The 894,142-nt window shown below is 43.1% G+C and overlaps 2 protein-coding genes, 1 non-coding gene and 1 pseudogene across 4 annotated transcripts; 1 reads left to right on the forward strand and 3 right to left on the reverse strand.

Annotated features, from left to right (window-relative positions):
* Positions 1 to 56,026: 56,026 nt before the first annotated feature.
* Positions 56,027 to 743,115, reverse strand: LOC126187505 (max dimerization protein 1-like). Its single transcript, XM_049928623.1, has 7 exons — positions 742,948 to 743,115; positions 742,734 to 742,827; positions 742,464 to 742,493; positions 186,175 to 186,289; positions 97,547 to 97,763; positions 69,357 to 69,493; positions 56,027 to 58,743 (listed from the first exon to the last, which is right to left on the reverse strand). The coding sequence occupies exons 1-6, from the start codon at positions 743,000 to 743,002 to the stop codon at positions 69,357 to 69,359; spliced, it is 648 nt and encodes a 215-aa protein (XP_049784580.1). The 5' UTR covers positions 743,003 to 743,115; the 3' UTR covers positions 56,027 to 58,743.
* On the reverse strand, positions 217,265 to 217,339 carry Trnat-ugu (transfer RNA threonine (anticodon UGU)). Its single transcript has one exon. It is a non-coding gene; the product is annotated as a tRNA-Thr (tRNA).
* A 4,904-nt stretch (positions 743,116 to 748,019) lies between the features above and the next one.
* On the reverse strand, positions 748,020 to 839,423 carry LOC126188173 (DALR anticodon-binding domain-containing protein 3). Of its 2 annotated transcripts, none has more exons than XM_049929688.1 (8): positions 839,114 to 839,423; positions 838,624 to 838,794; positions 789,978 to 790,252; positions 771,553 to 771,752; positions 769,638 to 769,771; positions 769,331 to 769,495; positions 757,404 to 757,546; positions 748,020 to 748,271 (listed from the first exon to the last, which is right to left on the reverse strand). In XM_049929688.1, the coding sequence occupies exons 1-7, from the start codon at positions 839,375 to 839,377 to the stop codon at positions 757,427 to 757,429; spliced, it is 1,329 nt and encodes a 442-aa protein (XP_049785645.1). In that variant the 5' UTR covers positions 839,378 to 839,423; the 3' UTR covers positions 748,020 to 748,271; positions 757,404 to 757,426. The 2 variants fall into 2 exon arrangements, with proteins under 2 accessions (XP_049785645.1, XP_049785644.1); XM_049929687.1 differs by having other exon boundaries at positions 748,021 to 748,271; positions 838,624 to 838,797.
* LOC126189883 (5S ribosomal RNA) lies at positions 829,269 to 829,385 on the forward strand (annotated as a pseudogene).
* Positions 839,424 to 894,142: the final 54,719 nt, after the last annotated feature.

Here is an 894,142-nt window from a genome sequence, read left to right on the forward strand (position 1 = left end):
CAGCACACGGTTTTTTTTCAGAAAAAATTAGTACCTTAACACAAAAACATAAGTAATCAGCGGAAACTTCTTTGGATAGAATCTGGAGGATCAATGTGCAGCCATACCGGCTGATGCAAAATGTGGAAGCGGATAGAGTCCGTCAGCGGGAAGCCGAGAATAGGGCTTTGGATGGTTTTTTATGTGGTAAACCCGTGGAGATGTCACTTAGGGTAAGGGTGGAAAATTCTGGGGATTTAGCTGCAGCATTTATGATCACGACAATATTAGAGGAGATTGATATTGCAACAACAACACGTACAGACCACCGTGTTTTTCAGAAGCAAAGTGTTATAGATATGGACGTGACAATCACAAATGGAAGCAGTGTCAGCAACCTCAGTTCTATAAGTATGACCATGCTGCACTCTGAGCACAGGATTGTGCGCAGCATAGAAAGGGAGAACGATTTCAGCAGAAGCAAATGGGAGTGCCTGAACGGTCAGAAGGCATTTACACTAGGACGTAACACTGCACAAATAGATGCACAGACGAAATGCTGCTTGTCGGGCTTTGTGAGATGCAAGGAAAATAAATTTCTGAAGGATAGAGAAGCGCACTTGTTTGTTGTCAATCTGGTCCTCATAGGCAGCAAGAGACGTTGTCCTCCACATTATGAACTGCATGATGTGGGCGATAATAATGTAGCGTCATTGGGTATGAAATGCACAGTTTCTGTATCGGAACTAGAGATTTTCAGAAGTATACGGCAATGTTACCGCATGTGGGTAAAGGGTATTCAGCATTGGAATAAACTTTCTCGACAAACAATACGCCAAAATTGATCTTATCCATTGTACACTATAACTTAGTGGGACATTGTTTCCATTGGAAGAAAGGCAAGAGAGGCAAAGACGTAAGGCTCAGCTCTCATGAAGGTGTTGCTGACTAAACTTCGAACAAATACACTATAGATTGGTTCCGTGTCAAAATACCAGTAGGTACAGAGAAGCTAGTGTAGGTGTCCATTGATACCAATTTACCACCTGAAGCATTCATTGTATGTAGTAGAGCCACTAAGAGAAAATGAAGAATTGGACAAAATGCATTGCTTTGTGCGTAGAAGCATTGCACGCTTAAGCAATATTAGTGATCAATTTACATTCCTGTAAGTTTGGACAGCTTCAGCATGGACATGGTTAGGCTTTTGAAGAACATAATGACTGTCGCATTCTCTATCAAATGAAGAAGATACTGACAGATCACGTGATCACCAGAGCCTCAAGCAAATCATCGATGCAGCATTTTTATGTGAAGACGTTGGTCACCTGCAAGGCAGTGAACAGCAGGCAATGGAAGACCTGCTATTACGGTTTATGGAAAAAGTCCTTTACCAGCAACACCAATTACCCAGCGCTATATAGTTACAGGTCATAATGCGCCAATTTATAGAAAGTTATGAAGTAAAGTGAAGCATCTTCAACCCATCATAACGGAGTTGTTAATGGATCAGCAGTTAGCGGACAGTATATCAGCAGTGATAGCCCATGGGGCACAAAGTTACCATCATACCCAAAAAATTCATCAGGTGGTACAAAGAAGTTCAGGTTCTGTTGCGACTACCACAGCCTGAATGAGAAGTCAGTAAAAGATGCATATCTAATCTCCAATATTAAGAAAACTTGGGACAATCTAGGACAGTGCCAGTACTTTACAACAATGGATCTCAGAAGCGTGCATCACCAGCTAGACGTGGTTCCGACAGATATACCAAAGACTGCTTTCACCGTTCCGTGGGGACATTAGCAGTATAAGAGGATGCCTTTTAGGCTGAAAAACGCTCCAACCACATTCCAGAGGTTATTACATGGGGTCTTGCGTGGCTTAAAGCTGAAAACTTGCTTATTTGTGCGATATCATCATATTCTTGAATGATATGCCAGAGCGTATAAAATGCTGGGGACGTGTATTGAGCAGGCTACGGTCTGCATATCTGGCACTTAGCATAGGCAAGTGTTATTCTGTGCTAACGCAGGTAAGCTACCTTTGTCACATAATTAGGAGCAAATGCGTTCCATTCATAATGGAACTTCGCAGCACACAAACCCCAAAACAACTACAGCCGTTCTTGGGCTTATGCAATTATTATTGAAAATTCGCAAAGAATTTTGCACAAATTTCAGAACCTTTGACTCGATTTTGAGGAAGGGCGTGACATTCCAGTGGTCCACAGAATGACAAACAAAGTTTGAAGCATTGAAGGCGGCATTAGTTTCTGATCCAGTACTAGTTTTACCTGATTTTAAGAAGGAATTTATCCTCTTATGTGATGCCCGTAATTGGGTGGTTATTTTGAGCCAGAACATCGACGGGCAGACACATCCTGTAGCATATACGTCAAGGCAACTGAATAAAGCGGCGTGTAACTACTCCACAACAGAAAAGAAAGTGTTTGCAGTGATGTATGGAATAGTGTACTTTTGTTGTTGTTTATATAGATGTTGGGGCTGAAAGAGCCATTGAGTAGGTTAACAGGAATGGGCAATGAAACTCAGCAAGTTTGATTGTGAGGTGATCCATAAACTGAGTAACAGTCACACAAATACAAATATGTTGAATAGGAAAGTTGCAGTACTAAACACACTAGGGAAAAATGTAACAGAGTGGTAGAGATCACAAGCAGCCAACAAAGACTGTCATGCATTCTGGTCACAACTACAGTTTGTGATGCATGAGAACTTGCTCTGTAGAATGATGAAACGGGACCACACACAGTGGTTCAAGAGATGCCAAAGGATGAAGTGCTATGACAGTTGCTTGCCCATATGTTGTCAGGTCATGGAGGATGCCGAACAATGGACAGCTGAGAAGTGGAAACATTTTGGTAGAGAACAATAAAACATAATGTCGAGCAATACGTGAAGAACTGTGTACCTTGTGCACAAAGAGCTGATCTGAGTCATCAAAATATCCCTTTACAAAGAGTACCAGAGGCATTTAAACCCTTTCAAATGAATGGACTTGATGTTTTGTGACCTTTTAATGGACCAGTCACCTGAAATGTATAGGTACTGACAATTATAGAACATTTTCCAAGGTTCTTCGCGATGGTGGCAGTTTATGATCAGCAGGCTAGTACAGTAACTTTAGTTAAGGTCTGGGTACTTAAATTTTGGGTACCTGATACCTTAGTTAAAGATCAGGGCACAAATTTTGTATAAGACTTGCTGAAACAGACATGCTCTTCCATCAATAAACTAATGACAAAATGGAAGAAGTTCATACGACCATCTTTAAAATGTTGAATTGTTCTATTAACACCCATCATACAGACTGGATACATATTTACAATACATAGTTTGTGCATATAACTTTCAAGTACATACCAGCACAGATCTCTCATGTCTCGAGATGGTGTATGGTAGAAAAACGTGATTCCTAAAGTAGGACCAAATTGTGAATTGGTTAAAAAATTTGTATGAATATGGGAGTGTGGCAGAACGTAAAGTGAGCCAATATTTAAGCTTTGAACAGACAAGAATCATCCACACAACGTTTCAGGAAGTTTTCACAGTGTCAGGTTGGTCAGTGGAGTATTAGTAACTGACCCCTACATGCAAAAGGGGAAGTTCTTGACTAAGGATCAGGGTCCTTATCAAGTCATCAGGATGACTTCTACAGTAAATATTAAAGTTCAGTTTCCAACTGAAACGTCCATTGTCCATGTAAGTAGGATGAAATCTTTTAGAGAAATGGTAGACGCATTGCCACAAGTCCCGATGATCGAGTCAGGGCATGAGTAAATGCCCAGAAAAATTGGAAATTGTATACCAGTGGGCAAGCAGGTTGTGCATGTATCCTACCCATTGAGATAATGTGACAAGTAGTAGTAGTAAGTTTAGTTATCTCTATGAGTTGTTTAATGCTAGTTTTTCTATTCTTGTTCAAGCATGTTCTGAATTTGTACTAGTTACCATAGGTTTTTGCAGTTGTACACTGGTTGCATGTTATTTCTTAGTTGCTTTGTTTTATATACATATTTTCAAAGAAGGTAGGGAATGACAAGTTCTTTTCCTTAGATGGCGAATCATCATGAACAAGTGAATGGTTTGTGGTAATCCTGATATTGCTGCATGTCATCAGTGGAGAAGCAATGCACACAGTCTGCATTTAACCATTAGAGGCAGGTGTGTTATTTTCTCAACAATCAGACGAGTTACTGACCTGTCATCAACAGGCATTGAACAATGGTGCGTGGGCGATAAGAAATGAAGTTCACATATTGAGGGAGATATTCATAGAATTGCATCACGAAAGTGCAGGGTAACAAAATTGTCACCAAGGTGCAAGGTGAATACCAGGAATTGAGGCTGTTATATGACAAACTGATAGGTCAACTGACACAAATCATCGACAATGTACAGCTGACATTAGTTTGTAAGAAAATAGGGTGGCTGGATGCAGGAGGAAAAATCTTAAAAGTGATGTTCAGAAAAGCACATAATGAGGATATCCAGGAGCTCAAGACAAGTGCAAAAGATGGTGGGCACCGCCAAAATCATAGTTGGGTGGCATACCACGAAACTGTCGAATTTAGAGCAAGGCATTCTGAATAACACCAAAATGAACAATGAACAGTGATCTGGGAGAAATACAAAAATGACAGGTTATTGGACAATGAACTAGTATAGGGAAAGAGGGACTCAATGACACAACAATTGGAATGGGGTTGTTGCTGGAAGAAGTCTACCATGTGGTAAACATACAACTGAGTTTGGCATTACTGCCAGCATAACAGTTACTGACAGAGTTGTGGCCAGCAGAAAAACAATTGTTTGAGAAGCTTTGACACGTGACAGTGGTAGCTTGTTTTACTGTATGGCAGCTGTGGAAGCAAATCCAAACAGAGCATAGTTGTATGCATTGGTCCAGATACCAATGATGAGGAAGAACATGCATTATCAATGCTATACAGTTCATCTTTATCCAGTAAGACTGGCAGTGGCGGTAAAATGGGTAAAAATAAAGATGTGAGAGGTGTGAATAATTTCTGAGCATGAAGAAGGCACACCCTTATGTCACTAAGGTAACTATAAGAGTGCTAGAAGGAGAATATCACCATATGTGCAGCCAGAGACCTGCAGACTGACACACAGAATCATGAAGTGCAACTTCTTCTGGGGAAAACAGAGTCAATGGAGTGTAAAAAAGAAATATTGACACCATAGCCTCATTTTCAAAATGTAAGACCGCATTGCTTATACTCTGTTTTTGCACCGGGAACTGTGATAATGTTTGAGTTACATAATCGTGTTATTTTGATGAAAGACATGAATTGTGAGATAGCTGGGATGATCTTCCATCTCCGAGCTACATTCACCAATACAAGTGTACTCCATATGACTCCCTCTGTATTGTATTCGCCAGAGAAATAGTTGGAAGTTCTGCCTATACAAAGTCTAACCTACCTTAGCAACACCCTGAATCCTGATCTCACACATTCTTTAGACACACAAATAACATCTCCCTCAAAGAACCATCCTGATAAGAATATTTTTCGTCACCTGAAGCAATGCTTTCTGGAAAATGGTAATCCAGCAAAATGGTAATCTTCATCCACAAGTAATGGACAGAAGTTGTCCAAGGAATAAATGTACTCCACAGAGGCCATGAGTCTCAAAAATGTTCACCAGTCACCTCAGCGAAGTACCCACAACATTGCAAGGCAGTTCCAGATATCTCAAATACTACCGTAGTTGTTGAAGCATTGCTCTCTGACGAACTGCATCCATACATTACACATTAACTCAACACCAGTGGCCAGAAGACTGCATTCAATGAGTACTGTCTTGTGAACTGCTTTTCCACCAAGTGGAAGATAACAAACGTGTTATAAACAAAGTGATAAGGACTGATGAATATAGCTTCACTAATGAAAGTACTAGGTCTACAACTTTGCTTCCGCCATTTTTTCTCGAAGTTTGGGGCTTTATTGTGAAAAACTTCCAAAAAAATTATGATCCATAGTATTGCCCATCGCTGGCCATTAGATTCTCCCATCTTTCGGATAGTGTATGAATCCCGTGGCGGATGAACTTGGTGTCTTTTGTGGGAATCCATGAATCGATTCAATTTTGGACTTGTTCATATGATCGGAAGTCCTGGTCAGACAGACTGTATGCCACGGATCGAAAAAGGTGGTAGTCAGAGAGAGAAATGTATGGAGAGAATACAGCGGGAGGGATAGGACTTCTCATTTCAATGTTTCCACGTATATTTTGATGGGTTTTGTGACATGGGGTCGAGCACTGACCTGCTGCAAAATTACCTTTATACACTCCTGGAAATTGAAATAAGAACACCGTGAATTCATTGTCCCAGGAAGGGGAAACTTTATTGACACATTCCTGGGGTCAGATACATCACATGATCACACTGACAGAACCACAGGCACATAGACACAGACCACAGAGCATGCACAATGTCGGCACTAGTACAGTGTATATCCACCTTTCGCAGCAATGCAGGCTGCTATTCTCCCATGGAGACGATCGTAGAGATGCTGGATGTAGTCCTGTGGAACAGCTTGCCATGCCATTTCCACCTGGCGCCTCAGTTGGACCAGCGTTCGTGCTGGACGTGCAGACCGCGTGAGACGACGCTTCATCCAGTCCCAAACATGCTCAATGGGGGACAGATCCGGAGATCTTGCTGGCCAGGGTAGTTGACTTACACCTTCTAGAGCACGTTGGGTGGCACGGGATACATGCGGACGTGCATTGTCCTGTTGGAACAGCAAGTTCTCTTTCCGGTCTAGGAATGGTAGAACGATGGGTTCGATGACGGTTTGGATGTACCGTGCACTATTCAGTGTCCCCTCGACGATCACCAGTGGTGTACGGCCAGTGTAGGAGATCGCTCCCCACACCATGATGCCGGGTGTTGGCCCTGTGTGCCTCGGTCGTATGCAGTCCTGATTGTGGCGCTCACCTGCACGGCGCCAAACACGCATACGACCATCATTGGCACCAAGGCAGAAGCGACTCTCATCGCTGAAGACGACACGTCTCCATTCGTCCCTCCATTCACGCCTGTCGCGACACCACTGGAGGCGGGCTGCACGATGTTGGGGCGTGAGCGGAAGACGGCCTAACGGTGTGCGGGACCGTAGCCCAGCTTCATGGAGATGGTTGCGAATGGTCCTCGCCGATACCCCAGGAGCAACAGTGTCCCTAATTTGCTGGGAAGTGGCGGTGCGGTCCCCTACGGCACTGCGTAGGATCCTACGGTCTTGGCGTGCATCCGTGCGTCGCTGCGGTCCGGTCCCAGGTCGACGGGCACGTGCACCTTCCGCCGACCACTGGCGACAACATCGATGTACTGTGGAGACCTCACGCCCCACGTGTTGAGCAATTCGGCGGTACGTCCACCTGGCCTCCCGCATGCCCACTATACGCCCTCGCTCAAAGTCCGTCAACTGCACATACGGTTCACGTCCACGCTGTCGCGGCATGCTACCAGTGTTAAAGACTGCGATGGAGCTCCGTATGCCACGGCAAACTGGCTGACACTGACGGCGGCGGTGCACAAATGCTGCGCAGCTAGCGCCATTCGACGGCCAACACTGCGGTTCCTGGTGTGTCCGCTGTGCCGTGCGTGTGATCATTGCTTGTACAGCCCTCTCGCAGTGTCCGGAGCAAGTATGGTGGGTCTGACACACCGGTGTCAATGTGTTCTTTTTTCCATTTCCAGGAGTGTATGTCTATCGCTGTATTGTGGCCATTTGCGTTTCACTGCTGGGCTCAAACACATCAATTGCTTTCGATAATGATGTCCTGTGACTATCTTTGTATGTTTCAGTAGCTACGAAAAAGTTTTGTCTTCCACCGCCATGACGGTCTTCGACATTAAAATCACTGTTCTTAAGGCGTTGAAAACATGCTGTGCACATTCTTCCACTAATAGTTCCCTCACCATTGGTCTTACCCAGCATTTTAAGAGCCACAGCCGCAGATTTCCTCATGTTAAAGCACAAAATTAAAACTTCCCACAAATGGCGAGAAATGGGTACGTAAGTTGATGTTCTTAATCGAGAATAACCTTATGGTGCAATCACAGATTGACTAATATTTTTATGACATTTTGTTTACAGATGCCTAAGCTTACTGTATTACACCTATGACCAACCACCTGAACCCCACTTGCCGCTACTGCCGTCTATTGCAAAATGACGGAAGCAAAGTTCTAGACCTAATATTTTCAACCTCCACAACAGTCATTATTGGTTCAAACACAACCCACATGCCACCTGTGAATGTGGCTTTCAGCATGCTTTGGCAGAAACCTGTGGTCTAGAATCATGGGAGGAGTGCTTTTAGGCCCTTACCTATTTCCAGACAAGCTCAATCCAAACCTAAATCGCATGTTTCTTTGCAATGTTTTTGCCAGATACATTAGATATCTGGTTTTCAGAAACAGTTATGGTTTCAGGATGATGGTGCACCATCACGCTTTGTATTGAATGTGCCTAATGAAGCGTTTCCAAAGAAATGGATTTTTCATGGATGTCAGTGTTCTGGCATCAGTGTACCCCAGACCTTAATCCACTTGATTTTTGTTTGGAAGGGGGGGGGGGGGGCACTTACAGGAACGATTTTATAATATTCTAACTATCGATGTACACAACCTAGTAGCTCCTGTGCATGCTGCTTCAGCAATTTTGGATGAAGGTGTGTGGCATAGGGCCCAGCAAAGTATGATCCAGTGAATGGTGAGCTATTTGCACATGCAAAGTGGTCACTTTGAACATCTTCTTTAAAGCAAATGTTGCTCGGATGTGTACATACCGTCTCTGTGCAGATAAGCCTGGATATCAAATGCACAGAATGGAATTATTGTGCATAGCATAATGTGCAAGTTAGGGTAGCCCACTTATTGCAATTTTTGTAGCTCATTGGGTACAGATGATGTTACTGTATCCACTACTACTTTCCACTGTCTTTATTTGTGTCATCGATGAAACAAAGTGGTCATTTAGGTGTAAGAAGGCGAGTCTGCATATTAATTTTCCATGGCTTGCCTCATCTCACTGAGCTAATATACAGCTCCAGCACAGCACAGCGTACAGGTTACCTCTTCTTAGCTATGCTGTATGCAGTTACAGTGTTGCCAGAGCCTTGTTTTTTAAATCACATTTCTATTAAACCTATAGGCGGGATTAGATTTTGCTAAAAACACTTCTGTCTTGAGCTGGGATGAGGACCTGTGTGCTGACCATCAAGTGTAGCCATTTTTTATTCATCTGTGTAACTAGGTTGCCAATCAAAACCCAGATACAATGATGAGTGACATTGCACTGCATGTACAACTGATGGAAGAAACTGGTTATCATGTTTACATGTATTTTAAAGACATTTTCATTCTCATTCTGTTCAGCATTTCATTGACATAGGTATGCATACATTTGCTGTCAGTCCGCTGTACTGGATGCCACTGATGCCTGAATACTAGTCTGGCAAATAAATACTTTTGAATTGCAGCTAATGGCATATATTAAGATGTTCTTTTTAACAACATGAAATCAATGATGTCCTTTATCAGATACATACAAACTGTGGAGCACACACAATTTTCACAAAAACTGCTCTCGTGTGACTTCTTGGCAGCCAAACCATATCCCACCAAATAGCCAAATAAAATAAACCAGTGAGTGATTGCCTAGCATTGTTACCCCATGCCTATCCTCAGATAAATCCTTCCCTGGTTCATTACACTTTAACCACAGCTAGTTATTCAAAATAGTCACCAATGCATCAAGATCCTTAATGCTAGGATAGAAATAAGTTCTAGGAGCACAGAAACATTCATATTACTAGTATCTGGACTCCATAGCTGTAAAATTAATGTTAAAAGGATGGACTAAATCTGATGATTCCTGTAGGACATTCCAAGGTACGCAATACATATGATCAGCTATATTTAGTCACCCCAGTATGTATTCATCAAAAACTCTGATGAATATATAAAACTCCAATGAATATACACTGAGGTGACAAAAGTTATGGGACAGTGATATGCACATATACAAATCACCTCTACACAGGGTATAAAAGGGCAGTGCATTGGTGGGGCTATCATTTGTACTCAGGTGTTTCATGTGAAAATGTTTCTGACATGATTATGGCCACAAAATGGGAATTAATAGACTCTGAATGAGCAGTAGTAGTTGGAGCTAGATGCGTGGGACATTCTAATTTGGAAATCATTAGGGATTTCAATATTCTGGGATCCACAGTCTCAAGAGTGTGCTGAGAATACCAAATTTCATTACCTCTCACTACAGACAACGCAGTGGCTGATGGCCTTCACTTAATGAATGAGAGCAGTGGCTTTTGTATAAAGTTGTCAGTGCTAAGAGATGAGCAACACTGCATGAAATAACTACAGAAACCAATGTGGGACATATGATGAACATATCCATTAGGGCAGTGCGGTGAAATTTGGCATTAATGAGCCATGGCAGCAGAAGACCAATGCGAGTGCCTATGCTACCAGCCCAACATCGCCTGTGGCACCTCTCATGGGCTCACGACCATTTTGGTTGGACCTAGACGACTGGGAAATCATAGTCTGGTCAGATGAGTCCTGATTTCAGCTGATAGTGTTTGAGTGTGGTGAAGTCTCCATGAAAACGTTGACCCAAGATGTTAACAAGGCACTGTGCAAGCTGGTGGTGGTTCCATAAAGGTGTGGACCACATTTGCATGGAATGGACTGGATCCTCTGGACCAATTGAAGTGCTCATGGACTGGAAACGGTCATGTTCAGCATCTTGGAAATTGTTTGTACTCATTCATGGACTTCATGTTCCCAAGCAACAATGGCAATGCACCATGTCACCTTGCCAAGATTGTTTGCAATTGGTCAGGAGAATATTCTGGACAGGTTGAGTGAATGACTGGCCATTTGTTCCACCTGACATGAATCCCACTGAACATTTATTGGACATAATTGAGAGGTCAGTTCGTGCACAGAATCCTGCAATGGCAACACTTTTGCAATTATGGATGGCTATAAAGGCAGCATAGCTCAATATTTCTGCAGGGGACTTCCGAACACTTGTTGAGTCCATGCCATATCAAGTTGCTGCACTATGCCAGGCAAAAAGAGGTCCAACATGATATTAAGAGTGCAACCTTCACTTCTGCAGTGACTTTTGCAGCAGTTATCCTCTTATTTTTTGTTACACTCCTCTTCAATAATCATCTGTCATGATTGTTCAGGACACATTTTCGTCCACTTTGTGACTCAGAGGTGTTTTTTTTTTTTCTTTAATTTTTCCCAAAATGCAATAGAAATCTTCAATACGGTGAATCTTGAAACACCAAACACTTTGGCTAACTTAATTATGGAAGCGTACAATTGAATTAGAGTTCCCCAAGTTCAAATTCACTTAGCTCTAACATAATTCACTCATGGCTACACAGAGTCATGACTGGCATGTGCAATGTATTGAGGACATTACACACCGTTCATAGTCAAATACAACAAGGTAACCTGCAGGCTTGGCTAGAATCTGCATTTATGTTCAACACTGTGTTTCTTGTGGGGTTTCTAAATTTTTACCCATCCCATGGTTATCACACTTGACTTGTTGAAGGATTTATGGCTCACATCATCAGTCTACCATTCTCAGCAACTTACAAGTAAACTGGGGCTTTATAATAAGGACATAACTAAATCCTACCTGCCAGATATATTTGAAACTTAAGAAATCTAAATACAACACCCAGTAGCTCCTTACATAAAGAGTATACATAAGCTGGAGCTTGGAGAACATCCTGCTGGCAAAATGTGTCTATTCATTCCACTTAAAACTTTCTCCTGGAACAATACAACCAGAATAATGAAACACACTTGACATATCCTTTATTACCAGTGCATTCTTTGAACAACATGTGATCTGCTAGACTAAATTAAAAAATCAAATCAAATTCTGCAGCTAGGCAAAAAAGTCAGAGACACACTGATGACCCAGAACATTATGACTGCCTACCGAACAGCCTGTGTGCTCACCTTTGGCACATATAACAGTGGTACCCATTATGGCATGGAAGCAATGGCCTTGGCAGGTCACTGGAGGGACTTGGGCACCACATCAGCCCACACTAGTCACCTAATTCTCATAAATTCCAAGCAGGGGGCGATGAGCTCTGACGCCGTGTTGAATCACATCCCAGATGTGTCTGATTGGCTTCAGATCTGACAAGTTGGGAGGGCAGCACATCAATTGGAGCTCACAACTGTGTTCCCCCAACCACTCCATCACACTACAGCCCTTGTGACATGGAGCATTATCTTGCTGAAAAATGCCACTGCCGTCAAGAAACATTATGACCATAAAGGGGTGTATATGTGGTCTGCAACCAGTGTACATTACTCCTTGGCCATCATGGTGCCTTGCACGATCTCCACTGGACCCACAAATGTTCCAAAGGGCATAATGGAGTCACTACCAGCTTGTCTCCATCCTGAAGTACATGTGTCAAGGAGCTGCTCCCCTGGAGGACAATGGATTCAAGCCCTCCCATAGGCGTGATGAAGAAGATATCAGGATTCATTACATCATGCAATGCTCTGCCACTCTGCTAACATCCAATGCTGAAGGTCATGAGACCATTTCAGTCATAGTTACTGATGTTGTTGTGTTAAATTAACACTAGCATGGGTCATCGTCTGTGGAGGCCCATCGTTAGTAGTGTTCGGTGCATTACGTGTTCAGACACACATGTGCTCTGCCCAGCACTGAAGTCTGGTGTTAGTTCCACCACAGTTTGCTGCCTGCCCTCTTTTACCAGTCTGCCCAGCCTATGATGTCTGACATCTGTAATGAGGGAAGGCAGCTCAACCTGACAACGTCTGAGCATGGTTTGACTTAGGTTTTGCCAAGTGTTGAAGGCACTCATCACAGCACTCCTTGAATGCCCGCCAAGTTGTGCAGTTTCTGAAATGCTCATTCTGAGCCTCTGGGCCATCACAATCTGCACTCAGTCAAACTCAGATAGCTTGCAGCCTTCCCCATTCTACACACAGACCGCACACTCACTGAAACTACACACACTGCATGTGTGTCTGACTAGCAGTCATTCCTCAGCAGGTGACACTGCTGGACAGGTTTACATACAGTGGTCGTGATGTTTTGGGTGATCAGTGTATGTGGGTAATATAACAATTTGCTCTTGCATAAACAATGTGTGCTAGCTTCGAAGCACAACAGTGATATGTAGCAGACATGTTTCTTTAACAAATGACTTGGGTTTGGGAGTTAAAATTTTAGTCACTTATGGACTTGGCAAAAACTACAAATGTCTGTAAATGACTTTAGGGGATTTCTATAACATGGTTCTTTACATCTGAAATTGCCTTAAACTTATCCTTTTTCAGCAGCAGCCTCTCAGTTATTAATAGGAGCCTCAAAAACAAATTCTCTGCCTGCAGTTACTTTCATTTGCTCATTTTATGATCCATGCTCGCTATTTGCAAGCAACTGAATATTTCATTTAATGGCCTACAATGTTTGCCCTGGACCACCCTAAACCTTAAGTTCACCATTCAAGGAGGAGGCTGTATCCTGCTTACTTTCCTTGGCCAGGCACCTGCCAAACTCTAGAGGTCAAGTTCACACTAGTCATAATCTTCGCATTTGTTAAAATTTTGAATTAATTCATTCATGTTTCCTGGTTGGTCATTCTACACTACAGTTACCTTAATCAACTTCCTAGTATCTAAAATAAGATTGTTTTAGACAATCTTCATTGGCCCATTTTGCTTTCTGACACAACTATTGGATTGTAGTATTAACATTTACACACCTATATGACTTTGCAGTCTAAGACCTTTTGAATTCTGGCCCTAATGTGTCCTTACTATACATAGTAATAGCAATTGCTTTTACATTAGTGATGTCATGTGGTATTACCTTCAATGAATATTCCAAATCAATTAATTGTCCAGTTCTATCAAAAAACATACTGACATTTACAAAAAAATCCAAAATGTTTCATTTTGTGTTCATCAGACATGTGCTGCTTCAAATCTATCTTAGTTTCTGTCCTAAATTTTAATGTTACATGAATATTAACAGAGAAGTCCATACCTAGAATAACATCAACTTATAAACTAGGTACAACAAAACAATAAGCTACAAAACAGAGCTTGTCTATCACAAACTCCAATATAATTTCCCTCCTTACTCACTTGCTGCACATGCCAGTTGTTGATTTAATTCCAATTCCATGCACAGACAGTTCTATGAACACTCTGTTCTTTATCTTCTGCAGGAATGTTTCTGAAATACCACATATTGCACTATCTGGATCCACAAATGCTTCACTTGCCACTTCTTCTACTTCCACAATAATAACTGGTAGAAGTTCTTCAACAGATGTTCCATTCTACATTTTCATTCAACAAATTTGCTTCAGTATCTTTTCTGCTTTCTTTCTTCATGATAAATTTATGTTTATTATTACGTACAGGCTGTATCTCCTCACTCCCTAGAATATATCCTCAAATACACTAGTGTGCAAAACTTAAGGATGAAAATAACTGTCACATGATGTGTCACTACAAAGTAGTATAGCTCTATGACACTTGGACTATTCACACACAGAATGGCTGCAATATAGTACAGAAGATAACTGAAAGAAATACACAATGAGATGAACAGAAATGGCACTTTTATTTAAAGACAGAAATTAAACTGAAATCACCACAATTCATTATGGCACCCTAGACACTAAAAAAGACAGGACATGGCCCTTAATAGGTATGTGATCACCATAGCTGGATATGCGCACTCTTCAATGTGCTTCCATGCTGGCCACAAGGCTGGTAAGAAGTTTTAGTGGTTGGACTTTCCATTCCTTCACCACCACAGTTGGCAAATGCTTGATGGTCCTTGGTGTATGCGGTCATGTTGCAGCACATCTCTCCAATGTGTCCATGTGTGCTCAATGGAATTTAAGTCAGGGCATTTGGCAGACCAGTCCATTCATCAAGTATCCTCTTGTTCCATGACTAACAGCTGTGCTGGTCAATCTGATCACACAGTTTCATCCATAAGAATGAAATGAGGGCCTTTTTGATGGGCAGGTATCATTGTAATCTGCCATGCATATAAATGCTTTGACAGGGTGGTGGTCAGTGTGGCTAACCACATATTTTTCTCGTTTTAGGGGTGGTAGTTCTCTCAGCTAACCAACTAATTGTTGTCTTAAGTTTCACTAGATGGCAGGAGAATCACAGTGCAGAATTTTTGCCACACATTTATAACACAAGCTAAGATTTCATGCATTGTTGGTGTTGTTTATGGAAGCGTTCTGCATTTCTCTCTGTAACTCCTCTTTATGCGGCTATTTTTGATAAGTAATAGTTTATATTTACGTATTGACCTTCCATAAATCTACAAGTAATATTACTTTTTATTCTAATAGAATTTCCTGTATTTCACAGATGGATTTCTGTATGATAAATGGCAGTAATGATCACCCTTCTTCTCTGTCCAATGTGTCTTGCCAAAAAAGAACAACAGAGAAAGAGTGTTACCAAATATAGTCTGATTAAATTCCTCCTAATGACAACACTGTTGACAGGGATGAAAGTGATGACAATGACCCGACATTCACTACAGATTGTGGAAGTTCTAGTCTTGTTTACATTCATGTGTCGAGCAGTAGTGATTCTAAGGATAACAGTGAAAGTGATGAGATAAATGAAAACAATGCAGTGCCTCTTGCTGTTCCACCTGGACCTAAAGCCAGCTGACTTATCTTGTGAGGTTCTCATGAAACACTGGTAAATCATTGGAATAAATCTTTACATGGGAAGCACTAAAAAACCTAGCTACAGAGATTACTGGAGCAGTGATCCAGACCTTGGTGAAAGTTACATATCAAAGCTAATGCCAGTGAAAAGATTTAGTCGGTTACTTAGTAACTTGCACCTCAATGATAATTCTGTGGCTCTTGACAGAAAGTCAGAATTACAACAAACTGTTCAGATTACGTCCATTGCTAGATCATCTGAGCAGGTAATTCCAAGACTGCAACATTCCATACCAGAATCTCACTACTGATGAAGCAATGGTTAAAGTCAAAGGCAAATTGTGTATAAAACAGTACAAGAGTGACAAACCTAAGTAGAGAGGGTACAAAGTGTGGATGTCGTGTCATGAACTGTCATACAACTTGAACTCTAACTCAGACTGAATCTGCTCTCGTCCGAGGAGAGCATGTGGCCCCACCCCTTGTTGGTGTAATCCCTATGCTCTTGGCACCATTGCAGATGATGCTTTATATGTGCAGATGTCAGCAGAAAAAAAGGTACTGGTCGTCAGATAAAGACAACATCCCCACACAGTCACAATGCCAATGCGGAGCGTGATATTGAGTGCCTTGCACTCCTGTTAATTACAGCTGCAATTGCACCTGCTGTTTGATGTAGGTCCCTTCTTGCCCTTTGCACAATGTAGCAGTCATCTGCTGCTTTAGCTGAATGTGGTCAACCATCACCTCCTCTCCTTTGGGCAGCAGTGTCTGTGGCTCAGAATGGTCCCCATGCACATGAAACAATGCTGTGAGCAATGCCAAATTCCAGGGCTACTCTTGTCACACTTCATTCTTCTCCCAGTTTACGGATGATTCTTCCATGTTTTAAGTCAACACAATGCATCATAACTGTTTGCTGATTGACACGCAGTGTCTTCTTCCATCCCTTCACGTGCCTCTTGTTATGGGGGGCACATTATTTGGCACTACTGTCAACTCTGACATCATGCCAAGTCCAGCCTTCTGTGTGTAAGGCTGGGAGACCTCTGGCAACATGCTCCCTCACTTTCATTCATATCCACCAAGTTGTTAATATGTTACCTTATTTATCTATCTCATCTGTAACTTTTGCAAAGCATTGTATAACATCAACATTTTCTTCCACAGTTTTTCTATCCATTTCAAACTTTTGCTTCTCCTGTTCATATGGGAACTTATGAATCTCTGCATAAGATAGCTAATCAATCACAGTGAACTCCGCTCCCTCATCATCTAGTCATCACTGGCATCTTTATCTAGAAGAATGTAACTTCCACTGTCCATGAAAACATGTGCTTTTACTTCGTACTCGTGGAAACCTTCACTGGCAACACTTTCATGACTGACCATTCATGCATATCATTAGGAAAACTATGGAGGGTACCTCAAAACTTTTGGGTGAAACTGAAGCGAGTGATAGTGGGTCCACTATCATTATATACTGAGATATGGAAGGAGTGGTTGGAAATGCATACCTATTGTGTTATGGGCGTATGCAGTGTACACTGCATAAGGAAAATGTGGCTCACAGTAATTGTTCAAAGTGACAATTGACAGTGTCAGATAGCGATATGTACATACACAGATGGTAACAGTATCATGTATACAAGGTATAAAAGGACAGTGCATTGGTGGAATTGTCATTTGTACTCAGGTGATTAACATGAAATGGTTTCCAATGTGATTATGGCTGCGCAATGGGAATTAACAGACTTTGAACGTGGAATGGTAGTTGAAGCTAAATGCATGGGACATTCTATTTTGAATATCATTAGAAAATTCAATATTCCAAGATCCATGGTGTCAAGAGTGTGCTGAAAATATCAAATTTCAGGCATTACCTCTCACCACGGACAACACAATGACCGATGGCCTTCACTTAACAACCAACAACAGCAGTGTTCACATAGAGTTTTCAGTTCTAACAGACAAGCAACACTGCATGAAATAACCTCATAAATCAATGAGGGGTGTATGACAAACATACCCGTTAGGACAGAGTGGCGATTTTGGTGTTAATGAGCTATGGCAGCAGATGACTGACACAAGTGCCTTTGGTAACAGCACAATGTCACCAGCAACACCTCTCCTGGGCTTGTGACCATATCAGTTGGACCCTAGGTGACTCGATAACTGTAGGCTGGTCAGAAGAATCCTGATTTCAGTTGGTAAGAGCTGATACTAGGGTTCAGTGTGGAGGCTCCATAATGGTATGGGCTGTGTTTACATGGAATGGACTGGGTCCTCTGGGCCAACTGAAGTAATTATTGACTGGAAATGGTTATGTCTGGCAATCCCCAGTGACACTACACCACAGCTCTTCATGATTGGACTGAAGAACATTCTGGACAGCTTGAGCAAATGATTTGGCCACCCAGAACAACCAACATGAATTCCATCGAACATTTATGGGACATAATCGAGAAGTCAGTTGACACAAAATCCTGCACCGGCAACACTTTTGCAATTACGGATGTCTATGGAGGCAGCAAGGCTCAATATTTCTTCAGGGGACTTCCAAAGACTTATTGAGTCCATGCCGCATCCAGTTCTGGCACTACATCAGGCAAAAAGAGGTCCAGCATGATATTGAGAAGCATCCCATGACTTTCTTCATCTCAGTGTATGCTCCATTCTGGGTAGACAGGACAGTGGGTCCACATTCATGAGATCTCAACAAACCAACTTCGTCTGCTTCAATGCAACGTTTCACATCTATGATCCTTCAAAACACAACCCCTTACTAACAAATTCCCTGCTACTATTAACATTTCTGTTTAGTTCCTTAAAAACACCAGTAGCTTCACAGCCTACATCCCACACATATACTTGATTTCCTTAGGAGCCACAGCCACAACCACAGTGTTTATACATTGCCCTTCTGTTTGGCACCTTCATTTCTTTCGAATACCACCACAATAAAAACATTTCTGCTACACCTTGCCATTCGATAGCATCTGTTGTACACATTCTGACTACAACACATTTTCTTATTCCCCAGAACAGCATCCAATCTCTCTGTCTTATCTTTCTCACCAATGACACACTGTTTGAATTTAAAACCATCTCATTCGTGTTCATAGCATAGTTCCTAGTCTCCATATTGACTCTGAAGCGTAAGTTAGTTCCTCACTGCCTGTCCTAAGATGTCACCCTCAGGCTCAGTGATGCATCAAAGAACTCAAACAGAAAGGTGTAGACACATAAGAAAATAAAGCCAGAGCTCAGAAGATCATGTGAGATGTAAATTCGGTTGATGATGTAACATCGGTACCAAATTTCTTCAAAATTCTGTCCAATGCCACCACGAGCATTTTACACAATGGGAAGGCCATCACACCCCTCCTTACTCACATTTCACCCCCCCTCTTTTTTTCTTTTTTTTATGCCTCTGTTATGGAGGTCAAGAACTGTGATGCCCAGCATTGAAATTGTGCGGTTTCCTTACAAATGGTCAAGAAAAACAACTCACACACACTGCTACTCAGAACTGGCACTAAAAACTCAGAAAGTGGCATACAGAGCGTCAATGAAACCATCTCTTTTCTTGTGAGCATTGATTCCCAGACATTTTGCAGTCAAAAATGACAGTCCACAGTCCGATAAGCAACAGGATGACATTCTTAAAAACATTTGACACTGCTGACACTCCCTAACTATTCAACCCTTCTCTAAGGACAGCATTGGTGTGCAACACCATTGAATGTCATTGCAAATCTTTGGAGTGCAGTCTCGTGACCACAAGTTTTTTTTCTGGTGCACAGAGTGGAATCGTTAGGGATCGTTCAAAACCATTTCAATGGAATTATAACATGATCCAAAGCAGAAAAGTGTGTTTATGCTTTCACAGCCTGCCTGTTTCGCACCGTACTGTGGCTTAATCATGAGGGGCTGCGACTTTGGATGCCACCCAAGCATCTTTGTTGGGCACTTTAAAAATGTTCCTGTACAGAGAGGGCCAGTGGTTCATTCTAGGTGATGGCGTGACAAGCATCCCTTTCAACATCCTTTAGATTTTACATGCAACCAGCAGGTGCTACTTCAGCATCATACGGCCACTCAGCTGAGGGGTGCCAATGTGGTTGCCTCTCATATCAGCACCTAGGAATCAATGACTGGCTATCTGTGTACGAGTACATTCTTAAAGTGCTCAACAAAGGTGTGCAGGTTCCATAGAGGGTGTTGCCAAACTGGGTGGTCTTAGAGGGCCCCTTAGTCATTTCATTAATACATGTATCAGTCTCACACACCTTCAAAATCAAACCACAAGATGGAGTGAAATGGGAGGCCTCAAAAAGCATGAACACCCTTTGCTGCTTTGTATCACGTTATAATTTTGTCGAATGGTTTTGAAGTCCCTGGTGGTTGCACCTAGTACACCAGAACTAAAATGGCAGTTGTACTACACTCCAAAGTTGTGCTACAATGTTCAATTGGGTTGCAGCCCATGACGTCTTGACAGAAAAATTGAATCGTCCAGGCAGCCTCAGTGGTGCCAAAGGCTGTTAAGAACATTTTCCTGTTGCTCATAACACTGCGAACTGTCATTTTCAAATGCAAACTATATGGGAATCAACACTCCAAAGGAAGGGGTAGTTTCACCAATTCCCTTTCTGCCTCCCGTGAGGTCTATGTACGTTGATTCCGAGCAGCAGTGTGTGTGAAATGTTTCCCTCGACCACCCATCAGAAAACCACATGGTTTCAACAGTTGGTGTTGCGGTTCTGACCTCCGCCCCAGAGCTGTCAAAAGAGAATGTGAAATGGGGTAGGAAGGGGTGATGACTTTCCCATCATGTGACATCCACAATGGTGTTGGGAAGAATTGTGGTGAAATTTGGTGCCAATGTGACAGCATTAACCCAAATTACACCTCACATGAACTTCTGAAGTCTGGCCTTTCTTTCGCATTTGTCAACACTTTGCTATTTGAAGTGCCACTAAGACTGAGGGTGATGACACAAAGTGTCATACTTTTGCACTATTACAGAATGAGGTTGTAGGGATGCCTAGTGAGATTTCAAACTTCTACTTCACAATGGGAGACAATAGTGGGTTTCGTAAAACTGACCCTGTAATTATGTTGCACTGTGTATTTTCCTGATGTCTTGTCAATATTAGCTTTAATATCACCCTCCTACTCTAACACACATTTATTTAATAGTTTTATTGATGAGTTGGTCTCCTTGTCATATTTGTCTCACTTTAGTCCTTCTGTCTCAATTTGTTCCCCTGAGATCTCGTTCCATCTTTGTTACTTTACAACCTTTGTATTATCATGAATTTTCACTTCAGTTCCCTTAAATCAATCCTCCTGCTGACTGAATTTATCACAGACTACATTAAATTTATTATAAAAGTCTATCATTTCCCCAGTTTTACTACCAAAGTCTGATTTCATAAGCCAAAATTTATCTTTGACAGCATCAAAGCTATTGCCAAACCATTTTCATTTTCATAAAATCCAACACTTAAGTTATCAAATTTGTCAGCATCATCTGACTTTATTGTTGTTGTTGTGATCTTCAGTCCTGAGGCTGGTTTGATGCAGCTCTCCATGCTACTCTATCCTGTGCAAGCTTCTTCATCTCCCAGTACCTACTGCAACCTACATCCTTCTGAATCTGCTTAGTGTACTCATCTATTGGTCTCCCTCTATGATTTTTACCCTCCACACTGCCCTCCAATACTAAATTGGTGATCCCTTGATGCCTCAGAACATGTCCTACCAACCAATCCCTTCTTCTGGTCAAGTTGTGCCACAAACTTCTCTTCTCCCCAATCCTATTCAGTACTTCCTCATTAGTTATGTGATCTACCCATCTAATCTGCAGCATTCTTCTGTAGCACCACATTTTGAAAGCTTCTATTCTCTTCTTGTCCAACTATTTATTGTCCATGTTTCACTTCCATACATGGCTACACTCCATACAAATACTTTCAGAAATGACATCCTGACACTTAAATCTATACTCGATGTTAACAAATTTCTCTTCTTCAGAAACGCTTTCCTTGCCATTGCCAGTCTACATTTTATATCCTCTCTACTTCGACCATCATCAGTTATTTTGCTCCCCAAATAGCAAAACTCGTTTACTACTTTAAGTGTCTCATTTCCTAATCTAATTCCCTCAGCATCACTCTACCATCTGGTGAGCAAGATGTATGAAACAGGCGAAATACCCTCAGACTTCAAGAAGAATATAATAATTCCAATCTCAAAGAAAGAAGGTGTTGACAGATGTGAAAATTACCGAACTATCAGTTTAATAAGTCACAGCTGCAAAATACTAACGCGAATTCTTTACAGACGAATTGAAAAACTGGTAGAAGCCGACCTCAGGAAAGATCAGGTTGGATTCTGTAGAAATGTTGGAACACGTGAGGCACTACTGACCCTACGACTTATCTTAGAAGCTAGATTAAGGAAGAGCAAACCTACATTTCTAGCATTTGTACACTTAGAGAAATCATTTGACAATGTTGACTGGAATACTCTCTTTCAAATTCTGAAGGTGGCAGGGGTAAAATACAGGGAGCGTAAGGCTATTTACAATTTGTACAGAAAGCAGATGGCAGTTATAAGAGTCGAGGGACATGAAAGGGAAGCAGTGGTTGGGAAGGGAGTGAGACAGGGTTCTAGTCTCTCCCCTATGTTATTCAATCTGTATATTGAGCAAGCAGTGAAGGAAACAAAAGAAAAATTCGGAGTAGGTATTAAATTCCATGGAGAAGAAATAAAAACTTTGAGGTTCGCTGATGACATTGTAATTCTGTCAGAGACAGCAAAGGACTTGGAAGAGCAGTTGAACGGAATGGAGAGTGTCTTGAAAGGAGGATATAAGATGAACATCTGACTTTACTTTATCAAAATCTGACTTAACCTTGTCTGAAATGGTTTCATTGTGTTCAAACTTAATAGGAAGTGATTTCCTATCAGCCACTGATTTCCTAGAACTCCATGCATCAGTACGTGCACCCTTTGGGACATAGTCACTCATTGACTGATATGAAACTTTCTGGCAGATTAAAAGTGTGTGCTGGAACGAGACTCGAACTTGGGACCTTTGCCTTTCGCGGGCAAGTGCTCTACCAACTGAGCTACCCAAGCACGACTCACACCCTGTCCTCACAGCTTTACTTCCGCCTGTTCCTCATTGACTGCTTAATACTATCAGCCTTGGCTGTTGATCAGAAAACATAAATACAGATTCAACAGCTGCTTTCAACTTTCTTAGATTATAATGTCGACTGTAAACAACCACTATCACTTGTCTACTCCCAATTCAAAGGAATGCTTCTTCTGTATCTATAATCACTTGCCTCTGCTGTCCATGTGCACATACCTGTACTTGATAAATTGCAGGAAAACTTGCCATCCATCAATCACTGCCCATGCATATCCCTTGACACATGCTACAGTTCTTGTAGTCTATTAATGTTCACAGTACCTCTACTGCACTATGAATCCACTGTTCTAGTCCTGCATGAAGCATTGTGTATTCTTATCCCAGTGTCCAATGACTCCCACTGCACTCAACCAACATAAATTAATTTCCAATATGGAAGCACATTCCAATCATTGAATTCAACTTAACATTAAGCTGCAATGTATTCTTTGCAAATAATGATGCCACTGCCCCTGACTTACACACTTTATATGCAGTGTTCATTTGGTCATGTGTGATCGAAAAAAAATATTTTGACTCACTCTGTCAGAGTTAACCATAAATGTGCATCAATATGTCTATCAGCTTCAACTACTAAAATTTGCAATGGGTGGAATTAAAGAAAGTCCTTCGGTGCAGGTTATATACTGTGAATAATGCACTGACAAACAATTCTAATTTTACAGCACTTGTTTGGTCTGCCCCCCAGTAGCTGAGTGGTCAGCGCGACAGACTGTCAATCCTAAGGGCTGGGCTTCGATTCCCGGCTGCGTCGGAGATTTTCTCTGCTCAGGGACTGGGTGTTGTGTTGTCCTAATCATCATCATTTCATCCCCATTGACACGCAAGTCGCCAAAGTGGCGTCAAATCGCAAGATTTGCACCCTGGCGAATGGTCTACCCGACGGGAGACCCTAGTCGCATGACATTTATTTAGCACTTGTTTGAATCCCCAAAGAATTTTAAACAGTTGCAGCATGAATAATTTCACATATAAATACTTGTGACTCTCTCAGTTTGCTAAATGTCTGCCTAATCTCTCGTAATTAAGTTTGTGCTTTGTTCATTAGAGTCAAATAATAACTGTCCATAATGGAAAACACTATCAAATGTTTATCACTATTTCAACAAACTCAAAACCAAATGATGCTGTAAGATATCAAAGTTTGAATTCAGTGACTTTCTTGCCGCATGTCCTCCTCTGACCTCAACCCATACCAAACTGTTTTCACATTACAGGCTTTTCTTAGGCTGTTTGAAGTACTCCCCAAGTATATCACATACCCATAGACACATCTCACTGCATATTAGTACATACATAAAAACAAAGATGATGAGACTTACCAAACAAAAGCACTGGCAGGTCGATAGACACACAAACAAACACAAACATACACACAAAATTCAAGCTTTTGCAACAAACGGTTGCTTCGTCAGCAAAGAGGGAAGGAGAGGAAAAGACGAAAGGATGTGGGTTTTCCCTCTCCTTCCCTCTTTCCTGACGAAGCAACCGTTTGTTGCGAAAGCTTGAATTTTGTGTGTATGTTTGTGTTTGTGTGTCTATCGACCTGCCAGCACTTTTGTTTGGTAAGTCTCATCATCTTTGTTTTTAGATATATTTTTCCCACGTGGAATGTTTCCCTCTATTATATTAGTACATACATACATACATTAATTAATTAATTACCTTAGAAGTATGATAAGAGCATCACTGTATACACACATAGGTGTTATACTAAAAATGTCAACTATAATTTTATGATTAAAATTACTATCAGAAATTATTAGTTACAAATTTACAAAAATATAACACATTGTTACAACAGGGGAGAAGTTAGAATAATGTAGTGAATAAGTGTGGCATGTTTGTCTTTTTAGTTTCAGTGGTGGAGTCAGTTTTTGCAGAGCATGTGCTGTTTATAAAATATGGCAACAGTTTAAAAAATAAAACTGCAATAGCACATGAAATGTACTTAAAAACACTGTAAGACAAAATACCACAATAACTCATGATGCTGAAATTATCCTACGCCTACCCAATATTGTTACTTGTTTATGCGGTAATGTAGAAGCGGTGTTTCAAAACTGTTTATAACAAATAGATCTAGTCTTTGGTCTCCAGAGCGTGTATGTGAAAGTGCCTATTTAGGTGCTGAGGTCAAATGAAAGAACTCCTCTATGGCCTACATTTCAGCTCTCATATGTTGTTGGAACATAGCAGTAGAAACTATTATTAATTTGCAGTTTTATATACCATAAGAATTGTCAGTCCATTTTGCAGAGACATAGCTGTTCACATATAATATAGTACTTGAATATTTGGTATTTCTGCAGCCTTGGCGACAGTCTCCATAAAAACTACCCAGCAGACTGTAGGCATTTCTGTTTGGTGCCCTTCCATCCGCTTGCTCATAACACGTATTAATCAAAAGTCTGCCTATGGGGCCTCAAACTTCCTCTTACCTGCATGCCACAGCATTACTCCCACCCACTCCAATCATGCCATTGTGACATGTAATGTCACACAGCTTTCCTGGGAGACCCATTACAGCAGGCTTCAAAGGCCTGGCCAAATGCATCTCAACCCTGGCAAGACAGCATGTGCAACCCATCATGCAAAGCCTCACATCCTGCATAAAAAGACACTAAGCAGTCCCTGGAATGTTTCAAATCCATCCCACCTTGCTGAATACAAACTTCCCACATGTGCAAGGCCTTTCTGTCCCAGGACACCACCTCTTTCAATCTCCACCTCATTTATCAGTTCTAGTCAACTTCATCATTACTGATATTTACTCCACACAGGAGGGTCAGACAGACAAATAAATTAGTTGGACAGTTAAGAGAGCTTGAGTGGCCCCATCCAGTGCCATCCCCTTTATGAGCTGCACAGAAGGGACATTCCTCAACACTCGGAAACTAGGTCTTATGGCTTGGTTTTGATGATATCTTTGAGGCCTGAACTCACACGGAAGAACAGCTCTTCCACTTTCTACAACATCTAAACTCCTTTTCCCAGCACACATTCACTTACTAATTTTCCAAATCCATTTTTCTGGACTAGTACCTCCATCTCACTCCAGCTCAAATCCATAACTCAGTAAACATAAAACCAACCAATAAGCAACAATACCTCTACATAAACAACTGCTACATCAAACACTCACAACAAATCTCACAGTATCCATGCTAACAATTTTTCTCAGGCTTTCCTCTCTTGCTTCTACCTTACAGATCTTGTTCATAAACAAACCTCACACACAGTCTCCTTCTCTAACAAATAAAGCTCTCATTTTCAAAAAAATGCACTCCACTTATTACCCAGTATCAAGCAGACCTTGAATGCCTCAGTAGTAATTTTTTCTGCCTAAGCTATAAAATAAACTTGTTAAGCCCTGAAATAACATCCTCTCTCCCTGATATCCTCACCACTCACCCACTGTTACACTTGTCCTGTCCTAGGAGACTTGTGGGTACATGAGACACCAGTTACATTAAAGACCCCAACATTACACTGTTGAGGTGTCTGTGTTGTCTATTTCTCACAATTAAATCTATCAAGCATGAGGAACAGGTATGTTACAATAAATTAGTTTTCTCTGATTCATTCTCTCATTATCATAGCTTCTTAGCCCAGGTTTTTGACAAGTTATCTATGCTTAAGAATGTTAAATACCACTTCCATAACTGTGTACTCTCAATACTCGTCTTTTCTTGAGTTAATGACACATTTCTTCTGCTACATTTTATTTCAACAACTTCATGTCTTTCTTGTTCCTAATGGCTTTCTTTGGGTTTAATTGTTTTCATAATTTTATTAATCTTTTTTTACATTTCACTATTCTGTAATCATCAGAGATTCTGAACTTGATTAAGACACACACAGACCTAAACAATTTCTTTGTTATTTTAATTCTAGCTGGTTCTTTCTTTTCTTTTTGGTTTTATTTTTGAAATGCATTTATAGGACATACATCATCCTGTTCCCAGAAAATGTCGCTAGTCATCTCTGCTATCAAATACAAAGCCACATCATCATCAAAAACAACAACTACAACTACAACAACAAAAATCTGTCAAAATATAGGTTTCAACTGAATTTGTTCTCCGTTATTTCCTATCCCATGCTGCTTCATTTAGCTTTTGGTAGGATATTTCATCTCTCAGCAGTTTACCATGCCATATTTACTTCTCCCTCTACTACTTTTGCATAATATTTTTCTTTTAAAAAATATTTCACAAATAACTTTTGCACAGAATTTGTCTGACCAGATTCATTTTCCTCTTTCTGCTAAGCTTCAAGAGCAATTTTGTTCCTTTTATATGTTTTTGATGATATTTAGCCACAACTCTACAATATTTTTTTCGAAAGAGTAAACCCCTCATTTGACTGCATACTGCTATATTTATCTTCTGTACTACTTAGATTTTGCCTTTTATGCCATTATCAAGTACAATGCTAAAAGCTGGAACATGCAAATAGCACTTTAAAAATTTTTAGATGCACACTGATATAAAACTGCAAGATATTCACTTACTTGTGAGAACATTATTACGTCATATCAGTGAAGGCAGTTCAAAGCGGGTAAACAAGACTAACACATTTCTTTAAGATATAACTGTCAAAGAATGAAGACTTTAGATGATAGTAAAAATAAAAGGAATGAAGACTTTAGGTGACATAGTAAATATAGAAGTATCACAGATATAATCTTACAAGTATTACATGTTGTCTGACCACATGTGGTTACTTTATGAGAGAGCATTGTGAATCATCATCCTTGCATTTAAATGTATATATCAGATTGTTAATAATATGAAGCAAACGTATGTTATGCAGCAGGGGAAACTGAAGTCTGCAAGGAACAAGTGAAATAAAAGTACAGAAGCAAATGAATCACACCTAATTATATAAGTGCCAGTAGTAATATAAGAATTACTAAATGTAACAATACGAGTGCCCAACTATAGAGGTCAGTTAGTGGAATGGATACATAGAAAATCTAATGTTAGAAGTAGGTATACCGTATGTAGACGGGGGGGGGGGGGGGGGGGGGGGGAGGGGGGGGGGTAATAGAGGAGGGGTGTAGCAGGGGGTTTGAAGGAGGGAAACAGATAAGAAATCTGAATGAATATTTGATTGAGTGTTGAATTTGGGTAGATCAGAATGTGGATGGGGGAGGGGGGGAGGGGTGTCACCGCCAGACACCACACTTGCTAGGTGATAGCCTTTAAATCGGCCGCAGTCCGTTAGTATACGTCGGACCCGTGTGTCGCCACTATCAGTGATTGCAGACCGAGCGCCGCCACACGGCAGGTCTAGTCTAGAGACTCCCTAGCACTCGCCCCAGTTGTACAGCCGACTTTGCTAGTGTTGGTTCACTGTCTACATACGCTCTCATTTGCAGAGACGACAGTTTAACATAGCCTTCAGCTACATCATTTGCTACGACCTTGCAAGGCGCCATATTCAGTTACTATAAGAACAATCTTCAAGAATGTATTCTGAACAGATAATGTCGTGAATCATGTACCGTCAAGAGCGACGTTCATCATTAATGGATTAAAGTTAAGTATCAAACTAATTACGCCCGCTTTCTGAATTCTCATTCCTTGTCATGTTCCAGACTTCACGTCAGTATAGTTCTTCCCTCCTCACGCCAGCCTGCATGAGCTAAAATGCGTGCATTTCGGCCTCCACTCATAACACGGTGTTGGCTCTTCTGCTAACACAAAAGGGGGAACTTGGGAGGGGACAGGAGAAACTATAACAGACATTATGATACACAAGGAGCTGAAGATTGAAGAAACAGGGGGTGAGGCAAGGAGAGTAATCCACTGGATTGGATTTGTATAGTAATGATGGCAGGGGAAAATGCAGATGAGAAAAAATGGAGGAAGTGGGAAAAGAGGTGAGCTGGCAGACATGTATAATGAAGGTTAACAAGATAGAAAAATGGGGCAGGTGAAGAAAAAGAGGGGTGGTAAAGTGGGGGAGGACAATGGTGTGGGATAGGTGGAGGGAGGGACGAACAAAGGGGAAGAAATAACATGGAACTGCAGCCACAATGCAGCATCTAAGTGTACATATCAAACATAATACAAGAATGGGAAAATACATGGTACCCATAATAAGCTTACAGATATGTAATAATGCATTACAAAATTATATTGCACGGGGTAACTGCTCCTTAATAAGTAAAGATACTTACAAAAAATAGCTTTCGTTCAACAAAGCAGGATTACATCTGAGTACATGTACACCATACCTTATTAACAATAGCTACATAGTCTAAATACTAGAAGGAGGTTTACTAGGAGCAGGGAATTTACTAGAACTGCAAAGGGTACAGTGGACCTTAACTTAACAAGCAGGCTAAGTATGCAAAAATTATTAAATGCTTCGATTGTGGACAGTAAGAGAATTATTCTGTTCAAAGAAGATAGTAAATTAAATGCAAAATAGTGCCAAAATGGGTCAGCAATAACTTGACACAGAAACAGTAATAGTCTTCTTCTAATAACTTCCGGGTATGCAGCCGGATCCCGTTGACATTCCGCCACGATATTTCGGCCCAGAGACGTCCGGCCATCATCAGGTGAGTACACAACTACTGAAGAGCCCAGGTGCAGTCGCGGTATTTATGCCGAATCTCGTGCATGCGAAATGTACTGGCATCCTACAGCGCATGTATCAGGTGTTGACATGTGCGGCATAGCCGAGTTGTACGTGCTGCCCTCAGTGGTGAAAGTAAAAGATCATCTACCCATTGAGTATCGAATGACACTGTTGATTCCACTGTGATTGTATAATTTTAATAACAGGATTCCAGTTTTTATCCAGCTGAAAACCATTGTCACGATTTATAAGATTATAAGCAAGACATATTTCCACTGATTCTTTGATTACGGAATCCCAAAATCCGGAAACTGGAGCTAAAATTTTTGTTTCATTGTATTCCATTGAATGTCGCAAAGAAATACAGTGCTCTGCTACTGCCGATTTTGACGGTTGCCACAGACGGGTGTATCTTTCATGTTCTGTACATCATTCATGGGCAGTTCTTGTCGTCTGGCCAATATATGCAGAGCCACATTCACAGGGAATTTTGTAGACGCCTGCTTTCTTCAGTTGTAAATCATCTTTAACGGATCCAACCAGGGCCTGGTTCTTTGCTGGTGGACAGAAGATAACCTTGATTTTATTTTTCTCCAGTAATCAGCCTATTTTCAACCACACATTCCCAGCGTATGGAAGGAACGCAGTTGATTTGTAGTCGTCATCATCGTGCTCATCGGATGAGGAAAACCTCTATGCAGAATTAGAATACTTGGAGAAGGTTTTTAAAGAGAATGGCTACACTTCACGCCAAATAAGGAAGGCCATGCGCAACTGTCATAACAAGAAGCAACGCACTGAGCACGATGATGACTACTACAAATCAACTGCGTTCCTTCCATACGCCGGGAATGTGTTGTTGAAAATAGGCTGATTACAGAAGAAAAATAAAATCAAGGTTATCTTCCATCCACCAGCAAAGAACCAGGTCCTGGTTGGATCTGTTAAAGACAATTTACAACTGAAGAAAGCAGGCATCTACAAAATTCCCTGTGAATGTGGCCAGAACATGAAAGATACAACCGCCTGCGGCAACCGTCAAAATCGGCAGTAGCAGAGCGCTGTATTTCTTTGGGACATTCAATGGAATACAATCAAACAAAAATTTTAGCTCTGGTTTCCGGATTTTGGTATTTCGTTATCAAAGAATCAGTGGAAATATGTCTTGCCGATAATCTTATAAATCATGACAACGGCTTTCAGCTGGATAAAAACTGGAATCCTGTTATTAAAATTATACAGTCACAGCGGAATCGACAGCGTCATTCGATACTCAATGACTAGATGATCTTTTACTTTCACCATTGAGGGCAGCACGTACAACTCGGCTATGCTGCGCATGTCAACACCTGATACATGCGCTGTAGGATGCCAGTACATTTCGCATGCGTGAGATTCGGCAGAAATACCGAGACTGCACCTGGGCTCTTCAGTAGTTGTGTACTCACCTGATGATGGCCAGACGTCTCTGGGCCGAAATATTGTGGCAGAATGTCGACGGGATCCGGCTGCATACCCGGAAATTATTAGAAGAAGAAATACGCCGGGAAAATTTCATAAGTCACAATAATAGTCATGTTTGAATTGTCAACCAGTAACCAAAATTACATTGCTCATACAAAACATTTACCACAACTTTCAACAAAGTACATCTATATGGAAAATCTTACATGCACCAAAATGAGTTACAAAATCAGTCAGCAACACAGGAGTAAACCACTGTACAAGTAACTAGCATGTGGCATGCTAACATTCAGATTTAAATATTATAGCTATAATGCAAGTCAGTAGCATAGAAGATATTATTATATGAAAGTTGTATGAAATTACGAAAAACAAGAAGTTGAAAATTGTGGCTGGAAGGGTAAGAGAGGGAGGGGGGTTGGTTTTTGAAGGGGGAGGTGTACCTAACTGTAGAGGTCAGTTAATGAAATCCAGTGTTAAAAGTAGATAGACGTGAGGATGGGGGGGGGGGGGAGGTAGAGGGGTCTTGGAGGAGGATTTGGAGGATGGGAAGCAACAGAAGTGAGTATTTGTTTGAGTGTTGAAATGGGGTAGATCAGTATGGGGATGAGGGTGGTGAGAAAAGGTAATTGCTTTCACTCACATGACATTAATACTCGTAAACTTATATCTGTGATACTTCTGTATTTACTATGTCTTCTAGAGTCTACCTTCTTTGACAATTACTTTTTAAATGCATGTGTTAGTATTATTTACCTACTTTGGACTGCATTAATAGATATGACATAATAATGATCTAACACGTAAGTGACTATATCGTAATTATATATCAGTGTATCTAATATTTTTTTATAAAAATTTCAATTTTTTAATATTTGTCTTACTATTTGCATGTTCCAGCTTTTAGCCTTACACTTGATAATGGCAAAAAAGCCAAACTCTAGATAGTACAGAAGATAAATATAGTAATACACTGTCAAACAGGGGTTTAATTTTTCAAAAAATCTTTTATATGTTGTTGTTTCATTTAATTTTATTAAGTTGCCTTCATCTCCAATTTTCACAACATTCCAGTTTTCTTTTGTCTTTGGAATGTTGATTTATATTTCATACTCTCCCTGTTATTCTTGTTGCTTCATCATTTTCGAAAGATCTTCACCTTCTGCTGGGAATGCCTGATCATCTGCATATTTAATAACATTAACTCTGTCTCCTACTTCAATTCCACCAACATTAATCAAGGTATTATACACAGTGTGACCACTGATATTAAACAGGGATGAAGACATGCACAATCGCTTTTGGTTTATAAGGAACTTGGGCAGCAAGTGTTGTTATAGCACAGAACAAACAAGTTCACCAACAGTCAAAAGCCTAGTGCTTCGAATGGTATTTCATATGGCATTCTTAAGTGATACGAAATAATATTTGACATCAAAATAGTCACTACATGCACAGATTGTCCCCAATACCTTCATTTTCTTGACCCCTGATCCCCTCGAATTTTCACACTGAACCTGAATTTCCATATAGGAATATTTTGTATTACAGGTAACTTTCACAGTGATCAATATTATTAAAATGACACATATCTGCTAAAATGGCCACCTTGGTGATTCTTTCTTCTTCCTTTGCATAGGTGTAAGCAAGATCAGTAACATTTTGGTGGTAAGGAAGAAGCTAGGGAGAAGAAACCTAACAATTCCATATTATATCTAGGAACCTCTTACTACAGGGGGCTTGATTTTTGATGACCTGCAGTAACATTGGTAATTAAGATAGTTCTCATGTCATTTTCCTCCTGTTTTTGCTACATAGAGGGCCAACACAAAGCCATCTATTCTGAATATTACTACAATGGCTCTTCATTAATCACCATGTTCTCATGTAATTGCTATCATTCACAAAATTCCATTCCATGATAATTGATTTCAAATTGTTTACCTCAGAAATGGGCACAATAGGAGAAATTTGCTTCAGTGACTGCAATAAGATGCCAGCTATGGGCCAGGTACTAATGATCTGAGCACATACTCCCACTCTTCCCCCCCCCCCTCTCTCCCTCTCTCTCATACACACACACACCCAAAATTATTTCATTTCATCAAATATGGAACAGCAAGGCAATGCTTTCCAATAGTTTCGATCTAGCAACTATTGTCCCAGGTGTTGTTTTCTGATTGTGTTATGTGAATTTCATTTGCTCTGGTTACCTTGTTCATTTATTTCTATTGAATTCTTTATGATTCTATTTCCACTTTTACCTGTGTTCTTTTGTAATAGAAATTCAGTTTTATAATTTCTTATATCTGTCTCTGTGCAGACAATTTGTGATTGATTTATCCAACTCAGTCCAACGTTACACATTTCTTTTATATTGTGCTCTCTCCCAAGAAATCACCCCTGTAAGTGTGAAAAGGAGTTAGTGGCTTTTACAGCCAGCAACAGCTTTAGCTGTGGTCCAACGCATTTGGTTTGGGAGCAGTTTACATCATGATATTCTTCCCAACAATTAGCTGCAATTTCCTTTCCTTGTGTGTGGGGAAACCTGAATGTCACAAATCCTTGCTCTTCTTCAGTCACAGAGGAAAAACAATACATCCATGATTTATCACACAAGACAACTATCTGCGATGAAGTAATAGGTTTTGTATGTGTGATTTACACTGTGCAACACAATTAAAAGATCACTTTTTTGAAACTCCATAAATGCCTCTCATTGCAATGTAAAAAAGGTGCCTACACTTTCCTCTCTGTAATTGTGCAAAAGTGTGACCTCCCAGGCTTGGCAATGCTTCAAACAGTAAGGTGTTGACAAATGCGAAAGGAAGGCCAGAGCTCAGAAGTTTGTGTGAGGTGTCACAGCGTCACTGTGGATGTGTCACATGGTGGGAAGGTTATCACATCCCTTCTTATCCATATTTCACAACTCCTTTCATGCCCCTGCGATGGAGGTCAAGAGCTGCGACACCCAGCACAGAAATCTGGCGGTTTTCTTTTAAGTGGCCGAGGGAAACATTCCAGACACACCGCCACTCAGGTTCAACACAAATAGACCTCAGGAGGTGGCATAAAGGGCGTCAATAAAACAACCAGTTCCCTCGCGGTGCTGATTCCTTCATATTTTGCACTCAAAAATGACAGTTCACAATGCAACGGTTAACAGAAAACTGTGTTGACAATCTTTGACAGTACTGAGATCCCTTGGACAATTCAACCCTTCTCTAAAGACATCATGGGCTTGCAACCCCACTCATCGTGACGCACCCCTTTGGAGTGCATCATGACTGCATTTTTAATTTTGGTGTACAACGTACAACCACTAGGGACCATACAAAACTACTCAATGACGTCTGAACGTGATGTGAAGAAGCAAAGGCTGTTTGTGCTTTTTCAGCCCTATTTCACACCACCCTGTGGTGTGAACCCAGAAGGGTGTGACACTGACTCGTGTGGATGAAACAGCAAAGGGGGAGCACAAACTTTGGAAACATCCTCAGTGGCAACAGCTAGCCTTTGTTGTGCGCTTCAAAAATGTACCTGTACAAAGACGACCTGTAACAGAAACCTAGGCACTTGCAGACAGGCAACACCGTAAGATCCCTCTGATTTGGCATGGCTACTAGCACATGCTAGGCAAGCAGTGTGGCCTTCTGCAGGAACCTGGGACTCCACTGTTGATTGTCTTTGTTACAGGCACATTTTTAAAGTGCTCACCAATCACAGGTGAGTGGATGACACCAAAAGTGTTGCTGCGATGAGTGGTCTGAGAGATTCTTTGCCATTTTATCCATGGATGTGTCAATGTCACGCTTCCCTGTAATCACATCACAAGAGGGTGTGAAACAGGGGGGCTAAAAAAGCATAAACAGCCTTTGCTAATTTGGATAACATTCAGATTTCTTTTGAACAATCCCTAGTGGATCCACCCTGCACACCAGATCAAAAATTGCGGTTGCACTGCACTCCAAAGGGGTGTGATCACATTCAATGGAATTCATGGCTCACAATGTCCTTAGAGAAGGGTTGAAGTGTCCAGGGAGTGTTAGCAGGGTCAAATGTTTTCAAGAACTTTGTCCTGTTGCTCATCACACTGCAAAATGTCATTTTTGCCCATGAAATATCTGGGAATCAACATCTTAAAGAAAGGGGTGGGTTCTCTGACACCATTTATGCCACAACCTAAGGCTTTTTCATGTCAGTTCCGAGTGGCAGTGTGTCTGAAATATTTCCCTTGGGCACCCATCAGATAAATGCGTGACTTCAATGCTGGGCATTGCAGTTCTAATCTCCATCACGGAGGTGTCAAAAGAAGGGGTGAAATGAGGGTAAGAGGGCATATGATGACCTCCCCATCATGTGACTCATCCACAATGGCACTGGGCAGAAATGTAGGGAAATTTTATGCCAATGTGACATTAGTAACCCACCTCACATGAACTTCTGAGCTCTGACCTTCATTTTGCATGTGCTGACACCATGCAGTTTGAAAGCCTGAGGGGCCCAGATTTCAAAGAATAGTTGACCAGGCACTGGACAAACATTTACCTAGTAGAAAAGTTCATAATGAATTGCATCTTTCAGGGTAAACACCCTCTGCAAAGGAAATTCTAAAAACACATACTACTGCACAACAGGTTTAAAACATAGCATAGGGCTTCAGTAAGAGAGTTGCTCACTGAAATGCAGTTGGCTATTAAGAAAGGAGTGAGTGAAGCCATCAGTGACTGTTTATTGAAAGATCTCACACAAAACACTAAGAAATTCTGTTTGAATGTGACAGCTGTCAGTGACACCAAAGTTAGATACGGTATATCCCTCTTCAGTGGTTGGAAGAAAGTACAGGTCACATCTGCATACAAGACCCATGTGCCAATCAGCATGGTTTCTGAAAACACTGGCCAAATCAGTACCAATTCATGCTTTTCTAACATGGTATACTGAAAGCCTTCAATCAAAGCAATCAGATGAATGCAGTGTTTCTTCACCTATGAAAAGCATTTGACTCAGTACCATGCTGACAGTTATTAATGGAAGTATGATTGTAGGGGGTATCAAACAAAATTTGTGGCTGGTATGTGGATTGCTTGGTATGGAGGGTGCAGCATGTTATCTCAGATGGAGAGTCATTACAGTTGTCCCAGATAACTGTGTTGGGACCCTTGCTGTTGACGATGTATGTTAATGATCTAGCAGACAATATTAACAACCTCAGACATTTTGCAGATAATGTAGTGATTTATAACAGCACTCTATCTACAAAAAATCTGCACAAGTGACCATTCAGACCTTGACAAGATTTCAAAGTGGTGCAAACATTAGCTACTTGCTTTAAATGGCCATATATTTATAAGAGTGATGAGAAACTGACTCCTGTTAATGAGCAATACTGCCCATCACAGAAAATGCTGCAAATGTGTTTGATGCACTACTAGGTTGCTGTCACATATCTGCACATGCACATCTCCTGCACATTCTGTGTAATTACACGTGGGTGAGTGAGAGTAGCAGACATTTTACTGACCAGCTGAATGCAACAGAAAATAGTGCTCATGAGAAGAGAAGTGTGTGTTCATTGTCGAGTGTTAAGTCAAACACAATTTGTGAAAAATGTGTGTGGAATGGTTTGTGCTGGAGTTTAAGACTGGAAGTGTTTTGACAAAACTTCCAGCAAAGTTTGCAATGCAAAACTTAGTGGCACCATGGTGTGAAACTGTCTCTGCAACAAATAAAAATCATAACTATCTGAAATGAGTTTGAGAACTAGAAAACAATGCTTGAGTGAACATTATTCTCGAAAGAAGTGCAATGATATTTCTATACCATTTGTCTTTGCTAGTGGTAATCTTGTTGTAACATTATTAAAAAGGACCTGCAACTCTGTCCATACAAATCTACTGGTTTGCACGAGTTAAAGCATCCAGACAGACTTTCCTGTGTTCAGTTCTGCTGGCGGTTTTTGATTGAAGTGGAACCATGATTTTTAAACCCTCAATTATTCATTAAGAGATGAGGCTTGGTTCAGCCAGCTAGGTGTGTGAACTCACAAAACATGCACAATTATTCATCAGAAAACTCCTATCAGTACTTTGAAGAGCCTTGCATAATCTCAAGACTGGTGTTTGGCACACAGTGACTGTTGTCTGCATCATAACATGATTTTTTCACCAAACTGTTAATGCTAACCATTAGATCCAGGCACTGTTAAACCCGCATGTCATGAGTATAAGAAGTTTTTGGTAAGAAGAAGACAATCAGAAAAGGTAGTGCAATTTCCTGGCCATCTCGATCACCTGACCTCTCTCCATGTGAGGTAAAGTGAAGGGTCAGGTGTACTCAAATACTCCTCACACACTGGAATATCTACAACATAACATTGAAACACGACTGCTGCTATCCCTCAGGCAGAGCAACTACATGTCTCACAGTTTAATAAACAGAGCTCAATGTTGTGTCAGCATCTATGGCGACCATTCCAGCATCTTCTGTGATGTTCATTAATAAGGGTCAATTTCATATCACTCTTATTGTAAATATTTTGTGGGCCATTATTGTTTTGCCCATCCTGTAGTATTCTATGACACCAATATGAGTCACAATTGGAATCAGATAACTCATTAAAAAAATACTTGGTTGCTGCTACCTGTAGTCTTTTGAATTGGAATGACCATGTAGGCTGAATTGAAGATAATGCAGATAGAAGATTGTGATTCATTGGTAGAATATCTGGAAAATGCAATCAGAAGACTGAAAATGCAATCAGAAGACTGCTTACAAAACACTTGTGTGGCCCATTCTAGAATACTGCTCAAGAGTGTAAAACCCATACAAGGTATGACTAACATGAGAAACTGAACGTATAGGAAGAAGGGGGCAGCAAACACAATAACAGATCTGTTTGACTCATGAGAAAGCATCATGGAAAATGGCAGATGTTTGAAGGTACGACACCAATTATCTTTCTTGCAAAGTTTCAGTAAATTATAAAAATTTTTACAGCCTCCTACATATCACTACCAAAGGGAACACAAAGGCAAGATTGGACTAATTACAGCACACAGGGGCATTTAAGCAGTCATTCTCTCCATGTTCCTTACACGCATAGAAAAGAAGAAACCCTAATATGTGGAACAATTGGAATTATCCTCTGCCATGCACTTCACAGTGGTTTGCAAAGGATGGATGTAGTTGTAGATCAGCTTTGCATCCTTTACAAACAACAGGATATTCCAGTAGTATAATGAAAACTTCATAGACAAGAATTTTGATAGCTTTGATGTGTGTTCTCGTACATTTTAGGTTGGCGCAAAAGTTTGTAGTGTCCCCCCCCCCCCCCCTCCCATGTTGATATTCCAGTATCAAAGGTAATTTTTTATTTGTTGCTATTTGAGTTTACACATTGTCATTCTGAGATAGACAGTGGAGCTGTGGACGCTAGAAAATGGAGTTATGGAGTTCCAAGTGGACAAATTGGAACATTTCCAACATATTCTTCTGTTTGAGTTCAGCAGAGGGGTGACAGCAGTGGAGGCAGTCAGGAACATTTGCATCCTGTATGGGGATGGTGTCACTGGCCAGAGCATGGCAAGAAAATGGTTCTCTCATTTTGAGGACGATCATTTTGACAATAGTGACTCTCCACATTCAGGAAGACCTTCAGAGTTTGATGAAGATCATTTAAATGCACAATTAACAATGATCCACATCAGTGTACTCAAGAACTGGCAAATGTGATGAACAGTGATCATTCCATCATTGTGAGACATTTGCCTGCAATGCAAAAGGTTAAAAAATGACGTGTATGGGTACCGCATGCCCTAAGCCAAGATCACAAAAAGCAGCAGTTGCCATATGTGCATCTCTGCTAGCTTGCCGTCAGTTGGCTAGCAAATAATAATGACCATTCCTATCCTGTATCATTACTGGTAATGAGAAATGGTGTCTTTATGCTTACATAAGGAAACGAGAGGCATGGTTGAACCCTACCCATGCAAAGACCTGCGTGCATTTATAAAAAGTTACGTTAGGCATCTGGTGTGGTGTATTAAGAATTGCTTCACCCAGATGTAACCGTCAGTGCTGTCTTTTATTGTCAACAAATGAGATGTCTTGCAGGTGCAGTCCAAGAACTATGACAAGGAAGACTGTATGGAGTGACGCTACTCCATGATAACACCTGCCTGCATTCTGCTAGACTGACAAAAAATGCTGTAGAGGAGCTGTATTGGAAAGTCATTCTGCACCCACCTTATTCACCTGATCTTGCACCCTCAAATTTTCACCTTTCCGCTCTCTGTCTAACAACTTCCATTCAGGAGGAAAATGCACTCTGAACAGGGCAAGTTCTATGCCTTCGAATCACAATATTTCTACATTTGTAGACTCAAAAAGTTATCCCAACATTGGCAGACTGTTGTAAATAGAGAAAGAGAATATATTATTGATGACTGAAATCTCTTTTACATTACCCATGGTGTTTATAAAGCCCACAGAAAAATGCTATGAACTTTTGCACAAAGCTAACAAAAGTGTGTGTGTGTGTGTGTGTGTGTGTGTGTGTGTGTGTGTGTTCATAGAGTGCTACCTAAGATTCGACTTTTACAAATATCTGGAGGAAGAATTAGTAACTGAAATGGGGCAAATCAATCTTTAACCAAATGTATTCTATTTTCCTCATGTATTAAAAATACTTAAGGGTACAAAAAAATCACAGTAAAAATTGTGGTATTAACTTCTGCTGACAGTAGATAGATTCTATTCAAGAGGAGCAATGAGGCAGCACAGAGGGAACAAGTAGCATGGTAGCTCTCCTTGTGCAATTCTCTGGGGTGAAGTGTCATGGTGATTAAAATGTTTGGACTTGGGTCATTCTGGAGAGTGGTGGTTGAAATCCTCATACAGCCAACAAGATTTACTTTTTCCACAGTTTATCTAAAGTGTTTAAGGCTGTCAAAATATTTCCTTTGAAAAGAACTTGGTTTCCTTCCCCATGGTCTTATCAACAGAACATTAAATCCCAGTCATTTTAAGTACTCATCTCATGATTTTTATCCTGTGAGTAATTAATTTTGTACTTGTGTTTTAAAAGAATGAATGATACTACTAAAACTGGTATCTGTATCAAATGGAAAATTCAATTGAGAAAATTATAGAGGCTCAAAGACTGACCAATACTTACCTTCAAGCAGGAAAATTCCTGCTACTACTACTACTACTGCTGCTGCTGATACAAACACTTTTAAGTAGACAATAACAATCCAACTTTCAGAACTATGAAATCCTTCTTCACCATGTGAGGAGAAAGCTTGTAACAGCAGGAGTTGAATGGCAGGTTATTTAGTGTTTGGGTACAATGAGTAATGCAAGAGGAAGTATGTGTAACATATTCCTTCGATTCTGTTTCATAGTTCCCCTCCATCAGAGCCCTGCATGTACTGCACAATATATTCCTATTGTGTGTTCAATGGGTTTTCTTTTCCTTCACCCTGACTTCCTGATCTTCATACCTCCCTTTGTTTACTCCAATTTTAAAGACTTGCTCTATTTCTAGCTGTCATATTCCCAAATTAGCCCTTCCTGTCTTCTATGTGCCACCTTAACTACTTTACTCATAATCCAATCACAATGCCATTCATGATACTACCCGTGTCTCTTTGAAAGGTCAGCATACTCATACACAACTGAATGAACAGTGAACAGTTTACTATCAATCAAAATAGTGCTCTGTACTCATCTTTTATTTAACCGATGTCTCTTTCTTTTATACTTTTATGCTCATTTTGCATTTTGGTTTTTCCTCACATGCACTGCTAAAATATTTAGAAACAAATTGCTGAACTATTCTTTTCATTCCTTATCTACATGTTTTTCCATTTCCTGCCCAGCAAAACAAAGTGAGCTTTATCACATTTGTTGAAAAAAGGGGAAAATATTAAAAGCTTTTATCCAGAAACCCAATTTTGTCAGTATTTAGATTTTTGTCCTCCTCCTCTTTCATTTCATAGAAAACCAATAAAATAAATACCAAAGAACAGGAAAACACAGCATTATTCGCAAGTGCCTCTGGTGTTCGAGAAAACGACTGCCCGACACCTCTAAGAAACAGCGGAAAAGACACACTTTAGTTGGTGCAGAATCTTTTCACATTCTGACTCAAAGTTCTTGCTGTATGCAGCGCTAGTGGGCAGTAGCGTCAAAATGTTGTGAAGAAGCATGGATCAAAGTCTAGCTGCATTCACACAAATTGTAAAGAAAACAAGCCAGTAAGAACCATCAGTATAGAAGGTGGAGAAAGTGAAAGAAAATTTTATTGGAACCCTAATAAATCTATTATGAAGATTTTATTTTGCAATATAATGATAAAAAAAGAAAAATGGTAGGTTAGGGATTAACATCCTGTAAACAATAAGATTAAAGACAGCACAAGCTTGGATTAGGGAATTATAGCGTAGGAAGTCATCCATGTCTACTTTGAAAGAACCATCCCTGCATTTGCCTTAAGCGATTTAAAACCTAAATCTGGATGGCCAGATGAGGAGCCAGCTTGCTTGGCCTCAATATGACAGTGCTCCGTATCACTTTCATTAAAGTGCCCATTAAAATAGTAATATCAAACCTCCAGATTTTTGGATTAGACATGCTTCATATCACGAATATTTTTGTCATTTTTTCTAGAGAATGTAATATCATTATTTGTGTTTTTATGCTTCCAATGCCATGATCTGAAAAAAATTGAGAGAGATATTGGTAATTTTAGTTGGTAATATTGGTCATAATATGAAGTGATCTATATGGTAAAATACGACTGCTTTGACATTTTAGGTATCACAAGGGAGAGCAACATTAGGAAACTATAAGGCACGTTTAGAACTTGGAAATATGTCTATTGACTGATGGATAAATATTCGTGTCTTGTAGTTTTTGTACACTCATATTCTGACTATGAGTGATCCTGTATAAAAAAAATTGGCCAATTTAAATCTTACTAATTTAATTTTATTTGGTTTGTTCATTGTGTAGTTATTGTTTGCATTACTGTTCTTTTGACCTTCAGTACAATTCCAGAATTGAATCTTTGTTTTCAAAAACTTAAAGAATTTAATTTCTGTAAATATGCCCTTGGGGGACTTCTTCCTAGACACATGCCCAGGGGATGGACAAGAAAATGCTCAACAATGGAAAATGCAGCTGAAAGATAGGAGGAAAATAAAATATCTCCTGTGGACCATAAAGGCCAGAGAGAAACCTTTGATTCCAAATCCAGCCCCATGGCTTCTTTGACATATCTGAAACAGAGGTCCAGAGTTGTAATAAGTGTTCAGGTAGGAGTGACCACTGACGATGGCAGTGGAAAAGCCCCCACAGGTTAATGGCAGCTCTCAAGTCTTCCAGGAAGATTATGACCTCGGAGTTAGGTGGCAACCAATCACAAAATATTTAACCCAAAAACTGACACTAATCATGAGGTACACACAAAAGAAGTATAGTGAGCTAGGGGAACCAATTCAAGTGAAAAAAATGCTAGGGCACAATCCCCCCCGCTTTCCCCCCATCTCTAAAGGATTCAGTGCCGAACTAAGTCTATTTTAGGGAGATGTCACATCGACACCTGCTGTGGTTAAGAAACAAAATGGAAGGGCACAAAATTGTGACAGACAGGAAAGGGATATAAACTTAAATACACTGAAGAGCCAAAGAAACTAGTACACCTGTCTAATGTCGTATAGGGTCCCCACAAGCACATGGAAGTGCTGCAACATGATATGGAGTGGATTTGACTAAGGTCTGAAGTTGTGTTGGAGGGAACTGACACCATTAATCCTGCAGGGCTGTCCATAAATCCTTAACAGTATGAGGGGGTGGATCTCTTCTGAACATCACATTGCAAAGCATCCCATATATGCACAATAATGTTCAAGTCTGGGGAGTTTGGTGGCCAGAGGAAGTGTTTAAACTTAGAAGAGTGTTCCTGGAGCCACTCTGTAGCAATTATGGATGTGTGAGGTGTCACACGTCCTGCTGGAATTGCCCAAGTCAGTTGGAATGCACAAGGGACATGAATGGGTGAAGGTGATCAGACAGGATACTTACGAACGTGTCACCTGTCAGAATCTAGATATGATGTATCAGGGATCTCACATCACTCCAACTGCACACACCCCACACTATTACAGAGCCTCCACCAGCTTGAAGAGTCCCCTGCTGACATGCAGCGTCCATGATTCATGACGTTGTCTCCATACCCATACATGTCCATCTGCTCGATAGAATTTGAAACGAGAGTCGTCCTACCAGACAACATGTTTCCAGTCATCGACAGTCCAATGTCGGTGATGATGGGCTCAAGCGAGGTGTAAAGCTTTGTGTCGTGTAGTCATCAAGGGTACACAAGTGGGCCTTTGGCTCCAAAAGCCCATATCGATGATGTTTCATTGAATGGTATTGCACACTGACACTTGTTGATGGCCCAGCATTGCAATCTGCTGCAATTTGCAGAAAGGTTGCACTACTGTCAAGGTAAACAGTTCTCTTTAGTCATCGTTCGTCCTGTTATTAAAGGATCTTTTTCAGCCACATTGATGTCAGAGTTGTGATGTTTTACCAACCTCAGATATGCCATGTACCATGACTAGTGCACTGAATATAACACCACGTTCAAACTCACTCTTGATAACCTGCCACGTAGCAGCAGTAACCAATCTAACAACTGTGCCAGACACTTGTTGTCTTATATAGATGTTGCCAACCTTAGTGCCCTATTCTGCCTTTTTACATATCTCTGTGTTCAAATACACATGCCAAACCAGTTTCTGTGGTACTTCAGCGTATAATGGGACAGAGGATACCAGAAAGGGTGTTCATAATATTAGAGCAATACATGGTCCACTATGTTGTTGAAATAAATAGAACAAGTGACCATATCATCTGTGTAAAACTAGCTATGGAGAAACTTGTCTCTTTGTTGCAGGTGGGATGTCCCAAACCCATGAAACAGTAATTCTGAGAACAATTGTGTACATAGCTAAAGTGGGCGCCTGCATCAGAGCAAAAACTATTGCGTGGCGATTTTAATGGGCACGTGGCAGAGGAGAGTGCTGATTTTGAGGGGTATGGTGGCTTTGGTTCTGGGAAGAAAAGTAATGAAGATTATGTGTTGCTAGAGTTTGCATTGTCTCAAAACTTTGCAACGATAAACATATTTTTTGATAGAAAAATGGAATCTCTAATGTATTAAGGGCTGTAAAGTAATTCCTGGAGAAACACGAACTTCATAACACAGGATACTCTTGGTCACAATTAAACTCAAGCAGCCTATTACGAGGAAACAACCTAAAAGACACTGGCATCCAAAATTTAAACAACAAACCACTATTTCCCAGACCTGAGTCTACTTCACGATATAGTCATACAAACTGTCAACAGATGTCCGTATGATCATTTCCTGCATGGAAGATGGCATTCTGGCCAATGGACAACCATGCCAACGACAACATCAGGGCACCTACCAAACAGGATAGTGTTTGCTGCTTAGTCCAACACCCACAATCACTGTGCACACAGTCACAGACAGTGCAGTATGGAACAGAGAAGACACCTACCAGGTTCTCTGCAGTGGAGGCCCATAGGAAGAATGGAAACAGGACAGACACAAACTGATGGGGCCAGAAGGCTTAATGTGAAACATTCTCTTAGTTTTCAGATGTGGTGACGGTTTACAGAGATCAAAACTGTATCCCGAAGACTAGGGCATGGCTGACCACACGTAAAATCAGAAAAGACAGAACTGTTATTAGGTTGTAAGGGCATGACCGTACTGCTTTAGTGCTGCACGGCAACAGTAGCTGGCAAGTGACCTTGCAGCACCCACTAAACATGTTGTAGTGAGGCAAATGGTGTACAGAAGACTTCAGCAGAGTGGCCTTCGCAGAAGGTAATGTCTAGAGTGGAGCCGTCAACATGTCACCTGGACGGTCGAACAGTGAGCCAATTTTCTTGTCACAGATGAGTTCCAATTTGGTCTGGACAGTGAGTCTTGATGGATTTGCATCTGAGCATATCTGGAACACGATTTCGGAACCCAACCACTGTGAAAAGAGACTAATATCGAGGATGATTCCTAATGACGTGGGCAGGAATTATGTTGACCACTCTAACACCTCTTCATGAAATTATGTGGTTAAATAGGCAAGGTTTGACTGCTATCAGGTATGCTGATGAGACCTTGGAACCTCATGCGCAGTCGTTGCGAAGTGCTGTGGGCCCAGATTTCACAAAAATCAAAAGCAAAATTTATAAAACATCTATAAGACGAGTGCTTCGGACATGTCCGAAAGACCAGACACCATATCCATATAAGTATACAATTCTGGCAAGACCTTCCTCTTCTGTGGGGATGCACACATACTACCCGAACTATTACGGGACTTGGTAAGAATGTCTTCCATGAGTAACGAGTGTGTTGGGTAGGGACACTACGAATGTAGTGTGTGGACATACAAGGTGAGAATGTGGGTCTCGCAGGAGGCATGTGCACGATAGTCCCTGTAGTCACACTATCCTCTGTGACCTCAGTGGCTCAGATGGCTAGAGCATCTGCCATGTAAGCAGAAGATCCCAGGTTCACACATTTTCACCTGTCCCCATTGATATATATCAACACCCGTCAGCAGCTGAAGGTATTAATATATAATTCTAATTTCGTTCTAGGCAGCTCGAGGTCATCAGTGGTGTCTGTTCTTTTGGACATGTCTGAAAGAACAGACACCATATCCATATAAGTGATATTACGTAAGTGCTGACCTCAACATGAAACCAACATGGAAATTATTCCTTGAGAAGCATCTTCAAGAAAAAGGCAAGTTATTACTTTTACTGGGTATCCTTCAGAGACAGTTTTAATTATAAATTTGGAAGGCAACTAATAGACACTTGTTGCACGTATGAGGAGCTGAGTGTTTAACTGAAGTGTTTTTGACTAAATGATACAGCGAAGTGCAGAGCTGTGATTGAACTGCTTCTTCATATGCAGGGGAGCAGAAAATTTTACACTTTTCTTCAACACGAAAAACTGGAAGCAGGGATATTAGAAGACCACAGTCTTTCTTTGTCTTCCAGTTTCATGCAGAATTTCTTCCTATCAAAACTTTCAGTACAAGATGCATTTTATTTATAGCAGCTGGCTGTTAATGTATTTTGCATACACAATACAAAGACTAACAAAAGCACAGTATGCATCTACCATGAAGGTGAAAGCAAGAAAAGTCTAAATGAAGTGTGCTCATTTACAAATAATTATATAAAGGATATATCACAAAAATACACCGAACTTAATTTCTTTTCAGACAGATGCTCAACTCAAAATCAGAATCACACCCTCGGCAGATTTCTGTTGTACCCGACTCTGGGAGATTCAACAATATTTTCCAGTGAGGGACACAGTTTTCTGCCCTGTGATAGGGATTCTAGCATTATATTAAAAAAAAAAAAAAAAAAAAAAAAAAAAAAAAAAAAAAAAAAAAAAAAAAAAAGACAGATCATTTACTGTGCATTATTGTTACAGAGGTTATTCTTACAAGTTTGAAGAAAGGTAAATTTCTTGTTCACAAAATTGGTGCTACTGAGATATTAGACTTCAAGCCATGGTGGCCACTGTATTACAGGAAGACCAGAATTTCTGAAGAAATTCAAAGGAGTGGAAGGAAAGATAACTTACTTTATCAGTACCTTTTCACATTTTATTTTGGTAGTACCAGAGTGGGTTGTATTAGAGTGGACTTATTAGTCACACTTTTCTTCCTGGACCCTACCATGTTCCACTGACTGTACCTATCAGGAAAGGTCCCAGTTAAGTCCAGGACAATAAAAGACTTGGAAAACTGCAATATTATCTGCCCAACAAACACACAACTTTCTATGAACAAATTCTGAAGTGGCCTGTAACGAATATCAACCAAGACGACAAGCAAATGAAATGTGAAATATCAATTTTTGTTGTAGAATTGCGCATAACTATTGTGAAACATAAAACTGTACACGTCATATTGTTTGCTTTAAACATAATAATAATATGAATAAAAAGGGGTATATCGTTTCAGAATTTTTTTTTAAGGCATCAGATTTCAGTTTTCAACAATTAATTATTTTACTTTAACATTACACGAGAAATCAGTCTTTTGTCAAAGAATCACATTTGCATCATATTACATAAAAATATGAAGAAATATGCCAGTAATCAGTTATTTTATGATTTTAACAGTTTTTATCGATTTTCCACAATTGTATGGCAGTTGACCTAAGACAACTTAAAATATATGGTTCAAAAATTATCTGTAAGAAAAATTATCTTTAAAATGGAATTATCATTACATTATTGAGAGCTGAATATATTCAACTGTAAACTGCATTATTATTCCAGGAATAGATCTTGCAGTTTGATTTATAGGCATCAGGGTCTTCTTTGTGTGCCCCACTTAGCAGCTGACTTTTACCATCGTTGTTGTAATCAAATGACTGCCCTTCCTTTTTTAAAATAAATAAAAAACTATGCCATGGACTTTTTCAGTTCAGTGTGGATAATGTGGGTCTATGACTGTATGTCAGTTTTGAGCTCAACATTAATGATGTATTGAATTTCCAAATACTCTGAGGACATAGTCTCTGTTAAGCTGAACATGATGTTATTAATTATAATGTTACTGTGTGGAGTCACTAATTTCTCCAGCCAAGACAGATAAATCACAAAATTTTGACCTATCTAGTTTTGTTATTTTCTAACAAAATTTCAGGATTACACTGGCTTCGCCATTCCTTAATGCTGTCAGATATATGTCCACATTTACTCACCTGGCAACGAAATCAAGTAAGCACTAGAGCATTAGTTAGAAGAGTCTGCTTGTGACCCTATAAATAAAGGAGTATGCCTTAATCTAAGTTCCAGTAAGTAGGTGGCCCTGTAAGTTAAACGTTCATAAGGCAGAGAAAAATTGACCCTCAAATTCTTCAACAGGGTTCTCTCCTCCCACCAATGGCCTGCACAGCAGTGGCAGTAGCTTCAAAAGTGACTGCGCTAGTTCTTCTACAGCATTAATGAACTTGGTAGCTACAGGACTTCTTCATTTTTCAAGGCATTAATAGGGGAACATAGAGATTAAATACTGACTGAAAAACACGCTACAAGGAAGAGTAAAGAATACTTAAGAAGAAATTATTTCAAAATTGCTTTACGCAATAAAGTTTCAGCCCCTAACAGACAATTAATTGTCAGATAACATAAATTGCATAAAGAGTGTCTTTTTACAACATTGTGCTAAGTGATAATTCTTGGGATCTTGTTCTGTATTTTAGACAACACAGTGGCAAGTGACTTTAGTGACAAAGTACCACTTTCAGCTGCACTACTATCATTTAGTACATTGGCTACAATAATGAACTCATCTTTAGAAGTAGTAGGATTTACATTTGCACACCTGACCATCCTGACTCAGCTTTACTACAATTTCCTGAAATCACTGGAGGCAGTTGCTGAGATGCTCCCTTAAACCAGATTATAAATGATTCTTCCTTTCAGCTAGAATTCTTTATCGAGTGACTCTGATTGAAAAACTTTTCTGATTTTTTGTTTTGTTTGCTTTTATACATTTTATGCTGTACTGCAACAGGAAAGTTTCTGTCAGTGTTATACGTGATTAAAGGAGATCTTTCAAAAACCTAACTGTTCTCATCTGAATAATGTTTCTTTGAAAGGATACTTTCATACCCCAGGTATTTGTAGTTACATGTTAAGATTGTCAGGCAGTGACTGCAGAGGATGCACAAAAATATGAAAATACCAAACACACAACACATTACCATGCCTAATACAGTGTAGGAGAACTGCTGGCATTCAAAGCAGCTTCCAGTCATTTTGGAATAGGTAAATGCAGGTCCTGTATGGTTTTGCAAGGTATCTGGATACCATTCTGCCTGCAAAATGGTGGAAACTTCAGGTAACGATGATGGAACTGGATATCGATCATGCACCCTTCTCTCCAAAGGTACTGAGATCTGGTGACTAGTGTTGGCCAGGGGAGAAGCAGTAATTCCTACTCATGCTCACAAAACCAGTCCTGGACAATGTGAGCTTTGTCAACAGGGGACCAGAGAAGAAACATTGTACCAAGAGATGGTCCCGGTCAGCCAGAATGGTCGCACAATCATTGGCAGTAATGCAAATCATCACCGAACATCCATTATGTTTCAATCTTGGCAGCAAGCAGTCTGCACTGTAGGCTTGGGATGGCGTACACCAGATGTAAACTAACCCAGAAGTTCGAACCTGTGTGAAACAAGACTCATGCAACCAAATTACTTTCTTCCATTGTTCCATAGTCTTGAAATGCCAAACACTTTGGCTATCTTGCTTATCAAATTTGCCCATGTTCAAATTCACTTAGCTCTGACATAATGCACTCGCAACTATGCAGAACACTGTTCTGACCATGACTGACACATGCAGTGTATTGAGGGCATAGCAAAGGTGCTGCTTGTGATCATATATAACAGCACAACCAGCAGGCTTTGCTAGCAGCTGCAATTATGTCCAAGCATACATTTCTCTTGATGTTTCCATATTTTCATCCAGCACCTGTACCTGTGAAATGTTGATCCCAAGAGCAGCTGATGTTTTTCATGATTGAAGAAGTATAATCTGTAATGCCAGTACAAGGCTAGACAGTGAATAATATCACAATATTTAGTAACATGCAATGAGGATAAACATTCTGCTGAATGCTGACCTCTGTGAAAGTGTTTGAATTATTGCCATAACACCATTAATAAACAAAATTCCACATTTCTAGACATAAAAAATATATGGCAATTTTGTGCAATTGCTAACAGTCCAATGAAGCAGATGTAGTGCAGATTCATGCTGAAATTCCCATTCACAGATTGTACAGTAAAATACTATTCATGAGGGAAAACCCTATAAATATATCCTGCCATGGTTCATTAACATGTAAGTCCAATATTCAAACAATAGAAAATCTAGGATGGAATGTAACAATATTATGAAAAGGACAGTTGCCAGTCACCATATAGCAGAGATGCTGAGTCGCAGATAGGTAGACAGACTCAGCAGCCAGAGACTGTGGTCGTGTGTGGATGTTTATATATTTCTGCCAAATGCCTTGTTGGCTGAAAGCTCACTTTCTGACAGTTTTCTGTTGTGCCTATCTGTGACTCAGCATCTCTGCTACATGGTGAGTAGCATCAATTCTTTTCAGAACACTGTTAAGTCCAATATTCATCACACAAACCTTGTGTTCGTTACTTCCTTTACTGCAATTCCACAGTTGGTAGCTGTATTTGGAATTTGACACTACTCTAGATAGGATGGTGTTTAATATAAAGAAACATCAGCTGAACTGCCACAGAATGGACAAAAGAAACAGTGGTAACAATTGGATGAAGTCTAAGCACAAATGAAAAGTGGTCCATTTTAGGAGATTTTTCTCCAGTGCAAAAACTTTCCATCTGTATTACAATTACTGCAAGTATATGCATGAAAATTATGTGTGTAATTAAATGACAAGCCTACAGCATCTAAAAACTTCTTTTTTTAACAATTGTTCCTAAATGTTGTTGCAGTTCACTTACTGTGTACACTAAAATTTGCTTGATTGATTCTACTTTAGAAACCATTTGTGCATCTTGGATAAAATGGACTGTAGTTTTAATGCTGATAAACATAAATGGGAAGTCTAGATTCTTTTCTAGCTTCTGCTGACAAGTTACAGATAGTTAAGAGAACAATTTTTATATTAATACTGAAGTGTGGGGTGTAGTCAGAGGGCAACAATATTACAACCAACCATTATCAAAACCTATTTTGCTGTCACTGAACAAAAGTGTTACTTCCATAACATACTTTATTTTGTATTCTGCTATGTCACCAAGCAACAATACACCTAGTTTTCTGTTCAGAGTTTAATGAGCAAATGACGTAGTATTAACTCAGTTTTTATGATTATAATGTAACTGATGAAGTCTAGATACAAGGAAGAATCCAGATATTTGCCTAAGTTATTTAAGAGAATCACAGAAAAAGCACATGAGAATGGGGAGGCCTGAGTTAAATAATATGTTTTACTTCATTTCATTTAGAGGGAAATATGTCAGGCCCTTAGTAATGTGTAAACCTTGCATATTACAATGTGTTATAAAGATTATGAAGTATATTTGAAGCCAAATGACAATAGATCACATGAGAACAGGTTGTACAATGACCGCCAATCCTATCCTCAACCTCGAAAAGTCAAGTGTGGAACAATCAACTTTACAATACTCTAGTCACTTCATATGAAACAGAGGGCAAACAAATGAAGGCAATATTCATCCTCACAGGAGTTAACAGCTTTGCATGAATTATTGATGTACACCATCTTTGCAGTAGAATGAAAACTACGTAGTAATATTTTCTGCACTGCTAAGTTACAACTGTATGTAATTACCTCACGTAGTCTGCTAGGAAGAGTGAGTGGATGTACTCAAGGATTGTAAGTACACAACCACCATTGTGTCGAGTAGTATCTCATACAAACATAGAAACTATTCAAGCCAAATTAGCATAATTTCATAGACGCGCTACATTGTCAGCATTGCACCAACACTATTCAAACTACATTGTCAAAGATTTTCAACATTAACTACTCAAACTTGAGGCCCAGTTTCATGTCTTTCATTGCTTGCTGCATTACCTTATACCCAACAAGTCATTTGACGCAAGGGAAACCAGCTGTAATGTAGTGTCTGCTGTATAAATGTATCCAACAAGAAAGAACTATAAACTCTACGTGGGGAAAACTGCACACTGTTTACTAAAGTGCATAATGATTTCTAATCATTTTCCATATTTTATATCAAGTGGAAGATACTCCATGGATGTTTTACTTCATGTTTTCTTTCTTCTCTCTCACTCCCTCTTTCTCTTATTTTGTTACTTTTTACTTAGTATACAACAGAATGTAAAAATGGACAATTATGTTTGTGTGCACACTGTTCATTGTCTGTCTTAGAGGTTTTGAAAAAACAAACACAAGGGTTCCCCACCCCCCTCAGTACCTTAATGAGCTGACTTTACTAATTAGCTTCACATCTGCTGTTGGTCTTCCTGCTAGCACTTACTTTCTAGAAACTCATATTGATAACATTATCTTGTAAATGAGAGTATTTTTTTTCTTTTCTTTTTTAAGGGCAAGGGATTAATGTCTCATCAATGACAAAGCAATTGGAGATTGATCACAGGACACTGATTGGGCAAGGATGGAGAAGGAAATCAGCCAGATCACTTTCGAATGAATTGTCCCAAATTAACTTTAATCAGTTTTGTAAAACCACATAAAATGTAAATCTGCATGACTGGACAGGGATTTGAGACATCCTCCTCCTGAATGTGACCTAAATGCACAATGTAACTTACTAAGATAATGCGAGATGCCAAGCAATACCACGATTTAAGACATACACCCCACACAATACTGAACCACACCATAATGGCACTTTTAGGTAAGGACGATGTTTACAGTATGTTGAACATTAAGCTTCTCAAAAGTTCACAAGATGAGAGATTCAGTAAATGAGTTTCCACTGTTACCACTCAGTAATCAGTTGTATTTTTCAAAAATTTTGAGGTTTAATATTTATTTTTGTGCTATGTTTACTTACAGGTGCACAACTTACGAGGTGGCCTGATGAGCACCAACACTAATGCCCACACTCATTCCCATGCCCATGCTCACCACGTTCGAAATAAGCACTGCCAATGAAAATGTGGTGGGCAGACAGTGGTATGCAATACAGGAGAAGGACAAATAAAGCACTGTTTTCTGATACATAATCAAGTGTTAGTTTGATTTCCTTTATCACATGGTGTTTTGCACTGAAGTAGTTTTCACTATGTTGGCAAGCAAGAGATGAACTTCATAACAATGACAGTAAATCACAATGTTGCTTTACTACATGTAGTATAACAGTATGGTGCAATTACTTTGAATAACATCTACAAGTTCAATTTTCAAAAGGGCTACAGTACCTTACATCAACAATTATATAAGGGCAAATCAAATATAAATGGGCTTTTACTTTAAAAATCATTTATTAAAAACAAAATGCAATTACAATTTATTTTTCAACATCGTCCCACTTTATAAATACGTTCTTTTCCAGCAAGAAGGAAGCTTTTTTTTTTTCCTTCACAACACTGGAGTCAAACTGGTTGAATCAGGAGCCAATTGGGCATGAAGTCCTCCACCCCCTCATCATCTTCCAAACGATGCCCTCCTAGAGCTTCTTTAAGTGGTCCAGACAAATGGAAATCGTATAGGGGTAGATCCGCGCTATATGGAGGATGATCAAGTTGAGTCCAGTGCATTTCCTGTGGTTTGGAGAGCATTACAGCTGCAGTACAGGGCTTGGCTTTGTTGTGGAGGAGAATGTTGAACTTGTTGGTCTCGTCTTTTGTGGTGATAAGCTTCCCTCACCTTCTTGAACAGCTTGCAGACATACATAGCACTGATTTGGCATTGCTCATGCAAAATGCCTTGCTGGTAAAAACAAATAAATAAATAAAATTGAAAGAACCTTGCCAGTCGTGTCTTTGCTTTCACTGGGGCTCACTTCCCTTTCCTCTGCCACTTCTTACTGGTTTATTTGGATCCAGGGATATAATGGTGGGCCCATGTTTTGTCACAGGTGACAATCTCACTCAAAAAAGCATTGCCTTCTTTTGGAAATATTGCTGTAAGCCTCTAATATCTCAGCTTCTGATTTTTGGTCAAAAGGTGAGGGAGTCATCTGGAACACACTTTACGGGACTTTATGTCATTTGTGATGATCACTTGACAGGCCCCAATAACTTATCCTCACCTGATCTGCAACTTCTAATACTGTCACTTGTTGATCACCAACAAAAATAACTTTAATCACATGAATGTTTTCATTTGTAATACTGGTCCAATGATGATGTTGCTTATTTTCCACACATTCTCATCCTTCCATGAACTCTTTATGCCAGGTGCACACAAGTGTCCTTGACTATGTTTGATGACTGTACTGTGCAGTCAATATCTGGAAAATTTTCGTCGCTGAACTCCTTCACAAGCAGAAAATTTTATAATTATGTGTTGTGCAATGGAGGGGTGCATGTGTTGCTTTGATATTGTAAGTTTTACTGATAAGGCTGTTGGAAGTATGTAATGGCCAGCTCTCCCTACTCCTAATGGCCCACCCACCAAACACTAGAAGCACTTTTCTGGTCCTACCAACTGTTAATGCAGAGGAACAAAAATCCCATTTATATTTGATTCATCCTCATATAACCATAGAATGCAAAGATGTGATGCTCTGGTGTAAAATGTAAAGAAAGAAAGATTTGAGAAATGTGACTGGTTTAAGTAAGTATCATTTGGGAGCAGAGAAAGAAATATTAACCTCAGTTGTCATCAATATTTTCAATGTGATAATATATTTGTGTTTTGAGGATGAATATTCAACACATGCATTGGCAGTTCAAATAATCACCATAATGATTTTCAAATTACTAAATCATCATGTAATTACACTGAGGCAGACTTTGTCAAAACATATATGCAACTGATCATACATATGCTGAAAAATGCAATTTGTTTCATTTTGAATGGATGTTCTTAATAAATTTGTTACAGGTATTTAGACAAGAGCTATTAAATCTACTGACAGTAGAAAGAATTTTCATTATGTATTTTTATGCAACAGGATTAAAAGTTTCTTACTTCATCATTAACTGCAATACCAATACCCCCCAGTCTCTGCCCAATTTTATCAGCAAAAACAGCTGTAGGACTGATATATGTTCAATTGGCTATGTCTTGACAAACTATTTTTGAAAGTAGATTTGATCTTAACTAAGAGAAGTGAAGGAGTATATGAGAACACCAGAACTGCACTAAACTGAAGGGGTAGATATAGATTCAAACAGGAAAAAAAACCTGGTTGCTGATGTAAAAGGGAAAAGTGTAAATAGTTCAGTCTACCCAATGTTTTGCACTACAAGTATCACTATCATTAACCCAATGCAATCTAATTAAAAATCCTTAGTAATGGTTGCTTTTTATGCAATTACTTCTGAAACACAGTTTCACAATGCTGCTTTTCTCTAATTAATTGTGCATTTGCAGTAATATGGCATCTTAGAATTGTTTTAAAACACATTCAAAGTAATTTGTCATCAGCTGTGTACGTCTTATATAATTCAATGACTTCTGTAAACAAACTGTATGCTTGACTTGCAACTGAACGTATGCCACTGGTTTCATCTGCTACTATGTATGTGTAACTGTAAGTCTGAATTCAGTTGCTTTCGAAATTTCTACCCAGCACAGCATACACGTAACTTCATTTAAATGAGACAAAGTTTGTACATTTAACACTACAATTCTTAGTTCTTGTGTAACATAACATATATTTTTGCCTTTAGGTGTAGCTTTCAGTTTAGAATTGATCTAAATGTAAGTACTAACAAGAATATATATGTACTCATAAAATATGCCAAAAATATATCTGTAACCAGTCGAAGAAAGCTTGTGGGAGGGGAGACAAAATGTTGAGCTATTGATTTCAAAACTGATCACTTATTGGCTGCAAATAAATGAGATCTAATTTACAGTATGTCTTATTCAGCTATTATCTTAATCACATTTAATATACTATACATTACATTACATTTTGTGCAATACTTTAAAGAATACTCTATTAAAAATAGATTAAAATATACTTTCAGCATTAATATGTATCCATTACATTGTACTGTGTAACACTATTTGTAATAAATGTCTATAATGCTAACGTTATCTGGACCAATACTACTCCAATCAGTCTGATTCATTTGTGCTCTATTGTACATGCAGGTAAAGTTAAATTGATTGCCATCAGTACTTTATTGTCAATACCAACTTCCATATGGTATGATATAGCACAGTTATTCATGCAGCACATTTATGAACACTAGGGAAAATTCATTTCATTATAAATTTTAAATGAAGGAGGATACACATTCAAAAACAATTTCTTTTAAGACTTTCAGTATATTTTATTTGTGTACTGACCTCCTAAATGTGGACTACTTGGAACAGGGTGCTTTAGCATGATACAACACTTAGTGTTGATACATAATGGACTGAAATATATGCTCTATCAACATCCTGTTAACTACAAATGTGTGTTTTGCTTCAAATTTTGGGAAATGGAGAACCAAAAAGAGAACTACATCAAATATTACAATAATACACAAATTTTATTTTCTGTAGAATCAAGAAAATTAAGAACAAAACAATGATGCAATATGAATAGTTACAAGTAATATGTACAATCAGTTCTTCAGACAGCCATAAAAAGGGAGAAAAATCATTGGAATAATAGACATAAAATGTTTTTCTAAATGTCTATTACAAGAATTCATTCATGCAATTCTGCATTAGGTCACTGTTCATAATATGGTCACGTGAAGGGTAACATAACAGAACTGACCACAGAAAGCATCTGGAAACAGAAATATCTGGAGGGTAGGTCTGTCTGGTATATCTATAACACAAAAGCAGCAAGGTGGCTTCAAAACATGAAGATGATAGCCTTTCTATTCTTTCCAGTGCTTCTAACAAAGATGTCAAACACAAAACCATGACAGATGTGGCTGAACCTAAGCTGAGATACCAAATATTCACAGTACTGGTATCAATTCATATTGCTGCTACACAAAAACTTTCACAAAAATTAATCTACAAAAAATTTTCTTGTCCTGTTGTATCACACTTTATAGATACCTTGAGACCAAACAGACAGTGCTTTCAGTAACATATACTTCTATGTATTTTTTTATTTGTTTTTCATTTTTGGTTTTGTGAAGAATCCTTGAAGCTCTTTTCTTTAAACAGAAAGGTAGTTAGGTATTTTTTTGTGTTTTCTATAACCTTGCAGCTAAGAGAAGCAGACACATTAAACAGCTGACAAACTACAGCCTCTTTCTGTCATCAGTGTTCAGGTGGCTTAAAATACTATCTTATTTTCAGTCGTCTCGATCACTGGGTAGAGGGGACAGAATCCAGGATTCTTTTCCACAAGAGACAACATTAATCACAGGCATACCTCTTACTTATAATAATTATAATAATATTTTATATTAATAATATAATTATAAAGACTGAAATAACAGTATCTCACGTGTCTAATTAATTGCACAATTGAATTTTTAATTCAAAGAGTAGTTAAAATGACTCCTTCAGATCATTCTGCCTTTATTACCACAGTAGTATTGGATTCCTGGATACAATCCCACTCAGTCCACTCACAATCTTATTGTACACAGCTTTAGCCATTCCTCACGGTATATACCCTTCTTTCGCACTGACACAAGCAGTCACTCTCACTCAGTCGCACATTTCCGTTTCACCGTTGCTACACGTGAAGAGGCTTTCAGTTCTAACCACTGGAACACAAGCGTTTCAGCATATAGCACAGGGCTGGCCTCTAATGCAGTTTTCTTTTTCAGTCAGTGGAGAAAGAGGTTGGTCAGGTAAACATTATCCTCCTTTCTCCACTTTTATCATTAAATAGTAAAATAAGAGTGTTGTGCCCTACTTTACTATCTGCTGAAACCCAAGTCCATGGAAATTTTAACATAAAAAGTTCCCCACTATCATGAGGGACTTATACAGAATTTGTACTCTTTGAAAGTTTTGATGTTTTTAATATTTTTTTATATCTTTAAATATAATAATATTTTCCATGTTCTTCCCCAGGCTGTCAGGAAGGAGAACAGAGGGACAGACAACATTTTGGTTCTAGAGATCTGGCACACGCAAGTGTGGGCGGGTATCACTGGGTCCACATCGGCCCAGGCATCAGTTCCACTTGCAGATCCACTCCTCACACTCTTCTTGCAACATATCACTTAAGTAAAAATAACATTTCTCCCTGTCCCCTGGCCCCTCTGTGAGGAAACAATTAACCTATGTACAGGATACACAGTCATACTAATTTTCAATGTGATTCTCGGACCACTGCATGGCAGAAGTAAACCGAAGTACGGGGCAGTGTCTTGGCTGTCTTTGGAGAAATATAACGACATATACTTAACCGATGTAAACTACAGAAGAGAGTTCAGAGGAGACCATCCAGAGATCTGCCTGCTAGGGTCATTTATGAGAAATTTCTTTAAAAAATAGTCTCTTAATCCATGCACAGCACTAGTATTTGTTAAAACATATCTGCACTTTCAAAAATGCTAATGCCAAATAAAACTGGACAGAAAAAATTATTCCTGACCATCTACACCTGCAAATAATACAGAAAGGCCTTTAATATTCTCTTTAAAATGAATATATGTACAATTTACATAAATAAAATCTGCACATGCAGTGTATGCATTGTGCTTATTTTCCCAAATCTCTTTTATAATACAGATGTTACCATTGTTGACTAGAGGAGAAATGAGTGTGGTGGGTTACTAATACAAATGCAATATACTGGCTCTGTTAAGACGGTGCATGGTTTGCAGGCCGAGGAGAAGGCAGGGCACGGCAGATCTTGGGCAGGCTGATGTCTTGTCCCTCAACTGCTCCCAGCTTCATCCCCGTTCACCTGCAACATCACAGCAGTGACTCAAAAAAACACACATGTACAATGGCTAATTAAATTTCAGTGGCCAATCTGTTCAGTCACCCTCCTTTTGCAAATATTAAATCTGTGTTACTAATCATATAATGCAATGTGTTTAATGAATGTATTACTCCTTCTGCTAATTATTTTATCCGAGAGCTAATTTTAACTGTAACTTGGATGGTGAAAATTTTAAAAGTGCTCACTTTATGGACCTACATATAAAGAATATGGATCAGTGTCCTTCAGGTGGGACTGTTACAGAGAATGATACATTAATATATCCCATCAGATCAAGAGGATCAGAATGATCAATAAAATACTTTCAGAAGGGGTGTTGATAGAGGAAAAAGAGAAGCAAAAGAAGAAGAAAGATGTGATGATGATCATGCAGGATGAAGATATTGGCTCAAATAATGTATCTATGAATAAATTTCACTTTATGAACAGTACTACCATCGGAATCAAAATAAGAAATAAATGCAAAGCAGTAAATGATAATCATAAATATGCATTATCAAAAATATTAAAAGCAAACCTCATTGGAAATCTCATTTACAATACGAAGTAGTTATTGTGAATAGTTTTTAATCAACTATCAACTTGTCTGTCAGTCTCACTTCATGGGAACAAATGCCTGGGAGTCTTCTGTGAGAAATTGTGAAAACAGATACTACTGAACAAAGGAGCATTGCAAGACTTAAGCAATCAAGAGAACTGCTTAAATGACTAGCTAAACAGTGCACAAATTATTTAATGACTGGCAAAAATAACTGAAGTCTTCAAAAATTGTGATTGGGTTGAAGAAACTTTGGAACAGCATTTACCTCACAGCTACACGTGAAGAAAAGGATGCATCATGAAGGAATTATCCAAATGGGATGGAAATCAGTAGATGTGATGTACAAGTAGACAAACAAATGATTACAATTTCAGAAAAATTAGACGATTTAGTCAAGAGAAAGAGCTCCACAAACTGAGCAGATCAATAATGTGTTGGTCCACCTCTGGCCCTAATGCACAGTTATTTGGCTTGGCACAGATTGACAGAGTTGTTTCATGTGTTCCTGAGGGATGTCATGCCATATGTGCCAAATTCTGTCCAATTGGCACATTAAATTGTCAAAATCCTGAGCTGGTTCGAGGGCCTTGGCCAAAATCGTACGAATATTCTCAACTGGATAAAGATCTAGCAACCTTGCTGACCAACACAGGGTTTGACAACTACGAAGACATGGGCCAGCATTACCTTGGTGAAATGTAAGCCTACGATGGGTTGTCAGGAAGGGCAATAAGAAGGAGCATAGCATATCATCTATGTACCCCTGTGCTGTAAGGGTGCTGTGGCCGACTACCACAGGGGTCCTGCTACAAAATGAAATGGCACCCCAGACCATCACTCCTGGTCATCATACCATGTGGCAGGCGACATTCAGGTTGGTATCCTACTGCTGTCTGGTGCATCTCCAGACATGTCTTAGCTGGTCATCAGGGCTCAATTCGATGTGGTTTTTTTTTTTTTTTTTTTTTTTTTTTTTTTTTTTTTTTTTTTTTTTTTTTTTTTTTTGCAGTTTTAGGGCGCACAACTTCAATGGTCATTAGCGCCCTGACTACTCTAAGAATGCACCGCGAGGCACAAGTTGACAACAACAACTAAAAGGGAAAACACGACAAAAAACAGACTGACAGGCATAGGATTAAAAAACAGCATCATCAAATGTTCTTAGAGAGGTTTGTCAAATTGATAAAACGAAGAACACGAGCAACTGCTCGTGGGTCATCTGCTAAAATGGCATCAAAAGTACTTGGCAGGTTAAGATCTAGACGCAGTGCGTTAAAATCTGGACAGGACATTAAAATGTGTCGAACCGTCAGCAAGTGCCCACATGGGCAGAACGGCGCTGGCGCAGCCGTCAGCAGATGGCGATGGCTGAACCGGCAGTGTCCAATTCTTAACCGGGCCAAAACTACCTCCTCCCGCCGAGAAGGGTGTGAGGAGGACGTCCAAGCCACGGGAAGAGATTTTAAGGCCCGAAGCTTGTTGTCTGTAAGTGCAGCCCAATCGGCATGCCACAGCGACACAATGCGCCGACAAATGACCCTGCTAAAATCGGACGAAGGGACAACAAGAAGCTGTCCGAGGCTGGAGGACCGCAGCCTTGGCCGCGGCATCTGCAGCTTCGTTCCCAGGGATACCGACATGGCCAGGAACCCACATAAAGCTAACCGGAGAACCGACGTCCACCAGCTGCTGAAGAGAGCATTGGATCCGGTGTACAAAAGGGTGAACCGGGTACGGATCACTGAGGCTCTGGATGGCGCTCAGGGAGTCGGAGCAGAAGACATAAGCAGAATGTCAGTGGCGGCAGATGTAAAGAACAGCCTGGTAGAGGGCAAAGAACTCAGCTGTGAAGACCGAACAATGGCCATGGACCCGGTATTTGAAACTTTGTGCCCCGACAATAAAGGAACACCCGACCCCGTCATTGGTCTTAGAGCCATCTGTATAAATGAAAGACATGTTGATGAACTTCGAACGAAGTTCCAAAAAACGGGAGTGGTAGACCGAACTGGGGGTAACCTCTTTTGGGAGCGAGCTGAGGCCAAGGTGAACGCGGACCTGAGCCTGGAGCCAAGGAGGCGTGTGGCTCTCGCCCACTCGAAAGGTTGCAGGGAGTGAAAAATTAAGGTGTTGAAGGAGGCGAGGAAAGCGAACTCCAGGGGGTAGCAGGGCAGAGACATACAACCCGTATTGACGGTCGAGAGAGTCGTCAAAAAAGGAACGATAAGACAGATGGTCGGACATTGACAGTAGCCGACAGGCATACCAACAAAGCAGTATATCGCGCCGGTAGGTGAGTGACAATTCGCCAGCGTCAGCATGAAGACTCTCTACGGGACTAGCATAAAATGCTCCAATCGCAAGTCGTAAACCCCGATGTTGTATGGAGTTGAGGCGGCGTAAGATGGATGGCCGTGCAGAGGAGTAGACGAAGCTCCCATAATTCAGCTTGGAGCGGACGATCGACCGATATAGACGAAGTAGGACGGTTCGATCCGCTCCCCACGACATACCACTGAGAACACGGAGGACATTTAAAGAACGGGTACAACGGGCCGCCAAATATGACACATGTGGAGACCAGCTAAGTTTCCTGTCAAATGTAAGGCCTAAAAATTTGGTTGTCTCCACGATTGGGAGAGCAACGGGACCGAGTCGTAAGGACGGTGGCAGAAACTCTTTGTAGCGCCAGAAGTTAATACAGACCGTCTTCTCGGCAGAAAAACTGAAGCCATTGGCGACACTCCAGGAGTAAAGACGGTCAAGAGAACGCTGAAGACAGCGCTCCAGGACACGTGTACACTGCGCGCTGCAATCGATGGTAAAATCGTCCACAAAAAGGGAGCCTGATACATCAGCTGGGAGGCAATCCGTTATTGGATTGATCGCGATGGCGAAGAGAGCGACGCTCAAAACTGAGCCCTGTGGCACCCCATTCTCCTGGCGAAAGGTGTCGGACAGGACAGAACCCACACGTACCCTGAACTGTCGATCCATTAAAAAGGAACGAATAAAAAGAGGGAGGCGACCGCGAAGGCCCCATGTATGCATGGTGCGGAGAATGCCCGCCCTCCAACAGGTGTCGTAAGCCTTCTCCAAATCAAAGAACACAGCCGCGGTCGGGCGCTTCCGCAAGAAGTTATTCATAATGAAGGTCGACAAGGTAACCAGATGGTCAACAGCAGAGCGGCGCTTACGAAATCCACATTGTACATTGGTAAGTAGGCGTCGAGACTCGAGCAGCCAAACCAATCGAGAGTTAACCATTCGCTCCATCACTTTACAGACACAGCTGGTAAGCGAGATAGGTCGATAACTGGAAGGCAAGTGCTTGTCCTTCCCCGGCTTAGGAATCGGGACAACAATAGACTCGCGCCAGCATGCGGGAACATGTCCCTCAATCCAGATGCGATTGTATGTACGAAGAAGAAAACCTTTACCCGCAGGAGAAAGGTTCTTCAGCATCTGAATATGAATAGAATCAGGCCCTGGAGCGGAGGACCGTGATCGGCCAAGTGCGTTTTCGAGTTCCCGCATGGTGAATGGGGCATTATAACTTTCACAATTCGAGGAGCGGAAGTTAGGTGGCCTAGCCTCCTCTGCCTGTTTGCGGGGGTGGAATGCAGGGTGGTAATGAGCGGAGCTAGAAACCTCTGCGAAAAAGCGGCCGAAGGCATTGGAGACAGCCTCAGGGGCCACAAGGACGTCATTCGCGACCTTCAAGCCAGAAACTGGGGAGTGGACCTTAGTGCCAGATAGCCGGCGCAGGCTACCCCAGACAACAGAAGAAGGAGTAAAACTGTTGAAGGTGCTTGTGAAAGCAGCCCAGCTGGCTTCCTTGCTTTCTTTGATAATACGACGACACTGAGCACGTAATCGTTTGTAATTGATACCATTCGCCACTGTAGGGTGGCGTTTAAATGTGCGTAAAGCACGTCGACGAGCACGTAAAGCGTCTCTACATGCTGCGGTCCACCAGGGGACCGGTACGCGACGTGGAGAAGAAGTAGGGTGAGGGATGGAATATTCAGCAGCAGCGAGAATGACTTCCGTGAGGTGTGCGACCTGACGATCGCAGCTTGAGAACGTTTGATCCTGAAAGGTCGCCCTGGAAGAGAAGAGCCCCCAGTCTGCCTTGGAGATGGTCCAACTAGAGGAGCACGGAGAGGGGGTATGCTGCAGGAGATGGATAACACACGGGAAGTGGTCGCTCGAATATGTATCAGAAAGTGCATACCACTCAAACCGGCGTGCAAGTTGGGGAGTACATATAGAGAGGTCTAAATGGGAATAGGTGTGAGATGTGTCCGAAAGAAAAGTAGGGGCGCCAGTATTGAGGCAGACAAGATTGAGCTGGTTGAAAAGGTCTGCTAACAAGGAGCCCCTCGGGCAGGATGCTGGAGAGCCCCAAAGGGGATGGTGGGCATTGAAGTCTCCAGTTAACAAAAATGGTGCAGGTAGCTGAGCAACAAGTTGCATCATGTCTGCCCTGGTAACGGCAGATGACGATGGAGTGTAAACGGTACAAAAGGAAAACGTAAAAGTGGGGAGAGTAATGTGGATGGCAACTGCCTGCAGGCCGGTGTGCAACATGATGGGATCGTAGTAAATATCATCCCGGACCAGCAACATAACACCTCCATGAGCTGGGATACCTACCATAGGGGGTAGGGCAAAATGCACAGAGGTGTAGTGTGCCAAGGCAATTTGATCGCATGGGCGTAGCTTCGTTTCCTGGAGGGCTACGACGAGCGGACGATGCAAGCGGAGCAGCAACTTCAAGTCCTCTCGGTTGGAGCGAATGCTGCGAATATTCCAGTGAATAAGTGCCATCGTAAGAAAAGGAAGATGAAAGAAGGGGTCACCTCGAAGGCCGCTGAGGGCCTGGCTTCGAGCGAGCTCTGCCGCCGCTATCAGTAGGCGGACAGTCATCGTCCATTGGGTCTATAGGTTCATCGGCCATCTCGGGAGGATGGCCGGGAGGGGGAGCTTCCTCCGCCGGTGAACGGCCAGATGTACGACTACCAGCGGTGCGGCCAGGCGAAACGGATGACGGCCTGGGGCGGCAACCGCTGGGTGGCGCAGGAGAAGAAATGCGCTGTGGCGGAGAAGGAGAACTGTGCTTCCTATGAGCCTTTTTGGAAGGACGTTTGGTGGAAGTACCGGTCGAAGGCTGGGAGGTCGAGGTACGTAGGAAGTCTGCACGGGATGGTTCCTTCTTGAATGCCCGTGCATCTGACTTTGGGGTCTTCGTCTTAGCAGAAGCTGATGAAGGGGTGATGGGAGGAAGAGGAGACGTCGACCGCGCGATCTTAGCACTGGCCGAACGGACGACCGTGGTGCTGAAGGTCAGATCGCATGTCTGGGTTGCTACCTCCCTGGTAGTCCGAGGAGAGGCGAGGACAGTACTGTATTTCCCCGCTGGGAGCAGCGCGGGCTTCCTACTAGACAATAGCTTGCGAGCAGCCGAGGTGGACACTTTCTCTTTGACCCGAATTTCTTGGATACAGCGTTCTTCCTTATAGACAGGACAGTCGCGGGAGGATGCGGCATGGTCACCCTGACAGTTCACACAACGAGGAGACGGAGGTGGACAGTCACCCTCATGGGCATCCTTGCCACAAGTGACACATTTAGCCGCATTGGAACAAGACTGTCGAGTGTGATTGAAACGCTGACACTGGTAGCAGCGCGTAGGTGTCGGGACATAGGGGCGAACAGAAATAACCTCGTAGCCCGCCTTGATGCGCGATGGCAGCTTAACACTATCGAAGGTCAAGAAAAGTGTCCGGGTCGGTACAAGGTCATTGTTGACCTTTTTCATGACCCTATGGACAGCTGTCACGCCCTGCTCAGCGAGGAAAGATTGAATCTCCTCGTCAGTCAATCCGTCGAGGGAGCTAGTATAGACTACACCACGAGACGAATTCAAAGTTCGGTGGGCCTCCACCCGGACAGGGAACGTGTACAGGAGTGTGGCCCGAAGTAGTTTTTGTGCCTGAAAGGCACTCTCAGTTTCTAGTAATAAGGTACCGTTACGCAACCTGGTACAAGATTTGACAGATCCGGCTATGGCATCTACGCCCTTCTGGATAACGAAAGGGTTGACAGAGGAAAAATCCTTTCCGTCCTCAGATCGAGAAACGACGAGGAACTGTGGGGCAGGCGGTAGTACTTTTGTCACTGGTGGCTGGTCACGTTTCCGTTTTTGGGCAGAAGTCGAGAGAGATGGAGTAGAATCCATTGCGGAGGAATCCCCCATGATTGCCAGCGTCTCCGACGGCGCGCTCCTTCCTTGTGGGGACCCTCTCAGAGGGCACTCCCGCCTTAGGTGAATGTTTACACCTCAGGTCACACCTCCCAAGAAACAGACGGAGGGACCAATCAGCATGGTCAGAAGGTATCAGCTCAGGCAATCACCCCTCCCCGGGCCTGGCCTTTACCAGGGGGTACGCGCGTGCCTTACATGTCTACCCAGGCCGGGGAATTACGCGTTACCCCGTCACCGGCTACGCGTGCGAACGCGTGGGTCGGCCTTCAGGCACGCACAGGGAGGAAGGAAGAAGAGGAAAAAGAAGAGAGAGAGGGAGAAAGAGGACAGACTGTCTCAAACGCCGAGGCGGAGACCAGAGAAGGCAAGGAGAAGAAGGCAATGAGAAGGCAAGGAGAAGAAGGCAATGAGAAGGCAAGGAGAAGAAGGCAATGAGAAGGCAAAGAGACAGAAGGCAATGAGAAGGCAAGGAGAAGAAGGCAATGAGAAGGCAAGGAGAAGAAGGCAATGAGAAGGCAAGGAGAAGTCAAGGGAAAGAGTAAGGAAGACAGTGAGGTGGAGAAGAGCAAAGAAAGGAACCAACAAAAGGAAGGAAGAAACGAGAAGTGAAAAACCAAAAAGACCACAATTATAGGTCGTGGAACCATCCGTCTCCGGACGCAGGCGCTAACTACCCCCGTGAGGGGGATGGACTCCTTGTAGTCGCCTCTTACGACAGGCAGGAATACCTCGGGCCTATTCTAATCCCCGGACCCGCAGGGGGGTCAATTCGATGTGAGACTCATCACTAAAGACTACTCTAGTCAATGTGATTCCAGGCCTAATATGTTCGAAACCACTCAATGGGACTGTTAGTGTACAGAGGTCAACGGCAGTTGGTGGAAGGGGTGTTGTGGGCTCAGCCCCCTTTCTGTGAGCTGGCTATGTGGTCACTGGAGCACCAGTTGCACTTTGAATTAATGATAATGATGAATCCAGGGCTCTGAGTTCCCCTCTGACAATTGCCTGTCCTCGCATTCTGTCATCTCTCTAGGTCAATCACTTCCTTCTTGATGCTGTATTCGGTCATAGTTAGTACATTTCTGCCAAAATTGTCAAATAGTAGCATTGTTTATGTTCAAATGTCAAGCGATAAGCTGATTATTCCAACTGGCTTGTTTGAGTGGAACTACACCCCGTCCCTCAAATGCTAACTACTGTGTATTTTGTTCATGTGTCTGTCTGCAAGGCATAGTTACTGTCCAGCTGAGTACAAGGAATGAAATTTGTGAAGGGTTTATGCCCTGGTACCAACATGCCACCTGTTTACTATTCTTTCCAGCTGTGTGGTGCAACTGTGCTGGAACTTCACACATTCATCAAACAGCCATCAAAGTTTACGATTTTGCATTAACTCCTTCATGGTGCATTTTTTTAGTGTATTTCGCTTCTCCGACTAATTTTTTCCCCCGATTTTAGGGATATCATAAGATAAGAAAAGCAAATAGTAAGGAATCTTTGAGTGAATAAAGTGTAAGTAAAAAGGCAATTTAGCACAACACACTGGTGCTGAGGAGTGCAAGATCACTGCACATCACTACAGTGTCTTAAAATAAAAAGTACAAGAAGGTAATTATGTACAAAAAATGTAAAGATTGGACTAAAACAATGTGTTGCTATAGCAGCCATGAGGTTATTGAGGTTATTAACAGTGAAGTACTGAACTGACACTAGCTTACTATACAGATTATGACAAAAGAAATATAGCCATCAAAAGAAAACTAACATTCACATTATTTGATTGAATACCCAGCTTAGAATATTTTCTATGATTTAATCAGTGGTAGTGAACCTGGTCCCTACCATCCACTAGTGGACTTTTCAGTTTTCACAGTGGGCAGCTGGCAGTATGGACTTTAAAAACATTTTCATTAGATTTTCATAAAATTTTGACAAAGTGTTTGGTATGTGATTATTATTATACACTTTAACCTGCTGTACTCTGCTTTATGAATTTCATAAAGCAAAGTTACTTTCCTGGTTTATGAATCACCATTAGTGAGAAACCAGTGGGTGGTTGAACAATTTTGCTACTAACAGAGGTACAAAAATGGTCATAGTTAAAAAAGGTTGACCACCCTGATTTAATGACATAGTGAAAAAGTCTTAAATATTCTCTTACTTACACACAAACATGGAATCACTGAGTCATCAACCACAAGAATTCTTCATACACTTCAAAACAGAAGGCAATGGGTTCACATTTTCTATGACATGCTGATAAAATTCTTTGCACCTCTTCGCATCAACTAAAAGTTCTGGTAGTGCCCATCAATAAGAATTCAATGGCTTGAAAATACACTGAGGAGACAAAAGTCATGGGATAACTCGTAATATGTCGGAACTCCTTTTGCCCGGCATAGTGCAGCTACTCAACATGGCATGGACTTAACAAGACATTGGAAGTCCCCTGCAGAAATACTGAGCCATGCTGCCTCTATAGCTGTCAAGAATTGTGAAAGTATGGCCTGTGCATGATTTTGTGCACAAACCAATCTCTTAATCATGTCCCATAAAGCTTCAATGGGATTCATGATGGGTAACCTGGGTGGCCAATTGCAAACAACTGTGGCCTGGTGACATCCATAAAAATTCCAGTGTTGTATGGGAACATGATGTCCATGAATGGCTCTAATTGGTCTCCTTGTAGCCAAACACAACTGCACTGCCCTAACAAATACATTTGACAAAAGCCTCACATTGATTTCTGTGGTTATTTCACACAGTGTTACTTGTCTCTTAGCACCAAGAACTCTACACAATGGTTGCTACTCTTCGTTGTTAAGTGGAGGTCATCAGCTATTACACTGTCCATGGTAAGAAGTAATATCTAAAATTTAGTATTCTCAGCACAGTCTTGACACTGGATTTCACAACATAGAATTCAATGTTGATTTCCAAAACTGAACGTGCCATGCATCTAGCTCCACCTACCAGTCTGTCGGGCAGCCATAATCATGTCGGAAACCTTCTCACATGAATCACCCAAGTACAAATGACGACTCTGTCAATGCACTGCCCTTTTATACTTTGAGTATGTGATACTACTGCCATCTGTATATGTGCATACTGCTATCACATGACTTTTGTCGTGTAAGTGTAGATGCGCATTGAAGACATGGGACTGGTCTTCTTCTACTGAACCACCTTTTCATTTGGTAGTGCATGGTTGTGCACCCTTCTTTTTTTATACTTCCAACCATGATCTATTATTACTCTAGTATTTATTTCTACGGTAGGCGTTAGGCAGCGCAACTGAAACAATGGGAGTAAAATATGCTGCAGTGCAATTATACATAAACTGTGTGAATTACTCTTACTTCCTGGCCACCTTTCTGGGGCACTGAAAACTTTCTCAAGTGGATAGGCTTTAATAAATAACTTCAAATAAAATGTTCTTCAGTAACAGCACAAAACAAAACCATATCCAAACAGGTTTTTTTCATTCTTTTTTTCTAATGGCACTAACCTGCGTCGGAACTGTGTGTCCACAATTTTTTGACACTCCTTGAATACAGGCTAAATATACTGTGGTAAATGAATGTAAAACTTGTTTTCAAGAACAAGCCGGGTTATATGCCTAAATCTGGAAGAAAGGTACAGTTCAAAATATAGATTATTGGGCAAGCAAAACAAAAGGTACACCCAGAGGACGAGAAGCCACTCTTGTGTCTACATCTTCTGCATCAAAAATCAATTTAAATTGTGACACAGCACACTGACCTAGATGATTTCCATCTCAGAGAGGGTGAGGCGACTGGTGGACATGGCGACCCCGCTATCACTGGAGGTGGACTGCACACTGCTATGGTCATCAGTGTCGCTCTGGTTGCTCGTGTAACCGATCACGTCAACTTCATCTGGAATATTACAAATCATAGTTAGACAAAAGTCATATAATTTCTTTTCTATTAAGTAAATGAACCTTGAGTACAAATGAGGAAGGAGTCAGATCAAGATGCACACAGAAAACAATTGCAAACTTTTTGGCACATATTTTTAAATTCATCATGATCTGTGTTGTTATAATGATGGTAACATCATAGCGACATCTCACTTTTATTCGTATGTATTACATCTAAAAAAAAAAAATTCAAGATTATCCCAACAGGGACAGAAACTGTATCTTTGGCCTAGGTATTTAGTTAAAACTACATGCAAATATTTAAAAGTGAAGTTTTTAGTTTTGTTTTTTATTCGCCTATTTGTATATATATAATTCACTGCCTTTTATCTAACAGATATAGGCAGGGTGATACACTGCACTGTCTCTTATTGAAATGTATACAGTCAACTAGATTTTCAAACAATTTCTTTTACTGGTTGATTATTGCCCTTGATAAGGCAGTCAGATGAATATGGCTGAAATGATTATTAAAAAGAGAGAGAGAGAGAGAGAGAGCACAACACACACACACACACACACACACACACACACACACACACACACACACACACACACACACACACACACACACACACACACGTGAGAGAGAGAGAGAATATCACTGTAACTGTAAATCTTATCTTTGGCCAAAAACCAACTAAAAACCATAAGACAGTTAACGAGTAAATACAAAAGTAGCACCAGAAATGGTAATCCACATTTTCCAAGAGGTTTCCTAATATAGCAATGGGAGATTCACATATTGTACCCATAGTTCACTGATGAGAATAAAGAGGACTTTGTCTTTGATAAAATTCTCAGCATAAAATAGGGTAAATGTTGTATTATGGAAGACAATGTTTTTTTCATTTATACATATATCAGGAAACTCTGAATGTTCTTCCCCTTTCCAAATGTCTCCTTGATTCCCTTTACTACTTACTCAGTATACAAAAGGAATAACACTGGGGAGAAACTACAAACTTGTCTCACTCCTTTCTCAACTACTGCTTTCATTTCAAGTCCTTCGATGCCTGTAACGGAGATCTGTTTCTGTACAAATTTTAAATCATCTTTTGGTCCCTATATTTTATCCTCACTACCTTCAGAAATTGTAAAGGGTTGATTTCGATGAACACTGTCATAACCTTTCTCTAAATCTATAAATACTATGAACATAGATTTGCCTTTCAGAGTCAGTCTTCTACGATAGGAAGTAGTACCAGTATTGCTTCACATATTCTTACATTTTTCTCAAACACAAACTATTCTCCCCTGAAATCGGCTTCTTTTAATCTTTCCATTCTTCTGAAAGTAATTCGTGTCAGTATTTTCCAAACCTGAATTAATAAACTGATGATTTGGAAATATTCACACACAGTGTTTGATTTGTAAAAAGGGCTCCAGTACTGTGACCTTTCTAGGTATGTTTTTGAAATTTGGACTTCTTAAAACATTATTTTAACCATTTTCTGAACATCATAAAAGTATGAATATAACATTTGTTTTATGTCGCTTCAACTGGTAGCAAAGTTCTATCGTATCACTTATCAAAATCTGCAGTTCTGATTTTTTCTTATACAAGTGACCAGTACGGCATACCAGTTCATTGGTACTTTTTTTATGTCTCATATCTTGCATACCTCACGGAATAAATTTGTCATGGTATTTTCTCCCAATAATCTCAGTAATTCGGCAGAATTTCCGTCTATTTCCCATGCCTTTTTAGGCTTACGGAACGAGAAAATGTGCTTTACATTGATTTTCGAAGTACAGATACCGATTTTTCATGGAGGGATGTTGGGGTTCAGTTGCTTTCCGAACAAAAATGGTCGCCATGAGAAAGTTAGAGGGAACGTGCATGAGAGAAAATGTTTGTATGTTCCTTCGGCAAGTGGGGAAGGGTGTCGGCTGAAAAGGCGGGCAGTTTTCGCGTGCGCATCCGTGCACCTGGCTCACGGCAGCCGTAGTTACGCAGGTTAGTTGTGTAATGCGGGCCCAAGGAGATCTATTTCTGGGGCAGGGTCGCTCGACGGCTGGTGGAAGCTGACCCGTCATGGTGCGCCAAAACAAATCAAAACCATGGCGGCCACTACGGTTACACCTTTCTTTGGCATGTAGGGCAGAGCTGCTCTATATTATTCCGTCAAAAAACATGTTTTGCTGTGAAACTGCTGTAATACGCACGAAGAACGCGATGTCAGCAGATTTATTTTGCCCCTCTTCGCTGTCCCGAAGATACGCATAACAACTGAGTAATAGCGTGATACTCATGTTGTCAGCACGAAAGTGTATTCGGCAGCGGCACAATAACATCTTTGTCTGTGGCTGCGGTCACAGTGGCTCTGATATTGGTGATTCCACCGACGACAGACATCAGTCGAAGACGACCGATCTTTTCAGATCAGTACTCCACTACGTGCGCGGTAGCCGGCCGCGGTGGTCTAGCGGTTCTAGGCGCTCAGTCCGGAACTGCGCGACTGCTACGGTCGCAGGTTCGAATCCTGCCTCGGGCATGGATGTGTGTGATGTCCTTAGGTTAGTTAGGTTTAATTAGTTCTAAGTTCTAGGGGACTGATGACCACAGATGTAAAGTCCCATAGTGCTCAGAGCCATTTGAACCATTTTGAACGTGCGCGGTCACACTGAAGCCGATCGCATTGTCCGAGTGTACAGACTTCGGATGATAATCGGCGAAATTCAAATCAGTTGAAAGAAGTCGACAGACGTTCTCTCACACGGAATATGGGCTGGGATTAGTTCGGGATCTATGGACTGAAATCGCTGGTTTATTGGTAACCAGAAGTAGGTAGAAGCTTAATCGGAAAAATTATGTATAAATGATAACCTCAAAAAAATAATCTTATGTAGTGAGAAGGGTGGCATATCTTATTTTGGTAGTTACTGTAGGAGGTCTTTTTTGGGCTGTCGTAGATGGGTTGTAAATTTCTACAAATTATTATTACTGCTTATTGGCGTTTTTAGGTCAGAAGGGAGTTGATTCTGTTGTATGAAGTGGTTTGCAATGTGGTATGTGTTTCCACTTTTCAGTGCTTTAGGTAATCGGAGCATCTTATTCTAAACTTTATACCTGTCTTTCATACGTGCGCTGACTGACAAGTCATTGAATGTTAACTGATGTGCGTTTCCACAACTACAAATAAATACAGCAAAGCGGAGTGTTTGTGCTCTTGCTTTTCAATGTCCCCACGATTCTCGAGAATTCATAATAGAACGTTTCTCTCTTCATCTCGGATGTTCGTAATAATGTCTGGTTATTGGAATAACTGGGGAAGTGTGCAGTACTAGTGACGCTCTTTTTGAGACTAGTATAGTATTTGGTGACTTTCTAATAGCAAAAGCCGCAATGCAGCACTCTTCCCCAAGCACACAGGCGTCGTGGTATACATCCCACCCTAGGAGATTAAAATCTGACCTACTCCATACATACCCCGACAGAAACTGATGAACGATATCGGGCACACTGTCTAAGCTGTCGGCCGATGTTATCGTGCTACTTCTTGCGACGGCGTCTGACGACCGTTGTTGGTCCAACTGTGAACGTAGCCTTGACTGTTTCCACCCGTAGTATTCATATTACTGTCACAATTGTCGAAAATAATACATATTTTTTTCGTTGTAGTCACAGTGAAAGTTCTTAAACTACTCCAATGTACTTTTCGAGGTCACACCATCATTAGGTCTTCAATTGTTTGTAAGGATCTTCCTTCACTACGATGGCAACATGCTAGAAACGCCTGTGAATTTTGGTCATTTGTTTAGTAAATGACATCACAATGAACAATTCCCAGAAGTTCAATGTAAGCAGTTTTATCTTTGAAACCTAACAATTGAAGCCCTGATGCTGTGACTTCGAAATGCACATTAGTGTAGTGCAAACGCTACAAAAGGCAGAATACTGATTTTATTATAAAGCTTTGCATTGAAACAATTTTTATTTTCATGTAACAATGGAGTATTGTAGCACACGTTGAAACTGACAACTGAATATATTGAATTTGATGTCTTGTTCTTCCTGGTGTAACAAGCTTAAGTGTGGGCTCCGGCCAAAGTTCTCCCAAATTTTGTTTGTTCTTACAGGCTGATCTGTAGTGTAGACTTGTTCTACTTTAGATTGCAACGCGTAGCAAACGAATGGAGTACGAAAAATATGGCTGTGGTAACCGCTTGATATGTAGCGTAGCTAGGTTCGCCGTGGCAACATTCACTTCATATCGAATACAATACAAGGTATTATGGTGATTTGTGAAACTCTGTGTTAACCCACTTTGTTTCAGCCATCTTAATTTCTGGATAGAATCCGTCGGTCCCTGCATTTACTCCATATTTAACACATTTTCCTTATCTACACTGAAGCGCCAAAGAAACTGGTAAAGGCATGCATATTCAAATACAGAGATATGTAAACAGGCAGAATACGGCGCTGTGGTCTTCAACGCTTATCTACGACACAGTTATAAGATTGGTTACAGCTTTTACAATGGCAGGTTATCAAGATTTAAGTAAGTTTGAATGTGGTATTATACTCAGCGCACGAGCAATGGGACACAGCATCTCCGAGGTAGCGATGAAATTTGGATTTTCCCGTACTACCATTTCACGAGTGTACCGTGAATATCAGGAATCCGGTAAAACATCAAATCTCCGACGTTGGTGCGGCCGGAAAAAGATCCTGTAAGAACGGGACCAGCGATGACTGAAGAGAATCGTTCAACGTGACAGATGAGCAACCCTTTCGCAAATTGCTGCAAATTTCAATACTGTGCCAACTACAAGTGCAGCGTACGAACCACTCAAAGAAACATTATCTATGTGGGCTTTTGGAGCCGAAGGTCCAATCGCGTACCCTTGATGATGACTGCACGACACAAGGCTTTACGCCTCGCCTTGGACTGTTGATGACGTGCGGGTGTGGAGACAACCTCATGACTCCATGGACGCTGCTCGTCAGCAGAGGACTTTTCAAGCTAGCGGAGGCTCTGTAATGATGTGGGGAGTGTGCAGTCGGAGTGATATGGGACCCCTGATAGGTCTAGATACGACTCTGACAAGTGCCATGTACGGAAGCATCCTGTCTGATCACCTGTATCGATTCATGTCCATTGTGTATTCCGACGGACTGGAACAACTCCAGCAGGACAATGCGACACCCCACACGTCCAGAATTGCTACACAGTGGCTCCAGAAACACTCTCCTGAGTTTAAACACTTCCGCTGGCCACCAAACTACCAGACATGAACATTATTGAACATATCTGGGATGCCCTGCAACGTGTTATTCAGAAGAGATCTCCACGCCTCGTACTATTGCGGATTTATGAACAGTCCTGTAGGTTCATGGAGTCAGTTCCCTGCAGCACTACTTCAGACATTAGTTGAGGCCACGCAACATGGTGTTGCGACACTTCTGCGTGCTCACGGGGGCCCTACACGATATCACGCAAGTGTATCAGTTCCTTTCGCTCATCGGTGTAAAAACTCAAGGTAACTTCAGAAACGCTGGTTTACATAATAGCCAAAGATCAGATTATTTTGCACGTCAATTACGAAGGTAAAAAAAAAAGTGGGGAGGGGGGTTTATGTGTGACGTTTACGCATGGGAGTGACGCAAACGCGTGTGTGTGTGTGTGTGTGGGAGAGGGGGAGAGAGAGAGAGAGAGAGAGAGAGAGAGAGAGAGAGAGAGAGAGAGAGAGAGAGCTGGAGGAGGAGGGGTTACTGAACAACTGATGATGTTAATTTAAGCATGAGAATACCAAGGACACAAAAAACCGGACATTCTACACACTAGCCTGCTGATTACCCTAGTAACGACTAAAGCTCTCCCCCTTCCCCCCATCACACACTGCAATTAAAATAAACAGTCCCTTCCGGCTGATTCGGTAATGTTAAGTGCTAACGACCAAGCAAACTGCGACAAATTAAATATTCCAGAGGCATGCTTACGTGGATCCTGCTAGTAGGCAACTCCTACCCGCCAGGATTCACACTGTGTCACACACCTGTAGTTCAGCAAAACGCCAGTCTGGCCGTTCTAGGACAGCACCTCCATCACCTTGTTACAAGAAACCTTTTTAATGTCAGGATGCCACAACTGCTTCCCCCTCCCACACTGTCCCCAGCTGATTCGATAGTCGAAATGTAGTAAATATAGAGCGAACACTTGATCAGTAGGATGAGGGTACAAGAAAGAATCAGCCGTTCCCTTGTTCAGAAATCGTCAAGAAATTCATTTGAAACGATAATTTTTTGTTCTCTATTCGGGTAGATGACACCACTGGAACATCCCATCGTTTTCTCGATGGTATCTAAAATGCTGGAGAGGATTGTCTGAAAAGGGCTCACTGCAATCTACAGGTGAATGCTTGGGGGTGAGCAACGCATGCGAATGGAACTACCGCTACTATTAAAGCACCCTACGTATAACCAAGATCCACGGACTCATGGGATCTTTCGAAATAATCCCTCCCACTCACCACTTGCCAGACAAAGACGCACTCACTACAGCTGATCGAGCGACCTCAAGTGCCTAGAAGACTCACTTGTGGATCTTCTGTTCGTTTTCCAGATAGCAGCTAATAAACACTTCAACGGTTCCTTACAGATACGTCTCTTAGTTCCTGCATTTTCGGTGATTTCCCTGAATCACTTCACGCGAATGTTGGGCCTGTTCGTTCAATGACGTCGTGGTCGATTTCCTCCACCCCTCTTTGTCTAATTGAGTAAGTGTTCTCTCTAAAGCGATCTGCAAATCGATTTAACGTCAAACGCTGTCGACGGGACGTTGAAGTCTAATCTTTCTTCCTTGCTTGCTTCCTTCCTTCGTTCGTTGGATGCCAAATTCCAATCTCCTCTCCTTCCATATTGTAATCTTTCATTCGAGCTACTTCCGTTACTTCAGTCTTGCAACGAACAGTCCAGTCTGACACCAAAACATACCTCACCGTTCACGCCATACGAGTTAAATTCACTTTTCCTGTTGGATACTCATAAATTTGTGTATTAGTGTCCATTGGATTTGAATTTGAAGAAACAATTGAGGTAAATGTAAGTGCTACAACCCACTAACCCCCAAACCACTTAAGCCAACCCCCCCCCCCCCCCCCCCCGGGCCAGTATGTTTCGATTAGACGAGACAACTCTCAGCTGTTGCATGCATAGTACAAGAATTGATAAATCCTTGTCGAACAGTTACTGATATGTTGGCCACAAAAATGAAAAATTTGAGTTGTTGTTCTGGAAGTACTGCATGATATCATATAATAGCATGTGGTTATAGTTAAATTGCAGCTACTCACAGGGGCACCGTGTGGGCTGTAATATTGCAGCGAAACTTGGCAGACACTATAATGCGTTAATGCGGAACCGATTTACGCTGGAAAACAAATAGTTCTAATTTTGGCCACAAGGACTGCCGTTGTGAATGCAAGAAATACGAGTAAATTGTTTCCTTAGGTAATGGATTAGGAACGGGACGTGGGCAGAAAAGGCCAAGCTAATGAAAAAGGCGTAACGTTGATTTTATTATTAATAGCTGCTTACACAATATGTTCAATATGAGCACCAGAGACGTCGGTAGGATGCTGCACAGCGCCAGATTCGCACCTAGTGGCCAAAATTGGAATCTAATTTTTTTTTCCAGAGTAAATCGGTTGCGCATTAACCCATTAGCATATCTACAAAGTTTCGCTATCGAACGACATTTACAACCCACAATGGATCTCCGTCAGTAGCTGCACTTTAATTATAACCACTCGGTATAATTTCCGGGCAGTGCCTGTTTGCTTCGCTCCTGTGGCTATTCTGTACGTCAGAGGAGGGTTTTCTTCAACCTAGAGTTAAAGGATTGCACTTTCCTTAATCCTCCTACATGGGTAGAGATCTGAGCATGAGAGAGCGGCTCATGGTCTACAGATTTCCCTAAGATGGCCGGTGTTCCCCAGCGCCTGTTGCACACAAACTACTGACAGGGAGTAGCACCTTACAGAAACGCTATTAGCAGAAACAGGAAATGTTTCTGTTTCTTATTTGGTTTGGCTGTGAGGACTAAATGTTAAAATATTTTCGTGGTGCGATTTGGAGCTCGTGAAGTGGAGGAATCGGCCGATAGCCCTCGTGAGTGTAGGTGGTGTGTGCCACTGCGGCGGATATCTTGTTCTAAAGTGTGGTTTTTGAAGTCAACAGTTGGTGATCCTGAATAATCAACAGAATCATTTTTTCCAGTACGGAAAGCCTACAAGAACCGTAAGTGCATTCTCGTGGGAAAGCGTAGGATTCTGATTAGGCACTTCCCGGTTTTGTTGGCGAATGTTACCTTTACGACAGCGTGCACGTTCCCTGTAAAGCAAGTGAGTTCCATTTCTTTCTGTTAAAATTTAAGTGTTGTGTTTTCGTGGCACTTCTTTCGTTTATTGACATTGAACTGTATGTCTGTTTTATGATGTGGAGATTATCGCAGGAAGTTGCTTGCAGACCGCTCGAGGCGTTGTAGGAACGGAAAACGGTGTACATACTCCAGTCCAGTTGCCAGATCTCTGAATCTTTCTGAAAGTGCTTAATTTCTGCACCGTTTTCAGTGATTGATACTGGAGAGGTAAGAAGTACAATACTTTCTTATGGGTCTAATTAATGTTGGAGACCCGTATTTAAATTGTTTATACAGGTGCAATAGTGCAGAGAATTAATATGGGTCTGCCAATAAACGTTTCTTATTAAATCTGCTTAGCAGTACGTCGAGGAATTTGTCTCGCGCACTGCATGCCGCCGTGAGTGCGACTTCGTACGATGCCACACAAGCTTCGAAGTACGGAGGAAAGGAGCGCTTCAGTGTCAGTACACTGAATAGATGCGATGATTTCATATTTGTATCTCACTGGGAGGCAAACAAGTCAGTCCATCTCTGTAAGTAATGTCCTTAGTGATATACGTAACTCGTTATTGGTACAGGGAATTTTTCCAGACGGGTTAAAATATGCAATTGTTAAAACTCCTCGTAAGAAAGGTGAAAAGGCAGAGTTAAACAATTATCGTCCAATTTCCTTACTGATATCTTTCTCCAAAATATTCGAGGTAATGTACTCAAGAGCATTCTCACACTTAAGTAGAAACAACTCACTTGGCACATCACAGGCTGGATTCCAAATGGATTGCTCGACTGAGAAAGCTATTTATACATCAAATAGTTCAAGCCTTAAGTAATAAAATATCTCCAGTTGGCATTTTTGTTATCTCGCCAAGGCCTTCGATCGTGCAGATCATCATATTCTCTTACAAAAGCTCAAGTTTTATTGAACTCACGGCTTTCTTTACACACAGCTGGTTTGAATCATACTTAACAAGCAGAATGAAAAACGTTACGCTTAATAAATCAACCAGTGTTGGAAGGGTAGAAAATTTTAGCGACTGGGAAGGAACGACAAAAGGAATCTCACATGGTTCAATTCTGGGTCCATTCCTATTCCTTGTATAGATGTGAATGACTTCCACTTAACATTCAATAAGCAGAACTGGTACTTTTTGCAGACAATACTGGTGTTATAATAAATCCTAATTGAGAGAAAGCATCAGAACAGACTGTAAATGATATTTTCCAAAGAATTATTAAGTAGTTCTCAGAAAATGGACACTCTCTAAATTCTGAAAAAAATAAAAAAAAAACACTTAGATTCAATTCTTTACAACAAAGTCACACCAACAACTGCTGCAGCACATGAGCAGGACTCAGTGAATACGGTATGCTCGAAATTTTTGAGTATACATATTAACGAAAACTTGAAATGTAAGAAGCACCTTACTGAGCTTCTCAAACAGTTAAGTTCGGCTACTTTTGCTCTTCATATAGTTGCTATCTTGCAAACAAACGAATTTCCTTACTTTTCCTTACATTATTGCATATTTCCACTCAATAATGTATTATGGAATAATTTTCTGGGGTAGTTCACCACTTTATATTCGCTAATGAAATTCATTACAAATAATCAATCACAGTTTAAGAAGAACAATGAGGAACATACCTACAACACTAGAGGAAACAATGGTCTTCACCGCTCATTATTAAATCTGTCAGTGGTTCAGAAAGCCGGCCGGAGTGGCCTTGCGGTTCTAGGCGCTTCAGTCTGGAACCGCGTGACCGCTACGGTCGCAAGTTCGAATCCTGCCTCGGGCATGGATGTGTGTGATGGCCTTAGGTAAGTTAGGTTGAAGTAGTTCTAAGTTCTAGGGGACTGATGACAACAGATGTTAAGTCCCATAGTGCTCAGAGCCATTTGAACCATTTTGGTTCAGAAAGGAGTTCCATATACAGCAACACAAACCTTTGATCATTTGCCAAATGCCGTAACATGTGTCACAGGTAGGAAAGCAAGTTTCAAATGTAACCTAAAATCATTTCTCGTTCAAAGTATTGTTCTCAAGTTTTATGCAATTGATAATCATGTGTGTATATGCTGTAAAGGACTAGCGCTCCCCATCAGCTAGATAAAAGAGCCGTTCCAAAGATCTAGCGAACATTCAACTAACTAGCCACAATTTTGATGCCGCTGCACTAACGGTGATGGTTTTAGAATGGTACGTACCATTCTGTTATAGAAAGATTACGTCAGAATGCACACGAGTGTGCTGCAGCATTCTTGTTACAGGAGCTCTTCTCAGAGGTGGACTGTGGCCCCTTTCCGCCACCTACAGTCTGGAACCACGCGACCGCTACGGTCGCAGGTTCGAATCCTGCCTCGGGCATGGATGTCTGTGATGTCCTTAGGTTAGTTAGGTTTAAGTAGTTCTAAGTTCTAGGGGACAGATGACCTCAGAAGTTAAGTCCCATTGTGCTCAGAGCCATTTGAACCTTTCCGCCACCCGTCGAAGTCTGTTTCGGTACTGGTAGGTTCAATCCCCAGTAAACGCGAATTCAAATGACGCAAACTAACAGCAAGCACTACACTACAGTCCAGTTCTGGTAGCGGCCAGTTTGTGAACGACAGACTTCAAAACTGACAGAGCAGAGTAAAAAAAGGAGAGACGGTTACACAAGTGTAGCTGGTGGTCGCAGGGGTAACGGCGGACGCCGACATAAAACGGTGGCCGAAAAATAACAGAAGCTAGAGCGCGGCTGGGCTAGGCGCGGCGCTGCTATCTGGAGGGGAGATAGCCGGCGCAGATAGCGGCCGCAGAGGCCACGGGGCGCCCCGCTTTAACGACGTGGGCAGGTTGCTTTAGTGTGGGCCCCGCTCTGCTCCGCCGAGAGCGAAAACTCGGGGAGAGGCGCTCCGGGACCCTCCGCCGTTACGGCGGCGCGCCAACTTGCCCGGCCAATTCCGACACGGAGATACAGCCGCCTCTCGGGCGCCGACGCTGACATTCGCAAACATCTCCTGGTTTTCACTCGCCGTCTTCGCAGCGTTATTACACGCTGACCTCGCTCACAGGTTTCACGAATGCCACCTACTTGGTCTCAAATGCCACTGTTAATTTTTTTTTTATCATCTGTCTTCAGACTGGTTTGATGCAGCCCATCACGACTTCCTCTCCCGTGCCAACCTTATCATCTCTGACTAGCACTTGCAACCTACGTCCTCAATTATTTGCTGGATGTATTCCAATCTCTATCTTCCTCTACAGTTTTTACCTTCTACAAGCTCCCTCCAGAACCACGGAAGTTGTTCTTGATGTCTTAACATACGTCCTATCATTTTGTCCCTTATTCTTGTCAGTATTTTCCACAGCCTCTCGCCGATTCTGCATTAACCTTCCCGTTCCTTGCCTTACCGGTCCACCTAATTTTCGACATTCGCCTGTAGCACCACATCTCAAATCTTTCTAGTATCTTCGTTTCAGGTTTCCCCATAGTCCACGTTTCACTGTCATATTAGGATGTGCTCCAAACGTACATTCTCAGAAATTTGCTCCTCAAATTAAGACTTATGTTATACTTCTCTTGGCCAGATGCTCTTTTTGACTGTGCTAGTTTGTTTTTTATGCCATCCTTGCTCCATCCGTCATGGGTTATTTTGCTGCAAAGGAACAGAGTTCCATAACTTCCTCTGCTTCGTGATCTCCGATTCTGATGTTAACTTTTTCTCTGTTCTCATTTCTGCTACTTCAATCCATTCTGTACTCATTAGACTTCATTCCATTAAACAGATTCGTAATTCTTCTGCACTTTCACTGAGGATAGTAATGTCATCCGCGAATCTTATCACTGATATCAACTTGAAGTTTAATCCCGCTCTTGGACTTTCGTTTCCGTCATTGCTTCTACGATATATAGATTCACCAATAGAGGCGAAGACTACATCCTTGTCTTACACTCTTTTTTAATCCGTTCTTAGTTTTCTAGTCTTATTGTTCCCTCCTATGAAGTGTCTTGATTTTTCTTTGGTCTTGCTTCCATTATCAACCGCAGAGTCAGAATTGCCTCTGGTGCCTTTACCTTTCCCAAAGCCAAACTGATCGTCATCTACCAGAGCCTCTATTTTCTTTTCCAGTCTTCCGTGTACTACTCTTGTCAGCTACTTGGATGCTTGAGCTACTGTGATAATTCTTGCACTCGTCGGCTCTTGCTTATTATAGTCAGCTATTTCACAGATTTTTTTCCCGCGCTGTTCTTTTTCATTTTCCCACTGGCTTATTGGTTCTAACGTCGCGAGTCAGAATTCAGGCCCGGTCAACTTTTAACGAGCTGACTACACTGCTTAAATGGCTACGCTGGAAGGTTATCGTACCCTGGCCAAAACCATCTTACAGGACTGAATAAGCTAGTTGCAGTGTCTCTCTCTAGCCATTAATTTTCAGCGAATTTCATCTTAGTGTAACATCTTGCAAGCGGAGAGTACAGCTAACCTGTTTCAATCCAGCTGTACAGAGATGAATCAAAACGTAGCAGCACCCCCCCTCCCTCCCGCATCCAATTTTACAGTAGTACTGATCGCATTATATTCACACACAGATTAGGCATACTGCCTACTGGGACCACAGAGACGGCGTCGTAAGAAGTCCCAATTCCCCAAGGTTTTTGGGGAGGTTTCCCTTCGTTATCAGGCAAATGTCGAAATAGTAGTCCCCTCCCAAATATTCCCAGTTGGGATTACCTCCCCTCAACTTCCAGTTTACTAGAACTTTTGGCTGAAAAGAACCATGAGTCTTCAACGAGCCTGTTCTTGAACAGCCCGCTCTCCTTCTCGGGGTAGAGAATGGAAAGAGAAGAAAAACAAGTATCATGGGCATTTGTGTGAGTTGTGGCTGGAGTATATAATTAAAATATTCGCGTTATATTCACTTCGCTTAGCATACGATATACATAAAAGTAATTAATTATGTAAATGCACTTAATTGAGGTCAAATGAATGGATGATGGGAATGAAATCAATGAAAGTGCAATCGAATGAATTATCGATGCAAACCGTTCAGGTATCATCAACTTGCAAATAATGAATATGGGGTGACAGTTGAAAATTAGTGCCACCCGGTGTTTCTCCTACCCGCGAGCAGTCGCTTTCGCCATTAGGCAATCTGTGTATTTAATCCTATTTCATGAACAGACATGTTGCGACAAATTTCGAGGGGTTGCGGAAGTGTCTTGAGGAACAAATCAAGGATTGAAACCCGTGTCCGGAGCTTCATTCAAATACACTACAAAGAGTCTTAATTACAGGCGCCGTCACCTGCCACTAACCCATCCCTACGGCAGCAAACATGACGTCATACGGTGACGGATCATGGGCGGAACGTCTCGCAATGTCGTTTGTTATTCAGTGATAGCGACTAATTGCCACGATCGCCAGTGGAGAAGACGGAACTAGGTGCTGTGCAGATCGGCCTTGTCTCCTATGAATGCGATGCCCTGTTACCTTGGTGAATGACGGTTTCGGAACGGATTTCCATCAGTAGTTTTTGTCCTGTATACCGAATCCCTGGAGTAAAATAAACTGCGGATGGAAACCCGTGTCCAAAATCATCATCCACCGAGGTAACAGAGCATCGCATTTATAGGAGACTAGGGCTGTCTGCGCAGCAACTAGCTCCATCTTTTCGCTTGCGATCGTGGTAATGAGTCGCGACCACGGAATAACAAACAACATTGCGAGAAGTTCCGCCCAGGATCCGTCAACTATGAAGTCACGTTTGCCGACGAAAGATTGGCTTAGTGGCAGACGCTGGTGCCTGTAACTTCTGCTCTTATTGTAGCATCTTTGGATGACGTTTCCGGAAACGGGTTCCTATCCTCGATTTGAAGCTCAACACACGCTCTACAACCCCTCGAAGTTTGTCGCGACATTTCTGGGAAACTTTGTATATCTCTTGTGTCAGAGTAAGCTAGAATCCTACAAAACTGCCCCCCCCCCCTTTCCCCAGTAGTGATTGCTCGGACGATATGCACATCGTGTATGGGTTCAATGAACTCACATGGAAGACCGCCACAGGGACGCTATGCTGAGCTACCTCCCGCAGCTGCGGCAGCCCCTACCACAGCGCTCGTCGCATCTGCAACTTTTGCAACTCTTTACAGCTGTTCTATACATATTTCTGTGTATCGCTGTCAACGAACAGCCAACAGTCCCGGAAAAACAAAACGAATACAGAACTCAGCTTTACTTAGTGCAAGCTGGAGGGCGAAGCACAAAGTAGACATTACTGTTGTCTACAGCAAGCACCGCGAGTGCATGGGACGAGTTTGTTTTCAAATATGACACTCACCGCATGCAGTCGACATCTGCGCTGTTGGGCGGATATTTGCAGTTCAAATACAAAGATGAATGCGGATAAATAAACTGCAGTTACTGCGTAACAAGCCACCGGAGAGGACGGATCCTTTACACTAAAATACTCAGAAAATATCCTTCAATAACTTCGGTGGACTTCAGATTTACTATCTAGAGCAATATGAAAGACTATAAGTAAGGATCCAATCAAAAGTTAAACTCTGCTGTGTTTCGTTTGACAATGCTCAAATGGTACCGGCTTTCCCACATATTGCATAAATCTCGCTTTAAGTCCTGATCCGAACAACAATTTTAATCTGTCACATGGTTCAAGAGACACTTGGCGGATATTTCATTTCGTTACTATCATACAAGAGCTGTCAAGCACGAAGACCGTAGATCACCACGGTAGCTGTATGTGTTAGAAGGATAGCAGATCAGCTCGTTAAAGTCCCTGTCGTAATCCTACATCGAGACTGAACGGTTTTAACTAGTTTAGCTGCCATTTAGCAAAAGCGGTGTTGTAGAGTCAACGCTCCTGCAATGTGATTATCGAGCCCTCGCTAAGGAGAGGAGCAGCTGTAATTTTTTTTTTTTTATAAATTCTCACAAATTTGCTATAGGACTGCTTTGTCACAAGAAGACGTGGAACAATGTTTTCACTTCAGTGGATACCGCCTGGACTGGAACGGAAGGCTCCTAGACTATTCACTCAGCTATCATGAGTTTCAGAGTGCAACACCGTTGTTTCATTTTGTTACTGGTCAAGCGATGAAAACTGCGCTTACTTTCAAAACTCCTCCCACGGTATTTCTAAGCGCACTAGATTCATTTGTGGTATTACACAAAAACATGAAAATGTCTGTGCGAATTCTGTTCTCAGAATTAACTGTTGTGCTGCACATGCAATACTTAAACCATGTCGCGTATAAAATTTGGTATGTGAAACCAAACAGTGGATTATTTAACCCTGACATGTACCACGTTACTCGCCAATTGAAATTTGGGCAATGACAGCCTTCCGAAAGCCAGAACTGCGCACAGCGCAATTTCCCGGTAATGGGAAATTTATATATGTCTATAAACAAACATTCACAGTACGCTAACTGGGCACGAGGCTTTTAAATTTGTTTCGGCGCTGAGGAAGGCCGCGCGCGGGGTGGCAGCGGTTCTATTTGCTAGCTCTTCCGCGTCATTTATCCCTCCGCTTCAAATAGCCGGCCATGTTTTTGAGTCGGCAAACAAACACGGCGGCAGCGGCGTGAATCGAAATAAAAACAGGCAACGCGTGATTGGCGGGCGCGTGCTGTGGCCCCCAGCTCTGGCATATCGAGCGGCGCCCCACAGTTGCGACTGCCTACTATCGTTCGAGGTTCCATCGGAAACTGAGTATAAAGTCTACATTTTGTTAGAGTTCTTTCATAAATACCGTAATGCAGTGATTATTCGGCGACTGACCTGCGTTTGCAAAGCCTACAACAGATGATACAAACCTAACAGACGCGCTACATCATTATAAGCATTACTCAACAATGCGGCAAGTGGTACAAGTACATAAAACATTTACTGATTGAGTAAAATATTCTGCCACGTTAATCTATTTTTAAAGGACAATGATAGTGACAAAACTAACTGATAATAGTAGCACTTGTATAATGTTAAAGAAAATGGAGTTATCCCACGATGTGTGTATCCGACTGCACGCAGGACACAGGAATATCCGAAAATACCTTCCTTGCCCCTCTCTTCATTAGTCATCGCCGCTTTGTCCGGAAATGATTCATACTCTTTTGACGTTGGTGATATTATGACCGGGTCTTGTCGGCGGTTATTCGACAGCTTTCGTGTAGCTTTACAGCTGCTGCCAACATGTGCGGAGTTCCAATGTGTGGCGCTGCACTAGTCATTGTCGTTATTGTCACTTTGTTGGGCGTTTCCCTAAATGGCATCGTGATTCGAAGAAACCTTGTGTCTGGAACCGGAGTGTCTGTATTACAACGAGCTGATCCTCGACTACTATAACTTGATGTGAAGTTTAACTTGATTGTGTGACTTACATGTGATTGTGTTTTAAAGTTAGCCATCGGGTGATTTTTAAGCCAGGAAATTCCTTGTACCTCCAAGGATGCAGTTAATAAAACTGAACCAATACCTAAGAGCAAGTATGCTGAAAGGTAAAATTTGTCTTCAAACTTTTGAGTAACTTGATAAACTTATTGACGTTTTTCAAAGGAATTCTGCATTTTCTAATAAAAAAAACTCCAAATGCATGACAGATTTTATTAACACTGATACTGACTACATAAAAGCCTCATAACTAGCTAGTTTGAGAACTGGAAAGGAAGGAAAACCTTACACAACTGGTGAGTCTCCCGTACTGCCCGTAGCTACGGGCATGGTCCAAGCAGTTTTGGGGGAGAAAGCGGCCAAAAGAGACACTAAACTTCTGTTACCCGATAATATGGTGAAAAGGAGAACTGAAGGCATGCCTTCCAATGTCGAAGAAACATTGTTATTATAACTGCACGAGTGCACTTATTTCGGTCTTCAAACAAGTAACACATGTGAACACGAACGATTCCGTAAAAAAGGCGCTTCCACGAAACCCTGAGTGTGTCACATTCGGCACTATACAAAAACTGAATTGTGTTGTCGACAACAATATGGCGAAAGTTATTCCCCTCATGTCGTTCCACATCCCCACTGCGCCACTCATCGCTCAACATTGAGCACCGCCCAACCCCACCCCCTCCACCTCTCAGCAGGGTTCATTAAAAGTGAACAAACTATGACGGTACGCCCAAATTTCTTAAAATGTCAAATGGTACGCTCTCTGGAACCCGTGCTCTGACAAGTTGGTACACCTCGAGGAAGCAGAAAGATTGCATTTCAACGATACATGTATGATTCTAACCCTCGTCGCGTAGTTATTTTAAGTACCAACAACGTGACTGATATGATCGAAGTTTGCCATCATGCTCCGTCGCGCGATTCAAGACCAGTTGCATGGTCAGTTTTGCTGCTGGAAAACGTAATGTTCGTTATGAAGGGTCGGCTGTGTTGAGATGTAAACGACCGCGAACAATATTAACGTCGTTCGCATATTCCTCTGTCCCTTTCGTACCTACAACAGAATGTAAGGATGCTCCAGTTACAACCAGGTTGTTCATTTAGTTAGTTCATGTTTCACACACTATTTACTATCGAGTACTAAATGGAATGAGACCTGTACTGGAGTGCTGTACGCACATATGAAGGCGGATGGTGGGACACTGTATCCTGTGTAAGAACGCAGACATATATAGAAGAGTGCCCAACTGCCGAGTACTCTGGTGCGACTTTCACTCTAATTGAGACAGCATGTGTCAATGACAATGACTATTTTATGCATCCACCATATGTCACCCAAACAGTTCCGAAGCGACGTCCATCCGTTAAACGTGGACACAAGCGGAGGTATGGCTCCATTCGCCAGTTAGTATCAGCACAGTACCTCTATACAACGTCAGGACTGTGTCTGCATTTGGCGCCAAGAAGTGACCAGCTGAACATTCTGGAAGTGATTGCACCTATCGCTTACTGGATTCAGGACTACACGAGATTTACAGACAGATCAACAAAAGTAAACACTGATCCAGTGCCACGCAGCAGCTTCCCAAACTACAGTTCTCGACACCACAGTTAAGTGTTTGTTAGGTTTATACAAATAAGTTATTGTAAATTGTTGCTTGTCTGTATTGCTATCATTTTACCATTGATTTTGCGTATCCCTAATTAGCTCTCGTGACGTGCAAGCAAGTCACATCATTAGAGGAACTATTTCCGGTGGGAGAAAGTTCCCTTCCGGCCACATATTTGTTTCGACACCACATGCAATTTGTGAGCACAACATAAAAGTGGCAGATTGTACAACATAACGCACCGGTCAATAGCGTCATTCCGCCGCATCGTCCATACGTGCACTTCAGGTTGCGCCTAGAATATGTTTATTTAGTGTTGTTTTCCAAGTCTGTGTAGGCATGATGATCCCACTGAGCCGTTGTAATGGTCATGACGTATGTCAAAAGCTAAAACCGGCAACTGTAACGTTAAGAAACGATGGGGCTACTTTCTCAAGCATATTTTTTTTAAAATTTTTTTATCGAAAGAGCGTTACTAGCAGAATCAAGTGTCCCACATGAAACACTCCCGGCGTTGGTAGTTGACACGAAAGTGAAAAGCTGAACCCTGTGGTGTGGGACTGAGACAGAAGGCACATCGACGCCGCCGCGAAAGTAGTCTCTCTCCCCTCCTCTCTCTTCGCAGAGTGCATCGTGCAGCCGCCTTATAAATTCCACATGACTTACAGTTTATGGATATGATCACGTATGACCAAAAAGAAAGGTAATGGTGTGCACATTAGGTAGCCATACTGCAAGGCTAAACGTTGAAAACTCTTGACAACATTCTCTGGAAGAGCGGAATGGATTTTACTCTCTCTGAAGTAAAAAGAAAATGAAGAAGAGAAAGAGGCAGATCATGATGCCAACTACTGCACAAGGCTAAAGGGCTTTTTACAAAAAGAAACACACAACAAACGATACATACAAAAATTAAAACCTTGAAACCAGAAAGAGATACGAAATGATGTATATGAATACAGGGTGATTTAGCTGCCTTTACTGCTGGGTTTTATGCAACACCAACGTCTTCAAACGCCACGCGCAATATTTTCGTATTATCTCACTTGCTATGCGAAAGCTATTAGTCCCACAGAAAAAATGAACAGGACCTTTTTGTGGGAAGTTCAATTTTGTACAGGGATGCGTTTTCGCTAGAGGCTGTAGTTTTGAATTATTCAAACGCGTTTTTCCTCAGTAACTCTTAATAAGACCAAGGCCTCCAGCGCAACCGTATTCAAGTACAAAATTTAACTGCATTGAATTTCTTAAAAAGCTCTTGTTCATTTTTACTTGTAGTGAGCGTGAGAATATGAAAATATCGCGTGTGGTTTCCGAAGGTATTGCAGGTTGCATTAAACCCATCGGCAGGGGCAGTGAATCGCTCTGTGTATTAGTTTTCCAAGTATCTCTAGCCCAGCGCGCTATGAGCCACTTGTGCAGAGTCCTCACATCGCCACCAAATGCTCGAAGTTAGAACTCCTTGACAGTGTGGTCTATTGTTTGCTCCTCAGTCGCAGTCAGCAGATGCACACCTCCCTTCGACCGTCCTAAAGCTTTTCAGCTTCCGACCAGGTTTGGCACAGTAGTATGAATCACTTTACTATCTCTGTTGAATCTTGAAACAGGTGAGCAGTGTTGGGGGTGATGTCCTTTCCAGCTTCTCTCCACTTTGAGGTCACGTCAAAAGAACTGGTAATTTCTGACTCAATCCAGGGTGGTCTACGTAACTTATGACGAGTTGTTAGTAGGTCTTGTTTGGTACTGCACGAGGGAGAGTTCTTTTGAGAGGTGATACTCTTGAGCAAATTTACCAAAGTTTTCTTTCCTCCTCAGATCTTGTGGAGTAATGTTAGCTAGGGCAGGTAACGACTGTATGGGAACAGATCTAACAGTTCCAGTGAAAAATGGTTCAAATGGCTCTGAGCACTATGGGACTTAACATCTGAGGTCATCAGTCCCCTAGACTTAGAACTACTTAAACCTAACTAACCTAAGGACAGCACACACATCCATGCCCGAGGCAGGATTCGAACCTGCGACTGTAGCAGCTGTTCCAGTGAAACTCTCGTAGTTTCATTAAGCTGCACATCGAACTTTCTAGTGTTGGCGCTGTTTTTCCACATAGCAACAGAATATTCACCAGCAGAACAGACAAGTGCAAGTGCAGCACGGCGTAACTGACATCCGCACCCCAACTGCTTCCGGCTATCTTGCGAAGCACATTCACTCTTAAGTCAAGTTTCTCAGATAACTTGACGTACTGTTGTTTGTCAAAGACTGATCCAGATCGATTTCTAGAAACGGAGGATTGTAGTTATTAGACGGACTGCAGTAATCTCAGTTTTATTTGGGTTGGGCTAATGCCTCCTTTTATAGAAGTAGTCACGCAATTTCGTCAGATCGCTGTCAGCAAATTCTCACAGTGCATACGATCTTTACTCTGGAAGACTAATGCTATGTCGTCTGCTTTCTGGATTTTTATAGAGTCCGTGTCTGGCATGTCATGAATATGCAGGCTAAACATAATGGAGATCAGGACTGATTACTGAGGTACGGCGCGTTATTTACGGTTCTCCATCTGGAAGCTTGTCTATTCTATAACTCGTTAAAGCGCATGTCACAGAGCATGTTGTTCGCCACAAACGCCTATTATTTTCAGAGGACGACTCTGTATGGATGCGGAATGTGGGGAATGCAGAAGGCTGAAATGAAAACGTAGAAATACGTCTCCGAAACTTGACGTTGTAAGAGAATCTTGAACATCCACTAGATTATTCGCCTAATGAACCATAATCGTAAGCAACGAGTCACGAGAAAAATTTCTCAATAAGGGACACGAGTGGTCGGGAAACTGCAATTCGAGAAACAGAGAAAGAAAAGACCTGCAGAGTCAGGATAAGATACGCCTGTACAAGACATTCCGATGATGATGATGATCATGATGATGATGATACGGGATGTTGCAATGAAGACGGTGGCTGGCAACGCGACAGGACTGGAGAACTGCACTAGACCGCATGAACAATATAAAAATCACCATCATGGTACTCTATTAAAAGCTGCTCTGTGGACTGCCCCCTTTTCTCCTGTACAAAACGATAATGTGTATGGACCCGAGTTGCCGTCTAGTAACAGGTTCACGCTCATTCTTCCACTTCCGACAGAAACAAATGAGGGGCGGTAAGTGAACATGCACAAAGTCCAGCCATTTCCGCGATACCATTGCGCTGCCATTGGGCTATCACTAGCTTCCACATGACGGTATCACGATAAGTAAGGTTTCCCCGTCTTCTGTACACAGCACTGACAATTATTTCTCTATACCCCTTGCACCTATTATCTGTCTCTCCTACCGTGTCTTGTGACATCCAAACGATTTAGGGGTCCTGAGTCCAAAAGATTAGTCATAATTTTCTAGAATACGTGTGGGTAGTCGTTTGACCCTTGGACACCGAAGAGACTGAAGAACTGGGCACGCTAGGCGGTGTCATCTGAAGTTTCTGTTCCTGTAAGCGAGACACGTCCGCCGGCGGAAGTCTATCACGGCTTGGCTTTGTGTGCGCGCGCGATGAAACAGAATTGGATGGCGATTAAGTTATGCCGAACAAATGAGAACCCCCCCCCCCCCCACATTAGACGAATAGTTTCATTTTGTTTCTCAGATTTCATTATTAATTCTAGCAGGTCATAAATATAGCTATTGATTTGCGATTCCCGCTTCCGAAGCTCTAATCTGCTCCAAAGCGCTTCTAAAGGTGCGTTTACATGCGAGCAAACGGAAACGAACACAAGCGAACAAGTATTCGCAGAGAAACCTGCCACTGTTCGCTATCTATGAACAAAAGTTTACACTAGAGAGAAGAGAGAACGAGCACAGCCAGCGATATAGCGTGCCAACCACATGAACACTGCGTTATTGTTCTTCTTGGCGTTAATAATCAGCACACAGAATTTACTCGATATAGCGCTAGTTACAGCGGCGATGCCAAATAGTGATATTCAGATAGGATTATTTTTATGACGAGCGGTTCTTTCTAACGATGCGAGCACAATTACATGGCAAAAAAGAAAAAAAAAAGTTGGCTTATGAATTTTTAGGCACGTGTGAAACACGCTGAGGTCTTATACTTAGTACTGATTTGCAGCTTCATTATTCCTTAACATTATTCTAAAACCATGCACGTATATCGGGCGACGCTCTTCTTTATATTCTTATTGCAACTCAAAGGGCAATTTAAAGGCAGTACACTAATTACCGACGAGCAACACAACCAGATTCTTAGCAACTGGACGGAGTTACGTAAGAAGTTGCATCGCATTTCAGTTGCTTGTGTATCTCAGATAGTGTGATGTCTGCAGTGGCATTTGCGAAGCATTCAAGGATTTCTTTGAATTACGTTTAAGGAAGACACTGATACTGAAGTTTGATTAATGTAATTTAAAACCTACAAAACGAACTATGAAATAAAACTACTGTTAAAATCTGTTATATAGTGGGTTGGAGAGGAGGTAGCGTGATCGAAGGGTAAAAGATTTTTTATTTGGTCGGTTAATACATTAAAAGCTCTTAAAATAACAGAGATGCATCTGGGACGTAATTGCAACTATCTTAAATGTAAGCCACGAAAATGCGAAATACAAACGCTTATGCGTCTTACTCCTTCCCAATAGAGCAAGCAATAAATTTATCGTCTTTCTTCTGTCCTCCGTTGGATCTTTCCGAGTACTTCCGCAAGTTTATACCCAGCGTAGCCCATTTCTTTCTGTTGGGGATTTTGTGCCACAAATCTCTTTGATCCCACGAGGGCTCACGATATCTATTCCATTAGCAATATTACATTCTATTGCTCACTATCTCATGTCAATAACAAATATAACCGGTGGTTATAATTGAAGTGTAGCTAATTACAGAGGCCTAGTGTGGGCTGTAGTTGTCTCTCGGCGAAGAGATTCTAACGCGTTAAAGCAGAACCGATTTACAGTGGAAAAAATTAGTCCCACTTTTGGCCACCAGGTGAGAATCTGGGGTTGTACAGCATCTCGCCGACGTCTCCAGTGCACAAATTGAACAAACTGTATAAGCGGCGGTTAACAATAAAATCAACATTATGGCTTTCTAACTTGCTTGACCTGATCTCCCACGTCCTATTCCTAACACATTATATAAGGAAACATTTCTATACGTCTGTCTTGCATTCAGATTTGCACCTAGTGGCCAAAACTGGAACTTTCTTTTTCCGGTGTAAGTCGGTTCCACTGCCAGACGATAACATAGCAAACGCAGGACCTATGTCAGTAAATGCACTTTATAACCATCAGCTGGTTCGCGCACAGACCACCAGTTCTCTGCGCTGTAAGCGTCGACGCGGAGAGCGCAGTTCCCGTTGACGGTTCGCTGGAAGGCGTCAACCAGCGGAACACACCTGTGAATGTGAACCGAAGATTGTTTTCTTTCGTTTGTCCACCGCTTACTCAAGAGAGAATGTGCGTTCGCTGGGTCAGATGAGCCTACCGACAGCGGACATCTGCTATGAAGCAGCATGCCACGCGCGGGAGGCAAGACACACATTCGGCCAATCCCACAGGACCTGTAGCCGCAGCAACCACCTGCGGTTGCCAGATCTTCACCAACATCGCCACTACACCATGGCTAAGTGGGCTTTTCGATTACGGCGTTTCCGACCCTACTGCAGGTGCCACAGGTACCGTGGCATCGTGGTTACGAAAGGGAGCCCGTGTCTTCTCGAGGATGGTCATCGCTACGCGCTGAAAAATAAAAAATAAATAAATAAATAAATAAATAACCTGCTTATGGGTGAATTCCGAACGAAGAAAGTGCAAAGGTCCTTAAAAAACTGCAGAGAGGAGAATCATGGCTGAACAGCAACATTCTCGCCCACATGACGAAACGGGTGTGCAGATTATAAAACTAATGCATAATCGCAGAAAGAAAAGACAGCGCCAACTTTTCTAATTTTTAATGAGATATTTCAAGGTTTGAAAGATAAAGGTTTACGTTTCGTCGCAAATACGCCGAATTACGAGAACTCCAAGACTGGATTGCGTAGACCAAGAAGACAAGCTCCTTGAACGACCCAGAACCATGGCTCTAGCTTTGAGATTCAACTGGGCGAAGACCCCTGGAAGTTAATTGAAGATAAGATTTTTGAAAACTGACGATGGACCTGTTGCTGGCAAAAGAATCCTGGTGTTCGGTTGTGAACATGTGCAGAAAATCCTGTGTGGAAATGGAACTGTTCTTATGGTACATTTGACAGGTGTTCGAGACAGTTTAAACAACTGTACACAATACATGTCAACATCGGAAGCACGGAAGAGGTGACGACAATATTTCCTGTTTTATCTGCTTTGCTCCAAAATTCGAAATACAAATGAAAAACTTTTTCCTGCATTCTTAAATGAAGGAGCCTGGGCAGTCACCGAAAACTAAACGGCTAGACTTTGAAATGGTTACAATTAAAGCCGTGAAAACAGTGTTAGCCGAAACATCCCTTTTCGGTTGGAATTTTCGCTCCAGCCAATGTCTGTGGAAGAAAATGCAAGAACTGGGATCAACGGAGGAATACAGGGATGGAGAAGGAGTCCGACTTTTTGCCACGTGTGTGCTGCAGTGGCACATCATCCACCAAACATTGTTGATGAAGTATGGATAGGAAAATGGAGGAAAGGCAAATGGAAAAAATATAATGAAGTTCGCAGACTATACGGTATTCAACGGATGGGTAATCCTGAATAAGGAATGTTTTTAACCAATTGCAGGCCACCACGAATGCTGACGAATGTTGACATACGAAACTACACTCCTCGATAAATCAAAAACATTCGAACGTATGCTATCTGTAAATAAGCTGAGAGGAAGCAGGGCACGCTACATATGAAATTAAAATGTAATACCTCTTCAAAAAGAAGATAAGATACATAATCCTTGATAAAATGTTAAAAGACTTTGTAAAAATATATAATGATTTGGGAGATTTAAGATGGGTTTTAAAATCTCTAGCTTCCTTTGAAAATAAAATTGAGGATCTTTCACACCTAGCAAAAAGAAATCAGTTCGGAAGGTTAGTTATGAATTAGCAATTCCAATTACGTTTTTGGGAAGACTTTTATAGAGACGCATACAACTAAGTTTGCAGTTTTACAAGCTCTAAAACCTACAGACTACGGTTTACTTGTCCATTTTGCAAACGAAATGTTGCTGGATGACGAAGATTTTCTGGATCGAGTCGTCTCCTGTGATGAATCGACATTTAACTTACGTGGAAATGTGAACACACACAGAATGTGCACATTTGGGGATCAGCGAATCCCCACGAGATGGTACAGTTGCAACGAGATACCATAAAGTGAATGTTTCTTGTGCCATATCCCGAAGGAAAGTTCATCTTCCTTTCTTTTTCAGTGAAGTTATTGTAACTGGTGTTTCTTATCTTGATATACTAAAACTATGGTTCTTTTCTTAACTGAAAGGAGCTGAACCACGGAAGTATGTTTGGCAGCAAAATGGCTAGCCGCCTCACTGGCATTAACTATGTATGCAACTGTTTAAACGACGTTGTACCCGACAGCTTGATTGGCTGCATGGGGCCTGTTAATCTCCACGTTCACACACGATCTGAGACTTTTACCTCGGGGGGGGGGGGGGGGGGGGGGGACGAGGAGTCCATAAGGGATCATGTGTACGGTGCTTCCGCTACCAGCTGATCTGCCTGACTTCAAAAACAGCATTGTTGCAACAATTACTTTAGACACACTTGTCAAGATTTGGGGGGAACTCGCCTGTCGACTCGATGTGTGGCGAATGGTGCTCACGTTGAACACATGTAAGAAAAACTGTTTGAGATGTCCTTTCATTTGATGTCTTATTTACAATTGCAAGTTGGATTTAATAAATGATACAAAGCCTTAAAACCCGTATATTCATTTTGGAACACCTTGTACTCTGAGCTGGGGATGACGTTTATCTCCGATACAAACGGGTTTTGGTTATATCTGTATTTCTCCATGCCAGTTTAATCTCAACCGCTCAAAAAACCAGTTTTCGGGTTTTTTGACTCTCTCTGTTTGAAGGTATGTAGACTCAACATATTAAATGGTCAAACAAAACAACACTTACTCTATCCACAGCTGCTTTTCCCGGAAAATAAATACATAAATAAATAAATAGCTGGATGAGCACTAAAGAAAAAAAATCTCCTGTATTCTCCTATTGGTTTTAATGTTTAGAAACTCTGCTCAAAGATCATGTTGTAATCGGGGATCATACCACAACTTGGGCATTAGGAATAGTAAGTGCTAAAGGACGAAACCTGCGGTTGAAGACCTCTGCTTTTCGTATTTGCCCTTTTCGTCAGGTTGCAAGAAGATAAAGGCATATCATGTAGACACAGGCAGCAGATCAGGTACTTTCCATTTTTATTGTAGACTGTGAATGAATTATTGTAATGTTTTTAATTTATTACTGTTATCATAATTTCCTTCCTCTCTTAGTATTTTAGATGAAACGTACCTCAGTACTACGCCACTTAACAGAAATATTTCCAGACTAGAGGTGGTGCCATTCTGCAATACAACGGATGTCCGGCGACGACAGCGAGAAAGTGCCGTATGAACCAGGTGGGCCCAAGTCTCGCACACTACCCTCGCACACTACCACGTACAGGCGTAACTTAAGCCACGACGTAAGATATTTTGTTGTTGTTGTCTTCAGTCCAGAGATTGGTTTGATGCAGCACTCCATGCTACTCTTTCCTGTGCAAGCTTCTTCATCTCCCAGTACCTACTGCAACCTACATCCTTCTGAATCTGGTTAGTGTATTCAGCTTCTGGTCTCCCTCTACGATTTTTACCCTCCACGCTGCCTTCCAATACTAAACCGGTGATCCCTTGATGCCTCAGAATATGTCCTACCAACCGATCCCATCTTCTAGTCAAGTTGTGCCAGAAATTTCTCTTCTCCCCAATTCTATTCGATACCTCCTCATTAGTTATGTGATCTACCCATCTAATCTTCAACATTCTTCTGTAGCACCACATTTCGAAAGCTTCTATTCTCTTCTTGTCTAAACCATTTATCGTAGGGACATTATTGTCTCAGCAGTGATGCAGCAGTTCTAATGGCTGTGTTTGTTGCTCGTTTCTGTCTGCATTGTTATTAAATCAGCACTGATCGCTCTTCTCATTTTCTATAACAAGGAAATATTTGAAACAAATGCAAATAATACGAATAAAAATTACTCTTTTCTTACAAAGCTTTGTTTTAAAAACGAAAATTTTTAGCACTGCTACTATGGGTAATTGATATGTCGGTTTTTTTTACTCAGTTATTAGTAAAAGATAAGAAAAACCTGTCACAAACGAGGCCAAACAATAACTAAAACTACTGGTTATTCAGAACCAAAATACCGGTATCGGTTTTAACCGGTAGGTTTTTCCCATCCCTATTCTCAGCCTCGATGTGATCCTGCGCGGAAGTGTCAGTCGAAGTAACTTTGAACAGACTGTAGGCCGGGTCGAAAGGTGACAGTTCGGTCGTGAGATGGAGTAGCGATATCGAAGGCTTCGATTAAGCCCGCTTAGCGTTAAACTAGTGGTGCGCAGAGTGGAAGAGGCAGGCGGCGCGAGCGACTTACCCGATTCGGATATGGAGGAGGGCGACGCGGACGACAGCGAGGACGATGCGGAGGAATTTGTACTGGAGACGGTGGAGGTGGAGCACTCGGAGACGGAGCGCCGCTTGGAGAGGGCGCAGTAGGCGTGCAGCTGCTCGAGGCGCCGCCTCAGGAACCGCTGCTCCCTGCTCAGCTGCTCTTTGTGCACGGCGTGCTTGTGCTCGCGGTCCTCCAGGTTCTGCAACACAAGCAGGCGCACTCCTTCACTCCGGCCCACAGCCAGCGACGGCAGTGTCGGTCTACACTCTACACGTACACCGACAGCGAGCGCTGCATTTAACACAAAGTTTGCTACAGTCCGACTGTGTAGGCGGGATGAAGAGGTTGGCGCGAGAGAGGTGGTCGTCACGTGCTACATCAAACCATTCACACAAACTGTCGATGAAAGGAAAAAAATTCAGACTAGGGTAACAAAACACGTTTAGGCCCTCGGATGAAAGAAGATACTCACCATCTCGATTGGCCAAATGCAGCATCTTTAAAAAAATATTTTTCATTCCCTACCAGTAAAGGTAGAGCAGAATGCTCCAGAAATCAACTACTGCAGAGTCAAGACTCGTCAACCGAATAGAAGGCGAGCTGGTTGTGGGACAGAAGGAAACCCAGTTGGAAATACACTGGTGTCCAAAACTAAAAGCAACACACCGCTATTTCCCAGTCCTGTGTCTAATTCACGATATGCTCATACAAACTGTTAACAGATGTCCGTACGATTGCGTTCTGCACGAAAGATAGCATTTCGGTCAACGGAAAACCACGCCAACGACGACGTCAGGGCACCTATCAAACGGGGTTGTGTTTGTCGGGTAGTCCCACATCCACAATCGCTTTGTCAAAGACGTGTTGTATCGATGCAAACGGTATAGAGGCTTCGAAAAAAAAAAAAAAAAGAAGAAGGTTCAAATGGCTCTGAGCACTATGGGACTTAACTTCTAAGGTCATCAGTCCCCTAGACGTAGAACTACTTAAACCTAACTAACCTAAGGACATCACACACATCCATGCCCGAGGCAGGATTCGAACCTGCGACCGTAGCGGTCGCTCGGTTCCAGACTGTCGCGTCCAGAACCGCACGGCCACTCCGGCCGCCTAGAGGCTTCGACAAAGTGGCCTTTATTGTGTGTATGTGTATGTGTGCCTCTGACGCCTCTTCACAAAAGGGAACGTCTAGAGTGGAGTCTTCAACATCCCACCTGGACAGTCGAACAGTGGCCAATGTTCTTTTCACAGATGAGTCCCGATTTGATCTGGACAGTAGTTCTCGACGATTTCGCATCTGAAGGGAATGTGGAACACGATTTCGAGAATCTAACATAGTGGAAAGAGACCAATATCGAGTTGGATCGATAATGGTGTGGGCAGAGATTATGTTGACCATTCTAGTCATGAAATTGTACGGGTAAATCGCAAAGGTTTAACTGCTGACAGACGTCGTGACGAGGTCTTGGCGCCACTGGTAGTGACGAGGTCTTGGCGCCACTGGTACGGTTGTTGCGAGATGCTCTGTGCCCAGACTTCTTACTAATGGACAATAATGCTCGATCTCACAGATCACGCGTGGTCGATGTTTTCTTGGAAACACAAGATATTGTACGTATGGCGTGGCCTGCTCACTCTCCCGATTTGAATAACATATAGCATGTCTCGGATACTCTAGGGAGTAGGGTTGCATCACGTCAGCATCAACTAATCACCCTCCATGGCTTGCGAGCAGCTCTGAAGGAAGAATGGACGTTATTGCCTCAACATGACATTAACGACGCTATTCACAGCATGCTCCGTCGTTGCAGGCCTGTGTTGCTACCAGAAGTGGTCACATTCCATACTGAGCACATTAACCAGTTGTCGTAATGTGTATGCAAGTATGTTACTTTGGAAAAAACGAAGAACATTTTAGTCTACTTTTATTCATGTTCCAGCTGTTTACGTTCTGCATTCTTTACAATTTTTCTACTTTGCCAACACCTATTTATACTGTCTTGTGGCAAAATAAATGCAACCTTGCAAAACTTCCATTTGTAGCTTTACTTTTGAACAGCAGAATATTTGGGAGGGAATATCAAGTTCCGGAATTTGCCTTACAACTGAGGGAAACCGCCCAAAACCTTGGTCAGAAACTTCTTATATCCATTCTTGTAATAGATGGCTGCAAGGACTTCGACTGTTCTACATGAAATGCAAATTACAACACCTGCAGCCATCTCTTTTGCATTTAATTTATTTACGCGACCAGTTTCTGTGTTCCATTACACCATTTTCAGGTCTCTTGATCAACGTGAATTAGAACAGTAACCGATATTTGCCAGAGTCCGTAGATCTCTAGTTTACACGACACTGGCTCTTCATTCATCAGGAAGTCGTCTCAACATGTGCAGTATACCTACGTCGATGTCAATCGCAGCCAAAACAAATGCATATGCAGCCTGCAACAGACTGACACTTAAAAGACGCCACGTAAAAAGTATCGCGAGGGCATAATTGTCATGTAGCACTTACGGCCTTTACGTTGAAATTAAAATGTAATTAATGAGGATGCGGTGGTGTACATCCCTTAATGAAATTCTGCAGTGATGTGTAGGATTAAATACAGTATCAATAAGGAGAAAAGGTATATGCTTTGGGGGTGATAACAGTGGTGATTATGAACAAAAACTTCAGACGAAGATCTGCCATTTTCTTAACCGTGTCCGACATACAGCTGTTTGAATATCACAAGCGACAGTCACATGTCCTCCTCCCCCAGCACTCACATGCGAATACAGCCAAAGCGACATCAGGTTACGCAGTGACTTCTTTACTGACCATTTTCACCCGCACTTCAATTGTGCATGGTAGGGCGACGAGTTTTTATATGCGTGTGCTCAAATAAACGACTTACGAATGAGCTCAGATCAGCAAGACAGCAGCTGTCTACGAGAGATGCACAATGCATTTTTGTACATCTTTTGTGAGGAAATGAACAATTAAAACATTAAATCACATTGTTTTATTTAATATCATCTGCATTTCTCCCGTTACCCATTGTTTTCATTAGTTTCCTCGGAAACTTAAGAAAAGGACGTATTTTCCTATGACTTCGTTCAGAATAACCCCTCAAAGCGTGTACCTTTCGTCCTGACTCACTCTCCCATGAAATGCCATTGTTGATGATGACCCATCCTTCAGATGGAGACATCTGAGCTCGATGTTACTGGATGCTACTAGGCTGTATGCCTGCATCAGATCGCGCCGTATCTCTTCTCTTCACGCCTGAAATTATCCACAGCAAAGCTGCGGATTGAAGGGAAGGGTCGTCGGCATCATCGCCCGTTTCCCCAAACAATATTGTTCGAGAATTGTTCTGATTTTTAAGTATACCAGTTTGCTGATTTATTATTCAAGTTATGCAGAAAAAAAGTACACGAAAACTTCTGACAAGACGAATTCCAGAAAATTCAAATTTTGTTTAACAAAGTCTCACCCAGTTTGTACTTACAAGAAATCTGACCAGAACCATGAGCCCTCAGCGACAACCGGAAAACCACAGAAATTTGTGTTAGGCCACACAGCGGAAACGTATCAAAGTACAAAATTAAATTACATTAAATTTCCTGTTACTCATTTTCTTCTAGGACCAGTAGTTTTTTTCTCTAGGGCCACTAGTTTGCTCGCGGAGAGAGAGAGAGAGAGAGAGAGAGAGAGAGAGAGAGAGAGAGAGAATTGTAAATCTTGCGGGACGCGCATGCCATGTAGCATAGGTGGTTTTTGTAGACCAATTTGTGGTTGTTTCCCAACTTCATAGCCCACACTGTTCGTCTCTCACCTCTATACCATGTGGTACATTGTAAACAGTTATCATTTACACACCGTATAAAATCATTCACAGCACACACTGATCAGCCAGCACATTACGACCACCTACCTGATAGCCGATATGTCCAAATTCGGCACGGATAACAACGGCGACGCGTCGTGGCATGGAAGCAATGTGGCACCACATCTACACACACAAGTCACCTGATTCCCATAAATTCGGCGCTGGAGGGACGATGAGCTCTTACTCCACGTTCAATTACAGCCCTGAAGTGTTCGATCGGGTTCAGATATGGCGAGTAGGGGAGGAGGGGAGGGGTCAGCAGATCGATTGGAACTAGCTACTGTATCCCTTGAACCCACTCAATCACACTCCCGGCCTTCTGACACGGCGTATTATCTTGTGGAAAAATGCCACTGCCGTCGGGAAACATGATCGTCATGAAGAGGTGTACGTGATCTGCAACTAGTGTACGATACTCCTTGGCCGTCATGGCGCCTTGCGTGAGCTACACTGGACCCATGGATGCCCACGTGGGTGTTCCCTAGAGTGTAATGGAGCCGCCACTGTGTCTCCGTCACGCAGTACAGGTGTCAAGAAGCTGTTCCCCTGGAAGACGATGGATTAGCGTCCTCCAATCGGCATGATGAAGAGGGTATCAGGATTGAACGCATAGTCTGTTGAACTATTCAACAGACTATGCAACGCTCTGCCACCGTGCCAACTTCCAGTGCGGGTGGCCATGTGCTCATTTCAGTCGTAGTTGCCGTAGTTAACACTGGCACACGCATGGGTCTTCGGCTGTGGAGGACCTACGTTAGGACTGTTCGGTGCACTGTATGACCGGACATACTTGTATTCTGCCCCACAATTAAAGTTTCATGCTAGTTCCGCCACAGTTCTCCGCCTTTCCTGTTGTACTGGTCTGCCCAGCGTATGACGTACTACATTTGTAATGAGGAGCGACCGCCCAACCCTAAGACATCTGGACTGGTTTCACCTTGGTTTCCCCACGCGTTGAAGACACTCACCACAGCACTCCTCCAACATCCGAAAAGTCGCGCCGTTTCCGAAATGTTCGTGCAGAGCTTCCGGGCTATCACAATCTGCCCATGATCAACTCATACACAAGGCACGGCTTCCCCATTCTACACACGGATAGCAAGCTCACTGATACTACATGCACCGTGCGTGTTTCTGACTAGCAATCTTCCTCGCCGGGTGATGCCGTTATCGCCTGGACGGGTTTATATCGATGGTAGGTCGGTGGTCATAATGTTCTGGCTGATCAGCGTATTTAACGGCTGGATGACGATACACAAAAAGTAAAGACCTTACGGAATGAACTAGAATTTAGCACAGGTCTGATGAACATGTGACGAAGACGCACAGACGGGAAAGGTAGTGACGAACAAAATGGGAGACGAAGCTCGCTGCGAGCTGCACGCTGGCATGTGCACAATGGACTGCTCCCGACTCGCGTTCTGCGACGCCAACAACCTGTCCTAATATTATTTCCTGTCGACAGCGTCGCATGCGGTGTGACGGCTCGGTTCCACACATCTGCTCTGCCTGCTTCCGCCCACACACCTTCCCCGTCCCTCCAACCATATGGCAACAGACGAAGTGTGAAGGGAGAAACGTCGTTTGCAAGGAGCACCGTGCGGCAGAAAATTTCAATCTATCTCAAGGCTATCGCGGTGCCGGCTGCGAGATTTCCGCCACGCTGCCGTGCGAGCATATCATTCCGGGCAAGGCGACTCGCCGAGAAACCGAGCGATGAATATTCAAAGCCCCACGGGGCTTAGCTGGCGCGGAAGGAGCCGGGGCCCACGTCTCATGCGTCGGCTGCGCAGCTGCCACGTCCAGCGGCCTGCTCAAGGAACGGGGAATACCAATTACTACTACTACTACTACTACTACTACTACTACCCCCAGCACATGAATACTTTAATTACATTTGTAATAAGTATTGGCACAACTTTGAAATATAAAATGTCTTCATCGCACACTTACTTTATTAAGCGATACGCGTTTCAAAATTTCATCATCAGACTAAAGCTATGGAATAAAGTGTACAAGGAAATTAACAATAGCAGATATGTACTTAATAACTTAAGTATGCACCTTAGTATTCCTTACACAGCAATTTAATCAGTATCGTACTTAAATTTATATTCAACTTCAGTGAAAATCTCACGAAAGTGAGCACATAGACTGAATATACTACAGATCTCATGTCACATACGAATATTTGACAGTGCCGTTGTGTATTCGAAGAAAACCATTGCCAAAATGACTGTGGGGATGAAGCTATCTAAGAAGTAAGCGAAGGCCTGTAGATGGCCCCAGTATTAATCATAAAAATGAGGCCAAACAGTATCTTTACAAGCAACTATGCAATGCGATGAACTACATGACAGAACATCGTGAACAACTTGACAAAGACACATTTATGCTAGTTAATGGAAGAGAAACTCATATACTGACAGCATGAAATGTGCGTCGCTTGGTAGTTTCGTGAAAAACATTACATAGACAGTCGTTGGTAATTAGTTAAAACAGAAGTCATAGTTGCAACCATTAAGTGCTCTGTTACAATATAAACATAAAACCTAGGTAGGCCAGAATTAAAACATAATTTGTGAAAGAATAAGTTTACAACGGCCACTAAATAAAATGTTTTACATAATTATCCTCACGTGTAATCCTCTTACGATAGTCGAACATATAATAAATGACACGGAATCATTCAACTGAGTCTATTTTAGTGGCAACAACTTGAAATAAAAAGAGTTATCATCGCAATAAATGGGATTCTTAATTTTTTTTCAATTTAATAGTACAGTATTAGATCGCAACAACAGTCCAGCTGTTATCAGTTTACAACCATAACAAAATGAAATGCTACAAGAGTATGGCCACCTGTAGCCACATTACAGTATTCTAACTACGACAGTAGCACGATACTAATTGAAATTTCTGTGTGTAAAATACTAAGATGCATTGTGTACGTATTTACTATCGTTAATATCCCAGTACAATTTTTTCCACAGCTTGTCTGATGACGATATTTTGAAACGCGTAAACACTTAATAAGGAACTGTGCGAGCAAGACCTTTCTATATTTTAATATTGTGCCAAATCTTAATGGTCGCCTACCTCTACCATGAATGTATTTCTTCACCAAGTGACGGCAGTAAGTACTACATATCTCTCACAAAGATTATAACGAACGCAACACTCAGACACAAGAACTTTATCCACACTTAAAACATACTGAATAACCCGTCGACAGGTGGCTCTTCCAAGCTTTCATGCTTAGGTCTCCCTTCGTGTTTCTTCGCTGTAAGATCTTTAGGAACCATGCAGCAAATGGTCTAAAAGTGGACTGATATGAGGGCGTGCTATAAAGTAGTGCTTGCAACTTTTTTTTGTCTCAGTATCGGTTGAGGTATTACATGTCATGCATATTGTGCTCTGTCCTTTTTTCCTACGCTGACCCAAATTGCAACCCACTGCCGCAAGAAGACTTTGAATTGTAGCGTGAAATACAGCGGTGCGTACCGTAATTATGCCTTCAGCGTGACAATGCCAGACCACAAACGACCGCTCCGACATCTGCAACAATACGACGCCTTGGGTTCACCGTAATCGATTATCCTCCATGCAGTCCACACTTGCCCCCATCCGATTTTCATATCTTTCCAGAACTTACAGAACACCTTCGAGGTATTCATTTCGATAGTGATGAAGCGGTGCAAACAGAGGTGAGGATCTGCCTCCGTCAACGAATGGTTCAAATGGTTCTGAGCACTATGGGACTAACTTCTGCGGTCATCAGTTCCCTAGAACTTAGAACTACTTAAACCTAACTAACCTAAGGACACCACACACATACATGCCCGAGGCAGGATTCGAACCTGCGACCGTAGCGGTCGCGCGGTTCCAGACCGTAGCGCCTAGAACCGCTCGGCCACTCCGGCCAGCCTCCGTCAACGAAATCGAGCATTCTACAGTGACGGTATCAACGAACTGATCTCTCTTTGGGAGCAACGTATTCGTCGCTAGGGTGTCTATGTTGAGAAATACGTACAATATTAATAACGTTTGTTTAATTTGAAAAGCTTTACCAGCTTTCATATTAAAAATTCGGAGGCACTGCTTTTCAGCATGCCCTCGCGTTTTAATTTGGCGAATGCTTAGATACTGTATGTTCCTGAGCGACACATTCGTCGCTTATTTTTATCAACCTCTTTTAAAATTTCCCTATGTTGCACGTGAACTATATATTAGTGCATAATTCACTAATAACTGGTTTAGTAACCAACGTTCTAAGTTTTAGAGCCACCACACACTGCGTTTAAAATTCACAAAATGTGCCCCAGATTCACATGCGTACACTAAGAGAAAGAAATTGCTTCCAAAGCAAATGCCAATGGATTGGTTGGTCAGTCAGTGGAGAATTTGCTTGCGAAAGGCAAAAATTCAGTAGTCAAGTCCTGTCCGGCACATTTCGCTACCAGTGAAACTTCAATCATGAAACTCTCAACCTTCTTTCGATCTGTGCAGACAACGATATCAATCGTTTCAATAGTGTTGTATATTGTTGTTTGGCTGTGTTGTTATTTTACTTCTTAATTTTATAACTTTGAGGGCTGATAACTTCAGTACTTGTGTGCAGAGGTAACGGACCTACGTTTGTGCTTAGAGGTAAGCCGAAAAACATTTCACTCAGAGAAGTTGCAATATTTCGTTGCTTCTCAAAGAAATCAGTTACAAACAAGGAAAACAAATTATTAGAAGACTGTGAGCAGAATCTAGATTTCGTTGGATAAAAGTAGTAAGTAGCAGGCGTAACAACTGGGGAAATTGTGGAGAAAAGAAGAGAATTCCCCCTTGGCACAATTAGAAAACTTCCAGAAAAGGCTACAAAAGACCACAGACTCCCATCCTCTGACACTTCTCGGCATATGAAAGTTCCGGTGGTGAAGCATCAGCCATAAACAGTGAAGAGGAGGTTGTTCAAATATGGCTTAAAAGCTTGTCATCCAAGGAAATGCCAGGTCATCATACCAGCAATGAAAAGTGAAAACACTTCTATTGGACAAGAAATCAGAAATGGACTGGCAGTGCCTGAGCAAAGATATTTATGTAACTAATATCAGGTGGGATAATATTTTTCCTTTGCTGTTTGTTGTGAGAATCTCTTAACACTTATGAGATTGGCATTTCTTAATGGACCATCATTTATATTATTCAGAGTCCCATATACAAATAAATATCTCTGGGCTTAGTATCTTGCTATAAAACTGAGTAATTATTTGAAAAATGTCTTTTCAAACGGTTCCTTACCACTTTGAAGTGTAAGACTCATTGTCGCGTTGCTTTCTTGTTTCCTGAGGAGCCGCAAGTGCTTGGCCTTTCTTTCTGGAGTACAGTGTATAAGGGGTGATCAGAAAGTTTCAGTCTGAGGCCGTTGCTACAGTGTTTATGTAATGTAGTGAGACTCCGATTCGCACACATGTACCAACATGTAGGCAAGGGATTAGTGTGGCATTAACGCCTTTCTGTCATGCATTCATTCAGTAAATGTGGAAATGTGAACTACGGCAACACTATCATGAAACGTGTCCAAACAAGACCAGCATTCTGGTTTTTTTTTCTATTTCTCGGCAGTCAAAGGACAAACACCGGCAGGCGTCCATCGGAGAATGAGAATTTGCGGGGCAGCATATCCGTCGAAAACCACAGACAATGATGCGGCAAGTCCCGTGCTGGTCACTATTCGACACCAGACACTGGTCTAGGGAAAGGCAGGGAGAGAAGTTACGCCCACTTAAGTGGAGTCACTCAAGCACCTGCCCTACAGTACTGACCTCTCCCAAGGCGATTATCACGCCTTCAAGTCCCTTAAAGAAGGCCTTGGTGAGTCGGCGATTCCCGTTGTACAAGGTTGTGTATAGCAGGCAGTCACGGACTTCTTCACGAAGCAGGATACGGTGTTTTAATAAAGAGATATCTATAAGCCAGTGTGTTGGTGGGATGATTGCCTCAATGCTCGTGGCGATTTTACCTGATTGCGTCGGTCGTCTGCTGCCGTAGCCCATTAACACCAAATTTCGCACTGTCCTAACAGATAGGTTCGTCGTACGTCCTACATTTATTTCTGCGGTTATTTCACATAATGTAGCTTGTCTCTTAACAATGACAACTCTACGAAAACACGGCTGCTCTCGGCCGTTAAGTGAAGGCCGTCGGCCACTGCGTTGTCCGTGGTGAACGGTAATCCCTAAAATTTAGTATTCTCGGCATACTCTTGATTGTGCATCTCGGAATATTGAATTCCCTAATTATTTCCGAAATGGAATGCCCCATGTGTCTAGCTCCAACTATCATTCCGCGTTCAAAGTCCGCCAATTCCCGTCATCCGGCCATAATCACCTTTTCACATGAATGACCTGAGTGCAGATGACAGCTCCGCCAATGGACCGCCCTTTTATACCTTGTGTACGCGATACTACCGCCGACTCTATACGTGCATATCGTTAGCCCGTGACTTCTGTTACCTCAGTGTAGGTTATTGGAAGTAATTTTAATGCGTTTATTTATTTATAAGAGTATAGAATTAAATGAGCTGCAGTTCAGTTCTGAAGGGCGCACTGGGTGAAGGAACGCCTCAGTGTCAGGATACGGCGGGCAGCAGGCGCTCGCCCCCTGTCGAGATAACGCGGCTGCGCTGGTCCGTGTGGGGGCCCGCGATGCGGCCGTCGCGTCCCGTTTTCTCCGACTGGACTCGGAAACAGAGGGCCGCGACCCGCACGCAGTTTACGCACTTGAACTGCGGTGAAAGCTGCGTGGGCGCGCCGCGCCGCCCTTTCGCGCAGGCAGCCCTTTGTGTTTCCTGCTCGCTGGCCCCGCCAGTATATTTAGCGGACACCCTCGCTCGCAGCCCTGTAACGCCGTACCGTGCCCTGCGCCCTCTGCTAACCTTTGCGTGTACGCCGCAAGACGGCCTGCCCGCCGAGGCCCCCCTTGTCCCCCACCCTTTTTCCAACAAATTCAAACATGTAGCATCCTCCCTGCAAGGACCAACCCAATAGGCCACTCACACCACGAGTTGACTGAAATTACCACAGACAACATATTAAGTACAGCGTAGTCGGTCGATAGTGTCTTATATTCTCCTCAGCGTAAGTTCATTAATTTATTGATAGCACAAACCAACGGCATAACTATTGTAACTAACGCCCCGGGGCAAACTCTGACATTCAGATTGACCGCCCCACCGACGTCACCCACATCCTCACTGCTGTTTAGCCTTAGCTTATTTATTCAGATAAAAACGTTTTTAAAATGAAATAAATTTACACATGTCAGTAACTGTTTATTGTGTTCTGCAGTTCAAAACGTGTAACAATAACACGATTCCTGTTTCATTTTTTCATTGCCAAACAATGCAACACCGCAACAAAATAACCAACGCAAAATATACTGTCGACATTTTCTTTGACTTCGCCCAGTTTGCATCACGAGAGTAGCTCCATCTAGTAGCCCAAAACAAGAAAGAAGTGTCCCTTTATTAAGAGAAAGGAAGATCTTATGGAAGTATTTGTTCAACACAATCCAGTTAAGATCCCACATTTAGTGCTCTCCATTCTTCTTCTTCTTCTTCTTCTTCTTCTTCTGTTTTTCACCTGTGCTGAAACTGCGCCTGTAGAGCATCTGCCCAAGCTGTCACACCCTAATTACCCCCCACTCACTACAAACCATTTTGACCCCTCTACGTTCGCCGACAACTATTATTGCCCTGAAACACTTGAAATACTGACTAGAGTTAAAGGGACGAAATCCATCACAAAGGAAAAGATCGTTAATGGAGATGGAAAGCTTTACAACGAAAAGGACGAGAGGGGAGGTAGTTGTTAGGCTGCGAATGTCATTTACCATAGCAAGTACTGTGCTACAAGGTAAAATAAAAAACAGCCACTTAGCCCACTTTCAACCAGCAAACAGCACCCAGCAGGTTCCTTAGTCGCTTTCAGAAACGAGTGGAATAATTTTATAGTAATTTCTTTAAATGGAAAGTGGAATAGCTGATGGCTGTAGTACACACTATATAATGCTAACATCCGAAAGTATAAACTTCTACACAACGAAAATATGAATCAGAAGTCATGTCTGGAATACAACTCTATATTGGTTTGATGTATGCACAAGCCGGAAGATAGAAATGAAACAATTAGAATTCCGTAAAATGTGATATTACAGGAGAGTACTGAAGTTCAAGTTGCTTCATAGAATAATGAAGTGATGTAAAGTTCTGAGCAAAAAGGGCCAAACATTGATTCACTGTTGTAGCTTTGGCAACGAGACAAATAGAAATAGTAGCTTCCCTTTGTGGCGCTGAAATTCCCCTTTATTGGCAAATGTTCATTTTGCTAATAGAGTTTTTCAAAACAAAAATTAGTGAACAAAGTCTGCAATACAAACTAGAAAAATTTACTAATGGAGGTCCATTTTTATAAAATTCGGTTTCTTATATTTCAGTACGATTTTTGAGGCCGTTTAGAGCCGAAAAAGATAAGCCTCAAATCACTAAGGGCAAATGCTACGAAGCCTCCCTTGAAAAGGAAGCGACCGATTTCCTTCCCTATCCTTTAACAATTCGAACTACTGCGCAGTTGCTAGTATTCTTGTCGTCGTCGGCCCCCAATCTACCTTCCTTTATATCTATCCTCCTTCCTTCCTAAACTCCGCGGCAGGTATGTTCGACAATGGAATCGGAAGTTCTCAGAAAACTCTTTCTCCAGTTTTCCTGTTCCTTCCACTCCCCTCGTCTTCTTCTTCTTCTTCTTCTTCAATCGTCATCCCCCCTCTCACCCCCTCATCCCTCGATATGTTCGCACCCGTTCCTGGCGATAGGTCCAAGGTAATTGATTAGTGCGGGAGCGACTGAATTCGCTGACAAATGTAAAATGGCATTCGGCGAAACGGAATACCTCCGGAAGACAACCACCATCGTTCCATAGGCTCTCGCCGAGTGATTATTCTCGTTATCAGAATGTCGGTCGAAATTTCTAGTCCGCAGGGACGATCCTCATTACGTATTGCGCGGTTTGTAGCATTGCACAGCGGAATTAATTGCCGGCTTTATCGTCTTTCTGCTAAGTCTGCGCTTGTTCGAGTAAATTGATGGTAATTAATCGCATCGCGCAGCGAGAGGCGAATTAATGAAGTGAACATCCCTCAGCGACGCCATATAACTTTGATTAAAGCTATCCACGATGAGCGAGGTAAGTCTTTTTGAGGTATACTATCCATCAGGCGGGCTTTTATTGCGCCATTTCGAGGCACACGGCGACATTCTTTAAAGATTGCTGCGATGAAGCTTGGCAATACTGTGCCAGTACACGTAATTTAACGTGGCAGCTCGGTTTTTGCTTCCATAAATAACCCCCAGCCTGAGATATGTTCTAAAACGCTTCAGTGGGCCTCTAGATGTTTGATTCGCTTAAGTCACTTAGCATTGGGTTTCTGCTCTGCAATGTATTCAAATACGCCACTGAAACCACACTCCCTCATTATAAGGGGGCGGTCTAAAAGTTTCCATTCCAAAGTCGTACAGTCCAGATAGGGTATGGTGCCTTTGCTAACATCACGACATCGCCTTCAGCGCCTCACCTGGTCTCGAGATCGTATTGGTTGGACCCTAGGCTGGAAAACCGTGGCCTTGTCAGGTGAGTCCCGATTTCCGTTGGTAAGAGTTGATGGCGGTATTGGAGTATGGTGCAGACCCCAAGAAGCCACGCACAGAAGGTGACAACAAGGCACTGTAAAAAGTGGTGGTGGCTCCGTAATGGTGTGGGCTGTGTTTACATGGAATGGACTGTGTCCTCTGGTCCAACTGAACCGAACATTGACTGGAAATGGTTATGTTTTGCTACTTGAAGACTATCTGAAGCCAATCATGGACTTCAAGTTGCCAAATAATGATGGAATTTTTATGGATGAAAATGCGCCATGTCACCGGGCCACAATTCTTTGTGATTGGTTTGGAGAATGAGGGCGCGCGCGCGGTGTGTGTGTGTGTGTGTGTGTGTGTGTGTGTGTGTGATGATGATGTTTGGTTTGTGGGGCGCTCAACTGCGTGGTTATCAGCGCCCGTACAATTTCCCAACCTTTGCTCAGTCCAATTTCGCCACTTTCCTGGATGATGATGAAATGATGAGGACAACACAAACACCCAGTCATCTCGAGGCAGGTGAAAATCCCTGACCCCGCCGGGAATCGAACCCGGGACCCCGTGCTCGGGAAGCGAGAACGCTACCGCGAGACCACGAGCGGCGGCCGAGTGTGTGTGTGTGTGTGTGTGTGTGTGTGTGTGTGTGTGTGTGTGTGAGAGAGAGAGAGAGAGAGAGAGAGAGAGAAGCTAATAAAAAAATTGTCAGTTGCGAGTATTGAGGGTTCCTTACAAACTTACACAAAGTCCATCCATTCCGAGAATCGAGAATATCGACGAATTTTGCCAGTTATCGACATCGATACTATCAAGATATCGGTCCCAGGGATTCCAAGACTTTGGAGGATGATTTGATTTCAAATTTGAAGTCGGTTAACAAATAACAAAAGAAATTTTTTTCGTGTGATATAATTATAAATTAACAATTATCTAGTTTTTTAAATTCTATTTGTACTATGAAACCTACCTTCTTGCTAAATTTCATGATTCTACGAAAAGGTGAGATACCGGTAAGTTTTTAATGAGTGAATTTTCGAATATCAAAATAAGCGACATAAATGGCCGCTTCTTTTGATTGCGTTGGCCTAGAAGTTTATAGATAATACACTACCAAGGGACCATAGACGTTAGAGTATGATAAATTTCAACTTAATACGTCTCCTCCAGTATGAGGAAAAGAGATTTGAAAAGTCAGACAGACAGAAAGACAGACAGACAGCAAAGAGATCCTGTAAGGGTTCCGTTTTGACAGATTGAGGTGCGGAACCCTAAAAGTATTGAACTGGTCGCATAGAGTTTCGCGATATATGCCTGCGTCCTTGAGAAACGTCATTTTTACGCAGAGGCTCTCTGCTGTTTTATTCTGAAATTAACATTGTATTACATTTTTTTGGCAACTAACCAATTTCGTTTCCTTCTGAATTATCATCTACATCTACATCTATACTCCGCGAGCCACCTTACGGTGTGTGGCGGAGGGTACTTATTGTACCACTATCTGATCCCCCCTTCCCTGTTCCATTCACGTGATGTCCACATGCAAAACATGGCATGTGTGTGTCACTTAAACAGTTACACTAATGTATTTTAATGTGTTGTATGCTGGCACGGTGAAACACGGCGCATAATGGCTGTGTTTTTCCTGTTTTAAGCATGGTGTTCACGCCCGAGATAGTAGTTTAGTAATGCCGAAAGCTTGGCAGGTAAGGAGGGGGGACGGGGGGCGAAATTAGCTTACTGCTAAATAAAACAACATACAGGAGACTATTCATCCAGCATTTCGTTCAGAAATCGGCATAGCGTGTTCGCATGATATACAACATCCAGTAGCCTATATATAAAGAGTAACTCAAGAAACTGTTTTTTCCTGCTCTGTCTCTCTGCTGTGGGAGAGAGAGGCACCGCTGCAGCTCTACTTCCTCTAGCACCACTGCTTTTCAAATGCAGAACTAGGGCGTGCCTCGCTTGCTTCAGTCATTGACATACAAATACCATATGTCTAAAATCTTCTTAATCTCCACATTAAAAGTTCGGGAAGTCCGTTCCACCGAATCGGTGCGTACGTGCCCGTGGTGTATTTCAGGTGCGTCATCGTCACATACAACCTGCAGTGGTTAGTTTCCCAGTTATAGTCGCACTGGTTCCTTAATGATTCCTTCAAAGTCACAAGTCTAAGTTCGTGACATTGTCAAGATAGTGGCTGCCCGTTCCAGAATCCTGTTGCATTTAAGGGACCGACGAATCGCTCCTTTTGTCATCCACATAATTTTTCACTAAAAACTTAAAGATTATGCTCATTTCTCCCTACCAAGCAGTAAGGCAATTGCTCATTTTTCCCAGTTACGTTTCTTCCTCTTTCTAGTCAGCCTACGTCTTTCTTTTCCTCCCTCATTACTTGTGTTCAGCCACCTCCCCTCTTTCACTATCTTTGACATCTCTGGCTGTTTTTCGTGCGGTATACAATCAGTAGCTTTTTGAATTTGATGCGATTTATTGTATAGTTAACTAGTTTTCGAGTCAATATAGTCTCATCATCAGATGGAGATGTTGCAGAAACATTTCTCAGCCATATGCAGCTAGACACAAGGGTCGTGCTGCAGACGAAAATAAGGCCTAAGTTAAAGCAAAGGGTAGGAAGCGAACAGATCGTTGTATTTTAGGATGCTTGCAAAAATGCAGGCGGTAATCCCAAACACATTTAGCGATTTTCCAAATACTCGAGGAAGCAGAAACTTATTACCAAATCGCTGGAAAACCGAGCACGACACTTTAAAAAAGATATATTTATGCCCTCAGTAGCTATGTCAACAAAAGGTTGGCGATACTTTAAAGAAAGAAAGATATAACCAACTCAGTCACATAAGAGTAGTGGAAAGTCATTCAATCGCGTACACAGTGTGTACATTGGAGCCGTGTGGACGTTGTCAGCTCTGGAATGCATCATGTGACAGCATGGTTCGCGAGTACTGTGTCTGCATCACGAAGTTATTCAAACCCGTACCTGCCATTCCCAGTGCAGCGAACGGATCATATTGATTTATTGCATTTTGAATTACCTGCAAGCGGAATGCTCATCAGTTCCACAGCGGCGGACAGAATGACGCTTGCCTAACCTACTTATCTGCCCATCACACTAAATTTATTTCGCGTGCAGTCCGACATGTTTATTGTGTGGCCCTAGATCTAAATCCACCACGGCGCTTTAAAATCTGTGCGTTTAACAACTCTAAAACTGTTATTCTTTAAGCTATGTGAGGCGTCCGTTCCAAACTCGACATAGGAAGTGCACATTAATTACGGAGCATCATCAGCAATCTTTTAAATTGAGTAGCAGACAGCAAAATATATTCGGACCTACTGAAACATTGCTGAATGTACTTTTTGCCTACTAATTCTAGAGACGCATCGTTAAAACACTGTGAAGCTACAGTCTACACAGTAGTAAGTGAAACTGGGGCGTAATTTGGGGGAAAAGGTATGTTACCGTAAAAGTTCGCCTTTTTTTCTTTTTTTTTCACTGACACTTTTATGACCTGTTATGGGACTTGTTTGAAGGGATATTTAAACTATGCACGGGAAGGAAGGTACTTCGCTGTTACTTTAGTCTTTGCGGTGTTTAACGAGAGGACGTGTATAGAGGCATTGCTCAGCTGTGTTACAGTTACGAGGTGGGACGCTGAAGTTGCATCCGGAAACCGATTTACCTCATTTTAAATATAATAACGCATGTCGTGGAAGTACTAGCTATACTCATACGGGATGATGATTGTTATTACTTCCTTGCCAAAGTGAGACGCACTTAATCATAAGTAACAGGTTCGCAAACGTCGTCTGTAACTCTTTTGCTGATTTATAGTCGGTAAAAATTTAGATTTACTATTTCCCGTTTAGAGAGCATGGTGCAGGAACCTGAACAATTAAAATACCGACTATGGACCTCCCAATCAAGCACTTCAGCTGTTTGTCACGGTAATTTTGGATATGCCAAGAAAGATAATCAGTAAATGACCATTCCAAAAATGGCCTCGAGCCAGTCTGGTTCATCATCATCTGAAGAAGTGCCAGACTGGCTCGAAACACTAACAAAAATAACATTAATTGAAGGATGCTGTTTCTTTAAGTACATATGCCTTGTGTTCGTTCTTGTGAAGGAAACACACTAATATACCAACCTTTTTATTACTCTGAAACGCAGAAATTCTAGAGTTGGGACGCGCGCAGTCTCAGGCGCCTTGCCACGGTTTGCGCGGCTCCCCCCGTCGAAGGTTCGAGTCCTCCCTCGGGCATGGGTTTGTATGTGTAGTCCTTAGCGTAAGTTCGTTTAAGTAGTGTGTAAGCATCAGCAGTTTGGTCCCATAGGAACTTACCACAAATTTCAAAATTTCTCAAGTTGGAAGTTTCTAGTGCATACGCTTATCGTAGCGTTTATAAAATGTTGAGCGATGTTTCAAGATGAGAGCAGCACTTACTACGCGAATTGTGACTTTTGCACAAATTACAGAAAGGGGAAAAGCACAACTTAATGGCAGCTTACGCTAGTCATATCGTTGTACCGTAACCTGCCTCGGCAGTATCCTAAGAGAGTGTTAAAGGACCGTTACTGTGTATAGTACATCCGGGTGTCTCCGCCAAGAGTAGTCAGAAGCTTTTTCTTTTGTGTTTCGGAAGATATCTGCACTTCCATTTTGCAGTGTGTAGCTGGAGCCAGCCCAACCAAATATTGCGAATCACGTCATCCACGGCGACGTCTATCAAATTGAGCAACATTTGTAACCTGGAACGAAAACAGGGTACACAATTAACAAATGTTACCCTCTGATGTGGAAATTCAAATGTGTTTCTTTCAATGGTTTATCTGTTATTTCTCTTCCGCTCCTTACATATGTCTCCACAAAGTTTAATTGTCCTGCGATCATTCGTTTTTCATGGGAGCCATCTCAAGTAGCAAAACTTTAGTTATGACCACCCCGTAGTTCGATGTAAAAACGACCAGAAATAGAAAAAAACTGCTACAGTGCAGTACAGAAAGTAACTAAAAAGAAACATGAAATGAGACGAAAAAAAAAGGCTCTGAGCACTATGGGACTTAACATCTGAGGTCATCAGTCCCCTAGAACTACTTAAACCTAACTAACCTAAGGACATCACACACATCCATGCCCGACGCAGGATTCGAACCTGCGACCGTAGCGGTCGCGCGGTTCCAGACTGAAGCGCCTAGAACCGCTCGGCCACCCCGGCCGGCAATGAGACGAACAGAAATGACACTTTTCTTCAAAGACAATAATTACACTGAAATCATCGGGCTGGCTGCTGTGGCCGAGCGGTTCTAGGCGCTTCAGTCGGGAACTGCGCTGCTGCTACGGTCGCAGGTTCGAATCCTGCCTCAGTCATGGATGTGTATGATGTCCTTAGGTTAGTTAGGTTTAAGTAGTTCTAAGTCCAGGGGACTGATGACCTCAGATGTTAAGTCCCACAGTGCTTGGACCCATTTAATTTTTGAGGTCAACGAGATGTATTATGGTTCTTAATCAAGGATCAAAAATGGTTCAAATGGCTCTGAGCACTATGGGACTCAACATCTTAGGTCATAAGTCCCCTAGAACTTAGAACTACTTAAACCTAACTAACCTAAGGACATCACACACACCCATGCCCGAGGCAGGATTCGAACCTGCGACCGTAGCAGTCTCGCGGTTCCGGACTGCAGCGCCAGAACCGCTAGACCACCGCGGCCGGCTTAATCAAGGATCATGTTTGACTATGTTTCAGTGTGCATTACGAGTTCCCATGTCTGACCATATAAGGAGTATGTCCAACATTGTCGAGAATGAGCGTTTTTGGGGTCCAAATTTTACTGTGTGTGATGGCATAACGTTGCAAAGACTTGCTCACCTACAAAACTTTTAAGAAGGAACACTGTGTGGTCTACGTCATTGTGACACTGTACTCCTTCCTCACGTGCGTCATTTCAGGGGTGTACTCGACCCAAATGCACGACCGAACCGAATAGCGCAGGTAGAGGAACTCTTGGCACAAGAGACTATTCGGTGAATGGACTGGCCAGTCCCTTCCTCCGACTTGAATCCCATGCAGCACATGTGGGCTTCGCTGAGGAGATGGATTGCAGCAGCTCCAAACGCACCAACGACTATCCAGCAGTTTTCCACAGCGCTAGTGGTAAAATGGAGCGCCCTACCATAAGAAATCCTTACCAACTTTGTGACCAGCATGAAAGCATATTATAGAGTAGGTATAGCCCTCCGTGGTGGTCACGCGCCGTATTCAGAACCGTGTCCCGCCTTTCATCATGCCGAGAGGACCACCATGGATCTCGGTGTTTTCAGTGTAATCACTGTCTTTGAATATGTGTCATTTCTGTTTATCTCGTTGCGTACTTCTGTTACCTTCTGCACTATTCTTTACCAGTTTCATCGAGCTATGTACTTGGTAGTGACACAGTATGAGAAAGTAATTTCGTCCGTAATTTTTCCACTCCAGTGCATTCCGACCTCTGGCTTACAGCGGTTGGTTCGAAGCTGCCTAAAGTAAGCGTATGCCTCAAGAGCACACTGCTTGAGCTATGTCGCTGTAAATTTAACACTGAAAAGCATACACAAACGTACATAATACGCCAAGAGACAGAGGAAACTATTTTATCCTGTCCGGATATTCTGCTACATAACTAACATATATATTAAAATCACATAGTCCCCGAAACATTTTAAAAATCGGTACTGGTAGGTAAGCGGCTTAACCTAACTTAATAAAGGACACAGTACGTGAAAGACCAAATCTCCAAAGTGTATTTTTTTTCTTTTTTCTTCACGTGGTGCCTGCAAGTTAGTTTGGGAAAACAGCAAGAGGGGCGTCACAGACCGTAGGTCCACCGAGACAACACACGCATATGGGAAACGAGGGGCCACTTGCAACTGTCGAGCAAGTCAGCGATTCCGAGAAAGTTACCGTTTTCTGCTGCCGTGCCCTTCGTTGAAAAAACTGTGAAAGGTATCGTGCTGCAACTGTGGCTCATGCTACAACTTGAAACTGATAGTACAAGTCCCGTCTTTAAATAAGAATACAAAGCGCCCTATCTATATTTCGACAACTTTGTACGATAGTAACTAAATGAGGCGTTGCCACGTTCCTGGATAGGTTGTGTTGCGGCCACTAACCTGGCGCACTCAAGTGGCCACCACTGTCGCCTAAGTCCATGCCTTACTATTTTTTTCGTGTGAGGTTACATAAAAGATGGCGTTTATGTTTCAAGTCTACCACGGAAACTAGAAGACTTGTGACGCCATATCGCAACATCTGTCCTTAGCGACACTCCCGACATGTAAACCTATTATGGGCAGAATTTGACTACCGAACAGATGCGTGCTGTGTCACGCAGGGTACACGTAAAATGTTTATAAACTTTATAACACACACACACACACACACACACACACACACACTATTTTGAGAGTTTGTCTTTCACATATTGTGTAATTTGTTACACTGTTGGAAATTTATCTATACCGAATCTTCCAAGTGTTTCAAAAAATGGTTCACATGGCTCTGAGCACTATCAGTCCCCTAGACCTTAGAACTACTTAAACCTAACTAACCTAAGGACATCACACACATCCATGCCCGACGCAGGATTCGAACCTGCGACCGTAGCGGTCACGCGGTTCCAGACTGAAGCACCTAGAACCGCACGGCCAGAACGGCCGGCTCCAAGTGTTTTGTGGACTTCATAATTACCCTGTATTTTTCTTCTCTGTTCGATATGTGACAACAGTGTTTACTCCACAAATGAAATAAGATTTTCAGCTGCTGAAGGTCCAACCAGTAGTCTAAAACAAAGAGCCCAATAAGGAAGAGTCAAGACAAGGCTCGCGGCATTTAGCAGCAGCACTCTCACCAGCGCTTCTTAAGAGTACATGGTAAAGATTTAGCACACGGACAACGGTTGAGCGAGGACACCTTGCGAAACGCTTTACGTAAGCGACGACACGTTCCCGCGAGGTACTTGGCACAGCGAGATGTCCCAGCCTTCAGTGCTCGTGTTTCTCGCCGTATCTCGCGCCCATTCACGTGCGCACTTTGGTCAATGTTGCAGGTCCTAGCTTACTGTCGCCTATATAGTCAACTAGATATTATCACATGGCTTTCTAAGAACACGCTGTGTTGTTCTTAAACGACGGCAGTTGGAGAACTACTGTCTTCTGGTACTACAATGGAAGAAGACTGGGATGCGGAAAAAAATGCACGCTGATATGAAAGGATGGCGCAAAAAACGCCTAACTGGAGCAGGAAAAGAAGCAAGTTATACTACATCTATACTAGGTACTCTGTTTAGAAAATGCGCAAATGTAACTGCCAGTACAGACGAGTGAAGGCGCCGTATTTATGAAAAGCTACCGAGCGGACACGAACTTCATAATTTAAAAAAATGTTCAAATGGCTCTGAGCACTATGGGGCTTAACTTCTGAGGTCATCAGTACCCTAGAACTTAGAGCTACTTAAACCTAACTAACCTAAGGACATCACACACATTCATGCCCGAGGCAGGATTCGTAGCGGTCGCGCGGTTCCAGACTGTAGTGCCTAGAACCGCTCGGCCACTCCACCCGGCCTTCTTAATTCAGAAGAGGTCGAAGAAGTGTATAGTAATGCCTCTACGCGAGTTCCGCAACTTGCCCTTCAGGTGAAGGAGTGTGTACATATATGTGGCGCACACGAATCCTCTGCGTCGTAGAGACCGACAAATGCCTGCAAAGGTTTTAATTCTCGTTTTAATTCCGTGTTTGAATCGACCCAACGTGACGTTTACATTTTTATGAGAACAGTATAGACACTCATATTCCGCAAGATATTGTCGGCTTTGATTCCGCAACAGAAACTGACAAGAAAACCAAATAACGACACGTATTCATCCGGGGCAAAACTGTGCAACGGCGAATTCATAAAAAGGACTGACTGTACGAAACATACTGCAATAAAGGGAAAGCTTAAACGTTAGCGGTAGCTAAAATATATCTACTGAATTAAGGTAGTTGCAGTTGAGGCTCGTTACTACAGCTTAACATCCTTATAACGACAGCGGTTACAAAGACAATTGGGATATATGGTCGTGATTTCTGTGGTGCGGCCATATTCTTCGTAAGGAACATACTTCTCATCCTTGCTTAATAGCATAAATGTGTATGTGTGTACCTCGTGTATAACGTCATTTTCAGCCTTAGCTGACAACAAGATTTTCCAAGAATCAATGTACTGTAGAAGGAAATCTGTTGTAATATGGCAACCTGGCGCATTCATACTATACTGGCGGTAACAATCATAGAACTCTGTTAACAGTACACGTGATGTCAGTTTACATAACAATTTGTTACGTAGTGCACGCATTTTAGAACAGCACGGCCAGTAAAAGTTTTAACAGAGGAAGAAAAGGTGAGAGTGATTAATGAAATCTAGAATGGAGCTAAAAAGGTTGACGAATGTCACCAATTTGGCCTCGTAAATTCTACAGTCCAAACGATTTGGAGTAACAAGGATAAAATTGTTTCTACGTTGGAACAAAATGGATCTATGATTAAACGGTTACGAAGAGCTGAACGGAGCGACTTGGATGAAGCGCTGCTAAGTCGTTTAAGCAACAGAAAAGCATAAATGTATCCATCAGCGTACCTTCCCTTATGGTGAAAGCAGAATTTGTCAAGAAATTAAAAGATGAGGAATGTGCGTGCAGGAATGGCTGGACTGACAGACTCAAGCAACGTCACGGCATTACTTACGGCAAAGTAAACGGTGAAGCTAACAGTGTGAATACTGAAACAATCCACAATGGCCCACTGCCGTGTGGCCTACAATTCGTGAAGGATGCGCAGACTGTGGCATCTTTAATGCATACGAGACTGGTATTTTCTTTAAATTGACGCGTGACAAAACTCTGGAATTCAAAGGCGAAAAATGTGATGGTGGCAAGTTATCTAAAGAATGAGTAACAGTTCTGGTTTGTGCTAACGCAGATGGAACTGAGTACAAAAAATTTGCTCGTGATAGGTAAATCATCAAATGCCAAGTGTTTTAAGCATATGAAAAATCAGCCAGTGCACTAAAATACCAATAAAAAGTCCTGGATCACCTTCATACTCTTTGAAACTGAAATTAGGCGTTGGGATCAGGAGCTTAGAAGTCACAAAAGGAAGATATTGGTTCTTCTAGAGCACTGTCCACTACATCCTGCATATTCTGGTCTGGAGAATATTTAATTTGTTTTTATTCGCCGGGCGCTGAGACCGAGCGGTTCTGGAACCGCGCTGCTGTTACGGTCGCATGTTCGAATCCTGCCTCGGGCATGGATGTGTGTGATGTCGTTAGGTTAGTTAGATTTAAGTAGTTCTAAGTCTAGGGGAATGATGACTTCAGATGTGAAGTCCCATAGTGCTTAGCGCCATTTGAACCATTTGTTTTCCTTCCTGGAAGTACGACAAGCGTATTGCAGCCCATGGAGCAAGGAGTATTTAGTAGTCTGAATTGCCACTATGGTTAGCCCATATCACTGAAAATGATACAATGCACTGAGAAAAAGTAGGATTATTCTATTACACTGATTGATGCGATCAGATACATTACCAAAGCTTGGAGCCGGTTCACAGCGCAAATCATGAAGAACTGTTTCCGTCGTGCGGGGATCACAAATGAAGTGATAAATGCCGCTGAAACTGGAGATATGTTAGATAACACTGATGATCTGCCGCTATCTCCATTGCTGCCAGAATTCAACTGTGATATTCTAAATCAGTGCGACTATCAAATGTATGCAACAGATGATGACCTTGTTACAACCGAAGCACAAACTGAAGACGAAATTGCAAATGAAGTGAAGAATGACGGCCACAGTGACGATGAAGTTAGCTAGGGGGATGAAGAAGAAGAGTAATAAGAGACATGAAGTGCCTATCGCTGCTGTGAGTGACACTTTGGAAGCCATTAGAATTGTTTACATGTTCTACGAAGCTAGGGAAGGGAGCAGTGAAATTGCAAATGAAATAATGAACACAGAACATCATTTACAAAGTGTGTACTGGGCAAATAGACAGCAGAGTAAAATGACTCCTTACTTCACTCCTAAGTAAAGAAGTTTGATGAGTACTCGTCATACTGCTGTATATGTTGTATTCATGTAAGCTTAAGAGTGAATACTGTATGCAAAATAAAACAAAGCTAAATAAATTTATTCCTTTCCATCTGCCACAACTATAGACTGAAAATAAGGATCTCGGTTAGAAAGGACACTTTTTTATAACAACATAATTTTCAAGGTCCTTTGACTGTTGTTATAGGCAGGATCCACTGCACATACGTTTTACGTAAACGCTTTTTCGGTATTCTTCTGTCAATTATCGTATTTAACTTAATAAATTATCGATGTAGATTGGTGCGGCGTAGGGAGGAGGATCCAAGAGAAAAATCAGATTTACAGTTAGTTGCGGAGTTCAGGTACTAGTGGTAAAGGCAGTTTTAAGTAAGCAGCGGAGTTCCGGTGTTGAGCACGTAAAGGTCGCGGAGTTCGTTTGAGCCGATGTTATTTGAAGGGATGAAAGACATCAGTCCCACAAAACATCTAGGATATGCTACTGCGATTACTTTGGAACACATATTTACGATTTCTTACTAATAACTCGTCATCTAAGTTCAAATATTTAATACGTACAGTTTATCGAAATACTTCTCAAGATACTATGATCAATATCTGAGGAGACGCGGCGTGCAAAATTCCCAGCATGTCATAAAGCGTTTATCATCTTCATTTTGTGATATACAAGATGCATTAAGTAACACATTGGGTAACATTCACATTAACTACTTGTTGTCATTTGCTACTAGAGCCCCACTGTTAGGCGGAGGCCTCCCTCCAATTGCTTCCATTGCTCTCTTAATTCGCGCTGTCGCTGGCAATGACGGTCCTCCATATGTCCTCAGTTTATCTCGCCACCATTTTCTTTGCGTTCCCCTTCTTTGTGTGGGCATCCGTGCTGATGTAAGTTTGCTCCGTCATTCGTTCTTCCCGTGATGTGCTCTATGCACTGCCATTTCAGTGCTTTAGCTAGGGTTAGTATGCCCTTTAGACGTATTTCATTCAGTATATTCTTATTTTTTATTATAATGCCCTCTGCGTCACGCCGCTTTTGTTTTCGTTATTTTGTATGACAGGTCCATGAACTCTGTGTGAGTGTTGGACTCATCTAGGCTTCAAGAGTTCTCCGAAAGCATATAGTTATCCTTCTTACTCGAGCATGTTTAGTTTGGCGACCGTTACTGACAAAATTCGTACATATTACGCCCGCAGCTGTCTGTATACAACTGGGCATTGTTTAATTGTATCAATGCTTCCCCATGTCTTTCGCCATGAGCTTTGTTTTTATGAGGACAATATGTAGGTTAAACGGTTACCCACTTACACTTCGTTGAGTTCTAAAATCTCCTGTAGTTAACTAGGGTTATTTACAAACAACATGTCATTTACAGAACTTTAGTACCTTTCATGCTATTGCGAATACTCTGTACTTTCAATATGTCTCCAAATACATATTCTACGACTGACGTAAATAATTTTTGTCCTTGATTTTCGAGCCATTTTTTCAATTAATTTGGGTTTTGATGTTGTGTAGATATACCTTAAAAGCTGGCAAAACTCCTAGATGTATCAGGTTGACTTACAGTCTGAAGTACTACTTCATGTAACAATCAAGGGCCTCCTGAAACGAAGGTTATATGTTAACGTCATGTTGCAGTCAAGATACCACCTATTATTTGAATTAAAGGCACCAATTAGCAAAAGATGACTGAATATCCTACGTGGGCAGGTGCAAACTGCGTTACTGGCGAAGGAGATATTATTTATCGACGTGAATACTTCTATGATCTGGAAAGAAAAAAGACCGTGGGAACAGTGAAACACTAAGTGGTACATACACAACGAAATACCACTGTACTGTATCTCTCTGTGTCTCTTTGACGTAACTCGCCGTTACAAATGTGTCGACTCCATCTGATGCGACCAAACCAAGAGAAAATTATCACTTACACGCTATTACGACGCGAAGCGACGGATTTGTGCTCTCTCAGTATGAAGTATTCAACAGAAGCGCAAGAGATGGCGAAAACCTTTATAAAACATAACTAACCAGTAAGAACAATGAAAAGGACGCTCTGCGAGACATTAAACCGTGACATAGCCGCCTTGGCAGACTAAAACTGGGTCCCGGTCTGGGATTCTATTTCGGAACTGGGACTATCCAACTCGGAAGCTTGCGTTTCATGGAATGCTATTATCATCTGAGTTTTCGAGCCATGGCTCACGACCCACCCTTGCAGCTTCGGCCCGGCTATTACCTCTCTCCTGTTTTCCAAATTTCATACCACACCTCTTGCAAATCTCACTGCACTAACCACTGTTTTGGAACTTCCTGACCATCTAAAGCTGTGGGCTGGACCGGGACATGAACCCGTTCAGGTTTAGGGTAGTGAATCTTACCTGGATAGTTCAGACTGTAAGAGCAATTCCTGCTGAAGGTACACCCTATATATAGTGGAACATTCAGGACTCTGATTGATTGAACAGTGAGTGGCTTGATTGAACAGTGAGTGGCAACCTGAACATGAGCTACGAGTTTCGAAACATCTAACTTATTCTCTTAAAGCAACCAGAAGCGAATAATATAATAGTGCCCTCTTTGTTGTTTTGGGGTATCTTGCGAAAATTGGGATTGGACCGAAGTTTTCTTGGTAGGGAGGGCGCAGCATGTTGTCTAGTACGGAGAGTCATCGATGTAAATATAACCAACTTCAAATGTACTTCAGGGAAGTGTGCACGGTACCCTTGCTGTTCATGTTGCACATTATTTTATTTACGAGGGCAGTTCAATAAGTAATGCAACACATTTTTTTTCTGAAACAGGGGTTGTTTTATTCAGCATTGAAATACACCAGGTTATTCCCCAATCTTTTAGCTAGACAACACTATTTTTCAACGTAATCTCCATTCAATGCTACGGCCTTACGCCACCTTGAAATGAGGGCCTGTATGCCTGCACGGTACCATTCCACTGGTCGATGTCGGAGCCAACGTAGTACTGCATCAATAACTTCTTCATCATCCGCGTAGTGCCTCCCACGGATTGCGTCCTTCATTGGGCCAAACATATGGAAATCCGACGGTGTGAGATCGGGGCTGTAGGGTGCATGAGGAAGAACAGTCCACCGAAGTTTTGTGAGCTCCTCTCGGGTGCGAAGACTTGTGTGAGGTCTTGCGTTGTCATGAAGAAGGAGAAGTTCGTTCAGATTTTTGTGCCTACGAACACGCTGAAGTCGTTTCTTCAATTTCTGAAGAGTAGGACAATACACTTCAGAGTTGATCGTTTGACCATGGGGAAGGACATCGAACAGAATAACCCCTACAGCGTCCCAGAAGACTGTAACCGTGACTTTACCGCCTGAGGGTATGGTTTTAACTTTTTCTTGGTAGGGGAGTGGGTGTGGCGCCACTCCATTGATTGCCGTTTAGTTTCAGGTTCGAAGTGATGAACCCATGTTTCATCGCCTGTAACAATCTTTGACAAGAAATTGTCACCCTCAGCCACATGACGAGCAAGCAATTCCGCACAGATGGTTCTCCTTTGCTCTTTATGGTGTTCGGTTAGACAACGAGGGACCCAGCGAGAACAAACCTTTGAATATCCCAACTGGTGAACAATTGTGACAGCACTACCAACAGAGATGTCAAGTTGAGCACTGAGTTGTTTGATGGTGATCCGTCGATCATCTCGAACGAGTGTGTTCGCACGCTCCGCCACTGCAGGAGTCACAGCTGTGCACGGCCGGCCCGCACGCGGGAGATCAGACAGTCTTGCTTGACCTTGCGGCGATGATGACACACGCTTTGCCCAACGACTCACCGTGCTTTTGTCCACTGCCAGATCACCGTAGACATTCTGCAAGCGCCTATGAATATCTGAGATGCCCTGGTTTTCCGCCAAAAGAAACTCGATCACTGCCCGTTGTTTGCAACGCACATCCGTTACAGACGCCATTTTAACAGCTCCGTACAGCGCTGCCACCTGTCGGAAGTCAATGAAACTATACGAGACGAAGCGGGAATGTTTGAAAATATTCCACAAGAAATTTCCGGTTTTTTCAACCAAAATTGGCCGAGGAAAAAAAATGTGTTGCATTACTTATTGAACTGCCCTCGTATTTATTCATTTACACGTCTAGTTCCATAGGACCGAATTGAGGAGCAAATTTCCGAGGTCATGGAACGCGTCAATACATGAAATTACAACTTAAAAGTAATAACAGATAAGATAAAATGTTTATGAACCCCAAAAAAGTCAAGCGACAAGTTTAAGCGAAAGCAATCAACAACGTAATATAGGAATTAGCTTAATTTTCCAAGGAAGTCCTCAACAGAATAGGAGTGATCCATGAGGAAACTCTTCAGTTTCGATTTGAAAGCGCGTGAATTACTGCTAAGATTTTCGAATTCTTGTGGTAGCTTATTGAAAATGGATGCAGCAGTATACTGCACACCTTTCTGCACAAGATTTAAGGAAGTGCGATCCAAATTCAGATTGGATTTCGCCTAGTATTAACTGCGTGAACGCTGCTAATTCTTGGAAATAAGCTGATATTGTTAACAAGAGCCGGCCAGAGTGGCCGAGCGGTTCTAGGCGCTACAGTGTGGAACCGCGCAACCGCTACGTCGCAGGTTCGAATCCTGCCTCGGGCATGGATGTGTGTGATGTCCTTAGATTAGTTAGGTTTAAGTAGTTCTAAGTTCTAGGGGACTGATAACCACAGCAGTTAAGTCCCATAGTGCTCAGAGCCATTTGAACCATTTTTTTGTTAACAAGAAACGACAGTAAAGAATATATGTATTGAGAGGCCAGTGTCAGAAGGTCGAGACTAGTGAACAGGAGTTGAAAAGATGATCGCGACCTTACACCTCTTTATTGCCGAACTGCCCGTTTCTGAGCCAAAAATATCCTTTGAGAATGGGAATAGTTACTCCAAAATATACCTTACGACATAAGCGAATGAAAATAAGCAAAGTAGGCTGATGATCTTGCAGACCATATGAACAGTAACCTGAAACTTTCAGCAGGCGATGTAGTAATCAAACGCACTGCCTGAAAAGAAATGCACAAATGTTCAGTCGGATCCTGATAGTATTTCAAAATGGTGAAAAGATTGGAAACTCGCTTTAAATAATCAAAAACGTCAAACTTAAATAATCAAAAATGTGAAACTGTGCACTTAACAAAACGAGAAAGTGTAGCATTGTATGATTACAATATCAGTGAGTCACAGTTTAAAACGGTCAACTGATACAAATACCAGGGTGTAAGAATTTGTAGCGATCACAGCCAGGTAAAGCGAAGTGTTGGACTTTGATTCACTGGTAGGATCCTAGGAAAACAATCTGTCTACGAAGGACAAGGCTTACGAAACACTCGTGTGACCCATCCTAAAATACTGCTCAAGTGTGTCGGTCCCGTACCAAATACGAGTTACGGGAGATATTGAACATCTACAAAGAAAGGTGACACAAATAGTCACACATTTGTCTGACACAAGGAAGGATGCTGAAAAAATTGAACTGGCAGACAACCGAAGACAGACTGAAGATGCTCCATGAAAATCCCACTTACAAAATTTCTATGACCTACTTTAAGTATGGAATCTAGGTACACAACAGCACGCTACAGATCACTTCCACAGGGATCGATACGTCAAGATTTATCTCATTACAGCGCGCAGTGAGGAGTTTAAACAGTCATTCTTCCCGCATCTATATGTGAATGGAACGGGAAGATACTCTGCCATCACTTCACAGTTGCTTGCAGATTACGGATACAGATGTGGTTTTCCTCTTTTTGATAGCTGTAACGAGTCTCTGCCATTTTTGCGCCAATATGACTGTAGATAATTCCCTTACAGAATTCACTTTCCAGTCGAATAACCATGACGCGCAATAGTGACTCAGAGACCGCGGAAAACTGTCCCCGCGTTGTGCTGAGCCTGCAATGGGGCGCACTTCCACCGGCGACTGGGTCGCAAAGCTTGGCCGTCGTTACGTCACGGGAACAGCTGCGGCAGAACGCCGAGCTATTCATATCGGCGGACCGGCAGTGGCTTGCGTCAATGGCGCTGACTGAGCGCCTCGTGAAAGGACTCCATCGACTACCTTTATGTTCGGACCAATGGAACAATACGAAGCATCTGCTGGAAAGAGAGTTCTCCGGTCGTTATGTCCTAGTAACTTACGTAACTGCTCAATAGCAATTGATTGGTTTTTTTGTTTTTAAACACTCCTACATTTTGTGGTGATCAGGCCCTTTATCCCTGGGGTGTACCAAAGGCGTGGACTCTATCAGGCTATTCTCTTGATCAGCGTTTTGCTAATGACAGGCTATGTATAAGATAAAGGCGAGCCGGTCAAGCGGCCAATATATAGAACAGTCAAAATAAAACTGGGCGGGAAAAAGTTTGTAAGGTCTGCCGCGAAAAGGAAAGCAACCAATCTATGAACACCAAAACTGCTCTCAACTGAAGGTGCTTGGCAAAAACCATCATTGTTGATATAGACCTGTGCGAGATTTATCACACAGTAGAACACTCGTATCAGCTCCGTTTGATGAACAGCGTTTTCAGGGATGGGCTGTGGCTTTGCCAGCGTGTGTATGGGGGGGGGGGGTTTGAGAGAAAGTGTGTCCACCTGATCTTTCATCTTGCCCAATACATAAAGAGCACGCGGAAGATCTTTGAAAACAAGAGATTTTACTGCCTTTGCTGAGGATCCGCTCTACAACGACAACGTCATAATCCTGTGCCGACGTTGTATATTCGGTGTCAGCTGCTATTCCAATTTTTTGAAAATATCCGTCCACTTTTTCATCTCTTTACAATTAGATTATGTGGTTACGAAATACTGCTAACTTTTTTGGGCCAGCTTCATCCTGAACACACATTATTAATCAATGTAAGTGGGTTATGCACTTTGCCTGCTGGTGTTTTTCTTGTTCTTGTCTTCAGTTCGAAGACTGGTTTCAAGAACAAGACAGGAAAACGCATGCACACGTAAGGTACAGTATTTGCGCCTGAATATCCGTAAAAGACATACAGCACAAATAGAGATAATTTTCTAGATTATTCAGGAGGTGCTCAAACTTTTAACAATGATTCATTAAATTTCTACGGCGCAACCACAAAAACTCTTCTTCTTATAATAATACCTATAATGATAATTATAATAATAACGTCTGAGAAAGGAAAGAAATAATAATAATAATAATAATAATAATATTATTATTATTATTATTATTATTATTATTATTATTATTTTGGCCGTATACCTTTCATCTACCAGCAGAATGAGCCGACAGATCAAAGCTACAGTACTCGTACCGTCGTTTTACACCAAAGACGCGCAAGTGCCAGAGAAGGTGACATGCATAAATTTAATCAATGACTAGGCGGTCGATCCACGATGGAATATCGATATATCACTATTAGCGTTCTTTAATGAACCCGCCAAGACGTCGCTAATGATGATACATAAATATTCCAGCAAGGAACGACAGAAAAGCCAGAGGTAAAATTTATGTATATTCTCTGCCATCGATCAATGTCTCTGGCACCTGTGTAGCTATGGTTTAAAACGACGGAGCGAGGACGGTAGCTTGGGTCTGTCGGCTCACTCCGAACACGGTCGAAAGCTATGCGGCCGAAATACTAAAAAAGGAGGACTAGTTTACGCGGCTGCGCTCCCGAAATTTAATGACTAAACAAATGTACAGATTGAAAAAATATCTTGGTGCGAGGTTCAGTCAAGGATGACTCGATTAACCTATTTTAGGCAAAATATTCATTTATGGGCTTATGTGAAATACTAAGATTATGAGATATTCTAATGAATCTGTGTGTAACGATTATAGCAACTATTATTGACACCCACTATTACTGTGTGGCGTGACAGTACAATAGGCAACGCTGTAATTATTGTTGCTGTCATACTGGAAGATTCCTGAGCCGTTCCTTTAACAAATAACGACGGTTAGTGTAGAAACAAGTAGTCTACAGATTCTGCCCTAAGATCCATCATTCCTTCACTAGGTTCAGTTAAATCCCATGCAAGTCTTTCATAATTCGTTATATTGCAATGTACACGGTAGAAACTATTTCGCTTGCATCCTGTAAAAGGAAGACCGAATTTGTGTCATGCAGGCTACTATCTGGTACACGGTTTCACCTGCAGATCGAGCAAATCGATCGCTCCCAAATCCTTGGCTAAGCTGCCTGTGGAAACAACATCTCAGTCGCACTAGCAGCTAATACGCGCGCGTGTGTATAGCGGATAATGCAGATGTGGATAATGTACGTTAATATACCGTGCGTTCCCCTTCGCGGTCCACTTACGTGCCGGCACTTATCAGGCTTTCGGTGACCTGTAAACCCTTTCCCCTCGTCCTATCGCGTACGAAATACATGGCCGGCGTCTCGCTGATGCCCTTTCAAGTCCGCAACAACGGCGAACGCTGCCCACGTGTCGACGACGTATAAAAGCGCACGACACTAACGGAGCCCCCTGTTTTCGTGATTAGTTCCACTGATAGGCCACGTTCAAATACGTTACAGACATGCAGGCAATATTGTGCGATGGCAGGTTCCACACATGAGACTTTCTCTAAAGCTCGAGAGTGTTTAAGTACGAACAGGCAATTCGTGACGGGTATCTAACCTCTTCAAATTAGGGACTCTGCATAATCTTCAGTCGTGGACGAAGATCTTTGCGGTTTACATAAATACATTTCATCTGCAGCAGGAAATGCGTGAAATTCAAGTGGCCTCGTAAATTATATTTTCACTTAGAGAAATTTGATTTCACAATCGTAAAGCCAACACCGTACGACATGTCACTGTAATCTCAGAGACAGTGAACATCTCGCCTGGGCCTGATTTATGGGCTCTGAGCACTATGGGACTCAACTGCTGAGGTCATTAGTCCCCTAGAACTTAGAACTGGTTAAACCTAACTAACCTAAGAACATCACAAACATCCATGCCCGAGGCAGGATTCGAACCTGCGACCGTAGCGGTCTCGCGGTTCCAGACTGCAGCGCCAGAACCGCGCGGCCACTTCGGCCGGCGGGCCTGATCTAATTGCCTAGGGAAGACTAAGAGGTGGGAGCGTTGTTTACTACAGCAGTACTGTGAATTGTAAGCAACCTCAAATTTACATCTTTCACTATTCTCTACGTGATTCTTTTCCACAGTTCTTGGTAGATATTGTGGCAATTCCGGTAGAGGTGAACATTAACGAAATCATTTCTAGCGCCTTCCTAGGCGTCATCAGGCACTCGAGGTCACTGCCTAAACTGCATCCTATGATCTTAAACTACGCTTATAATCAGACGGCGTTTGCAACGTTGCAAATAGTGTTGAATTACGAAATTATCTGAGGAGCACCATCATGAAAATCTTAAACTGTGATCACAAACACGGCTTCGTTGTTTCATAGCTTGTAGGCCTATCACTCATTTTAAAAGCGTATGTTAAAACTGAGCAGACAGTGTTTTAAAGATTTTTACGTTAATTTCTGTAGCTTCTAAGCACTGGACAGCAGAAGCTAAAATGTCAGGATTAACAAGAGCTGATTTGAATTGTTTTTTTTAGCGGCGTTACGTTAGGGAGAAATGTGGAACTGTACACCAGCGTGTATTTCAAGGACCAGTATTGGGAATTAGCGCAGATGTATGACGGTGTCACTCAGAATGTAATTTGTGTTCTTGTTGCCTTGGATTTATACCGAAATGAATGCACGGATTAAGTTGAATCTGTGGTCGGCACACAGTCTACAACTCTCAAGGAAAAATTTCGAGCCACCGATGTAAACGTTCCCGGTCAAGGATTGATCGTTATCGGCAGTAAACCGTCTGTGCAACAAATCGTTAAGTCTCTGGAAGAATCAAATTAATGTCACCCAAATGATATGAACTGATGCTCGTGATGAACAACAAAATACCACTCTCAAGCATTTTTATACGAAACATTATGTTATTTGTTCATGTTACATCGTAATTTCTACAAAAGGAAATCGATGAACCAGAAAAAAACTTCTGTAAAATGAAGAGCATCATTCGCAGTACAAAACTGTTACGCAATGTGTAAGTATGAATTAAAATCAGTTACCGACGAAGTGTTTTATTCTCGAGAAAATAAGCGTTTAAGTTACTTCTTTCACAGGTCTCTTCACTGGTATTCTAAGGGCCAACATTTTGCGCAACCCACGGCAGAATGTGGTATGTCTTTCAACGGGGTGGATAAATGCGAGAAACTGGCAGCAGCAAAAACATAAAAAGTACCTTACATTGCTTCACAGTGGACTACCTGAAAATCCTCCGCACACTCGATAAATTCCCTAGTATAATCAGGTTGACTTGTGAATGAAACGCATATTTACTTCGGCACCGTTTCTAGTATAACAAACATATGCATCCCAAGTCCTTGAAAATTTAAGGGTTAGGCATGTTCATGCAGTAGCCTGTCATTTGGGTAATCGATCACCAAAAAACATACTGATTCGCAATTATAAACTTCCTGTCTCATTCGACAATCAGGAATGGAAAATAAATTCACTTGCGAACATTTCCATGTTATTTTAAAAAGAAAACCATGTCAACATCTGCAACGAGTATCCACGCGAAATGTGTAATACGATACCAAAATCTCTGGTAAGTTGTGTAGTAAAATAACAGTAGTGTGCGTAAACGATACAAGACAAAAAATAAAACAAAAAACACGAACAAATAATTTTGAGCTATGATATTAAGAGATTTTCTAGGATGGCTAAACAAAATCAGCGCACCACTTGTGAAGTATAATCTCACGAACTACTGTAGGGATTTTGTTACGGTTTTCGCCAAAAGATATACCGATTCAGGGCGGACTGGATAGCGCGGCAGCTCGCAGCTACTATCATTGCCATGAGATGTCACTCTGAACGCCAATTAAATATGAAACACAGAACATTCGTCCTTAAGTTACGTGAAAGTGATGCTATTCACTTGCCTAACATTGTTCTCTGCACTTTCATCAAACCTCTATCTACGCAGTGGCCAGGAAATAAAGTTACCGCTATGCCAGAGACGCCGTACGCCGTACCTACTTAGTGCTAACCGTACGAAGCCAGAGCGAGTCGCTGGTATCGTATAAATTAGGATGGCAGTGTTGCGAGGGTTTGGTAAAATGGTTCAAATGTCTCTGAGCACTATGGGACTTAACATATGAGATCATCAGTCCCCTACACTTAGAACTACTTAAACCTAACTAACCTAAGGACATCCCATGACCGAGGCAGGATTCGAACCTGCGACCGTAGCGGTCGCGCGGTTCCAGACTGTAGCGCCTAGAACCTCTCGGCCACACCGGCCGGCAGGGTTTGGTACTCTCACTGTTTTGAATCAATTGTCTGAAGCGCGAACTTGTACATTTTCGGGCAAGTGCTTACAAAATCATTTATTTCCTGATTTGCAATTTCTTGCAATCCTAACCACTAATGTAAACAAACTATTATTATTTTCAACCATTTCTCATGTGAAAGACATCATATTGGACGTTGACTGTAGAAATTATCTATTTCACAATTTCAATTTCGGCCTTTGGGCCATTTGCAAGTGGTACTGCAAAAGCTAGAAGAATGCAAAAATGAAGCGCAGAGAGTACATACAGAACAGCACAAACATTTATGTACATAAGCACATTACAAAAATGTAGAAAATAATGCACCATTCACTTTTTGCGTCAACACATGAATTTTATTATTATATGTACACATGGTTTTACGTAACAACATTCCCCATATTAGGGATTGGTAAAAAGACATACTGTATTCAAGAGGTAGCGTCTTATGACGTATTGTTCACATTTATTGTGCTGCACTGTTGGCTGTGTCAATGGCCTTCTATGTTTGTTTTTTTTATCGGTTATGCAAAACTATATTTCTTGCCATATTCTGTATGACTACGCAAGTCACTGTCAGATCCTTTGAACAGGTAACATATTTATTCCTACACTACTCTGTTATACATAAATTTTCCTACCCTGTGCGCTTGTACCTACCTTACGACTATATCATCTTAGAATGCTGTAATGTGTCAACAGATATAAGATGATGTTATGATATGAAACTTAGAATTGTTATAGTTAGAATATATTATCTTCGAGAAGTGCACGGACAGTCTGATTTAGGAATTGTTTTCGCGCCAGCGTCCTAAGTTCACAAGTACACATTTTATCAGGACACTGATTTGTGTGACGGATGTTAACAGTGGTAACAGTTCACACAATTTACACCATTTCATGATGTACAGAGCTTCGCACACATGTGATGTTGTCCGGCCATCCTGATTTAGGTTTTCCGTGATTTCCCTAAATCGCTGCAGGCAAATGCCCGGATGGTTCCTTTGAAAGGGCACGGCCGACTTCCTTCCCTAATCCGATGAGACCGATGACCTCGCTGTCTGGTCTCCTCCCAGAAACAACCCAACCCAACACCTGATGATGTACTTCTACAGTGAAAAGGTCGGATGATTTTGAGGTATGACACATGCTGAAGCAAAAAGCGATTTATTGTTATTATTATTTGCAACATGCCGGTGATATGCTACTGTCCACACGATATGTTTGTGTGGTGCTGTATATATACTCTGTAATTCATGGTTGTATTCTTTTAGCTTGTGCAGCACCGTTTGAAAATGGCCAAATTATATGCAGAGTGAACATTAATAAAAACGAGAAACTGAAGGGACGGATTCCTGACTGAAAATGGAGGAAAAAAGATAGTATGAACACTGCCCGAAAATGCGTCGCTGCCAAGGTAGATGGCGCTGACGAACCACAGTTTCTCTGAACTCGTGCCGCGTGTTCCTTGTGTGTTGCAAGCTGTGTGACTGACGCAGTGTTTCTGTAAGCAGCAGAATGGTCCGGTATTCACGTAGGGATCACGCGTAGGTTGTGTTTATGTGCGGCCAAGCAGATGGAAACGGACGAGAGGCAACAATATTATACCGAAACAAATACTCCTCACGCACACCAACCATATCACACAACATTTCAAGCGCTTTTTGGACGTCGGTGTGATCATGGGTCCTCTCCGAGAGACGGACGTGCAGGGAGGCAGCGGACTGTGCGTACACCAGATCTGGAAGATCAGGTTGTACAGGATACTGAGACGAACCGTAATACAAGCTCCAGGCGTGTGGCCCGTTAACACGGTGCAAGGCAATGATTATGTGTATCCAGCATGACAAATGCTACTATCCCTATTACCTGCCATCCCATGAAGGCCGCTTTGAACATCTGCTGTGACGTGGATGCCCGCAGCTCTGTATTGCGTTCCAGGACGATATATTATCGCTGCACGCACCCCGTCCATTTCCGGACACATCTTCATCTTCATAGGATCTCAAATGGTTCAAATGGCTCTAAGCACTATGGGACATAACTTCTGAGGTCATTAGTCCCCTAGAACTTAAACCTAACTAACCTAAGGACTTCACACACATCCATGCCCGGTGCAGGATTCGAACCAGCGACCGTAGCGTCGCGCGGTTCCAGACTGAAGCGCCTTCATAGGAGCTTTTTTTCCCCATTTCCAGCCAGGAATCCGTCCCTACAGTTTGTCGGTTTTATTAACGTTTACTCTATATATAATGTTAAAAGTGCGTGTGTGTATGATCGTTTTTACTAAAATACGTAGGCATTTGTGGCACGTTAAATAATATTAGTGACGGCAAATTATGAAAAAGGGGGGAGGGGGGAGGAACAGAGAAAGTAACAAACTGTGACACCCCCAACCCCGTAAACCAAAGCCAGGATCCTCACCAGCCCAACTACATAAAATGTAATAACTATTACTGAACCCCGTTAAGTTCTACAAGAAGTTGCTAAACTGAATGTCACTGGGTCACCCTCGGCAGACAGTTCCGCGCTGCCTCCAACTGAGGCGACGCCCCGCAGGCCCACTCGAGGCGGCACACGGCCGTAGGTGTGAGGAGGGCAGCGACCTCTGGTGCGCGCCCTGCCACCGCCGACGCCGCCGCATCGGCCCAATTACGATGTTTGTCACGGGGGAAGCGGCAGGAAGTCCGCACTTACCGTGCGCCGCGCCGCGCTGCCTGCTCGGGGTTGCGCCCCACTCGTCGCTCCCGTTCTGTTTCACTTCGTTAAATTTAATGATACCACCGCGGCTACGCTCCTTTCGCCGCAGTATTAATGATGAACTATGTCTCTACTCCACAGAAAAATAAATTGGGGGCGGGGGGGGGGGGGGGGGCGGCGGCGAGGACGCGCAGTTTCGGCACAGCTCGGGCGGTTCCTTTCCTCCCCACGGGGGTGCGTAACTGTAACGGTGGCAGGAAGCGACTGCCGCCAACTCGCAACAACTTGCCGGAAACGCACTTTCTTCAGACACGGAGCACAAGGAGAAGCGGCAAGACGATTCGTAAGGAATCACCTCACTGGTGCCGGCCGGAGTGGGCGAGCGGTTCTAGGCACTTAAGTCTGGAACCGCACGACCGCTACGATCGCAGCTTCGAATCCTGCCTCGGGTATGGATGTGTGTGATGTCCTTAGGTTAGTTAGGTTTATGTAGTTCTAAGTTCTAGGGGACTGATGAGCTCAGATGTTAAGTCCCATATTGCTCGGAGTCATTTGAACCTTACTGGTACACCGTGATCCAACACATTCTTCCGCATCTGGGCTGCCGATAATTAGCAGACATTCACGGATGGACGTTACTACGCTGTCTGAACTTCCCCTTACTGCCTTCTACTTCCCGCTCCCTTAATTTTACCTCTGGACACACGCACACGCAGCCTAGGTCACTTACAGTAGCCGCTTTCTGTTACTGTCTTAAATTCCTCAAATTGTAATTCTGTCAGAGGCAACAAAGGACCTGGAAGAGCAGCTGAACGGAATGGACAGTGTCTTGCAAGTAGGATATAAGATGAACCTCAACAAAAGCAAAACGATAATAATGGAATGTAGTCGAATTAAATCGGGTGATGCTGCGGGAATTAGATTAGGAAATCAGAGGCTTAAAGTAGTAAATGAGTTTTACTATTTGGGGAGCAAAATAACTGATGATAAAAGAAATCTGTTAACATCGAGTATAGATTTAAGTGTCAGGAAGTCGTTTCTGAAAGTATTTGTATGGAGTGTAGCCATGTATGGAAGTGAAACATGGACGATAAATAGTTTAAACAAGAAGAGAATAGAAGCTTTCTAAATGTGGTGCTACAGAAGAATGCTGACGATTAGATGGGTAGATCACATAACTAATGAGGAGGTATTGAATAGAATTGGAGAGAAGAGAAATTTGTGGCACAACTTGACTAGAAGAATTGATCGGTTGGTAGGGCGTATTCTGAGGCATCAAGAGCATGGAGAGCTGCATCAAACCAGTCTCTGGACTGAAGACCACAACAACAACAACAACAACAACGCCTAGACACCGGCTGAAATAATAAACTTACTTTTTACTGTTATTATCCTAATAAATATTCAAAATTATTTACAGCTTGTCCAACACAGCAAAGTTAGTGACGAACATGACAGTTCGTAATTCCGCAGCCTTTTTACCAAACAAAGAACAATCCAAAGATATACTCACAAAAGGATTTTTTGCCTTCCAGAGGACCAGTTTTGGATAACAAAGACGTATTTTTACTCTTGTATTTTGTTTACTTAATGTACTCTTTTTACGCAAATCTATAAATAAATCCATAAATTTCGATGAGAAGGAATGCTGGATACATGATTGTCCAACAGCTAACCTGAAAAATTAGCTCGCAATTTCTGGCTTGCCACAGCAGAAGTCAGACATCTTACAACCGAAGTTACTACCTTCGCTGCAGTCATGGACTGTGCGGCTGGTCCCGGCGGAGGTTCGAGTCCTCCCTCTGGCATGGGTGTGTGTGTTTGTCCTTAGGATAATTTAGGTTAAGTAGTGTTTTAACCTTAGGGACTGTTGACCTTAGCATTAAGTCCCATAAGATTTCACACACATTTGAACATTTTTTGAACTGCCTTCGCAGAACTGATAAATATTTTGTGTTCGTCTTTTTCAAACGTATGCATGCTATCTCACTGCTTCTGGTCATCAGTCCCCTAGAACTTAGAACTACTTAAACCTAACTAACCTAAGGACATCACACACATCCATGCCCGAGGCAGGATTCGAACCTGCGACCGTAGCGGTCCCAGACTGAAGCGCCTAGAACCTCACGGCCACCCCGGCCGGCTATCTTCACTGAGCTTGTGTTTATATAGTGAGTTATTTTCAATTTATTAAGCAAGTACTTATTTGCAGTTGTTAAGTGAGCTTTTATGCAAAATACGTTCCTATAAACAATGACTGAGAAGCGCTTAACTGGTGAGTGTGATGTCAGTGACCTGTGTAGTGTTGGTAGGAACGGGACTGGATTAGTAAATGGGGCATTTTGCTGCTGCCTGTCGTTGACAATATATTGTAGGGCTGTGTAACCGTGTTGTAGACACTTGTGGGTGAATTAATAAATGACCGGAAAGTTACAACACTTCTCGTATCAATTAAATGTGTTACTGGCAGATTGCAAAAAATCTCTTCCATTCAAGAAATGCAGGCACTTGTAGAGTGGACTGCAATGAATTGAACAACTTACCACACATCCACAATATACCCCGCAAGGTGGGTGTCATCAGTATGTCTGACGGAATAAGACTTAAGACTCACACCTGGAACAGTAATCTGCTGTAATGCATTGCCTGACTTGTGCTGAAATATCCGAAGTTCCGTAATACCTAAGTGAGCCACTTCTGTTTCAGAGGGCGACAATTTAAGCCTCTGTGCCTCTTCAGATGTTGGAAAAACTGAGGCTGGTGTGATATGTTTGACACCCCCAAGCTGCAAAAAGAGTTCCAGTAACTGATAGTGGAGACAATCAAATCGACATAGTCGAATACATATTGGCAGCATTTTACACTTTGAGCACCCTCTTCAGTGAGGTAGACAGTTCCAGCTGTTGAGACTTTTGACATAATAGGTCATCTAAGAAACGCAAATTAACATTCACTCACAAGGCTGAAACCACCGCTATATAAACACGAGCGGAGTGAAGTTATTTCGTCCACTAAAATGGGAGAACTGGACAGGAAATGGTGGAAAGGTATAGTGTGTCTGTAAACTTAAAGGGTAGCTGCGCTCATGGTGGGGGTAAGTTGCCTTTCCCGGATGAACGCTAAAGCTGCCGTACAGTATAATTAATATGCAATTTCCCTCTTGTATTGTAGAAAGGTGTGCAAGAATTTACGTAGATCCTGTCTATATGCGTTTCTTGCGTCAAGTCCGTACTCCATGTAGTGTTAACGCGCCTAGTGGAAAATAAACACCCCCGGGTATGTCCGCTCACTGCGTCGCCAGTGACTCTTTAAAGGCCAGTTGCGGAATGATCCATATAATTTTGTGAAACGTCCTGTTGTTGCTACTTGTGACGTAGTGCGACAGGCCTGACCACAATCCAACAACCTACGTTCCCTCACGCTCTAACCTCCAAACTTCGCCTTTCCACCCTGTTACATAATTTATCCCTTAATACCGTTCTACTGCACTAAGATATGGTAAAACCATTACTTAACAATATACGTTAATATTATACCATTAAAACACCATTTTAATAGTTTCCGATTTTTCCACCCCCTGCAACGCTAAAATTATTAATCTTAAAAAAAAAATGAATAACTTTTCTGTAGGAAATTTAAGGTACAACTTTGCAGTGGGAAACATTTTCCCTAGACGCCAATGTTTCAGAGATAGTTAAAACTTGCGGCTACACAACCTTTTCACTTAATTTTCCTTCAGTGAGTGGACTAAACGGTCGAGGCACGAAACACAAACCAACTTGATACCATCACCTGGCGAGGATCATACCGAACAGCAGGACGAATGGTGACGATGCAGGTTAATTTACGCGGTAAAACTCTGAGGACTTGAGCTTGATTCGTCATCGCCGGGCCACGCCTGCGAGCAGCCAGCAGCAAGGTGGCAACATTAACGTAGTCGCATTTTCTCTGGTGTTTCGGCGAATATCTGCAATTTCGGTTTTGCAATATGTAGCTTGACTCAGCCCAGACAAATAAGGCTCGTCATATTTTTCATGGGACGGAAAGCATCGGTTTTTCCGTTACAAACAACAATTTTACGTGCCCAGCCGGCCGCGGTGGTCTAGCGGTTCTAGGCGCTCAGTCCGGAACCGCGCGACTGCTACGGTCGCAGGTTCGAATCCTGCCTCGGGCATGGATGTGTGTGGTGTCCTTAGGTTAGGTAGGTTTAAGTAGTTCTAAAGTTCTAGGGGACTGATGACCACAGATGTTAAGTCACATAGTGCTCAGAGCCATTTGAATCATTTTTTACGTGCCCACTCAATAGAGCGGTCGCAAATTAGTCTAATGCGATATTCGCTATGTCGATATGTATTAACAAGAACATTAAAACGGGAAGAATAACCAGAACTCAAGAAGCGACTCGCGTGCCGCTTTGGTCCGTACCGACTGCTCGCGCCATGCACCAGAGTTGCTCAGTCATTGCTGAAGTGCTGGCTAATCTTCCCGTTTTACTGTCCCTGTTGATACATATCGATAAACGGAACATCTCATTAGCCTAATTTTGCCCTGCTCTAAGCACGTAAAATACCACCTTAAAGGTCATTTTGTTTGGAATGGGAAACGAATAGACGCTCTCCGACGACGCTGAATGTCACATGAAAGGCGTAATGAGCATTTTTTTGTTTGTTTTTGTTTTGGCTAAGACACTGTAAAAACAAAATTGCAAATATCTGCCGAAACACCAGAGAAAATGTGCCTGACGACTCTTAGTAGGGACACCAGGTCGAAGTAGAATGTATCCAGAGATGCTATAGCATTCTCTCGCTTTGCGACCGGAAGCCATTAGGCGAACGGCTGAGGAGGCACGCACAAAGAGGCCTTAAAGCGCGGGAAGGTTGGACTGGCGGCGGAGGACGGCAACCGCCTGGGGACTGGAGTGCTGGACACAGCGAGCCGGGGGCAACGGCCGGCCGCCAGCGGTGGCGGCGATGTCCGATGCCTACCGTACCGCAGAGCCAAGCGGCGACCCACTTTCACGGCTGCCTCGCGTCGCCTGCCTATGCGTTACGGGAAAGCAGCTGACACAACGGCGCGCCGCTAGTCACGTCTTGACGAGCGCGTCACGTCTAAAGGAAAACCACCACCATCGTTCTCTAAGAGAACCGCACTACACTTTTTCCTCTTCATCTACGTCTACATCGTCCGAGCCACCTTATGGTGTTGATGGGAGGATATTTGATGCTCCAATTCACCCCCACTTCTCCACCGTTTTCTGTCACAGTCGAATGTGGAGCTCAGACCTTTCTAGTCTTACCTTTACGGTCTTTTCACGAGATTTACGTTCGTTGTTATGATCCACCAACACCTAGCTTCATGATGAAACATGTCCTTCCATGCAATCCTGGACCATTGTTTTGGACCTTTGTTGTTCAAGGGCCATTCCGATGCTTTTCTTCTGAGCACTACAGCTTCTTCTAGTGAGTCTTCTCCTCATATGATATGCAAAGTACCTCAGTGTCATCTACTTCCAAAGAAAATTGGTTTATTTTTACTAGGACTAATTTTTTTTTACTGTTTCAGGTCATGAATTCCTCAGTATACTTCTGCAAAACCCACATTTCAAAGGACTGATTTTCTTGTGATCTAATTCTTTTCATTGTCCACCACCCACATCCTTACGAAATTAAAGGAGAGGTCAACAATTCAATCACTTTTATTTTGGGCAACAGTGGCAATTTCCTTCGCTTCAGGAATTTGCTTAATTTAATTGTAGCGGCTTTTCCAAGTTCTACCCTCCTCCTCCTTTCCTCAGTGCACGAGCACTTTTTGTTATCGTAGACATTTACTGTTTTCCTCAATGATTTCTCCACCCATCGCTCTATATCTAATGCCCTAGTTGATTCTTCTAGGAACGTACGCTCTCTAAATTTTATAAGCAAATCACACCGTGATGCCCAACATATCTCTTGCAAGATCTGCTATTGCAGTCAGATGAGCATATTCCTGACGCGTTCGCGCTTGTTAGACGAACCTGTGACGAAATTAACTGTCCTTATTTCAAGTTTCCTGCTCCCTCTGTCATTCCTGCCTGGTAAGGAACGCGGTTCCTCTTCAAAGAACGCGTACAAAGAATCTGTCTAGCATCCTTTTTGATCATCTCTATGTGGTCGTTCCCTTTTAGGTCGTTCAGATTGCATACTCCCAGGTATTAAAAGGCTGTAACAGCTTCCAGTGACTGAGTGGCAATCACTAATCTGTTTCATATACAAAGAAAAGTGTGTGTGCGTATCAGCACTGTACGGTTTAACATCTTATAACCAATAGCAACTAAAACGTGTTTTTTCGAGGCCCTCCTGACGTTAGGTTGTTCTCCACGAAAGGTAAGTTGTTTGGGAACACTACCAGCCTGCCAAATCAACTTGCTTTGCAGGACAGCCAACCCATCAGGGGCAAGATACGGTTTTCCAGGCTGTACATGTAGGCTACATGACACGTGTATGACACGTGTGTTGTGGGAGTAGTATCGGTTTCCTTTGTTGAACTATGTTGCAAGGGCTACATGGATAGAGTACAGGATGGACAGAGAGAGAGAGAGAGAGAGAGAGAGAGAGAGAGAGAGAGAGTGGAGGTGGAGGTGGAGATGAAAAGATAGATAGACTTGTGACGAGGGGAAAAATAGAGGTGGGAGGATAATGAGAACAGGTAAACGAAGGAAGGAGGACACAGATGGGGAAGAGGAAGTGTGTTCAGTATATGCATCAAAAAGCATACGCAGGCGAAGCCACAGGGAAAAGGATAGTTGTACAACAAAGGGTATTTCCGCCTATTTAGTTGTAATATCTTTTATTTCTTTACACTGAGCGTCATCTGGCAATCCCAGCACCAACAGCTGATCCTCTGTTGTCGCATTTCCCCACAATTTTATAGCATTACAACTTCTTTGTATTCAACTATATCATCTACGAACAGCCTCAAAGAGCTTTCGATGTGATCCGCTAGGTGATTTACATGTCGTATTGTTCAGTTGTCCTATAACACTCAGTTGTGGTGCATTCGATGTTACTTTTACACCCGCAAATTTCACTCCACTAAGACCCATCCTAACACTTTGCATGGTCACCACATTGACCCCCTTATTTGTTTTCGCTAAGACCCATCTTGATATTTACATTGAGATGAACGTGGATTTAAATTGTTTTCCAGGCACTCTCATTATCTACTATTAGGTAGTTTATCCTCCAACTACGAAAGAAAGACTTAAGTCTGCTGAATATCACTTACAAGCTATTACACTTCTCTAAATAAAAATCTTCCGAGTCTGAAGTGTTTCTTCCCCTACCTTGTAATTACAGTCTCCATAAAGCGAGATAACGATGCAGTTGTAATGGTTCCTGGATGAAATCAGAACAAAAGCATCAATATCGACAACTCTACAAAGTACTGATGTGTTTTTTATCTGTTCTCAAACACAACAGGATTTTATCGAAATAGAAGGGCTAATAATGCTAGTCTGCATGGACCTACTTGAGTACAAAATCAAATACAAACATAAACAGTAAAGGCAAATATCCCAACCACACAGAAAAATATAGCCACCGTCTCGCAGGGCACAGTGCGCTATGAGCTAGTTTCCAAGACAGGAATGAGAGCCAGATCTGGATCAAATCTGTGTGGTTGATAACCGATTGTCAGTCCGTTACATTAGTCATCCTGAGTGTGGTTTTATGTGCTCTTTTAGGGAAATGTTTGTCTGGTCCCTGTGGTATCACGTTTTGATACCACCCCACAGGCGTCGAAGTTGACAATGGAGCTGGAAGCATCTGACGAGACGCCGATATCGGTTGCACGGGATCTGGAGGACCCAATGGTACACGCCCACCGAGCCACGCTTCAAGCAGCACCATGCCATGAACGCCCTCTGCCGCCGCAATACAAGATGGCCAGTGGTAGCCACACAGCCAACTCGCGCTCTGAGCCTCTTTGTTACGTGACGCTACGCAGACGTCACCTAGTTGTGGCTCCGACACCATCGTTCGTATTTTAGTTCAGAGTGTCTCATCCTCGTTGACACAGAGCTGGACTCCATTTCTTGCTGCATTATTTCTAATGAGTCTTTGTACATTTGGAGTAATACAAGTTAAGTAAATCTTCTGTTTACTGTACTCCCTAATCATTTCTGCTCCTTTCCAGCTTTCCTACAAGGAGAGCTGCCGCACAACTCCGTAGCCCATCTCGCCTTACCACTGTGTACGAAACTGTAGACAACGACAGTCCCCAATCCTTACCTAGAAAATACAACGCGCCAAACGACGTTTACACAATTTACAGTAGAGTGCGGCTTAGAGTTCCGTCCCTTAGGTTAAATGACGAATGTGAGGGCAGGAAGGACATCTGGCCACAAAGCAACTTAATGTGGATTCCAAATCAATGTAGAAGTTAGAAATGTTTCACTTATACAAATCATACCACATGTGAAAGTCTCAGTAAGCGAAAAAAAGAAAGAAAGAAAACAACAACACTACTGCTGGACAAGTATTAAACCGTTCGGCCACAACACAAATACTACACTACACTACACTACACTGCCGAGGCACTTATTAACAGGTACACGTTACAGATACAGGGCGGCAATTATTGAACTATATGAAAAAGAGCGTAAATTAGTTACAAACTACGGCGTGCACACACTTTATTCAACATGTAAACATCAGTACAGATGTTCGGATTTAAGTTATGACATGTTCGATACGCCTGCCATCATTGGCGATGATATGCGCCGACGAATAGTGAAATTCTGCATGACCAGCTGAAGTTTTTGAACATCGATGCTGTCGATGACCTCCTGAATAGCTGTTTTCAGCTTAGCTGTGGTTTTTAGGTTATTGCTAAGCACCTTGTCTTTATTATAGCTCCACAAACAGGAGTCACATGTGTTTGGTTCCGGAGAACATGGCGGCAAATCGAGGTCCATGCCCGTGGCCTCTGGATACCCCAGACCTAGAATACGGTCCCCAAAGTGTTCCTCCAGGACATGAAACACTCTCCTGCTTCGATGGGGTTGAGTTCTCCATTTTCTACGAACCACATCTTGCCCAAATCAGGGTCACTTTGGATTCATGCGGATTCTCAGTCGCCCAAATGCGCCAATTGTGTTTGTTGACAAACCCATCCAAATGCAAGTGGGCTTCGTCGCTAAACGAAACCACACTAACTCCTATCATGCCCCATGGCCAACCTTGCAGTTTGAACGTTCTGACACAAACCTTTCAGAAGTTATGCAATTTTATTTCATTTAGTTCAATATTTGTCACCCTGTACGTATTTCACTCTTCATAAAAGGCCGGGAAAAAAACGTCGCCCACGATGCTAACGTGTCTTGTTCACCAACGCTTATTTCTCTATTATGGGGCTGGCTTCACCTTTGACTTTCTAACAGTGATACATTAATCAGCAAAGAAAATGCACACACTTTTATAACTCGCCGATCAAACCACTTCGTCCTGACGAGGCGGCGGATGCTCATGTTCTCGGTCACACAGCAACTCATCATGTTTAGAGGTCATGCTGAGCCGTGATTACCCATACAAGCACTCACAGCTCACTGTTTGGCTGAAGCGGTGATCAAGACGGACACATCTCTTTCGACATAGTACCAGAGGTGTCCAAGGGGTCAGCTAATTCGCAGTGCACTCTTGCATTTTTTACAAAACTGGATAGCGATCGTATGGTGCAGTGTTTTGCCTCAGGCGAGGATATGGGTATAACAGATATTTCAGCAAGACCTTGAATTGGCTAGAGAGTGAGTAACAGGCATGCCATGTGTTTCAATAATCCCGCTTTCCTGGGACGACCCATCAGACAGCTACTCTGAACAATATCTTGCTTTTCTACACAGTTTCGTTGTTTTAGTGTATACTAACGTATGCCGAAATTCAACAGTTCGATCAGTGTTTTTCTTGGAGCAATGTTACTGTGCTCCACCACTACTCGCTGGGACGTACAGCTACCACAGGTACAAGACGGTAGATTCAGAGCGGACATTAGAGTAATGGCTTTGGAAAGACGGAAGGAAAGTAGTAGTCCAATGCCACACTGACGCAGAAGATATTAGAGCTTCAGTACTGCTATGAATCCTACCAGATATCAAGGTCGCAGACAGATGTGCAATACTTATAAGACAGTCCTACTAGTGTTCTGTAAGCTGCCGAATTACCTTTCTGTAAGACGCTTTCAATGTATCGTATCCTAACATCCGATTCTCCTACAGCTAGTTTTACGTAATTATTTCATTTCAGGTCGCTGCGGGCGGTTACTCCCATACAATTTACGGATGTAGTTGTTCCAACTGATTTATCGCCAACAGAATAAACCGACAGTAGCATATCCCTGCGCCTATTAATGCCCAACACGTTACATTTATTTACGTTTAGCGTCAACTGCTAATTTGCTCGTTTAGCCTGCGCCACAGTACGCTATCCCGCGAGAGAGGGAAGTAAGCCAAAAGAGTGGCGGATTAACGACTCTTGGTGCGATACACCGGACGACCTGAGCATGGCTTTTAGGCGGTTTTCCAAGTTCCTTTAGGCAAACTGTGGACTGCTGCCCAGTTTCTGCTTCATAAATTACGATGCAGGAACTGTTAAAATGCGACAATACGCATAAGCATGTTTATACAATACACAGACAGGTGGTGCCCACGATGTTCATCCCTTAAGAGTTCAACGGAGGAATGTGCGGCAGCAAGGACATCCGTCCACATTTACATCTACATGGCTACTCTCCAATTTACTTTGACAAGTTTGGCAAAGACCTCATGGAACGACTTGCAGAATATTTCTCTACCGCTGTCGAACAACACGTTGACTACTTAAATCCTTCCGTCCGAGTTATGATTTCCCTTATTTTATCATGATGATCAGTTCTTGTTAAGAGTCAACAATATATTTTGGCATTCAGAGGAAAAAGTTCGTCATTGAAATTTCCTGGAGAAAATCTCGCCGCAACGAAAAAACGACCTATTTCTCGACAGAAAAAAAAACCGACCTTCTTTGAGCTTGTGTTTCGTCAGTCCAGTCTGAAACTGATCCCACACCGGGCAGAACGCTCCGCGCAGAGTAGATTGTCTCTTAAAGATTTGTTGCACCTTCAAATCTTCTGTCAATAAAACGTATTTTTTCGTTAGCCTTCCCTACAACATTTTGTATGCGATTGTTCTACTTTAATGCTTTTATTTCTGTAATCTCCAGATATTTAGCTAAATCAACAACTTTTAAATTTAAAACATTTTAATGAGTTGACTCGACACAGCTGCCAGGAGATAGAGAAACTGCATGTCTGCTATCATGCTGTACAGTATTATTTTCTACCGGTTTCGGTCGTAGCGACCATCTTCACAGAAAAAAAGAAGCTGTACATTAGATGGTCATGTTACCGAACTTTTGGTTGGATAAACTGAAACCATGAGTCTAAAACACATACAGAATCACAACAGACAACGATTTCGACTCCAGCGCAAAACTGACTTCACTATGATTAAACAGAACGATAATTACGATGATACCACGTGAAATTCAATGGAAAGTTGCACTGCATATCCCTTTAACATAGACCATCACATAGACCATCACCAGACCATCGATAACGAACTGCCGACAGCAGCATGCAATGGAAGAGCACTTTCGGCACGTTATTATCTGCAAACAACATTAAAAGTATAGTTCAGATTACCTCCTAAATTATTTCTGTAGACTGAGAACAGCTAACCGTTTGTATCGCTTCGCTTGCATGAAAACCCACAGATGTATCTGCATGGCATGCCGCTTAGTTATAATAATGTATTGCTTAGTTATAGTAATGTATTGCAAATACACAGAAAGAAGGATCCTTTAGTGCATGATTATACGATAGCGGGACAAACACTGGTAGCGGTTACTTCTGTAAAATATCTGGGAGTATGCGTACGGAACGATTTGAAGTGGAATGATCATATAAATTTAATTGTTGGTAAGGCGGGTGACAGGTTGAGATTCATTGGGAGAGTCCTTAGAAAATGTAGTCCATCAACAAAGGAGGTGGCTTACAAAACACTCGTTCGACCTATACTTGAGTATTGCTCATCAGTGTGGGATCCGTACCACGTCGGGCTGACAGAGGAGATAGAGAAGATCCAAAGAAGAGCGGCGCGTTTCGTCACAGGGTTATTTGGTAAGCGTGATAGCGTTACAGAGATGTTTAGCAAACTCAAGTGGTAGACTCTGCAAGTGAGGCGCTCTGCATCGCGGGGTTGCTTGCTCGCCAGGTTTCGAGAGGGTGCGCTTCTGGATGAGGTATCGAATATATTGCTTCCCCCTACTTATACCTCCCGAGGAGATTACGAATGTGAAATTAGGGAGATTCGAGCGCGCACGGAGGCTTTCCGGCAGTCGTTCTTCCCGCGAACCATACGCGGCTGGAACAGAAAAGGGAGGTAATGACAGTGGCACGTACAGTGCCCTCCGCCACACACCGTTCGGTGGCTTGCGGAGTATAAATGTAGATGTAGAAAAATAAATTTGGGTAACCATAAAAAACCATGGGCCCCCTACTATGGGATAAACACTAGGAAAAAAGAGGGCACGCCAGTAGTTTTGAAGAGCAGTGTGTTTAGCAGCCAGGGAACTCTTCCAGAATAATGAAGCGAACCTTACAGGCGGCGCCACTTCCGCGTCTTTAGACTGGAGCCTGCAGTGTGGAAGAGAAGCCGGTTCTGTCCGCCGCAGCGAGCCGGCGCCGCAGCCTAATTCTCGCGGTGCGTACACACACACACACACGCGCGCGCGCGCGCGTACGCACGCAAGGGAGCCGTCCTCGCACCGTTACGTGACAAGGATCGCCGTGACGGGCCGCAGAGCGCGTGGCGCAACCCGGGAAAGCTACGGCGCCACCTGCTGCCTCCGTTCCGCCCGCGTGCTGCGCCGTCCAGTCGCTAACCGGGTGTCGCGGCGCTCACAACTCACGGGCCCGACTCTAGTACGGCCCAAGTTCCGAGGCGCCCATCTGGGAAAATCACGCCTTCCCCTTAACATAACTTGCATATCTAAATATGTTCGTAAATGGCAACACCGTTGCTGTTGGCAGCTATCCTGTATTGTAACGACCTGTTTCCATTTGGCATACTCTACCGTTGGTATTCAATCCGTACAACGGCGAAGCAGTAAAAGGGCATTAACGAGAAATTTAGAAGGGAATCAAAGTTCAAAGAGAAGAAATATGAAGTTTGAGGCCTGCCAATTACACTGTAAAATGACTCGTCCGACCACGCAACATGTTTCCAGTCATCAACAGTCCAATGTCGGTGTTGACGGGCCCAGGCGAGGCGTAAAGCTCAAAATGGTTCAAATGGCTCTGAGCACTATGGGACTCAACATCTTAGGTCATAAGTCCCCTAGAACTTAGAACTACTTAAACCTAACTAACCTAAGGACATCACACACACCCATGCCCGAGGCAGGATTCGAACCTGCGACCGTAGCAGTCGCGCGGTTCCGGACTGAGCGCCTAGAACCGCTAGACCACCGCGGCCGGCGAGGCGTAAAGCTTTGTGTCGTACTGTCATCAAGGGTATACGAGTGGACCTTCGGCTCCGAAAGCCCATATCGATGATGTTTTGTTGAATGGTTCGCACGCTGGCACTTTTTGATGGCCCAGCACTGCAGCAATCTGCGGAAGGGTTGCAATTCTGTCACGTTGAACGATTCTCTCCAGTCGTGTTGGTCCCGTTCTTTCACGATCTTTTTCCCGCCGCAGCGACGTCAGAGATTTGATGTTTTATGGGATTACTGAAGGTTCATGGTACACTCGTGAAATATTCGTACGGGGAAATCCCCAATTCATCGCTATCTCGGATATGCTATGTCCCATAGCTCGTGCACCGACCATAACACCACGTTCAAACTCACTTAAATCTTGGTAACCTGCCATTGTAACAGCAATAATCGATCTAACAACTGCGTCAGACTTATACAGGCGCTGCCGACAGCAGAGCCGTATTCTACCTGTTTATATATCTCTGCATTTAAATACAAATACCTATACCAGTTTCTTTGGCGCTTCAGTGTATAAGGCAAAGTGGCTACAGCAAGAAAAGCATTTCAGAAGGAGGAACTTGTTAGCATCTAATATAAACTTGTTAGAAGTCATTCCCTACGGTATTCTTCTTTAGCGTTGACTCGTACAAAAGGCAAAAATGGACGATAAAGTGCTTAGACAAGAAGAGACAGAAAATTTTGATGTGTGGCGCTAAAGGACAATGCCGAAGGTTAGATGAGTGGATTGGATAATTCAAGAGGAGGTACTGAATGGAATGGAAGATAAAAGAAATTTATTTTAGAACTATTCTGAAAGAAGAGATTGGTTGATAGGACACATTCTTAGACATCGAGCAATTCTGAGTGTAATAAAGTAGGGAATTTGTGTGCGCGCGCGGGGGGGGGGGGGGGGGGGGGGGGGGGAGTTTCCAAGTTCAAATGGATGTAGTTTGCACTATTTAATGATAGGCGAGGAGACTGACATAGCACAGACTAGCGTAAAGAGTGACAAATGTTCAATCTTATGGGACTTAACTGCTAAGGTCGTCAGTCCCTAAGCTTACACACTGCTTAACCTAAATTATCCTAAGGACAAACACACACACCCATGCCCGAAGGAGGACTCGAACCTCCGCCGGGACCAGCCGCACAGTCCATGACTGCAGCGCCTGAGACCGCTCGTCTAATCCCGCGCGGCAAAGAGTGACATTCCTCCGGAATGAAGACAACACAAATAGGCACAGAATGGAGGTGACACTATATACACTCCTGGAAATGGAAAAAAGAACACATTGACACCGGTGTGTCAGACCCACCATACTTGCTCCGGACACTGCGAGAGGGCTGTACAAGCAATGATCACACGCACGGCACAGCGGACACACCAGGAACCGCGGTGTTGGCCGTCGAATGGCGCTAGCTGCGCAGCATTTGTGCACCGCCGCCGTCAGTGTCAGCCAGTTTGCCGTGGCATACGGAGCTCCATCGCAGTCTTTAACACTGGTAGCATGCCGCGACAGCGTGGACGTGAACCGTATGTGCAGTTGACGGACTTTGAGCGAGGGCGTATAGTGGGCATGCGGGAGGCCGGGTGGACGTACCGCCGAATTGCTCAACACGTGGGGCGTGAGGTCTCCACAGTACATCGATGTTGTCGCCAGTGGTCGGCGGAAGGTGCACGTGCCCGTCGACCTGTGACCGGACCGCAGCGACGCACGGATGCACGCCAAGACCGTAGGATCCTACGCAGTGCCATAGGGGACCGCACCGCCACTTCCCAGCAAATTAGGGACACTGTTGCTCCTGGGGTATCGGCGAGGACCATTCGCAACCGTCTCCATGAGGCTGGGCTACGGTCCCGCACACCGTTAGGCCGTCTTCCGCTCACGCCCCAACATCGTGCAGCCCGCCTCCAGTGGTGTCGCGACAGGCGTGAATGGAGGGACGAATGGAGACGTGTCGTCTTCAGCTATGAGAGTCGCTTCTGCCTTGGTGCCAATGATGGTCGTATGCGTGTTTGGCGCCGTGCAGGTGAGCGCCACAATCAGGACTGCATACGACCGAGGCACACAGGGCCAACACCCGGCATCATGGTGTGGGAAGCGATCTCCTACACTGGCCGTACACCACTGGTGATCGTCGAGGGGACACTGAATAGTGCACGGTACATCCAAACCGTCATCGAACCCATCGTTCTACCATTCCTAGACCGGCAAGGGAACTTGCTGTTCCAACAGGAAAATGCACGTCCGCGTGTATCCCGTGCCGCCCAACGTGCTCTAGAAGGTGTAAGTCAACTACCCTGGCCAGCAAGATCTCCGGATCTGTCCCCCATTGAGCATGTTTGGGACTGGATGAAGCGTCGTCTCACGCGGTCTGCACGTCCAGCACGAACGCTGGTCCAACTGAGGCGCCAGGTGGAAATGGCATGGCAAGCCGTTCCACAGGACTACATCCAGCATCTCTACGATCGTCTCCATGGGAGAATAGCAGCCTGCATTGCTGCGAAAGGTGGATATACACTGTACTAGTGCCGACATTGTACATGCTCTGTTGCCTGTGTCTATGTGCCTGTGGTTCTGTCAGTGTGATCATGTGATGTATCTGACCCCAGGAATGTGTCAATAAAGTTTCCCCTTCCTGGGACAATGAATTCACGGTGTTCTTATTTCAATTTCCAGGAGTGTATATATATATATATATATATCTTCAGTCCGGAGACAAGTTTGATAACTTGTTAAAATAATAACCATTCCGTATATATATAATTATTTTAATTATAATTATAATTATTATAATTATTTTAACAAAAACTTTAGAACGTTATGCTGGATTGCCGTGAAATGATAGCGAAGAGGAATTACTTAGTGCTTAGATGGTTCAAGGAGTAACGATGTATGACTTTTCCGTGTGAAAAAAGATATGGATAGCGTGAACCACGTCTCCGCCAGTCAAAACTAACAACAGCTGATGAATGATATCATGTTAATTAAGTGAAAAATGCTACTACCACATAGCGTATTTTGCAAAATCATCTTCGTCGCCGATTCATCAAAACTCGTAGTCGTTACGACTGAAGCTTGCAGTATAGCAATGAAACTTAACTAGCCTACATTGAGTGGAAATCTTCATCAGGTACTGCAGGCATCATGTTGCCGCTTACGTTATAGTGGCTTACAACGGCCTAGCTACGACGACACTGGACACGTGAAAAACGCAAACCAAACTAACGACCACAGTTTCATCACAGTGGACAGTGATTTCATCGTAACAACTTATGACCCATGGTGCTACTCAACGGATGGATTATTTGGCAAAATTTTATACTAACTGCAGCGGCGCGAATGACGCAGTTTCTGTTCTACTTCCATCACTAAACGTTATTCTCCGGGGACAATGCCTTCGACATTTCTGAGACAGTGTCAAGAAATGAGAGATCAGTGTTTAAGAATTAGAAGAAAAGCAACATGCGCATTCACGAAGAACTAAGCGGCTAAATCACTTTTCTTATTGAATGTGTATTGCAAACAACAGATGATTCTGGCCAAACAGGAAGAATCCAGTCAATTACGTGTGCGGTCTTCCTGCAAACTGTATACTCTTGCTTCATGTGCTTAAGACTGAATTTTTCACAGAGGAACGCTGTCAATGCCGAAGGAAGTGTGCCGTAATTTAGCACCCCCTGGAGGTAAAACATAACTTATTTCAACGGTTGTAGATAATAAAGATCGATTTATAAGCACTATGTGCGAGTATTTTGGCACATCCACTGTTTCTAAGAATCACAGCTTCTTCCTTACAGGTCGGGGTTTAACGTTCCGTCGACATCGAGATCGTTAGAGACTAAGCACAAGCTCGATGGTGTCAAGGATCTGGAGGGAATCGATTGTGCCCTTTCAAAGGAACCATCCCGGCATTTGCTTAGATCCATTTAGGTAATCAAGGAAAATCTAAATCAGGACGGTCGGACGCGGATTTGAAGCGCCGTTCTTCCGAATGCGAGTGCAGTATTCCAACCACTGCGCCATCGAGCTCGGTGAGATCGACTTGAGGAAGGATAGCAAGTACTCACTTTAGGCCCACGTAAAGAGCGTATCAAACAATGAACAAACGGTTGAATGACAGTCTAAATAACAGACGTGCTGACTTGGCATGTAAATTGACTAGTAGATCGTTCTAAGACCGCGTGCTGTTGGACAAGTCACGTAACACCCTAGAGTCTCGTCGAATGTCCACCGTATGTGTGTAACAACAGAATAGGTGACAACGTAACTACTCTCATGAAGAAACCACGTAATGGTGTGAAGCACTACGCCAGCTCGGGATGTCATGTGGAAAGCCAGTGCTCAAGACGGGGTGTTGTCTCCTATTCGCCAAGATTAGCCATCTTCACGCTCACTATGACGTTGCTACGCGAAATGAGACTGTATCTCATTTTTTATTAGTGACATTTTATCTGAAACAGCAGCTCCGAAGCCTGTTTACAGAAGTGGTGCTTTACAACTCTTCATGACTGGAGAGGAAGAAGGAAGAAATATTTGATTTAAACGTAACGTTGACAGGTTGTGAGAAGCGCAGCAGTTAATTATTCAACAAAAATATAGGTTGTTTATAAAAGATCCATCCAATTATGCAAAACTTTAGCTTCTACACGAATGACACTGGAAACGTAGCGTAAAATTTCACTTTAGCATCAAAGCTGAAAAGGCTACTTCGGATGAACTGAGACGCAAGTTTGCCTCTCGACTGCATATTTGTCGCTTGAGTGGTGCAGGGCACAATGGATCCTTATGAAAGTTAGACAAAAAAAATTTGATCCTAAACGTAATTGTAAAAAGTACTCCAATAATGTATGTGCATGTACGTAAAGGATATACCCTTGCAAAGCTGTAATATTCTTTTGAAAACAAAAACTTGGTACTCTATGCGCAAGTTAAAATTTACCCCAAATTTCTGTCTTCATTCATGTAGAAGATCTGTTAATTAATGTACAACCGCTCCACTTGCTCTATAGAGCTTATTCGGATTTTCTATTACGCTATTTTCAAGTGATTCTGAAAACCGCCTTACATATGATAGATATAAGCACAATTATATAATAGAAGATGAAAAAGTGAGTTTGACATATGTCCACCAGAGTTGCGCTTTTATCATGAAATCACTGCATACGTAAGATTTCAAATCCATGAGACTCGCACTTTTTTACGGTTCGCGTGCCGCCGTGGTTCAAGCATGGCACAATGGTGCTATCCAAAACCGGCGCCGAGGCAATTGTGGTGCGCCACAGGCTGTAGATCGACGGCTGCGGAGATGTGACCGAGCGAAGTGATGTGCAACCGTTAAACAACTGACCACCAAGATGAACTAAGAGGCTACCTATAACCGTTCAGCGCATGTTGATGCGCATGGTCCTCCGCAGTTGACCGCCGTTCATCGGCGACGAAGGCTGGACGTCCCCTGAGGGGTGACAGGTGGTCTTTTCAGACGAATCACGTTTTATACTCCATCGCACAGATGACCGTTGGCGTGTAAGGAGCGAAACGTCCAAAAGATAACACTCTGCAACAATCGTCAGAACGGTCCAGGCCGTTAAGGTCTGGAGAAAGTTTTCGTGGCACCTGGCTGATCTCGCCAATCTGGAAAGTACACTGGATCATAGCAAGTATGCATCCATCTTTGGGGACCATTTCCGCTCCTACATGCAGTTTGTTTTTCCTCAGCACAATGGCATATACCAGCAGGGTAATGCAACGTGCCACAAAGCTCGCAGTGCACTTGCTTGGTTCGAAGTGCACCATGATGGGTTTACCGTACTCCCCTGGCCATAAAACCATCCGTATTTAAACCCATACGAGAATCTGTGGGACCATCTCGATCGGGCTGTTCGCGCCAAGGATCCTTAACCGAGAAACCTAGCGCAGCTGGCCACGGTGCTGGATTCGGCACGGCTTCACATCGCTGTCGGTACCGTCCTGAATATTACTGACACTCTTCCTCCACGTCTCGCAGCGATCCGCACTGGAGACGACAGTTATTCAGGCTTTTGACAACGTGTCACATTAATATGACTGAATAGTGTATCTATCATGTTTATGGCTGTTTTCAGCACAACTGAAAATGGCTTAATAGGAAAGCCGAAACCGGTAGTGGACTAAATAAAATTCTACGCAGCTACTGTAGCGGTTTTACATTAGCTAAACGAACAGTTACGGAGCACGTGGAGATAAAGTAACGGTTAGATTTGCTACCTGTAGGTTAGATCAACATTGAACTATTACGTAAATGCTCCGCAAACTCAAATGGGAATCCCTGGAGGGAAGAAGGCGTTCTTTTGGCGAAACGTTATAGACAAAGTATAGAGACGGGGTTCGAACAGAGGGCTACAGACAGTCGTTTTTCCCTCACTTCATTTGAGAGTGGTGCACGAAAGGGAATGGCTCACAGTGGTAAAAGGTTCTCTCCGGTATGCGTAGTACGTAAATTCGTGTAAATGTAAATACAGTCTTGTCAAATCTTGCCCATAAAATTATGCTCAAAATCTGTTTAAAAATTCTTTAATATCAATTCAGTCCACCTGACTGTGGAGATGCAAATACCGCAAACGACGACGCGAGATCACATAAAGAAATTTTGACTTGGTATAGATTTGGTTGTGTAATTTTCAGGCTAGAGATATAGCAAACGGGCCAACAGGACGGCCCTGAAAACATTGTAGATTCACAACAGACCAGAAGGTGAGACAGAAGTGTGGGGTAGTGAATGACGCTGGTACTGAAGTCGCTGGGGCACGGGTTTTAGCGCGTGGCGCCGCCAAGTGGAACACGGCAGAAGACGCTGCTTTCTTTCTGTCGACACATCCGCAGCCTGTGGAGTGGGCCTACTGGGGCCAGTGACCGCAGCCCGCGCGCGTGGTCCTTCACCTGCTTGCCTCCTCCTCCCTTCCTCCATAGCTCTAACCACACACTCGCACGCTGCCACCATACTACGCACGCCTCAGCTTTAAGGCCCATATTATACAGCGAAAGAAATTTGATAAATATATTTCTGAAATATATCGTAAAACTTCTCTGAACGAAATATCTCACTGGAGCCATAACACTAAACAAAATAAGTCGCACTTCATTTATTCACATACTCATAGGTTGCGCGTTACGGTGGACCTCGATCATCCAATCTGTCGTGAGGCAAAAAAATGGAACACACGCAGGACGCACATTTTTTCATACATTATCAAATATAAAATTAGCATACTAACAGACAAGAGAAAAACAGTGTTCAAGGACAGAAAATTGTATCGAAATGCAGAAACACCTGCGGAGTGCCGATCCTTGGTGCACGGATTGGCAGTTGACATTCAACATAAAGGAACGTAACGTATTGTGCACAAATAGGTACGAAGACCCCTCATTGTACGATTTCACGGCTACAGAGGAACGCCGCAAGCAGTCATGTCTATTAAATATCTGGGAGTATGCGTTTAGTGTGTTTTAAAGTTGAACAACTCCATAAAACTAACCGCAGGTGAGGCAGACGCCAGACAGAGATTCATTGGAAGAAACCTCAGTAAGCGTACTACACCCGCTAACGGGGTAGCTTACAAAATTCTAGCTAGATTAGCACCTGAATACGAGGTAGGACTGACAGAGGAAATAGGGAAGATCCGAAGAGCTACGCGTTTAGATACGGGTTAATTTAGTAACCGCTAAACGTTCTTAGAAGGATCAATTGACAAAGTACTTGCTCCTCGCGAGAAGACTGTGACGGTAAAATTTGAGAGATTCGATTTCTCGTAGAGTCTTACCAAAACCGTTCTTCCCGCTGACTATTCGTGAGTGGGACGGGAAAGAGAAATGACGGATATGCAGACCGTACTTCCGCCACACACCATAAGGTAGCTTGCGCAGTATAGGTGTAGAAAATACTGTGTCCCAAAAGAAATTGTCTATATGGTAAAAAAATATATATAGTAAATATTGACACTACAATGCATGCCTGAAGAGCTATGAGCTCTTGTTCAGTAGGAGAGATGTACTTCACAGTATCGAAATGAACAAGCCCCCAAACGCATTTTAGAAGCCATATTACTGGACATTTTTGCCTTGTTTTGGTCCATAGAAACAGCGCTCAAAATATGGAAAGCAAAGAGCATGCAGTAGAAGAGATCTGTTTCATGGGTATGCATTCTCGAGTCAATGTTTACTAGACTTTTTTTACTTCGAATAATCGTTCCTGTCATATCCCTGAATATTCACCATTCCTCCCCGGAACACCCTGTATAATCAATACTGTGTATCACGTGAAAATAATACTTCAACGGAGCATGCATACGTGCATACTAGCCAATAAAAGGTTGCAAGTCAGAAGATTTTACAAATGTCACCAGTTGGCGAATGTATAATTTATCTTTTCACTTGTATGCTTGTAATCGCCATTATGCACGCATACACGGCACGTTCAAATGCTATTTTTGACGTGATGTGCTGTGCTAATTTTCTCCTTGTGTTTTCGTACGTATGTGTTCTGTTGTATACCATGTATTTTTTCTTGCTTATTGGTATGCATATCTTCTTTATGGTAAGATTAGACAAAATGCGTGTGCTGTGATTATTTCCTTTTTGCCTTATGACAGGTCAATAAGATGGCAGCATGCCGAAACACGTCCTCTATATTGATAAGTAAAGTGCGATCCGGACAGTTCATTCTGTACTAAGGGCTTCAACATTATCGCCGATCTCTATAATTACTTCCCGTCTTCTATTACGGTTACACTATAGCAACATTTTACATCATGGTTGTTCGCGAATGGTCACCGAACAATTAACTGTTTGGGCAGAAGCATTTCATCTCAAGAAGATGCGGAGCCAACTTCTAGACAAGAAAGATAAAATGAAACATATGCTGGTCAAACCACGGAGAAGTCGAAATGTTCATCAAAATTTGTTTCGTGTGCTGCAGTGAGAGAACGAAGTTCAACGAAAGTTGTCTAAGAAAGAATGAATAATCACTTCAATTTGGGATTATCAGAGTAGCACCCTCATATTTACAAGCAAGATATCCATTTAAGAAAATCTATTTCTGCAGGGGATCGTCTCTTCCTTCTTTTTGCGACAAGAGAAAGCTATCCGAGCTTGCGATATAGCGATCGTATAGCCAAGACAGACACGAAGCCCATGCCTACCACAGTAGTACAAGTTAATATGCCAACTAGCTCAGCAGATGACGAAGAGATTGAAGAAACGTATGATGACATACAAGACATTATTCAGATAGTCAAGGGAAACGAAAATTTAATAGTCATGGAAGACTGGAATTCTATAGTAGGAAAAGAAAGTGAAGGAAAAGTAGTAGGTGAATATGGAATGGGGGTAAGAAATAAAAGAGAAAGCAGCCTGGTAAAATTTTGCACAGAGTATAACTGAATCATAGCCAACACTTGGTTTAAGAATAATGAAAGAAGGTTGTATACTTAGAAGAGTCCTGGAGACACTGGAAGGTTTCAGACAGATTATATAATGGTAAAACAGAGATTTAGGAACCAGGTTTTAAATTTTAGGACATTTCCATGGGCAGATGAGGATTCTGATCACAATCTATTGGTTATGAACTGTAGACTAAAACTGAAGAAACTGCAAAAAGGTGGAAATTTAAGGAGATAGGACCTGGATAAATTGAAAGAACCAGAGGTTGTGTAGAGTTTCATAGAGCGCATTAGGGAACGATTGACAAGAACAGGGGAAAGAAATACAGTATAAGAAGTATGGGTAGCTTTGAGAGATGAAACAGTGAAGATAGCAAAGGTAAAAAGACAAGGGCTAGTAGAAATCCTTGGATAACAAAAGAGATATTGAATTTAACAAATGAAAAGAGAAAATACAAAAATGCAATAAATGAAGCAGGCAAAAAGGAATACAAACGTCTCAAAAATGAGATCGGCAGGAACTTCAAAATGGCTAAGCAGGGATGGCTAGACGACAAATGGGAGGATGTAGAGGGATATATCACTAGGGGTAAGATAGATAATGCCTACAGGAAAATTAGAGAGACCTTTGGAGAAAAAGAGCCGGCCGCGGTGGCCGTGCAGTTCTAGGCGCTTCAGTCCGGAATCGCGCGACTGCTACGGTCGCAAGTTTGAATCCTGCCTCGGGCATGGGTGTGTGTGTGACGTCCTTAGGTTAGTTAGGTTTAAGTAGTTCTAAGTTCTAGGGGACTGATGACTTCAGATGTTAAGTCCCATAGTGCTCACAGCCATTTGAACCATGTGTATGAATATCAAAAGCCCAGACGGAAAACCAGTTCTAAGCAAAGAAGGGGAAGCAGAAAGGTGGAAGGAGTGTATAGAGGATCTGTACGAGGGTTATGTACTTGAGAGTAATATTATGGAAATGGAAGAGGTGAAGAAAACGTGATGCCAATCCTGAGCGGTCCATTCGGCATGTTGTTTGGGCCCATCTGTACCGCGCTGGATGGTTTCGTGGTTGCAAAGATGGACCTCGCCATGGACAGTTCCTGTCTCTCTGTATCGCCTCCGTGTCCGAACATCGCTTTGGCTCACTCCGAGACGCCTGGACACTTCCCTTGTTGAGAGTCCTTGCTGGCACAATGTAACATTGCGGACGCGGTCGAACCGCAGTACTGACCGTCTAGGCATGGTTGAACTACAGACAACACGAATCGTGTACCTCCTTCCTGGTGGAGTGACTGGGACTGATCGGCTGTCGGACCCCCTCCGTCCAATAGGCGCTGCTAATGCATGGTTGTTTACATCTTCGGGCGGATTTAGTGACATCTCTGAACAGTGAAAGCAGCTGTATCTGTGAAACAATATCCACAGTCAACGTCTATCTCCAGGAGTTCTGGGAACCGACGTGATGCAATACTTTTATTGATGTGTATATATATATTGAGCAAGCACTAAAGGAAACAAAAGGAAAATTTAGAGAAGGAATTAAAACCCATGGAGAAAAATAAAAACTTGGATATTTGCCGATGATCTTGTAATTCTGTCAGTAACAGCAAAAGTCCTGGAAGAGCAGTTGAACGGAATGGATAGTGTCCTCAAAGGAGGATATAAGGTGAACATAAACAAAAGCAAACCGAGCATAATCGAATTAAATCAGGGGATGCTGAGGAAATTAGGTTATGAAATGAGACACTTAAAAGTAGTAGATGAGTTTTGCTATTTAGGGAGCAAAATAACTGATGATGGTCGAAGTAGAGAGGGTATAAAACGTAGACTGCCAATGACAAGAAAAGCGTTTCTGAAGACGAGAAATTTATTAACATGTAGATTTAAGTATCAGGAAGTCTTTTAATTATTTGTATGGAGTGTAGCCATGTATGGATGTGAAACGTGGACGATAAATAGTTTAGACAAGAAGAGAACAGGAGCTTTCGAAATGTGGTGCTACAGAAGAATGCTGAAGATTAGATGGGTATGAGAAGAGGAGTTTTTGGCTCAACTTGACTAGAAAAAGGGATCGGTTGATAGGACATCAAGGGATCACCAATTTAGTACTGCAGGGCAAAAATCATAGAGGAAGAGCACACACTAAAAGCTGTACAGGTGACGTTTAGACGTTTAGTGCACAGAAGTAATTCTACAATGAAGTGGGGCTATTCCCTTGTATATAATAGGTAGACACTTAAAAAGCCGCAGCGCATAACTATGGGTAACCAGAGTAGTTCCTCAAGCAACATCTATCAACTCGTCTATTCGGCCGCCTCGGACTATCTAGGCCTTCCTTGTACTGGAGTGTGATTTAGGCCGGGAGGCATGTGTCGCCGCGGCAGCTTTTCCGCTAACCAGACACGCGCCGGCCCGGCGCACAGTTTTGCACATCGTCCTCGGTGGAAGTTTGCCGAGACGCCGCTAATTTCACGTTTCGCAAGCGTCACGTTTCCCCTAACCGCGCCGACAACTCTCACCGCGAGTTCTGGAGGTTTCTTTTGACATGATAAGCTCCACTGGGCTCTTTCCCACCCTGAGTCACGACTATATACCCATCCACAGCTTACGACCAAGTTATATTTACTGTGTTAGCACTAAATTTGCAATAGTAGCGGCTGTTACTGTTCAATCAGCAGTGCTACATTAGCTGCAGCGCCGACACGTTAAACAGAACTGTGTTCCAGTAACTTATTAGAGATTATCTGACGTCAAGTTTCAGAAAAACGCAGCGTCTTACGTTTGAATACACCGACGTGTACATCCATTTCTATATATAGACATTCTACAAACCACAGTATGGAGCATGCCGAATTTATAGAAATGCCTTTATATGTCCAGGGTAGTACTTTCTTCGAATGTGTGTTTAAGTGCCTTCCAACGGCTGGTTTGCAAATCCATCAAATGATGCAATACAAGTCAGACATTTCAGAAGTATCTTTTTGTATATCTTCGGTAATGTTTGTTTCTTTACGTGTATCTGAGTCTTACGTTTCTGACGCCACTTGATTTAGTTCGCTGCCTGCAAAACGAACTGTACTTGTACTCGCGTTAAGACTGCCATTTAGCCAAGAGCAAGGTGCACACCATCTGTGGAGCACGTCTTCGATTTTATTCTCTTACTCCTATCCACATGATACTCTACCACGCACCGGTCCTTTGCGCCTTTCTCTGGGATTTTTCCTCTCGTCAGTAAACGAAAATAAGTATTTAAATAAAAAAACTTAAAAGGTGACACCTTTTTAAAACAGACTAAACATTTTGCTTGTTAATTTTTAATAGATATGAAAACACACTGACGGAAAAATGAAATCGCGACACCAAGAAGGAGTTGTGCGACATAAACGTATGTTGGTAGGTCGGGTTTCTACGTCTGAAAGATAACATCTATTCCAATTTCGCGCCAATTATATGAAAGTGACACTAGCAGCGCCTCTCTGAGGATGCAAATCAGGTTTACTTTAAATATATTTCTTTGAGATCGGAAGTGGTGAGTTAATGTTAGTAAAAAAATGTCTTTAAGGCCACAAAGACACCATTTACAACACCTCACTGAGTTTAAACTAGGTCGTGTAACCGGGCTACGAGAAGTTGAATGTTCCTTCTGCGATTCTGCGATACTGCAGAAAGACTTGGCAGGAACGTAGCCAGTGTACATGATTTCTTCCAATGGTCGTCACGAGAATGTACAGTCGTAACAACACTGGGCTTCCGACGGCCACGTGGCACTACGGAGAGGGAAGACCACCGCATCTGGCGTACGGCTCTGGCGCATCGTACTCCATCTGCGGCAGCAATCTGAGCAGCAGTTGGCATCACAGTAACACAACGAACTGCTACATATCTGCTACTTCGAGGACGGCTCCGAGCCAAACGCCCTGTAGCGTACATTCCACTGACCCGAAACCATCGCCATTTTCGACTTCAGCGGTATCAAATGAGTGCTCACTGGAAGGCAGTTTGGAGGTCTGTTGCGTTTTCTGATGAAAGCTCATTCCGTCTCTGTGCCAGTGATGACGCTGTGTTGGTTAGGAGGCGGCCAGTTGAGGACCTGACCTGCAGCCAACCTGTCTGCGTGCTAGACACACTGGATCTACACCTGGAGTTATGGTCTGGGGTGCGATTTCGCAGGAGCAGGAGCACACTCGTACTTATCCCACGCACCCTGGCTGCAAATTTGGACGTCAGTCTGGTGATTTGACCTGCTGGGGTACCATTCATGAACAGCACTGCACGTGTTTTCCAATAGGATAACGCTTGCCCACACAGCTGTTGTAACTCAACTAGCTCTACAGCGTGTCGCAATGTTGCTTTGGCCTGCTCGATTCCCAGATCTGTCTTCAATCGAGCACATATCGGATATCAACGGACGACAACTCAAATATCATCCACGAACAGCATTAACCGTCACTGTACTGACTGACCAAGTGCAACAGCCATGGAACTCCATCCCACAAACTGACGTCCCGCCCCGTTTGACACAATTCATGCACGTTCGCATGCTTGCATTCAACATTCTGGAGGTTACAGCGGTTATTAATGTCACAGTATTTCATATTTGCAGTGGCTTATCTCGTCCTTACATTAGCCTGTCACACTGCAATGTTAATCACTTAAATATAATACCTATCCTCTAAAGTCGTTATTCTACATTAATTTTTTGTGTTGCGATTTTTCTATCCATCAGTGTACATGTACAACTTAAAACGAAAAACGTGGGGCACATGCAACAGATAATTATCTAATAATTAATTACTATTATAATAGTAAGGAGGTAGACTGCTCATGCTTCAATAATGTGTTGCTTTTCACATTCGTAACCTCATGTTTTCCGTGTTAAATTTTAGAGGTATTTTCATGGCTTTTAAAAACTGGCGAGCACAAATTTTCAGGACTATTTGTAAGGGTTTAGGAAGCTTTATGGGGCTAGGGGGAATTATTTGTACTTTTTACTAAGTTTTAAAAACGTTGTCTATTAAAAAGCTTATTATTTAATAATTATTTTCTGCGTTTTAGCCCAATGTGTTCGAAATTTTTCAATCAATTTCAAAGATTTTGATGAGGTTACAAGACATGTGGTAAATTTCAGGATTATTTCAGTTTCTCTTCATCTGAGTCAATCAATAAATTGCTTCCTCCTACGATTATCTCAAGAGAGAATCGAGCTTACACGGGGCTTATCAGCAACCGTTCGTACCACGAAATATGCATAAGTGTAACAGGAAAAGGGGGAAATAGCGATGTACACGAAGTATCCTCCGCCACACACCAGATGCGAAAGCAAGTTAATATTGCATTCTTATCCAGTTCTGAGCTACGTCGAAAGTTTCACATCTCTAGCTCACAGCGAAATGATAGTGATAAACCAGGTCCCTGCTCCACACATTAGACAAGAAAGCTAGTTACTTTTACACTGTCCTCCAGTTCTGAGCTATGTTGAAAGTTTCAAGTCTAACGCTTCGGGAACTTTATTTAAAATGTATTGGGAAATTTGCACCGAAAAATATATAAAAAAGCGACCCAATAAAAACGCGTTAATTAGCTCCAATCCCCTGTCCCGACCAAGGCATTCGATAGGTATGCTCTGATTGTAAGGCAAATGCTGCAGCTGATACTCCTTTCCCAACTACTGCCAGACTAGAACAGAGTTCTTCAATGGTTTTGATCTCTTATCACCCCGTTCTGTCGATCGTTATACAGAACTTACATATAGGCCGGCATGGAATGAGATCCAGCCGTTATCTTTTGCTTACGATACTGCTAATGTGGGACACAGCCTTTGATGCGTGTATTACTTTCCTCTATGTATTTTTTTTTCAATGCTTATTTGAGTACACGATACCTGTTGTTTCGAACTTCGTACATTTGTGACATTCTATTATTCTAGATTTCTGAAATTCTCTGAAATTCATTCGCAATTATAAACATACTGGCAGCCACAACCGGTAGTTAAAAATAGGTAAAAATGTTCTGACCAGACGGTTGGTTTCAGCGGCAGTCTGCTGCCTTGGTATCGTCCCACTGGAAGTGGTATGCGCTTCGAACTGACTTACCCAGCCAGTAATAGCGGAACCTAGGATTTAACGCGGACTGTATACCACGGTACACCTCTGCATTTTTCACATTAACAAAGACTGCCAGAGGTAAGAGAAGTGGCAAGTGACAGATAAATATCCTAGCACTTAGAGGGGGTCGAACCCGACACATTTGATCCGTAATGTCTGCACACAAAGAGCTGAGCAGCAGTCAAAACAAAAACACTTGCCCGCCGATACAAGCATAGGAACTTGCGCTTTCCGTGGTGCCGCGTCGCCAGCACACAGTTCCTGGAACGGCAAACGGCAGGCCGGCGGTGTGACGTGCCCGCCTCAGGCCGCGGCGGCCAAGGACACCTGCGGCTCACCGACGCAGCGCCGCCCAGTCTGGCAGGCAACCGACGCTGCTCCACACAGAACAATCCCCGTCATTCTCGGGAGCCGGCGTCCGCCGCGCACAGGCCGCTGGACACCTGCTGAGGCGGTAAGCCCGACGGACTTTCAGGAGGACCGTACGAACTTACCCTCACCGATCTGATTCGTATTGACAGGGTGAGTCTCGCACTACTACGACTTCAGCAAGTGTAAAGGGGACAACGGAAATCTCAACAGTTTTAGAGAAAAACGAGTTCGGAAATCATGCGCGTATTTATGTATTATTTATGGTCGCTAGTACTCAAGACGTCCTAGCGTATTATGCGCGTGCTATGCGTCCGCAGCCTAGCGTGTTATGCGGTTACTTTCACGAGCGCGGGGTCCATGGTTCGAACATCCCTGCCTACACTAGTACTTTTTTTTCTTCCCACAGAATTATGACTGTTGAAACTTTCATTTTTTGAATGATTCATTTGTTACTTTCCTAATCTTTATCCTGAAAAAAGAGGAGAGAAAAAATTTCGTAATGAGAACTGAAAAATAAGAACTTTCAATCAAATCAATATAGGCATTTTATTTATATTATTTTATCCACATGCGTGCCAAGTATAATGTGTGACCTATGGAGCACTGCACTAATGAGAATGATACTGATCATAGAAACAATGAGAATGATACTGATCATAGAAACGTGGGAAATAATAATTATTGCGACATAGTACTTGAAAAGAACGCCGAATCTTTGCAGGTGAATGGTTTTTTTCAGTGTGTCTAATGCAAAACAAACTTAGCTTATATTCGTGAGCGGTGCTCATTCATCACACAATTTTGCGGCGTACCACGCATATCCGTTGTAAGAATTACGTGGGAATGAAATAAAAAATAAAAAAAAAGGACGGGAAGCAAGATTTGACCCACAGACCCCGCGCCTATCGAACTAAATTTTCACTCGCTTGGCCGCGGAATCCTTGATTACTAGCGACCACACAAGTATGTAAGCATGCCTAAAATATTCAAAATCAATTTTCTCAAATACGGCTGAAAGTTGCGCCTTGCTATTTACAAATGTTGAAGTACATGTTGTGCCCCATACAGCCTGTCAATATGAATGAAATAGGTGTGGGGACGTTTGTACGGTTCGCTTCTAAGTAAACAATCGCAAAACATCATCGTTGGACCATCGTAAGGAAATGCACAGATACGGACAAAATTTTCACTGGCTCTAAAGAATGCCATTCTTGAAGTGTGATTAAATGTAACACAAAGACCCCAAAAAAGGGGAAGAACCTGATGGTACCTGATTACAATATTAGTGTCCAACATCAAGAGAACGTCACACCTTTCAAACACGGGGCATTAAAAAAAGGAGGAGCAGATTTCATTAACTTACCTCTCACAAACCGCAAAAATAGACAACGCTCATAGATGAAACATTAAAGTTTTGAAAATCCTGCGTAAAATATCAATTAATCCGCAGTCGCGCCGTTGCCTGTTCGTAGGGAAATGGTGTCACCACAGCAACGATCGTTTTGTGTGCTGCAATTAGCGAAATTTAAGTCCATTCTTAAATGTGCACGTGCATTTCGCCGTAATTCCACAACGAGACGATTTGTCATAAGTAGGATCGAAAATGTGTAGAAGATGGTTGCCTTTGCAAATGGGGAGGCACGACTCGTGCACATACATACGGTGAAAACGTAGACAGTATCTTTGCAATATATGCAGGGAGCCTTAGGCAAAAAATATGGGAAAGCAGTGAAATTGAAATCCCTCAATGGGATGCACAACAGCGCAAATGTTGGGAGCACTGTCTCTATCCTTTGGAAACGGCCTTGTCTCATTCACTCACGGCACTTGTATAGTCAACAATAAAGCCCAGTTTATTCTTCGCTTGCATTCAATACTGCTCGGTTTTGACTCGACTTTGTTTTTGAGACATATTTAATTGTGTTTTATCAGAAGAATGGATAGGTTTGGTGATAAAGATTTGGCCGATATTCCCCTCGTGCACGTGCTCACTGGTGGCAGCGGAAGAGCGGCACAAATCTATGCTAAACTTTTTCAGCAGCGGCCAGCAACCACATCACAGTACCTGTCTGAATGTTTTTGCATTTCTCTCTCTGTTTAGTGCTGAATGTTTTGCTGATGCGTGTCACGAGGTTTTTCGTTGTTCTGAAGGTAATTTTCACAGAAACAAGGGTAACTGAGGTAGAAAACCGAATAAATCAAAATTGCTTTCTTCCTCTAACTAGTCACCGGAGACTACGGGTCCCTTATAACAAAACCTGTGCACCAAGACGTGTACGCACGTCACGGTAATCTATCTTTCATTTTAGTTTCATAGCGTTGAAAGAAGGAATGACAGTTACTGTGATTGAGGCGAGCCTACAGTTCCAATGCAAAAACTGTACTTAACTTGTTGCTTTTGCAGCGTGTTCACCGTGACAAGGTATGACAACTGAAAGCCTATCTCGGCGCGAGAGACGCTGCGCACACAATGCTGTGGGTTTTCCGTTGCCACGGAGAGAGAAACCCGTGTAGCCGGCGCTTATTTTCGTATCTCAGACCGGGCAACATGAGCCTCGCGGGTGTCCGCGGCGCGGCCACCGACGAAGGACAGCGCTTGTCGACGCCCTCGAAACTGGATACCCGAGGGCTCGGCGCAGCCAGCCTGCAGTCTTATGTCAGAGTTTGTAACACTGCCGCGGCGACGGCTCTGTGGCGGGCACGTTAATGCCACGAGAGCAGCACACGCAGGCGTAATAGGGAAACGACAATAAGACAATAACCCAGCCCCCTCTCCCCCCCCCCCCCCCACACACACATATCTATACCTACCAACCTTCAAAAAACAAAAATTAGAAGATTCAATTTGAGAAATAATCAAAAAGCTGCGACTCATTTTTGAATATACCCAGGACGACTGATTTGAGTCTCTCTTTGTGACGTCTCAAAGCTGTATAATGGCTATAAGAAGACAAATGGAAACACTGAAAGAAGACAACTGTTTTTTTTTTCTCTATAAACTATGATACGCATATGGACTAACTCGACAAATGAGCCAACAAATTCCGACCACTGGAAAAAAAAAAACCACTGAAATGGCAAGTTTTCAATACAGATATCTTATGCTTGATGATAATTAGTAAAAATTGAGAGAAATAATAGAATAATTGGGAGACTGGAGTAAAAGCGGAAAATCGCGCGTTTCCTACCCAAATCGGGAGGTATCCACACCCTATTCTTTAAAGAATCCAACTCCCATGTATAAAACAGCTTCAAACAACTTGTGAGGACGGAGCGTGAGTCGTGCTTGGGTATCTCAGTTGGTAGAGCACTTGCCCGCGAAAGGCAAAGGTCACGAGTTCGAGTCTCGGTCCGGCACACAGTTTTAATCTGTCAGGAAGTTTCATGTTATGTGGTGTTTCCTTATGAAGTGCGATACGTCCTCTGCCATTCTTAACCCATAAACACGATTTAGGAGGCAATCTGAGCAAACTTTTACGATAGTTTGTAGAAATTACCACTGTCTATAGTCTGGTAAAGGCACCAAAAGTTCGAAACAAATTGCAATATAATTTATACGACATATGCGTGTGGTGAGGAAAGTGTCAATTGATCCTCTTAATATCAGTAGTAAAAAAAAATTTAAAAAACAAAAATCGTAACATTTCGATTACACAAAAAAATCACACAGGTTTAAAAGTTGTCAACTGGATTAAATACCTAAGAATTACAATTATGAAGAACGTAAACTGGAACCTCCACAAAGAAAACATTGTGGTCAAGCCGAAACAAAGACAGAGTTTTATCGGCAGAACATTTAGAAGATGCAACACATCTACTAGACTGCCTACACTTAGCTCCTCCGTCTTCTTCTGGAGTGTTCCTAAGCGGTACGGGATCCTTACCTGATATGACTGACAGAGAACATCGGAGAAGTAAAAAGCAGATCAGGTCGTTTTGTATTGTTGCGAAATATGCGAGTGTAGTGTAGTGTGACCACAATTTTTTCTCTGAATCACTACGGACCCTTCAAAACCATTTGACGAAGTCTGAACGTAATCCAAAGCAGCAAAGGGCTTTATGTTTTTTTAGCGCTTTTGTTTCGCGCTCTTCTGTGGCGGATCACAGGGGAGGCGTGGGGGTGGGGGGCTACATCATCATGTGCAGCGTAGGGTGACTCTACGACACCCCCATCCCGCAGACCGACAAAACCCTGTTGGATACGTCGATACAAATTTAGTCTCACCGCTGCTCTACAACGCCTGACCCTTTAGACAACTCGTTCGACACTCCTTAGATGGGAGATTGCCTACCTACAGGCGCTAGAGCAGGTTTGAGACTACAATGCTGGCGAAGTCTCTGACAAATACATTTTTGAAGTGCTCCACAAATACGCGTGCGTGGAACCGGTAGTGTTGCCGAACTGGAGGGGAGGGGTGGGGGTGTTATTCATTCAGCACCTCCTCTGATCATGCGAAACAGAAGAGTTGAAGGAAGCATAAAACCTATTTGCCGGTACAGACCACGTTCACATTTCGTCGCATCGTTTTGACCGATCCCTAGTGGTCCACCTTACACACCAGAGCAAAAATCGCTGTCGCGCTACACTCCAAAGGAGTCATATCATATCACGTTCAATGGGGATGTAACCCTACGATGTCCTTAGAGTAGAGTTGGAACACCCAAGGGGCCGTGGCCGTGTCGAATGTTGTAAAGAACGTCGTCTTGTTGCGTATCCCACTGCAAACCGCCGTTTTCGACCGCGAAATGCGTGGGAATCAACGCCCCAAGATTTCATTGACGCCCTTCATGGCACCTCCTGAGGCCTCTTCGTGTCGATTCCGAGTGGCGGTGTGTCTGAAGTGTTTCTCTCGTTCATCTACACGAAAACCGCTCGTTTTCATCGCCGGGTGTCGCGGTCTTGACCTCCAACGCAGAGGCCGCAAAAGAAGGAGTGAAATAAAGGTAAGCGGGGGTGTGACGACCTTCGCATAGTGTGCAACGTTCACGGTTGCTTTGGGCACAACTGCGGTGAAATTTGGTACGAATGAGAGATCATTAACCCACCTTGAAGCTCACGTTAGTAACTGAGCTGTGGTCTTCTTTTCGCATTTGCCGAAAGTTTTCTGTTTGAAGCGCGTCTGAGCCAAAGGGTGACGTCACAGGACCCGGCGCTTCTGCACCATTACAGAGAAAGGCTGTGTGCACATTTCAATCGAATTTCAAACATATACGTCGCAATGGGTGGAAATTTCGAAAAAATGATCTTTTCATTCTGTTGCGCACTGTAGCGTAAATCGGAGTACGCACTGTAGTGTAAATCGGAGTGCGGGCGCAGTAACTCCAGGAGACGGACGGAAGGGCGGAGGACCAGACATAGATTTGCAGCTAGTAGATAGCATTATCTAGTCGTGGAGCGGAAAGCCCATTACGGAAATCCCTGGTAGTTTGTGTGTCCGCGGTGCGACCTTGGGCAGCTCCCAGGAGCCGCAGAGGCAACGACAGCTGCCCGCCACCCCCTCTCTCCAGACTGCTGCTACTGCTGCTTTGGCTTTCTTTCTGTGGGCGCAGGCGCGGCCGGCAGCCGTCTCCAGGGGAGCGCATTGTCTCGCCGGGATGAGATAGCTGCGTCAGGCGCAACACAAAAGCGGTCCGCGCCGCTAAGATATTAGAAAGTAAATTCGAGAGGTGGCAGGCTCGCTACATTCAGTCCCCGCGAGTTGACAAGAAAGAGCAGTGCCGCGAGCAGAGACGGCCACCTGCCCGCGTGGCGTCGCGCCGCGCCGCTGTCGCCATGCCAGCCACCTGACATCCCGCCGTCCGCCCCTCATCCCCCACTCTAATGAAATGCCTTGCCGGCTACACGTCAACGCATCCAGCCTGTTCTTCTTACCAAATAAATCTGAAGTGTTCCCTTTCCCACTGCCTTTCCTGTTCTTCTGGAGATATGCTCAAGAAACAAACGATGCCAGAATGTATAATTGAAAAGCCACACACGAAATACACTAAACTCCCGACTATCATAGTTATTAGATCCGACACTCCGCGGGTAACAGGAAGGAGAAGGATAATAAAAATAGGCTAGTTTTCACCGGTAAGTGTTATTCACTGCTTTTACAAAAATACTACATATCGCATCTGAAAGCCTATTGCGTAATATTTAGACGTTCCAACGTAGATGGAACCGCGAGAAGGCAGTCGTACGACCGTCACTCACATGTCAATGCAGCCAAACCGAAATTAGGTCACGTAGTGTTGCCACTTTCCTGAAACCACACGCTTTTTCCCACGTCAACATTGACTTAGTGGGCCGCTGCCTTCAGCAGTAGAGTACCGATATGTTATGAATGAAAACACACACAACACCGGTGTAATATTCTAGAAGTATTTGTTATTTATTTCACAAACCGGTTTTCCGCTGTTACGCTGTCATCAGGACAAAAAATAAGTATGTGGTGCAGTGAAAGTTTTTAAGATGAAAGATTTTAAACTAGTGCATCTACTGACTTACTCAGTTCCCAATGAAAAACGTTAATGTTAGATTCAAGGACACAAGAGGAATTATTTCAGTGAAAATGCCATGTAAGATTATTTTCATATTGCGCCAATGTCGTGTTCCCGCTCTTATTTTATACGCTTGTGCTCTAGTAAAGGACCGCACGAAAGAGCGCAGATCAGCAACAGAGCAGATGTCTACAAGTGCTGCAAAATGCATTGCAGTTGACGACGGACTTTTTGAATTAATAAAACATAGATTACAGTATTTCATTTATTATTACCTACATTTGTTCTGTTCCCCATCGTTTTCATTAGTTTCCGAGGAAACTGTTAAAAACACCACGTATGTTCATATGACGTTTCTGGTTCAGAATCACCTCAAAGCACTTATCTTTCTTTTTGACCCACCCAATATGAAGTCTTTGTAACAAACATCTAGGAGTGATAAATCAAGTCATGGGGAGCAACTTCTGCTAGAGACAAAATGACGCTGACGCTAGGCGTCCTTTAGTATTCCCTGACCCTGGGACGACAGGACTACCAGGTTTCACTAAGCAGGTGTGCTCCATAGTACCTACTTCAGTAAATTGATAGTGTGCTGTTCACCAAAAATGAACCGTAAGAGTGTTTCTAAGGGAAGAAAGATATTTGGAAGTGAAACATGAACTTTAATTTTGCTGGGCCTACCACTTTTCATGTGTACCAGACGAACACACAAGGCAGGCTGTACTCTGCGTACGTCCTGCCGCCTAATATCCTTCAATTACATTAAAAACAAAATAAAATGATAAATATAGCAGGATTTAGAAAATAAAACTGTTTAGTTATGTGGTTCAGTATGTGCTGCACCGTGGTTCGGCGTCCAGGTTAAACTATATGTCGGTCATAACTGGCTGGATACGTTTAAAGAAAGAAAGGTTCATACTTATGGGCATTTATGCGGAGTGGACGACAAGAGTTTAACAAAACTGTTCACAAATTCTGGATTAATAACCAGAAACTAGCTGTACCCGAGAACTTTAAAAACATAGAAATTTAGAAAATAAAAGGAAAAGCAGCAGGACCAGAAACAAATGTTTCAGAATTGACATGTTAAGAGTCGAAAGCGACCTGGGAAAGAATCTGTAGTAGGCAGAATAAAAAAAAAAAGAAAAAAAAATAAAAAAAACTTGGTGAATATTTGAAATGATAAATAGAAAAGATGAGACACTATTGAAATTAACAGGAAACAGTGGTATCAGTCAGTTACGTAACTTCGTCGCACCAAACTCCTATGATTGGAGGGCAGTTCCCAACATATTTCACAACGCATTGAACACTTGTGCGGCCTCCATCTTCTGTAGGTTGAAGAAGCAAGAAAAACTCACCAATGTTCGAACAAACTGATTTCCTTGAGTAATTTAAAATATTTTTTGAATTAAACTTCTTTACCGAAACAGATACCGCAAACCAAATTTCTTGTTATCACTATGGACAATGTATCTTATAGAGGATACAAACCGTCAAATTAAAATTTACTTTTCTACTCAACTTTTTGAAATAGTAAAGTAAAGAAGGCACGTCTCACTTTACACGGATACACGACGTCCTCTGCCATAAAAAAAGTTTACAATAACGGTGGGATTAGTCTGAACAGTAACAATTAACTTATAACAGCAGCGTTAGCCAAACAGTACTCTACACAATACTACCGTCCAACATATTCAGCATGCATTTGTACACAGACGGACGATCGTTGAAACCAGCTATCAAAACCAGTTTGGAAAAATTCAGGGTTCTGTTTCCTAAACCATGATTTTAAAGCTGTTTTAACATCATCCAAGTCACGGAACTTGTAATCACGTAGTTGGTTCTGAATCAGGGTTGTAGGGTGAATGAGGTACCACTGACCAGCCCATTTATGCAGTCGTTTGGATTGTGAAAAATACGCGTGGAGGCGTGCATATCGTGACGAAGCTTGATTGCATGAAAGTCTTTTAGTGCTCTCTTTTTTCTTATTGCCTTTAAAGTTTCTCAAGTGTGGTTATATAGGTTTCGCTGTTGACTGTGAAAGTGTGTCTCCTCGAATCACTTCGTCAGCACGTCCTCGACTGGCATTTGTAAAAGGAGTTGCCGACCGGCCTCTGAGTCATTTATCTGTAATGTCAATTTCTCTGTTACCAAACTTCTTCAACCAAGGCTCCACACTGCTGATATCCGTTGCAGCGTTCCCTTGCACTTCCTTCGTGAACGAGTTTAAAACAGCTTAAAAATACTGGGTCAAGAGACGAAAGACTGAATTTTTCCAAACTGGTTCTGATGGCTTGGTTCAATGATAGCGCAAATGTTTACAAATCCAGTGGGACTATGTTGAACGGTAATTAGTGTATAGGAGGCATTACCTTTTGATCCACCATCGTAATTTTTTCGAAAACCGTTTACAAACTTGAGTGTTGTTCCGGGAGGAACGGAGAGAAACATATTTTTAGGAGAGATAGGAACACGAACAAATGGTTCAGGATACAGACTGGAGTGGAAGATGAAATCAGGAAACATGGAGGAACAACATGCATGTAAAAGTCCAGACTGAGTGCTTTATTCAGGAGTGTATTGCAAATAGATACAGAAGATGATGATGATACTGTTAGTTAATGAGTTGTATTAAACGATGTAACCTAGAGAAGTGGATTGCGCCAATTTCTGCATCTCGTTATTCACACTTTTTTTCTTTAGTTTTTATGTACAGCTCTGTGTCCACACAAGTCAGAAAAAATTCGAGCTATCGTGAACTTTTAAATTACGCTTTGACTCTGTCCTTAGTTTTCAAAATGAATCGGCATTATAGGTATCAACTGTAAGGGTACTCTGCTATTATTGCCGCATAACATGGAGTTATGACAAGATGTTAATCTTCGAAGCCAAATGTTTGTTACATACTAAGCATTAAAGTAAAGCTACTTTCTTGAAAAAAGTAGAATACTCTACATCGGAAAGGGTACACGAAAAGTAGTATGTTGGAAAATTCGAAGAAATTTTCGAAAAAGACAACTATCCTCCCGAACAAACTTTGCTATTACCATAATTTCTTATTACGTTCAAACTTCTCTTATTTCATCATGTCGGTAAAATTCCGTGGAGTTCAAATCCAAATAAGGGTTAATGAGAGTTTTCTGCGTTATATGCCTTGCAAATGCATCGAAGGCGCTATGGAAAAGTAATGAAAGCAACTGGTCCTTGAAACAATGCCTTGCATAGTGCAGCGTTTTATCGTTCATGCAGGTAGACTGAAAGAAGAAACTATGAAATACGTTTCGAAGCTTTACTACGTTATATTGTGTACATTCCGACAGTTTAACGAGAAGAATATTGTATATTACGAAAAGAAAATGGAAGATAAGTGGTACGCGGAAGGTGAGAGGGGGAGCGCAGGATGTTTTTCGATGTTGCAGACTATCAACGGTCACGAAGTAACAAAAGTACGAGTAAATGTGAACAAAGCTGAATTTTCGGAAAAGTTCACAGCACATAAATGTAATGCGACATTCAAGGTACAGAGTCGACCAGAACACTGAAGAAACCGGCAGTCAAGTGCTTCTACGAAGGGCACGCTCTGTCTAGAACCATTACAGGAAGAGTAAAACTTAACAAGTTTCCTGACGTCTGAAGAGACGTGCAGAAACGTAAACGCCCACTGACTTCAAGCTGCTGCTATTTATCTTTTGCCTGACGCGTATCCGGGTATACAACTTATTACAAGACTGCGGTCTATTTCGCTATTTAACTGCTGTTCTTCCGGTGCAAGACAACATACAATTTACAAACATTTTCGCGACATCTCATTTCCATTTAACTCCCTCTAAACAACGGAAAGCAGTACTGCGCATGTACAGGAGACCTGTAAGTATGTTGACATCCGAAAATTCAATACTTCACGTGATAATGTACGTTTTAATAAGATACGTTCAACATGCTGGCAGTCATTTATCAACAAAACATCAACTGTAGTCTGGGAAAATGTGAATAACACCGAAAAGCCTAATAGTAGGTATGGTGAGAAACTGCCGTCAGACGTTGTCTTTTAGCATCACAAATAAGGTCGGACGATCGCATTAGATTTGCGGCCTCAGGTAACCCCACAATCAATAACCACACGGATTAAGGTCTGGGGAACTGGGAGATCAAACATGACGGTCGTGGCGGCTTAGCACGCGACCCACACTCACCCACCCGGTGCGCAAGAGATATTTCACCCGTGTAGCAATATGGGGTGGCGCGCCATCCTGCACAAAAGTTCGTACCTTCCACCTGGTGTTTATCAGTCAGGTTGGGGACGATGCGATTCTTTAACACAACGGCGTACCTGCAGCTAATTTTATACACGATTCTCATGCGGCTTCACTGACATGTTGCTGTCGAGAGGCATCTGCTGGCCAGTTTTAGCGCGCTCTTTCGTTTCAATAAAATCTCATGTCGTTTCAGGCATGTGTATCAATTTTTATCTGTCAACCTACACTATTCCATGAATTAGTGTATTTTCAAATACTAACGGACTTTTGAGTCACCCTATATATGTGAATGTGTGTGTGTGTGTTTGGGGGGGGGGGGGGGTGTCTGTAAGGTGGTAGTGGTGGTAGTAGTAGTAGTAGTAGTAGTAGTGAATTATGCAAATATGTGCTACGGTCGCAGGTTCGAATCCTGCCTCGGGCATGCATGTGTGTGATGTCCTTAGGTTAGTTAGCTTTAAGTAGTTCTAAGTTCTAGTGGACTGATGACCACAGATGTTAAGTCCCATAGTGCTCAGAGCCATTTGAACCATTTTTTTATGCATGTATGCCGACGAAATAGAACATGTTTGTCAACATACACCTATAAGCCGATTATTACTTGACAGTTGACTCCTTACACTTGCCGCTGCAGTGTTGCCATATCGGCTGCAGGATATCGACCGGTTATGGGCGACACACACACACACACACACACACACACACACACAGACAGACACACACACACACAGACAGACACACACACACGGCTGGTCACTTCACAAATGCCGTTAAATGTGTTATGCGGAGCAATGTTGGAGTAATGTCGGAAATGCGAGATGCTCTGTCTAAAGATCATTTTAAGTGACCAATGACTGAACTGCGGCAGAACTAAAATCACGATCACTTTGTTCACAACGATTAAAGCTAATCTCTACGAGCAAACTCCAGACAGAAAACATTGTTTCAGCGCTAAAAACAAACTGTAATTTCCTGCTCTCATTGGATACCAGAAAGTACCCACACACTAGCACACGAGCTGTCGAGTTACCAACCGACGAGCATTCGTCGTTGGCACTTGGTTGCAGATTATAGGCGACACAGACACGTTCCAAACAAAAAGTAATTATAGAACGAAAAATAAGGGTATATAAAGTCAATACGATAATGGCAATGACGCGGCAAAGAACCAGAAATACAGAAATTGCACTTAAATCAATAAACTGAATAAAAATAATAAACATTTTTGATTATATTATGAAATAAAAATCTTCAACGATTGACGAGATTTTTTTTTTTTCAATTTTCGTTTACATCTTTTAAAATAAACCAGTTCCGAGTACTCTAACCTATAATCTTCTACACATCAGCTTCATACGCTAACCTTTGCGCTCTGTCGCAACACTTTGTTGAGTAATTATATTTATGAATGTGGTGTTACAGTCGTAACGATGAACTGCAGCCTTAAAAAATTCGGCTTCACGCAATGTCGTGCGAAGATTATCTAATGTAAGCAGCTATCTACTGAACAATGATTTGGAAGTGAACTGACCAAGTGTTGTGGCAGTTCAGGCGTGACGCTGAGGGCTCTGATAGGACGAAACCCACTGCGCGAAGTGTCAATTATCAAGTAATTTTTATTGGACTATAGATCGAACGCTACTAAACTGATGCTCCAGTATTTCCTTGCCTGTGGGATTTCTGTATTACAATCTCATTTTCAAGCGAGCTCATTTTCAGTATAAAAAAAGCCATTCTTACAGATTATGAATGGTGTGAGTATATCATGGATATTGAGTGTAACTAACGTTACTGCAACTTTTCTCATGACGATCACAACACAACACAACACGACTGAGGAGAGCACGTGCAGCATGTCACAACCTTTCGGACTTCGACGAAACAGTGGCATGAGTGGCATAGAAGCGAGCATCATATCGACAGATCGCACGAACTCTCGGGTACAGATCTGTGACTGCATAACGAACAACAATGAGATTGACTACGGACGAAAGGGTGGCACGCGGAGTCCGTATTGCATCGTGAGAAAATTGCAGAATAATTCAAATGACACTGCAAACACACAGATGGTATCAGCTGAAATCCCGACAGAGGTAACAGAGTGTCACAACGAATCGTTGGGAAGAGATTCCTTCAAATTGGTGTGCGTCGTTTACCGCTGCTACAATATTACAAACAGAGATTTTCACGGAGTATAGCACTGTGACACTCAGTGGCACTCTGAAATGTTCAGCCGTGAGTGCAGCGTCTGTTTGTGACAGTCAGATCTACGCCAATGTTTTTGTAAGAGTGATTCTCGAGACCTGTACCTTCCCACTGAAGGCGGAAATCGACCATGTCCTTTTCACACTTGCCTTCATCTACGTAACCACTGTAAAACTAAGTCTGGACGGGAGTCTGAACCGCCGCCGCATATCCGCTGCGTTGAGAACCGAGGCGCGGCTCTCGCCCTGTCACAGTGGCCTGTTCTCCGACAGGGCACGTGATTCTGGTGGCGCGGCCGCTTACTCACCGCATCCAAGCCGGCAAACGTTGCGACACCAACACTTCGCAGCGCTTCTGCGACGACGTGACCCGACGCTCGCAAACAACTACACACTTGCAGCCCTACTTCAAGGTTATACAGGCCGCACGGTAGCTGGCCTATATATGTCACGTTCCTCTCGTCTAGGGTCATTACTATGTCTCACTGTTAAGCAGCTAGTGTACATCCGAGATAACACTTTTCAAGGGCGTTATCAAAAACAAAAAATGTGCCTACAATTTCCATGTGGCTATCTACATGAGCCTACGATTTCCGCGTGCCAATCTAAATGCGCCTACGATTTCCGCGTGCCTATCTAAAATGATGAGAATGTCTAAAAAAATCCCGCCGAATCTCTTCCCTTTTACACCATTCTTCAGCAAAGCAGCCGTAAAATCTAATGAAGTCATAATTCTGTATGTCGCGTGACGTTATGCTTGCACATGTAACAGAAGTGCACAGTACTGCTTGTAATTACAAAAACAAATAAAGGGCTCCGCAACTGTTATAAAAGCGGGAAAATAAATATACAGGGAGTATAGTTAACTCCACCTACAGTCTCAAAATGTTTATGCCATCTACATCTACATCCATACTCCGCAAGCCACCTGACGGTGTGTTGCGGAGGGTACCTTGAGTACCACTATCGGATCTCCCTTCTATTCCAGTCTCGTATTGTTCGTGGAAAGAAAGATTGTCGGTATGCCTCTGTGTGGGCTCTAATCTCTCTGATTTTATCCTCATGGTCTCTTCGCGAGATATACGTAGGAGGGAGCAATACACTGCTTGACTCCTCGGTGAGCCGGCCGGAGTGGCCTTGCGGTTCTAGGCGCTACAGTCTAGAGCCGAGCGACCGCTCCGGTCGCGGGTTTGAATCCTGCCTCGGGCATGGGTGTGTGTGATGTCCTTAGGTTAGTTACGTTTAATTAGTTCTAAGTTCTAGGCGACTGATGACCTCAGAAGTTAAGTCGCATAGTGCTCAGAGCCAGCCATTTGACTCCTCGGTGAAGGTATGTTCTCGAAACTTCAACAAAAGCCTGTACCGAGCTACTGAGCGTCTCTCTTGCAGAGTCTTCCACTGGAGTTTATCTATCATCTCCGTAACGCTTTAGCGATTACTAAATGATCCTGTAACGAAGCACGCTGCTCTCCGTTGGATCTTCTCTATCTCTTCTATCAACCCTGTACTGTAACCTACTACATTTGTTTTCGGACTGCATTTCCTTAGGATTCTTTCAATGAATCTCACTCTGGCATCTGCTTTACCGACGATCAACTTTATATGATCATTCCATTTTAAAACACTCCTAATGCTTACTCCCAGATAATTTATGGAATTAACTGCTTCCAGTTGCTGACCTGCTATATTGTAGCTAAATGATAAAGGATCTTTCTTTCTATGTATTCGCAGCACATTACATTTGTCTACATCGAGATTCAATTGCCATTCCCTGCACCATGCGTCAATTCGTTGCAGATCCTCCTGCATTTCAGCACAATTTTCCATTGTTACAACCTCTCGATATACTACAGCACCATCCGCAAAAAGTCTCTGTGAACTTCCGATGTTATCCACAAGGTCATTTATATATATTGTGAATAGCAACGGTCCTACGACACTCCCCTGCGGCACACCTGAAATCACTCTTACTTCGGAAGAGTACTCTCCATTGAGAATGAGATGCAGCGTTCTTTCATCTAGGAACTCCTCAATCCAATCACACAATAGGTCTGATAGTCCATATGCTCTTACTTTGTTCATTAAACGACTGTGGGGGACTGTATCAAACGCCTTACGGAAGTCAAGAATCACGTCATCTAACTGGGAACCCGTGTCTATGGTCTATTATTTTATCACGCAATGCATTTCGGGCCTTCGGCGCCGTCGTCGAATTTGAAGTCGTGGAGAAGAGCTTCCCCGTGATCTATTTTCTCGCAGCGAATACCTTAGAGTAGTAGATTGTCGATTTTGTGCTAACCGGTGTGTTAATAAAACGTTATCAAGTGAAACAGACTGTCTTTTTTCACCATAATTATTACAAGTGATCATGATTCCCTCAAGTATGAACGAGAAAAATAAAATAAAGGGAGCTTTCCATGACGCTGCACTAGCATTTAATATGGTTATTTCAGCATGGCTCATCACTTCGTTCAACACTGCATAAAACCATCACGAAACAGGAAAAATACTCCATGGCTGTAACCGCTCCACAACAGCAAGGTAAATAAGGTAAAAAACAAATTACAACTGAAGATGAAGCCATAAATCCCTTAATGTAGAAGTTAATACACTGTGACTCAACGTGGTTTTTGTTATACTTCCTATAAAATCAATACAATAACATCTGCAATAGTAGATCGCATTAAAAAAATTATAGAAAAATGTTAAGGGCAATATTTCACATCCTCGGCAGAAAAAAAAACGCGTTTTTCCATAAGAAACCAATGGTTCCATACTTTACGTCGTGAGTCGCCCTGTACGAGAAAGTTCTGGTATACTTAGTACAAAATTACTAACAGAGCTTCCAAAACAAGTAGATTTTTTTCTTTATATTTTACAGAGCTCTCATTATAAGATGACTCAATAAATGAAAAATAAATTATATGGTACGAATACGGCAAATGTGTCCCCTTCCTTACTTACCATTCTAAACGGATTTAAGACACTACCGAAATCACGTCAACGTCATTCTGAAGGCCCGCAGAACAGATCTTTTCCTCCTCGCTACTTTCTTTATTTCGACAAAATGTGCCCGTCAGCAACGCGTTTTTCGCAATTTAGTTCGAGTCGTTTAATTAAGTCTCGCTGTCAAGGCGATGCTTACCGCTCTTATTCAATAAAAGCTTTTTAAAAAGGTTTGAAGCAGCCGAAAGATCCGGAACAAAGATTTTCCTCTAATAAAAGGTTTAACAAGAAAACTCAGCCTTGCTTGTGCTGTAGCTTGTTTTACTGTCGGCACGAAGCAAGTTCTGATAATTCGCACGGTATCCGAGGCACTTTGTCATGCTCGACAAAAATGTGTTTCTTTGAAGTGTTTTTCCCCCTTCGCCGCCAATTGCTCTTGATAATTTCGTTAAGTTTCATTAAGATAAGTTTAATCTGCGAAAAAATAAGTAGAGCATTACCATTTTATTCGTTCTGACATCAAGAACAGCTTCTACAAGGAATATTTATTTTATGTGTCACTAAGGCATTTCTCAGAAAGAAATTAATTATTTTTACAGGTTGATATTTAAAATAATTACATACAACACACTTATGGGACCTAGCTCATAATCATACAATACATGTCAAGGTTTCTCTCTCTCTCTCTCTCTCTCTCTCTCTTTTCCATACGTGGCTTCTTCAATCTACTCCAAGACCATTTTGTTGGTAGTTCTAATCAAACAGTGATCTGTGTGTGTTTACAAAATGCTCTACCGATGAGTCAACTTATTCGTCTAGATATTCATCAATAAGCAGTCTTATGGAAAGGGTCATGTTGAGCGGGGAGTTGGGAAATTTACGTCTAAAATTTCACAAGGAATGTTTCCAATCAGTGTGGCTACATAGCCGTCACCTTTGCATCTCAGTTATCTTTCACTGACAAATAGAATATCAGCAAGTTCATGACAAAGTAAATCTAGGACATTTCTTTGTAAAAAGGAGTCACCCTTGAGATCAAAATACGCACTTTCCTTAATGTATAGATTTCGCTAATTTTAACACTGTGTACTCGTTAAACACTTTTCGTACAGCATTAAAATTTTCAGCGACGTGGTATTGTAAGGAGAGGCGTACAAATATGTGGCCATAATGATGTATTTGACAGTGAAAATTGTTAACATGGCGCTGGGGTATGGAACTACTAAATAAATATTTGGAAGAACCCGACAGTGACGCCAACAGTTTTTAACGCTTCCAACAATTGCTGATTTCCACACGTATCCTTTACCACCCGAAACAACTGTTTTGTTTGTAGTCACATACTGGGCAGATCCAACCCATTTAGATGCTGATGTTTACTTAACATAATGAGTGACTTAATATTAGATTCTGTTTATATTCTACAAATTGTATCAATAATTATAAACAACTACTTTCAATACTTATTAACAGACACTGTTTTGAATCCAAGGGATGATCTAGTTGAAGTGAACATTCTTCCTATATTCGAAGTCCTCGTTTCAGTTCCACTATTTTTATTCTGCACTAAAACTGAAATTTCTATATAATCTGCCGTTTCTAAAAGCTTGTTTATTTGTGTGTGACATTTGTTTATTGGAGACGGCTTGATACACCGACAGCAGGTGTCAACGGAAAAATTCGTTAATGTCATTACTCAGTTTTTATTTACTAGGAAGCGCACAAAAATACACCTTGCCTCAGCTCAAAACGATTTTGGAAAACAAGTGTACAAGGAAATTAAACAAATAAATCAAGGAAATGGCTGGAATGGAAGACATAATGTCGACTATAATGAAAATGAAGTGGTGGGTGGACGGGGCGTGTAACCAGAAGAGCATATTTCGCAAGCGAATACGTAAACAAAACGCGACTTTTTACAGTTAATCCATATAAACTCTGTAGGCAGGGCGGCAAATATGTAACAGGCTACACACAGAAATTATTTTTATCGTTCAGTTTTTGTCGATTAATGAGTTAGTACGTAATTATCATTTACGTATGACCTACATTCATGTCTAGGTGCCCATATAAGTACACTATCTCTCAGCAAGCCGTTGGCCTTATAAGCAAAACTACTCTTTCTTCAATTACGTAAGCAAGTCAGACCAATAGAACACTATGAACGAATAATTGTAGCAACTGAATCCCAGAGAAAAAAAAATTCGTCTGTTCGCTATATATTCCCTTAGAATACGCACGTTGCTGTCCCATATCAGAAATCATTAAAACGTAGAACAGGATGTTGGTAATGCCATACGCGTGTCACATGCAATTCTTATCAAGACATTTCGACGTCGACACTGGGTCAGGGCAGCAAAAGATTTCCCTGAGACCTACAGATTGGAATTTCAAATTTTCCTGAATCAATTATGCGACACCAAGTTTTGCTTTACTAGTTTTCGTGGCCGTTAACGAAATTTTTTGAGTTTCCACGTCACTTATTAGTGATTACTGGTGATGGGCTCAAGTACAAGAGAAATACTCGCAGGAACTCATTTAGAACTGTTGTCACTAGAAGGAACCATCAGTGACCTTTAATAATTACGACACATCACGTTTCATTATTGACTTGAAATATGACACTGTCAGAAATTCAGAAGACGAATGAATGACTTTAGTGAACGATGCGAAACTTTAAAATTCATTACTGATGTACAAAACATGTGCGTTCATAAATAGATCTGTAATTATATTCTTCTATAAAATTAAAACCCAAGTGTTTGCTTTTAAGCGAATAACGACTTCACAGCTATTTGAAAAATTTGTGACGCGCACGTCCCAATTAATCACGCAATGGAAAACGTACCTGCGTCCGAGAACCCGTGGACAATGACGAAGATTTCCGAGGTCGGCGAGGGTGCCTAAGAAAGCCACAATCGCGCAACGAACATTAAACAGTTTAAAGCTGTTCTTCATAGGGATGGCGGTTATCGCTGAAACAACCGGTTTTCGGTTATATCGCTTTTTCCCCACATAGATTTAACCTAACTTTCAAAACCGCTCAAAGTAACACGTTTCTGAAATAAGCGATTTTCGGTTTTTTATTCCTTTTATTTCCTGTAATAAAATTAGAAATCACACGAAGATTGGGCAATTTTAATTCAGTTTTTCTAGAGTCAAAATATTAAATGGGCAAATAAAAGAAAACTTTTTCCGTCCAATCTACTGCTTTCCAGGCGAAAAGTGATGAATGATTGAAATCATCAATATTCTGCTATTGATTCTAATTTTTTGAACTCACTTGTTTTAATCGCGGATCATTACACTATTTGAACATTACGAATAGTCAGCGCTAAAGAATGAAAACTGAGGCTGAAGAACCCTTGTTTTTCGTGTTAATTCGTCCGTTTTCGAAGGTTACAAGCAATTAAAGGCTTATTACGTACACACAGGCAGCGTATCAGCTACTTTCTATTTTCATTGTATACTCTGAATGAATTGTTGATCCGTTTTTAATTTATTACCGTTTCCACATTGCTCTTCCTCTTTTATTATTTCACAGAAATGGCAGATTAATCCTTTAAAGCAAACGAAGCACTAGTACGTCACTTCGTAAAAATATTTCGAGACTAGGGTTGGTGCCATTCTGCAATTCAATTGATTTCCAGCGACGGCAGAGATACTACCATATAGGCCAGGTAGGTGTACCTGAACATTGCAGGTACACGCATACCTTAACCACGACACGCAGCAACAAGGACAGCGATGCTGTACCAATTCTTATGCCATATGTTTGTTGCTCGTTTCTGTCGACATGTTATTAAAACAACACTGGTCGCTTTTCCCATTTTCTGTAATAACGCAGTATTTGAAACCAACGCACATTTACGAATAAAAATTACTCTTTTTTTTTTAAAAAAAAAAAGGTTTATTTAAAAACGAAAAATTTTTGCATTGCTGCTGTGACTAATTGATATACCGTTTTTTATAAGTGAGAAGTAAAAAACACCTGTTGTAACCGAGACCAAAACAATAACTAAAATACAGGTTAATCAGAACTAAAATGCCGGTATCGGTATTAACCGGTCGGTTTATCCAACCCCTACTTCTTTCTACCTTTCCTTACGCGACTGCACATACGATTGTTTCCGACGCAGAATCTCAAAAGTGATTTGTAACGAAGTGACTTCAGTCATTTCTTTCTGTCTACGACCGCTTCAATTCTTCTACGAGTGTCTCAGAATTCTCCGAGATCTTCCTAAGTTTTCCAGTAAATTCAATTTTCCGTTTCTCCAAACAAGTCGCCACCCTGCGGCTGTAGTGACTTCACTTGCGGTAATATAATGTTAGAAACCTACTTACCCTAATACAAGAGAAATACCGCTCGAAGTCAGAGTGGGCGCAAAACAGAACATTAGTGACAGGTTGTACAAGTAGGTAGGAGCGCTCCTTACGCAGTCTGAAGCGAGGTCTAGGCTAGGGGTGAGGCTGCCAGCAACCGCATGCAAGCAGGTGGACAACGCGGCGGACGCTACCTTTATGAACCGTTTCGCTTTCGTCAGGAGGCCCAGGGTAGTGTGCCGGGATGCTTCGGGTCCCAGCGGCACCATCTCTTTCAGCTTCTCCAGGCAGTTTCGCAGGTGGGCCCTCCTGCAACAGAAACATAACGACCGCTATTGGCATGCGGCTCATTAACGGGCAGAAATGTTGAATATTCTGCTAAAAACGCAAACTGACTACGTCATCGTTACGGCCTCAATATCACCGCACACTTATTAAATTCACAGCAGCACAATACCATAAAGCTTTGCGTCTATTTGTACATCATTTATTGCATTTTTTACTAAATTACACTATCTGAGGATACAGTAAATACACGATACGCAGCATCCTACAGATCTAGAGATCTGGCAGTAATCAGCTAGAGGCCGATTTAAAAAAGCTGGCATTTGACAACTAGAGGGACGGACGTTCCCACCATCAACATCCCAAATTGGGGGACGATCTGGTATTGTCGGCCCGCACAGTACTGCCACTTCCGCGGCACAAGGCGTGCCATATCTTAAGCAGAAAGCTTTTCCGGACACGAAAATACAGTCTATTCCACGAAAAAATTTAACTTCGATCTTAATTGAAATTAACGACAGATTCTTGACAGCCTTCGAGACACTACATAGATCAATACCATACGTCAACTTCGGATCTTTTCCGCAGTTTTTGTGGGGGATAGAGGCTTCAAAATGATTTCCTATCACCGACGAGAACGGAGCGCTGTAACGGCGTCATGAAGACAGAACCTGTCACGGCAACGTCGCAGCTTTTGACCTTCAACGTCAGATGCCAACTAATTTAAATCACAACATACACCGGCCCACGAAGTCTTTCTCGGCGTTCTCGGCTAGCTTGCCGCGTCAAATCCGTATAAAATCTGAAGTTTTCGATTATTTCTTCCACCCCCGCCCTCACCCCTATTTACAACCAATCGCTGCCGTCAGAGGCTAGGTACAACTGTCGTGAATTAGACGAGGCTCACAATTTTACGCTCAGAGTACGGCATCTCATTGGCTACATTACTCGTACGCATGATATGACGGATATGACGAATGCTGAATCGGCGTCCTTTGCGCCCAGAGATTTCGTTTGCGCTCGCTTGCAGCGCCGCTAATCTCATCAGGCAGTAAACTATGTGAACTTTTCCTCCCTAATTTCCTTCGTCAAGAGCCTACTACCGCGGTCATGAAACTAACCTCCTCGCTATTTTCACAACAGTCAGACCTTCGTCCAGACGACGATGATGGAGGCAACGTCGAAAGCTTGAGATTTTGTCTGAACTTGGCACGGCGAGTTCACCTACAGTTCTTTATCCATTACCTTCATCTGTTGCAGTGGCTTGTCCTATATCTCTACCGAATAAAGCCTATTAATACCGTGCGGACAAATGACGTAAAACCATAGCGTATAATGCCACCGTACCTTCACCAGCTTTTCAGGAAAAATAAAAGGTAACTAAATACATTTTTGCAGAAATGTGGGTGTCTGCTTTGTTATGGCATAACATAGTCGTTTTGCCGTCTTAGCTTTGTGTAAATATGCGAAGTGCAAAGTCGAACTATGGGCTACAGACAAATTTATATTACAGTTAAGCTTTCATCGATCGTTAGTCCTAGAAATTAGTAATAAAAGAACGGAGAATAATACGACTGAACACATTATACAAGGTACTGAAAGAAAAAAATCACAGTATATATCGACATACACACATTGATAGTGTCACACCGCAATCTAATATCTCTATCACTTGCCTCAGATGTTACTCCAGAGATCAGTATGCTCTTCTTTGGCTAAGCATAAAGCTCTCTCCAGCCACTTCCTTATTCAGCTGCTAGAGACAGCAGCTCTCTCTAGCGCAATGTGGAGGAACGTTTAACATGTTCTGAAGGAGCAGGTACACCCCGCCGATCACGACGTTAAGGAAAATCATCCATGTTTGTTTTATCTAAGAGTCATAGTCCAGTTGATGAAATGACAACACTTTAGATTATTTTAACTGTATCACCTGTTTGCAACCACGTTCCTCATCTCTGTCATAACGAAGTCTGAATTACCTAAAACTTCGTCGCTCAATGCCATTAAGAAATAGACAGACCTGCCTCTCTAACTTCAGAAGCAGCATACTGGAGTGTTAGATTCGGAAGGCACGCAATATGCAGATCGGATACATCCGCCGTATTTTCGACGTTTGCTCTGCTTTGGTGCCGTTTTCCACATCTGCCTATGCAAATGCCGGACGGGTCCTCCGTATCTGCCACAGAAACAACACACATACATAGTTAAAAAAAGAAGGCACACAGAACAAAGTTTACAACACGTCGATCCAGATGCGCACAAAGAATTAACGGAGCGTGCGACTGATGCGATTACAGCTGAATGAAAATGAAGAAACGAAGCTCATCCAAAAGAACATTATGCCAGTATTCCGAATCAACAGCCGTGGGGCAGTGTAGCCCCTATGATGGGGTAATTTTCTACATTTCTTGAATCAGTTTTCGATATGCTGTCCTCATCTGTTTTTAAGAGTAAACTGCTCAAGCAGGACTGCCTTAACAGATATAATATGATTATAGTCTATTACACAGTACGATTTTACACAGAGTACGCGAAGGAACTCTCTTCTTGCAGCGGTGTACCGTAGGTCTCTAGATGAGCGTAGCGTTCCAAAGGATTGGAAAAGGGCACAGGTCATCCCCGTTTTCAAGAAGGGACGTCGAACAGATGTGTAGAACTATAGACCTATATCGCTAATGTCGATTAGTTGTAGAATTTTGGAACACGTATTGTGTTCGAGTATAATGACTTTTCTGGAGACTAGAAATCTACTCTGTAGGAATCAGCATGGGTTTCGAAAAAGACGGTCGTGTGAAACCCAGCTCGCGCTATTCGTCCACGAGACTCAGAGAGCCATAGACACGGGTTCCCAGATAGATGCCGTGTTTCTTGACTTCCGCAAGGCGTTCGATACAGTTCCCCACAGTCGTTTAATGAACAAAGTAAGAGCATATGGACTATCAGACCTATTGTGTGATTGGATTGAGGAGTTCCTAGATAACAGGACGCAGCATGTCATTCTCAATGGAGAGAAGTCTTCCGAAGTAAGAGTGATTTCAGGTGTGCCGCAGGGGAGTGTCATAGGACCGTTGCTATTCACAATATACATAAATGACCTTGTGGATGACATCGGAAGTTCACTGAGGCTTTTTGCAGATGATGCTGTGGTGTATCGAGAGGTTGTAACAATGGAAAATGGTACTGAAATGCAGGAGGATCTGCAGCGAATTGACGCATGGTGCAGGGAATGGCAATTGAATCTCAATGTAGACAAGTGTAATGTGCTGCGAATACATAGAAAAATAGTTCCCTTATCATTTAGCTACAATATAGCAGGTCAGCAACTGGAAGCAGTTAATTCCATAAATTATCTGGGAGTACGCATTAGGAGTGATTTAAAATGGAATGATCATATAAAGTTGATCGTCGGTAAAGCAGAAGCCAGACTGAGATTCATTGGAAGAATCCTAAGGAAATGCAATCCGAAAACAAAGGAAGTAGGTTACAGTACGCTTGTTCGCCCACTGCTTGAATACTGCTCAGCAGTGTGGGATCCGTACCAGATAGGGTTGATAGAAGATATAGAGAAGATCCAACGGAGAGCAGCGCGCTTCGTTACAGGATCATTTAGTAATCGCTAAAGCGTTACGGAGATGATAGATAAACTCCAGTGGAAGACTCTGCAGGAGAGACGCTCAGTAGGTCGGTACGGGCTTTTGCTAAAGTTTCGAGAATATACCTTCACCGAAGAGTCAAGCAGTAAATTGCTCCCTCCTACGTATATCTCACGAAGAGATCATGAGGATAAAATCAGAGAGATTAGAGCCCACACAGAAGCATACCGACAATCCTCCTTTCCACGAACAATACGAGACTGGAATAGAAGCGAGAACCGATAGAGGTACTCAAAGTACCCTCCGCCACACACCGTCAGGTGGCTTGCGGAGTATGGATGTAGATGTAGAACTTTTAGCATTGCACTTGATAATGGCATAAAAGCTGAAATCGATATAGTAGAGAAGATAAATACAGTAACACACAGTCAAATGGCGATTTACTCTTTTCATGATTGGCTGAAGACCATAGTGGATTGTCCATCGAAAGTACACCCCTTCAAAGGCGTGACAAACGCTGAAAGGCCGTTGCTACATTTATATATATAATAATTTGTTACTCATACTGTACTTGAAAACCATGTAACCATTAATGGAAACAGTAATTTTCGGTGTTGCCTTAGTTTTTTAAAAATTATATTCATAATGTGCCATTTTGTAATATGCCTATGTAGTCTAAACGTAACTAGTATTGGCATTAAGTCGAAAAATGATGTAGACTGAACAAGCACCTGAAGATTAGTTTCCAATGCTCGACATTGTAATAAAAATCACTAGTGGCTCAAGTCGGTTTGTTTTTTATTTTACGAAAGTAATACAGTCACGGATACCACGCTGACAGCAACGGATAAAATTAATAAATAATAATTAGTCCTATCGACCGTATGAAAAATTGTGAACCAAACAGACGAAAATCGTAATACTGACACTGTACCGGTACTTCAACTTTTAGCCACGAAGTAATTACCCGTATTACTGTAGATATCCACAGATGTAACCGCTATACTCACTCATGGAGCATATTTATCCTCATGTATTAAGTCGCTTTTGGAAAACGAAGGTGTCTTATATAAAAATCAATGCGATTCCGCAAACAGATCTTGCGAAACCCTGCCAGCTCTATTCGTCCACGAGATCCATAGCGCCTTAGACAAAGGTGCCCCGGTTGATGCCGTGTTCCTTGACTTCTAGAACGTATTTCATACAGTTCCGCACTGTCGTTCTGTGAACAAAATAAAGCTTACCGAGCATCATACCAGAGATTTGTGATTGGGGGCGGGACTTTCCAGCAGACAGAACAACACTTCGTTCTTAACGGAATAAAATCGACAAATATGAAAGTAATTCCAGGGGTATCTCATGGGAATGTTACAGAGCCGCTACAATTTACAAATTATATTAAAAATCTCGTGAATAACGAATGGAGGCTCCGTGAGAGTATTCAGGGACGACGCAGTTCTCTATGGTAAGAACATAATGAATCTCGTAAGTCCTGCAGAGAACCGAAACTAGATGGACGGACTGGCAGTTGACAATAAAGAATGTAAAAATGTGTAGCGAATTGCGCGAGGCGGAATGGCCCCTTAACACAAATAGTAGGAAAAGTTGATGCCAAACACAGGTCCACAGGGAAAATCTTAGGGAAATGTAATTCACTTACGGAAGAAATGGCTTACAACACACACGTTAAAATGATTCTTGAGCACTGTTCATTCGTGTGAGAACTTTATCAAATGTGATTAGTGTTAGAGACAGAAAAGGTCTAACGAAAAGCGGTGCGTTTCATCACGGGATCGTTTACTCCATGTGAGGGTGTTACAGAGAAGCTGAACAAGCTCGTTACATGCAAGAGAGGCGCTGTTCATTTCGGAGAGATTTGCTGTTGATATTTCGAGACAGCACATTCCCAGAAGATACTCGCAACATTACCTCCTCCCACATACGTATCGTGAAATGACCACAATAAGTAAACCAGAGAAATTAGATGTCATACGGAGCTTTACTGAGAATCATTCCTCCCATGCGCCATTTGTGAACGGAACAGGAAAGGGAGAGAAAAAAAGGCAGTGACACCAGAAAAATTTACCATCACACACTGTAAGACTGCTTGCGGAGTATAATGTCGATGTAGATGTACAGGGGCCAACGGCCTTGCCGCAGTGGTAACACCGGTTCCCGTCGGGCTGGGCTAGCACTTGGATGGGTCACCATCCGGACTGCCGAGCGCTGTTGGCAAGTGGGGTGCACTCAGCTCTTGTGAGGCAAACTGAGGAGCTACTTGATTGAGAAGTAGCGGCTCCGGTCTCGTAAACTGACATACGGCCGGGAGAGCGGTGAGCTGACCATATGCCCCTTCATATCCGCATCCGGTGACGCCTGTGAACTGAGGTGACACGGCGGCCGGTTGGTACGCTGGGCCTTCCAAGGCCTGGTCGGACGGAGATATGTAAGGGAGGGGGGGGGGTGGACAAATATGTGAGAACACTAAGAAAACAACACATTACCATGCCCAATAAGGTGTAGGAAAATCAATACGGTTTTCAAGAGAATCTTACACCATCCTTCCTCGAAAATAGAGGCAAGTTGAAATAACGATAATGGAGATGGGTAGCGATCACGCAGCCACTTCTCCAAGTTAGTCTACAAAGGCTCAATAATATTGAGGTAGGGGAATGCGACAATTCATCCTCGCGTTCACGAAACCTGTCCTGGACGATGCTAGCTGTGTAAAGAGGAGCCCTATCGTCTTGTAACACAGCCTTACCATTGAAAAACAAACGTTGTGCCAAGGGTTGTACGTGATGATGATGATTTTTGGGTTATGGGGCGCTCAGCAGCGCGGTCATCAGCGCCCGTACAAAGTCCCAATTCTTACACAAAGTTTTTTCACAGTTCAATTTAACCAATGTCAAATGATTATGATAATGAAATGATGAGGACAACACAAACACCCAGTCCCCGGGCAGAGAAAATCTCTAACCCAGCCGGGAATCGAACCCGGGACCCCGTGGTCCAGAGGCAACAACGCTAGCCGGTAGACCACGGACCTGGGATGAACGTGAGCAGCTAAAATGGTCAAATAATCCGTGGCAAGTCTGCAGTCTTGGAGAATAACCACAGGACCAATGCAATACCACGATATCGCTGCCCAGATCACCGCCGAATCCCCACCATGGTTCACTCTTGTGACGTAAACTCGACCTGAAGTTGGAAAGAGTATAAACAAGACTCATCCGATAAAATGACTATCATCCACTGCTCTATAGTCCAGGTTTTATGGCTTCAGCACCACGTTTTCCTGTTAAGGTCATTTGCAACACCGATGAGTACTTTTGGAGTTCCAGCTTGCCCTGCAGTTCCCTACTTTTGGAACTCCATTCGTGTTGTTCTGGTACTGACAGGGTTCGCGAGTGCGAAATTCAGTTCTGCACTGACTTTTACAACTGGTGTCCACTCATTTTTTTGGGCTCTGAGCACTATGAGACTTAACATCTGAGGTCATCAGTCCCCTAGAACTTAGAAATACTTAAACCTGACTAACCTAAGGACATCACACCATCCATGCCCGAGGCAGGGTTCGAACCTGCGACCGTAGCGGTCGCGCGGTTCCAGACTGAAGCGCCTAGAACCGCTCGGCCACTCCGGCGGGAACTTTTTTTTTGGTCGCAATCCTCGTCAATGACCATTTGCCAAAGTCATTACGTCAACATACACATTCGTCCGCGTTGTGACTTAGCGGATGTTTTTCCGCTTCCCTGTATGTGGTATAAACTTAAGATATGGTGTCTCTCGAAACAGCAGACACTTCGGCTACCTTTGTTATCGCAACACCTATCATACAAGCACCAATAATGTGCCCACGTTCGAAATCCATTACCTCTGACACAATGCACTCACTCCTACGCAGGACACCTTTATGACCACGACTGACATTTGAAACGTTTTGAGGACACTGCACACCTGGCATTCGTAGTCAAATACAACAATGAAACCTGGAAACTTGGCTACCATCTGTATTTACATTCAAGTAAGCATTTCTCGCGGATTTTCCACGATTTTGTTGAGCCCCTGTAGCTATCAGCATCGCCATGGGCTTTTATCCGCGAAGTAATTACAAGGGGCGCTCAATAAGTAATGCAACACATTTTGTTTCTGAAATCAATTTGGTTTCATTCAGGATTCCAATACACTGTATTATGTCCCCGCCTATAAAACCAAATGTTTGAATATAATTTCCGTTCAGTGCGACGGCCTTATACCACCTTACTTGGAGCGCGTGTAATGCCCACATGGTACCGCTCTACTGGTCGACAATGGAGCCAACGCTTTGCAGCATCAATAACCTTGTCATTCATGTACTGCTTCCCGTGGAGTGCATCCTTCATTGCGCCAAACAGAAGGCAATCGGAAGGTGCGAGATCCAGGCTGTAGGGTGATTGTTGAAGGACAGTCCAGTGAAGTTTTCTGTGCTCCTTTAGGTGCGCAGACATGTGTTTATTAAATTTCCTGTGAGTGCACAATACACATCAGAGCCAATCGTTGCCCCATGAGGGAGGACATCACACAGAATAACGCCTTCAGAGTCCCAGGAAAGCTTCGCCCTGATTTTACTGGCTGAGGTTGCGGATTTAAAGTTTTCATCGGAGGAAAGGTGGTGTGGCGCCACTCCATGGATTGCTCTCGTTCCCGGTTCGACGTGATGAACCCATGTTTCATCGTCTGTCACGACGTTCGACAAAAAACTGTCGCTATCAGCCTCCTAATGTGCCAGCAATTCCGCGCAGATGGTCCTTCGTTGCTCTTTATGGTCTTCGGCGGCGAGGAACTCGGCCGCCACGCACCTTTTAGTACTCCAACTGGTGGAGGAGTGCGTCAGCACTAAAAACAGAGACGTCCAGTTGTGCAGCGAAGTGTCTTTTGAGATGCGTCGATTACCTCGAATGTGCGGGTCCCCACGTTCCAACACTGCAGGAGTCACAGCTGTGCGCGGCTGGCCGGCACGCGTGAGAAGGTTTGCGTGAAGTTGTTGCGACGACGAAAGATGGCTCGCCCTACGACTCGCCGTGCTTTTGTACACAGCCAGGTCTCCCTAAATATTCTGCAAGCGCCTATGAATATCTGCCATGCTCTCGTTTTCCGCCAGAAAAAAACTCAATGACAATTTTCTGCTTGGAATCCACCTCCATTACAGACGCCACTTTGAAGCGTACTTATAGTGCTGCCACCTATCGGAACTTCATGATACTATAGTGTCTGAAGCGGGAACATTCCGCGGTGTCCCCAACAAATTCCCCATTTTTTTCAACCGAAATTGGTCGAGAAAAAATACTGTTGCATTACTTATGGAACTCCCCTCGTATTACTGCGGATATATCGGCACCTGCGAGTCCTCTACTTACATGGTAGTGTCTGGTCGTTTGACTGTTAAGGTGAGCTAGAGGCAGGGAGGGCGGTGGATGGGCTGGTGCGACACGGACGGAAGCCGGACAGGGCAGGGCGGCTGTGCCAGCTGTGCTGAGCCAGGGCCCCTGGGAGCGCCGGCCGGCTGAAATTCCGCTAAGTGGGGTTCCGTGTCGGAAGCCGCGCGCTCGACAACGCCTGCGCACCAGCCGAGCATCCGGGACGCCAAGACTGTCCGCGCCGAGTCCACTCCAGCCGCTAGGCCTTCCGCCGACACGATGCGAGCCGGCAACAACAAGACACGACACACACACACACACACACACACACACACACACACACACACACAGAATCCAGTGCACGAGAGGCCTCTCCTCGTGCACCTTGCATTCAACTGGCTCTAGTAAGGTTTCTATCAAAGATGAGCATATCTCATAATGCTCGAGCGCAGACAGGGAAAACATGTTGAGATGAATGAATTAAGTGCTGCCCCCTCGCTATATATATGGTGTCTCATTTTCTCCATCAGCTCAGGTAACTTTCTGGGTGCAAGCAAAAAACAAAAAAAATATCAAGAAAATGTTGTTCAGCTACCAGAGTGTACATGCAGCACAGTACTGAGGAAGTAGTCTTTGATTAGAAATTGCATCATCATTACTTTTCTTTTGTTGTTGTTGAAGGTAGGCAAATTGTTTCTGCCTAATACCTCCGAAGCTACTGAAGGACAGAGGCATCTAGTAGTAGTACGCAGAGTTACTTCTGCGAATGTATTGCACTATAGTAGTCACGTACAGCGTTCAAAGCTGCAGTCGTTGAGGAGATTGTGCTACGTGAATGTAGGAGATTGTGACTTTTCTTTTAATAATGATAATACTGAGGATTTTACGGACAAGAAAGTAAGTATATCTAAAGTTACTGGAACATAAGTTTTGAGTTTGTACTACTGCCGTTCTTATGAGTAATTTCGAAATGAAACCACTGGAGCAGTATTCACTTTTGATATACAGGGTGATTCAAAAAGAATACCACAACTTTAGGAATTTAAAACTCTGCAACGACAAAAGGCAGAGCTAAGCACTTTCTGTCGGCGAATTAAGGGAGCTATAAAGTTTCATTTAGTTGTACATTTGTTCGCTTGAGGCGCTGTTGACTAGGCGTCAGCGTGAGTTGATGCTAAGATGGCGACCGCTCAACAGAAAGCTTTTTGTGTTATTGAGTACGGCAGAAGTGAATCGACGACAATTGTTCAGCGTGCACTGAGAATCCGCGGGAAACAACTCAGTATGAACGTGACTCGCCTAAGGTGAACGTTTTCTGTGCCGTTTCAGCCAATAAAGTTTTTGGTCCCTTTTTCTTCGAAGGTGCTACTGTAACTGGACTACAGTATCTGGAGATGTTAGAGAATTGGCTGCTCCCTCAGCTCGAACAAGAAGCACAACAATTCATATTTCAGCAGGATGGAGCGCCACCACATTGGCACTTATCTGTCCGTAACTACCTGAACGTCAACTACCCGAGGCGATGGATCGGCCGCCAGGCAGCCCGTGACAGAGCACTTCATCACTGGCCTCAAAGAAGCCCTGATCTTACCCCCTGCGATTTTTTCTTATGGGCGTATGTTAAGGATATGGTGTTTCGGCCACCTCTCCCAGCCACCATTGATGATTTGAAACGAAAAATAACAGCAGCTATCCAAACTGTTACGCCTGATATGCTACAGAGAGTGTGGAACGAGTTGGAGTATCGGGTTGATATTGCTCGAGTGTCTGGAGGGGGCCATATTGAACATCTCTGAACTTGTTTTTGAGTAAAAAAAAACCTTTTTAAATACTCTTTGTAATGATGTATAACAGAAGGTTATATTATGTTTCTTTCATTAAATACACATTTTTAAAGTTGTGGTATTCTTTTTGAATCACCCTGTAAATTTATTAAATTTTGAGCATTTTTTTTACGTATTACTTAGGACTATAATTTGTTTTGGGCTTTATGAGTTCATGGAAGTTTCGAGATGTGGGTTGTGTCGAGGAGAAATGCAAAATTGCTTTCAAATATATCTCATGAAACGATGGGTAGTTAGAAATTGTAAGTCCCACAAGTTCCACTTAATTAAAACAATTGCTTATTTATTTTCCACCAGTTTCTTCTTATATTCACTGCTTAATGTGATGATAAAAGTCAATTTTGTGAAAAATTTTAAAACTATTTTTTTTATATTTTTAGTAGTTAAGAATCTTCAGACCGTCCTTTATTTAAAAAAAAGTTCTTAAGAACTGATGGCGTTCAGAGTGAATGAAGACTCTTCAAGTCAATTTATCTGTTATGCGGTCCTTTACTGGGACTCTACAGATTTCGCACCATTACAGGTGCATTCTCAGGTGATGCGATGATCAGCCCTCGAACTATTGGGAAGCTGCGATGTTCCATAGTTCAGCTGCAGATCGAAAATGTCGATCCATTACAAACTGTTGTCAACAGTAAAACTGACATTACGCACCATCAGGTGAATGTCAACTGAACACATGAGGTGATAAGATCATCAAACAAATGGGAAAGCAGCGAGTCTTTGTTATGCCAATGCTGCTAATTGGTGGTGGTATACTAGAAGTTGGAGTTCGATACCATTTCCAGGACTTTTAAACAGTACTGGAAACATTCGCAGCGCAGCTGTTGTAGGTTGTGTTCGGTAGACTGTGTCTTAAGTAACTTTTAATTTTCTCGGGAGTCAAAAGGTTATTGTCCTGGTAGGTAATCAACATTTGATTGGTACATTTTTTTTACTTCTGAACAATAACTTATTTTGGGTAGTCAAAATGAAACAGACTCCCTGTACTCATGTGGACACCCCTCGTATTCCAAAAACAGCTGTAGGTATCGAAATAAGAACGGCTCATAGACTGGTGCTCGACAATTGGAAATTTTACACCTGTCGATACCACCCGTACACTTTGACATATGTCACAACCGCTACAGGCGTGAACCACTCACTCATCGAAATCCAGTATGTGTAACACATAAGCCGTAACTATTTTTCCCCAGCGACAATCGCGATGTCATAGCCAAATGGTTAGCGATCAAACCACGCAACAGATCAGTATGTTGTTACAACTGAGATATCGAACTCATATTACTTTTGTCTTCAGTAACTCACAACAGAAGTGTCACCTTCCAATTCTGCCGCTGTGCACTCCTCGAGCGCTGAAGTGGAAACACTGCAGGAGCCGTTGCAAACATTTCGTGGGCTGGCAAAATGCAAAGTCGTGACGCAAACGATACAGATACACAGTTTGGCGCCGGCCGGTGTGGCCGAGCGATTCTAGGCGCTTCAGTCTGGAACCGCGTGACCGCTACGGTCGCAGGTTCGAATCCTGCCTCGGGCATGGATGTGTGTGATGCCCTTAGGTTAGTTAGGTTGAAGTAGTTCTAAGTTCTAGGGGACTGATGACCTCCGATGTTAAGTCCCATAGTGCTCAGAGCCATATGAACACAGTTTGGCGGAAGAAGGTGGTTAAATACAACCTCCCACACTGCTTCGCGAACTCTCAACCAAATTGTCAACTTCCAACCCAATCTAGACCTCGGTCTACACTGAGTATGAGACCACAATTTGCCAAAACACAACCAGTCACCTCTCAACCTGAAGTAGGCCAGGGGCTACCCCACAGGTCAGTCACAAAACCTACATTTGATGCCATAAATCATGTGCTTCCCAAGGCTTTTTTGCAGAGACGCCTTAATAAAAAGCATAAAAAGTGACAAATGTAAGTTTTGAGACTGGTCTATGGCGTGTAAGGAAAGGAAGCCCGCGATCGAGGTAGCCGAACGACCACCGTGTCGGAGATGGCAAGGAGTCAGCATTCCGCTTTTCCAGTCGCTGTCGACATTCCGACCTTGGGGCCGCTATCTCTCAATCGGGTATCTCCCCAATTGGCGTCACGAGGGACTGCACCCGGGTCCAGTGCTCCCGAAAGGAAACATTCCCAGTAGTACCGGCAATCTAAACCGGGTCCCTCGCAAAAGAACTGCCGCTTTGACCACTCGGCTATGGAGGCGGATATTGTTTTGTTTTTGGGTCTCGTTTTTTCCGGATTTGCAACTATACAACTAATTGAAATTATACTCCGTCTTTCACGACTTTAATAAGAGATATTACAGTCGCAAAAGAACGTATACAAGCGATATTACAAACAGTCTGAAAAGCACATAAGGGTGTTGCTGGTTGTGCTGAGAAATAATTGTTACACGTTACTCCGTTTCCGGTTTATTTATCACTGACCTTTGCCAATCAGGTCGTTGCGCACCGAAGTCAACCACAGCCACGCGCTAACATACGGTCATGCATAAACATTTGTGGGTCCGTCATTTACCACTTTTTCAAATGCTCATTACCAGTTACAATGCGCTTTTTTCATAAGTGATAAATTTACGCTAAGTGAGTAAAAGCTACTTTTGTTCGGTTTTAGGGAAGCAAACGGAGGAGACGTTTGGCGACACTGTCTCTGGCAAAAGGCCTTAAATTTTGGCGCAACGTATAGAATTTTTTTCTTACCAATTATTTCTCAGCGTAACCTAGCCTGCAACGCTCTTATAAGGTTTTCAGACATTTCAGACCACCCTGTACATAGAAGCAAAACCAATATTTGAGTAAAATGATTCTGGGTGCTAGGTTATTATGAAACACTAAGACAACTATACGACTGGCGAATCGATCGTCTTTGGGTTGGTCCTCTTTCGGACGTACAGAAGTGAACCGCTGCGAAGACACCCAAAATTATTTTATTCAAATTGAGATTGACCGCGGAAGCTTACTAACTGTTAAAACGAATACTGATACTAACACCGAACGATACCTTCACAATACGGAACTTGTGCTACAAAAGTTGCTTCTAACCTAAAAAGGAAGAGAAAAACGACAAAATGTACTATAGCAGCATACGATATCTATCACATAATATGTTTATTGTATGTATAAAAAGAATTATGTATTTCATGCCACTGATGATGCTTCCCATATAAAAGAAGCGAAACGCGTATGGCAATAAACATACTGCCTTCATTAAGTTGCATAGGCAGTACATACCTCCACGAATTTAGGGCAACTAAGGGAAAGACGCAAAACAGGTAAAAATGACGATAATACTGTTCTCTTTGTTTTTGCTCACGTGTAACGTCATACCCTACATCATGTCACGAATCGGAGCCAAAATTAGGTATCGGTGGATTCAACTGACCCGAGGAATGGAATGGCAAAGCGTTCCGTACTTACTACATACTTAACATTCATACACAACCGCTTGCTCGACGAATGATCCGTGCCCAAAGGCTGGAAAGTTGCACAAGTCACACCAACATTCAAGAAAGGTAGTAGGAGCAATCCACTAAATAACAGACCCATATCATTAGCGTCGATATGCAGCGCGATTTTAGAGCATATATATTGTTCGAACATTACGAATTACCTCGCAGAGGACGGTTTATTGACACAATCGACACGGATTTAGAAACCATTCTTATGAAACACAACTAGCTCTCTACACACAAGACGTGCTGAGTGTTGCTGACAAGGGATTTCTAATTGATTCCGTATTTCCAGATATCCGCAAGGCTTTTATTACACAAGCGGCTTGAAGTGGAAGTGCGTTCCTATGGAATATCGTCTCAGTTATGTGACTGGATTCGTGATTTCCTGTCAAGAGAGGTCAGAAAGTGATCGAGTAAAACAAAAGTGATTTCTGGCGTTCCCCAAGATACTGTTATAGGCCCTCTGCTGGTCCGTATCTATAAAATCGATTTAGGGAACAATCTTACCAGCCGTGTTACGTTGTTTGCTGATGATGCTGTCGTTTATCGTCTAGTAAAGTCACCAGAAGATCAAAAACTGCAAAACAATTTACAAAAGGTATCTGTATGGTGCGAAAATTGGCAATTGATCCTAAATAATGAGAAGTGTGAGGTCATCCACATGAGTGCTAAAAGGAATCCTTTAAACTTCGGTTACATGATAAATCAGTCAAATTTGAAGACAGCAAATTCAATTAAATACCCAGGAATTAAAATTACAAACAACTTAAATTCGAAAGAACATGTAGAAAAATGTTGTGGGGAAAGGCAAACCAAAGACCTCGTTTTATTGGCAGAACACTTAAAAAATGTAACAAAGCTACTAAAGAGCCTGCCTACAATACGTTTGTGCGTCCTCTTCAGGAATACTGCTCCGCGGTCTGGGATTCTTATCAGATAGGATTAACGGAGTACAACACAGAGAAAGTTCAAAGAAGGGCAGCACGTTTTATATTTTCACGAAATAGGGGAGATAGTCTCACTGATATGATACAACATTTTGGATGGACATCCTCAAAAGAAAGGCTTATTTCGTTGCGGCGGGATCTCCTCACAAAATTTCCATCACCAACTTATTCCTCCGAATGCGAAACTACACTGCTGGCCACCGTAAATGCAACACCAAGAAAGACAAGAGGTAGCACAACAAAATTTTTTTTGTAGATAACATGTTGACCAAGTATCAAATGATTACGTTTACAGACGTCTGTGACATGTGGTTCCTGCCAGAATCAGTAGCCAGAGTAGCCGCCATTGTTGGAGATCACCGCTGCCACACGTCTCGGCATTGAGTCAAAGAGACGTTGGATGTGATCCTGGGGTACAGCAGCCCAAGCAGCTTCCACACGTTGCCAAAGATCATCTGGTGTGGCAGCTGGGGATGTAATCTGGATCACTCGTTGAGCAACCATGGACCACATGTTTTCTATCGGCGAAAGATCCGGAGAGCGACCCGGCCAGGGAAGCAATTCAATCTGGTTATTGACGAAGAACCTTTGGACAATGCGTGCCACGTGTGGTCGCGCATCATCCTGTTGAAATATGGCTGTGGCCGAGCCCTGAAGGTAAGGAAGGACAATTGGCTCCAGCACCTCGGATATGTAGCGCCGGCTATTTAAAGTACCGGCAATGCGTACTAGAGGCGTGCGAGAGTACTATCCAATACCGCCCCATACCATAATACCCGGTGCGAGACCAGTGTGGCGGTGCATAATGCAGCTGTCCAGCATCCTCTCTCCACGGTGTCTCCACACTCGAATCCGACCATCGTGGTGCTGCAGACAGAAGCGTGCCTCGTCCGTAAAGACAACGTCATGCCATTCTGCCGTCCACATCCGTCTGTCATCACACCATTGGCGACGGAGACGTCTGTGGTTCTGCGTCAATGGTAGACGAAGCAATGGACGTCTTGCGGACACCCCACTCAGCTGTAAACGGCGTCGAATGGTACGCGCAGACACTGGATGATGCGCTACAGACGCAATGTGCTGTGCTATGGTTCGGGATGTCACTGAGCGATCCGTCACTGCCATGCGCACAATTTGCCTATCAGCACGAGCAGTGGTGCACCGAGGTGAAGGCGATCGACCACGTCGGTCCGTCGTACCCTCCTGCATCCAACGGTCACATATCCGCATTACAGTTGTTTGGTTTCGTCCAACACGACTAGAGATTTCTCTGTATGATAATCCACAATCTCGGTAAGCCACTATCCTTCCTCTGTCGAACTCGGATACTTGATCAAAAGATGTTCGCTGTTGTCTACGAGGCATAACTGATCGTCTTGTGAAACAACCACAAGGTAAACACACGTGCCGAACGTACACTCGTCGAAATCGCCAAGCCTTAAATGGCGCTATGAGGTGGCACCACAGGCGCGCGTGATGTGCGTCTGCGCTGAAATTCTAATCAGTTGCATATCTCATCGCTGCAAACTCATGGTGTAAATTTCACTTGATTCGGATGCTTCCTTCACGGTGTTGAAGCCGACCTACATAGGGAGAAACGATCATCATAATAAAATAAGGGAAATCAGAGCTCGCACGAAGAGATACAGGTGTTCGTTTTTTCCGCGCGCTGTACGGTACTGGAATAGTAGGGTATTAGTAAAAATTTGGAAATTTGTGGTAAGGTCTTATGGGACCAAACTGCTGAGGTCATCGGTCCGCTACGGTCGAAGGTTCGAATCCTGCCTCGAGCATGGATGTGTGTGATGTCCTTAGGTTAGGTTAGGTTTAAGTAGTTCTAAGTTCTAGGGGACTGACGACCTTAGGTGTTAAGTCCCGTAGTGCTCAGAGCCACTTGAACCATTTTTGTCATCGGTCCCTAAGCTTACACACTACTTAATGTAACTAACTTACGCTAAGGACAACACAAACACCCATGCCCGAGGGAAGTGTGGTTAGCGGAGTATCCGTGTAGATGCAGGTGAAACCTACTATCTCAACCCATTTTCACGGTATAAATGATGGTTTCCGCAGAGTTTTCATTAGCCACCGAGTTTGAGACTAGGGGGTTGCTGCATTGGTTCATAGCTCTCTTTTTTTTGCTATTGGTTTATTTATCGATTTTCATATTTTATTTTCAGTTCGCTGTTGCTATTTGAGTTTACGTTCGCTATTTTGTCATTTAGAGGTAGTAAGTGGAGCAGTGGACGCTAGAAAATGGAGTGCCAAATTGTGAAATCGGAACATTTCCGACGTGTTCTTCTGTTTGAGTTCAATAGAGGAGTGATAGAAGAGGAGGCGGCCAGGAACATTTGCGCCGTGTATGAGGATATTGCCATTGGACCTAGCGCGGCAACAAAATGGTATTCTCGTTTTAAAGTGGACATTGGTGACTCTCCACGCTCAGGAAGGTTAAAAAATGGGGTTCATGGTTACCGCATGTTCTAAGACAAAATCACAAAAATCAGCAGGCGGTGCTTCCATGCTTGCTGGTCGCAAATTGGGTCGTGAACAATACCCAACATTCCTGTCCTGTACCACTATTGGTGACAAGAAATGGCGTCTTTATCTAATATACGAAAAAGAAAGGAATGGTTGAGTCGAAATGAAGCAACAACTCCCCGTACGGAGATCTGCGCGCATCCACACAAGATTCTCTTACGCAGCCCGCCGCGGTGGCCGAGCGGTTCTAGGCGCTTCAGTCCGGAACAGCGCGACTGCTACGGTCGCAAGTTAGAATCCTGCCTCAGGCATGGCTGTGTGTGATGTCCTTAGGTTAGTTAGCTTTAAATAGTTCTAAGTTCTAGGGGACTGATGACCTCACATGTTAAGTCCCATAGTGCTCAGAGCCATTTTTTCTCTTACGCATCTAGTGAAACAGCGACGGTTTGGTGTAGTACGAATTGCTTCGCCTAGGTGTGAAAATCACTACTGACATTTATTGTCAGCATGTGAAACGTCTTTCAGATGTAATCCAAGAAGACTGCGTGAAGTGACGCTACTAGACGTCTGCCCGCATTATGCTAGACGGACAAAAACATCATGCAAGAGTTGGAATGGGAGGTCATTCCACACCCACCTTATTCACCTGATCTTGCGCTCTGAGATTTTCACCTTTTCCGCTCTCTATGGAACAACGTTCAAGGAACTTCCTTTCCGGATGAAAGTGCGCTCCGAACATACCTCGCAGAGTTCTTCGCCTCAAAAGCTCGTAATTTCTACACTCGAGGAATCAAAAAGCTAGCGCAGCGTCGGCAGACTGTTGTAAACAGTACAGGAGAATGTACTGTTGATAACTAAAGTCTCTGTTATGTGTATCTGCTGTGTTTATTAAACTTCCGCTACGAACTTGTTCACCAGCTGAATAATTTTGAGACGGGTTGGTGCTCAGAGATGCACGCACGTAGCTACATAGCAAGTGACCTGTGAGAGCAGCTCCCTCGGCGGGCCTCGGTTGCAAAATTCGGCAGACTCGATCGGCAGTCGGCCCGTGGGAAGGTCGCGCGGGACACAGCAAGCCAGCCCAGGCGCAGCCGCGTCGCCTTGTGGCTGGCGCCGCTCCAGATTCACAGCGGAGCGGCCGGCCGGCCGCCTAGCGTTCGCGTAAACACTCCGCCGGCGCCACATTGTAATGTTGACTCAAAAGCTGGGGGAGATTTCGCGCGCCGGAAAAATGCCCTCTATTCGCTCGCAAGCACTTAACTGGACAGGACGATTCTGAACAGTTGGAACAATAACCCTGAGTTCGGTATGGGGCGACGACTACGGCCGGACCAGGCCTCTCCGTCGTTTCTAGGTCCCCGGTTCTATACTCAATACACAAGCGAATGGAATAGAAAACGGACATTGTCACGTCACAAACCCGGAAGCAGCGTCTTCAATGAAGCACAATACTCAGCTCTGAAAGCAACGTACTGACAGAGCATAGCTCTCTCCTGGACGGAGAATGCAGCTACTCATACAAACATCAAATATCCCAGACTATGCAAACATAATAAATATCGAGAACCTTCCGGAAATGATAAATGTTAAATAACAAATATTTGCTGGAGAACGGATTTGACCTGCACCTTGCAAGCTAGCGACGCTAACCGCTACTCCACAATGCATCCAAAAACAGCTCCCGGCAATACTGGTACGGTGGAACCTTTGCTATGCACTGTGCACTGGCTTACGCACTATGTAAGTAAATATAGATGTAGGTAAGACGCGGAACTGCGTGGAAATCTTCAGGAACTGTTAATATCCGATATGAAACTTCCTGGCATATTAAAAATGTGTGCCGAACCGTGACTCGAAGTCGGGACATTTGCCTTTTGCAGACAAGTGCTCTACCGATTGAGTTTACCCAACCATACTCGCGACCACTCATTAAAGCTTTACTTCCGCCAGTACCTTATCTCCCACCTTCCAAACTTCACAGAATATCCTCCACGCTGTGGCTCAGCCAGGTCTCCGCAATATTCTTTCTTAGAGGAAGCGCTAGTCCTGTAAGTTTCGCAGAAGTTCTGTTAAGTTTGAAAGGTAGAAACGAGGTACTAGCGGAAATAAGACGTGACGACGGGTCGTGATTGATGCTTGGGTAACTTGGTAGATCACTTGCCCACAAAAAGCAAAGGCCCCGAGTTCGAGTCTTGGTTCGGCACAGAGTTCTAACCGGTTAAGAATTTTCGACGCGGTCATTATTTATGTGCATAAGACCTTCGTCTGCGAAAACACTTGTAATGTGTTTCTCATATTTGGGAATCTCTTACATCACGTACGAGGCGACCTGTGTGAAGAACACGAGGAATTTGTCGTCAAACTGCCCAACAAGCGTCAATAGACTAGACAAAATCATTGCGGCATGGCATCCGCGAAACAGCCACAATGCGCAGACAGAAAGTACTGAGAACCGCCTGTTGAAAATTGACGATCTCCGGCGGACCCTATCAGGCGAGGCGTATGTGCTCTTCCCTCAGGGAGACCCAAGCGGTGCTACGAATAGTTCTCCAGTCCACGTTCACATTACGGAGCTCAGTCTTCTATGGATGATGTGTCGGTCGAAGTGGTACAGTTGGATGACCCTTCCGATCGTTACACTTCACAGCTTTGCACTTTTTCTTCTAAAGATAAACAAATGGTTTCATGTTTGTCGAGCCTGTCCAAACCACGGCATTCTGTAGTACCATTCGTATAGATAATGATGCATTTGAATGAACGGAGCTGTCTATCTTGCGACGTGTGTACACATACCTTGGATCACCTCTAGGCCACATGGGAGCCTGTCGTCCACTGCAACGCACTGTACACGACTAGGCATTTCACAAACAATATGGCCTCTGCGCAGTACCCTATTATTTCTCATCGTATATTCATTACACTTCATTTATCGCTTATCCTCCTACTATTGTCACTTTGCCCGAAGTAACTTCATATTACAGGTGCAGCTATCAGACTCCCTTCTGAACGATTGTAAGAACATACGGTGGTTAGTTTCGTAAGACGTCAAGCTCTGTTGCGCCCTTGGCGCGTTCAGAAAGTAGAAGCCAGTGTGCCGGCACTGGTTTCACTCCCTCCCTCCCTTCGTTTCATTTTCACATTCATCTGCAACACTTCATAGTTATTATGGACATCCATAGCATACATCTGCTCTAGGACGTTATCAGTACAATTACATAAACATTCTACGCCCATTATCCAATGTGAACCAATCTCCATCTCGCGTCAAGCGTTTACACTATTGTACAACCGCACAATAACTCATTCCGAACACACATTGTCAACACATGAAGTCCGTTGTACAAAGTTTATCATCCTGAGAGCGTTTGCTTTTCTGGTGAATCTAGTTATAACATAGCGTCTGACTAGAAGTGGTTATAATTAAATTTTCGCTACTCGAGCCAGTGCAGACGAAAAACTGTTTAGCGTGTGGGTGCCCAACTTTATAGAAATGATGTTCAGGCTGTGCGCTGTAGGATTTGCGTTGTAAGCGGTGTCAGTGTTCTCGGGCGCCGATAATGGTACGGCGACATACGGGTGAAAAATAAGCATCCGTGTGAATTACAACTGCAGACAGTCAACGTGGGTCTGGACAAGGTGAGCGGGGCTTTACTCTTAAAGCTGTTTTATCGGAATAACAGCATTAGTGCTGCTACTCTTCGCGAGCATTGAGGCATTGCACTGGGGTTTAAGACATGGCTCGCACGTTCGAATTAACTGGCGATTTGCGAATTACTCCTAGGAGAGGCCGATAGCGAATTGCGCCACAAATTGTTGAAGTCACTTTTGCCATGGGTGAGAAAACTGGACGTAACATGCCATCTTCTAGTAGTGCATGCGCTATGTTACGACAGCTGAACATAACATGGTCCACCGTTCGATAAGTGCTTCGAACAATTGTGGAACGGTATCTCTAGAGCGGTTCCAGGCTGTCGTGCATGCAGATGGTCGTCACACTGAGCAATGTTTGTAACCTGGAGCCGGCCGTTTTGGCCGAGCGGTTCTAGGTGCTTCAGTCTGGAACCGCGCAACCGCTACGGTCGCAGCTTCGAATCCTGCCTCGGGCATGGATGTGTGTGATGTCCTTAGGTTAGTTAGGTTTAAGTAGTTCTAAGTTCTAGGGGACTGATGGCCTCAGATGTTAAGTCCCATTTTTTATCTTCGCCATTCCCTTACAAATATTTTCACAAAGTTTCATCGTTCTACAATCACTTGTTTTTCATGGGGGCCTCTCGAGTAGTGGAAGTTTAATTATAATCCATAGTGTACTTACTAGAAACAGGTTCAAACTGTTTGGATCTTAGAACGTAGTAGCGCTACTGCATCAAACTGCTACCTTCTGGGGGTGGGGGAGGGAGGGGGGGGTGCATTTTGTAGGGCAAACAGGATTTGAATATATATCTGCCCCCACTTCCCACCGACACACACACACACACACACACACACACACACACACACACACACACACACACACACCATGGAAGGGATTCCAGGTTGTAATGAACTTCAGATTGGGATGCGCCTCCCAGACGGCTACATTAATCAAACTGTTGTATTTCAAATCGCTCTGGACTTAACAGCAGAGACTAATTACAGGGTCTGGCCGCATGGTTCAGGGCCTTTGGCTGTTCAGTAAAAAATATCAAGTCAGAGATCTTCAGCCGTCGGTATTTACAATTTTATTTTTTCAACCACTTTCGGAGATTCAGTATACCATCTTCAGGTTCCCTGACCGACGCGTATGAGGAATCCAACCTCACGTGTAGTCACAATAGGGGGACAACATTCAGTAACTACAGCATTCAGTAACTGCTATGCGGAGGAGACTTACTTTTTACACCACAATTCCTTCGTTCATTAACTGCAGTCCGCAATCGACGAACGAAGGACCCGTGTTGTTAAGAAACAAGTCTATGGACACCAGTTATTGAATGCTGGTGGCTATTTCGATTGCACGTGAAGCTAGATTCCTCATACACGTCGATCAGGGGACTGGAAGATGATGTGACGAAGTGCCGAAACTGGTAGCTTAAATAAAATTGGAAATACAGAAGGCTGAAGGTGCTACTGATTTGAAATATTAATCGTATAATAGTAGAACGACATGGGGTTTCTGACTGTTTTTATTTATTCACTTCCCAGTCTTTGCACGAAGCACTGATCGTTTTCCAGTCTCTCGCATACACTACATCCTTCTAACTACGTGACCCTTGTTTACAACTGGATGGTCAAACACACCGATCAGTAACGCTGCTACCACCATTGCTCGACATATGCCAGCTACTACTTTCGCTTCGGACGAGGTCTTCCCACTAAACAACGACGTTGAGAGTCGGTCTGGTCGGGAACCTGCAGCCCAGTCGCCTACCGGTCACGATAATGACAAAGTACGTATACTATTTACTACACTAGAGTGCGACAGCTGCCTGGTGGTAGATTCGCCGGCAGGGGAAACAACGGCAGTGAGCAGCTGGCGGCCGCTCCGCTCCGGCGTCTAGAAAGCGAGCGGCGGCGGCAGCAGCGCGGGCAGTTTCGTGCTGAGCGACGCCCACCGCTGGCCGTATTTCACAAGCCGTGCCGTGCCGCGCGGCACCGCGGCGGTGCAACGACCCGCGCCCAGCCTCGCCTCGCCCGTGTCCCATAGCGCCCGCGTCCCGGCGCTGTCCTCTTTGTGGCCTTCCTCCTCAGCAGCACCGGCGGCGGCTTCACGCGAATTGTAGATATTACCAAACGGCTAATACGGTCAATCGCAGATCCAATTGCTGGCTGCCTATGTAACGGCTTTCAAGGGGGCAACAAAAATTTGATTTTCTTTATTTCGTATAATTATTGAGCGAATTTAAAAATTGAAAATGCTGTCATGACCTATTTATTAAGAGGTGCAATACTACGTGAAAATTTCTTCCACAATAACTCAAACATTAAATTTAGAAACTGTGTATACGTCTTGAGGCAGGGCAACTCACAGCACGCAGATTACCCGAGCTGGGTGTATCAAAGAGAAGCATCCAATTTTTACAAAAATCATAACTATTACGTTAGTTGAGATATGCACGTGAACAACGTACTGTTGGAAAGAGCAAACTCTCGAGTTTTACATGGTTCCCGCTAGGTAGCAGCAGTGTGCGCCCATTTCTCTTCTACTAAAAATCGTGTCGGGACAACAGAAAGCGTTTTGTCGTCTACGTTTTGCGCAGTGCGGGTCAGTAATAACTGTTCAGCGTGACTTTCGTACTAGGTATGGTGTGGATCCTCCTACAGCACAGAGCATAAGGCGATGGCATGGCGCATGTAGTATTAAAAAGTAACTAACATAAAACATACGAAACTATGACAGCGTTATAGTTTTACGGTTCTTTCTTGAATATTGGAAATAGTGACGGAGGTCTCCACATGTCCTGGCACGCGAACAACTGGACGACCGCGTTGAGTCTTGGCAAGAACTTTTAGATTAATTTATTTTCGGTGACGAGACTTTATTTTCCCTACGAGCCAGAAAGTAAACTTAAAAGGATTTTGAATGGTTTTGTGTAACATATTCCAGAACGAAAAATCTACGATTTCAAATTCGAGGGTGAATACATATTGATCGTGTTTGTCGCAGGCCACACATTTTCTCTCGCAGTAGGCTTCATATCTAATTTTACCCTGAAGATCTGTAGAACGCACAAACAAGATCCCTTTAGTGTCCCAAAAAACACTGGCCGTAACCTTTCTGGCTGACGAAGTTTGTTGTGCTCCTCTTGTTTGTTTGTTCATCTGTGATATGACCCCTCACCAATTAATGCTGTTTTCTCTCCACCTTAGCATACTAAACTCATGTCTCTCCACCGGCCACGATTCTCTTCAGTTAGCCTTCTTCTTCCACTTGGTAACGAAGCAGAAAGTGAGAAGCAGTCATCAGTTCAATTTTGTGGTTCTCAGACAGGAGTTTTGGAACGCAACGAGCACAGAACTTGCTGTACCCTAATTGTTGTGTCACGATCTCATGCAAAACACTTCTAGAAATCAGCGGAAAGTTATCAGAAAGGAAAAATAGCGTGAAATGGCGGTTTTCACCAGGTGTTTTGTGTGTGTCATTCTTATGTGCCAGTTCATTGTCGATTACGGACGAACGACCACATCTACATAGATATTCTACATATCAATGTTAAGAACGTGAAAGAAGGTACTTCCGATAGGACCATGTATTAGGGTTTATTGTCGCAGCACCATCGACGCACAATACCTTCGTTAATTACATTCGGTCCATATAAGGCACGAATTACGCGATAAATAGCAAGTCTTGAGAATGATTCCCACTGCAAACCATGTTACAAGAACGGATTTAACATTTTACTGGATTTTAGATTTCAACTCTTATTTTGAATGGCTGCTAGTCGGTTCTGCGCTTTTTCATTTATCTCTGCTATCACCTATCATCATGAAACGCGTTGGCAGATTAAAACTGTGTGTCGGACGGGGGATCGAACCCGGAACCTTGCCTCTCTAGGACAATGCTCCCGTGAGAGAAAGATTGGACGTGATGAAAGCTCAAAAGTAGTAAGACTTCTACACACAGTGAAACGAAATATTATGCTCTACTACAACTTCAAAAGAACTACTTCAAATATTTATTAAAAATCGTGAAATAAATATAATATAAAGTAAAAATATCGGCACTCGATATTGACATTTTAATATCGACATGTATCGATGGTTTATCAACAGCCATTGTAAGAACTGCTTGTCAATCGGTCTGCATCAACTATTTGTAAAACAAGGACAACATTAGGGACAGACATGCTTCAATGAGAGTGACAAGAGTAAGTAAACAACAGTTTCGTGTTCTGGTCGATTTGGAAATGTTGCTGCTTATATGGATAAATGAAAAGCAATTGCAAGGCGACACTACTGATGAGAACATCATTTGTGAGAAGGAGAAAATGATTTTCGCCAATCTCGTTAAGAAGGCGCCAGGACCATCAGCGGCCGAATAAGTTTTTAAGAGAAGCCGTAGGTGGTTCGAGAAGTTTAAGAGAAGAACCAGCATCCACAGCCTTGAGAGGCATGGCGAAGCAGCCAGCTCCAGCACACAGGCAGCAGAGGACTCGCATCAGCAACTTCAAGATGCTCGTAGATTCTGAGTGTAATCTGCCGCAACAGGTTTTTAATTGTGACGAGACGGGTCTATTCTCGGAAACGATGCTGACGCGTACCTTTATAATACAGAGGTGAATGCACTGCCAGGTCACAAGAAAATGAAAGGCCATCTCACACTGCTATTTTGTGCCAATGTAAGCGGCGATTTGAAAATTAAACCGCTGCCTGTTTAGCATTCAGAAACTCCACGAGCCTTTAAGAAGTGTAAGAAGAGCAGGTTAAATATGATGTGGAAGTCCAACAACAAGGCTTGTGTGACACATCACCTTTTTTGTGTTTGGATCAATGACGTGTTTGGACATTCGGTGAAAAAAATATTTGCTTGGGATGAATGTGCCACTTCATGTCTTGCCTGTTATGGACAACGCTCTTGCCCAGTCTCCAGGCCTACAAGACCAACTCCTTGAAGAATTTTAATTCAACAAGATCCAGTTTCCGCCTACGTTACTACAGCCTATGGACCAGCAGGTTATTCCTAATTTTAAGATGCTCTACACTAAAGCACTCCTCAAGCAATGCTTTCAGTTGATTGAAGCTGACAATCTCTCAATCAGAGAGTTTTGGAAATATCACTCGAACATCGTTGCTTGCGTCAAGATGATCGGAATGGCGTGGGAAGGGGTTACCAAAAGAACTCTCACTTCTACTTTAGACTGAGTGCACTGTCGAATGCCTCAGAGTATGGAGGCATTTGAGTCAGTACCTGTGCAGCCTGTAGTAAACGAGATAGTGTCTTTGGCCAAGAGCATGGGACTAGAAGTGGATAACAATGATATAGATCAGCTTGTGGAAGATCACAACCAATAAATTACTACCGAAGAGTTTATGGAGTTGAAGCGTATTTCACAGCACGAAGTTGTGAAGACAATGAGGAAGAGGAGGAGGAGGAGGAGGAGGAGGCGGAGAAGGGGGCGGTAAAAGCAAAGCAGCAATCTTCTGGCGCAATTAAAATGCTGAAAGCTTGGAAATCGGTTACATCGTACATTGAAAATCATCATCCCAATAAAGTAGTGGCTAAGGGAGCTACAAACTGGACGATAATGCTATGTCGCTTATTTGCCAAGTGTTGAAGTGTCGGCAGAAACAAATGACTATAGATAGCTTCCTCGTAAAAAAGAATTAGTTGTTGCTGTCTTCAGTTCAAAGACTTGTTTGATGCAGATCTCCATGTTACTCTATCCCGCGCAAGCTTCTTCATCTACTGTAATCTATACCCTTCTGAATCTGCTTAGTGTATTCATCTCTTGGTCTCCCTCTACGATTTTTACTCTCTACGTTTCCCTCCACCACTAAAATAGCGAAACCTTGATGCCTCAGAACGTGTCCTAACAACTGATCCTTTCTTCTAGTCAATTTGTGCCAGAACTTCCTCTTCTTCCTAATTCTATTCAGTACTTCCTCATTAGTTACATGATCTACCCAGCCAATCTTCAGTATTCTTCTGTAGCACCACATTTCAAAAGTTTCTATTCTCTTCCTGTCCAAACTATTTATCGTCCATATTTCACTTCCATACACGACTACACTCCATACAAATACTTTCAGAAAAGACTTCCTGACACTTAAATCTATGCTCGATGTTAAATTTCTCTCTTTCATAAACGCTTTCATTGCCCTAGCCAGTCTACATTTTAATTCCTCTCTACTTCGATCACCACCAGTTATTTGCTCTCTAAATAGCAAAACTCACTCATCTATTGCTTTAAGTGTCTCATTTCCTAATCCAATTCCCTCAGAATCACCCGATTTAATTCGACTACATTCCATTATCCTCGTTTTGCTTTTGTTGATGTTCATCTTACATCCTTCTTTCAAGATACTGTCCATTCCGTTCAACCGGTCTTCCAAGTCCTTTGCTGTCTCTGACAGAATTATAGTGTCATCGAAAACCTCAAGGTTTTTATTTCTTCTCAACGGATTTTAATTCCTACTCCAAATTTTTGTTCTGTTTCCTTTACTGCATGCTCAAAATACAGATCGGGGAGAGGCTACAACCCTGCCTGATTTCTTTCCCAACCACTGCTTCCCTTTCGTGCCCTTCGACTCTTGTAACTGCCATCTGGTTTCTGTACAAATTATAAACATTCTTTCGTTCCTTGTGTTTTACCCCTGCTATCTTCAGAATTCGAAATATAGCATTCCAGTCAACACTGTCAAACGGTTTCTCTAAGTCTACGAATCCTACAAATGTAGGTTTGTCTCTCTTTAACCTCTCTTCTAAGATAAATTGTAAGGTCAAAGTTATTCATCGTTAATAATTAAGTACATAACACTGTATGAATAATTTTCTTTGAATACATGGCATGAATAAGACAAAACTCTTAGTACTTTTTCTGCATGGAACACATTATCGTATTTTACATTAATTTATAGGGGATAAATTGTTTCGCTTAACGAGTATGATTCTGGAACGAATTATGCTCGCTATGCGAGGTTCCACTGTATATGGAAAACACCCAGAAGAAGAAGAAGAAGAAGAAGAAGGGAGACGATGACAGGACACCAGGAAAGAACGTCCTTGGTACTAGAGGGAGCTGTAGAGGGTAAAAACTGTACGGGGAAACGGAGATTGGAATAAATGAAGAGATTGGCACGAAAGAATAATTCGTAGGCGGCAGCAGCCAATCAGTCAGAAAGCTGACGACTGTAAAAAGGTCGTATTATAACTGCCCACATAATAAGCTGTGATTGTGAAGAATTAATAAAGAAATATAATTGGCACAAACTGCCTACGAGAAGTAGACGTGCGTGTAACGACTCGTTTCAAGCAACAGCAAAACTGAACTTCGAGTCTCGTAGTATATTCTGTTACTCACAAGGGAACCTCCCCGTCGCAACCCCCTCAGATTTAGTTATAAGTTGGCACAGTGGATAGGCCTTGAAAAACTGAACACAGATCAACCGAGAAAACAGGAAGAAGTTGTGTGGAACTATGAAAAAATAAGCACAATATACAAACTGGGTAGTCCATGTGCAAGATATGCAACATCAAGGTAGTATGTGCTCAGAAGCGCCGTGATCCCGTGGTTAGCGTGAGCAGCTGCGAAACGAGAGGTCCTTGGTTCAAGTCTTCCCTCGAGTGAAAAGTTAATTTTTTTTTATTTTCAGACAATTATTATCTGACAAACTTTTATGTTTTCATAACTTTTTTGGTAGTGGTTATCAAGAATCTTATTACCCATTCGCCAAGTGTACAAGTTAGGTGGGTCGACAACATATTCCTGTAATGTGACGCACATGCCGTCACCAGTGTCGTATAAATATATCAGACGTGTTTTCCTGTGGAGGAATTGGTTGACCTATGACCTTGCGATCAAATGTTTTCTGTTCCCATTGGAGAGGCACGTCCTTTCGTCTACTAATTGCACGGTTTTGCGGTGCGGTCGCAAAACACAGACAACTACACTTATTACCAGAGACGTCAATGAACGGACATATCATAACTTTGCGAAAATAAAGAACGTAAACTTCTCACTCGAGGGAAGACTTGGACCAAGGTCTTCTCGTTCCGCAGCTGCTCACGCTAACCACGAGACAACGGCGCTCTTGAACCTGCACTATCTTTGATGTTTCCTATCATGCGCATGGACTACTGAGTTTGTATATTGTGCTTATTTTTTCATAGTTCCACACAACTTCTTCCTGTTTTCTCGATTGATCTGTGTTCAGTTTTTCAAGGCCTATCCACTGTGCCAACTTATAATTAAATCTGAGGGGGGTGCGATGGAGAGGTTCCCTTGTCAGTAACTATTTCGTACGATACCCAACAGCTCAAATGAGAGGGCAGTGAGAACGCGGAGGACGGAGCGGCCAGTGCGACCGTGCCCGGCACCTGCGCCGCAGGCCACATGCAGGCACACCCCCGGCGGCGTCCGTGGGACGGTCCCGGCTCGTCATTGATCGACGCGGCCCGCAGAGCTGGCGGCCGGTTAATTGCCTCATTGGCAGCGAGCGCGTGTATCTGATTTCCACAGCGCGCCGCATTGTGCCCGGTGCAGGCGGGACGAGACGCGGCGCGACGGTCCGTCAGCCGCCAGCCGCGCCGTTGCCTCTCCCGCCCACCTGGGCTCTGGCCTTTGTTGCGTGCGCGCGCGCGTGCGTGGTCGCGCTCCAGCGCTCCGCTTTGTTCCGCGGCGCGCGCAGCCCAGCCTGCCACAGTGCTGTGCCGCTTCTCTTGTCTGGAACGGACACGAGAATAGCGGCAACAGCCCAGCAACTGGTTCACACCGAAGAACCTTACCCTCAATCTCAAAATGACTCATATAGTCTGCGGCAAAGAAACTCGATTTGAAAGACCAATAACACGACAAAGTGTTTGACTACGATTGCAATGTCCTCCTTTGTACGAAGTCTAGGTCTTAGGGAAACACAGTGACCGTCTTGTAATTTCCGCCCAAGGCACACTGGTAGTATCATGACGGGTTTCGGATTACTACCAAGTCAACTGAGAAAGCTCGGAGAAGCGCCCATAATGAAAACTTACGAGGGTGGTTTGATGAATCTGGTAAAAACGCAAGAAAAAAATGTTTGTTTCGTAAACAGCTCACCTTACTCTTATCGACAAAGTCTCCTTTGAGGGATATACACTTGGTCCAGCGATCCTCCAGCTTTGCATCCCATCGGAAAAATAGGTTCTGGCAAACTCTGCAAAATACCCGTGGAGTGAAACTATCACTTCATTTGATGAAAATTTCTTCGCAGCAAGCCAAAGTTACGGAACAGGAATATCACTAGACTAAGTTTGGTGAATAGGGTCGATGAGGAATCAGTTCATAGCCCAATTCACGCACTTTTGCCACTGCATGTGTTGGATGGTGCATTATCCTGGACAAAGGTCATTTTTTTGGCGCGCCAATCTTGGTCTTTTTTCAGACAACGCAAGTTTCGTTATCCAACAATGAAGCACAATGTTTCAGTTACAGTTTTGACTTTTTCCAAGTAATCTGTGAGGGCTATACTTTATTAGACATTCCATGACACTGTGTTGAAATATATGAAGATGGTATCTGTCTCTCTAGAATGAAATGATAATTAAATCAAGACCCTAAGCTGCCGACAGGCGTTGATATACATCAACGGGGACAGTTGAAAATGTGTGCCCCGACCGGGAATCGAACCAGGGATCTCCTGCTTACATGGCAGACGCTCTATCCATCTGAGCCACCGAGGGCACAGACGATAGTGCGACTGCAGGGATTTATCCCTTGCACACTCCCTGTGAGACCCACATTCCCAACTTAATGTCCAAAAATTACATTAATAGTGCCCCTGCCCATTACACTCATTACTCACGGCAGACAATCTTACCGAGTCACGTAAGAGTTCGGGCAATGCGTGTTCATCCGCACAGGAGGAGGTCAATAGTTATAGGCTAACAGGCCTTCTGCATACAAGAAGAAACCTTCCCTTTGGCACACTGCTACTTCAGTGAAGTATTGTAGGATCTCAAGAGGTCGGCAACGGGTGATGAAACAAAAATGCCATCTGACCGAAGACTTCCAATTTTTGCCGGTTCCTGCCTGCCATTGCAGACGTGACTTTGGAGGAAGCAAGCCAAGTAGGTGGAAGGGAAAAAGTAAGTAATTTACCCCTCCAGCCAGTACTTTGCTTCGCCGATCTACGGCTGGTATGATCTATGCTGCAAATAAAAAAAAATTCTAAAATAAGTCTTCCGTGCTGACTAATAATATTAGGTGAATTGTTAGTCGTTGAGATGATATAAAACGCAGACTAGCACAAAATCGTTTCTGAAATCGAGGAATTTGTCAACGCCGAATATAAATCTAAGAGTAAAAAGGACTTTCCTGAAGGTATCTGTATGGAACATGTCTTCCACTGAAGTGATACATGGGTGATGAAATGGAATGATCGTTTGGTACGAGGGTTGTCCAGAAAGTAAGTTCCAATCGGTCGCGAAATGGAAACCACTGGGAAAATCCGGTAAAGCTTTGCACAGATGTGTTGGGCAGTGTCTCTAGTATGCCTGTCGATCGTGTCGCGTCGCTCTTTTCAGTTTTGAGTGAACAGTCATTACGTAAAGATGCGTAGGGAATAGCGTCTCCGCCAAGTATGAGGAACTGGTTAGAGATTTCGCCTGTGTCATGCAGCCCACATACCACAACTGTCGAGCAGTTCCTTCTTCATGCCAATTCTCTGCCGCACACTGCAGGGGCAATGAAGACGCTCCTGCAGCGTTTCTGGTGAGAAGTGTTTGATCGCCTACAGTAAGCCGGTAATTGGCTCCCCCTGAGTCTCATCTCTACTCACAAAAACCGCTGGCTATGAAGACAAAATTTTTCCACAGACAACGAGCTGCAGACCAGTGCAGATAACTGGCCGGAAGCACAGGCGGCTGCTTTCTATGACGAGGATATTGGAAAGTTGATACAACACTACCACAAAACTCGGAAGTTGGAGCAGCGACTATGTAGAGAAGTAGGTTGAAGGTATACCTAACTGTTGCAAATAAAACGTTTCTGGTTTTCACTGTGGTTTCCATTTCGCGACCGATCGGAACTTACTTTCTGGACAACCCTGGCATTATTAGCAGAGATAGTTCGGCCGCTTAATGCAAGTCTTTCTATTTGAAGCTACTCCGGCGACTTGTCTGTCGTTGATGAGATGAAATGATGGCAACACGAACACCCAGTCCCCAAGCAGAGGAATTCACCAATCAGACCGGTAACCGTACTCGCGACCCAGGGATCAAATCGAATTGAGGAAAAAAGAAGTATGTAGCATAACTTTACTGAATGAAGGGATGAGGCATCTAGGATTCGTCAACTTGATAATGGAAGAAATTGTGGAGGGTAAAAATTGCAAGGGGACACGAAGACTTGAATACAACAAGCAGGTTCAAATGGACGTAGGTTGTGGTAGTTATGCCGAAATTAAGAGGCACGCACAGCATAGACGCGCGGAGAGCTGCATCGAAGCAGTCTTCGGACTGAACACAACAACGGCAACGAAGTGCCAGTAGATAGCTTTAGTATCCTCATTTAATCTTAAGCTTCACTGTCGGTGGTCACTGGTTGCATTACTAAAGCACCTGGTGTCGGAAGACCACTACAAGTAACCCTTACTAATGCATTAGCCATTTTGTTCTTATTCTAGCTCGAATGAAACTCATGACACACGCAGAAGCTTCGAAAGCCTCACATCTCTTCAATAAACACTTAACTCACATACATCTTAATTCTCACTTGAAGGTCGCGGTCTATCAGTCGTAGCCATATGGACCATTGTGTAATAGCTGCCATAATTAATCAGATGAAGAGTTTGTTTCACATTTAATTTAAAAAAATATACAATTTGTAATTTATTTGCTACAACAATACATTAAGTTTTTGTGTGCAATGTTTTTCATCAACAGAGATCATCAACTTATATTTTTCAATAATATTTCATTTTTATTGCACTTATATACAAAATTATAAAAAATTAAAGGAAGGTACGCCTACAGCGGGAGGGGTGTGCAGTGCTGGCAGTTCTGCCACGGAGCAGTATCACCTCGGTATGTTCTGCCTTATTTACACTTGGAGCGCCTCTCTGGCCTCTATGGTTCAAGAGTACCAAGTAACGTATTCAAATCACCTGATGATGACTTGACAGTAAGACTAAATCTTGTGTGAGCTAAGTCTGGAAAAAAAATACTTAACCGTGTTTCTACACAGCTTGAAACTTACAATTATTTGTTTCTGTAAGTGATATCCGGCAAATGAAGCCCCATATTGTCAAGCCACCGAGTAGATGTGGCTTCACACTACCGAGGCACCGTTTCATCTGAGTGCATGACTAAAGAAAACACTCGCTGTTAGAGTTTAAGAAAACCAGAGTGAGTCCCCTTTACACTGAAAGTGTAGAGTGCATTGTCGGGATTGGGGTTCAAATAGTTGTTACTTTTTGAAGAAAATGAGTGTGCAGTAATAGTCAGTTCTTATATACCTTTCTTTCCACTGTCTTGAATAAAACGTGCAATGCATTTCAAATGGTGGCATTCACATAGACCGTCAAAGGAACGGGACGTTAACGTCAAGGATTCTTGGGGGTAAAACTTCAGACATTGTCATTCGCAAGGGGAGACAGGCGTCGTCTGCTAACATCGGAAGTCAACCTTTTCTGCCGCAGTACTCGGTTATGGAAGTGGATTTTGTGTCCTCTTAGTCTTTATTGTATTTCAATAAAATCTTCCTCAGTGTTTTACCGTGACGTGTGCAATAAAACTGCCGGCATTTTCACTGATACTGTGCGGATATACACACAGAAGGATTTTATTAAATTTGACTTCGCCACAAAACCCTACGTTCTTTGTTTTATTGTTTGTTTTGGCTTCGTGACGTATTGCAAAAGTTCCGTGACGACTTCAGTAGTTTTCGTACGACCGTTCTGTAACAAAAGAAGCAAAATATCTGAAAGCGAAGAATGATTTAGATTTTATAATACCTGCATAAAGAAGAAGCCTATAATACACACATAGAAGGACGATGAAACAATATTCATCAAAAATATTTTTAGTAGGGAAAAGTCACGCTCAATTAAAATAGAGATACACAATTGTGTGTCGGAACGCATTTTCACGGACAAATAAATGTCCATTTTCTGACATATCTAGAGGCGACAGTTTTCCTATTCTTTCACTTCTCAGCAGACGGGAAATTTTAACATACATTTGTTAAGCATATCCGTTACGAATTTTGTTTTTATTACTAATAAACCGACACAGCTAGGCCCTTAATACCTATACTATATTCGGATTTCCTGTACATATGGTATCTCGCATCACCATTTGGCACTGGGATAAGCGAAGTGAGGTAGCGACGACGATCCGTCTAGTGCGAATACAGCTGCATTTGATGTTGACGTTAAGATTCCGTACCACCGACATCCAGTTTATTCGACCTTTACTCGAATTATGAAATTCGGTCGACTCTTTCACGCGTAGCGCTGGGTATGCATGCTATAGCTTGTGATTATACTTCGGCTAGTGTGCAAAGGTACCTGGACGCTCAGTGTAAACAATCCATTTTAGATGTCCCCGTAAAAAGTGTCTCAAGGAAGCTAACTAAGTCTGGCAAACACGCCAGTCACGGAATATTGCCCCCTCAAAGACAACACGCGCCTGGGATACTTTTCCCGCAAAACACGCATCGCAGTTTGCGCTGAGTGTGTCTTGTGACGCCATCTGGATGAAAGCACACATTCCCAATATCAATCTGCACAAGACTGTGGGAAAAAGTAACCCTTGTTGACAAATGGCTGAGAAATCAGAATTACTACTCGCTTGGCCGGCCGAAGTGGCCGAGCGGTTCTAGGCGCTACAGTCTGGAACCGCGCGACCGCTGTGGTCGCAGGTTCGAATCCTGCCTCGGGCATGGATGTGTGTGATGTCCTTAGGTTAGTTAGGTTTAAGTAGTTCTAAGTTCTAGGGGACTGATGACCTTAGAAGTTAAGTCCCATAGTGCTCAGAGCCTTTTTTTTTTTACTACTCGCTTGTTTTCTAACAAAGAAAAATTAACGACCAATCAACCCCACTCTCGAAAAAGCACACATAACAGTTACATGCTTTGAATGAAGGTGCCTCTCACATGAAGTTGTTTGGCATTGTTAGCATTCCAGTAGCGTACCTTTCATGTATTAACGCACACACAGCCAAGTGAAAGCGTGCTTCGTTCACTGAAGAAAACCAGCACATAGTGAGGAAACTTTACAAGCAGCTATTCACATAAATTTTACGATTAACAAACTCGCGTGCACCACAGCCAACCTGTATGTGTGGACATAAAAGCCATCACGAAGAATTCGCGTCAGAGAGCGATCATAGAGAAGAAGGGCAGATGCACGCGGTGGTAACACCACTCTCTTTCTTTGGACACTTCCTATTCCTCTGAAGGTGTCCGTGAAAGTATTCTGCATTCAAAATAAAACGTGACTTCAGCTTCTTATCGCTATGTGTAGTAAAAACAAAGTTTGGAGAATAGGAAAGCGCTATTGGCAGAAACAAGGCTGAGGGGAAGGACCCTGAGTCGTGCGTGGATTTGTTAGTCTCCAGGTTCCACTCCCGATCGAGCAAACAGTTTTAACGTATCAGGAAATTTCAAGTTAAAGCAACGTAAGCCCCGTCAAGCACAGCGTACCATCTTGCCCTCATTTTTGGGATCAATACCAACAAACAATGATCATGACTTAAATACTGAGCGTTTGAGGAACAAAAACACGTATATGTAAAGAAAGCGCTTTGCAGCTCAAAAATATCCATGTACAGGGGTCGTCAATAATGAGCCTTTTAAGAACGTAGTATCAAGAACGCGTGCTACGTCTCTTAGCAACTATGGACAAAACACTGGAAGTTAAGTAACTGCCGGCCCCTGGAATGACGTCTGTGGTTTGGTCGACGCAACAGACTTTTCCTCGCGGCGCGCTTATTCCCAAACGAGAGCTGGGGGAACCGACTTGGGCCACAGCGGGAGCCCGGCCGCACAAGTTTCCGCCCGGCTGGCGGTAACCGAAAGTTCGCCGACTGTGTTCCGGTAGCCGTACAAGTGGCAATCGGAGCCCCACAACTGAGTGCGGCCGACGGGAAAGTTGGTGGACCTGTACGGTAATTAGCAGTTTCCGCTGGCAGCTCTGGCAACGGCCGTGAGACGACAAGGACTAAATTACCGCGTCACCTACCGGCGCAGCCCAGTCCGGCTCAGTCAGCCGTCTTCCGCTCACCGCCACTCACACCGCTGACATGCCATCTGCATCACTGTCGAGTGTAGTGTAGTGTATTACCGCAATAGAATTAACCGCCAAGCGTGACTTTTCTCGTAACTGTAAGGAATGCAGACCTACTTCCACCTCACCGCTGTATTCCTTATATTAAAACTAATATTTCTAATATCAGTCGCAATTTATCGGCTCTTTACAGTGAGGTGACTGAAGTCATGAGATACCTCCTAATATCGTGTCGGACCTACTTTTGCCCTGCGTAGAGCAGCAAATCGATGTGGCATGGACTGAACAAATCGTTGGATGTCACCTGCATAAGTATTGAGCCTTGCTGCTTCTACAACTGTTCACAACTGCGGAAGCGTTGTCGGAGTAGGATGTTGTGCACAAACAGAAGTCTCTTCTATGTCCCGTAAATGTTCGATGGCATTCGTATCTGGCGATCTACGTGCCCAAATCATTCTCTCGAATTGTCTAGAAGTTCTTCAAACCCATCACGAATCGTTGTCCGGGAACATGAAATCCATGAATGACTGCAAATGGTCTCCAAGTAGCAGAACATAACAATTTCCAGTGAATGATCGGTTTAGTTGGACTACAATACCCAGTCAATTCCACATTAAGGCAGGCCACACCATTATGGAGCCACCACCAGATTGCTCAGTGCCTTATGGACAACCTGGGCCGACTGGTGTGGCCGAGCGGTTCTAGGCGCTTCAGTCTGGAACCGCGCGACCGCTACGGTCGCAGGTTCGAATCCTGCCTCGGGCATGGATGTGTGTGACGTCCTTAGGTTTGTTAGGTTTAAGTAGTTCTAAGTTCTAGGAGACTGATGAAATGGTTCAAAGGGCTCTGTACCACTATCGGACATAACTTCTGAGGTCATCAGTCACCTAGAACTTAGAACTACTTAAACCTAACTAACCTAAGGACATCACACACATCCATGCCCGAGGCAGTATTAGAACCTGCGACCGTTGCGGTCGCGTGGTTCCAGACTGTAGCTCCTAGAACCGGCCGGCGGGACTGATGACCTCAGATGGTTCAAATGGCTCTGAGCACTATGGGACTTAACTGCTACGGTTATCAGTCCCCTAGAACTTAGAACTACTTAAACCTAACTAACCTAAGGACAGCACACAACACCCAGCCATCACGAGGCAGAGAAAATCCCTGACCCCGCCGGGAATCGAACCCGGGAACCCGGGCGTGGGAAGCGAGAACGCTACCGCACGACCACGAGATGCGGGCATGACCTCAGATGTTAAGTCCCATAGTGCTCAGAGCCATTTTCTTTTTTTTTTTAACAACCTGGACCTATGGCTTTGTGGATCTGCACCACACTCTAACCCTACAATCAGCTCTTACCAACTGAAATCGGGACTCATCTGACTAGGTAACGGTTTTCCAGTCGTCTACGATCCAACCGGTATGCTCACGGGCCCAGGAGAGGCGCTGCAAGCGATGTCGTGCCATTAGAAAAGGCCGCTTCAGTATGTTGCCGTAGCCCGTTAACAGCGAATTTCGCTCTACTGTTCGTCGTCCGTCCCACATTGATTTCTGTGGTTATTTCACACAGTGTTGCGTGTCTGTTAGCACTAACAACTCTACGCATACGGCTCTCCTTTCGATCGTTAAGTTATAACCGTCGGCCACTGCGTTATCCGTGGTGAGAGGTAATCCCTGAAATTTGGTATTCTCGCCACACTCTTGACTCTATGGATCTCGGGATATTCTCAAACGATTTCCAAAATGAATGTCCCACACGCGTGTAGTTCCAACTAACATTCGGCGCTCAAAGCCAATTAATTCCAGTCGTGTGGGCATAATCAAGTAGGAAACCTTTTCACATGAATCACCTTAGTACAAATAACAGGTCAGCCAATGCATTGCCCTTTTATACCTTGCGCAGGCGATACTACCGGCATACGCGCGCGCACGTGTGTGTGTGTGTGTGTGTGTGTGTGTGTGTGTGTGTGTGTGTGTGCGCGCGCGCGCGCGTGCGTTCGCGCGCATATCGCTATCCCACGACTTTAGTCGGCTCACTGTACTTAACGTCGTAGTTCTGCGACATCATTCCAGGTCTAAACCGCTTCATCAGATAATCATGACTACACAAAAACATCCCCGTTAGCACAGCACGTCTGAGAAGCGTCCCCATTTACTGGTATTCAGTGAATACTAGTACTGTCCGCTACTTGGAAGAATGCGCTCGCCAGGAATGCGGCAGCGAGTCGTATGTGGATTGGACCTGCACTAGAAAACAACTAAGCACCGCTGTAAAAAACGTTTTCATGGATGCATTTACGTCAACACTGTAACGGACTGTCAGCCCTGAGCAACACACTTTTTACAGTAACAGTACTTCTGGAATAATATGGTTCAAATTCTTCATTTGCATGACTGTGAGATCAGTAGTTGCTGTGTAAACACACTGAACGAAAGAACGAAAGGGTCATTTTTTGAAACCCAATAACTTTTTCCCATTGCGACGCAGAAGTGTGAAATTTGGCTCGAAGATGCGTACAATCTTCCTGTGTCGTCACCGTCGGGCTCGGAGACGCTTCAAACAGCAAGGTGCCGCCATATGCGAAAAAAAGGCCAGAGCTCAAAGTTCATATGAGGTGTACGAGGTGTACGGTGGACTCAAATTGGCACCAAATTTTACAATACTGATCGACGCTACTGTGGACGTGTCACGTCACACGATGGGAAAGTGTCCCCCCTCCCCATCTCTTAACCCTAGGATGCATATACAGGGCCTCCGAGGCCCTTTTATGTCTTAATCTTTTATAAAAAAATTCTGTAATTTTTGTTTGATTTCAAACTGCTTTCCAGTACTCTTTCACTAACACTGTGACATTCCTCCTATCAAGTCTGAACTAGATACCTTTTTAAGTTTTTTGTATAATTCAATACGTTTACCCATACACTGTGAATACATAAGCAGGGCTTCAGAAGCCCTCACACATTAATAAATGTTCTTTAGCCTATATTGTCTTCTACATTTGTTTGGGAGCAGTTATTAATTCAACAATAACTGTAGTGCTATTTCCAGCAACAGGAGTGCCAACAGCAGCAGTAGCTGTAGTAGTAATAGTATAACTAAAAAATAATACAAATTACTTTCACATATTGGCAATGTCGGTGTATTATTGATCTTTTTGTTATCAAATGTTTTATTATTGCATAGTATTGTTATCCTGTGCTGCTCTTGTCAGCCTCATTGTTACTGTAGTTTGTTGCTGCAAGGCCCATATTGTTACGAGTATGACTCGTTTAGTGCTGCACAAGCTGCTGTTCGAGAGACACGCCTTTTCCTATGGCTTCGACACGCAAAGCAAGAGTGTCAGTACGTGCAAATGCAGCTAATTTTTGTAAGTGTTTGGTCTCAGTGGTTTGAAGAAGATGATTCTTGCAAGGAAGGAAATATTTTTGAAGATGCAAGTAGTAAAGAATCAGCCAATGAACCTGCAGATGTGAATATTGAGGCAGATGACAGTCCTTCCGAATGTTACTTCATCAGAGTCTGAAAATGAAGAACCACCACAAAAAGGTATAGAAGACCACACATACATTAGTCGGAATGGAACGATTTGGAAATTAGATCCTCCTGCAACTTTTCGTACTAAAAAAAATGCAATTTTATGTGAACAATGAATAATAACTTTTTGTCAAAATATTGTCTATATACATAATATAGTGAATAATGAGTATGTTTTAATTGAAGAAATTGCTTGTAATAAATGTTATAAAACGTAAACCAACTTATAAGTGAATTAATAAAATTATTTGTATATTTTGTATGTAAATGGATATAACTAATAAAAATTTTCACTCTTTAGAGTTTTTTTTTTAATTAATAAAATGTTAATCAGGCCCACCAGATCCTGTTACTGTATCTTAGGAATCTTTCAATATGACAATAAATTTGACAGAAATAAATTTAACTCCAAAGAATGATTATATGAAAAGAGGAAAATTTTAAATTAGGGCAGGGCCTTGGAGGCCCTGCATATGCATTCATGTGTGTTTTCGGCACCATGCATCCTAGGTTTAACTATATCTTACCCTTTCTCCAATAGGATGCATGTCACAACCGCGAAGCCTAGCACTGCAATTACGCAGTTTTCTTATGAGTGGCCGACGAAAACGTTTTAGACACACCGCCGCTCAGAATCGACACGAAAAGGTCCAGGAGGAATCGACACGAAAAGGTCCAGGAGGTGGCATAAAGGGCGTCTGTGAAACCACACCTTTGCTTGGAGCGTTCATTTACACACATTTCGCGGTCTCAAATGACAGTTTGCAGTGTGATGTGGTAACAGAACGACGTTATTGACAATTTTTGACATTGCCAACAACCTAAACTCCCGCCACGAGACGATGGGATATAGTTTTTCTTAATTAATGAGGGTTTGATATAACAATAATCAACTAAAAGGAAGAAGAAGAGATAACAGTGATCAGTACGATGAACGTTAAAAAATCGACATTAAGTTCGGTATTAATGGGAAATATATTTGGGATGAAATACGAAGGAGAGATCATTTGTGACAAGTTCAAACGTTGTTCCACTAAGAAGAAGAAGAAGCAGCGATAATTCGATCAAGCGCTACTTGAAATGGTGGTCCACACATGTTGTTGTTGTGGTCTTCAGTCCTGAGACTGGTTTGATGCAGCTCTCCTTGCTACTCTATCCTGTGCAAGCTTCTTCATCTCCCAGTACCTACTGCAACCTACATCCTTCTGAATCTGCTTAGTGTATTCATCTCTTGGTCTCCCCCTACGATTTTTACCCTCCAAGCTGCCCTCCAATACTAAATTGGTGATCCCTTGATGCCTCAGAACATGTCCTACCAACCGATCCCTTCTTCTGGTCAAGTTGTGCCACAAACTTCGCTTCTCCCCAATCCTATTCAATACCTCCTCATTAGTTATGTGATCTACCCATCTAATCTTCAGCATTCTTCTGTAGCACCACATTTCGAAAGCTTCTATTCTCTTCTTGTCCAAACTATTTATCGTCCATGTTTCGCTTCCATACATGGCTACACTCCATACAAATACTTTCAGAAATGACTTCCTGACACTTAAATCTATACTCGATGTTAACAAATTTCTCTTCTTCAGAAACGCTTCCCTTGCCATTGCCAGTCTACATTTTATATCCTCTCTACTTCGACCATCATCAGTTATTTTGCTCCCCAAATAGCAAAACTCCTTTACTACTTTAAGTGTCTCATTTCCTAACCTAATACCCTCACATAGCAATTCTTATTTCAGGGCCTGTGCAGCTCTCTGCTTTAGTCTTCACAAATCTCACGATTCAGTACGACATTACGCCCTCAACTGACGACCATAACCTGAAACTTAAACCGGACTTTAATTACGGTTTTATTCGCCCTGTCAACTACACGGTAATGTGAGGTGGAATAGCTGATAGGCAGCACGTATAGTTGGGAAACACTGTGGGAGACAGAGAACTGGAACGCTACTGTTATTGTGATATCTAGAATTTCAGAACTGTCTGTAAATTATCAGTTTTAAAGTTAATGTCATATTCAGTTTATAGCATGTGTGAATTAGTTCTAAGCAGATAACGAGTTATTTGCCATCTTCGTTCCACCACCCGATAGCGCCACTAATAAACATGGCGATTCGACGACTATGCCAAAAGTGAGATACAGCTGTTACGTTTCCCATGTTAGAGTGGCGAAACATTAGGGACAGTTCATAAGGTACTGAAATACACGGTGAGTCTATATAGGCGACTAACCTTGCATGATGAAGCGGCAGGAGAACAACTGAGGAATGATGATTTGGGAATGTGGGGAACTAAGACGTGGGGAATGTATAAGCGCACAAACGTAGGAAAAATTGGTGGTCAAGCTAGTGCAGAAACACACTACTTTGTCGAAGCTATAACTCTTTATGATAGCTTTTAACGTCTTCTGAACGACCGCATGCTGACCTATACAAACCAGTGGCCACCGACAGGGATACACTTCAGTTCACGAGCTGCTGCCCAAAGGTGAGCTCGTGTCTGCATCTAATTATAAAGTAATTATGGAAAAGTGTGTCACGGTTAGCGAGTGCTGCAAATTTATGACTTTGCGCAACTGACTCATATGAACAAGCAGCCGCAGACTAGAATTTTGGAGCTTTCGCTTATGCTTTGAAGTTTATTCTTCTAGAGCCGATCTGGGATGTGGTAACGGGGATCATAGATCGCCATTCCAACATACGATACTGTGCCGAGGACATTAATATAAAGGCATTCGGCTTTCGCAGCAAACAACACATTCATGTAGCTTCTATAGTATATGTAGTTCGATGATGATGGTTTGTGGGGGGCGCTCAACATCGTGCTCATGAACGCCCGTATTCCAAATCTTTTTAGTTCCAATTTCGCCACTTCCCGAATGATTATGAGATGATAAGGATAACACAAACAGCCAGTCCCCGGGCGGAGAAATCCGGTCGGGAAACGAATCCAGCACCCCGTGATCCTGAGGTAGCAACACTAGCCACTAGACCACGAGCTGCGGACATATGTGGTTCGTGAGAATACCGCAGAAATATGATCGCAATGGAAATGTCGCAGTATGATGTGGAGAAGAACTAAACACCATTACCCAAGTACAAATTTAATCTGATAATTACTGTGTGGTTAAGCTAATAAAGTGTAATCACTAGAAACTGCATTTCCAGTATGACATGGAGCTTCCAACGTGCTTGATCATTTTAGAAATTCTATGTAAAATTGATTGAATGAAGTTGGCCTCCTTAACCTTGAAATTTCAGCCCACTCTTTCCGAATGTCGTTTTCCATTTCACTGTCCCCAAGTGCCGTCCATCACGGATGGGTTCCCCTTCAAAGATCGTCGATAGGTTCGTTATTGCGTTGAAATTGAGGCGTTATCTGGCCGCTTACAAGGGCACGGGGGATTAAAATCAAGCTATCACAACAATGTATACACACATGAATTTATTTTGATGTAAATATCAGAAATAATTTTGTGTTCACCCAAGCTCGGTTTAATTAACCTTGCGAGGACAATGTTACTCAGAGCGTTCGCCCTTCCGCCGCCAAAATTCATACTTTTTTACGGGTAGCGTGCCAGTAATACTAAAATACGCCGGTTCACCCAAATTAAACTGCTGATCGTCGCAGAAAATCACCTGACCCCCCACTAGCAGGTTCAGGACACCGTTCTTCAGTGAAAATTGTATCCCTATTACACACATCACTAAGGGGTCGTTTAAGCAGAAGTTTTCTCAAATGATGGTTTATTCTTGCTGCCACAATTTGTCTTACATGGAAGGCATCTCCGAATGAGACACTACTTGAGAGCAACACGTTTTTCTTTCCCTTCGCTTCGCACCCGATTATTCGTTTACGGCGCTCGGTCAGTTTTCTTGTAATACATTACGAACCGTGAAGCTCATAAATTCGCAGATATACGTGCTAAAAATAGCAAACTGTAAAATGCACTAACGATATTACGGCTACCTACTGAAAGTCTGAGTAATCTAGCAAGGCGTATTTGTTTCTCAAATGCATGGAAGCATCTGGAGTCCAACAGCTTATTCATGCAGTGTTAGCCAGTCGTGTTCAGACACCTCCGAAACACCAACGCCTGCCTGCGTGGTGGGTCCTCTAAAGGAGCGTTAATGTGGCGGGAAAGGACCTTCCGATTTGGCAAGCCGTGTTTATTGGCAGCGGGCGCGGATTTCGCAACCGGCGGTCGGCCCACATTCGCTAAGCGCCTGCCTCTCGCCGCAGTCGGTCGCGCCTCTCCGCCTCGCAGCAAAACAAGTCGCGGTCAGCGTCGATAAAAAGGGAAAACACATTGCTCTCCGGCCAGCCAGTGGAACAGTGGAGCAACGTCCGCCACAACTGAACCGCTGCACCTGTCTCCTACACCGGCCGTTTCACTTGTGGCCTTTAGTTTCCCAGCTTCACAGCCTCTCCGCGAGGGGTGTCTTGCGAGTCAAATCTGCGTGACGCTATTTGTTAACATTTCAACATAGGTGTACCGTGTGTGTGTTGCGAAGTAGGCTATTGATGTTGTAAAAGTTCATTTGGGATGTGTACGGCAAGTTGTAGGCCTTGATTTATTATTATGGAAAATAGATTATTATGGGTAGTTTATGTATGTGAGTATGAAAAACGACGTTCGAATACAGCGTTAGGGATGTGGTGTGCTGCTTGACACAGTCACGTCGATAGGCGTAACGTAGCAAAGCGGCATGAAATGGAACGAGCGCGTAACGTCAACTGCAGGGATGGTGAATGGTCGACTTCGGTTTATTGGGAGAATTCTAGGGAAGTGTTGCTTATCTCTAAATGACACCACGTATAGAGCACCAGTGTGACCCATTCTTGACTACGGCTCGAGTGTGTGGGATCCCCATCAGGACGGATAAAGGAAGAGGCATGCTGCTAAATTTGTTACTGGCAGGTTCCGTAAGCGCACCAGGATTATGAAATTCTCCGTGAATTCAAATGGGAATCGGTGGACAGAAGATGTTCCTTTCGCTAAACACACTCGAGAAAGTTTAGAGAAGTGGCATTTGTGGTGGACTGCAGAACGATTACAGTGCCACCAACGTACACTTCGCATAAGAGCCGCGAAAACAAGGTAAATGAAATCGGGGCCTTGACGAAAGCATACAGACAGTCTGTTTCCACTTTCTGCAGTTGCGAGTGGAACACGAAAGGGAATGAGCAGCAATGGCCAAGCCTGAGTCCCGCTTGACATTTCCGAAACTCACTGCCCAGTTATCTTGTTACGTGTCGTTCGAGGATCTTCGGAAAGATTTTGTATGTGGGGGCAAGGAGCGACATTCCTCTATAGTTGCCGGTGTCTGTTTTGCTTCCTTTCTGTGAATTTGGTGGATAATGGCTGAAGTACAGTTGTCTGGAAGTATCTCGTTAGCACATATGTCAACGATTCTTGGATGTACATGCTAGTGTCAGATTTTCTGCCGCTATCCCATCTTCCCCAGAAGCTTGGTTGTTTTTGAGGAGATTTACAATTTCTTTGACTTCCTCGAATGTGGGAAGAGTGATGTGCACGGTGTTGGGATTAGTAGGTTCTCCAACTGGGAGTCGCTCGGTAGCTAGTTTGGCATTTAGAAGATTCTGGAAGTGTATGCTATAGTTCTAGTGCATTTCCTATCAATGAGGCAATGATCGTTGGTGATGTAAAGTAGGTCGCGTAAACTTGGTCATCTCTTGTTTCAGGCCGTTGTACAGGTCTCTTAGAGGTGTCCTTCGATTTTCTCGGAAAATATAAGTTCTAAGGCTGTATATAGTTATGTGGCCATGAGCAAAGTGAGACGGTAGCGAAAGCAGCGTGGTCCTCTGTAACATAACGGCGAAAAACGAGATAATACGCTTGGCTCGCAAAGGATATGTCCAGAGAGCAGACATTCAGTGACAGGAAGTGTGACTTGGAGCGCAGCTTGTGAAACGCACACAGGGGACGATAAGAGTTAACGATATACTATTCCCGACGTTAACGACGAGCCGCTGGCGCGGTGTGGCGTGACATGCAGAGGCGTCCTGCTCACGGCCGGCACAGTTAGGGCGCCGTAAACCAGCTCCACCCAGAGCCGGCAACGCTATTTGCAGCTGCATCCTACGAGCGACCCTGGCGCTCGACAAATAATTACTCACGCTACTGTCGTTCTTTTTCATTTACGCAGCAGAAAGGTTACTCGTCACTGTCCGCTTCGGAAACTACCGGCGGAGGATGCCACGAACTAAGACTCATTTACGAGAGGGATTCAGTAAGAAACGCACCAAACTTTTTTTCTCAAAGCAGGTTGGTTTTTTCAGGATTCTAATACCCCATTTTAGACCCCACTCTTCTGGCTACAAAATCCTATTTTTCAACATAATCTCCGTTCAATGCGGCCACCTTACTGGGAGGACCTGCATTCCCACATGGTACCACTCAACCCATCGACGTTGGAGCCATGTCTTGCTGCATCAATAATTTTCCCATTATCCACGTACTGCTTCCCGAGGACTGCGTCCTTCATTGGACTTCATTCGTTGCTCTAGGTGGCCTTTTGTATTAGGCGGAGAGGAACCTAACGGGCACGTACATGTTCCTTGTGCGGCAAGCCGACAGGCGGGAAATCGGACAGGCTTGCGCGATTTTGTTGCGATAACAACAGACGCCTCATCCAACGACTCACCGTGCTTTTGTTTGGTCAGGATCCAAACGCCTATTAATATCTGCGATGCTCTGGTTTCCCGCCAAAAGAAACTCAATGACAGCTCTCTGCTTGGAGCTCACCTCCGTTACAGAAGTTATTTTGGAGGCTACGTATATCGCCGCTAACAATCCGAATTTTATGAGCATATAGGGGCTGAAGCGGGAATATTCCAGTATGTTCCAGAACAAATTCTGCATTTTTCCAATAGAAACTGGGCGACATAGAAAATGCCTTCCATTATTTACTGAACACCCCTTGTACATTCTTCTAAGATAGAAACTCTGTGACAGTCTTAGTCGCTGAGGAAATACGTACTCCAGATGAATTTTCACTCTCTAGGGGAGTGAGCGGCGATTTGAAACTTCCTGGCAAATGTAAACTCCGTGCTCGACCACCGGAATCTTTGCCTTTCGGTGTACAAGCCCCGGTCCGGAACACAGCTAAAAACCGCCTACAAGTTTTAAAACACGCACCGATTTTCCAAAGTTGTATTCAAAGGCCGCCTGGTAGGTCAGTCACAACTACTCACCCGGAATCGGTGAAACTGGCGTTACTTATCGACGTAATCGCCCTGCAGACGTACACACTTTTCACAACGCTGACGCCATGATTCCATGGCAGCGGCGGAGGCTTCTTTAGGAGTCTGTTTTGACCACTGGAAAATCGCTGAGGCAACAGCAGCAAGGCTGGTGAATGTGCGGGCACGGAGAGTGTCTTTCATTGTTGAAAAAAGCCAAAAGTCACTAGGAGCCAGGTCAGGTGAGTAGGGAGCACGAGGAATCACTTCAAAGTTGTTATTACGAAGAAACTGTTGCGTAACGTTAGCTCGATGTGCGGGTGCGTTGTCTTGGTGAAACAGCACACGCGCAGCCCTTCCCCGACGTTTTTGTTGCAGTGCAGGAAGGAATTTGTTCTTCAAAACATTTTCGTAGGATGCATCTGTTACCGTAGTGCCCTTTGGAACGCAATGGGTAAGGATTACGCCCTCGCTGTCCCAGAACATGGACACCATCATTTTTTCAGCACTGGCGGTTACCCGAAATTTTTTTGGTGGCGGTGAATCTGTGTGCTTCCATTGAGCTGACTGGCGCTTTGTTTCTGGATTGAAAAATGGCATCTACGTCTCATCCATTGTCACAACCGACGAAAAGAAAGTCCCATTCGTGCTGTCGTTGCGCGTCAGCATTGCTTGGCAACATGCCACACGGGCAGCCATGTGGTCGTCCGTCAGCATTAGTGGCACCCACATGGATGACACTTTTCGCATTTTCAGGTCGTCATGCAGGATTGTGTGCACAGAACCCACAGAAATGCCAACTCTGGAGGCGATCTGTTCAACAGTCATTCGGCGATCCCCCAAAACAATTCTCTCCACTTTCTCGATCATGTCGTCAGACCGGCTTGTGCGAGCCTGAGGTTGTTTCGGTTTGTTGTCACACGATGTTCTGCCTTCATTAAACTGTCGCACCCACGAACGCACTTTCGACACATCCATAACTCCATCACCACATGTCTCCTTCAACTGTCGATGAATTTCAATTGGTTTCACACCACGCAAATTCAGAAAACGAATGATTGCACGTTGTTCAAGTAAGGAAAACGTCGCCATTTTAAGTATTCAAAACAGTTCTCATTCTCGCTGCTGGCGGTAAAATTCCATCTGCCGTACGGTGCTGCCATCTCTGGGACGTATTGACAATGAACGCGGCCTCATTTTTTAAAACAATGCGCATGTTTCTATCTCTTTCCAGTCCGGAGAAAAAAAAATCGGAGGCCTTAGAATTTGAATGCACCTCGTTCAGTGGGACACCGCATATGGAATCTAATGAGATAAGACAAGGGCGACGACTAGATGGGAGGCTGGTAATAGCTATAAACCGTAAGGCACGAAGAAGCCTTTATTCAGCAGTGGATGTCGAAATGCTCCTGCTGATGATGATGAATGAGCGATAGCTCGCGAGACAAGGAATCGATAATGTTTCAGACACAAGAACATATACTTACATGCACATAATTTTCTATCTTTAAGTTACAATGAACGTACGTTGCAAACGTCTGTTTCCTCGTAACCGAAGGCAAAAAAGAAATGAATAACACGACAGGACAAGAATAAGTTTTTATGCCAATGTTCTTTCAATTTTGTTACCGTTCAACAAACGACCTCGTGTGAAACTATGACGCACATTAGCGTGTAACTTAAGAAAAGTACATAGCGATCGGTGACATTCATACAGGCCTGCATAAGGCTGACTCCGCAACTGTAACGACAGTGATACGGCAAGGGAGTGCGCTTCAGCTGTGATGAAGCCGGAGTAACTGCTTGGAGTTGCAACGCAACACAATAGACACGCCACGTGGCTGTGGCAATTTCTCTCTCTCTCTCTCTCTCTCTCTCTCTCTCTCTCTCTCTCTGTGTGTGTGTGTGTGTGTGTGTGTGTGTGTGTGTGTGTGTGTGTGTGTGTAAATTCTTTTACCATTTCCATCTTAAGTATCTGTCAAGCAAACAACAACATTCAAAGTTATAAACCAAAACGAAAGGAAGCAACATTGATTCTTTTAAGGACTCACTCGATCGGTAAAAACTGAACTCTTATAGGATCACTTCACTGTCTGTCTGTCCGACTATTACGACCACTTTTTCTCAGGAACGTGTAGAGGTACCACACTGAAATTTATGCCGCATACTAGGTCTACGGTCCCTTGGTGGCGTGGTAAGCTTAAGCTTCTAAGTCAATGCAGTCAAAAGATGTGACCATTTATAACACATATTCCGATACTCGCAAACTCATTCATCAAAACCTATAGGGTACTTGCCGTTAACACAGAATCATAAAATTTAACAAGACGCAAGGTTTCACATTGCAGGTATACACGGAAATCCTAAATTGTTAATTTGTAATTATACCACACAAAGAAATTTTTTTGCCATTTGTTGTCCGCCTGTTAACATCTTGGAGACGGAGACGGCGCCAGAGTGTCAGTCGTCCAGTGGCATAGCCAGCGTGCGAGTGAGATTCGGGTGCTGGCACAGATTATGACAAAACGAATCATTCACAACGTGGTTCAAATGGCTCTGAGCACTATGGGACTTAACATCTGAGGTCATCAGTCCCCTAGAACTTAGAACTACTTAAATCTAACTAACCTAAGGACCCCACACACATCCATGCCCGAGGTAGGATTCGAACCTGGGACCGTAGCGGTCGCGCGGTTCCAGACTGAAGCGCCTAGAACCGCTCGGCTACTCCGGCCGGCTTCACAACACGATGACCTTCATCGAAAATGACGCATTCATTTGAAAACACTTCCCCTTTGCGCTTCTTTACAGATCTAATTATGTCAATACCACTGTAATCATCCTCAGAACCATAAAAACGTTCTCACACATGGTCATCCGGATATACATTCTCACTAGGAACATCAGAATAACCATCGTCGAAAATCTCCCTGAGTATTTCAGATTCCCTCATTTCTTTCCGTTTTCTAAAATTAAGAGAAACTTCAGGACGAAAACTGTAACAATTCGAAAAATCAAAATACAACACAATGTCAAATAAACAGAAAAGCACATGGAGGCAATCAAGTCTGATACACTAGCTACTGGTGTAAACAACTAAATAAACGAAGTACCTAGTTGAAATATATCACACACAGCAGGTAGCATCTACAGACAGCGTGTAGAAAACATGAGTTATTTCGAGTTCCGTCCACGACAGATGCCGTGCGAAACATGAGTAAACGCGGGATCCGTCCGCAACGACTATAGATACTGTTTTCTCAGGAACGGGTACAGGCTGCAAGTTGAAATTTGTATCAAATGCTCGATTGTAAGGTCCCTTGCTGGTGTAAAAAAATTAAGGTTCTAAATCAATGCAATCGAAAGATATGACCGTATATGTCACATACTTTGATACTCAGAAACTCATCAAAGCCGATAGGTGAACTATCTATATACATGTCTAGCCTAGTAAATTCGCAAAGCGCGTGCCTGGAAACTGAGAGGTCGCTGGATGGAATCTCAGTTGGACCTCGGATTTCCATTTTAACCTAGCCTTCACCACTCAATGATCTGAGCAGTCGCTAGCAACAAGACGTGGTTCGATTTCTGCACTGAACTGTAGGTGCCCTTTCCTCGATTGGATAACCGGGGTAGGTAAGGGACATGCAAGTCGCCGAAGTGGAGCCCGATAGAAAGACTTGCTCCAAGTCGTTAAAACATACGAAATTAAAACATACGAAATTATTGTTATCTACAGTACATACATAAAAAGTCTGTACGGAACCCATACCGTCAGAGTCCTATTCGCACTTGTCCGATTTTTGTACCTATGGCACCAACAAACAGCTCCACATTGGCTAATTATTTTAAAACCTGAAACTAACTGTGGAAGTTTAAATGAATACAGCCAAAGTGGAAAAATGCAGCATTCGTTGAGCAGTAGAGACTCTTACAAGTCAGGTTAGCGAAAGGGATGAGGGTAAAAAAAAACTTTATGACATGAACTCACAGGCAAATAGATATGAAAATAAGTAATCCACTTCCTACATACTGTGCTCGGGCAGTGCAAATATTACATTACATAATATCGTCTTGGCTACACTATAAACGTTATGTCACAATCACAAGCTGAAACCAAGTCGAAGTAATACAGAACACTGAAGAGTCGATCTGGAGAGAAGGAAGAGAATTGCCAGCATTTAGGCGTCAACATCAAAACTGACGACCCAAATCGGGAAATCGTCGCTTAGTATAACAAATATAGCACCTAACCGTTCTTCTGTGGCGCAATATACCAGAAGCAATAATGAGAGGGAAGACGACAGTACACAGCCAATGAGTACGAAGAGCGAAATTCCGTTCGACGACGACCCTAAATGGAGCCACGTTTACAGGACGAGAAACACATCTTGCGCTGCGATTACGGACAGAAAGTGGACAACGAGCCGTCATTACTGGTTTTCTGAAACTCGCTCGTTCTCTCCTTACACCGTCCTAGCACACGGCGAGACAATAGAGCCGCGCTATGCACCTATTACCGCCCTCTCTTTTATTTCCTATTGTGCCAGGCGCGAGAGCAATAATTGTCAAGCCCAACGTGGTTATTCTCTCGCAGGCCTGGGCTCCTACGGTACTGGGCGTAACGGTAATCATGTACAACGCACTGAAATCTAATGGAGCAGGTGCGCTAAGCACGAAGAACTCATTATACTGCTGCAACTTCAGACTGCAGCACCTGGACTGGAAGAGAATTTTACAAATGGTGAAAAAATCGTGCTATTCTTCCAACGTGGAAGTAGTACATTAATTCCTTCTAAGTTCAATATTTGAAACAGAGAAAACTTTGATAAACAGTAATAAATGAGAAAAGATGAATTTGTCCACGAGTCAAAGTTTCTAGCTGCAAGCAACTTAGTTATTCCACTGCTCTTGCTACAAGCGAGTGCCTTACGTCGTAAAGTACAAAATTTTCATCAGTGTCCAACAGTATCGGCAGCAAGTGTTCATCATTACAACAGCGTATAGCGGAAACCGGCAGCTGTATGTCACGTCCTCCGTTGAAGAAACTATTTAGGATGTATTTGCACATAAGCGTTTAGGCACAACGGTGAGCACTCCCTATCGTTATAATTATAACTTGCCTTTTTATTTAATTGCTACGATTCTGACGTACAACTCAGCGATTTTACTATAGGAGGGCAGAGAAACAGCAATCCTTTGTGTCTTAAGTTTTCTGTGGAGACAGGTATAACGATACTACTGCGTTGCTTATAAGGGGCGTTCAAAACGAAACGAGCCGGAGGCATAATTACAGAAAACAGTACCTGTATGTTAGAAGTAATGGCCCTGGCTGTTAGAGACACTTGTCCGAATGTGACACAAGGCGGTGAATGGCTGTCTCATAAAATTCCCGGAGCTGCGATGTTAACCAGTTCCGCACGTACAGCTGTACGTCGTCGTCCGACGTGAATTGTTTGCCCCCCAGAGCCTTTTTAAGAAAACCAAAAATGATTCACTTCCCGCAGCACGGACAACAGCGAATGCAAACCTTGACCACCCTTCACCAAGCGATCAAATCAAAACGACCAGGCAACCTCACCCGTGGGGTCATTCTGCTCAACGACAATGCAAAGCCTCATACGGCCAACACAGTCGCGGCACTCCTACAGAAATTCAAATGGGAGGTTGTCGGCCACCCTCCATACAGTGCGGACCTCTCTTCCTGTGATTACGCCATTTTTGGTTCCCTTTAAAAACGCTCTGAGGGGCAAACGATTCACCTCGGACGACGACGTAAGTGCGGAACTAGTAAACATCGCAGCCCCGGAAATTTTATGAGACAGCCATTCACCTCCTTGTGTCACAGTGAGACAAGTGTCTTAACAGTGTCTTAACAACCAAGTCCGCAGCTCGTGGTCGTTCGGTAGCGCTCTCGCTTCCCGCGCCCGGGTTCGATTCCTGGCGGGGTCAGGGATTTTCTCTGCCTCGTGATGACTGGGTGTTGTGTGCTGTTCTTAGGTTAGTTAGGTTTACGTAGTTCTAAGTTCTAGGGGACTGATGGCCAAAGAAGTTAAGTCCCATAGTGCTCAGAGCCATTTGAACCATTTTTTTAACAACCAAGGTCAATACTTCTAACAAATAGGTACTGGTTTCTGTAATTATGCCTCCGGCTCGTTTCTTTTTGAACGCTCCTTAAATTATTTGGGGAATGTTAGATACGCTTTTTATTGTTTATAGCCGTTTCGCACGTCTTCGTGGTTCACGCTCAGGAATCTTCTCTTCGATTAGAACTGTATTGTTTTGTTCATGCGATGTGTGTACACTAAAATTGCAGTAACTGTCCCCTTCAACATCTATTAGACGGTGGCACATGGCACGCTTGCCATTATACGAGTTCTTCGTTCACGCCGAAATACGAAGGCTTGCTGAAAAGTAATGCCTACGAATTTTTCATTATGTTCTCAATAGCGGTTGAGGTACTATATTTCAAGCACATTACTCGGTCGATTTTCCCGCTTCGCTGACGTAAGTTGCAACCATCTGCCGCAAGAGGGCTCCAAATTATGACGTCTAACATGGCGGTGTGTAGCGTAATCAAGTCTGCGTGTGAGAAACAGCGTGCTGCAATCGAGTATCTAACAGTAGAAAACGTGCCTCCAATTGAAATCCATATAAGAATGAAAGCTGTGTACGGTGGTGATTGTGTCCACACCAGTAATGCGCAAGGATGTTACTAACCTCAACGTGTGGTGACAGAGCTCGCAGTGGACCACCGCTTACGGCAACCGACGAGACTCGTATGAATCGGGTTGATTAACCCATCAGAGGAAATTGTCGGATAAGGCAGAAACTGTTCTCAGTTGAGTGTGGCCTATCACGAGAGCGTGGACAGGCCATCATTGCAGAAGCGCGGCACAATAAACTGAGCGCACGGTGGGTGTCTCGAAATCTTACGCCTGATATGAAATAGAGGAGATTGGACAACAATTTCTTTCGCGTTGTGAACTTGAGGGTGATGGGTTTCGCAACGACATTGTGAGAGGTGATGAAAGCTGGGTTCACCATTTTGACTCCGAAAAAAAGGAGGACATCGACAGAGCTCCACCACATAGGATCACCACGCTATCAGCAGATGAAGTCATGCTCACAATGTTCTGGGATGTTCAAGATGTGTTGATTTGGAATTTATGCCCAGAGGCACAGTCACAAAAACTCTGAAAGCACAAATTCGAAGAGTTCGTCCACACATGGCGCAACTTCTCTTACAGCATGACAACAATGCTGGAACGCACACGAGCACTGCGACATGTGCAACAATCCGGCGTCTTGGGTTCACCGTCATCGACCATCCTCAACATAGCCTCGACTTGCTCCCATCCGTTTTTCATTTGTTTTCAAAAATTTAAGAGCACCTTCAAGGACTTCACTTTAACAGTGATGAAGCGGTGAAAGCAGAGGTGAAGTTGTGGCTCTGTCAAACAAAGTCAAGCATTATATATGGTCGGTGTCAACAAACTCACTCTAGTTAGAAGAAACGTATTCGTTGCCAGCATGACTATGTTGGGAAATAAATGTGTAGACGTGAAGAATAAAGATTTAGCCGTGCGGTCTCAGGCGCCTGGACAGGGTTCGCGCGGCTCCCCCCGTCGGAGATTCGAGTCCTCCCTTGTGTGTGTGTGTGTGTGTGTGTGTGTGTGTGTGTGTGTGTGTGTGTGCGCGTGTGTGTTTGTTGCCCTTGGCGTACGTTAGGTTACGTTAGACTGAGTAGTGTGTAAGCTTAGGGACCGATGACAACAGCAGTTTCGTCCCATAGAACTTACTACAAATTTCCAAAAATAAAGATTTAGAATGTTAAATAAAAATCGTTTTACTTTAAAAGCTTCAAGAGTTTTCAAATCAAAAGTTAGGAGGCATTAGTTTTCAGCACTAACACTACCCAGTAGAGCTGCCCGCTTTGCTGCTGTTTTTAGAAAATCCAACCACAACTTCGCTAAGTCGATATTTCCTATAGAAATGCTGTAGAACATTAAATAATGCCATAGACGATTCAAACACTGCGGATAGAATGACAAATCTTCAGGGGTAGTGGTAATAACATTACCGCCACATACTACATAAAAATGAAATTCAGTTTTTTCTCCCCAATGAAACTTTCACTTCCAACTTTCACTGTTATAGGCATGTCACTAGCGATCAGATGTACGTCCTAGGATACGGACCCGTTAAGTAGTAGCATTTAGGAGTTTTTCTTCTCACCGTTTCCTGCGTTCTATGAGGAAATGCGCTTTTTTTCGGTTACAACTATAAATTGCTTACGAATGGGTAAACAGCCATGGCACATTAATTATTTAATCTCCGTTTGATACTGAATTTACAATGAGTACATATTGTGCTGATTGTTCCGTATTTACTTCCTGGCAGATGCGTTGATGTTTTTCTCATTTATACATGAACGCCTTAATTTAAATTCCATAATATCGTTTATCAAAAATGACTCAGAGAACTATGGGACTCAACATCTGAGGTCATCAGCCCCCTACTTAAACCTAACTAACCTAAGGACATCACATACATCCATGCCCGATGCAGTATTCGAACCTGCGACCGCAGCGGTCCCGCGGTTCCTGACTGTAGCGCCTAGAACCGCTCGGCCACTTCGGCCGGCAATATCGTTTATCGAATCACTACACAAATCTCTCTTTTCTGCTAGAATTCTTTTTCCTGCATGCGTATACCAGCCCTAGGGGATACGATCAATACAACTACGAAGGAATGAACATAGCGTGACATCAAACTGGCACCAGAGCAGGAACCACACGGTAAGGAAACACGCGAGAAGAATAAACAATGAAAAATTAACCAACTTTTGGTTAGTACGTTGATGGTAATACGTGACGGAAAAAGGAGGCTGAGCTGTTAAAATAACAAAGTGAAAAGGTCAGCACACGAAGCAGGAAGTAATAACGTGTCCTGTAAGAATAATCCGGTGTGCCAACAACAAGCAAATTATTTGGACAGACAAATATAATCACTCCGATTGCCAGAGCTACCATCACTAGAGGGAAAAAATGAGACGTGCATTGCCACACTTTGAGAAGTTGTCGAGTGTTGGTGAGTAAGTACGTTAACATACAAACGTGATATCTGGTTACTAGAATGAATTTTCGGAACCTTTGACTTTCGTGGGCAATCGCTCTACCGAATTAGCTATCCAGACACACCATGCGACCTAAACTCTCAGTTTCACCTCTACTACTTTCCAAACCTTACAGAAGTTCTCCTGCGTGCACTGTGCGACCACCACCCCTGGACAAAGGACACTGCAGAGAAGTGGCTCACCCACAGCCTAGGTCAGTGGTCGTCAACTACGCGGCCCGGTTCAAATATTCGTCCGGCCCGCAATTGTCAGCCTGTTGTATAACAACATGCATCAAGAGCTTAGAGGACGTGAGAGGGGGAATGTTTCTGTTTGTCTTCCAGTACTGACAACTCACGTATGTGCGCGACTCGTACCGGTCAGCTGCTACTGACGCACAGGAAAGTAAGGCTAACATGAATTCGTAAATGCGCATTAGAGAGACGTGCATCTTCAAATGCAGTACCTATTTGCAACAAGGAACATTAAATGTAATTAAATCTATTGTAATACAACGCAACGACTAGAAGAAAACTTACATTCTAAACATTTGTTGTCGTGGCTCATATAGCAGAATGATTTAAATATAAGTACAACTACTGTTAGTATTCAACTAGTCATTGCTCCGACAAGACAACACAGCAACACTTCCTTCAGGCAGTTACAGTGTCACAACTCTGGGGTCACTGAAGTGGCAGTAACATGAAAGACACAACACTCGACACGAAGTGCTTCGAATGGTGCCAACTTCTAAAGGTCAGTACCTGGGATCTGGCGGCCAAATTATCGCGTCCTTACTGTACTTAACCTATTATTAAATCAAAACATTCTAAATTTATGTAGGTTACAAATTAAGAGTGCTATTTTTTCACAAAACGAATTTTCAGTGCCGTCGTGTTCCCCGTACTGTGTAGCATGCCCCTAGATTTGTTACAAATGTCAAATCATGGAGAAAATGTGAAAGATTCGTCACTAGATGGCGAAACCGGTAGTCTCTGTTCGTGCTTCCAAATGGAGTTGCAAGTGCCATGCGCCATGGTGTCCTCCATTTAGCCTAGGATCGTCTGAGAAGAGATAACACGTTAATTTCTTTGGTGAGTGAGCACTGCAGCCTTTTGAGCTGCAACAGAGATTTTGAAATTATACAGAAACGAAGAAAGGTAAGCAAGGCCTTGTTCCGCAAGATTTAAACAAGGCTGTTGGGTCGTTAAAGCGGAGACCCAAATTTATGTAATTCCAATGCATACATCTGACTACTTTGATTTTAAAGATACTCTGAAACATTGTTGTCACTGCAGACGTATAAGACCTCCACATGTAGTAACAATGTGATCCAAATCTCTCATACTCGTCCACCTCGAATACCCACATTACAGATGAACGCCATTCCATACTTCATCTGAAAGTCCAGCCATGTCAGTCAGTTGCAAAACAGGACGACCTGTTGACGATGTTCCCATTTCTTCCTGAATAACAGGGAGTTTTACAGTAAAATTTGTAACATTTGGTCCCAAGAATGAAATTGTGTAAGAAATACAAAGCGATGCAGAAAGATTTTTCCTTGAATTTAGTTATTTTACTCTTGGTGTACAGCAACCAACCATAAGTTTGTTTTACGTTAGTTTATTCAAAAAGTACAGTTACTGGTTTCGAATGTGAAATGGTTTTCGTTGACTGTATTTCTATGCTTCTATTGCCACAAATAGAACGTAGTGGCTTTGTATTAATGATACCTGAAATCAAAAAATTCTAACTGGCGGTTATAACCAGTCGGCTTCCTGGTATGGCACTTTTTTTTGGATACAAATGCGTTATATATAAAAAGACATACTTTTTCTTCTCCTGGCAAACGTGAGATTCGGCAGTTAGAAGAGTTTCCACTTTTCAATTAATAATAACGTTGGTAAATATGCGGCCCGACATAGCGCAACAAAATGTCAGTATTTGATCGTCAGGAAAAGTCTGAGAAATATGGGCCTAGGGGACTGTTTTCAGAATGGGTTTTCACCACGCGCTGATTTGAAAGTTTCCTGGTAGGTTACACTGTGTGCCGGACTGGAATTCTAGATTTGGAGCTCTGCCTTCTTCCGCAATATCCTTCCTTCCAATAGTACCAGTTTTAATATGGCGACTCATTAGCGGAGTGACAGATTTGTGAATGTTTACATGGAAACTGTTTCTGTCCTCAACGCAGTAATACTAATACGACCACAATCTCCTCCCGGAAAGTTAAGTGTTGAATGTAAGAAAACAGTTTATCGTGATAACGGGTCAGCATATTAAACAAAAACTGTAAATGGAAGAGAACCCATTTGCCGACAGAGCACGATATTCTAGTTGCGGTGGGGCATACGACGCAATAAGGGAAGTATATAAGAGCAGGAGAAAATCCCACTGACATCAGCGACTTTCGCAATGGTCAGATTGTTATGGCCCGGGGTCTGGGAACGAAACATTTATAAAACGGCGGACCTTGTCGGCTGTTCGCGTGCTGCTGTCGTAAATAGTTGACAAACGGCCCAATCATGAGCAGGCGACAATGTGTTGGAATACTACGTTTTATTACAGAATGTGGAGATCGAATGCTTGCCCGCTTTGTGTATCAGGATGAGAGGCGGCCTGCCGACCATTGTGGCCGAGCGGTTCTAGGCGCTTCAGTCAAACCTCCCGTCTGCTGTGGTCGCAGGTTCGAATCCTGCCTCGGGCATGGATGTGTGTGATGTCCTTAGGTTAGTTAGGTTTAAGTAGTTCTAAGTCTAGGAGACTGATGATCTCAGATGGTACGTCCCATAGTGCTTAGAGCTATTTGAACCAAGAGGCGGTCTGTGGCAGAGTTGACGACGGAGTACAGGGCTGCTGTAAGGTGCAAGTGTTTCAGAGCACACTGTTCAGCGCACATTGTTTTAACAAGTGGCTTCGCAGCAGGTGACACCTCCAACGTGTTCCTCATGCTGACCCAACAACATCGTCAATTACGGCTGCAGTGGGCACGGTCTAATAGGCACTGGATCGTGGATCAATGGAAACGGTTCGTCTGGTCGGATCAGCCACATTCCTTATTAACAGCCGATCATGGTTGTGTCCAGATACGCCGCCATATAGGCGAACGGCTGCTCGGAACACGCACCGTGCCATGGACGCAGGCCGGTGTGTGCCGTGTTGTGCTACGGGGATATTCACGAGGGCTTCCATGTGACCTCACATAACAATCGGAGGCTGTACGACTGCTATGTATTACGTAAACATTATTGTGGACCTCCTGCAACCTTTCAGGCTCGATGTATTGATCGACGGCGATTCTATTTTTCAGCAGGACAATTATCCGTGACACAACGCCAGAATCGTGCTGCAGAAGTTTTAGTAGCATTACTGTAAGCTCTAGGCTACCAAATTCACCTGCTCTGATCTCGGTAGAACACATCTGGAACGCTACCGTTCGCCAGCACCGCCATCTCAAACCACTGGCCCATAATTTACGGGGGATGCGTGGCCTGTGCGTAGATAGCTAGTGCCACAGTGGGACAGCGGTGGGATACCAACCTGACTGTCGCCCGCCAGGCGGCCCGACAACCAGGAGTCACGGTCTGGGGTGCAGTTTCACTTCATAGTACGACCCCTTTGGTTATCACCAGCGGCATCCTTATACCACAGCGGCACGTCGACGAAATTCTATGCACCGTTTTGTAGCCCTTCATGGGAAGCCATCCTGGGCTTACATTTCAGCAAGATAATGCCCGCCCGCGCACGGCGAGAGTTTCTACTGCTTGTCTTTGTGCTACCCAAACCCTACGTTCGCCAATAAGGTCGCCAGACTGCCCCCAATTATTGAGAGCGTTTGGAGCATTGCGAGCACGGCCCACCAACCATCTCGGGAATTTGACGATGTAACGCTCCAATTAGACAGAATTTGGCACGACATCCCTCAGGAGAAGATGGAACTACTCTGTGAATCAATGCAAAGCCGAATAAGTGCTTGTATAAGGGACAGAGGTGGACCTACATGTTACTGACTCGTTCAGTTTGTGAAGCTCTTCCTCTTTAATAAATCATCAAAATTTTTTCTGAAACTGACAGCATTTGTTTGTCTGCATATGTACATCGCATCTACCAATTTCCGTCCGACTCCGGTGAGTCGTTCGCGGTGCGTCGTTTTTTGTCTTATATAATATATTAATCGCTTTGTCATACGTGCCAGAGATGATAACCTTTTTTTCCTTTACTGACATGTGTTTCATTTCATTGGAAATCATGTGGTCCAAGTTCGTAGGCAACTACCTCGAGCACACGTTTAACGACGGCGTAGCTCCTTAAGCAATAAATCTTAGATTTCTCGGAAAATACTCAGTTGCTCAAAGTAAGTTCACTATTTGCTGATGAGGCACAAAGAATGTTAACTGTAGACAACCGTCTACTAATACGCACAGGAGTAAGCACAACCTGTTTTCAACTGAAAGTAACAAAAATGGTTCAAATGGCTCTGAGCACTACGGGACTTAACTTCTGAGGTCATCAGTCCCCTACAATTTAGAACTACTTAAACCTAACTAACCTAAGGACATCACACAAATCCATGCCCGAGGCAGGATTCGAACCTGCGACCGTAGCGGTCCCAGACCATAGCGCCTAGAACCACTCGGCCACCCCGGCCGGCTGAAAGTAACAGGCAGAAATGTAAACAATTAATTATTAAGTAACTTTACGTAAAATTTATTAATTTTTGGATTTTCAATCGATTCTAGGCGGCAACGAATGCTGCGTCACGGTCCTCGATTTACACAATTAACTTTAAGCTCGTCCAAATTCACGGGACAAATGGGGCTTATCTCGCATTATCTAATTCTGTTGTGGCTTCAACGTCGTTTTAGACCTTCGAACTCCAACATTAAGGAAAGTATTCTTCCGTCTACAGAATATTCACGGTTTCATATCACTAGGATTACTTCAAATGTCAATCCCGTGGAACAATATCGGGACTCCGGTAGCTTCTGATATTCGCGCAGTGCCGGCGCCCCAGTAAATTTGAGCGCTTACCGGGTGCCGCACTTTTGCAGGCTCCAAGTGTTCCACGGTGCCTGGGGGCGCGCGCCGCTATTACACCTTTGAAAAATATAACGCCGGAGGAAGAGGGTCCACGAAAGCGTGGTGCGAGCCGGCTGCCTCGTACATTATTCCGGGAAACCGGCGTTCCCGGCCGGCACTAAGTGAGGTGTGGCCGCCCCAGAAATACGGACTGCGCCAGACCCTGAATTGGGTTCCCCTAAGAGCAGCCGGTGAGTTGTCGTCTGCTCGGAGTGGCGCAGGTAGTTCGCGCAAGCGCGATCCTGCCATATTTACTATGCATCGTCCGACTCGGCCGAGACAAGTGAGCACTTGACACCCAAACTGGTACTAGTAAATGCACCCACTACCATTGCTTGCAATAACAACTGCATCTGGATATCTGTCCAGTCTTTAACTCGAGGTGCAATAATATTAAATTGGAAAGCGTCACTACAAAATGATATAAAATCAAGTTCGTCACACTTAAGTGTTACGGGACCACTTTTGTTCACAATATTCTCGTGCATAAACTTCGTCTCATTGAATGTTTTCTCTACGATTTCCTAGGTTTTCTCATTTCGAAATATTAAGTTTATGAACCTCTCCCATCTCCGGAAGTATGACCCTAAAAGTTTGAAAAATGCAGTATAAACTAAAGATAATGCTACTACAATATCGATTCACCACTGCATCAGAAATTAACACCTAGTCACCGATGTCAGACAAATGTCTCGGCCAGATCAACGTGACGTTAACTGGAATATCCACATGAATCCGTAATTTATATGTTCAGGTTATATGCGGAAGATGAAGCTTCCGAGACAAACCTGTATCAAGTTTTAGAGTACTGCTCTTTCTTCTGGGTTACTTAAGAAGACACAGTGCGAGTTAAAAGAGTGGAAAGATTTAAGGAAAGATGAGCGATGAGCGACGACTTCTTTGGTCGGTACGAGAACACCCCATTTTTAAGAAATGTGTCCAAAAATAAATGATTCACTGCTTGCATAAGAATTCGAGGCCTTTTTCTCAAAGCGTATTACATCTAAACGTGGAAGTGTCGTAATGATAGATGTTACAGAGATAAGGTCCGTCGTAGGAATGCCATCTGGCCCTTCAGCCATAAACAGTAAGTTGACGTAGATGTCTACAAAGATCCTGTTGCAGTTAATGCAGCTGGATGTGGTACGCAGCGAAGTTTAACAATTTTAGTAATGATCTCACAGTCAGGTTCGATATAGTACACAGTGGATGTTTAAAAGTCTATACAACTTCAGATTAGGGAAAGAGCTGTTGTTTCACATCGTTTTGATATATTAATCTGATATCTGCGCCCCCTTCGTTTACTCCCCGTCTATAATGGTAGTATCATAAACAAAACGAAAAATTACGTGGCTTTTTTAAATAAGCAACGTATAGAAGGAACAATACGGTTCCATAAGCGGCCTGTGTATCAAAACTTACTGAAAAATTTGTTAATAATTATACTGGGAAAAAGAAATGAATTCAGTCCGTAAGTACTAAGCGTTTTTCCAATAAAATTTATTGTGATTGTCGATGCCGCATAAATTCTTAAAACTTGCCAACATGTTCGTATCCTTTACGGAAAGAGGGATGATTACGGTAAACAGGGCAACATAGGAGACAGGAAAGGGGATGACAAATATATCAATATTTTTATTTACATCACCATTAGAGTGAGCACTGGCACGATGCCGATCCTGTTACTAGCAATGATTCTCTGGCCGCCTGTCCCGTTTAATCACTCTCTTACATGCAGTCTATTTTAGCACAACGCATAACAGTCTCCTAAAGTTACTGACAGTAAACGTTCATTGCTAAGAAAATAACATGTATTACAGAGAGTAAGGTACCGTTAACAGACGACAGCCCTGTAGGCTTAACAACAATCCGAAAACGGCGTAACTTCTGATGGCGATGGCGGAGCTGCGCTGTGTTGCGTACGTAGGTAGCCGGGCGTGACTTGATCAACGTCCAGTGCCGCGCGGGAAGCCTACATTCACGGCGCTCTGCTTGCAGCCTTTCTGCGCCTGCCAAGCCGTGACACCTGCGCCGCACTTGGAACTACTGCACGGATATACTGTGTTGGCTGGTGGCAGAGTACTGATTATCACAGCTTCTAACACAAATTTTACAAGCTCATTTTTGGTCTTATAGCGTAAGGATGATTGACAACAGCTTGCCTTCCGCACTACTAAATCATTAACTCGGCCGGCAAATGTTTAAGCACCTTCATTGACTACTATCAGGTAGGTTTTCGATGTGCTTCGCATTCACGAAGCTAGCTTAGACAGCTTCCAAATTTACATGTATATATATTCTCCGCAAGCTAATAAACGCTACATGGAGGAGAGAGCTTTGCACCAACAGTAGCCATTCTCTGTCCTGTTCGATTAGACTATACAATGATCATCTATAAGCTTCGCTCCGTGATCTAATCTCCCTTCTGCTATGCTCATGGTCCCCAAGAGAGTTAAAATACAGACGCAGCAAAAATGTTGCGCCGTCTATCTCAAATCCAGGTTTTCTAAATTTACCTAATAGTGTTTCGCAAGAACAACGCTGCGTTTCGTCCAATGATCTTAATTCTAGTTTACCGAGTACTTCTCTCAAACATTCGTATCAGTTACACCGACCTTTTACAATCATGGCGGCGGTTCTCTAGAACACAACAGGGAGTCTTGTATTGGGAGGAAGAGATTACGGAGGATTACGCGCTGAAGTCTTACATATGGTCTCCCTAACAGATACACAGTACCCTCCAACATGCTCCCACGGTACGTCAGTTTTCCAAATTCGTACTACTCATTTCACGTCTTCTTTTTATTTCGTATGGTTTGTGTTATTGCCTATGTACAGGATGATGATAAAAACTTTCAGGAATGATGAAGAAAGGTAAATGAATCAGGCTGAGGTAATGGACCCTGATTCGGAAACGACTAAGTCGAAAATTATAAGCGAAAATCGTTATGAACCTCTGACAATGGAGTAGATGTACCCGTACTGTTGTTACTAAGATCGTAGGGTAGGCAACGTTCAGAGATGGACAAAAAGAAGAGAAAAAGAGTCTGGTAAACATGGGCTCCAAAATGCATATCTTAAGAGCTCTGAGCACTTGTTCACTTTTACTACAGTGAAACATCTCTTCTACTGAACAAGTTCTCATAGCCTTTTAAGGTTTGCATTTTGGTCCGTACTGCACCTCTGAAAGTTGTCTAAGCTACAGTCTAAGCAAAAACAGTACCGGTAGACGCATTAAGAGGTATCAGAAAGATTTCCGCTTATAACTTTCGACTCTGTCGTTTCCGGACCAGGGTCGCTTACCCCAAATTGATACGTTTATGCTTCTCCAGCAACCCAGAAGTTTGTAACATCATTATGGAATCAATCTGTATTGCTGCAGCATTGCAATGAAACACGCTGGAGACTTATCATTAGTGCTGCATATTAGATACTATTCGATTCACACTCCTGTTTACAAATATCGTCTTGCAGTTGCCCTCCAATAAAAAGAGAGCTGCCCTTCAGTAGATTATGGGGAAATACGAAGTCGTTCTTCATATCCTTTCGAATAATGTGATAACCTTGCTGATAGTATCTGATAACACGTTTATTTATAATTACGAGTACACTGAGGTGACAAATGTCATGGGATACCTCCCAATATCGTGTGGGACCTCCTTTTGCTAGGCATAGTGCAGCAAACCAACGTGACATGGACTCAACAAGTCGCTGGAAGTTCCATGCAGAAATACTGACCCACGCTGCCTCTACAGGCGTCCATAACTGCGACAGTGTTGCCGGTGCAGGGTTTTCGGCAGGGACACGAACTGACCTCTCGATTATGCCCCATACACGTTCCATGGGATTCATGTCACGTGAAACGGGTGGCCAAACCAGTAGCTTGAGTTGTCCAGAATGTTCTTCAAACCAATCGTGAACAATTGTGGCTAGGTGACTTAGCGCATTGACATTTATAAAAATTCCACCGTTGTCTGGAAACATGAGGTCCACGAACGGCTGCAAAAAAAAGTCCCTATCATTTCTTACCAACTGAAATCGGGGCTCGTGATGAGCCCACGGTTTTCCAGTCGTCTGGTGTCCAATCGATATGGTCACGAGCCCAGAAAAGGCGCTGCAGGCTGCTAGCAAAAGTACTCGCGTCGGTCATCTGCTGCCTTAGACCATTACCGACAAATTTCGCTGCACTGTCCTAACAGATACGTTCGTCGTACGCCCCACATGATTTCTCCAGTTTTTTATACAGTATTGCTTGTCTGTTAGCTGCTGTCGGTAGTTAACGTGAATGTCGTCGGTCAGTGCGTTGTCCGTTGTGAGAGTTAATGGCTAAAATGTGGTATTTTCGGCACACTCTTGACGCCGAGGATCGCGGAGTATTGAATTCCCTAACGATTTCCACATGAATCACCGGAGAACAAATGACAGCCAATGCACTGGCCTTTTGTACCTCGCGTTCGCTGTACTACCGTCTTCTGTATATACGTACATCACTATCCATGTAGCACTTTCTTGAGGCATTTCGTTCCTATTAATAATTCGGCGGGGACTAGAACGTAATACTGGATCTTAACAGTCAAACAACCCTTGAGGAGATTTCATGTCTGAGAAGATATTCAGTAAGATCGTGGTTACCACTCAAACCGTGAACGTCAATGCCGAACGCTTTTCGCAAAAATCTACGAAGACGGAAACACAGATTTCCACATTTACCTGCGTTTAAGCAGGAGACTAGCTAGCTTTTACAATTAATTTCTCAGTCCAATTTTTCGCTAGCGTTCTAATAGCAGTTTTTCAGTCTCTTCGCTCAAATTTCACCAAAAAAATGTGCCAAAGTGCGCAAGGAACAAGATCGTCTTCTTCTGAAAGGGAAGCATCTTAGTTATCATAGCAAAGTAAAGCCAACCAACAATTCCTTGGGTGCGCTGTTCTCCTCACAAATGTGATGGACTAAGAATTGGACGTCGCAGCCGAAGCTCGGACAAGTGCAAACTGTGTTCATCATCGTTAAAGGTCTCGTAGTTTACAGTGACGTTTTCGATATAGGAGCTCTACTACACAGCGAGTACACAAGCGAAGCAAAAGGGATAACTGACGAAGACTAAATCAACTTCCCATATTCGATCACTTTATCCCGTAACTTGTCACCTAATTTTTTTCAGTATCCCAAGCCACATTTCAGAAAAAAGTTTTTGTTAAAATTTTCATACGTAATATTCGACATGGGAAGAGTGAGAAAAGAACCTCCTCTCGTACTTCCAGCGTCCAGCAAATTTAAGACTGGGGTGAGAATGGATGAGAAACCGAAGCGAGACATTGCTTCGTCGTGTCAGAACGGAGCCTCACAGATGGTTCTGGTACACTGACTGGTATGAATCGTCTGTCGTGATTCACAGCACGCTATGTCAAGTCAAGGTCTGCTATCTTGCTCTTGATAGCTAGACACAAAAAAGTAAGTGGGTTGCCTGATGCAGCGGACAGTCTGCTGCGGCAGCAGATGTGTTCGAGTCCCAAGCTCAAAATGCTTGCACAAACCCCAGGCTTACGGTCTAAAAAAGTCCAGGAAGGCATTTCGTTTCCACTGAACTTTTTGCATGTTTTTAGACTCACTTCCTTTACGAATAAATCCATATAGAAGAGTAACAGAATGGATACGTTAGACGAAATGTATTCTACTGATTAACTTTGTGGAAAAACGGATAATTCAAAGAAAAGGCACAGATGAACACCACCACCCGGATACTCTCTTAGTTACAAGATGTCACTTGTCCCGCCGACGCAAGTTTCTTTACGTTTAACACGCCAGTTATTTCAATCAGCCTTAATTTCAACGTGATAGTATAGCATTAGTGAATAACAACAGACCTACTGATTTACTTTTCCACATAACTGTCTTCTACACCGACATAACATAATATTTCCTTGAGGTACCCTGCCTGCAGATCTACATCTTATTTGTTGCATATTTGCAAAATGGTGCAAAACACGGTCTCATTCATTATGCTTGTAGATCAATCAGGACACAATGACTGTTTCATAATGCAGTTACAATTCGTCGAGAACCAGATTCGATATGTTCATCGCTAGCTATCCAAGGTACACGCAACCAGATTGGAAATAACTAGGGTTGCGAGTTCCAAGTTGGCTCTCGACGACGTCCCAGATTCTTTAAGTGGAGTAGGCATCCGGAGAAACTGGGGGCCGGGAACATTAGCTAGAATTCATGTTTTTGCTATTAAACATTACTGTAGTCCGGTTCACGACTTGTGCATCGTCTCGCCACCGGTTTCGAAATGTCACGTCTCTTAGTTGAGACATCCTGGACAAAGCAACGCAAGGAAACACCGTCAACTTTGGCGTGATCCGGAACACATTTCCAAGGCACGCCAGATGAAGGTTCCTCTAACATAAAACTGCCACCACTGACGGGTATATGCCCCACATGTCTCTAACACGCGTTCGTCAATAGGTTGACACATCCTGACACGACCATCGAACTAATTTAACTGTGAGAGAAATTCATCGACTGTGGAATTCTAATCCAAGTCAACATTATTGAGGACAGTTGTTTTACGTAAACAATGGGCTTATTTTTATAGGACGAGTTTTACATGCCATCGCCCTTAGTCCAACAGTTATAAGGTGAGTACATTCTGAAAAGTCTGGGTAATACCCACACAGACTATCGCATCTCTTTACTGGACACAATACGTTTCCTATCACATTTCCTTACATGAGTGGTTAATGAAGGTGTTATCAACGGTGTCTACGTTCCTACAAGCGAAGTTTCGCATACATCCGCTTTTACGTTGTCGAAGCGTAGTGGTGGACCAGTGCTTTGTCTGAATCTTTTCTTTTGAAAACCGGGGAATGTTTAAGTTGATTATTCAACCAGCTTGTGCAAATTGCAGCGTACTGTTCACTATTTTTTTTTCAAGTTCACAAGTTAAGTTATCTGAAGAATCAAATTTGCATCCAAGAAAGCAATGTCATAGCCTTTCGGAATACGAAATCTACTTTTTTTTAACTTTTTTCTTGGGGGGAGCGGCTTAGAATTAATGCTCTGATTCCGTTTCGTGTCTGACGTGAAATGCATGACAGTCACTGCATCTGGGTTTGATTTTTGCCACCCATTCATTAATTAAAGAAGTGGACACTCATCGCATGAATTTCCGTTGTCAAAATGGTTCAAATGGCTCTGAGCACTATGGGACTTAACATCTGAGGTCATCAGTCCTCTAGGACTTAGAACTACTTAAACCTAACTAATCTAAGGACATCACACACATCCATGCCCGAGGCAGGATTCGAACCTGCGACCGTAGCAGTCGTGTGGTTCCGGATGAAGCGCCTAGAACCGCTCGGCCACCGCGGCCGGCTTTCCGTTGTCCATGAACCCTTCACAACAAGGAATTTCATGAGAGCACGCTGTAGGTACTAATAAGTTGAAACGAAACTCACACATCAATGTCCATTAAAAAGTGAAAGAATCCTATGGCATCTGATTACAGCAACAGCGGCGAATATCAGATCGCCCAAGCATTTATGGATAACACCAAGAAGCGATATGAAATGAGACAATCGCATATAACCAGAATTAGGGCAGTCGAACACAAGACTTAAATTTGTTGGACATTTGTGACCAATTCTAGAATACTATTTCTGTTTTGAGCTCATATTAAGTAGGCATGACAAGAGTCGTCGGATGATTCCAAAGACGAGTTGCTAGGATCGTAACGGGTCGGTATAGTCTATACAATAGTGTTACAGAAGTGATTGGGGAACGTAAATGGGAATCACCGGACGAAAGGCGACACTATTCTTGCAAAACCCTCTACAGTAAATTTAGAGAAACTGTATACAAAGGTAAGAGAGATTAGAGAGCGTTCAGCGTCATATAGATAGTCGTCTTTCCCTTGCCCAATACGCGAATAGAGTAGGGCAGAAATACGATAATATCCGTACGAAATACCCTCCCACACGCACTTCAATGTGTGTATGGCATAATTTGGCCTGGAGTCCCGTATCAGGGTGTTCGGGCGCCTGGTGCAAGTTATTTTGCGCCAGTTCGGCGACTTGCGTGTCGATGATGATGAAATAATGGTGAGAAGAACACAACACCCAATCCCCAAGCGGAGACAATCTCGCCCCAACCGAGAATGGAACCCATGGCATTCAGCTGTGCTGGCCACTCAGCTAGGGAGGCGGGTCCCCACGCTCTGTACATCGGTTTGCGGATTACACAGCATGTCCCAGTTCCTTTACGACTGTGGCTATGAAAAAATAAGAGTCGTGGATTACGCTCATAAAATCACTGTATTTACGCAAAATAGCCTGCCCCTAAATCAGTGCAAAGGTGAAATCTTGTTAAATGAAGTTTGAAACAGTCACTGTAGTTCTTTTTTGGAACTGCTTTTAGTACTGCAGTACAATTTTCTTGGATGCCTTTAATTGCACCGTAACGGTGTCCGTTCAATGCCAACCTCAAACTTCAATTTAGGGAACAACCAGAAGTCGGCTGGGGCTAAATCCGGTGTATAGGGAGGGTGACCCAGGACTGTGACTTGTTTCATGGCCAGAAAACCATGCGCGATCTACGTTTTGTGAGCTGGGTCGTTATCGTAGAGAAGCGACAAGGAATCTGCCTCTGTATTCCGATCGAATTCGACGAATTCTCACAAATATAAAACGAAATGTTGCCTCGCTGCTCCACCGGCGTTTTCCGACGAGTGTCAGACACGTACTGTTTCATCCGTGACCAAGACGCCTGCTGCAGCAATGGTAGTGGTTTGATCTTGTTCACAGCTGTTGAAACGTAGGATCCTTAACGCCGCAACTCGCCATTAGATAGCGTAGCAGTTTGGAATTTCACACAAGGGGTCCTAACGGAACTGGAACATGCTGCGTGTATACGTATGTAGAACACTACTGCTTTAAAACGATATGAAGGAAGTTTACAACTGATGTACTATATTAGCCTATATATACCAACATAGTATGAAGGCCCTAAAATAAGTAAGGCAACACCTTTTTTTCTGAAAGCAGGTTGGTTTTATTCAGGATTCCAATACACCATATTATTCCCCACTCATTTGGCTACAAAACCCTACTTTTGATCGTAACCTCCGTCAAAGCGACGGCCCTGGGCCACCTTAGTGGGTGGGCCTATGTGCCCACATGGCAACACTCAACTGATCGACGTCGGAACCAACGTCCTGCTACGTAAGTAACCTCCCAATCATCCACGTACTGGTTCCCGCGCAGTGCATCCTTCATTGAGCCAGTTGGAAGTTGGAAGGTGCGAGATGCGGACTGAAGGGTGGATGAGGAGAAAAAAAACAGTCCAAAAGAAGTTTTGCGAGCTCCTCTCGGGTTCGCACACTTGCGTGGGGCCTTGTGTTGTCATGGGGAAGGAAAAGTTCGTTAGCAATTTTGTGGCGATGAACACACTGAAGTCGTTCCTGCAGTTTCCTGTGGGTAGCAAAATACACTTCAGAGTTGATCGTTGCACCATGAGAGAGGACATGAAACAGAATTACCCCTTCAGAGTCCCAAAGGGCTGTTGCAAGACTTTACCGGCTACGCGTGCGGTTTTTAACTTTTTCTTCGGAGGACAGGTGGTGTGCCGTTCTGTTTCCGGTTCGAAGTAATGAACCCGTTTCATCGCTTGTGACGATGTTCAACAAAAAATTTGTCACGATCAGCCTCGTAACGCACAAGCAATTCCGCACTTGCCCTTTATTGTCTTCTGTTAGGCGGAGAGTAACCCAGCGGGCACACACCTTTTGAATATTCCAATTGGTGGACGAGAGTATCAGCACTACCAACACAGACGCCCAGTTGTGCAGCGGAGTGTTTGACTGATCAGTCGAACACCTGGAATGAGCGTGTCCGCACGTTCCAGCATTGAAGGAGTCACAGCTGTGTGTGGCCAGCCGGAGCGCGAGAGAGATCGGACAGGTTTGTCCGACTATGTTGCGATGATGACAAATGCGTCGCCCAACGACTCACCGTGCTTTTGTTCACTGCCAGTTCTTCGAAGACATTATGCAGGTGGCTATCAACGTCTGCGATGCACTGGTTTTCCATCAAAAGAAGTTCAATAACAGCTCTCTGCTTGGAATGTACCTCCAATACAGACGCCATGTTGAAGGCGCTGCCACGGTATCGGATTTTCGTGAAATTACAGGGGCTGAAGTGGGAATATTCCACGACGTCCCAAACAAATTCCGCATTTTTTTTTCAACCGAAATTAGCCGAGGAAGAAAAAGAAATTACTTATTCAACGGCTCTCGAAAACAAAAAAATTTAATATTTACGCCATTTTTGTTGCTCTTTGGATAATTCTCTTTGTTCTAACAACTATGTTATCCTGTATCTCAAATATGACGTAATCTTGACCACATCAGTCGTTACTGCCGCCGTAGTTGAAGCAGCGAGTGTATGCATAAGGATCGTCTGGGCTGAGCCTTACACGACAAATATAGGATGCTCAGTGAACTTCGCACATCCAAAGTAATGTGGACAGAGCCTGGTACGCAGCTGACAGCAGGGTCTTACGTGTACAGCAGCTACGTCAGCATTCCGCAGTGGCCGTACTGGAGAGCGTGCAGGAAGGGCGGGCAGCGTTTCGAGGGCGGCCGGTGCACGGCATCGCCTTACGTAACTACGGACGGAACTCCGATGCGGGTGGTACCATGACCCGCTGGTTCTGCTACTGCCAAGCGCCCCTCCGTGCAACAACCCCCCCCCCACCCCCCGCCTAACTTTTACCCTCCCTACACGAAAACGTTTCGTCTTCAAATTTAACGGAAACTCCTAGTCTGCAGACGATGGCACAATGGCAACTTCCCACACCATAAAAATGTTCAGCTACAGTTCGAAAATGTATACATGGATAAATTACATACTGAGCAAATTAATTACTATGTTAGATTAAAGAGCGAATGTCTGCTTCGAATATTTCATCAATAACGGAAGCGAGACTGTATAATTAAAACATATGAAATGCTTTTCAGTCAATAACCACTACATGATTAATTAAATGACCAACTGTACCAACAACAGGACCAGTTCCAATGTGAGCGGTGATGCAGTCATTAAATGCAGAAGCATTGCGAAATTTATACCGATGCTTCCTATTGACATGCACGAGCCATGCCACTGTTTTTCTACCTATGACTGAAAGTATATGTTATCATATCAGTTTTTTAAGAGAGTCAACAGAGGCAGTAGTTTATAAACTAAGAGCTGTCATACTCATTTCGTAATATTTCCAAAAGTGTGTAACTGAGCTTCACAAAATTAGGCAGTAAAAACAACATGATACCTCTTTGATCACAGTGCCATTTTCCGCAATTTATTATGCTAAGGAACCAGTGTAAATATTGGTTTATTTTTGCTTACTTTTTTTCTCTTGAAGATGGAACACACAATCCCAAATGTTAAAAATGATGATAATTTGTTCATTGTACATCCCGCTTAATTTAATTGTTAGTATTTTTCGAGTTTTGCGACCGCAGCAGACATATTGTCATTCAACTACTAAAACTCTCATGGCCTAGAGAAGGATGTAATTCTAATAGAGGCCGGAATTTTCCAACGTCAATAAGAATCGGAGTAAGTGCCTGAGGACTACACTACTGCTACGAACTCAGCATCTTAATGTATGTACTCCACGTTTGAATGATCGTATTAGGTAGACTACATTAATTGTAACTACCACGAGGCGCCTACTAAACTTAACACGCCGCACGATACAACACAACGACGGGGGTGCAGAGCATGTTGGAATGCGGTAATAGCACGAAATACATCAGCAACAACGAAATTCCATCCCTAGTAATGCGAACATCGCTCGCTTGATACGTTCGTGAACGGCCCCTACCACAGGACAGTAACTTTCACCTGCCGAATGAGATGTTTATGTTTAAGTCATTATTATCTGATGATAATAAGGTCATAAGGAGAGACAATCAAGTGTACGTTACTCGGATCTGAGAATTATTTCACTAAAAGGGAATGAGACGACCTTTCTGCACCTTTCCAAAGGGGATCATTCGTTTGTAGTACCTTTTACAGCAATCGGGTGACGTGAATATTGTAGTTGAGCCACTAGATTCCTCCTCAAGAGGAGCTACGTTCAAACCCCGCTGGATCAACGACTTTCAGGTGATTGCCAGTAGGGTAGTTCGAACAGCTTCTTACACATCTTAATACTACTGGTAATTCTTCCTCATTTGTAATAACCATCTTGTAGAGAGAAACAAAAAAACAGGACGACCATTAATTACATGTATTTGTCTACCTTCTCACAAAATTAGAAACCGCTTCAACAAATCTAAAAAAAGTGGCGTACGTAAAAAAAAAATCTCTCAAAAAACGTATTTCTTGCCCGTACAGTCCGAATGAATCTACATTTTTGAAAACAAGTTCTCAATTTTATAGTAAGAATGTGTGTTTTATTTCTCTGGATCACTTTCAACCATTTCCGCGCATTGTTTTCGCAGAATGAATTTGATGTGCTACATTTAATTCCACTTTAAACCATCGTATCTAGACAACGGATAATGATCAGTGGATAAAAAAAATCGCTTTGAGTTAACCAATTTGTCTAAAATAATATCCTTTCTTTCAGGAGTGGTAGTTCTGCACGGTTCGCAGGAGAGCTTCTGTAAAGTTTGGAAAGTAGGAGACGAGGTACTGGCAGAAGTAAAGCTGTCAGGACGGGGCGTGAGTCGTGCTTGGGTAGCTCAGTTGGTAGAGCACTTGCCCGCGAAAGGCAAAGGTCCCGAGTTCGGGTCTCGGTCCGGCACACAGTTTTAATCTGCCAGGAAGTTTCATATCAGCGCACACTCCGATGCAGGGTGAAAATTCTCATTAACGATTCGTAGGTTCCCGTGTTCCAAAGGTAAAGAGAGAAAGAGTGCTTATTTCCAGAGATCCAGAGGGTGAAACCAGACTCCCTCTTTATATACCGTGTCCAAACTAAAGAAAGGATTTGTCCATAGCGGAGAAAGCTGTTGTCTATCGTCAAAGTGAACGTTACGTCAGGTTAGTTGTAAGGAAACTCAAATCAGAACCTGTAGACTAACAAGGGGACCGTACGAACTTTCCCCACCATTTTATTCAGACTGACAGGGGGTCTGGAGCATGACCACGACTTCGAAACATGTTAACAGGACGACGCAACTCTCAACCGTTTTCGAGAGACTCGAGTTTGATCATTTTAGGCGTAGTTGTGTACTTTGTACAGTCGTTAGTCCTCGACGAGTCCGGAGCCGAGCGAATTCACACTTAGTTTCAAATGGTTCAAATGGCTCTGAGCACTATGGGACATAACTTCTGAGGTCATCAGTCCCCTAGAACTACTTAAACCTAACTAACCTAAGGACATCACACACATCCATGCCCGAGGCAGGATCGAACCTGCGACCGTAGCGGACACGCGGTTCCAAACTGAAGCGCTTAGAACCGCACGGCCACACCGGCCGGCACACACTTAGTTTCATAAGCATTGTTTTCGTAGTCTCCATTCGAAAAAAGAAGAGAAAAAAATAATCGTAAGGAAAAAAAATACACGAAGACTTTCAATCAAACCAGTACAGTCCTTTTATTTATATTATTGTATCTACATTTGTGAAAAATGCGAAGGTTGTCCAGAAAGTAAGTTCCGATCGGTCGCGAAATGGAAACCACAGTGAAAACCAGAAACGTTTTATTTGCAACAGTTAGGTATACCTTCAACCTACTTCTCTACGTAGTCGCTGCTCCAACTTCCGAGTTTTGTCGTAGTTTTGTATCAACGTTCCCATATCCTCGTCATAGAAAGCAGCCGCCAGTGCTTTCGGCGAGTTATCTGCACTGGTCTGCAGCTCGGTGCCTGTGAAAAAATTTTGTCTTCATAACCAGCGGTTCTTGTGAGCAGAGATGAGACTCAGGGGGAACCAATTACGGACTGTATTGTGGGTGAACAACACTTTTCATCGGAAACGCTGCAGGAGCGTCTTCATTGCCCCTGCAGTGTGCGGCAGAGAATTGGTATGAAGAAGGAACTGCTCGACAGTTGTGTTATGTGGGCTGCATGACACAGGCGAAATCTCTAACCAGATCCTCATACTTGGCGGAGACGCTATTCCCTACGCATCTTTACGTAATGACTGTTCACTCAAAACTGAAAAGAGCGACGCGACACGATCGACAGGCATACTAGAGACACTGCCCAACACATCTGTGCAAAGCTTTACCGGATTTACCCAGTGGTTTCCATTTCGCGACCGATCGGAACTTACTTTCTGTACAACACTTGTATAATGTGTAACCTATGGAGCACTGCACGAATCGGGATGACGCTATTCGTAGAAACATGGAAAGCAATAATCATTGCGTCTATTGCAAGACGTATTTGGTTTACATTTATAAACTGTTCTCTGCCATCACACAGTTTCGGTCCGTACCAACGATACTGAAGTACGAGGGCTGTCCACAAAGTAAGTTACGATTGATCGCGAAATGAAAATCACAGTGAAAGTCAGAAATGTTTCATTTGTAACAGTTAGCTACACCTTTCAGCTACTTCTCTACATAGCAGCCGTTCTGACTCAGACATTCGTCGTAGCGTTGTACCAACTTTCCAATACCCTCATCACAGAAGGCAGCCGCCAGTGCTTTCCACCGATTCTCTACGCTGGCCTAAAGCTCGTTGTCTGTGCCAAAATGTTGTCTTCATAGCCAGCGGTTCGTTTGAGCAGAGATGAAACTCAGTGGGAGACAATTACGGGCTGTATTGTGGGTAACCAAACATTTCCAACTGAAACGATGCAGGAACATCTTCATTTCCCCTGCAGAATGAGGTTGAGAATTGTCTTGAAGAAACCGCACGACAGTTATGTAATGTTGGTTGCATAGCTTCAGGGGAAAATTCTCACCAGGCCCTCGTACTTGGCGGGAGACACTATTTTCTATAACATCTTTACGCGCTCACTAAGAGCTCAGGAATGAAAAGAGCGACATAATTCTACCTAGAGTCATACTAGAGACACTGCCCAACACATCTTTGCAAAGCTTTATCGGATTTTCATAGTCGTTTCCATTTCGCGACCGATCGTAACTTACTTTCTGGACAGCCCTCGTATATCACCGAAAACTGAGGCAGACAACTCATGGCGTATGATTGACAAAATTTTTATGCACTCTTCTCTAAAAGCTATCTCTCAATCTGTTCGACGATGTACCTGATTTTGTAATCGATTTATAGCCTGTAAAAAGAACATCGCAAGGCTGCACTAGCGGAGTACATTTTGAAGGAATTACTTTAATACTGCACGTTGGCAGACCATCTCCTCCTTGAAAAGTTTACATGGGAATGAAAAACAACAGCAGTAGAGATTCGAATCACAGATCTCGCACTTAAATCGCTCTGCTGCGAAATTCTTGAGTAGTATAAGCACGCTCAAAATTTATAACTCCATTTTCTCGAAAACGGATAAGGGATGCGTCCTCCTGTTTGCATATTTTGAATCCTAGTCCTGTCCTACACACACGGTCAATGTAAATCAAATCGGTGAGAAGTTCACACGGTCCCCTTGTAAGTGTTGTTTTTGGTGACCAATATGTAACACCATACACATTCAATATGTCCATTCACACAGAACTAACGAACAAAAAACCCCCTAGCGATGTAAACCAGGCTTCCCTGTACACCGCGTGTTGTCGTCTCAGGGAGAGAGGGGCTGGCTATTTTGAGCAGACATAGGAAGACGCCGGCAGGCGTTAAAGTGGAGTTGTGCTGCGAGAATGGAAGGCGGACGCCGCAGAATTCACTGCTCTGGAGCCTGGCCAACAACGCGCTCCATGGAATGGGGCAGCCACATTATAGCACGGTTCCCGTCAACTATCAGGCCGTGCGGTTATCTGCGCTTCAGTGGTCTTCTCGAACTATGGTCTTTACGTAATCCCTCGAACATGGATATAAATCATATCTTCCGATTCTCCTCAGAGTTTCGACACTGGTTTTAAAAACTAATACCGAACGCACAGTGTGCTTCACGCGACGCTGACACCCCCAGTGTTTCACAAACTGCTTAATGTATCGGAACAGTGTTTCAATTTGTATCACTTTCACTTGGAAGCAATTTTATTTCACGGTAGCCTAGTGGCTATTGCATGAAAAACTGCCGCACTGTGCACGACGTTTAAATTTATCACTTCTTTGGTACTAACTCCATACGCAACATGTTTCGCAGACAGTATCCTAGTATCCCGCTGAATGTACCTATACAATTACACAGTGTGTTCCATATGAAAACGGTATGCCTCATGCGCTGGAGCCAGGTAACAATGAAGTAAATAAAAAAAATAGACAACAGTAACGTTAAAAACATGTAGTTACCCGTTTATAAGGGACGCTGGAACAGGGGCTGGGCATCCATGACACTTGACAACCAATTCGACTAGAGATGATTCACCAGTAAGTGAGGTGTATAGGTTTTATGTGGAACAACCTGCATCTTTGTACTACACACAGGTCTACAGATAAGTCACACACACTGAGATGAGTGAAAAATTGCCACATATTGCATCAAGTTTTAATGTATTTACTCTTTACTACTGAAACACTCCTACGGTCGAGTCAAGGATATGCCTGACAGCTGGCACCGCTTCTGATAGCATTCAGCTGCCAAGCGCAAATGGCTGTAGGCGAAAACAACAGCCGTCTATGGAGCTACGAAGACGAGTAGCCGCAGAGACCTTAACAAAAATTGAGCCCAGTGTACAGAACCTGTCCGGGGTATTACACTGCAAATATAGTTCAGTTTTGTTTTGTTTTCGTTTCTAACAGAAAACTGGCAAAATGAATACCGGGCAATGTCGGTTGTGTCAGCTAGTATTCACATAATACTGTAACCAACAGGTGGAAGTAATTACATTACGGTAGCATATACAACAAAAATAGGAAAAAATTCACTGATAGGCGTTTCTGGTTCTTGCGATGTCGATGAAGGTTCTTCGATATGCATCTGAAGCCGTGATGATGAAGCTGAGGTTTGAAATTTACACTGGCGAAGTAAACACGACAGTGAAAATACAAGAGATGGACTTTAACTTTTCCTCCTCCTTTTCACTGTTCTCACTCTCTTATTGACGTATAACGTCTTTGGTGAATAACATAACCACTCGAAGGCTTTTTGACACGTAGGCAAAATAATGGAAACAAGTGTACTGAGAATCTCAGCTTTTCCTCTAAAACGGAAAATTAAACGGTAACGCAATTCGCGAAGCTCTGAACCTTGCAGATGCAATATGTGGCAATTTTTCACTCATCTCAGTGTGTGTGACTTATCTGTAGACCTGTGTGTAGTACAAAGATGCAGAAATGACAAGCCACGCACGTATACAAACGTCACAAGATCGCAGGAACAACATAACGGCAAGTGTACCTAGCCAGTATCGATCCAAAGTTGTAGAAGTGAAGGGGCAGCGTGGTTACGCGAAGTGAACAACCTCACGCCTGCAGTCAGTGAACTGGGACACGGCAGAGCGGACAGCGCCCACGCTAAGCTCCTCCACAAAGGGAACCCTGTCGATCGGCGGCAGTGAGAAGTCGAAAATGGTGCCTTTTGTGACGAAAGAAACGACAGCCAAGGACATCCGCAGCCGACAACGCGCGTCACGTCGCGTTACTCAACGCGCTGCTAAGTGAATGTGCACAGCGATGCGAATGACACGATGCGGAACTTCATGAATGACATATTACCTGCCTCACTCTGACAACAGCTGCAAAGTATCACCCAGCGCAGTGAAACATAGCGCAGCGTAATAAGGAAGTGAGAATACAGTTAATTTTCCGGAACGCAGTTAAGCGCGAGAACGAACCAATTCACCTCTGCTTGTCGGTGGCGGGGCTAAAGGTCACCAACCTTATAGGAAGTTTTTGCGCCTCTACGTTTTTCATCAGTCTTAAAGCTCCTAGTTATAACCAGCGGAGGGAGAGCAATGATAAGCCACTTGAACCAAATTCCCTGTCTGTTCACTGCGTATTTAAATCGCTTACGGTGAATGCTGAGATGGTACTTTGGATAATGGAACTGTCGACTGCCTTTCACATTCGATACCAATCTGAAACGACGTTCCGCTCTCCATTCTTAGCAATGAGGTCGTATTTTCGTAAACCTATGGGATAGTTAAGGAAATGCGGGTGTGGACAAGACTTATTTCTTATTGCAGCGACAACTTAAAGTACTGACAAAAGTATACAAAGGAAACAAGAGTTAGAAACAAAATGGCTTTCCTGGCCTTCAAAATAATCATCATTAGGTGTAACATAGACCTGGTGATACCAATACGATCCGGAGACCAAGTGACAGTCGGTGGCATGGTTGGTTGGTTTGCTTTTTTTTAGTAGGAAAAAACATCTAGGGTCGTACGCAGCCGTTTAGAACAGTAGAAGACGAAGACAAAGAGATGAGTTAAAGACAACATGTCAATCCCAATCGACGGAATAGAAGACAGCTAAAAACAGGGACGTGGAGAAAGGTCTATAAAATACGCCATAGAGAAACGAAGATCCATAACTAAAAATTAAATGGCCTTCGTCATATTGCTACGACGGATAAAAAGTAAAACGCGATCGACAGCCCCCGCATCGTTTGCTAAAACGAGCGATAACTCAGACGGCAAACACAAACGGGAACGTAAACAGTTAAAAAAAGGGCATTCCGTCAGGAAATGGTGGGGGAGCACCACTTAATAAATGGCGATGGCTAAAGAGACAATGCCCAACAAGCAACCTAGTTAAAATGACCTCCTCGCAGCGAGAGGGCCGAGAGGAGGTCGTCCAAGCCGCTGACAGAAGCTTAATAACCCGCAACTTGTTCTCAGGATGGGAGGACCAGTGGTGATGCCAAAATGATCCACCTACTGACCGACGGCAACACAGAGATCCTTGTAGAGAATGTAAGAACTAGCGGGCTGAGGTACGAGGACTGCAGCCTTGGCCAGCGTCAGCGGCCTCGTTTCGTGTCAGACCGACGTAACCAGGAACACACACCATTATCACAGTGGCTCCATCAAGAGTGAGCAAGTGACAAGCTTTCCGGACTCGTTGTACTAAATGGCATGGTGTTCATTGTCTTTCCCGCTTCCCAAATAAAAAAAATCCAAGATCAAAACGATGCTGATCGCCTTTTTCGACAGTAACGACTAGAGTCATGATGGATTCCTACAAGAGGATTGCGGGAGAGACGATGAACACCGTGCCATTGACTGTCGCTTGCCCCTGGATCGTATTGGTGGCCCCATTTCCTGTAATAATGCGGATAACGCGTGACCACACTGTTTGGACCGATTCCATAAGAACTTTTTGCTGACAGCTTACAACGGTCTTACAACAGATGTATTGTAGATAATGGTAACTACTTTGATAAACCTAGTTAGTAAAAGGTACGTTGTTTTTTAATCCCTGTTCCCTTTATCTTCTGAGACCAGTCACCGAACTTTTCAGACGCAACCCCCTAGGCTTACACACTACTTAATCTAGCTTAAATTGTGTGGTGGGCGGACTGCGTGCTGGATGGATACACGGAGGCGGTTCAGCTGGCTTAAAGCAACACACACACACACACACACACACACACACACACACACACACACACACACACACACACACACAACCATGCCAGAGGGAGGACTCGAACCTTCTACAGGGGCAAGGAACGAATGGAAAGAGGTTGTAATGAGAATGCAATACATCGGAACATCTCTGTCACTGTTTAAATATAACCCAAAGCAATGAAAAAGCAGGATCAATCGGCGGGAGATGGTGCACATGGCTCTGAGCACTATGGGACTTACCATCTGAGGTCATCAGTCCCCTAGAACTTAGAACTACTTAAACCTAACTAACCTAAGGACATCACACACATCCAGGATTCGAGGCAGGATTCGAACCTGCGACCGTAGCGGTCGCGCGGTTCCAGACTGAAGCGCCTAGAACCGCTCGGCCACAACGGCCGGCTCGGCGGAAGAAAATATGGACAGAGAGAAATATTTGACTATGGAACAAACAAGAAAGGGTGTAACCCTTGATGTTGATAGTGAATATGTGTGAAGTTTGTAGTCGCTACCTCCTACAAGTCGTGTAAAAATTCTAAAATTCAATTACATTGTAAACCACTAAAGTGTCTTAAACATGTTAAAAAGCCTTTTATCTTCGTTATAATTAGCGCCTCCTTGAAACAGGAGTATTTTCGCTCTAGGAAGTCCCCTACTTGGAAACTGGCAGGCATAATGCTTTGCGTAGCCGAAGTGGCAAGTGCGCGCAGAGAATACCACGCTTCCACTGGTGTACTGCCGGCGGGAACAACCCTGTCCGTTCTCTGTCAAACGAGAACTATAGTCCGATCACAATTACTTGATAGTTGACTTCTGTCACTTGGCGCTACAGTGCTGTCACATCAGCTCCGACTACCGCTCAGTTATAGGTGACACACGAACACAGCGGGTCACTTTACAAATGCTGTTATGTATAACGTGGAGCAATGTTGGAAGGGGGGGGGGGGGGGGAGAGATATGTCGGAATTGCGAGATGCTCTGTCAACAGCTGATTTTAAGTGAGCAATGACAGGGCTGCAGCAGTCGACATGTTTCTTAGCCCTGAATTTAAACTCATGTCCTACGCTAACCACAGCCTCGTGATGTGCAAACGCAAGACAGGAGAAATTCAGCTTCAGCGCTAAAAGGAAAATGAACTTCTCGGTATCATTAGTTACCTGAAATTATCCTCACACTAGCTGCTACATTACCGACCGTGGGGCAGACCCCATTGGCACCTGGTTGCAGATTATAGGCGACACAGGGAGATTCCAAACGAAAACATTTAGGACAAATTGCTGAGCTGAAACTTGCGACTTGCCTGCATTGTCAAGTATAATAAGAAGAAAATTAAGAGCAAATAAAAAAGTCAATACGGAGATGAAAATGACACAGCTAAGAATTACAAATTACAAAAAATTTCATTTAAACCGATTACTTGAACAAAAGTAATAATCAAATTATTTTGATTACATTTACAAACAAACAAAAAAACGCAACATTTCTCGAGATTCGAACAGTGACCTTGTACACGTCAGTTTTATAGGCTAACGATTGCGTTATGACACAACAAAGATTTAAATAGTTATATTTATGAACGTGGTGACCCGGTCGCAACGATGAACTGTGGCCTTCAAAACTTCATCTTCACACAATCTCGTGCGAAGCTTACCTAATGTAAGCCGATCTGTATGATTATTATAAGTGTATATTTGACGCTGAATCGCGTCTTGTGCGGAGTATCCAGTAGTGTTTGGTTAGTGCTGTGTATGAAACGTACCAACGTAGGTATTTCATTAGCACGCGCGCTGTGTGTGTGTGTGTGTGTGTGTGTGTGTGTGTGTGAGAGAGAGAGAGAGAGAGAGAGAGAGAGAGAGAGAGAGAGAGAGAGATTTTGTGTGCTTATAATGCGTGATGAAATATGAAATACAAGTTACAGATCCATGACTCGGTATCCAAACACATAAAGAAAAAACGCCGGACAATGAATTGGGAACTGACCAATTTTTGTGGCTAGTAGGCAACAGCGAACGGTTCGGATGTGACGTTGAGAGCTTTCATTGTATGGAACTAGCTCCAACACGCTAAGTGTCTACTATCAAGTAATTTTAATCGGATTACAATGTAATAGATGCCGAGTCTAGAGATGGAAACAACACTCTATTAAAATATAGCTTGCATCCTGATATATTCTACTACAGGATAGAAGCTCCATTACCCGCAGTCTTCGAGTATTGGGGTTCATGTACGCCTGTCGTACTCGCTGCTGGTGCAGACCATTGCCTATCCCAAGCAGTGGAAGTCACCTTGGAGCGACCTTGGGTGCGCCGCTTGCTCGCGGCATTGTGTGGTGGGCGGACTGCGTGCTGGATGGATACACGGAGGCGGTTCAGCTGGCTTAAAGCAACAGCCCGCCTCAATACGCAAGTGTCGACACCTGCGGCTTCCAGCCGTAGTGACTTCCCACAGGTGTAAGTCTGACAGTTCAGTGTCACTGTGCCGTTACTGCCAGCCAAGGACCGCGATTGTGCGCTGTTGCCGCGCTGTACGTGAATTTGCAGATTTTTTTCCTTCTATTTACTTAAGCCTGTGCTGCCATCTCGTTTGAATGTAATAATGTTAACTGACAAATTGTAAGTAGTGTGTTTAATCTGATAGCATGTTCGAAGGCACTGTTTACAATAAATTACAGTATCATTTTAATTTCTTATCACTAAATGTTTCGTTTCATTGGCATATTATGTAGTCAATAAAGTACATGATTTAACATTTCAGATTAGTAAACGCGTCGCGGAATCTTATAATCTGGGTCGTCAGTGCACAAAATGGCCTTCAGATCACAGAACGGATAGGGTTGACAGGTGCCAGGCTCTAGCCTGCCATGTCCGATTTTTCACGGTCGTGCCCGGTCAAACACATGTAACTCCAGCCTGTCTGGAGGCATAAATAGAATAAGGATGATTAAGGAGATACGACATTAGGATATATAAATTTACGAATCAATGCTATTACGTCTTTGTCTTTTTTTTCCCACATGCCGAACGACCGAAACACACAATGTCACAACCACGCCATGCGCAGAGCGGGCGAGTCAAATTGGAATTTGCATATCATCACATAGATGACAGTAAATTCTTTAATTAGCAGCAGAATAACACGGAATTCATGTAACAAAAAACGACAAATCTCCCCTTAAAAAGCTTTTGATACTTGTAAAATGGACAGCTTATTTCAAATCACAGCATAATGAAGAATTTTATTCGGAATTGCTTAGTTCTTTAGAAATTGTGTCCCAATGAGAAATGTTAATACTTCATTACAGACTACTGTTATTGATTTTAATAATTGAAAAGATCGAATTTTTTGAATATATTTTCGTTTTTCATTTCAGAGTAACAGATAATTATTTATTTTCTTTAACCACGAACTATTAGTTTGACATGACATTATCTTAAGAAGACAGTGTGATTAGGAAACAGAGCACTTAGTTGCTATCAAACTGTCAAATTATAAGGCTGTTTACTTATTATTATTTTTTAGTTTAAGCATATTTAATGTTGATCTCGCAAAACCCTGACGGTGGTGGTGGTGGTGGTGGTGGTGGCGATTTTGGTTTGTGGAGGCGCTCAAGAGCGTGGTTATCAGCGCTCGTACAAATTCGCAATCTTTTCACTGTCCAGTCTCGCCATTTCTCCAAATGATGATGAAATGATGACAACACAAGCGCCCAGTACCTAGGCGAAAAAAAATCCCCGATTCGGCCAGGAATCGAACCCAGGACCCCGTGAAAAAAACTGACTGAAATGACTAAAATTACACAACCTGTTATATTGTATACGAAACCTATTTATTGCATTATGGGAATACAGGACATATACCGCTGAACAACAACACGGCTCATAGCAGCTGTTGAAAGCGACGACCGCCAGTCTCAATAAATGTATTGCAACCGTGCATGCAGTTCTGCCGCAGTCTCGCATAGATCCCCGATGTCTGTTGCACTCCGGAACAGACAGCAGGTAATAAACAGCGTACACCCTGACTATCAAACATACATGCAGTATACAATTCTGCACGAGCCACTCGTGTCTTGCAACGGCCGCATGCAACACACCGGCGCATTAACCTCTACCGCTCCGACACGAATATCCGCAGAGCTGTAGTGCTGAACTTAGTACAGTTCGTATCGTTAACGGATAAGGCCTCATTCACCCCTAATGGTGTTTTCATTAGCCGCAACAGCCATATCTGGATCAAGGACAACCCCACGCCACCCCCATCGGTGGCGACCAGCAACAGCGTCAACAATGGGCGGGCACTCCGCATTTCTCCGAGACTGTATCCCTTGTTGTCCGCGAAAGGATGTAGTTTCAACACGACGGCGCAACAGCCCACTTCAATGTTAATGTCCGCGAGCACCTGAAAAACCCATACCCCCCATCGATGGGTTGGATGGGGTGCTTTTATCCCCGGGCCAGTGCGATCGCCGGATCTCATACCTCTGGACTTTTTCCTCTGGGGTTACGTCAAGACGTTTTTGTAAGAAACCCATAGAAACGGACGAAGACCTGCTACGTAGGTTCAAGCTGCTTGTGTCTTGGTACGAAAGACACCAGGGGCCTTTGAAAGGGCGACTTGAGACTAACGATAGTCACTTCGAATAGTTACTAAGAGCTACGTTGTTGTTATGCGGCGTACGCTTTCATTTCGAGAAACAATAAATATCCATTTCCGGTCATTGGTTCGGATGTTAATATACAGTGAAGCGCCGAAGAAATTGGTATAGGCATACGATTTGTAATATAGACAAACGCAAGCAGGCAGAATATGGCGCAGCGGTCAGCAACGCCTATACAAGACAACAAGTGCCTGGTGCAGTTGACAGATCAATTACTGTTGCTACAATGGCAGGCTATCAAGATTTAAGTGATTATGAACGTGGTTTTATAGACGGCGCACGAGCGATGGGACACAGCATCTCCGAGATAGTGGTGAAGTGGGGATTTTTCCGTACGACCATTTCACGAGTGTACCGCGAATTTCAGGAATCCGGTAAAACATAAAATCTCCACCATCGCTGCGGCCGGAAAAAGATGTTGCAAGAACGGGACCAACGACGACTGAAGAGAATCGTTCAACCTGTCAGAAGTGCAACCCTTCCGCAAATTTCTGCAGATTTCAATGCTGGGGCATCAAGAAGTGTCAGCACGCGAACCATTCAACGAATCATCATCGATATGGGCTTTCGGAGCCGTAGGCCTACTCGTGTATCCTTGATGACGGCACGACACAAAGCTTTACGCCGCGCTTGGGCCCGTCAACACCGACATTGGACTGTTGATGACTGGAAACATGTTGCCTGGTCAGACGAGTCTCGTTTCAAATTGCATCGAAGGGATGGTCGTATACGGGTATGGAGATACCCTCATGAATCCATGTACTCTGCATGTCAGCAGGGGACAGCTGAAGTTAGTGGAGGCTCTGTAATGGTGTGGGGCGTGTGCAGTGGGAGTGATATGGGACCTCTGATACGTCTAGAAATGACTGGTGCCACGTATGTAAGCATCCTGTCTGATCACCTGCATCCCTTCATGTCCATTGTGCATTCCGACGGACTTGGGCACTTCCAGCAGGACAATGCGACACGCCACACGTCCAGACTTGCTACATAGTGGCTCCAGGACACTCCTCTGAGTCAAACACTTTCGCTGGCCACCAAACATTATTGAGTATATCTGGGATGCCTTCCAATGTGCTGTTTAGAAGAGAGCTCCACTCTTCGTACTCTTACGGATTTATGGACAGCCCTGCAGGATTCGTGGTGTCAGTTCCATCCAGCACTACTTCAGACATTAGTTGAGTCCACGCCACGTCGTGTTGCGGCACTTCTGCGTGCTTGCGGGTGACCTACACGATAGGCAGGTGTACCAGTCTCTTTGGCTCTTCGGTGTACTATGCTGTGGACCCATTATCATCTGTTTCAATTTGACCCAAAAGGTTTCAGACGCAGTGCAACGCCCACTGCATTGTCGTGGCACATGTGAATGCCGTTGGAGACCGGAGCCAACGGGTCAGCTGGCGGCGTGAGAAAGAAGCAGCTGCGACTGCTGGCAGAGGCGCGGAGCGGCCGCCGAGCTGAGCTGAGCTCAGCGACCCGTGACGCAAGCGGCTGCGCCGTTGCATAATGCGCGGAGGAGTCAGCGGCTAATTGGCGTTGCTCTGACCGAAGATTATCGCCGGCGTTTCCGCAACAACAGGTGGCAGCCACTCACAGAAACCAAGCAACGCCCGCAGCAGACAGGTGACGCGTTGCATTGTACCAGCATATACGCGGCGCGAGGCAGCGTACCAGCCGGTGCTTCTACCACTCTCCGCTGCTCCAGCTAACTTCAAACCTTCTAGTACCATAATCATGCACAAGTTTCGTAACTAATTCTGCTCAGTTCTCTTTCGTTATTTGAATGTGGTTTTCGTAAAAATCAAGCAACTCCGTGTACAATGGGATTACCTTACGCTGATTGACTGTTGCTTTATTCTATGCTATTGGCCGGAGTGGCGCTACAGTCTGGAACCGCGCTACCGCTACGGTCGCAGGTTCGAATCCTGCCTCGGGCATGGATGTGTGTGACGTCCTTAGGTTAGTTAGGTTTAATTAGTTCTAAGTTCTAGGCGACTGATGACCTCAGAAGTTAAGTCGCATAGTGCTCAGAGCCATTTTATTCTATGCTCTAAAGCAGAGGTCGTCACACATTTTTGCTCAAGAGCCAATGCTGCTGACCCTGTGGGGCACCACGTTGGGGTGCAAATGAGACGGAGGTACCACTGGGAACACCCCGCGTCGACTTCTGTTTCAGGTTGATGCCACCCTCAGCGAACCTCAGGTTGTGACAGTTATTACCTGATGAAGTGGTAGTGTGCTGTTTGTGCGACAGTACGGTAAATTAATTAATCGTAGCTGGACTTGTCCATAATGCAATATGGGACACGATCACAAATTTCTGCTAAATGTTCATAATGCAATATGGGACACGATCACAAATTTCTACTAAATGTTTTGTACGTCAGTTTTCTTCTACTCGCTGCATTTTATTACAACAGCCTGATTTTAATTTCATATCCGGGGGGCGTTCAATCAGTAATGTAACACTTTTTTCTCAGCCTATTCCGGCTGAAAAAAATGCGGAATTCGTTGTGGGACATCATGGAATATTCCCGGTTCTGCCACTATAGTTTCATTAAGTTCCGATAGGTGGCGGAGTTACACACAGCCTTCAAAATGGTCTCTGTAACGGAGATACGTTCCGAACAGAGAGCCATAACTTTCTTTTGGTGGAAAACCAGCGCATCGCATATGTTCATAGGCGCTTTCAGAATGTGTACGGAGACCTGGCAGTGAACAAAAGCATGAAGAGTCATTGGGCGAGGTGCATATCATCGTCGGAACAAGGTTGCGGAAACCTGTCCGATCTCCCACACGCTGGCCGACCGCACACAGCTCTGTCTTCTGCAATGTTGGAACGTGCGGACACTCTCTGATTCGAGGTGATCGACGGATCACAATCAAACACCTCCCTGCTCAACTGGACTTTTCGGTTGGTAGTGCTGACAATCTTGTCCACCAGGTGAGTACTCAAAGAGTTTCTCGCCACCTAACGGAAGATCTCGCACCACTGAACTGAGATTATGGTTTTTTTGTAGCCATCAGAGTGGGTAATAATATGGTGTACTGGAATCTTGAATAAAACCAACCTGCTTGCAGGAAAAAAAAATTGTTGGATTACTTACTGAACAACCCTCGGAAGTGCCGCGTATTGAAGATGTCCGTCCGTGTAACGTGCAATTACAAATCTGTGTTCCTTTCGAATCAAAATTTATACTGAAGCAGCTGATCGGTACCAGTCGAGAACGCCACGAGTTGTCAGTACCGATGACGAACAATATAACATTCGCCCTATCGTCATATTCTGCACTGCACACCCCTCTGCTCCTGCGGCAAGCGGCTTAGAGGCCCTTTACATGTTTAGGTATTTACACTGACTTGTCTGTATAAACAATGTTTGCACAGGTTCAAAAATGTGTGTGAAATCTTAAGGGACTTAACTGCTAAGGTCATCAGTCTCCAAGCTTACACACTACTTAACCTAAATTATCCCAAGGACAAATACACACACCCATGCCCGAGGGAGGACTCGAACCTCCGCCGGGACCAGCCACACAGTCCATGACTGCAGCGCGGAGCCGGCCGCGGTGGCCGAGCGGTTCTAGGCACTTCAGTCCGGAACCGCGCGACTGCTACGGTTGCAGGTTCGAATCCTGCCTCGGGCATGGATGTGTGTGATGACCTTAGGTTAGTTAGGTTTAAGTAGTTCTAGGGGACTGATGACCACAGATGTTACGTCCCATAGTGCTCAGAGCCATTTGAACCAATTTTTTTCCTCCAGCACGTGGACCGCTCGGCTAATCCCGCGCGGCTTGCACAGGTAAATCGTTGCGAGCGAGTACGTCGCGGACTGAAAAATTTGTTTGTGTTCGGCCTGTATGAAGTCTGGCGTAGCTTGAATTTACGCAGTTGTGCAGACGAGGTGAAATGCGTTATTGCGTCAAACATTGCACTACGTGTTTCTGGAATAATATGACTCAGCGGTGACATAGCTTCTGCGTCAAGTATCTTACTATTACTATAAAACTTCTGTAAGCACTTAAGAATTTCCTCTATAGTGTCATTTCTCCTTGCATACGGTGTAACATACAGCAAAAATACAAAGAGTGACTGTAAATAAGTTATACACAACTGCAACCAGTCACTTTTTTCAATAATAATGCTTTATTACATTAACCGGTTTTCGAACCCTTTCAGGTTCATCTTCAGATGATTTCGGGAGGATCCTCCCGAAATCATCTGAAGATGAACCTGAAAGGGTTCGAAAACCGGTTAATGTAATAAAGCATTATTATTGAAAAAAGTGATTGGTTGCAGTTGTGTATAACTTATTTACATTAATATACAGTCACGGTTCTAAAATATCCGTAATGGGTAAGCATAACAAAGAGTGACTGACTCTTCGTCCCAGGTATATAGCCCATTATCTTTCTTTTTCATTTGTTAGCTCCTTCAAAAAATTAAAATGAGAATGCATTACGCATTTAAGAAGCCATTCTTTTGTCCATCTTCCCCACACTGATCTTTATAGCTTCCGAAGTAGTAGCAATGGACAGAATAATTATGTTACAAACAAATTTACTTTATTTGGTCATGGCCAGAAAATACTCTGCCGTCCCGATCTACTGATTCAGCACTCTGCGAAATCTGCGTTGTAGTTTGAAGGGGTAAATGCGAATGGAACACTGCACACTAGATGTGCACAAAAACATCGTCTCTTCAGACAAAACTGAGCGTGTAGAGGTGTCTTAACTTTACTTAGCTCAACGAATTCACCAGCGTCCATTCAAAATTACGCACAACTTAAAATATTACTGCCTAAAGCTACAGTCTTGAGAAATTCTTAGCGTTATTTGACGGTTTTGGAATCGACTTTTAGTTGCTAGATGTTGATCATTATAAAATGTGGCTGTGAACCGCGGGCCGCACAGCTCTAAAGTGTCGTTGGATGGCAGGATGGAAGGGCACTGCGTCAGTCACCCTTCTCTTCTCCCTGCCGTTAACGTTAGTTTACAACAATTGATCCGCTACTTCTCCAACCGGTCCCTCAGTTGATCTTAAGAGACTGACAAGGGAAGCATACTTTCACCATGCCCCCGATTTTGCTTATCTTTCGCTCGACTGTAGTACATACTTAGATGTAACAGATTCTCCTCTAGAACGATACACTTCTCAACCGTTTTCGAAAAACTGAAGTTCGAAGTTTTACGAGCCAGTGGAATAACACACGAGAGCTTCATACGTCCAGCAGCGGCGATGGCGCAAACTGATAAGGCGCAGAATGGTCGAATGCCTGCACTGCGTTTGAGTCACTTCATTTTTTTTTCTTTCTAATCCTCCACGAAACACTTATCACTTTAACGATATCATGTTTATTCAAGGAACAATAACGATGATGATGATGATGATGATAATAATAATCACACATGCGGCACATAAAAAAGGAGACAAAATGAAAAAAATTACAGTGCTGTGTTACTTCTGCCAGTGGCTTATAAAATATTATTAAAATTCTCCTTGGTAGAGTCGTAGAAACTGGGAGAATACCTGTGTGGTTTTCGAAAGAGAAGATCCTGCACAGGATTGATTTTCAACTTAAACTCAGTAATTCGCTACAGATTGGAAACCAAAAAACCTACAATAATACCATTTACTGATTTCAAGAAAGCAGTAGACAGAGAAGCAATAGATAAAATCTACAGAAAATTTGGTGTTAAAGCAAAATTGGCAAGCAAAAGTCGTGAAACTCTCAACAAATACGGTATCTGGTGGCAGACAAGAGGATGGTTTATCACCTTTACCGTTTAACTGCGCCCTAAAAATAACTATAACGCACTGGAATTTGGGATTAAAATATCACAAAATTGAAACTAGTTCTGGGAAGGAAAACAGGGGTAACAAACTGGCTTTTGCAGAAGATTTTGCAACACTTTCAGAAACTCTGATAGAAGCAGTTATCCAATCAGACCTTCTGGAAAATGTGAAACAGATGGTCTCGTAAATTTCAGCACAAGAAACAAAATTCAGGGCAAATGTACGGACAAAATTCATAAAAACACATATAGGTGAAATAGAGGGAATAAGTAATTTTAAGTAACTTGGAGAAACTACATAACAAAATGGACTAGAAAAAATTGCAACAGATGTAAGAATTAACGAAATGGAATGAGCATATGGTTTGAAAAAGCATATTTACAACAAGAAATGCATATTGAGAAAAATAAGACAGGTTTGCTACTCAAACTTGAAAAACAATTTCCTGAGAATTCCAGGTATGGTGAGAAAGATGATGCCATAAGAAGCTCCTGAGAAATTAACAGTGAGTGAGGGAAGTGGGAGAGGGGGGTTGAGCATCTCACAATAACCAATTTTCTTTTCTCTTGGTTTAGTTTAATTTCAGTCTTTACGCATCGATACTTTATATCGACTAATATTCAAATAAATACCACAGTTTGACTTATAACGCTCAACAAAAATTACGTGTTACTGTTAGGTTAAAAACACAGAATTACCTGAGATTTTATAAAATTCCTTAAATTCCCTGATTTTCCAGGTAAAATATGATTCCCTGAGAATTCCAGGTTTTCTAGAAGAATCGATACCCTGCAAAACTAAAACACTGGGTACTAGACCACAGTGGTACGATCAGGATGTTTTTATGAATGTGAATACCTAATGATGAACTATAACTGGAGAGAACAGGGGTACTTGGAAGCCGGATTATTAGAAAAATAATGGGTGCAATACAAATTAGAAATGGTTGGTAAATGAGAAGTAATGAGGGGACTGCAAAACATGGAGAAACTATCAGAAGTAATGTCTAAGCGAAGATTAATCTTTTATGGACACCTCTACCAAATGAAAGAGAACAGATAAATTAAACAAATATTTGTGTATTTCTGGAACAAGAAATTGTCAGTAGCATGGATTATAAATAAAAGGAATCAACCATGATAGAATCTGAAACGACAGAAAAAAACAACATTCACAGAAGAAATGAAAAGACAATACCGGAAGAAAATGAGGGAAAACTGAAAAAACAGGAAACAACAACAAAGAAGAGGAATTAACGTTGTCACGTGATCCTAGTTGGACAATAGGAAAATAAAACACCTAGTTGGACAATAGGAAAATAAAACAGAAGAAAACAAAAACAACAACAACAACAATAATAATAATAATAATAATAATAATAATAAAACAATGCAATGTAAAGTTATAAATTCAGTAGGAAAGTAATCTTTGTTGCTAAGAAGAAGCGCTAGCATTCGCATTCGGACAACCATTTCCACTCTGCTAATAATTTATTTCAAAGTTAACACTAGACCGCATACTGCATCAACGTATTTGGGAGGACAGTGGTTCTTCACTCCGAACTGGACAGATAGTGGAAAACAGGGGCGCCCTGTTCGTTAAAATGCCATCATTCTTACACCGTGTTACGATAAACAAAAAAGCATACACGAAGTCTATCTGAAGGGGAAATTAAATCACATTTTTTGTGAAATGGTAGCAGTGTTTAGCCGTTCGTAATACTGCATTACCTCATAATTTTAAGAAGAATGTCAACTGTCATGGTTAAGTTGTTTAAACATTAAGGTAAGAACCGGAGAAGATACTCGTAATCACCTAGAAGTCGTGGGAAAGATGTTCTCCAGAGTTTTTCAGTTCTGAACGGGGGACCTAAATAACAAATATATAAAACACTGAAACTTGCTGAGACACTGGGGTATTTCGCCTTAAGTGAGCTGATGCTGAGAAATCTGCATTTAAGATATTCACTGTCCACCACTAAAACTGTTGATGAAGAAACCTGCCCGTATTTTTTTTTTTAATACTCGTATTTCGAATATCGTGCATGGCGGAGACCACCACTCGGGACTTAGTAACAACTTCGCCGTTTGCAATAACACGAATCGAAAGCTGGTCACGATCCTGTTACCAAATTCATGCCACTGAAGATGACATGGAGCGAGTTTGTCATGAAAATACAAGCAGCAGCAACCGCAAGTCGAACCTGCTACGTAGCATACGAAAGCTGCTGCCGCCTATTACCACGGCCTACATTTTGAGCTAGAATGCAGCACCTTTCATCTGCAGATCAAAAAGAGGAAAATGCGCGGGACCATTAACCACCTGTCTTTTTCCGGCGAAAGTGGAACAGTTTTTGGGCGGTGACTTACACAGGTTGGTTTTTTGATTCTTTCATTGATGTCAGAAGGGTGGATTTTGCCAAGCTCTCGTCGTTACGTCTGGTGTTCGCTATTTCCAGCAAAAAGCCACTTCCTACCCAGCAGTTAGAAGTGAAATTGCGTCACCTCGCAGACTCGTGACGAAATGAAAGGAGAAAAGTGCACGTTCGTACACACACACACACACACACACACACACACACACACACAGAGAGAGAGAGAGAGAGAGAGAGAGAGAGAGAGAGAGGCGGGGGGAGGAGTATATTACTGAAACGTGGCGCGCTGTCCAATCTATGCAAGAAGAGGACAGAGCCTCAGAGTGCAAAATTAATTACTATGACTGGTTCTACACTACAGGCAAAAAGCTAAAGGTGCTCTCATTAGTTGTAAATATATATTGCTGCGTTTCGATCAGCGACTGTATCGAAACATTGAGAGTTCAATCATTAGCTGCTACTAATAAGTTGTCGATACTGTTGGCAGGTAATTTGCTACACGGGAGAATATTCTCGTTTGGACTCATCTCATAACGAAAGTCAGTGTCAGTCCTCACGCCCGGAAAAAAAGTCGACTGAATCGGGGACCTGCTCAAAACGTTAAGATAGATATGCTGAAAACATGCCGCTCTTCCAAAATGACGGTAGACGCGTTCACATTTAAGGTGCTGATTTGACGAACACTCAGGCAATTGTACCTCGACTGGCGCGCTAAATCAACGAACCTTCATCCAGCAGGAAATGTCCTCTGACTATTTGGGACAGCGTAGCAATCAGCATGCCCGTAATATGGTAGTTCCACGGGTTCTAATCACCAATGAACGACTTCAGCTGGACATGGAATACCTAAAGTAACTGAGGCCATTCTCAAGATTAGATACGATGTTACACGATATTAGCGAGATATCCCCTTTGAGTGACAAATTTTTTAACCAGTGATTTCATTTAAATGTTGTTAGTACATATCTGATTAGTTTTCATGTTGTTATAAGTTGTAGTGCAAAATACATAAGAGGTGACCAAAACGTTTCCGTTCTAAGCCCCATCAGTCCAGACTCGGTACGCTAATCAGGCAAAACCGCCGTGACCATTGAGTCAATCATCCCACCAACGCACCAGATTTACCTGTTTGATAAAACATCGTGTCCTGATGCGTGGAGAAGTCCGTAACTGCCTGCTGCACATCCTCGTCCGATAGGAATTGTCGACGCTTCAAGATCTTTTTTTAGGGGACCGAAGGCGTGATAACTGCATAGGGAAAGATCAGGACCGTATGGTGGGAGCTCGGGTGTGTCCCACTTGAAATGGCGTACCTTCTGGCCTACCATCGACCGGCGTCTTGTATCGAATCGCGACCAGCACAGATCTTGGTGCACCATTCCACATCGGTGGTTTCCGACAGACATTCTACCCCATACACACTCTTCATTCTCCGATGGATGTCTACCAGTGTTTGTCCTTTGGCAACCAAGAAAAGAGTAACAGCATGTTGGTTCCATTTAGATGCATTCGGTAATAATGTCGCATAGTTCACGTTTCCGCATTTACCATACACACGTCAAGAAAGTCGCGAATTCCACACTAATACCTTGTCTACATGTCGGTGCTTATACAGGGTTTTTCACAATTAGTGTTACATACTTCTAGAGGTTGTAGATGGGACTTAGTAGATCAAGTTTTACATAGGAAGCCATGTCCGGAAACGTCATCCATCAATGCTACAGAGCGCCAAAGTTATAGGAGACTGTGCCTGTAAACATATGCGAGTGTTTAGCAGCACCGGAATCGCGCTACGTTGCATACACCTTGCAGTAACGCCCTCAAATAGAAACTTTTTGATCGGCCTAATAATAATGGAATTAGAATAGTGGCAACTCCGCACGACCATTGAAGACTCAAGTAGTGTGACAGCAAGACCACACAAGAATAGGATTTTTGTAATTTCTCATATTTATGGTTATGTGAAAATCAGAACTCTAATATCATTCGCCGAAAGCACTTCGATGCAACTCGCAAAAACTCTAGAGATATTGGGCTTTCAAGTTTCCTGAGCACCTAGCGTCTTTAATACCCCAAGTAACGGATAATTTTGCAAAGCGCCACGTGTTTCTGAGGTAGAAAGCGTGTCTGCCGCTTAGGTGACCTGGGTTCGAATCCTGGACAATGGAAATTTTTAAACAAAGTTGCATCTTCTATAAGTATTTCTATGAAGTGTAAAATAATATTGATGGTAAAAATAATAGGTACGTTTGGATCATTATCTTTTCTTTTTTTCCATTCAGTCCATATACCTACGTCATTTAAAATAAAATTTATCAAATATATGGTACTTGCCACATATCTAATTACCATTTTTTATGAAAAAAATGTCTTATTTCTAATTAAATATCGCACACAAAAATACAGGTTTCATTGCAAATATAAATTCGTAATCAGGGCTCTTTTTATAAAAGTTGTTAATAAAGATTGTTTAAATTTAAAAACATTACAAATTAAACTTACTTTCATCTTTATGGATTCTAGCCTTGAAATGTATTTGCAGTTGCGAATATGAACAGCCGTCAGCTGTATAATGGAATGACGACAGTGAAAAGCCGGCCTGGGTGGCCGAACAGTTCTAGGCGCTACAGTCTGGAACCGGGCGACCGCTACGGTCCCAGATTCGAATCCTGCCTCGGGCATGGATGTGTGTGATGTCCTTAGGTTAGTTAGGTTTAAGTAGTTCTAAGTTCTAGGGGACTGATGACCTCAGAAGCTAAGTCCCATAGTGCTCAGAGCCATTTGAACCATTTGAATTTGACAGTGAAAATTTATGTAGAACCGGTTCTCGAGACCGAATTTTCCGCTTTACGCGCGCGACAGCCGTAGCTGTTTCGGCTACCCGTGCACGAATCACGGAGAGACCCAAACTTCCATATGTTGTCAACCATGTGACCAGTCCTGGCCGTGAATGTAGGTAAGAGGGCCGCCTGCAATAGGCGGGGACTCAGATTTTGAGTCCCAATGCAGCACAAATTTTCATTGTACAGCTAATGTTTGTCCATATTGGTAACTGCGAATATATTTCACAGATCTCATAACGGCCGTAGTCACCGCAGTGCCTGTTGCTTCAGACGTGCATGCATGTCCGAAGGAACGTTGCATCGTACATCTGCAATATCGTATTCTATGCTTCAAGGAAATTCTCGCAGAACATTAATCATAATTTAAAAAACTGCACCGGCTGGGAATCGAACCCAGGCCACCAACAGCGGAATCTGGAATACTTGAAGTAGATTTTGTCGAGAATTTTTGAGAGTTGCATCGAACTGCTATCGGAGAGTGACATCTGAGTTGTGAACTTCCAATTACCATAAATACGAATATAGAAGATGCACAAATCCAATTTCCGTGTGGTGTCCTTTTGAGTTTACACGAAAGCCTGAGAGCGCAGGTGTTCGTTTTTTTTCTGCACATTTAACACTGCTGAGTCTGACGGTAAATACAGTAACTTAAGCAATCAATGTGTAGCTTTAAATTTTTTTGTTAAAGCGCGATTTCCGATATCAATTTCCACAACAACATAAAATACGGCAGCGGTACTCCCGCCCGTCATCTGTCCTCCAGCTCCCATATGGATGCCTCCTCTCTTTGCTGCACAGCGGGAATCACAATAATCTGCTGTTTCCTGTGGACGAAGAAGAACCTTGATGGCTTGCTGAATAAACAATCAGTTTCATACGCCAGAGCTACTGCTGTGCTCGCCGAAGAACACTATAGTTAACCACATCAGCTGAACAAAGAAACCATTTTCTGCAATAGAAGACAAGGAAAAAAAAAATTACGAAGTTTCAAGACTGGGACTGTATCAAAGTCTACGGGGCATAACACAGCGATAAATGCAGTCACTGAGCTACAAATTCTGCTGCCCAACTGGCCTGACTGCTCAATAACGTGACAAAGTGGAGAGACAGGGGACTGTCTTGGCTCAGTCTTAGGTTGTTAAAAGTTGGTTCTATCAGCAAATCTGTGGATAATTTTGGGAGATTTTCCTCCACACAACGCAAAATATGTAGCTTTCAAAACGTTTTACCGACGTTTACTTATGCCAGTCAGGATTAAAAACAGAAAGCATGGAATTGCCGCAATAATTTCATTAAAGCGATCAGATGTTTCGTTCAGTACGCAAAGGAATGTTATAGATGTCGTCGAAACTGACTAACTTTTTTTTTCCCTTAGACCATTAAAGCGACATTTTTATTGGTTTCTTGTTGAAACTCAACAGTATTTACTCACAGTATTTTACATTTTTTAAACTTTAGTGTCAGCCTAACATTATTAGATTACAATTTTTTGTGAATGTTTTCTACCTATATTTCACAACTAACTGATTAAGCTATATGTAATGATTTAGCATAATTTTAGATTGTCGAATTTGGTGGCATCCACATTTATATTATCAAATGATTGCATGCCCTACTGGAATATGTATTGGGTTTAGGTGTCGACATATTCTACCTTAAAAATACTAAGTGGATAATTAACAATCATTTGATATACATTTAGTTTTGTATATTCCCTATTAAACTTGGTGCTTGGGGCACGACTCGTCGAATCACTTAATTTAAAAATAGCAATTTAAAATTTTTTAACCCTCTCTCGGATAAATTACCGCGGACACCGTGCCTAAGAGTACCAAGTCGATTAAGTATTATTGCGTTACTTAGATTAGCAAGCATGACAAGAATATGGTAAAACTAAGACTCTCCGAGACAATAATGCAACCATGAACCAGGGGAGGATTTTCAACATAAATCTGAATGGTCACAGTCGAAGTTTCAATGCAGATTACTTGGACCCTACTTACTTTATATCCTTCGTGTCTTGTAGCTTCGGGCGCATGCAGTTAAAGAAGGAGAATTTTGGCGAAAGTAATTTTTTTTTAAACTTACTGCAGTGTTATTAGTTCCGATGGGGAAATGGCTTACCTGCAATAAAAGATAAAACTGCGTTAGTATGATATACACGATTATATAAATTTTATATACTTACATTAAGAATACATGACATACAGAGTAGCTGAATACGATACAACTGAAAGATTGTGGACACTCTTCCTCGCCGAACTTATGCCAATATCCATGTTACATGGTGGCAGCGTGATGCCTTGAGGTGACTTTTGTGCGCTGCGCTAAAATCTTGTGTCATTCGGAAAATTAACTGCCATTCAAGAATCTGCTGTCGAAGGATATCACGTGGCGGGTCGTAGTTTCTCAATGCAGCCTTGAAAAAATAAATAAATAAATTACAGCCTTGTCGATGTATCCTTAAACCAAGAGGATGAAGAAGAAACAACGAACAGGAAAACAAACAGTTACCGGGCTCATATTAATACAGTGACAAATCTTCGAAATAAGTCACAGTGATGTCTGGGCTTTGTACACTACTGAATACTGAAACTGCAACACATAGAAGGATAGCAAACAGCGAAATTTTACTTTCTGTCCGTGTGCAGTACAGTGGGAAAAAATCTTATTAAATTTTTAAGGGCTTTGGAGGCATGCAGGGTGTGACGTTCAGCACACAAAGTTGCCACCTCTCGCTGCAACAGCGGTTCTAACCTGTTTGGGCACTTGTCGAACTGAACTTGGATGAGACATGGGGTATGTCATTACGTGCTGCTTCAACTCTGTGCCAGAGACCATCAAACACGGTCTGGCTAGTGGTGGCGTTCCAGTCTCTCAGCAAATTACGATCCCATGTTTTCAGTGGCTGACAGATCTGCAGAGTGGACATGGACTTCTTTGTCATGGTAGCTCAAGATAGTGCAGGCAACATGTAGTCTTGCGTAATCTTGCTGAAAGATGCCGCTGGGACCTCGAAGAAAGGACACAGCCACCGGCCTTAACATGTTAGAAATGTGACGGCTGTTATCCAAACTGACGATCACGCTAACGACAGGTGACTGTGTTGGGTTCAAAACGGCATCCCGTATCATCACACGAAGCGCCGTGCACATATGACTACGAGGAATGCGATCCGGCAACGTTCGTCTTCTTCGGAGCCTTATGTAGCTGTCGAAAATTCTCCAGAAAATCGATTCTGGAGTTTTCCGATCGTCTTTAATACGCTATGGGAGGTCGATTTTTCTCGACAGGTCTTGTGACTGCGTGGCAGAATGCTCGCGTACAACGTGTGTGGCGCCGGTTCAATTCCCCACCCTGGCAAAATTTTGAACAGAGGTGCATGTTCCATGAACATCTCTCTGAAGTGTAAAATACGTAACGACGAAAAAGAATTCAATTTGCATTCTTGTAATTTTAAGTAAATCTTTTAGAAAACAGCAGTAATTAAGAATATATTTTTGAAACTTAAACTGGATTTTTGTATGTGTTATGCCATTAGAAATAAAAAGATCTGCATTTTTCATGAAAACAGCCATTAGATATCTGTCAATTAGCGTAAATTTGATGAGTTTTATGTGTAAATGACCTACGTATTCGGACTGAAGGAAAAAAATGAATAACCGAAAAAAGGGGAACGAAACGAGACTCGAACCAGCGAAAGCTAATGTTTTTTCTCCATCTTTCTGTGTTTTAAATGTCACGGAACTGTATGCCTCTCTTTAAAAATTTGCATCAGTCGGGAATCTGGGAGAAAGTAATAATTCTGAAACAGACAGGACATAACCGCAACGAAGTTGCATGTAAGATAAAACAACTAATGATATATTATAGCAGTCGGCCGAAGTAGCCGAGCTGTTCTAGGCGCTGCAGCCTGGAACCGCACGGCCGCTACGGTCGCAGGTTCGAATCCTGCCTCGGGCATGGATGTGTGTGATGTCCTTAGGTTAGTTAGGTTTAAGTAGTTCTAAGTTCTACGGGACTGATGACCTCAGAAGTTAAATCCCATAGTGCTCAGAGCCATTTGAACCCTTTTTTTTATATTATAGCTTTTCAAATCATAGTTAGAAGACAATTATATTAAGACTTCAAGTGATTTTCTCGAGCATTTTTGAGAGTTGCATCGAACTTTTTTCCGACATTAATAGTTGCGTTTTGGACTTCACGTACGGTAAATATTAAAAAGAATTATGAAAATCCCGTGTCGGAACTGGCACTCTCCTGAAAAAGCGATATCGTGCCAGCCCTGCGCCCAGTACTGTCACTGAGTGTGTTACCAACCCCATTTCCCGTTCCAGTGTATGACACGTGGCTGCAGCATCCTGCATTGTCGAGCGAAAAAAATGTCTTGTCCTATCGGGCACTAGTCACGAGAGACCGATGATACCCAGCATGGCGCTGAGTATGGCCCAACTGAACACATCGATTCCACATTCGCAAGGCAGTCCGGGATCCCAACCAATGGGAGTAGCAATATCGCGGAACAATAAAGCACTGTCAAGATATACATCGTATAACGACTGAACGACTAACCACGATCCTGCCGCTGTCCAATTTTGACACTTATCAGTAGAAGCTTCGCTTCTTGCACGAGGCGTACCAACTTGTTCCCACAAATAGGAAATATTCAAATGCGATTTCTGAAAAGAAATGGGGACTGATGAACTCAGTTGTTAAGTCCCATAATGCTTAGAGCCAGTAGATCCATTTTTTAAAAACAAATCCGCTGTGTAATATTTCCTTATACACAGAATGTAGATGGCGTTACTCCTACCTATTTTGTGCAGTGCACCGAAACGCTAATCAATTGCATATTCAAGCATGTGATAGAGCGCTTTATGCCGATTTGGCGGTTTATGCATGCAGACTCCGCTGCGTCGCTATTTTAATGGCCAATACTGTAGGTATCAACCCCATTCCCACAACGCCACACCTTTAACTGAAAGCAGCACACGTTGCAGTGACGTCACGAGCGGCAGTGGTTGTGCTCGCTGCGCGACACACCAAAGAGATAGCGCAGCAGAGGGCACACAGCTGGCCGCGCTGATAGTGAATGGCTACTCCCACGCGCCGGCTGCCGGGGGCTTGGCTGTTGCGCTGCACGGGAGCCGCAGGAAGTTTACACGAGCAGCACGCCTCACGCGTTGTCAACTCTGTAAACATTCCAGGCCGCGCTGCCCTGACAATAAACACACCCGGACTTAACACTAGGACACAACGCCGGAATAAAACGGGAAACCCCACAGTCGCGTACAGCTCTACTGTTCATCCCCGTACATTACCATTACTATTATTATATGAAGAAGGCTGCCACTGGAAGTCTCTCCCCACACTTAGGACGTTGTAGGTTACTAACGTGACCCGCGTGTTCACATTAGTTGTTGTGACGGTCGTCGAAGCAGTTGTGTTACAGACAGCGCCATTACTTACTTATTTCTTTTGGATTGCATTGAAGGGACGTTTTTGAAGTCATAAGCTGAAAATAATCACCAAGGACCACTTTATGCCGTTTATGCCTCCTTGCGCAATAATAAATTAATAGTCAGTCTGAGCCTGTCTTCTTGAAAGACAAAGGATGTTATAATTTATAAAACGACAACCTTCAGTTTCATTGTTCTTTCCGACATTTTCTAAAGTTTTGCAGTGTGTTGCCATTTTTACGTGCCTAACACTTATTCATACATCACTCGATAATTACAGGTTCCTGTGAAGTACGAAAAAGTTTTCTGTGTGTATACCGGTGATGTTATGTTCCGAAATATTGTTACACTTGTAGAGGGAAAACTTCGGAACATTAACCCCAGTGGCAAGCGAAAGAGAATACAAGCGTCTAAAAATGAGTATGGCAGAAAAGAGCAAAACAGCTAAGAAGGTATGACTAGGACTAATACAAGCCTGTATCAGCATTTCAGCGCTTCTATTACTAGCAGATAGGACACCAAAGATACTATTTTCTTCTTCTGTTAGTCTGAACAAGACGTTAAGTTTCGCAAACTGTATTTTATCCGTTCAATAGCAATGTTATTATGTTCAAGGTAGTGTGTAACTTTCTTAGAAAAGATTACCATTCATTCTTGCTGTTCCAGTAAACATAAGGGGTAAATAAGTCTTAAAGAAGCTGGTGGCGGATTGTTAGGTATCGAAACGATAGATTTCCTTTTATTCTCTACTGCTTATTTCTTGATTGCATAGCGTACCTGTATCTGTCGGCCGGCCGAAGTGGCCGAGCGGTTAAAGGCGCTACAGTCTGGAACCGCACGACCGCTACGGTCGCAGGTTCGAATCCTGCCTCGGGCATGGATGTGTGTGATGTCCTTAGGTTAGTTAGGTTTAAGTAGTTCTAAGTTCTAGGGGACTTATGACCACAGCAGTTGAGTCCCATAGTGCTCAGAGCCATTTGAACCATTTTTTGTATCTGTCGCCCGATAATTTTATGTACTAGAATCTCAGTCGAACGTTACCTAATATTGACGACAGCCAACACTGAACACTGGCCCGATAGAATCATTTAATGGCGATGGATATTTAATAAATGTTCTTTACTCACAGAAATCTCTAAAATAAATATAAATACATTTTCTTTTCCATCGCTATTGGAGGGCATCCTTTGGATGCGACGATTACGATTGAATCATTTTCTTTCGTTTCGTCGCTGCAAAATCCTATTTGAAAACATGGTAAAAAGGAGCGATACAGTATGTGTATGTAAGAGATACAAAGTTGAGGCCAACATTATAGACAGAGAGTAGGATGTATGTGAAGATTGGCCGGGAGTAACGGCACTGTGAGAAACATTTTATGGAGTACAGAAAAACGTTAAGTCCAAACAAAGCCAGTTCAGTAGACGACAGGTCCTCAGAATTGCTGACATCGCTGGGAAAGCCAGCCATGACAAAATCAGTCCATCTAGTGCCCAAGATATGAGACATGCAAAATATCCTCAGACTTCCAGAATGAGATTTTCACTCTGCAGCGGAGTGTGCGCTGATATGAAATTTTTTGGCAGATTAAAACTGTGTGCCGGACCGAGACTCGACCTCGGGACCTTTGCCTTTCGCGGGCAAGTACTCAAGTAGAGACTCGAACTCGGGACCTTTGCCTTTCGCGGGCAAGTACTCAAGTAGAGTACTTACCCGCGAAAGGCAAAGGTCCCGAGTTTGAGTCTCGGTCCGGCACACAGTTTTAATCTGCCAAAAAGTTTCATCCTCAGACTTATTAAATTCCTCCTAAACTCTAGTATCAAAGACAGCATGTGCTGACAGGTGTCAATACCGCCAATCTATTAGTTCAACAAATAATGGTTGCAAAATATTGAAAATTATTTACAAAGGGTGGAAAAACTGGTAGAAGCTGATCTCGACGACAGTCAGTATGGGTAGGAAGATGCCAGGCAATACTGGCTCTACGACTTATCCTAGAAGGTAGGTTGAAGAAAGTCAAATCTAGGTTTATAACATTCGTTTATTTAGAGAAACCTTGGACAATGTTGACTGGACTACAGTCTGCGAAATATTGAAAAGTAACAATGATAAATTATGAAGAACAAAAGGTTATTTACGACTTGCGCAGAAACCAGCTTGGAATTATAAGACGTTTATTCTTCAAAAATTGATTGCTAAATTAAAATCAACACAATTAAAACAAGGGTAATGGAATGTAGTCGTATTAAAATCGATGATGGCCGAAGGAACGCGGACACAAAATGAAGAGAAATTTGTTAATATTGACTATAGATTTAACTGTCAGGAAGTCTTTTCTGAAGGTAATTGTATAGATGATAAGAAATTCAGACAAGAAGAGAGTGGAAGTCTTTGATATGTAGTGTGATATGTAGTATGCTGAAGTTTAGATGGGTAGAACGAATAACAAATGATGACCGGAATCGAAACGGGGAAAAAAGAAAAAACTGTACAATCACTCAATTAAAAGAATAGAATACTTCTTGATGCATCACGGAATTTTCAATTTGGTAACGGAAGGAAGTGTGGGGGATAAACATCGTAGAGGGAGACCAAAGTTTGAATACAGTAAGCATCTTCAAATGGATGTACGTTGTGGTAGTTTTGCAGTGATAAAGAGGCTTGCGTGCGATAGCGTAACATGGAGAGCTACAAGGGTACGAAGAAAACAACAACCAGCACCTCACTGGCAAACCCACTGATAAGCTTTGCGCGTTTCAAAGCAATCTGTCACTGACAAATGATATATAAATAACAGGCACTCGACGGTAAAGAAAACTACTCAAGCACGCGGTGTCACTAAATATTGAAAAATAACTGCGGATGAAACTGAAAAAAGGTAATTTTATCAGTTCCATGATATAGCCGTAGGTTCCATGCAACATAGATTTTTTTTTCTTTTTTTTGCAATTACCAGTACCACGACTAGTAAAACATCCTTACTGGAAAGCTGTCTTAGAACATTTTATTAAGGCGAAAATAAATCGGAGAAAGTCCAAATTAAATCTCACGTTTCCCCTACTGTGACCATGACTCTCCAGGTAGCCATATGCCAAGACGGGGTCAAATGGTTCAAATGGCTCTGAGCACTATGGGACTTAACTTCTAAGGTCATCAGTCCCCTAGAACTTAGAACTACTTAAACCTAACTAACCTCAGGACATCACACACATCCATGCCCGAGGCAGGATTCGAACCTGCGACCGTAGCGGTCACGCGGTTCCAGACTGTAGGGCCTTTAACCGCTTGGCCACACCGGCCGGCGCCAAGACGGGGTCGAATCCCGTGTTGTCATCCGCGAGAAAGCTCAAACAACAGCAGTATGTCAAAGTTTACGGAAATACAAGTATAGTGACAAAACGAAGACATGTCGACCAGTTCCAAATTAGATTTGCTTGTTATTCTACATCCATTTTAACCATCTGGTTTCACCGCTCTACTTCGCACAGTCTGTGAAATGGTAATACATTTATCCTGTAGTTACGCTACCGCCGAGGTAGCATTCCCGTTCCAAGTAGAAGCATGCTTCTTACCCCAATAGTGCCGCTTCCTTTCTAGTGTGTCTATTTGACTGGAGTACTGGCTGCTACTTCTAGATAACAATTCACTTCTTTAGTAACTTTTACGGTCAACTCGTCCAGATAACCGCTCGCCTCAGCATGCCGCTTCCAGGATTCATGGAGGCAAGCAAACCCTGGATCGGATCCGCACGTCCCGTCTCAGTTACACGATTCGCAAACACTTCGAAAACGTTCTCACACATTCACATGGAATACCAATAGACGTAGACATTACACACGAAAGCGCAACCAATGCGAGATTAACTATTACGAACGAATGAGCACGTTTTCCCCCCATTTTGCCAACTGGAGAGAAATATTCCAAGCGTTTTGTGTTTTACTTCGTTATACTACTTTTTTTTTAAAACTAGATTCTGCCACAACCGACTTGCAAAACATCACTTACGCAGCCAGGCCAGCATGCAGAAGCTCTGCAGTAAGACAAAGTATACTGCTATCGTAGTTACGAGGAGGAAGTACTCTACGTGCTGTTTCCTTCTGATCATGTTGGTGCAGACTGTGACGATAGTCTCTTGTGCTACGTCCCTGCGTTCAGAAGGCAACACTACACTGCATGGAACTTATTTTATGTGGTGGTTCCTTTTAAATAAGTTAGCTTGGTATAATAGGAATAAAGAATGTTTGTAAATTAGCAGTAAATCTCAACGGTGAATGTCATTTATAGTCTATCATGAAGACTATATAAGAAAAGTGTCATTCACATGTAATCTTCTGGCAGTATTTAGTTTTAAAATTCAGAATTCGGGACGTCACACGACTAGTGCTAATCCAAACAACAAAAAATAGGAATACTCAGAAGCGACGCGAAGAAACAAATTATGATGAAGAAATCTTAACCAGTCATTAAGTAACGGCGCTGACTTCTGGTATAGTGTCTCGACAAGTTTTCTAATTGACTTCGACGTCTTTAGCTGAAGATGCATTAGGACGAAGTTATTACTCAGCTGAAACGCCGAGGTTTCATCTGTAAAATTGACACATTTCCCAATACGACAGTCAGTATTATTAAACGAAAAATGTATCCGTGAATTAAACCTTGAGATTTGCAATTAAGAAAAATAAAGACAGAGAGACATGAAGCAAATAATGTTGATTTTAAGGTCTGCACCTTCCCGGTCCGTCCGTTCTGCATCGTCATAGAAGACTTTATGCGCTGCTAAACTTCACACACAATACCAATGAATGCACTGACAGAAACTGTTACTCTTAACGTGCTCCAGAACCCACGTGCGCCTCAGACGAAGAGAGCGATACGTCGCTGTAAGGTGGTGCCTGAACTCTGAGGCAGTAACCGTCATTTCGATAACATCTATTAAAGAAAAAAAATTCAAATGGCTCTAAGCACTATGGGACTTAACATCTGAGGTCATCAGACCTAACTAACCTAAGGACATCACAGACATTCATGCCCGAGGCATGATTCGAACCTGCGACCGTAGCAGCCGCGTGGTTCCAGACTGAAGCGCCTAGAACCGCTCGGTCACAACGTCCGACTCACAAATGCAGTTTCCCAGTAAAGGAAAAGTGAGTATGTTTTTGATTTTGTAATTCAGTGAGAGTGAACGCGATGTAAATTGTGAAGTTCTTCGCAGTGTACTTTGGGAAGAAAGCGGAAGATGCTGACCAGAAAGCGATCTTATTCTCGGCGGTACCTTCTGACAAGAGTATGCTAGGTGCCGGTGCCAGGCATGCCGCATATTTCGCGCAACTGGAGAAGTACGAACAAATCTTACAACGCCTATTTGTTTAAGATATTTCCTTCGTATTGTTCAGAGTGACTCTGGCAATAGCTCACTGATCAGAGACAAACATTAAATACATTCCGATAATCTAAATCAGGGATCCCCAAACTATTTTGGACAAGTGACCCCTTTTCCAAAATGAACTGTTACCTAGACCCCCATGGCCAAATTACCTACTTAACAACTTAAGTGTAAGTAATTTTTACAAATACTTTTTATACCTACCTATTTAAAATACACTCCTGGAAATTGAAATAAGAACACCGTGAATTCATTGTCCCAGGAAGGGGAAACTTTATTGACACATTCCTGGGGTCAGATACATCACATGATCACACTGACAGAACCACAGGCACATAGACACAGGCAACAGAGCATGCACAATGTCGACACTAGTACAGTGTATATCCACCTTTCGCAGCAATGCAGGCTGCTATTCTCCCATGGAGACGATCGTAGAGATGCTGGATGTAGTCCTGTGGAACGGCTTGCCATGCCATTTCCACCTGGCGCCTCAGTTGGACCAGCGTTCGTGCTGGACGTGCAGACCGCGTGAGACGACGCTTCATCCAGTCCCAAACATGCTCAATGGGGGACAGATCCGGAGATCTTGCTGGCCAGGGTAGTTGACTTACACCTTCTAGAGCACGTTGGGTGGCACGGGATACATGCGGACGTGCATTGTCCTGTTGGAACAGCAAGTTCCCTTGCCGGTCTAGGAATGGTAGAACGATGGGTTCGATGACGGTTTGGATGTACCGTGCACTATTCAGTGTCCCCTCGACGATCACCAGTGGTGTACGGCCAGTGTAGGAGATCGCTCCCCACACCATGATGCCGGGTGTTGGCCCTGTGTGCCTCGGTCGTATGCAGTCCTGATTGTGGCGCTCACCTGCACGGCGCCAAACACGCATACGACCATCATTGGCACCAAGGCAGAAGCGACTCTCATCGCTGAAGACGACACGTCTCCATTCGTCCCTCCATTCACGCCTGTCGCGACACCACTGGAGGCGGGCTGCACGATGTTGGGGCGTGAGCGGAAGACGGCCTAATGGTGTGCGGGACCGTAGCCCAGCTTCATGGAGACGGTTGCGAATGGTCCTCGCCGATACCCCAGGAGCAACAGTGTCCCTAATTTGCTGGGAAGTGGCGGTGCGGTCCCCTACGGCACTGCGTAGGATCCTACGGTCTTGGCGTGCATCCATGCGTCGCTGCGGTCCGGTCCCAGGTCGACGGGCACGTGCACCTTCCGCCGACCACTGGCGACAACATCGATGTACTGTGGAGACCTCACGCCCCCACGTGTTGAGCAATTCGGCGGTACGTCCACCCGGCCTCCCGCATGCCCACTATACGCCCTCGCTCAAAGTCCGTCAACTGCACATACGGTTCACGTCCACGCTGTCGCGGCATGCTACCAGTGTTAAAGACTGCGATGGAGCTCCGTATGCCACGGCAAACTGGCTGACACTGACGGCGGCGGTGCACAAATGCTGCGCAGCTAGCGCCATTCGACGGCCAACACCGCGGTTCCTGGTGTGTCCGCTGTGCCGTGCGTGTGATCATTGCTTGTACAGCCCTCTCGCAGTGTCCGGAGCAAGTATGGTGGGTCTGACACACCGGTGTCAATGTGTTCTTTTTTCCATTTCCAGGAGTGTATGTTGTATGTTGTGTTTACCACTTTTTCAGTCACTTTACTTCACTTAATTTAGCTATGTAATAACTTTGTAATCTCTTCAAATAAATGAGTACTTATATGAGTTATTATCGTTCAAGCTCCAACGAATTTCAAAACCCAAATGAACTTTCAACCTAAATGCAATCTCGTTAAATAGTAAAATATCAGTAACATGTTTGGACTTGATCATGAATTCGTTCGTGTTAAATCGCATAAGCGTCAAATAGAGAGCAAGTCAAAACGCGCCTGAAAGACGTACGCTCGAACTCATTATCTTGCAAAAACTTGTCCACACAGACTTGCCGAGTTTTTCATCTTGTACGAACTTGAGACTTTACATTACTACAACAATGCTATTTCCTACAAAAATATTAATTATTCTTAGTACACGTAACACAACATGAACAATACAGAACCTACCTTCTTGAACGTTTTAAATAAGAATTTGTGTTAATTTAATAGGGGTCGATATCGACCACTGTGGGAATCCCTGATCTAAATCATCCTCTAAGTAATGTCTCATCATCTTGTACGTTTTAACAGGAAATGTCTCGTCAGCTGTAATAACCATCGAACTTCAATGTTTGGTAAAGTAGAGTTTGCTGGAACATTCTTTGAACTGACAAAAATTGCTACACCACTACAATCTGCCGTACGCTCCGGCATCAACTGCAAAAAAGGCGGTCACGGTATTCTGACGTCACGGTAGTATGTGAATGTGCCTCCATATGAGATCAAGACCGCCGCCAGAGCCCCCGGTTAGCCGTGGCACTTGCGCGTCACTACTGTGTGTGTGTGTGTGTGTGTGTGTGTGTGTGTCGTTTAACGTACCTCAGCAGTCAAATAAATTACTGGAAATGAAGCTATAGTCGCAGTACGATTGCGTACAGGGTGCGCTGACCAGTTGATGCACCATGACGGCCAACTGCGTACCTGGTACGGCTAGTGTGCCTCGCGGGACGAGAGCGGACGCGCGCGTTTCAGCTCAGCGGTCACAGCCGCAGCTCACGAGCAGGAGAGGCGCGGTCGTGTGCAGCGCGCTGGGTGCTTGCGCTGCACTTGAGGCGACGTCGGCCATCCATAATTCATGCTAGCCGCCCCGCCGCCGCTGCTACTGTTTGCTGCTCGAGTGCCGCCTCCCGGTTGCCCTTATGGTCACGTGCGTCCTTGCGATCCGCGCTGCGTCAGTATCTCGGCCACAGCACCATTCAGTTGAAGGTGACGAGGCTGCTACGATAATCGTACCTACTTTAACCTAAAGATAGATTAGCATTCGTCGCTACAGACAAATTAAATAATGTATAACGCTTAGCTGTTCCAGATATGAAGACAAGCAATACGTCGTTCCCCTCCTACCACTGGAGCTGAACAATTCACCTTCAGGGCGGACCAGATATGGGGGAGGAAACCTCCTTGGCCTACCGGACTATCTGATGCCACCTCCACTGCATGCTTGTTTCCTCATGCAACACTTCGTGGCGTATTGTGTACTAAGCTATGTGGCTATAATTTTACCGATAATTACCAATTTTATGTCAGTTGTTTGTCTGTAATTTTATTTCGTTTACATATTTCTTATGAAGTATTTTAAACGACGACAGCATTTTTATCTTAAATCTGTTCATCCGTTACTATATATAATTGTCCGGATCTTCTGAAGAAGATACACAAAGTCGGTGACGAAACCAGGTTGAAGTCAAATCTTGTTGCAATCATTTCGCTGTTTGGTTGCTGTCTCACAGCCATGTTTAAAATACGAAGAAAGAGATTCCGTGAGACGAAGCCTTTTGTGCACGAAATGTTGAACTTAACTACTGAAGAGAAAACACTGTAAACAACTTATGGATGAATGATGCTCATTTCCATTTGTACAGTTATTCAACAGGGTTCATTGCAGAAGCATCGCAACTTTTTTTTGTCTCGAAAATGGTAACAAAATAATCTGAAATATGCAAATGGAAGGTTACTTCATATGTAACATTACATGTAGGGACACACACACACACACACACACACACACACACACACACACACACACACAAAGATATAGCACGAGAAAAAAAGAAAAATGTTGGTCATTGCAAATGTTTTTTTACTGTCAATTGCAACAATATATTAAAACCACGCGCATTCCATGGCATCACGTGTCTCTCCAAGAATCCTTAGTAATGAGACGTGACGCTAGATGGCAGTCCTTTCCAGGAGAACGAAGCGTGAAGAGAGACCACATTGGGATTTGAGCAGTCATTCAGGATGGATGTTACCCGACTTGAACAGCATTCTTAAGTAAAGATTGCACTTCACTGTGGAAGGAATGCACGCCAATGCCACGAGGAGTTTGCGGAAGCGGTAGGAAAACGCTGCTCTACCGCACCGAACAGTTGCTCGGTGGGTAGATGCATGCAGGCGTGGCAGAGATGCAACGGTCGCCATGCACGGATCCGAGTGGTCTGTTACTGTGCGTATGGACTGCGCTCGTACCCAGATAGCCCACTGCTTGGAGAACAATAGAAGATGGGCGCTGCTGGAATTACAGCGCCATACGGGTTTTGAGAAGGCACCCATGTACAGGATTTTAAGCGATGAGCTACCCATGTCTGAAGTTGCTACAAAGTGGGTGCCTCATGCACTATGTGAATTGGAGGGACACAATAATATGCTTGCGTGAATCGTCGCCATAGATCAGGGGTTGCCAAGATTTTGGCTCGCGAGCCGTACCCGGCCCCGAGTGCCAAAGCGCTCAGCCTCGCTTCTCATTTTTCCCAGCCGCCACGCCAAGCTGTCTGAGCGCGTGGAGGGGGAAGAGTGGAATACTGCAAAACGCCCCGCATTTAAATACCAATGCAGTCGCATACGACTTTGTTTTATTTTCACATTTCTCAACAACATAGGTCACAAAAACAAATTTTCAGTATTATTGAATTGTTTTTGGTGCGCTGAAAACATAATTCTTATCTGATGCAAACTGCCGGCATACGGACAGACGCACACAATTTCACAGAGTTTCGCACTCAAGTTGCCACGTAATCGTGACATATTCAGTTTCATAATAGAAAAAAGGTGTCTTACACAAATATGTCGATCGAAATATTGTAGTACTTTTACAACCTCATTATGGAGACTTCGAAAGTGTACCCGAGGAAAGGAATGCAGACGCCCTGGACGGTTTTAACGTATAAGGCTTTGTCATTAAAACGGGAATTACCTTGTAGGTCAATCGGTTACATCTGCATGTGCACAGGGGCGGCTTCAACTGAAACGGAAAACTGTCAACTGTCTCGCAAACAGGTGTAAGATCGACAGTGTCCTCAAAACGTTTAGGAAACTATCCTTGTAATTCTTTCATGGGCACAATGAATTCCTTAAACTTTGCGTTTTCTTCGAGATCTGTGAGCTTAGGGAACAGGACTATCTTTGTCAGAATGCGTCCCTTCTACAATGCGATTTTCTTTCTAAATGTATCCCCACCGATTCAGAAAGAAGTTGCCATGCAATGTTTTATTGTGGGCCGTGGGCAGTCATGCGAAGTCTGCATTCCAATCCGAATGTTCTAATTCTCGTTCCTCCACTCCTTTTCCCTAATAAATACAACAGTAGCGAGTTTTAAATCGAAAACTCGTACCAGGACTTTCCCCTCACTCTGCAAATTTAGCACAGAGTGCTTTCTGATGTACATAACAAAGAATCCTGTCTGTCGACCATTGTAATGCTTTGTCCTTTCGTTGTCAACTATATCTTTAAATTCTTTCTGCATGGTACTGTAACGTCGTTTCATAGCAAATATGTAGTACCTATCACTTATACGAATTGAGAATTCTCGTCCCTCTCTTCTGTCATTCCTATTCATTTTAAAGGATTAAGACGATACATCACTAGACTGCCTGTTTTTGTGCAAACAGCCACTGGACCTGTGAATATTCCTCATACCACGAAAAAATAGCGAAAGTTAAACAGCGCTGGCAGCACGATTCTGTCGAACTGAAGAGAGTTGCGCCGACCGAAAAATGCCGCATCACAATGCTACATGAAGTTATTTTGTCTAAAACTGACACATGAAGTGTCGCGCTGTTCCGGCTACTTCCGAAAAGGACTGAGCAAAGCCTAGTCACGTGCCAGGTCTTTTCCCGCACTGCACTGCATGCGTGGAGTTTGCCATGCCGTGGCCGGCCCTACCACGGATCAATTTTGGGCCAGCGCTTATGAGCCAAAACTGTAACGTCAGTCTGCGGAATGGCGTCATCCAGGATCACCACGCAGGCAATTACTTCGCAATCCCTCTCCTGTCAAGTTAATGATCATCATAGCTTACGACATCAGAAGAGTGATTCTATGTCATTTCGTGCCACGTGGATGAACTGTTAATGCACTGTACTACCGTCGCACTTCCCTGCAATGAAACCTACGACGGGTTACTTGGGAGAAGCGCCCTGAACGTCTACAAGATGCATTAATTCTTCAGGACAACGCGAGAGCCCGTACGGCAGTAAGCATGCGGAATCTGCCCGCGCGTTGGGGATGAAAAATACTGGACCATCCACTATATTCGCCAGACTTTGTCACTTTGCGATTATGACCTCATACCAAAACTGAAAGAGCCACAGCGAGGAACTCGCTTTCGAACATATGAAGACATTGCCAAAACAGTGACAGGTGAGATCCGACGATTCGCTCATGGTGAGGACACAGGTATTCGGCGTCTTTCACAGCATTGGCAGTGTGTATGGATTCGTTGGGAAACTATTGCGAGGGACTCTAGATGTCACAAGTCCGTGTTCCTCCCCTGTACTGTTGTGTACTGTTGCAACTGACAGTAAGAATCGTTTGAAACGACAAATTTGTTTCGTCTTTTATCTCGCGCTGGATCTTTGTGGCGGTGTGTGTGTGTGTGTGTGTGTGTGTGTGTGTGTGTGTGTGTGTGTTTTCATTCATCCATCTCCCAACATGTAATATTTACGTACGATATAAGTTCAGCGTAATTCAGAATTTTTTTATTCGTTACCATTTCAGTGGTTCATGGTGTGGGTTCCTGTAGTCATGTCCTAGTTCATGAACCACGGACAACGTATGAGTGGCCAAGTAAGTGGTCCCGACAGTCGGGATACCAGTTACTTTGGAATAAGACTGGGCATCTCGGACATATTCTGAGTCGTGGTCACCTTTGTGCTCATACGGCAAAGACTACCCTCAACCGTTAGGGGTAAAACTCAATGGGACTCGGGGCAAGTAAGGCTAGCAACCTGCTTCCCTGGTACTTTAAATATGATGCTGGCAACAATCAGAGCAAAATGCCTCCGACCTTTGGAGGTGACGGGGTCCCACCTCTAACTGACAAACCAGGGACTCCTAAGATACGACATGGCAAGTAAATGGTAATGAGATGGGGAGCTATTAATATCAATGGGGGCTACTCTGGGAAGAAGGTAGAGCTGGCAGAGGCTGCAAGTAAGATGGGGCTGGACGTTTTAGCTGTTAGTGACATTCGGGTAAGGGGTGAGAAAGAAGAGGAAGTGGGAGAATACAAGGTCTACCTGTCAGGAGTCAAAACAGGAATAGCACAATGGGGTGTAGGGCTTTACATCAGGAAAGAAATGGAACCCAGCGTAGTTGCAATAAGGTATGTAAACGAACGACTGATGTGGATAGATTTGACAGTGTCTAGCAAGAAAATTAGGATTGTGTCAGTATATTCGCATTGTGAAGGGACAGATCAAGATAAGATGGATAGTTTTTATGAGGCACTCAGTGATGTAGTTGTTAGAGTAAAGGACAAGGACAGTGTTCTAATCATGGGTGATTTTAACGCCAGGATTGGAAATCGAACAGAAGGGTATGAAAAGGTTATGGGTAAATTTGGAGAGGATATGGAGGCCAACAGCAACGGGAAACAACTCTTGGATTTCTGTGCCAGTATGGGCTTAGTAATCACAAACTCCTTTTTTAAACATAAGAACATTCACCGGTATACTTGGGAAGGCAGGGGAACCAGATCTGTCATTGACTATGTAAGAACAGATCACGAATTCAGGAAGGCTGTGAGGGACACACGTGTATTCAGGGGATTCTTTGATGACACTGATCATTATTTAATCTGCAGTGAAATTGGGATTGTGAGGCCGAAAGTGCAGGAGGTCAGGTCCATATGTTGGAGGATAAGAGTGGAGAAACTTCAGGATAAGGAAATGAGGCACAAGTACATAACAGCGATCTCAGAAAGGTACCAGTTAGTTGAATGTAGTCAATTACAGTCAAGGCAGCCTGTAAAAGGAAAAAGAAGGCGTATCAAAAATGGCTACATACTAGAACCCAGGTAGACAGAGAAAGTTATGTTGAAGAAAGAAACAAAGCCAAACAGATAATTGCTGCATTCAAGAAGAAATCGTGGGAAGACTTTGGAAACAGGTTGGAGACTATGGGTCAAGCTGCTGGAAAACCATTCTGGAGTGTAATTAGCAGTCTTCGAAAGGGAGGTAAGAAGGAAATGACAAGTATTTTGGACAGGTCAGGAAAACTGCGGGTGAATCCTGTGGATGCCTTGGGCAGATGGAGGGAATATTTTGAAGAGTTGCTCAATGTAGGTGAAAATGCGATCAGTAATGTTTCAGATTTCGAGGTAGAATGGGATAGGAATGATGATGGAAATAGGATCACATTTGAGGAAGTGGAAAAAATGGTCAATAGATTGCAGTGCAATAAAGCGGCTGGGATGGATGAAATTAAGTCGGAACTCATCAAATACAGTGGAATGTCAGGTCTTAAATGGCTACACAGGATAATTGAAATGGCCTGGGAGTCAGGACAGGTTCCATCAGACTGGACAAAAGCAGTAATCACACCAATCTTTAAACATGGAAACAGAAAAGATTGTAACAACTACAGAGGTATCTCTTTAATCAGCGTTGTGGGTAAAATCTTCTCAGGTATTGTTGAAAGGAAAGTGCGAGTATTAGTTGAGGACCAATTGAATGAAAATCAGTGTGGGTTTAGGCCTCTTAGAGGTTGTCATGACCAGATCTTTAGCTTACGGCAGATAATGGAGAAGTGTTATGAGTGGAACAGGGAATTGTATCTATGCTTTATAGATCTAGAAAAGGCATATGACCGGGTTCCTAGGAGGAAGTTATTGTCTGTTCTACAAGATTATGGAATAGGAGGCAAACTTTTGCAAGCAATTAAAGGTCTTTACATGGGTAGTCAGGCAGCAGTTAGAGTTGACGGTAAATTGAGTTCATGGTTCAGAGTAGTTTCAGGGGTAAGACAAGGCTGCAACCTGTCTCCACTGTTGTTCATATTATTTGTGGATCATATGTTGAAAACAATAGACTGGCTGGGTGAGATTAAGATATGTGAACACAAAATAAGCAGTCTTGCATATGCGGATGACTTAGTTGTGATGGCAGATTCGATTGAAAGTTTGCAAAGTAATATTTCAGAGCTATATCAGAAATGTAAGGACTATGGTATGAAGATTAGCATCTCCAAAACGAAAGTAATGTCAGTGGGAAAGAAATATAAACGGATTGAGTTTCAAATAGGAGGAACAAAGTTAGAACAGGTGGACGGTTTCAAGTACTTAGGATGCATATTCTCACAGGATGGCAACATAGTGAAAGAACTGGAAGCGAGGTGTAGCAAAGCTAATGCAGTGAGCGCTCAGCTACGATCTACTCTCTTCTGCAAGAAGGAAGTCAGTACCAAGACTAAGTTATCTGTGCACCGTCCAGTCTTTCGACCAACTTTGTTGTATGGGAGCGAAAGCTGGGTGGATTCAGGTTACCTTATCAACAAGGTTGAGGTTACGGATATGAAAGTAGCTAGGATGATTGCAGGTACTAGTAGATGGGAACAATGGCAGGAGGGTGTCCACAATGAGGAAATCAAAGAAAAACTGGGAATGAACTCTATAGATGTAGCAGTCAGGGCGAACAGGCTTAGATGGTGGGGTCATGTTACACGCATGGGAGAAGCAAGGTTACCCAAGAGACTCATGGATTCAGCAGTAGAGGGTAGAAGGAGTCGGGGCAGAACGAGGAGAAGGTACCTGGATTCGGTTAAGAATGATTTTGAAGTAATAGGTTTAACATCAGAAGAGGCACCAATGTTAGCACTGAATAGGGGATCATGGAGGAACTGTATAAGGGGGGCTATGCTCCAGACTGAACGCTGAAAGGCATAATCAGTCTTAAATGATGATGATGATGATGATGTTACCATTTTCGAGACAAGGAATACATGAGAGACTCAATACGTCGAAATGTCCAGAAGCTGCAGGAAATGTAATGCCGCTGAAAAAATGACAGGCGTTTATTTATTTGCCATCGGACCACCATCTGTCATCGAACCATCATCTTGTCTTTCGTAAGAGTGAGTTTGTGCTGTCAAAATGTAAGTTAGGATCCATTGTAATGTGCTGGTGTAAAAAGTACCTATTTCATTATAATTTGTCGAGTTCATTATTTAAAGAGAACAACCATCCTGTCTCATAATTTGAATTCCATTTTACATGTTGTTATTTCAGTGGCCAAACAGGAGAGGTTGGAGGATAATTCTTCGGGGGGGGGGGGGGGGGGACACAATGACCAAACACTATTCGTGTTTTTCGTTAACTGCTTCCCTCTGTCGGAAGCTAGAACCCCTCTGGGATATTTTATATGTGATGTATGTATTGTTAGAGGTAACGTTTTATCGTGACAACTCTGTGGGTTTCATCGGTTTCCGCCTTCGAACAATGACGCCTGCCAGCCTACTAAAGGATCTGAAGCAGCCTCTGCTGCCAGAGGCAGGATTCGAACCTGCGACCGTAGCAGCAGAGCGGTTCCAGACTGAACCGCCTAGAACCGCTCGGCCACAGCTAATAATAACAGGAGGACTCGATGTCAGTTCATACGATGCGGTGGAAAAAGATTTACGGTTTTTATGGGAGGGATTCCAGACACGGCATATGCGCGGAACACTGGATATGATCGTTTTCTTATACAGCCCCATTCGATAGACAGTACAAAAAGGCTGGCAGTACTTCTTTGTTAAAAAACTAGCACCACTGACAGTAACGAAAATCTCTCAAGTGCATTTTTATTACTTGTATGTTTGTTTCTTCTGCTTATAGCACGGATTGAATTTTAAAATTCGTTTGTATTTTACAACTTGTCCCTTTAGTCGTGCAATACTTACGAATAACGATGTTAACTTTAAAGATCAGGTCCATCCCATGGAACACAGAGGGAGCACCCCCGTTCACACAGCTCGCATCGTCAAGGACATGTTTTGTGAGCACGAAGATGTGATGTCGCATATCCCCTGGCGATCACAGTACCTTATGTCAATATTATTGTGCATTTGTGGCCTACTTCTGAGAGAAGGGTGCGTGATCGCTATCCACCTCCATCGACGATACCAGAACATGCCACTATTTTGCAGGAAGAACGATACGAGTATAAAGTTCGCTTGAAAATTACAAGGAGCCTGCATGGTCCGAGACGTCCGAAAGCTGTCTTGAATGCAACGGTTTTCCTACAGCGCGTTAGGCATGTTAATGTTTTGTGTTTTTGGTGTTTCGATACTTCTGTCCACCCCCTGCAGAAGCACATATAGCAGCGTTATAAGCGGAAGCAATAAGTGGCTAATAAATATGCCTACGTTTTGCTCCTGATTCTGATTGGCTGGGAGATGTAAATAACTTTGTGGATAGATTTGGACCTCGCGAAACAAGGTATCCGCCGGCAACGCTCGTGGTGTGTAGACGTTGCGTGCGCTCTGGGGCAGAGGTGGTGTTTCTGTAGTGTCGAGAGAAGGTGATCCTTCGTGATCAGCGAGATATTTCTTGCTGTACACAAACTCGATAGAAGCCAGAAATGCGGTCCCGTGCGCGGTCACGGTTAGGTTGAGTCAATCCGGTTTTCAAGGAGAGTGTTGACTTTTAGCGAGGGAGCAGACTACCAATAGGCAGATACTCGAAATTAGATTGTGGAGAGTTATAGCTAAGTGGAAGTTGATGTCTGATGAAGGAGACGAACTAGGCGAGATTTTCACTGAAGCATATAAATTACATTGTGGTGTTTTTGTGTAACTCTTTCTCCATTAACTTTGAACAGTATTCAAATTTCGTTTCTAGGAGACAGCTCGAGGCGGTGAACATATTCATATCCAGTACTGCCATCTTCTGAGAGTGTCCCGTAATAATTGATCTATGAGTAGTCGAAGGTTAAACTTTGTCCCCAAGGTTGGATTGAACACCGCAGTGCTAATTTTATAAGTGTAGCAGAGCAGAGAATTAATCCGCGAGCGTCAACGACCGTTTCCGATTAATCTGCAGAGCTGTACGTCGCGCAGTCTGTCTATTGCGCCACACATTCCCAAAACTGGATTCGATTCTGGCCGTGATCACGTGGGTGATTTCGCGCGACGCTGCGAAGCTCTGCGGCACGGAAGAGTAAGCGCTGCTTTCGCGTTACCTTACTTTCACGTCGGAACTCAGGAGAAGTAGCCACGTTGCGTTCAACAGATTCTTGCGACATGGCACCTTGACGACTTCCAGAAAAACGCTTCATACATCGAGTTGTGGCAAATTCACAGGTCCACGTGTCAAATACGGAAAAGTGCAATGAAGGAAGGAAGGGAGGGGGGGGCAGATAGGGGAGAGGGAGGGATGGGGGCAGAGGGTGAATGTGGATGTTCCGGAAGATCGAGCGCACCTCCGCCCCCCCCCCCCTCTCCGCCACGAAACTGCAAAGCGAGAAAAAAAAATATATAAATAAAAAAGAACGCTGATCGTGTGGAAAAAAAGGGAAAATTTGAACACCGGAGCCGCGCTACATCGCAACGGACGCAGTAATTAAAGTAGGCCCTTTTGTGTATCACCACACGGCCGGCTGCGCGCCAATTTGCATTTAACAGCACGGCGGCGGTCGCCGCGATAAACGCTCTGCCGGGCTGGAGCTGGCCGAAGGTAACTTTCGGCAACGACGTTGCCGCTTCCAGTCGTAGCTGGCGCCTCCTCGCATGACGCGCACCACTTCCGCTCACGCAGTACTTCTGGGGTTAACATACTCCACACCCGTGAGAGTACTCTCTCGAACGGGGCTGTAGGACGAACGAAACTAACGTACGACATGTACTCGATACACAGATAACCTGTGAAATTCATTGCACAGCCTTTAATATAATACTCAGCGCCGGTGTCCTGCTTGTGTGTTGGGAGAACTGCAGTGCGTTTTGGCTCAAAAAACTGACACGATTGCGAAAGTCAATCACATCTCTTGCAAAGGAAGTACCCTAGCTCGAATGAATAAAACTGAATAAAAATTACTAAGAAGTTACGAAATGTGTTGGTTCTAAAAAACTTCCAGTTTAGCGTGGACTGAACCACTGTGCAATTCGGAATTTTCTACATAAAAAAACATTGCCAGAGGCGAAGAATAAAATAAGTCACAAATAAAATTTTTAAGACTGACTGCGAATCGAAGCCGACAGCTTTGGATTCGTAGCCTTGCGCTTCATCACTCATCCCATGAGGTTTAACGAATGTACTACAGAGGCACACGTCGTTCAAGAAATAATATCGCATAAAAGACAGCTATGCCCAATATGTGTTATAAATTAAGTATTATTTGACGAACAGCTGTTATGTTTCCTTGGAACATTATATTTTAACAAACGCAGTACTTACATAAACCTACTTCCATAAATCTCCACAGTTATTTTTTTCCCCTACCGTTACACTTGAGATAATTAAATTGCTAGGAAGACTGACAGTTTGACTCTCGTTCAGCATGTACCACTTCTAGTTTTATAGCTGTTTCTTTACGAGTTCCCTTAATTATAGTAAAAAACACACACACAGATCATACAACGAAGTGGGCTAACGTTCCTCCACGTACGCAATTAGTTAGTATGAGTTAACTTAATTAAGTACGCGTATTTTGCAATTTTTTAGCAAACATTGATTAGTTGCCAAATAAAAAATAACATGTAACGACTCAAGTAAATAATGACTCAATTCCAAATAGCGGCCAACGTTGTACTTACTGTACAAGATAATTTTTTCGTTAATCGTTCGACACTAGAAATGTATCACCCCATAAAACTTGTACTAAAATATACTTTTGATTGCAGATTTCTTTCCTTTCTCAGGCGTTATGTCTGATCAAAAATAGAAAGTGACGCGGACCTTGATCAAGCGTGACTTTCTTTTAACTGTACGGTATATGTTATATTGCATTTAGGAACTTTCGGGTCATTGAACATGTATCAATAATTACGGATTTCTGTAGTAGTATATCTATGTTTGGATGTAGCTGTATTGTGTTGATGTACTGGTGGATATTGTGTGGTATGACTCCTGTAGTTGATAGTATAATTGGTATAATGTCAACTTTATCCTGATGCCACATGTCCTTGACTTCCTCAGCCAGTTGGATGTATTTTTCAATTTTTTCTCCTGTTTTCTTTTGTATATTTGTTGTATTGGGTATGGATATTTCGATTAGTTGTGTTAATTTCTTCTTTTTATTGGTGAGTATGATGTCAGGTTTGTTATGTGGTGTTGTTTTATCTGTTATAATGGTTCTGTTCCAGTATAATTTGTATTCATCATTCTCCAGTACATTTTGTGGTGCATACTTGTATGTGGGAACGTGTTGTTTTATTAGTTTATGTTGTAAGGCAAGCTGTTGATGTATTATTTTTGCTACATTGTCATGTCTTCTGGGGTATTCTGTATTTGCTAGTATTGTACACCCGCTTGTGATGTGATCTACTGTTACTATTTGTTGTTTGCAAAGTCTGCATTTATCTGTTGTGGTATTGGGATCTTTAATAATATGCTTGCTGTAATATCTGGTGTTTATTGTTTGATCCTGTATTGCAATCATGAATCCTTCCGTCTCACTGTATATATTGCCTTTTCTTAGCCATGTGTTGGATGCGTCTTGATCGATGTGTGGCTGTGTTAGATGATACGGGTGCTTGCCATGTAGTGTTTTCTTTTTCCAATTTACTTTCTTCGTATCTGTTGATGTTATGTGATCTAAAGGGTTGTAGAAGTGGTTATGAAATTGCAGTGGTGTAGCCGATGTATTTATATGAGTGATTGCTTTGTGTATTTTGCTAGTTTCTGCTCGTTCTAGAAAGAATTTTCTTAAATTGTCTACCTGCCCATAATGTAGGTTTTTTATGTCGATACATCCCCTTCCTCCTTCCTTTCTGCTTAATGTGAATCTTTCTGTTGCTGAATGTATGTGATGTATTCTATATTTGTGGCATTGTGATCGTGTAAGTGTATTGAGTGCTTCTAGGTCTGTGTTACTCCATTTCACTACTCCAAATGAGTAGGTCAATATTGGTATAGCATAAATATTTATAGCTTTTGTCTTGTTTCTTCCTGTCAATTCTGTTTTCAGTATTTTTGTTAGTCTTTGGCTATATTTTTCTTACAAGTCTTCTTTAATATTTGTATTATCTATTCCTATTTTTTGTCTGTATCCTAGATATTTATAGGCATCTGTTTTTTTCCATCGCTTCTATGCAGTCGCTGTGGTTATCCAATATGTAATCTTCCTGTTTAGTGTGTTTTCCCTTGACTATGCTATTTTTCTTACATTTGTCTGTTCCAAAAGCCATATTTATATCATTGCTGAATACTTCTGTTATCTTTAGTAATTGGTTGAGTTGTTGATTTGTTGCTGCCAGTAGTTTTAGATCATCCATGTATAGCAAATGCGTGATTTTGTGTGGGTATGTTCCAGTAATATTCTATCCATAATCTGTATTATTTAGCATGTTGGATAGTGGGTTCAGAGCAAGGCAGAACCAGAAAGGACTTAATGAGTCTCCTTGGTATATTCCACGCTTAATCTGTATTGGCTGTGATGTGATATTATTTGAATTTGTTTGGATATTAAGTATGATTTTCCAATTTTTCATTACTATGTTTAGGAACTGTATCAATTTAGGATCTACTTTGTATATTTCCAATATTTGTAATAACCATGAGTGGGGTACACTATCAAAAGCTTTTTGGTAATCAATGTATGCGTAGTGTAGCGACCTTTGCTTAGTTTTAGCTTGATATGTCACCTCTGCATCTATTATCAGTTGCTCTTTACATCCTCGTGCTCCTTGGCAATAGCCTTTTTGTTCTTCATTTATAATTTTGTTCTGTGTTGTATGTGTCATTAATTTCTGTGTAATGACTGAAGTTAATATTTTGTATATTGTTGGTAGGCATGTTATGGGGCGATATTTAGCTGGGTTTGCTGTGCCTGCTTGATCTTTAGGTTTCAGATAAGTTATTCCATGTGTAAGTGTATCAGGGAATGTGTATGGGTCTGCAATGTAACTGTTAAATAATTTAGTTAGATGTGAATGTGTTGAGGTGAACTTCTTTAGCCAGAAATTTTCTATTTTATCTTTTCCAGGGGCTTTCCAATTGTGAGTAGAATTAATTGCTTGGGTGACTTCATGTTGCAAAATTATCACTTCAGGCATTTGTGGTATCATCTTGTATGTGTCTGTTTCTGCTTGTATCCACCATGCATGCCTGTTATGTTGTACCGGGTTTGACCATATGTTGCTCCAGAAGTGTTCCATGTCTGTTATATTTGGTGGATTGTCTATTTTAATGTGTGTGTTATCTATTGTCTGGTAAAATTTCGTTTGGTTTGTGTTGAATGTTTGGTTTTGTTTCCTTCTATTTTCACTTTTTTTGTATCTTCTAAGTCGTTTGGCCAATGCTTGTAATTTCTGCTTCTTTTCATCTAATTGCTCTATCGCTTCTTGTTGTGAGATTTTACCTAACCTTTTTCGTTTTTTTTCTGACGTTTCATTTCTTATAAATTGTGTTAGCTGTCCGATGTCTTTTCTCAGTTTTTCTATTATGATCTGTAGCCTGTGTTGCCATGCTGGTTTTGTGGGTTTCTTCCGTGTGTTGGTTGATTCTGATCGCTGCCTAGTATGTATATTTAGTGTAGTGAGTGCTCCTATATAAACCAGTAGTTGTAACTCTTCCATAGTTGTGTTTTCATTCATTTTGTTGTGTATAATTGTGTTGATAGTTTTTATTGTTATTTCGACTTGTGGGTTATTTGGCGGTCTATGCAAGATTGGTCTAATGTCTGTATTTGTGTCTTTGTATTCTATATATATCAGCTGAAATTTTTCTTCTATATCTAACATGTGTGTTACTTCGAGTTCTATTTGTGCTTGTTCTGGTGGCTGTCTTAAGATTTCGTTTTCCTCTGATTGTTTAATTGATGCGTGTTGTTCTTTGTTTGTTTGCTCTGGGATGTTTGAGTCCATTACTGCATTTTCTTCTTCTTCGGATTGCACGTTATTTTGTTCCAGTATTTGTTGTACTTGTTGTTTGATGTTTTCTAATTCTGAGTGGGGTATCCTGTTATTTTTGATTATTACACGGATCTGATCAGCTAGTCGTTGTTCTGTTAAAAATTTTAATTCTGGGTATCTGATAATAAATGTTGTGTATACTTGTGATCTGTATGCGCCGGCCGAAGTGGCCGTGCGGTTAAAGGCGCTGCAGTCTGGAACCGCAAGACCGCTACGGTCGCAGGTTCGAGTCCTGCCTCGGGCATGGATGTTTGTGATGTCCTTAGGTTAGTAAGGTTTAACTAGTTGTAAGTACTAGTGGACTAATGACCTCAGCAGTTGAGTCCCATAGTGCTCAGAGCCATTTGAACCATTTGATTTTGAACTGTATCCAGTTGTGTTGGTCCCTAGGTTTGTTGCTTGGTAATAACAGAACATGAGGTGTCGATTAACTTCATCTGACCATCTCATCCTCTGTCTTTGTTTTCCTTCTAGGGTGGTTGCAGGAAGCATATCCTGCAAAACACCTCTATTCGGATTTAAATCATTTTCCAGTTGGCTAGCAGTGTCGTTACCATTGTGGGCGGGCATAGGGTTCAAGCGCCGTCCCCGACCATGACGGCGTTTGTCCGAGGCTTCTTTAGTTCTGTCCTGAACCAACTAATCACACTAAAAGGGAGGTTAGCCCTATTAGTGGTTTGTTCTTTTCGTCGCCTTTTACGACTGGCAGAACATACCGGAGGCTTATTCTTTTCCCGGGCCTCCACGGGTTATTATTATTATTATCATCATTATTAATTTTTATTAGTGGAGCTGGCTACTTAATACATCTTGTTACTGTTCCTTCTACTTCAGTACTGAGTCTCTAGAGGAAACTACTAACAACGACTGTGAAAACTTACACAAGATTCTCCATTTTTGTTTGCGTTGAATACAGTACCAGCTGCACCTGGTTTGTATAAAATGTATGATTGACAGTCAGCCGCTTTTATTTTAAACCCAAATACCGACCAGTTTCAGTCACGGACCATCTTCACGGGTAAGGGTTAAATTGGTGTAAGCCATAACATTACATTAGTCATTACTTAAATAATGTGTAGAGCATGGCATGAATATCAATATACGACACACGACTTTTAAAAGCGAACATTGAATGCTAAATGTACACAGAGCAGTACTGAAGGGAGAGTCCAAATGTAATGTGGTGGCTTAAACCATTTTAACCCATATCCGTGAAGATGGTCCATGACTGAAACATGATCGATATTTGGGTTTAAAATAAAAGCGGCTGATGGTCAAACATGCATTTTATACATTATTTCACCTTACAAAAATGTTTTTGAACCTGTTTTCTCTCAAAGCATAACAAGGCATAGTGCCTCATCGCCAGAGCACGCATTTAGCTCTGTCGAGCTGTTGTGATTGTGCCAGAAGAAGATAAACTGAAGCGCCAAAAAGACTGGTATAGGCATGCGTATTCAAATAGAGGTATGTAAACAGGCAGAATAAGGCGCTGCGGCCGGCAACGCCTATATAAAACAAGTGTCTGTCACAGTTGTTAGAAGGGTTACAGCTGCTACAATGGCAGATTATCACGATTTATGTGAGTCTGAACGTCAAGATGTGGTCAGTGCACGAGCGATGGGACACGAACATCTTCAAGGTAGCGATACGTGGAGATTTTTCCGTACGCCCCTTTCACGAGTGTGCCGTGAATATCAGGAATCCGGTAAGACATCAAATCTCAAACATCGCTACGGCCGGAAAAAAAATCCTCCAAGAACGGGTCCAACAACGACTGAAGAGAATCTTTCATCGTGACTGAAGTGCAACCCTTCCGCAAACTGCAATGCCGTGCCATCAAAAAGTGTCAGCGTGCGAACCATTCAACGAAACATCATCGATATTGGCTTTCGGAGCCGAAGGCCAACTCGTGTACCCTTTATGACTGTACGACACAAAGCTTTACGCCTCTCCTGGGAAGTTCAACACCGACACTGGACTAGTGATGAGTGGAAACATGTTGCCTGGTCGCACGAGTCTCGTTTCAAATTGTATCGAGCCGACGGACGTGTACGGGTACGGAGACAATCTCATGAATCCATAGACTCTGGATGTCAGCACGGGACAGTTCAAGCTGGTGGAGGATATGTAATGGTATGAGGCGTGTGGAGCTGGAGTGATAGACACGGCTGACAGGTGACACGTACGTAAGCATGCTGTCTGATATCTGCATCCATTCATATCCATTGTGCACTCTAACAGACTTGGGCAATGCCAGCAGGACAATGCGACACCTCACGCGTCCATAATTGCTATGGAGTTGCTCCAGGAACACTCTTCTGAGATTATTATTGAGCAAATCTGGGATGCGTTACAATGTGCTTTTCAGAAGAGATCTTCACCCCCCCCCCCCCAACTCTTACCGATTTATGGGCAGCCCTGCAGGATTCATGGTGCCAGTTCCCTCCAGCACTGCTTCAGAGATTAGTCGACTCCATGACACGTCGTATTGCGGCACTTCTGCGTGCTCCTGGGGGCCCTACTCCATATTAGGCAGGTGTACCAGTTTCTTTGGCTCTTCAGTGTACATGCATTATTCTGTGACGCATGGAACACAGTGTAGCTACTGCAGGGAAACAGAAACTCGCGGTTTATTCTGCATTTGATGTTAACAAGCCCTGCAATTTCAAAGTAGCATAAAAATACTTACATGCACACTGCATGTAGACGGATTCCGTTTACACTAGAAATTACTGCTTCATTAGCCACGCGAACTTCCATAATTAAGGTAATCTAGATTCAGAATGGTAGAAATTCCCTTCTGGAGGTTCGAAATCGAAGAACATAGTAGCAATTTTACCTGCAAACTGTAAAGGGATGTGACAGCCTACGGAGTAGTACGAAGAAAATACTGACCCATTACAAAAACAAAGAACTAAAAAACCGTGCCTCATATGAGGTACTTGTTGCCACTGTTGTTCTGAGCGAAAGCAATAAAGCGAAGGATAACAGCGTAGGAAGTGATGTCTACTTGCTGATATCGTTACTTTTACCGTTCGTGACCGGAAACGACGTCAAGTGCATTACAATTCCAAATACATGCCACTGCCGAAAGACAAATTTTGAACTAGTCCCGCACGTTGCACGGAAGGCACAAAATTGGCAAGCATGTTCAGTGAAGGAGTGCGGTGTTTGCCTGCACCGCGGTGTTAGACCCAAGCGACCGGGCTTCCTTAGAGATCGGTGAGATGCTCGCCTCATAGTAAGCTGCTTCCAAATCTTGCTCTAAAAATAAAAACTCTGCTCGCTCGACTAGCCGCGCTGTCGACACGGCCCGCTACACCGGCCGCTGCTGCTGCTGCTGCCGCCCGCACGTGGACGCTAGCTGTGTTCCGTCCAGCACGTATCTCGCAGTATTCGCGATTCGTTTTCACCCGTTCCTATCTCAGAAACGAGTTCCGCCGTGCAATCGCAATTTCTTACAGCTGCTGCTGATATGATACTGTCGTAGATGTTAAAATGCGAGATGCCTACTCGGCCGTGACTTGGATAGAATGAAATTACAATGTCTGTCTCCACGCTGTTTTATCCTCACTGTTTTCTATTCCTAGACTAAAAAGTACTAGAAGTATTACGGCGCTAGTATCGTTTTCTCAATACTTTGTGCTAGTCTACGACTCCGATTTAAGATTCCCCTGAAGAAATTTGATGCTCCAGAAGGTCGTGATTTTGTGGCTTTTTAAAATGCTGTTTCAGCTGGTTTACACGTCCTTTGAAACACTGTCTGTACTATTGAGATTGTCGACATTTTAATAAGACATAGCACGAAATTTTTTATAACATATTTGCATAAAACATTTTGTTTTCGCCCTGTGTCAAATCTGGACACGTCAGGCTTTAGCCTTCTTCGCCGGAGCTACAAAAACTCCCTCAAAAAATTATACATGCTTTCAACATAGGATTACACAGCCAACAGGTTGCACATAAACGGTACGTACATTGACGTATGTTTTGACATCTGCTAGAGATGCCTTCATCAGAATACATGTTGCTAAATCATATAAAATAATATATAGGTAATGATGTACGACCAAAACACATTAGTCAAGATAACCATTTTCATGACGCACAAAGCTTACTTACGTAAAATTACATTGCTAAAAGGCAATAGTCAGAATTTTGAGGAGCTATGCTCCTGTCAAAAGTGTACAGCTGCAAATTTTTGCTCATACCTCATTCGCTATGTATGATTTAATACGATATAGCAACATTTACTCTGAAGAGGACACCCCTAGTAGGTGTCGAAACCGAGGTCAATGTACCTTACTTTTATGTGCAACCAGTTGGCTGTTTAATCCTATGTTGAAACCATTATACGGTTGCTAAATAACAGCCATTTCAAAGCTGAACCTATATATGGTTTCTTCTGCATCCAGTAACAACATTCACTGCAACAGTATGTCGCCACACTACCACTATTTTATACATCATGCGAAATTATAATTACAAATGAATATGAAAAACTCTTCGGAGAAAGACACAGGTCAATAATTAGATTTCACTTTCAATGTTACGGCGAATATGATAGCTGCGCAATGCAAACGACACCAGAGTGTTTCGGCGCAGTCGTAAAAGTCAATTAAAACGACTGCTAGACACAGAACATAAAAGTATTTGTACACAAAGACAAGCATGCAAATTAAATTTTCTTTGAAGAATTAGTCATAAAAGGCAAAGTCATTGCAAGGAAACTTTTACCTCTGGCAATATAGGTCATTGTGAATCTGCTTCGACCAAGTACTCGCCGCCACTAGGTCTAACGTATGGATTTCTTCCTGGTACCACCACCACCACCACCATCACCACCACCACCACGTCCAGATCTCCGCCAGGTCATCACGAATTACGTTTGTCCATGGTTTCATTAGATCTGTTAACGTGAGTGCTGATATGGTTGCTACCGAAAGGACACGGTAAATTTCCTTTCGCATCCTCCTTCAATCTGATCATGCCCCATCTTTAATGACCTCACCATCGACAGTGGGTAGTTCCTACTTTTCCTTCCTTCCCTATCATCTCTTCTGTTTCGCACAGACAGCGACCTCGATTCCACAGTGGAAAACACCGACGTCATCGAGACAAGGCATCTCACGATAGGCGGCTTACATGGGCACGCCACTTGTAGATCAAAATGCCTTTATAAACAGCGGCCGGAAGCTCCAAGCTCCAGAGTCAAATCGTTCGCCGAGTGAAGACAATACACATCATTCCGATCGCGCACTATCGGAACCCGAGCTCCCACCCCCAATTGGATTGGACTTATAACTGATCTAAGAATTATACATTCCTGTGCTGAGCAAGACTTTGCTACGACTTACAGACTTTCACGTATCACTGTTCAACCGCCAAGAATACCCGCAGTCGGCGACCCAGCTCGCTCGGGCTTTCGTGAACTGTATGTTGTTTTGTGGTCATTTCTTTGTGTGTTGCCAAATGCTGTGCACGTTGGTCGCAGGAACCTGAACAAGCGTGTATAGAAGCACCACCACCACCTTTAGTTGATTTCAACAGTGATAATCACGTCTTGACAACACCTCGTGTTAGGCATAGTTACAGGTCGGTCACTGAGTATCATGTTTCCAGGCTGCCACTGCCACATTTCTTCTAGTTTTTTCCTCTTATATTAGAGCCTGCCGTTTTTAGTCCAAAGTTGCGATCTTTCACGAAAGTACTATCTGAGGGCAGCCATCGCAGAGAAGAAGAGCAGATTCCGATCTCTTCTTACAATAACATCCCATATACCTTTATTCGGTAAACGATTTCCTCTACTCACACCTGTTCACAAAGGTATCACAGTGTACCATTCACGTAAGCATGTCATTATCAAATTTTAACACAAAACTGACTGACTGCCTTGTATTAGCATTACTCGACATAACAAGCTCGTCCACTTGCTGGCATTGACAGTAAAGATATGGAAACACAAGGTAAACGCAATCCGGTCATTCAGTCAACAGTTTTCAGTCCACGTTTTGTGCGGGTACAGTGTACACCAACGAAGAGAAAGTAGAAATTATTTACAATTTAGGTATATGTAGTAAGTACTGCACTTTTCAATGATATGTTTTATATACACATCAAACAAAGTTTTGCATCAACTCGGTTCCGACAGTTCCGGAACCTGTACAGAAAATTGGAAGAGAGATCAACATAAACATCATTTCCGCCATTTTTATTGCTCATGAGAACCACAGATTACATGTTCTACCACCATACAGCGAGACCTTCAGAGGTGGTGGTGGTGGTCCACACTGCTGTACACACCAGTACCTCTAATACCTAGTAGCACGTCCTATTGCATTGATGCATGCCTGTATTTATCGTGGCATACTATCCACAAGACCATCAAGGCACTGTTGGTCCAGATTGACCCACTCCTCAACGGCGGTTCGGTGTAGATCCCTCAGAGTGGTTTGTGGGTCACGTCGTTCATAAACAGCCCTTTTCAATACATCCCAGGCATAGCTTTAGTTCACTCCGAGATGCCTGGACACTTCCCTTGTTGAGAGCCCTTCCTGGCACAAAGATACAATGCGGACGCGATCAAACAGCGGTACTGACCGTCTAGGCACGGTTGAACTACAGACAACACGAGCCGTGTATCTCCTTCGTGGTGGAATGTCTGGAAGTGATCGGCTGTCGGACCTCCTCTGTCTAATATGCGCTGCTCATGCATGGTTGTTTACATCTTTGGGCGGGTTTAGTGTCATCTCTGAACAGTCAAAGGGACTGTGTCTGTGATACAATATCCACAATCAACGTCTATCTTCGGGAGTTCTGAGAACCGTGATGACGAAATTTTTTTTTGTATGTGTGTACAATAAACGCAGTACTTGATCAAAAACTGCGTCATCAGTACTTTTCATTTATCGTGGTTGAATGTGGAGTAAGGTTGACGCAGAGGAGTTCTACAAGAGCGATATCCTGACAAGACCCACCTTCCCCACGGATATACTGATGGCGCAGTTTTTAAACAAGGACTGCCTTAAATGCATACAACGTATCGTTTAACAATACTACAGCGATTAGCCACGCGGTTAGAGGCGCCATGTCACCGACTGCACGGCCCCTCCCGTCGGAGGTTCGAGTCCTTCCTCGGGTATGGGTGCCTGTGTTGTTCTCAGCATAAGTTAGTTTAAGTAGTGTTTAAGTCTAGGGACCGATGACATCAGCAGTTTGGTCCCTTAGAAATTCACACACATTTGAGCATACTACAGCGATTACTACATGTACCTCTACTGTAAATAAGGAAACATTGTTGCAGTTTCGGGTTTGGTAATTTATATTCTCTACAAATTATTATTTCCGCTCTTTCTCCATTGGTCTGCAAGGTACTCATAAAAACCCTGGACTACAGACGGTTGTGTGTTTTACTCGTGTTTCAATTTGTTTATTGTCACTGCCAGCTCGGGCTCTGAGCACTATGGGGCTTAACATCTGAGGTCATCAGTCCCCTAGAACTTAGAACTAATTAAACCTAATTAACCTAAGGACATTACACAAATCCATGCCCGAAGCAGGATTGGAACCTGCGACCGTAGCGGTCGCGCGGTTCCAGACTGAAGCGCCTAGAACCGCTCGGCCACCTCGACCGGCCACTGCCAGCAAGTGGGCGAGTTATATTATCCCTGAGTGCCTCCACCGTGTGATAGTAGAGGGCGGTCAAAGCCGTTTTCGTGTTATGTTTTTAATGACGTCTTGGTTACTTGAACCAGAACTGTGATAAGTTTTTCAACTGGTCTTGTGGAGAGGAAGTACATTACCGAACAAAACAGACAGGGTTCCACTTGAAAAAGACATTATGCTGTTCTCATCTTTGTAACGAACACAGTCAGAAGAATCGCAGTCATAGAAGTTAATGGCGTCCCAGTAGCTTAACAACGTTTGCTTGGCACCTTTTTTTCTGTTTCTTCTGGACAAACAGTTCTTTGGTGTTGTCAAGAAAAAATGGGACACCGTGTACTACACAAAAAGAGACAGCCAGGGTGAGTGAAATAATTATGAAACTTGAAGCGAGAGTGCACAGTGGCGGCGCTTGCAGAACGGAGAACGTGGGTTGAGGCGAGGCGAGGCTCTCCAGGTCCGGCGTACGGCGTATGGCGCGCTGCCAGCCCGCCGGTTCGCTATTAGGACACAGCCAGCGGCGGCGGCAGCGCTTTGACGAAACACACGCGCCTGCCTGCCATCCCGCCCTCCCGTGATGACGAACAGACCACTGCGTCCGGAGCAGCCCGAGCTGCCACCGTCTTCAACAAGACCACTATCTAAATGAGGGCAGGCGCCGCTCCTAGTTAAAGGCTCTGAATTTAAACTATCCGGAAGCGTTTCCAGTATTTTGCACACGGACTTAAATACTGACAGCCAACTATGGATTGATGCTTTCCAAACACGTGACAGCTTTCATCAGCACTGCGCCTAGAAATGCAGGTTAGCTCACTGTAGCACAGCTTCGGCGACATGTCTCCGACGGAATTTAGCGCTCATGGGCTTTAAGACGGCTGAAGCAGATGAGTCTAAAGAGTCCACTGACGCTTTCTTCAACGGGCGCAACAATATGCTCGCTATAACGAACGGAGGTTAAGTCGAGTCTGCGTAGATGCGCCACGAAATGCACGTCAGTGCCACGCACCCAGAGAGCAATCTGTCACGGCGATTGTTAAAACGAAATCAGCAAATCTAAGTTCCTCTGCAGCCGCCGCATTATATGTCTTGACACACAACAGCACGAAAAGAAGAAAAAATATTCTGATTAAAAAATAGCCAAATGTCTTGTCTAAAAGTAATAAATAGCGTAGATTAGAGTATCATTTGACGCACCTTTGAATGATGTTCGAAATCATGTACAACTAATGATGCACGTCGTATGTTCCTCTACTTTATTTCTTACTTTTAAACAAAAAAATTGATCTATTTATTTTCAAGCTTTGTTGATAAAGCATGAAATGCAATACATTTAAATATCGATCGGTATTCTGTTATTATTTAGAAGTTCTATTTTTTAAAATGACAGTGTCCACAATTTCTGCATCAATGTAACGTTTCATGCGCATGACAGCTAAACCTCCACGAGATGAGCTTTCCGGCTCGTCATTTACATACATAGCAGCAGCTGTTTGTAAAATAACGAATGATTAGATGAAATAAAACGTGTTGTCCCTTTCAGCTGCTCACAAGTTCCTAGCTTGGTAATTGCTTGATAAAGTGCGTTCTTTACAAGTATCTCTTACCTTCTTGGGATGTGTGTGAACGGTTTTCGCGACATGTGTTAAATGTAACAACCAAAAACACGTATTTGAAGACATTATTTAAGGGGACAAAGAACCGGAAGGACTCTTGCAGTCGTGAATCTGATCGCAGTATTAACAGAACCCATTACGGTAACCTCAAACCGCGACTAATAGAGGTAGAAGGTATATAGAGAGAAACACCAGTACATGAGCCGGCCGGTGTGGCCGAGCGGTTCTAAGCGCTTCTGCCTCGAACCGCGCGACCGCTACGGTCGCAGGTTCGAATCCTGCGTTGGGCATGGATGTGTGTGATGTCCTTAGGTTAGTTAGATTTAAGTAGTCCTCTAGGGAACTGATGACCCCAGATGTTAAGTCCCATAGTGCTCAGAGCCATTTGAACCAGTACATGATTTCCTTAATCGAAGAGGTTTTGGGTACGCAATCGGATGTATAGTAGGTAGCTGGGGAAGAACACCTGCAAGGGGGCGAGGTGGGTTGCGGGGTATCAGTGCTTCCCCCCACTCCCTTCCGCGCCATCAGCTTCCCATGGTTTGTACTACTGACCGTTTCAAAAATAATGCGTTGCCAGTAGACTCTGCCGTTACCCTTGCTGTGTTCCTCTGTCCGCCTAGCTTAGTGGTAACGTGCTTGCCTGCCATGCAGCGGGCCCGGGTTCGATTCCCTGCTGTGTTGGAGATATTCTCCGCTCGTGGACCGGGTGTTGTGTAATCATCATCACCGACAAGCAAGTCGCCCAATCTGGCGTCACCTGAAATAAGACTTGCTACTCGGCGGCCGAACTCCCCGGATGAGGCCTCCCGGCCACCAATGCCACACGATCATTTTATCATTTTTGTGTCTCTCTATTCACCGTTTCGGCCTCCCATATTCTTTTCTTTCGCATGTAGAGCACCAAGGTCAAAGAGGAAAATCCTAGCGAAACGTGCATGCAGGCATCACATGACCATTCTGAGCAAGAAACGCACGAGAAAACACTATTAGTGATTAACAGAGTAAAACGCCTATCGTAAAAAAAAGCCATTCCCGAAGTTCGTACGCCTTGCAGTATTCATGGACTATTTATACAGCAGCACCTGGTAACATACTGACACAGAAGAAAAAATTTAGCCCATATTATCAGTACACTGTAGAGATGAGACTAATATACCCGGGTGTATCAAAAATAATAATCAGATTTGGCACGTCTATATTCCTGAAACTAATAAACATATACAATGAATTTTGTTTTTGATAAACGGTAATCTCAAAAAGTTTTTTCTTTCATACCTTTTCATAGGTATTCAAATGTCCCTCTTGAGATGCACGTCTTATGTCAATGCGGTATTCAAATTGTTACCACACTGCAGCAAGCATGTCTGGAGTTACAGCTTCCACAGTTTCTGTTATGCGATGTCTCAGTTCATTCTTTGTTGTTGGCAACGGAGGCACATAAACAGTCTTTTATAAACCTTCGCAAGAAATAATCACATAAAGTCAGCTCCGGTGACCTTGGAGGCCAGTAATGTGAGGCTGAATCACTTGGTCAGTGCGACCGGCACGTCGTTCAGTAATCCTTTGATTTAGAAATTCCCGCACTTTCAGATGTCAGTGTGGCGGTGCTCCATCCTGTTCTCTCTTCACAACACACTAAGTGTGGAAGAAAGCTGCCATCCTCCATCTTGTCAAGAACGAAATGCAGAACTCCACACATTACTGTTTGTCACCTTCACGAAGAGCTTGTAGGTGCTGAACTTTGTATGGTTTCACGTGTAAACGTCGACGCAACACACGCCACACGGGCATCGGGGGCATGTTGAGCTGTCGAGCTGCACGGCGAACGGATTTCTGCGGACTCCTTGGAAACTATGGTGGATGCGTTCGACGACTGTGTCACACACTCTGAGACGGCCAGGCGATTTGCCTTTACACAAACAACCTGTTTCTCGGAAATGTTCATGCCATCGTCTAACGCTCTGCGCTGTAGAAGGATCCACACCTTACCTAGTACGAAAGTCACAATGAACAGTTGTTACCGACTCGCACTGCGCAAAACATACAAGACAACTCTTTCTGTTGTCCGGACACCATTTTTACTAGAAACTGGAGTGGGCGCACACTGCTGCTACCTACCGGGAATCTTGTAAAACTCTTAAGTTTGCACTTTCCAACAGTACGTTGTTCACTCAAATTTCTCAAATATCATAATAGTTATGATTTTTTTAAAAATCGGATGATTCTTTTTGATGCACCCTGTACATATCTTAAGGGCTGTGGGCACTTGTTCTGTAGAAGAGATATGTTTCACACTAGCGAAGACGAACAAGTGCTCATAGGTTTTAAAGTACGCATTTTAGAGACCATGTTTACAATGTATTTCTTCTCTTCTTTTGGTCCTACAATATTAACAACAACAGTACCGGTACACGTATTCCACCGACAGAGGTACCAGAACGATTTTTGCTTATAATTTTCCACTCCTGTCAGCATATCACTGGACCAGGGTCTCTTATCTCAAATTGATACGTTTACCCTTCTCAGTCATCCCTGAAAGTTTTCTAACACCATCACGGAATCAACCTTAGTCTGGAGATGAGAGTAATGAAGAGAAGCTGCAGTGCATGGTGGCTGAAGCATGCGTCAAATACGACCAAAAAAGTAAGAACTAAAGTAATAGCACATTTTATAAAGAGGATAAACCGAAACAGGCTACACCAGTATAAACACCTTAGCAGGATGGAAGAGGAATGGTGGTGCGTAAAAAGAAGGACATGGGGTCCGTTTTTAAAAATGACGATGAAGAAAACAGAGGACAACATGATAACATGGAGTACAGAACCCAGTTACCTGCAAGCACCTTAACGAAGACTATGCACATAAACTACTGGCGCACTGGATGTGGCAGAAGGCGATTACTGTAAAACACCTACTGGGCATGCACTACTCCACAGACGTGAGCATATAAATCACATACTATGAGGATTGAATAAAAAGTAATGCCTCCACCTTCGTTAATTGGGTTTGGATGGGAATATTTTAAAAAATCAAACGCAGAAATAATCCTTAAATGTGAGCTTTAATTACCAATATTCACTTTTCTACATAATCACCAACCAATTGGATACATTTCTGCCAACGATGAACAAGTTTTCTGAAGCCGTCAGGGAAGAAGTCCAAACTCTGTTTCCGCAACCACAGTATCACACTTGTCTCAGCGTCTTCATCAGAAGCATAATGATGTTCCCGCAGATCGTCTTTCATTATTGGGAACAGATGGAAGTCAGGAGGATGCCGTAGGTGGTGGCACGTGAAGTGTGCGGTTTGACATTGTCATGCTGCAGGAAAACATTTCCCTTTTCCTTTCGGACCCTTGTTAGCCGTCGTTTCAGAGTTCGCAGCGTTTTGAAGTAATGCTGTGAATTTATTGTTGTTCCACGATCAAGGAAATCAACATGGGTAACACCATCTGCGTCCCAGAACACTGTGGCCATGATTTTTCCAGCTGTGGACTGCGTCTTGAATTTCTTTTTCTGGGGTGAGTTTTTGTGTCGATATTCCATGGACTGATGTGTCGTCTCCGGGTCGTAATGGTGTACCCACATCGTCTCCTGTCACAATTGAATGGAGAAAGGTGTCACCTTCATTCTCGTAACGCGAGAGGAGTTCCTGGCAAATTTCAAGTCTGTGCGCTTTCATTTCAGGAGTCAGAATCCGGGGTACCCATCGTGCACAGACCTTCCGATAGCCAAGCAAAGTAATAATGTGACCCACACGTTCTTGTGAAATGCCGATTGTGCTTGCAATTTCTCTGAGTGATACGATGATCGTCCTGAACCAATCTGTCAACATTTTGCTTGTGATTGCTTTGACAGTACGTTCAACTCTGTCACGCAGGTCAGATGTTCCCGCCTCAACACCTTTAAACTTACTCGCCCAACGACGCACAGTACTCACATCAACACTATCACCATAAACTGCTTTCATTCTCTGATGAATATCCTTTGGGGTGACACCTTCTACTGTTAAGTATTCAACTACTGCACTTTGCTTAAATCGCATTGACCGACCGTCTGCGCAGGGTTCCATACTTTGCACTGTAACAATACAACCGTTCAATGCTAAGGCTTCCCGCCAACTGGAACTGTAGAGAAGACGCTACGGAACAAGCCAGTACATGCCGCATACCACTGCTGCCAACTGCTGAAGAGTTACGAAGGTGGAGGCATTAATTTTTTGTCAACCCTCGTACATAGTCGACAATGTTGGAAAATATGTGACGGGCTTGAGAAAAATCATTAATAAGCAAAAGCAGATACCAACACCAAGAAACCTTTATCCCGCTCCTTTGGAATGATGTGACGCCACAGTTTGCCTTGGAGGAATGAGATGCTCTAGAAAGGGTGCTAGCGCTGACGTACCCGCCACAGGCCAGCACGAGGCGTACGCTGATTAAGGCGCGGCACGTCGCCGCACGCTGCACCGCCAATGCCCTTTCGCCTGGTTCCAGCGGGAGCGGCAGAAAAATCCTCACGTCAGTTGGCGCGCGCAAGAATCTGAGCAGCGAAGCACGCCTGCCGGAAATGTCAAGGCGCCGCGGGTAACGGTGGCCACCCGTCTCCGGCGCCAATCGGCGCGGCCGCATTGACATTTGCACAACCAGGCCTTATATCGACGGCGACAAGTGCTCCGTTCCTTTGTTCTGCGGAAATATCCGCTGCCGTAAGTCAACGCCCTATCAAGCGTTATTCTGGAAGTGGTCGTGATGTATTTCAGACTGATCGAAGTATCAGTCATACTCACTACTCCACCTCCCCGAACGGTGTGATGCTTCAGATGCTGGAACCTATTCGCAGAATCGCAGTTGATACCCTCGCCCGGCTGCTTCCTTCATTGAGGCAGTGCCCATTTCTTCACCAATCCTTGCGCAATTACGCCAACGATGAGGACGAGATAAGACAAACAAATCCACATTCCTCCGCTACTAAAATACATGAGTAGATTGGCTTAGTTCAGCGAAACAGCAGCAGAAATATGACGATGAAGACAATAACTGCCTACATATTCAGCGCTGCAATATTAGTTGACCACAACCTTATTGCACCTGGAGGTAACGGCGCTTCGGTCGGCTTATCGCCAGTTTTTAGTGATATTTCACGGCGACACACTGTACAACTTGATAGATTATGCACAACTGCCGAAAAATCATTCGCAATGTGACCCGTTTTCCTTCGTCGCCTCTGTACTTTTTTACTGCAACGTCATCTCGAGTTTCCGATAACGGCCACGGAAGGCCACGGGCAATAACAACGCGGTAGGGTAATAAACGTTTATAATATCAAACATGAATAATGAAGCGCATCATAAATTTGCTTGGAGATTATTTACATTCAACGCGACACAGTAGCGGACAGTAAAGACGATTAGAATGTAAGCACTAGTCAACGACGAGGTGATTAGAAACTGAGTACAAGCTCAGAATTGACAAAGATGAGGTAGAAAATCAGCTGTCTCTTTTCAAAGAAGCCGAATCTGCACTTGCCGTAACCAATTTACCGAAAAAACAACAACCGAAATTTTTATGGCCGGACGACGACGACGATGATAATGATGTATGGTTTGTGGGGTGCTCAACTGCGCGATTATCTTTACACAGCCCAATCTCGTAATTTTGATGAATGAAAGATAACACAAACACTCAGCCCCCGGGCGGAGAAAATTCCCAACCCGGCCAGGAACCGAACCCGGGACTCTTGTCATCCAAAGGCAGCAAAGCTAGCCACCAGACCACGCGCTGCGGACTTATGGCCGGAAGAGAGGCGCTGTCTTGACTGTGGACATAATTAGGAAAGTCACGCCTGATTTACAGAAACGTGTGTAGCCAACGATATTGGAGTGCCTGTGTTGTTTACAGGAACGATGTTATGTTCCATCGGACGTGCATGCATGTCCGAACGAACGGGCATTGTGGCACCTACAGCCGTTATGAAACAAATGAAATGTATCCGCAATTGCGAATACAAACAACCATTAGCTGTACAATTGAATGACGTCACCGAAAATTTTTGCCGGACCGGAACTCTTAACAATTATTTCCCGCTTTACGCGAACGTTCGCCTCAACCGCTTTGGCTATCTATGCAAGACTCACGGCCATACCCAAAATTCCATAGGTCGCCGTTGCTGATTCACAATCTGAACTCGTACAAGCATTAATTATGAAATCCAGTACGGAGGACGGCATTTTAATTGGATGTCGCTGCATGGTATCGGCCGATAAATAAGATATTACAGTGCCTGCATGTGCCGAAGGAACAGTGTATCGTTCTTCTTAACAACACAGGCACTTCAGTTTTGTACTTATCCGCCGATAACTGGCAACGAGTTTTAATTAAAATGTCCTCTCCTGCACGGAAATTACATAACTTGTGTAGAAATACAGACTGTGACGCAGGAACGACGACATATGGAAGTTTGGGTCTGAGCGTGAGTCGTTCACGGATAGCGAATGCGATTAAGGCGACCGCTCGCGTAGGGCGGGAAATGCGGTTCGAGCACCGTCCGGCACAAATTTTTTGCGTCGCCATTCCCTTATACAGCTGATGGTTGTTCGTACTCGCAATTGCGAATTGTTTTCACGTATATGTGAAACCTTTAGAGACAACCATGCGTTGTACTGAACTCGAATCCGTGATTATAAATACATCATAAAGTACTAGAATCGGTGAAGCCGGAAGAAGTACCAAGCTGACTCTACTCATCAGCTTCGCATGTTCTTCAAAAACGCAAGTGCTCCCGGAAATGGTACAGCTGTAACAAAAATAGAGCCAGAGCTTACATTTATCACTGTGACTCCGAGACAAGGGACAAAGCGAGCGGTCGGAAAGGTGGATTCACCATCACCGGAGAAGTCATAGACATTTCAAGATCTTACCGAAATCCCCTGGAGAGGTTACGGGAGGCTTTCATGATAAAGCGTCGTGAGACGTGGGATCAAAATGGTTCAAATGGCTCTGAGCACTATGGGACTTAATTGCTGTGGCCATCAGTCCCCTAGAACTTAGAACTACTTAAACCTAACTAACCTAAGGACATCACACACATCCATGCCCGAGGCAGGATTCCAACCTACGACCGTAGCGGTCGCGTAGCTCCAGACTGTAGCGCCTAGAACCGCTCGGCCACTCCGTCCGGCTGAGACGTGGGAAAAGGGAGTGTTTTTCCTCCACATAGTCATACAAGGTACTTCTTTAAGTTATCATCAAATGTTCTCTGTCTGTCTCCCCCCCCCCCCCACTTCCACTCCCGGTATTTTCTCTTGACATACCACACAATGACTTCTCCTTTCATAGGTCGTGTGAAGAAGCCATTGCATGGCAGACATTTTCAAAATGGCGCTGACATTTTCTAGGTGGAACGTGCCCTCAAGATCCAAAATGCACATTTCTACAAGCAAGGTTCCCGCCTAGTCATCCATCACTGGAAAATGTATATCGCTCTGAAGTGCGAGGGACAAACATCAACAACGAGTTTCACGGTCGCAGCTTGATTTTTTTCGATGCGACAGTTAAAACTTCATGACAACCCTGAGTATTATTTTAGAGAATGCCCAGCTCATGTGTTTAGTTAATAGTTCAAACTGATAGCTCCCAGGCGCCCTGCTTCTGTCAATGATTCAAATGTATCGACCTCATTTCGTAACGACCAACGTCAATGCGAGCAGCTCTAGAACGAACGACCGCAGGAACGCGAACACGCGATGTCAGACATCAAAGCGGCGAATCCATTACTGGAGCACCTCCGCCAACTCATCCCACAGCTGACAAGACGGAAGGTCTGAAGCCTCGCGGGGTGGTCCTCTTGACGCGCTCTTTATTACGCAGGGCCGGGCACTTCGTTTAATAAGCAGAAGCAGCAGCAGCAACGCCTCGTCTTGGGGGCGTGTGCTCCGCGTTCGTGGCCTGGGCGTGCCCTCAGACTGGCAGCCAGCGACGGCGGCAGTAATTTTTCCGTCGCCGCACCGGGGCAAACAATGTGGAAGTGTTGTGCGCGGATACTTAGCGGGTCGTCTGAGGCGTGAGTCACGCGAGGGCCCGCCTGGGGAACGGGCTGCGGGGCGCGAGCGCGCATGCGCCGCGCTGCCTGCTCGCTCGCTCGCTTCCGACCCATTTCCGGCCACGTGCTGGGTCGGCTTCGGTATCTACAAAATTCGCTTTTTGCTTATCTTGGCTTACTGACAAACAAACCGCGACCTAAGGTTACGTAACTGAATGGTTAGTAGTAATTGCAGTTTTATTCATCAGTGATTCATTTCATAAAGATATTAGACAAGTCATGTTAGTTCAAGAACAACAAAAATAACATATGTTATATTTACAAGTATTCATCAGGGTGTATATGCGGACAAAGAAAAAAAATCCCGGATTTCCCGGTTAAAAATACATTTTCTCCCTGGTGAAAACATAGTTTTTCCCTGTTAACTGACAGTACATTTTCTCTCGCAACTGTACAAATTGTCCATCCTTTGAATGGTAGAATTTCCCGGCGCTTTGGAAAACAAAACACAGGGGGAAAAAAAACGTTTCGGAATTATCTTTGCTGTGCAGTAACATATACGCTGCATATTTTCGTATTCCGAAAGTATAAATTCGAATTCCACCAAACAGCGCGTTACTTTCCGAAGCATTGAAATCGAGATTGCGATGCGCTTTTGTATGCCAGTCATAGCTCATGTCACGTGATTTTTACCTGCTGATGATAACAAGTATTCAGAGCTTATGACACGTGATGAAGTCAGCCAACAGCAACATCACTGTTCAGTAGCTCGAACACACTAACAGAAAAAGTTAAGCTTTCACTTATAATATTGGTCTATAAGATTAACACGCTGGAAGAGAAGCTAAGCTTTCACATATAATGTTCGTCTTTTATGCACGTATTACAATTTAAGATATATCACACAAATGTGCTATTAAAATTTTTAATAACAATATAAATGTCTGCTCTTCTGGGCTCGAAATTCGTCAAAATAGCTCGTCATCAAAGAGTTTATTTTTAAATGAGAGTCAAACACTCTTTTTTTAAGAAATTCATCGTACATCCTCGTAAGCAGTTCAACTTGCGTAAAAGGAAATTTTGTTTGATAGTAACGCTTTTCAAACCACCATTCAGAATATTTTCCCGCGTCTGTTAGAAATAGGTTCGTTTCTGCAGTTGCCAGAGAGCGCCAGATAACAGGCGTCCCCGCGCTTACGCAACTACGATGTCGTAGGGATCTGTATGTTCGTAAGTGTAAAACATTAAAAGATCTTACATTAGGTCATAAAATAAACAAGACATTCGAACCTGCGGCTGCTTACACAGCCAACAGCCACATTTCTGTAGCCACAAGCGGGAGAATGTACTACTCAACTGCGCATGCGCATGATTCCGCATTCAACAGCTAAAACGAATCTAGTGTAAAAAGTTATGACGTCACGCTCATCGGAGGCAATTTGTTGTTACGATTCATTGCATATTCTTCCTAAAGCCTTTGACAAATTTTGCTGTTGGCAGACCCTTGTATGAGCACTTTGTTTTGTTGATGTATATGGTGCATTTACTTTTGCAGTTTAAGTTTTATTTTCGTTTTTTCATTCGTTCGTGTTTTATTGCTGAAGTATTATTCTGCAGTAGTGGGATACAGTAATATTTTTTGTTAGAGTATCGGTTCTTACTAATCAAAATTACAAAAATTTAACTGAAAACAATGAAAAATTCCCGGAATTCTAAAATATTCCCAGATTTTCCCGGTTTTCTCCCGGATGAAAATATTCCCGGGTTTTTCCCGGATCTCCCGGTTGTCCCGGGTCGTATACACCCTGATTCATATATTTACAGGCTCAGTTTGACAATAATGGGACGAATAACGAACCGTGGCTCTGTAATAGGCATTTGCTCCAAATAATTTAGAGAAACTACGGAAAAGCTAAATTAGTTGGTTGGATGAGTCTTGAGCCTCCATTCTTCCTAATACAGGGCTAGTTTGTTAACAACAGCGCTACCTCATTCGATTTATTTATGTAAAATGCTGAAACGTTCACTTATCGCTCACTGCCAGCCACTACACACATGCCATCAGCTGGCATCAGGACCATAGCGACGATAACTGGTTTCTCTGTTGCACCATAACTTCCCATTTTCTAGCCCGAAAAACTAGTAAGCATTCCTGTATAATGAGATAGATGTCGAGCTCAGAAAGACGATGAAGTTTTAATATTATACACCAGTAAACACCCGATTCTTTAAGGAATCTAACTCCCATGTATAAAACAGTTCAGCTCAAAGGTCTGATTACTTCATAAATAAGTGAATGTTTTAAATATATTAAGATAACAGCATCTCAAAGTTTATAAAGTCGTATATCCTGAAATGTGTGTGTCATGCAATGATATAATTTCGCAGGTACTTTTAGTGGCCTATGTGTATACTGTTTGCAAACTATGTTGAGAACAGAATCTATAGTAGGGAAGTTATAAATACATTTTTTCTACATGAACGACGAAAAAGTGGTATGCGGTAAACTTTTTTTCCTTTCATCAATGTGTGTGTGTGTGTGTGGGGGGGGGGGGGGGGCGAGGGGGGGGGGCAGCGAGAAAAAAATTCGTAAAGGTTTGAAAACGTGTGAACAGTTGGTTAGAAGGCGTAAGTGCCCTCAGCCTCAAGTATTGGATGAATGATATTTGCGAATACACCACTTCTAAGTGTAATATTTGTCACATTGTGTTAGACTTTTTAACATAAGATAATACATGTTAACGAATAGATTATAACATGACACCGCCCATCCCAAATATTAAGTATCGATTCTTTATCTGGGAGCCAGTATTTTAGAAGGTTGTGAAAGAGGTATGTAGCCTATTCTCCACGTTATTCGATGTTTAAATAGAGCAAGCAGTAGAGGAAACCAAAGAGAAATTTGTAAAATGGATTGAACTTCATATAAAAGAAATAAAAACTATGAGTTTTGCCTATGGCATTGCACTGCTGTAGGAGACTGCACACGACTTCGAAGGTCAGTTGAACGGAATGGTTCGTATCTTCAGAAGAAGTTACACGATGAAGAACAATAAAGGGTAATGGAAATATGTCAGGTGATGCTGAGAGATTTAGATAACGAACAGTGGCAGTGAAAGTGGTAAACGAGATTTGCGCTTTGGACAGCAGAATAATAGGCGACACCAGCAGTAAAGCGGATATAGAATGGAAACTGGCAATGAAAAGAAAAGCAGTTTTTAAAAAGAATTACATGATAACTTGTCATATGATAATCAAGCACGAACAATGACCAATACAGACAAGAAGCGAAGCTTTTGAAATATAGCGTTACAAAGTACCTGAGTATTAGATTGGTAATCAAAGAAAATGCACAAATTAGAGTCGGGGAGGAAAGTTATTTGTGGAACAATTTGACTAAAATAAGTGATCGGCTGACAGGACACGTCCTGAAGCATCAAGGGGTGGTTAACTTGTAACGGGGGAAAAAGTGGAGTGTGCGAACACTAGAGGGAGACCAAGTCTTGAGTACAGTAATAAATGTAGTGTAACATGCTGCAGTAATGCCGATATTACTAGGACCGTTTCTACCTTTAGGCAAGACAATGCAGCCGCCGAGAGGAGCAAAATTTTAGGGGTGGCAAAGGCGGGGAAAATATGTTAGAAATGAAACAGTATGTCTCCCATCAGTATAGCAAAATTTCTAAATTCAAGGAAAAATTCATTCCACCAGAAAACAGTTCCACATCTTTGTTAGTTCATCTTCTTGTAATTAAATAAAATAAGAAGCCAAATTTAGTTGCATTGGCATAGTAAGTTGATTCTAGCACATTCTTCTTATTTCATTTATTTTGAGACATCTCAAAATCTGAGGGAAAAAAATAAAATATTGAGGATATTTGTTGTCCTCAATCAGTTTTGAAGGAACTGAGGGCAAAGCGTGAAAATTGAGGACCGTCCCCAGATAATGAGACGTCTGCTCACCTTAGTTTGATGAGAATTGCATTGTTGTGCCGTTAGATGTTGTTATTGTTGTTGTGGTGGTGGTGGTGGGACCGATGGTAGTAAAAAAGAGGGGGCGCTATTTTTCAATCCTCGCCTAAGACGGCAAAACACTTAGCAACAGCCCTGGACATGATGAGACTTCCCCAGGACAAACCAGGCAGTATTAAACCTTTCTTCAGATTCACCACCACCACCACCACCACCACCACCACCAACAACAACAACATCGCATTAATTTATTGGCAGAACACAGAGAAAATGCAATAAGTCTATTAAAGAGACTGCCCACATTACCCTTCTATGTCTTCTTCTGGAGTGGTGCTGTGCGGTGTGGGATCTGCACCAAATAGGATCGACAGAGGGCATCGAAAAAGTTCGAAGAGCGGCAATTCGTTTTGTACAATCGCAAAATAGAGGAGGGAGCGTCACGGATGCAATAAGAGATTTGGGGCGGCAATCATTAAAATACAGGTGTTTTTCGTTGCGGCAGGATCTTCTCGTGAAGTTTCCATCACCAACTTGCTCCTCAGAGTATGAAGATAGTTTGTGGACCCAACCTATTTAGGGAGGAATGTCAAGTTTAAGTTTTCTTCTTTCCTTGCGCTGTCCGAGAGTGGAACGGTAGAGAAATAGCTTTAAGGTGGTTCGATGAACCCTCTGTCAGGCTTATTTGTCAATTGCAGAGCAATCACGTAGATGTATATTAATTAAAATATCAAGACTGTAATAATGTAGATCGACGAGAGAATACTGACGTTGACACTGCATTCAAAATCGGTACAAGCATCAAGTACCCAGCCAATCAACGTGTTTACTGTGATTTCTCTAAATTAACATTAGTAAGAGGTTTGAACGACTCCTTGAATATCACCGTCGATTTTTTCCAATTGGAATTTGACGGTTTTACTTGATCTTAATATCGTTTACTTATAATCTCTTTTTCTTCGAAATACTTGCCGAGTAATTATTTTTTCATCTTTCCCATACATCAGAAAAGCAGAAACATCAAATCTTACGACTGCTGTACTAGTGGTTTCCAAGGGAGGTTGTAGGATGACCATCTTTACAAAAATATATTAATTTCAAACGCAAATACTTACGAGCTTAAGCAAGTTCATAGTACAAAATTTAGAAATTAAGTAGTGGACTATCCAGTCTAAGTGGCTAAATTTCTACGAATCACAACATATTTCATTATTAACTGTAGCGTTGCAATGTATGGAACAAGTGCTGACATTCATTTCTGGATGCAGACCGACTCGGGAAAGTACAAAAACGTTTTTTCGTCTCCGTAAGCACCCTCAGTTCCTTATGATATTTACGCTAAATAAAAAAAAATTATGATTTGGGATCGTTATAGGGTTTACGCATCTTTCAAATAGAAACAGAGGTTCCAATGAATAAAATGTGTCATTCTACCCTTCGATTCGACATCTGCGCTTATTCTAAGCCATTAGAAACTATGAACACAACAGACAGCTATGTTCAAAATAGCTGCAGATTGAAGGAATACCGAAATGTTGACAGATGTAACTGCACTCTTTAGGTTCTCAAATGTACTCCGTTAAAATCTCTGTTGGTTTCCTTCGTGGACATACTTCATCAGCAGGATGGATGGGAATTAAAATTAATGTAATTCAGCAATGCTCAGTCCAAAGGCGACAACCTTGGCCTTCGCACAAATAACTTCTTTCTGTACTTGCCTACAACTCCGTGCTTAAGTGTACAACAGAAAAACTTTTCTTGTGTAGATCGAAATACTTATCTGTTATATAGTATACAATACAGGAACAAACACGTTTCAAGAGTGCCATCATTTAAACGAAAAACTTGAGAGGTAAGGATAAGTTGCAGCCTCGGCAGTAGCTGCGCCAGTGCATGTAGAGATGCGCGAGACGCCGCACAGGACTGGACGGTCTCTTTAAGCCTCAGTGCGTGGCTCTGAATACAAATGACAGGCACACGCTCTCAACGGACGAGTGCACTTTCGATCGAAATGCGGGCCTTCCCATGTTCAACAAAAGCCTCTTCATCCTCTCCACGTGTTTGAAGCGAGACACAAGAATTACTCACTCACATACATACACGATATACACTGAAGGGCCAAAGAAACTGGCAAACTTGCCTAACATCGTGTAAATCCCCGCGAGTAAGCGGAAGTCCGACTAATGATTGAACTAGTGCTGGAGGGAACTGATACCATGAATCCTGCAGGACTATCCATAAATCCCTAAGAGTACGAGGGGGTGGAGATCTCTTCTGAACAGCGAGTTGCAAGACATCCCATATATGCGGAAGTGTTTAAACTCAGAAGAGTGTTCCTGGAGTCACTCTGTAGCAGTTCTGGGCGCGTGGGGTGTCGCATTCTCCTGCTGGAATTGCCCACGTCCGCCGGAGTGCACAAATCACAATGGACATGCAGGGATGCAGGTAACCGGACAGAATGTTTACGTACGTGTCATCTGTCAGGGTCGTATCTAGACGTATCATGGTTCCCATATCACTCTTTCTGCACATAGCCCACACCATTACATAGCGTCCACCAGCTTGAACAGTGTCCTGCTGACAAGCAGGGTACATGAATTCATGTGGTAGCCTCCATACCCGTACACGACCATCCGCTCGATACTATTTGAAACGAGACTCGTCCGACCAGGTAACGTGACTCTTGTCATCAACAGTCGAATGTCTGTTTCGATAGCCCCAGGCGAGGCGTAAAGCTTTGTGTCGTGCAGTCATCAAGGGTACACGAGTAGGCCTTCGGCTCCGAAAGCCCATATCGACGATGTTTCGTTGAATGGTTTGCACGCTGACACTTAGGTGATGGCTCAGCACTGAAATCTGCAGCAATTTGCAGAGTTGCACTTCTGTCACGTTGAACGATTCTCTTTAGTCGTCGTTAGTCCCGTTCTTGCAGGATCTTTTTAGGGCCGCAGTGATGTTGGAGAGTTGATGTTTTACCGGATTCCTGATGTTCACGGTACACTCGTGAAATGGACGTACGGGAAATCCCACTTCATCGTCACCTCGGAGATGCTCTGTCCCACCGCTCGTGCGCCGACTGTAGCATCACGTTCAGACTCACTTAAATCTAGATAATCTGCCATTGTAGCAGCAACTGCACCAGACACTTGTCTTATACAGGCGTTGCCGACCGCAGCGCTATATTCTGCCTGTTAACATATCTCTGTATCTGAATACGGATGCCTATACCGGTTTCTTTGGCGCTTCAGTGTAATTCAGGACTCATGATATGGCGTGGACGAGGAGGAAATTGTTTTATCTCAAATTATTATTCAAATGGCTCTGAGCACTATGGGACTAAACATCTCAGGTCATCAGTCCCCTAGACTTAGAACTACTTAAACCTAACTAACCCAAGGACATCACACACATCCATGCCCGAGGCAGGATTCGAACCTGCGACCGTAGCGGTCACGCGGTTCCAGACTGTAGGGCGTAGAACCACTCGGCCACCCCGGCCGGCGAAAAATCATACACTGAAAATTTCATAACTCTGAACTGAACACACTGCTTCCTAACGCTATACGTATATTGGCGCCAGAAGTTTTCGTAACTATACGCAGGTAAGCGGACGAATTCTGTTTTCCAAACGGCAGCTATGAATCGGAAAGCGATCGCGTTGCAGTGCCACAGTTTGTTACTCCCCTCCACTCTTCGCGTTTACGTCACTGAAGGTGGTGGCAAATAACCCACGCAAGTTGATGTCATTAACAGGTGGAACAAAAATGAATAGGTAATCGGCAGTGGCTGTGCAGCAGGAACATGGCAGCAAGCGCATAAATTACACTCCTGGAAATGGAAAAAAGAACACATTGACACCGGTGTGTCAGACCCACCATACTTGCTCCGGACACTGCGAGAGGGCTGTACAAGCAATGATCACACGCACGGCACAGCGGACACACCAGGAACCGCGGTGTTGGCCGTCGAATGGGCTAGCTGCGCAGCATTTGTGCACCGCCGCCGTCAGTGTCAGCCAGTTTGCCGTGGCATACGGAGCTCCATCGCAGTCTTTAACACTGGTAGCATGCCGCGACAGCGTGGACGTGAACCGTATGTGCAGCTGACGGACTTTGAGCGAGGGCGTCTAGTGGGCATGCGGGAGGCCGGGTGGACGTACCGCCGAATTGCTAAACACGTGGGGCGTGAGGTCTCCACAGTACATCGATGTTGTCGCCTGTGGTCGGCGGAAGGTGCACGTGCCCGTCGACCTGGGACCGGACCGCAGCGACGCACGGATGCACGCCAAGACCGTAGGATCCTACGCAGTGCCGTAGGGGACCGCACCGTCACTTCCCAGCAAATTAGGGACACTGTTGCTCCTGGGGTATCGGCGAGGACCATTCGCAACCGTCTCCATGAAGCTGGGCTACGGTCCCGCACACCGTTAGGCCGTCTTCCGCTCACGCCCCAACATCGTGCAGCCCGCCTCCAGTGGTGTCGCGACAGGCGTGAATGGAGGGACGAATGGAGACGTGTCGTCTTCAGCGATGAGAGTCGCTTCTGCCTTGGTGCCAATGATGGTCGTATGCGTGTTTGGCGCCGTGCAGGTGAGCGCCACAATCAGGACTGCATACGACCGAGGCACACAGGGCCAACACCCGGCATCATGGTGTGGGGAGCGATCTCCTACACTGGCCGTACACCATTGGTGATCGTCGAGGGGACACTGAATAGTGCACGGTACATCCAAACCGTCATCGAACCCATCGTTCTACCATTCCTAGACCGGCAAGGGAACTTGCTGTTCCAACAGGACAATGCACGTCCGCATGTATCCCGTGCCACCCAACGTGCTCTAGAAGGTGTAAGTCAACTACCCTGGCCAGCAAGATCTCCGGATCTGTCCCCCATTGGGCAAGTTTGGGACTGGATGAAGCGTCATCTGACGCGGTCTGCACGTCCAGCACGAACGCTGGTCCAACTGAGGCGCCAGGTGGAAATGGCATGGCAAGCCGTTCCACAGGACTACATCCAGCATCTCTACGATCGTCTCCATGGGAGAATAGCAGCCTGCATTGCTGCGAAAGGTGGATATACACTGTATTAGTGCCGACATTGTGCATGCTCTGTTGCCTGTGTCTATGTGCCTGTGGTTCTGTCAGTGTGATCATGTGATGTATCTGACCCCAGGAATGTGTCAATAAAGTTTCCCCTTCCTGGGACAATGAATTCACGGTGTTCTTATTTCAATTTCCAGGAGTGTAGTATCAGAATCTGGAGGGCCGGGCAGTCAGGACTCACTCCTCCATATCTCGCGCTGATAACATCGGCGTTGAGCGCCCGTAAGCTCCATTCTCTGTGGATATGTTAGTAACACTGCTTACACAAAACAACAAAATGTAAAGCTGTCTGTACTTTAACGTGGACACAGCATTTTTCATATTAACAAACAGTGCCAGACAAGTGACATACTAATCCTAGGACATTGCTTTTCAACATAGTCAACAAATCTATGTAAACTACGGTCGTAACTTTCTACCAATCGTTCAGTTCCTCGACGACAAAAATGCACTCCTTGGTCACGGAAACATTCGACAACCGCTGTGTGAACGTCCTCATCGTCGTACGATCTGGGAATGCTACCAATCTGTTCCTCGATTGCCTAGGCATTGTCGTTTGAAGTAGATGTCGATGGCCTGCCTTCCTTTCTGTTCAGTAGTACGTACGACAATTGAGACATTAATCAAATTGTTGGTACCATTTCAGTACGGCCGGACACGACGCTGCATTTGGTCCATATACCGCCAGAATTTCACAGTGAATCTGTGTGAAAATTTAGGCTTGTTTCTTCGCAAGTACTGTCCCGCGTAATTCAGCTTTGGAGTGGACTGGCATTTGGTGCCTTATTTCATTCGCACACTGTGACGCACATGTTAATCGTACCGCAGCAGAATTATGTCTACCGGAAACCCAGAAAATTTATATTTATCTGACAGTGCACCACTCTTGTTGCGCAAAGGTGTGAAACAATGTATGATTCTTGGAAATTAAGCACACTCCGATGGAAAGTGATAAATGGTTAGCAACATTTTGAGAGGCGCTTTATTGATTCCGTGCGGCGAGAGAGAGAGAGAGAGAGAGAGAGAGAGAGAGAGAGAGAGAGATCGGGGGAGGAGAACCTGAGAAAACTGTTTTGCGAATGACGCAAAAATCATGTAACAAAAGGCTTCTCGGGGACAACTGGAAACCAACGACAAAATAGTGTACCGATTTTTAAAATACTGGCTCAATCTCAAAAATTAAACCCGAAACAGCAAAAACAGAGTGGCGAGGCGAGAATTTTAGACTCACTCACTCACTCACTCACTGTCTCTCTCTCTCTCTTTGCCTCCTCGAAGCCTTAAGCCCGACACGCTGCAAATTCCTGTGAAAAGATCCCCGCCCAGCGCGGCGCAGGCACACATTCATTCGCGCCGGCAGAGTTTTATAAAGCTATTTGAGATGCGAGGCAGCGTAAAAACGAAGGCTTCATTAGCGGGAGCAGCGAGACGCGGGCGCTGGGCGACTACTTGTTTAGATACCGTAGCCTCACAAAGCGGGCACTCGCGACCCGCTGAAAGGCCCCCGTCCCCGGACACAAAAACCGCGACCGCCGCTCGCTACAACTACGAACACAACTGCAACTACAGCTACGGCGAACCGAGTCGTCAGGCGGCGGCGGCGGCGGCGGCTGCTGCTGCTGCTGCTGCTGCGACGAGCGCTAAGCACCGCTTGCATTAATAGACTGGGGCGTCGCAAGCACGTGCTAGCGTACAAAGATCTCTCGCGACGACAGCTGCTTAAAAGCTCGTGGTGTTCGCGATATTTCCAAAACCATAAGCTCGTACCAACGGATTCCGTGAGCGAAGTTGGTAGAACAGTATTTGGAGTTTTGTTCCTTCAGAAAATTTCTATACTACCAGATCAAAAGCATCCGGACACCCTACACAATTCGGAAATGACAACCAGATGTCACGAAAGGCGGGGAGTATTGTGTTGTCAGCAGAGAAGCAGTAATACCAGAATGGGTAGGTCAGGAGGGTTCAGTGACTTCGAACGTGGACTAGTCACTGGTTATCGCCTGAGCAACCTTTATAAAGCTACCCGACTCGACTGTTGGTGACGTGGTTGTCTAGTGGAAGCTCGAAGGAAGAACCAGTGCTAAACCAAGAACAGGCAGACGTAGTGACTGACGGACAGGGACAGTCGAGCGACCACTGCAGAAGGTGGCTGTAAAAAATTGCATGAAATCAGGAAACCCTTGTGAGCTGCAGCTACAAAGTGCTACCAGTAGTCCAACTAAAGGATATGAATGCATTTTACAGCACTGTGTACCGGGTACAGCAGAGGAACAGTTTGGAGACGATGATTGACTGTATCAGCATGACCATGCACCTAGTCATAAAGCAACATCTGTGAGACAATGGTTTGCGGACAGTAACATCTCTGAAACTGACTGACCTGCCCAGAGTCGCAATCTGAATCCAATGTAACAGCTTTGGCTACATCGTCGACTTCGCTCCAGATCCCCACCTTCTCTGGTTTCGCCTCATGAGGAAGATGGTTCAAATGGCTCTGAGCACTATGCGACTTAACTTTTGAGGTCATCAGTCGCCTAGAACTTAGAACTAATTAAACCTAACTAACCTAAGGACATCACACACATCCATGCCCGAGGCAGGATTCGAACCTGCGACCGTAGCGGTCGCTCGGCTCCAGACTGTAGGCCTAGAACCGCACGGCCACTCCGACCGGCCATGAGGAAGAACGGGCTGCCATTCCTCCACAGGCATTCGGACGCCGCACTCAATGTGCAAGCAGCAGAGCTGAAGCCGTCATGAAGGCCATGGGTGAACGAAACAATTCGGGTCCAAATACATTTGATCACAGTGCTACAAAGATTTTCAGAAATGGATGCCTTTGCGACTGGTTGCATTCGTTTCTGTATACTGCCGCATTATTCCATGTCCACGATTTTTAAATATTTATCCAAAACTATTGCCAGCTCTGGACACGACTACAGAGTTTCGGACACTGAACTCTAATTTCCTTGCTCGAGTTTTGCCAGTGATAGATGTTAGTTTATACGCCCACCGGATAAAATGTTTGTCATCCTTAAAAAGAGCACACTGGTCGCTTTAAAGTGCTAATCTGATACCCTGCGGCCGTGTGACCCCGACCCGACAGCGTAAACCTTGGTATGTAGTATAGGGATGAGTACTTGCCATGGAGTTGTATGGAATCGGCAAGTAAGACGAGTCGAAGTGCCTATAAGCACACCATGAATGAAGTTGCGTCACTTGCTGAAGTATCGCCGCGGATTATACCCCTTGTCTGTAAGGAGTGGCATACGATACGCATTCACGTTAACACAGCCGAACAACAGTGGTCGTAAAAAGATCCTCAGCTACAGGTAACTGCAGACAAGTGTCACGCCTTGTCAATGACAATCGGTTTCAAACCCAGCAGCAAATACTGCTGTCAATTATTGCATTTCCATCCCAGCACCGCAACCAGTTTCCGGGTGAATAAAGCGTAGCGAACAGCGTGCAATGGACTTGAGGAGACGGGTACCTCACAAAAGGTCGTTGCTCAAAGCGTCACATGAAGCTGCAAGTCTACAATAGGCCAAATAACATATGAATTGGATAGTGGCTGTTTAGATGCGAGTAGCGTGGTCTGATGTGTTTAGATTTTGCCTCTTTTCAAATGATGCAAGGCCTCTGCGCTCCGACAGCACAGTGAGGTGATTTTGTTATGTTTTGTGCCTTTTTTTTCTTAGCAAGACTTCGACCAACTCATTCAGGTTACCGTAACGACATGAACCAGAATGTTTATTTCAACATTATGTTTGACTAAGTGTTGCTCCTTCTTCTACATCTTCATAATGTGTATTATCTGGACGCCCCCTTCTCTCAATATGACAAAATATTGTTGAGATGGCTTTACGCATATGTTATTCCTGGAGATTAGACACACTTCCTCGCCGGACTGAGGCCATTATCAAGGCCAGAGCTGGCGTTACATGCTATTAGATTGATGTCTCCTGAGAATGGTTTTTTGTCTGCTGTGATTATCTGAATGTTGTTAGTACGTGCCAGGTGGTTATAAATGTACTGACGATGTTCAGATTACTGCAGAGTGGACTGCATACATCACAGGATGCTAAAACATCGCGGTATGTTCATTTGCCTGCTTATGGAATATCGTCTCAGTTATGTGACTGGATTCAAGATTTCCTGTCAGAGAGGTCGCAGTTCGTAGTAATTGATAGAAAGTCATCGATTAAAACAGAAGTGATTTCTGGCGTTCCCCAAGGTAGTGTTATGGGCAATCCTCATGAGTACTAAAAGGAAGCCATTTAAACTTCGGTTACACAATAAATTAGTAAAATCTAAATGCCGTAAATTCAACTAAATACCTAGGGATTACAATTACAAACAACTTAAATTGTAAGGGACACATATGAAAATGTTTTGGGGAAGGCTACCCAAAGACTGCGTTTTATTGGCAGGACACTTAGAAAATGTAACAGATCTACTTAGGAGACTGCCTACACTACGTACGGGATCTTTACCAGATAGGACTGACGGAGTACATCGAAAAAGTTCAAAGATGAGGAGCACGTTTTGTATTATCGCGAAATAGGCGAGAGAATGTCACTGAAATGATACAGGATTTGGGATGGACATCATTAAAATAAAGGCATTTTTCTTCTCACGAAATTCAAATTACCAGCTTTCTCCTCCGAAAGCGAAAATATTTTGTTGATGCCGACCTAAATAAGTAGAAAAGATCACCATGATGAAATAAGGGAAATCAGAGCTCGTACGGAAAGATATAGGGGTTCGTTCTTTCCGCGCGCTATACGAGACTGGAATAATAGAAAATTATTAAGGGTGTTCGATGAACCCTCTGCTAGGCACTTAAATGTGATTTGCAGAGTATCCATGTAGATGTCGATGTAGATGATCACGCAGTATACTGAAAAAATAATGTCAGTTCCACTTTCTGCCACCAGGTGAAAAATACGGCACTGTAAGCAGATAAATACGTTGAGTGCAGTAGACGTTCCAGCACGACATATGGCGGAGTCAAACGTGCCTCGTCCATCCACCAAAGGATATATCCCGGCCCCATGTCCTCCATTTACTTGCGTCCAAAAAAAAGGACAAAGTCACGGTGTTGTATCCTATCTTGGGGCTTCATTTGTTGCAGATTCTGTATCTTGGAGGGAAACCAGTGTAAAATGCGCCGCAAAATCTTTTGAACCGTTGACCAGGCGACCGTGATACATCTCCAGCACAAGCTGCAGAACATGAGGCATGTTCTGCACAGTCGGCTATAGCTGTAGCAACTTCATTAACAACTGTCATGGGAATGGGCAACCTCGCTCTCACTGCTGCAAACCACCTAATTCTTCAAATTTCTTGATCATATTCTTTAGCCATTTTTTGACATAGGTTCTCTTTGCAGCTATTTCTGTCTGCAATATTCCCGCAATGCGGCGCGGCTACTGCTGCTGTTTTAATACACCTACTTTACCAGCAATGTACTGCCTTTCTTCTCAAATACCACTGCGTTTCGTACGGAAAACTTCAACCTTTTTAACCCTTTACATCAACAGTCACGCCACAAAAGAAATCACCACGCGTTGCCAAGCGACAAACAGCATAGTTAACGTTGAAACGGGAAACTATTCAAATTCTCACTCCTTACAGCGTCATATTTTCGCATCGTGGCAGAAAGTGGAACTACAATTTTTCACCATACTCCGGTGAGCGCACGCATTAATGGGCATACTTAGGGTTCAGTGTCAAATGGTTCAAATGGCTCTGAGCACTATGGGACTTAACATCTGAAGTCATCAGTCTCCTAGAACTTCGAACTACTTAAACCTAACTAACCTAAGCACATCACACATATCCATGCCCGAGGCACGATTCGAGCCTGCGACCGTAGCAGACGCGCGGTACCAGGCCGAAGCGCCTAGAACCGCTCGGCCACACCGGCCGGCGTTTCAGTGTCCTGCTATGTATACAGCTCGCACTGCAGCATTCGGAACACCGTCAGTTTAATTATAACCACCAGACACAATATTGTCTTCAATGTTGTAAGTATTGTAAGAAACACGGCATTATAATTAGAATAGCGAAGCCCATACGTACTACGAAGACTAGAGCTGCAGTGCTGGAACACACAACAGCCTGAGAGTACCGAAAAGATTAAATATAAGGGAGTTACTTAGGTGAAGGCGTACAACACGGATTGACAATGCTCTGGTCTCTCCAATACAGCAACGTAATCTTGATCATAGGTGGAATTTCAACATAAATCTAAATGATGAGCAAGTAACAGTCTACTGAAGCTACTTCCATGTTTTGTACCTTCAGACACAAACAGTTACAACAAGTGGGGAATTTCGGCAGAAATAAAAAACTATTTTTAACTTACCGGTACTGCAATATTATTGAAGTCGATGGGAAAATGGCTTACCTGCAATAAAAGAGGGAACTACGTTAGTAGGGTATACACCAGTATTTAACGAAAATAGTTGCACTGTTATTTGTGCCTCAAAAATACATCTCTCATTTACACACACACACACACACACACACACACACACACACACACACACACACACAGAGAGAGAGAGAGAGAGAGAAAGCAGTATGAAAGGAGAAAGGACAACGTACAGATTTGAAAGCGCTAACATCCAATACGCTGTAAAACTAACGCTGACTGCTCCACGACTGACACGCTTCGTAGATGAGTTGTGAAATGTCACGCAGCAGTTAACTCTAGCTTCTTTTAAATGTGCACGTCATGGAATTTCCAGTCAAGTAATAGTTTAGTAAGTACTGTGACTTGGACTGCTTGACCGTTGCTTTACTCTTATACATGAAATAACCATTCTATTAAACACACCAAATATTTACAGTTAGTCACTACTAACACGTTACTTGTCATGCGTGGATTAACTGCACCCTTTTGCTACTAAAGTAAGCTTACTTGTCCCAGAAGCGCATTATGAAAGATCCTTCATTACTCACTGACAAAACGATAATGTTAACCTGAGAACATTACAAAAAGCGGTAATTTTGCGAACGATGCCTGCAGTGCTACATCCGTGCGTAGGATGCAAAGTTTTAACAGTGTATTTATGTAAATTGTTATTCTCGTCCTCGTCCATTGTAGACCTGAAATTCTGAAGAGAAAAGTTTGTTTCACATGCGACCGTCGCCGTGTTTCCTCGACACACGCTGCCTGTTGCAAACTTCAGAGTTCAGATGCATATCTGCGGGCGGGAAAGCACGGAGTCCGACACGATAGGGGAACCTAAACACACGCCAAGTTACTCGTGTACTCTGAAAACTGTTTCGTATAGAGAACAAACTCTAAAAGAAGCATGCAACCAGGACGGTGAGTTTTAAAGTAAAACAATTACCATCAAGCAATTATAAAATACAACAAAGAGTTTAGCGTCTGGTCGAATTCATGGTTTATTAAAGATGGAGTATTAGATTAGCGGGCCCAGAAGGGTTTCGTTTTTATGGATTGAGGTAGGGGGATATAAAAACGTACGAAAGTGGTCTTCAAATGCAACCCACCGGAACGCCCCCCCCCTGGTACCAGTCAGGTACCTCTCCTACCATTATACAACAATTTGCTACTACACGAACTATTTCCCATATTCGACCTATCTGCTCTTAATTTCCTGCACGACTGTTACGCCACTGGCTTAGTCGAGCACTTACGTTCTGTAATATCGACATTACCGTAAATTCTACCTCATAATTTTGTTAATTTTAACAGCAATTTTGTTTGTCTGACCTCTTCAATACGAAACTACAGTGGTTGTAAGGGTTGAGATTCAATTGTGAAGGTAATTAGTTTACGCGTAGCGTTTACAAAACTCTCTTCTCTTTCAGTAATAGCGTTAACGGAATAGTCGACTGAGCAAGTGGTATAGTAGCCCAGTCAATAAAGATCAAAAAAGGTCGAATATGGAAAATAATTCTTGTAGTCGCCAATTTTTGTACGGTTGTAGGAGGAGTGCCACGGATAATTTACTGAAAATCCTGACCTTGGAAGTGTGGATGGGGATGTGCATTTGAAGGTTAAATTTGTACGTATTCCTTTAAAACTCGAAAACCGCGGTCCTTGGCGAAAATGTATCCCTGTACAAAACTAAACTACAGTAAATTTTCTACAAGAAAGGTCCTATTAATGTTTTCTGTAAGACCAATAGTTTGCGCGTAGAGAGCGGGACAATACTGAAAATCTGGCGTACCACGCCTTCTGTGTAGCTTAGGTAGTTTTTGTAGGCCAATTTGTGGTATTTTCGCAACTTGGTGGGCCACAAGCGTCCTGCAACATATTTTTCCTCTTGACCTTCTCTACACCAGTCCGCAGTTCATGGTCCTGCGGTCGCGTTCTCGCTTCCCGAGCACGGGGCCCTGGGTTCGATTCCCGGCGGGGTCAGGGATTTTCACCTGCCTCGAGATGACTGGGTGTGTGTTGTACTCATCATTTCATCATCGCCGGTTTGTGTGGCCGTGCGGTTCTAGGCACTTCAGCCTGGAACCGCGCTGCCGCTACGGTCGCAGGTTCGAATCCTGCCTCGGGCATGGATGTGTGTGATGTCCTTAGGTTAGTTAGGTTTAAGTAGTTCTAAGTTCTAGGGGACTGATTACCATAGATGTTAAGTCCCGTAGTGCTCAGAGCAATTTTAACCATTTCATCATCATTCATGAAAGTGGCAGATTGGACTGAGCAAAGGTTGGGAATTTGTACAGGCGCTGATAACCGCGCAGTTGAGCGCCCCACAAACCAGAGATCATCATTATCCTTCTCATCCTCTACACCACTGTGGTAGGCCGTGAACAATTAGCGTCCACACCCTGGCCGTGTCTCGCTACACTGGGGCCGGGACTTTGTCCTGTCGCTGGAGCAGCAGCCTGCCGCTGCTCAGAGACGCCACTTCGGTGCCAAGGCCGACGGGCCGGCCGCAGCGGCAGCGGCGGTGGCTACCGTCGGTGCGTACGCGGGCTCGCGCATTAAGCGTGGCCTCGATCGCGCACCGCGACGTGCGCCACGCCGTCCCCTTCTGCCGTCATTACTGGAGATTTATTAGGTGGCCTCGGATAACCTGCAATTATTTCCTCACATTGGTGAGCGGCGAGTACGGGCCACTACCATTCTCTCGCAGGCCGCGTGTTGCGCCACCAGGCACCAAAAATAACTGACACTAAGTTATAACGGTGTCAAGCGATATTCTTCTCTCTGAAAGAGTAGAGCAGTGGTTCCCAAACTTTCTCAGACCATTAACCCCCCCCCCCCCAGTGCAATCAGACACTCCTCCTCCACCCCACCATCAACAACATTGGCCGGCCGTAGGGGACCGAGCGTTTCTAGGCGCTACAGTCTGGAACCGCACGACCGCAGGTTAGAATCCTGCCTCGGGCATGGATGTGTGTGATGTTCTTAGGTTAGTTAGGTTTAAGTAGTTCTAAGTTCTAGGGGTCTGATGACCTCAGAAGTTTAGTCCTATAGTGCTCAGAGCCATTTATCAACAACATTGGCGACTAATTAGACATTAGAATGAAAATGAATTTCCTTTGAACATACTGATTTTAAAATGAAGAAAGATAAATGATATGTAGTTTTTGGAAGTGTTTTATTACACCACGAAGTAATCAGTCAATGAGACAGTTTATGGCGTTCATTTTCACACCTTTTTTGTACAGTGATGAAGCGATTCTCAGAAGGGAAGCTCCCGATCGCACGCCCTCAGAATAGTGGTGAAATGGCGCAGTGGATAGCCCATCAAAAACCGAACACAGATCTAGCATGAATACAGGAAGGAGGTGCACTGAACTGTGAAAAAAAAGAAACAACATAGAAAAATCGAACGGTGCAAGATTAAAATATGCAACACCGAGCGAATTGCAAGAACAAAGGCGTCGTGGTTGTGGCGTCACGGCGTTGGATTGCAAAGCGGGGGATTCGTGTCTAAATCTCCCGCGTGTCTTTTTTTTTTTCACAAAATAATAAACTGGCCGTCTTCTCATTGACGTGTCTGTTCTCCGTATGTAGTCTTGGCAATTATCATACTATACAATGGTCCTAGAATATGACTCATGTGGTAAGAATATATTACTGTTGCAGCTAAATGTGATGAACACTGACAGCAAGCGAGATCCCGTATGGACCTCTCACAGAAATGGAAAAAAAAAAAAACAAATAAACCTGTTGAACTATGTTAACAACAAAGGAATTCAGGAGTCAAGAGTCATAACGTGTCGTACTTGTGTAGTACAAATAGGAGATACGTACGTCTGGGGGCCGCTTCGTTACACCTCGTTGTTGGAAACGGACGTTAAGCAACGAAATAGACACAAATCTGAGTACGGCGAACAGGCACGTCAATGACCGGACGGACAGTTCACAATTTTGTGAAAAAAATGTGGCATGAGGTAAAACTGAACACGGATCTCCAACCCCGCAGTCTAACACGGTGACTACATAACGACGATGCCGTGCCTATCCAAAATCGCTACATGTCTCGAGGTGGACCGTTCACTGTTTCTACACTCCTGGAAATTGAAATAAGAACACCGTGAATTCATTGTCCCAGGAAGGGGAAACTTTATTGACACATTCCTGGGGTCAGATACATCACATCATCACACTGACAGAACCACAGGCACATAGACACAGGCAACAGAGCATGCACAATGTTGGCACTAGTACAGTGTATATCCACCTTTCGCAGCAATGCAGGCTGCTATTCTCCCATGGAGACGATCGTAGAGATGCTGGATGTAGTCCTGTGGAACGGCTTGCCATGCCATTTCCACCTGGCGCCTCCGTTGGACCAGCGTTCGTGCTGGACGTGCAGACCGCGTGAGACGACGCTTCATCCAGTCCCAAACATGCTCAATGGGGGACAGATCCGGAGATCTTGCTGGCCAGGGTAGTTGACTTACACCTTCTAGAGCACGTTGGGTGGCACGGGATACATGCGGACGTGCATTGTCCTGTTGGAACAGCAAGTTCCCTTGCCGGTCTAGGAATGATAGAACGATGGGTTCGATGACGGTTTGGATGTACCGTGCACTATTCAGTGTCCCCTCGACGATCACCAGTGGTGTACGGCCAGTGTAGGAGATCGCTCCCCACACCATGATGCCGGGTGTTGGCCCTGTGTGCCTCGGTCGTATGCAGTCCTGATTGTGGCGCTCACCTGCACGGCGCCAAACACGCATACGACCATCATTGACACCAAGGCAGAAGCGACTCTCATCGCTGAAGACGACACGTCTCCATTCGTCCCTCCATTCACGCCTGTCGCGACACCACTGGAGGCGGGCTGCACGATGTTGGGGCGTGAGCGGAAGACGGCCTAACGGTGTGCGGGACCGTAGCCCAGCTTCATGGAGACGGTTGCGAATGGTCCTCGCCGATACCCCAGGAGCAACAGTGTCCCTAATTTGCTGGGAAGTGACGGTGCGGTCCCCTACGGCACTGCGTAGGATCCTACGGTCTTGGCGTGCATCCGTGCGTCGCTGCGGTCCGGTCCCAGGTCGACGGGCACGTGCACCTTCCGCCGACCACAGGCGACAACATCGATGTACTGTGGAGACCTCACGCCCCACGTGTTTAGCAATTCGGCGGTACGTCCACCCGGCCTCCCGCATGCCCACTATACGCCCTCGCTCAAAGTCCGTCAACTGCACATACGGTTCACGTCCACGCTGTCGCGGCATGCTACCAGTGTTAAAGACTGCGATGGAGCTCCGTATGCCACGGCAAACTGGCTGACACTGACGGCGGCGGTGCACAAATGCTGCGCAGCTAGCGCCATTCGACGGCCAACACCGCGGTTCCTGGTGTGTCCGCTGTGCCGTGCGTGTGATCATTGCTTGTACAGCCCTCTCGCAGTGTCCGGAGCAAGTATGGTGGGTCTGACACACCGGTGTCAATGTGTTCTTTTTTCCATTTCCAGGAGTGTATTTTGCTTCTTAATTTACAGTTAAGTAAAGCCGCGCGGGTTTAGCCGAACGGGCTAAGGCGCTCCAGTCATGGACTGTACGGCTGGTCCCGGCGAAGGTTCGAATCCTCCCTCGGGCATGGGTGTGTGTGTTTGTCCTCAGGATAATTTAGGTTAAGTAGTGTGTAAGCTTAGGGACTGATGACCTTAGCAGGAAGTCCCATAAGATTTCACACACATTTGACAGTTAAGTACACCTTCTCCCTGTACGGGCGCTGATAACCTCGCTGTTGTGCGCCCTAAAACACTAATAATCATAATAATAATCATCATCATCATCTTCTCCTTGTTTTTAGGCTTGATCTGTGATCAGTTTTTGACGGGCTATTCACCGGGCCACCTTACCACTAAATCTGTGGGGTGTGCGATGGGGAGTTTCCCTTTTCAGTGCACAGTGTTTGCTACCTAAACTCCTCAGAAAAGAAAGCTAATTATCCACGCTGGAGTACACAATTGTTACAGAACACGTTGCCTCTGAACCACTACTCCAACTAGGGACATCTGCTTGATCCAATCCCTGCACTCCCATTCAAGTCAACCGAATTAAAATGCGTGCGCGGCACTTACGTCCACTGTGTGTAACTCACTCCAATGCTGGAGTTCTTACTCCTGAACAGGCAGAAGCTGGAAGATTTCATGCTGCGAATGCTTTGTGCCTACCACTAATAATAATAATAATAATAATAATAATAATAAGACTGTGTAGGTCGTACAACCATTAGAGCCATTATATAGGCACTGTTGTGTCGTGCTGTAATTATTGCATTTCTATGTTGCGAAGTGAATAATTAAGCAATTTCTGGTCTACGGCGGGAACTACCTAAAACACAGAGAAAGTATTTTCATTAAATAATTACGCATATATGTCTATTTTACTGTCTTCGATGCATGGTACAAAGTATGTGTCATGTGGATGGACTGTGCGAGGAAGATGTTGCCATACATTCATTTCGCAAGCTGTAACATCCGACAAGCTATTTCGTGCGTTAATGCTAGTATTTGGAAAAATGTAATTATTATCAACTTATGTAATCAGTATTACATTCTTCAGAAATAGTAGTAACACAAATTATTTTTAAAAATAGTTTATTTTAGTGATACAATGGTAAGGGAATAGTTTTTTTCCTTACTACTAAGATTTTACCCCTCACGGGGTAATTCCGTCAGTTGGCGGACCACTGCCGTAGAGGAACACCGACTGCATCTTGCTGGGCACATCCTAGGCATGCCTGAACTTCTTTAAGCCCCACTGTCGCTCTGCAATTGAGACCGCCGCAAAGGGAACAGAGAGCAAGGACGGCCACGGAAAACCTGCTCCCGGGCACTCAAAGAGAACCGCAGTGGAACTACTGGCACGAACCGAGTACGGAGCAAACGAGATATTAGGCTGAGATCACTTGCTTTGTGACGCGCTATGCACGGAACTGGACAGTCAGGGCCATGCACGGAACTGGACAGTCAGGGCCCCTTGTAAGCTTTTAATCAGACAGAACTTATGCAAAAAATCATTAACAGGGAGTATTGGAGTACGAAGCAGTTGTTTTGATCTTCAGTCAGAAGATTTATTTGATGCAGCCCCCCACGCTGCTCTACCCCGTAGAAGCTTCTTCATCTCTGCGTACCTACTGCGACCTACAGCCAATTGAACCTGCTAATTGTAGTCAAGCCTTGGTCTCCCTCTACAATTTTTACTCCCTCCCTCCACTGCCAACTAAATTACCAAACTGACGATTTCGTGATACTTCAAATTGTTTGTTATCAATAGAGCCTTTCTTTTAGTCAAGTTGTGCCATAAATTCCGTTTTGCTCGATTCCATTCGCACCCCCTTCAATAGTTATCCAGCTCCCCATCTAATATCCAGAATTTTTTTTATACCAACCCATTTCAATAGCTTCTAGTCTCTTCGTGCCCACTATGCCCACAGTCAACGCTTCTCTTCCGTTCACGGCTACATTCCAGCCAAACTTTATGAAAGTTCTAGGTAACACACTTGTAGTAATGTCAAAGCTCTCTCTTTTCCAGAAGAGATAAAAATGTATTTGTTAAAACTACTAACCTCACAGAATATCACTCCTTCCTCGTTAAAGAAAACACGGTATACATTTCAGTTAATTGTGACATATACAATCAACCAAGAAGAAACACGTAATGCAGTATGTTAAAAATTAAAGATTCCGCCACCCTAAAATTATCATCATCTGGATCAGTTCCAAACTGTCCTCCGCTTCTGGTCAACAAGCCAAATCAATCTCAGTATGAAATTTAATATTGTACTTGTGAAAAAATTATATCTTAGAACATAACAACTTTGCAAACTTCCAACCAGTCTCCCCGACATCATCTGAGGCAGCATCACTGGATCAGTGTCCTATGTATTTACTAGATGATTCTGATACGTTTCCTGTGAATTCCTTTTATGTTAAAACTGTTGGATGTGAGGTCCACCAGCTATGCAAAACACCATTTTTCCTCAGTATCCAAACATGTTTCGGCATCACTGTGCCATCATCACTGGGTTTTCGTTTTTATTTATTCTGCAATGTGAACATTTTTGTTAAATGATTATAAAATTATGTGCATCTTTAGTTCAAACAACAGATCGTTTCTTTTCGTAAATACATTTACATCACTTTTATGTTAACTGTAATAGGGATTCCTTTGCTTATATCTGACAAAACGTGCCAGAGATCATCAACCTGCAGTGTCCGGAGAATTATTCTGCAAAAAAATAAAGACTGAAGTTTTTGCCCTTCCTCTAGAAGTCATTAAGATCCATCTCATACTGCTTACTGTATTCATGGCTATGTCTCCCACTATAAATTTTACCCTTCACACATTCCTCAATTTCCAAACTATTCCTTAATGCCTCAGGGGTGTTCAATCAACTGATCTCTTTTAGTCAAGCCGTGCTATAAGTTTCTTTTTTCCCCCCTTCGACTCAGTTACACCTTCTTAGTTATTCGATCTACCTTCAGCATTCTTCTGTACAATCACACATCAAAGCTTATATTCTCTTCTTTTTTGAACTGCTCGTCGTCCACGTTTCACATCGGTACATAACAAGGCTCCAATAATGACAAATACTTTCAGAAAAGATGCTTACCTTTATAGTCAATGTTAACAACTACTTGTTTGTTTTTCTCAGCAGAGGATTTCTGCAGCTGCCAATATGCATTTCACTATTTCTTTGCAACTGCCATCATCACTTATTTCGCTGCGCAGTTAACACGCCACCTCTACTATTTTTAATGTCAAATTTTCTAATGTAATTAGCTCAACATCAACCGGTGTAATCTGACTATATTCCATTACTCTTTTTTAAGTTCATCTGATTATCTCTATAAAAAAAGCTTTCCTCCCAGCACGAGTAAGTAAATCGAGGTAATTAATTTAGAGAGACATTAAATACAGTGAGGAGAAAGGATAAAAGCGATTTCCCGACTAAATAGGAACACTCGGTAACAATTTTTAATCAAAGAACTAACTGAGACTAAAGGATTAACCAAAATAAATATACGAGAAAAAAAATCTAAAATTAGACCAAGAAATAAACCCACATATTTCTTCTGTATCTGAACCAAAAGTCAAATACCGATCAAGTACTGATAAAAAAGATGCAGTCAATAAAATATCTCAAATATTATAGTTTTCAGAACTAAATATCTGTACATAAGGTTCCAATTAAGGAATGTTACTGTTCCCACGGCAACGAAACACTCACAACACTGCGGTACGCTGTTTAAATGGTCGCAGACCCAATCTTCTGCTACTTGCGACTACTTCAACAAACTCAATTGCGCAGGACGATATGAGAAGCCACCCCCATCTTCTGCTACTTGCGACTACTTCAACAAACTCGATTGCTCCCGGTCTAAGTACAGCATGCAGCTCCTTGTATTCCTTGTCAAATCTGCAGTGTTGAAGGTTTGTTCGTTTCCGCCCTTCTTCATGTCTCATCTATCAGCGTACCATGCGTTACGCCACAAATGGGACACAATGCCCACAATAAAGCAAATTGCCTGGGAAAAATGCCAAAAAAGAGACTCACGCTACCACGCGGGAAAGCTTTCGGGATGACATACAATTGTAGTCACAAAGACCACTGTGTAGTACATGGAAAAATGACTCCTGAATACTCATTGCTGTTCGTTACCATGATGTAAGTCCTGAGGCTTCAGGAATGGCTTAGGAAATGTCAGCCAGCAAATGCACCCAGTTTACTTCGAATCACGATGCAATGCAGTTTGTCTTATGTATTAACCACTAATATGCTCGTAAAAAACGACTCGTGTCGTAACCACTGCAACAGTGAAGGAAGGATGCTACTGCATTCAAAAAACTTTTTGTTTAACGACGAAAACCAATCGTTCCATGCTCAATCAAGGAAATTCCTACCAAACCTTCACTACATCCTCACCGCATTTCAGTGCAACGCAAGCTAATACATATCAGCTCATGAGGGGGTACTTAATTTATCGTGGCTTATGACTGCGTAAAACATATTTTTACTCCTTCACGTTATCAATAATGGCATGGTCTGCACTTATTCGAACGACCTTGCGCATTCCGTTTACAGACGAGTGACTTCTGGGCAGTACGAACGCTACAACGCCTTCTGCCATTGTTTGCGGTGAGTGGCCTCCGGCTCAGAAGCTACTGTTCGTGTAACCGCTTCCGCGAACTACCAGCAGGCATTTCTTGAAATTTACTCGCTGTTACTGTGAGGTGCATTCAAGTTTTAACACCCCCGATTTTTTTTATTCACACAAAATGTGAAACTGGGGTCACGAATCGACGTCACTTCGAATCCTGCCTCGGCCATGGATGTGTGTGATGTCCTTAGGTTAGTTAGGTTTAAGTAGTTCTAAGTTCTAAGTTCATGACCTCCACTGTTAAGTCCCATAGTGCTCAGAGCCATTTTACACAACGGCGATGCCATGATTCCATGGTCGCTGCCAACGGTTCTTTAGGCGTCTGGTTTGACCACTAGAAAATCGCCGATGCAATAGTGGCACGGCTAGTGAATGTGAGACCTCTGGAGTGTCTTTTATCGTTGGAAGCAGCCAGAAGTCGTTGGAAGCCATGTCAGTTGAGCAGGGCACATGAGAAATCAATTCAAAGTTGTCACGAGGAAATTGCAGCGTCGCGTTCACCCGATGTGCTATTGCGTTGAGATCCACGAAGTGTTCGTTCCAGCATAGGAAACCGACAAGAATTTGCAAGTGCATTTCCCGTGCCAAACAATTTTTATTTCCCGTGCCAAACAATTTTTCTGGCTTTGTCAGTGAGTTTGCGGCTTAGAGTGTGGGCACATTGCTGCTAGGAAGAGACCAATATCAAGTGGTATATCTTTAGTTGGAGGTGCTATTTTATGGACTAGACGGACTTTGCAACGTGCAATGGAAACCAATAAACTGAATTTGTTTCCATGGAATGTATGTGCTTTGGAGAGATTTTTTATTGGTTGGCTTTGAACTGTTATTACTATTAAAAGGAAACAGAAGGCTTTTTGCGGATTATCTGCCAGCGCTGGAAGGAGGGAAGCAAAAAAATGGTTCAAATGGCTCTGAGCACTATGGGACTTAACATCTGTGGTCATCAGTCCCCTAGAACTTAGAACTACTGAAACCTAACTAACCTAAGGACATCACACACACCCATGCCCGAGGCAGGATTCGAACCTGCGACCGTAGCAGTCGCGCGGTTCCGGACTGAGCGCCTTAACCGCGAGACCACCGCGGCCGGCGGAGGGAAGCAGAGTACTGACAGTTGCCTGTGTACGTTTTGGGATTCAGTGTTCGGATCTTCGAGTCTTTCTGAGGGCAGTTATATTGTTACTCGTATAAGGCGTTTTTACATTATTGGATCAGGGACAGTCCTACACTTGTCTTGTGGGCCAAAACAAGGAAGGCGCCCCTTATTAAGAAAGTTTATGAAGTGTTGCAGTACTGAGAATTAATCTACGTTCGCCGACAAATGTTTCCCAGTTAATTAACGGTACGATCCGTCAAGTAAGTTGTATGGCGGGCCGCACAATGCAAAGGTGGTGTGGATTCTAGTCGCAGACGCGAGTTAGGAATCGTGCTACTCAACGAAGCTCCCAACACGAATCGAAGGAACGTTTCAAACGATCTCCAAACATTGTCCCTACTGTAAACAGGCTAAATGATTTTGTCGGAATGTTTTGTTCGTTCCCATAAAACAAATGGCTCTGAGCACTATGGGACTTAACTGCTGACGTCATCAGTCCCCTAGAACTTAGAACTACTTTAACCAAACTAACCTATGGACATCACACACATCCATGCCCAAGGCAGGATTCGAACCTGCGACCGTAGTAGTCGCTCAGTTCCAGACTGTAGCGCCTAGAACCGCTCGGTCACCCAGGCCGGCCGTTCCCAGAAAAGCGAACTGCTTATATGGCACGCGTGGCAGCTCCGCACGTGTTAATGTCCGACAAACAGCGAGAGCTGTCAAACGCTACAGTTGTAGAGCCAGTGCCCTCCGTAGTTCAAGAGTCAACAATGAATCGGAACTTTTGTTTGATAATACTACTGGCGCACTTAGACAGTTCTTATAGTGTCATAACTTCGAAAACACGTTTTTCTTAGTAAAGGGACCGCCCCTTTCAATCTCTTATATAATTTTATATAAAATTTTTGAATGCAGAACGCAGAGAATTAATTGAATTGATAAGAAAACGAAGCTGGAGGATCTCCGCAAAGACTCTGACGTGTGGATAGCATTGGTAAGCAGAAGGGGAGGAATGTAGGACTGTGTTAAGGCATCTAGGAATAACTCCTATGGTACTTGAGGAAGCTGTAGAGCAGGCACGAGCAATCTTTGTGACCCGCGGGCCCGATTCACATGCATTCTTAAGCTCACGGGCCACCTCGTCACGTGACACGACACCGGCGATTCTAACGCATAAAATAAAATTAAAAAAAAAAAAAACTGTATGTAACGCCAATGTGGTAACGCACCGATACGAATGGCAATCCTTTCCCAGCACGCCACGCCTACGAATTACGTCTCGAATTGCCCGTCTTTGAGAGCAGATTCATTTTATGTCCACCCCAACCTATGATTTAGATTTACTTACATATCGTGAACATAGTTTCTTAACTTTGAACATTTTACGACAACTGTTTTAAAACTTACGTTGCAAAATTCTGCAAAGAATTAGTAAATAATAGTAAATAACCAATGTTCGCTACAGGCAAATAAATGTAAACATCTGAAGACGGGATGCTATGCATCGTCAAATGTCTCATGCAAAAATAAACGCCTATAAAAGCAGCTGATTGCAATTAACTCTTCATAAATTACCATCAATTTCAACAGTTGCAGTGTTCTCATACGTTTATAACGGACAAGAATTATTTACTGACGTTAACTACCAATCGAGAATATGTCCGGGGTCCCAACCAACTGCGAGATCGCAGAATCTACCCGCCCCGCGGGCCGCCGGTTACCCATCTATGCTACTGACGATGAAAATTGTACGAGAAAGACAGAGATTGGAAAACAACCACCAAAACAACAACAAGAACAACACACACACCACACACACACAAAAACACACACTTTATCGTCTAGTTCGCACATATGACGACTCAGTTGTCTGGCACCTTTCAAAATCAAATCGCACAGACGCGACAATTTTTACTCAAAAGTTTCCTTGCTCTCCTTTAAGTCCACTCATGGGGAACAAAAACTGAGATTTTCATAGTCAGCTGTCATTTGCACACCAAACCGATTTACTCAAATTTAACGTTTTTCTCGGAGGTTTCGTCACATTTTCTTCCTGTTTCTCGTCATTACCAAATTTATTGACGTTAACAGCTAGTTGGCCGGCCGGGGTGGCCGAGCGGTTCAAGGCTCTACAGTCTGGAACCGCGCGACCGCTACGGTCGCAGGTTCGAATCCTGCCTCGGGCATGGATGTGTGTGATGTCCTTAGGTTAGTTAGGTTTAAGTAGTTCTAAGTTCTAGGGGACTGATGACCTCAGAAGTTAAGTCCCATAGTGCTCAGAGCCATTTGAACCATTTTTTAACAGCTAGTTGTCGTGGCCTCCCAGAAAGGTACTTTCCGTAATCATTTTCCATGCTTGTACTGCGAGGTAAAACCCTCAGGGTTTTGAAGTATCAAATCACATCTACATATTTTCTTTGCAACTGTGAAGTGCATGGCAAAGGCTACTTCCCACTGTACCCGTGATTAGGCCTTCTTCCCGCTCCATTCACGTATGGAGAGCGGAAGAATTACTGTTTAAATACCTCTGCGGGCGCTGTAATCAATCTAACCTTGTTCTCACACTCCTTACGGGAGTAATACGTAGAGGATTGCAGTATATTCCTGGAGTCATTATTTAAAGGCGATTCTCGAACTTTGTAAAGACTTTCTAGTGATGGTTGTTTGATTGATTCGCGAGGTAGAGGACCAAACAACTACGTCATCAGTCTTTCGATCCAAGAGTCGAACATCAGGAAGTAGAGACGTCCACATAGACTGTTTTTTGATTTAGTCGGCAGATTCATAACAGTAAAGGCGAGAAGGCTATAAACGTAATAAATAGATTTTGTACCGTCGATAACACAAGCAAGATGAAACAGACAGGGAAGTTAGCAGGTATGCGTTCCCGCGACCCTGCTAGAGACATGAATCGTACAGCCACAGCTGCCGAACCCCAGACGCAATACAGTCAAGAGTGTCCCCTGTTCACCCAAGTGCGACACCGAGATCAGTAAACTGGGTGCAGTAGAAAGAAGGCAAACTGAATCTAAATACGAATAAAAAATGGTTCAAATGGCTCTGAGCACTATGGGACTTTACTTCTAAGGTCATCAGTCCCCTAGAACTTAGAACTACTTAAACCTAACTAACCTAAGGACATCATACACATCCATGCCCGAGGCAGGATTCGTACCTGCGACCGTAGCGGTCACGCGGTTCCAGACTGTAGCGCCTTTAACCGCTTGGCCACACCGGCCGGCCTAAATGCGATTAAAACAGAGTAAAAGAGAGAGACGCCACATCCCCGACCACAATAGCCCTGCTGCGGAGATAGATCAAAATCTTGCAACTGACATTAAAAACCACTTTCACGGAGAAAACTGAGAATCAGTTCAACAATCCGTGAATCGTCCGCCAGTATTAGAGTCGATATTTGGTACGGAGGGCCAAAAAGAGGCGATGTTCCTCCAAGATACGAGCTACACAATGTGGTGGGGGCTCGTTACACAAAAGGAAACTATGGGTTAATCTGGTATCACCAACGCACGGACGAATAGGACTGTGGCTTTTAGGAAAAGTGGAAGGAAGAACCCCATTTTCCAGCAGTCTCCTTGACTGTGTGAAGTTTATTAGATGGGGCAATAACCCACCAAATGTTCCATTTCCGAGCGAGCAAATCGGCACCTGGGATCGGCTAAATGAACGGAGAGCGACGAAGTGCTGCTTTCGCCGAGCGGTCAGCCAATTCATTCTTCCCCTGACACCGATTTGACTTGGGACCCAGAGTAAAACAACTGAGCAGGCAGCACGACGAAGGTCGGCGAAAAGGTAATGAACAATGGACACCAAAAGGTGGCAATAGTCTGGAGACTGCTCACTGAAACAGTACATATTAAATAAAATACGGCCAACGGAGGCCCATTTAATAAAATGGAGGGCTCTGCTAAAGACTGACAGCTCTGCCTAAGTGCTGACGGCAGCGAATGGAGTTTCATACCGGCAGGAGATGTAAAAGCATATCACGTATGACCCACAGTTTTAGGGCCGTCGGTGTAAAAGACGGTAGCACCCTGGGGCGCTTTAAGAACTGGACGTAACAGCCAGAGAAAGGTCATGGTGCCTATCTGTGGCCTGGGCAGCATCCAAGAAGGATTGCGAGAAGCAACAAGGGGAACACAATCCAGGGAGGAGAGAGAGAGAGAGAGAGAGAGAGAGAGAGAGAGAGATCCAACTGGTAGTCCCACCCAAGAGCGGCTATCAGGACGACGACACCCCCTCGTAACTAAATAGACTGGGTTACGTGGGATGATCAGGAAACTGTCGAATGGTGATTACAGAACAGCCCAAGAGCTGGTACCGTCGAATCTGAAGGTGGGGGATATCCGCTTCGGCAAGGAGACTGTCTACAGGACTAGTCCAAAAGGCGCGGGTGGCCAAGTGTACGGGACGATGGTGGACTGGGTTTAACAGTTCTAAAGCTGATGGAGACGCTGAGCCGTAAACCTGGCGACCATAGCCCAGTCGGGAGAAAAACAGAGCACGGTAATTACGGGTAGGAGTAACACGATCCGCATCCCAGGGGATAGCTGGCGTCTATCTTGGAACGTCAACTCTTTTCAGTTCTGTCAGCATCTCTGTGACACTGTTCCACAGGTCAAACAAACGTGTGACCATTCGTGCTGCCCTTCTACGTATACTTCGAATATCCCCCGTCACCCCAACTATGCACAAGTCCTGTACATTAAACAATATTACAGAGCAGGTCGCACGAGTGTTTTGTAAGCAGCCTCGTTTGCAGTGTGATTGTACTTCTCTAGCATTCTTCCAATGGACACTAGTCTGCCACCAGATTTACCTGCGACTGAACGTATGTGATCGTTCCAATTCACATCCCTCCAAATTTTTACACCTAGGCACATGTACATCAGCGACTAATTGTGATTCGTTAATACAATAGATGTCACTTGACAAAGTTACATATTTCCCGGTACGCCCGGCTCTACAGTTCCCTTTGTCGACTGATACCAAATGACTCGCCACTGGGCTAAATCACTGACAGATCGTCGTGTGAGCCAGCCTTGGAATAGAGAGTGGTGGAGAGTCGCTGGTTATCTCGTCGCGTCGCGGGGAAATAGAGCTGAGCGGCAACGCGACGGGAGGAGACGGCGGTGTTTGTTATTTACGGCGCGGGGGCTATCTGTCCGTCTGTGTGGCGGTGGCTTATCTGTGGGCCCGCCCGCTGCCTGTGGCCACGCACCGAGGCCGCGTCGTGATCTCCGTGCGGCGTGGCCGGCCAACCGGGTCGTGCCTCACGACGGCCTGCCCAGGCTCCTCTGCAGAGGCCAGCAATCGTCACAGGCCATGCCTCTCGTCACACCGTCAATATTTCAAGGGGGGCGTTCCGGAAGTTCTGAGCCCGCCAAGGAAAACAATGTTTACACTAACGCAACGTTCCTTCTTCTGTGTTGGCGGTGTTGTGCTTCATTTAAGAAAGTTCAGAAATGCATTATACAATCTAAAGATATACTAAGATCTCTGGACAACAGCAGCGCAAAGAAACGAGATTCTTCCGGGTATCACCGAGCGAGGTGGCGCAGTGGCTAGCACACTGGACTCGCATTCGGGAGGACGACAGTTCAATCCCGCGTCCGGCCATCCTGATTTAGGTTTTCCGTGATTTCCCTAAATCGCTCCAGGCATATGCCGGGATGGTTCCTTTGAAAGGGCACGGCCGACTTCCTTCCCTAATCCGATGAGACCGATGACTTCGCTGTCTGGTCTCCTCCCCCCAAAAACAACCCCCAACCCCGGGTCTCACACCTTGGGTTCTGTTGGTGGTAGAAAGGTAGGGTCAAGTATACTAAATAGCCCTTGGGCTAGGGTCAATTTGTATACCAAATAAAAGGATCGTCTTAGCGTCACTATCCTATAGTACAGAGTCAAAGTATGAATATTACATATTTTCTCCTGCTGAGCCAAATGAAGCAAACAGGCTAGTTCTTTTTGTATTTGATGTGGTCTACGGTAGGCCTTAAAGGGCTCATGGAGACACTTTTGTTGACGGGCTGTTCGTTGGAACCCTAACCCCCAACACCAAACAAAGTTTTTTTACAATTTTTTCCTACCAAAACCGAGCTGCGGATTCCAAGACGGCTACGCACAACAAATCACTGAGATTGTTACGATATATACCTAAGATCCCCATCTCTCAATATATACCTAAGATCCCCATTTCTCACAACCTTGATATCTTTATCAGTTTCTGTGATACGAATATTCAGTTATCCTACTTGCACACGTAAAACCCGGTGTGAGTCGAAAACGTAGTTTATAAAGTGACGTAACACGGAGAAACATGCTATAATGTGTCTCCGTTATCAGAAAGGTTCTGCGAACCACATATTGTTGTACTGAAGCACAAGTAAAATTTTTGTGCACTTAAAATCCGCTCCGTGGTGTAAAATTAGTTTTATGTTATTTCACTTTCACCTAAGTAAACAATCGAATTTTATTCTGAAATTGTTTTCGTAGGAGTGACATGCCCTGCTGTGGCAGGGAAAAAGGAACCAGCGGAAAAATTGTTCTGTCGGAGCACAACCAATGTGCTTCTGTTTAGACAGACTGTGTGTTAACAGTAGGTGATACCAGCTGCCTCATTTACCTTCTTGAGCACATTTAAAAACATTCCCCAAATATTTTGGCACGCTATCATATTAGCTCTTTTTTGTGCTGAGAGAGGAGACAGAGGCAGTGGGTAAAGACGGTAAGGTGATAAACACTGGAAGATAGTGGACAACAGTTGTGGTACAGAAACAGCGAAGTAGACAATGGCACTGTGTGTGTTAGTGTGTGTGTATGTGTGTGTGTGTGTGTGTGTGTGTGAGAGAGAGAGAGAGAGAGAGAGAGAGAGAGAGAGACGACTCAGTGGCAGTGGAACATAGTTGATAGCGACAGAGCAGTGCTAGAAGAGTAAAGCAGACAGCGTCAGTGGGAGAGGAATAAAGAGACTCAGAAAGTGGATGTGGGTGACAGCCAGTGATAATGAGAGAGAGAGAATGTATGATAATGTCAATGAGGAAGAGAGAGAGATAGTGACAGTGAGAAGAGACAGCAGCATGGGAAGGAATGAATGTGATAGTTGCGGTAAGAGAGAGTAAGAGGAAAATAGAAAGTGACAGGAGACAACAGAAGCAAGACAGAACAAAGGAGACTGTGGCTGAGAGACAGGACACAGTGTTAGTCAGAGAGACACAAAGAAAAAATGAGTTGGGCTGAATGAGTGAGCGAGAATGGCAAAACAGATAAGGGGGCTGGTAGGACTGAGAGGAGAGTTGTATGTTAAAAAGAACGCGAATATGTTCGCATACCAATATTTTTGGAGGTGCGGAGGAAGGTAGAATGAAGCTGCTGGTGCCCCACTTTTCAGTCAGTCTTTTAAACAGGAGTATATTCGCCTTTTTTTTTTGCACTCCGATAAAAACATTTTTCCGTTGTTTACGTATGTACGAATAATATTTTATGAGGCACAGGCTGTAGTCATTGTATACACACAACAGATGGTCTGAAATCGAGAGTAACAAAGTAACCGGTATAGATGTGTATTGTATAATTCAGTTCTTGATGTTTCTTCTTTATTTTTCAAGGTGCACTATGTTAACGGGCAACAGCCTTGCCGCAGTGGATACACCGGTTCCCGTGAGATTACCGGAGTTAAGCGCTGTCGGGCGTGGCCAGCACTTGGATGGGTGACCATCCAGCCGCCATGCGCTGTTGCCATTTTTCGGGGTGCACTCAGCCTCGTGATGCCAATTGAGGAGCTACTCGACCGAATAGTAGCGGCTCCGGTCAAATAAAACCGGGAGAGCGGTGTGCTGACCATACGCCCCTTCTGTCCGCATCCTCAACTGAGGATGACACGGCGGTCGGATGGTCCAGATGGGCCACTTGTGGCCTGAAGACGGAGTGCTATTATGTCCCAAATACGGTTTTCGTTAACCAATTCCCCATACTGCTTCTTGTTGTCGTGTAAACATTTCCATATAGTGGTAATTCAACTCCGGACAACTGTTCATTATTACGGCCACGTGGACCAAACGCAAAGAAACACTGTGTTCCATGAAGTTCGAAACTGTAAAGAACAAGTGCGGTTCACCGAAAACATTTAGCGAATTTCAGGAAGTTTACCACAAAAATAACTACTGCAAACTACCTAACAATACAAAAAAGTTTCTACTGAACTTAACATTCTAAAGAGTAGGACCTGACAAATCATGCAATGTCGATGGCACAAATACATCGTAACATTTGCTTCTCACATTTAAATGTGTTTAGTTCTGCCTAATGTAGTTTCTCAATCTTTTTGTTTTAGTACATCCATTCACAGTCCAAAGAAATCTCATGCTTGTATCTTATGTTCTTGTCGTTTATAAATAGCCCACGACCCTTTTACGTAGAGTAGTGCAGGGATGGCATCTACTAATAAAACTGAATCACACTGCCCCCTTTGCCTTGCTTTCTAAAAACCTGTTTATTATTCTGCATCTCTAAATGTTGTTATTGATGTCCTCGACACAGTCATAAGTCGTATTCACAGCCGACTTAGTAGGGCATACTGACCTGTTCTACTGTGCAAAGTCGCAAACGACAACATGGTTCTCCTTGACTGAATACCATTTATTTATTTCACACTCTTAATTTCGGCACCCTGACATGTGTTTCTACTGTAAAGAGTACTTCATCCTCACGCCCAATTTACAAATGCAAGTTTATCTGCAGAAGAGTATATGTGTTTACTTGTAATAACTTCTGTTGAATTCAGTGGAAGTACTTCACCCTTTTCACGAATGCGAGCGCAACAGGTATGACATTTGATAACTGAAGCACAGTAGTAAATGTGATTTGTTTTTACACTAAATTCTATAGCAATTGTTATAAAAGCGAGGAATCTTTTTATTCTTACGTAGATGAAGTGAGATCTGTAAACTTCGCTGGATACGAGAACGACGTCCTCACAACGCTAAGGAGTACGCATTAACGCACTTCACTTCATGGTGTATTATTACTTGCAAATGACATGCAGAAATCGTGACTGTCACATAAATAAATCGAGTGATGCCGTTTATGGAGTACTGCAGGATTACCGACACAAGTAAACAGAAAATAAATCTGTAATACATTTATATTACGCCTCTGTTTTCGTTCTAATGGAATCCTATTCTATCAAGGCTACGGTTTCTTTGTGGATGTAGTCATATTGTAGTCTTCGATATCGGTTATTCTGCGTAGAAGCTATGTTCCGTTTATGATACCATTTTCTCTTTCACTATCCTTGATAAAATAAAATTTTTCTCTCTGCACAAAAAATAGCGGCTCTCTCAGCTTCGGAGTACCAACTGACGTGAATCTCCGTTCCATCCAGCGAATTCGGCGGATGTGGAAGTACACCGAAGCAAGCTCGCGCAATACTTCAACGATCGGCGACCCATGTGGGGGCGCGTTATCCTGACGGAAAAAAACCTTCATTCTTTGCAGCATGTTGACGTTCAGGCTGAATAACATCCTTCAAAATGACCGGTAGTGAACAGCAGTGCTCTCTGGTGTAGGTTTTTCCCTAGGGGAAGTAGTCTGTGAGCACCACTCAAACCAGAATTCCTGAAAACGGCTTTGTATACCTTTCGCTTTCTCTAGTGCACTTTTAAATTTTTATCATCCATCGTTTTGACTGCTATTTCGTTCCTAACGTCCAATTTCCAAATTTTATCCACTGTAATGAAACGCCAGAAAGCTAGCTTGCATTAAGTTAAACAGAACTAAACACTCTTTAACAATGTGCCGAATGTCATTCGGCTTGTGTGTTTTTAAAGAAGCAGCACCCATCGAAAGGGAAGTTTCACCACACCGAAAACAGGTTCTAAATCACGAAAATACGTCCTATCCCCATTTTTGTCTGGCAGCAAGCTCACATATCTTTAAAAGGCTATCAATACGGTATAATAAATTTATGCCACGATTTCATCTGTACTACAAATTTTTGGACGTTATGAGTCATCTACAGTGGATTTGAGACCGCTCTCATATTAAATAGCCCGCCTTGTACACATCGGAAACAAAAAGTGAGAAACATTTAACGTCGACTCTTAACTGCTCGGTAATATCTACTGGTGTTAAACATTACAAAACTGAGTATTTTACCATGCATGGTGATTCAGTTTTAACCCTTTTTGCATAAAATGAAGATTTAACAGTGTGTAGATGATTGCTCAAACAAGCAATTTAGAGTAAAAAAACTGAAACGTCACTGTGAGTCATATTATATTTTTCAAAGACCACACTACTTTGGCCTCATTCGTGGCATCTCCGTGTTAGGCAGGAACTTTGATTGTTCCTTTCCCCTACCCAGCTGACAAACTGGTATCACCGAAAATGTATGGTCTGCATTGTAGCGTTACGAGAGAGAGAGAGAGAGAGAGAGAGAGCACGCAACGCAGACAACATCAAACTCTCAGCGTGACACAAGTATCCTAAATTCCTTTTACACTCCACAGAGGGTCACCCTCATTGCGTCGAGACATTCCTTTTTACTGACGTTGGTTTCGGACAGAATAGAAAAAATCTTAAATCAAGTCGTAGATTTGATTCACTTCATGACTTTCCCCACGGGCTCAAATCGGTGAACATTGCTTGCGAAAGGCACCTGTCCGTGTCGAGTCCACCTAACACTGTTTTAATGTGTCGAAAATGATCGCAGCAAACTCCGTGTTCTGGACGACTCTTTCTTATTTTTGAACTCTGTAAAATATCGCTAACAGGTACAACAACATAATCAAGAGAAAAACGTTACAGATGGCGATGCAGAGATAATGGAAGGGGGTGATTTCCATACCGTTCAAAAAGAAATTACCGAGCGAGGTGGCGCAGGATTAATAGAATGGACTTGCATTGGCGGGGACGCCTGTTCTAATCGCAATCTCGCAATCTGCATTAATGGTTTCTTTGGCTAGCCTAATTCGGTTACAACAAATTACGAGATGGTTCCTTCGCAGATGACGAGGTCGATTTCCCGATTTCCTTCCCCATCCATCTCCAATCGGAGCTTGTGTCCCGTTCCTAATGACATCATCGTCAACGAAACTTCAATATCTAATAATCCTTCCCTCTTTGCAAGATAGAAATCGAAAATAAAAATAACTGTATCTCAATAAAGGCTTTACTGACAGAAAATGACAACGCATTAATCACATTTTAATCAGTTTGTGAGACAGGTATTGATTATCAAAAAGTGTGGCGAATTTAGTTTCAGCAGTTTCTGAGACAGAACTGTACAAAGTAACTCCGTTCCAAGACGACAGCGACGAAGATTTTAGTCAGCTGCCACCTCTTCCAAAGCCCACGCGCCAGTGAGAGAGAGAACCAGGAGGTACGACACCGCTGACGGAAGCACGCAGCCAACGGCAGAAATCGAAATGGAAAGTGGGAGCCAGACGTTCCCTAAAAATACTCACCGGACGGTGGGAAGCGCTCATCGTAAATCAAAGACAATATTTACGGTCGGCGTGGCCGGGTGACAGGCTGTTTACAGGACACAAGCAAAACATTTGCGATGGGACCCCTCGCGCCAGCCGCCGCCAGGTGCCCAAGTGCTTCTCACGGCAGTCCAGCACAATGCACGCGCCCGTCGCTGTACCTGCTCCTCACCCACTGGCTGGGAGGGTGGGCGGGCAGGTGGGCGGGAGGCTGATAGGGGCAAGGGACGAGCCAACCAGAACTGGGGGAACATTTTTCCTAAGAGTTACTGAGCCGCTATAAATATATTCCCATTCCCGCGAACGGCACTATGTCAACAACTCCGATTATAATTTGACTGAGTTGTTCTATACGTGGGCACCGCAGAAATCGAAGTAAGACGTCATTTTCAACTGGTTGCTTAGTTGAAATAAGTACTTTTTTTAGCGTTTCACCAAAATCGTAGAAATGTTTGTGGATACATCACCGTCATAAGTAAATACACGGTGATCACAAACAGCCTAAAAGGTTCGTAAGGATAGGGCTACTTATGTTCGATACGTTGGCCGTTTCCGAGTTAATTAACACTGAAGTCAGCCAATCAGGCCAACACGCGCGGAAATTCAAGCGACCCGTCAGAGACTGTTGCCAAGCGCGTTCTTCGTTTCGTTTCCTAATACCGAGCAAGAGACCAGTATAAAAATTTGATACGGGACGGTAGTAAGGATCGAATCCGAGTCAAAGGCTGAGCAATCTCGTGCGCTGTCGTCTGCGCTATGAGAACAACTTACACTACTTGTGTCTGGCGGGCTGCTTGAATTTGCGCACGCAACGGCCATTGTCTAATTTACACTACTGGTCATTAAAATTGCTCAGAGCCATTTGAACCATTTTAACCTTACCGCAGCCACTTGAACAGTTGTCTCAAGACACACAGTCTACAGACAACTGAACAGACATGGTTTATTCGCACGGAGACCTGCAAGGTGCGTTTCACTGACCCCGGCTCACAGGAGAGCCCTTAAAGCCTGGTGTCAAGAACATTGTACATGGTCATTGGGACAGTGGTCCCAGGTTATGTTCGTGGCCGAGTCCAGTGATTCTCGCAGGGTTTTCATTTGGCGTGAACCAGGAACCAGATACCAATCGCTTAATGTCCTTGAAAGGGACGTGTTTGATGGAGTGGGGTGGGTTTATGATTGGTGCACGTACACCCCTGCTTGTCTTTGACAGAGGAATTGTAACAGGTCAGGTGTATCGGGACGTCATTTTTCACCAGTATGTCCTCATTTTCAGGGGTGCAGTGGATCCCACCTTCCTCCTTATGAATGATAACGCACGGCCCCACCGAGCTGCCATCGTGGAGGAGTACCTTGAAACAGAAGATATCAGGCGAATGGGGTGGCCTGCCTGTTCTCCAGACCTAAACCCCATTGAGTACGTCGGGGATACTCGCGGTCGACGTATCGCTGCACGTCTTCAAATCCCTACGACACTTCAGGAGCTCAAACAGGCAGTGGTGCAAGAATGGGTGGCTATACCCCAGCAGCTGCTCGACCACCTGATCCAGAGTACGCCAATGCGTTGCGCGGCCTGTGTACGTGTGCATGGTGATCATATCCCATATTGAAGTCGGTGTACATGCGCAGGAAACAGTGGCGTTTTCTGGAACATGTATTTCGGGACGGTTTTCTCAACTTATCACCAATACCCTGGACTTAGAGATCTGTGTCGTGTGTGTTCCTTATGTGCCTATGCTATTAGCGCCAGTTTTGTGTAGTGTCACGTTGAGTGGCACCACATTCTGCAATTATGCTTAATTTATGAGCACGAATGTAATTACTTGTTCTTCGAAAGATGACTGCTGAAAAATTCTGACATTTGTGGCTCTAATGTAGCATTAATGAAAGAATTGGTTTCTCTCAAGCAGAGAAACAATTCTATTGCTTTTGTCGTTTCCTTATCACACCTGTGTGGTGGTTTTCGCCTATATGTGTGATGGCTTATCTGGAACGTTAAATAATGTAGGTACTGCATTCCACATACACTCCTGGAAATGGAAAAAAGAACACATTGACACCGGTGTGTCAGACCCACCATACTTGCTCCGGACACTGCGAGAGGGCTGTACAAGCAATGATCACACGCACGGCACAGCGGACATACCAGGAACCTCGGTGTTGGCCGTCGAATGGCGCTAGCTGCGCAGCATTTGTGCACCGCCGCCGTCAGTGTCAGCCAGTTTGCCGTGGCATACGGAGCTCCATCGCAGTCTTTAACACTGGTAGCATGCCGCGACAGCGTGGACGTGAACCGTATGTGCAGTTGACGGACTTTGAGCGAGGGCGTATAGTGGGCATGCGGGAGGCCGGGTGGACGTACCGCCGAATTGTTCAACACGTGGGGCGTGAGATCTCCACAGTACATCGATGTTGTCGCCAGTGGTCGGCGGAAGGTGCACGTGCCCGTCGACCTGGGACCGGACCGCAGCGACCCACGGATGCACGCCAAGACCGTAGGATCCTACGCAGTGCCGTAGGGGACCGCACCGCCACTTCCCAGCAAATTAGGGACACTGTTGCTCCTGGGGTATCGGCGAGGACCATTCGCAACCATCTCCATGAAGCTGGGCTACGGTCCCGCACACCGTTAGGCCGTCTTCCGCTCACGCCCCAACATCGTGCAGCCCGCCTCCAGTGGTGTCGCGACAGGCGTGAATGGAGGGACGAATGGAGACGTGTCGTCTTCAGCGATGAGAGTCGCTTCTGCCTTGGTGCCAATGATGGTCGTATGCGTGTTTGGCGCCGTGCAGGTGAGCGCCACAATCAGGACTGCATACGACCGAGGCACACAGGGCCAACACCCGGCATCATGGTGTGGGGAGCGATCTCCTACACTGGCCGTACACCATTGGTGATCGTCGAGGGGACACTGAATAGTGCACGGTACATCCAAACCGTCATCGAACCCATCGTTCTACCATTCCTAGACCGGCAAGGGAACTTGCTGTTCCAACAGGACAATGCACGTCCGCATGTATCCCGTGCCACCCAACGTGCTCTAGAAGGTGTAAGTCAACTACCCTGGCCAGCAAGATCTCCGGATCTGTCCCCCATTGGGCATGTTTGGGACTGGATGAAGCGTCATCTGACGCGGTCTGCACGTCCAGCACGAACGCTGGTCCAACTGAGGCGCCAGGTGGAAATGGCATGGCAAGCCGTTCCACAGGACTACATCCAGCATCTCTACGATCGTCTCCATGGGAGAATAGCAGCCTGCATTGCTGCGAAAGGTGGATATACACTGTACTAGTGCCGACATTGTGCATGCTCTGTTGCCTGTGTCTATGTGCCTGTGGTTCTGTCAGTGTGATCATTTGATGTATCTGACCCCAGGAATGTGTCAATAAAGTTTCCCCTTCCTGGGACAATGAATTCACGGTGTTCTTATTTCAATTTCCAGGAGTGTATTTTACGAATGCATAAACTGGTTTGATTGGATTTGTAGTGAACAAACGTCGTTACATTTAGTGATTACACGGCGTCCTTCTATTATTTGCCGCGTCTTCTGCTGTTTACTCTCTCCTTTTGTTCTTAAAACGAAACGTTAGTGTTCAGTAAATGTTCGTAGCGTACAAGAAAAACATAATTAAACAGATCTGTAATGTGCTGTTTGATATGGCTCGTGGTTATGGGGGGTGTGAAACGCGTACAATGACAAATTTGGTGTCTTTTTATTACTGATACAATTTATTGAGCTCTCTTTTCTGCACACTATGGTACAAGCCAAAATGAACGGTACTATTCACGTTCATCGGATATCGTAGTCAACAGTGTAGCTTAATGTGCGCTTGGCGCGCTGCTGTCGTAATGTGTAACTAACAAGGAAAACTCCCCATCACACCCCGCTCAGATTTAGTGGTAAGATGTCCCAGTGGATAGCCCGTCAAAAACTGAACGCCGATCAGGCATGAAAACAGCAAGGAGGCGTAAAGAACTGTGAAAAAAGAAGCAAAATAGAAACAGTGTACGGTCCAAGCTCATTCAAATACGTGTCTGTGCCGTGGTGTTATGTCGGTTTGCAACAGTGAGGTGTAAGGAAGGGACCTCCAGATGTACTTCCTCTTTGGTAATTTTGTCTCCGTAATTCCTTTGTTGTAACATAGTTCGCAGCCGTTTATTTGTTTTCATTTTTGTGAGAGGTCTATGCGGCATCTCGCCTGCTCTCACTATTCAACACATTTACTTGCAACGGTAATATATTCTTACCACATGACTCATATTATGTGACCAATGTGTATTATGACAATTGCCAAGGAGAACAGACACACCAATGTCCAGACAAACAGTTCATAAATTCGTGGAGAGAGATCTGAACACGGATCTCCCGCTTTGCAGTCCTACACGGTGACCTCACAACCACGACGCCGTTATACTTTATAGTGCGCTTTATGTTGCAAATCTTGAGCTTCTACCACTCGTTTATATTTTGCTTCTTTTTTCATATTTCAGTACACCTTCCAGTTTTTATGCCTGATCTATGTTCAGTTTCTGACAGGCTATCCACTGAGCCATATTACAACTAAATCTGAGGGTTGTGCGATGGAGAGTTTCCCTTATAAGATGAGCACTTGGTCACGGCTGTGAGCGTTTGTCTATGATATTGCTCCTCACAGTAAGCAGTTTTCGCCAACGAATATGCAATATCACCGTAGTGATTAATTATAACGTTCTTCATTAATCCTAGAGCACTAAAGGGGGGAAATTTATACTGCTACTAAACCATCGAAGCCTGCTGCAATCGTAACTTTTACGAGGGTTTAGTAATATAGGGTTAACAACATGGTTTAATGTGGGAGACGTAAACCACTCGCTCCCCCCCCCCCCCCCCCCTCTTTCTAGAAGAGAGTGGAAGCCACGCCACAACGAACTTTTGCTGTGGCACTTAACAACTGCATACAAGAAATAGAAGAACAATTACACGAAACTGGCTTTGGCTGTTATGAGCAGATCTTAACCGCTGGTGTTGAAGTGTTGAGTAGGTAAGATGGATATTGATAATGATCACCACGACGATGTTGTAGCTCCCAACAACGTAATCAGTAGTATTATTACTTTTCTTCCAAATTCGGCCTAATGGTGTACTATGTAAGTTATCTGTTACTACGAAAAATCCAACTTCCACCATTTTTTCGGGGACCACACTGAACTGTAGGTCCCTGGGTATTGCTTAAGTCAGCGATTTTCAATTTTTTTGGAACCACAGCTCCCTTGACCTAAACATGAACAGTCGCAGTCCTTCCGCACAAGACATCCGACTCGAAGGGCTGGGGAAGTAAAATTCTAAAAAAATGAATAGGAGTAGTTGTGTCTTTATTAACTGTTGACATAAAAGTTTTCAATTAACTTTTAATTTTATTATATCTTATTCTTACAGCGAAAGAGCTTTTTTATTTGTTTTCAACTCTTCAAATTTTGGTGGAGATTAGAAACTGCGACTATCGTCACTTTCTTCATATTCATTCGCGATTTATATACGTGTTAATGAATGCCAACGCTGAAAAATCTACCTCACATTAAGAACGATGTTGCAAAAGGTACCGAAACCTGCGGGGTCCTTCGTTTCACCAACGTGCAGAACTCAAGCACCAACAGAAACAAACTTAAATATCAAAGTGGAGTCTGACGAATTATCAATAAATTACTCTTGTTCTTCGGTGGCAAGTGTTGATGGGAAGTTCTGTGCTGAAATGAGTTTCGAAGCAGTTGTGTTGATTAACTTCTTATGGAAAGTACTTCAGAAAGTAATCACAAAGTGCTGGTAAATGGTCCACAAACACAGACTCAATTCTTGTCTCTGCTGAAAGCCACTGTATCCTGAAACAGCAGGGAAAACTATTTCTACCCTAATACTAAACTGTCACTACCACACTGCCATAGTGACAACGCTTACTTACCAGCCCGTCAAGTATCACTAACAGCGCAGGCGTCGTTACTCTGCTCAAAAGGCAAATGAGCATTTTTTTTATTTTTATTTTTGAAACCACCGCGACTTTCCACGAAGCTGCGACGCACAGTTTGAAAACCCTTGGGTTAAGTCAATTCAAATATCAAAGGGCACGTGCACAGTGCCTGCAGCAACACTGTGGCTAAAAAAAAGTAGTACAATGTTGAAACCAACCTTTGGAGTGAGGACACCTTTTTTTTACTTACTTTTCGATACACATTCGTCCAGCCAGCAAGTACTGAACTTCTAATTGAAACTATAAGGTTGCAATCTATTAAAAACAAACAAACAACGAACTGAAGAAGGATTTGAAGAGGTGATTTCCAGTCGCGAGGCAGCGCGGGCTTCCAAAAGACGAAGATGGATGGCAACGGCGGCATTCAGGCATATGATAAAAGTCAGGTGCTCCCTTTTTTGATATTACGAAACCACTAAACAATCTGCATCACTGACAGCTTTGCTACTAATTTCGCAGTGTTTCAGATCTACGTATTGATTAGATAAGAAACTGATACGATCATTTGCAGACTGTGATTACTTCTGAAAGTAAAATTTTTTTTGTTGCATTTTCGGTTAAAGCATTACAAAAGAGGTCGTATGACGAATGACTTGCTTTTCTGCAACACAACACGTTCTGGTTTTATTATAGTGACTATTGAAAACTTGTAAATTGTTCTAAAAACCTACTTCCTTCCCAATTTGTGCGATATCTATTTCAGCTGTCAACGCTTTACTGCGGCAGTATTTTCCGTAGTTTTGAAGCGGTTGCATTCAGTCTGCAGCGGCACCTGCTGTCACGGCGCTGCATTAGCACGGAAACAAACACGGCGCCGCGCGCCGCAGCCGCGTTTCACGGTCGCTGCGAGAGCGAGGTGAATGCGTCACGCAGTCAGTCAGGTGCGCGGGTGCGAACGTGAAACGCGAGCGCGCGCGACAAAAGCCGGTCACGCGGCGTGGCGCAGCGGCCAGCGCATTCACATCGGCCGGAAACGCGCCGCGCCCGATAACCCACTTCCCCGTGGATCTGCCGCACCGCTGTGGCCGTCCGCCGAGACACCGCGCACAGCGAAAACTTGCCGTATCGGCCGACCGTCCACCATTACAAAAGTTTCACTTTTAAAACGCACTGGAAACGTCCTGGGTTTGGCATCGATCTACTACACAGGGACCAGCTGACTTAATACACCTCAACATATCATGCCTTGACGGCATTCGTGTCCTCGTCCTGATCACTACTGTGGACTCCAAAGCCGGTAGCTGAGGAAAGGAGGACTTTGTTCAGCTTGTGGATGACGGACTGGCATATCCCTAATATTCCAAGTGAGTGGTTGTCTGGACATACTAGATTCATTACGAGGCGATTAGTTTTCCCTAAACGGCCGGCGTTTTCCAGTACCTGGAAATAATCTTCTGAAGACCCTGATTCATAAAACTGTTGTCATTCAGTTGTAACCAAACTTTTGTCTCCTGCTAATGTTCCGAATGGAAACAGTTCGGCCATTTTCGGAGCGCTTGCGTTCACCTTCCAATTATATACCGCTAGAGAGATCAAGAGCACCTTCGTACGCGGAAGATCATAATGGTAGAAATACACTGACCAGCCAGAACATGACGACGATCTACCTAAAAGCTAGTATGTCAACGTTTAGCACGGTTAACAGCGGCGACGTGTCGTGTCATTGGAACCAATGAGGCTTGGTAGGTCAATGGAGGGAGTTGGAACCACTTCTGCACATACAAGTCACCTAATTCCCATAAATTCTGGGGCGGGGGGGAGATGAGCTCTGACACCACATTCAATCACATCCCAGATGTTAGATCGGATTCGGTTCTGGCTAGTTGGGAGGCCAGCACGTCAATTGGAACTCAATCGCCACTGTGTTCTAGAACCACTCCATTACACTCCTGGCTTTGTGACAAGCGCATTATCTCGTTGAAAAATGCCAATGCCGTCGAGAACCATAATCGTCATGAAGAGGTGTATGTGGTCAGCAAGCAGTGCGCGATACTCCTTGGCCGTCATGGTGCCTTGCACGAGATCCACTGGACCCCAGCGCATGATGGAGCCGCCACCAGTTTGGCTCTGCCCTGCAGCACAGGTGTCAAGGAACTGTCATCCGGGAAGACGAAGGATTCGTGGCCTCCCATCGGCATTATAAAGAAAGAATCGGGATTCATCATACCATGCAACCTCCGGCCACTGTGCCGACGTCCAGTGCCGATGTTCACATGCCCATTTCAGTCGTAGTGTTAACATTGGCATATGCATGGGTCGTCGGCTGCAGAGGCCCATCGTTAGAAGTATTCGGTTCACTGTGTGTGTTCAGACACACTTGTGCTCTGCCCAACATTTAAGTCTGATGTTAGTTTCGCCACATTCCCTGTTCTACCAGTCTGCCAAGCCTACGACGTTCGACATCTGTAATGAGGGGTGGCCGCCCAACACCACGACGTCTAGACGTAGTTTAACCTTGGTTTCGCCACGTACTGAAGACACCACAAAACTCCTCAACCACCCAACAAGTAGAACTGTGCACTACTCTGGTAATTCCGAGAAAATCGCAAGAGAAGTTTTACGCATCTACTATGTAATTGATGTATCACTGAATATGTGCCGGACGTTACAGTTCATGGTGGTCAAGTGCTTACCGTTCGAGCTACGTAAGACAAACATCTATGACGCGACGGTTCGATTCCAGATCAAACTTTCATTTTTGTGGTACAAGTGTAGTGATATTCAAAGAAATTGCACCTACACTATTCGTTCTTGCAAACATTAGCAACGTCTCACCGCTACGCAGGTTAACTGCCAAACGGGGTCTGCCTCTGTATTTGCAGCTCGACGCGTCGAGGTGCAAAGTAGTTCCGGGTACCTTACCAGATTGCATGTACAAAGGATTTCGCATTTTCAGAAAAGCTCTATGCGTTTCTTATTTACCTGTCAATAGTTGTAAATATATGTTTTAATAATGAAATTTAATTAAAATTAGTAAGTAGTCAAATAACATGAAATTCACTAATACGCTTGTTTTTTAATAATATTATCTCTCAAGTGTCATATAAATTAAATAATATAACCGGTGATGAAAAATATAGATTAAAACTTAAGTGCGAGTGGGAATTGAACTGTCGTTTCAATCACGTTCGTCTTACTATGATTGAACGCTAACCACAACGAACTCTAACGTCCGGCATTTACACACAGATACATCAGCTACATAATAGACGCGTAAAAATTCTCCAGTAATTTTCTCAGAATTGCCAGAGTAGTGCACCTTACTACTTGAACATTATGTCATTTTAATGGCTGATTAAAGGCGTACCAAGCTTGAAGTAAATCTGTGATTCCCAACCGCCGTGGCCTGCCCTTGTCAGATGGATCGCGCGCCTTCCCCATTCTACACACGGACAGCACGCTCACTGATACTACAAGCATCGTGTATGTGTCTGGCTACCAGTCATTCCTCATCCGGTGACACTGCTATCGTCTGAACGGACGTACATCGACAAGAGGTCGGTGGTCGTGGTGTTCTGGTTGATCAGTGTAAGAGAGAGTGCTGAAAAGCAATGCCTCCTCCGTATTGTAGCGTTAAACATGAAGGTGCGTTACGTAACTATGTCGGTGCGTGAGAAACAGCCTGCTGTAAACGAGTTACGGACTCGAAGAATTCGTCCACACATGGAGCACCCTATCTTTCAGCACGAAAATGCCAATACCACACACGAACGCTGTTACATCTGCAATAATCACTGTCAACGATCATTCTCCATACAGTACCGACTTGGCCCCAACCGATTTTCACCTATTTCCAAAACTTAATCCTTCGTGGACATTACTTTGACAGTGATGAAGCTGCGCAGGTAATGGCTTCATCAACAAAGTCAAACATTCTACAGTGACGGTATCAACGAAATGGCCTCTCGTTGGGAGAAATGTGTTCGTCGCCAGGGTAACTATGTTGAGAAATAAATATGAAGACATGAAAAATAAAGGTGCTGAACGTTAATAAGGTTTGTTTTATTTAAAAAGCCTGAAAGAGCTTTCACACATAAAATTCGGAGGCACTACTTTTCAGCACACGCTCGAATCACACGACCGACAGATATATATGCTGCTACTGTGGCTCCCTCTGTAAGGGATGATCTGTCATGAATTCTGATCGACAGAAGAGCAGTGTGGTTTTCTATGAGAGCTAACTATTGTCAGTACCGGTTTCTGTATTTTATCACGGTCCAAAGTATCATCAGGGTTACAGAAACCCTCGTCCAATGCATTTCAATGGCTTTCACGAAAAGCGAATCCCAGAAGGATGATGCACGTGTCAAAATCTGGACCTTCTCTCAATCCACAGCGTGGTACGCATGATTAGTGCTGGGCCTTGGCAGATTTTAAAAGGTTTTATCAGCCAATCTTCCCAACAGGCAGCTTACAAAACACTTATGCGATCCATCCACGAATATCACTCAAGTGTGAGAGGCCGTACCAAAACAATGGTCATATGTTTGTTTGACCCACGGGAGAGCGTCAAGGAAATATTGAAAATCCTGAATTGTCAGAAGCCTTAAGATACAATGTCAATCTTCTCGCGAAAGCCTACTTAGATTCAGCGGAAGAGTATAGAACTATGTTACAGCCCACTACGAATGAGTCCCGTAGCGAGCACTATGACAAGATGATACCAATTACATCATGTACAGAGGCGCTGGACGTTCTTCCCGCGCTTCATATGTGAATGGAACGAGAAGAAACCCTAATATTGTACAATGTAAACTAATCTCGCCCATGCACTTCTCAGGTCTGAAGAGGGTGTATCTACTTGTAAATGTAGATGAATACAAGACAGCAGTAAGTTGCAGGTATGTGCATTCGTGACTCTACAGCCAAAAATTCCAGCTGTGTATTCTCGCTTTCCCCACGGACACATCACAAACGCTGCATCACGCGCGTTAATAAGAAACGAGAAAAAGCATTGCTGACTACACCATCGCTGAGCAATTCCTTAGTGTACCCGGAGTAAGGATGACACATTACCAAAAAAGTTTGTTCGCGCGGCCAATATAGTCTGTTGATCCCTGTGCGGTCAACAATTAGAATACTGTGTATTCAAAAGAAAAAAGTAAAGAAACATTATTTTGCCTACAAATTACTTTCTTTATTCTTTGTTGCTCTTTAATTTTCTCCATTCCCACGAAGAAGACTGATAGTAACTAGTTCACTTGCCATTTTCCCTGAGTGTAAGACTAGCGTAATACAATACGGCATTGTGCTGCTCTCATCGGCAGACGCACACTTCGTTTATCGTGCTCCAGCAGAAAACATCGGCAGAGATTTAAGTTGGAACGATTACATAAAACGAGTTGTGTGGATGACCTATGCCAGATAGATTCATGGCAAAGAATTCAATGAACGTAGTTCAACCACTGACTCCAAACTGAAAGAGCAACAACCTCTACCCCCCCCCCCTCCTCCCACTCTCGATCGTGATAAGTTTCTTTACCATTTCGCGTTTCGTTCTCACGCAGACTCAACAGCCTTCAGGGGAAAGCTGTACGGAAGACATATGTTACATGAACTCCGGGAGTCTACTACGAGTCCATTCAACAAAAATTTTGCTTCCTGCAATTTTCGCAAGTATCATGATGAAAGTACAATTGCAGAAGTATACACGGAAACTTGTGGACAGCAGCTTATGCGCGTATCATTTGCGAAAGGAATAAGAAAGTGGATAAATGATAGCGAAAAACTGTATCCTCAACATAGGCGTCCACAGAATGTGTCCTGGGAAGGGAGGGGAGGATGTCAAGAGTCTAAAATTGTCATTTTTGACAAATGAGTCGGTCTATTTCATAACGTGCCATGCCACAAGAAATAAATGTTACATGTGACAAAAAATTCTGTAATACACGAAGGAATGAATGACATTTACCTGCTTGGGGGTACGTCCACTAGTAGCTAAATGACATTCATTCATTCCTTTGTGTCTTGATACATGATGGCTGCAGTATCATAGTGGTGTCTGTTCTTTCGGACTTAGTGGAATCACGGGAAATAACTTCTAGAAATGAAAGAGAATTCTATAAGAAATAAAAAATCTGTACTCCAGGTTCCAGGGGCATGGCGGCGGCAACAAGTGCCCCCGAAGCTCGCTGCTGCCTATCCTCCCCACCATCACAGCAGGACATCACAGTGTAGTGACGCAGGTGTTAATCATGATTCTACAAACTTTTACGCGAGATGCAAACTTGAAAAGGCACAGTCTGCAAATATCCAGGATATATCGAACGAAGGCAAATAAAAACATGTTACTTGCAGCACCTCGCATTATCCACTCCAGAAAACTGGACAAATGTAAAAAAGACAAATATGTACTAGCGCCGAAGAAGATACACCCAATCATTGGTGGTCCACTCTGCTCTGAACTGAAGTAGGTCTTACCAAACATGAAACTGAACAATGCCTCAATTAAGAAGGCATACACTCAAGTACTGGTCTGACCAACGCCGAGAGAATTTTCGTAAGACACTAGCTTATACATAGAACAAACCAGGTGAAAATCTGGGTAATTAAGAGACACCAGAATTTTCCCTTGTTTCCTGATCAAGGAACTGAACTTGCTCTAAATATAGAATAACCTTGCTATTAAGAGTCTCTGCATCTACATGGAACGAACATTCGTGGAATTAGAACATTGAGCTTTTTAGACGTGTGTTCGATGACATCGCTTGTGGCCAGGACATATGAAAAATTGCGAGTTACAAATGCATGATTAACCATTACAAGAAGGGAAGAGATGGAATCCCTGAACCTATGCAGACTATTGACACAAGGGCAAATTATTATCCATAGCAACTGTGCTTAGGCATTATCATTTACCAGTACGGTTCTCATACTCTATTACAATCGAGATGAGGCAACTAAGAAACGAAGGAAGCGTTACATACATTTAATCGATAGTTATTCAAACATGTTCTTTCCATTTCGGGTCCAACATTTTATCAGTGGGACATCTAGTTTGGTCTAGCAGAGGTTATCAACAGAATTAATTCGCTCCCATGCATTCATAAAGCTGCAGCCGACTTCTGTTTCACGGAAATTTCGTATCAGACCAAACGTTCTTAGGTTTTAATATGTGAAAAAATTAGAGTTCACAGCATATCTAACAATTCTAATACAATTTGTTCACAGTGCTGAACAGTAAATAATGACGGAAGAGACTTCACAATCAAAAAATAAGGAACAGCAGCAAAGGCCGATCGGCTGCAAAAGTACAGTGTAATTTCTCTCGTTGAAAGACGCGTGCCCGGGATTTTCCCGCTCCTTGTAAACAAATTTTAGAGAAAAATTTCAACACAAATGGCTTATTAGCTTACAGTGTAACACAATGAAACATGACAATGACTGTTTTTTAAACCTTTTCATTTACAATAGGCAGAATAAGGTAGGCTAATCAAACGATATAACCACGTTGTCTTGCGTTTCGGATTTGTTGTATTCAATGATCCCGGCGCAGTTGTGTTAATTCTTTAAGAAAATCCGAGCTTTCGGTAAGTGGACTCCAGTTTTACCCTTTGGAACCTCTGCGGAACTAAACGATATGACACAATACTGGAAAAAGCATAGCTCAGTAACTATCACACGTATTTTACCTTTCCGTCTTTTCTCAGTTGCTTCACGAAGATTATAACGGAAAGTCAGAATTATACTAGATGCTAGATGATACCTTTCTGGGCACAGTCCAGTTCGATACTTACTTGCCTTTGTGTCGACAGTTTGTGTAGCTCCAGGCATTCCATCTCTTTCCAAACTGTAACGGCTAATAGTCCATTTATGACGGGAAATGTTTCATGTTTCGTAAATGTACTTGACCATAAGAAAAATCTTCAGGCACACATCCAAGGGAATTAAGACTCTCCACGATTGTATGTTACATATAGATGTACACACTATAGCGTTGATAGCACGGTCATACTACACTCAGAGCAAGCTCAGTACCTTGATCACGAAATGAAAGAATACAGTCACGTGACTGTGCCCAGATTTCCATTACTGTCTTTGTCAGGAAAAAACTCTGTGTCGAAGAAGTAACGGAACCATTTGTCCCAACGATGAAGTGTCACTAGCAGCATGATGATTTCCATCACGAGATATAAAACGGGACATACCCTTCACTCACTGTAAGCGTTGCCACCAAGCATAGCTTAATGCGTAAACCTTATCTCTATTAACATTTTGTTTTCCATAACCTCCTTGACGATCGAGTGCCAGTAGTTTGAACAGTGGACCAGATCCCACGTCTCCTCAAACAGACGGATATGCTTATTCTTAATGCTGTTCACAAAAAACGAATTTTTCTAGATTATATCTTCGATGTGCTGCTTATGTTCGGTACAGTGCTGGGAATCAAAAATGTTCAAATGTGTGTGAAATCCTAAGGGACCATACTGCCAAGGTCATCGGTCCCTAGACTTACACGCTACTTAAATTAATTTACGCTATAGACAACACACACACCCAAGCCCGAGGGAAAACTCGAACCACTGGCGGGAGGGGCCGCGCAATCCATGACACGGCGCGTCAAACCGCGCGGCTGCTGGGAATCAGCTCGAATTGACTGTCCCACGTAGCTATTGCCATATTCACGCTACACTATCCTGTGCAAGCCTCTTTACCTACGAGCAACTTCTGCATCCCACATCCAATTGAGCATGCTTACTGGACTCTTCTCTGTCTCCTTCTGCAACTTTCATCTCCCCCCACCACTTGCCTCCCATACTACATTGACGATTCCCCGATGTCTCAGAATGTGTCCTGTAAAGTTGAACCACGAATTTCTTTTTTCCCAGTTCTATTCAGTAGCTCCTCATCAGTTACGGGCGATTCAACCATCTAATCTTTAGCATTCTACAGTAGCGCCTCATTTTAAAATTTTCTGTTCTCTTCTTGTCTGAATTGTTTATCGCCCATGTTTCACTTCAGTACACGGCTAGAACCAGACAAATGCCTTCAGAATAAAAATTTCGAACACTTACGCTCTATCTCAACAAATTTCTCTTCTTCAGAAACGCTTTACTTACCATTGCCAGTCTTTATTTTAGATCCGCTCTACTTCGGTCAGCATCAGTTATTTTACTCCTTAGATACCACAACTACGACAATTATCTCCTTTGATGTTTAAACATGTCTCAGAACCAACGGGAAGCTCAAAATCCTTAACCTTTCCCGGAAATTCTTGTCTGGTATTCTGTCGCATATGGTCGTCTTCCTTGCACGGTATTCAGGTGACGTGACTCGTGTCCTTTATCAGGTGCTACCAGTCGCGCAAAGAGGATGATGATATCTGGCAGTATGCCAGAAAGCTGAAGAATGTCAACTAAACTGTCGTCGGAGAATTATGTAGAAGTAACGGCTGTGGGCTGTGTCCACTGATTTGAAACCTAAGTATCTTTCCCAGTACTTGAGAGGACTTAGTACCTTTCCTCTGAGGAATAGTTACCAGAGGCAGTAACGTTGGAGCACCAAAATATCTCTGCCATTTCCATTCACTTGTTGAACAGGAATCTCAACATGCAGTAGCTGCCAGCTGATGCGGCCGTGGTGCGGGTGACCGCTACAAGGACGCTTTGCACGTTGCCTACTCACTACATTGTAGGGGGATCCAAGGCACTGGTCTCACTGCCCACAGAAATACACAGACCGTTATCACAAGCACATACGAACACACCAAAAAACACATGTAACTGATGTTGAAAATAAATACGATTGCAGTCTTGTTAAAAGCTGAAAAGAGTTTTTACAGCCTCCGAAACACAGTTCCCAACACTGAACATTGTACACTTAGTCTGTTTGCGATTCTGTCTGTCATTTATAATATGCTTTTGTTTGAAGACATTATGACGGATGCAAGCCATAAGACTCTCCACAGGAAAGCGCTGAAAGTTCCCTTGAACGATTAATACTGGGAACAACGACTCGGCAGGCTGAAACGCTTTTATAAACTTATTCGAGAAGTTTCTATTGCCGTTAATTTCCACCCGAAAATTAATCGTGGCAGATCGGCCAAAGTCAGCTTTACGTAGTAATACTAAATGACATTATTATGCGGAGCTCCTGCGGATAACTACGTTGAGCACTATCCAAGACAATAAATACTATTAGAATCTGGCGTCGGTCATCAGACTCATTTTTATGTTGTGTCCGCGGTAAGCAAACCAGAATTTTTAATTCCATTAAAATGTGTTTCAACACTGCTGTGGCATCGACATGTGTTGTTATTTATTCTGTAATTAACGTAGACGCTAGCATTAAAGGCGCCAAATTTTTTAACAGCTATTCTCAGATAGGCTACTCCAAAAAATGGCAAATACGATCTTGGATGAAGTAGTCCCGTGATAAATTTTTTCGGACAACCATAAAACAGTTATTTTTTGGTGACGAAATACTGTAATTATACTTAAGTAAATTAAAATATCTGGAATGTCGTTGTTACACCATAAACGGTGCAATACGTAAAAATTAAAAACGGAAAACTGGAAATTTGTGGTAAGGTCTTATGGGAACAAATTACTGAGGTCATCGGTCCCTAAGCATACACACTACTTAATCTAACTCAAACTAACTCCCCCATGCCCGGGGGAGAACTCGAACCTCCGACGGGGGGAGACGCGTGAACCGTGACAAGACGCCTACGACCACTCGGCAATTAAAAATGACGAACGTAAATATTTGCAGTTATAGTTAAAATTAATTCATATTTATAATAAAGAGTTAAACCCCAACGCAAATGCTACAACATTGGGGAAATTCTTTCCGATTAAGATAAAATAAAGCTTGTTATAAGCAAACGTAAAATTTGCGAGTTGAATTACAGCTACATACACCCATTACTTTGAGTAAAAGAGAATCGAAAGAAAAAGGATAGAAAGTTGTAAACAATTACAGGAAAATACTGCGTGGCGTTAGAACTTGTGACCTTCGTGCAAGACAGACACTTTTTAACCGTTACGGCACGACACTTTATTACAAGTGGTAACCTTCTGATATCAAGTGGTAAGCTTCTGATATGTATGGCGTAACGCTCCAACTAGATGGCTGAGATTGCAAATGAAAAAAACCTCCACCACGGCAAAAAAGTAGCCTGTAATTAATGTTTCTTAGAACCTGCTTTACTCCTTTATTTTTGATACAGGAGCTGCACAATAACGTTGCTCCAAGTTTCTCGCATTACAGGAAGTACTTCTGAATCACGTGCGCCGCCAACAACAACCGACACCGACGCTATACAAACTCTTCGCGTCACGCGACACGTCAAATACAAATTACGAGGGAAAAGTGAAAATTCCGTGACCCGCCAGTAAAAGATTCTTTCTAGGTCACATTGTATTTATTTTTCGATTTATTCATCGTATCGATACAAGCGTTTCGCCTAATGTTTTTTTTTTTTTTTTCTGGTGAATTCAATCCAACCCTGCAGTGCGGTCTTTTATGTCTGCTACAACATAAACTCATAACATTGCCCAGCAAAGAAATTCCTAGAATATGTGAATAGGAGTCAATCTGGCGAGAATTAGGATGTTCCAACGATTCATGTTAAAAATTCCTTGTCCGCAGCTCGTGGTCGTGCGGTAGCGTTCTCGCTTCCCAGGTCCGGGTTCCCGGGTTCGATTCCCGGCGGGGTCATGGATTTTCTCTGCCTCGTGTGACTGGGTGTTGTGTGATGCCTTAGGTTAGTTAGGTTTAAGTAGTTCTAAGTTCTAGGGGACTGATGACCATAGATGTTAAGTCCCATAGTGCTCAGAGCCAAAAATTCCTATATTTTTCTCTTCTGTCGAAGTCCGTTCAGTGGCCTGAAGAGAACAGGCTTTTTAATTATTTTGGCGTCAAATAGATTTCTCAGTTTTTCTTTGGTCCATTTAGTCGAGGAGACTTAGCGTAATATTTTTCAGTTATTACCTAACCTTTTCAAGAAAATTAACAACAAAAATTCTTTATGCTTCCCACGTAATGTTGAGCCTAGCCTTCCAGGCAAATGGAATACTTCTTATTCCCTCTGTACACCAGCTCCCACCGACTGCTCTGATTGCTTTTACATTCCTGTACTGAAGCGGCTGAGCCGGCCGAAGCGGCCGTGCGGTTAAAGGCGCTGCAGTCTGGAACCGCAAGACCGCTACGGTCGCAGGTTCGAATCCTGCCTCGGGCATGGATGTTTGTGATGTCCTTAGGTTAGTTAGGTTTAACTAGTTCTAAGTTCTAGGGGACTAATGACCTCAGCAGTTGAGTCCCATAGTGCTCAGAGCCATTTGAACCATTTTTGAAGCGGCTGACCCATGCCTTAGAAGTAACAAATCAGACACAAAATCGGTTGACATCTTTTTAAAAGTATGCTGGAAAATTCATTTTCTTTTGGGCATTTTAACTTATAGACCATAGGGCTGTTGATAAAATATCGATAAATATCAGCAATATCTTTTCCCGCGGTACATCGCTATACCTACATCAAAAAGGAAATACCAAGTGTCGATAATTTTATTTCACTTTTTCACAATGTTTGGGAAATATTTGACGTTTTTCTTTGAAATTGTAGGAGGACATAATTTCACTTTCACTGTGTGAAGAAGTCTTACCACTTTTTTAGCTTATATTACGTCCAACCTCTCTCTTTGACTGTGTGGAACTTGTAGTAAATAGCAATTCCTTCGGCTATTAAATTCCTCGAATCGAACAGTTACGTCTAGTCTAGATAAATATTAGATAAATATTAATTATATATAATTCTATGTAAAAATTATATACATATTCAAATATGCCATATTACTCTTGTATAATTCATACTAGGTGGGTCGTCATTCAACCAATCCACTTGCTAGACAGCCATTTGAACGGTTAGTAGTAATTTTTATATATTTAATTCAGTATGTTAATGTTTATTTACGTTCCAGTAATCGGAATAAGGATACAAGTTTTATGGTCGGCAACAGTACGTCTCTAAACACAGCCGACTCCAGAAGTCATTTTAGAATGTATACGAGAATTTTAACTTGATTTTTAGGTGTATTTTCCGATGTAAGGAAAAAAGTTGGTCGGCCACATGGTGAAAGCTGTGCTATCATCGACTCCAAAAGTGTTATTGTTACGTGTATAAATGCGACACAAAATACAGAATAAAAATAAATGCCGCTAACTGATCATTAGGCACAAACATACGACTCGGGAAATGTGGTAGCCACAGGAAATATTATTTTGTCCATAGCAGCTGCAGTGGTTCAAATGGCTCTGAGCACTATGGGACTTAACTGCTGAGGTCATCAGTCCCCTAGAACTTAGAACTACTTAAACCTAACTAACCTAAGGACATCACACACACCTATGCCCGAGGCAGGATTCGAACCTGCGACCGTAATGGTCCCGCGGTTCCAGACTGTAGCGCCTAGAACCGCTCGGACACTCCGGCCGGCAGCTGCAGTGTTCAAAATGCAGTCCGCGAACTGAGTAAAAACCCACGAGGAGTCGTAATATTTGTTTTTTGTTACAGCCGAAGAGTGGCCGCTTTTGGCGAGTTTTTTTTTCTTCTGATATGACTGGTGACTTGTTGGGTGGTTAACTACACCCTCAGTAGAGCCAACTTATTTGTGTGTGTGTGTGTGTGTGTGTGTGTGTGTGTGTGTGTGTGTGTGTGTGTGTTCTTTCGGACAAGGTCACAGAGAACCCACGCTGGAACTCTTAAGGGAATCGGCAAAATCCGCGAGTAATGAGAATTATGAGCAAGGGGCACTACATTAGTAGTAGATAATTGAGAATTTGGGTCTGACGGGAGGCGTGCCAGGGTTGTCTGTGCAGTTGTGATGATCACTTTGTCCAGCGGCTTAGTGGTTAGAGCATCTGCCTAATAAGCAAGAGACACGAGTTCGAATCCACGTCCGACACAAATTTTCAACATTCCCCAGCCTATGCCTGTAATTCCTTTGTGTCTTAATAGTGGTTGGTGGATCAAAATGATACTTGTTCTTTCGGGCATGTCCGATAGAAAAAGACACCACACATATTATAAAATTGATGGTTATATAGTTGCTTTGTATATTCCAATTTCTTTGTCCGGTTGAGAAATTTGCCAATGGATAAAGATATCAGATCTCGGACATTTTTCGTGGAATTCAATTTCCGTTGCTGAATGTGGGACGTATACGTCATAACATTGTTCAAGATGACCCCTAGATATTTTTCAGTGTTGGACCATGATGTCCTTTGTTTGCCTGTGTCGGGGGAGTCCGCTGGACCGGATTCTTTTTGATATGAATCAAGTTACATAAGAATCATCTGGCTGCTGTATTTCTCCCAAGATTGCTGGTTATTTCCAACGTAACGTACATGCAGCAGTGAGCAGTTACGGTTACAGCTAGGTATGGCTACTGCCGGCTGTGCTTGAATGCCAGCTGGCCAGGCAGGAAGAGGCCTTCCCCACGTTGACTTACACACGGCTGGCCGCGGCGCAGGGCGGGCACATTGGGGTCGCGTTGCAGCCACCGTGGAATCACAATCACTATTACGGTGCTCTACCGCGCGTAATGTCCTAGCCCTGACGCTGTTTACCTTTTCAAATGCGGGAATATCTGTCAGCGCTGCTTACTTTACGACGAGCGGCTAGTCGTAAACGTCAAAGCAGGTATACGGGATGCAAGAGGGGTTCGCCCTCTAGCAGCTGCAAGCTCACACACTGCCGCAGCGCCCTCTTCTGCTCGCCATGGCTATATTTTTCCTCTTCTTAATCTTCTTCCTATCCTCATTCCCACTTTTATGCCCTGCCAGCCAACGATTCTAGATGTTCGGAGCTATTTTGGTATAGTAGCGAGAGGCCTCGTTCTTGTAAAATTATTGCGAAGTACCGACAGACGTACCTGGAGCAAAGACTGTCAACAAAAACAAATGTAATGCAATGAGCGTAACTGAAAAACCCGCCGATTTTGTCTGACTAAACAATCCGCGACTATACAATAGTCAGTAACAACTGTAAAGTATCAAGGATTTAAGACCGCAAGAACACAAAAACCAAGATGTGGCGAGGGCGGATATCAGAACGATGTTTACCGTAAGAATTATAATGACGTGTAGTGGGTAGTTGCTGTGTTTCTTCATGAGGTCACCTGCAAAACCCTCGATGACTAGCATGATGTGGAATCATAACAATTTTGGATTGACGTAAGAGAGAAAGGTATGATTCAAAGAAGGCCTGTGAGTTTTGGCACAGTTTCGATTAGTCCGCGTGGGAGCCTTACAAAAACGCTCAAAAAAACTCCGACGAGAGACAAAAAGGAAGATAGTATTCATCGCGAACAACCTAACTTTTACAATTTAGAGCTCCCGTGGCATGAAACTAGACGAACATTATTTTCCCCAATGCACCTCTAGCTAATACCGTGAAGGTACACTAAAGTCAAACGGGGCTTACACAGATATATCGACAGCCTTTCTGCTCATGTAGCGTCCGTGAACAGAGGAAAATTATCGTGCTATCTTACATAACCAAAGCCATACAATTTATGGCGCATTGCTGAATACAGATATTACTTGAAGAAATAAAGTAACCAGACACTTTATTTACAGCTTTATTTCCAAGACACATTTCGGGCTTTAGCCTATTTTCAATTCGCGTAATAGTCGTATCTTCATCATGATTACATTTACCTGGAACCGTTTTTGAATGCTGCAGCTGCCTTCATTGACTTATCACGTTTCCTAAGTCTTAATTTACTTTATAGATATATAAATTATTTCAGTATAAAAATCAAGTGAATTCAGAAGTAATGGTACCTAACTGTGAATTTATCATAACTACATGAGCGAAAGCTGGTCACTCTCATCGCTAAGAAGTTATTCGCGAGCCTTATTTGTAGAAAATAAAATTATTCTCTATCTGTTGGTCATCACCTTCTTCCCAAACTGTCCAGTTTCGGCCAATTTCGCCCACCTAACGGAACTATTAGTTTTAACGGAACTATTAGTTTTACTGCCATTTAGTCAACTCTGTAACAGTTGAACGTGAACGACACTGCCCGCAACTGTTCAGTTTCAAATAATAAAAACAGGGATACACAGATAAAATAAGTCCATTCGCTATAAATATACGACTGGAATAAACGTGCTAGCTAAAGAAATAGTTATTTTGCATGAGGCCGCTACGGTGTCACAGATTACGTCATAATGAACAACATTTGTTAGAGACAAAATGTCTTTTGAGACTTCTCGAGGACGTTAGGCGTCTTATATGAGTGGTTATGCCCCTGGGGGGCGGCAAAGCGTAGGCACTCTGTGTGGTGCGCATATTCAAAGTGTGTTGCCTAGCTACAGTCATTTACTCCACGTGAAAGGGAGTAGGTGAAGTTCCTGCTCTGTTTCTAAAATATGTTCCTCCGAATAAGACACCCATTCTTATAGTTTTCTTGTTGAAAATCGCTGTCAGTTTACTGGGGTAGGTAGTGTGAAGAAGCAGCACACCTGGTTACAATATAACCTTCTAGTTTGGTGAAATCCGATAGTCCCAGGGCCGGTGAATTCAATAAAAGACTCCTGGCTTCGCCAATAATCGCCAGCAAACATTTTGTATCCAACAAAAACTGTTACCCATGACGTGATCTATCATCCCTATCTTTTGATGCAATGACTTTGAAACACGTAGTATAAGGTGATTAACACCAAATGAAGATAGATGAAAACGCGAAACGGCTCTTGCCACAAATAAAACTGTAACAATTGGTGGTGGGTTGCTGTGCATGTAAAGCTCGTATTAGCGCTTTATAGAACTCCGTAAGTAATGTGAGATAGAGCGCTTGGGATTCGAAAAAATCGGGAAACTCCATGGTTGCCACCGAGAAGGAGTTGCTGTTATTCACCGAGAGATCGTAAAGTGTCAGACGCTTGTCGCACTAAGTAGTCGTTGTTTTCAACGCAATTTAGTCTTATCTAACCAGTCCCACAAAGCAGTCCTTCAGAAAGCTTCTTTAGCGCGATATTGAAGTTTTTCTGGCTACGGTGTCGCGTTATATTGTCAAATAAATGTCAAAGACTACAGCCGACGTTTCGACCACTTTGACTGTGGCCTACGTTGTTTACTCACACGAAGGCCACTGCCATCGTGCCCGAAACGTCGGTTTTAATGTGTAAGAGTTATTTTACAATATGATTGGACATCATACCCAGAAATATTTCATGTTAACTGATTCTAGCCACGGAAACCTACACACGCATCACGTTGTTGGTGCGGCTTTCAGACCGAAGAGTAGTTTGCTGCAGCTCCCCACACTGGTCTAACCTGTTGCAGATGTCGCAGCTCTTTCAAATGGTTCAAATGGCTCTGAGCACTATGGGACTTAACTTCTGAGGTCATTAGTCCCCTAGAACTTAGAACTAGTTAAACCTAACTAACCTAAGGACATCACACACATCCATGCCCGAGGCAGGATTCGAACCTGCGACCGTAACGGTCTCGCGGCTCCAGACTGCAGCGCCTAGAACTGCACGGCCACTTCGGCCGGCGTCGCAGCTCTCTGGAGTGGTTATGCTGAAGGAGAGGGTGCTCCATGTGTGGATGATCTCTTCAAATTCCAAACTCGATTGCAGTACATTGTTTCCCATACAACAACACAGTTGCGTTACACACCGCCATGATACCCTCTACAATTCGGCGCCCTCTAGCGTCAGAGGACTGCAAATATTTAGATATGAAGAATAAAGTTTGTTTTATTTAAAAAGTTTTAAGTGCTACGAAGTAAAAAATTCGGAATATTACTTTACAGCACGCCCCTCGTACCTTCAGAAAATATTTCCAAACATATTTACAACGGATTGTAACGAATTCCTATTTTTCAGAAATGCTTTTTGCCATTCTGTATTTCATAACCTCTCTACCTCGGCCTCATCACTTATTTTGCTGCCCGAACAGGAAAAATCGTCTGCATCTTTTAGTGTCACATATTTCTAATCCAATTTCCTCTGCATCGCCTGATTTAACTCGAACGGTACGTGAACAAGCTTTTCCAAATTCAAGAAGCAATGCGTCAGCAGGCTCCCTTACTCCGTATCTGTCGATCTCCCTCAATGAGCACACCATTCGGCAACGCACTGGACCAGCACGGAAGCGTGCGGGACAGAAGCGGATGTGGAAGTGCGTGTAGCGGACGCACCGCTTTCTGGGCGAGGGCTATCGGCTTTAAGCGTCGCTATAAATAGGCGGTGTGCGTATACCGGCCCGCGGCTGGTCGGTGGGTCGGGGAGACGCGGCCAAGTCTCGGTCCCGGCCTCCACCAATTACACGCCGGCTGCCGGCCATCGCCTCCAAGGTGACCCCGGCCGGCCACCACCACCTCCACTACGCACTGACACTCGCCGCTTCCGCAAAACGCCCGTCGCCTGCCAGCTCACTTGTTCCTTTTATCGCCTTCGGCACTCTCCCGGCTTCCTCCCTGCGGCCCCTGTGTAGCTCCTGGTATCGCCACAGATCCACTGCAGTTCTACTAACTTTCTCAGCGTGCTCCGAACCTTTACGATCTACACGTACTTATATCTACATTAACACACACATACTTCGCAAGCCCCCATATGGTGCATGGCGGAGGATATCACGACCTTTAATTATGCTTGTCTCGTCTTCAGGACCCTTAAGCCAGATGTATGTTTGTGTCAGTAGGATGGTCCTTCTGCAGTCTGTCGAAAATGCCGCTTTTCTAAATTTTCTCATTCGCGGTTCGCAAACAGAGTATCACCTTTCTTCCAGGGCTTCCCATCAGAGTTCACGATATATGTAAATATTATCAACTTATCCTTTAATGTAACTATGAGGGACAGTTAAATGGAAACCGAACTCCCGCCACAACGGAACCGTGGAATAGCTGCATTCAAAAGTAATCACCAGACACGTTAAGACTTTATCCCACCTGCACTTACTCGTCCGACTGAAACCGATGTCCACGCACGTCTTTGTTCAAGTCGTCTAAGACGTGAAAAATCACACGGCGAAATATCCGGGCTCTGTGGAGGATGTTGCAATGTTTCCCAACCAAATCACTGAAGCGTAGCACCGATTGGCACGCTTTCCTCCGATTTGCAGAGTCGGGGCGGGCGTCATCTTGCAACAGGATAATTCCACCCGGCGGCCCGAGGGCAGACGGCAGAGCCACTAGTGGAGCCATCCCCAACCTCCCCCGATGAAGATATCCAAAGCTGTTCACAACAGTTTCGCTAACGTCATGACTTCCTCCTTCGACTGCAGGAGGCACCTTCGACTTCAGGGGGCCTCTGCTCAACGAGTTTCTAGAGCGTAAAACCACAATCAATGCGCAACACTCTGAAGGCACTTTGCAGAAACTGCGATGCGCGGAAATCAAAAAGCTCGGGAATGTTGTCGGACGGAAGTAGCCTGTTGCACGATAACACACGCCTCCACACTGCCAATCGGACGAAGGTTACCCTTCAGCGATTTGGTTGATGTAAACTAACATCCTACGTACAGCTCGGATCTTTCGCCGTGTGATTTTTACATCTTTGGGAACCCGTAGAAAGACAGACGACTGTTCGTCTCTTCTCCCACTGGGATAAATGTCTTAATGCGAGTAGCGAATCATTTGGAATGGAACCATTCCATGGTCCCACTGTAAGCGGGGTGTCCGCATTCATTTGACAGCCACTTACATATCCCTAATCTGCAGAACAGCGGAGGGTACTCTTCAGTAGACCTGTCACTTGCCCTTTCCCTGATCCTGTTACGAATGGTTCGCCGGAAGAAAGATTGTTGGTAAGCATCAGTGTGAGCTCGAATCTCACTAATTTTATCTTCACGTTCTTTTCGTTATGAAGCAATACATTTTTTGACTCTTCTAGAAACGTATGCGCTCTGAATTTTAACAGTAAAGCACGCTGTGATGCAGATTGCCCCTCTTAACAGCGTCTGCCACTGGAGCGATTAGTTTTGTGTGGTCGTTCCACTTTCCATCTCTGCGTTCGCAAAATCCTGGGCATTTTATGGATGTAACTGCTTCCAGTGATTGTTTCGTAAACGTGTAATCGTACAATAAAGAGCCCTTCTGCCTATTTACGCTAAATACTTTGCGTTTTTTGGTGCACAGTGTGAATCACCAATCCCTGCTCCAAGTGTGAAAAGATGATGATGATGGTTTGTGCAGCGCTCAACATCGTGGTCATCAGCGCCTATACAAGTTCCCAATCTTTCCGGTTCCAATCTCGCCACTTCCCGAATGATGATGATTTGATGAGGACAACACAAACACCCAGTCCCCGTGGGGAGAAAATCCCTGACCGGACCGGGAATCGAGCCCGGGACCCCGTGATCCAGAGGTAGCAACGCTAGCCACTACGCCACGAGCTGCGGACAGTGAGAAAAGGAATCGCCCGAAGGTACTTCTATGTCTAGAGATTTCTCTCAGCTGAGAATAACATGCTGTGTTCTATTTGCTAGAAGCTCATCAACCCAATTACACAGCTGCTCTGATATTCCTTACGCTCTTTTTTGCCCATTAGCCGGCATTGCAGAACAGTGTCGAAAGACTTACCTACGTCAAGGAAAAAGGCATCAGCCTGGGCGCCGGTATCTACTGCTTTCTACATAACACTCACGTGCCGACGGGACCTATCGGTATCGGTATCTAGCAGCACGCCACTTAATTACTTCGAGGTCTTCCTTTAATCTGACCTGGTGGGGATCTCAAAAAATCTAACAGTACTCAAGACTGAGTAGCACTAGTCTTCCGTAGGCAGTCTCCCTTACAAGTGAATCACACTTTCCTAAAATTCTCACAATATATCGAAGTCGACCACTCGCTTTCCATGCTACTGTCCTTACGCGCTCTCGTTCCATTTCCTATCGCTTTGAAACGTTGCTGCACGATATTTGGTCGACGCGACTGTTTCAAGCATCACACCGCTAATACTGTATGTGAATATTACAGGATTGTTTCCAGAATGAGATTTTCACTCTGCAGCGGAGTGTGCGCTGATATGAAACTTCCTGGCAGATTAAAACTGTGTGCCCGACCGAGACTCGAACTCGGGACCTCTGCAAGGTTCGCAGGATGGCTTCTGTAAAGTTTGGAAGGTAGGAGACGAGGTACTGGCAAAAGTAAAGCTGTGAGTACCGGGCGTGAGTCGTGCTTCGGTAGCTCAGATGGTAGAGCACTTGCCCGCGAAAGGCAAAGGTCCCGAGTTCGAGTCTCGGTCGGGCACACAGTTTTAATCTGCCAGGAAGTTTCATATCAGCGCACACTCCGCTGCAGAGTGAAAATCTCATTCTGGAAACATCCCCCAGGCTGTGGCTAAGCCATGTCTCCGCAATATCCTTTCTTTCAGGAGTGCCAATTCTGCAAGGTTCGCAGGAGAGCTTCTGTAAAGTTTGGAAGGTAGGAGACGAGGTACTGGCAAAAGTAAAGCTGTGAGTACCGGGCGTGAGTCGTGCTTCGGTAGCTCAGATGGTAGAGCACTTGCCCGCGAAAGGCAAAGGTCCCGAGTTCGAGTCTCGGTCGGGCACACAGTTTTAATCTGACAGGAAGTTTCATTACAGGATTGTTTTTCCCACTCATCTGCACTGACTGACATTTTTCACACTTTTAGAGCAGTCTGGTCATCACTAATAAAATAGAAATTCCGTCCAAATCATCCTTTGTCCGCTTACAGTAACTCAACTTTCACGTACACCACTGCGTGACCAGCAAATAGTCGTAGATTCTGCTTATTCTATCCGTAAAGACGATTATGTATAGAGAGAAAAGAGTGGTCTATCTATCACACTTCCCTGGGCACTCCTGGCGACAGTCGCCTTACAGGACAACATACTAGACACTCTTACTTGAAAAGTCGTCCCGCCATTCCATAACTGACAACCTATTCCATATGCTCTGACCTACATTAAATGTCTGCAGTGTGGCATCAGCGTGATGACAGCGAACGGCAGGAGGTTCAAAGACCCTCATGTTTCACATGCGCTATTCTTGAATGGGTCACTAAGCCATTTTATGGTACGTGGCAAATGGTAATTGTGGCATCGCCACAGGTTCACGGTGATGCTAGTAGCTTCTTGAGCGTGCTCTTTACCATATGGATATATACTTTGCAAGCCACCATCGAACTCGCAGAGTTCCCCCCTCCGTTCCTTTCGCGAATGGCGCTTAGGAAGGAATGACGGTCGGTAAATCTCCAGCCATTTCCTTCCGGGGGGCAGTGTAGGGGCGATCGTCACATTGAAGCACCACTAATCATTTGTACCACGAAAACCCAGCGAGACACAAATGATACGCAGGAAGCGCAGATACGCTTCGCCTGTAATGCGCCACGGAAAGACGATACTATACGGTCCAGTCACATTAACGTGACCACCACCTAAGTTCTCCGTCACCGTGCAATAACCACTCACAGACGGCAGGTGGCAGTACTAGCACTACAAAGCGTGTCGGGCGACGCGGAAAACAGTGGAGTCATGGTCGTAATTCGGAAACGGAGTGACTTATATATTAATACCTTCAGCTGCTGACGAGCGTTGATATATATCAACGGGGACAGGTGAAAATGTGTGCCCCGACCGGGACTCGAACCCGGGATCTCCTTCTTACATGGTAGGCGGTCTACCCATCTGAGCCACCGAGGGCACGGAGGATAGTTTGAGTACAGGGACTATCTCGCGCACGCCTCCCCTGAGACCCACACTCTCCTTGTATGTCCACACACTTCATTCGTAGTGTCCCACCCCAAGTCCATATAAGTATACATTTCCGAAATAGCTAAGACTAAAATTTCGCGTACCGCCGTGGTTAAAGTACACCGTGCACGGCAAAACGGCACTATCAAAATCCAACGCCGAGGCAATTGTGGAGCATCACGGGCCACAGATGACAGCTGTGAACGACGGCTACAGAGATGTGTACTGGCGAACAGAAGGTAACTCTTGAGCAACTGAGCACCCGCATGAACCAAGAGGCTACCAACACTGTCTCTTCAACGGCCGTGCAGCGCACGCCACTGCGTATGGATCTCAGCAGCAGGCGCCTGGTTCACTCACCCACTGACAACTGTTCATCGCTGATGAAGGCTGGAATTTGTAAGCCAATACCGCAACTGGATGTCCAATGAGTTTTGGCGTTGCCAGATGAATCACATTTTATGCTCCGGGCTGGAGGAGGGAGCGTTACGGTCTGGGGAGTTATTTCTGGCATTCCCTGGGTGATCTCGTCATTATGGAATGCACAGTGGATCAACACAAGTATGCATCTATCCTCGGCACGATGGCATCTACCAGCAGAACAATGCAATCTGTCACACAGCTCGCAGTGTATGTGGGTGCTTCGATGAGCAGCAGGATGAGTTCACTGTACTCCACTGCCCACCAAATTGCCCCCATTTACACCCAATAGAGAATCTGTGCGACCAACTCTATCGTGCTGTTCGCGCCATGGAGCCTCAGCCGAGAAAGCTCGTGCAGCTGACCACGGCACTGGAGTCGTCATGACTCCAAATCCCTGTCGATATCTTCCAGAATCTCACCGACTCTCTTTCTGCATGTCTCTCAGCAGTCCACGCTGCAAAATGTAGTTATTCGTGTTTATGTCAGTTGGTCACATATGTGACTGGACAGTGTAGCACGGATGAAGAACAAATAAAGCCTAATTAACGGCACCGCTCGCGTCACATGGGGAAAGTACTGTCCTCTGGCAGGAAATAACAAGAGTGTGGTCCATTGAGATGTGCTGTACATGCCGACGAATGGTACGAGTAGTCTGGCCTTTGGTTTAAGTTTAAGACCTAACCTGATTATGCCTTACTTGGTTTCATCTTCTCAGCGACTATTTCCCATAGTACAACCCAGTTGTTCCTAATCATCCTACATAATTTTACGGCATCCATGAGCAGAGTTGAAGAAAAAAAATTGTGCAGGATATCTCCAAAATCATTTCGGAACTACTAAGAAAGAGAGAAAGCTCAACGTAATCACAGCATCGTCTGTCTACAGTATTTCACGGCAGTCCGTTATCAAAGACGATTAAGGGACAGCATATAGGAAAAACTTTCGACAGTTACAGCAATAGATACGACAGCAGCAACGAATATCAACGGTCGTAGAGACTACGCGGCATCTACTAAAACGAAATAAGTCTGTAACATTAAGGGTCGCATCTGCATCTCTCAAGTTTTGACAACATGTACTTACTCTGTTTAGGTACATCCTCTAAAGTCTAACTATATCATTATTGATCCGTCACGGTCTGAAAGTCATAGCAAACATCTGGAGCGTAATACCTGATAACACTGTTATAAAGGTTCTAAATGAAAGCACATCAGTAAAAATTCGGAAGGTCCCATTCAGTTCAGAGCGAATCAGTATGCGAATCAATGGCAAAGTGGAATACAGTGATAGGACATTAATTAAATTTATGCTGACTAACGCTGGTTAATTTTAGAAGGAGTCTGAGTCGTGTTTATAGTGAATGTTATCTATGCTGGATGTTATCCGTTACTATCGTGACCTCTATTCTCCTCATAACTTAAAGAAGTGAGTCAGACGCCGTCCGCAGCTGGCGTAATAGAGGTGCATTTCTTATGCAAGAACCTAGATCCACTGTTCTACAAACAAGTTGTGTAAGGGACCTGAGCTGCAAAGTAAATTCATCGTAGAAATTCATGAGAGAGAACTGTACGTGTGTGCCGAGAACAGAGTTTTCCTTATTTCCTTCAGTCCATTCTTCCATATCAAAATTCTGAGAAACAGTTTCAAAGTCACACGAAGCTGATCCTGTACTATCTTCAGAACGCGTTCTACGTAGAGCCGCTCAAAGCTCGACTTACAGTCATGATTATTCCCTTGATAACTACTTTTTCGTTGTGATCACAATCTAAATGTCTCCTAACACTGGCACATTATCCAGTATGATATCCAACTGAAATAGTTCTCACTGGGTGCACGATAACGTAAGTGAAATGTGATCTTTACAAAAACAGCAATAAAATGCTCGTCAGTATTCAGTAACAGCTACATTACTCATATAATACACATAAATACTTGTCATGTGCATCTCTATTATTGAACGTTTAACGCACGACTTGGGGAAACATGCTAGTTGTGCATCTGGTTTAGAATTTCAGTCTCTCAGATTCCATTGCCTACAAAGATACTTCACATGATGAGCATACTTCGTCAGTAACCGCTAATACTCACGGGAGCTAACGAGAAGCGAATTAGACAAAGGAAAAGAGAGCACAGCATCTGTAGAAGTGTATTTACAACAATTTCCTTTTCTAAAAAAACATAAACGACGGTTATTTTCATGTCCCCTGTGTTGAGCGAAATGACGGGTGTCTCTCTCTTCACATCAAGTTTGCACTTGAACTGTCAGATAATTGACTTGGACATAGCACTGAATAACGAATGAAAAACTTTTTGGGCAGCAAGAAAACTGCCATTACCCGGTAAATGTTTGCTGTTTCTCCTATATGTGCTTATGTACCGAATTCACTGTAACACTTTATCGGCACTAGTGTTTTCCATTACTTTCTATTTACCAACCACCGACATTCGTTTTTCAAACAGTGGCGTAAGAGCTTTTGTGTAATACTAACATCAACAAGAGCTGAGATTTGCTAGTTCATACATTTTCAAAAGCGTATGGAGCATTATATCTCAGTCCTCCCACCAGTGTTTGGTTGCGGTGGTTCGAGGCACCTTTCCTTTTGTGGACATGAGTTGAACCACTGCCTACCCGTTCTTCCGAACAGAAATGCTTCCCTACCTTCGTTGATAATTTCTTCAGCCTTGCTAACGAACATCACCGTTGGTATTATGCAAACGCAGCTTGAAAGGTTTCACGTGTTTGTTACTGCAACATGTAAGATAAGCTGTTGCATATGGAGAAAGGAAAACAGTTAACACTAATTTCTTTGAATATGTACAAGCTTCTTGCATCTGAAGTCCTCTGTGAAAGTTTCATTCTTTCAGTCCAATAATCCTGTATTGCTATACACGTGAAAACGATTTTCCAGCTCGAAACGATTTTGCATCTGACATGATTTTAAAAAAAGTTAAACCAAGAAATCGATTTGTTTTGAGAGTAACGTTGTCTCTCCTCGTAAAACTGGAGACCATTTTACAGTAACAGTTTATACCTGTTCAGGCCCATCTGAAAACTCTGTATCTTGTAGTATTTAATCTACATCTGTCCACCCCTCCCTCCCCCCCCCCCCCCAATCTACTTTTTGTATGTGACTTTTTCAATAAATGAAAGAACTGCAGAATTTCAATCGTGTAGTACGTTAATGTCATTTTATCTTTTCATGTCTCGACATAACGCCAATTAGGAGCCTATATATATAAAAAGCATCCTCTTCAGAATTATGTCCCTCGCCCAGCAATGGTCGGATTGCAGAATCTTTTCTTCACTTCGAAGTCGTCGTCGATTTCTTTGACTGCCGCTGGTTCTCCTCCACCTTGATAATTTAATACCAAAAGTTATCAGCAGGTATAAAAATTTGTGCGACCATCAAACAATCATCCTCAAGACTGATGTGAAGTCCACTTGTAAGACTTTTTTAAAAATGCAAGTGAAATGCAGGTTTTGTCACCTTACTAGCCAACAAAATCGACTGTTGTAAAGGTAATTTGGAGAGTACTCCGAGGGGTGTTATAGGGTTGCCACTATTTACAATTTATATTATTGATATAGTAGATAACGCTGGTGGCTCTGTGATGTTACTCGTGGACAATGCTATTTCTTGTAGGAACAGTGCAACGCCACAAGACTGTAGCTAATTGAAGAAAAGCTGCAGAGATGAATGGATGGACGATCGGTGCAGAGACTGACAACTGACTGTGAATGTAAACGTAAACAAATTTAGCGTATTGCGCATAAACAGTGGAAGAGATCCACTACTGTTCGGTATACAATTGACGACAAATCACAGGAAACACACTATTGTAGTAAGATACCAAGTAATAACCTTCTGGGGCGACCTGAAGTGGAATGATCAAATAAAGTAAGTAACAGGACAAGCAATACCAGGTTTATTTAAAACATCTGTTCGACTGATTTTTCAGCATTGTTCATCATTCTGGGGTCATTACCAAGTTCGGTTAACAGAAGAGACTGTCGACCTACCCCAGCTTCGCACAGGTAACACTAAGTATTTACGGCAGGATGACTTTTTTGTAACATTTACTGAGGAACAAGATAATGCATGCCACTCCCGATCAGAGTTAAGTTGCGGAAGGAGATTCCAAAGAGTGAGTAAAAGACTGGTATGATCACTGAACTCTGCAGACCGCGTAGTGCTCAGTCTTTTAGCCGTTCTGGTGTATTCCGAAAGACTCTACAGTCTATACGTATTTTTGTATGTAAACAAAACGAACTCAAAATGTAATACGTAGGCACCCAAATCACAAAGCCAACCAATAAATCCGTTTTTCGTAGCCAAAAAGTCAAATATAAATAAAACATATCGAAAGAAGCAAAGTAATTTCGTTGTTTTTAATACACAAACCGAGATCAGTACATCTGTATATCATAGCCAACAGAATGGATAAGTACAGGCCCTGTATGGTATTCAGGGGAATCTCATACCATTATTCCAGGAAAATAGTGGCAAGTTCACGTAACGATGACTGAGGTGGATAGCGAACACGTACGCTTTTCTCCAAAGCAGACCACAAAGGCTGAATAATGTTAAGGTCTGGTGTTTGTGGTAGCCAGGGCAGATGCGAAAATTCGTCTTCGTGCTCACAAAAACAGACCTGGACGATGTGCGCTGTATGAACAGTAGCTCTGTCGTCTTGAAACACAGCATCACCACTGGGCGATAAGCGTTGTACCATGGGACGGATATGATCAGACACAATGGTCACATAATCCTTACAGACTGTCCAGTTGGCTCATGGAATACCACAATGTGACTTCCCAAATTACCACTGAATCCACGCCACGTTTCGTTCTAGGGACGTGAACTCGGCCAGTAGTTGGAAACAATGTGCAACAAGACTCATCCAACCAAGTTACTTGCTTCCATTGCTTCACAGTCCACAGGTTTTGTGGCTTCGGCGCCACGTTTCCCTCTTACGGACATTTGCATAACTGCTGCGTGGTTTTCGAATTCCAGCTCGCCCGTAGTTCCCTGCTTCCGGAGCTCCCTTCGTGTAATTTGGTGCTAACAGGGTTCGTGAGTGCGACGTTCAGTTCTCCAGTGGTTTTTGCAGCGGTCGTCGTCTTATGTTTCGCCGACGATCCACCAAGATGGACTCAAGTGATGCGTGGCGGCAATGATCGGGCGAGCCATGCCGACGCAGACCTCACTGCTGCTCCACACGACTGCACTAGTGCAGCATTACAACTCCCCGACTGACAGGTCCGGACTGCACTCTAGCCGCGTTCCAACTGACTGGCAAACCCGAACTCGCGACCGGAACTCACGACAAACAACGACCGGAAAGTAATAGCAGTCGAGCAAAGATACTACGAGAGGGGATATATCGATACGCGCTGCTAGCGCAGGTCACGAACTGGCAAAGCAGCAACTCAGTGACAGTAATAATTTAGCTTAACGTAGTGAGGTGGAAGTACGTTAAGAACATGGTGTAAAATACATGATGGCGGGAACACGAGCCACGCACGGCTCACGCACCATAGTTTAATTGTCACTGGTTGTAGATAGTGCCGTTTTGTCATGCACGGTATACTTAACCACGGCGGCACGCTAACAGTTAGCCAATTCACGCCGTTTGGACGTTAGACAAACCCATCCGTTTCTTCCTTAAGGCGCCAGCAGTGTTTTACTCGTCCCCTTGATAGGCTTTATACATCCTCTGTTGCTAGTGGTGCCACCTGCCGTGTGTGCGTGGTTATTGCATGTTGACGTCGAACATAGCTTGTGGTCACATTAATGTGACTGAAGCGTGTGTCTAGGCGTGATGCAAAGCGACATAAAACGGAACGAGTACGTTATGTCGGTTGTAGGAAAGGCGATTGGTCGCCGTGGGTATGTACGCGGAATTCTACGAAAGTTTAGCTCATCTATAAAGGAGACATCTTACAGAACACATGTGCGATCTGGTCTTGAGTACTGCTAGAGTGTTTGGGTTCCCACCAGGTCGTATTAAAGGAATACATCGATGCAGTCCAGAGGCGTGCAGCTAGACTTGCTAGCGAGCGGCAAGCGAGTTTACGGAAATTCTCGCGAACTCTATAGGAGTGGCATATAGCACCGAGACATGGACCTCGAGTGAGGAAACCGTGGGAAAAACTGAGATTTTCTCCGTGAGCAATGGAAATTTACACGTTGGCAATTTTGAGGAGCTGCAGGAAAATAACGTAGAGCAACGGACAGGCTTGAGTGGAAGATTGAACTAATAGGTCGGAGAACAGACTGGAGCGAATGGTAGCTAAATAGAACAAGAACGTTCTTTGCTGGATGCCAAGGGCTAAGGCGAGACAAAGACGACGACCTAACCGAAGGTGAGTAGGCTGTAAACGCTAAGTTTCAGGCTATCTGAAATTTACTAAAAATCTCCGTGCTTTACGAAAATCACTAAAAGCTGTTTTACGCTTTTTTTTATTTCTTTTGCTGTCCATCCAGTTGTCTGTAACATTAAATGAAACTGAATAATTACGTTAGGGCACCTCATCGTAAAGTCGAAAAGTAAATACTATGTTCCTTCAAAATAATGATATGAAAATACGTACGCGGAAGAAACAGCAGGGATCAGATTTGCCTGACAAGGGAACCTTAAGTACTATGCCTTTTCCGTTTTACACATTCCGTAGCGCAGTGTCCGAACATAAATTTATAAAGCAGTACGACGAAAAAAAAAAAGGGCATGTTTGAAGAGTTTAAGAATTCCGAGGAGTATTAAGTACAAAACAGGTTTCGTTTATTAACGTAGTCGTTGGTACTTCGTGTGCAGTGTAGTAGTTTTGTAATCGTTAATCCTCAGATTCAAATCTTGTTTTCTTCCCCCTTAAATTCCAATTTATTCACAAATAACGAGTATTGAAATACATTTTTTAAAATAAAAATTACATTATTTTCATTTACTGGTCATATGAAACTGAATTAAAATTTGATATAGACGTGCGTAATGTACATTGATTTCGCATGTCTATACCAAAATTGTGTGTGTGTGTGTGTGTGTGATATATATATATATCACCCTCTGGAAATTAAAGTTCTTTTCTATTTGATATTTCGCATTTTGTAGCAAATTTTGTTATGCTTATTCGCATATAGTAATTAAAAATAAAATGGAATCATTTTTTAGATAAGAGTGTGATTCAGTATTTGTCAACTAACTTTCCATTTGGTATTAAATACGATTTTAAGTAAAAGTTAAAGTATGTTGCTAGCAAGATTGAAACTAGCTACGTGGTGTTTACAATCCTACGTAGTATTCTGGTGAATGCGTTAATAGCTGCGCCGTGAAATCTTTTAGTCTTCAAACCCTTTCTTAATCGCCTTCTAGCGGTTAAAGAAACTGATGTCCGGGGGATTCATTTTCGAATTCTGTAAGTACGCAGAAAATTGAAGAGGGCCAGTCCGTGAGGTCCCGTTGCGAGGCGGAGAATCCATACAGTGAATAGAAGCAGATAGTAGCACTAGGCACTACTCTCACCGAGGGAACGTTAGTAGTAACTCCGAGCTACAACGTGTCAGATCTCTGTAAAACTCAAGCATCAGGTGCATATGCCCACCATACCCCACCGAGCTGTTACAGAACGAAGGTTTTACGCATGCGCCACATGTGAGTGGAACAGGAAGCACATTTTGCGCCATTTGTCGCTCAGAGTTTGCTACAGCTAAGCTCGTTAGATTCTCACTTATTTCAGATGCAAATATCCACGCCGGGGAACGACGCAATGTGGGGCCCCCTTTAGAGGTAAGCATTCCCACATACTGGCGGTAGGTGCGGCCTGAAGTCAAGACGGAACGCGTTCGTCACGGCTGGCGGCGCGCTCACGACCGTATGCAGTATCTCGGTGGCAATTTGCTCGTCTGGAAGCTGTTCCAGGAATCCTGTCAATGCGAGCGACTGACGAGGCGAGGCGGCCGATCTGCACGGACCGCTGCATTCCAGTCGGGGCGAACAATGGCGCCATTAGGGATTGCCACTGGGCCGGCGACGGGGCGTCCGCCCAGATGAACTCCGCAGTCGAGACCAACAGGACGGCGTGCGCCACGCCACGCTCTTCTTGCTGAAAGGACCGTCGCGCCTCTTAATAGTAGGGACGCGTGCGGAGCTTCGCCTCCGTGTCTGGAAGGTCGGAACTTCATCTACATCCGTACCTTGAGAGGTGTACACGAAACTTGGCTCGTGTCTGCGCAGAGGCGCGACAACGGTAGTGGTAGCGGCTAGCTATAAAGGACATCGCGCCGTACTGGAGGTGCAGTTCGTCAGTTGAAGCCTTCGCACAAACTGGATAATTCATGTAACAGCTGTAGAGTCTGCAAACGATCGTATTAACAGTTTACGTAGTACGATCGATATTTCCACATATGTAGACGTTCCACAAGAGCATAGGAAAAGAAATAGTCACGAAAACGGGATCAACCAAAGCATAACGAGACTGACCACGCGTTGCCAGAATGAAATCGCATAAAACAAAAAATGGATAAAATGTAGCGCAGCAGACAGTGCTGCCTGATACGATACTTTATTGACCATTTGGAGTTGTTAGTGCTTCGCGCAACCTTCCCAACCACAATCTTTTATGATGTTCTGGTTTCCTCGTTTGCTTCTTCGACAGGAACTTAGTAGCATTGCCTACACAGGGGTTTGTCAAAAATAACACCGTGATTAATGCGTGCTTCAACATAAATGCAGATTCTAGGCAAGCCACCAGGTTGCACTGTTGTATTTGACCATCGAACGGCACCTGTGCCATGTCCGTAGTACGTTGCAAGTCAGTCGTGTTAGAACCATGTTCTATATAGTTACCATGTTCTATATAGTTATGTATGCATTATGTTGCAGCTAAGCGAATTCGAACGTGGGCGAATTGCCGGTGATCGTATGGTGTGCGCATCCGCAAGCAAGACAGTCGAAAGTATTTGCCTTCTCAGTAGTCACTATATCGAAGATTTACACTGCATACAAGGAAAGCGGAGAAATGTCACCCACTAAGTCTCAACGTGGACGAAAGTGTGTGTTGGGTGATGGTGGGAGACTGATCACTGAGTTCATGAGTCGTGTGTGTGCGTGTGCGTGCGTAGGCGCGCGCGCGCTCGTGTATCGACTCCAGATTTGTCTTCGTGCGTGCTTAGTTACTGTTGTGTATCGGTCACGTCTTCGTGCAAGTGTTTGTCAGGTTGTGTGTGTAGTTGGCGTTATGTCCACTGACGACAATTTTAGATGTTGTCGGCATTCGGCAGGCAGTCGGTCGGTTGTTGCGGACGATGGAAGTTATCTCTGCGCGGTGCAGTCGGCTGTGTCCGCTGGCAGCCCCTGCGCAGTGTCGAAGCGTGTGTGGAGCTGTCCGATCACTACGAGCTTCGTGGTTTCAACTACCCAGGCCACGCCAATTCAAGTTGTGGTGGTTCGTTTCGGTGGTTTGCTGTTGGGGAGGTTTCCTGTGAGGAACACCGAGTGCTTCTACTGCTGAAATTTAACTATTTTGGTTGACTACTATTCGAGTGCACCAGTGCCTTGTGGCCGTTAGTATTCTGGTTACCTGCCCTGGGCACTGACGTAAATTCAGGCAGTGTTCTTTTGGGTGAAGTTAACTATATTACTGTGTTTCAAATTCAAGTGTACCAGCGGAATTTTCTGCCTAGTGGACATTTGTGTTCCGGTTACCTTCCCTGGTCACTAACATAATTTCAGGCAGCGTTCTTTTCTCACCTGTTGTCGCTGTCCAACATGGTGTGTAATTTTGACAGCTAATACATACTCCATTGTGGATTATCACGTTCGTAACTTTTTCTGTTTGAGTTCTCATATACTGATTGGTGGCAAGCAACTCGTAGTGTCGGTCGGTCCGTGGCTGTCTCCTGGTTGGGTTCCGACGGGTCAAGTGTAGTTGGACTCACATCCTGTCTCGCTTAAGTGAAACGAGGGCAGACTGGCCTCCCTGGAGGCTTCTGAGTGTCACCGGTGTTTAATTATGTTCTCAGCTGCTTAAAATTTAAGGGTTATGGTTATTTTCTTCTTTTCTTAAAATATTGCAAAATTCTTTAATTTATCTTTCAAGCTTAAACATAGCGGCCTTCTGCCTTTAAAAGATTATGGTAATGTATTCTAAACTTTTGAAACCTAATTGTGGCCTTCAGCCTTTGGTATTGCACCTTGCACATGTTTGTTCTATATACGTTGCTATGATGTTTTTGATTATTTTATTGCTATCTTAATTGGAATTTTATCTTGTTGATATGTTAAGATTTCTTGTTTGGAGGCCTTCAGCCGTGAAAGAGTTGCATTCGGTAACGGTCCGGCTACGTGCCGCTTTGGTTGTAAAAGTGTTATTAAATTACAATAAATTACAATCAGAAGGTGAGACTGACCCCAACCTTATTTGGCCCTGTCCACAATCCTAATTACCTGTTCTGCCCATCGGGTTTAGCGGGCGTATCAGTGCGCCACGGGCGTGAAAGTGAACGTGAATAACAGCTACGGATATGTGTACGAGCGCAAAGACGTGCAATTGTCGACCAAGTGACCGACCAGATGAATCAAGCGGCTACCATCAGTGGCTCCTCAACGAAATTCTGCGAGCTTTGCTGCCTGCATATCGATTTCCGCGGCAAGTGATCGCATCTGGACCTCCAGAGTCGCGACAAGTGGCCTTTTCAGATGAATCACGTTTTATGCTCCAGCGGACAGATGGCCGTTGGCGTGTACGGCTTGAAACGACTGAAAGCAAACACCCTGTAACAATCGTCGGTTGGTCCCTGGGCGGCGGAGGGAGAGTTATGGACAGTCATCTATCAACAGGACACTACAGCGTGTCGCAGTGTACATATGTGGTTCGAAGGGCACCAGGATAAGTTTACGTGTTCCCCTGGTCACCGAACTGCCCGCATTTAAACCCAATACAGAATCCTGCGGACACTTATTTAAAGAGCTAGAAATCTTCACTGTAGGCTCACAATATATATATTCACTTATGAAATTTGTTATTAACAATCCGAACGAATTCAAAAGTAATAGCAGTGTACATGGCTACAACACTAGGAGAAAGGATTATCTTCTCTACTCAAGGTTAAATCTAACTTTGGCTCAGAAGGGGGTAAATTATGCTGCCACAAAAGTCTTTGGTCACTTACCTAATAGCATCAAAAGTCTGACAGATAGCCATATAGCATTTAAAAGGATATTAAAAGAATTTCTCAATGGCAACTCCTTCTACTCATTAGGTGAATTTTTAGATATAGTAAGTGGGTAATTTCCCAACCTCCACAAAAAAAGAGTGTCATGTAATATTTTTCTAATGGAATATCTTGTATAGACACCTTTTATTAACCTGACATTCCACATCATTACGATGTGTCGTATTCATGATCTATGGAACAAGTACTAATCTAATCTAACCACCTCGATCGGGCTGTTGGCGTCTTAGTTACGCATCCGAGAAACCTAGCGCAACTGGCCGCGGCACTGGAGTCAGCATGGTTCCACATCCCAGTCGGTACCTTCCAGAACATCAATGAATCGCTTCCTGCACATCTCGCAGCGGCTCGCAGTGCAAAAGGTTGTTACTCAGGTTTTTTACAGGTGCTCGCAATATTGTGATTGGACAGTATATTTAAGGGGAGCCGGAGGTGGTCAAATCAAAAAAATTATGATTTTTTTGCTACCAAAAATTAATTGGAACATTCTTTTTTAATGTAAACTTTGAATTATTGTTCTGCTCGCCCTAGAAGTGGAGTTATTACCATTTTCCCCCACGCCTGCAGAGGAACTGGGAGGCCGCTGAATGCATCTAACATCCTCTCGTGACTTCCTGGCGAACTGCTTGGGATTTTCTCGGCCTGTTACGCATACAGCGCCTTATGTTACGCATACAGTGAGTGTGCAAGGGTTGGCTACATTGTTTTCTGTGACAAATGAAGCGCTAAGAGCGCGGAACATCGTCTCTTTGCTGTTTACCGTTTCGAATTAGTTCAGTGTTGCGCCTGTTGTTGGTAGTATTATACTTCTTGTGTAAAGCATTGTTCTGGTTACGATGCCACGTTTTAGTAACCGTGTATATAAGAAGAGGAAGAACGTAGGGAAAAGAAAATTAACACTAATACCAAGTTGCGATACTACAATTACTGAAACAGTGCGTTCTTCTGCTAAGCAACACACGGCCGGCCATAGCCCTGTGACACCTTCTAGCAAATACTACCTTGGGGATGGTGACTCCAAAGGTTTCAAGACTATAGAAGAACTGAAACCATATGGAAATGAATTTGTAGTTGAAAAGTTGGAATGCACTGGGCATGTGCAAAAGCGTATGGGTGTACGGCTTTGAAGGCTCAAACAAACTTTGGGTTCAAGTAAGCTCAGTGATGGAAAGACAATAGGAGGGAGAGGCAGGCTTACTGATGAGGTGATTGAACGTCTACAGAGATACTATGGGTATGCTATAAGGCAAAACACTAGTAATGTTAGTGACATGCGAAAAGCAGTGTGGGCATTGTTCCTTCATACTGCCTCTTCCAATTAATACCCTCAACACAGCCTGTGCCCAAAAGATTCCTGGTGCAAATATAATTCAAAAAAGGACTATGATCACAAACATGGTTTGCCAGCAGCTGTGATAAATGCAATAAAACCAATTATTCATGACTTAGCACAGCCAGAATTGTTACACAAATGTCTACACGGAAAGACGCAGAATCCTAATGAGAGCGTAAACAATTTGACTTGGAAAGTGATTCCTAAAAGGGTGTTTGTAAGCATAAAAACACTGCACTTTGGCATTTATGATGCAATAGCAACCTACAACCGAGGGAACAGTGTGAAGTTCTGAAGGCATTAGGATTTACAGTTGGGGTGAACACTGTACGAGCACTAAGAAATATTGACAGAGAAAGGATAAGAGGAGCAGAAAGAAGAGAAAGGCATATGAAGTATGATGGAACAACAGGCCAGAAAAGAAGACAGAAGAGGAAGCTTTTGGAGGATGAAGAAGAAGACCCTGATAATCCATCATATAATGCAGGAATGTATTGAGAAACTTTGATAGCCATTTCCCAAAAATTAGAATTTTTCGAATATAAGGAACATTTTCTCAAAATCCACTCAAGCTAGAGAGATGAAATTTTTATACAGCACTCCTAGTGGTCAAACTTACATTGTAACACAGCCATTTGGCAATATGTTCAGTAGTTTCATTTCAGTTTAATTATAAAGCAATTATTTGTAAAAAAAATTTGGGTCATTAATAAAAAAAATAATTGGAAGGAAACTAGAAAAGATACTCCAAAATCCCTCTGTCATAACTGCAATACTAAACCACTCTATATGTAAAAAAAAAAATTCAAATTTTTCTATTTGGTAGTTTATTCATGAATGTTCCTCAAACTTAGTGATTTTAACATCGGCAGCATAGGCACCTCTGGCTCCCCTTAAAAGAAGACTGTGTGAAGCGGCACACCACTCTATTTTAACATAAATAATTGTTTTTCCTGCTGGCAGTCATGACACAAAACAGAAAATCTATCCAAGTTACCCTGTATCATTCTACAGTTACTCAAAGAAGACCCTCACCCGTAAAACACAGCATAGTTAGCAATATGTCGCAGATTGCTGTTCAACCTATTTAGGTAAGTATAGAAAATTCGGCTGTCAAAGTTTACGTTTATCAGTGCTATCTGTTGGTCTCATATACATCAGCGGAAACTGGACTGGAATGGGATTCAACGTCCCATTAGTCTTAGATCGTACACTCTACGGCCCAGTCACTAAGGCTGGTTGTTTATGTGACGTGGAGAGGCAGACCTGTATAAGAGCTCTAATCCGGAACCAACACGTGTACTTAGGAAAGACGTGTGTGTGTGAGCGCTATGTGGGATACATTCTGTAAAGAGCCGGCGCTGACGCAATGGTCGCGACGCGCCGTTCATCAGACTGAGCAACGTGAGGGCCCACACGTCGCCGGGATTAGCCGTAATCCGCAGCTCCCGCCCCGGAGACGGGGAATGCCGGCACTCTAGAGAAAGCCCCCACCAGCCGGGCCCGCTCACCAAACTGAACTCTTGCGCAGTTTACGAACGCGAGTCGCGGGACACGCGGTGGCGTGGGCAGCAAGTTGAACGCTAGGAGGCACAGACTGTAGGGCAAGAACATGCATCGAGGTGCAAGTGGCGCCCGGCCGGGATTATTAAGCTGCGCCGGCGTTCTCCGATGGGCGTTCCGGGCAAACAGTGGATTACACGCGCCGCCGGCAAACGCGCTCTGGCGCGGCGCCGTATTGTTTGCCCAGGAGAGCGACCGGCCTGGTCCAACAGACTTTATTAATTTGCACGACGCCAACAGTGCCCCTGCGGCCGGACTGCTCCTTTCCGTGCCGCCATGTGGAGAGAGCAGCAGCAGCACACGGCAAATGTCACTACACGCAACTACAACATTGCCTAGCTACAACGCTATGTGAAGCGCGCAGCAGGACACGGCAAATGTCGCTACACGCAACTACAACATTTGCCCAACTACGCCAACCACGTTCAGAATTCATACAGAATCATTTTCATCAGTTTTAATTCGGCGATAATGTACGAGAACCATACAAGGTGTATCAATAAGAATCATCCGATTTGGCACGTCTATAATTCTGAAACTAACAAACATATATAATGAATTTAGTTTTTTGATGAACGAGAATCTCAAAAAGTTTTTTTAGTAACTTTTCATAGGTGTTCAATATGCCGCACTTCAGATGCACGGCTTATGTTAATGCGGTATTCAAATTGTTACACTGTAGCGAGCATGTATTGAGTTACTGCTTCCACAGCTGCTGTTACGCGATGTCTCAGTTCATTCATTGTTGCTGGTAACGGAGGCACACAAACCCCCCACAAGAAATAATCACATACAGTCAGACCTGGTGTCCTTGGAGGCCAGTAATGTAAGGCTGAATCATTTGGTCCAGTGCGACCGAACCATCGTTCAGTAATCTTTTGATTTAAAAATTCCCGCTCTTCCAGATGCCAGTGTGGCGGTGCCCCATCCTGTTGGTGAATGAAGCCATTCGAATTATTCTCCAACTGTGGGAAAAGAAAGTTCTCTGGCCTATCGAGATATGTGCATCCTGTAACAGTGTTCTCGACAAAGAAAAATGGACCGTACACCTTTTTCCGTGAAAACTGCACAAAACACATTGCATTTCGGAAGAATCCCTCTCACGTCGTACAACTTCATGTGCTTGTTCCGTAACCCATATTCTCATATTATGACAGTTCACCTTTACATTTAAATGGAATGTTGCCTCGTTACTCAACACTAAGCGTGGACGAAAACTGTTATCCTCCATCTTGCCAAGAGCAAAACTATACAACTCCACACGCTGTTGTTTGCCACCCTCAAGAAGAGCTTGCAGTAGCTGACTTTTTTGTGTGTGTAAACGTCGACGCAACACACGCTAGACGGACATGGGAGGCATGAGGAGTTGTCGAGCTGTACGGCGCACGGATTTCTGCGGACTCCTTGTGAAACTATGGCGGATGCGTTCGACGTCTGTGTCAGACCCTAGGGACGGCCCGGCGATTTGCCTTTACGCAAACGACCTGTTCATGCCCTCGTCTAATACTCTGTGCTGTAGAATCATCCACACCATGAGTACAGAAGTCAGGCTGAACAGTTATTACTGACCCGCACTGCGCAAAACGTAGAACACAAAACGCTTTCTGTTGTCCCGACACCATTTTTACTAGAACTGAAGTGCGCGCACACTGCTGCTACCTAGCGGGAACCATGTAAAACTCGAGAGTTTGCTCTTTCCAACAGTACGTTGTTCACGCATGTATCCCAAATAACATAATAGTTACGATTTTTTTTAATCAGATGGTTACTTTTGATATACCCTGTACTCTGTTGCCGAGCAGTCGGTCGGCGCAGACGTGCTGAACCTATCGGTAACTGTTGGCGGCTTTGATGATCGACGTAATGTTCTTGTGACGAGTGACAACATCCGTGCGCAAATATAAATAGAACAGAACACAGATGATGTTTATTATATCTGTATTTGTTTTCAATGTAGGTCGTGGTCACAGAGTGATCTATAGCATAGCCTGAGGCCTACTTTATGTTAGGTTAAGAGGTGGCAGATTCGTTGGGAGCTGGCGGTCAACGCACGTGAACAGCAATTCTAAGCTGTGGTAACATACATATCTTGTGAAACGCAGCTCACTCGAATGGACCATGAGAAGCAAAGGGCCATACACAAACACGCCCAAGTTGATGCCGTATACTTGACTCCGTTTGCGAGTGAAACATGAGAGTATTACGGAAACACTAATTGGACTGACAAGGGACCGCGCCTATCGTCATCACAGATTTTGTCCAAATTTTTGGCATGTGTGGAGCTGGTCGGAAATGAAAGAACCGTAACAGAAATAGGGGCTCCGGATGATCAGGCGCCTAGGAAAAAAGCCATTTTGGCGCTGTCTGGACGAGGCAACAGTCATTTATATTAGTTTCCAGGTAGCGGTTGACGCCGTGGAGAGAGTACATAACGGTAATCCGAGGGTCGCGGGATCAAGCCCCATGTGGACATTTTTTTTTGTAACTATTGCGTTACTTACACTGCAAATAAACGGTAATGTTCAATATATTTATTAGTGTTTTCATAAAGGGTATGAAAAGGCAAGACAAATGAAAACTTGGGACAGCAAATAAAAATTCCAAGAAGGGGTTGTACTTAGAATGTCTACGTGAACTCTGTAAATAACTTTCCAATAAGCGTTGTAACTGGAATGTACAGGACTTGGTATTCAAATAGTTTCATTTTGATCTTCGAGTAGCGTTACGCATGGTTTGCTGAAAACTATGCGATGAGAGAGAGCTTTTGACGAGCGAAACAAAGTTTGTTTTGCTACAGGGAATTTACAACACAGGGACTTTAAAACAACAATGTAATTGTACAGAAGCGCCGTTTATAACGTATGCAAGGTAGCGAGAAAATTACTGCATCCTCTCTTTCCCAATCACTATAACTCCAGGACATGAAAATAATCACATGCAGAATAATAAAAGGATCTTATTTTCTATACCACATGGTCGTGTACGCCTTACTATCTTTTTCTGGAAATTTATTTGCTATCCTAAATTTTCCTTTACCTCTCGCTTTCATGACTTTCAACAAAATAATAAGAAATATAATATAAATATTTCAGTTTATTTGCAGTGTAAGTAACGTAAAACTTCAAATAAAAACGTTCATGAGAGAAGATAAACTTCTTCGCCAAGCTCTCTAATAATAATCTTTATTCTCGATAACCGTTTTCGGTAATCAATGTAACCACTTCAGATCTCGACAGACAGGTTGGTTACATTGATTACCTACCGAAAGCTGTCATCGAGAATAAAGGTTGTAATTATTAATGCACTTGGCAAAGTAGTTTATCTTTTCTAAAAAATTATCACCGATCGCCCCCTTGCGGCTCAAAATAAGTAAACCAAATAAAATAAAATAAATGTCCACATAAGGCTCGATTCGACCCAATGACCTCCCGATTACTATTCTGAAGTCTTTCAGCGACGTCAACCGCTGCCTGGAAACTACGCTAAGATAAATGGCTCATGCCTCCCCGATCTGCGCCATTTTTTCCCACTAAATGTTTGGCCACCTGGAGCTGCTATTTCTGTCACTTTCACTTCTGCACAAGTACTGAATATAATATAAATTTGGACGAAATCGGTGATTACGAGTAGGTGCGGTCCCCTTTTGAAAGTGGGTCGCTGGAAGGAAGAGACGTTCTTTTCGTGGAACACTGACGTTTAGGACTGCAGAATGATCCTACAGACACCAACATACATATCGCGCAAGGATCGCAAGATAAGGCAGCAGAGACTAGGATTGAAATAGAAGCATGTAGATGGTCGTCTTTGTCTAGCTCATGCTCTTATTGGAACAGGAAAGGAAATGACCAACAGTAGTAGCAGGTATCCTCTGCCATGCTTGCGGTATGTGTACGCCGCGAGTCCAAAACGTTTCGAGACTGGTTTAATAAACTAACAGAGGGAAGTTAAGATGGTGATTTTAATGCTTCATGTGTCTCCTCTCACTTGAGTACGACGCACAAAACGCTCAAACAATTATGTGAAACTGTAAGAAAATTTCTTCGTTCAACTTTCGCGTCACACCGGATTCTATGTCGAGTATGTCGTCGAACAGTTGACGCTTCTTGTGAATTTCTGCACTTGGTCGTTTTGTGGTAGGTTCGTATCGTGAAGCATGATTTTTTTCTAGACTCACATCTCGCCAGGCGTCCACGCTCCGTCGTTTTTGTTTGTGCTAAGACTTTTCCCTTCTTCGAAACATTCCGGAGAATATCTTTGAACACTTGATTTACAGATGTTGCTCCCTGCCATTTGCGACACAACAAGCACTATTTAACACTGCCTATTCAGAACTGGCTGGTCGAATGCACATCTGCTATTTACAGTTGTTAGTTGAAGCTACCACCGCACTTACCGCGTTAACGTCGCTTATACACCACGGATAAAAAATCAGTGTCGTAACCTTAACGGACGGATTGTGGATGTAGATGTCTGACTTGCTCTGTCGCTTACTTACGAAGTATCGTATCAGACTTACAGGTCGATTTGTCAATGGCGGATACCGTCAGAATTTCCTTGCAGCTGTTCGGGGAAGGTGAGGTTCCTGTATATAGAACAGCAACTCCCTGGAGGCAGCCACATTCATTTAATACTTGGAAGTATGTTTTCGGAGTGATCTGAAGTGATAAGGCCACACAGACCCAGTACTAGAAAATCATCTGCCAGATTTAGATTCACTGGAATAATCCTCAGACGTCTAGACCACAAACAAAGGAAGTCGCTAACGAAACACTCGTTAGACCAATGCTTCAACTGCTCGCCAGTCTGGGATCCTTATCAAATAGGATTGCCAGAGGAAATAAAAGACGATTCAGAGAACAGCAGCGAGCCTTCGTAGAGGTTAATTTAGAAAGGGCGATAGCATCACAGAGGCGTTCCGCTAACTCTAGTGGCAGACGCTGTAAGAGAGGGGTTCTGCGTTACGGTGCGCTGTACTATTAAAATTCGGAGAGCGTACATTCCCAGATGCGTCAACCAATACATTACTTCCTCGTACGTATATCTCGCGAACAGACCATGGAGATACAAATTAGAGATTCGAGGTCACACAAAGGCTTGCCAGCAGTCTGTCTTCGCGGAAGTAATTCACGAGTGAAACAGGAAATGAGGGAAGCGACAGACGTACACGGTGCACGAAGTGCCCTCCTCACACACTATAAGCTGGCTTGCGGAGTACCTACGTAGATGCAGATGAAGATGCACAGTGTGGCTGGCAGAGAGCAGAACGGGAACATGGGGGCCTTTAATACGTTATCGGCCAAACAGCATTCCGGAGGAAAGGAAGGTAATGTGACGTGATGTTTGCTACGTGACAAATAACGCCGGCCAGACTGTCAGAAAATTTCCTGTGGCGCAGGCGCCGGTGTAATGCTATCCTCGTTACGGGGAGGAATGGGCGTCGTTAAAGCGTGACAGGTGCGATGGATGCGGCTCCACGGAGGCGCCGGACCCCGCCGCCAGCCACCGACCCGCTGATACGGCAGCAGCCGACTTGCGGGGGTCCCACGGCCCAACCAGCCACGCTAAGACGCACACCAGGCGATCTGACGATACGTTCAGATGACAAGCTTCCCTGGGTTCTAAATACGTATTAAGTCCCGTTCACACCGGAGCGAATGGAAGCGGAGGGCAGGCGAATGTGCATTACCAGACAATGCAGTCACTGTTCACTACATTCGCTTCTAACTGTAAAGTGTTAACGCTAAAGGAAGCGGAAGAGAACGCGAGATAACGAACACCACGTTATTGTTTTTCGGCGCTAATAATCGGCATACAGGATAGAACACAATAGCTAGAGCCACAATGCAGAACTCTGATATTCAGACAGGATTATGTTACATAGCATGTGCACTGTTTCTGACTAAGTATTAAAAATAGCGTGGGACAGCAATAATTTACATCTACATGGATATTCTGCAAATCACATTTAAGTGTCTGGCAGAGGGTTCATCGAACCACCTTCACAATTCTCTATTATTCCAATCTTGTATAGCGTGCGGAAAGAACGAACATCTATAACTTTCCGTACGAGCTCTCATTTCCTTTATTTCATCGTGGTGATAGTTTCTCCCCATGTAGGTCGGTGTCAACAAAAATTTTCGCATTCGGAGGAGAAAGTTGGTGATTGGAATTTCGTGATAAGATTCCGTCTCAAAGAAAAAAGCCTTTCCTTTAATGATGTCCAGCCCAAATCCTGTGTCATTTCTGTGACACACTCTCCCATATTTCGCGATAATACAAAACGTGCTGCCTTTCTTTGAACTTTTTCTATATACTCCGTCAGTCCTGTCACATACACACTACTTTGTAAAATCTGGTATAAAATTTGTAAAAGGGCAGATATCCTGGTCCATTTTTATTTACCATGAAAAATCTCCAATATAATATTGATACATCAGCAGCGTAACTACAGATACCACGCCTTACGTACACTTCCTTTACTAGCATAATAGATGTCACCACCAAGATAAAAAATTCTGAAGTGCAGCAACAGCCCCCCCCCCCCCACAAAAACTAATAACTGAAGAAAACCATCAAATACAAAATGGCATAGTGAAGGGAAACAAGTAATAAAAAAGAATTACAGCTCTCTGCAGCGGAACCCTGTTCTCTGCTATCAAAGAATTATCAGAGAGCACCAACCCAAAGAATTATTAACACACACACACACACACACACACACACACACACACGACACTTGTTTCCCAGTCATAAAATTTCGAGGTAAATAACTGTTCTACTTTAAGTTCTATATGGTTGCAGATGATAGACTGTGAGAGTAAAACAAGTGTAATGCAAAACATAAAAAACTGGGAAACCACAGAATGATGTAAGAAGTTACACAAACAAAACTGATTGTTTCAAAATTTTTAAGACCGTTCTTAAAAACTCGAATTTTTGTGTGTAGAGGTAGTAAAGTGCCTTTTTCCCGTTTAATAGAATGAAACTAAAGCCATCGGACCATTCTCAAACTTACCGAAACCTGTCTGGGTAATAGAAGAAAAGAAAAAAAAATTGCTTTGCTCAAGTTGCACCCCTTCCAAAAACAAATATGTAACAGATATTTTCGGTATCTGTGCTGTTGGTCTCCCGATAGGACATATGATACCTATAGTCTTCTGTCACCAACATTACATTCTCTACAGAACAGTTCATCGCACACGCCACTCGTAACAACAACAACAACAACAACAAAAGCAGAAGTAGACAAGACAGTAGAAGAAAGCTTTCTGTATTGCTACCTTAAGCGGAGAGGACGCGAACTTCCTCCGATGGTTCACTGGGAGACCGCCACCAGCGGAACAAACGCGAATGCGAACACATCACAACCGAACACCATTTCCTCGCGCGCTTCTAGTGTTTACACCTGAGAGAACAGTCGTTCGCAGTTGTACGTTCGCTTTACCTAACTTTACCAACGGGTCAGCGTGCGCGCATACCTCGCACCTGGGCACTACAGGGTGGACAAAATAAACCTCGCACAGAAAATGTTTATTTGTCGGACACGAATCTAGTTAGCCTAGCTAATAAGCAATGCTCAAACTTCCTGGCTGATTAGAAATGTGTGCCGGACCAGGGCTTGAACCTGGAACAAACCCTTTCGCAGGAGATGCTCATATCCGACTGAGCTATCTAGACACGACTCCAAGCTTTACTTCCCTCAGAACCTCTTCCAATCTTCAAGCGTCACAGAAGCTCTTTTGTAAACCTTTTAAGACCACACGCTTGGAAGAAAGCATACTGCAGAGAAATGCCAGTTCTGTGAGATAGAACTCGTAGTTAGTTAGATCATCGGTACGAGCACTATTCTAGAAGAGTGTGTCCCGATAATGCATACCGTTTTAATCTGACAGGGAAACAGCGCTGCAGATCGAAAGTTTCATTTGTATCACTCGTGGTATCGATGATCTCTTTGATATTCATATCACGCTGTCACGTGAATGTCTAAAACACTTCTTAGGATCAGTTGTTTCTCTCTGGAAACGTGAGAGCAAAGAGAATATTTGTCGATGCGGCTGTGATACTTTGCATTATCGGGCCAAAAATGATTTCCAGAAACGATAGTCTCATTGTTCGGAACATTACATTGGTTTTGAAACACTTACTTTAAAAAATAACAACGGACTAGCAGTAAGAACGTCTTTGGTAGGCTCGTCGAAAGAAGACCCCCGATACTTGACAGCGCTGTTGCTAGCTTCTCAACTGTGAAGCTAAAACGGTTGCATGCGAAAACAATAGTCGTCTTTATTAGCCGAAAAAAATTGAGGCGTTGCTTCAGAGACGAATACAAAAGCGTTATACATTACCCCAGTGCCACTATCGGGGATCATCTTTCGCCGACTCTACTATAGAGACTTCTCTTATTCGATTTCTAATCCTCATTTCCCCTTTTTGTTAAGCTATTTTTCGCCCAGAAAAATATGGTGCATGAGCATATAAAAGTTACATTTTTGTATTAATCAAGTCTACTAACATGTATTTCATGGAATTCTGTCATGTTCCCCATTTTTACATTTCTGAGCTTTATCTAGATACAGTAAAACACACACACACACACACACACACACACACACACACACACACACACCCGCGCGCGCGCGCAGAAAAAGAGAGAGAGAGAGAGAGAGAGAGAGAGAGAGAGAGAATTGATCGATTCGCACAATTTTCCTGGGAACCGGGCCGCTGGTCCGGGCTAAGCCAAAAACTTTACTCCGTGTTCCTAGCTCAAATAGATACCCAGCATCAACCCGTACGAAAACAGCGTTTCTGCGTGAGGCTTTATCAAACGTACACTATGGTAACGAAAGTCATGGGGTACCTGTTAATATCGTGTCGGATCTCTTCTTGCCCGGCGTCGTGCAGCAATTCGACGTAGCACGGACTGTAAAAATCGTTCGAAATCCCCTGCAGAAATATTGAGCCATGCTGCCCTCACAGCAGTCCATAATTGCTAAACTGTTGCCGGTGCAGAATTTTGAGGACGAACTGGTACCTCGATTATGTCCCAGAAATGTTAGATGGGATCTGGGTGACCAAATAATTCGCTCCAAATGCCTAGAATGTTTTTGAAACCAACTACCATCACCTCTCATTAACTGAAATCGGCGGGACTCATTTGGCCAGGGCACGGTTTTCAAGTCGTCTAGGGTCCAACCGATATGGTCACGAGCCCAAGACACACGTTGCAGGCGATCTCGTGCTTTTAGCAAAAGCATTCGTGTCGTTCGTCTGCTGCCACAGCCCACTAACGCTATATTTCGCCACCCTCTCCCGACGGATACATTCGTCTTACGTCCCACATCGATTTCTGCGGTTATTTCACGTCTGTTAGCACTAACAACTCCACGCAAATTCTGCTGCTCTTGGTCGTTAAGTGATGGCCGTCGGCCACTACGTCGTCCGTGGTGAGAGGCAATGCTCGAAATTTGGTTATCTCGGCACACTCTTGACAGTGTGTAACTCGCGACGTTGAATTTCCTAATGATTCCCGAAAGGAATGTCCCATGCGTCTAGCTCCAACTACCATTCCGTGTTCAGAGTTTGTTAATTTTCGTCGTGCGCTGTAAACTTTTCACATGAATCCCCTGAGTTCAAACGACAGCTCCCTCAATACACTGCCCCTTTAGCCGGCCGGAGTGGCCGAGCGATTCTAGGCGCTACAGTCTGGAACCGCGCGATCGCTACGGTCGCAGGTTCGAATCCTGCCTCGGGCATGGATGTGTGTGATGTCCTTAGGTTAGTTAGGTTTAAGTAGTCCTAAGTTCTAGGGGACTGATGGCCACAGCAGTTAAGTCCCATAGTGCACAGAGCCATTTGAACCATTTTTGAACACTGCCCCTTTATAACTTATGTACGCGATACTATCACGGTCTGTATATGTGCATATCACTATGCCAGGACTTGTCATCTTACTGTTTTGTTACGACAGTTGAATTACTTGGATGATGATGCACGACGAGGGATTGGCAAGGCTCAATATTTCCCGGATTCAGCAACGCAACCCTTAACACGGAGAGAATTTTCAACATAACTCTAAATGGTGAGCGCTTAAAAGTGTACTGCAGCCATTGTATCGCAGTTACTGCTTCAGTACAGATCACTTGGTTCTCACTTTTTTCGTATCTTACGTGTTGTATGTCTTCAGCCACAAAGGACTGCATGAAATGTAGCATTTAGGCAAAAATAAAGGCTATCTTTAACTTACTGCAATATTAATGGCGTCGATGGGGAAATGGCTTACCTGCAATAAAAGAGAAAACTACATTAGTAGATCATAAACAAATATTTAAATTATTTAAAGAGTACATGATGTACCGAGTAAAAATTTACTGTGCAATAAAAGAAAAGGTTCTCTTTTAAACACACACACACACACACACACACACACACACACACACACACACAGAGAGAGAGAGAGAGAGAGAGAGAGAGAGAGAGAGAGAGAGAGAGAGAGAGAGAGAGCATTTTGTGCGGTAGGCATTACAGCTATGCTAACGTAGAACAGATCATCCGATCAGTATTGAAGGCCAATGAACAGTTTATTATAATCGCGGGTATAATATTGAGATAAGCTCGTGATTAGATGACTTCGTGGAGTATGAAGACGTACAGAATGGTTGTTTCACAACTTGATTCCGGAATTTGTCTAAAACAAGGGATAGTTAATTTGGGATGGGAGAGGGGGGGAGTAAAACTGTAGAGCCCTAACAAGGCTTGAATACAGTATGCAGGTTCAAATGGATGTACGGCTGTATCAAACAAGTCTCCGAACTAAATCCTGCAGCAGTAGTTTAAACTGCACGTGAGAAACTCAGAAACCACGAAGTAAAACTCCAGCAACACTGAGGCACTCTATTCTTGCAACGTTTGAGGAAATACATTGTGCCACTGCAATACATTTGAGTCACTGGAGGATTGCAGCTCGATTACAGTCACACACGAAACGCACATGAAGTAGTCGGTTCCTTACATCTGTTACCAAACATGACACTGGTCTCATTTAGTGCTTTGCGTATTATCTAAATGGTTCTAGTTCCGGTTAAATCGTTCGCTGTAATTAGCAAAGAGGTGGAAGTAATGGACACTGTATCCAATAAGACATTTCGCCTAGTGCTCTGAGAATCAAACAAAGCTTTAGTTTAACGATGGAGAGCTCGAACAGGTCACTATCGATTTCTTAGTCTCATTTTTCAACAAAGGTTCCTTCTCTAATCACTTCGAGGTCAACTACCTTCGCTTTGCATCACTGCAGCAGACTTCGGCCTAGCACATCCTTGCTCGTGTTAAATTTTCCTTGCAACGTAACGTACTATATGTAAAGCTATGCAGAACGCCCACCAGCGCATGATCCAGTGGCGTCTTTTCCAGTATACCCACCGAAGCCTACGCTAATAGCAAACCGTTCATAATTTCATGTCACCATTTCCCAGTAGAATTTGGTCATCATTCTTTTTTAAAGTCCAGTACAAGAGCGTTCGGTCACAGCTCTACTCTGGAACTGTGAACACCACGTCAAGTGTCCTCTAACTCCTTCCACACTACCAAGATTAACAGCTTTTCGTTGCTTGCTTACAGGCACAATCTCGCATACAATCTTGGTTTATTAAGAGAATAGAACAAGTGGCCACGACTGCCTCGACGCCGAACAGTTGGCTCGCAGAAGTCGTTAACGAGCAACTTTCTTGCCAGAGTAAAGTTGTATTTACGAGTAACGAGCACTGCGCAGTCTTTGGCATCACGCACAGCGGCCTCACGCCATACAAGAAACACGCATGACCACATCTCTGCCGTAACACCCCCCCCCACCCCTCCCCTCAATTCCCGTATGGTCAACACTGAAGAATTACACAGACTCGAGTGTGTATGTGCTTTTTTTTGGGGGGGGGGGGGGGGAGGAGCACTTACGAGCCTTCAACACAGCTATTATAAGCGCCCTTACACATGCTGAAAGAAACGAATGTGAAGAAACTGACTAAAATAATTGATGTCACACAGTGAGGAGGAATCCTATAAAGTGACACTCTTTCACTCCCATCTCACTCACGTTAACCCACACTATCACTCATCTCACTCGTCTCAAGACAACGGAGAATGTGTGAAATGTTCTGTACAAGGGATTAATGTTAACACGTTCAGAATATCAACCCATAATTTTAGGAAACAAGTTGGGCAAATCACACGAGTTTCAAACTCCCCGAATTCGTCTGAACTTTGCTTAAAATAGGGTGCAGATCTGTCGGCAAGACTGCCGCTGCCATCTGGTCGGAAAATAAAAGTCTGATAAAATGTGGCGCACGGTGATCTGTAAGCCACAAGCACCACACATTGGAGGATTCTCTCGCCGCAGCAAGAATCCATGGGTCATAGGGCTGTGGTCTATGCGAAGACTAATGAGGAGGATCTCTTCCCGTCGACGTGGCTGGAACGAGGTACGCCACGTCCGGGTTGTGGGCTTTACTAAACGGAGCTTATTTTCCGTCACTTCCAACCACTCATCCTCCCACCGACGCAAGACTCCGTACTTCAATACCGAAGCAATAGCATGCAGGGGGATGGCACACTGAAATAACTGAGGATCAGAACACGCCTCCTTGGCCGCTACATCCGTCCTTTCGTTCCCCGCAATGCCCATGTGTCCAGGTACCCAGCAGAAAGACACTCCCTTCCCCAGCTGTTGCAACTGGAGGGGGGCGTCCTAGACGTCCTGGATTACTTCATCAACTGGGTGCAATCGTTCTAGAGAGTGAAAGGGACTAAGAGAAATAATTCAGCGTCGGAAACAGTACATTCGCGAGGCAGTCGGACCCTAGGGACACGGTCATGAAAATACATTAACTTGGGCCGACACACTGTATTATTAAATCACAAAGTGGCACCGCTGTTGTATGATGGTACTTTTGTGAAGTTGTCACGCCAACTCAAAATTATGCAGCAGAATCTTTCTGCCTTCACGCGAGTTGTTTGAGGCTCACTATGAGAAAGAAATACTGCAAATGGGACAAACAAAAGCTTTTCCACTGAGTTTCTTACACATTACACGCTGTATCCCAGAATCTCAATTTCTCAAATATTTTGACAAGCTCAGTAGCCAGCCTATGCTCGTATCTTTTCATATTTTCAATAATTTTTTATGTTTCCGTTAGGCAAAACAGAAAAAACAATGAAAAACTGTGCAACGGCGCTCATTTTTTGCTGTATGTGCCTTTCAACGGTCATGCCACGATACCTTCCTTATCAGAAGCGTAATGTTTTTACTACATATGGTACTATCTGTGAAAGTTAAAATGCAAGTAAGTGCACAAACAACGTAAAATTAGTTTATTTTTTCCTCCACTTTGTGAATTTAGAAACACACAATTTTATCAGTACATTTAGAAGCTCAGAAAAAAAAAATCAGCATTAAAATTGTTTGCTCTGTCGCTGGTCGTAAAACGAGGAAAAGTTGCTCTCTTTATCTTCGCTAATTGCTAGTCGTACACCGCAGGAAATATTTCTTTCACATTCACAACAAGCAGCGATATATATGCGGCAGAAGCATGTGAAACTGAACTACTATTACTTTCCGTAGGCCAGGAGTCACTGCTGTCGACCCGGAAAATTTCTTGACCAAAAAAATTTAACAGTTTTGATTAATAGCAAAGTTTTCAACGTTGATTTGCTATTTTTTCTAACCATTTTCTGTAATCTCTTGATGTTATTTTAGCACTCTCGCAAGTGTATAATTTATAAGGGCAACAGTTATTATCGTGAGTTATTGCAACAATACACTGAAGCGCCAAAGAAACTGGTATAGGCAAGCGTATTCAAATACAGAGATCTGTAAACAGGCAGAATACGACGCTACGGTCGGTAAAGCCTATATAAGACAGCAAGTGTCTTGGCGCAGTTGTTAGATCGGTTACTGCTGCTAAAATGGCAGAATATCAAGATTAACGTGACTTTGTACGTGATGTTATAATCGGCGCACGAACCAAGGGGCACAGCATCGCCTAGATAGCGATGAAATGGGGATTTTCCCGTACGACAGTTTCACGAGTGGACCGTGAATATCAGGAATCCGGTAAAACATCAAATCTCCGACATAGCTGCTGCTGGAAAACGATCCTGGAAGGACGGGACCAACGACGATTGGAGAGAATCGTTCAACGGGACAGAAGTGCAACCCTTCTGCATATCGCAACAGATTTCAATGCGGGCCATCAACTATTGTCAGCGTGCGAACCATTCAATGAAACATCATCGGTAAGTGCTTTCGGAGCCGAAAGCCCAGTCGTGTCCCCTTGACGACTGTACGACACAAGCTTGTATGACACAAGCTTTACACCTCGCCTTGGCCTGTCAACGCCGACATTGGACTATTGATGCCTGGAAACATGTTGCATGGTCGGACAAATCTCGTTTGAAATTGTACCGAGCGGATGGACGTGCACATGTATGGAAACAGCCACATGAATCCATGGACCCTGCATATCCGCAGGGGCTGTTCAATCCGGTGTTGATTCTGTGGGGTGTGTGCAGTTGGAGTGATATGGGAAATCACGGAAAACCTAAATCAGGATGGCCGGACACGGGATTGAAGCGTCATCCTCCCGAATGCCAGTCCAGAGTGCTAAAAATTAGGCACGTGTACCAGTTTCTTTGGATCTTCAGTGTATAATGAGTATGGTTACTCTAAGCAAAATGAGGTAAGAAACAATTTAAAAAGTTTCAGCTGGCGTCGACGGTACAGCCTGAACGAACACCACTGCCCACTTCCCCAAACCAACAGTGACACGAGTGACATTTGTCATTACGTCTTGCACATGCCTTGCAAACGCGTACAGGGCACTTTCCACTTAGCCCTTCCCTCACCCCTCTGTCAGCGGGCATCACGTGGATCGATCACAGTAGTAGGTAAACGTCCAGCAATGAACATCCTGCCCCCCCCCCCCCCCTAGCAGGGTGAGATGCCGGATCCATGAACCATACCATATCAATGACTGCAGGTAAATAAATAAATATAGGTCACTCCGATTTTGTCAATTCTTCCTTCAGAGCTTCCCCGCAGCTTTCGTCTGGTGAACTTTTCCGTAGTTCTTCGACGAGTGCAATCTTTGATGGAGGACGGCTACCTACGTTGGTCTGACACGAGTGCTTGTGATCGAACTGTGAGTACTGCTTTTACCCACCTTTAGATGAGCTCTCGCGTCTGAACTTTTTCCTACGCCCTGCAGTCCGGAGGCCACCCTCGTTTCCTTAAGGGTAGGATAGGCATTGCGTGACGACAGGCCATGCGGACCATACAGCCAACCCACAGGGTCGGTGATAGGCTATCGTTCCTCTACATTTTTTACTACAGGTCTCTTTACAAAGTCGATCGATTATATTATAAAAGTTTTACGTAAGAATGTAATTACTTCTATTTATATGAAGTATATTGTTAATTAAAGTGTACTGTGACTTATTTCGACAAACAGAAAGACAATTTTAATTTTATGTTCGAATTCTGACGGAAATGGCAAAGCAGTTTTACTAATACGAATAAATTTCAAATGGCTGATAAAACCAAAGACGAAAGGAAAGCTAACTAACAGTAGAAGAGCGTCGCTTCCCAACGTTTAAAAAAAGCAGCTGCATATCGTTGATCCTATCCAGTCTTGCTTGTGCATAATGAGATTCGAATCAATACAGACCTGTAACTCTGTGAGACTGAGAAAGTGTGTTTTTACGACGTGAAGATAATTTGATATTGAAGAATTCCACAAAGAGGGAATATTACTACATATGGGTGCGTTTAGAAATTATAAAAGTGCGCTGAGATTGTTGTCACGCTTACGTAAATATCCAGTTAACTTCGGAACCAAGATGGTTTAAGGAGGGTCTGGTACAACAAAACGCTCTTCCGAATACACGTCGGATTTCACAGCATCATCTAGCTCTTTGTACAGGGCGTTTAATAAGTAGCGCCACCTAGTGGAAAAATGACAAGGTAAAGTTGCCGAAAACAGCCTGCATTACGCGATTCACACAACAGAATACGACGCTGCAACTTTTTAAACACACATCGAGGGATTGCATGCAACAATACATCGTCCAGTTTCTTTATGCTATTTGGGAATAGTGTGAAAGTGAGTTTTGTAAGCAGCATCCTCACAAGAAGAAGGCAGGTGGGGAATAAACGAGTTGACTGGGTTACTACTCTTTCCACGTCACTTGTCCACAAAAACAATGATCAAAGAAAATCATGGACGAGTTGGCTCCATGAGCGGGAGCGTTGTCCTGATGAAGCCACGTTTACTGGACTTAACAAAACTACTGTGTCGCTGTACTGTACAAGTTCCAGTTAAGCCGCGTGCACACCCACAACTAAAGTGACGTCAATGCTCATGGCATACTGCAATAGGCACTGCAGTTGCACGTGTGAACATTTTAAGTTTTCGGCAGTGTCAATGTAGTGGTGACACTGCCCTGCAAGTATAAAGATACAGTCGGTTCTTAGTTACGCCATAAGCCTTGCCTTACTACTGAACAACACATTTCGACTGTACCTGGTGGCCATATTTTGATACATCAGCATTCTGTCCCAGTTTTGGGGGGTAACTTCTGCTGTAATCTTTGCGATTTCAGAGTGTCTTTTCACTATCGCACTGAAAAGAATTTTGCAGGTTCCTGGAACTTTACGAAACCGATCTGATATTACGGTTAACATTTCTGTCGTAGCAAGAGCGCGCGCGCGCTCGTGTGTGTGTGTGTGTGTGTGTGTGTTGATAGCCAATATTGATGAATGGAGGATGTATCCCACAGTCTGAAACGATTTTTGGATGAATAAATAAATGAATATGGAACCATGGAGCTTGACAAGTTGCCTGAGAGCAAACATCAGAAAAATACGAAATGCCTTCATCAAAGATTACAACAAAATTCAAAAATTTTTGGAAGTGTAGTACGTCTGGTGATATTATATTCAGGTCGATTGTTAGTCGGTTGGTTTGCCATTATCATTTAGACTCAGCTCTTATGCCATAACATGAACCATACCTTTAACACTCGCCCGAATCATGTCAGATGACGTCATATTGAATACTCTGTCACTTGTAGGGTCCTGAGTGAACGGTACCACTGTATTACTCCGCGAGCTGTGGCTTCACAAGCTGTGTACGTGAAGGCGACTTCACCAACATGACGGTTAGTAAGGTTGTGTAACGCATTTTATTTGATCTAAACACGGTCGGAGGGATGAGTCAAGTTACTCACGGCGTGACTTAGTTGGTGCACTTACTGCGCACTCCGGGTCGGCCGTCGGAACGTGAAGTGGGTGGTAGAGGAAACAGGCCACACGCCGGGAGCGTGGAGTAGGTTGCGGAGGTTTGTTCTGTCTCCGGGCACGGCCGCTGTGTCACTTCCCTGAGGACGGCGCCGGCAGCTGCCGCCGGTATGGTGTTTCCCGTGTCTGGGCGCGCTGTAACGAAATCAAATTGCCCCCTGCACCGCGCGGTAGCAGAAAAAAGGCCACGTGCGGGGGAACGAGCGCCGCCCAAGGCACTCAACGAAAAGAAAAGAAGCGCGCAGCCTCGCCAAAGCCGGCACAGAGCCGCAACCCCCACCAAACGCTTTGTCAACAACCTAAGATCGCTCAAGGCACGGAACACTGACCACGAGGATGGTTTCCAGTCTCACTCTTACGGCCCGACGACAGACAAATTATCTTCTTTTGCCGTGAACCGTCCAAAGTTTGCTTTGCTCTCGCATTTAACATTTAGTCGACAGCAAAGGCCTGAGAAAAAAAGAAACGTTACACCTGAAGCGCTAGCCAAAGATTGTAAGATAGTACACATGTCGAACTAACCATCTAAGCATTCACCTTGAGTGGTGAAGGAAATCGCGATCACCGTTACGTGTGGCAAATCCTTTCACGTATTAACGTTACTTGATTTCGTTTAGCTCATTTTAATTAGAGACTTCTCATTAGCATCAAGGATTAGATCTTTTGCCGTGCTCCACCTTAGATTTAGTCACGCCATCTCTTTAAGGGAAGTCCAACGTTTCTTTGCCCTATTTGGTTATCTAGTATTGCAACTTTGCTTCTCCTGTTATTAGTCATGCATTCGACATGGCCCTTCCAGTTTATGTTCCAGTAAGGGATATATCGGTGCAAAACGGAGAAACTTCGTCTCTCAAAATTCGATTTGTCGTAGCTGACCTGATATTAGGGCCCAACATTCGATACCATAAAACCGCAAAGGCAAGGATATTACGAGGCGTGTTTTTAAGTAAGAACCGTTTTGAAATTTAAAAAAAGACGTCCTAAGATGTCTCAATAATTTTATTTTTACATGAAAGCCTGTACCTTAATCTACACACTGACGCCATTACTGTCTGATTACGTGTTGTTTACGTTGTGTACTGAGTATTTAAGATGCCTCCGATAATCTTGAGTCCCGCCGACTGTGAAGTACGGGCTGTTACAAGATTTCTTAGTGCTAAAGGCCTGAAAGTGATCGATATTCATCGTGAGATCTGTGCAGTTTACGGAGAAAACATTATGTGTGACGGAATGTTAAGAAAGTGGGTGAGAGCATTAAAAACTGGCTGCACAAATGTGCATTGTGAACAACGGAGTGGGCGTCCTTCGGTCGTTAATGAAAGTTTGGTGCAGGAAATGGACAATAAGGTGAGAGAAAACAGACGCTTTACGATTTCCTCCTTGCCGGATGACTTTCCTAATGTTTCTCGTAGTGTTTTGTATGGCATTGTGACCGAGCACTTGAATTACCGAAAATTGTGCGCGCGTTGGATACCGAAAATGTTGACGGATGTGCACAAAACCAAACGTCTGGACAGTCATTGACTTTCCTTGAGCGGTACCACAACAGCGGTGATGATTTCTTAAGCCAAATTGTTACGGGCGATGAAACATGGGTGGCCTACGTCACATCAGAATCAAAGCAGCAGTCCATGGAAGTTGAGCAAGGGTATCGTTTTGCTGCAAGACAATGCCTGTCCGCATGTGGCGAATCAGACCAAAGATCTCATCACATCTTTTCGATAGGACACTCTAGATCATCCTCCTTACAGCCCCGATCTTGCGCCCAGTGACTACCATCTGTTCCTGCACTTGAAGAAACACCTGGGCGGTTAGCGTCTTCAAGACGATGACGAAGTCGATGCAGTGGTTAACAAGTCAGGCGGCAGACTTCTATGAGGAGGGTATTCAAAAACTGGTACAAAGTTATGACAAGTGCCTCAATATTGACGTAAATTATGTAGAAAAGTAGATTAAGGTACAGGCTTTCATGTAAATATAAAATTATTGAGATCTTAGCACGCCGTTTTTTAATTTCAAAACGGTACTTTACCACATAGCGTACCTAGCCGCACACGAAGTTTGAGTTTATCCGTCAGTCGCACCTGATCATCCCAAACACAGTCAAGTATTCACGTCGGTGTGGCTGTGGACCAACGTGTGCGACTTTCATGCGAGGAGCTCACGGTTCGAGTCTTGTGCCTGACAAGCAGTATTTTTTCACTGCGTCAGACAATTCTGTATTTACACGGAGATAAAATTCATTATTTTATTTGCTGGCCTCGCGATCTCCACTGGTACACCGCAAAGCACAGTACAACAAAAATCTATCGTGCCACAAGCAGTGTAAGCTTCAGAATTGCGCCGTTACCAGTAACTGGACGACTTTTTCTTAACTAAATAAAGTCTGTACACAAAAAAAAGGGGACAAAGGAAACACAAAATAAGAACAGCTTTTACTTGGTTACACCGAGGACAATAATTTTCTGACTTAAAAGTTTAATACAGTCACATTTACAAAAGCTGTTAGAGACACGCACCGTTTGCTCGAATGCAAGGATTGTATCGCTCAATCATCCCTTCAAAGCCAACCGCTACAAGTGCTGCGAGGTGCGTCATTGGTGACAGCACATGTTCAACTTCCTCATCCATTTTTGGGGTAAATCCCGACGTTTGCGACCGCCTTGTGTCTTACATTAAATGACATGTTTCAGGATCATTTAAATCGCTTCGGATTTTTTTTAAACTGTAGTAAGAATCACCCTGCATAACAGCTTCGACTCTCATAGGTTCGAATTCTTGAAATACCATCTCTTTTACCTGTCGATATTCTCATTCCGTATTTAGGGAACTTTTCTGGCAACACTGTTTTAACTTGCGCTACTATGCCGCTCTCCTTGTTCCAGTAGGTGAGGCAGAGAGTGTATAGAGCTGCTTACAATTAGGTTGTCATGTCTGGATCAGAATAACAATGTTGCTGACAGCTAGTCATTTACAGGACGGCTAACACAGCAACAACCAATCGGAGCACGAGTTTGGTCACACCTTCTGTCTTGTGCACAGTCGTCATATAGCTGCGCTACCTCAGCTGCTGTTTACCCGTCAGCTGCGGAAGAAACTGCTATCTTCAACATCATTGCTGTGGTTTGATATTATATACTTTGCTCTGTGCGATACGTTTCTTGTAGGGAATACGTGAAACTGTTTAAGAAAGCGATAAAACTATTTATGACACTAAAAAACAAATTCAATTTAGCACGTTAACGGGTAACGTATGAACGCACTCAGTACGTAATCACACACCTGCTGCTCTCGGAGCCACACTGCGCTTGGGCGTAACAACGAACCGGCATCCACCCTTTCCACGCTTAACTGTCAATCACTTTGTTTTCTGGTTCAGATATCATGTTTTGTTGATCATTTTGCAAGTTCTTTTAAATAAATGATGTGGGGGGAGTCAGTTTTCTTGCTACGTACGCATGAAATGGTCACATAAAGGTGCATTGCTCTCGAGCGCCGGCTCCGAGAGGGCGGGAGGGAAGGGTGTAGGCTGAGCACACGATCGATCACCGGGTTAATAACTGACGTTTACTCAAAGGTACTATATTAGGGCAGGGGTAGGTAGCTTGCAAGCATACCTAGTTGGTATACCACCTAGTTCTGTGAAATGTCGTCGACCAAGAGCGAGCGAATATAACGGATTCCGAACGCCGCCATAAAGCACTAGCGATCATTTTGCCTCTAGCAAAAGTTGTTCCCATGACGTAATCTACCCCTAGATGTTTGACGTAAGGACTCATACGAACGTGTGAAACCAATGTGCCATTTACATTAAAATTATATTATCTTCATTGTGTTCAAGCGAATCTAAGCCTACCGCTCCAACTAGTTGCTTAAAAATGTTTTACAGTTTGAACAATGTAATGAATGGAATATGAAAGTTTAAATAATGAGGCGTTTCTTCTCTACCATACAACGTCTCAAAATCTGTTGGCTGATAGATAATTGCGGGAACTAAAGCATTTCCGACGTAGTCTCAAGAGTAACAGAAAAGCTTTTGAACCAATATCATTTTGAATGACAAATACAGACCACCACAGAAAAGAGGCGTTACTACTGACAGGGTGCCTGCCGGAGTGGTCGAGCGGTTCTAGGCGCTACAGTCTCGAACCGCGCGACCGCTACGGTCGCAGGTTCGAATCCTGCCTCGGGAATGGATGTGTGTGATGTCCTTAGGTTGGTTAGGTTTAAGTAGTTCTAAGTTCCAGGGGACTGATGACCTCAGATGTTAAGTCCCATAGTGCTCAGAGCCATTTTGAACTATTTTGAACTGACAGAGTAATAGAGGAATCGCAAGTGGTTGACACACTGACAATAGTTTCCGCGCTGTTTACTACTTAATAATGATAACGCTGCTGGAGTTGACGCTAATATTAAACGTCTTGCCAACTGAACGAGACATAGACAGTATTTACCGAACAGCTGTTAATATCACAATGGCAATACGCAAAGCAACTTAAGTAATTCGCAGGCGCATAATGCTTTATTCAGTCTAACAGTTGCCTCAAATGTTGAACACACTGCTTGGCGATATAATGATTGAACTCAGTTAATAGCCTTGTGACAGGAAGAATACGTAGCCAGTCTCCCTTTTCACGATCAAATTAAGGCAGTGAAAAATTCTTTAAGCTACAGAAATATCACGTTACCACAATCCAGCGATCTACGGCACCACTTATGAATTTTTAGATGTACATGTAAACCCAATACGCGTACATACGTATCACAAATGCGTCCATCTTAAGTCACTTTACTTCTGGGTAGCAAAGTTTGGACGTCACTGACCTGTTTAAGGATTGTCTTAATCAGACAAGGCTGGAAATGCAAATTCTTTTACAAGCACTCAGGAGGTTCGTACAGTGATACAAATCCAAAGTGATGTTTTGAATTCACGAACACCTTATGATAAGCTTAACCGTGGCTGTCCCAAATTAAATGAAGTAAACTACCATACATAACCAGCAACGTTTAATAAACACCACACGATTTGTTTACGAGTTTTGCACCTCTATCGTATAGTGGGCTTAAATTATGTTAATACATCCAAGTGGTATTTTATGCGCGTCGACAACCTATAGCACCATTTTTTTATTACGTAATTTAGCCTCAGGACGCTTGTCAGATCTAATGTTGAAATATACAGGATGTTACAAAATTAATATACGGGTTTTAAGGCTTTGCAGCGTTTATTACATTCAATTTACAGTTATAAATAATACCCCAAACTCACACACTTTTATTTGTATGCCTGTGCGCAAAAGGAAGAGTAGAGAACGACCATGAGCGACTGAAGAACGTGTTGAACGAGTAAGAGTCTTTCACGCTACCCCCAAGGAATCAGTTCGGAAGGCTGGAGATGAATTAGCAATTCCAATGACGTCTGTGTGGAGACTTTTAAGGAGACGCTTCCAACAATGTCCTTATCGTTTGCAGTTTTACAAGCTCTAAAGCCTACAGACTACGGTTTACGTGCCAGCTTTGCAAACGAAATGTAGCTGCATGACGACTAAGATTTTCTGGGTCGAGTCGTCTTCAGTGACGAATCGACACTGCACCTCCGTGGAAATGTGAATACACATAAGGTGACATTTGGGGATCAGTGCATCCCCACCAGATGGTACAGTTGCAACGAGACTCCCATAAATTCAATGTTTTTTTGGGCCATATCCCGGTGGAAAGTTTACCGGACTTACCTTTTCGATGAAGCTACTGTAACTGGTAATTCTAATTTTGATGAGCTAGAACTTTAACTGGCAGAAGCTGAACCGCGGAATTATATTTGACAGCAACATAGCGCACCGCCTCAGTGGTGTTAAGTCAGTATGTGATTGGTTGAAAGACTTTGTACCAGACTGGCGGATTGGCTGCAAGGGGCCAGATGACGGAGCTTGTTTTGCATGACCACTTTCACATACGATCTGAGATTTTTAGCTCTCGGGATTCATAATGGATCCGCTACCAGCTCATCCACCCCACTTCGGAAACAGCATTGCTACAACAATTACTCCAGAAACACTGATCAAGAGTTGGGAAGACCTCGCCTTTCGACTCTGGTGTTCACGTCGAATATTTGTAAGCAAAACTGTTTGAGTTGCTCTTTCATTTGATGTACTACTTATAGTTGGATGTGATAAATGCTGCAAAGCCTCAAAATCTGTATATTCATTTTGGAATACCCTGTACAATTAAAACACCATGATGACCACTATGCTTTCATAACATAGCATGCCTAGTGTGTGTAGCACTTATCTTCTAACGTTCACAGATTACTTCCAGAAAAAATGCTGACTAGTGTAACTGTAAGTAAAAGTGTAACTGCTGCATCCTCTCACTAAGTTGTTCTGTTCACGCACAGCACTTTGGCACAAAGGAGATGAAGCGAAGCGCTTAACCCTTTCCCCCTTTCTTTTTTTCTTTCACTGTCTCGCTTTCAAGCATTCTGCAAAATCGGCGTCGGTGCTTGCAGGGCAGCCCCTAACCCACGATTGCAGAGCGGTTCTTGGCGCTGCGAGCTCTGGGGCTGCCGCCTACTTTTACGGCCGGAACGAATGGAGGCGATTTCGGCACAGCGCACAGTGGCTGGCCGGCCCCACCCAGAGCTTCTGTCAACACAATGGCGGAAGAAAGGAAAAGGAAAGAAAAGAAAAGAACAGAAAAGAAAATAAGGAGGGAACAAGGCGGCCGGACAGAATACGCCCCGGCGGCACGCGCACGTGCAAAGCGCCATCTCGCGTGCCGCAGCGTCGCGCGAAGTGGGGTGCCAAGTGAGGCGCTGCAGGTTGCTGCACGCAACTTTTAATGTCTACAAGCGAAATCAACGACTATGTAAAATGAAACGTTTTGCCTGCTGCCGAGAACACAGCTGGTGCAATTCCTTCCCTACAATAAAGGGGGCGGTGGTGAAGAATGCCGAGTCCCGCAGGGTTCTGTTATTGGTCCTGTGTTCTTTTGACATACAAAGTAAATGACGGCAATAATTAGGGAGCACTCAAGAATAGTCATACGTAAAGGTATGTTACACGGGTGAACAGTAAAACAGCGGAATGTTGCTATCGACGGGCCGGCTCGATTTCTCTGGGGATATTGACAACGAGCGCATACTACCAACCGGTCATTAAGTATATCTCGTGTTGCCAAACATCCGCCATCTTATTCGTGAGTTGTTTTACGAAGACAAAAAGCAACAATTAAAAATGATAAGATGTACATTGTGTTCTTGTAATTGACTTGTATTAATCATTTAAACGCCGTACTGATATGGTAATAGTGATTAAATTACTGCAGCCCTCATTGGAAAGTGCAAGAACTCACACCATTTTGTCATATTCACAACATAAAGTTACGTGCTGTGAAGTGAAAGTAGGTAATGCAATGCGAGTTGGCTTGGATGAGCCATCTCGAATTTTGTCTAATCTTAGGCCTAAGTAGGCCACTACTACCAAAATTTAAGTTATGGTTTTCACTACACGTCTTCTAATAATTTACGTTTTGATAATCAGTCAAATCTGCTTTTTACTTACGAAGGCGACATTTCTCCTTTTAGTCTCCTTTGTTTAGAATCCACGTTATTCGTTTTCAGATGCCAAAAACTTCATAAATAATAAAAAATGAAATTTATTGACACTTATTCAGGATACGTGAGTACATAACAGCTATGACACTGTAGCACATTCGGGGACTGATGACCTCAGATGTTTAGTCCCATAGTGCTCAGAGCCATTTGAACTGTAGCACATTCATAGAAACTGCCTGACCCAATGAAGGAACACAGTCGCTTGATTAGGCATATGACATTTTTATTTTCAAACATTTTATTAACGGCGAATATCTATGTTTTCTGCGTCTGCCCCGTAGTGAAATGTAAAATGTAAGATTCAAATTACACTGAAAATAAAATATATCTACGAGGATTTTATTACACATTTTCTTTAGATGGCCCATTGATAACAACTATCCCCTACCTGGCGAATATTGTCTCTACCTCAAGAGCTAGTGGCTGGTTTCTGTACCAAACTGATAGTTTGCCCATATGTTACTGTATAGTAACACACGTGCTACGGAAAGAATTTTCTCTTAAATAATTATAAATGTGCGAAACGACTGAGACTGCATCTAGTCGTCGTCGTTAAATCATTAACATATAACATACAGAAACGAAACTCCTAATCACACAGTGCAGTCGTAAATCAATATTAATGGTTGTAGATGGTTGTGTACTTAGTTTCAGTTAAGAAAAACTCCTGTTAAGCTTAATGAAGTGTACCCATTCGAAACATTTAGATTCCGAAAGGACCGTCAATGCAACGCAAATACAGGCTATTGACGAAACTTATGGAAATTAAATGTGAAATTCCCATTACACAAACAACGCGAATATTATTGGTACAACGGACGATAACGTATTCCCAACGAATTATTAAACATTCAAGTGAAGACCGCAGGTGAAGTAAAGTTGAACACCTACAAATACCACAAACACGTGTCCAACGTACATAATAGCCGTAAAGCAAACTCCCAGTAAAGAGAAAGAAATGTGGCTGTTTTAGGCGCTATTAACAGATATTCTTATAAGAATTCGGGCAGAACAGATATAATTTCTCAAGCGAAGGAGACCTCAAATAGTGTATTTTTGACAGTAAACTAGAGTTTGACGGGGCGCCCCTAGGGATGGCTTTAACATTAGTGTTGTCTAAAATCAAGATTCCGGATCCATGACCGCCAGACAGTACAATATTTAAATACTTAGCCCTGAGAAATTATTTATATTAATTTTTACAAATGCATTATTACACGAGTCGAAAAATGATATCTGAGACATTTTGTCGGTTTGAGCAGAAATCCTTGGATCCAGTTAGAAATGATTCAGAGGAGAGATAGGGAATTATCCAACTACGGTCAGATGTAGAACGAAACAACTGCAGACCTCTAACTGACAGTCCTGCGACACATCGCAGGGCTACCAAGATTGGTCGTAAATTCCTCCATTGGGCACTGGCAGGAAAATCGGCAATTACGAAACGTACATTGTCGTCAACACGCTCTAGCCAGTCAAACACACTCTGACGTCATGATTGTATGAAGGAACATAATTTGCAGTTGCTTCAGAGAAGACTATGCTGAAGCCCATTATCGATTTACGATGGCCACAGCCGCGACAAGATACGACTCATGATGTTTCTCCCTTGTCTGGTAGTGTGTCGAGAACGCGGAGAACGCTGTTTGAGCCACGATGCGGTTATTTCACGAATGCGCTCGCTCAGGTCATAAAACGCCGCCAGATGCCTTGAAGCGCCTAGAGTCAATAAACACAGTCTTTCGAAACGAAAACCGAGCTTGGCAGTTAACGCTGGTCTTACGAGTCCGTACAGTACTTTTCCAGTAAGCAACTTCTTATATTATCGACGCGTGGTATCAACATATGGACGGTAAGTGCGGAACGTAGTAGAGAAAAGGGAATTATTTATTGGAAGGTCATTTGTGAACGATCTCTTATGGCTGGCTTTTGAAAGGATAACAGCATCTGAAAATCGACGTGACATGTTCCGGCAGAAACAATTTTGACCTACTCTTTCCAAATTAAAAACAGTTCCAGGCACACAACAGCGCATACGGTTCTTCAAGCTACATGCTAAAGTTTGTGTGTGGTACACTGTCTCAAAAGGTGAATCACGTAAGCGAAAAAAATACTCCTGAATCCTCGCAAATGGGCGTCACTTATTACGGTAATTAAATACTGTAACTGCTTCTGTTTCAGGTTTTAATTTTCCATTTACTTTCTAGTTCAACATTCCATTGCTTAATATCAGTGTACAATAACTTCTGAAACATATCGACAGCATATATAGTTTCTAACACGTACATCGCATCACCTTTCTGGTTTTTCTAGTTAATTTGCAACGAAAAAGTGGTGGTGGTGGTGGTCGTGGAAGAAGAAGAAGAAGAAGAAGAAGAAGAAGAAGAGGCGGAGGAGAAAAGATTAAGTTGGACTGATACTGCCACACGGTAAGCGTTGGGCACAGTATCCCAGTGATGGGATATTTTATTGATCGGGCCGGCCGCGGTGGTCTAGCGGTTCTATGCGCGCAGTCCGGAACCGCGCGACTGCTACGGTCGCAGGTTCGAATCCTGCCTCGGGCATAGATGTGTGTGATGTCCGTAGATTAGGTAGGTTTAAGTAGTTCTAAGTTCTAGGGGACTGATGACCACAGATGTTAAGTCCCATAGTGCTCAGAGCCATTTGAACCATTTTTTATTGATCGGTCGTTACAATTTTCAAGACATTTTCCACACGTAAAGGAACAAAACATGTTATGTGGACGAGGATCGGAAAACGCTTTATTTCCATGTCAGAGCTCAGTTTCTACACCTCTTCGACATATTAATCATGGGAAACACACATGAAAAGAACGTATCAGCACAGTATCAAACACCTTCCTAAATGAACAGGAGAGCGTCTGAAGCAATTGATCGTCGTCTTCGGAGCATGGGACGTTTAAGCCTACTACTTGCGACTAGAGGAGCCCTAAAAGGAAGAGGACACCTCTGTTAAAAGAGGAACGTCTTCGTAGAGGTGAATACAACCCTAGGTCAGCGCAAGACAATTACCTGCAACAAGTAATGTTGACCCCATGACTGTAAAGTGCCAAGTGAGAACCTACTCTATGCGTGCCATGTACAGTGTTTTTAGGTACAACACAAATCAAAAAAAGTTTTGCATCACCCTGGTTCCCAGAACTCCTGAAGATAGACGTTGACTCTGGATATTGTATCACAGATACACTCCCTTTCACTGTTCAGAGATATCACTAAACCCGCCCAAGGATGTAAACAACTATGCATGAGCAGCGTCTATTAGACGGAGGAGGTCCGACAGCCGATCAGTTCCTGTCATTCGACCAGGAAAGAGGTACACGGCTCTTGGTAGTTCAACCATGCCTAGACGGTCAACATCACGGTTCGATCGCGTCCGCATTGTTGCTTTGTGTCAAGAAGGACTCTCAACAAGGGAAGTGTCCAGACGTCTCCGAGTGAACCAAGGCGATGTTATTTGGACATGGAGGAGATACAGAGAGACATGAACTGTCGATGACATGCCTCTCTCAGGTCGCCCAAGGGCTATTACTGCAGTGGATGACCGCTACCTACGGATTATGACTCGGAGCAACCCTGATAGCAAAGCCACCGTGTTGACTAAAGCTTTTCGTGCAGCCACAGGACGTCGTGTTACGACTTAAACTAAGCGCAATAGGCTGCATGATGCGAACTTCACTTCCAGCGTCCATGGTAAGGTCCATCTTAGGAACCACGACACTATGCAGCGAGGTACAGATGAGCCCAACAACAAGCCGAATGAACCGCTCAGGGCTGGCATCACGTTCTTCTCACCGATGAGTGTCGCATATGCCTTCAACCGGACAATCGTCGGAGACGTGTTTGGAGGCAACCCGGTCAGGCTGAACGCCTTGGACACACTGTCCAGCGAGAGCAGCAAGGTGGAGGTTCCCTGCTGTTTTGGGGTGGCAGAATTGTGTGGGGCTGACTACGCCGCTGGTGGTCATGGAAGGTGCGGTAATGGCTCTACGATACGTGACTGCCATCGTCCGACTGATAGTGCAACCATATCGGCAGCATATCGGCGAGGCATTCGTCTTCATGGACGACGATTAGCGCCCCCGTCGTGTACATCTTGTGAATGACTTCCTTCAGGATAACGTCATCGCTCGACAAGAGTGCCCATCATGTTCTCCATAAATGAACCCTATCGAACATGCCTGGGATATATTGAAATGGGCCGTTTATGGACGACGTGACCCACCAACCACTCTGAGGGATCTACGCCGAATCGCTGTTGGGGAGTGCGACAATCTGGATTAACAGTGCCTTGATGAACTTGTGGATAGTATGCCACGACGAATACAGGCATGCATCAATGCAAGAGGACGTGCTACTGGGTATTAGAGGTACCGGTGGGTACAGCAATCTGGACCACCACCTCTGAAGACCTCGCTACATGGTGGTACAACATGCAAGGTGTGGTTTTCATGAGCAATAAAAAGGGCGGAAATGATGTTTATGTTGATCTCTATTCTAATTTTCTGTACAGGTGCCGGAACCCTCGGAACCGAGGTGATGCAAAACTTTGTTTGAAGTATGTATTTCAGTAGCTCATCTTCCTGCATTGGGACACTTATACGAATGGTTCATTCAACAATGTGTCAGCCGGCTTCTATGGCCGAGCGGTTCTAGGCGCTTCAGTTGGAAACCGCGCTGCTGCTACGGTCGCAGTTTCGAATCCTGCCTCGGGCATTGATGTGTGTGATGTCCTTAGGTTTGTTACGTTTAAGTCGTTCTAAGTCTCGGGGACTGATGACCTCAGATGTTAAGTCCCATAGTGCTTCGAGTTATTTGAATTTTTGAACAATGTGTGAACACTCACTTTAGTGCAAATTTGCAGTTTCCTTCGTGGTCAGGATAACCAGAAACATGGCACTGATGTAGTATAGGGCACAGATGAGAGATGGGGAATAAAAGCGGGTGGGTCAACTTTAAGGAACAGTCCCGTGATCCGTGCGAATTCATGTATGGCAGCACAAAGGCCATATGTGAATTTTAACGGTGAATACGAGCCCAGAATCTGAACGACTGCTTCAATTTTAACATATATCCCACACGTACTTCAAATATACCGCCACATTCCACTATTGGTCAGATTACTAGAAAGCGATTTCTGATCGTCTTCCCGTCAAGAACACAGTATATGGAATTACTTTTGCAGTTTTCTTTTGTATTGAAACTAAGAACACGAGGTTGGAGGTATAAACGCTATCATAATGACTTAGGTGTTTTCTCTTTGCAGTATTGGGAAACATGCAGTGTTAATACAAGACTCTAATTGGGAGCTTTTAAAAAGGGAGAACGAGGTTTTTGATCGAGATGTTCGCGTCCCCGTGGCCAGGCTAGCGTAACCTCGCAAGGAACAGAAGGCCAGAGATTAGTATCGGTACGGCGGGGAACAGCTGCGTGCATTTGGGGAACAGTTCCATGGCAGTCAGATAAAGGGTGAGCTGCGAGGATGAAAGCAGGCGTATCGCGTCGTGTCCGGCCTGGAGTTAATGTTTGATGTGCCCGTTATCGGCGCAGAGCGTCAAACAGCCAGCACGCGCGCGCCAAAATTACTGCCGCTTGACAGCACCACCAGCTGACGATTAAAATAGCTGGCAGGCCGGCAGATAAGCGGACCAGCCAAACGTTCATGTCGCTTTCCGATGGCGAAATCCTTTCTGGCGTGTTTGTAATGAGCTCTGCCGGGCCGTAATGTGTGCCGCAAGTTGATATATCTCGCGGGCAAGAGTTGCGCTGAAGGGTAAACAAACGAAGCGAAAGCTCTCCAATTGTCGAAGTACTGGCTATGTGAGACGACGTCCGGAATGTTTATCATTACTGATGTATACTGAGTCTTACGCGTCAGCTCTACGAATAGACTCCTGTAGACTCCTGGCTGACGAGAAAAATAATGCCACATTGTGACAAAAAAAGTCGGTTGGTCCGTCGATGGAGTTTCAGATTGTGTGTGTGTGTGTGTGTGTGTGTGTGTGTGTGTGTGTGTGTGTGTACATCATCTTCGTTCAATATGACGGCCTTACGTACTGATCCAGGGAGGGCATGTGTGCCGCATGGTAGCAGTCTACTGATCGACGTCGGAGACAATGTCTTGCTGCATCAATAACCTCCCCATCACCCACCTACTGCTTCCCGCGGACGCACAATACAAATACAACGGTTGTGCGATGGGGGCTTAAAGCATGCATCCAATCACGTGTCTTTCTACACGTTTGGATACGTTCGTAAACTTACATTGTCCTGTAAGTAGCACCGCAGGATGAACATAGTGTAGAATGTGTGATAAATACAGAAATTATGATGTGTTAAATATAGTTTCTGAGACACTCAGTAGTAACGTTTATACGTTTACAAATTGTTATTGGGTACTAGATGGAGCCAATGCAACTGATGTGTAAGTCGTACATTTTGCATTTATTATTTTGTTGTGAAGGCTTTGTATTTACCAGCTATGAGACAATGAAAAAGAAATCGCAGGGAAGTAACCAAAAATATGATGGCGTCTGCGGGTAGGAGGCAAAATCGAAATTTCCTTGAGCGCTAGGCACCCTACTTAAGCCGCTGTTGGCCACCAAAGACTATATTGGTAAGTTAAGGAAAGATAATCAGTTCAGAATACTAAGTACTATTTCAGGAGCGACAAAACAGCGGATATTTTGTGACAACCCTTCACGCTAACTCACTTCTTTGAGTTGTCAACGGCGACATCACGAGACACGTACCTCGGTCTACGGACAGTAGAGAACGGAGAGTCGGCCAGCGCCCACTATAAATGGAACGACAAATCGCGGCCGTTTAACCTCTCTGCTCTGGAACATTGGCGCTCGCCCGGGGCGAGTGGTCTCCGTGAGGCGATCGCGTAGTCTACTGGGCTTTCCGTATTCATGACACAGTCCTCCTCCACCCCTGTTCTTTGTCCCATTTACCGTTACGGTTCTGATACACAAGGAACAGGAAAGAGTTGTGGTTTTGTCATTAAATGTCTAGCAACGCAAAAAATACTCTGTCCTCCCGCAGAAGTTCTAGAACACTGGAGCCTTACAATGACAGCCGTTGGCCTAATACGATTTCAGATTGAGTAAATGTACGATATGGATATCTGCATACATATGATGGGTTTCGTGATGACTGCCTTCCTATCTACTAACCAAAATGAAGAGAATGAGGATAACACTTAAGCTGCTCCCAAAACATCATAAGTGTCGGCAAACTTGCCCCTTTCGTTCGACGGATCATCACCACCATCTACCATGCACGTTTCCTGTAGACCTTTGCGAAGGTAGTAGCATACTCCGCGAAGGCGTAAACAGGATACTGGAGGAGTACAAAATGGTGATCTAGAGCAGTGTTCCTGTACCTATCCTCGCCACCCTGTTCGCAACCATTATCTCACGACTGATTTATCTCAGACCCACCCCCTCGCATCGCGGTTACAGTAGGTTACGTTTGGGTCGATAGACACCGCACCCCTTGGTTTAGCGATGTCGGCACACAGATGGTTTCAGAAAGAGCCAAATGAGGCAAGAAAATTCTTTACCTCTGAGATACTATCTCTTAATGTCTACAAAAACAATTATGTCACAACTTCAATCTTAAGAAGAAGCAAACAAATGCAGGAAACTATTTTACTTAACAGAAGAATGATTTCCACACAGTCTGTTTGGATATCTCGATAATGCAAACGAAAATATGTCGAACTCTAAGAACATAGCACCACTGTAATACCAACACTGCTGTAATTTAATAGTGTTTCTAATTCACATTATAAATTAATTTCTTTAGTCGATGTTCCACAAACAAATTAAATTCCCTAAGTCAAAAGGTAACGAGCATGGATGTTTTAGTCTGTACAACTATCAGAAAAAGGTAGGTCTCTACACTTAACCCAACACTGCTTACAAGTAATATAACATCACCTTAAGAACTATCATAGTTTAAAACTCTACAATATACAGCCAACAAATACGTGGTCTAAAAAATAGTCAATCAGTTAAGGTCACAACAATTCAGCGAAGTAAATGTAACTAGATTAAATAGTACTTCGTAGAGATCAGTCGTTGGCACTAATTCGACAAAGCTTGATGGTTTCAGAGGAATCCTTAGGATGCTCTCGATGAACCTGTCCACACAGCTTATGTACCGAGGTAAACAGCTACTCCAACGGGTGCCGAGAGCTAGCTGGTCGCGTTACGTGTAGTTTTCCTTGACTCCATTTCATTCAGCACAGCGAAGAAGGCATGATACCCACTTGCAACGTAAGAAAATAACTAATTCCATTTTATATATTACTAATTCCATTTTATATATTACTTTAAACACATATCATGTCTCTTAAAATAAACTGATGGAAGCTTATGTGTCTTGTAACTTTTATAAAGAATAAGAAAAAAGTAAAAGAGGCGATAAAAAGTTAATAATTCATTGTAAAACCAAAGACTAAGGGCCAGTGTTAACGACTCCAAAGTCATCCTCCCTCTGTGTTTGCCCCTCATATAATACGCTGACACACGACACTCTTAACATAATGAAAATGTTATACACTATGTGATCAAAAGTATCCGGACACCCACAAAAACATACGTTTTTCATATTAGGTACATTGTGCATCCACTTACTCCCAGGTACTCCACATCAGCGACCTCAGTACCTCAGTAGTCATCCGACATCGTGAGAGAGCAGAAGGGGACGCTCAGCTGAACTCACGGACTTCGAACGTGGTCATGTGATTAGGTGTCACTTGTGTCATACGACTGTACGCGAGATTTCCGCACTCCTAAACATCCCTAGGTCCACTGTTTCCGATGTGATAGTGAAGAGGAAACGTGAAGGGACACGAAAAGCACAAATGCGTACAGGCCGACCTCGTCTGTTGACTGACATAGACCGCCGACAGTTGAAGAGGGTCGTAATGTGTAATAGGCAGGCATCTATCCAGCCCACCAAACAGGAATTCCAAACTGCATCAGGATCCACTGCAAGTACTATGACAGTTAGGCGTGAGGTGAGGAAACTTGGATTTCATGGCCGAGCTGCTGCTCATAAGCCACACATCATGCCGGTAAACGCCAAACGACGCCTCGCTTGGTGTAAGGAGCGTAAACATTGGAAAACAGTGGAAAAACGTTGTGTGGAATGACGAATCACGGTACACAATGTGGCGATCCAACGGCAGGGTGTAGGTATGGCGAATGCCCGGTGAACGTCATCTGCCAGCTTCTGTATTGCCACCAGTAATATTCGGAGGAGGTGGTGTTATGGTGTGGTCGTGTTTTTCATAGAGGGTGCTTGCACCCCTTCTTGTTTTGCGTGGCACTATCATAGAACAGACCTACACCGATGTTTTAAGCACTTTCATGCTTCCCACTGTTGAAGAGCAATACGGGGATGGCAATTGCATCTTTCAACACGATTGAGCACCTGTTCATAGCGCACGGCCTGTGGCGGAGTGGTTACGCAACAGTAACATCCCTGCAATGGTCTGGCCTGCACATAGTCCTCACCTGAATCCTACAGAACACCTTTAGGACGCTTTGGAACGCCGACTTCGTGCCAGGCCTCACCGACCGACATCGATACCTCTCGACAGTGCAGCACTCCGTGAAGAATGGGCTGCCATTCCCCAAGACACCTTCCGGCACATGATTGGACGTGTGCCTGCGAGAAAGGAAGCTGTCATCAAGGCTAAGTGAGGGCCAATACCATATTAAATTCCAGCATTACCGATGGAGGGCGCCACGAACTTTTAAGTCATTTTCAGCCAGGTGTCCGGATACTTTTGTTGTCATAGTGTATACGTTACGATTAGGGCACTCATGATTTTGTCAAGTGATCGCACTTTTTTACATTATCATAATGATATGCAGAAAACCGTTGACTAACGGCCACTGATTGGTTGGTTGGGTTACGAGAGAGGGAAAGGAACCAAATCACGAGGTCATCAGTCCCGTGTTCCGAATAAAACAAATTCACAAGTGTGAGAATAAAACAAACGAGACTGACAACTCAAAACAGAATGAAAGGAAAAATCATAAGAACGATGAAGGGCAACAAACATGTAAATGAACAAAAGGGGACAAGAAAACCACAGACACGCAAGAAACGGAATGAAGAGATTAAAACAACAAAGCAGATGACCATGGCTGGCTGACCATGAGAATAAAAAAGGAGAAGCCAGCCACTCTTCAACATTAAAGCCTCCACCATAGAAGCACTAGGGTGGAGGACACAGAGAGACAAAGGGCATGCGCTAAAACTTAAATCAAATGATAAAACCCACCCTCAAGGATAAAACGTAATAATAAATCGGCCGATGAGGCGTTGTCAGATAAAATTAGCAGCAACGAGTCCGGTAACCTAAGATTTCGTCGCTGGGCAGTCAATGTGGGACAGCGCACCAGAATATGGGCCCCCGTCAACCGGGCGCCCCACCGACACTCAGGCGGATCTGCACGGCGCAGGAAGTAACCGTGGGTCGCCCAAGCGTGGCCAGTGCGGAGCCGGCAGAGGACAACTGATTCCCTGATTCCCTGCGAGAGGCTCGCATGGAAGACTTCCACACATTCGTAGTCTCCTTAATGACACGCAGTTTGTTGTGTGTACTGTTATGTTATTCTGTATCCCAAAGGCGAAGAACCCTACGGCGTAAATCAGAACGCAGGCCAGGTTCAGGGGTGCCCTTCTCCAGAAGCGGTTTCTGCGTAGCCTGTTTGGCCAGCCTGCCGGCAAGTTCGTTGCCTGGGATGCCGACGTGTCCTGGAGTCCACACAAACACTACTGAACGACGGGACCGGTCCAGGGCATAGATGAACTCCTGGATGGACGCTACCAAAGGATGGCGAGGGTAGTAGCACTGGTCGATAGCCTGTAGGCTGCTCAAGGAGTCAGTACACAGAAGAAACGATTCCCCGGGGCATGAACGGATATACTGAAGTGCACAAGAAATGGCCACCAGCTCTGCAATGAATACACTGCAGCCATTGGGCAAGGAATGCTGTTCAAAATGGCCTCTGTGGACGTAGGCGAAGCCAACATGGCCATCAGCCATCGAGCCGTCGGTGTAAACCACTTCAGAGCCCCGGAACACGTCAAGAATCGAGAGGAAGTGACAGCGGAGCAGTAACTGAGTCCTTAGGGTCATGCGACAGGTCCAGACGAATCTGCAGCCAAGGTGTACACCATGGAGGAGTATGCGGACAGACCTGGATGGGAGGTGGTACAGGGAAGGACTCTAGTTCAGACAGAAGGGATCGCACGCGAACCGCAATCGTTAGCCCTGGCCTGGGCCGCCGATGCGGGAGATGAACTGCCGCGGGTGGAAAAAGTAGACGATAATTTGGCCACTGATTATGACAGTTAAAGATTCTGTCCATTTCTTTTGTTTATACCTTCAGTAATGTACATTTCTTCCCATATTATTACGCACTTTACATGCATCCAATGACCGATGATAGCATCTGTATGTGAAAACAGAAAAATGAAGGGCATGTATCGCATGTGGTTCTGGATTACTGGTCTCATCAGCTGTATTTAATTTATCTTCAAATCTTAAGTTAGCTAGTATGGTCACGCAAACAGTTTAAGACGATGAAGACACACCGAGAAATGCAATCTATTGACTTAAGGAAAAAACAGAGAGAGAGAGCCTTAAAGCGAAAGCAATATAAAATGTTTACTCCTGTAAGATCCCTGAAATAACATCTACATATGCTTTAACAGTTTTTCCAGGCTGGGCTCTCTTAAGCTCCAAATATCGTTTTCCAGAATTCAGTGTAGTTAAAACATGTCCTCGACTGTCTCGCTACAAAGGGCGTACAATTCTTATTAATCATGATACTTGAAACAAAAAGAATTCTCCACACTCCCAGCATAATTAATTCTCAATTTTGAGGCCTCCTTACGTTCAATGTTTCGGCATGCATCACGTACACGGTCCAGTCACATTAACGTGACCACAGTCTAAGTTCGACGTCAACGTGCAATAACCACTCACAGACGGAAGGTGGTAGCATAGTAGTGGAGGATACATAAAGCGTATCGGGGGAACGCGGAGAACACTGCAGCAGTTGTCGTAATGTGAAAACGGAGCGATTTGTTTCACATCCAAAAGAGTACATCTTTGGCTTTTCGGCCAATGACGGAAGCATTTTCGAAACGGAAGAGTTTCTCAAATGTTCACGTGCCGCCGTGGTTTAAATACACTGTCCATGGCAAAATGGCACTATCCAAAACCGGCCAAGGATGACAGGGATGAATGACAGCTGCGGAGATGTGTACGGGCGAACAAACGTGCAACTGTTCAGGAACTGACCGGCCACATGAACCAAGGTGCTACCAACAGTGTCTCCTCAACAACCGTTCAGCGAATGTTGATGTGTATGGGCCTCCGCAGCAGGAGTCTGATTCATGCACTCACGCTGACTACTGTTCATCGGCGACGAAGGATGGAATGTGCACGCACTGGACGCCCACTGAATCTCAAGAGGTGGCCTTTTCAGATGAATCACGTTTTATGTTCCATCGGACAGATGGCAATTGGCGTGAACGGCGTGAAATGTCTGAAAGCAAACACCCCGCAACAATCGTTGGGGAGGTCCAGGTCGGAGGATGGAGCGTCATGGTCTGCGATATGTTTTCGTGGCATTTCCTGGGTGATCGTCATTCCGGAAGACGCAGTGGATGAACATAGGTATGCATCTATGCTTGAGTACCATGTCTAACCTTACATGTAGGTTTTTTTTCTCTTGGCACTATGGCATCTATTTCCAGGACAAGCCAATGTGTCACACATCGGGCAGTGTATGCACGTGGTTCGAAAAGCGCCAGGCTGATTTTACCGTAGTCGCCTGGCCACTAAACTCCCCCGATTTAAACCCAATCCATCGGGCTGTTTGCGCCATGGGTCCCCAACCGGCAAACCTACCGCAGTTGACCACGGGACTTGGGTCAGCATCGCTTCACAGCCCTGTCGGTACATTCCAGAATCTCACTGGCAGTCTGCCTGCACGTCTTGCAGCGGCTGGTTGGTTTAAAAAGGGGGTGGGGGTGAAGGGACCAAACTGCGAGGTCATCGGTCCCTTGTTTCCAGTAGAACAATTACCCAAGGGAAAGATGAAAACAATTAAGACGTACGGCACAATAACGGGAGAAAGGAAGAACCAGAAGAACGACAGGAGGACAACAAACACTACTGTGGACAAAACAGGACAAGAAAACCACAGAGAAACGCAACAAACAGGGACAAGAGATTAAAAACAAGAAAACCGATCACCATGGCTGGCTGACCACGAGAATACAAAAAGGAGAAGCCAGCTACTCTGCAACACATTAAAACCCCCACCCTAATAGCCCTAGGGTGGAGGACACAGAGGGACAAAGTACATGCGCTAAAACTTAGATCAAATGATAAAACACACCTGGCTCAAATGATAAAACCCACCCTCACGAATAAAACGTAAAACTAAAGCTGCTGTTGAAGCATTGTCGCCCAACACCGAAGGCAGGCTGCTGGGAAAGTTAAAAGTCCGCCGCAAAGCCCCTAAAAGTGGGCAGTCCCGCAACAGGTGGACGACAATCATTTGGGAGCCACAACGACACTGAGGTGGGTCCTTGCGACAGAGGAGGTAACCATGTGTGAGCCAGGTACGGCCAATGCGGAGCCGACAAAGGACAACTGATTTCCTGCGAGAAGCCCGCAGGGAAGACTTCCACGCATTCGCAGTCTCCTTAATGACGCGCAGTTTGTTGCGGTGTAACACACAACGCAGGTCAGTTTCAGAGATGCCCATCACCAGGAGCGGTTTCTGCGTAGCTTATTTGGCCAGCCTGACAGTAAGTTCGTTGCCTGGGATTCCGACATGTCCTGCGGTCCACACAAACACCACTGAGCGACTGGACCGTTCCAGGGCAGAGATGGACTCCTGGATGTTCGCTACCAAAGGATGGCGAGGGTAGCACTGGTCGATAGCTTGTAAGCTGCTCAGGGAGTCAGAACACAGAAGAAACGACTCAATAACAGGAACGGATGTACTGAAGTGCACGACATATGGCCACAAGCTCTACAGTGAATACACGGCAGCCAGCGGGCAGGGAATGCTGTTCAGTATGTTCTCTGTAGACATAGGCGAAGCCGACATTACGATCAGCCATCGAGCCGTCGGTGTAAACCAATTCGTGACCTCGGTACAAGTCAAGTATCATGAGGAAGTGGCAGCGGAGAGCCGCGGGGTTAACTGAGTCCTTAGGGCCATGTGATATGTTCAGGCGAAGCCCCGACCTAGGTGTACACTATGGAGGTGTACGTGAATGGACCTCAAGTGGTAAAGGGAAGGACTCCAGTTCGGAGAGAAGGGATCGCACACGAACCGCAATCGTCAGCCTGACCTGGACCGCTGATGCGGTAGATGAACCGCCGCGGGTGCGAAAAGGAGACGGTAATTCGGTTAAGCTGGAGAACTACGAATGGGTGCAACATAACTGGAGAGCGGTTGTGCACGTCGGATCCACAATGGAGGGACTCCGGCCTCCACCGGGACACTGCTCAACGGACTCGTTCTAAAAGGTCCCATCGCTAGGCGAACCCCACAGTGGTGCACTGGGTAGAGTAAACGCAACGCAGAGGGCGCCGCCGAACCGTAAACCAAACTACCGTAGCCAAGGTGGGAGTGAACAAAGGCTCTGTAGAGCTGCAGCAGCTTAGAACGATCTGCACCCCAGTGGGTGTTGCTCAGGCAGCGGAGGGCATTGAGGTGCTGCCAGCACTTCCGCTTAAGCTGACGAAGGTGAGGTAGTCAAGTCAATCGGGCGTCGAAAATCAATCCTAAGAATCGATATGTCTCCGCTACAGTGAGTGGATCGTCATGAAGGTAAAGTTCTGATTCCGAATGAAGGGTACGACGCCGACAGAAGTGCATGACACACAACTCCGCGGCTGAAAACTGGAAGCCGTGGGAGAGAGCCCATGACTGCGCCTTGAGAATGGCTCCCCGCAGGCGCCGTTCAGCAACACCAGTACTGGAGGAGCAATACGGTATGCCGAAGTCATCCGTATACAGCGAAGGGGAGACCGACGGCCCTACAGCTGCTGCTATGCCGTTAATGGCCACTAAAAATAGAGATACACTCAATATGGAACCCTGCGGAACGCCATTCTCCTGAATACGGGGGAACTATGGGAGGCACCAACTTGGACACAGAAAGTACGGAACGACAGGAAGTTTTGGACAAAAATCGGGAGTGGGCCTCGGAGACCCCACTCATACAATGTGGCAAGAATATGATACCGCCAGGCCGTGTCGTAATGCCTTACGTTAGTCAAAAAAGACGGCAACCAGGTGTTAGCGTCTGGAAAAGGCTGTTCGGATGGCAGACTCGATGGACACAAGTTTATCAGTGGTAGAGCGAAACTGGCGGAAGCCGCCCTGACATGGAGCCAGTAGGCCACGTGACTCCAGGACGCAACCCAATCGCTGACACACCATACGATCCAGCAGCTTACAGAGAACGTTGGTGAGGCTGATGGGCCGATAGCTATCCACATCATTTTTGCCGGGTTTTAGCACTGGAATGATGGCGCTCTCCCGCCATTGCGATGGAAAGACGCCATCCACCACATCCGGTTGAAGATGTCGACGAGATGGCGCTTGTAGTTAGATCAGAGATGTTTAATCATCTGACTGTGGATCCGATCCGGCCCAGGAGCTGTGTTAAAAGGGTTCACTGTGTCGTGTAGTGAACGAGAGGAGTTTCTTTTCCATCCGCCGTTTGAGGGTGCGGAAGGCTGGGGCATAGTTCTCCGGCGCAGAGGCTCGAGCATAGTGCTCAGCAAAGTGCTCGGCAATCGCGTTTGCGTCGTTAGAGAGCACGCCATTGATGTTAACGCCAAGGAGACCTATTGGGGTCTGGTACCCAAAAAGACGACTGATCGTCGTCCAGACTTGGGAAGGTGACGTATGGCACCCAATGGTCGACACGTATCTCTCCCAACGCTCCTGTTTCCGTCGTTTTATAAGCAGGCGTGGACACGCAGCCGCTTAAAGGCTATTAGGAGCTCTAGGTTAAGGGTGCCGCTTATTTCGCTGTAGAGCTCGCCGACGTTCTTTAATTGCCTCAGCGACTTCCAGCGACCACCAAGGGACTGTCTTTCGCCGGGGGCACCCAAGAGAACGAGGGATCGCGTTTTCCGTCGCAGAAACGACCGTTGTAGTGACGTGCTCTATCACAACATCAATGGCACCATGTGGGGGAGATTCAACGGTGACAGCAGAGGTGAAGGCTACCCAGCCTGCCTTGTTTAAAGCCAATCTGGGTAGGCATCAGTTAGCATGATGCTGGGAGAGTGACAGGAAGATGAGGAAGTGGTCACTACCACACAGGTCGTCATGTGCTCTCCAGTGGATAGATGGGAGAGGTCCTGGGCTACAAATTGATAAACCAATAGCCGAGTAATTACCATGAGCCACAATGAAATGTGTGGCGGCCCCAGTATGTAAGAGGCAGAGGTCGAGTTGGGACAATAATTTTTCGACATCTCTGCCATGGCCAGAAAGCGTGGTACTACCCCCCAGAATGGGTAAAGGGGCGTTAAAATCTCCCAAAAGTAGGAAAGGTTTAGGGAGTTGAAGAGTCAGAGCAGCCGACAAGTTCAAGGGTACTGCACCATCTGGAGGGAGATATACGTTGCAAACAGTTATTTCCTGCATCATCCGTATCCTGACAGCCACAGCTTCAAGGAGTTCGAAGGGGCACAGGTTAGCTACATACCGAGTGCAGGACATAAACGCAAACTCCACCTGACACTCGATTATATTCGCTACGGTTCTTGTAATATCGCCTGTAGCTGCGAAGGGCAGGGGTCCGCATTGCCGGGAACCAGGTTTCCTAGAGGGCAATGCAGAAAACAGGTGTAAAGCTTAACAGTTGCCTTAGCTCAACCAGGTAGTGGAAAAACCCGCCGCAATTCCACTGGAGGAGCACGTGATCGTGAGACCGGGAAGGCATGAAACACTCAATGAGGCAGTGTACGCCTCAGGGTAACCTGCTGCCACCGACTTATTTCTTGAATAGGCTATATCCATTGTGTCTGAGGGTCTGGCGAGATGGTCACCTGCTGCCACCGACTTATTTCTTGAATAGGCTACATCCATTGTGTCTGATGGTCTGGCGGGATCTATGCCCTCAGCAGACGCCAAAATCTTCACCTCATCCTCAGACGCAGAGCTTGTAAGCAGCGATGGTGTGTGCGCCACCGCAATTCCCTTGGTTTTGGGGGTCTTCTTTCTGCATTTCTCTCGCTGATCCTTGGGTTTCTCTGGCTGGGAGGGCTTCACTGATTCCGTCTCCGGGACAGAGGATGATCGTGCTGCTTTTGGGAACTTCAGCGACTGGCAGGTGCCATCTTTCCCACTAGCAGAAACCTGGGAAGAGAGTGACCCAAGGGGCCCCTTCCTAGCGAGAGGAGCCAAAGAAGACTTGCGCTCTGGCTGAGAAGTGGGGACTGGTGTCCCTGATGGTTGGGGGGACAGCGCTCCCGAGGTAGGTGGTGCGGTTGCAACAGGGAGGGATGTGCCCCCCACCATCGAGGGGGCAGATGTAGTCTTCCGGCTCTGAGAGCCGACTGGAACTCGCGGAACTGATGGGGCTACAACGGTTTTCTTAGCGGCGGCATGACAGGTGGTCATAGCCACAGGATGTAGGCACTCTAATTTCCTCTTGGCCACAGTGTAGGTCAGTCGGTCCAGGGTCTTGTATTCCACGATTTTCCATACTCGATGCAAAATCCTGCAGTCTGGTGAGCAAGGGGAATGATGCTCTCCGCAGCTGACACAGATGGGAAGCGTGGCATAGGGAGTATGGGGATGGGGTGCACGTCCACAATCTCGATATGTGATGTTGGAAGTACAGCAGGAAGACATATGGCCTGACTTCCAGCACTCAAAGCACCGCATTTGGGGAGGAATATACGGCTTGACATCACAGCAGTAGACCATCACCTTGACCTTCTTGGGTAATGTGTCACCCTCGAAGGCCAAGATGAAAGCACCGGTGTCAACCTGACTATCCCTCGGATCCCGATGGACGCGCCAGACGAAATGAAGTCCTTTTCGCTCTAAGTTGGCGCGCAGCTCGTCGTCAGACTGCAAAAGAAGGTCACTGTGGAATATAATACCCTGGACCATATTTAAGCTCTTATGAGGCGCAATGGTAACGGAAACATCCCCCAGCTTGTCACAAGCGAGTAATGCTAGTGACTGGGCAGAGGATGCCGTTTTTATCAAGACTGGCCCTTAACGCATTTTGGACAAGCCCTCCACCTCCCCAAACTTGTCTTCTAAATGCTCTACAAAATACTGACGCTTCATTGAGATAAAGGAGTGCCCATCAGCTCTTGTACATGCGAGGTACTGGGCCGAATAAGGTTCGCTACCATCCATAGCCTGGCTTTCCTCCCATGATGTGGCCAGGGAGGGGAACGATTTAGGATCATACTTCCTTGGATTGTACTGAGACTGGGAACGCTTAGAGACGGCTGGCGTTTGATCACCAGCAAGTGATGACGTGGCAAGCTTCATCGCGCGTCATCAACCCTGATGCCACCCACTCTGACCAGGGGTCCTCCCCACGGTCACCACCTAGCTGCAGCAAACGCCACCTGGCAAGATGGCCATTGCCAGTAGTCCCGATGCCCCAGGGTGACGGGCATCTACTCCTTGGCATACGTAGGGAGTTAACGGCGCAGGCATCAGCAGAGCGATCCCTGTGTAGTCGCCGGCCGGAGTGGCCAAGCGGTTCTAGGCGCTACAGTTTGGAACCGCGCGACCGCTACGGTCGCAGGTTCGAATCCTGCCTCGGGTATGGATGTGTGTGACGTCCTTAGGTTAGTTAGGTTTAAGTAGTTCTAAGTTCTAGGGGACTGATGACCTCAGAAGTTAAGTCCCATAGTGCTCAGAGACATTTGAACCATTTTTGAACCTGTGTAGTCAGGGGGCTACAACCAACAGGGTACATGGCGGTCCCACCACAAAGGACTGGCTACCATGCTGGATATCTGGTGCAAAGAATTCCATGGTCATCGCCGGCGCAGAAAACGACACTGCATAGTGGGTGGAGGAATACGCACCCAGGAATGTGTTCTCGCCCAACAGATGGAGGATGAGCGGGACTGGAATGTCATGACGAGAAAGTGGGCTAAAGAACTCAATGCACGATGGACAAGATGCACCATGTAAGGCGCATTTCCCCAATTAGCTCGCTCTTCGGGAAAATTTCGAAAAATGGAGGTCAAACCCTACAGGGGACCATCACATAAAGTCCGAAAGGTGAGAGACTCCTTTCAGTCGTCTCTTACGAGAGGCAGGAATACCTCGGGCCTATTCTAACCCCCGGACCCGCAGGGGGGGGAGGGGTCTTGCAGCGATCCGCGCAGCTGTAGATGGTGATTATTCAGGCTTGTGAGAGGTGGTCACATTAATGTGACAGTGTATTGGTGCCTTAAGGTATTTAGAATTTAGATTCGTGCTTCATGTTGTCAGAAAGACAGATTCGAACAGAAAGGCTTAACGCCTACTGCATCTGCTGCTCACAGACGTTCAAAAAGTTCACTAAACCGAGGCAGCAAAGTTGCAGCTGTGTTAGTCCAATCCAGATGACTTCTTCAGCTGATTAGACACATGGGCGAGTAATGGGTATATCACTAGGACCGAGGCACGAAGGCAAAGTAAGCAGTGGAAGAACGTAGATTCACCATAGTTATGAACAGCGAAGGTGTGTTTTTTGGAGCTGCCGCGGCGTGGAACTCACAAACAGGTTTATTCCAAAACGATCTTTATAACTTCAGTAAAGTATATTTCAGAAACTGGTGACAGGTAGAAAGGTGCGGGTTGCGCCAACATGCTCACACACATCTAAATATTCCTGTACTGTGGCGGAGTCTTTAAAAACCATGTCAGTTCCCTCGGCCTTGTAAGTATCGGCTGGCACAGTTGATGCGTCGCACCTGGCTGGCTACGGCCCCCAGGGCAAGACCCTCCGTCCACGCCACGCGATCTCGCTGACCTCTCGGCGCCTTCTTTGGGGACCAGCAGCGAGCCTAAGCGACCGATCGGCTGTCTGGCCGTCTGACCGAGTAATTGACCTTTCGCGTGCGTAGCCCTCGGAGAGCAGAGCCCTGCGCCTTGCGCGCCTGGCCCCCGCGGACCGTCGGTCGCTACTTTCATCAAGTACTCTGTCACTCCCTTCGGGAGAAGACTTCGCCTCTGATCTAAACCGCTAAAACCAACTACTGCTCCTCGCGTTGGGCCTGCTGCACTTACCCGGCATAGACAGTACTCAAAAGTCGGTTACTGCTATGTTCTACTAATGTTCCTGAAGGTACTTGGTCTCCAAGTTGTGCTGCTCTGTGATCGTGAAGGAGGCTTAGGGTGGCGACTTTGTTTCACAAGGTGCCCCTGATATTTCTAGGTCTCTTTCCAGGTTGAAATTCCACATTCCCTGGAACCAATTGTTGCCGAATGTGACACAAAGCTTTCATTTACTAGTCTTCATGATCGCAAATGAAATAGTTTGATCCGACACATTACTTATTAGTGATTATTTTAAGTTCAGGTAACATTTATAATTTTACTAACAACTCTGGAAATTAAACTCACTGGCAGATTAAAACTGTGTGCCGGCCCACGACTCAACCTAGGATCTTTGCCTTTAGTGAGCAAGCGCTCTACCAACCGAGCTACCCGAGCACGATTCACAGCCAGTCCTCAAAGCTTTACTGCTGCCAGAGTATCTCATCTGCTACGTTCCAAAATTCACGAAAGACTTGCGGGAATAGCAATCTTGGAAGAAAGGGTATCGCACAGACCTGCAATTCTGGAGCATAATGAAAACAAAATACCGACGTCAGCCGCATGGGATCACTAGAGATAATTCAATGGCGAAAAGTCAAAATTGCTGCCGGATCGGGATACGAATCGGGATACCACGTTTCATGCGAGTGGTCGACGTTAACTGCTTCGGCAATCCGAAAACGCTTCCGTCCAACCCAAATCCCCAACTTGCCGCACAGTAGTTCCACAGCGGCCCCTGTCCACCATTCTCACTGCTCGCAGCATCGAGCATGATTAGCGCCAGAGGTCGGACCTCGCGTAAAGGGGTTAAATCCGGGTTCAAGTCCCAGACCAGCACAAATTTTGACTTCTCGTCACTCAATTTCTCTTTCTCCTGGAACATGTCCGAAAGAACAGAAATTATACATATAATAGTAATTCTGGGGTAACCTGCTGTTCGATGTATAGTAGTGTCAGCCATTTCCTAGTACTCGCAGCACGGCTGACAAGTTTGTATTATTCAGTGCCGTTGCACAGTTGTCGGGACTGAATAATTTATAAACCCGACCTTGAAATTTTGGATTTGTCTGTGAAATTAGACTACACTGTGTTCTATTTTATGTCTCTGCGCTTCATCTGATTTGCCGTGGAACAAGGGTTTTTTTGCGGTGGTTTCGAATACTTTTTGTTGCATAGAATCTTACACTGGGAGTATACCATAAAATACACATTGTGGTTTCCAAAGCACGAATTACACATCCCGGCGTCCTCCTATCTCCTATATTTTGTGTCACCGTACCCCACGCAGCCTCGACCGACTTGCTGGTAATTCGAGTGTATTTATGGGACGTTTCAATACAGGGACTACATATTTTGTCTCATAAAACGTTAAAGCTAAGCCGACTTCGTTAGGTACTTTCGTCAGCTGATCCCTGGCCACCCGAAAGAATAAATCTTTTCAAGTAAACCAGCCAACGTTGTTGGGACACACAGTGGTGTGCAAAAGGACCAAAGTAACTTTCGTGTGATGAGTCACTGCCAAGTAGCATAGCTCTAGGTGAAACTTTAATCATACGTAGAAAGCAATAGAGAATTGGAAAATGTGATGAACTGCTTTCATTTCACCATTGCATGCAATAGAGAAGGTTCAAAAAATCAAATGTATGGGTATCGCATACTGTAAGTCAAAATATTTTGCGATTTTGGCCATATGTGCTTCTCTGTTTGCTCGTCATCAACTGGCTTGTAAACAACACAGACCATTCCTATCGTGTATCATTACTGGTGACGAGAAATGGTGTCATTATCACAACATGGAGAAGAAAGGAATGGTTGAGCCCAAACAAAGCAGCAACTCCCAGGACAAAGACCTGTATGCGTGCTGCTGGAAAAGCGACGGAGTGATGTACCATTTGCTGCCCCAAGGTACAAGCATCACTGCTGACCTGTTGACATTTACTGTTAACAACTGAGACGTCTTGCAGACGCAGTCCAAGAGCAATGACCAGGATGACTAGGTGACGTGATGCTACTCCACGGTAACGCCCACAGTCGTTCTGCTAGACTGTTGGGAAGTCATTCGGCACCCACCTTGTCGTTGTTGTGGTCTTCAGTCCTGAGACTGGTTTGATGCACCTCTCCATGCTACTCTATACTGTGCAAGCTTCTTCATCTCCCAGTACCTACTGCAACCTACATCCTTCTGAATCTGCTTAGTGTATTCATCTCTTGGTCTCCCTCTACGATTTTTACCCTCCACACTGCCCTCCAATACTAAGTTGGTGATCCCTCGATGTCTCAGAACATGTCCTACCAACCGATCCCTTCTTCTAGTCAAGTTGTGCCACAAGCTCCTCTTCTCCCCAATTCTATTCAATACCTCCTCATTAGTTATGTGATCTACCCATCTAATCTTCAGCATTCTTCTGTAACACCACATTTCGAAAGCTTCTATTCTCTTCTTGTCTAAACTATTTATCGTCCACGTTTCACTTCCATACATGGCTACACTCCATACAAATACTTTCAGAAACGACTTCCTGACACTTACACCTATACTCGATGTTAACAAATTTCTCTTCTTCAGAAATGCTTTCCTTGCCATTGCCAGTCTACATTTTATATCCTCTCTACTTCGACCAACATCAGTTATTTTGCTCCCCAAATAGCAAAACTCCTTTACTACTTTGTCTCATTTCCCAATCTAATTTCCTCAGCATCACCCGACTTAATTCGACTACATTCCATTATCATCGTTTTGCTTTTGTTGATGTTCATCTTATACCCTCCTTTCAAGACACTGTCCATTCCGTTCAACTGCTCTTCCAAGTCCTTTGCTGTCTCTGACAGAACTACAATGTCACTGCAGAGTTAGTTGGCATATAAACTTGTACTACTGTAGTAGGCATGGGCTTCGTGTCTATCTTGACCACAATAATGCGTTCACTATGCTGTTGGTAGTAGCTTACCCGCACTCCTATTTTTTTATTCATTATAAAACCTACTCCTGCATTACCCCTATTTGATTTTGTATTTATAACCCTCTATTCACCTGACCAAAAGTCTTGTTCCTCCTGCCACCGAACTTCACTAATTCCCACTATATCTAACTTTAACCTATCCATTTCCCTTTTGAAATTTTCTAACCTAGCTGCCCGATTAAGGGATCTGACATGCCACGCTCCGATCCGTAGAACGCCAGTTTTCTTTCTTCTGATAACGACGTCCTCTTGAGTAGTCCCCGCCCGGAGTTCCGAATGGGGGACTATTTTACCTCCGGAATATTTTACCCAAGAAGACGTCAACATCATTTACAGTAAAGCTGCATGCCCTCGGGAAAAATTACGGCTGTAGTTTCCTCTTGCTTTCAGCCGTTCGCAGTACCAGAACAGCAAGGCCATTTTGGTTAGTGTTACAAGGCCAGATCAGTCAATCATCCAGACTGTTGCCCCTGCAACTACTGAAAAGGCTGCTGCCCCTCTTCAGGAACCACACGTTTGTCTGGCCTCTCAACAGATACCCCTCCGTTGTGGTTGCACCTACGGTACGGCTATCTGTATCGTTGAGGCACACAAGCCTCCCCACCAACGGCAAGGTCCATGGTTCATGGGTGGAGGGCACCCACCTTATTCACCTGATATTGTGCCCTAGGATTTTCACCTTCCCCGCTACCCCCCCCCCCTCTCTCAAATGGCTCTGAACACTATGGGACTTAACTTCTGAGGTCATCAGTCCCCTAGAACTTAGAACTACTTAAACCTAACTAACCTAAGGACATCACACACATCCATGCCCGAAGCAGGATTCGAACCTGCGACCGTAGCGGTCACGCGGTTCCAGACTGTAGCGCCTAGAACCGCACGGCCACTCCGGCCGGCGATCCTCTCTCTCTCGTACAACCTTCTAGGAATTTCCTTCCCGGATGAAAATAAGCTTCGAGCATGACTCGACGAGTTCTTAGCCTCAAAACCACGTGATTTCTACAGTCGCGGAATCAAAAAGGCACCCCAGCGTTGGCAAAATGTTCTAAATAGTGAAAGAGAATATAACACTGATGACTTGAGTGTCTTATGTGTACCTGTTACGGAAAAATGCTAAGATCTTACGTACCAACTCAATTTTGCTATCGGTGGGTACGACTTACGCAACGGACCACAACATTTTGGATGGGGCCAATTAACAGCAGTCACAAACATCTGTTTTGAAACGGTAATTTTTCGATGTGTTTTTGAGAATTGCGTGGTAGTGATTTGGCGGATTGTTGTCTGGACACCAACTAAATCAAGAAAATCAGAAGAGGGCCGAACCTGAAGGTCCCCTTGCTTGTTAGAGGCAACAAGCGGCGATCCGACAAGTACAATATAGGCAGGAGTTCCCTGCCGGTTTAATCACGCAGGTAACAATCAACTTGTCTGCGGTGTTTTATTTGATCTGTCCGGAGATACAGCGCGCGCCGTTCCCCGCGCTCCCTCGCCGGTCCAATAAAGCTGGCAGGCGGGCTGGCTGCACGCTCGCCATCCAAGGCTGAGCACCAGCGCATAAAAAAGTGGCGCCCGGCGTAAGCGAGCACCTGCCTACCGGCCGCTCCGCGTTGCGCCGAGCGGAGAGAGCAAGCGCCGGCCTGTCACGACGCGAGGGATTCTCTTTGTTCCAGGCAATCAATATCCGCGGAGGGCGCCTCCTCGTGTCTGCGTCCGGCCGTGTTTCCTGCCGCTGGGGGAGGAGCGCCGGCTGCCGACACGAGAGCCGCTACATCGCTCAAAGTATCGTCCTCACCGACCCGGACTGCGGGTAAAGCTCGGGCGCTGCGTGTAGTCCCAGGTGTTTACACGTATCCGTGGACGCCGAGGGCACAAATTTTGATTTATTGACGGACCTACAAAATGTAGTACCAGCCATTGCGGGCCTAACTTGACTACACGAGTCGAAAGACAGATTTCATCTCAACGTAGAAACCGTTGTTACTTTTCATGGCAAGCTTAGAAGTGACAGAAGGCACTGAATTTTCGATGGGGCGTAATGGCGTTCTACAATGAGGTGACTAGAGTCATAGGGTAGCGATATGCACATATACAGATACTGGTAGTATCGGGTGCACAAGGTATAAAAGAGCACGGCATTGGCGGAGATGTCATTTGTACTCAGCTGATTCATGTCAAAAGGTTTCTAACGCGATTATGGCCGCATGATGGGAACTAACATAATTTAAACGCGGAATAATAGTTTGAGCTAGACGCGTGGGACTTAACATTTCGCAAATAGTTAGGGAATTCAATATTTCGTGATTCACAGTGTCGAGAGCGTGCCCAGAATACCAAATTTCAGGCAGTACCTCTCATCACAGACAACGGCGTCCTCTTTAACGAACGAAAGCAGTGGCGTTTGTGCAAAGTTGTCAGTACTTAACAGACAAGCAACGTTGCGTGAAATAAGCACATAAATCAATGTGGGACGTACGACGAACGTATCCATTAGGACAGTGCGCCGAAATTTGGCGTTAATGGGCTGTGGCAGCGAACAACTGACGTGAGTACCTTTGGTAAGAGCACGAGATCGCCTGCAGCGCATCTACTGTGCTCACATTCATATCGTTTCGTCCCTACACGACTGTAATAGAGTGGCTTGGTCAGATGAGTCCCTATTTAAAGGAGGTAAGAGCTGATGGTAGGGTTCGAGTGTGGCGCAGAAGCCATAGACCCATGCTTTCAACAAGGCACTGTGCACGCTGGTGGTGACTTCATAATGGTGTGGGCTTGGTTACATGAAATGGACTGAGCCCTCTGGTCCAACTCAACAGATCTTTGACTGGAAGACCACCTGAAGCCATTCCTTATCTTCATGTTCCCAAACAACTATGGAATTTTTATGGATGACAGTGCGCCATGTCACCGAACCACAGTTGGTTTGAAGAACATTCTGGACGGTTCGAGCGAATGATTTGGCCAGCCGAATCGCCCGACATAAATGCCATCGAACAATTATGGGATATAGTCGAGGACAGTTCGTGCACGCCGCCAACACTTTCGCTATTACGCACAGCTACAGAGGCAGCATGGCTCAGTATATCTTCAGGGTACGTTCAATGACTTGTTGAGTCCATGCCCACAGAGAGTTGTTGCACTAAGCCAGTTAAAAGGAGGTCCGACACGATACTAGGAAGTATGCCAGACTCCTTTCACCGCAGGGTAAGACCACCAGACACCCTTAAAACGCACACAGTTCGCTTTGTAACGATGCTATATGGTGTGGATCTGCCGCGAGGCAGTCAGGTGACTCTCCGCCGCTAATGTATGACAAGGCAGTGAAGTCGTGTGTTCGTTTTAGTCGGTTGTAAGGAAGCAGAGTAGTAAGACAGTTCCACATGGAGACGCGATAGAGTGTCAGAAATCAGCTATCTTGTATGGACAGGTCCATAACACACAGTGAATGAAGTTGGCCACGTTTTAGGCGAACCAGTGCGGACTGTCCAACGTGTCCACGTGGAGTGGTGTACAACTCTCACATAACACGGCGTAGGAATAGTGTCATAGAAGGATCATAACCGACAGGGACCGGAGACAAGTGTCACGCCACGTCAATGACAATTTATCAAGGGAACAATATGTATACCAATTCTACTGTCTGAGTACTGTTCGAGCGTTTGGATTGTTTATGAAGTAGGCACGACAGATAGACATCGAACGAATCCAGACATGCGCCGCTAAGGTCGTAACAGGCCGGAGTAGCCTATGGGAGAAAGAACAGATATTTGTGGAACTTAAAATCTTCTGGGATATCAGGCAACGTCAATTTCTTCTGAATGATCGACGTTTCGATCTCTATGCTGGGGTCTTCTTCAAGATCTTGTGGTGTCCATCGATGACTGACCACCGTCAGAGACCAGTGTCGCCTTCTCTTATAAAGGTGAGTTCTCCCGTGCTTGTGCCTGAGAGGTGTGAAATTTCTGTGGGTACAACTGGTTGGCCACCGTTGTTTGATAGTAAGTAAACTATTACCGCGCTAATGCCGAAGAAGTGAATTATCGGCTAAATCTCTTATGGTCGCCACTGGTGGGAGACTTCGCCAGTAAGCCCATTCTTCAGCATTAACGCTGGAATACCTCGAATATAACCATGGCGCACCAATGGTGTCCACAAGTATTTTACCACTTCTCCAGCAAAAGCGCGGGAAAACTCCCCTTTGCAAGAGAACGCGACACTAGTGTCTGACAGTGTTCAATCAACAGTGGACACAAGATCCTGAGTAAGGTCCTACCAAAGGGATCGAAACGTCTATCGTTTACGAGAAATATGATGCGGTCTAACAACCCCGAAGATTTCAACCTTAGTGACAACGGCCACGAACGCCTGCTGACTTACTTAAATGGTAATCTTTGGAAGACAGAAGCCGTGGTTTCTAGCTACAAGGTCGCAAGGTTAAGTAAACTGCAAATAACATGGACCTGAACATAATGGAGAATACGTGTTGTTGCTGTTGTTGTAGTCGTCGTTGTCGTCTTCAGTCGGAAGACTGGTTTATGGAGCACTCCATCTAGTGTCATGTGCAAACTTCACCACCTCAGTGTAATTAACGCTAACTATGAGTACATCACTTGAACTTGCTGTATTCCAATCTTCGTCCCATTCTTCAATTTTTACCCTCCACACCAAACAGACGATTCCTTGATTCCTCACGATACATCCTATCAATTTACCCCTTCTTTTAGTCAAGAGCTATAATGCTGTTTCCTCCTCACTTCGATTCAACATTTCCTCTCATATGCTATTCGATTGACCCACCTATTTTTAAACACACTTTTGTAGCATCACATTTCAAAAACTGACTGATTCCAAAAAGTCACAGTTCATAAGAAAATGAAAATAAGAATGTGGTTTGCTACAGTTCGTATTCTTACATTCCTTAATTTAACAGTACGACGGGTACTTGGCAACGGATTCAATTAAATAGAAGAACTCATCCCCACAGAGTCGTAAACATGAAGTGCTCCAGGGTGTCCTTCGTCCCATTAGTAACAATACTGAACACTTATTTGGAACGAAGTAAGTTTAGTGTTTAACGTCCTGTCGAGAACTACTGGACGGAGTAGAAGCTCGGAATGTTTCGAGAATGGAGAAGGAAATCGGACGTCCACTTTCAAAGGAACCATCCCGGTATTTACCTGGAGTGATTAAGGGCATCCACAGAAAATCTGAATCTGGAGGACCGGACGTGGATTTGAAGGGTCGTCCTCTCGCATGATAGTCCAACGTGCTAACCACACAGAGGAGCAAAATTCAGATCTCCATCTGGTTATCAAAATTTACACTTTTCGTGTTTTTTCCCCTCAATTGCCTCATGGTAATGTCGGGATTGTTCCTTTGACAAAAAATTCGTGAGGTCTCAATTTTCTAACTGAGTTAGTGCTCTAGCTAAATACTTGACTGCAGTTGGACTGTTAACTGCATCCTTACTTTGACCCTGTCAAGGAGAGAACATGTGTTACTACGGGCACGTAATAATCACACTATAAAGGCAGCCATTGCTGTAAACTATAAAAATGTTATCTCTGAACTTGTTTGGTAAAAAAATGCGACAAGCTATTCCCCACGAGGATAATCCTGAGATGCAGTGGCCAACAGAGGGTGATTTAATTGATCATTAAGTTAATTAAGCTTTCTCTGAAGACTTTCAGTCTTAATGACACAACCATTAATACGGCGTGCGTTCTTCAACCCCCCCCCCCCCCCCCATGTTACTTCTTCGGTAGAAATGCACAGGGAGGACGAGCAGATTCATAATCACACACGGCAGTTTGGTTATTGAAGCGTTGCAGGGTGGGTAACAGAAGGCATGCTAATAAATAATGGGACATGTTTGGTTAAAACATGTCAGTGAGCGAGAAACATGCAAGTAAGTAGCAACAAGCTAGCTAGCTACCTCTCCCCTCCCCCCCCAACCATCACCATAAAGCTAAAAAAAAAAAAAAAAGAAACGCGCGGCATAGGCAATTCATTAACATCTGTGGAACAGACAAGAGTGTAGTAAATCCTGCGTCTCAATGCATTGCTGTAGCTTTACCTTGCGCCAGTCCATAACCTGTCCCTGCGCTGTACTCACCTGAAAATGAAATAAAAAAATGTGTTAACTCATGTCACTACGTTGCCGGCTGTGTTACACGTACATACGAATGGATGGGAAAACGTATGCACTCAGCTCCATTACAAAGCATTTTTTGGAGAACACATACTACGAGATTATATAAAATTTGTGTGTGTTATGCCCGTTTCCTTCATTTAAGGCCCTGTCAGCATTTTCACAGCACCAGTCTTGAAAAAAGAAAATAACATTTTCAAAGAAACTAGTACTATGCACTACTGATATACGAACAACGTGTTGGAGAAACGTACACTGCATCTCATTACGAAATGAAATACATAAACCATCTCAAAGACAGGCAGATTATAATACGGTGTGTAATTGTAACAGCAACGGGCTATGATTTAAAAAATCAATTTCGCCCGAAGAGTCCTTAGGCGTCACAGTAAAGTTAGCGTTATGTAAGAGGAGAGGATTTTAAAAAGAACCTCCTGAAAGGGGCGGCCCCGTGTCCAGGTGGAGGACACGTCACAAATCCCTTACGCGCGCATGCGCACCAATTGGGGCCCACGTGGCGTGGCACCCCCGACCCACTAATAATAAAAAGAAAAAAGAGAGGCTGCCACCCTTCTTTCTCATCGACGCCACGGGGTAAAAACAAGGGAAATAAGCCCGCGTCACTTCTCAATTTGTGTGTCCCCATCTGTCACTGCTGTGTTGCCACGTCAGTCTTACGGACCAAGGCGACGCAGTGGAAAAACACTGGACTCTATAAAAATGCCGGCATAGTTCTTTCGAAAAGGTACAACCGATTTTATTTCGCAATCGGAGTTTGTACTCGGCCTCTAGTGACTCGTATTCGATGGGCCTTAAACCTAATCTTCCTTATGTCAGTTAAACGCTATCCACTGACAGGCCCACAGCACACTGATTGCTAAATTAGTTGAAATGGCTCCAAGCACTATGGGACTTAACATCTGAGGTCATCAGTCCCCTAGAACTTAGAACTACTTAAACCTAACTAACCTAAGGACATCACACACATCCATGCCCGCGGCAGGATTCAAACCTGCCACCGTAGCGGTCGCGCGGTTCCAGACTGAAGCGCCTAGAACCGCTCGGTCACTCCGGCCGACGCTAAATTAGTAGAAGAAACTGATAGGCGATTTTAGTGCAAGGAATTTGAGCTTCACAATTAGAAAACAAGACTCTGACAACGCTGTCTTTTCGCCGTATCTTGTTTGAAGACCATTCCAAGGGTTCTCATTCTTGGTGTTATATTTACTTAGAAACAAAAAAGTGTCTCATGGATTGCGAAGAACGTGGTTTATAATGTGAAAATTTGAATTCAATTATAGGGTAGTATTTTCGCCCGAATAATGAGCAGGTCATTTTCTGTTTCTCAGAGTTCTTGTCGAACCAGCCGTTCGCAGGGAACTGGTACGATTTGGTTAGCTTCAAACAGTTCTTTACTTTATGTCATACTGGCCTCGAAATTAGGTTTTAGGCTGTACAAATGAAGTTGCATTTCGAAGACCTCTGCGTTTACAAGCCGGCCGGTATGGCCGAGCGGTTCTAGGCGCTTCAGTCTGGAACCGCGCGACCGCTACGGTCACAGGTTCGAGTCCTGCCTCGGGCATGGATGTGTGTGATGTCCTTAGGTTAGTTAGGTTTAAGTAGTTCTAAGTTCTAGGGGACTGATGACCTCAGATGATAAGTCCCATAGTGCTCAGAGCCATTTGCATTTCTGTGATTTGTGATAACATTTCACTACAATAAAATTATAACTGCTCAATGTAATTTCGTTGGCTAACTTATTAATACGTAATAATGATAGAAGTATCCCGCCAAATGGCGTTTAGCCTTACATTGTACGGAAGTACAATGGAAGCGATTAGCCTGCCGCAAGTACACTACCCAGCAGGTTGAATAGCGCCGTTCTGATTCACGACCACACGACCACAACTAGCATATCCTTACTGCACTACCCCGAGTTCGGTATGAAATGCAGATCATCGTGCTTCAATTGAAAGCTTCTTCACGGCTGACCCAGCGTTCATGATTTCATAGCTTTTGTAGCTCGTAACAGCTATGCGTTTATCTGTTTGTGAAGAGGAGAATATCAGTTTATGAAAACATTAACCCTTAAGTCGCCTTCACTAGCTTGCATGCAGGATGCCAACAACAGAAAACTTATTCACCACCACCACAAATTCATCACAGGAAACTGCACATGTAAGTTACAGTTACGACACGTGACACAGTTAATCGTCTCGGTGTGAACGCTAGGCACACTTTTAAGATAGTAACTGGCCACGTGTACGATCTGTACACACTTACACGGATGTCCAAGACAATGCGTCAGTTTCTGGTATTTTATGTACAGTTTGGTACATACATACGTGTTCCACCAGTTACGATATGCAAAGAGGACATGTGTCCCACTGCTTGGTGTATGTTCTTCGCAATTTCTATCGAAAAATATTTGAGAGATACACTTTTGTTAACGGGAATAGAGTTTTTGGAACGAGTATGTTTTTTATGTTGTTAATAGTCAGGAAGTGCGCAAAAAGTTGAACTAGAGGCTGCTGGCACAACACGATTTCAGTCTCATTATTCTATGTGTACTTAACACAAGTGAAACTGTGCTATGCAATCAATTCTACAGCTGTCCCTATTATCACGTTTTCTATTCACAAGCTACCGAATGTGACTCAGAGAAGTCAGTCGTTCTATTTTAAAATTACCTTCGTCGAGGCAACTGGAAACGGAATTTTCGTTTAACTGGACAATGATTGGGTAGTAAAACGGCTTGAGACAGTTTTGCAGGATCCGTCGCTGCATCATCACTCAAAGAGTGTCAAAAGAAACACAGAAACCTACGTCAGGATAGTGAGACAACCTTTTGAGCCCAACCCATTGGAATAAGTTCAGTATCTTAAGCCACCACGCTTCGTTACTTGCTTGTCTACTTGCTATCAGGTTCAACTTGACGTTTGGTACACTTTACTACCACGGTTTTGGAGACAGTGCAGATGGATGCGCTCACTCACTTTTCTTAGTTCGAATGGAATAATAATCGGCACAGAGGGGAGTGAGTGAGAGTTCTCGGACGCGTCTGCAGCACGATCACCACCGGCGCGCGCCTGCAAGGAAGCTCGCCGGCGCGGCGTTCAGTGTTCACACGCAGCGCTGTTTGCGGCCAAGTGTTATCGACGTCCGGCATCCGACAGCGTGGCAGGCGGCCAGGAAACCTTGCCCACGCGGGAACCTTAATCCTGTTTGCCGGCAGGATAATGCTTCTCTACCAAAAACAGCGTGCTCATCGAAAACTTGTAGCGGACCCGGGCCTCCGGCGATAATTAGCCACCGCAGGGGTTTCAGGTTTACGGGTCGTCGCGTCGCCATGACGACGGGGCGATGCATCACCTAGCGTGACGTAATCTGTCGCTTGCCGACGATGACGTATGGACCCGCGAAAGTCACGGCAGCTATTGGACAATGACGCATCTGACATCCGTCTTCATACGTAGCCTTTGTTCATCACAGGTTTCCTTTCCAAACCGTGAAGAAAGATCTAGCCTCGAGGAGCAATTTGCGTTTGACTGGAAGAAAGCGATATTATCTACGGGTTAGACACGAATACTAGAAATCGTAGGAAGATATTGGATCCAAGAAGAGCAGAAGAAATTGGGAAGTACTGTGATGGAGTTCGAGAACAATACTGCAAGATTTGAAAGAAATAATCCGCACTGGCTGTAGAGTACTTTTTATTGAAAGTAACGACCGGTTCCGCACTGCTAGAAGACGCATACTCAGGTGATAAATATTCTTTTTAACAGGTCATCGCCGAAAAGCTGCTGGCTTAGAGCCACTCATCATTGCTTCATGTAGACGCGGTAGTCCTTGTTCAAAACGAAGGGGAAAGCAGAATCGGGCCACAGGCAGGAAAGAGGCTGAGCGCAGCAGACAAGGCATGCGGTCAGTACTGCCATATCCGCTTTGAACACCGCGTCTAGCGCACTATTTGTTTACAACATGAAGCAATGATGAGGAGTGGCTCTAAGCCAGCCGTCTTTCGGCGATGACCTGTTAAAAAGAATATTTATGTGACTTCTAGTGGCGCAGAACCGGTCGTTACTTTAAAATGGTTCAAATGGCTCTGAGCACTATGGGACTTAACATCTGAGGTCATCAGTCCCCTAGAACTTAGAACTACTTAAACCTAACTAACCTAAGAACATCACACACATCCATGCCCGAGGCAGGATTCGATCCTGCGACGGCAGCGGTCGCGCGGTTCAAGACTGAAGCGCCTAGAACCGCTCGGCCACACCAGCCGGCCGTTACTTTCAATAAAAAGTACAGCCAGTGCGGATAATTTCTTTCAAAATGTGGAAGTTTGGCTGTGGTTGCTCACAATTTAAAATAACATGCTCAATACTGGAAGAAATTAAATACATTTGCTCGATATTTACTCAGGATGGATATGGTTAGAAAGATCAGAAGAGAAGGAAAGGTGCTGATAAAACATCGAGAATAAGCTTACTTTGGGGAATGAAATCGGCGGAGTATTTTCAAAGGAACCATACCGGCATTCGCTTCGACTCAGCATTGCGTCACGTTATTCGGTCAGAGCTACATGACAGTCAAGGTGGTTTGGTGATGAGAGAAAAGTCAGAAGCCATGTGGGCTGTTAAAAGTCAGGGAAGAATTGTCTCAAGTGGGGATCACGGAGGAAGGGAAAAAGATCGAGATAAACATACAAACATCAACAAATACACCAGAGATCGACAGCATAAATGCTGTAGGAACATGATGGAAGAATAACGACTGTAAATAAGTTACATAAAACTACAGCCAGTCACTTTTTTTAATAATTATGTTTTATTCATGAACTGGTTTTCGAACCTATTCATGTTCATCTTCAGATCGTTTCTGGAGGTTACATCATTATTTCTAGCATGATGCTAAGTGCTGGCTCTGTGGCAAGAAGATTGAACACGCTTTAATGTATCGCCATGACTACTGTTTATCTGTCGATATGTATGAAAATTTAGTCTTTTACTTACCGCGCCAGTATGGGCGGCTTTTTCCCGTTAGTGACCATCTGTCTGTTTTCATTTTGATGGCCAATTGGTATATCACTTCACACGCTTTTACACAATCTATATTAATTTACACTCTGACGGCGAAACTTTGCCAGCATCCAGCATGTGCTGTACAACTGTTGCTTGTAACAAAGATCTTGACAAAAAGATAAGTCATAGGTCTTCTTCGCACAGAAATGTTGGTTGGTTGGGTTGTTTGGGGAAGGAGACCAGACAGCGAGGTCATCGGTCTCACTGGATTAGGCAAAGAAGGGGAAGGAAGTCGGCCGTGCCCTTTCAAAGGAACCATCCCGGCATTTGCCTGGAGTGATTTAGGGAAATCACGGAAAACCTAAATCAGGATGGCCGGACGCGGGATTGAACCGTCGTCCTCCCGAATGCGAGTCTAGTGTCTAACCACTGCGCCACCTCGCTCGGTCACAGAAATGTAATTTGTTCTTTCTTATACGTATTAAAGTCGATATAAGGGCAAATATTTTAATCAGACAGGCGATAACATGACAGCACAAAATAATATAAATAAACAAATAAATGAAAAACGACTGATATGATACAGTTTTATTTAGACGTAAAAAAATGAACTGCTGTAAATGCACTGAAGGATGAACCAAAGGCACATCCATCCTTGTGTTAACACACTGTCATTATACGTTAGAAAGCACAACTGCAACGTACCCATCGAGATTATAAGAGGCGCAACCGAGTCTCATTCAGTAAATGGGGAGGTGTGGACGAGAACAGACGGCCTTGGTCTGGTGAAGGAAGGAGCATGACAATTACTAGATATGCTTTGTAGATAAACTACGTACAACTTAAAGCAGGACGGCGGGAATTGGTTTAGAATCCCGATCCCCTGCAAACGATTCACGTGTCTTAACCACTGCGGCGCTTGGATAGGTTTCATCCTACAACGCCGATTTGTCAACAAGTGGTACCACTATAATTTATGAGGGCAAAATAGGTCAGGTGTATTCGTGTGTGTCTGGCTACTTAAACGATTGATTCTGCAATGAAGTTTAAAAGCACTGTGTTAATGTTCCAAAGGAAGCATCAATGGATGCATACAACGCTGCATTTAAGTTAATTCATCGTGAATGTGTGCAGATTCCACATGATGGTAAAAAACCGTGGAAAATACGTTGTCAGTTAAACTGACCACTAACTCCGTTTACCAGAAGATACGGAGGAAAGCAAGAGAACTTATCCATGAAAGAATAGTTAATTCACTGTGGGAGAAAAACAGTACATTTACTATACAAAATGCACAGACTATAAGAAAAATGCACAAAATATAAGAAGAAATCCCCCGGGAACATTCTTTTCGCAATCATAATTTCTTCATCACTGTTTACCATTGATGATAACGGATAATTGTAATTGACGCCGGCCGCTGTGGCCGAGCGGTTCTAGGCGCTTCAGTCCGGAACCGCGCTGCTGTTACGGTCGCAGGTTCGAATCCTGCCTCGGGCATGGATGTGCCTGATGTCCTTAGGTTAGTTAGGTTTCAGTAGTTCTAAGTTCTAGGGGACTGATGACCTCAGATGTTAAGCCCCATAGTGCTTGGAGCCATTTGAACCATTTTGTAATTGACGCAAAAAGACAGAGGCAGCACAAACAATTCTTCGTTTTAGATCCCAATGCTTATCCACCGCACCTAAAGTCGTTGGAAGTAGTCTGCCCCAAGAAAATAATTTCGTTTCCTGTAAAATATGCACGATAGTACATTAGACGCCAAGGGAAAATCGACTCCAGGTTCTGTACGAAAAGTAACATTAAAATAGGCATCATTTTCTTTGAGTGTAAGCTAACCTTTTATTTGCTGATCACTGAATTACGCGATTAGCATTCGAAATAGATCAGAGGGTTCCAGGAACATTCTTTTTTCTCTTCCGTTCCAGAAAAAGAAGAAAATAAGCACCCGCCCTTCTTCAAGTTGTTTAAGTTGCTGGTGGCCGCACAAAGATCGGTGTGTTTGCGACAGGTCTACTGTTGTCGATCTCCCTCACCCCCGTAAACCCAGAAGTTTTCTTGTTCCCCGAGTAAGCACACGGCTTCGTACCGGGTCGCCGAATCCAAACAGAAGTTGACAGCACAGAGTGGCGGTTGTCAGCAGAAATACACGACAGCGAAGATTAAACGCCATCATAACCTCTTTCCTAAGCCCCTGTCAATCTCCGAGGCTCTCTTTCTGCCTGCGGCAGCGAACAGCGACACTCCCTTAAACAACGAGCAGAGAGAGACTACAGAGTACTTTCGTCAGCTTATTGATCGCAGCCTTTCGACTGCCACAGTACGAGCACAGCGAAGCTATTCCTTTATGACGCAAATGCTGTCTCTCCAACAGCGAATTGATACGAACAAGCTTGTGTCAGGAATACCAAACACATTCAGTATGCAAGACGGGCTAGCTACACTAAAAGTGCATGAAGTAGGCATGATACCCTGTGATTTACATTTTTTTAAAGTTCCTCACTCTAAGAAACATCGTTCACAGAGACATGAGGAAATGAGTTCACTGGGCTTGATGTTCTATTTCAACTAACAATACATGTCTTCTGTTTCGCCGTGCTTCTGGCTATAGTAAAAACGTAAACCAGCAAGTTAAAAAGGATGCATTAAAATCTTCAAATGAAAAAGTATTTGTGTATAGGTCAAACTGTAACACAGACTGTATGAAACGTTTCAGGATTCCACGTTCTTTACGCATAATGTTTCAATATTCTTGAAAGATCTTAATATTTTGGGCATATTAATCACATCCAACAGAAGGTAACAACACTGACAAAATCGTACATACGAAACATTTTCGCACCAGGGTTAAGATGATTAGCTAACTTTAGACTATCAATCTAAAGAAATAATGTCAGACTGCCAGTCCTAACAATTGAAGCTTATACATACCAACCATAGAAGAAATTGAAGTTAAAAAAATCGCAATAGCAACAACAAGAAAATTACGGTGCAATTTTGAGAGAAAACACACCACGCTCATGTGTGTTTTTCTGGCGTACCTATCAAGTGGCCCGGGTCCGTATACAGTAGGCGTAACAAGAGAAATGCTACCCACAACACCACTATAGAAACCACGACATACCATCATACTGCGACTGTAGAGAAATCGTGGACGTCAATAGCTGAGCTCTGTCTGCCATTGACACAGAAGAGAATCAGACTGGCTACTTACGGATCCAGTCCACATGACTCATTAATTTCCCTTTAATGTGCTAAGACTGTTGACAACATTTAACACAGACATTTATAAATTATTCGTCTAATTCGTGTTAAAGTTGAGATCACATTGTAACCATTCGAATTTTGTTTTGTACTCTTCAGCATTCGCAGAGAAGATAGCCTGACGCCTTCAAAGGACAGGCAGCCCAGTAATTTCGGACTGAGTGTACTGGGGAAGCCGGATGCAGAAAAGTATCGTAGGCATCCATATTTGTGCTACCTGGAGCGCTGCAAGCTGGAATAGTTCGTCTGAAGGCGCACCAGAAATGTGCAGGGAACTTTAATTGGAATGTTTGGTTGGGGGGTTAAGGGTCTAAATAGGGAAGTCATCAATCCTTCGGTCAAGAGACTGTTCATCCAGAGCTAGTCAGCCAGCAAGTTGATGAAATTATAAAAGTATGCGGGAGTGGTAAAATCGAAGCCTTGAAAGCAATAATGATGCCACAACTGAGAAACAGTTAAGGGAGCTATAAGGGTACGGGGCGGGTCGGTACCTAGGTTAGAGCAGACGTGGAGCCTCCCAGGGCTTATCTGTAGCTAGAAAAAACCACAACCATCTGACTCGCCGCCAGCCCGATTGAACGCGAAATTAGTTAAGAGTAAAGTATGCCTTCTAGCCGGGACATCCGTAATAGTAAAACGGAGAGAGCTAAAAACTTAATGGATAGCAGTTGAACTGTCAATAAGAAAATGAGACGAGAGATGTGATAAGGTCAGCAGTAGACTGTTGGCCCCCAGGATTATGCAGCATGCGACGGGAGTCGTTGCAAGCCCGATCCTTTACAAAGTAATAAAGCGCAGCACCCAATAATCTTCGGAGTGCTGCTCCTAACACGGAAAATAACGTGAGACAGAGAAAAGGATGTAATCGCATCGAAACGCAATTAGAACAGAGGAAACGAGGGATGACCAAGGCAGCCGGCAGAAGAGGTTGAATCCCCGGCCCCGACACTCAGCAGGCGGCGGGAGACGTCCCAATCCCAACCATCCTGCACCCGCTGTGGAAGTAGTTTAAAACATTAAGTGCGATGATAAAGAGTACATTCACGGAGGAAACCGTCAGTGTCGTCCACCAATGTTAGAGGCAAAGACGATGCGTAGCATGGAGAACCAGAAAGAGGGGCATTCCACCAGAATGTGTGTTACTGTCTGCAAGGCTTCCGCACCCACAACGTGTTAGTGGCTCGCAACGTAAAATCAAACTGTTAGTTAACCTGGTACGACCGATGCAAAGGCGACAAAGGACGGTAGATTCCTTCCAGGATGAACGGAAGGAGCAGCACCATGCAGCCGCGGTCTCCTTGGCAGCGCGTAATTTATTAGAGGAGGCAGTAGCCCACATAAGAATGTTCCGCATCTCCGAATGAGAAGTTAAATGGGAACATTTCGAAGAAAAGCGGCGCTGCTCTCGCGAAACTCTATAGAGCGAATGTGGAGAATCGGTTCTCGATGTAGACTAGACTGTGCTGTCTCCATCTTTTATCTCGTATAGGGATTACGACATCGAAGATAAGAGAGATTAGGGCGCTTGTGTAGGTTTAGAGAGAGTCATTTCAATCTCGTTCCAGAGGTGAATAGAATACGACAGAAAATCACTAACACTGGTACTCACTACCCTGGCCGTGCACTTTAAAGTGACATGCTGAATATACAGGATGGAGACAAGCGACATAAGTCAGAGTAGGATGAAAACGTCGAATCGATCAAACGTTCACAGATGTAGAGCTAGGGCCTTAAAAAAAATTAGCTGCGACGATTTCAGCTGAACGATTAAAGCTAGACATATTTTAAACTTCTATCATAATTGGTTGTGTTAGGTGCGAAATTTTTCTGCAAATTGATTATTAAATAAACTACACAGACAGTAGTGCAATGTTGTTAATAATTAAATCTAAAGGCCACATGCCATAACTTTTGTTAATGTCCAGAGAGGAAAATGAACTTTTATTCTTACAAGAATGTGAATGAAGACAAAGTGAAAAAGAAAGAAGAAGATAAATTTTTGGAGCAAACGGCATGAAATTGGGTATGGGGCTGATAATGACATTTAAAGGTCGCGTTACTGTCATTTGCAACAACGGATTCGGCATGATTTGTAGAGTTTATCCCCTAATAAAAAGCAATTGGCTAACCGTCAGAACGATCCTCCTTCCAGCGATTACACACGGCTCCGAGATTTCGTCAGTGGTCTCCGTCACTTCCAAGGTCCAGCGAATTTAAAACATATTTATCAGAATTGCCACGGATAATGGCCGGTACCAACCCAACATAGAACTGTACACAATTCTAAACACTGACAAAATCTCTCAGCTCATTCAGGTCAAGTCATAAAAATTTTACAGCACAACACAGTTATCACCCTATACCACTATCCATAATTTATGAGACAATCCATCTGACCTCAGAACAACATTTCCCAAAATGATAACCAGAATCCATGACATTCCGTAAATCATCCATCCTACTACTCGATAAATAACACTCAGGACACTATCATGAAGTCATTTTTGTACCCACAGTTATTAGATAGAAGGCAGGGATTTAAATAGATGTGATCCTAGAGACAATCCTTCCCACATAGCCATCAGACAAGCGCTTAATCGGACGAAGCAACACAGGTACCTACAGACACCCAGGCTCAGACAAGTTCGCTGACTGGTCGTCGTCTTATGTCCGAACCCCACAACGGTATTTCAGACGTATAATTACTACTTTACAGTTTTGCTTCATTCCCGGTCTCCTAACGCGATACATTGGCACTAGATAAGTCTTTATTTACCCAGTATACAGGTGTGGCGCTCTCAACGTCGGTAACTCGAATGTTAAAATAATTTTAATGAGTCAACTCTAAAGCATGTGACGAAACCCACTGCAATCTCGTGCAATTTACCGCAATATAGGCTATGCGCAAGGAAATATTTCCTGGAAAAAGCTTATATGTGCATTTAGCACATATACAACAACAAATGGCTGCATGAACAGGACCCAAAAACGAATACCAGTTAAGATGCCTAATATGAATAAGCAAAACAAGGGTGGCACTCAAGTTGCGAAAGACGGAAATCTTTCTATCTTTACGATAAAATATAATTTTACGAGACTGCGTATTGGACATCGTATTTTTCAATTTTATCTTTTCACCATGCTTGTTTTTCTTTTTAACATGCGTTCCACGTTCACTATAATTTTAACCGCCTACTAATACCACTAGCGCCATCCTCACACGAGATGAAACGGCTGAGGTGGACGTGGACGGGCCATCTGACGTCACGAGAGCGCGCCGTCGGCACACGGGACGAGCTGGTTAACGTGATTTGCGCTCTCCAGTGACCGTTGACGGTTTTACTTGGCCGGCAAACGACACAATTTCTTTATGGAAAAGGACGCGTGTACAATAGCTGTGTTAACTATATAAACGATTTCCGAAGAAAAAAGGCGAAACTCGCGAAGAAGATTCTAGGTTCGTCGATGCCATGAACAGAAAACTGCTGGTATAACAACACTACATAGCGCTGTACAACAATCAATCAGAGATACGTTCTAATATAAGTTATTGGTTAACGCTATTGACTTTTCATAACTTTTTGATTTTATATTGGATATAGTTAAGCTATAGTTTCTAATATCAGTTGACGCATGCGGAATACCCCTATTCTGAATTTTGCATTGACTACTAACACACTGAAACAACGTACATTATCACATAGCTTTCAAGATCGAGACTCGTTATGTAATTTCACTCGAATGCAAGAGGAGATTTCTTTTAAGCTGCTCAACCTCACTGAAAAAGATATTTACCGACAAGATACAAACATGAGCCAGTCCATAAACCCTTAGAAATGTATATACACCGAAGAGCCAAAGAAACTGGTAAACCTGCCTAATATAGTTAATGGCACCGGCGAGCACGCAGAAGTCCCGCAACACGACGTGCCATGAACTCGACTAATATCTGAAGTAGTGCTGGAGGGAACTGACACCACCAATCCTGCAGGGCTGTCCATAAATCCGTAGAGTACGAAGAGTGGATATCTCTTCTAAACAGCACACTGGTTGTTTGGTGGCCATCGGAAGTGTTTAATCTTAGGAGAGTGTTCCTGGAGCTACTCTGTAGCAATTCTGGACGCCGGCCGGAGTGGCCGAGCGGTTCTAGGCGCTACAGTCTGGAACCGCGCGACCGCTACGGTCGGAGGTTCGAATCCTGCCTCGGGCATGGATGTGTGTGCTATCCTTAGGTTGGTTAGGTTTAAGTAGTTCTAAGTTCTAGGGGACTGATGACCTCAGAAGTTAAGTCCCATTGTCCTGCTGGAATTGCCCCAGTCCGTCGGAATACGCAATGGACATGAATGGATCCAGGTGATCAGACAGGATGCTTACGTACGTGTCACCTGTCTGAGTCGTATCTAGACGTATCAGGGGTCCCACATCGCACCAACTGCACACGCCCCACACCATTACAGAGCGTCCACAAGCTTGAACAGTCCCCTGCTAACATGCAGGGTCCATGGATTCATGAGGTTGTCTCCATACCCGTAAAGGCCCATGTGCTCGATACAAATTGGAACGAGACTCGTTTCCAGTCATCAACAGTCCAATGTCGGTGTTGACGGGCCCAGGCGAGTAGTAAAGCTTCGTGTCGTGCCGCCATCTAGGGTACAAGCGTGGGCCTTCGGCTCCGAAAGCTCATTTCGATGTGTTTCGTCAAATGGTTCGCACGCTAACATTTGTTGATGGCCCAGCACTGAAATTTGCATAAATTTGTCACGTTGAACGATTCTCTTCCGTCGTCGTTGAGTCCGTTCTTGCAGCATCTTTTTCCAGCCGCAGCGATGTCGGAGATTTGATGTTTTACCAGGTTCCCGATATTCAATGTACACTCGTGAAATGGTCGTACAGGAAAATCCCCACTTCATAGCTACCTCTGAGATGCTGTGAACCATCGCTGTGCGCCACGTTCAGACTCGCTCACAGTTTGATAACCTGCCATTTTAGCAGCAGTAACCGATCTAACAACTGCGCCAGACACTTGTCATATAGGCGTTGCCGACAGCAGCGCCGTAATCAACCTGTTTACCTATCTCAATATTTGAATACGCATTCCTATACAAATTTCTTTGCCGCTTCAGTCTATATTCTACAGAAAGTCTAAGAGTAGTAAACATTTCCAGTATATTAACTTGTGTCTACTTTCAGACGGACTGGCAGTCACATTATTTCTGGTCACTGGGGAAACACTCCAGTCGTTGGCTTTTCAACAAGAATTGCAGCAAATACATTATTTCTTATGAATAACGTCTGATTTTGAATTAATACTTTTACTACATGAATAAAAGGGACCCGGACTCTTAAAACAAAAGGCGAGAAAGTAAAAATAGTAGTTGACGCGAACATGCCTTTCTCTTCGCAACTCATAACTCATGACGGTATTAAATGCACTACAGCTTCGGCATAGCAAACAGGCCGCCGCATACGGCATACTTTCTGTTAAGACAATCCACAAAGGTTATTATCTGATATTTAACTTACAATTTGTATCAGAATGATGTGCTTTTGATAAATCATCCGTAGCACTGAAACCCTGTTTCGTATCACACATTATAGCACTAAGAACGTCAACTACAGGAAGCGTTTACCTACAGATGCGGAGTTTCCTGTCATTTTATTATAACGAATTGTAGCTAAAGTGACGTCTCGTAAGTTCTGTTTGTGAGGTAAAACTAGTCGTATCTCATTGGGCACGTTACTATACAGGCGGAAAAAAAAAATCTGACAGATTCTTTGTTTCTTTATCCATTTTAAGTCATGATTTCGGCGCTGGCTAGTGAGTGCTTGCATAAAAGTCCACATGAAAGGCGATAATCACGGCCGACGGAAATTGCGATATTGGCCATTCGATGACGGGCGCTGGAAATACGCTTCCTGTTCCGAAGAAAGGACGTCGCTGGGGACACGGACTTCAAAATATATTCCGAGCACTCAGAAGCGGGCAAATTGCGGTAAACACAGTCGGCGGTGGCACGGGCGCGACGTTTAAAAAGAGGCAATCTGTGGGCGGTCCGCTTTTTGTCCACGTGTCGGCGCGGCATTGTCGCGCGCCGCGGCAGGGAGCCGGGAGCAGCTGCGGCCGCTATTAGCGGTGCGCACAAAGCCTACTCTGCTCGCCTCGCGTGCCGGCCACGCCCTGCAGCCACGCCACGCCACGCGCACCACGTTCTTCCCGAAGCCGCGGCGTTGCCGTGCGAGGCTTCGCGCTTCCGCCCTACAACTCTACTAGCACATGACCATTCGTCTCTTCAAATACAGGGTCCAATCACATTAATATCGCCATCTGTCAAAATCCTGAATTACCACTTTTAGCAACGCAAGGCGTTTAAGAAGTGTCACTGACGTTCTGGAAAGTACCGACAGGGGTGTGGTGACATGCCGACTCAAGAGCCGTGGCCGGCTGCACTAGGCTTCTCTGTTGAAGAGTCCACCTCGATAGCTGAGTGGTCAGCGCGGCCGAATGCTGTGCAAAGGGGCCCGGGTTCGATTCCCGGCTGGGTCGGAGATTTTCATTGTTCAGGGACTGGTGCTGTCCTCATCATCATCCTATCATCCCCACAGACACGCAAGTCGCCAACGTGGAGTCAACTCAACTTCCATTCTTGGCCCGAAAGGCAATGATCATGCCTTTTTGGAAGTCAGATAAATTGTTCCAGTTCCACATTACGAACGACTGTGCTGTTTTCTACGTTACGCTTTGTATATCTTGCACTGATAGTGCTGCAACCTGCCGTCTGTGAGTGGTTATTGCACGTTGTCGTTGAACACAGGCGATGGTCACATTAATGTTACAGGTCCACTCATCAGTCACAGGGGCAGCCAAGTCAAATCATCCATTCACCCTGCAGTACTGCACCTAGGCGCACGACCAGCTAACAATATACTGGTTAACTGCATACCCCAACTACGAAAATAATTAAAATCACTATTCCACAACATCACTCAGCAATTAGGCTTGGCCTAGCCCGACTGTTGCCTACAAGGCGATACGCGGAGCGATCCAAATCGTGGGACACGTGATCAACATGCCGGCAATCTCTCTAGCCGTTATTGTCAGTAGATGAATCCTAATGATGATGGTGCTAATTTGTTCGAGCCACTCCTCATTGGTCTCACGTGGCTGAGCGGATCCGATTCCAAACCACTTCAGAAAAAAATCTGCGAAGGATCGGGAATCGAACCTGGGTCTTTCCGCGCCAAAAGCAGTTTCACTAGCCAGCTGGCTAAAGAAGCATTCCAATCACTGTTCCAATGGTGTAAATTCATCTTTTATTTGTATCAAATTATTATTAACAATTCAATGAATAATGAAATCAATTTTACAAGATACTTTTTATACAATCAGGGCATAAAGATTATTCATATATGCTGCAGAAGAAACAGTTACGTTCTTTACACCTAGCTTTGTTTTTCTGTCGCTGTTCCTTGTTAAACAACAATGTCCTGCTCTAGCCGTATTATCTCTTGGGACGGCTTTTAGGGAAAACGTGAGGTTCTTTTCCCAAAATATCAGTTTCTCCTCAATATAACCTTCATCAATCCACTAGTCAATTCCATTGGGCCCATATTAGCGCCCTCCTCCAGCTTAACTTCCATATTCACAGGCTGTTTGTTAAATTTTAGTACGAAATAATTTGTTTCGAACTCTATCATTATGTGTTGTTATGAAATCATTTGAATTATAAATTAGTGACGTGTTCTTTTAACATATAACACAATGCAAAACTAAATTATGTCACCAATTAAACATGAAAATGTGACGCTATCTTTAGCGGAGCAACTGAAAGCGTATGAAAGTTTAGACGAAGGCAAGTCTCTTTAAAACGCAAGCGAGTTAGGGGTTAGCGTAAAAACTGTTAAATACCGAAGAGTAAATAGGAAAACCCTTGAACAAGTTACACAATGACGATTGATGATACGAAAGAACTCTGAAGAGGCCTAGGAAGTGAAATTCTAGACCGTGGTTTGTTAATGTGGTTTGAGCAGGAGATAAGAAAAGGAACCCTGATGTTGGGACCAATCATAAAAGGAAACGCACTGATTTTGTACGAAAAATTAAACGGAGCCAGTGAACATGAAAAAAATTTACATCAAGTGAAACTCTGCGACAACGGTGGATAAAACGACGTGGGATTCGAAATGCTGTCTGCTGACAAGCTGCCAGTGAATTTGTTCCTAAATTTGGAAACTTAGTTAAACAGCGTCCGCAGCTCGTGGTCTCGCTGTAGCGTTCTCGCTTCCCGAGCACGGGGTCCCGGGTTCGATTCCCGGCGGGGTCAAGGATTTTTCCTGCGTCGAGATGACTGGGTGTTGTGTCGTCTTCATCATCATCATTCATCCCCATTACGACAATGGCAAACCACCTTCACTAGGACAAAGTGTTCCTTAAAAGAGCTCCAGTTGCACGAAAGGAATCAGTTGTGTGTCACTGCAATAGTGTAGTAAGGTATGTACAGATGTTCAATTTTCACTCACAGCAACATCATCTTACCGTACGATGTAGACGTACTTTACAGTACAGACACAATTGTGCATTACAAATTCATGTAAGATTTTTTAGTGTTTCGACCTTTTAGTTTTTTTATTATTTTTACAAGGAACTATACTTCACACATTATTTCCAGGCGAAACTTTTTAAAAAGTAGCATTGTACTGTATCGTGATACCGCTGGTCAATAAAAGTATTCCTCTTATAATCCGTCTTTCACCTCCCGGTAGTACCGTAGGGGGCGGATTAGCGATGTTTTTCGAAACAATGCTTCTACTGAAAGATTAAGATAGGAAGTACAGCGTGTCCGTAAATTATATATACAACTTTAAAACTATACTACAAAATGACTGGTTGTCATCATGTGATAAGGTAACTGGAAGTGACTTTCCTATTTCTATGTTACAACTGCCACAATCTGACCAAAAATATGGACGTGAAAGCATGAAGCTCAGTGTGTAGCCCAGGTTACACAAAGTTGGACACCGAAGTGCAACAACGAAACTTTACCACACATTATGGAAGGAACTAACCATTGAGGCTGGGCAGACATTTATGGAAACTGGTAGTGTTTTCCAGAGCAAGGGAGCGGGTCGCCCCATTTTTTTCCAGACGCCAATGTTGAGAAACAATCCGACAAAATCATTGTGTGCGGCGTCCAGAGACTTGGAAAAGCAGTAAATTCACATGAATGGCTGAAGGTCCTTCAAGTAACATTTCAGCCGTTTGTTTGCAACTTCTTTGAACCGGACGCCACTTCGGCGTAACCTAATCCTGCTGGAGAAACGGGACATAGTATTTAATGTGGAATCCGAACCACGTGTCGTTCCTGACGTATCTTCATATCACTGACAGGTGAAGGCTAGCGTAAAGGCAGACTGAAATATTCCGGTGTCTGATCGGGGATTCATCCCGCAATATTACGGTCTCCAGGATCGCAATTTACTACTAGACCACCAGCCCCTACAGAATTGGAAATTCCAGAGTCTTGGGTAAGAAGTTACGTTATCATTTGGCGACTACAAAAAACGATGGACAAACCTCGTCGCGAACAGTTTGCAGTGGACATGCTAGCCAAGATTAAAACAAACAATGAGTTTTTGGACAGAAAAAAAATAGCTGCACAAGATCTATGTAATAGGTTTCTTCGCTGACCACTTACTGTTCCGGAAATATTCTTAGCCACACGCACAGCAGAATGTCACAAACAGTTTCCTACAATTTAAGAATGGTCGTCCCTGTGAAGAGAGGAAACATCCAATGTGATTCGTTACCAAAGAATCCCGCGAGGATAAGACCTCAGAACACGAAATTTGCTATGAATATATGACCATACCGCCACTGCAGTATAGTTGTCCCTCGTCACAGAAGATGGTGTAACTGATCCAAGTGAAATAGATGACCCATCCTATACGGTACAATCCCGACAAAGCAAATTAAGCTGCAGTAGTATTTGCCAGCCTTGAATGCAGAAGTATGGGCCTGTCAGTTCACACGGATAACCGATATTTAAATAAATAATGTTGTGGCATGGTACACTCAGACATTTGAATAATTAACGAATTAGAAATCAGGCAGGCCATTGCCATACAACAAACGTTGATTACCGTCTACAAATGTGTTGAATTATGCATCAGGTTTTGGAACGCTCTGTACTCCAGAATTTCCGCCCAGGAAACACCTATATATGGCGTGAGATAACAACCCCCTTCCTCGCCCGCCCGCATATGCAACTTGCCGGCAGGTAACAAATAACAGCTGCAACGAGGAGCTTGCTGCACCTAATAAAAGAAACCATTACGTAAGGGTTGACTATGATTTTTGCGTGCTTCCTCGTGTGGCTATGTAACAGTTAAAGCACTGTATTACATTTACTTCGACAAAGGAGTGAACTCTTCGGTATTTGCTATAGCTACTTGCGTCTACGCTTTGCACGCAAGTATATGTAGTAACGTGCAATATTATGTTGCTAGATTAGTACCCACACATGTACGAGCGTTGGAACCGTGACTCGGTCTTCACTTAAAACGCGAGCAGAAACAATGAAATTAATACTGCAGATACCGTGGCTGGATGATCATTAAGACAAAACTAGTAGATCCGGGCACTAAGCAACGCTGCAGGATTTTGTTCGAAGGCTTTCAGTAACATTCGCCCCTTTTGGGCATCGAAATGAATCGAAGGTAACAAGTGAAAATTTGTGCCGGACCGGACTCGAACGCTTAACGCGAGCGATCGTCTCTGCCATCCGAATACGCTACCCATCCGGCACAAATTCGAAATTTGTTACCCACTACTACCGTAGCGTCACCTATCTATGAACTCCTTGGATTCCCACACGAGATCGAGCTTCGTGTACATCCGCACTGAAAGAATGGACCTTTGGTCGTCTCACCGTATTTATATTTCTAGCATTTCCCACTTAAAAGAGAGAATGTTGTTGTATCTCTGGAGACACGATCTCTAAATCTTGAGACTTACTAATCTAGCAACATAATATTGCATCAAATAAGAGATAATTTGCACACAGTTTTTTTTTTTTTTTGCTCACTCGTATATCTATGCTCACTGCTTCCAGCTCAGTCTATTATCTACAAACACGAAGACACAACAGAGAGCGGCCAGGACTCCGCAAACGAATACCCATTTACATGAAAAAGAGTAGTTCAAATGGCTCTGAGCACTATGGGACTTAACATCTGAGGTCATCAGTCCCCTAGAACGTAGAACTACTTGAACCTAACTAACCTAAGGACATCACACACATCCATGCCCGAGGCAAGGTTCGAACCTGCGACCGGAGCGGTCGCGTGACTCCTGACTGAAGCGCCTAGAATCGCTCGGCCACACCGGCCGGCCCCATTTATGTGTAAGTCCGTTGGCTTCTGAAGCAACTGTGGAAGGAAACACGTAACATACAGATTTCCTTAGCCAACATAGTTACAGAGGAAGTTCCCAAATAAGTACGCAGTTCCCAAGTCATGGTGACATGTATTCCTGCTTCCAGACATCTTCGTAATCGCGAAGGCAACTGATAAACAAGTTTCAAATAACTTGTGCTCCAGTCGCATAAAGGAAAGTTTTCACGTCTTGATGGCAGCATTAAGACGGCTAAGGAACGGTAAAGTTGTCACAGAGATACAAATACCGCTGACGCAAACGCTTTGACAATAGCGAAGGAGAATTCAGGACCATAAAATAGACTACTAAAGCTAGGCGATGCGAGTCTGGCGTAAGCCACTACAAGTGGACAATAGCGACAGAGGGCATCATTAAAAGAAAACAAAGGCAATAACTTCCATTAAAATTCACACAACCATGCAAAATGAGTCGTCTTATGTACATTCAGAAGAAATTATTCTTCTGAACGAATGAACGCTGCATTAGACCTGAAATAATTCGTGTAAAACATGTTTTACTTAAAGAAAATAAATAAATAAATAAATAAAGCGAAACTTCCTCTCTGAGCGATATAATTGCATTGTTTACCTTTCATCTCTTCTTTCTATTCCTTTTAGCCTACCATTTCTACCCTCTTGTTACAATGTAATCACAGTTCTGTGATTCAGAACAATTAATTATTGATTTACGTTTAGTCGTTTTAAAAACAAATCATATCCTGTAATGGACCAGCCATATACGATCAACGTCTTCGAACGGCTACAGAAACCGTAGACCATTAGAGTGGGTTTGTGTGAATTCTCTAAGAAGAAATTCATTAAGACCTAGTATTTTTATTTAACTGACTCGTTTTCCAACTACTATGGATTGTCCCCAGCTGTCAAACACAGAAATTGTTCAGCATAATCAATGTTGAAACTAAGTGTGGGTCTTGCCTGGGTAGCTCAATTGGTAGGGCGATTGCCCTCGAAAGATAAATATCCCAACTTCGAACCCCATTCCGGGACACAGTTTTAATCTGGCAAAAATTTCAGAACAGCGCATCCGTGCAGAATTAAAATTCATTCTGGAGATAACCTATCTTGAATACGTAATAGACACTGCTTTTTCAAGGATGTGCAACTGTGATACGCTGAAAACGCAAGTGTAAAAAAGTAACTGTGATGATTACCAGTGAGATTGCTCTCAAAGATTTAACAACCACCCATCACTCTAATTCCATTGATTTCAAGATACCTTTTGATTGTGTCAGAGCAGAACAAAGTTTTAGTTGAATTTTCCAGATTCGTCAAAATTCTATACCAGATGGGGACTAGAACCCAATCTGTTGCCTGCGTGGGCGGTTTCCTGCCAGCTTCTCACACTCGCCGATAACTCTCTCCTGTCTGCTTTGGTGGACTAGAGGTCCTCGCGGAGAGCTAAAGGGTGGAGGTCTGTGCGGATTGCAGAAATGTGATCCACATCCTAAAGTCGCTTATTCGTATCCGCATTTAATAAAATTTTGTAAACCATTTTAATCTGTTCAGTACGTCGGATGTCTGGCGGGAGGTGTGCCCATGGCCTAAATTTCGTGTTAAAAGTTGTCATCACATCTTGTATATTGTTAAATCATACAAATTCTTATCTCGACTGTAAGAGAACTGAACCGAATGAGAAGACCACCAGACTCGTCCAGGTCACCTCCAAAGCCACATTTAGACGTGAACTCCCTGAGAGTTTCACCATTCGAATAAAAATTACAGAAAGTGATGGGCTTCTCGTGTGTGCTCTTCAGATGCATACTGGAGAAGATTATCATGGAATGGATTTAAACACTATCATTGGGAACAGAAATGATGACTGGATATGAAAGGTAACATCAGTGTACCCTGTGTAGCATTACTGTGCCAAGATATTACCTAGGCGTGCTACGAAACCTATCATGGCCCGTGATATTGCTAATAAAAGTAATAGCAATGATTTCACCGAATATATATTCAGAACTTGCACTTATTTACAGGTTACTTGTTGGTTTCTGCCTTACAATTTCGGATTATTTCTGAGAAACACAAAACTCCAAACACAAAACTCCAGTCCGCATTGAAATGAAACGCGTTTCCTGTTCAACGGACAGTGAGGGAAGTCTCTCACTTTTCTTGTTTTCATATTGGTTAGTGCCGAAAATCCCAGTTCGCACAAACAGGTAGTGGAAAAATGCAACAGGGTATTAACTGGTATTACTGAGTACTCTTTCTTTGCAGACATGAGAAACTTGATAACTGATAGTTTGCCATATATCAGCTGAAGTGTTTGGTCTGTCTAAAGTTCCGTGAGCTGCTGTTCTTCCTCCAGAGAAAAGTTGGTGGTGGATTCTAGAGACGTAACTTAAGGATTGCGCATCCAGTCATATACGTCAACTGTGATGCTGGGAAAACATTGTGTCATGTTATTCTTAAGAACCATGAGGGTCTACCTCAAAAGTAAGAGGAAACGCCTTAAGATTTTTCTTTTCCATGTGTGATTTCCTATATCCAAAGTTTTTCTTTTATTTAAGAAACCGGTGAGTTTATCACCTGGCGCCCGCACATTTTCTTTTTTTCCTTGCATACTAGAGTTCAAGTAAAATAAATGGCGAAAAATGTCAACCAAGTAGTCTACTTTCGCACACCATTCTTCGTTATTTTAACTGAGCTTCGAAGTCTGGCTTTTCGACGCTAAACATATTTAATAGCTTTTTTCTCACTTCAAAAAATCTTTCCAGGGCTAGCTTTTGAGAACCATTTGAAAACCAGCGGACCTCGTTAAGAACCAAAATGTCATGTCGAGATCCCGCTTCGTGGCACAATTGTATGCTTGATGAGTTTCCATGTTGTTACTGACTGAATCTAAAGCACTTTAAACACTCCGTTTTGTTCAAACAGACAGGATTCAGAATTACACACGTTTGAAACAGCTCGCGTTGAGGGCAGCTCAGTACATGAAAGGAGTTGTTCAGTAATCGAATCCTCATCAACAAATCTTATGTAACTCAGTATATCAGCTGACTCGTCGAGCTGAAGTGAAAATACAGCAACCGTCGCTTAGCTAGCTATTCACGGCCATTGCACTTGATATCTGAAGTCAGGTCATCAATTCGCCGCGAAATAGTATCGTTTGACAGTGGAACCAAATACAGTTTCTTCTTCACAATTTCCTTACAAGTAGGAAAAATTACGTCCTCTGCAATACCAAGGGGCTGCTTTTTTTCCCGCTGCTATTTCGGCACCTCTATTACTGGCCACTTACTCTTTTTCATAAACAGTTGCTCTTTGTGCCATATGTTTAGCTTGCTTTTCTGCTGATGAAATCATTCCGCTACGATAGTTTTTATTTTTCCCAGATTACTGACCATGTTTGCTATTCAAATGTCTTTTCAATTACTAGGGTCATGGATTCATTGTTTACTTTTTCTCTGCACACGAAACATTCTAGTAAACGACAGTTTTCAGGTCCACTGAAAGTAAATCCATTCTCTACGTGTACTTACGAAAAGTTCCAGTAGGTTGCACTCCTTTCACAATACTTACATTTGGAATCGGTTTGTTCCCAGTTTTGTTACTGTTACTTGTTTCTGTTACTGAGTCGTCTTCAACATTTTTTCCTTTTCAAGAAAAGCCTCTCTACACTGAAAAATTAACAAATTAACCGGAAAATGTATACACGTGTGCAACTAAAACTCATCCTCAAAATATGCCACAACATGCGCCGCGTGTCTACAACAACTGACTGGTGAAGAAAAGCTGTGTGCAAGTTAGACAAGAGGCTGTCTAACGTATTACTGCTTAGTCGGACGTTCGTCCATTCTCACTGTTGTCATCTCGTATCTCAGGAACTTGCTACACTGTACAGTGTGCCGTGACCAGAAAAAGGTGGATAGCCACTGCTCTATAGCATAGCTGCTAAGATTGGTTTGAAGGCCAGTAGACAAAAAACCGTGTTCTAAATAACATAAAAGGAGGCTTATCTGTACTTCCATTGGAAGGCACCACCATTCGTTAAGTCCCTGACTGATATATTTAGGAGAGCGGATTACAGCAAATGACAGAGATCTTGGCAACAGATACTAAATGTGCTAAGTTGGAGAGCATTTACGTCTGCAGGTATCTTTCCAAGAACCTTGAAGTCGAACGTTACAACTCAGTAGTAAAGACTCCATATTCTACGGCGCTGGATACCTCTTGATGAACAGGGAGGTCCACCCAGGAGTTGAGGGAAGGAAAACCGTAAGCAGAATGCTAGGACCAATAAGGGAAACAGATGGCACATATAGGAATACAAACAGTAAACTGTACTATCTCCAAGAAGACAGTCACATCTACGAGCAAAAGGAGTCTGGTCTACGGACATTCGACCCGCATGAATCCCTACAGACTCACGAATAGGATCTTTACCACGACAGGCAGAAGGGGAGACTCCAAGAATAAATTTATCGCCACAGTGAAATCACGTGTGGGGTAACCTTAAATTCCATTAGAAACCATACGAGACCGGTTTAGATTCCGGCTGTCACTCTACAAGGAGTATTCCCATGGTCCCCTACCAGCGAAAAGAACAAAGAAACCAGTAAACCGAAGTCGACAGAGGAGACGAAGCTTCCTCGCATCCAAAACATGAAAACTCTCTGGGCTAAAAAGAAACAGAAGATCGTCGTAAAGAGTCAAAACGCACCCCACTGTCCTATGCAGGCCAGACCCCAACGAGGAGGAGGAGGAGGAGGTCGTGTATCATTCCCAGGTTCATATATCATAATGTTCATCCCCGTTAGGTGTTCAGTGTAATACGCGTAGCAACGTGTACTTGTAAATAAATTTAAGAGAAATGTTGATATAATTAAATGTTGTTATACTGAACACAGTTTGTGTAGCATGTGATAAACAAGCGGAAATGAGACGATGAAGCGAAGATTCCAATGGCTGGATTATCCTGGAAGAGCCTTGTAGCACCTACCGGTAATTGCCCGAGTGATCTGTTGTTACTGCAAACAAAACAAGAATGACTCAGACGTCAGGCAGCTCTTGGTACGAGGGAAACAAGAGACACGTGTCAATTGCGAAAAAAAAAAAAAATAAAATAAGCATGTCACTCTATTTCGTTTGTGCAGGTGTCAACAACGCATCTACCCTTTCCATGACACAACGCAAGGGTAATAATAGTGGCTTACAACAACAACAACAACAACAACAATCGCCATTATCGAGCGCATGTAATGTAAATACACGAAAATCTTAATATTGACACTGTCCAATTTTACGGCAAAAAGTAATTATTACAGCGCACATCTGCAGGTATACACCACAAAGGCTCAGGTTCTCATCCGCAGGGATTTCCCCAACTGCACACACCTAGTGTTGTGAAGTAGTTAGGGGTTTGCTTCAAAACTAAATATTCACTCTAAACAAGAATTAGCGCGGTAATAAATAGCTCACAGTGGATGATAACTCCGTCTCTGTCCCCAAGTGCGACAATAAAGCAAGGTATGTAGGAATCCAGCTACGGACTTTGGAAACGTGATATATGTAGGGTGTCTCAGGAGGAATGGTCAGTACTCAAGGATATGAGAGGAAAGAGCATTAAAAAAAAAACCACACTTCATATGGATTTGTGCCCTATTCCGAATAGTTTCCGAGACACAACACTATTAATGTACACTATTATTTATTTACTGCATTATTCAATACCGTACAAGTAAACATTACAACACGTGTTTTACAAGTATTAATTAAACAATATGTATTTTTAACACCTTCACCTCTAAGCGTATCGTAAATACCATATCGCACAATAAATGTTCTAATGTCCCACAGTCTCAATTTCAGTGCATCTGTGCACTCTCGGAGGAACAAGTGTTGCTTGCTGAGTGCCTCTGCACGTTCCCTAATGAGGACAGCAGCGTCCATGAAGCAAGCAAGCAGCTCATCTGCGCGTACAACGGACTAGTTTAATGGCAGAAAAAAACATCCCGAGCAAAGAGACTGAAAGCAAAGAGGTAGGTACGAGGGCTAGAATAAAACGTTGGGCGGGTCAGACACATACGTGCGAGCCACTAGCCGAAATATAAAAGTACAATAAATGTGTTTAATTCGGAAACTATTCGGAATAGGGCATATGTCAATATTAAGTTTGTTTCAAATGAGCGTTCCTATCATGTCCCTGAATACTGACCATTCCTTCTGAGATAGAGTTATGAGTGCTCCGAGACAGTCCATAGGTTCGCATTCCTATAGCTATGGAGATTGACTGCTGTAGAAAAGAATCTAGCATACAGTTTTAATAAGCCCAGTAGCCGGCCGGAGTGGCCGTGCGGTTCTGGGCGCTACAGTCTGGAGCCGAGCGACCGCTACGGTCGCAGGTTCGAATCCTGCCTCGGGCATGGGTGTGTGTGATGTCCTTAGGTTAGTTAGGTTTAAGTAGTTCTAAGTTCTAGGCGACTGATGACCTCAGAAGTTAAGTCGCATAGTGCTCAGAGGCATTTTAATAAGCCCCGTAGTTTCATTGAAACCAAAATTTAGCTCCAGAGTAGAAGTTTCCCTTCAGGTTAGACTGTTGTCGAAATATTGTCCAGAGGGACTGTACTCCAAAATTTTGACCCCGTTACTGGCCACTATTTTTGTTTTACTACATCCCATTTCTGGAATGGTTCCACATTTTCGCTGCCGGTAATCTGTGAGGCGTTCCCCACCAAGGGCGAAGAAAGTCTCAATTTATAGTGAACAATATAGTCGATTACAGAAAGACCGAAAAGCCAAACGCGTCTGATCTGTCTTACCTTATAGACGGGGTACGCCATATCGAGATATTGTTTCAGATCACAGAAGGGTCATATTAACAGGCCAGCAAAGTTGGAAATAAATAACGAGTATGATTAATTACTAAATACTAAGGCACAACGGTGGCAAACCCCATAAATATATAAGAAGCAGTCAAATGAAAACGAGACAGATGGAAAAAAATTAAGTAAACTGTACATGTACAATATAGTTTCTTTGAACCTTAACCTTTGCTAAAAACAAAGGAAAAAGCAGTCGTTTGTAGAATACGTGAACAAGAGGCAGAAACACGTTGAATAAATTGCACGCCAACGTTATGACGAAATATTGTCTTTAATCTATAACAATCAAAATAAGCAAAAACAGGTTTCCATGGTCATTTTTTCCGTCGTTCCTTAGTTGCTTCAAAGTCATGGAAGTACGTTCCATCTTTGCAACTAAAACAAAAGGCAGTTTGTCTTTTACCGTGCGTGCTTCGCTTCTTTTGTATATGAAGCATCTTTAGTGGCAATTAATAATGTTTCTAGACCGTGTGTGTGATCCTGGAGATAGGTTTACTCGGTCCCGATATACCAGAAGGCTGATTTCCGTCCTTTTTTCACCCACATTTATTACAAAACTTCACTTGCACTTTCACTGTGTGTTGAATGTGTGTTTACACACAATGAAAAGTGTAAGTGAAATGCTGTGGGTGAAAAAACACCGGAAATCGGCCATCTGGAGTATGGGAGCCGAATAAACATGTTTTCAGGACTACAGACATGGACTAGCAACACTGGTTAAACTGCCACTGACGATGGTTTATGAATGTAAGAACCGAAGCGCATATGGCAAAAAACAAACTGCCTTTCATTTAGCTGCAAAGTCGGACCGTACCTACATGAATATGAATCTATACTTTCGGAATGACCTCAGAAGATGCTTTGCAAATAAAAGCGATACACGATTGTCAACGGAACCATGATTATACCCAGGCGTGCACCTCGTCGTCCGAAGCAAATCGACGGCCACGAATGTCTTTCTTCAGGGCGCCAAAAATATGGAAATCGCATCTTCCCTACAGTTCCGATCTCTTCCAATGAGATTTCCATATTTTTGGAGCCCTGAAGAAATACATTTGCAGCCGTCGATTTACTCCGGACGAAGAAGTGCAACCGGCCGGTATGGCCGTGCGGTTCTAGGCGCTACAGTCTGGAGCCGAGAGACCGCTACGGTCGCAGGTTCGAATCCTGCCTCTGGCATGGATGTGTGTGATGTCCTTAGGTTAGTTAGGTTTAATTAGTTCTAAGTTCTAGGCGACTGATGACCTAAGAAGTTGAGTCGCCCGCTCAGAGCCATTTTGATGTGCATGCCTGGGTACAATCACGGTTTCGTAGGCAACAGCAAACATTTTTCCAGGAAGGCATTCACCGTCTTCTCTCATAGTGTGGTGTGTGTATCAACAGTTATGGTGATTACTTTTTAAATAACAGTGTACTTACTTCAGTCTACTTACTTTTTCCATGTATTTTTCATTTGACTGCGCCTTATAAATTAGTGTGTTGGTGAAATCGGAGAAATTTGATTTTATACACACCTTATCAACATGACAAGAAATTCGATACACACTTTATATTCTTCATGCTATAAATGGTTCACGTGTAGAGGTGTACTGATGATTATCAAATCAATTCTTTTAGATGCTCTAGCATATGGTATAATTTTATTATCATATCTACCGTAGTTTTTTCCCGGGACATTTGAGATACGGGAGGTTTTAAAGGAACACCCTTTGTTACTCTTACTGCTATCAAAATCGTACAAATCTGTGGCATGTTAAATATGGGGGTGACAAGAAGTTATATTTGGAGGAGGGCGGAATGACACAGGTACAGGATCGAATTGCGATTCCCCCTCCCCATCTAACCCTGAATCTGTGTTTAGACAAACAGCGATCCAAGACACTGTTTTTAACTTCGGACGTAGGAAAATCGGTCCCAATTTGTGTAGCCATAGAACACAAACAGCAGAAAGCTTGCGAATATAGTGACCGAATACACGTAAATTTTTATACAAGTGATATCGCAGGAGTAATTGATTGATTTTCGGAAAAGCTTCATAGGCCGTAAATCTTATGAATGGGATGGAAAATATTTTTTGGAATTATACGTTTCAATATTACGACAATCGATTTTTACAATATCCTGTCAGAGCATTTATTCATCATTTTCTTGAACGTACTTATTTACACCTCTTCGACATAACGATCTAGTGTGAGTCGTCGCGTCTTGTACTGTTGTGTGCTTGTTGAATGCGTCATCTGTTTAGAAGTATTAGCAATGTCATTCCACAGAATTAGCTGTAAGCGACCAACTGCTTCAAACAAACAACTGACAATAAGAATCGCTTGCGAACAAACTGGAAACGTACATCGTTTTCTGCCAAACCATATACAGCAGAGACGACTCGTTGGATGGCACGCAATTTTATGATTCCATGGAGGATTTACAAAGCAATGAGCATTCCAAATTGCAGGAATTATCCGTGGGAACAGGAGGCAGTTTAGTACTGAAGCACAATAGCCTTTAACTCTTTTGATCAGATTCACGGTCACACTCATCCGAAAAAGGTGGCACAGACATTTTTCGTGCAAATGAGAAATTCAGAACAAGAGAGCGGGGTCATATCCTGCAGTTTAAAGGATGTTTAAAGATTCTTAAAAAGCAGTTGAATGTAATGACTAGACGGACAGAAACTAGGAGAGAAAAAATAGCCTAGATTGCTTATGGCATACTATTTAGAGTTTTCGAAGCTGAACTTCCAATTTCTTTGAAAAGGGACGTTTACCATCATTGTGTATTACGGCTACCAACTTCCAGTTATAGCCGTGACACATGGATAACTAATGAGAAAAGTAGTTGAAAATCTGTGCGCAATGAAGAGTTGATTGCTGGGAATTACTAGGTCAGGCAGCAAAAACAATAGAAGACGTAATTATGGCTATAATTAAAATGAAATGGAGGTCGCCGGGATGTGCTGCCACGTGACCGGATGGTGATGGACAAAGGAAGATTTCTGCTGGATTCGAAGACGTGAAGATAATTTCGAGGGGACGATCTAATGAATTCAACAGTGAATGTCAAATGGCTGATGAATCTGATTGTCTATGATTTAGTGAAAAATATACATAGATCAATGAAGCTGGTCGCAGACAAAGCTGTGTTTACAGCAAAGTTCTAACAACAGAAAATCGTAGCAAGATACGTGAAGACCTGAGGAGAAATGACGCCATATACAAGAGCTGGACTTTCGTCTCTAACGTAAATGTACGTCATGTATCTAAGATAGGTCACTGGAAACATACAAAAACAATATAACTCCTAAAGCTTAACACATAGAGCAATTTTTGAATGTCCAGCCACTTAATAATTTTACCAAAGCAGATACAAGACGTGTTCATCCACGAAGGATGTGCTGCCACGTGGACTCTATGTAAGAATCCAGAAATAACAATCATGCTACTTGTGCTTTTCTATCAAGATTTTTGGTATCCAATTTGCACAAAATCTGTGATAGCCTAGCTTCTGTGCAACGATTTGCTGCAACAAACTTCGTGAAATTTATGGAAAACTAAACGAGATCTTCGTCATTGTGAATCGACGGTTTTCTTGAATCTTCTCATCGACTTTTGCGACTAGTAAATCAGTCACAACGCTTGGTCGTTCACTTAGCCCTTCATCGGCCACTTTTAAACCTAATGCACCATTGGCGCACTCCACCTTCAGTGTTTACGTTGTTTCCGTACACTTCACATAGCTACCGATAAATTTCAATCTGTTTATGGCTTTTTGTCAACATAAACCTTATTGCTGACCGCACTTCACAACTGGCGGGATTTTCAATTGCGGCACACTTTTAAAACTAGCTAGCCGTGTCCACTGTTGCTGCATGCGAAATAGTGAACTACTTTCTGGATAGTCCTAGTAACTTACAAAATCTTCGTTAGAACTCTTCCCGAGTATGGCTCACCGGTTTGGGACCCTTTCAAGGTGGAATCCACTTACGGGGAACAAATAAGAACATTCCAAGAATAGCCGCACAATTTATCACGGTTTCGTTTAGTCAGTATGTTGGACTTCAGTCGGATACGCTTCATGGGTCGCTATCAAACGACTGCAACTCTGACATGTGACTCCTAAGTCAGGAAGTGCTGCCACACACAGTTCGTATGCCCCTCGCTTCATTATTTTTGTCTTCATTTCTCAGTTGATAATAGTGTATTCATAGAACGCACCAGTGATCAGCACTTTCATACGTTTAAGTTGAAGAACAACGCTATTCACTGCCTTATAATGTTTACATCCATTATCAAAATATGTTCATTACAGGACACTTTCGTTACATACGACTTATTTTCTCGTAAACTGCTGTACTGTATAGAAGAAACCGATATTTACAGTAAGGTAGCAATGGTGAACGATCGCAATTCTTAATGGAACAGCGGCCTGCTCATCACTCAACATGAGTTTACTTTTCTGAAGACATGGTATCTATTAATGGGTTCTTGCTGGGAACATCGGAGTATTTGGCACATAAAGAAGTACATCAATATTTTAATTGCAACAGTGAACTTCTTGGAAGAAATTAGTTTCCTGCATTGACTGTTACAAAAAACATTTATCCATTTAATTTTTATTTTGTATAATACGACTTGGCTAACCCGTCAACACACGTTTTGGGTTACAGTCACATATTTCGTGGACAGTGCGTGGTTGGTCGCGCTTGAGAATTTTAGTCATGACATTCAGTCCTGTACAAACAGTGGCACGTAGCCCATGAACTTTGTAACGCAAACCATGTGTGTTTACAGGTCACAAATTTTGCTTGAATATGACTACACAGTCATAATGTCGTAGTATACAAAATAAAAATAGATACAAAAATCAGCCCATGCAGGAAATTAATTTCTTTCAAGACGAAAGTAAATCTGCCTCAAATCGAAGAACAAAGTAAAATACGATAACATACTGTATACATTTATCGTGTTTGCTAAATCGTCAGTAAATCTCTCTCTGTTGTGAACGAAGAATGCTATGACTCTCCTTCAATGTTCAATAATAATTTCGAAGCGTTAGCTACATTTCAAACCCACCAACGTATGACCTAAAGCGTGAGAAATATAAAGAGCCTGGCAATCAAAACTAATGATGCAAGTTTTTTTAAATATTCAGAATTAAATGGGGAACATACGAATATACTTGAGCTCCCTACATACCCGCGCCACAGCGATGGCGAAGACAAGATTTGGTAAATTATTTAAATTACATGTCTCACAGAGACATGTAGACAGTGATTCTTTCCGCAATCCATACGAGACTGGATCGGAAGGAACTCTGATTTGTGGTACAACGCGAAGTACACTTCACAGTGGTGTCCAAAAATAGTTTTTTAAATGTAGTTATGTCACTTGCGCCTTGCACCAGTCTGCCCACATTCAAAGTCGGCTCACTCGTGAGGTGCTACGGTGCACACTAGAGAACTGTCTGTAAAGGGCAGCTCAGGTATCGCGTCTATACTTGTGCCAACACATACGGTATACGTTCGAACTGGAAAGCCATTTCCGTTAGAAATGGTTCAAATGGCTCTAAGAACTATAGGACTTAACATATGAGGTCATCAGTCCCCTAGACGTACAACTACTTAAACCTAACTAACCTAAGGACACCACACACATCCATGTCTCCGAGGCAGGATTCGAACCCGCGACCGTAGCAGCAGCGCGGCTCCGGACTGAAGCGCCTAGAACTGCTCGGCCACAGCGGCCGGCGTTTCCGTTACATTGGGAAACTCAGTTTTTATCTCACTCCAAGCGGCAGTCAAATGAAAACGAGACAGGAGGAAAAATTCAAAATTAGTCGCCGTCACTGTTAATACACTTATCCCACTGTGAGCCAAGACGTTCATTGTTTTCATGGAAATACATTTGTGGTTGCCAGGAGTGCAGCTCTTCGTCCGAAGAAAATTGACAGCCACGAACGTGTTTCATCAAGGGTCAAAAAACATGGAAATCGCTTGGGGTAAGATCGGGACTGTGTGGAGGTTCTGTAACGGGTTCCCGGCGACACTTCTGCAGCTTAGTCGGAACAACCTTGCCAACATGTGGGTAGACGCTTTATTGGCACGTTCTTTCGACTACACTGCAGAAGTTTCGCTGGGTAGCGCTTTTACACACGCGCACAAACAAACAAACGCGCGCGCATCATACAGTCCGATCTCTCTCCATGTGATTTTCGTATCTTTGGAGCCGTGGCAGTCAGTTCACTTCAGACCACGAGGTGCATGCATGGGTGTAATCATGGTTCCGTAGGCACAGTGCGGTAAATGTATTAACAGTTATGGCGATTACTTCCGAAATAATAAACAGTTTGTTTTTCTTCCGTCTGTGTCGTTTTGATTTGCTGTCCCTTACAAATTTCTGTGATGGTAAAATCGGAGAAATTCAAGTTCACGCAGAGGCTTATAGGCAGTCATTCTTCCCATACACCACTTGGAACATGATGGGAAAAAGGGGGGGGGGGGAGGGTTGAGCAGAAAGCTCGTCACTATATTGTCTGCCCTGTACGAGCGCCTATGGAGGCTCGTTCCTGTCCAACACGAGGCAACCAAGAAAAAGAACGAACACATCCAGACCATTTCGACGGAGGAGCAGCTCGTCAGCGCCAGGAAGCCACTAAACTATCGGCGCAGCTGCAGCCGCGGTACCATCAGCATAGGCGGGCGCCATGGTGGTACCGCCATCGTGGCGGCAAGCGGCACTATCTCTGCCATTACCGCGCCGCCGGCATTCTGGACGCTTACACGGCCAACTACAAAGCGTTGGCGAGGCGCGCCTTGCCGGGGGAGCGCCAATCGATACATGCCGCCACTATTTCGATAACGCGTCCGTCTCTTCAGCACCCGTGTGCTTCTTTCCACAAAGATGCGCCTTAGAGGAATGATAAAATTGGACCATTAACTGAAGACCCCCGCCCCGGTTGAGAGATGCGTAACCGGTACACTTCAGTTACTGGGCTCTAAAGTCTTTAAATAGCCTACTGGCCTCGTTTTACGACCACTGGCGTGGTTTAATCTGAGGTACTCTTTCGGCTGTGTTTCTTATAGCAGCAAGGGTTTTAGAGAGAGTGCTATTACTGAGACGACGCGGCAGTTCCGGATGCAGTCGACCGGTGCCACCGCCTCAGGAAACTATAAAATGGTTTATTTATTATTTACTTTCGTTTAACGAACAGCAGCAAGATCAGACGAGTACGTTGGTTGAAGATTCGTTAGTAAAGAAGTTCATACGCGTATTAATCGAAGTGATACTGTATTCAGGGATCATACACAGCATCTACTAACGAGCTCAACCGATTGAAACACAGCCCTGGTGTACACTGCTGATTTACCCATCACGGGGACTTCGTGAGGTTATTCTTATTTGTAGATCAAAAATACTAACTAAATATAAACAAATGTTTAAGACAGAGGAAAATTAAACTTGTAAAAGTCATTACAGCACGAAACTCTTCGTCGAGCACGGTTGCTTCATCAACTGCAATCGAAGGCGGGAAATTGCCTGGGAGAGAACGTAAACAGACGTGAAACAAAGCGAAAGGAAATGAAATTAGGCACATGATAACCTGCTAATAGTTTGGACAAGAAGAGGATAGAAGCTTTCGAAATGTGGTGCTACAGAAGAATGCTGAAGATTAGATGGGTAGATCACATAACTAATGAGGAGTTACTGAACAGAATTGGGGAGAAGAGGAGTTTGTGGCACAACTTGACTAGAACGGTTGGTGGGACATGTTCTGAGGTATCAAGGGATCACCAATTTAGTATTGGAGGGCAGCATGGAGGGTAAAAATCGTAGAGGGAGACCAAGAGATGAATACACTAAGCAGATTCAGAAGGATGTAGGTTGCAGTGGGTACTGGGAGATGAAGAAGCTTGCACAGGACAGAGTAGCATGGAGAGCTGCATCAAACCAGTCTCCAGACTGAAGACCACAACAACAACAACAACCTGCCAATGGCCAAAATGGATTGTAAGTGACAAATATTTTTTTTCACGAAGAATAACTATTGTCCAATATTAAAACTGTAAATCTGGCGCATGAAACACAGAAATCAGCAATTTTTACAGTCAGATAGTTATGGCGTACTTCCATTAATGAACGTAAACGCCGATATTGAAAATAATACCCTTAACACCGTAACTACCACCATTTCATGCAACCTAAACTGCTACGAAACCCAATGCTTTCTTGATCTGCACAGACTCCCCCAACCTCTTGATTCGAATTCTTCAGCATTTTCCAATATGTTCATTCTAATTTACAATTGATCCTACCTTTCTGTCACAAATAGAATCCCAGGTACGAGTACCGGAAAAAATCCAGTTTTTATGCGCGGTCTTTTGGAACGTAGTGCTACCGCATGCGTACCGATTATGTTAGCCACAATTTTTTCTTAAGCTGTAGTTTTTCTAAAGCTTTCCAGTACCTCTACCTCTGAATACGTCCGCTCCGTTACATTATTTTATCGCCCAAAAAATCTCCTCCTTGATGAGAGGAACGCGACTGTATCGTCGTTTATTTCTAATCCACGTAGTAATGCTACAACTGTCTTTGCCTTATGCATTCATGAGCAACTGAATTAAAACACCTAACCATGAGGCGTGGGGGCAAACACTTTCCAAAGACGTCGGTGACGAGTCGTCCCATGGACTCCACGAGACACCGCAGGAGTCGAGAAGCCACCCGGTCCATGACCTAAGCCGCCGCCTTTAACTCAGAACAACTTTCCGGAGCTGGATTCAAGGTGAGGACATCACAAATGCGCTCAATCAGTATTGTGAGAGACGACAAGAGACGCACCAGCACTCCAATCCCAGGTTAAACATCCCCCACACGACAATCTATCCATCACCAGCCTAAACGGTTCCCCAGTTGTAATCGTAATGCATTGTCTCAGTGGTTTTCAACGAAATCTCAACCGTTCGTCGACGTGTACGAATTTATGGTGCGACAGTTCGGTCTAGTCGCCTTTGCTAGTCTGTGTGCACTGTGGTGTGTGATGAGCTGATGTTAAAGTTTGGGACGGTGGTAACTACACCGCATAGCGATAACATGATTCTTGATAGCACGGCTGCTCTCACCGATTGTAGACAAACAGCAAAGAAGCCAGTGATTCCTGCACTGTGGAATTTCTGTCCCAAGTTAAAACCTGCGATAATTGACTAACGGGACTGTTTTTACCGAAATCGAAATTCTTGTGGTAAGCCTTGCACAGCGTCACGAAATAAACGCATGTCTGTGCAATCTATGCATCGTGTACCTGTAATATGGCCGCTACAGAATACGTTGATAACCCGCGTCCTGTCCATCACGCATTAGGCTATCGTGAGGAAAATCAATGAAGATTTGATGGAATTCCTGCGATTCAAAACGCCGATATGTCCATTTTACATTGAAGGCAGAGAGAACTCTTTTCGAAATCGAAATCAATTGGACAGAAGTGTAAAATCCATTCAATACCTTCCCCTTCTCCCTTTTTCTCTTAGTACGTTTTTTGATGGAGATGATGTAGTCGTTAATATTTAATGGAAGAACTTTGGGTCGGAGCATCTATGGTAGCACTCGAAAATAACTCCAATAACAATTGTGATCGGATCAATGCATTAGCAGTTACGTATCTGAGGTGGAGATGGAAACACGGACCAGAGTGCAAATAAACAACTTTACAAACATTCTGAAAATTAATTTTACGTTGGCATATGTTCCTGAGATTCAGTTGCTAATCCAATGACATATGAGAAATGCGAGCAGTCTAGCATTTCCTTGAAAATAGCAACATACATTTAGTCACTTCTTCTACCACGGACACTCACTCAGTGCAGTTGTAACTGCAGATCCCCAGATCCCCTAGATATATGTGGAAGTCCGTCAATCAAGATGAAAAGTAAATAAAAGGAGGAGGAGGAGGAGGAGAGAGAGAAAGTTAAACGAGAATTGGCCGTAAAACGAAAATTCCCAAGTACAATTTTTATCTGAACCTCCTCCAAAACAGCGCCCTCTACAGGCTCTTTCTTTGCGGCAAGTTTTAATGAGCTCTCACCATTTTCTTCCTGCAGCGCAGGTAGTTACACGCCTGAAAGTGAGAAAATTCTGACGTTCTCTTTTGACTAGAACGTGAAAGATAAGAATTTTGAGCTGAAACGAAACACGCAAAGCAGTTTCACCTCGTCGTTGCTATTTCTAGCGGTAATCTTCCCGCTGAAAGCTCGCATTAACTTTCGTTAATAACACGGAGCTACAGCTCAGCAAAGTATTTCAGGTAACCTGGTGTTTGACCTATCCAGTCTGCTTAAGAAAGACTTATTAGTGCCTTTTATGTTGCATCTGACCAACATACGGTAAATTCTTAGTAACAGGAGAATGCAGGCTTTTTTTTGGCCGATATTTTGTATTTTAAAGAGGATTTAGTTACTTGACACAACAACATATTTCACCTTGGAACAAGCTGGAATATTTCGATGACTGCTGGGAAACTTTGAAGACGTTCGTGTACGACGCGCACGAGTTTCAATTGTGTCTTTTCCACAAGAAGATAATATCGACAATGGTAAAATGCTTTCATCGTTCGGCTGTTTTTGCCTCCCGGAAAATATAGGAATCGCCTTCCGCGTATAATCGGAATATACATTGGTGCTGTAGCTTCGGCTAAGGAATTTTCATTAAACAGAAAATAACTTAATCAAGTGAAATAGAAAACAATATCCCATGGTATGCGGCAATTACATTTGTATATTCTCTAATGCATCGCTATGCTGAGAATTTCGTGCTGGGAAAAGCTATCGGGCTCATTCGTTCCCGTCACAAAAATTACGATTCTTAAGCAACTGTTTCAACTAAATGAAGTACTATAACGTCGTGAAGCTCTTTCAACTCTGCAATGTAGTGAATCCGTATTCAGACATATTATCAAGGCAAATATGTTTGCTAATGGTAAAGAAAGTTACCTTGCTGAACACTCTTAGACAAATGAGCCCAGACTAAGGGGCATGCGACCGATCGTTCTGAAAGACAGCCATCGAACTAAACGATTTCAACGTCTATCTTATTATTTGTTTTAATTGCACGTAATCGGACAAACCCCACAGTAACCGAAATGCAAAATTTAAAGAAATTGTACGAGGAAAGCGAAGTACTATCGCCCTACTATGTTAGTCTTTTCTTCAATTTCGGAGCCATGAATCTCACATTATTTCGTAGTACCGAATCGCCGAAACCCAGGCAACAGTATGAAAAGTACGTTCACATCATAGTGTCCGCAATATCATGGATTACGAAATCTAATACAGTATTATGTTAATACACAGAAAAAAAGTTCTATTTGAAACAATCTGTTTCAAAATCATACTCTACGAAACAAAACAAAACAATGTAAGATTTTTTCGACAAGTGCGCGCAAACGTGTGCCTACTTTATTTCACCGTGAAAATGAGATTAGCATTTACAACAGATCAATCAACTAAAAAGAACTACCCTGTAGCAAAAAACTGAAATAACCACAGCAGATTCCAAATTTGTCTTCAGCCGACTTTCATACTGTGAAATACCCAAATCAGGATTATATTCCGAACCCTGTAACATTAGTCTATACAGGTTTTTGTTGTATTTCGGCAGATTTTCTCTTAAACATCTTTCACCGTCTGGTTATATATGCCTTGAAAATTGTCACAAAGAAACAATGACTGAAAATGAGGACGCTCTCGAGTCCGAAAAGCCGGCTTCAAAGCAATATAAGTCAAAAACGTATTCTCTCTTATCGACTGCACGCCACACAAAAAGTTTATTAGTAACTGACAACTTTCTCAGCTAAATGCAGTCTTTCAACAAAGAGAATAATCATATACTGGTTCCAATTCTTTTACAGACAGTAAATGGTCTCTGGTAGTCTGATTTGATTCATTATAAATGGTTTTTGAAAGCCTGCGACTGTGAAAACAATAGGTTTGTTTACAAATATATCTTCTGCTACCAGTCACGATTTTTCTTTATTTTACTTTTCGCACGACGCGTTTCAGGAAATGATCCCCATTTCCAAGTGTATTTTTTGTATGTATTAAGCCATTTCTATTGATGTTGCCAACGTGTGTGTGAGTCTGCTTCATTTCGTTGACTTTTATTGCAATAATTAAGAAACACGCAATTTTTTAATTGGTTATAGATTCTTTTGGTGAACTTACTGGGGAAATTTAGAAGAATTTGCACACAGTTTTCTAATGGTTCATTTGTGCAGAGTCTCTCTCACACACACTAAACATCACACAGAACTTGTTGTACACTTTACACATCGAAAATATACAAACAAAACAGTTACAAAGATCTTACAGGTAGTCCACAGAGATAACATTATAGGTCTTCCACAGATTATGATATGCTTTTGTACAGAGGTTATTTATCTTAACAATTTGGCTCATAAATTATTTATATCGGTTTCACAATTGTGCTTATTTCTATGTTTTACTATTTTTATGTAAGTATGCTATCGAAACATCTGAATAAATTCACTGCTTCACTTTCAAGTTTTTCGTTTAATATTTTATCTTCATGTTTTCTCTAATGTGAATAGGTATATCTCCAGTTCTTCTAGCAAATCCATTTTATGTCCTTTATTTAGTAGGTGGAGTACTTTGACATTTTGCTCTATTTTTCTAAATGGGTGTCCTGTATTATGTATGTGTGTTGCTATTGCTGACGTAGCGCGTCTGTTGTGTGTGAAGGCTTTTAGGAGCTCTGTGTACCTGGTGTTGAAATTTCGGCCTGTTTCTCCTAGGTAGAACATGGAGCATTCCTGGCATGTTACCTTGTACATTCTAGAGTCTGAATATGGATCATGATTACACTTCATATTATGTATTAGTTTTTGTTGTAGTTTATTAGATGTAGAAAACCCAGTTTTTACTTTGTGATTTTTTTAAATATTTGCAATCTTCTGTGATACACTGCCTATGTATGGAATACTAGATATACATTTGTTTTTCTCTTTTTCTTCTGTGGTGCAGTTTGCACCGGGTCTTTCTTCACTTTGTCTAGGATTGTGTCAACCATGGAAATGTTGTAATCACTGGCAACTGCAATCTTTCTCACTGTGTTTATTTCTTGTTGCATATTTTCTTGGTTCAATGGTATTTTTGTTGCCCTATGCAGTATTGACCTGTATGCTGCCTGTTTATGGATATTTGGGTGACATGTGGTTGCAGGGATTATGGTGTCAGTCATTGTGTTTTTCCTATAAATTCTGAAAGTGCATGTGTTGTTATGCCTTGTAATATTTAAGTCCTGAAAGTTGATGCTTTTATTTTGCTCATGTTTCACTGTAAATCTGATTTTCTCGTGTAGATTACTGAAATAATTTAGAATGTCTGTGATGTCTTTGATATCCCATTTCACTAACAGTACTGTGTCATCTACATACTCCTACAAAATTCTATTTTCCTTAGGCAAGGTTATTAGCTGTCAAATAAGTTTTGTTCTAAATTATTTACGTATATTTCAGCTATGGTACCAAATACACATGATCCCATTACTAGGTCATCTGGTTGTTTATAAATGTTGTCATTAAAGGTAAATAGTTGTAACTTAGGGTTAGCTGAAGGAGTTCCATAAATCTGACAATCTCTGTGTGTAAAAGTTTCTTGTGTTGCAATAGGTTCCTTTGTATTACTGTTAGAGCTTCTTGTATGGGTATGTTTGAGTAATGGTGGCGATGTCAAGTGATGGTAGGGTATGGTGATCTGATCTCTACAGGTTATTATCTTCAGAGGTCTTCAGAGATCTTAATGCTTCGCTTTATTCAAGTTCTACCAGAATACAGGTATGATGCTCAGACAGTTAAATGAAATCTGACATAAGAAAGAATAAACCATCTTCTAGTTTGCAATTCTGGGGTGCACTGGGATATGAACTCAGACCCCTACCTTCTGCGGACAATTTCTTACCATTAATTGACATAAATGTAAAGTAAATCTGAATAAATAGCGCACAGTTTTGACCCTACTTAACTTTATATATTAGAGATAATAACAGCGGTACGTACTGATAAGATATCCAGGTCGTACACAACGTTTCTCTCTTAAGCAAAACTGTTAAGCAGTCACTGTTTAGCGTTTAAATGTAAGAGTAAGGTCTTATAGGATTCCATCTACCATAAAGCTTAGAGCAAATAGTCATAATGAATGTGCACAATGAATACATATAAAATGTATGTGAAATAGTTAGAGGATGAGCCACGAACTTAATGAAATTTCTTATGGTTTCATTTACACAAATGCGATAGAAGGAATGTTGGTGTAGGACGTACATTCTTTGAGAAAGAGTGTTAAAACTCTATTGATACTTAGTAATAGCTCACCTGGAAAAGGATGGAGGAGGAAAACAAGTACAATCTTCGCTTAAAAAAACTGTTTAGTGGGATAGCGGAAAACAAACAAGATTGCCCAAGCGGGTATTGGTTGGTTCAAATGGCTCTGAGCACTAAGCGACTTAACTTCTGAGGTCATCAGTCGCCTAGAACTTAGAACTAATTAAACCTAACTAACCCAAGGACATCACACACATCCATGCCCGAGGCAGGATTCGAACCTGCGACCGTAGCGGCCGCTCGGCTCCAGACTGTAGCGCCAAGAACCGCAGGTTTTGATATTGTTTCTCCTGAATATGAATATCTTAGATCACTGTGCCATTTCGCTTGAGGGATCAAGAAAGAAAACTACAGAGACTGACGATTATATTTCAAAAAATTGTTATTTACGGTGCCTGACATGGTGTTAAGCAAAGCAATGATGGATAAAATCAATGTCCCTTTCCATTTCATGTGCCATACAGTGGAAGTAAACTATGTTCTTCATGATTCTGATAACGTGTAATCGTAGTTAGTCAATAAGAAGATAAAAATAATAATTCTGTAAAAACTGTAGTCACAATGTGCCACTTCGTAATATACAGGGTGATAATTATTGAACTACATGAAAAAAACGTAAATTAGTTACAATCTACGGCGTGCACACACCTTATTCAACATGTAAACGTCATAACAGATATTCGGACTCGGGTTATGATATGCTCTGTCTGTCATCATTGGCGATGATGTGGCGCAGACGAATAGCGAAACTATTCATGGTCGCTGAAATGTCGGAACATCGATGCTGTCGATGACCTCCTGAACGGCTGTTTTCAGCTCAGCAATGGTTTTAGACTTACTGCTGTATACCTTGTCTTTAATATAGCCCCACAAAAAGGAGTCGCATGTCTTCAGATTCGGAGAATATGCTGGCCAATCGAGGCCCATGCCAGTGGCTCTGGGTATCCCAGACGCAGAATGCAGTAGCCAAAGTGGTCCTCCAGAACATCAAACTCTCTCCTGCTTCGCTGGAGTCGAGCTTCGTCGTGCATGAACCAAATCTTGTCGAAATCAGGGTCATTTTGGATAATGAGGACGAAATCATCTTCCAAAACTTTCACGTACCGTTCGGTAATCACTGTGCCATCAAGGAATATCGCACCGATTATTCCGTGACTGGACACTGCACATCACACTGTCATCAGTTAACGGTGAAGAGAATTCTCGATCACGAAATGCGGATTCTCGGATTCCCTGTCCGCAAATGCGCCTATTTTGCTTATTGGCGAACCCATCAAAATGAAAGTGGTCTTCGTCGCTGAACCAAACCATACTAATTCCCATCATGCCCCGCGGCCAACCGTGCAGTTTGAACATCCTAAGGTAAACCGTTCAGAAGTTATGACGATTTTATTTCATATAATTCAATAACTGTCACCCCGTACGTATGCACTCTTTAACAGGACCAGTAGCATCCTAAATTGGAAAAATGATGTTGACTGCACAAGCTCCTTTAAGTGAGCCCCCGTAGCTGGAAATGCATCGTGCATTGAAATAAAAATAACGATTTGTGACAAAGCGGATTTTTTTTTTTTTTCAAAAGTAAGCCACCAAAGCAACACTGACAGCAATAGGTAAAATTAAGCAAAAAAAAAAAGGCAGTTATTTTTTGTTCATCCTCTTCCATTGGACGTAAAAAAATCTCTTAGAAGATGTAACTGATCTTACTATAGGTTGTTCCCATAATCAGGACTGAAATTTTATCCATTATGATAAGGATACTTAGCCGGCCGGAGTGGCCGAGCGATTCTAGGCACTTCAGTCTGGAACCGCGCGACCGCTACGGTCGCAGGTTCGAATCCTGCCTCGGACATGGATGTGCGTGATGGCCTTAGGTTGGTTAGGTTTACGTTGTTCCAAGTTCTAAGGGACTGATGACCTCAGATGTTAAGTCTCATAGTGCTCAGAGCCATTTGAACCATATAACGATACTTCAAGTGAACAAAAACACGAACACGAAGTCATAAGAGACGGTGCAGAAGTTCACGATGGGGAAGAACGGAAAGGAGTTATCCGAACATTAACCTGCTGCAATTTAGGAATATTATGGAAAATCCATATCTGGATGCCCGGACGGGAATTTGAACCGAGGCTTTATTTCATGAAGGCAATTGTATCTAACTAGTTTAAAGACGACCAACAGTTGGAAATTAACTCACACACGTCGTACATCTCTGTTTCTTTCCGAAATAGACGAATGTGACACCAATCTCGTAACTTACAACAAGAAACGAGGTGACTCAACGAATCAGGGCCTTGCATTTGTGAGTAACGGAATTAAAATCTCCCCCTCCCAATCATTCAAATTTCCGTGCCTCCGAGGAATGCCAGGACGATACCTTCAAAACGGCCTCGGTACACTTTACTTTCTTCCATACCAGTTTGTGCTCCGTCTCTTCGTGAGCTCGGCGTCGACGTTAAATCTTTAAGGGGCCTACACCATTTAAGTTTAACTGTACAGTTATCCGTTCATGTCAAAATCTGTACAGTTGCATGAAACGAAGGTGTGTAGGCTACGTTAAAGTTTTCCCACATTTCCGTTCTCGGCTTGATGTTCCGCACAGTGTTCGTGGTGGCAGAGAACGGAAAGCCGCAGTTTGTTGTGTGGTTACAGCTGTGTTTCTTTTTCCAAAGCACGGGTCAAAATTCGTTTATTTTCTTCGGTATACCGTCTCTGGTTGCCGTTAGGATCGAGAAGTGTTAGTATTTCTATTAAAACATCGTACGCGTCCGCTTCTATTTTCTTCGACGATTGTAATATGAAGCACATCCCAAGGTTTACGAAGATTTCGGTAGCCTTCAATAAAAGCCTTTTTTTCTCTCTATGAGGTCACGGTGGAAACAAGATTATTGAGGTTCAGGTGACGCGACGACGAGACTGTGCAGTTTACCGTCGCAAAAGACGAGTCTACAACGCAGGCGAACAACCTGCCTAAACTGCACAGTTGTGTCTAGTACTCGCAGTCTTGTCGCTTAGAACTGACGTCACATGTGATACACTGCACAAACTTAAGGTGTGCAAGCCCCGTAACACTCATTCAATTTACAACTAGTCACAACAACAGCGCTTGACCACTAATGTGTAACAGAGTGCACACGCTCCAAAACTACAAGCGGCGAAACGCAGCGCCCTGCTCGCGCAGTGGCTCCGTACGCGGGTCCCGGCTGGTGGCTAGTGGGTGGCTGAGTGCGGCGCAGTTACGCGGGCGGCGTGTTACGGCAGCTGGGCTGGCGGCCTGCCAAGTCGGACCACGCCGTTTCCTGCGCGCTGCGTTGCCGCCGTCGCCGTCGCCGCTACTGCTCGCCCCGAGGCAACGCCTCGCACACTTCCAAAAACACTACGCGGAAATTGCAGCTCAGTCGAGGAAACTCAACTGTGTCACAAAATAACACAGTAATCGACCTTCAGTCCGAGGATTGGTTGGTTGTTTGCTGGAGTTAAAAGGACGGAACTGCAAGGTCATCAGTCCTTTCACAATATATTTATCGAACCAGGGGTAACTCTCAGAGGCAGGATGCAGAAGGAAAATCCAGGGAAGCGTGATTGTTAGCAAGGTACAACAAATAATACAGAGATAAAATCAAGGGGAAGTAGTAAGAGAGAGGTGGGGTAAGGGCGAACTGTTCTGCCCAGAATGCAATTGGAGGTCCCCAGAGTACAGTATGCAATGGGACACACACCCTTTACATCCCACCAGCGCCACCTCCCTGTCCGTTACCCCCAAGGAAACGAGAAACACAGGCAAGATCATAAAAGCTTAGGAAAGGTAAAACACTGAAAACGGCAAAATAAAATAACAAGGAGAATAAAAAGATGGAAAGGGTAAGGGTAAGGGTAAGGCCCAGGCCAAATCGCCGAGCAAGGGCCATCAGGTATCTTGTTTCCGGTCTCAGGAAAATACGCAGACATAACCGGTCGTGAAAGTTCGGGATTTTTATACTGGAGTCACACTAGAATCCCTGGTAACACCGGGGAAACACCGAGAAAGTGCACACTAGTCTCCTTCGTTCCCCCAATTCTAGCCAATTATTCCATACCCTACACAAAAAATTTCATATCTAAAAGGTCGATCCCCAAGATCAGTACATTCACAGATAAGAAACTTTGCAGCTGAAATAAGGATCAACAGACTGCCTAATGATCGTGCAAGAAATAGGAGGGTGTGGTGAAGACGGAACTGTTTATCATATTATACCAACGGTTCCCAAACTTTTCCTCTTACGGAACACTCTGAGAACCCTGGTACTTTCATGGAACATCTTGTTTATTTTGAAGGTTAATAAAATTTTAAATAATGAGAAAAACTTGTTTTATTCAACGATTACTTCAATTTTAAATCATTACTAATAGCTCAGAAATCAAAATACAATTTTTTTAAAAATTACTATCATCAAAATGTCGAAAAAACCGGCCTTGTTATTAATAGTTCGGGGAACATTTGTTCAGCCTCTACGAAACACAGTTTGGGAAACCTTTTTCTAGACCAAGGAAGACAACGATTTTGAGTGTCATCGAAGTGGCCCTAGTATTGTTTGAATTTTCCGGATTTTTGTATACTTAGCATCACAACCGCTATCGACGTTCGTAGTGCATTGTGTCATTTGTCTAACATTTAGGTTTGGGTTGCTCCAATTCCCACGTTCCGCATTTTACATTGACGATTGTGAAAGTGAAATTCAAACCGTAATTGGAGTGGTAATTCAGTCAACCACATACTGTGCACATCCTAAATCCAGAAGCTTCTTAGGATGAAGATGATCTTCAATTTATTCTTTTCTAAATGCTCGTGACGAATACGGTAAACTCTAAAAATTTACCAATAACATCATTATGCTGAGTGTCTGCCGTCATAGTGTATTTCTGGGGCATGATATTTTACTGTTTTTTTTTCTTTTAATTAAAAGGAGGAGATTACAGTCTAATGTCCCGTCGACACCGGGGTCATTAAGAGACGGAGCACAAACTCGGATTAGGAAAGGATGAGGAAGGGAACCGGCCGAGCCCTCTCAAAGGAATCATCCCGGCATTTGCCTGAAGCGATTTAGGAAATCATGGAAAACCTGATTCGGAATGGTCGGACGCGAGTTTGAACCGTCGTCCACCCGAATGCGAGTCCAGTGTGTTAACCACTGCACCACCTGGCTCTGTTTGATCAAAAGCGAAGAGCTGAAGCCGTACTACGGTACGTCAAATATACTTCATTAGAAGCTATCAACCCTACGTGGATCATCAACTGTCGTGGAGCAGGGGGCATTATCACTATCCTAGATGACGACGACGTAGAATGCGAGAAACAGAAATATTTATTTTCTCCGTGCTATCGTTCACTGGCTCATTTACAAAGGTTTATTACTGTTCAGCTTTCCTCACTACTACAGAAAACACTCATAATTGTTGAGCTTTTCAGAGTGCAGTGTGCAGGAGCTGATGTGGACTGTGAGAGCAGACCATCATCTCCGCAGACAGAGTAAATCTGTAGCCAGAACTCCCTGCTGTCGGAAGGGAAAAACTGGATAGCCGTTACGCTATGTCCTTATCTCCGTATCGGAACACATTAATGGGGTACTGGTGATAGAACTACGTGTGCTGTACACGACATGATACTTCGTACTCACGAATTTTTGTACGGTTTCCTGCGCGCTATTCCTGGTCTATAAAATTGTGTAATCCGTATGTGTTCACTCGTTGTTGTTGTTTTGCCACAGATGGAGTGTACCTGATACGCGTAGTGGACTGCTGTTGATTAACAAAAAATGTTGGCGATCATGACAAAAAGATAAGTACACAATACTACGGCATACATAGTTCAAACGACAAGCTATATCCACGAAAGTAAAGCACCGTGGAACAAAGTCTGACTGCATGTAGCTGTTGTCTATACTGTCGTATGGCGGGCAAGGGTGAATCCACTTTCGGGCAGATGCAATCACGCTCTCCGCAGGAGAAAAAAATCCACAGCATTCTGGAACTGAATGTAGTTCGTGGTTGCCCCCTTCAACCAAGACTTTCTTATTACGCTCCAGAATTGCATCGACAGGCAGGCTATAAATATCTTGCTCATGCGGCAGCGTACACGTCACAGTTCACTGCAGCTGTATCAAGGTCGCTGTTTATTGCAACCTTATGCTGTGTCCTTGGCCTGAACCAGCAACCATCAACAGAACAAAAGATCCTACACACACATCAATAACATCGACGAAGAGATTGTACCATGTGCTCGTTAGCCATCAATATTCGTAAAAGAATCGCGAATAAAACAGTCTTATAAACATAATTACACTATAACGGCAACAACCCAATTCTAGCTTACGTTAGTAACAACACAATAAGTAATGTCACTCACATGTTGGACGCTTGATCATTTGACACTAAGTAAGCCACAGTAGGTATCTGACTAACATTAGCGCCCTAAAACAGTAGTGTGGAAAAATTCTTCTACCTCGTGCCATCGAGTACTTTTTCATTTTAGAACATACAGTACAATGATTCGGCCTCTATAGTTATTTGTTGAGCGCTGCGAACATCAGCTCCAAATCGGTAATTGTGATTTCAGCGTTACATCACGTACAGGTATCACACTGGGAGGATCATGATAGCTACTTTTTCACCCACTGGCCCAAACAGGCCCAGATTTATGTTCAGATTAAAATCAGGAACTTAAGCGGGCCAGTCGGGGTGCGACACTTCGACACAAAGCAGGAACGTAGGCGTGCAGTCATGTGAACATTGTTGTCTTCATCTAGGGAGACTGGAGTGTTCAGTGCTTACTCAGCATGACGAAAGCGTAATCTGGTCGGCGAGAAGTTTGAAGTAGTCATTCTGTTTGATGTTCACGGTAACGCCTCCAAAACATCAAGGAAGCACATCCGGTCTGAACTTAACGCTTCATTGGGCACTCTGTGCACTCTTCGCCTTGCATCATTTGAAAAGGGGGGGCAAAATCACGACCACACAACACGCCTTCATTCATGTACTCTCCAGCTTCTGTGCTGTTTGGTCCTCTGAAGACTTGTGAAGCTGTGGGTAAAGTTGCCTTTTTTGGGTCGTACCCCACTCCAAATGCCCATTGCATTAGTTCCCTTTCAAAACTTCGCTCGAAAGCACTAATTCCAGTAGGAGTTGAAGCATTCTGACAAAACGTGACAGTCATCTCCGGTTCCTTTCGGTTAGTATCTATTTACGACCACCTTTCACAGGCTGTCTTAACTTGGCTCCAAGTGGGGCACCATTCTTGGTAGAAACGTTAGACATTTCACATTGATACGCATAAAAACCCAGCAAATTTATTTTCGACTTGGTCTTGGACACGCCAAAAAATAACAGTTAAATTCTGCTGTTCTGCCACGTCCCCCCGTCGACCCATCATACTCTGCTGATTGCTTGCTACCGACTGGAACTAGTTCTCTACCACGTACAAAGCTCCAAAGCAGACAGTGTGCTCCTTAAAGTGGATTATGAATACGAGCGGCATTCGATAAGCAATCCAACACTTTTCTTCTGAAAGCAGGTTGGTTTTTATTCAGGATTCGAATACACCATCAGGGTGTATACGTGGACAAGGAAAAAAAATTCCCGGATTTTTCCCGGATGAAAATACACTTTTTCCCGGGTGAAAATACACTTTTTCCGTGTTAAATGACAGTATACTTTTCCTCGGCACTGTAAAACTTATCAATCCTTAGAATGTTTATGGTTTTCTACACAGACGTAGAATTTGCCGGCACTTTAGAAAACGATAAGGTATAAATTCGAATTCCACCAAACACTGTATGTTATTTCCGAAGCAATGAATTCGAGATTGCGACGCGCTTTTGTAAGCCAGTCATAATTCATGTCACGTGATCTCGGCAGCTAATGACAGCACAGGAGACGTAGTGTAGTCAACCAATCAATAGCAAGATCACTCATAAGTAGCGCGAATACACAAAAAGAAAAGTTAATGGTTTAAATTAATATACAGAGTTTTGCTTGAAGAAAAACAAAGCTATCACAAATAATATTGGTCTCTAAGATTAATAAGCTGCAAGAGAAGCTAAGCTTCCACATATAATACTGATCATTTTGCGCGTGTTACACTTTAAGATACATCACACATACGTGCCAGTAAAATTTTTAGTAACGACGTAAATGTCTGATCTTCTGGGCTCGAAATTCTTCTAGATGGTCGTCCTCAAAGAGTTGATTTTTAAATGAGAGTCAAATGCTCTGTGATTTAAGAAATTCACCGTACATTCTCGCACATAGTTCATCTTGCGTCAAAGGAAATTTACTTTGAAAGTAACACTTTTCAAACCACCATTCGCAATTTCCCGTGACCTGTTAAAAATTGGTTCGTTTCAGCAGTTGCCAGAGAGCGCCAGATAACAGGCGTCACTGCGCCTGCACAGTTACGATGACGCAGGAAGCCCGCATGTTCGTATGTGTAAAATATTAAAAGATCTTGCATTATGTCATAACAGAAACAAGACATCAAAGGATACTTCAGGAGCATCGGAATTTCGTGAACTATACTAAAATGCATAATTCGGCTCAAAGTGCACAATCGTATGTCCAGATTCGGATGTAAATTTTCTTGAGTAGCAGTACTGTATTATCTCATGTTTGGTTCTTTATTATGGCATAATGCCATACGAGCTAGAAGATGGAAATGCACACTTGAAATGCAGCGAACAGTTGAAACTAGCCAACAGTGTGAAATTAAACACTTCGTTTCAAATAAATTGACTGCCTCAGCGCAAAAGATTAATACAAGCCAAATCTCTTTAGCAAACCGACAAAAATAACTTCACTGTCCTGCAAGGTGATTAATGCTTGACTGCCAGAAAGGTGGAAATAAAACCTGAAACTAACAACATATTTTAGCCTTCCGTAATTATGCGAACGTATTTTAATTCATTTAGTAGTTCCCGGCCACAGAAATCCGTTTTGTTTTCGTTTAATGTGAGAGCAATAAACGAAGGGGAAACAGCAAAATCACTAAACGTAAACACAGGTGACGTGGAGACTACCCACCTCCCCACTACAATTCTGACTGCTCTGTGCATCAGCCCTGGATCTACGATATTTCCGAACCACAGCAATTTAGATAGTGGCGCCCAGCCACAAATCTGTAGCCAGAAGCGGGAGAAGGTACTACTCATAGGCGACTCAACTGCGCATGCGCAAGAGCCCGCCCGCAACTGCTCAAATGTAAACAGCTGTCATGTCACGCTCATCATTTGTTGTTGGAAGCACTGCATATTCTTGCTAAAGCCTTCGACACACTTTGGTTGGCAGACGCTTGTATGAGCACTGTGTTTTGTTGTTGTATATGGCGCATTTCCTTTGCGACCTAAGTTTTATTTTCGATTTTTTTCCTCTCGTTCGTGTGTTTTTTTTTTTTTTTGTTTTTTTTTTTTTTGCTGCAGCATTATTCTGCAGAAGCGGGACACAGTAATATCCTTCGTTATAGTATTGGTTCTTACCAGTCAAAATCACAAAAATTTAACTGGTAACTAAAACAAGGAAAAGTTCCCGGAATTCTAAAAAATTCCCGGGTTTTTCCCGGTTTTCTCCCGGACGAAAAAGTTCCCGGGTTTTTCCCGGTTCTCCCAGGTCGTATACACCGTGACCAAAGAAAGTCTGTTTTTCAACATAATATCCACTCAATGGGATGGCCTTACGGCACCTTAGTGAGAGCGCCTACGTGCATACATGGTACCTCTCTACTGGTCGACGTCGGATCCAACGTCTTGCTGTATCAGTAACCTCCCCGTCATCCACGTACTACTTCTCGCCGAGTGCACTCTTCTTTGGGCCAAATGTATGGAAGTCGGGCGGTGTGAGGTCCGGGCTGCAGGGTGGATGAGGAAAAACAGTCCGATGAGGTTTTGTGAGTTCTCTCCTGTGCGCAGACTTGTGTGAGGCCCTGCGTTGTAGAAGTTCGTTTACTTTTTTTGTGGCGACGAACACGCTAAAGTCGTTTTTAATTTCCTGAGGGTAGCAAAATACACTTTAGAATTGGTCGTTGCACCATGAGGGAGAACATCGAACGGAATAACACATTCAGAGATCTATAAAACCATCGTCATGAATTTACCGGGTGAGGGAGCAGCTCTGCATTTTTTCTTTCGATTGCCGCTTTGTTTTCGGTTCAAAGTGATGAAACTTGTTTCGTCGCCTGCGAGGTATTCGACAAAAAAGGAAGAAACTCCGCACAGAGAGTCCTTCTTTGCTCTTTATGGTCTTTTGGCCAGCGAAGAACCAAGCGGGCATACATCTTTGAGAACCCTACAGGTGGAGGAGTATGGTAGCACTACTATCAGCGACGTCCACTTGACCGGCGAGATGTCTGTTTGTGATCTACCACCTCGAATGAGAGTTCCGCACGTTCCAGCGATGCAGAAGTCACAACGGGGTGCGACAGGTCGGCAAGCAGAAGGTCGGACAGGTTTGCGCGACCCTGTTGCAATGATGACAGAATCCTCGCCGAACGACTCACGGTGCTTTTGTTGGCTGCCAGGTCTCCGTAGAATTTCTTCAAGCGCCTATGAATATCTGCTATGCTCTGGTTTCTGCCGAAAGAGACTCAATGATAAGCTCTCTGCTTGGTACGCACCACCGTTACAGACGCCATTTTGAAGACTATGTACAGCGCTGCCACCTATCGGAAATTCATGAAAGCATAGGGGCTGAAGCGGGAATATTCCACGATGTCCCACAACAAATTTCGCATTTTTCAATCTAAACTGAGAAAAAATGTGTTTCATTATTTACTGAATACCCTTCGTATTTTTTCCCCCAGCGAGATTACATGGGAGCAGCGTTGAAATGAAAGGACGCGCCTCGAACCCGTGATCTTTGATCCTTCCAATACTGTCTACTCCTTTTAGTGAACACTATCAACTCGCTTGACCAGAATAGTATTGACGGAAACATTTCAGTATTGTGGATCGGTACAATATAACAACTCACGCGAAAATTTATAGGTACGGACAAGGTCGTCCCACATCATTTCCGGGACATAACAGGACGCAGAGACGCAACAAATGTTAGGCGAAGACTAATGAGTATCATTTGTCTCTTTCCGGTCGTAAAGCGACGTTCGGGCCCCAATAATAACAGTAGCTTCACAAAGTTCCGCCGAATGAATGATGCTACAACAGTTGAAGCTATATCACTTTTACTGCCCTGCGGTGCGTAATTTCTCAGCTGTCTACCGGTGCTGGGTGTAAGGCAGTGTCGTTAGTTATAAATCGTAATGCCAATATCTTCCCCAGTTCTTCGGAACAAACAATACCTCGGGGGAGAGACCGCCAGGATAGCAAGGTAAATCCCCCTGTGCGCATTGTATATATGATATCTCAAGCTGAGTAACATGCAACTCAATTACGAACAGGAACACCCTATATTAATAGTAGCAATCCCGTTGCTTGCGATAATTTGCAGCATAAAGGTAGATTACATGCCATGAAATGTAACATCAAAACATTCCACATTTCCAAGGGCAACAGTCACACACGGCGACATCGCAATGGAACGGGACATCACCACCATAAAGGCATCTCATAAAGGCATCTCGGAAAGAAGGTTTTGACTTGAGGTTGACGTTTGTGGAGTGACGGTTACGTCGTCTGATAACATCGGAAGTTAACCAATCTTTACCACGCTAGTTTCAGCAGCGAATTTTGTGCTTTTGAGTCTTATTAAGTCTAATTTACTGCATGCTTAGTTTTCGTGAGACTGCAAAAGCTCCATGACGATTTGAGTGTTTTTCCCTACTAGTGTTCTTGTAGGAAAGAGACAAATTACCTGCTGTCAATAAATGATCTAGGTATCACAATACCTGGACAAAGAATAAAGTTTACACTATGCACGGATATGAACAAAACTGAAATAATTTTCATTAATTACTAACAGTTTAATAAAAAAAAATCAACTCTACTGAATGAAGAGAATATTTTTTTTTATGTTATTTAGTACTTCGGAATTTTTTTTATCTTTTAATATGTAGATATTTTCTCTAACGAGTAAATATGGATGCTTTGAAACGTTTGGGTGACAACTGCACTATTCTCTCGCTCGTCGGGAATTTACCGCGCAATCTTTGTCAAGAACATGAATAAGAGAGATATACTGTTAGCATGCAACTGTCACACAGACAGTGAGGTAGTCACGGATAACTCAGTCTTTAGAGGACTACAAACAAAATTCTGAAGTCCACGTTCAAGTATCTAACCACAAGACAGTTTTAAGATGTCCGAAATGCTATCACAGGGTACACTTGGCTACAGAATTAAAGATTCATTATGGAGACAATTACAGCGGTCTGTCGTTTAAAGATCGATAATTCCACATTTAGTTCCAACTCGTCACCTGACATTTATTGTAACGAGCAATAGAAAACAATGACGTTATAAAATCGGAGCATCTTTCAGAGAAGAGGTGAAAATGTTTGTGTTATTAGTAACGTGGCACACACGTCAATGGTAAGGAATTGCGGAGATGAGAGTTTTACAAAGTCTCTGATCGCCATATACAGGGTCGTCAGAAGGAGTGTGAAAAGTTTATGAGGATATTGCAAGCTAGATTGGGCTGAGAAATAATTGCTAAGAAAAAAATCCGACACTTCGCGCCTTTCCGAGTTAATTAGCATTGAAGTTGGCAAATCAGGCCGTTGCGCAAAATTTCAAGCAGCCCGCCAGAGGCGATTTATGGAGCGGTAGTAAGTATCGAACCCGAGCCAAAAGCTGATCAGTCTCGTGCGCTATCACCTGCGCTATGAGAACAACTGACACTGTATCTGGCAGGCCGCTTGAATTTGAGCCGCAACTGTATGTGTAACTTCAATGCTAATTAATATCTTAACAATTATTTACCAGCATACTCTACCCTGCAACATCCTTACAAGCCTTTCAGTGTTTCTAACCACCCTTATGAATGAAATACTGTGTTTATAATCACTTGCCTTTTCGGAGTTGCAGTTATACGCTCTTCGGAGAGTATTTCTTCACGACGACATCGTAGCTTGTATCATTTCATAAGTTTCTGCTGTTTACATTTATTTTACTATTACTGAGGGCTCTTGATATTTTCGTAATGCTTGGGACGCAAAAAAATAACTATTTCTTCAATTAAGCATAAAAATTTCTGCGCGCGAAGTTCGGGTCCGCGTCGTACATTTCTAGCGAAAACGTGGGTCTAAAACCAAAGTGTTTCGTACTAATATTTAGTTTAATTATCAATCTCTTTAACACAATGGTTACACAGAGTAGTGCAATCGTTGTGGATTAGATAAATCGTAAGTCGGTGGCCGGATGCCGCTGTATACCCAACTCGCCAGCTACGCAATCGCCCGGCGCCCCTTTTTTCCATTTTATTTTCAACGCTTCCGTAGCTATCGCATTCCCTCAGGACTGGACTTTTTAGTCTTTTTGGATTCCTTTCGACGCTAAATGTTCTCTGACTTGCGTTTTCTATAATTCCCATAATATTTAGGAGTCATATGAGACATCTGACATTACTTTGTAATATTTAACGTAATACCGATTTTCACTTATATTGCGGAGAATATTTTACTGCCTCACTTTTCGTCCCAGCAGTGATCCGCAAGCACTTCACAATCACACCCGTCAGTGTCTGGTCTAAACGCGTTTACACGCAACTACAGATTATAATTTTACACGAAGCTAATTCGGAATAATCAGGCAAATGCGCCTACCGTGTTACGATGAAGCCAGAGGCAAAACAAATACTGCACGACAAACACGTACCATGATCTATTCGTTGTGGGCTAAAGAGTTTTGCATCACCACGGTTCCCTGAATTCCTGAAGATAGACGTTGACTGTGGATATTGTATCACAGACACACTCCCTTTCACTGTTCAGAAATGTCACTAAACCCGCCTAAAGTTGTAAATAACCATGCATGAACAGCGCCTATTACACGGAGGGGCTCCGACAGCCGATCAGTTCCTGTCATTCCAACAGAAAGGAGATACACGGCTCGTGTTGTCTGTAGTTCAACCATGCCTAGACGGTCAACACCGCGGTTCGATCGCGTCCGCATTGTTACTTTGTGCCAGGAAGGACTCTCAACAAGGGAAGTGTCCAGGCGTCACCGAGTGAACCAAAGCAATGTTGTTTCGACAAGGAGGAGATACAGAGAGACAGGAACTGTCGATGACACGCCTCGCTCAGGCCGCCCAAGGGTTACTACTGCAGTGGATGACCGCTACCTACGGATTATGACTCGGAGCAACCCTGACAGCAACGCCACCATGTTGAATAATGCTTTTCGTGCAGCCACAGGACTTCATGTTACGACTCAAACCTTGCGCAATAGGCTGCGTCATGCTCAACTTCACTCCCGACGTCCATGGCGAGGTCCATCTTTGCAACCACACCATGCAGCGCTGTACAGATGGGCCCACCAACATGCCGAATGGACCGCTCAGGACAGGCATCACGTTCTCTTCACCGATGAGTGTCGCGCATGCCTTCAACCAGACAATCGTCGGAGACGAGTTTGGAGGCAACCCGGTCACGTCGAACGCCTTATACACACTGTCCAGAGAGTGCAGCAAGGTGGAGGTTCCCTGCTGTTTCGTGGTGGCATTATGTGGGGGCCGACGTACGCCGCTGGTGTTCATGGAAGTCGCCGTAACGGCTGTACGATACATGAATGCCATCCTCCGACCGATAGTGCAACCATATCGGCAGCATAGTGGCGAGGCATTAGTCTTCGTGGACGACAATTCGCGCCCCCATCGTGCACATCTTGTGAATGACTTCCTTCATAATAACGACATCGCTCGAGTAGAGTGGCCAGCATGTTTGCCAGACATGAACCCTATCAAACATGCCTGGGATGTATTGAAAAGAGCTGTTTATGGACGACGTGACCCACCAACCTTCTGATGGATCTACACCGAATCGCCGTTGACGAGTGGGACAATCTGGACCAACAGTGCCTTGATGTACTTGTGGACAGTACGCCACGACGAATACAGCCATACATCAATGCAATGCAAGAGGACGTGCCACTGGCTATTAGAGGTACCGGTGCGTACAGCAATCTGGACCACCACCTCTGAAGGACTCGCTGTATGGTGGTACAACATGCAATGTGTGGTCTTCATGAGCAATAAAAAAGGAGGAAAAGATGTTTGTGTTGTTCTCTATTCCAATTTTCTGTACAGGTTCCGGAACTCTCGGAACCGAGATGATGCAAAACTTTTATTGATGTGTGTTTTAGTCTCGTAGTTACAAGCGATTCAACTCTGATGGTATTTCCTCACTCAATAATGTTCGACCGACGAGCGAATAGACGTTTTCACGACAAAAAATGACTAAAATCTAACGATCTTAAAGCAAAATGATGTGAAGTGTCAAATGATATTCTTGTCTCGAGGAGTACAAATGTCTTCCGCTGTCAGACGGTAACAACTGTCGCAACAGCGAGTGTCGCAAGGTGTACGTTAGATTCTGATAATATTAACAAGCAGCTCTACGCAGTTTGATTCCATATACTCGGTCCAGTCACATTAATGTGATCACCGTCTACGTGCAATAAATCACTCACATACGGCAGGTGGCAGCACTAGCAGTGGACGGTATATAAAGCGAGTTTTGATGGGGGGGGGGGGGGGGGACGGTCCGTTGTTGTAACGCGGAAACGGCCATGATCTTTGGCTCTCGGGCCAAGGGTGGAAGCATTTCCGAAACGGCTAAGTTTATAAACTGTTCGCGTGCCGCCGTGGTTAAAGCATATCGTGCGCGGCAAAATGGCCCTATCCAAAACTGTGGTTATTACTGTAAGTGATTTTGACTATTGATTGTGTATTCTCACTATCACAGCTATGAGATTGTATCAGTCTGAAAGGAACATAAAATTACTTTTACCTATCTGTTTTCACCCTAAGTCCTGTGAAGATGGTCCATGATTGAAACCGGTAGACATGTGGATTTTAAAATAAACAGGTGATGGTTAAAAATGAGTTTTTTCAATTACGTAACAGCTGTGGCTATCACTTAACCAAAACCTTTCCATTTTGTTAATGCGCGATACGAAGGTTGCTTTCTTTGAAAGGTTAGGCTCCATTCATTCACCTAGGCATGCAAAACTATAGAAATTTATTAATGTTCACTGGACTATTAACAGTGTAAACATTATTCGCGGAGAAAGTGTTCTGAATTAGCTTAGCTATTACAACTACTATTACCTTCACTTCGCGATAAAAGTAAGTAGTGATAACGTTAATACAGTTATCAACACTTATCTTCCACGAACGAATTCGCTTGAAATTTGTATACGGAATTGACATTTTAGTCTAGGAATTGAACATCGTAGTGTGTAACGTTTCGACTGAAATGATTTAAAGCAATCTCGAGAAGCTTTAATAAGAATACACGACGAAAAACTGGGATTCATTCTGTGGTGTGCGAGTTCCGCGTGTTATCGCGGCACCATCTGGTTCGGCTCCAACAAAATTCTCCACATTATCGGTACATCTAAAGCGATAACGTTATCTTGACGTGCTAATGCCGTCAGAGCTTCACTACACGGCAGACCGAGCACTGAGCACTGAGCACGAAAAAAATCAGTGGAGAGCCAGAGAAGGCTCAAAAACTCATTCCTTAGCAGCCAATGTGCACGAGGTTTTTTTTTTTTTTCCAAGCAAAAGTGAAGGGCGCTCGCCTCAGTCAACAAATTTAAAATTCACTTTCAAGTCGTCACATAATTAATGAGTGAAACCGAACATAAAGCCCCAAGGACAATGGTGGGAGTAAGAGTCTGAAGAACAGCCACTCAAAGGAATTAGTGTCCACGAAATTATTCTAAAATGATAAACCAATATCTCAGCTACGTCAAGGTGTAGTAGCCGAAACGTTACAATATGACGCGGCCTACAAAACGGAAGAATTTCGCGTAAACTGACTCCAGCTGAGAAAATCTACTCATATACAAGTATTTCCGTATTCGGCAGATAATTACTACACTCTTAATGGCGACTCAACATGTAACGGTACATTTATAAATGTCGAGTTTTTACTTACTAGATTCGGCTGCGACATACCTACTAAAGAAACAAATGAGTCGTACGGGACTACTGGCTGACAGAAAACAAATGGTAGGTTCAGCCGAAAAGATTTTTGTCCTCAGCGGACAAAGCCCCTTCCGTAGCGATGTATGAGAATTATATCTGAGGAGTATAAGTGATTATCATATGTGTGAAACACTATGCTGGACCACAGCCTACTCCTCTTTAATAGAACTAATGAGGCCGAGACGAGCTGAACGCCCTTAACTGGCGAGAGGAGCAACATCAATGGTGTAACATGCCCTCACTCAATGTGTAGAGTTGGAATTCAATCCAGAACACTGAACGCAAAGACTGGTATTCGCCATCTCTCCTCTCTTTGCCGGGCAACCAGTGACGATGGAAATGACTTACTACCAGGTTTCGCAGTGGCTGCATCAGAGTCGAGTGCCACCGCAAAGGCGTGCGTTAGCGACCCTGTCTACGGACGCGAGGAATAAAATCAGGAGGAAGTTCGACAACGTGTCGGTTAATTAAGCCGAAAACTGACTAAAAGGTCTACAGCGAATCTGAATAAAATGAGAAAGGGAGCAACGCCGTAATATGAGCCAGACGTCTAGTATAACATTCTGCCTAATACTATACGAGTTCTTGTCATTACTATGAAAAAGATAACTTTTGCAGAATCGCTTTCCGAAAAAAAAGAGGAAAAACAGACTACGGTTTCACGTTATTTGCAGAACGAGAGGAAATAGGGGACTGTAAATATGTAGCAAACAGAGGAAACATTTGTCTGAAATTTCTATGTATGAAAATGTATGTCACACGCCTGCTTCACCTACACTTTTATTCACCACTTTTCTGAACCACTACTCTGTAAAATAAAGAGCAAATTTACTACAAATACGAAAAGCCGTATTAACAATTTCGCGTGGACAGTTTACACTCCCACTTCGCAAATTTCTATTCAGTAATAACTTTTCTTTTATCGCGGACATCACTGCAATATATTAATTCTCCATTCTTTACTGTGATACTTTAATTAAATAACCGACCACATTCCTGCTGCCGTTTCGTACTTTCATTTTTTTCTCTGTAACTTGGCTCCTTTCCTCGTTATTATTGTTTGCTATTCAGAGGCACGAAATCGTTGTCTAAGTACACCCACAAATATATGGCCACTGAATCACGTCTCTGAAACTGGTATTCACGAGTAACTTCACAGTAATTGGAAATACCTTAAAGAAATATTTATCTCACCGTCCCGGGGATATACACTCATTACATACGACGAGTCCCTTTCCTTATCCGTAGCGTCTCCACAATGGTGGCCTACTACAAACTAGGAGCGTTTGACCGAAACATCAAGGAGGCAATGTTGTGTCTTCTTATCCACACGCCATGTCACATTTCAACTGGGACGTTATGGGTTATCGGCAGTGTGAAGCCCGCAGCCGAAGCCTTACTCAACATGTGGACTGTTACGCATTACGTCACGTACTAACGCGCTGGCGCAGCTGTTGCGCTTGTGGGAAATACAGTGCAACATCTGTCTACAATAGTGTTCCTCTAACTTTCTTTACTCAAGAGCCAATACTGACACAGTGGAGCAGCATCTCGGGCCGCATATGTGCCGATCGTTGCTTGGTAACCTACATAAATTAGTATGTTATGAGCCTGCAATAAGGGCGCGTTAAGTTAGCAGCCAGCCCGTAAATACTGACCGTTAGAAGTCAGCACTATTTGGAACACTTCTTGTCGACTGCCATCATCAGCTACCCTAAAGTTGTGACACTGCAACTGGTCGACGAAGTGGTGGTGTGTTGCAAGTGAGAGCCGATGAGTGATTAAGAACAGTAACTGTACTTATATTTAAATACTTTATGCAATACACATGATTACAATTTTCTGAATGCAATTTTTTCTTCTGCTCATTGCACTATATTACAACAGCCTTCATATAATGTCTTTCATATTCCTTGCTGTAAGTATGTACCGCATTAGAGGAGTCTATAATAAGGGTTGCCATACGTCTCGGTAACAGGAGGTTGCTCTGTCTCTTGAGTGGTGTAAATAATGTCCCGTCCCGCTGAGCAACCTGTCTTTACCGGATCTTTAAAAATTTATCTGACGAGCGATATTATCGAGTGTGAAATATTTAGCATTTATAACGCTGTAGGAGTAAAACAGAAAAAAATGGGTCAAATGGCTCTGAGCAATGAGCACTATGGTACTTAACCACTATGGTACTTAAACCTAAGTAACCTAAGGACATCACACACGTCCATGCCCGCGGCAGCATTCGAACCTGAGATCGTAGCGGTCGCGCGGTTCCGGACTGTAGCGCCTAGAGCCGCTCGGTAACTCCGGCCGGCACAATTGCCATAATAAAACACAAATTGTAAATCATTTCACATTAAAACTATGGCAAATACATTTATATTACTTATTTTACAGACAGCGCGCTATATTTAACGGATAGTACGCATTTTTCCCGGTTTTGTGGAAGAGAATTATCGCAACCCTATCTATGATGCGCACTGACGAATCCATGTTACGCCCGTGTCAAAATTTATACCACAGCAGCTGATCGGCATGAATCGCGCACACCCGTGAGTTGTCAGTACCGGAAGACAAACAAACATTCCTCTCCCCTCCCCTCCGTCACATTCTCTAGCGCTGCAGTGGCAGCACTGCTTACCCCTCTGCCCCTGAGGTAAACGGACAACTTCACTCAGCTCACGGCTGCATTAACCAACGTTAATCAAAATTGAGAACATCTGAAAATATTACTGTCTTTGTAAGTATTTTTATTTGATACTGAGCAGGAACTTGTCACTCTTAAGAAGCTCTTAATGTTAACTGACGGCCGGCCGCGGTGGCCGAGCGGTTCGAGGCGCTTCAGTCCGGAACCGCACGACTGCTACGCTCGCAGGTTCGAATCCTGCCTCCGGCATGGATGTGCGTTATGTCCTTAGGTTAGTTAGGTTTAAGTAGTTCCAGGGGACTGATGACCCCAGGTGTTAAGTCCCATAGTGTTCAGAGCCATTTGAACTACTTGTTAACTGACGTTTCTGGATTCGGCAGTTAGTTGTCAGATGCATATTATTAAGAAAAACAGCTGGGATCTGCGGGCCCGAGTTTGATGACCACTGCTTCATGACATACAAGTTTACTTAATCTTTGGTTTCTGAAATAAAATTTCTTTAATATTGAAGATATAATATGATAAATTATACAGAGTGTTAGACGTACACTTCACTACAGTTTTGTTTATAAAGATTGAAACTACGAGAGGTTATTCAGTAAGTAATGCAACACGTTTTCTTGTCGGCCAGATTCGGTCGAAAAACGTTGAATTTGTTGTGGGACATCGTGGAATATTCCCGCTTCAGCCCCTACACTTTCATGAAGTTCCGATACGTGGCGGCGGCATACGTAGGCTTCAATACGGCGTCTGTAACTGAGGTGCGTTCCAAGCAGAGAGCTATCAACGAATCTCTTTCGGCGGAAAACCAGAGCATCGCAGATACTCATAGGCGCCTGCAGAACGTCTTCAGAGACCTGGTGTGAACAAAAGCACCTCGAGTCGCAGGGCGAGAAATCTGTCGTCTTCGGAAGAAGGTCGCGCAACCTATCCCTTACCTCCCCGCGCGCTGGCCGGCCGCACACAGCTGTGCCTCCTGCCAAGTTGGAACGTGCGGACACAATCAAAATGCAAACGCATTTCCCGTTCTCCATGACAACGCAAGGCCTCGCCCAAGTCTGCGCATCCGAAAGGAGCCCACAAAACTTCACTGGACTGTTCTTCCTCGTCCACGCTACAGCCCAGATCTCGCACCTAATGAGTTCATCTGTTTGGTTCAAGGAAGGATGCACTCCGCGGGAAACAGTACGTAGGTGATGGGGGCGTTATTTATGCAGCAAGACGTTGGGTCTGACGTCGACCAGCAGCGTGGTACCATGTGGGCATACAGGCCCTCCCAGTAAAGTTACGTAAGGCCGCCGCATTGAACGGAGATTGTGTTGAAAAACAGGATTTCGTAGCCAAAAGAATGGGAATAATACGGGCTATCGGAATACAAAATAAAACCAATCTGCTCTCAGAATAACTGTGTTGGATTACTTACTGAATGTCTCTCGTAGAAAACAAGGGAAGATGTTCCAAAGGACGACATCCATTAACGTTCGTCGTGAATCTCTTCACAAAAAGATCGTAGGAGGTACGGGCTAGGCATCTATCACAGCTCCCTAAGGGAGCCAGGAGCCTCATAATTCTCCATTTTTTTCCGTAAAGTATCACTCCAACCGGTAATAAGCGTCATACTACTATTATTTTTCTTTATGCATCGAAAATCATTTAAGTAAGTTCTACCTGAAGTTACGATGGTGTTCCAATATTTGCGTTGCTAGAATTTTGCATATTACGGTATAATTAAAATTTAGTGTACCGGCAATTTTTGAATGAAATTGTGACTGAATATGTAGTGGGTATCAAAACAACTGAAACTACGAACAAGCCTTAATCACAAATTCCAAGAAGACATCCATAGGAGTCCCTTGGAAAATTTGGAGTATAAACTGGAACCAGGCAGAGTGATGACCTATCGCCAGTTCTAGTCAACTTTATATTCGAGAAGATAATTAGCGCATGGAGAAGAGCACTTTGCAGGAGAGGATTAGTTATATTTAATTTGGGAAGTATTTACAGCTAAAAATTAATGGAAGCTTCCAACTTCTTCACAGGAGTGACATGCCTCTGCTTTTCACGGAACGTACAATGTCTGCACGAAGAAATCCATGTCGAGAAGAAATGGACTTGCACACTACAGTACAAGGCAGAAAGAAGAAACGTTAGGGTTTAGCGCCCCGTCGACGTCGATGTTATTACGGACTGAGTATCGACCCGTATTGGAGAATGGCAGAGGCGGAAATCGGCTGTATCCTTTCAATGGAAGCATTTTGGAACACGGCTTAACTTATTTAGGATTTTCGGAAAAACAATAAAAGTGGTCGGACGGGGATTTGAACCACTATTCCCCCCCCCCCCCCCTGAACCAAGGACCTTGCCGTTGGTGGGGAGGCTTGCGTGCCTCAGCGATACAGATAGCCGTACCGTAGGTACAACCACAACGGAGGGGTATCTGTTGAGAGGCCAGACAAACGCGTGGTTCCTGAAGAGGGGCAGCAGCCTTTTCAGTAGTTGCAGGGGCAACAGTCTGGATGATTGACTGATCTGGCCTTGTAACAATAACCAAAACGGCCTTGCTGTGCTGGTACTGCGAACGGCTGAAAGCAAGGGGAAACTACGGCCGTAATTTTTCCCGAGGGCATGCAGCTTTACTGTATGATTAAATGATGATGGCGTCCTCTTGGGTAAAATATTCCGGAGGTAAAATAGTCCCCCATTCGGATCTCCGGGCGGGGACTACTCAAGAGGATGTCGTTATCAGGAGAAAGAAAACTGGCGTCCTACGTATCGGAGCGTGGAATGTCAGATCCCTTAATCGGGCAGGTAGGTTAGAAAATTTAAAAAGGGAAATGGATAGGTTAAAGTTAGATATAGTGGGAATTAGTGAAGTTCGGTAGCAGGAGGAACAAGACTTCTGGTCAGGTGACTACAGGGTTATAAACACAAAGTCAAATAGGGGTAATGCAGGAGTAGGTTTAATAATGAATAGGAAAATAGGAATGCGGGTAAGCTACTACAAACAGCATAGTGAACGCATTATTGTGGCCAAGATAGATACGAAGCCCACACCTACTACAGTAGTACAAGTTTATATGCCAACTAGCTCTGCAGATGACGAAGAAATTGAAGAAATGTATGATGAAATAAAAGAAATTATTCAGATAGTGAAGGGAGACGAAAATTTAATAGTCATGGGTGACTGGAATTCGAGTGTAGGAAAAGGGAGAGAAGGAAACGTAGTAGGTGAATATGGATTGGGGCTAAGAAATGAAAGAGGAAGCCGCCTGGTAGAATTTTGCACAGAGCACAACTTAATCATAGCTAACACTTGGTTTAAGAATCATGATAGAAGGTTGTATACATGGAAGAACCCTGGAGAGACTAAAAGGTATCAGATAGATTATATAATGGTAAGACAGAGATTTAGGAACCAGGTTTTAAATTGTACGACATTTCCAGGGGCAGATGTGGACTCTGACCACAATCTATTGGTTATGACCTGTAGACTAAAACTGAAGAAACTGCAAAAAGGTGGGAATTTAAGGAGATGGGACCTGGATAAACTGAAAGAAACAGAGGTTTTACAGAGTTTCAGGGAGAGCATAAGGGAACAATTGACAGGAATGGGGGAAAGAAATACAGTAGAAGAAGAATGGGTAGCTTTGAGGGATGAAGTAGTGAAGGCAGCAGAGGATCAAGTAGGTAAAAAGACGAGGGCTAGTAGAAATCCTTGGGCAACAGAAGAAATATTGAATTTAATTGATGAAAGGAGAAAATTAAAAAAATGCAGTAAATGAAGCAGGCAAAAAGGAATACAAACGTCTCAAAAATGAGATCGACAGGAAGTGCAAATTGGCTAAGCAGGGATGGCTAGAGGACAAATGTAAGGATGTAGAGGCTTATCTCACTAGGGGTAAGATAGATACTGCCTACAGGAAAATTAAAGAGACCTTTGGAGAAAAGAAAACCACTTGCATGAATATCAAGAGCACAGATGGAAACCCAGTTCTAAGCAAAGAAGGGGAAGCAGAAAGGTGGAAGGAGTATATAGAGGGTCTATACAAGGGCGATGTACTTGAGGACAATATTATGGAAATGGAAGAGGATGTAGATGAAGATGAAATGGGAGATACGATACTGCGTGAAGAGTTTGACAGAGCACTGAAAGACCTGAGTCGAAACAAGGACCCCGGAGTAGACAACATTCCATTGGAACTACTGACGGCCTTGGGAGAGCCAGTCCTGACAAAACTCTACCATCTGGTGAGCAAGATGTATGAAACAGGCGAAATACCCTCAGACTTCAAGAAGAATATAATAATTCCAATCCCAAAGAAAGCAGGTGTTGACAGATGTGAAAATTACCAAACAATCAGTTTAATAAGCCACAGCTGCAAAATATTAACACGAATTCTTTACAGACGAATGGAAAAACTAGTAGAAACCGACCTCGGGGAAGATCAGTTTGGATTCCGTAGAAATACTGGAACACGAGAGGCAATACTGACCTTATGACTTATCTTAGAAGGAAGATTAAGGAAAGGCAAACCTACGTTTCTAGCATTTGTAGACTTACAGAAAGCTTTTGACAATGTTGACTGGAATACTCTCTTTCAAATTCTGAAGGTGGCAGGGGTAAAATACAGGGAGCGAAAGGCTATTTACAATTTGTACAGAAACCAGATGGCAGTTATAAGAGTCGAGGGGCATGAAAGGGAAGCAGCGGTTGGGAAGGGAGTGAGACAGGGATGTAGCCTCTCCCCGATGTCATTCAATCTGTATATTGAGCAAGCAGTAAAGGAAACAAAAGAAAAATTCGGGGTAGGTATTAAAATCCATGGAGAAGAAATAAAAACTTTGATGTTCGCCGATGACATTGTAATTCTATCAGAGACATCAAAGGACTTGGAAGAGCAGTTGAACGGAATGGATGGTGTCTTGAAGGGAGGATATAAGATGAACATCAACAAAAACAAAACGAGAATAATGGAATGTAGTCGAATTAAGTCGGGTGATGTTGAGGGTATTAGATTAGGAACTGAGACACTTAAAGTAGTAAAGGAGTTTTGCTATTAGGGGAGCAAAATAACTGATGATGGTCGAAGTAGAGAGGATATAAAATGTAGGCTGGCAATGGCAAGGAAAGCGTTTCTGAAGAAGAGAAATTTGTTAACATCGAGTATAGATTTAAGTGTCAGGAAGTCATTTCTGGCAGTATTTGTATGGAGTGTAGCCATGTATGGAAGTGAAACATGGACGGTAAATAGTTTGGACAAGAAGAGAATAGAAGCTTTCGAAATGTGGTGCTACAGAAGAATGCTGAAGATTAGATGGGTAGACCACATAACTAATGAGGAAGTATTGAATAGGATTGGGGAGAAGAGAAGTTTGTGGCACAACTTGACCAGAAGAAGGGATCGGTTGGTAGGACATGTTCTGAGGCATCAAGGGATCACCAATTTAGTATTGGAGGGCAGCGTGGAGGGTAAAAATCGTAGGGGGAGACCAAGAGATGAATACACTAAGCAGATTCAGAAGGATGTAGGTTGCAGTAGGTACTGGGAGATGAAGAATCTTGCACAGGATAGAATAGCATGGAGAGCTGCATCAAACCAGTCTCAGGACTGAAGACCACAACAACAACAACAACATCCTCTCGACAGGGAGTCCAGTGCCTTACCATAGCACCGTGTCGCTCGGTCACTACAAGAGTTTAAACAATGTCTATGTGAAACCACACGAATGATACAGAGGGCAGGGGATTGTGAGAAACGGAGAATTTTGGGAGGAGAGTCAATCGCTAATGGATCCTAAGGTTGTAGACGGCCAACGGAGGCCAACGGGAAAGAAATAATTAGGTCAGAATAATGAACGGTTGATGGAAACAGGAGACTAGGCTTAAACACAACCACCTCTAAGAAACAAAGAAAACTATGTTGTAAATATTCTGAACATAGGCCGCGCCAGGGAAATGGTCGCGTGAGGTTAGAAGAGACTTGGCATGACCGAATTAAAACAGGGAGATATCTGAAACAGAACACAGTTTAGGTAAATTTAGCAAAACTTCCAAAGGTTTCAAATGAAGAATAGGGATCAGGGACTATACAGAAGAAAGCAGACAGTTACGGGAAGAATGACGGGATTCTGGCTCGCAAAGACGATCTCCAAAAATGTACAGTTTATGTACAAACTTCGCTTATCGTACACTGTAATGATCCAAATCGAAATTAAATTCAAAGAAATAGAACTGGACAGGAAAGGACACGTTGCTTCGTGCAATATTACACGATATCTTTGAGAAAATAAATGATAGATGAGGTGGATCCACAGTGCAAGGGGTGCCTGCTGTCATTTTCGGATAAGTCTTATTAAGCCGAGGGCATGGTGTAGCATCTCAGCAATTCGTTTGCCATTGTGGAAGCCAAGCAAACCGTGAAGATGACTATGTTGCGAAGCCAATGTCTAACCGCAAACACAACCCTCTCTCCATGACAGCTATTTTGTAGTCTTCGTGTACTAAGAATGACGTGATGCACCTGACGTCTACTAGGGGCCTTTTTCAGCTACACGTCCTTCACTAAAATTAACCATAGGCACTTGAACTGAAAAATATAGCTGTCACTTTACCTAGAGACACGAGAAAAAATAAAAATGATAGTCAAAAACTTGACTATTCAGTATTAAAGTACCGCAATAATATTTGATAGTTCGCTATGAACCTGCTTTCGGTTTCTTAGCCCATCGTCAGGTAACTTAATACCAACCAGATAGTCGACAGAACTTCAGCGCGATTTCATAGCTGTACAAAGATGGCTGTACAAAGATGCGTGACATTTTGTGACAATATCGATACAAAACTCAAACATAATGCAATACGCAAGGAGCCTCTGGAACAAATAAATCTTATATTGGAATATACTTAAATATTAAAACTATATGATTGTATAAGCCAAATACGCTGTACAAGTGAATAATGACACAGGCCACTATGTCGTATGGGTCAATTGGGGAATGTGATGAACAGGTCGATGAAACAAGGAGGAATGTGGGTAAGTTTTTTTTCTCCGGCTTGTTCATCACATTCACCAGTTTGTCCATATGACATAGCAGCCTTTGCCACCATTCACTTGTACAGCATATTTGGCTTACACAATCACGTATTTTTAATATTTGTATATACTGGAATATAAGATTTACTTGTTCAGAGTCTCTTTGGGTATTACACTATGTTTGAGTTTTGTATCGACATTGTCGCAAAATGTCACGCATCTTTGTACAGTTATGAAATCGTGCTGAAGTTCTGTGGACTATTTGGTTGGTATTAAGTTACCTGACGACGGCCTATGAAACCGAAAGCCAGTTCAAAATGAACTATTAAATAAATATTATTATGAAACATTAATACTGTTTATTCAAGTTTTTAATAGTTCTACGTTCTTCCAAGAACCGACACAATATTCCATAAATACTAAGAATGATAAACTGAACCTTTATTGAAACTCTGTCTACTGTGTTTTTCAGTAAGTACATTCGCCAACAAGGAGGCAACGACGCTGATGACTCGCTGAGGAACTCCTGCAGCTCAGGAGATAAGGGACAGCATGAGGCGACAGAAGGCAGCGAGTAAGGCGAAAGTGCTGCTGCTGCTACTACCAGGGGAGGTGTAGGTAACGAGACGCGGGGACGGTGTTGGCGGGTCGCGATAAATAAGCCTCTAATAGGCGCTGGCTCGTTAGGCGGCGCTCGTTTAGACTTGGCCCCGCGAGGCTAATTCTCAAGGCCGAACGCTCCGTGGGCCAGAGAGAGGCGCCTGCCTGCCCCTGCACTCCGCGCACAGACCAGGAGCCCGCACCTTCGCAGTTCAGCCCGCCATGTTCTCTGCAGACAACCGCTCGGCGGCTGTTATGCTCTTCACAAACAAAAAGTTTCAGAAACACTGTCCCAACAAATGGTTCAAATGGCTCTGAGCACTATGGGACTTAACATCTATGGTCATCAGTCCCCTAGAACTTAGAACTACTTAAACCTAACTAACCTAAGGACATCACACCAACACCCAGTCATCACGAGGCAGAGAAAATTCCTGACCCCGCCGAGAATACTGTCCCAACAGACGGACATAAATTACATTTCAGTTGGCTTCTCTGCCACAATGTTATGTGAGATTCTCATCTAACTACATACGCTAGTTCCACAATTTAATGAAAAATCGCAACAGTATAAAATTACTTTAATCCGTTACACTGAACTGTGCAACTGTGAAACTCTATTTCAGGTACTGAAACAATACCCACTACGGGTGAAATTTTACATTTGTTGGCTATTTACGGCTATCTGACACCGGCCGTTAGCCGATAACTTTTTTTGTGTTTCCCACATTGCTCGGCCAGTACGGTGAAACTTCATCTAGACCATCGTCAAGCACCCAATGCCCTGAAGGCCTTCGTACATGACAATGGTTTCAATCACCTTCAGTTATTTCCCCTGACATCAGCATCAGCTAGAACTGTTACCATTCGCTAACACCCACGGATATTACGTATCAAACTCTAAAATTAGCCGTCTTCGACATTTCTTAACTTCCACATCCATTCCAATCAAACGCCTATGGTTGAAACGTCGTCGCAATTATGACCAGACTAGCAACACAGGGAACGACGTATTCGACGTTAACCCTAGCAATCCCAGCATCTTTTGTCAACTATTGTAATCTATCCACGTTATCCATATTTTACAATTTAAGAAAAAATATTGCTATCAACGAATGCTTCTACCAGATTCCTTAATCATTTTTAATTTTTCAGTTAAATTTAATCCAAAAATAGACGTCTAATTGATTTGTAATAGTAGGTGTGACTTTTCACGACGAATGACTTGAAGAAAATGAATACAAAGAGCCGAAATTTTATTTAATAATTTTGTTTAGCTACCAGTTTCGGTGCCTCACTGGCACCATCTTCAGGCTCCTGTTCGCGAAACTACCTTAAGTCATCTAGTCGTTTGTATTATAGGGACCATTATATCCAACTACTGCAACTTTTCGGTGAATGTGAACCCTTCACACCACTAACGACAAGAAATCATAGAAGTCTACAGAAACCAGATGGATATAGAGGTCCCTACAATAACACAAACGACTCGATGACTTAATAAGGCATTAAAACTGATAGCCATATAAAATTACTAAATAAAATTATGGCTGACAGTATCTTTTTTCTTCATGTGTTCGACCAGTCGCTGTCCCATTAGAGGAATTTCAGAACGAATCTCATACTCAAAATTTCCGCTTTGACGTCAGTATCTTATTAAAAGTATGTTGTTAATAAAAAGTCAACAACAATCACCGAAATTTGCATCTTTTACATTTTCGTTGTGGATACACCCCCACCTCTATTTCCTAGTATACGTCACTAAAAATGCATTGTTGTTGCTATGACAGTACTAAAATATATTTTCACGCTCTGGATCCTACTTACTCATCAGCAAATCTTTAATAAGGAAGTTGGCTCTGAGCACTATGGGACTTAACATCTATGGTAATCAGTCCCCTAGAACTACTTAAACCTAACTAACCTAAGGACATCACACAACACCCAGTCATCACGAGGCAGAGAAAATCCCAGACCCCGCCGGAAATCGAACCCGGGAACCCGGGCGTGGGAAGCGAGAACGCTACCGCACGACCAAGTAAGTTGTTAATAAAAGTGAAAGAGAATTATAATGAAACACGTATTTATTGTAGTGATCATAAAATACTCCCATTGATAGTATACCTTATGGAAAAGGTGTTGGTACTGTTAGGGTTAATACCAGTCCTTTTATACACCGAAGCGCCAGAGAAACTGGTATAGGCATCCGTATTCAAATAGAGAGAGATGTAAACAGGCAGAATACGGCACTGCGGTCGACAACGCTTATAAGTCAAGGGTCTGGCGCAGTTGTTAGATCAGCTACTGCTGCTACAATGGCAGGCTATCAAGATGTAGGTGAGTGCGAACGTGGTGTTACAGTCGGTGCACGAGCGATGGGGAGCAGCATCTCCGAGGTAGCGATGAAATGGGGATTTTCCCGTACGACTATTTCACGAGTGTACCGTGAATATCAGGAATTAGATAAAACATAAAATCTCCGACATCGCTGCGGCCGGATAAAGATCCTGCAAGAACGGGACCAAAGACAACTGAAGAGAATCGTTCACCGAGACAGAAGTGCAACCCTCCCGCAAATTCCTGAGGATTTCAATCCTTGTCCGTCAACAAGTGTTAAAGTGCGAACCATTCAACGAAACTTCATCGATATGGGCTTTCGGAGCCGAAGGCTCGTGTACCCTTGATGACTGCACGACACAAAACTTCACGCCTCGCCTGTGCCCGTCAACACCGACATTGGACTGTTGATGACTGGAAACATGTTGCCTGGTCGGACGAGTCTCGTTTCAAATTGCGTAGAGCGTATGGATGTTTACGGGTACCACCAAACTCCCCAGACATGAACATTATTGAGCTATCAGGGATGCCTTTCAATGTGCTGTTTACAAGAGATCTCCACTCCTCGTACTGTTATGGATTTATGGACAGCCCTGCAGGATTCATGGTGTCAGTTCCCTCCAGCACTACTTCAGACATTAGTCGAGTCCATGCCACGTCGTGTTGCGGCACTTCTGCATGCTCGCGGGGGCCCTACACTATATTAGGCAGGTGTACCAGTTCCTTTGACTTTTCGGTGTATGATGAGTGTGGTTATTTCACCAGCTTTCACCTCCATCTCTACGCATTGCGCACAATTTGTGCGCTAAGTTCGGTGTAAACTTCTCCAGGCGTTATCTCACATGCCACCTCCGTCGCGCCTCTATCCTTTGGAGCGGTGGAAGTGTTCTAGTTCCACAGTACTTTTTGTAATTCAGATAATAGATGTTGTGTGAACCAAGTCAGGTTGACATGGTTGAATACAGTCCAAAATTACAAGTGCACCTACGGTAGTAAAACGACAGCCAATCTGCGACGAGCGCAATGAAGTGTTTGCGTTTAAACTAACCTGCGCTGTCTAATACAAGTTATAGCGAAGAGCGCGATTACTAATTAAATTAGCTACACAGTCAAATCTATGCCAGCTTTAAATTTCTGTCCACGACTGGTTACGTTAGACGAGAATTGTGCCTGATGTTTGTTGGAATGATGTGAGTGTTAAATCAGCAGTACTTAAACTACCGTTGTCAAGATGATAACTTGTACTGTAGGGCCGGCCGGTGTGGCCGTGCGGTTAAAGGCGCTTCAGTCTGGGACCGCGTGACTGCTACCGTCGCAGGTAGGAATCCTGCCTCGGGCATGGATATGTGTGATGTCCTTAGGTTAGTTAGGTTTAATTAGTTCTAAGTTCTAGGCGACTGATGACCTCAGAAGTTAAGTCGCATAGTGCTCAGAGCGATTTTGTACTGTAGAGATAAAATATCACTGCTGGACACACCTAGACCCTTTGGCCTACCGTACAAGTTTCTGCGCACTCCTCGTTGATCGGCTGTCGGTTTTGTTGTAGCTCCAGAACGTTGCATTTCCGACCTATGGTTATCTGCGAAATTTTCCTCGATTCCATGTCCCATACGATACTTTGCCCTTGTCATCAGGTTATCCCTGCGTACGACTATACGAGTACACAGACTACCATTTAACAGTTGGTCGCCTTTCATCAATGAGATCACTAGGATACGTTACTGGCACACAAGTTGCCCAACTGGTATCTGCTTGGAAGACTTGCACAGGCCACACGAAATAACAACAAAATTATTTTCTTGAGTATATTTCTTACGTCACACACACAAACATTTTCATTCAAGGATAATAATTACAGTGAGGTCTCCTCGATTTATGATGGTCTCCCGGACATCACAAAAGGCGGGACATGGTTATTAATAGGGAGTACGGATTACCACGGACGGCAATACATGCTCTGCCACATGGATGGTAAGAAGTTCTTGTGGTAGGGCGTACCACTCATTCACTAGCACGGATGACAACTGCTGGATGGTCGTTGGTGCATATAGTTCTGCAATACGCATTCTACAAGTTCTCGAAGGCATTTAAATTTGGGGAACGGACAGGCCAGTCTATACAACGAACATCCTCTCTTCCTCCTGCGCTTTTCGATGCGGTGGCGCGTTGTCATCCATAAAAATGAAGTCAGGGTCGAATGCACCACTGAAAACACGCAGATGGGCCAAGAGTACAGTGTCACTGTAACACTCTCTGGTAAGCGTTCAATGATTTGAATGCCACTGCCAATACAATATTATGTCTCCCCACATCACAACGCCCGGACGACCAAAACAATCTTGTTGGACAATGCTGCTGGTTGCATAACGTGCTCCCACCCGTCGCGTACGATTGTACATCCAGAATCACTATTCAAACAATCTACTCTGATTCGAGGAGAGCAGCCGATCCTACTCTTCGATGGGTAGTCCAATCCCTATGCTCCTGACCCCATCGCAGACGGTGCCGTCGATGTGCGGGTGTGAACGGAAAAACAACGTACTGGTCGTCGGCCAACGAAACCTCCACCGTATAGTCGCCGTGCCACTGTGGTGCTCGAGATTGCATGCCTTGCAGTCCCATTAAGTGTAGTTGCAACTGCATCCCCTGTTTGACTTGGGTTCCTTCTTGATTGTTGCAGAGTGTAGCGGTCATCTGCTTGTGTAGTTTAACGTGGTCGACCACCTCCTATCCTTCGGAGATTAGTGCCTGTGGTTCGGAACGCTCCCCACGCTCGTGAAACAATGATGTAAGCAATACAAAATTCTTCGCGTGAAGTCATCCAAACGTGTCCGGGCTATGTTGTCATGAAGAACACCACCGCAGAGCACAGTACCTGCTCGCTGAATGACATGCACTGCCTTTTCCCGTTCCCTCCAACCGCTGTTGCGGTGCCAGCCCCATTTGGCGCTACAGTTAAGCTGACTTCGCGCCATATGACGTCCAGCTTTTTGTGAGCGACTGCGAGGCCTTTGGCAACATGCTCCCGCACTTTCATTGATTTCCACGGAGTAGTTAACTCGTCCTTACACGCCAGTATTAAGCGCAATTTCTTGCACTGGAGAACCGTACGACAACTGAAGATAGTGAACAAGAAAATTAAAATCGCGTCGACGTTCTCTTTCGTACTCTAATCAACGACAGTCCGACTGCGGCCTGCAGCTCTATCTAGTCTAGAGCTTTGGTGAAAGCTTGCAATGAATGGAGTGGACGCCAGCTGGTTGGGCGCCGCCGGGCCCCTCACTGTTACCGGATACGGCTACACCTGTGACGGGCTGCCTGCTGCCTGGCCCCGCAGGTCCCTTCCCGCGTCTCACCCTCCCCTCTCACCGGATAGTCACGGAGTGTAGCCTTCAGTCCAGGGTTTCCCTAATGGCAACGCCACCAAAAACACTGCTACGTGCACGACTGCGCGCTAGGCGGAAATCTCTCCCCTACGGCGTTGCACTACCCGTTGAAACTGTCTTTCTTTCCAATGCGCCTGTGAGTCGTAACCGACTTCATTACTAAATACTTGGTAATTGATTTTTCTGTGTTCTTAGCTTACTGTTGGCGGTAGGTGTATTACGTAAGTAATGTTGTACGGAAAAGTCGTGACAGTGGAAGAGGTTTGTAATCTTGCCCTACTGACGGAATGGCTATAGAGTTACTACTGAATTCTGTCAATAAAATCTATATTTGTCTTTGGCTAACTGTTATACCTTCGTAAAATATTTCAAATCTTAAACAAACAACTTTAGAGGGAACTTTCCAAGACTAAGTTACACCGGTCATGTGAAAAAGCTATTTTCTTATACATATACGTGTATAATCCGAATTCCACCTTACGGCCTGTGTGATACTGGTACTAGAAGTACTCTCCGCCGATCTCCCGTTCCCTTTTCGATTCGTGAATGTTGTGAGCGCAGAGACTGTCGGTAACACTTCGTAGGGAAGTAATATGTTGTCTTATACTTCTTGGAATGCACACTCATGCGTCCGCCACTAAAGGTGTACGCGACACACTCACGCTTAATACATTAACCACTAAATAAACGTGCTGCTCTCTTTGGTCCTCCGCCCCCCCCCCCCCCGGCCCCCACTCCCACCCGTTAAAGCGTTTCAGACTAGTTTTATATTACCCGCTCTGGACGATTTCCCACAACTTATCTTTCATTGCAGCCCCACACCCTGTTAAACTAGACCAAGCGGAATTCCACATACCATTTACTTTTATATGATTTCCCACAATCTGCACGACCTCAACAATGTTCCTTAAAAGCATTCCTCTAATTGTCCTTTCAGAATTAAGAGTTTCTAATAGCCTCTTCATCAAAACGATGACAAGTTTTATACCGCGATGAGAAAACGAACACGCTTAGCTCTTCACACAACGGATGAGTTTAGAAGTCCTAGGCGTGTAGAATTTCTCTCGCTCTGCCGTCCATAACAGAGAGTAATTTCCAAGGCCTCCTCACGATCACCGGACAACATTCCTGAAACAGCAATGAAATACAAATCTGCATAAAAATTAATAAAAGTTAGTGACATCTAATTCTGGAGAAAATTTCTGGCAGTTTTCTGGTTTTTCTTATTTTCCCCCTAAAAAGAAACTGCCGACATTAAGTCGTCACGAGTTAAGGTGACTTGAATTCCCGGCGCCGCGTCATCGGGGCTCGCTCTGGCGCGTAGCCGAGAGCGATGCGAGAGTGCCGCTGTCTGCTTGCAGCCGGTCCTTGCTGGCCACATCGCGACCTCTTTGTGTTCCAGCAACAGTCCGTCTGCAACGGCCGATGAGTAGGCTCGCCTTCCTGCAGCAGACCACTCGCCGCGTTAACCCTTTGGTGGATCGGTGTCAGACCCGCTACCGCTGAATTTTTTTTTTTTTTAATAATCTGTTCCTTCCTGCTGGTAGTGGAACCAGTCGGGCGCTGCTGGAAGACTTAGCCGATGTATTTTAACGGACGCTGGGTCTCGTTATTATACCGGTGATATCTCATGCAAGTAAATTTGTTCCTTTGTTAAACAGACATGAAGTGTAAGCTGCCTCTGATATAGATCTTTGGTGGCAGTCTTGTTCATGAGTGGAGCCTTAAATCTTTAGAGATTTTAAGGCAGTGCATTTTCAAAATCACTTATCTGTGTACTAGTTGGGGTGTCCAACTCATTCAGTTATACATTCAACTGACCTACGTAACTGCAATCAATAGTTTGAAACTGTGTCATTATTAGTATCATCATTTACTGCGTGAGGAATTACATTAAGTATTTCTCTTATTGGTGATCTTACGATTTTAAAATGTTTGCCGTGTTTAAAATTGTAATAAATAGAAACTGTTTAAAACAATGTCACACCCACTTCATTCTAGCCCTTCCACTCACTAGTTCTGTTATAGAAATACTTTCGTATAGTGCTATTTCACAGACGCTACGGTCTTTTTCATCGTGCAGGGATTGTGGTCTGGGAGAGAGCGTTTCAAATCTCCTTCTGGCCATAGTTATTTCCACAATGATACAAAGGATTTGTATTCTCGACTGAACCAAGAATCTATACGCCAGAAAAATACGATGACACAAAAATGTACGTTTCTGCAGGAGGCGTTCGTTATTTGTACAAAAATATCAGCGTGCGGGCAACCAACTCAGTTACGTGCAGCACTGTCGTATAGCGGTGGATTCCATGCCATCCTTGATTTTTTCGACTCTGATCTCGCGAGAAAAGAAATTGTTACAATTAACAGAACGACAGCAGGACACTTGAGCACTGACAAATATGTATTTGATATAACTGATTCTTTTTGCAAAGTGTGTGTTCTCCTTCGCTGAAGACGACATCGTATATACTTTAGCTGAAAGTGACAAATACTATCTACCGTGATTAAGTATGCTGTACAATATCTTAGAAACTTTTCGTTTTTTCCATATATTTACTCCTATTTCCTCGAAGTTCTTTTCAATTTCTGGGCGACAATTTACAACAATCTCAGCACGTAATTTTACATTGTACCGGGTGATCAAAAAGTCAGTATAAATTTGAAAACTGAATAAATCACGGAATAATGTAGATAGAGAGGTACAAATTGACACACATGCTTGGAATGACACGGGGGTTTATTAGAACCAAAAAAATACAAACGTTCATAAAATGTCCGACAGATGGCGCTTCAACCAATCAGAATAGCAATAATTAGCATAACAAAGTAAGACAAAGCAAAGAAGATGTTCTTTACAGGAAATGCTCAATATGTTCACCACATTCCTCAACAATAGCTGTAGTCGAGGAATAATGTTGTGAACAGCACTTTGAAGCATGTCCGGAGTTATGGTGAGGCATTGGCGTCGGATGTTGTCATTCAGCATCCCTAGAGATGTCGGTCCATCACGATACACTTGCGACTTCAGGTACTTCCAAAGCCAATAATCGCACGGACTGAGGTATGGGGCCCTGGGAGGCCAAGCATGACGAAAGTGGCGGCTGAACACACGATCATCACCAAACGACGCGCGCAAGAGATCTTTCACGCGTCTAGAAAAATGTTTTTTTTTGTTCTAATAAAAACCCCATGTCATTCCAAGCATGTGTGTCAATTTTTATCTCTCTATTTACATTATTCCGTGGTTTATTAAGTTTTCAAATTTATACTAACTTTTTGATCACCCTGTATTTCGTGAAGAAGTAAGTGACTACTGGAGGCTCAGAATATAATTATTAGGTTGGTGCTAAGTTCGTAGCGTTTTTCGGTAAGATTAATAAACACAACAGATACACATAACAGAGACTTCAGTTATCAATAATATATTCTCCTTCACTATTTACAAAATTCTGCCAGCGTTGGTGTAACTTTTCGATTCCGCAGCTGTGGAAATCACGTGGTTTTGAGGCTAAGCCATGTTCGGAGTGCATTTTCATCCGGAAAGGAAGATCCTTGAAGGTTGTTTGAAAGCGAGAGGAAAGGGTGAAAATCTGAGGGCGCAAGATCAGGTGAATAAGGTGGGTGCAGAATGACTTCCCAACCCAGCCCCTGTATAGTGGTTTTTGCCAGTATAGCTGAATGTGGGCGGGCGGTATGGTGTAGTAGCATCACTCCATGCAGTCTTCCTGGCCCTTGTTCTTGGTCTGCCTCTGCGCAATGTCTCAGTTGTTGACAATAAATGTCAGTAGAGATGGTTATACCTCGAGGAAGCAATTCATAGTACACCACACTGTTGTTGCTCCACCAGATCACAACATTATATTTTGTGGATGCGCGCAGGTCTCCGTACGGGGAGTTGCTGCTTTGTTTGGGTTCAGCCATTACATTGTTTTTCTTATGTTAGCATAAAGACTACATTTCTCGTCAGAAGTAACGGTACAGAATAGGAATGGTCGGTGTTGCTCACGAGCCAACTGATGATGTGCAAGCAGAGATGTTCATGTGGTTGCCCAGTGATTTTTGTGATTTTGCCTTAGGCCGTGCGGTACCGATACACCCGATTTTTTAATCTTCCCCATTGTATGCAAATATCGCACGACGTGGAATGATCTCAGTTCATAATATCTGCCAGTTCCAGAGTACACTGACTTGGGTCGTGTGGATTAAAGCGTTCAAACTATCTTCATCTAGCCTCGAAAGTTCTTCTGGATGTGGAAAGTCACTAACGTCGAGATGATTCTCCATTTTCCTGCCGTGCTCTGTTCTCTGGCATTTCCCCATAACGGTACAAATGTTTCTGGCCGCCTCTATCGCTGTTTTCCCACTGTTGCACTCAAACAGAGAAATATGCCGTAAATGTTCCGATTTCTTCACTCCATTTTTAGAGTGCACAGCACCACTCACTATCTCCAAATGACAATAAGTAAACTCAGATAGCAACAGTGAACTACAAATAAAAATGAAAATCGATAAACAGACAAAAAGCAACTGGAATACTAACATGCAAAACAAAAACACTACCATCTTATGCACCTACGTAACAGTTCGAATACACGCGTCCGCTCTCCCCGACCGAGTTTGAGGCGGCATCATTAGATCGCCTTCATACATGTGTATTTAACTTTGTTGATATGTTTTCCCTCGCCTGCCTTTGCGTTTATTTATAAACGCGTTTCCTTTGCTTATATCTGACATCACGAACCAGATAACCTGACCCTTTAGTGCCTGGAAAACAGTGCTATTTCGCAGGAAAATAAAGACTGTCAAGTCCTCAAGTCCTATTTCAAACTCTCTCTAGACGATATCTTAATAACTGTTACCACACAGCTACGTCTACGTCTACACCTACATGACCACTCTGCAACTTAAACCACGTTAGGCCGAGCAGAAGGTTCATCGAACCACCGTCCGACTATTTCTCTACCATTCCACTTTCTAACAGCGCGTGAGAAAAATTAACACTTAACTATTTCCCTGCGGGCTCTAATGTCTCTTATTTTATTATGCTGATCATTTCTTCCTATGTAGGCTAGCGTCATTACAATATTTTTCACTCAAAGGAGAAAGTTGATGACTGAAATTTTGTTAAAAGATCTCGCCACAATGAAAAAGACTTATTTTAATGATTGTCACTCCAACCCGAGTATCATATCTGTGACACTATTTCCCCTGTTTAGCGATAACACAAAACGAAGTATCCATCTCTGGAATTTTTATATGTCCGTTAGTCACACCTAGGAAGGATCCCATACCTCACAAGAACACACTACCGGACGACGGAAAAGCGTAGTGTAGGCAGTCTCTTTAGTAGACCTGTTGGGGTTTGTAAGTATTCTGCCAATAAAACGTCGTCTTTGGTTTTCTTTTTCCGACAGCACTGTCTATGTCTTAGTTCCAATTTAAGTTGTTCGCAACTATAATTCCTAAGTATTTAGTTGAATTACAGCTTTTAGATTTTGTGATTTATCGTGTATCCGAAATTTAATCGATTTCTTGTAGTACTTAGCTGGATGATATCAAACTTTTCATTATTCGGATTCAGCTGGCACCATACAGATATCGTTTCTAAGTCATTCTGCAGGGTTTTGATTATCTGATGACTTTACGAGACGCTAAATGAGAGGATTACCTGCAAACAATTGAAGAGGACAGCTTACATTGTATTCTACTTTTTTATATAGATAAGGAACAGTAGAGGGCCTGTAACACTTCCTTGGGGTTGGACATATATCACTAATGGTTTACTCGATGATTTCCGTCAATTACTACGAAATGTGCCATATCTGACGGGAAATTACGAATCCAGTTGGGCCGCGCGGGATTAGCCGAGCGGTCTGGGCCCTGCAGTCATGGACTGTGCGGCTGATCCCGGCGGAGGTTCGAGTCCTTCTTCGGGCATGGGTGAGTGGTTTGTCCTTAGGATAATTCAGGTTAAGTAGTGGGTAAGCTTAGGGACTGATGACCTTAGCAGTTAAGTCCCATAAGATTTAACACACATTTGAATCCAGTTGGACAACAGTGACATCACTCCAAAGACAAGCAATGCGATTAGAAGACCCTTGTCAGGGACGGTATCAAAAGCCTTCTGGAAATCCAGAAATATGCAACGAATTTGAGATCCCCTGTCGATGGTGCTCATTACTTCTTGAGAGTAAAGAGCAAGTTGTGTTTCTGAAACAGTTCTGTGTCAATAGATCGTTTACGTCGAGGTAATTTCCAACGTTCGAACGCATTTTACAGTATGCTCCAAAATCCCACTAGAAATTTGCAGTTATGCGAGTCTGTAATTCATCGCATTACTCCCACTTCCTTTGTTGAGTATTGGTGTGACCTGTACAACTTTTTAGTCCTTAGGTACGGATATTTCGTCGAGCGAGCAGTTGCTTATCATTGCTAAGTATGGAGCCACTGTGTCACCGTACTCTGAAAGAAACCAAACTGGTATATATTCAGGACCGGAAGGCTTGCCTTCAGTAAGTAAGTGAAACTGTTCTTCTACACCGGGGGTATCCATTTCTAAGTTACTGTTACTCATATTCATATTCGCAGCTGTTAAAAAACATTTACTTTAACTTCTATGGTGAAGAAATTTCGGAGAAGTGTTTTTAGTAACATAGGCGCCTCTTGTGGGATTATGCAAGTCTGTATAAGACAATCTACCCTGTGCAATCGTCTTCATCTCTGTTTACCTACTACAACCTGCATTCATCTGAACCTGCTCACATTCTCACTTTACGACCCTCTTCTGTTTTTACTCTTCACACTTCATTCTGTCATCAGACTGATGAGTCCTTGATACATCAGTACGTGTCCTATCAAACGATCTCGTCATTTAATCAAGTTTTGCCATAAATTCCTTTTCTCCCTAATTCTATTCAGCACGTCCTAAAAATACGACCTAGCCAACTAATATTTAGCGTTCTTCTGCAGTACCACATTTCCAAGGTTTCTATTCTCTTCTTGTCTGAAAGGGCTGTCTTTTACTTTATACTTCGGTACAAGACCACATTCCATACGAATATCTTGAGAAAAGAATTCCGAACAACTTATACTCGATGTTAACAAATTTCTCTTTTTTCAGAAGTCCGTATTTTTTATCCCATCTACTTCGTCCCACGTCAGTTACTTTGCTACATCTACATCTACATTTATACTCCGCAAGCCAACCAACGGTGTGTGGCGGAGGGCACTTTACGTGCCACTGTCATTACCTCCCTTTCCTGTTCCAGTCGCGTATGGTTCGCGGGAAGAACGACTGTCTGAAAGCCTCTGTGCGCGCTCTAATCTCTCTAATTTTACATTCGTGATCTCCTCGGGAGGTATAAGTAGGGGGAAGCAATATATTTGATACCTCATCCAGAAACGCACCCTCTCGAAACCTGGCGAGCAAGCTACACCGCGATGCAGAGCGCCTCTCTTGCAGAGTCTGCCACTTGAGTTTGTTAAACATCTCCGTAACGCTATCACGGTTACCAAATAACCCTGTGACGAAACGCGCCGCTCGGTTACCAAATAACCCTGTGACGAAACGCGCCGCTCTTCTTTGGATCTTCTCTATCTCCTCCGTCAACCCGATCTGGTGTGGATCCCACACTGATGAGCAATACTCAAGTACAGGTCGAACGAGTGTTTTGTAAGCCACCTCCTTTGTTGATGGACTACATTTTCTAAGGACTCTCCCAATGAATCTCAACCTGGTACCCGCCTTACCAACAATTAATTTTATATGATCATTCCACTTCAAATCGTTCCCCACGCATACTCCCAGATATTTTACAGAAGTAACTGCTACCAGTGTTTGTTCCGCTATCATATAATCATACAATAAAGGATCCTTCTTTCTATGTATTCTCAATACATTACATTTGTCTATGTTAAGGGTCAGTTGCCACTCCCTGCACCAAGTGCCTATCCGCTGCAGATCTTCCTGCATTTCGCTACAATTTTCTAATGCTGCAACTTCTTTGTATACTACAGCATCATCCGCGAAAAGCCGCATGGAACTTCCGACACTATCTACTAGGTCATTTATATATATTGTGAAAAGCAGTGGTCCCATAACACTCCCCTGTGGCACGCCAGAGGTTACTTTAACGTCTGTAGACGTCTCTCCGTTGATAACAACATGCTGTGTTCTGTTTGCTAAAAACTCTTCAATCCAGCCACACAGCTGGTCTGATATTCCGTAGGCTCTTACTTTGTTTATCAGGCGACAGTGCGGAACTGTATCGAACGCCTTCCGGAAGTCAAGAAAAATAGCATCTACCTGGGAGCCTGTATCTAATATTTTCTGGGTCTCATGAACAAATAGAGCGAGTTGGGTCTCACACGATCGCTGTTTCCGGAATCCATGCTGATTCCTACATAGTAGATTCTGAGTTTCCAAAAACGACATGATACTCGAGCAAAAAACATGTTCTAAAATTCTACAACAGATCGACGTCAGAGATATAGGTCTATAGTTTTGCGCATCTGCTCGACGACCCTTCTTGAAGACTGGGACTACCTGTGCTCTTTTCCAATCATTTGGAACCTTCCGTTCCTCTAGAGACTTGCGGTGCACAGCTGTTAGAAGGGGGCAAGTTCTTTCGCGTACTCTGTGTAGAATCGAATTGGTATCCCGTCAGGTCCAGTGGACTTTCCTCTGTTGAGTGATTCCAGTTGCTTTTCTATTCCTTGGACACTTATTTCGATGTCAGCCATTTTTTCGTTTGTGCGAGGATTTAGAGAAGGAACTGCAGTGCGGTCTTCCTCTGTGAAACAGCTTTGGAAAAAGGTGTTTAGTATTTCAGCTTTACGCTTGTCATCCTCTGCTTCAATGCCATCATCATCCCGGAGTGTCTGGACATGCTGTTTCGAGCCACATACTGATTTAACGTAAGACCAGAACTTCCTAGGATTTTCTGTCAAGTCGGTACTTAGTATTTTACTTTCGAATTCACTAAACGCTTCACGCATAGCCCTCCTTACGCTAACTTTGACATCGTTTAGCTTCTGTTTGTCTGAGAGGTTTTGGCTGCGTTTAAATTTGGAGTGAAGCTCTCTTTGCTTTCGCAGTAATTTCCGAACTTTGTTGTTGTACCACGGTGGGTTTTCCCGTCCCTCACAGTTTTACTCGGCACGTACCTGTCTAAAACGCATTTTACGATTGCCTTGAACTTTTTCCATAAACACTCAACATTGTCAGTGTCGGAACAGAAATTTTCGTTTTGATCTGTTAGGTAGCCTGAAATCTGCCTTCTATTACTCTTGCTAAACAGATAAACCTTCCTCCCTTTTTTTATATTCCTATTAACTTCCATATTCAGGGATGCTGCAACGGCCTTATGATTCCCTGTTCTGCGCTTACAGAGTCGAAAAGTTCGGGTCTGTTTGTTATCAGTAGGTCCAAGATGTTATCTCCACGAGTCGGTTCTCTGTTTAATTGCTCGAGGTAATTTTCGGATAGTGCACTCAGTATAATGTCACTCGATGCTCTGTCCCTACCACCCGTCCTAAACATCTGAGTGTCCCAGTCTATATCTGGTAAATTGAAATCTCCACCTAAGACTATAACATGCTGAGAAAATTTATGTGAAATGTATTCCAAATTTTCTCTCAGCTGTTCTGCCACTAATGCTGCAGAGTCGGGGGGTCGGTAAAATGAGCCAATTATTAACCTAGCTCGGTTGTTGAGTGTAACCTCCACCCATAATAATTCACAGGAACTATCCACTTCTACTTCACTACAGGATAAACTACTACTAACAGCAACGAACACTCCACCACCGGTTGCATGCAATCTATCCTTTCTAAACACCGTCTGTACGTTTGTAAAAATTTCGGCAGAATTTATCTCTGGCTTCAGCCAGCTTTCTGTACCTATAACGATTTCAGCTTCCGTGCTTTCTATCAGCGCTTGAAGTTCCGGTACTTTACCAACGCAGCTTCGACAGTTTACAATTACAATACCGATTGCTGCTTGGTCCCCGCATGTCCTGACTTTGCCCCGCACCCGTTGAGGCTGTTGCCCTTTCTGTACTTGCCCGAGGCCATCTAACCTAAAAAACCGCCCAGCCCACGCCACACAACCCCTGCTACCCGTGTAGCCGCTTGTTGCGTGTAGTGGACTCCTGACCTATCCAGCGGAACCCGAAACCCCACCACCCTATGGCGCAAGTCGAGGAATCTGCAGCCCACACGGTCGCAGAACCGTCTCAGCCTCTGATTCAGACCCTCCACTCGGCTCTGTACCAAAGGTCCGCAGTCAGTCCTGTCGACGATGCTGCAGATGGTGAGCTCTGCTTTCATCCCGCTAGCGAGACTGGCAGTCTTCACCAAATCAGATAGCCGCTGGAAGCCAGAGAGGATTTCCTCCGATCCATAGCGACACACATCATTGGTGCCGACATGAGCGACCACCTGCAGATGGGTGCACCCTGTACCCTTCATGGCATCCGGAAGGACCCTTTCCACATCTGGAATGACTCCCCCCGGTATGCACACGGAGTGCACTTTGGTTTTCTTCCCCTCCCTTGCTGCCATATCCCTAAGGGGCCCCATTACGCGCCTGATACCACTGTTCTTTTTGTGTCTCATTTCCTGAGTCAATTCCCTCAGCATTATACTTGTCTTACATCTGCTGACGTTCACCTTATAGCTTATTTTCAAGACGTTATCCTTTTCTTCCAAGTCCTTTGCCTTCTCTGAAAGGATTACAGTGTCATCGGTCGGCATACTGGCCGTACATTCGAGCGTCACGGTTGACAGTGCCATCATAGCATGACAGTGCCATCATAGCACGATGAAGAGCCTTTCCGAACGTGTAGAGGAGTCTCAAGCATGACATATTCTGAACGTGAGGCTGATCGCAGACGAATCAGATGGGAGGACGACACTTATGTCACAAGCACTCCTTCTCTTCAGTGGAGAGTCTGGAGACGCCATGTTGGCTTTTAGATGAAGCCTATATTCGGTGGGTTTTACATCAGAATTTACGTTGTATAAATATACGGCGTTTCAGAGCACCAGCAATTCTTGGTACGATTTAGCGTAATGAATATAGACGCACAGCTGCGAAGTCATGCGTGATGGGTTCCAAATTCGCTTCCCACTGCATCCATTTTTTAACTCACCTTCGCGTTTCTAACACGTTCTGAGACTTTCTTATTAATTTACAACAAGTATATTCTATAACTGACCGCCTCCGTACCTGAGTGGTCAGTGTAGAAGGGAGCCATGCGAGGGACCCAGGTTCGATTCCCTGTACTGCCAAGCATTTTTCCTTTCTTATTAATTTACAACAAGTATATTCTGTAACTGTCCGCCTCCGTACCTGAGTGGTCAGTGTAGAAAGGAGCCATGCGAGGGACCCAGGTTCGATTCCCTGTACTGCTAAGCATTTTTCCTCTGTTGGAGGACTGGTACGGGGTTCTCTCAGCCTTGTGATGTTAACTGTGGAGCTACTACTTGACCGGTCTGTAAGTCTGCAAAACGGCCGGGAGAGCTATGTGTTGACCGCATGCCTCTTCATGCCGCATCCGCATGATGCCGCAACGCTGAGGATGACATAGTGGCCGGTAGACTTCCGCAGGGCTTTCACGGCCAGGCGAAGAGCTCGTTATATTCTACAATATTCGATTTTATGCAAATATTATGTTATGTAAATATAAGTGACCTGTCTCAGGAGTGTTGGTTGGTTGGTTTGGGGGAGGGAACCAAACTGTGATGTCATCAGTCCCATCGTATTAGCGAAGGATTTGGAAGGAAGTCGGCCGTGCCCTTTCAAAGGAACCATGCCTGCACGGAAAACCTAAATCGGGATGGCCCGACGCGGGTCTGAACCATCGTCCTCCCGAATGCGAGTCCAGTCTCAAATGGCTCTAAGCACTATCGGACTTCACATCTGAGGTGATCATTCCCCTAGACTTAGAACTATTTAAACCTAACCAAACTAAGGACATCACACACATCCATGCCCGAGGCAGGATTCGAACCTGCGGCCGTAGCGGCAGCGCGGTTCCGGACTGAAGCGCCTAGAACTGCTCGGCCACAGCGGCCGGTTGAGAGTCCTGGATCTCAGGAGTGTATGCGTTCGATTGGCTTTATCTACAAGAGGTCTTGCACTATTTGGAGTAGGATATTTTGCACTTCCTTGTTTGGCCTTGTGTTTCACACGTTCTAATGATTTTCTGCTACTGAATAGAAATAGCGATCAAATAAGGACTATCTTCAGGTTTTACTAAAACGTGTGAATGATGAAATAATTTTTATCTGATGTGGAAGATTGTTGTAAATTTAAATCGTGCTATTTGTAATAGGCAACGGCCTTGCCGCAGTGGACACACCGGTTCCAGTCAGATCACCGACGTTAAGCGCTGTAGAGCGTGACCGGCACTTGGGTGTGTGACCATCCGGGCCGCCTCTGAGGATGACACGGCGGTCTGATGGAACCAATGGGCCACTTGTGGCCTGAAGAGTGAGTGCTTTATTTGTAATGGAATTTTTGTAAGCTGAAGTCCTGGAACTTTCCCCTTCGCCACGTAACATTTTCATGGATGTTCATGTTTTTACTGGTGGGTACTATTGACATAAAAGGAGTATCAGCATATAGACAAGGGAGGAAAAGTGAGTTTTAAAAGAGCTGACGTAGCAATTTTACTCAAGTCAATTTCGTTAACAATGTGAATGATTTGCGAGTAAGGTAAGTCGCGACAAATGCTGCTGGAGCCCGCTGCGATCGCGTATACCACGTTCAGACACGCGAACCGCATGCACAAGCCGCATCGTTTCTGAGCGATCAGCGGTACGTTGACTCGCCAAACACTACCTTTACGTTCGAAGGTGCGGTCCGGGTGCCGGCGGTTTAAGAGATTGCCACGCTCGGTTTACGAAAGCCGAACTGCGCCAATCGCCTTATTGCGAACCTGCAATGCATTCCCTCACACGAGTGTAGAACTTGGCAGGCAGGTATCGGAACTGACGAGGCTGGTGATTTTCGGAGCGCCAGAAGCCAAGGCCAGGCGGAGCGCCATCGACCGGCGGAGGCCGCTCCAGCGCGCCGTCTTGGGCTGCCGCGCGCCCAACAGGTGCAGCGGCACGCGAGCCACTGGTGACCCGCTTCTCGATCGATCCCCCCGTAATCCAGTTGCTGCGGAGAGTGCTCGCTCCTCGCTCCTCCGCGGACCAGCTCGCGCCGCCAGGCCGCCCGCCTCACCCGCGACATTCACTTCGCTGCAGTTCTCTACCGCTGCTCTCACAACGACCGTCGTCAACAGCAGCCGTCTGACATCCAATGAAGCAGAAAGTCTTCACTGCGCATTTATGACATTCGGCTATGTAGCATGCACGATCTCTGATCAAAAAGTAACGGGAATTTTTTAATTTCACGGGCTTTATACATCCGATTTTCAATTAATGTTCCTGATGTATTTATACATTTTCAGCTGTCTTGAATATTTAGTTTACTACTGACAATCTAAAAGATTACATGTGTTTTCGTGTGCTAGGCGAATTTTTACTTTCGAAAAGGATAGATCAAATCAGTTCCACAAAATTTTGCTTGAAAAATGGAATAAAGTGCAGCACCGCATTCGAAATGTTGACTGTTGCTTTTGGCGAATCTACCATGAATACGACAAGCGTCTTCGAGTGGTATAAACGTCTGAAAGAGGGTTGAGAAGACGTTGGAATGACGACCGCCCTAGACGCCCTAGCACACCGGTTACTGACGGTAACGTGGAAGTACTGAGAACGGTTCTGGAAAATTGCCGAATCACCATCGGAGGCGTTGCTGATGATGTCGGCATATTATCTGGCTCGTGCCCACAACTTTTTTCGTACGTTTTGGGCATGAAACGAGTAGCAGTAACGTTTCTTCCGAAATTGTTGATTTTAGACCAAAAACGACGTCGCTTATTCATCGCTCAGGAACTGCTGAATGAAGTCGTCAACGACCCAGAACTTCCAAAGGAGGCTCTGACAGATGACGAAACATGGCATATGGCTATGACGTTGAAAGCACGGACCAACAATCCCAATGGAAGCCGCCTGAAGAGCCAACACTGAAAAAAATTTAGAAAAGATCGATCACAGGTGAAGGTTCTTCTCACTGTTTCCTTCTATTACAAAGGGAAAGTGCATCACCAGTTCTTGCCTTATGGAAGTTATGTGTCGTCTGCATGGAGCAATCCTAAGAAGACGACCAGAGTTGTGGCAAAAGCACACGCGGAAAATGTATCACGATATTGCTAAACGCTCATTCGCATATCTTTTGGCAAATACCAAAACCGTTATGTTGCCTCAGCCACCGTATTCGCCGGGCAATGCCCACTGCGACTTCTTTCTACTCCCGAGGATGATGAAAAACCATGAAAGGATGAAAACAAAATCGATGAAGCACATGAAAACCATAACGAAAAGTGAGTTCCAGAAGTGCATCCAAGATTGGAAAAAGCGCTGGCACAAGTATATTATATTTAAGGGGGGTTACTTTGAAGGGGACGAAGTAGTTGTTGATGAATAAATCAAGATTCTGTAAGCAAATCAAAAACACCCGTTACTTTTTGATGGCACCTAGTATGTGACAAATCCATATTCTATTAGGTCACCGTCTCCGTATTTTCTTGTCTCTTGCAAACCAACCAACAATTTCCTTGCTCCTAACACTATGAATTTATCTAAACACATGTCCTGCCCATATACATTTCATTGAGATTACACATATCATTAAATCTTCCACTCTAGTTATTTTTCTGGAGCCACTTATTTATTTTCCTTGCTGTCCTCGTAATTTCCATCACATCTCTCTCAATTGCTCTACTTCTACACATATAATCCGAATGAAATTTTTTGTGAACATACTAAGAACACTTAGCTATAAGCTGATATACAAAAGTATTTTCTTTTAGTTACAGGTGACCCATAATGGACCATGAAGTAGATGTCAGGATGCGACAACGGTCCAAGATGAGAGTTCATGACCAGCGACGACTTTGCCACATCGATTCACACGAAGTTGCTCCCTGTTTATGTGGAGGACACAGTAGATCGCAGAAGTATCCAGCGGTGGTTGCTGAGATTTAAAGAACGTGATTTCTCTCTACTGGACAATCCACGATGCGGTAGACCATCGACGGCAGCGAGTGATGTGAATAAGGAGACCATTGATCAATTCATACAAAATGACAGATGTGTGGAGACACTACAGCTTGCTGAAATGACTCGTTTGTCACTAGGTAGTGTGGTATCACTGGTACAGTCACTAGGGTACAGAAAAATCTGTGCACGTTGGGTGCCTACATTATTGACAAGAGAAATGAAAACGATGAGGAAGAATGTGTGCGAGGGTCTCATCAAGACCTTTACTGAAGAATCGAAACAGTGTTTTCACGGCGTCATTACCCAGGATGAAACATCGTCGTTTTTGCCCGAACCTGAGAGCAAAACCCAATCCATAGAGTGGCGTCATCTGGATTCCCCTCGATAGAAGAAACCAGGACTTTCACGAACAGCAGGCCGAAAGGTGATGGCCTCCTTCTTCTGGGATTGGTGTGGTGTAATTTTCAATGACTTTTTCGGAACGTGGCTCCACAATTAACCGGGACCGTTACTGTTTGTCATTGGACAAGCTGCGACGTGCCATCAAGACCCACTTATCACAGCTTCAGGGTCAACTCATCAGAATACACCAAGACAACGCCAAACCCCATACAGCCCTTATGACGCAGGAGAAAATCAGGAAAATGGGATGGAAAGTTGTTCCTCATCCTCCCTACTGTCCGGACTTTGCTCAATCTGATTTTTACCTCTTTGGTCGTCTGAAGGTCCACCTTCGCGGTAAAACATTTGATAGTGAGAAAGACCTTATTCCCTGTGTCAAGCGATGGTGTAAAAGTCAATCCCCAGAATTTTACCAAAGCGCATTTACATGATGGAAAGGACGTTGGGCCAGATGCGTCACAGCTGATGCAGGCTACAATGAGTACGCTCAATATATAGCTAAATATTCCAAGTATGTTCACAAAAAAATTCACTCTCCTCCTGCAAAAAATGAAAAAATTAGAGACAACTGTGCAAAACGTTTTGAACGCCCTTTGTACAAAATCTCCAAAGCGTTTGTGAGTGGTGTTAAAGAAATCAATGAATTTCCCATTGAAAAGGATGTAAACCAAGGTGACTATATATCTACGAAACTATGTCCAGCAGTACCAGAAAAATCAATGTCTAAATTTAATTAGAAAACAAATGGAATGCAAGTTCTGGGAAACAGATTAAATAATTTGAGGATTGCTGACGACAGCCCTCGCACTAAAAAATGATGGTAAAATTATTTCACGTGATTCACAATGAGTATAGTTCAACTGTTAATCAGTAGGCTGCACTACCGAAGCAACACTGCGGAGAGGTAGCCAACATGAGGTATCAGATACACATTTCAAACACATTTGTTTCGTTATGTCAGGATTTAAAGCAAAATATGGCATGTCACTTTCTCGTTTAACTGGTACTCCAATTTTTATATGCGCACGGAAAAATCTAGGGAAATCATTGGCACGTAGTTAAGGAATGCTGAAGGCGGCTTGAAGGTCCCGAGTACGAACGCAGCACTTTTTAACAATATGCCACGTTTCTTATTGGCCTAGTCAAAAGTCCCTATCCTCACAAAATCGAAGTGCGCCAACACAGGTTTATGGAACAATATGTAGCTTTGTATAATTTATGCATTACAACTAAGCACCTATCTGAAACCGAATAAAGTAGTCTAGGGCTGCGACCGAGATGCAGAACCCGGAATCAGGTATGTGTGAATGTGGGACGTGAGCCGCAGGGCTACTTCCGTAGATTTAACGAAATGATTTTAAGGCTGAAGAAGACAAGCTTCAATTTCTACCTAAAGAAAGTACTAAGAACGCACTGAGCTGCAATTGATCTTATACAAAGGCATTCACTGAAAATGTCAACTTCTATCTGCCAGAATTTATTCGATTTAGTTAAAAAAAAAAGGAAAAGAACAAAAAGAAACAGATGAGGTTGTGCTTCATTTGATCACGACACTTCAGGAAAATTTCAAACGTAGTAACAGTCCACACATGTAAGTTTACTGCTGCTTTCACGTCGTTAAGCAACTGAAACGACCAAGCGTTTTCGCTAGCGTACTTTAACAGCGATCGTAATACGTGCACAGGCGACTGAAGGCGCTGCTAGTACTTATAGGAAAGAAAAATCTAATGCAACCATTTTGTACTTATGGGCGGCTTATACACGACAGCGGCCTGAAGTACGGAAGATAGAGATTGTTGCTTTAATTACTGCCGTCTTGGAACCACGTGCTAAGGCAGTAACACTGGCGTATACCGTCAGCCCTCCAAACTGCATTTACACAGCCCCCCCCCCCCCCTTTTTTCCACATGCGTCAGATCCTTACTTATTCGCTACATATTTTACTACTACATTTTTTTCCAACAATCTGTAAAGATGTGTAACGGAGACGTTTAAATGCATATGAATGTGTTATTCGAAGATGATGAGGGGAACACAATGCTATGCTTCCTTTACTCAAAATTTTGTTGAGTACTGGAGGGTATTTTAAAAGCTATACGAAGTTTACAGATATACCAACGAACTATGAAGAATTTTCAGAGGATAGTTTTAAGTTCTGAGTTTTTATTCGCATAAGATGTTTACAATGTTAACTATTTCTTCTAGTTGAACCTATTATCAACGCTGTATCTGGCCAATCAAGGATGTTAACTCAGATTGTCACTATTTGAGACGGCCTGAAAAATTTAAGGTTTATAGAAATACACACGCACAAACAAACAGCGGACCTCTAACATTATGGCAGTGCTAAGCTTCTATTCCCCTGAAGCAGACTAGTAGCGAAACACAGTGAGGTTTTGCAATACTTCTCCGTAATTGACAAGATCTTGATTCCTAGAGACTCTTCTTCTTTTTCCCTGTGGACCACAAAATAAGTCTTTCTACTCATTCGGTAACAGTGAGAAAGACCTTATTCCCTGTGTCAAGCGATGGTGTAAAAATCAATCCCCAGTACATTTACATGATGGAAAGGACGTTGGGCCAGATGCGTCACAGCTGATGGAGGCTACATTGAGTTATGTAGCCTCAGTGCATAGCTAAATGTTCCAAGTATGTTCACAAAAAATTTCATCCTCCTCCTGAAAAAATAAAAAAATTGGAGACGACTGTGCAAAACTTCTTGAACGTCCTTTGTAGAAAGACGTTGTATCACATCTTGTTTTGGTTGTAGGGCATCACCACCCCAAGGAAGTTTCGTCAAGTGTGGAAACACAACACGAAATGTAATGTTAAACGTGAACTAGCCGTCTGAAGATGAACCTATCGGTTCGAAACCGGTAACGGCGCTGTTTAAATAAATAAATAGCCTTGTAAAAAGTGGCTTGTTGCTGTAATCTTCTGTGTAAGAGTCAACCTATATTTAACACTGATTGTTTGGTCTGTTTGTATGTATACATTTTCTGTAGTAATTAATGTTTATGTTTTAAAATGTTTGGATTCTTTTGTATTGCTTCACTTTAAAGCATTGTGACCACTAACAAACTCTATGATTGCTACTTTCTTATTTCCGTTACCATATTCCGACTTTTCTTATCACAGATGGTATGCCATAACGCCAGTTTCACCGCTCGGTAGTGAGCTTAGCGAAGTGACACTGTGAACGTTCCATCTAGTGTGAACACAGAACCATTTAACGGCTACGTCAGCTGTCAGTCCGCTGATGTCCAGTGTAAATCGGCCTTTTAATCACCCGTTGTTAATCCCACGGAAAATGCCTGGACCTATTTGGAACAGCGGATGAAACGTAGTAATAACCATCCCTGCAAATTGGTAGTTCTGCCGGCCTTATAGTGCTATTAAAATAAGTTGGTGTTTGACGTTTCAGCGAGTCGAGTGGAAGGACAGCCGCTACCCATCTGATTCGAGCGTCGCATGCTCGCTGTGTTGCAAGATTTGCAGGTACATGCAGCTCACTGTCACGGAATATACTGTCTATTCTGTGCCCTGTCAAGCGTTGTCGAATCCACGTTGGCAACACTGCTCTATGCCACTATAAACAGTCAATCGCAAAACTACCTTGATCGCAGTATAGTCATCAATGAATGGTTTCATCAGAATATGGCGTACCTGAAAAAAAAAAACTTTAAAGACACTCTTGCTTCCCCAACTGAGGCCTTTATCAAGCCTAGTGGCGGCGTTAGACGGTATTAGCCTACTGTCTCCTGGCCGTAACAAACTTTTTTGTCCGTCGTGCTTATTTCCGACCACAGAAGGCGAAAGGAAATTTGTATACGAGTAGATGAAGCAAAAGTAGCCTGACTTCAACATTCGCAAGGAGTACAAGCTAAAAGACGTATTCAGAACGTTACTACTTCATCGGTGCTGAGAGCGTCTGCTGGTTAGCTGTCGCTCAGTCACACACATACGGCTGCCACTTGCCGGCTCGCGGTGAGTCACAGAGGAGGGCCGCAAAGTGATTACGCTTAACCGCCACAAAGAGGCGTCTCCCGAGCCTCGCTGCCTCTCGCTGCAGTCAAGGGACACCGCTTACTGCGACATTAGTGGCCGCAGCTTTGTGCGTTCTACTTATATTTTCGCCAGCTATCTCTGCAGCGTGTGGGTGGGTGTGGAGATGGGGAAGGGGGCAGAGAGAGAGAGAGAGAGAGAGAGAGCATGCGATTTCCCCGCAGCGATATTCTGATACTTTCCGCAGATGCAATGAAAATGGACCAATGTATTGACCTAACTACAAACCAAAGCGCATCCGAATCCGAGGCGGTAGTATGTCAGTTGGGTTCAGTTCCGGAACCGGAACCGCTTTCACTAGAGCATTATGCGGAATTGTACAAAGCACAATAGTACACCGCTTCGCATTCCCCAAAAGCAGAGCCACAGAAGTGCATTTTTCTCCCCTTCCTGTGCCATTTATTCTCCGCTGTTAACATCCACAAAATTCGAATATTTACCATACAGTAAACAATATACGGTAATATCCTGCGAAAGAATAAATCCAATGAATTTGAAATATTTACATTATTGCGTGGGAAAAATCAACGAAAGCAGTGCTCTGGTGCTGTAATGAGGCCCGTGGACGCACACTGGAAATTACACGAATGGAAAAAAGTTTTATTTCCCAATATCGTCCACTCTTACAGCAATTTAAAAAAGTGCGTTGTTATTTAAACTTCGCAAATCTTTACAGCGGAGTTTCGAATGCTCCAATTCGCAGTTATTCAAAGACAAACTAATGTATTTATAGCAATGGAAGTAATGTAAAATTTGGTTTGGATGTACGAAATAGCTCAAATACAAACCATTTAATTTTCATAGCTTTTCGTCCAGCTGTGAATTTTCGGTGTTGTAGCGAATATACCCAACTCGTATTCGAGACAATCATAGCCTCAGCAATCAAGACATTTGCATAATTTCGAAATACAGGGAGTATCAAAAAGAATCATTCGATGTGGCTCGTCTATATTTCTGAAACTAATAAACATATACAACGAATTTTGTTTTTTGATGAACGGGAAACTCAAAAAGTTTTTTTCCCATACCTTTTCAAAGGTGTTCAATATGCCGCACTTGTGAAGCACGGTACATGTCTATGCGGCATTCAAATTGTTCCCACACTGCAGCGAGCATGTCTTGAGCTACACCTTCCACAGCTGCCGTTATGCGATGTCTCAGTTCATTCATTGTTGTTGGTAACGGAGGCACATAAACAGTATTTTATAAGCTCCCACAAGAAATTAATCACATACTGTCAGGTCCGGTGTCCTTGGATGCCAGTAATGTAAGGCTGAATCATTTGGCCCAGTGCGACTGATCCATCGTTCAGTAATACTTTGATTTAAAAATCGCACTTCCAGATGCCATTGTGGAGACGCCCCATCCTGTTGGTAAACTAAGTCGTTCAAATCAGTCTCCAACTGAGAGAAAAGAAAGTTCTCAAGTGTATCGAAATATGTGCTTTATGTAACAATGTTCTATGGCGGATGCGTTCGACGTCTGTGTCAGACACTCGGAGATGGCCCGGCGATTTGCCTTTACACAAAGAACCTGTTTCTCGGAATTGTTCAAAAAATGTGTGTGAAATCTTATGGGACTTAACTGCTAAGGTCATCAGTCCCTAAGCTTACACACTACTTAACCTAAATTATCCTAAGGACAAACACACACAGCCATGCCCGAGGGAGGAGTCGAACCTCCGCCGGGACCAACCGCACTGTCCATTCGGAATTGTTCATGTCATCCTCTAATGCTATGTGCTGCAGGAGGATCCACACCGTACCTAGTACGAAAGTCACGCTGAACAGTTCTTATTGATCAGCACTGAGCAAAACGTAAGGCTTCCTGTTGTCCCGACATCATTTTTACTAGAACTGAAATGGGAGCACACTGCTGCCACCTAGCGGGAACCATGTAAAACTCTTTCAACAGTACGTTGTTCACGCACGTATCTCAAATAATACAATAGTTATGATTTTTTTAAATCGAAAAGATTCGATATCCCTTGTGTGTCGAACACACGAGTCGTCGTTCGATAACAGGTTCTAGAAATAGTGCTGATCTTTTGTTGATCGTTAGAAACACCATGACTCGCAGACATTTCTTTCCATATTAAACGTCGCTGCAAACGTAGTGGAATTGAGGATAGCAGTGGACATTATCAATTGGAATGTTTACCTGATTTTTAGACAGCCTTCCGTCTGAATCTCTCTCTTACCAGCAGCATAATTTCCGCTACTAACAGCACATCGTAACCGATCTGTACTTATTACAGAATTATCCTCAAAGAGAGAAGAAGCAATAGCTGAGTGTTTACAAGAATATGCATGGGAATCTCCGATGGTCTTGCTTGGAAAACAATGCAGTTATTCACTTCATTAGAGACGGAGCACAAGCTCGGAACGGATAAACAAAGGAGAGAAAATCTATGGTACACTTTCCGAAGAATAGATCCCGTTATTTGGCTTAAGCCATGTAGCAAAACACCTAAAACTTGCGCCTTGATAGCTTGGACGGGGAACTGAGTCCCTGTCCTCCACAGTTTCAAACAGTGCGCTACTTCTTACACTACTTCCCCTGGAATAATGCACGAAAACAGCTGATATTCCCAGTTAGAATGTCATGACCAACTGAGCTCCATAACTGCTAGTTTGAAGAGGTCACCCGCACTTTAATTTGGATGGTATCATCAGCAATGACGTTTCAGTTCGAGAACACTACCAACATAACGAAATTACACAGGTATTTTAGTAAAATGTACTAACCACTGTAGTCGAAAAAGGTCAATTCACATTAAAGGAGAATGAACACGATGTTTTTTGTTACTCTTTTCGCTAAATCGTTTTATGCGGAAGTTTCAAAGCCGTGCACTATGCTTAATTTAAAGAAATTTTCGACCTGAACAGATTAACAATTATTTGCTCATTTACACTAACGCCTACACACACTACCATTATTCTATTACGGAACACACACAATTCCCCGGGATGACTGTGCCTCGACAATCTAAAGACAACTGCAGTAACCTCAGCAAAACAATCTCTGCATCGAATATGGGCTAATTCATTGTATTGGTCCAATAATATGCTGGCCGCATTCACTTTCTGCCGTGAGACTTTGTGCACCTGCAAACTAAGTAGACGTTCAACACAAACTGCACTCAGAAACGAATATCATTCTAACTTACTCTAGTTCTGAGAAGTACGTACGAGCTACACAATTCGGCAATGGAGAATTACCTACTCGTCCTTGAGCTTTGACAAAGAATTACCTGACCAGTCGCTGCTACTTTCAGAGTTGTACTCACCTGAAAAAGGAGAGAGAAAAGGGTTGTAATTGGACGGCATTAACTAAGAGTGCGCTCTTACAAGTAAGGATAATGCTACATTAATGCACACAGGAAATCGTAAAGCTTCTTATTACACATACATAATGAAAATGTTGAGTCAGTCTCGTCAAATGGCCTCCATTACCTCCGACGAAACCGTGGGCTCCAAATATAGGTGTGGAAATACACGTGGTACAATGGCAGGGAGAATTTCATACAAGCAGCGTCCTCTTTTCCTCCGAGTGCGGCTGACGTCTTCTCTGCAATATATCGTTTCACACACACACACACACACACACACACACACACAAAAGAGCACACACACACACACACACACACACACACACACACACACACACACACACACACACGCTAGCAAGCGCGTGAAAGAGCCTGTATACATACTACGCAGCTGTCAAAAGGACTCCAACGGGAATATGAATTGCGGAGGACTCCCGCCTGTCTGGCAAACGACGCGCATGAAACAATAATACTTAAGCTTCTGCGTGTGAAATCCAAGCGTCGTACCGAAGTCCGCCCTCCATCAACAGACGTTCTTATACACTGCTGCCGACTTCAGTAGAAGGCGTTACTAAACAAACCAAAATTCTCTTGCACAAGAGATGCATGAAGGACACAAACACCTTTCATGGACGTATTAAACTGACTAAAGTTCAGATCATATTATAAAGTAAACAGTCTTTTTTGTCACTCTAATTTTGGAATTGAGGCGAAATACTTTCACACATATCAGCCAAAACATTTTATAAGCGATTCCCTGATGGTGCTGTATGCATGTGACATTACTACTGTTATAAAATGTGTCATATAAAACAAAGTCATCGTAAAAATGGACAAGTTGTTAATTTACAGTCAGTATTTGAAGTAACAATCATGTGGACAAAGAGACGAAAGTTTCATGTGTCGGTTTTCGGTGAATTGTATTTTACTATCTTCGTAATGCTCTGGCTCATTACAGGTTCTATACGCCGACAAGCCATTTCCCGCCACTTTAGTACAACAACCCGTAATAAAAAACGGCACGTTTTGGAGAGATCTATAATGCGGCAAATCACTGAAACTGCATATTTTCGCAATAGAGAAGCATAAAAACAAAAAACAAATATGGCATTTTAGCTTCGCATACACTGAAATCAAGTAGCGGCTGCTCTGTTTGCTTCTGTCAGCCAGTCAAGCTCAGGACGCGTAACCTCGTTAGCCATTCTCAACACAGGACACGTGATTGACGTTGTGGTTGTGTTGGGACCAAATAGTACAGCTTAAATGCTGCAAGTGAAACAAGGGGCAATTGCTGTACTCAATGTGAGACACCTCGCTCACGCGGCCTGTATTGTAATTAGCTAACAGACGAAAACTGAGCAGCCTCTATGTAGATTCCCGTGTTTGCGAAACTAACATGCCGTACTTCGTCGTTTTCATATTTATACTTGCATATTTCGAGAACATGTTCACTGAAACGCTACACAAAATAACTCTCCAAAATGTGTTATTTTAATTACGGTGTATTGTGCTAAAGTGGCAGGAAATGCCACGTCGCTGTGTAAAAGTGATATTTCTATTTCAAAAACATCGACTCGAATAGCTTTTTAAAGTTTTTATTATCAGTCACTTTCGAAAAATGCCATTTGCCATTTGTCTGCAACAATTAGTTACGTTCGTGATTCCGTCAGCGGTGAAATTAGCTGTTTCAAAATATACCGATGCTGTGTGCGTCATGGCTGAAGAGGGCAGTCATATGACGTGACACGGAGACATGCTTAGGCACATCGAAGAGAGCTGTAAATTCGATTTTGCATTAACATTAAGCTGCGAAAAAGATCTGTTATAAACGAACTCTTTATCATTAAATGCTCAAAAAATCTGACGCCTAACGAGCAAACGGGACGTGGATATATTCTTACGAGCTGGAAACCAAGCAGCAGTCAACTTTATTGCTTGGGTGTTCCAAGCTAAGCTGAGAGCGACTATACTCGTTCGCTCGCGAAGCACTTACCAAGAAACTACTAGTTTCTTTGGTTGGACTGAATATGTCGCAATAATTGCTTTGGGTGATCAAAGAACAGTTAACGCTGAATGGTATACAACAATCTTACACTGACTGAAAAAAAATGAAACACCCAAAACGGAAGTTCGAAACGAAATTTATCTCCACATATTACGAGGTGCATTCAAGTTCTAAGGCCTCCGTTTTTTTTTTCTCCGGTCTGGAAAGAGATAGAAACATGCGCATTGTTTTAAAATGAGGCCGCGTTCGTTGTCAATACGTCCCAGAGATGGCAGCACCATACGTCAGATGGAATTTTACCGCCAGCGGCGAGAATGAGAACTGTTTTAAATACTTAAAATGGCGACGTATTCCTTACTTGAACAGCGTGCAATCATTCGTTTTCTGAATTTGCGTGATGTGAAACCATTGAAATTCATCGACAGTTGAAGGAGACATGTGGTGATGGAGTTATGGATGTGTCGAAAGTGCGTTCGTGGGTGCGACAGTTTAATGAAGGCAGAACATCGTGTGACAACAAACCGAAACAACCTCGGGCTCGCACAAACCGGTCTGACGATATGATCGAGAAAGTGGAGAGAATTGTTTTGGGGGATCGCCGAATGACTGTTGAACAGATCGCCTCCAGAGTTGGCATTTCTGTGGGTTCTGTGCACACATTCCTGCATGACGACCTGAAAATGCGAAAAGTGTCATCCAGGTGGGTGCCACGAATGCTGACGGACGACCACATGGCTGCCCGTGTGGCATGTTGCCAAGCAATGTTGACGCGCAACGACAGCACGAATGGGACTTTCTTTTCGTCGGTTGTGACAATGGATGAGACGTGGATGCCATTTTTCAATCCAGAAACAAAGCGCCAGTCAGCTCAATGGAAGCACAGAGATTCACCGCCACCAAAAAAATTTCGGGTAACCGCCAGTGCTGAAAAAATGATGGTGTCCATGTTCTGGGACAGCGAGAGCGTAATCCTTACCCATTGCGTTCCAAAGGGCACTACGGTAACAAGTGCATCCTACGAAAATGTTTTGAAGAACAAATTCCTTCCTGCACTGCAACAAAAACGTCCGGCAAGGGCTGCGCGTGTGCTGTTTCACCAATACAACGCACCCGCACATCGAGCTAACGTTACGCAACAGTTTCTTCGTGATAACAACTTTGAAGTGATTCCTCAAGCTCCCTACTCACCTGACCTGGCTCCTAGTGACTTTTGGCTTTTTCCAACAATGAAAGACACTCTCCGTGGCCGCACATTCACCAGCCGTGCTGCTATTGCCTCAGCGATTTTCCAGTGGTCAAAACAGACTCCTAATGAAGCCTTCGCCGCTGCCATGGAATCATGGCGTCAGCGTTGTGAAAAGTGTGTACGTCTGCAGGGCGATTACGTCGAGAAGTAACGCCAGTTTCATCGATTTCGGGTGAGTAGTTAATTAGAAAAAAAAATCGGAGGCCTTAGAACTTGAATGCACCTCGTAGTTTGGTATTTGATGTTACTTGATTACAAAGTCGAGGCAAATTTACGAAGAACTTGACACAACGAGACCACCTGTCCATATTAGCAGACACTGATTTTGTTGGGAAAGTTTTAAGAATGCCTTTGTACCCTCTCCCGAGGTAAGCTGGCCCACAGCTGTTTTAACGGGTCCTTGATATATTGGATACTAGCACTGAATAACATATGAGGACGCAGGATGTCCGCGACGTACCGTAGTGTCACCGGAGTTCTCTCAATCTCCAGCAGCCGTGACCGGAAATTATAGCGGATGGCTCCCCACGCTGTGACACCAGGAGTAACAGCCCCTCCATAACTTCAGAAGAATGGGACCGTTCAAAAGGTGCTGCCTCACACGCCGATGATGGTCAGTACAGAACCACGAATCATCGGTGAACAATCCGACGCCACTGATCAGCAGATCGTTCTTCTCAGTCTCGGCACCACTCCAACAGCAGCCGCTTGCGTTGTGTTAACGGCAATATGTGCATGGGACGGTAGGACCTGGACTGGCTACTAATAGTCTCCGACCTATGTTGCGGGATGTCATTGAATGCTGCACGGTACTCTCACATGTCAGAGGCAGATGTGAAGGGGTTACGATATGCTTGGTAGGCAACACGGCTCTCGACACTTGTAGTGGACAGGAAGCGTCGAACTCAGACAATGGTAAGCCACGCAGTCCGTCACCGGACCACTGCCAAATCTCAATGCTCCACAAATCTCTATATTGCAGGATTCGATCAGGCCAAATGCAGACCTACAATGAGCCCCCTTTAGAACTCTATGTCTGGTGTTGATAAGTGATAATACCGTCTTACACGATGAATTTGGTTTGTGGGGCGCTCAACATCGTGATCATCAGCGCCCTAAAAGTTCCAAATCCTTCCATTTCCATTCTCGCCACGTTTCGAATGATGACGACAACACAAACGTTCAGTCTCCGCGCGGAGAAAATCCCCGATCAGTCCGGGAATCGAACCTGGGGCCCTGTGATCCAGAGGCTGCAACGTTAGCCACTAGACCACGAGCTGCGGACGTGTTCGTGCACGCGGCATCTCCGGGTCCTTCACAGTGATTACTCAACATCTGACGTTGTCCACGCCTCTTATATAGCACATCAGGTCTGGCAACAATACTAAACACGAACAGAAATGATGCTTATTCATTTTTTTGGATTTGCAGCTCTTGTCTTTCTTTCCGTGTCTGCAGTTTAATAATAGGATATAGGCTCCGCCAATATATTCAAAAACATTGGTTTTTTTCTTTTTAGCCAATCTCTCTCTCTATCTCTCTCTCTCTCTCTCTCTCTCACTCTCTCACACACACACACACACACACACACACACACACACACACACACAAGTACAGCCCTCACCGCGTTTTGCGATTTGAAAAGGCTTTTATAAAAAACGAAACTACACCAAAAATATTAATAAGTGTGTGCAGTGCCTTCAGAACGCAAAAGAAGAAGGATCAGTCACAAATGTGAATAATAACAAAACATTTTGACCCACCTAAATCAAGTTTCTTAAAAAAAATCAAGGAATGTGTTAACTCGTCGATTAAATTCACATTTACATCGTTTGGGGCACCATGCAGATTGTCCTCCAAAACCATACAATGTAAAATAACGGTAAGAAGCAAAAAGAATACCAACTTTCTTTAGGCCTCACTTTGTTAGATCAGTTACAACCTAAAATATGTTCACTTTTTACGGTTTTCAATAAACAAAACCCACTGATTATGGCACAGAGTGCCGAAACATGTTATAGTAAAAAGAAAAAAAACAGTATATTTGTAAAAAAGGCGGAACCTATAAGAAATGCCGCACACTGATCGCTGTTGTGTCTAGGAGAAATTCAACTCCAAACCATTTACATACCCGCTGACAGTGTGTACGTGTACTAAGGTACACTGACATCCGACCATGTCTTCTGGGTGCTTCACTTTTTTGTCAGGCAATGTATTTGCCGTAAGTTATCTATTACGACAATAAAAACTGAAAACTTAGCATCATTCTTCATCATGTTAAAGGCAGCTGTCAGACAATACGTCAAACAACTGATTACTTGACTGAGAAAAACATGGAATTAATGTGTCGTTACCCACTATACCTGATTTATCGCCTACCGACTTCTTTCTGTTTCCTTATCTCAATCAAAAAATGGGTAGGGAGTGATTTTCATCAAGTTAAAAAAGCTGTCGAATCGGTCCCAAAGTCATGTTACTGAGGTACCAACATCGGGATGGTTAAAGTGCCTAGAACTGGTTTGAACAAATGTGAGAGTACAAATTCTGAAAAGCATTAAAACGAATTATACAAAAACAGTTTCAATTCTTTGATTTTGTACAAAATTACAAGGCAGCCCTCGAACCACGTGAGGAAAAATGCCTTATTTGGGACCTGTACAAATACGAGTGTTTGAACTTAAATAATGGCAATTATTTATTCACAAAAAGATGAAGGAACCACTTCGTGGCATTCGCTTCAGAACTGTTCCAGAGATTCGACAGGCAGTAGACCGCTCCATTCGCACCATCAACAGAACAGGCTCTGCTAACGGTATACTACACCTTCCACATCGCTGGCAACGGGTTCTACATAACGCTGGTGACTACTTTGAAGGACAGTAACAGGTGCAAACATGTAGCTCTTTTGTATCGGTTGTGAATAAATAGTTGCCACTATTTAGGTTTCAACCCTCGAATTTAACTCGATGAGCTTCATGTTAGATTTTGATGTAGGTGTTGACAGCCAGGAAATTACTACTACGGGCACCACTGAAGTGTGAACCGACATATTTTCTTAGACTTAACGTTCTATTATTACACAACTGTGTCTGTGAACAATATGGGAATTACAGTAAAATATGGTACACATAAAACACAAGTGTAAGATATCAAACGAATACACGGAAAGATTAACAAAGTATATTAGACCATGCCAAGTGGACATTTAGAGACGTTATCCTTGTGACAGTTCCATCGACCAAGGATACTAATCATGAAACAGCCATTGGAAAGGGCTTCATGAACTTGTTACGGTATCGTTTAAATCTTCTCATTGAGAATTCACAAATGGCGTTGTCTATTGTATTGTCCACTCCGCCAGAATGCCATTCACGGCCGGGTGCAGTACCCCGTCTATAAATGGATGCACCTTCATTGCCTGGATCTGGTGCGTTGAAGCACTCCAGATCTTTGTTGGCAGCTGCACGGTTATAGGTGGTACGGTTGGGACAACCTGACTCGCCATGCCTTGTCCGGCGAACAGCGTTCAAACAGAACAAGTGCTCTTCCAAAAGGCAGGGGTTTATGGAGAACGTTGAGATCCCACAGACGCTTTCTAGATTAATACCTGGTATGTGGAACGTGAGGAAGAATTTTGTTGGCTGGAGAGTTTCTGGTTACTGAACCATGGTATACATTCCATTTTCGGTCTAGTGTCTGTCTGAGATCTGGTGGTGCTCTGGGGAAGCCTGGGAACTGGTGTTAACTTTAGCGTGCCGGTGTCGATTCACATTGTGTCATTAAGCCAGAGATGACTCTTGCTGACATTGGTGCTTCTAGACTACACTGAAACACAGTACCCTACACGCGAGCAGAGGGTAAAGTAATTATATATTAGGCCTCTCCAAGCATTCTCAGCTTACGAAGTGACGGGCTGTATCTAGTGCATGTTGCAGATAAAGCAAAGCGATGTAGTCTGTAATGTCCAATTTTTACTTCCCCCGAATGACAAAGTCCACGGATGACAAAAAATGTACGCTTCAGATAGTGAATGACGCTTTGGCAACTGAGGGAAATCCCCGAATCAACTATTATCGCAAAGGCCACTAGCTGTCCTAATACACTGCACGCTTGTCCGAGCAAGAATTTTACTGATTTTTTCTGTCTCCTACTGATGTCTTTCTAGAATTGGGGACTGCAGACGACGCTCTTGTCCTCGTCCTTGGTTTGGCCAGTATTTCTGTCGCTGGGTACAGTAAGCTTCGTCTAGTCACCTTTACCCGTAGATATGACAACACTGTGTATGCCAATAGTCTGAGAATTATGTACTTCTATTAAGGGTATATTCAGCACTCCTGTAATGTGTCTCTATGGTTAATAATGAGATAAATCCCAGAATATGGCTAAATGCTGCGTAAAACACATATATACCTCCGATCAGAATGGTTTATATGCTAGTTCAATAGTTCTCAATGCGACGCACTGATTAGAAACGGATAAGCGTCACGAGATGATCAAAAGCACAAATACCAGCACATAAAGTGACTACTACTTCAAACACAACAAATAAAAAATTACTACTGTTTAGTTGTTAATACGCATAATGTCTCTGTACATTGGAAACACGTTTGTAGTACACTGAAATAAATAAAAACACAAAGAAGTATTCAGAGTTCGTCGTCGTCATTAGACAGGACAAGAATATGGAAGAATATGGGAGAATATGGGCAGTAGTTTAGTCTAAGGGAAGATCGGTGCATTCGTCTGAAGTTGGCGTGTGAAAAACTCCATTATACCGTCCTGCAGTCGACAGGTTAAAAGTTAAATTCCCATAGTATTCGTCGCTGAGAGACGGAAAATGGTTCTTCCTTGCAAAACTGGCGCATATAGCAGGTTACGGGCGAGGCTTGTTCGTAACAAACTATTCACCATATTCGTGCGTTTAAATGTATTGTTTCGGGTGGTTTGCTGCTGAAATGGGGGACGTGACAGTAGCTACTGAACCTACTGAAGGCAATGAACATGCTTCTGTCTAAGAGTAACAAAAAGATGGCGGGCTTTACAGCCTACATCACACAGATCATGAACTTTGTCCCATCTTGCAAGGCATGCGGAATAATTTATGTATCAAAACAATTGCCCTGAAGCACACTAGCATTCACAAACTGTTACTCTGGCTCCTCTACTACATCTGCTTAGAAAATTTTACAAACAATTACTACTAGAAGTGTATATCTAATCGTCTATTTCCAAATTATATACCATCAAGACAGCCAAAACTAGGAAAAGGGAAGGAATATTTAGGTGTGAGGTCCTGTCGGCGAAGAGTTCCTTCGAGACGCAGCAGTAGTTCTGGCTGGGAAAGAATAAGGAAAGGGGAACACTATTAGAACTATCATCAAATTTGTCATAAGCGATTCAGCGAAAGAATGGAAAATTTCGACTTGGGTCATCCCAAATGCGAGTACAGAGCGTTTTAACTATGCACCATTTTTTTCTCTTCAAAAATTATTAATATTAACTGTACAATTTTCCGACATAAAACAGACGTAATCACATCACAAAAAATTTTATTTTTCAGTATTGAATCTAAGTCAATATCAAAACAGCGAAATATGTGGACCACTGGCCAACACAGATGACTGATAGTTTCGAGTTAACTGCACATTACCCCAATTTTTCGAAATCACGCAGTCCAGCTGGCCGCACTTAAGTCAATAGTAATTACCTCAACATGGTGAACAAATCCTGCATACTGCTACATTCACTGTGGTTGTCGATAACAACAGTATTTACGTTAGGTAGCATTTTCTTTTCTTTTTATTTCATTTTGACTTTTATTCAGATGAAATTATTCGATAGTGAAGAAACTTGCGAAGTTACATTTTTATCGAGACACTGTTTCTTGAAGTTTCATTAATAAATCGGTCATTTCAAGTGGAGCAGCTTAATAATTCGAGATCTAAAAACGACGAATATAACATCTTCAGCCGTCCAAATTTCCAATTATTTTATTTGAGCAACCAGTCTCAGCGCTAGATTACGACACCTCCAGACCTCTGACCTTCGTGCAGGAAGATTGCCCCATTTGGTCCAGTCAAAACAGGAGCCAGCATTCAGTGACTGGTATCCGAAGATTTTTGACAAAGCGATACCTTCGATCATCACTTGCCGACTGTACCAGAGATGAGATTCTTCCTACACGTCGGTCAGGAGGCTTGAAGATGGCGTCGAAACTGGTTGGTCAAATAAAATAACAACCGGAAATTTACACGGCTGAAGGTGATTTGATTCGACATTTTATACTGAAAAGCCGAGGTCTCGCAACCACCTTACAAAGATGGGCTTACAGAGAATTCGAGATCTGCCTGATGTGGTGTCATGCTAAACAAGACCGCCAAAATGACATGATCTGGCCTATGAGGTGATGTGGAACTACTTGTCGCAAGCAACGCTCAAGTAACTGAGTCATCCTGCGTAATTTCACAACCTAAATCAAATTCCAATTTCATCAAGACACACGATTCTCATTCGAGAGGACGACGGTTCAAACCCGCGTCCGGTCGTCCTGATTTAGGTTTTCCGTGGTTTCCCTAAATCGCTTCAGGCAAATGCCGCCTTTGAAAGGGCAAAGCCGATTTCCTTTTCCATTCTTCCCTAAACCGACCTCGTACTCCGTCTCTAATGACCCCGTTGTCGATGGGACGTTAAACACTAATCTCCTCCTCCTCCAATTCCATCACCGCTTTGGTCCACTAGTCCAGCAAGGGATGCAGGAGAGTTCCTCGAGTTTGGAATGGGTGCAGAGATGTAGATCCATAAGGTACTCTCGCCCGTGTTTGCTGGTAGAGACTCAAGTTTGATTCCTAGTCGCATCCATTAATTTGGTCTGCTGGAGACTGGAAGGGCAGGAGAGAGGTACTGACAAACGCTTGTGTAAGTTGGTAGCCACTCCTGTTCGAGTTACAGTCGCATTCATATTTTCATGGGCCAGGTAGGTTCAGTTTTCTTTCTATGGACAGTCGTGTGGTTCGGTACTGCTTTCATACGCGCAAGAGAGAGAGGTATGTGATTAATGGACACACAGACGCACCTATATCGCGATTACAATTAACTTTTTGACTGATGGCCGGTTGAGGCGTGAACGCGGTGTTGCCACACCGCATCTGCGTCTCAAGGACACGTGTGCGTCTGAGGAAGGCAGAGAGACGGCGAGCACGTGGGGAGCCGCTTGGACGCGGTGCAGCTCGCCTCATCCACTCGGTCGGCGCTCGGGCGTGAATCGCGGTGTTATTTTAATGGAAGTCGGCGGCCAGAGTTGGACAGTGTCTGGTTGGGTGGTGGTGGTGGTGGGCTAACACGCGGGGCGTTTTGCGGCGAGGGCCGGCGGGCGGTCGATACGGAAGCGGTGCCATTGTCTGGCGCAACCCCTGCCGGAACGGCGCTGGGCCGGCCCCGGGTTCTTCACGCGAGCAGGTCGCGGGCCTGCCAGCCTTATTGTGCGCGCCTTCTCTAAAGCTCCGCACGCGCGCGCCTATCGCGATTCTGGGGCCGCCGAAACAATGGAGGTCCCACCCAAGTGCCTAGGCCGGCCGAAACCTTTTCCCTGGACGGGTTAACGGAAACACACCCGAGATTGGAACAGAACACTCCGATTCCATTTGTTCACAACAGTTCCGCTCTATCGCAACAGGAATAACACAGACTTCTCAAAAAATACCTTGCACCAAATCAATATCTGCGAACGTGATTGGCGATCGATTCAAACAGAGCAGGAAATGTACGAACATTTATTTACACTGCAAACATTAGAGTACTCAGGTCTTCTCTTAATCTAATTACATATTATACATTATTACATAATCCCAACGTACTGTTGGTTGAAGCAAAGACCAACACAAACCAACGCATCGATTGCGGCAGGCTACTCCTTGGCGCGCAATCGTCAAACTCGATTATTGTAGCAGGTGTGTCATGTATATTACATTATGTTCACACAACGACAAACAAGTTACAAAAAGATTGAAGTTTAATGTGGGACAGAACAACTGAAAGTAATTTAACATAAATTGTAGAAAACTATATTAGAACATAATAAACAGGTTGATTCTCGCAGAGATGATGACAGCAACCAACCACTTCTGACCACGTTCTCTCCTCGCATCAACAGCACCGTTATCCATTTCGAACCGAAAAGTTCATCATCATACGACTTGTTCACGTCAAGATACATTCTTGTTGTAGTTTACACTGGTTTTCTCTTTTTATTTCCCTATGTGGAGAAAGTTCCTTGGCATCGTGGTTCCGTCGAAAATTGCGCACACACGCAGTGTATAGCACCACTCAAAACTTGCTCTGTGTGCTATTTTATTTTGATTATATTTTGATTGTTATTCTTTTTGCTTGGCCTCCCCACTCATATCTCATGTTCCAGGATTTGGAATGTTTTCTAAATGCTTGTGAATCGTGTAACTGTGCGGGGGTTATCAGGCCGGTATTCACCTAAGTGGATGTGGGAAACCGCATAAAAATCGCACCCATAGTGTCCGGTAAACCGGATCTCCGTTTTAATTCGCCGGGCGGAGTTGATCCGGGGTCGGCGCACCTACGCGAATGAGCGTCCAAACGCCGGCGGCAGGCGTTTAATTTTTATTACGAGTCGCATTTAAATGAAAGTATCCATAATAAATTAAAATTTGCTATAAAACTGCGATACATAAAACATAACTTAAAATACTTTTTATTTCTAGATATTACGAATAAAAATGAACGTAATATCAAGAAACAGTAGTACTGCTGTATTATTTTAACGTTAAGGCATTTCGCATTTCTACAGCTCATAATGAATAATTCGCATTTTCAAGCCAGTAGTCATTAATAATAAAATTGTCATTAATAACTTGAATACAAAGTATTCATGTTCCACAATATATCGTGGAACATTGGCATTATTTCAATTTATTAATACGTCTATATTACTCCAAGAACCGACAGAGTATTCCATAAATATTAAGAAGTGTTATTTGTAACTTCAAAAAAAAAAATAGCTATATGCTCGGGCTTCGCATGGGTAGCACTAAGTTTTTATGGCCGGATGACTTGGCTGTCGTAGCGGTAATGAATTACACACGTTCACCGTCGGTTATGTGCTATAATTTTATCCACCTACTGGTACAACTGAGGCTTATACAATGAGGTGACAAAAGTCATGGTATACCTCCCAATATCGTGTCGGACCTCCTTTTGCTCGGCGTACTGTGGAAACTGGACGTCGCATGGATTCCGCAGCGAGTCGTCGGAAGTCCGATGAAGAAATATTGAACCATGCTGCCTCTATAGGTGTCCATAATTGAGAAAGTGTTGCCGGTGCATGCTTTTAGGCACGAACTGACATCTCAATTATATCCTGAGAATGTTCGATGGGATTCATGTCGGGCGGTCTGGGTGGCCAAAACATTCGCTCGAAACGCCCACAATCTTCTTCAAACCAGACGCGAACAACTTTGCCACGGTGACTTGGTGCATTGTCATACATAAAAATTCCATCGTTGTTTGGGAACATGAAGTACATGAATGGCTGCAAATGGTCTCCAAGTAGCTGAACATAACCATTTCCACTACAGGAACCAGTCCATTCCATGTAAACACGACACAGCTTGCACAGTGCCTTGTTGACAATTTGGGCCTGTGGCTTCCTAGGGTCTGCGTCACACTCGAACCATACCATCACCTCTTAACAATTGACATCGGGACTGATCTGACCACGCCAACGTTTTGCAGTCTTCTGGGGTCCAACCGATATGGTCACGAACCCAGGAGAGGCGCCGTAGCCGATTTGCTGTTAGCAAAGCCCGCTGACGCCAAATTTCGAAGCACTGTCCTAACGCATACGTTCGTCGTACGCTCCACATTGATTTCTGTGGTTATTTCACGCAATGTTGTTTTATTTATTTACACGTCAAGTTCCGCAGGACCAAATTGAGGAGCAAATTTCCAAGGTCACGGAACGTGTCAGTACATGAAATTACAACACAGAAGTAATAACAGATAAAAATAAAATGTTTATGAACCCGAAAAACGTCAAGCCATAAGTTTAAGTAAACGCAATCAACAATACAACAAGAATCAGCTTAATTTTTCAAGGCAAACCATTTCACATGAATCGTCGAGTACAAATGACAGCTTCGCCAATGCACTGGCCTTTTATATCTTGTGTATGCGATACCACCGCCATTTGTGAACGTGCTTACCGCTCGTGATTCAATCTTTCTATTAACTGAAACCATCTCAGAATCTCTAGTTCCTTTGATTAGCCTTCACATAGAGACAGAAAAACGCTGCGCGCGCGAGGGGACGGGTTGGGGGGGGGGGGGGCGGGACGGGACGATGACGGACACTTCAATTTTTCGTGCTTCATAGCGTTTGGAGCAGCCTTTTTTCGGTTGCACGACGGAAGTATATGTAACTGCTTTAGAAAATATTTCCGGGAACCGACTTTCCAATCTTACAAATAGGAAGAAACCCGAGAAGCGTCAGTCTGTATAGCCCCTCGAAGGGAGATGAATCAAGAAGAGTTTGGAATTCCACGAAACGCGCTAGATCTTGAAATAATGAAACCTGAATGGATGACAGACTGAGGTGGGCTTTATTCAGCAGTGGCTGTAAAATTAGTGTTACTGTTGTTCCTGTTGCTGATGGTGGTGACTAGCAAACGACGGCTTTATTCAGCAGTGGCTGTAAAATTAGTGTTACTGTTGTTCCTGTTGCTGATGGTGGTGACTAGCAAACGACAAGATTGTTTTCTATTTTGTACCTCGTCACGTGCAAGACCGACCAGAGGGCAATGTACGCTAAGCTACAACAGTTAACACTCCGGGAGATCTTCACTTAGGGTATCATTGTTTGCGGAAGATTGCTTCAGAGTGGCAATGTTTACAACCACGCTGGTTGCTTTTCGGGAACGGCACAGTCGGCGCAGCTGTGCGACGGGAGGCAAATTTCTCGGGCTCTCCGGCTGTTCGACACAGACCGCACCCCAGGCGGAGCGGCGGCCGGCGGCTGCCCGCCAGTGTTGACAGAGAGGGCGCGGAGCGTCGCGTCGCGTTATTGACTACCCACCCACCCACACACGACCATCCGTTCGTTCGTCCACACACAAGCGCGAGGTGTCGAGGCGCGCGCGCCTACCAACACGTCTACATGCCAAGCAACTTGCGAAAGGCATAAATCGAATTTAGTTGTCATGTTTACACTTTTATACCTCAATCGAATTTGTTAGCCAGGTCTTAATATTTACACAGACTGTTCAAAAACTTGGGTTGGTTGATTTGGGGGAGGGGACCAGACAGCGAGGTCATCGGTCCCATAGGGTTAGGGAAGGATGGGAAGAAAGTGGGCTCTTTCAAAGGAACCATCCCGGCATTTGCCTGAAGCGATTTAGGGAAATCACGGAAAACCTAAATCAGGATGGCTGGACGCGGCTTTGAACTGTCGTCCTCCCGAGAGCGAGACCAGTGTGCCAACCATTACGCCACCTCGCTCGATCCAAAAACTTGGGCCAATAGATCATGTGGTAGTAATTTATTACTCTTATAACTTTCGGAGTTCAATTTTTCCTTCACTCCAACTTCACACCAGAAACAACAGCAATCAAAGAAGCACTAAAATTTGGTAGCCAAACCAGACAACACAACATAGCAGTTATATCCCAAAAGTGTTAATGTACTGAATGCCCTAAATCGAACTTGGCTACGAACAAACATTTAGCCAAAGTTTCTGATTGCGTGACGTAAAACACTGACTAAGACGTCAATTCTTCTTTCACTAGAATCGCTTCAAGCTTGGGAATTTCTCACAGTGAATGGGCACACGAAATAGCAAATTCCGCCATAACATCACGAATTTCTCATTACTCGTTAGATCTTAAAACAGACCTTCATCCGTGGGTAATTTACATCGGAATACTGGAGTTTATCCGTATCTACTAAGTGCAAATTGTACGCTAAAGCTGTTTCATCTAAGTCTTCGATCCATGACAAAAAAACTCTCAAGAAAATTAACAGCAAGTGGGATTAGGATGTCCTTCGATCATATATACCTTTCCACACATCTTTACCGGTTCCGAAACATGAATTCTCCTTACTGTGAATGTAGGAACTCATATACTGACCTAAATTTATTTTCTTAGCTCCTTCTAAACACTGTTCTTTACGGCGAATGTACAGAGCGACGCAGCTTAGACAGGCCACCCCAAACATACCCAGAATGAATAAATATATCCAATGCGCTTTTCGTCAATTTATAGCGGAGAATATGGCGAATTTCGTGACTTTCGCAACTAATTTTTATCTTTTGTAGTCGCCGAATTACGACACCGACACTTTTATACTATTTTCTGCGGAATTTGAAATAAGCTTCGAAGAGAACTTATACAACATAAAATGTATGGGATTTGATCAGTTTCAAGATGACAACGCCGCGAACTACTGTCCCGCTGTCAAGAGAAGTAGTTCCAAAAACGTCTGCCCTATTACACCAAATGTAAGCAAGCATGTATCTCAGGTACAGTTCATGTGTGTATTATCACAGCTATCATACCAAGTGGCAATATGTTGACCTCGACCATTGCTCCATGCTATAAAGTATTTCTGGAGAAACAATATTGCACGTTGGATTCCATCTGGAGTTCACGACAGCACAGGCCGTGTCATAAGATGTTTCGTGTCTTCGGCAGTTGTCGGTGTCTCCTAACAGACCTCTTGTCTTAATTTTCGCCACAGATAGAAGTATAAAAGTGTTAAGTTTGGTGAGAGTGGAGACCATTTTGCGTTCCCTGAAGGACCGTTCTAATGCTCGCGAAATGTTCTCTTAATATGGTCTGTCAGTAAATGTTTGGAATTGGAGGGACATTCATCACGTTTGTATCACACTGATTGCCTTCTGTCCAGTGGGTTGTCTTACAATGACAGCGGCAGCAGCATATTGTAGGAACTTCACTGTATTTAGGTTCCCATCAATAAAACAGGTATCAATGATGTGGGTCTTGAGATACACGCACCAAACGCTGCAGACCAAGAGCGTTGTTTTTATACACTTCTTTGAGTCAGCGTGGATTTTCATCTGACGATTAGTGCATATTGCGAATACTGATTTGCTCGTCTTTTGTTGACGATGCTTCTTTCTTTAAATTTTTTTTGCATAGATATGCCGCATCACTTTGCGTTTTTGCACACAATAACTGAAGAATTTTAAGCACTTTTGGAATCACTGCTCCGAAGCTGTAGATGCAACGAGGTGTGTAGAGGATGAAACGCGATGGGATGTAGCTTTCGCAGAATACTCGTTTCGCTGATCCCTTCGTACTTCCGAGATACCTCTTTCAAGAACAAGTTCCCTGCGGTGGGATCTGCTTTTTGAAACAGTCTATGTGGTGATGTAGGTTAAGGTCCGAGGATTCAGACTTTCACGTGATATTTTGTAGCTTTAAAAATGGCAACAATTTATGCACTGGTTGCACAGCGTATTGGTTAACGTACTAATCTCACATCCAAAACGTTGTCGGTCCGAATGTGTCAGGTACATTGAGTTTTTTATTTTTAAATTTTTATCGAAATGACTGTGTTCGTTATTTTTAAACAGTTACTTGGTTTAAGTATAATTTTTCTCAATTCATTTGCCACGTCATACTAGTCATCGTAAGAAATACACTATTTGCTCTCATTTTTCTACATATCAGTTTTTTTCCACTTGGAATCCTTGTTCATGTGATTTTGATTACTGTAATGTATTAACTTCGATTTACTTGCTTCCATTTTATGGTCTCACATTTGCGTCCACGTTATTGCATTCATTATTTGTATTTCTAATTTTGCTTGAATTTCGTTTTACTTATAATCTCTGCAGTCGTTTAATCACCATCCACGGTATTTTGTCCATAGTGAAATAAGAATTTATATTTTAAATGTCTGCATTACGATTGCCATCCAAAAAGATACAAGTCTTGTAACGAAAAATACGTTATTGGCACCACTGCATAATCAATATAAATAGATTATTTCATCTTTTGTTTTTTACCCTACAGATCGGCATTTTCAAATGTTGAAACATTATTATACATAAATAAAAATAATTAATTTCACATGCACAAGTGGAAACAGAATGATACGATGAAAAAATAAGAGCAATTGAAGAATTTAAAACCTTGATTAAAATGTGACAAAGGAATATGCATAAAATAAATTGAGTGTGAACCAGTTAATTGAATAAAAATATTCTCAGATTCATTTCGACAAAGATATAAAAATAAAATCAATGTACTTGACGAGTTTCGAACATGAAGTCGGTACCTTAACCATTACATTATGCTACCAGACTGTAAATTTTCAGTATTTTTTAAGCTATTGAGTATCACGTCAAAATTGCGAAATTTTTTTTCGTCCATTAGCCGCAAACAATGGCCCACTAGGTTGCAGGGTGCGATTCTTTGCACCTTCACCTACATCGACGTAGAGATTGTTTCAAGAAGTTGATCCGACGTCTAGGGACCTCTTCTTGTTAGTGAGATTTGCATTGTGTGTTACTGCTGGTAAAAATGTTAGTTTAATTCTATGATCAGCTGCTCCTCTTTTTACTCGGTTATTTTATTCTCCACACTTCCAGTTTGTACAATTTTTTTAGTAACGTTCGCAACAAAGGTCATGAGTACTTGGCGTCAGCTGGATACTCTACAGCATACAACCGCACTGCTGCTTTAGCAGATTGGCGACATTCTCCATAAACGGTGCTCACTTCTTGGACTGTTGTTTGCATTGCGAATGTCTCAATAGCAGAACACAGACTATCGGCTTCAAGAGCACAGGTAAACATAAGAACCATAACTGAGTTATGTGTTCGATTACGTCTGGTATAATAGTGCAGAAGTTTGTGGAACGTCTTCTCCGGGATACTGGTTTTCTGCGCTGTTATCTTGATACTAACTTCGCTATATTGTCCGCTATAACTCTGCGTAAAGCGCATCTCGATACAGTTACTCATTCCGCATACATCTGGCGGTGGCCTGACTTCACTGCGTCGCTCTGTACCTATATTAAGTAGTTGTCGTCTACCCACCGACACACAACAAAAGGTGGCTTTCGGAGTAGAGCTAGGTGTCTGAAACCACAACAAAACTCTAACAGATAATAAACTGAATATTTAAAAATATACTCGTATCAATTATCTGAAATGGACTGTATCTGAATTTACATGGCTATGTGGTATTAAGCCTGCCAATTGTCAAATAAAATAAAAAAAGATCAAATATCGCGTTTCCGAGCGTCAGTTGTTTTACACGAACGGTGTCTGTAAATAAGATATTCTGATTTCGCCAACTTGTAATAATTAGGAAACTTCAGAATGATTAGATACACATTTTTATTTCTTCCATTCAATTAGCGGATGCTTTGTCACTAGCCTTAGCCGCCCGCACGGGATACGGGGTGGTTGTTCAGGAAATATATCAGCTTTTATGTATTAGATATGAAACGTGCTTTTCCTCAGTTAAATGAAGTGTCTGAAAGATGACACTTTCACCATCTGAAAGTTATTGTATTTTCTTTTGGACGTTATAACAACTTTGGCTATATAGTCATTTTGAAAATGCTTCAGCAATTACATTGTACATTCCAGCATAGAATCTTATCACAACATAACAAACTACATAATGCAAAGTCGTACAATGTTTCCTGTGAATATCTAAGGCACCACTACTATTATATAATAATAAATCAGATAGCACGATGCATGTTAAGAACATCAGAGACAACATCTGGACACACAATGCGCGTCATGTCAACGCCGCCTGACAAACCTGTATAAATATTCAACATTGTAAGCGACAACAATCTCTCTTTATATTTAATAACAATCTACCAACGAGCACAGTGACATCACTGTTAAGTCCAAACTAACTTCTAGTTCGACGTAACATATGGCGAAGTTATAGAAATGTTTCATCACTGACTGAGCATGAAGGCGAAGTATCACGCAGGTTGTCTTCACCTCTGCACAAGGACCGAAGATAAGTTTACGATACACATGTAAGGTAAGTCTTTCGTTTTGGGGCATTGCCGAAGCACAGTATGTACCTCACTAATCGCCGTAGGTTTAGAAACAGGAAATAAGATTTTCATTATTTTATTATATGACGTTGGTACAAAATGTAATCAGTACAAATAAAGGAAACATGTTAAGCCACAAGTCATACGTCGGTCACTTGCACACCTGTGGAACAATACTGCATGCAAGGCAAATACATTCCTATTACGGTACATACATTAATAAAAATTAGAGCGGTGGACATATTCCGCTAAAAAAAAAAAAAAAAAAAAAAAAAAAAAAGGGGGGGTCCGCTGGCTCAATATAATTTTTACAACAAACTCACAAAAACCAACTCGCATTAATGCCATAGTCTTAGATAATTGAGGAATTAATGAAATAAAGAAAACCAGTAACTTCCTGCTCAGTCCAGTGACAATACTTTTCCTTCACTCCGCACCAAATCACTCAACTACCAGCCTGACAACTTAATTACGACTCGAATGCCGTGGAACGTTTACACGAAGCTACAATCGAATCAGGAAACTGAAATTGGACAGAAAACTCACATTTCCAGAATTGTAGTTTTTGTATGACCAAGAGAAGATATACTGGTTCAAATGGCTCTGAGCACTATGGGACTCAACTGCTGTGGTCATAAGTCCCCTAGAACTTAGAACTACTTAAACCTAACTAACCTAAGGACAGCACACAACACCCAACCATCACGAGGCAGAGAAAATCCCTGACCCCGCCGGGAATCGAACCCGGGAACCCGGGCGTAGGAAGCGAGAACGCTACCGCACGACCACGAGATGCGGGCAGATATACTGGGAACAGGGTTTAAGAAAAACCATACCTAGGACACCGGACTAATGACACATGCATTAACGCATGCTCTAAGAGAAGGAAATGCAACTTACAGGATTAGCAAGAATTTTTTAAAGAGATTGTAACTTAAAATTACAGTACACGGGGGTGTCTACTGGGGGCCGCGGTGGGGAGAGTGGACTGCTGTAGCCTGTTGTGGGGTTGTGTACAACTGAGGGCTACGGCGGGAGCGAAGCCTCTCCGTCGTTTCTAGGTCCCCAGTTCAATACATACATACATACAATGGAATGTCTCTATTAGTGTGGTAGTATTGGCACTGCAATCAAGTCTTACCGCCTAACAATCATTACAGCTCTGGTCAAACAAGTCTATGCGTAAAATGTGGAGATTCACCCCAGCAATCATCTACGAATTCAAATTAGACGACCGAAATTCGCTTAACTGCGGCTGGGAAGCGTGATCGGTTATACCCTCCTTGATGACGTGGTGCCTCAACAGTGCGTGAAACACAAGGGAGACATTCTCCTGTTCGAACGGAAGTTGTTTTCGCGCCAGGTCGACCACGCAGACGCTTCATCGCTTCAGACTTCCACTATCGGGCTCAGCGGCGCATAGGCAACGAGCGGCGTATCGTGCGAGCTGCGTTAACTGCGGTAGCAGGGAGTGGGCACGTTGACAAGGCACGTAGGGTGCCTCTGATTGGGCAACGCCTACAGCCGGCCGCGATACCAGGCTGACGCGACGCTGGCCTGCCTCGCACCAGTCTGACGACGATCATCGGGCCGCGACACAAACTCAAGAACATTCCAGTACCGCCAACACCAAACTCCCAAACTTGCCTATTCCACAATCCCTCACACACTCGCACTGTTTAGTAAAATGACAGCCATACACATTACGAGGAAAAAAAAAAAAGTTTCATATGATCTGACTAACGTAACGTCTTACCCAAGGCAGGAGAAGTCTGTATCTACGACCTATGTTAAAATACACATCGCATAGCCGTACTACAAATTTTATAGACGACTATGTAATGGCTATTTCACGTGGCCTTCGCTGAGGAAATGTAGCGAAATATCGCGGGACCAACATTACGAGAGAGTGAGGGAGGGAGATAGGGGAGGGTGGGGGAGGGAGGGAGGGAGGCAGGCAGGCATTCAAAGACATTCGTAGTCATTCCAACTGCAGCAAGACAACGCAGAAAAATCTTACCGCCAACTTATTACTCGTTGTTGTTGTTGGTGGTGGTCTTCAGTCTGAAGACTGATTTGATAGAGCTCTCCACGCTACTCCTGTGCAAACCTCTTTATCTCCAAATAACTACAGCAATCTTCAACCTTCTGAATCTGCTTACTGTATACATCTCTTGGTCTCTCCCTCGACTATCCCCCCCCCCCCCCCGCTTCCCTCTAGCGCTAAACTGGTGATCCCTTAATATCTCAATGTCTTCCATCAACAGATCCATTCTTCTAGTCAGGCTGTGCCACAAATTTCTTTTCTCCCAAATTATATTCAGTACCTCCACGTTAGTTACGTTATCTACCCATCACTCCCTTAAAAAAGCACACTGGATGGTTTTGAGCGGCGTAGATGGTTTAGAGTGTAGATCCAGGCAGTCATGTGACCCTCCGTCGATGATGTACATCACGAGAATGAAGTGCTGTGTTTCTGCCAGTCGGCTGTATGGAATTAGCGAGCGTTACAAGCCGGTCGGCGATGAGACGTGACAGAGGCATCGTCTTTGGACGTGTATTGCTGTGAAGTTTCCTTTGGACGTGTATTGCTGTGAAGTTTCCTGAAAGTGATTAATCTTTTTGTCCGGCGTGCTGGCCTCTAAGTTTAAGCATTATGATTCAGCAGTGCATTACTTGAAGTCCACAAATTGATTCGAATCAGTCGCGTTAGCAGCAATGAGTACAAACGCATTGTAGAGATCTCTAAACTAGTGCAATGACCCTCATCTGCATGTGAATACATTGGAGAGTGCTGTAGTGAAACTCATGAACCCATAATCAAGGGAGAACATGCAGGCAAATAAGCAGTTGCAAAGCTGTACTTGACCTGCAACGTTCTCTTGAAGGCGATTCTCGTAATATGTACCTTATTCACCACCAACGGCTGAAAAGTGAGATTCGTCCTACAACGCTATGGTTTTCACTTGTTACTTGTCCAACCACGCTACCGTGTGAACTAACGGCGTCATCGACAATCAACCACGATTAATACAATGTCCAGTCACATTAATATGACCATCTGTCAAAACTCTGAATAACTACTTTTTGCAGCGTGGAGCTCTCCAAGAATTGCAGCCCGAGATTCTGGAAGGTGCAAACGCGAATGTGAAGCCGTGCTGACTCCAGTGCCGAGGCCAGGTTTATCGGTTTATCGGTTGAGGATCCACAGCAAAAGCCCAATCGACGTGGTCCTACAGACTGTCGATTAAGTTTAAATCAGGCAACCTGTTGGACATGGGAATACGGTAAACTCATCCTGGTGATCTACGAACCACGCATGTACACTGCGAGCTGGTAGATGCCATCGTGCCGAAGAAAAACCAACGGCATATATGGGTGAACACGTCCCAAAGGATAGATGCGTAATCGTGTTGATCCACTGCGCCTTCCAGAATGACGATACCACCCAGGGAATATCACAGAAACATTCCTCAGACAATAACATACCTTCCCCCCGCCTGGAACCTTCCGACTATTGTCGCGGGGTGTTGTTTTTAGACATTTAACGCCGTACACGCCAACGGCCATACGTCGTCCGAAAAAGAGTACCAGTCGCCACTCAGTGGACATCCAGTTGGGGCACTATCGGGCAAATTTCAGCCTTCGTCGCCAATGAACAGCAGTCAGTTGGTGCATGAACCGGACGCCTGCTACGGAGGCCCAACGCAGCAACGTTCACCCAACGGCCTCACAATGGGTGAGCGCACCCCGCTTACCAACAGCGCTCGGCAGACTGGATGGTCAGCTATCCAAGTGCTAGCACAGCCCGACAGCGCTTAACTTTGGTGATCTGACGGGAACTGGTGTTACCACTGTGGTCAGACCGTTGGCGACAAGTTTAGAGCCTTAGCTAATTTTAACCAGCATCCTTCTAGAAATGATGTCTTTCTGTGAATTTATTGAGGCTGTGGTGCTAACTCAAAAGAATAAAATTATTATTATTATTATTATTATTATTATTATTATTATTATTTCTCCGTTGACTGTTTCCTCGGAGCTTCTGTGTACAACCAAAACTTGGCTACATAACCGACGCGGTGAAGTAGTGAAGAATAAAAAAATAAAAGGATATATTAACTGAGGTACAGACAAGCAGTGCGCCATATTACTGAAATATTGAAAATTTCTTTTGGCTGTGACCCTGTGTCAACGGTAATACTGAGCACTTGGCGACTGCAGAGCCTCCACTTCTCGGTGGAAGGAAGTAAGGAATATTGAAAGTCCCGCCAATGTCTACGTCATTACACGGAGCATTACTTCAAGCGGAGAGAGCTGGAGCTAGGAATGGGGCATTGTCTTGTTTAATAAAGCATTCCAACATTCGCCTGACGTGATCATACAGCAAGAACTACATCGTGAAGGCTGTATACGACGTGAGTCCCCCTCTATCGAAATAAGAATTCTACGTATGTTAACAGTTTATGAGAAAGCTTTTGACAATGATGGCTGGACTGCACTCCTTGATATTCTAAAGATAGTAGGGATAAGATACAGGAAGCGATAGGTTATCTACAAACTGTACAGAAACCAGACTGCCTTTATGAGGGTGTTAACAAGGGAGCGAGAATGTTGCAGCCTCTGCCCGATGTTTTTCAGTCTGTACTCTGAACAAACAGTAAAGGAGACACAGGAGAAATTTGTAACTGAGGTTTGAGACTGACGATTACATCGTCAAAGACGGCAAAGGACTTGGAAGAGCACTTAAACAGAATGACTACGCTCTGGAAAAGAGATTATAAGATGAACATCAACAAAAGCAAAACAAGTGTAACGGAATGTAGCCGAATTAAATTAGCCGATGCTTGGGGAAGTAGACTTAGGAAATGAGACACTAAAAATAGTAGAAGAGTTGTACTATTTGGGCAGCAAAATAGGTGACGACAGCCGAAGTAGACAGGATATAAATGCAGACTGGTAATAGCACGTAAAGCGTTTCTGAGAAAGAGGAACTTACGAACACCATAAATTTAAATGTTAGGAACTCTTTCTGAAGGTATTTGTATAGAGCGTAGTCTTGAACACAAGTGAAGCGTGAACGATAAAAAGTGTAGACAAGACTACAGACGCTTTCTAAACGTGCTGCCACAGAAGAATGCTGACGGTTAAATGGATAGATAATGAGGAGGTCCTGAATCGACCTTGAGAGAATATAAAAAACCTCTGTACAAGATGGGAAATGGTTGGGAGTACACATTCTGAGGCGTCGAGGAGTAGTCAGTTTGGTACTGGAGGGGAGTAGGAAGGATACAATTATAGAGAAAAGCTTTACTACAGTAGCAGGTTCAAATGGATTGTGGGTTGCACTTGTTACGCAGGTTTAGAGAGGTCCGCACAGAATAGCCTATCGCGGAGAGCTGCATCAATTCCACCTTCGGATTCACGACGACGACGACGACGATTTGCCGTAACAGCTAACGTTTGAAACAAATTTCTGTGAGTTAACGCAATGCTATCAGAATCATTAAAATTTTAGAAGTTTCTAAAGTAAATTTCTCTTTTGATCTTATCATATACAGGAAGAATCATTCCCTCTTAGAATCCCACTTATAACAAAGGGGAACAAAAAGTGGGAAAAACAGAGCCAACATCGTCGTTGATTACGGTCACAGGAGACATCTATTTTTCATTTATCCTGAGTGCATGAACAGCTTTTCCAGTTACTCTCCGTAGCTAAAAATTCATCTCACGTAATACCATACTGTAGATTTAGAAACTAAGCTGTGATTGTTTCTGATGCGTTTCTCTGTCTACACGCATCTGGTTGATGACGATAATTAAAGACAAGCGAATATAGTACAGCCGTCACTCTAAATTAAGAAGCAAACGCTGATGGGCTTAATGGGATCTCTTTTCCCGACTGCTGTTAAATTCAAGTAGCAGACGCCCCTGTGATAACTAATGACCAGAAGATGCTTTGTTCTGAGTGATGGGGGAGAGGGGGGTAACAGTGGCGACAAATCTACGTTATCTAAATGAGTTTTCGAACATGGCTTTCTGGGAATACTTACACCAGCGGAACTCTCACCCTCGGCGGCAAAGGAACATCGAAATACTAAATTGTTTGAGGGATGAGAGCAGATGCAGCATCATCTACAGATACATTACTCGTGTCGACCGCGAAGACAGTTAAGTTACAAATAACCCTAAAAATTACACGAATGAAGTGATCTGATTCTTTCGCTACCACGTTCATCTCTTTTTGTGCAGTATCGAAATTTCGTACACAGTACGAGTCTGAAGGACGAGGCAACCACTGCTTCCGCTTCCTAAGTGGACAAAAGCAATCAAGTGAAGGAAAAAAAAATACCACGGAAGTATAACGGCGACTTGAATATTTAAAATCATATGACGAACGGAGGCTTCGATCAGCCAGCCTGAAAGTTCTCATGGTAGCAATAACTAAACAGTTCTCCATCTCGGCTGATATCTATGGTTCATCAACTGTTTTCACATCATAACAAAGATCACATGCGGATACGTGAAATGCAGTAGTGAGGAATACCATCATGTTTAACAACGGAAGGTGTGATGCGATGAAAAGTGATGCCGACGTTTGGAACCGGGAAAACATTTTCATATTTCAAGGTGCTATCGCGCAAAGCACGACATTTTCACGTGCGTGCGTGCGTGCGTGAGCAGGAACGAAGGGTTCGTGTCACCGGAATGCACGCGTTCGATAGGTACAGTAAAGTACATCAGACCCGCAAAGCTATCACAGGCACGAAATGACTGAACACTAGGCTATGCAGTTTACCTGTACAAATTCTGAAATGCGTAATGATAAAATGGTTCAAATGGCTCTGAGCACTATGGGACTCAACATCTTAGGCCATAAGTCCCCTAGAACTTAGAACTACTTAAACCTAACTAACCTAAGGACATCACACACACCCATGCCCGAGGCAGGATTCGAACCTGCAACCGTAGCAGTCCCGCGGTTCCGAACTGCAGCGCCAGAACCGCTAGACCACCGCGGCCGGCTGCGTAATGATACGCCGAACAGAACGAAAAAGGAAATGCGGTTGTGGTTTTTACGTTTCGACGACGAGTTCCTTAGAGACAGAGTACAAGCTCAGACTGGATGAAAAACAACCTTCCCAACATTCGTCACAATCGGTTTACGAAAAACAGGGAAAATCTATACGAACAGGACCGGCCGTGTTTGAATCCCACTCCTCCAGTGCAACAATCACTACGACTAGATATCAAGTGCGATGTTAATGAAGCCAGAAAAAAAACTAATAGGAAAGGTATAACGTGTAATAAAAGAGAAGTGCTTGTGTGTTTGGAGCCGTAACGTCTATATTGAAGGATAGTCCTCACTGGGACGGCAGGGGAGGGGTGGAGGGGTTGGGGGGGGGGGGGTGAGTGGGCAGACTACGCTGGAGATGTTCCAGTACATAAAACACCATATAATTAGAATGCGAGGGAAGCATCTGGAAGAGCTGCATACATTGGTAGATTTTTTTAGTGGTTTGTAAAGTTATAAAGTCACATCCACGCCACGTAAGACAATATTTAGGTGACGATAATCTAGTAAGGCAGATTCATAAGCTACTAATCCCTGTGAACCAGATACATAGGTGATTACATGAAAATTTTCAGCAAGGGTTAATGCGATTGTCGCCTGTCTGTTTTCTTCAGACAAGAGAATGAGGGGCAGTAGTAACAATAAAATGTTTGTCCGCTCACACAATAACAAAGATCACATGCGGATGTGCGAAAGGCAGTAGTGAGAAATACCATCATGTCTAACAACGGAAGGTGTGATGCGAACGCCAGAAGCAGAGAACAGAACACGACGAAGTAGTTAACATAAGAGGGTCGCCGTTTACTTTTTTACGAACGTCCACTATTATATATTTATTTCCTTATGGCATTAATACGCATAATATTAATGAACATAAAATAAAAAAAACATTAATGTAGAAACATCTACGTTATGAAAATAGTTAACTGAACTACGGTCGTATTCAGGAAGTGTTCTAATTTTCCCGTGTAGGATCTTAGCGAACGTAACTGCACTACATCCTGGCCTGTCTGCTTTTCTGCTGAACAGTCGCAATTCGGAGGCGTGTTTAGCTTCTATTTATACAACGAGTCCGCATTTTTGACACTGTTGGTTCTAATTTGATGTAGAGTTATACTGGATTTTCTGGGGAAGAGATCCGCAGTTCCATCTCCCTGGATTTCTTCCAGTATTGCACAACCTCGAAGTGGTTATTTTCTAAGCATACAGCTTCCGCAAATGGGGGCTTTTTAGAGCGACGTCGTTTGATAGTCATGTAATCACAGAACGAATGAAAAGGGAGTTGTTGGTTGTCCTGAATTTCTCTAATTTCTGCAAGAAGTGCTTGTTGTCTTTGCAGTTGTGTTGGAGGTGTATGACTTAGGGCTGGTATCCAGAAGGTGGAAGTATTCTTAATCGTGCCCGAAATCGTTCGCATTTCGTGACAGAATTCTGTGTGGGGCTATTAATTCAGATGGGGCAGTGATATTCTGCTAATAAATAAACGAGATCTGGCGAAACCCACGTGGTGCCACAGATTCTGTATGATGTTATTCCTTATACGAAGATTTGCAACTATCGTTCTCATGTGTTCCTTACAGCTTAACGTTCTGCCTAAAATGACTCCTAGATACTAATGGGAGTTATTGTGGGTCGAGTTGACATTGCTAAAACGACTTTAAGTTCTTTGTTTGCTAGTCTGGTGCTATATACATGTGGCATTACAACTTTTTTCAAATTTGTCAATTTGAAATGCTAAATCAATAGCAGCTCAGAAACTGACACGGTCATTTGTTTACAGCGAACTTTTACTGAAATACTTATGCGGAAATAAAAATAGAAATGTTAACTGACAGTTCCCGTCGGACAATTTTTTACTGTTTTTTGAACAGCTTTGTTCTATTTGAAAGATCAGTCACCGTCAGATACGACCGTTTACAATGGCTTACTTGAATTTCGTCGTGGTCATGCTTCCATCACCAAGAATTTCATATAAGTCGACCAAAATCAGTTGTTAGAAATGAAATCGATGAATCGCACAAAATGAGTGTAGAGGTATATCGAAGACTACCGTACATCGATTTTGCACCAGCATTTAGCTATGAAACAGATATTTATTACCCGTTTTGATTGCCTTATTTTTTTTAAATGACAGGTTTCCGTTAAATACAGGTAACCCTCAGATCTGTATTTAATAGGAGAGTATCTAGTCAACAAGTACTCTACGAAATACAACGTCGTTGTTATATAGATACCATCAAACATCAAATGTACCAGAAAGTACACGAAACACAAATTATCAAAATTTACATGCCACGTCACACAAGAAAATAGTGGTTTGGCAGAATACGTTATTCTACATTACATACGTAACTCCGCTGTACCACTATTAGTCATTTTATTTCCTGTCCCACTCGCAAATGGATCGAGGGAAAAATTAGTCTATATGCCTCCGTGCGACCCTTGCTTTCCCTTATCTTCGAAGACCTTGTGCGAAATTTACGTTGGTGGCCGTAAAATCGTTCTGCAGTCAGCTGCAGATGCCTGAACGATATACCGTTCTTTCTCAAATAGAATTTCGCGATAAGAACGTCATCTTTCCTCGAGGGATTTCCATTAGTGTTCACGAAGCATCTCCGTAACTCTCGCGTGTTGATCGAACCTACCGCTAACAAATTTAGCAGCACGCCTCTCATCGAAGTCTTACTTTAATCCAAGCGGTACTGCAAAATGCTTCTCACAAGTGTTCTATTACGCGGCCTATGTTCTCTCTCCAGTTCATATCGTTCCGCAACGTAATGCCTAGATATTTACTCGAGGTGACTGTCCAGCAACATACCACTAATGCTATATTCGAACATTGGGGTTATATTTCCTTCTCATCCGCATAACTTATATTTTTCTACATTTAGAGCAAGCTGTTCATCATCACAAAAAATAAATGTAAAACATCTTGCCAGTAATGCTATATTCAGACATTAAGAGATATTTCCTAGTCACCTGCACAACTTCTATTTTTCTACATTTCGAGCAAGACGTTCATTGCCCCAAAAATAAATGTTACGTAAAACACCTTGTATCCTATTACAGCAACTCAAAGACGACACCTCCCCGCACATCACAGCGTCATAAGCAAACAATAGCACATCGCTGCTCAGCCTGTACGTCAGATCACTTCCGTACATAGAGAACAAGAGAGTTCCTATCACACTTCCTGACGATACCCTTATCCCTAATGAACACTCGCAATCGCGAACAACATATTGTGTTCTATTACTTAAGAAGTATTCGAGCCACTCACATATCTGTGAACTCACTCCATATGCTCGTACTTTCGTTAGTAATCTGCAGGGGACACCGTGTCAAATGCTTTCTGGAAATCTAGAATTATAGTATCTGCCTGATACCCTACATCCATGATTCGCAGGATATCGTGTGAGGAAAAAACAAGTTGAGCTTCGCACGAGCGCTCCTTTCTAAATCCGTAATTATTTGTGGTTCAAATGGCTCTGAACACTATGGGACTTAACTACTAAGGTCATCAGTCCCCTAGAACTTAGAACTACTTAAACCTAACTAACCTAAGGACATCACACACATCCATGCCCAAGGCAGGATTCGAACCTGCGACGGTAGCGGTCGCGCGGTTCCAGACTGTAGCGCCTAGAACCGCTTGGCCACCCGGGCCGGCAAGTATTTGTGGACAGGAGCTTTCCGACTCAACTAAATTTATTATATCCGAACTCAGTAAGTGTTTCAGATTTTCTGCAGCAAACCGATGTTACGGCTACTGGTCAGTTATTTTATTCACATAGTGTGCAAGACAACTGAAAAATGGTGTTTGGTAGATTTGTCACATGAATGAAAAATGTATACCCACATTACATTAATAACTATGTTTGTTTAGCTGGTAGAATCAGTTATGTTTGATGGTATTTTATAAAAACAATGTTATATTTCGTAGAATATTTGTTGATTAGTTTTTTAATCTACAGATTTGAGAATAGTTCATGTTAAACCGAAACAGATCATTTAAAAAAATTAAAGCAATCATGACGGACAATGAAACATTGTTTTGCAACAGTGATTGCTGATTTTCTACCAGATCATTATGTCAATTTTAGCTCTGTTCCCGAAAGACTCTCGATAGTATCACAAGACTTCAAAAACCGTTCAATTGGTCATAAAAATTCTCCAACAATTCGACCGAGACAATGCAATGTCCGTATATAATGACGTAATTCTGATATTGTCATACGAGCCGAAAAGTAAGCAGCGGTAGTTTGGATGTAACAATATGAACAGAAAAAGAATTCGTTTTTCTTGACTGCACTGAACTTGTCGTGACCACAGCTTTACGGGTTCGAACAGTTAGTGCTAAACTTGCTACACAACAATGTGTTTGCCCCAAGTCATCACTGAAATCAGGAATAACAACGAATAAAAGGAAGTCGTCCTTCATCATGACAATGCCACGTAACACACAGCACGTCAAATAATGGATTATCTGACTGAGACAAACGGCGAAGAAACATCATGATACACGTATTTAACCACTAACGATTTCTTTTTGTTTGCATATGTCGAATACGAATGCGGTACAGTATGTACGCTCCGCCACAGATCGTACAGTGACTCGTAGAAGACAGGTGAAGACATACGCCTGCGGTGCATCATTTCATACTTCACAAAATTTGAATTCCGAAAGGGAGGAGAAGAGAGAGTTGACTGTATCGATTATCTTCGGATGGCGTGACACTGCCGCATGATGCAGCCAAAGAAATGAGGGAAAAAATATATTATTGGCTTCATACCCATTAGTCAACAATGAAATAGAAACGATTAGTTATTTCCTGGCAAATCTGTACAGATGTCTGACTCAAACCCGGGACCTTTGCAAAGATAACGGATTCGAATTCCGGGTCATCACACAGTTTTAATCTGACAGGCAGTTTCTAATCAGCACACACGCGTACGCCGCTGCAGAATGAAACTTCATGCTGGAAACAGTCCCCTAGACTGTGGGTAAGCCGTTTCTCCACTATATTGTTACAACTTCGCGCATGCTTTCCGTCTTCTATTGTAGGCACAAATTGAGTCATAAATTTTTAACAAAATGTGAAAGTGGTAATTTAATAAGTAACCTCGATCTGAGATAACGTAAAGTCAAGATAAGGTTCACATGTACATCTCTGCCTTCTTGTATTTTTCATTCGGTAGAGGAAGTTGATGTGTGTCGTCCATTCCTTTGGAGAAAGTGAGAGTCCGACATACGAGAGAAGCGCAAGCAGATCGTCTGTAGTCGCACATTAATTTCAAAAAGATCATTTCTAAAGTGTTAAAGAACAGACAACGCATGCTCAAACACGAACTGTGTAGACTTTGGAAAAAGAATAAATAAAAACAATATAGAACATTTTGTTATTATAATTGGTATTAGTCCCATTTCAAGTTGTGTTCCTACATCCTATCTCAACTCTGCAGCACAGGTGGTATTTTGTAAAATGTGTTCCACATTTAAATGCCATTCCTGGTGCCGACGGATCGTAAATCAGAGGAGTAGGGCTGGATATTACACCCTTTTCTTCCAGGAAAGCTAGTTTCGCAAATTATGCAGGGCAATTTCAGCATGGAAGGTAGGATATGAGGTACTGGCAGGAATAAAGCTGTGACGGCAGGTCGTGAGTCATGTTTGGGTAGCTCAGTCGGTGTAGCCCTTGCGGGCGATAAGCATATGTCTCAGATTCGAGACCCCGGTCCGGCTCACGTTTGTATCTGCCACGAAGTTTCAAATCGGCGCTCACGCACCCTCTGTTGCAGTGTCAAAATTCATCAAGGAGACATGTGATTAGTTTCTTTCTGGGAGGTAGGCGTGGAAGTACAGAAGCAACAACAATACAAAAACTTTATGTATGGCTGCTGTTCTACAATGACAAGCAGAGAAACAGCCTCCAACGCTCCCCCTTTTCCTTTAACTTACGGCGAAAATCTCTCTTCTCCGCCTTGTTCGTTCTCATGAATGTCTTAGGAGGCATTACGTGTCAAAAGACGAGAAAGACTAAGCGGAGACGGAAACGGGACATAGGCGAGTGAGGAAGGAAAAGCAAAGTCACGGAGACGGTAGAGGTGAGGCGAGGCGAGGAGAGGAGAGGCTGCGACGGCAAACGAGAGCGCGCACAAAACACGGCGCGGGGTCAAGAGGCGCTGCAGCCGCGACACAGCGCGGGCCGGCTCCGGGCGCTGGGCGCGCGCCGCGACAAAAGCCCATGGAAATCCGCCGCGCATGAATTATTAATGCCACCCGCTGAGGAATACTCTCAATACCCACACTTGTTTACGATGACCCGGGGCGAGCGGGCGCGAACACGTGGCAGGCGGGAGCGACACCTCCAAACTGACACCCTACTCCCACCTCTTCCAAGTTTTGTCTTCACTTCACCAATACGATGTTCGAGGCAGGCAAATGTCTCTTCCACCATCGAGTTACATATGACGACTCCAACTCAAGACACCAATCAATCAGTCAGTTTTAGAGTTACCGTGGCTCTTTGGATCCGAAGTCGACTCTGAAAATACATTGGCTCTCGCAACACATATGGTGAATTGGTAAACACGCTACCGTGCAAAACTTACGAACGAAAGCAACTTATTGGTGTGTGCCACTGCCAAGTAACATAACCCAACGAAACTTAGATCATGCATTCTGCTATAAAATAGCACAGAAGCTAAATAACAGAAATACGCACTTTGACCATGTATAATCACCATAAACGGCAATGCTTGCTCTGGAATGTGCTTCCACGTTGTCCACAAGGTTAGTAAGAAGTTGTTGTGGTAGGGCGTTCCTTTCCTCAACAAGCGCTGTTGACTGCTGCTGGATAGCCGTTGATGCATGTGAACGTGGTGCAATACATCTGTCCAACACCTCCCAAACGTGCTCGATGGGATTCATGTCGGGCAGGTCAGTTCATTCACCGAATATCCTCTCTTTCCAAGAGCTCCTCCACTTGGGCTGTTCCGTGCGGTCCGCATTGTCATCCATAAAAATATCACGGCCAAATGCATCCCTGAAAAGACGCACACGGGCAAGGAGTACGACGTCACAATAACGTTGTTCGGTGAGTGTACTTCCAACATCATACCAAGTGGACTACCAAGCCAATCATGACTGACAATGTTCTTGGGTGCATCACTCACCCTGACACCGGGATAAGTGGAAACACATAGGGCACCCAGCACCGTTGTCAAACATGATAGTCTTGGTGGTCCAAGCGTTGTGGTGTGAGGAAGTGTAATGTTGTATGAGCGTACTGACCTCTAAAGTTTTGTCCACCATACACTCAACAGTCAACGTTATTGTTGAACTGTACTCCTTCCCCACGTAACTACTTTTTATAGATGACAACGCGCGACCGTACCGAGCAGCGCAGGTGGAAGAGCTCCTGAAATGAGAGAATATTCTGCGAAGGGACTGACCTGCCCGTTGCCCCGACTTAAACCCCGCCGAGCACGAGAGGGCCGCTTTTGGGAGACGTACTGCAGTACGTCCACATCCACCAAAGACCGTCGAGAAGCTGCCAACCGCACTGGTGGAGAAATGTCCACCGTACTACAATAACATCTTAACACCCTATGACCAGCATGGGTAGATTTTGCAGAACACGCACTGACTTGAATGTAATTATTGTCTTTGAATGAAAGGGTCATTTCTCTTCATCTCATTGCGTATTTCTTTCAGTTACCTACTGTACTATGCTGTAGCAGTTCATCGATGGACGTTACTTGGCAGTGACAGCATGCGAAAGTTACTTTCGTCCGTAAGTTTCGCACAATAGTGTAATACAGTATATCCACAAGGTTCCTAAAAAAAAAAAATTGGTTCAAATGGCTCTGAGCACTATGGGACTTAACATCTGAGGTCATCAGTCCCCTAGAACTTAGACCTTCTTAAACCTAACTAACCTAAGGACATCACACACATCCATGCCCGAGGCAGGATTCAAACCTGCGACCGTAGCGGTCGCGCGGTTCCAGACTGAAGCACCTAGAACCGCTCGGCCACTACGGCCGGCCCGAGGTTCCTAAATTTAGTGCGAAAAGGGGAATGGATGCAGAGTACTCTAGCCGCTGAAATCATTTAATATAAAAAAAAAGTCTAAGCGCGAGTAGGATTCGCGCACTGAGGGTTCCGTGCAAACTTAATGTCACCCGTCCTGTGAATCGAGAATCCCAACGGCTTTTGCCTGTTTTCGATGTAGATACTGGCGAGATATCAGTCCCTGGAATTTCAAGCGTATCAAAATTTGTGACGATCCTTCCGAGACTAGCCCGAACATACAAAGCGAAGCGAGCAGGGCACTTAGAAAGACAGGATTTAATAAAATACTTTTTATTTACTGAATAAAACACGACTACACCTTATATTTTACGTTTGCATGCAGTAATGCTCGTCTATTATGCTTTTGACGGATGATGAATACAATGTGAATCTTCAGGTTTTGGCGGCGCAAACACTGTTCCATTAAGTTTCGGGTGTGCAGCTGCAAGAGTTCTCCTTCTTCTAATATTTCGGCTGTATAACGTTCAGCCATCTTCAGAGTGAGCCGCAAGACTGCCGCTCCAGTGCTCGCTCGCTTCGTCCCTTTCTACTCGTGTACACCTGTGGTGTGAAACTGTGCGTCTTTGCAAATTTAATAATTCTAGGACAACCGGAAGTACCGTTAAAGTTTTGAGAGTGAGTGATAATTGGGTGTATATTTTGATTGTGACGTAGATGCTTGAAGTTTTACTCTCCCAAGGGATAACTGACATTAATATGCGACATACATCTGAACTTCATACACCTATACGTTCCTGAGAAAAAGCATTCTTAACAGTCATTCAAACAAACGGACAACAAAGCGATCCTTTAAGGGTTCTGTTTTTACAAATTGAGGAACTGAAGCCTAAAAAAAAAACCTCTTCTAGTACTCGTTATCCCCTTTATGTACATGTTTAATATCTTTAAAAAAATATTTTTAACGTTAGCAGTAACAGTTTGTCCCATGGGATTATTAGCTCAAGTCATTTTATGATTATAAGATCTGATCAATCACAAGTTGCAAAATGTTCTTGATTTTGTTTCTTTCATATTTCTATTCCTCAGTAAGTTCTGCCTCTCTCACTTTCATTGTTATTTCTTCTCGTCCTCCTCCTCCTCCACATACCACCACCACCACCACCACCACCACTACTACTATTGTTTTTTTTAACTATTAGGTGGAGCGTAGTTTCAATTATCAGTTCTAATGGATAAATCACTAGGAGAGACCTTATAGGAACAAGTCGAGAAGAACGCATACTGCCGGAACGGTCGCCAGCCGGCGGGTCACAGGTCACTGTTATAATATTAGGTACTCTAAGAAATTGTCACAAAAATGTGTTTCTTTTTGTATAACTTTTTGCAGAACGTAATGTAGAAAAAACATCCCATTTAGTTAACCTGGTGATGGGCGATCAATAAAGATACATAAATGTAAAAATTGCTTCCCTACATCGCATAGACCGAAATGCCTGGACAGCTGCTCTTCCTTTTCCCCACCCTTGAAAGTTCAAGCTTGTGCTCAGGGTATGACGTCTTCGTTGCCAGAACAAGAACGAGTCTCGCTACTTCTGCAGCAATGAAACATCGCATGCCCTGAAAAAGCCTTGACCTTAGCCAAGAAATATAAATCACCCACTCGTGGTTATCCTCTCAGACCGTCAGCATATACAGGGTGTTTCGAAGTCTAGGGGTGACTGACCACTTCATGGAGAACAACTTCTGTTGAACACAAAATGTTTGCTTGTGCTTTCTGGCGACGCTAGGCGTCCTTTCGTATTCGCCGGCCGTGGGACGACCAGATTTCACAGAACTAGCAGAGTCTACGTCAGGTGTTCTAAATTCTATCTGCACCAGTAAACTGAAGGAGTACTTTCTAAACAAGGAAAACGTAAGACTGAGTCTCTCTAAGCAGAGAAAGACATTTTAGAAGCGAAGCAGGAAGTTTAATTTTGCTGGGCCTACCCCCTTTCATACGGAGCAGGTACGGAGCAGCATACGCACGCTGCAGGATGCCGACGCCATTACCGCCTATGAAGGTGATAACCAATACAGGACACCTGGCATCACAAGGAAGCGTCAGCAAACATTATGTCTTTAACAGAATCTACTTCCCATGCCGTGATGCATCACTCCTAGACGTTCGATGCAAAATGTTTGAAAAACTTTGTATACACCTGCTGAAATTTGATGATAATCTATGGCGGTCGACAACCATAATTCTTTCATTGTTTTGATCCTAAGTCGGTTTCTAAGGGGCGTTCAGAAATTCCCGATACAAACTTTTAACGTTGTAGAGGGGAGTGAGTACATGATGTTTTAAATAGGAATCCAAGTCCGGAAATGTATTGTTTCCATTCTACGATGGTTTTCAACCGCCTCTGCTTGAGGAAGTGAATTAGGTGTGACGCAGAACAAAATTACTACTTAACACTTAGAAAGAAACCATAACGAAACATCCGTTTATCACTTAAGTACATCTGTTTGTATTAACATTTAAACAATACGTGTTTACATTATTCCAAAACAAAAATGAATCCAGCATACTTACGTGCAGAACGTTAACTTTACGTGTTAATATAAATAAATATGCTTAAGTGATAAATGGATGTTTCGTTATGCTCCTTTCGAATTGTTGCCTAATTCAATTCCTCAAGCAGAAGTGGATGAACTACACACCGGAACTGAAACCGTCGTAGAACGGAAACTGTATTTCCGGCCATGGAGTCCTAAAAATTTGCAACGGGAACTTCCGAACGCCTTGTAGATCTGAACTACGGATTCAATTTAAATATCGCATAATGCATTTGTAGTGCTACTGGTATTCAGAACATATAAATGATACGAAATACATATCGAAAGATACGAGCAGTAGCAAGTTACAGTTGTTGACATGACCATTAGTACTTTCTATTTTTTGCAAAGACCAAGTATGCATCCTTCTGGGGCTCGCTGATGAATTGTTACGGTGATCCTGTAAACTGATGGTACACCCTTGTCGAATGATGTTTTGATCAATAACACACAGTTTTTGACCAGAACGACAGGCTTTACTACAGTGGTCCATTTACATGTGAACTTCACTAAAGTAAGTCGTATCATGGTGTATCCTCCATTCGGACCTTTTTAATCTTATCATATGCCAACCTCAGTTGGAACAACGAAACTTGACGATGGTTTTGCTCTGGGTTGGTTATCTCATCATCCGTCGCTATACACGGCTTTTATAGTTACAGAAGGCGAGAACAATTATCTACTCTTCCCCTTTGGTTTCCTACAACGACCATGAGGAAAATTCAATCAATAGCTCACTCGCATTAACAGGTAACCGAAGGTGGTCTTATTCTGAACTGCAATGGACCGCCTGTTCTCCGCCTACTATGTTAACTATTTCGAAGAACAGAAAGTGTATTACAGTTTAACGTCAGTCGATAGCGATGTCGCCGGCCGGAGTGGTTCTAGGCGCTACAGTCTGGAACCGAGCGACCGCTACGGACACAGGTTAGAATCCTGCCTCTGGCATGGATGTGTGTGATGTCCTTAGGTTAGTTAGGTTTAATTAGTTCTAAGTTCTAGGCGACTGATGACCTCAGAAGTTAAGTCGCATAGTGCTCAGAGCCATTTGAACCATTTTTTGATAGCGGTGTCTTTGGAGGTGGAACATGAGCCTTTGCCATTTGAAGGATACCCTCTCGGTATTTGGGGACGCCAAGGAAAGCCTACATCTGGATGACCAGACGAGGACTTCATACATTTTGTTCCGCTCTCCAATGTGAGTACAATGTAGTAATCGCTGCGCCCCCTAGCTCGCATGAACGACTTCCAGCACGATGACGAACTCACCACTCGTGAATACATCAACAACTAACTTCTACTGACTGAAAAGACTATGTACGCAGAACAGCTACGGTATGTTTCATACGGATCCATTTCAGGAAAGAACTGAAGCTAATCACAGCCAATCTGACATGAAAGCTTTGTGCCAGATCCTGAGTTATGCATTTATGGCGTAAACCTGTGAACGCTTCGCAGGTAGACGATAAGTTCAAACCATGTCTCACATGTCTGGACTACTCATAAATGAAGCATGTAGTTTATCTCTAGAAACTGAGGTAACAGCGCAGGCTTTACTGAAGCAGCAATACATTTTGCTCTGCCTTTTGAACTGTTGATTATATGACGGAGGTTGGCTTACTGTTCAGATTCTAATACTGCTGACGAACTGCTCGATTCCATCAGTATCCGCCTTTAAAGTCGATGGTACACCACCGCTGTCATTACTAGCGTGCGCACAAGAGCGCTGTATATCCTAGTGCCGTCTGCGCTGCTTAAAGGCGCACGATATTGTTGAATACTGCACCCTCTTCGTATATCTAAAAATTGCCACAGACCACTGTGTAAATATGGAGTGGATGGAGAGGACTGGTGATACTTTTTGATCTTTGCAGTCTGTTTACGATGACCAACTTAGATTTCGAACTATTGCGACAACCTGAGCAACAGAACTTCTTTCATACCGAACATCGAGATGGCTTATGGCTATGATGAAGCATTTTTGGTCCCCAACTGCCTGCAACCAACACGAGAAGCAGGAAACTTTAATACGGTTGGAATTTAATACACAAAGACACATGAGAGGGCACGAGCTGTTCCTTTTCACTGTAGGGTGGGCAGATACCCTAAGTTGGATTCCAAACCTCTACGCAAACTCAAATCTCTCTCCATGTGTTTCTTCCTTCGCACTTCCTTCACTTTCACGCACTTGTTGGCACCTCAAACACAAAACTGCGCTTTCCAAGCTTTCGCTTGCTGTATGTATTATATCCTCAAATATCTGAAACATCCTTTACATGTTAGAGAGAAAGCAACAAATTAACTTTATCACAGCATTAAAAACAACAAACCAGTGGCGATATCGAACATAGTTAGTTAGAAGTTGTAACACTGTTTCAGCTTTTTTAATATGGTGTGCACGGAAGGTGGCAAAGTATACTTTTACGGCAAACGTCCGAAAAAGCTTTTTGTTTTTGTTGAAAAACAGGAGTTATTCCCCTGACATACTGCCAGCCAATTAAATGCCTACAGCCTCAGCAATAACTACTTCTAACAACTTACGAAAGGCACAAAACCGCTGTAGCGGCAATCTTTGAAAGCCTTATCTGTGAACCTGCGATAAGTGGTTGTTCGCGGAGATAGGCGCTAATAAGCGTGAGAAATAATACGGCGGTCAATGAAGATACAGCACAGGAATGCATTAATACCGCTTTCTACATTTGCGGTAGAGACAGCAAAGGACTTGGAAGAGCAGTTGAACGGAATGGGCAGTGTCTTGAAAGGCGGATATAAGATGAACACCAACAAAAGCAAAACGAGGATAATGGAATTTAGTCGAATTAAGTCGGGTGATGCTGAGGAAATTAGATTGGGAAATGAGACGAAGCAGTAAAGGAGTTTTGCTATTTGGGGAGCAAAATAACTGATGATGGTCGAAGTAGAGAGGATATAAAATGTAGACTGGCAATGGCAAGGAAAGCATTTCTGAAGAAGAGAAATTTGTTAACATCGAGTATAGGTGTGAGTGTCAGGAAGTCGTTTCTGAAAGTATTTGTATTGTTGTGGTATTCAGTCCTGAGACTGGTTTGATGCAGCTCTCCATGCTACTCTATCATGTGCAAGCTTCTTCATCTCCCAGTACCTACTGCAACCTACATCCTTCTGAATCTGCTTAGTGTATTCATCTCTGGGTCTCCCCCTACGATTTTTACCCTCCACGCTGCCCTCCAATATTAAATTGGTGATCCCTTGATGCCTCAGAATATGTCCTACCAACCGATCCCTTCTTCTGGTCAAGTTGTGCCACAAACTTCTCTTCTCCCCAATCCTATTCAATACTTCCTCATTAGTTATGTGATCTACCCATCTAATCTTCAGCATTCTTCTGTAGCACCACATTTCGAAAGCTTCTATTCTCTTCTTGTCCAAACTATTTACCGTCCATGTTTCACTTCCATACATGGCTACACTCCATACAAATACTTTCAGAAATGACTTCCTGACACTTAAATCTATACTCGATGTTAACAAATTTCTCTTCTTCAGAAACGCTTTCCTTGCCATTGCCAGCCTACATTTTATATCCTCTCTACTTCGACCATCATCAGTTATTTTGCTCCCCTAATAGCAAAACTCATTTACTACTTTAAGTGTCTCAGTTCCTAATCTAATACCCTCAACATCACCCGACTTAATTCGACTACATTCCATTATTCTCGTTTTGTTTTTGTTGATGTTCATCTTATATCCTCCCTTCAAGACACCATCCATTCCGTTCAACTGCTCTTCCAAGTCCTTTGCTGTCTCTGATAGAATTACAATGTCATCGGCGAACATCAAAGTTTTTATTTCTTCTCCATGAATTTTAATACCTACTCCGAATTTTTTTTTTTTTTTGTTTCCTTTACTGCTTGCTCAATATACAGATTGAATGACATCGGGGAGAGGCTACAACCCTGTGTCACTCCCTTCCCAACCACTGCTTCCCTTTCATGCCCCTCGACTCTTATAACTGCCATCTGGTTTCTGTACAAATTGTAAATAGCCTTTGGCTATGGCTCTGAGCACTATGGGACTTAACTTCGAAGGTCATCAGTCCCCTAGAACTTAGAACTACTTAAACCTAACTAACCTAAGGACATCACACACATCCATGCCCGAGGCAGGATTCGAACCTGCGACCGTAGCGGCCACGGGGTTCCAGACTGTAGCGCCTTTAACCGCTTGGCCACACTGGCCGGCCTAAATAGCCTTTCGCTCCCTATATTTTACCCTGCCACCTTCAGAATTTGAAAGAGAGTATTCCAGTCAACATTGTCAAAAGCTTTCTGTAAGTCTACAAATGCTAGAAACGTAGGTTTGCCTTTCCTTAATCTTTCTTCTAAGATAAGTCATAAGGTCAGTATTGCCTCTCGTGTTCCAGTATTTCTACGGAATCCAAACTGATCTTCCCCGAGGTCGGTTTCTACTAGTTTTTCCATTCGTCTGTAAAGAATTCGTGTTAATATTTTGCAGCTGTGGCTTATTAAACTGATTGTTCGGTAATTTTCACATCTATCAACACCTGCTTTCTTTGGGATTGGAATTATTATATTCTTCTTGAAGTCTGAGGGTATTTCGCCTGTTTCATACATCTTGCTCACCAGATGGTAGAGTTTTGTCAGGACTGGCTCTCCCAAGGCCGTCAGTAGTTCCAATGGAATGTTGTCTACTCCGGGGGCCTTGTTTCGACTCAGGGCTTTCAGTGCTCTGTCAAACTCTTCACGCAGTATCGTATCTCCCTTTTCATCTTCATCTACATCCTCTTCCATTTCCATAATATTGTCCTCAAGTGCATCGCCCTTGTATAGACCCTCTATATACTCCTTCCACCTTTCTGCTTTCCCTTCTTTGCTTAGAACTGGGTTTCCATCTGAGCTCTTGATGTTCATACAAGTGGTTCTCTTATCTCCAAAAGTCTCTTTAATTTTCCTGTAGGCAGTATCTATCTTACCCCTAGTGAGATACGCCTCTACATTCTTACATTTGTCCTCTAGCCATCCCTGCTTAGCCATTTTGCACTTCCTGTCGATCTCATTTTTGAGACGTTTGTATTCCTTTTTGCCTGCTTCATTTACTGCATTTTTATATTTTCTCCTTTCATCAATTAAATTCAATATTTCTTCTGTTACCCAAGGATTTCTACTAGCCCTCGTCTTTTTACCTATTTGATCCTCTGCTGCCTTCACTACTTCATCCCTCAAAGCTACCCATTCTTCTTCTACTGTATTTCTTTCCCCCATTCCTGTCAATTGTTCCCTTATTCTCTTCCTGAAACTCTGTACAACCTCTGTTTCTTTCAGTTTATCCAGGTCCCATCTCCTTAAGTTCCTACCTTTTTGCAGTTTCTTCAGTTTTAATCTACAGGTCATAACCAATAGATTGTGGTCAGAGTCCACATCTGCCCCTGGAAACGTCTTACAATTTAAAACCTGGTTCCTAAATCTCTGTCTTACCATTATATAATCTATCTGATACCTTTTAGTGTCTCCAGGGTTCTTCCATGTATACAACCTTCTATCATGATTCTTAAACCAAGTGTTAGCTATGATTAAGTTGTGCTCTGTGCAAAATTCTACCAGGCGGCTTCCTCTTTCATTTCTTAGCCCCAATCCATATTCACCTACTACGTTTCCTTCTCTCCCTTTTCCTACACTCGAATTCCAGTCACCAATGACTATTAAATTTTCGTCTCCCTTCACTGTCTGAATAATTTCTTTTATTTCATCATACATTTCTTCAATTTCTTCGTCATCTGCAGAGCTAGTTGGCATATAAACTTGTACTACTGTAGTAGGTGTGGGCTTCGTATCTATCTTGGCCACAATAATGCGTTCACTATGCTGTTTGTAGTAGCTTACCCGCATTCCTATTTTCCTATTCATTATTAAACCTACTCCTGCATTACCCCTATTTGACTTTGTGTTTATAACCCTGTAGTCACCTGACCAGAAGTCTTGTTCCTCCTGCCACCGAACTTCACTAATTCCCACTATATCTAACTTTAACCTATCCATTTCCCTTTTTAAATTTTCTAACCTACCTGCCCGATTAAGGGATCTGACATTCCACGCTCCGATCCGTAGAATGCCAGTTTTCTTTCTCCTGATAACGACATCCTCTTGAGTAGTCCCCGCCCGGAGATCCGAATGGGGGACTATTTTACCTCCGGAATATTTTACCCAAGAGGACGCCATCATCATTTAATCATACAGTAAAGCTGCATGCCCTCGGGAAAAATTACGGCCGTAGTTTCCCCTTGCTTTCAGCCGTTCGCAGTACCAGCAGGCCGTTTTGGTTATTGTTACAAGGCCAGATCAGTCAATCATCCAGACTGTTGCCCTTCAACTACTGAAAAGGCTGCTGCCCCTCTTCAGGAACCACACGTTTGTCTGGCCTCTCAACAGATACCCCTCCGTTGTGGTTGTACCTACGGTACGGCTATCTGTATCGCTGAGGCACGCAAGCCTCCCCACCAACGGCAAGGTCCATGGTTCATGGGGGGGTGTAGCCATGTATGGAAGTGAAACATGGACGGTAAATAGTTTGGACAAGAAGAGAATAGAAGCTTTCGAAATGTGGTGCTACAGAAGAATGCTGAAGATTAGATGGGTAGATCACATAACTAATGAGGAGGTATTGAATAGAATTGGGGAGAAGAGGAGTTTGTGGCACAACCTGACTAGAAGAAGGGATCGGTTGGTAGGACACCAAGGCATCAAGGGATCACCAATTTACTACTGGAGGGCAGCGTGGAGGGTAAAAATCGTAGAGGGAGACCAAGAGATGAGTACACTAAGCAGATTCAGAAGGATGTAGGCTGCAGTAGGTACTGGGAGATGAAGAAGCTTGCACAGGATAGAGTAGCATGGAGAGCTGCATCAAACCAGTCTCAGGACTGAAGATCACAACAACAACAACAACAACAACATTTGCGGTATGGCAGAAATAATATGAGTATCCATTTCTCCATAGTAAATCATGGCCGATTAATAAAACACCTGTCGCAAATCCGACTGAAGGTCTACCTTGCTTTACCTTCGCTTGGATGACGAGATTCATTCCTCCGTGCCAGCTCAGTCAACTTGCCAAGGGAACAATATCAATAGTGATGCTTTTAAATATAAAATTACCACATACGGAATCTTCTAACGTCGTGAAATCCAACTTTAATTTCCTTTTGCAAAAAGATTAAAAGATATCAAGGTAATTAAAAAGCAGTCACTACGCAACAGTTCAAGACAAGATCCCATTTAGTCCTTGGTTCCACAGAACAAACTATAGCAGAAGAAGCAGAGAATTTAATAAGGACAGAGATTATGCTAAACCATAGGACTTTTCCATGCCACTTGTACCTCTTTGGTCTTCGTGAGACATCCTATTGAGAGTGCTGAAATGAAGCTGATGCTTATGTGAACCACCCATTTGCTAGGTTTCTATTAAGGATTCAGCAAGAACAACTAATGAAGATACTGTTACCGAAAATGTACCTCGATTCGTGTCCAGCAGCACTCTTGCGATCACAAGTAATAGTCATCGGTGACATAATGATAAAATAACTAAACAAAAGTTTTATGTGGGGCGCTGAGAACCATAAGGGCCTAAAGGACATCATCGTCGATTGTGGGACTAAAGCATTTATTCATGTTTCTGGCATCTGTTGATCTTATGGTGGGCCATATTTATCTGTGCTGTAGGCCCACATTGTATACATGAACATCCACGAAAAGCTGTCTCACTTGTGTGTCTGATGTCCACTTAAATACTGGCCTAACAACCTTGTGCTTTGGGCCCTTATGTTCCTCATTCACAATAAGAAAAGTGATTATATACATTAAAGTGATTATGTACATTCATAGAAAAAAATCATCATCAATGAATGAAAAATTGTGATTGCAGTGTTTATGATACGTTTGCGGTAATTGTTTTATTACTATCGTAGAACTTGAATCTACATACTCATTGTTATTACATGACCTGTTCAGCACCCTCAATTAATCTTGATGTTCAAAGTGTCTATTGTATGTAAATGTGGCCATTGAAGATGGTTGCATGGCGGAAAGACTGAAAACCAATAAAGAACCAAAAACAGTGAAATGAACAGTCAACGTCTCGGACTGACAACACCTAACAGCACCTGCCTCCCTGACGTCTTTTCTTTTAGAGATAAAAAATGAAAAAAAAAAAATATTTGACACACACACACACACACACACACACACACACACACACACACACAAGCTGCGAAGTACACAAAACACTAATAAATATTGCGTCTCTGATAAAGATTCGAGACGACTGTCTCACGTATGAACTACGTATAATGGTACAGATTTACCTGCATCATGCCGCTGATGCCATAGTGCTGTACTCACCTAAAAAGAAAAAGAAAAAAGACGTAAGAACACAGCATCAACCAAAGGACAAGCCTTAACCGTAAGACTAGTAACGTAAATAAACGTGTAAGAGATGGAAAGGAATATTATTTAGAAACTATTAACAACTGAGGATGTAACTCATCCAACGGATTTTCCCCAGTATCGAATAAAAAGAGAGAATATAAGAAATACTGCAGGAATAGCAGACATGAAATTCTGATCTTAATGTCTCATTCGTGCATCGCCCGCTGGTAAGCAACACCTAAAGCTCATCGTTCAATTTTCAAACACGATTTGAAGGAATTTGAATTCACTATGAAAATGTTGAAATAATGTAAAAGATTCATCTTGGTCAGGTTAGCGTACCTGACTTAGTTCATTGTAGACTGTGCTCACTGAAGGGGCCGGTGGGAAGGAAATGGTAACCTTCAGTTTAGTAAGAATCACCCTGATCACTTCATATGTCGTGTTTTTCGAATGTACCAAAATTGTTTTGTCTTATTGTATTTATGTTCTCGTCTTGGAAATAATAAAACATGCAATATCTCAAAATACGCTCTTATAGGTTGGAACTTACTTCCGCCGACCTGTTCAGTTGTGAGGTATTAGAAATGACAGCTGGACTTTCACTCGCTTCAAGACATATGTAGCGATTAAAATAATTCTAAAATGTTACGACGGTGAAAATAAATTATTCATGTAAGATACCTATCAACTAAACACTAATCAAAGAGAATAATGACTTCTCCTTCTACATTCTCTCGCATTTCAGTATCATTATTCCAGGTTCATCCCCGATTATTGTGCGGCATTACTGCTTGATTACTACAAAATCAGATTTTACGTTACATTGAATTTTTTTAATATACCATGCGACGCATTTCATTTCAATATTTTATGTAATTTGTGTGTTTGATTCTTTTTCGTTATCTATTTGTTATCGTTCCCTCCAAATTCGCTTCGTGAGATAGTTGAGACATTGGGTTCTGGATGATCGTATGTTTTTAGTACTGAAGCAACTTTTATATAGCAGCATTAGCTTCAATCTGACGTTGCAGCTCAATCTGAATTCCAACTGCTGGACTATGGTTGACAGTTAATAGTCACCTATCCTGAAATATTATTTGGCAATGCACTGCAGGAATATAACATTATCGCTTTCGACCTAACCATGGAATTGATGCCGATAGTATCTTTGCAAATAAGCCATATAAAGTCTGGGCAAAGCACTTCAATATGGTGGTTGGGCTTCCTGTGTTCCTGAAAAAGTGCCTCCACAAGGCATGTGATTTTTCGTCGAGCGGGTTATGTGGGGCTTCGTCATTTCACAGCATTAATGTGGACGGCAGAAAGGATCCGTTTCTTGGTCAACAAAACTCCCCGACACTACCTTTCCAGTTTTATGTCCGTGAGAATGGTTGAAAAATGACAAGGGAAAAACACTAAGCTCAAGAGAGACGAAATAATCGTTCGGAATATAACTGTGCTACCCTCAAAAGAATAAGACCCACTCTAAAAAGGTACACTCTGTGTTTTCAAGAGAATTTGAGAGTGCATTGAAGTCGGCGGTGGAATTTATGAAAATCAGCTCTGAACATTACCATTAGCTTTTGCTTAACACGTCGTGTGAGTATTTGTTTGGATCACATTTTAATAGCTGTATCTATGTAAGTAATAAAAGGTGGATACGTGTTATAGAGGATGTTTTCCAGGAACTAGTCTATACAACAATCTCCTAAAATAATTACGGCTCCTCCTGAATCATGCTGTATATTAAAACTTTTATCCGTTATGGATGTGGAACATTGTGACTGCGATGAATAAAGGTTTTCAGAAAACTGCAACCAGTTGCCTTCTGTCATGCCTCTGTTTTTATTGAGAGATGACCGGTTTCGTGACGCTATCGACTTGATCAGATGACACACACTTTCAGTAATGATTGTAGTCTCGTGGGGGTCGTTCCGTAGCTCCACTAGCCGTGGCGAGGTATCCAAGATTATTTAAATCGTAAGGTCTGTTTGAAGGCATTACTAATTCCAGTGATTACCATCCACGTGTCCAATCCTGGTACACATACCAGTCTGGAAAACGTAATTTATGTTTCCCAGTTATGTTAGTGCCACGACACTACACAGGCTTTCTCACGGACAACAACTCCCAAGCGCTTTAGAGGAAGTAAACAAATCAACGAGTTTGGCTATTGTTAAGGTTGAAAGTTTCTGCGTTGGAGCAGAGATTCTTTGGTCAATGACCCTAACCACAACATAAAAAAATCTTGATATATTTGGAAAATTACAGCCAAATATGTCTGACAACCAAAATTATACGGGCTGAGTCACCTGTCCCTAACGATGTTTTGTAACCCGCAATGTTATACCTGACCTTCGTAAACCAAGCGCGAGAGTTTTGTATTCTCTCGTTCGCTATGCGTAAATTATTAGTTCTACAGAAAAAATAAACACGACATTTCTGTAGGAAATTTAATGCAGTAAAATTTTGTACTAAGATACATTTCCCCTGGAGGGCACGGTTTTAGAGATATTCAAGAAAAACGTATAAAAGCGACCTCCAAACTCACCTCCACCCCCACTATCACCCCTCACTAGTCCCGATTTGTATTATATTGCTCATGGCGTTCCCTCTTACCATTGCCCAAAATATTTATAAGTACACGAACTATTCTCGTTATTCCATCTTTTTTGGTGTCTATTGAACACCAAAACAGGTCTAACGTGGGAAATAATTCGCGTAGTTCCATGAACAACACATAATAGAAATCCTGATCGGTGGAATTGAGTGTGGGAGCGGGCTTGGGTATGAAGCTCAGTTTTGATGTTTTTCTTGAGTAACTCTGAAACTACGGCCTCAAGCAAAAACATATCCCTGTACAAAATTGAACTAAATCGAATTTCCAACAAAAAGATTCTGTTCCTTTTTTCCTGTTGGGCAAAGAGTTTGCGCGTAGCGAACTAGAGAATATGAAATTTTCGCGCGTGGGTTATGTAGGCCAGATATAACATTGCGGGTTGCATAAATGGCACCGGTAGGGCCAGCTAAAACACCTTGTATTACAGAATGATTCTCATTGGCTAGCGATTATCACCCGATAGGTTAGACCAACGATAACTATTTGCCAACAGCAGCATGGAACGGTAGAGCGGCGAACACCTTAAGTGCACTTTAGCCCAATTCGTGACTGATATTTGAACACGAAATCAGATTTTTGGATGTGCACAAACAATTCCAGAAGGGTTTACATAGAATGACACGAGGAAAGCGATAGACAGAAGTGACTTATTTTTCCTCTGATAAATTATTTTTTCGCATAACAGACGTGTTGATCGACGCCATGCGACGAGGAAAAAGGGTGGATAAAGAAGTGTAGGGCAGGTGAAAGCGTGGCCGTGGCGCGGCAGGTCGATATTGTTGAAGTCACCGACCCGAGGAGTGCACTGTAGCGGTCCGCCGTCGACATCGACCCGAGCGCCGCGGCGCACCACGGCGTGGCCTGTTGTTGCCAGGTGACAGCTGGGCTCCTACCAAGGACACTGCTACGCCGACGCCGCTCACGCGCTGGCGCTCACTTTCGTTTCAGCTCAAATCATCTCCGAGACGCTACGCAATGCAAAGTCCACGTTTTTCTCCTATTGTAATAATCACAATCTACATCTATAAGCAGTGAAGAGACAAAGAAACAGGTACACCTGCCTAATATCGTATAGGAACCCCGCGAGAACACAGAAGTGCCGCAACACGACGTGCATGGTCTCGACTAATGTCTGAAGTACTGCTGGATGGAACTGACACCATGAATCCTGCAGGGCTGCCAATAAATCCGTAAAAGTACGACGGATTGGAGATCTCTTCTGAACAGCAAGTTGCAAGGCATCCCGGATATGCTCAATAATGTTCATGGTTGGGGAGTTTGGTGGCCATCGGAGAGAAGCAATTCCGGACGTGTGGGGTGTCTCATTGTCCTGCTGGAATTGCTCAAGTCTTTCGAATTGTACAATGATCATGAATGGATGCAAGTGACGAGACAGGACGCTCATGTACGTGCCACCTTTCAGAGCAGTATCTAGACGTATTAGGTGTCCCATATCACTCCAACTGCACTAGCTCCACACCGTTAAAGAGCCTCTACCAGCTTGAACAGTCCATGGATTCATGAGGTTGTCTCCATAGCCGTACACGTCCGTCCGCCCGATACAATTTGAAACGAGACTCGTCCGACTAGGCAACATGTTTCCAATAATCAAAATTACTATGTCCGTGTTGACGGGACCAGGCGAGGCGTAAAGCTTTGTGCCGTGCAGTCATCAAGGATACACGAGTGGGCCCTCGGCTTCGAAAGCCCATATCAGTGACGTTGCGTTGAATGGTTCGCACGCTGACACTTGTTGATAGCCCAGCACTGAAATCTACAGCAGTTTGCGGAAGGGTTGCACTATTGTCACGTTGAACGATTCTCTTCAGTCGTCGTTGGACAAGTTCTTGCAGGATCTCTTCCCGGCCGCAGCGATGTCGGAGATTTGATGTTTTACCTGATACCTGATATTCACAGTACACTCGTGAAATTGTACGGGAAAATCCCCACTTCATCGCTACCTCGGAGATCTGTGTCCCATCGCTCGAGCACCGACTATAACACCACGTTCAAAACTCACTTAAATCTTGATAACCTGCCACTGTAGCAACTGCGCCAGACACTTGGTTGTCTTATATGGGCGATGCCGACCACAGCGCCGTATTCTGCTTGTTTACATACTTCTGTATTTGAATGCGCATGCCCATACTAGTTTGTTTGGCGCTACAGTGTATACCCTGCAGAGCATTAGGGTGAAGATGTGTTAGTCGTACCTCAGGAATATCTGACCCCACCTTTATAAAACGCGACATTAAGTGCTGTAAAATTGTACTGAACAGTGTGCAAGTAAGCAGAAACAAGTGGGTGGATCGCTGGATAGGAGGGTACTTGGTATGGTTATCACATGTTACGGTTTCTCTGCGTTCCAGTCGCTTATGTCCTGCGTGGAGAAGGATTGCTGTAGATAGTCTCTCCTCCCCCCCCCCCCACTTGAGCGGTATGTAGGAAGGTGAAGAATATCTCTGGACTCATCATCATAATGACCATGTTACTTGTGGCAGTTGACACTATACAGAACTCTGTTAACACAGACTAACGGAGGTCAAATGCCACTCACCTACAAAACATTGTAATATCTTTTTACGTATACGTTAAGAGCCAACCAACTATGCAGCTGGCAACTCTTAAGACCTTTGAAATGCAATCTGCCACCTGATTCATCCACGACTGAGCCTTTGCGATAGTTCCATTCCATATACCCGAAAATATTTACGCTTTGGTATTTGCATGATTGACTGATTCCAGTAATAACTTTCTGTAGTAGTAGGTATCATGTTTTTTTGTGTTAGGCGAAGTGCATAATCTTACAGTCTGATCATTTAAAGCAAGCTGTCAATCTTTGCAGCACCAAAAGAAGTGTGTGTTAATAAAATACGGCAAAATCGTCTTAGTTGAACTGTTGTCGTTGTACCGTTTTCCTCTACTTTAGGTTAGAAATACTTCACGTTTCATACATCGATAGAAGAAGATCCTGAAGGATGTACAATCCGTCACTAAACAAAAACGCATAATAAATATTTATATAGAAAACAAAAATAAAAAGAGATCTGATTTTCCTTTCACAGAATTTAACTGAAATAGTCATCATAAATACGCAGAAACTACGAGGGCAGTTCAATAAGTAATGCAACACATTTTTTTTCTCGACCAATTTTGGTTGAAAAAACCGGAAACTTCTTGTGGAATATTTTCAAACATTCCCGCTTCGTCTCGTATAGTTTCATTGACTTCCGAAAGGTGGCAGTGCTGTACGGAGCTGTTAAAATGGCGTTTGTAACGGATGTGCGTTGCAAACAACGGGCAGTGATCGAGTTTCTTTTGGCGGAAAACCAGGGCATCTCAGATATTCATAGGCGCTTGCAGAATGTCTACGTTGATCTGGCAGTGGACAAAAGCACGGTGAATCATTGGGCAAAGCGTGTGTCATCATCGCCGCAAGGTCAAGCAAGACTGTCTGATCTCCCGCGTGCGGGCCGGCCGTGCACAGCTGTGACTCCTGCAATGGCGGAGCGTGCGAACATACTCGTTCGAGATGATCGACGGATCACCATCAAACAACTCAGTGCTCAACTTGACATCTCTGTTGGTAGTGCTGTCACAATTTTTCACCAGTTGGGATATTCAAAGGTTTGTTCCCGCTGGGTCCCTCGTTGTCTAACCGAACACCATAAAGAGCAAAGGAGAACCATCTGTGCGGAATTGCTTGCTCGTCATGTGGCTGAGGGTGACAATTACTTGTCAAAGATTGTTACAGGCGATGAAACATGGGTTCATCACTTCGAACCTGAAACAAAACGGCAATCAATGGAGTGGCGCCACACCCACTCCCCTACCAAGAAAAAGTTTAAAGCCATACCCTCACCCGGTAAAGTCATGGTTACAGTCTCCTGAGACGCTGAAGGGGTTATTCTGTTCGATGTCCTTCCCCATGGTCAAACGATCAACTCTGAAGTGTATTGTGCTACTCTTCAGAAATTGAAGAAACGACTTCAGCGTGTTCGTAGGCACAAATATCTGAACGAACTTCTCCTTCTTCATGACAACGCAAGACCTCACACAAGTCTTCGCACCCGAGAGGAGCTCACAAAACTTCAGTGGTCTGTTCTTCCTCATGCACCCTACAGCCCCGATCTCACACCGTCGGATTTCCATATGTTTGGCCCAATGAAGGACGCAATCCGTGGGAGGCACTACGCGGATGATGAAGAAGTAGTTATTGATGCAATACGACGTTGGCTCCGACATAGACCAGTGGAATGGTACCGTGCAGGCATACAGGCCCTCATTTCAAGGTGGCGTAAGGCCGTAGCATTGAATGGAGATTACGTTGAAAAATAGTGTTTTGTAGCTAAAAGACTGGGGAATAACCTGGTGTATTTCAGTGCTGAATAAAACAACCCCTGTTTCAGAAAAAAAATGTGTTGCATTACTTATTGAACTGCCCTCGTAAAAAATATTTTTATTGAAGAGGTAATACTGAACTTCTCACAAATTACACACACACAAAGACGTGCATAAGATAATTCTTAGCTTATTGTAGCTACGCATCATCAAACAGGAAACACTATCAACAGTCGCTTACACCTATCACATGACTGAAGATGTGCATAAGTTAGATTTTACGTAACATTCGCCTTTTTTGCTATTGTATATTATTCATGAAAATTTTTATTAAGGAATAGATACAATAGGAAGGAAGTAGCAGAGAATGAATTATAATAATACTAAAATTATACAGGGTGTTACAAAAAGGTACGGCCAAACTTTCAGGAAATATTCCTCACACACAAACAAAGAAAAGATTGTCCGGAAACGCTTAATTTCCATGTTAGCGCTCATTATAGTTTCGTCAGTATGTACTGTACTTCCTCGATTCACTGCCAGTTGGCCCAATTGAAGGAAGGTAATGTTGACTTCGGTGCTTGTGTTGACATTCGACTCATTGCTCTACAGTACTAGCTTCAAGCACACCAGTACGTAGCATCAACAGGTTAGTGTTCATCACGAACGTGGTTTTGCAGTCAGTGCAATGTTTACAAATGCGGAGTTCGCAGATGCCCATTTGATGTATGGACTAGCACGGGGCAATAGCCGTGGCGTGGTACGTTTGTATCGAGACAGATTTCCAGAACGAAGGTGTCCCGACAGGAAGACGTTCGAAGCAATTGATCGGCGTCTTAGGGAGCACGGAACATTGCAGCCTATGACTCGCGACTGGGGAAGACCTAGAAGGACGAGGACACCTGCAATGGACGAGGCAAATCTTCGTGCAGTTGACGATAACCCTAATGTCAGCGTCAGAGTAGTTGCTGCTTTACAAGGTAACGTTGACCACGTCACTGTATGGAGAGTGCTACGGGAGAACCAGTTGTTTCCGTACCATGTACAGCGTGTGCAGGTACTATCAGCAGCTGATTGGCCTCCACGGGTACACTTCTGCGAATGGTTCATCCAACAATGTGTCAATCCTCATTTCAGTGCAAATGTTCTCTTTACGGATGAGGCTTCATTCCAAGGTGATCAAATTGTAAATTTTCGCAATCAACATTTGTGGGCTGACGAGAATCCGCACGCAATTGTGCAATCACGTCATCAACACAGATTTTCTGTGAACGTTTGGGCAGGCATTGTTGGCGATGTCTTGATTGGGCCCCGTTTTCCTCCACCTACGCTCAATGGAGCACGTTATCACGATTTCATACGGGATACTCTACCTGTGCTGCTAGAACATGTGCCTTTACAAGTACGACACAACATGTGGTTCATGCACGATGGAGCTCCTGCACATTTCAGTCGAAGTGTTCGTACGCTTCTCAACAACAGATTCGGTGACCGATGGATTGGTAGTGGCGGACCAATTCCATGGCCTCCGCGCTCTCCTGACCTCAACCCTCTTGACTTTCATTTATGGGGGCATTTGAAAGCTCTTGTCTACGCAACCCCGGTACCAAATGTAAAGACTCTTCGTGCTCGTATTGTGGACGTCTGTGATACAACACGCCATTCTCTAGGGCTGCATCAGCGCATCAAGGATTCCATGCGACGGAGTGTGGATGCATGTATCCTCGCTAAAGGAGGACATTTTGAACATTTCCTGTGACAAAGTGTTTTGAAGTCACGCTGGTACGTTCTGTTGCTGTGTGTTTCCATTCCATGATTAATGTAATTTGAAGAGAGGTAATAAAATGAGCTCTAACATGGAAAGTAAGCGTTTCCGGACACATGTCCACATAACATATTTTCGTTCTTTGTGTGTGAGGAAATGTTTCCTGAAAGTTTGGCCGTACCTTTTTGTAACACCCTGTATATAGGTAACTCATCGCAAAGAAACCAGCACAAATCAACACTGACGTCACAGAGCCATTTGACGATTTTTCTTTTCAGTTAAGGCGGGTGTAGACAACGACCATATGGCCAGGAAGAAAGATAAATGAGGCATAGAATGACCTAGTGTGCTACTGGTAAACGGATCAGGATTTTTAAAACTGCGCTTCTGATGTTCAAATGGGAAGTTGACAGTCAATTCGTGTCACTAGTTTCGAAGTATGGCCGTGACACATGTATTTTAATGTGGAAATCATTCAAAAACTGACGGATGCTCAGCTAGTTGAATGAGAAACACATACTGGTAATTACTCGGAGATAACCGGCGGTTCTAGGCGCGTCAGTCTGAATCCGCGTGACCACTACGGTCGCAGGTTCGACTCCTGCCTCGGGCATGGATGAATGATGTCCTTAGGTTGGTTAGGTTTAAGTAGTTGTAAGTTCTAGGGGACTGATGACCACAGCAGTTAAGTCCCAAAGTGCACAGAGCCATTTGAACCATTACTCGGAGATAAAGTATCAGTCACCTAAATGCCTTTATAGTGTTCGACCAAAACATTAGTATTAGAAAATAATAATATCCCAGTTATCTGCCCAAAAACATGTAAGGAAAAGTACTAGTTTTTAAAAGTCGATAAAGACTCTGTAGCATGGACTGATACGGGTCCGGGTACGGTTCTAATGAAGCTACGACTCCTACGACCATGATACATATAAAATGTACACTACGTGATCAAAAGTATCTGGACACCCCAAAAAACATACGTTTTTCATATTAGGTGCATTGTGATGCCATCTACTGCCAAGTACTCCGTATCAGCGACCTTAGTAGTCAAAGACATTGTGAGAGCAGAATGGCGCGCTCCGTGGGACTCATGGACTTCGAACGTGGTCAGGTGATTGGGTGTCACTTGTGCCATCAATCTGTACGCGAGATTTCCACCCTTCTTAATATATCTAGGTCCACTGTTTCCGATGTGATAGTGAAGTGGTAAGTGAAAGCGTACAAGCCGACCACGTCTGTTGACTGACAAGAGACGGCTGACAGTTGAAGAGGGTCGTAATGTGTAGTAGGGAGACATCTATCCAGAACATCACACAGGAATTCCAAACTGCATCCGGATCCACTGCAAGTACTATTACAGTTACGTGGGAGGTGAGAAAACTTGGATTTTATGGTCAAGCGGCTGCTCATAAGCCACACATCACGCCGGTAAATGCCAAACGACGCCTCGCTTGGTGTACGGAGCGTAAACATTGGACCATTGAACAGAGGAAAAACGTTGCTTGGAGTGACGAATCACGGTACACAATGTGGCGATCCGTTGGCAGGGTGTGGGTACGACGAATACTCGGTGAACGTCATTGCCAGCGTGTGTAGTGCCAACAGCAAAATTAGGAGACGGTGGTGTTATGGTGTGGTCATGTTTCATGGAGGGGGCTTGCACCCCTTGTTGTTTTGCGTGGCACTATCACAGCACAGGCCTACATTGATGTTTTAAGCACCTTCTTGCTTCCCACTGTTGAAGGGCCATTCGGGGATGGCGATTGCACCTTTCAACACTATCGAGCGACCTGCTCATAATACATGGTCTGTGGCGGAGTGGTTACACGACAATAACATCCCAGTAAAGGACTGACGTACACAGAGTCCTGACCTGAATCCTACAGAACACCTTTGGGGGGTTTTGGAACGCCGACTTCGTGCCAGGCCTAACCGACCGACATTGATACCTCCCCCCAGTGCAGCATTCCGTGAAGAATGGGCTGCTATTCCCCAAGAATCCTTCCGTCACCTGATTGAACGAATGCCTGCGAGAGTGGAAACTGTCATCAAGGCTAAGTGTGGGCCAACACCATATTGAATTCCAGCATTACCGATCAAGGGCGCCATGAACGTGTAAGTCATTTTCAGCCTGGTGTCTGGATACTTTTGATCACATAGTGTAGATTTATAAACGACCTTTAGTAGATCTATGGGCGACCTTCTGTACGCCTCTATACACCCTTAAAGGACAAACTAAACCTATGCAAACTGTAACAAGTAAAACGAAACCTATCAGATCGATACAGAAACAAAAACTTCTGTCATGGCCAAACAATCGAATATCAATGTGAAAAAACCGCGATATAATTCATAGACATCTATTACATACACACAATTTAAACGAACAAACAAAAACAAACACACACACACACACACACACACACACACACACACAGAGAGAGAGAGAGAGAGAGAGAGAGAGAGAGAGAGAGAGAGAGAGATACCTTTTGAAATAGTTATACGCATAAGTTTTTTAATACATCGATGACAGCTACATAATTTACTGACACTCCGCAGGGACACCTGCAGTAGCCGCTTCATAGTAGAAAACATTTCCAAAAAACGATAATACCTTCTTTTAGGAAAGCAAATACTGCGAACTTACAATGGCTCCGCGGTATTCAAGTCGTCCTAATGGTACATCAATCGCCACAAGGGCGACTCTCCGAAGTTGGTCGATTAATGGAAGTTAGGGACGCTTTGCGCATTCCACCAAGACGATCGAGAGCAGGAGTGGTTTGTGTGCAGACGGCGCTGGTCAAAGGGAAATCTGATTAAACGGCTGATGGCCGAGATAGGACTGCATTCCGCCGCTTGTGCAGCGCTAGCCTGGCAGTCTCCAAATCAATTTCATTTCGTCATGCGGACAGCTGGTGTATGAGGCATTCCTCGCGAACGGTTACCATGCAGTGCCTCTACTTCCCAGAATGTATTTCCTGTAAGTGGGTCGCCATTCAGACAGAACTACTTCTGACGACATTAGTTGTATTGGGCTAATACAAATATTACTCTAAAAATTTCATGCAGCTCTATTTTTTCAAACACTGGACATAATACATTATCCTGTCACTATCTCAAACGATGAAATATTAAATTTTTGTACACTGACGTCGTATGCACTTTAAGTATTCCCCGTTGCGTGATACGACAGCCGTTCAGAAGGTTGTGCCTTCCTCGTCAAGCCCTCTCTGTAGCACGTCTGATGTGATTTTCTCGGTGATGGGGGCATTTCCGATTCTTACGAGCTAAATATTTAAAGCAGAAGATTTTCTGTCATTTTACTCTGAAAGGTCGAAGTTGGGGGTCCTCTTTCACAAAACCTTCTAGGTGCCTGCACGAGACATGAACAGTGCTGAACAGTTCCTTCTCTAACTGAAGTTCCTGCATTGTTAATCGCAGAGATACCACACCGCCGTGCGCATCGTGTGTTTGGATGGCGTCTTACTGTTTACAAAACCGTTTTCGATGTTGAGACTAACTATAACACGAATGTCGACTCTTAAGATTGTTAATGTGCTACATGGTCCATCATTATCTCGTGGTTGAGCCGCACTAACTGATCTTAGTGTTCAAGCTGGTCAAGCATGGCTTACAGTTGCCATTCTGCATTACGTTCTTTGGCTTCAAGTTTGAAAAATTTCCCTCCACATGATTTAATTGCGTACCGAACATTTATAGTAATGCACGCTGAATGTTTATAGAGGCTGATACTTCAGGATTTTTTTTTAATTGATAAAACTAGGTGTGTTCGTACTCGTCATGTGTGTTCACTGTCTAAAGGTGATACTGAATCTCTTTTTATGAGGGGTCTTGGAATGAATATGAAATTTAAATTTCGTTACAAAATGTATTACTCCAAATGAAAGACATTAGAAAATGATAAGAATCAACTTTTATGATAATATTAGAAAGACTGAGATTTTACTGTCGGCAGTGAGTCTGCGACATCGGCGCAAAGTACAGGCATTTCTGAAAGAAACATTCAATCTGTAAACGGCTCATTCTTTCTACGTCCACTGCCCTGCAATTCTAGGTTTGAACCTCACCCTCAATACTTCACAGCAACAGTAGTACAAGCCGTCCTCACTATCGTGCATACCAAGTCGACAATAACTGATCGACTTGCGAATGCGTTATAGTGGCCTACACAGTCGGTCCTATTTTCCGGTGCGACCAGACAAGCTGATAAGAATATCCGCTGTGTGTAAAGCGGGTCGAGAGACGGGTGCAGCGTGTTTGCACATTTCGCACGAAGCCGACGTGCACGTGATCCAGCTGTAGAGGTCGTTTTCATCTACTGTGTGACGTAAGTACCCTGACTGCGCAATTGATCGGACACACATTCCATCACATGTGCAGAGCGAATGGAGCCACAAGCTTGTCTGAAATTTCCTTCAGTTTCATTCACAAGGCCGTCCTAAGTTTATAAAACTCTGCTCGTCGTTAATATGTCGAAATATAGATCTTCGGGTTTTATTTTATCTCTTCTCGTTTTATTTCCAATATTTGGTCTCCGACGTCTTTACATCCGTTAATTTGCTGCACTATTGTTCATTTGTGATTAGTATTTAGTAATCAATTTTTCTGTAGAGCGTTAGAGATCCAGAAATAAAATAAATAATTTTATTGTGACATTCCGTATTTATACTTGAGTGAAACGTGATTCACCTCTGGCCAAAACTCAATTAAAATGTAAACCGATACGTGGATGCTAACTGGAATGCCGCCAATCTAGTTGCAACCCACAACCAAGCATCACGCTACGGCAATAAATGTGAAACCTTTGTGTGTCCACCTGAAAATTGGCCTGAAGTCTCAAAAACTGGTGTATTACATTAAACAAATATCTCATAAACCGACTGGTCGCAGTTTTTCTGTAGTTATATTCAGTACACAATCACCATAAAGGGTAAGCTTAATTAATGAATAGATTCAACTTTTAGTCGAAGATGAAACGAGAAGTTTCGGGGATGTTACGGTACTGTATAAAGGAAGTGACTGACTTTGCTGTGGTATGGCCGTTTTTTATGGCAATATTCAGTCCTTATGAAAGAAACCGATTTTGACAAGTGCAACTATTAACTGCGAATACCTATCTGTGACAGGAGAAGTACGATTATCCTCCAAATGTGAGAGTCACCAGCTAACGCGCTTAACTCTTAGTTCTTTCTTATGCATCCCTATTATAATTCGCTCTTTGAGAGCCTTCATTTATACCGTCATTGCCATCTCCGTGGAGTCGGGTCTGTCTAGACCCTGCGCACAGAGCCGTTGCTATTGATTACCACTGTTTTCTCTTGTTTTTATCTCCCCTATAATAAGATTTCGTTTCTTTTTCTCAGTTCATGAAACACGATTAAAAAATAATGTTAAAACCAATTTTCCGTAATTTGAGACCTATATCAATACAATGCGATAACTTGTCAATATGACATGACAAATACAACTCTGACAGTTTTGTCGTTATTCAACATTAGACGATTAACGTCTAAGGATGACGAGAAAAAACTGAAGAATCAGCAGAAAGAAAAATCAAAATGGCACCTAACTTTATCGAATCGACAAAGAAAAGAGGCGTCAAAGCGCTTAGGAATATTTTCATTAGCTGTGAGATGCAAGAAATGAAATGCCAGCATGCTACACTTTCTGACATTAAACGTCATGCGACATGTCTTAGAATGGAAATTTCACAAATACTTTAAATCCTTTCGTATCACGTCCAATCCTTGAAAGATTCCACATGCGGAAAATTGATATTTCCAGTGAGCGCAATAGGCCTTTTTGTGCCTCACTGCATTCATGCACGTATTTCCATCTCTGCGAGACGGATGATATATCGCTTATCTACGACGTCATTTTCGTTAATCCGACTTCTGTTCCGTTTGCCAGATTCAAAAAGTACAGAGTTCCGCGTTAAAATCCATCATCATCATCATCTCTTCCTCCCTCATCCCCCTCCCCCCCCCCCCTCTCCCTCTCAGTGAAATTGATGCACGAGAAAAGCAATTCATAGGAACCCAACACATCCGCTTGCAGGAAATTCATCAGAGTCAAACACATGATGCACCACAGGAGTCACTATCATGGAACCACAGTACTTAAAATCTAGCAACAACACCATTGCCACGATAATCTCCATCGGTTAACAAGACGACGATGTCGGGACTGCTATAGGTCAGCTCTAAACGTAATTACGTATAGATTAGTCACAGCGTAACAGGCCAATTTGGTGCGCATCCATAGTATTTGGACCATCTCATCATTATCGTACACGAAGGCCAGTAGTTGCTGACTGTTAAGTCAGGGATTACATAAATTAACAATGGTGTAATAACGATATGATTGATCGTATGGAGCGTGATGCTGACTGACTCATATGTTTTACATTTTTACGAGCTTATGGAAAGGTACGTATATGTCGCAAAGCGCAGTGAAGTTAGGTAGCAGACAGCACTCCCTTACTTCCAGTGTTTACTCTGAACAGAAGGTGATGGTACTTCGTATCTAACATCTGCAGTCATCCATTACAAGCGCGCGGCGGCACAGGATCTATTGACGTCTCACGTGCGGCTCTCTCTGCACCGAAATATTTTGCACTAATCAGTCGCTCCCAAACCGTGCCGTAAAACAACTAGCGCAGAGAAATACAGATGAAAACCAGGACAGATTCTGGGAAACTCACCCGAGGGCAATACAGATTGCTTCGTTCGGACACCATATCTCGCTATCAGGAGTTATGAAAGTAGATTCAGAGTTCCTAGGCATTCCTGAAGGGGTTTGACATTGTACTAGGTTGTCGATTAATAATGAAGATACTATCAAACGATGTGAGACTGGCTCGAAGAATTTTTCACTAATATAACCCAACAAATCTTCACACTGCGAAACTTCACTAACGATTTCATAGTCACAGGCAAGTATCGAAGTTAGACGATTATAAGGAAATGCATAAAAACACGGACAAAATTTCCACTTGTTGCACTGAACGCCACAGCTCTCTTCAAATAATATAATGCGTACAGCAAACAATAAGAAACCGATAGTATCCGATTACAAGATTAGTGGTGAACACCTTGGGCATGTAACGTAACTTCTGAGGGATAGATACGAAATGTGACGACCATGTAGCAAAAACTGTGTTAGGGACGGCAAAATGGAATACTTAGACTTGTTGGGTACAGAGATTTCTAGTAATTTGCGGTTCATCTGTAGAAAGAAATCAAATACATGACCCAAGTCGAATTAATTCTGATGCACTGCTCCTGTGTTATGAGTCCATATCATTACTAAAAGCAGACATCGAAAATGTTCAAAGATGAGCTATCAGGATCGTGAGTCGGTATAGTCAACGGTAAGAGTAACGGAGAAGCTCGGAGAACTAAAATGGAATGTTTGGAGGAATAGCGGCATATTTCCCGCAAAGCACTGTTGAATAAATTTAGATCACCAATATTGGAGGGAAAATGGGCAACCATTCTGCTGCCATCACCGTATACCTCGCGAGGGGATCACGAAAGTAATGTAAGAGGGGTTCGAATTAGTATGGAGAAATGCAAGGACTCATTTTTCCCCTCGCTGCGTACGCGAATCAAGTTCAAATGGTTCAAATGGCTATGAGCACTATGGGACTCAACATCTTAGGTCATAAGTCCCCTAGAACTTAGAACTACTTAAACCTAACTAACCTAAGGACATCACACACACGCATGCCCGAGGCAGGATTCGAACCTGCGACCGTAGCAGTCCCGCGGTTCCGGACTGCAGCGCCAGAACCACTAGACCACCGCGGCCGGCACGAATCAAGTAAATCTGAAAATCGCTATTATCAAAATGAAGTATCCGCTTACACTGCACTTCGTACGCCAAAGCACGTGAAGATACATTTATATTAGAGCACTAGACTCCTACCCTAGGGGTACTAGTTCAATCCCAGAGAGTGGCGGAGATCTTTCCTCGTTTCGGTCCCTCCACAACGGTCCCAGGGATACTTATTTATGGCTTCATGGCAACACAACCAACCATAGATTAAACACATCATAACAATTGTCTGTTTTGATTATTATTTATGTACTAATTTCTGTGCAGTTATAGCAAAAGAAATATAATTTTTATAATTTTGGTATGTACACAAAATTTAATTTCAAGTAAATTACAAAAAAGGTGTATTATTTTTAACTAAATAATTTTGTACAAATACACTTCATGTGTGCGATTTGTCTTCCGATGTATTGAGTAATTGGTGTCCGTCCACCAGGCATTGCAATTATTCGTTTCTGCTCCGCCCCTTTGGAGTGGCCCCACTCACCTGTGGTCTTGTGTTGCAGCCTCCTCCCCCTCCTCCTCCATGCCGTATTCGTAGGATTTAGATCTGGACGTAGTTGATTATATGGACACTCTGAATTCCTTCAGAGCCGAGTGTAGGAGCTTATACACCAAAACGTCTGTGACGCACTAGGAGCCTTTGTACGCCACAGCACTCAGCTGATTTAGTGTCCCATCTATCCTGTCTGTCTTTTCCGGACGTCCTAATATGATATAGTTCACGTCTTATTCTTCTCCGAAAATACAAAAAAGGTTGGCAATCAGTCCCAGGTGATGCAAATGTTTTTGGAAACGACAGTGATTGAATATACGAGGGACATTCCGGCGGTAAAAGGCCGCCATCCCATCCTTCTCCTGGCGCCATGGCGATGAAGGCTGTACTCTACCAACAATCAAGATGATAACCGGGTCACGCACTAAGAGTCTAATCACATATTCCAATGTTGGGCGTAGCACTTGCTACACTAAACGTGTAATGGAAGTACAGTAGTAAAAGTTATTATTTTGTCGCATGTGCACAGTGTGATGTCCTGCAAACAACTTTCTTTTGTGCATAAAGAAACAATTAAATCAATGACCTGCAGCAGACACAGAGACGTGCTCGGAGAACAGTGCAACAGCAGTGGGAAGGGAATCCATGCGGAGCGCCCGGCCACTGGCAGCTACGTGTGTTTACCGCTGGTCAGCGCCTTGGCAGCTATCTTGCGCACCTGAAGCCAACGAACGCGACTGCTGACACAGCAAACAGCGTGCACAGCTGTGCAATCGCGCGCTGTAACTCCGGCAACCGGAGCATGCACGCCACACCGTGTAACGCCAGCGATGCCCACTGCGATACTCCACCTACAACACTTTGTGCCTCGTGACACACGGAATCTGCGGCGAAGGCATACTTTACATGATACAGTTCATCGCATTACCAATTAGTTAATAGCGTGACAAGAATTATGTGAAGTGTGCGTACATCCAACCTGTTAGATACTGCTACGACGTGTATTCTTGAGTCTTACGAATATTTCTTTTATTTTTAAAAATATGTTAGCATCGAATTGGCAGTTCGTCAGAAAGCTACATCAGGAGGAAATGTCAAATTCCTCAGCGTCCACGGTAAATATTTGGGGAGTGAAGAACCACCTTCTATGGGTCTGTTAAATTCATCTTTGTATAGATGGTTGCGGTATCTCGGCTGTTCAATATAAAATGTCGAATCAAAACACATTCAGCTGCCTAAATTCCAGTGGTTATTTTATTTAAGGAACGATCTGACCGACGCGTATCATGAGTCCTACGTCTGGTCCAGTCAAAATAGGGTCCAGCATTCAGTGACTGGTATCCGTAAATGTCTTCTTGACACATCGATCCCTTCGATCATCACTATCCGACTCAAATCAATGACCGAAGGGATCTCTCTGTCAAGAAGAAATCTATGGATACCAGTCACTGAACGCTGGCCCTATTTTGACTGGATCAGAGGTGTGACTCTTCCTAGACTTTAGTCAGGGGGACTCAAGATGGCGCAATGTAGCGCAGAAACTAGATGTTGAAGGATTTTTTTACGGCACTTATTTATTTAATTTATTCGAAGTATTAATTAATTTTTAGAAGTAATTTCGCCACAATGAATACACCTCTCTGTCCTCCGAAACCACTTCCTAAAACAGGTCTCCCTAATTTCTGTAGAAAGCAAGGCACACTCGTTGTCCCAAGCCCTCAGGAGGTCCTCATCACTTGAAAACTGCATTCCTTTCTGCTTCATTTTCACACGCGGGAACAGTGCGAAGTCACATGAAGTAAGGTCTGCACTGTAAGGAGGGTGTTCAAGAAGTTTCGGTCCCGTAGCCCGCAAATATTCGGTGCATGCTTTGGTGCGCTGAGCCGGAGCGTTGTCGTGACAGAAGAACCAAGTGTCCATTCTTGACTTCGGCCGCAAGCACTGCTCAGTGTATCACTTAGGTGTGATTGTCTTCTGTGTGACCAAAACAAAACGCTCCACAATTCCACTCGACTAGAAAAAAAAATTAGCTATCATTTTCTTCTTTACTGATCGGAATTTTCTGGCAGCTACGGGTGTGTAGTCATGTTCAAAGCACCAAACTTTGTTTTTAGTTTTAGTCGGCACGCCATAATAGTACAAGTTTCGTTACCGTTACAATGTTATTCATATATTGAGATTGTCCCTTAGAACATTTCTTTAACATCTCCCGGCTCTAAGTCACACATTGTCTCTCCTGCTCTTCAGTCAGTCTATGTGGCACCCACAGACAACAAAGTTTCTTTATTTGCAAATGATCATGCAGAATCGAACGAATTGCATGGTGCATTTAGCCAACGGCATCCTCTATCTGCTTACGGGTTACTCGCCCGTTTTCGTCTAGCATTTTCCTCACAGCATCAATGTTTTCCTCCGTAACTGATGATCGTGGCCTTCCAGTCCTCTCAGCATCCTCCAGGGTGAAATTTCCTCTTTGGAATTGTCTGTACCATCTGAAGATAGTTGTACGATGTGGACAGACATCACCGAGTGAAAGGGTCACTTCTTCAAAACATTGGTTTATGTTTAAACCACGCGCGATGTTGTACCGCAAAACTGCCCGAAACTCATTTCCCTAACCACCATACCACAGCAAGCACTTCACTTCAAACTAACCCTGCTAGTGAACGACTGAGCCCGCAGACTTGGCAGAGTGACTACAATGCAAGTATGAAGTATTCTTACAACACAGCATCAATCAGCCTCCTGCGACACAGTGTTGCGTCGTATTGCAAAACGTTGTACTATATAGGGTATGTCTCTCGTAAGAGTCCTCATGTGCATTTTTTCTTGTGCTTCGGAAGATATTTGCCATTTCGTTTTTGCATTATGTAGCTGTAGGAAGCCCATACAATTACGACTCGTCATGTCTTTCATGCGATGCTGAGTGTCAACAGAAAGCGTGAGTTTGTTTCCCATTACACACAAAATTATTTTTTAATCTAAATTTTGCGTGCCCGTTGGATAGTGCGCTCCCAAATTAGTCTAGTTCGATATTCGTTGTATCGGTATGTATGAATAGGGACAGCAAAACACGAAGAATAAACAGCAGTCGGCACAGGGTCAGGGCAGTGCCGTCGGTGTTTAAAGAGTACTGGTTCCTCTTCAAGTTTCACTATCCCTGTTAACACACATCGATAAAACGATTATGTAGCAGTAAGCTTATCTAGGACCCCTTTTTCGAGTAAGTACGTAAAATTCCGCTTTAAAAATTTTGTTCGTAACGGGAAACAAACTGACGCTTTCTGTCGACACTGGGCGTCGCATGAAAGACGTGATTAAGCATTATTGGCTTGGGCTGACTCCGACTACATAAAGCCAAAACGAAACTGCAAACATCTACTGAAACACCGGAGAAATTTCGCCTAGCGACTCAATTTGTATACTACTCTGAACGGCCGTCCATCTTAGCCGCTTCAACTCTATACAACATCATGGGTTACGTCTTGCGATCGGAGCGTTCTATACTAGTCCCGTCGAGTCTTCATGCTGAAGCCGGTGAATTGCCACTAACCTACCGGCGCGATATACTGCTTCGTCGGTATGCCAGTCGGCTATTGTCAATGCCCGACCACCCGTCTTATCGTTCCTTTTTTGATGACTCTCTCGACCATCAATTCGGGTTGTATGTATCTGCCCTGCTACCCCCTGGAGTTAGCTTTCGTCGCCTCCTTCAGCACCTTGATTTTTCACTCCCTGCAACCTTTAGAGTGGGCGAGAGCCAAACGCCACCTTGGCTACAGGCTCAGATTCGCGTTCACCTTGACCTCAGCTCGCTCCCAAAGAAGGTTACCCCAGCTTCAGTATACCGCTCGCCGTTTGTCGAACTTCGTTCGAAGTTCATTAATACGATCTTCATTTATACAGATGGCTCTAAGACCAATGACGGTGTCGGGTGTTCTTTTATTGTCGGGGCACACAGTTTCAAATACCGGCTCCTTGGCCATTGTTCGATCTTCACAGCTGACCTATTTGCCCTCTATCAGGCTGTTCTTTACATCCGCCGCCACCGACATTCTGCTTATGTCATCTGCTCTGATTCCCTGAGCGCCATCCAGAGCCTCAGTGATCCGCATCCGGTTCACCCTTTCGTGCACCGGATCCAACGCTCTCTTCAGCAGCTGGCGGACGACGGTTCTCCGGTTACCTTTATGTGGGTTCCTGGCCATGTTGGTATTCTTGGGAACAAAGCTGCAGATGCCGCGGCCAAGGCTGCGGTCCTCCAGCCTCGGACAGCTTCTTGTTGTGTGCCTTCATCTGATTTTAGCAGGGTCATTTGTCAGCGCATTTTATCGCTGTGACATGCCGATTGGACACTTACTGAAAACAAGCTTCGGGCCTTGAAACCTCTCCCCACGGGTTGGACGACCTCTTCACGCCCTTCTCGGCGAGAGGAGGTAGTTTTGTCCCGGTTACGGATTGGACACAGACGGTTCAGCCATCGCCATCTGCTGACGGCTGCGCCGGCGCCGCGCCGTTCTGCCCATGTGAGCAATTGCTGACGGTACGCCACATTTTAACGTCCTGCCCGAATTTTAATACACTGCGTATTGATCTTGGCCTGCCATGTACTCTGGATGACATTTTAGCGGATGACCCAGGAGCAGCTGCTCGCGTTCTTCGTTTTATCCACTTGACAAACCTGTAAGGACATTTTATTATGCTGTTTTCTTTTAATCCCTTGCCTGTTAATGTGCCTTTTATAGTGTTGTCCTTTTTAGTTGCTGTTTTAACCTTGTGCCTCGCAGTGCATTCATAACTTAGTCTAGGCGCTAATGACCACTGTAGTTGTGCGCCCTAAAAAAAGAAAAAAAAACGGCTCTTAGAAGAGACACCGTGTATAGCATTGGAGGAAGTAAGTCTAATTATAGTTAAGTAAATCATGCTTAATCACTCGTGGAAACGTTTTGTCTGGCAGCCATGTAGCTAACAAGGCTCTGCAGGCACGCAGAAGTTCTAGACGCTAGTGAGTTCCGGATTATATGGGCGTGGTTCAAGAAAATTCTCGGTTCCTCGACGTTTCGTCCAGGGCTGCGCTGGACATATTCGGAGGTGCTCCTGCAACGCTGGGTCTTCCTGACTGACGAGTCGGACGTCGGAGAGAGACTTAAATACTGTGTAAAACTGGATCACGCCCATTTTACTCAACATTTAAATCGCTCTCCGACGTCCGACTCGTCAGCCGGGAAGGCTCAGCGTCGCCAGGAGCACCTCCGAAGACGTCCAGCGCAGCTCTGGACGAAACGCCAGGAACAGAAAAGTTTCTTGGACCACGGCCACGGCAACCACGACAATCAGTCGTGAAAGCCTTCAATGCAAGGTGCAAAAGTTCCCAGGCCACGTAGTGTAGCCTACAGGCCGCTGGTCAGCCGCTGGCGCGGTGTCGCCGCTGCCAGAGGCAGAGTGCGCCGCCTGTATTTACGACGCACCCACGTGTCGCCGTGGAGGCCGGCCTGCCTGTGTTACGGCCGCCGGAAGACGCGCGCCTCCCAGTGCAGCGCCACGAAGGACACGGCCAACGTGACGCGAGGCACGCAAACAGCTGGCTCATCCCGCAGTCGGTTGCACGCCGCCGTCATCCGCGCGTTTGCAGACCGGTTTACAATGCCGCTGCGACTCCAGCTGCGTCGCTAACCCCGCGTCACGGCAGCCGCCCAATTGTGTGATCGCAAAATACACGCCGATGCGCGCATTGCTCAACTCGCGGGGGCAAGTATACAAAACAACGGCCCGCTTACAATGTCGATTTGACAAGGAAGGGACGCTGATAGCACGAACTCCATGCTTCTCTCCCACATTATACGCGGACAACATATGACTGACAGATATACAATAATAGATTATTTTATGCTATTAACACTTGCATAGTGGAAATGTTTTCGTCAGGAGAATCAAATAACAATGTATCTCCATCCGTACATAACTTACTTGTATCCAAAAATTCGGATAAGTACGATTAGGACTCGCTTGATGAGAATTCCACACAACCTTAACTTTCTATGATGACAGTTCATCCATCCCGGGAATTGCGAATTTCGACGATTTTTGCCTGTTATCGATACTGACGAGGTATCAAAACATGTGACAAGAATGGCTGTATCTTTTGATTGCACTGACGTAGAAGCGTAAATTTTTTACCTCTCCAATGGACGATAGACCTACGGATGTGACAAATCTGAACTCGATACGCCAGCCCATTCCTGAGAAAAATGGTTTTTAAAAGACGGACAAACAGACAGAAAGGAAGTACGGAACTTTAAAAATTGAGAACATACGCTGCTCACCTTATCATGCACAAAATAATGAGACACCTTAGAAAATAAGCAAATTATTAAGAATATGCTTGGTGCCATACACAGGGAAATGACTGGTTCTAAGTCCAATAAGAAAGTTTGTTCCATCCTTTTTCGAGAGTGCATCTGGAATATTATTAACTATTGTTCCACTATCTCGGGTGACAAGCTTTCAGCCACACTGTGGAGTAAACGTGCATGTGCTTTCAAAATCTTACAAGCGACTCAACTTGAGAATGCCAGAAACGTTACCACCCGAAATATTGGAATAAGGTTTAATAATATCTCGGATGTACTCCCGAAAATGACGAAATATTCGATCCATTGCGAAAACTTCAATAAACACAACAAATTTTGTGTTTGAACTGCCGTTAATACTGAGGCAATATCTTCTACTTGTGATAATAAGAGAAAAGAAATGCAGCAGTAATTTTTTTACTTATTAGAACTGTAGTCAACAAAAACGAGTCCTCATATTTTTAAATTTTTGTACAGGAAAATAAAATTAAAGAAAGACTCTCTCAGCACTGACATCTGTTTATTACACGGAGGAGGAGGAGGAGATTAGTGTTTAACATCCCGTCGACAACGAGATCATTAGAGACGGAGCACAAGCTCGGATTAGGGAAGAATGGGCAAGGAAATCGGCCGTGCCCTTTCAAACGAACCACACTGCATTGGCAAGGAAATCGGCTGTGCCCTTTCAAACGAACCACACTGCATTTGCCTAAGGCATTTATGGAAATCACGGAAAACCTAAATATGGATGGCCAGACACGAGTTTGAACCGTCGTCCTCCCGCGTGCCAGTCCAGTATGTTAACCACTGCGCCATCTCGCTCGGTGTTTATTACTCAACACCATTCTTGGCATGGGATGCTGCAAAGTATACCGTAGAATTCCCTGTGCTGTTGATGAGGAAATGGAAACACCGTCAACAGGTCTACGTGTTGCAACTGATAACCATGACTGTGGTCTTTCAACTGAAGTATGGTATGGCCTGTACCATCCATTGTCTTTCCTCTTTCGAATACATTAACGTTTTTCCATTCTTCAATTTCAAGGGACGCGAATGAGAAGCTAATTTCTGTGACATTTTAGCCATATGCTTACGAGACAAGTGCTAGATAAATTTGCAAGTTTGCTTGAGTAAACTTCCAATCAATGTACACACATTAGTGCTATGTTCAAATGCAGATACAATTAATTTCCTCCAAATTATGCTGGTTCTCAACCCGTGGCGCGTATCTAACAAGGGGAGAACACGAGGTTGGGATCACGGATTTACTTCAGACTTTGCACACCTTAAGTAGGCCATTAAAAACAACATCATGTATAAGCTGTAAGGTGCACTACTCTGGCAATTCCGAGAAAATAGCAAGAGAAGTTTTACGCGACTATTATGTAAGTGATGTATCTGTGCAGAGGTAGCGGTAACATGAAGTCATTGTGGCCAAGCGGTTAGCGTTCGCGCGTTGCAAGAAGGTCGTGCGGGAGGCGACGTTTCGAATCTGCCTTACACTTTTTAATCTATTTTTTCATCACCGGTCATATTTTATTTCCGACATTTGAATGGTAATATAATAAAAAAACACGTGCAAAATCATGAAGTTGTAAGGAATTTCATATGTTATTTGACCATTTACTGTTTGTAATTAAATTTTCAAGGACGACGGCAGACTTGGAAAGCCCAAGTCAAACCTCGATAAATAATGACGTTATTCACAATTAGTAACACAGTAAGTCACAATGTGCCAGACCACACAATTACTCGTCGGATGTGCTCTCGACATCACGTGGCGGGATGGTATTTGTCGTACAAACATGGAAAACATAAACTCAAAGTTGATGCAAATAATTCATTAAACACACGAGTTTTTTAATTATATTACGCCTCAAGTGTCATATAAATTAAATATGACCAGTGATGAAAAAATATAGATTTAAAAAAATGTCTGCGAGATTCGAACTGGCGCTTCACCTACAGCTTTCTTGCAACGCGCGAACGTTAACCGCTTGACCACAATATCTTACTACGTTTAGTACCTTTGCACAGATATATAAGTAATATAACGGACGAGTAAAATATCACTTGTGATTTTCTAGGAACTGCCAGAGTAGTGCACCTTATTACTTGCACATTATGTTGTTTTAATGGTCTAGTAAAGGTGTACAAGCTTTGAAGTAAAACTGTGATCCAAACGTCGTGGCCTCCCCTTGTAACTCTGCGCAAGGCAGTTTTTGTATTCTAGTTTCTCTTAAGATGAACAAATGATCAAACGTTGAAAATAATGCTGGACTGACAGTGGTGTGATTCGCTTATTTACTGTAAAAAAAGTCGTAGTTCCAAATGAGTTTTTCCGTGGCATTTTGGCGTTCTATGCAGTGTCATTGTTAATGTAATTCATTGAAACAGATTCGACAATATGAATAAGTGCAACAGAAAACGTAAGAAAATATTGTTGAATGTCACATGTAACGAAGAAAAACGTAGTAGAACATAAGCTACGACACTATGGCGAAAAAGCACAACGGTCCTACTCCTCACATTTTTAAACTAACTTCAGTTCTAGGTATCAGATTGTCAAGTTCGCTATAAAAGACGTATACAAAGTATCACGATATTTCTGAAGCTGATCTATCTGCACTAGCGAAGTAGTAAGACTCAAAATATGCTAAGCGCTATACAGGCTAAAATGCGCCGACCCAGAATCACCTGACTCGAGCTGCAGCAGATGTTTCAAGAGTTATCGTTCTGCGCATCCGAATGCTCACTCCATAGTTATTTATACTCTATGGCGCTGCCCGTCGTGTAAGACATCAAAAATAATGAAACATGGGGCTCTCCGGACTCAAGACCACCACCACCACCACCACAACAACAACAACAACCATCTCTCTTTCACTGTGTGTGTGTGTGAGAGAGAGAGAGAGAGAGAGAGAGAGAGAGAGAGAGAGAGAGCAGAAGCGTGGTGGCTTGCGTTCAGCCGTGTCGTAAGCAACCAACACGTACGGACGCTGGCTGTGCTCTGCTCAGATCCAGATTCCGAGAACCTACGCTGAAAGAGAGAGTAGTCGTGCGCAGGAGCGCAGCTCAAGGTCTGTTCTCTCTGTGGGTGACTCACTTCCAGCACACCTGCTGCCGCAAGTTTCAATTTCTGCCTCGACGTACGCTTGAACAATAAAAGTTTTATACACGGGCAAGGAACGGGGAGAAAACAAGTAAAATTTAGAGGAAACGCGTCAAAAAGGCTGCAGCGTTGGTAACAATAAGCTCCAATTTTGTCAGCGATAACAGAATACACGAGTGAACGGCAAACAGACGACTTCCCCTTACAGAAAATGGTAAGAACGGTGAAGACGAGTTAAATCGATGATACTGTTTAATATTGTTATTTTCATACATTCACACATAACCCAGTAGATCTCTGCAAAATATAAGATTGGAAATCAGCTCTAAACAATATAGGTTTCTTGAAATTACTGAAACCAGTCGGCTTTTGTTGTGTTCTTTAATTTTTTATTATTCCCTTACAGGTTTCGAACCGCCTAGCGAATCATCGTCAGATGGTACATACATTAACCGTCTGCAACAGTGTGGGAGTGATATAGTTCACCATCAGATGGTACATACATTTACCGTCTGCAGCAGTGTGGGAGTGATGCAGCTGTAGCAAGATGTGTAAATGAAACGTGGAAGCAACGAGAGTGGTGAGAATTATTCACATTATGAGATAGATTTTGTTGCTTTACTAATCACGGTAAGTGAAGCAACAAAATCTATCTCATAATGTGAATAATTCTCGTCACACTCAATGCATACATATTTCGTTTATACCTCTTGCCACAGCTACGTGACTCCCACACTGCTGTAGACGGTTAATGTATGTACCATCTGATGGTGAACTACATCACTCCCACACAGCTGCAGACGGTTACTGTACGTACTTACTGTACGTACCATCTGATGATGAATCGCTACGCGATTCGAAACCGATAATGGAATAATAAAAAGTTGTAGAACCATTTTTTTATTCTTGACAGTCGCAGTGTTTCTCATCTATTTTCTAAACAATATGGTTGCCTTTGAGACTATGCGATTAGTACATCAGAACTAATCACTCCTATCATTTACTTTTGTGTGATTAGTCTTGTGTAACGGCCACAAACTCATTCGTAAGTAAATCAAATGGGCAATTTCCATTTAATCCTCATGGAATAACATATCAAAACACAAGTACTGTACTACGTGATACACAAATAACAACAACATCAACAACGACAGCACAGAGGGTGTTTCAAATTTCTCCTTGCGAAATACAGGAATGGTATATAACGAATTTAATAGTAATGCACAACTGGAGAAATGGGGGTAATTTCAACATTTTTACGTATTATCTAATGAGACTGGAATGGGTGTTGTATTGCAAAGGTTAATTACCTGAGTTACCGCAAATTATGATTACAGTGTTATGATTTAACATAAACAGAAATTTGAATGATGTACTTTGAGTGTGTGAATTCCTGCAAAATGAAGGAGACAGGCAATACCTGTGAACACAAACACAATATTTTTTTGTAACGCCAGTTACTAAAATTACAATACTTTTTTTTGTTTTCCTGTTTTAGGAAAGCAGGGAGAACATAAAGAGATAACTGCAATAAAGGAGAGGAAGAACAACAAACACGTCGACATCATACAAAACTAATGTAAACTCACTTCGCATCCGAAAATGGTATTAAATTCTCTAAACGTGTCGCGCCATGCATGAAAAAACAAAATTTCTGCAATACCTTGTTATTTAAATCATTATTGACACAGCTGCAAACTTTCTAAAAACATAGCTTTGGACTGTGATGCCTGCGAAATTAAATTACAATCGCTTTTTCACCCCCGGCTCACACGTAATCCGCAAATTTCCCGAAGCTGTCATTACGGCAAGTAGAGGAGTTCCTCAACTAAGAGCACAGCTGTCATTATCTCTTGGCCTCGCCTCAGAAAACATCAATAAATTTTATTGATAAATTTAAAAAATTATCTCAAATATTGTGGCCGACAAATGGAAGACGACGAAGTGTTTATACAAAAGAAAAAATATTACGAAGAGTTTCAAGTTGCAAGAACTTTTGTTCGAAAGATATTTTTAAGCTACCAATAATATTTGTAAGCTTTGTACGAAAAACGCTGCAAAAAGTGCAGTGTATCCATTATATCATTTTGACATTGCACAATTTTATTCTGGATGAATACTTTTTGTCACTTCTCATACGCAATCAGAAGTGGTATTACTATGTGGAATGTGTAAGAGTTGTTTGTATTCTTCTCAAGTGACTTACAAAAACGTAAAGGTCAGGGTGTGTGGCTTCAAACAAAGGGTTAAAACCCTCCACACATTTGTCGTTTTTCAAGGTTTAGTATATGCCGAAGTATATGTACAGGTCGTTCTGCCTGAAGGATAAGATGCGGAATGCGGGTAGGGGCAAAAAAAGTGGATCCTTTCTCAACCATTTCTGAGATTCTGGGTTCGTTTCCGCTATCACGCGGCAAATGTAGGGGAAGGGAACAAGTTGTTTAAAATATTGGTTTCACAACGATTCATCTCCGAACATGGTCTCCTATTCAAATCGTCTTCTATCCCGCCACTTCTACGGGTCCTAGGAATTTCACATTTCAAATGCGACAATCAGTGAGCACTTGCGTAGCAGCAGCCTCTGCTGCTACCGTATGAAGGGCGCCGCCCTTGACCTCCATCTCGCTGCACGCGGCCGCGGGGCAGGCACGCTTTCCGTACCACAAGGCGACGCAATGCAGCGAGCCAGCAGGCGAAAAATAGCAGATGTGCTCGCCGAGGCGAGGCGTAGGCGGGCCTTACGTCATGGCGCGCACGGGAGCGGGCCGCACCGTGGCACGGCTGCCCACGGCGGAGTGCCCGCCTAGAGATCGAAACCGGTCCCCCAGCCCCCTCTCCCCACCACCGCCCACCCTGCCAGCACGTCAAGGATACTGGTTTCGGGCGCGCACTCTCACTGCTGCCTCGCCGGCAGATGGCAACCACATTTGGCCGACAATGACTTTGCAAATTACACTACGTAACCGTATCCCGCAGTTACCCCTCACTACCCATTCACGACACTAAGAAAAATCACTTACACACATTTTTTTTATTCCATTACCTTTATAACTGGAACTCCAGCGGCAAGATTTCTTATTTTAAAAAATACCATCGGTTTCAGGCGCACACATGACTATTTCTAAATGTTACATACGACCGTATAAGAAGCAACTATAATACACAACTGGCCATTAAAATTGCTACACCACGAAGATGACGTGCTACACACGCGAAATTTAACCAACAGGAAGAACATGCTGTGATATGCAAATGATTAGCTTTTCAGAGCGTTCACACAAGGTTGGCGCCGGTGGCGACACTTACAACGTGCTAACGTGAGGAAAGTTTCCAACCGATTTCTCATACACAAAAAGCAGTTGACCGGCGTTGCCTGGTGAAACGTTGTTGTGATATCTCATGTAAGGAGGAGAAATGCGTACCATCACGTTTCCGACTTTGATAAAGGTCCGATTGCAGCCTATCGCGATTGCGGTTTATCGTATCGCGATTGCGGTTTATCGTATCGCGACATTGCTGCTCGCGTTGGTCGGGATTCAATGACTGTTAGCAGAATATGGAATTAGTGGGTCCACGAGGGCAATATGGAACGCCGTGCTGGATCCCAACGGCCTCGTATCACTAGCAGTCGAGATGACAGGCATCTTATCAGCATGGCTGTAACGGATCGTGCAGCCACGTCTCGATACTAGAGTCAACAGACGGGGACGTTTGCAAGACAACACCATCTGCACGAACAGTTCGACGACGTTTGCAGCAGCATGGACTATCACCTTGGAGACCATGGCTGCGGTTACCCTTGACGCTGCATCACAGACAGAAGCGCCTGAGATGGTGTACTCAACGACGAACCTGGGTGCACGAGTGGCAAAACGTCATTTTTTTTCGGATGAATCCAGGTTCTGTTTACAGCATCATGATCGTCGCATCCGTGTTTGGCGACAACACGGTGAACGCACATTGGAAGTGTGTATTCGTCATCGCCATACAGGCCTATGACCCGGCGTGATGGTATGGGGTGCCATTGGTTATACGTCTGGATACAGAAAATGTTCGACTGCTGCCCTGGCCAGCACATTCTCCAGATCTCTCACCAATTGAAAACGTCTGGTCAATGGTGGCCGAGCAACTGGCTCGTGACAATACGCCAGTCACTACTCTTGATGAACTCTGGTATCGTGTTGAAGCTGCATCGGCAGCTGTACATGTACACGCCATCCGAGCTCTGTTTGACTCAAAGCCCAGGCGTATCAGGGCCGTTATTACGGCCAGAGGTGGTTGTTCTGGATATTGATTTCTCAGGATCTATGCACCCAAATTGCACGAAAATGTAATCACATATCAGTTCTAGTATAATATATTTGTCAAATGAATACCCGTTTATCATCTGCATTTCTTCTTGGTGTAGCAATTTTAATGGCCAACAGTGTAAAACGAAAATTGAATATGAAAGTACGGTCTTTTCAGTAATGCATTTACTTAAGCAACGTGGTGGTGGTGGTGGTGGTGGTGGTAGTAGTAGTAGTAGTCTTATTTACCCATGGACCACTTGTACAAGGATACTAGACATGTAGTAATATTACAGTTTAATGTATGCAGCTAGTTTCAAAGTCTTGGGATCAAACGTCTAGAGTCTACCTACTACAGTAACTTCATACTGTGATTTTCAACATGAAAACAGTAAGTTGGGTGTGCCTAAGCCGAGAATATTTCAGAAACGAACTAAAAACTTTATTTTTGCTGGGCCAAGCCCCTTTCGTACGGAGCAGATGACTGAATTACAGGCAACACCAAGGACACACGCAAGCCTCAGGATACCTACGAACCGCTGCTTCTCGGAGCATAACCAACAGGAAAGAGCGCCTAGAATCGCCGGGTTTGCTGTTCTCTATGACTTCATCTACCACCCCTTCAAGTTTTTGATCTACGCACTTAGAACACCCTCTATATAATCCAGCTGGCTGAAAGGGGATTGACGCCTCCATCCTCTTGAATACAAAGTAAATCGTTTTAAACTGCACAACCTCATTCGGTTTGTCGTTATCGCGTAAAGAAGTCATTTAATAAAGTAAAAAGCTAGTAAAGCGCAGCTTTGAATTGTATACATATTGAGAAGACAGTAGATGGACGCTATTATTATGTTTTCCTTTCATTTGACTGTCTCAGTTTTGCCAAGAATAGCCAGTATTGCTACCATGATATCATAATCATGTAGGACGTACCATCGTCTTCCGATCCTAGTATGACATTCCACACTAATATGCCACGAAACAATGCTCTAGTTTATAGTCTCATACTAGGTGTCAATTTCATTCTGAGTGTCACAAGACTTGTGAAAAAAGCCGTGAAATCTAATAAGACTTCCTGTCTTGCGCTGAAGCAAAATCCATGACGGCCTATGAATCGAGCAAAGTGGTTATCTGATAGCTTCCAGGGTAAAAAAAAATGGCTTGATCGCATGTTATTTCCAAGTCACATTTGCACTGTGATGCTCGTCAAAATGTTCTTTTGCACGAAATTAGCATGACGCTGCAAAACTTTTTAAATTGCTTGGACGATTGTTTAGGAGCCCAAATAAGTACTCATCACACCTCAAACAATAAATGGAAAAGAAACGCCTGCGAAGGCGATTGCGAACCGTAATTCGACAGACATTCAGTGCAGTTTACGTATGCATCGTTTTTCTCAACAAAGGGTGATGACTCGGGTTTAGGTAACCTAAGTAGCGCTGATATTTCGATAATTCAGGAGTCACAATTTGTTGCAATTCGCTGGGAAAAAAAAAATCAACCATTATACGTCGAATGATCAGTGATATTCTTCAGAAGAAGAGGAAGCTTAAAAGGCAACTGAAAAACTGGAGTAGTTCTCGCAAGCAAGAGAAGTAGTGCGCCACTACAACGCCCACTCCTACAACGTCGCGTTAACAGTGACACACTACGTGCCTTGAAATTTAGTGTGTGTTGAAAGAAGGGCATACACGCCGTTCGCGGGCAGCCCATCGCACTTTCGCTTGTTTGGACTTGTGAAAGAGCAAGTGGCAAGTGAGAACGACAAGGATGTGCAAGAAGCACAATTACGTAGATAAAATGCAGTGTTTTATGGTATACACAATCTTGTATATAGCCATATCGATTGAGTTATTAAGAATATATCGAAAAAATAAGACTGGAAGTTCCCATTACAATCTGGTCAGGAAAACAAGACTACTGATGACAATTCATCATGCACATCGCCCCGACGCTGACGTTGCCGTTGTCAGACCGTACTAGTCAGGAAAAAAGCGGTCGAGACTACAGTACTACTGCAAGTGAGGCAGACAATGAAAGAAAAGAATGCACTGGCAGGCCATGTAAAAAATAGCCAAGAGGAAGCTCTGATCCAAGCCAACAACGGAAAGCTTGCCTCTGTGCATCCCGTTTTGTCATGGCACACCATCATACCCCGCACTGACATCATGCATCTACATCTACATGTATACTCAACAACCCATCATGCGGTGCATAGCGACGGGTACCTTGTGCCACTGCTGTTCAGTCTCTTTCCTGTTCAACTGGCAAGTGAAACGAAGGAATAAGGACTACTATGTGCTGACGTACAAGCCCTGATTTCTCTCGTTTTGTCTCGGCGGTCCTCATGCAAGGTGTATGTTGGTGGCCGGCAGGATCGTTCTGCAGTGCGCTGCAAATGCCATCCTCTATACTTTCTCAAAGCGTTTCGCGAAAACAACGTCTACATCCCTCACGGGATTTCTATTTAAGTTTATGTAACATTTCCGTAACGCTCGCGTGTTTATCGACTGTCTGTAATATATCTAGCAGCACTCCTCTGAACTGCTTCGATATCTTTCTTTAATCCGACCTCGTGGGGATCCCAAACATTCGAGCAGTACTCAAGAAAGGGTCGAACGAGTGCTTTGTCGCTTTGCAACGTTACACATAGATATTTAGTCAACGTGACTGTGTACAGCAGCACATCTCCAATACTGTATTCAAACATTATATAGGATTGTTTTCCTACTCCACCTGTATTAACTTACATTTTTTCCACATTTACAGCACGCTGCCATTCATCTCACCAAACAAATCCTGTCCACGTCAGCCTGCACCATCTTGCAGTCACTCAAAGACGACACTTTTCGTGCACTACAGCGTCATCAGTAAAAAGTCGCAGATTGCTGCTCACCCTATACGTAAGTCTGTTTACGTATAAAGTGAGCAAAAGCGATATTATCACACTTTCCTGGGGCACTCCTGACGGAACTTCTGTTTACGATGAACGTTTGCCGTCCAGGACAACGTATTGGGTTCTACTACCCACCTGTGGAGGGACAACAATCACGGACGACGGCTAGTTTATCGGAATATCTTGTATCGCGGTGTCACTCTGTAATGTCATTAGGTCTTCTTTTAATGTTCACAGGTTGTCTGGACGTGAGTATTGTTCTCAATTGTTCTTGACCAAGTAACGGTTAGGATTACCCACATCGCGAATGTAATTTGACATCTGCAGATTCGTTATATTTTTAACGTAGCTGTTTTGAATTATCGAGGGAAGGTTCCTGGCTACGTGACGTGGTGTTATCTGCCCAGCCAGTAACAATCGCCGAAAGGCTGGCCTACCCCGTCAGCACGCACAAAAATGTTAGTGGCGAGATAAGACGCAGCGGCTTCCACGAAGCGGCCGCGATAAGCGGTGCTCTTGCATTTCGCCTACGCCGGCAGGTCTCGCGCGCCGCTGCAGCTGCCCTACACCACAGAACACAGCTCCAGCGGTGCTTCCCCCACCACGGCGGACCAACGACCGCCCGCCCGTTCTCACTTACGTTCTCTGTACAGCGCAGTCCACTTATAAACTTCTTGGAAGACGCCGTTACAGACTGACTTCTGCACTCCTTACAGCAAAAGCTAATCCTACTTCACAAACTAAGGAGGCTACCACGAAGACCAGGAAACGTATAACCATGGGCGTTCTCACAGAGGGGAGGCAGCGGGAGGGTTGTTGCCTCGCTCCTACAAATAAAATGATCTCCACAAACCGGACTCTCACCCTGACGCTCCAGACAGACACAAGTATCAATTCAGTATCAGTTTGAATAAAGGCGCAAAACGTAATGGAAACTGTCTAGTGGTAAGTGTATTCAGAATTGCGATACTAATATGAGTTGCGCTCTCCACCCCCGTCCTGCTTATAAACCTTGATTAGGTGGAGTTCCTCAACATAACTGGTCACAGTATAATGCAGCATCTACTTTTGCACTTTACGACGATAATAAGGGCACACTTAATTTTTTCCGCCGTATCGACTGTTTGCAAACTGAAGTTGAGAGCGTATACGGGATTAACAACGGGGATAGCAAGAATTCTGAAAAGGAACTGATGTTCAGTACCGTTTCCGCCCTACGGGTGTTAACGTGTAAAGCACTGCGTCTGACGGTTGAGAGAACAGTCGTCTCTACATTTTTCGCCAGCCAATTAATGCAGCAACCAATGTACCCAATGCTAACTGGCAGACGAAAGTTACTGTTTAGTATTTGTTGCATTGTACATACCGTATATCTCTTATACTGATACTCCACATCCTCTTCGGCTTTTACAAGAGTGGTTGTCATCCGCTAATGTTTGTATTTTACTTTGTCAGTTAAAAGTGTAGTAATAAGTACACACAGCTGCATACAAAAGCTCTTTTATCCAGCGCATACGCGACAGTGGAATGTAGATGCTTGCTCCTGCAGCACGGCAACTGTTCATTTGCGGCCCAGGTTTCCAGTTTAAAATGATATCAAGCATTCAAAGTGTGCACTGTGAATTTAAAAACACGCTGTACGAACACATGTCTACGTATTACACATGTCTAAAATGAAAATCTGCTGTGACATACTTATTGTTTTCCAATCCTTTTCTTTAGCTTGTAATATCCACTTTGTATCTTCGAAAAATCTGAATGACGAGATTATATAAATTGCATGTCAACGAGTATCACTGCTACTAAAACAGTTCAGTTGGCAACAGAAGTCAATCGCTATCACTATTGTCCGCCGAAACATTTTCTGCCTACTGAATTTCAGCGCCAATCTTCTTTCCACAACCGTCACCAAAGCAAAGAATTGGCTTTCTCTCTCGTGATGTTGCTGTAGAGAAAGCGGGAAGTATGAGGTGAATTATCCGCTGCTATCTTATCACATGAATAGATTTATGACTATGTCGCTGATACGTGTGAGCTTTACGATCAACTGCTCTAGATGGTTATCGGCGAACAAGGCGAATGTTTTGCCATTTACTGGGGTGAGCACTGGCTGCAGGTGTGCATACACTTGTTACACCACAGTGAACATATGGAATTTTTGTCAGAATGTGCGGAGAGAGTAGCTCCAATGAGACGCGTGCAGCGGCATGTGTGTGTGTGTGTGTGTGGGGGGGGGGGGGGGGGAGGCAAACATTCTTATTTTATTACCTGCAATGGCTACGACAATGATATTTGTAAAACTATATATTCACTCATCATGCAGCAGTTGTTAAGTCAGTTTGCCATCTCAAGGCTATTTCGCAACTGTTTCTCATTATTCTCCCGATGAATTTTGTCACAGCCCTCTCTAATGCCAGCAGCTGCATTGAACACTTACACAGTAGTCGCCATTTTTTTTTAAAAAAAGGGCAAACAGTAGTGTACATGCGCTCCCGAAATATGACATTTAAAAAAAAAAAATCCGCACTTAGGGCTCTTGCGTTAACAAAGAGGCAGTTGGATTTGGTAAGTGAGAGTCGAAAACAATACAGAACGTCTAATGTCTTTCAAGGTAGCCAGGATATTTACTCTATTGCCAAACGGCACCCAACTCTGTGTGTGTGTGTGTGTGTGTGTGTGTGTTACTGTTGTGGAGTACCTCTGAGTGTACTTGGCTCCCATTGTTTTGCATAAACATCCACTTCATGACAGCACTCTAGTACATTATCAGCTACAAAATTACTTTGACGAATAAAAGATAAACATTATCTGTAAAAGATACTGCTTAATTTCTTTGTTAAATACTCAGTGTCACATCCAGAACGAACTCTAACCCACAGAAAGAGGTATCAGTATCTCTTCTTAAATACAATGGAAAGTTTGTACGCCCACGGTGGTTGCTTCAATAGAGAGATTGTACTCGAGGGATCTGAACAGGAGTGAGGTTACTTTGTGCTTGGTTACTTTTACTACTTCATAAGACTTTTTACGCACACGTATCCGTACAAGCTGAATCACTCTAATTGGATAACATAAACTGCATTAATTTTTTTTGGGGAAGGGGGGGGGGGAGAGCCGAGTTAAGATCATTCTGCTCTTTAAGGTGCGTTTGCGCGCATTTAATCAGAAATAAACAGATGGTTATGCGAGTCTCCTCTCTTCTACGATCAGGGCAATAAAGACTGGTCTTGGAAGTTAGAGATAAGTTTATTCTTCGCAGTGTGTCACAGGAAAATCAGTCAATACCAAAGTTAACAAGATACGATAGAATACTAAACAATATGCATGAAATAATAATAATACTTAAGAAGTAAAAACAGGACAAATAATATTTTCGGTGTATTTGTCGTTTTATCGTCGTCTTCGATATTTTTGGCGGCCGAACTTCCCGATGGGGCCTCCCGGCCAACGATGCCGTACGCTCATTTCCATTTCCATTTTCAAAAGTGAATGTTTTATGATTTTTTTTCTCTTTCTGTGCGCGAACCAGACCTTTCCCACTATTAGACTGAACATCACAACTGGGAACGTGGGTCGAGCGGAGTTCCACGCAACCGATCGTACTTCCACTGATACTGCCAGTTTTACTGAAGTGCAGTTCGCGTCTCTTCTGGTTACAAGGATAGAGAAATAGGTTTAACGTAACGCCGACGTTATCAGAATGGACAAGGATGGGGCAGGGAATCTGCTGCAGCCATTGTACTGGAACCATCCATTATAGTTATTCATCAGAGGGGCGGAAAATCGAAATTTGGATGTCCGTAGGAGATTGAAACCTCGCTTTTGCCGACTACGATTGAGGCAGACGGCAACATTGGAAAAAATTTTGTTTTTGAATGCTGTCTTTCTTGGTATAATTCAATGATAACCCCTCCAAACTATAGGCCAAGTAACAACTTCGGCTTCACACTGTGCTTGTTATATTAACTCCCCGATCGTGAACTCTGTTTTAAAATTTATTCTTTTTATTTAGTGTCATTCATTTCGGCGCTATTTGTGGAAAACTAATCATCAGTAATTCCCCCAACCACCTTCGCTAAATAACTCACAGACTACGCAAAGCAAATCTTTTCATATTCAACGTCAATGTAGTATCTCTCCGGGATGTGACCTCCAATAGCTGCATTTAATGCCGGACTAGAAATTAGGACTGTTGGGCAGTATAAGGATCTCTTATTTCGAAAAGAAAACGTGCTACCGAACGGGAAAGTGCTTGCTGAGGAAGCAGGTCTCTTGCTTAGGTGCATTATGCATGATTCAAGCAGTGCGTAACTTACTTAGCTTGACTGCGTATGCATACTGAAAAAGGCAGGATGTGTTCCCATTAGCACGACACTGCTGAATGTGTGTTTACTTCCATATCAGCATAAACGCAATATTTATATACTGTTTTAGTCACTGTTAATAGCATTTGGACTCTTGTTTCATCGCATCCGAGTAAAATTACAGTGAACTCTAATGCAAACTGCCCCATTTCTGCAACAACTCAACAACACGACCTTCGCGCAACAACTGGCACACAAACACACAGCTGCACTCAACTTTTCAGTAAAATGGAATGTAGCCAGCTTTCAAGACAGTGTTGCAAATTCGCAAACAATTCGACTAGAGATCGTTAACCGACACGTGAGGAGTGTCGGTTTTATGGGGACACACCCGTCGTTCTGTTAACTCGTTTCGTGGCTGGAAAGATAATGTCATAGCACGATAACACGACTTAATTTTTATGATCTTAAACAATCCTGGAAATGAGATTTCAGTGGCAAACAGCCTACAGTGTACGCCTCTATAAGACTTTTTCAAGCACGCAAACATGTAATTATGTGGTTTGTGTGATCCTCGCTATATGAGTAGTATTCGAGTAATAGCGAGTGCTAAAATAGTGTTCGAAGAATATCATCTGGCGGCAAATGAACTTGTCCGCAGCCGCCCCCTACCCCGCGATTCTCTCTCTCTCTCTCTCTCTCTCTCTCTCTCTCTCTCTCTCTCTCACACACACACACACACACACACACACACACACACACACACACACACACACACACAGCCAGAGAGAGAGAGAGAGAGAGAGAGAGAGAGAGAGAGAGAGAGAATAACGTGTTTCATAAACTACAGAATGCAAACTGTTTTGGCAATGTTTCACTGATAAACAGCAGGAACCGGTGACGCAAGCGTTTTATTTCAACTGCAACGTATTCCGCTAACGAAGAAATGTTCGACATCGGAATGATGGTGAACACAACTCTCATATTCGCTTCACGTAGCTTCAAACTACACGCGTAATGTGAATAGTGAGTGCATTTCTAGTTACTTTAAGGAAAGAACAAGATGTGCCTAAAACCACTGCGAAGCAAAACTTAGTGTTTAGTTCGAATAAACAATCACCTTTACGATCGTTACACAGCGTTAGTTATCAGAGTGTCTTTTCCTGGTTAACTAACGCCTTACCGGAATGATGTCCCCTTTCAAACTTTTGAACAGCCTTATACTGTTCTCCAGGTTTTCTTATCGCGTTATGTAATGTGTTCTGGGTACCTCGTTTTAAATCGGTATTCATATGGTAACAGTCTTCGACAACAGTGTTCCAACGTGTTCAGGTCGGAAGTTTGTGGACAATAACATTCCTGAGATGGACTGGTCTGAAAAGACTTCCGACCTGAACACGTTGGAACACTTTTGGAATGAGAAAATCAGCTTTACTGCGGACCCCAACATCCAAGTTACACTACCATCTCTAGTTTTGGGTCCTGAGGAATACTGGGCTCCCACTGCTTCCCAGCATGTAGCACCTCACTGAAAGTGTCCTTAGGAGAGTGGCTGCCGTCATAAAAGCGAAGTATTGACACACCCCATATCAATGTGCACTAATAGGTGTTCAGATACTCTCTTGATCAGATGGTGTTCGTTACTCTGTTCATGAGGTTATACCCTAGAAACGCGCAGTGCCATTAAACGTAATGACTGACGCAAGTATATTCATCCAACCATGTGTCAGAACTCGCAGCCCTCACGAAGACAAAGGAGCAGATCAAAACCGTATATCAGCGGACCACGTTAAGACTGACAGACATGTTTGAAATATAGAGCAAGTAACTGTGATACTGCGTTATAGAAACTGTCCTTAGTTTTCATATTCTTCTAACGTGTTAGGTGTGTCCGTATCAAAGTACTGTACAAAGCAAATCGAAGTGACGACAGAGAGACCTTCATCATGCACGATGGCAGTCACGTTGCAGTACAATCAGTCGCTTGTGGCGCAACACGCCATGTGGAACGCTCGACGCTACAACGGAGATGCTCGCGCAGTGGACACGAGACGGGAAGAAATGCGGCACCTTCAACGCCCTTCCCCACTCACACTGCTGTAGCTACGGCGAAGGAATGAATGCCTCTTGCGCCTGGTGCCGAACTCTACTTTTTCTCCTTCCGCTGCCCACCCCAGTCGTTTAACATTTCGGGCAGTGCCAGCTTTTCAAAGTTACTGCTGTCATAAATAACATCGGCCGGTGACGCTATCGGCGATCGCTCTCCTCCGCTCGCAATGCCGTAAGGCGCTCGTAGGAAGCAGAAGACCGCACCCGTCGAAAGAAAAATATTTTCCAGAAGCGCAGCAGACAGTGCACACTATTCTACATACTTGGTTCCCCGCAGGTAGCAATACGTGCCTGATACCAAAACACGAGCTAAATCTAAGAATGTAGAGGAATGAAAGCTGTCTTGGCCTTCTTTGTATGTATACGTATATCGGTGTGTGTGTGTGTGTGTGTGTGTGTGTGTGTGTGTGTGTGTGTGTATGTATGTATGTGTGTGTGTGTGTGTGTGTGTGTGTGTGTGTGTGTAGGCGGCGATTTACCCACATCTGGAGTGTAGCCCTATGTGACAGTGAAATGTGCTAAGAAGGAAACTGGAGGATAGATGGGTAGATCAAATAAGTAATCAACGTCTTCAGGATTCGGTTAAGAACCACTCTAACGAAACAAGGAGACAAGGATTATAGCGCGATTCCACTGAAAGGACGGGTAAGTTTATAGGACACATCATAAGGCATCGAGGAATCTAAGACTAGCTTGTAGAGCTGTATCAAAAACCAGTCTCTGGCTGAAGACAGCAACCACTGTCCATGGTGCGTATCAATCTGTGATCAATCTGTGCGTGAACTGGCAGACAAGCTTAATAGTAACTTCTGACTGTACGCAGTGGATGCAGTTCTTTACAATGAAGTATTTTCTGAAGAGAGAGAGAGAGAGAGAGCGAGAAAAAGAAAAAAAAAACACTAGACGACTACTCAATCTGATTTGGAAACGATTTCGAAGTAGTGCGAAGACTGGAACGTTACTTTAAAAGCACCGAAAAGCAAAATTATGCGCTTGACAAAACAAAAAACTGAGTATCCTGTGATTGCAAGACCAATGATTCACAATTAGAACCAGCAAACTCCTACAAATATCTACGTGTAAAACAGTTTTTAAGGATATAAAATGGAATCAGCAAATGGATCAGTCGTAGGTAAGGCAGGAGGCAGACTTTGGTTCAGTGGCAGAATACTGGGAAAATGCACTCGGTCTACAAAAGAGACTGCTTACAAATCACTTTTGCTTTTAATCTTACAAAAGTGGATGGCACGAATTAACACAGGTCTGTCTGAGTAACGGAGAAGTTGAAACACCTTAATTGGCAGACAGCATGAAAAATTATCCCGCGAAAGTCTACATATAAAACTATGTGAAGAATCTAGAGATATACTTTAGCCCACTATGTTTAGCTCCTGTTGGGGCGCAACGACAAAATTTATTACAGCACGCTCAGATGCGTTTAAACAGTTATTCTTCCTGCGCTTCATTCGCAACTAGAAGACATTCTAACGGTAACCTTTGTCATGCATTCCTCAGTCGTTTGCAGAGTGCATTTAGATGTACAACAACAACGAAAATAAGATTACTCTTTATCAAACAGCTGGATCCTTAATCTACATTAATGGAGACAAGAAATAAGCGTATTTTAATGATCGATGTAAAAGGCCCGTTGAAAAGTTTTTTCTGCACCGACGAAGGACGGAAGGTTAAGGCTCAACGTCACGTCAAGTACAAGGTCACAACATCCTGAGCACAAACTACGACTGAGCAAGTAAGAAAAGGAATCGGGCAACCATCCTAGCAATGGCCATACTTTATTTCGGAAAACCACGGGAAACGTCAATTTGGATGGTTTTCTGGTTTTTGAACCCCTCTTCGCCTCCCGAACGCAAGCCGGGTGCTCTGACCAGTGCAGCACCTAGCACGAGGATGTAAGCGAGTAGATTTGGAGGCGACGTCGAACAACTGTTTGAATTCTGGCGCCAGCCTTACTGATACAGACGTTTCGCCGATTTCCTGAGTTATTCCATACAAAATACACAAATAAATGTAAAAGCCATTTCCGATTGTTATAGAAACATTACTTTGCACAATATTAAATGATCTAGTGAGTAAACTCGCATGTTTCATGCGGTTTTTCGCGGATGATGTTGCTGTATACAAAGAAGTAGCAACGACTGAATATTGTTACAGAATGCAGGACCGACGCATGGTGCAGGGGTTGGTAGCTAATCCCCAACATAAACAAATGCACCGTGCTGCGAATAAGTAAGCAAAAGTACCCATTATTGTATGATTCCAGCACAATTGCTGAAAGTAGTCACATTCCTTAAATATCTGGAAGTGTGCATCAGGAGGGATTTAAAGTGGGCGTCCACATAAAACTAATCGTAGGTATAGCAGATGCCAGAGATTCATCGGAGGTATCCACGGGAAGTGTAATGCACCCAAGAGAGCGGTAGCTTACAAAATCCTCAACAGACCCATACTTGAATACTGCTCTTCTGTCTGGAACCCAAATCATATAGGACTCAGAGGAAAGAGAGAAGATCCAAAGAAGAGCAGCGCATTTCGTCACGAAAGTGCTCATTCATTTCCAGTGGTAGACGTTACAAGAGATGCGTTGTATATCATGGTATGGCAGTCTTAAAATTCCTAGTCACCAATGTATTACTTCCTCCTGAGCTTTCATCTCGCGAGAAGACCATGAAGATAAAATTAGAAGGATTCAAGATCACACGGAGGATTACCAGCAATTTTTTCTTCTCGCGGACCATTCGCGACTAGAATAGGGAAAGTGGAGATAGACACTGGCACACGAAGTACCCTCCGTTACACGCCATAAAAGTGGCTTGCGGATTAGAGATGTAGATGTTGGTCAAGTTTACCGTTTTGTCTTTATTTACGTCATCAGCTGAGATATTATGGTTCAGATGCATGAATTTTATCATACCAGCATTCTCCTGGAGCCAAAATCTGAATACAGACTCTGTGTTGTGGTGTAGTATGCCTAATGCACATTATGACCACACCGACATCAATGGGTATCGATAATTTCATTTGCAAGATAAAAACCTCATACAAAACTATTTTTAATAAAAGTTCTTATTTCACGCGTAGCTATTTGTATTTTATGTGATCACAATAATTTTAGAAGTTATTTAACACGAATCTACGTAAATGTATTTTTACTAAATTTTGCTACATTTAACTGAAGAATATTTATCAGTCAATTTAAATACTGTCTACGCCAGCGATGTAAATAACTAAAATTGCCTAAAACTGTAATCGTGGATCTTTCTCACTTGGCGGGAAAAACAGTAGTAAGAGAGAGTCTTGTGAAGTTAGTTGAAAGGGTTTGATATGATTTTGGGTAGACATAATGAATTTTGTGGGCCGTAGTCTGAAAATTCTAAGATAGAGAAGCATAAAGGAACGAGATGCCATTATTTCGCAGTTGAAGTGATCAAACAAACCTTCCAATCATGGAAAATTCCAGTTCTCTTCGTATAGAGAAAACTCGAGAAAATCGTACACTAAATAAAGAGAACAAAGTCAGTATAGAAACCAGCTAAGTATTAGAATCTTTAAATTTCTTTAGATTTTTCAATGGTCGTTTGACCTTTTAATAAAATTGGCATATCAAAGGGACTATTTTCGCTGCTGAAGGATACAAACTTGAGTAAAGAAGATGTAAAGGGTAAGTGTATGTCTTTTTTTCGGGTTTAGAAAGTATACTCCAAACCTGTGTATCACAATACAAACGTACTCTAACGGGATGTCAGTCACCAACTCAATGTGTGCGCATGGGTTGGGAGGGTGGGCAGAGGAATAAAGATTTGTGTCAAGGTGGAAGGAATTCACCATCATCATCGTCCAAGTATATGTTGTATCGTCTGCTAGTTGTAAAATAAGTTCCTAGGGGTTAGAAGCGGTCGTAAATTAAGACATTACGTACAAAAAGTAATGTAGGCTCATGCAAGCCCTTATAAGAATGTTTGAGACTTGCACGAGGTCGTGTTTTTTTTTTTCCCTTCAAAAATGTTTCAAATGGTTCTGAGCACTATGGGACTTAACTTCTGAGGTCATCAGTCCCCTAGAACTTAGAACTACTTAAACCTAACTAACCTATGGACATCACACACATCCATGCCCGAGGCAGGATTCGAACCTGCGACCGTAGCGGTCGCACGGTTCCAGACTGCAGCGCCTAGAACCGCTCGGCCACACCGGCTTTTTTTTTTCCCTGGCGCATATGACCGTAGGGCTGGTGTCCATGAGCTGTAGGCTACCAACAGCTGAAAACGGCCTTGGAAGAAAATGATAGTGAAACTACAGCTGTTGGGTGACAGTGGGGGCACAGAAACCGCAGAACACGTTTTCCTTTGGTGTACGAGCACAGATCATGGCACTGAATACTTCAGGTGTGTCGTCCGAGGAATTATGACGTGGAAATGCTGCGATCCAGAGACGTGTGTGAAGCTTCGCGGCACCTTGCAGATATTAACTCGCAAAAGGAACTGCGTGCTAACATCAGTGCAAGGCGTGCAGCGTCATATTCCGAGGACAAAGATGTGCGACGGTGGCAGAAAATTTGAATGCTTGCCACAACAAGGACGGAGAGATAAGCCAGTGCGGACAATGACTAAGCAAATCTGTTAGCGTAAGACCTAAAGCGAAATGTGTTCTTTCTGGATCGTCACAGGCATCAACCCGAACTGGTGGTACAGATCTGTCACAGGTTAATTCCGGGGATTCTCTCCCCGCAGCCTAGAAGATGTAGACCAAAGCTACCAAGATGGTACCCTGGGATGAGGAGAGGTATGGATGGAGATGCCTGGCTCTGAGCCAGGTACACTCATCTTCATTTGACCGTATCACAATTCAGTGCTAAAGGACAACATGCACCGACTCCAGTGATTATGCAGTGAGGCTCAAACTAAGTGAGAGGTGTAGTAACCTCTTCACCTTTTCACAGCCCTCGCGTGTGGGCGGCATTATCGCAGATACATTAAGCAGTATTATAATACTACTAGAAAATAAATGGAAAAGAATTTTTCTAAGGGCATAAACAGATCTAGCTGAGCGTATGGCAGCTCAATAATATTAACACAGGCTTAGAATACAGTGTATTTCTAACTTAGAATATACTAACAGAGTAACACATTACCACAAGAAACGAAGTTTTAATTTGCTAACTCATTAACAATAGCATAGCTAGGTAGTTACGCAGAGCAGAATAGATGTGCAATCAGTTAAAACTTCTGCAATAACATGTAATACGACATGTTACAGTAATAGTCGATCACACTATTATTGCAAACTGGGAGTGGGGGTGCTTCGGTCGGCTTGTCGTGAGTCTTCATCCTGATTACTTCACGAGGACACGCTAAACCACTTGATAGTACAGGGTGTCTCAAACCTTTTGGGTCAAATTGAAACAGGTGATAGTGGATCCACAACCGATTATATTGAGATAAGGAACCAATGGTCGGAAGTTTATCTTTTTGTGTTTGGACATACACAGCGTACAGCGCAAAACAACATCGTAGCTTATAGTACTTGTTCACAGTGACGACCGCCAGTCTCAACGCATGTATCCCCACGTCAATCCCCACATCACCCACTTCGGTGGTCACCAGGAACAATTCTGTCACCGTTTGGGAAGGCATTGTCCAAAGTCACTAAATAGTATCTTTTTTGCTGCCTCACCGCTTGACTGGTCCATGTTAGCTGGCGTTCCTGCCCCATGTGCTGCCACAGTTCTTCGAGACTGTACCCCTGATTGTCCGCGAAAGGATGTAGTTTCAACACGACGGTGCACCAGCCCACTTAAATGTCCAGGAGCACCTGAACAAAACATACCCTCATCGTTGGGTTGGAAGGGCAGCCAGATCTCATACCTCTGAACTTTTTCCTCCGGGTTACGTCAAGACGGCGTACGAAACCCCACTAGAAGCGGATAAATATCTGCTTGCTATGGTCCAAGCTGCCGGTATCCTGATACAACAGACACCAGAGATCTTAGAGAGAGTGCAGCAAGAACGTCTTGCGTCATTGCCATGCATGTAATGAGACTAGCGATCATCACTTTGAACAATTACTAGAAGATACGTTTTTTTTAATGCGGTGTACGCTTTGTATGTACATGATACAAATATTTATTTCCGGCTATTGGTTCCCCATATCTCAATATAATCGGTTGTAGACCCCCTACCATTTGTTTCAATTTGACGTAAAAGGTTTGAGACACCCTGCAGATGCATGAGTGTCGTGAAAGCATTGGCAGTGCGATACGAGACTTAACTTCTGAGGTCATCAGTCCCCTAGAACTTAGAACTACTTAAACCTAACTAACCTAAGGACATCACAGACATCCATGCCCGAAGCAGGATTCGAACCTGCGACCGTAGCAGTCACGCGGTTCCGGACTGATTTCCGCTAACAGTCGCGAGAGGCCAAGTACAATAATATCACGGTCAGGTAGTACACTGGCATCAGGTTACATTGAAAAGCTAATATGTAACTACAGTATGTTGAAGACCCTAGTGGTTCAGCGTTAGTGGTAGTTTCTACTAAAAACATTTTTTACACGCAGAGCCATGGCCGGTTATTGAAGAAGAAAGCCGCGACTCAGGAAGCAAAAGCAGTTAGAAGGCGCATAAAAGTGCGCGCGCGCCTATTGTGTGTGCGACACGGCGGTGGTGCGGCGTCGCGCCGCCTCGCGTTTAATGGAGTGCTGGGGTAATCGGCTGGTGCGGCTGTTGACCCCAGCGCCGGCCCCGGTCGCGGCCGCAGCAGGCGCGCCTCATTGGCTTATACACGCCGGCGCGAGGCAGCGGGTCTGGTACACGCGGCAAATCCGCCGCTGCGTGTTGCGCTGGATGGACTCCGTCTGCCCTCGGCTAACACACCCACTGTAGAAGCACTCGCCAATTTCTATCGGGAAACTCGCACAATCCAGTGTTTGTAGTGGGATGTGTGTGTTGTGATTTATCGTGAAGTTTAACATATCTCTACCGTACTAGGACGCGACCCGACATCTTAGTTTACATTCGCTTGTTCTCATCGACTGAACTGTTCAGGAGAGACTCACAACTAACGATCTACTAGTAACTACACTACTGGCCATTAAAATTGCCACACCAAGAAGAAATGCAGATGATAAACGGGTATTCATTTGACAAATATATTATACTAGAACTGACATGTGATTACATTTTCACGCAATTTGGGTGCATAGATCCTGACAAATCAGTACCCAGAACAATCACCTCTGCCCGTAATAACGGCCTTGATACGCCTGGGCGTTGTGTCAAACAGAGCTCGGATGGCGTGTACACGTACAGCTGCCCATGCTGCTTCAACACGATACCACAGTTCATCAAGAGTAGTGACTGGCGCATTGTGACGAGCCAGTTGCTCGGCCACCATTGATCAGACGTTTTCAATTGGTGAGAGATCTAGAGAATGTGCTGACCAGGGCAGCAGTCGAACGTTTTCGGTATCCAGAAAGGCCCGTACAGGACCTGCAACATGTGGTCGTGTATTATCCTGCTGAACCGTAGGGTTTCGAATGAAGGGTAGAGCCACGGGTCGTAACACATCTGAAAGCTAACGTTCACTGTTCAAAGTGCCGTCAATGCGAACAAGAGGTGCCCGGACGTGTAACCAATGGCACCACATACCATCACGCCGGGTGATACGCCAGTATGGCGATGACGAATACACACTTCCAATGTGCATTCAGCGCGATGTCGCCAAACACGGATGCGACCATCATGATGCTGTAAACAGAACCTGGATTCATCCGAAAAAAAAAAAATGACGTTTTGCCCAGGTTCGTCGTTGAACCTCGTCGAACTGTTCGTGCAGATGGTTGTTGTCTTGCAAACGTCCGATTCTGTTGACTCAGGGATCGAGACGTGGCTGCACGATCCGTTACAGCCATGCGGATAAGATGCCTGTCATCTCGACTGCTAGTGATACGAGGCCGTTTGGATCCAGCACGGCGTTCCGTATTACTCTCCTGAACCCACCGATTCCACATTCTGCTAACAGTCATTGGATCTCGACCAACGCCAGCAGCAATGTCGCGATACGACAAGCCACAATCGCGATAGGCTACAATCCGACCTTTATCAAAGCCGGAAACGTGATAGTACGCATTTCTCCTCCTTACACGAGGCATCACAACAACGTTTCACCAGGCAACGCCGGTCGTCTACTGTTTGTGTATGAGAAATCGGTTGGAAACCTTCCTCATGTCAGCACGTTGTAGGTGTCACGGGCGCCAACCATGTGTGAATGCTCTGAAAAGCTAATCATTTGCATATCACAGCATCTTCTTCCTGTCGGTTAAATTTCGTGTCTATATGTAGTTATCTTCGTGGTGTAGCAATTTTAATGGCCAGTAGTGTACTTCCATTACTTTACGAACTCGACAGGTGACTTGGACAGAAACGAGGATTCAAGGAATCTGAAACTCCCGTCAAGTATGACGGGCGTCAACAAGCTACGCAACACTATTTCCCCGACCAATTTAGGTTGAAAAAATGTGGAATCTGTTGTGGGACATTTTGGAATATTCCCGTTTCAACCCCTATAGTTTAATGAAGAGCCTGTAAGTGGCGGCGCTATACGTAGCCTTCAAAAGGGCATCTGTAACGGGTGTACTTTCCAAACAGAGAGCAGAAATTGAGTTTCTTTTGGCGGAAAACGAAGGATCGTAAACATTCATAGGCGCTTGCGGAATATCTACGGAGACCCAACAGTGAACAAAAGTACGGTGAGTCGTTGGGCGAGGCGTCTGCCATCATAACAACAAGGTCGCGCAAACCAGTCCGATCTCCCGCGTGCCTGCCGACCGCACACAGCTGTGACTCCTGCAATGTTGGAACATGCGGATACACGCATTCGAGGTGATAGACTGATCACAGACTAACACCTCGCTGCTCAGTTGGACGCCTCTGTTGGCAGTGGACACACTCTTCCACTAGTTGAGGTACTCAACGGTGTGTGTCCAATGGGTTCCTCGCCGCCTAACGAAAGACCATAAAGCGTAAGGAAGGGCCTTTCCGCGAGAAGAAGCACGTGGATGATAGGGAGCTAACTCACACGGCAAGATGATGGCGCCGACGTCGACCAGTAGAGTGATACCATGCAGGCATACAGGCTCTCTCGGTAAGGTGACATAAAGGAGTCTTACTGAAAGGAAATTATGTTGAAAAACAGGGTTTTGGAACCAAAAGAGTGAGGAATAATGTGTATTAGAACCCTGAATAAAACCAATACGCTTCAGGAAAAAAAAATTAAAAAAAATATTGATTACTTACTGAATGTCCCTCGTGTGGGAGTTATCCCGTCTTTTATAACTTTCCACAGTTATTTGGACCATTTAAGTTTCGCTTTATTTAAAATACTTTCACTTGCCAGTTTTTGCCTCTCACGTCATTTCCATGTGATCAAAACGAAATAAACGAGGTGAAAGTAGCTGCATGAAAAGATGCGAGCGAAAAAAATATTGATGATAATTAAAAAACTGCGACTGCGGCAGACAGGCCTCAGAAACAATATGGAAACTCCGAACTAAGACCAACTGAATACATAGCCCAGTATTTTCTAGCTGCTAGCATCCCCGTACATTTCATCACGCAACCGGCATCAGTCACTTCTTCTCACTTCTCGTATGTGCATCGAGCCTGCGTCATGATGCGAGATTTCATGTCATCTGCTGCGCCTTGTGATTATCATTTCATAATCGATTATCGAAGCAAAGACGATCTCGAGACCTAATAAACTCTTGGAGCCTAATCGAAAATGTTATATCACGAGAATTCCAGTTTTATGCAGCGTGTAACTAAATTCCCTTTACAGACTTTGAGGATAGGTCTTACACGGAAAAACAGAAAAAAATGTCTCGTAAACATGGGTTTAAAAATTAGTACTTTTCTAAATAGAAGAGGTATGTTTCACAGTAACGAAGGTGAACAAGTGCTCATAGCTCTTAAGGTATGTATTTGAGCGTCCATATTTACTGCAAATTTTTCTTGCTTTCGGGTAAGGAACCTGTCCTCGCAGTCTGTAAAAGAAATTTCTTTACAACTTGTATATCTGAGATTTGTTAATGACAATAGTACTATTGCTAATTTCACTGATATAGTATCATCCTTCTGAAATTGTATTATAGGATTACTGTAAGAAATGCACATTGCTAACACTAAAACCACTTTACTATGTTACCCCGTACGTTGCCACTAAGAACTGAAGATCGATAGGTAGTGAAGACCACAGCGGGATAATACGTTTCAAGGAGGACCAACTCATCTGGCTTGGCTAATTCCAAAATTCAATCGCATTTGAAGTACGGAAGTTGTTGCGCAATATTCAAATTCCGTTAAATGACAGTTTTCAAAAATACCTTTTATTCAGCAAATGCTGCAGGACAGAAGACGCTTGCTGGGTGGTAGTTGATGCGTGGGGACGTGCTGCAGTATGTCTTGACAACGGAGGCGACACGTGCTCGATGGGATTCAATCGGGTAACCCAATTGCAGAATACTCTCTCGATCCAAAAACTCCCTGTTCTGTTCGATGCGGGCGCGTACGTCATAGATAAAAATTAAATCAGGGTCAAATGCACCCCGGACACTACGCACATGGGGAAGGAGTACAGTGTCGCAACATGGCGACCGGCGAATGTACTGTGTTCAAAGATCTGTCATGCCGCCACGAGCATAGGAGCTGAGCCAACGAGGAGTACGGCCATTAGCTCTTCTCGGAACAGTGCAGACTGTGTAGTGATTCCGGACGTCTCCTCACATGGCTAGAGGTGGGAATACGTTATGCACACAAGAATATTGTCCAACATGATTGTTTTGGTGCTCCAGGAGTTATAGCGTGGGAAGGCATAATGTCACATGGGCGTACTGACCCTATCTTTGGACACGGTACACTCGACGGTCAATGTTATAGTGACAATGTACTCCTTCCTCACGTGCGTCGTTTCAGGGATGCATTCGGCTTTGACAGTTTTATGGACGACAACGTGCGACCGCACGCACCCAACAGCGCAGGTGGAGCAGCTCTTGGAACGAGAGGAAATTCGGGGAATGTACCGGCCTGCTCGTTGCCACGACTTGAATTCCAACAAGCAAGTGTGGGATGCGTTGGGGAGACACATCGCACCACGTTCACCTGAACCAACGACCATCCAGCAGTTATCAACCGCTATGATGAAGGAATGGAACGCACTACCACAATAACTCCTTACCAACCTTGTGGCCAGCAAGGGAACACGTTTCAAGGCAGCAGGGCCGCTCATGATGATCACATGCTCCATTAAGAACTATGTCCCGCCTTTTGTAATGTCCAGGGGACCATCAAAAAGCGCGGTGGGGTCAGTGTTATTTTGTTTGTCAATAAAAGTGTAAATTCTGTTCGTCTCATTGTGTATTTCTTTCAGTTACCTTCTGTGCTATACCGTGGCATTTCCTTCTATGTGTGATCCAGTTTCATCGATCTGTGTTACTTGGCAGTGATACATCATGCAAAAGTTACTTTCGTCCGTAAGTTTTTTTACAGCAGTTTACATTTTCTGTAGAAGCATAGCGAACTTGAGAATGAGTTAATGTTGTGGTAGGTCACGTGGGCACACGTGTAGGTTTGCAACAGAGTGTAAGGATGTCCGATATGTCATGCGCGACTTCGATCAGTTGTTTACAAAATAAATACTGAACAATGGGGGCATGCAATACTACGTGCAGATAGCTATGAAACCTAACTGCACATGTTAACTTCGGGATCAGAGACTTGGAATCATCTGCACCCTCCAAAGTCATCATAATAATTGGAGCATTCCCCAAGTTGCACTGGTGCTATACTCAACGGGGATCACGCAAACAATAATCGAACCAAGCATAGGTAACGCTAGAGCCTCTGAAGTTCCTTATTTGGATTACATTTTTGTCTTAGCATTGTCTCTTTGCTACGCAGGCTTTCTGATGCGATTTTAAGAAAATTATTTAATTTCGCTTATTACACAATCAAATCATAACTTCATAATGCACTGGCTCTTTTTTCGTTATTGCTAAGTCTCCGAAATTAAGTAACCACCTGCGAGTAATTTGAAGTGAAAACTGTAAACATGGGGTACTTTGCATCCGGTTCATATTTAATACGTATTTCATTACAACCTTTCTACATGGGGTACTTTGCATCCTGTTCATATTTCATACATATTTCATTACAACGTTGCTATCAGTATAAAAACAGTAAAAACCGTTACGCCAACTCACGTAGTGAGACGTGGCTGAAAACGAATACATACCCGAGCGCCAAAAACTGTTACGAAAATAACCAACGCCTGTTCATTCACTTTCTGGAGTGGAAGTGCTGTCGACAGGAGCCGATCTGCATCGTGAACGAGATTTTGTTCTCGGATGTGATTTCCAACACACATCAGTTCTCAACCGTCAATTTATAGGCACACTTTTACGTTTCCAAGACGAACTAGGTTACATAAGCTTCTGTGACAGTCCTATACAAGCGAAGTACCCAACGTATTTTATTACATATCCTCGTAATACAATAAGAATGTCGCTTATCCGTTTCTTGCCAAGCTCAAGATAGGAAATCGGGTATATTTCACGGCTTGCTGAATTAATTCAAATTTGCAAGGCAGTTAGACAGTGATGACCAAAAGGGACCTTTCATTTACTTCCAAAAGACGCAGCAGCACCCTTGTGGTGACACTGCTGTTCGTTGCACTATGTACTCGTTGCAATATGAATATATGCAACATTTGCTTTCATACACATGATTCATAAACTCTGATGCGCGTTCGTAGAGCACTACAGTCAACGTTCCTAGTTTCGAACTAGCCAGTTTCTCACAGCTGTTGTATTTGATCGAAAATGGTATCTGATGGACTGAGGTGATCCGGAAAACTTTTTCGATGTAAATGCGATGTGCTGGTCTACCATTACTTAAGTTAGAGTGAAGCTGGAGATTCGAAAGCGATCCTCTTTTCACACTATTCTGAACCCAAACGATACAATTTCCGGACATCGGTTTCTTAACAAAACTTTATCTACTAAGTCCCTTCTACAACGCCTAGGAGTCTGTCAGATGAACTGTGAAACGCCTTGCATACTTACGAACAGATACGCACCCCTGAAGTCGCGATACAACTGACAAGAGCTTTTAATCTAAAACAGCAGCAAATCCATTGTTGACTACAAAAGTTTAATTATTAGTATTCCAACGTTTTAGCCGCTGGACTTCACAAAACACTAGTCGTTCTTGCCTCTCTGGATGCAAAATGTTTCGTAAAAACTTTGCTCGGGGCTCTGGTCAACTTCAACTGTTTTCACTGTGGAATGTTCACAGTGAGACTGCCTTCCAACACGGACTCAATAGTCGGTGCATTATTTCCCTTCAATTCGTTGAGATGCTACCGTTAATTCGTTGTAGTGTTGCATCACACAATACTGTCGTTTCTGCTGTATCGAAGTAAAACACACAGCTGCCACGAATAAAACACAATTCAGATAAGAATCAGCGACGATTTAAAATCGTGCGGTTTTTTCATATTTACCGTCAAATGTTGTATCATCTGAAACACTTGTTATCCAAATGCGTAGACGCATCCCACAACGGCAATTTTGCTTGTAAGAGAACACACAGATATTGACCAGCGATACGACCTTCAATTTCAATAGCCTCCACTGAAAGAATCAACTAGATCAGCGCACGATTACTCCTCAGAAAAACATTATCTCATGGTAACGACATTCTGGCTCGAAACAACAACCGTCTCCAGAGCGAGTCGATCTCACGAATCTCGTCTTCCGCGCAACAGAACGAACACGCACGCAGCGCAGGTTTGAGCAATTTTCTGTCCCTCGTAATTACGGTAAAATACTTTCTCGTAGCAACGGCAGCGGTGTCCGCCGAGGATAAAGTACAGCAGAAAATTGCAGGCTAGTGCACACATGGCAAGAAGCGATCATCACGCAATGCTTCTAACACTGTCTACTAACGCTCTCTTTTCGAATAACGATCAGACGAAGTTTCCCTTGCTCGCGCAGCCGGTAAAATTTATTCACTCTTCCCGACCTTGCATATACTGTACGTATTAGCTCTCTCTCTCTCTCTCTCTCTCTCACCCCATTTACTGCACTAATAAATTTGCAAATGCTGTATTTCCAACAACATCGCTGTCTGAGCTATTTTCACACTAACACAGTCCTTTAAGTTTGGACATAAACATCTAACTTAACCCTACCACTGAATTCCATACTGATACTCTTTCTTCAGTGTCGGAATACCTCATAAGGGAGAATATAATCGAACTGGGTGAAATCGACATTAAATATCAGCTTTCAGATATATTCTCACGTGAAAGAAACTAACAGCCTTATATTTAAACAAATATACGTAGGATTGGCGAACCTTTTAAGAGTTATCAGAAGACGAACAGTTTCAGCCTGATTCGACTTCTCTAACATCTTACTTGCAAACTAAAACCTTCCAGGCTTCACTATCACTACGTGGGGAAACCGTAGGATGAGAAACAAGGATTATAAAGTGAGCGTTGTAAGATTCAACCACACAGCTTCACTGCGATTTGTTTTTCAAAGCCAACGCTGGTTAATTTAGCAACTACACATGCTCCTGTATGTAAACGGTTCTTTATCTGTTTACTACAGACTAAAGCAGCTTTACTTTCATTTCATCCGCACTTAGAAACGTATTAATAACAGAAACCAGTACATAGGGCAACATATTTGATACTTTTAACGTTTACGACTGCTGAAGACACTGACTACGGCGCACAGAAAGAGACGTGAACATAATGTAAAGATCATAAAAGCGCTATCACTCTGTTCATGCGACTATTGGACGATAATATGTGAATTAGAGTTAATGGTGACGTTCAAAATCTCTCTTCTCTACACCATTACACTGTTGTAAATTTAATAAAGAAAAAAAAAAAACCCTGAAGGTCCCGATCACGACCTCCTTCCAAATATGAAGCCGGATGTAAGACGACATACAGTGCATTCTAGTTCATTTTGCATTCTAAGAGCAGCGTTTTTCTTTGATTTTTTCGTCAGTTGTCTGAGTCGCCGCACCAACAACTTCTGCCTCTATGAGAGAACGATCATTCCACGTAAATAAGGCAGACAGCATCCCTGAAATTGTAAAGCGCCTGGTATTACAGGCACTGTAGTTAACAATGCTGTAGCTAGAACACGTATTTTACTTCCATATACAAATCCAATTATCAGCCGCCAGCCTTTGTCGCCTGTGGCCCTTCCCCATCATCGACAATCGTGTGCCGTACCTTAACCTTATCTTTCCCCGCATTGTTGAGCCGTGAGGTTTTTGAAAGTAAGTATAAAATACTGCGTGCATCAGTATTTGGTGACACCTTACCCAGATCATTAATTTCTGTGTTAATCCTCCACAAGTCCACCATCATCGAAAGTATCTACATCGCTATCAGCGGATACAGAAAACGTTCGCTATCTAACTAAGCGATGATAACGTGAAACACTACCATCGTCCCGTCCTCCCGCTCAATAAAAAATATAAAAAAAACCTTGAATACTACCTCCTTCCTTTTAACATATTACTCTACTGACATGCTGCATTTCTTCACCGTTGGACTTTGAAGACTGAGAATTCAGTTAGAAGCCCCTTTCTTGTCAATTGACAGCTGGGAAGGACATCTCTTCAGATAGGGCGCCCACACTGCTTTATCAGAGGAGCACACGCAACTCTGCGAGGGTAGCATACCTCTGGGAGAGTATCGAGCACTTACTTTAATTACAGTGGTGTACACCATCACGCAATGCTTCGTAACGCATCACTTAATAGCGGTATGAAACGTGGGCTATAAGCGAAATTAAATTCGATTACTTGAAAAAACTCGCGGGTCATGCAGGAACTACAGTATTTGTTATCCTTACCCGTTAATCGTAATGAATCTATTCTTGTGTGCAGAAAGGTCGCTCATTGCTCGTTAATCCCGTGCGGCAAAAGCTGAGCTCACTCTGGGTAAAACACAAACGGATGATATACACGCTGGAAGCACTAAATACACCGATATTTAAACTTAAGGTGCGTATTTTTTGTAAAAACTTTGTAGACGTTCCATTTAATCAAGAAAAAAAGTAGCTAGGTATTATATAATGATGTAGTCTTTCAACGAAATACCTACAAGGAAAAATAAAACTGTGTGTGTGTGTGTGTGTGTGTGTTTTACGTAATTGACTGCGTACTCTTAGTTGTGTAATTTTTTTAAACTTAAATTCTGAAGCTTTTCAAGCTTATGAACACTTACAAATCACGAAGATAGAAGGAAAAAAACTACATTCTATAAAACAGCAGTTGACACCAACTGCCAAGTTTCATATTATTAACTGATATTTTAGTTATCATGGGCGTCCATGCTTAGCGACTTGGACGTTGAAGTAACTTTAAAATCTTGTCATTCTGCCTTTTTCTCCTCTGCGAGCGTACCTCTTCTGGTTTTCATCTCGCAGTTGTCAAAACAGCATACTCTGCGAGAATTGTGTAAAAAAAAAAAAATAGTGCAAAAGTTTGAATTTATTATAACCAACTCCCAGCACTTGAATTTTTTCCCTTCTCTACATCAGTGGAAACTTTCACCTTCGTATTTAATACTAGAGAAGCGAGGATGATTAGTGTTTAGCACTCCGTCGAACTGCGCCATTAGAGACGAGCACAAGTTCGAACTGGGTAAGGAACCGATCGTGTCCTTTGTGATGGATAAACGCCAGCATCCAACTAATTGGATTCAGGGTATCCACGGAAAATCTTAATCTGGATGGGCAGGAGGGGATCATTACTGGAAAACTCACTTCTTTCCCACAGCTTGGGGTCAAGGTTGTACAGGGCGCGGAAAATAAAGCTGCCTCAGAAAATATTTCAAGCTCTTTAAGATAGGCAACCCAATTTACATAACCTGCAGCCAGGGTGGGTGGTGTAAGTTGGGTTGTCTTTCTTAAGGGGCTTTAAATATTTTCCGGCGCAGTTTTATTTTCCCAACCCCGTATATTTGTAATATTGTGCTGTAGTCAAGTTTCTGTTAGTATTAACTTTACTGTGGAAATCCTCTCTTTACTCAGTACATATCAATCTCTTAACAAAATATATACCAGAAACAGTTTTCCAATTTCGATTCTTCAGTTTCTCCTGGGGTATTATGTGACTTGACAGTCCAAGGGTGTACTAGCCGTCCATCGTGTCCAGAAGGTAGTATTTTTGGTCTGGTCGACCCTTTTTTTTTTTTTAACTGATTTCCATACTCGTCCCCACCTGACACACAACCCTTGTCCCCTTAAGTAATCCGCATGCAGAAATTACGATCAATAATAATGTTATTACAACCCATCAAAAATATATTTATCAGCCGCAGCGATCTAAATACCAACTTAAGCAGGCTTTTGAACCCAGCAGTAATGCAGAAAACCTCACGTAAAGAAAATTTTAATCCAGGAACAAGAGGTTTCTTGCAGACTCAAAAAACACGTAGCCAATGGCTGTACTGACGTTATAATCAGAAATTTATATTTATGATTATTTTGTAGTAAATTTCATCTGTTATAACATCCACACATCTTAGAAAATTAACTGGAGCTGTCTTTCGAAAATATGTAGATCAAAATCTGAGATATGAAAAAGAGTTAAGGCCGAGAGGATGAAATTTCAATAGCAAAACGCTTCGGATATGGGAAAGTTAAGAAAACTGGTATTGATTACAGGCAAAAAGACTTATTACAGACAAAAAGTCTTATTACAAAATACTCTAACTCACAAATTTACCCGTAGTGTGTTCGAAAAACGCAGTGTGTTCCGTTCCGACCCATATGAGAATGGAAGTTCTCTTAGAAGCCATGATGTGTGGTGATGTGTACACAGAGTCGCAAACAGACACAAATCTTCCTACCAAAATGCAGGATGCGCCACTGCAATTGTTTTTTTCTTGTGTGTACGTTTGAAATGTCCTTCGTAAACGAAATATCACCTAGTGTCCCCCTGACGAACTGGTGTTTCAAATTAATTTTAGGAGCTGCTCGCAGCCACCAACCTGCACCGAGGTCATGCCGCAACGCTGACGACGAGATATGACCGCATACCGGGGGCCACTGCAGTGGCGCAGATAAAAAACTACAGATAACAGTCGCAGCTGGGACGGCTCCGCTGGAAGGCAACCCTTTCCGCCGGCTTCTATGGCGACTGCTACCAATGTGAACATTGCTCGTATCATTGCAGAAGTTTTATTGCTGGTTGAAAGGTATATGCTGCTACCAAAATAAGCAGAAAATATTTTCGACCAAAATGCTACTTACTTGTCCCAGGAACACGACATTTTTTGATGACTACTACATTGTTTGCTACGAATGACGCCGCACTGCGAATGTATCTGCTATAGTCCAAAAAAAAAATGGTTCAAATGGCTCTGAGCACTATGGGACTTAACTTCTGAGGTCATCAGTCGCCTAGACTTACAACTACTATAACCTAACTAACCTAAGGACATCACACACATCCATGCCCCAGGCAGGATTCGAACCTGCGACCGTAGCGATCGCGCTGCTGTAATCCACTTGGATGAATAGCGCCCTAAGAGCTATTGGTTTTTTCATAATGTAATGTGATCTACAAAACACTGAAATTCGCAGCACTCAGACACTATTCTCAACATACAACTTTTAGTTCTTTGATATATTTGAGGTATCTACAAATATTACATATCTGATATTACTTAAGGGATCACACAGCAAGTGGATTTTTGTAATTTTTTATATTTAAGGTACATGAAGTTCGGAACTCAAATATACCTCACCTCAAGTAGTTTGACGTAACTCTTCAAAAAAAACCATGTTTAACACGCTAAAATAGGGTACGTATTTTTTGACGAGCAGTGTGGCTCTGCTGTGGTAATGTGTTTGCTCGCTTTGTGGGGGCCTGGGTTCGATTACAGATGGAATCAAATTTTTAAACAGAGGTGCATGCGCTACGTGCATTTTCATGAGGCATAGAATACATAAAGCGATAAACCGCACGAGACTGGTAATCGCTAGATCGCGTCTCATTTTGGTAATTATTTTTTTCCGTTTTTATGGTTTCGAGCCTCAATAGGTAAAACTGGAACACTTACAGACTCACTCTGTTGTCTGTCTGGATGTCACCTTTTTCTCGTGCAGGTACACGTAACAAGTTGAAATTAAGGTTTATGGCCCGGTGTGAAACACTGAACCTTCGAAGTCAATGCAATCAAAAGATACGGCCATTTATGTCACACATTTTGATGCTCGCAAATTCAGTCATGAAAACCTATAGGGTACTTCTCGTTGACCTAGAATCGTGAAATTTAACAAGCAGCACGCTTTCACAGTACAAGGAAATGAAAAATAAGAAAAGTGTAAATTTATAATTATGTCACACCAAAAAATATTTATTTTGTAATTTGTTACCCACTTCAAACTTAAAACATTCTCTGAAGTCCCCGAATTCCCGGGATCGGTGTCTTTCCAATATCAATGTCGATAACAGGCAAAATTACGTACATAATTAAGTTTATACGTAACCCTAAGAGCGAAAGTTCTATTCGCATCTGGGAACTTTTTCGCGTTCAGTTACAGTAAGTCCGTAATTTAAAAATAAAATTCATCAAATATATGCTAATTAACACATTAAATTATCATTTTTTTATGAAAATACAGATCATCTTATTTCTAATTATATGCTGCACACAAAAACAAAGTTTTCACTGCAAACAAAAATTCTTAATTACCGATCTCTTATTAAAGTCGTGACTCAAGATCATATAATTAAAAGATTACAAAAAAATTTTTTTCTATCTTTCTGCATTTTAAGCTTCACGTAAATGCTCACAGGACATGCACCTTCGTTTAAAGATTTGATTCCACCAGAATTCGAACCATGGCGGCTCAAGCGTCAGGCGAGCAGTCTATCAGATACCTCGTTGCTTGTCAAAACAACAGCACATTAATTTAGCGTATTAAAAACTGTTGGAAAACTTCAGAGTCGATTTTCTCGAGAATTTTTTAGAGTTACATCGAACTGATTTGAGAAATATATATCTGAGTTCTGTACTTCATGTACCATAAACACAAAAAAGTACATAAATCCGATTGTTGTGTGGCCTCCTTAGAGCAATATACAACAACACAGAAAAGCACATGGTGCCATATACAAATATGTTATCTTGAAAGTGTCGTAGTATTCTTGTAAGCTGGGAAAACAGAAGTTACAGAGAAAAATACACACGTTGGATAAAAAGTAATGGCAAGACATATAATTCATACAGACCTTACTGACAGACGTTCATCGTATCAAATGCCCTCAATATAATCACCCCACACCTCACACAGATGGAAGGCGGCTATACCGACCCGACAGCTGTCTATGTTTCGCAAGAACCGTCCTCAAACGGATGTCCCCTCTTGTGTTTTAGCGCAAGCTACGAAGACTTTTCTTCATTTTGGCTGCAAGGACTCATATCGGGTGAATGCGGTGGATGTTCCAGTATCTTCCGCTCCCACATACGCAGGAGTTGTACGGGGTTCGCCGTGTGGCACCATGCGCTGCCACGAGGGATGATGGGATGCAGTTCAACGGCGATCCACATGCAGTACAGAGACAAGGAGCTCAACTGTCATGTCGTCCATGGAGAGCCATCCCGAACGGGGCCGATGTCACTGCCATCCCGAAACACTTTGACCTATCTGGCCACCGTACGATATGGCAGTATTATAAGCCTCACGCAGACGCTGAAAACATTGTTGTTAACTCCGACTAAGTGCCACTTCAATCATGATCCATGCATGTTGTTCGTGGTTCCTGAACCAGCCTTCCACATTTTCAGATAGTACACACTGCAACCGACTCAAACGCAACCGTTGCCTTTCACTGCAAAACTTCGACCGACGTTCTGCTATCAGTTACAGACAATACGTATGCCTTTATGCAGACACATCCTTCACGCTACGGCAGTGTTGGCACTACTACTTATACAGCCCTTGTCTGTAAAATTTACATGACAGATAAAAAGAACCGTGACGTGATTTGATTGATAATCTATCACAGAGCAATAAAAAACTTTTCATTCAGGCAGTATAATGTTTGCGAATATTTCTCTCTAAAGACGACACAATTTCATTAAACTCAGGCAGTAATACTGGGAATGTACACCGTAATACGTAGAAGCAGCCACTCTTAAGTTTCTTGAATGCGTGGGTGTAACTGTCCACAAAAGCAGGGCACGGATTGCAACCAGTTACAGATAAAAAGAAACGCGGCAAATCGTAAGCAAACACGGAAAACATCACATTTGTTTAGGAGGTACAGTCGAATCCGAAGTTGACACGACCGTATGTATGGTATGGTTTTGTCGCATTTCTTAAAAAAAGTTAACAGAAGAGGGTGCGGAGGAAGAATGACCTGCCCTGCATGTGGACTTGGGCAAGGAGAGGAATGGCGTGGGGAAAAGAATCTCCGTTTTCCTAGTGCACTGATGGTGCTATGCAGATTTGTGATTCGTACCTCGCAGCGCTACGAAAGCAGAACGTCAGTAACGTACGCTCCAATATTTCGTGAATATGCCTTATTGACATGTTCACTGTCATCAATGGTGCTCACTGCAACAAACAGCACTAAACAGACCGAGGACGGACTGTCACGATGCAAAGCGGACCTCGAAGTGGGCCTCCACGACTGAAAATGAGTCCTGTAAGTGTTGTGACCTGAACGACCAACATCTCCTGGTCTACAGAAACCTGTCCGATCCTTGCAGCACGTAAGTTCTAGATGCAGCAACGGGTAAGGTATCAAGACAGCTGACTTCTGGAGCTTACAGTCCTTGTAACAGAAAATCAGCAGTGTGTGGCAAAATTTTGTTATTAAGTTGTATTCAACTCCTTGACAGGTAAAATAAATAAAAAAATAGCACAACTGACGTTCATTTGATATACAGCCAGGAGAATAATGGAACAGCTTTACAACTGGTTCACAGTCATTCCTTAATCTTTACGAAGCTTGTATTCCCCAACTCCACACACACAAAAATGACTAACAGGTACCAGAAGTTGAGATCAATATACATACCCTGGACGAGGCTTCATGCTCCATGCGTGAATTGTTGCGTATCTAGATGGATAATAAGCTGAGCTTATAACAGCATGTGGACCAGTTATCCAAGAATCTCAGTTCTCCTAACGTTGCATTAATAAATTTAATTCTTTGTGCTGACCTGCAGGCAAGATTGCCAGCACAATTTCATTCAAATCTGACCTATGGCATAACATTCCGGGACATGGCAGCGTGGGTGAAGACAGTGTTTATGCTACAAATACGTCTTTTCAGGGACCTAAGGGTTCTTACACTCAAACACCAACACCTATACTTTCTAATGGTGATTGTGGCTAATAATAAGAATGAATTTCGGAAGAAGACAGCATTTCACAACCGCGATACTAGAAGAAGAAAAAATCTCCATGCCATCTATGCATCTACTGCCAAGATCTAAAACGGAGTTTTATATTCCGGCGCAAAAGTTATGGTTATGAAAGGGGACACAATGTCCCTAGATATTTCAAAACAAACTTAAAGCATTCGTGTAACTCTAATCCTTGCATTAGACACATCACGATTTTGGCTGCATACATACAGCTACTTGTCGTCTGTGTAAAGTTACATAAATGCTTCATTTGAAGTATTGAATAATAACAGCAGCTGAGTAGTATTGAGGCAGACGCAGTGGCTTGTTTTCCAGTAGATTTTCTCCTCGTAGCGTACACATATTGGAGTACAAAACTTTAAGAACGAAAGCAACTTCCGCATATGTCACTGTCAGGTGACGTAGCTCGATGAAACTTTTATCATACCCTCACAAGGGGCGAGCTACGAATACGTAATGCACCCAGGAACATTGGTGAACATGATCGTTTTGGTGGGCCAGGTGTTATGATATGTGGAGGCATGATATTGCATGGGCGTACTGACCTCCAAAATCTTTAACACGGTACATCACCAGTCAACGCTACTGTGACTGTACTCCTTTCCCACGAGAGTCTTTTCACGAGTGCGTTCGGCCCTGACTTCATTTTTATGGATCAGTACTGGTTGCTTCTGTCTGTTCATTTACATAGCTCCATTAAAAGTTCTGCATCACCCCGATGCGTCGTTCAGGTGTCTTCCTATTGGGCTTGTTCCCGTACCGATCGAAAAGTCACTCTTACGTTGTTTGTAAACAGACACACAGTCACCATGAACGTTGCCTATGGGTAGAACGCAGCACTTGAATGGGTTGAACCCTTCATATGAAAGTAAAATACCAATAGCGACGCATTAGAGACGACTGTACAATAGTGAACATCCATCATGCCCCGAAGGAAAAGTTGGTCGACATGTACACCGGAGTCGAAGTGATGCGGTGCGGACAGAGTCGGTTCCACTGAGAAGCACCGCATAGGCCGAATCTACGACTTTTGAGTCAAAGGAACCGTGGACCGCGTGTTCCGGAACAGCATTCCGCATTCGAAGAGGCTATAGGGCGCCTCATATTGCATCAGTTAGAAGACGACTGCCTCATGTGAATCTTCATTCCGACTACCGTGGCGTCCACCACGTCGTACACTACACCACCATGGACACTCACAGTTGGGCAAGAAATCATGCAGACTGGACGCCCCGGGATTGGCGTCCGGCGTTTTTTACGGACGAAACTAACTCTCTGCACCCTGATAATCGCAGACAAGGTGTTTGGAGGCTACCCAGTAATACCGAACACCTCACCTCAAACGTTGTGTCCCACATGTGCAAGAAGGTGCGGCACTACATGGGTCCACCGCAACCTCTCGTGGTTGTTGAGGGCTCTATGCTACAGGGACGAGGGTCTACAACCAATAGTGAAACCGTGTAGCCAACATTTTGCTAGCAGTTTCGTCTTGATGATAACTAGCGTGCTCATCGTTTTGTTCTTCGTGAAAACATTCCTTCAGCACTCTAGAATCACCTGAACTAAGTGGCCTGTCTGTTCCCCCTAGATGAACCCAAACCGACGTGTGCCGGATTGATTGAAAAAGAGCTGCTTTTGGGCGTCGACGACGACCACGTACTCTGTGCGACTTACGCAGAATTACCATTGAAGAGTAGGGCAAATTGGACCATGATCTTATCGACGGTACGCCACGACGGATTCAAACCCCCATCGGAGCAAGGGGATGTTCCACTACGTATTGACGTTGCTGCGGAAAGGTCCCCGCGGGAAGCAGGAGATCTTTTAGTTACACAAGCTTTTGATTTTTTTAATAATTGCAAATGAATATATCCGCGTATCTAGGAGCCTATTTTTGCTTTCTGTGCCGTGAATTTCGAAACAAATTATGTTGCAAAAATTTGCATGTGTGTGTATGAATTCACTCGTTCCACATTCATGATGGGATTTACGAAATACGATGTGTGAATGAACGAAATTAACTGCGTAATGGCGACTCAAGAGTAATGTTTGATCTGTAAGTTAGGCAGAGGTTGGCCCAAATACCCTAGTGTTCGGTAGTCTGCAGTCTTTTGCCGATTCAAGGCTAGAGAGCGTAGCTATCACGAAAAGTTCAACAGTAGTTCGGTGACTAGCGAACAAGAAAAAATTACAATACAAAAACTCATTACTGACTACTGTTTGTACTAGAATTAACGTCAATTTTCTCAACAGTAGCAGCATTTCACTGCGTTTACAACGCTAGAGAGAGTAATCCTCTAACGCGGGGAAATTATGTGAACCGTCACTACGAACAATATATCAACAGCGTAAGGCCGCGTGACAGGCCCCTTCACTGTAACGAACTAAGGGGCAGGCTTTGTGTGCACTCCACGAGAAGTTCCATACGATGAACTGGCATCCTGCCGTACCAGCGGACAGAAAGTGCAGTCAATTTCACGCCCGGCAGCATTAAAGCAGGCTGGTGCGCGGAAGCGACACAACAAGAACGCGGACAAAAAGTTGACCGTGTGGCACGGGCGTAGGCCATTAAAGACTGCGCACAGAATTTTCCCAGCCAATTGGTAAAAGCAAGATGACAGGCCAGCGGAAGGACTATATTCCACGGGAACTCTGACAATCTTGCATCAGTTTAAACGCCTTAAGCAGACTCAGCAAATGTCTTACAATCATGACGGGCACAGGTTGCACGACAGACCATAAATGAATCTTCTTAAAAATAAGAATACGCTACCGGTTGCAAAAGACAAAGTGTACAGTCCTGCTAGAAACTTCGCAGATCAAATGTCAGGCACGATAACACACTGTGCCTCTGTGTCATTCTACAACTTCCGAGGAGAACACAGCAAGTGGCATAATCCTATTTCCCAGAAACTTCGCTCAGTGAAAGAGGGGTCAAATTAAGCTAACACGTGTCTCGGCTTATCCGTACATATCCGACCGTTTTGAGAAAACAGCCGGCCGCGGTGGTCTAGCGGTTCTAGGCGCTCAGTCCGGAGCCGCGCGACTGCTACGGTCGCAGGTTCGAATCCTGCCTCGGGCATGGGTGTGTGTGATGTCCTTAGGTTAGTTAGGTTTAAGTAGTTCTAAGTTCTAGGGGACTGATGACCATAGATGTTAAGTCCCATAGTGCTCAGAGCCATTTGAACCGCCAGTTACATAATTTGCTTGGGTAATTGCACATTTATAGCAAGGCGTATGGGCGAAGTGCACCTCCATGGACATTTTCCCTCCAGGCCCGCAACAAAACTCCACGGAAGCCACAAAGGAAGCTTTTGTCATTTGTCGTCCGAAAAGAATTCAAAACATCAGTTTCTCCAACGTCTATTAGACGCTTGTGGATTGAACACTCAACTGCCGCCGGCGATGCTTTATGAAACAATTTGCAACAGTACGAGTCTGAAAAGAAGCTGTTCTTTTCGGTTCAACTTAACACGAATCACGAAAAACATAGCTCATCATATCTTTCAATAACTGGAGTACACAGGTGATTTCCCAGTAGTTCTTTTGTTTCTATACAGTTTGGTACGCGAATCAAACAGTTCATTGTAATTAAAGTAATGATTGGAATCTGAGGTCTCTGTAGTCCGACATTAACTGTTTTTCCACATCTTTTTCAGTGGTGTTCTATAATCGACCATTTTAATGACACTTCGACATCCAAACATTTAATTTTTTATATACCGACAACGTAACAAAGCTACAAATACAGGATGATACATAATTCCTATTCCAGCCTTCTAGGTGTTGTAGAGGGGACTTAGTAGATGAAGTTTTGATAAGGAACCCATGTCCGAAAATGTACCATTTTGATATATGGCTCAAATGGCTCTGAGCACTGAGGTCACGAGTCCCCTAGAACTTAGAACTACTTAAACCTAACTAACAAATCCATGCCCAAGGCAGGATTCGAACCTGCGACCGTAGCGGTCGTGCGGTTCCAGACTGAAGCGCCTAGATCCGCTCGGCCAACCCGGCCGGCCATTTTGATGTAAAGTCAGTTTGAGGATCCTATCACTTTCGTATCTCCCACTTCACTTCACGGTACGCACATGGCATGGGCAATGTTTTGAGTAGTTGCCCTTGGTTCTTTTCTACGCGACGAAGACGTTCTCTTCAAAGACGACAGTGCAATGCGCATCCGTATAGCACCACAAACCCTCATAGTTTCGAACGTACCAATTTCTCGCAGCCGTTGTTGTAGCGGGGCGAAGGTGTTATGTGATGTCATAATTACAACACTTACGGAAGACGGCGCCCTCTTCTTAGTTTGTGTACGTACCGTGAAGCGGGCGATTTGAAAGTGATCCGATCTTCAAACTGATTTTACACCCACACGGTACATCTCCAGACACGTTTTCCTTATCAAGACTTCGTCTGCAACGTCCCGTCTACAATCCCTAGAAGCATTTAAGGGGAATTTTGAATCACTTCGTAGATACGAAAAGGAAGTATCCTGAATGGTTTTCATCCGTCCTTACCTGGTAACAGCTCGCTCCTGTACGGGCGGAAAGGTGTAAGCCCAATTTATACAATTTATAAGGAGACATCATTCTATCTGACATACAGTGTGTCCGGGCTAGAGGTGTACAGAAACATTTGTTTATATTTCAGTGCCTATTAATGTTCACAACTTTATTTGTCCAACATTTTACGCATGAGCTCAGACATTTTTATGCATGTTGGTACAGTTCAATGTGGGCAACGTTTGTAGCTTGACAGATATCGAAACGGTACTCCACTTCTCGCCCATGTTCATAAGTATGACAGGTGTTATGGCCACTACTGCGGCGTAGATCCCTTGTCTCATATCAGACACAACTCCAACCCTGACACGGTAAAAATGCTCTTGATAAACCCCCATGCACTGCTTGGGGGGAGGCGCACCATCCTCCTGAGAAATGACGTCCGAAGGCACCTGTGGAAGTGCATGGTTGAGATAGGGTGCCCCGTCACTGGCATGCATGCGCCTTGAGACTCATAGCTATTCACGAAATGGTGAGAATAGTGGCTCTATCGATCGCATATTTACCCAACAATATAAAACGTTTGTGTACACCTCTATCCCGGATACCATGTATACTAAATTAGTGGTAAGATTTATTGAGCACGCAATCGTACCTAAATAATAATTGAGGAAGAAGCAGGGCACTTAATTAAGATGTTCATATTGGGTTATGTTAACCCCAAATGGGAGAAGAGCGTCCTTGTTCAAGTATTCGAAATGGACTTATACGCGTTTCCTCAAAGTTGTCATTACTCCCGATAAGAGTGTGATAAGAGCTCTTTTTTTTTTTCGTACTTCTGAAATCAGAGACTTTTGTCCAAACAAGAGCGAGTTACGCTTCGGACTGTTTCGTTTTAGCTGTTTTTGATTTGTATGTTGAGTACTGTTGAAATGACATGGACCCTTAGCAGTGGAGTAAGTTACAGTACAAATTCTGCGCCCGCTTCACGTGTTGTATATATATATGAACTGAAGGAGGATCGTGCCACTCGAGGATATCCGCTTACGCGGAAGAGGCTGCTCAGCGTAAAACCCGACGGTTCGGGAAGGCACCAGCTGCACATGCACCGCGTTGTACTACACCGGAGCAATGCTCGCAGGCTTGTAGCGCTGGTGGCGCTGTGCAGCGAGATAAAGGTCAAGTGCGCGCAATTACGGCCAGTTTAAAAAGCTCCCCTCCCGGCGCGCCCGGTGCCTGCTGCCTGGTTTGGCGGTGTTCCAACTGCCGGCACACCACCCGTGCTCCTTGGCGAAAAGCGCAGACTGTCGGCCACCTCGCCCGACGCGTACACGCTCCCGTACGCCCGAGAAGTGATACAGTTAGAACAGTCAGTGATGCTGGCTGGCTATGTACATCGTTGAGTGGTGTGGTACTCAAGACATATTGTCGACTCACATATGTTTTCGCGATTTCTTCTATACTTTACTGAAACAGTTACACACTTGGTAGAGTGAGTTCAAAGAGAGCCCCCCCCCCCCCCAGAATTAACTGTCCTGAAAAAATTGGCCAAGTGCGAGCAGGACTCGCGCACTTTGGGTTCCGTGCAAACTTAATTACGTACTTATCGGTCCTGGGAATTCCAAATCTATATCAAAATCTCTACAGTAGTTCTTGAGACTATCCGGAATATACAAAAAAGAAGCGAATAGGGGGCTTCGGTTTACCATATGTAGACAGAGAAGATTTAACGATATTTTTTATTTACTTACTAAAACATTACTATAACTTATATTTTGTGTTTGCATGCAGTACAATTTTTTTTATTATATTTCTGACGGATGGTGAACGCAATGTAAGATCTAATGGCAAAAAGATATTAGATCATATACCTTAATATGTGACATCAGTTACAACTTAATACGTCTGTCCATTCCTGATAAAAACGGGTTTTCATTTGATATAATTGCTAAGTAACAATTTTCGGATTTATTTTTTACTTGTTCTTCTAAACTTCGCTTCTTACCATATTTCATGACACTTATGTCAACGGGAAGTATCCAACAGGTTTTGATGAGCGATTTTGCGATTATCAGAATCTGTGACAAAAATGGCCGTATGGTTTGATTGGAGTCGCGTTGAAGCTTAATTTTTTTTACACTGCCATAGACCACAGTATGTGACAATCTCAACGTTATACGTCTAACCGTTCCAGAGAAAAAGAGTTCTTAAATGTTGGTCCGACATATGGACAACAAAGCGATCTTTAAAAGGGTTCCGTTTTTACCAACTGACGTACGGAAACCTAAAAATGAGATAGGATATCAGGATTTGAAGCACGAATATCCATGTCGTGTGACAGTACAAGAAAAGGCCACTGAAGTCATAGTAAGCACATGTACTGTCTCGCGTTAACAACATGAATGCCACTAATAAGTCAATAAATACACCGAAACTAGATTTTCGTCAAACGATAGTCTCAAAAGCGCAAATATTCATTTGTTTCGACATACTATGAATTTTACCCATCAACCTTCATTACCTCTCAATGATGTGGAGATTCGCCAGAAAAACTTGGTTCTGATACTGTAAGACTTGCACCAGATGTCTTTTAATTAGACTTGCTCTAGATCACTAAGCCAGACGAAATTATTATGATTACCAATCAAGCTAATGAGGATATAATCCAAATTAAATAATTTCGTTACTGCAGGTGGGAGCAGTATTGTCGAAGAGCAGACAGTCATGCTTGAAAAGGTTTTGAGTGTAGCTTTGCATGCACCTATAAAACAGGCAAGACACAGAGCATATGGGGCAGAAAAACTACATGGGCCATGTAGTCGTTTTTACTCCTTTTTGTCTTCATGTTCTACGATTGTGACATGGGCGCTATGTGCATGGTTGTTTTTTCGCCTCCAAACAAACCAAACCAACAAACAAACCTACCACTAGACACTCTAAAATGTCGGTCACATTGACATTTTAATCTAGGTATAATGTTCCAATTCCAAAGAAGGTGGTTGATAGCAGGAGTGATTACTACCAAACCAACAGTTAAATAATTCACGGCTGCAAAAGCCGATACGAAATTTTTACAGAAGACTGGAAAAACTGGCAGAAGCCGAACTCCAGGTAAGATCAGTTTGGGTTCCAGAGACACGTAGGAGCACACGAGGCAATACGTATCCTACGACTTATCTCGGAAGATTATTTGAAGAAAGGAAAATCTACATTTATAGCCTTATTAAATTCTTGACGAAAACAATGTTGACCGGAATACAGTCATTGAAATTTTGAAGGTAGCATGGAAAAAGTGCAGGAAGCGAAAGATGATTTACAACTTCTACAGAAACAAAACTGTAGTTATAAAAGCCAAAGGACGTGAGATGGTGTCAGTGGTTGAAGACTAAGTGGACAGAGTTATAGCCTATCTGCGATGTTACTCATCGCGAACAGGAAAGGAAACACAGGAAAAATTTCAAACTGGAATTCACGTTTAGGGAGAAGATGACGATGACGACGTAATTCTGTCGACGAAGGCAAAGGATTTCGTAGAGCAACTGAAGGGATTGGATGTCTTTACAGTAAGTAATAACATAACCATCAACAGAAGCAAAACAACGGTAATGGAAGACTTGTCCATTAACGCTAATGTTACCACCAGTCAGAAACCTGAGAAACCATTTTTTGCAGCGCGGGCCGATGCGAGACGCGCAGGAAGAGTGTCACTGAAGTTCTAGAAGGTACCAATAGGGATGTGGAGCCATGCCGGCTCCGTGTCATGGCCAGCTGCGCTAGGTTTCTCGGTTAAGGATACACGGCGCCAACAGCCCGATCGAGGTGGACCACAAATTCTCGACCAGGTTTAAATGCGGAGAGTCTGGTGGCCAGGTGAGTACGGTAAACTCATCATGGTGCTCTTCGAACCCCGCACGTACACCACGAGCTGTGACACGTTGCAGCGTCCTGCTGGTAGATGCCATGGTAAAACAAACTGCATGTAGGGGTGGTCATGGTCCTCCTCAGGGATAGATACATACTTGTGTTGATCCATTATGCCTTACAGAATGGGATCACGCAGGGAAGACACTCCGGCCAGGGCCCTTCCGATCTACTGTTGTAGGATATTTTCTTCCCCACGATTCAGGCCGCACACACGAACGGCCATCTGTCCGACGAAGCATAAAACATAATTTATCTAAAAAGGCCACCTATCACCATTTCGTGGACGTCCAGTCGCGGTACTGGCGTGAACATTCCAGTCTTCGTCGCCGATGAACAACAGCAAGTATGAGTGCATAAACCAGACACCTGCTGCAGAGGGCCACACGCAGCAACGTTCGCTGAACGGTCGTTGAGGGGACTCTGTTGGTAGCCACTTGATTCATCTGGCCGGTCAGTTGCTCAACAGTTGTATATCTATTCGCCCGCACTCATCTCTGCAGCCTTGGTTCATTCCTGTGATCTATAACCCGCGTGCATTGTAGTTGCCTCGACGCAGGATATCTATAGCGCCATTTTGCCATGCATGATATACTTGAACCATGGCGGCACGGGAGCCATCTACAAACTTAGCCGTTTCGGAAATGCTTCCTTCCACCCTTGACCCGAAAACCAATAATCATGTACTTTTGGACGTCAGCTACATCGCTCCGTTTCCGCATTACCAGAACGACTGCACTGCTTTCCCCATCCCCCAACTTCCTTTATACGGGTGTTACAAAAACGCTACGGTCGCAGGTTCGAATCCTGCTTCGGGCATGGATGTTTGTGATGTCCTTAGGTTAGTTAGGTTTAACTAGTTCTAAGTTCTAGGGGACTAATGACCTCAGCAGTTGAGTCCCCATAGTGCTCAGAGCCATTTGAACCATTTTTTTGTTACAAAAAGGTACGGCCAAATTTTCAGGAAACATTCCTCACACACAAATAAAGAAAAGATGTTATGTGGACATGTGTCCGGAAACGCTTAATTTCCATGTTAGAGCTCATTTTAGTTTCGTCGTCCACCTACGCTCAATGGAGCACGTTATCATGATTTCATACGGGATACTCTACCTGTGCTGCTAGAACATGCGCCTTTACAAGTACGACACAACATGTGGTTCATGCACGATGGAGCTCCTGTACATTTCAGTCGAAGTGTTCGTACGCTTCTAAACAACAGATTCGGTGACCGATGGATTGGTAGAGGCGGACCAATTCCACGGCCTCCACGCTCTCCTGACCTCAACCCTCTTGACTTTCGTTTATGGGGGCATTTGAAAGCTCTTGTCTACGCAATCCCGGTACCAAATGTAGAGACTCTTCGTGCTCGTATTGTGGACGGCTGTGATACAATACGCCATTCTCCAGCGCTGCATCAGCGCATCAGGGATTCCATGCGATGGAGGGTGGATGCATGTATCATCGCTAAAGGAGGACATTTTGAACATTTCCTGTAACAAAGTGTTTGAAGTCACGCTGGTACGTTCTGTTGCTGGTGTTTCCATTCCATGATTAATGTGATTTGAAGAGAAGAAATAAAATGAGATCTAACATGGAAATTAAGCGGTCCCGGACACATGTCCACACAACATATTTTCTTTTTTTGTGTGTGAGGAATGTTTCCTGAAAGTTTGGCCGTACCTTTTTGGAACACCCTGCATACTATCCACTGCTAGTGCTGCTACCTGCCGTCTGTGAGTGTTTTACGTTGACGTCGAACAAAGGCGGTGGTTACATTAATCTGACAGGACAGTGTAAAATAAAAATAAATGTGAATGAAATTCCGGCTAGCTGTAGAGTGGTACAGTGTTGGGGAGGCGTGCAGCCGCCCGCCACTGTCGGCTGTTAGGTGTCCTCGGTCCGCCGGATACAGGACGGCAGCTCCGAACAATGCGCCGGCCGCAAGGTCGCGCTAAGCCGAGCACGAGCTGGCGACGCGGGGGGGACTTTTGGAAGCGGTCCCACGGCGCCACGGACGTAACCTATCTCAACGCCGCCGCCACCGCCGCCGCGCCCAACCGCACCTCCACCGCCCTGTGCCAGGCATCGGGTTGCCGGAAGACGCGCACATGCTTGGCCACACGGCCCTTCCGTTTTTCACTCCTTCCCACTCCCACTTAACACTCACAGGGTGTATACGTGGACAAAGAAAAAAAAGTTCCCGGATTTCCCGGTTCAGTAACATGTACACTGCATGTTTTCGTATTACGAAAGTATAAATTCGAATTCCACCGAACACCGCATGTTACTTTCCGAAGCATTGAAATCGAGATTGTGATGCACTTTTGTAAGCCAGTCATAGCTCCTGTCACGTGATTTTCACCAGCCGATGATACCAGGTATACAGCACTTATGACACGTGATGAAGTCAGCCAATAGCAACATCACTGTAAAGTAGTGCGAACACACAAACAGAAAAAGTTAATGATTTAAATTAATATACATAGGATTGCTACAAGAAAAGTAAAGCTTTCACTTATAATATTGTTCTATAAGTTTAATACGCTGGAAGAGAAGCTAAGCTTTCATATATAATGTTGGTCTTTTATGCGCGTAATTTAAGATATATTACACAAATGTACCATTAAAATGTTTAAGAACGACATAAATGTCTGTTCTTCTAGGCTCAAAATTCATCTAAATGGCTCGTCATCGAACAGTTTATTTTTAAACGAGAGTCAAACGCTCTTTGATTTAAGAAATTCATCGTACATTCTTGTACGTAGTTCAACTTGCGTAAAAGGAAATTTTCTTTGATAGTAACGCTTTTCAAACCATCATTCGGAATATTTTCCCGCGACCTGTTAGAAATAGATTCGTTTCTGCAGTTGCCAGAGAGCGCCAGATGACAGGCGTAAGGAGCCGTATGTTCGTACGTGTACAACATTAAAAGATCTTACATTAAGTCATAAAAGAAACAAGACATTCGAACCTGCGGCTGCTTACACAGCCAACAACCACATTTCTGTAGCCAGAAGAACGGCGCATGGCATGATTCCGCTTTTAACTGCTAAAACGAATCTAATGTAAACAGTTGTGACGTCACGCTCATCGGAGGCAATTTGTTGTTACGAATCATTGCATATTCTTCCTAAAGCCTTTGACAAATTTTGCTGTTGGCAGACGCTTGTATGAGCACTTTTTTTTGTTGATGTATATGGCGCAATTACTTTGCAGTTTAAGTTTTATTTTCGTTTTTTCACTCGTTCGTGTTTTATTGTTGAAGTATTATTTTGCAGTAGCGGGATACAGTAATATTGTTTGTTAGAGTATCGGTTCTTACCAGTCAAAATTACTAAAATTTGACTGAAAACAATGAAAAATTCCCGGAACTCTAAAATATTCCCGGGTTTTCTCCCGGGTCGTATACATCCTGCACTTAGTAGGCGCCATACAGAAACATTTTGAGCCATTCTGGATGACGTTCTAAGGCATTGTACTGTAACTGCATCTACACCCCTCAAGCGGAGGGTATTTCAGCTACCACTACCCCCCCCCCACAACCCCCGCCTTTCCCTGTTCAATAATTGGTGCGTGGGAAAAACGAGTCGATGAACCTCCGGAAGAACTCTAAATTTCTCCTGACTTCTTTCGTCGTGGTTATTTCGGGAGACATACGTGGGAAAAAGTAATATGCTGCCCGACTCCTCCTCCAACATGTGCTCTCCGAATTTCAAGAGCACATCTATCTGTGATATACAACGTCTCTTGCAGTACCAGTCACTGGGATCTGTTGACTATCACCGCATCGCTCTCGCGTTTACTAAACGACCCCGCGTTCTTTGTACGACTGTCTCCTTTCACGTACAAAAGCATTATTCATAAATTTAGTACCAGAAGGACAAGTGATTTACACTATTCATCAATCAGCGTTAAATTAATGGAACTACATGGATTATATTTCTATTATGTGAATGTGCAGACTGAAGAGACGTTTGAAAATTTGTACCAAGGACGCGATTCGAAACTCGGTTTCCTGCTCACTAGGCAGGTGCGTTAACCACTGCACCACCCTCGCACAGTGGCTTTACATACACAACTGCGCTGACAACTCTAGCACACCTCCCTCTCTCAATGTTGTTCGCGTTGAAAGGGAACACCAAAGTAGCTAAGTCGTGAATGGGAATTGAGATTGATAGTCCTTGCAGTTGTACAAAGCCACTGTGTCAGCGTAGCGTAGAGGTCGGAACATCTGTCTAGTGAGCAGCAGGCCCGGATTCGAATCCTGGTTTGAACCAGGCTCTGAGCACTATGGGACTTAACATCTGTGGTCATAAGTCCCCTAGAACTTAGAACTACTTAAACCTAACTAACCTGAGGACATCACACACATCCATGGCCGAGGCAGGATTCGAACCAGCGACCGTAGCGGTCGCGCGTTTCCATACTGAAGCGCCTGGAACCGCTCAGCCACTCTGGCCGGCTCGAATCCTGGTCTTGGTACAAATTTTCATTAGTCGCTTCAGTCTGTATATGAACACACAGATGACTGAGGCTTGAAAAGGTCTCTGGAACCACATAATTGCATTGATTACAGCATCTATGTCTGGGTTTCAGGCAGGATGCCCCGTTTCGTAAGCTGCTGAGGTGCTATTCCAAGAGAGTTGGAGAGCCTCTGCAAAGCTGTTCGAGTTTATGGGAATACCAAGTGGGCTGATACATGAATGGGAATTTGGACTGAGGCGGGAGATGTGCCAGTTGTGCAAAGCAACTGCCCCAGGATGGAGCAGTGGATTGCACATCTGCCTAGTGAGCACGAGACCCAGGTTCGAGTTCTGGCCTTGGAACAAATTTTCATTCGTCGCTTCAATCTGCATATACACATACTAAAATTAACTGTACCAAACTGAGATATCTCTGCCTGGCAACACCTTGCACACCATAGAAGAATTCCTGTATGTTAAATGGGAAAATGAATACAGTGGGAAATATGCAAATGGCAGCAACCTATTTATAAGCTCTGGTTACTATTTTAGAAAAGTTTACAAACACTTCCTGTCATGAACAATGAGACCATGCAGATTTCCATTAACAACATCCGTTCCGGTTATTATTCAATGGTGCGTACTTAATAATCCAAATCTACGTAATTCACTCACATTCGAGAGACTGCATGAACCGACTATTCATCCGCAATGCGAGCTTAGTTATGTCTGTCCACCATTCCAAACCATGTGGCCCTTGTTCGTCTGTCTCCTTGCTGTGCACTTGCGTTCATCCTGTTTGAACTGGTGACTGGCAGATCAAGCAACGCTAGTGCTATGTAAGTCAGTTTCTAACAAGGCATGTACTCATTATTTTCAGTTTCCGTTCCTCATCTAGTCAGTCTTTAGAACTACCAAATGTTGGTTTACATACTTACGTAAATATCGTAAAAATTGTATTTAATAGCAGAGGTCCCAAATAAAATTTTTAAAAATTACGGATATTGGAGCACTATGTATCTAAATAGCGTATTTTTTATCACCACAATATTACAGTAAAATGTTGGGATAGCAAACAGTGTATCACAAGGATACTTGTAATGTTTCGAACGTTTGTGGTCAGCTAGGGTTATCTACTTTGGTCTAGGTCGCGAAAACGGATGACGATATGCAGGTCGTAAGTGAATGCAGATCCTGACGGCAGGCACGTAGTCGTCAGAGTACTCTTATCAGAGCACAAGGTCAGCAACATGTGAGCTGGCCAAAGTTTCCGCCAGCACATATCTGCCCGCGGCGAATCATGCAACATGGCACACTGCGCGCACTGTATCGCCCTGCCGTCCTTCGCTTCCACAAAGTGTCATAATTGACAAACAAAGCGCAACAGGTCTTCATGAAGGCCAGCGGACCAGTACGGACAAACTGCACTCGTGCTGTCAATGACTGTTTATTCAAAATGCCCTTTCACCGGACGGCGGATTAATGGTGTAAATACAGTATTACACACACGTGAAGTGCAGCAACCAATGCCTTCAGTCACAAATATTTATATTGTGTTGTTATGTTGATCAGCGTGGCTAAAGCGCCAAGTATAATTAGTTGGTTACATCATTTCTCTTGCTCTTGAGAAAGGTGAGGTCTTAGAAATGTGCGTCTTTGTTACGATAAGGATAGGTGTTAATTTTTATACAGTGAACGAAGACTAAAAAAGATTATGCCTAACGTTCTCATTTCATCATATAGTATATTAGGTCTGCAGCTTTGCATCCGCAGTTTATTTCCTCGCAATAGGCTTTACAGTGAATAGCTCTCAAAAAGTTTACGATTCAGAGTATTGGCTATCTCTGACCACTACTTTCTCCTATCTTTCGGACAACACACGAATCTCAAGGTGAAAGAACTAGGCATCTCTTAAGGAGAACTAATTCTGCACTCGTTAATATGATCGGAAGCGGTGGTCAGCCAGGCCATGTGTTTATGGCAGAAAAAGGTGGCAGTCGAGGGAGAACACGGCGGGTAGGGCAGGACTTGTCATATCAGGGTTTCCAAGCACATTTCGACAAGTTTTGCGACATGGGGTGGAGAACTGTCATGCCACAATCACTTTCTCGTGTCTATCGTTGCATTGCGGCCGTTTTGTGCTAGGCTCAAATCCATCAAATACTTTCGCTAATCCCATGTGATTGTTTTCGTCGGTTGCAGTAGCTTCGAAAACCTCTCTTAAAACGCCATACCCGTCTACGGCGTCAAAATCACCGTTCTTGAAGCGTTGAAACAATTCTCTGCACTTTCTTTCGCTAATAGGTGCCTCGCCATAGGTCTTAATCAGCATCGTATGAGCCTTAGCCGAAGAATTCCTGATGTTGAAGCAGAAAATTAAAACGTACAGCAAATGTCGAGAACTGGGCTCGTAAGCTGACATATTCAATCGAGAACAATTGTCAATCACAATTCGACTAATATTATCATTGCGGTATGTTTACAAATGCCTAAACTTACTGTACGACACGACCGACCACCTGCACCACCACTTGCCGTTACTGCCAACTGTTGTACCGTAGACCTACCAGTAACACACGAATATTTGCGTCCGAATCTACTCGTCATTATGCTTCCCACGTACTGAATCCACAAACAGTACTCTCGAGGCAGTTCAAATTGCGTGGGCGGCTTGTTAGTGAAAATTATTAAGTAACTTATAATAAAAATGGTAAAAATGACAACATGTACACTGATCCTTCGTCATAATTGAAAAGCACAACCATGAAATCAATATCATGTTTTTAGTTTTCCTGTACCTTTCCTTATAACGCAGACATGAAATCACTCAGGATAAAGAGCATCTGACTAGAAAGTCAATGACTAATCTGCTGCACTCTACACGACTTCCTTTAAAGGCTTGTATATTACGAGGGGTCACTTGAGAATAAGAACTTGTTCGGAAGCACACATCCTTCGAATTAAAATTTCTCCATTTTTCTAAATATTTGAAAGTAAAATAAAGAAAACTACTAATAAGAAAACTGGCAAAAAAGGATGGTGTCACTTATCTGAATTACGTCTTGTCTGCATAGCTACATAAGTAGGAGTACGGGTGGTTTTTTGGACTTAATGGTGATCGAGCTAACGTCGTCTTCATTTATTAAAGAGTGGCGGCGTAAAATGATACATCTACATCCAGCTACCACGAGGCCCGGCTGAGGGAAAATCTTCAGACAGAATCCAACCACTCAGAATCTCCTTCCACCCCTCAACTCATATTATGTCTCAAATTTATTTATTTCCGTTCCATTCATTCTGAGAAACACCCACAGACAAGACGGGAAATAAAAAATAAAATAAAAATCTTCCATCCACAACTGCACGCCGTGTTTCCTCCCCATGTTTAATTCATACAGCGCGGGGAGCAACATGACTGATGAGACTTCTTCCCCCCAATATAATCAACAACGCGCGTCCAGTGTCGTATTTCTCACCGAGTCGAGGAGCGCAGAGTGAGAAGCCGACGCCGTGAACACGTATGGCCGTGTCCGCCCGGTGTGGAAAATCTGTTTATTATGCGAGGAGAACCACTTAATCTGTGTCAGTCACACTCGGCGGTTCGGCATACGGCTGAAACAATTGCTCTAGTGGGGATGCGAGATAACCTTTTGTTTCTCCCTAATGACAGCTATTGTGTTGCTCGCAGGCGGCAAACGACTCGCAATTATTGGAGTTATTTTCTGAACGTCCACTATATCATAGGACATACCGAGGGTTACCGCGTGGCAAGATTATGCTTGAAGATTTAGTAGCACAATAAACCCACATAGAAATGTTTGTTATACGAGCTAGAAGAGTTTGTTAAAAAATGCCGTACATGTTCAAATAAAAAAAGGAGAGCTGCAGCAAGTGGACGTTGAACCCTTCGTGATTGCCACACATTAATACTAGATGGCAATGTATTAGCTGTATTAAAGAGAGAGAGAGAGAGAGAGAGAGAGAGAGAGAGAGAGAGAGAGAGAGCAAATAAACATAGTGCTCACCGAATGCTATCCGCAATATCGGCTTGTGATAGCTAGAAGAACAAAAGAAATTGTTAACTTCTTCGATATGTAAATAATGATTCATTATGTTACACACCAAAGAGATTTATTTACAGTGATACCCCAACCCGCTAAAAATCTGACGTGTGAAGTCCCCTGTATGGGGCAAAGCTCTGTCTCTAGACCAATCTTGACGTCTTAGTTCTTCATATTGATCTCATGCGTAAGGGTCGAATGTCATGTTACGTCAAATGGGGCACAGAAACCATTACACTTTGTCTACAACCGCGCAGCTGAACAATGCAGGCTGCCTGGCTGCGTGCTCCACGCTAGCGTCCAACGCGTACGAAGCCTCAACAAACGACAGGTTGAAGTTGGGCTCGACTGAAAACCCAGTATTTTGCAGCTAAGATAGCCGGGTGTTCACTTGTCCATTGCATCTGTTGGATGTACGCCACTAGTCCATCCAGTTGTAAACAGCTTTGAAGTACTAACGTACACGGATGCACTTCGGGCGCAGTGCTCTTGTGTCTGGTCGAAGCTGTATGGTCGATTACAGCTGTGTGGTCTTGACGGAGCTCGTCGTATGCTATGCTAACACTGCTGTCCAGTTATCTGCTGCTCACAAAGTACGTCTCTTTCGACGTCGGCGAGACTTACATGCACTTGCCTTAAAGTTTCTACTTCACCCGACAGCTCTTCAATGTCTCAGCTTTCTCACCACACAAGAAACAACGCAGCTGGGCCTACATCCACTTCATCTCCCCGGAACCTTTATCACTTACTGCGTTTACATAGTTCTCTACAGTCTGAGTTCGCATTCATATCAAAATGAAATAAAATTACTGTTTAACGTCTCGACGAAGTGGTCGTTCGTTCGAGCCATTCTTTGTGGATATGGCAATTTTCATAAACATTAGTTATTGGTGGCAAAATGTCGTGGGAAGCCAACGGGACACAGGTCGGTTGTCGACTGCTGAAGCCTAAGCAGTGCATTTGTCTTCTTACAGCCATGGTAGAGAAGGGCTCCCGATACTCCACATTCGAATCGATGGTGAAACGACTCACATCGCCCGGTATCGCTCTGCTGAGGGGCTACATGATGTCCGATTGTCACACACTTAACTTCCGGTACGGCGGGTTACTCGTCTGGAAACACTGTCTCCGTGATACTGAAGGTCAACTGTTGACCTCGGAAACCAGAATTCTTGTATCACCTCCGATATCCTATGACTCCTGCATGTTGTGCCGATTGCCGTTCGAGGGCAAAGTCGTGGAACTCGCGACGAGGTACCGTGTTCACTACACACCTGACTAACAAACTGTTCAGTTGTACAAGTGTTTGACAAATCTGGTTACACCAAAAACACAACATATTTCCAAGCCCAATATGACGTAGGCAGCCTGTTGGCATTCGAAACAGCTTCCAGTAGTCTCGGAATGGATAAACAGGTTTCCTGTATAGTTGTCAAGGGAATCTTGCACCATTCTTCCTACAAAATAGTGGAAAGTTCAGGTAACGATGCTGGAAGTGGATAATGATCACGCACCATTCTCTGCAAACCAGATCACAAAGACACAATAAAAATGAGATCTGGTCACTGTGATGACCAGGGAAGGTGCGACAATTCATCCTCGTGCTCAGAAAACCAGTCCTCGATGACGCGTGCTGTGTGAAAAAATGGCTCTGAGCACTATGGGACTTAACTTCCAAGGTCATCAGTCCCCTAGAACTTAGAACTACTTATGCTAAACCTAACTAACCTACGGACATCACACACATCCATGCCCGAGGCAGGATTCGAACCTGCGACCGTAGCGGTCACGCGGTTCCAGACTGAAGCGCCTAGAACCGCTCGGCCACCGCGGCCGGCGTGCTGTGTGAACTGGGGCTACGTCGTTCTCGAACACAGCGTCACCATTGAGGAACACACACTGCACCAAGCGATGGACCAAATCAACCAAAATAGTCACATAATCCTTGGCAGTAATGCGACCTTGTAGAGTAAAAAACGGCGCCCGTGGAATACCACTACATAGTACCCCTACCATATTTCAGTCTGGAGACGTAAATTTGGCCAGGACTTGGAAAGAATGCGCAGCAAGACATTCGACCAAATTATTTCCTTCGAGTGCTCCATAGTCCAGGTTTGATGGTTTTGGCAGCACGTTTGTTGCAGTCATTTGCATAAATGATGAGTGGTTTTGGAATTCCAGCTCGCCCTGCTTCTGGAGCTCCCTTCGTGTTAATTGGTACTGCCAAGGTTCACGAATGTGACGCTCAGTTTTTCATTAGAATCCTCTTCAATGACTGTGTCACGATCAAGCAATACAAATTTTAGTCCGCGTTGATTTAGCGGATGATGATTTTCCGTTTTTCCTGTATGCGGTATAAATCTTCGATCGGTGACTCTGGAAACACCATACACTTTTGCTGCGTTGCGTACGGAACACCCGCCACACTAGCATCAACAATTTGACCACGCTTAGCTCCGACATTATTCACTCATAACTACACAGAGAACTTGACTACCACTGAGACTTGCAATATCTTGAGGACATTGCGCAGGTGCCGTTCGTGGTCAAAGTCAATAGCCCAACCCGAGAGCTTGGCTAGCATCTGCATTTATGTTCACTCACTCATTTCGAGGTGTTTCCATCCTTTTATCAAATCCCTCTTGTGTCTGCACTCGCATCATGCTGCATCGAGACTACATTAAGGCGTCCTACATGGCACATAGAAATACGATACCCACGGCACGACTTTTATGCGGTAAGTTTGGAGTGTATCACTTTTTCTTTACAAATTCCTACTTCTCGTCCACTAAGAACTGCAGCACAAGCTCAGTTCTCTGAAAGAAGTGGCCATGATGCTGAGGGAATCGCAAACTATGCCCTGGATTAGTGCAAGGGAAACCAAGAAAAACCTAGACTACAACGACTGAGTCAAAATTCAGACAAATGTTCTTTAGAACTTGAGACTACTGTCTGAAGATGCAAGATCACACATTCCGTCTGTCTGCGAACAAACCGCGCCAAAAATACAGTAGCAACCGACTCATTTCTACGGCAGAGGATCACATACGAAATAAGGCACTTCCTATCCAGTACTGGTTCATACATATGCTAATTGTACCTCGTTTCCGCTTTGTTCACGGCCCTGTTAATGTCTTGTACTCTTTGGTATCATCTGTTTTTTTTTTAACACAGTGAATAAACACTTTTCTTAACGTACGACTCGCATAATAAATACTTCAGTGGCTTTTTTTAACGAAGCTCTAACAAAAAATTGCAAGTTCCGTGAACAGTATTTGTCGTGTGTAATTTTAGCATATCATTTATTATAATTTTATTACACATTACGAAAAGGGTTTAGCGGATTTGTAATAAACCTCAGCATGACGTAAAAAGAATACAATTGCACAAATGGGCATTACTTGGAACGTTGGGATGTAAGGGGTCCAAAATTCACACTCTGTTTGTGGTACGAAGTGCGTAATTTACAACAAAGTCAGTTTTATGCAACACCAACAGCTGCTAATAGAACACACCTTAACAATTTCGATACAACTGATCTTTGGGTACTGTAGCAACCTGAATAACCTCACTCCGACTCTGGCATTGGTAATTACAATCGTAAAATGTTATTTTGCGTGAATGTCGTCAACGGTAAAACGTCTTTACATAATGAGTAACGACTTGTTCACTTCTGTCTCCGCTACCTTGGAAGTTTTGATGGGGGATAACATTATTTATAATCTGATTTTAGTTATTTAACTTTCTTTTAAAATTTACAAGCTGTGAGAAACCACATGTACAAAGTATATTGCAGTATACCAGTAATGGGGCAAAGGAACGTGGAATTATTTTCGCGTCTAGCAGTTATTCAGATACCGCTAGTTAAGTGTTACTTTGCAATGCCTTTCCTGCAACACTTACAATTTTCTTCATACAAAACCCGATTACTGGTTTTTGTGTAGCTAGCATAACGCCGTATTGTTTGTGCACCGCTAAAGGGGGCGACTAACACTCAACGGAGGTATCCGACAACACGACACAGACCAGTTTCAGACCTTAGTACATCATCCGTTACAGTATCCGAATGGGCTCAGTTAATAATACCTGTAATTTAATTTTTCTCTTTGGAATTGTACCGAAAATGCGCTCAGGAATTCTCCTCCATCGTTTGTGACTGCAATATTTTAAGACTCAGTGAGTTTAGCGTTCCGTCGACGTCAAGGTAATTGGAGAAGAATCGATAGCCCGGAATGGAGAAAGGGGTCGATTACACTTTTTACGGAAGAACCGATACCATCGTCTCGTGCGAGTGGCTACAGGCGATGATTTGCGAGCATTTTTGCCAAAAAGAATTAGCTGACAAGGCTGGGAAAGTGAAAATCATTATTTGCTTTGTTCGGGATGCCCGAATACATCCGTATGTGCGTTGGAGTGCTGTATGGAGGCTCCCACGTTGTATGTCAAAATGCTTTCGCAGTTAATTGTCTAAACAGTGAGAACCGTGTAGACAACGTAACAAAGTGAAGCCTCTCCCCTTCACATCTCTCGTGTTCCTGCTCTCACGTACGTTACATAATCCTCGTGCTCGTGAACTAGCGGCTGTGTTGTGGGACACGCCAACTCTACGCTCATTGACGGCACGAAAAAACTCGTCTCCGGTTTCCCGACAATGTCAACAATGTTCTGTGGCAGCAGTTCATATTCAAGTGATCAGAAAAAACATTATGACCACAGTCCACCGCGATGTTAGATGCCGCCTGGTGGCATTCCAGGCATGTGACGTGGTGGCAAAAGCAGTCCAGACATCGACGGGGGATTACCCTAGCGAAGATATGGGCTGCAAATGGGGAAATCCATTGAGATAGGCGTCTTTGACAAAGGGCAGAATATTATTACGCAGAGCCTATGGACGAGTATCTTGAAAAAGGCGAAGTTGGTCGAATGTTCACGTACTACTGTCGTGAGCAGCTACGGAAAGAGGTAAAAGGACAGTGAAACTACCACTAGGCGCCACTGGTTGGACTTCCACGACTCTTCACAGAATGTGGGGTTCGGAGGCTTGCCTGCTGCTCTGTAAAACAGGATGGGTGGTGATTTGTGGCATAATACTGGTGCACGCAAAGTGTTTCATATTGTTCATCGTACAATGTTGAGCATAGAGCTTCGCAGCAGACCACCCCCACGAGTTAACGTTTGACCCAACGGTATCGTCAATTACGACTGCAGTGGGATGGGACCACCGGGCTTCGAGCGTCGATCAAGGAGAAGTGATGGCTCTTCGGGTGAATCACATTTTTGCTCCACTACGTCGATGGTCGCCTCCACGAACTCCGCCTTTGACTCCCCCTACAATTTTTAGCCTTCAACACTTCCCAACATAATCAGATTAACTGTTCCTTGATGACTCGGGATGTGTCCTTACACCGTAGCCCTCCTTTCAGTCAAGTTTTCCCATAAATTTCTTTTCTCCCACATTCAATTCAATACTTGTCTATTAGTTACCCCACTGACACATCTAATCTTCAGCATTCTGCTGTAGCACCACATTTCAAAAGCACTTCTTTTCGTCTCGTTTATACCGCGTATTATGCACATTTCACTTCCATATAAGGCTATTCTTCGACAAACATTAAAAAAAAAAAAAGTCTTTATATCAGACGTCAAAACACTTCTATCTTACGGCAACATTTGTGCGAAGTTCAATATCGCCTCGATTACAAATTAATCACAGTACTTACAGGCGTATCTTAGCTGGCGAGATTGCAGACTCCGCGATATGCAACGGGAAATTCAGTTACCGGCCGGGACAGTAATGCGGCAAGTTTTCCACGGAACCTGATAACGGCGAGGCGGGGTTATCTGGTGCCGGCGCGGGTTTCGGGTTGCCGGCAGACATTAGGGTTGCGATGTTATGCGGGCTGCCTTGCTCGCTCCCTGCGGCTGCGTCTCCGGCTGACCGCCCGCCGGGCCACATCCCTCAGCCAGCAGCAGAGGCGCTCTTTTAAGGTTTCAAGTTGCTCCGTCAGCTTGTCCTCCAGGAAGGCCATGCGGGCCCACCTGACTGCACTTGTACGGGCGAGCTTTCGGGTTTCAACCCCAACGCTCCCGACGAACTCTTACATAGCGTGTCGCCTGCGGCAAGTTGTGGACACGACTCGGTCACAGATTAGTAGTATTAAACACGGGAACGCGGACGTATTAGCCATAATGTGGAGAAATCAAAACTGGCGAGGCAGCTGATAAACAGAAGATCAGAACCACAGAGCTATCAGTATATTCCTCTGACTACTAAAATTGCAACAATGATCTCAAATAAGAAAATTTTTCTTATTGTACGTACACTGAATAGGAATTAAGGATTGGACTCGTAAGTGATTTGGGGTTATCCATGTGAGAAACTTAGTAGTTCACGCTGTTTCTACGCTACGTCAGAGTTCATTAATCGTGGTGACTGGTGGCCTGACAGTTTTTCGGCACCCATGATAGTATATTTTCAGTTGGCGAGAAATCTGGAGATCGTGTTGGCCTGGGCAACAGTCGAACAACTTCTGTTTCAGGCAGATTCGGGCAGCATGGGCGACATGTGGTATTGCGTTATCTTGTTCAAAAGTATCATCACGACCTCGAAGATATTGCACAGCCACTGGCGGCAACGGGACAGAAATGTAGAGCCTGCTGTCCAAATTACCGGCTTTGCGAACCCGAGGTGATCGTGTTGTGTACCCAACAACATCCACCTTACCACCTCGCCAGGTGCTGTTCCCTTCCGTAGGTAACGAATGCGATATGGCAACGTTAGTCTTCCTAGTAGCCTCCACACACTGATGCTTCCGTCGTGATGGTGTACTGTACGCTGAACCAGGACTCGTCTGAAAAGAAAACATGAAGCCACTGCTGTGATGACTGTTTTCGTTGGGCGCATCACTGTCGGCACACTTCTGGGAAGCCAAGCAATGGTCTCCGTGTTGACAGTCCGTGCTACAACAGACGTCGTTGCACTGTCCGCGAGGATAATTGTTTTGCTGGAAACAAACACAAGGTACGTGGCGTGTCTACGGACCTCCATGGCCGAGCGAACAATGTATCTGATGATGATGTTTGGTTTGTGGGGCGCTCAACTGCGTGGTTATCAGCGCCCGTACAATTTCCCAACCTTTGCTCAGTCCAATTTCGCCACTTTCCTGGATGATGATGAAATGATGAGGACAACACAAACACCCAGTCATCTCGAGGCAGGTGAAAATCCCTGACCCCGCCGGGAATCGAACCCGGGACCCCGTGCTCGGGAAGCGAGAACGCTACCACGAGACCACGAGTGGCGGACGAACAATGTATCTGTCCTGTCAGGTGCTAGTCGTGTGGGGCCGTAGAGCTCCTTCATGGTGGTGAGTATGGACCTCCTGAACCCATCGATTCCTTATTCGCTTGACAGTCGTGTGATTCAGACCAAGATAAGCACCAGTATCGTGGAACTATAAACTGCAGCCTCAACAGGCCACTATCTTTCCGCTGATGAATTCCAAGATGTATTGCTTACACGAGGCATAAACACTATTTTCTCACATACAAGCAACGTTCAAATTAAGAGTTCTGATTAAAAAACCGGGAACATAATCTGTTCTTGCATACAGAATACAGACTGTGTTACTCCTACTTTGCGTGGTTGTGTTGAAATGCTAAGCATTCACACATTTAAAACGCGGCACACTTCACACGAATTTGCCATTTGTTGCAGGGCGTCTTCTTGGTGTTTTAGTCCTAATGGCCAGCAGTGCGTTTTGGAGGAAAAACTATGATACCACACCGGCTTCCTGGGCACGTGGTGGTGAGTAAGCGTCATTTAATTGTGCCTTCACTTATTTGGTGACTAGGGGAGATAACTGTGTGGCGAACACGCGTAGTCTCGCAAATAAGGGCAGTGTACTATAAGGAAATCTGAATAAATGATATCGAGTTACCAGTCAGTAACAGTGTCGTCTCGAAGAAACATTTCAAGAAGTTCCCAACTCATCATCTTCAGGCAGAATGAAAAATCTTGTAAGTTGACGAATAAGGAAGTTATAGAAACGTTGCTTCAGAATCACGCTGTTATTTGGCCGAAAAACATCGTTAGTGGAATTAGCTGAGATAACCTGGACTCTCAAACGTGACACAGTTCTAGGGATTCGAGACAAATAGTACACATTCCCTGATTGTCTTTTGTTACTGCGCGGTTCAACGTTCATCATGATGTGGATGTAGTACTATATTACATTGTGGAATACATTTGTAACATACACTTTTGAATTCTTTCTAAGTGTCTCATCGCTTGCTGCTAGAAAAACGCCACATACGCACGGCACAGCAAGAACACTATTGTGAACGAAGTGTTTTTACTTCTATAGCTTTAATTTCAGATTTTAAACAAACTATTTCATACGATTTTTCTTGAAAGAAAATACACGATGTGCAATGATTTAGTTTCTCATGGGACATGCATCCAAGCTTGATACTGGGCTCGAAAACTGAGTTCAAAAATATACTTCATGTAGTAATGTGTAAATACAAGAACTTCGCCGTAATAACGTTAAAACTGATCTAACCCTTTTACAAACGTTAAATAGTTACGAACTAAAGGCCTGGATCTGAGAAGTCTTTGGCAGACAGTGCCAAAGGACTTTAAATTTAACGACTGTAAGTGGAAATCTTACGGAAAACGGAAAGCATCGACAGAGTGATACGAAACTCTGACACTACAATTCACAGCCGACTGTCAACGGATATACGTCATCTGAACACAAATAATTATTAAACACATTTTGATGTTCTTTCTACGATTTCTCAGTTTAAGACTGGAAAGGGTGGTGGTCATGAATGATCGTCAGCTTTGATCAAGTGAACTGATTTACGAAAACCTGAGAAAACGTAAACTTTGATAGTATGACAAGAAGCTGAGTCGTCGTGAACTGCATAGCAAAACCTCTTCACTGAAAAGCATTGATCTGGAGAAGGTTTCGAGCAGAGTTCCGATGGATGGTGAGATTAGGAGAATATCGCTTTGTAATACTCCCAATCTCAAACTTTAAAGGAAAAAATATTCCTCAATTTAAGCGAATATTCAAGGATGACTTGTCTGACAATCCGACGAGACATAATTATCTACGACCGTTTTGTAACGACGCTGTGTGTGCATGCGAAAGAATTATTTTACAATTTTTCAAAACGTTTGCAGATGAATTGACAGAGGCCAAAAACTGTATGAAGCAATTTGTAAGAATATGGAAGAATATTACAGCCGATAAGTTCAAAAAACTTGCCGCTGTGCTTGCATTCTAATTCAACACGTCTAAATTGCACTTACAGTTCCGCTGGAAAAGGAAACTAGTTTTATAAGCACAATCTTCGACGATCTTTCTCAGAGGACTGCACGAGGGTCGTAGTGCCAGTCAAGCTACATATCGTGCATCGTGCCGGGAGTTGTAAAGCACATGTGACACGCGCAGGGCAGGGGCACCCCAAGTTTCCTTCCTCACGCATGCTCCAGGTTTGCGTGTTCTCGTGCCGCGTTACCCTAACGAGGCTACCCTCTGTCGCAATATGTAGCAACAACAGGGCGAAGCAGAAAAAAGGTATCATGCTGCATTGCAGGAGCAAAACCTTGGCTAATAATAACCGTTTTACTGGGTTGCTGTACGTACCACTAAACTTACAGAACGATAAGGGAAGAAATGTGGAATGTCTCAAAACGGGTCTTCCGAGTAAATAGTAACAGGCATGCAACAAGAACTCGCAACGAAAACACATTCGCTATGATCTCCTACGTTACGGGATCAGACTGCTAAAGAACTTCAGTATGTTTCCAGAACGATACAGTTCACTGATACAGATCACAAACTTCTTGTATCGGTGCCAAATACTGTGGTTCACATACCGCGAAGATCTGTCATAGTTTTAATTTGACAGCGATGATGTCTGTGCACTGGTGTAAAAGTTTCTATGGATCCATGTAGATGATCCTTTCCAACAAACTAATAAGACAATAAATACTTCAGTACACAATTTTGAAGGTTTATCGATGTACACACTCCCACGACCTAGCCAAACTGTCGCTACCAGCTCATTTCCAACATAGTGCGATGCTCTCTGGCCGCGTCATCAGCTATAGTAGCGGTAACCATCTCCAGAACACAATACATAATAACATTTGTTTCGTCCACGAACTGCCACTAATGATTTCTACAGGTTCAAAACATGAGCAGCGCCTGCTCGGGAAGAACGTAACCACATAGCTTTCTTCTTTCAGTTTTCTAAGGTCTTGCGAACTTCAAAACGAGCCACGTTTCGGAAGGTCTGTGAAGAACTTCCCTAGTTAAGGGCGATGTTACGGAAGACTGGGAAAGTCACACTTAACGTTCCGCCGGCATGAAAACCATTAACTAGCTTCGTTGCATCAAGTAAGGAAGACTAGTTTTTAACGTCCAGTCGACAACGAGATCAGAGGCAGAATCATTAGAGAGGCAAAGCACAAGCTTGAATTGCCGAAGGATGGGGAAGGAAATCGGCCGTGCCCTTTCAAAGGAACCATCATAGCATTTGCCTTGGGCGATTTAAGGAAATCATGAAAAACCGAAGTCAGGACGGCCAGGCAGGATTTGAAACTTCGTCCTCCCGAATCCCATGTTTCAAGGCACAGATGATTTTGTCCTGACCTTTTTGAAGGAATAATCCCGGTATTGTGCTGAAAGGATTAAGAGAAAGGAAATAAAACTTCAATCAGTATATCCGGACGAGGTTTCGAAGCCCGTTCCTCCTCAGTAAGATTCCAATGTCTTAACTCAACTTACCTCCCTCGGTGAAGAACAGTCCGTTAGAGGAGGCGGGGCGTGATCGATTTATAGTACTTTAAGATGTGTGGGGACTCTTCCTCCCCCCTCCCGCCCCTCCCCCTTCGAACCTGGCAGAAGCCAACCAAAGAGACGACACACAATGAAACCAAATACGGCTCGCGGCTGACCATGTGCGTCACGCAGGGAATGTTTGCCGCAGAATGTCAACTAGGCTTCCATTTGAGTCTTCAGAGGACACGATTGTACACGCCGTCTCACCTTCGTTCAGCCTCCGGTAGAGATTCTGCAGGAGAGCTGCCAATGAGTACTTTCTTGCTCAAGAGAATGGTTTGTTTGTCACGCCTTGAAGCGACAGTCATTCTGTGACTTTTGATTGCATGTCCATTTAAATTGCGTACTTATGGAATATCGTCTCAATTACGTGACTGGATTCGTGATTTCCTGTCAGAGATATCAAAGTTCGTAGTACCTTGCGGAAAGTCATCTAGTAAAGGGGAAATGATTTCTGCCGTTCCCCAAGGTAGTGTTACAGGCACTTTGCTGTTCCTTACCTATATAAACGATTTAAGAGACAGTATGAAGAGCCCTCTTAGGTTGTTTGCAGATGACGCTGTCGTTTATCGACTAGGAAAGTCATCAGGAGATCAAAACAAATGGCAAAACGATTTAGAAGACATATCTGTATGGTGCAAAAACTGACAATTGACCCTGTGAGGTCATCCATACGAGTGCTACAAGGAAGCCGCTAAACTTCGGCGAACAACTCAAATTGGAAGGAAAACACAGAAAATGTTGAGGGGAGGGACATAACCAACGACTGCGTGTTATTGGTAGGGCACTTAAAAATATAAAAGATCCACTGAATAGTCTGTCTACACTACTATTGTCCGTCCCCTTTTAGAACACTGCCGCGCGGTTTGGGATTCTTACCAGATAGGATTCACGGAGTACATCGAGAAAGTTCGAAGAAGGGCAAAACGTTTTGTATAATCGCGTGATAGGGCGATAGTGTCAATGAAATGATACAGGATTTAAGGTGGACATCATGAAAACAAAGGCGTTTTTAGTTGCGGCAGAATCTTCTCACAAGATTTCAATCACCAACTTTCTCCTCCGAATGCGAAAATATTTTGTTGACGCCGACCTACACTGGTAGAAACAAACGATCACCAGAATAAAATAAGAGAAATCAGAGCTCGCACGAAAATATATAGGTATTCGTTTTTTCCGCGCGCTGTACGAGATTGGAATAATAGAGAATTACTGTGAAGGTGGTTCGATGAACCCTCTGCCAGGCACTTAAATATGATTTGCATAGTATCCATGTAGATGTATAAACCAAACGCTCCAGCTGCCAATTATGCTTTAGTTTATATGTCCGTTTCGGACTCAATTACGAGTATTTTCAAGTGTTCATGCAGAGGGCAGCACGGCCACACCATAAAATGTATAGGTTCGACGACATTCACTGTTGTGAGTGGGAATAAAAGAAATTTATAAGTTTAAAAATTCTTACTCCAGCTGAAAACGGCGCATATTCTCCGCGCTTGTTTTATGATCGTGCTGTTTTCGGCTTAAACATTTATTATATTTACAAATCGCTCTTAATGAAGACGAAACTCGCCGTGTAAGTAAAACTAGAGCATAATGGCAATTGGAGCGTTTGTTTTTGATAAAGTAAGGAAAAATTTCCAAAAGAAAAATGGCGTACACAAGAAACACGGCAATGAGGTAACAGAAATCGTGGATTCTGGAACTCAAAAGACTAAGCAGTTTAAAAATCCCAGGCTCTCATTCACTGGGCTAGCATAAATTCTCGAGCTATCTTTCCAAGCGCTGGCTACGAACAAGAGATCTGTAACAGTGGTTGTTGCCATCGTCGTCGTTGTTGCCTTCTATCTTAAGACTGGTTTGGTGCAGCTCTGCACGCTACCTATCCTGTGCAAGCCCTGCACAACCATTGCAAGCTAAATCCAACTGACCACGAAAAGATAATATGAGCTGAGTGCAATTAACAGAAACTGAAGAACTAGAAAACAGAACACATACAAAATTGTTGGAAAAATTCCTCCACTGACGACTAACAGGAGGAGTACAAGTTTTCCATTTGCGACGATAGCAAATGGAATTCCGCAGTGTTGCCCGTACGCTAGTGACTGCGATCGTTGATTATATCCGCTTGCTTTTTTGTGATACTTTTTTGCTTATTAATAGCGTGTGCACACCCATGACTAGTATACCAACGATAGTTCCCTTCCAGAGCTTGTCTCTTTCTACAGTCTAGTGAAACTTAAACAGGTTCCAATTACAAAGAAGCTATCAGTCACATAATTACATAATCAATAGTTCGAATATCCATACGGTCGATCTTTACTGGCTTGCTTCAGCACACACACACTACAAATAGAACATTGTCGAAGTAGACTACAACTGAAACTTCCTGGCAGATTAAAACGGCTCAACTGGCTCTGAGCACTATGGGACTCAACATCTTAGGTCATAAGTCCCCTTGAACTTAGAACTACTTAAACCTAACTAACCTAAGGACATCACACACACCCATGCCCGAGGCAGGATTCGAACCTGCGACCGTAGCAGTCCCGCGGTTCCGGACTGCAGCGCCAGAACCGCTAGACCACCGCGGCCGGCGATTAAAACGGTCTGCCTGACCGTGACACTAACTCGGGACCTTTGCTTTTCGCGGGCAAATGCCTTACCATCTAAGCTACCCAAGCCCGACTCACGACCCGTCCTCACAGCTGCACTTCCGCCAGTACCTAGTTTCTTACCTTCCGGACTTCAAAGAAGCTCTCCTGCGAACCTCACAGAACTAGAACTCCTGGAAGAAAGGATACTGCGGAGACTTGGCTTGGACATAGCCAGGGGTGGATGTTTCCTGTACAGTAAAATTCTTAGTCAACGCAGAGCACAAGACAGTGCTTCTGGGCACGTACTTTTTCTACTGTATATGGACAGATATGCGAAATATAAGATTTCTACCTTTTCGCCACAACTTAAGGAATAGTTTGTCATGGCGAGAAGTACAAGATCTAATTCCATACGCAAATTTCGGAAGCAGATTCCCCCCCACCCACCCACCCAAAGGAGGTAGAAGTTCGGCTGTAACGGGAAAATAAGCATAAATATAATCTACTTTAGAAGTTCAATTATGCCTATTTTACGGCATGAAAGTAAGATGCCAATGAACGTTAAAAGCAGTTAACTCTGAAAAATTATGATAAAACAAATATTTTTGTGTAGTATACAGAAGTATATACTTCGCTGTAGGTTGATGTGTCCGAACTGTGGAGTCCGAACAGAATAACGATAACAATATCGACGAAGACGTAATGGAAGGATCTATCCCAGGTTACGATGTTCTTTCTGGAGTAACCTATAGGTCCAGTATATCAATTAGATACTTCCAGAATTGGACAGTATTCTGCAATTACGATGCTTTGATTAAAAGTAATATCGATTAAACATGAAATTGGCATTAGGGACACACATACCCCACCAACATACAAAGTGGCTCTTACACTGTGGCACAGTGAAGAACTCTTAAGACATCGCTTCAGAAAATATGCATAAGATATGACTGTGACGACACTGGGTTCACGTTGTCCACAAGCGGAAAATACGAGGGTACCAATAACTGCACACGGTCCGGCACCTCTCAAGTAAAGAGCAGTTTTTCAGACAAACCGCAAAACTGGAGCACAGATGATTAAAAAATTAAATATCGTAAAGCGTCCGATCCATTTGCAACAGGCATAACGAAAAAATTGTGAGAAAGTACTGGTCAAGGTATCTAAGGAATTACAGACAGCAACTGGACAAGAAAGGTTATTTTCTATAAGCTTTCCACAGAAACGTTTCTCTATTGTAAGAAGGCAGCGGCGGGAACACTTTTAGTGTGTTGTTAAGTGGAAGCATTTTCCATTCACGGCGGTGGTCGATCACACGCACGGCATTGCTGCCTGGAGCGTTGGAGGGGTGCAAAGGGAAGTGGCGTCGGGGCATAGCGGAGCTGCGGATCGGGTTCCCCTTCTCAACAGCTGTAGGGCCTCCAAATGTAGCTACAATGTGATTCACATCGTTACGCGTCGGCAATGAAGCCCTCCAACAGTTAACGTCGGGTTTACATCCACTTAAATTAGTTTAAGTTGAACCAGCGTCAACGTCTCTTAGGTGCAATTCAATGGCGGGGCTGCTATTCACGTGGTATCCTACAGACGGCGCTCTAACGGTTCCTCTACACTGGCGCCAGCGCCACGTTGTAGTGCGATGAGCGGCTCCATCATCGCATTCGGTAATGATTAGCGTGTACACTGCTGAATCCTGAAGACTTCGAACAAATCGCAATTTTAAAAAAATAAAAAAAAGCAAAGGGGGGCAAGTTTGGGGGGGGGGGCAAGGTGGGAGGGGCAAAGGCGGAAGCTGACGGCTCAGCAGATTTTCGAACAGCCTTTGCCGTACAGAGTACTACAAAACAGTAAAATTAAAGGATTATGACTGCCTAAAATTTTAGCAGCGAAGGAAACGGACACAATGGGCGCACCTGAAATTAGTGGATCGTAGATCCCTTCGGCATTATTTGCAACAAACGGTAAAATTTTGAGCGTTAAGTATTCCGAAAGTACTGTGTGTCTGATATGTTCCGTGAATTATCTCCGGAAATAAAGGAAACAAGAGTTACAAACAAATACCTTTAGTGGCTATGAAACTAAGCCTCATTAGCTACAACACACTTCATACATAGGTTGGTACGCTGTTATTGTTTGACATGGGTCGCCATATGCGATCTGTTGGTTTAAAACACATGTGGATAAAAATCCTACGCCAAGATCGCAAATTTTCTTTACTGATTACCAGTTTCGGCTCATTACCGAGCCACTTTTAACACAATTTGATTAGTGATTAACGTAGTCAATTCATATCACCAACTAAGCTTTTCACTCTAGGATTTTTTTTATTTAACTAGGGCGACTTAGCTCTAAAAAATACAATGTGTAATAAGTATCACACACCGAACAACATTTTAGATTGATCTGAAGATGGCTCAGTAATGAGTAGTGTGTATATTCACACAGGTTGTAAAGCTATTGCACCCTGTCAGCAAAAGCTTCTTGTGGAATCGGTCCAAGCTCCGTGGTCACGGACAATGTCTACGAAGTGTAAGTCTTTCAGGGCTAATTTAAGTCAAGGAAACAGAAAGGAAGTCTGCCGGTGCCAAATCTGGACAACAAGGAGGGTGTTGAGTAACAGTCATATTGCATTAAACGAGAAAGCTGAGCACGCAGACGTTGCGCATATCCGACAACGCCTGACCACGGTGTTTCGAGCTATTCTAAAAGAAGCGTTTGCTGACAATTTCCTGCTATTTTACAACCGACTTCAGAGATAAGTTAGAGCTAATAATGGTTACTTTGACGGCCAGTAAAGATATTTTGTTTGTAGCTTTTGTTTCCTTTACTTTTTGAACCCATTCACCGAACTTTTCAGACGCGCCTTTACACGCCGCAAGTTATTGGTGAAACAAATGAGACGTGTCCACTACCTCCCCGATGTCGTAAATAATAATGTATCTCCTGTAGAAGAAATTAGAATGGCGAGATCCCAGCGGAGTAGCGAACGATTGCGTTCTGCTTTACATTTCACATGATTACCGACGAATTACCGCCATCTATCACTTTTCAGGCGTGAGTTTTAAAAGTTAAACAAGTATTTGTGATGGCGTGCTAACTTAAAGTTTTATTTTAATTCCAAAGATCTCTTTTGCGCGAATGCTAGCACGGTCTCGTTAGAACTTAACTTACACATGTCATAGATCTGTGCAGACCGGACGGCGCGAGATTAATAATAATGGTAACAAGACAGGTATAGCTTCCATAAGCTGGAAGGTTGCTTTATATACCAATATCCTTTGCGGGGAATGGTCCTACTGGAGATAGTACGACGTTACCTTCCTCTGAGCTTTGGAGTGAGTTATAGACTACGAACAGTTACAGGGGGGCCCCACAGAACAACGTGGTCTCTGGGCCACAGTGCCAGTCAGCATTTTTCGCACTATACGAAGTTTGGCACAAGCGAGAGAAATGAAAAAAAAAAGACAAAAATCTTTGGATTGACCAGGGATCGAACCAGAAATCACTGAATACGAAGTCTGGCACATTGGCGCCAAAATAACATTTAAAAAAAGTAAAGGCTTTGCAGGCGTGACGAAAAAAGCTCATTGTACTACGATGGTGGAAAAGTGTTCCACACTCAGCACAATGTTATTGACTTAATGCGATAACACTGTTGCTGCCAAAGTCAAATAGCTGCACGATAGCTCAGCAAGTTAAAATAATTAAAAGCGTACAGCTGTTTCGTTTCTAGTGAATTAGTAGTTCACGGCAACGCTGCTGTTTTAAGAACAAACTCCTGTTCTGCGAACTAGTTCATCGTAAGACGAGACGTTGTCATTTTGAGCCTACATCGCTACAAATGAAAGGACAACGGAACAATATTACCGTAAAGGATATTCAATAATTGCTGGAGGCAGCACGCCTGACCTTCTCTTCACTAACTGCAACCGCGTAAGCTTAACCTGACAATATCTCCGGCTCGTTTCACGGGCGCTTCCTGTGCAGGGGATCGAAATATGGCACCAAGCCTTTAAGAGGATAAAGCGCTTTTAACCATAAAGTACGCATAATCTCCCCTACGTAGGTAAAGACTAGCTTGAACCCTGAAATTATGAATAAGGGTAGGAACCGAACCCGGAAACTTATGCAGGGAAGCGCGTACCCAAGGACAGCCAGGTAAAGCCAGAGACAAAGCAACTCTGGTGCGGTGAACGCCATCCACCGTAACGCAGTGTATACTCGTATCTGATGGAACAACACACTCCGTCGGCAGTCACTGCAGCCGCGGACTGCGACGGATTTCATCAGCGGATTTGGTTAACAAATTACGACCTATTAAGGACGCGGTCGACGAATCACAGTCTATAAATTACCCACGCACAGCCGAATTACCGCTTCGCAGATAATCACAATGAAGAACAATATAAATTTTCATCATTCTGTTTAATGAATTAGTAATAGATTTATATCGTGTAATACGGCGTTGGGAATAACAAACGTGTGGAAAGGTGGTCATATCCCCTTAAGAACGATACTGGTGGGGAAACCGGAACTACTCTGCAACTAGTTTTTACAACCCACCGCCTTGGCAGCTAAGAACGTCAATTTAAACGCGAGAAATACGAAAATACAGTTAATTCAGTGTCTGCATAAGCTCGATGCGAATGTCCTTTAGACATCAATGCCGTATTATATCATGAGATGTCTTCGGTAAATGCCTATACGATATTACATCAGCTGTATGGTTTACTATAGACACATGAAAATATGTGCTAGAGCAGGACTCGAATCCGAATCTCCCTTAGTGCTTCACATTTGACGGAACGGAACGTCAAAGCGAACTGACGAGAAAACTTTTTGTCTCTCCCTTTGCGGGTATCACTGTGTGCCAGCGCTGTAGGTCGTGACACTACGACGCACAGAAGTTTCTGCCGGCGAGTCGTGCACGGATAGCCGAAGTGACAGAGGCGACTAGTAGCGATAAGAGGGAAACCTGGATTTGAGTTCCGATTCGGCACAAATTTTCATGTGTCTATAGTAAACTATACAGATGATGTAATACCGTACTCGCAATGTGCGAATATATTGTCACGTAGAGGAAGGTGTAAGTAGCTGAATGACGAACACCAACTTCACTTAACGAAGGTTTATTCAGCACTCGCACATACAAGAGCGCAGAGAGAACTGCCTCTGGTCAGGACACATTGGGTATTTACACAGCTACGGAACATTCCAGTACAATGATTCTTGCCGTTTGTGGAACTTCTAAAATGTATTCGAACCGAAGATAGAAATTAAAATTTTTCAGTTCAGGTGAGTTTTGAACTCACGACCCTCCATGCAACAATCTAGTATCTTAACCACGGCGACTGCGCTACTCGACTTCTGCGACAATATTTCTGAAGTACAAAAATCTTACTATATATCCCCCTCAGATACTATTACGTATGTACATGGCTTAAGTGAGTCACGCAGAAGCCACATAAAATAAAAATGGAAAAGATCATGCGTGTATCTGTTTCATGTGAATGATGTGTGTTTGCACAGTGTCCTATTATTTGTGTTATGTATTGAAATGAATAGAGAGGGCTTAAGCCGGTATCGCCTCCTCTCGAAGCGCTCTGAAAACGCGAAAATCGCACTCGCCATCCATTGGGAGAATCACCACTGTCATACATCCCTCACTCCGTTATACAAATAGGAGAGGTTTGAAACTAAACACATCATTCGTGCGAAGTGTGGTCACCAGAAACGTTACGTCATTATCTCTTCACGAGTCGGCAGTCAAATACTGACGACAAAAATTTCTTCCGCCCGTAGGTTGATGAGGTTTCGAATCTGCTACCTCAGAATAGTTTATCACTGCGAAACTGAGCTTTAGCGATCTGGGTTACGGAGACTTCCATAGGTTAAGTAGAGCTGCCCTCATCCAGAGGGATGGTTTGAACACGTCAATGCGTTACTATGCGTAACTTTGCGTTTCTGCGACCTTTAAACTGAACGAGGGTCGAGTCACATTTGATGGAACGGAACGTCGTCTCGGAAATAAAGTTTTGAAATTGACGTTTTGGTGAGGAGGGGTGATTGTGGAGTGGGAGGATGGTGGCGTCCTTAGCTGACATCGGACGTTAACTTACACTCGCCGCGCTCACTATGATACAGTAACGGATTCTGAGCTTTTGTGTCTTCTTCGCCTTTATTTTATTGCCTGCTTTGTTTTTGTGACACGCTGCAGAGGTTCCACGAGGACTTTGACATTTTTTTCTGTGAGTCTTGTTGCACAAGAGAAGCCAAATACCTGAAAGCGAAAAATTATTTATTTCTTACAATACCTTAACAAAGAACAAGTCCACTATGTGCATAAAGAAGAACAAACGTTCAAAACATTTTAATTAAAGAACCTTTTCGAAAAAGCCAATACTATACCGAGGGAGAAAAATGCTGTTTCTTATGTTAAATGTATGTATTTTCTCTAGAAAATGCATGTGCATATTTTGGAATTTTTCAACTACACTTTTTCCTATTCTCAACATTAGCCATTCAAATATGGTCAAGAACATCAGTAGCGATTTTTGATTTAGAAGTTAAATAAAGTGGTTCATGGTGTGGGTTCCTGTAGTCATGTCCTAGTTCATCAACCACGGGCAACGTATGAGTGGCCAAGTAAGTGGTCCCGACAGTCGGGATACCAGTTACTTTGGAATAAGGCTGGGCATCTCGGACATATTCTGAGTCGTGGTCACCTTTGTGCTCATACGGCAAAGACTACCCTCAACCGTTAGGGGTAAAACTCAATGGGACTCGGGGCAAGTAAGGCTAGCAACCTGCTTCCCTGGTACTTTAAATATGATGCTGGCAACAATCAGAGCAAAATGCCTCGGACCTTTGGAGGTGACGGAGTCCCACCTCTAACTGACAAACCAGGGACTCCTAAGATACGACTTGGCAAACAAATGGTATTGAGATGGGGAGCTATTAATATCAATGGGGGGCTACTCTGGGAAGAAGGTAGAGCAGGCAGAGGCTGCAAGTAAGATGGGGTTGGACGTTTTAGCTGTTAGTGACATTCGGGTAAGGGGTGAGAAAGAAGAGGAAGTGGGAGAATACAAGGTCTACCTCTCAGGAGTCAAAGCAGGAATGCACAATGGGGTGTAGGGCTTTACATCAGGAAAGAAATGGAACCCAGCGTAGTTCCAATAAGGTATGTAAACGAACGACTGACGTGGATAGATTTGACAGTGTCTAGCAAGAAAATTAGGATTGTGTCAGTATATTCGCATTGTGAAGGGACAGATCAAGATAAGATGGATACTTTTTATGAGGCACTCAGTGATGTAGTTGTTAGGGTAAAGGACAAGGACAGTGTTCTGCTCATGGGTGATTTTAATGCTAGGATTGGAAATCGAACAGAAGGCTATGAAAAGGTTATGGGTAAATTTGGAGAGGATATGGAGGCCAACAAGAACGGGAAACAACTCTTGGATTTCTGTGCCATTATGGGCTTAGTAATCACAAACTCCTTTTTTAAACGCAAGAACATTCAGCGGTATACTTGGGAAGGCAGGGGAACTAGATCTGTCATTGACTATATAATAACAGATCAGGAAGGCTGTGAGGGACACACGTGTATTTAGGGGATTCTTTGATGACACTGATCATTATTTAATCTGCAGTGAAATTGGGATTGTGAGACCGAAAGGGCAGGAGGTCAGGTCCATATGTTGGAGGATAAGAGTGGAGAAACTTCAGGGTAAGGAAATCAGGCACAAGTACATAACAGTGATCTCAGAAAGGTACCAGTTAGTTGAATGCAGTCAATTACAGTCATTGGAAAAGGAATGGACAAGGTACAGGGACACAGTACTAGAAATGGCTAAAGAATGTCTTGGAACAGTAGTTGTAAAGGTAGGATGAAGCAAACAGCTTGGTGGAATGACACAGTCAAGGCAACCTGTAAAAGGAAACAGAAGGCGTATCAAAAATGGCTACATACTAGAACTCAGGTAGACAGAGAAAGTTGTGTTGAAGAAAGAAACAAAGCCAAACAGATAATTGCAGCATCCAAGAAGAAATCTTGGGAAGACTTTGGAAACAGGTTGGAGACTTTGGGTCAAGCTGCTGGAAAACCATTCTGGAGTGTAATTAACAGTCTTCAAAAGGGAGGTAAGAAGGAAATGTTTTGGAGAGGTCAGGAAAACTGCGGGTGAATCCTGTGGATTCCTTGGGCAGATGGAGGGAATATTTTGAAGAGTTGCTCAATGTAGGTGAAAATACGATCAGTAATGTTTCAGATTTCGAGGTACAATGGGATAGGAACTATGATGGAAATAGGACCACATTTGAGGAAGTGGAGAAAATGGTCAACAGATTGCAGTGCAATAAAGCAGCTGGGGTTGATGAAATTAAGTCGGAACTCATCAAATACAGTGGAATGTCAGGTCTTAAATGGCTACACAGGATAATTGAAATTGCCTGGGAGTCGGGACAGGTTCCATCAGACTGGACAAAAGCAGTAATCACACCAATCTTTAAACATGGAAACAGAAAAGATTGTAACAACTACAGAGGTATCTCTTTAATCAGCGTTGTGGGTAAAATCTTCTCAGGTATTGTTGAAAGGAAAGTGCGAGTATTAATTGAGGACCAATTGGATGAAAATCAGTGTGGGTTTAGGCCTCTTAGAGGTTGTCAGGACCAGATCTTTAGCTTACGGCAAATAATGGAGAAGTGTTATGAGTGGAACAGGGAATTGTATCTATGCTTTATAGATCTAGAAAAGGCATATGACCGGGTTCCTAAGAGGAAGTTATTGTCTTTTATACAAGATTACGGAATAGGAGGCAAACTTTTGCAAGCAATTAAAGGTCTTTACATGGATAGTCAGGCAGCAGTTAGAGTTGACGGTAAATTGAGTTCATGGTTCAGAGTAGTTTCAGGGGTAAGACAAGGCTGCAACCTGTCTCCACTGTTGTTCATATTATTTATGGATCATTTGTTGAAAACAATAGACTGGCTGGGTGAGATTAAGATATGTGAACACAAAATAAGCAGTCTTGCATACGCCGATGACTTAGTTGTGATGGCAGATTCGATTGAAAGTTTGCAAAGTATATTTCAGAGCTAGATCAGAAATGTAAGGACTGGGGTATGAAGATAAGCATCTCCAAAACGAAAGTAATGTCAGTGGGAAAGAAATATAAACGGATTGAGTTCCAAATAGGAGGAACAAAGTTAGAACATGTGGACGGTTTCAAGTACTTAGGATGCATGTTCTTACAGGATGGCAACATAGTGAAAGAACTGAAATCGAGGTGTAGCAAAGCTAATGCAGTAAGCGCTCAGCTACGATCTACTCCCTTCTGCAAGAATGAAGTCAGTACCAAGACTAAGTTATCTGTGCACCGTTCAATCTTTCGACCAACTTTGTTGTATGGGAGCGAAAAAAAATGGTTCAAATGGCTCTGAGCACTATGGGACTTAACATCTATGGTCATCAGTCCCCTAGAACTTAGAACTGCTTAAACCTAACTAACCTAAAGACGGCACACAACACCCAGTCATCACGAGGCAGAGAAAATCCCTGACCCCGCCGGGAATCGAACCCGGGAATATGGGAGCGAAAGCTGGGTGGATCCGGGTTACCTTATCAACAAGGTTGAGGTTACGGATATGAAAGTAGCTAGGATGATTGCAGGTACTAGTACATGGGAACAATGGCAGGAGGGTGTCCACAATGAGGAAATCAAAGAAAAACTGGGAATGAACTCTATAGATGTAGCAGTCAGGGCGAACAGGCTTAGATGGTGGGATCATGTTACACGCATGGGAGAAGCAAGGTTACCCAAGAGACTCATGGGTTCAGCAATAGAGGGTAGGAGGAGTCGGTGCAGACCAAGGAGAAGGTACCTGGATTCGGTTAAGAATGATTTTGAAGTAACAGGCTTAACATCAGAAGAGGCACCAATGTTAGCACTGAATAGGGGATCATGGAGGAATTTTATAAGGGGGACTATGCTCCAAACTGAACGCTGAAAGGCATAATCAGTCTTAAATGATGATGATGAAGTTAAATAAATCATCATTAACTGTGTGCAAAGCCCCTGGCGGGCCCATCGGTACCTACCTACCGACCGTCGTGTCATCCTCTGCCAATGGCGTCATTGGATGCGGTACGGAGACGCGTGACATCAGCACACCGCTCTACCGGCCGTTGTCAGTTATCGTGACCTACAGCCGCTACTACTCGGTTACGTAGGTCCTCAATCGGCATCACGAGGCTTTTATCCCCCCCCCCCTCCCAAGAAAAAACCTCCTGGTAGTACCGGGAGCCGAACCCGGGACTTCTGCATGGCAGTCAGCCGGACTGATCACCCAGCTACGAAGGCGGACAATAAACTATAATTGCTAGTTTCCGAATTCTGACACTGCACGGTCCAGTTACATTAATGTTACTACCGCCTATGTTCGACGTCAACGTCCAACAACCACACATAGGCAGGTGGCAGCACTAGCAGTGGAGGGTATATAAATCGCGCCGGGGGAACGCAGTATACGCAGCAGTCCTCTTCGTAATGTAGAAACGGATTATATATATAGAAAGCCTTAGCTTGTAAACTGATCGCAAGCCGCCGTGGTTAAAGTATACCGCGCACGGCTAAATGGCGCTGTCCAAAAAAGGCGACGAGGGATCTGTGGTGCCCCATGGACCTTAAATGACAGATGTGAAAGACGAGAGCGTGTACGAACAAATAGACGTGCAACTGTTGGGAAACTGACCACTCAGGTGAAACAAGGGGCTACCAAAGTTTCAACTCCTCAACGACCGTTCAGCTGACGTTGCTGCATATGGCCCTCCGCCGCAGGAGCTTGGTTCATGCACCCCTGATGTCGGCGGTTCATCAGCGTGAAACGTCTGAAAGCAAAGAATCCATGCCGGAGGAGTGTGGGTTATGATCCTGGATATGTTTTGTGGCATTCATTCTTGTTGTTGTTGCGGTCTTCAGTCCTGAGACTGGTTTGATGCAGCTCTCCATGCTACTCTATTCTGTGCAAGCTTCTTCATCTCCCAGTACCTACTGCAAGCTACATCCTTCTGAATCTGCTTAGTATATTCATCTCTTGGTCTCCCTCTACGATTTTTACCCTCCACGCTGCCCTTCAATACTAAATTGGTGATCCCCTCTTCTGGTCAAGTTGTGCCACAAACTTCTCTTCTCCCCAATCCTATTCAGTACCTCCTCATTAGTTATGTGATCTACCCATCTAATCTTCAGCATTCTTCTGTAGCACCACATTTAGAAAGCTTCTATTCTCTTCTTGTCCAAACTAGTTATCGTCCATGTTTCACTTCCATACATGCATTCATTCATTGTATCAACACAATTATGCATCTATCCTTGGGGACCATACCCACCCCCAACGCGTAGTTTGTTTTTTCTCGGTACAATGGCATCTACCAGCAGCACAATCCAACGCGTGACACATTCCGCAGTGTACTGCGCGGTTCGGAGAACATCAGGATGAGTTTCCCGTCCTCCACTGGCCACCAAACTCTCCGGATTTAAACCCATTCAAAAGTCTGTGGGACCATCTCAATCGGGCTTTTAGCTCCATGAATCTTCAACAGAGAAACCTAGCGTAACTAGCCGCGGCACTGGAGTCAGAACGGCTACATATCGCTACTGGAGCCTTCCGGAACCTCACTGACTCTTCCTGCAAGTCTCGCAGCGGACCGCGCTGCAATAGGTGATGTGACTGGACAGTGTATATGCAGATTCTTTATGTCACCTTTGTGTACTGGGCTAGGGGAAGGGTCGCCGTTTCTACGATGCGTCTGCAGTGACCACACCACCATGTTGCAATGACGTCGCCTTAAGTTCCGCCGATGTCAGGTGTGAATCGGCCTTTACCCACCTGATTAATGGACGGCCTACAGTGCAATGAGAATTGCAAACCAATGCGAGCTTTTTTTTAATCATCGTCAGAGGTGAAACCCGATAAAGGCTGGGATCGACAGTTGAGCGAGCACCACATCTTTAGATTTGTAGCTTGACAACAACACAGTCACCGATGTATCTGGAGGAAATGTGAGATGTGTTCCTCGTAACGGATAGCGGCGGTTGGCAGTCCGACGGGTCCAGCACCCAGCGATAGCGACACCGGTACGGAATAGTAAGGTCGGGGTCCATGCTCCTACCAAACTAAAATCAAGAAAAACCGATGTGTTTTGCTGCCAACATTGCTTCAAACGACCGTAACGTGCTGGGAGTCCCGGCTCGCGGCCGGCAGCGATAGACGCGAAATGCGTCGCTAGCTGGCTGCTGCGGTGCGTCATGTGATGTGTGCTGAGCTGGCCCGCAGCGCTGTGGCGCGGCTCAAGGCTGCATCTTAATAGTACCGCCCGCCTCGCCGCGCCTTCCCTGCCGGCTGCAGCTGCGTTGCCAGCTGGCTGCCCGGCTCTGGCGAGCCGCGCCGTGCCTTGCTGTGCTACGTACGGGAACAGCGGGGCCTGCCGCCTCTCCTGCACCGGCCGAACAGCTGACGCCACGCCGCCTCGTGGAAGTGCGGCAGCTGCCACACTACTCTGACACACAGCCACACCTAGCGTACCATCGACTTCCACGGTACGCCCTGCACCTCGCTCTCAGGCGAGACTGTCACTACTACCTCCGCGATCGTGTGGCGCAGAGCTGCCAACTGTACACCAATTCAAGTATTGGTTCGCTGCATACACTGATTAGCCAGAACGTTATGACTACTGACCTATTATCAAAGTAAACCCGTCAAGGTGATAACTGTCCGTGTGTAGGTTGAGGAAAGCGCGCGATCTATCTGAGTTTGACCGAGGGCAGATTGTGATAGCTCAGAGGCTCGGCACAAGTATTTCTGAAAATGCGCGACTTGTCTGGTGTTCGAGGGGTGCTGGAGTTGAGTGTCTTCAACACGTGGCGAAACTAAATTGGAACCACGATGAGCAGTCGTGTGGTAGGGGGGCCACCCCAACATTACAGATGTCGGATGTCGTAGGCTGGGCAGACAGCTAAAACAGGACAGGCGCGAACTCCGGCGGCACTAACATCAGACTGTAATGTTGGGCTGAGTACAAGTGTGCCTGAACACAGAGTGCACGGAACAGTCGTAATGATAGGCCTCCGCAGCCGCCGACCCATGCGTGTGCCAATGTTAACACCACGACATTGGCAATTACGACTGAAACGGGCATGTGATCATCGGTACTGGACGTTGGCGCAGTGGCTCAAATGGTTCAAATGGCTCTGAGCACTATAGGACTTAACATCTGAGGTCATCAGTCCCCTAGAACTTAGAACTGCGTAAACCTAACTAATCTAAGGGCATCACGCACATCCATGTCCGAGGCAGGATTCGAAACTGCGCGCGATCCCGAACTGAAGCGCCTAGAACCGCTCGGCCACAGCGGCCAGCAGGCGCAGTGGCGGCACACTGCATGGTCTGATGAATGCAGATACCTTCTTCACCATGCCAATAGGAGAGCGCGATTCCGTCGACTTCCAGAACAGCAGCTCCTTGACACCTGTACTGCGGGGTGGAGACAAGCTGGTGGCGGCTCCATTATGCTCTGGGCAACACTCACACACCAGTGGATCTTGTGCAAGGCACCATGACCGCCAAGGCGTATCGTACACCGGTTGCAGACCACGTACACCCCTTCATGACGATCATGTTTCCCGACGATAGTGGCATTTTTCAATAAGATAGCGCGGCGTGTCACAAAGCCAAGATTGTGAAGAAGTGGTTCGAGGAACACTGTGGCGAGTTACGATTGATCTGCGGCCACCTCCCCCCCCCCCCCCCCCGAACTCGCCAGTCCTGAACCCTATCGAACACATCTGATATGTGACAACATGGCGTCACAACTCCTCGGCCCCCTCCCCAGAATTTACGGGAATTAAGCGTGTGTGCTTCAGCTCGTAGCGTTTTCCCCATAAGTTTAATAAACTCAACTGATACAAATAACACAGGTTTTAGTCATCAATAATATCTACTCTATTATTTACAAGTCTGCCAATGGTGCGGTAACTCTTCGATTCTTCGACTATATAAATCAAGTGGTTTTGAGGAAAACTACTCGTAGAGCCATGTTCGGAGTACATTTTCATACAGAGATGAAATTCCTTGAAAGTTGTTCTCTAGAGAGCAGAAAAGGTGAAACTGAGGGCGCAAGATCAGGTGAATAAGATGATGCACGATGGCTTCTCAACCCAACTCTCTTGTAGAAGGAAGGGCGCTATCGTGGAGTAGCATCACTTCACACAGTCTTCCTGGTCGTTTATCTTGCATTGCAAGACATCTCAGTTGTTGGCAATGAATGTCAGCAGTGATGGTTACACCTGGAGGACGCAATTCGTAGTACGCCACACCTTCGCTGTTCCACCTGATGCATAACATTATATTTTGTGGATGCACGCAGGTCTCCGTGCGGAGAGTTGCTGCTTGGTTTGGGCTCAACCATTACTTTCTTTTCCTTATGTTAGCACAAAAACACCATTTCTCACACTAGTAATGATACCGGATAGATATGATCAGTGTTCTTCAAGAGCCAATTGATGACGGGTAAGCAGAAATTCACCTATGGCCACTCTCTGACACTTGTGATTTTCGCTCAGAGTATGTGGTACCTATACACCCTATTTCTGAACTTTACCCATTGCGTGCAAACGTCGCATTATGGTGGAATGATCAATGATCACAGTTCATCACATCTGTCAGTTCTCCACTTCAATGACAGGCATCATTGAGGATGCATGCGTTCAAACGATCATCAAACCCCGAAGGTCTTCCTGAACGTGCACAATAACTAATATCAAAATGATCCTCCTTAAAACGAGAAAACCATTCTCTTGGCGTGGTTTGTCAAACGGCGTTATCCCTCATGCACGGCGTCAATTTTTCTGGCTGCCTCTGCTGCTGTCACCCCTCTACTTAACTGAAACATAAGAAGGAAATGTTCCGATTTCTCCACTTGATACTCTATTTTTTAATGTCCACACCTCCACTCACTATCTCCAAATGACACAATGTGAACTATAATAGCAGCAGTGAAGTACAAATAAAAATTACAATCGATAAATACCACTAAACCATAGCAACCGGAATATCAACATGCAAAACAAAATCGCTACAAACTTAATACACCTCAGAATCACCGTGTATGAACCCGGCACCTGAACGACGTCCTTCAAACACGTAAATGTTCTACAATTCTGCAGTTAAAACAACTGTTAATTTGAATTATTTTAGATATACGATGTTATTCAATCTGAACATTGAACAAGCAATAAAGGAAGCCAAAGAAGAATTTGGGGAGGGAATTAAAGTCCGGAGAGAAGAAATAAAAACTTTGGGGTTGTTTGTCGATGACACTAATTCTTTGACAGACAGTAAAGGAACTGTTAGACCAGTTGAGCAACATGTATACTATCAAAGAGAAGTTATAGGATCAATAGCAACAAAAGTAAAACATACAGAGTGTTTCAAAAATGACCGGTATATTTGAAACGGCAATAAAAACTAAACGAGCAGCGATAGAAATACACCGTTTGTTGCAATATGCTTAGGACAACAGTACATTTTCAGGCAGACAAACTTTCGAAATTACAGTAGTTACAATTTTCAACAACAGATGGCGCTGCGGTCTGGGAAACTCTATAGTACGCTATTTTCCACACATCCACCATGCGTAGCAATAATATGGCGTAGTCTCTGAATGAAATTACCCGAAACCTTTGACAACGTGTCTGGCGAAATGGCTTCACATGCAGATGAGATGTACTGCTTCAGCTGTTCAATTGTTTCTGGATTCTGGCGGTACACCTGGTCTTTCAAGTGTCCCCACAGAAAGAAGTCACAGGGGTTCATGTCTGGCGAATAGGGAGGCCAATCCACGCCGCCTCCTGTATGTTTCGGATAGCCCAAAGCAATCACACGATCATCGAAATATTCATTCAGGAAATTAAAGACGTCGGCCGTGCGATGTGGCCGGGCACCATCTTGCATAAACCACGAGGTGTTCGCAGTGTCGTCTAAGGCAGTTTGTACCGCCACAAATTCACGAAGAATGTCCAGATAGCGTGATGCAGTAATCGTTTCGGATCTGAAAAATGGGCCAATGATTCCTTTGGAAGAAATGGCGGCCCAGACCAGTACTTTTTGAGGATGCAGGGACGATGAGACTGCAACATGGGGCTTTTCGGTTCCCCATATGCGCCAGTTCTGTTTATTGACGAAGCCGTCCAGGTAAAAATAAGCTTCGTCAGTAAACCAAATGCTGCCCACATGCATATCGCCGTCATCAATCCTGTGCACTATATCGTTAGCGAATGTCTCTCGTGCAGCAATGGTAGCGGCGCTGAGGGGTTGCCGCGTTTGAATTTTGTATGGATAGAGGTGTAAACTCTGGCGTATGAGACGATACGTGGATGTTGGCGTCATTTGGACCGCAGCTGCAACACGGCGAACGGAAACCCGAGGCCGCTGTTGGATCACCTGCTGCACTAGCTGCGCGTTGCCCTCTGTGGTTGCCGTACGCGGTCGCCCTACCTTTCCAGCACGTTCATCCGTCACGTTCCCAGTCCGTTGAAATTTTTCAAACAGATCCTTTATTGTATCGCTTTTCGGTCCTTTGGTTACATTAAACCTCCGTTGAAAACTTCGTCTTGTTGCAACAACACTGTTCTAGGCGGTGGAATTTCAACACCAGAAAAATCCTCTGTTCTAAGGAATAAACCATGTTGTCTACAGCACACCTGCAAGTTGTGAACAGCACACGCTTACAGCAGAAAGACGACGTACAGAATGGCGCACCCACAGACTGCGTTGTCTTCTATATCGTTCACATCACTTGCAGCGCCATCTGTTGTTGAAAATTGTAACTACTGTAATTTCGAAAGTTTGTCCGCCTGAAAATGTACTGTTGTCCCAAGCATATTGTAACAAACGGTGTATTTCTATCGCTGCTCGTTTAGTTTTTATTGCCGTTTCAAATATACCGGTCATTTTTGAAACACCCTGTAGATGGTTGGTGAATGACGCAACCAGCCACTAACTTTTTAAACTTTTTTTGTTTCTGCCATAACCGGTTTCGGACTACCATGACCATGTTCAGATATTTAATATTTTTAGTTCCACAGATGTTTTGATCAACAGTATGTCGTCTGCTCCCACATTGCACAGGAATATTTGAGTATTTAGTGCCACTTTGAAAATTGTATCATTAATAAAAATAAGCTAAAGTGCTTACACTTATTTATATATGATGCAGTATAAATGTGTTCTTTTACAGTAAGTGCCAGTAGATGGCGATTTGTTTTGTTGCGGACCATGAGGTTTTCCAGGTCGATGTGTATTTTTGTTGAATTTCATACAGCGTACATTTATTGTACATAATTACTGTGGCATACTTCACTTCATAATATTCTTAACGTCGGTGTTGAGCATCACACATCTGCTATACACTTAATGTTTTAGTTTAAAATGCAGTCATTATCATTAAGCAAAGATACAAAGATACCACTCACTCCCAACTGACCAAGGATGTAGGCACAGCAAAGATGATGTAAGCGACGTGCAAAATGTAACATCACAGTTGAACGGAACATGTAAAGACATAGGTAACTGAATGTACTCGAGTTAAATCACGTACTGTAAATAGATTAGAAATTGAGTAAAGTAGTCGATGAGATCAATCACATGAAATGCATTTCTAAGTAAGATAAAGTGTTAGAAAGTCTTTCCTGAAGGTATTTGTAAGAGATGTAGCGTTGTAGGAAGTGAAACGTGAACGACAGGCATTTCAGACAAGAGGAGAATGGTAGCTTTTTTCGTGATGCTGCAGAAGGATGCCGGAGATCCGATGGGCAGATCGCGTAACTAATGAGGAAGTAAAGAGGTTCTGAATCGAATTGAAAAGACTTGATTAAAGGATAGAACACATCCTGACGGTTCAAGGAATCGTCGTTTTGGAAATGGACGGCAGTGGGTGTGGTGCAGGAGAGCAAAAATGCCCAGGAAGACCAGACCAGAGTAAGCAGGTTCAAAAGGATGTGCGCTACGGTTATGCAAGGATGAAGAGGCTTGCACAGGATAAACTAGCGTGGAGAGCTGCATCACGCCAGTCTTCGGGCAGAAAAGAATGATAAAAACTATCTTTTATTTTAAAGTAAAATCACTGTGAAGTAGAAAACATTTAACAGTCTATTACTGACAGAACTCTTAAAATCCTACATAAAACCTAACTATACAAGAGTATCGTTACAAAATATTATGAACAATGACACTGGACACTTTCTCACCTTCGTATGAACCATAATTCGGAGCTGCAGAATTGCAGTAGCCAGTTACACTGCTACTTCCAGGATAACCCTGGTACACTGACTCCTTTTTGCGAACATGAACCGTTGCCAGAGGCAAATAACAGATTAAGTACCACATTACAAAAAATTTTCTGACCTGTTGGTACAGAACCCAGAAATTATCAATAGTCTCACATCTACACTCTGATTCAGCAGTACCGGCACTTTTGCTGTACAGTCCTCTTAATATTAATATAAGAGTAACCAAAATGAAACGAACGTATATTATCAGTGATGAATCCACCCAACGTGAATCTGATTATTACATCAAATAACCTACATTTTTATGCCTATTCAGACACTGATTTGTTGATTGTATCTGTACAAAAATGCTACGCATAAACTACCAACGTTAAAATCGAGAAAGTAGGCTTCTGACGCGACATAAACATTTGTTTGCATGCAAATCTGACGTGGCAAGGAATCCGTGATCATTTACCCCATACCTGAAATGCGTTAAATTTTGTATTTTCAATAGTTCTAGTGTTTGTTAAATGTTTCACTGTTTTCTTGCCTTGTAGGGTTTGTATGTAAGCAACGTGTCTACAAGCATTTATTAAGCGCACAGAATCATACCAAAGAGTCGAGTGTCACAAGAACACAATTCAAATTACGGCTTGGGTCATCAGCATTACAGAAGTTGCCTCCGCTTCATGATAATAGGGCATTACCATGAGAAAAACACGTCTTGTGTTGCGTAAGAACCGCCACGATCAACTTCGTAAGCAGAGATAAACAAAGTGCTGTCAGCGCACGAAGTTCAGTGAACTGCCACTATCGAGAATTTCTTCCGATGAATTCACTCACTCAGATTCGAGCTACGCACCGATAGCAAAACCTTGGGGGCACCAGTCATTTTAAATGTTTCTCCTTCAAAAGCAACACATCTGAATATTATTAAAAGATTATTTAATCGCTATATAATACTGGACAACCCACGCGCGAATCTGACCTACAAGCAAGGTTTAATATTTTCCTTCGACTACCTCCCCCCCCCCCCCCTTTTGTGGTTGTAAAGCAGTTCTGTCCACGCCATTAGACAAACCTGCCTTTTTCCCATTTGTGCACTGCCTACGTGAAAAGAGGATACGTGAAACTAGAAGTAGAAAAAGTAACAAGCAATACTGTTCATATTATGTGGGCACGGTGTCACTGACAGTACAAGGTGATGCTATGAAGATACTAGCATCAGAATAACCACGATAAAATCTTATATTCATGACCACAGAGGAATCCCAAACTATTTCAAGGAAAATCACAGTACGAAGAAATTTTAGAACTGTTACATACGAAAATCTGCCCTAAGATGAAACGACGGTTTGTATCTTTAAAGGTTCTTCACAGCTTCCTGAGCAGTTAACTCACTGCCATTGAAACATCCCCGTAAGCTGTTAATCAGAGAGGTGATTCTATGATTAACACAATAATCACAAAACATTCCATCAAATCCCTACAGGAGAATGTTGGTTCACTAAAGCCTTCCTCCACACCTTTATCTAAATGAACTAGTGTTCCACATCATAGAATACTAACTACTAACCGAAACTGTGATTAAAATAACAACAAAAATGGTGTTGACGGATCGAGCGAGCTGACGATTTCCTTCAGGTTTTAGATGTATCGCCGCTAAGATCATCAACGTGCCCTATACGTGGAAGCAGTTGCTTCTGGGGCCTTACCCTTAAGGGGATCGAGCAGGTGCTGAGGAGATAATCTACAGCCGTTAAAAATAAAAATCAGAAGCAGTTAAAAACTAAGATCTCTGCCGTCGGTTACGCTGTCACACAATGAACGCCCTCCTTACAATAATGAATTCTACAATCGCATCATCACTGCTGCAGGGTTACGAAATCTGAAAACCAACGTAAAAGGAAACAGCTCGACGGAGCAGTAGCGTAATAATTAAGCATGTTCTTATATTTAAATCTTGTTATGAAACGCAGACTGCTGTTGCGAAATTATCTCAGTTTGTGACTGTGGTTACCCACTAAAGCCGCACTAAAGCGCTATCGTTATGTAGTCTGAATATTTGCAAATTTTTTGCCGCATTACACTCTCAGCTTCCAAATCTCTATATTTTATTCGAACTTGTTATTAGTTCTACCAATATTTTCACTGTAGCATCATCAACATTACATTTTCCACACGGACTGCTCCAGGTTATTCGATATTCCACGTCGTGTTTTGTTAGTCCGCCTGCACGGCTTACCGCTTAGATAAACGCATAAAAGGGGTAGGCAAGAAGGTGCGTCTGTCACCTTCTGGAATTTCTGTGTCCTAACATTGAGACAAGTTTCACAAAAATCGATCTCGGTGGCTATGAACAAGTGGCTTACTACAGACGCTTAAAACAGTCATAGTGGCAGAACGGGGATTTCTTATGTCTGAATAATTTTATTATAACTCCGTTTCAATCGCACCATATTTACGTTAACACAAACATTACCAATTTATTTCTAAATATGTAAATGAAACTTTTGGTACCTTTCACATTACGGAATATACCAGTACACAGGATCCTACTGCCGCCCCGCACACGAAACCATTGATTTCCGCATTTTTTACCGCTGTATAATAAAATCACTGGTCTACACGATGTCTGGATTTTACTCAACAGCTGTCGAAGATTACTTCATAAGTCACAGGAAGGTGTCGACGATTGCAGAAACGTGGTACATCTCGATGTAGTACTGCCACTGAGGTTTCGCCAATTTCGTGGAACTTTTATCAGATATACATTTGCACTAGCATCCTTATTGTAATCTGAAATCAGTTTCATTTTATGATAAAATGAAGATGACAAAATCGGTTTAGCCACGTGTATTAACGGAAATATAGTGCGATATGGACTGTGATATATATATATGACGGAGCGGAAAAAAGTCGACAGCAAACTGCCGTCTATAACCACTAAGTTGATCGATCGAGTAAATTGTAAGTTGTCACACCGTAAGGACACTGTCCAAAGTCTGTTCTCTGTCGTGTACTATTACCCCACAGCAAATAATGCCTTAGTAATGAGGGCAGTCTCATTTATTTTCTGTCGAAGAGCTACACCTGTGCACCTTACTGTTCACGTCAACAGAGGGGTTTAGTCATCTACATCATAATTCGAAAGCTATATCATGTTGTATGGAGGAGGGTACTTCTGGTACCAGTATCAAATCCCCCCCCCCCTTTTCCACTCGCAAATGGCGCGTGGAAAGAATGATTGTCGGTAAGCCTCTGTATGAGCTCTAATTTTCGCGGTGTGATCATTACGGGAGATGTATGTGGGAGTAAGTAATACGATGTTCCGACTCTTTCCGGAAAATGCTCACCAAAAATTTGAATAGTAAACCTCTCCGTGATGCACAACGCCTTCGTTGCAGCGTCTGCCAGTGGAGTTTATTGAGCATACCCGTAACGCTCTCGCGCCACGTAAAACATCCCGTGACGAAATGCGGCACACTCTCTCTCTCTCTCTCTCTCCCCCCCCCCCCCCCCAATCCTACCTGGTAAGGACCCCCATATTGATGAATAATACTCAAGAATCAGTTGAACAAGTGTCTTACAAGCCACTTCTTTGGAAGATGAGATAAATTTCCCTAACATTCTTCCTATTAATCTGTCTGGCATCTGCTTTTCTACTACTTGTTTTATGCGGTCATTCCACTTACGGCAGCTCTGGATAGTTACTCACAGATACTGTTTCGAGCAGTTTCTATTCAGTACCGTAGGCGTACAGCAGTGCATTTCTTTTCCCATATACGCGCAGTATTTTACATTTACTTACGTTTAGGGTCAACTGCCACAGCCTGCACCATTCGTCAGTTCTCTCTAGATTATTCTGCAAGTCGGCACTATTTACATACACCGTAAACAGTAGCGATCCTATCGCACTTCCTTGAAGTACTCCGGAAATTATCTTTACGCCTTTCGATTCTATTACATAGGAACGACGTGCTGAATTCTATCTGCAAAGAAGTCTTCAATCCAGTTGCAAATATGACCCGATATTCGATAAGCTCCGTTTTCTCACTAAATGGCAGTGCAGGACGGTGTCAAATGCCTTCCTGAAGTCAACCTGTGAGTCGCTACATACAGCATTATGGATCTTCTGGAGAAACAGAAAGAGTTGAGTTTTGCAGAATCATAAATCTGATTTTCGTTCTCCATAAAAGTCACAATTCTTGAGCATAAAACATATTCCACAATACACGTCAACAATATAGGTCTTTAATTGGGTGTGTCTGCCCAACGGCTCTTCTTGAAAACTGGAATGACTTACGCTTTTCACCAGTAACTAAGTACCCTTCGTTGCTCCACCGATCTACGACAAAACTGCTGCTTCCAGAGGAGCAAGTTGTTTCGCGTAACCTTTGTAGAATCTTTTAGTCTACTTCCGCGATTTAGAAGTATCAACAACAGGCGCGTTTCGGGCAGCGAACGCTACGTCTAGCAAGTGGATGCCGCGGTTGCGACACGGCGCGGCGCGGGCGTGGCGCAGACTGCAGGATGCGACCCGCGCGTCCTTGGCTGCCACGTAACCGCTCGCCCTGCTCGCGATTGTCAGCTGACTTTGGCAGGACGGATGCTGCGCCTCGCACGCCGGCCCCTCCCTTGCGCTGTTCCGCTGGTTGACACGAAGTTGCGGCGCCCGACCTTCCACGCAGAGTGAAGAGGGCGTTTTTATCGTCAAACCTACCTCACTAACTCGGACCAGGTAGGTTTCCCGGGAAGTACCGTCGTTTATAGTTGGAGGAGATGGTTACATTTTATGGAAATTTGCGCAATAAAAAAGGGAAAGTACATCAAATTTCAGTGGTCTTGCGTATCTTAACGCCAACTATCAGCAGCATACGTTGACTGTGACGTTAAAACCTAAAAAAAAATATATAAAATATAAAAAACCTGGCCAATAATCAGCATGTAGCCATATTTACAAAATAATTTGTGATGTGAATATACAATGCCTCGTTCACATTATTACGTTTTATTGGCAAATGATCCTTGAAACATGAAACTAGCCGACTGCTCTGTCGTGTGTCCTCTTGGTCAACGAATAGTTTTGCCCTAAGTTGTCAGCGATCTCCAAATAACTTAGGTTAGGAAGAGCACACCTAAGGATGGAAATACGCTACAAATCACTCAACATTTGCAGGCCTCCTTGAACAGGAATGCCATAGGCCTAACACAACAGAAAAATATCTGAACATTACGAAAATTAGTAAATAAAGACATCTCCTCCCTTGAAACTTCCTGGCAGATTAAAACTGTGTGCCGGACCGAGACTCGAACTCGGAGACCTTTGCCTTTCGTGGGCAAGTGCTCTACCAACTGAGCTCCCCAAGCACGACTCACGCCCCGTCCTCACAGCTGCAAGGTTCGCAGGAGAGCTTCTGTAAAGTTTGGAAGGTAGGAGACGAGGTACTGGCGGAAGTAAAGCTGTGAGGACGGATCGTGCGTCATGCTTGGGTAGCTCAGCTGATAGAGCACTTGCCCGCGAAAGGCAAAGGTCCCGATTTCGAGTCTCGGTCCGGCACACAGTTTTAATCTGCCAGGAAGTTTCATATCAGCGCACACTCCGCTGCAGAGTGAAAATCTCATTCTGGAAACCTCCTCCCTTTTCAAAAAACCTCCATATACAGAAAGCAATAACACAGTTATTCAACGGCTACATAAATATTGGATATCAGACACTATTTAAAATAACTGAAAATCACAATTAAAAACATCTTTCCCTTTCCCATACCTCACTTTCTCTCCGTCTTCCATTCCACTACTTGCTCCTCATCCCTTTTCGTCCAAAACACTCTCCATTCCGTCACTTTGCATTCACTGTTCAAACAGCCCTTTCACTCCCGAGCCACCTTCTCACCATTTAAATCTTCTACTCCATTCCTAAATCAATTCTCTTACACGTTAGATAAAGAATTACAACATAATTAACTGACAGAACACTCATATAACGAAAAACAGAGAAAGAATACATATCTAGGTAAACGAAAAAATAGCGGTAAAGTCGGTAAACAATACACAAAACACACGGGGCATATGTAGCCAGAGATAAAAAGACACAGTAGTGGTGATACATTGTGGTGTTGTTTCACATCGAGAAATGCACAGTTCTGCAAAGCAAATGGGATCATTCTTCTAATAAGAATTATTAGAAGAAGAAATACGCCGGGAAAATTTCAGAAGTCACATCAAATGGGATCAGATCAGACTCACGAATGCCGAAAGAAAGAATAACTCAAAAATGTGCAAGCAGCCAGTGTTTCCGTATTGAATGACAACTAGGCATGAAATACTGCAAGTAATATCAACATCTTTTCTAAGGAACTGTTTTCCGATCTGGATACAAAGCTAATTTGTGAATAGCTCTTATTACAGACCACTAATGTTTTGTCAATAAAACGAAACGCGTTTGGTAGCAAAACATGAGTTTTCTTGTGGTTGCAAACAAGAAATTAAAATAGCTTTAAAAATAATAAATAGTATTCACTGAAATGGATAATGAATTTAAAAACGAATCATCTTGTGCAACATCCAACTACAGGATTAAATCAATAGCTTCGCCCACGTTCCTCATAAATCCACTCCTTTACTGTTGTGGTTGATGCTATTCAGCTTTTAACGATCCCGATTTGTATATATAACATCTCCAGAAGTCTTCAAAGCTTATCGGAGACTTGGTAGTATTGACCAACACAAGAAAAAATTGTACAGTAAACATGGGCTCTGAATTGCATACCTTATGAGTTATGACACTTGTTCAGTAGAAGAGATGTGTCGCACGATGATGACCAAATGCTCAGACCTCGTATGGTATACCTGTTAACATTTTTTTTCTCCTTTTGTTCCATATTAACACATGTGAAAATCTGTCAATGGAGTTCTGGCTCACCCTGTATATGATGTCTGTAAATATAAGGGGCCTCAACTACGTAGTTACTGATGTCTGGATCCTCTCGTCGCGTCCGAAGCTATAGGTACGAACCTTTTTTGTCCTCTCTTTGTTTAATAGTAATAAAACTATCATACGCTTTGTACTGGGTATATGAATGGGCAAGTAGTCTACTAAAACAACTTTCAAAATATAAAACCAAGAGCTTTGCGTAAGTGTTAAAATGGCAACACACAGTTACAATATTAAAAAGAAAAATATTTCCTAATGTTCTGTAGAAACAATTTTGCAAAACATTAGGAAGGGCTTTCCTTTTTAATATTATCGTGTTCTGCCAAGCACAGACAGGAAGTTCAGTTGATGATGTATTCAGTTAGAATCTTAGGTTCCGATGTAGAAACCAGAGATTCTGTAGTCCATGGGATGCTCAGGTGCGAAGAACGGGTTTGGTGGCTCCTTGGGACTGAATCGGCGACGAGAGGCATATCCCTCCACATCCGCCCCCTGCTCCCCAAAAAACCCAACATACAGTGGTGTTGTCTTTAAATCTTGCTGTAAAAGCCACTCTTTCGTAGGAAATGTAGCACTCGACTTACAGTTGTTTCATCATCCGCTAGGATATATGACAGCGACCTGGGTCCAATTGACGTTGCAGGACTTGGGTAGTCGTACAATCTTCGATGATGTGGCGAACCGTTAATGTTTCTCCCGGACGCACCTCGGGGGTTGTTGTTCTAGTAGAAATTCATGAGTTATTTTGGTACATATGTCCAACTCAGATTGCACATGGCAAAACCATTTCTTGAGCTTGGAGAGAGACTACAGTGGACAGCTACATCAACCCAGTCCTCGGATTGAAGACTACAACAATAATTCCTGCCGATAAGGCGATACGAAAGGTTAAGGCAATGAAACAGCGGAATAACGCAGGAAATGCCAACACAGCACAAGTATTCGCTTTCAAATCTCAAACACGTGACCAATTGAGTAAAGCAAAGGGTTCTAACTACCAAAGCTGAGTACGCGAAGAGGGTGTGCAGTGAACTGCTGTGACCAAACAATGCAGTTATGTACGCGGTCGCGTTCCCGAAATGGCAGCAGTGGAAAGCGTGATGAGGGGGAGGGATGGGGGGCAAAGAGAAGGGAGGGAGGAGCAGCAGCAGCTCGCGCCTGTCGGAGATCCTGGATAACGAACGTAAAAAGCAACGGTCACCGCTTGGCTGGGTCACGCGCGCAGCTGCGCCGGCTGGGACACCACGCCACCAGCAGCGAGGGCTGTGGTCCGCGGGGCGGCCTACTCTACAGTTGCACTGCGAAAGTGAAAGGGTCAAACAAACAACACATGCATGGTCTTCGCTGCGCTACTAACTGGGGAAATTCGCCGGGCTGATTTCCGGAGCACAAAGATTGTGTCAGAAACAAAAGGCAAGCAACAAAGGTAGTACGGCAGACGTAAAGATGTAAACGAACCACATCGTTCATTCGGTAATAGGGGTCGCCTCCCGGCATAGAGAGTCACTTCGATAGAGCACTAGCTCCGCGAAAGAAAAAAGGATGAAATCGTCCGTGCCCTTACTAACAGCAACAACACCGTATGGCGGAACGGCCTGGTGCAAGTCTTTCAACTTCAACTGGACGCCACTTCGGTGACTTGCGTGTCTGAGCCAAAGGCACCCGACGTTACAAGTATTCGCCTGAGACGGTTGAGACGAACTAGGAAAGTCTTGTGAGCTACGGTTTATTGTTCAAATGATCATCCACTGGCTGAACAGGACTTTCACAGCGCATGTGACATCGTTAATTGGTAGTTTCGATTAACATTGGGTGCAAATTTTACCGGTATAGTTTTCATATATACGACAAATAGAACGTTGTAAAGGAGAAGACTTATAATAATCCGGAAGTTTTGTGCTCTGAAGAGAACCGCTATAAAACCGGTCGAAACGTAGTTTTTGACTAACAGTAGCTTTCAATGTTAGACAATGACGGACGCAGTCTATTAAGCAAAAAGTTTTAATTAAAAACTGGAAGATATGACAGTGATTTGAATCTAGTTCTCGTATTGTCGCCATCCCTCTAGAAGGAGCTATCAATGAAGTTCGGACATAATAGTATCACTATTTGCGCAATAATCACACACAGCGTGGTCGCATTATAACTGATACATCAAGCTCTGTGTGCAGAAGAAGCAACAACTAGACCGAAAGGTCCAAGATGGTGTTGGTTGAGATTACAGGAACCTTGAGCCTCACATTAGCTAGAGCGGCCCTGATGGAAGAGAGCAAAGATGAAGGTAAGTTCGGTGATTTTGAAGACCAGGGCAGTGGTGAAAGGCTAGCAAAAAGCTTACCTTGTCTCCTCCAAATCACTGTCAGACGGTTCTAGGGATGTGACCCTTCCTGGCAGACTTTCCTATCGCAGATTAACAATAAGTGCTTTCATTACACAAGTGGTAAACACAGCTTTCCATATGGATCAGGAAATCCAAATACCTTGAGAAAGTTGTGTATATTATAATGCCGCCACTACAAGCTTGTTTTCTTCCAAAAAATTGTTTTCTATTCTTAGGCAGTGTGACTTTGGAGATGGAAGAAGATTGGAGTAGTTAAGCACTAAAGGAATGGTGCAAGACGCCAAAATCGTGAAAAGTTTAAGGCTGAGTTGCAAATTATCAACAATGGTACTTAAACCACCCGTATACTGAAGACGCTGTGAAAACGCTTTTAGGGAAATAACGACAGTCTCGATGTAAAAACTGTTTATCACGGACTCATTACACGGTTCGCTCATGATACAACAGTGTTCATGGGTAAAACCTCACACTTTCGACGGCTGCCTCAATGATAATCCTCAGGTGTTAAAATTGGCGAGGCTACCACTTTTACTCGCAGAGGACGGCATCACACTGGGTAGATTACGTCACAGAAACGGCACATGCCGATGTGGCGCACTATGTATCATGGATTGCGTTTGTACTCTTGTCTAATGCCCCTTGCAGTGCCACCACTCCTATCGGGGGGTAAACTACGTGACGTCTTCTGTGGTTTTTCTTTATGTAGTGCACGTTTCAATGTGTTACTAGGTCCATAGCCGGTGTGTCTACTGAGGTCTAATTTACACTGCTTCCCTGGTCATAGAGTCCTAACAGCTCGAAGCGTGAGCAGGAATTATCGTTGGAGCATAATATCGTGTTTATACATTAGACTGCTCGGCCACCACTGCTGTTTCAAAATTCCTGTACTCAAGGTGACGTCGAACCATCACAGATTAAGATCTCACATCGTTTACTGCCAGTTATGAGTGGTGGAGCTACAAGCGACGCTGGACAGCGAGAACGAACGTAACTTCAGCATGCATCATCTCCGGAGCAAATAAAAATGGCTCTAAGCACTATGGAACTCAACTGCTGTGGTCATAAGTCCCCTAGAACTTAGAACTACTTAAACCTAACTAACCTAAGGACAGCACACAACACCCAGCCATCACGAGGCACAGAAAATCCCTGACCCCGCCGGGAATCGAACCCGGGAACCCGGGCGTGGGAAGCGAGAACGCTACCGCACGACCACGAGATGCGGGCATCTCCGGAGCCTCCCAGTTTCATGACAGCCAGCCTGACAACAATAAATAAAGGTGAGGAAAAACAAAGAAAAAACACGTCGTGACCAGTTCGTTTTCATGGAGTGAGTTTCTCGCATACGCGGTGGCGCTGTTCGTAATATGAAGGGCATTCAAAAAGAAACGAGCCGGAGGCATAATTACAGAAACCAGTATCTGTATGTTAGAAGTATTGACCCTGGCTGCTGAGACACTTGTCCCACTGTGACACAAGACGGTGAATGGCTCTCACATAAAATTCTCGGGGCTGCGATGTTCACCAATTCCGCACGTACAGCTGAATATCGTCGTTTGTCCCACACAGCCTATTTAAGGGGACCAAAAAATGATTAACTTCTGATTCACTTCCTGCAACACAGGACAACTGAGAATGCCCAGCGTTACTCGCAAACCTTGACCACCCTTCGCCAAGCGAACAAATCAAAACGACCAGGCAATCTCACCCGTGGCGTCATTCTGCTTCACGACAATGCAAAGCCTCATTCGGTCAGCACAGCCGCGACACTCCTGCAGAAATTCAAATGGGATATTCTCGCCCACCCTCCATACAGTCCGGACATGTCTCCCTGTGATTGGTCCCCTTAAAAAAGGCTCTGAGGGGCAAACGATTCACCTCGGACGACGACGTCCAGCTGTACGTGCTGAACTGGTTAATATCACAGCCCCGGGAATTGTATGAGACATTCACAGCCTTGTGTCTCAATGGGACAAGTGTCGCAACAGCCAGGGTCAATACTTCTGACATACAGGTACTGGTTTCTATAATTACGCCTCCCGCTCGTTTCTTTTTGAACGCCCCTTATATTTACGCGAGTAGTTTGATAATGTAGCAGAGGCTTCAATGAAGATACATTTTCCTATTTAGATGTAGAGTGTTTTTCAACTAAAGCTGTAACCAAGTGCACAATATGGAAGATTTGCTTGGAAGTGGGATACAACAATTACACTTTACAGTATTTTCACGGAGAAAAGTAGAAGGGCCTGTAATCTGGCGACCTCACAGTCTAGGAGTGGATCCAGCGCGCAGCGCACATCCTGCGAGGAGGCGAGAATGGGCTCTTGTGAGTGCGGGCTGACCTTGACCCCGGCGCCCTCTATCGTTCCAGTCGGTGCCACGAATATACAGGGGAGCCGCAATGCCTGGCGTGTCGTTCCCACTGCGAGTGCACTGCGCGCGCGGCAATCAATGGAAGGAAAGGCCTCAACCAACCAGCAGACCGTCCTTTTACAATCCACTGCCTTCCTGGAGACCCCGCTACACCAGAGTCGGCAGGCGTTCGTATAGGTAAAACCCTGCGTTCAGTGCTCTCTGTAGGCAGTGTTATAGTTATATGGAACTCTTACTGCTGCTGCGTTACACCTTACTATATGGCTCCACATACAAAAGCAAGGAGGGGAGACTAATCTTAAGCACTTAGAACTTTCGATTTACTGGATTAAGAGCGAAAGGATTCAACAGTGTCAGGATATCTGTCATGCGCCAAGTAATGAGAAACAGGATTATTCTACTTACCTTCAGCAATTTTAAGCTTCGGTTTACGGTAGTTTTGCTAAAATGTCAAGCTTCTCGTTGCAAGCTCCGCATTCTGTTTCCACATTCCTCCAAGAGACCCAGAGAGAGAGAGAGAGAGAGAGAGAGAGAGAGAGAGAGAGAGAGAGAGAGAGAGAATGTAGTGTACCAGTAGCATTTCTGTCCCTGTTCCACTCACGGCTGGTGCGCGGTAAAAGGTAGTGTCGATACTTCTCTCTGTGCAAACCCGAAACCACAACTACGAAGATCACTCCGGAACAAATGCACAACTACGAGGGGCGTTAAATAGGTAATACAACACTTGTTTTCTCGGCCAATTTCGGCTGAAAAAAATGCTGAATTTGTTGTGGGACATCCCCGCTTCAGCTCCTAAAGTTCCATGAATTTCCGATAGGTGGTGGCGCTATACGTAGCCTTCAAAATGGCATGTGTAATGGATGTGCGTTCCAAGCAGAGAGCTGCCAGTGAGTTTCTTTTGGCGGAAAACCAGAGCATAACTATGACAACTCAAGGCCTCACGCAAGTCTGCACACCTTAGAGAAGATAGCAAAACTCCATAGGGCTGTTCTTCCTCAACCAGCCTACAGCCCGGATTTCGCACCTTCCTACTTCCATCTGTTTGGCCCAATGAAGGATGCGCTTCGCGGGAAGCAGTACGTGGATGATGAGGTTGTTAATGCAGCAATACGTTGGCTCCGACACCAGTCAGAGAGTAGTACCATGCGGGCGTACCGGCCCTCCCAGTAAAGTTACGTAAGGCCGTCGCATTGAACGGAGATTAAGTTTTAAAAATAGGCTTTTGTAGCCGAAAGAGTGGGGAATAATATGGTGTATTGGAATCCTGAATACAATCAACCTGCTTTCAGAAAAAAAAGCGTGTTGCATTATTTAGTTATTTGGCGAAGCACAAGGCAAAGGCAGTTTGTTCATTATTTGCTTTTTTGCACGAGGGCTGACTAAAATGACTTAATAGACAAACCCACTCCAGAAAGGAAAATAGTTTTCTCGGTAACATCGAGCCTAATAGGAATTGACAACCAGTACTGTAGAGACGGGAGAGGGAGCTGTCGCGACATACACATTACGTTGCTGGTGCTGGTTATAGGCTTAACGAGACTAAATATCCAAGGTCATCAGTTTCCTACCCGCTTCCCAGGACGTAATCAGCGTACTCTCTGCGTCTAGAGTAAATTCTACGTGCATGTATGATAAAGTTCTCTAAATGTCTGCGACGTTTATATCTGAGGCTGGACGTGGATACCAGGCCGGTATGCAGCTAGTGGGATGAAGAAAACCGCCTAAAAACCACATCTACCTTCATGGTTAACGCGCCGGAAGGACACGAATCGCGGGTGGCGCGCCTCCCGTCACGGCAGTGGCCGTTTTAACATGCACAGCTATCCAGTCGGGGTACACCCTCAGGCAACCACAGGAGCCCTGGAATACGAGTCTTATGTGTCGAGCACTGTTACTTATTGTGCATCAGAGGCAGGTCTGTTCCCTTTAATGAATGCACACGTGAGCGATGGACCCGACTTTTCTGTCTGAAGTAAATAAACCGTTTAACGGAAAGCACAACATCTGCGTTGACAGGACGTGGAACTCGCCTGACGTGCTTATAAAATGGCAGCTACGTACGTATGCTAGTGCCATTATTGGTGTGCAGCAATTAGCGCCAAACTAAGTAAGTAAAGAACTTCTGCTGTTAACAGCATAAATTTTCAATTAGCATTGGGTAGTATGTGGTTATGTATGGTGCACAGTCGAGCGTATTTTGTATCAATATTAGCCAATCTTTGTCTGTACCATCCGCGTATGGAACGAAAGAAAAAATGACTGACTTAAGCCCGGTTCACACCTTTGTTTCAGCTCGTTCTCATGGTGCGAAAGCTATATGTACGATGAAGGCATCAGATCTGATACCTTACCTACCCAAAATAGAGATTCTTTAAAGTGCCTTACGGTTTTTATAGTGAACAATGATGCACTTCTGCAAACAATTCACAGTAAAGTCTGTAACGGTTAAATAAAATTCAAGACAACATACATTTGAGAGAGAGACAAATTCAAGACATCATTACAAAGCGAAATTTTCTTTCGTTTGTCGATTTCTTATGTAATTCATTTTGAAGACATTTTTTTCTACTTGAACGGAGTCAAGCTGTTGCAATACGTTGCTCGCAGTGGGTCAGTGTGGTTTGAATACAGCTTTGTGCACTTGCGGTGCCCGAAGAAAAACATGCGGCTTGGTCATGTGTGGGGTGGCGAGGTATTGAGGATGACGGAGGAAGACATTTGTCGCCATGGATTACTGAACATACAATCGTCACGGAGACGCGGAGAGAGAAATACCACTCTGCCACACCCCGTCTACACAAGTGAGTCGAACAAGGAAATTTGTAAAATGCAGCTTTTTTTTTAATTCTGACTCTAATCGACTAACAATGATTTTAAAAAGTTGCCTGTTTTTAACAATTTTTTAAGAATATTAGTTGTCACTTTGAAATGCAAAGACGAATTGGCTTCAGTAATCTTCCTGACAATATTTAATATTTAAAAGTCATTGGAATCACGCCACAATATATTTAAGATTGTTTACAGTGTTATTTTTATGCATGATTAGCAATGTAGTTCGCATGAATGTACTTCTACTGATACGTAAAACTGTCATTCCGTAAATACAGTTCTGGAGGACTCAATCACTTATCATACCTTCCAGATATCGTATGAACTTACTTTTATTTTCGTCTACTTCTGACTTCAAAATTGGACAGTGTAAACCTACTTACACTGTGTGTGCTCGTAAAATTTCAGTTGTTGGTTGGTTAGTTGGGGGCAAGAGACCAAACAGCGAGGTTATCGGTCTCATAGGATTACGGAAGGATGGGGAAGGAAGTCGGCCGTGCCCTTTCAAAGGAACCATCCCGGCATTTAACTGGAGCGATTTAGGGAAATCACGGAAAACCTAAATCAGGATGGCCGGACGCGGGATTGAACCGTCGTCCAAATTTCGGTTGTAACACTGTTTGTGGATCCGATAAGCTCACGGTCATTACTCCTGATTAGAAAGGGTATTTAAATAGTAACCCCCCTGATGCTAGCGTCGCAAGTTCCTCAGCGTCACTGCAATACTTCCCTGTGGCCATACTGACCTGTCATTGATGCCAGTAGCGCTTCTCTATATTTCAACGCTTTTAGCGATGCTGGCGCTATGTGGACTGTCATGAATGGGGCATTAGCACACTTGGATTGAGCTGAAGTCTTGTACCCCGCTTTTCCTCACAGATGTACTGCACTTTCTCACCATTTTCCAACGAATACGCACACGTTACAATCGACAAAGCTGTGTCGCCATTAGGTTGTATATAGCTCGACAATAAATGCCAATAAAACGATAGAAAGGTACCATCACAGCTGCATAAAAACACTTTCGTTGTATTCTCAGGGTCCCCGTATTATATTCGACATTCACTACGTTGTTTTCGATGCGTATAGGAAGAATATAAGCAAACAGCTATTACACCGTGATTCCAAAGTATCAGTAGTCAGCATCCCCAGGACTGCCGTTCTACCACCTACGCCACATTTCATATCAAGCCACAGAAAAAGAACTGTATTCGGATTCAAAAATCTCTCATAAACGAGGGCATTTGGAGAAAGAATGTAAATCCGGATTTTCCAGTGTCGCAGTACTTGAGCAGTGTACAGTTTTCTGGTATCTCAATCAGAATCTCTCGGATAGCAGGGCTTTAGCATAAAAAAATTAATAAGCTGTAGGTGAATCTTGCGGAGTTAATACGAAGGCTGGAAAATTCAATTAATGGCAAACAATGTATATAATAGAAGTGCACCTATGTAACCCTCTTGCAAATTGTGTACTCCTACTCCTTTAACTATCTCAGACTGAACGTGACAATTGTTTCGAAAAAATAAATTTCCGTTCTACGAGAGATATTCTCAGGATGAAAATTTTGTATTCACTTACCAAAAACGAGTGCGCCGCGACGAAGACTCTCCACTCATTTATCCACAGAGGATATAATCACACTTGGCAGCTAATCTTTCTCAGGTTTCTACTAACATTGCTTCTTTCAAAGAGCTAATTTCCGGGAAGTAGCTTGCGTTGCGTCGTCATTATCACCGGAAGATATGTCGCACACGTGTATCCCATCTGTTATGCAACGCTTCTACAGATACCACCTTTAAGACTTCTAAATATTTACTTTCTTCTCACGTCTCAAAAACAAGAAAGCAGTGTATTAAAGATGTCTTGCTCAACATTTTAACAACTGTTTGATTCCAATTACAGCTATTGTTCCTTCCTCCTTCCTCACCACTACCAAGTTGACGTAAATCACAGTAAAGAACAAGTTATCTCCAAATGAGAATGTTCAGAACCCAAAGTGAGGTTTTCGCATGGCTTTATTATTCTGAGTTTTCCTACAAAATTCAATGAAATTCTGAACTGAACCCATTTATAGGCCATAAAATAGCATAATGGTCCACTTTCAATCGGTTTAAAAGCTGCATTTATGGCCTTGTAAACAAGTGACTTGAAAGTCGTTATGTCAGAAAAAGTCACGCAGCAATTATATTGGCAGATGTTACATTCGCGATCTACATTTTTTCCTCAGCATGAGTAAGTATTACTGAATGGCACAAAAGAACTGAACTACTGTGGTTCAAATACATTATTGTCAAAGGTAATGTACAGTTTCCCCAGGTGAAGTCGACTTTTCGAATATTTCATACACACTTCAATACAGCAAACGAAGTTTCCTCAAATTCTGCCATTAAAAACGAATGATCAATGCCCTGCACTTATATGTAGCGATATAGTGAAGTAACGAATATTTTATGGGTTCCGAGGTTTGTTGTCACTCCCGGGCTAATAAACTGAAGGGGTTGAATGTTACAACGTGTTAAAAGTTCCATGCGATAATTTCAGGGAAAAAAAATCCTAGGAAACATGCTAAATGTTAAAACAGAGACTGCTGGGACCTTGCAGTATCTAGTTCTCTCATCCGACAAGAAACATTTTCGATAATTGCTAGTAACTACCGCAGCAGCGGCTACCTGACCTCTCTCAACGCAAATGTTACGGACGGTAAATTCGTGGGACTAATGAACGACTAAGAAGACTGTCACATTCTAATGTCTCATCTCGCAGCAGCGGATTTCTTCTGTAACTCACAAAGCAATACTCCCACTAAAACGTAATGGTTTCCAGTTCCGATTACGTATTGGTAACAAAGTGCACTGCGGTGAACACACATTGTTACTTTAAGGATGTGGAAGCCAACTGCTATTTAAACGACTTGCATGTAGTTAACTATCTCTGATCGACGAAGTTTCCTTCAGGTCAATAATGGATTCCTTCAATGATCTACAGGAGAAACCACGTAAGCCAACAATCTTAAGAGCAGGAAAATCGTTAACGACGACCAACAAAGAAATGATCTAAAATAATTTAAATTTCAGAAACGTATAATTCACTGTGAATCGTCTGATAAAAGGTTAAGAAACAAATACAATCTTGTTTATATATTACATGTCTATAGCATCAAGGAAATAACGGAGAAAAAAAAAAGAACAATGCATTTGTTAAGAGAATGGGAGCAGCAGGCAAGACGCTGTACCATAGTGTGGGACAACTGTCAGTGATAACTTCCCACAGATGATAAACCGAAATCAGCCATAAATAAATTATAAGAGACTACATCACTTCGGTTGTGACCGACAGTAACTGCCTTTTCACTACGCCTAGGTAGACGTAGTTCTGAACCCGGCGTTGGCTATTCCCGATGAGTTACAGAAATATTTGTATTCAGTATTCAAAAAGGATTACGATCTAATTCATCTAACAATTTCTCTGGGCATGCGGAAAGAACTTGTCGTCGATGACAAAACGGTTATGTGCTTTCTTAAAAAAAATTAGAGCGGCAAGTACTCTCTCTCTCTCTCTCTCTCTCTCTCTCTCTCTCTCTCTCTCATACACAGACACACACTGCTGTACACAGAATTGTGCGGGAGTTTTTCACAAGTGGAATTACGTAAAGCGGCTTTCCGAACTCGCCATTACTTCTACACAGGACGTTTCAGAATGACGTTTTTTAAAACTGGGAACAGATTGCCTCCGTCAAAACAGGAAAAAGCGTCCAGAAAACAGGGGCTCTAAGAGCTATGAGCACCTGTTCGTCTTCGATACTGTGAACTACAGCTCTTCTACCGCAAGCTCTTTGCTTTCCATATTTTGAGAGGAGAAAAAATGTCCAGTAAATATGGGCGCTAAAGTGCGTATCTTAAGAGTTGAGCACTCGCTTATCTTCGCTATAGTGAAACATCTCTCCCAATAGCGAAGTGCTCGTAGCTCTGAATGTATGCATTTTACAGCCCATGTTTACGGGACCATTTTTTCTTGTTTTGGTGTAAGGAATCTGCCCCAAACTTTTTAAAACATCATTCTGACACACCCTGTATAGAGATCATCATTATTTAAAAATTGCGCGAGTTTTTACATATTGCGGGAAAGACAACAGAAAACGCAGCACCTCGCATCCGAGACATCACTTACAAATGAACACACGAAAAAACGCACTTGAAAATCGGAATCATTTCCCGAAGCGCATAGTGAAAAAACAAAGAAAATTTTGACTAGTAGCAGAAAAGTTATTTTGAAAACAAACCCCTCTTTCACAGTCGTAGGCTTTCGCCAACCATTTCTAATGGACAAAATCGAAACAAGGACTATTGTCCGCCACCTCCGAAGTGAAATTAGGTGAGATTAAAGATACTGTTCTTTTGAAATCGGGACGGGAGTTAGGTAAGGAGGCGAGACACTACTTTTTCAACTGGCGATTCGAGGAAGTTATCCGCCAGTGGCGAAAACTATTGGGTAGCAAGGGTATTGAAAAGGGCGTAACGGTTGCCTGTTGAAACATAAATTTTACAGTTGACTGCTTAAGAGACTGCAGATGACCGTATTCTTTTCTTATTTTAAAAATATAAACATGGTCCGTAGTACGCTGTAATGTGATTTTTTTATTTAATCGTGCGATTAGCTAATTTCGACCACTTTCCATTGTCAAGTAGCCGAAATTAGCTAATCGCGCGATTAAATACAGCCTTCTACGGACCATACTTACGTTTATTAAACATCTGGAGGCTGTGGATCCCCACGAATACGAAACGTTTATTATTCGTTAGAAGAGCTACAGAACAAATCAATGAACGTAAGACACGCATCAAACACGGGATCCCAAATCTCCTTCGAGAAAACTATTGATAGTATCAACTCAGCACCTAGAGTCGTAGAAGCAGAAGGGGAAATGAAACGGACGGAGAAATTTTAATCTTAGAGAATCCTAGGTCCAGCGAAAGAAAACAATCTGGAAGGAGACACAATAATGATTTTCACACATATTTAGAAATATTGCACGTATGAGAACTGTAAGGTTGAGGAAACTAATGTCTCGCTAATTTCTCAACAAGAAGACCACAGTGGAGTGGTTCACAGAGGTAGAAATGCGCCTGCAAGTAATGAGGATAACACTGGGAGATAAAAGAAACGCATTCCGCTTACGACGGGACTCAAAGAGTACTTTGGTTAAAAATATTTGAAAAAGGTGGCAAAATATTCAACTGCAGTGAGGAAGGAAGTACGTAGGAAACAAATGCGGGAATACTGGGATTACGTTGGAAGTCTGGGTGCAGGGAAAAGCAGACAGATGACATGGCGTAGCACTCAGAGGGCTGAAAAGACAACAAGAAGAATTATGCCGTAATGGCAGACGACCTGCAGTTAACGCAATTTCGTCAGCTATTGCGGAAAGACATGTGATGCATAATTTAATTCGATATTATGTCCTTATTAAACTCATTAGCGATTGATTTCACACTGTATCTTGGGGAGATAATATGTTATTGTGTGAATGAACTGATCCTCAATGTGTCATCCATATTACGAGCTGGCCAGTACCGAAATTTAAAAAGTATATTTTTAAGGTCGCCTCACAACTAACAAATGCTCACTCATACCTACTCATAGTCGGCATACGCGCTCGGGTATGTTCAGTACGTTGGCATGACGGAAAATTGATCAAGCTGCTTGAACAGCCGTAATACTAGCGCAAAACTATCGCACAATTGGTCAAGCATGCTTGCACGAAGGGCTTGCTCATACAGGTTTAAGTTCTACGTGCGGCTGCGGCGCTGCTCCTTAGACTTTTGGAGGTGCTGCCAAAGACAAAACACGTGGGGAGCCGCGCTCAGTGCACCGGAAACAACTCTGTGACACGGAAGGCCTCGTGAGGGGCAGGCGAGAAGATGAATCATACTGGCAGCCGGTCGATACCGGGCGGGCAGATTACGCCGGATAGGAGAGACTGCGCAACGTGCCACCTCTAACAAATTCCTCCACGGACACACGACAGCAAGTGACTACCTCCAGCAAAGTTAACTGTTGAAAACTTGATGCGAGCTCGCGCAGCCTTACATTACAACTGATACTAAGCAAACGGAACGCAGTAAATGTGTGTATGTTTGTGTACAATACCAACGTCTCCCTGCGAGACGGTGTAAAAAAAAAAAGAGATGAATAAAAGGAAAGAACAGCTTGAACAAGGTCATTTCAGTATTTTCCGTACAATGGAGGAGGTGAGGCTGTGGATGAGACATTGAACTCGTTCCCAGACGATCCGGAGTTCAATTCGCCATCTAGATCTTTGTTCTCTGTGGTTTCCGACCAGACACTCACTCAAGACGACTGTTTTGATGCAGAGCCGCGGCAGATTTTATCTAAACTTCATTCACTTAAGGTAGGGGAACATGAAAGTTTAACCTTCCATCTAAACGAAGTATGCTCACGTTACACAATTCAAAAACATTCCTGTTTTAAAAAAAAATGAAATATTACTACTTGCGGAGTGGACGGTACAGACGTACAAGTTCCTTGATGCCTAAACTCTGCCACAACAACCTTAAATCTAGTAACGTGATATAATGAAACAGACTCAAACAAGAAACAAAACGTTCATTACACGAGAAAACCTAACGTGCGTCTCTTTCAAGGGCGAAATAGACATTTTAGCAACATATCACTGCAATTCGCTGTGAATTCGTTGAATTCTTCTGACATTACAACTACATGGTCATCAGAGTCACGTTTGATCCCTAGTCAGTTCATCGTCTTAATTTGTCTAGAGAGTTAATTTACTAGTCAACCAGTTTGTACAGACGCACGCCAGTGTGGCGATGGAAAAATATCTGCAATGACTGTAAATCTAAGACACTAGCGACACCGAACAGAAGGAAACCAGTTTCTGTACTGCAGACTAAAACACAGCGCCCATCACTGAAGATGTGTCTACCGATCTCGGGGAAAGAATCCAAATGAAAGACAAGCCCAATATTGGTGTGCTCCCAATGCTTGGTTAAGAGGTAGTTTTAATAACACCAATTAAATTAATTAAATGAAATGACTCTTGGCAGCGTTAGCACTGCGTTGATCAAGGCCAAACAAGACCGGGACTTTTCTATGACAGCTCCTTATCCAATTTAGACACGCTTCACAAACTGACCCAAAAATTCAATGTCACACTGACTCCTCCAAATATGTTCAACGAATTATAACATACCAACTGTGAATTCATGTCAGGCTTGCAATCTGCGTTCCTGATATTGGATAGGGCTTTAACTGCCTGAATTGGAAATAATTTAGCACTGAAAAGATTCCGCACGCGGGAGGGAGGGGAAGAGATTTATTGTTAGAGGTACGGCGTGGATTAATTAAGCGCTTTCTATTAAATGAGCCATTTAATATATGCTTCCATCTGTTTCGCAAGATGATCATCTTACGAAGAAGGCAGTACTTCATCACTTCAGGTGAGATCCAGACAGGCCGCTGGGGGTATCCACAACATTAACTGAGCAGCACACGGTTCGCGCCGAAAACAAACGCCTTCCCAGCGGGATGCAGTGCGCGCGCGCGCCGGCTCCAGCGCAGGGGGGCGGGGCTCCTGACGCGGACGCTAGGTCGAGGTCAGTCTTTGTTGCGGGTTTCGGGTGAGATTCGCCGCTCCCGCCCTGTTGCCAGGCGGACCGCGCGCGCCAGTTAAGAGCGCACAGGTGGCAGCGAACAGCCGCCTATCGACCGACACAGCGCGCAAGACCGCTGCATCAGCTGGTGGCATGCCCGCGCGCGCGCTTCTATCGTTGTCATGGATACGGCTATACCATCGTGCTGACTCGCTAACCTATGCAGCGTCAGAACGTGCTTCTTTGGATCCTGCGCTCTTTCACGCACATTTCCGAATGTCTTCTTACTATTCACTAGATCGCTAAATATTCCTGGATTTTAATTTAATTTTCTGCCGCTTATAACGGCCAGCGACGTAGTTACATTGAAAAATTCAAAATTGCTTACGTACAACAGCAATATTGGTTAAGGAAGTGAAACGTTTCATTGTTGATTAAGGAAAACAAAAAATCACCTTATGCAGTGATTACACAGGTCTACTGACAATGTAGAATGAATTATTCGGTCACTGCATTTTAACGAGTGTTATTTTGTTGCCTGAGGTAATAAAGATGGCACGCATGTCAGTCCGAGGCTTGGTCGTTATTCTGGGCTGCTTCGTTATTCGTCTCGATTAATCACAATTAAAAATTAATGAATGTGATTTGGAACTATTAAAATATATATATTTTAAGAGAGAGAGAGAGGGAGAGACGAACGCAACGTCTCCAATGGGGAAAACACTGATGTATTAAAAGTGTAACGAAATAAAACACTACATTCACAATAGTTGATGCAGCCTTCATGGCAGCAGTTTTTTGGCGTACCTAACTCAATTCATAGCACTGCAGCCTTTTCGGCTAGACATCAAAAACGTGTCGAAGTGTATAATCAATCAAAATAAGTTTATTTCACACGCCACTCGGTTTAAACCATAAAGTATGGACCCGGCCACGAGCTAAATCAAGTTTGCGTAACTGGTATCACTCAAAATTCCTAGAGCACATTCGAAAATGTTTCCAAGGAATCCATCGTCGCTACTCCGCAAAAACTTATTCGTAGTCACTGAAAATAAAATGAACACAACAGTTCGCTATAATTATAGTGATTTTCTTATATGCAAGTCAACATCCTTCAGCTTGAGATTATGCATAAAGAACATGACGCTTCTTCGAACATCACATTTCAAACTAACACGTATATCTTCAATTGTGCTTTTCTTCCCCACCACTGCGTTCTTTTTCTTTGTGTGTCTTTATCCGTGCAACAATACGACAGCATTCTTTAAAAATAAACAATATAATTTAAAGTACGTTTTATACAATTCACTTAGCGTAATCTGTCAACCCACCAGAAAGTTTTAATATTCTGTTAAAATACATTAATGATTATAATCGAACGGGGTCACCAAGTGACTTCAGCTTCCGAAGAACAGAAGAAAAATCATCAACGATGTGAGACACGTGCTGCAACGGGGTCACACCACTTTCGTAAAATGAAATTATAATACACATGAACGAAATAGTATCGCAAGCGTTTTACAGAGTGGTCGTATGGCAGCGATCAGAAACTGAATGCTGGATACTGAGACAATTTTAATTACATCACGTTTCTGTACTTTAACCATCATCTGAAACTGATCAGATGAACTTGACAATACAGTACACGGCTCAGCTGTCTTACACACTGTAGTACGAACATGTCTAAATTACAATTTTGTTATTGACGTGATCTAAGTTACCATAACTCACGTAGTGAGTAAACTCGCTAGTCACGATCACTTTCGCGCCCACACACTGAAGCTGTAAGAATGCAAGAAACATGCCCCACGGAAGAAAACTCAATCAACTTCATCTCTTACACTCATATCCATAGGCCTTAGGGCTACAGAGAAAACTTGCTAAACGAAGCACCTACGTTCTCATAATGGGGAATACACATTAACAATGAGGTACCAGCAATTGTAAGAAAATATTAGAACGGAAATGGCGCACTGCAATTGCAACCGCCCGTGCAAAGCTGACATTAACAATGTGCTTCGTCAGTTACAGCAACAACACCGGAAACGTAGCTACAAAACTACCGCAATCAAATCGACCCCCCAGTAACAATATCCGAATAATCCTGTCGGGTATATCACTTTCACTACTCATTTCACTAAATGCACCACAAACAAAACACACACGACTTCTTTCATTGCCAGGTATCGTACTTATTGGAACGTAGCAAGAGATCACACGCAAGCCGATAATTACCAAATAATGAGCTTTAAAATGGCGTAATGTGGTTTCCACTTACCTATTCTTTTCCAATTCGTTATGTGTCGTCCTGAAAACCGAAAAATACGATGAAATCACGTCGTAATAATGACATTTCGATAAAATTGTAATGTGTAAACAAAGAAACTCATCGTTATAATGCTCGTGAGAACGAAATATTACTAAGAACTCTTTACTAATTTTTTACATGACACGTATCAGAAGTTTCATGAGCTAACTGGCTCTACAAAATAGGAAACAGACAATTTTTCGTTGACTTTTATCGACTTAATGAACAACACACGCTTACCTGCTTCCCTGAGATTTCTTTGTCTTTGGCCTTTTCGTTACGCTCCTGAGATCATCGGGCATTGGCAGTGTTGAAGCATATCCGTGCTCTGCTTCTACGAAATAGGCAAGAAAAGATAGTCAAAATCAGCTGATTTCCAGGTTAACAACTGACATGGGAGCCATGTTGACGTGGATTCAGCCCACACAACTCTATATAAACATTACACTATTACCTCGTTCTCGCCTCTCAATGTACTCCGCAGCTTCTAAGAGCGCAGCGATGCTCATAGTTAGTCGATTTAAAGTAAAATACTAAAAGAAGACGAATATAATACAAACGCGAAGGACTAACAAACGAGAAACGTCCACTCCCTACGAACTCACTCCTGCATTTATTGATGTCAAACCCGAACAGGCTCCAACACACAGGCCACATTCAACGTGAGCTCCCATTGGTCTGACGTAATACAACGTCACACCGGCAGCCAATGGCGCTGGTCGTCTCAGAGCTACCAACTGCTGGGTAGTCACGTGAATTTCATGCTTCGAAAACAAAACAAACAGCTGCGGTGGCACGGGGAGTTTACGTGTGAAAACATGCAAACAAAAATAAAAATAATGAGACAGTGTTCGTCATGATGTGATTAGTTTCTGTAACTACAGCATTCGTGTGATCTCTGCCTTTCTTATACGGCTCTCATCGCCAAAACCCTGTTTTTCTTACTCCAGATATTTATAACGTACACACTACTTACCTTTCCGCAGCGAATTTCTCTGCACCATCGCAGTCACTAATTATCACAGTGTTAGCGTAACTGAATCCACACGTAATTCACTTCGTCTCCAAATGTGCTAACTGTCTATGAAAGAAATCGCAGGCAGAATACCAACAGCATAAATTTCTAAGTGATTAACGCTGATGTTTGCATAAAAAGCAAAACAATGTTACTCTTCCGCAGCCTAATGATTGCATGTTCGCCGCTGAATTAAGAACTATTTCGACACTGATGAATTTAATATAGGCACGAGAGAGAGAGAGAGAATGAATTTTTTCTCAATAGCAAAATCTACTCTGGCTAGAAACCACTGTCTTGAAGTACACCATTCACCAGAGAAATGATGACTGGGGTCTGTTGGTATTTTAAAAGTCTCATTTACAACCACTATGCATCACTGTTTATAATTAATGAACAATTTACTATCACAAAAATGATTAGTGAAGAAATAGGGTTCTCTCTCTCTCTCTCTCTCTCTCTCTCTCTCTCTCTCAATATCCTTGGAAACAGCATTCATCTACTAGCTGTACACCAATGTGAACAGCCCAAATCCCCATTCCACCCCCCCTCCCAAAAAAAAGTTACTGGGCACATACAGATTCCAATTGTGAGTAAGTGATTAAGGTTGAAAACAGCCACGATCATTGGTCTCCTGTTCACTCGCCCCCCCCCCCCCCCCCCCAAAAAAAAAGGTCAAAAGCAGTATACCCAAACTATCTGCACAGAGTAAATTCTGTGGGCTAATGTGTGAGAGAGAGTTCAAATGTCTGCTCAGTGTGTATGTGACGTAGAACATGGGAATAGCATGGTGTTCACCTACCGGGATAGTGGGGAAACAGTGTAAAAATTAGACAGACAGATTGGCTGGCATACTGACCCCCTTGCCATTAATCCACCGGCAGATTTGACGTTGGGCTGACACACCTCCCCTGTCCCAGAATTGGTTACATGAACACACTTCTACTCAGACAGGTGCACTTAAAGATGGCAGACAAAAATAATAAGAGAAAGCAACAACTAACATCACAGTACATGACTTAAAAGTTCAATTTAAAAACTGCTTTCTCAGCTTTGGTCTGTGACCACATAATTTATTATTTCTTCTATGTTGAGTCAGTCTCTCAGCTAGTCACTATAAAAGAAATAAGTTCTGACAAAGTGTGAACAGATATGGGGCAATAGCCCAAGCCAGTAGCACCAAAAACTCTTACTTAGATGTAAACTAGTTTAACAGTTTCTACTCAATACTGTTACTGCCTTACTTCCACCAGGAATACTGAATTTGTTAATTTTCTGGTCAATACCAATCCTACTTTCCTTGTTTCTTCCAACATATGAAAACATGTTAATGGCAATCTTCCTAGTAGGTTCTAAGAATGATAAGAGTTTTCATACTGGACAGGTGTTACCAAATTGAACTACTGTACTTTAACTCTCCACTTCAAATCCTGTTACAGCATTAAATTCTTATTAGGATGCAAAATTTTCATGTACATAACTGACAATATCCAAATAGTCAAATCATCTAATGAAACAGATAGAATCCTGTTATATCTTTCACAGAAAACTATGGATAAGAAATCAAACCTGGGACATCTGCACCAGCACCAAGCAGAGTAAACACCAGACCATGAAGTTGGGTTGTTGCCATTGAAAAGTGATTTCACTCTAACATATTTCCTGGTAACTTAGCTTTCCAATCTCGTTCAAATACATGATAAAATAATTCCCGAAGTTTCATTTTTTTCCCTCTCATATCTCTTTTCATTAACACTGACCAGTATGCTAATTGCAATCCATTAAATCTTCTCCAGTAGATCTGTTGGATAAGTATTTCTCTTATCTGATGCTGGATCATGATATGTTACTTACATCATCTCAATGGGATGTCTTTCCATTGTTACTGATGGAAACTGTTCTAAAGTAACAACTAAGTCTGAGTTTTAAAACTTCACTTAAGCAATGTGAAATCACATAAAGGCCTGGTCCTGTCATATAGATAAATCAGTGATAGCAGAGAAGTGTCTTATAACAGAATATCTTATGATGTATGTCTTCAGTTTCCTATTTCTGTTATGTCAATAAGAAACAATAGAAATTTGTATTAAGTGAAATCACATTAACAGGGATTTCATTTCCTTCAGCAGAATTTAGGAACCCATACCTTCAGAAATCAGCCAACATTAGAATGGCATGAAGACTGACTTCTGCTTTGAGTTTTGGACACAGTGGCACACAGTAGCAGCAATGTTGTCACACACTTCAGCATTAAACCTGATAACTATCATACTTAATACATAGGTCTCATTTTTCTGACTATTTCACAAGCATAAGAAAGTTTTACAAAATTGACCTCTGCCTGTTCATTCACACAGTAAAATTGTAAAAATGACTCTTTTACTCTAACTATATGCCAAAGATATGCCAGAGTAGATGTTCAAGGATATGTTCAAGTGTAATGTGCACTGGCGCATGCCGGCGCGTGATTGTATTTCAAAAGACATCAAATGACGAGCAATAGAGCATGTTAGTAATTGCAGGTAGTCTCTCCAATTGGTTTCAGATATCTTGCATGTGCTTGTTCTGTGGCGGAGTTACACTATTCACATAAAATTGAAGTGAGTATATCTTGGATAATTTTTCAAGTATGCAAACTTACCTGAATGAAATTAAAAGATGTTATGATGCTAACATCAGATGAAGAAAAAAATGATTGAAAATCTCAGGGACTACAACAGTACACAATGTTTCCTCACTCCATTGGGGCTCTCAATGGTAAACATGTCTTCCTACAAAATCCAGAACATTCAAGTACTTATACTTCACTTATAAACGTGTTTTTTCTCTAGTGTTGTTGGCACTATGTGACTTGTCACTTCCCCCTGAGTAGATGTTTGCACTTACGGAAAAAACAGTGACTCAGGAATTTTCAGAGATTCTATTCTATATGAAAAAATCATAGGAATATCTTAGAATACATTGAAACAAAGGCCTATAACATAAAGCCACTACACAGCTCTTCCCTATGGGATCATAGGTGAACATTTGGGCTGACAGAAAATTTAACGAAACCTACGACACAAAGCAGTTGACTTATGAAAAACCAGATATTTAACTGTCAGCTATCCACAATGGATGACCAACTTCACCAGCAAATAATGTTTAGGCTAAGTTTATGAACTATTTTGTTAATGAAGGTAAATCATATGATATGAACAAAAGTGTGCTTGTTAATGATGAAGTTTCTCCTTCACTTAAATTTTAATTTTCCTCACAGAAAATCAAAAGCCACCCTTGCCAACCTCACTGTCTCAAAATTTTGTCTTTATGCACCGCAACACTTTAGTTTGCCTCTAGAGATTCTTTACGTGAACACTGCATCAGCGCATGCTCATAATATCAGTTGTAAGTTGAACGTGCAATTTGAAACTCCACATCAGATCACTGTCAGGTGAACTTAGCCTTCTAAGAGCAACTCGTTGATACATGTACAGGCAGATAACTGGAATATTTCACGAACAAGTACATCCCATTTCAGACTGTGGAGATAACAAAACTGTGCACTTACATTTCCTTGTGAACAGAGATTTTATTTTTGAGCACCCTACAAAACTGAACTAAATAATTCCCACTAACATTCAGTTACTTCTACACTTCAAAACTAGTTTCAGCCTGTTGAAACAACACTTAGAAATAAGAGAAATGCAATGAAAAAATGAGGTAAAATTTTATCAAACAATTCAGGTTTTCACAGTTGGTATTTGGGTTTTTGGTGGTATTTATTTTATGGGCTTTCAGGCTATAACAGCTCAGAAAGTAGTTATAGTTGCAAAAAAGCTCAGCAAACCAAACTGTTTATACGTATACAAACAATGGTTAGTTTGTGACATCATCAGAGTGCTACCTAAGCTTGCAGATTTGTGACATGTTTTATCGAGCTTTATTTAGTAGTGGATTTGTGACAACATGTATAATGGACCTATATTTAGTACTAAGGCCACAGCTTGTCTAACTTCAATCCTTCTTCCTTTCTGTTAAAGTTATTTTTGAGGTTTTGAATTTCTATGGCCTCTCTGTACATCCTAACATAATAATGATTCAATCTTGACAAAACCACAGTATCAGAGAAGTGAATTTGATGAGTCCCTGGTCACAGTGCACATTTGGCTACTACAGATTTTGTTTCCAATAATATGAGCAAACAGAGACAAAATTAATTCTGATTTTATGAAACAACTATACGAAAAGAGACACTGAGAGATCTAGGAAGTTGTCAGAAATTAACAAAGAGGTAAACATTTCTCGGAATGCAGTGTCATAAGACTTGCAACAAATTGCTACATAACTGAACGTAAAGTGATGGAATGCTTCACAAAAATGTAACACTTCTAGAAATTATAATATTTTCTGTCCTATATACATTAATGAAATTTATTCCAAGCCAAAGAGAGTGGTCAATGTTGAATTACATAATAAGAAGAACACCAAAATAACTTACAATGGTCAATGAATTGATATAGTTGATCAGTAAAATGAAAAATGTCAATGTCAATTAACATAAGTTTAATAAAAATATATCTTTGATCATTACATTACAGGAATGTTACACTTTTCTTCAAGTACTATAAAACAGAACCATGCAATAAGAAAACAAGCTTCACATAATATTGTGAATAAGACAGCAGGTAACTATTTTGCAGGAACATGATCCTACATCACAAACTGGTGCATCAGTTGCAGTCTTGTGAGGAATACTGAATTCTGAAATATTCTCCTGGTACCTGCACAGAAACGTTCCAATTGCCTTCATTAATAAGATATTTTATGACAGAAAAATTACATGGAAATAAAACCTAATACACTTGTTTTATTACTTAATAATAAATAAATAAAATAACTGCCTCTCATGACAGGATTAATGAGTCACCACAGGAATCAAACAAGCCAAGTTCCTGGGAGTAATAACGTGTTGGGATACGAAGTGCAAAAAAGGTAGGCTCTACAAATAAGAAATGGTATGTTTAGATTACCTGCATGTTAATGGCAAACCACTTCTTGTCTACAAAAGAGATCACCCACAAAACTCTTACACAGAGGAGCCAAAGAAACTTGTCTATAAAATGTAGGGGCCCTGCGAGCATGCACAAGTGCCACAACACAACATGGCATGGTCTCAACTATTGTCTGAAGTAGTGCTGGAGGGAATTGACACCATGAATCCTACAGAGCTGTCCATAAATCCGTAAGAGTACCAGGGGTTGAGATCTCTTCTGAAAAGCAAGTTGCAAGGCAACCCAGATATACTGAACAATGTTCATGTCTGGGGAGTTTGGTGGCCAGCAGCAGTGTTTAAACTCAGTAGTGTCCCTGGAGCCACTCCGTAGCAATTTGGACATTTGGGATTCACATTTCCCTGCTGGAATTGCTAAAGTCCAACGGAATGCACAATGAATATGAAGGATGCAGGTGATCAGACAGGATGCTTACGTATGTGTCACCTGTCACAGTCATATCTAGACTTATCAGGGGTCCCATATCACTCTAGTAGCACACACTCCACACCATTAGAGCCTCCACCAGCTGACATGCAGGTTCATGGTTTCATGAGGTTGTCTCCATACCCGTACATGTTCATCCGCTCGATACAATTTGAAACGAGACTTGTCCGATTAGGCAACATGTTTCCAGTCATCAACAGTCCAATGTTGGTGTTGACGGGCCCAGGCGAGGTGTAAAGCTTTGTGTCATGCAGTCATCAAGGACACACAAGTGAGCCTTTGACTCTGAAAGCCCGTAATGATGATGTTTCATTGAATAGTTCGCACACTGACACTTGCTGAAGGCCCAGCATTGAGAAATGCAGCAATTTGCAGAAGTGTTGCACTTCTGTCATGTTGAATGCTTCTCCTCAGTCGCCATCGGTCCCATCTTTACAGGATATTTTTCCAACAGCAGCAATGTTAGAGATTTGATGTTTTACTGGATTCCTGATATTCAGGTACACTCGTGAAATGGTCGTAAGGGAAAATCCCTACTTCATCGCTACCTCGGAGATGCTGTGTCCCATCATTCGTGTGCCGACTATAACACCAAGTTCAAACTCGTTCAAATCTTTTTAGTTGCCAACCACAGCACCATATTCTGTCTGTTTAAATATATCTGTATTTGAATAAGCACGCCTATGACAGTTTCTTTGGCACTTCAGTGTATGTGGCTTATGCTCAATAATGTTTAACTCTGTGGGATCTGTATCAGGCGATGACAATAATAGGACATCAAGAGTATACATAGAAGGGCAGCACAAATAGGCATAGACTTCTTTGACTGGTGAGACAGTTTAACAGAAATTCTGCAAATCTTAACTGATAAGCTCCCTAAGGAAGACCGGTTATGTCTATAGAATCTGAGTATTTTTCCACCCACAACATATTGCTCCTGCAAGGAATATGACAACAAAATTACAGTAAAAAACAGATTTATGTAGGCATGTAAGCAGTTATGCTTCTCACAATCAAGAAAATTACATCCCCCTTACAGTTATAGTGAAGTGTAAAAACATAAATAAACAAGCAAAAGGCAGTATATTCAAAAGCTCAAATGTAACATAATTGTGCCATGAAGAGAATTGCAACACTTACTACGCAAAGTAAAGGGCAATGTGGTGAAACTGGCAACTTCTTATTATCTGAATCCATTCCGAGACTGGTAAAATAACTACTTACTACCAGCAGACCGACAAATGGCTTAAGGTTACAAAAACTCAGCTGTACTGACAAATTAGGTATTATTGACCACTGTGGTGAAATTGATCTAAACATTAGAAAAACTCAATGTTAAGTAATTACGCATTGGTGATAAAAATTCTTTTACTTCAGTTACTATACTCGTATTTACAGTTCAAAAGTTGTAATATTTTAAAAAGGATGACTTTTTAACTTTCATTCTTGTGACTGTAAAAAACCACCACCACCACCTCGTGTCTGGGCCTGACACTTCACAGCGGCAACTAGAGTAATAACATCAGTTAATCTGTTATAGTTACGTATTTATATACACACAAATAAAACTTTTGATGTGTTTGGTGAAATCAGGTTGAAGTTTACCACCTGAGAAACCTGGAGTGAGGTCTACTGTCTTTTCTCAAGCAGTTCTTTTCTATACAAATGTTCATAAATACAGCAAGAAGTGATGTAATGAATGCAGAAACAATGTGTCAAAGTGGATGCAGCAACAATTGTCTGTAACAGTCTAGTAGTGGACTCAAGAAATCATTGTTGCAAGTGTCTGTATGCCAACTTACAAATTTGTCATGTAGGCCACAGTCCTGTTTGTTGTGTCATACAGCTGAGAACAGAAGAGCTGTCAGTGTAAAAATGCTGTGTGTGTGTGTGTGATCAATGACTATTGTAACAGAATATTGTCAAATGATATTTCACAAAATCCAAAGGAATTCTAGTCGTATGAAAAGGCTGAGTTTTAAAATGTTCCAATTTAATCCTCATACCACCAAAAAGATGAATGAAATAATTATTTATGTTAGTAGTGTTGAGAAACAGCTGAAATCGGCAGTTCTTGGGAAAAGGCACAGGTCACACCCATCTACAAAAAGGGTAGTAGAAGTGATCCACAAAACTACCGTCCAGTATCCTTGACATCGATTTGTTGTAGAATCTTAGAACATTCAGCGCTCAAACGTAATGAGGTATCTTGAGCAGAATGACCTCCTCAATGCCAACCAGCATGGATTCTGAAAACATCAATCATGCGAAACCCAACTTGCACTCTTTTCACATGACGTGACATGGATAAAGGTAACCAGGTAGATGCAACGTTTCTCGATGTCCAAAAAGCATTTGCTTGTTGTTGTCAAAAGTACCATCATATGGGGGTATCAAGAGGAATTTGTGACTGGATAGAGGCCTTTTTGCTAGGGAGGACACAGCATGTTATAATGGATGGAGAGTCATCGTCAGCTGTAGAAGTAACTTTGAGTGCGCCCCAAGAAAGTGTGCTGGGACCCTTTATTTTCATGTTATGTATTAATGACCTTACAGCCTATATTAATAGTAAAATCAGACTTTTTGAAGATGATGCAGTTATCTACAATGTGGCAAGAGAAGCTGTAAAAATATTCATTTCGATCTTGATAAGGATTCATTGTGGTGCAGAGATTGGTAACTTGCTCTAAATGCTCAGAAATGTATAATTTTGCACTTCACAAAAAAAGAAAAAAGTATCCTATGACTATAATCCTCCCCCCATGAACCATGGGGCTTGCCGTTGGTGGGGAGGCTTGCGTGCCTCAACGGTACAGATAGCCGTACCGTAGGTGCAACCACAACAGAGGGGTATCTGTTGAGAGGTCAGACAAACGTGTGGTTCCTGAAGAGGGGCAGCAGCCTTTTCAGTAGTTGCAGGGGCAACAGTCTGGATGATTGACTGATCTGGCCTTGTAACACTAACCAAAACGGCCTTGCTGTTGTGGTACTGTGAATGGCTGAAAGCAAGAAGAAACTACAGCCGTAATTTTTCCCGAGGGCATGCAGCTTTACTGTATGGTTGAATGATGATGGCGTCCTCTTGGGTAAAATATTCCGGAGGTAAAATTGTCCCCCATTCGGATCTCCGGGCAGGGACTACTCAGGAGGACGTTGTTATCAAGAGAAAGAAAACTGGCGTTCTACGGATTGGAGTATGGAATGTCAGATCCCTTAATCGGGCAGGTAGGTTAGAAAATTTCAAAAGGGAAATGGATAGGTTAAAGTTAGATATAGTGGGAATTAGTGAAGTTCGGTGAATACAGGGTTATAAATACAAAATCAAATAGGGGTAATGCAGGAGTAGGTTTAATAACGAATAAAAAAAATAGGAGTGCTGCTGGTAAGCTACAACAAACAGCACAGTGTATGTATTATAGTGGCCAAGACAGACACGGAGCCCATGCGCACTACAGTAGTACAAGTTTATATGCCAACTAGCTCTCCAGATGACGAAGAAATTGAAGGAATGTATGATGAGATAAAAGAAATTATTCAGGTAGTGAAGGGAGATGAAAATTTAACAGTCATGGGTGACTGGAATTCGACAGTAGGAAAAGGGAAAGAAGGAAACATAGTAGGGGAATATGGATTGGCGCTAAGAAATGAAAGAGGAAGCCGTTTGGTAGAATTTTGCACAGAGCATAACTTAATCATAGCTAACACTTGGTTCAAGAATCATAAAAGAAGGTTGTATACATGGAAGAATCCTGGAGATACTAAAAGGTGTCAGATAGATTATATAATGGTAAGACAGAGATTCAGGAACCAGGTTTTAAATTGTAGGACATTTCCAGGGGCAGATGTGGACTCTGACCACAATCTATTGGTTATGAACTGTAGATTAAAACTGAAGAAATTGCAAAAAGGTGGGAATTTAAGGAGATGGGACCTGGATAAACTGAAAGAACCAGAGGTTGTACAGAGTTTCAGGGAGAGCATAAGCGAACAATTGAAGGAATGGGGGAAAGAAATACAGTAGAAGACGAATGGGTAGCTCTGAGGGATGAAGTAGTGAAGGCAGCAGAGGATCAAGTAGGTAAAAAGATGAGGGCTAGTAGAGACCCTTGGGTAACAGAAGAAATATTGAATTTAATTGATGAAAAGAGAAAATATAAAAATGCAGTAAATGAAGCAGGCGAAAAGGGATACAAACATCTCAAAAATGAGATCGACAGGAAGTGCAAAATGACTAAGCAGGGATGGTTAGAGGACAAATGTAAGGAAGGAGAGGCTTATCTCACTAGGGGTAAGATAGATACTGCCTACAGGAAAATTAAAGAGACCTTTGGAGAAAAGAGAGCCACTTGTATGAATATCAAGAGCTGAGATGGAAACCCAGTTCTAAGCAAAGAGGGGAAAGCAGAAAGGTGGAAGGAGTATATAGAGGGTCTATACAAGGGCGATGAACTTGAGGACAATATTATGGAAATGGAAGAGGATGTAGATGAAGATGAAATGGGAGATATGATACTGCGTGAAGAGTTTGATACAGCACTGAAAGACCTGAGTCGAAACAGGGCCTCGGGAGTAGACAACATTCCATTAGAACTACTGACGGCCTTAGGAGAGCCAGTCCTGACAAAACTCTACCATCTGGTGAGCAAGATGTACGATACAGGCGAAATACCCTCAGACTTCAAGACGAATATAATAATTCCAATCCCAAAGAAAGCAGGTATTGACAGATGTGAAAATTATCAAACTATAAGTCACGGCTGCAAAATACTAACGCGAATTCTGTACAGACGAATGGAAAAACTGGTAGAAGCCGACCTCGGGGAAGATCAGTTTGGATTCCGTAGAAATATGGGAACCGAGGCAATACTGACCCTACAACTAATCTTAGAAGCTAGATTAAGAAAAGGCAAACCTACGTTTCTAGCATTTGTAGACTTAGAGAAAGCTTTTGATAATGTTGACTAGAATAATCTCTTTCAAATTCTGAAGGTGGCAGGGGTAAAATACAGGGAGCGAAAGGCTATTTACAATTTGTACAGAAACCAGATGGCAGTTATAAGAGTCGAGGGGCATGAAAGGGAAGCAGTGGTTGGGAAGGGAGCAAGACAGGGTTGTAGCCTATCCCCGATGTTATTCAATCTGTATATTGAGCAAGCAGTAAAGGAAACAAAAGAAAAATTTGGCGTAGGTATTAAAATCCAGGGAGAAGAAATAAAAACTTTGAGGTTTGCCGATGACATTGTAATTCTGTCAGAGACAGCAAAGGACTTGGAAGATCAGTTGAACGGAATGGACAGTGTCTTGAAAGGAGGATATAAGATGAACATCAACAAAAGTAAAACAAGGATAATGGAATGTAGTCGAATTAAGTCGGGTGATGCTGAGGGAATTAGATTAGGAAATGAGACACTTAAAGTAGTAAAGGAGTTTTGCTATTTGGGGAGCAAAATAACTGATGATGGTCGAAGTAGAGAGGATATAAAATGTAGACTGGGAATAGCAAGGAAAGCGTTTCTGAAGAAGAGAAATTTGTTAACATCGAGTATAGATTTAAGTGTCAGGAAGTCGTTTCTGAAAGTATTTGCATGGAGTGTAGCCATGTATGGAAGTGAAACATGGACAATAAATAGTTTGGACAAGAAGAGAATAGAAGCTTTCGAAATGTGGTGCTACAGAAGAATGTTGAAGATTAGGTGGGTAGATCAGGTAACTAATGAGGAGGTATTGAATAGGATTGGGGAGAAGAGAAGTTTGTGGCCCAACTTGACTAGGAGAAGGGATCGGTTGGTAGGACATGTCCTGAGGCATCAAGGGATCACAAATTTAGCATTGGAGGGCAGCGTGGAGGGTAAAAATCATAGAGGGAGACCAAGAGATGAATACACTAAGCAGGTTCAGAAGGATGTAGGTTGCAGTAGGTACTGGGAGATGAAGGAGCTTGCACAGGATAGATTAGCAGGGAGAGCTGCATCAAACCAGTCTCAGGACTGAAGACCACAACAACAACGGTAACAACAATGACTATAATATCAATGAGTCACTGTTGGAATCGTCCAGCTCATACAAATACCTGGTTCTAGGGATATGAAATGGAATGATCACATAGGTTCAGTCATGGGCAAAGCATGTGGTAGACTTTGGTTTATTGGTACAATGCTGGGGAAGTGCAATAAGTCTACAAAGGAGATTGCTAACAAATCACTCAGGTGGAGCATTCTAGAATATTGCTGAAGTGTGTGGGACCTGTACCAGATAAGACTAACAGGGAATATTGAACATTTACAGAAAGGCAGCACAAATAGTCACAGGTTTGTTTAATCCATGGGAGAGAGTCACAGAGACACCATAGGAACTGAACTGGCACACACTTCAAGACAAACGTAAACTATCCAGAGAAAGTCTTAACAAATTTTCAAGAATCAGTTTGAATTATACTCTAGGGATATACTACAACCCCCTATGTATCATGCACATTAGAATAATTACTGCATGTACAGAGGCATTGAAACAATCATTCTTCCTGTGTTCCACACGTGAATGGAACAGGAAGTAACTCTAGTAACTGGTATAATGGGACGTACCCTCTGCCATGCACTTCATGGTGGTTTGCAGAGCACAGATATAGATGTAGATGTAGAAGAGGCTCTACTGATGTACTGATTACACATTTCAACTGTGCAAATTGGGGATTCCTGCTTTCTGTCATGGATAGTCGATATACAGCAAAGACATTCCTTTGCATTCCTATTACAAGAAAACAGTGAAACACTATGTGAAAAGTTCTTACAAAATGCCAAGTACAACTAGATGTTACATTCCTTCATAAAAATGACTCACTCTGTTCAGCACGTAATTGATGACATAGACACACTCCAGGTTTCAGTTGTTGTAAGAAATTTGCCAAATCCAATAGCAGGAAGGAAGTGGGATTTTCCTTTTTAAGATGAGATGTCAGGGTTCAGAGTACAGTGACTACATTTTTTGTGTGTGTTTCTTTGGGATTCCATAAATCAAATTTGTAATCACTTTTTTTACCCTTAAACTTTCTCTTTATCTTACTCTGAAATCAGTATTCATATTTAATTATCATGCCAAATTTATTTTTAATTATTCACAAAATTTGACAACAATTAAACTCACCCTAGTCTCAAACAATCTGTAACTATCAAATAACAGATAATTGGTTAAACTCACCCCCTGGTGAGGTGAAGTTAACTAACAGTTCTTTTTAAAATTATGTGATCTGTTAGAACAAAAAGTAAAGATCAAATATTTTACGCATGCTCTGTAAGAAAGACCAATATACTAGTTTTAATGGTTTCAGAAATATTTATTTTCAAAGTCCAAATTCACTCCATTTGCTGGTAATGGAGTCTCAGGTTTCAAATCTGTAAGATGCACACTTACAATAAGGGAACGAATGCAGAAGGAGACTGGTGCAGTGGAGTACAGGGAACATATCAGCCATAGTAACATTTTTAAATAACCAAGGCATGAAAAAATAACAAACAAGAAAATCAAATAGCTAATATCAGTTTATAATGCTCTGAAGGCCACCTGCTGACCTAACAGCTATTTTAATCATCATTTCATCAGTGAATACTGGAAGTGGCACTGTGTTGTGAACACCAATTAACAGTTACACAAATGTTTACAAGCATAGAAAGTATAGAGATGCACTGAAGTCTAATGTACCACAAATCCCATATCAAATTTTGCCCCTCTTGAAAGTTCCACATTGCATTAATAATGCATAATTGAAATAAAAAATTAATCTACAAAATCATTATTGATTTGGATGAGAATGAACCTCTCAAATTGTGAAGAGAAGTAACTTGTGTGTGTGTGTGTGTGTGTGTGTGTGTGTGTGTGTGTTGGGGGGGGGGGGGGGGCAGATAAAGTGCCAGGAATGGTGTGATATGGTATGGTATGGTCCTCTAGTCCTGAAGATTTTAAGTATACTCAGCAGAATTACAAGTAACGGAAAAGGTGGTGATAATGGAGTGTACCTTGAGTTACTACCCTCTTCCCTGCAATGGTCACACAATTTCTACGTCAACAACACCAGTATAGTCACTGACCAATGGCGAAGATTTAAAATGTGATATACTTGTTTACACAAGATAACATTCTGTGATATACAGATACAGTGAATCACATGCTAAGCTTCTCACAAAGATATCTACGTTTGCAACCAAGGCAATGGAGAGTTACTTACTTGAGGCAAGTGAATCAGCACAGTTTTTTTTTTTTTTTTAAATTTGTGAGATGGAAGCAATGAGTAATGAGCAGACAAACATTTTTGATCATTTAACTGGACTAAAATGCTTACACACACACACACACACACACACACACACACACACACACACAAAATCATGTATTAGTTGGAAATATAAAATTCAAGATTGTTACCTTTCACAAGACACTTGACCATGCTACATTTGATTTACTGTGTCTATACCCATCAGGTGGAGGGAGCTTTGGAGAGTTATCTGAAGTGCCTTGAGTAAATAAATACGAGCACACATGGTAGGGAATAGATGCTGCCTTGGTTCCTGGAGGAAAAAGAATTCAAATGCATTACTGAAAGAAATTTTATACTTCAGTTAGAAGCAAAATGGGAAAAACAAAACTATAGATAATACGTCAGCATGCAACACACAAAACTATAGCTAATATGTCAGCATGCAACACACAAAAGTGCTAAAATGAAAATTGAAACAAAGTATTACTAGTGCAGTAATAACAGGACCCTATTTCAAAAATACATAGCTTTATGAAGGGCAGGAGTATGGTACTGGCAATGGAATACATAATGGACGCGACAGAAGACACAGACACCAAAGAGAAAAGTACTATACAGTGTTCGTAGATCTCAAGAAAGAAATTGACTCAGTAAATAGAGAAAACCTAAAGGAGGAACTGAAAGACCAGAGAGGGAGACCTGCAAGTGAAAGCATGAAAGTGATGCCTCCAACAAAATCTAATCCAAAGAAATAACAATGTTGTGGACACGCCGAGTCGCATATAGGCACAACAAAAAGATTATCCAAAAATGAGCTTTCAGCCAACACACACACACACACACACACACACACACACACACACACACACACAGAGGCATGCGTGCACAAACGCACCTCATACACCCATAACCACAGTCTCTGGCTGCTGAGTTTACACTATGGCTGAGTTCACACTGTGGCCTCCACAGCCGGAGACTGTGGTCATGTAAATGTATGTGTATATATATATATGAATATAATAGAGGGAAACATTCCACGTGGGAAAAATATATTTAAAAAGAAAGATGATGAGACTTACCCAACAAAAGCGCTGGCAGGTCGACAGACACACAAATAAACACAAACAAACACACAAAACTCTAGCTTTCGCAACCAATGGTTGCCTCGTCAGGAAAGAGGGAAGGAGAAGGAAAGACAAAAGGATTGGGTTATAAGGGAGAGGGTAAGGAGTCATTCCAATCCCGGGAGCGGAAAGACTTACCTTAGGGGAAACCTGTCCTTTTTTCCCCCTAAGGTAAGTCTTTCCGCTCCCGGGATTGGAATGACTCCTTACCCTCTCCCTTATAACCCAATCCTTTTGTCTTTCCTTCTCCTTCCCTCTTTCCTGACGAGGCAACCATTGGTTGCGAAAGCTAGAGTTTTGTGTGTTTGTTTGTGTTTATTTGTGTGTCTGTCGACCTGCCAGCGCTTTTGTTGGGTAAGTCTCATCATCTTTCTTTTTAAATATATGTATATATATATATATATATTTAAAAACAAAGATGATGTGACTTACCAAATGAAAGTGCTGGCAGGTCGACAGACAAACGAACACAAACATACACACAAAATTCAAGCTTTCGCAACAAACTGTTGCCTCATCAGGAAAGAGGGAAGGAGAGGGAAAGACGAAAGGATGTGGGTTTTAAGGGAGAGGGAAAGGAGTCATTCCAGTCCCGGGAGTGGAAAGACTTACCTTAGGGGGAAAAAGGGACGGGTATACACTCGCACACACATACATATCCATCCACACATATACAGACACAAGCAGACATATATATATATATATATATATATATATATATATATATATATATATATATATATATATATTAAAAAACAAAGATGCTGTGACTTACCAAATGAGAAAGCGCTTGCTTCATCAGGTAAGAGGGAAGGAGAGGGAAAGATGAAAGGATGTGGGTTTTAAGGGAGAGGGTAAGGAGTCATTCCAGTCCTGGGAGCGGAAAGACTTACCTTAGGGGGAAAAAAGACACACACACACACACACACACACACACACACACACACACACACACACATCCATCCACACATATACAGACACAGGCAGACATTTGTAAAGGCAAAGAGGTTGGGCAGAGATGTCAATTGAGGCGGAAGTTCAGAGGCAAAGATGTTGTTGAATGACAAGTGATGTACGAGGGGCGGCAACTTGAAATTAGCTCAGGTTGAGGCCTGGTGGGTAACGGGAAGAGAGGATATATTGAAGGGCAGGTTCTCATCTCCGGGGTTCTGATAGGTTGGTGTCAGTGGGAAGTATCCAGATAACCCGGACGGTGTAACACTGTGCCAAGATGTGCTGGCCGTGCACCAAGGCATGTTAAGCCACAGGGTGATCCTCATTACCAACAAACACTGTCTGCCTGTGTCCGTTCATGCGAATGGACAGTTTGTTGCTGGTCATTCCCACATAGAAAGCGTCACAGTGTAGGCAGGTCAGTTGGTAAATCACGTGGGTGCTTTCACACGTGGCTCTGCCTTTGATCGTGTACACCTTCCGGGTTACAGGACTGGAGAGGTGGTGGTGGGAGGGTGCATGGGACAGGCTTTACACCGGGGGCGGTTACAAGGGTAGGAGCCAGAGGGTAGGGAAGGTGGTTTGGGGATTTCATGGGGATGAACCAAGAGGTTCGAGAACAGACGAGAGGTCATCAAGACACGGAAGAAAAAAAGCAGGCCCAAGATGGAAACCTGAGGAACACCACATGTAATTAATTCCCAGTCAAATGAAGACTGATTGCTAACACTACAGGTGTTTTGCAATGACACCCTTTGTTTCCTGTTAGGTAAGACTTGAATCATTTTGTAGCACTGCCAGAAATACCATAATATTTTAATTTACTGAAAAGAATGCTATGATTCACACAGGCAAAGGCTTTTGACAGGTCACAGAAAATGCTAGTAGCCTCTAATCTGTTATCTAAAGAATTAAGTACATTCCAATTCTAACAAATTTCAAAACCTATTTTGCACTACCCTGTATGTACATCATGGTTCCTTTTAAACTGCAGTGGATTATTGCAACAGACTTCAAGATGGAATAAATTTACTATGAAGTAGTAATCAAAATGCCCAGTTCCATAAACAAATGTCTACAAGATAATCATGGGTGAGCACCACATATTATTCTTACAGCCTTTTTCGAGCAATAATGACTTTTTTCTCTTAAAGATTTGTTACCCGACAACATTACTCAATGAGAATATGCAAAATATATCAGCTTATTGTTTAGTTTCTCCCCAAGATTCACAATGATTTGAAGTGCAAATGTGGCTGAACTAAGTTGGTCCAACTATTCCAAAAACAGCTTTTTCCAGTTTAAATTTTCCAGTAGTATCGACAGCCGAAATTTTTTAAGTTTCCACCCTAGTTATTACCTCTTGACCATATGCTACACTTATCATTGGTGTAGTAGCTCTAGATGTGCCGAATGTTATGTCTTTTCGAAATTGAGAATGAGACCATTCAGGGCAAACCAGTGAAAAATACTTTTAAGAACATTATTTACCATTTATCCTCTTGCTATATGTATTTTGGATGATTACAGTATTTGTGTCATCAACAACAACAAGAACTACTTCTGCTTGTATATTAAACAGAAGGTCATTCACACATACAAGAAACAACAGTGGACCTAATATAGAGTCTTGTGGAACCACGTAAATGATTTCTCCCCAGTCAGAAGAATCCCTTCTGCTTGCAATGGCTGAATTACTAAGTACAATGGTTGGTTGATTGGTTTAAAAGAGGGGGGGGGGGGGAGGCATCAAACTGCTAGATCATCAGTCACTTGTTCCGAATAAAACAATGCCACAAGGGTGAGAATAAAACAAGCGAGACTGACAACACAAGACGGAGAGAAACAAACAAAACCACAAGGACGACAGAAGGGTAACCAACACTACTATGGGTAAAAAAGGAAAAGAAAACCACAGAGAGAAGCAAGAAACAGGTAGAAGGGGTAAAAACAAGACAGCAGATGACCGTGGCTGGCCGACCACGAGAATAAAAAGGAAAAGCCAGCCAGTCTGTGAAACATTAAAACATCCACCCTAAAAGCACTAGAGTGGAGAACACGAAGGGACAAAGGACATGCGCTAAAACTTATATAGAACAATAAAACCCAGTGTCATGTATAAAATGTAAAACTAAATTAGCTGATGAAGTGTTGTCAGCTAAAATTAATGGCAACAAGTCCATCGCAGGGCAGCCAAAGAAGGGCAGCTCACTAAGATATGGGCCACTGTCAGCCAGGCAGCACACCGACAGTGACGTGGGTCATCATGGTGCAGAAGGTAGCCGTGTGTCACCGAAGTGTGGCCAACGCAGAGCCGACAGAGAACCACAGAGTCCCTGCGAGAGGCCCACAAAGAGGACTGCCAGACATTCATAGTCTCCATAATGGCACAAAGTTTGTTGTGCGTACTGAGACTATGTCATTCTGTCTCCCAAAGCTGAAAAACCTGGCAGCGTAAAAATGAATGCAGGTCAGTTATTGGAATGCAGCTCTCCATAAACATTTTCCATGTAGCCTGTTTGGCCAGCCTATCAGTAAGTTCCATGCCTGGGATTCCAATGTGTCCTGGGGACCACACAAACACCACTGAACAACCAGACCATTCCAAGGCACAGATGGACTCCTGGGTGGTCACTACCAAAGGATGAAGAGGGTAGCATTGATTGATAGCTTATAGACTGCTCAAGGAGTCAGTACACAGTAGAAATGACTCCCCAGGGCATGAATGGATGTGCTCAAGAGCATAAGATATAGCCATCAGCTCTGCAGTGAAAACATTGCAGCCATCAGGCAAGGAATGCTGTTCAATATGTTCTCCATGGTCATACGCGAAGCCAAAGTGACCATCAGTGATCGGGCTGTCGGTGTAAACCACTTCACGGCCTTGGTACATGTCAAGAATCAAGAGAAAGTGACAGCGGAGAGCTGCAGGGTGAACTGAGTCCTTTGGGCCATGTGAAAGGTCCAGGCAAAGCTGCGGCGTAGGTGTACACCATGGAGGTGCACGTGAATGGACCTGTAGGATAGGTGGTGAAGGTAAGGACTCCAGTTCAGATAGAAGGGATTGGACATGAACTGCAATTGGAAGCCCTGACCTGGGATGCCGATGTAGGAGATGAACTGCCACGGGTGGGAAAAGAAGACGGTAGTTTGGATATGCAGGAGAACTACGAATGTGTGTGACGTAACTGACGAGCAATTGCGTATGCCTGACCTGCAATGGAGGGACTCCAGCCTCCACCAGGATGCTGATCACCACACTTGTCCTAAACGGTCCTGTCGCTAGTTGAATGCCACAGTCGTGCATTGGGTCGAGTAAATGCAATGCTGAGGGTGCCGCTGAACCATAAACCAGACTCCCATAGTGAAGGCGGAATTGAACAAGGGCTCTGTAGAGCAGCGGCGTCGTAGAGTGATCTGCACACCAGTTAGTGTTGCTCAGGCAGCAGAGGGCACTGACTGCCAGCACTTCCACTTAAGCTGATGAAGGTGAGAAAGCCAAGTCAACAGTGTCGAAAACCAGTCCCAAAAATCAATATGTCTTGACTACAGTGAGGGAATCATCAGTAAGGTAAAGTTCTGGTTCTGGATGAACGGTACAACACTGACAGAAGTGCATAGCACATAACTTTGTGGCCAAAAACTGGAAGCCGTAAGCTAGAGCCCATGACTGCACCTTGTGGATGGCTCCCTGTAGGCAGCACTCAGCAACACCAGTACTGGTGGAGTAGTACAAGATGCAGAATTCACCTGCATACAGAGAGGGTGAGATGGATGTTCCTACAGCTGCTGCTAGATTGCATCTAAAAGTAGAGATACATTCAATATAGAGCCCTGTGGGACTCCATTTTCCTAGATATGGGGGGAGGGGGGGAAGGGGGGAGGGGCAGGGGGAACTATGGGAGGCACCAACTTTGACACTGAAAGTACGCAGTGATACAAAATTTTGGATATAAATTAGGAGCAGGCCCCCTGAGATGCCCCTCATATAATGTGGCAAGAATATGATGTCACCAGGTAGGGTCGTACGCTTTTGGTAAATAAAAAAAGACAGCAATAAGGTGTTTGCATATGGAAAAGGCTGTTCGGGTGTCACACTCGAGGGACACAAGATTATCAGTGGTAGAGAGACCCAGGCGGAAACCCCCTCGCATGGAGCCAGTAGGTCACGAGACTCCAGGACCTAACCCAACTGCCGACACACCATATGTTCCAGTAGCTTAAAAAGAATGTTGGTGAGGCTGATGAGCCGATAGCTATCCACATCAAGCGGGTGTTTGCCAGGTTTGAGCACAGGTATGATGGCGCTTTTCTGCCAGTGCGATGCCATCGCACCAGATCCAGTTGAATATCATGAGGAGATGTCGCTTGTAGTCAGACGAGAGATGTTTAATCATCTGACTGGATCCAATGTGGCCCAGGAGCTGTGTCGCGGCAATGTGCAAGGGCAATGAGGAGCTGCCACTCTGTAAATGGGGTGTTATAGGGTTCACTATGGCATGTAGTGAATGAAAGGGCTTTCCCTTCCATCCGCTGTTTGAGAGTGCAAAAGGACGAGGGAATAATTCTCTGATGCAGAGGTGCGAGCATAGTGCTCAGCAAAGTATTTGACAATCGCATTTGCGTTGGCAGATAACACGCCATTTATGTTAACACCGGGAATGCCTGTTGGGGTCTGGTATCCAAAAAATCATTTGTTCTTAGCCCAGACTTGGGAAGGTGACGCCTGGCACCTAATGGTTGCGAAGTATCTCTCCCAACACTCCTATTTCTGTCTTTTGATAAGCTGGTGAATGCAGGCACAGAACCGTTTAAAGGCAATGAGGTGCTCCAGGGAAGGGTACTGCTTACACCGCTGTAGAGCTCGTCGACGCTCCTCCATTGCCTCAGTGATGTCCGGCAACCACCAAGGGATTGTCTTCTGCCGGGGGCACCCTAAAGAACGAGGGATCGCATTTTCTGCCACAGAAACGATCATTGTAGTTACCTGCCCTACCACCATATCGATGTTACCATGTTCGGGAGATTCAACAGTGACAGCAAAGGTGAAAGCAGCCCAGACTGCTTTGTTTAAAGCCCATCTGGGCAGGCATCCATGGGCCTGACACTGGGGCAGTGAGAGAAAGATGGGGAAGTGGTCACTACCAAACCGGTCATCATGTGCTCCCTTAGTAACATTGACACTTTCTGCCGAAACACAATCACCCTCACTTGCAGCTGGCGAGACCAAAGCAACGCCGCCTTCACTAACATCGATGCTTTTCGCCGACTCACAAATGCTTGTTACTACAACACCTTCCTTACTGCAATTGCTACTATTTGCTAATACCTCTTCAGAACTCTCCACACGATTTGCTTTCACAAACTTCATCTCCTGTTTAACTTCTTTTTGAACCACTGAATCTTTCCATTCGTCACCATTCACACACTCATTCATTACACATTCACAACTTATATCACTCCCTGCAAATTTATTCCCATTACTTTTACTTAAACCTCTCACAAATCTATGCTTCCACCATTTGTCCCTGCTTTTATTGACAGAGCCACCAGTATAGCTCTCCTCTTTAAAATACTCTATGTTACATATTTGTTGCCTTTCTCCAAATATATCAATATTTCTGCCATTACCATTATCTCCAGTCCTTTTCATCGCCTGTTCAGATCGCTATACCCGGACCTGAGATGTGGCGAACATCAGTTTCCCAACCGGTTGTTACACGATTGCACTTTGCGTGAATTTCCCCCATCAAATCTGTGTTTTTCACTTAGGTCCCATTCATTGAAGTTATCACTCCCGTTCGTTCTCCGACCATTCTGTTCATTCCAGTTACTATCTCCCTGAGAATTCCTTTGATTTCTCACAAGATTATTATTTGGCGATGATTTTCTGTATTCCCATTTTGATAACTACCGCCCGGTTTGCTCTGAGGTTTGAACTTCAAAGCCCTCTCTAATGTTTCTACAAATTCTAGAAATTCGTCCACAGAATCACATGGACAAGATCCCACTGCATATCTTCAGGTAATCGTCTTTTTAACGTGGTGATTTCTGTTAAAACCCTCAACGGATGTTTCACAAGCATACGCTTGCCAAGTTCGCACTTGCAAAAATCTTTCATCGTCCCATTACCATACCTGTAACTCAGCCCATTTAAAAATTCATTTTGGATCTGCATTTGCTTTGCCTCACTCCAAAATTTATTCAAAAAACACTTTTCGAACTCTTCGTATGATTCACACGAACTACATTTAACATTTGCCCAAGACTGGGGATCTCCCTCCAAATGCTGTTTCACGTACTTTATTTTCGCTTCGTCCGACATGCCGTGAACAAAAGCGTCCCAACACGCAGCCAAGAAATTTACCGAGTGATATTCTTCCGTCATCTGTGTAACATTTCACAGATCCGGTATTTGCCCATGGGATATTTATAACTGCTGTGGCCTTTTGGGAGGCTAACGAATTTAAATCACTTTTTATGTGTTGCATTTGTTTTTTAATTTCATTTTCAGTAGTGATATTGGACTCTATTTCATCTTTAATGTTGCCCAATTCTTTCTCCCCCTCACCTACACGATTGGCAATGTCACTAAATGCTAAATTTACATCACTCTTATGAGCATCTTGCACTTTTATACAGTCACTTACCTTGTCCCCTAGTTGCGTCTTACTATTACAACTTCTTCTGTAATTTTCCCCTTTTCAACTCTAACACATTTTAATTTATCATCAATTGCTTTTTCAAGGTTACCCATAATTTTTTCAACTTCCTCTTTCACTGTGGAACCTATTTCAGTTCGCATTGTACCCATATCAGTCCGAATTGTATCTATAAATGTTTGCAATGTGCCCATATCTGTTCGCACTGCACTGTTATTATTTGCCATTCCCTGGATCATTTGCATTGCTGAGACATCATATCTCCCTCACATTCATTCCCCTTGCCTGAATTCCTACTACTTACACCTTCGTGCTCTAATTTTGGACTAACCGGTTCACTTTTGTTCCCATAATTACACATACTAGGTGACTGTTTTGTATTCGCGAGATCTATATGTAGAGCTTGAATTTCAGATTCAAACACTCTCTCAATATTTGCACAGGCACTTATCTGATCTGAGATGGTTCCCTCTGCCATGGTGATGCCATTGGTTGTTGTGGAAGTCGACATTGAAGACTGTCCTGGAGTACTCTAAGACACTGCCGTCAATTTGCTGCTGATCTGCGTCCGCTGCTGGAGAAATTGCCTGATGTAGTTGTAGCTGCTGCCGATTACCGTGTGTTCCAACCGTCTCCGATACTGATGTCTGTTGAGCGCGCTAACTGCTACTGATCCCTGCACTCAACTTATTTAGAGTCTGAACCCCCACGCAAATTGCCTTTAATGTGATAGATTAGGACCTCTATTGATAGCGTGTGTTAATTGTGAAAATTACTGCGTAATTTCACCATCTCATTGTCCAGGAGATGGGATACATAGTTGCCGCATTATAGGCCAAATACTGCTGAGTCTACGTATATGATAAGAATACACACATGAATCGAATGGTCGGAGGTTTCTATCACTCGGCAATTGCGAATTATGAAAGTAACATATAAATTTATGAATGAAAGACTGCAATTAAATAAAATCTGCATGTACTGTCATAACGACTTTAAATGATGAGTACGATAGTAGAAGTACTTTTAAGAATTCGGTATATTTCTGCAAAACACTTATTGGTGTCGATAGTCCAGCAATTAAATAAATTATAAGTTGAATAACAGGGAAACAACAGATTCCTACTTCATGTAATTAGTTATAAACAACAACACAGCTCATGAGATATTCACTTCCAAACGCACACTACGTCTTCACTGTAGAAGCCATGGAAATCTCACAAGTCGGCACTCCAAAGTATTTCTATCTGTCGCGACCACGCGCAACCCGCTCCACACTCTCTAGTCCCTCTCCTGCGACTTGGCATCCGTCGCCGTACTGTCAATGTCCTGGGTGACTCTCCAGCACTTCCCGTGTCATGTCTCCTTCATTAACATAGCATCACCATGAAATTCCCAGCCACGCAGCTGGACCCCTCTTGCTGCATCCAGCGTATGGCACCACGTGGTCAGCCTGCCGAGCGGATCGCACCTGCCAAGCGGCCCATGCGGCTACTGCTTCCTCCGAACTTAGAATATTTCCAGGGCGCAATGACTTGCCTGTTACCTCACAACCTTGACCTTTTCAGGCAATGAATCAGCCTCAAAGACAAAGATGAAGGAACCGGTAGCAACCCTGTTGTCTTTGGGTCCCCTGTAAATGCGCCGGATGAAATGAACACCCCGTCACTCTAAATTGGCGTGGAGCTTGTTGTCAGACTGCAAGAGGAGATCGCAATGGAAAATGATCCCCTGGATCATGGTGAGGCTTTTATGGGGGAGTGCCGAAAACAGGAGCATCACCCAGGTTGTCACAGGTGAGTAATGCTCGGGACTGGGCTGGGGATGCTGTATGAATCAAGACTGCGCCGTTACACATCTTGGACAGCGTTGTCACTTCTCCAATCTTACCCTCAACGTGTTCAACAAAAATTGAGGCTTCGTAGGTAGAAAGGAGTCCAAATCAGTTCTGCTACAGACTAAAAACCAAGGTGCAAATGGCTCTCTCCGTCCTGTAGCCCTACATTCCTCCCATGGTGTAGCAAGCGAGGGACACAATTTAGTGTCATACCTGTTGGCATTGTATTCACTCTTGCCCTTCTTAGAGACTGCTGGTGCCGTATGGTCACCAGCAAGAGATGACTTAGTCCACTTCATTGTGGGTCATCTGCCCTGATGCCACCCACTCTGATCAGGGGCTCTCCCCACAGGTGCCACCCAGCCACAGCAAAGGCCAACTGGCATTATGGCCTTTATCGGGGGGAGACCTGATGCCCCAGGAAAATAGGCATCTACTCCTTGTCATACATGGGGAGTTTACAGCTCAGGCATCAGCAGTGCGATCCCTGTGTTGTCAAGGGGCTACCACCAAATTGGTACATGACGGCCCTACCACAATGGACTGGCTACCATGCTGGATATTGGGTGCAGAGAAATCCAATATTGTCATGGGGGCAAAAGAGGACAGGAGACAACAGAAGAAGATGACATACCCCAAAAGTGTCCTCGCCCAAGTAATTGAATCACAGGTGGAGATGCAAAGTCATAATAAGAGATTCAGGAGATCGAATCTAAGGGCACTATGGATAACTCATGCTCCACATCAGGTGTCCTTCCCCATATGACCCGCACTTCTGTAGAATTTTGAAAGTCGCAGGCCAAACCATAAAATGGGACCTGAACTCACAGGGCTGAAAAGTGTGAGACTCTCTTTTAGGCACATCTTCGGACAGGCAGGAATACCTCGGGCCTATTCTAATCCTCGGACCCACAGGGGGCAAGTAATGTTCTGTGTTATTTTAGTTAGGTATAACATTGTTGATTGGTTGGCTATACCAACAATTTCATAAAAACTCAGTTTATCTAGGAGAAAATTGTGATTCATACAGTCAATGCCTTAGACAGGATACAGAAAGTACCAACAAGTGCTATTTTGTTATTTAATCCTTTTAATATCTGGTGAGTGGATGTGTAAATGGCATTCTTGGTTAGGCAATACTTCTGAAATCCAAACTGATTTACTGAGTATATTATTGTGGCACACTCATGATAGTATTTTAGAACATACCACCTTCTCAAAAATTTTCAAAAATGATGTTGGTACTGCACACCTATGCAAATTTACTTTCCATGAAATGTTGATGCGAAAGATAAAATAAATATTTCTCTTGTTCTTAAAATGTAGCATTCTATCTACTATAAAAACATTTCACATTTTATATGGAGAATCTAAACTTAGTGCTCTTGAATTTGCACTGGGAAAACATTGTTAAATATTAATCTCATACAAAGTATCACCACAGTTCACTGTCTCACAGTAACCAGCATTTAGTTAACACTAAAGTTGTTTTCAACAGAAAAAGAAAAATAACTCACTCTCAGAATTCGAATTCTGCGGTAGTAAACACTGAAGGTCTTGCACATTGCACTGAGAAATATACAAATTATGTGGGGCTTCAGAATGCCTTTCTCAAGACCATTCCCCAAGGAATTCACAATTGATGGATAAACTATAATGAAATGCAAGAGCTGCCACTCCTCCTAAATAAGAAAAGAAACATATGAGTTTCAGCAAATGTACTGACATAAATATCAATCTGGCTCAAAACTATTTTATCCATGTAAGTAAGAGCCTATAATTAAGGAAAAATTGTCGTCCTATGGAATATGCAAAAATACTTACATCACACTTCAGTGACGCGAAGTCAATCTCATCCAAAGTTAGCAAGGTAGGATACAATTTCTTTTCTTCCTTCTCATGGAACTGTTTAAGAATTGATGTTATTCTGGCATAATTGTACAATACAAATGTAGCGCCTATAAAAAAAAAGAGATGTAGCTGGCACAAATTCTTCACCATTAATTTTATTTTGAAACATTACTTAATTCCATTATACTAAATTTGAAAAATTACAATGCTCATGGAAATTTTGTTAATAATTTTCTATTTCTGCTTTAACACAAGTAACACTCTTCAGTGCTACCTTATTAAAAGTGAACTTCACTCTCTAGAATTATTAGTAATTTGGCTTTTAAATAAGAATGGGCTGGGGGTGAGTGGAAAAAACGGAAATACTAGTATGTGCTGTAAACATTATAGATTATCACAAATCATTTCAGCCATGTTCTGACAGCTTTATGTACATTTTCTACTGAATTTTAAAATGTGTCCTTATTATGAGGACCAGACGCAAAATCATCAGATCTATGTAATTCTATCATGATGGCCATTCCAATGTATATAGGATAAAGAACCATGTTTTTGTCTATGAACCTACACCCTTGAAATGTCAGGATCACAATTTTACATTATGCATAACTTATTTCTTGTAATGTTTGATAATGGAGAAAGTCAAGTACTTCTCTCTCTCTCTCTCTCTCTCTCTCTCTCTCTCTCTCTCTCTCTCTCTCACACACACACACACACACACACACACAATGATGAACAACACTTGAGAACAACTGTAAATAGAGGTTTCGAATGAAAACTCCTTTAGACATACATAGTACAAGGAACCAGTATTGTCTACTTAGAATTATATTATTTTTCCTTTTTGCATGTTAACAAGCTATGGTTTTTTCCCTCCTCACCCACAAGACTAGATATGATATGTGGGTAATCTCCATTTTCTTTCATGAAAACTGTCATTCACACCATCTGAACAATGAGAGAAATTTTCATGGGACCTGATGTTGGGAAAGACTGGAACTGTGAGACTAAGTTAGGATGACGGAGTGTACCCATTTGCCAACAGGCGAGGAAGCAATATTAGGCAAAGACATAAATAATAAATTGTTAAAAAAATAAAGTGGTACAAAGGACAATGTCTAAGTGGAACCGAAACTTTAAAAGAAAAGACTTTTTATAAAAAGGTAATGGACATTGAAGGGCTTTGCTATTTGTTAACATAGAATGAAGGAGAAATGTAGGAGAGAGAGAGAGAGAGAGAGAGAGAGAGAGAGAGAGAGAGAGCACCCTGGTTATCACATTCAGTGTATACACACCCTAACTAGGGAGTGGCCCCAAAGTTTCATTTCAATTTTATGACAGAGACTTGTTATTCATAGGAAGTGCTTTTTCTCTGATATGTGAATCGAGCTAACAAAATACATACTCCATCTTGTGTAGTGATTCTCCAACAGAAAGATGTTCCTACTCAATGGTCTGAAGATGACCACACCAGTGGTCAAAACCGGTCACCTTGATAAATAAATTATGATCAGGACTGTTTTTAATAGTAAATAGAGAGAGGAAATTATAGTGTATTGAATAATGTTTATTACGCTGCTCACATGATGGTTAAAAAAATCAATAAGCATAATCCCAATTAGCGCTAGAATCAGTGAAATAAAATTTCATTGGATGTCATCTTCAAATTTTGTACTGGAAGGAGAAGGGGGAGGGGGAGGGGAAGGGGGAGAGAGGGAGAGGGAAAGGAGAGAGAGAGAGAGAGAGAGAGAGAGAGAGAGAGAGAGAGAGAGAGCTGAACAGAAGTCTCGCACTTCACCATTGCTAAAGCCCTGCACCAACTTAAACTAGCCTTGTCCTAAATGTTCCACCTTTGTAGCAATTATTTAGTATGCTGATTCTGACATACCTTTACTGCTACGTTCCCTTGAAACTTTGTAGTCAGATTCCAGAGACAGTGAAACAGTTTGCGATGGTTTTACTTTAAGCAACTCCATCTTGACAGCCGCTTCACCTAGAGAAGCAATCAAACTGTTCCACTTAACATCACCTTCCACAGCAGTGCCATATTTATGCAGTGCTGCAGTTCTCATGTCATTTTCTCGCAATCTGTTAACGAAAAAGGTCTTCAGTATTTATACATACAATCTGTGACAAAATAAAACTAATAAAGAGCCTCTCTATACTGCCTTTATAACTCTATTATACCTACCCAGCATTCTTATCACTGTCAACAGAATGTTGAATATGCTCAGAGTAGTTGTATAATTCCACGTGGGAAAAATATATCTAAAAACAAAGATGATGAGACTTACCAAACAAAAGTGCTGGCAGGTCGATAGACACACAAACAAACACACAAAATTCAAGCTTTCGCAACAAACAGTTGCTTCATCAAGAAAGAGGGAAGGAGAGGGAAAGACAAAAGGATGTGGGTTTTAAGGGAGAGGGTAAGGAGTCATTCCAATCCCGGGAGCGGAAAGACTTACCTTAGGGGGAAAAAAGGACAGGTATACACTCGCACACACACACATATCCATCCGCACATACACAGACACAAGCAGACATTTGTAAAGGCAAAGAGTTTGGGCATAGATGTCAGTCGAGGCAGAAGTAAAGAGGCAAAGATGTTGTTGAAAGACAGGTGAGGTATGAGTGGCGGCAACTTGAAATTAGCGGAGGTTGAGGCCTGGCGGATAACGAGAAGAGAGGATATACTGAAAGGCAAGTTCCCATCTCCAGAGTTCTGACAGGTTGGTGTTAGTGAGAAGTATCCAGATAACCTGGACGGTGTAACAGTGTGCCAAGATGTGCTGGCCGTGCACCACGGCATGTTTAGCCACAGGGTGATCCTCATTACCAACAAACACTGTCTGCTTGTGTCCATTCATGCGAATGGACAGTTTGTTGCTGGTCATTCCCACATAGAAAGCTTCACAGTGTAGGCAGGTCAGTTGGTAAATCACATGGGTGCTTTCACACGTGGCTCTGCCTTTGATCGTGTACACCTTCCAGGTTACAGGACTGGAGTAGGTGGTGGTGGGAGGGAGGGTGCATGGGACAGGTTTTACGCCAGGGGCGGTTACAAGGGTAGGAGCCAGAGGGTAGGGAAGGTGGTTTGGGGATTTCATAGGGATGAACTAAGAGGTTACGAAGGTTAGGTGGGCAGCGGAAAGACACTCTTGATGGAGTGGGGAGGATTTCATGAAGGATGGATCTCATTTCAGGGCAGGATTTGGGGAAGTCGTATCCCTGCTGAAGAGCCACATTCAGAGTCTGATCCAGTCCCGGAAAGTATCCTGTCACAAGTGGGGCACTTTTGGGGTTCTTCTGTGGGAGGTTCTGGGTTTGAAGGGGTGAGGAAGTGGCTCTGGTTATTTGCTTCTGTACCAGGTTGGGAGGGTAGTTGCTGGATGCGAAAGCTGTTTTCAGGTTGTTGGTGTAATGGTTCAGGGATTCCAGACTGGAGCAGATTCGTTCGCCACGAAGACCTAGGCAGTAGGGAAGGGACCATTTGATGTGGAATGGGTGGCAGCTATCATAATGGAGTTTTTTAAGGCGGAGGGTGGCATGCTGTTAAAAAACTATCCAATCTCCTGGTTTCCCACCTCCGGAAAGGCAACTCACTCACCCTTCACAACCTTTCCAGCAAACCTCAACCTCCTCTCATTGCACACAAACCCAGTCTCTCCCATCTACTCAATCTCCCACTTCCAGCTCCACTCCCTCCAAAACCTCAAAATTCCAATCAACACAATCCGGAACCACAACACCCCGATTCAGTAGTTAACCTTTCCTGTCCTTTTTTCCCCCTAAGGTAAGTCTTTCCGCTCCCGGGATTGGAATGACTCCTTACCCTCTCCCTTAAAACCCACATCCTTTCATCTTTCCCTCTCCTTCCCTCTTTCCTGATGAAGCAACTGTTTGTTGCGAAAGCTTGAATTTTGTGTGTATGTTTGTGTGTCTATCGACCTGCCAGTGCTTTTGTTTGGTAAGTCTCTCTTCTTCCAAGAATCATGATGTCAATCCAAACCCTGGAATGTTCATTGCAGTAGATATATAATTCTTCTCTGCCCCCCCCCCCCCCCCCCCCCACCTTCCAGAATTTACATCTTGTACCCAACTTTCGTTCTCTTTCTATTCTGTCCATCATTTATGTTACCTTTTCAAACTCTTTCATAATTACTGCCTCCCTCCAATATAATTATAAAAGTGACAATATGTAACTGATATTTCATGGGATAAATGTTACTCTGAAACATCCAAAATATTCACTTATAAGTACATTACAGGCCACTGCTTTTTGCTTGCAATGGTTTTTTTTCCATTTTCAAAATGTTTTATTTTGATTAAACATTCAATAGTTATACTCAAGGAAATATGACATTGTGTCTCCTTTGTTCTTACATTAGATTTTCTTCTTTTTTTATGGGTCTGAAGATAGCCTATTATGGCCAAAACCATTAATTGTGATAAGAATGTTATATTGCTTGCAATTGTTGTTCCTCTCTCAGGTTAATTTTGACAGATTTTTACTTCGTATCTTTGCCATCCGTCTATTTACTGCTGTGTTTTCATGTTATCTTACTGGCAGGCTATTCCAATGAGATTTTAGATGTTGAGCCCTTCATTAGGAGTTTGCTTTTTACCACAAAGAATAAAATCCTCTGAAACACAGAACTTTCATCTGTTGCAGTCTCTGTACTTGATTTGTCTCTTATGTAACATTGTTGGGTAGTTGGGACCTTTTCTACCTTCGCCATCCCCAAATAGCTCTTTCTGCCAGAAAATCTTTAAGAAACACAGCTTTTTTCCTGTTTTCCCTCTTTATGGCTGAATCTTAGAAGAAAGGAAAATACATGTATTTGTGTGTTTGTTTCATGGAGTCCTCAGTCAATCAGAGTTCATAGCAGAAGCCTTTGGTAATGTATACTTCCAGAAAGTGAAATAAATTACTCAGCGTTGCAAAAAATCAATGAAATGCTTCACTTCAACTCAGCTTTAATTATTGTTACATTTTTTAATTAGTATGAACAACAATTCTTAAACCTCACGTCACATTATAGGGATACTTTGCAGCTTAGGTTTCTTGTAATTATCAGGATATATGTTGGACCCTTGATTCAGTAGTTTGCACTCAATGTCATTGCTTCAATTTTACAGACACTACACTATAAAATCCTGTATAACTATGGGTAACCATTGGTAACAGAAGAAATACTTCAGCTGATTGATGAAAGAAGGAATACAGAAATACAAGACACTGAGGAATGAAATAAACGGGAAGTGCAAGGAAGCCAAGATGAAATGGCTGCTGCATGAAAAATGTGGAGACATCGAAAAATAAATGGTAGTCGGAGGGACTGACTTAGCATATAGGGAAGTCAAAACACCCTTTGGTGAAATTTAAAGCAAGCGTGGTAACATCAAGAGTGCAACTGGAATTCCATTGTTAAATGCAGAGGAGATAAAGGATAGGTGGGAACAGTACATTGACGGCCTCCGTGAGGGGGCAGATTAGTCTGATGTGATAAGAGTAAGAAACAGGAGTCAATTTAGAAAAGAATCAGGGTATTAGAATCAGATATTGAGAGAGATTTGGAGGACTTAACATCAAATAAGGCAGAAGGGATTGATAACATTCCATCACACAATTTCTAAAATCATTAGGAGAAGTGGCAACAGAACGACTATTCACGTTGGTGTGTAGCTTGTATGAGTCTGGCAATATACCATCTGACTTTCGGAAAAACATCATCCACACAATTCCAAAGACTGCAAGTGTGGACAAGTGCGAGAATTATCGCAGAATCAGCTTATCAGCTCACGCATTCAAGTTGGTGATGAGAATAATAAACAGAAGAACTGAAAAGAAAATTGAGAATGTGTTAGATGACTATCAGTTTGGCTTTAGGAAAGGTAAAGGCACCAGAGAGGTAATTCTGACATTGGAGTTGATAATGGAAGCAAGACTGAAGAAAAATCAACACACATTCATAGGATTTGTTGACCCAAAAAAAAAGCGTTCAACAGTGTAAAATGGTGCAAGATGTTAGAAATTCTGAGAAAATAGGGGTAAGCTATAGGGAGAGACGGGTAATACACAATATGTACAAGAACCAGATGGAACCAGTGGACGACCAAGAACGAAATGCTCGGATTACAAAGGATGTAAAAAAGGGATATAGTCTTTCGCCCCTACTGTTCAATATATACATTGAAGCAACAATGATGGAAATAGAAGAAAGGTTCAGGAGTGGAATTAAAATTCAAGGTGAAAGGGTGTCAATGATACGATTCGCTGATGACATTGCTAACCTCAGTGAACGTGAAGAAGAATTACATGATCTGCTGAATGGAATGGGCAGTCTAATGAGTACAGAATATGGATTGAGAATAAATTGAAGAAAGATGAAAGTAATGAGAAGTAGCAGAATTGAGAACAACGAGTAACTTAACATCAAGATTGAAGGTCACAAATTAGATGAACTTATGGAATTCTGTTACCTAGGTAGCAAAATAACCAATGACGGACAGAGCAAGGAGGACATCAAAAGCAAACCAGCACTGGCAAAAAGGGCATTCTTGGCCAAGAGAAGTCTACTAGTATCAAAGGTAGGTCTTAATTTGAGAAAGAAATTTCTGAGAATATACATTTGGAGCTCAGCATTGTATGTAGTGAAACATGTACTGTGGGAAAACTGCAACAGAAGAGAATTGAAACATTTGAGATGCGGAGCTACAGACAAATATTGAAAATTGGTTGAACTGATAAGGTAAGGAATGAGGAGGTTTTGCACAGAATCAAAGAGGAAAGGAATATGTGGAAAACACTGACGAGGAGACGGGACAGGATGACAGGGCATCTGTTAAGACAGCAGGGACTGACTTCCATGGTACTAGAGGTAGCTGTAGGCACCAAAAACTGTGGTGAAAGACAAAGATTGGAATAAATTCAGCACATAATTGAGGACATAGGATGCAAGTGCCCTACTCTGACATGAAGAGGTTGGCACAGGAGAGAAATTCGCGGCAGGCTGCATCAAACCAACCAGAAGACTGAGGACTCAAAAAACTACTACTACAAATGGTTATTTTAAAGCACATTCACTTTTGCAGTAATTTCACAACATATGAAACATATGCTATCTGCACATGAGCAGATGTTATTTACTGTCACATGTAGTACATATTTTTACTGGTAACCACTTGTATGGACTGTTTCCCCATTAGCCTTTTTCTGGCTTGACTAAAATCTTTTGCAATGGAATCTATGGATAAAAATTCCTCCCTAACTTTCCAGATGACATTCAGATAAAATGTTCAGTTTACAATGAGACCCTCCATCCTCTTCATTGGCAACTTAAATCTGCCTTTCACAGAGCTGACAGTGTTCCCTTTTTTGTCTTTTGTACCCAGAGGGCAGCGTCATGATATCTAAGGGATAGCAAAAGCCGATACCGATATGGCCCTCTCTCCAAACCGTGATTACATTTGCACATACAGTCCAGTGACGTCTTCACTACCTATAAAGGCAGGTGATAAACTGTATGATATGCATCTCTGTGAGCCTTTATTGTCGAAGTGCTTGCTTCCATACATTGCTGAGTGCATAACCAGTGTCTGCTGAAGTCTTTTTTCAGTCTAGTTTCCCACAATGTTCCAGTAGTTCAAAGTGTACAACAACATCCTCGCCCTTGCCACTCAAACATAATCTTATTTTTATCTGTGAGGCTGTGCTTTAACATCACTGTGTTCTCTATGTTTGAGGTTCAGCATGGCAATCAAGAGTTTGTATAGACTAATACAAAGTAACTGCTGCCACCCTCACATGGAATATTAGAAATTCCTTGGACTCTCAGATCGAGGTTATCCAATACAAGTCAGAATATTTCTTAATTTTTCTGTGTGGCTGGAAGGCAGGTCCGATTCCTTGCTCATTTAAGACTTTACATATACCACTCATATTTGCACTGCAGAATGGAAGCTGAGCTATAGGTCAACCCTCCTGACTAGGTCGACAGTATGAAGAAACAGTTTCTGAATCAGAGCTGGTTTAAAATCATGAACTGAGTGGTCAAGCTGACTTTGTTTGCATTCAACTAATACACATAAGAAAGACCACTTGGCATCATTCTACATTCCTGTAAATGTATTGTGTGGGTGTATGCAGCAGCACCAAATTAAAAATGTATTGTCTAAGTAATTGAAGAAGCAGGATGAATGGAGGGGAGGCTTCAAAATCCAATCAAAAGAAATTTACACTGGGATGGAGGGCACTGTCTAAAGCTTGCAATTTTATCAAAATATGAGATGCCACATCAGCCAGAAAATTTTTATTATATATTTCTGCTGTTGTGCTAAGAAGATAATTAGCATTACAAAGGTTTTTGGATGCTCTTTAACATATTAGGGTAGCAAGTAAGAAAAGTTGCCAATGAGTAATTCCCGCACTAATAAAGAAATGAGATACACAAAAAACTGAAATAGCAAAGATTTCAAATACAGCTAAACAGTTGTGTGTTCAAAATGTATTGGCACATTAGTTACAGAGAACATACTATGAATAATACTGTTCTCAATAACTGTAAGAAACATTACACACAGCCTTACATACAGAAATAAATTTCGTATTGTGAAGGGAGCAACACAGTAGGACACCATGACACAAGCTGCCACAAACATTTAACAGAATAGCATAATGCAGATACTTTTTGAGGACATACAATGTCCTGGGTGCGCACACAACAGCTGCACTCATCAGTTCCAATCACGAAGCGGCAAGGAGTTAAATAAAATTAATGTCATAATTCCGAGCACAGTTTGGGTTGCCTACACAATTGCAAACTCATTGGTAATAATTTGATGAACAAATCATAAAACTAATCGATTATTTTCGGCAATTAGAGTAATTTCTCCCGGCCAATGAATATCACTGAAGGACTGCTTAAATGGGGGATTGTTAAATGGAGGGGGACAGAGTAATCTTTGCATTCTTCATTTGGTTTGTGTAAAAAGAGCTCAAAATGCTGAATTTCCTGAACAGTTTCTAACTGTTATGTTTGAATGTAAGGTAGAGCCATGCAGTCACATTCGCATACCAGTTTTCTCTCGTTCAGAGAATTCACGTCCAAACAGGTGGCCCAACCTGAGATGTTTGTGGTGAGGCTGCACAAATGGTTCATTCCCATCTGCTGTCATGTTGGTCTCTTAAACATACTTGTGAATGCCCATTCAACCGTTCTTCACTTTCTAGAGACTGAGCTTTATCTAGTTTAACTTCAATGTGCTTTGATGCATTTTCTTGTTTTAATTCCCTGTCCTACAACAATGTGGCCTCATTCCAAGTCTCTCAGATATGCGAGTGCATTCTAGAAAATTTGTGCCAGGGCTGCCTCATGTTTGGTTGTTTTACTGCAAAATATGTGCCAATTTTTATCATATTTAGTGCCTATCATGTTCTATAACTTTCTCACTTTGCCTCTGCCATTAAAAGAAGCTATCAATAAGGTGATTTATGGTCAGGGACCACATATTGGCAGGTGAGTGTAACTTCCTTTATGAGAGGGAAAGTGACAGGCAGAATAACACCATACCGCAGCCAGCTCAAATGACACTAGAATATACAGTAACTTTGGATAGAAAGAAAATTATAGCATGCATATCGAACTCCATGGAAATATTTGACATAACTGAATGTAAATGATTTATAAAAGTGATCAGGCACAAAAATCTTGCAAATAAAAATGGGCAGTCATCTTGATTGTGTGTGTGGGTGGGGGGGGGGGGGGGGGGGTGGGGGGGAGGGAAAAAAAAGAACATAAGAACATGACAAAAAATTATATCACTACTATCATCAATTTATACCTTTAGTGTCACATCATCAGGATCACATCATACAACCTCACTGAAAGTTCGATGAATGATGTCATACTGCTTATGCCCCCCTCCAAACTGTCTGGCCCACAGCTGCATGTGCCCTGGACAACATAGATGAAGTTGCTACAAGTGTAACTATTAGCAGAAGCCTAGTTGTTGACATATTAGAGAAATTCACACACTTTCAAATCTCGCTTTGATAATGGAGTTATTGGTTATTGGAATTAAGAGGTTTTCATAAACAAATGGAGTAACGAGGTTTTCTTTGCCTACCATTAAAACTTTGTCTCTTTTCCTTTTGTTCTTCTCATTATTTTGACATGCCTTTATACTATAATTTACTCCCTCCAGGAACAAACACCCCCTCCCCCCCCCCCCAAAAAAAAGCATTACATGACCATTCATTTCCTTCAAGTATAGCCTTTGACTTATTTGATACCTACATTTAATTCCTTTAAAGTCAGTACCGCCATTAGACTGTTTTTTATTTGCAGTCTTACATTTACACGATCATGATTTCGGCTTCAAAGTGCCATTATCAAGTGTTTGAAGTGTTATGCAATGCTGTAACAGTTCTGTCACTAATTGTAGCACTTCTGCTACTAAATGTAACTGGGATTTCTCTTTTGATGCTAGTCACTTGTCAGGATGAGCATTACTGCAATGGAAATTTAATTCTAAAGCATTATGTCAGGGTGAAAATACTAAATAAATTAATTTTTCTCTCTTAACAAGATGTGGGCAGGGTGGGTTCTTCCTTGGCTCGGGTATGAGGTAGAATGAAACAGCATTTTTACATAAGATAACTTTTATTGCAAGTTTCGTACAACTTGTTTCCTTACTCGATGTTCTGGCTCGGAGAACGGCAGCTGTGTCATTTGAGAAGCCTTCTGCTGTGGCAGCGTCGTCGTCGTCTGATTACGTGTGGCACTGTGTATCTCGTGTCGCCGTCTCTCCCAGTTGACCGGAGACGCGCAGCGCGAGGTGGCCTGTTTAATTATTGCGAGTGAAGTCGTGCATCGGATGGTGATACCTTGGATGTGGCGTCCCAGTGTTTCTCTTCTCTAAGCGGCCGCGCGTGTTGTGTGTCGGCCAGCGGAGCGGTGCGGCGGGGGAAGGCCAGTGTCACAGACTCGAACAACGGACTCCCGCTTGCCAGTCTTCGGTTGTCAGATCTTCATCCCATCTCACAGGTGACTGCTGTTGTGAGGCCGTCTCCTTCCCGTCCTCACGAGTCACCCGGGTACGTAAAAATCAGACTTCAAATACCTTTTAACTTCTGTCTTCTGGCACCGAGGCTGCTGCTTGCTATTCCATTACAGCGGCGGACTTGGTGCGTCTGTGCATGATGTAGTCTCTTTTTGCATGACGGTCTTCAGCACCGAAACTGACAGAAAACTACTGCTACTCTTCTTCACTTCTCTTTTCTTGTCAGGCCCACTGCGTCTCGCGTATTTATTCACTTCAGTTCACTGGAGGTGAACGACTTCACGGTCATTGCCTCGTCTGTCACGTTGAAAAGCTTCTCGAAGAATCTTCTTATCGTCGGTCATTGGCTCTTGGAATATAGGCGAGGGCCTTTGCTCACATGTGACAACTGAGAAACACGTGAGCCGGTGAGGCGATGCCCTGACGGATGAATCGACAGCGTCCGCTTATGTGGAACTTTCTGACTTCACGGTCATTGTCTCTTCTGCTCTGCTGTTCTGCCCGCTGTTTGCCAGTATGTAACTCTCTAAACTAAACCAAGTTTGTCGTTTATATTCCAATTTCTACTTCACTTTGATTTCACTAATTTATTTACTTAAGTACCACTCAACAGTGCTTAAGATGGCATACTATCATATTTGAAATGCACTATTGGACACATTGTGTAAGGGTCAATATTTCTGGTAAAGCCTACTGCTTTGTTTTATCACTGAGTATACCATCTTGACTGAATGACAGTTGGCTAAGTGTCAAGTGTCGTATTTTAAATACGACAGTATGCCATCTTAGGCACTGTATAACACTTGATAATGGCACTTCAAAGCCGAAATCATGATCGTGTAAATGTAACACTGCAAATAAAAAACAGTCTAATGGTGGTACTGACTTTAAAGAAATATATTATGACTGTGGCCCCACATTATGGAGAAATTATTAAAAAAATTATTATGAAAAAATTACTACATTTAATTGTTAGGTGTACAATGGAATCTACTGTTATGACCTAATTACTTATTGTGCCCAATGCCCATCCTGCACATGGTTTTGGGGTGATTAACAAATGGTAAAAAATAACTGCAAGTAACTTTCTGGATTTGTTGTGTGGCTGAAGTAGTAATGAACAATCTGAATTTGTATCCATATTCTGCAAACCCCTTTAAAGTGTGTAGCAGAGGGTACTTCCAATACGAATATTTGCTTAGAGTCACCTTTTAAAGGTGGTTCTTAAAACCTTGTAAGTGTGCTTCCTTGGAATAGCTTACGTCTATCTTCAAGGGTCTGCCAATTTAGTTTCTTCAACATCTCTGTGACTCTCCCATAGGTCAAACAAGACTGTGAAAATTCTTACTGCCCTTCTCTATGTCGTTCAATATCCCCTGTTAGTCCTATTTGATATGGGTCTCACACATTTGAGCAATATTATAGGATGGGCCACATGCGTGATTTGTAAACAATCCCATTTATAGACTGATTGTATTTCCCTAGTATTCTACCAATACACCAATGTATGCCACCTACTTTACCTACAACTGACCTATGCTAACTCTGACTTGCTGATACTGTAGCTGTAGCATTCTATGTTTTTTTTGTTTGTGAGATGCATAATCGTACATTTATAAACACTTAAATCAAGTTGCCCAACTTTGTACCTGTTGTAGCTGCGACAGGAACAGTCGCAGGGTTGCCGCAAATGAAAACGCAGCGCGACCGAACGGGAGCGGCCCGTGAACAAACAAGACGGACGAACGGAAATGGAAGGAGAAGCATAACGACAGACAACCGAGCAAGACACCAAGGCCAACAACAAAGTATTAAGTAATGGGGACACAAGAGATAACCTCACAAAATCAAAACAACATCTACTCGTAAATGGGAAGTAAGCACACGCAACATAAACACAATGTCTGTGAGTGAGATATCAAGTCACTCAACTTGCTGAGTTGAGAGGCAGCTGCCTAAATACACGACAGGGTATGTTGCTATTGGCCACTGGGACCACGGGCTCCACAGTGGCACCCTCACATTAGACTTGGGCCAGGAGCACGCACAGCCATGGCTTACAGTGCGATTGCTGCAGAGACCTCTAGTGGGCATCGAGTTCCATGCCATCTGGCGCGGATTCGAAACCTGCTGCACTCAGTATCAAAGTACCACTTTGAAATCTTGTCAAGATCTGACTGAGTAATTGTGCAGCTTTTTTTCAGGCAGCAATTCATTACAGATAATTGCATTATCTGCAAAAAGTCTGAGGTTACTATTAATATTGTCTGCATTGTCATTAATATACAACATGAACAGTGACAGCCCCAACACACTTCCCTGGGGTACTTCTGCACCTGTCAATGACTCTCCACCCAAGAAACATTATGCCTTCCTTCCTACAAAAAATTCCTCAGTCCAGCCACAAATATTGCTCTATGCCCCATACAATAGCACTTTTGATAATAAATGCTGATATGGTACTGAGTAGAAGGCTTTTTGGAAAAGGAGAAATAATGTATCTACCTGCCTGCCTTGATCCACGGCTTTCAGGGTATCGTGTAAGAAACGTGTGCATTTGTTTTCACATTATCAATGTTTTAGGAATCCATACTAGATGGCATTGAGGATATCTTTCTGTTAAAGATACCAAATTCTATTTGATCAAAGAATGTGTTCTAAGATCCTACAACAACCAGATGTTAAAGATATTAGACAGTAATTCCATTGATCACTTCTGCTACCCTTCTTGCAGACAGACGCGACCTTTTTTTTTTTTTTTTTTTTTTGGGGGGGGGGGGGGGGGGGGCGCAAAACTGCTATGGTCATTAGCGCACGGTCCGTGACTTAGGAAACAGTAAAAAACCGAAAAATGGAAACCAGCAGCAATGGGAACGAAAGTCATAAAATTGGAGAAACTAAAAGCATAAGGAAGGCTTAAAAATCCACTACAGAAAGGGGTTGGTTGTCCCCAAAAAAAGCTTCAAATGACTGACGTCATTTCACTGGCACTAATAAACTCGAGAACGCGATCGGCTGAGCGCGTGTCATCTGCTAAAATCGACGATATATCAAGCGACAGCTGTAGACGGGAGCGTAACGGATTAAAATAGGGGCACTCAATTAAAAGGTGTCTTACCGTCCACAGCTGAGAGCAGTGGGGACAGAGTGGGGGAGGATTGCCACTTAAAAGATGTCGATGGCTAAAAAGACAGTGCCCTATCCGGAGTCCAGTTAAAATTACCTCCTCCCGACGACGCGTTCGGGAGGAAGAGGTCCAAGCACAAGGAAGAGCTTTCACGTCCCGCAATTTATTATGGGGAAGTGTCGACCAATGTGCGTGCCATAAAAGAACAACACGACGACATAAAACGCTCTGTAGATCGGCGAAGGGAATCGATTGAATAGTTGGCCGAAGAAGAGAGACTGCAGCCTTGGCTGCTATATCGGCCGCCTCATTTCCACAGATACCAACGTGTCCCGGGAGCCAGAGGAACGCCACCGAGACGCCCCCCAGGTGGAGCAAGCGCAGACAGTCCTCAATCCGGTGGACCAGAGGGTGCACAGGGTAAAGAGCTTGGAGACTGAGGAGAGAGCTGAGAGAATCTGAGCAGATAACGTACTGTATCCGCTGATGGCGGCGGATGTAGTGGACAGCGTGGAGAACAGCGTAAAGCTCCGCAGTATAAACCGAATACTGGTCGGGAAGCCGAAAGTGATTTGGGGTGTCGCCAACAATATAGGCACTCCCTACACCTAACGATGTTTTCGAGCCATCGGTGTAAATAAATATGGCTTCCTTCATTTGTGCACATAGAGCAGCAAATGCCCGACAATAAACAAGTGAAGGGGTACCATCCGTGGGAAATCAACAAAGGTCACGGAGCAGGTAGATCCGGGGACAGAGCCAAGGCAGTGCTGTACCCCAAGTTGTCAAGAAGGTTTTAGGAAAGCGGAAGGAAAGAGAATGGAGCAGTTGACGGAAGCGGACTCCTGGTGGTAGTAGGGAGGAGGGGCGGCCTGCATACCCTACATCAAAGGAGGTGTCGAAAAAAATGTCATGGGCCGGATTAGCAGGCATGGAAGACAGATGGCTAGCATAACGACTCAGAAGGACTGCTCGCCGATTGGACAGCGAAGGTTCAGCAGTCTCAGCATAAAGGCTTTCCGCAGAGCTGGTGTAAAGAGCTCCAGACACTAAACGTAATCCACGGTGGTGGATAGAGTCGAGACGCCGAAGAATAGATGGCCGAGCAGAGGAGTAGAATATGCTTCCATAGTCCAATTTCGAGTGCACTAAGGCGCGATAGAGGTGGAGAAGGACCACTCGGTCCGCTCCCCAGGAGGTACCATTCAGGACACGGAGGGTGTTGAGGGATCGCAGACAGTGAGCCGAAAGATAGGAAACGTGGGAGGACCAGCACAGTTTTCTGTCAAACATAAGACCCAAGAATTTAGCGACGTCTGAAAATGGAAGGTTGACAGGTCCTAGATGTAAGGAGGGTGGAAGAAACTCCTTACGTCACCAAAAATTAACACAAACGGTCTTACTGGGAGAAAAACGGAAGCCGGTTTTGATGCTCCACGAGTGGAGGCGATCGAGACATCCTTGAAGACGTCGTTCAAGAAGGCTGGTCTGTTGAGAGCTGTAGTAGATCGCAAAATCGTCCACAAAGAGGGAGCCTGAGACATCAGGAAGGAGACAATCCATAATTGGATTTATGGCAATGCAAACAGTACAACACTCAGCACGGAGCCCTGGGGTACCCCGTTTTCTTGGGAGAAAGTACGGGAGAGAATAGTGTTCACCCACACCCTAAATGTGCGCTCTGCCATAAATTCGCGAAGAAAAAGGGGCAGCCGACCTCGAAAGCCCCAAGAGAATAGTGTGCGGAGGATGCCTGTCCTCCAAAAGGTATCGTATGCTCTCTCCAGATCAAAAAATATTGCTACTGTTTGGCGTTTCCGGAGAAAATTGTTCATGATATAAGTGGAGAGAGCAACAAGATGGTCAACTGCAGAACGATGCTTTCGGAATCCACATTGGGCAGGTGTTAAAAGACTGCAGGATTCCAGCCACCAAGCTAAACGGTAATTCACCATACACTCCAAAACCTTACAGACACTACTCGTGAGAGAAATGGGGCGATAGCTAGAGGGGAGATGGTTGTCCTTTCCAGGTTTTGGAACAGGAACGACGATAGCTTCCCGCCATTGTCTGGGAAAAGTACTGTCGGTAAAAATTTGATTATAAAGGCGAAGGAGGTAACGCAGACTATGGGTTGATAAATGTAGCAGCACTTGGACGTGGATACCATCCGGTCCTGGGGCGGAGGAGCGAGAAGAAGAGAGTGCATGTTGGAGTTCCCGCATGGAGAAAACAGTATTGTAGCTTTCGCGATTTTGAGAGGAGAAAGCAAGATGTCGCACTTCCGCTGCACGTTTCTTCGGGAGAAACGCTGGCGAGTAATTTGAGGAGCTCGAGATCTCAGCAAAGTGCTGACCCAACGAGTTAGAAATTGCGACGGGGTCCACTATTGTATCATGTGTGACAGTAAGCCCAGAGACCAGGGAGAAACTAGGCGCGCCTGAGAACCGTCGAAGCCGACTCCAAACTTCCGAGGAGGGAGTGAAGGTGTTAAATGAGCTAATAAAGAATTTCCAGCTTGCCTTCTTGCTATCGCGGATGACACGACGGCATCGCGCACGGAACTGCTTATGGCGGATACAGTTGACCAAAGTAGGATGGTGGCAGAAAACGCGAAGAGCACGTCGCTGCTTATGTATTGCGTCACGGCACGCCTCGTTCCACCAAGGAACTGGGGGGCGCCGGGGCAATTCGGAGGTGCGTGGTATTGAACGTTCTGCAGCTGTAAGAATAACGTCAGTAATATGTGTGACCTCATCGTCGATACTGGGAAAGTGACGGTCATCGAATGTCGCTAGAGACGAAAAAAGTGTCCAATCGGCTTGGGCAAACTTCCAGCGTCGCGGGCGCATATATGGCAGTTGAGGCTGCAGTCTAAGGACACATGGAAAGTGGTCACTCGAGTGTGTATCATCAAGGGCGAACCATTCGAAGTGCCGAGCTAGCGGAACAGTACCGACCGCAAGGTCCAAATGAGATAAATTTGTCGTGGAGGCAGACAAAAATGTAGGGACCCCAGTGTTGAGGCAAACTAGATCCACTTGGTGGAAGACGTTTAGCAATAGTGAGCCACGTGGACAAGGATGTGGAGATCCCCAAAGCGGGTGGTGGGCACAGATGCGACCTGTGTTTCCTTTCAACAATAGGCACAGAATTTTGTTCGAGGGATCTATGGTAGATTATAGTTAAAAGAGGGACTAACTCATCATGCCCTGAAGCTTCGTTCAATTTTAGCATTTTCATCTACTTCTCAACATCAGTGACACTAACTGTATCACTCATCTTTGCAATGGTGAGAATTACATTGGGACAATATCCCTGGATTTTCAGTCGTAAAGGAACATTTGAAAACAGAGTTCAATGTTTTTCTTTTTACTTGGCTACCCTCTATTTCCTTGTTCATGAGTATCTGGACACTTTTGTACCACTGAACAGTCTTTACATATGACCAGAATTTATTAAAGTTTTGTGAGAGATACCTCAATAATATTCTTCTACAGCAGTCGTTGAAGGCTTCACGCATTGCACTCTTGACAGCCAAATGTGTTTCATTCAGCATTACCCTGTCTCTAGCTCTATGTTTTATTTTACGGCTATTGTGCAGTAGTCTCTGTTGCTTTAGAAGCTTTTTTACAATGACTGTATACCATGGATAGTTTCTCCAATCATTAACTGTTCTATCAGGTACATTCTATCCAGTGTGTAGTCAATATTCTTTTGAATTTGAGCCACAGCTCCACTACATGCTCCATTAGTGAACTAATGTTTCAAGTTCCTCAATGAGAAACGAAACTACTGTTTTCCTTTCTAATTTGTTGAACATGTAAATAAATCTTTCTACTTGTTTTAGTTGCCCTTTGTGCTTTGGTACTCATTCCTGCTAAAACTGTCTCATAGTGACTGATACAAGTCTTGATGTGGACATTCTTACACAGGTCACGTATATTTGTTGCTATTAGATCCAATACATTTCTATCGTGAGTGGGCTTCCGAACAATTACTGAGTCTTGCCCAGACAACCTTGTGTGCACTTTCAATTTTTACCTCAGTGGATTAGAGTTTCTTGTTTTCTGCAACAAATACACCACCTCCCTTCACTGTTAGCATATCTTTTCAATATACGTTCAAGTTTTCCCAAGTATCTCGCAATCAATTTCATGTTTTCACCGGCTTTCTGTACCTAGTATAATGTGAGCTCCACAGCTTTTTAGGAGTGCTTTAACATCCAGCACTTTATCGTGAATGTTTTGGCTGTTAACCACTAGGATTTTAATACTTCTGCCTGTAGGAGGACATTTCTTTGTATCTTACACTGACACTTTCATGTCCCTTACAGCTATCATTACATAGATTGGATCGTGATTCGCCTAACCTAGAAAAACCCTTCTGTCTGCTCCACACACAGTCAGCTACAAGGGGTAGCAGCCTCTAATGTGTAATTAACACCCGACCCATTTGAGGAGCCCTACAGTTCTCAGCTCTAAATCGCAAATCGAGGAAGTTGCAACCTAGAATGTCACAGAACTTTTTAAGTATCTGGTTCAATCCTTTCACTTGTCTCAGAACCAGGGGGCCACAACCAATTCTGAGGACAATGTTGCAAATTCTGAGTTTCGTTGAAACTCCATGTGCAAGGTTGGTCTTCTCAACCTTCTCTCCAAGTCACTGGAATGATCAAAGTATGATCTCAGGGCCCAGATGATAGATACGGTTTCTCCCAATGTGTACCACAGTCTGCAAAAGTTGTACTATATCCCCCCCCCCCCCCCCCAATTGCTGCCAGAATAGCCCCATCATAAAAATGAATGAGGCCCTCAGGCACACACATTGATTGTACCTGGTCTTCCGTCCCATCCCTTGTTTCTATTTCCCTAAGGGTATCATTATTTACTAAACATTTGAACTGCCAATGATTACTTAAAGTCTTCACTTTTACACTTGCCTTCTTTTGACACAGGACACATCAGGTTTCTCAACAGGTGACGTGACATCATCGGCTCAGTTTGAGATTCAATGGAAGACAGCACTTCATATTTGCTGTTTATGGACTGCTACAACAAAATGAGTTCTTTCTGCTCCCTGTCTACCCTGTACTTGGCACCTAGCCTTACCACTGATACATCACTTGCAGTCAACTGGAGAAGTAGTGATAGATCCCATGCTTCCTGTGGAGGAGAGACGATCTACATGAAGGACAGTACTCAAAGTATTCCTGTAACGCGACTCTCCAAAGCTCTTCCACCACTCATTTGCAGCAGCTTTCCATCATTTGACAGTAGTCAAGAGGATATCTAGCTGCTTGTGAATGCCAACTAACCCAAACCATGTTTGAGAACAGCACTCACAGTGGTCGTGCACTGTGGTTGGTGCAATGTTATACAAAATGGTAAACAAATAACTTTAAAATGAGCCTGTTGATTATCTTTTAATTTTTGTATTTATTGAACTGAAAGTATAAATTATTCCCTGTAATAACTGAAGAATTAGGATACTACTAAGGCGACAGAAAAACTTGCAATAAAAATTACCTATTTTCTGAAATTTTTGTAGGGTTATAGTTGCTAACAAACTTGAAAATATTTACTTACAATAAATACAGATAGTACACTCATGTTAAAAAGGAAAACTAAATGTAACACATTTTGTTAGTTACAATATGTGCACAACACTTGTAACTTATGAAAATTCTCAAAATTATATGTTCGAAAGCATCTGAAAATTCTCAAAATATATCTATTTTTCATGTAATTATTCAATGAGCTTAGGAAACAATTGTTTTTGAATGAGGATACTGAAGGTTTATAAAAATCACAAATTAAGTTTATAACTGATTTCATAGTAAGCGTTTTTTGTGGCACTTTCAAGTGTTCGAAAATACATGATATCACATTACACACAAGTATTCACACAGTCAATGAAACATTATGTGAAAATGACCCAAACCTCTTTCCCTGGTTTGCAGTTGTTTATTAAATAACAATTTTTTATGTTTAGAGGCAGAATCGTGTTTTCTTATAGATGCTGTAAAACTAGTTTGATAACCAGAACTGTCAAATAAACAACAAAACCCAGTGCCCCTGAAACAGATGCAAATTTTAATTGATATTTATAATACTTACCGTAAGTAATCTTCTGCCAACATGTCTGTTTCTTCTGTTCTACTTTTGGCATTAACAACAGCTCCACAAATAACTGCTTTCATTCTGTCTGGTAGATCTTTACTGGATTTTGTAGTCAGTACGAAGCCAATACAATCACATGCCTCACTACTGTCAAATGTGTTATAACCTGATTGTTTTGCTGCCCTGACAGCAAAATCTTTCAGGTACTTAACCCTCAGTTGGCTCAAGTCCATATCATCTCCTTCTGAAACAGAGGCCTCAATGACAATCCCCTGAAACAAAACTGCCAGTAAATGTCAGTATCAATACATTTACTCTTCATATTGATTATTATTTTACTAAGAAATATGCTGAAGACAATTTTATGGATACCGCTACTGCAATAACATTTTAAATATGTGCATTGTTTACAAATGTAAAGGCAAGTTTTGAACAGTTTTTTACCATTCTGACATCATGCCATTATATAGTTTTCATGATAGAATAGCCTTGTACAGCTGCTATAAATTACTCATCTAACTAGCATAAATTTTTCAAAATAAAATTCAGTCATCATTTGCACTGATATTTTTTTTTTTTTTTCGCTTTACTGGTTTCAGCAAATCAATTCGTCATCTTCAGAAGGTTACAACCAGTTTAACAAATGTCAATATCTTCGTCGCTATCAATTTTTTGGAGCAATATGAAATAAATAAATCATACCCAGAGTGAATGAAACAGCAATATTTTAATGCATTGCAAGTGAGCTATTTACAAATAAATGGGGTTCTTTCCAGAAACCTGATTCTGACACATAAGGGAGAAATTTAACATCCAGTCCCTTTATTACCTGTCTGGCTGCACAACAGGTAGTCAGCAGTGTCCTACATAAGAGAAATGACATCAGTTTTATTAGTTTACTGAAGCCTCCATTGAGTAGAAGTAACTATGTACACAAGAATCATAAATATGTGACTTGTAACTATTGGAGGAGTTGCCAGGGAGAAAAAAAGTTTTTGCGTAAGAGGCCTAGTTGGTTTCATCATGCTGTAATAAGTACTTGAAAACATGAATAAAGCAAAATTTATTATTAGATTAACCAACAGTCTTGAATGGAACATAAATAATGATGCAGAGACAGCAAATTCAATTGTATACACATTAAGGTTAGTGGTGGCATGTTCTCTCAATCATGGTTCTTTTCTACTTTTGTAGTTTTTGTGACCATCGACTCATTACTTTTTGATTCCTGTCAAAACTTGATTTGTCCTTACCAAGACTATGCAATATAAATAAGGTAGATGTGACACAAGTGTCCAGACAAATAATATTAGCAGCAGCACTGACAAAGATATTACATGAAATGGATGTGCAGGGTGATTCACCTAAGCTGTTCACCTCAATACTTCTGGAACTGTTTAAGATACAATTCTGTTATCTTCCAGATTAATTGTGAGAACCTTCTCAATAAACAATATGTAGTCTCTCTTCACAGCTATTTTAATTGCAGAGGTTTTGCTATCAATTTTACTTTTTCAAATGGAACTACGGTAATTCCTGCAGGTAATATCATAGTTCTAAAAAGAGACAAATTCAACAACATTTCACTCGTCAAATTCTGATTAGTAGTATTACAGTAATTACAATTAAAGAATCAAGTTTCAGCAGTGGGTATTAACTTATTATTTGGTCTTATCAGCTACCAGACTCACACCCGAAACTAAAGGAAAACCTTACAGAAAGTGTGTTGGGGACCTTCGCTGTTTGTGCTGTTTATTAATGACTTAGCAGACAATATTAGTAGCAACTTAAAACTTTCTACAGATGATGCAGTCACCTACACGAAGTACAATCTGAAAGAAGCTGCTGTACTCAGAAACGTAAATTTGTGCACCTCACAAAATGCAAAAATTTAGTATCCTTCATCAATGAGTCACAGTGGGATCAGTCCCCTCATACAAATATGTATGTGCATGATTGTAATGACGATTCTTGGATGAAACAATATGTAAAACAAGGGAAAGTCAATCACTCACCTAAAGCAGATCTGTGTGGAGCATTAACACACTAACAGAAAACAGTATTCACAGTAGCTTTTGAGCTCTTATTCTCTTTCTAGCGAAAGTACACACATTCACACATACAACCACACAGACCCCCAAATGCACACTCCCATGGCCATAGCAAGACTGATTATTGTCCATGACTTCCATCCTAGATTAAAGACATTGTTCATGTCTTTCACTACCTCTCCGCAGTTCCTGTCCCGTTACCACAAGACACCTTACTGGTCACTACAGATGTGGCATCCTTGTACAACGGTGGTTCCCAACCTGAAGGGTAATTACCCTCCTAGGAGTAAAATGTAATTTTCTAACAGGTAAAAGTGTTTCGGCCACAAAACGAAATAATTTTTAAAAGGTTTTTATTATGATTATTTTGTAAGACAGCAATACATATTAGTAATAACTATATGTCTTTCCAAATATCAGCATGAATTCATGACAAAATGTAATTGAAGTTATAGCTTATGAAACAAATGTACAGACATCATTTTCATCACATACTTCACCCACTACACACATAGACGCTACTTTTTACCATGCATCTGTGACAGTAAAATTGGGACATATTCATCACTTATGCATCCCATGAAACTGCCTTCTCTGGGTTCTAGGAAGTTCCCACAGTACATTAGAAATTGCTTCATTATTAATGTCACAACAATAAATTCATTAATCAACAGAACAACACAAAATTAACTACACAGTAGCTATTACACTGCTGTAGGCCCTATAAAGTATTATTATTGTCGCTGTTATTTTTATTAGTGGCAGTGGTCAGACACAAAGCACTTGCAGCATGAAGATTTCCAATTTCTGCCGATTCACAAGTAAGGAGTCCAGCAATCAAGTGATTTGCAACAAGTGGGCCCGATTCTAGTGCACACACTTTAACTTGGTTATTTGAAGTGACACTGTAGGGTTTGAGGAAGAAAATGTCAGTAGGGAGGAGTTGTGCAGAGGAAGCAAGTTTTGTAACAGATTTCTTGCCTAAATGTGCATAATTAGCTTTCTTTCCTCAGAAGAAAGTTTAGGCATCACTCACAGTGCACTGAGACTTTCTTTAGTCTATATATAAATAAAAAAAAGAAAGGATGTTAGAAATAAACAATACTAATTGTCTCATTGACTCATTAATTCATGATTCAACAAAATATCTACAAAAATGAAACATTTTCCTTCCATTGTTTTAAAAACAAAAGTATTCCAAGGAAATTCTTATTCATTACAAAGATTAGTTAAGTGTTGATGTTGTTGGTGAGGGGAGGGGTACTGGGTAATATCTGACTACAATCAGGGGTAGTTGTCTGAGAAAGGTTGAGAACCACTGTTCTACACCAATGTTCTTCATGCCCATTACTCCAAGGTACCAACATCCTCCTAATACCAAAACCACCACCTCTTGCCTAATAGTCCTAGACAACCACAGCCTGACCCACCATTATTTCAGTTTCAACGGCTAATCTGTAAACAAATCCAGTGTACTACCCAGGGACTCGCATAGCAACATTCTACGCTGATTAATTTATGGGTCATCTAGTGGAATCCTTCCTATCCACACAACACCTAAATCCCTTTGTCTGGTTCCAACGCATTGATGAAATTTTCTTGATGTGGGCTCATGCAAGGACAACCTTTCCTCTTTCGTCTGTGACCTCAACACCCACTCCCTACTCCACTTCACCTCATCCTCCTCATCTCAACAAGCCATCTTCCACAATGTCGCCCTCCACCTCTCAAATGGCTCCATAAATACTTCTGTTCATATGAAGTGCACCAACAGTACCTCCACCTCAACTGTGACAGCTGCCACCCATTCACCGTCAGAAATTCTCTGCCTTACAGATTTGCCACTCGTGAATCCCACACTTGTAGTGTCAAAACATACAGATATCCTTACCAGAGCCTTTACTGACGGGCAATATCCTACCTAACTCCTCCATAAACAAATCTCCACGACATCTCTTCCTCTGGCACCAGTGAACCAGCCACCGAATAGCACTTCTCTGATCACCCAGTATGACCCTTGCCTTGAAAAGCTGAGTAACATCCTTCAGCCAAGGCTTCAACTGTCTCTCATCGTGTTCTGAGAGGAAGGATATTCTACCAAATGTCTGTATCAGCCAAAGGAGTGTTTTGCCTGGCAGATCACAATTTTCAATTGTTTTAACTATTGACTTAAATCATACACAACTAAATGAAAAGGAAACCCAAAATAGCAATCGGTTTGGATTTAAGAAAGTACAAGACATGTGAAAATTAATTTTAGTTTTGTGATTAATAAGCAGTAAAGGATGAAGAAAAGTTAGAATGTCTTTTCGGTATTTATGGACATAGAGATGACACAAGATGTTTCAAATCCCCAAGATGTGTGAGGCTCAAGAAAATACACATAAGTAATCTGCAAAACCGTAGTTTGAGTTTAAAAAGTGGAAAATCAAGGAAAACTATCAAATGCGACAGAGTGCAAGCTCATAGCTTGTAAACACTATTGTTTAAATTGAATGTATGTTGATGAAGCCATGAAAAGAAGAAAGGAACTTTCAGAACTGGAATAACACAAACTCTGCTGAAGTAGTGGACAAGCTAAATGATGCAGACTTTGGGTTGAAAATGACAAAAACAAAGACAAAGTGATGAGTACCAGCAACAACAACAGTGCTATGCTAAACATAAAAAATGTTGAGACAAAACAACAAAAGAAACAGCTCTGCTGCCGACAATGAATGATTACATAAAAAAGTCAAAGTAAGGGAGACATCATATGAGATGTGGGTTGCTGAAGAAGCTTTCTTTCCAATTAAACAGACAGATTATATCAAATATTGGCTGGAAATCAAGAAAGACATTTCCAGAAACACGTGTAGAGCACAGCCTTGTACAATGTTAATGGGTTCTCCCGTCACTGCTTGGTACAAGTAAATGCACTGTAAAAAAAACCCTGAAAAGCATTTTAAAAATTAAGTACTTAGGAACATTATGGCACAAAGATTTACATGTATGGAAAAATCGTTACTAGAAAAATATATGTGTTAGCTGTACATCAGTCAGCCAGGAATAGTTACTCTGGCACGAAGAAGAGAGGCAAACAGAAAAAAACTGTAGGTGCATTTCAACCTCTTAATCCATAAATAAGTTTTTACATGGAACAATTAGTGAGTTTTGTGTGTGTGTGTGTGTGTGTGTGTGTGTGTGTGTGAGAGAGAGAGAGAGAGAGAGAGAGAGAGAGAGAGAGAGAGTTTTGTCTAATTCTGATGAAGGCCTTACTGGCCAAAAACTATGTACCAGTCTTTTTGTTGTGCCTATCTGCAAGTGTCAGCATCTCCACTATATTGTGGGTAGCAAATTTCCTTTTCACAGTATTTTTACTTGGAAGGTTGCTCTAGAAGTACTTAAAACATTCATAAGATTGCAGCACTTGTCAGAAGCGGTGGTAGCTTCATATACAGCCTGCACCTATCAGGATTCACACTAAAGAACAGTTAACCTTCTGTTTGTTAGCCTCACACTGTTACAATGCAAAGTAGCATTGCTCAGCAGTAAGATGTTAAGTTTACAGTATCGTCGAAGATGTGGAGAGGTGTGAAGAGAATAGTACATAATAGAAAGTGATGGAGGACCAGAACAAACCAGTTGAAACAATGACAACTTACAGAACTATAGCAGCAGAAAATTACAAATGGACACAACTGAATTATTATTTCAGGATATAAATTGCACATTGCTGTCATGTTAAATGTACCCATGATTCAACATTGCATGATTAAATCCAGCTTTTTAACAATAATTTGTGTAAATATAGTGTTGAAATTTTGGATCTATTAACCATGTTGAAAGGTGAAAACAAACTTCTAAAATAAACTAGAATCAAGTGAACATCATCAAGGGTGCATGATAGGACCATTACTGACCATAATGCTTTTAATGACAATGCATTATTTTGATACTTTTCAAGCCTTTGTGGACTATGATGATCTGTGCACAGTTGTAGCAATAGCAGATAAATAATGAGAAATGCAGAGAGAGCTTATTACTGTTAGACTACACTCTACATGGTAACTCATTAGTGACAATTATGATGGTGAAATATTTCCCCGTTATCAACTGCAGTGACTTTAAATGAATCTAGTTGATTGATGTACAGAAGGCAGTGTAACTTTAATTAGAAGTAGTTTTGCAACGTAAAATTTACAGCCGTAGCAAAATTTTCTCTCACATATTACTGGATAATCATCTGATATCAGTCAATGAGATGAATAAATAAGAGACTAATGATGCAAAATGAACAGTGGTATCTCATTGGATTTTTTTTCCTGTTATGAATAATTCCAGGTAAGCTGCAAACTGTTTCATTAGTAATGCTGCTGCTTTATTACAAGCTTCTTTCGGTCATGGTGCCATTCTCATGTAAACCTGTAGATGTTACATTTGGTGCGTCTACTTACATTTATAAAAGTTATACATACTTGCATATAGTTGGAATAGATGCCCATACTGCATCAGTGAATAAACAGCCGACTGCCTATTTGTTGCTAGATCATTACAACCACGAAAGTTCTGTTTGTACCAAATATTTTTGTGAATTACACTTGACAGCTGGACTGATAATTTATTGTCGTTGATACTTATGTTATGTTTTCAGTGTATTGTTAGTCAGTGATGCTGGTTGTGCTCCAATGGTTTTATAATTTTTTTATTAGCTGTACCTAAGGTTATTTTCTGTTTACTGTGTTTTTTTCTCTGTTCTCGTTTCACAAAATGCCAATGAAATTTTCTACATTTTTCTAAATGTTTGAGCTCAATTTGTTCTTCAAGAATATCATTTGGATGACCATTTCTACTTCTTCCAAGATGTTCACGGCATGTTCCCTGGCACCCAGTGTAGGACTTGTAATGCATTTTCATTATGTTGTGTTTTGTGGTTTTGATTTTTGAGATGTATGTGAAATCTTGATTGATGAATGTCACAATTTCTTAGGGTTTTTTGAATCTAATCCTAAAATTTTGTCCTGTTTGACCAACACAGAATTTTGTGCAGTCATTACTTATTCTGGAGTTGAATGAAATTGGAATTTTGGTTTTTCCACACTGAACTTTCATTTTTTGTTGTTGTTTGTTCAGAAAGTTAGTTCTATGGTTGTTCTGTTTAAGATTTGGTTTATTTTATTCAATATTTGTCCCAAGTATATCATCAGTATGTAAGCTGTCATTTTTTTAGTTTAGTGTTCTCTTATTAATTCTGAATTCAACCAAAAAATTTAACACAACCTAATTGAATGGTGATAGGAAATGGTTATTGCTTTCACAATTGCAGACATTTTTATCAACACAATGGAAGAAAAATTTTTCAGCTCCAAACAGCCACTACTCGATAAAATTATATATTACCGAAGATATGTAGATGACACTTTGGTACTAGTAGAAGGAAATGATGAAGACATCCGGGAAATTCATCAAGAACTCAAAAACTCGCATCCAAAAATAAAATTTACAAATGAAACAAACAAATCCATAAACTTTCTTCATCTTAAAATAACAATGAATTTGAAATTTACAGAAAACCAACTACTACAGACAGCATAATCAATGGAAGTTCTTGTTACCCAAAATCAGAACAGTACGCCAAAAGGTACTTAATAAAGAGCACATTTCAATTTAAGATAAGGAAATTTTACTGGTCAGCACAACAAAATACCCAACGGTTATCAAATCTATTGTTATAGCCTCACTTGTTATTGCTACATGGCAGGTGTCAGGTAGACGCACACACCGATGCTTGCACACAGCAGGAAGAGGCAAAATGATTGCTGGAAAGCTTGGTCTTCCCAGAGGTGGTTGGTTGTGACACAATTAACAGATGGGTGTAGAGTGACCTGTGAACTGAGGTCACTACTGTGCAAAATTCTATATCAGTCAAACAGGATGAAATTTTAGCATTATATTCAAAGGACACACAAGAAATTGCAACAAAAAACAATCAAGCTTTTACCTGCATCATAGAAACTCAATGATCAATAGAATAATCAGTTAATCACTGCAACACCAAGCAATATATAATGCTCTAGTACCAGACAGACAGTCGATAGTTAACTGACTTATGGAGTATGGGCACCTATTCAAACTAGATACAAGTACGTATCCAAACTGACCTTTATGTAGAACTTCTATAAACATAAGTAGACTCAAAGAACATCTATAAGCTAACTTGAGAATGACACTACAGGAGAAACAAGCTTGTAGTAAAGAAGAAGTATCATTAATTAACCTATTTGATGCTTACCTGGAATTGTCGAAATTTCATATTATAATGTATTCTATGCTGTAGGGCCAGGTTAAAAGAAGATAGCCCATGGATTTGTTTGTTCACAGTAACAGCATTACAATGCACAAAAAATACTGTAGATGACACTAGAATGAAGATATATACTACGATCTGCTTTCTGCGTAGATTCAAATAATATATTACTACTTTCAGCATGCATATCAGACTATGACCATGGCAGCAACATTAGAGTTAGTCAAAAATTCCATAAATCAACTACATGATTTCATCAAAACAGAAAGTCAGAATTTATTTATAGGCTACATATGGACATTTTTTCATAGAGGAGGGGGGTCGAGTATGACTCTGTGCTGGCCATTTACAGAATACTAACTAGCTCAGTGGTTTCCAGTGTAATAAAAACGACTTCCGACGCACACTAATGCACCCCCTAGAAGTCAATAATAAAAAGTTTTCCTGACTGCTCAACAATATTGTGGTCCAGAATTTTAGACAATAAAGATGCTGTTGTCCTAATAATTGCTCTTCTTTATTGCAAGCAGAAAAAAAGGTGGATAAAAATTGGTCCGAGAAGCATCAAAGTTCACTCACGAAGACTCACTGAGAGAACTGACATTTAAGGGAAAAACAGACAATCAAATTTGGGTGCCTGTATGTACTTTTGCTACAGAAAGAGCAAGAGCTTGAAAACTAGTATAAATACTCTTTTCTCTTTATTACAATATTACTCGTGCCAACCATCAGTCAGCAACAGGTGAGTTATTGCCTTTATTTTACTTATTATTTCAGAAATTTCTTAATTCAAACTGTTTATAAATTAGAATTTTTGCAGCCAAGGTCACATGTTGAAATATTTAATTTCGGCAGAGTCTAGCTATCATCTTTGGATCATCTGGAAATAATATTACTGCACACGTGTAACACGATCATAATGACAGCTAGACTCTGTCGAAACCTGTCATGGAGGAAATAAAAATATTTCAACATGCAATCTTGGTTGTGAGAATTCTTATTTATAACCAAATATCAGATCACCCCCAAGCAACATGGACAACTTATATCAAATTGTTTAGCCTTCAATATACTGCCTTCTAGGATGGCCTTCGGCTGTGCGTCTGAGAAGGACTTTTGAGATTTTTACTTATTGTGGCCCTGAAAAGAGCCATTTGTTGAGAACTACTACTTTCAATGATTATATAAAGCACAATCACCCACAATGTGACAATCTTCCAAAGAAGAAGGACCACTCGCCTTCACCCATAAGTGAACGCTACAGTCAGAATTTATCTTACAACGTCTACGACAAGACAAAGACAAACTCCCGTGCGGAAAAAGGTAGGAACCCTCACTAGCAATGATAATCTCAGAAACAGGAATAGTGCGGTCAGCTAAGACCTCCCTAGTTTCAAAAGATTCCAAACCTGCTCTACCTGCATTGTTACAAGCAACGAAAGCTACAGTTAGCCACCCGTTACCCAAACTAGAGGAAGAAGATACTTTCATTAAAGAAAAGTTTAACCTCGCACCACAAAATAAAGTAGGTCCATTAATAAGAACAAATTGAGTAGTTTTACCAACTCCTCTCGTTTCGTTCTTTTTACCCTTTGCAGAAGATGTCGAAGCACCTAGAGTGCCGTCCACATTGATAAGTGATTTGTAAATAAGCATAAACAATATTACAATTTCAGCAACATTAGACTTGGCATTATCCTGATGACATGTAGAAAGTGTGGGTGTATTCTAATTGGAGAGGGTAAGTCGAAGTGAATAGAAAGCTGCTCGATGACAGCACACTCTCTCAATTATTTTCCAACAGTTCATTGGAGTAACTGAAGATCATACCTAGTAGGCACTGGAAGGCGGTCATTAATGCGCAGACCTCTGCAGCAAAGCATTGTTGTGAAGATGTGCAGCTGCAATGCCTGGCACAGCACAGGAATGGTGCAACCTTGTGTAGTAAACATTGCCAGCAGGTTGCCGAGTTTCATCAAGAGCTGATGTAGTGGACTGGCATGGCCAGGTTGGGTATTTAGGAGCATAGGTATTCAGGAAGTAAACACTGGACTGAAACATGGCACTGGCGGATCCCCAGTGTTTCAGTGACCTGCAGTCCCTCAATGCTGCAGCTGGACTTCCTGGCAGGCAGTCCTGTCAGGATGACAGTGGAGCAGTGGCAACCTCATGGCCGAAGTAGACATTTTAACAGATGCAGACTATGACTTGCTGATTTGGTGACTTCCCTATTCGGATTGTCAGTATTTACACACACCAAAGCAGGTATGTCTTGGTGCTGCCACTGCAAATGTAATGTACACTGTGTGGTGAAAAGTCCCTGGTTGGGTAACTAGCTGGGTATCGCCTGCCCGGTGAGTGGCAATGACACCTGGTGGCTGCGATGGTCTAACATGCGCCCATTGTCTTTTCTATGGTGTTGAGTTCTCCTGCCTAGGCTCACACCATTGCTACAGAAGCTTCCATAAATTATTCATCTTTTTTTGGTAGTGATTCTTTACCCATTTTCCCAGGTGTGTGTAGCATGACGGAGTGACTGTATGTATGGCTGGCAAGTTTGCAATCATTATGTACTACTACAATTCATTTCTAGGTCATAAAAGTACACCCAAATGTTATCTGCATTGATATTTTGACACCATGCATCACCTTCTCAATCAACATGCAGCTTTAAATTGCAGCATGTATTCTTCTTCTTTTGCTCTGCGGTAAGCAACTGCAGTATTCAGTGAGCACACACTCAAAACATGTGCAAATGCTCTTTTAAAAGAGTTCAAACACTTCCAATTTATATCTCTGGAATGTGCACAAGTTGTCTGATAGTGAGACATGAATCACTGCAATAATGGTGGCCACAGTATTGAATGCGATCTCTCTAAAGGCCGTAGCAGGAGTGCCTCCTCCTCCTCCTCCTCCTCCTCCTCCTCCTCCTCCTCCCAATTCACAACTTTCCCAGCCTTCTTGGAATGCCTTATGCCAACAAAAACAGACTCAACAATGCAGAGGCCCTCCAAAAGCCGTATTAAATTTGTCACAGTGTGCAGAAACATTCATTTTGTTAGAAACACATAAATTTATCACAGAACACTGTCTCAAAACTCAAGACTTGGTGAAATTATAAAGGTGGACTCTAGTGAGGCATTCAGCAATTTAACAAACTTGATAGATATTGTCACAGAAGAAGTTGAGTAGCTCCGTGCTGTAGTGGTTATGTTACTAAACTGTTGCATGGACAGTCGTGAGTTCAAAACTACCTGGACTGTGCAATTTTAATTTCTATATTCGGTTCGAGTACATTCTAGAAGTATCTTCAAATGTCAAGAATCATTGTACTGGAATGTTCTGTAGCTGTATACTCTACGTGTTCTGGTCGGAGGTAGTTCGCTCCGCCCTCTTGTATGTGAAAGTGCTGAATAAACTTTAAGTTTAGTGTTCGTCATTCATCTAATTACACCTTCTTCTACATGACAATATGACACCTGATACTACTTTGCTTCTGAATTACTATCACAATTTTACACGTACATTTGTACTCTGTAAGATGACTGATAGGGCCTGGTAAGGACTGTATCAGTTTGCTGCCCCTCCCCATACATCTCCCACCAAAGAATTCTCTTTTTTCATTCATTTGTGAATGACACAGAAGAAATAACATTCTCTGAGCTTCTTGAATTTCTTCAGTCTGTTATATCATGATTAAACATGCTTGGCTCTACTTGGATTATACAGCCCAAAACTTTAGTGCTGATGATCTCTGCCTAACATACAATGCCTCACAAAGTGTTCTGCCATTGGAGTTGGTTGAATCTATTGCATTTAGGAGACGAGCCAAAGACCGAACAGTATTCTCTCCTACCCATCTATATTGCCAAATAGCTAAAATGGCCACTCTGTCCATGTTGCAAATTGCCTATCTAATAGCTTCCAGGGCAATCAAACATTTGTTTTCAGTATTTCATATACCCAAACTGCATTCTTCCAGTATTTGAAAAAGAGGAAAAATTAGTGATGTAATTAATTTCAAACCTTTCTGAAACTTTCTCACTAATACACCCTCCCCCCTCCCCACATACCCACACAAATAAAATAATGAAAAGAAAAAAAGTTTACTGCTTGTAACTTTATGGTTGTTCATGCAATAAAACTTGAGCATCGATGAAATTTTATGTGAACATTTGCACATTTCCCCAGAGAACAATGGTAAATTTTTAACATTTGTTAAAAAAATAGTCACTTGTTAGACTCCATCCGTGACTGCGCAGAGCAAGTATTATTTTCTGGCAACTTTGAGCTAGTCTATCTCAAGCAATATTTTATTTAAAGAAATGAAATTTGGTCATCTAGTACAACTTCATGCATTCTGTTAACAATAAAAATGAAAGGAATTTTACAAGAAATATTCAGCCATAAAAGTTTAGGCAAAATCGCCCAAAACATATGAAGTTCAGCTTTTTGTATCTCAGGGACTAAAGGTATGACGAAAGTGAAACTTTGCAAGATTCTTAAATACAAAGTTTCATTTATATACTGCTTTCCTATATAGTGAATAAATTAAGTGCAAAGTTGACTATAGAGTAAAGAGGTTAAAAATGCAAAATTTTCAACATGTTTTTGCAAACAACTATTTTCTATGAAACTCTCCACTCTGAGTTTATTAGAAAGACCATGGTTTTAACTGCAAAACAAAATGAGTTTGATTATCCAATATGGGCTAACAATGCTAAATAATTTGAATCAAAGTTGGATGTGAAAATTGTGGCAAAAAAAAAGTCGAAATTTAGGATTCTTGTATCTTGCCCATGAACCATAGACCTTGCCGTAGGTGGGGAGGTTTGCGTGCCTCAGTGACACAGATAGCCGTACCATAGGTGCAACCACAACGGAGGGGTATCTCTTGACAGGCCAGTCAAATGTATGGTTCCTGAAGAGGGGCAGCAGCCTTTTCAGTAGTTGCAGGGGCAACAGTCTGAATGATTGACTGATCTGGCCTTGTAACATTAACCAAAACGGCCTTGATGTGCTGGTACTGCGAACGGCTGAAAGCAAGGGGAAACTACGCCCGTAATTTTTCCCAAGGGCATGCAGCTTTACTGTATGGATAAATGATGATGGCGTCCTCTTGGGTAAAATATTCTGGAGGTAAAATAGTTCCCCATTCGGATCTCCAGGCTGGGACTACTCAGGAGGACGTCGTTATCAGGAGAAAGAAAACTGGCGTTCTACGGATCGGAGCGTGGAATGTCAGATCCCTTAATCGGGCAGATAGATTAGAAAATTTAAAAAGGGAAATGGATAGGTTAAAGTTAGATATAGTGGGAATTAGTGAAGTTTGATGGCAGGAGGAACAACACTTTTGGTCAGGTGAATACAGGGTTATAAATACAAAATCAAATAGGGGTAATGCAGGAGTAGGCTTAACAATGAACAAAAAAATAGGAGTTCGGGTAAGCTACTACAAACAACATAGTGAATGCATTATTGTGGCCAAGATAGACACATGGCCCACACCTACAACAGTAGTACAAGTCTATATGCCAACTAGCTCTGCAGATGACGAAGAAATTGAAGAAATGTGTGATGAGATAAAAGAAATTATTCAGGTAGTAAAGGGAGATGAAAATTTTACAGTCATGGGTGACTGGAATTCGACAATAGGAAAAGGGAGAGAAGGAAATATAGTAGGTGAATATGGATTGGGGCTAAGAAATGAAAGAGGAAGCCGTCTGGTAGAATTTTGCACAGAGCACAACTTAATCATAGCTAACACTTGATTCAAGAATCATAAAAGGAGATTGTATACATGGAAGAAGCCTGGAGATACTGGAAGGTGTCAGATAGATTATATAATGGTTTGTATAATGGTAAGACAGAGATTTAGGAACCAGGTTTTAAATTATAAGGCATTTCCAGGGGCAGATATGGACTCTGACCACAATTTACTGGTTATGAACTGTAGATTAAAACTGCAAAAAGGTGAGAATTTGAGGAGATGGGACCTGGATAAACTGAAGGAACCAGAGGTTGTAGAGAGTTTCAGGAAGAGCAGAAGCGAACAATTGACAGGAATGGGGGAAAGAAATACAGTAGAAGACGAATGGGTAGCTCTGAGGGATGAAGTAGTGAAGGCAGCAGAGGATCAAGTAGGTAAAAAGACGAGGGCTAGTAGAAATCCTTGGGTGACAGAAGAAATACTGAATTTAATAGATGAAAGGAGAAAATATAAAAATGCAGTAAATGAAGCAGGCAAAAAGGAATACAAACGTCTCAAAAATGAGGACAAATGTAAGGATGTAGAGGCTTACCTCACTAGGGGTAAGATAGATACTGCCTACAGGAAAATTTAAGAGACCTTTGGAGAAAAGAGAACCACTTGTATGAATATCAAGGGCTCAGATGGAAACCCAGTTCTAAGCAAAAGAAGGGAAAGCAGAAAGGTGGAAGGAGTATATGGAGGGACTATACAAGAGCGATGTTCTTGAGGACAATATTATGGAAATGGAAGAGGATGCAGATGAAGATGAAATGGGAGATATGATACTGCGTGAAGAATTTGATACAGCACTGAAAGACCTAAGCCGAAACAAGGCCCCGGGAGTAGACAACATTCCATTAAAACTACTGACAGCCTTGGGAGAGCCATTCCTGACAAAACTGTAACATTTGGTGAGCAAAATATACGAGACAGGCGAAATACCCTCAGACTTCAAAAAGAATATAATAATTCCAATCCCAAAGAAAGCAGGCATTGACAGATGTGAAAATTACCAAACTATCAGTTTAATAAGTCAAGGCTGCAAAATACTAACGCAAATTCTGTACAGATGAATGGAAAAACTGGTAGAAGCCGACCTCGGGGAAGATCAGTTTGGATTCCATAGAAATATGGGAACCGAGGCAATACTGACCCTACAACTAATCTTAGAAGCTAGATTAAGAAAAGGCAAACCTACGTTTCTAGCATTTGTAGACTTAGAGAAAGCTTTTAACAATGTTGACTGGAATAATCTCTTTCAAATTCTGAAGGTGGCAGGGGTAAAATAGAGGGAGCGAAAGGCTATTTACAATTTGTACAGAAACCAGATGGCAGTTATAAGAGTCGAGGGGCATGAAAGGGAAGCAGTGGTTGGGAAGGGAGTGACACAGGGTTGTAGCCTCTCCCCGATGTTATTCAATCTGTATATTGAGCAAGCAGTAAAGGAAACAAAAGAAAAATTCGGAATAGGTATTAAAATCCATGGAGAAGAAATAAAAACTTTGTGGTTCGCCAATGACATTGTAATTCTGTCAGAGACAGCAAAGGACTTGGAAGAGCAGTTGAATGGAATGGATGGTGTCTTGAAGGGAGGATATAAGATGAACATCAACAAAAGCAAAACGAGGATAATGGAATGTAGTCGAATTAAGTCGGGTGATGCTGAGGGAATCAGATTAGGAAATGAGACACTCAAAGTAGTAAAGGAGTTTTGCTATTTGGGGAGCAAAGTAACTGATGATGGTCGAAGTAGAGAGGATATAAAATGTAGACTGGGAATAGCAAGGAAAGCGTTTCTGAAGAAGAGAAATTTGTTAACATCGAGTATAGATCTAAATGTCAGGAAATCGTTTCTGAAAGTATTTGTGTGGAGTGTAGCCATGTATGGAAGTGAAACATGGATGATAAATAGTTTTGACAAGAAGAGAATAGAAGCCTTTGAAATGTGGTGCTACAGAAGAATGCTGAAGATTAGATGGGTAGATCACGTAACTAATGAGGAAGTATTGAATAGGATTGGGGAGAAGAGGAGTTTGTGGCACAACTTGACAAGATGAAGGGATCAGTTGGTAGGACATGTTCTGAGGCATCAAGGGATCACCAATTTAGTATTGGAGGGCAGCGTGGAGGGTAAAACTCGTAGAAGGAGACCAAGAGATGAATACATGAAACAGATTCAGAAGGATGTAGGCACAGGTTAGAGTAGCATGGAGAGCTGCATCAAACCAGTCTCAGGACTGAAGACCACAACAACAACAACGTGGAGTAAATGCAAGCTGAATGTGAAACTTAATGTGCAATAGCTCAGTAGCACAGGGATGTGGAATACAAAATTTCATTCACCTCTAATTTTCCAATAATTTACAAATTCATCAAAAAGATTACAATTGAAAATTGGGTATATTTGACACTTTCATTAGAAATATCATTTTCTATTAAAGCTTCAAAACCAGTATCATTCAAAACAAGTTGTTTTAACTAAACATATATTAAGTTAAGACTTTATTCGCAGCATGATTTTTGCAGCTACCTTGCTTCAATTTGTGCAGTATTGTTAGCCCACAGTTTCGAGGAGGGAGCTTAGAGCACAGTGTTTTGAATGAGACTGATTTTGAAGCTTTAACAGAAAATGGTATTTCTACCAGAAGTGTCAAATATACCTATTTTCAATTCAATTGGGATCTTTTTGATACTTTGTAGGTTATTTGAAACTAGTAGGTGAATTAAATTTTTTATTCCACATCTTTGTGCTATTGAGCTACTGTGTATGAAGTTTCATGTTTGGTATGCATTTACTCTGCGAGATATAAGAATCTGAACGTTACATTTTTTTCGCACCACGGTTTTCACACCCAACTTTGATTCAAATTATCTAGCAATGTCAGCCTGCATTGTACAATCAAACACATTTTGTTTTGGAGTTAAAACCATGGTCTTTCTAATGAGCCCAGTTTGGATCATTTTACAGAACACAGGTTTTTGCAAAATTATGTCGAATGTATTACACTTTTTGACTTTTTACAAAATCTTTCATTTTGCACTTAATTTATTCAGCATAGGAAAGTGGTACATAAATGAAACTTTGTACTTCAGAACACAGAGCTTACTATATGCCAAATTTCATGTTTATCATACATTTAGTCCTTGAGATATAAAAAGCCAGAATTACTCAAAGTCACCAGAAATTTCTCACTCGCTCTGCACAGTCAGGCATGGAGACAAACAAGTGACAGTACCTTGGCCATGAACATTAAAACTTCACGAATGTTCATTGGGGACATGTACAGATTTTCACATAAAATTTCTTCAAAATCTGTGATGGCTGAGCAGAAAAATGTTCAGATTAGGAAATCGGGCACAGAATGAGTCAGGCAGTATCCACAAATACCACTGAATATACCTACAAAATTATATCATTGCTGAAGTCTATATCACGACCAGTGGCAGTCATGGTGTCTATCTACCACTCATAGGTTGGTAAAATGGGACATGCATAGCCTATGGGATGATACTTTTACATAACCAATGAGAGGCTTTCTTACTTCTCATTTGTTATGTAAAAGAGGCTACGCATTTCTAGTGGTGAATTTGAAATCCTTCTCTTCTTCGCTGTTGTCATAAATATTTGATTGTTCCTTTTTTCAAGTATTTCATGAAGTGGCATACACATACCAATGGGATGATACTTTCACGTAACCAATGAGAGACAAGAAAAGAGGCACTGAATTTCTAGGGGCAAATTTGAAACCACTCTCTTCTTCATTGTTGTCACAAATACTTGACTGATCCTTTTCAAGTATGTCATGAATTACAAGGTGGTTGTTAGGTTGAAATATGATGGGCTGGTGGTGAGCTGGTGAAGGCAACAAATAAGAAACCTAAAATATGTGCTGTGGTGACAGACTAATCTGTAGCTTACCCCAAGGTCTAGGTTAGGTTTTAATGTAACACTTTCAGTCGCAAAAATTCAATTAGTACTCTCTGTTGTCACATATATTTGTTTTTTCCCCCAAATATGTCATGAATTACAACGTTATGGTTATGTTTGGATCTAACACTACAGGTCAAAGTCGATTAATAATCTTGGTTGTGAAAATATTTGCGTGTTCCCTCCAAATGTGTTATGATTTCAAAGGTATAGTATACTGATGTGAAAGTATGACAATATTACTCCATCTCATATTTCAAACATGTCATCTGTCTTCTACTCTCTCACTGGCTGCATAGAACCAACAGCTGACATATCATGTTTCCTTTGCATCATACTTCACAGAGTGGTGAAAACACTGCTGCAAAAAATATGTAAGTATGCCACTGGCCCTGATCTTGACTTTTTTCTTATATCATAGTATGACACATAGTTCAGAAAATGCATGAAAAACTAGCCTCTCTTAAAACGGAACACAAATTATATGGTGGTGGTGGTGGTGGTGGTGGTGGTGATAATGATGTGGTATCTGGGGCAGTCAACATCTCCCACCATAACAAGAAACTGTGTGATAGTGGGCAATGTCCTACGTGCAGTCTAGTGAGCAGCATTTACTTACATTGGTATGGTAGCATTAAGTCCATCGTGCCTGCATGGTCGATTAGAGTGACTACAATTTGTTGTTTTCCACTTCCAACTATTTGGTTTTCCATTGATGCATGATTATTCTATCAGACAATGAGCTGATGGTTTACAAGAGGACAACACATCGATGTACAACACAATCCCTACACAGTTCTTTGGCTGTTTGTCAGCTATGTCATTTCAAGGTATCCAGCATAAAACCACCGACTTGCCTTACTGTTTAATCTGGTGTAAGGTGTTATCAATAATCTGAATCAACTAGACTACCAGAAAAATGCAGCAGACTTAATGTAACACACCGAGTCAGTCAGATCAGACAAGAAACTTTGTAAAGTGATGCGTTTGAATGTACTTTAGAACTCTCATAATGCCATAAAACTCCACACCATAACTTGTGAAGTGTTCTGGAAGGTGTAGGGCAACAACCTAACAGGAAAAACAGCTAAACAACTGAGTGTATTCCCTTAGTGGGAGCAATTTGTTTAAACAGTGATAAAACTGTGGTACGTGCTTAATATTGCATAACACAGATTTGTGAAAACCTAATTTGCGACACGTTTTCTCGACTGTGTCAAACTTAAAATCATTTTGGGTCTCTGCAGTGACAAGGCAGCAACTTGTTTCATCCCCAGCTGTGTATTCAGAGGTCTGACATATCCAGAATCCACAACCTGTATCCTGCATGGCTTGATTGCACGAGGCTGATTTCTGAACAGCTGCTCAAAGTTGGGGGGCTGCTGCACTAAATGCTAATTACTGAAGCAATACTAAGATTTTCAGGGCCTACTGTACCAGGAGGATGCAGCATCAAATCCGGAGCGGTGCTTTATCAGCCTCTGAACTGGGCTCCAGGTGATATCCAAATTCCCAATTCCCTCATAGTGGACAGAGTCTAATATCTTGAGGTAGGAATTGTGAATTGATCCATAAACCATGCTGCCATAATCTAATTGTGAGCTGACAAATGCCCTATACAATTGCAGGAGGTGGGACTTGTCAGCTCCCCACATCTTTCCGTGTAGGCATTTAAAAATATTCAATGATTTAGTGCTCTTTGTTCGCAGGTCTTTTAGATGTGGGAACCTGGTTATTTTTGTGGCACATTGTCCTCAAAATTTAAAATATTGTCCCCCATAATGAACTTTGGTGGCTTAAAACTTCAACAAGCAGGGTTAAAGTTGTCTGAAATAGTCTTCTCTGACAAGAACCTAAAACCAGTTTTATTACACCGAGCTTACAGCCTCCTGTAGGTTAGCTGTAATTGCCTCATTGTCACTGTAAAATTGGAGGAAGAGTAAAAGACCGCGAAGTCACCCACAAATGAAGAGTATTTAGCAGGGCTCCTAACTGTGGGGGAGAAATGATTTGACTATGACTCTATGACTGTATAACACTGACTACACTGCCTTGAGGGGGGGGGGGGGGGACCCCCTTCTTCTCAACACAGCGGTCAGACAAGATATCACCAATGCTATATCAAACTTCCTTGAGAAAGGATTGGATAAGAAGCAGCCAATGTCTGTGTAGCTCCATTCATGAAGCTAGAGAAGCATGCTGTAGCCTTCAATGGTGCCCTAGACTCTTTCAAGGCCTAAAAACAACCAAATGGTTTTGGTATAAGAATGACTCCTGTATCAATGTCTCTAGTATAATTTAGCTGTCAAGGCTTTGGTGTGACGTCATAAGCGAGTGACTGCGTGTGAGATCGCTCTCTAAGTTTTCATATATTTTTAGGTTTCAGATACATATTTTAACGGTTTTGTGATAATATTTACTATATAAGTGACGTATTAGTGGTTTCTTCATTCACCTCTGCCTTTCTTGTGTTGTGACCTGATATTTGTGAGTGTTTCGTATCGAGCAACTTAACCGCTTGCCTGTGTTTACATTCCGCGCTGACCAGTTGCAGCTGTAGCGTCGCATCGAAAGCTAAGTACTAATTAATTGTTTGTGTATAGTGGTTTATTTAGGAACTTTAGTAGTCTTCAACCTGTGTTCTTGGTGTTTTCTGGTGAAATAATTTCAGAAGAACCTTTTGAGAACTGTTTACAGCTTCGTTACTGTTTCATTAGACGTTTGATTCTCTTTCTGTATTAGTCTTTTGTTATATTCACATTTGTTGTTTATTAATACTGTTAATAATAGTATTTACTTCCCTTGTAGAGTAAGTTTGTGATTATTGTAGTCAGGTTTTTAACATCTTCTTATTGTAGTAGCGGAACTTAGAAAAAGTAAAATTTTACCATGAGTGAGAAGTGTGGGCTTTGCCGTAGGTTTGTGAGTAGTGGATTGCGGTGTGAGACTTGTTCGAAGTATTTTCACTGGGGGGAATGCAGTGGTGAAGCCAGTGGGCATTCTGGTGAGATCCTCTCCTGGAACTGCAGGTTATGTAGCAGGAGTAAATTGATAGAGGAGCAGGAGTGTAAGATCTGTGCCCTTCAGGTGCAGTTGAAAAACGCACAGGAGGAGCTAGATAGGATGAGGAGGGAGAAGGGGGTTGGGGAATGGGAGCTGGCTGTTGGCAAGAGATCTGCTAGGAGAAGAAGATTTTCAGATAGTTTTACTATTGGTGTTTACAATAGATATGACCAACTGTCAGAGTCTAGTGGAGAGGAATCTCTAGTAGCTGTAGATGTAGGAAGTATGCAGCAGACCTCAGTAGTTACTGTGCCTAGAACAGTTGCAAAGTCAAAGAGGAAGAAGAAGGTTCTGCTGTTAGGTAGTTCTCATGGCAGAGGTGTAGGCCAGCAGTTGCAGGAAGTGCTGGGGAGTGAGTACCAGGTCACCACCATTGTGAAGCCTAATGCAGGGTTGGCTCAGGTGACTGTTAACATAGGGGGGTTATGTAGGGATTTTACTAGAGGATCAGGCAGTGATTGTGGGTGGGGCTGGTAATAGTATTGATAGGGATGGGGAATATAACATAGATGGTGACCTGGAAAAGATAGCCACTCAGACTGGCAACACGAATGTGCATTTCGTGGAACTGTTTCAGCGTCACGATCAGCCTCATCTTAATACAGCCGTCAGGCGTAATAACATGAGACTTGGGGGTGCGCTGATGACAGAAAGCATGGGTCACATTTCAGTGGTGTCGGTGGAGTCTATCAGCAGGACGGGTTTCACTAGACACTGCCTGCACCTCAACAGGTATGGGAAGAGGAGGTTGGCAAAGCTTATAGGTTACAGCATAGGTGGGGTTGGTGGGATCACTCGTGGGAAAATTCCTGCAGTAGTGGGTGTTAGAGCTGCACCTTTTTTAGACTGAAGTCAGCTGATAGGTATTCCTGCTTAAGGGAAGTCTCTCTAAGAAGGGAATCACTTTTGACAAAGCTTAGGTATCCGAGTAATGAGGGAATTAGTATATTTCATCAAAATATACAAGGTATTAGAGATAAAGTTAGTGAACTGCTTATAGATGTTGACTCTGAAATTATTGGTGTATCTGAACACTTCTTAAATAAGGAGATAATTCAGAGGCTTCCTTTAGCAGGATACAGGTTGGCTGGCTGCTTTTCGAGGAGCTCTTTGCGGTGTGGGGGAGTAGCCATGTATGTGAAAAACGGCATCACATTTGAGTCAATTGATGTTTCAAAGTACTGCACTGAAAAGGTGTTTGAATGTTGTGCAGGTGTGGTTAAATTTAACAGAACTAAACTTGTAACTGTTGTTATTTATAGATCCCCAGACTCCGATTTCACATTTTTGCTAAAGCTAGAGGAGGTTCTTGGTTCACTTTATAGGAAATACAAAAAGTTAGTTATATGTGGTGACTTCAATATTAATTGTACAAGTGATTGTGCAAGGAAGAGGATGCTGGTAGACCTCTTTAATTCATATAATCTTATGCAAACCGTATTCTTTCCAACGAGAGTGCAAGGGAACAGTAGAACAACCATAGACAACATTTTTGTTCAGTCCTCATTACTAGAAGGGCATTCTGTTAGCAAAAAGGTGAATGGCCTTTCAGATCATGATGTGCAAATTTTAACTTTAAAAGATTTTTATGCTGCAACACATGTTAAATATAGTCATCAGCTGTTCAGGAAAGCTGATCCAGTTGCTGTAGAGACCTTTGTAAACCTTATAAAGGAACAAGAGTGGCAAGATGTTTATAGCGCTGATACAGTAGACGATAAATATAATGCTTTTCTCAAGACTTTTCTCATGCTCTTTGAAAGTTGCTTTCTGTTAGAACATTTAAAACAGGGTACTAGCACAAACAGGCAGCCTGGGTGGCTGACTAGAGGGATAAGAATATCTTGTAGAACAAAGTGGCAATTATATCAAAACGTTAGAAACAGTCAAAATCTAAATGCAGCAGCCCATTACAAACATTATTGTAAGGTGCTTAAAAATGTTGTTAGGAAGGCAAAAAGTATGTGGTATGCAGATAGAATAGCTAAGTCTCAGGATAAAATTAAAACCATATGGTCAGTCGTAAAGGAAGTTGCTGGTCTGCAGAGACAGGTCGAGGATATAGAATCAGTGCGTAGTGGGAATGTCCGTGTTACTGATAAGTCGCATATATGTACAGTATTTAATAATCACTTTCTGAATATAGCAGGTGAACTAAATAGAAACCTAGTCCCAACAGGGAATCTCATAGCGCTCTTAGAAAAAAGTGTTCCGAGACTGTTACCTGAAATGCTCCTCCATGATACTGACAAGAGGGAGATTGAGTTAATAATTAAATCACTAAAGACCAAGAACTCTCATGGATATGACGGGGTATCTAGCAGAATACTGAAGTATTATTCTATGTATGTTAGCCCAGTTCTCAGCCATATCTGTAACTTTTCCTTTAGGAGTGGTCGGTTTCCTGACCGATTAAAGTACTCGGTAGTGAAGCCACTTTATAAAAACGGAGACATTGATAATGTTGACAATTTTAGACCTATTTCTATGCCATCGGTGTTTGCTAAAGTTATCGAGAAGGTTGTATATACAAGGTTACTGGAGCATTTAAATTCACATAATTTGCTGTCAAATGTTCAGTTTGGTTTTAGAAATGGTTTAACAACTGAAAATGCTATATTCTCTTTTCTCTGTGAGGTTTTGGACGGATTAAATAAAAGGTTGCGAACGCTAGGTGTTTTCTTTGATTTAACAAAGGCTTTTGACTGTGTTGACCACAAAATATTACTGCAGAAGTTGGACCATTATGGAGTAAGGGGAGTAGCTTACAATTGGTTCACCTCTTACTTTAAGAACAGAAAGCAGCGGGTAATTCTCCGCAATATTGAGAGTGGTAGTGATGTTCAGTCCCAATGGGGCACTGTTAAGTGGGGCGTTCCCGAAGGGTCGGTGCTGGAGCCACTGCTGTTTCTTATTTATATAAATGATATGCCTTCTAGTATTACAGGTGATTCAAAAATATTTCTGTTTGCTGATGACACCAGCTTGATAGTGAAGGATCTTGTGTGTAATATTGAAACAGTAACAAATAATGTAGTTCATGAAATAAGTTCGTGGCTTGTGGAAAATAATTCGATGCTAAATCACAGTAAGACTCAGTTTTTACAGTTTCTAACTCACAATTCAACAAGAACCGATATTTTGATCAGACAGAATGGGCATATTATAAGCGAGACGGAACAGTTCAAATTCCTAGGGCGTTCGGACAGATAGTAAGTTGTTGTGGAAAGCCCATGTCCAGGATCTTGTTCAGAAGCTAAATGCTGCTTTATTTACCATTAGAACAGTATCTGAAATAAGTGACACTTCAACACGAAAAGTTGTCTACTTCGCATATTTTCATACGCTTATGTCGTATGGTATTATTTTTTGGGGTAATTCTTCTGATTCAAAAAGGGTATTTTTGGCTCAAAAACGGGCTGTTCGAGCTATATGTGGTGTAAGTTCGAGAACCTCTTGCTGACCCCTATTCAAAAATCTGGGAATTCTGACATTGCCCTCACAGTATATATTTTCTTTAATGTCGTTTGTTGTTAGCAATATTAGCCTATTCCCAAGAGTTAGCAGCTTTCACTCAGTTAATACTAGGCAGAAATCAAATCTGCATGTAGAATGCACTTCCTTGACTCTTGTGCAGAAAGGAGTGCAGTATTCTGCTGCATCCATTTTCAATAAGCTACCACAAGAACTCAAAAATCTTAGCAGTAGCCCAAACTCTTGTAAGTCTAAACTGAAGAGTTTCCTCATGGCTCACTCCTTCTATTCTGTCGAGGAGCTCCTGGAAGAGCTAAAAAATTAAGCAAATTCCAGTGTTACATTGTTGATTGTCTTCATTTAAACTTACAACTTGTCACCTGAATATGTTTTTTTTTTATATTTCATTTTATCTGTTTCTAATATCGTGTTATAATTTCATGTATTGACTCGTTCCGTGACCATGGAGACTTCTCCTTAATTTGGTCCCACGGAACAATAAATAAATAAATAAATAAATAAATGAGGACAGAACAACAGTGCCTGAAACTACACTGTGAGCGGCCAAGTTGACATTGAGATCTGAGAAGCCACATGAAGTGGTAGTGGTGGACCACATGGTCAAGAGCGTTACTGTACTGCTAGTAAGGGCCTGGATTCTTGCCTGGTTTCCATAATGGAATTAATATTTCCGTCTTCCAAGAGGCAAGGTATGGTCCATCAAAACCAATCTGACTGAAACAAAATCAGGGTTGCCGCAGGTTTCCCAAAGTGAAATTCCCTGATTTACAGACAAGTTTTAGCATTTTTCCCAGACAAAATTTGAGATCTCAAGGATAAGTAAAGACATAAGTTGACAAAAAAAATGTAAGGACTTCTGTATTTCTCCTCCGTGGGAGTAAAAATCTTAAGTACTATCATTAAAATGTTTTGAAATGAACTGTTTTTAGATGGAGAAAACAAGCCAAATGATATGTGAGTTTCATTAAGACCACTGTTCTTATTTTATTTCAACAAAACAAAACACGTTTAATATGCATTTCCTTGGAGCCACGAGACAGATTTAAAATACCTTCACTGATTTCAGAAAGAAGTAGGCTTCTTGAAAGAAGTATATAAGGCAGGCGAGAGTTGTGTAAACCAACACTACAGGTGACCACCAATAAAATCTTAGTTCTACCACTTTCATTACTGTCAGTTATTACCCACTGTGCTATGTCTATTATTTTACAGGTATTGCGTGGTTTTTCTTTCAAGAAATATATGAGTACATAGCGTACAAACTGCCAGCGACTGCCACAATTTTCTTCTTCTTATCATCCATACTTTCTTATGCAAAAATTATTTTTGAATGCCAAAATGTACAAGAATAAATAAAATGTCTATAGAACACAACACTGTACTTGCTGTGAGAGAGTCGCAATTCCTGAAATCCATCATTCATAACCTCTGGCATGCCAAGAAGCACCGCAGTCCTGGGTCCTTGGATAGACCATGAAAATCTGCCATGTTATGCCACACATAAACAGAACCAGCCTGTGGGCAGATCTGTGAGAGACTAGATCTGATGGGCTGTGCTTGCACATTAGTGGGAAACTATGAGCTTCAGATCAGCAGGCCCGATCCGTTAGTGTGTGTGAGGATTTTATGGACACCTAATGGCAAGGTCATCAGCGCCCTTGCACTTATCAAATGAAACGAATGTGGAGATAAACTAAAACTGTTATACACTATGTGATCAAAAGTATCTGGACACCCCCAAAAACACACATTTTTCATATTAGATGAATTGTGCTGCCACCTACTGCCAGGTACTCCATATCAGTGACCTCAGTAGTCATTAGACATCATGAGATAGCAGAATGGGATGCTCTGCGGAACTCACGGACTTTGAATGTGGTCAGGTGATTGGGTGTCACTTGTGTCATATGTCTGTATATGAGAGTTTCACACTCCTAAACATCCCTAAGTCCACTGTTTCTGATGTGATAGTGAAGTGGAAATGTTAAGGGACACATACAGCACAAAAGCGTACAGGCCGACCTCATCTGTTGACTGACAAGAGACCGCCGACAGTTGAAGAGGGTTGTAATGTGTAATAGGCAGACATCTGTCCAGACCATCACACAAGAATTCCAAACTGCATCAGGATCCACTGCAAGTACTATGACAGTTAGGTGGGAGGTGAGAGAACTTGGATTTCATGGCCGAGTGTCTGCTCATAAGCCACACCTCACGCTGGCAAAAGCGAAATGACACCTCGCTTGGTGTAAGGAGCGTAAAAACTGAGCAACTGAACAGTAAAAAAACGGTTGTTGGAGTGATGAATCACGGTACACAATGTTGCAATCTGATGGCAGGGTATGGGTATGGCAGATGCCCGCTGAACGTCATCTGCCAGTGTGTGTAGTGCCAACAGCAAAATTCGGAGGTGGTGGTGTTATGGTGTGGTCGCGTTTTTCATGGAGGGGGCTTGCACCCCTTGTTGTTTTGCGTGGCACTATCACAGCACAGGCCTACATTGATGTTATAAGCACCTTCCTGCGTTCCACTGTTGAAGAGCAATTCAGGGATGGTGACTGCATCTTTCAACACTATCGAGCACCTGTTAATAATGCACGGCCTGTGGCGGAGTGGTTACATGACACTAACGCCCCTGTAATGGACTGGCCTGCACAGAGTCCTGACCTCAATCCTATAGAACACCTTTGGGATCTTTTGGAACACTGACTTTGTGTCAGGCCTCACCAACCGACATGGATAACTCTCCTCGGTACAGCACTCTGTGAAGAATGGGCTGTCATTCCCAAGAAACCTTCCAGCACCTGACTGAATGTACAGCTGCAAGAGTGGAAGCTGCCATCAAGGCTAAGGGTGGGCCAACACTGTATTGAATTCCAGCATTACCGATGGAGGGTGCCATGAACTTTTAAATTATTTTCAGCCAGGTGTGCAGATACTTCTGATTACCTAGTATTTATTCTTGTGCCTGAAATTACCATACAGTCACTCTATCTCACATGCAGTAAAACCAATTAGGAAAGAAAGTAGCTACCCGTGAAATTAAAACACAGGAAACAAAACACAAAAGCTAAAAGAAAAGACAGAGAAATATGACTGGCTTATCACTTACAAAAAACTTGGGTGAGCCAATCATCCTGTCGACACATTAAAAATATCTCCCTAAAATCTTGTTAAAAATGTTGGATAATTCACAAAACTTTAAAAATTTAGCCATATAATTTAAAATAGAGGGCAGATCTGTCGGTAAACCCACTGCAGTCTGCAGGTCAAAAAATAAAAAACAGTCCAATAAAATGTGGCGCGTGATCTGCACACCACAAGCACCAATGAGAGTCCTCTCACCAGAATAAGAACCCATGTGTTATGGGTGTGGCCTATGCAAAGACGAGTAAGAAGGACCTCGTCCCATCAACTTGACTGGAAGGAAGTACACCACAGCCGAGTTGTGGCCTTTACTACAAGGAGCTTGTTGTCAGTCACTTCCAGCCACTCATCTTCCCATTGATGCCTGAACTTTTATCTCAGCAGCGAGGTGATAGCATGCAGGGCGATGGCACACTGAAATACCAGAGGATCATGACAAGCTTGATTTGCTATTTTGTTCCCTGCAATTCCCATGTGCCCAGGTACCCAGCAGAAAGACACCTCCTTCCGCTATCGTAGTTGGAGGACGGCATCCTGGATATTCTGGATGACTTTATCTGCTGGGTACAAATGTTGGAGAGAGTAAGGGGCACTCAGAAAATCTGAACAAACAATAAATTTGGCACTGCAAGAACGTCTTTTCTGCTCCAGTACCCCCACGATTGCATATAACTCTGTGTCGAAGATAGCAGATTCTTGAGGCAATTGTACCTTCAGGACACAATCTGTGAAAACGACAGAGCAACCAATGGCATCCCTGTTCTTAGACACATCCTTAAAGACAGCTATATAGTTGTGGTGCGCATATAAAAAGTCTGCAAATATTGAATTAAAAACAGAAGCAGGATTGCAATCTCTCCTGTACTGCACTAAATCTAAAATGACACTGGGCCTCTGTGGTAACTGGGGCAGCAGACGATTAAAACCCTGGATTTGGGATTGTACTTTCTCCACACCGAGTGACTACAGCACACGCTGCACGTGGATCCCAAATGGCAGTGTTGCTCATTGGTTGAGGAAAAGGCATTCCAAAGACAGATGAGTAACAGTACGATGTGCGGACGAAGTCAGAGCTGCAAGGATCTTACATGCCTGATGCACCATGAGGAGCTGCCACCAGATGTTAAGTGGCAGTTCCCTGGCCTCAGCACAGAGGCTGAGTATAGGACTGTTCCTATAAGCACCTGTGGCCAGCCCGTGGAGGACAGCCTCCATGATCTTAAAATATGAAGGCCTCGCTGAGCCATACACCGTGCATCCATAGTCCAGCCACAAATGTACGAAAGCCCTATAAAACTGGAGCAGACGTGCCATGTCCACTCCTCAAGACCTGTCGCTAAGGCACTTTAAGATATTCAGTGCCTTGAGGGTTCTTGCTTTTAGGTCTCTCAGGTGCGGCAACCACGACAATTTTGAGTCTCTGAAATATAGGATAGTGTCTCCTATACGCAAGTCACGCAAATTAAAAAAAAAAAAAAAAAACTATGAGAATGATTAAAATGAATGAACACACACACACACACACACACACACACACACACACACACACACACACACACACACACACACACACTTATCCACAGAAAACTGAAAACTCTATCTTTGCAGCACCCTCCTCTAACCTCCACACTAGGTTCCACCTGATGGCTTGCTGTTTCAACACTGGAGGAGGAACAGAAAACAGCAAAATCGTCCACAAGTAAGGAGCACTGTACAGGACTCCTTACCATAGACATGAAACCATTTATGACTGTGGCAAATAGGGTAACACTTAAAACACTGTCCTGAGGGACACCATTCTCCTGCTCAAAACTATCTGACAGCAAGGCACCAACTTGGGTCCGATTAAACTGTTGAGACAGGAAAGACCGTATGAAGATGTGGCAGTGGCCACGAAAGCCCCACTGATGTAGCTGTGTAAGAATACAGTGTCTCCAAGCAATATCATACACCTTACTGATGTCGAAGAATATACCAATACAGTCATGGTTGTGTAGGAAAGACTGTTGAACAGGCACCTCTAGCAGGGTCAGCCTGTTGACAGTGGATCAAAATTTCTGGAATCCACATTGAAAGTGGCAAAGGTGTCCTCTGGTCTCTAACAACCAGATCAGATGAAAGTTAACCATTCACTCCAGGGTCTTTCCTATGCAGCTTTTTAAGGCAATACCCCTGTAATCAGTGGGAGATGTAAGGTCCCTTCCCAGTTTCAGGAGAGGTATCAGTACCGCCTCCCTCCACAAGTTGGGGTAGTTGCCTCTCTGCCACATAAGATTAAAACATTTGGGGAGGATTTCCTCTGATGCCACTGGCAAGTGTTGAAGCATGTGGTACCGGATTTGGTAGTGACCAGGTGCAGTATCAGGAGACTCAGGAAGTGCTGATTCAAGGTTCCACATGGAGAAAGGAAAGTTGGAGGCCTCAGAACAGTTGGATCTGAAGTTCAACTTGCCCTTCTCTACAGCTACACAGTAATGACAAAATGCCAGATCCCTGCTAGCATCGACTGTTGTTTTTGCAAAATGTTCAGCCAGAGTCTGAGTGATGTCTCTGGGCATCTTTTGGAGACACCCCTGTTTCAGCACCGCTATTGGTAAGCTACTGTGTTTATTGGAAATCCTCCTGATGGCTTCTCATACTTTTGTAGAACAAGTGGAACAGTTAATGGAGTCCAGGAATGCTTGCCATGATTGCTTTTTGTTCTCCTTAATGACGCATTGCGCCTTGGCTCTTGTGACTCGAAAAGAAGTGAGGTTGTCTGCTGTTGGGCAGCATTTAAACCATTGAAGAGCCACTTGTCTGGCCTGGATGGGTGGACGGAACTCTTCTGTCCACCAAGGTACAAGTCGTCTCCTAAGAGAACTGAAAGACTATGGTACAGAGAGGTCAGCAGTATGATTGATCACGTGCATGATGTGGTCCACCCATTCCTGTATGCTGTCACTGTGTTCAAACACAGTCAACTGGCTGAACAGCACCCTGTTGGCCCTTGCAATCATCCCTGTTGGTGGCTTCTGTTCCACCAATGTACCATCCAATAGCTGAATGTGGAGTTGGAATTGGTCATTGGAATGAAGATCTTCAACGAGCTCCCAGTGAATAGAGTCGGCGAGGGCTGGACAGCAGAGAGGTAGGTTGATGGTTGTGAATGACCCAGCAGCAGCAGCAGCAGCAGCAGCACAGAAATGAGTTGGAGTACAAGCTCTTTAGATGTCAGGAGGCTCTCCAAAACACGACCTCAAGGGCAAGTAGAAGTTGAACCGCACTGGACATGATGGGCACTAAAGTCTCCCAGGGAGAAACGGTCGAGGCAGCTGTTCCATAAGATCTGTAAGAGCCTTAGAGTCTACTGCATCCAGCAGAAGTAAATACAGAGAGCAAACTGTAAGCCTCTTAAGCCTCTGATGTGCATGAATTTCAACTGTTACTGCTTGGAGGTCAGTAGCCAGGAAAAGAGCAGAAAAGTGGTGGGCATTAGTGACAAAGACTGCGAGCCTTCCCTTGGCTCTTTCCCCCGATAGGTCATCCTTTCGGTATAGCATATAGCACCATTGCACAGGGACGTCTTTATCTTTAAAATCTGTTTCTTGAAAACACAAGCACAAGGGGTGTGACTGTCCTCTAGGAGTTTCAGTTCCTCCACATGAGTGCTGAACCCATTCAAGTTCTACTGTAGTATGGGAGCCATGTCATCAGTGCAGTTTTAATTTGCCCCTACCTTTGCGCCAGGCAGGTGAAGCACTGGTAGAGCAAGTGTGAATGGAGGGGCTGCCTGGATCCAAGGCATCTAACTCCATGGTGTTCTCCTCATCAGTCAGAGGTATCAGAATGATGTCTGATGGTGCCTGGGACAGCTTGTGACCTGAAAGTCGGGATTCATTCCCTGCACCCGGTCCTGATGAGGATGAGGTGTAATGAGGCATTGAGAGGCACTCTGCTTTATGTGTGCCTTCTGGATGCTCACTGCGGAATTGTTGTTGGTCTTTCCTGTTGCAGCTGCCTGGATTGCTCTGCCCTTCCTCTTTTTTCCTTGGCATGTACATGTGCAGGTATAGGTGCTTGTGGTGGATACAGGCATGCTAGGCGCCATCTGTGTTGAAGCATCCACTTTGGGAATAGGTTTCTGCAACAAGGCAGAAAATGAAATGGCAAAGACAGGGTGTTTCGTTGCCCTACATTCTTTTTTGTCTTTGGCACGGGGGAATCCACTTCATCACTTATTTCCTATATTTTGCATTCCTCAGCAAAAAAAGGGCAGTCGCAGCTCCAGACTGGGTGGTTCCCAGAGCAGTTGACACAAATCGCTGGGGATGGGCAGTCAGCCCCATGTCATGAGCTGCTTTTCCACACTTCCTGCAGATCACTTCACTTCCACTACTCATGGTTGTATGACTGAAATGCTGACATTTATAGCACCGCATAAGGTTTGGTATGTAAAGCCGAACATTAAGTTGAAGGAACCCTGCCATAACATGTTCAGGCACTGTCAGAGAATTTAATGTGACAATGAAAGTGGCAGTCTTTTCACTGTCTCCATTAGTCCTTCGAATTTGTTGCTCTATATCGATTATCCCCTGGGATGCCCATTCTTGTTTCAGTTCTGCTATGTCCATGTCCATGATATCTCAGCTCATGACAACGTCCTTACAGGAGTTAAGAGAGATGTGCATCTCAACAATGATAGCATATTCACCCAGTTTCTGCAATTTCTTAAGAAGTTACACCTGCTTTGATCTGTTAGTTTCAACCAACAATGAGCAATTACACAGTCATTTTATATAGATTTTAAAGTGCCATCAAGGTCTTCCAAACCCTTAAGGATATAGAAGGAGGAAACTTTTTCACATGTCCCCTCCTTCCTTTATCACCAAAAACACGTTGTTATTCACGACTGCATGAGCCCTGTTACTGTAGTCCTAAGTAGTCTTATTATCAGGAGGAATAGCCTTTCTTGTTCTCTTGGGTTAATGGGTGTGAACACTCTCAGGCGGTACCCTTCCTGTTGGGAGGAGATGATTTTAAGGGTTCCATCTCAGTCCCATGACCAGCTAGGAAAATAAGGGTCCACTCAGACAGAGCCCCGCAAGCCTAAGTAAGTTTTACATAACTGAGGTATGGTAGGTTCCCCACAGGCTGCCCGCTAATGACTGTTCCACCTCAACAGCCACGCATTCCATCAGCGCATCGCACACCCTGAGATAGAGGTTTTTTTTAATAGAGATTTATTCCATCCTCGCGATCCAGGCGGTCAAGCTAAGATCCCAGTTCCCTGGGAGAAACAACAGACTACTGTCGTGCCGCAATGTGGTTGCTGAAGCATGGCCAGAGCTTACGATGACAGGGAACTGGCAGCAAGACAATCACACACTCGCAACTAAATTTTCGGCCACAGAAGCCTCGGTCGGAAAATGAGAGCATCCCCCCCCCCCCCCCCCCCCACACACACACACACACTCCACCACTCAGACACAGCTCATGCACACACGACTGCTGTCTCCAGCTGCTGTGTCATCAGATCTTAACAAATCACTCCTAGCCTCTTGTTGGCAGCTGCTAGGCTAGTGGCAAGAAGTGGTGGCAGCACTGACTGCAAGCTGAGGGGAGCAGTAGGAAGGAAAGTATCAATAAGAATGAGGGAGTAGGAAGCAGCGCTTGTACTCGATATACTCCTGTGGTATAGGAGCTAGAATATTCAGAATAGGTTTCTCCTCAGGCACAGTTAGTTGGTTTTAAGTGAGATGTATAAGAAATGATTGTTACTTAACAGTACAGCTATTGATCTTGCCAAAGCTTCTGTATCATAAACACATGGCATTGCTAAAAAGAGCATAGGCTGTGTCTTTATGTAACAGCAGTTTGCCGAGTGACATTTACTGATTGATTAACTATTTTCTTTAAGTCCGTTATCTGGATACAATAAAAGACTAAATGTTGTACTTGAGTTAGTATATACAAATATGACATGCAATCTATACTACTATATAAAGACAAATTGTAGTTTAACTCTGTTATCAAAAATGTCCGAAAGTTCTTGGCCGATTAATCCAAATGTTTCATGCAACTCTAATACCTGTTTGGATAGATATATGTTAAATATTTTAATAAATATTTAATATGTAAAGGGAAAATATTGTTAGCAAATATCTCAAGAAGTTCTTGACCGGTTTAGTTCAAATTTTTACTCAATAATCTCATGAACATTTGGACAGACATCGAGTACATATTTTATTGTATATGATATTTAAATACATGTCATACATACAGTGACAATGATTTTAGCAAAAATCTTGATAAGTGCTTGACCAATTTACTCTGAATTTTTACACAATGCTTTAACAATTACATCTATATGATAGCTAGGCAATTTAACTATTACACAAATTGTTTCTTTCAAATATAGTCTTTCTCCTTTTATTGTAATCTTATTCGTTTGCAGATTAGAACTGTGCAAATTACTCACAGACTCAGCAGCTGGAGAGGTCTCCCTCATCTCTCATATACCAATGATATCAGCCATTCTCACATTCATTTCAAGTGAATTCAGCTCCCGATCGATGTTTCATTTTCAATAACAATCAACAAGGTTCAAGGTCAGGGAGAGGGTGGAAGAGGAGATGACTGCAAGGGAGGAGGAAATAAAAAGAGGGAGAGAGAGGGAGAGGGAGAGAGGGGGAGAGAGAGAGAGAGAGAGAGAGAGAGAGAGAGAGAGAATGAAATGATCATATGGCATTTATTGGCCGGGATATCCCCTTCGGGTTTGGCTGCCATATTGCAAGTCTTTTTAGTTGACGCCACTTTGGCGACTTGCATATCAATGATGATGAAAATGATGATGAAGGACACACAACACCCAGTCCCCCGCCAAAATTGTGAAGTATTGCCGGGTTCACTAATATTTTAATAATTTCAAATGAGGTATTATAATTAGGCATTATGGTGTTTAAGGAAAAATGCACAAAACATCTACTTAAAAAATATAAATAATTTTAAAAATTTACATACTATCTTTTGGACATCTGGTGCACAGATATACGTTCGTCCAAAATCCAGAAGGCACATGCTACTGGTCTACTGTACTATACTAAAATCGTGCAGCACAAATTTTGTAATTTATAATCCTAGACTATACTACACTACACAACACTGCAATACACTATACTCCCTTACTTTCCATCAGAACAAAACTATATATTTCTTCAGTTGTCTGGATAGGTAGCCCTGGCATGCTGTTGCACAACTCAGGAATCACAGCAGCCTTACTGCTGTGCCACCTAAGATTGATGAGACTGGGAGATAGCTGTCAGAATCTCTGAAGTTCATCTCCTTGCTGCCTCCAGGAGGTTGCTGTAGATGGATCTTCTCCCATGGTGGGTCTTGTCATGATGATATATGGCATCATCTTGGTCGTTTCTCACAAGCTAATATTTTGGCTGTCAGTAAATTCAGCTGTGCCAAAGCTCCTCATTCCTTATTATGTTATTGGCAGGTGTCTTGCTAAAGACATTCCTGCTCTTGTCTACAACATACTGTCTAAGGGCAAAATCTCAGATGATGTGGTCTGAGTGCCGACTGCTCCACATTCACAATTATCTAAGGTACCTTGTTGTATTTTTAGTTGTAGCTGGGTTATGAACCATGTCCCAATGTGTAGTCTACAGCTCCCTGGGTCAGGTGGAAGTACAACATTCTTGATCTTTCTTTTATGTTAAGAAGGAACTGGTAGGTTATCCTTCCTGTTTCTGCCCTGTTCCAGTCTTCTTGCCATTCTCTACCAATGCATGCCTTTCTTTCTATACTTGATGTGTCTCTTGTACCTAGTACCACTACTATCATATTCGTCCTTCTCGAGCCAATGTTGTGCACCTCTCTTCCTTATTGCTAGGTCCTGGGGTAGTAAGTCTACTATCACCAGCAGCACCTATTGGTGTTGTTCTCTAGGTTGTACTATCACACCTGTTAGACGCATGCTTGCAGAAGAGCCTTTGCTCTTTACCTTTCTGGCTATGTCAGTCCATATGACTGACCCATAGCCCATAACAGTGATTAAGATTGTATTGTGGTACATTCTTATCCCACTTAAGAGACAGCTGACACCTTCTTTGGCCAACTGATGTTATTTTGTTCAGGATTTTAATGCCTCTCTGACAAAGAATTCCAACAAGTGCACAAGTTTTTATTTTCATCAGGATTTCTCTCTAATTATGATCTTATTTTCTGTTTGCAGGAAGGTCATTTATTCTAAATTGTTATGTGGGCTGTGATCTTTAATTTATTTTTTGCATATCAATTGCTAGGTGTTTTAAGAACTTCCCCACTAATTTCTTCTAATTTAGCCTTTGTGTTTGCAGATACCACAATTAGCAGATCATCTGCACTGGCTATGTGGCCTCTAGTGAGACATACTTTATAGCTAATTCAATAAAGGTTCTTTGCCAACATCCCACAATTCTGGAATACAAACAGAGCCCCATGGTCAGCCTTTGCTGATATTTTTCACATTTTTCTCTCCGAGACATTACAGTTTTGCCTGCCTGTCTGTGGGTAATCTTTTAACCTGTTACAGAAACACCTGTGGCAGTCCATTTGCTTCAGTCTTTTGAATATAACAGGTTACCATAAGTTATTGGATGATCCACCTATGACAGCCATTATGCTTATACAATACTTGCCCCCTGAGTGTTCACAATATGCACTGCATGATTTACGACATTTTTAATGTATTTTGCTTTCCTGAAACTGTACTGCAGGGGGCTCTTGCCAATTACCAGTCTATGATCCCTTAGACAATGGCATAGAAGCTTTTCCCTGTAGTTTGACTTGGGCACTTACCCAACAAATTGGTCCATAAGATTTAAGTTCTCCTGGGCTTTTAGCTTCACGTTTTTTAATAGTGAATGACAGCATATCTACTACACAAATGCCAACCTTAACAAGAAGCTGTCAGTTATTAGATGGAAAATATGGGTGGAATATGGGGGACCTCCACCCGCAAAAATATTAAAAATTAGAAGCCTCATTTTCAACTTTAAATGCTATATTTCAGACACTGCCCCACCCTAAATAATGCCAGGAATAAAAATGACTTTAAATGAAAAAAATCATGTTAAATGTAAAAGGCTACAAACTAGTTTAGTAAACATCAAGGGTGCTTCAGAAACATTTCTGTAATTTTCAAATACTGCAAAAGCAACACACAGATCGTACACAAATTATTAATGAAAGTAAAAGAACCTTGACACAAAATACACTTACATTGTTAAAAAGAGGCCTGTCATCAGTGTTTTATACAAAAATATTCACAACTGTTTTTATCCACTGCCCCTTCTTTTTCCTGGATCTGCCCTATATGTGTATTATTAAGCGTTGCCGAGTTTTCGAGAACTTTGAGAACAGAAACAAGGTTTTAAGATACAAAATTTCATTATTCTACTGCTTTCCAGTAATTTACAATTTGGGTGCAAAGCTGATGATTTTTGTAAAAATGCCAAAAAATGGCTATTTTTAGACCACCTTTACGAAAAAGTGTCTTCTGTAAACATTTTTAATTGCTTATACCATATTGTAAACCACCTAAAAAACTAGATCGGCTTTTGCAGTGTGCACATATAAGGCCCTAAGAAAAAGCAATAAGGTGGAGATGCATTTAAAATACACCCATATTCCAATGGTAGCCTACTCAAAGCTGATATCTCTATTAAGTTCTACTATTGTTTAGTACCCTCCAGGGAAGGTAATATCAGAAGTACTGATGACTAGGGAGTGGGATTGAGACTCAGTCAGAACAACTGGGAAAAACTAAAAAGGGGAGTTTTTTGGCCACAACTCACTGTGACATATTTCAGCGTCTTTTTCTCCTATAGCAACTACAGAATCAAACTGTTCATAAACTTCAAAATTTAAATGTGTGTTACCAAGGCACTGAACATCTTGTTAGTAAAATTTTTACAAAACAGCTGCAAGACACATCATAAAAACTGTCTTCAAATTTTACACCACTGTCATATACTGTAAGTTTTGTCTATAAATTTGCAATGTTATGACATGCTAGTTCAATTCCAGTTTAAAATAAACCACATTCTGTGTTTGCATAGCTTGCAGTTTATGTGAACTGATGAAAAATTGGGTAAATGCGTTGGTATGGTGCATTGTGGTTTAACCACTGCTGGCTTCTTTTAAAGTGAGAAATCCAGCATTACCACTGGCACAGTGCCATGCCCAATAGCTGCGCAACTCCAGCTACCAGTGGGTTTCTTTACCACAGGTTCCCAAGCCTGATAATGGTTTCTTTACACAGGATCCCATGCCCGATGATATATTTCTCCAGTTGTCAGAGGACAATGCTAGAAGGCGCCTTTTTAAGATGCTAAGTTTACATTTCCTTCCAGGTATTTGAATATGTTACAGGTTTCATTAATTTGTTGTAGAAAGTCATGAAGAAAACTTTACTGCCAGCCTGATAATGTCACTGAGGCTGCTGGAATAACTGCAGTAATATATTGTTTCAGGACCCGGTACTTGTCACTCCTCAATGTGGGTGCTTAAAGTTTATTAAAGCATCCCTCTGTGGAAGTATCACATATTTCCAATTCACCAGTCTTTTTCATAAATGCATGCAGCATACTGTACTGGCTGAAGGTCAGATGTTAATAAATCTCCTTCATTACTGTCACTAGCTTTCGCAAGAAAAGATGAATCATTAGGGAAACTGCTGGCTTGCATTGTTGTTTCATCAACTGGTAAAAAATCATGATATTATCTAGTTCCTGCTAAAGTATGCCCATGATAAAACCACTTTCCTTGTAACACTATTTCATTCAATTTCTTCTTTGCCGATGAAAGCAAATTTTATGTCATTAATGCTCTCACTGCAGAAGCGAAACAGATCAGTCCTCCAGCCGGGACACATTTATGAAAAAGAGTGGTGGATTGGAAAATATCCATGAAGCTTTTGCTGAGCAGAAGGATACTTTAATAAGCTTTATGTATCCACAAGGATCAGCAAGTTCATTAACTGGCCACCAAGGAGGGACAAGTGCTAAGTTCTGGAACAGTTCATTATTGCTGTTATTCCAGCACCCTCAGTGACATCATCTTGGCAGTAGTACAATTTTCCTCGTGATATTCTACAGCAAATAATGATACCTATAAAAAATTCAAGTACCTTGTATGAAGTGTAATCTTAGAGGCCTAAAAGAGATCACTTCTAACTTTAGAATGTCAAATCAAACACCTTTCAGCCATCTAATTTCCAAACTTATTTTATCTGGCTACCAGTTTCAGTAATTTACTATGCCATCTTCAGACCCCTGATCAACTTGTAGGAAGATTCCACTTCGGTTCTGGTCAAAACAGGGGCCAGCATTCAAATTCTAGTATCTGTAGATTTCTGCATGCTATGGTGATCACTTCAACCCACATGTCAGTCAGGGACCTGAGGGTGGCATGGTAAACTGCCAAAAATGGTAGCCATATAAAATAAGTTTGGAAATTAGATGGCTGAAAGGTGTTAGATTTGACATGCTTTAGTGAACAGCCAAGTCTCGAAACCAATCAGTTCACATCAACTGGCAACGGTCTTGCCACAGTGGATACACTGGTTCCCGTCAGATCACCGAAGTTAAGCACCGTCGGACGGGCCGGCACTTGGATGGGTGACCACCTGGGCCGCCACGTGCTGTTGCCATTTTTCGGGGTGCACTCAGCCTCATGATACCAATTGAGAAGCTACTTGACCAAATAGTACCAGCTCTGGTCAAAGAAAATCATCATAACGGCCGGGAGAGTGGTGTGCTGACCACACATCCCTCCTATCCGCATCCTCAGCTGAGGATGACATAGCGGCCTGAAGACAATGTTTTCACATCAACTACAAACTATGTAAACACAAAATATACTATACTTTAAACTGGAATTAAACTAGCATGTGAACAGCATTACACAGTGAAAATACACTCTCAAAATGAATTTTTACATGAATCTGTTCCTAAAAATATCAGACATACTGCTATGAACTTCCCCAAAACCTACCAAATGCGAGAATGATGTAAAAGCCGTCATGTGTATCAGATCAGCATCCATCGGACATGATGGCATTACAGTCCAAATGATGAAGCTTATTACTGACTCACTACTGCCCACAATAACAGATATCTTCAACCACTCTTTAACACCAGTGTTTCCCCTCAGCCCTAGAAACAAACACTAGTTAAGCCACTACCTGAAAAGGATGTTGCCACAGCACCCTCCGATTACCGAACTATTTGCATTCTTCCCACACTGTCCAAGGCCTTACCTACATCTACATCTACATTTATACTCCGCAAGCCACCCAATGGTGTGTGGTGGTGGGCACTTTACGTGCCACTGTCATTACCTCCCTTTCCTATTCCAGTCGCGTATGGTTCACGGGAAGAATGACTGTCTGAAAGCCTCCGTGCGCGCTCGAATCTCTCTAATTTTACATTCGTGATCTCCTCGGGAGGTATAAGTAGGGTGAAGCAATATATTCGATACCTCATCCAGAAACGCACCCTCTCGAAACCTGGCGAGCAAGCTACACTGCGATACGGAGCGCCTCTCTTGCAGAGTCTGCCACTTGAGTTTGTTAAACATCTCCGTAACGCTATCACGGTTACCAAATAACCCTGTGACGAAACACCCCGCTCTTCTTTGGATCTTCTGTATCTCCTCCGTCAACCCCATCTGGTACGGATCCCACACTGATGAGCAATACTCAAGTATAGGTCGAACGAGTGTTTTGTAAGCCACCTCCTTTGTTGATGGACTACATTTTCTAAGGACTCTCCCAATGAATCTCAACCTGGTACCCGCCTTACCAACAATTAATTTTATATGATCATTCCACTTCAAATCATTCCACACGAATACTCCCAGATATTTTACAGAAGTAACTGCTACCAGTGTTTGTTCCGCTATCATATAATCATACAATAAAGGATCCTTCTTTCTATGTATTCGCAATACATTACATTTGTCTATGTTAAGGGTCAGTTGACACTCCCTGCACCAAGTGCCTATCTGCTGCAGATCTTCCTGCATTTCGCTACAATTTTCTAATGCTGCAACTTCTCTGTATACTACAGCATCATCTGCGAAAAGCCGCATGGAACTTCCGACACTATCTACTAGGTCATTTATATATATTGTGAAAAGCAATGGTCCAACCTAACAACGAACAATCTACTTAACAAATAATAATCAGTGCTCTGTAAATATAACAGCACAATATCTGCCTTAATAAAGGCAACAGATGACCTGAAGCTTGCCATAGTTGCACACGAGACAGCTATTATGTGCTTCTTAGACTTTAGCAAAGACTTTTATTAGCGGGCTAAATTTTTTGCCAAGGGAAGTGCATTGATTTTGTTCATACCTGACATCTTGAAAGCAAAGCATCATGTCTGGCACCATAAGTCACAATGGAGACAGACAGTATAAGGCATCCCCAGTGTTCAATGTTAGCAATTATATTATTTTCACTGGATGTCAATCTAGGACTAACTGGAGAAAGGAATGTGTGGAATCTGAAAGAAATGTGGGTGTACCTGTGTTCAAATAGATTAGACTGGGCTGTTTGAGGATATCTACTACGAGAGAGCCTCTCGGACAGGGATGTGGAGTGCTCCAAATGGGTTGGTGGGCACTGGAGTCGCCAAGCAGCAAAATGGGAGGAGGAAGTTGAGCAGTAAGTTGCAAAGTGTCTGCCCTGATGACAGAAGAAGACAAGGGTGAGTAGACGTTGCAAAGAGAGAAGGCAAAACAGGGAAGGGAAAGACGGACAGCAACAGCTTGAAGCTGGGTGTGCAAGGAAATAGTGTGATCATGGACGTCGTCTCGAAAGAGCAACATGACTCTCCCGTTAGCCGGCAGCTGAAGTGAAGTGTGGGAGGTGAAAGCGTAATTTTCTTTCCTGGAGTCAGAAAATAACTGGAAGGATGATCACAAGAGGAGCTGTAATTCAACCCTATTGGATGTGATGCTGTGAATTGGAGAATAACCTTATCTGATACGACACGAGAGGTATCAAATACGGGGGGCAATGACTCTAGCAGCTGCCAAGTGCCAGAATTCAAACATGCACAACAATGCGCTTCAGAGGCCGGAGGATCCTGGTCCTCTAGTTCGACGCAGGTGTTGGTATTTGCCTTCAGTTGGCCAGCAGACTGGTTGTTGGTGGTGGGTCCCAGTGAAATGGAGGTCGCCCAGGTGAAGGTATTTCATGGTGACACCAATGAAGAAGAATGCCAAGGTGGAGAAGGGAAAAATTGTTTGCCCTTGTTTCATTGCTTAGAACCCTGCCATTTGTCAGGTGCAGACCCAGACGACGGATGGCTGGATGTGCACAGAAAGTCATCGTGAGAGTACTCCTTTTTGGATTTCTGTGCTTCTGTTTGCAAGGCATGTAATGTCACTGGTGCAGGCAAAGGTTTGTTAGTAAAGATGAGGGTTTGACCTCGGAGCTGGACGATTACACAATCATGGCACTAAACTGGAAGTTGTAAGCCTTCATAGCCATGCCCTTCGTATGTCGGGGTGCAGCAGCACCTGTATGATAATTGCCAGAGGGTAGTGTACAAGAATTGTGGCGAACCAACATTTTCTGAGCAACGTGAGTAGGAAACTTTTCCTTCACCCAGATCTCCTGAATGGCTCTCTAATTGAGATAGATTGGACAGTCATGAGAGAAAGCAGCATGGTCACCCTTGCAGTTGATTGAGTGCAAGGAAGGAGATGGACACTCACCCTCATGAGCATCCCTGCCGCAAGTTATGTATTTGGCTGCATTTTCATAAGATTCACGGGTGTCATTTTAGTGCTGACATGTGTAGCAACACATAGGATTCGGGATATATGGTCTGACAGTAACAGCTTTGTAGCCAGCCCTAATGTTTTATGGCAGTATCACATACTCATATGTGAGGAATGGAGTGCAGTTTGGCACTAATACTTTATGAACACTGTCCATGATGCCATCACTCCCTGGTCAGTCAGGTAGGCTGTAATTTCAGCCTCTGCCAGGCCATTGTGCAGTCAAGTGTATACAACACCACAGGAGGAATTTAGAATGCACAGGGCCTCTACTTTAACAGGGTAGCTGTAAAGTGTTGTATTAATAAGTTTCTGTGCTTGAAAAGCACTGTCCGGCTACATACACAAGGTCCCATTATGCAACTGAGAACAGGCCTTCGCAGGACTGGCAATGGCATCCACACCCTTCTGAATGGATTATCTGTCGTGAAATTGTCACCATCATCCATGCATGACACCATGAGGTATCAGGGTGCACCTTGGAGAGGTGTCAATTCTTTCATCTTAACCCATTTACATTTTTGAAATGAGGAACTCATTGCGGAGAACTCCCCTATGATTGGCAGTGTCTCGGATGGCGGACTCCTTCCCGCTGGAGAACCCTCCCCATGAGGGGCTCATCTGCCTTAGGTGCTTGTCCACACCAAGTGCTTGTCCACACCTTAAGTTGCACCTCACAGACTCCAGAGAGGGCCAGTCAGCATAGAGGAAGTTACCAGCTCAGGCAATCACCCCTCACTTGGTCTGACCTTCACCAGGGGGTACATACGAGCCATACTTGTCAACTTGGGACTGGGAATTATGCGTTACACGGCCACCTTTCACACATAAAATGCAAGGGCCAGTCTTTAGGACTGCAGTAGGAGGAGGAGGAGGAGGAAGAGGAAGAGGAAGAAGAAGAAGAAGAAGAAGAAGAAGAAGAAGAAAAGGAAAAAGAGATACCTTATATGCCAAAATGGAGGAAGGGTGAGAAATGGAGGGACAGGGAAAGAAAGATGAGTGGACAGGATGAATCCATACAAAGTTTCACCAAAAACTTCGGTTTCCAGAAGTAGACTTATGACTCAGTCCCCAAGGAAGGGGAAAAGAATAGCAGAAAGATAGACATGCAGCACAGAAAGGGGAGGAGTGCTAGAAAGGCTGGGGCCCCGTGGTAACGAAGCACATACTCACCAAAAAAAAATGCTGAGCCCCCTGGGGTGGGGGAATGGTAGAAACACTTGTTCCCATCAGAACAAAATTCCCAGTATTCTTAGCTGGTGCAGTCTCTCTGAACTTCCTTTTCCCAGAACTCCCCATATCAGAAAATATCTATCTTGTACACCTGCGAATTCTTTTTATCATTATTCTTATTACATTACTGTTATTACCATTATCACTATTAGTGGCAGCAGCTGTAGTAGTACAAGTACTGCCAGTATTAATTTTATTAGCTCAGAGTCGGTATTATTGAGGTACTCACATTGCCAAATCATTTCAATACTATTTGTCATATTAAATTTTTTTTAAGCATACTCCGTGAGCGCACTGATTAATGAACATACCCATGATGTTTCAGCATCCTGTGATGTATACAGCCCACACTGCAGGACCCCGAACACCATCAGAGTAATTATAATCACCCAGAATGTCATGCTGAGTCGTGACAAGAGACACACCTTTTCAAGTTTTTCCGGTTATTCTGACTAAATTTCAATTCCTAGTCATGAGGACTTCTGATATAACCTTCCCCAGAAAATACTAAACAACTGTAGAACATAATAAAAGATGTCAAATTTAATCTGAGTAGTAACAGCAGAATATGGCCACATCATAAAGGCACCTCCACCTTATCAGTTTTTAGGACCTGATATGCTCACACTGCAACACCAAGTCTAATTTTTCAGGTGGCTTAGAATATGGTCTTTCAAATGTAAATGGTTTAAAAGAGTTTGAAGAAGACTCTTTTTGCCATTTTAAGAAAAAAATGTCAACTTTGCCCTCAATCTGTAAACTACGAGAAAGCAGGAAAATGAAATTTTATATCCTAAAAACTTTTACTGGTAAGTTAGAATGAGCAAAGTTTCAGATTTATCATGCAATTACACCTCTTGTTATAAAAAGCTATTTACTTAATTGAGTGCAAAAATTGTATAAGATGTCTTAGTTTAGTTTCTTTCAAGAAAATATTACCAGAGATACTTCTCATAGTTGCCGGAAATTCAGTGGCGCACTTTCAATAGTTGCAATGTGGATTCAAACAAATGACTATATCTCTGGAAGTAGGATATCAGTGAAAGTATTATACTGACGAAAGTAAAACTTCACTGATATTCATTGGGTACATGTGTTCATGTCCACACAAAATTTCAGCAAAATCTGCGTTCATCTTGCTCGAACCTCTAGACCACTTGGCATGAAATGACCTGATAGTGTGTTACAGCAATCTTACGTCCGACAATTCGGAAGGCAGAATTCAGTATTTAGAGCTTTTCTGCATCATCCTGTGGCAGCTCATAAAGATGTTTTCCGACAGTCATTCTTTTCCAACACCATTCATGAATAGAACAGGAAAAGGAGAAAAATTATAACTGTAATGGAAGTACACTTTTGCCACACATCGTAAGGTGACATGTGGAGCATAGATGTGGATGTCAGCACGGAGAACATAAAAAACTAAGTACGGAATGGCCACACAGTTTGTACTGCATACCTCTCAAGTTTACGGTTGAGCACTGCTCTCTCTCTCTGGGCTGTTAGTTTTACATTACAACTAACCTGCCATTTTCATACTCAAAACAATGGAAAATGTGGTTAGTAAAAAAAAGTTGCTTTTTTATACTTCTGACCACAAGCTAAAGACCATACAATGAATAATGGACTACTGATCCTGTTGACAGTTGAAAAACCACACAGGTACAATCTGGATTAAGTGAAGTGTTCAATACCACTTTGCCAACTCACAACCACAACGTCGCATTTCAACTTGACTTTGGGCTATGCTGTCATGTATAAGTTTCTCATTAACATTTATTAGCTGTGCCTACTGACAAGCAAACTTCCACCTTCCAACCTAACCTAGGCCTCAAGTTATGCCTCAGATGAGTCTGTCATGAGAACCTACAGTTCAAAAACTAACACATAGATGCAAAAGAGATAATATTGTAAAGGGCATGGACCACAGGCAATAAGCACTCATACAGGAAGTTGGCTATGCTATACTGGCAGTATCAAATGCCTGTCAATGATAATGCACTAAATAATCACACAGTTCATTCAGAATATGCACAGCCTTGGTGATGTCAACTGAGGGGTCAATTCAACTTGTAGGCCTATATATTTGTATATAAAGGTAAGCTACAGCCTCTCACACTCCACCCCTGCAGTCTGCTGCTCTACCCGCAGTGCGTCATATTGTCACTCACCTACATCAGACTTCGCCGTCTGAAATGTCTGGACGAGGCAAGAGAGAAAGCTGGCTCCCGTGCTCGAATTCTGATGCAAGCCATCAGGAATGATCGCTTTGTCAAGAAGAAGACGAAGAAGAAGGCATTGCAGCAATGCTACAATTGCCAAAAAATGTGGCATGTTGACAAGTCAAACAAGGGTACAGTCACGTGTTTGAATCGCCCGAATGTGCAAGACGCATGCGACTATGACAAGCCAAGAAGTACTGCTGCCACATGCTTGAATTGTAGCGGTGCTTACACTGCTAACTCATGCAGCTGTAGTTACATAATGCCTTGGAAACTGCAGAAGAGAGCTGCCACGTGCCCACAGCCGGTCAAAGGCAATAACACAATGCCCCCCCCCCAAACCCAACCCAACAGGTGGAAGTGGGCTGCGTTGCCATAAGAAGACATCACAGATGATGTGCTGGATGTCCTCGCAGCAACAATGGTGGCAGAAAGGACTGCCATGAAGGATGAGCTTGTAGCTGTCCACCGGCAGTTGCAACAGCTGCGGGATGACCTGAGAGCTGAAAAGAAGATGTCTGTCCCCGCCATCACGTTCCCTGTGACACAGAAGGCAAGGGTGGATGCTGCCACCCAGACAGACACAGCCCCCCCTCCCCACCCGGCAGAAATGCAGAAGGCTGCGATGATGCTCATGGATGTTGAGTCACCTGCTCTCCTTCCCAAAGGGGAGGCTGGCCAGTGGACACATGACGAAGAGACACCCATCGAGACAACCTCACAAGACAAGGAAGAGTTAGAGGAAGAACGGAAATACGGAAGCGTCTGATCCCGCCCGTCTAATTTGACCCATGACGTCACAAATATGGTGAAAACGACCATAAACCACGATTCCAATACGGCGCATATAAAGTCGGTACGTACACATTATGAGGACGAAAATACATCAAAAAACAAACACACACACACACACACACTTCCCACAAAAAGCCTAATGACACTAACGGGGCAAACGTGGGAAATGGGGTGTCTTTAGGTGGGGCAAACTAAATATAAACAAATTTAGACACCCACCCTCATTCAAAACCACACAAAACGACGAAAAAAACTCCCCAAATGCCACTAAACACAATATCATCTGGAATCAGACACTTCCCTTGACGTATATAGCTCAACAGCAGCTCCCGATCCCATAAATTAGGATCAAACACTTCCCCTTGGCCTATATAGCTCTAAAACATCTCCCAATACCAATATCAACATACACAGTGACACACTGGGATAGAACACTTCCCGTGACCTGTGCACTGTTAATTTTATCCGTCATATCCATTCCTGAACAAAAACAACTGATTAATTTTACTAAAATTACCACACGATGTACAGCGAACAACACTAAATTAACCTTCACACAAAATCGTTAACTCACTGAAACGAATTCCACTAGAAACACAGCCGACCCTCAAACAATTCTGGGTAATGAGCAAACGCTTTACACCACACAAACGAAAACCCTGAACATACCACCAGAGAGCACAGCAAACCACGACACGACATGTACAAACACGCCACACTCACAAACCAAACTCCATGCCGTCATGATGTCACACACGACAACACCCTTACGTCACGGGTCAAAGCCGACGCATGGGATCGGACGCATCTGTCGATCCAGAAGAACTGCATGAATGCCTTCCGCTCCCAGTTGAATGCAGTGTGTAGCCTGTGCTAAAGAAGATGGCAGCATCACTTCGAGACAGGACGTAGCTACACCTGAACAACCCATATCCCATTACCCCTTCGGGCTTTCCTAAACCATCTCTTCCATAAAAGTCACATGATTTCTATGAAGTCTGTGACCTCATGTGTGATGCCATATCAAAGAAGGAGCTTAGGACCATAAATACCAATCATATATTCACCCCCACTGACTGGAAACACCTCGTGTCTCAGAAAGGTGAGTGAAGGAAGAATTTCGGTCGGGAAGGAGGAAGTCTTGCACTGACGATATGGCAGCCAACAACTACTTCGACAAACTTAACAAACTGGGGATAATGAAAGAATAATTTAACCACTAGCTTGATAGGTGCCATGTTTTTTTTTTTCTACTCCTGCACAACTCTAAGACAATGTAACAGAGGCCCACTATCATCAACCAGAAAAGATCAAGGAGGAACGGCAGACCCCTGCTTAGCCTCCAGCGCCATGGACTAAAGGATATATCCATCTGTTTTTGGACCATCCCCCACCAGTTTTATTACCACATATCACATGAGCTATACTCTTCAATAGCAGTTGGAGTAAACGTAAGTAGGTTAATACAGAAAATAATAACTGGGTCTGGAAGCATGCTTCCATACCCTAATTATTATGATGACCATTTGATTCCTTCACGGCATTTCACTTGCTGCTGGTTTCTCTTTACTGATATTTTGTGTCACTGATAACTATTAATGTTTTCTTTGATTCGAATATGAGAAATGTTGTACAAAATTACCAAAATGTGTGCAGGACAGCTCTTTATACTGGTAATAGTTTGAAGAAAGTATGAGCAAAGATGCTACACACTAGAGAAACGATAAAAAAAAAAGAAACGATGTTCGGGATACAACATAAAGAAAACAAACACTAAAGTACCACCGTACTTAAGTGCCATGGATTAACAAGGTCTATCTCTGTGGCTCCAACACTGCATACCTGCTTTCTCTTCTGACAGCTGCCATACAAATGCTGCGCCTGAAGTACGTTTCTGAGGGTTGTTCTAAAGGCATAGTCCTTCTGGAAATAAATGACGACGCGGTTCCTCTGAATCTCACATTTTTCTATTCTTAATTTCCAAGTTGCGCTAGCTTCTTTCAGAGATGTAAGCTGCTGTAAGTAAAAGTTGATAAATGTCAGTAAATCACTTCCAAAAGCACATATGCTGAGCTACAACATTTTATTTTTAAATTTTGTTGTTACTATTAATACTAGCCCATATATATCCGATTAGTACACATTTTAAGTTTCCTAATAAATGCATGCTTTGCATGTACGAATTTTAAATACATTCAAGAGTTTGTGTGCTATTTAAAATTTAAACATGAAGAGACTTAATTCTAACTATCGACACTTGTGATCTGACTTTTTTCACATAATTGAGATACATAAAAAGGGCGCACAGTGGCTCCATATCAAAGTCACTTGCCTCTTTCAGGTTCAATTCCTTGCTAACAGACTCGCTTATGGAATCTGAAGTAACAGAGCTCTCCAAAATTGCGGCTGTAGGCAGTTCACAGTTTGTCTCATTTTCTTTAAAGTTCGTCATTGTATAATAAAGGGGAAAACTCATGTCACCATCACGAAGTAAATTCTCACTGTGCTTACGTACGTTGCATTTTACTGATTCATTAGTTAAGTTAAAATGATTACAGAGATTTTCAACAAATGCGTTTATTACATCGTGATCCATAATCGCCCTACTCTTACAAACAAACCGTAAGCATACTTCTTTGACAGTAAGCACTAAGCCATGAACTTGTAAACAACACAGCATCCAAAGATATGGCTCCAGAGCGTGTGTAAAAGAGTCCATTTTGGTGTTTGCTCAATTCACAGTCACCTGTATTTTTAGGCCACGTTGTTCTTCGTGCTATATTTTCTGAAGCCAGATTTCTACTTGATTCATTTTCAAGACAAGAGATTTGCCATAAATAAAGGAAAGCGAATGGACCAAAAGAGATTGAGATATATCCTTCCACAATGAACCATGTCACATTCTGGACAATTTTCGTAATTAGTACCATCCAGCACTGAAAGGGAAAGAAAACGTAAGAAAATCTATAAAGAACAAACCACATGGCCGTCACGTCAAGTCAAAAATTTCACAATGCACTTTTAATGGCTGCATTCACACTGGCCGTCAACGGAGCGTCGCGTCACAAGAAGTCGGGTCGCGCCAAGGTTTCTGGGAAGAAATTTTTGATGGCTTCATCGTTTGCTAACATCGGAAGTTAATCTATTTTCGCTGCGTTCACTCATGTCATAGTAGTGGATTTTGTTCCTTTTTATTATGTTATTGTGATTTGTTTTCGCGGTAAACAGCAAATGTTCCATCTCGACTCCATTCTTTCCCATTCAGTGTTCTTCCACAAGCGAGGCCAGATATCTGAAAGCAAAAAGTTATTTAGGTTTCAAAATAAGCAAATACGTTGATGAAATGATTTTCATTAAATAACATTTTAGGAGAAAAAAGCAGCTATAATAAAGCAGAAAAACACAGTGATTCAGGAAATTGTTAGTTTCGTAAGAAAAAATAATAAATGGTGAGGTAAAAAAGTTCTATTTATTCCCTTAAAAATATTGTTTGATGTGTTTGTATGTACATATTTTCGCTAGCAAATAAATGCCGATGCTTTGAAATGTTGTTTCGCTTCTCAGCACTTTACCATAAAAAATTGATCAAGAATACATCTTATGAAGTGTCCTTTGGGCATTAATAAACTTTATCGTTGTTAGTTCCTCAATTCATACATATACTCCGACGTTTTGTGTCACTGTGATAACTCGTAACTTCACTTTCACGATTAGGTACTGGGCCTATTAGATTAGATGAGATTCAGCTTTCGTTCCATCGACCCAAAAGATGAGATGATACTCGTGGGTGTGGAACAATCTATAAACTAAGCGAAATGACATGACGTGACAGACAGTGTGAATACACCCTGATGTGATGGTGTCGTGACATGATGTGACATGGCGTCAAGCCCTTAAAGGTACATTCCACTGCATCGTTACTGTGAAGTTGTAAAGGTGCAACATTGTCTTTAATCTTCATTGACAGTATATTCTAAAATAATATGTACCTAGCTTGAATAACTGAAATGATGTGTAATTTCTACAAAGGCAATAGGCTAATTCTTTATTTGTGTTTATGGATTCTTCCATTATGTAGGTGTAATTAATCTTACTAACAGAATCAAGAGATCAATCAAATGATGAAATAATATTAATTTTAATATGCTACTTGCTTCCACATATAATAGTGCAGAACACTAAGAGTGAAATATGTTTAGACAGTGCAAATAATGACATCTTGGGTTGTCGGGTGTTCAATTTGTCAGACAATTGAGAGGGCACTCCAACCAGCCACTATACCACAGGTTCCTGTAGAAGACCAAGATGAAGCAAAGAAGGTGGCATATCTGCCCTATGCTGGCTCTATTTCTGCCAGAATCAGTAGGATCCTCCGTAAACACAATATCAAGTGTGTTTTCTGTCCATCCAACAAGATCGGGGGACTGCTGGGGAGTGTCAAAGACGACCTGGGGTTACGAAAACCAGGGATTTACAATATACCTTGTCAATGTGGCATGTCCTAAATTGGCCAGACGACAAGAACTGTGGAGATCAGGTGCAAAGAACATCAGAGGCACACTAGATTAAGACAGGTGACTAAGTCAGCCATTGCTGAACACTGTCTAGAACTAGATCATGCCATGAAGTATGAGGATACCAAGATTCTAGCACAAACACCCAGATTTTGGGACAGTGTTATAAGAGAATCGATAGAAATTAAAATGGCTGACGATCTTATGAACCGTTACACAGGGTACCAGCTAAGCAGAGCCTGGGATCTGGCTCTGGAATTGTTAAAGGAGCAACGGGGCCAGCTGCAACACTACACAAACAGAAGAACCAGAGACATGGAGATGGAAAACGAGCCCCTGACGGACTGCTAGGCGCACCAGACCGAAGATGGAACACCCAGAAGTGGGACTGGTGGGCGCGGACCGCAGAGGGAACATCCAGAGCCGCAGTGAACGAAAAACGGAGCGGCAACGCTCCAACAGGTCGTGGTGAGCGGGCGCGGACCGCAGGGGGAACGCTTGGTACCCCAGACCGTAGATGAAACCCCCAGGAGCGGGTTTGGTGGGCGCGGACCGCAGAGGGAACACCTAGAACCGCAGCGGACGGAAAACGGAGCAGCAACGCTCCAGCAGGTCGCAGGGAATGGGCGCGGACCACAGAGGAAGCGCCTGTAGCCGTTGGTGCAGGGGGAAGGCCATAGGCATAAATACTGGACCAGGTCCACTCGAGGAGCCGTCTCAGCTCGCACCTGATGAAGGTCACGAGCTACGTGACCGAAATATCGTGCAAGTACGACGCTGATATCCGGCAGAACACCCGACAACCCAAGATGTCATTAGATCGTTGGGAAAGCCTGAAGAGTTGCATCAGTGCAAATAATGTTCAAAATTGAGTACAAACAGATAAAGTATAAAATTAATTTATATCACTTGCGGCTAACAAGAACTGGACAAACCATGTTCTCGTGTATACTGAGTCGATGTAACTGTCAAAATTGAAATTGCTGATAATTGTATATCAGACTGCAAGAGTTGTAAGAATAGATGTACATCTTCAAAAAGTGACTTCTGTTATTGGTAGCTTGTTGGACATAGAAAAGCACGATTTCCCCCTACAATATGGACCAAACAGCTCAGGAAACGAAGTCCATGAAAGAAAGAAAGAAAATATAGAGAGGGAAATATACTTCAGGTAAGCAAGTCGGCAACTTCCGATCCATACAAATAAGTATCGGAACTATTACACAAGGCCCCCTCTGAACATTTATCAAATATGGTGGGGAACATCCCATTTTGATGAATGAGATAGGACATGAGATATTTCTGTGTTGGAGAGGAAACTGACAAGACATAATAAAAAGAAATGGAAGTTTCCGTTGAAAAATTTCGTGAAACAGTTTGCGGTTGTCCTGGGCAATGATGTCGACATCCATGTTTGTGGCAGTGTGTGAATTCCTAAGGGACCAAGCTGCTGAAGTCATTGGTCGCTAGACTTACACATTGAGGACTTGAACCTCCAGTGGGAGAGGCCGTGCAATCCGTGACATAGTGCCGTGTGACCACTCCATGCCGCTTTCTGGCAGTGTGCAAGCTAATATTAGCAGTGTATTTGAAGAAAATAAGAAGAATTAATTGATTGGGGAGCCCTTCCAGGGGATACCGTCATGTCGTAGGCATCTTCAGTGCTGGGCAGGAGGGTTTGTGCGCTTTGATGAGGTCTAGAGCTGTACCGGCGGTAGCCCACTCCTCCAGGTTGGGGGTTGAGCCCAGGGTTGATATCCCATTACATCTACATCTACATCCATACACCGCAAGCCACCTGACGGTGTGTGTACTTTGAGTACCTCTATCGGTTCTTCCTTCTATTCCAGCCTTGCAAAAATCTATTATTACGAATAATTCAACAAGGAATGCAGGATTGTCCCTATGTAGACAAACTGTGTTAGGAAATAGGAATATAGATTTATTGGCGCTTAAATTTGGAACATGGAACTTGCGTACACTGTTACAAACAGGAGAGATGAATAATGTTGCAGAGATGCTTATAACAGTTTCCACAACTAAACTTTGTCTCGAAACCTGACAGAAAATCCTAAGAGATTCTGGTCACATGTAAAGTATGTGAGCCGCAAGAAACAATCAATGCCATCTCTGCACGATAGCAATGGAGATACTATTGAAGATAGTGCTGCCAAAGCAGAGTTACTAAACACAGCCTTCCGAAATGCCTTCACAAAAGAAGAGGAAGTAAATATTCAAGAATTCAAATCGAGAACAGCTGCCAACATGAGTAACGTAGAAGTAAATGTCCTCCGAGTAGTGAAGCAACTTAAATCACTTAATAAAAGCAAGTCTTCTTGTTAGACTGTATGTCAATTAGGTTCCTTTCGGAGCATGCTGTTGCATTAGCTCCATACTTAACAATAATATACAACCGTTCATGTGACAAAAGATCCATACACAAAGACTGGAAAGTTGCACAAGTTGCACCAATATTCAAGAAAGGTAGTAGGAGTAATCCACTAAATTACAGGCCCATATCGTTAACGTCGATGTGCAGCAGGATTTTGGAACATATATTGTGTTCAAACATTATAAATTACCCCAAAGAGAACTGTCTGTTGACACACAGTCAACATGGGTTTAGAAAACATCGTTCCTGTGAAAAACAACTAGCTCTTTATTCGCATGACGTTTTGAGTGCTATTGACAAGGGATTTCAGATCGATTCCATAATCCTGGATTTCCAGAAGGCTTTTGACACTGTACCACACAAGTGGCTTGCAGTGAAATTGCGTGCTAATGGAATATCGTCTCAGTTATGTGACTGGATTTGTGATTTCCTGTAGTAGAGGTCACAGTTCGTAGTAACTGACGGCAAGTCATCGAGTAAAACAGAAGTGATTTCTGGCGTTCCCCAAGGTAGTGTTATAGGCCCTTTGCTGTTTCTTATCTATATAAACGATTTGGGAGACAATCTCAACAGCCGTCTTAGGTTGTTTGCAGATGACACTGTCATTTATCGACTAATAAAGTCAACAGAAGATCAAAACAAATTGCAAAACGATTTAGAAGACATCTGAATGGTGCGAAAATTGTCAGTTGACCCTAAATAGCGAAAAGTGTGAGGTCATCCACATGAGTGCTAAAAGGAATTCGTTAAACCTCAGTTATAAGATAAATCAGTCTAATCTAAAAGCCGTAAAATCAACTCAATACCTAGGTATTACAATTATGAACAGCTTAAATTGGAAGGAACACATAGAAATTGAAGTGGGGAAGGCTAACCAAAGATGGTGTTTTATTTTCAGGACACTTAGAAAATGTAGCAGATCTACTAAGGAGACTGCCTACACTACACTTGTCCGTCCTCTTTTAGAATACAGCGGGTGCGATGTGGGATCCTTACCAGATAGGACTGACGGAGTACATTGAAAAATTTCAAAGAAGGGCAGCACGATTTGTATTATCACGAAATATGGGAGAGAGTGTCACAGAAATGATACAGGATTTGGGCCGAACATCATTGAAAGAAAGGTGTTTTTCGATGCGACGGAATCTTCTCAGAAAATTCCAATCACCAACTTACTTCTCCGAATGTGAAAATATTTTGCTGACACTGACCTACGTATGGAGAAACGATCACCACGATGAAATAAGGTGAATCAGAGCTTGCACGGGTAGATATAGGTGTTCATTCTTTCTGCAGGCTATACGAGATTGGAATAATAGAGAATTGTGAAGGTGGTTTGATGAACCCTCTGCCAGGCACTTAAATATGATTTTCAGAGTATCCATGTAGATGTGGATGTAGATGTAGATGTAGAAAGGTGCTAAGGTATGGAATGGGAATTGTTGAACTGCAGGAAATCAGGTGGAGGGGAAGAGGAGAGATTTATAAGCAGAAATTCTCCCTGTAGTATTCAGGAAAAGACAAGACAAGGGGAGTATGGAGTTGGGTTTATAGTCTGCAAGGAAAGCATAGATCTGTTACTGCTTTCACCCCACATAATGAAAGAAAATGTACTCTATGTATGAAAGGCAAATTTCACATTGTGTTCTTTGGGAATGTATATGGACCAATGGAAGAATCAGGTGAAGATACTGTGGAAATCTACGATCAACTACAGGAGGCTTGTGACAAAATAGCCAGGTATGATTTCAAAATAGTGCTTGGCGACTATAATGTAAAACTGGGAAAGAAAGAGGCGTACAGAAGTGTGTTTTGTAAGGAAAGTCTGTATTATGAAACTAATAATAATGGCATGAGGGTTGCACAGTTTGCTTCTGCAAACAAGTTGAAGGCAGTAAGTACTTGTTTTACAAGGAAAAATATCTATAAAGGGACATGGAAAATACAAGGAACAAATTAGGCAAACGACATAGACCATATATTGATATCACAGAGGTGGGCATCCGCTATGGAAAATGTGTGCACTTTTCCAAGGAGATAATTCTGGTTTTGACTATTACCTAGTAGGAGCCAAAATGAGACAGAAACTTTCCATGGCTGCCAAAGGAAGTAGTGCCAGAGTGAAGAAACGGAATATAGAACAACTGAAAGGTAGGTCTACTGTTCAGGAGTATCAGAACAGATTGACACAGGAGTTACAAACAAAAGATGGTGGGGATGATACAGACAAAGAACGGAACACTATTAAAGATGCCATTAGGACAGCAGCATATGAAATACTGGGGAAGCAAGTAGACTTAGGAATGAAGACGGGTATGAAGATGAACATAGATAGGCAGTGGAACAGAAAAGGCTTAAATGTTTGCAGCGGAATACTAGCTAAAATCAGGCTTTATATAATGAAAAAACAAGAGAGTGTGACTGAAATGTCACAGGATTTGTGCTGGACGTCATTAAAAGAAAGGCGTTCTTCATTGCGACGGAATCTTCTCACGAAATTCCAATCACCAACTTTCTCCTCTCAATGCGAAAATATTTCGTTGACACCGAGCTACGTAGGGAGAAACGATCATCAAGATAAAATAAGGGAAATCAGAACTTGTACGGAAAGATATAAGTTTTCGTTCTTTCCACACACTGTACGAGATTGGAATAATAGAGAATTGTGAAGCTGGTTCAGTGAACCCTCTGTCAGGCACTTAAATGTGATTTGCAGAATATCCATGTAGCTGTAGATGTAGAGGCAGCAAGGCTATGGAGGAAGAATAAAAGGGAAGCCATGAAGGCAAAGATAGAAAGATGGAAGAGCACTATCAAAGGAATGAAAGCAGAAAGTTCTACAAGAAAATTAAAGGAGGAACTCAAGAATACAGACCGAAAATAACAGCTTTTAAGGACAAAGATGTAAATTTGCTGACAGATAAACGAGATGTTCCAGATAGATGGAGAGAATACTTTAAGAGAATTCTAGAGGGAAATCCTTCCAGGAATGAGCAGCCACTCTATTATATCACAGATCCAGAAATAGAGAAACCAACATTAGAGGAAGTATGGAAGGTAGTGTGTTATCTAAAAATTGTAAAGCACCAGGAACTGAGGAAATAACTGCAGAACTGTTAAAAAGTGGGGGAACTGATCTTCGTAAGTGGATCCACAAACTTATTAAGTTGATATGGAATCAGGAAAGAACCCCAGAAGAACGGATCTTAGGTGTAACTCAACCAATAGACAAGAAAGGAGACAAAATTAGCTGTTCAGATTACCAAGGAATTAACCTGCTGAATGTAGCCTAGTGTTAGTATTATCTACAACAGATTAGCACTATATGCAGCAGAGATTTTGGGGGAGTATCAGTGTGTATTTTGGCCTAATAGATCGACAACAGACTAAGTATTTGTATTGAGGCAAATACATGAAAAGGGATATGAGTACAACATTGAGCTTCATAAGCTCTACATCGACTTCAAGCAGGCCTTTGATAGTCTCAATGAACCACAAATGGTAAATGACGCATCTCACTTATTGAAGCAAAAATGGCTGGTTCCAAGGCTTCAGTGTGAGTAGATGGAGAACTGAGGAATTGGTTTAGCATTAGTAAAGGAGTCAGACAAGAGGATAAAATATCTACAATGCTTTTCAATCTGACTCTTGAAGCAGCCACATGGAAGCTTAAGATATCTGGTGCATAGGCACAAAGTTGTCTCAGATAAGTGCATATGCTTAAGATGTAGCAATTATTAGTAGAAGAAGGATACAACTAGAGAGGACATTATGTGAGCTGAAAGAACCTACAGGACCTAAAGGCCTTTATATAAATCAAACAAAGACTGTACATGAATATCACCAGGAAGGAAAATAATAACTTAGGTAGATTATCAGCAGACAGTTTCAGTTTTGAACATGTGCATAAATTTTACTATTTGGGCTCTAATATTAACAGCACAAATTCCATGTCAAATGTACTTAAACTGTGTGTCATAAGTGGTAAAAGGTGCTTTCAAACGTTTAAGAAATTGTTGGCCTCTAGGTTATTAAATAGGCAGCTGAAGCTGAAATTATATAAGGTTATGATCAGGCCAGTTGTAACTATGGATGCAAAACATGGACGCTAACGATTTTTGGAGATCGAGAAGGAATGCTGAGCTAGACTGCCTCATACAAGGAGCTGACATCATGAGAATAATAAAAAGCAAAAAAATAGCCTCGATTGGGCGTTTCCTTAGGATGGATACTGGAAGAACAACTAAAAAGATTTTTGTATGGATGCCAACCAGAAGAAGACAGAGAGGAAGGCCACAAAAACGGTGGACAGATGATGTGGAAGAAGATATAAAATCTCTCAGAGTCTGAGGATGGCAGAGAAGCACACTGGAGAGGGCAGAATGAAGGAAACTTATTGATGAGGGTAAAACTGACACATGGTTGTAATGCCATGAGAAGAAGAAGATGAATTGTTTGGGGAGTCAATGTTAAATTAATTGACCCCTTTTATGATGAAGAAAAATTTCTTAATGTCCACTAGTCAGATGATATTCATCAGTGGCCACTGAGAGTTGTAATGACATCAGCCATATTTCCCTGATGTCCTGCATGGCCGATTGTTGTTCCCTCTCCTGTTCATCCCATCCAGCGTTGGGTAGTAAATCCATCCAGCCAACTTTTGCGACACAGGACTCCCAGCATGTCGTCACTGTGATTCCTTATGTGAATAACATGTTCATGTTGTATGCAGTGTCCACATTACATGCAGTTTGACACTTGGTTTATTTGTGTTGTTGTAGGACATTCGACACTAATAGTGAATAGTCGATTTAGAATAGTTATAAGTTACTGTCTTTGTCACAGAATGCCTGTTGTGACCAGAAGCATGGAAATCAACATCCCTAACTGGTTTAGAGGCTTCAGCGAAAATGTGAACATTAAACTAGATGTAAGTAATGAAAGTATTAAAGCACTGAATGAAAATATAAAATCTCTACAGATGGATATAAACTCTAGTATCCAAGAACAGGGCTCTGAATTAAAAACAGAAATAAAATCAATTACAAGTAATTTTGAGCAGCATAAAATAGAGATAAGTAATCAGATGTCACAATTACAGACAACAATATCTGTTTTTAAAGAGAGGCTAAATGTTAAGTAATGAGGTTGATGAATAATTTGTGGAAGTAAATAACGATTTAAAAAAAATTAAAGATTTAGCTGAACAAAAATTAGAAAAAGCACATAAGCAAACATTAAATATACAATTAAAGTTAAATGTTTTACAGTATAATAAGGAGTGTGACGTGACTGCTGCACAACATCCAGCCTTGCAACTATGGAAGAATGTGTTTGTGACTTAACAGAACAACAAGTAGGGGAGGCCAGGGACAAAAGTAACATTTTGCATATTGCCTTTTTTACTAGTTCCATGTAAACATATGAAACAATATGGACTACTGTGTGTGTTCTGTGGGGCTTTCCTAACACAATTAAATTTAGTTTCCCTAAAATTACATATAATTTGTATTTGTGAAATTAATTTTAAAACATCAAAGTATGTACTAGTTTTGTTCCTGTCAATGAGACAGTAGTAACACTGGTAGGGTACAAAAGTAACATAATAAGTAAAATTTCATGTTGTCATCCCAACGATTTATAGAGTAACTGAAAGTTAATTGCCATTACAAAACATCAAATAAACATCGATAAATGACAGAAAAACATAAAACTTCAATTATATTTGCAATTTTCAAATTAACAGAAATAACTGTTAATAACACTGAATGAATCCAGGCATTATGATTAGATGTTTGTGGGTCAGTTAAACAGAAGAATAATGCATATCTTAAGTCTTATTCAGATTCGCAGTTGTGACACACATATGTAACCTTCCCTTTGCTGCAAGCAACATGAAACCAACCCTTCCATTCCCAACACTGAATCCATTTCTCTTTGGGAAGACTGTGGCAGTAAGGTTCGAGACATACAAGATAGTATTTATCTTCATCTTCTGATGAGGTTCGTTTAGGTTTTTCTCTGCTGTTGCACTCCTGGTCTGATACTTTTTAAATATAGCTTCTTCTTCACTTTCTTCATCTGCAAACAGACTCTTCTAAAGCTAATTTCTCTGGAGTATCAGGAAAAATTACAGACATTCTCCTCTTCCTCCCTTTTCTTGTGTTTTTCCTCAGACCTACTTTGGCAATGGATGAATAGCTTCAGGTGAAAAGGCTAGGCGAACTGAACGAGATGACTGTAAACCACTAGACCCCACATTGCAGGCTGCGACACCTGGAAGTGATTCTTCACGTCTTGCTGCTGGATCAGCATTAGATACGTTCACAGCACCAGACAGTCCGCTGAAAATCGCTAATGGCTGTGCCAAGGACATATTTGGCGTTTCATGCTTGTGGCGCTGGACTATCAGTTACAGTGGATGGGCAAAATCAGTTTCACTGAACACACTCCTATTGAATGGTACGATGCCTGTGCAGTGAAAACCTGCTGCAATGTTTTTGGGAGTTACAGCAAGTCAAAGTGCTTCCCTACAATTGAAGGGATGTCATAAACTGACATGGTCTCTCCTGGATGACTCCTGATTTAGCTCTCAGCAAAAGGACTGATCACCTTTTTGATGGATCATAAACTGAATGGCCTAGAGGCTGCATGATGCGTTAATCATTATTCAGCTATTATTTTTTCTTCTTAATCAGAGAACACTCTTTTACGCTTCTATATCCGACCTGAGGCATCAGTGTGCTGCCATCACTCACACACTTCTCTTTCTTTTTAATGTGCCAATGCAAAGTCACATCGCACACATTGTGTTTCTTTGCTGCTACTCTAACACTTATGTTACCATTTTTAACATCATCTGCTGCAATTTGATACAGTTAGTCCCCTTGTAGTCGTCCTAACTCGTGTTCATGACATGATTTCCTGTTATAAAATAACTAAGTAAATAACGGATTTGTGGAGTAAAACATTGTATCAATGTCTCCTAACAGATCAGATTAGATTAGATTAGTGCTTGTTCCATAGATCATGAATACAACACTTTGCAATGATGTGGAACATGTCACATTAATAAAAGGTGTATATACTAGATATTACATTACACAAAATATTACATGACACTTAATATTTTAATTTTTTTTGTGGGGTTTGGGGAAATTACCCACTAACTATATCCAATTATATCTAATTAGTAGAAGGAGTTGCCATTAAGAAATTCTTTTAATTTCCTTTTAAATGCTATATGGCTACCTGTCAGACTTTTGATGCTATGAGGTAAGTGACCAAAGAATTTTGTGGCAGCATAATTTACCCCCTTCTGAGCCAAAGTTAGATTTAACCTTGAGTAGTGAAGATCATCCTTTCTCCTAGTGTTGTAGCCATGTACACTGCTATTACTTTTAAATTCATTTGGATTGTTAATAACAAATTTCATAAGTGAATATATATATATTGTGAGGCTACAGTGAAGATCTGTAGCTCTTTAAATAAGTGTCTGCAGGATGATCTTGGATGAACTCCAGCAAATATTCTGATTACACGCTTTTGTGCAATGAACACTCTTTTACTCAATGGTGAGTTACCCCAGAATATGATGCCATACGAAAGCAGAGAATAAAAATAGGCATGGTAAGCTAATTTACTCAGATGTATACCGCCAAAATTTGCAATGACCCTAATAGCATAACTAGCTGAATTCAAACATTTCAGGAGATCCTCAGTGTGTTTTTTCCAGTTCAACCCCTCATCAATACATACACCTAGAAATTTTGAATATTCTACCTTAGCTCTGATTTCTGATCGAAGTCTATATTTATTAATGGTGTCATTCCATTTACTGTGTGGAACTGTATATACTGTGTTTTGTCAAAGTTTAATGAGAGCCCATTTGCAGAGAACCACTTAATGATTTTCTGAAATACGTCGTTTACAATGTCAGCAGTTTATTCTTGTATGTTGGGTGTGATAGTTATACTTGTATCATCTGCGAAAAATACCAGCTTTGCATCTTCGTGAATATAGAATGGCTAGTCATTAATATATATCAAGAACAACAGAGGACCCAAAACCGAACCTTGCGGCACCCCATTCTTGATTGTTCCCCAGTTTGAGAAATCACCAGTTTTTTGCAACAAACATTATTATATGTAATTTACTGACGCTGATAAGAAAAAAGAAAACAGGGGATTTGAGTCTGTAATACTATTTTCTTAGTGATGGGGGAGACTGTAACAGTGTTAATGAAAACATTGATAACAATGGCATAAAACTGAGAGTTTTACATAGTTAAATTGTTATAGTAGATTTACATTCACAGCGTTCTGTCTCCCAAACTAGGAGAATTGAGGAAATTTACTCGAGGCACTGGAAAAACATATTATTGTGTCACACTCAACAGCTTCTCTCCAATAATGACCAGTGACTGGTAGGTAGTGCGGAACCTTCAAGTACATGCATGGTTTGAATCACATGATTTTCAGAGCTACATGCAAAGATGTAGGGGGAGTGTTACTTTTGTCCCCAGTATGTCATGCAGGACAAAATCGAGTCATCTGCCAGTACACCTCAATCCACAGCAGCGAAAAGGAGACGTTCAGAAACTTTGGGAGAAACTGGCCAAAATAAAAGAGGAATTTAATCAGGAGGGACTTTGTGAGGATGGGGTATTACCAGCACTCAGCTGAAGAACTGCACATAAGAGGTTGCACAAATTTATTGAAACAATTTCTTAAATTTAAGCCTGATGGAGCCATACACCCAATATTTCTTTAAAGGTATTTTCAAAGTCTTTATCTAAGCATTGGAAGCCGGCCAGTGTGGCCGAGCGGTTCTAGGCGCTTCAGTCTGGAACCGCGAGACCGCTACGGTCGCAGGTTCGAATCCTGCCTCGGGCATGGATGTGTGTGATGTCCTTAGGTTAGTTAGGTTTAATTAGTTCTAAGTTCTAGGCGACTGATGACCTCAGAAGTTAGGTTGCATAGTGCTCAGAGCCATTTGAACCATAAGCATTGGAGCGTCTCTAAGAGAATCGATTTTGCTTTAAGTTATTTGGAAGTGACGCTGCAGCATGGGAGACAGCACATTCAGAGAAAGTCTCTTCCTGGGATAAGTTTCAGGAAAAATACAAGAAGAAATTCTGGTCTTCCATCACTCAGGAGGCGCAAACACTCTAACTATTAGATCCAAAATATTATAATAACAGCTGGATTAGTAACTAAAAAAATATATTGAGTGGCATTTGACAAGACCAAAAGAGATGATGCCTACAGGAGGATCATTTGCTCAAGGTACTTGTAAGAATGTTACCATACCACTTGAGAAGAGGGAAGTGGTACAGAGACTGGACAATAATAAATGATAATATACAAATGCATAATTTTGTGGCGATATATAATGATAAAAATCTCTTGGGCTTCTAGGCATGTCAGGTGGTTTAAAATCCAAAAGATTTCAGCCAAGTGCTCCTTGGCTATTGTCAAGTGCTGAATGTTGAATGATTCCTGCTGCCATCCTTATAGTGCCATGCTGCCTTCAGTGATGTCACTGGCGCTAGCTCCAGCACCATACACTGAGACATCATGGGAGACCTCCTAAAATCGGGTTGGACCTCCTTTTGCTTGGCGTAGTACAGCAACTCAACGTGGCTTTGGCTCAAAAAGTCGTTGGTAGCCCCTTACAGAAATATTGAGCCATACTGCCTGTACAGCCATTCATAATTGTGGAGAGGTTGCCAGTGGAGGATTCTGGGCACAAACTAAGCTCTCAATCATGCCCTATAAATATTCAATGAGATTCATGTTGGGTGATCTGGTTGGCAAAATCATTTACTCGAACAGTCCAAAATGTTCTTCATACCAATCATGAAGCATTATTGCCCGGTGACATTGTGCATTGTCATCCATAGGAAATTCCATTATTGTTTGGGAACATGTAGTCCATGAATGGCTGCAAATGATTTCCAAGTAGCGGAACATAACCATTTTCAGTCAATAATCAGTTTAGTCTGTATAAACACCGCCCACAGCATTGTGGAACTACCACCAACTTGCACAGTGCCTTGTTGATAACTTGGGATCATGGCTTCATGAGGCCTTCACCACACACGAACCATACCATCAGCCCTTAACAACTAAAATCGGCACTCATCTGACTAGAAGTTTTTCAGTCGTCTAGGGTCCAGCTGACATGGCCACGAGCCCAGGAGAGGCATTGCGGGCAATGCCGTGCTGTTTGCAGAGGCACTTGCCTTGGTCTTCTCTTGCTGTAGACAATTAACACCAAATATCACTGCACTGTCCCAGCTTAATTTCTGCGGTTATTTCACCCAGTGTTTCTTGTCTGTTAGCAATGACAACTCTACGCAAACCCCACTACTCTTGGCCATTAAGTGAAGGCAGCCAGCCACTGTGTTGTCGCTGTGCGAGATCATGCCTGATATTTGGTATTCTCAGCACTCTCTTTAGACAGTGAATCTCGAAATGTTGAATTACCTAACGATTTGTGAAATGGAATGTCCTATGCATCTAGATCCAACTATTACTCCATGTTCACAGTTTCCGTCATACAGCCATAATCACATTGGATACCTTGTCACATTAAGCACCTGAGTACACTACCGCCATCTGAATGCAGTATGTGCATATCGCTATCCCATGACTTTTGTAATCTCATTGTATATGGTAATGTTTTCGTTGCATGCTAGCTGCACCTGCTTCAACCTTCTGATGGCCTGTTCCAAGCTGGCTTCACTGCAGGCCGTCGTCTTTATTTAGAGCATTGCCGAAATTTTTATCTCGGTGCCTTTCTTTATGCTGCTGGCCATGTAGTAACAGAGGTCTCGGCAAATGCAGTAGGGCATTCGTTTTCTGTTCCACTACTGGTAATTACTCAGGATAATGTGCTGTTGAATAATACATACAGTCTGTCCGACATAAAATCGTCCATACCCGTATGGTATTTTATATACTCCTGGCGTTCTGAGATCTACATCGTCTTTCATAGGCCTCATCAGTTGTCAAATTTTATCTGGACCCTGAAGACTGAATCGATTTTATCCCTCTTAGGAGCTAGCTGACTTTCGTATTACCAAGTGAGGTGGCGCAGTGGTTAGCATACTGGACTTGTATGAGTATTCGGGAGGACGATGGTTCAATCCCACTTCCGGCCATCCTGATTTAGGTTTTCCATGATTTCCCTAAATCGCTTCAAGCAAATGCTGGAATGGTTCCTTTGAAAGGACATGGCCGACGTCCTTCCCAGCCCTTCTCTAATCCAATGACACTGATGACCTCACTGTTTGGTCTCTTCCACCAAATCAACGTAACCCTCTTTCCCATTATTGAGCCACAGAATGGCAAATATACAAGTTTCTTCATGTCCTCCTCGGGGGCCTGCTGCTCACGTTTCTTTGATAGGAGAGCTTGTGAAATCTGGCAGCTGTTGTAGTTGTTTTGTTTGAATACATTTCGCAAGAGGCTCAGTTCCTTCAGAAGGCTTCCACACGTTGCACCAAAATCCTCAGAAAAGAACTTTCCTGCATGCAGATATCAGTCCACGAGGGTGGATTTCCGCTAAACACTGTGGATGAGACTTCCAGTATCTTCACAGCTGACGAAAACGTCAAGAAAAGGCAAGGGACGGTTCTATCTGTCTCTACCTTCACCATGAACTTGATGTTGTCATGGATGTTGTTGGTGTGGTTGAAGAATTCCCCAGCTACTCACACCCATGAGACCCAACAATAGTAGGGCAAAAGGACATTAGTGCATTTTGTTAGTGCAGGTTGCCTACATCAGGGGCAAGTATGCATTCAGGGGCAAACCTATTGTTCTATTTTGATTGACAGGTAATGACCCCCTAGGGATAATCCATACTTTTGGTTGACAGGTCCTTAACCTATTGTTACCCCAGCCAACTCCCTCTCCTCCTCTCAGTCCCTCAGGAAACCTCAAACCTTGCCACCTTACCCTCACTGATACAGGTACACTTTCAGGCCTGAGTTATTCGAATAGCCCCATCTCACTCTTATCAATTTGACTGACTACTTAATTAAATTGATCAATTAATTAACCACTCACCCTCTGGTAAACCCCCCAACCACCTTACACCCTCCAACATCCCCTCTCCTACATGGAAATTGGCGGCTCTTTGGTGGAGAGGAAGGGTCTATGACAATAAATCCAGTTACATAGCTGAGGGTATATTGTTTATTTATAAAAAAAAATTCATTTTGCAGGGGTCGGATTTCACTTGTTCATCATTCTCTGCTGTTTGGGAAGATGCAGGTCTTGTAAAGAAGTAATTAAAACTATCGCTTTTTTTATTCCGATTACGCAAAGAATACTGTCATGAAACACACATCACATGTAATTATGCTGTTAATAATCGTTCGATCGCAAAGCATACGCCATCCACTGGACCACACAGAATACCACCCGTGCAGACCTCCCGGAGTTGGGCTGCACCGGCGAGAGCCTGAGAAGCGGCCACGCCACGCTCGGGCCCTGCGACTGACAGACCTGATGTCATGCTAATCCGCGAACAAAAGCATTCGAGAAACTCCTGTCGAAACACATGCTCCTTCTCTGTTTCTCCTCATGTCCTGCGGGGCCTGCACACACCATCAATCGCGGTTGCACCGAACTGCAAAGCACCGTTTACCCTGTAAAGTTCTGCAGAATATCGAAGCATGCGAGAACCCCTTCCTTTTAAGACAAATATCTGTCTGAGAATCGATTGCGCCATGGACTCTAAGCTGCCCCAGCCCTCCTGGTGCACTTTCTTGTGTTGCATTTCACGAAATGCTTCGGGAGTTATTACATCCGGTGTTACGGAATATCGTCAAATATATAACTTGAAGATATCACAGGAATTAAATGTACCACTGCCCAAAGAGAGAGAGAGAGAGAGAGAGAGAGAGAGAGAGAGAGAGAGAGAGAGCTTTGCAGATGACACGAAAATATTTAAACAATTCCGAGGAATACCTCCCCCGCCACACTTGAACACATGCTCTAAAAGGAAGGATTGCGACACACTGGTGAAACTGTCCTTGAGACACTTCGCACACTTTGGACACGAGCTGCTTCAGGAGCTGCTACATCCAACTGAATATGGCTCTAAACACACATTCAAAAAGATCACTGCACAGTAGCTTGCTTCCATTTTGTGATGTATACCGCCACTGACTGTAAAAAAAGATCGCGGCACACTTGTGAAACCTCTCTGTCTTCCTCCACTACTATGAAACATTTTCGTGCATAAACAAATTAGGCAAAGTGTTTAACGCCTCAATACATTTGCAAATGTTGCTTTAAACAATTTGCTTAAAATACACTCGCTTACAAAACAGTGCACTGTCTTCCCAGGTGCACGTGGAATGGAAATACTTGGTGTTCCATTTTTCTGATGACCGCTTGTGCAGCTCTGTAGATGCCGGGAAGGAATCCGTTGCCCAGCGATCAGATGCTGTGTCGCTGTGTCGGGGGGACGATTCCCAGAATACGCCATAGCTCAGGTACTGGGGGCGGCGAAACTATAACACGGAAACGAGGACCTGTGCAGCGTGCTTCGCCTGCTAGAACACCGGTAGTCGTCGCGTTGGTAGCCGCCTCTGCAGCCACAGACCCCAACCCCTTCTCCCTCGCAGCGGCCACCACAGCACCGCTCTGGCGTCCATGGACTGCCCTGCCTCAGGCTAGCGGGTCAGGACTGCAGAAACCAGGCTGCTCGCAGCGGTCCGAATTTGCAGCATCTCCTCCTCCGGCGTCACGTCTTTACCGATCTTGTGAGGTACAGCACACACCCCTCAACTTCATCGACTAGTTGTAGTATTAGTAATAGCAACGATCCTGTGGCTAGTGGCAGTTCCTTCTCCCGTCCTTTTAGTGAAGGACATCAGGTCAGTGACACTATACAGCAGTTAGAATTCTCGGGGATGGCAGACACCTTTGAGGAGCGAATTTCGTTCATGAGGATCGAGAATCCGTCAGGAGGGTACCAAGGCCCTGTTCATTTTCTAAGGGCGTGCCTTCCTGTCGCGGAAAAGGAGCTCCTCAAGGTAGTCAATGTTCCGCAGTATTCCGCCATGAAATGCAGTGTGGTGCTCTGCATCAAACTGTTGCACCCTCTAAAGATGATTCTGGACTTCATTATCTTTGGGTGAAAATGGCGTGAATCCACCTTGAGTCCTGTACTGTGCCGGCTTTCCGAGATGGAAGTGAGAGGCTCAGCCGAGTACTATACCTGGACATCCATACACATGTCAATGACCCGCTAAATGGAGAGTCTAGCTATATAAAGCTACCTAAAACATAGCTAATAAGAGGGCATGTATTAATGTCCAAAATAAAACCTATCAGGCTTGTTTTGTGTGGTCAGTCCTGGCTTTCGAAATAAATATTAAACAGAATCCAGAGCGCACATCCCAATATGGTAGACCCCCTGACATTCAAAAGTGTTATAACTTTGATGGAATTGAGTTCCCCGTCAAGATCCAGGACATATCTAATTTTGAGGCACAGAATATTGGAATATCGCTTCAGGTTTATGGCCTGGAGAAGAAAAGCAAGTCAGATGTGCAGGACAAGCATATTGTCGTCAGCTCCCTCCATTTCTCAAAATCTGTCGGTGAGCATGAGTTACATGTCAACATACTACTCTTCTATGAAGGTGATCGTTGTCACTGCGTTTGGATCAAAGAAATGTCCCAACTTCTATTTTCTCAACTGAATAATGGTAGGTGTAAAAAGCATATTTACTTAAGGTACCTGAATTATTTTTCCTCATAGAAGTAACTTCCTGCACATCTAGTAGTCTGCGCTTTCAAGGACCCGGTACGTGTTATTATGACTACTGAGGAAGACCAATTCATAATCTTTAAAAATGCACACCACTAGGAGTGATGCCCATTTCTAGTGTATGCCGACTTTGAATGCCTCCTCGCTCCTGTGACCCACTGCGACCCACGACCTCACACACCACCCTTACAGAAAACCACGTACCATATGCGGCAGCGCACCAAATTGTACTGTCCTACGATTCGAGTCTCAACTGGTACACATCTTATGTTGAGGTAATCCTACGGTTTGGCTGCTCACTGAGCTCGAAAATCTTTCATGGGAGATTGACAAGTTTTACAGCGACCAATCCTCATGACCAAATCGATGGAGAATGAAGATTTGTATAATAACGAGTTTGACTGTCATATTTGTGGGCTGTTGTTAGACAGAAAGGTGTAAACTCCTTGTAGGGACCACTGTCATCTTACGGAGAAATTCTGTGGCACAGCTCGCAGTACGTGCAATCTGAAGTACCAGCTGAGACGTGGGACACACGCTCAAGGTTACTGCAACTCAACAAAGACAAGGCAATAATTACCAATCAAACACAAACTCTGGCTTGTAATTTCCAACAGATTTTGTTTAACAATTGCATGAAAATAGCAAACTACTGTTACCCCAGAATAATACACATAATTGCTCTAGAACTTGAAACATTAGTAAACAGACAAAATGTCTACGGGTGTCAAAGCCCACCCCAAACAATAAATAATTTTAAAACAGCCTTTACATATATGTTAAGAATCATACTGAGAAAAACTCCCACAGTAGCAGGACGCCTTTTAAGACATAACAGCAAGGGCATCTTTCAGGTATTACCAAATTTCAGTGACAAGTAATGGCACGTCAAAGCTGTGCAGCAACTACAACTCAGATCGAGCCTATATGAAAGCTGAAAGGAACAGTCAAGAAGGGAAGACGGACGTCTCGGCGTCACCATGAACAAATAGTAAAAAAACTCAATTTAAATTCGCCGAAGAACTGGAGTCTACTGATAAACACAGCGATTGCGCTATCGTTTACAACTCACTGGCTGCTGCCAAGGCGTCGTCCGCCAGTTAAACTGACCAGCTACAACGGACAATGTGCACCACTGACTATACCACTGAAACAACAACATAAAACCACACAGCAACTGAGCAGTATCCAGAGCAACACAGCCTTTAAAACATTAGAAAAATTTCAAAACGGGAATATAATTACTCTTTGCAACCAAATTAAATCTCTTGCAATCACCGTCTACAACAACAGTTCACACTGCCTGTGCACAGGAACCACGATACATAAACATTCACAGGAGAACACAGCAGAAAGTATAGAAACCAGAACACATACTCGGTCTTATAATCCTAAATAATAATTACATACAAGGAAAACAATGTCATAAATCTCTTAATTTTACCAAGAATGCCAGTGTAGGTGGATTATGTGGTGTCACCGCCAGACACCGCACTTGCTAGGTTTTTTTTTTTTTTTTTTTTTTTTTTTATCAGTCTACTGACTGGTTTGATGCGGCCCGCCACAAATTCCTTTCCTGTGCTAACCTCTTCATCTCAGAGTAGCACTTGCAACCTACGTCCTCAATTATTTGCTTGACGTATTCCAATCACTGTCTTCCTCTATAGTTTTTGCCCTCTACAGCTCCCTCTAGTACCATTGAAGTCATTCCCTCATGTCTTAGCAGATGTCCTATCATCCTGTCCCTTCTCCTTATCAGTGTTTTCCACATATTCCTTTCCTCTCCGATTCTGCGTAGAACCTCCTCATTCCTTACCTTATCAGTCCACCTGATTTTCAACATTCGTCTATAGCACCACATCTCAAATGCTTCGATTCTCTTCTGTTCCGGTTTTCCCACAGTCCATGTTTCACTACCATACAATGCTGTACTTCAGACGTACATCCTCAGAAATTTCTTCCTCAAATTAAGGCCGGTATTTGATAAGAGTAGACTTCTCTTGGCCAGAAATGCCTTTTTTGCCATAGCGAGTCTGCTTTTGATGTCCTCCTTGCTCCGTCCGTCATTGATTATTTTACTGCCTAGGTAGCAGAATTCCTTAACTTCATTGACTTCGTGACCATCAATCCTGATGTTAAGTTTCTCGCTGTTCTCATTTCTAATACTTCTCATTACCTTCGTCTTTCTCCGATTTACTCTCAAACCATACTGTGTCCTCATTCCGTTCAGCAGATCATTTAATTCTTCTTCACTTTCACTCAGGATAGCAATGTCATCAGCGAATCGTATCATTGATATCCTTTCACCGTGTATTTTAATTCCACTCCTGAACCTTTCTTTTATTTCCATCATTGCTTCCTCGATGTACAGATTGAAGAGTAGGGGCGAAAGGCTACAGCCTTGTCTTACACCCTTCTTAATACGAGCACTTCGTTCTTGATCGTCCACTCTTATTATTCCCTCTTGGTTGTTGTACATATTGTATATGACCCGTCTCTCCCTATAGCTTACCCCTACTTTTTTCAGAATCTCGAACAGCTTGCACCATTTTATATTGTCGAACGCTTTTTCCAGGTCGACAAATTATTTGACCGTAAGTCCTCCAAAGCTCTTTTAAATTGCGATTCTAATACTGGATCCCCTATCTCTTCTAAATCGACTCCTGTTTCTTCTTCTATCACATCAGACAAATCTTCACCCTCATAGAGGCTTCCAATGTATTCTTTCCACCTATCTGCTCTCTCCTCTGCATTTAACAGTGGAATTCCCGTTGCACTCTTAATGTTACCACCGTTGCTTTTAATGTCACCAAAGGTTGTTTTGACTTTCCTGTATGCTGAGTCTGTCCTTCCGACAATCATATCTTTTTCGATGTATTCACATTTTTCCTGCAGCCATTTCGTCTTAGCTTCCCTGCACTTCCTATTTATTTCATTCCTCAGCGACTTGTATTTCTGTATTCCTGATTTTCCCGGAACATGTTTGTACTTCCTCCTTTCATCAATCAACTGAAGTATTTCTTCTGTTACCCATGGTTTCTTCGCAGCTACCTTCTTTGTACCTATGTTTTCCTTCCCAACTTGTGTGATGGCCCTTTTTAGAGATGTCCATTCCTCTTCAACTGTACTGCCTACTGCGCTATTCCTTATTGCTGTATCTATAGCGTTAGAGAACTTCAAACGTATCTCGTCATTCCTTAGTACTTCCGTATCCCACTTCTATGCGTATTGATTCTTCCTGACTAATGTCTTGAACTTCAGCCTACTCTTCATCACTACTATATTGTGATCTGAGTCTATATCTGCTCCTGGGTACGCCTTACAATCCAGTATCTGATTTCGGAATCTCTATCTGACCATGATGTAATCTAATTGAAATCTTCCCGTGTCTCCCGGTCTTTTCCAAGTATACCTCCTCCTCTTGGGATTCTTGAACAGGGTATTCGTTATTACTAGCGGAAACTTGTTACAGAACTCAATTAGTCTTTCTCCTCTTTCATTCCTAGTCCCAAGCCCATATTCTCCTGTAACCTTTTCTTCTACTCCTTCCCCTACAACTGCATTCCAGTCGCCCATGACTATTAGAGTTTCGTCCCCCTTTACATACTGCATTACCCTTTCAATATCCTCATACACTTTCTCTATCTGTTCATCTTCAGCTTGCGACGTCGGCATGTATACCTGAACTATCGTTGTCGGTGTTGGGCTGCTGTCGATTCTGATTAGAACAACCCGGTCACTGAATTGTTCACAGTAACACACCCTCTGCCCTACCTTCCTATTCATAACGAATCCTACACCTGTTTTCTGCTGCTGTTGATATTACCCGATACTCATCTGACCAGAAATCCTTGTCTTCCTTCCACTTCACTTCACTGACCCCTACTATATCTAGATCGAGCCTTTGCATTTACCTTTTCAAATTTTCTAGTTTCCCTACCACGTTCAAGCTTCCGACATTCCACGCCTCGACTCGTAGAACGTTATCCTTTCGTAGATTATTCAATCTTTTTCTCATGGTAACCTCCCCCTTGGCAGTCCCCTCCCGGAGATACGAATGGGGGACTATTCCGGAATCTTTTGCCAATGGAGAGATCATCATGACACTTCTTCAATTACAGGCCACATGTCCTGTGGATACACGTTACGTGTCTTTAATGCAGTGGTTTCCATTGCCTTCTGCAACCTCATGTCGTTGATCATTGCTGATTCTTCCGCCTTTAGGGGCAATTTCCCACCCCTAGGACAAGAGAGTGCCCTGAACCTCTATCCGCTCCTCCTCCCTCTTTGACAAGGCCGTTGGCAGAATGAGGCTGACTTCTTATGCCCGAAGTCTTCGGCCGCCAATGCTGATTATTTATCAAAATTTAGGCAGTGGCGGGGATCGAACCCGAGACCGAAGACGTTTTGATTATGAATCAAAGACGCTACCCCCCCCCCCCCCCTTTTTTTTGTTAATCTCATTTTGTTCGCTATGTCTGCTTGGGGCGGACGTCGTAAGACATCCGTTTAAGTTCGTTGTTGATCGATCAACTCAGTTTTTTTATTACAGAGGGCAGCTAACCCTCTGACCGAACACGCTGAGCTACCGTGCCGGCACCCCTAGACCACGGGTACTTGCTAGGTGGTAGTATTTAAATCGGCCGTGGTCCGTTAGTATACGTCGGACCCGCGTGTCGCCACTATTAGTGATTGCAGACCGAGCGCCGCCACACGGCAGGTCTAGTCTAGAGAGACTTCCTAGCACTCGCCCCAGTTGTACAGCCGACTTTGCTAGCGATGGTTCACTGACTACAGACGCTCTCATTTGCAGAGACGTCAATTTAGCATAGCCTTCAGCTACGTCATTTGCTACGACCTAGCAAGGCGCCATATTCAGTTACTGCAACTAATTACTTCAAGATTGTATTCTGAACAAATAATATTGTGAATCATGTACCGTCAAGAGCGACGTTCATCATTAATGGATTAAAGTTAAGTATCGAGCGACGTTCATCATTAATGGATTAAAGTTAAGTATCAAACTAAGTACGTCCGCTTTTTGAATTCTAATTCCTTGTCATGTTCCAGACCTCACGTCAGTATAGTTCTTCCCTCCTCACGCTAGCCTGCGTGAGCTAAAACACGTGCATTTCGGCCTCCACTAGTAACACGGTGTTGGCTCTACTGCCAACACTACAGATTACACTTAATAGCAAAAGGCAGAAAGAAGTGCCAGAAAATCAAACCTGTGGTTCTTTCGGAGCGCAAAGGCACGCCACTTACGTATACACTCTCTGCCAGTACCTCAAGTGCATCCAAAACAAGCAAACCACTGTTCAATAAGCAGTGCACCATGGTCAACACGAAACAGATTACATGGGCGTCCAAACACTGGGAGAGCCGTTAACTGCAAACAGCACGAAATTCCACACACATATACAGTAGGACTTTAAAAACCTGAATAATTCCCACCATTTGATTCTGTAGCGTATCCGGTTGCAGGCTGATACACTGCAAAGACACTTCTACAGGTTCACTTCGTTTAGTAGCACTGACAAGACCATCACCCTCCCATAGATGCAGTACACACTCCTGACCGCACGCACGTCTCTGTCCACAGCCCCACTGCCCACGTGACAGAAAATGGGCAGAGCATGTGCAAAGAGTGACCGCTGACAACCAGACTGCACACCGGAGCGCCAACCAACCGACCAAAACCCGACTCTTCGCACAGTGACGTGCGCTTAAATAGCCGAAAAGCTACCAAAGAGGAAAACCGCGCCCATGCGATCCAGAGTCGATTTCAGAGATCTTACATCATTGCAGAGAAGCGACTGGCGCCAACGGCGCCACGTATCACTAGGTACTAAGGCATATACCCGTTTTCTTCCATAATTTAAGTGGGTATGACGCTCACTTTCTAGAGGAGCACTTGGCTGATTTCGGTTGGGAGAAAAATCAGGTCATTATCCAACCAGAGAGCGACGAGAAAGACATTTCATTCTCCAAACAAATGACACCAAGAATTACACTTCGCTTTCTTGATACACTACGTTTTGTACAGGCGTCACTCCAGAAACTCGTTGAAGCTCTACCTCGGGAGGATATGCAGGTCACTCGAGCTGCATTTCCTGACTGAGGAAAAGTTTCAGTTTTCCCATATGTGTATGTTGATAGTATAGCGAAACTCAACAGAACCTGGCTACCCGACATAACTGCATTCTCCAGCAACCTTACAGGTGTTGCTGTAACCGATGCAGAGTATGAGCGTACCGTCAATGTCTGGCAGAATTCAATATCTCCACTTTAGGAGAGTATGCACGACTTTATATGGACACAGTCGTACGCTTGCTTGCGGAAGTTTTCGAGAATTTCCATAGTCTACGCATGACCACATATTCTTTGGATACTGCCTTTTATTACATAGCATTTGGGTTGTCACGGGACGCAGTGCTCAAGAAAACGAAGCGCAGTATCGAATTAATAACTGATGCTGACATACTTCTCTTCTTTGAGCGAGGGATCTGTGGGGGATTTTGCCAATGTGTCCATAGGCACGCGAAGGCAAGTAACCCACAGATGGGTGACAGGTTCAATGCATCCCTTGGTTAGTGTTACATCATGTACTTCAATGTAAACAACTTATACAGGCATGCCATGCAGCAATCACTGCCGGTTGGTGAGTTTTGATGGGTGCCCGAAGACGAATGCAAGGGATTAGGTATCCACCTAATAATGGGGGAGCGGGGGGGGGGGGGGGGTATGGCAGCTGATTCTGATGTATGGTATGTGTTGGAGGCAGAACTGAACTCACATACCCTATTAGTTTGAATGACGCGCACGCCAATTTGCCGCTCTGCCCAGAGCAACTAGTTCCGCATGGAGGCTCCACTCCAAAACTGATGACAGCGATGGGGAATAAGCGGAGGTACGATTATTCATTATCGTAATCACCATCAGTGTCTCAGCTTAGGGATGCAGCTGGTTGGAATCATTTGGGCTGTCTCTTTCAAGCAGTCCACCTAGTTGAAGGAGTATACTGATTTGATTACGAGACAGAGAACTTCTGCGACATGTGATTTTGAGAAAGATTTTTACGAATTAATGAATAATTCAGTTTTTGGTAAAACAATGGACCGTCGTGAAATTTTGATTAGAACGGAATGGGATGGAAGTTATGGGGCAAGAAAATGCATTGCCAAATTTTAAGCACGTCACCATACTCAATAAGAACTTCATTGCTGCGAAGATGGCGAAGACTACAGTAGAGTTCACGAAACCTATTTACGTGGGGATGTGCACACTAGACCTATCCAAACTCTACATGTACCGCTTTCATTATGAGTTTGCGAAAACTTATTTCGCAGATCCCAAAGTACTTTGTATGGATACAGATAGCTTCATCTGTTTGGTGAAGAATTGTGACCCATATGAAGTAATCAGGTACCACGGTAATGAATTCGATACGTCCTAATACACGGCTGATCATCCTTACGGTATTGCTTCACAGGTTATCGGCCTTATGAAGGACGAGGCAAATGGATTGCCGATTGTGGAGTTTGTAGGCCTGTGATCAAAAATTTATGCGTATCGCACATTGGAAGGTGCCACCCAGAGGCGGGCAAAGGGTTTGCGTCGTACGGCATCGAGAGCCCTCTCTATCATAGACTATCTGCGGTGTCTGTACAACTGTGTCCGCGGTGTTGCACCGCAGCTGCCGCGTATGATAAGGTAAACTAGTATTCGCTGGAGAGGACACGAGGAATACGCTGTGCTGCAGTCTAACATCGGTCTGTCGCCTCATGATGATAAATGGGTCATTTGCGATGACGGGACTAAAAGTCTCCCGTATGCACACTGGTAGCGAGAGAAGAGGTGGGGGTCTCTGATTGAGTGAGAGAATGAGAGAGAGAGAGAGAGAGAGAGAGAGAGAGAGAGAGAGAGAGAGTCTGCAGAGTAGTAGTATGACCCTTTTATCGCAGTATGTATGTGTGTGTATGTGACGTGTAAATATTTATGTGTACTACCTACACGTGTAAATATACGCACGCAGCCTCCTCCTCCAGTATCCACCGGATCTTCGCCCTCAAAGTCAGCTCATTCAATAGTGACGGCTGCATTGTCCTTGTCTGCTGGCAGAACTACGACGAGAGGATCGTTGAGGAGCTCATGAAGACTGTTAAGCTCAGCTCTTGTCATGTTCGAGTTTGGCGGCTTGGATTTTAAACGAATGCGGGTCGTTTCTCGACGAAATTCTTCTGCAGTTTCCCTGGGAGCACCACTGGATCACCAAATTACAGACTCGTTAAACTTCTGGCCAGCCTCCTTACTCCACACGCTGGAGAAGCAGATATGACGGTTAGCTTTGATGTGATGTCATTGTTCATGTGCGTTCACATCAAAGCCCGCTGCTCTTTGACGATACTTTTATGGATTTATTTAAGCACACTCTGATGTCATCGAAATTTTTTTTTGTATGAAGGAGAATATTTTAACCATATGGACGGCGTCACGATGGACAGCCAGTTACAGACAACGTGTTTATGGAGTACTTTGAGGACATCGCCCTGGGCATGGCTATGCTTTTATCGTTATGTCGTTGACACTTTCGCTGTCTGATCGCATAGACGTGAAAAGCTAGCTTCCAAGGCAACATCAGGTTCATGGTTAAGGCAGAGAAAGATGGTACCTTGCCTTTTCTTGACGTTTTCATCCGCTGTAAAGAAAATATGTGTCTCAGCTTGTCAGCCACAGTGTTTACTGGAAAGCCACCCATAGGGATCGATATCTGCTGGCTATCAACCCTCTCCGCAGAGAAGTTCTGTTCTGAGGACCTTGGTGCATCGAGCGGAAGCTGTTTCAGATACTAAAAACTTTCCAAAGGAACTCAGCCTCTTTCGAAACCTATTCAAGAAAACGGCCACAACAACCGCCAGATTTCACAAGCAATCTTCCTGAAGGAACGTGAGCAGAAAGCCCCTGAGGGGGACACGAAGATGCTTGTGTTTTTGCCGTTTTGTGGCCCAATAACAGGACAGATTAGTCGGTTCCTAAACAGGCATAAAATCGATTCGTTCTAGGTACAATTCGACAACTAGAGGCCTGTGAAAGACGATGTAGGTCTCAGAACGCAAGGAGTACATAAAACACCCTGTGGGTGTGGACAGTTTTATATCAGGCAGACAGTACATACTAAAACAGCGCTGTGGGAACACAAGAGGTGTTTCCGCCCACGGTATCCTGAAAAATCAGTGCTCTAGGAAACAGACATCGTATTGCATTTGCCGAGACATCTGTTAATACATGGACTAATAATTTCTGGGACAGCGTTATAAAAGAAGTTACTGAAATAAAAATTGCTGACAACACCCCAAATAACGACGGCGGCCTGCCGATAAATACAGCACGGAACCTAGTAATCGGAAAGTTGAATCGGAACCCATACAGGGTGTTCGGATATTTCTGATATAAACTTTTAAGACTTGCAGAGGGGAGTGAGTACCCATATCCAGAAACGTACCGTTTCCATCCTAGGAAGGTTTCAATTCAAATGTTTAACTCATCCACTCCTGCTTGAGGAATTGAATTAAGCGTGATGCAGTACAGTCATCAGATAACAATTCTAAATGAATCATAACAGAACATCCATTTATCACTTAACCACAGCCGGCCGGGGTGGCCGAGCGGTTCTAGGTCGCAGGTTCGAATCCTGCCTCGGGCATGGGTGTATGTGGTGTCCTTAGATTAGTTAGGTTTAAGTAGTTCTAAGTTCTAGAGGACTGATGACCTCAGAAGTTAAGTCCCATAGTGCTCAGAGCCATTACAACCATTTCAACTTAACCACATTTGTTTCTATTAACATTTAAAACTTACGTGTTTACATTATTCCATTACAAAAAAGAGTCCAGTGTGCTGTACGTACAGAACACTACTGATGCATTACAACAGCGGCTCGATGTGGCGACTACCAACGTTGTTACATTGTACCTATGAAGCATGTTCTGGTACACACTCTCCATCCCATCTGGTGTCTCTTCAACTTCTAATGCAGCGGCCAGAACTCGTGCCCGTCTCCACATGAATCTCTTAAGTTAAACTTTGGATACGACCCTACAGGAAGTAGCTCACAGGAGTTAAATCTGGCGATCATGGTGTCCACTCGGTTGACCACCTCGGACTATCCGTCTTTCACCATATCGCGTGTTGAGATGTCACTGAACTGCACCTGAGAAGTGAGGTGGTGCACCATCATGCTGAAACTTTAAGTGACATCAGGTGACCGCCTGTCGTAGTACACATCACCCTGTCTACGCTATTGCATACCAGGACAAGCAACTCTGAGACTTTTCTCTTTACCTCAGCAGATGTCGTCACACTATATATCTGAACTGAAACCATCATACAGCAGAAATAGTACGTTATTGAACATGGATTCCTATTCAAAATATTTTGTACTCATTCCCCTCTACAAGTTCTAGAAGTTTTTATCGGGAATTTCTGAACACCCCGCACACATATATCTAGAGGCGCTGGCGCCTATAACTTTGACGCTCTGTAGTGTCATTGGACGACAATTCTTGGCATGAATTACTATTCAAAATATTATGGACTCATTCGCCTCTACAAATCCCAGAACTCTGTAATAGCAATTTCCGAACACCCTGTATATGGCGCTGAAGCAAGCACCAGTGACGTCACTGAATGCATGGTGTCTATGTAAGGACGGCAACATCAGTCATTCGAAAGTCACCACTTGACAACGGCGGAGGAGCAATTGACTGAAAGTTCATGGATTTTAAACTAGTGCTGCTTCGGAGCCCCGAAAGAATTTTATCAATGGTAGATGATCTAACATTAGTTGAGGGACTGGTTGTGCTCAACAGAGCAACGGTAGATCATTCTCAAGGAAAAATTATACATCAGAGAATTAGGAAGGGAACCATTACCCTTCGAAATTTCAGCAGAACAAATAAAGCAAGCCGGCTACTGTGGTCGAGCGGTTCTAGGCGCTTAGGTCCGGAACCACGCAGCTGCTACGGTCGCAGGTTCGAATCCTGCTTCGAGCATGGATGTGTGTGATGTCCTTAGGTTAGTTAGGTTTAAGTAGTTCTAAGTCTAGGGGACTGATGACCTCAGATGTTAAGTCCCATAGTGCTTAGAGCCATTTGAACCATTTGAATGAAAGTAAATTCTGTAAAGTAAGAAAACAAAATACTAATAGTGGAAACGATCAGAGAAGTAATCAATCACAAGTGTTTGTTTCTTCTAATATAAACAATCAGAATATACACTGAAGCGCCAAAAAAGTGGCTTAGGCATGCGTATTCAAGTACAGAGATATGTAAACAGGCAGAATACTGCGCCGTGGTGGGCAGTGCCTATATATGGCACCAAGTGTCTGGCGCAGTTGTTAGATTGGTTACTGCTGCTACAATGGCAGCTTATCAAGATTTAAGTGAGTTTGAACTTGGTGCTATGGTCGGCGCACGAGCAATGGGACACAACACCTGCGAGGTAGCAATGAAGTGGGGATTTTCCCGTTAGAACATTTCATGAGTGTACCGTGAATATCAGGAATCCGGTAAAACATCAAATCTCCTACATCGCTGCGACCGGAAGAAGATCCTGCAAGAACGGTACCAACGACTATTGAAGAGAATCGTTCAACGTGAAGTGCAACCCTTCCGCAAATTGCTGCAGATTTCAATACTGGTTCATCAACAAGTGTCAATGTGCGAACCGTTCAACGAAACATCATCGGTATCGGCTTTCAGAGCCGAAGGCCCACTCGTGTACCATTCATGACTGCACGACAAAAAGCTTTACGCCTCGCCTGTTCGCGTCAACACCGACACTGGACTGTTGATGCCTGGAAAAATGTTGCCTGGTTGCACGAGTTTTGTTTCAAATTGTACCGACGTGTGGACGGGTATGTAGACAACCTCATGCATCCATGGACCCTGCATGTCAGCAGGGGACTCTTCAAGCTGGTGGAGGCTCTGTAATGGTGTGGGGCGTGTGCAGTTGGAGTGCTATGGAACCCCTGACACGTCTAGATACGACTCTGACAGGTGACGCGTACGTAAGTATCCTGTCTGATACCTGCATCCATTCATGTCTACTGTGTATTCCGACGGACTTGAGAAGTTTCAGCGGGACAGTGCGACACCCCACACGTCCAGAATTGCTGCAGCGTGGTTCTAGGAACACTCTTCTGAGATTAAACACTTCCGCTGACTGCCAAACTCTCCAATATGAACATTATTGAGCATATCTGGGATGCCTTGCAACGTGCTGTTCAGAAGAGATCTCAATCCCCTCGTACTTTTACGGAATTATGGGTAGCCCTGCAGGGCTGATGGTGTCAGTTCCCTCCAGCACTACTCCAGACATTAGCAGAGTCCATGCCAAGTCGTGTTGTGGCACTTCTGCGTGCTCGTGGTGGCCCTACACGATAGTAGGCAGGTGTATCAGTTTCTTTGGCTCTTCAGTGTATATTGATAGGTGACGAAACAGTTTTGTCGACTTTCACATATCGATATATAGCGTATTCTTTTATTTTTATTAAAGGTTATCCGATAGTGATTGCCAATGTATGAAGTAATTGCAGGCATTTCATTTCTTGAGAACAACGTTTGGCTGGGCTGGCAGTTTCACAGACAGACAGAAAATCAGAGTGGGCTGAATGGTACCATTAATTTGATGCTGGTTGTAAAAGACGGTGCCGGCGCCAAGTAAGACAGCCTTCGCCAAAGGCTGTTGTGTGTCCGGATGGCCGCAGTGGGGTCGGAATCCTGCATGAGATGACTGCTGCTCCCACTTTTCTAAAGCGTTCTTCTGCTGCGAGGGCGTTGTGAAGTACAGTAAAGGTTCTGAAGAGCAAGCAACACTGAACATTCGGTGGAGAAAGCATAGAAGATGGCGCCAGTCTGCCTGTAGGAGAGCGATATACTGGTGGACACTATGGAGGCTCTGTGGAAGCTATTAATTACTTATAGCTCTATGCTCTGTACAGAAGACGGCAGGAGGGACGTGAGCATTCTATAAGTGTGAGACTGCAACTTTCTCATTCCAAAACAATTCCTGTCGTTGGCCCCTCATATACATAGTAATCTTAGGAGGGTCATAGGAAACAATATGCTAACATGCTCCTTTGAGGAACCGACAAGACACATTTCTTTCTTTAGGTGTAGGCCTCTGGGTTGTGAAAAATGCGGAAATTTCATTGGTCAGCCTGGTCTGATGCAGTAGTTTTGGAAAACTATTGAGAAGTGGGAGGACGCCCCAGAAGAATTGACACCTGTCTTTGGATGACTGCTCGTGAGAAACTAGGACTGGCTCTCTAAGAAGGGGCGAATATTAAGAGGAAAGACAGGAGGAACTATGGTGACACTTCATGCACTGCTAGTGAGAGAATGACTTCGAATTCTGCTCACAGAATTCGGTGTGAGTCATTTCAGTTTGCAGCTCCCACTGGAGCATGATGTAAAGTTTGTGTTAGGTGGCTTTACAGGATTCACAGGTACCGTACAACACAGTGGCTGCCGACATCAGCAGTGGCGTGCAACACAACAATGCTGTTAAAGAAAATGGTAGGATCTGCATTCGGCTTCGGCGTGTATAGGCCGCAGTCTAGTCAGTAAACGCAGGAGGAAGACGCCCTTCTGCATGCATAATTTTACGAATTCAAATTTGGCAATCGCTGTCATCAGATCAGTGTGGTAATAATGTAGTAACCTAGCTATCGGTTCCTCATCTTCAGTCTCTGCCACCCTTAGTTACTTGTAGCTCTTTCGTGTTCTTGTGATAATTAGTCAGTGAATAGAATGTTTTTAAACATGTTCGTGCTATACTTCAATGGTACCTACTGCACTCGTTTTGTGTGAGGATTTATAATATACAGTAGAACTTATGATAAATTTGACTTTCATTATATATCTAACTCACCTGGTCACAAAATTAAATTACTGTGTCACTATTCCACCACCCTCGTGAATTCTGTATGTCCATAATTTAGCGTTAATAAAAAATCCTTGCGTAACAAATAATAGTTTACAGTCTTCATTTGATACAGGTTAATCACCTAAAAGCGTAGGCTATGGGGTAGCACAGTATGAGCTACAGAACAGACCAATTCTGATCCAGAATACAGGGAAAATTGATTAAGGAGGAAACACAGTTGCCTATAATAATAAATGGTTGTACCTTTAATAAAGCTTTAGTTCGAGTACGAGAGGGTGGAGATCTATTCTGAACAGCACGTTGCAAGGCATCCTAGGTATGCTCAATAATGTTCATGTCTGGGGAGTTTAGTGGCCAGCGGACATTTTTAAACTCAGACGAGTGTTCCAGGAGCCACTCAGTAGAAATTCTGGACGCGTGAGGTGTCGCTCTGTCCTGCTGGAATTGCCCAAGCCCGTCGGAATGCACAAAGGACATGAATGGATGCAGGTGATCAGACAGGGTGCTTATGTATGTGTCATCTGTCAGAGTCGTATCTAGACGTATCAGGGGTCCCATATCACTCCATCTGCAGACGCCCCACACCATTACAGAGCCTCCACCATCTTGAACAGTCCCCTGCTGACATGCAGGGTCCATGGATTCATGAGGTTGTCTCCATACCCGTACACGTCCATCTGCTCGATACAATTTGAAACGAGACGCGTCCGATCAGGCGACATGTTTCCAGTTATCAGCAGTTCAATGTTGACGGGCCAGGAGAAGTGTACACCTTTGTATTGCGCAGTCATCAAGGGTACACGAGTGGACCTTCGGCTTCCAAATCCCATATCGATGATATTTTGTTGAATGATTCGCACACTGACACTTGTTGATGGCCCATCATTGAAATCTGCAGCAATTTGGGGAAGGGTTGCATTTCTGTCACGTTGAACGATTCTCTTCAGTCGTCGTTGGTCCCGTTCTTGCAGGATCTTGTTCTGGCCGCAGCGGTATCGGAATATGATGTTTTACCGGATTCTTGATATCCAAGGTACTCGGGAAATGGTCGTAAGGGAAAATCCCCACTTCATCGCTACTTCGGAGACGCTGTGTCCCATCGCTCTTGCGCCGACAATAGCACCACGTTCAAACTCACTCAAATCTTGATAATCTGACATTGTGGTAGCTGTAACCGATATACCAACTGTGACAGGCACTTGTCTTATATAGGCGTTGCAGGCCGCAGCGCCGTATTCTGCCTGTTTACATATCTCTGTATTTGAATACGGATGCGTATACTTGTTTCTTTGGCGCTTCAATGTAGATATCCCCGAAGCCAAAAGTCACATGGATTCAGATCAGAATGATCTTGGAGGCGAAAATCTCTGGAGATTACATGTTCGTGGAAGGTTGCGTTAAGCAGATCTTTCAGTGGGCGAGCGACATGAGATGTTGCCCCTTCTCGCACGAGTACAATGGTTTCCACACAGTTGCGCTCTACAAAAGCAGGAATCGCATGCTGTATAAGGAGGTCTCGATATCGTGCAGACGTCACTGTACACTAGACAGGCCTTTTGGATGTGTTCTATTCAAATAAGTTAGGACCGAGAAGAAAGGTGCTTGTGAATCCACACCACACAGTAACATATGGCGAGTGCAATGGCTCTACGTGCACAACAAACGGTTTAAAAGTACCTCAGATTCGGCAGTTCTGTGTATTCACTGCATCCTGTGATGTAAGATGGGCCTCGTTGCTCCATAGAGTATTATCTGGCCACATGTCATCAACTTCGATCTGTGCGAGAAGCTGAAGTGCAAATTCAGGACTTGCTGCGGATCATGAAGTTTCAGATGCTGCACCGTCTTGATCTTGCATCAGCGTAAAATAGAACGCAATATTTTCCGTCCTTTTGACGTAGAATGGAGAATCGTCGTGAGGCTGCTCGAACACTAGTGCTACCCGGGGCACACGCTGCACGATCAATTACAGCAACACCAACCTCATCAATAACTTCTACTAGAAGAGGATGCCTTCTTCTTCCAGGTGCCACTCAAAGTTCGCCCGTGTTTTCGAACTTCATTATCATCTTATTTAAACCTTTTAATGACATCAGAACTCTCCTCATACCTCTCAATTTACCACTGTAATTGATGTCGTTCACATAAAACAGTTTCACTAACAACGTCAGTCTCTTTTCTCGATAGCAATACTGTTCACTCACATTATAGCTTGTAAAATGTCATACCGCCGTACAAACTGTGCACAGCGAAAGATTTGCAGCTAGTGCCCACAAGCGGAACTAGGAACTAACTTATTTCCAGCCTAAATTGCTTCCGCATTAATGCATTAGCACATCTACCAAGTTTCGTTGTCATAACAAAATTACAGCCGGCACTGGACCTGCTGCACTTTTATTATAACCATCCAATATATAAACTGGAGAAACGTTGCAGAGATAAATTCTCGATTTTATAAAGCAAAAATATTGTAGACTAAAGTGAAAATACAACTGAGCAAAATTTCAAGGTACTCTCCTTAATTTTTGGTGATCGTAATTACAATCACTCAGAAGTGGGTAATTTTCGTCAAGATTGTGTTTTCCGTTCTAAGGGAGCCCTTCGTGCTACATAAAAGGTCCTTCTCGCATGAGTATACTAGAGAGGCGCCACAAAAATGGTTTTGGCCTTTAGAAGAAGTAAGTGTACCGTAACTTAACACAAGTAAGCAATCTGGCCAAAATGTGTAAATCAGCACAATTACATTGGCTATGAAAAGCGGAGCCTTCTTCGCTATCGGCGGTTTTCTCTGACACCCGAGATGTTAAATAACCCCTACAGGAAGAGCTTTGCCTCACTGGGATCCTGCTTTCCTCCACCATCAAGACACATTTCCCTGGCTGGTACAGTCAGTCTCCAGGTCATGTAGTCCTACCGTGTTGAGACAGTGTAAGAGAGTGCTACAGGCACCAGACTGGGCCGAAACGAGACTGCAGAATAGTGGGAGAAACAGGTAAGGATCTTGTTGCCCGCTAGTGGCGACTATCAGATCACTCTGGATTCTGATGACAGCTTGCAATAATGGTCGCATCCCGATCGCTGAATTAATCGTCCACGTTCTTCGGCAACGTCTCACTATTAATATTTCTCTTGCAATTACGTGTTTTATTTCTTCGTTTCGTGTCCTCTGATAACTTATGTGTGTGGTATTTATTGATTGACCGAATATTGTCTACCGGTCCAGTTATAAGTTTCTGGTATCCACGCATTTTTGCCACCTATTTCAGTGTCTTTCTGCCCCGTCAGATCTGTGAGCAACGTTGTTAATATGCTTGTGGATCATTACGAAGATATAAATGTTTAGTTGAATCTGTGGTCGAATCCTATTTAAGTAGAGTGGTGCTACCCCCTTTCGCCCTTAATCTGCCCACTGTGATTGTGAAGACAAGGTGGAATAATGCTTTTAGTAGAAGATGAATTCGATTATCTAGCCACGGCAAGGTCAGGAAGTGGAACAGTGCGTGCTCGTTTGTAAGCCACACATCTAGAAACGCGGCTTGACCTTTTTAAAAAGACGGTTACAAGACGTGAGGATGAGATTACAAACAACTGTGGAAACAGCTCCTGTCGGACCACAAAAAAGGACAATATGTTTCCCTTTTAAGGCTTTGACAGAAACTAGGGGAACCAGCTGCCTCAATCATCATTCTAATTTCCTCAACAAAAATTCTGGCATGCGAACATATTCAAGCTCGTTTGACATAGAACATTCGAAATCTTTTTATCTAGTCCTTCTTTCTATTAATATACACTCCTGGAAATGGAAAAAAGAACACATTGACACCGGTGTGTCAGACCCACCATACTTGCTCCGGACACTGCGAGAGGGCTGTACAAGCAATGATCACACGCACGGCACAGCGGACACACCAGGAACCGCGGTGTTGGCCGTCGAATGGCGCTAGCTGCGCAGCATTTGTGCACCGCCGCCGTCAGTGTCAGCCAGTTTGCCGTGGCATACGGAGCTCCATCGCAGTCTTTAACACTGGTAGCATGCCGCGACAGCGTGGACGTGAACCGTATGTGCAGTTGACGGACTTTGAGCGAGGGCGTATAGTGGGCATGCGGGAGGCCGGGTGGACGTACCGCCGAATTGCTCAACACGTGGGGCGTGAGGTCTCCACAGTACATCGATGTTGTCGCCAGTGGTCGGCGGAAGGTGCACGTGCCCGTCGACCTGGGACCGGACCGCAGCGACGCACGGATGCACGCCAAGACCGTAGGATCCTACGCAGTGCCGTAGGGGACCGCACCGCCACTTCCCAGCAAATTAGGGACACTGTTGCTCCTGGGGTATCGGCGAGGACCAATCGCAACCGTCTCCATGAAGCTGGGCTACGGTCCCGCACATTGTTAGGCCGTCTTCCGCTCACTCCCCAACATCGTGCAGCCCGCCTCCAGTGGTGAATGGAGGGACGAATGGAGACGTGTCGTCTTCAGCGATGAGAGTCGCTTTTGCCTTGGTGCCAATGATGGTCGTATGCGTGTTTGGCGCCGTGCAGGTGAGCGCCACAATCAGGACTGCATACGACCGAGGCACACAGGGCCAACACCCGGCATCATGGTGTGGGGAGCGATCTCCTACACTGGCCGTACACCACTGGTGATCGTCGAGGGGACACTGAATAGTGCACGGTACATCCAAACCGTCATCGAACCCATCGTTCTACCATTCCTAGACCGACAAGGGAACTTGCTGTTCCAACAGGACAATGCACGTCCACATGTATCCCGTGCCACCCAACGTGCTCTAGAAGATGTAAGTCAACTACCCTGGCCAGCAAGATCTCCGGATCTGTCCCCCATTGAGCATGTTTGGGACTGGATGAAGCGTCGTCTCACGCGGTCTGCACGTCCAGCACGAACGCTGGTCCAACTGAGGCGCCAGGTGGAAATGGCATGGCAAGCCGTTCCACAGGACTACATCCAGCATCTCTACGATCGTCTCCATGGGAGAATAGCAGCCTGCATTGCTGCGAAAGGTGGATATACACTGTACTAGTGCCGACATTGTGCATGCTCTGTTGCCTGTGTCTATGTGCCTGTGGTTCTGTCAGTGTGATCATGTGATGTATCTGACCCCAGGAATGTGTCAATAAAGTTTCCCCTTCCTGGGACAATGAATTCACGGTGTTCTTATTTCAATTTCCAGGAGTGTATATTCAGCATCTCAAGCTCACTGTCACTGTCTATACTTTCCGTCTCCTTTTTCTCTCATTGGCATTTTCTTCTGTCTGTCTCTCCCACTATCAATGTCTTCATTCCTTTCTCTCGCTCTTTCTTACCACTGTACCCTTCTCTACCCCTTTCACTGTTTCTCTATCCCACTGCCATTGTCTTTTCACATTCTTTTTCTCGCTTTCTTTCTCACTTACACTCTGCTGCCTTATTCTTCAGCCACAACTATCTCTTCTCCACATACGTCCTTGGAGATGGTTAGCTCAGGGTTTTGACTTCTAGACTGGGAAATGTTAACACGTGAGTATTCCCTTTAACCGTTACTTTCTCTTAGTAATCATCACTATTTCCTCTCTCTTTGGCTTCCATTGCTGCTGTTTACATCCATCTTTCGTTCTCTTTCATTGCCACTTTCTCTCTCGCGCCTATACTATCTCCTCTCTGCCACTGCCTCGTCTCTCTCTTCCAGGATCGCTGTCCCTCTGCTACTCTCTTTCACCACGAAAAAGCGCGAATGTGTTCGCGTGCCAAAACTTTTTGTGAGAAAGGATTGAGGCAGCTGGTTCCCGACATTTCTGTCAGAATCTTTTAAGGAGAAACATATTCGCCTATTTTGTGGTCCGACAGGAATATTTTTCTGCTGGTTCCCCTCTTTGCCCTGCTACAGCGGGGTGCACCGCTTATGTAAAACGAATTTTACAGGTCAGTAAAGTTCTGATTTATTGATATACTTCGATAAGTTTATACACTTTAACACACGTAAACAACAAATAAGTACACAAAATACAAGGTTAACAAAGAATGTAGAATAGTTGTTCTTTCCATCCAAACGGAAATCGCCTTTAGTTTCATTCGAATCCAAAAATTTGAATCCTATCTTTTAAAAAAAAAAAAGAAAACTGTCGTCTGAGGAATAAAAACGACAAGTTTTAAAGCGATACTACAAATGTGCAGCGTAAAGTGACCACACCGCAAAATAAATGCTTCCTCTAGGTTCACGTGAATGCAGGACTATTATCCAACGCAACTTCACTTATCACTACTTTACGTAGAAATGCCGAACTTATTAGACTACACCTACAATAAACAAAAACCTGCGGTGTTTGCTTTAGATTAGATAATATTCACTTTCATTCCAATTGATCTGTAGTGAGGAGGTCCTCCAGGATGTAGAACGTGGCAGAAAAACAATAATACGTGACAAATATTTACAACTAAAACAAACTAATGTCTCTTCCACAGTGGAATGAACGTCATTTGTTTTAATGAACACTATATGAAAGGATCATTTTACAACACTCATTTACTAAGATCGCATTAATGCACTGAATTTAAAATAAAAAAAATGTTTTTTATTTATAAGGTAATAAATATATAATAGAACTACTACAATACTTATTTAAGGAATAAATATATTGGAAAGCAGTAGTCAGTATCCCTAGTTCCCTAAAAACGCCTCTGCAGGATGTTCTTGAGTTCACACCACATATAACTCTTATTGCACGTATTTATGCCCAGAACACTTTAGCTTGGCTTGGGAATTACACCAAAAAATAATCCCATACGACATTATGGAGTGAAAGTATGCATAGTATGCCAGCTTTTTCATTTTTATATCGCCTATGTCTGACAGAATTCTCAAAAAAAAAAAAAAAAAAAAAATGGTTCAAATGGCTCTGAGCACTATGGGACTCAACTGCTGTGGTCATAAGTCCCCTAGAACTTAGAACTACTTAAACCTAACTAACCTAAGGACATCACACACATCCATGCCCGAGGCAGGATTCGAACCTGCGACCGTAGCGGTCGTGCGGTTCCAGACTGTAGCGCCTTTAACCGCTCGGCCACTCCGGCCGGCCAGAATTCTCATAGCAAATAGAGATTTGTTTAGACACTTCAGCATTTCTGTGGTGCACTCCTTCCATTTGAATTTATTATCAAGCTGTAATCCCAAGAATTTAACACTGTCCACCTCTTCTATCTGCTTGTTATCATATGTTAGGTATATACTCGTGGGACACCCCTTAGAAGTTCTGAAGTGCATGTAGGGTGTTTTTTCAAAGTTTAGTGACAAAGAATTGGCTAGGAACCAGTGATTAATGTGCACAAATATTTTACTAGCCGATCTTTCTAAGACTACACATGAGTTTCTGCATATTGCAATGTTGCAAGTACAAAAAAATTTCGCGGGAAAAATAATTTTTTGTGTGGTGCTTACTCTGGCAGGTGTCATCATCTAATAATTTCCCTGCCAAGACGACCTGTATAGGCGTGAAGTGCCCATTATACAGAGGCAGCGCATTGTGACATATTAGACAAATTTAGAACGCTCTCTTACGCGAGTATGGAAAAGTGCTGAACAACGAGAAACTGCCAATCCATAAGGATGTTCCTGCCCTGGAGATGAACAGATTGCGCTCCAGACACCCCTCTTTAAAAAAGGCAAAAAATACGCACCCTCTCAACCCGGATTATGGCAACCTCTGGAAAACGCGGTGGAGAGAATCTGTGCCCCAAAACCTGCAGAATATGCCATGTATCAATGTCCAAACACCAGGATTCAATTTGCCAAGGAAAACTTGGACGACCTTGAATCGAATTCGGACAAATAACGGCAGATGTGCAGACAGCCTCCACAGGTGGGGTAAAATCACCTCCCCGAGATGTGACTGCGGTGCGGACCGGCAGACGATTCGTCACATCGTGGAAGATTGCCCTCTGAGACGTTTTGCAGGAGACCCCAATGAGTTTCTGACCGCGATTGAAAGTGCAATAGACTATGTCACAAATCTGGATGTTTGTTTGTGAACCTTTGTTTGTTATATACACTGTTTTAAATACTTTTATATCTACAACTATATGTTATACACTGTGACTACTCTTTATTTCTGTGTCTTATGATTTTTATGTCTTTTTTTACATGATGTGTTACATGCCATAAGCTAAATGAATAAATAAATAAATTGTGCCTAAATCATGATTACGAACTATAACGTACTCCAATGCTATGTCCATGCTAAATAGGTACTTAACTTGATAAACTAACAATTGACAGTAGAAGCTAGACCTAGGAGATCGACATTATAAAAGTAACCTCACCAAGCTTATAACTGCAGACAATACATGTTAACGAAAATACGACACTGCACAGGCAAGTACAAAAGTAGACAGACATTCTGATTTACTGCAAGAACATAATTAATTCTGTCTACCCTTGGAATAGGTTACAATACACCGCCAAATTAAATATTTCTACATCTAAATTGTTCTCAAGCATAATTTTAGGAGGTATAAAAATGCATCATATGGGTGCAGAATGAAGGATGCTGTGATTTTAGCTTCCTAGTTTTAACTATTTTTCAATGTTACCCAACTACCCACTTTTGGTTACTTTTATAGATCACTATCCAAAAGGTATATTTAGATTATAATAAATAGAAGACTAATTTTTTTGGTTTTTGTAGGGTAAAAGTTAACAAAACAAATATTCTTGTATAAAATCGTTATTGCTTCATACACATGTATTCAGACAGAGAATAAACTCTTTCTTTATTTTTGTTTAGTTTAGTTTTAATAATACCCAGCTTAATTTTGAACTTATAATTTAAATCTACATCCAGATCACCTGATTCTTTTTCCAGTCAGAACTTTCATAAGGTATTTTCTTGCATTCTAATACATATCTAATTTTTCCCTATAAACTACCTTTTGTATGGCCTTTACAGTTAGCTATGTTTCTTCTCCCATCTTTTCTAACTAATGTAATTCAAAAATTTAAATTTTGTCTTTTATTTGCTGCATAGTAATCCAATTGGTTCTAAGATGGCAACTCTTCTCCTCCACATTCTTCCGGATTTTGTGTATAAAACTTTAAGTTCACAATTTTTACCAATGAATAGTCATTAAATGCAGTTATTCTCTCAATTTTAAGCTCTGGAATGGATTTTCTGTTGCTAGATGTACAAAGGCCAATCCACTAGGAGCTGATAGACTATAGCCATCCTTTCCAGTCAGATCAAAATGTGAATTGATGTTTATAAACAAATTTTTCATATATCGTCTAATACAGTAAACGTCCTTGAATCCACTGATTCCTGCATGTAATCCATTCTAAGGCCACTTTCCAATACTGCTCACAGCAAATGCTGATATCTTGTATTTCCCAGTCATATCCAAATTTTTCTATGTACTGTGTATAAAGTAATATGCAAGACTTGCTTGCTCATCTGCAATGGCTTCTCGTTTTTACAGCAGAAATGTATATCCATTTGTTATGGCAATTATATTTGGCAGATACTCCAGTTTTTTTTTACTTCAGTATCTTCCATTTCCAATTTTCTTTTGCATACAAGTAACACATTAACCACACTTCAAGGAATACTTTCTTTAATAGGGAATGGTTTAAGTTTGTGTGATACAATTGTTGTTTTCATTAAGATCTATTCATTCAAACACTATTTGTCAGAACCAGTCCTAATTCAGCAATATCTCTACATGACGGTATTGTGGAGAACAATGACCTCCATTGAGAAAAATATATTTCTCCAGCTGTAACACAGCACTTCTGTAAAATATTTTGCCATCTTTGTTGGAGTCTTAGTTAACAGTTTCCATGTATCTTACAGATAAATAATTAAAACTACAGGCAGACAGAACATACATTATAATCTTTTCTTGGTCTCAGTTGTCTGGAATGTTAACTTGTACAACAGTCAAATTGAAGGTATTCTTATCGCCTTAGTAGATAAATTGTAAAACCCTGTTAAACACAACACAGCAGCTGTCCTGTACATTGTTTGTTACATAATACCACATAGAAGAGATTGTCACAGAATACAGTGCAGCACATTTTAAATACGTCTGTTGCTATGTAACACGCTTTCATGGTCTTCCACGTGGTCAGACGTATGATCCATTCTGTAGTTGTATATTGTAGCTTCCAGTCTTGTAATACCATATTCATTAGACACCTAATGTGGCCAATTATTTTCTTGTAGTCTGGGTCCACAGTTTCTATAAATTTTTTAAACGACTTCATATTGCTTTCAGCTGTTACAATTTTATTTTTAGATTGCAATTTAAAAACAGAATACAACGTAATGAGAACAATTTATAGACAATTGCACGACACAAAACAACTATTCAGCGGAATTAATCAACATTCCATTTCATGTGCTGCAATTTTGAGTGGATTGTATATGTAACACAACTACATGAGTGCACTTACAATACATTAGAGTAAATGTGTGAAACATTTGAGAAAATTTTTATTTCTGAGATCTGTTAGTGCATTGAGTACCTGTTGTGGTTGTACTTTGAAGGCGCTGCAAATTGGAATTTCTTTTAGAGCGTCCATTAATATGCCTTTCTCTACCCCTCTGTATAGTACCTTTAAAGAATCATTGATGGTGTTGGTGTTATGATCACAGTTTCGTAGATGTGCACTAAATGGAGATTTACAGTTCTCGCTTACGTTTGTGTGTTCTCTGAATCTGGTGGATAAACATCATCTACCTCTTTGACTCACACAGAAATTTTCACACTACCACATTCGATTTTATAAATTCCTGATTGTGTAAATGGTTTTGTGTCGCCGATTGTATGTCTGATTATTGTCCCTAATTTGTGTAGAACCTGATTCGTACATTAGTTTTACGAAAATTATCGGCTGTTCTCTGTCATATATTGCCTAATAAGCTAAAGCAATGCATTTCTTTTTTCCTGTTTCTGATTCTCTTGTTAATGTTATTTCTACATCTACATCTACATTTATACTCCGCAAGCCACCCAAAGGTGTGTGGCGGAGGGCACTTTACGTGCCACTATCATTATCTCCCTTTCCTGTTCCAATCGCGTATGGTTCGCGGGAAGAACGACTGCCGGAAAGCCTCCGTGCGCACTCGCATCTCTCTAATTTTACATTCGTGATCTCCTCGGGAGGTATAAGTAGGGGGGAAGCAATATATTCGATACCTCATTCAGAAACGCACCCTCTAGAAACCTGGACAGCAAGTTACACCGCGATGCAGAGCGCCTCTCATGCAGAGTCTGCCACTTGAGTTTGCTAAACATCTCCGTAACGCTATCACGCTTACCAAATAACCGTGTGAAGAAACGCGCCGCTCTTCTTTGGATCTTCTGTATCTCTTCTGTCAACTTGACCTGGTACGGATCCCACACTGATGAGCAATACTCATGTATAGATCGAACGAGTGTCTTGTAAGTCACCTCCTTTGTTGATGGACTACATTTTCTAAGGACTCTCCCAATGAATTTCAACCTGGCACCTGCCTTACCAACAACTAATTTTATATGATCATTCCACTTCAAATCGTTCCGTACTCATACTCCCAGATATTTTACAGAAGTAACTGCTACCAGTGTTTGTTCCGCTATCATATAGTCATACAATAAAGGATCCTTCTTTCTATGTATTCGCAATACATTACATTTGTCTATGTTAAGGGTCAGTTGTCACTCCCTGCACCAAGTGCATATCCCCTGCAGGTCTTCCTGCATTTCGCTGCAATTTTCTAATGCTGCAACTTCTCTGTATACTACAGCATCATCCGCGAAAAGCCGCATGGAACTTCCGACACTATCTAATAGGTCATTTATATACATTGTGAAAAGCAATGGTCCCATAACACTCCCCTGTGGCAAGCCATAGGTTACTTTAACGTCTGTAGATGTCTCTCCATTGAGAACAACATGCTGTGTTCTGTTTGCTAAAAACTCTTCAATCCAGCCACACAACTGATCTGATATTAGGTAGGCTCTTACTTTGTTTATCAGGCGACAGTGCGGAACTGTATCGAACGCCTTCCTTTATCTGTATTGTTGCTTTTATTACATAATATGGTAATATACATTCAGTCTACCTTATCAGCATTCTGGTCGTTATTTGCTGGTACATATTTCAGTATACACAGCTCTTCGGTAATTTTCTCTGCCCTGATTGGAGCTTAATGATTCTGTAGGTCATGCAGTGAAAAAAGACTTTCTTATGCATTTATGGGTGACATGAAATGTTGTGTATTATGCTGTTAGTGCAGATTGGCTTCCTAAATATTACGAATTTATGGGCACCTTGGTCATTCTTTATCATCAAATCTAAAATACTAATGGACTGTTGTTTTTCTAGTTCCACAATAAAAACGATTTTTAGATGCACACTGATAAGGTGCAACAGCATACTTTCGATTTCAGCAATTGTGCCATTGAAGAGAACAAGAGTAACATCTTCATTCCTCTTGTAATATAAAATCTAGTTATTCTGCTAAATTTTTCAAAGAATTGTCTGTCTATATGATTTATGAAAATCTCTGCCAGTTTGCTCGCAATACAATTACCCATTGAAACACCATCTGGTTATGAGTTTATATCAGAATTCAAAAGAATTGAAAGATTTCATCAACTCTAGCAACTCAATAATTTCCTCAGTTTCAGCTAATCGAAATTTTCTATGTTTGAATAGGTTGTTTTTCATAAAGTCAATGGTTTCTACTGTTGGCACGTTAGTGAACAGAGTTACTATATCAAAAGAGATAAATTTTCCTTCTGTAGGTATGGGTATGTATTTAATTTGTGTAGCTAAAGCAATGACACTTTTAACTACATAGTCTTTTTCAAAAGTGTAGTATTTTTTATTAGAGTGGTAAGTTTCTTACAAATTAAGTATGCAGGACTACCAAATTAATTCACTACAGTACATATCGGAAATCCAGTCTTATGTACCTTAGGTTGAGTGTGGAGTGTGGCGTTCATGGGTTCACGACCAAATATTTATTGACCTCCTTCTCTTTCAGGATGAAATTACTCTTTTTTTTTAAGTCTTTCTGATCAAAACGTTAAATATGTTGGTTGGATCTCTATTCAATTTCATAATACTATTAGTAACAATAAAGTCTTGTACCCTACTAGCGTACCATAATTTAGCCAAATTTCAGGATGAAACTCTGAAAAAATCATTCGTCTTCGAGAACAATTATTCCATCCCCAATAGTCACGCCTTAATCCATGAAATAAAAGATTTAGCATGCAGCCCAAATACCAAGTTGTTTTCACTAGACATCATAAATCTTTATACAAACGTTCCCGAACAAGAAACACTTACGGGTCGTACAAAAAATTTATGTCATTTCAGAACTTTCAGATGAACAAATCACTGACTTACGAATCTTATTAGAGTCGTAGTCAAATACAACTACTTTAAATGTAATGAACAATTGTATCAGAAATCCGACAGTCACGCTATGGGAAATCCGTTAGCTGGTATCCTTGCTGACATTTCATTAACTCTCTAGAAGAAAAGTTCTGCAACTGTTTCTCAGCTACAGCGCTAGGAATTTTTTCCTGTTTCAGATATGGTCAATGCCATCAACAGGTCCTTTGTAGATGACTAAAATTTCAATCTCTTTAATGAACTTCATGAGAAAATATCCTTCACCAGTGATCTCGAAAACGAGGCCCGTCAATTGAACTTTCTTGACTTGACGCTTACAGTAGAAGAAAATAAAACTCATTTAATGTTTTTCGTAAAGAAACGTATACCGATCAGATCGTACCTGCGTCTTCCATGCACCCACAATCTCATAAAAACGCTTTCTTTCACTCTTCTGTTCACAGAAATACTTCTATTCTACTCTCGAAAGAAAAATTCAAGGTAGAAATTAATTTAATCAAAACGATAGCAGTTAATAACGAATACGGACCTGCCATATTGAATGAAATCCTTGAAAAGAGAACTGTTAAAAGATTTACTACGCTCGTCACCTCTATCACTGAGTCCAGCCTAAAGAAGAAATTTTTGTATACCTTTCTTGGGGCCCATTTCCTATCAGATTCAACGCCTTCTTCGTAATAACTGCTACTGCAATGTCGTCTTTTCAACCAATAATAGTTTGAAAAAAAAAAATTATTCATAATTTAAAATCGGCCCATTCCCCTTTGAAAAACTCTGGTGTCTATAACGTGTTTTGCGATCCTTGCTCGTCTTACTATACAGAGCAAAGAGGGCGTGTCTTTGCAGTAAGATACGAAGAACATCTTTTAAGAAAAAATGGCACTAGCATCTAAAATTCGTCTTTTGCTGACCACCTTCTGATTACAAGCCACGCGCATAAAGCTGTTCACGATATCAACATTTTGCGCACTGAGAAGAAAGGCCGTAGATTATATGTTCTCGAAGAATTGGAAATTTTTAAACATCTTTCTCGAAATGAGGGCCTCATTCTTAATGAGCGGCTGCAGTTACGTAGAAAAGCTTCTTCAACGGTATAAAGCCGGTACTTGATATTTGATTTCGTGTTCTCTCGTGCAGTTACCGAAGTGTTTCTTCTATCTAAGTCGACTCATAATTTTTTGTTTATTAAATGGTTTATATTAACTACATTTCATGTTATACGGTTTTTCTACTTGTTGAGTTATTCAGCTCCCTATGTATTTTTATAACGGCGTTTTCAGCCTTTAAACTGTACTTATAAGATCTTTTGTAGACAAATTGTTACCATGTCTGCTGCTGTCAGATAAAATATTGCCTTTTACTTCATGTGCTATGCTCATCATAATATTCGTCTGTCTCTATTTTGAATGTTAAGTAGCCTGTTTGTATTTGCGGCTACTAGACAGCACTCTTGGTGTAATGTTCACCTGTCCGCAATTGCTAACCCCGTCTCCTTAGTCTGATGCTACCGTAGCTCGAAATGCGTGAGCAGCCCATAGTGGCTTGCCTTCTATGTAATCTGTTTCAAAAATTTTGTGACTTAAGCTTTATCGCTTGATATTTATTTTATACGTCACATGGAAGTACTGTTTCTTTTTTGTACTGCTAGTCAGAACTTACATTAAAAAATTTTTTTCCTATAGTTTTGTTCTTATGTTATAGGCCAGTTTGAGTGTTTTAGCTCTGATGAAGGCACTCATAGTAGTGCCGAAACCTAGGTGAAAAAGACTTCTTTTTTGTGACCGAGGGCTGTTTTTGCTTTAATTTTAATTTGTCGAATATGTGTGTTTCTGGAAAATAACTTCGCTGTACTTGATGTAAACATTGCAGTTTGTGTGTTGCTGATGTATTTTTTTTAGATATTTTAGACTGGAAAGAACATCACGACACTTGACAAGAATCGCAGATGTGGAAAATAGATAATTTGAGTCCCCGTCGTGCCTTAAACCAAGCGTGGTACTCAGATCGAACTACGAAGGACACCCTCTCTTGGTGATAACTGGGCTGCAATGTAACTGACTCTTTCATTTTAATGGTGGTTGAAATACTAGTCTCTGATTGGAGGAGACGTGAGGGAGGTGCATTATGCAATGTATGTGTGTGTGTGTGTGTGTGTGTGTGTGTGTGTTTAAATTCACCGCTCACCACCCATCTTTAATTTCTTTTTTTAAATTTCACACCCATTTTTCAAATTTACCACATTCAGTTCTTGATGACAGCATAAAAATAGAGATTCATCAGGAAGACTCAGAACTACTTGGAAGTATTCGAAACAGGACAAAATATGCTGGGGAATTCCCTCCCCAGCACTTTCTGATTCAGCAGGAAGACTCGGACTGATATAAAAATAAACTAGCGAATTCCCTGTGTGTGTGTGTGTGTGTTAAATTTACTGCAGATTCTCGAAACTACTAGTAAGTATTCAGAATGAGATAAGAAATTCTGGGAATTCCCTATGGTGACATGATAAAAAGGTCAAATGTAAATAAGTGCACCAGATCCGAAGTCAAGGGTGCTGTAATAGGTCACAAACGTAAACATAGTGCCCTGGTTAGTAGGCAGCCACATTATTGTACGTCCTTGCTGAAATCTTAACTGCATTTTTCTATCTTTAGTAATCATCACCTGTAGTTATTATTTACTATGCATTAACCTGAGCAGTAGAAGTGTCTACTGAGCCAATGCTGGAGATTTTTTTGTTTGTGGAAACAATATTTTTCACAAGGAAATATAAAAGAATGATCATAAACAGTTTCTAGAAATGAATATTATTAGAAGTGAAATGCACAACGTGCGGAATAGCGACGTAGAAGAAACGTATGTAGTATGGTAACTGCAAGCTGGCTTATTGCTGGGAGGGTTTGTGCGGAGCAGAGGAAGCAAGCTCGGCCTCCACACAGGCCGCCGCCCACAAGCACGTTAATCTGTATTTCAATCCTTCGAGAAAGGAAAACCTATGCATGGAAGTAAAAAGCACTCAAATTTTGTTCGTAAACGCTACTGCAATCATCTTACTTATTGAAATGTTTAATAAAGATCCTAACTGCAACAGTTATGTATGAGCTTCGGCTGCTCATTTTACTATCGATAACTTTTAGCTGGCGTCTCACCAGGGGTGCTTACTTCCTTGTGCGCTTATCGCTGCCTCGTCCAGACTTCAAAAGTGGTCGCTAGAGTTGCATCTACGGAGAGCGCGGTGCGGGCAGTTGACGGTGGTTTTCGCACAGTGTGGATCCGGGGACAACAGCAGTGCCTGGAGCAACACACACTGGGTGCGGATCGGCACGTCTTCTTCGGGTCGTCGTTCACTCTTCTGCGCCAGGACTGGGCAGAAGGCAGAGGTCTGGTTCGTTTACGTTGTGCACAACTGGTTGTTCAGCTCTGTGCCCTGATCCCCCACTGAACAGATGTTCGTGTTTTCATTCATTCAGTCGTCATGCACGTCTTATTACTTGGCTCTGTGATTTTAGGAATAGTGTATTGCCCTATCCGCTCTGTCTAATTTTGAAGTAACTTATCTTAATCTGCTGGCCAGCGTTCTCTCTCAAAAAACTTGCCATGGTTAATGTTGTTATCGTTATGTAATGTGCCCAGTTGTCATGCATATTTATAATCGTATGCAAGAGGAGCAACTGTTCTAAGTTTTAGTATTTGTTTTTACGATGTTTTATAAGCTGGCGGGCTCTCTGGCATTACTTCTATCCAGCCCTTTTAAGTGTGTTGTGAGCTCCGACTAATGGCAAGTTGTTTATTATATTCCTTTGTGGACGAAATTGCAGCTCCCTTTCTGTAGTTCTCTGTTAGCGAAGCACATTTCCTAGGGCGTATCAACTTATTGGAAAGGCTATCATGGTTAAATCATAGTTTTACTTGTGGTGCAATCCTTATCTTTCTTGTTTGTTAACAACACTTACTAAGTTGCTGGGAGAGTGTTCAGTGTCGGCGGCTTACTAGCTTGCTAACTTTAGCAATCGCGCGTCCTGGCTGTCTGTGCTCAAGTTGAGTATCTTACGTTTTTCTGACTTGCACTCCGCTCACGGCCAAGAGGCTTCTGATTAACTGGCTTCACACAGGAAATTATCTATTTAGTGTTTGATACATATTCTATTCTTGTTTTAAGTTTTATTGTAAACTTTTTCTGTACATTTTTTGGGTAATACCTATGTTACCTTAGTTAATATTCATCTTTTGGAGGTCCACCTAATATCTTGGACTTGGATTTAAATGAAGAAATTTATCTACAACTGTTTTAATTGTTGTAATTAGCTGGTTTTTTTAAATTTTAAAATTGTTTAATTTCAAATTTTTAACAGGTTAATATTGTTAAAGTCTTACTTCCTGAATTTGTTTGACTTTATTATAATTGCAATTTAACGACAGTCTGATTCACCATTTTGAACGCCCGTACTGACAAATTAACCTTAATTTTTCCTGCCTGTATTTCAAAGGGAATCTGTTGTTATGGAAAAAGTATATATTTATATATACACTAATGGCCATTAAAATTGCTACACCAAGAAGAAATGCAGATGATAAACGGGTATTCATTGGACAAATATATTATACTATAACTGACATGTGATTACATTTTCATGCAGTTTGGGTGCATAGATCCTGAGAAATCAGTACCCAGAACAACCACCTGCGGTCGTAATAGCGGCCTTGATACGCCTGCGCATTGAGTCAAACAGAGCTTGGATGGCGTGTACAGGTACAGCTGCCCATGCAGCTTCAACACGATACCACAGTTCATCAAGCGTAGTGACTGGCGTATTGTGACGAGCCAGTTGCTCGGCCACCATTGACCAGACGTTTTCAATTGGTGAGAGATCTGGGGAATGTGCTGGCCAGGGCAGCAGTCGAACATTTTGTGTATCCAGAAACGCCCGTACAGGACCTGCAACATGCGGTCATCCATTATCCTGCTGAAATGTAGGGTTTCGCAGGGATCGAATGAAGGGCAGAGCCACGGGTCGTAACACATCTGAAATGTAACGTCCACTGTTCAAAGTGCCGTCAATGCGAACAAGAGGTGACAGAGACGTGTAACCAATGGCACCCCATACCATCACGCCGGGTGATACGCCAGTATGGCGATGACGAATACACGCTTCCATTGTGCGTTCACCACGATGTCGCCAAACACGGATGCGGCCATCATGATGCTGTAAAAAAATCCTGGATTCATCCGAAAAAATGACGTTTTGCCATTCGTGCACCCAGGTTCGTCGTTGAGTACACCATCGCTGGCGCTCCTGTCTGTGATGCAGCGTCAAGGGTAACTGCAGCCATGGTCTCCGAGCTGATAGTCCATGCTGCTGCAAATGTCTTCGAACTGTTCGTGCAGATGGTTGTTGTCTTGCAAACGTCCTCATCTGTTGACTCAGGGATCGAGACGTGGCTGCACGATCCGTTATAGCCATGCGGATAAGATGCCTGTCATCTCGACTGCTAGTGATACGAGGCCGTTGGGATCCAGCACGGCGTTCCGTATTACCCTCCTGAACCCACTGATTCCATATTCTGCTATCAGGCATTGGATCTCGGGCAACGCGAGCAGCAATGTCGCGATACGATAAACCGCAATCGCGATAGGCTACAATCCGACCTTTATCAAAGTCGGAAACGCGATGGTACGCATTTCTCCTCCTTACACGAGGCATCACAACAACGTTTCACCAGGCAGCGCCGGCCAACTGCTGTTTGTGTATGAGAAATCGGTTGGAAACTTTCCTCATGTCAGCACGTTGTAGGTGTCGCCACCGTCGCCAACCTTGTGTGAATGCTCTGAAAAGCTAATCATTCGCATGTTCTTCCTGTCGGTTAAATTTCGCGTCTGTAGCACGTCATCTTCGAAGTGTAGCAATTTTAATGGCCAGTTGTGTATAACGTTGTTATCTAAGAATAAATGATGTTAGTTAAAGGGGCCTAGTTCTTCCATGTCATTTCCTGATCCTGGTAGATACAATGTACACTTACAAAATGAAACTGAACAGCAAGAAGCAGACTGAATGCGAAACACTACCACAACAGACAACAATGGCAACCTCGCAAAGTTCTGTCAGCTATATAGCGCTGGCTACAACAAAGAAACAAGTGACTGTTGCCCGAAGTCTTTCGATTTCTACCGACCTCTACCGATTCAGAACAAGGGAGCTGATTAAGTAGGTGAATTGTCAATAAATTCTTAAATATATATTTTTACCTCATAGGACTGTGGATTCTTTTTACTTAAATGTTTCAGAGGCAGTAGTAGGATCATAAATAATGAGAGTCTAGTCATCTACTGTATAATTAGGAAACCTTCATGAGAGTTAATACACTTATTCTGTTATCGATACACACGTTTCACATTTTTGACTCACCACCAAGTAAGATGAGTATGTCGCAGACGTTTTAGCAGCTCTGATATAAAGATATTCGGCGATATGAAGCAAATACAAAAAAATAGTAAAAGTACCATACAAAAAATGCGCTCTTTTCAAATGTCCTCTGGTAATGAATGGTACCAACAGCGAGCAGATAAGACAGCAAACAAGGAAATACTGAATAACTGGCAGTACACCATTCTTTTATTAGGCTCTGCATGAAATAACAGCGAATCATACATTTGGCAGGATTTATGGCCAGTGTGGTACTGCCTTCTCACAATGAGCTTAGTGAAAGGAAGACTCTGTACATTCTTTGCCTCTCTGTAACAACAGCTGTCACACTGATCCCAGTATCTGTCTTACACAGAGAAATACGCTTATGCTCTCACCAACATTAATCACTACGATCTAAAGACATTTAGAAATCCTCGTGACATGCTCTGTTTTGATTGTGAGGGAGTCATTTTAGTCATTGTACATTTGTTCGAGTTGAAGACAATCACCGAGGCTATAAATGTTTCCATAATATTTACTGTCGAGTAATCCATCAGTATACAGTTATTTCCTAAATTTAATTGTCTGAATTTTATTTTCACAATAACCCCATATTAAAGGACACTTAGTGCTCTTACTAATGGAAACACATTTCCTTTGGCTACTGACAGCAGAGCTTAGTTCACATAATATGAAGCTCTTGTTTTATATCAGAACATTAGCTATAATTATAAACAGCAGCTTTACTATAGGTTTCTTAATTTTCCAGCTAATATATTTTGATGGCATGATTTTTATTTGCCAGTGAAATACGGCGTTACAGAATAAATTTGTGCTCTACTGGAATGTCTTCACAATTTGAATCAAACAAATGCTTGATATTAATCGACTGTTGATCTGTAATGGAACATGGATTTTCATACACGCTCTTTTATACACAGAAATCAGAATTCATAGTTTTTCGATTTATGTTTATGGAAGTCACTCTTTCACTCTCAAGCTGTACAATCCACTCTAAAGACAGTTTATAGCGCAGAGCAAATCACGGTTTTCCGTTCATACTAAAAACATTTTTCAGGAACAAAAATTATAATAACATAATCAACTACCTTGAGTAGGTAGCAAACAGCAAACTTATTTACAAAGTGCATTGACATGTTCGTAACTTCTTACGCTAGTTCCTCTCTCTCTCTCTCTCTCTCTCTCTCTCTCTCAATTTCTCTTTCACCTTATTTTATTTTATAAACTTCACTCCAAACTGCGGTTGTCTATACATGTATGGACTTTGACACTTCAGATGCTGTCGTCCACTGTTCCAGAAGGGACATACAGTGCAGGTCTCAGTCTAGCCGACCGAGAGCGACAAAACTTGTAGCTACAAAAAATCGATTCGTAAAAGTTGTATCACAAGCATCGCTCCAGTATTCAGCTACTGCTGATTTGTAAAAAAAAGTTTATAATATAAAAACTGGTATCATAAATGCGTTTCGTAACGAAATTCGACAATATGTAATGTAACTGTTTGCTTTACATGCTCAGTTCCCACACAACATCGAATAATTTAGGTTGTAGGGGCCTGTCTTGCTGTTTAAGCTTTCCGATATTTTCGTTATTTAAATTTGACACCAAAGGCCTAAGTGTTTCATGCCTGCATTCCCGATAACAGAATCCACAATAACATGTAGTTGCGTAACTGTTCATCATAGCCACTTTGTCGCCACATATCCGACAACTGTATAAGACTGTCGTAACAGACAGCGGATTCTGCGGAGTGCTACAAAACAAATGCAGTGTTTTAGCTATGTGTCATTGTGCTCTTATAGCGGCAACAGGAAATATGAGAGGTGACAGTAAATTTAGATGGATTCGGCAAATGATACTGATTTGAACCTTATCTGGTAACAGCGGTG

This window comes from Schistocerca cancellata, chromosome 5, assembly GCF_023864275.1.
Source record: "Schistocerca cancellata isolate TAMUIC-IGC-003103 chromosome 5, iqSchCanc2.1, whole genome shotgun sequence".
NCBI classification, from domain to species: Eukaryota; Metazoa; Arthropoda; class Insecta; order Orthoptera; family Acrididae; genus Schistocerca; species Schistocerca cancellata.

Excerpts from the sequence above, each read along its gene's own strand:
- LOC126187505 (XM_049928623.1), bottom strand. The coding sequence starts at position 743,002 with ATGAGCATCGCTGCGCTCTTAGAAGCTGCGGAGTACATTGAGAGGCGA. Across the intron at positions 186,290-742,463 it reads AACGAATTGGAAAAGAATAG|GAGGGCCCACCTGCGAAACT; the intron begins GTAAGTGGAAAC and ends TTTCTGTTGCAG. Across the intron at positions 97,764-186,174 it reads AAGCGAAACGGTTCATAAAG|AACCTGGAGGACCGCGAGCA; the intron begins GTAGCGTCCGCC and ends CTTGTGTTGCAG.
- LOC126188173 (XM_049929687.1), bottom strand. The coding sequence starts at position 839,377 with ATGGATCACGATGTAATAAACGCATTTGTTGAAAATCTCTGTAATCAT. Across the intron at positions 769,496-769,637 it reads TCGCGTCACTGAAGTGTGAT|GAGGAGTGGCAGCTCTTGCA; the intron begins GTAAGTATTTTT and ends TTTCTTATTTAG. Across the intron at positions 757,547-769,330 it reads GCAGAATTCGAATTCTGAGA|GAACCAAGGCAGCATCTATT; the intron begins GTGAGTTATTTT and ends TTTTTCCTCCAG.